At 42.5% G+C, this 1153433-nt stretch overlaps 6 protein-coding genes and 1 pseudogene across 10 annotated transcripts; 1 reads left to right on the top strand and 6 right to left on the bottom strand.

The window, feature by feature from the left end:
- Positions 1 to 123727: 123727 nt before the first annotated feature.
- On the bottom strand, positions 123728 to 405152 carry BCKDHB (branched chain keto acid dehydrogenase E1 subunit beta). 2 transcript variants are annotated; one of them, XM_075862066.1, is made up of 11 exons: positions 405131 to 405152; positions 317426 to 317503; positions 307679 to 307747; positions 260353 to 260486; positions 252010 to 252165; positions 248692 to 248800; positions 231572 to 231669; positions 228938 to 229048; positions 186538 to 186624; positions 129610 to 129769; positions 123728 to 123985 (listed from the first exon to the last, which is right to left on the bottom strand). In XM_075862066.1, exons 2-10 carry the CDS (start codon positions 317487 to 317489, stop codon positions 129629 to 129631), a joined length of 969 nt encoding a protein of 322 aa, XP_075718181.1. In that variant the 5' UTR covers positions 317490 to 317503; positions 405131 to 405152; the 3' UTR covers positions 123728 to 123985; positions 129610 to 129628. The 2 variants fall into 2 exon arrangements, with proteins under 2 accessions (XP_075718181.1, XP_075718180.1); XM_075862065.1 differs by lacking the exon at positions 405131 to 405152 and adding an exon at positions 322796 to 322999.
- LOC142759657 (nuclear receptor subfamily 0 group B member 2-like) lies at positions 371909 to 375870 on the bottom strand. The gene is made up of 2 exons (XM_075862067.1): positions 375026 to 375870; positions 371909 to 372661 (listed from the first exon to the last, which is right to left on the bottom strand). Exons 1-2 carry the CDS (start codon positions 375576 to 375578, stop codon positions 372414 to 372416), a joined length of 801 nt encoding a protein of 266 aa, XP_075718182.1. The 5' UTR covers positions 375579 to 375870; the 3' UTR covers positions 371909 to 372413.
- Positions 405153 to 469233: 64081 nt separating the features above from the next.
- Positions 469234 to 552274, bottom strand: TTK (TTK protein kinase). Of its 4 annotated transcripts, none has more exons than XM_075862060.1 (22): positions 551953 to 552274; positions 534732 to 534889; positions 525805 to 526027; positions 523305 to 523411; positions 515829 to 515972; positions 515106 to 515220; positions 514941 to 515007; positions 514759 to 514853; positions 510592 to 510676; positions 500818 to 500947; positions 500311 to 500495; positions 499621 to 499742; positions 499333 to 499453; positions 498795 to 498887; positions 498555 to 498712; positions 497979 to 498130; positions 497051 to 497175; positions 493908 to 493985; positions 483251 to 483427; positions 477479 to 477569; positions 472900 to 472997; positions 469234 to 471385 (listed from the first exon to the last, which is right to left on the bottom strand). In XM_075862060.1, the coding sequence occupies exons 1-22, from the start codon at positions 552063 to 552065 to the stop codon at positions 471296 to 471298; spliced, it is 2727 nt and encodes a 908-aa protein (XP_075718175.1). In that variant the 5' UTR covers positions 552066 to 552274; the 3' UTR covers positions 469234 to 471295. The 4 variants fall into 4 exon arrangements, with proteins under 4 accessions (XP_075718175.1, XP_075718177.1, XP_075718178.1 ...); XM_075862062.1 differs by lacking the exon at positions 551953 to 552274 and adding an exon at positions 541231 to 541399; XM_075862063.1 differs by lacking the exon at positions 551953 to 552274 and adding an exon at positions 541231 to 541399 and having other exon boundaries at positions 534732 to 534884.
- ELOVL4 (ELOVL fatty acid elongase 4) lies at positions 551753 to 581364 on the top strand. Its single transcript, XM_075862064.1, has 6 exons — positions 551753 to 552227; positions 563320 to 563507; positions 565135 to 565215; positions 575359 to 575530; positions 579623 to 579750; positions 580698 to 581364. The coding sequence occupies exons 1-6, from the start codon at positions 552155 to 552157 to the stop codon at positions 581001 to 581003; spliced, it is 948 nt and encodes a 315-aa protein (XP_075718179.1). The 5' UTR covers positions 551753 to 552154; the 3' UTR covers positions 581004 to 581364.
- Positions 581365 to 620663: 39299 nt separating this feature from the next.
- LOC142759653 (dynein axonemal heavy chain 5-like) lies at positions 620664 to 1086874 on the bottom strand. Its single transcript, XM_075862058.1, is given in 106 exon segments — positions 620664 to 621120; positions 624455 to 624616; positions 626926 to 627141; positions 636734 to 636850; positions 637254 to 637383; positions 638866 to 638987; positions 639076 to 639206; positions 641013 to 641124; positions 643336 to 643431; positions 645438 to 645635; positions 651311 to 651496; positions 652054 to 652264; positions 652770 to 652894; positions 664157 to 664273; positions 667447 to 667614; positions 667691 to 667802; positions 671742 to 671927; positions 676594 to 676739; positions 676832 to 677041; positions 680317 to 680472; positions 681118 to 681300; positions 682150 to 682258; positions 682390 to 682515; positions 682629 to 682741; positions 683147 to 683239; positions 685268 to 685527; positions 700813 to 700940; positions 701640 to 701736; positions 709652 to 709811; positions 710402 to 710485; positions 711749 to 711894; positions 712242 to 712331; positions 716634 to 716800; positions 719527 to 719675; positions 724115 to 724280; positions 724469 to 724600; positions 733200 to 733339; positions 735813 to 735920; positions 745752 to 745938; positions 753348 to 753514; positions 753597 to 753701; positions 769937 to 770089; positions 776673 to 776843; positions 778123 to 778197; positions 778679 to 778828; positions 780616 to 780716; positions 790891 to 790989; positions 791091 to 791205; positions 791490 to 791640; positions 794035 to 794241; positions 794777 to 794841; positions 808995 to 809081; positions 809172 to 809279; positions 809916 to 810002; positions 811467 to 811690; positions 825436 to 825628; positions 828881 to 829029; positions 843278 to 843453; positions 850202 to 850419; positions 862354 to 862491; positions 864252 to 864350; positions 865604 to 865672; positions 869923 to 870050; positions 870369 to 870477; positions 875209 to 875433; positions 875635 to 875769; positions 875965 to 876078; positions 877198 to 877408; positions 879300 to 879499; positions 882061 to 882153; positions 882526 to 882783; positions 883652 to 883748; positions 885741 to 885850; positions 890592 to 890723; positions 891749 to 891862; positions 893230 to 893329; positions 893941 to 894053; positions 895969 to 896034; positions 909888 to 909978; positions 940762 to 940937; positions 945311 to 945424; positions 946370 to 946548; positions 946663 to 946883; positions 953427 to 953655; positions 955183 to 955333; positions 955881 to 956006; positions 973724 to 973841; positions 985021 to 985232; positions 985905 to 985989; positions 986173 to 986384; positions 986775 to 986867; positions 989842 to 989962; positions 1008377 to 1008514; positions 1009969 to 1010104; positions 1019349 to 1019505; positions 1026177 to 1026277; positions 1026737 to 1026863; positions 1028664 to 1028788; positions 1032971 to 1033173; positions 1042509 to 1042723; positions 1045784 to 1045988; positions 1046591 to 1046764; positions 1081417 to 1081568; positions 1081871 to 1082116; positions 1082696 to 1082850; positions 1086739 to 1086874. Coding segments are annotated over 106 exon segments (15573 nt in total). The 3' UTR covers positions 620664 to 620796.
- LOC142646514 (5S ribosomal RNA) lies at positions 884957 to 885075 on the bottom strand (annotated as a pseudogene).
- A 21766-nt stretch (positions 1086875 to 1108640) lies between the features above and the next one.
- On the bottom strand, positions 1108641 to 1153082 carry SH3BGRL2 (SH3 domain binding glutamate rich protein like 2). Its single transcript, XM_075862057.1, has 4 exons — positions 1152758 to 1153082; positions 1132041 to 1132226; positions 1121946 to 1122026; positions 1108641 to 1111706 (listed from the first exon to the last, which is right to left on the bottom strand). The coding sequence occupies exons 1-3, from the start codon at positions 1152800 to 1152802 to the stop codon at positions 1121955 to 1121957; spliced, it is 303 nt and encodes a 100-aa protein (XP_075718172.1). The 5' UTR covers positions 1152803 to 1153082; the 3' UTR covers positions 1108641 to 1111706; positions 1121946 to 1121954.
- Between the last annotated feature and the right edge of the window lie 351 nt (positions 1153083 to 1153433).

Here is a 1153433-nt window from a genome sequence, read left to right as displayed (position 1 = left end):
TGATCACTTTTTCTATGCCCCACACGATCACCTGATTGACAGTTGCCCGCCCCCCCCCCCCATGCTAAAGGCTGGGATTGGGGATTTCTCCAAACCCTGCCATTAAACCTATTCTGCACCAAGATCAATGTTGTTAAGCTCCCTCTGTGATCTCCCCAACATTCGCCAGGGCGAACGGTTTTATACTGTAGGCTTTGGGCCTAACAAAGGTCCCCAGGACTGTTTAGTATTAATGCCTGTTAAGGCATACATTTAATATGCACAGGCAATAATCTTTAAAAGGGCATATATTTTAGAAAAATTTAGAATATAAAAGTTCCCAATTATTTTTTATTAAACAGCCCTCCAGTTCAAATAAAAAATTTGACTATACATTGCAAATGTATAGTCAACATACCTGCTGCCCTGCTCCTGAATGATCCTTCGATCCGGTTCCCATTTTCCGCTATCCAAAATGGCCACCGCAGTCTCAGACTTCGCTATGGAGAGTTCCTTTGGAAGTCCAGTAAAATGACCCAACTCCATCCACTGCCCACCGCTCGTTTTTCATTGATCACATTTATGCAGTCGACATCACATCTCCCTGTGTAAACAGAGCTTGTGCTGCCAATAATAAAGGAAACCAACAATCATATTAACAATCTTTCGAACCTATACAGTTTGTATACGCACAATGATTGCCGCACTTAAATGGAAGCTAAACGAGCGCCGATCTACTTGCTTTACCATTGTTCGGCGCAAAAGGAGCTTCATTTCTTGGCTACTGCATCCCTTTTTAATAATTAATCCAAGTAGACAAAATCGGTCTACTACTACTACTACTACTATGTGTTCTCCATTAATGATAAGTTAACTGTGTTGCCTGTTTAGCTGTAGGTCCATCTTTTTACTCTGTTCTTATACTGATCTTTAGATCTTCATTTTCAGCTATGAGTGTGGTGACGGAATTAGAAAAAAAAAAAACGGACAAAAATACTGTGGTCCCTAAAGGGGTTCTCAGAGAAAATGTAATTAGCAAAAAACGCTTGTTTTGTTTATAGGGTAATGAATGGGCTAAATTAAAAGGGCCGCAGCACACTACTGTGTCAAAAACCCATTCTAGATTTCAGGGTGCACGCATTCGGAGGGGATGAGTAAGGAAGCATGGATCAAAGACCTTTCAATGTCAGGGTGACTGACGTCAGCTTCTATTCCTTTTAGCAAGATTTCCTATCTCTGTGTTTCCACATTGAACACGTCTTTGTAAGCAATAAACCCACGGAAGTTGGAAGAGCCGAAAATGGTGTTACATAAGTTCTTAAGTGCTATTTGTTGTCCAGTAGATTGATTACAGATGATTTATTGATGTTATTGATATTTGATTGTCACATCAATAAACTAAGATATAAAGACCGTTTTACATGGGCAGACGATCATTGCCCCATATAAACATGGCAGCAATCAGCCAACAAGTGAGCGTACACTAGTGGGACCCACCGCAATCGGACAATTATTACCACTCCTGTGGATAGGTGATAGTTGTCGATTCTGATACAACCCATTTAAGACAACCAGTTATCTCACTAAACAGCTGCAAATACATATTTCGAGTGGTATCAAAGTATACCAAAGAAGAGAGAAGATGAGAGGATAGACTAAATAAAATTATCTGATTTGGTTGATTAATTTGGGGAGTGGATTTATGTTTTGGAAGCCAACTCCAGTAGGGAAGTATGTAAAGTAAAGGAAATAACACTGACAAAGGTCAAATGTTAAAGCAAAACCTGGACTTCTGTTCTGAGACCTGATGTGGTGTTATAAGACACACAATATCTTATTACACAAAACCATTCATCTCATCATTTGATACAATATTAGGTATTTCAGAGTGTTGTTATCAAATTATCTATTATGTGAGAGCTCGAAAACATATTTTTTCAATTAAATCATATCATGTTAGCCCATGGCTTGGATGACCAACGTTACTGATTTGGGGCAGTGGCAATACATTTTTCCTGAAGTGGTTGATGCGGGTCAAATTTACTGCAACACGCAGCTATAGAGGGAATTTCTTCTATGATGTCAATATGCTCTAATAAGACATGCACTATATAGCCAAAAGTATTGGACACCTATTGAAGATTTTGCGACATTCCATTCTGAGGGTATGTTCACACTGCCTATTTTCAGCAGTTTTTCAGGCCGTAAACAGCTGAACAAAATGGAAGCTGAACGCCTACAAACATCTGCCCATTGATTTCAATGGGAATAACGGCGTTTCGTTCCGATAGGGTGTTTTTTTTACACAGCTGTTTAAAAAAAGGCTGCATAAAAAAGGCACGTAAAAAGAAGTGCATGTCACTTCTTGAGCCATTTTTGGAACCGTTTTTCATTGGGACCAATAGAAAAACAGCTCCAAAAACTTCCGTAAAAAAACGCATCAAAAAACGCTCGATGCTTAAAAAACAAGTGAGAATATCAGAGGCAGGCTGTTTTCCCTTGAAAACAGCTCCGTAATTTACAACCGTTGTTTTGTTTAGCACGTGAACATACCCTAAATCCATAGGCATTAATATGGAGTTGTCGTCACAACCCCCCCCCCCCCCCCCACACACACACACACAAACCCCTTTTGCCGCTAAAACAGCCTCCACTCTTCTGGGAAGGCGTTCTACAAGGTTTAGCAGTGTGTCTGTGGAAGTTTTTGCCCATTAAACCTGTGAGAGCCTTTGTGAGGTCAAACACTGATGCTAAATGAGAGGGCATGGCGAACGGCTACCAATCTCCATTCTAGTTCATCCCAAAGGTGTTAGATATGGTTGGGGTCAGGGCTCTGTGTGGGCCAGTCAAGTTCTTCCACACCAAACAAACTTGCTTTCTGCACTGGGTTACAGTTTTGCTGGAACAGAAAAGGGCCTTCCTCAAGCTGTTCCCACAGAGTTGGAAGCAAGAAATTGTCCAAAACGTCTTGGTATGCTGAAGCATTAAGATTTCCCTTCACTGGAACTAAGGGGCCTAGGCCAACCCCTGAAAAACAACTACATAGCATTATCCATCTTCCACTAAACTTTGCAGTTGGCACCATGCAGTCAGGCAGGTAACATTCTTCTGGCATTCACCAAACCCAGACTAGTCCATCAGACTGCCAGAAAGAGAAGTGTGATTCGTCACTCCACAGAACACGTTTGCACTGCTCCAGAGTCCAGTGGCAGCATGCTTTACCCCATTCAATCGGACGCTTGGTATTGTGCTTGGTGATGAAAGGCTTGTATGCAGCTGCTTGGCCATGAAAACCCATACCATAAAGCTCCCGGCGCACAGTTTTTGTGCTGATGCTAATGACAGAGGAGGTTTGGAACTCTCCAGTTATTGACTCAGTAGAGCGTTGGCAACTGTTATGCACTATGCGCCTCAGCAGTCAGCGACCCGGCTCCATAACTTTACGTGGTCTGCCACTTCATTGCTGAGTTGCTGTTGTTCCTAAATGCTTCCACTTTGCAATAATACCACTCACAGTTGATCATTACACAACAAGGAGGGAAGATATTTCCCAAACTGATTTACTACAAACGGGCTCATCGTATTACAGTACCATGCTGGAATTCAGTGAGCTCTTTAGAACGACCCATTCTATCTCAAATGTTTGTACATGCAGACTGAATGGCTAGGTGCTTGATTTTATACACCTCTGGCAATGTGACTGAATGAAACACTTGAATTCAATGATTAAGGTGTGTCCCAATACTTTGGTCCATATAGTGTGTGGTAGGGGTTGTTTTTGCGAGACAACCCCTAGTAGACTTATATCCATGATGTGTTTCTGACACCAATTAGACTGTGCTACAGAATATGCCAATGCAAAAAATAACCCCTTAAAAGGTATGACGATCTGTGGGTATGTGAACATACTGGGCCGTACCGCCATAGCCGGATAGCAGCTGGCCAAACAGTGTACCAAGTAAAGTCTTTAGTCCGAGCAAGGGTACCTGTGGTAGTACAGACAGGAGCGATGGCAAGGCTCAGATTGGACCTTGACACCAGACACCAGGCGTGGTGTAACCCAACACAACTGCAACTCTTTTAAGGCACAGGAACAAGGTGATACAGGATACAGGATACATCCAAGAAAAAGAGACTGGAAGCAGCACTCAGCAAAAAAATGTGAATTTATTCACCCAACACAGCAACGTTTCACTTCCTCCATGGAAGCATTTTCGATACAGGATACAGGTAGCAGGAACCGGGACACTGGGAACAGGAAAACACTAACGAACAATTTGCTAAACGGACATGGGAAAACACAGCAACGCTCAGACAATGAGTGATGGGGCAGGGCCCTTCTTATAGTCCAGGGTGATCATGGGTGATTAGACAATTCCAAACATGTGTGCACGCTGGCCCTTTAAGGCCGGGACTGAGCTCGCGCGCGCACCCTAGTGGTCACTGCAGTCCAGGACGGTCGCATGTGCTGGCATCTCCGGGAAGGAAGGCGTCGGCAGGATGAGAGGAGTCTGCAGTCTGTGGCCGCGGACGTTACAAAAGGAAAAGTGCTATAAAAACAACACATACCAGAAGCAAATTTCTTGTAGCAAAAGAATGTCTTTTTAATGCTAATAGTTTTTAATATTTATGTTTTTTACATCATAAATTAGCTAAATGTATAATTATTCTTTTTTGCAGTCTCTGACTTTGAAATGGTTTAGTCAATCTGTAAAATCCGTTTACCTCACTACCAGAAAATGTACAAAATTGCTCTAAAAATGACAGCCTTGGAGTAGAGTGGAAACAAAAGCACATTGGTACTACAATAATACAACATGAAATAACAACTACTATATAATTAGCTGGTACAATCTAGTTCCATAACCTGGCCTTCTATGGAATTACATTGCAGATGCCCTAGATCTGTGATCTTGATACTGCAATTGATGTGGTTTCTGAAACTTCCATGTGTTGTACTCAGCCCTTCAATCTGTGGTAATCCTATTTGTTGCCAGGAAAAAAAGAGAAAGCAAAAATGATAGCATGTGCTTTATTTTAAAGATGTTTGGAGTAAACTATTTCTAAAATATCTAATATGTATGCAGTTTTCTCTTCTCTGACAAGCCTATATAGTTTATGGAAAATTGTACAAGAATGACATCAGCTTTTATTAAAGAGGCTCTGTCACCACATTATAAGCGCCCCATCTCCTACATAATCTGATCGGTGCTGTAATGTAGATAACAGTGTTTTTTATTTTGAAAACACTGGGTGTTTTTTAACTTTTGACCAAGTGGGCGTTGCAAAGAGAAGTGTGTGACGCTGACCAATCAGCGTCATACACCTCTCCATGCATGTCCATTTGTATTCACAGCCCAGCGTGATCTCATGAGATCACGCTGTGCTGTCACATACACCCACATTAACTTTACTGAAGTGTCTTGAGAGTGAATAGACTTTCCTCCAGGCAGGATGCGATGTCTATTCACACTCCCGACACTTCGGTAAAGTTTCTGTGGGACTTAATCACACAACACAGCGTGATCTCACGAGATCATGCTGTGCTGTCATTCACAGCGTGATCACGCTGTGCCGTGAGTAAGTAGCAATAGAAATCGCGGCAAAAAAACGTGACAAAAAACGCGCCTGTGGTGCAAAACCACTTAAAAAAAACGGAGCTGATTTTTCCAGACAGAATTTTCTGCCTGCAAAAAACTCTGTGTCTTTTCTGCATTTCCCCTGAGTTCCCTCTGCACAGGGAATCCCTGTGACGTCATTAATGATGTCACAACGTCCATGAACAACTGCCCGAATGCAGAAACCGCGGATTCTTCATTTTGGAACACAGTGCTCAATATGAGCACTGTGTTCAGGGAATTAATTGACAGAAAACCGTGTCCCCACCCTTAGCAATGCAAGCAATCTCCTCCTTTAGCAGAGTCAGTGTCCCCCTCTAGCAGAGAGAGTCATCTGTATAGATGACTTTTGCAGACTGCAGGTGCCTCAATCGCACTAGAGTTGTGGCTTTTTCCCAGGGTGACCTGCATATGGCCAGTCTTGGCTCACGCATATGATGTATACTGTGCGCCAAGGGAAAAATGCAAGCTGCCTGTGGTGGAGGCAAAGGACTTAAAAAATAAATAAAATGTGCTTATTTAAGTGTTGCCCCTAAATTCTGCTTCTCTTGGCATGCGCACATGCCCTGATGGTAACCCAATGGGTGCCCACGCCCTCTGTGAAACTTCAATGCCACCATCGCTATAAACGGCAGCATCTTAGGGGTTATATGGCTATAGTACGTAATTGTAATGCCAGTAAATGTTTCAGTTCAGTAGAAAACAATACAACTATACTGATAGGTTAGAGAAGGATGGGGAAAACAGAAAGTAAAAGAAAGGGGCATACATGTCTAAGAGGATATAATTATAGTCCGGTGTAGCTCATCTCATCTAAATGTATTTATAGGAGTAATCACATTATATGTGGGAAAGGGGAGACAAGAAGTAGGAAAAGAGGTGTGTGTTAAAGTATAACTTAACCCTTTCAGGACCAGACAAATTTTTGTTTTTATGCTTTTACTTCGTTTCTATGTTTCTTCTCCACTCTTTTTTTGACCTAGTCATATGAGGGCTTGATCTTTACGGGACAAATTGTACTTTCTGATTGCACTATTTAATATTATGTGTGATGTACTGGAAAGAAATTCAGAATGTGGTAGAAATGGAAAAAAACTGTGGTATCCCCCAATTTCTTGTGGATTTCGTTTTTACTACTCTACATCTCAAATACATTTTCTGGACATGACCATATACATGAGAGACAATACCATACAAACAACAACAGCTTCCATCCGAGACACATAAAGAAATCCATCATCTACAGCCAGGCTCTGCGATACATACGGATCTGTTCAGACTGTGAAGACACAAAACAACACCTGCTATCACTGAGGAATACATTCTTACAAAAGGGATACCATCCAAGGATTATAGATGATCAGATCTACAGAGCAACAAGAATTCCAAGGAGCAATCTTCTGGAGTACAAAAAGAAGGAAGACAACAGCAGGGTTCCCCTAGTGGTCATATACAACCCCCAAATGAACATCTTGAGGAAAATTGCTGCTGATCTCCAACCCATATTTAACAAAGACAATAAACTGAAGGAAATATTCCCAGATTTACCACTCCTTGCCTACAAACAGCCACCAAACCTAAGGAATCTCCTGGTCAGAAGTGCCCTCTCACCACCATCAGAGACTGGCACTTTTCCTTGCAACAGTAGAAAATGCAAGACCTGTACCAACATCTGGTCATCAAACACCATCCAGATACCAAACACGCAGCAGGACTATAAAATCACTGGCACGTTCTCCTGTACATCCTCCAATGTAGTGTACATGATCCTGTGTACAAGGTGCATCAATAAAGGAATCTACATTGGAGAAACCATACAAAAACTACAAACCAGGATGAATCTTCACAGACATACAATAAAACAGGAGGTGGATACACCCGTGGGAAAACATTTCTCTGGACCTGATCACAGTTTGGCAGATTTAAAGGTACTCATTCTGAAGGGTCATTTTAAAAACAACAGAGAAAGAAAAATTTGGGAATTCAAGATGATGATAAAATTCCAGTCATTGACACAAGGCCTCAATCTAACACCTGGATTTATGAGCTACTACATGGACACACGTCACGTCCCCCATCAGACTGACTCCAGATGCCTTAACTCCTAAGTCATCACCCCTATAACCTCAGTTTTATTGACCCGGCTTATCTTAATGATGTATCACCTCATGTACTAATTTTCTTTGTGTAACATCTAAATGTTGTGCTTTTTTCTAAGTCATTCATTTGTAAACTGCCTGAAGAAGGAGCCTCTGCGCTCTGAAAGCTGCATATAGAGCTTTTATGGTTAGCCAATAAAGGTATCATACCTTCTATACTTTTGTCTTTTTTTACACAAAAGTATTTAACATTTCATACTGTGTTCACTATATGGTGAAAATAACATGTTATCTTTATTCTGCAGGGCAGTCGCGATCACGGTGATACGAAAATTTATATAGTTTTTGTTATGTTTTAGTACCTTTAAAAAAATGTAAAAGTTTGAAAGAAACAAAAAAATGTTTGTATCGCCATATTGTAACCCCGTAACATTTTTATATTTCTATGTGTAGAGCTGTGTAAGGCGTCTTTTTGTACATGGAATGATGTAGTTTTTATTAATAAAATTTTGGGGAATGTCTGGCATTTGGATCAGATTTTATGCAATTCTTTGGGGGCTGAAGTGGCAAAAAAACAGAGATTCGGCCATTTTGATATTTTTTGCCCGCTACGGTGTGCACCGTATTTGATAAATATTTTTATAATTTGATCGTTTCGGGCATTTTCAGATGTGGGGATACCTAAACTGTTTATGTCTATTTTTGTTTTTAATTTTTATATGTGATCTAGGAAAAGGGGGTGATTTGAATTTTGTTTATTTATTTTATTTTTTATATTTAAAAAAAATAAAATTGTATTACTTTTATTTAGCCCATGCTAAATAGGCTTGAACCTGCGATCATTAGATCTCTTATGCTACAGACTGCAATATCACAGTATTGCTGCCTATGGCAAAATCAGTGCATTGCTATTGAGACCTGCCACAAAGAATTTATGTACCTGTAGCGCAGGGGTCAGCACCACCTTCCATTCGGTAGCACGAAGTGTGAGGAGGCCTATAAATTCTACTAAGACTTCTTCTGCCTGACAGAACCAAGCTAAATGAGCAATGTATTGCTAGCTAGGCTTTTCACCAGGAAACCTGACTTGGGCTTTGGACAGCGGCTAAAGATGAACTGACCAGAACTGAAGAGAGGGCGTTCCTAATTGCCAGATTTTAAAAGTAATTTTCTTGATTGACACTTGCCCTGCCTAATCCCATTTTTCTTGGGGAGAAGGGTATTTTAAATTTTGATTGATATTTTAAGTAGCCAGTCACTGGAATTGTTTTAGAAAACAAAGTATTTTTTATTAAATTGGTAACTTTGTTTTAATACCTATTAAATTGTAAATCGGAACCCAAACTGACAACAAGTATGAGATGATGAAATGGGCGAAAGCTTCCGGAGCAGAAAAAAGCAAAAATACTAAGAAAATCTAGAAACTGACATCAAATTAAAATTTGCACAATTCCTTTAATCCAGCACCAACAGGGTGGGACAGGTGTGAATGAACAACTATCACGGATCATAAGATGGCCACGGGAAAGCATCACCCACTACCAAAAGTAGAGAACCTTTTCATACTGCGAAATGTATTTATTCTGGCTTCTGAAAATTCAGAAAATCAAATAATCCAGCATTCATACTGCAATATAATGTGGAATTTCACAAACCAGACAACCCATTAGGACTGTCTGACTGATAATTCTATGCCCCTACACACTTTCCCTATACACCCCTCCATAAGTATTTAATAAGCTGCCACCTAGTTTATAAATTGACTGATCAAAGGAGATTGCGGATTGACCTGTCATGGTGCTCCAGAATCAATTGCTAGACTATCCGAATGATGCTAAAAAACTTGGATCATATAGTACAGTGAATTCCTTTCATTTTAGCATTTGATCCAGTCATAATCCAGCACAAAATGTAAATATAGTTTCCAAAAATGGAAGACACTGAGAACTAGTAACTTCCCTAATTTAACAAAGTTAAAGTTATATTTGTACAATTTGTATTAATTTTGGACTTGAAATTTAGAATTTTGCAAAATCAGAGAATATGTAAGGCTATTTATACCTTCACACCCATTTTTTTTTTCAATTGATTTAGTGCATCTAAATAGAAAAAAATGAAGTAAACAGGGAAGTCTTGACAAAACGAATCCACTGTTTAGAGTCCACATCTTTTATATAGAACTCTGTGTCGGCGTGGTTATAGAGACATCGAATTCCGACCCTTTAACCCTTTGGATGTTAATAGTCAGCATGATCACCACGTATGTATGATAAGGCTTGTCTCCTCTGCCTCTATATAGCGGGGATAGCGGTGTGACGGGGGCCAAAAGTGGTGACAGACTCCCTTTAACCCTCTGGGGAGAGGGACAATGGGGTGACATGAGGAGCTCCCTCGCTTTGTCTAACCACTTTAAAGAGGCTCTGTCACCAGATTTTGCAACCCCTATCTGCTATTGCAGCAGATCGGCGCTGCAACGTAGATAAGAGTAACGTTTGTATTTTTAAAAAACGAGCATTTTTGGCCAAGTTATGACCATTTTTGTATTTATGCAAATGAGGCTTGCTAAAGTCCAACTGGGCGTGTTTAAAGTAAAAGTCCAACTGGGCGTGTATTATGTGTGTTACATCTGGGCGTGTTTACTACTTTTACTAGCTGGGCGTTCTGACGAGAAGTATCATCCACTTCTCTTCAGAACGCCCAGCTTCTGGCAGTGCAGACACACAGCGTGTTCTCGAGAGATCACGCTGTGACATCACTCACTTCCTGCCCCAGGTCCTGCATCGTGTCGGACGAGCGAGGACACATCGGCACCAGACGCTACATTTGATTCTGCAGCAGCATCGGTGTTTGCAGGTAAGTCGATGTAGCTACTTACCTGCAAACGCTGATGCTGCTGCAGAATCAACTGTAGCCTCTGGTGCCGGGTGTGGCCGACACGATGCAGGACCTGGGGCAGGAAGTGAGTGACGTAACAGCGTGATCTCTCGAGAACACGCTGTGTGTCTGAACTGCCAGAAGCTGGGCATTCTGAAGAGAAGTGGATGATACTTCTCGTCAGAACGCCCAGCTAGTAAAAGTAGTAAACACGCCCAGATGTAACACACATAATACACGCCCAGTTGGACTTTTACTTTAAACACGCCCAGTTGGACTTTTGCAAGCCTCATTTGCATAAATACAAAAATGGTCATAACTTTGCCAAAAATGCTCATTTTTTAAAAATAAAAACGTTACTGTAATCTACATTGCAGCGCCTATCTGCTGCTATAGCAGATAGGGGTTGCAAAATCTGGTGACAGAGCCTCTAAGGCCACGGTACCAAAAATGATGCCATTGAAAAATACAACTCATCCTGCAAAAACAATTCCTCATACAGCTACTGTAAAGGATCTGCCAGGCACAGCTTCTGTGTCAACGCCCATAGGTAATCAGTCTGCACCTGCTTCTATGTCTGTGAGACTGACTCCATCTTCCACCACTCAGGATGGAAGGCTTAGGAGTGGGAGAGCCTATCACAGCCTGGCCAGACGGAGCTAGCTCCCGCCCTCTGTCTATTTATACCTGCCTTCCCTGATCCTCCTTGCTTGTGATTCTTCTCGTTTGGTTTCCTGGCCCTGCTGCAGCTTCTTGAACTATTTGTCCCTGCTTCATACTGACCCTGACTTACTGACTACTCTCCTGCTCTGCGTTTGGTACCTCGTACACTCCTGGTTTGACTCGACTTGTTCACTACTCTCCTGCTCTGCGTTTGGTACCTCGTACACTCCTGGTTTGACTCGGCTCGTTCACCACTCTTGTTGCTCACGGTGTTGCCGTGGGCAACTGCCCCATTTCCCTTAGCTTCTTTGTACCCTTGTCTGTTTGTCGGTCGTGCACTTATTGAGCGTAGGGACCGTCGCCCAGTTGTACCCCGTCGCCTAGGGCGGGTCGTTGCAAGTAGGCAGGGACTGAGTGGCGGGTAGATTAGGGCTCACTTGTCTGTTTCCCTACCCCCATCATTACATAATCACAAGCCAATATAGCTAGTCTACCCTGGTCCCTGACACTACTATGGGCCCCTTGAGACCCTGGCTCAGCAAATGCAGGGTCTCTCCCTACAGGTCCAGGCCCTGGCTCAGAGGGTCAACCAGCCTGATGCTACCATGGTAGTGCCCCTCACCTCACCTCTTGAACCCCACCTCAAGTTGCCTGACCGGTTCTCAGGGGACCGGAAGACTTTTATCTCCTTTCGGGAGAGTTGTAGGCTCTATTTTCGCTTAAAGCCCCACTCCTCAGATTCTGAGAGCCAGCGGGTGGGTATAATTATGTCCCGGCTCCAGGAAGGGCCCCAAGAATGGGCCTTCTCCTTGGCTCCTGACGCCCCTGAACTTTCCTCCGTTGATCTTTTCTTTTCTGCTCTCGGACTCATTTATGACGAGACTGACAGGACTGCCTTTGCCGAGAGTCAGCTGGTGACCTTATGTCAGGGTAAGAGACCTGTTGAGTAGTATTGTTCTGACTTTAGGAAGTGGTGCGTAGCTTCTCGGTGGAATGACCCTGCCTTAAGGTGCCAGTTTAGGTTGGGTCTGTTGAACGCCCTGAAAGACCTGCTAGTTAGCTATCCCTCTTCTGACTCCCTAGACCAGGTTATGGCTTTAGCGGTACGACTTGACCGACGTCTCAGGGAACGACAACTTGAAAGTTTTTGTGTTTTCTCCTCTGACTCCCCCATGATGCCTCCCGAGGTTCCGTTGCTTCGTTCTTCCACGGAACACTCGGAGGTACCTATGCAACTCGGGGCCTCCGTGTCCCCCCAACAACGCAGAGAGTTCCGCAGGAAGAATGGTCTCTGCTTCTATTGTGGGGATGACAAGCATCAAGTGAACAACTGTCCTAGGCGTAGGAATAAGCAGCCGGAAAACTTCCGCGCCTAAGTGATCATCGGGGAGGTCACTTGGGCGCACTGGTATTTCCCGTAAATCTGAAAAGTAATAAAATCTTGCTTCCCTTTCAGGTCTCTTTTGGTGGTAGGTCTGCTACCGGCAGTGCCTTCGTGGATTCAGGGTCTTCTGCTAATATCATGTCTGTGGAATTTGCTATGTCTCTAGCTATGCCTTTGATTGATTTGCCTAAACCTGTCCCGGTAGTGGGTTTCGACTCCACTCCTCTTGCTAATGGTTATTTTACACAGCATACCCCTGTTTTTGAACTCCTTGTTGGCTCCATGCATTTGGAGCAGTGCTCTGTACTGTTGATGCAGGGATTATCGTCCGATTTGGTTTTAGGCCTTCCCTGGTTGCAGTTGCATAATCCCACGTTTAACTGGAATACTGGGGATCTTACCAAATGGGGTAATGAATGCATGATGTCATGTTTTTCTGTTAATTGTATTTCTCTCCCTGAGGAGGTGAACACTCTACCTGAGTTTATTCAGGACTTCGCTGATGTTTTTTCTAAAAAGGCCTCCGAAGTGTTACCTCCTCATAGAGAGTACGATTGCGCAATTGATTTGGTACCAGGAGCTAAGCTCCCTAAGGGTAGGATATTTAATCTCTCTTGTCCCGAGCGTGAAGCCATGAGAGAGTATATCCAGGAATGCCTGGCCAAGGGTTACATTCGCCCCTCTACTTCTCCGGTAGGTGCTGGCTTCTTCTTCGTAGGGAAGAAGGATGGTGGTCTTAGGCCATGCATTGACTACCGTAACTTGAATAAGGTCACTGTAAGGAACCAGTATCCCCTTCCTTTGATTCCTGATCTCTTTAATCAGGTTCAGGGGGCCCAATGGTTCTCTAAGTTTGATCTACGGGGGGCATATAACCTTATCCGCATCAAAGAGGGGGATGAGTGGAGGACTGCGTTTAACACGCCCGAAGGTCATTTCGAATACCTCGTCATGCCCTTTGGGTTGTGTAATGCTCCCGCGGTCTTCCAGAATTTCATAAATGAGATTTTAAGAGATTACCTGGGGGTATTTCTTGTAGTGTACATTGATGAAATACACGTGTGTTTTCTAAGGACTGGTCCTCCCACATTGAGCATGTCAGGAAGGTGCTCCAGGTCCTTCGGGAAAACAAACTGTTTGCGAAGACCGAAAAATGTGTGTTTGGGGTGCAGGAGATACCATTTTTGGGTCAAATCCTCACTCCTCATGAATTCCGCATGGACCCCGCCAAGATCCAGGCTGTGGCGGAATGGGTCCAACCTGCCACCCTGAAGGCGTTACAGTGCTTCCTGGGGTTCGCTAATTATTACAGGAGATTTATCGCTAACTTCTCGGTCATCGCTAAGCCTCTTACGGATCTCACTCGCAAAGGTGCTGATCTCCTCCGCTGGCCTCCTGAGGCTGTCCAGGCTTTTGAGATCCTTAAAAAGTGCTTTATCTCGGCCCCAGTGCTGGTTCAGCCCAACCAAATGGAGCCATTTATCGTGGAGGTTGACGCGTCCGAGGTGGGAGTGGGGGCTTTCTTGTCCCAGGGTACCAGGTCCCTCACCCATCTCCGTCCCTGTGCCTACTTCTCCAGGAAGTTTTCGCCCACTGAGAGTAACTATGATATTGGCAACAGCGAACTCTTAGCCATTAAATGGGCATTTGAAGAGTGGCGCCACTTCCTGGAGGGGGCTAGGCACCAGGTAATGGTCCTTACCGACCACATGAATCTGGTTTTCCTAGAATCTGCCCGGAGGTTAAACCCGAGACAAGCTCGATGGGCGTTATTTTTTACCAGATTCAACTTTTTGGTTACCTATAGGGCTGGGTCTAAAAATATTAAGGCTGATGCACTGTCGCGTAGCTTCATGGCCAGCCCTCCTTCGGAGGAAGATCCTGCTTGTATTTTGCCTCCAGGTATAATCATTTCCTCTATTGATTCTGATTTAGTCTCTGAAATTGCGGCTGATCAAGGTTTAGCTCCCGGCAACCTTCCTGAGAACAAGCTGTTTGTTCCCCTGCAATTCCGGCTAAGGGTACTTAGGGAAAATCATGACTCCGCATTATCTGGTCATCCAGGCATCCTGGGTACCAAGCACCTCATTGCCAGAAACTATTGGTGGCCTGGGTTGCCTAAAGACGTTAAGGCCTACGTCGCCGCTTGTGAAGTTTGTGCTAGGTCCAAGACTCCCAGGTCCCGACCAGCGGGCTTACTACGTTCTTTGCCCATTCCCCAGAGACCTTGGACCCATATCTCCATGGATTTTATCACCGATTTGCCTCCATCTCAAGGCAAGTCGGTGGTGTGGGTTGTAGTAGACCGCTTCAGTAAGATGTGCCACTTTGTGCCCCTCAAGAAACTACCCAATGCTAAGACGTTAGCTACCTTGTTTGTCAAACACATCCTGCGTCTCCATGGGGTCCCTGTCAATATTGTTTCTGACAGAGGGGTACAATTTGTTTCATTGTTTTGGAGAGCCTTCTGTAAAAAGTTGGAGATTGATCTGTCCTTCTCCTCTGCCTTCCATCCTGAAACTAATGGCCAAACTGAGAGGACTAATCAGTCTCTAGAACAATTTTTAAGGTGTTTTATCTCTGACTGTCAATATGATTGGGTCTCCTTCATTCCCCTCGCTGAATTTTCCCTTAATAAGCGGGTCAGTAACTCGTCAGGGGTCTCCCCCTTTTTCTGTAATTTTGGGTTTAATCCACGGTTCTCCTCCGTTTCACCTGGTAGTTCCAACAATCCCGAGGTAGAGGTCGTTCATCGGGAACTGTGCACAGTCTGGGCCCAGGTTCAGAAGAACCTAGAGGCGTCCCAGAGCATACAAACAACTCAGGCAGATAGAAGACGTTCTGCTAACCCCTTGTTTATGGTCGGGTATCTGGTGTGGCTATCGTCAAAGAACTTGCGCCTTAAAGTCCCGTCCAAGAAGTTTGCTCCCCAGTTTATAGGGCCGTACAAGGTCATTGAAGTCCTCAATCCTGTCTCCTTCCGACTGGAGTTGCCCCCATCTTTTCGAGTACACGACATGTTTCCTGCCTCCCTCCTTAAACGCTGCTCCCCGTCCTTGGCTCCCTCGAGGAAACCTCCTGTCCCCGTTCTCACCCCTGAGGGGTTAGAATTCGAGGTGGCCAAGATTGTGGACAGCAAGATGGTCCAAGGCTCCCTCCAGTACCTGGTCCATTGGAGAGGATACGGGCCTGAGGAGAGGACTTGGGTACCCGCCCGGGATGTTCACGCTGGGGTATTGGTCAGGAGGTTCCACCTTCGTTTCCCCAATAAACCAGGTCCACCTAAAAAGGGTCCGGTGGCCCCTCATAAAAGGGGGGTAACTGTAAAGGATCTGCCAGGCACAGCTTCTGTGTCAACGCCCATAGGTAATCAGTCTGCACCTGCTTCTATGTTTGTGAGACTGACTCCATCTTCCACCACTCAGGATGGCAGGCTTAGGAGTGGGAGAGCCTATCACAGCCTGGCCAGACGGAGCTAGCTCCCGCCCTCTGTCTATTTATACCTGCCTTTCCTGTTCCTCCTTGCTTGTGATTCTTCTCGTTTGGTTTCCTGGCCCTGCTGCAGCTTCTTGAACTATTTGTCCCTGCTTCATACTGACCCTGACTTACTGACTACTCTCCTGCTCTGCGTTTGGTACCTCGTACACTCCTGGTTTGACTCGGCTTGCTCACTACTCTCCTGCTCTGCGTTTGGTACCTCGTACACTCCTGGTTTGACTCGGCTCGCCACTCTTGTTGCTCACGGTGTTGCCGTGGGCAACTGCCCCAATTCCCTTAGCTTCTTTGTACCCTTGTCTGTTTGTCTGTCGTGCACTTATTGAGCGTAGGGACCGTCGCCCAGTTGTACCCAGTCGCCCAGGGCGGGTCGTTGCAAGTAGGCAGGGACTGAGTGGCGGGTAGATTAGGACTCACTTGTCTGTTTCCCTACCCCCATCATTACAGCTACATTGATGTAAAAATAAAAAAGTTATTGCTCTTGGAAGGTGGGAATGAAAAAAAAAACCTGATATGAAGGTCAAAATAGGACATGTCCTTAATGGGTTCAATTGAATTGTAAAGTGCTGCGGAATATGTTGGCTCTATATAAATAAAGATTATCATTATTATTATTATTATTATAAGTGCATTGTAGCAATAAATAAATATTGTGAGGGTGTACAATGCTGAGCTGTAGTATAACATCATATTCTTCTACTTAGGCATTAACCAATTAAAATTAAATACAAAAATTCACATTGTTTCACTTATGTCCCATTTTATATTGTTTTTTTAATGTCTAAATAATGTTAAGGCTCTAGACTCGTGTGGAAATAAGACCATCACTAATCAGGAAGACAACCCAAATGCTAACGAAAAAAAAAATAAGTCTTACTCAGCTTTATCTGGTTTTGATCATCCTAACTATTCTCCAGCTAAAGGAAATGTTTCTTATAATAAAATTATATTTGGGAATTTCTGTACAATATATTTATGAAACTAGCTACAAGGTGTCACGTTACTTCTAATTATTATTTTTCAGATAGAAAACCACATTAGTAGAGCACATTATTAGCCTCATCTCTAGCACTACATGTTATATATGTAAATATAGGATACAAAAATAATTAAAAAAATTAATTTAAAATAAAATCACATCAAGAGAACATTAAGTCTACAGGTAAGTAAAACCCAGCAGGTAAGTATAACACAGCACTTCAGGACAACAATGCTAAAAACGAAGCCACCACGCTTCACATATATTCTGGACATGTTCCTTCAGTATTAGGATACGTTCAAAAGAAGCAGAAATTTTCTGCTACAGAATTTATATTACATGCACATTTTGTTATAAATTTGACGGTTTTCCTCCTTTGTATTGAAATCGGCAAAATATAGGATATGCTGCGGATTGGAAAACCCTTGTAACCACTTACCTACCGCTGAATGAATTGCAGCTTTTAACTGTGGCCACATGAATTGAGTGCCGGCGCCGAGTGGCGCTGCAGATCCCTGTGACCTCGCTGTTACTATACAGCAGTGGTCACAGGAGAGACGCTGCAATACTGCTACTTCATTAACCTAGATGCCGAGGTCAATCTTCACCGTGCCATCTAGGTGGTTAGACAGAGGGAGGGGTCTCTCATACTACTTTCACAACAGACTACCTTTTTGTAACAGTATTTAACATAGTATAAGTATGTCCTTTAAAGCAGGGAGTAACAGGGGGTTGGATCCAGCGCTGTGTAGGATAAAACGGAAACTAGTTCCAAGTTTACTGGTAATCTATTAAAAAGGTCCAAAGATGTGGAGTCCTAGTGTGCTGGAAGGAGTATCGATCCGGTTATGAAGCCTACGCGTTTCAGACGTGTCAGACGTCCTTAATCATGGCTGTTAGTGTATGGAAACTGGGGCCCTGGTTTTATTTATGTGAGTTCCGGTGTTGAGGCTGAGTTCTGATTGCGTTCCAGGACATGGGGAATCCCCGGAACGCAAAGCAGGAGGGGCTGGGTCATAGGAGGAATGGTTTGTATGGAGCTCAACGTTGATTGGTGGGAACTTTGTGTGGCATAGCAACTTGAAATTCACTAATAGAGAAAGAATATCGAGGATGAGAGCGTTATTTAATGTGGTTTGCTGTCCTGTGGTGCATGAAGCTACTCATGATGCTGAAGAAAAGTAATCTGATGTATTTATGATTACGTGTGTCTACTGGTTTGTTTGTGTTCCAGGCCTCGCGTGTTTGTTGGAACGCAAGCCTGGCCAATCGGAAGACAGTACCTGACACGTCCCCATTCTTCAGCTATTGCGGCGGTCCACTGTTGTGCTTGATAGGTAAGTAAAATTTATTTTTATGTCTGCGGACAAACAAACTAATTTATTTGATTGCTCATGTTTGATCTTTGTTCTTTAATTAAGGTAGTAATATATATGGGTGGTTGTTGGGTTTTGTGTTGTGAATGACGTGCGGCCACATGGAGCTGCAACTTATGACAATGTTACATTTAGGTAATGTTTATTGTTGTGCATGTATTCGTTTCCTTCGGGCTTTCAGTTTCAGTAACCTGGATTGAGAGTCTGGAGTGAAGGGAGTGCAGGAAAACATAAAAGAGAGGGGCTAAAAAAAGTCATTATGTGATATTATTTGCATAACAAAAAGCACATGTTATGTATGCAAATGGTAGGTGACTTCATGTACAAATGGAGAGGCAAATTTATAAAAAGCTGTTAATTCGAGTATTTGGTCAGGTTATGTTACTATGTGGGAAAGGTGATTAATAATATAGCATAGCTATCAATCAGTACTGGAACATGAGTTCTTTCTTTAAGTTGAGACCATTTGGGAACCTAGTTTTGAGTCTATAGATCCAATAGGCCTCCCTCAGGTGAGTTTTATGTTTTAAATCGCCTCCTCTTCTGGAAAGGTGAATTTTCTCTATGGCGTAACATCGTAAGGTTTTCGTTGTTCTATTGTGGTGGTATATGAAGTGTTTAGAGGCGCTTGAAATATTTATGATGTTTGGGTTTCTCACATAACTGAGGTGCTCGAGACGCTGCAATACTGCTACTCCATTAACCTAGATGCCGAGGTCAATCTTCGCCGTGCCATCTAGGTGGTTAGACAGAGGGAGGGGTCTCTCATACTACTTTCACAACAGACTACCTTTTTGTAACAGTATTTAACATAGTATAAGTATGTCCTTTAAACATTTACTTGAATGTATATACACTAATAAAATGTGCCCAGCAAGTAACCAGCTACTATGCAGAACAACTTCTCAAATAGTACTTTCTTGTGTCTTATTACCGTATTACTAAATGTCTATTATAATCCCATCAATAAAACTTTTCATAAAGTGAAATAAACAAATAGAAAATTACGACGGCATGCTATGTAAGCAAAAAACTGTATACACGTGGGGCGTTGCTAATTCAAATATAGCTTTTAATGATATGCAAATAAAGCAAATAACGATACACAAATAAATAAATTAAAATCTGCAACAGGGCCAAAATGAGTCCCGAAAACCATAGGGTGTCACATATGCCAAACAACAACAAAAAGAGTGGAGGGCAACAAGGGAATATGGTAGACAAGGTATAAATCAATTAATTGGAGCAAGGGGTTATTGGTAAGTTCCTAGTCCAGCCCTCTATAGCCTAAATCACACGAAGCCTAACCCCAAAAGGGGTGGCCCCATCCACTAACCCTGGTTCTCCCTCACAATTCCCTGAAAGGGCGTCTCAGCGCGTTTTTTCCAGTGACTACAGGTTCATTAGGAAACAAAAACAGGGATCATACATAAATAGAGTCAAAAGATGCAAAAAAAAATTGTTTTTAATGGCACCATTTAAGTCCTGCCTCTGGTAGGAACACAAAGATGGCAGACCTGGGAGCCTCCCCCTCTTTCTAATGGTTTAGATGCTGCGGTCGCTACTGACCAGGAAGAAATGTACACAATTCACGTGGCCGAGTGCAAGATCAGAGTCAGCAAAAGAACTGGATATATTTTTTAATGTAAAGTTGGCACTCTAACTTAATGCTTCGTTTCATCTCTCTTCAAGACATCCTTACGATGTCACCATTATTGCATCCCACTATTACATGATCAGAAGGGAAAAAATGTTAGAGCACAGATTGGTTAATGCCGTATGGATTTCTTACCTGGTTTAACCATGCCCTTCCTTTCATCCACGTCCTCTCCCATCCCTAGGTTGAACTCAATAAACGTATGTCTTTTTTCAACTGTACTAACTGCTATGCCCGCAGTCGCAGATCACCGGCATATTCCACCTACTGGCAGGCGCCACCGCAGGCCTCTGGATCCTGGCCGGCGTCTCCTCCCACTGGACTTTACTGTGGGACTCTGGATCAGGTTCCTATGAGGCTTGCACACATTATATCCTCTACATTTACTGCTCCGGTGCTGTGACACCCCTTTCTTTGTGCTGTTATGATCTGCATGGAACTCTACCTGAACTATGTATTTGATTATATTGGTAATCTACTTTATGGATACTGCACCCTGAGGTATCTCAGGTGATGTTGCCCTTTTCAGTGTACCCTCTACTGAGCCATCCTCTTACTCAATATTGAATTCCTTCAAAAGGAACTGTATGATGTGAATTTAAGAGTTCAGGAAATGAACGATCTTCTAACCAGTCTCATGTCCACTGAGGAATTACAGAAATATAAGGAAAGCACTTTGTTTGTGAGATACAGAACTAATCAGGAGAACACCAAATGCCAGAAATGGGTTTGTGACATTGCGAATTATAAAGATGGACGTATTTATAACTGGCAAAAGGAACTGACACAAACCCATTTGTATGCACACAACAGATTGACATACAAGAGAAAGGGGCATTCATAAACACCTGGGTTGGATACATTGGAATCCATGGTCCCTTTTTTCCGGAGCGGAGGGGGCGGTGCGCGAAGAGAAGGTCGTAAACATAGGAGGAGGTGTAAAAGCAAAACCAGAGAGAATGAGGAAACAAGGACAGTCGAAATGCAGCAGAGAATGCAGGATCGAACAGTAGATCTGGTGGTAAATATCTTGTCGCAATCATTATCATATACACAAATCCCTGTATTAAATAAGGGTTTATCCTTTTGCCCGACATCAAAGCCCGACTGGTTTCAAATAGAGCTTGACTTATATTTCTTCTTTAGGAGTATTAGGATTAAAAAATACTTTTCAGACAGTCTTTTCTGTGGTCACAGGATATCTGTGAGTGAATTGTCGCTAAACTCTGTTGGTCTTTTCAAAAAGAGCTCTTGGCAACCTTATAATAATGAGCCAGTAATAGATGTCTTTATTTTTGCAGTTAAGCAAAGAGTGCATCCACTAAGGGATATAGAGTGTGGGTCTTTGCCACCTCAATCAAACTTTACAAGAATTGAAAGAGAGGCCTTGAGGGCCCTGATCAGTGATGTGTCTCTGACGATCAAGCCAGCAGACAAAGGTGGGGCCTTGGTCGTCATGGACACATTGCTCTATCTAAGCGAAACTACATATCAGGTTGATGATACTACTGTTTATGGGAAACTAGTTAGTGACCCTAAATTTCACATTCAACATTTGATCAAAGGTCTATTACAGCAAGCCTTGTTGGGTGGTATAATTGATAAAGAATTGGTGGAATTTCTCATGGTGCCCTGCCCTGTTACTCCGGTCATTTATTGTTTGCCAAAACTCCACAAATGTCTGGAAAAACCTCCAGGACGACCTATATTGTCTGGTAGATGCTCTATTTATGGGCCTATAGCCTCTTTTCTTGATAAGGTTTTAAGACCATATGCCACCTCTGCTCCTTCTTATATTCAGGACACCTGTGACTTTAATCTAAAACTCAAGGATGTGTCACTTAATAGTATGTCATCTTAGTATCGTTCGATGTGTGCAGTTTGTACACCTCGTTCGATCATTCCAGGGGTCTTCATGTGGTACATGAGGCCTTAAGGAGTTCCTCTTATACTGACAATTGAATCAATTTCCTTATGGGTCTTTAGGAGATAGTGCTCACAGAACACTATTTCCTGTTTAGAGATAATTTCTTTGTACAAAGGGAAGGGACTGCAATGGGCTCTAATGTTGCTCCGACATATGCCAACATGTTTATGGCGGCACTTGAGTCAAGACAAATCTTTGTACCCACCACTTCAGGCATGTACTGAGGTGGTGGAGATACATCGATGATGTCTTCACTATTTGGACTGGTACTGCAAGTGAATTGGAAGAGTTTCTTTCCTTTCTTAATAATATTGATGTTGACATCAAATTCACAATGAGTTCATCTGAACTCTCTTTGCAATTTTTGGATACAATGGTAAACAGGCTGAATGATGGATTAGTAACGGATTTATACATTAAACCCACTGACTGCAATAACTTATTGCATTTTGACAGTCAGCATCCAAAAAGGATGCTTGAATCTCTCCCCTATAGTCAAATGCTTAGGGTGAAATGCATTGTCGCTGAGCCACAAAACTTGTCCATACGACTTGATGAGATGAGTGAAAAATTCTGTAAATGCCAATATCCACCCTCTCTTTTGAATAGACAGAGGGAAACAAAGTAAGTATGATGTCTCGTGATAATCTTCTAATTCCTTACAGACAGGATTCACCTTCCAGATTGTCCTTTATTTCCACATATTCAAATATTAGTGGCAAAATTGGTGACATTATTTGCCGTGAATGGCATATATTAAATTGTTTATCCGGGCTTGTACTAGAATTCAAGGTACCTCCCAGGATGGCCTTTAGGCGTACTAAAAATCTCAAGGACCATTTGGTTCATACTGATGTAGGACCCTCTGGTAGATGCCATCAGTTGACACTGGCCCCTCCTAAAACTGGGTGCTTCCCTTGTCTCAATTGTGGGAATTATGCTAATCTTGCTAGGGGTAACACATTTACTGATTCTGGCCTTGGTAGGAAATTTCAGAATAAACACTTCTTGAAGTGCTTGACTACCTATGTATTAATAAACACAAGTCTACGATTCATACGAAAATAATTGATTTACCTGTCTCAAGCCATTTTTTGAAGGCTGGAAATAGTGTCAATGATCTGAAATTTTGGATTTCATAGACCATGTACCAATTCATAGTATAGTTGGTGACAGGACTGCGAAACTGAAATGTAAAGAACTTGAATATATTTTTCGGCTTAATGCATTACCACCTAATGGGTTAGTGGTCTGATACATTTAGTTTGATGTTGGCTCCATGGGGTACACCTGCATTTTTCTGGGATGTCTTTATTACGATATGTTAGGCTTTGAACACACTTTTGCCTGATTGTAATTTGATTACTTTATGATTCTTTATAAGACTTCTCATGATTACATTTTATATTTACTCTTTATATCTTTGCAGATTAAAATTGATCTGTGGACTTCCTCTTCCGAGGTTGTACATTTCATTTTCCTCATATGCTGATTTAGATATCTTCAGTCCCCTCTGTATTAACAGAGGATTCTTCTTGATGAATAACGGATGGTCCCTCTACAGTATATTTTATCACATTTATGTGATAACATTATGAATGTAATTTTATTGTTTAGCATAATCTCGGGTGTAGTATCCAAAATGTTTAATCTATATATCATTGGTAGATATCTGATTATCTGTATGTGGTAGGCAGATTCTGTTGCCATATAGAGGCACATAGATATTCTTCCCGATTGTTCTTAGACTTCTCGTCTTATTACCGTTTTAGTTAACTACAAATAATGTAACAATTACATATATCTATATATTATACAATATTATATCCTTCTCTTAAATCTTGACTTTAATTAGAAGTTGTGGGCAAGTAAAATAGCAAGTTCTTAATGGCAGTGCTGGTACCCTCTTTCAAAATGGCACTGTAAGGCATGCTGATCATGTTGCGCATGCGCGAGTGATGTCAGATTTGACTCAGGTCAATTTTCTATAGGAATGCTTTCTGCTTTCCGGGTGCGCACGCGCCATTCAACCCATTCAACCCCTTCAGCTCATACCGGTCACATCATTGTAATGACGGGATAGGGAGACAGACAGGTGAGCCCTAATCTACCCGCCACTTAGTCCCTGCCTACTTGCACGGCCCGTCCTAGGCGACGGCGTACAACTGGGCGACGGTCCCTATGCTCAATATGTGCACGACAGACAAACAGACAAGGGTACACAGAAGCTAAGGGAAATGGGGCAGTTGCCCACGGCAACACCGTGAGCAACAAGAGTAGTGAACAAGCCGAGTCAAACCAGGAGTGTATGAGGTACCAAACGCAGAGCAGGAGAGTAGTCAGTAAAGCCAGGTTCAGTATGAAGCAGAGGACAATAGTACAAGCAGCAGCAGAGCCAGGAAACAGGCAGAATCACAGGCAAATGAGGAGCAGGAAATTAAGGTATAAATAGACAGAGGGCGGGAGCTAGCTCCATCTGGCCAGGCTGTGATAGGCTCCCTCACTTCTCAGCCTCCCACCCCGAGTGGTAGATGATCGAGTCACTCTATCAGACTTAGGAGCAGGTGCAGACTGTTTAACCACGGGCGTCGACACAGAAGCTGTGTCTGGCAGATCCTTTACAGTACCCCCCCTTTTATGAGGGGCCACTGGACCCTTTCTAGGTGGACCTGGCTTATTGGGGAATCGAAGATGGAACCTCCTGAGCAATACCCCAGCGTAAACATCCCGGGCGGGTACCCAAGTCCTCTCCTCAGGCCCGTATCCTCTCCAATGGACCAGGTACTGGAGGGAGCCTTGGACCATCCTGCTGTCCACAATCTTGGCCACCTCGAATTCTACCCCTTCGGTGAGAACAGGGACCGGAGGTTTCCTCGAGGTAGCCAAGGATGGGGAGCAGTGTTTCAGGAGGGAGGCATGAAACACGGTGTGTATTCGAAAGACGGGGGTAACTCCAGTCGAAAGGAGACAGGGTTAAGGACTTCAATGACCTTGTACGGCCCTATATACCGGGGAGCAAATTTTTTGGACAGGACTTTAAGGCGCAAATTTTTTGAAGACAGCCACACCAGATCCCCGACCACAAACAAGGGGTTAGCAGAACGTCTTCTATCTGCCTGAGTCTTTTGTATGCTCTGGCACGCCTCTAGGTTCTTCTGAACCTGGGCCCAGACTGTGCACAGTTCCCGATGAACGACATCTACCTCGGGATTGTTGGAACCACCAGGTGAAATGGAGGAGAACCGTGGATTAAACCCAAAATTACAGAAAAAGGGGGAGACCCCTGACGAGTTACTGACCCAGTTACTAAGGGAAAATTCGGCGAGGGAAATTAAGGAGATCCAATCATATTGACAGTCAGAGATAAAACACCTTAAAAATTGTTCTAGAGACTGAAGAGACTGATTAGTCCTCTCGGTTTGGCCATTAGTTTCAGGATGGAAGGCCGAGGAGAAGGACAGATCAATCTCCAACTTTTTACAGAAAGCTCTCCAAAACAATGAAACAAATTGTACCCCTCTGTCAGAAACTATATTGACAGGAGCCCCATGGAGACGCAGGATGTGTTTGACAAACAAGGTAGCTAACGTCTTAGCATTGGGTAGTTTCTTGAGGGGCACAAAGTGGCACATCTTACTGAAGCGGTCTACTACAACCCACACCACCGACTTGCCTTGAGATGGAGGCAGATCGGTGATAAAATCCATGGAGATATGGGTCCAAGGTCTCTGGGGAATGGGCAAAGAACATAGTAAGCCCGCTGGTCGGAACCTGGGAGTCTTGGACCTAGCACAAATTTCACAAGCGGCGATGTAGGCCTTAACGTCTTTAGGCAACCCAGGCCAACAATAGTTTCTGGCTATGAGGTGCTTGGTACCCAGGATGCCTGGATGGCCAGATAGTGCAGAGTCATGATTTTCCCTGAGTACCCTTAGCCAGAATTGCAGGGGAACAAACAGCTTGTTCTCAGCCTGGTTCCCGGGAGCTGAACCTTGATCAGCCGCAATTTCGGAGACTAAGTCAGAATCAACAGAGGAAACAATTATTATACCTGGGGGCAAAACACAAGCAGGATCTTCCTCCGAAGGAGGGCTGGCCATGAAACTACGCGACAGTGCATCAGCTTTAATATTTTTAGACCCAGCCCTATAGGTGACCAAAAAGTTGAATCTAGTAAAAAACAACGCCCATCGAGCTTGTCTCGGGTTTAGCCTCAGGGCAGATTCTATGAAAACCAGATTCTTGTGGTCGGTAAGGACCGTTACCTGGTGCCTAGCCCCCTCCAAGCAGTGGCGCCACCCTTCAAATGCCCATTTAATGGCTAAGAGTTTGCGGTTGCCTATGTCATAGTTACTCTCAGTGGGCGAGAACTTCCTGGAGAAGTAGGCACAGGGACGGAGATGGGTGAGGGACCTGGTACCCTGGGACAAGACAGCACCCACTCCCACCTCGGAGGCGTCAACCTCCACGATGAATAGCTCCATTTGGTTGGGCTGAACCAGCACTGGGGCCGAGATAAAGCACTTCTTAAGGACCTCAAAAGCCTGGACCGCCTCTGGAGGCCAGTGGAGGAGATCAGCACCTTTGCGAGTGAGATCCGTAAGAGGCTTAGCGATGACTGAGAAGTTAGCAATAAATCTCGTGTAATAATTAGCGAACCCCAGGAAGCACTGTAACGCCTTCAGGGAGGCAGGTTGGACCCATTCCGCCACAGCCTGGACCTTGGCGGGGTCCATGCAGAATTCATGAGGAGTGAGGATTTGACCCAAAAATTGTATTTCCTGCACCCCAAACACACATTTTTCGGTCTTAGCAAGGGCCTGGAGCACCTCATGCTCAATGTGGGAGTCTTCCATTCATCCCCCTCTGTGATGCGGATAAGATTATAAGCCCCCCGTAGATCAAACTTAGAGAACCATTGGGCCCCCTGAACCTGATTGAAGAGATCAGGAATCAAAGGAAGGGGGTACTGGTTCCTTACAGTGACCTTATTCAAGTTCCGGTAGTCAATGCACGGCCTAAGACCACCATCCTTCTTCCCTACGAAGAAGAAGCCAGCACCTACCGGAGAAGTAGAGGGGCGAATGTAACCCTTGGCCAGGCATTCCTGGATATACTCTCTCATGGCTTCACGTTCGGGACAAGAGAGATTAAATATCCTACCCTTAGGGAGCTTAGCTCCTGGTACCAAATCGATAGCGAAATCGTATTCTCTATGAGGAGGTAACACTTCGGAGGCCTCTTTAGAGAAAACATCAGCGAAGTCCTGAACAAACTCAGGTAGAGTGTTCACCTCCTCAGGGAGAGAAATAGAATTAACAGAAAAACATGACGTCATGCATTCATTACCCCATTTGGTAAGATCCCCAGTATTCCAGTTAAACGTGGGATTATGCAACTGTAACCAAGGAAGGTCTAAAACCAAATCGGACGATAATCCCTGCATCACCAGTACAGAGCACTGCTCCAAATGCATGGAGCCAACAAGGAGTTCAAAAACAGGGGTATGCTGTGTAAAATAACCATTAGCAAGAGGAGTGGAGTCGATACCCACTACCGGGACAGGTTTAGGCAAATCAATCAATGGCATAGCTAGAGACATAGCAAATTCCACAGACATAATATTAGCAGAAGACCCTGAATCCACGAAGGCACTGCCGGTAGCAGACCTACCACCAAAAGAGACCTGAAAGGGAAGCAAGATTTTATTAGGTTTCATATTTACGGGAAATACCTGTGCGCTCAAGTGACCTCCCCGATAATCACTTAGGCGCGGAAGTTTTCCGGCTGCTTATTCTTACGCCTAGGACAGTTGTTCACTTGATGCTTGTCATCCCCACAGTAGAAGCAGAGACCATTCTTCCTGCAGAACTCTCTACTTTGTTGGGGGGACACGGAGGCCCCAAGTTGCATAGGTACATCCGAGTCTTCCGTGGAAGAACGAAGCAACGGAACCTCAGGAGGCATCATGGTGGAGTCAGAGGAGAAGGAACAAAAACGTTCAAGTCGTCGTTCCCTGAGACGTCGGTCAAGTCGTACCGCTAAAGCCATAACCTGATCTAGGGAGTCAGAAGAGGGATAGCTAACTAGCAGGTCTTTCAGGGCGTTCGACAGACCCAATCTACACTGGCACCTCAAGGCAGGGTCATTCCACCGAGAAGCTACACACCACCTCCTAAAGTCAGAACAATACTCCTCAACAGGTCTCTTACCCTGACCTAAGGTCATCAGCTGGCTCTCGGCAAAGGCAGTCTTGTCAGTCTCGTCATATATGAGCCCGAGAGCAGAAAAGAAAAGATCAACGGAGGAAAGTCCAGGGGCGTCAGGAGCCAAGGAGAAGGCCCATTGTTGGGGCCCGTCCTGGAGCCGGGACATAATTATACCCACCCGCTGGCTCTCAGAATCTGAGGAGTGGGGCTTTAAGCGAAAATAGAGCCTACAACTCTCCCGAAAGGAGAAAAAAGTCTTCCGGTCCCCTGAGAACCGGTCAGGCAACTTGAGGTGGGGTTCAAGAGGTGAGGTGGGGGGCACTACCAGGGTAGCATCATGCTGGTTGTCCCTCTGAGCCAGGGCTTGGACCTGTAGGGAGAGGCCCTGCATTTGCTGAGCCAGGGTCTCAAGGGGGTCCATAGTGTGTCAGGGACCAGGGTAGACTAGGTATATGGGCCTGTGATTATGTAATGACGGGGTAGGGAGACATACAGGTGAGACCTAATCTACCCGCCACTCAGTCCCTGCCTACTTGCAATGACCCGTCCTAGGCGACGGGGTACAACTGGGCGACGGTCCCTACGCTCAGTAAGTGCACGAGAGACAAACAGACAAGGGTACACAGAAGCTAGGGAAACGGGGCAGCTGCCCACGGAGACACTGTGAGCAACGAGAGTAGTGAACGAGCCGAGTCAAACCAGGAGTGCACGAGGTACAAAACGCTGAGCAGGAGAGTGGTCAGTAAGCCAAGGTCAATAACAAGCAGAGGATCAGTAGTTCAAGCAGCAGCAGCAGAGCCAGGAAACAAGCAGAGCAGAATCACAGGCAAAGGAGGAACAGGAAAGGCAGGTATAAATAGACAGTGGGCGGGAGCTAGCTCCGTCTAGCCAGGCTGTGATAGGCTCTCCCACTCCTAAGCCTGCCATCCTGAGTGGTCGAAGATGGAGTCAGTCTCACAGACATAGGAGCAGGTGCAGACTGATTACCCACGGGCGTCGACACAGAAGCTGTGTCTGGAAGATCCTTTACACGTATATTGCACCAGCCATCTAACGATCGCTGGTTTAAGTCGCCTAGGGGGAATAATACATGCAGTAAAAAAAAAAAGTTTAATAAAGTTTTTGGGGTTTTTTTTATATAGAGATTTTTTTTTTATTTATATTTATTCAATACAATATAAAATTCCATACAAGTAAGGAATAAAGAAAATACAACTATACACATTTTTTTACATTTTCCTCCTACTCCGACCCCCCCACCCACTCAAGACCGATCTTGGTTAGAGAAAAACAAAAAAATTCTTACCACTCCCCCCAATAGGTTTTACAGTGTTTGCCTTGATTATAGATTTTCTCATATTTTATTATCATTTTCACATTATTTATCCAAGCATTAAACTCCGGTGGGGAGCTAGATATCCACTTTCTAACTATTAGCAATTTTGCAATAAATAATCGTTTTATTAATCCACATTTTTTTTCCTTAGAAATCTTTAATTCAGAAGCATCACCCAGCAATACCAGTTGAGGTTGAAACACTATATCTGGATCTATTTTTTCCAAAATGTTTTTTAAAAATTCTATCCCAGTAATCAGCAATCTTAATACAATTCCATAACGTGTGCAAATAGTTTGCTTCCGCTGCACCAAATCTGGGGCAGTCAGAAGCTTTATTAATAGAGAACTTACTCAAAATGGCTGGCGTATAGTAAAGCCTATGTATCAAATTGAACTGAATAAGCTGATGGTTCATGCTTATTGATACTTTACAAATATTTTTAAATATTATGTTCCAATCAAGAACACAATCGTTATTCAATTCCTTCTCCCATTTTATAACACAATTGAATTTTATTTTCCTTGACTTTATTTCCATCAGGGATTTATACAACCTGGAGAGAGGTTTTTTTTCACATTTGTATTTTCTCAGTTTTTTGTAAGTGTCATCCATATGGTCTTTATTGAGAGGATTGTTATCTTCAGATTTATCAAATGCGTGTTTTAATTGAATATAGGAGAATCTTTCCTTCTCCGTCAAGTCAAAATCAACTGATAATTTTTCCCATGTTTTGATTTTTCCTTCCTCCAATATTTCTAGTACATATCTAATCCCTCTAAGTTTTAACAGTGGTAACTCTGGGATAGTCTTACATTCTTCTATATTAAGATTATGCCATAACGGGGAAAAGGATAAAAAACCATTTTGACCAGTCATATTTCTAAAACTACGAAATCGCTAGTCATCTTAGCTCACAAAAAATTTGAAATAAAAAGCATTAAAAAAGTTGTATGTACCAAAAATTGGTACCAATAAAAACTGCAGCTCGGCTCGCAAAAAATAAGCCCTCAAACCGCTCAATCCAAGAAAAAAGAAAAAAATTATGGCTCTCAGAATGTGATGAAACAAAACAATTTTTTTTTTAACAAAAAGGTGTTTTATTTAAAGTAATAAAATATAGACAAAAAACTATATAAAATTTGGTATCACCATAATCGGATTGAGCCGCAGAATAAAGTTAAGTTGTCGTCTTTACTACACGGTGAAAGCTGCAAAAACGAAAACCAAAAAAACAATGTAGGAATCACAGTTTTTTCCAATTTCAGCCCGCAAAGAATTGTTTTTCAGTTTCCCAGTACATTATATGGTACTTTAAATGGTGCCATTAGAAACTACACCTCCCGCAAATAATAAGCTCAAACACCACTCTATTGATGGAAAAATAAAAAAGTTATGGCTCTTGGAACACGGGGAGTGAAAATGAAAACGAAAATTTTTAAAATGGCTCGGTTTTTAAGGGGTTAATGCATTATCCCAGTTCAGTACAAACTCAGACAAGTGCGAGGACCATTTAGCATAACTATCTCTTATACAGCATGCAAGTTTAATTTTGTTGTTGGCTTTATATTTCGTCAATGTTGCTCCCTTTTTTTTGGTAATGCCACTCAATAGGTCTGCATGTGACAGATCAGCGCATCAATAGTTGGCTAAAGGGTCAGGCTGGATAATATTTTTCAGTTGAAAATACTGGAAAAAAATAAAATAAAATCATATTCGTTTTGTAACTCGAAAAAGACTTACATTTAGCCTTATTAAATAGTTGTGCTAGGAAATAAATCTCTTTATTTGCCCAAAAATAGAAAGCAATCCTATGTATCATAATTAGTATTCTTAAATTGACTTGTGTCATTTTCAAATTCCCCTTAACCCCTTAATGACCAGGCCTGAAAAGGCCTTAATGACCAGCTACATTTTTCTGTTTTTGCCGCTCTGCCTTTCAGCAGCCATAACTTTTTTATTTTTTCATTAACGTGGCTGTATGAGGCCTTGTTTTATGCGAGAGAAATAGTATTTTTTTTCCGCACAGTTTTTTTCCCCACAGAATATAGGAAAAAGTGATTCTCAACATTGTTTTTCTTGTTTATTTTTTATCCCGTTCATGTTTCACGCTAAATAACCCATTAGATTAATTCTTCAGGTTATTACGGTAGTGTAGATACCTAATATGTGTAGTTTCTTTGTTTTTATTTAGTGTAGGGGCAATAAAATTTATTTTATGCAAAATAATGACTTTTTTGGGACTTTTTTTTATTCATTTATTTTTTTTGTTACTTTTTTTTTAATCCCATCAAGGGATAACTTTATTTATAACTTTATTTTTTACTTGTAATGTATTAGCATACTCCTGTATGCTAATACATTACACTGTGTCACTATGACACAGGCTGCTGATCGGGCATCACATAGTGTGCCCGAACAGCAGGCAAACGGAACAGACAGCCCTGGTGTCCTTTGTAGGTCCCCAGGGCTGACTGCAGAGGGATTCCCTGGTGTTTGATCGCATCACTGGAATCCCGGTGATGCGGTCAAAGAGGGAAATTCCCTTTGATCATGCCTCGGTCAAGGAATGCGGCAATCAAAGGGTTAAACAGCTGGGGTCCGAAAGTTTTCCGACCCCAGCTATATTCAGGAGGCTGCTCTAAGATCAGGAGCTGTAAGTTACAGCTCCTGCTTAGAGGATGAGCTCTCACACGAGCGCTCATCATCCTGATCTACAGCGACGCCAAAAGACGTCTCTGTAGACTAAGCACCTGCACCGCCTGACATAAAAAAACAGTGGGAGGTCGGGAAGGAGTTCATGTTGTATCTTTGTTTTAAATGTTCCCAAATTTTACAAGTCAGGAAACTAATTGAGTTTTCTTTTGGTTGAGCCTTGGATAGAAAGTTTCCTTCTATAATCATCATAATGTTATAATTGTGACTGCAAGAATTTTGACTAAATAAGTTAAAATTTTGCGTATACATGCTCCACCCAATAAAATGTTACAACTGTGATGATACATAGTATTCATGAAAATCTGTGAGCAACATCCATCCCTGGTCAGCCGGTACCGTCAAAAGATCTAGCCTGGCCCTTGTCTTTCTGCCACTCCACAAAAATTGACTAGTAACTTTATCCAACATCTGAAAGAAAGAATTTGAGATCCAAACCGGTGCATTTTAAAAGATACAGTTAGGTCCAGAATTATTTGGACAGTGACACAAGTTTGGGCATTTTAGCTGTTTACTGAAACATATTAAATATACGGTTATATAATCAATATGGGCTTAAAGTGCAGACTCTCAGCTTTAATTTGAGGGTATTCACATCCTAATTTGAAGAAGGGTTTAAGAATTACTGCTCTTTAATATGTAGTTGCCTCTTTTTCAAGGGATTAAAGATAATTGGACAATTATCTGAAAAGCTATTTAATTGGCTGCATGGGCTATTCCCTCATTACTCCATCATCAATTAAGCAGGTAAAAGGTCTGGAGTTGATTCCAGGTGTGGCATTTGAATTTGGAAGCTGTTGCTGTGTACCCACAGCATGAGTTGTTCTCAATGCAAGTAAAACAGACCATCATTAGGATGAAAAAAATCCATCAGAGAGATAGCACAAATGTTAGAAGTGCTAAATCAGCAGTTTGGTACATTCCTGAAAAAAAAAAGAGCGCACTGGTGATCTCTTGAACTCCAAAAGGCCTGGACGTCCATGGAAGACAACTGTGGTGGATGATCGCAGAATCATTTCCATGGTGAAGAAAAACCCCTTCACAACATCTATCCAAGTGAATAACACTCTCCTGGAAGTAGGTGTATCAGTATCTAAGTCTACCATAAAGAGAAGACTTCATGAGAGCAAATGCAGAGGGTTCACCTTAACCCGCGTAAAAAATAGAAAGACCAGATTAGACTTTGCTAAACAACATCTAAAGAAACCAGTCCAGTTCTGGAACAGCATTCTTTGGACAGATGAAACTAAGATCAACATGTACCAGAATTATGGGAGGAAGAAAGTATGGAGGAGGCTTGGAACAGCTCATGATCCAAAGCACACCACATCCTCTGTAAAACATGGTGGAGGCAGTGTGATGGCATGGGCATGCATGGCTGCCAAAGGCACTGGGTCACTAGTGTTTATTGATGATGTGACTGAAGACAGAAGCAGCCGGATGAATTCTGAAGTGTTTAGGGATATAATTTCTGCTCAGATTCAACCAAATGCAGCAAGGTTGATTGAACGTCACTTCACAGTACAGATGGACAATGACCCAAAACATACTGCGAAAGCAACCCAGGAGTTTTTTAAGGCAAAGAAGTGGAATATTCTGCAATGGCCAAGTCAATCACCAGATCTTAACCCTATCGAACTGCATTTCACTTGCTTAAGACAAAACTTAGGGCAGAAAGACCCACAAACCAGCAAAAACTGAAGGCAGCTGCAGTAAAGGCCTGGCAAAGCATCACAAAGGAGGAAACCCAGCGTTTGGTGACGTCCATGGGTTCCAGACTTCAGGCAGTCATTGCCTGCAAAGGATTCTCTACAAAGTATTAAAAAAAAAATATTTATGCTAATGTTGATTTGTCCAATTACTCTTGAGCCCCTGAAATGATGAGGCTGTGTAGAAAAATGGTTGCAATTCCTAAACGTTTCACAGAATATTTTTTTTCAATCCCTTGAATTAAACCTAAAAGTCTACACTTCAATTGCATCTCAGTTGCTTCATTTCAAATCCAATGTGGTGGCATGCAGAGCCCAAATCACGAAGATTGTGTCACTGTCCAAATAAGGACCTAACTGTGTATAGAATCGTAGGTAGCCATAGAATATTTATGAATGCAATTCCAGCAGCTAAAGAAGATTAAACCATTTCCAGGTAATTACTTTGTTCAAACTAACAAAATCATTTGAGTCCATACGCCTCAAGTGGGAGAATTGTGGACTTTCCCCAATTAATATCAGGTCCTGAATATTTTCCATATTGTTAGATGATTTTAATTGTAAATTTCAGGCAGACCTTAGCATTCGCCAAAAGCAAAAGTATATCATCCACAAAGGGTATCAATTTGTCATCTCTTTTACCATACTCAGTGGCATAACTACCGCTATAGCAGCTGCTACGGGGCCCGCAGCATGAGGGGGCCCGTGCCACCCGCCGGCACGGGCCCCCCCATGGCCGGAGGCTCCGCTAGCAGCCGCTATGGCTACAGCACGACGCCACTGAAGGGGTTGTTCCTACAAAAGACATGCATCCCCTATCCACAGGATAGGGGATACATGTGTGATCGCTGGGACGCCCAGCGATAAGGAGAACGGGGGACCGAAAGTCCCCGAAGTTCTCCATGACAAACCTCAGACTTCCGGGGTCTGTCTGCAGCTCCATAGAAATTAATTGTGCACTGGTCGCGCTTGTGCGCATGCGTGACCAGCGCACCTTTCATTTTTATTGAAATGCGCAGACTCCGGAAGTCCGAGGTTAGTCATGGAGAACTTGGGGAGACTTTCGGTCCCCCGTTCTCCTTATCGCTGGGCATCCCAGCGATCACACATGTATCCCCTATCCTGTGGATAGGGGATACATCTCCTTTGTAGGGCAAACTATCGGCCGTTTTTTTTGGGGGGGCTATATGGCGTTATCTATGGGGGGGTTATGTATATGTTATCTACAGGGGGGGTCTGTATGGCATTATCTACAGGGGGGGTTCTGTATGGCGTTACCTACAGGGGGGTCTGTATGGCATTCTCTACAGGGCGGGGTCTGTATGGCATTATTTACAGGGGGACTCTGTATGGCGTTATCTACAGGGGGGACTCTGTATGGCTTTATCTACAGGGGGGACTCTGTATGGCGTTATCTACAGGGGGACTCTGTATGGCGTTATCTACAGGGGGTCTGTATGGCGTTATCTACAGGGGGGACTGTATGGCATTATCTACAGGGGGGACTGTATGGCATTATCTACAGGGGGGACTCTGTATGGCGTTATCTACAGGGGGGACTCTGTATGGCGTTATCTACAGGGGGTCTGTATGGCGTTATCTACAGGGGGGTCTGTATGGCGTTATCTACAGGGGGCTGTATGGCGTTATCTACAGGGGGAGTCTGTTTGGCGTTATCTACAGGGGGCTGTGTATGGTGCTATCTATAGGGGCGCTGTGTGGTGGAATCTATAGGGAGGCACTATCTACAAGGGGGGGTTGTGTGATACCCAGCAGAGGGGGGGCCCCAGTCAAAAGTTTGCTATGGGGCCCAGTCTTTCCTAGTTACGCCCCTGACCATACTAATCCCTGAATACTCCTGACTCCCCGTATACGTGTCTGTTCCATAACCAGAACAAACAACAACGGGGATAATGGGCATCCCTGCCTTGCTCCTCGAGTAATTGAAAAGGAAACCGAGACTGATCCATTGCTGTTCAATCTGGTACATGCTCTCAAATACAGGATCTTCACCAGGGGCGTAGCTAAAGGCTCATGGGCCCGGGTGCAATAATTCAGCTTGGGCCCCCTACCCGTACCCCTCCCCAACACCACCATCACCAGACCCCTGCGCATGCCTGTTCCCGGCCGCCTTGCCCAACAGACCCCATAGTATAATGCCCCCACCCAGTATAATGCCCCATAAATGCCCCATACAGTATAATGCTCCCCATATCAGCCCCCACAGTATAATGCCCTACATAGTTGCCCCCATACAGTATAATGCCCCCATACAGTATAATGCCCCATATCAGCTCCCCATACAGTATAATGCCCCCATATCAGCTCCCCATACAGTATAATGCCCCCAATATTAGCCACCCATACAGTATAATGCCCCCATATTCACTCCCCATATAGTATTATGCCCATCATATCAGCTCCCCATACAGTATAATGCCCCCCATATCAGCTCCATATACAGTATCATGCCCCTCCATATCAGCTCCCCATACAGTATAGTGCCCCCATACAGTATAATTCCCCCATATCAGCCCCCCATGCAGTATATTTCCCCCATTCTTATCAGCCCCCATGCCATATTAGCCCCCATGCAGTATAATGCCCCCCGCCATATCAGCCCCCATACAGTATAATGCCCCCATATGTGCATAATAGAAAAATAACATAATTACTTACCTATACCCGTTCCAACGCCGGGTGGAGGATCCGTCGCCTCCTCCGGTGTATGTGCTATGAGTGACACGGCGCAGACAGGCACACAGTGAATGCTGGAACAAGGAGACGTCAGCTCCTTGCTCCAGCATTGAATGGAACCAGGACCTTTGTGAGTGACTCGCGATCCCCCGGAGGTCTTCACACGACCCCCCCCAGGGGGACGCGACCCACAGTTTGTAATGTATTGTGTTGTATTGTACAGTTTGCGGTGGAGAGCGGAGGGGGTGGCTGTAATTTAACGGGCCCCCCCTTTCCACCGCAAACACAGACAGTACAATACAACACAATACATTACATGACAACACAATACAATACATTACATTACAATACAGACTATGCAGCTCACCTGTGACCGTAACCAGAGAGTGCCGGCTTCACGGCACAGAAAATGTATTTAACCAGCATGCTGTATGGCAACGGGGCCCGGTCGCAACTGCGACCCCTATAGCTACGCCACTGATCTTCACCCACCTTCTAAAGTTGGGATTAAATCCCATATTTGGGAAGGACGGCAGCGATATATGGCCACTTGACTCGGTGAAAAGCTACGGCCTTGTTGAGGGACAAAATCGCCCCGTCTGTCCATTCTTCATCCCGAGCTCTAGCGAAGTCAAGATGAAGATGCCAATACAACTTCCTAATATTGTCATATGTAGTCCTTCGCGAAATAAAGCCTGACTGGTCTGGATGAATAAGGACTGTCATAACCCTGGCCAGTCTGCCTGCCAGCACCTTGGCCAGTATTTTGAAATCTCCATTTAATAATGATATAACACGATAGGAAGAGGGTACCAGCGGGTCCTTTTCCCTCTTAAAAAGCAAGATTTAAAATGCTTCGTTCATTAAGGCAGGTAGCTTAAGTGTACAAAAAGCATCTTTATATACTTGATGCAGCTTTGGGAGCACCATCTCTCCATATTTATGCAAGATCTTTAGAGGCAGGCCATCTGAATCGGTGACCTTATTCCTAGGCAGAGTTCTAACTGCTGACCACATCTCCCGCAAGCTAATAGGGTATTCTAGTTCTTCTACTTGCTCAGCTATCAATCTTGGTAAATTAACCTCACTAACGAAAGTCTCCGCTTCATCTTCAGTGCTATTTGATTTTGTTTGATACAGGCCTGCAAAGTATGAGATAAATTCCTGTTCAATCTGCGTTTGATTATTAACTCTACATCCTCTACTATCTCTCAATGCCAATATCGAATTTGATGATCTGTCCTCTTTCAGCTGCTTTGGCAAAAAAAAATTCAGATGCATCCCCAAAGAATGTTTCCTTATGCCTTTCGAACAGAAATAGCTTTTGAGATCTCTCAAATACTGCACTTTCATAATAGTCCTTGGTTGCGAACCATGCCTCCTTTTTTCGACTCTACGTCGTGACCTAAATTTGTACTCGCTAATGTCTCTATTAAATATTCCCATTAAATACACATTAAAGGCATCCCAGACAATATCTGATTTTTCGCTAATGTCATTGCTCTAAAAAAAAAACAGGAAATTTCTCGATGAATTTTGTCTTCGTTTTTCAGAACATATAACGATTTGGCGTTGACTTTATAGAGTCTGAGGACAGATTGCTGCTTTTCAATAATCACCAATATTACTGGTGCATGGTCCAATATTGATTCGATGCATATTTTACTTTTGTAATAGTGACTATGTCCAACTTAATACATAGTATATACTAGAGAAGCTAATAAATATTTTGGAGTAGCATGGGACGGTTCTCTCAGATTAATTTTACATTCTCCACATGTCGTACAACCATATCTCTTCAATAAATCTAGAGAAGGGCGAAGACAGCTTCTCTTGCGGTGTAGAAATATTTTGGGACCATTTATCAAGACTGGGTTTCAAAAGTTTGTTAAAGTCACTGATACTATATACTGGAGATTTTGGTTTAGACACCTAAGTGTTATTTTAAGGACATGGCCCTGTTAATAGTTTTCTGTATCAATCCACTTGCAAATGGAATATTTTGCATGAAGCAGTTAACTGGATAAGCATCAAGCTATTGTATCAGTTGAAATTTAGAATTGTGTGCACTTTCTGGCAATATATCTATGGAATCAACATGATACTAGCTCACACATCTCCCCTATGACAGAAGTCCCCTGCAGATTCAATCTGGTTATGGGTAACTTGAAAGCACATGTAGCCTGTGTGAGTTCTTTGTGGGCTTCCCCTGCTGTCAACTTAAATAAGTATGAATTATTTGCCTGAACTACATCTGACCATCATAGACTAAATAAAAAATATATACAGATAGAGAAATTGATATTCTTTTCATATTCATTAGATATCATTTAACCCTTTTATACCCTATATATACTATTTTGTGCCGTAGGCATTATTCATACTTTGCAGATTTGGTAAGTATTTAGCATCAGTATTTTTCAGTCAAAACCAGGACTGAATCCTAAACCCATAGGAAACATAATGGAATGATTTATATTTCTTCTCATCTTTGGATTCACTCTTGATTTTGGCTTTAAAATACTGATGCAAAATAAGGACCAAATCTATATTTTTATATACATCATACGCTAGTAAGGCCACTTTCACACAGCAGTATTTCGGTCAGTATTTTGCATCAGTATTTGTTAAAGGAGGTGAGGTAATAGCGGGATTCACTGGTTAGTGTCACCCACTATTACTACCGCCTTTATAATCAGGGTCACTAGGGTTATGCCCTACCTTTTCCTTATACTAACGTCGATCTAATTGCTTTTCTGCTACTCAAGGGAATAAGACCGTATACTAAAGGTAATATTTATTAACATACAATAATCACTCATATATAAAATACATGAACTAATCACAGTACAGCATAAACATGGTATCATAATCCTAATTATACTGCCACCCACTTACCTAAACATACATAGAAGTTACGTTACAATACACATAAGTTACTTGTAATTCTCATACGCTCACTATTTCTGTCCCACTCCCTCCTAATATAACTGTCCCTGTACACGAAGGGTTAATAATTAGGTAAAAGGGTCAACAGTGGGAAGGGTTAACTGTTTCAAGGGTTAAACTAGGGATACAACAGGGGATGCGCAGGTCAGCAAGGGGTTAACTCAGGGACTGCAAGGGGTAGTAAGGGTTAACTCAGGGCAGCAATGGGTTAACTTCAGGGACTGCAAAGGTTAACTTCAGGGACTGCAAAGGTTAACTCAGGGAAGCAAGGGTAACTCAGGGAGAGCAAGCATTAACTTCAGGGACAACAGGAGGAGACAGGGAGAAAGAGGGTTAAGTGTAGCTGTTGCTACACTTGATACTTAGCGTGTCTCGTTGGTGGAGCAAAAGCAGAAGCAGGAGCCACAGCAGCAGGTCATTGGAGGAGAGAGGCAGGACAGAAGAGGTGAGCCGGTACGTGGTGGTGTGGGAGGCAGCCAGATCCCAGCTGCTCCTTGTTGGTAGAGTGGTCAGGTGGTCTTCAGCTGCTGAGCGTACCGACGCAGGGCTATTTAACCCTGCCGGTACGCTCGCAGCGGGGGACAAGTGGCACTCGCCCCCATCTAGCATTGGTCGGCATGGTGATAATGTAATCCCGCGCGCTCACGCGTGAGACCGGCTGTGCGCGCAGTAGATTTGAAATGGAGACAGGAGATCAAACTATCTCCTGTCTCCATGGTTTACAAACAAAGCAGGGCAATGCTAATTGTCCTGCTTTGTTTACCACCGTATGAATGACCAGGGCTGTGTTTCTACAGCCCTGGCTCATGAGACATTATATGTATTATATATACACATACATGTTATATATTCATATATTCATAAATAGGGACACTTCCCTTTACAGTATTTGTAAGCCAAAACTTTGAGTTCTAAACATGGAAGAGGTACACATTTTTCCATTAGGCTGGGTTCCCACAGTGCAGATTTGATGCAGATTTTGTCTGCATTTTGTAATCCAAAACCAGAATTGGATCCAGGAGAGCAGAACTATAAGGCTTTCCTTTTTTTATATTTCTTGTGTTTAGGTTCCGTTCCTGGTTTTAGCTTACAAAATACATGCAAAATCTGTAGCAAATCTGCACTTTGTGAACCTAGACATACTTCTATGTGTAGGTTCCACTACTACTAGTTTTGGCTTACAATCACAGCTTACAACTACTGAAGCAAAAAAAATTCTGCTGTGTGAAAGTGGCTATAGGGTCACTGTGTTATGGGCAGGGCTTCAGGTATGATTGACTGGTGTTTTTTTTATTATTATTATTATTATTATTATTATTGAACAGACAGGAACACAAGGAAAAAGATCCAGCGCCAGAATCAACAATGGGTGTTTAAAAAGGAAACTGGGTTCCAATTTTATTCAAAAAATATTTAAAAGTAAGGACGAATGTCCAAGTGCAAGGATGGATTGAGGATATGCACGCTTGAATAAAATTGGAACCCAGTTTCCTTTTTAAACACCCATTGTTGATTCTGGCGCTGGATCTTTTTCCTTGTACTCCTGTCTGTTCTCTGCACCGTGTGCCGACACAGAGATCCGGGCGCGGCTAGCGGCACGATTGTGCTAAAGGTGAGCTGGAGGATTCCTCCTACAAGTATTATTATTATTATTATTATTATTATTATTATTAGTAAAAAGATTTTTTATTTTGTTTATGTTTTTACTTTTGTTACTTCTAGTTAGAACCAGCAGCTTTATGGGATCACCAGATTCCCGTCGATCAATTGAGTGCTATGTATGAAACAATAGTGAAGGCAGAAACTGTAAAATAGCATTTCAGCCTTCCTTTTAGGGTGCCTGGGCCCTGGCCGTCTCTGACAACCAGGAACATGACCGGCTGCTGCACAATTTGCGCTCTGCAATAAGACCGCTTAATGACAGCCATAAAAAAGGCATATAGAAAGTCATAAAGGGGTTGACATGAAAATGTGTTTAAATTACATATAGCATGAAATGGTAATACTATGGACAATACAAGTAGGATTCAACAGGTAATAAATATACTGTACTAATGATTTATATGTTAACCTGCCAAAAAGGTAATGAAATAATGCGACTTAAGGTCCTCCAATGTTATGTGGTCACAGTTTTTATTAAAACAGGGATCAGATATATGTAGGCAGAATAGTGTAATGTGACTAGAGCTGAACACGCTCGGTGACATTCATGTTTATACTGACCTCCGGGAAGAAATGGGCATTACTGGGGAAATGTCTTGCTGATGTAAATGCAGATTAGGTATACTTCCTGATACAGCTACACACTCAAATATCAGATTATATTCCAAGGTGTCATTCAAATAGCGAGTAAATATGTAAAGATACATTTACAGAGCGGTATACCACTTTTCACTATACTTTTCTCTGTATTTAAGTTTTACATTTTCCACCGCCTCAGAGGTTCCAGAGATAAAATTTCATCCAACTACTTAGAAAGGTGTGAACCACTCATCTCCTATTTACTACTGTGAGAAACAGCATTACTAGGTATGCTCCAAAAAAATATTTATTAGGCGTAAAGCTAACTAAACTGTAAAATCAATTCAAGTCATCTCAAGCTTAAAAGGGTTGTTAAAAAAGTTTTATCATTGCATAAACAAAAGCTAACTAAATAATGTAATTTGAGCAATGGCGGATCATTATTAGGGCGTTTTGGGCGGCCACCTGCGGCCCGACTCTCCCGGGGGGCCCATGTACAATGCAGTTTAGTCGCGTTTTTGCCGTGAATTACAGCAAAAACTGTGACAAAACTGCATTGTGTATGTCCTGCAAAAGGACCTTAAAGGGAACCTGTCACCAGCATTTCACCTATTGAACTTTATTTATCCCTCACAGGCCGCTGCTATCAAAAGTTCATTGCCGTGTTCCCCTCTCCTAAACTCCTCCTCCGACTGTAAATAACGGTCTGCAAACATTTTGCGCCTTTTACCGTAATAATCCGGTGTCCCTTTGTGCGCACACCCCAGAAGAGGACATCAATGCACAACCACGGGAGCTGTCAATTAAAAGTAAGGAGGCGGGGTTAACTCGGAAAGACTTGAGGAATGAAGATTTGACTCTTTTCAAACGAAGATTTGACTCTTTTGTGCTCATTTGCATACGATGTGGGAACACTAAAAAACTGAATACTAAAGCTACAGAGCTGACTAAGAAGACAACTATAGGTTATACAGAAATGATTTTTCACCCACTACCACCAGGTATTGCTGGTTTAATAGGTGAAATGCTGGTGACAGGTTCTTGTTACTGCAGTTCTTGTTACTAAGACCTGCTGGTCACATGACCGCAGGTCCTAGAACAGCAGCAAGACTCCAGAGAAAAGACTGTGAGGTGAGCTGCTAGGTAAGTATAAGGGATGGATTTAAGGGGGGTCTGTATTTAGGGGGTCTGTATTTAAGGGATCTGGTTTGGTGTATATATTTAGGGCGTCTGGTCTGGGGTCTGTATTTAGGGGGTCTGGTCTGGGGTCTGTATTTAGGGGTCTGGTCTGGGGTCTGTATTAGTTTAGAGGTCTTTATTTAGGAGTCTGTATTTATGGGTCTGGTCTGGGTGTCTGTATTAGTTTAGGGGGTCTGGTCTGGGGTTTGTATTACTTTGGGGAGTCAGGTCTGGGGTCATTATTAGTGTAGGAGGTCATGTCTGGGGTCTGTATTAGGGGTCAGGTCTGACGTCTGTATCTATTTAGGGTGCTTGTTATGGGGTCTGTATTTATTTAGGGTGCTTGTTCTGGGGTCTGTATTTGTTTAGGGGTGTCTGGTCTGGAGACTGTTTAGAAGGTTTGGGGACTGTATGTATTCTAGGATCTAGTCTGGGGTCCGAATTTATTAGTCTGAGTAAAAGGGGTTGTCCGGGCACTTGGATAGGTCATCAGTATGAAAAACCAGTCCGTGCCCGGACAACCTCTTTAATGTATGGGCCTCGGCCTTGGTGTCTGAATTTGTGTGTTACTATAGAGGCTGGAAATGAAGCAAGGGGCAAAGATGTCTCATCAGGAGAAGTCTAAATAACGGTCTGTGTCAGATGGAGAACAAAAGTTGAAGAAGACATCACCTGTGAGTCACAGGATTTAGAGAGGATTTGTCACCTCTCCTGAGATGTCTGTTGTAGGAAATCCTTGTATTCCACATAAATTTTTTGTGTACCCAGGACTAGTAGACAAATGCGTGTTACCATTCCCATTGTAAAGAGGATGTGTCCCTACACAGTGTAATACTGTCAGTGATGGTTGGAGACTGTCAGTATGTAGGGACACAGCCCTTTGATAAGGTGAATCGTAACACCCATTTGTCAATGCTCTCACAGAAAGGTGGTGTTCACTATAGTTACGGCCGAGCGGCGGTGGGGAAGGGGGTCCAAGTTTGTGGAACAGCCCAGGGCCTATGGTCTACTAAATCCGCCACTGACTTTGAGGTTCAATTTATTTTTGTGTTTCGGTTTCTCTGCTTACTTTCTCTGAATGTAAACATTGTTGTCCAATCTGACCAAGTCCTTCTCACACAGCTGCAGTTTGTTGCAATGTATCAGCTTACGTAAGAGCAAACTGTCTAAAGTCTTGGAAAGGAGAGAGATTTGTGGTACTGTGGTGTCTCCTTGTATCCAATGCAGAGCTTTCATAGTGAATCTCCCACTCTCGGTTTCTGAAGTTCAGCATGATAGCGGTCAGATAGACAATAATTTATTTGCCCCTTGTCAACCACACTTCGCCTCCAATCCTTAGTGTTATTTGATATAATAAATGCTCTCCATTTCCCTCCATCCTCTCGACATATGTACAGTTCTCGATGAAGCTGGCTGTCCACCCTACCTTGTATCCCTACCTTGTATCCATAATGGCACCCTAGGCAGCCTCCCACTCTGAAAACACCTTCTTCCAGGGCTGCACCTGCCAAGAGGCAGGGTGAGCCTGCTGCCTTAGGTGGTGCCACCTAAGGCCACCTAATTGCACCTTGTGCAATGTCTTTACTTTGTAAACTTGTGTCTTGATCCCAGCGAGGAGCCAGGTATGGACTGGGCAGTGGGGGCCATCGTGGGCGGGGGGGTCCGTCACGTGGGGTCAGGGCAAGGCAGCACTTATTTAGCAGATGTGCAGCATGATAGGTGCACGTCTGCTAGAACACTCCTCCTCTCTGACGCTGCACGCAGCACACACTGCCAGAGAGGAGCAGGTCAGCAGGAGGAGCAGACCGGCCTGTGAATTGAAAGGTGAGGCTGACAGACCGTAATTTACTGTGTTCAGCCTCCTACCCCACTAATTTAAAAGTGATCGGTCGACGCTGGGGGGGGGGATTATACTGCAAGGGGGTGTCTGAGCATATTGCTGACAGCAGGGGGCTCTATTGGGGGAATAATAGCCCCCATAGAGCACTCAATATTTACTATACTTCAAGTCTCCTGAGGGTGTCCTCCTTTCTCGTTACACTCATACAAAGGCTTGTGTTATCTCTCCCCCTCTCCCCCTTCAGAAAGCCACGTGCTTTACTTCCTATCTACGCTGTGATCTGCCCTCCCTGAAAGGTGGTTGCCTTCCCCCCTCTCCACACTCTGATCTGCTATGTACAACCTGCGGCAGAGAGAGCCAACACAGCCAGGAGCAGTGTGCGGTCGGATTTACGTCAGAAGCAGCAGAACAACCAGCTAGGGGAAGGAATTACACAGACTCAACATCAGCAAATTGTTAGAAACATGAAGACCATTTAGAAAGTTGCTTAATTTTGAATTTAGGAATCAAATAAACAGTAAGAAAAATTCATACTGTTCATAGCATTTAAGGGGACTTTTAGGTTAAAATAATCTAATAAAATGTTTCATGTTTATTACACCATGGGATGTGATAATGACTAGGGAGAGCATTTTTATACCATAGCTTCAGTGCAACTCATTTCCGTTATTATAAGGAGATTATATGCCTCATCCTGTTGCCTCTTTTAGTGAATTATTTAATACTGACTCTAAAGACATAAAAGATTAATTTTATTTATAAATTTCTCTGGCTTTAAATACAGTAATATGTGTTTTGTTTTTTGCATTTATGTTTGATTTCAACAATGATCTCCAGTATCATCTTGGGTTGTGCAACGATGAAATACTGTAGAGATTAATGTGCTTTATAACAGATGTTTTGGCAACCCAACTATCTTGCTGCCTTCTAGTATTGGAAATTATGTTGTGCCTTAAGAACTCTGTATCAAGGATTACCAAGAAAATAAACCATCATCAGTAAAATAAATGTGTTGTTGTCGTTATGGAGATAAAAATGGCAACTGCTGTATGCAATGCAAGCATGTTGATGACAATGTCTATATACAGTGAAGGAAATAAGTATTTGATCCCTTGCTGATTTTGTAAGTTTTCCCACTGTCAAAGTCATGTACAGTCTAGAATTTTTAGGCTAGGTTCATTTTACCAGTGAGAGTTAGAATATCTAAAAAAAAAAAACTGAAAATCACATAGTCAAAATTATATATATTTATTTGCATTGTGCACAGAGAAATAAGTATTTAATCTCTTTGGCAAACAAGACTTAATACTTGGTGACAAAACCCTTTTTGGCAAGCACAGCAGTCAGACGTTTTTTGTAGTTGATGATGAGATTTGCACACATGTTATATGGAATTTTGGCCCACTCCTCTTTGCAGATCATCTGTAAATCATTAAGATTTCGAGGCTGTCGCTTGGCAACTCAGATCTTCAGCTCCCTCCATAAGTTTTCGATGGGATTAAGGTCTGGAGACTGGCTAGGCCACTCCATGACCTTAATGTGCTTCTTTTTGCCTTGGCTGTATGTTTCGGGTCATTGTCGTGCTGGAAGACCCAGCCACGAACCATTTTTAATGTCCTGGTGGAGGGAAGGAGGTTGTCACTCAGGATTTGAAGGTACATGGCTCCATCCATTCTCCCATTGATGCGGTGAAGTAGACCTGTGCCCTTAGCAGAGAAACACCCCCATGCTTGACAGTGGGGACGGTGTTCTTTGGGTCATAGGCAGCATTTCTCTTCCTCCAAACACGGCGAGTTGAGTTAATGCCAAAGAGCTCAATTTTAGTCTCATCTGACCACAGCACCTTCTCCCAATCACTCTCAGAATCATCCAGATGTTCATTTGCAAACTTCAGACGGGCCTGTACATGTGCCTTCTTGAGCAGGGGGACCTTGCGGGCACTGCAGGATTTTAATCCATTACGGCGTAATGTGTTACCAATGGTTTTCTTGGTGACTGTGGTCCCAGCTGCCTTGAGATCATTAACAAGTTCCCCCCGTGTAGTTTTTGGCTGAGCTCTCACCTTCCTCAGGATCAAGGATACCCCACGAGGTGAGATTTTGCATGGAGCCCCAGATCGATGTCGATTGACAGTCATTTTGTATGTCTTCCATTTTCTTACTATTGCACCAACAGTTGTCTCCTTCTCACCCAGCGTCTTACTTATGGTTTTGTAGCCCATTCCAGCCTTGTGCAGGTCTATGATCTTGTCCCTGACATCCTTAGAAAGCTCTTTGGAGTTGCCCATGTTGTAGAGGTTAGAGTCAGACTGATTAATTGAGTCTGTGGACAGGAGTCTTTTATACTGGTGACCATTTAAGACAGCTGTCTTTAATGCAGGCACCAAGTTGATTTGGAGCGTGTAACTGGTCTGGAGGAGGCTGAACTCTTAATGGTTGGTAGGGGATCAAATACTTATTTCTCTGTGCACAATGCAAATAAATATATATAATTTTGACTATGTGATTTTCTGTTTTTTTTTAAATATATAATCTATCTCTCACTGGTAAAATCAACCTAGCCTAAAAATTCTAGACTGTTCATGTCTTTGACAGTGGGCAAACTTACAAAATCAGCAAGGGATCAAATACTTATTTCCTTCACTGTATGTATATATATATATATATATATATATATATATATATATATATATATATACACACACACACACACAAGGTTGGCCTTAGGATAGATGGATACCCATGCAAAATTATCTTTCGGTGCCCCGCCCCATAAAAAAGTTTGATGCCCCCACAGTATAATTCCCTATATAGTGCCCCCACACAGTATAAATCCCCTTTAGTGCCCCCATACAGTATAATAATGTTTAATAATATAATATATTAGAAGCCCTTCAAGGACACAGTATTTTGTCCTCTAATTGTGCCCACAGAGTATTGTGCCACAAGTGCCACACACAGTATATTGCCCCCTGTAGTGCTTACACAGTATAATGTCCGCTTAGTGGCCTCCACATAGTATTATCCCCCCTCCCATGGCTGCCACACAAAGCCCTTCCCTTGTAGATAGTGCCCCCTGTAGATTGTGCCATGCAGCCTCCCTGTAGACAGTGGCATAATCCCCTGCCTCCTCCTTGTAGCCAGTGCCATACATCACCCCACCTCCCCCTTGTAGACAGTGCCCAGCAAACAAAAAAAATTGTACTCACCTAGACCCCGTTCCCATGACGAATTGAGCTGCTTCACAACGCCGAAGACGGTATCCTTGCATAGGCCGGCATGAACCTGTAGCTTAGTACAGAGTTTCCAAACCTTTTCCGACTCAAGGCACCCCTGGGAAAAAAAATCCTTAGGGCACCCCTACCAAAAATAGTTTTGAGAAAGACAGAAAACGGCTAAAAACAAGCACTACACTATTACGGTATGTTCACACAGCGTTTTTTGTAAGGCAGAAATAATCAGATTTTTAATTGACAGTATTATTTGACGTTTTGTTTTTTTGCGTTTTTTTGAGCCGTTGAAGCTAATGCAAAAGACGCAGGCAAAAAAGCACTCCAAACGAGCGCTGCAGGTATTTTCTGCCTCTTATTAATTTTAATTGGAGGTCAGAGGTGGAAACCACTTGAAGACCATCAGCCCCCCCACTCACAATAAAATGGACTTCAGACCGCCACTCACAGATGCCCCCTGTAGATAGTGTCACCCAGCCCCCTGTAGATAGTGCCACATAGCCCCTTGCAGGTAATGCCGCACAGCCCCCTTGTAGGTAGTGCCACACAGCCCCCTTTTACGTAGTGCCACACAGCACCCTTGTATGTAGTGCCACACAGCCCCCTTGTACGTAGTGCCACACAGCCCCCTTGCAGATAGCACCCCCCCCCTTCCTGTAGATAGTGCCACTGTAGCTCCCTGAAGGAGCAGAATCCCCCTGTGCCCGGGGATTCCGCTCATAGACGGAGCGCTTGATGTTTCTGTCTATATATGAACAGTGACGTCATAGGCAAATCCTAAACGGAATCCCCATTTTCAGGGGCTTCTCCTGGAGTGGAATCCCCGGTCACAGTGTCGGCAACGCTGTGGCCGGGGATTCCGCTTCAGGAGTTGCCCCTGATGTCACTGTCCATATATGGACAGAGACATCAATCGGTCCGTCCAGGAGTGGAATCCCCGAACACAGAGGATTCCGATCCTTCAGGGAGCTACAGTGGCACTAGTAGATAGCAGAGCAGGGGGATATCTCCCTGCTTTGCTATAGTGTTCCTAAGGACGCAGATACTATTGAATGTGGCGTCGCTACCGCTGTAGCAGCCACTGCGGCTGCTAGCAGCACTGCATACCATCGGGGAGCTCGTCCCGACCCGCGTTATGGGCACCCGCATGCCCAGTGTCGCCAGCAGCAGCCACTATGGCTGCTACAGTGGTAGCAACGCCATTGAGAGAAGCAGCGACCAGGCGGAAAGGCGGCTGCTGAGTCACAGGGCCCGGGCGCTTCTGAAACACAAGCAGGGGAAGGGAACCAGCGCAGTGCCCCTTTCCACCTGCTGGAGTGATGCGCCCTGTGCAATGGCACATGTCACACACCCCTAAGGCTGGCCCTGTACTGTATATATATATATATATATATATATATACATACACACTATATGGACAAAAGTATTGGCACACACAAGTTTATCATTGAATTCAGGTATTTCATTCAGTCACATTGCCACAGGTGTATAAAATCAAGCACCTAGCCATGCAGTCTGGCTTTACAAATACTTGTGAAAGAATGGGTCGTTCTAAAGAGCTCACTGAATTCTAGCGTGTTACTGTAAGGCTACATTCACACGAGCGTATCAGATTCACGTGCGTGAAAAACGCGCGTGAATCTGGTCAGTGCATGTTGCATCAGTGTGCTTTTACGAGTGGCATACATTTTTCACGCACTTGCAAAGCACATCTCTTGTTTTTAATTGAATTGATGCACAAATCACGCACTGCACACGGATATGCATCAGTGTGCTGTGCGTGTTTTTCATGCACCCATAGACTTCAATGGGCGCGTAGGTGCGTAAAAACGCACCAATATAGTACATGCAGTGAGTTTCACGCAGCGGACTCTCGCTGCGTGAAAACTCACGCATGTGTGAACGGCCCCATTTCAATTAATGGGTCAGTGTGCTGTGCGCAGCACACGGACGTTGTTTACTCTCGTGTGAATGGGCCCTAACAGGATGCCACTGTTGCAACAAGTCAATTCATGAAATTTCTTCAATTCTAGATAGTCCACGATCAACTGTGAGTGGTATTTTTGTAAAGTGGAAAAGATAAGGAACCACAGCAACTCAGCCACGAAGTGTCAGACCACGTAAAGTTACAGAGCAGGGTCGCCGAGTGCTGAGGCGCATAGTGCATAAAAGTTTGATGGACGAGTCTGGGTACGGCGAATGCCAGGGAAACATTACCTGTCCGACTGCAATGTGCCAACTGTAAAGTTTGGTGGAGGAGGGATAACGCTACAGTGTGAAGCTTCAGCATACCATGATGTGTTGGATAATTGTATGCTTCCAACTTTGTGGAAACAGTTTGGGGAAGGCCCTTTTCTGTTACAGCATGACTGTGCTCCAGTGCATAAAGAAATGTTCATAAAGGCATGGTTGGGGAAGTTTGGTGTGGAGGAACTTGACTGGCCCACACAGAGCCATTACCTCAACCCCATCGAACACCTTTCGGATGAACTAGAATGGAGATTGCAAGCCATGCCCTTTCATCCAACATCAGCGTCTGACCTCACAAATGCTCATTTGGATAAATGGGCAAAAATTCCCACAGACACACGTCAAAATCTTGTAAAATAACCTTCCCAGAAACGTGAAAGCTGTTTTAGCTGTAAAGGAGGGATAAACTTCACATTAATGCCTATGGATTTAGAATGAGACACTGTGTTAATATAGATTTTTGAGTATTTAAGGTGTTGTCTTATAACAGGTATTTATCACATATCCACAGGATATGCTATAAATATCTGATAGATGCGTGTCCCACCTCTAAAACCTACACATATCTCCTGAATGGATTGTGCTATTGTCACAGCTGTGGGGCATGTGGACCCTCTAGGCTGCTCCGCCGTAGCAGACTAGCAGCTAGCCAAACAAAAGTCAATAAGAGTCTTTAGAACTGGAGTACCTTTATACAAGTTCTGACAGACACGTGGCGTAGCAGACACTATGGTGTAGCAGACTCCTCGGCACAGATGACACATGGCGTGGCAGATGACACTAGGCGTGACAGATGACGCTTGGTGTGGCAGATGACGCTTGACATGGCAGATGCCACTTGCCGTGGCAGATGACGCTTGCGTGGCAGATGACACATGGCACAGTGGATGAAGTTGACTCTAACACTAGACTTCGCTCAGAAACAAACACTGGATATGGGATACAGGATACGGGAACACTGGGAACAGGATACAACTAAGGGACCATTTGCTAATGAACATAAATAGACACAACAACGATCAGGCAGGGAGAGGAAGGGCAGAGCATTTTTTTAGTCCAGGATGTATTAGGGATTGGCCTGGGAACTTTGAACTAGTGCGTGCGCGCTCGTTCCTGGCCTTAAAGGGCTGGCGCTCACGCAGGCTTCAGTGTGGAGGTTGCAACCGTGTGTGCCGGCATGAAGAGAGTTACCGGCATGAGGAGAGCAAAGAGAGTGACCTGCGGTATGAAGAGAGTGACCTGCGGTCGCAAATGCCTTTAGGTAGGATGTGCTGGCGGTCAGTGACAGTGGGCACAACAGCTATGCTAGGCTGTTTCCAGGATCCCGTCCTACTCTACACGGATTCTCTGCCTAGATACAGGGAGATGGGACCCACATCTATCAGATATTTATAGCCATAAATGTCTGTCATGATACAACCCATTTAAAGTTCATGGACTCTAATGTAAAGTCTGTAACAGGACCCCCACCCCACTGACCAAGTGTCATATATAATACTGGTGTCTAATGTAGCACTAGGGAGCAAGGTTCAACTGCTACCTCTATAGCATTGCCCCTTCGGAATTCTCATAAACTGTGTAGGACTGTGTGGTTATTGCTGTTATCCAAGCCATGTTTGGCCACGTATGAATGTTTAACAGTTGAATATATTTTGGAAATCACACTCATTTTCCCCATTTAGCGCCTGAAAATTATCTCAAAAGTGGAATGCACAGGGATATTATCTTCCTTGAGAAAAATTAATCTTAAGAAGTGTGTAATCTGAGAAAAGCTAAAACTTTTGGCTAGCTTCTTATGTTCCGTCTTAAAGAAGGGCCATGGCTCTATAAGAAAACACATTTTCATACACCCTATTAGGGAATTCTGAGAGAAATTTGGGGGAGTCCCCTATTCAGGTTCCTCATCTCTTGGTCAGAGTGGAGGATGGCTATAAAGAGCATCTGTCACTGTAAAAAAAAATTGCACATCACTAGAACTTCATGGCTTGGTCAATTCTTCATAATGAAATTCCTAATGAAAATGTGTTTAGTGCAGAATAGTTGTACAGGGTGGGCCATTTATATGGATACACCTAAATAAAATGGGAATGGTTGGTGATATTAACTTCCTGTTTGTGGCACATTAGTATATGGGAGGGGGGAAACTTTTCAAGCTGGGTGTTGACCATGGCGGCCATTTTGAAGTCGGGCATTTTGTATCCAACTTTAGTTTTTTCAATGGGAAGAGGGTCATGTGACACATCAAACTTATCGAGAATTTCACAAGAAAAACAATGGTGTGCTTGGTTTTAACGTTACTTTATTCTTTCATGAGTTATTTACAAGCTTCTCTTTGTTTACAGCCATTGACATGTCGCAGAGGTTAACACGTGATGAGCGGATAGAAATTGTGTTGATGTCTGGTGAACGCAGTACCCGGGTCATTGCAGCAGATTTCAATGCAAGACACCCTACGAGACCACCCATCTCCCATGCTACAGTTTTCAAACTGCTTGCCAAGTTTTGTGAAACTGGTTCAGTGTTGGATTTTCCCAAATGTGGACGCATGAAAACTGTCACTAATGAAGAAACATCAGTGGCTGTCCTAGCTTTGTTCAGCAAGAGCCCACAGCATAGCACTCGCCACATGTCACTGGAGAGTGGCATCAGTCAAACATCCCTTCGGCGGATATTAGTGTCCTGATGCGGGGTGTGGACCCACTGGGCCGTACCGCATAGCGGGGATGGCAGCTGGCCAAACCGGAAAGTACACAGTTCAATGGTTCAGCGAGAGTACCTGAGGCAATCGTAGGCAGTGGCGAGGCGGACACGTCCAGAACCAGGCGGTGGGAAGTCGTTCGGTGAGGCGTAGCAGGGTAGCGTAGACTGTAGCACAGCACGGTAGGTAGCGCAGCACGGCAATAGCACTAGGTAGCACGGAAACAGGATACGGGATACGGAATACAGGAGCACGGTACACTGGGAAGCTGGAAGACACTGGGAGACCATAAGCAAGACGAACAACGGGAAAACTAACAACGCTCTGACAAAGGGCAAGAGGGCAGAGCCCTTTTTATAGCCCAGGGCATCCTGGGCCAGATTGCAGTTTTTGCAAAACGCGCGCATTGGCCCTTTAAGGCCGTGCACGCGCGGGCGCGCGCACCCGCAGGAGACACTCGGAACCCGGAAGAGAGTGCCGGCGCCTGACTGGGGGACGACGCTGCAGGCAGGTAAGCTGTCCATGGCCACGGCCGTCGGGGTTAACGACCGATCGACAGGCCGTGGCCATAGACGTTACAATTAGCTACTCACTAATGGCACCCTTACAAACACCAGCTGCTGCAGCTTCTCAACGAGGATGACCCAGATCGGCGCACTGAATTTGCAGAATGGGCAAAACAAAAATTGGAACAGGACCCTCAGTTTACACAGAACATTTTGTTCAGTGATGAGGCAAACTTTTATGTGAATGGTGAAGTTAAGAAACAAAACCACCGCTATTGGTCTGACACTAACGCACATTGAATAGATGCCTCCAAGACTGTTGGAACACAAAAATTGATGGTATGGTGTGGTATATGGGGTACAAAGATAGTGGGGCCATTCTTCATCAATGGAAACCTCAAGGCCACGCTACATGATGATGTGTTTCCCTCTTTATGCACTGAAGCTGGCATGTTCCCTGAGTTTTTCCAGCAAGATGGTGCACCACCACATTATGGGTGTCAGGTCCGAGCATTCCTAGATGAACAGTTTCCTGGAAAGTGGATTGGTCGTCGTGGGCCAGTTGAATGGCCCCCTAGGTCTCCCGATCTGACCCCCTTAGACTTTTATCTTTGGGGTCATCTGAAGGCAATGGTCTATGCTGTGAAGATACGAGATGTGCAGCAACTGAAACTACGGATACTGGAAGCCTGTGCTAGCATTTCTTCTGCGGTGTTGCTATCAGTGTGTGAAGAGTGGGAGAAGAGGGTTGCATTGACAATCCAACACAATGGGCAGCACTTTGAACACATTTTATAAGTGGTCAGAAACTTGTAAATAACTCATGAAAGAATAAAGTAACGTTAAAACCAAGCACGCCATTGTTTTTCTTGTGAAATTCTCGATACGTTTGATGTGTCACATGACCCTCTTCCCATTGAAAAAACTAAAGTTGGATACAAAATGGCCGACTTCAAAATGGCCACCATGGTCAACACACAGCTTGAAAAGTTTCCCCCCTCCCATATACTAATATGCCACAAACAGGAAGTTAATATCACCAACCATTCCCATTTTATTTAGGTGTATCCATATAAATGGCCCACCCTGTACTTTCCTAATAGAGTTGTAATCGATCACATCTATGTTATGAACTTAGATGTGATCGATAACAGGTGGAACCTGCGTGTCAGACGCACGCAGCACCCGCTGTCAGTGAACCCGTCAGTCCCGCTGATCTGACGGTTCAGGTCTCAGAGCAAGATACAGCTGATCTGTGTCACATTGGGTTCGTGGACCCACAGGGCCGTACCGCTTTGGCGGTATGGCAGCTGGCCAACAGGGCGCAGGTCAGAGTCTATAGTTCTATAGGGTACCTGTGGCAGCTCAGACAGTAACAAAAAAGGCTTGGCTGGGAGTAGGCAGCAGGTAGACGTCAGGCGTGGAGTAGCAGAACTGGCACAGAATACAGCACAGCACGGCACAAAATAGCACGTTATACAGGAAAAGGAACTGGAACAGGAATAGGAACACACTAGGAGAGCATAGACAAACTTAGGGTACGACAACAATGCTCAGGCATAGAAGCAAGGGGCTGAACCCTTTTTATAGTCCAGGCACTAATGGGCTGATTGTTAAAGTCCGGTGCGCGCACTGCCCCTTTAAGAGCTGGCACGAGGTGAGTGGAAGCGAGCGCTGGCGTCTCCTGAGGAGGCAACTGGGGACAGCGCTCGCCGACTCGTGGCTGCGGCTGTCAGGGGGAAGTGGAACTGACGGCCCGCAGCAATGGACAATACAATCTGTATAAAAGATACAAAGCATCTGTATCTGAAAAAGTTAAAATAATTTTTAATAAAAAGTAATTATAAAGTTGCACCAATCACACTGATACACTGTTTTATTAATGAAAAAAAAAATAGCCTTTCATTTTACATCTGGAAAAACACATTATTATGCATTCTAACATGCAGGGATGGACATACTATATATGCAACCTGTGCAGCTGCACAGGAGCCCATTATGTAAAAGAGCCCCTTGCTACAATAAAAGTAGCTTTCTACTGCGTATTAGATTGCATATAAGGGACTGAGCTAATGATTTTCATAGCTTACAATTACCAGTGGATTGTAAGAGAGACATTAGAGAGAGGGGGTTTATGATGAGATATAGGAGAACAAGTATCCCATAAACAGTTTTTCCATGGGAGCCATCTGCTGTCTGGGTCCTCCTGTGCTGAGATGCTTAACTCTCATTTCTGTGCTGGAAAAACTTTATTTTCTTTGCATAAGACAGGAACAGCTTTAAACTTGCTCAGTGAAACCCCACTGTGCACAGTTTGCTTGTTTCTTTAATTCTTTATTTATAAAAAGAGGCAGTATCACACAGAGGGAGCAGGTTCCCTGCACTGTACATTCGGTGATATCAAAGTATTGAAAGACAATCAAATGTAGAATCCAGAATGAAATACAAGCTAACTATAGATGAGAAACAGACGATACAGGATCAAAAAACTCCATCCTCGCATCCACCACTGGGTTTTCAATTATGTACAAAGAAAAGCTGGGGAAGAATGACAAGAAAATAGAAGGTAGAAAGGAAACAAAAAATAAAAAATGGGGGTATGGGGGGTTGATGGAAAGGAACAAGGAAATCCCAGAGGGAACTTCAGAAGGATAAGATGCTCTTGAAAGAAACCGCTGGTGTTGAATAACGAAGAAAATCTCAATATTCTGCAGACTGTTGGAATTCCATCCAGTAGTACCAGGTTTGTAGAACTTGTCATATGTGTCATAGGAGGAAGACATCAAGTCAAGACTGAGGTGAAGATCTCGCAATGATGGAGAAGGAATAGTGCCAGGTCAAGGTCCATTGTTAAAGAGGCTCTGTCACCAGATTTTCAAACCCCTATCTCCAATTGCAGCAGATCGGCGCTGCAATGTAGATAACAGTAACGTTTTGTTTTTTTCAAAAACGAGCATTTTTGGCCAAGTTATGACCATTTTTGTATTTATGCAAATGAGGCTTTCTAAAGTACAACTGGGCATGTTTAAAGTTATGTACAAGTGGGCGTGTATTGTGTGTGTACATCTGGGCGTTTTTACTTGTTTTACTAGCTGGGCGTTGTGAAATGGAAGTGTATGATGCTGACGAATCAGCATCATCCACTTCTATTCACAACGCCCAGCTTCTGGCAGTGCACAGACACACAGCGTGTTCTCGAGAGATCACGCTGTGACGTCACTTCCTGCCCCAGGTCCTGCATCGTGTCGGACGAGCGAGGACACATCGGCACCAGGAGACTGAGGCTACATCGACTTACCTGCAAACGCTGATGCTGCTGCAGAATCAACTGTAGCCTTTGTCGCCTGGTGCCGATGTGTCCTCGCTCGTCCGACACGATGCAGGACCTGGGGCAGGAAGTGACGTCACAGCGTGATCTCTCGAGAACACGCTGTGTGTCTGTGCACTGCCAGAAGCTGGGTGGTAACGAAGAGAAGGGGATGATGCGGATTCGTCAGCATCATACACTTCCATTCACAACGCCCAGCTAGTAAAACAAGTAAAAACGCCCAGATGTACATACACACGTACACACGCCCACTTGTACTTAACTTTAAACACGCCCAGTTGTACTTAAGACTCATTTGCATAAATATAAAAATGCTCATAACTTGGCCAAAAATGCTCATTTTTGAAAAAAACAAAAACTTTACTGTAATCTACATTGCAGCGCCGATCTGCTGCAATAGAACATAGGGGTTTGAAAATCTGGTGACAGAGCCTCTTTAAACCAATAACAGTACGTATCACGTGTTGCACTTTCCTCCAAAAGGAGAAGAGGACTCTGCACAACCAGAAGGTATGGAGAAAGGTTTCCTCACCGCCACATCTCCAGCATATCGGGTCAATTCCTGGCATGAGAGCATTCAACAGTTTGGGCACTCTATATGTCGCAAACAAAGCCAGCTTGAAGGTGGTTTAAATTTAGACAGAAGTGTCTAAAGATGTGCCAGATTTATCATACAGCATGCACCACTGTGATAAATTAGGCGCATTTTCAGACTGCTTGTCTAAATTTATGCTTTATAACTATTAGACCACATAGTAAATCTGCCCCATTGGCTTTTACTGTGCACAGTTTCATATCTCGGTCATATATGGTTTTTTTTTGTTACATAACCAAATTTTGTGACAGAATTTGACCCTAAAAACTGGTATGTTCTGTTACAAAACAATATGGCAATTAACTTCCAAAACTGTGACCTCCCCCCATATCACATAGTGGCTTGTCTGCATACTGCTGGGAACTGGTCTTTTAACCTCCCATTTTTCTGGGATTTTAATTACATTTGATCCCATTTTCTGGGATTTTTTGTAATGTTAGTGTAGGAACTCACAAGACGATGATGGGGGTTTGCGAGCTTGTGTATTTTGGCCAAGATACCAACTAATACCATATGTTTATCATGGTTATTTTTTCAGCAAGCTGCAATCTAGACATGTGATGTTGAGGGAGAATGGGATGCCAGTATATAAGCCTTATCTGTGTGGAATTATAATACTAAGCAGCCACCCTCTTCATAAACAATAGTTGTGTGAATGGCTGTTCATCAGTATTTTGTGCCTTTGCGACCTCCATGGGCGTAACTATAGCCATAGCAGCTGCTATGGGAAACAGAGGTTTAAAGAGCCACTTATGGGCTAGAACATTGCACTTTTTTGTAGGAAACAACCATTTGGTGGATTTCTTCTATCTAGCACTACTACGTGGGTACACCAATATAGTAGTTTATTAGCCGTACTTTTAATTATTGCTACTTCACCTAATGGTTCCGTTTCCTCTCATTAGGTGGTAGGGGCCCATCTCATTTTGCTGTCTATGAATTCTAGTTAGGCATTTTTCGGTGATTTTAACTAAAATTGCTTATTTTATCCAAACCTAAGGCAGAGAGACTAAATATTAATTACTCTTCAGGATATCAATGTACTACTGGATGACATCATGGTATAGATTAAATACTCCATATCCTCCATCTGCCTCATAGAGTGCAGCTGACAATGGTGTCTCTTAGGAGGAAGGAAGGTGCAGGAATGTGTAGCGAATAATAAAAAGTCAGTTACACCCATCCCGATTCACAAAGGCTGTAAAACAAGACTGGGTCTACGCACAGCTGTACGTAAATTAAACTTTTTCCTTTTTCATAAAATTATTTTTTTTACTGTTTATATTACTTCAAATGATAAATAACACAGGATTTCTTCATAAAATGAAAAGTATTTAAATAAATGTATAGTGTGTTCATACTTAAAGGAAACCTGTCACCAGCATTTCACCTATTAAACCAGCAATACTTGGTGGAAGTGGGTGAAAAATAATTTTTATTTAATGTATAATTGTCTTCTAAGTAAGCTCTGTACCTTTAGTATTCAGTTTTTTAGTGTTCCTGTGCTGTATGCTAATGAGCATAAAAGAGTCATATCTTCGTTTGAAAAGAGTAATATTTTCATCCCTCAAGCCTTTCCGAGTTAACTCCGCCTCCTTACTTTTGATTGACAGCTCCTCGCCTCGCGCCACACAAAATCCCACGCTTTCCCATTGATGTCCTGTTCTGGTGTGTGTGCATTACCATAAAAGGCGCAAAATGTAAGCAGTTATTTACGGTCGGAGAAGGAGAGGGGATAATGGCAATGAACTTTTGACAGCAGCGGCCAGTGAGGGGTGAGTAGGGTTCATTACGTGTAATGCTGGTGACAGGTTCCCTTTAAACTGTGAGACGATCTTCCTTCTAGATAGACAGAGAGTTGAGGGGGTTTTACACTGGCCGATTATCGCGCAGACGAGCGTTCGTATAACGCTCATTGCCAATAATTTCCCTATGTAAACAGGGCAGCGATCAGCAGATGAACGAGCAAACACTCGATCATCTTCATATCCTATCGTTTTAAAAAAGAGAAACATTATAGTTGTCGGAATGATTAAACATTGTTCTAATTTTTTTAATTTTTTCACAAGTCAGGAAATATTATAAATTAGATTCTAATTTATAACATTTCCATGTGCTGGTCACTAGAGGGAGCAATTCCCAAAATTGCAACATTGGCATGTGGTAAAGCAACCTCATTGCTTTATGCTGCAAAATTGGAGAACACACACTCGCTCTAGCGTCCTCAAACAATCCCCCCTCCTTTATCCTGGCTAGTGCCAGGAGAAAGGAGGGGGTTGAATGTTCAAACCTCCTACATTGTGTGTCGCCATTTTTTGAGGGAATGCACAGTGTAGGAGGATTAGATACAGTGGTAAATACACAGTATAACACGAACATACACAAACATAACTTACCTGCTCCTGCCGCCGCTGCTGCCTCCGCTCCCTCCGCTCCTAGACCTTGCTTCTGAACATATGGACGGAAGCCGCGACTGGAAGTAGTCATCTTACTGTCCGGCCGCGACTTCCGGTCCACATGAAAATGGCGCTGGATGTCGCTCGGCCGAAGACCTTCCTTTTGAACTGTGTGGGAGCGGCGCATGCGCCGTTCCCACACAGACGGCGTACGCTATAGTGAATAGAACGGCTCCCGTTCGCATTCACTATGGGGATGTATGTGCCGTATTCCATCTCTATATGTGTCGTTAATCGACACATACAGAGAGGAAAAAAAAAATGGCATCCCCCATAGAGAAGTAAAAGAAAGAAAAAATAAAAAAGTAAAACACAAAAACATAAATAAATAAAATGTATGTTAATAACATATTAAAAGCAAAAACATATAAAAAAAAATAATTTTCGTTTCACCTTCCCTTTAAGGAGCATTGTCTGATTTTCAGGTGTGCCCAGGCCCTTGACAATGAAAGAGCCTATCTGAACGCCATCTGAGTAGAGAAGTAAAGAAAAAGGGGGTGGAAAAAGGAGAGAAAGGTAGAAAGAGGAAGCAAAAGGGTAGTAAATGAGAATAGGAAAGATATTCCCACAAGGTCAAGAACCTGCTCCTTGACAACCTAGCGGTGAACCAGGCAAACTGTGTTGATTGGGTGAGCTCCATATGTGGTTCTTGGCCCCAAAGTTTGGTGTACTCTGTCCAACTCCATAGACTCAGTTAAATGTCTGTCCAGGAGGGTATCGAAGACGCCCACTATTGTGGCACTTAAGTCATCAGGCAGAGACGATTCAGGCACTCCCCTAATGCATATATTATTTTGACTGCTCCTGTTTTCATTGTTACCAACGATGTGCTCATTCTGATCATGCGCAGCATGAAATCCTGAGAGTCTTGTATGTGGGCAATCTTGGTGAATCTGGGGTCTACAGTAGTAACAGATGTCTCTAGTCTCTATGTGGTTGACTTTGGTACTCAGAAGATCCACAGATTTCTGAAAGGCTGTGTCGGTGTAGTGTTTAGAGCCTCTGCATCATGGAATCAAAGAAAAACCTGCAAAGCATGCCTCCTATCAATAAATTTAGGGGGAACTCAGAGGGAAATATGCAGGCCTGTGCAGCAGGGATCTATGAAACTGCTTGTGAGTGGGACCGGGTCCATTTCAAACTTTGTGTGTGGGACTGAGATAAAGTGCAGAGTGAGAGTGGAGGGGTCCCAGATGGTGGAGTAGGCGTGTATACCTGAAGAGAGCAGGGGTCATGTGAGGAGTGCATGGTGAGCTCTGTTGCGGCGACCATATTGCAGCAACCATGTCGTGGCTCGTGTTGGCAGGAGCACCTGAGGCGCTGGAAGTTTGTGCAGCTTCCGTCAGCAAGTAGGAGTGCAGAGTGGAGTGGGTGATGGCAAAGGGGGTTCCTTGGCTTACCCTCCTTCTACCCTTTTCGTGGTGGGGATTCTGGTAAGGTAGATGTGGGTCTCAGCAGTATGTTTGAGTGACCAGAAAGCGGCATATCTTGGCCATGCCTCCTCATGGTCTAATTGTTAACTAAGTCACAAAGACAAACAATCTAACTAAACTAATAACACACAAACAGTTGTACGGTTCATGTTAAAAAAGCTTCCAGCTTAAAACAAGATTTTTGGGCAAACAGTCTGAACTTGTGCTGAAACTATGTATGAACTTTGCACATGATGAACTTTTAATTTGCAGAAGTTGATATGGGTTTACTTTTCTTCTTGAGTCAGATTTGTAGCCAGAAACATAAATTTTTATGCATTGTTTTTAAAACAATTACACTTTGATACAAAATTGCATGAAGGCGCCTGTGTGTATTAAGTGCTGAGTGGCATTTTGATAATGTGCTAGATGGATGCAAATCAGCAGCACAGGATAATTTTTCTAAAGCGGGTGCACGCCTCCTAGGTCACAGTCCAAGAGTGACCCCTCAATCAGGACAAAAAGAAGATGAAGCAGCACTACCAAATATTTGGATAGAGATCCTTTTATTCCACGTGTGTGCAACGTTTCAGCTCAGTGTGAGCCTTTCTCAAGCAAACATTACATGTGCTTAGTGTAAATAACATATTACTATAATAAGGCCAATTAATCAGATGGGCTACATGTGTATAATGACATGTGAACAATGTCAAAGACAGGTGTATTATAAAATTGAAATTAAAAACATCTTACCCTCGCTGGATCGGCTGATGGCGTTTTACACTCTCTACTACGTAGGTCTAAAAATTAAGTTACATTCTATTACCTGTTGATGTGAGTCATAACACAGCGCGCCATTTCGCGCATGCGAATGGCCCACTCGTAGCGATAACCGCCATTTTGAAAAAGGGCCGTTCACCCTTTCATGTTGCATATAGATGGCGTCAGTTCCTCTAAATTTAGGATATGAGTCACAGAACATATCGTCAGTTCGCGCATGCGCAAAACTCACTGATGATACTAAACGCCCTTTTAGAAGGGGGCAATTCTACCTTATACGTTACAAGTCCATCTTATCCTCTCACAACTCTACATCCTCGCTGGATCGGCTGATGGCGTTTTACACACTCTACTACGCAGGTCTAGAAATTACGTTACATCCTATCACATGTTGATGTGAGTCATAGCACAGCGCGCTGGAGCTAGAGTGGATCTTTAAATTAGACACTATTTGGTAGTGCTGCCTCATCTTCTTTTTGTCTTGATAATGTGCTAGGTGTCTACTTCCATAAAATAGTATGAAAGTAAGAGTGAAAATCCAAAATGTCCAAAAACCCTTAGCGGCAAAAAGGGTTAAATCTTCCATTGGCTAGCATAGGATGTTGAAATTTATTTTCTCACGTACTATATTTTCAGTTGGACGTATCCACTGCAGATCCCTCATATATATTTAGCAGAATTGAACACAGCTTGTGTTACACAGTAAAATGTTCACTAGAGAAAGGCAGAGAGGAGATCATCTCCCTTCCTTGTTTACAACAGCAGGAGTTCACATTTCAGGGAACATTTGTAGGGATTTTCAGACTATAATTGTTAGAGCATAAACATATCATAGTTTTATTTTATACTTTTCATTCTTATTGCCCAAAACACAATAATTTTGCAAACGAGACTCCTTATTCGAATGGAATAAACTTTATTTTTTGTGTTTCATACACTCCATCATTTCAAGCTATCATCGCTTAAGCTTATATGCGCTTTACACATTTTTAACTCAGAATTTAATAAACAAACTTTGATTTTAAAATATGTTGAGGATTATGGATTGGGAACATTAAATGATAGGTTTTCAAACATGATATCATATTTTTGGCACTTACTTTGTGGCTGATGTCACATTTGGTTTTGATTGTTACTTAACCCGATAAGTGAAGAAAAATAGAATGAAAGGAATAATATCATAGTACGGACTTCTGTATTTTGAATGACTGATTTACTAACGTGTGCTACAACATGCTTGGAAGACGTGACACTAAAGCCATGTAGCTTTGAACTGAGCTCCAATGCAACCGTATAATGTAATAAATAAAGGATGTACAATCTCCTTTTGCTAAAAGGGTTTAACCATATGCCGATCACAGAGTGTCCTGCACATTGGGCTCAGTAATAGCTAAATTCTCCAGGAAATCTTGGCAACGTTTCAATTTTTTTGTAGCAATTTATGTCAATTTATGCTGCGGAATCGCTGCTCCTTTGTTCAGGCTTTTCCCCATTGAATTCAACGGTAAGGTAAAACAGCAACAAATAGCAGATTTTGCGAAAATCGAAAATCAGAAGAATTTTTTTTCTTTGTTTAAAATGAATAAAACAGTTAAAACTTCCCCCTCCCCCTCACATGTTATCATAGCGACACATTCTCCTGTTCTCTATCCAGGCCGGGCTCCTGGAATGACGTTTCATTCCATGTGACTGCTGCAGCGGTCACATGGGCTGCTGTGTCATCCAATAAGACCGAACTGCATGGAGAATAGATTCAATATGACAATGCCCGGGGGTAAGTATTAAAATTTTTATTAAAAAAAATTCCAGCAGTGTTTCCACAGTGGAGATTCCAGCATGAAAATCAACACCACTATTTGGTGTGTTTTTCTCGGCCAGTATTCCCTGCGGATTCCAGGACCGATATGCTGTGTCATTTTACGAAGCTTATCCACCCTTTAAGAACATACCCTTAAAGAGGATCTGTCACTAGTTTAGTAATGTCCTATCTCCTAGTTAATCTAACAGGCGCTGTTACACTGATCATGCTAGTGAAAATTGTGTTCCAAAACGATTATTTTAAAAGTTATGGGATTTTTTCTAAATATGCAAATCAGACTATACTAGACAAGTGGGTGTCAACACCAGCGATTCTCCTGAGGTGGAGCTGCCTCACAACCTCCGACACTGTCCTATCAGCATGAAGCTGCTTCACACAGTATGAGACAGTCTAGGGGGAAGGGGGATCACTTCAAACAGCCATATCCCGGGCTGTGGACCACCTAGAACAGCGGTTCTGATGGCATCACCATTTGAAAACACAGTCTGGAATGGGAGCTGTATACTATATGATCATGCTGTGTTGCTGGGCTGGAAAGAGGAGAACTGTATGACGCTGATTGGACAGAAAACATTACACCGCCCAGAGGGAAAAGAAAGCGTAACCTCCCATTTGGCAAGTACAGCCAAATTAGCATATTTAGAAAAATGCACTTCACACCACTCCATTGACCGAAAAATAAAAAAAAGTTATGTTTCTTAGAAGGCTAGCAGTGAAAAATGGAAAAACAATGACTTGGACTTCAGGGGGTCAATGAGTATTCAGTTTACATGTGTACATCTAGTATATCTAAATCTGCCAATTAAAAACAAAAAAGTGATGTACGGTATGTTCTACAAATTCTGAATTAAATGTAAAAATTATCTACAATGTACTGTATCATATGTAATGTTTAGAAAAATAATTTTCATATCAGTAAATAAGAGAAAGTCAGTGAATAACATGTGCCAATTTATGTCTCTGTTTTGAACAATAACATATTTTTAAATTTGTATATTGGTCCAATTTTCCAGTGCTTATAACTATTTGATGTTATCCACATATGGCTCATTAGGCAGATCATATGAAAGTTGAGAATAATTATAATCTCAAAAAGAATTTGAAGCAGATGGCGAAAAAAAGATACATGACAGATTTTTGGTTTTGTGACTGGTGGACTAATCACATGCCTCTTCAGCTCTGTCTACAATAATTTTAGTGCCTACAATCAAAACTAGATTGTCAATAGTATTTATGGATAAATCTCACCAAAGGAAAGAAAGCAGATTTCAATTTAAAATTAAGTATATTTATTTTCTTGTCATGGAGAGCAAAGCATATGGGAATAATTTACCATATACAGAGAGCTAATCTGACGTAACCAAATAAACTGCATTACATAATAATATAATTTTTCTTATTCTCTTAAAAAGTTATGTCTACCTTTGCAACTCATTTTTTTATCGCTCCTATAAACCTAAAATTTAAAAAAAGGCGCCAGCTTTGCAAATAGTCTTGACTGAAAATACCCTACTGGCTCCTTCGTGTCTCCATGGTCACAAAAGTACAAACAAGCCCTGTATAATCTGATCCTGCAGTCAAACTCCTTTCCATCTGCCTCCTACTTCTTGCTAACATATATTCCAATTAGATCAAAGCACCTCTGGCAACGTTAATCTGCCAGGAGAACAAAGGTTTGTCATATTGCAATGCGCAATCCTGTCAGACCTCCCACCATACGCATTAGATTAATGGCCAATAAATTGGCGAGATTGGCCAACACTTACCTAAATTTATTCTAGCTGTAAAAGAAAATCATACACACTTAAACCATAAAATCTAATGCAAAAGGTATGTGCAATAGTGTGGCTGAAGGTGTTCTCCATTTAATACAAAGAAACACAAAGAAAATTTAAAAAAAACCTTTGATAACACTACTTATCAATCATATAAGACATACAATAAGTCAAATAAATGTGTAACACATTAAAAATAAACATTATGCAAGGGCATTAAACTTTCGGGTTGACTTAAATGTAACGTCTCAAGGTTTGTGCTATGTAATGCTTTAAATTTTTCCACTTGGTGTTAATCTACGGTTGTAGGACGTTTTTGCTGCTTCTGTATGTCTACACAATACTGCGTGGGAGAAGTAAGCTAAATTTCATAGCATTTTTTTTTATGCTAAGGCATTAATATAGATATACCCATGTGTTCCTTAGACATGCCTGCTCTGCTAATTCACACATGCATGTTTATCAGGAGTGCGAGAAATAGCGGTCAGTCCAATCAGATTTTGTCCAACAGCTATTTAGGTTCATGGTCAATTTTAGCTGAATTTTTGTACTTATTTAATTATTTTTATATAGGGTTAAAGTATTCTGCAACATTCTACACAGAATATATTCACTCACATTGGTTCCAGACATGGCTGACCTTAGGTTGGATGGCGCCTTGTTGGGGACTCGCTATTGCTGCCTTCCACAAACAAAAAATTAACCACATATATAGACACGCACATCCTGGAACATATATACTGAACATACATAAAGGCAGATATTTAGACAAACTGGCAAATATACACACACACACACACACTGGAATATATACATACATTCAAGGTAAATATATAGACATACAGACGCAAACACATATATATATATATATATATATATATATATATATATATATATATATATATATATATACTGTGACAACTTGGGGTAAATTATCTCACAGGGAAAGATGGTTGGCACACAAGAATTTTCACTCCAACACAGGGGATTTGGTTTGAAACTGGCCACAACCAGCTTTATTATCTTCACACATGAAAGACGGTTTTACACAGCAGTTCAAAACAAACCCTAGGCCGTCCAGCCTATAACTAAACATTAAAGGGAAGGTGTCGTGATTTTTTTTTATTATTATATTGCTTTTAATATGATATTAACATAAATTTTATTTATTTGTGTTCTCATGCGCTGCAAACCAGGCAATCCTGCTGAGAATCTTTGCCACTGCAGAAGAATCACTTTTAAATTGCTCCAACTCTTTCTCTTGGGTATTGTCAAGAGGAATATAAGAGACACCAGACCCAACAATGCAGACGAGCTGAAGGCCGCTATCAAAGCAACCTGGGCTTCCATAACACCTCAGCAGTGCCACATACTGATCGCCTCCATGCCACGCTGCACTGATGCAGTAATTCATGCAAAACGAGCCCTGACCAAGTGCATATACTGTACATACTTTTCAGTAGGCCAACATTTCAGTATAAAAAATCATTTTTGAAATTGGGCTTATATAATATTCAAATTTTCTGAGAGACTACATTTTGGGTTTTCATTAACTGTTAGCCATACTCATCAACATTAAAAGAAAAAAATGCTGGAAATAGATCACTCTGTGTGTAATGAATCTATATAATATAGACGTTTCACTTTTTTTATTGAATTACTAAAATAAATTAACTTTTTGATAATATTCTAATTCATTGAGGACTAGTATATACAGAGTGAAATAATGCAGTAGGTGTTACCTGCAGCTCTATGTAACGTCACCGATAATAAACAAAGTGATAACTCCCTGAGTACAGATAATGTAGTAGATGTTACCTGCAGTCTTATGTAACACCATAGATAACACACTCCGATAACTATACCCACACAGGCACATATAAACACACACAGAGGCATATATATATATATATATATATATATATATAGACACCTACATATATACATATAGACACACACACTAACACAGAGACATATATATACACATGCAGACACATATATAGACACACAGGCACATATACAGACACAGGCACATAGACACACATAGACACTTACCATCTCTCCTTGCTGACAGGCTTACAGGTTTCTTGCAGGGACGGGCTATGGGCGGAGCTTCCTCCTCTTCTCTTGCTGCCTTCTGCTCTTGTTTCCTCCGTGTGTGTAACCAAGAGCCGAGGACAGAGTAGAAGCAGAGCGCTGTGCACTCATACAGGTCGCACACCCCTAAGGCCAGCCCTGGTCCCAGTCTATGGCTACCTGGGCACACAAGAAGAAATTATTCTGAAGGCCCACTATTCAACTGTACAGAACAAGTGTACTTTTAACTGTATTGAAAAGGTTTCTGCTATCATTGCACATGCAGACTATATAATCAATTAGAACTAATAGGTTATCTGTGAAAAAACTAACGCGATGAATCCCATTTTGCTGTTGGACCATATTATCATATCAGTAGTCTAAGTACACCGGAGGATCCTCTGTTAGGCCAGTCCATTCCTGTCTCTTGTGCAGTTAATAATTTAACTTCGCTATGGACAGTATGCAATCACTAGCTGTCACAGATTCCATAGTACTGGATTTGACACTATGGACTCTGACATTGACTTGAATTGCTTGATGCAACTTTCATGCAATATGAGTTTTACTGTATTCTTTTTCTCCACAGATGTCAATTGAAAAGCTTCACTGACATATTTCAGTTATGTACCTCAAAGCGTTCCTTAGTTAAACATTGAAGTCTTGAAAACATTGTCACCTAGCTCTAGTGAGAGAGATATAAGTGCATAGTAAATAACGAACATCTATATTTTGCAAGAATTTCCCACTTTTAATGCCAAAGATCCATATAATTGAGAATGTATGTTACACTAAACAAAAACTATTATCCTCCGCATCCTACTCGCCCTTTTAGCAAGCCAAAACATTTTTGCACAGCAGTCTATGTAACCCAGACATGTATTATATCTTTGGTCTTGGGTGGTATAACTAGTTTATTCCCTGGACAGCAGTTCATATTGTATTTCTGTTATTGCTCAACATAAGAGGACTGCGTGGTAAGCCCACATCACTGTCCCTTACCCTTAGCCTGCAGTAAGATACAGTACAGTTTAGATGACATGTTGCCTTTACCCAAGCTGTGTAACATGATTTCACATTTTTAACTTACAAGTCTTTTATTCAACAGTTTTTCGTTTTTTGTTGCTTTGCTTTGTTGTTTTAAGAGAAGATTTACTGAAAAGCTAAATTTGTAAACTTTCCAAAATTAAATTATTGATTAAATGTTCCTTTGTAGCTTTGTGGAGCTTAGTACTATGTCTACCACTGTAAATGGCACTTAGTAATGCAGATTGCTTGATTTCACAGACACAGTAATGAGAAAATGCTGATGGGTCTCCCAGTTCAACAATTAAAGTTTATCTCTTAACAGTCCTCTTTGGGTAGTCCAGAAAACGAGTCTGGGAAGTAATAATCACGCCCCCGGACACAAACATTACTCATTAACAAGACTATTTTCCTCTTTCTGCAATGTGCCAATTTTTCCAATTAAATGCTTAAAGCTCTAAGGAGTTCGTACTATTTAGTAAAGCCTGAATAAGAACCATGGCATGTCGCATTTTCAGCTTGCACTCATAATATGTGTGTCTTAAGGGGGTTTTACACTGGGCGATTATCGCGCAGACAAGCGTTCATATAACGTTCGTTGCCGATAATTGCCCTGTGTAAACAGGGAAACAATCAGCAGATGAACGGGCAAACGCTCGATCATCTGCTGGTCGTATCGTTTAAAAAAAGTTAAAGATTATCGTTGTCGGCAGCACGTCTCCCTGTACAAACAGAACCTAATAAAATATGTTTAACTGAGAATACTATCATCACCTGCACCCTTGATCTCTTATTTTAAAGTTTGCCTAATTTAACTGCAAGAAAGTCATATTTATCAAGCAATCAATTTTGTGATTCATTACAAAAGTGGCAAAAAATAACGTCAGGTGTGACCATGCACCCAGTTGAAGAATTTAGCGCACACTATTCAGTGGGAGAGACTGGCACACCACATGGATGGTGTTCTAGCATTAATAAGTAAAGCAGCAGGCATATTTTATAAACTTTTTTCTTGGTATTTGTTGCCTTTTTTAACTAGTATTGCACATGACAGATAGGGTGATACAGCAAGACTCACACAATGGTGATAATTATGTGGTTGAGAAGAATGACACCATTATAAAGCAAATATTGCAGCAGAAACTATACATAGAAAACGACAACAAAGATATAACTCCATATCAGCATGGGTTTATGAGGGATCAGTCCTGTCAAATTAATCTGATCAGCTTCTATAAGGAGGTAAATTCTAGGCTGGACATATTATATCTTATATCTTGATTTTTCCAAAGCATTTGATACTGTAATACGTAAAAGATTGATACCTAAAGTGAGAATGCTGGGACTGGGGTAAATTATATGTAAGTGGGTAAGTTACTGGTTTAGTGATAGAAAAGGTAGAGGATGGTTATTAACGGTGCACACTCAGATTCTGTCTCCGTTACTAGTGCGGTACCACAGGGGTCAGTATTGGACCCTATGCTGTTTAATATATTTATTAATGACCTTGCAGAGGGATTGCACAGTAACATTTAAATTTTTGCAGATGATAAACTGCGTAAAGTAATTACCACAAAGGAGGACAGTATTCTTTTTCATATGGATCTGGAGAAGTTGGAGTCTTGGGCAGAGAAGTGGTAAATGAGGGTTAATACTTATAAATGTAAGGTTAAGCACTTGGGAAGGGAAAATACATGTCACCATTACAAACAAAATGGGAAAATACTTGGTAAAACGGACATAGAAAAGGATTTACCTGGCAGCAAACTTAAAGGGGTTTTCCAGCCACTATAACTTGATGACTTATCCTCAGGATAGGCCATCAATAGCTGATGGGTTGGGGTCCGAATTTCGAGACCCCACCGATCAGCTGTTTGGAAGGGGCCGCAGCACTCCTACCAGCGCTGCTTCCGCTTTATTTCTTCTTGCTCACTGTGAATCGTCGACACGCATTTAATGGCGATTCACAGGTATTGCAGCCTTTTCTCCCATTCACTTCAATGGGAGAGTAGCCTGCAATACATGTGAATCGCAAATAAATGTTTGTCGACGACTCACAGTGAGCAAGAAGAAATGAAGGGGATGCAGCGCTCGTGGGGATAGGCCATCAAGTTATAGTGGCTGGAAAACCCCTTTAACTGTAGCAACCCATGTCAGGCATCTGCTGCCAAGGCAAATAAGATCATGGGGGTGCATCAAAAGGGGCATAGATGCACACGATGAGAACATAGTTCTACCACTTTATAAAACCCTAGTAAGACCACACCTGGAATATTGTGTAAAGTTTGGGCATCTGTGCACAAGAAACACATAGTAGAGATTGAGAGGGTTCAAAGGTTGGGAAGCAAAGTAATGGATAGAATGGGTGAACTACAGTACCCAGAAAGAAACTCAAAATTAGGGTTATTTAGTTTAGAAAAAAGACAACTGAGGGGTGACCTAATAATTATGTGTAAATATATCTAAGGTCAATACAGAGATCTCTCTTATGATCTATTAACAAGGGGATACCCTCTACATCTAGAGGAAGGGTTTCTACATAAACGTTAGGTTTGTTATGGTTATTTCACTGAAAGAGTTCAAGAGAGGCCTGGATGCCTTTCTTGAGTATAATAATATTACCAGTTATGTTTACTAGATTACTGTAGATGGGTGGTTAATCTTGGCATTTATTCGAACTGCCATATTAGAGTCGGGATGGAAGTTTTTCCTCAGATGAGGAAAATTGGCTTTTGTCTCAAGACGATTTTGCCTTCCTCTGGATCAACATTGCAGAATAATAACCTCAACTAGATAGACATATGTCTTTTTTTGGAATTACAAACAATTATTTTTGAAAACCTCATGTGTTCCATCAAATGTCATTTTTGTGTGTTTTGCATTTTGCTTCTTTTTTATCTCACTGACATCAATAGGGAAAAAGCGAAAAATAAGCATTTGCCTACAATGTGCAAAAAATACTCATGAAAAAAATTATGCAGCTCAATACAGCAGCAACCAAACTACAGCATCAATGCTCTCTGATAATCCAGTTCAAAAGGATCAGGGACACGATAGGCATGTGCCTATGAGGATGTAACAGGGGGGCATCTGCCTTATACCAAACAATTTAGGGATTAAAGGGTGTAGCGTCCAAGGCCACGGGCCATCGGGTTTACTCACCTCACGACGCCCGCAGCCATGGATCCCCATCTCCTTCCTAGGAGATGCCAGCGCTCACTTCCGCTCCGTTCTGCTGTGTCCCGCACAAAGGAAATCGTCATCATCATCAACTGCCGTGATTTCCTGGTCTATAAGAAGGCTCCATGGTGGTAATATTGATCTTTGTATAGTGGTTTTTGTTCAGTAACAGTATGGGGGTATTATTCAGTCACTATGTGGTTATGGTGTGGCGGTATTATTTGGACCTTATATTGTATTATTATTGGTCTTATAATAGTGAGTTGTGTTCAGTAACAGTATGCTGGTAATATTTAATCTGGTATAGTGGTATGGATTTAATAACTATATATGTATATAGATAATTTTTTTGTGTGAGAGGGGGGATATATGCTTTGGGGCTTGCAACACTCCTGGACGCGCTAGAAATCAGCGATGCAGTTCTCTGCACACTGCCTTTTGAATTGACTGCATTATTGACAAAATAATTCTGCATTTGGGGCCCCAATTTTGACTTTGTCCAGGGCCACACATTGTCTAAAACCAGCCCTGTGTACAGTATTATAGTTCAGAACAGCTTTCTTACAATCTGGTTACAAAGCTGGAATTTCCCAGCATACATTGCAGACTCAATGTCTGCACTGAGCTTACTGCTCTTGCCATTTTATTTCATTGTAGGTTCCCAAAACTAGATAATGGAAATTAATATGCATAAATTTGGAATTGGCACACCAATGCTCTGCCACCAACACTCCAAATTCTAACTTACCTGAGGAACCTGAGACCCTCCTGGCTACTGCTTTTAAACCAACCACTTACTTACTTGCTAGGAAAGTCCTTCGGAAAAGATTACTATTTATTAGTAAGCAGTAACTGGGAGGGTGAATTTGGACTTTGCAAACTCTTACTTCATATCATATGTTCAAGCCATGATGTTGCAAACAAGAAGACTTGCAAAAGGCTATGTCAGCTAAAGATCTCACTGCTAGAGTAATCCTTGGCAGACAGGTTTTAGCAGAGTCACCAGACTAAACATTTTACCTATGAACATAACAGGGAAAATATCAATAGGCACCTGTGCAAACTGCTGGGAAGTAAACTGTGATATACTACGTATGCACTTTACCAAGAAAATTATATAAAATATACACTCCTCAACATAAAAATTGCAATACCAAGAAGGGCAAGCCATAAGATTATGCAAATCGAGGAAGTAGTAGGTGTCACAAAGATCTGCAAATCAAAATTTCAAGGACCTAGCTCCATTCTGTGTCATGTGGGAGGCCATAAAAGCCAGATTGAAAGCAAAGTATTTTAGCCACATGAAACCTCAAAAATTGGATAAAGTGGTGTGGGATGATTGTGCGATGCCTCCTGTTCGACCTACCAGTCGCCACTTGTCGCAAACCGAGAGGGCCAGAATCCTTGAACTGAGAGATCTTGCTTTATCACTCCAGCAGATCACTATGTGCCTAGGCCTAGATGTCAGTACTGCTCAACGTTGCATGTCAGAGGTTGGGAGAACAGCAACAAACTGGAATGACAAGGAAGAATAGTGCGTAGTGATCAATTCTGAACTGCAAGTGAAATTGAGCGCCACATCCCAAGCATAGGGCGGCAACCAGCGTCAACAGAAACCATCAGAAGGCGTTTGTATGACATTGGGCTACGAGCCAGACGTCCAGCTACAAACATCTTATTGACTACACACCACCACTCTCAAAGGCAATCATGGTGCACAGCAAGACGGCAATGAAGGCTGGAATGGAGACCTATCCTCTTCGGCGATGAGTCCCGCTTTTGTCTCGAACGCAATGATAGCCAGAGATTGTTCTGGAGACCACGTGGGCAACACTATGAAGAGGACATCACAAGGGAACGTTACACCGGTCCTACTCCCGGGATTATGGTGTGGTGTGGCATAAAGTACGGTAGCTGGATCCCTCTAGTCTTCATTTCAGGTACAGTAACAGCTCGGCATTACAGTGATATGGTTGCGGAACCAGTGGTACGGCCATTTCTCCAAAGTGACCCAGAACCCGTTTCTCAACAGGACAACGCCAGGCCGCATGTTACTCACGCTACTGTGAGCAGCCTGCGTGGCCTAAACGTGGTACCATGGCCTGCAGCGTCTCCGGAACTTGTCTCCCATCGAGCACATCTGGGACATCATTGGTAGGCATTTGCAAAGGGAGCAGCCAGCAACCAATCTTGAGGATTTGCATGCCCAAGTGCATTCAGCGTTGCATAACATTTCTTAGACAACCATTAATAACCTCATTGATAGCATGCCAGGGCATGTAAGTCCGTTTATTTCTGTGCGTGGCGCTCACACTTGATACTGAATAAATCAAGATGTTTGGAATATTTTGTTTCCATTTTTTTATCATTTATCATTAACATGTCTATCGATCCTGTGATTTCCACAATTCCAAAACTTTTCCTTCTTGGTGTTGCAATTTCAATGTTGAGGAGTGTAAATGCAATATGTAAAATGAATGTTGATATAGTGTCAGAAGATGGGGGTGGGGGATTAGAGGGAGAACGAAACATTACTGGGATCAATTTTTTTTTAGCATTATGGTGAGCAGCATTAGAGTAGCGGACCGTTTTGTAAAAAAAATATATAGCAGAAGTTATAGCTATATATTTCTTTATACAGTTTGAATAAATTTACATCTTCTAGTCAGCGTCCGTTTAGTGACGGACATTCAGTCCGTTCACTAAATTTTTGATAGCATAGCGACAGTTTTAGTATAAATTTATATCTTCTAGTCAGCGTCCGTTTAGTGACGGACATTCAGTCCGTTCACAAAATTTTTGATAGCGTAGCGAGAGTTTTAGTATAAATTTATATCTTATAGTCAGCGTCCGTTTAGTGACGGACATTCAGTTTTTTTTAACTGAAGTTCGTTCCCTAAATTTTTTATAGCGTAGCGACAGTTTTAGAGTAAATTTACAGCGTTATAGTTAGCGTTAGTTATTTATTTGTTAGTGTCAGGTTGTCAGGAATTTTTCTTATATCTTCTAGTCAGCGTCCGTTTAGTGACGGACATTCAGTCTGTTCACTAAATTTTTGATAGCGTAGCGACAGTTTTAGTATAAATTTATATCTTCTAGTCAGCGTCCGTTTAGTTACGGACATTCAGTCCGTTCACAAGATTTTTGATAGCGTAGCGACAGTTTTAGTATCAATTTATATCTTATAGTCAGCGTCCGTTTAGTGACGGACATTCAATTTTTTTTAACTGAAGTTCGTTCACTAAATTTTTTATAGCGTAGCGACAGTTTTAGAGTAAATTTACAGCATTATAGTTAGCGTTAGTTATTTATTTGTTAGTGTCAGGTTGTCAGGAATTTTTCTTTTTCTTCTCTTCCTTTTTTTTTTTTTCAATACATTTCATATACACGTGTAAAAGCACAACACACAACCACCTCTAAAAATAAATTATTACACGTGTTGAAGCACTACATACCCCCCTAATAAAAATGTCCCAATCATCCCAAAGGGTCTACTCAGCCGAGGAGGCATACGCAATCCTGGCCTCTGACACTGAATCGGCCAGCGAGGGAGAAGAGGAAATTGCCCCATTCATCTTGACCTCCTCCTCATCATCCTCATCCAGTGATGAGGAACCCCCACAAAGGCACCCCAGGACATCAGCTCAGGCAACCCCCCAAATTAGTGATATCGTGTGGAACCCACCCCCTGATAATTATGAGCCTCACATTCAGGATTTCACAGGAAGCTCAGGAATTTGGTTAGAGACTGCAGGCCTCATGGAAATTGACTTTTTCAAGGTCTTTTTCTCTGAGGATTTGGTTAATTTAATGGTGGCCCAAACAAATTTATACGCCCAGCAATTTTTAGCCCGAAACCCCACTTCATCATTTGCTAGGTGGACCCCCATAGAGGCAGCAGAAATGATGACATTTTGGGGCCTTGTTCTACATATGGGCCTAGTAAAAAAGCCAGAGATTAGGCAATACTGGAGTGCGGACATTTTATACAGCACCCCATTATACCGCATGGCAATGACCCGGACACGATTTGAAATCATTCTGAAATTTTTGCATTATAGTGATAATGCACAGTGCCCACCCCGTGATGACCCCACATACGATCTCCTTTTCAAAATCAGGCCAGTCATTGATCATTTCTGCACAAAATTTCCTGAAGTGTACACCCCCAAAAAGAATATAGCAAAAGACAAGTCCCTTGTACATTTTAAGGGGAGACTAAAATTCCGCCAATACCTGCCAAGCAAGAGGGCGAGGTACGGAATTAAAATGTACAAGCTGTGCGAGAGCAGCTCAGGGTACACCTATAGGTTTAGGGTTTATGAAGGGAAGGACACCAGGATAGAACCCCGAGAATGCCCACCTGTCCTGGGAGTTAGTGGGAAAATAGTGTGGGATTTGATGCACCCACTGCTGGACCAGGGTTATCACCTTTACGTGGATAACTTCTACACCAGCATCCCACTATTTAAATGCCTCTCCACCAGAAATACTTCAGCTTGTGGCACCGTGCGCAAAAACCAGAGAGGCCTCTCTAAATATCTGATTGGGCAACCACTAAGAAAGGGAGAAAGCAGGGCACTACACAGCGATAACTTGTTGCTGGTCAAGTATAAGGACAAGAGGGATGTCCTTATGTTGATCACAATACATGGTTGCGGCAGCACCTCTGTACCTGTCCGAGGTACCACCACAATGACCTCCAAGCCAGATTGCATCCTCGGCTACAATAAGTACATGGGAGGGGTTGATCTCTCTGATCAAGTACTAAAGCCATACAGTGCCATGCGGAAAACAAAGGTGTGGTATAAAAAGCTGGCCGTGCACATGGTACAGATGGCATTTTATAACGCTTACGTGCTATACCAATGTGCAGGCCGGACAGGGACATTCCTTAATTTTCAAGAGGTGGTTATCAAGGCCCTTGTATTTGGGAACCAGGAAGGGGAGGGCCCCAGTACTTCTAGATGCGATGGTCCACGTATTGTACCAGGGCAACACTTTCCCGGCTAAATCCCCTCCACTGGTAAAAAGGGAAGGAGCCAAAAAAGGTGCAAAGTCTGTTACAAAAGGGGGAGAAGACGAGACACCATTTATCATTGTGAAACCTTCTCCCGACAAACCTGCCCTGTGTATAAAGGAGTGCTTCAAAGTTTATCACACATCCATGGATTTTTAATTGGATCATTTATTTAAATGCTCACTATACCCCTAAATAATTTCCTTGAGCGGCATGATTTCCCAAAAGGGGTCAATTTTGGGGGGTTTCCACTGTTTTGTCCCCTCAGGGGCTTTGCAAATGCAACATTGCCTCCACAAACCATTCCTGATAAATTTGAGCTCCAAATGGCGTTCTTTCCCTTCTCAGCCTTGCCGTGTGTCCAAACAGCTGTTTATGACCACATGTGGGGTACTGTTTTACTCGGTAGAAATAGCTTTACAAATTTTGTAAAGCTTTTTCTCCTTTTGTCCTTGTGGAAATGAAAAAAAATATAGCTAAGCCTACATTTTATTTGAAAAAATGTAGATTTTCATTTTCACGACCTACTTCCAATAATTTCTGCAAAAATCCTGTGAGGTCAAAATGCTCACTATACCCCTAGATAATTTCCTGAAGGGGTGTAGTTTCCAAAATGGGGTCGCTTGTGGGGGGGTTTCCACTGTTTTGTCCCCTCAGGGGCTTTGCAAATGCGACATGGCCTCCGCAAACCATTCCTGCTAAATTTGAGCTCCAAAAGTCAAATGGCGTTCCTTCCCTTCTAAGCCCTGCAGTGTGTCCAAACAGCAGTCTATAACCACATGTAGGGTACTGTTTTACTCGGGACAAACGGCTCTACAAATTTTGTGGTGCTTTATTTCCTTAAGTCCTTGTGGGAATGAAAAAAAATTAGCTAAACCTACGTTTTATTGGGAAAAATGTAGATTTTCATTTTCACGTGCTATTTCCAATAATTTCTGCAAAAATCCTGTGGGGTCAAAATGCTCACTATACCCCTAGATAATTTACTCAAGGGGTTTAGTTTCCAAAATGGGGTCACTTGTGGGGGGTTTCTACTGTTTTGGCACCGCAAGAGTCCTTCAAACCTGATATGGTGCCTAAAATATATTGTAATAAAAAAAGGCCCCAAAATCCTCTAGGTGCTCCTTTGCTTCTGAGGCCGGTGCTTCAGTCCATAAGCACGCTACAGCCACATGTGGGATATTTCTAAAAACTGCAGAATCTTGGCAATAAATATTAAGTTGCATATTTCTGGTGAAACTTTCTGTGTTACAAAAAAAAAATGGATTCAAAATGAATTTCTGCAAAAAAAAACGAAATTTGTAAATTTCACCTCTACTTTGCTTTAATTCCAGTGAAACGTCTAAAGGGTTAAGAAACTTTCTAAATGCTGTTTTGAATTCTTTGAGGGGTGCAGTTTTTAAAATGGGGTGACTTATTGGGGATTTCTAATACATAAGGCCCTCAAAGCCACTTCAGAACTGAACTGCCCCCTGTAAAAATAGCCTTTTGAAATTTTCTTGAAAATGTGAGAAATTGCTGCTAAAGTTCTATGCCTTGTAACGTCCTAGAAAAATAAAAGGATGTTCAAAAAACGATGCCAAACTAAAGTAGACATATGGGGGATGTTAGTTAGCAACAATTTTGTGTGTTATAACTGCCTGTCTTACAAGCAGATACATTTAAATAGATAAAAATGCTAATTTTTGCAATTTTTCACTATATTTTGGTGTTTTTCACAATGAAATACTGAATGTATTGACCAAATTTTACCACTATCTTAAAGTCCAATGTGTCACGAGAAAACATTCTCAGAATCGCTTGGATAGGTACAAGCATTCCGACGTCATTACCACATAAAGTGAAACATGTCAGATTTGAAAAATGAGGCTCTGTCAGGAAGGTCAAAAGTGGCTAAAGAGGGAAGGGGTTAAAGGAGCGCATATGAATGCTACAACAAAAAGCAGGTCTCACTCTGGAGGATTCAGTGTAACCTGGTGCGCATTACATGGTCACTCATTCCTTTTAAAAGTGCATCATGTAGAGGAAATGGCATGCATTAACAGCTTATTACAATGGATTCCATCAACCTACACATATAAATTAGCGTACAATTCAGTTGGCCATACGGAAACATTTTCATTGTATCAAAGAATAATCTCAACTACCTCATCCCTCTCTGATCCCAACAGGTCAGGTTTAATAGCAGACTTTCCATCAGCAAAGACCTCTTTATACGACAACATTTTTCGGAATCACCAACAAACTTTCCCAGAAGTCCAATTTCTATCAACGATAAAAGATACTTTTATCATGTATTGTTGATCATTTAATGTATTTACAATGGCAAATTGATCATTTTGGATGCATTAATAACATTATTTTTTATTTCTAACAAAGATTACTGTAGAGGACATAGTTGCAGCTACTGGTTGTGTTCAGCTGTTGAGGTCTTGGGAACCAAGAGAGTTAATCAATGTTGTCACAATGCAATGTGACAAGGTCAGGTTTGCTAGTCTTTATTCATAAAGGGACATATTTTTGACAACATACACCTACATCTTACAGTTTTCAATCATTTTGCTTGTTTAATTTTCCACCCATCATAAGACCATCCCAAATAAAGTATAGGGATATACTACAAATTGTCAAACCCAGGCTGAGAGATCCAAGGACATACAAGTTTACATTACTGTATAAAAGGAAGGTAGTTCATTGCCTTTTGTTGTCTACTCACGGTTTTATACATATGACATTACGACATACATTGAATTGTGCAAAATCTGCTATTTTTTTATATGCAGTATTACTTGTTGAGTTTGCAGAAATCTTATTTCTTTTTCTTCTCTTTCAGAAATGGATAATTGTAAATCTACGCTCTGCATGCGTGGGTTAGCCTTCACTTAAATAACCCGTCTGAATCCATGGTAAGCATTTAAATTGTAGGCATAGAAAGTAAAACAGTAAATTGTAGCTGGATAAAATAGCTACATTTAATTATTCCAAATTATATAGAATTTTACAAAACCTTTCTGGCTTTATTTAAAGATGTGTCTTAGAATACTTCCTTCTTTTTAAAAAAAAAAACTATCATGAAAGACTGGGCTTGTTCCTTACACTGCTCAAAATCATTTTTCCATTCTTCACTAGTCAAGCCCTAAGGGTGTTTCTTCAACAAGAAATGGCTTTGTATTCCAAGAAGTATCACCTGCTTATGAATTTTCATGTAAAGGCATGATTGAAACATAACCTCAGTGGTAGGAACAGTTCAACTTCATTTGAATAGAATGCCTTGCTGAGAGGATATAAACTAGAAAGGAATGAGCTTAAGAATGAGGTAAGAGAGGAATGATGAGCAGGCAAGAAAAGGAACAGGTCACTAAGATATAGTTTCGAGTCAGGGCTAGATATACACTGCTGGTGCCTGAAGGTACTAAAACCCTGGTGCCCTGCGCCAGGCTCCTTTTAGTGGCCACATTGTATTACATATAATATTTGAAGCTGTTTGAATAAAATATAGTACTGTTATCTACACAATTCATGCATTCTTAAGGTAAATTTAGCATCAGTTAATTTTCCTTTGCTGCTTTTAGTCACAAGCTTACACTGCCCAATTGTAAGAGACTATAAAAACTGAACCAGTTTTTATTCCTTCACCATTTTTAATCTGAAAATACAATATCGCAGTTGGGGAAATTTTTTCTACCTTGCTACCATGCCCACATAGCCTTTTTGTCTAAGTGTCCTGAGTAAATACATAGAATAAACAATAAGATAAACTCCCCAAAAGTAACATGACAAAAATAAATCCCATTAGATTGAAAACACCTGTCTCTAATTTCAACTTCAAATTATCTGCTAACTCTAAGGCTACATTCACATGAGCGGATCAGATTCATGTGCGTGAAAAACGCGTGTGAATCTGATCCGTTATGCATCAGAGTGCAAAGCACATCTATTTCTTTTTTATTATTATTTTCAATTGAATTGATGCGCAAATCACGCACCGCACATGTGAAAAACACACCAACATAGAACATGCAGTGAGTTTTACGCAACAGACACACGCTGCGTGAAAACTCCTGCAGGTGTGAACGACCCCATTAAATCAATGGGTCCGTGTGCTGCATGTGATTTACCTGCGCAGCACACAGACGTTATTCACTTTCCTGTGAATGGGCCCTTAAGGTTTGCAAACTTTTGCCACTCACATATATGTGATATTGGATCATTTTCCTAAATAAATAAATGAAGAAGTCTAATATTTTGACTCCTTTGATTAGTTTTGTTTTTTTTATTTACTTTTGTGTGAAAATCTGATGTAGTTTTAGATCAAATTTATGCAGAATTATAGAAAATTCTAGGATTCACATACTTTGAAGCACCTCTGTACTTTGTGCATGGAATCTCCAGGTAGCATCTCTGGAGTAGTCTCTAGGACCAACTGCTAATGGCTTGCAGAGGGTGTTTCCGGAGAGAGGTACCAGAGTCGATAAACCGAAGTGTGATCATACAAATCCTAGGTGAGAGTTGGCAGAATTCATGCAACAAGAGAAGACAGGTCAGGAAACAGTCAGGGCTAAATCTACTCTTGCAAACAAACACCTCGGCAGGGTCTAGAAGCAATTTCGGTGTCCAGTTGTGAAAACAATGCAAAGATGTGGTCAGAAGCAATCCAAGTTTGGTATACAGATAAGCGGCCACAGTTAGAAGCATAAGGCAGAGACCTGGACAGAAACAATCCAAGTTTGTTAGACAGATAAGCAGCAACAGTTTTTAGCAAAAGGCAGAATTCTCAGAATAATCTGTCAATCGGAAAGTGCAAGGGCAAGGTTTATATTGGAGGTCAGAGGGTGAGGCAAGACAGACCTGGAACAGAATTGGTTATTAGCAGACCCTGGTTAAATTGGACACTGGAAAAGCAGCAGTCCAGCATCCTAGATAGCTCAGCGAGCAGTGCTGCTACTTGGAAGTGGAAGTTTCTGGGATCAAATCCTAACACACCTTCACACTGCTCTATTGTCTCCGGTAATCTCGGACAGATCTGTGACAGAGGATCACACAGTGCAGATTTTGCATGTGTTTTTTTTATAAGCCAAACCCAGGAAGTGAACCTAAAGAGAAAAAATATATAAAAAGGAAGGCATTATAGGTCTTCTCTCCTGGAACCAAATCTGAAATACCTGTGGCTTCTGAAATGCAAATGTCTCCCCTGCTTAGAATGTTCTTAATAACTTCATTAGGCCTTGTTCACATCTACATTGGAAGCTCCGTTAGGGCCTCCGTCACAGATCCGGCCGAGATTACCAGAGACAATAGGTTCCTTTGACCGCCGGCTGTGTCCGTAGTGTAACAGAACCGTTCCTTTCGTTATTCCCTTGTTTTGCTCCTCTGACAAAGCAGAACAAAGGAACACATTGATGCAGGGGTGAACATTGCCTTAGTTTGACCTGTCACAAAAACAATGATCACTGAATAAAACAAATAACAGAAAAAGGATATATATTTTCATTTGTCAATTAGAATTATTAAACAAAATAGGTGTTAGATAAAATATGTGACCCTCTAGAAAAATTTATATAGAGAGATAATTAGTCGAGTGCCATGCTTTGATCAAAGTAGATTTTTAATTATATCAGATAAAAAGTCAATGTGTAAGGCTGGAGACGGTCACTAGATGATTTCAAACTTGACTTTACTGCCATGTAGATCGGATACAAGAATATAGACCATTAAACACCATAGTTACCATCCAAGACAAACATGTGTGCCTCAAATGAGATATGTCATCATTACAGAATACCAAACACTGCATTCTAACATAAGAACTTCTTCCCAAACATGAAAACTCAGAGGTTGCAATGTTTTCTGCCATGAAATCAAGATGGCTTCCTATAATTTGACTATGAATTCTGAACTGTACCACAAATTCTACATAAAGAGATCAGTTTCCATCAGTCAATTTTAACATAAGTCTTCTAGCAATACCAAGGCCCTAAACACACAAGTCTAGATGTACCACAAAATTTCACATTTTGAAATGCTCCTTCATCAAATAAAAATGGAGTCTGACATGTTGTGTGTTGTTTAGGTAAGACACTACACCAACATCTATGAACTTTAACCCGTTTGTGACCGCCAATACACCTTCTCACGGCTTTCACTAACAGGCTTTATTCTGATGCAGTAGCCTTCTACAGCGCTGCACAAAATAAAGCCGCGACGCCTGACGCAGTTAAAGCTCCCTGCTCTCAACCACCGGAGGTAGCTGAGGGCTTGGAGCAGAGCTGCTCGAGCGGGCAGGATCGAAATCAACATAGATCCTGCCCGTTTAACCCGATAGAAGCGGTGGGCAATAGCGACCGCCGCATCTCAATGGTCTTAGACGGACGGGGCAACCTCTTGTCATGGCGCGGGGTGTGGACCCACTGGGCCGTACCACGTAGCGGGATAGCAGCTGGCCAACTAGGTACAAAACAATGTCTATAGTCTAGAACGGGTACCTGAGGCAATGTAGACAGTAGCGGTGACATAACTTGACTTTCACTGTAGATGGCACAGTAGATGCAGTGGAAGACACGACTTGACTTTCACTGTAGAAGGCACAGAGGCACGGTAGCATGGGATACAGGGTACAGGCAGCAGGAACAGGTAACACTGGGAACAGGAAAACACTTAGGAGACCATTTGCAAGACAAACTTTAGGTAGACAACATCGCTCAGGCAAGGATCAAGTGGGCAGAGCCCTTTTTATAGTCCAGCAGCATTCTGGGCTAATTACTGATTAAAGACAACTGGACGCTACCTGCAGGAAACAGTCCCAGAACCCGGAAGTGAGTGCCGGCGTCTCCCTGGAGACACAGACGTCCATAGACGTTACACCTCTCTCACCCCATCGGCACACCAGCGATGCGTTTGCGGGGTGCCGATGGATTCTATGGCAGCTGGGGTACTAACAAAGGCCCCCAGGTCTGCTTCTAGTGAATGTCTGTTAGGCCATAACAGATGCCTGTCAGTATTACACGGACAGGCAACAATACACTGCAATACAGAAGTATTGCAGTACATCATAAAAGTGTTCAAATGATCGCATAGTGAAGTCCCCTAGTGGGACTAAAAAAAAAGTTAAACAAAGTTTAATAAAGTTAAAAATAAACAAATAAAAATCCCAAGTAAAAAACATTTAAAAACTTACTTTTTCCCCTTACGAAATGCTTTATTATGAAAAACAATTAAAAAAAGTGACACATATTTGGTATCACCTTGTCCGTAACGACCCCACCTATAAAACTATTGCATTATTTAACCCACACGGCAAACGCTGTAAAAAAAAAAAAAAAAAAAGAGAAAACTATGCCAGAATTGCGGTTTTCTGTTCATCCTACCTTCAAAAAAATGTGATAAAAAGTGATCAAAAAGTCACATGTACTCCAAAAAGGTACCAATAAAAATTAGAAGTCGTCCTGCAAAAAAGAAGTCCTCATATAGCTGCATCGGCGGAGAAATAAAAATGTTATGGCTCTTCAAATATGGCGAAACAAGGTGGCGTGGCTAGGCGAGCTGGAGAGCAGACGTGTGTGAGGTGTGCTCTGCATAGGCCTCAGCTTCTACGGGACAAACTGGTGGCTTAATGGGGAAAACTAATTCCAAAAAGACCCCCAGGGGCTCCCAGACGACAGGGAGATCTGATACCCCGATTTCCAATTTTTTCCAGCCGCTCTGCGATCAGAGTGAGCCTGATTCGGTGTCGGATAGACCCACGATGGCGCCATTGTTGGACGCTCCTGCAGTGTGTTCAGATCTCAGCCTTGCACGGATTGCTCGGAGGGAGGAGAGGATGGTGTCCCCTGAGACCGGAGATGCGGCTGCACGGAGCCTTCCCGATCAGCCGAGTGATTGATAGTATGAGTGGGCGGCCGGCGAGCTACTTACCTCACGGTGCCGGAGTTTCCACAAAGCAGATTCCAGATGGCGGCTGTCAGGACCGGAGCGAGGAGGAGGCGGGAGAGGAGGATGTGGAGGGGAGTGCCCTAGGCAGTGGACCTTGATTCTCTGATGGGACTAGGTGAGGACCTGCGTTCAGGCTATCATGCCACTGTGCCCGGGAGCCTATTTATACAGACATCCTCCCAGTCTCCCAGTGCATCGTGCCCTACTGTGGGGGATATGGAAGCTTCCTCCTCGGATGATGGAGGTGTACCTCTGGTGACATGCCTACCTCAGAGGTCTCGAGGGGTCGCAGTAGAGGTGTCTTCTCCATTGCCCACTTTCCATGGGAGTCCGATGGCGGACTTGCCGCCCCTAGAACTTGCGGTCTAAACTCTCCGAGGTCATCCGGAGTTGCAAGCCCTGTTGGCAGTCCTTCCTTCCAAACATGACATGGACATTCTGGCCATTGATCTGAAAATGGCATGGAGACGTGACTTACATGTAGTAAAGTCTGAGGTATCTACATTGCGATCTAAAGTGGAGAAACTGGAGCCACTGCAAGAATCTATGTCTGCTTCCATTCAACAACTTAAGGGAGCGCAGTGTGTTTCCTCTACACAGCATCACCAACTCCAAGCGCAATTGGACGACTTAGAAAATAGAAACTGACGGAATAATATACGGCTCAGAGGTCTGCCGGAAGCAACGCGTAACCTCAGATTTGGTTCCAACATTGACGGGACTCTTAAACACTTTGCTCAACCGACCAGTGGATACTCATATTGAGATTGATAGAGCACACAGGGCTTTTTCGGCCGAAGAGATCTGATTCCTCGAGACCACGTGACGTCATCTGTCGTATCTGTGATCGCAATTTGAGGTCACGTTACGCCTTGATCTCCATGCAGGTTCAAATCAGGTGGGGAGGGGGCGAGCTGCTCGGAGAAGTAACAGATACACTGAGACGTTTCTCAAGGCAAAATACTTCTGACTTTATTTAACTGTAGTGGTCGCTTTTATAGCGTCAGAACAAAAACATTCCATAACATATGAGTCATCTGTATATTCAATAAAACCCATTGGTGGAACACAAGGTATTCCCTTTTATGCTTAGGGGGGTTGGTCAAGTGATTGACTGCCATCTGTTCGCAATTTCAAAAGAGACAGCAGAGCAGCTGCAAACTATTTCCTCTCTTACCCTTTCTAAAATACCCATTCACATGCTCTCCTCTATAACATTTCACTCCTTGGGGCCCCAGATACATTATACATATATTTATTCCATAACAATCCCTCCTTTTGTGATTTTACCAACACCTAAATTCCAATGCTACTTCTATCTCCTGATAGCAAGGCTTCGATCCATTTCTTCACTTGATTCACACAGGTATGTAGGTGGGGTAATCTCACAACATTCTTTCATCATAATGTATAGGCCTCTGATTGAATGCTTCCCTTATTTTGCAAAATGTATAATAATTAAAACATGTAAGCAATATAAACAATATTATGAAACATATCAAGGGTTGGAATAACACATGCAGTATCTTAGTGGCAGTGGGGGAAAATCCTGTAAATATGTCATACCAGTGATGGGCACTAGCATCTTTTATTGCTGACGATAAATTTATTACTTCCCTAGCTGCTATTGTAGCCAATACTTTCACTTTACTTAGAGTTACATTATGGGCTGCTATCAATTTCTTTACGTCTTTAGACTTTTGTAACACTTGTTTTAACTCTTCCAGTGGCAAACTAAAATTTCCATAGGGCAAAGGTTCAGGTACCCATACAGTGGACATTATTTCTTCTAAAGTAGGCAGGAACACTATAGTTTGGTTCCCCCAAGTCAAATGCGTCACATTGTATAGACATCCTGAAAATGGTCCTATGAGATTAAACTGGCTAAGGGTCTGCTTGTTGTTAGTTATTAAACATACATGCTGTGGACCTACTTCAATATAAACCTGTAGGTTAGCTTGTGGGATTATAGTGAGTGCGCATACATTATCCTGGTGCTGCATTAGACAGGGTTCATATATCCCTGACTGCTGATTACATACATATCCTTGCTCTGTTAATTGGCACAAATCTATATTCCTTGTCTTATTTTGAGAATCTATGTGTGTTCTCTTCATTTCTGGCATCCAATATTGTCCTAATAATGTCACCGGATCAATCATTACCATTGGCATAACAATAAATTTGCATAATAGAGTAGGATTTTTCACATTGAATGCTATTAGTCTTCCTGCACACCATTTAGGGGCACACTCAGTATACTCAGGCTGGAACAATAACCACGTATCATTTCTCTCTCCTATGGGCAGAATGTCTGTCCATTGCCTAACATGACTACTAAACAATTTATTCTTAAAATTATTCATCTGTTCTTGTTGCCACATCGTTTTAAGCGTACATACTGTCCAATTTACAAAAGTTGATACATTCTGTAATGTTCTATATTCGGTTAGCATACTTTCATTAAAAACATTTAGAAACAGTTCATCTATAGCTAACCCTTTCTGTTGTATGGCAAAGGTAGTAGGTAACCATGAGGCACCTATCCTTAATGCAGTAGATGTGTCGTCTCCCACTGAGTTTAATTTGTTCATAACTGTTTCTAACTGTATACCATTCAATACTCCTAATCCCGTTCCTGCCCCTCCTAATAGCGGGTCATACCATTCTCTTTTTTGTCTATGACAGCTGGGGGATTCAGGGAAGGAAATATTGAAGTGTACATTCTTTTTCTGCTGTTGGGTTACATCGCTCTTACAAGTGTGTGGGATTCTTTCCAGACTTTGTTCTGTTATATGTGGCTTAAAACTATCTCTTAAAATTGTTATCAAGAATACAAAATATCTTCTATTTCTTATTTGGCTATTATTCATACATAATATCATCCCATCAGTTTCTTTTATTACAATCGTAGAGTTGAGCCTCTCCTTGTTGCATCTTTCATAAATCTTATTTATCATTTCATTTCTATTTTTACTGGTTGTATATTTCTATAGATACTGTAAATCTGGTTCATAACAACAAAACAACAGCCCCGGCGTCTCTTCTTGTATGCTAATGTTGGCTGTTTTGTCTATGTGAAGGTACACAGTCCCTCCATGTGGTCCTTTTTTCCAAGTCCCTTCGGTTGTAGTCACATTTGTAGTATAACACGGGTCATTGGCCTTACAGGTGTAGTTACCCTGCTTTCTATCCACTGTGGCATTCGCCCACCCTGTCCTGAACTGTTCCAGTGATTCTGTACTGATTACGTGTACAGGAGTAGCAGTTCTGCCTTTTTGTATAAGAGCACACGCAACAACCGCCGCAACAACCGCAAAGATCTTCATTCTTCTGGCTGAAGAACCTTTTTACAATGACTGGCGTGAATCCAGCTTGTCTTTCCTTCGAGCTTCATTGAGGTGCTTGTAACGAGTAGGACTTGAAAAGGACCATCAAACCGTGGCTCAAGGCTCTTCCTCACGTGTCTTTTGACAACGACCCAATCTCCTGGTTCTAGCTTATACGTCAACTGAATCAGGACCTGGAATGGAAGCAAAGACTTGTGCATGCACCTTGGTCAATTGTTTGTTCAGCGTTTATACATAATCTGTTAGTCTACCATACTGCATTTGGAGCACCTGTGGAAAATAACATCCTAATCTGGGAGCCGACCCAAATAAGATCTCATATGGGCTGAGACCTGTTCTTTTTGTGGGCGTGTATCTTACTGAGAACAAGGCTAATGGTAGACACTCGGTCCATGGTTTCCCGGTTTCTACCATTACTTTTTGGATTTTCAATTTGAGAGTCCCATTTAGTCTCTCAACCTTCCCACTACTTTGTGGATGGTATGGTGTATGTAGGGCTTGACTTATGCCTAGAGCTGACAACACATAGTTCATGATTTCACCCGTAAAATGAGTTCCTCTGTCGCTCTTGATCACCTCTGGAACTCCATATCTGCACACCACCTCGTTGATCAGTTTCTTTGCTGGGGCTACGGCTGTAGCTTTGGTTACTGGAAAAGCTTCTGGCCATCCTGAAAAGAGATCAATACAAACAAGCACATACTCATAGGTACCAACTTTGGGTAGTTGAATATAGTCTATCTGCAGTCTCTGGAACGGATATATAGGTCTGGGTGTGTGCTTCTGTGGTACTTTTACAGTTCTTCCAATATTATGTGTTGCACAGATCATGCATCCTTGTGTAAAACTGCTGGCCATCACACTAAACCCTGGAGCATACCACACCTTGTTTACCAAGTCCATCATTGCCGTTTTTGACTGGTGTGTCTCTCCATGTGTTATCTGGGCCATCATTGGGAACATTGTCTTAGGCAGGCACAGTTTATTCTGGCACTGCCAGAGGCCATCTTTTCGTAGCGTTGCTCCTTGGGCCGTCCACTTGTCTTTTTCTTCTTCTGTTGCTTGTCCTTGAAGTTTTTGCAGTAGTTCCGGGCTTACAGCTGGTCTTGTTTCCTCTGGATCTTTTATCTGACATACGGCTGCTAACACGGGTAGCTTCTGTGCTGCTTGCTTTGCTGCTTCGTCCGCCAGGGCATTTCCCCTTTTGTCTCTGGTGAACTCACCTTAGTGTGAGCTTTTAATTTTTACTACTGCTACTTCTGTGGGTAACATCAGGGTCTCCATCAAGTATTTTACAAAGTCTGCATTCTTTTCAGGTGTACCTGCAGAGGTCAAAAATTGTCTTGCCCTCCATATGGGGCCATAATCGTGTGCAATCCCAAAAGCATATCGAGAGTCAGTGTATATATTTGCTGTCTTTCCTTCTGCATGTTGGCATGCTGCTGCCAGGGCCTTAAGCTCCGCTTCTTGTGCTGAGCGGGACGCTGGTAAGGAGGCTGCTTCTAGGACTACATCTTCGGTGGTTACTGCATATCCTGTAAGAAAAGATCCTTCTACACAATACCTTGAACCATCCACAAAGAGTATTAGGTCTGGGTTTTGGAGTGGGGTATCTCTTACATGTGCGAACCCCACTGTTTCCTGGGCCATAAGGGCCATACAATCATGTTCATCAGTTTCAGGCAAAAATTGTGACCATACTTTACCTACGTCTTCTCCCCCTTGCTCCAAAGGCAGTAAGGTAGCTGCGTTCAATGTAGTACAGCGGTGTAAAGTAACCTGCTCAGGAAGAAGAAGAGCACAAATTAATCTCAAATATCTTGCAGTGGACAAATGCTTAGGTTGTACTTGAGTTAGAATAGCAGTAATATCATGTGGTGGAAATGCCAGGACCAAATCTGAGGCCTTGTTTAACATTGAATTTACAGCAATAATAACTTTCACACATGATGGGGAACCTCGGGCCACAGGGTCTAGTCTAGCTGAATAACATGCTACCGGGCGCTGCTGTGGTCCATGACTTTGTGTGAGAACTGCAGTGGCATGTCCATTTTGTTCAGTCCAGTACAAAGTATATGCTTGCGTAGAGGTACTCCATGGATTGGTGTCACAAGCCGCTACCAAACACAACTCCTCCTCATTCAGCTGATAATCCAGAATACTTTGAGAATCTCACTTTTATCAGGTTCTGCAAATACTTGATTAATACAAAAACAAATAAAAATAAAACATTCCCAAAAACTTTACATCAAATTAACAATGTCCAGACAAGTTTTGTTTTGCCTTCTCCCTCATCTAAATCCATAAAAACTCGTGTGAGTGACGTCACATCGCCTCCTGTGTAACTTTGCTGGAGGGGGATGGTCTCTTACACATAAACCAAAATTGTACCTGATCAGTTCCTTCACCCTTCCCCCCTTTGTGGACTCTGCGAGAGTGATGTAGCAGAGTTCAAAACTACATCTCGACATAACACTAATTTAACCCCCTGTAATGTACAACAGCCTGAAACAAAAATGACTTTTTCCTGACAAACATTTGATCTTTACAATGACATAACTCATGTGTGAAATCAAAAACAAAACAATTGTAGTTAGTTATTCAATAAAACAGAAAATATTATCTCTGATAACATTAATTACTGCAAACCAATAAACAGTATAACGGTGGGGTCACATACATTTTCAAAACCCCCCCGTGTCTCACAGTATCTGTAGTTTAATACGTCTGAATTATCAAAACACATGAAATCTGATCACATCATAACACATAAATATCGTAACTTTTATAACCAACAGCGCTTGCGCAAAAGAGAAGAAATTTATTTCAGTTTGTACACATTACTGATATATATATATATCAGCAGTGCATATTGAGATCCCTTTGTCTCATCAGCCCTGCAGACTGCACCCAGTCAGCCCCCCTCCTCCTCCTCCCAAACACAGCACACTTTAGAGGGGAGGGAGGGGGGTCACAAACTCGCAGCTTCTCACAACTTCTTCTCTCAACTTCTCACAACTTCTCACAACTTAACACTTTCAATGCCGGCAAAACAACATACGTATCTGCAATCATTCATCACACCATTGTATAGGAATTATCTACGTTAATGTTTAACCGTACAATCTGACGGCCACCATCTCTATATTATGATGACGTGTTGTTTCATCAGTGAACTAAAACTGGAACTTCTGTAAATAGAAAAGACACTACAAATGACAAAATTAACAAGGTGATTATTTCATACTGATTTGGATGGGCCGGGCGTGGCCACATCAGGGGCAGGGGGGGCAGCCTCTCCCCTTGGAAACAGTGCGCAGGGGGTTTCCCACCAACAATGAGGACACACTCAACATGAGGTACGGACGCCATTACCGGGCGTCGGCTGGTCCTGTTTTCTAATACATACAATATGACACAAAGTCATACAAAATATCTATTTCAGCATTTAATGTTGTGTCCATTCTTTTCAAGAACAAGATTACATTTCTTATCTCACTAGCAGCTGTTCTTCACCTCCCCCTTCTCTTGTCACACTAGTTGATTCTAAATTATACCATATGGGAATTTACTATAAGGTCACTTGCAACTTTAAAACAACTACTACTTCTATAGCTTCCTTTGCTTTAAACTTTACTTTATAAAATATGAATTTCCTCTGACAACCTCCTGCACTTTTAATTCAGTGTATTAACATTACATACATTTGTAGGCTCTTTGTTGCTTTCTAAAAGATGCTACAATCCATCTACTCCAATCTGCTTTGTCATTTGACTCTGTGTGGTTCTGGATTTACAATCCCCTAGTAAATTTACACCATTTTAACAGGTGCTTGCTCACCCATATGCCATACCTCTATTGGCTGTTAGGGAAAGTCCCACACTACGTATCTCCTACATACACTCTGTATACACTATCCAACTGAGCCAAATTACAACCAACTAAACAATAATCCCACAAAGGATCTGCTCATTATGTCATCTATATTTTTCCCGATCTAATCTTCCCGCTTTTCCCATTCCACATGCCTTCATTAACTGATTCGTTCCTTGCGTTGCCTTTTTACCTTCTCTTTCTGCTACTGCCTGTTTGGCTGTCAGTCCTTGTGGGTGCTCATCTCGTCACTAGTTATAAGTGGTCGCCTATGGGCAGACCCTAAGTTACGTAGGGGGTAATTTTCCTGATAGGTGAATTTCTTCTCACCTATTTTAGACAGTTACTTATCCCCTCGAAACTTCTTAATAGGAACACCAAGTTCCTCATCTTGTGACTGTAAGTGGTGGCCTTTTTTGGCACACCCTAAGTAATTCAAGGGGTAAGTTTCCTGATAGGCAAATTTCTTTCTTGCCTATTTTCGACAGTTACTTATCCACTTGATACTTCTTATTTTGTTACAGATTTTAGCTACTGACAGATGAATTTCTTTCTCATCTATTTTAGACAGTTCTAGTTTCTGTACTTACTCTACTCTGGCCAGAGGATCTTTCCCTTTCACAGTCCTTTTATAACTATCTTACTTTCTTCGTCTGAGACACCACTCGAGTACGTGCCCTCCGCACCATGACAAATATTCCTAATCCAAATAACAAGGCAAACGTAAAATCAAGCTGTTCTTTTGACATGCCGGATTATCGGATTGCAGAAAATTCTGGAATTTTGAGCTGAAAATCAGTGCATGATAATCCCCGCAAGTACCTCAATGCTGTACACACATTTTCGGTATTTTGCCAGATTATCGGAAGTTTTTTTCCAAAAACAATTTCCTTATTCTAAAATGCATTTGTGACACAAAACTGGGTTTCTACAACATTCATACAAATACTGTCATGGAGATCAGGCACTTTATCCTGAGGGTAGGATTACATATAGACTTGACCAGATTTTTACACTAAAAATACCCTCATGTGGCCCCTCTATTCCTCAGGAGTACTACCGGGAAGGTGACCTACCAGACAGGAAGGTGCAGAGCAGAGTTTGTAAGAATTAAGTCTTCTTACCTTGCTGCAGCAGTGGTCTGCACGTTCCTTCGTCCGGGTGGTCGCCATTCAAGTCCCGGGAGATCCCCTAAGGTGGGGTGCCGTCCTTCTGGTCAAGTCCCTGGTTCGGGCGCCAATTTCTGTGATCGCAATTTGAGGTCACGTTACGCCTTGATCTCCATGCAGGTTCAAATCAGGTGGGGAGGGGGCGAGCTGCTCGGAGAAGTAACAGATACACTGAGACGTTTCTCAAGGCAAAATACTTCTGACTTTATTTAACTGTAGTGGTCGCTTTTATAGCGTCAGAACAAAAACATTCCATAACATATGAGTCATCTGTATATTCAATAAAACCCATTGGTGGAACACAAGGTATTCCCTTTTATGCTTAGGGGGGTTGGTCAAGTGATTGACTGCCATCTGTTCGCAATTTCAAAAGAGACAGCAGAGCAGCTGCAAACTATTTCCTCTCTTACCCTTTCTAAAATACCCATTCACATGCTCTCCTCTATAACATTTCACTCCTTGGGGCCCCAGATACATTATACATATATTTATTCCATAACATATCCATTATTATGGCTTGAAGGAGAATATTATGCAGAAAGCGAGATTACAGAACGAGATTGATTTTGACGGAGCAAAATTACTTCTGTTTCCAGATTTGGCGAGACGTACGCTTCGGCAACGAGCGTTGATTCGACCCCTCTTATCCATCTTGCAACAGCGTGGTATACCATATAGATGAGGATTTCCCTTCACCCTACATGTGAGAATGGAGGACAAGGCTGTTTCGTTGTCCACTCATGCTGATCTTCCAGTTTTTTTTACGGGCCCTGGGTTTGCCTGACATCTCCTTGCCAGATTGGGACTCCTTCCAAGTGGATCGTTTGCCTATGCCTGGTACTGCACCCATCGGGATGACCAGGTCGGGAAGGAGGGATAGATCCAGATCGCCGTTGCTGCAGATACAATGTTGGAGACAAAGAGAGACTCCTCAAGGACGTCGGGAGCGTTGATTTCCTTTCCCTCTTAATCCATTGATGATGCAGGTATTCATCCACAAGGGGACTTTATATGTTTTATTTCCCTAGAGCTTGTAGGAGAGTAGCCTGCGGATCACTAGAGGGTTGGAGTTTGGACCCTGCTCACACTAAGTGCTGGACTCTTCATTGATAGATTTTGAAGGCCTTGATGAGGGCTTTTGACAGGTTCCCTTGCTTCTCCTATATAGATAATCTCACTGTAATGAAGGTTTGTCCCTATGATTGTATTTTTATATCTCTTTTTCAGGTTGAGGTGATTTGATAGGCCGAGGAGTGTAGACCCATACATGTTTCTTACTGTTATTGGTGGATTTTTTCTGTTTGACAGTAGTCGTCCTTGTTCCCCACATAGGAACTTCACTGAGAATTCGTTGGTTCTCAATAGTGATACAGGTGCTTAGAGGCACGAAATCGTAGTCTTTTCTCGACATGATGTTGTGCTTGTCTTTATGTTTTTCTTTCATTTTTGTTATGCTGATCTGTTTACCTGCAATGTATACTTGAAATGTTCTGGGGAGAATTTAAGTCATTCATGTTTTTGTGGGCGCCGCGGCGACAGATGTGTACTTATCTTGCTTTATAGCTAGTAGCTTTATTGGTCTCATCACGTTCTTGGATAATGGCTGATTTTACTATTGCATCCCTGAACGTGAAGGGATTTAATGTTCCAGAAAAGAGGTCGCAGATCTTATATTCCTCTCATAAACATAAAACCCAGGTTCTCTGTTTACAAGAAACCCATTTTCAGCCGGATCACATCCCGATGATTAAAAATAAATATTACCCGATAGGCTATTTTTGTATTAACCCGAATGCTAAAACTAGAGGGGTTTCTATATTTCTGCATAGATCATTAGATCATAGATCGAGTAAAGCGGTGGATTCCTTCCTGGATTCCGAGGCACGGTATCTTTTTCTTAAATGTGAAGTGGGTGATCGTATGGTCACGGTGACTAACGTATATGCTCCTAATACTAGCCAAATCCCTTTTTTCCTCAAAATGTTAGATGAATTGGGCGCCTTTTCGTCGGGGACTCCGATTTTGTGTGGGGATTTTAATTTGGCCATTAATCCCTTAATTGATAAATCTTCAGGTCGGACATCATTAGCATACAATAAGTTGAATAAACTGAGGAAGAGGCTCAGAGATATGCAACTCTGTGATGCATGGAGTTTAGCTCATCCAGATGATAGGGATTTCTCTTTTTTTCTCCTTTGCACATAACTCATATAGTAGAATAGATTATATCTTGGTTCAACATAGCTTACTCTCCTCAGTGGATCTTTATTGAAGGATTCCTTGTGTATATAGGAGATGAAGCGGACAGTTGAGAACTTTCTTGTGGATCATGCATGGGATACGACAGCCCCAGCAATGAAATGGGAGGCCCTCAAATGTGTTCTTCGGGGGGTTCTTATTAAGCATGGTTCTTGTATCAAGAGGGAGCAGGGTGCGCAGATTACCACTCGTCTAGCACAGTTATAGGTACTAGAATCTCAACATAAACAGATGTTGCAAGGGCACATGCTGAAGGAACTTACTAGAATGCGCCATGACATTCAGCTTCTCTTGGATAACAAAAACGCTCGGCTCCGTCAGGTCTGTTTTCGCTTTTATTATGAATGGGGAAATAAGGCTGGGAAGGCGTTGGCTAGGACGATGAGGGATCGGGCTGCTCTTGCTTTTATACCCTTCGTAAGAACTGAGTCAGGGGAGTTAGCGTACAAGACGGAGGATATAGAATCATCCTTTTGCACTTATTATTTATCGCATAACAATTTACCCCCACCAGCTTCAGGTAATATACCTCCCGAGCCGTTGCTATCCCTTTCGGAGTATATTCGGGATACTGTGCTGCCTACACTTTCCCGAGATGAAGCGACGAGTCTAGATTCGCCATTGACTAAGGAGGAGATAGTTCAGGTTATTAAAGCTATGCTGGCTGGGAAGAGTCCGGGGCCGGATGGGTGTACGACGGGTTTTTACCAGTCATTAGTGGAGGTTTTGGTGCCATAGTTGTTGGAGTCGTTTAATTCCATATCGGAACATACGAAATTTCCGGATTCGTTTTTACAGTCTCATATCACGGTCATTCCAAAGGAGGGTAGGGATCCGCAACACTGTGCTAATTATCGACCGATCTCTCTCATCAATACTGATGCTAAGATGTATGCTAAGCTGATAGCAAATAGACTGGCTGGGTTCTTGTGCTCACTGGTTCACCTGGATCAAGTGGGTTTTGTACCACAGCGTAAAGCAAGAGATAATACTCCAAAGACCTTCTCCTTGATACATCATGTGAAGCAGCATAAAATTCAGGGCCGCCATCAGGGGGGTATTAGGGGTACTGGTGTGAGGGGCCCGGCCAAACCTAATTGAAAGGGGGGCCTAGCAACTGCCGCGACATTCTTTTGGTAGGAAAAACCGGGCCCCTGCAATGGGTCCCGTTTTTTTCACCAAAAGAATGTCGTGAGCGGCTGCTGCTGCTGCGGGCCCCCTCCCCTCCCCTCGTCATGGGGGGCAGTCAAACCGTCCGCCCGCACGCGCGCACCCGATCGTGCGCACAAGGAAACTCCCGCGCGTGCGCACTCGCGAGCGCCCACCCACGAACGCCCGCACTCGAGACCGCGCAAGCGCGCACCCGCGATCGCCCGCGCACCCGGGAACAAAGCGCGCGCAGCCGCGGACACACATGGACAAAACTTACCTGGAGCCTGGCTGGAGGTGAAGGACTGGACGTCTGGACCGAAGACCTCGCCTGGAAGACATCGCCTGAAGAGGACTGGAGTGGGAGCAGCTCTTCTGACACAGTGAGTAAATTATCTCAAAGTGCTGTTTAAGTATGGCCCTGTTCACACAGTATTTTGCAGGCAAAAAAAAATCTGCCTCAAAATTCCTTAAAGAATTTTGAGGCAGATTTTGACCTGCCCACACTATCTTGCCGCGTTTTTTTGCTGCGTTTTTTGCCCGCGGCGATTGAGGACAGCAGACAAAAAACGCAGCGAAAAATGCATTTTCTGCCTCCCATTGATTTAGATGGGAGGTCAGAGGCGGAACCGCGGCAAGAAAGGACGTGCTGCTTTTTCTTTTTTCCGCGACTGGCTCCCATTGATTTCAGATTAAATCAATGGGAGGCGGTTTTGGAAGTTTTTTGGTGCTGATTCTGACGCAGTGTCCGAGTCAATATCAAGGCCCAAAAACTCTGTGAACTGGGCCTTATTGTTAGGGCTTATTCAGACGAACGTATAATACGTCCGTGCAACGCGCGTGATTTTAACGCGCCTCGCACAGACCTATGTTACTCTATGGGGCCGTGCAGACTGTCAGTGAGTTTCATGCAGCATGTGTCCGTTGCGTAAAACTCACGACATGTCCTATATTTGTGCGCTGTTCGCGCATCACGCACCCATTGAAGTCAATGGGTGGGTGAAAATCACGCCCAGCACTTCCGCAGCCGTATAAACTATGAATGAAAACAGAAAAGCACCACATGCTACAAACATACAAACAGAGTGTCATAATGATGGCGGCTGCGCGAAAATCACGCAGCCGCGCATCATACGCTGCTGCCACACGGAGCTGTTATGGACCTTTTGCATGCGCAAAAGGCCACGTTTTTTGCGCGTGCAAAAAGCACACGCTCGTGTGAATCCGGCCTTAGGGTAGGAACACACTAGGCATGAACACTGCGGATTTTATGCAACACATTTTATTGCGGATAATCCGCAGCGTATTACAGTCGCAGCAGAGTGGATGAGATTTTAACAAATCTCATCCACATGCTGCAAAAATAATGGACCTGCAGTGTGGCTTTTGGCTTTTTAAGCCGCAGCATGTCAATTTATTCTGTGGAATCGCTGCTCCTTTGTTGCGGAAATGCTGCGGTTCTGCCGCAAAAATCACAAATGAGAAAAAAAAAAAGGTACTTTTTTAAATTGATAAAGTTTAGACTTGCCCCGGCCGTAGTCCTGGTGACGCAATCCTCTATTCTTAGCGCAGCTCGGCCTCCTGTCATGACGTTTCATCCCATGTGACTGCTGCAGCGGTCACATGGTCTACAGCATCATCCCAGGAGGCGGGGCTACGTTCAGAAGAGAGAGACGCGTCGCCCTAAACTACGGCCAGGGCAAGTCTAAACTTTTTTTTCCCTACAGGATTCCCGCAGCGGACATGCCTCACGAAACCTGCGCCACTATTTGGTGCGGTTTTGCTGGCAGAATTCACTGCGGCTACCGGGGCGGATAAGCTGTGTAGTTTTACTCAGCATATCCGCCTAGTGTGGCCCTTATGATGTCGCTCCTGGAGCTGCTGCCGGTCTCTAAATAGGCAGTTGGTCCAGTAGAATTTGGAATTATTTTTTTTTGTGACCCAGCTTAAAAAAATGCAAAACTTTTGTGTTAGGGCCTGTTCACCGTTCGCTTCCGTTCCGGGGTTCCGTATGAGGTTTCTGTCGGGTGAACACCGCAACGGAAAGTGAAAGTGACAGCACAGCTTCCGTTTCAGTCACCATTGAACTCAATGGTGACGGAAACATCGCTAATGGTTTCCGTTCGTCACCATTCCGGCTGGTTTTCGGACGGAATCAATAGTGCAGTCGACTGCGCCAATGGTGACGGAAACGGAAGCTGTGCTGCCACTTTCACTTTCCGTTGCGGGGTTCACCCGACAGAAACCTCAGACGGAACCCCGGAACGGAAGCGAACAGTGATGTGAACAGGCCCTAACACAAAAGTTTTGTATTTTTTTAAGCTGGTTCACAAAAAAAAATAATTCCAAGTTCTACTGAACCAACTGCCTATTTAGAGACCGGCAGCAGCTCCAGGAGCGACATCATAAGGGACACACTATGCGGATATGCTGAGTAAAACTACACAGTTTATCTGCCCCGGTAGCCGCAGGGAATTCTGCCAGCAAAACCGCACCAAATAGTGGCGCAGGTTTCGTGAGGCGTGTCCGCTGCAGGAATCCTGCAGGAAAAAAAAGTTTAGACTTGCCCCGGCCGTAGTTTAGGGCGACACGTCTCTCTCTTCTGAACGTAGCCCCACCTCCTGGGATGACGCTGTAGACCATGTGACCTCTGCAGCGGTCACATGGGATGAAATGTCATGACAGGAGGCCGGGCTGCGCTAAGAATAGAGGATCGCGTCACCAGGACTACGGCCGGGGCAAGTCTAGACTTTTTTATAAATTTAAAAAAGTGCCTTTTTTTTTTTTCTCATGTGTGATTTTTGCGGCAGAACCGCAGCATTTCCGCAACAGAGGAGCGGCAATTCCACAGAATAAATTGACATGCTGCGGCTTAAAAAGCCACACTGCAGGTCAATTTTTTTTGCAGCGTGTGGATGAGATTTGTTCATATCTCATCCACTCTGCTGCGACTGTAATACGCTGCGGATTTTCCACAATAAAATGTGTTGCATAAAATCCACAGTGTTCATGTCTAGTGTGTTCCTACCCTAAGGCCGGATTCACACAAGCGTGTGCTTCTTGCGCGCGCAAAAACGTGGCGTTTTGCGCATGCAAAAGGTCCATAACAGCTCCGTGTGGCAGCAACGTATGATGCGTGGCTGCGTGATTTTCGCGCAGCCGCCATCATTATGACACTCTGTATGTTTGTAGCACGTGGTGCTTTTCTGTTTTCATTCATAGTTTATACTGCTGCGGAAGTGCTGGGCGTGATTTTCACGCACCCATTGACTTCAATGGGTGCGTGATGCGCGACAATGCACAAATATCGGACATGTCGTGAGTTTTACACAGCGGACTCACGCTGCGTGAAAATCACGGACAGTTTGCACGGCCCCATAGAGTAACATAGGTCCGTGCGAGGCGCGTGAAAATCACGCGCGTTGCACGGATGTATTACACGTTCGTCTGAATAAGCCCTAACAATAAGGCCCAGTTCACAGAGTTTTTGGGCCTTGATATTGACTCGGACACTGCGTCAGAATCAGCACCAAACAACTTCCAAAACCGCCTCCCATTGATTTAATCTGAAATCAATGGGAGCCAGTTGCAGAAAAAAGAAAAAGCAGCACGTCCTTTCTTGCCGCGGTTCTGCCTCTGACCTCCCATCGAAATCAATGGGAGGCAGAAAATGCATTTTTCGCTGCGTTTTCTGTCTGCTGTCCTCAATCGCCGCGGGCAACAAACGCGGCAAGATAGTGTGGGCAGGTCAAAATCTGCCTCAAAATTGTGTGCGGTTTCAGGCGGTCGCCGGTGCGCATGCGCGGGAGTTTGCGGGTGCGCGCGATCGGTCGCACGGGCGGCGGTGTTTGACGGCCCCCATGCTACCCAGGGCCGCTATCAGGGGGGGTATTAGGGGCACTGATGTGAGACGCCCGGCCAAACCTAATTGAAAGGGGGGCCCGCAGCTCATGACATTCTTTTGGTGAAAAAAACGGGCCCCATTGCAGGGGCCTGTTTTTTTTCTACCAAAGGCAAGTCGCGGCAGTTTGCCGGGCCCCCCTTTCAATTAGGTTTGGCCGGGCCTCTCACATCAGTACTCCTAATACCCCCCCTGATGGCGGTCCTGGGTACCATGATATAGTGCTGGACGGAGTACCGTTAACAGGCGGTGCAACGGTAGGGGGGCCCAGAAAATTTAGCTGTAGGGGGCCCTGAAATTCCTGATGGCGGCCCTGATAACATTCCTTGTATGCTCGTCTTTGGATGCTGAGAAGGCCTTTGATCGGGTGGACTGGGGGTTTCTGGAGGCGGCCTTAAGTCAGATAAGTGTTGGTCAGTTGATGAAGACGCGCATACTGTCTCTTTATAATCGGCCTCAGGCGCGACTTAGGATCAATGGTTCACTGTCTGCTCCGTTTATAATAGGGAATGCACCAGGCAGGGATGTCCACTCTCGCCCTTGTTATTTGCCGTGATTAGGGAACATCTCTTGATTGTGGTGAGGAACAATAGTGACATACGGGGCATTCAGGTGAGGGATCTGCAAAAGTGTTCTTAAAGTAAAGGGATCTTAAAGTGTCGGCATTTGCGGATGATTTGTTGTTTTATATTACACAACCGCATTTATCTTTGCCGTCTCTGTTGACATCCATAAGAACATATAGTTATTTTAGTAATTATAAGATGAATATCTCTAAGAGTGAGGCTATGAACATCTCTTTGCCAGCTTCTGAAGTTAGACAGTAACGCAGTAATTATTCCTTCTGATGGAAGGTTGGTTCTCTGAAATACCTGGGGGTAAAGATACCTGTGGACCTTGCGGATTCCTACTCTCTCAACTTCCTGCCTATCATTCAAGCACTTCAAGCTGATTTGGCCGAATGGGAAAACAAGGATTTCTCTTGGTTGGGGAGAATCAGTGCAGTAAAAATGAATTTCTTACCTCGACTGATGTATTTATTTCAGACGGTACCGTGTACACTCCCTAGACAGTTTTTTCTTTTGATAAAAAAATCCCTGAATAGGTTCATTTGGCGAGCTAGACCACCCAGGATTTCGAAAGCAACTCTTATTAAGAGAAAGCGATATGGGGGATTGGGTCTTCCTCACTGTCAATCCTATTACTTTGCGATGGTGAGTGCTAGAATATTGGACTGGTTCCATCATAAATCCTCTAAGTTATGGGTAATGCTGGAGTACCCCAGATAGGTGAAGAAATTGTACAGACTATAGCAGCAAAATGGTAGGAAACTTTTAATGAAGACTATTTAAAACGTTTAAATGAAGAATATTTAGAATGTTGCTTAATTTTGCAAATGACAAATAAAAAAACAAATTCAGTGCAAAGGTGTTTATAGTTTTTAAAGGGGTTGTCCCAGAAATGAGAATTATCACCTATCCACAATATAGGGGATAAATGTCTGAGAGCTGGGGGACCCACCACGGAGACCCCTGACCGATCGCAAGATTGGGGGTCCTAAACCCCCAGATCCTCCTCACTGCACCCCCTGCAGTGTGGAGGAGCTTGAATGGAGCTACGGTCGAGCATGCACCCACCGCTCTAGTTAATGACTAATGACTGATGGATAGCCGAGTCCTGTCCTGTTTCAGTCATTCCCATAGAATTTGAATGGAGTGACAGTGTGCATGCTTGTCCAATATCTTTCTCACTACGGGGGTCCACTGAGAAAGATCTGGGGGTCCGCGATTGGTGGGGGTCCCAGTGGTGGGCCCCCAGTGATCTGACAACAATGACCTAGCCTGTGAATAGGTGATAATTATGGATTCTGGGAATACTCCTTTAAGGATAAATAGGTCAATACTGCTTCAAGCCAATGTTTAGGGCAAATCAATAAAATATATATTGAAGTCCCCCTCTATAAGTTGAGACTAAACCAAGAAAATATGATGGACTACGGCACACAATGTTAGAAGAAATATAAAAATTTTATTAAATTACAGACATGAAACAATTAAAAATGGAGTAGGGGATGAGTCACACAATAAAAAGACGTCAAATCAATCAAAGACCAGATATGGGTATTATGTCAACATGTAAGCAGTGTACATGTTATGTTATAGCAGCAAGAAGGAATAAATATGATCACATCAAAAGCTGTGTCCGATTGGGATCAAAACAGATTATAGCCAAGCAGGGCCGCCATCAGGAATTTCAGGGCCCCCTACAGCTAAATTTTCTGGGCCCCCCTACCGTGGCACCGCCTGTTAACGGTACTCCGTCCAGCACCATATCATGGTACCCAGGGCCGCCATCAGCGGGGGTATTATGGGTACTGATGAGAGAGGCCCGGCCAAACCTAATTGAAAGGGGGGCCCGGCAACTGCCGCGACTTGCCTTTGGTAGAAAAAAAAAACAAACCCCTGCAATGGGGCTTGTTTTCTTCACCAAAAGAATGTCGTGAGCTGCGAGCCCCCCTTTCAATTAGGTTTGGCCGGGCCTCTCACATCAGTACCTATAATACCCCCTGATGGCGGCCCTGGGTAGCATGGGGGTCGTCATGGGGGCCGTCAAACACTGCCGCCCGTGCGACCGATCGCGCGCACCCGCAAACTCCCACGCATGCCCACCCGCGACCGCCTGGAACCGCGCACCGAATTTTGAGGCAGATTTTGACCTGCCCACACTATCTTGCCGCGTTTTTTGCCCGCGGTGATTGAGGACAGCAGACAAAAAACGCAGGGAAAAATGCATTTTCTACCTCCCATTGATTTCGATGGGAGGTCAGAGGCGGAACCGCGGCAAGAAAGGACGTGCTGCTTTTTCTTTTTTCCGCGACTGGCTCCCATTGATTTCAGATTAAATCAATGGGAGGCGGTTTTGGAAGTTCTGTGGTGCTGATTCTGACGCAGTGTCCGAGTCAATATCAAGGCCCAAAAACTCTGTGAACTTCGCCTATTGTTAGGGCTTATTCAGACGAACGTGTAATACATCCGTGCAATGCTCGTGATTTTCACGCGCCTCGCACGGACCTATGTTACTCTATGGGGCCGTGCCGACTGTCAGTGAGTTTCATGCAGCGTGAGTCCGCGTGTCCGCTGCGTAAAACTCACGACATGTCCTATATTTGTGCATTGTTCGCGCATCACGTACCCATTGAAGTCAATGGGTGCGTGAAAATCCCGCCCAGCACTTCCGCAGCCGTATGAACTATGAATGAAAACAGAAAAGCACCACGTGCTACAAACATACAAACAGAGTGTCATAATGATGGCGGCTGCGCGAAAATCACACAGCCACGCATCATACGCTGCTGACACACGGAGCTGTTATGGACCTTTTTGCGCACGCAAAAAGCACACGCTCGTGTAAATCCGGCCTTAGGGTAGGAACACACTAGGCATGAACGCTGCGGATTTTATGCAACACATTTTATTGTGGAAAATCCGCAGCGTATTACAGTCGCAGCAGAGTGAAAATCACTGACAGTCCGCACGGCCCCATAGAGTAACATAGGTCCGTGTGAGGCGCGTTGCACGGATGTATTACACGTTCGTCTGAATAAGCCCTAACAATAAGGCCCAGTTCACAGAGTTTTTGGGCCTTGATATTGACTCGGACACTGCGTCAGAATCAGCACCAAACAACTTCCAAAACCGCCGCCCATTGATTTAATCTGAAATCAATGGGAGCCAGTCGCGGAAAAAAGAAAAAGCAGCACGTCCTTTCTTGCCGCGGTTCCGCCTCTGACCTCTCATCTAAATCAATGGGAGGCAGAAAATGCATTTTTCGCTGCGTTTTTTGTCTGCTGTCCTCAATCGCAGCGGGCAAAAAACGCAGCAAAAAACGCGGCAAGATAGTGTGGGCAGGTCAAAATCTGCCTCAAAATTCTTTAAGGAATTTTGAGGCAGATTTTTTCGGCCTGCAAAATACTCTGTGTGAACAGGGCCATACAGAAACAGCACTTTGAGACACTTTACTCACCGTGTCAGAAGAGCTGCTCCCACTCCAGTCCTCTTCAGGCGATGTCTTCGGTCCAGATGTCGTCCTTGACCTCCAGGCTCCAGAAAATGGCGGGGATCGTAGAACTCCTGCCGCCGCGCAACAACTAGACTCCTCCCCCTCTCCTTACGCAGCTACGCTCTGGAGAAGGAGGATGAGGCGGAGTCGGACGAGGAGGACGACGAGGAGGCGGAGTCGGACGAGGAGGCGGAGTTGGAGGCGGGCCAGCAGGTAAGTAAACTGTGCGCCGCTGTCCCTGTGTGGCTGTCCTTCCCCGTAGATCGGACTTGTGTTGCGGGCGCACCGCCTCCCTCTCGGCGGCGCGCCTGGTCGTTCGTGCGTGGGCGCGCGCTTGTGGTCCTGCGCGCGCGGGTGCGAGCTTGCGGTCGTTCGCGCGCGGGTGCGAGCTTGCGGTCGTTCGCGCGCGCGAGCAAGCGGTGTTTCGCGGCGGTGATGAGAGGGGGGCCCGCAGCTCACGACATTGTTTTGGTGAAAAGAACAGGCCCCATTGCAGGGGCCTGTTTTTTTCTACCAAAGGCAAGTCGCGGCAGTTGCCGGACCCCCCTTTCAATTAAGTTTGGCCGTGCCCCCTACACTAGTACCCCTAATACCCCCTGATGGCGGCCCTGTGTAGCGCGAATCACGCGCGTCACCCGGAAGTGCTTCCGTGTGCCGTGCACGATTTGCACGCACCCAATGACTTCAATGGGTGTGTGCTGCGCGAAACACGGGCAAGCATATGACATGTCGTGAGTTTTACACAGCGCACACACGCTACGTGAAATTCACTGACAGTCTGAACGGCCCCATTCACTAACATAAGTCCGTGCGACGTAATAAGTATCACGGACGTATAACACGTTCGTGTGAATAAGGCCTTATATTGTCATTTGTAGTGAATTTTCAGTGCACAATCCGCACCAAAAATAGGAGGCAAGTAAGTGGCTTATTCAGATGTCCATGTTCGGTCTGTGATATACGGAGCGTGTATCGGCCATATTTCCCGGACCGACCACAGTTCAGGGAGCCGGGTTTCTAGCATCACAGTTATCTATGATCATAGTCCCTCCCTTCCCATGGGAATACTGTCCCCGGTCCCGTACTGAAAGCATCATTACAGTATGGGACAGTATTCCCGCAGAGAGGCAGGGACTCCCAGCAACACTGATAACTATGATGCTAGGAGTCCGGCTTCATGAATTGTGGTCAGCCTGTGAGATACAGCCGATACACGCTCCGTATGTCACGGACCGAATGCGGCCGTCTGAATAAGGCCTTAGTCTAGTTACACAGTGCGGTGAAATCCCATTTTTTTGCCACAATTTTTGCAAAAAAACGTGACTTGACCGCACTGTGAGAATATAGCCTAACAGCACTTTTCATGTTTTGTATCTTTTTTTTATGCAATTTTCGTAATTGCGGCACAAATCACGCGGTTTTGCCGCGATTTTTATATAATCGCGGCAAAACTGCGCCATTTTTGCCGCGATTACGAAAATCGCGGCAAAAAAGCGCTAGGAAAACGAAAAAATACCAAAAAACTTTTTGACCAACTTTATACAATCTACAAATGGGGTCAGGGGGATGGGAATCAGAATGGATAGGGGAACATACTCACCAGCCTGCATGTCCTGTCAGCAGTGTAGAGGAGCTGGGGGGCGGGATCTCCACACGCAGCTTCAGCACATGCTGCATCTTCCCCTCCAGTGAAGCTACAACAGGTATGCAGGGGCTGCCGCGAGTGTTGCTAGGGGAGTGTCGCTAGGGGGGTGTCGCTAGGGGGGTGCCGCGGGCGTTGCGAGGGGGGCCCGTGAGCGTTGCGAGGGGGGGGCCCGTGAGCGTCGCGAGGGGGGGGGGCAACAGTCCGAGGGGGGGCAACAGTCCGAGGGGGGGGGGGGCGACGGCAGCCCGGCGGGCCCCTTTTACTTCATTCATGTGGCCGGGCCCCTGACGGGAGTACCAGTAATACCCCCCTGATGGCGGCCCTGTAGCCAAGTACATCCGAAGACGACAGCAATATGGTAAGTAAGAAAATATAGTACTAGTAGTTGTAGCGATATCTAGGTAAGTATGAAAAGTTAGTATGAATCACAAAAAGTTGTATGAACGATATGAAACAATGTTACATACCAAATATATTTGAGGTCAAAGGGTGACCAAAGATAATGAGCATAATGGAGCCACAGCTGCTAAACAGGACAAGAAATGTAAAACATACCGGTGGACATTATGCAGGCGTGGATGAGACGTCTGAACCCGACGCGCGTTTCGGCAACTGCCTTCGTCCGGGGTTAGGGTCAAACTACTTGTGCCCACCTATATATAGTACACAGGCCGTATATTTGATGAGTTTAAAAAGTAGAGGAGGAGGTGGCATGGACCGGATGGAAGAAATCGGCGTCTGATGTGGGGTACAAAGATGGCGCTGCCCCACTTCCTGTACCACGTCATCAGAGAGGATGTGAGACGGCGAGGACGGACCGCGCCCCCCACATCCTACTCCAATTGCAGACAGCGGTCGGAAGAGGCCAGAGCCACTCCCCCCCCCGAAAGTATGTTGTTACAAAATGTAAATACCATCAGCGCACAGCCACACATCATATATATGCCGACAATGTATTGAACAAGAAGAATGTCTAGGTAAATAATACAGCAAAAGTGTGTGTAACAGGGTTTCACATAAATAGATCGATATAGGAGAGTGAAACGGGTTGCCTAGGTGTGCCGATGCAGGAATAAATAGATAGATGAAAAATAAAGGATAATAGGTGAGAATGTGAGAGGAAGGTAACAGTGAGGAAAAAATTGAAAGTGAATATAGTGTAGTGGAGTGAATGGGCAGTAGTTAATGAAAAAATGAATGAATAAGGTTGTGCAAAAATATTAATGCGTAAGTAGGCAGACACGTGAAAGCATAAAAGTGTAAGACGGTACCAAAAAAGAGTTTATGGGACCTATGGTGTGAGTAATAATGAATAAAAGATTAAACTATAACATAAAATGGAAAAGCAGTGGATTGCTGCGAAAAAATATATAAGAAGAGTATTGAATAAAACAGGACTATCACTTAAAGAATAACTGTGATACAACGTGTGTTGAATACACATGACAAGATATTGTATAAAAAGAATAAAAGTTTATGCAAATACAAATGCCTGATAAAACAAAACATGTGAGATGCATGTTGTATTTAAAGGAAATGCAATCATATATCGCATAAAGAGAACATGCTAGGAACAGTGCATATAATACATATGCATGAAGAGACATATGCCAGATATATAGGTAAAATGGCAAAAAACACTGTTGCAATATTAATTATATGTATATATAAAGAGATAATGATAAAACAGTGAAACATAATATGTTATATTTTGTGTTAATGTTAAAATCGCAAGATAATAAAACATATATACAATCACAGACAGGACGTGCAAAATACAAATTCTCGTTCTTGTTTTCTCTTGTTGGGAAATTTGACTGAAGTCCAATCAGTAGCCTCCTGGGATAGACTCAAAAGATAATGACGTGATTCTGTGTACAAAAATGGGCAGAAAGAGGGTAGTTAGTGCTAAAAAGTGACAACAGAAATGAGGGAAGGGTAAAAACCAAGACCCACTACAGGAGTCAATGGCTACAAAAACGGAACATAGCTCAAGGATTCATTTAATCCATGTGGAAACATTGTCCCAAGAGTCCAGATCCAGCGAGTCTTGCATTGTGCGAGCTTTTGTTTTATGGCCCCACCTCTCATACCGCATATAATGTGGTCAATTCCCCTCACCTTTAATTTAGAGGGGTCGCAGGAATGATGCGTTTTAAAGTGCCGGGCCACAGGTTTCAAGTTCTCCAAGTTCTCTGCCCCTGATGCTCGCTTTATGTCGGCCATGTGCTCTCGTACGCGAACCTTCAACTCTCTGGAAGTGAGACCAACATACATTTTTGGGCAAGGACAGACCGCATAGTACACAACAGCTTTAGTGGTACATGTGATGGAGTGGGTGATATTGAAGGTCTTACTGCCAGAGGCATCAGTAAAGGTATTGGCTTTTTCTACATTAGGGCACGCGACACATTGTCCACAAGGCTTACAACCCCATTTTGGACCCTTAGTCCCAAATGGGTATTTTGTTTTTGTTGGGTCATAGTGGCTTTTGACGAGATGATCTTTCAGATTTTTAGATCGTCTTTCTGTAACGCTAGGGTATTTCGTGATAAATCTATCTAAAGTGGGGTCAGTCAGTAAGATCGGCCAATACCTCTTTAGGATTTCTCTCATTTGTGGCCATCGGGAGTGATACCCAGTAATAAATCTTACCTGACTATATTTGTCTGGCCTTTTCTTGGGAAATAGCAAGTCATCCCTGGGTGTACGTTTTGCCCTTTGGTAGGCTTTTTTAATGGATCTCATACTATATCCCCGTTCCAGGAAGCGGTCTTTAAGATCATCTGCCTGTCTCTCGAATAGTGAGTCAGAAGAGCATATCCTCTTTATTCGTAAGAATTGTCCAATGGGGATCGCTTGAATAGTCTGTGAAGGGTGAGACGAGGAAGAATGTAGCAATGCATTCACAGAGGTTTCCTTGCGAAAAACATCACTATGAAGGAAACCCTGTTCATCTGTGAAAATTTTGACATCCAGGAAATCCAAGCAGCTAGGATGTGCTTTGTAAGTAAATTTTAAATTTGCGTCATTTGTATTCAACCCAATCATGAGTAAGTCAAGATCAGCGTGTGTGCCCTTCCAAATGACCAGAATGTCATCAATGTAACGGGCCCAAAGAAGGACCCGTGCCATTGAGTCACCCCGGTCATCCGAGAAGAGATTCCTCTCCCACAGCCCCAGGAAGAGGTTAGCGTAGGATGGTGCACACGCTGCCCCCATAGCCGTTCCCTGGAGCTGTAGGTAGAAACAACCATTGAACACAAAAAAATTATGTGTTAGAATATACTCAAGCATCTGGACGATGAATGAGCAAAGGGGTTTGTCTAATTCGGACATTGATAAGAAATATTTAACTGCCCTTATCCCATCTTCATGCTTAATGCACGTATAAAGAGATTCCACATCGATGGTAACAAGAAGCATGTCACTGTCAATGCTGACACCGCTGATCTTCTGTAACAGATCGGCCGTGTCGCAAATGTATGAGGGTAGGTTAATAACTAAATTTTTAAGGTGGAAATCAATAAATTTACAGCTCCCCTCAGTGAGACTGCCCCTACCTGAGATGATAGGCCTTCCTGGTGGAATCTTTTCATTTTTATGAATCTTGGGTAGTAAATAGAGGGTTGGTATGGTGGATTCATCAGTTGAATGTGCCATATTTAGTTCTTTTGAAATTATATTTTCTTCTACTGCCTGTAGAAGTTTGACCTGTAACTCGGATCTAAAGGACGACAGAGGGTTAAAGGTTAATTTCTTGTAACATTGTGGCTCCATTATGCTCATTATCTTCGGTCACCCTTTGACCTCAAATATATTTGGTATGTAACATTGTTTCATATCGTTCATACAACTTTTTGCGATTCATACTAACTTTTCATACTTACCTAGATATCGCTACAACTACTAGTACTATATTTTCTTACTTACCATATTGCTGTCGTCTTCGGATGTACTTGGCTATAATCTGTTTTGATCCCAATCGGACACAGCTTTTGATGTGATCATATTTATTCCTTCTTGCTGCTATAACATAACATGTACACTGCTTACATGTTGACATAATACCCATATCTAGTCTTTGATTGATTTGACGTCTTTTTATTGTGTGACTCATCCCCTACTCCATTTTTAATTGTTTCATGTCTGTAATTTAATAAAATTTGTATATTTCTTCTAACATTGTGTGCCGTAGTCCATCATATTTTCTTGGTTTAGTCTCATGTCAATTGTTGATCGATGCACCAAGTATATCTTGGTCACTACTCAGGATCCAATATAGTGCATTTAATACAGTTAGCAACGATGCTTTACAGTCTACTGGTTATTATTTTTCTGAGCACTACTTTTTATTGCATTCTGTCTGTTGGTATTCTATCGGTTTGTGCCCCTCTATAAGTTGTACGACTGCCTATTAATTTGGTTTTCACTTAGAAACCTCTACATGAAGACCTATGTAGCTGTATTTTCTATATATATTCATTATAAAAACATATTGAAGGATAAAAATGGTACTGTAGGTGAGAATTTGTTTTACCCGCACCTACCTAGGCTTGTCTGCAGCCTTCTTCTGACAGTCACTTGCAACAACAGTGTGTTTGTATTTTCAGTGCAGTCATTTCTGGTTCTGTTCCAATTCCTGACCCTTATACACCGCGTTCCAAATTATTATGCAAATGTTATTTTTCGCTGATTTTCCTAAATAGTCGATGCAAATGAGTCAGTATAGTCTTTAAGCCATCAACCGTTGGAGTATAATGCGAATTTTATTGAACAAATCTAATGATAACAGGTTTTTTTTAGAAGTAAAAAAATTATTAAAAAATTATTATGCACAACAGAGATCAAAACATTTTAAAGTTGTAAAGAGAACTAAAATGGTAATTTATTGAATTTGCAGCATCAGGAGGTCATATTTACAGAAATCAAAAGCTCTCTCAATCAAGAAAAACTTAGCAGGCCAAGTTACATGTTAACATAGGACCCCTTCTTTGAAATCACCTTCACAATTCTTGCATCCATTGAATTTGTGAGTATTTGGACAGTTTCTGCTTGAATATCTTTGCAGGATGTCAGAATAACCTCCCAGAGCTTCTGTTTTGATGTGAACGGCCTCCCACCCTCATAGATATTTTGCTTGAGGATGCTCCAAAGGTTCTCAATAGGGTTGAGGTCAGGGGAACATGGGGGCCACACCATGAGTTTATCTCCTTTTATGCCCATAGCAGCCAATGACACAGAGGTATTCTTTGCAGCATGAGATGGTGCATGGTCATGCATGAAGATAATTTTACTACGGAAGGCACGGTTCTTCTTTTTGTGCCACGTAAGAAAGTGGTCAGTCAAACTCTGCATAGGTCATTTTCACACAGTCAGGGACCCTAAAGGGGCCTACCAGCTCTCTCCCCACGATTCCAGCACAAAACATGACTCCGCCACCTCCTTGCTGACGTCGCAGCCTTGTTGGGACATGGTTGCCATTCACCAACCATCCTCTACTCCATCTATCTGGACCATCCAGGGTTGCACGGCACTCATCAGTAAACAACACGGTTTGAAAATTGGTCTTCATGTATTTCTGAGCCCACTGCAACCGTTACTGCTTGTGAGAATTGTTTAGGGGTGGCAAAATAATAGCTTTATGCACAATTGCAAACCTCTGGAGGATCCTACACCTTGAGGTTCGCGGGACTCCAGAGGCACCAGCGGCTTCAAATACCTGTTTGCTGCTTTGCAATGGCATTTTAGCAGCTGCTCCCCTAATCCTATTAATTTGTCTGGCAGAAACCTTCCTCATTATGCCTTTATCTGAACGAACCCGTCTGTGCTCTGAATCAGCCACAAATCTTTTCACAGTACGATGATCACGCTTAAGTTTTCTTGAAATATCCAATGTTTTCATACCTTGTCCAAGGTATTGCACTATTTCACGCTTTTCGGCACCAGAGAGATCCTTTTTCTTTCCCATATTGCTTGAAACCTGTGGCCTGCTTAATAATGTGGAACGTCCTTCTTAAGTAGTTTTCCTTTGATTGGGCACACCTGGCAAACTAATTATCACAGGTGTCTGAGATTGATTACAATGATCCAATGAGTCCTAAGATACAATACCATCCACGAGTTTAATTGAAAAACTAATAATTAAATGTTTATGTTTAAATCCAATGTGCATAATAATTTGGAACACAGTGTATTATCTCATGCCGCCTGGTACCTGAAGTACTACTTCAGCCTGTTCCTGTATCCAGCTTCCAGCCTGTGTCCACGTTGACGCTCCAAGTTATCTATAAGCTTCAGTCAAATTCTTCACATCCTATACTGTTGTCTCTGCTGCACCCGAGTGCCAACTGGTGACTATTCTTAGGATCGGGACTTGTGGATTCCCTGCAGTGAAGTCCACATCCACGTACGGAGTTTAAAGGTGGAAAACCAGTGATCCCTTAGATTACGCACACCAGTTTAGTCAGCGCCAAACCAGTACCGGCCCTATCAGTTCACTTTCTCGCCAGAGAAACCGTAACAAGGTATATAAGATCAAAAAGGATGAACTGTCATTTGCAATTCCACCTAAAAAGCCATATTATACTGCAAATAGTAAAATACTGGATCTGTAGATCTGTGCAATCGAAGACAATTGCAAAGAGCTACGCTGTCTAAAGATTTAACAGGCAGCATATAGTACCAGAAGATGGGTCACAGGTCGGATGGTACTCTATAAAAAAGCAGAGGAAAATATAAGGATTCATGGAAGTATAGACATTTATGTGTGGAGTATGAATCGAGGTAAGATGAAAAGTATTAACCGATAATTTGTCAATGGAAAAAAATGTACTAAACATAGACCATTTTAAATCTGGACAATACATCATTCATAAAATTTTCATGTAATGTTATCTTCGCTAAATGTAGATAAGTTGAGAGTAAAACTGTGTTCAGCACTATATTTCATCATTGTCCCAGTTTTACAGCCTTAATAAAAAAGGTGTCCAAAATGTTTTATAAATGAGGTCACACTAATATGAACAAGAAATGCAACATAATACACTTGCAAAAATGCAAATCAAAGCACTAAGAAGATGTTAAAGAACTCAAAATTGATCGTGCCCACAGAGACTTAGCTCCCTCCAACCCAGATTTTCTAAAACCAAGGAATGTGATCTGCCATATACATTGTTATACCTTAAAAGAGGAAATATTGCAAAACGTTAGAGACAAAAAAATGATTGACTTCGATGGGGCCCATCTACTACTTTGACAGGATCTTTCTCCTTCTACACTGGTACAACACCGAGTCCTGCGCCCTCTATTGGATGTCCTGAAGGGTTGCGAGTTTCCATGTTCTTTGGGTTTTCCATTTCGGCCGGTGGTTCATAGAAATGGTAAATGGAATGACTTATGTGACCCAGTGGATCTACCTAGTTTTCTGGCTGTCCTTACCTGTAATTGATCTTCTAGAGTGGTCTCCTGTCCCACTTCTACAGTCTTGTCCAATATCATGGAGAACCCAAGGTCCATTCAGAGTCCGTGACTGCTCTCCAAAAAGTTTTGATGTTCCTAAATCTCATTTGATGATGGGTTTTTGCTTATTACCATCCGCACTCCTATAGGATGTGTGTCATCTGTTGATTTGTGACTGCAAATATACACTCAAGTTTTTACTTTCACAGTGAGAGGAATCAAGCCTTACAATCTGGTGTTTATTGCTATTTGAGCCTTCTTGGGGTTCCATTTCTCCAACTTAATTTGTATAGTTCTGAGGATTTCTTAATTTCACTTAATTTTTTTGTCCCACTAGGGACATTTTTCACTAGCATCAATGACAGGAAAACTATTAGGCTATGCCTAATATGTGACTATCCACATATAAAAAATATCTTTAAATAATGTCGTTTTTACACTGGCCACTGGAGCAGACACAATAGGCTGACACAGATATGGCTCTGCATGCATTTCCCATCTCACTTCCTATTCTCTAGGGGAGGAGCTGTTCTACATCACTTCCTGCTCTCTGGAGGAGGAGCTGTTCTACATCACTTCCTGCTCTCTGGAGGAGAAGCTGTTCTACATTACTTCCTGCTCTCTGGAGGAGAAGCTGTTCTACATTACTTCCTGCTCTCTGGGAGAGGAGCTGTTCCACATCACTTCCTGGAGACTAATATTCTATGACATTTCTCCGTTAATTGACACATTTATTAAAGCTGTCAGAATACACACACACACACACACACACACACACACACACACACACACACCACTGTACTGTACTGTCGAAACAGACAATACCGGTAGGAAATGTTAGTCTCCAATATGGCAGCACACAGGGAAGTTTTTACAAGCAAAGAAAAGCTAAATTTAAAAAAAACAACAAAACACGTTATCTTCAATACACTTAAATTGAGTTCATAAACTAAAATTAAATCAGGACACATTCCATTTAAGATGTAAACAACTGACTGTCCAAATCAAAACCAACAGACACCATTCAACATGAAAATATCCAGGGTCTAACTGATTCAGTGACAATTGATTTTAAGCTAAGGAAGTTATTGATTTGTGAACTAAACTTAACCAATGGTTACTAGAGTCTGGAATGCAAGGATGGGACATGACAGAAAAACAACACTCAGAATTGAAGCAGGAGAAAGTAATGGGATAGCTCGGTAATTACAAAAAATACATGATCTGGAGACAGTTGTGGAACAGATCACCGTTTCCTAATGTGCAAGTTACAAATGAAGTTGAAAAAAAACATCAAGAGACATCAGACTTCCAAAATTCTATTTGGAGAACATACCAATAATCTTCAAAGCAAAAGAAACTGATATGGTAGGTCTAACTGACAGAGAATCAGATGAACAATGAATTCAATCAAAGATGAGTCAGAGAAAAACATCGGAAAAATCGGGTGAATGAAAAAAAGGTAGAGAAGCCAAAATCAAGAAGAACATAATTCTTTTAAAGGAACTGAACTGTGAATAGCAAGGAGCTGCCAGCAAGGATGAGGCTTATTATTACAGGATTTCAGCCTAAAGTATATATGCTAGAAAAATGTCAATGGTTACATTCTAATGGATTAACCTCTTAAAGGAAAGATATCAACTATATTTTTATTTTATTAATCAAAACCAGATACATATACTTTCCTAATCGGTTTTAGTTTCTGATTGTATATATTTTTCTGTTTCCTTTATATGAATATGGGAGCAGCCATGTTGCCTGAGCTGCTGTGAACAGTAGTTGAGAGATTTGCTTTACAGCAGCCACATGGTAATAAGAAACCTCAGTCAGATAAGGACCAATTAACTTGTAATGGAGAGTATTTTGAGCATGCTCTGTCACCTGTGCAGAGGTCACTGTGCGGGGAGGAAGAGGTTCCATCATCTATTGTCAATTATGTGTCATCTGCCTCCAGTTTTTTAATAGATGTGTAACCTTTCATCGTAATCCTGCCTGTGATGATAAGTGTCAACATACAGTATGTATAATGTAAAAACTTGGTTTAAACCATGTTATTTTTTGATGCAGAATCAGTAATACATATATCATCGAAAAATGTCATTACCCCAGTACTTCATACAGAATATTATTTTATCAGCCATGAAATATGATTTTCTTGTGTATTATGCAGCCCAGCTAGAGGAAGAGAAGACAGCTGCTTGTAAAGGGTTAATCTGCTAAAAGAGAAGACAACTGCTTTATAAGAGTTAATCTTAGTCGATCGCTACAAACACACAGAACCAACAGCAGCCACACACTGAACATAAAGTGGGAGAGAAGCTGTTGCGACAGGATTTACCTTCGTTGTATCTCTGCTGCTTCGAGGGTGGGATTCACCAGCTGCCTCCTTCTCCAGCAGCTCCATAATACAAAGGAGAACAATTTTAGGCTGGGTTCACACGAGCACATTAACGTCCGTAATGGACGGACGTATTTCGGCCGGAAGTCCCGGACCGAACTCAGTGCAGGGAGTTGGGCTCCTAGCATCGTAGTTATGTACGACGCTAGGAGTCCCTGCCTCTCCGTGGAACTACTGTCCCGTACTGAAAACATGATTACAGTACAGGACAGTTGTCCTGCAGAGAGGCAGGGACTCCTAGCATCGTACATAACTACGATGCTAGGAGACCGGCTCCCTGCACTGAGTTCGGTCCGGGACTTCCGGCCGAAATACGTCCGTCCATTACGGACGTTAATGTGCTCGTGTGAACCCAGCCTAACATTGCTGCTAATAAAACATCATCCAGCATGAAGGAAGATAGAAGCAGAGATTTTCACTCTACACATGCTGCACACTCACAGTGTCCTCTCTTTACAGTGGACTCTCCCAGCCCATACGCAGGAAGCAGAGGTGTAGCTAGGTTCTCCAGCACCCAGGGCAAAGATTCAGTTTAGCGCCCCCCCACCCCAACCTCTTTCCCGACATCTCCTTCCCCCTCGCCGTGTTTGTTTTCTCTACCAATCAATGACGTTTCATTTCTTTTCCACATTTCTTTTTATGTAAAGCGAGCATAAAAAACATTTGTACATTTTACAAGCAATATAGTTCTATACACAACACCAGAATAGTGCTCAGTACATAAATACAGCCCCAGAACAAAGCTCAGTACATATACAGTGAAGGAAATAAGTATTTGATCCCTTGCTGATTTTGTAAGTTTGCCCACTGTCAAAGACATGAACAGTCTAGAATTTTTAGGATAGGTTAATTTTACCAGTGAGAGTTAGATTATATTTAAAAAAAAAAACAAAACAAAAATCACATTGTCAAAATTATATATATTTATTTGCATTGTGCACAGAGAAATAAATATTTGATCCCTTTGGCAAACAAGACTTAATATTTGGTGGCAAAACCCTTTTTGGCAAGCACAGCAGTCAGACGTTTTTTGTAGTTGATGATGAGGTTTGCACACATGTTAGATGGCATTTTGGCCCACTCCTCTTTGTAGATCATCTGTAAATCATTAAGATTTCGAGGCTGTCGCTTGTCAACTCGGATCTTCAGCTCCCTCCATAAGTTTTCGATGGGATTAAGGTCTGGAGACTGGCTAGGCCACTCCATGACCTTAATGTGCTTCATTTTGAGCCACTCCTTTGTTGCCTTGGCTGTATGTTTCGGGTCATTGTCATGCTGGAAGACCCAGCCACGAGCCATTTTTAATGTCCTGGTGGAGGGAAGGAGGTTGTCACTCAGGATTTGACGGTACATGGCTCCATCCATTCTCCCATTGATGCGGTGAAGTAGTCCTGTGCCCTTAGCAGAGATACTCCCCCAAAACATAATGTTTCCACCTCCATGCTTGACAGTGGGGACGGTGTTCTTTGGGTCATAGGCAGCATTTCTCTTCCTCCAAACACGGCGAGTTGAGTTAATGCCAAAGAGCTCAAATTTAGTCTCATCTGACCACAGCACCTTCTCCCAATCACTCTCAGAATCATCCAGATGTTCAATTGCAAACTTCAGACGGGCCTGTACATGTGCCTTCTTGAGCAGGGGGACCTTGCGGGCACTGCAGGATTTTAATCCATTACGGCGTAATGTGTTACCAATGGTTTTCTTGGTGACTGTGGTCCCAGCTGCCTTGAGATCCTTAACAAGTTCCCCCCGTGTAGTTTTCGGCTGAGCTCTCACCTTCCTCAGGATCAAGGATACCCCACGAGGTGAGATTTTGCCTGGAGCCCCAGATCGATGTCGATTGACAGTCATTTTGTATGTCTTCCATTTTCTTACTATTGCACCAACAGTTGTCTCCTTCTCACCCAGCGTCTTACTTATGGTTTTGTAGCCCATTCCAGCCTTGTGCAGGTCTATGATCTTGTCCCTGACATCTTTAGAAAGCTCTTTGGTCTTGCCCATGTTGTAGAGGTTAGAGTCAGACTGATTAATTGAGTCTGTGGACTGGAGTCTTTTATACTGGTGACCATTTAAGACAGCTGTCTTTAATGCAGGCACCAAGTTGATTTGGAGCGTGTAGCTGGTCTGGAGGAGGCTGAACTCTTAATGGTTGGTAGGGGATCAAATACTTATTTCTCTGTGCACAATGCAAATAAATAAATAAAATGTTGACAATGTGATTTTCTTTTTTTTTTTTTTTTTTATATATAATCTATCTCTCACTGGTAAAATTAACCTATCCTAAAAATTCTAGACTGTTCATGTCTTTGACAGTGGGCAAACTTACAAAATCAGCAAGGGATCAAATACTTATTTCCTTCACTGTATACAGCACCAGAACAAATACAGCTCAATTTAGTGCAACCCCTGCTGTACTGGTTTGTACGGCGTAAAACTACAGCTCCCAGCATGGCCCGAACAATGATAAGGATATGCTGGGAGTTGCTGTTTCACAAAAAATAAATCTTATCATAATCATTCCACCCATCATCTCGCTGCAGATCATACAGTGACTACATTACTGATTAGAGGCAGAATAAACATTTACATTAAGGGACTCACCGGTGAAGTCTCAGATTCTAGTTCTTTTTCTCCATCCGGTCCAGACCTCTATGATGACTTCTCCCGGTCACAGACCATTTCTGCAGTTTGCCGCTCAGATGTCTTCAGCTTCTCACTTTTCCAACATTTCTACACCTATAAAGTTCTCATTATACCACACACTACGTCCCTAAATATAATAGCGCCATACACTGCACCTCTAATTATAATAGCACCATACACCGTGTCCCACACTCACACACTATGCCCCCTGTAGATAGTGTCTGCCATAGAGCCCCCTGTAGATAGTGCCCCCATAGAGCTCCCTGTAGATAGTGCCCCCATATAGCCCACCTCTGTATAGTGTACCACAAATTGTAGATAGCCAAGCCCTGTATATAGTGCTCCACGTACAGCCCAGCCCTGTATATAGCCCCCTGTAGATATAGCCCATCCCTGTATATAGTGCTCCACGTATAGCCCAACCCTGTTTACAGCCCCCCTGTAGATATAGCCCACCCCTATATATAGTATCCCACAAATATCTCCCCCTATAGTGCTCCACAGAAAGGCCACCCCTGTATATAGCCCCCCTGTAGATATAGCCCACCCCTGTATATAGTGCTCCACTATAGTCCACCCCTGTATATAGTGCTCTACAGATAGCCCACCCCTGTATATAGTATATACAGGGGTGGGCTATCTGTGGAGCACTATATACAGAGGTGGACTATATGTACAGGGGGGGCTATATACAGGGGTGGGCTATATGTACAGGGGGCTATATACAGGGGTGGGCGATCTATGGAGCACTATATACAGGGGGGGCATATCTAAAGGGGGGCTATATACTATATAGCCCCCCTGTATATAGTGCTCCATAGATCGCCCACCCCTGTATATAGCCCCCCTGTAGCTATAGCCCACCCCTGTATATGGTGCTCCATAGATAGCCCACCCTAGTATATAGCCCCCCACTGTAGATAGACACCCCCGTAGATAAAGTCCCCCTTGTAGATAAAGGCCCCCCCGTGTAGACAAAGTCCCCCCTCCGTAGATTAAAGTCCCCCTTGTAGATAAAGGCCCCCCCGTGTAGACAAAGTCCCTCCTCCGTAGATTAAAGTCCCCCTTGTAGATACAGCCACACACTTTTTTATTACAATTTAAAAAAATAAATAAATATTCAAACTCACCTTAATCCCGTTCCCACGCCGGCCGGCAGCAATGTGGACCTGCTCTCTTCTGCGCAGGTCTCCTGGGGGTTGAACGAAGAGTCTATGAAAGGCGCTGATTGGCTGGGCAGGATGACTTTCCCTGTCAATCAGCGCCTTTCATCGACGGAAGCTTCACTGGTACAAAAGCGCTGAATAGCCGGGCACGAAACGTGCCCGGTCATTCATTGCTTCTAATTGTACCCGTGTCCTATAGACACAGGTACAATTATAGTGCAGGAGGATGTGGTGCTGGCGCCCCCCTCTAAGCTGCACCCGGGGCACATGCCCCGCCTGCCCCCCCCCCTAGCTACGCCCCTGGCAGGAAGCCTCACCGAGCAGTCAAAATCTCTGAAGAATTGAAATTCTCACTGTTGCATGTGGAGAGCACGTCAGTTGAAGTTATCTCAACTCTTAGTATTAAATTTGAGGGGCCTTTTATTTTCCTAATTATATATGTTTGAGAAAGGCTTTATATTTTGGAGTTTCCGATTACTTCATGGAGTTCCCCTAGAAGTAATAGGTTCTATTTAACCTCTTGAAAAGACTGGCAATTTTCGCTTTTTTCATTTTCGTTTTACCATTGTCGTATTTCAATAGCCATAACGTTTTAGTTTTTCCATACACCCTTTAGTGTTTACCAAGCACAGTGATATACATTTACTGGTGGCTGTGACTGGTACTGCAGGTCATTACCATTCAAGTGAATGAACTGAGCTGCAATGCCAGGCTTAGCGACTATTAAATGTATGACACTGTGCCTGGTAAAAAAATTATTCGGGAGTTGAACCCCCACCAAATATAATGACGGCCTATCATAAGGATAGGCCACCAAAACTATAGTCCCAGAAAACCAGTTTAAAGGCACATTTACTTTGTTGGGTTTTTTTTAAATTAAATTGCATATATTTTGTGCTTAGAAAGTATTTTTTTTCTAATGGGGTTTAAATTAAAATGTTGCTTTGTTTGGGTTTTGCAGCTGACGTATATACACCACATAGCAAGCTGCAAAATGCCGTTCACAAGAAAATCTGTCAGACTGGGTGTCTACGGAGCTGATTGTTAAAATAATTGTCCACTACTGGACAACTAATGACCTATCCACCAGAGAGGCCATCAGTATATCATCGGTGCGGGTCCGACACCCAGACCCCGCACCGTTCAGCTGTTTTGGCTGCCTGCGGGCAGCGTATGTCGTTGCACAGTATGCAATGTAATGAGCCGGAAGCAATTGGCACCGTACATTGCATAGCAGTTGTGCTGCAGCTCGGTTCCTATTCACTTGAATAGGAACAGAGATGCAGTACTGCAGCTCGGCTGCTATTCCGTAAGCGGAGCGATCTGCTTCCAGCATGGACGTCCAGTGCCCAGAGGTAGCCGGAGAAGCTAATCGGTGTGGGGTCTGAGTGTCGGACCCCCACCGATCATATACTGATGACCTATCCACTGGATAGTTTGACATCCAGACCATGAACCGATCAGCTGCTCTGCCTGCCTCCGGATGTCATTGCACATTATGCAATGTACAGAGCTGGTTGTATTGGCTCCGTACATTGCATAGCTGCCATGCTGCAGCACTGCTCCTATTCACTTGAACAGGAGCAGCGCTGCAGTACTGCATCTCGGCCACTATTCCGTGACCAGAGCCATCTGCTTCCGGCATGGGTGTCCGATGCCTGGAGGCAGCCAGAGAAGCTGATCAGTGCGGGGTCTGGGTGTCAGACCACCACCGATCATATAATGATGACCTATCCAGTGGGAAGGTCATCAGTTGTCTGGTAATGGACAACCCCTTTAATAAAATTTGAGTTGAAAATTGATTTTCAACTGAATTAGAAGGTCATTCAGAATCAATTAGAAGGTCATTCAGGAGAGCAGAGAAAATGTATTGCAAAGTTGTCCATGGCCTCTAAAATGGTTTTCCTTTGTCTGTACTTTTTGTTACTTTTTATTCGTTGTTAGTAGTTGTTCTGTCTTTCTGTAATTGTTACAATGTGTTACCCCAATATTGTGCTATGTAAAGCATTACAGAAGCGGATGGCGCTATATAAATAAATAATACGTGGCTCTAAAGTATTTTTATTTTATTATTTCCACTTCAACATGAACAAATATCCTGAGAACAAACCTTATTTTATTGGATCAGTCTAAAAAGGCTTACACAAAGTTCACAGTAGCCGTTGCTTCAAAAAGGTAAAATAAAAAAAGCATTACTACCTGGCACTGTTAAAATGACTTATCAGTCTGCTTCGTGGAGATTTAGATCTTATAAAACAACATGGAATTTAGCATCCCAAATAGCAGTATAAATAAAGAACAGCAAATCAGAACGCCTAAACATATTGAATATTGTATTGATCTCTTTAAGCAGTTGGTGCTGGTATTTTCTTTATCCCAGTTAATATATAGAGAATCCAACATATTAGTTATTCACAACTTACTGTAAATTGAATTCAGACCACTGAGAAAATAACAGCTGTGTCAGTACAATTTTAGAAACCTTATCCGAGTAAAGTATGAGAACTTTTTGTGATTTGACTATAGTTGACAGGGAGAAAAATCATTTTTCAAGGTGCTGACATGCAACCCATATGGTTTGGATGGCAAAGGATTTGATTATGTTTATTTTCTCTTTGTGAAAGTTCCAATTTTAAGAACTTAATTTGCATGTAATTGATGTAGCTGAAGACAATCTATTATATTTGAAAATCAAAACCAAAATAATACACTAAGCTCTATAGGTAGGACGGTAACAATTGGCTGTATATTTACTTATTGACCCGGCTTTTCTTATGGTTTCATGTACATGACGTCATTTTAAAATGTAAAGGAAAACTCCACTTTTACACAACATATTTATTACATTCTAGTTTAAATCTTCATAATAGTTAAACATCTTTGCTTTACTTATTTTGTGCCGGTTTTAAATTAGTTGTAGTTATATGATGTCTTATTCTTTATTCAGACAGAAAGCTACTTTCAAAGTTCTGCTGCCTTCCTATTACCATAAAGCAATGCATTGTGGGAGCTTAGGTGACAGTTACACAGTTCGGACTAAGCTGTTTAGTCAAATGAGTAATTGCAGAGTGCGGATAAACCGCGTACAACTTTCTAAGGGCCTGTTTACATCACCGTTCATTTCCGTTCCAGGGTTCCGTCGGAGGTTTCCGTCGGGTGAACCCCGCAACGGAAAGTGAAAGCACAGCTTCCGTTTCAGTCACCATTGATCTCAATGGTGACAGAAACATAGCTAATGGTTTCCGTTCGTCACCATTCCGGCAGGTTTCCGGTTTTCCGTCGGAATCAATAGCGGAGTCGAGATCAATGGTGACTGAAATGGAAGCTGTGCTTTCACTTTCCGTTGCGGGGTTCACCCGACGGAAACCTCCGACGGAACCCCGGAACGGTGATGTGAACAGGCCCTAAGAAGGAACTGGGAGAATTTGTATTTTCCTCCTCGATGTGAATAGAGAAAAAAAATTAACATAGCTCAAAATCAGAGCAAGATGAAGAAGAGTTTACTCGATGTTTATATCGATTTTAACACTGAAATGCTGTTCAAAAGAGGAGCTTTAACTTATTTTAAAATAATTTTAACTTATTTTAAAATAATATGCGCAGATAGTCTTTTCCCACTGTGAAATAAAGTGACACATTTTGACAAATATGAAGTAACTAATGTATTTTTAATTCTTTAGAATATTACTTAGTAGGGTGAGTGGAGTATAATCCAAAACAGAAATGTTTAAGTGATGAATAATCAGTTTTATGCTGAATCGGAAAGTCTAGTCTCTTTCAGGCACTGGAAAAAAGTCACTGTTTTCAGGGCTGCGGGATTGTGGACTCCAGAAAAGTACCCAATAAAAGTGTTCGTGATGAGTGACTTGCGAGAAGATTCACAATAAATTCATCCTTTAGCAATCTTCTGCAAAAGAGAATAAATGAATAATAAATTGCTCCATTACTTAGCTACTTCTTTAAAGAGGACCTATTACCATTGAGCATATTACAGTAAGCATGAGATAAATATAGCAACACATCAAAGAATTTACCCTTGGAAGTTTAATGAGTGTTAATACAGTCATTGTTATAAGACAGCCATCTTGTAAACCGCTTATGAGAGGTGCCATCTTGAATTTGGCAGCATAGCATAGTTTGCCAAAATAAGACACACCCCCAGATTCCAAGCTTGTATGCTCTACACTTACAACATTCAAGCTTGTATGCTCTGTAGTCACAACAGTCAGCGCCTCTTTTCAGAAGCAGTGTCACACAGTCATGTTGTTATTGCTGCGTCCGCGTATCTAATTCCATGATAATTAAGATGAGCTTAGATATACCGGATACATAGCACTATCGTGAGATATTGTGTTACTGAGCCAGTGTCTCTCTAACCCCTTAATATTTGAGACAGTATATATTATCTAGTATAGCTAAGCCTATCATGTGCAATATCGTGCTGCTCAACTAGTGTATCTAAGCGTATAATGTGTGATACTGTGTGAAGCCATTGTATCTAAGCCTATTATGTGGGAAACAGTGCTGCTGAGCCAGAGTATGGCCCTTTACTGATCACGTTAATGGCATCCGCTTAACGTGTATGCCAGGAAAAGCTCTCGACGTATACACTATAGAGATCCATTATCCAGGCGGATGGCAAAAGAGTGTCCTTTTAGCTTCTGTCAGGTGTGTATACTGAAAACAAAGAGTATTAACCCCTTAAGGACACGGACAATTTTGGCCTTGAGGACAGAGCAATTTTTTTTATATTTCCCTCTTTGCATCCCGACGCTCATAACTCTTTTATTTTTTGTACGACGTAGTTGTATGAGACTTTGTTTTTTGCGGGACGAGTTGTACTTTATGTACGTACCATTTTTTGGTACAAATATATTATCGTTTAATTTCTATACATTTTGAATTAGATTAAAATGCAGAAAAAAAAGCAGTTGCGCAGCAGTTCTAATATTTATTTTTTTACACCATACACCGATCATCATAAATAATGTTATACATTTGTTGTACAGGTTCTTACGGTCGTGGCGATACCAAATATGTCTATATTATTTCATGTCTTGGGACTTATATTTTAAAAAGTTTATTTATTATAAAAAAATGTGTGTCTGTTAAGGATCTGCCAGGCACAGCTTCTGTATCCACGCCCATAGGTAATCAGTCTGCACCTGCTTCTATGTCTGTGAGACTGACTCAGTCTTCCACCACTCAGGATGGCAGGCTTAGGAGTGGGAGAGCCTATCACAGCCTGGCCAGACGGAGCTAGCTCCTGCCCTCTGTCTATTTATACCTGCCTTTCCTGTTCCTCCTTGCTTGTGATTCTTCTCGTTTGGTTTCCTGGCCCTGCTGCAGCTTCTTGTACCATTTGACCCTGCTTCATATTGACCCTGCTTCATATTGACCCTGGCTTACTGACTACTCTCCTGCTCTGCGTTTGGTACCTCGTACACTCCTGGTTTGACTCGGCTTGTTCACTACCCTCCTGCTCTGCGTTTGGTACCTCGTACACTCCTGGTTTGACTCGGCTCGTTCACCACTCTTGTTGCTCATGGTGTTGCCGTGGGCAACTGCCCCTTTTCCCTTGCTTCTGTGTACCCTTCTCCTTCACTTGACCCTGGGCTGTCTGGATATATGAGTTGTGGGCTTTGATCGCGTCACAGTTATCTTCTGTGATGCGATCAATGTGCAGTCCCCCCTCTTTGAACGCCGCGATCAGCTTTCATCGCGGCGTTCAAAGGGTTAACAGCGGAGAGAAGAGGTTTCTCTCCTCTCCGCTGTCAGAGCGGGGCCGTGGCTGTGTATTACAGCCGTTGCCCCGCTCTCGATCGCACACACAGAGACGGCAGAGACTGCTGTCACACAGGACGAGTATGCTCGTCCTAATGCGCGAAGTGCTCGCCGCTCAGGACGAGCATACTCGTCCTGTGTCGGCAACCAGTTAAAACAGCATAGTACACCCTACGATACACCATACAATGATTTTTACAAGGGGAGCTTATTAGCGACTTATCCCACTGTATGCTTATATAGTGGGATACATCAAAGGTATACGCCAGGAGTTTTTCCGTATGCCTCAAACGGATGCCACTTTCGTGATGTGAACAGTGCCTATCTAAGGCTCTGTGCACACTGCGTTTCATCCTTTTGTCAGACGATCTACCTATGTATACAGTACCTACAACGCAAGGCTTTGACAAATGCCACTGTATAGGCATACGTCGCCCATTGACTGCCTTTGTAAAAAAAAAAAAAAAAAAAGACACGCTTCCCCCATGATTTTGCAAAGAATGGGAATTCATGTCAGCTATATCTGGCATATAAACAAGACATATCAGACAACTGGTTATAAAAGTCTGTCAGAATTGTGTAGCAACATCGTGTGCAATTTGCCTTTTTTTTTTACGATGGTTTTTGGTAAATCGTGGCAAAATGGTGTGACGGCAAAAAAAACGCAAATTGGGCGCGATGTGGGAGCACTGGATAACAGTCTCCTGCTTGCCTGCTAAGCGGGTGGAAAGGCAGCCATCAGTTCATCATTTCCACCTGCAACAAAGAAGACTCAGGCTGAGGCCTTATTCAGACGAGCGTGTCCACTTGTGTGGCATCAATATTCCATTTTTTTTTCTTTTCTCATCATTCTTTAGCAACTGGTGAATGAAACACGGACAGCACACAGATGTAGTCCACGTGCTGTCCGAGTTTTTCACGCACCCATAGACTTCAATGGGCAACGCGTTCGGCAAAAACGGACTAAAATAGGACACGCGGTGAGTTTCACACAACGGACACACGCTGCATAAAAAATCACGCATGTGTGAATGGCCCCATTGATTTGCATGGGTCCGCGTGCTGTTTGTTATTTCAACGGACGGCACGCCGACGTAAAAAACGTTCGCCTGAATAAGGCCTTAGATGTATTCTCTCGTGTGCAGCACCACAGCTCTCCTACTGTGCGCCTCCCTGCTACCAATTCCTCTGAGGCAGCACACATATTTTGTAACTTCTTTGCTTTCATTGGTTGTTAGGGTTGTCAGTATGGACAGTTCCCTTGTGATTGGCTCAGGCTGATTAGCTGCAGACAAAGTTTTCTGCGCCACCGAGCATACTGGAAATTTCCAATGAATCTGCCTAGCGGCGACTTTGGAGAGGAGTCGCGTAATTTGCATAAAGGGCGCATGCCAAATAGAATCTAATTACACTGGTATTTTTTTTTTACTACTTTTATTAAGAGATTTTATTATTTTTTTAATGGACAGAATTTTTTTTCAGTAACTGTTTCGGTGATCGGTCCCCTTTAACTATAATGATTATTACAGATTTTTGCAAATTTGTAGTGTAATCAAAAACACTTCTTAAATTCTTGGCAGTATAATTATGAATATTCCTATAAAACATTTTATGGTGGCCAAAATTCATAACCTGCGTAGATACATTATTATTTTCATTCACAATAAAGCAGCAACTTTACATCTTTAATGAGAAAATCTAAAACTGATCAATTACCATTAAAGGGATTTTCCAGCCACTAAAAATTGATGGCCCATCCTCATGATGGGCCATCAATAGCTGATGGGTTGGGGTCTGACTCCCAGGACCCCTGCCGATCAGCTGTTTTGAAGGGGCCACAGTGCTCGTACGAGCGATGCTCCCCTTTATTTCTTCTTGCTCACTGAGAATCGTGGACCCGCATTTAGCGGCGATTCACAGGTATTGCAGCCTTTTCTCCCATTCACTTCAATGAGAGAAGAGGCTGCAATACCTGTGAATCGCTTCTAAATGCGTGTCGGCGATTCACAGGGATCAAGAAGAAATAAGAGGGAAGCACACGCGCTGTGGCACCTTCAAAACAGCTGATTGGCAGGGGTCCCGAAAGTCGGACCCCGACCCATCAGCTCTTGATGGCCTATCCATAGGATGGGTCATGAAGTTTTAGTGGCTGGAAAACCTTGTTAATAAAAAGAAACACATTTAATCTTCAAACGACAGCGATAAATGTTGAATAATAATAAAAAGTTAATATCACGCACATTTAAATACAATTTATGAATAACAAAAACATATATAATGTTACAAAGTATAATGTAATTAAAATAAATTCTCCATATTAAAAAACAAAAAAACAATAGAAATGCTGATCAATGTTTACGGTGTTTAAAATGCTTTTCATTAAAAGTAATAGAATAAAGTTGTAAATGCTTTCACTCAGTTTTTTATAACTCCCGTATTGATTTCAATGAAGAGCTCCCATGCCCGTTCTTCTGAGAAGTAGGTTGTCCCTAATGATCAGGTCCTATTGACATGTCATAAAACACTATTCTGAGAAAACCTATCATTTTAATGTCATGGTGATCACCATGACAACCCCTTCGTAAAATGAAGCCAGTCCTGGTCTGTCCATATGCCTTAATAAGGCATGGAAAGGGGTTGTCTTAGACATACTGAAACTTTTCGCGCTATGGACAAGTTGTGAACATAAAGACCACAGTATGCTGCTCGCAATTAAAGATAGTTGTATGGACAAGCAAGGCACACAATGCCTATGCAGCCACCATACCCCGAGATCTTCGTTCAGGCACCAAATTGGGGAAAAAAAAACATTGCAAAATTATTGAACATTTAGGGTGAAATTTATTAACGGTTTTATGTCCCTTTTATGGAATGAAAAAGTCACATAATTGTAGCATACTTGCAATAATTTGCTACTTTTTGCCATTTTACGCTTCTCTTGCAACTTTTCCAAAGTGACGATAAAAGTCTTTGGGGTTCAATGGGAGGTGGCATGGCCTCCATAGGACAAACCAATTTACTATAAGTTACTCCAGAAATTGGCGTAAAACATAGCGCAAATCTACGCTCATAGCAGGCATAAATCAAAATTTTTTTGGGCACACTTTTTGGCAAAATTTATTAAGAGGTTTGTGCCTCAATAAATTTGGCGTATTATACACCAGCGCAGTTCAGTTTAAGACTAGTGTATGAAGAACCAGTCTTAAATAATTCCCCCCTCAGTGTTTCTACTTTGCTTGATCTGCATTAGAAATATAATATTCAGTCTTATCCAGTATTTGGTCCAATGCCTATTAGTTAGATGCTCAGGATATATAGATCTCTTCTGGGAGGGACCTGCTGACTGATCGAGACATAAAATATATATATATATATATATATATATATAAAACATATTTGACTGCCAAAATTGTTTGTATGTTTTTGTGTTTCTTATTTCCCCAATTCTTCCCCTATTATACAACGTTTAAAATGTCTGCTCTGTTCTTCATGCAGAAGCTGTACATAAATTCAGAGCAAGTGGAGAAGGGGCATATGGATGCAAATATTTCCATTATCTTGTGTAGGAAGACACAAAAATGTATTTCTGTTCTTTTCTATTTCTTTGTTAAGAATTCTTAAATTATGACTTAAGCCGGAGGAAGACATCTGGGTAAAGACATATGAAAAGCTCATCTGGCATAAAAAATGATATTTGTACTTTTAAAAACATTTCTTTCAGCCAGAACACAGCAGTGGAATACTTACAGAAATTGTATTGCTCTGCTCAGTAGTTAATCATTTTTCGCAGCATATCAAAGCACTTCCATTTATCAGGAATATAGAAAGGTTCAAAGATGTGAGGAAACGGCGTGTCATAGCCACATACTCTGGCTATTGGAGCTTCGAGATTCAAGAAGCACTCCTCCTGCAAATGAATTACAACGAGACACAGCATGAATATTGACAAATATCTTATTAGCTGGGTTCATGCTAAGAGGAGGAAACGCTGAGGTTTGGAATTACATGAATACCACTGATGACAATATTCATCTTCAAAACTATGCACAGCTGGGAAGGCATTCGCAGAACATTAAATTACCAGTTTTATAAACTGACCATTTATACGAGACAAAAACCAGCAGCAAGTCAATTAAACACTGTTATACTCCGAGCGGTTACAACTGGTACATTTCACTCCCAAGTTATAGTGCAAGCGTTATAAAACTTGTATAAAAAACATCGTCTACTTTGTCCTCATAGAGAGAACCATTGTGTGGAATGCATTAAAAGCACTGAACAGAATTTTGTGGTATATATCTATCAGAAAAATGGTCTACCAGTATTTTTTTTCTGTCTGTCTCGGTCTTCTGGACCAATGACTGACAGCAGAAACCTATAGGACCCGGTGAGAAAAAGCGTTTGCAATTGCGGTCAGGCCAACCCATTAACAGTTACCATAGTTGTCTGAACTACAGTGTTAAATTACATCAAAAAGCGATCGTGACCATATGTATTAGGAAGATTGTCTACACGGTCATTTAATTGTAGAAGATAAATATGGCTGCATTGGCAATATCGTGAAATATAACAGTCAGTGACACGCAAAACTGTATGGCATCCAGAAAAACAGACATGTATTTAGAGTGTAAATGCCATTGTCCTGGCCGCCTAAACAATGCTAGAGGAGATTTAGCCACGCAATTACGCCAGTTTTCTGGAGTAATTGCATTAAAAAAAAAAGGCATTTTGCATATTTATAGAGGGTCTCTGACAAAAGAGGTCATGGCCAGAGTATGACTCATTTACCACGATATACCACGTGCTGCAGGTTGGCGATTACAGAGCATAGCCAACCAGTTCTTTAGACTGGCATACCCCTCAATAGTCTGCCAGTTTTCATAAATGTGCCCACGTTGTAGGACGGTCATTGAGGTGGTTTTCTATAGAATGTAATAGCAATAAAAACTATAATACAGGGTGGGCCATTTATATGGATACACCTAAATAAAATGGGAATGGTTTCCTGTTTGTGGCACATTAGTATATGGGAGGGGGGAAACTTTTCAAGCTGGGTGTTGACCATGGCCGCCATTTTGAAGTCGGCCATTTTGTATCCAACTTTAGTTTTTTCAATGGGAAGAGGGTCATGTGACACATCAAACTTATCGAGAATTTCACAAGAAAAACAATGGTGTGCTTGGTTTTAACGTTACTTTATTCTTTCATGAGTTATTTACAAGTTTCTGACCACTTATAAAATGTGTTCAAAGTGCTGCCCATTGTGTTGGATTGTCAATGCAACCCTCTTCTCCCACTCTTCACACACTGATAGCAACACCGCAGAAGAAATGCTAGCACAGGCTTCCAGTATCCGTAGTTTCAGTTGCTGCACATCTCGTATCTTCAAAGCATAGACAATTGCCTTCAGATGACCCCAAAGATAAAAGTCTAAGGGGGTCAGATCGGGAGACCTAGGGGGCCATTCAACTGGCCCATGACGACCAATCCTCTTTCCAGGAATGCTCGGACCTGACACCCATAATGTGGTGGTGCACCATCTTGCTGGAAAAACTCAGGGAACGTGCCAGCTTCAGTGCATAAAGAGGGAAACACATCATCATGTAGCAATTTCAGATATCCCGTGGCCTTGAGGTTTCCATTGATGAAGAATAGTCCCACTATCTTTATCAGAAACTTGTAAATAACTCATGAAAGAATAAAGTAACGTTAAAACCAAGCACACCATTGTTTTTCTTGTGAAATTCCCGATAAGTTTGATGTGTCACATGACCCTCTTGCCATTGAAAAAACTAAAGTTGGATACAAAATGACCGACTTCAAAATGGCCGCCATGGTCAACACCCAGCTTGAAAAGTTTCCCCCCTCCCATATACTAATGTGCCACAAACAGGAAGTTGATATCACCAACCATTCCCATTTTATTTAGGTGTATCCATATAAATGGCCCACCCTGTATAGACAAAACAGTGTAGTCCGGACTCTTTATTGGAACAGAATTAAAATTCATATCCACTAACAAATTCTTGTATGTTTCAGGTCACACTGCTGTAATTTGCTAAGAGTAAAAGGCAGACTGAAGCCTAAAATAATAAAATATACAAAGAGTTTTTACTTTCATAGGCATTTTAATCCACAGGGTTAAGCCCATGTTCGAGAATGGGCTTAATCAGAATTGTTGATTGAAACACAGTATTCTGGACTGTCATGTGCACATCTGGATCTAAGGGATGTAGATAAAATCAAATGTTTCACTTTCTACGTTTCCGTGAAGTTTATTAAAACTGTACTCAAAAAGGTAAAAAAAAAAAACTTTACTTGTCAACATATAAAAATGTACCGTATACCACATGGGGGGGGGGGGATTTATTTAGCACTCTACGCCAGTTTTCTAGTGTAGCAAAGTCCCAATTTGCGCAAAAATGTTGAGGCTTTTCAATTAATATACCGCCTCTGCCACTTTTCAAAAAGTGGTTGGGGCTTATCAGGAGTGGGAAGTGCCACGTGGCATAATAAATTTACTATAATTTATATAAATCATAGCGCAAATCAATGCCAGCTCCTTCCTGGCATAGATATTGTGGCGCAAGGACTGCCAGCGATGCACAAATTTTTTTAAGGTGCGGCTTTCAACAATTTTAGCGCATTTTACTCCAACTTTCTTTCGATTAAAATTGGCGTATGAAACACCAGTTTTAGCAAATTCCCCCCTTTTTGTAAATAACTGAAAACTGTAAAATAACCTGCCACATGTCTATACTTTGCATAGTTTTACCAACGTGGAAATAACTCTCAGTCCTGTAAAAAATCCTTAGGTTGTCTCTGCATCAGCCATGTAGAAGCAACCACCCAAACCAGTATAACATTCCTTCTCCGAGCTCCAAACCGCAGCGGAATTACATCCAGGAACATGTAATAGCCAAACACTTTTCCTAATGTCTCTGAAGGCGAGGACATTATTTTATGGCCCCATTATAACAAGTGATTATCATTGGGATTAATACAATAAATGTGTGATCGCCGATCGCAAAGAAAATTGGCCAAATGATCAACAATGAATGATGAAGTATTTCTCATGGTTGACAACATTTTGATTCACGCATGGAAGTATACTCTTCATATATCAGGTGTAAGCAAAGATGTAAAACATAATGTTATCATGATGCTTCAAGAATATGCAGGTATTGCCATGATGAGAGTTCTGAATTTGGCTGGCTTTCAATCATGTAGTTATTTACGGTGCACACAATGTTAATGTTTTCTTATTGGTAGACTGCTGGTAGAAGTAGCAGCTATGATATCAACAGCCAACGATTCTAGCCATTTGGGGAAAAAAATGTACACAACATCACATACAGTAGCATAGCTGAAGAGCCACAAGCATGTCACCAACAGAAAAATTCAATATTGTGTTAAAGTGGTATTCCGCACTGAAATATTTATGGCATATCCACAGGATATGCCATAAAATGTCTGATAGATGTGGGTCCCAGCACTGGAACCCGCACCTTTTCCTAGAACGGGGGTGAACCCTGTTCTGCCTGGTAAAAGATGTATCGGCGCCTACTTGCTTTATTGTATTTGTAACGCCCATAGTAATGAGTGGAGAGAGCCATACACATGCACGGTCATCTCTCATTCTAATTCATTCTCCGTCTGGATGCGGTGGCCCCCTTGTAAGGGGCAGGGTTCTGGTGAACCCCATTTTGGGGATAGGCATAGGTCTCATTACTGGGACCTGTGTTAATCTGACATTTATAGGGTGTTTTGTGGATATGCCTTAAATGTTTTAGTTGGGAATACCCCTTTAATTCGCAAATCATCTGTTCAACAGTTTCAGGATGGAGATGAAAATTGCACAAAATATTGTATGAAAGTTTCATCTATAGTGTTTACTGATGTGTCGTTTAACCAGGAGTCTAAAAAGAGCATTTGAAATACTGTATGCTGCTCACATATGTGGAACAAAATGTTTTAGTTTACAAATGTTTACCTAAAAATTGGAGCTTGAATTCTAGCATGATACACATATCTAACTGATAATGAAGAAAAACGATCTGTCGTGAATATTTGCAATTTGAATAAATACCAATTTGAAAATGTGTTTCTCTCTTCTGGATCTTAGTAATGAATTAGCCTCCGACTAAATGCGAATAGTACTTACAGAATGAATGCTGTATAATGACTTGATGAAATTGACAATTTAAACCTTAGAGAAGGTTAAATAATAAAATATGTTAAGTGAAGTCCTTTGATGAACATTCGATGTGAATTACTAAAAAGCAACGTCAAATTAAAATATTCACAGCAACCTACAGTATTTAACCCTGGGGCAGACAGACAGTACAGTGCCCCCGTGCGAGAACACTTGAAGGCTGTGTGTACTTTTGACATTTTTTTAAATAAAACTGTGCAGTGTGATTGGTGCAACTTCCTAAATACATTTTATTAAAAATAATTTTTACTTTTGGAGATACAGCTGCTTTGTATTCTGTATACAGAGCAGCTGTATCACTCAATAAGACCTGAATCCGTCAGGTCCCCGGGACTGACGGGTTCAGTGACAGCGGGTCCCGCTGAGTTGACAGATACAGGTTTAAGCACTAGATACAGCTGCTCAGTATACAGTATACAAAGCAGCTGTATTTTAAAAAGTAAAAATGATTTTTAATAAAATGTATTTAGGAAGTTGCAACAAATCACACTGACGGACAATTTTATAAAAAAAAAAAGAAAATTTCAAAAGGTGTAAATAGACTTTAAACTCGAATAACTCAGCAAAGAGCACCCCTTTATGTGTCTTCTACAAACCACCAGTAATTCTAAGCCATGTAAGTCATTCGCTCAGTCTCTTGCATGCAATCTCTTAAACACTAGGAAGCTGCTTTTTGAAGGAGAAAGTGGGCCTTATTAACTACATGGGCCCCAGGTCACAGTTTGCACATATGATAGGCCCACCCCGGATTTAAAAACTGCAGTACAGTTCACACGACTCAATCTGCACCAATTTATGGCACAGCTTATTTGACTTTAGAGGAAAAAATGTGAAAAACAATTTAGAATATCTTGCTTCTATTATTGGATAGGATTATTTGAGCCTGAGGCTGCACTACTAACATCTGTCAGATACAGAGTTATTAAGGAGACCAATATTTTTAACAAAAATTGTTCATAAACCATAGTAATGCATGGAGAGGCTAAATTTATTTACTTCTGTATGTTATCTGACAGTCCCACGAGCCAAACCACAAAAGAGGCTTTGACGGGGCAATGCTGGCAGTTTTGGGTGGCAGTTTACTGGGGATGAGGCTTAAAAATGTCTCATGATTTTGGGTTGAAATGTAGGCAAGTATCATATAGTAGTCCATAAAGATGTAAAGTAAAAAAATCAATGTGTCTCCTCCATATCGGCTGATTTGATGATGTGCAGATTTAACACAACACACTTGATCTACATTTAGGTACTGAATGTGAATAAACAGTATACAGTGCTTTCGACTTCCCCATCAACATATACACCGTATGGTAGATAGCGTTCTTCTGGAAATCAGCCAAACCAAGACTTATCTAACAGACTGCAATATAGAGAAATGTAATTTATAACTCTAGACATGTTTCCAGTGCTCCAGAGTCCAGTGACGGCATGCTTTACACCACTCCAGCTGACGCTTGGCATTGTGCATCATGATCTTAGGCTTGTGTGCAGCTGTTCAACTATGGAAACCCATTTCATGAAGCTCCCGACACACAGTTTTTGTGTTGATGTTGCTACTAGAGGCATTTTGGAATGAGTTATGCAATAAAGGACCGGTGAAATGCGCTTCTGCATTTAGCGGCCCTGCTCTGTGCGTTTGCGTGATCTACAGCTTCATGGCAGAGTGTTTGCAATGGGTGTGGCTTTGACATATAAACCCAATATTTGGGCCATGTAATATGTATTTATGAAACAGCTGAAATTGAATTATACATTTCAAAGAAAATATAAGACACAGAATTACAATTTAGAATCCTTTTTTAAGAAAGAGCAAAACTGACAATACGATAAATATATGAAAGATAAGTTGAACGGGGTAAATGAGATGTAATGTGTGTGTTGTATTAAGATGGACAAATAATAAAGAATGGTTCACCAATGAATAAATGCCCAATTATTGGATCCAAATATATAAATGTATTATTTTATCCCTAAAAATAGGTCCCACTGTGCATAACTTCCAACCACTGTTTTCATAGTTTTCTATATTCATATTCTACTGTTTTTAGAATAGAAAAATATTTAATATTGTTATAATCATCATCCTACTAGGGTATACACATATAGTTTTTACACTTGTACACATTTTTCATTAAAATTGTAGTATGCAGCAACTTTGATTGGGACATATAAAACCTGGATTAGATCTAACCAGTTATCCATATGTTTTTAAGATGTATGTTCTAGGTCAAAACAAATCCAGTTTGGTTCGGTTCGAAACGCGACTAGCCAAAGTTTACCACCAAGAGGAATCTGCCGTGCAAATTAACTTTTTTTTTTTTTGCCACGGAACACGAGACTTTAGAAATATCGATAAGACGCAAAGTATCGTGAGTAACGTCGTTTACGTCAAACAGGATATACAGATGTAGCCGTCTTTACCTGGACTTTTAACGCATTAAATAAACAATGGCTAGATCTCTTATCTTGACTTTTTCAATGACTTTTCAATGGCTTTTGTTGTGTGATATCACGCTGCAGCAAGTTATCAGAATCAATTTAAAGATGACTACATCTGTATTTAATCGGCTATGCAGATGGATAAGTGGTGCCATCATATATCCTAAACATATTGAATGACAAAGTATGACACCTCATGCACACGACTGTGAGTGCCATCCGAGTCCTGTCAGTGATCTGAGGAAAGCTAGGACATGTTCTATCTTTCCTCGGATCGGAGACGCTGACTATTTTTCACGGACCTGATTCACCCGCTACAGTGAATGGGTCCGTGAAGACTATTGGGTACCACTCGGATGCCGTCAAAAATGGCCCGAGTGGCACAACGGTCGTGTGCATTAGACCTTAGACTATTTGAAGTAACACAGAATTTTATTAAACACGGCACTTAATGAAGCCACACCAACGTATTAAGCTACAATGTATTTGCAATAATACCTCAACCTATTAGTGGCAGAATGGTACTGTTATATAGAAGACACCGCAAGGGCCCCAAGGTTGTCTATAAGTTTTAGCCCTGGATATGGAACGGATTGCAAAAAAAAACCATGTCCAATATATATTGTGCTTTATCACAACATTGATAAGTATTACTCATAGCCTGTCTAACAAAGTCATATATAGTAAATAGATTTTGGATATACATTCTTTAGAAGAAATACGCAATAAGCTTTTAAAAAAAGGAATTGGTAATTTGCATTTTTTTTGTATTATTTTTATTGAATTTAGCACATTTTTTATTTGTATATAATTTTTTATCTTATTTTATATCATTTTATCCTCAGTACACAGGTTATGCAAAGGAATTATAAGTTCCATAAGCTTGATGTATTGCATGTGATCCATTTTGTATGATATACAGAGAAGGTTATTTGTCACAAAGTGTCTACACCATTGATTTCTAAGAGGTCATGATCACAAATATTGTCTTTTGTATATACTGTAAAAGGTACGGACGTAGCCATCTTTATCTTGACTGATAACTTGCTACAGCGTGATCTCACACAACAAAAGCCATTGAAAAAGTAAAGATAAAGGATCTTGCCATTGCGAATGTAATGCGGTAAAAGTCAAGATAAAGACGGCTACATCTGTATGTGCATAGGGGGCGGAATTTCCGACCCGAACTTCTGTGCGGAAATTTTGCAGCATTTTTGCAAGAGAAACTGACACACTGCAGATTGAGAAACCGCACCGCAAGTAATTTCTGCACATATTTACGCAGTGTGCGGATGAGATTTGTTAAAACCTCATCCACTTTGCTGATACTGTCATACGCTGCAGATATTCCACAATGAAATCCGTCGCAGAAAATCTATAGCTAATCTGCCCTGTGTGCACATACCGGCATTCATAAAATCGGCCGGCACCCGGCTGCATTAGGAATAATAGACCCCTAATGGGGCTATTCACACGACCGATTTTTTAACGGCCGGGAAAACCGGCCGTCAAAAAATAGGTCATGCTCTATTTTCGGCCGGGTACCCGGCCGCCCGGCTCCCATAGAAGTCTATGGGGCCGGGTAATACACGGCCATCACCGGAATGTGTCCCAAGTGATGGCCGGGTTTTCCATCGCTTGCGCTCTATCTCCTCCTCCTCACAGTGCAGAATGCATGTGAGGAGGAGTTGATGCCATTCGGACGAATGGCTACGCTGTACACTGTGTGGCAGGGCCGGGGTGTACAGCAGGTGGAAGGGAGCACTGCGCTGGCTCCCTTCCCCTGCTTGTTTTAAAAGCGCCCTGGCCCGGCGACACCTTCCATGGTGCCACTAGCAGCTGCTGCTACTACTGTAGCGACACCACTATAGCAGAGCAGGGAGGTATCTCCCCGCTCTGCTATGTGCTAGCCCCACTTTAGCTCCTCGAAGGAGCGGAATCCCCGTGTTTTCGGGGATTCCGCTCCTGGACAGAGCGCTTGATGTCTCTGTCCATATTTGGGTAGTGACATCAGGGGAAACTCCTGAAGCGGAATCCCCGAACACATGGGGATTCCCCTTCAGGAGTTGCCGCTGATGTCACTGTCCAGATCTGCCCGGCCCGGAGCGGATGCAAAACTTTATGCAAACCGGCCGGGCAAAATGGCCGATTTTACCGGCCGACACTCGGGCGGGACCCTGTTGTGTGAATCCTGCCTAAGGTATGCCGGTTACTGTCTCTTACACTGTTTTTGCTGGTATTAAATGAAACCAGTGCACTTGGCTACCTTCATTGTATTGCATTATAGATAAGCCACTCTGGTACTATCTATATATGTTTTTATGGTGAACTATTTAAAAAGAAATAATAATTTTTAATAAAAAGGGTTTTATTTATTTTTTTATTGGGGGGAGGGTCTTTTCTTAAATTAAGTTTTATTAAACATGACTGTACTTTATTTCTAAAAAATTTGTCCCACTAGGGGACTTGACTCAGCAATTCTTTAATCGCTTGTATAAAGAATTAGAATACTTGTGGTTGAACCGGCAAATTCGTGTGGCCATTCTAAAAGTTGGCTTCGTTTTGGCCGTGTGTGGCTGCTACTCCATGTGTTCTCACCCTTACACTGACATGTAAGAGGCAGTGCTGGGGGCATTTGTTGAGCCCTCCGCTGCTATGGTAACGCATCAGCACCCCACAATTGCAATTAATGATAAAAAAACAAAACAGGAGTTGTGGTTGAACACAGGAGTAATCAACATGTACAAAAAAAAATCTCCATGATGATTTTTACCATGCCACAAAACACGGAGAAGCCAATTCACTCACAGTCCACCTTTTCTCTGCATTACTTTCTAGTATATTCTACTGAAGATTTGCATTTCACATTGTCGGATTAGTACACCATAGAGGATCTCCAGTTACTACACATCATGCTTTATATACTAGTAGCTTTAATTTATTTTACAAATAAGATCTGGTATCTAATACAACTTTAGGAAGACAGGGATTACAAAAAATAGCAACATATAAGGACTAGTGGTTATTTTAAGGCCCTTACCGCACCCTACTTTAACCACAAAAAAGCAACAAAAAAAAAAAGAAGCTTGATCACTCCTTTAACATTAAGTTACATTTTTAAACCATTGTTCGAAATTCAATAAAAAATACGATCTTCAGTACAAAGAACATACAAAGTAGAATGTCTTGATTAATGATATTTTGGGTTATGTAACTATTGATTGAGCTTCAGAGAAAACAAAATATGTATCAAGCTGAATACAACACCACTTGCTCCAAAAATTTCATCCAGCATTGTTCAGTGGAGTTCGCAAGCTGTCAATCTTTCAGCTAATCAAAACCATCCGCATGATATGCAGACGTATTCTGACGAAGTCAAGATGTTGGTTAACAGGTGCGATGAACAACATATAAACGGATACCAAATACTATAAATAGAATCAAAGCTGTCATCTAGGATATTTATAACCAAGGGTTTAGGAGGAAGAAAAATTGTAGCCTGTTTCAGTCATCTCTCCCCCTATCCAACTTCTCAGGGTTGTGGTACGGGAACTTTTCTACATGTTTTAACCCTTGTTAAAACAAATGTGCTCACCAAACCTGGACCTCCTTTGAAAAACTGTACTCTACATGTTCTCCCTCCACTCGCCCCTGGGTATGGGCCCCCTTCCATCCCTTCTCCTTCCTCGGCTTCTCTCTCTAGGTGTTTGTTCTGTTATTGCCCTTTCATACTTTGCATTGATACACTGCCTTTTAATTACTTAATTTTTTTTGCTATCCACGGCTTCCTGTCATGTAATCTACGAAATGTGTATCATATTTTTACTCATCTTATGGAATATTGTACCTCTAGCATTTTTTGGTCAACTCTCAATTGGTATATCTTTGTGTTTTAAAAGAAAAATTCTCTATTTAAAATACAAGTATAAAGAACAAATGATATGTGCTCCCTTAAAGAGGCTCTGTCACCAGATTTTGCAACCCCTATCTGCTATTGCAGCAGATCGGCGCTGCAATGTAGATTACAGTAACGTTTTTATTTTAAGTTATGACCATTTTTGTATTTATGCAAATGAGGCGTGTTTAAAGTAAAAGTCCAAGTGGGCGTGTATTATGTGTGTTACATCTGGGCGTGTTTACTTCTTTTACTAGCTGGGCGTTGTGTATAGAAGTATCATCCACTTCTCGTCAGAACGCCCAGCTTCTGGCAGTGCAGACACAGCCGTGTTCTCGAGAGATCACGCTGTGTCGTCACTCACTTCCTGCCCCAGGTCCTGCATCGTGTCGGACGAGCGAGGACACATCGGCACCAGAGGCTACAGTTGATTCTGCAGCAGCATCGGCGTTTGCAGGTAAGTCGATGTAGCTACTTACCTGCAAACGCTGATGCTGCTGCAGAATCAACTGTAGCCTCTGGTGCCGATGTGGCCGACACGATGCAGGACCTGGGGCAGGAAGTGAGTGACGTCACAGCGTGATCTCTCGAGAACACGCTGTGTGTCTGCACTGCCAGAAGCTGGGTGTTAACGAACAGAAGTGGATGATGCTGATTCGTCAGCATCATACACTCCCATTCCGAACGCCCAGCTAGTAAAAGAAGTAAACACGCCCCGATGTACGCACATAATACACGCCCAGTTGTACTTTTACTGTAAACACGCCCAGTTGTACTTTTGCAAGCCTCATTTGCATAAATACAAAAATGGTCATAACTTGGCCAAAAATGCTCGTTTTAAAAAAATAAAAACGTTACTGTAATCTACATTGCAGCGCCGATCTGCTGCAATAGCAGATAGGGGTTGCAAAATCTGGTGACAGAGCCTCTTTAATGTCCCTTATAGGGGGTCTTTTTTCTATTAATGCTGTGTGAAGATGAGCAGTTGCACATCCTAATCACCCCGAGTCTAATCAGAACATTTGTCGCCTCCGTTACCGGCATCTGAATAGCACAGGATTTTGGTCTCGTGTTTTGAAAAAATATATATATATATATTTTAAAACGGTTATTCTTTTAGGTAAATAATGAAAAAGTATTCATATAGATTAACTGAGGACTCCATGTACCATGTATACTTTAGTATAAAAAATGCTAAATAGTCATATGTTTTTAACATAAAACTAAATCAGCTGTTTTTCAGTTATGCACAAAGGAGGGAAAAAAAAAAAAAGGACCACAAAAGGCACTGCTAATAAGAGAAACTAAATAATTAGTTTAATAATTAAAATAAAAATACAGGTCGACAAGCTACGCGTTTCAACGCCGGACTGGCGTCTTCATCAGGCTCTCAGTTATGGAATTGTGAGTGTAACAGAAAGAAAGAGGGAGAGAAATGAAGACTATGACTAATAGTTTCGCAGAAGTATCAATGTAAAGTTTAAAATGTACTGGAGTAAAATATTACATTCACAGAACATTACGGTTCACGTGCGAGGACAGCCTGACACCTTTTCACACCTTTGACAGTCACATATTTTGCACTCTTTTCTCTTGCTAATATGTCCTAGTGAGTGAGCGTTTTTTGCAGTGTCCATATAACAACTAAATTGCAAAAAAATTTAAATGAATCAGCCACAATTATTTTACATGAATCGGTCATCTCAAAATCTATCATTACCTATCCTTTTAATATGATACTTCGGTATTTTAAAATCATACTTTGTAAGAACAATATTCTTGTGTCAGTCTACAATCTGGTTTTAATATTTTGCAACACACAGAGATGACACATTGTATGAATATGAGTCATACAACTATGTAACTAAAAAACAAGCTAACCAACCCAAGTGGGAAGGTGAGTCTAGATGACCAAGATGGTGGGGTTAATTACAAGGGGGGAAAAAAAAAAGTTACCCATAAAAGAATAATAAAATTCCTTACAAATTAGCAGTAAATTATACATGAACAAAAATGACACGATCCAATCAAAATCAAATAATTATGGCTGGTAGGAGGCAACATTTGTTTAAATGTTTCTTGTTATTACTCACGCTGTAAATAACTAACAAAAAAAATTCTGACAAAATGCAAAAAAATAAAAAAAGCTTATTGTTATAAGGTCAGACTTGAACGTACAGTATTTTCTAGCATAATTCATCCATTAAAATAAATTTCTGTTATATTACTTTAAGAATGTATCATTTTAGGTAACATCTTTAGCACTTTTTAAGGCTTTTTAATTAGAGTAGTTTGTAGTGGTATTCTTGCTGTTAAAAACACCAGAACCCCAATGGAAGCCTGGCGGACCCCAGTCAAGATTAATTTAACAACTGATCCGCCATACCAAGCCAATAAAAGAACAAAACTCATGAAGGTAGTGTGAACAGAGCCTACTTAGAATTGTAATCATTGCCATCATTGTTTTTTTTTTATCAAATACAATTAAAAAAAACAACATACATATACAGTATTTCTCTTGAATAAAACAAAATACCTATATTTCATTAAACTAACTTCAAGGAGATCAACTGTCACTTGGCATTAAAGTTTCATTCAACTTGGCGTGGTTGCATATTGTGTTATTCCATGCTACTCTATGGAGCGTGATAAGTATAATGGCTTCTGCCATGTATAAGTCCAAACCTTATTATGACATACAAGGACCTGAAAGCGCACACATAAAAGGCTATTGTATGACACCATATGTGTGTGTGTGTGTGTGTGTGTGTGTGTGTGTGTGTATCTATATATATATATATATATATATATATATATATATATATAGCAGCAAGTCAAGTTGATGAAAAGAGATGACGACTAAAATGAAAAAACACATACGGTCAAAATCTATCTGAAAAACAAAGATCTTTTACAACAGAGATGCATAATTCAAGTTCGTTCATGTTTATTGCTGGCATAACGTACAGTGTGTAACTATATAGTTTCCATTCACTAGATCAGAATTTCAGCGTGCAGTATTAGAACTGTATCAGATGTGACATTTCACAGTATCGATAACCCATATAAACTGTATATAACGGCTTCTGCGCTGCTGAAAACACGAATATGTAATGGGAAATCACTTGCATCTGAATGTGCATACTTCATTTGTGTGTGACACACGATTCTCTTCTGAACACTACACCAGGCAGTGCTAGCCACCCAAAGGACCTTCCAAGATTTAATTAACTTAGGCTTGCAGATAGCTAGTATTATTCTGTGTCAATACTGAGCAATGAAGGTTTGGCTGGATTTTAGCAGCAGCCAATCTTCAAATATTTCTAGATTCAATCATTCCAGCTTTCCAACAAAAGCATGAAGTTTTCTCATTATAATGTCCAATGCGCTGAACACCAGGCTGGCTGCCTTTAGACCGTTGCACACAAAAGCTGTTTCTCGTATTCCTTTTGGATTTGGTCAATGTTGCCATATTTAACTCTTCTACTAGACAAGCCCAGCTTTAAAAGTTTACACTTCAAATCGACCCTATATAAAGAAATATGCCCTGTAACATTCCCTTTTAAATAGCTTTTAAAAATCGGAACTTATTGAGCACACATGGTGGTTTGTGGCGGTCCATTTTCCTGGACTGCTGTCTTAATCTCACCAATACAGTATTACCGAAGAGTGGTTGGTGACAAAGAATACCAGCTCTGAAAAGTTGTTTTTTGCCCTCTAGCTGCTTTAGAGCTAAAATAACAAATAAGTCCATATTTATTTTTTAAATCTCTCAGTGCTCTAGCGCCTATGGTGCCAGGATCCCCTGCCAGTCTCTGCTTAGTTTGCCGCAGTGATGATGTGCCCCTTACTAACACGTGACAACTGCAACTAATCACTGGCTGCACCATCACATTCCGTTTACAGTACAACACTTCATTACATGGGTATCATTAAGGCTTCCATATTTGCTGCAGAATTTCGGTCTAGATTTTCAGTGCGGAAATTCCACAGCGTATTACAGCAGCCTCAAAGTGGATGATGTTTCAACAAATCACGTCCTTGCTCTGCGGAAAAATTTGTAGAAAAGCTGTGTGAAAATGAAGATTCTGAATCTACGGCATGTCAACGTCCGCAAAAAAAAGCCTAAAAAGGTGAGCATGGGAATATTTGTTATTTTAGGCCATAAGCAGCTGCCAGAACTTTTCATTAGAGCTGGAAAACCATTTATTTATATATATATATATATATATATATATATATATATATATATATATATATATATATATATAGATACAGAGAGATATAGATACAGTGAAGGAAATAAGTATTTGATCCCTTGCTGATTTTGTAAGTTTGCCCACTGTCAAAGTCATGAACAGTCTAGAATTTTTAGGCTAGGTTAATTTTACCAGTGAGAGATAGATTATATATTAAAAAAAAAAAAAAAAAAAAGAAAATCAGTCAAAATTATATATATTTATTTGCATTGTGCACAGAGAAATAAGTATTTGATCCCCTACCAACCATTAAGAGTTCAGCCTCCTCCAGACCAGTTACACGCTCCAAATCAACTTGGTGCCTGCATTAAAGACAGCTGTCTTAAATGGTCACCTGTATAAAAGACTCCTGTCCACAGACTCAATTAATCAGTCCGACTCTAACCTCTACAACATGGGCAAGACCAAAGAGCTTTCTAAGGATGTCAGGGACAAGATCATAGACCTGCACAAGGCTGGAATGGGCTACAAAACCATAAGTAAGACGCTGGGTGAGAAGGAGACAACTGTTGGTGCAATAGTAAGAAAATGGAAGACATACAAGAAGGCATGCTCAAGAAGGCACATGTACAGGCCCGTCTGAAGTTTGCAAATGAACATCTGGATGATTCTGAGAGTGATTGGGAGAAGGTTCTGTGGTCAGATGAGACTAAAATTGAGCTCTTTGGCATTAACTCAACTCGCTGTGTTTGGAGGAAGAGAAATGCTGCCTATGACCCAAAGAACACCGTCCCCACTGTCAAGCATGGAGGTGGAAACATTATGTTTTGGGCGTGTTTCTCTGCTAAGGGCACAGGACTACTTCACCGCATCAATGGGAGAATGGATGGAGTCATGTACCGTCAAATCCTGAGTGACAACCTCCTTCCCTCCACCAGGACATTAAAAATGGCTCGTGGCTGGGTCTTCTAGCACGACAATGACCCGAAACATACAGCCAAGGCAACAAAGGAGTGGCTCAAAAAGAAGCACATTAAGGTCATGGAGTGGCCTAGCCAGTCTCCAGACCTTAATCCCATCGAAAACTTATGGAGGGAGCTGAAGATCTGAGTTGCCAAGCGACAGCCACGAAATCTTAATGATTTACAGATGATCTGCAAAGAGGAGTGGGCCAAAATTTCATCTAACATGTGTGCAAACCTCATCATCAACTACAAAAAACGTCTGACTGCTGTGCTTGCCAACAAGGGTTTTGCCACCAAGTATTAAGTCTTGTTTGCCAAAGGGATCAAATACTTATTTCTCTGTGCACAATGCAAATAAATATATATAATTTTGACAATGTGATTTTCTGTTTTTTTTTTTTTTTTTTTAATATAATCTATCTCTCACTGGTAAAATTAACCTAGCCTAAAAATTCGAGACTGTTCATGTCTTTGACAGTGGGCAAACTTAAAAAATGAGCAAGGGAGAAAATACTTATTTCCTTCACTGTATATATGTATATATAGCGCAAGCGCTTACAAGAGTCACAAGGATGATCTTTACACTTGAACTAACAGGGTTTTCACATGATCTTTAAGCTTTCCACCTCGGCACAGAAGACATTTGGATTTAAAATACAGGGCCGAAGGAAAGTGTATTGAATCCTCAGAGAGAGATGGTACATCTGTGTCAAATAGAGTGCTTTCAATCCACAAATCCACTACTTATCTCCCTCCTTCATTGCCTTATTCTAGTGCTACTGTAAAGCTGGCCATACACAATATATAGCGGTCATATATAGCTGCCAGCTAAAGACTTGCTATCTCCCTCGGGCGCACATATTTAATTCAATGGAGAGAGGGGAAAAAGCCACTGCCAAACACCTCCGGTAGTAGATTATCTCCCGCACAAAAAAATAAAAATAAATAAGGAATGGGCGTGTTGAAATTGAACATGCTCGTTCCTTCTGTCCCCACAATTTGCTGCCAGGGACTGTCGAGTTGCTCCCATACTCATTAGTTTGTCAGTCAATTCCACTGAAATTGCTGTGCCCGATTGACTGTATGCCCAGAATAACAAGGATCAGTTCAGTTTTAAAACACTTTTCACTTGGTTACAATACTCTTTGATCACTTTGCTAGGAAAGTTCACTGTAAGGCTGGATTTACACGAGCATGTTCGGTCCGTAAAGGACGGAACGTATTTCGGCCGCAAGTCCTGGACCGAACACACTGAGGAGACCGGGCTCCTAGCATCATAGTTATGTATGACGCTAGAAGTCCCAGCTTCGCTGCGGGACAACTGTTTCGTGCTGTAATCACGAATCAGTACGGGACTAGTTCCACGGAGAGGCAGGGACTCCTAGCGTTGTACATAACTATGATGCTAGGAGCCCGGCTCCCTGCAGTGTGTTCGGTCTGGGACTTGCGGCCGAAATAGGTTCCCTCCTTTACGGACCGAACATGCTCGTGTGAATCCAGCCTAACATGCACAATAGTAAAATTAATATTACATGGGATGGCTTTAATATATGCAACCCAAATGTAGGCAAGTTTAAAGCAGATTAATTATGTGTATTACATTTCTGTATTAGGATGCAAAGTGGTATTTTAATGAATTACTTTTAATAATTTATGTCACATTAGTTGAACAGCATGTATTGCATATTTTCTTAGCTATTCTTTATTTTGCAAATGAGATGCAAGTCTGATTGTGTAATGTAACAAATTGTTACTAGGATTTAAAATAAATGGATTTATGTTAATGATAGAATATAATTTAACTTTCAGTGCACAAAAGGGAGACTACATAACATACTAGTTATAGGACAGAGGACAAATAATTCTAAAGCAATGACCAAAATATAGGCAACAAGCAAAATAACTTTATCTAGGGCGTTATTATTCCTAAAAGCCAAATGCTATCAAAAGCAAAGTTCCAGGACATAAAAGTCGAAAATGTTTTTCAAGCCATAATGGATTTTTTTTTTCTCATTACACGTGCAGAGTTCTAGATTATTACATGTCATGAAATGATCCCAATGAATAATAGATACGGCACAGGAATAACAGACGATTATAGGACCATTGTAGTAGAGAAGTCATTACGCTTTTAGGGTTTCTCTGTGCAGCTTTCGGACAGGAGTATACAAAATTATTTATATACTTTTATTTCAACATTTAAACTTCAGTTAACATTAAAAGGGGAATTCTATTAACCAAAATTATGCTGTACATTTACATGTACATTTTACATAATTGAAGCCTTTATACTGTTTAGAACAAGAGTAATAATTTTAGTAGAACTGTGGAAAAGGAAAAACGGCCATCAAACATGAAAATTAATACATCCTTCCCAAAACAGAATAAAAAATGTGGAACTTGTGCCATCAAAACATGCATACAGCTCATACAAAACTGAGGAGATAGGGCCTGTTCACATCTGTGTTGGATGCTCCGTCAATGGCCTACCTAACAGACCCACCCAAAAATACTGAAAACAATAGAGAAGCATGCTGCACTATTTTTTCCGGACACCATGATGGAAATCCGAGAGAACCCATTAAATTTAATGGGTTCCGTCAGGTGCCAATGGTGTCATGCAACGGAACCGATGCTTCCGGTATTTGCCATCTTGCTCCACTGACGAAGCAGAGCAACAGAAACAATGACACAGATGTGTACAGGCCCTTAGACATTTAAAAAGTACAATTATTTTAAAATTAAATGTTTTGTAATATAAAAAGTAGCGTTATATTATAAACATTTTACTGTATGGTTTATAGTCCTCTATATGTAGTTAGCAATAACATTCTGACTGTTTACAGCCGCCACTAGATGGAGTTTAAGCGCCCAATGCACACAGTTTACACATAACACGCAATAATACAACAGTATTGTCAGGATTCGAATCCAGAAACTCCTGGGACCATGGCAGTAGCTCTCATCTTTGAGCCATCTGAAATGTTTGACAGCTCTACTGCTGAATCTTATGTCTAGTTTCTCTTGATTCTTGCCTCTCTATATTCCTTGCCTTGATTGCCTAGTTATTCTCACCATTGTTGCTCCTGTATAAGCCTGGACCTTACACTTCCTCCTTGCCAGACTATTGAGCTTTCTGCCTGTAGTCTACTTCCTTTCTGCCTCTCTGCAAATTGTTGCTGCTTATGTGTGTACCAAACTTGGATTGTGTCCTTACCAGGTCTCTGCTTCACGCTACATCCTCTTGCCACTTATCTGTGTATCGAACGTGGATTTGTACTTGACTACTCTTACATTCTAGAACCCACCTATTTGATAGTTTCAGCTACTGGACTCTGAATCTCCTACAGACCTTGCCAAGTATGTAGTAAGTTTCCCATAGTGGTGGCTGTAGGCAACCAAAATCGTATCAATTAACTCTAGGTCTATGTAGAAGGTTTGAAGCTATGTATCGATAAAGTCGCTGTGACTTCTACGAAGATACATATATAACAAAAAATAATTTTGGACCTTAAAACAACATGGTGCTAACTTTAAATGTATTCTTCTCTTGCCACCTGGGCCATATATGCAAGAATGGTAAAAAAACAATCAGGCTAGGAACCTTCCAACTCACCTCATTAAACATGCATCATATAAAACACCAGATAATATTAAAATACCAAACTGGCTGGTTGTAGTTACGCACCATTAGGCCAGATTCACATGAAAGTTGTGCATCTCGGACGTGAAAAACGGCCGTTATCTAGAGTCTATGGAGGGAGGGATGGGTGAAGCGCAAAAAAATAGGACAAGTCCTATTTTCTCACAGATCCTTTACACGGTCCGTTGAAACAACGGCCTTGTGAACGGCCCCATTGAATTACATAGGTCCGTGTGACGGCCGTTGTTTTAATGGCCGTCACACAGACGTATAACACATTCGCGTGAATAAGGCCTTAACGAGATTATCCTGATAGATCACCTTTAACAGATAAAATAAAGAATGCAAGAGTTTTCTGCCATGAGAAATAAAAGTGCACGACTGAAATGGGTGGGCGCTCAAAACTCAACAAGAATAATATTAACATTTCTCTGCTATGTTTAAAACAAATGTTCCTTTTTTAAGATGCAGAGCAGATTTTTCAGTAAGTCACAGTTTTTCCAGCTTTGAAACATAAAATATCTTGTCCTCCCACACACACTGTACCTAGCAGGTGAAGGTGATATCCGCCGTATTTAGAGCTCTGACATTTGTGCTAAATAATTAATTCCGGCCAAACGGCAGAAGGGTAAGATTGGGTTTGCATGGATTGTCAGGATATTGCAGATTTTATTCACTAAAGCAAGTTAGTCATAGCTAGGTTAAATGCTAAACAATTCACCCGCTTTCAATTACTAAAATGTAATAAGAGATAACCTTTTTCACAGCAGCGCAGAATCTGCAAGGAAGAGAAACTAGGAAACACGAAGTCCATTTATAATTGAAAAAATAAAAATAATAGATTTTGCCGCTCAGACGGTTGCAAGCAAAAAGTCTGAAGTGTTCATAAAGAGTTCTCCTTTCCCCCAGCCTGCATGTAGAAGAGAAAATTCCAACTTTCACTGGTGTGTTTCTCTTTAATGCTGTTTCTTATAGTTCCACAAAGCAATACAGCAGCGTGCTATATAAGTTCTTACAGTGGCTGGTCTATATCTCCAACAAGGGAGAAAAAACAGATAGTGCACAACCTTTGGAAAAGTATAAACTCCACGTTTTTAATCCATACTTACAAGACAAACAGAATAAAAGGCCTATAACAATCTCATGCGGCACGTCCAGTTCTGCAGCCTGACCCTGGGATTCGCCCTTCCGGCTTCCTCTGGGGCATATAGGCGTGTACCATTAGTATGCTTAAGGAGGCTGTGTCACCAGTTTATAACGTCCCAATGTTCTACCTAATCTAATAGGCGCTTTAATGTCGACAAGTAACGTGTTACTTTTAAACAAACTTTTATTTTTGACAAAGTTATGAGCATTTTAAGTGTTCTGCAAATTTGTTCTTAATGCCCAAGTGGGCGGTTTTTTTTTTTCACTTGACCAACTGGGCTTAGTAAAGACAAGTGTATGCCGCTGACCAATCAGAGTCATACACTTCTCTTCATTCATGTTCAGCCTAATCCACAGCACAGCGTGATCTCGCGAAATCACGCTGTGCTGTCACTTACTCCCGTAGTTCCTTCACACCAGCGAAGGGAGTATGACCAGACATTGCCACCAGGCTGATTGGTCAGCATCATACACCTCTCTTTACTACGCCCACTTGGGCATTAAGAACAAATTTGCATAACTTTGTAAAAAATAAACGTTTTAAAAAAACCACAACACATTACTTCTCTACATTAAAGCACCTATTAGATTAGGTAGAAGATAGGGCAGTTATAAACTGGTGACAGAGCCTCTTTAAATAGCCGCCAAGAATCAACACACTCTTGGCGGCTATTTAAGCATACTAATGGCACACGCCTATATGCCCCAGAGGAAGCCGGAAGGGAGAATCCCAGGGTCGGGCTGAAGAACTTGACGTGCTGCATGAGATTGTTATAGGCCTTTTATTCTATTTGTCTTATAAGTATGGATTAAAAACATGGAGTTTATACTTTTCCAAAGGTTGTGCACTATCTGTTTTTTCTCCCTTGTTGGAGATATAGACCAGCGACTGTAAGAACTTATATAGCACGCTGCTATATTGCTTCGTGGAACTATAAGAACCAGCATTACAGAGAAACACACCAGTGGAAGGTGGAGTTTTCTCTTCTACATGCAGGCTGGGGGAAAGGAGAACTCTTTGTGAACACTTCAGACTTTTTGCTTGCAACCATCTGAGCGGTAAAATCTATTATTTTATTTTGACTTTGTGGTGTTGAGGATTTCACCTCTTTTTTACCTGCTCCGCTTGCTACCCTATAATAGTTGGAATGGTTTAGGATTTGTAATTCTTTACTTGTACATATAGAGGTAGCAGAGCTACATGGAGAACCTGAGATAAATTGTAATGTGTAATTGTTCATTTCCCTTAAATTGCTGCTGCAGGAAAAGTAAAGAACAACAAGGCATCCATGGACTTCAATGGACACTGGTGGTCTTCAAGAACTAAGAGCTGTGTTTCGTGTAGCTATCAGTTCTGCCTGATATTGGCACATGGAAATTAGTTGTCTAAGGCCCCATGCACATGGCCGTGCCTGTAATCACGTCCTGCGATTGCAAGCATGGCCGGCCGCCGACTGCCGCCCGCGTACAAAGTATTGGAGCACGGCCCGCAAAATGCAAAAGAACGGCCATGTTCCATCATTTTCATGAACATTTCTACAGGACAGACACCCATCCGTACGATCACTTCGTGGGGGCTGCCGATGTGCTTCAAACCCCTTAAATGTGGCGACGGCAATCTGTCGCCGCATTTATGGGGTTAATTGCTGAAATCAGCGGTGATGGTCCGCTGACCGGCAAGGCTGGAGCGTCAGCTGTCGGGGACAGCTGACCTCCCGGTTCCCGGGCACTGTCCGTTAGGACAGTGTGCGCCGGAACTACTCCGCAATAGTACGTCTGGATGCGGGAAGCAAGCCCTGTGCAGGACGTACTATTGCAGAGCAGTGCGTGAAGAGGTTAATATTATTGATTACCCACTCACAGCAATGGCTGCCTGTGGCTGCCTAACTGATACACTGAAACTGACTGACTCCTATCTCTCTCTAGATTCTTTTTCTCTCTATCAAATTATTGTAAATGTAACCATCTATTCTCTAATCTCTTCTCCTCACTTTAAAATACACTCACTGACACTAATGCACAATCTGTAGTCTGTGTTTTACTATCTCTCACTCTCTGTCTGACGTCCTCTCTCTCGCTCTCTGTTCCCACAAACCACAAACATTTCCTGATTGGGCTGTTTATAGTGGCTATGACTCATTTGACTGTCATCCACTGAGTCATCAGTGACTCACACCCAATATCCCTCATGATTGGCTGTGCTAGAGGGCGGGCTGCCTGCCATGCATTATGGGGAAGCCCGCCAAGCTGCCGCACTAGGTGATGTGATCGTTCTTTTTTTTATTTTTAATTCTTTATTTTGTTGACCCAAGAGGTCCATTTTGTAACATAAAGGGTACATAAAACAAGGCAATGTACATTTAGAATACATAATCCTAAAGCAAATGTACACACAAAAAAGATAAATAACTAAATACATTGTGATACATCAGTGTACGGATTTGAAAAAGAGAGAATAATGATAGGGGAACGCAAATCTCCAAAGTGAGGCTGGAGCTGAGTTCCCAATCTAGGGAATGATGAAAGAAGGTGAAAGCGGGTGATCGTTCTTTTAAGTCTTCTTTTGATCTGTAAAATGGCAATGAATCTGAAGCTCTTGAGAAATTCGTAACTAATTTGATTCATGTGGAATCGATTCGCTCATTTCTAGTTATAATGGATTTAATAGCATTCTGTGGGATGTTCAAAGTTTGGGATCAATTTTATTACCCAACCCTGATGTATACTTCTTCACAACTTTGTCTCTGACCTGTTTGGGGAGCTCCTTGGCCTCCATGTTGCTTGCTTGGTGGTGTTGTAGACTCAGGGGTCTTTCAGAACCGGAGTTTCTATACTGACATCATGTGACACTTTGACTGCACACAGGGGGACCTTATATAACTAATTATGTGACTTCTGAAGTTAGTTGATTTGACCCGATCGCATTTATGGGTTTCATACGAGGTGAATACATATGCACTCACAAATATTCTGATATTTTTGTTTTTTTACGAAGGTATTTTTTTTTTTTCTTCCACTGTAAAAATTTGGATTAAACTATCAAGTCCTTTACATAAAATGTAAATATATTGTAATTCCAGGTTGTAATCCAACAAAACGGTAAAAACACAAAGGGGGTTAATACTATTGCAAGGTACTGTATACCATTTGAGAAAGGTTTTCCTTCTTCCTCTTGCTGGAGTCCAATTCTATTTCAGTAGTGAGGAGAGAAAGGATTTTATTTATATTTATATATATATATATATATATATATATATATATATATATATATATATATATATATAATGATTCACTTTTGGTAACAATGCTCCAACTAACATAATACACAAAGCGAAGTTTAGTACTGACAAAATCTGACAATGATTCTGCTCTAGGGCCAATCAATGTTAGCTGGAGGAAACAACTTCCAACATGTAAAGATTGAACGATCATATGGAAATTACACTTTTAGGCCTTATTCACACGAACGTGTGCGTTTGCGCAAAAAATGCAGCGTTTTGCGCACGTTGCAGTTCCGTCATCAGTGAATGGTGCGTGGCGGTGTGATTTTCACGCACATGCCATTCTTATGACACGCGGTTTTGATGGTTAGAAACTGCAAAGAATGTGGTGCTTTTTTTTTTTTTACTTAATTTCTTTAACCAGTTCAGGACCGGGCTATTTTGCGCCTTCAGGACCAGACACCGTTTAGCCATTTTTAGCACGTGTTAGTTAAATGGCTATAACGTTTTTATTTGTTGGGCTAACGACGTGATTTTTGCGATGTTTTTTCCGTAGACAATGCAGGTTTCATTTTTTATCGTTTTTATACACACCTTTTTTGCTATTTTAGAATTTTTATTCATAAAGTTTGAAAATAATAGTAAATAAATAAGCTTTTTTACGTTTCAGCTATTTTTTTTGGGTAATAACAGTTTTACCCTAAAATAGACCTTTTATTTGTGATCGTCATTGTCTACCGTAAATTTTAATATATTACATGTCTATATTAGGGTAATTGGGTCAGCGCTAGCGTTACAACAATGATTGGCGGGGGGGGGAACGTTTTTTTTGGGGGGGTGGGTGTTTTATGTGTATTTATTATTTAATTTACTTTTGCACTTTACTTTATTATTTTTTTATTACTATGGTCTGTCCCCCAAAGGTCAAAAAAGACCTTTGGGGAACTTTATATATTTGTTTTCTTTCTTTTACACCATCTTTTCCACTGTAACTGGAGCCGCACAGCAGCCCCAGTTACAGGGGAAATCAGCCCTCTCATAGTGACGATTGTCACTAATAGGGCTGTGCTGGGTCTAGTAAGACCCAGCAGCAGCCTGCCACTAACGGCACCCGGCGATCATGTGACCAGTCACATGATCACCGGGAGGTATAGAGACAGCGCCGCCGCTGCTGTCTCTATTCCTATACACAGCGTTCATTGAACGCTGTGTAAAAAGACATCGGAGAAGACAGAAGCAATGAAAGCTGCTTCTATCCTCTCCTCAGGGTCCCCGGCAGTCACTGACAGCCGGAGACCCGACATTCAGCTGCCCGATCGCGCGGGCAGCAAGTTAAAACCCGAGCCGTAAAAAGTCTATGGCTCGGGTTTTAAGGACCCTGACCGCAGGCCGTAAATATACAGCCAGCGCTCGGGAACCAGTTAACAATTGTTGCGCTTTTCACGCGCGGCAAAATGGAAGGGAGTCCGTGTGCCGTGCGCGCTTTTCACGCACCCATTGACTTCAATGGGTGCGTCATGCACGAAAAACGACCAAGTATAGGACATGTCGTGAGTTTTACGCAGCGGACACGCGCTGCGTGAAAATCACGGACTGTCTGAACGGCCCCATTGAGTTACATAGGTCCGTGCGACACGCGTGATTTTCACGCGCGCATCACCGACGTGAAACATGTTCGTGTGAATAAGGCCTAATAATTCAACTCCAAAAAACAAAAAGACAATATACATGCAAGAAGCGTAGGATTATTTCACAGCTGACGTGAATAAAACAGAAAATAATGTATTGCGTTCTTACAAGTCAGATGATGCATAACGCATTTAATTTAATCAAAACCAGAATGTGAGTTACTAAATTGTTCCCCTGACGGTCCTGATCTAAAAGAGCAGCCAAGGGACACACACAAGGGTTGATAACTGTCTCGAAGATATTATTTGCCCATGAATCTGTACAAATACAACAGAATTCCTGCTGCCTTTTTATGTATGAGCCTAATTTTGTGTACTTTATGCTTTGACCACCACACCGGATAAGGTCACCTACAGTAAATGACAATAAAAATGTAAGTTTATAAACATTAACTTTATATCATTAGCTTATTTTTTTACTTTGCTAAACCATAGCAAATGTGAAAAATGCAGGTCACATGATTCTGGACTCCAAAGGTTTAATAATGCGGAGAGATTAAAGCGTCCGTCCTACTTGGTGGCAATTTGATTATTTTATCGTGTTCTTCCAAGTCCATTTCTGTTAATGGTTGTGCCCAATGTGACGAATGTGAGCAAAGAACTGTTTTCCTTCTTCCTCTGCTGGGATTTGCTTCTTTGTCAGAGTACAAACTAAAAATGTAAAACTAAGGCTGGTACCACAAGTATAATACGGGCACAGAAATAAATCCACATTATAAATCCACCATACCCTCATTTTTGCTGGAGAGGGTGTGGACACATTGGTACTTACATACATGTTTGGTGGGACTGCCCCTTTTGGGGGGACTGCCTCAATTATTTTTGGAAACTTGTAGCCGCTCTTCTTAAAGAGATTACTGGGATAAATATTCCAGTACCAGCTAAACTGGCTCTTTGCTTTTTGGGAATAGTAGATGTCCCACTAACTCTACGCACTGTTGTAGGCCATGTCATACTTGCTGCAAGATCCATGCTTGCAAAATCTTGAAAATCAAGCTCCCCATTAACCACTACTGAACTCTGTCATACCGTACAACTTGCATATAGTATGGAAAGACTTCTAGCCTTAAGTTCACATACTGTAGCCCGACTGGACTCTAGATGGTCCATATGGTGTTCCTATTATCTGAGCAGACATCCCTAGACACTTATCTATTTCTCTCCCTCTCTAGCTGCTAGATGAGTCACTTAGTGAACCCCCCTTGGTCCACTGTACCCGATGCTTACATTTATTTAAAATATTGACTGACAAGGTTGTACTATATGCCACTTCTTGATAGAATGTACTATATACATGAGCAATGTTTGTGTTTTTCCTTATGTTCCTACCTTTACAGAATTGTATCACTTCCTGCATTTTGCTGTATAATGCTTCATTGTTTACTCTGTTTACCTGTATACCAGAATTCCTGCGTGAACTCTAGATGCTTCTGGATTGCACTTGACATATTGTTAGGTTATAAAACCTTTAATAAAAAGTTAAATAAAAATAAAAAATCCTCATTACTCTTGTGTGAAACTGGCCTAAGACACAATCAGATTTTGAGTTTTGTCTGGACCGCGACTGCTCTTTCCCCTGCCACTGTCTTACCTCCCTCTGTGCCTGTGATGGTTAAAGAGGCATGTCAGGAGAGCCGACAGATCCTCTTTAAATCTCTTGCCGAGTTTACCATTAATAGATATAATCATCATGGTCAAAGATAGAGGTAAGACCACAGGAGGGGGAAAAATAAATTCTACAAAAGTATTGTACAGCACATCCAACTGTACAGTATGACTTCTGTCTTTATTTATTTTTTCTCATTCGGTTCTACATTTAATTTCTCCTTAAAGCCATGCAGCACGTTACAATTTTTTTATCATTTAATACAAGGCTGGATAACAATAAATTGTTAAATATACCATTGATAAAAGTGAATAACTTTAAATACATCTGAAAATGTAAACAGGCAGTCAACATTAAACAAGAGTCGGTAACAAAAGAATGTCTATTAAAAGAACAGCTGCTTTTAGTTTGGAGAGCAAATCAAAACTACTGTTCAGGGTCTCAGAGGTACCATTCAAACGTGCAGAGAAAAAGGAAGGAGACCAGAGGACTTCTAAATATAGCAGTTACATTGCCATTATGTGACAACACGTGAAACAATCCATATCAGAGGGGGGTGGTGATAGTCATCATCTCACTTCCATATGAATTGAAATCGTAGCCTTTTATACAGGCTTGCATTACATGAATGAGTTAATTATGAATGTTCTTTGCTAGAATACCTAAGGATAAAACTGGAAGTATACACTACCGTTCAAAAGTTTAGGGTCACTTAGAAATTTCCTTATTTTTGCAAGAAAAGCACAGTTTTTTTCAATGAAGATAACATTAAATCAGAAATACACTCTATACATTGTTAATATGCTAAATGACTATTCTAGCTGCAAACGTCTGGTTTTTAATGAAATATCAACATAGGTGTATAGAGGCCCATTTCCAGCAACCATCACTCCAGTGTTCTAATGGTACATTGTGTTTGCTAACTGTGTTAGAATGCTAATGGATGATTAGAAAACACTTGAAAACCCTTGTGCAATTATGTTAGCACCGCTGTAAACAGTTTTGCTGTTTAGAGGAGCTATAAAACTGACCTTCCTTTGAGCTAGTTGAGAATCTGGAGCATTACATTTGTGGGTTCGATGAAACTCTCAAAATGGCTAGAAAAAGAGAGCTTTCATGTGAAACTCGACAGTCTATTCTTGTTCTTAGAAATGAAGGCTATTCCATGCGAGAAATTGCCAAGAAACTGAAGATTTCCTACAACGGTGTGTACTACTCCCTTCAGAGGACAGCCCAAACAGGCTCTAACCAGAATAGAAAGAGAAGTGGGAGGCCCCGCTGCACAACTGAGCAACAAGACATTAGAGTCTCTAGTTTGAGAAATAGACGCCTCACAGGTTCTCAACTGGCAGCTTCATTAAATAGTACCCGCAAAACGCCAGTGTCAACGTCTACAGTGAAGAGGCGACTCCGGGATGCTGGCCTTCAGGTCAGAGTGGCAAAGAAAAAGCCATATCTGAGACTGGCTAATAAAAGGAAAATATTAATATGGGCAAAAGCACACAGACATTGGACAGAGGAAGATTGGAAAAAAGTGTTATGGACAGACGAATCGAAGTTTGAGGTGCTTGGATCACACAGAAGAACATTTGTGAGACGCAGAACAACGGAAAAGATGCTGGAAGAGTGCCTGACGCCATCTGTCAAGCATAGTGGAGGTAATGTGATGGTCCGGGGTTTGCTTTGGTGCTGGTAAAGTGGGAGATTTGTACAAGGTAAAAGGGATTTTGAATAAGGAAAGCTATCACTCCATTTTGCCATGCCATACCATACCCTGTGGACAGCGCTTGATTGGAGCCAATTTCAAGCTACAACAGGACAATGACCCAAAGCACACCTCCAAATTATGCAAGAACTATTTAGGGAAGAAGCAGGCAGCTGGTATTCCATCTGTAATGGAGTGGCCAGCGCAGTCACCAGATCTCAACCCCATAGAGCTGTTGTGGGAGCAGCTTGACCGTATGGTACGCAAGAAGTGCCCATCAAGCCAATCCAACTTGTGGGAGGGGCTTCTGGAAGCATGGGGTGAAATTTCTTCCGATTACCTCAGCAAATTAACAGCTAGAATGCCAAAGGTCTGCAGTGCTGTAATTGCTGCAAATGGAGCATTCTTTGACGAAAGCAAAGTTTGAAGGAGAAAATTATTATTTGAAATAAAAATCATTATTTCTAACCTTGTCAATATCTTGACTATATTTTCGAGTCATTTTGCAACTTTGATAAATATAAGTGTGAGTTTTCATGGAAAACACAAAATTGTCTGGGTGACCCCAAACTTTTGAACGGTAGTGTATATGTTCTGAATACAAAAGAAGGATGCAGTCTACGTGTTATATATGTTGAGTACTCAACATGCCATTGTAAAGTCAGACGATCCAAACAGAAGATAGAATATACTATAGGAACATTACTCACTCATATGTTACAACACTAAATGTAGACAATATACAAAAAAAAACAAACACCTAACATTGAAGCCCCACCGCAGACAAAAATTGTACATCATAGTCGGGAAGAGGTTCTCGTACAGTTACGGCACACTAATGGCCGACAAACTGCTACAACTGCCAGGACTAGAGCTATCTCCGATCCTGCCATTTTAACCCCTTAAATGACGCGGTCAATAGCGACTGCAGCATCTAAGTTGTTTGTACCCCATCACACTGCAACGCGATTGCGGGGTGCTGATGGGTTACTATGGCAACCAGAGGCCTAACAATGGCCTCCTGGTCTGTCATGTACCAAAGACTATTCATTTTAGTTTAGTAAAAATCTTTTTCATTATAAAAAAATAAAAACATTAAATAAAATATACATAATTGGTATTGCCGCGTCTGTAATTACCTGAACTATAAAAATATTAACGTTATTTATCCCACAGTGTAAACTAAAAATGCCAGAATTGCTGTTTTTTAGTCACCGGGTCTCCCAAAAAATGGAATAAAAAGTAAACACATAAAAAAATGTGGTAGCACCGTAATCGCACTGACCCACAAAATAAAATGAGCATGTCATTTATACAGCACTGTGAAGGAGAGAATGAAGATAAAAAAAACATTCCAGAATTGCTGTTTCTTGATCACCTTGCCTCCAAAAAATGGAATGAAAAGTGATGAAAAAGTCACATGTACCAGAAACCTACATAGTTCTTCATTGTAGGTTGCTCTGATATCATCTTCATGTATCTGTGTGCTTTTATTATGGTCGATGTGTCTAATGACATGTCCAGTGATGAGTTTATTCAGCTTTTTATGTCCATTAATGGTACTTACTCTGTTAAGCGAATGTTTGTTTTGCTATTGTTTTTGGTTTTTTACACATTTCCTTTCAAGTATCTTTACATGATACTTGATTTTCTTTTTCTTTCCCCTTCCCTCTTTTTTTGGAAATAGAACATTTGCGGTTTCTTTATCATATGTAGGAATATAGAATAATGAGATGTGTTAGATGAAATATAGATGTACTGTTTCCTCTTCCTTGCTTATGAAAATTCAATAAAAATAAATTTACAAAAAAAGTCACATGTACACAAATTGGTACCAATAAAAACTAGAGCTTGCCCGCAAAAAAAATAACTTGCCAAAATCTGTGCTCGAAAAGTCGAATAGTCCTCCTTTTCCCTTGAGCACTTCCGTGTGCCCAAACAGAAGTTTATGACCAAATATGAGAAATTGTGTAACAAATTAGGAGGTGTTTTTTTTCTCCATCGTTCATTGTGAAAATTATATATTTTGAGCTAAAACGACATCATATTTATCAAAAATTTCATTTTCACAGCCCAATTCAAATAATTTATACAAAATACTTGTGGGAGTCAAAATGTTCACTATAATCACAGACAAAATCCTTGAGGGTGTAATTTCTAAAATAGGGCCACTTCTAAGAAATTTTCACTAAACTGGTAGCTCATGGGCTCTACAAATGTCACATGGCAGTCAGAAACCACTCCTGCAAAATCTGCGCTCAAAAGCCAAATTGCACTACTTCCCTTCTGAGGTCTGCCATGTGCCCAAAAAGCAGTTAACGACTCCATATGGGGTACTTCTGTATTCGTGAGAAATTGTGTAACAAATTTTGGAGCGCTTTTTCGCAAGCGTTCCTTGTGAAAAGGAAAACATTTTAGCTGAACCTATACCTTTTTTTAAAAAAAATATATATATTTTGTCATCACCCCAATTATAATAAAATCTATGACATACCTGTAAAGTCTATATGCTTACTAGGCCCCTAGATTAATTCCTTGAGGGGTGTGGTTTCCAAAATGGAGTACTTTTTGGGGATGTTTCTTATAATTTGGCACCTCAAGGCCTCTGCAAACCTATAATGGTGCCTGGAAAAAAAAAACAACAAAAGGAGGCCTCAAAACACAAAAGGTGTTCCGTCATATTAAAGACCGGTTTTTGAGTCAAGTAGAATACTAGAGCCACGTATGGTATATTTCTAAAAACTGCAGAATCTCAGAAATAAATATGGAGTTGGGTTTTTCTTTTAACAATTGCTGTGTTACAGAATTTTTTTTTAATTAAGATTTAATATCTACAATTTTTACAATTCATCTGCACTTTGCTTTAATTCCTGTGAAACACCTAAACGGTTAAACTTACCAAAAGTTGCTTTGTCTACTTTGAGGGATGCGGTTTTTAAAATGGTGTGTTTTAAAGGGATTTCTAGTATACAGGCCCCTCAACACCACTTAAGAACTAAATTGTGCACTAAAAATTCTGTTTTGGAAATTATCTTGAAAATGTGAAAAATTTCTGCTAAATGTATAAGCCTTGTAACGTTTTAAAACAAATAAAGGGACGTTCAAAAAATGACGCTAAAATAAATTAGACATAAGTTAAATGTTAATCAGTAAATATTTTGTGTGTAATGACTGTCTTACAAGCAGAGAAATTACAGTTTTTAAAAATGCTAATTTGTCTACGTTTACGATGAATTTTGGTGTTTTTCACAAAAAAACACAGAAAAAAAAAATCTCAGAATGCTTGGATAAGTAAAAACATTCAAATGTGACACATCAGATTTTAAATATGGTGCTTTGTCAGAAAGGCCAAAAGGGAATCAAAATAAATAACCAATGAACAGGGTGATTTAAAGGTCTACACAAAGAAAAGTAGGCCTCATTTCTTAAAAGTATCTAACAGAAAAACTGTCAGCATTGCCTGTCAGTGTTACACCATAGCCCAATGGGCTTACACCCATGGCACACCTGGGGGCCTTTGCTAGTAGCCTATTCGCACTATGCAATCGCGCTGAGGGGACACTGATGGGATGTCAGAGGGAGACCCCGCTCTCTTTCAAACTCCTTAGGTGCCGAGATCGCTATTGACCACAGCATCTAAGGCTTTATATAGCCAGCATTGCAGCTTTCATTCATGCCGGCTATTACCTCAGGACTGTGGCTGTCGATCACAGATCCACTCCCGTGATAAAACCCACTAGTAGCGCATCAGTGACCACAGGTTCATTTGGACAGATATGTATGACCAAACGCACCAAGATGTTAAAATGGAACGTTATGTCTGCCGGCAGCCACAACCAGTCTTCCCTCCTTGAAGTTTAATGATCAACTGTGAGTGATATTATTGCAAAGTCGAAGTGTTTAGGAACTCAGCAATGAAGTGGCAAACCATGTAAAGTTGCAGAGCGGTGTCGCCGAGTGCTGAGGCACATAGTGCAAAAAAAATCACCAACGCTCTGCTGACTGCAGGGTTCCAAACCTCCTCTGGCATTAACATCCCCCCAAAAACTGCGCTGAAAGATTCATGGCATGGGTTACCACGGCCGAGCAGCTGCATGCAAGCCTTACATCACCAAGCACAATGCCAAGTATCAGATGGAGTGGTGTAAAGCACACCACCACTGGACTCTGCAGCAGTGGAAATTTTTCTGTGGAGTGATGAATCACTCACCCTTCTCTGACTCGCAGTCTGATGGACAAGTCTGGGTTTGGCGAATGCCAGGAGACTTTTACCTGCCTGACTGCATTGTGCCCCCCTGTAAAGTTTGGTGGATGAGTGATTATGCTATGGGATTGTTTTTCAGGGTCTCCCTAGACTCCTTAGTTCCAGTGAAGGGAAATTTTAATGCTTCAGACATTTTGGACAATAGTATGCTTCCAACTTTGTGTAAAAGTTTAAGGAAGGCCCTTTTCTGTTCCATGACATGCACCGGTGCACAAAAGAAGGTCCATAAAGACATGGTTGGGTGAGTTTGGTGTGGAAGAACTTTACTTTACATTCTTGAGGAAATAGAATGGAGATTGCGATCCAGGCCCTCTCGTCCAACATCAGTGCCTGAGCTCACAAATGTTAATGAGTAGGCAAAACTTCCCACACACACTGCAAAATTTCCCAGAAGAGTGAAAGTTCTTTTAGCTGCAAAGTGTGGACCAACTCCATATTAATTTATTCGGGTTTAGAATGGGATGTCATAAAAGCTCCTGTAGGTGTAATGTGTAGGTGTCCCAATACTTTTGCCCATATAGTATATGTAGTGAAAACTTTATTCTTTAATTTAACACATCATTTCCTACTCAAAGCTAAAATGCATTGAAGCAAATGCCGAACAATAGAATCCTGTAATTTGAGGTACTGGATGATAAATAATAGCGGGTCTAATTAAGGACAATGCTTCATACCTATTTTGGGCAAAAGGATCACACTGTATGGATGGAACAAAATCTGTAAAACAACTGTGCACTCCAACTGGACTCTTTACTGAAACCTTATTAGTTCCACATGCATGAAAAAAATATCTACCACGATCTCTAACAGTTTTGGCTCTACAATTACCCACTTAATCCAACAAGAAAAGAATTTCACTTATTTTTCTTCTTACGGCACATTTGTAGTAGACATCCAACATCTCGCTGCATATAAAGAACTGCAAATTAAAGCAATTCTTTAATAAAATATTTATATTGTTTAAGAAATTATGTCTTGCAGTGCTTAAATACAGCACATACTTTATTTGTTTAAGCTAATGCATTTTCAATAACAATTACTCAAAAGAAGGATTAGTTTAAGCCCTTAGAAAATGTGCATCTGTAAAAGTATTTGTAAAAACCTAATTGCATTACGATACTACACACCAAGGCACAGCCTGTATTGTCATGAGATCTTGCAGCCTGCTGTTCATTAATATATTGTTCTTATTATTAAAGTAACAGAGGAAATCAGAGCAAGATTTCTACAGCCAGAACATCTTGAAGGAGCTCTAGAGTGAGATACAGATGTGTCTTTCTGTAAGTTATCTCTAAACCCGACATATCCAGAGATGTATAGTGCTACAGGAGATAGAAGACGGGAACAGAGCTTCTCCAACTTCTTTTAAAACTTTATAGTGCACTCTAGACCAGAGGCATGGTCCCAATCGTCCCCCAAACAGATAGTAGAGAAAAAGAAGGTAGGCAGCACTGTGTGGGGATAAATCCCCAGTGGTTTATTCCAGGGTGTGACATTTCGGCTTGTATCCTTTATCAAGCATATGTAGCCTTTATCAAGCATATAACCCACACTCCCGGGGGTACTTACCAGTCTTAGGTATGACTATAATGAAGGTGTCATACAGGGAGGAGGGCAGGTCATCCGCCTGGAAGCAAGAATTGTACATGTACAGGTGATGGGGCCGAGCTCATCAGAGTACCTTTAATAAAACTTCTATGGGCTGTCTGTCAGGTCCCAGAACTTTCGCAGAACGGAGGGACACAATAACCCCACCAATATCATCTAGGGTAATAGGGGCTACAAGAATTGCAGGGTGCTCATCTTTAAAATTAGGGAAGGAGATTGACTGCAGATTAAAGTCTCAACATCAGTTTTGATTAGGCACGAGTAGTACAGTATAGAATCGAATGCATGGAATGCCTGAGTAATAGATGCAACCATGGTACATAGGGTGCCTCGCTCGTTTTTAATAGCCAGAATGGCTGGACGTCCTGTCATATCCCTTGTAACGCCAATAGTTTAGCAGACTGATTACTTAACTCAAAGCTCCGCTGTTTCTGATTTTAAAAAAAACATACAGCGTTTTCCCTATTTCCCTAAAGGCTAGCAGCTCTGTGCCTCCTCTGCCTCTCTAGTAAGCTTCTTGACATACGAGACAGACTATTTGAGGCTTCCCCACAGAAAAGCCTTGGCCACATCCCAAGATAACCGTTTCTCTCCAGGAGAGGGATTCACCACCAAAAAATTCCACCAACTGATCGGGATGCTGTCTGGCTGTGGAAACTGGCACACCCAGAATAGGTGCATTCTCCAAATGAGGGTTGAGATGGGGGGGGGGGTAATCAGAGGGAAATCAACTGTGGTGAATGGTTGGATATCCCAATAGGGTGGAAAAAGTCATCAGTTATATGCAGTAGGGTACAGGGGGGTGCAAGTGTATTATCTAGCCTAGATAAGGAATGATGGGTTGGCGAGTAGCAGCGAGAAAAAACAGTGTCATGGGATTTAGGTGCCTCCAAATATCACACCAGTGAACCTCATCCAGCCAATTTTGCAGGGCATTGGATACTGCTGTTTGTTTGAGGTGAGCGAGATGGTCTTTTAAGGGAGAGATCTGGGATCAAATTTAAGTTCACAGTTCAAGTTCAGGGCAAAGAGTCATGGGAGTCCATCATCAGCTGGAGTTGGGTTGTAAATCACCAGAAATATAATTTTATAGCGGTCAACTGTACAGGCAAGGAAAACATACCGACCCCCTGAATCTGACCTGATCTTCTCCACTGCAAGTCTCAAGGAGCTGCGTACAAGAATAGATAGCCCCCTAGAATAATTTTAATGACAGGAATTAAACACACCATCTTCTCTTTAATGCCGGCAGCTGCTATGATAAAAGATGGGTCTCAAGGAGGAACAAGATATCAGGTTTATAATTTTGCACAAAGAAGAAAACCAGATTTCTCTCAAGAGAATTTTTTAGTCCCCTCATATTAGAACAGGCACTTAAAGTTACGAATAGCCATGGGGAGAAGGTAGACATATGAGGTCCCTCAGTGCAGCCGTGGGGAGGACAGGTTGTATCTTGTGTGCACAGACTGGGTACATATCAATACTTGACCGGTACATATCATACATGTAAGAACAGTGCTGCAGTGCAAATGGACATACTGGAGTGCATTACCAACAGTGTAAATATACAAACACTAACAGTACATTGTAAAGAAGACAAAAAGGAACAAAACACTACAACAGTGGTAGAATTTCACCCAAGGGTTAAAGCAAGGACAGTCACTGCAAATCCAAGACAATGCAAGAAGTGTGTTCTATTGAGGTAGATTACAGGCTATAAACGCCACAGATCAGAGACCCATTGGTCAGAACACTTACTGCCTCGTAATCCTGACCACGTTGTGCAGCAGGATCCAGGAGATCATCGAGCCAAGCCGTCAGCTCTCTTGAGACTCAAAGAAATGAGCCCTGCCATCCCATATCACTCTAAGACAAGCCAAATACACCATAGAGTAGGAGATGCCTTTGTTGCACTGCTTTTTTTTTTTTAAAAGGAAATAAAAGGTTGCCCTTTGCTTCAGCAGGTCAAATGTAGGCATTATTAAGTTTAATCTGACCAATGGCACAGGCCAAAGCAAGGATTTTGTCACAGTCTTTTGAGTTTTGGATGCACATAAGAAAAGTTCTTAGTGGAGCCCCAGGGGGTAAGGGCCCAGTGGGAACTCTTTGGACTCCCTTTACCACAAACGCCATAGAAAAGTTCCTCACCAAAAAGCTTTCAGCCACCGCTCAGCAAATCTTTCAGTATGTTGGCCCTCATAGAGCTCTGGCAGGCTCACCACTCTAACGTTATTGCGCCAGAGTCTGTTCTCCAAGTCATCAGCTTTCACTTGTCAGGATTTGATGGTCCCATGCACGCCATCGTTTTTGGCTATGAGAGGCTGCAGCTGGGTTTCAATTAGCGAAATGCGGCCCTCTGCATCAGTTACCTGCTCCCTTAGGCCCTGAAAGTCATAGCGCAATAGGCCAACATCCACCTGGACCTACTTCATCTTCCCTGTAAGTGATGCATGACAGGACAAAATGGCTGGCAGCATACCTGTTGCAGGGTAAGTTCCTGGGGTTCAGAATAATAAAGAATGGATGTGAAAGCGATGAGTGTATAAATCTTGGGAGTAAATTAAGATGTCGGCAAAATACACCAGGACATACTGACAGAGAACATCCCTAAAGATGTCTCTCACAAACTGTTGGAAAACGGCAGGGTCAATGCAGATACTGAATGGCATCATCAGGTATTCATAGTGCCCATCCTTGATAAGTATCAAATTATAGAACCCCCGCAGATCCAACTGCAAATAACGAGTACACTTGATGCGGCCAAACAATTCAGTGAACAAAAGGTAGCAGCTAACTGTTTTTCACAGTAATCCTATGCAGCCCACAACAATCAATGCACAACCTCAGGGTTTCAGCCATCTTCTTGAAAAAGAAGAACCCAGCTCTGCCGGGGAAGGGGAATCACGAATAAACCCTTTCTCCAAATTCTCTTTGATCTGGACAGAAATTGCCTCAGTCTCTGGTAAGGAGAGTGGATATACAATACCCCTGGGAGGAGCGTGGCTAGGAAGTAGTAGAAAATAACAATTGTAGAGACAATGTGCTGTCAAAGGCTCTGCTGCCTTTGAAGAAAATACATCAGCAAAGCCTTGGTATTGTGGTGGCATTTTAGATAGAAAAGCAGCAGAATCAAGCAGGAATTACAGGTTGTGATTCAGAACAGGAAGGCAATGCTTGAAACAGGAAGATCACCATCGAGCAATTTGTATGGTGATCCAATCGATGGTAGGAAAATATTTTTTAGCCGAGAGTGTCTCAGGAGCACGGGATTGGAAGAGCGTGGAAGAGCCAGGAATGAAATCTCTTCGACATAAAGTTCCCCCCACTTGAAGATGCACTGGTACAGTTTGATGGGAGACATGTACCTGTGGAATTAAGGATTCATTAACCATAGTTAAACATCACAAGAGGATCTGAAGTCTTTGGACAAGAAAGACCATACCGGCCTCTTGAAAAGCTTGGGAAACTCACAGTAACCGGAACCAGAATTTTATCAATGTGGAAAGGAAATGCCAAGACCAAGTAAATCCCCCTTCCCTCATCTAGACCTTGGAGTTTACTGGGTACGAAGAAGAAACAAGACAATTGACACGGAGATTATCTTTTTCTTGACAATAGAGCGGTCACGTTGGTTTCGTGGACCCACTGGGCCATACCGCCTTGGCGGAATGGCAGCTGGCCAACAGGGTGCAGGTCACAGTTCATATAAGGTACCTGTGGCAGCTCGGACAGTAGCAAGGCAGACTCGGCTGGGACAAGGCAGCAGGTAGACGTCAGACGTGGAGCAGCAGGACAGGCGTAGGTACAGCACGGCTACAGCACAACATGGCACTGGAACAGGATAGCACGGGATACAGTATACAGGAACACTGGAACTGGAAAACACTAGACGGCCATTTGCAAGACAAACTAGGATACAACAAACAACGCTCAGGCCTGGAAGCATGGGGCTGGGACCTTCTTATAGCCCAGGGTGCTCTGGGAGCAATCAGCTCAATTTCCCACATGCGTGCGCTTTGGCTTCTCAAATCTGGACTGAACTCGCGAGCGCACCCTGGTAGTCACTGTGGAACAGGACGGCCCCATGTGCAGACATCTCTGGAGAGAAGGGCGTCGACTGGATATAAGGAGTTCGTGGTCAGCGACCACGGACGTTACAAGAGCCATAGGCCTAGAGTCAGACAGCATCTTCGTTCCTCTGCCGTGACAACGCTGTACGACCCACTTTCATGGGCTCGTCTGAAGGAGGGACTGGTGATGTATTGAAGCTAGGAGTAAAACGAGGACAACATTGAGTACATTCCCTATCTTGAGATCTCTCCTGTAACCAGATTCTCACTCTGGTAGCCAGGGAAATCAGATCATCAAGTGTAGACGGAAGGTGACCTACTACCAGTAAATCTTTGATATGATCCGACAAAGCTTTAAAGAATGCTGGCACCAGAGCTTCAATGTTCCAGGCTAATTCAGATGCCAGAATACATACCTTGACAGGATTTTGGCCAACTGTCGAAGCAGCTTGCTTAAAAGAAGAGTTGAAGCAGCAGAAGAAGTACATTTAGTTTCTTAGAAGACCCTCTGAAAGGAAGTCAGAAAGGCAGACAGGGAATATACGATTAGATCAAATCATTCCCATATATTGAAGGCCCTAATTCAGAGCCTCTTCAGCAAGCAAGAAAATAATAGACCACTTTTACTGTCCGACTAGAACTGCTGAAGACTAAGTTCAAAATGTATAGGGCACTGGCTGATGAAACTACGGTTTATTACTACAGTACCCATTAAACTGGGCAGGAGCAGTTAGATGCAGTGACGGCACAGAGATGGCAGGCACAGGAGGGGTCGTTACCACGGATGTCTGCTAAAACTCGTTTGCTGAAGATAACGCACGAGGTGTGGGTTGCAAAGCGTCCAAGAGAACCGTTATTTCCTGGAGTGAACAGACAATCACATATTGGCAATTTCCGTGGTCAGCAAGTTCATAGAAGCCTATTGACAAGGCTGTAGACATTGCAGCGCTTTTTTGATCCATGGCCTACAGATATTGTTTCTCACCGTTAAAGTGAACGCACTAAGCCACAATAAGTTTGGTGCTGGCTAGAGTACGGTGCAGAGTTTAAGTGATCTCCCCGTTCTTTACTCTTAATCCCCCTGCAAGGAGGTATGGACTTTCTTGGTCGGATTCCCAGAATAGAACCACAAAAACCAGGCAACAATTCAAAAGGGCGAGACAGGAGCGTAATCCTGGAACAAGACCGAGGTCAAGGTCAGAATCCGTAGTCAGAAACAAAATCAAAAACAGTAGGAACAAAACTCAGACAAGGATGTACCTTGATCTGCAGAGGAGTAGTAAAAAAAAAAAAGTCAAATTTAAATAGGCTGCCAGGACCAACGTCATCCAGGAGCACTGGTTGGGCCGCAGTTAAAGATAGGTGCAGAAGGGGGCGTGGCCTGGACAAGCATGAGAGCAGAAGCTTAGGTTACTTCTCTCCCTCTAAGTGAAGCACAAAACGGCTCATCTAAACCACAAAAGTGGAAGTAGACAGAAAATAACAACCAGGGATTACCTGGGTACGAGTGGAGTGAAGAGACAGCGTGATTCAGAGCTTTCTCCTGCTTGTCAGCTCCTCTCTGTGTGACTGCGGCCTCAGACACTTGGAATCCAGGGACTAAAGTGGAGCTGTAGACCAGCCCTTGGTGAGTGCACTGAGCAGTGTGCTTGCAGCTCGGCATCAGCAGACACAGCTAACAGAGACTACCATCCCCCCTGCTATCAGAGACTACCATCTCCAGGCTAACAGAGACTGACATCCCCCTGCTCTTACCTCTGCCTGCAGCAGCTGCTGTGTCTCCTACTGAACACCACACAGCTTTCCTCATCTCCACAGTGAGTACATCTCTCATGCAGCACTGAGACATTTTGAATTGGCACGGTCTGCTCACATTATACCTGTCTGCCATAGCAATATAAAGTGTCTGTTACCTAAAGTTATTCCAGTGTACTGCAATACACCGGTCTTGTCCTACTCCTTCCTGCTGGAGTCATTATTTGAATGTGAGAAATCATCCATTTTACAAGTCACATATTATATATTTAACTGACTCTTGGTCTGAAGACCTACTGTTTTCATTTCACCATGGGTGGTACAACTAAGAAAAATGCCAAGTCCAAACCCACGAAACTCACAGAGTTCTTACAACATTCTTCATCTCCGTCCTTGGATGTGAATAGGCGTATATCACTTCCCCCATCCTCTCCTACCCCCTCCTCTAGAGCAGACTCTCTAGATGGGGAGATGCATGATCCCCTGGACTCTCACCCAGTGTCAGAAGCAGTGATTAAAAAGCTTTTAAACTCACTGAGAGATTCTCTTCAAACGGATATCAGACAAGCCTTGGGGGAGTTAAGGGCGGACATTCAATCCATTGCTACTCGTACAGATCATATCGAAAACAAGATGGCGGTATTTGCTAAATCTCACAACTCCTTGATTGATGCTAATGCTACCTTAGAAGAAGAAGTTCAGAGACTTTCTACCAAAGTTCTAGATCTGGAAGATAGATCTAGAAGAAACAATGTACGAATTCGGGGCATCCCAGAATCTATTACTCCGGATTTGTTATCTCCATACCTGAAAGAGCTTATGTCCAGGGTCCTTCCTCAAAGATCTGAGCTTGACCTCACCATTGATAGAATTCATCGGATTCCCAAGCCGCGACATATTGCTGCCCACCTTGCTAGAGATACTATTGCTCGGATCCATTTCTACCATGTCAAGGATGATTTCTTGAAAGTTCTAAAAACCTCTCCAGACCTTCCGGATAAATTTAAAGAGGTATCAATCTACCCAGACCTATCGGCAGCTACTATGTTACGTAGAAAGGAATACTTACCTATGACCAAACTCCTGAGAGAAAAACGTATCCTGTACAAATGGGGATTTCCGGTCAAGCTAATAATTTCAAGGAATGGATCTCAACATGTGTGTTTCTCTCCGGCGGAAGCAAGAAATCTTCTTCACACCTGGGGTCTCCTTTCTACCCCACCTAACAGTCCGATTCATAATCAAGGCACAAGACCAGAAATGATGACTCCTCTCTGGTCTGAAAAGGTTACTCGTTCTAAGCGCAGAGCTGAGGATTGAAACTGTCCATGTCTGCTTCACTTTCAGATGGCTGAGCTTCACATAAGTGTGTAACTCTCTGCTTAGTTCGCTTTGTGGCCCTTTGTCAGAGGGTAAAGAAGTTCCACGGACTTTTGCCTCCGTTGTGTTTTCCCTGAAAGAGGGATATTGGTTCTACTGTTCATCAGTTATATACTGTTGTGTGTTGAGAATAAGATTGACTACTTCCTGATTCTTTTGCAGAACCATTGATGGGAATCAAGTTTCTGTCCTTAAATGTCCATGGTTTGAATTCTCCATTTAAAAGGTCGCTTCTTTGGAAAGCAGTTAAATCGAGATGTGATGTTTTATGTATCCAAGAATGTCATTTGTGTGCTAAAGATACTTCTCTCCTTAAACATTATAGATTTCCTCATGTTTTTTCCGCTTCCATAAGAAGAAGGTGGGAGTATCCATAGCTGTTAAAAACACAGTTGCGTTTAAACATGTGAAAAATGTCATTGATCCAAAGGGTAGATACGTGATCCTGATTTGTGAACTTCACTATTGTATCGGTGTATGCTCCTAATTCTAGACAACATTCCTTTATCAGAAAAGTGATTAAAAAAGCTAAAGCTATCCAACAAGGGGGGCTGGTCTTCTGTGGAGACTTTAATATAGTTACGCATGCTCGGTTGGATAGATCTGTACCCTCTGCTAGAGGGTCTCGTGATATAGGGGATATTTTATTAGAGGAAAACCTCCATGATGTTTGGAGATACCAGCATGCTTCAGAGAGAGACTATTCCTTCTTTTCCTCTCCTCATCAGATTTATTCAAGGATAGACATGTTTTTGGTGGATAGAGATATGCTTTTAAATTCTATATCTTTGGATATTGGAACTATAACTTTGTCTGACCATGCCCCTATTGAGCTAGTAATTTCTGACAAATATGACTTACCCCCTAGATCCCCTTGGAGACTTGGAACTCACCTTTTGAAGTCCCCAAAGGTTCAAACGTACATTAAAAAGGGCTTATCTGAGTTTTTTTAAATTAATGCTCCCTCTGCTTCTTCTCCGGAATTATTATGGTGTACCCATAAAGCCTTTGTGAGAGGTTTATTTATACAAGTAGCGTCTAGGGCCAAAAAAGAAAGAACCCGAGAAATAGATGATCTCTTACATAAAATCCAACAATATGAGGGTTTAATGAAACAAAGTCCTTTACCAGGGTATATTGAAAAATTTACGAAATAAGTTGAAATCCTTGAATTTGGGCTATTATGAAACGAATGAAATGGAATTTCTACACTCGGGGCGATAGGACTAGCAAATTATTGGCGAATAGAGTAAAAAAGAAATCCGCTAAAGCTAAAATTTTTCACCTCAAAGCGAAAGATGGTGTTGATATTTATGATCCTCAAAAAATAGCAGATGCGTTCGCAGACTACTATAGTGATTTATATAATTTGAAGGAAGATCCTTCTCTTCCACAAGTAACTTTAGAAAAGGCTCGGGAATTTTTGTCAGCCCTGAACTTACCAAAACGATCTGATCAGCAATTGAACTGCCTAAACAACCCTATTTCAGAGCAGGAAGTCAGGAAACTTATTAGATCCTCGAAACAAAATAAGACCCCAGGCCCAGATGGTCTTCCCAATGAGTATTATAAAACTTTTATTAACGTTCTGTCCCCGTACTTTATGGGTTTGGTAAATAATATAGCAAGTAATGGATCTCCTCCCGCGGAAATGTTGAAAGCCATAATTGTTACTATCCCTAAACCTGGTAAAATCCCTGATTCTCCGGCTAATTTTAGGCCGATTTCACTGTTAAATAATGATATAAAACTCTTTGCTAAATTACTGGCTTCGAGACTTAACAGGTGCCTAGCTTCTCTGATTGCTTCAGACCAGGTGGGCTTTATTACAGGCCGTCAGGCCAGAGACGGAACTAGGAGGAGTCTTGATCTAATTCAAATTGCGCATTCCCTGAGGGTCCCTGCGGTGCTGATTTCATTGGATGCGGAAAAAGCCTTTGACAGGGTTAAATGGCATTTTCTAGAAGCGGTCCTGGACAAATTTGGTTTTTAAGCCTTTATTAAGGATGCAATCCTTTCTTTATATACCTCCCCATCGGCCCAGATCTTTACGTCTGGTTTCTTTTCAAAACATATTCAAATCAGTAATGGCACTCGACAAGGGTGTCCGTTGTCCCCCTTAAATTTTACCCTATGCATGGAACCATTTGCTGAACTTATACGTAGTTCCCCTGATATCCAGGGCCTTCAGGTCGGCCCCATTGAGCACAAAATCGGGTTGTATGCGGATGACGTCCTGTTATTTTGTAAAATCGCCTCTAACAACGATTCCCGCAATTCTTAAAGTTATAAAATCTTATTCAGCAGTCTCCTTTTATAAATTGAATGTTGCTAAATCCTCCATGATGCCTATTCATATTTCCCCACAAATGAGAGCGTCTATCTCTAAATTTACTTGGGCGGAATCGGGTCTGAAATATCTGGGGATTACGCTCACTCCCAACCCTTCTCAGGTAATCCCTACTAATTTTTCATCTCTTATTGGGGCTCTTAAACAGGATTGTATACAATTTGAAAATCTTCATCTTTCATGGTTCGCTAGAATTCAATTAGTTAAGATGTTTTTGCTCCCCAAATTTCTATATCTATGCAGAACTATTCCATATATCCTTCCAGGTTCTATTACAGCACCACTCCAATCCTTATTTCTTAATTTTATTTGGAATAAGAAGAGAGCTAGAGTAGCTAAGAATCTCCTTTATCGCAAAATAAAAAATGGAGGGATGGGTGTACCAAATGTTGTAGCCTATAACGTAGCGGCTATTGCAGACCAACTATATCCCTTTTGGAATGATACGACCCCCTTTCTGTGGGCTGTCTTGGAAGAGAATAGTCACCCTAACGTTTCATTTAAATCTACTCTTATAGCGACTTTATTAGGAGCTAAGATACCAAAATTTACTTTGACTTCTATGACCGATTCTTTACAGGTGTGGGTACGATTTGTTTGCAAAAATAAGTGGGTTCATGTGTCGAAAGATTGTATTCCACTCTGTTCTTGAGTTCTTTATTCCTCATATTTCCATGTCTCCTTGGGTTGCCGCAGGTATGAAGGTTATTTCAGATTTTTATAACTCTGACACTTTTCAGACGTTTGAAGACTTACAGAAGGTTTATCAACTCTCCCATAACCTTTTTTACCAATATCTGCAAATCAGACATTGTATCCAATCCATGAAACTTCCCCAATCACCTACTAATCTCACTTCATTCCACAAATTCTTAAATAAAGGTCAGGGATATTCAAAGGGTTTACCAGTTTTATGATTTGATCCTTGCTTTGGATAATAAGGGTAAAACAAGTTACATGTTAAAATGGGAGAGGGAACTGGGTTCAGTTTTTCCTGAAGATACCTGGATTAAAGCTTCAAATTGGGCCGCAAAACACTCTAAATGTGTAAACCATACTGAATTAATGCGGAAAATTCACCTGCGGTGGTATTTAACACCTTCTAGACTAGCGCATATCATCACGGGTTCTTCTAAACTTTGTTGGAGAGGTTGTGGACAAATAGGATCCCCTTTACATAAGTGGTGGTCGTGTCCATCAGTGTCTGGCCTTTGGGTTCGGGTATTTACACTTATTTCGGAATTCGTACAGGCTCCTGTGCCGTTATCCCCTGCCATAGCAATTTTGGATATTAATCTGGAGGAAATAGATCCGCTAGATAGATTAATTATTCATCATATTCTTATAGCCACTAGAATGGCCATCGCACAATCTTGGAAATTTCCGATATCCCCCTCTATTCAGGAGGTCATTAGAAGAGTTAATAGCCAATGTTATCATGAAACTTATTTAGTTTCTGATTTAGTTCTTCATGGTCGGAATGTGAAGAGATGGAATTCTTGGACTCATTCAAAATACTATATTTAATTGTGATCTTAAATGGCTAATTTGAGATGTGTTTTACTTAAATGGAGTGTCATTCTAATACGAACAGTATTGTGTGTCTGTTACTTATGTGTATTTTTGTTTGGTTGTAATGTATAAAAATCTTTCAATAAAAATTTAAGATTTAAAAAAAGATAGGTGCAGAAGAGGAGGCCTCCAGTTGCCTGGAGCCGCAGGCCACTGGAACCGGTAAGTCGAGTGACACAAATTAACCCATCAGTAGGTTTCTGGAGTATGGGAGGAAACCAGAGTATCCAAAGGAAACCCACGCAAATATGTGGAGCACATAAACTCCATGCATGTGTTACCCATGGCAGAGTCAAACCTAGCACCTCAGTAATGGCAAGGCAACATGTAGGAGAAAAAAAAAATACTGATGTGAATAAAATAATGTTATTTTAATGTCCACTTAGGTTAATCTGTATAGAAAATGAATAAATAAATAAAATATAATACACTTAAATGCTTCTTCTGGCCTTTGCTCTATGAAAAATTAATTTATTAAAGAAAAATGTGACTTTTTAAATCAGTTCCTCCAATGACCTTATGTTAAAACACAAATAACCAGTCAGGACCTTTACAAACCGTTCAGAACTGGAACATCTTTTTTTATAATCTGATCTCAATTCCATACAGCAGCTATGCCTTCACCCCATATCTGATCTCAATTATCATATACTAATTCTGAAGTCACCAACCAGTGATCAGCTGCTATTGCCACTATAAATTTGTTCACAGGTTACAGGGCCCATTTTCCATTATCCATCTTTACTTTTGTGCAACATGTTCATTTAATTATTGTCTGCCCTACAACTCTTTCTAGATTTTGTGAGGTGAAATTTGTGGATATGTTGGTATTTGTGATGTTGGGGGAGAATGGGGTGCCAGTACGGTGTGATACACTTAGAAGGTGCTGGGGAGTCCGTCTGATCTAATGGCATGGGCATAAATAATAGGCTGCAAGCCAGCACGGTGAACTACACTTAACGGTGTGACTGGCATCCTATAGAAGCCTTAATTGTGTGCAATCGTAATACTAGGCAGCCATCCCCCTCATGGATAATTGGTGTGTGAGTGGATGCTCATTGCACCTCCCCCATATGTCATTGTGGCTTTTTTGCATGCTGCTGGGAACTGGTTTTTGACCTGCCCTTTTATTAGTAAGTGTGGCCCTTTTCTGTGATTTTGAGTAGATTTGATCCCATTCTCTGTTAAATTGTTTTTTATAACTTAGATGAGACCACTGAACACCCATTCAAACAGGCTAAATTCTTGTTCAGTGCATAGTATAACGGTTCTCACCGGTTTGTTCGTGGATCCTCGGTGTCGTCTGGGAGATGGTGCTTGGAACCCAGGCAATGCTTGGCACAGCGGGTAGAGGCGGCCGGATGGAAAGGCAGGTATTGAAGCAATAGGTCAAGGCAGGCGGCAGGCAAGGATAGTCAAGTTCAGGCCGAGGTCAGCAACGAGAAATCCAGACAAAGGCAGAAGGGAAGGAAACAGAGAACCAGGGCACAGGGAAACTCACGGGGAACTTGGTTGAACAAGCATGGATGAACAGGAGGAGGAACCTTAAATAGGAAGTATTTAGAATTAAGGTGCGCGCTGGCCCTTTAAGACAGAACGAGTCAGCTCGCACGCCCTCTAGTGACTGCAACCGCACATCGAGGATGACGGCCGCAGAGGGAGGTAAGGGATGCACTTACCTGACGCTGCCCAGGGCCAACAGAGCGTCCGGATCGGGTAAGTGGAGCTCGGGATGAGCACGCGGTAATGGAGGGCGCAGGAACCGGAGCAGAGGCCGTTACAGTACCCCCCCTTTACGCCCCTTTTTTTTTGCTTGCTTGGAAACCTTCGCTCAAAGTCCTTGATGAGAGCTGGGGCGTTGATCTTCTCCACAGGATCCCATGATTTCTCCTCAGAACCATAATCTCTCCAGTCCACTAGGTACCATAATCTCCCCCGTGTTCATTTGACATCCAGGATCTCTTGAATTTAAAATTCGGCATCAGCCACAGGAGCAGGATGAACAGAATTTTTGTTTTTTGAAAATCGGTTAAGTATAGTGGGTTCCAGCAGAGAAATGTGGAAGGAATTAGAGATTTTCAGAGACTGAGGAACGCGAAGTTTGAAAGTCACTGGATTGATTTGTTTTTTTATTTCATAGGGACCCAAAAACCGAGGAGCTAGCTTGTAACAAGGGGTCTTCAGACGTATGTACCGGGTGGACAGCCAGACTTTATCCCCTTAAAGGAGCTGCGGTGGTATCCTGCGTCTTTTATCCGCGTCTCTGTTAAACCTGGCTACGGCTTTGTGGATGGAGTCCTTGGCCTTCTGCCATATCCGTACAAAGTCACGGTGGACCGTGTTAGCAGCTGGAACCTCAGAAGGCGCAGAGACTGGTAGGGGAAGTCCTGGGTGCTGGCCATACAACAAAAAGAAAGGAGAAGAGCGGGTAGATTCTCCCGTATGGTTGTTGTAGGCAAATTCGGCCCATGGAAGTAGACTTGCCCAGTCATATTGTCGTGGGGACACGAAATTCCTGAGGAAACTTTCAAGTCTTTGGTTTATCCGCTCTACTTGACCATTTGATTGAGGATGGTAAGCGGAAGTCTAGTTTAACCTACAGCAGTTTGCACAAGGCTCTCCAGGACTTGGATGTGAACTGAACTCCTCTGTCAGAAACAATATGCTTAGGAAGACCATGAAGGCGAAAGATGTGCTTGATAAACAGCGTTGCCAGTCGGGAAGATGACGGAAGGCCTGAGAGGGGTATGAAGCGCGCCACCTTGGAAAAGTGATCGACTACAACCCAGATCACGGTACACCCAGCAGAACTAGGCAGATCGGTGATGAAGTCCATGGCAATGTGCGACCAGGGAGAGTTCGGCACGGGTAGAGGATGCAAAAGGCCAGCAGGTCTTAAATGGGAGACTTTATTCTGAGAGCAGGTGGAGCAGGCTGAAACAAAGTCTGTAGTGTCTTGGGACATGGAAGGCCACCAGTACTGATGGCCAATCAAATTGAGAGTCTTTTTGATGCCAGGGTGCCCAGAAACCCTGGAGGCATGACCCCAGCGAAGAACACAATTGCATTGTTTAGGGGGTACGTAGGTCTTTCCTCGGGGAACGTGTACCACTTCAGCTGGAGCAGCGATCACAATACGTTTAGCATCTATAATAAACTGCGGGCTGGGCTCTTGGTCTGTGGGGTCAAAACAGCTAGATAAAGCGTCAGCCTTGGTATTCTTTCTAGCGGGTCTGTAGTAAAGCTAAAAATTCAATATGGAGAAGAATAATGCCCACCGAGCTTGACGAGAGTTTAGGTGTTGAGCAGTTTGCAAGTACAGGAGGTTCTTATGATCTGTGTAAATGATGATGGGATGTCATGCACCCTCAAGCAAATGTCTCCATTCCTCCAGGGCCAATTTAATAGCCAAAAGTTCTTTATCTCCAATACCATAATTATTCTCTGCGGATGTGAATGATTTGTAGAGAAAAACATAGGCCGCCAGTCTCCCTCTACAAGTCTTTTGTGAGAGAATAGCTCCGACTCCCACAGATGAAGCATCGACCTCCAGAACAAAGGGTTTGGTGGAATCCGGTCTATGAAGGACTGAAGCAGAAGAGAAGGCAATTTTAAGAGCTTGGAATGCGGCTTCGGCATTCGTGGTCCAGTCTTTGGCATTAACCCCCTTTTTGGTCAGTACAGAAATAGGAGCTGTCAGAGGAGAAATGAGGAATAAACTGGCGGTAATAATTAGCAAATCCCAGCAGGCGTTGGACAGCTTTGAGTCCTTGCGGACGAGGCCAGTTGAGAATTGAGGATAGTTTGACTGGATCCATTTGAAGTCCCTGGTCGGAAATGACATACCCCAGGAAAGGCAGGCTAGTTTTCTTGAAGAGGCATTTCTCTAGTTTGGCAAACAGAGTTTTCTCGCAGACGCTGTAACACTTGGCGCACATGCACACGATGAGTTTGAATATTGGGAGAAAAGATTAAAATGTAATCTAGGTATACCACCACACAGCTGTACAACAGATCCCGAAAAATGTCATTAACAAAAGCCTGGAAAACCGCAGGAGCATTACAAAGTCCAAAGGGCATGACGAGGTATTCAAAATGCCCATCACGAGTGTTGAATGCGGTTTTCCATAAGTCTCCCTCGCGGACACGGATGAGGTTATAATCTCCACGAAGGTCTAGTTTGGTGAAAATTTTCGCCCCCTGCAGGCGGTCAAAGAGTTCTGAGATCAATGGTAATGAGTACTTGTTATTTAGCGTGATATTATTTAATCCTCGGTAATCAATACAAGGACGCAGGAAGCCGTCTTTTTTCCTCACAAAGAAAAACCCTGCGCCGGCAGGAGAGGAGGATTTACGGATGAATCCTTTCTCTGGATTTTCTTGGATATACCGAGACATGGCCTCCGTCTCGGTCAAAGACAAAGGGTAGACTCTACCTCTGGGATGCGTGGCGTTGGGGACCAGGTCTATGGCACAGTCGTATGGCCTGTGAGGAGGCAGCGATTCAGCTTGTTGTTTACAGAAAACATCTGAGAAGCTTTTGTATGGAGTAGGAAGTCCTGCTGAGTTAGGTGCTGTAGACTGAGGCATGGGTGGGCGAATAGATTGTAGACAATGTTGGTGACAAAAGTCACTCCAGCGGGTAATTTGACCTCCAGTCCAGTCAATAACAGGAGAGTGCTTCTGCAACCATGGTAGACCCAGTAGCAAAGGGTTCAGAGAGTTCTTTAAAACATAGAAGGAGATACGTTCCTGGTGCAGCGTCCCTGTAAACAAGAGAATGGGCTCGGTGACGAGATAGATAGTTTCCTGTAGAAGTCTCCCATCTACAGAAGCAATGGACAACGGTTTAGTTCGTTATTTCACTGGGATTTGGTCGTGATTTACCAAGTACTGGCAGAGAAAATTCCCAGCGGAACCGGAATCTAGGAAGGCTTGAACGCAGAAAGTGGTTCCGGCAAAGGACAGTTTTGCTGGAATGGTCATCTTCTGAGAGGAAGGTATTCCACCTAGGGTAGCCTCTCCTACTTGCCCTAGGCGTTGGAGTTTTCCGGCCTCACTGGACAGTCTTTGAGGAAGTGCGTTTTGCCAAAACAATACAAACAAATTCCGGTTGCGTCTATTTTGGCGCTCCTCAGGCGTGAGTCTTGTTCTCTCCACCTGCATGGGTTTATCCGACCGACAGGAAGATGAGGCCAGAAGAGGTCGTTGGAAGGTTGGTGCCAACCGTGATGTCCGATTGCCTCAAGCAGATTATTTTTGTCTCTCACGGAAACGTATATCAATGCGATTAGCAAGAGTAAACAAGTCAACCAAGGACGGTGGAAGGTCTCGGCCAGCAAGTTCACCCTTGATTCGGCCCGCCAGACCCTCCCAAAAGGTAGATACCAAAACCTCATTATTCCACTGGAGTTCTGTAGCCAGGGTGTGAAATTGAATGTCGTATTGGCCTACTGTGGAGGTTCCTTGCCGGAGCTTGAGTAGAGAGGAAGCTGCAGAAGAGGCTCGACCCGATTCTTCAAACACCTTTTTAAACGTGGAGAGAAAGTTCTGAATGTTGTACATGATGGGCATCACTCTTGTGGGAGAGAAACGACCCCAAGCCAGCGCGTCACCAGACAGCAGGGACAGGATGTAGGCCACCTTAGCCCAGTCTAAAGAAAAATGATGCGCCACGACTTCGAAGTGGATGGTGCATTGGTTGACAAATCACCTGCAGGAGGTCTTGGGGTCTCCCTCATAGCGGGCAGGCGTAGGCAAATGTAGTCCAGGACTGTAGACAGGAGCTTGCTGTGGTGGTGGTGGTGGTATCGGAGGCTCTAGTTCGTTCAAACGAGTGGACACATTTTGCAGCAACTGAAACAGCTGATCTTGGCGGACTCCTTGTCTGGAAAGCTCCTGAGCCATATCAGCCATGGCAGGCAGGGCTGTTTCAAGGGGATCCATGGCTTGTTCAACCTATAACGGTTCTCACCGGTTTGTTCATGGGTCCTCAGTGTCGTCTGGGAGATGGTGCTTGGAACCCAGGCAACGCTTGGCACAGCGGGTAGAGGTGGTCGGATGGAAAGGCAGAAGTCAGGACAGGCAGCAGATGTCATAACTGGTATGGATAGCAATAGGTCGAGGCAGGCGGCAGGCAAGGATAGTCAAGTTCAGGCAGAGGTCAGCAACAGGAAATCCAGACAAAGGCAGAAGGGAAGGAAACAGAGAACCAGGGCACAGGGAAACTCACGGGGAACTTGGTTGAACAAGCATGGATGAACAGGAGGAGGAACCTTAAATAGGAAGTATTTAGAATTAAGGCGCGCACTGGCCCTTTAAAACAGAACGAGTCAGCGCGCGCCCTCTAGTGACTGCAACCGCACATCGAGGATGACGGCCGCGGAGGGAGGTAAGGGATGCACTTACCTGACGCCGCCCAGGGCCAGCAGAGCGTCCAGATCGGGTAAGTGGAACTCTGGATGAACACGCGGTAATGGAGGGCGCAGGAACCGGAGCAGAGGCCGTGGGGAAGGCAGGGAAAGGCGCGGCAGCAGTTACACATAGCTTAAGAAACATTCAAGGGGTTCTCTCTTTTACATTTAAGCTAGCAGCTACAAGAACCCCTGGGACCAGAGGAAGCTGCATCCAGCCATACTTGTAATATTACATGCTGGCCATTTAAATGAATTGACAGGCCTGGTCAACCAAAGTAAGAGCCGCTCTTTGCAAGCGACTCTCCACTCTGGTCCACAGAAGGGTTGTCAAGCTGAGGACCCCCTCTATGACATCCATATGACTAACAGACAACCCCCTTTAACGCTCAAGGATCCAGTAATTTTAGGTCGTAAAGGCTATGGACACTTAAATTATTTTGATGGCATTGCATGTAGTGATACAAAAGAAATCTATATATTTCAAATTGGTTTTGATTAAAATGTTGTAGCCCTTAGAATCTGCAGTTTGCATGTAATACAATACAATCTACTCTATGCCGTTTTGTCCTCATTCCGACAGACACCGTTCTGACTGCCCTGTCTGAATGCGCTCTCTGATCTTTCCTATAGGCTAATCTGACCTCAAATCCTATTTAATTTACGTTTTAGATTAGTTTAATCATCTTCAGTAGAGGTCAGAGAGGACATACAGACAGAGAAGTCAGAACGGTGTCTCTTGGAATGAGGAGAAAATGGCATTGAGCAACTTGCATTGTATTGTATTACATGCAAAATGCAGAAGCCAAGGGGTAGAACATTTTTCATTAAAACCAAACTTGAAATCTTTTTATTTTGTTTGCCAAAACTACATGCAATGCAATAAAAAAATGGTTCAAAGGTAAAGACACAGAATTATTTTTTTCACCGCTCTTTTCCGTGAGCCAGAAATACATTTTTCTGTCGACTTGTATGAGGGCTTGTTTTTTGCGAGACGAGTTGTATTTTTTACTGGCACCATTTTGGGGTACATTTAATGTATGGAAAAACATTTAGACGGACATTTTTTGAATGGGAAGAATAAAAAACAGCAATTGCTCCATTGATGTTTGTTTTTACAGTGTTTACCTTGCGGTATAATTGACGTGTTAACTTTATTCTGTGGGTCATTACAATTAGAAGTATATCAAATTGATGTAGTTTTTTTTGTTTTACTACTTTTGCACAAAAATCATTTTAAATCCTTTGTTTTTGCGTCGCCACATTCTTAGAGCCATAGCTATTTTTTTTACCGTTGACTTAGCTTTATTTTGGCTTATTTTTTGCAGAACGAGGCTGTAGTATTCATTAGTACCATTTTGGGGTATGCTGGACTTATTGATTAACTTTTATTTAGGAGAGATGAAAAAAACACAGAAATTACACCACTATTATATTTTTTTACGTTAACCATGTGGGATATATAGCGCATTGTTATTTTTTTAAAGTATGGTTTGTTATGGTTGTGGCGACACCAATTATGTGTGCTTTTTTTTATATATTTTTAGGGCATAAAAGGCATACACCATGATCATGTCGTGGGGGCGACAATGGGGTGACAGAGGGAGCTCCCTTCCTTTGTTTAACCACTTAGATGCCACAATCACTATTAACCAAGGCATCTAAGTGGTTAAATAGCCTGGAACAGAGCCATCTCCAATCCTGGCCAGTGCAGCAGAGTGTCAGCTGTAATATACAGATGATACCTGCTGAGAATGGTGCAGTCATAGCCCCTGCGCCGTACATACTTAAAATTAACTACAAGGGGTCAGGGCATTTTACAGCTGATATTAACATAATGCCAACTGCTAAATTTAATCTCTTAACCCAGTCACGACAGCCATACGGTTATATATGTTCCAACAGCCGATGCAGTTGTCACGCATATAAACGTTGGTAGCCTGGAATGGGGTTTAATGTGTGCAGTGCTGCTTCAGTGTGAGCAGCGCTGCACTTTCCGATCTGCTGGTTCTCTTCACGAGTGCCGGTACCTCTCGTCCTAAGTTTAATCAAACAACCATGTGTTTGACCACTGTTACGGGGTGTCATGGGGTTCGTTAAGTTAATAAGCGATTAACAGAGCCAGTGATGACAGGGCAAATCTAACAAGATTTATTGCATCCAATGCGGACACGTAACCTTCCACGCAGAGACAGCACACAGTCCACAAAATAAGCTACAGTCCAGTAGAACCCAATATGCATCCAATGATGTATAATCCACAGGAAACTCCTCAGGGCGCTGGCCTCAGCTCTCATTCAATTCCAAATCCAGAAACTCTTCCTCCTCCCCAGGTCAAGCCCTTATATACCCCTAGGGGGAGGGAAACTTGACAGTTTCTAGTTAACATGATTTGTTATAAGATTGAGCACAGTTTGTATTTCTACTGTTTGTATGCGAGTTGTGGCCCTTTGTACCGTTATGTGTATTGTCTCAACTATTGTCTGCCACAGCCAGAATGAGAACAAAATGGGGGAGATAAATGGATCGGCTTCATTTGCTGGTCTGCACCTCTGCTGAGGGCTGGTGGTGCCTCCTGATGATCCCCTGTGGAGACTGGACAATGAGGACACTTTATGTCTTGTGGCCTGCACCTCTGACTCATCTGATTGTCCATATGCTGGAGACACTACCTATGGTACCCGATTAAAGAATGCATTCCTCTCTGCTGAGGGTTTACACTAAACCACACATAATGCACCATCACAGGGGACTTAGAAGTTCAGCGCTGCACACACTGAAACAGTGCTGCACTTTCCCGTCTGCTGACACTCTCCCCAATGGAGTCCTCAGCCAGAGCATCGCAAGCCCTCTGGCCGGGGACTCCGGTCTTGGGAAAGCCCTTGACGTCACTATCCATATATGGACAGCGACGTTAAGGGTAATGAGATGCAGGAACACACCCCCTGTAGTGAACGCCACCCCTTCCCCCATGTAGATAGCGCATCACCCCCGCTGAAGATCGTGCCACACACCCTTTGTAGATAGCGCCACTGAAGCTCCCTCTAGGAGTGGGATCTGCGGCCAGAGCGTTGCCGATGCTATGGCTCGGATTGTGCTCCTAGAGGGAGCCCCTGACATCACTGTCCATCTACAGGGGACACTGTGGCGCTATATACATAGGCACTGTGTGTGGCACTATGTGGGCACTATCTACAAAGCACACTATGGCACTATCTACAATCTACAAACAATGGTTAAAAACTGCCAGACGGCCATGAAATGGATGAAAAATTTAAGACATCTGAATACAAAACCTCCATGAAAAACTGACAGTTTATCAATTTTTAATTGCCGTTTTTTTCACTGTTGTGTGAATATAGCCTTCTTTACTCTCCCATCACAATGATCCAGGCTGATGGAGAGAGAGGACGACTAATTGTTACAAAGCTGCAACAGCGTATATACAGTATATCTATATATATATATATATATATATATATATATATATATATATATATTTAAAAAATTATAAAAAAGTATTTGTTTTCACATTTTTTTTGTGATAGGTCTTGTCATAATACAAATGTAAAAGATGGAATTAAACAAACTATATTAAATACTTCATATCAGAAATGGAAAATTTGACCTGGACACAGGGGCATCAATGACCCTTGGTCATGAAAGGGTTAAGGACCTTAAACAAACGATAATTGAAAAACAAAAAAAACACAAACATGATCTATTTATATTTGTGAGCTTACAATTCAGCCTTGCTAAAGTAATAGGTATCCAGTAGTATTTATGATAACCTAAATGTAAGAGGGTATTCACATGAAAATCTTCATCGGCCGTGTGACAGCCACCACACGGCTGCATTAAAACTAATGTAATTCTATGGGGCTATTCACACAGCCATTGTTTTAACGGACCGTGTGAACGGCCTGTGAAAAAATAGGACATATCCTATTTTTGGCCGTTTTCACGGATCTCTAAATAGACTCAAGTCTATGAGGGATCTGTGAAATTGGGTCCCGCATGAATGCAAATTGGCAGTTTTTTACTGCCAATTTGAAACACGTTCCTGTGAATAAGCCCTTAGGCTCACTGTAATTCAGGTGAAAGAATTTTGTGGCATATGAACACACATTCAAATATTACAATAAGGCTGGATTCACACGAGCATGTTCGGTCCGTAGAGGACGGAACGTATTTCGGCCGCAAGTTCCGGAACGAACACACTGCAGGGAGCCCGGGCTCCTAGCATCCTAGTTATGGACGACGCTAGGAGTCCCTGCCTCGCTGCGGGACAACTGTCCCGTACTGTAATCAGGTTTTCAGTACGGGACAGTAGTTCCACGGAGAGGCAGGGACTCCTAGCGTCATCCATAACTATGATGCTAGGAGCCCGGCTCCCTGCAGTGTGTTCGGGCCAGGACTTGCGGCCAAAATACGTTCCGTCCTTTACCGACCGAACATGCTCGTTTGAATCCAGCCTAAAAGGTTACAACTACGTTGAAACAAAATACAAAAATATACATTTTATTTAAAAAACAACTTACATGTACTGTAGCACTGATCTCAGATGCAAAACCTCCTGTTACTGGAGCCTCGTGACTGATGAGTAACCGCCCAGTCTTTGCAACAGACTGCAATAAAAAAAGAAAAAAAACTGAATAAGAATGACTGTAAGGGCATGTAAAGGAAAACATTTTTCACTCCAAGAACTAGTTTTGCTGTAGTTTTCAACACAATAAATATTTATTATGTAAATATTTTACATAGAGATATGCCAACAGCAAAAACAGCTAAGGCCTCATGCACACGACCGTGTTTTTGCGTCCGCAATTCCCCCGCAAATCCACGGGAGAATTGCGGACCCATTCTTTTCTATGGGGCCGTGCACACGACCGTAGTTTTTGCGGTCCGTGCACGGCCCGGGAACCCGGACCGCAGAAAGTACGGACATGTCCTATTATGGTCCGGAGTTGCGGTCCGGGCTCATTGAAAACAATGGCCCGGCCATGTGCATGTGCGGGCGGCTTGCGGCTGACAGTCCGCTGACAGTCCGCAGCCGGCCGACACGAAAATCACGGGCGTGCACACGGCTACGGTCGGGCTACGGTCGTGTGCATGAGGCCTAATTCTCCTCTACATAATCTTTGGATAGTTTGATTGTAAACAGAATATAAATACAATATAATGTGCACCAGAAAATAAACACTTAGAGATTTTGAGGGGCCACAAAATTGCATTTTACTTTAAATAAATAAATAAATTATAATTTGGCAATAAACGAAGAGTACCAAGGCTATTTTTAAATAAAAATAAAATCAAAAATTAGCTGTGAATTTTGTTTAGTTCCTCAGAACTTTCTTCACCAGGGAATAAACAGGATTTAATAATCTCTATAAGAAATAATCTATACAGAAAATAGTAAATGTACAATAATGTAAAACATTAAAATGTTATCACAGCCCATTTTAGCACTCCAGCAGTTTTATTTTTTTTGGACAAATAATGCTAACTCACCAGCAATATTTGTTTCTTTACAGTGCAGTTGCATCCATAAATTTTGAACCTTTATTTATGGGCATCTGGGAAATGTGATCCCAGTCTGACCATGAGCCCAGAGCTTTTGGTAGCTGGCAAAGCCATATAAAATGATGCATACAGTGTAGCATTTTAATAAATCCTGACATTTTTATAAGCCTGTGCCCGTGTGTCACATGATCATATGGGAAACGGAGTACACTTTTTTCCCCTTGAAAGCCAGAATTCGAGCTTTGTTCACCCCAAGTGCATAAAAAGTGGCATGAATCACAAAAACAGCACTAGGATATGGTCTATTGAAAGCCCACTCTTCAATGGAGAAAGAGCCCCTGACTTATTTCCTAACCCTCTGAGCCACAAGGGTCAGGTACAAGTGGCTCCCCACTCATCAAAGCTTAGGGTGACCCACCTGTGCTGTGGCTTAGACTGCCGCTTAAGCATAGCCCAGAGCTCAATAGTCTAGGTTTGGCTCCTCCAAAAAGGGGAGCAAGGTTATGGAATCTGAGGGCCACACAAATTCCCCTAGAACATCAGGAGGAATATTCCATAAGGGCAGAGGCATAACTTAAAGCTCCTGGGCTCTAATGCAAAATCTATAATGGGGCCTACATCTACCATATATAATTTATAATATTGGTGTCTTCCCATGCGGCTGAGTGTCTTTTGGAGCCCCTCAGGCTTCAGGGCCCGGGTGCGACTGCTACCTCTGCACCCCTCTATCGCTACGCCCCTGCATAAGGGCACTTTGTCCTGACAAACACACATGAAAAGCGAACACTAAAGTGAAACAAAAAACAATAACTAAAGAGGAGTGCCATGAGATTTCAAACTGGCCATTTAACATGGATGAGTATATATGGTAAATAATTTCTCCCCTTCATTATTTGACCTACTCTCGAATGTCTATTCATCTGGGCAAGATTAATAGTAGATTGTGATCGTTGGTTATATAAAAAAAATCTTGATCCTTCCCAAGATTTATCGCTCCACTTGTATTAAAATCCCTTGTAACTTGCTAGTGATTGTTTGTTGTGTTGTGTTGTAGTGACGTCTACTAAATCAAGATTATAGAACTGGAGGAGACTAAAAAATAAGCTGCAAAATGGTTAAAGAAAACTAGTACAAGGTGCTCAGCATAGTAAACAAAGTGAACTGCAGGATATTTTAATACAGCCTAAAGACACATCCTGATGTCCAAAAATACAGCTATGCCAAAGACCACAAGCAAAATGTGGAATGCATATGATGAAGCATCACTCTCAATCTGTGGCTAGCCTATTGATGTATCAGCATATGTCTTGCTCGGTAACCTCAATAGCAGACCTCCAATTTATACACCAATAATTCCTTAATGTGGTGTCCGGTGGATTCTTAATAAATATGTGAGACTTAAGTCAAATTTGAGACCGTTTTTACATTGTGCCAGAACTTCTTCCTGCAACAGTATTTATACATGTGCCCCAGAGATTATTGATACAAATTATATGATCTGGGAGAGCCTTTAAATCCTCAATTTTGGAAAACAAATCTGATTTATGAAAAAACATTTATATATGTGTGTGAGCTTTTAAGATTCTACAAATGCTTTAATCGATATTACTCAGCTATAGAGATCAATGAAAAAAATTATGTAATCAATAAACAATTATTGCTACATGTATACAACACCTTAGGTCTCATCCACATAGCCTCAAGCTATGGGGATCTAAATTCTATTCTGTAGAACAGCAGGAGGTCCGGGTATTACAGCTGTAATATGAATGCTAAAATGCAGATGTATTACGGCCTTCTGAAACCAGACAATTTTTATTCTTGGATTGGTGGAAGGTTTATATAGGAAAAAACAAAACCTGCATGAAATCCTATGAAAACCTTAATGGTGTTTTGAGGTTATTTCAAATCTTTCCTTGCGGTCGGTGAATGGAAACATTCTTGTTTACATCCTGAGGCTGAAAACCCATCCACAACGGTACGGCACCCGGTGGGTCTAGTGCGCAAGTCCTGTTAATGAGCACGATGTCAGCGGTAGAATGAAATTGGAGGGACACAAAGTATGCACCATGTACTTTAACAGTGTGCGTGTGTTGATGAATAAGGCGCATGCTACACTAATGTAATAAACAAGTGTGCTGCTCAGACAATTCCCCAGTATTCGTAAATCTGCCCCATTGAGCCACATGTACATGCAGCCGTTACTAGACAAAATATCAAAAAAGTCACATTCAAGTAGTTACTTAAAGAGAACCTGTCACTAGGTCATATAAATTGAACTGGTTGTCTGACTTGTATTGCACGGTCTCCCTGATTCCAGCACGGTTTTTCTTTTTTCCTGGATCCCCCCATTCCAGAGATATGGCCCACTGTTGTTTTTGCTCCCTACATGCTGATTTGCTGAAGAAAGCCAATGGGGAGGAGATAACTTTCCTGCCTCTGATGCTGACCAATCAGCGCAAGGCAGCTTCAGGGTAATTCCCACCCAGTTGGCTAACTACAGCACATTAGCATATAGGGAGCCAACACAACAGTGGGCCATATCTCTGGAACGGGGGATTCAGGACAAAAAATAAAAACAGAATTTTCCCACCAGTAGAAGTAGTGGCATAAATGGCTAGAATATGCCATCACTTCCTGATTGGTAGGAACCCCAACCGATCCTATAAATGAAGAGGCCGCAGCGTTTGTTACATTTTTGTAGCACAGATCCATTCACTTGGAGGCCTCCAAGTGAATGGATCTGTGCTATAGTTATTTAAATAAATAAATTATGAAAGTGAAAGATTACATATATATTTTCTAGAATTAATCACATTTATATCAAAATAAAATGTTAAAAAACGTACCACATTTAGGTGTAACCTGCATAAAAAGAGGACGGTTAAGCTCCATGTAGCGAAACATGATAAATTACTACTTCTCTTACTAAATAAGATTTTCAAAATGACAAGACAAGAGGGTGGCAATTTGTAGAAATATATTTTTATGGTGTGTCATAACATAAAGGATCGCTGTAACTGAAGTAGTGACAAGAGTTGAGATAAATCAGCTGTTAATGATAGTCTCTCTACTCAAACAAAACAAGGCAAAGTATAGAATGTTACAGAAGTACAGAGAACTGAATACAAGAACTAAATGCATGATTTATTCTAAAGATATCTGTCGAAATTCCCAAGCCGGCTGATTATATTGTACATGACCACAAGATGTTCAATATCTTCCGTTTAAAAAAAAAAAAAGTATAGGTTACCCTTCCAAATATTATGTCCAGATGTGGCTAGGCACCCAGCTTGGAACAAAACCAAAGACCTGCAAATTCAAAGTTCAAATTCAAGTCAGAAGACGACTATATGTTAAGATCTGTAAAATATGTTCCAAATATCCCTACAGATTACGGTCTTCTCTTCCACATTCAGGAGGGAATCATCTTGAGTAGCCTTGATGGATTTTTTTTAACACATTCTGGATGGCTAGGTCTCCCCTATCTAGATTAATAGGTACTAATGTCAACTGTTGTGTAAAATATACCATTACGTATATCATCTTAAAAGCATTGCTCCGGTAGGCAAGTTAAAATAAAATTTCTCATTTAGAACATGTGTAACTTGTCAAACCGCTGTTTCCTGTAATGTCAGGATTCAGTAAAAGGTAGAACGATTACATTATGAACGGATTTCAGGAATCCTGAAGAGAAACTGATGAAATCCACCAGTGAAACCTGATAAACTCGTGGTTTCTTCAGGCATGATTTTAGGAGTGTACATTAGAAATAAAGGAATGGGGCTTTACACTATACCAAACGTCTGGATCAGATACTAAATATATATATATATATATATATATATATATATATATATATATATATATATATATATATATTAGTCATACTAAAAGCAGTCATGGTTCAATCACAGCCGCACACTCCTCTGTATCCTTGCTCGGCACGGACATGTATGATCCTGCAGGGTAGGAAGGTTTAGGGACAGTACACATCACTGGAGCATTAGGGAGGCAAGTAAATCACTCAACAACAGGTATTAAATAGGGAACACCAGAGCAATTAGGTTTAATTCTTCTACTAGCCTAGATCACCAGGAAAGCGGATATTAAAGGCATTATCCGGGTTGTGAATTTTTTTTTGTAAGGACTAGAAATTAAATAAATAAGCAAAAAAAAACTACTTACCTACCCCTTGCCTCCGGCGATCCAACGCGGAGGCTCCGGAGGCACTGCTGCTGGTTGTTTACATGCACGTAGCATGTAACCGCTACAGTCCACTAGAGGGCACAGCAGGGCTCAGAGGAGATGAATCTTATTTCTGGCATAATGCCAGAAATCCAACACAGTGGCCACATGCTACGTACATGTTAACAAACACGGAGCGTAGGCGCTGGAGCGCTGGGGGGGGGGTGGCAAGGGTTGGTAAGTATTACTTTCTTTACAACCCGGATAGACTCTAAACCATCCACGACCCTAGACCAGAAGGGAAGTCTGAAATGAATACAAAATCTTTTTATTTCCTTATTTTCTGTTGTCTAAATGTGGATGCTTTTTATAGTCTGCAACATGGCAATGTGTCTAATCTTTCAATAACCCTGAAAGGCCAATCTTAGGAGCCATGCATATTCTAAAACTAGATTTATGCGACAAATAAAAAGGAGTATGAAAAAAAAGAGAGCAACAAGAAAAAGTTCTAGATTTCTTAAAATGTGAAAACAAAATATCCTCCTGTTTAGTTCTTATTTGAACACAGTAGATTTAGCACTTTTGTATGAATAGGATACACGCGTGATCACTAAAATTATTTCTATACATTCTTGTTACATCTGTAAATGCATGAAAATACTGGCTGATAACACTTGAGAACATAGAAAAAAAATACTGGAACATTTGATAGATAAAAAAAAATAAAAAATAAGCTACAGAAAAAAAAACTTGGACCATGCACACATTTCTCATGTCAACAGCTATAAATCCACTCTAACAACATGAGCTATCAGAACACAAACATTTTCCATAAAACACAGCTGGGAATCGCAGACAATTCATGCACCATACAGCAAAAGTCAACATTAAAAGCTCCTGGAGCACCTGAGCCCACTTTTGCATTTCTGTATGAATGCTTTACTCTCTCAGGTTTTGTATTACTGGCATTTATCTGCAATAAGTTGGAGAATCCACTAGCAGTGAAATTAATGGTAATATTATTTCAGGTAGCACGTAGTTCCCTTTATTAACCATTAAAGTAGATAATACTTGGCTACAACACACCCATTGCCTAAAGTTTTCTAATAAGCAGTAAGTAAATTAAAAAAAATTACACTCCCCGTTTTGCTTTTTTTTTTGGGGGGGGAGTGGTGGTACCCTTGTGCTCCAGAAACCAGACCAGACACCACAGCAAGCTCAGTAATTTATGGCATATTCACATGCCAAAGTGAGGACTCATACTCACAGAAAAAGGGCCATACTTACCCATACGAGGGCAGGTTAAAGCACCAGTTCCCAGCTGGATACAGACAAGCCACAATGCTAAATGGGGAAGGTAGCAGGAGAATGGGGTGTCAGCATTTTGTGTGGTGCACTTTAAAGGTGCTGGGCAGCCCATCTGATGAAATAGTATGTGTGTAATTTATAGGCTGTAAGCTGGCAGGATGCACTACACGTAATCCTGCGACTGGCATCTTAAAGAAGCCACATCTGTGTGCAAGTCAGTTTGTGAAATGTTTCCCTCCTAGATATTCCACGAGCAACTGTGAGTGGTATTATTATAAGTGGAAGCATTTAGGAACCAGAGCAGACTGCACGTAAAGAGCGGGGTTACTGAGTGCTGAGGCGCATAGTGCATAAAAGGAGCCAACATTCAGCTTACACAATAACCGCAGAGATCCGAAACTCCTCTGACATTAATATCTGCACAAAAACTGCGCGCCGGGAGCTTCATGGCATGAGTTTCCATGGCCGAGCAACTGCATGCAAGCCTTACATCACCAAGCACAATGCCAAGTGGTGTAAAGCATGCCAACACTGGACTCTGGAGCAGTGGAAACGTGTCCTGGGGAGTGACAAATCACGCTTCTCTAACTGGCAGTCCGATGGACGAGTCTGGGTTTTTTCAGGGGTTAGTTCTAGCGAAGGGAAATTATAATGATATGTATAATGAATATGATATTTATTGGTGGGGCAGACCTTTAATGCTACAGTATACAAATACATGAATGCTTCCATCTTTGTGGGCGCAGTTTGGAGAAGGCCCTTTTCTGTTCCAGCATGACTGTGCCCCAGTGCACAAAGCAAGGTCCAAAAAGGCATGGTTGGGCGAGTTTAGTGTGGAAGAACTTGACTGGCAGGCACAGAGCCCTGACCTCAACACCATCGGACACATTTGGGACGAATTAGAACGGAGATTGCGACCAGGCCCTCTCCTCCAACATCAGTGTCTGACCTCACAAATGCTCTTCTGGATAAATGGGCAAACATTCCGACAGACACACTGCAAAATCTTGTAGAAAACCTTCCCAGAAAGGTGGAACCTGTTTTAGCTGAAAAGGGGAACCAACTCCATATAAACTCCTATGGAATTAGAATGGGATAACGTAAAAACTCCTGTAGGTGTCCCAATAATTTTTCGCATATAATGTATGTGTATTTGCCTTTATGCACGTGTGCATGTAGGTTCAGTGTATGTGTACAGCCAAGCCTGCTAAGCTACGCTAACTTCCCTAGAAGCGAATGGAAGTTACGGAAACAGTGTAGCACAGCGAGCTATGCTGTAACGGTCGCTTCCAAATGCCACCATTTATTGGCATACAAAAAATTATTTATTTTATGACACGGTTGACAGTTCTCCTCCATATTGTATGTGTCTATATGCTGTGTGTATGCCTGTGTGTGTATATGTGTGTATGTGTATGTGTGTGTGTGTGTGTGTGTGTGTGTGTGTGTGTGTGTGTGTGTGTGTGTGTGTGTGTGTGTGTGTGTGTGTGTGTGTGTGTGCACAACAGTTTAAGTATGTGTGTATACTTTCATATATTTGTGTGTATTAATGTTTGGGTCTGGTGTTGTATTTTGCTGATCTTTGAAAGTGTATCCAAACACATTTTGAACTCATATGTAAGGTGCACATTAAATGCACAGAAAGCATTTCCCAGCCATAACTGTAAACAGGTTTCAACCATATGGAGTTCAAGTGCATTATGGATAATGAAAAACTTATTAGCATATAAAACCCACATTTACAACTCAACACCCAATATTTCGATTTTTCACTATTTATTTTTGCATCGGCGTAGAAGATTCATAATAACAACCACACATAATAAATTCTACTTTCAGCACTCCAGTACAGCACTTCTGAACCCATTGCATTGTCCGTGGCTGCGGGCTGTCCGCTCCAATCCCCTCCTGACAGCCGCAGCCACGAGTCGGCAAGCGCTGGCACCAGCCTCCTCCTCCGGAGGCGCCAGCTCTTAAAGGGGCAGCGCGCGCACCGGACCTTTTGATGAACTTTGACCCATGAGTACCCTGGACTATAAGAGGGGTCCAGCCACTGCTTCTATGCCTGAACGTTGTTGAAGTTTCCTAGCTTGTCTATGTGATGGCCTCCTAGTGTGTTTCCTGTTCCTGTACCTGTTCCAGTTTCTGATCCTTGCATTCCATTCCATCCTGGTCAAGCACTGTGCTGTGCCAAAGTCGTGTCGTGCTGTAGCCACATCTGACCTGCTTCACCTCGCCTGACGTCTACCTGCTGCCTAGTCCCAGCCGAGCCTGCCCTGCTGCGGTCTGAGCTGCCACAGGTACCTATACAAACTATAGACTTTCACCTGCTCCCTGTTGGCCAGCTGCCTTACTGCCAAGGCGCTACGGCCCAGTGGGTCCACAGACCCTTCGTGACACACATCAGTATTGTCCGCCAGCTCAATGTGAGCATTAAAACAAGTGTTTTAGAAAAGTTTCTCAGTACCTCATCTTATGCACTTCTTTTAACGCTTACAGTATACTGAGCAGTCAACGCGGTGCTGCTGGGCGGCTATAAATGACGTCAGCTATGCACATATTGAACCAAAAACCAGCAGCTCCAGGCTATGCCTAGCTGAAGTGTACTGAAGTCGCTCAGCAGCCCCATGCTGGCAACTCAGTATGAGGACTTCCAGACAGTGAGCAGGAAGTGTCTCTAAAAGGTAAAAGTGGGAAAAAGTGGCTGGCACTTATGGGGCAATGTGGTCGGCATCTACAGGGGCACTATTATTGGCACAATGTAGTTGGCATCTACAGGGGCATCATGGCTGGCAATGTTACTTTTATAGGGTAAATTGGCTGACACTGCTTGATGTACTTTGTGCTCCATTGTGGTATGTGATACTGTTGGGTAGGTATTTTGTGTAGCAATGTGGTATTGGTGCCACTGGGAGGTATTTTTTGCTGCATTGTGGTATTTGTTTAGCATATCGGCGCTGCACGGTCGTATTTATCGCCTCATGAGTCCCGGCATTACCAAAGATTTGCTGGTGATGCCCGAGTAGAAAAGGTTTAAGAAGCCCCGCCCTAGTAGTTTCGAATACCAACTCTGTTCTACGCTATACATTTATCAATATGCCTGCTAGAACAATACACCGATTTTCTGTTTGCTTTACCCATTAAATTAATATAGAATTGTTAAGGTCTACTTATATATAAAATTAAAATTGTTCTTACCAAAACTAGAAATAAGAAAATGTAAAAAATTCACTTGATGCTTTAAAAAAATAAATTCTTACAGAAAGTCGAGTTGACAATGATTCAATTTGGAAACGTTAGTCTATACTTGCTGAGCATGCACATAAAAAAAATGTATTAAAAAAAGGCAACAATTCTTTTTCTTAGGCCTCCTGAGGCAGTATGGCGGCACACCGAGCTCACAGCTCACATTTAGACTCTAGATGGGGTTTAAATGTGATATCATTTTCTCTTATCTCATCCTTATACTAAGAATAACTGAACATTACACCAGAAGGTATACTGAACAAATAATAATGAACTTGCGTCTCGGAGGATGGAGCTGCTTACATTAAAGTTAATGTATGCAGCTCGGTCTCCAGAGTCACAGACACCGCTTTATAAAGCTCACTTGCCCCTTACACTATTTAGCCGACACGATTATTTGTTCTGAACACCTTTAATGAGAACTACCGTATGTTATATAGATAACCCTTTAGGTTACATGAAAAATGTAAATAAAGTTACTTCTCTGCTAGGTTACCATGCAAGGTACATTACATCAGACGGGATTCATCATAAACACCAGTTTTTTTTCTATATTTTCTAATCCCACACTTTATTAACTTTTAATCGCAAACTTTCTTATGTACACTAGACTCTTGTCCCTTCAGACTGAACTGGTAAAGCTCATGGACATGTTCTATGTAGTCTATCCATGGGATAACTGGATAGGACTAAACATGACATCACATACACAAACATATCATGTGAACCAGAACAGGTCAAATCTCATTTATCTCTGTTGGCAACGGAATGCCGGGGTTACTTGATGCATGTAGGGGGTGAGTCATGTGATCGACGTGATGTTTAGTCCTATGCCATTCTACTGTGAAGACAGGGGTCTTCTGCCCTGGTATAGGTAACTGTATGTTTCCCTATTTTATAGAGAAGTAAATAAAAAAATACTCCTTTAAAACTTGAGTGCACAACATGTCTCATTTAGGCCAGGCACAGACTGTAAAACATAAGGCAGATGCTGTTTTGTCGCGTCCCACAACAATGTTTTACAAAATACACCCAGTTTTACATGTGAGCAAGATTAAAATGGCTCTGTCACCAGATTATAAGTGCCCCATCTCCTACATAGTCTGATCGGCGCTGTAATGTAGATAACAGCAGTGGTTTTTATTTTGAAAAAACGATCATTTTTGAGCAAGTTATGACCAATTTTAGATTTAGTTTCTTAACCCCTTAAGGACGCAGCCTAGTTTTGGCCTTAAGGCTCAGAGCCCATTTTTCAAATCTGACATATTTCACTTTATGTGGTAATAACGTCGGAATGCTTAAACCTACCCAAGCGATTCTGAGATTGTTTTCTCGTGACACATTGGGCTTCATGTCCGTGGTAAAATTTGGTCGATATATTCAGTGTTTATTGGTGAAAAATTGCAAAATTTAGAGAAAATTTTGAAAAAATTGCATTTTTCAGAATTTAAATGCATCTGCTTGTAAAACAGACGGTTATACCACCCCAAATAGTTACTAGTTCACATTTCCCATATGTCTACTTTAGATTGGCATCGTTTTTTGAACATTCTTTTATTTTTCTTGGACGTTACAAGGCTTAGAACATAAACAGCAATTTCTCATATTTTTAAGAAAATTTCAAAAGCCTTTTTTTTAAGGTACCTGTTCAGTTCTGAAGTGGCTTTGTGGGGCCTATGTATTAGAAACCCTGATAAAACACCCCATTTTAAAAACTAGACCCCTCAAAGTATTCAAAACAGCAGTTAGAAAGTTTTTTAACCCTTCAGGCATTTCACAGGAATTAAAGCAAAGTGGAGGTGAAATTTGCAAATTTCATTTTTCTTGCTGAATTTCAATTTTATTCATTTTTTTTTCTGTAACAAAGATGGTTTTACCAGAGAAACACTACTAAATATGTATTGTCCAGATTCTGCCATTTTTAGAAATGTCCAACATGTGGCCCTACTGCGCTCGTGGACTAAAAGACAAGCCCTAGAAGCAAAGAAGCACCTAGTGCATTTTGAGTCCTCTTTTTTATTAGAATATATTTTAGGCAGCATGCCAGGTTTGAAGAGGTGTTGAGGTGTCAAAACAGTAGGAATCCCCCAATAGTGACCCCATTTTGTAAACTACACCCCTCAAGGAATTCATTTAGGGTTGTTGTTACCATTTTGACCGCACATTTTTTTCACAGCACGTATTTGAATTGGGCTCTGAAATGAAAAAAATTTCATTTTTTCCAATAAAATGTCATTTGTGATCAAAATTTCTTATTTTCACAGGGAACAAAATACCCCATTTTGTTGCCCAATTTGTCCTTAGTATGGCAGTACCCCATTTGTGGTGATAAACTGCCGTTTGGGCCCATGGGAGGGCTCAGAAGGAAAGGAGCGCTATATGTTTGTTGGAGTCCAGATTTTGTTGGATTGGTTTTCGGGTGCCATGTCGCATTTGCAGAGCCTCAGAGGTATCAAAGCAATGGAAACCCACCAAAAGTGACCCCATTTTGGAAACTACACCCCTCAAGGAATTCATTTATGGTTGTTGTTAGCATTTTGACCGCACAGTTTTTTCACAGCACCTATTTCAATTGGGCTGTGACATTAAAAAAATGTCATTTTTTACCAAAATTTCTTATTTTCACAGGGAACAAAATACTCAATTTTGTTGCCCAATTTCTCCTGAGTGCATCAATACCCCATTTGTGGCAATAAACTTCCGTTTGGGCCCATGGGAGGCCTCAGAAGAGAAGGAGCGCTGTGTGTTCTTTGGAGTACAGATTTTGCTGGTTTGGTTTTCGTGTGCCATGTCGCATTTGCAGAGCCCCAGAGGTATCAAAGCAATGGAAACCCACCAGAAGTTACCCCATTTTGGAAACTACACCCCTCAAGGAATTAATTTATGGGTAATGTGACCATTTAGACCCCATAGTTTCTTCACAGAACTTATTTGAATTGGGCTGGGAATTTAAAAAATATATATTTTTTCCAATAATATGTCATTTTAGCTCAAAAATTCTTATTTTCACAAGAAATAAAATACTCAATTTTGTTGCCCAATTTGTCCTGAGTGCGGCAATACCCCATTTGTGGTGATAAACTGCCGTTTGGGCCCATGGGAGGGCTCAGAAGGGAAGGAGCGCTGTGTGTTCTTTGGAGTACAGATTTTGTTGGATTGGTTTTCGGGTGCCATGTCACATTTGCAGAGCCCCAGAGGTATCAAAGCAATGGAAACCCACCAGAAGTGACCCCATTTTGGAAACTACACCCCTCAAGGAATTCATTTATGGGTAATGTGACCATTTAGACACCATAGTTTCTTCACAGAACTTATTTGAATTGGGCTGGGAATGAAAACAAAATTATTTTTGTCAAATAATATGTAGTTTTGGCTGAAAATTTCTTATTTTCACAAGAAACAAAATACCCCATTCTGTTGCGCAATTTGTTCTGAGTGCCGCAATACCCCATTTGTTGTGATAAACTGCCGTTTGGGCCCATGAAAGGGCTCAGAAGGAAAGGACCACCATTTGGCCTACTCGGGATTTTCTAGTGCGAAGTCATGTATGCAGAAGCCCCTGAGGTACCAGTACAGTTGAAACCCGCAAGAAGTGACCCCGTTTTAAAAACTACACCCTTAAGGCATTCATCTAGAGGTGTAGTGGCCATTTTGACCGGAGACCTACACCCCATAAACTGTAATGTGGGTTCTCCCGGGTATGGCAATACCCTACATGTGGCTGTTATCAGCTGCCTGGACACACAGCAGGGCCCAGAGGGGAAAGACGAGGGGGGATAAGCTGTGCGGAGTGCATCAGGGTAAGTAAAATTGGGGTAAATTATAAACCAAGGGATGTATGATAAATTTTAAAACACTTTCATACAGAGCTCTGGTTATTCGGGACACGTGTCACATTGATATATTGTGTCCTCCCTTATCCCCCTCTTATAGCAGACTTTGCACCTCTTTTGACTTTTTCCCTTCTTGCCAGTTTGGGGAACTTCCCCTGGAAAGTGTTGCCCTGGTACGATGCGTGTGGGCTCGCTTCCAGAAGTACTGGGTGCCCCCCCTTCTTGGTCCCTAAAGATTAGGTTCTTGATAATCACCTCTTGAAATTCCAGGAAAGTTCCCGTCTGGCCTGCACATCGACGTAGCACGTACGCATTGTACAAAGCCATCTATATGATGTTCCCGGCCAGCTTCTTATACCACACCGCATGGCGCTGTAGGGCTTCAGGGCTTGATCTTACAAGTCCATCACTCCCATGTACCTATTGTAGTCCAGGATGCAGTCTGGTTTGGGGGTGGCCTTTCCTTCATATATCCTAAACCTGTAGGTATACCCTGATGCACTCTCACAGCTTATACATCTTCACGCCATACCTTGCCCTCTTACCCGGCAGGTACTCGCGGAATTGAACCCTCCCTTTAAAATGTACCAGGGACTCATCAATAGAAATACACTTCTCGGGGGTGTATGCTTGGGAAAACCGGGCACTGGAACGGTCTAATAGGGGTCTCCGTTTAGACAAACGGTCAAAACTGGGGTAATCTCGGGGTGGGCACGGCTCATTATCAGTATAATGTAAGAAGCGAAGTATTGCCTCATTTATTTATTTTTTTAGGTTCCAGTTCAGTTCTGAAGTTGCTTTGAGGGGCCCATATATTAGAAACCCCATTTTAGAAACTAGACCCCTCAAAGTATTCACAACAGCATGTAGAAAGTTTATGAACCCTTTAGGTGTTTCACAAAAATGTAAAGCAAAGTAGAGGTGAAATTTAAATTTTTTTTTTTGTCAGAAAATCCTCTTTATACCATTTTTTTTTATAACACAAAAGGATTTATCACAGAAACGCAACTTAATACGTATTGCCCAGATTCTGCAGTTTAGAGAAATATCCCACATGTGGCCCTTGGGCGGTAATGGACTGAAGCACCGGCCTCCGAAGCAAAGGAGCACCTAGTGGATTTTGAGGCCTCTTTTTTATTAGGCACCATGTCCGGTTTGAAGAGGTCTTGTGGTGCCAAAACATTGGAAACCGCCCAAAAGTGACCCCAATTTGGAAACTAGACCCCTTGAGGAATTCATTGTAGTTTTCTTGGGGTGCATGCGGCTTTTTGATCAGTTTTTATTCTATTTTTAGGTGGCGTGGTGACTAAAAAACAGCAATTCTACTATTGTTTTTTTTTACAGCGTTCACCGTGCGCTATAAATGACATATTCACTTTATTCTGCGGGGCGATACGATTACGGCGATACCAGATGTTTATAGTTTTTTTTTATGTCTTATGGCGTTTGCACAATAAAATACGTTTTGTAAACAATCATTCACTTTTTGTGTTACCTTATTCTAAGAGCCATAACGTTTTTATTTTTCAATCAATAAAGCCGTGCGAGGACTTATTTTTTGCGTAACGAACTGTAGTTTTGATCAGTACCATTTTTAGGTACATGCGACTTTTTGATCTCTTTTTATTCCATTTTTTGGGAGGTGAAGTGACCAAAGAATTGTGATTGTGGTTCGGTTTATTATTATTTTATTTTACGGCGTTCACCGTGCGGGATAAATAATGAAATAATTTTGTAGTTCAGGCCGTTACGGACGCGGCGATACCAATTATGTATAGTTTATTTGTTTGTTTATATATTTTTATTAATAATAAAGGACTGATAAGGGAAAAGGGGGGATTTTTACTTTTAAATCTTTTATTTTCTAATTTTTACACATCTTTTTTTAACTTTTTTTTCACTTTATTACTTTGTCCCACTAGGGGACATGAGGGCAGGAGGCTCTGATCGCTATTCTAATACACTGCACTACATGCGTAGTGCAGTGTATTAGAACTGTCAGCTACTCACTGACAGCAAGCATAGTGGGTCCTGACGTTGTCAGGACCCACTAGGCTTCCGTCTATAGCATAGCCGGACGCCATTGTTTGGTGTCCGGTTGCCATAGTCACCATCGCCGGCCGCTATCGCGTAGCAGGCCGGCGATGGCAGCTTAACCCCTAAAAAGCCGCGATCTCTATAGAACGCGGCTTTTAAGGGGTTAATCAGCGGGGACACAGCGATCGGTCCCCGCTGTAGGAGCTGTGACAGCTGCTGAACAAGACAGCAGCGTCACAGCTCCTGTATGTGTCGGGAGGACGGCCGAAACGGCCGTTACTCCCGAGACGTACTATTACGGCATGGAGCGCGAACGATACAGCTGCCATGACGTAATAGTACGTCAAGGAGCGGGAAGGGGTTAAAGACCAACTGGGCGTGTTTTTACTTTTGACCAAGTGGGTGTTGTAAAGAAGTGTATGAGGCTGACCAATCAGCGTCATACACTTCTTATTGTTCTAGCCCAGCTTCATTCACCGCACAATCACACTGTGCTGTGGATCATGCTGGGCTGGAACAATGAGAAGTGTATGACATTGATTGGTCAGCCTCATACACTTCTTTACAACACCCACTTGGTCAAAAGTAAAAACACGCCCAGTTGGTCTTTAAGAAACTAAATCTAAAATTGCTCATAACTTGCTCAAAAATGATCATTTTTCAAAATAGAAAACCACTGCTGTTATCTACATTCCAGCGCCGATCAGATTATGTAGGAGATAGAGCACTTATAATCTGGTGACAGAGCCTCTTTAAATATGAGCACAGACTTTTTGTAGAGAGATTTTCCAATTTTTACGATCAAGTGACAGCTGCAGTCCACAGGAGCGCACTGAGTTTCATGCAACTCAATGCACTGCTCTGGACTGCAGCTGTAGGTCCATAGTTAAAATTGGAAAACCTCTACAAAAAGGTCTGTGCTCATATATAATCTTGCTCACATGTAAAAATGGGTGCAATTTGTAAAACCCGGTGTGTCGCATCTGCCTTATGTTTTACAGTCTCTACCTCAGGCTTCTAATAACTTTACTGCACGTACGATACAAAACTAAAGGTAAGGAGATTTCCATGACCAAATTCAGCTTTGCTTAAAAAATAACATCACCAAGTCATCAGCCTTGAAATGCTATCAAATCATTCAAGGGTGATAAAGGTAAAGCAATAAAAAATATTGCAGTCAAGTTCATAGCATTGATTGTAATATAAGAGGGCCCCAGATGAGCACCATAAGAACGGATAATAATAGGTGACTGCCGCAATCTTAACAGCATTGAAAAGAAAACATTAGGAGGCCTAAAACACAAGTGTAACACTAAATGAACAAATCTAAAAACAATTCATTGTACTGTAAATCAATAAGGAGACGTAGAGAACACCCAAGCAATGTCTTCAGGATTCATTGATTCCATTCCAGCATTTCATTATGTGGATGTGATCCAAATGCCATACTCAATAGTGGGGTGAAGCACAGAAATGCACAAAAACGGAACATCAAAAATGCTAGTTTGGTGAATTCTACTACATACTGTAAAGTTGCTAATTAATAAATGTAATTTTCTTCATATGACTTATATGGTGTTCCTTACGTTGTGTGTGTAACATAAAACCTGTCACAGAGACATATCAGATGTTTTCATCAGTAGGGGTCGGGGCTTTGACTCCCACCATTTGACAGAACTAAGCTGCTAAAGAAGTTTCTTCTCCTGCCTTATTCCTCCTGCCAAGATTGCCAAAAGATTTTGTATTATTCAGTTCACCTGAGTATGGCTGGGAGGATCCGTCCGGAATTGAAGCCCGGACACCACCAATTAGAACTTCTGATATGTCTCTAGGACATATCAGAAGTTTTGGATAACTGAAGGAATGTGTTATTTAAAATAGTACCCAGTGAGCATTCATTGGGTGTTCCGCCCTTGACCAACGTTCTTAGAATGAAAAAACTTCCACTACATGCTAGCTCTTAAATGGCTGGTCACAAAGGCCTCACATTCACTGCTGATGAATAGGAATGTTCATATTCTAAAGGGCCTTTTATACCGGCCGAGACTTGGCCGATGCAGCGAGCGTCGATCTACAAAACGTTGTTGATCGGCGCTCGTTTGCTCCTGTCAGACGGAGCTATGGATGGTGACGAGCGGTCGTTACTCCTATCGCGCGTCCCCATACATTATCATCACGTCGGCAGCTTACACAGGGAGATGTGCTGCTGACAACGACAATCTTTCACTTTTTTAAAACGATACGACCAGCAGGTGATCGAGCATTTGCTCATTCGTCTGCTGATCGCTGCCCGTTTTACACAGGGCAATCATCGGCAACGAGCGTTATATGAACGCTCGTCTGCACGATTATTGCCCATTGTAAAACCCTCTTACCTCGCTCTAGCAGAAAGGAATGGTTTTAAAGTGTCACTGTAGAAAGTGACGGCCTATCACTAGGATATGTTGCCACTTGTTGACCATGGGTTTCCGTTGCAGGCATAAACACTGATCATGAGAATAAAGGGGCTGAGGCTGCTTTGGAATTTTCTCTGTACAGAGCCGCTACAGTACATGAATGGCTCTGAATTGCAGTACCCGCACAGTTAGACATACAACACTCGACAAATCTTCAGCACTTTTCTTAGCAAAACTCAAGGTGAAAGCTTATGGTGATGGACTGGACATGTCAAAGAGCTTTTAATATGGCTATCTTTCATTTCTGTATTACTTTAGCTATCGATATAATAGCAGTAATTTTCTAATATGTACCATTGTCCTCTTTTGTGCAATGAAATTTCTCTCTCTTTCTTAAAACTCCAGACAATTCTCTTCCATGTGGTGCCATTGTTTTAAGAATTAAGTCTGAAAGTGATTCAGTGGGTTAATATTCTTTAGTTTAAATGCAAAAAAATTCTAGGCAAAGGCACTACCATGTATTATCAAAGGTAGTATTAATCCAAGAACGACGCATTTCGGGCAAAAACCCCTTCAGTTATTAGCATATACATTGGATATACAGAGGTGTTTAGATAGATGTCTTTTTGGTGCCAAATATCAAAATTCTAGGCGCAGTTCAAAAAAACACAGTACATTCAAAAGACCATAACAACTTAAAAAGTATGTGATCGGTCACTAGACAATATTTATACATGGTGTATATCAATAAAGAATTAGGAATTAATAAAAAGGAACGAAAACTGAGGCCACGGCCTCACTGTCAGCACTGTGTGGATTTGTATCGAGTGTGTTTAGCAGCCTGAGGCGCTACTTCCAAACTTGCAAGCTAGCACCGGAGAATGCAATGTAAGGAAAGTGGCGAGTTGATACTTCAGTGGATAGAATGAAGAGGACTATACAGTGTTATCCTATAAAGCGCAATAAATCCTTTAAAACCACACCCATGGCAAACAGGCAAACGTGCATAAAATCAAGCATGAAGCCATGCAATCTTCATACACAAACATTGGTGGTAATAGTCAGGGGCATAGCTAAAGGCTCAAGGGCCCTGGTGCATTTCAGCTTGGGCCCCCCTACCCCTCCCCCTCCCCACCACTACAACCCCTGTGCGCGCCTATGCCCAAAAGTCCCCATGGATGCCCCCACACTATAATACTCCCTATAGCTGCCCCCACACGGTGTAAAGCTCCCCATATAGCTGCCCCCACACAGTATAATGCTCCCCATAGCTTCCCCCACACAGTATAATGATCCCCATAACTGCCCTTCACACAGTATAATGCCTGCCTTAACTTCCCTTCACAGTATAATGCCCACCATAACTGCCCTCCACACAGTATAATGCCTGCCATAACTGACCTCCACTCAGTGTAATGCCCGCCATAACTGCCCTCCACATAGTATAGTGCCCACTATAACTGCCCTCCACACAGTATAATGCCCCCATAACTGCCCTCCACACAGTATAATTCCCCAGTAACTGCCCCTACACAGTATAATGCCCCCATAGCTACCCTCCACACAGTATAATGCCCCAGTAACTGCCCCTACACAGTATAAAGCCCCCATAGCTGCCTCTACACAGTATAATGCCTATATAACTGCCCCCACACAGTATAATGCCCGAATGGCTCCCCCTATAGCTGCACTCCATACAATATAAAGTCCCCCATAGCTGCCCCCACGCTGTATAATGCCCCTATAGATGCCCCCACACAGCCCCAATAGTGCATAATAAAAATAATATACATATTCACCTAACCACGTTCCAACGATGAGTGAAGGAGATCCCTCTGCTCCTCCAGTGTGTGTGGCTTGGAAAGGACAGTCGCGATGACATCACTGCCTTGCGTCTGGTGTTAAACAGTGAATGGTAGAGCAGGGACCTTATGGCCCCTCTGCTCTACCATTGGATTCAACTGTATCTGCACCCTGAAGAAGCAGATACTATTCAAACCAGTAAAAACAATAATTGAAATAAAACTAAATGCGCAAAAGGACGTCGGTTAATTGTGCTGAATTTCGATTGTTTTTTTTTTTTCAAATTAATTGTCCAGCCCTAGTCTGACCTCATAAATGCAATTTTGGCTGAATGGGCACAAATTTGCATAGACGCATCCTGAAATTTTGTGGGCAAACTCCTTATTATTGCCAATGGATTTGGAAAAGGATGTCTAACAAGCTCATATAGGTGTGTTTCAGAGGGGATGTCTCCATCTAAATACGTTTACAAGGTATAATTTTCACACTCATAACTTTGCAAATAAACCTAGGTCTGTCAGATCCTAAGGTAAAGGTACTCCCAAGAAAAATATCTGGCTTGGAGGCTTGCTCTGGCCAGTGCCAGGACTCTGGGTCCTAAACCATTATTGACTTTTTAATTTAAGGGTTTTCACTTGAGTAATAAAACAGACGCTAAACGGTCTAACAGATTCAATTTGTTTGAAAACAATTTAAGACATTCGTGTATCTGTCTAGTTAATTTTAAGAAAAATACCTTGCTGAATCAAAACCATTATTCCCAGAAATAACTCCAAATCTATTCTTACAAGTCAAGCTTATGCTGTAACCTGATGACGAAGTCTGGGAAACCACTGAAATATTCTGTTCATTTACACATTCACCCTGCCAACAAAATATTCCAAATTACAGACTTTGTTTTTCTTTTAATTGCATAATTAAACTGTCAGGGCTTTGTTTGCTGTACTTTTCTAGTGTGTATGAGAAGGAATAAATAGAGCAAGTTCTGCCTTAAAGTAGTCATTTCACAAGTTTGTTTTGAGTCCTCACCGGCCACATAAAACGAGGTGGCCCTGCATTTGGGTTTATGTATTTTGGTAATGTGAATAGGGAAAATGCTAAAAAAAGAACAGCAGTGGATATATACTTTCCAAGTGAAACGGTTAGACTGCCAATGACTGCCCAGTTGAAGCTGGCATTCTTTACTCTACAGAGAAGACAGTATAGCAATATTTAAAGAGGCTCTGTCACCAGATTATAAGTGACCTATCTCATACCTAATCTGATAGGCACTATAATGTAGATAACAGCAGTGGTTTTTATTTTGAAAAACGATCATTTTTGAGCAAGTTATGAACAATTTTAGATTTATGTCAATTAGTTCTTAATGACCAACTGGGCTTTTTTTTTTTTACTTTTTACCAAGTGGGCGTTGTAAAGTGAAGTGTATGACGCTGACCAATCAGTGTCATAAACTTCTCTTCATTCCAGCCCAGCTTCTTTCACTGCACACACAGCGTGATCTCGCGGGATCACGCTGTGACAGGACTTCCTCCCACAGGTCGCCCTTCACCGGAGCGATGGAAGAGTCAACGGACATCGCCTACAGCCATGCCAGGACGTATATCCGAATCTGCAGCGGCTGGAGGCGATGACTGTTCAGTTTTCCATGGCTCCGATGAAGAACCTGTGGGAGGAAGTCCCGTCACAGCGTGACCTCGCGAGATCACGCTGTCCAGTGAAACTAGCTGGGCATGAATGAAGAGAAGTGTAGGACGCTGATTGGTCAGCGTCATACACTTCTATTTACAACGCCCACTTGGTAAAAAGTAAAAAAAAAGTAAAAAATGCCCAGTTGGTCATTAAGAACTAATTACCATAAATCTAAAATTGTTTATAACTTATAAACTGGTGACAGAGCATCTTTAACACCATCAGGAGATCACCATGAATATGAGGAGATTAAAGTCAAAGTAAATAGTAAAATATAAATATCTATATGGTAATGGGAGTAAAGAAACTGTATAATGAAATATTTAAAATTTTCTAATATTCTATTTCAGTTCCTCACCATTGTCATGAATCCCTGTTTTGATGTAAGAATTGCTTTCATTCACTAACAGCAGAGTCCTGAAAGCCCCTCTTGACCTAGTACTGCTCACAGTTGTGAGGTGAATGCAACTTTATCCAGTCAGGTCAATACTCGGATATAAACAGCCTGGATTACATACTAATTAATTTTACCTACACTGATACACAGTAGCAAACTATCAGGACAGGAGAGAGACTTGCACTTCTGATCTAATTATCTCACCAACGATTGTCTAGATTGGGTAAAATAATATCCACCTTCCAACTATGAGCAGGTCTGTATGACTTTTCAGCCTCTGGATGTAAATAAGTATGGTTTCATCAATGATAGCAAAAATATACTATCTTGCCAAAAGTATGTGGACGCCTGACCATCTCACCGATATGAGCTTGCTGGACATTCAGTTCCAAAACCATGGCTATTAATCTAGAGTTGGGTCTTTTTTTGCAGCTATAACAGCCTCCTCTCTTCTGGGAAGGTTTCCCACAAGATTTTGGAGTGTGTTTGTGTGAAATTGTGTCCATTCTAGGGATGCACGATGCATCGAAATTTCGATACGGTTTAGTTGCCGTGCACCCTTAAACGGTTCGCTACCGTTATTTCATGTATTTCGATACTAAGCTGTGCGGCCGCACAGCTAAATATAGTAACAAATGAATGTATGAGAGAATGTGTAATACAGCTATTGCCTCGCTCCTGAGTCCTGACAAGTCCACGCGTGGTCATCACGATGTGATGAGACAAGCGCTGCACTAATGATTGCCGGCACTGAAGACAGAACATGGCGGGCGCACTGCAAAACACCTCCATGTTCTGTCTTCAGTGCCTGCGCCATCGCTCATTAGTGCAGCGTTGGCCACATCACCTCATGCTGACCGCGCGTGCACTTGTTGTCAGGAGCGGGGCGATGACTGTATTACACAGTCGCAGCCCCGCTCTATAACGGCGGAGATCAGAGAAACCTCTCATCTCTGCCGCTATTCTCCTGAATGCTGCGATCAAAGCTGACCGCAGCATTCAGAGGTAAATGAGAAGGGGGATGCCCCTTTGGATCGAGGGCCATACCATATATGGGCAGACAGCTAAGGGTCCATTGAAGGACCACAGGGCTGTCTGGACATATGTCCTGTTAGGGAATACTGAGGTATGTCCTAACAACTGCCTGTTTACTATCAGTACACGGGCTAATGTACTGGCATATAGATATATGCCAGTACATTCAAGTTTAATAAAAAGTAAAAAAATAAAATCAAAACACACACACACACACACACACACACACACACACACACACACACTACAATAAAAATGAAAATACGTCTCGATACATAAAATATACACATTCGTTATCGCCGCGACCGTAATAACACATTTATAGCGTCATTCATGTTTACGCTGTTCTAAAACGCAAAACTGCTTTCTTTCACTTAATAATGTGAGGCACGAGGTATTCTGAATTTTGAACCTCCATGTACCTCACATTAATAGTAATTAACCCCATCATGTACCTCACACATATGTAACCCAATGTTGTCCATTATTTGAGGCACGTGGAGGTTCAAAATTCATCACACCACGCGCCTCACATCAGAAAACGGAAGAACTTTTTTTTATAATATTATTGGCAAAAAGTATCATTTTGGAATCCAGTATCGCAATACTACACGAAGTATCGGTATCGAAGTCCAAATTCTGGTATCGTGACATCCCTAGTGCATTCAGTCAAAAGAGCATTTGTAAGGTCGAGAACTGGTTCTGGATGAGATGGTCTGCCTTTAACATCTCCGTATCCTGTAGCATTACCATTATACTTCACTAGAAAATAGAACCCTAACTAAAGCACCGACAGCCCCAGACCATTATCCCTCCTCCACCAAATTTTACAGTAAGCACTTTAGCTTCCGGTAGGTAGCCTTCGCCTGGCATCATTAAACTCAAATTTGTCAATCAGACTGTCAGATAATCAAACATGAGTCCAGTGTTAACATGCTTTTTACCACTCCAGCCGAACCTTGGAATTGCATACGGTGATCTTAGGCTTGTGTGCAGCTGCGCACCCATGATAATCATGAAGCACCGATGCCCAGTATTTGTGGTGATGTCACTTCCAAAGGCAAATTGGAATTCTGTAGTAAATGATGCAACAGAAAAGATGCTTTTCGGAACTTGTGCCCCACTCTATGAGTTTGCGTGGTCTACCGCTTCCTAACCGAGCTGTTGTAACTGCCAGCTGATTCCACTTCACAATAATAGCACTTACAGTTGACAAGAGCAGATCTAGCAGGTCAGACATTTTACAAACTGACTTGTGGCAAAATATAATGTAATGACATGATTTGTACTAATCTGTATTCAGGGGAGCGCCCAATTGCAGTGGATGAAGTCCAGCAATCCACTCCGAAATACATATATAAAAATTATATGCAATTGGGCTACACACTGTATAGTCCGGATAAAAAGTCAACACACGGACTCCAGGAAAAGTTCCTCACCACCCCCAATATAAAGGATGTAGTGGATGAAGTCCATGTATATCGATGTAGTAGATGAAGTATCAGATCACACTTGATGTTTCTACCGCATGGCCTCTCAGCTTTCATATAAAGTGGTTCTGCAGAGGATATAAGCAGACAAACATAGCGCAGACTGCAGCGTTGGATAAAATCTTTCGGTACTTTATTCCATATACTAAGAGTGACAATGAAAAAAACGCTCATAAATATTTAAAATCTCCACGTTGCACGCCAAGCCTCTCCTGCCCGACCCCGAGTTTCGTGTTGTCCAGCTTCTTCTGCGGCATGGCTAAAGCGTGCTCTGGTCTCTCATTAAATACACATTGTGCAACACAACTTTAGACACACCTGCATCTATACACATAGAATACCTATACTAAAACAATCAGCTTGATTTACTTTAAAATGCAATATAAAATATTATTTCCTCCTTCAGACCACGCTCTTTGCATTAGTCATAGATTATATTGTGACATCTGAAAAACATGGAAGAAAGTACCGAAAGATTTTTTTTTTCCAACGCTGCAGCCTGCGCTGTGTTTGTCTGCTTATATCCTCTGCAGAACCACTTTATTTGAAGGCCCATGCAGTTGAAAAATCAAGTGTGTTCCGATACTTCATCTACTACATCTAACCTCCTTGATATTGTGGATGGTGAGAAATTTTTCCTGGAGAACGTGTGTTACATTTTTTATCCGGACTATAAGGTGGGTAGCCCCATTGCATATTATCTTTACATATGACTTGTGCCAAAAGTAGCCTCCTATAACAGTGTTGCATTTAGTCACTTAGCTCTTGAGTACAACCCATACTACTAGCAATGTTTGTCTATGAACATTACATGGCTGTGTGCATGATTTTATGCACCTGTGTGGCTGAAAAACCTAAACTCAATAATTAGGAGGGGTGTCCACACACATTTGGCCATATAGTGTATCTTGAAAGTGCTGAGGAATTGCTGTCACAATGCCATTTATCTGCCCGTTACTTCTTTCTAGAGGTGATTATGACTGCAGGATCAGACTACACAGAGTTGGTCTATAGTCTGTAATCATGAAGACACAAAGGTCTGTACAGGAGCTGTAGACACAAAATCATAACCATTTATTACGTTGATTCGTTTTTTTATTTTTGATGCGTTAAGGCAATAAAAAAAATTTTTGCTGCAAAAGTTAACATAGCCTTTAATTTAAATGTTCATGAGATCAATCATGTCAAATAGTTTTACCATGATATTATCACAGCCTTGCTAGATGTCAAATTAGAAAACAATAGGATTTAACTAATGAACAGAGAAAATTCTTGCTTCCACCTACTGTAAGTGAGACATCTTCCAGTTGTCACTAGCTGTTCAGTTGAACAAAAATCTTCAATCCCCCTCCATAATTCTACCTGTTAACAGTTGTAAATTGATATGCAAAAGGAAGAGGCAGGGCGACATAACCAACTCTGCTTACATTAAAAATAATCTGGTACGGGGGCATGGTTTCCGAACTGATCTGGACAAACATGCCAAGACAGAGCTCTGCAGCGTCTGCCTGTTATCTACCGCCATCTGACTTCCCTGCCTCTATTGGAGGTCCATGCTTACCTCTATTGGGTGGGCCAGCTCCTCTCGACTGTGGGGAGTCCTCCATTTCTTCTCCGGGAGCGCTTTCATCTTGAGGCCTACTAGTCCACGGACTGAAGGCGTGGCTTCGTGTAGCGGCCACAAAGATACCCACCAGCGCCGCCCCGCAAGTGGCTAGCCCCTGGCCTCATTGCACCATCAGCTCCATAGGAACCTCCTGCTCCTGCAGGGACCATCGATTCCTCTACTAGAGAGGTCTGAAGATTGCGGCCTAGTATGCGACCGGACACCCCTGCCTAAATTTGGGACCAACTTGAGGGCCTGAAGCCAGGACACCCAGGTCTCCAACCCATTCCTGCATATTTGGACTTCGGGTTCCTAACTGCTACCCCAACTTAAAGGCCCACGGACCTTTATTTTTGTCTGGGGCACCCCACCTTAGAACTTGTACTACTCTGCATCTAGGGCATTGCCTTCATTTTTTTATGAAATTACATCTTTGCGCAGGAGCGACAACCAAAATGCCCTACTTTTGAATCACCTACCCATGACGTAGGCGCATAGTGTATATGCTTCCTCCATAAAGGGGGACGTTTGATTGTACCTTACTTTTCAGGACTATACGCATATATTGGTTTAATTATACTGGCCCTGATGCCGCGTCGATCAGAGCAGAGATCGGATTCTAAAAGTGCCTCCAGCAGGGGGATTCCTTCCTACCAAAATCCCATCTGACAAGCAAACCATTCTCAGGCTCCCCTGAACCTGTAACCACTCACCTAGGTACGGCGACTGGTACTCAGCCTTCTATTCTGGACTGATGCCCTGGTTCGGCAATTCCGAAAATGTCTTCACTCTGAATTAGCTACTATGCTCGCCAAGATAACTAGAATACCTGCCTAAAGAAATCAGGAATTTGGGAACATGTACTGCCGCCCTGGAGGAACGTATGGACTCTGTCTTTTCTACCTTAACCCCTCAAGGCAAAAATAAAAATACATTCTCCACATGCAAAATTATATTCCGAGGCTGGGCAAATCCACTAGTCCATCTTTAACAAGCTTCCCTGCCCGAGTCCTTTCCTCTGCCTTATGGACCCAACTCTTGACAAATCACTGGGTTGATGTGTGGATAGAACTTAATCCAAGCACTAGGAACTATACATTGTACTTATCTAGACAGCAATTATACACTAGCATTGATAATTTTTTGGTTAAACCCATGTTTCTGCCTGATGTACAAGCAGTCACTATCCAAACTGTCCCACGGTCAGATCATAGTCCCGTAGCCTTTACCCATTCGTCCCTCCTTTGGTGCACCCGTACCACCAACTGGACTCACAATAACTCCCTGCTGCCTTTTCCGAAAGTATCTCATGCCCTTGAATTCCAGTTAATGGAATATTTTAAGCTTAATTCATACTCCGTGTTTTCGTTGGTTCTCCTATGGGAAGCCCTTGAAGTGGTCTTGCATGGATGTCTTATCCGCAAAGCCGCCTGGAAAAAGAGAAAGCGTTTGATGCGCCAATCTCACTTGGAAGCTAATGAGCTCCTCCTGGAGTCTCCGCTGAAACAGGCTTTTACCCCTCAGTTATCACTAGAGCTAGGCCGGGCCCGGTGGGAATTAGACCTCTGTCTCACTGAAAAAGCTGTGCGGATTATCCATTAATCTCAACAACAGATATTATCCACTTGAAAATAGGAACCATTCTATCCCTGCCCGCCAACTCAGATGCCCAGTGCATACATTTCCTCCCATCAGATTACGTACACAGGTGTGTGTGATTGATGATTTTCTTTCAGCCACCGCACTGCCACCCTTGCCCACTGGGCTGACCACCTCTTCTTGACTCAAAGGTCAGAGGGTAACACTAAGATATCGAAGTTCAATAAACGGCCTGGCCCCAATGGCTTTACAGCCTAGTATTATAAAAAATATGCCTCTGTTTTGTCTACACCCCTATCTAAAATCTTTAACACTCTCAGGAATAGGGAACTCCCCAATCCCACCATAATCCCAGCCTTTATCTCTAGAATTCCAAAGCCAAAGACCGATCACCTAAATTAATCCAACTACTGCCCGATTTCCCTAATAAACATAGACGTTAAATTCAAAGATAGGATGCTTGCCCTATGTTTAAATACGGACTTGGATGCCTTGACAAATAGGGATCAAGTTGGTTTCATTTGAAATCAGCAGGCATCGGATAACATAAAACGGGTCTCCCATCTGTTGCATTGCTGCAAACACGGAGGTATTGAGGCTATGTTACTTTCGCTCTATATCAGGAAGGCATTTGAAATGGTCTCCTTGACGTACCTCTTCGCGGTATTGAAGCGACGGGTATTCCCCTCCTAATTTATCGCCTGGCTTAAAACACTCTGTAGCTGTCCCAAGGGTTTTGTCAAATACAATGGATTTCCCTCGGATCTCTTCATCTACCGATGCACCCACCAGAGCTGCCCCCTCTCGCCCTTGCTTATCTTCGCTCTGGAAACCCTGGTGATTCATCTTCGTTGAGATTTTATTAGGTAGCTTTAGTCTAATGTTTCGACTTCTGATATGCCTTCTTACCCAGCAGTCTCTCTACACCAGGTGTAGGCAACCATTTTTGTACTGTGTGCCGATTTAATATATATTTTTTTTAAATGATTAAGTACTCAGTGTGCCATGCAACATGAAAGTCATATAACACAAACTATTACCATATATGTGACATGAGAAAGAAGCTTACCTATTGTTCCTTGCAAGGCTTTTGTGGCTAATAAAGTATGAGGCAATATGTTGTATTATGTTTATTTCCAGTAATAGATCAACGGACTTGGAATAACAATGTCAATGTGTATAGTAATAGTATAGTTGTATTGCATATACAGCCTACATATTCAGCTAAATAAATATTAGATAGATAGTCCTAGAGTGAGTACAGCAGGGAAGCTTAGGATCGTGGGATTAGTATTCTGCCTGTCCCGAAGACTAAATCACTGCCCACATTGGTGACAATGATATCGGGCACTCGTTCTAAAAAGATCGACCCCGTTGTCTCTGGATCCTATCCCTATAGTTCGTTCCGTAGTAAAGCTAGAGCTCCTACCCCATATAGTTGTAATACATATAAGCCTACGTGTTCATCCCATAGATATTGTATAGACGTTCCTAGAGTGCATACAGCAGGGTTATTCAGGATCGTGAGAGTATACAGTGGTATTCTAGTAAACCTACAGAACAGCCTCAAAAGAGAAAGGAACGGGGAATCCCCAACAACTGGTAGCAACAACCTAAAAGCACAAAAGCAAAACTCCCCAATAGATGATATAGCACAAATAACAGCCACGTATTGTAAAAGAGTATAACTTTATTAGTAAAAAATACACGGTATCACATAGAATATAGTAAAAATACAAATGGTCAAATGGAAAGCAGCAGCAACAGGTATATCATTAAATATACCAAGAGGTCAACAGACCTAACCCATCTCAACATGTAACGTCCTGTATATGATAAACCCCATACACAATATATGATAAAGAGTAATGTATGTACAAAATAGGAACTGCCAGACCAAATAGCGCTAAAACAGCTGCATAGTGTATATAGAATAGTAAGAGGTATATTGTGAAACCTATATAAGTAAATGGACACAATGACAGCAAGTTACTCTTTATCATATATTGTGTATGGGGTTTATCATATACAGGACGTTACATGTTGAGATGGGTTAGGTCTGTTAACCTCTTGGTATATTTAATGATATACCTGTTGCTGCTGCTTTCCATTTGACCATTTGTATTTTTACTATATTCTATGTGATACCGTGTATTGTTCACTAATAAAGTTATACTCTTTTACAATACGTGGCTGGTATTTGTGCTATATCATCTATTGGGGAGTTTTGTCCCCTTGCTTTTGTGCTTTTAGGTTGTTTATACAGTGGTATTCTACCTGACCCTAGAGTAAAGTCTCAGCCCTCACTGTTGACAACGATATCGGGCACTCGTTCTGAAAAGAACGTCCCGTTGTCTCTGGAACCTATCCCTATAATGATTATGTAATTCTGCTAGAGGTCATACTCCTACGCGTTTCCCCAGATGTTCTGGTTCATCAGGGAGTTTGTGAGCCTCACGGCTTGATAGATCATATGGCAATGGCAGCGAGCACTTAGACGCACGCTCTTTTGTATATGTGTTGGCTCCGCCTCTTCCGGGGGCTCGATCGTCGGACAACCAATAGGGAAGGAGTGCTACTTAGTCATCACATTCCAATCTGTATCGCGTCCTCCCTGCCTCCTAGATGGGCTGGATAAATGGTAACGTATAGGGGATTAGTTCAGCCATACCCCTAAGTGGCTACTTTGCTTTCTAAGTCATGGTTACATAAGCACATTAGTTCATCTTTAATTGTATTTGGTATGTTGCCTAGATATTAGATGTCATAATACATAGGTTATAAGCAGATTTGACGATCATATATACCCTGAGCTTTACGCCCAGTTCAGACCATACGGGTATTGGGACGTTTTTCTAATATCGGGACCACCAATTTAAATACTAATATTTAGTGTCTCGAATATATTTTATTTATACTGACAACTTTTATTTTATCCCTACATCCTTATTTACTCTTAAAGATGTCTGGTGGCTCTTTATTGTGATTGTGTATCTTTAAGTACTGACTTTATCATAGGTTTTAGAGAAAACATGCATAGTTGAGATTTTCATTCAAGCCGTCTGGAGTCACTGATCTCATTCTGTGAATCCAGTGGCTCTCCACTTGTAGTAGATCCCTATCCCAGTTTCCACCTCTTGGGTTGGGTTCGATCTGCTGTATTCCCTGAAATTTGATGACCTTAGGGTTACCTCCATGTGCTGCCCAAACATGTCGTGCAATAGGCGTATCTTTTCTTATTTAAGATGTCATTATAGTGGTCCCTAATACGTCTCCTAAATTCTCATTTGGTTTTACCTATATAATCCAAAGGGCATGTACATTTGGCCATATATATGACCCCTTTTGATAGACAATTAATGAATTCTCTATTGGTATATTCTCTGCCAGTTGTTGTACTCACAACAGTCTTAGATACCAATATGGAGTCACAAGCCAGACATTTGCCACATTTAAAGGTCCCTATAGGTCTTCTATTTAACCAACAGTCATTAGCAGGTACTGGTTTATAATGGCTTTGTACCAGTTTGTCTCTCAGACTTTTATTTCTTCGGAAAGTGTATACTCTCACTATCTTGAATAACCCTGCTGTATGCACTCTAGGAACGTCTATCTAATATTTATAGGCTGAATACGCAGGCTTATATGTATTACAACTATATGGAGTAGGATCTCTAGCTTTACTACGGAACTAACTATAAGGATAGGATCCAGAGACAACAGGGTCGTTCTTTTTAGAACGAGTGCCCGATATCGTTGTCACCAGTGAGGGCAGAGATTTAGTCTTCGGGACAGGCAGAATACTACTGTATAATCCCACGATACTGAGCTACCCTGCTGTACTCATTCTAGGACTATATAATATTTATTTAGCCGAATACGTAGGCTGTATTTGCAATACAACTATACGAATACTATACACATGGACATTGTTATTCCAATTTTATGGGAAAAATGAAAAGTTATATTTTATAAATGTATCCTTCCTCAATATATTTGATATGTTGTATTAGGGGCGACGACTTGCACCGAAGTCACTGGTTCCTTGAGTGATATCTCACGTAAGCGATGTGCGTTCCCTGGCGATAAAGAAACAAGTGACATTGGCACAATGCTAGAGCCATCAATTAAGGGCTTATTCAGACGAACGTATAAATAGTCCGTGTGATAGCAATTTATTTTTTATTTTATTTTTTTAAACGGTCGTCAAATGGCTGCATGTATTGCTATAGGGCTGTTCACACAGTCATTTCTTTAAAGGACCACGTGAAGGGCCCGTGAAAAATTAGGACGTGTCCTATTTGTCAGTTTTCCCTCAAAAGACTCAAGTTTATGAGGGATCCGTGAAAATGTGTCTCGAACAGGTGCAAATCGGACATGAAAAACGGCTTTTCCCAGACGATTTTGCACACGTTCATCTGAATATAGCCTTATAATGTTCTCATTGTTAGTGCCTTACAGGCCTCTGTTTTGACCTCTTTATATTTCATTATATCTAGTAAATTATATCTAGTAAATTAACTCCTTAACGATGAGTGACAGATATACCAGTCACAAGCGGGTGCTAGTTCTTACATCGTAACGAATATATCTGTTACTCTGATCTCGTGGGTACTGCCGCTGTACCCACGAGATTATCGGTAGGAGCACGGCTGTTTTACACAGTCTGGCTCCTGCCACAACTGCTGGAACTGGAGAGAACTCAGATTCTTTCCATTTAACCCCTTAGATACCATGGTCAATAGTTGCAGCATCTAAGGTGTTTGACAGAGGGGGGAGCTCCTTCTGTCACCCCATCGGCACACCTACGAGGCAAACGTGGGGCACCGATGGGTTACCATGGCAGTGAAGGGCCTAACAAAGGTCCACAGGTCTGCCATCAGTAAGTGCCTAATTTTACACTGACAGGCAATAATGCTTTGGTATACTAAGTATACTGAAGAATTATATCTGCGATCAGAAGATCGCATTGTGAGGTACCCTAGTGGGACTAAAAAATATAAATAAAATTAAAAACAGTTAAACAAAGTTTATTTAAAAAAAAAAAAGATTAGGAGTAAAAAAAAAAAAAAAAAAAAAAAAAAAGATAGATTTTTCTTTTCCCCTCGATAAAGTGGTTTTATTTAGTAAAAGTGTAAAAAAATAAAATAAAGAAATACTTGTATAGTGTATTGCAGCGACCGTAACGACGCAAACAATAAAGTTAACACATTAATTAACCCGCTAAATCGCTAAAACGAAGCACATAAGCACTCATGTGAGCGCTCAGCCACTTCGCTTCTGTTCTGCTTTTCCCGGAAATCAATGTATCGGAGTACGGGCTGAATAGAAACTCTGAGCCCAAACTCCACTATATCGGTTTTCCGGAAAAAGTCTAACAGAAACAAAGTGGCTGAGCGCTTACACGAGCGCTTCTGCCGCTTCGTTTTATCGATTTGTGGGGGTCTCATTACTCGAGCTATGACATGTCAAAAGTTGTTGAACGTTTGGTTACCCTTTAATCAATAAGTCTTAAAATAGTACCAATGAAAACTACACCTAGTCCTGAAATAACAAGCCCACATGGTCAAATCGACAGAAAAAAAAAAAAAGTTACAGCTCTTGGAATGCAGCGATGCAAAAACAAATATTTTTTTGTAAAAAACTTTTTATTATGCAAACATAGTAAAACATAAACCTATACATATTTGGTATATCCGTAATCAAAAACACAGAAAAAGGCCATACTTGCAAATTGACACAGCCAGGTCAGAAACGCTGATGAAGGAGAGTGAGCAGGTGCTTTAAATAATAATAGCCACTCCCACTAGTCTTGAGGGGTGTGGTGCATGGGATGTGTAGTAAGAAAAGAATAGTGTATGTGCAAGTGTAATACTATAAGTGAAATATAGTAATGAGTGAAGTGCCTCAATAGAAATAAATGAATAATGGGGTGTAAGTGTGTGAAACATGGAGGGATAGTGTGTACGTCATGAGGCACAACGTGTATAGCCAGGTAGAAGCCTATTTGTGACGCCTTGATAGTTCATAGAGCGGGCTACCCTGCTTACTATGCCAGACAACAACACACCATGCTCTCCCAGCATCAAAGACCCGGCTGTGTCCAAGAGAAGCGAATATACCTGGGGTATTAGTGATCATTGAGGCACTTCACTCATTACTGCCCCCTATATTTCACTTCTAGTATTACACTTGCACATACACTATTCTTTTCTTACTACACATCCCATGCACCACACACCACTCCCCTCAAGACTAGTGGGAGTGGCTATTATTATTTAAAGCACCTGCTCATTCTCCTTCATCAGCGTTTCTGACCTGGCTGTGTCCATTTGCAAGTATGGCCTTTTTCTGTGTTTTTGTATATGTCCCCTTGTTTTTATCTGTTTTGTATATCCGTAATCATACTAACCCATAGAATAAAGGTAACGTGTTATTTACGCCACATTGTGATCGGCATAAATTTTAAATGCAAAAAACAACAATGCTGGAATAGCTGTTTTTTTTTTGCAATTCCCTCCCTAAAAAAACTTAATACATTATATGCACTTAAAGGCTATGTACACCTTTGACATAGTTGTTTTTTTAAAATAAAATCGTGCATCAGTGTGATTGGTGCAACTTCCTGAATACATTTTATTAAAAGTTATTTTTACTTTTTGAGATACAGATGTTTTGTATTCTGTATACGACCAGCTGTATCGTTCGCTAAGACCTGAATCCATCAGGTCCAAGGGACTGATGGGCTTAGTGACAGCGGGTCCTGCGTGATCCACCTGTAATACATCACATATAAGTTATGAACTTAGATGTGATCAGTAACAACTCGATCCTGCGGGATAGAAACACTGTCACTGAACCCGTCAGTTCCGCAGACCTGACGGATACAGGATTTAGTGCAAGATACAGCTGCTCTGTATACAGAATACAAATACAAAGCAGCTGTATCTCAAAAAGGAATTTTTAATAAAATGTATGATGCACAATTTTAATAAATAAATAAAACTATGTCAAAGGTGTACACAGAACACAGGACAGAAAAATAAAAAATGGACTCTTGGAAATGCGACAGTGAAAAAACAAAAAATAATGCTTGGTCATTAACGCCAAAATAGGAGTAGCCGTTAATGGGTTAATTTGACAATTTGACCATACTGTATATAGCAACCTTGGAAGGAGCTTCGGTCTCTTTAACAGTACAGGGGAGTTCAGTCAGAATCTATGCATATTAATAGAGTGTTTAATTAAAATTGTCAGGACAGATCACAAAATAAAAAAAAAAGTTAACTAATCAACCCAGTTAAACATCTTAAAAAGTATTCCAATGCGTTTCAGACTAAAACAATTATTACAAATATTTCAAGAAGTCACTGCAGGGCAATATGATAAACCAAATAAGTCTCAGTACTTCAAAGAAATCATAATTTGTATTTCTGTTCAGTTACATACATTAATAAAAACTTTATAAATAGCATGACCAGCCTGTTCTTGTACTGAATATCACAGTAGTCTATATGCCCTATAGGCATGTGCAGTACATGGAATGCACATCTTCAAGTTCTAGAGACCATGTCAACTTAAAACCTCATAGGACAAAGTGTAACATGTACCTTTGACTTGATATTTGCAAGTGCTTCATGATATTACCATCATATCTATTGTGAAATGTCAAAATTACAAAATAAACAATTGTATCCATGCATAAAATGGAAATAAAAAACATAGCAAGACCTGCCACTACTGATATTGCAGGATAAAAATTGTGAAAGAAAAGCTATATAATAATAGTAAACCTACAATTAGTTCTATTATTCATATTACTACTACATCACAAATATCAGGCTACTTGGGGCCCGTTCACATCCACATCAGGCTTACGTTCATGGGTTCCGTTCGACCTTTCCGTTAGAGGAACCGATGAACGGAAAGCCAAAGGGAAACCATAGCTTCCGTTTGCATTATCATTGATTTTAATGGTAATTATTCAGTTGCAGTTGGTTTCCGTTTCGTAAATGCTTTTTTTTGTGCGACAACTACCTCTGAAGCTCCCTATAGCTACGAACCTGGTTGAGTGTTTGTATCAAACAGTAGTATGCTCCAGCTGCTGCAGGCGGAGTATTACAGGAATTTATGTTCCATCCACAATGCCCCCTCCCGAGCAATGCCCCTCAAATAATGGCGTAGATATAAGGGTTGCAGGGGTCGCAGTTGTGACTAGGCCCTGAAGACAGGGGGGCCTTTGTCCCAACACGCCATGTCTGTCAACAGTTACTGTAGGTGAAACGACACGAGCCCATGTTACTACAGTTGCTCTTTCATATACTTACCCTCCTCGCTCCGGAGTAGTTTTTCGGCTCTAGGTCTTGGCGCAGTTTACGGTCATGGCGTATGCATGGCACACAACGTCCTGACGTCGATTTGATTTAGGGGGAATTGGGAGATAGGGGTGGGAGGGGATGGAGAATTATTGCATCTAAAGATGATATTTACTGGTTCTTCCTTTTTGGTATGTGTTAAAGAAGGGGAAGAATTAAAAAAAATAAAAAATTTAAAGGTTATGTAAACCTTCAAATAAAAAGGTTAATCAGGCTTTTGTGCAACTTTTTTAGTAAAAGCTATTTTTACTTTTTAAGATACAGCTGCTCTTTATTCTCTATACAGAGCAGCTGTATCGTGCGCGAAGGCCTCAATCCGTCAGGTCCGCGGGACTGACTGGTTCAGTGTCAGCGGGTCCTGAGTGTCTCTGACACGCAGGGTCCACCTGTAGTCTATCACATTTAAGTTATGAACTTAGATGTGATGGATAACAGGTGGATCCTGTGTGTCAGAGACACGTAGGTCCTGCTGACACTGAACCAGTCAGTCCCGCGGACCTGACGGGTCAGGATTCAGCGTAAGATACAGAAGCTCTGTATACAGGACACAAGGCAGCTCTATCTCAAAAAGTAAAAATAATATTTTTTTTATTTTTTTTGGGGGGGGGGGGGGGCGGGGGGCGACGACATGTTTTGTGGCTTGTGCTCCTGATCTTTTAAGACCCTAGCAATGCCCCAGGCTGCTAATGCCCCTTAAGAGACCCAGCGATGCAGCTGAAATTTACTTGCAGGCCTCAGCTGTAAAGCGAAATTGCAGGGGAGCAGGCCTATTATCGGGGGCCCATGAGCCTTTAGTTACGAACTTGCCCCAAACACTGCTATCCAATGCCTCATTGCTTAGAAATGTCACTCATATCAAAGGGAATCTGGCTCTAATGCGATCTTAATGCATTTCAACAGGTTGCAGAACCACAACATAAATGTTTAAACAGTCCACTGGCTCAGCATAAATCGCCATATAGTCCTAGCCAAAAGAGTATCTAGTGTTACAGCATTCTGCCAGAGATTAATTGGCAATTCAGCAAGTATTTAAGAAAATGCTTCTTGCCTACTAAAAAACAAAATATCCTTTGCAGATATCAAATGAAGTTGATGTGTTTGCGGTGTACATTTGGCGCATTAGCCAGAAAAAGCTCCTCGTGCAGACGCCAAATGTGTCCATAAACCCCTATAGGCCTGATGGCTGCCAAAAGAGAGTGTCCTTTCGGCATACACCAGGCTGGTATACATCGGTATACCTTTTTTGTTGTTGTATAGAATAGCGCAGCCCGTTCAGTATATATTTTAGAAACAATAATGGTCTTTAGGCAATGTATACTGTATGGCATAAAACTGCATAGGATGAATGCCAAATAGCAATGTGAAGAGCCTAATATACACACTGTGAAAATGTATACCCTTAGCTGAGAACTAAGGGATGGCATGTCTTTATGAACATTTTAAAAGCAAACAACCTATCAGGACATACGGATATAAAAGAGGCTATTAGTCAAAGTGAAGAGCCATAGGAACGAGTAATTTTGATCACAGCTCCTCCATAAAACACAGCCCAATACTGAAGGCTTCATTTTCAGCCCTGTATAATAAAACGTTTCAGTAACTTCAATACTGAGCAAACCAAAATAATTTTGTTACCGGTGAACCTGTCAAAAATAATCTAGATGGGATTTTTTTGTAAAATTCATTACTATAAAAAAAAAAGCTATAATATAATCAAATTGATATATACAATGTACTTATATTTTATTTAACAAGCCAAATTGTGTGACAGTGATAAAAAGAAAAGACATGCTTATGGTTTTGGAGATCGGAGGTGCTTGAATTACTTTGCCTGCGATCTTATTTAAGAAGGATTTCTGACAATAGTTTGCTAATTTCTTAATCTTAAACCTAGGATTTTCTAGGACATATTTTTCTATTTACAATGACAATACTTTTTTCTATGCTCATTACCAATCATTTGCTTTGAAGACGTGCTGAAATATTCTTTCAAGCGAAAGCTTATTGACGTCTAACTGTGATAGAAGAAAACATCCACGGAATCTGGTAAAATTAGCAGCGAGTGGTTCTATTTTTTATGACAGAAAATCAATCGTTCATTTTCCTTTCCCACCCATGTGGTATATAGTTTATGGTCACATACAAGATCATACACACAAAATCTCTCCATTTTCTCACTAGGATTATTGGATACTTTAACTGAACACTGAACCCTATTATTGCCCAAGAAGCCTGTGGTACACGGCGAACTTTAAAACCGTATATTGTCACAAGGCACCTAATACATTCTCATATATTAGCTGGTAAAGTGTTTCAATAATCAGAAAAAAGTGAGATTGTTATAAAAACGAAGCAAGAGAGAAGCAGGTCAGAGCCAACTAGAGTAAATAATAAAAGAGTACAAGGGGGGGGGTGCAGTGAGGTCTGGCAATAAAAACACTGAAAAGGTACAAAGAGGTAAAAAAAAAAAAAGAAGAGGGGAAACGGAAAACACTGGCTCATAGGAAGAGGAAACCTAAAAAGTAGATTTGTGTGGCCAATTGTGTGGGCAGTGGCTAGGAAAGAAAAATAAATAAAATCAATGGACATTTTGCAGAAAAGGAAAAAATATTTTAAGTAGAACCCAATATAAACACGTAACAGCCAGTGTTTTATGCCTTGGTCAGAAGCTTTCCAGACGGGTTACTGAAGGAGATAAGCTCCGTCCACTAGAGCAAGTTGCAACATATGTTAAAAGTGAAGGCTTCTACATTCATGGAAATGAACAGCATGTAATCTGTGGTTGGCACCTGCAGGGAAGCAGCTGGAGACATGATCTGCATTTTTATTAATTTATTTTTTTAAACACACCTACTTGTATGGGGCTGGATTTTATCAAAGGGGTTGTCTGGGCATGGGGCGGTTTTTCATACTGATGAAATATTCACAGGAGAGGTCATCAGTCTATGATCAGTGGGGGTCCAACACCCGGACCCCGCACCGATTAGCTGATCCGGCAGCCTCCGCAAGTTATACAGTGGTCGGTGCCGGAAGCAGAAGGCTGCAACCACTGTATACCGGCTGTACAGAAACACTGAAATTCTGCTCCTATTCAAGTGAATAGGAGCAGAGCTGCAGTACCACTCCTGTGGATAGGACATCAGTATGAAAAACCGCCCCATACCCAGACAACCCTTTTAAAAGGTTTTTTTTGCCTGATGCTAGGCAGTGTAAAATATACAATCGTGCTCCGGTTCCCCGGCACCGCTGTGAAGAACCTCCGCCACTCCTCTGTTTACCTATTGGTGTAGTTTCGTAGAGAAAATACATCTTGTGACCGTGGCAGTCTTTTACAGACGCCTGCTGTGATGTATTGGCATTTCACAAGTCGTTGCGTATGGAAATCACATAATTACACCACCATCTAAACAGAGGAGCAGGTAACAGTATTCCTTAACATAGACTGGATGTAGGATGAACCAAGATTTTTTTTTTTATGACACTATCGGAAAGATTTATCAAAACGAGTACAAGGACACATGGTGTTGTACACAGCAACCAATCAGGTTGGCACTTTCCTTTTCTTAAAGAGTCTCTGGAAAACTAAACCTGGAATCGGATTGGTTGCTATGGGCAATTTCTCCACCTTTCCCTTACACCAGTTTTGATCAATTTAATTGTATGTTTAGAGTGATCATTTGGCATATATGAGTGTCTTTGTCATAGATATACACCGTGTTCCAAATTATTATGCACATTGGATTTAAGGGTCATAAACATTTAATTATTCGTTTTTCATTTAAACTCATGGATGGTATTGTGTCTTAGGGCTCTTTGGATCATTGTAATCAATCTCAGACACCTGTGATAATTAGTTTGCCAGGTGTGCCCAATCAAAGGAAAACTACTTAAGAAGGACGTTCCACATTATTAAGCAGGCCACAGGTTTCAAGCCATATGGGAAATAAAAATGATCTCTCTGCTGCCGAAAAGCGTGAAATAGTGCAATACCTTGGACATTGGATATCTCAAGAAAACTTAAGCGTGATCATCGTACTGTGAAAAGATTTGTGGCTGATTCAGAGCACAGATGGGTTCGTTCAGATAAAGGCATAATGAGGAAGGTTTCTGCCAGACAAATTAATAGGATTAGGAGAGCAGTTGCTAAAATGCCTTTGCAAAGCAGCAAACAGGTATTTGAAGCCGCTGGTGCCTCTTGAGTCCCGTGAACCTCAAGGTGTAGGATCCTCCAGAGGTTTGCAAGTGTGCATAAAGCTATTATTCGGCCACACCTAAACAATGCTCACAAGCAGAAACGGTTGCAGTGGGCTCAGAAATACATGAAGACTAATTTTCAAACCGTGTTGTTTACTGATGAGTGCCGTGCAACCCTGGATGGTCCAGATGGATGGAGTAGTGGATGGTTGGTGAATGGCCACCATGTCCCAACAAGGCTGCAATGTCAGCAAGGAAGTGGCGGAGTCATGTTTTGGGCTGGAATCATGGGGAGAGAGCTGGTAGGCCCCTTTAGGGTCCCTGACTGTGTGAAAATGACCTCTGCAAAGTACGTAGAGTTTATGACTGACCACTTTCTTCCGTGGTACAAAAAGAAGAACCGTGCCTTCCGTAGCAAAATTATCTTCATGCATGACAATGCACCATCTCATGCTGCAAAGAATACCTCTGTGTCATTGGCTACTATGGGCATAAAAGGAGAGAAACTCATGGTGTGGCCCCCATGTTCCCCTGACCTCAACCCTATTGAGAACCTTTGGAGCATCCTCAAGCAAAATATCTATGAGGGTGGGAGGCAGTTCACATCAAAACAGAAGCTCTGGGAGGTTATTCTGACATCATGCAAAGATATTCAAGCAGAAACTGTCCAAATACTCACAAATGCAATGGATGCAAGAAATGTGAAGGTGATATCAAAGAAGGGGTCCTATGTTAACATGTAACTTGGCCTGTTAAGTTTTTTTTGATTGAAAGAGCTTTTGATTTCTGTAAATATGACCTCCTGATGCTGCAAATTCAACAAATTGCCATTTTAGTTCTCTTTACAACCTTTAAAATGTTTTGATCTCTGTTGTGCATAATAATTTGAAACAGTGCATTTTGAGTTTTTTTACTTCTAAAAAAAAAAAATCTGTTATCATTAGGAGATTTGTTCAATAAAATTTGCATTATACTCCAACGGTTGATGGCTTGAAGATTATACTGACTGTCATTTGCATCGACTGTTTAGGAAAATCAGCGAAAAATAACATTTGCATAATAATTTGGAACGCGGTGTAATACTCAAATTGTAGATGTGTTGAAAAAATGAGTGCGGCTTCAGTCAATCTAACGTGACTTGCCTACTGACATGTTCCACCACTTCTCTATTCATAAAAACAGCAGAAAACACCAGGATTATTTTTAGTCTATGCTAGATTCATCAACAGGGCATGCGCCCGCTCCATGGGCGAGAAATAATGGCACGGTGCACCAGTATTTATAAATCTCCCCTAATCTTTCAAAAGTCATTCATTGTTCAAAGCTCTTTCTTTGGAACTCCCCCATAAAAAGAAAGAGAATGATGGAATACAGCCGGTTTTCCTTGTGACTAATGACTTAAACATTTCTAGAAATAATGACATAAGAAGAGACCGGCAATAATCACATGTCTGCCAGTGACTCTTTTTCCTCCAAGTGTCGTGAATTAGGGCAATATAGTTTGGAGTGGACAATAAGCTTGCAGTCTTTTTTGATGACATTAAGCTATGCAATGCTAGTTAGTAAGTGGAGCTGAAAGTATTTGGCAACTGTTTATGGGGGATAAGAGGGGGGCTCTCCCTATTGAGAAAAACACGATGACAGCCATTGCTTTTCTTCTAGTTAGTGCAGGCAGATAGGGCATCAGTAATCCGTACAATGAGAAAGGACCTCTGACCTTATGTGATATATCAGAAAGAGAAGCATAATTACTTTTGTGACATTAACATAATTGTATATTTAATTTTATATATACTTCAAAAGTTTTCAAAACCCTATGTCCTGCTGCCGGTAGTGTCTGCATAGAACTTGAGGAAATTGGGAGGTGGACTCTCCTGAAAAATTGCCCCTGTTGCCCTCCAAATAATCCAGCCCCGTTGCTACGCTACATCTGAACCAGGCTGCATTTGCTCTCGTTCTACCCATAGTCAAGTAGGTTATTGATCTCATAGCCAACCTCTTTTAGAAAAAACAGATTGAGTGAATGAATTTTGCCTCACGTACACTATTTAGCCTAATAATTCACAAACCTACCTAAGAATTAATGTCAAAGGTGATCGTGCGAGCGCTCCATAAAGTTTCCCCTTTATCTATTTCAATTGTCAGAACACATTTAATACTTCCTTTCCATTTCCAAGTACCTGATTACTCCAATGTTCTCATGATGTCATATTGCTTACCTTACAGACTGTTTCAACATCCCATGGCAAAATTGTTCTTAAGTCGATCACTTCACAGGATAGGCCAAGTTTTTCTTGGGCCATAGATGCAACTTCACGAATAACATGAACCTAAAAAAAAAACGTTGTGCTACATGTCAGCGAAAACAAGTAATTACATAATGATGACATTTTACTAAGTGCCAAGATAATACCGGAGGTAATGAAATCCAGAGAAGCGGATGGTAACTATCCAACTTTTACATTTTTGTGTTTTTAAACTTGAAGAAGTTATTTGCCAATGTGTTTAAAACACTTGGCACAAACAAGTTTGCTAACAGGCCAATAGTTATAAATCTAGAATAGGTAACCTGAAAATAATGTACTTTTTCAAATTATGTGATGAGTCCATCATACCGAATGTCAAACAATAGTATCCCATCTAGAAATCTTCAATCAACAAACATTGCGTTCGTTACAGCGGCGCACATAACTGAAAGGCTAAAAATTATGATGTGGAACCCGTACAAAAAAATAAATAAATATCGGAACCAAAATTCTCAATGAAACGCACATGTGTTACTTGCAGATTTTATTGCGGACTTTAGTGTGCAAAATAGCCACGGATTTGACTCATTGCATAAGAGTGCAGTCACACGCGGCAGATTTTGTTGCAGAGATTTTCTGCAGCAAGTGTATGGAATTTTGCAAGTTCCATTGAACGGAAATTATTTTCAGTCACTGAAAATTTATCCGCCAAAATCTGACGCATGTGACTGCACCATAACAATTAATGAAATACGATACAGATAAGTCATGCTGTGGATTTAAATTAAGAATCCGCTGATTCTATTCCCTAGAGACAAGCCAAAGTAAATTTAGAATCATAGATATATATTTAGTACAGTTTTGCAATTTTCTGTTTCATCTTTACTCTGAACTGTAAAAAGCAAAAACTGTGGCTACATGGAAACCAACAACACGCAGGCTAGGTTTTGCGAACAGGTCGTATTATGCAGTTTTTAATCAAAATTTTGGCTTGTGAGAATACCAAGTGCAGTCCATCTCATTAATACTGTAAATAGTCTAATTACCATGAATAGCTAATGCTGCATTAACAGGTCACAAATGCCTTGCAAATGTATTAACTCCCTTGGTATTTTTCCTGTTTTGTTGAATTACAACCTGGAATTAAAATGGATTTTAAATTTGATTTGATGTAAGGGACCTGAAAAATAGTCCAAAATGTTACAGTGTAATGAAAATAATAAAATACAACCTTGTTTATAGAAAAACAAAACCCAAATACTGAAAAAGTTGCAGATGTATATACCACCATTGCTGTGAAACCCCTAAATAAGGTCTGGTTAAACCAATTAACTTTAGAAGTCAACTAATTAGTTATATAAGGTCCCCCTGTGTGCTATCAAAGTGTCACATGATCGGTCACATGGTGTCAGTATAAATACACCTGTTCTGAAAGCCCCCCCCCCCCCCCCGAGTCTGCAACACCACTGAGCAAGCAACATGAAGACCAAGGAGCCCTCCAAATATGTGTCAGAGACAAAGTTGTGGAGAAGTATAGATCAGGTTTGGGTTCTATAAAATATCCCAAACTCTGAACATCCCACGGAGAATCATTAAATCAATGATAACAAGTGAAAAACAATATGGCACAACTACAAATCTGACAAGAGAAGGCCGTCCACCAAAACTCACATAAAGGGGCAAGAAGGGCATTAATAAGAGATTTAAACAAAAAGACACCAACGATAAACACTGAAGGAGCTTCAATGAGCCACAGCGGAGATGAAATTATTGGTCCATTATAAGCCGTACACGCCACAGAGGGGGGCTTTATGTAAGAGTGGCCAGAAAAAAGTCATTGCTTGCGAAAAACATAACAAAACACATTCTGCCTTTACCAAAAGAAGCATGTGGCAGACTCCCTAAACACATTGGAGAAATTTAACTTTTTGGCCATGGGAAACACTATGTGTGGCGCAAACCCAACACTTCCCCTCACTCCAAGAACACCAGTCCCACAGTGAAGAATGGTGGTGACAGGATAATGCTGATTGGTCAGGATTGAAGGAAAGATGAATGGCAGTAAATACAGGACAATTCTTGAGAAAACCTGCTTCAGTCTTGGAATGCCCAACTCCAAGTCATGCCACAGATTCTCAATTAAAATGAGGTCTGGACTTTAAGACTGTTGAAGGCGTTGGAGCAGTTTTGCCTGAAAGAATGGGCAAAAATCACCGTGTCTAGATGTGCTCAGCCAATAGAGACAAACCCCAAAAGTATCTGTAATTGCAGCAAAAGGTGGCTCCATAAAGTAGTGAATGTCCGGGGGTGAATACTTAGACACATTAAAGTTCTCTGTCTTTGTTTTAATTATTTGGCACCTTCAAAAGGGGTAGGCATATTGTGTAAATCAAATGGTACAGACCTCCCAAAAAGTACATTTTAATTTAAGGCGATAATCCAACAAAAACCACCAAGGATGTGAATACTTTAGCAAGGCAATGTGTAAGTATATATTTAGGTCTTCAATTCTGCTCTGCTACTACTTGATGAAGTTTCCCCAAGATGTGATAGGTCTGACATAATATAGAATGTTTAACACAATGTTAAAGCCTCACGCGTACTAACCTGAGTACCCCAAGATAATAGTGTAACATCGCTTCCTTCCTGAATCACCTCAGCCTGGGACAAAGGGATGTTATATGGTTCCACAGGAACTTGCTCAACTAGAATACAGGAAAGAAACAACAGAATTAAAAGCACAGTACCATTTTATGTTACATGATACTGTCTGATACTTTGACGTCATGTAATAACTTTGAGAATCTTTTTAGGCCGGATATACTGGAGTAAAGAATGTACACATTTCCATTAGTCAAAATGATCATTTTGTGACAACAACCAACCAACCCAATCAGTTCAAATGCAAACTTTCAATTGTTACAGCCAAGATATCTGTGCAGTTATTGTAAACTTTTCAAAGTCTTCTCTTCTTTACCATGCATAATTAGAGTTCAACTACACAAAACAATCCTCCATAAAAATGGTGAATTAAGGTGGCCATATACATTAGATGAATGTCGGTCGAACCGGACGACCATCTAATGTGTATGGCCGTGTCCTGGAAGAGAAGATCGGGCTGTTGGATTTCGACATGCTCGATCCTTTTGCCTATAAAGGTATCCGGCAGCGGCTTACTCCCTTCTCCCTATTGAGAGCGCATGCACGGTCGGCCAACATGGGCAGAGAATTAGTGATCCTAAACAGTGGTATCTATGGAAGAGAAATTTATAGACCACTATCGGATAGGGATGTATGTGATCCCTTCAATGGTGACCCGAAATTTTAAATCCAACGGAAGTAATCCCACACTGTATACCAGGACTTATAAAGATGGATTGATTGATTGATGAGAACTTACAGGAGGAACCAGTTACGTTTGTATTGTTAGCCAAGATTCACAAGGGGTTGGACAATCCACCAGACAGGCCCATTGTGGCCTGCAATGGGTCTATCTTCAACCCCTTGTCAATCTTTTTTGATCGTATCATGCGAAGGTCTGTGGTGGAATACAAATTTATTTATTTTGAGTACAGGTGATTTCTTGAGCAAAAATAGGGATGATGTTAATCCCTGAGGAATCTCTCTTGGTATCGTTTGATGTATGTAGTCTTTATACATCGATCGACCACGAGACGACTGTGACCTGGCTGCAGTACATGGACGACATCTTTGCTATCTGGTTGGGGGACCTGCCGAAATTAAAGTGGTTATCCACCGGATAGGTCATCAGTATATGATCGGTGTGTGTTCAACAACCGGACCCCGCACCGATCGGCCACTCTGGCTGCCTCCGGGCTCTAGACGATATTGCCAGAAGCAGATGGCTCCGCTCAAAGAATAGCGGCCAAGCAGCAGTACCGCAGCTCTGCTCCTATATAGTTCTATGCAGTGGTCGGAACCATATGCTTCCGGCATACTACTGCATACTGTTCCAAACATCCGGTGCACGGAGGCAGCCAGAGTGGCGGATAGATGTGGGTTCCGGGTGTCGGACACGAACCTATCATATACGGATGACCTATATGGTGGATAGGTCATCCGTTGTCAGAAAATAGAAAACCCCTTTAAACTAATTTTAAATGAGTTGAATACTAGACACCGGAGACTATAATTTACCATGATCCACTCAGAGAATGACTTGAGTTTCCTCAATAGGAGAAAATATGTACAGGATGGGAAAAACTGTGGACAGACTTATATAGTAAGGAAACTAATTGTTACAGACACTATAAAAAAGAGGTAAAGTCAACAAGAAATGGTAAAAATATTTAGTAGGCGAAGATGCCCCAAATGAGAGTTAAAAAACAGACCCTCTTTAGACTAGGGGAAAGCAAACCAATGAAAAATGAGACTAAAGGGACTTCTTCTGTCTCAACTCATGGTAAATACAGTATATAAATGTTTCAAATACCCTAGAAAACACTGGCCAATAATAAGGGATACACATCCGGAGATTAAGGCCTAGGACAATACGAGACAATTTTGTTAAGGCAGACATGGGAGGGCAGGGAACCAATGCAGAGATTTTTACCGGTGCCAAAATCTGGTACTTTCCCATGCCTCTCATGTTGCAATTGTAACCTTGCAATAAGGGGTAATAAATTCCAAGCAGCACAAATCCACAATAAGTAATAAACAAGACCTGCCAGTTCCCAATGTATGCCAACTCAGATATCAAGTGATTGATAGTGTACCGATATAAGGGAAAGGGTGGAGATATGTCTGGAACTCAAAAATTAGGAACTTTAGCGCCAAATGGCATGACTTTAAAACTAATGTAATGGCGTTTATTTAACATTGATTTTATCTTCTCTGTCCCCTTTTAGAAAGCTGAAGGTAAATGCTGAAGACATTATGCAAGACTATAAGTATAGTAAGAGAGGTCGTCTCATAAAGATGAGCAATAGCTTAAAGTCTGTAATGTAATTGTTATTATTAATATTTAAATTGAGGTTTGTTCTCAGTTATTTTCTCTTCTATATTTATGCATAGTGCCTTTCCTGGTCTATAAGCAATATAAGGATGTTGAACTACTTACTAAATATGAGCTTAAATAGAGAATGTGATGGAGTGTGTGAGTTCAATATATCTGTTTTCAGAATGGATAAATTGTTGTACGCGGCTTTAAAATATCTGTGGCAACTGCAACAGTGTGGCTCATTTCCCTATCAGACGTGAGTTACGTCATTTTATAGGGGAGGTGCTTGGTCACTATATTGACTGAGGCTTAGTTGATCTAACGGGAGAAACTGCCGTTCTGATGTGGAAGCTTGTTAGGTGCTTCATGTCAGTTATGGTAGTCAACTAGGATATAGTGACGTATGAGCGCCTGCCCTGTGCGCTATATGTCAGGACTATCAAATAATCAAGCCAGAATGACAAATTAGCGTCACATGCCCTCCACGTTGAGGGCAAAATACTTATTTGGAATACATAAGAGGCAAGAAAGTTTAATCGGCACATTCCAGCAAAATGTGTATACAGGTGCAAGTACGCCTGTGACTGCAAACAAATAACAGTACACAAGTAAATGGCGACAGCACCCTGCGAACACCAATGGCACCTAAACACTATAAATAAATATGCATTGCTGCTGAATCTAATTAGAATAGTGTGGTGCTTAGCGCAGATTTTAATCAAATTGTGTGAGCCTTGTCGTGGCGAGTGAGCTCACACAATTTGATCAAAATTTGCGATAAGAACCTCAACTATTGTAAGTAGATTCAGCAGCAATACATATTTATTTATAGTGATTAGGTGCCACTGGTGTTCGCAGAGTGCTGTCGCCATTTTCTTGTGTACTATATACTTATATGGAGGCTGGAAACTACGCTGTAATGACATCTTAAAGAGGCTCTGTCACCACATTATAAGTGCCCTATCTCCTACATAAGGAGATCGGCGCTATAATGTAGGTGACAGTAATGCTTTTTATTTAAAAAAACAATCTTTTTTCACAATGTTTGCATACGTGGTTAAAAAGGAACCTACCTTATTGGCTACTGTGAACAAAACTACTATACAGGTAATAAATTGTATTTAAACGTTTTTACTGTTTTTTAAAGCGATTATTTCTTTGTTGTTTACAGTATCCATGGCAACATGGGGCATGACTCAGGTAATGGTGGAGGCAGGTTTGGCACTATAAACATTTCAAATATGTGGGGTGTTTACATGCTTTTTATTCTTATTTTCTCATGGCTTGAAACATTGCCTTCTTGTGACATGATGAGTAAATGATAAGCTTTACGGGAAGCTCTGGTACCTTGGATTTTCTTGTGTTCTAAATACTTGAGACAAAGTGGAAGATTGTACCAAGTCAAGCTTGGAGCGAATTCAGTGGTGCAGGAGATTTACTGTAGTAGATGTATGAGCATAAAGTGGCATATGTCACCCTTAGGGCCCCATTGCAAAAAAATGTATACCCCGCGGTATAATTTTTTTATACTGTAGTCCCTCTGTATACAGCAGAAAAAAAAAGGTAATGCGGACATTAACTGGGTGAATAGGGCCTGAATACACAGTGGAGCTTAAAAGTTTTTAAACCCTTCAGAATTTTCTATATTTCTGCATAAATTTGACCTAAAACTACATAAGATTTTCACAAGTCCTAAAAGTAGATAAAGAAAACGAAATGAAACAAATGTCAAACATATTAGACTTGGTCATTTATTTATTGAGGAAAATTATCCAATATGACATTTATGTGAGTGGCAAAAGTACGTGAACCTTTAGGATTAGCAGATATTGTGAAGGTGAAATTAGTCAGGTGATTTCAATCAATGGGATGACAATCAGGTGTGAGTGGGCGACCTGTTCGATCTAAAGAACAGGGATCTATCAAAGTCTGATCCACACAACACATATTAGTGGAAGTGTGTCATGGCACGAACAAAGGAGATTTGAGGACCTCAGAAGAAGAGGAGTTGTTGATGCTCATCAGGCTGGAAAAGGTTACAAAACCATCTCTAAAGAGTTTGGACTCCACCAATCCATAGTCAGACATATTGTGTACAAATGGAGGAAATTCAAGACCACTATTATCCTCCCTAGGAGTGGTCGACCAACAAAGATGGTCACAAAGGAACTCAAGGTAACCTCCAACCAACTAAAGGCCTTTCTCACATTAGCGAATGTTCACGAGTCCACCATCAGGAGGACACTGAACAACAATGGTGGGCATTGCAGGATTGCAAGCAGAAAGCCGCTGCTCTCCAAAATGAACATTGCTGCCCATCTGCAATTTGCTAAAGATCACCTGGATAAGCCAGAATGTTATTGGAACAATGTTTTGTGAAAGGATGAGACCAAAATAGAGCTTTTTGGTTAAAATGAGAAGTGTTATGTTTGGAGAAAGGAAAACACTGCATTCCAGCATAAAAACACATTCTAGCTGTGAAACACAGTCGTGGTAGTATCGTGGTTTGGGCTTGTTTTGCTGCATCTGGGCCAGGACGGCTTGCCATCATTGATAGAACAATGAATTCCGGATTATACCAGGTATGATACCTTTATAGGCGAACCATAAAAGTTCCATATGCAAGCTTTCAGAGCACAAAGGCCCCTTCGTCAGGAAAATTAACAAATGAATGACTTAGAAAAAAGCGTAACATCTTAAAAGTCATTAATTTATTAAATCGCCTGATGAAGGGGCCTTTGTGCTCTGAAAGCTGCATATAGAACATTTATGTTTAGCCAATAATGGTATCATACCTACTATACTTTTGTCTTTTTTGACACAGAAGTATTTAACATTGTATATTGTTTCTGGCTAACACGGTACTACACTATTTTTTTTACTGTACTTCGGATTATACCAGTAAATTCGAAAGGAAAATGTCAGGACAATGACCATGAGATGTATCACAAGAGAATATGGAACATGCAGCAAGACAACGACCCTAAGCACACAAGTAATTCTACCAAAGAATGGTTAAAGAAGAATAAAGTTAAAGTTTTGAAATGGCCAAGTCAAAGTCCTGCCCTTAATCCAATAGAAATGTTGTGGAAGGACCTGAAGCGAGCAGTACATGGGAGGAAACCCACAACACAACAGTTAAAGGGGTTCTCCACCTTCTGACAACTGATGACCTATCCACCGGATAGGTCATCAGTATATCATCGGTGCGGGTCGGCCATCCGGACAGCGCACCGATAAGCCACTCTGTTTTCCTGCGGGCACCGGATAATATGGCACATAATGCTATGTATGGAGCCGGAAGCAGTTGGCTCTGTACATACCATAGGGGCCGTGCTGCAGAACTGCAGCTCTGCTCCTATTTACTTGAATAGGAGCAGAGCTGCAGTACTAAAGCTCGGCTGCTATTCCGTGGCCGGAGCCATCTGCTTCCGGCACGTACGTCCAGTACACTGCGGCACCGGACCAGCTGATGTGTGGGGCCCAGGTGTCGGACCCCCACAGATCATGTACTGATGACCTATCCGATGAATAGGTCATCAGTTGTCAGAAGGTGGAAAACCCCTTTAAAGCGGTTTTGTACGGAGGAATGGGCTAAAATCCGTCCAAACCGATGTGCACGACTGACCAACAATTACCGGAAACGTTTAGATGTAGTTATTGCTGCACGAGGGGGTAAAACCGGATACTGAAAGTAAACGTTCACGTACTTTTGCCACTCACAGATACAGTATGTGATATTGGATCATTTTCCCCAATAAATAAATGACCAAGTCTAATATTTTTTACTCATTTGGTTTTCTTTATCTACTTTCAGGACTTGTGAGAAAATCTGAGGTAGTTATAGGCCAAATGTATGCAGAAATCAAGACATTGCTGAATGGTTCACAAACTTTCGAGCACCACCGTATGTTCGGCATATACCACGCGTAGTTCACAAACGTGATGTAAACAGGGCCTGGCACATAACACAAACATTTTACAGCTATAAAAGTGCATATTTTTTTTTTAGCTGAAGTAGCCAGAGAAAATCAAAATTCTATAATAGACTAGCAGAATGAATTATAGCATACTGTATATTAAGATATCTGCAATCTGTTACTTCACATCTACATCCAGAAACCACTGCCCCTCAGACCAGATGCCTTCCATCCTCTCGCACCATGCTAATCATAAAACAAAATGTTTTCCCACTTCCAGTCAGCATCATTGTCATCAGTGTTCAATTTACAAATTACTCATTCACATTTAATTGGAACAGCTTTACAACTGCCTCTCCTAGAAAAATTCTAGGATTGGTAACAGCCATGAACATCCCCATCAGACGTCTTATCAACACCAGGACACAACACAGTGCAAAGACTCTCACGGTCACCAATCTACACGTTTTCATCCATATCATACAAATTATTTTAGACCAAAACTTTTTAAAGGGTTATTCCCATCTTCCCGTTTACCTGCACTCAATGTCCATTGCTGCGTGACACTTCCGCATTTGCGGCTTTCTGTGGTGGGTGGTAGTCCCCAGTCCGATTGATAGTTCAGGGCAACGGCGAAGTGATGTCATTGCGCTGCTGTCCTGAACGTGAATGCTGTGTGTGTTGTGCAGCACTATTAAATGGCACCAGGAATACTATGAATGCCCTGGAGCCGTCCATATACCTCGATAAAGTGGATGAGAGGTGGCCAGTCCGGGACCTGGGAGAACACTGCGCAAGCGCGGCCACCACTGCAGGACCACAGCTTTGGCCATTACCCTAGACAACGAGCACCAACAAGGAGGGGGACCCAGGCTGGGTGTGGATAAATATCTGGTGAATGGGACACTTTTGAAAAATCAAGGTATTTAGGGAAATATATATATATATATATATATATATATATATATACACAGGTTGGCTGTCATATGAGAATGGATTAAAGAAATGGGAATTTAAAGTAGCTTAAGCATAAAATAACACTCAAGTTTAACAAATATGCTCACATTTATTTTTGCCAACCAATGTAACTTATTCCTGTCCATGTTGTAAAATAAACTCACCTTATTGTGACCCTAAAGACCTAAATCAGTAATGCCTTAAAGGGGTTCTCCAGGACTTTAACATTAATGGCCTATTCAAAGAGCACCACAGACCCAGGGACAGGACATCCGCCAAACAAACATTGACGGCCCATCCTAAAGTCCCAGATAACTCCATTAAGAGGTGGTGGCAATTTGTAACTCCAAGAGATGTCTATAGAAGACAAGTTCACTATCAGCATCTGAGCAAGGAGTTTCATTTTTGGGGTGAGATGGTTTTTAAAGGAGTGAAGTTAGAGGTTTTTCCAATATAAAATTATTATTTTCCTGTTTTTTTTGCAGTAGGGGAAAAAGAATCCCCCCTGCATACCTTTTTTTCTTTATCTTTGTATTTCCAATGTTTAAAGCTTGTCTGTTGTCCCACTGCTGTTCTTTTTTACATCGATCCGTTTCTTCAATGACATCTTGGGCATGCGCAGTACCTTTCATTAGCATTAAAAACCAAAGAAATGGCTGCATAGGTGCAATGGATGATCATTGTACAGCGCATGCGTGGTTCAGAGAGATTCTTTGAACCATGCATGCGCAAGTTGCATGCCTCGTCGACTGGCACACTGAGTGAACGTCACTGATGACGCGCCATTTGGGGAACAAGCCCCGGAGAAGACTTCGACCGGAAACTCAGAAGACTGAAAAATTAATGGGACACCATCGGAAGCTCTGAATTCTGATGGAGCCAGCGACATGTGACCGAAGCTGCGATTCGAAGAAATCAAGATCTTTCAAATGGTAAGTATATTACAAAGTTTGTTTAATGGATATTTATATGTGATAGAAAATAGTTTTTTAAAAGTGGAAAACCCCTTTAAGAAAGCTTCAGCGAGGGAGCTCTTTTCCATGCTTAAATCATTATTCTAAAACGGGGGTCATATGGGCTGCCAATGAATTATATATCTGGCCCAAAGTAAGGAGTTATAAGGCAAATCTTTGCACAAAAATCAATACTGGGCAAAGTCGTCCTTTTCTTTTACTGGGTGCTGTGTTTTCTTCCTAGGTCAGCCAGATATACTCAGGACTTATTTGTCACAGGGTCACAGATTAAGCACAGGAATATATGGTCCGTGTGCTCTCCTCCCCCATCATCCCCTTCTGTGATACCTCCTGCTAGGTTTCAGTATGTATGCAATGCGGTGCCTGATCTTTGACGGCAGGATATGAAATAAACTGAAATATAAATTATTATTTTGCAGTAAACAATACTTGCTCATCATTACTTTACAAAATGTCCTGAATGATATATAAAAGGAGAATAAAAGACCAGTCGGCTATAGATCCTCTAATAATCTGCTACTCATTACTGTCAATCCATTATAGGAAGCGTATTATAAGAAAGAAAATGCACACAATCCAGCAAGTAAATGAGAAGAAAAGGTTTTACTCATATCTGCAGAAGATTCAATGGTCTGGAAAATTGAATTTGTGATCGTATTAACAAATACGCCACTTCCTTTTTACCATAGCAACCATTGATGCAAGTTCCATTAATTTGCATCACTTTCTGCATGTCACATGTGCTACAATAAACTACACAGAAAAGGTCAAAAACACATCATAGGAGACTCTCCATTACACGCCTGAGCTGGAGAATGTCAAGGTGACTCATCTTTCCTCCTGATTCTTTATCATTACATCCTTACTGGCAGAAAGGAGAATACAAACCAGCGCAAAACCTATCCACAGGGTATCAGGACTGTACAAATAATGGAGTTAAGTGATGAAAGTTTGATGTTCTGTACTCTTGATTCAAAGTTTCCTACAAGTTTGGAATTCCAGTACCAGCTATACAAATGGCCTTGGCCAACTAGATTTGTATGATGAATATCATTGCAACATTAGCGGGCACAACATTCATCAGGCACAGCAGGGTGTATAGCTCTAGTGTAGGATTAAGCTACTGAAACTACCTTCAAAAATATGCACAAGCGATATCTAGAGGCATGAAGTTAACACAACAATGAAAGTTCTGCAGTCAAAGAAACCCCCTTATATAATCAGCTAAAGTCAAGAAATGACAAATGCACTCAAGAATGTACCGGCCTTGCGGCAAGGGTAAACATTTCACCTCAGGTGGTGCCGTTTCCCGACTGCTGGGAGGCAGTATTTTGCCAGATGTCCAGTCCATTCCCACACTAAGCCCTGAGCTACTCCAATAACGGCAATTAATAATAAAGTACCACGTTTGCCCACCACATGTCCCTGCAGGGTTGGGGAGGGAAGTCGCCATCACATTTCCAGCCATAGGCATTAGACAAGGTAGTGTCGCACCTGTATGCAATTTCAAACTCAATGAGTACGGATGTATAATTCAGTCATGACTGCTACAAGGCTGCGTACAAAGTACAGTTTTGAGATGCAATGATGAAAGACTATATAACTTTGGTATCCCTGTAAAACAAACTGACCCGTAGTATAGAGTTAATCTGTCCTATATGCCGCACGATAAACGCCTACTACTGACTCCTAAATGCTCACTATTGACTGCCACATCTGTGGGGATAAACGGGCGAGATCAATACTGACATCGATCTCGCTCGTTCGAGCAGGGCTGCTCCCTGCTCTCAGCTACGTCCGGTAGCTGAGAGCAGGGAGATTTAACGGCTCCCTGCTTTGTTTATTTATTCCCATGCAGCACCGTAAAAAGGCTATTGCATCGGAATAAAGCCCGTTAGTGGCCGCCGTAAAAACACTAATGGGTGGTCACTAAGGGTATGTTCACACGGCCTATTTACGGACGTAATTCGGGCGTTTTTGCCCCGAATTACGTCCGAAAATAGCGCCTCAATAGCGCTGACAAACATCTGCCCATTGAAAGCAATGGGCAGACGTTTGTCTGTTCACACGAGGCGTAATTTACGCGCCGCTGTCAAAAGACGGCGCGTAAATAGACGCCCGCGTCAAAGAAGTGACCTGTCACTTCTTTGGCCGTAATTGGAGCCGTTATTCATTGACTCCAATGAATAGCAGCGCCAATTACGACGTTCAAGCGCCTGCACATGCCGTTACGGCTGAAATTACGGGGATGTTTTCAGGCTGAAACATCCCCGTAATTTCAGCCGTTACGGACGCCCTCGTGTGAACATACCCTAACGGGTTAAAAGTCTAACATCCTTAAAAAAAAAAAAATAATTAAATAGATGATGTCTACAAAAAGAAGACATGGTCATTCTTATTTATTTACTTATTTGTGTGGTATCATTCATTCAGACAGCAGATTTGAAATTTAGGAGAATGCTAAAAAAAAAAAATTGAATTTACTTTACATTTCAGATTTTTTTAATAAATAAAAGGCAAACATATTGACCAAAATTTACCACCAACTTAAAGTACAATGTGTCATGAAAAAAGTATTTCAGAATCGCTTGGTTAAGTAAAAGCATTTCAAAGTGATTACCACATAAAGTGACACGTCAGATTTAAAAATGGGGCTGTGTCCTGAAGTCCAAAACAGGCCACATCCTTAAGGTAAAATGAAAAGATTTTTTCCCGCTCACCGGTGTCCAGAGTCTTCAGTGATCCAGTGCACGGACCTCGCCCTGGCCCAGGCGTCTTACACAGCAGCAAAAAAAAATTATCCAGGACTTTATGAAGAAATCTCAGGACTTAAATATATAAATATTAAAAATCCACCCAGCACACAAAGACAAAGAACCAGTACGCTTACGCGTTTCACGCCAACTTGCTAGGACTAAGAACGCAGTTGGCGTTTGAAATATGTAAGAGTACTGGTCCTTTGTCTTTATGTGCTGGGTGGATTTTTAATGTTTATACAATAAAGTCCTGAGATTTCTTCATGAAGTGCTGGATCGTACCTTTTTTTTGCAGTGTCCTTAAGGCCGAGTTCTTTGGCGCTGTTTTTGACGTGGAAACCGTGTCAGAAACCGTGCAAAATAACAGACGCAAATGCCTCTGATTGATTTCAATGGGAGACTTCCCGCGAACGGAAAAAAACGCCTCCGGGAAAAAGAAGCGTCATGCCCTTTCTTCAGGCGTTTGTCTCTAACCTCCCATTGACATTAATGGGATGCAGAGAAAGCGGTTTTCACAGTGTATTTTGCCCACAGCACTCAATGGCCGCGGTGGAAAAACGCAACAAAAAAGGCGGCAAAGAGAGTGCAGACAGGTCAAAATATGCCTCAAAATCCCTGAAAGAATTTTTAGGCTGATTTTTCCACCTGCAAAAAACTTGTGTTAACAGGGCAAAAGATATGAACACCTTTGTTGCCTTTTTTTTTTTTTTGCATAAAAATCCCTTTTGTAATATACTCTTATAAATTTATTTCCTCTGTTTCAGTTCTGCAGCTTCTATGTATCCACTGTACATAGAAGCAGTAGAACACAGTTGTCAGCTGATTCCATCAGTGAGCTGGTCTGACATCGGCTTCGGTGATCAACTTTCATTTCATCAGTATTACAACAAATTCACACAAGCGTGTCCGATTTGAGTCTGCAAAACAGGATAAATTTTTTTTATCTATAAGAATTTCCGTGTTACATCCATGTGGTTTCTGTGTGTCATGCATTTTCTCGTCCGTTTTTCTCCTCTGCAAGCACTTCCTAGTTTCACTTTTTTTCCCCTGATTTCTTTAGCAACTCATCCGTAAAAAATGGACAGCACATGGAGTCTGGTCTGCAAAAGCAGTACCAGAATAGGGAATGCTGTAAGTTTCTCGCAACTAACACATGCTCCATTGAAAATAACGGATGTGTGAATAGCCCCATTGATTTGTATAGGTCGGCATGCTCTCAGTTGTAAAAACATTTAATTAAAAAAAAAAATAATTACGCCAAGGGTGTCTATAACCTTTAACGTAACATCTAGCTGCAACATTTTTGCCGCAAAAAACACCACTGAAATTTTATTAAAAGGTTGGGTGTGAAACCGGCCTGAGTTCACACGTGGCGGATACACTGCATAATAGCACGCATCGCATCCGCCCTGTGCGCCGCAGGGAATTCCGAGCGAAAAAGCGCACCAAACTGTGGTGCAGTTTTTTGCTGGGAATGTCCGCTGCGAAAAACTGCAGCACTTAGCCAGCAAATTAGCAGATCAGCCTCCTGGGATGACGTCTCATACAAGGAGAACGCTGCAGCCTGCGATTGGCTGCAGCGGCGGTCACATGGGATGAAGTGTCATCCCAGGAGGCCGGCCCTCTGACATCATCCAGGATAGCCTCCTGGGATGACGTTTCATCCATGTGACCGCCGCTACAGCCTGTAATTGGCTGCAGCGTTCACATGGAATGAAACGTCATCCCAGGAGGATGAAACACATAAATTTTTTTCCCGGAGTTCTGTTTTTTACGGCGGGATCACTGCGAATCCGCCACAAAAAACGGAACTGCTATTTGATGTGGGATTTACATCCCTATTGAATTCAATGGGGAAATTCTGTAATTAAGCAGTGTTTACGTAAAGACAATTGACATGCTGTGGAATGAATTTCCGCACCACAGGTCAATTTCTGAGCGTTATTTCCGCAGCGTGTGGATGGGATTTGTTCAATCTCATACACTTTGCTGCTACTGTATTTGCTGCGGATTTTCTGCAACTAATTCCGTTGCAGATAATCCGCAGTATTTACGCAACCTGTGAACTGGCCCTAAAAGTGATCGCTAAATTGTAAAATAGTGATAATTATAGCAAATCATATTATTTCTTCTAAATATCTATAAATAAATTGCATTTAAATGCTAAAAAAACAACAATGTATTCATATCTATACACTACGATAACCTCTCTCTATAAACCGAGAATACTTATCTCACAGTTAAACCTTACCCTGCTGAATGTTCCATTTAATAAGAGTCATTTCTCTCATGCACTGTCAAAGTCTACCTTAAATATCGATTAAACAGTGTGGATGTGAGGCCTAACCGTGAATCACTTACAATCATTTCTCAAAGATCATTGCAAATGGCAGTGACCTTCCTTTTCTTCCTTGCAGATAACACGGTGTTCACGTGACATGTTTAATAGCAATGTAATCATTTTTAAACAGTGAAATAGCAGATCTAGTTTGCATACATATGAACTATTAAGTAATGAAGCAGAAACCTATAGCGCTTGAGCGAATATTCAGTGCTTTGTAGCGGAGGTCAATCTGTTGCAGATGAAAGCTAAACATAGACGTAAACTCTTAAAGTAATTAAAATTAAAATATATTTTATTATTATATACTCTACATATAAATGTTTTTAATATATATATATATATATATATATATATATACTCTTAACAACATTTGCCTTAGATATAAAACTATACCGCCACAGGCCTATGTACTTTACCATGAGTCATAGAAACATAACCATTATCTATGAAATCACAAAGCAATAAATATTACTCTCTTTTGGTTCATACAGTCAATGAGGACACAAAGCTGATTGACCATGAAATCCCTTATCGGTAAAACGTCTCGGAATACGTGATCACAGCTGTCATGACAATGACTTCTGTCACAACTGAACCCATGTAAACAGCTTAGTGAAGATGTAATTCTACTCGTGCTGGAGTCACTAACTTGTCAAACTTGTGTAAAAAGTATAATTACAAACAATTTATTTTTTTTATCAATGATTTACTGCAAACCAAAAAATATTATTTACATTTATTTTTTATTTTTAGCCCTTCTAAAATGGTTTTAACAACAAGCTACAACATAGTAAAGCTATAATAATAGGACATAAAATATTGTAAGATCAAATATAAATAATATACTGTAGCTTCTGTCAACGTCTAGGTCCAAATATACAGTCTCTCTACAATAAGAAGATAACAAAACCAACTTGACTGTGTGAACAGAGTATAAAATATCCTTCATGGACGTCCACATATATATATATATATATATATATATATATATATATATATATATATATACAGTGAAGGAAATAAGTATTTGATCCCTTGCTGATTTTGTACGGTTTGCCCACTGTCAAAGACATGAACAGTCTAGAATTTTTAGGCTAGGTTAATTTTACCAGTGAGAGATAGATTATATTTAAAAAAAAACTGAAAATCACACAGTCAAAATTATATATATTTATTTGCATTGTACACAGAGAAATAAGTATTTGATCCCTTTGCCAAACAAGACTTAATACTTGGTGGCAAAACCCTTGTTGGCAAGCACAGCAGTCAGACATTTTTTGCAGTTGATGATGAGGTTTGCACACGTTAGATGGAATTTTGGCCCACTCCTCTTTGCAGATTATCCGTAAATCATTAAGATTTCGAGGCTGTCGCTTGGCAACTCGGATCTTCAACTCCGACCAGAAGTTTTCGATGGGATTAAGGTCTGGAGATTGGCTAGGCCACTCCATGACCTTAATGTGCTTCTTTTTGAGCCACTCCTTTGTTGCCTTGGCTGTGTGTTTCGGGTCATTGTCGTGCTGGAAGACCCAGCCACGAGCCATTTTTAATGTCCTGGTGGAGGGTAGGAGGTTGTCACTCAGGATTTGACGGTACATGGCTCCATCCATTCGCCCATTGATGCGGTGAAGTAGTCCTGTGCCCTTAGCAGAGAAACACCCCCAAAACATAATGTTTCCACCTCCATGCTTGACAGTGGGGACGGTGTTCTTTGGGTCATAGGCAGCATTTCTCTTCCTACAAACATGGCGAGTTGAGTTAATGCCAAAGAGCTCAATTTTAGTCTCATCTGACCACAGCACCTTCTCCCAATCACTCTCAGAATCATCCAGATGTTCATTTGCAAACTTCAGACGGGCCTGTACATGTGCCTTCTTGAACAGGGGGACCTTGCGGGCACTGCAGGATTTAAATCCATTACGGCGTAATGTGTTACCAATGGTTTTCTTGGTGACTGTGGTCCCAGCTGCCTTGAGATCATTAACAAGTTCCCCCCGTGTAGTTTTCGGCTGAGCTCTCACCTTCCTCAGGATCAAGGATACCCCACGAGGTGAGATTTTGCATGGAGCCCCAGATCGATGTCGATTGACAGTCATTTTGTATGTCTTCCATTTTCTTACTATTGCACTAACAGTTGTCTCCTTCTCACCCAGCGTCTTACTTATGGTTTTGTAGCCCATTCCAGCCTTGTGCAGGTCTATGATCTTGTCCCTGACATCCTTAGAAAGCTCTTTGATCTTGCCCATGTTGTAGAGGTTAGAGTCAGACTGATTAATTGAGTCTGTGGACAGGAGTCTTTTATACAGGTGACCATGTAAGACAGCTGTCTTTAATGCAGGCACCAAGTTGATTTGGAGCGTGTAACTGGTCTGGAGGAGGCTGAACTCTTAATGGTTGGTAGGGGATCAAATACTTATTTCTCTGTGCACAATGCAAATAAATATATATAAATTTTGACTATGTGATTTTCAGGTTTTTTTTTTTATATAATCTATCTCTCACTGGTAAAATTAACCTAGCCTAAAAATTCTAGACTGTTCATGTCTTTGACAGTGGGCAAACTTACAAAATCAGCAAGGGATCAAATACTTATTTCCTTCACTGTATATATGTGTATATATATATATATATATATATATATATATATATATATATATATATATACACATACACACATATATATATATACATACATACATATATACACACACACACATCTCCATATATATATATATATACACACACATACACAGACACACACATCTCCATATATACACACACATCTCTATATACACACATACACACCTCCATATATACACACACACGTGTGTGTGTGTGTGTGTGTGTGTGTGTGTGTGTGTGTATATGTATATATATATATATATATATATATATATATATATATATACATACACACATACACACACATATATATATATGAAAATGTACACAAATACTGTAATAAATCAAGCGTTAAAGGCGACGTCATTGACATCTCATTAAAAACGGACAACTGGTTATCGAGTTTTAGAAACGTTCTTTGTCGCTGTTATACTTTTGTATCCGAGGAAACAATATAAACATTGGCTCTGCACCTCACATTTCATGGATTTAAAATAGATTTCAAATATCAGTGAAACACTTTAATCCCTAGAACTATATGGCATAGCATTCCAATGGATCCTTCTAACACAAATGTAGCTAAAAGGGATCCAGATTAACCTTCTGGGCTATTGTCCAATCACAAATCAGGACCTTGTCAGACAAACCATTCTACAAGAACAGAAACACAGTCAGCTCCCACTGGTTGCCAATTTGTATGCCAGTGAGCTAAACATCAAGCACATTGTACTCGTACAGGCTATTACATTCTACTAAGATTAGCCCCGACGACTGCTGATGGTTTCCAGCTTAGACACTTGTACAGTAACTGAAGAGAACAAAACAGATTAGACACTCACTCACTGTACCCAAGTACAATATATTGGTTGGGGTATTTATTTTCCTACTCATGTGATATAGCACCAAAGTAGAACACTTCAACTTATACAAAGAGAAAAAACACACATAACAGAAACTTAATTTAAAAGAAAAAAATTCAGATGACTAAATCAGTAGAGGAATGGCCAAGAAAAATATGGATAAGCCAGGCAAGTTCTGATGGCCAAAGCATACAACTGCTGCCTTAACGTAAAACACTCGCCTGCAACCATCAACCATTTATTTCTAAATGAGCACAGCCAAAAAATGTTCTTCCATGCAGCCAAAACATAAATCTAGCCATATGAATATACACATACACCCTCAGCACATTACCTGCGGCTCTGTACAGTATTTTGGGTTCAAAGAAAATACATGGGTTTTGATCTTCAATGCAGGATAGAAGCAGGCCCTTTGCTTGGATTGGACTTCTAGGTATGACCACCTGCCGTACACAGCAGAATTAGACAGAAAATAGAAGATTGAATAACATACAAGAGTTGACAACATTATATAACATACGCCAGCGATATACAGTCATGAGAAAAGCAAAGTACGCCCACTATGAAGTCTATGGTTTTACGTATCAGGACATAACCCGCCACAGCCTTTACATTGGGTTGAGGTCTGACTGGGACATTGCAACCACTTGATTCTTTTATTGTGCAGTCATTCTGTTGCAGATTTGCTGGTGCGCTTGGGATCATTGTCCTGTTGCTTGACCCAGTTTTGGCACAGCTTTAACTGTTGGATAGATAGCCCTATATTTGACTCTAGAATACTTTATAGCTATACATGATCACTGAAATCAATATGTGCGTTCCTCAAAGAAACAAGTAGTATCACAGAGTGGGAACTCTTCATAAAACATAACCTTTATTCATTATTCAGAGTAAAATACTCTAGGTAATTTTCTTTCATACACAAATACACCTGACACAACCAGAGTTGAATCAATAAGCAATCCACAATTATCACCTGGAGTACCCAGAAAATTACATGTAAATAGTGTGGTACCATACGCACCCTATGGCCAAACTCCAGGCATACCATTCGCACCCTATGGACAAACTCCAGGCATACCATACGCACCCTATGGACAAACTCCAGGCATACCATAAGAACCCTATGGACAAACTCCAGGCATACCATAAGCACCCTATGGACAAACTCCAGGCATACCATACGAACCCTATGGACAAACTCTAGGCATACCATACGCACCCTATGGACAAACTCCAGGCATTCCATAAGCACCCTATGGACAAACTCCAGGCATACCTGTAAAGGATCTGCCAGACACAGCTTCTGTGTCGACGCCAGTGGGTAATCAGTCTGCACCTGCTCCTATGTCTGTGAGACTGACTCCATCTTCCACCACTCAGGATGGCAGGCTTAGGAGTGGGAGAGCCTATCACAGCCTGGCCAGACGGAGCTAGCTCCCGCCCACTGTCTATTTATACCTGCCTTTCCTGTTCCTCCTTTGCCTGTGATTCTGCTCTGCTTGTTTCCAGGCTCTGCTGCTGCTGCTTGAACTACTGATCCTCTGCTTGTTATTGACCTTGGCTTACTGACCACTCTCCTGCTCAGCGTTTTGTACCTCATGCACTCCTGGTTTGACTCGGCTCGTTCACTACTCTCGTTGCTCACGGTGTCTCCGTGGGCAGCTGCCCCGTTTCCCTAGCTTCTGTGTACCCTTGTCTGTTTGTCTGTCGTGCACTTACTGAGCATAGGGACCGTCGCCCAGTTGTACCCCGTCACCTAGGACGGGTCGTTGCAAGTAGGCAGGGACTGAGTGGCGAGTAGATTAGGGCTCACCTGTCTGTCTCCCTACCCCATCATTACAATACCATAAGCACCCTATGGACAAACTCCAGGCCTACCATACGCACCCTATGGACAAACTCCAGGCATACCATACACACCCTATGGACAAACTCCAGGCATACCATACTCACCCTATGGACAAACTCCAGGCATACCATACGCACCCTATGGACAAACTCCAGGCATACCATAAGCACCATGGAGTTTGTCCGTTGGGTGCTTATGGTACCACACTATCTAGATGTAATTTTCTGGATACTCCAGGTGATAATTGTGAATTGCTTATTGATTCAACACTGGCTGTGTCAGGTGTATTTGTGTATGAAAAGAATTACCTAGAGTACTTTAATCTGAATAATAAACAAAGGTTATGTTTTATGCAGGGTTACCACTCTGTGATACTACTTCTAGAATAGAAAGTTTGTAGGAAACTTCCTCCAGCTCACCGTTATCAGATCTTCACTGCAGGCTGCACCCGGTTCTCCGTGTCAGCACACGGTGGTTAGAACAGAACAAACAACAAGCCATGAGTAAGGACTTCGCATTCGTCCAAAACGCGTAGGCACTATTGAATATAGCTAACCACCTTTGCATCTCAGACATGCATATTTTAAATTATTTTCTGAAATAAAACTGGAACTGCGCTTTCTTTTAAAACTCATCTGCGCTGGATTGCTACCCCTTTTTGTTCTTCTACTTCTAGAATACTTTAGTATACAGAGGCGTTAATGACATTGTGGTGAATTTCCTGGGATGTTAAATCCTGTGTAGATTGTCAATTGTCTTGATCATTTTAAACTTGTGAATAATCTTTTTCACAGTAGAAAGATGGACTTCAAATAGTTTGGAAATGGCCTTAGAATCCTTTCCAGATTGATGGGCAAAAACAATTGCTACTCTAAGATGTTTGCGGATATCTTTCCTCCTTGGCATTGTGTTAACACATGCCCGAATGCTTCAGACTAGCAAAATGCCCGAACTTCGGCTTTTCTAGAGGTGGTCACACTTGATGATGGTCAATTAATCCAGGGGAATAGATGAGCAGCACCTCGATGCTACTTAGTCCCTTAATTCCTATGGAAGCTGTAAGGGTGACCTTCGTTTTTCACACATGAATTTTTCCATTTTAGATTTTGTTAAATAATTAATGAAACTGTGTAATTTGTCATGCGTTGCTGTTCATCTAAGGTTCGATTTACCGAATTCTAATACCTTCTAAGAACCAGATGATTTTTTCTTATGCCCGGATACGTAAAACAATAGAATTCAAAGAGGGTGCACTTTGATTTTCTCATGACTCTATACCTGGTTCTATTATATTAGAAATTTAGAATAAAACTATAGAAAGTGCATAAAAGTTTTTAAAAACTTTTGACATGTCGTAGTGATATGTCAGAAGTTTTGATCCGTGCTTGTCTGAGCACTGAGACCCCACTGATTGCTAAAACTAAGCAGCAGAAGTGCTCAGGTGAGCGCTATGCCACTTTGTTTTCAATCGACTTTGCTCAGAAATAGAAAGTCTACGAGTCTGTACACCGCTCACTTGAGTCTTCGCGGAGAGCCAATCAGAAACTAAGCGGACCAGGGCTCTTTGTTTTAGCGATAGGTGGAGGTCTAAGCGCTCCGACTCACACTGACAAATCTTCTGACATGTCATTATGACGTGTCAAAAGCTTTTCAAAAGTTTAGTTACACTTTAAGGTTTTGCTGTTGATACAATTCCAAATTTCTATTATATTGAACATGCCTAAAACATAACCGACTAATGTATTTTTCCAAATATTTGCAATTCCCATCTGTGTATAGGCAGTTATATGTAGATCATACCTTTACTCCAGGAATGTGAGCAAAAAAGGCCTCAGGACTTTGGGAATGATAAAGTGCACCATGGCCAACACAACCCCATGGTGCTCGAATGGTCAGGCTCCCACAATTAAAAAGGTCACCAGATCGGTATCGATATTTTGCTGCTTCATTAACTATCTGCAGAGTAGGAAAAAAAGAATAATTACAACATGTCTAAACAAATGAAATGTGAGTGAGCATATGTGTGTACACAGGGGCACAATAGGTAACCATGGTGCCCATTGGCAAAATATAAAATGGGGCCCCACTCCACCACAACAATTTTGGCAGAAATTGGGTTCAAGGCATAAAAAGTTTATGATCATTTTGGTTTCTACATAAAAGTTACACCCAAATATTTTATGCTACTATGCATAAGTATTAGGACCTTAGATGTTTTATGAAAATGAATATTTTATGATTTCAACATAAATACAGAGATAGATGGGTAGCCCTGCTGCATGCAAATAGCCATTAGCTTCAACAAGAGCAGTAGAGGAAGGCTGAATGCGGGAGCCAGAATGTAAAAATCTACACGTAGCACACAATCTATGTATAACGTGCAGAATGGACCCCAGGATATTTGAGTGAAATGACATCAGAAACCGAGAGAATCCACTGAACAAAATGTTGCACCACTAACCTTATGAATATAATCCGCATCTTCCATTTATTTCACCACATTCTGGAGAGATCACCTTCTCTCTCACTCTTGTTCTATTTTCTTTTCTATTATCTGCTCTCAATTTGTTCCCATATTCCTCTTTTTCAGTCGGCCGTTCTAACCCTCCTCCCTGCCTTTCCATATACATCACTTTCTCTCTGGCCGCCGGTCCCCTATTTCTTCCTTTCCTCTCATAGTCCAGCCCTTCAGTACTCTCATACCACTCCACCAATAGCGGCTTCTGCTCCTGCACATTTAACTATCAATCGCCACTTTTATTTTCTCTCAAAGCGCCCTGTTAACATAGCCACTATTTTATTTATTTAATGCACCTCATACGTGTCTTTCTGTACATGCTTAAAAAAGTGGTTGTTTACGGTGCCACAACATGTTGCATTTTATAATGAGTATGTTTTACAAAATAAAAAAATCTTTGCTCAAAACTGACATTGGACTCGGTATAGACTGGCAGCCTTCTACATGCTTCCACGTTTTTAACTGATTCTGTACCCAATCACTCTGGTTACCCATAGTACGTCTTGGAAGGAGGAGCTGCAGTCAGCATATAGCTATACACTTCTACAAACCCTTCCCAGTGTTGACACCCCTCCTGGGTTTTTTGTATTAATTTCTCTATAACTTTTAAAGATCCCTGCCCTGTGGTGCACCATATGTCTTAATAAATTTTCAGTGTCTTTTAAACCTTAGCCATGCACATGACGAATTGTCAACAGGGGCTTGTTGACTAGGCTAAAGCTTTTGACTGACGGCCTCTTATTTCCTGCAAGCTGGGTAGGAGCGGTTATTAAGCTTCTTAATTATCTGCTTCTTTATTGGAGAGGATTGCCACAGAGTGTGTATATGTATATATATGTGTGTGTATATATGTGTGTATATAGGTGAATGTGTTTATACACTAACGTATGAGGACACAAACAATTACACCTACTGTATATGAACTTGTTGGACAGGTCATTCCAAAACCTTAGGTGTGAATAGGGATTTGGTCCCCCTTTTGCAGTTAAAACAGTCTTTACTCTTCTAGGAAGGTTTTCCACAAAATTTTAAAGTGTGTCTCTGGGAATTTGTGCACATTCAGCCATAAGAACATATGCAAGGTTAGACAGTGATGTTGAACGAGAAAGTCTGGCTCACAATCCATGTTCCAAATCATGATAAATGTAACGGGGTGTTGAGGTCAAGGCTCTGCTCAGGATACTCAAGTTCCTCAACATCAAACCATGTCTTTATGGGGCACAGGGGTATAATCATGTTAGAACAGGAAAGGGCCTTCCCCAAACTGCTGCCACAGTGTTGTAAGCATACAATTGTCTAAAATATCTGTGTTTGCTGTAGCATTGACATTAGCCTTCACTAGAAATAAGGGGCTAAGCCCAAACCCTGAAAAATAGAACTAAACCATTAGCTCTCCTCCACCAAATTTTACAGTAGGCACTATACATTCTGGTAGGTAGAATTCTCCAGGCATCCGCCAAACCCAGATTCGATTATCAAACTGCCAGATAGTGAAAATGGAGAGAACACATTTCCCCTGCTCGAGAGTCAAGTGGCGGCATGCTTTCCACCACTCTAGCTGACGCTTGGCATTGCACATATTGATTTTAGCCTTGTGTGCAGCTGCTCAACAATGGAAACCCATTTCATGAAACTCCCGATGCGCAATTCTTGTGCTAATGTTACTTCCAGAGGTGATTTTATGCCCCTTGCTCTTCAACCCTTGGCGGCTCCACTCTGCGAGTTTGTATGGTCTACCAATTGGTGGCTGAGCTGCTACTTCAAAATGCTTCCACTTCACAATAATAATCCCTACCGGCGTTGTATGACAGTACAACATTTTAAAGCCACTGAGCTCTTCAGTATGACCCATACTACTACCAATGTTTGTGTATGGAGAGTGTATGGCTGTGTGCTTAATTTTATGCACCTTTTTCCAATAGGTGCTGCTGAAACACCTAAACTCAATAATTAGGCAGGGAGTCCACATATTTTTGTCCATATAGTGTCTGTACCCATATGTGTATATATGTGAATGTCTGCGACAAAACAGATATGCACCCTAAAAATTTAAAGAGGGCAGTAATCGGTTGGATGGCACCCTGTGTGAAACTCTCTAAGGCCGGCCCTGCTAACAGGCGGTAATGCCTACATATGGGGGGGGGGGGTGTTCCTACAGTTGGTTCAGTTTTTGTACTATTCCCCTGTGGCTAGTATTAGGACTAACACTCATTGTACACGTTAGGGCTCCCCTATCTCTGCAGCCTTGTTTGCGCTGGCTATTGAGCCCTTAGCTGCCCAGGTGTGCTCATATACATCTATGGTGGGTCTCAAGATTAGTAGCCATGAGGAATGCATAGCATTGTATGTTGATGACACACTGCTTTTCTTGCAAGATTCGAACACTTCCCTGCAAGCGGTCTTCTCTATCTTTGAGGAGTTTGAGAATCCTCCCACCCTCGCAACACTCAAATAACTTACACCAAAACACCCCTATGATCACACACTGTGCGGAAACATCTATCACAATCTGGGAACCTAGGCCATCTAGAGGGCAGTTGTCTTAGGTTTACAAAACCCCTAACGTCTGACAAAGGAAGACAAAAAAAACGTACACATTGTACCTTTGTACGTGCCTAAAAATAATGATGCAAAATACATTTCCGCCAGAAGGAAGAAAATTTTCTCTAGTGCCACTTATAGTCGACTACACTGTGAGTCAATGTCTGACACTTTATAGAGCCTTGAAACATGACTCTGGTTAATAGCCAAACCAGAGAGACCCATCTGTAAACAGCACTGTTTGGAAGTGGTTGCTCCTCATCAGTACAGAGTAGAGTTCTGGTTGGCTGAATGAGATGCATTTGATGCAGCTCTTGGAAGGAACTCATACTCCTTGTGAAGATCCAGCTGTAGGGAGTCTTAAGGGCAATGCTCTTTGGATGGCACTAGAGAGAACCGTTTTCTTCCTTCTGGAGGAGAGCTATATTTTTTTTTTACAGAGAGCGTTGCCCTAAAGACTCCATACAAGAAGCATTTCTGCAAGGAGAATCAGTACCTTCAAAAGAGCTGTATAAATTAATGAAACACAAGAACGCCTACTATTGTAAATGAGTAGACTAGTGCGAAAAGGCCACGCTATTCTCGTATTTGTAGTATGGATAGAATATATTATAGACAAAAACTATTTACCAGAGTTTCCCTTTAACCCCTTAACGACCAAGGACGAAAATGAACGTCATGGTCGGCTGCTAGTTCCCGCACCATGACGTTCATTTTCGTCCGCATTTCAAACTGTCACTCTGTGTGAACACAGAGTGACAGACCCGCGCTGACAGTTGTCCCCGACAGCTGAGACATCAGTCTTGCCGGACAGCGGACCATCGCCGCTGATTTAGGCAGTTAACCCCTTAAGTGCGGCGACGGCTTGCCGTCGCCGCATTTAAGTGGTTTGAAGCACATCAGCAGCCCCCACGAAGTGATCGTGGGGGCTACCGATGCTTGTCACGGCAATCGGAGGTCAGATAATGACCTCCGGGTTGCCATGCACGGAAGCCTCGGAGGAACAGCCTCCGGCCGTTCCTCCTCTGCTTCCTGTCAGTGTGACAGTCACGTCACAATGACAGTTAGAGTACATTACACTACGTGTGTAGTGTAATGTACTCTAGCAGCGATCAAAGCTGCAAGACTAAGTGTCCCCTAGTGGGACAAGTTAAAAAAGTAAAAAAAAGTAGTAAAAATGTTTTAAAAAAAGTGTAAAAATAAAAGTTATAAGTGATATAAACACTAAATGCTTTTTTTCCTATGATAAGACTTTTATTATAGAAAAAAAATGAACACGTTAAAAAAGTACACATATTTGGTATCACCGCGTTCGTAACGAACCCAACTATAAAACTATAATGTTATTTTTCCCGCACGATGAACACCCCCAAAAAAATCAATAAAAAACTACGACAGAATCGCAATTTTTTTGGTCACCACCGCTCCCTAAATAAAGAATAAAAAGTTATCAAAAAGTTGCATGTACCCGAAAATAGTACCAATAAAAACTTCTATCCGTCCCGCAAAAAACAAGCCCTTACACAGCTTTATTGACTAAAAAATTACGGCTCTCTGAATATGGTGACACAGAATTTTTTTTTTTTATAAATAAGTCATTTTATTGCGCAAACGCAAAAAAAAAAAGACCAAACCTATATACATATGGTATCGCCGTAATCGTACCAACTCACAGAATAAAGTAAAAATGTCACCTATAGCGTACGGTGAGCGCCGCAAAAAGAAAACCTAAAAAACAGTGTCAGAATTCCTGTTTTTTGCTCAGGATTGCAAAAAAATTGAATAAAAAGTGATCAAAAAAAATCGCATGTACCCCAAAATGGTACCAATGAAAAGTACAGATTGTCCCGCAACAAATAAGCCTTCACAGGGCTCCGGTGGTGAAAAAATAAAAAAGTTCTGTCTCTCAGAATATGGCGATGCAAAATGTGCAGAGTGTCCAAAAGCGGATAAGATCGGGTGCCATTTATCAGTGCGACACCGGGCACATATCTGCGGATTATTATTTATTTACCCCATTATTATACCCTCTTATTATACCCCTTATGTACCCCGCACAGATTACACATGCCCCCCACATTATAAACTGAAATACCAGCGAAACCCAAAACAGAAAAACTACCAAGCAAAATCTGCACTCCAAAAGCAAAATGGCGTTCCCTCCCTTCTGAGCCCTGCAGCGTGCACAAGCAGCAGTTTGCGCCCACACATATGGCGTCGCCATACCCGAGAGAACCCGCTTAACGTTTTATGAGGTATTTGTCTTCTGTGGCACAAACTGGGCACAACATATTATGCACTAAAATGGCGTATCAGTGGAAAATTGCAATTTTCACTTTGAACCATCCGCTGCGCATTAACCCCTTTGCGCACCATGACTTAATTGCCCGTCATGATGCGGCGGTTGATGTATGGAGCCGGCTCACGTGCTGAGCCCGCTCCATACGCTGCGGGTGTCGGCTGTGTATTACAGCAGGCCCCCTCGGTACTAACGGACAGGTACAGCGATCGCTCTGTTACAGAAGCCTGTAAGAATAACAATATACTGCAATACATTAGTATTGCAGTGTATTGTACCAGCGTTCCAATAATCGCTGGATCAAGTCCCCTAAGGGGATTGATTAATAAAATGTGTAGAAGAATTATAGTTAATAGTAGTGAGAATTTTTTTTTTTAAAGTTAAAAAAACAAAATACCTTTTCGCATTTTTCTTCTAAAGTAATGTAAAAAAATGAACAAAATTGGTATCGCTACGACCGTAAAAGTCCGAACTATTACAATATACCAATATTTAATTTGTACAGTGAACATCTTAAAAAAATGTAATAATTGAAACCGCCAAAATCGGTTTTTTTTTTGTGACCTTCGCTCTAAAAAAAAAAATGTAATACAACTTTTGAATCACTTTTTATGTACCAAAAAATGTTACCAATAAAAACTGCAGCTCCTCCCGCAAGAAATAAGCCCTCACACCACTCTATTGATGGAAAAATAAAAAAGTTATGGCTCTTGGAAAGCGGGGAGTGAAAATCTAAAATATGAAAGCAAAAAATGGATCAGTCCTGAAAGGGTTAATTCATTTCTAATGAAAAAAACGTATGACAACATGTTGGGTATTTCCGTACTCGGGAGAAATTGATTTATAAAAAATGGTTGTTTTTTTCCTCCTTTATCCCTTGTGAAAATGCAACATTTTAGAGGAAAAAATGTTGATATTAATTTTCGCTCCCTAATTCCAATAAACTCTGCAAAAGACCCGTGGGGTCTAAATGCTCACTATACCCCTAGAAAAATTCCTTGAAGGTTTTTCCAAAATGGGGTCACTTTTGGTGGGTTTCCACTGTTTTGGTCCCTCCAGTGCATTGCAAATGCGACATGGCACCGAAAACCATTCCAGCAAAATCATAAATCCAAATGGCGCTCCTTCCCTTCTGAGCCCTGCTGTGGGTCCAAACAGCAGTTTATTACCACATATGGGGTATTGTCGTAATCGGGAGACATTGCTTTACAAATGTTGGGGTGCATTTTCTTCGTTATTCCTTGTAAATAATAAAAATTTCTATGTTGTTTCAGAAAAAAAGTACATTTTAATTTTTACAGACTAATTTCAATATATTTAGCGAAAAACCTGTGTGGTCAAAATGCTAACTATACCCCTAGATAAATACCTTATGGGGTCTAGTTTTCTAAATGGGGTCGTTTATGGGGAGTTTCTATCGTTCTGGCAGCTCAAAGCTTCTCCAAATGTACAGTGGGGCCTAAAACATTTTCAAGCAAAATATGAGTCCTGAAAGCCTCCGGGTGCTCCCTTCCTTTTGGGTCCTGCCGTGTGTCCAGGCAGCGCATTAGGGCCACAATGTTGGTATTTTTGAAAACAGGAGAAACAGGGTGATAGATTTTGTGGTGTGTTTCTTCATTCTCATGGTCGCTTTACAAAGAAATTGGTCTTCAAACTGATACTTTTATGAAAAAAAGTGAAATTTTTTTTTTTTTCACCTGCTATGTATTAAATTTAGCAAAAAACTGTGGGGTCAAAATACTTACTATACCCTTAGGTAAATACCTTAAGGGGTCTAGTTTTCTAAATGGGGTCATTTGTGGGGGTTTCCACCATTCTGACACCTATGAGCCTCTGAAAACCTGGCTTGGTGCAGGAAAACAAAATGTACTTCAAAATTTATAAAATTATTATTCAATTTGTAAGTCCTCTAAATTGCTGAAAATGTATTTTATTTTTTCAAAAGTGCTGCCAAAATGGAGTAAAGAGATAGAAATATATATTTAATTAAAAAAATTGTACAGTATGTGTGTACATATGTGACATATTGCAGTTAAAAATAGGGGAAAATGGTAATTTTTACAAAATTTCTTCCATTTTTCTATTTTTTAATTAATTTCCGCAAATCGTATCAGTCTACTTTTACCACTAAAATAAAGTACAACATGTGACGAAAAAACAATGTCAGAATTACTTGGATATTCAAAACTTTCACAGAGTTATTCTCTGATAAAGTCAGACATACCAGATTTGACAAATCTGGCTTGGTCATTAAGGTACAAACATGCCCGGTCATTAAGGGGTTAAACAAAAGTTGTAAGAATATTAGTGAGTGATATCCAACCAGACTCTAATATTGGAGTATGTAAATGTTCTATAAATTACAAGCAAGTCAGTCAGATCTTCTGTTTTACAACATTTAGCTTGCTTAAAACTAGTCTGCTTTTTGTAATGCGAAATGTGAATAATTTTCTCGTGGATATTTAAAAAGGACAAATTGGTTCGAAAAAAAAACCACAAAACTTGACAGCAGATTATTTCAAATAACAGGTTTCATCTGTAACCGCTTATTTACCATCAATGTATTCTAATGAATACGTTTTAAATGGTTTAGTCTGAGATGGAGACATTTTCATATTAAATTTGTTTTGGGGGAAAAATTACTAAGTACATAAATAACAAGCCTTACTAAATCTACCCTGGAAATGACTAAGTACATTAACCCAATGTGGAATAAACTACATTTGAGATAGGTAAACAAATTAAGATATGTCACCACTGTATTCCATAAACTCTGTGTACAAACCTGATCAAATGCTGGAAATATGTAGTCTGCAAACTGGATCTCAGCAATAGAGGTAGCGCCAGCAACTGCAACTCCAATGCCAAATCCAACAATTCCCTGTTCACACAATGGGGTGTTGAAAACTCTGTCTTTACCTGAAAAAAAAACCAAAATTGACAAGTTACCTATTGAAGTTATTTGTTAAACCTCAACTCAAATCGGATTCTCCGCCGGCAGGAGGTAACGTAATGTTTACAAGTCATACACAAAACACTGTGGTTATTACAGCTCGGCCTTAGAAATAGCACGGTGATGGTAAGGTCTGCCCCTATCTCTTATGTAGCACTTCGCAGCCCACTAGGAAGGAGAAACAGGTTATTAATTCCATGGCACATAATAAGCTGGAGTATGTCAGTCTATATATCCCGGAAATGCAAAATACATGGAGGCTTCTAAAATATACAGCACAGTCTATGTAGTGGACTACAAAAGAGGGTATGGATTAAACAGAAACAATGTAATGACATAGTACCCTACAACCTTTTCTGCGGGGCACCCTCTGAAAGTAATGAGAAAGCATTGCAAATATATGCATATCATAGGTGAATATCATGTGCTGTAAAGACAGACCTAATCCCCCTCTCCACAGGAACTGTCCATAGCATGAGGATTAGGTCACCCAACTCTTAGGCCCCAGGCACATGACCGTGGATTTAGACTGTAATTACAGTCCATAATTACGGACCAATTCATTTCTATGGCCAACGGACACCTTCCCGTATATTGACGGGAAGGTATCCGTGCCATAGAAAGGTTCCGCAAAAAATAGGCCATGTCCTATTTTTTGCTTTTTACGGACTGTGCTTCCATACCTTATTTGGGAGCACGGCCCACAAATGCGGGTGGCTGTCCAGGACTGATTACGGGCACGGTCGTGTGCATGGGGCCTTATAAAAGGAGAGATGTCAGAATTGGGAGTCTATTAGTATGAACAAGCAACAGATTGGGGTTATCCATTTTGTTTTCTTCCATTAACGCCTCTGTAATTGAATCTAGATTTACAGAAATAAAAGTTTGTTGAGGAAGTAAAAAATGGTAATGAAAGAATATAAAATAATCAAGCTATTTTTCATAAAAATGTATTTGATGTTCCCTACTATGTTTTAGCTTTTGTGTATGTATGTATTGGGTTTGTTTGCATAAATTGTGATTAACATTGAAAAGTAAATTTAAAGCTTGATGACACTTTCTCTGTATTTAGACTACAAAACATATTGAAATGAAGATAAAAAAGGTCAGGTCTACAAAGCTGGCAAGCAGGAGCCACGAATGAACAAGAAAAAAAATGGAAGTAACTGACAGGAGATGAATCATAACCTAAAAAGTCTATTTTTGTGTGAGCAAATAAATACATTTAAATCCAAAACACACACATATAACTTGTTTACCGGAACTTGAAGACTACACCGTGCAGGTTCACAATATTATGTAATAACCATTGGCCACATAATCGAGCACTAGTATACTCAGTGTGTGTCATATGTTCCTACCATCAAACCTTAAACTTAGGAGACTTGCCTGGTGTTAATTGGCCATGTTTTGGCACACCCATGAAAGCCATCCTGCTGATTTGAGGGCATGCTTCAGATTTTAAAATCCTGTAAAACAGGTAGATTTTGCCGCAGATTTCAGGCCATTCTGCACTGCATAATATCTGCTGTGTTAACATAGCCATATGTGTGCAAGCCACAGATATCCCGATAACTGTGTACCAGCCAAAGTTGCTCCCATGTGTATCAGCCACAGATAGACTCAAATTAGCATGTCTGCCACAAACGCGCCCATAAAAAGACCCAGATTTGTTTGGGTACTGGCACTGGCGAGTACACCGAGTATTGAGCTTCCTGACCATATCAGATTCTGCATCTGACATCTCAGAATATTACAAGAAAAAAAAACCATGATAAATATTGATGGTATAATTTTGAAGTCCACCACCCAGACTTAGGACTTTACAGACCTCTGTAGTATATAATTATGGGAAAAAAGCGATAGATCCGGAGTTTATATATTTAAAATATAACTTTTACTGTGCTTTCTTCAAAAAATAGAAAAATACTAACATACATATCTAGTGGATTCATATGCCGTGTATTTATGCATCATAGCTCACATTGCATTTGGTATAACCTGTATCCAGAACATTATTTTTCAAGATTTTTGGTCAAATTAGACAGCAAGTTATTCACCCACTAAAGGGTTATTCACACATATTGTTGCTTTTAAGAGGAGCGTTTCACAGACATTTAATTTTATGTTCCCTTTATAAAATGTAGCAATTATGGTCATGGAATATAGGGGTCAATGCCCCCCTACCTGTTCAGATGCTGAATATTATGCACTTTTTAATCAGTACAAGGGGATCGGGGAACCTCTCTCCATATAAAAATCCTCCCAGCGCGTTTCGCCTCGAACAAACGATTCCTCAGGGGAGATGGGCCAGGACCAGCTTTACCTGGATTCCATAGGTGCTAGAAAAGGTTATTATGGCTGCCTTTCCAAAGAGTGCATACTTGCAGGGGCAAGGAATCAATCGCCCATAGTGTTTGGGTTTCAAATATCGGCGCCTATTCCTGGCGTCCGACGTCACAATAAAAAGGAATTCCCTGTCCTTTTAAACCCAGTAACCCCCCCCCCCCTTCCAGTTAACACTTCCCCATGATGTCTGGGGGGCTGTGCTACTCGGGAGGCGATGATTCGCGCCCCTCCTAGTGAGACACACACTAACATACCATTCCTGGCATGTCAGCGCCGCGTACATCACTCCTCGCTGGAATGCCTAACATAGCAGCGTTTGCAACAGGCGCTAGGATGTTGGCCACCGCGGGTTTTTACACAGAGGCAGGATAAAATTCCTATCTCATATAATTGGGGGACTAAACTGCATGAAGAAGCAGTGGGTGATGGAGGGGCAAATGGTTTACATGAGGAACGATGAGCACTGGCTCAGGAGTTTATTTACTAAAGGGAATATTTATTGATCATGTGATCATAGTGTTAAGGATATTTAATGGCAAAAGAAGACAGTACATGATTAGGTCTATATAACAAGTCTCCATTATTCTATGCAAGGGAAAAGGTATATTTCTAAGAAACTTGATCATCATTATTATTATTTTAGATAAAGCATGTATAGTCCAGCTGTTAGTTTAGCCCGTTTGGCGCAACTGACCCTAATTTAAAGATCCATCTGGATTCTTTGTGCAATAATATTCTATCAATATCCCCTCCTCTTATTGACGGTTGTAATAATTCTATAGCTGTGAATTTTAAACACTTAAATTTTCCCCTATGTTTCCAATGGACATAGCGGGACCCAGATTTGACACTTTTGTTTGCAACGTCACCCAGATGTTCGAGAAATCTCTTCCTCCACTCCCTGGTAGTTTTACCTACGTAAAGTAACGGACAAGGGCAGGTGATTTTGTAGATAGCATTTATTGAGCTACAATTAATAAAATCTCTTGTGGGATAGTTGACCCCTGTACGGGCACTTTCAAACCCTTTGCTATTTGCACAGATGTAGATGCTTTACAGTGTCCACATTTGAAACAGCCGTTAATTTTTCTGTCTAACCAACACCCTTGTTTTTTGAAGCTGGTTAAATGGCTATGTACAACTCGATCCCCTATACTTCTACCCTTCCTGTAGGTTGTGCCATGGGGGTTACAACCTCTCATGTCTTTATCCATCTGGAGAATATTCCAGTGTTTTCTAAGAACCTTTTAAACTGCTTGGTCTGCCATATCAAAGGTTCCTATCAAGCGTATGGGTTGGTTAGTAGCTTCCCGTTTCCTAGGGATCAATAATTGTCCCCTTTTCTGGGCACATGCATGTTTATATGCCTCTTAATATTTTTGGTGGATACCCTCTTTCTAGGAATCTAGATTCCAAATATTTGCCTCTTTCTAAATTCCTGTATATTAGAACAGTTCTGTCTGAGGCGGAAGTACTGTCCTTTTGGTATACCTCTCTTGAGGGGACCAGGGTGACAGCTCTCCCACCTCAGAAGGCTGTTCGTAGAGGTTGGTTTTCAATAGATTAAAAACAATCTATCATTTCCTTCTATAAATATCAAAATATCCAGAAAAGGGAGAGTATTGGGATGTGCTTCCGATGTGAATCTCAAGCCAATAGCGCTCTAAGAATCTTTACATATCCTTCAAAGTGGTTCACCGATCCTACCCATAAAACAAAAATATAGTCAATATAATGAGCCCACATTGAAACTGGTAGCTTCAAGATATGTCGTTCATCGGTAAATACTAAAAGTTTCTTCCCACCAGCCCAGGAACAGGTTAGCATACGTAGGTGCGAATTAATTGCCCATGGCAGTGCCCCATACCTGGTGGCATATACGACCATTAAATAGGAAGTAATTCCTTGTTAGAACGAACTCTAGCAGTTTCAATGTGAGCACGTTATGGTCCCTAAAGTGTATCTCTCTAGTATCCAAGAAGTCCTATTTCATGAGGGATTGAGGAAGACAATGCTTCTACCTCTATACTGCACAAAATAAAATTTTGCTCGATAGGGAGATCATCGATTTGGCAAGGAGATCTATCGTGTCCCTTGTATAGGAGAGTAAGGTTACCACAAAATTTCTGAGAACCTGAACAAATGTAGACCCCCATGTTTTGTGTCCGTCCCGCAATACCTGACACAATAGGGCACCCTTTGAGAGGATTGGTACAGTTATATTGTTTTTAATAAGCAATTCTCGAATAATTGGACTTCCCACCACGAGACTGCCTGCTCTTTGTAGCATCTAGTCAGTTCACCAAAGGCAGATTTTAACGAGGGCGTGAACTTTTTTTGTATAAATTCTCTCTCAGAAAAAACTTCCCTTGCTTGGTTCAACCAGGCCTTTGTGTTAGAGGTGCTTGTAATAAAATTTGCTATATCCTCTGAAAATTGTTAATGAATATTGGTGGTATAAATTTTGAAGTCCACCACCCAGACTTGGGCCTCAGGCACACGACTGTAGCCATGTGCACGGCCGTGATTTTCGGGACGGCCGGCCGAGGAGTGTCACCCGCGAGCCGTCCGCAAATCGCGGGCCGTGCACATGGCCACGTCCATTATTTTCTATGACCGCAGAACATGGCCGTAATAAGACATGTCCGTTCTCTCTGCGGTCCAGGTTCCTGTACCATGCACGGACCATGGAAACCACGGTCGTGTGCATGGGCCCATAGAAATGAATGGGGCCGCAATTCTCTCGTGGATTTTCGGGGGAATTGCGGCCGCAAAAGCACATTCGTGTGCATGGGGCCTTAGACTTTACAATCCTCTGTAGTATATAATAATGAAAAAAAGAGATAGATCTGGAGTATATATATATATATATATATATATATATATATATATATGTGAGGGTTTAGCATCAGGAGAGGTTGGTACAGCGGTTTCTTTGTAGACAGAGACAGGGACACCGTGCATTAAAAGTCATAACAGGGCTTTGCCTGTGTTTTTATTCTGGTCAAAGAAACAGCCTCTTGTACAACAAGGCAAAATACAAAATAAATCCTGCTCGTCTGAGCACTAACTAAACAAGATATTATCTAACTATACCAAGTGCCTTCCTACCAGGCACTGGACACAAAGTAACACAGGTCTTTACTCACATAGCATACAGGCTACTCCAGCCTTAGTAGTCTCCAGTCTGAGTCAGGGGTGAGACTCACACACACTGTGTCTGCACCTTTTTATACACAGGCTACAGGTGCAGCTAATTGAGCAGCAGCCTTGTCCTACAAACAGAGATGGACTAAGGATTGGGGAACCCGCCCTGCTCTTCTCCAATCCAACTCCAGGCCCTTTTTCCTGGCTTTTCCTTAAGCCGAGATTGGAAAACTAGAGCTTTCTATTGCAAGAACTACTCATTCCCTGGAGCCTAGGATACATATGACAGGATTCTAGGGGAAATATACCTTCCCTCAATGACTTTACCTGTCACTGTCTCACAATATATATATATAAAATACTTTTACTGTGCTTTCTTTAAAAAATAGAAAAATACTAACATACATATATAGTGGATTCATATGCCATGTATTTATGCATCATAGGTATTGATATTATCTACATCACGTTTACCTCTAATTCCTCCAGGTACTGAAATACTCAAGCCTACAGATACCAGGTCTTCCGGAAATCACAATCTCCATGTAATAGGTGCATCAAGATTCACACATCGCAGAAACGGCACTATCTGGATTCATTGGCCCATGACTTACAAGTGAATGGTAAGTGATCCATGGTTACATCATTCTGGCATCATGTTTCTGCCTTTATACTGCCGCCGCTCGAGTTGCACCGCAAAGGGGCCCACTAAGGTTCTGTCGCCCAAGGGCCCACATAAACCCGGAGCCTGCCCTGCATAGAGTCCCCATAATGGTGTACCAGCCAAAGTTGCTCCCATGTGTATCAGCCACAGATAGACTCAAATTAGCATGTCTGCCACAAACGCCCCAATAAAAGACCGAGATTTGTTTGGGTACCGGCACTGGCGAGTACACAGAGTATTGAGCTTCCTGACAATATCAGATTCTGCATCTGACATGTCAGAATATTACAAGAAAAAAAACCATTATAAATATTGATGGTATCATTTTGCAGTCCACCACCCAGACTTAGGACGTTATAGTCCTCCATAGTATATAATTATAAAAAATAAAAAAAAGCGATAGATCTGGAGTTCATATATTTAAAATATTACTTTTACTGTGCTTTCTTCAAAAAATAGAAAAATACTAACATACATATCTAGTGGATTCATATGCCGTGTATTTATGCATCATAGGTCACATTGCATCTCGTATAACGTGTAATGATATTAATGTTTTATAAGTCTGTGGTCGCTAGCGTTATATTTTATGGTGCTGCCTGTTCGGGAGGTAATATCAGAGAAGCAGAAAATAATAAATTGAATAAGGCGATCGCTTTTCCCTTTTTGATCATGGTTAGTGAGGTGCCTTTATTTGAGGAGGTATTAAATAAAAAGGTTATTAAGGAAGGTTAGTGCAATTAAAGTAGAGGAATTGCATCCGTTGCATAGCATTTTAAATCGATAAACAAAGCTGTTTTAGTGATCGATTGCTACAATTTCGATGTAGGAAAGAACGATTTAAAAGATCTTTTAAGCCAAAAGCTATTGCACTTTATAATATGCTTTTGTAGTGTGTGATGCTTTTTAATTCATATTTTATTATATGTTGTCGATGTATGTTGTATTGTTTTTGTATAATATGTACTGTAAATGGGAGTCACAACTGTAAACCAATTTCCCTTTGGGGATAAAGTATCTATCTATCTAGAACATTATTTTTCAAGATTTTTGGTCAAATTAGACAGCAAGATATTCACCCAATAGAGGGTTATTCACACATATGTTTGTTTTTAAGGGGAGAGTTTCACAGACATTTCATTTTATGTTCCCTTTATACAGTTAGCAATTATGGTCATGGAATATAGGGGTCAATACCCCCCTTCCCGTTCAGATGCTGAATATTATGCACTGTTTAATCCGTACATGGGGATCGGGGAACCTCTCTCCATATAAAAATCCTTCCGACGTGTTTCCTCTCGGCCAAACGATTCCTCAGGGGAGATGGGCCAGAACCAGCTTTACCCAGAATCCACAGGTGCTGGAAAAGGTTATTATGGCTGTCTTTTCAAAGAGCGCATATTTGAATGGGCAAGGAGTCAATCACCCATAGTGTTTGGGTTTCATATATCGGCGCCTATTCCTGGCGTCTGACGTCACAATAAAAAGGAATTCCCTGTCCATTTAAACCCAGTAACTCCCCCCCCCTTTTCCGTTAACAATCCCCCATGATGTCTGGGGGTGTGTACTACTCGGGAGGCGATGATTCGCTCCCCTCCTAGAGAGACATGCACTAACAGACCATTCCTGGCATGTCAGCGCCCTGCACACTCGCCTCACAAAAACATAGCCTCCACCCACCACAAAAAAACATGCAGTGAAGTCCCTCCTCTCAAAAGAAAGAGAGATGCAGAGAAAGCGAGTCCACACCAAGCGGCGTTCCTCTGAGCGCCCATAGTGTGGAGACACGTTCCCCAGGTAACGGGATGCGCTACAAGCTCCGCCACCTAGTGATGACGTGGCAGCCCGTAATTGGCTGCAACGTATATCATTCCTCGCTGGAATGCCTAACATAGCAGCGTTTGTAACAGGCGCTAGGATGTTGGCCACAGCGGGTTTACACTGAGGCAGGATGAAAGTCCTATCTTATATATGTAGCGTCCATGGCCATGGGCCTCGAGTTTACTCACCACCCGACGCCCGCAGCTATGGATCCGTGAGCGCTGATCCCCATCTCCTTCCTAGGAGACGCCAGCGCTCACTTACGCTCCGGTCTGCTGTGTCCCGTAGGGTGCGCGCGCACACTCGTGCCCGGCCTTAGAAGGCCAGCGCGCGCACAAGAGGAAATCATCATCTGCCCATGATTTCCTAGTCTATAAGAAGGCCCCAGCCCTTCTGATCCTTGCATGAGCGTTGTTAGTTATCCCAAGTCTGTCTTGAAAATGGTCCCTTAGTGTTTCCCATGCCAGTTGTTACCCGTGCCCTGTTACCTGTTCCTGTATCCCGTGCTGTTCTTGTTCCTGTGCCTACTAGTTTTGGAGTCGTGTCACGTTCTGTGGCATCTGCCACATCCAAAGGAATTCGCCACGTCTGGCACAACCTGCGGCACCGGTGTCATTCGCCACGTTTGGCATTACTTGCTGCACCCATCTCCATCAGTGCCAGAGCTGCGGCCACTGTCTGGACTATCCAGGTACCCTTCTGCGGGACATTGTATTGCTGGGGTTCCCTGTTGTATGGCTAGCTGCCTCCCCGCCACGGCGGTACGGCCTACTGGGTCCACGAACACACAATGTGACAATATAATTGGGGGACTAAGATGCATGAAGAAGCAGTGGGTGATGGAGGGGCAAATGGTATACATGAGGAACGAGGAAAACAGATGCCATGTTAGCATGAATCAGAATTCATCGCCCCTCAGTAACCACTTAATGGTTTAGTCTAAGAGCACTAGCTCGGGAGTTTATTTACTAAAGGGAATATTTATTGATCATGTAATCATAGTGTTAAGGATATTTAATGGCAAAAGAAAGGGTAGGGGAGCATTGACCTATATTCCATGACCATAATTGCTAAATTGTATAAAAGGGAACATAAAATGAAATTTCTCTCCTAAAAAGCAATATGTGTGAACAACCCTTTATTGGATGAATATCTCGCTGTCTAATTTGACCAAAAATCTCGAAAAATAATGTCCTGGATACACGTTATACGAGATGCAACGTGACCTATGATGCATAAATACACTGCATACAAATCCACTATATATGTATGTTAGTATTTTTCTATTTTTTCAGAAGAAAAAAAAAACAGGCATTCTTATTTTTTGAGATGTCTTATTTTCAACGATGTCTCATTTGGAAACAAAGCTCCAGATGTTCGGTTCCTGTTTCAATCAAATCAAAGATTGACTAAGCTAGAAAAAAAAAACAAACTGGTTCTGTAATGGATACACCTGGAAATTCTGGTCAAATGGAGTAAAGGCGCTGTATAGTGCAGAAATTGAGAGTTTCTCGATTTGGAGGAAGCCGGTCAAGAAAATGCCTAAGGCCTAATGCACAGGTCCGTGGAGTATTTACGGTCAGTAAATACTCCACGAACAGGCCGCGGACTGTCATCCGCGGGCCGAGCTCACATTATAAAGTATAGTACCATGGTCCGTAAATATAAAAAATAGGACGTATCCTATTTAATGCGGGTCATTTCTACGGCCCGGACACTTACCCATAAATATACGGGAAGGTGTCCGTGGGCCATAGAAATTAAAGGATCAGTACTTTTATGCGTAATTGCGGATAAAAATTATGGTCGTGTGCATGAGGCCTAAAATATCAGAGATACTGTAGAGAGGTAGTTCCAGTAACTCATGAAATCAACGTTCTTTCTTAGGGTGAGACATATTGTAATGTCACTTTATAATAGTAGAATAGTTAACCATTATATTTAGTGAACCAATAGCACAGCTTTAAAAAGTTCAGGTGCAGAGACAGTAAGGGTGCCTTCTGTTTATACAAGCCCCGGATTCCCACAGGCTGCCACATCAGGCCCCGACACACAAGGTCTGTGCTGAGGCGCATTGAAGGTCCTGACAAATAAATGCACAGGGATCGAACGTAACTTTATGCGCCAAGGCACACACCTTGCATACCGGGGCCTGATGTGGCATACTGTGGGTATCCGGAACAAGCCCCCTACTGGCCCCCTTCCCCTACGGTACAGCACACTCCTGCAACTGCAATCATTGCGCCACTGTCTATAATGCAGTTAGGCATTTCATTTTTGCAAATCAGATTACTGTACAATACCTGGTGTAAAGATGACGTCACAGAATGCAAACCACCATAGCCAGCGCTATGGAATGAGCTAGCAAGGTATGCTGGAAGATTACAGGCTCCGAAGCCTGCCGAAACGTGAAGACCTGTGCTGTAAGGCTGCATTCAGACGGCGGTAATACAAGAACAGGATCAGATCACTTTTATGAAAGGCTTTCCTGATTAAAGTTATTTTATGTATTATTTACACGACACAAACCAATCCCGTTCTTGGCACTAAACATACAGCTTCCACATGGAACAGTGTTACGGCCGTCTAAATACAGCCCTAATACAGGATATAATTCAGGATTAATGCAAGATAAGTTATACAATGTATTTACAACCCTTTATGCTGACAAATTTTATATGTAATGGAAATATCATAAAATACATTTTATGGCATACTATAGTAAAAGAATATCTGTGAATCTGAAGTAAAAAAAAAAATAACCATAATAAAAAAAATCTTGTACTAGCCGATGCTGATTTACAACTAATGCTTATTGTGTGAGTGATCAATGTGCACGGCCTAGAGCACTGTAAAACATCTTTTTTATAGACATATATATTCAGTTATATTCTAACTTAGCGAAAAACAAGATACGGACACAGCGGCAGCATTGGCAGGGAGTAAAGTGTTTTACAGTATAAACTAACTCCAGCCTGTCCTTTTTGCCCATGGGTATATCACTTAAAAACCAAAACAATGCGATTCATATATCCTGCGCAGTACCACTGGGAAGAAGCGGCGAAAATCGAAATCATAATGTAAGAGATTGGCACGACTCGTTTGGCATGTTAGACAATTTTCTCTTCTTTACTCCACCTCATTAATAGGCGCACATACACACTACCGTTCAAAAGTTTAGGGTCACTTAGAAATGTCCTTATTTTTGAAAGAAAAGCACAGTTTTTTTCAATGAAGAGAACATTAAATTAATCAGAAATACACTCTATACATTGTTAATGTGCTAAATGACTATTCTAGCTGCAAACATCTGGTTTTTAATGCAATATCTACATAGGTGTATAGAGGCCCATTTCCAGCAACCATCACTCCAGTGTTCTAATGGTACATTGTGTTTGCTAACTGTGTTAGAAGGCTAATTGATGATTAGAAAACACTTGAAAACCCTGGTGCAATTATGTTAGCACCGCTGTAAACAGTTTTGCTGTTTAGAGGAGCTATAAAACTGACCTTCCTTTGAGCTAGTTGAGAATCTGGAGCATTACATTTGTTGGTTTTGATTAAACTCTCAAAATGGCTCGAAAAAGAGAGCTTTCATGTGAAACTCGACAGTCTATTCTTGTTCTTAGAAATGAAGGCTATTCCATGCGAGAAATTGCCAAGAAACTGAAGATTTCCTACAACGGTGTGTACTACTCCCTTCAGATGACAGCACAAACAGGCTCTAACCAGAGTAGAAAGAGAAGTGGGAGGCCCCGCTGCACAACTGAGCAACAAGACAAGTACATTAAAGTCTCTAGTTTGAGAAATAGACGCCTCACAGGTCCTCAACTGTTAGCTTCATTAAATAGTACCCGCAAAACGCCAGTGTCAACGTCTACAGTGAAGAGGCGACTCCGGGATGCTGGCCTTCAGGGCAGAGTGGCAAAGAAAAAGTCATATCTGAGACTGGTTAATAAAAGGAAAAGATTAATATGGGCAAAAGCACACAGACATTGGACAGAGGAAGATTGGAAAAAAGTGTTATGGACAGACGAATCGAAGTTTGAGGTGTTTGGATCACACAGAAGAACATTTGTGACACGCAGAACAACGGAAAAGATGCTGGAAGAGTGCCTGACGCCATCTGTCAAGCATGGTGGAGGTAATGTGATGGTCTGGGGTTGTTTTGGTGCTGGTAAAGTGGGAGATTTGTACAAGGTAAAAGGGATTTTGAATAAGGAAGGCTATCACTCCATTTTGCAACGCCATGCCATACCCTGTGGACAGCGCTTGATTGGAGCCAATTTCAACCTACAACAGGACAATGACCCAAAGCACACCTCCAAATTATGCAAGAACTATTTAGGGAAGAAGCAGGCAGCTGGTATTCTATCTGTAATGGAGTGGCCAGCGCAGTCACCAGATCTCAACCCCATAGAGCTGTTGTGGGAGCAGCTTGACCGTATGGTACGCAAGAAGTGCCCATCAAGTCAATCGAACTTGTGGAAGGGGCTTCTGGAAGCATGGGGTGAAATTTCTCCCGATTACCTCAGCAAATTAACAGCTAGAATGCCAAAGATTTGCAATGCTGTAATTGCTGCAAATGGAGCATTCTTTGACGAAAGCAAAGTTTAAAGGAGAAAATTATTATTTCAAATAAAAATCATTATTTCTAACCATGTCAATGTCTTGACTATATTTTCTAGTCATTTTGCAACTCATTTGATAAATATAAGTGGGAGTTTTCATGGAAAACACAAAATTGTCTGGGTGACCCCAAACTTTTGAACGGTAGTGTATACATCAATATTATACATATATAATTAATTAAAAAGGCGCATTTTACAACTCCCCTTAACAATACCACTTTACAAAACTGTAGAGGTAGCCATAAAAATTGCATAAAACATATACAAACATATATTTTTATTTTTTGGGGAATTTGTATCAGAAGTTTGGTGCATTTTGCGTAATAAATATCTTCCTAATAACCCTTAGTAAGTTTTTAACCCATTCTGCATCAAGGCTTAATTTAGGTGATGATCGAGGGGGAAGCCTATGCACTGAATCTGTGTGTCTTCATGATCGTGTCGATCACAACCAAGAACAGGATTGCAGCCATCAAAGACAGGCACACTTCTGTACTGATAGTGAAGATCACACAAACCTCTGATCTCCATTGATTCATTTCAAAATTTATTCTTAGGGTCAATTTAGGAGCGGCAGTAAAAATCTGCATATGTTACATACAGATTTTGCGGAGGATTTTCCATGGATGGAAGAGTCAAATTAATGAAGGCCCCCAGGACTGCTTTCAATCTGCCTCTGTTAAGACCTACCTGTGGTACGGCTTAACAGAAGGTTGTAAAAATGACAATATACTGTAATACATGAGTATTGCAGTGTATTGTACAAGCGCTCGCTGGTTCAAGTCCCCTAGGGGGACTAATAGATTGTGCAAAAAAAAAGTTAAATAAAGTTTTTAGTAGTGAAAAAAAAAAATATATATATTAAAAGTTTAAAAAAAACTCCCTGTTCCCAGTAATGTAAAACATTTAAAAAGTAAACAAAATTGGCATTGCTGCATCCATAAAAATCTGAACTATTACAATATAGCATTATTTAACTCGCACAATGAATGCCGTAAAAAAAAAAAAAACAGAATCGCAGTTTTTTGGTCAACTTGGTGCTGCAAAAAAATTTAATAAAAACGTATCAAAAAGTTGTATGTACAAAAAGATAGTACCAATAAAAAACTACAGCTCGACCAGCAAAAAATAAGCCCTCACACCACTCAATCTACAAAAAAAAAATTTAAAAAAAATGTTATGGCTCCCAGAATGTGAAAACAATTTATTTTTTGAAGAATTTGTTTTTTCTTTGCAAAAGTAGTAATATTAAAAAAAATATATATATATAAATTTGGTATCACCGTAATCGTATAGAGCAGCAGAATAAAAGTTAAAGTTGTAGTTTTTATCACGTAAAAACGAAACCCAAAAAACAAATCGCAGTTTTTTTCCAATTTCAGCCCGTAAAGCATTTTTATTCAGTTTCCCAGTACATTATATGGTACTTTAAATAGTGCCAATAGAAAACTACACCTCCCGCATAAAAGCCCTCACACCGCTCTATTGATGGAAAAATAAAAAAATTAAAATCATGGCTCTTGGAAGGAGGGGAGTGAAAAACTAAAATGAAAAATAAAAAAAATGGCTTAGTCCTGAAGGAGTTAAACACTGAAAATGGTAGAGAAGGGAGAAGTGTGGCTTGCGGTTTCTGCTGTGAAATTTGAGGCAATCCACAGCAAAATCCGCAACAATTGGCATTTGTTTGGAATTTTGACTTCACCATTGAACCCAATAGGAAAAAAAATACAACGAATCCGCAACTATTCCGCAGCAGAAATTGAATTGCTGCAGATCTAGGTAAATTTCTGCAACGTGTGGATGAGATTTGTTAGATTTTCCACCTGCAAGTCCAGAAAGGAAAACCTAAGCAATTCCACTACCTGTGAAAATAGCCTAAAAGTACACTGCAAAATCTGTAGATACAGTCCTATTAATATCTCTCTGCTGTACAGGCTAGCTCCTTATTTTTATAGACATGAATACTGTAATGGGTGTTACTTTCCAAGAGCAAATACTGTTTTCATCCATCATAATAATGGAAATTTCAACTTACCATACTGGTTTCCTATTGTCATTGGCAATTTTAAGCTCCTTTAGAGAATCAAAAGTACAACATATGGGTTTAATTAGAAAATAAAACATGCCAAGGGTAGGAGTCAATAAGAGGTTTTTCTATATTTGAAAATTGTGGTTTTACATTTTAAAATTAAGGAGTTCATTTTCTCTACTCTAAATAACATTGTCTTTTTACTGCATATATTATTACATTGTATGTAAATGTACCATTCTGTGCTCTATTACTATAAAAATAAATTGTAGGATAAAAGAAGATACAATAAAGGGAACCGGTCATCCACATTGTGCTGTCTTTACTGAGGGCAGCATAATGTAGAGACAGACACGCTGATTTCAGTGGTCTGTCACTTATCTGCTAATGCGAACCCTTTTACGAGAACTTACATTTAGAGCCCAGGTAGATCGCCAGAGAGGAGTCTGGCATATTCATGATCTGCTACCAGCTCCGTCCACTCGACTGATTAACAGAGGTCTCCCTATGCACAGTAATAGAGAGATCAACGTCAATCAGCAGAAAATGGTCAGAGCTAGCGGAAAGTGGGCAGGACTAGCCGCAGCTCCTGAATACGCCGGATTAATTTTTATCGGTGCTGCCCGGACTCTGAATGTTAGTTCTCAGAAAAGGGTTGAGATTAGCACATAAGTGACAGACCACTGAAATGAGCACTTCTGTCACTACATTATGCTGCCCTCAGTAAGGACAGCATACTGTGGATGACACTTTCCCTTTAAGTACATAAAGCAGACTGAAAAAATCTAATTTGGAGGAAATTTAAAACAGGAATCCAATTTTATCGTTTATTATTAAAGAATGGAAAAGGAGAACAGTGGGTTACTCCTTTGTTAATTTTTCCGTAGTTGTAAATTCATTAATTTTTACATTTTTAACTTAGGAGGTGCCATATTAGAGATATACACAGTGTTGCCTGTGTAGACTATGTACAATTGCAAGAAAAAGTCAGTGAACCTTTTGGAATTACCTGGATTTCTGCATTGATTACTAATAAAATGTGGTCTGATTTTGTTGTTCTATAATTGTGACTTAGAAAACAATGTAACTAATCTAATAACACACAAATAATTGTACTGTTCATGTCTTTTATTGAGCACATTGAGTTAAAGAGGCTCTGTCACCACATTATAAGTGCCCTATCTCCTACATAAGGAGATCGGCGCTATAATGTAGGTGACAGTAATGCTTTTTATTTAGAAAAATGATCTATTTTTACCACGTTAGGAGCGATTTTAGTTTTATGCTAATTAGTTTCTTAATACTCAACTGGGCGTGTTTTTACTTTAGACCAAGTGGGCGTTGTACAGGGGAGTGTATGACGCTGACCAATCAGCGTCATGCACTCCTCTCCATTCATTTAGTCAGCGCATAGTGAAACTGCGTTGTTCGCCATGTGCTGTCTTATACGGACATATTAACGTTACTGAAGTTTTTAGACAGTGAATAGACATTCCATCCAGACAGGATGGGATGTCTATTCACAATCCCGGCACTTCGTTAACGTTTCTGTGGTACTTACAGCAGAGCAAGCGTAATCTCGCTGTAAAGTACCACAGAAATGGTTTTTTTCTGTACAGCAGCATCTTTTTTGTGTGGTATCCTTCCATGAACGCCATTATTGTTCAGTGTTTTTTTAATAGTGGACACATGAACAGAGGATTATTTTTTTTTGCATTTTGTAGAGCCTTCAGTAAGTCTTTTGTGGTTACCCTTGGGTTTTTTGTCACCTCTTTCAGGATTGCCGTTGTGCTCTTGTAGTGGTCATATGGAGAGTAGAAACAGTCCTGAATTGTTCTTTTTCTAGACAATGTGTCTAACCATAAATTGATGTAGACATGTATCTTTTTGTAGCATTTTATAGCTTCATGCGTCACTATCACACTTCTTCTGAAAGTTGTTTACCTCGAGGCATGGTTCACACACTAACCAATCTTTCTTGAGAAAACACGGTTTTATCAGTAACCAGGCTTTGTGTGCCTTTATTTAATGGGCAAATCACGTGTGAAACCCACACTTCCAAACTCATCTCCTTAATTAAAACACCTTTTGGCAACTAGCGTTTGGATAATTTATTAATACAGAGGTTCATTAGTTCAGTTAGATTGTGTTAGTCTAGAATTGTGACTTAGATAACAATCAGACCCCATTTTATTAGTAATCAATGCAGTAACCCAGCTAATTCCAAAAGGTTTCCCTGTTTCTTGCAACTGTAGAAGGTTTATTTAAAGGACAGCATGTCATCATGAAAGGTCCAACTATCTTAAATACCAAACAGCACAAAAAATGTAATATTGTGCTGTTCGGATAATAGCCAATGATAAAGCATACAGAGGACTTATAATTAGGAGTCTGCTGTATTCATAGTAGTTTTCCCTCAACTCTACCCATCTCCTCATGCCTCTTACCAATGATTGAAACCTGCTGAAGTATCTGCCTGTACACATCGATGGCCGTCAATCATTGGTGAGAGCGGCGATTGGATTTGGATAGAGGGGAGTGGAACGCCAGGCTTATGAATACAGCAAACTTATAACTGAGTCCACTGTGTTGTCAGCTATTATCCAAAGCGGCAAAAAAAAAAAATTGTACTGTTTGTTATAATAGCTTGTCGAACTAGTAATGAACCCTACCCACTAATAACAATGGAAAAGTGGCGGTGAGCTACGATGGCCAAAGCCAGCCATACATTTGAAATAGCGGCCAGCTTTTTTTCTTCCAAATCCCTTTAAACATGCACCCTCAGCCAAGTGTGCATGTTTATTTCAATGGGAAGAGAAAGGAATAAGCCACTGGCAGACACTAATCTCCCATGGAAACAAAGGATCGGACATCCCTCTTTCCCCTGACATTTGTTATTGAGAGACAGTAAGGCTGGGTTCACACACCCTATTTACGAACGTAATTCGGGCGTTTTAACCTCGAATTACGTCCGAAAATACGGCTCCGGCAAACATCTGCCCATTCATTTGAATGGGCTTTACGATGTTCTGTGCAGACGGTCATTTTTTTCACGCGCCGCTGTCAAAAGACGTAAAAAAGACGCCCGCGTCAAAGAAGTGCCTGTCACTTCTTGGGACGTAATTGGAGCCATTTTCTATTGGCACCATAGAAAAACAGCTCCAATTACGTCCGTAATGGACGCAGCGAAAAACGCCGGCAACATGCCATTACGTCTGAAATTCAGGAGCTGTTTTCTCCTGAAAACAGCTCCGTGATTTCAGCCGTAATGAACGCTGCCGTGTGAACATACCCTTAGGAAGCCATCATACACAAAATTATTGGCTGATCCCGGCAAAATCAACATGTTCAAACAACTTTTATCTCAAGTGTATTCAGATTTTATACTGGTCTACCACATGGGGTGCACCAGTGTTTGTAAATATGCAACACATTAACCCCTTAACGACCGGCGTATAGTATTTCTATGTCGGCCGTTAAGGGTAGTTCTTCTGAAGCCCTGCCTTTTCACGTTGGCGATTCAGAATAAGTTTTCCCGCATTGGGCGGGGATCTCCTAAAGCCCGGGCGGTTACGGACAGCCTCGGGCTTCAGGGCAACGATCGGAGACCACTAGCAGTGGTCTCCAATCATGTTTAACACCTGAGATGCGGCGCTCAATAGCGAGCAACGCATCGGAGTGGTTTTAGAGGGAGGGGGCTACCACTCTCACCCCACCGGCATGAAATTGCGGGGTGCGGATGGTTTCTATGGCAGCCTGCGGGCCTAACAAAGGACCCCCAGGTCTGCCTTTAGTAAATGAATGTTAGGCCATGCCAGGGGCATGGCCTAACAGATGCCTATCAGTTTTACACTGACAGGCATAATACACTGCAATACAGAAGTATTGATCTCACAGTAAAGTCCCCTAATGAGGCTAAAAAAAAGTTTTATTTATTACAAACTTTATCAATGTCCCAAGTGAAAAAATAAAAATAATAAAAACCCACTTTTTCCCCTTACAAAATGCTTTATTATATAAAAGTGAACAGTTACACATATTTGGTATTGCCGCGTCCGTAACAGCCAACTATAAAACGATTACATTATTTAACCCGCACGGTAAACGCTGTAAAAAATCAAATAAAAACAATGGCAGAATTTCTGTTCTCTGTTCATCCTGCCTTAAAAAAAATTTGATAAAATATCAAAAACTCGCATGTACTCCAAAATGGTACCAATAAAAACTACAAGTCATCCCGTTAAAAAAAGCCCTCACACAGCTATGTTAGCAGGAAAATAAAAAAGTTATGGCTCTTAAAATATGGGGACACAAAAACAAATAATTTAGAAAAAAAAAAAAGTGTTTTTACTGTGTAAAAGTGGTAAAACATAAAAAAAAAAAAACTATATCAATGTGGTATCGCCGTAATCGTAACCACCCGCTGAATAAAGTTATTTTATTTATACCACACGTAAACAGTGTAAATTTAGGACACAAAAAAGTGGCGAAATTTCAGTATTTTGCGATTGCAATTGCAGGGTGCTGGTGGGGTGAGAGAGGGAGCTCCCTCCAAAACCACTTGGATGTGGCGCTCGCTAATGAGCGTCGCATCTAAGGGCTTAAACGGGTGAGATCGATGTAGAAATCGATGCAGTCCATTAGAGCAGAAGCCCGGCTGTCTTTAAACCGCCCGACAGCCGCTTTAGCCGCCACAGGACACCCGTGCCGGGATTATGTCACAGCGTCGTGAAAAGGCGGCGCTCTGGCATAAGTACCCTTAACGGCCGCCGTGAAAAAGCGTATTGGCGGTCGTTAAGGGGTTAAAATACCTTGGGTATATAGCTACGTTCGACCGTTGCGGTCGCACAGGGCACCAGCCGCCTTGCTGTAAGTAAGGCGCCAGCGGGTGAATATGCCCCACGCTGCAGCTACTGCTCCGTGCGCCAGCGGGTCAGGTGCCACTCACTGACCTCAATACTCACTGCCCCGCGCCGTGGCTATCACTCACTCTGCTCGTCTTGCGTCCTGAATGATCAGGCGTCATGACATCATTCAGGAAGCAAGACAGGGAGAAATGAACAGAGGATTCAGTGCCACCTTGGTGCCCATTTGCCACTTTAGTGTCCTGCCCAGTGCCACTTCGATGCCCATTTGCCATTAATTGCCCCTTTCTTCTGCGACAAAGGGTGCTAAAGGGGCAATAAGTTGCAAATGGGCACCAAGGTGGCACTGAATGACCCTAATAAATGGCAAATGGGCAGATAATTCAGTTCCTCCAAAGTGCACATTTATCAATTGTTACCGTTATAGACCCTGTATATATTATGTTAAAGGGTTAAAAATAAATTCTGTTGAAGCAGTAGAGGAGAAGTTAAAATAAAAAATAACTTCTACTTACCTCTCTTTTCCCAGATGTTCCTGCGCTGTGGGCTCCAGTCACCTCTATTCTCTGTTTGGCTGGGTTCACACGACCTATTTTCAGACGTAAACGAGGCGTATTATGCCTCGTTTTACGTCTGAAAATAGGGCTACAATACGTCGGCAAACATCTGCCCATTCATCTGAATGGGTTTGCCGACGTACTGTGCAGACGACCTGTCATTTACGCGTCGTCGTTTGACAGCTGTCAAACGACGACGCGTAAATTGACTGCCTCGGCAAAGACGTGCAGGACACTTCTTTGCCACGTAATTTGAGCTGTTCTTCATTGAACTCAATGAAGAGCAGCTCAAGATATACGAGCGTCACAGACGCCTCGTATATTACGAGGAGGAGCTTTTACGGCTGAAACGACGCAGCTGTTTTCTTCTGAAAACAGGCTGTCATTTTAGCCGTAAAAGCCAGCTAGCGTGTGAACATACCCTTTGTATACAGAGCGGCTGCAGCGGTGTTCAGTTGAGACCAGTAATAGGCTACAGCGGTGATGTAAAGTCGATGTGATGTCACCACTGCAGCCGCTCTGTATACAAACCGAGAACAGAGGTGACGGGAGCGCCCAACGCAGGAAGTCTGGGAAGAGAGAGGTAAGTATGGGCTGCTTTTTTATTTTAACCCCTTCAGGACTGAGCCATATTTGTTTTTTCATTTTTGTTCTTCACTCCCCGCCTTACTAGAGCCCTAACTTTTTTATTTTCCCATCAACAGAGTAGTGTGAAGGCTTTTTTTTTGCAGGGTGAGCTGTAGTTTCTAATGGTACCATTTAAAGTACCATATACTGTACTGGGAAACTGAAAAAAATTCTTTGTAGGCTAAATTTGAAAAAATTCAAAACTGATTCCTCTATTGTTTTTTGGGTTTCATCGTGTGGTAAAAATGGACAACTTAACTTTATTCTGTGGCTCAATAAGATTACGTATTATTTTTGTACATACAACCTTTTGATCACTTTTTCCCCAAATTTTTTTTAGGGCTAATGTGACCAAAAAAATGAGATTTTCGCAATTTAGTCTTTTGTTTTTTGGTTTTACGGCATTTACCATGCGAGTTAAATAAGAAGTGATAAAAAGTAACAACATTGGCCACGTGGACAGCAGTTTTAATATTTTTTTCTGTTAAACAAAAGATAGCGTTTGAGAAAACCGAGTAAAAGGTAATCTCACATTACATCCTAGCCATTCGTTTAATGTATGCACCAGGAAAGCTCCCAGAACATATGGAAAACAGTCCCATACACCTGATGGGAGGTTAAAAAGCCTCCATTCGGGTGGGACTTCGCTATTTTGAGCAGTGGCGTCCAGTAAAAAAAAATTAAATTATACTGCACGTAGGGGGAGCTCACGACATTCAGATTAATACAACTCCAATCGAGTTCAATGCTGTATAAATCTGCATGCAGTTAGCCCCCCAGTGGAGGCTGTATGTAGTCAGAATTATATAATTTATCATCATCAACTTGCAATAGGAGAGCTCTCATATACGGATACACTATGAAATTATCAGAACAAAATTTTGGACTTCAAAATATACGCTACTACGCTATTCCATGCTTAAAAAAAAAGTTACATACTGACGTATACCAGCCAGAATGAGGCTAATGGCACTATTTTGACCTCCACCAAGCGAATGGGGCCCTATGGACAGGTTTAGAAAGCACGTCGGGTGCTCTCCCGGCGTACACGCTATACAGATAACACAAACATTATGTGAATGGGGTCTCACGTACCACTCCAGATTCACTGCACAACTGGCAACCACAAACCTTTTCATAGTACTGAAACTGAGCTTGAAATACATCAACAACAATTTAATTTTCAACTCAAACCCAATATGTTAAAACACATCTCTGCTTTCTTGATCCAACAGAGCGACAAGTATCCAACAGGAAATTAACATTTGAACATTTTAGAAGTACTGCACAAATCAAAACATCCCCACGTACCCTCTACTGCACGATGATGTAGTGTCAATGTGATCAATTTTCACCCAGAACAATATGATTTTCCAAACTTCCAAAAGTTCTGAGCAAACAAACTCAAAAAATGTGTTGCTGGGGAAACTTGCATTTCTTAGACCATGCCGGTACAGCAGAGTAAAAAAAAATCTATATTATTTTACTATATCTTCATCAGCACACAAATGATAATAGTAAATAAGCACAAACGCCCCTTGGACTGTTTTGGCCCTGTGCACATGGCGGAATTTTTTCCGCCAAAAAATTCCGCCCCCATTCATTTCAATGGGAGTCGGACGCTTATTTTTTCCCGCTAGCTGAAAAAAAAAAATCAGCTAGCGGGAATAAGAAGCGTACGACTCCCATTAAAATGGGAGGTGGAATTTTGAGGCGGATAACACCGCAGAAATTCTGCAGTGCGAACAGGGCCAAAACAGTCCAAGGGGTGTTTGTGTGCATTTAGTTTGTTTGCAAAAAGAAGCGTCCTGCTTGATCTTCTGGCAAATTCCGCCCGAACCTCCCCAAGTCAACGGGAGTAGGAATCTTCCCGCCGATGGCAAGAATAATTATGCGGCGGATTTTGCGGTGGGACCCACCACGCAAAATCCACAGTGTGAACAGGACCTTAATGTTTTATTATGTAGAAACGGCCAATTTATTTAGGCTTTTTGACATAGAAACACACACATTTAGAAGTTTAGCCGAGCATCTACCGGCTCATGATCCCTGGACCCCTACTCCTGTGCTGCTCCAGAAAGTAGAATTGGTGCTACCCAATTATGCCCCTTTAGCCAAGTAGTACTTTAACTAGCTAATACAGTGGGGTTCAAGTACTGCTACCAATCCCAATCCTTTTTTTTTCAAATTAGAGTATACAGATGAAGCCATCTTTAACTGGATTCTGATAACTTGCTGCAGTGTGATATCACACAACAAACGCCATTGAAAAGTCATTTTAAATGATAAGAGATCTACCCATTGTTTATTTAATGCGTTAAAAGTCAAGGTAAAGACAGCTACATCTGTAGTTTTAAATTGCTATTTATGCAACTTCCTATACACTTAAAGCATAGCTCTCACTTCAAACAACTTATGACATATCAATTTATATTGTGATGGTCAGCGTCCATGTGCTGAGACCCCCACTGATCACTAGCACAAAGGGGAACAAACTTGCTTATATTTTAGCCTACAGGGTTCTCAAAGCCTTGTCTCCACAAACATCTTCTCTATGACTTGGCAGACATTGTTTAACCCCTAAAGGACGCAGCCTAGTTTGGGCCTTAAGGCTCAGAGCCCATTTTTCAAATCTGACATTTTTCACTTTATGTGGTAATAACTTCGGAATGCTTTGACCTATGCAAGCGATTCTGAGATTGTTTTCTCATGACACATTGGGCTTTATGTTAGTGGTAAAATTTAGTCGATACATTGAGTGTTTATTTGTGAAAAATAACAATATTATGTGAAAATGTTGAAAAATTAGCAGATTTTTTAATTTAAAATGTATCTGCTTGCAAGGCAGACGGTTATATCACACAAAATAGTCACCAATTAACATTTCCCATAGGTCTACTTTAGTTTGGCATCATTTTTGAAACATTATTTTTATTTTTCTAGGACGTTATAAGGCTTAGAACATAAACAGCAATTTCTCATATTTTCAAGAAAATTTCAAAAGCCTTTTTTTTTAAGCTACCAGTTCAGAAGTGGCTTTGAGGGGCCTATGTATTATAAACCCCCATAAACACCCCCTTTTAAAAACTAGACCACTCAATGTATTCAAAACAGTATATAGAAAGTTTCTTAACCCTTTAGGTGTTTCACAGGAATTCAAGTGGAGGTGAAATTTGCAAATTTAATTTTTCTTGCTGAATTTCAATTTTATTCCATTTTTTTCTGTAACACAGAAGGCTTCACCAGAGAAACACTACTAAATATGTATTGTCCAAATTCTGCAGTTTTTAGAAATGTCCCACATGTGGCTCTTGTGTGCTAGTGAACTAAAACACAAGCCCCAGAAGCAAAGAAGCACCTAGTGCATTTTGGGGCCTGTTTTTTATTAGAATATATTTTAGGCAGCATGCCAGGTTTGAAGAGGTCTTATGGTGTCAAAATAGTAGAAATCCCCCAAAACTGACCCCGTTTTGGAAACTAAACCCCTCAAGGAATTAATTTATGGGTGTTGTGACCATTTAAACCCCCCAGTTTTTTCACAGAACTTATTTGAATTGGGCTGTGAAGTAAAAAAAAAAAATATTTTCCAATAATATGGAATAGCCTATAAGGGCTATTTAAGATGAGGTTTGTCCAAAATCTATATGCCTGACGAAGACCTCAGTACGAGGTTGAAATGTGTTGCAGCAGCAATTTTTATTGTTTTTTAGAATGTTTACAAATAAATTGTTTTAAGTCTCATCAGATGGTTCTGTGGAATTACTAAACCACACAAGAGCGCCCGACACAAGGAGCATTTTTCCTAGGTTCTTCATTGATATATTGTGTCCTTCCTTATCCCCCTCTTATAGCAAGTGTTGCCCTGGTACGATGCGTGTGGCCTCGCTTCCAGAAGTACTGTGTGCCCCCCTTCTTGGCCCCTAAAGATTAGCTTCTTGATAACCACCTCTCCAAATTCCAGGAAAGTCTTGACTGATAAGTCCACCCCTCCGATGTACCTATTATAGTCCAGGATGCAGTCTGGTTTGTGGGTCTCTGTACTGGTACCTCGTACAGGTACATGGGTACTGGTGTGGCCATGTATTGTTGTCAATACAAGGACATCTCTCCTGTCCTTGTACTTGACACACAATATGTTGCTGCTAGAATGTGCCTTGCTCTCTCCCCTTCTGAGTGTTTGTCCAAGCAGTGTCTTAGGGAGGCCTCTCAGATTTCTTCTAGCAGTGCCACATGTCGCAGTACTTCTGGAAGCGAGGCACTTGAAGAGTGGGACGCTTGTATAAAATTATCCAGGTAGAGGTGGTAACCTTGGTGCAGCAGTGGGTGCACCAAATCCCATACAATTTTTGCATTAACTCCCAGTAAGAGGGGGCATTCTGAGGGCTGAATACTGTTGTCCTTCCCTTCATATATCCTAAATTTGTAGGTATATCCACGCCTGTTTTAATACTCCACGCCTGACGTCTACCTGCTACCTGGTCCCAGCCGAGCCTGCCTTGCTACTGTCTACATTGCCTCAGGTACCCTTTCTGGACTATAGACTCTGTACCATACCTGTTTGGCCAGCTGCCATTCCGCTACGCGGTACGGCCCAGTGGGTCCTCACCCGCTTTGTGACACAGTCTCACCATCCGACGAGTCTGTGTCGTAGGCAAGAAATGAATATGCCTCTTTGGCAGTAAATTTCTGTTGGGACATGTTTGTTATGTTGTGCTTAGACATGTGCTTAGACATGTGTAAAAGGTATTATTATTTATACAGCAAATAAAATAAAAAAGGCTTCCCTAACTAGGATCAAAAGGCTGCTTATTTCTCTGTGCACAATGCAAATAAATATATATTAATTTTGACTATGTGATTTTCTGTTTTTTTTTATATATAATCTATCTCTCACTGGTAAAATTAACCTAGCCTAAAAATTCTAGACTGTTCATGTCAAACTTACAAAATCAGCAAGGGATCAAATACTTATTTTCTTCACTGTGTATATATATATATATATATATATATATATATATATAAAATTATTTTTTTTATAGAACAAGTGGACTTCCCTGACACTAAACTTAACTAGGGCAAGGGCTGCTAACACTAATCCTAACTAGAATTTGAACTTCCCTGATGCTAAACCTAACTACGGCAACGGTCCCCTGACACTAAACCGAACTAGATTTTTCCAAGCTTCCCTGACGCCAAAACCTAACTACAATGATGGACCCCTAACGCTAAATCTAACTACGGTGACGGGTGCCTGACACTAAACCTAGCTAGATTATTTCGAGCTTCCCCGACGCTAAACCTAACTACGATGTTGGACCCCTAACGCTAGATCTAACTACGGTGAGTGATTCCTGACGCTAAATTCCCTGACGCTATACTTAACTACGCTTTTTGACGGTTCCCTGACACTAACTCTAATACTAAACTAACCAGTTAAATGGTCTAAACTAACTATTTTTTTTACATTTTAGTTTGGTTTGTTTTATATATTTTATAAAGAAAAAAATAATAAAAAAAAATAATCCCCAGGGACAAAGAAATTTGGTCCTGAAGACTAAGAAGTGGTAAGTGATAGGAGATTATTGACCAAAAACATGGGGGGGGGACACAGAAGAAGGGAACAGGAGTGGACAGTGGATGAAGTGGGAAGTGGATAGTGGATAGTGGATAGTGGATAGTGGGAAGCAGAAAAAAAAAGGGTGTTTTTGAAATTTTTCGCTGTCTCTCTTACTGCACACAACCGCTCTGAACGCCCCTCTAACTCCAACAGAGACGTTCAGGGCGGGTGCGGCAGGATGTGATGTCAGGGAGAGGCAGTTTAGACAATGATTGCCGCTATTGGTCAGTTAGTCACTGACTGACCAATAGCGGCAATCGAGGAGACGGGACCATCGCGACAGGTCCCGGCATATTGAGCTGTGATAGCCTCCTGTCCGAAACAGCAGCTGTCACAGCTCAAGTACGCGCCGGTGGAAAATGGCGATGCATTTTCCCCATGACGTACTATTCCGTCACTGGGCGCGAACAATGCGGTCAGCATGACGGAATAGTAAGTCACTGAGGGGGTTAAGTGATAACGGTAGCTCCAAATTGTGCTGAGAAAACATACCAAATGGGCAACATATGCTCACTGCTACCTTTAAAAAAAAAGTGGTTCCTACTGCCTATTAGATCACATGAGGGGCTACACATTTGTATCCATGTCTCACAATTACTGATGAATTGGTAGAGCAGTAAGGAATTTTTTGGAGAGCCATGAATGAAGTGGTGGTCTATGGTTAGTACCCAGATGTCATCAAATTAGCAGTTGAAAATCAAAAAGACCATTTAATGTTCCTGAAAAGGAGTCCTAGGTCATTGGTGTCTGCCCCAGAATAAGCTACTGTGATAGTACAAGAAAGTTTCTGTCAGGTAAGCTGTTGTGACATCACAAGTGGGTTTCAACCAGGTAAGATGTTGTGACATCACAAGTGCGTTTCAGTTGCTGTGATATCTCAACTATATTTCCATTAGTTAACTATTGTGACTCCACTACTGTGAATTCACTTCTGTTTCAGTCAAGTAAGCTGCTGTGACATCAAAACTAGGTTTCAGTCAAATGAGCTGCTGTGACATCACAAGTGTGTTTAGTCAGTTTAGGCTGCGTTCACATCTGCGTCAGGGCTCCGTTCTGACGAGATTTTCCGTCGGAACTGAGCCCTGACTGACACAAACGGAAACCAGAGTTTTCCGTTTCCATCACCATTGATTTCAATGGTGACTGATCCGGTGCCAATGTTTTCAGTTTGTCTCCGTTGTTCAGGGGTTCCGTCGTTTCCACTGAATCAATAGCGTAGTCAACTAAGTGATCTGGGGGCGCAGATGGATGTCATGGCAGCCCGGGGGCCTACTAAAAGCCCCCAGGTCTGCCTTCTGTCTGTCTCTGTGAAGCCATGTCTCCGGCACGGCTTAGCAGATCTCTGTGAAAATTACAACATAATGTAATGATCGCTGGTTCAAGTCCCCTAGGGGACTAATAAGATGTGAAAAAAAAGTTAAATACATTTTTCAGAAGTGTAAAAAAAAATACAAAAGTATTAAAAGTTAAAAAAAAAAAAAAAAAAAAAAAAAAAAACCTTTTCCCATTTCCCCTCAAGCACAATGTAAAAAATAAAAAAATAAAAATTGCTCACTGGGTCCGTAAAAGTCTGAACTACTACAATATACCATTGTTTAGCTCGCACGGTGAACGGCATAAAAAAAAAATATTAAAAAACACCCGAATCGTTGTTTTTGGTCACCTTAGCGCTAAAAAAAAAAATCTAAAAATCATATGTACCAATAAAAACTACAGAACATCCCGCAAAAAGTAAGCCCCCAAACCGCTCATCGACGGAAAAATAGAACAGTTATGGCTCTCAGAATGTGGTGAAACAGAATTTAAAAAAAAAAAAAAAAAAGAAGTTTTCGCTTTGTAAATGTAGTAAAATATAAAAAAAATATATACATTTTGTATCACCGTAATCATATTTAGATGCAGAATAAAGTTAAGTTGTCGTTTTTACCGCACAGTGAAAGCCCAAAAAACCATGGAGGAATAAAAATAAAAATCTAATTCCACCCCACAAAGAATTTTTTTGTTTCCCAGTACATTATATGGTACCTTAAATGGTGCCAATATAAATCTACAGCTCCTCCCGCAAAAAATAAACCCTCACACCATTCTATTGATGGAAAAATAAAAATGTTATGGTTCTTGGAAGGCGGGGAGTGAAAAACTAAAACGTAAAAATGAAAAATGGCTGGGTTGTTAAGGGGTTAAAGGGGCCGCTGTGCTTTTCATGGTTTACCTCGGGCTTCATTCCAGTTTGTACGTGCACACGCCGTTACATTTGTAGAGGCTGTTCGAGGTATTGCAGCGTTGTCCGATTCACGAACTCAAATCTATACAAATTGGAAATCCTGGATTACCACTTTAAGATTGCCTTTGAGAAATAGGATTGTGAACTGTGAATACCTCTGCAAATGAATATTAAGAAGATCTATTTGGCTAAAGGAGATCATCTCCATGCTTGCGTCAAAGGCAGAGCCAATGTCAATGATTCATGTATTCCTGCCCCACTACTGACTGCAGGTGAGAGCACTATCCAGGTTAAGCAAAACAACGTGCGTCACAAACGGAAGAAAACATTGTGATGCTGTCAATTTCAATTAACCGATGTTTACAAATTACATCAAATAGAGAAACTGAAATAGCAACTGAACTTCTAACACTAGCAGAAAATACAAGAAAAACAGATATATTATTTCAGAACTAAATAAACAAAAATACGTTTTTTTCTTTTCACTGGCCGTGTTGCTCCCATTTCAACCTTTATGATAATACATGGTCCTAGGTACAGAAACCAATTGTTGTACTTAAATTGTTGTTCTAATGGTACAGTATCAACCACTTCAAAATGAACATCCTAGAAGTTATTTATTTTTACTTTATCCCTGTTTTTTACTGTATTTGTAAGGCATTTCGGTTTCTCCATATCTGTACAAAACTGAAGCAATATCCATACCTCCCAACATTGGCATCCACATTCGCTGAACACTTGAAAAATTGCCCGATCCACTTCGGAACACCCACAAAACATCCCTGGAATGCCCAATTTAAGCCTCACTCACTTTCAAGCACGTATGAGGGACAATCCCGAGAAAAACGGGACGGTGGGCAGGTATGCAATATCCATAATTCCACATAGCTTCTCTCTTGGCTTGGTGCTCAGATGGGTTCTGTAGAACTCATATAAAATCCCTTATGGCATCCCCTACATATACTGTCCCACCTGGTACAACTACTGTGTGATAGCTGCGAACTAATAGAAGTCAGTATCAGTTGGGATTTCTTAACAAGCCTTTTTTAATGCCTCATTGTAGAGAGGAAATACAAAGCAGAGGCCACAAGTATAACTCGAAGCTCCTAGTCTCCGACGCAAAATCTGTAACTGCACTCTCTGCCGATCATGTACCATTTATAACACTAGTGCCTTCTTAAGTGGCAAATGGTCCTTCATGCCCCCTCAGTTACTAGAACCCTGGTGATACTACTACCTCGGCACATTCTCTATAGCTCCTCCCCCAGCAGAAGCTGGTGGACTTGACCGTGTCAATCACTAAAGTGTTAAATACATGTTAATGCATATATTGCATGGATTTTTTTTTTTTTATAAAAAGTATACACTTCATAACCACTTAATTAGGTCTTTATATTACTGGGTATTACTGGCATTAATTCAACAAGGTGCTGAAAACACTCCTTGAAGATTCTGATCCATGACATGATGGCATCAAGCTGGTACAGTACATCCCTCAGATGCCCATTTATGCTACACAATCTTCCATTCCACTACAACCCATTGGGTTAAGATCTGGTGGCTGCAGTCTACTGGAGTACGCTGACATTATGAGGATTGATGATGGTGATGATGGGTAGACAGTGGTAAGATGCACATGGTCAGCAACAATACTGACAATAGGTATACCGTGGCATTTAAACGATGCCTCACTGGTATGACACAAATCAGTGACCCAAAACGAGATTAACTTATACCGTTTACAACAAATTGTGATTCTCAAATGTGCGTGGTGCCGCTGTGATACAGATTAGGCAATGGTTTCTCAATTCTCATTATTCAGTATTGGTGACCCTGTAAGTAATGCAGCCTCAGTTTCCGGTTCTTTGCTGAGAAGTAGAACCTGATGTGGTCCTTTTTCTATCACTGTTGTAACGCAGAATCCAGCTCCTCCATTCTCTACACTGATGTATTACAGATTCCAGCTCCTCCATTCTCTACCCTGCTGTAATACAGATTCCAGCTCCTCCATTCTCTACACTGATGTAATACAGATTCCAGCTCCTCCATTCTCTGCACTGATGTAATATAGATTCCAGCTCCTCCATTCTCTACACTGATGTAATACAGATTCCAGCTCCTCCATTCTCTACACTGATGTATTACAGATTCCAGCTCCTCCATTCTCTGCACTGATGTAATACAGATTCCAGCTCCTCCATTCTCTACACTGATGTAATACAGATTCCAGCTCCTCCATTCTCTACACTGATGTAATACAGATTCCGGCTCCTCCATTCTCTACACACATGTAATACAGATTCCGGCTCCTCCATTCTCCACACTGATGTAATACAGATTCCGGCTCCTCCATTCTCTACACTGATGTAATATAGATTCCAGCTCATCCATTCTCTACACTGATGTAATATAGATTCCAGCTCGGAGCTCCATTCTCTACACCAGGGGTCTCAAACTCAGCCGGGTAAGTGGGCCACATATGGAAAAAATGTGAAGTTGACGGGCCGCATTACTTTCAAATTTGATACATAAAATATTATTGTTAATTAATTAGTTATTTGAACTACTATAACACTAATGTTACTATAATACTACATTACTATAATAATAGCGCTAGGTTTAAATTTACCGGAAATTTGCGAGATTCCTCCACGTGCTTATTTCAACAATCCACTTTTACAGTTTAAGTGTCGGTAAATGCAGTCCAGCAGCTCAGTTGGCAGCGTTTGGCAGACACACAAATGTCAAAGTTAGGCAGCCCCTTTTTAGATCGTGCCACAGAGCCCTCTATAGATGCCGCCACAGTGCCCTCTGCAGATGCCGCCACAGTGCCCTCTGCAGATGCCGCCACAGTGCCCTCTGCAGATGCCGCCACAGTGCCCTCTGCAGATGCCACCAGTGCCCTCTGCAGATGCCGCCACAGTGCCCTCTGTAGATAATGCCACACACACCCCTTGTAAATAGTGCCACTGACATCCCCAGTAGATCGCTCCATTGGGGCTCCCTCTAGGAGTGGAATCCCCAACCAGAGCGTTGCCGACGCTTTGGCCAGGGATTCCTCTGCTGGAGGAGCCACTGATGTCACGGTTCATACACAGTGACGTGAGGGGATCCTTCTGGACCGGAATGTGATGTCAGGGGCAACCCCAGAGCGGAGCACTAGTATAGGCCCTACTCCGGAACTCTGGGGAAGCAACTGACATCAGTGTCCATATATGGAGAGTTATGTCAGGGGCTTGCCCAGAACTGGAGTGCCGGAACAGAGCCGCTTCTAGCACCCTGCCTGGGATTCCAGCTCTGCTCCTGACATCACTGTTCATATATGGACAGAGATGTCAGGGGCAACCCCAGAGCTGGAGTCCCGGGCAGAGCGCTAGTAACGCTACTACTGGGACTCCAGCTGTTCTCCTGACATCACTGTCCAGTCCTGGGGTATCCCTAGACATCACTGTCAATATGTGGACAGCGATGTCAGGGGATTCCAGAGTCCCGGAGCAGAGCCTATGCTAGCGCTCTGCCCGAGACTCCGCTCTGGGGAAGACCCAGACATCGCGTGTCCATTCATGGACAGCGATGTCAGGGTATTCCACAGAGTCCCGGAGCAGAGCCTATGCTAGCGTCTCTGCCCGGGACTCCGCTCTGGGGAAGACCCTGACAAAACTGTCCATATATGGACAGCGATGTCTGGGATTCCCACAGATTCCCGGAGCAGAGCCAATGCTAGCACTCTGCTTGGGACTCCGCTCTGGGGAAGACCCGGACATCGTGTGTCCATTCATGGACAGCGATGTCAGGGATTTCACAGAGTACCGGAGCAGAGCCTATACTAGCAGCTCTGTGTCCCGCGGGCCGCAGATGACAGCCTCAGGGGACGCGTGCTTTAGACCCCTGCTCTAAACTGATGTAATACAGATTCCAGCTCCTCCATTCTCTACACTGATGTAATATAGACTCTAGCTTTCTCATTGACAAGGTGTTTTTACATACAGAACTGGCACTCAACGGATGTTTGTTGTTTTGCACTCCATTTGGTGAAAATTCTCAACCCCGTTTGTGTGAAAACGCCAGGACATCAGCATTTTCGGAGATAAATAGATACAAAAAACCATTACACAAGCAAGGTCACTCAGATCTCATTCTGGTGTTCACTTTAAACAATTAAACCACTTGTCCAAGTTGGTCTTCATGATTTTATACAATGGGTTACTCCAATTTGATTGGCTGATTAGATATTTATATTGACAAACAAGTGCAACAAGTAAACAAGCTAAATAGCGTGAAAAGTTATATGACACTGAATTACAAGTAGCAATGTACGAATAGATGATTTGCCATCCAAAACACATTTTTACTATAATTAAATTGACGTGTACAGAGCGGATTTTCTTTACTGTAACAGGAAAGCGACATACTTTATTAAACACCGTGTATGAAACAATCTTGTTTTATCTGGCACTGTCAATGGCTGAACCACTGCTATCTACTACACAACATTCTGGACTTAAGCTTACACAATATTTATCTACAGTAAATAAAAGCGCATATCGTTGCCAGTTCTGTCTGTCCTGTCCATTGTATGGGCCAATGCTAACGGCTAATCCATCAAAACATCCGCCATCAAGTTCAACAGGAAACAGTCAGGTCAGGATATGTTTCTGTGAAATTTGTACATTCTAAGTACAGAAAAGATTATAAAAGGATTTGGGCATACAAATCATTATTTTAATTTTTTTTAAATATATAGGTCTACCAAAAAGTCATTTATAGGTGAATGCCACACCATTTACAAAGTAGAAAAATATTATTTCTTTAAAACTCCTTTGGCTGCATGCAACCAAGTGGAATGATGGAGAAAGCTAACCTGGTAAAACTAATGATCAATATGAATAAATCCCTGAGACTTTAACCCTTTAGTGACCAACCTTTTTTTAAGCCTTAATTATTTTTGTGTAGCGTTTTGTATTTTTTTTTCATAATAAAGCATTTTGTAAGAGGAAAAAGTGGGTTTTTATTTAATTTTTTTTTACTTGGGTATTTTTCATTTATTAGTAACTTTATTGAAAGGGTAACATATCATAGTGACAAGTCAGAAGTTTTGATTGGTCGGGGTCCAAGCACTGAGACCCCCACTGAACGCTAAAACAAAGTGGTAGAAGCGCTCGGGTGAGCGCTAAGCAGCTTAGTTTCTAAACGGCTTTTCTCGGAAAGCCGATGGAACGGTGTGCGGGCCCATAGATTTTTTTATTGAGTCTGTACACCATTACATTGGCCTTCCAAGAAAAGCCGATCATAAACCAAACGTCCCATGCACCTCTGCTGCTTCATTTTAGTGATCGTGGGGGACCCAGTGCTCGGACCCCCACCGATCAAAACTTCTGACATGTCAGAAGTTGTCTGAAAGTTTAGTTATCTTTTAAACTATTTTTTACACTTTTTTTTGTTCCACTATTGGACTTTAATATGCGATTGTTTGATCGATTTCATAATATACTGCAATACTTCAGTGTATTATGCCTATCAGTGTAAAATTGACAAGTATTCTATTAGATCCTGCATACACTGGTGACAGACCTGGGGGCCATCGTTAGCAAGTTCATCTAGATCAACTAGGGTCGTGTATAGGATGTGGATGAAAGGAAGGAGGGGGTGGGGAATAAATCTTACAAATTCTATTGGACATATTCAGTTAAAGGGGAGTTCAGATAAATTGCAAAGGGTCAAATATGTGGTGAAAATCCGCAGCAAATTTGCAACAAAATAGGCATGTTGCAAGTTTTCAAATCCACAGAGGCAAAACCTACTACAATAATCGGGTTCCTAAAACCCCAATCACATGTATTTCAAAAATACATAAAATCGACCACGTCTGAACCAAGCCTTTGCATTTTTTGTTTTGTTTAAACAAATAAAAGTAAGCCTTTCTTGACGCGATCAGGAACAGATTTTCGCAAAAAAAAAAAAGTTGAGGGAACTGAACCTTTTTTCTCCAGCCTGACATTGGCCATTTATAAATTTGTGCAAATTTATAATGCTTATGAGCATTTTTTATAAAATTTAGAAACTAGATAAAGGGACATAGAACATAAAATAAAATATGGCTGCCCCACCAAGTTCGCACATTTTCCAATGGATTTGTTAATTTTATTCATTTATTAATTTTAGTTTCATCCCTTGCCTTTAAGTCAACGCGGCACAACGTCATGGCTTCCATTTATAATACACTTACTCTCGAGATCACGCTTGCCATCATTAAAGAGGCTCTGTCACCAGATTATAACTATCTCCTACATAATCTAATTGGCGCTGTAATGTAGATAACATCAGTGGTTTTTATTTTGAAAAACGATCATTTTTTTAGCAAGTTATGACCTAGTTTAGATTTATGCTAATGAGTTTCTCAATGGACAACTGGGCGTTTTTTTACTTTTTACCAACTGGGCGTTGTACAGAGGAGTGTATGAGGCTGACCAATCAGTGTCTAATCAGTGTCCAACACTTCTCATTGTTCCAGCCCAGCATGATCCACAGCACAGTGAGATTGTGCAGTGAAACAAGCTGGGCTGGAACAATGAGAAGCGTAGGACACCGATTGGTCAGCCTCATACACTTCTCTGTACAACGCCCAGCTGGTAAAAAGTAAAAACACGCCCAGTCATCCATTGAGAAACTCATTAGCATAAATCTAAACTAGCTCATAACTTGCTCAAAAATGATAGTTTTTCAAAATAAAAACCACTGCTGTTATCTACATTACAGCGCCGATCAGATTATGTAGGAGATAGGACACTTATAATGTGGTGACAGAGCCTCTTTAAGTTCCACACAAACGTTACCGAAGTGTCAGGATTCTGAATAGACATCCTGTCTTGGCTGGAAGCGATGTCTATTCACTCTCAAGACACTTCAGTAACGTTAATGTCTGAGTATGTGACTGCACATCGTGATCTAGCAAGATCACTATGTGTTGAGTCCATGAACGGAGAGAAGTGTATGACGCTGATTTGATCAAGTGGGCGTTGTACAGAGAAGTGTATGACGCTGACCAAAGCTAAAAAACACCCAGTTAGGCATTAAGAAAGTCATTAGCATAAATCTAAAATAGGTCATAACTCCGTAAAAATGTATCCTTTTTCTAAATAAAAAAAAACACTGCTGTTATCTACATTACAGCGCCGATCACATTATGTAGGAGATAGGCCACTTATGTGGTGACAGAGCCTCTTTAAATAGGGTCTCAGCAAATTTAGGAAACTAGAAAAATGTAGGAACGATGGATAAAGTAGATTTTCCATTTCACACGTCAAATGATCAGGGTTTATTTGGAAAGGAGGGTTTATATGAATAGTTCAATTACCACTATTTTGGTAACAAATGTATGTAGTCAGCACAGAAGGTACAGCATTTTCTGAATTTTCTATATTTCACACAAACTACACAATTTAAAAATGGCCTAGACTACAGGTATAAATGATGGAAAACAAATATCAGTAGAGCAGACATTCACACAGGGTCGCAGTTTTAACATGTCTACTCCAGACAACTGGAAAATCACTTTTTAACCTTCCATTGGCAGTGTCAGAAATGTGGTAATGTACTGACCCTTTAAAAGACTTCGTTATATAATTGCCCTTTCATGAGAGCAACACAAATCAGAATAGACTTTTTTTTTCTTCATGAAAAGAGAGTCGGAGTACTTTTATACCAGTTTCCCACATTCATCATTATATCCCCTCTGATATATGTACCAAATAATATAAAAGATCACTTTTCACTCTGAGCTTCAGGGACATGAATGCACCCTCATCCTTCTGGTACGTTGCATCAGGAACATATCGGTTGCAGATGTGTGAAAAGGGATGGATGGATAGATATTTATGCATACAACTTCAATAATCATATACAATTTCACAAGACCAGAAGCCGAAGACCGTTTTATTCAGAAGAATTTCCGAATTGGTTCTCCCTGCTCAGAGTAGAAGGTTCTACAGTATACTTTTAGGAGTTACATATACAGTAATACGACATCTAATAATATCATTGGTGCTAGATGAAAAGAAATTTACTGTATTATTTACAGATCGAAAGAAATGGACAGCATCTCTATTACTTGAACTAAGGAAAAAAAAAATACAGTGGAAAATAAAAGCAGAATTTTATCAAAGCAGCATCCAAACATTCAATATATACAATGCTGGAATAAAAGTTTTTGTTTTTTTTTTTGTAATAATGTTTCAGTATAACGTTGGTTAAATAAAAGCAATAGAAAATTGATGGTCTATCCTCGGGATAGGCCATAAATAACTAATCAGTTAAAATCCGACTCTCGGCGCCCCCCGTCGGTCAGTTGTTTTGAAGGGACTTCCCCTTAATTCCCTTTACTACTCAACACTGTAGCGAAGGTTCACATTATTACAACCTTCTCCAATTCTCTTTAAACATTATTTTCCATAAACTCTTAATAACAATAGTTAATAAATTCATGCAACACAAAGTTCTAATTGTGGAAAGGTCACTATAACCCTTATTTATCTAATGTGTAACCACTTCACACAATAAATTACCCGTCTAACGACTTGTAAAATAATGTAATAAAAAAGGTGTCATATGTTATAGGGTAAAACACAGTTGAACAATAAGTCTAAAAATAAAAGGCAGGCCGCTTTGTGATTCAATGTTTGTTTTATTTTACATTTGCTCTAAAAACTATATCACATACATTTGCCATAGACAGCATACAGTAGTAATAAAGTATATCGTACACAAATGTGTAATAGGTGTGGGACCCTCACCTATTGGGAGAATGGGGGACACGTGGCCATCCCTAATTCACCAATTCATAGTGGCCACAGTCACCATAGAGAAGCACTCAGCTCTTTCCAAAACTCTCCATTGCAGTCTATAGGGAGCATTGAAATCGGGGAACAGAGGTCATGGCTCCCCCGTTCTCCCGAAAAAATAAGTGTAACACACATAATAAATGTGGTGCATCTCATGGCACAATTTGTGGCAGATTTCTGATGCATGTTGCTTAGTAAATCACTCCCACCATTTTTAATGTCTGTAGATTTGCTTTGCTATTACATTATACAGTATATGATACATATACAGTACTGTGCAAAGGTTATTGGCAGTTGTGGAAAAAGGCTGCAAAGTAAGAATGCTTTCAAAAATCGAAGTGTTAATTTGTTTTATCTATTAATTATTAAAATGCAAAGTGAATGAACAGAAGTGAAATTTAAATCAAAACAGATATTTGGTGTGACGACCCTTTGCCTTCAAAAACAGCATCAATTCTGCTAGGTACACTTGCACAAAGTTTCTGAAGGCACTCGGCATGGATGTTGTTCCAAACATCTTGGAGAACGGACAGATCGTGTGTGGATGTAGGCTTCCTCAAATCCTTCTGTCTCTTCATGTCATCCCAGACAGACTCGATGATGTTGAGATTAGGGCTCTGTGGGGGCCATATCATCACTTCCAGGACTCCTGGTTCTTCTTTACGCTGAAGATAGTTTTTAATGACATTGGCTGTATGTTTGGGGTCGTTGTCCTGCTGCAGAATAAATTTTGAGCCAATTAAATGCCTCCCTGATGGTATTTCATGATGGATAAGTATCTGCCTGTATTTCTTAGCATTGACGACACCATTAATCCTGACCAAATCCCCAACTCCATTTGCTGAAATGCAGCCTGAAACTTCCAAGAAACCTCTACCATGCCTCACTGCTGCCTATAAACACTCATTATTATACCACTCTCCAGCCCTTCGGCAAACAAACTGGCTTCTGTTACAACCAAATATTTCAAATTTTGACTCATTAGTCCAGAGAACCAGTAGACATTTTTCTGCATTCCAGTTCTGATGTTTTCATGCATAGTTTATTCCCTTGGCCTGGTTTCCACATCGAAGGTATGGCATTTTGGCCGCATTTCTTCCAGGAAGACCATATTCTCAGCGGAACGAAAGTGGTGCTCAAACTGGAATCGGGCGAAGAACAGCGACCACCTGGCTTGACGAGGATTTAACAGTTGAGCAGACTGGAGATAGGCAAGATTCTTGTGATCGGTAAAGAGGAAGATAGGATGTATGGTGCCCCCCACCAAATGTCTCCATTCCTCCAAGGCCAATTTGATGGTCAGTAACTCCCGATCTCCAATGGAGTAATTGCTCTCAGTGGGCGAAAAAAGTCTCGGGTAGTAGCCACACACCACTGCCTACCCCTAGGAGTATCTCTGGAACAGATGTGCCCCTGCACCAACAGAGGAAGTGTTAACCACCAAAGAGAACTGTCGGGATATGTCCGGATGATGGAGAATCGAGGCTGAAGTGAAGGCACTCTTGTGGCTGTTAAATGCGGAATCTGCCTCTGGGGTCCACACTTTAGCGTTCACACCCTTCTTAGTAAGTGCAAAAATAGGAGAAGTCAGCGACGAGAAGTTTGGGATAAACTGCCGGTAGAAATTTGCGAATCCCAGAAATCGCTGTATGGCCGAAGGCCCGGACGACGTGGCCACTCTAAGATGGTCTTCACCTTCTCTGGATCCATTTTGAGACCTCGATTGGAGACAATGTAGCCCAGAAAAGGCAGAGAATTTTTCTCAAAGATGCATTTCTCTAGTTTAGCACATAGATGATTCTCCCTTAGCCGCAACAGTACTTGACGAACATGCTACTTATGCGTTGTTGGATCTGGTGAGTAGATCAGGATGTCATCCAAATACAGCACCACGCAGACAGAGGAGATCCTGGAAGATGTCATTCATGAATCCCTGGAATACTGCTGAAGCATTACACAGACCAAAAGGGCATCACAGTTAACTCGTAGTGTCCATCTCGGGTGTTGAATGCGCTCTTCCACTCGTCACCCTGATGAATCCAGACAAGGGTGTAAGCCCCACGGAAGTCCAGCTTAGTAAAAATCTTGGCTCCACGTATGCGATCAAAGAGCTCCAAGATTAGCGGCAAGGGATACTTGTTCTTGATCGTGGTCTGGTTAAGACCACGGTAATAGATACAGGGTCGAACAGATCCTTCTTTTTTCTTTATGAAAAACAACCTGTCTCCGGCCGGAGAAGTAGACTTCCGAATGAACCCCCTCTCAAGTTTCTCCTTTACATAAGCCGACATGGCCTGGGTCTATGGCAAGGAGAGAGGATATACCCGTCCACGAGGGGGTGAGACGTTCGGAAGCAAGTTCAATTGGGCAATCGTAAGATCGGTGAGGAGGAAGAACCTCAGCTTCCTTTTTGCTGAAGATGTCCGCGAAACCAGCATAATGTAAAGGTAGTCCAGAGAGTGACTGAGGCAGAGAAGGCTGGATATGACGAACCTGTGGCAGGCAGCGGTGAAGAAACTTGGGGCCCCATTGGAGGACCTCTCCGGAGTTCCAGTCAAGAAACGGAGCATGTAAACAAAGCCAAGGCAGGCCCAGCAAAATAGGATTGACAGCTTTAGACGGGACAAAGAAGACAATTTATTCCACATGGAGGATTCCTACTTGAAGTCTCAGCGGTTTAGTCCTAAACAATATAGGATTGGGCAGAGGTTGCCCATTCACCGAGGCAACAGCCAGAGGTCTTTCTAGAGGAACCGTTAGCAATTGGAGATGGTCTACTAGATCCTGTTGAATGAAGTTGGCTGTGGATCCGGAATCCAGGCACACAGAGACATTATGCATTTTTTCATAACAAACAAAATGTCACAGCAATAGACAGTTTGGGAGAGGATTTGGCTATCTGCATCGTTCCACCTAGAGTTTTCTCTCCAACCAACCCTAGGCGCTGGAGTTTCCCGGCTTCTAAGGACATTGACGCACAAAATGGCCTCTGAGGTCGCAATACAAAGTCCAGACGTGCGTCTACGCGTTTTCTCCTGAACATACAATTTGTGTCAGCCCACTTGCATCGTTTCCTCAGGTGGAACAACAGTAGGGCTAACAGGGGGTCGCTAAAACTTGGGTGCCAGTTTAGGGGATTTTTTGTCTCGACGAGCCTCCTGGACCGGTTCCTGGATTCTCATGTCAATCCGGGTTGCTAACAAAATGAGCGCATCCATGGAAGGTCGCAGGCGGCACCCTTTATTTGCGAAGACAGTCCTTGCCAGAAAGTCGCAACTAAGGCCTCATTGTTCCAGGCCAGTTCTGCTGCCAGTGTGGGGACTGGATTGCATATTCTCCAACCGTGGTCTCACCTTGGCGGAGGGTAAGAAGGGATGCAGCTGTGGAAGATGAGTGACCGACCAGGGTCCTCAAAAACAGTGCGGAAAGTCTGTAGGAACAATTGCAAGTTGGAGATTTCAGGGCCCTCACGTTCCCAAATAGGATTAGCACATGCCAGGGCCATGCCAGTAAGGAGAGAGATGATGAAAGCAATCTTTTGGAGTCAACACGGACAGGAGGAGGCACCGTGGCGATTGCAGAAGGAGCATCCAATCAATGCACAATGGAGTTCACTGCCAGTAGGAGCGGATCCTGCCGTGACCGAAGGTCTTACATGTCCGCTTGCATCACTTGGAATGCCATCGTGGTCTTGGGCTGACCAGCGGGGTCCATGGCCTAAGCGTACTGTCACGGCTGTCGGGTATGTGGACCCACTAGGCCGCTCCACCATAGCGGAGAAGCAGCTCACCAAACAATAGTCAATAACAGTCACTAGGACAAGAGTACTTGGGAGGATCTTCAGGCAGATGCTCAGAGTAGCAGACACGTGGCACAGGTAATGCTTGGCATGGCAGATGACACCAGATGTGGCACACCCGACTCCAACAATAGGCTTAGGAACAGGAACGAAGCACAGCAACAGGAAGCAGGAATGGGGAACACTGGGAGCAAAATACATTTAAGGGACCATTTGCATAGACGAACAAAGGAAGACTAACAACGCTCAGGCAAGAAGAGGAAAGGTAGAGCCCTTTTTAAAGGCCGGGAGTGAGCGCACGCACCCTACGGGACACAGGAGAGCACTGCAGCCATGTGTGTCGGCGTCACTGAGGAGGGAGACGCCAACATGAGGATACAGTCTTGCAGTCGCAGCTGCCAGCAAGTGGGACGGGCTGGTGGTCACCGACTGCGGTGATAACACAATATAGTTAATTATTTGTAATGTTACTCATGTCGATTTTTGTATAGTTTTAGACATTGTTGCTTTCATTTAATTTTGTAGCATTTTTGGAAAGGACACTGTGTGACTGCTGCCAACATGGTTTTCTCCTTCTCTATTGTCAGCACAGTGACAATACTGTATTTGAGATGAACAGCTGAGTCATATCGGACAGTAGATTCTAGGGAATGAATGCCTAACAACCACAGTCCTGTCCCTAGCAATCAGCCTGTTTGCCATATTATTCAGTTTTGTTTGTTTTGAAGTGCTCGGGTGAGCGCTGTGCTGCTTCATTTCTGGAAGAGCCGAGCAGTTGGAGTACGGGCTCAGACTTCCTATTGAGCCCATACACCAACTGCTCAGGTTTCAGAGAAAAGCCGATCAGAAACGAAGCGGCTCACCACTCGTCCTTTTTGTGCCCCACACAGTAAGTGTCCTTCTTTGTGTGGCACATATTCATAGAGATCCCAAACAGTGATGATACCTCCAAATATGCCCCCCAGTATAAAACCCAAAAGTGCCCCCCACAATGCCCCGTAGTGCTTGCTACACAGTATCATGCCCGCATGGCGCTCCCCACATAGTATCATGCCCGCATGGCGCTCCGCACATAGTATCATGACCTCAGTGCTTCCCACACAGTATCATGCCCCCATAGTATTATTCCCCCACAGTGCTTCCCACACAGTATCCTGCCCCCATGGCGCTTCCCACACAGTATCATGCCCCCACGGCGCTTCCCACACAGTATCATGCCCCCACGGCGCTTCCCACACAGTATCATGCCCCCACGGCGCTTCCCACACAGTATCATGCCCCCACGGCGCTTCCCACACAGTATCATGCCCCCACGGCGCTTCCCACACATTATCATGCCCCCACGGCGCTTCCCACACAGTATCATGCCCCCACGGCGCTTCCCACACAGTATCATGCCCCCACGGCGCTTCCCACACAGTATCATGCCCCCACGGCGCTTCCCACACAGTATCATGCCCCCACGGCGCTTCCCACACAGTATCATGCCCCCACGGCGCTTCCCACACAGTATCATGCCCCCACGGCGCTTCCCACACAGTATCATGCCCCCACGGCGCTTCCCACACATTATCATGCCCCCACGGCGCTTCCCACACAGTATCATGCCCCCACGGCGCTTCCCACACAGTATCATGCCCCCACGGCGCTTCCCACACAGTATCATGCCCCCACGGCGCTTCCCACACTGTATCATGCCCCACGGCGCTTCCCACACAGTATCATGCCCCCATAGTGCTTCCCACACAGTATCATGCCCCATAGTGCTTCCCACACAGTATCATGCCCCCATAGTGCTTCCCACACAGTATCATGCCCCCATAGTGCTTCCCACACAGTATCATGCCCCCATAGTGCTTCCCACACAGTATCATGCCCCCATAGTGCTTCCCACACAGTATCATGCCCCCATAGTGCTTCCCACACAGTATCATGCCCCCATAGTGCTTCCCACACTGTATCATGCCCCCATAGTGCTTCCCACACCGTATCATGCCCCCATAGTGCCTCTCCACACAGTATCATGCCCCCATAGTGCCCCTCCACACAGTATCATGCACCCATAATGCCTCACCACACAGTATCACGCCCCCAGAGAGCCTCTCCACACAGTATCACGCCCACATAGAGCCTCTCCACACAGTATCACGCCGCCATGGTGCCTCTCCACACAGTATCACGCCTCCATGGTGCCTCTCCACACAGTATCACGCCTCCATGGTGCCTCTCCACACAGTATCACGCCTCCATGGTGCCTCTCCACACAGTATCATGCCTCCATGGTGCCTCTCCACACAGTATCATGCCTCCATGGTGCCTCTCCACACAGTATCATGCCTCCATGGTGCCTCTCCACACAGTATCATGCCTCCATGGTGCCTCTCCACACAGTATCATGCCTCCATGGTGCCTCTCCACACAGTATCATGCCTCCATGGTGCCTCTCCACACAGTATCATGCCTCCATGGTGCCTCTCCACACAGTATCATGCCTCCATGGTGCCTCTCCACACAGTATCATGCCTCCATGGTGCCTCTCCACACAGTATCATGCCTCCATGGTGCCTCTCCACACAGTATCATGCCTCCATGGTGCCTCTCCACACAGTATCATGCCTCCATGGTGCCTCTCCACACAGTATCATGCCCCCATAGTGCCTCTCCACACAGTATCATGTCCCCATAGTGCCTCCCCACGAAGTATAATGCCTCTGCACAAAGATACTGTGCACCTAAAAACAAAAATAAAAATTCACTTAGACTCTGGTCTGTGCTATGTGGCTCAGCATGGCGCAATTACATCACTACATCGCATATGTCTGCGCCAAGCAGCTAACGGCACGTGTCACAGGGTGAATGATGAAGAAGGGGAGCTGATGACTCGTTAGTGACTGCCGTGAAAAGGCATATTGGTGGTCACTAACGTGTTAACAAACATCATACTGAAAAGCCTTCTTATTCAAGAATAAAAAATTAGCAGGCAAAATTAAAGAACAAAAACGTAATGTATACTCTTCCTATCCAATAAAGGAACGGGACACTGCAAATAAACAGGAGTACTTTCCATTCGTTCATGTGAACTTTAAACAATTTGAATAAGAAGATAAATTATATATGGTAGCATATATATTTGGAAAGTTGATTTTCTAGTGGATAGGGGTTGTCAATTATTAAAAGGAAACTAAAGTTAGTCCGCCACCTGGTGATCACACAAAAGCATAGCAGCGACAAATTTAATCTGTATGTAAATTATTTGACGAAAACCACAGATCGGAATTGTTCAAGTACTAAATATACGAAGGCTGTGCCATCTGAAAGCAGAAATGAACGCACAAGTTCACTGTAGTGGAGGAAAGGTGAATCTATGCTTATAAATTAGAGAGCTGCAGATACAGAATTTCCCTAATGCACAGCTATTTTCGGATCAGCTCAATTTACTAGTGAACCTATAACACAGTAGGGTAGCAGCGTCTCGCTACTAATGTCCGGTGAGACCATCAAATAACCACAGGCCGCTGTTTAACATGTAGAAAAGGCAGTGTCTGCTGAATCTGATACTCCCATCGCTGACCTAGTCCCTTATAAGAGCGCTCATAGAGAGCTGCAGCTAGAGAAAACCTAAAAAACAGGATAAATGTATAGTATAGCAAAGCACACATTCCAAGCTAGATGTATAAAGAGTTCATTCATACAGTTTTTGGTGGGACCATGACTGTTTAATATGGGTTTCCCCTATGTTGCCGTTATGGGATGTTATGGACTTTCCAACGACTGTGAAAGCCTATGCGAACAAGACATTCATAAGTATATATACAGTTGGGCCTAAACACAGAAGAGATCTGGCCATCATGGATGCACGGCCTAGGGAAAATACTAAAACATCTGTTTTATAGATGTAAAGATTTTCAAAACATAAAATTATTCTTAAAATATTTCTTTAGAAGTAACGAAAATAAAGTTAAAAGGAGTTTGGGGGGGGGGGGATTTGTAGCGCAGTATTACGGCATTAAAACTGCACGTTATGGTACACACCATATTTGCACAATAATGCGCAACATTTTGGTGCTTTATGCTGCATCCGCCATTTTTTTTAAAGTGGGTCGGGCTTAGCGGTCCAACAGATTCACTATAACTTACGCCAGAAATTGGCATAGTTATAGTGGAAATCGATTCCAGCTCATAGCTGGCGTAAGTTCCCCTATCTGGTTCACAGACAGCATAACAAATTTGCTGCATCTTACTCCTGCAGGCTCCAGATTAAGACTATAAAAACGCCAGTCTTCGTAAATTTGACCCTAAATGCACAAGTCTAGTCCAGTAAGTTATTGCTCATTTAAGTGGGGCTCATTTATATAGGCAGATGATAAATTGCAAATACACCCATTTAGAGGTATGGGCATATCCATGTAAATTAACAGTGCAGCTAGTAGAGCCTAAGATCAGAACTCAAGTGCTGCATCTTAAAACGGTTGTGGCTAAATTAAATATAAAATCACTCTGCAACCAGTGTACAAGAGGATCCGGGCGATAGAACTAAGCTACTGGGCATGCTTGTCCACCGCCACTTGGCACATTAGGTTAAAGAGGCTCTGTCACCACATTATAAGTGTCCTGTCTCCTACATAAGATTGGCGCTATAATGTAGGTGACAGTAATGCTTTTTATTTAGAAAAACAATCTATTTTAAACCACTTTATGAGTGATTTTTCAGATATATATATATATATATATATATATAGCGGATGTCGGGAAGGGTTAAAATTGGCTTGTGTCCATATATTGCTGTTACATACTTGTTATGGCGCTGAGCCCGCTCCAGAGAACGAGCATGTCGGCTGTATCAGCCGACACTTCAGTGTCACAAGCTCGTTTAGCCCGTTAAGTGCCGCGGTCAATAGCGACCGTGGCATTTAAATTGCTAGAGACAGGAAGGCGGCCCCCTGTAACGTTGCAACACCCCCCCCACCACCGCGATGCGATTGCGGGATGCCGTTGGTTGGCATGGTAGCCTGGGGGCCTAATGAATTCCCCCCAGTTATGGCAATTTTGTACTCCTTTTGAAGCCCTGCCTCAGGCAGGGCTTCACAGGAGAATGTCAGTATCCACGGCTAGCGTTCGGGGGGTGGGGCAAACAGGTCAATTGCCCAGGGCTAGCAACAGCCACATTTACTTGTATCTGCGTCCTCATTCACTTGTATCTGCGCCCTGCAAAAAACAACTCCTCATACCATTCAATCGACTGAAAAATAAAAAATAAAAGTTATGGCTCTCAGAATGTGGAGACAAAACTCAAATATTATTTTTTACTATCAGTTTTTTCCTTGTAAAAGTAGTAAAACATAAAAAAAACATTATAAATTTGGTATTGCCGTAATCATATTGAACCGCAGAATAAAAGTTAACATACCGTTTTTACTGCACGGTGAACGCCGTAAAAACAAAACCCCCCAAAATATTGATGAATCTCGGTTTTTTTTTCCCCATTCCACCCCACAAATATTTTTCTTACAGTTTCCCACTTCATGATATGGTACAATAAATGGTGCCGTGAAAATCTACAACCCGTCCCGCAAAAAAAACAAAACAACATTGATGGAAAAATAAAAATAAAAGTTTTGGCATTTCAAAAGGAAAGGAGGAAAAAAATGTTACGCTGCGGCTGGAAAGGGTTAAAAATCATCCCAATTGAAGAACTTACATTTTGCGAGATCCAGCAAAAATAATAATTTATCATGGGACAACCCCTCTAACCGAGCGTTCATCAGGAAGTTAGAACCACATATGCTCGGTTATTTCAGCTATATTCACTAAGCGATATAGAGCCCATTTAATGTAAGATTCTATGCACAGGAGTTAAAACGGGCGCCCAATATTGACACAGTAAGTAGAAAAGCTTTTAGAACCTCGACATTGTGTCTGTATAATAATAATATTAATATAATAAATCTGTACTCATTAGCATCTAAAAAGCGTAATGCTTATGGCTCTTACCATATTTATCCCGCAGACCAACGGTACATCTGAAGACACCTCCAAAGGCAACATCCTCTCCAAATATCACTGTGAAACAAATGGAACGGATTCATTACGGATTCATTGAAAAGTGCAGTACGTAACAAGAATTAGGGTTACCATATAAACTTTACTTCATATACAGGTGTATTTTGCTGCATGTATCTGTCTGCTCTGTTAGATGACAGTGTTACATTATAGAGTTTTCAGCAACATAACCGTGATTATTGGATGATAATACATTGAGCGCTATCCTGTCATTCCAGCAACATTGCCATTGATACTGCCAGACTAAGGCCTCTTTCACACGACAGTGAAAAACGGCCATGTGATGGCCGTCCTTTTAACGGCTTTCACATGGCCGTTTTCAGAACAATGATATTCTATGGGTGCATTCACACGGCCGTTTTTTTAACGGCCCGTGAATAATGGCCGTCAAAAAATAGGACATGTCCTATTTTTGGCCGTTTTAACGGCCTGACGGCCCCCATAGAAGTCAATGGATCCGTTTTTAACGGCTGTCAATACATGTAACAACCGTTAAAAACGGATCTGCTACATGGGGACTGGCAAGGGAACTACTAGTTCCCTTGCTGGCTATCGTTGGCATACTCACGTTTGCGGCACTTCTTCAGGTGTGGTCACTCGTCTTCACGGGTTTGAAGGCGCCTCGATGACGTCATCGCCCCGTCGCGCTGCCTTGCCAGATCCCGTGCAGACGAGTGACCACAAGTGAAGACGAGAGACGGCGCTGCTCTCGTGAGTATGTGGCACGGTGTGCAGGGAGGCGCGTGTGGCATCGTGTGCAGGGAGGCGCGTGTGGCATCGTGTGCAGGGAGGCGCGTGTGGCATCGTGTGCAGGGAGGCGCGTGTGGCATCGTGTGCAGGGAGGCGCGTGTGGCATCGTGTGCAGGGAGGCGCGTGTGGCATCGTGTGCAGGGAGGCGCGTGTGGCATCGTGTGCAGGGAGGCGCGTGTGGCATCGTGTGCAGGGAGGCGCGTGTGGCATCGTGTGCAGGGAGGCGCGTGTGGCATCGTGTGCAGGGAGGCGCGTGTGGCATCGTGTGCAGGGAGGCGCGTGTGGCATCGTGTGCAGGGAGGCGCGTGTGGCATCGTGTGCAGGGAGGCGCGTGTGGCATCGTGTGCAGGGAGGCGCGTGTGGCATCGTGTGCAGGGAGGCGCGTGTGGCATCGTGTGCAGGGAGGCGCGTGTGGCATCGTGTGCAGGGAGGCGCGTGTGGCATCGTGTGCAGGGAGGCGCGTGTGGCATCGTGTGCAGGGAGGCGCGTGTGGCATCGTCTGCAGGGAGGCGCGTGTGGCATCGTCTGCAGGGAGGCGCGTGTGGCATCGTCTGCAGGGAGGCGCGTGTGGCATCATCTGCAGGGAGGCGCGTGTGGCATCATCTGCAGGGAGGCGCGTGTGGCATCATCTGCAGGGAGGCGCGTGTGGCATCATCTGCAGGGAGGCGCGTGTGGCATCATCTGCAGGGAGGCGCGTGTGGCATCATCTGCAGGGAGGCGCGTGTGGCATCATCTGCAGGGAGGCGCGTGTGGCATCATCTGCAGGGAGGCGCGTGTGGCATCATCTGCAGGGAGGCGCGTGTGGCATCATCTGCAGGGAGGCGCGTGTGGCATCATCTGCAGGGAGGCGCGTGTGGCATCATCTGCAGGGAGGCGCGTGTGGCATCATCTGCAGGGAGGCGCGTGTGGCATCATCTGCAGGGAGGCGCGTGTGGCATCATCTGCAGGGAGGCGCGTGTGGCATCATCTGCAGGGAGGCGCGTGTGGCATCATCTGCAGGGAGGCGCGTGTGGCATCATCTGCAGGGAGGCGCGTGTGGCATCATCTGCAGGGAGGCGCGTGTGGCATCATCTGCAGGGAGGCGCGTGTGGCATCATCTGCAGGGAGGCGCGTGTGGCATCATCTGCAGGGAGGCGCGTGTGGCATCATCTGCAGGGAGGCGCGTGTGGCATCATCTGCAGGGAGGCGCGTGTGGCATCATCTGCAGGGAGGCGCGTGTGGCATCATCTGCAGGGAGGCGCGTGTGGCATCATCTGCAGGGAGGCGCGTGTGGCATCATCTGCAGGGAGGCGCGTGTGGCATCATCTGCAGGGAGGCGCGTGTGGCATCATCTGCAGGGAGGCGCGTGTGGCATCATCTGCAGGGAGGCGCGTGTGGCATCATCTGCAGGGAGGCGCGTGTGGCATCATCTGCAGGGAGGCGCGTGTGGCATCATCTGCAGGGAAGCGCGTGTGGCATCATCTGCAGGGAAGCGCGTGTGGCATCATCTGCAGGGAAGCGCGTGTGGCATCATCTGCAGGGAGGCGCGTGTGGCATCATCTGCAGGGAGGCGCGTGTGGCATCATCTGCAGGGAGGCGCGTGGCATCATCTACAGGGAGGCGCGTGGCATCATCTACAGGGAGGCTGCATGGCATCATATACAGGGGGGTGGGTGGCATCATATACAGGGAGGCTGTAAATAGTGTCTAGGTGAACATGTGACCTTCCTTTTGCGGTTTTTAGGGGGTTGGGACAAAAAAAAGCCTGACCAATGAAATTCATCAGTTTTTTTAACGGCCATCAAAAACTGATGCAAAATGGATGTCAAACGGCCATTAAAAACGGACAGATGGACTGAAAATGGATGAAAATTTAGAGACACACTGATGCAAAATGGCCATGAAAAACTGACAGTTGATCAGTTTTAAATGGACATTTTTTTTCCACTGTCGTGTGAATAAGGCCTTAGGGTATGTTCACACAGCGTTTTTTGCACACTGATTTCTACACTATTTCAGCGTCGGAATCAGCGTGGAAAACATTTCACGTTTGGCTCCCGTTTGTTTCTTTCAATGGAAATCAGGAGAAATAAAAAAAAAATAAAGACAGGTTCCCTATCTTGGCAAGGATTCCAAACCACAAATTCCCATTCAAAATAATGGGAAGCAGAAAAAAACACCTTGAATGCCTCCGGAGCTTTATTTGTGCTGTTTTGTGCGCTGAAAAGCGTAAAAAAACAGCAGGCAGATTTTAGGTTTGCAAATTAAAGGTACACTGGGGTGTAAATGAGGTACACATCTCTTTTTGGGGTAAAAGAGAGGTGTACCTCATTTAAAAGCAGCCATTTCCAAGAAATCGAAAAAATTGTGCCAGACTTGCTGAAAAGTGGATACAACAATGCCAATGGGGAGGGGGGGGGGAGAAAAATAAAAAAAGAGAAAATTTAAAAAAGAAAAAAAAAAAAAGAAAATTGGCTGTGTCATTGAGGGGTTAAAGTAAATTAAAAAATAAAAATAAATATAATCACTTCCCTCGATAAAAGTCCAAACTATTACAATCTAACATTATTTATCCCGCACGGTAAACACCGTAAAAAAAGGAAAAACAACATTAGAATTGCTGGTTTTTTAATCACCTCATCTCCCCTCCCCAAGAAAATGGAATAAAATGTGATCAAAAAAGTTTTATGCATCCCAGTTGCATTGCTTCCAAGATGATCCACATAACTGGCAAAAAAAAACAAAAAACAAGGATATAAATTTGGTATCATCGTAATGATATCGCCCCGCAGATTAAATATGTTGTTTTAAAAACACATAGTGAACGATGTAAAAACAAAACCCCAAAAATCAACGGAGGAATTTGCTGTTTTTGTTTTCCAATTGTGCCATAGAATTGTTTTCAGTTTGTCAGTACACTATATATTACAATAAATTATACCAGTAAAAAATACAGCTCGCCCTCCAAAAAAACAAGCCGTCACGCGGCTCCAGCAACAAAAATTTGTTTTCTTTTTTAACAAATGGTTTTTATTTTGTAAAATTAGTAAACCATAAAAATATATTTTTCTTGCGGAAATTTTTTTGGTCTATCACATAGTAAGGCTTCATGCACACGAACGTATTTTTTTCCTCCCGTAAATACTAGCGTAAATACGGGTCCCTGGTCACACGTATTCGACCCGTACTGCACCAGTATTTACGGACCCGTGCCCATAAATACAGGTCCGGTGTCACCAGTATTTACGGGCACGTTTTCGCTGCAAAATTGCACTGCACTAATCGACAGCCCCTTCTCTCTATCAGTGCAGGATAGAGAGAAGGGACAGCCCTTTCCGAAGTAAAAGTAAAAGAAATTCTTACTTACCCGGCCGTTGTCTTGGTGACGCGTCCCTCTTTCGACATCCAGCCCGCCCTCCCTGGATGACGCGGCAGTCCATGTGACTGCTACAGCCTGTGATTGGCTGCAGTGGTCACATGGGCTGAAAAGTCATCCCGGGAGGCCGGACTGGAGGAAGAAGCAGGGAGTTCTGGGTAAGTATGAACTTCTAATTTTTTTACACGTTGATTTATATTGTGATCGGTAGTCACTGTGCTCAAAGAGTTACTGCCGATCAGTTAACTCTTTCAGCACCCTGGACAGTGACTATCCACTGACATCTCCTAGCAACGCTCCCGTAATTACGGGTGCCCCATAGACTTCTATGGGCCTGCCCGTGCCGTAATTACGGCCCAAAATAGGACATGTTCTATATTTTTCAACGGCCCGGGCACCTTCCCGTAAGCATACGGGGAGGTACCCGTGGCCAATAGAAGTCTATGGGCCCGTAATTACGGCTCGTGATTACGGGTGTTTTTACGTTCGTGTGCATGGGGCCTAAATATGTAATTGAAGAGCACTTTGAATTTTTTTCAATTATAATACCATTATCTAGTCTTCATTCGCTACCAATTCAAGTGAGTATAGTCTTTTTATGACAACTTGTTTTCATCTGTTGGGTTTGTGTCTACCATTTTTTAACCCCTTCCCGCCACAGCCATTTTATTTATTTTTTTCATTTATATCATTCCAAAAGCCATAACTTTAAAAAAAATAAAAAATAAAAAAAGTCTATGTAGCCATATGAGGGCTTCTTTTTTTATGGGACGAGTTGTGGATTTTTAATGGCACCATTTCTTGTACCATATATTATACTGTAAACTGAAAACGGGAAAACAAAAACAATTTCTCCATTTTTTGGAGGTTTTGCTTTTTGTGTTCACCGTGCAGTTAAAATGAAACATTAATCACTTTACTCTGCGGTTCGATACCATTACGGGGATAACAAATTTAAAAAAAAATATTTTTTTGCTACATCACAGTTCTATGGATCCTCTTGGAAATCATACAGTTCTTTGTTGAGAAATAGCATGTATGAGTAATCTGCGGATATAATACGTGTCATGTGCATTACATTCCCGCTCATAAAGCGGCTGTCACATCATTTGGCAGAGCACAGAAGAGGCTCCACGTGTTCTCTGCTCTGGTGGATCTGGCTGTCATGTTGATCATGTCACGGAAACACACACAAGACAATTCACATAAAAGAAAACTCAGACATTCCATTTTCCCAAGTTTTATGGGAAACTGCACAAACCGTCACCAAGGAAAAGTGTGACATTTCAGAGATGTGTCACTTGTACATCTAAAGAACTTCTGACAGCATGATATTATATTGCCTGCAATGACTTACACAACCACAGATATGTCAAAAGAATAATAAACGCTTTCATCTTGAATCAGCTGGTTGGTAAACGTGGTAAGAACTGGTATCACGAATCTACAGTTACATTTTATGGGTAAAATAAAAAAAAGTAGTGAGTTTATCAAACAGATGTCCCCTTTCTACCGCGTGTTTTCTGCTATACCTTACTTTAGGGATACCTCTGCCAAAACGTATGCCACTGCATATCTCCCAACATCCGAATCCCCATTCACGGGCCGGGAACGCCCACCAGATCTTGCCAGAAATACCAACTTTGGAATACATTTACATAAGAGAACAAAACAGTATACAGCAGTTTATATGGCAAACGTACAGATGTAGCCAAGTTGATCTGGACTCTGATAACTTGCCGCAGCGGGATATCACACAACAAATGCCATTGAAAAGTCTTTGAAAAAGTTGAGTTAAAGTTTCTTACCACTGTGTATTTAATGCGTTAAAAGTCAAGATAAAGACGGCTACATCTGTATGCTATGGGACACGCTGTTGGCATTACATTTGACCCATTATAAACCAAATGGTATGTTCAGATTCTTTTTTTTTTTCCTATCTAAATGCATAATACTGACATAAACCATAAACTTGATGCAACATCGAGCGCAAAACCGTTTCCTGTTTGTGTAAGGTGCGTTATTGTATCCGAGAACCATGACAGGAAGGTGGCTACAACTACATGCCGCCATTACAGCTCCATCTGGGATTTGCAGCTTTGAAAAGCAGCTCAGTCCATGGACTACAATGAAACTCAAAATGCTTCTAAGTCCCTGTCCTGCCTCCACAAAACATGGAAAACTTTATATATATATATATATATATATATATATATATATATAAATGCAAAAATAGGCAGCACACCATAGATGAAGTGAAAAAAAGTGGGTACTTTATTGGCCCCAAGTGCGACGTTTCAGCTCTATCCACTGGATAGAGCTGAAACGTCGCACTTGGGGCCAATAAAGTACCCACTTTTTTTCACTTCATCTATGGTGTGCTGCCTATTTTTGCATTTCTGTTGATATTGAGAGCTTGGTCGGCTCCCTGGGATTTGCACCCACATCTTCTTATTCACCGGTGCTGCTGGATTTTTTTTTTGTTATATATATATATATATATACACACACACACACACACACACACACAACCGTTCAAAAGTTTAGGGTCACTTAGAAATGTCCTTATTTTTGAAAGAAAAGCGGTTTTTTTCAATGAAGAGAACATTAAATTAATCAGAAATACACTCTATACATTGTTAATGTGGTAAAAGACTATTTAGCTGCAAACGTCTGGTTTTTAATGCAATATCTACATACAGTGGAGGAAATATTTGATCCCTTGCTGATTTTGTAAGTTTGCCCACTGTCAAAGTCATGAACAGTCTAGAATTTTTAGGCTAGGTTAATTTTACCAGTGAGAGACAGATTATATAAAAAAAAACAAAAACAGAAAATCACATAGTCAAAATGATATATATTTATTTGCATTGTGCACAGAGAAATAAGTATTTGATCCCCTACCAACCATTAAGAGTTCAGCCTCCTCCAGACCAGTTACACGCTCCAAATCAACTTGGTGCCTGCATTAAAGACAGCTGTCTTACATGGTCACCTGTATAAAAGACTCCTGTCCACAGACTCAATTAATCAGTCTGAATCTAACCTCTACAACATGGGCAAGACCAAAGAGCTTTCTAAGGATGTCAGGGACAAGATCATAGACCTGCATAAGGCTGGAATGGGCTACAAAACCATAAGTAAGACACTGGGTGAGAAGGAGACAACTGTTGGTGCAATAGTAAGAAAATGGAAAACATAATCTCTCTCTCACTGGTAAATTAACCTAGCCTAAAAATTCTAGACTGTTCAGGTCTTTGACAGTGGGTAAACTTACAAAATCAGCAAGGGATCAAATACTTATTTCCTTCACTGTAGGTGTATAGAGGCCCATTTCCAGCAACCATCACTCCAGTGTTCTAATGGTACATTGTAAGGCTAATGGATGATTAGAAAACACTTGAAAACCCTTGTACAAGTATGTTAGCAGCACTGTAAACAGTTTTGCTGTTTAGAGGAGCTATAAAACCGACCTTCCTTTGAGCTAGTTGAGAATTGTGGGTTCGATTAAACTCTCAAAATGGCTAGAAAAAGAGAGCTTTCATGTAAAACTCGACAGTCTATTCTTGTTCTTAGAAATGAAGGCTATTCCATGCGAGAAATTGCCAAGAAACTGAAGATTTCCTACAACGGTGTGTACTACTCCCTTCAGAGGACAGCACACACAGGCTCTAACAAGAGTAGAAAGAGAAGTGGGAGGCCCCGCTGCACAACTGAGCAACAAGACAAGTACATTAGAGTCTCTAGTTTGAGAAATAGACGCCTCACAGGTCCTCAACTGGCAGCTTCATTAAATAGTACCCGCAAAACGCCAGTGTCAATGTCTACAGTGAAGAGGCGACTCCGGGATGCTGGCCTTCAGGGCAGAGTGGCAAAGAAAAAGCCATATCTGAGACTGGCTAATAAAAGGAAAAAAGATTATGGGCAAAAGCACACAGACATTGGACAGAGGAAGATTGGAAAAAAGTGTTATGGACAGACGAATCGAAGTTTGAGGTGTTTGGATCACGCAGAAGAACATTTGTGAGACGCAAAACAACTAAAAAGATGCTGGAAGAGTGCCTGAGGCCATCTGTCAAGCATGGTGGAGGTAATGTGATGGTCTGGGGTTGCATTGGTGCTGGTAAAGTGGGAGATTTGTACAAGGTAAAAGGGATTTTGAATAAGGAAGGCTATCACACCATTTTGCAACGCCATGCCATACCCTGTGGACAGCGCTTGATTGGAGCCAATTTCATCCTACAACAGGACAATGACCCAAAGCACACCTCCAAATTATGCAAGAACTATTTAGGGAAGAAGCAGGTAGCTGGTAGTCTATCTGTAATGGAGTGGCCAGCGCAGTCACCAGATCTCAATCCCATAGAGCTGTTGTGGGAGCAGCTTAACCGTATGGTATGCAAGAAGTGCCCATCAAGCCAATCCAACTTGTGGGAGGGGCTTCTGGAAGCATGGGGTGAAATTTCTCCCGATTACCTCAGCAAATTAACAGCTAGAATGCCAAAGGTCTGCAATGCTGTAATTGCTGCAAATGGAGCATTCTTTGACTAAAGCAAAGTTTGAAGGAGAAAATTATTATTTCAAATAAAAATCATTATTTCTAACCTTGTCAATGCCTTGACTATATTTTCTAGTTATTTTGCAACTCATTTGATAAATGTAAGTGTGAGTTTTCATGGAAAACACAAAATTGTCTGGGTGACCCCAAACTTTTGAACGGTAGTGTATATATAATTATTTTTTTCAAACATATACAATAGACATCTACCAAAAGTGTGGTGTATACATGGTACAGTGTTTTATAAAAGAAACATGGCTTAACACTGCATTCAAATTTTCTTAGCAATATGCAAGCCAATAGTATTGTTTGAATGTCTGAATACATACACACAAACTTATTTATTGTAAGCCCGCGGCAGGAGAAGTACAGGAGGGGGTGTATATCTCACGCAGTTTGTTGAGATGGGTGAGATAAAGGAATTCAAGAAAGCTGGCTTTCCTCAATGAACCTAGTTTACTGAGGCTTTTGTTAAATGTGTGTTCTGGAACTGGATTTCTATGGAATGGCAGGTAGAATTGGTAGTGTGACTAGTAATTATTCCCTGCCCCACTCCAGTTCGGGCATTACCCCTAGCTCGGTTAGCGCAGGTGAAGCTACTGGGCTTGTTACTCTGCAGTTAGTAGAGAGGGTCAGAGCCTGGGAATCCACTCAAGGATAGTGTAGAAAGCCTGATCCAAGGAACAGTCTAAATATTCTTTATAACAGGTGAGGAAACTTGCTTTTTCGTTAGTGCCCAGTTTGTTTTGTTTCTATGCGGAAAGTCTTTTATGTTGGATAAACACTTGTTTGTTTGTGGACTGCAATAAAGCCAAGCGTGGACTTTAAAAGCTTTTCTACATTTTTATTGGCAACAATAAGCAGAGATCCTGAAACACACACACACACGTGTGTGTGTGTGTGTGTGTGTGTGTGTGTGTGTGTGTATCTCATTTTGAACATACACAGCTTTGCCACCTGTTTTGCAAACACATACTGTGCCCATATATCTAAAACCATTTTGTCTGTCTTATACCTGCAGTTGGATCCTTCGAAAGTGTATTGTCCAATCCACTTTGCACCGCTTGGAAAAGATTCATTTTCTGAGTTGGTCCTGCAAAAAAAAGTTCATATGTTAAACATCAATAACAGAGATCATTTAGACGAGCGATTTTCACATCCGGGTGCACCCAGACTGAACAATGTCCAATTATTGTTAGAGACAATTCAGACATTTCTTTTTTTTTTTACAAACCATCTGTCCCTAATGAAGAACAAAAACAAAACGCAGCATGCTCTATATTTGTCGGTTTTTAACGCAGAAATATCATATAGAAGTAGGTCCGCTTGAAAAATGGACGCCACACAGATGCCATCCACTCAGTTTTTCACAAACGAGGGAATTACTGGCCACCACATTGGAAAAAAAAAAAAGTTGGAAAACTTTTAGGGTATGTTCACACGCAGTGACCAAAAACGTCTGAAAAATCTGAGCTGTTTTCAGGCGAAAACCGCACCTCATTTTCAGACGTTTTTGTAACTACACGCGTTTTTCGCGGCGTATTTTACGTCCGTTTTTGGAGCTGTTTTTCAATGGAGGCAATGAAAAACGCCTCCAAAAACGTCCCAAGAAGTGACGTGCACTTTTTCGCGAGTGCCTTTTTACGCACCGTATTTTGACAGCGACGCGTAAAATGAAGCCTCGTGGGAACAGAACACTGTAAATCCCATTGCAAGCAATGGCCAGATGTTTGTAGGCGTAATGGAGCCGTTTTTTCAGCCGTAAAACTCCCGAATTACGTCTGAAAACAGCGCGTGTGAACATACCCTTAGGAGTCACTTTTTGAATGCGCGTACACACAACTCGTGGAGTTATTTCTCTTTCTTTTCACTCTTAGGCCAGATTCACATGAACGTGGGGAAACTCCGACGTGAAAAACATGACATTTTTCACGTCCGAGGTGACCCCGTGTGGGTTCCGTTTTCACGAATCCCCATAGTCTTGAGTCTATACCGGGATCCGTGAAAACGGAACAAAATAGGACATGTTCTATTTCTCAACATACCCTTCACATGGTCCAATTAAACAATGGCCATGTGAACGGCCCCATTGAAATACAGGTAATGCCACCCAGCCCCTTGCTGGTAATGCCACCCAGGCCCCTGCTGGTAATGCCACCCAGCCCCTTGCTGGTAATGCCACCCAGCCCCTTGCTGGTAATGCCACCCAGCCCCTTGCTGGTGATGCCACCCAGCCCCTTGCTGGTGATGCCACCCAGCCCCCTGCAGGTGATGCCACCCAGCCCCCTGCAGGTGATGCCACCCAGCCCCCTGCAGGTGATGCCACCCAGCCCCCTGCAGGTGATGCCACCCAGCCCCCTGCAGGTGATGCCACCCAGCCCCCTGCAGGTGATGCCACCCAGCCCCCTGCAGGTGATGCTGTCAGGTCCGTATTTCAGGGTAGCTTCCTTCTCCCTGTTATTTCACACCGAATAACCACCTCTGTAAATTGAAACCTGAATGCATGCCTGGAAAGAAGTAAACCAGCCAGAGAGATGTTGGTACACAGCTTTCCTCAGATAGGACAGGAAGTCAACTGCACTTTATTTTAGAACAAAGAACACAAAGAGACACATGTCTCCTCCATAGAGATGTGGGACGTGCTTAAGCCCCATCGGCTCCTCAGCTGTAAGTTCTTCTGTGCATTTCTCTTTCATTACAGCGGCGGTGTCTCCATAGGCGTGTCCGTCATGAACAAAAAACTTGTTATATATCAGTATATTACACAAAGAACTGAAATGTATATACATGTGTGTGAGGATAATATTTTTGCAAACAATATACATGGTAATGATCCCTGACAATGCCACCAAGTCCCCTGTAGGTGATGCCACACAGCCCCCTGTAGGTTGCACCCATCCCCCCCCCCCCCCCCCACACATATTCCAGGAGAAGTCACAGACTTCAATGTCCATATATGGACAGTGTAGTCACTGACTTCTCCTGGAGAGGAATTCCCTGCCACAGGTCATGTCCCATTTTTTGACGGCCAGGTTTCCCAGGCCGTCAAAAAATCGATCGTGTGAATAGCCCCATTAGGGGTCTATTGTTCCTAATGCAGCCGGGTGTCGGCCGATTTATGAACGGCCGTCACCCGGCCAGGAAACCCTGTCGTGTGAATAAGGGCTTACTTTGTCTTGCACTGTTGTTTCTACTGTTCAAAAAGCAATTGAAGGATTTCAAAGAACGACATGTAATATAGTACTTTATTACCCGGAAAGCAAACACAAATGAGGATCTACTGATCGGTATTGATAAAGAGGCTCTGTCACCAGATTCTCAAATCCCTATCTCCTATTGCTTGTGATCGGCGCTGCAATGTAGATAACAGTAACGTTTTGTTTTGTTTTTTTTAAACGTTCATCTTTGGCCAAGTTATGAGCTAATATATATATATATATGCAAATGAGCTTTGAAATGGACAACTGGGCATTTTTTTTTCGTTATGTCCAACTGGGCGTGTATTGTGTTTTTAACTGGGCGTGTTTACGTGTATGACGCTGACCAATCAGTGACCAGTCAGCGTCATACACTCCTCTCCATTCATTTACACAGCAGCGATGTGCAGCCACATACACAGAGATTAACGTTAATCAAGAGTCCTGATAATGAATACACATGATCATCCAGCCTGGACGTCATGTGTATTCAGAATCCTGACACTTCTGAATCTTTTCTTTGAGATTTCCAGCAAGGGAAACGAAATCTCGTTTACCTCCGTAATCTCGCGAGATTACGCGTGGCTTGCTGGAATCTGACAGAAAAGATTCAGAAGTGTCAGGATTCTGAATACACATGACGTCCAGGCTGGATGGTCATGTGTATTCATTATCAGGACATAACGCTAAAAATGGTTGTGTGCACATACCCTAAGCGCTATTATTGTGAAGTGGAAACGTCTAGAAGTAACAACAGCTCAGCCATGAAGCGGTAAAAATTGCCTTTTCTCTGTTTCGAATACAGTTCCAAACTGCCTCTGGAAGGGACATCATTACAAAAACTGTGTGTTGGGAGCTTCAAGAAGTCGCTGCACAGAAGCCTAACATCACAATGTACAATGCCAAGCGTCGGTGGACCAGTGTAAAGCACGCCACCACGTGACTCTGGAACAGTGGAAACATGGTCTCTGGAGTGATGAATCGCGTTTCACTATCTAGCAGTCTGATGGATAAATCTGGGTATGGAGGAAGCCTGAAGAACGCTATCTACCGGAATGAATGGTGCCGACTGTAAAATTTGGTGGAGGAGGGACAATGGTCTGGGGCTGTATTTCAGTGTTGGGGTCAGGCCCCTTATTTACAGCGAAGGGTGATGTTAAAGAGGTTGCCCAGGTTGGGAGCTGTTTTTTTTTTATACTGATTACCTATCCACCTGGACCCTGCACTGATCAGCTGTTCTGGGTGGCGGTCCATCGTATAGCTGGCAAACATAATTTCTGGACTAATAAATATACTAGTTCTTCTCAATGAATTAGAATATCATCATAAAGTTAATTTATTTCAGTAATTCAATTCAAAAAGTGAAACTCATTCTATAGATTCTTTACACACAGTGATCTATTTCCAGCATTCTTTTCTTTTAATATTGATGATTATGGATAACAGTTAATGAAAACCCAAAATTTAGTGTCTCAGCAAATTAGATTATATAAGCCCAATTTCAAAAATGATTTTTAATACCAAAATGTTGGTCCACTGAAAATTATGTACAGTATATGCCCTCAATACTTGGTCGGGGCTCGTTTTGCATGAATTACTGCATCAATGCGGCGTGGCATGGGGGCGGTCAGCCTGTTGCACCGCTTAGGTGTTTCTACGGAAGCCCAGGTTGCTTTGATAGCGGCCTTCAGCTCATCTGCATTGTTGGGTCTGGTGTCTCCTCTTCCTCTTGACAATATCCCATAGATTCCCTATGGGGTTTAGGTCAGGCGAGTTTGCTGGCCAATCAAGCGCAGTGATACTGTGGTTACTAAACCAGGTATTGGTACCTTTGGCAGTGTGGGCAGGTGCCAAGTCCTGCTGGAAAATTAAATCTGCATCTCCATAAAGCTGGTCAGCAGAGGGAAGCATGAAGTGCTCGAAAATTTCCTGGTAGACGGCTGCGTTGACCCAACAACGCAGATGAGGTGAAGGCCGCTATCAAAGCAACCTGGGCTTCCATAACACCTCAGCAGTGCCACAGGCTGATCGCCCCCATGCCACGCCGCATTGATGCAGTAATTCATGGAAAACGAGCCCCGACCAAGTATTGAGTGCATATACTACATACTTTCAGTAGGCCAACAGTTCGGTATTAAAAATCATTTTTGAAATTGGGCTTATATAATATTCACATTTTCTGAGACACTAAATTTTGGGTTTTCATTAACCGTTATCCATAATCATCAACATTAAAAGAAAAAACACTGGAAATAGATCACTCTGTGTGTAATGAATCTATATAATATGAGTTTCACTGTTTGAATTGAATTACTGAAATAAATTAACTTTATGATGATATTCTAATTCATTGAGAAGGACGTGTGGGTGTATATATATATATATATATAATGATGTCCTGAAACTTCCCCAATGTCAGGGGGATGTTGGATTTCAACATGCCCGATCCTATGTTCCTGCGGGAAATAAACCCCTGCCTGAAGTGTCGGACAGCAGCTTATTCCTCTCTCCCCATTGAAAACACACATGCCCGAGCCAAGCGTGTATCAGTGTGATTGATGCAACTTTATTAAAAATCATTTTTACTTTTTGAGATACAGCTGCTTTGTATTCTGTATACAGAGCAGCCGTATCATGCGCTGAAACCTGAATCCGTCAGATCCGCGGGACTAACGGCTGCAGTGAATTCAGGTCCGGTGTGTCTCTGACAAGCAGGACCGATCAGTTACCAATCACGTCAGTTTAGTGCTAGATACAGCTGCTCTGTATACAGAATACAAAGCAGCTGTATCTCAAAAAGTAAAAAGAATTGTTAATAAAAAATTTGCACCAATCACACTCAAAAAAACATTCTCATAGGTATACATGGCCTTTAATAATAGTGGAACGATTTGATAGACAGTAGGTAACATTGCAACTTCTGATGACCAATAACCACAACTGTAAACACTTCCCAATGTCATACAGCAAACTGATATACTGAGCTAGGGTAAAAGAAGATCGGTGCGTTACTGATCTGATGCTTTAAATCACTGTAAAGTGACAGTCATGTGACATACAGATTTGCAGCATGACCTCTCCCATATAAAAATTCATCTAGCAGATGTAAACAATATCACAGCACACAATGTCACACACACTCACATGGCACAGCTAAACAATGACACACATCCAGTACTCATCCTCACCATGTTCGGTGGGCTCGGGGTCTGGCTGGAAGGTGAAATGTGCAACGGATCTCGTCTGTGACTGCAAACTGTACCGGCTCCATTGCAAGACACACTTAGCCGCCCGGCTTCCAGTCCCTGTCACTATCCTCAGAGCCGCCATGTTTGGAGCCAGCAATTACAGAACAACGCGCAGGAGGCGGATCCAGTGGACTGCCGTTTTGATTGGGCGAGAGTGTGGTATTGTAAATAAGAGGTGGAATCTGTTCCGCCAATTATCTATCAGTTTTCGTGGGGCGCGGCCGTAGCATCGTCGTGACGTCACTACCCCAGACAACTGTACGGGTCTGAAAGGTGAGAAGGGAGTAGAGCAGGAATGGCCGGCTGGGGGAGTCGTGTACTACTGCCTCAATGTAGGGCGGATATAGTGGAAAGCGGTTTGCTGGATAGCTGAGTGAATTGATCCCTTTTGAGAAACCACAGGATACTGTAGAAATAAAGTGAATTTTTTTTTTTTAAATAATTATTTGTATAAATATATATACAGTAATTATATGCTTATTTTTATTTTTTTTGTCCCTTCAACCCTTAATTAATTATACGTTGCAGTCTTTACTTTGGCCACTAGATGGCAACACAACAGACGACTTTCCAAAGATTCTAGGATCTTGTATCAACGCGGTTTTTGGTTTTTTTGCGGGACAAGTCGTACTGTCTTTAACCCCTTCAGGACTGAGCCTGTTTTGGCCTTGTGGAGAGAGACGATTTTTTTTTTCAAATCTGACGTGTCCATTTATATGGTAATAACTTCGCATTGCTTTTACATATCCAAGCGATTCTGACATTGTTTTCTCGAGACACATTGTATGTGGTCGATAAATTCAGTATTTGTTTGTGAAAAACACAAATTTTGAGAAAATTTGCAAAAATGTTAGCATTTTTCTAACTTTAAATGTATCTGCTTGTAAAACAGATCGTAATACCACACAAAATAGTCACGAGTTACCATTTCCCATATGTCTACTTTATGTTTGCATTGTTTTTTGATCATCCTTTTATTTTTCTAGGACGTTACAAGGCTTAGAACTTTAGCAGCATTTTCTCACATTTTCAAGAAAATTTCAAACGGCTATTTTTTTAGGGTTCAGTTTTGAAGTGGCTTTGAGGGCCTTATATATTAGAAACCCACAATAAGTCAGCCCATTTTAAAATTGCACCCCTCAAAGTATTCAAAACAGCATTTAGAACGTTTCTTAACCCTTTAGGCACTGAAAGTTTTACCAGAGAAACGTAACTCAATATTTATTGCCCAGATTCGGCAGTTATTAGAAATATCCCACAAGTGGCCCTAGTGCGCTAATGGACTGAAACACCGGCCTCAGAAGCAAAGGAGCACCCAGTGGATTTTGGGGCCTCCTTTTTTTTAGATTATATTTTAGGCACCATGTCAGGTTTAAAGAGGTCTTGTGGTGCCAAAACAGTGGAAACCCCCAAATGTGACAGGTCTTTTGCTATATTTATTGAAGTTAGTCTGCGAAAATGAAAATCTACTTTTTTTTTTTCTGAAAAAACATATATTTTTAATTTTTACACGGAATAAAGAATAAAAAGCACCCCAAAATTTGTAAAGCAATTTCTCCCGATTACGGCAATACTCAATATGTGGTAATAAGCTGCTGTATAGACCCACGGCAGGGCTCAGAAGGAAGTGCGCACCGTTTGGATTTTGGAGCGCAGATTTTGCTGGAATGGTTTTCGGGTGTCATGTCGCGTTTGCAACGCACTGGAGGGACCAAAACTGTGGAAACCCCTCAAAAGTGACCCCATTTTAGGAAAGACAACCCTCAAGGAATTTTTCTAGGGGTATAGTTAGCATTTTTACCCCACAGGTATTTTGCAGAATTTATTAGAATAAGGCCTTATTCACATGAATGTGTTTCACGTCCGTGATACGCGCGTGAAAATCACGTGCGTCGCACGGACCTATGTAACTCAATGGGGCTGTTCAGACGTTCCGTGATTTTCATGCAGTGTCCGCTACGTAAAACTCACGACATGTCCTATACTTGGCCGTTTTTCGCGCATCCCGCACCCATTGAAGTCAATGGGTGCGTGAAAACGGCACACGGACGCACTTCCCTGTGCCGCGCGTGATTCGCGCTACAGTTGTTAAAGAAATGAAGTAAAAACAAAAGCACCACATTCTTTGCAGTTTCTAACCATCAAAACCACGTGTCATAAGGATGGCATATGCGAGAAAATCACGCAGCCACGCACCATTCACTGATGACACACGGAACTGCAATGCGTGCAAAATTCTGCGTTTTTTGCGCAAGCAAAACGCACACGTTCGTGTGAATAAGGCCTTAGTCCGTGAAAATTATTATCAACGTTTTTTTCCACTAAAATGTTGCATTTTTTTCATTCTCATAAGAGGAAAAAGCACACCAGCATTTGTAAAGCAATTCCTCCCGAGTACGGCAATACCCCACATGTGGTCATAAATGTTTTTTCATTAGAAATTAAGTAACCCTTTCCGGACTGATCCATTTCTTGCTTTTTCGCTTTTCCCTCCCCGCTTTCCAAGAGCCATAACTTTTATTTTTCCATCAATAGAGCGGTGTGAGGGTTTTTTTTTTTTCTTTCTGCTGGACGAGCCGTAGTTTTTATTGGTACCATTTTTTTGGTACATACAACTTTTTGATCACTTTTTATTACAATTTTTTTTTAGAGCGAAGGTGACCAAGAAACAGCAATTTGGGTGTTTTAAATTCTTTATTTTTTACGGTGTTCACCGTGCAAGTTAAATAATGGTATATTGTAATAGTTCTGACTTTTAGGGATGCAGCAATACCAATTTTGTTTATTTTTCTTTATTTTTTACATTACTTTATAGGAAAAATGGGGAAAAGTGTTTTTGTTTTTTTTTGGACTTTTTTTCACTAATAACAACTTTATTTTTATTTTTTATTTTTTTTTACACATTTTATTAGTCCCACCCTAGGGGACTTGAACCAGCGATCATTAGATAAATGTATTGCAGTATATTGTCTCTTTTACAGGCTTCTGTAATAGCGCAATCGCTGCTCCGTCCGCTAGTCCCGGGTGTCAGGTGTAATACACAGCCCGCTCCATACATCACCCCCGCACCACAACATGCTATTAAGTTGTGGTGCGCGAATTGGTTAATGCGCAGCGGATGGTGCAAAGTGAAAACTAAAATTTTCCACTGATGTGCCATTTTAGTGCACAATATGTTGTGCTCAGTTTGTGCCACTGAAGACAAATACCTCATAAAATGTTAAGCGGGTTTTCCCGGGTATGGTGATGCCATATATGTGGATGTAAATTGCTGTTTGGGCACGATGTAGGGCTCAGAAGGGAGGGAGTGGCATTTGGCTTTTGGAGCGTAGATTTTGCTTGGTATTTGTTCTGTATGGAGTATTGCTGGTATTTCAGTTTATAATGTGGGGGCATATGTAAACTGAGCAGAGTACATTAGAGTATATGTAAGCTGTGCGGAGTACATCAGGGCATAATAAGAGGGTATAATAATGCAGTAAATAAATAATAATCCGCAGATGTGTGGCCGGTGTCGCTCTGATAAATGGTTCCCAATCTTATCCGCTTTTGGAACACACTCTGCACATTTTGCGTCACTATATTCTAAGAGCCAGAACATTTTTTATTATTTCTCCACCGGAGCTGTGTGAGGGCTTATTTGTTGCTGGACAATCTGTAAGTTTTCATTGGTACCATTTTGGGGTACATGTGTTTTTTTGTTTTTTTTCACTTTTTATTCCTTTTTTTTGTCAAGCAAGGTGACCAAAAACCATCAATTCTGACAATGTTGTTTATTCTATTTGGGCTATAAATGACAATTTTACTTTATTCTGCGGGTCGATAGATTACGGTGATACCAAATGTATATAGTTTTTTTTGCAGCTTTTGCGCAATAAATTATAAATTAAATTTTTTGTGTCACCATACTCTGAGAGCCATAACTTTTATATTTTTCAGTCCAAAAGGGGTAAGGGCTTGTTTTTTGCGGGACGGGTTGTAATTTTTATTGGTACTATTTTGGGGTACATGTGACTTTTTGATCAATTTTTTTTATTCTGTATGTATCGAGGGGTGCTGACCAAAAATAGTGATTCTGGCATTGTTTTTTACTTCTTTTTTTTGCAGTGCTCATCATGTGGGAAAAATAGTATTATAGTTGGGGTCGTTACGAACACGATGATACCAAATATGTGTCCTTTTTTTTTTTTAACGTGTTTCTTTTTTTTCCTATAATAAAAGACTTATCATAGGAAAAAAAGCATTTTTTGTTTTTAGAGCTTTTTCTTTTTACACTATTATAAAATATTTTTATAAACTTTTTTGAAACTTTTTTTGTTTTGTCCCACTAGGGGGCTTGAGGACTTGCAGAATACCAACGTAATGTATTCTAACTGTCAGTTTGACAGTGACGTAATAGGAAGCCTATGAGGACCAGCCGGAGGCCATGTTGCCATGCCAGCCATCGGCAGCCCCCGAAATTGCATTGTGGGGGCTACCGATGTACTACAAACCCCCTAAATGTGGCGATCACAATCGGTCGCCGCATCTAAGGGGTTAATTTCCGAAATCAGCGGCGATGGGCCGCTGATCGGCAAGAAGGAGAGCAGGGCATACACCCTGCACAGTAAACCACCGCTGCGGTGTAGCGCCGCACAGCTGTTAACAGTTAAAACTCCAGACGTAACTGCACGTCAAGGTGCGCTAACTAACTGCTAACTGACAAATCTTATACATTGCACTACATAGGTAGTTTGCAAAATGGGATAACTTCTGGGGGGTTTCCACTGTTTTTGGTTCCAAATGGGACTATGCAAATGTAACATAGCGCCCAGAAACCAATCCAGCAAAATCTGCACTCCAAAAGCCAAATGGCGCCCCTTCCCTTTCTGAGCCCTACTGTGTGCCCAAACAGCACTTTATGACCACATATGGGGTATTGCCGTACTCGGGGGGGAATTGCTTTACAAATGTTGGTTCTTTTTTTTTTTTCCTTTATTTGTTGAGAAAATTAAAAATGTTGAGATAAAGCTTAGGCCGGATTCACACGAGTATGCGTTTTGCACGCGCAATAAACGCAGCGTTTTGTGCGCGCAAAAGGTCCGTGTGTCATCAGCATATGGTGCGCGGCTGTGTGATTTTCGCGCAGCCGGCATCATGATGACACTCTGTTTTTATGTTTGTAAACAGAAAAGCATGTGGTGCTTTTCTGTTTTCATTCATTTTACTACTGTTGCGCGAATCACACACGGCACCCAGAGGTACTTCCGTGTGGCGAGCGTGAATTGCACGCACCCATTGACTTCAATATAGGACATGTCGTGAGTTTTACACAGCGCTCATACGCTGCGTGAAATTCACTGACAGTCTGAACGGCCGCATTCAGTATCATAGTTCCGTGCGACGCACGTGAATTCCACGCGCATAGCACGGACGTATTATACGTTCGTCTGAATAAGCCCTTAGCCTTATTGAGGAAAAGGGATTATTTTTATTTTCACTGCCCAATTCTAATAAAATTTATGAGACACCTGTGGGGTGAAAATACTCACTACACCCCTAAATGAATTCCTCAAGGGGTGTAGTTTCGTAAATGGAGTCACTTTTGGGTAGTTTCCAGTGTACTGGTACCTTAGGGGCTTTGCAAAAGTGACATGGTGCCAAGAACCAATTCAGCAAAATTCACCTAAAGCGAAAAAATGTCATCTCCTATGTCAATGTACGAAATTCTTGTTTGCAAGTTGACCCTGTCAAGTTGATCCCACTTGGGATCAGAAGAGGCATATTTTTTTTTTTTAGACAGATTGGTTAATGCCTTATTGGTAGCTTTTTACATTTATTTTATTTAACCTTCCTCTGGATCAATAGGGGTAAAACAAAGTTCTATAGTTTACCCATATCCCTTCCCTTTCTCACATCCCTTGGTTAATGGGAGATGTGTTTTTTTTCAACCGTGCAAACTATGTATTGTAGCTCTCATGGCAGCGGACCACCAGAATCCCCCTCTTATCAGCGACCGCAGGACTGTCTCTCTTCACCGGCGTCCCCCTTCACAGGGACGCCGGCACCCTGTGTTCTCTGCTTTCTCTCCCCGGCTGTCACATAGGGTGTGCATGCGCGCTCATGCCAAGCCTTAAAGGGCCAGTGCACGCACCAGTAAAATTATCCCCAACCGATCCCTGAGCACCCTGGCCCTTAAAAGCAATCCAGTAATGGCCAGACCTAGGCTGAAAGCCATAAGGGGAGGACAGCATGAACAGGGTTGCAGGTAGGGAAGAGTTAATTATAAGTAAAAGAAGAAATTGAAGGGGTTTTGTAAAAGGGATGCTATGGGTGGGTCAAGGGTGATAAAAAGGTCACTGCAGGGAGTGATTTGCACCATTAGCAAATCAGACAGCAGGTGTCAGTTTGTCCCCTCTGTCTGCTAATCTAACTTACTTTAATGGAGGCTATGTTGGTCGGGTTGCGGTGGCCGAGTGTGGCATGGCTTGGCTTGAGGAGGAGCTGGGGAGGACCGGTCCGCAGGAGATGTCCGGAGGTGTGTCTGAGGCGGCCGGTCATAGTGTGTTGCCAGGGCCTTCTACTCCGGTGGCACTGTCGGTCTCTGACCTGCGTCCTCCTGTGGAGCGGGTCAAGTCAGCGTCTCCCCAGCGGCGGCGTTCCTGGCGGATGCGTCTTCCAGCGTGTTTGAGCCCGGATGTCCTGCTGCGAGTCAGGCGCAGGCTTCGGAGTCCCTCCAGAGACCCTCTGGCTTAGGTCCCTGGCTCCACTGCCCAAGGACAGAGGTCCCAGGCTGAGAGAAATCCAGCACACCGGCCTGACTTTGCGGAGATGGTGGCGCAGGCTCCCTTGCACTGGGGACAGCCCCCTGTCTCCAGATCCCTTCTATGCGGAACTACGGCGGGCTGGCCTTGCGAGGCTCCTATCAGGCGGCCCGCCCGCCACCCAGGTCGTACGATGTGCCAGGATCGAACAATAAAGTGTAGCAGCGTAATTATTCACCCATTAAGGCCCAATGGATTTTCGGCATGCATACCATGAAACCGGCGGGTCTCAATGAATAGTTATCGTTCAATTGCTTCCTCTGATTCTTATAAATCTTCTTATGAATAATTACGCTGCTACACTTCATTGTTCGATCCTGGCTTTGGGTGCTTATTAATCTGCCATGTGCCCTATTGCCTTTTAGTTATCCATTTATATTGATCCCCTTCCTTCCCTTCGACTCCATGCCATTTGTTGAGACAATCTGGGGTTACCCTTGTCGCTATGGGATGCCCTGAGTGATCCCCTAATTTATATATAGCGAATTGCTGCACTTTTCTTTAAGTCACACACAGCGATCGAGTGTACCATATATATTGGTTCTACGATCACTGTGTTTTCTGTTGCTTAGTCACACACAGTGATCGAGTGTGCCATACAGTTTGGTTCTACGATCGCTGTGTCTCCTGTTGCTGGTCCTCCTCCTGGCTACGTAGCTCATGCCAGTTATATATAGCCGCCTTGTGATCCCTGGTTACTAGGGACGCTTTTTGGTTGCTCCCTCCTGCAGTGACAGCGAGCGTCCGGGGGTCGGCCCTGCTCGGGTCGCGTGGCTCGTGGCGGATTGGCTGCCCGGCCGCCGCGTCATCTCTGGGAGGGAGTGGCCAGTACTACTTATGCCCGGCATCTCACGCGGCTCGTGTTCGACCACCTGACTAGTGTCGTGCACGAACCCGGCCATAATATAGATGTGTTAAATCTACATCGGTGTGACCCCTGATCACTAGCGGTGCGGAAACTCGTAGGGACACGTTCTTATTGGCACGGATTGACCAGGTGTTTATAATATAACACAGCTAGGGGGATCTATCGTTCAGCAGTGTGTGGTGCCTTCACCAGCACCCCCAATTGCTCCCCCCCTTCTGTGTGGTCTACCGTGCTTACGCCTCTATCAGTATTTTTGGCTATTTGGCCCTATTTTAGTATGGTTTTCCTATAATAAAAATCGAATGTTATTGGAATGAGTCTTATTTCGTTGATCGGTGCCTCCGGATGGGTTGCCCAATTTTGTGTGCCTATTTTGAGGCTTTTTAGCTCTTTCCTGGAATGGGTAATGGGTGCCACGTCCATTACTTGGACGACTGTTTATGCGTGGGGCCTGCGGAGTCTTTGATTTGTTCTGCTTAGCACCGTCCAGTGGGTGGCTTGGCGTTTCAGAGTCCCATTGGCTCCTGAGAAAACTGAGGGTCTGCGGTCCTGTATCATGTGTCTCTGAATCACAATTAATTCTGTCAACATGGAATGTCGACTTCCCGATGATAAACTGGTTGCACTGCAGGCGGAGGTGCTGCGGGCTAGGCATTTGCGCAAGAGAACTCTTAGAGATTTGCAGTCCCTCCTTGGCAAACTTAATTTTGCGTGCCGTATCATGCCTATGGGCAAGGTATTTTCAAGCAGGCTGGCGGGGGCCATGGCGGGCGCAAGTGCACCGCATCATTTTGTTCACTTAACTAGGGACCACAGGGCTGATTTGGCGGTTTGGTCAGAATTCCTGCGGTCTTACAACGGTAAGTCGCTGTTGATTCCCCCGATGGTGGATAGTTTAAACTGGAAATTGTTTACCCATGCTTCCGGCAGCGTGGGTTCCGGCGCATATTGTAAGGTGCAATGGTGTGTGGCTTGATATGTTACGGAACCTGGCCCTTCTGGAACTTTTTCCTATTTTGGTGGCGGTTGAAATTTGGAGTGAATGGTTCCAGAACAGCAAGGTTCGTTTCCATTGGGACAATCTGGGTGTGGTGATGGCCATTAATAATTTGTCTGCCTCCTCTTCCTCGGTGATAGTTCTATTGCCGATTCTCGTTTGCAGTGGGACTGGTTTTGGTTGTTGGCTCCAGATGCGGACTCGGTGGGGATCGACTGCCGAAGACCTCTATGAGGCTTGGTTTGCGAGCAGCAGGAGGACTGATTTGGTCTTCTCTAGCACCTGGTACTTGGGTAGCTTACGATACGGAGTGGGGGGACTGGGTAAGGTGGGTGGCAAATTTGGATGGTGTTCGTCAGGACGGGGACCGGGTGGTAGCATTGCTGGAATTCCTGGGGCAGGTTTCTGCATCAGGCTGGTCAGTGTCAAGGCTGAATAGTTTTGTGCCCGCTTTGGCCTTTGGTTTTAAAATCCGGGTTTTGAAGATGTCACAAAACATTTCTTGGTTATCCAGGCCCGGAGGGGTTATCGCAGGGGTAGGGTACTACCGGATAGGCGTCGCCCGGTTTCTTTTTCATTATTGGAACGATTGTGGGAGGTTTTGAGGTATTTTTGTATACAGGCGGTAATGTGGTAGTGTGGCCTTGCAGTATGTATGAGGCAGAGGCCTACAGGCAACTGCTAGATAGGCAGTGTTACAAAACACTGACCTTTAAAGGAACAGTGGCATCACAAATAATTTTTTTATATGTTAAAGATGTTAGTGCTTTAATAAAAACGTTTATATTCATTTGTGTGTTTGTGTTTTACTGTTTCTTATTTTTACACTTTTTCTTCCCTATGGGGGCTGCCATTTTTTGTTCCATTTCTGTGTGTGTCGATTAACGACACACACAGACATGGAATACGGCAGCCACAGTCCCATAGGGACTGCGAACGGCTCCCATCCCATTGACTGCCGTGTACGGCGTCTGTGTGGGAACTGCGCATGCGCCGCTCCCACACAGTCCTATTCGAAATTGGCGCCGTCCGGCGCCATTTTCCTGTGGACCGGAAGTCGCGGCCGGACAGTAATATTACTACTTCCGGTCGCGGCTTCCGGACTTGTGCACATGGAACAGCGGCAGCAAACGGAGCGGACGGGCCGGAGGGAGCCGCGGCGGCAGGAGCAGGTAAGAGATTTCAATGTATGTTAGTGCTTGTGTGTGTTTACTACTGTATGTAAACCTACTACACTGTGGGTTACCTCAAAAAATGGCGACACACAGTGTAGGAGGTTAAACCTTTCAAACCCCTCGTTTATCCCGGCACTAGCCAGGATAAAGGAGGGGGGGATGCTGAGAGCTCACTAGAGCGAGGGCTTTTAACCCAATGTTGCAATGCTGCAATTTTGGGAACTAGCTCCATCTAGTGACCAAAAATGGGTAGTATTATAAATTAGAAAAAATTTATAATATTTCCTGACTCGCGAAAAAAAAAAAAAAAATTTGAACAATGTTTAATCACCCACACACTAAATGTTTAATTTTTAAAAAAAAAACATGTTTTTCTGGCAACACATTCCCTTTAACCCACTACTCTCCTACAGATCAGCACTACATCAGATCCTTTCTCAAGGTGTACAGAATAACATCATTACAAAAGAACTATCGGCAGCGCTTACCAATGGTGAACCAAATATTCCCACGTTATACCTACTTCCAAAAATGCAAAAATGAAGCCGTTCCCCCAGGTAGACCTATAATCTCAGGTAGGGGCAGTATCACTGAGAGGATTTGTACTTTTATTGACTTCCATCAACTTCCATGTTGATGGAAGATGGACTTCCATCAACTTCCATGTTCGCGATACAGCTGACCTTCTACAGAAGATCAATGGCATTAGTATTGAGGATATGTTATTGGTCACTGTACACATAGAGTCCTTATATACTAGCATATGACACGTAGATGGTATAAGGGCAACCAACTACTTTCTTTCTATGGCCAATTTAGAGAGACCATTGTGTGCTTTCTTGGTCGGGTTGCTCAAGTGTGTTGTGACGCACAACTGTTTTGTATTTAATGGGTTTTTCTACCTTCCGCTCCAGGGCACGGCGATGGGGGCAGCATGTGCACCTTCATATGCTAATCTGGGGCTGTGGGAGAGAGATCTGTTGGCAAATGATCAGAATGATTTGATGGATCGAGTCCTTTTGTGGGCTCAGTACATCGATGACATCCTGATCATTTGGAAGGGCACACCATCAGATTTGGATTTGTTTATGAGCAACTTGAGCACAAACCATCTCAACCTTAAGTTTACTTATAAATATGACAAGCAATGTATTGATTTTTTTTTTGGGGATATCAATCTGATGAAGGATGCACATGGTTTCTTACAAAGCGATGTGTATCAAAAAGACATCTGTAAACTCATTACTGCACTCCTCTTCCTCTCACTCCTCACAGACCATTCAGGCTGTCCCAATTGGACAATTTCTGAGGATTAGGAGAATTTGTTCCTCTGATACACTCTTCGAGGAGCAGACAAATGACCTAAAGAACCGTTTCCTTAACCGTGGATACAGCATGAGGTCTATTAAGAAAGCATATCACAGGGCTAAACATACAGCTAGAGAGGATCGCCTATATCCGAAAAAAAGAACAGATACACAAACCCAGGTGAGATTTGTAACCAATTATCACTCCAGGTGGTCGCAAATAAGAGAAATCTTCAAACGTTATTGGCCTATACTCCGTCTTAACAGATCCCATACTAGAAAAATACATCACTAGATATCCCGGTATTACAGCCAGATGTTAAAAAAATTTGAGGGATCACCTGGTGAGGAGCCACTATGAAGGCAAAATACCCTTTTGAGACCAAGGGTCCTAAATGGGGATGTAGCCTTTATGGACACTGCATAGCATATCCTAATATTGAAAAAGCAACTACTTTCCTCAATGTAACATGTACGAAAACTTTTACTATCGCACATTCAATCACATGCACCACGAAAGCGGTTGTATACTATGCAACATACCCGTGTCCCAAATTTTATGTTGGTCTTACATCTTGGGAACTGAAGGTACGTGTAAGGGAGCATGTATGTGATCTAATGCGAGCGGTAGAGGAGGATGTCTTGGAAGCCCTGAAACCAGTGGCTTGACATTTTAAGGTGCATCATTCCTGTGATTGACCGTATTCTGTATGACATGAGGGGAGGGGCTATCAGACAAAAATTGGCACAATGTGAAGCCCGATGGATATAGAATCTTGGGACAATGCATCCATTGGCCTCAATGAGACTTTGAGTTTTTCTCCGTTTCTATAACCATTGACCATTGCGGGTCTATGTTTTTATTATCTTTTATCCCACTCATTTCTTCATATTGGGAACTACCCTCCCTTTTTTCTTCAAATTGTTTTGATATAGGCACTTCCAGTAGATGCTTGATAGCTGGATGTACGAGAAGGGTGTGGGAATGTATATACTGAACAGAACGGACCAAGAATTGTGATTTTATTAGTCGTTTACAGATCCGTGATTAGTGTTTACGATGTGTATTTACATGCACATTTTATCATTATTACCTTTTGTAATTTTCCCCGATTGTGACACATAATTATTTTTCAGTCTACCATTATCTTTTCTTTTGTATTTTGTTTCACTGTTCACATTAGTGTTTAACATTCACATCCTGGTTTACATACTTTGTGTTCATGCATGCGTGTCCACAAATGTATGGACACATGCACACACATATTTATGTTATTTTTCATCCTCCATATTTCCATATGGCTCATGTATTCTTTTTCACACAATGAATTTATTTTTCTTGTTTGCACAACAAATCGGTCCTTTTTTCTCTGACCGTCTTCCCCCTCTCCCCCCCCCCCCTTTTATTAGTTTCACATCACTGCTCACCTATTGTTTTCACAGTCCTCTCCCCTTTTTGAGTTTTGCTTCCAGTGGTACTATGTTTCATATACATCGAACAGTGTATTATGTCCCTAAATGTAGATATACAAACTTTTTGTACATGGACATCTTACCATCACTGGTAGATCTGTTCACATCGTGGAGAGATGAACAATCTCTGTCCAATATCCCAACATATGTTTCTCCATATATGCATATTCATACATTTCTCATACTTGCCTATGTGGGCACTACTTGTGGATCCCGGGGGGGGGGGGGTGCAAAGTGGCCTACGCACCTTTTGTCCGCTGTCTCCAATCGGGGTTGGATGGGGGTGACTATGTTGGACATCGCCGTGTCACATCCTTTCTGGGGCGGTGGCCATCTTTGTACCCCCGGCTTGGTGCCGTTCTATCTCTCTCCTCTGTGATCCTCTGACTGGTGCCTGCTGTGTCAAACAGACCATAAAAAGGGAGGTTCCCGCCAAGATGACGGCACACCCGGACGAACGCATCTGCCGAAACGCACGCCTGGTTCTGGCGTCTCTCCTGTGCAGGAACATGAATACAGGTATGTACTCCACATTGTAGGGCCTCTGTTTTGTCCTTTTCAGGCCTGTGATTATTTTGACTTGATGCCATATTGGTTGTTGCCTATGCCCTGTCTCTCGCTACACATGTGTGCACTTGTCTGCCTCCATGTTTTCACTAGTATTATACATTGTCATTGACAGCAGTAAAATTTTTACATATGTGCTAGGCATAGTCAGTATCCTCTCACTTATTCTTATATCCACATGTCTGTATACTTCTATTCATGCATGTACATGCCTTAATTTTACCATATCTTGTCCTGCACAGGCTGACGCCATGTTGTTTACATTGTGTGACTCTTTTAATGTTTTGTATCCATCCCCCAATAAAGTGTTTTTTTTTTTTTTTTATGACCTTATGATCTTTTGTGCTAGTATTGACCTTTTTTCTGTAGGTTTATCCATATATTTTTGGTCAATGCACCAAGTTACGCTTGGTCTACATGTTTGGACATCTATACTTAGATACATGTAAACTTATTATGTTATTACTGTTTGATATATGTTGCATTTGTGCATCTTGAAACAATCCTCTAGTTCCCTTCATGTACAGATAGGCTATGTGTTTGAATAGGTTGGCTTTTTTGTGGGCCTTCTTTGGGGCCCTTCACATAGGGGAATTGGTGGCTCCCAGCACTGTAAGACCCGGGGGTTGTGGGCCGAGAATGTTGTGTTAGACGATCGGGTCTAATTTTGGATGCGGCGGTCAAAAACTGATCAGGTTACATAGTTACATAGTTTGTACGGTTGAAAAAAAGACACATCCATCAAGTTCAACCAAATGATGGGTAAAGGGAAATAAAAAATTTCTACACATAGCAGCTTATATTTTTTTTGTTCTAGGAAATTATCTAAGCCTTTTTTAAAGCCATCTACTGTCCCTGCTGTGACCAGCTCCTGCGGTAGACTATTCCATACATTCACAGTTCTCACAGTAAAGAAGGCGTGTCGCCTCTGCAGGTTGAACCTTTTTTTTTCCAGATGGAGGGAGTGCCCCCTTGTTTTTTGAGGGGGTGTTACATGAAACAGGATTTCACCATATTTTTTGTGTGTGCCATTAATATAATTATATACGTTAATCATGTCCCCCCACCCTCCCCATCCCCCCTTAATCGTCTTTTTTCAAGGCTAAATAGGTTTCATTCTTTTAATCTTTCCTCATAACCTAGATTCTCCATGCCCCTTATTAGCTTCATTGCTCTTCTTTATATTTTTTCCAACTCCAGGGCATCCTTTCTATGAACTGGAGCCCAGAACTGAACTGCATATTCTAGATGAGGCCTCACTAATGCTTTGTAAAGTGGTAATATTACATCCCTGTCCCATGAGTCCTTGCCTCTTTTAATACACGACAATATCTTGCTGGCCTTTGAAGCAGCTGATTGACACTGCATGCTGTTATTTAGTTTATGATTTACAAGTACACCCAGATCCTTCTCAACAAGTGACTCCCCCAGTGTAGCTCCCCCTAGGACATATGATGCATGCAGGTTGTTCGTACCCAGGTGCATAACTTTACATTTATCTACATTAAACCTCATTTGCTAAGTGGACGCCCAAACACTCAGTTTGTTTAAATCCTCTTGCAATTCATGCACATCTTCCATAGACTGAACATTACTACATAGCTTGGTGTCATCTGCAAAAATAGAAATAGTGCTATTAATCCCATCCTCTATCATTAATAAATAAGTTGAATAATAGTGGACCCAGCACGGAACCCTGAGGTACACCACTTATAACCGGGGACCATTAAGAGTAGGAATCATTGACCACAACTCTCTGGATATGGTCCTTGAGCCAATTCTCAATCCAATTACAAACGATACTTTTTAAACCTGTAGTCCTTAATTTACCCATAAGACTTCTATGAGGGACAGTGTCAAATGATTTTGCAAAGTCCAAAAACACTATATCCACAGCGGCCCCTCTGTCTAGGCTTCTGCTCACCTCTTCATAAAAACAAATCAGGTTGGTTTGACAGCTTCTGTCCTTAGTGAAACCGTGCTGGCTGTCACTTATACTATTTTTTTTTATTTTTTTTTGTCACATAATCCGGTTTATAGCCCCTCAAACACTTTCCCCACGATGGATGTTAAGCTTACTGGTCTATAATTACCCGGAGAAGACCTAGAGCACTTTTTGAAAATAGGCACTACATCATAATCATTTTCAGGATGGTAATCCACGGGCAATTTTCCATAGATGGCACACGTTCGGAATCACCTCCCTAAAACCGCTTGTACATAAGGACGACTGTAGGACTCTTACACTTTCAAAACTCCGCTCTAAATATCCCGAGTTACCCATCGACCACTTCAGTTTTCTTCAAGTCGACAGTTACAGTATATAAAAAAGGTTTTACCGCAACTGCCAGATCTGGAATGGAATCCTTATTTGCTCTTAAAATTTTCCAGTCCCAACTCTCCAAAGGGCCAAATATCTAGAAACTATCAATTCCTTCATGTTCCCCTTGATTACTCACAATCCCAGACTCCTTTAACTAAATGGCAGGGTGATGATCAGACTCTAACTCCTACCACAATACTGCCGGCTCTAGATCAGGCACATAAATTTATTCCCTCTGCCCGTTTTCTGGAAATGGAGTTAAATACGACCTGTGGGCAATCTTAAATCGCAAGTGTGGGGCATAAAATTGGTATCTATGAATCGTCGTGTTGCTTCAAATGTCAAGCACCGGCAGCCAATCTCTATCATTGCTTGTGGTCATGCCGGCACATTCGTGTATTTTGGTCTCGCATACACACATTCACTACTACTCACCTCACCAATTTTGGCCCTGATACGATGATATGGGCGTTATTTGGGTACATGGACCCTGAAGTTCAAGGGTGTTCCCCCGGGGCACACAAATTGTTGCATTATGTGGCGGGGACGAAAGCCATATTACAAACATGGCTTGCTAATCAGCCCCCACCTTTCAAATTATTCTTGGATAAATTATCCTATCTATTGAAAATGGACTGGGTAGAGGCCTCTCTCCATAAGGAATTACAGGTCCAACAATTTCTTGAAACATGGGAAACATTCATTGCATTACTCCCGCAAAACATTCAAATACAAATACGGAAATGCTTTGAACCAATGGTCTGGTTTCATGAACAGGTGCTCCTGGGGAATGCACCCATGTAAGATGTGGTCAGGATCCTGGTGGTTGTCTGGTGTGGGCGAGAGTCATGCTTATTCTTCTTCATGTCCTTATTACTCCCCTGTCCCCGCATAGATACGATGGGTTCTGTTGGGGTGGCTGTGTGCGGTGGGCTGTTTCCCGCGGACGCCTCCATCCCCGATTTTATGTTTTTCTTTTTAAAATTCAATGGGGTGGGGAATTGCTTACAATTTAAAACAAATGTGAGTGTTTTCATCTGCATTGTTTCCTTCATAAGGGAAGCGAGATAAAAATTTAAATTATTTTGTTTCTTTACCCCCATCTACTTATCCTGCTTGACCAGTTAGGTCAACCTCTTGATGTTTAATTTGTGTTTACTGGAAATCTAACTGATCCTCTGGACTGCTGATTGTATTACATTGTTCCCCCTCCCTTCTTTCCTTCTGTTTTCCCCACAAACTTAATTGTTTGGAAAAAATGTTCAATAAAAAGGTTAAAAAAACAAACAAAAAACTATATTGTGATCACTGTTTCTGAGGTTTTCACCAATATTGACATTCCCAACAAGCTTTGCATTATTAGAAATTACCAGATCCAACAGAGCTTCACCTCCTAGTCGGGTCTTCCACAAACTGGCCCATAAAATTTTCCTGCAACAGGTTGAGGAAATGTCTCCCCTTTGCAGTTGAAGCCGAACCATGACACCAATTAATATCCCGGAAATTAAAATCTCCCATTATCACTACTGTACCCGCCTGTGCAGCCTGCTCCATCTGTTTATATAGCTGAACTTCCATCTCCTCAGTTATATTGGGGGGGGGGGGGTCTTTAGATTACACCAAATGTAATTTTTTCAGTGTTTACCTCTCTTTTGTAATTCCACCCACAAGGTTTCAACCTCCTCACAATCTTCACGCACTATTGTCTCTTTCACACTCCCCTTCTTATCACTTCTCACATACAGACATACACCTCCGCCTTTTTTTATTTGCCCTGTCTTTCCGAAACAGTGTAAAACCCTGTAGATTTACAGCCCAGTCAAGTGAAGAGTCCAGCCATGTTTCAGCAACACCAACTATATCTATACTTTCTTCCAGTACCAAGGCCTCCTGCTCCCCCATTTTGCTTGCTAGACTTCTGCCATTTTTGAACATACACTTTAACTTGCCATTAAATGTTTCACTTTCAGTATCAGAAATGTGATTATTTGACATTATTTGGTCATTTTTATTTTCATTGCTGTTTTGTAACGAAAGGATCTCCTTATGTTGTCTAGTCCTCTCTCGACAGTCTGTTTCTCCCCCCCCCCCCCCCCCACCAATATAGTCTGACCCCTTTCTAACCTAAGTACCCCTTTATTTTTTTACATTGGCCTCCCTCCTGAGCCCTAGTTTAAATACCCCGCCACCCTAGCTAGAATGCTCTCCCCTAGCACAGCAGACCCACTTCCATTTAGGTGCAAATCTTCTGCAGAATACAGTTTGTACCCCAATGAAAAGTCAGCCCAATGCTCTAGGAACCCAAAGCCTTCTCCTCTACAGCAAAACTTAAGCCATGCATTTAATTCCCTGAGCTCCCGCTGTCTTTCCTGTGATGTGCATGGCACAGGTAGTATTCCTGAGAATAATACCTTGGAGGTCCTTCCCTTCAGCTTGTAGCCTAGTTCTTTAAAGGAACAGTGTCATCACAAATTATTTTTTTATATGTTAAAGATGTTAGTGCTTTATTAAAAACGTTTATATTCATTTGTGTGTTTGTGTTTTACTTTTTCTTATTTTTACACTTTTTCTTCCCTATGGGGGCTGCCATTTTTTGTTCCATTTCTGTGTGTGTCGATTAACGACACATACAGACATGGAATACGGAAGCCACAGTCCCATAGGGACTGCGAACGGCTCCCGTCCCATTGACTGCAGTGTACGGCGTCTGTGTGGGAACTGCGCATGCGCCGCTCCCACACAGTCCTATTCGAAATTGGCGCCGTCCGGCGCCATTTTCCTGTGGACCGGAAGTCGCGGCCGGACAGTAATATTACTACTTCCGGTCGCGGCTTCCGGATTTGTGCACTTGCACCAGCGGCAGCAAACAGAGCGGACGGGCCGGAGGGAGCCGCGGCGGCAGGAGCAGGTAAGAGATCTCAATGTATGTTCGTGTTTGTGTGTGTTTACTACTGTATGTTAACCTACTACACTGTGGGTTAGCTCAAAAAATGGCGACACACAGTGTAGGAGGTTACACCGTTCAAACCCCTCGTTTATCCCGGCACTAGCCAGGATAAAGGAGGGGGGAATGCTGAGAGCTCACTAGAGCGAGGGCTTTTAACCCAATGTTGCAATGCTGCAACTTTGGGAACAGCTCCATCTAGTGGCCAAAAATGGGTAGTATTATAAATTAGAAATAATTTATAATATTTCCAGACTCGTGCAAAAAAAATAAAAAAAATTTGAACAATGTTTAATCACCCACACACTAAATGTTTAATTTTTAAAAAAAAAACATGTTTTTCTGGCAACACATTCCCTTTAAAATTATTCTTAAGGCTCCACCACCTACCATTTATTCTGTCATTGGTACCTACATGGACCACTAGAGCTGGATCATCACCAGCCCCTCCCAGTCATTTATCCACCCGTTCCACCACATGCCAAACCCTGGCACCAGAGAGACAGCAAACCATTCGGTTGAGGCGGTCTTGGCAACAAATTATTCTATCCGTCATACTGATTATAGAATCCCTTACAACTACCAATTGTCTTGCCTTACCTGCATTACCATCCTGCCGACTACTACTTGGGCAGTTCTCCCGGCTGTTTGGGAGATCCGTATCCACTAGGGCTGCCATTTCTGAGACCGACACCCTCGCATCATCACCCAACTTGGCAATTTTGCTTGGAATACCAGAAACAGGATTGGCCTTCCTTTTCTTGGACCCCTTTCTACTTCCCCTAACTACATTAACCCAGCTACTTGCCTGATCTTGCTGACCCATGTCTTCACCCTCCAGTTCTACCCCACTAACTGCTTGCTCAGTCAGCAGCATGCTTTGCTAAAGATTGTCTATCGCCCTCAGTGTTGCATTCTGCTCCTCCAGATCTCTAATGCAAGCTTCCAGGTGAACAACATGCTCACATCTGCCACAGAGGTATTTACCCTGGAACTCCGGCTCCAGTCGTGCATACATATGGCAAACTGTGCACTGAAGAAAACCTCCAAACCTGGAGTCTGAGGTGGTTAAGCGTATAGGTCTTTGGGAATCGGGTAGATTCCGATCCTACGTGCTTCCGCAGTTTCTGTGATTTGAGAATGTGGTTCTTTTGAGGGGTTGGGATTATTCTTGGTCTGTCTCAAACTATTAACCCCCCCCCCCTCCTTTTTTCTTTTCCTATCATTTAGATTCAGCCCCCTGGTTAGTGTGGATACTCTGTCACTCCTATGTGCATTTGGGTCTGAACGGGGTGATGGGCGACAACTGGGTTTTTCCTGGTCCGCGGCAATTGTTCTTTGGCTCAGAATTTGAGGTATGGCTTGGAATAGGGTTCTGCCAGCACTTCACCATTGGGCGCACCATTGGGGATTCATGGGAGGGATACGCTCTAAAATTATAATTTGCTTGGTGATCTGGCCTAATTTTGGGCTCCTGCTGGGTGGTGTCCCGGGGAGTGGTTTTATATTTTAAACAGCCATCTGTTGTTGTGGTACCCCTGAGCCTGTGGGGAATTGACTGTGGGTAATATTTCATGAGTGGACAGTTTGGGGGCCAGATTTTGTAGCTCCAAGGACTACCCTTCCTCGTCCATTTAAAATGGGGTTTGTTATATATTGATATATAAAATTTACGTGTATGTATGTTAATAAAATGGCTGCTGTCGCCAAAATTAACCCAACCCAATTCTCTGTCATTTTTGGGAAATGGTGGGTTATGGTCATCTGGCAGTCAGGGGGTCTAGGGTTTAGGGCTCAGAACGTACTCTGCTATCCCATGGTCATGCCCCTTTCCGCAGTGCCTGAGTAATGTTGTGTCTACCCAGTGTTTGTCATTCAAATGGTTCCCTAGCTGTATCCTATATCCCGTATCCAGTATCGGTGTCCAGAGTTGGCAATGGGGATTCCGCTCAATCAGTAGCCACTGACGTCACTGTCCATATATTGACAGTGATATCAGGGCTTCCCTCTAGGAGCAAAATCCCGGGCCAATGGTGCTATCTACAGGAGGGGCGGTGCTATCTTTAAGGGGAATGTGGCGCTATCTGCATGGACACTGTAGCACTATTTAGCGGGACTATCTACAGGGGACACTGTGGTGCTATCTACATGGGCACAATCTACAAGGGCACTGCCACTAGGGGCAGCTATGGGGGCATCATACTGTATGGGAGCAGCTATGGGGGCATTATGCTATATGTGGCAGCTATGGGGGCATTATGCTGTATGGGGCAGCTATGGGGCTTTATACTGTATGGGGCCGCTATCGGGCAATATACTGTATGGGGCATTATACTGTATGGGGGCAGCTATGGGGGAATTTGTTTGGGCATTATACTGCATGGGGCATCTGTATGGGCATTATACTGCATGGGAGAATCTGTGTGGGCATTATATTGTATGGGTGCATCTATATCAGATTTATACTGTATGGTGGCAGCTATGGGGGCATTATACTGTGGGGGCAGCTATTTGGTATTATACTGTGTGGGAGGCACTATGGGAGCATGATACTGTGTGGGCTGAACGGTGTGTGTATGGGTGGGATTAGAGGCGTGGCTTAAGAGTGTTCATGTCAAGTCTATTACCCGAGACAACTTCTGTGTTAAAGTCCAGTTATCCTGCACAAGCCTGCTTCCGATAGTCCGGCACATGCCTGCCTCCAATAGTCCGGCACAAACCAGCTACCCAGGTACTCTAGTCCTAGTGTCGTCTGTCATTGACTTTCCATTTAACCAGCTGCAATTCCGCTACGGCGGAGCAGCCCAGTGGGTCTACATACCCCATAGCCGTGACATGTATCTGTGTAACACTATATATATATATATATATATATATATACTACCGTTCAAAAGTTTAGGGTCACTCAGAAATGTCCTTATTTTTGAAAGAAAAGCACACTTTTTTTTCAATGAAGATAACATTAAAGAGGCTCTGTCACCAGATTTTGCAACCCCTATCTGCTATTGCAGCAGATAGGCGCTGCAATGTAGATTACAGTAACGTTTTTATTTTTAAAAAACGAGCATTTTTGGCCAAGTTATGACCATTTTTGTAATTATGCAAATGAGGCTTGCAAAAGTCCAAGTGGGTGTGTTTAAAAGTAAAAGTCCAAGTGGGCGTGTATTATGTGCGTACATCGGGGCGTTTTTAATACTTTCACTAGCTGGGCGCTGTGAAGAGAAGTAACATCCTCTTCTCTTCAGAACGCCCAGCTTCTGGCAGTGCAGACACAGCCGTGTTCTCGAGAGATCACACTGTGTCGTCACTCACAGGTCCTGCATCGTGACGGCCACATCGGCACCAGAGGCTACAGTTGATTCTGCAGCAGCATCAGCGTTTGCAGGTAAGTCGATCTTACCTGCAAACGCTGATGCTGCTGCAGAATCAACTGTAGCCTCTGGTGCCGATGTGGCCGTCACGATGCAGGACCTGTGAGTGACGTCACAGATCTGCACTGTCAGAAGCTGGGCGTTCTGAAGAGAAGAGGATGTTACTTCTCTTCACAGCGCCCAGCTAGTAAAAGTATTAAAAACGCCCCGATGTACGCACATAATACACGCCCACTTGGACTTTTACTTTTAAACACACCCACTTGGATGTTTGCAAGCCTCATTTGCATAACTACAAAAATGGTCATAACTTGGCCAAAAATGCTCGTTTTTTAAAAATAAAAACGTTACTGTAATCTACATTGCAGCGCCTATCTGCTGCAATAGCAGATAGGGGTTGCAAAATCTGGTGACAGAGCCTCTTTAAATCAGAAATACACACTATACATTGTTAATGTGCTAAATGACTATTCTAGCTGCAAACGTCTGGTTTTTAATGCAATATCTACATAGGTGTATAGAGGCCCATTTCCAGCAACCATCACTCCAGTGTTCTAATGGTACATTGTGTTTGCTAACTGTGTTAGAAGGCTAATGGATGATTAGAAAACACTTGAAAACCCTTGTGCAATTATGTTAGCACCGTTGTAAACAGTTTTGCTTTTTAGTGGAGCTATAAAACTGACCTTCCTTTGAGCTAGTTGAGAATCTGGAGCATTAAATTTGTGGGGTGGATTAAACTCTCCAAATGGCTAGAAAAAGAGAGCTTTCATGAGAAACTCGACAGTCTATTCTTGTTCTTAGAAATTAAGGCTATTCCATGCGAGAAATTGACAAGAAACTGAAGATTTCCTACAACGGTGTGTACTACTCCCTTCAGAGGACAGCACAAACAGGCTCTAACCAGAGTAGAAAGAGAAGTGGGAGGCCCCGCTGCACAACTGAGCAACAAGACAAGTACATTAGAGTCTCTAGTTTGAGAAATAGACTCCTCACAGGTCCTCAACTGGCAGCTTTATTAAATAGTACCCGCAAAACGCCAGTGTCAACGTCTACAGTGAAGAGGTGACTCCGGGATGTTGGCCTTCAGGGCAGAGTGGCAAAAAAAAAGCCATATCTGAGACTGGCTAATAAAAGGAAAATAAAAGGAAAAGATTAATATGGGCAAAAGCACACAGACATTGGACAGAGGAAGATTGGAAAAAAGTGTTATGGACAGACAAATCGAAGTTTGAGGTGTTTGGATCACACTGAAGAACATTTGTGAGACGCAGAACAACTGAAAAGATCTGTCAAGCATGGTGGAGGTAATGTGATGGTCTGGGGTTGCTTTGGTGCTGGTGAAGTGGGAGATTTGTACAAGGTAAAAGGGATTTTGAATAAGTAAGGCTATCACACCATTTTGCAACGCCATTCCATACACTGTGGACAGCGCTTGATTTGAGCCAATTTCATCCTACAACAGGACGATGACCCAAAGCACACCTCCAAATTATGCAAGAACTATTTAGGGAAGAAGCAGGCAGCTGGTATTCTATCTGTAATGGAGTGGCCAGCGCAGTCACCAGATCTCAACCCCATAGAGCTGTTGTGGGAGCAGCTTGACCGTATGGTACGCAAGAAGTGCCCATCAAGCCAATCCAACTTGTGGGAGGGGCTTCTGGAAGCATAGGGTTAAATTTCTCCTGATTACAAAGTAACAGCTAGAAGGTCTGCAATGCTGTAATTGCGGCAAATGGAGCATTCTTTGACGAAAGCAAAGTTTGAAGGAGAAAATTATTATTTGAAATAAAATTAATTATTTCTAACCTTGTCAATGTCTTGACTATATTTTCTAGTCATTTTGCAACTCATTTGATAAATATAAGTGTGAGTTTTCATGGAAAACACAAAATTGTCTGGGTGACCCCAAACTTTTGAACGGGTGGGTGTGTGTGTGTGTGTGTGTGTGTGTGTGTGTATATATATATATATATATATATGTGTGTGTGTTTGTGTTTTATGTCATTTAACAATTACCATAGTTAAGGTATGTATATCTTATTTAATGTTCCGTGATTTAATAAAGTGTATTAAAAACTTGTTGTTTTCCATGTTTATTTTTTTTTGTGACTTATTTAACTGTTAAAATAGAAAACTAAAATAAATTATTATTTTATCTCTAAATGTCATTTCGTCATGCCTGTGCATAATAATAATAATAATAATAATAATTAATATGAGTGTAGTGTATCATATTATAATAATATTATGGCAAGGAGTCTGTGGCTCACTGCTGGTGTTGCTGCTTTTTATGTACAAATTGGAATAAATTGTATAAATTTTCTCCTATAGAGATTAGTTGGGAGGATTGCAGAACATGTTAAACATTGCTCACTAGATGGCAGTGTTTGTGTGTGTGTGTGTGAAATTAGGTAAGCAGGTAGCAAAATAAGGGCCCATGCACACATAGTTTTCATCCGTAATTACAGAATCCGTAATTACAGATGAAATTGCGGACCCATTAATTTCTATAGGCCCTTTCCGTATATTTACGGATGATTGTCCGGGCCATAGAAATGATCCGCAAAATATAAAACACATCCTATTTTTCGCAATTGTGGCACGGACTCACCAATAGAAGTCTATGTGTGCTACTACAATTGGACGGCTACGGAAGTGCATCCGTATTTGCGGATCCGTATTTGCAGTCAGTAAAAACCTTTACGGTTGTGTGGATGAGGCCAGGGCCGATTCTAGCTTTAACTGAAATGGTGCCCCCCCCCCCCCACCCGCAAAAAATAAATAAATCATAGATAGGAAATCCAAGTAGCCAACCTGGATATTGGATTGGATCATTCGCTTCTAATCGGCTTTCCTCAGAGCGGTGTATGGGCTCAATAGAAAGTCCATCAGTATAACGCTATGAGAAAAGCTGATCAGAAATGACACAGCGTTTACCCGAGCACTTCTGCCGCTTCGTTTTAGTGATCGGTGTGGGTCTCAGTGCTTGGAGCCTCACCGATCAAAGTTTCTGACATGTCACTATGACCGGTCAAAAGTTTTTTAAAGTTTAGCTACAGTTTAAGCCGTCAGATACCCCCCCTTCCTTACAGTATAATAACTACCGAGGGCACTATGGATGGGATTATACTGCAAGGGGGGTTTGAGCGTCTGATGGCTCTGTGGGGGGGGGGAGTTATCCCCCCCCCATAGAGCTCTTAGCAGGCAGTCAGATGCTTTGGAGTCTGAGCATCTAATTTACTGCAAAGGGCTTTATGGGGAAGAATTATACTGCACTCCGCCTCCTGCCCCCACTAATTTAAAAGTGATCAGCCGAAGCTAGGGGGGGGGGGGGGTCTGAACATCTTGTTAACAGCCGAGGGCTCTGAGTCTGTGGGGAGGGAATGATCTCCCCCATAGAGCCCTCACAAGTTACTATACTGCAAGGTGGGGGTCTGAATGTCTAACTGACTGCTGACAGCTTAAAAGTGTGAGGAATCCCCCATAGAGCCCTCTGCAGTCAGTCAGAAGCTCAGAACCCCCCCATCCCCCTTTCAGTATAGGTACTAGTGAGGGCTCTGGGGGAGTATTATCCCACCCCTCCCCCCCCCCCTGGAGCCCACGGCTGTCAACTTTCAAGTATTACAAAGAGGGATAACCGATGCAGCAATTTTTTCTTTTAAGCCACGCCTTTAAATCCACCCATACACACCCGATTCAGCCCACACAGTATCATGCTCCCATAGTGCCACCAACAAGGTATATTGCCCTCTAGTTGCCACCATACAGTATAAAGCCAACACAGATGCCCACATGCAGTATAATGCCCAAACAAATCCCCCCCCCCATACAGCATAATGCCCCATAGCTGTCCCATACAGTATAAAGCCCCATACTGTATAAGGCCCACACAGATGCCCCCATACAGTATAACGCTGCCCTTATAAAGTATAATGCTTCCAAAGCATGATCTAGTGCCAGTGCCACAGTGTCCATAGTGCCACACCCCCCTTGAAGATAGCACTACCCCCTTGTAGATAACGCCATTGGGACTCCCTCTAGGTGCAGAATCCCCAGCCTGAGCATAGGCCGGGGATTCCGCTCCTAGAGGGAAGCACTGTTCTCACTGTCCATATATGGACAGTGACATCAGCAGCTACTCCTTGAGTGGGATCCAAGTTGCCGATTCGGGCTGGTGATTCCGCTGCAGGAGTGGAATCCCCAGCCAGATCAGCAGCTACGGAGATTCCGTTCAAGGAGTAGCCACTGATGACACTGTCCATATATGGACAGTGATGTCAAGGGCTTCCCCGAGTACAGCGCTTAACCCCTTCCCTCTTTAGCCACTTTTGACCTTCCTGACCGAGCCTCATTTTTCAAATCTGACATGTGTCACTTTATGTGGTAATAACTCCGGAATGCTTTCACCTATCCAAGCGATTCTGAGATTGTTTTCTCGTGACACATTGGACTTTATGTTACTGGCAAAATTTGCTCGATATGTTCAGTATTTAATTGTGAAAAACACCAAAATTTAGCGAAGAATTGCAAAAATTAGCATTTTTCTCCATTTAAATGTATCTGCTTGTAAGACAGGCAGTTATACCACCCAAAATTGTTGCTAATTAACATCACCCATATGTCTACTTTAGATTGGCATCGTTTTTTGAACATCCTTTTATTTTTCTATGACCTCACAAGGCTTAGAACTTTAGCAGCAATTTCTCACATTTTCAAGAAAATTTCAAAAGGCAATTTTTACAGGGGCCAGTTCAGTTGTGAAGTGGCTTTGAGGGCCTTATATATTAGAAACCCCCAAAAAGGTACCCCATTTTAAAAACTTCACCCCTCAAAGTATTCAAAACAGCATTTAGAAAATGTCTTAACCCTTTACACATGTCACAGGAATTAAAGCAATGTAGAGTTGAATTTTACAAATTTCATATTTTTTTGCAGAAATAAATTTTTAGTACAATTTTTTTTATAACACAGAAGGTTTTACCAGAGAAATGCAACTCAATATTTGTTGCCCAGTTTCTGCAGTTTTAGGAAATATCCCACATGTGGCCGTAGCGTGCTACTGGACTGAAGCACCTGCCTCAGAAGCAAAGGAACACCTAGTGGATTTTGGGGCCTTATTTTTGTTAGAATAAATTTTAGGCACCATGTCAGGTTTGAAGGGCTCTTGCGGTGCCAAAACAGTCAAAATCCCCCAAAAGTGACCCCATCTGGGAAACTACACACCTCAAGGAAATTATCTAGGGGTACAGTGAGCATTTTGACCGCACCGCTTTTTTACAGAAATTATTAGAAGTAGGCCGTGAAAATTAAAATCAACATTTGTTCAAAGAAAATGTAGGTTTAGCGATTTTTTTTTCTCATTTTCACAAAGACTAAAGGAGAAAAAGCACCGTAAAATTTGTAAAGCAATTTCTCCCGAGTAAAACAATACCCCACATGTGGTAATAACCGGTTGTTTGGAGACACGGCGAGGCTGGGAAGCGAAAGAGCGCTATTTGGCTTTTGGAGCTCAAGTTTAGCAGGAATGGTTTGTGGAGGCCATGTCACATTTACAAAGCCCCTGAGGGGACAAAACAGTGGAAACCCCCACAAGTGACCCCATTTTGGAGACTACACCCATTGAGGAAATTATCTAGGGGTATAGTGAGCTCTTTGACCCCACAGGTTTTTTGCAGAAATTATTGGAAGTAGGCCCTGAAAATAAAAATCTACATTTTTTCAAAGAAAATGTAGGTTTAGCTTATTTTTACTCATTTCCACAAGGACTGAAGGAGAAAAAGCACCACAAAATTTGTAAAGCAATTTCTCCCGAGTAAAACAATGCCCCACATGTGGTAATAAACGGCTATTTGGAGACACGGCTTGGCTTAGAAGGGAAAGAGCGCTATTTGGCTTTTGGAGATCACATTGAGCAGGAATGGTTTGCGGCGGCCATGTCACATTTGCAAAGCCCCTGAGGGGAAAAAACAATGAAAACGCCCAAAAAGTGACACCATTTAGGAAACTACACCTCTTGAGGAATTCATCTAGGGGCGTAGTGAGCATTTTGACACCACAGATGTTTCATAGAATTTATTAGAATTGGGCAGTGAAAATAAAAACAATCCTTTTTCTTCAATAAGACGTAGCTTTAGCGCAAATTTTTTCATTTTCGCAACAAATAAAGGAAAAAAAGAACCCAACATTTGTAAAGCAATTTCTACCGAGTACGGCAATACCCCATATGTGGTCATAAACTGCTGTTTGGGCACACGGCAGGGCTCAGAAGGGAAGGACCGCCATTTGGAGTGCAGATGTTTCTGGATTGGTTTCTGGGCGCCTGTGGGCCCAAAACAGTGGAAACCCCCCAGAAGTGACCCCATTTTGGAAACTACACCCCTCAATGCATTTACCTACGGGTGTAGTGAGCATGTTAACCCTGCAGGTGTTTTGTAGAAATTAGTGTGAACTCGATGTTGCAGAGTGAAAATGGGATTTTTTCCACAGATATGTGGACAATATGTGGTGCCCAGCTTGTGCCACCATAACGAGACAGCTCTCTAATTATTATGCTGGGTTTCCTGGTTTTAGAAACACCCTACATGTGGCCCTAATCTCTTGCCTGGACAGTCGACCAGGCTCAGGAGTGAAAGCGTACCATGTAAAATTGAGGCCTAATTTGGCGATTTACAAAGTATTGGTTCAAAACTGCAGAGGCTCAGATGTGAAATAATAAAAATAAACCCCTGGGAAGTGACCCCACTATGGAAACTGCACCCCTCAAGGCATTTATTAAGGGGTGTAGTGAGCATTTTCACCCCACAGATCTTTTCCATAAATGAATGCGCTGTGGATGGTGCAAATTAAAAATTTATATTTTTCCCTAGATATGCCATTCAGTGGCAAATATGTCGTGCCCAGCTTATGCCACTGGAGACACACACCCCAAAAATTGCTAAAAGGGTTCTCCCGGGTATGACGATGCCATATATGTGGAAGGAAACTGCTGTTTGGGCACGCTGTAGGGTTCAGATGGGAGGAAATGCCATTTGGCTTTTGGAGCGTGGATTTTGCTTGGTAGTAGTTTTGTTTGGAGTCTTACTGGTGTTTCCGTTTATAATGTAGGGCATATGTAAGCCGGGCGGAGTATATAAGGGGCATAGTCAGGTGGTATAATAACGGGGTAAAAAAAAACAATAAAATAATCCATAGATGTGTGTTACGCTGTGAAGCAATCCTTTCCGCACAGGCCAGTGTCGCACTGATAAATGGTGTCATTTCTTATCCCCCTTTTGGTCCACACTCCGCGCCTTTGTAGTTTGGGGAATTTTGCTGGGAAAGTGTTGTCCTGGTATAATACGGGCACCGTCGCTTCCAGCAGATATGTTTGGGCTCTCCCCTTCCTGGTTCCCTAATTTTAGGTCCTTGATAAATCGCCTCTTCAAACAGAAGAAATGTTCCCCTCGGGCACAACTGCATATTTTTTTATTTCCTGACTTATTGGAGCCATAACTAATTTTATTTTTCATAGACGTAGCGGTATGAGGGCTGGTTTGTTGTGGGACGAGCTGTAGTTATTATTGGTACCATTTTGGGGTACATGCGACTTTTTGATCACCTTTTATCCTATTTTTTGGGATGCCAGGTAAACAAAAAAACGCAATTCTGGCACAGCTTTTTTCGTTTTTTTTTTTATACAGCGTTCACCATGCGTTATAAATTACATGTTAACTTTATTCTGTGGGTCAGTACGATTCCGGCGATACCTAATTTATAGAACTTTTTCATGTTTTACAACTTTTTGCACAATAAAATTACTTTTGTAAAAAGAATGTATTTTTTCTGTCGCCAAGTTGTGAGAACCATAACTTTTTAATTTTTTTGTCGACGGAGGTGTATGAGGGCTTGTTTTTTGCGGGACGAGCTATAGTTTTTATAGGTACCATTTTTGGATACGTGCGACTTTTTGATCACTTTTTATTCTAATATTTGTAGGGCAAAGTGACCAAAAAACAGAAACTCTGGTAACGTTTTTTAAGTTTTTTTTTACGCTGTTCACCGCGTGCAATAAATAATATAATATTTTGATACCTCCGGTCGTTACGGTCGTGGCGATACCAAATACATATGGTTTATTATTATTTTTCAATAATAAAGGACTTGATAAGAGTAAAAGGGGGATTGTGTTTTATTTGATTACTTGAAACTTTTACTGTTTTCAAACTTTTATTTTGTGCACTTTTTTTTACACTTTTTTACACTTTTTTATACTTTTTTTACACTTTTCTTCAAGTCCCACTAGGGGACTTGAAGTTCCAACGGTCAGATTTTTTTTTTTCTAATACATTGCACTACCTATGTAGTGCAATGTATTAGATCTGTCAGTCATTCACTGACAGCAAGCCGATTAGGCTTCGCCTCCCGGCAGGGCCTAAATCGGCTTCCGTAATGGCAGAGCAGGAGACCATTGTGTCTCCTGTTGCCATAACAGCAGTCGCCAGTCCCGATTTGCCTGTCAGGGCTGGCGATCTGCTAGTAACCGCTACGATGCAGCAATCGCTTTCGATTGCTGCATCGAAGGGTTTAATGGCAGGGATCGGAGCTAGCTCCGGTTCCTGCCGTTACAGGTGGATGTCAGCTGTACAGTACAGCTGACTTCCACCGCTGATGACGCCGGATCAGCTCCTGACCCGGCGCCAACTTGCCGGCAGCTACGGAAGCCGATCAGGCTCCGCCGCCGGGCGGATCTTGACCGGCTTCGGTGCTAGGCAGACCGGGAGGCCAGTATTAGGCCTCCGGTTGCCATTGCAGCCACCGGAACCCCGGCAATTTCATTACTGGGGTTCCGATGAGCTGCAAACACCTTAAGTGCAGCGATCGCGTTTGAGCGCTGCACTTAAGGGGTTAATGGCGGGGATCGAAGCTAATTTCGGTCCCCGCCGTTACAGCCGGATGTCAGCTGTAAGATACAGCTGAGATCCGGTGATGATGGCACCGGCTCAGCTTCTGAGCCGGTCCCAAACATTTGGCGTACATGTACGGCAAGATGCGGGAAGTCAATGCTTTCCATGACGTACATGTACGGCAAATGTCGGGAAGGGGTTAAGGTAGCTCTGTGCCCGGGGAATCCTCGGCGAGTGCAGGAGCTCCCTCTGCTCCTCCGCTCTAAACTAATTCTGAAGCGGGGAGCTTATGGTTCCCTGCTTCAGAATTAATTTCAACTGTATCTGCAGATAAAGGTTGGCAGCGGGACATACCCCCGGCCACATGGAACAGCGGGACACCGCCCGGAATGGTTGGTAGGTATAATCCCCCCTTGCTTCGGCAGTCAGTCAGTAAGTCAGATGCAGGAGGCTGAACGCTCCGTCTTAAACACTGGCCACTGCTCACCTCATGTAGATCCTCTTCTTTAGATGGAGCGAGTGCTCCACTCCTCTTTCTGAGCTCCTCCTCTCTGGTGGCGCGTGCAGCGTCAGAGAGGAGGAGGAGAGTTCAAGTAGACGTGCACCTATTGTGCATGTCTGCTAGGTAAAATAAGCCCCAGCACAGTCCGTCCTTAGCTCCTGGCACAAAATGCCGCCCCCCCCCCCCCCTTTTACAGCTAGGTGACGCCGCCTGAGGCAGAAGGCTCACCTCGCTTCATGGCCTGCACGGCCCTGCATGAGGCCTAAGGGTATGCTCAGCAGCAATTTACAGTACAATACTTTTGAATAGGGTTTTAAAAATCCAATCCACATGTAGCGGAAAATATCAGCATCGAAATCCGGACGCAGCATTCCCTTTCGGTTTTGGAAATGCTTTGGATTTTCATAGCAGATTTCAGCCTTTGCACTGTAAAGGAGGGAAATCTGTTGCAAATTCACATGTAAGTTGCATGCTGCAGGTTCGCTGCAAAATCTGTAGTGTGTATTTATTTATTTTTTGGCCGTTTGGACTTAGCCTTAGGGCTTATGCACACAAACAAGTGCAAACTCGTGAGTTTTTTTCATGTCCATTTATCACGTCCAAGTTTCAACCATCTGGGACCATAGGACATGTTCTATTTTTCAACGGACCCTTCACACGGTCCGTTAAAACAACGCCCGTGTGAACGGCCCCATTGAAATACATGCGTCCGCGTGACGCCCGTCACACGGACGTATCCTACATTCGTGTGAATAAGCCCTTAGGGTGATAAGGGCTAAAAGGCAAGGACTTAGAACAGAAGGTATTTACTTCCATCGCCTATCCACACAACAAGGAAATGAATCCACATTCAGGGATACTGGGGGGGAGACATGAATATTGTTCCTTTCACCCCTTAGTGGGCAACTATGCATCCAGAACCACTGCTGTATGGCACAAATATAGTCTAAGTGCTGAGCCATTTTTTTAGCCTTCATCAGTGCAAAACATGGACCCCATGGCTCTTTGGAAGTAGAGCTTAGAAGGTACTTATGCAAAGTAGGTAGCAAGCAGAGATATGCGCAGTTCCTAAAAAAAAATTTCAGGTCAAATCGGGCGTCTGATTAGATACCGATGCTTTTTAACATTAACAAACAGCCCAAACATTATCCCTTTTTGGTGGCCGATGCTGGCCAGTGTTTACGCACACACGCACACTGGTATCAAAAGAAGCAATGACTTTCTTAAAAAGCTGTTCAAACATATCCCTTTTTTGCAGGGGCATCGCTAGCATCGGGCCTCTGTTTGGATCTTTGGCCCGGTGCCCCGGATGACTGCCGCTACAGGGGTCGCAATTGCGACCGGGGTCTATGTCATAAAATAAATGGGGCACTGTTACTATAGTGATGCCACTATACTTGCGCTCCTTCCCGAGCGCTGGAGGAAGTCCTGATGTCTTCTTGCGTCATGACGCTGGATGGTGTCAGGACATCCGCTGGAGCCGAAGTGGTGGGAAAGTGTAACATCATTACTGCCTGCTGGGGTCCTGTATCTAAGCCTGCCTTGTGGTAGGCTTAGATACAGGGTATAACAGACAGTATCACACATGGCCCTGTATCTAAGCCTACCACATGGTGAGCTTAGATACATGACCATGTAGGATACTGCCTGATGGGCCCTGTATCTAAGTCTACCACATTATAGGCTTAGATACAGGGCCCCAGCAGACAGTAATCGTATACTGTAAGATTACGGTCTGCTGGGGCTCTGCATCTTAGCCTACCACATGTTGTGTGGGTCCTTTTTATTTTAATACAATATTTTTTCTATGTGTTAGTATTTTCTTTTACACTTCATTGCTACCACCTTAGTAATGGCCGCTGGCTGATTTACAGAGTCCATTACTAAGGCAGGGGCTTAGTGTTAGCCGGTGCAGAGGCTAACACTAACCCCCTAATATTACCCTGGTAACCACCACCACCAGGGGTGCCGGGTACTATCCAGTACCCGACCATCTGTAGTGAGGGTCGGGCACTGGGACGGCCGCAGGCTGGTATTATTAGGCTGGGAAAGCCCAAAAACAGTGGGCCTTCCCACCCTGATAATGCTAGCCTGCTGCTGCTATGTTGTATCTGGCTGGTTATCAAAAATGGGGGTGACTCCACATTATTTTTGGAATAAATGGAAAATACGACGTGCGGTCGTCGTCTCCCTATTTTTCATAACTAGCCAGATAAAAAAAATAGCAGCAGCAGGCTAGCATTACCAGAGTGAGATGGCCCACTGGTTTTGGGCTTTCCCAGCCTAATAATACCAGCCTGCAGTCGCCCCAGTACCCGACCATCACTACGGATGGTCGGGTACTGGATTGTACCGCTGGTGGCGGTGGGTATCTGGGTAATAATGGGGGGGGGGGTTAGTGCTAGCCTTTTCACCGGCTAGCATTAAGCCAGTGGCCATTAATAAGGCGGTAGTAATAGAGTTTATTAAAATAAAAGGACATAGAAAATATTTTATTAAAATAAACCCCCACACAACCCACATCAACCATTTTATTGAGAATAAAAAAGCCGTAATCCTCGAATCCCACGTAGTCCAACATCCTGTAAAAGAATACAAACACACCAAAAAAATTAGTAACATTAAAAAAAGCAAAACAATTATTAGCTTACCTTTCCTGGGTCCAGTGGTGGGTCCTATATCTAATCCTATCATGTGTGATACTGTCTGCTGAGCCACTGTATCTAATCCTATCCATAGCTATAGGGTCATAGTTCTATAGATATGCTGTCTTTTAGACACACACACACACACACACACACACACACACACACCCCACACACACACACACCCCACCCAGGTGGGTATGTGGGACTACCTACAGGGGACTGCATGGCACTGTCTACAAGGGGGTGTATGGCAGGGGGACCGTGTGTGGAACCATACAGGGTGTTGTGACACTGTATACAGGGGGCATTGTGTGGGGAATTCTCTACAGGTGTCTTTGATTAGAGCCTCAAGACATAACTTTGCTTCGGGCCCCATAAATACGAAATTTGGCCCTGAGGTTTAGTACAATGATACTTACTGCTGGGGCCCTGTATCTAAGGCTATATTCACACGATCATGACAGACCTATGTGCATAATAAAAGTGCATAAATCTGTGCATTGCGTTTTGCATCAGTGTGCTTTGCGTGTTGCATGTGTTTTTCACGCACTTGCAAGCACTTTTTTTTTTTTTTTTACAGTGTAATTGGTGCGTCAAACACCGACAGAACACGGAAGGCGTGAAAACACACCAATATAGGACAAGCAGTGAGTTTCACTCAACAGACACTCGCTGTGTGAAAACTCACGCATGTGTGAATAGCCCCATTGATATCAATGGGGCCGGTGCTGTGCGTTGTTTCAATGCACAGCACACGGACAAGAATCACGCTCGTCTGAATAAGCTCTAAGTCTATCATGCATGATACTGTCTGCTGAGACAATGCATCCAATTCTATCCAGTGGTGTAGCTATAGGAGCCCAACTGAAATTCGGGACCCTACGGCCCTCGACACATTTTGCTACACGGAAGCTGATGCCCTTCGTATCCTACAAGACCTGGAGGGAGAGCTTGGTTTTTTGAAAACACCTTCCGTTACTGATCTCAAACGTAGAATTGAGAATGATTCCAAACGTTTAGTCTCTTTACAATTACATCTGTCTACACTTGGGGAATATCATAAGTCCAAAATGATACCCAGAGGAATGAGCTCTACACTCAGACCGAACTTATTCTCACAAAGTGAGTTCTATTGCAACCGTTTGCAACAATTATCAAACAAATTTTCCTTGGATGTGATCCTACTAAATATTGAATTTCTCAAAGAAGAGATTGCCAAGGTCAAGACATCTATTCAGGACACTGTCCGTATATTGACTCCTCTGATAGAGGTACAGGAATATGGAACATTTTCAGATGACCTTAAAATGCTTACTGGAAAATTCAGAAGTGAACAGGAAGCCGTAAAACAGTCTAAATGGCAACGCGATAGTGATGACTATCAAAGGGGCAGGGTATACCAGTTGAATGATAGCCTACGTGGAAAACAATTACAGGAGACTAGGAAACCTCAGGATCTAACCCTACAGAAAAGAGATATGCCATCTTATTTTTTAGGGACCCCCTCATTGGCTCCAGGCACATCAGACGAGGCGGGAGGAGACACCACCGTATACAGAGGAGCCAGAGAATCCAACCGCCAACAACACGGGGTGTGACACAGAGGAAGAAAACCTAGTCATTAATATTTCATCAAGAATTTTGAATATGACGTAAATTTCGGTTCTGAATAAGGGACTCTCCTTCTGTCCATCCTCACATACAGATTGGATAGAGTTGGACAATGTCCTGTACAATTTCTTTAGATCCATTAAATTGAAGTACTGGTTCAGTGAACATGTCCCCATGAATAAGGTGAGAAGCTCTGAAATATGTTATAGCTGATGTTAAGTTGTATAACAAAAGTAATTTTCTACCTAATATTCACAGTCCAGTGATAGATGCTTTTGTTGCGACTGTAAAGAAAGACCTAGAACAACTCAAAATAGATACATCACATTCTTCTTTCAGATATCCCAATATGACGAAGGAGGATATTATTGCACTCCAATCGTTGACCCATGACGACCACATCCCCATAAAACCCGCTGACAAGGGTGGTGCTGTGGTAGTCATGGACACAGTTCAATATGAGAATGAAATATTGAGACAATTAAGTGACACCAATGTCTATAATAGGTTAAATTCTGATCCTAAATTTAAGATTACTAACAAAATTCAAGGTATTGTGAATAAGGCTGTACAGGAGTGTATAATTGATGAGAAAATTTCCAAATACCTAATAGTGGATAACCCAAGAACACCAGTACTATATACTGTGCCCATAATACATAAGTCTTTAACGAACCCACCTGGGCACCCAATAGTTTCGGGCACTGAATCTATCTTTAGCCATATGGCAATCTTTTTAGACAAGATACTATGGAAGTTTTCCACTGAGGCCTTTTCACATACACTAGATACCTCTGATTTCTTGAACAAATTGAATCGGGATAAACTAGGGCAGGAACAACATGTTATACTAGCATCCTTCGATGTGGTGAGCTTGTATACGTCCATAGTACATCACAGTGGTTTGCAAGTTATAGCCTATTATCTTGCGGAATCCCAATATACGGCAGAAGCACAACAATTTTTTTCTTCAATTGTTAAAACTTATCCTTACTGATAACTACTTTCTTTTCCGTGATGATTTTTACATACAAGTACAGGGTACGACGATGGGGTCCAATGTGGCCCCAACGTACGTCTGTGTCCCACCACATCAGCCACGTTCTGAGGTGGTGGAGATACATAGATGACGTCTTCCTGATTAATTACATTACAGGATGGTACCTTCATCACGAAACTTTATGTAAAACCTACCGATAGGAACAATTTGTTGACCTATAGCAGTAACCATCCAAGATCGATGGTCAAGAGCCTTCCCACGAGTCAATACATCCATGCCAAAAGAATCACTAGCAAGGAGAATAGCATTAATAACACCTTTCGGAACCAGGATAATAAATTTAGGAATAGAGGGTATCCCTTATTATCTCTTATACATCAGAGAAATAAAGTAGAACAAATGACCAGGGATACATTATTGACCCCAAAGAAGCAAAGTTCCGCTTCCGCTCGGATTCCATTCGTGACTACCTATGCTGAAGACAGTCATTCTATTAACAAAATTGTACTAAAACACTGGCCAATGCTAACACATTGTCTGCCCCAAGTCCCTGAGATCAAACACCCTCCCTTATTCTCATACCGGAGATCACCTAATCTGGGTGTCACAGTAAAATCAGACAATGGTACGGGTCGTAGAAAGAAACAGACCTATCTTACCAAGAAATATACAGGCGGTTATCCTTGTCTAAATTGCGTGAATTGTCCCCTTATCCAAAAGGGCCCTAAATTCATTCATCCAGTCTCGAATCGAGTATATGACATACGGTTCTATTTGAACTGCTCTTCCGATTTCGTTGTTTATATCCTAGAATGCCCTTGCCATCTCCTTTATGTGGGTGAGACCTCTCTAGAGTTCAAGGTAAGACTAAATCAACATCGGTACACTATAAGGAAGAAACTATTAGACCTCCCTGTATCAAAACAATACACAGAGATGGGTCATACCGAAAGAGATATAAGGATATACTTAATAGACCATGTTCCCGTCACATGAAGAGGATGGAATCGCATTAAACTGCTAAAATATAAAGAGTTGCAATGGATTGAGAGACTTCAAACCTTAAAGCCACATGGGCTAAACGTAGATTTTGTAACTTCTGGTGTGATCTAGGATCTAACTTGCCCGAAAAGGGGATACTTTTGGATTGAAGTGATCCGTGTATATTTTATAGTGTAAAACATCAAAAGAAAATTAGATTTTTCTTGCAGATCTCCTTATACGGAGTCCAACACAAGTTCCATGTCTACTTTGGATCCTGCTCTTCAGTGTATCATATGGGTCAAATATTGAGATTATTGTTACGCACAGTCACATACATATATTTCCTATTTTTGCTTCCATCATGTTGATAATTCATATGGTATGTGTGGCAAGTATACATTTCTGAAAAAGTAAAGTAAATTTTCAATTAATCTTTAGATATAAAAACATATGTATTTCACAAAAAAGAAAAGAAAAAAATCCAGAAATATATCAAGGCACTCTCAGGTAAATATAATTTATATAAAGTCAATTTTATTAATTTAAACCTCCGAATATTTTCAAATACATTAATATATACATACAAAAGGTTTTAAAAAAAATCTCCTGGCCAAGAGATGAAGGATGACATATAATCTGATACACCTTTACATTGAATCGCTCATACAATACGTTTGTTCTCCCTAAGCATAGGGGCAGATAATAAATTTGGAACAATCGCTAGGTTGTGTTCACACTTGCGTTTTTAGACAGAATAAATTTTATATGCTCAAGGTGGCCACCATGCCTATTCATGACAAGTGGGAATATCTTTATCTTTATAATCTCCTATATAGTGAAATTCCAATCCTGGGAGAATAATCATCCCACGGCACATAAACTGTCTTGACGGCAGATCCTTATATTGTTTAGCTCTTCCCTCCTATTGCATATAGCATTGGATTTTGGGGATAATAAATAATAGGCAGTCTATTTAGTAGACGCAAGATTTAAGTATATCCCCCTCGATCCTCTTTGTTCAAAAGGCAATCAGTTTTCCAAGATTTCGTAAGATAGCTTGTATTTTTACCTCTAATGTTCCGGTGAGCCTCTGTAATCCATGTGCGGGAGCAATCTGTTAACAGGTGGGACGAAAAGGCCTTCCAACGGCAAATTCCAGGCTATATATTCATCCGTTTCTCAACCCACTTTGGAGCTCCACCGCAAGGTCAGATGGCTTAATACCTGCTTACTCCACACCGTGCACAAGGCGGTACGAGGTCCGGGAAGGCAAGAGCATAGGCCGGCAATAAGGTGAATTGCAATTCACATGATGTCTCCTTCCATATCATGTCTCCAAGTTTGGTCAGGGATTTGCAGGGCCAGGTATAGACGTCACTACCTGCCCAACTTGATTAAGTCAGCTGACGCGTTTCATCCCTACACGGGATTTCCTCAGAGCCGTTTTAGCAAGTGTAGCCAAGGGCATTGTATTTATAGTGTCCCAACAGTTATTCATTGGTTCCTCAATTGCAAGTTTAAAAGAGGCTTTATTTCATATATATATGTAAAAACAGATGTGTATAGAATATATCATGTCATCTTTGCACAATATATTTATTAGTAATTTACAGTTCAAAAAAGGAAAAAACTTTTCCTGTACATTTTAATCCGAACAAGTAAATAAATAGATAATTCCTTTTATCATTAACACACCTCTATACGATATTAAATTTATTAACATAATAATGGAGGATCAGTGGTATGTCTCGAAAACCAATACAGATAATCTGTTTAGTCTGACACGAATAGCAAAGGACAATATGATTTTTCACAAAAGAACTATTCCAGATTATAATTTATTCCCGGATCATAGAAAAACGGAAAACAAATTTCTTCCCTTCCCCCAATGCATCCGTTCTAATCATATCGCCAATTTCTCACCTTTTTTAGCGTCATGCATTGACTAGATTATACAGTCTCTCGGGGAGGGCAGGGAAACACGTCTCATGCCAAAAGGCAATATAACCTGTGTCCCCACCCACCCCGAGAGTCCACAAATCCATTGCCAATCTGCCAGAAAGAAAATTCTTTCAATAACGCAATCTTAATACATAAGCGGTCTCCACTTGCCCCCTATCATTAAAAATATAAAAATTTGAAAATAAAAAAATTTTAAATTTTAAATTAAACGGTTACATTTTTCACTCCCAATGGGGAATATGAATACTATATGGTGCCAACACATGGGTCTATCGGTTTTCCCTATCTTTTCCCTATGGTCCCTTTGAATAAATGGTAATCCCAGTATATATGAAATATCCCTATCCAAAGGCTACAACTTTGGGATATGATGAAAAAGAAAAAGAATCTGTATTTGTATTTGTTTTCCCTATGGTTCCCTTAAATAAATGGTAATCCCAGTAGATATGAAATATCTCTATCCAAAGACTCTATTTTTGGAATGTGATGAAAACAAAAATAATTAAAATTAATGGAAAATATTGTCTTTGAAATATGGAATATTTATATAGATGGTCCTATTTTGGCTTTTTGAAACTCATATTAAAAGGTTATGAAATGATCAGATTGCGCTATAATATAAATAATTCCTCCTCTTCATAAGTAGGCACCTGATATATCGATCAGAGAATATCGTGTTGGTTCCATATAGAATGGTAATATTAATAAAAATTATGTATTAAGATTGCGTTATTGAAAGAATTTTCTTTCTGGCAGATTGGCAATGGATTTGCGGACTCTCGGGGTGGGTGGGGACACAGGTTATATTGCCTTTTGGCATGAGACGTGTTTCCCTGCCCTCCCCGAGAGACTGTATAATCTAGTCAATGCATGACGCTAAAAAAGGTGAGAAATTGGCGATATGATTAGAACGGATGCATTGGGGGAAGGGAAGAAATTTGTTTTCCGTTTTTCTATGATCCGGGAATAAATTATAATCTGGAATAGTTCTTTTGTGAAAAATCATATTGTCCTTTGCTATTCGTGTCAGACTAAACAGATTATCTGTATTGGTTTTCGAGACATACCACTGATCCTCCATTATTATGTTAATAAATTTAATATCGTATAGAGGTGTGTTAATGATAAAAGGAATTATCTATTTATTTACTTGTTCGGATTAAAATGTACAGGAAAAGTTTTTTCCTTTTTTGAACTGTAAATTACTAATAAATATATTGTGCAAAGATGACATGATATATTCTATACACATCTGTTTTTACATATATATATGAAATAAAGCCTCTTTTAAACTTGCAATTGAGGAACCAATGAATAACTGTTGGGACACTATAAATACAATGCCCTTGGCTACACTTGCTAAAACGGCTCTGAGGAAATCCCGTGTAGGGATGAAACGCGTCAGCTGACTTAATCAAGTTGGGCAGGTAGTGACGTCTATACCTGGCCCTGCAAATCCCTGACCAAACTTGGAGACATGATATGGAAGGAGACATCATGTGAATTGCAATTCACCTTATTGCCGGCCTATGCTCTTGCCTTCCCGGACCTCGTACCGCCTTGTGCACGGTGTGGAGTAAGCAGGTATTAAGCCATCTGACCTTGCGGTGGAGCTCCAAAGTGGGTTGAGAAACGGATGAATATATAGCCTGGAATTTGCCGTTGGAAGGCCTTTTCGTCCCACCTGTTAACAGATTGCTCCCGCACATGGATTACAGAGGCTCACCGGAACATTAGAGGTAAAAATACAAGCTATCTTACGAAATCTTGGAAAACTGATTGCCTTTTGAACAAAGAGGATCGAGGGGGATATACTTAAATCTTGCGTCTACTAAATAGACTGCCTATTATTTATTATCCCCAAAATCCAATGCTATATGCAATAGGAGGGAAGAGCTAAACAATATAAGGATCTGCCGTCAAGACAGTTTATGTGCCGTGGGATGATTATTCTCCCAGGATTGGAATTTCACTATATAGGAGATTATAAAGATAAAGATATTCCCACTTGTCATGAATAGGCATGGTGGCCACCTTGAGCATATAAAATTTATTCTGTCTAAAAACGCAAGTGTGAACACAACCTAGCGATTGTTCCAAATTTATTATCTGCCCCTATGCTTAGGGAGAACAAACGTATTGTATGAGCGATTCAATGTAAAGGTGTATCAGATTATATGTCATCCTTCATCTCTTGGCCAGGAGATTTTTTTTAAAACCTTTTGTATGTATATATTAATGTATTTGAAAATATTCGGAGGTTTAAATTAATAAAATTGACTTTATATAAATTATATTTACCTGAGAGTGCCTTGATATATTTCTGGATTTTTTTCTTTTCTTTTTTGGTATATATCTTCTTCAGAAATGGCACCGTGCTATATGTATATTGCATTTTTGGGTATGATTTTTGGGTATGGTTTAGCCATAACCTGTTTCTTTTTTGTATATGTATTTCACACTTCTAACTCGGAACATAGAACAAACTATAAGGCAATCGTTTTATTGCTGTAAGATTTTTCTGAAAAAATGAATAAAATCTGAAAAATGGGGAAAAAAATAAAAACATTTTTTAGTCCCCATACACATGTATATGATATACATGCGTTTTTTTTTTTGTTTGTTTTTGAGAGATATGCAACTTTGGTACTTTTTTTTTTTTATTATGTTTTTCACAATTTATATATTAGATGCTGTCAATTTATGACCGACATCTACATATGATACATCTGTATATATTATACAAATACTTACACTTATTTGAATCTAATACTACTCACATATATCCGTACCTTAATTATATCTATCTCATTCTAGAAGCCTTTTTTTTTTTTTGCATCCCTCTTGTCCAGTTATGATTACATCATGAACATTATATCCTATATACTTATTACTGTTAACCTATATGTGGAATACATATTAATATTTTTTTACGATACTTGACTACAGTGCGCAGGCGCGGACATGCGCTGTACGGCACACGATGTTATAATACAAGATCTTTTACAAAAATGGCTGCCGACGACTTCAGAATACATGTGCGCATACGCGGACATGCGCAATTGAACCTGGCAAAATAGACCGGTATCTTATATTACATATAGTTACATAGTTACATAGTTTGTATGGCTGAAAAAAGACACATGTCCATCAAGTTCAACCAAGGGAAGGGAAAAGGGAAGGAAAAATTTCTACACATAGGAGCTAATATTTTTTTATTCTAGGAAATTATCTAACCCTTTTTTAAAGCCATCTACTGTCCCTGCTGTGACCAGCTCCTGCGGTAGACTATTCCATAAATTCACCGTTCTTACTGTAAAGAAGCCTTGTCGCCTCTGCAGCTTGAACCTTTTTTTCTCCAGACGGAGGGAGTGCCCCCTTGTTTTTTGAGGGGGTTTTACAAGGAACAGGATTTCACCATATTTTTTGTATGTGCCATTAATATATTTATATAAGTTAATCATGTCCCCCCTTAGTCGTCTTTTTTCAAGGCTAAATAGGTTTAATTCTTTCAATCTTTCCTCATAACTTAAATTCTCCATGCCCCTAATTAGCTTCGTTGCTCTTCTTTGTATTTTTTCCAACTCCAGGGCATCCTTTCTATGAACTGGAGCCCAGAACTGGACTGCATATTCTAGATGAGGCCTCACTAATGCTTTGTAAAGTGGTAATATTACATCCCTGTCCCGCGAGTCCATGCCTCTTTTAATACACGACAATATCCTGCTGGCCTTTGAAGCAGCTGATTGACACTGCATGCTGTTATTGAGTTTATGATTTACAAGTACACCCAGATCCTTCTCAACAAGTGAATCCCCCAGTGTAGCTCCCCCTAGGACATATGATGCATGCAGGTTGTTGGTACCCAGATGCATAACTTTACATTTATCTACATTAAACTTCATCTGCCAAGTGGACGCCCAAACACTTAGTTTGTTTAAATCTGCCTGTAATTCATGAACATCTTCCATAGTCTGAACTATATTGCATAGCTTGGTGTCATCTGCAAAAATAGAAATAGTGCTATTAATCCCATCCTCTATATCATTAATAAATAAGTTGAATAATAGTGGTCCCAGCACTGAACCCTGGGGTACACCACTTATAACCGGTGACCATTCAGAGAAGGAATCATTGACCACAACTCTCTGGATACGGTCCTTGAGCCAATTCTCAATCCAATTACAAACTATATTTTCTAAACCTATAGTCCTTAATTTACCCATTAGGCGTCTATGGGGGACAGTGTCAAATGCCTTTGCAAAGTCCAAAAACACTAAATCCACAGCGGCCCCTCTGTCTAGACTTCTGCTCACCTCTTCATAAAAACAGATTAGGTTAGTTTGACAACTTCTGTCCTTAGTAAAACCGTGCTGGCTGTCACTTATAATGCTATTTATTGTCACATAATCCTGTATATAGTCCCTCAATAGCCCCTCAAACATTTTCCCCACGATGGATGTTAAGCTTACTGGTCTATAATTACCCGGGGAAGACCTAGAGCCCTTTTTGAAAATAGGCACCACATTTGCCCTGCGCCAGTCCCTTGGCACTATACCAGTCACTAGAGATTCTCTGAATATTATGAAAAGGGGGACAGAAATAACTGAACTAAGCTCTTTAAGAATTCTAGGGTGTAACTCATCTGGTCCCGGGGCCTTGTGCACATTTATTTTATTTAATTTAGCTTGGACCATCTCTACATTCATCCAATTCAGTATATCAACTGATATATTAACAGCACTGGCACCGGCTACATCAGCTGCTCCTTCTTCAGTTGTATATACAGAGCTAAAGAACCCATTTAGTAACTCTGCCTTCTCTTGATCCCCTGTGATCAACTCCCCATTACCATTATCTAGGGGTCCTACATGTTCAGACCTGGGCTTTTTTGCATTTATATGCTTGAAGAATTTTTTGGGATTTGTTTTACTATCCCTGGCCACCTGCCTTTCATTTTGTATTTTTGCTAATTTTATTACATTTTTACAGATTTTATTAAGCTCTTTATATTTTACAAAGGCTACAGCTGTACCCTCAGATTTGTATTTTTTAAATGCCCTTTTTTTGTCGTGTATTGCCCCTTTCACAGAAGGTGTAAGCCATGTGGGGTTTAATTTGAGTCGTTTATACTTGTTACCTGTAGGAATAAATTTTGCACTATAATAACTCAAAGTAGATTTGAAAATCTCCCATTTATCATTTGTTCCATTATTTGACATTAGTTCTTCCCAGTCTATATCCTGAATTGCAGCCCTCATCCTGGGGAAATTGGCTTTCTTAAAATTAAATGTTTTTGCCCTCCCAGCCTGCGTTTGTTTTTTACAGTATAGGTAAAATGTAACTATATTATGATCACTGTTACCGAGGTTTTCACGAACATTGACATTCCCAACAAGATCTGCATTATTAGAAATGACCAGATTCAACAGAGCTTCACCTCTAGTCGGGTCTTCCACAAACTGGCCCATAAAATTTTCCTGCAACAGGTTGAGGAAATGTCTCCCCTTTGCAGTTGAAGCCGAACCATGACACCAATTAATATCCCGGAAATTAAAATCTCCCATTATCACTACAGTACCCGCCTGTGCAGCCCGCTCCATCTGTTTATATAGCTGAACTTCCATCTCCTCAGTTATATTGGGGGGTCTATAGATTACACCAAAAGTAATTTTTTCAGTGTTTACCTCCCTTTCTAGTTCCACCCACAAAGTTTCAACCTCCTCACAGTATTCACCCACTATTGTCTCTTTCACACTCGCCTTCATATCATTTCTCACATACAGACATACACCACCACCTTTCCTATTTGTCCTGTCTTTCCGAAAAAGTGTAAAACCCTGTAGATTTACAGCCCAGTCATGTGAAGAGTCCAGCCATGTTTCAGCAACACCAACTATATCTATATTTTCTTCCAGTATCAAGGCCTCCAGCTCCCCCATTTTGCTTGCTAGACTTCTGGCATTTGTGAACATACACTTTAACTTGCCTGTCAGTTTTTCACTTTTGTTATCAGAAATGTGATTTGACATTAATCGGGCCTTTTTATTTACACTGATGTTTTGTAACGAAAGGATCTCCTTATCTTGTTGTCTAGTCCTCTCCCCATATTCTGTTTCTCCCCCCACCAATATAGTCTGACCCCTCTCTAACCTGGCTACCCCTTTTTTTTCTACATTGACCTCCCTCCTCAGCCCTAGTTTAAATACTCCGCCACCCCAGCTAGAATTCTCTCCCCCAGCACAGCGGACCCCCTTCCATTTAGGTGCAAATCATCTGCAGAATACAGTTTGTACCCCAATGAAAAGTCAGCCCAGTGCTCTATGAACCCAAATCCTTCTCCTCTACACCAAGACTTCAGCCATGCATTTAACTCCCTGAGCTCCCGCTGTCTTTCCTGTGATGCGCATGGCACAGGCAGTATTCCTGAGAATACTACTTTGGAGGTCCTTCCCTTCAGGTTGTAGCCTAGTTCTTTAAAATTATTCTTAAGGCTCCTCCACCTACCATTTATTCTGTCGTTGGTACCGACATGGACCACGACAGCTGGATCATCACCAGCCCCTCCCAGCAATTTGTCCACCCGTTCCACCACATGCCGAACCCTGGCACCAGGGAGACAGCAAACCATTCGGTTGAGGTGGTCTTGGCGACAAATTATTCTATCCGTCTTCCTGATTATAGAATCCCCTACGACTATCAATTGTCTTGGCTTACCTGCATTACCATCCCGCCGACTACTAGCTGGGCTGTTCTCCCGGCTGGTAGGGAGATCCGTATCCACTAGGGCTGCCATTTCTGAGACTGACACCCTCGCATCATCAACCAACTTGGCAATTTTGCCTGGAATGTCAGAAACCGGATCGGCCTTCCTTGTCTTTGACCCCTTTCTACTGCCCCTAACTACATTAACCCAGCTACTTACCTGATCCTGCTCACCCATGTCTTCACCCTCCAGTTGTAACCCACTAACTGCATGCTCTGTGAGCAGCAAGCTCCGCTCAAAATTGTCTATCCTCCTCAGTGTTGCATTCTGCTCCTCCAGATCTCTAATACGAGCTTCCAGGTGAACAACATGCTCACATCTGCCACAGAGATATTCACCCTGGAACTCCGGCTCCAGTCGTGCATACATATGGCAAACTGTGCACTGAAGAAAACCTCCAATCTTGCTATCCATTATCCAAGTTACAAAAAAAACAAAACAGCGAACGGGTGTTAATCAAAAAGAAAAAGAAGTAGAAGAGGATATTCTGACGAAGCACCAGCGAAACGCGCGTCGGGTCTAGCAGCGGTCTCCCCTCCTGGTCCTGATCTCCTGCATATTCTCCACTGCGTAGGTGTAGGTATACTGCTTATTATATGTCATATTTGCCTAAGACTGCACTTTGCATTTATCTTATATAGGTATCTATCTGTGCAAATGTACCATGCCTAGCACCTGCCTAAAAGCATTGATTTATGGACTTTAGCTTTTTGTGGTATCGTGTTACCAGTTTAACATCTGGGGGGGGGGGCAGGCTGCTTTTATGTTCGGAGTCCATGCCATTTTACTGTGTATAGCTGTTATGTGTTTTCTCTGTGTCTAACTGACTGTAATAAAGATTGTTTGTAATTTTTAAAGTACTTGGTCGTAAATCAAGGAAGTAGCAGGTTTTGCTAAGTTGTGCAAATGGTCATATTTTCAAGCGCTTAGCTCCTATCTGTGGCATGTGGGAGGGGCATAAAAGCCAGATTGAAAGCAACCTTTTTTTAACCACATGAAACCCCAAAAATCTGATCAAGTGGTGTGGGACGATAGTGCGATGCCTCCTGATCGACATACCAGTTATCGCCACTTGTCGTAAACTGAGAAGGACAGAATCCTTGAATTGAGAGACCTTGGTTTATCACTCCAGCAGATCGCTAAGTGCCTAGGACGAGATGACAGCACTGTTCAGTTTTGCGTGTCCCGGGGGTTGGGTGAACAACAACAAAAGGGAATGTCAGAAGGAGAACAGATCATCTGATTGGAAGGATGGCGCAATGTGATTTATTCTGTATTGCAAGTGAAATTGGATGTCACATCCCAAGCCTAGGGCGGCAACCAGTGTCGGCACAAACCATCAGAAGGCATTTGCACTACATTGGGCTACGAGACAGAGGTCTAGCTACAGGTGTTCTATTAACCACACACCACCGCTCTAAAAGGCTATCATGGTGTATAGCAAGGTCTATCCTCTTTAGCGATAAGTGACGCTTTTGTCTCGGACGCAATGATAGCCAGAGATGGGTTTGGAGACCATGCGGGCAACGCCATGAAGAGGCCTTCACAAGGGAACGTCACACCAGTCCTACTCTTAGGATTATGGTGTGCGGTGGCCCAATGTACGGTAGCCAGACACCTCTAGGTACACTAACAGCTCGGCGTTACATTGATTTGGTAGTGGAACCAGTGGTACGACCATTTCTCCAAAGTGTCCCAGGAGCTATTTTCAACAGGACAACGCCAGGCTGCACGTTGCTACTGCTACTGTGAGCAGCCTGCGTGGCCTAAACGTGCTACCATGACCCGCAGCGTCTCCGAACTTATCTTCCATCGAGCACATATAGAATGTCATTGGTCGGCAATTGCAAGGGGAGGTGCCAGCAGACGATCTTGATTTGCGTACCCAAGTGAATTCAGCGTGGCATAATAATCCTCAGACAACCATTAATAACTTCATTAATAGCATGCCAAGGCGTGTAAGTGCGTGTATTGTCCGTGTGGTGCACATACTCGATACTGAATAAATCAAGATCGTTAGAATATTTTGTTTCCATTTTTGTATCCTTTGCATATCGTTAACATGTCGAACGATCCTGTGATCTCCACAATTCCAAAACTTTTCCTTCTTGATGTTGCAATTTCAATGTTGAGTAGTGTCATTTTCACTCGTAAAGTTGTGTCACTTATGCTTATACTTGTATAGATTTAATTTCATTTTGACATTAGAGGGATTGTCTTGTGAAAAGAACTCCTCTTCTTGTGACCTGTTAGGTCAATAACAACCGTGGCATCTAAGATGTTTGACAGAGGGAGGGTGCTCCCTCTGTCAGCCCATTGGCATCCCGCAGGGCACTAATGGGTTACCATGGCAGCTGGGGGCCTACTAAAGGCCCCCGGATCTACCATCAGTATCTGCTTATTAACCTGTCACATTCTTAGTAGTTGTGCCCAGTATTACAGCTTTCTCCCTTTCAGGTGAATGGACAAAGCCACAATACTGTGCACAGCCATAACGAATATGACTGTGTTGTGCCTTGCAAAGCTGTGTAAACAATGAAGGAGAAGCATGCCATGGCTCCTTTAAACAGCTGATCGACGAGGGTGTCGAGAGTCGGACTCCAACCAATCAGATATTGACTGTCTATCCTGAGGAATGGCTTTAAATTTTACATCACCAGATAACCTCTTTAGGAACAAAATAGGTGTGTCCTTAAAGGGTTAAATCCACTCTGAATCTGTTACAAAATCATTTTATTTTTTTAAAAAGTCCAGGGATTATTTCATACAGCCAATGAAACACAAGTCCGTTTATTAATAAAATATTTTATTTTGCTTCATAGTGATAATATATTATTTTAAAAAATAAACATAATTTTAAGTGCAACATTTATAGATATGTAAAAAAAAGTTTCAAAACATTTTAATGTCCAAGAAAGTAAGAGACACAATGGAATGACACCCAAGTAAACTTCTTCCTATGACACAATTTACCAAGGCATTGTAAAACGTAAGACTATTTTAAATACAAAAATAAAACCAAAAAAGCATACAAAACACAAAAATAATTTGGACTTTAAATGGGCATTAAGAAAAAAAATGACAATTTACTTTTAAAGGGAAGCAGTCACATTGAAAATACAGATCAATCTGCGGGCAGCATGTTATAGAGTAGTAGTAGGTGAGCAGGTTGATTTGTATATTTTTTGTAGCAAAAAATGGGATATAACTTTTAATTAATTTGTTGTTCATTCTGAGCTGAGGAGTCCAGTGGGTGGTGCTAATCACAGACCGCTTTCTCTGTATTCAGTTTATTTTTCCAGCAAGTACCTCTGTAATAGAGTATTATTTTAACATATAACAAATGAATACAAATCTTCAAATTCTTATGCATTACACTCTAGTTAAAAACAATGTTTCAAGCAATAGATCTTCCAAATCAATCTCTCCAGAGATTGGTCTAAAAAAAAGTTCTGTGATCACGCTAGAGTCAATGGCTTTTAGGCTGTCCAGGGCCTCCAGCATCCACGTGAAACGGACTTGACTCATGTTCTGCATCATTGACGTGAACTCCATCAGCGTTTGTTGAGCCTCTAGTTGTAGGGTCTGAACATACTGGGGGAATCTCATACCTCTGATTCCTTGAGACATAAGAAAAAAAATGTTAATAGATAACCACAATATATAAGGAAAACCTCACCAGGTTTAGCAGGGCTGAAAAGTGCCCTTTTACGCTATGTACATGTAATTATTAATAATTATTGATCATCTCCTGTAAATGCCTCCTTTTTCTCTTTGACCTATATATACAGTAGCTCTTGCACTACAGTAATAAGATGAAGCTGGGAAATACATGTGTCATGAATAGCCCTATGATCAGTATATTCGATAGGCACCTCATATCATAGACTGAATATATTTTATGACTGTGTCCTCGTTGAACTGAGATAATGTGAAAGCTCCTGGCTCTACCAGCCTCTTTATCTCCGGATGATTGTACCAGTAACCGCCATATCACAAACTATCCACAATGGTATAATGGGGCACTATTGTCTTGTTAAAAATCCTAATGCTTGGACTTCAAACCAAGATTGTGATCATCTTTTTAACCTACAAATACTGTACTCGGACCCACATCAAAATCTCTGCCTTATTTTTGTATGTTTAATACAACCTACATTTTTATCAAAACTTTCCCCTTATTTAATCATATCATTAAGTATAACAGTCAAGATTGCATAAGTGTTTTTTGGCAATAGTAACACCTTTAATATTGATACATACATTATATTTAATAAGAGGCCATACCATAAATGACTATTGTATTCCGCTAATATTTAATAAAATCTAAATAACCCAGGGATGTACTATATTAAATTCCATTATAATTTACATATAATAAAATGACCCCCTCTGAAATGTTACGTTATGCAAGTATGCTCATTGGAATATTTTCCAGCCACTTGGGTCAGAGTTAGCTGAAAAGTATCTCGTTTGTTGTGCCACAATAGAATACGTTTTTTCCGAATTCTAGTAGCCAATGAATATAGCTATGTAAAGAATTAGGAATTTAGACATTAAATAAATGGTAGATGGCATAATATATAGAAGTTAACCTCTTTTGCTTTGGATGAATCTAAAGTCAGCTTCTAGGCTCATATATAAGCTATTGTTTAACACAGCAACATTATTCTGAAATCGAGGTTTGTGAATGTCATTGTTTACCCTTGTAAAGCTACAAACCATTAAGATATTGGGCTCTTGCGAAATGTCATCTATATTTATTGTTATGAAGGGCAAGATGCCTACCTTTGAACAAATTGGTCAAGAAAATACAATCTAGTTAATGAGCTAAAGGTGCCAAGACTGACTCTAAAATTCCCAATAATATATATTTACACTATAGAAAAAATTATATACATACATACATACATACATACCACAATCTCAACAAACATCTCTCATTTTATCTTATTATGGTGTCCATTTTTTTCAGTGGTCTGTTCTAAATCCTTATACAGACCACTGTCCTTTGGAAATCGTGCCTTCTCTCTTAGGCTTCGTTCACATCTGCGGCAGGCTTCCGTTCTGACGTTGCGTCAGAACGGAACTCTGAGACAAACGGAAACCATAGATTTCCGTTTACATCACCGTTGATTTCAATGGTGACGGATCCGGTCCAAATGGTTTCTGTTTGTCTCAGTTGTGCAAGGATTTCGTTGTTTTGACGGAATCAATAGCACAGTCGACTACGCTATTGATTCCGTCAAAACGACGGAACCCTTGCACAACTGAGACAAACGGAAACCATTTGCACCGGATCCATCATCTTTGAAATCAATGGTGATGCGAACGGAAAGCTATGGTTTTCGTTTTTTTCAGTCAGGTTCCGTTCTGACGGAATATAGGGGGGTTGTCACAATGTTTTAACTATCACAGTAGCCCCTCTGCCCTCCCAATAGCCGAATGCATCGTGATACAGTACCCTAAAAGGATGACGCTTTACTGTAGTATTACATTGTAAGGCTGGGTTCACACGACCTATTTTCAAGTGTGAACGAGGCGTATTATGCCTCGATTTACGCCTGAAAATACGGCTCCAATACGTCGGCAAACATCTGCCCATTCATTTGAATGGGTTTGCCGACGTACTGTGCCGACGACCTGTCATTTACGCGTCGTTGTTTGACAGCTGTCAAACGACGACGTGTAAAATGACTGCCTCGTCAAAGAAGTGCAGGACACTTCTTTGAAACGTAATTTGAGCCGTTCTTCATTGAATTCAATGAAGAACAGCTCACATGATCGGCCGTCAAAGACGCCTCGCATAATGTGAGGAGGAGCTTTTACGTCTGAAACGACGCAGCTGTTTTCTCCTGAAAACAGTTTGTCTTTTCAGACGTAAAAGCCAGTTCTCGTGTGCACATACCCTAAGTGTAGGGTTAACTGTTTTTTAGATTTTATATTAAACTAATTTCTTTGCATATGTAACATTTAAAACCTACCTGGGTTAAACAGCACCATGCCTTTTAAATAGGCATATTCCTTTGTGCAAATGTCCAAGCTCCAGAGTTTGTGCAGAAACATCTGTAGTCTTTGCACTTCTTTAAAAGGCACTCCAGCGTTAGATGTCAACGTGATGTCACCAGCATTAGATGACTGGTTAAGAAGTATCTTCTTCAACAGACTGGGCATGGAAAGCTCTTCCCATTCAAAATCAACTCTCTCTTGTGCCAATCCTAATACAAAAAGTGGAGCCCAGCACTTCCTTACTAGCAGGATCTGGTCATCCTGGAGCAGCTGATAGAAGGAAGGTAAATTTCTAAGAAAAGTCACTGTCTTTAATAAAACGTCTGAAGCTTTCTTGCAGATAACATCAGGATTCTTGAGTAACACTTTCCTATTCCCATCACAGGGGCATCCTTTATTTGGATTACAGATGTGTTGGTGAAGATTTGTTTTTGCTGCGCTGCCTGAGTTAAGCATTTGAAAAAGAATACTGTTGACTGGATCTTTGTTGCATTGACAAGTTCCTGGTCTTTTAGACCTACAAGCCATGGCAGTGTTGTAGGCACCCAAGGTACCTAGGCAGCTGTGAAGTGTGTCAGATAACAAATCCGTCTTCCTGTGTCATTAGTAGGCAATGTGATCTTATATACACTCCGCAGTAATGTGACCATGTGGTGTGTTAAAGTCGCCTTGGACTTTATTCTTCCTAGTGTTTTCATTTACAATCATTTAAGGTGTGGTCTAAACCGCCCGATCTAAAGGAACTAAAATAATCTGAATGAGGGAACTGGTCACGAATAGGAACGGATCAATACGAGAATGTGTTGTTTACAGTCTTCTGTCAATCTGATACGGTGGAAAGCAGTGCCATGATATCAAGGACACTTAAAAAGTTGCCAGCACTTTCAGTATTTCCTATCATTCTGAGTCTGTCAAATCTGACCTTGAAAGATCAATTTGTAGACCACAAATTACAGAAAGATTTTTATTGCACAATGTTTTTAGATTATTTTGTCATTGTAAGATAAGAAAAAACATATTAACGCTTTGGTGATCAGCCTATTTTTGGCCTTCATGATGGAGCGTTTTTTTTTTTATCGTTGCATTTCACAAGACATCATCATTTTATTTTTTATTTTTCCATAGACATGGCAGCTTTAACACAACATGTGAGGGCTTGTTTTTTGCAGGACATGTATTTTTTTAGAGGCACTTTTATTAACTTATTTTTGGGGTAATGAAAAAAAACCAAAAATGTTGTCCTTTCTTACATTTCTGACGTTTACTGTGTGGTATTAATAACAACTTTATTTTGCGGGTCATTACAATTATGGAGATAACAAATGCATATATTTTTGAATGTTTTATTACTTTTGCACAATGAAAACAGGTTGTTTTTTTAAAAAAAGTATTTGGTTTTTGTGTTGCCATATTCTAAGAGCCATAACTTTTTATTTTTCCGCTGACGTAGCTGTATGAGGGATTTTATTTATTTTTTTGTTATTGGTACTATTTTGGGGTACATATGACTTTTCTGGCAGTGTTGTTTATTTTAGTTTTTTTTATGGTGTGGGTTTCACCATGTGGGTTAAATAACATAATCGTTTAATCAATCGTACGGGTCATTGCGAATGCAGCGATACTAATTGTGTGTAGCTTTATATTTTTCAGGGTTTTTTTTCATAATAAAGCAATTTGTAAGGGGAAAAAGTGGGTTTTTAAATTATTATTTTTTTACTTGGGATTTTTCATTTATTTATTAGTAATTTCATACCTCCCAACCATCCTGGATTTAGCGGGACAGTCTCGGATCCTGGGCGGTGTCCCTGTTTCAACTGTATCTGCATCCACAGGACACAGATACAATTGAATTCAATGCTGGAGCAGGGAGCCGTCGGCTCCCTGCTTCAGTATTCATTGTGAAATGCCAACTTTGAGCAGGTCGACACAGACAGATGAGCTGCAGTAACGTCATCGCGCCTGTCTGCACGAGCCACTCATAGCAAAGACCGGAGGAACAAGGTGAGTATTTTTTTCATTTTAATATTAGGCACCATACTGGCATTATCCTGGGTTTGGGGGCAGCTTTGGCGACATTATACTGTTGGGGGCAGCCGTTGGGGCATTATACTGTATGTGAGCAGCTGTAGGGGCATTGTACAGTATGGGGCCAGCTCTGGGGGGCATTACACTCCATGGGGCCAGCTGTGGGGGCATTATACTGTGCGGGGGCGTCTATGGGGCATTATATTGCATTGGGGTGACCAATCAGCGTCATACACTTCTCTTCATTCCAGCCAAGCTTGTTTCACTGCACAGCGTGATTTCGCGAGATCACGCTGTGACGGGACTTCCTCCCACAGGTCCTTCAACGGAGCAATGGAACAGTCAACAGACATCTCCTCCAGCTGTGCCAGAACGTTTATCCAAATATGCAGCGGCTGGAGGCGATGTCTGTTCAATCTTCCATGGCTCCGATGAAGAACCTGTGAGAGAAAGTCCCGTCACAGCGTGATCTCGCAAGATCACGCTGTGCAGTGAAACAAGCGGTGCTGGAATCTAGAGAAGTGTATGACGCTGATTGGTCAGCGTCATACACTTCTCTTTACAACGCTTAGTTAGTAAGAACTAATTAGCATAAATCTAAAATTGTTCATAACTTGCTCAAAAATGATTGTTTTTCAAAATAAAAACCACTGTTATCTACATTACAGCACCTATTAGATTAGGTAGGAGATAGGGCACTTATAAACGGATGACAGAGCCTCTTTAAACCCCTGGCTGTTAAGTAAACCATCGGCACCCTACGATCGCCTCGCTATGGTTTCATTGGGAGCCCCCTCCTACTGAAACCACTTAGATGTCGTGGTTTCAGTAGGAGGGCGGGTTAAACAGTCGGGAATGGAGGTAACTCCAATGCCACCCATTAGAGCAGGAGCTGTCTTTAGGCGGCACATGCTGGGCTAATGGCACAGTGCCGTAAAAATGCGATGCTGTGGCATAAGTACCCTTAAAGACAGACGTGAAAAGGCATATGGGTGGTCATTAAGGGGTTAATATTTCTAACATACAGAGCCTACCCTGTATCAATACTGTCAGCCATACAATGTTGGGCATTGTTTGACCATTGTCTGTGTGACACATTTGTACAAACATATAAGGACAGATTTACTAAGACTGGCGTTTCATACGCCAGCCTTGGCTATCTGCTCCGCTGGAGTAAGATGCAACAGACTTATTAAAAAGTGCACGCTTCTTAATAAATCTGACGCTCCTTCCCGTGCGCCATAATTGGAGCGCAATGACCGCGGCTGTGCGTCATCCATTTTCAACCCCACCATTGTACATAAAATAAAAAATATATATGCTTGCCTCGCTGCTTCTCTTCTATTCTCCCATCTGGGTTCGCTTGCATGCTGCGGCTCTTACAAGGTACTGACGCTGAGTAGCGTCAGGGCCCTATAGGCGACGCAGTGCTCAAGTTCAGTAGTGCTGCGTCACATACAATGTCTGAGTGGACCTGGAAGGGAGAAGAGGAGCAGTGAGGTGAGCATAGGAGGAGGGCGGGGGTTATCCAATCTGGAGAGCTAAGGTATGGGACCCCGCAGAGTAATCTACGCCAACGTTGGTGTAGATTTCCACTATAATTTACGCCACATTTCTAATGAATGTATCTGGCCACAAACCCATTTGGAAAGCCACGCCCTCTTTACACAAAAGTGCCGGGGGGGGGGGGGGGCGGTATAAAATGGCCAAAAGTCTCAATTTGCACCTCAAATTGCTACTTTTTGGCCCTTTTGTGACTTTTTGAAGACAGGAAACTGGCGTACATTGATTAATTCCCCCGCATAGTTTGTGGTGTGGGTTTCTTGTATGTAAATTAACTGCGACAAGGTTGGTAAATATGTTGCATTATGTGCAAATGTCTAATTATTATGTTCTCCCTGTCTTTGCGAGGGCTTCCTTTGGATATTCCGGTTTCCCCCCACACTCCAAAAACATGCTGATAAGTTCATTTGGCTTCCTATGAAATTGATCCTAGTGTGTATGTGGGTGTCTTGGATAGAGAATTTAGATTTTGAGGACAGCGTCTCATGCAAATGATGTCAATCTCTGTACAATGCTGTGGAATATGTTGGAGCTATATAGAGCAATGGCAAATATAAAAAAATAAACCGTCACTAGTTTATTAATGCCCTATCTCCTAACTAATATAATAGGCACTTTGCGGCTGATAACTGCAGTGTAATTTTTTCCCCAAACATTTTTCTTTTCAGTTATTAGCATTTTTCTAAAAATGCTAATTTGGCTATACTTGCCAAATGGTAGGTGACTCTGAATGTTTTCTGTATGACACTGTCCAATCATCATACAGCTTCTCCAGAGGCGTAGCTAGGTTCTCCAGCACCCGGGGCAAAGATTCAGTATGGCGCCCCCCCCCCAAACCTCTTTCCCGACATCTCCTTCCCCCTCGCCGTGTTTGTTTTCTCTACCAATCGGCGTGTCATTTCTTTTTATGTAACGCGAGCATAAAAACATTTGTACATTTTACAAGCAATATGGTTCTATACACAACACAAGAACCAAGCCCGGTACATATATACAGCCCCAGAACAAATACAGCTCAATTTAGTGCAACCCCTGCCGTATAGGTATGTACGGCGTAAAACTACAGCTCCCAGCATGGCCCGAACAATGGTAAGGATATGCTGGGAGATGTATTTTCACAAAAAATAAATCATATTATAATCATTCCACCCATCATCTCACTGCAGATCATACAGTGACTACATTACTGATTAGAGGCAGAATAAACATTTACATTAAGTGACTCACTGGTGACGTCTCAGATTCTAGTTATTTTTCTCCATCCGGTCCAGACCTCTATGACGACTTCTCCCGGTCACAGCCCATTTCTGCAGTTTGCCGCTCAGATGTCTTCAGCTTCTCACTTTACCAACATTTCTGCACCTATAAATAAATATAAAGTTATCATTATACCACACACTACACCCCTAAATATAATAGTGCCATACACTGCACCTCTAATTATAATAGCACCATACACCGTGTCCCACACACACTGTGCCCCCTGTAGATAGTGCCTGCCATAGAGCCCCCTGTAGATAGTGCCCCCATATAGCCCACCCCTGTATATAGCCCCCCTGTAGATATAGCCTACCCCTGTATATAGTGCTCCACATATAGTCCACCCCTGTATATAGTGCTCCACAGATAGCCCAACCATGTATGTAGCCCCCCTGTAGATATAGCCCGCCCCTGTATATAGTGCTCCACATATAGTCCACCCCTGTATATAGTGTTTCACAGATAGCCCACCCCTGTATATAGCCCCCTTGTACATATAGTCCACCCCTGTATATAGTGCTCCACTAGATTATACAGGGGTGGGCTATCTGTGGAGCACTATATACAGGGGTGGACTATATGTACAGGGGGGCTATATACAGGGGTGGGCTTTCTGTGGAGCACTATAGGGGGAGCTATTTGTGGTATACTATATACAGGGGTGGGCTATATCTACAGGGGGACCATATCTACAGGGCTGGGCTATATCTACAGGGCTGGGCTATATCTACAGGGCTGGGCCTTATACAGGGATGGGCTATATACAGGGTGGCTATATCTACAGGGGTGGGCTATATACAGGGCTGGGCTACATACAGGGCTGGGCTATATACAGGGGGACTATATACAGGGGGGCTATATCTACAGGGGGGCTATATCTACAGGGGGGCTATCTATGGAGCACCATATACAGGGGTGGGCTATATCTACAGGGGGCTATATACTATATAGCCCCCCCCTGTAGCTATAGCCCACCCCTGTATATGGTGCTCCATAGATAGCCCACCCCAGTATATAGCCCACCCCAGTATATAGCCCCCCCTGTAGATATAGCCCCCCTGTAGATATAGTCCCCCTGTATATAGCCCACCCCCTGTATATAGCCCATCCCCTGTAGATATAGTCCCCCTGTAGAAATAGCCCAGCCCTGTAGATATAGCCCCCCTGTAGATATAGTCCCCCTGTATATAGCCCACCCCCTGTAGATATAGTCCCCCTGTATATAGCCCACCCCCTGTAGATATAGTTCCCCTGTATATAGCCCACCCCCTGTAGATATTAGCCCCCTGTATATAGCCCATCCCCTGTAGATATAGTCCCCCTGCAGATAGACACCCCTCCCCCCCCCGCAGATACAGCCACACTTTTATTACAATAAAAAAAAATAAAAAATAAAACTATTCAAACTCACCTTATTCCCGCTCCCACGCCGTCCGGCAGCCATGGAGACCTGCTCTCTTCTGCGCAGGTCTCCAGGGGGTTGAACGCGGCGTCTATGAAAGGCGCTGATTGGCTGGGCAGGATGACTTTCCCTGTCAGTCAGTCAGCGCCTTTCATCGACGGAAGCGTCACTCGTACAAAAGGTACCAGTCGCTTCATTCGTGGAAAGGCGCTGAATGGCCGGGCACGGAATGTACCCGGTCATTCATTGCTTCTAATTGTGGCCTGAGGAAGACGCTGGTACAGTGTCGAAACGCGTAGCCTGTATGATTTAATAAATTTCTATTTATATACCTTCGCTTCCATTATCCGTGAATACCTTCGAAACAACCACGCAGCAGCGCCCTATAAGATCCTCCCTTTTTGTCTTCTTTTGCCCACATGTAATTGTACCTGTGTCCTTGTGACACAGGTACAATTATAGTGCAGGAGGAGGTGGCGCTGGCGCCCCCCTCTAAGCTGCGCCCGGGGCACATGCCCCGCTTGCCCCCCCTGGCTTCTCCCCCTTCCCTGCCAGCAACACAGCGTGATCATATTGTACACTGCTTCCATTCCGGACTGTGTATTCAACTGGCGATATCTCCGGTTGTTTCACAGATAGAACTGCGATCGTGGTGGCAAATGAAAGATTACAATTTAAATTTTCATATGTTCTAGGTGGTCCACAGCCGGAGATATTGCTATTTCAAGTGATCCCCCTTCCCTCCAGCCTCCGTCTCTCCCACTGTCTGAAGCAGCTCCATGCTGATAGGACAGTGTTAGAGGATGTGAGGTCGTTACACCTCAGGAGAATCACTGGTGTTGACACCAACTTGTCTAGTACAGCCTCATTTGTATATTTAGAAAAAAGTTCATAACATAAAATAATAAGCATTTGGAGACACAATTTTCACTAGCATTATCAGTGTGACCAGGGCCGGCCTTAGATAATTTCGCACGGGACTCCATCTATCCTTTCAGTGCCTTCCTATTATAAAAAAAAATTTCCCATATAAAAGTGTGATACCCCCAATAGTATAATGCCTTTTATAGTGCCAAAACACAGTATGATGTCCCCATAGCTGCCCCATACAGTATAATAATATTTAATGATATAACATATTATAACCCCTTCAAGGACACAGTATTTTGTCCTCTAATTGTGCCCACACAGTATTATGCCCCCTAAGTGCCACACAAAGTATATTGCCCCTGTAGTGCCCCTACACAGTATAATGTCCGCTTAGTTGGCCCCACACTGTATAATGTCCCCCTCCCCTGGCTGCCACACACAGCCCCCACCCCCCTTGTAGATAGTGCACCTGTCGATTGTGCCATGTAGCCACCCTGTAGATAGTGCCATAATTCCCCTATCTCCCCCTTGTAGACAGTGTCATGATCCCCAACCTCCTCCTTGTAGACAGTGCCCCCACCTCCTCCTTGTAGACAGTGCCATACAGAAATGTACACAGTGCACCCCAAACAATTTTTTTTTACTCACGTAGGCCCCGTTCCCACAACGAATGGCGCTGCTCCACAACGGGATCCTTGCATAGCCTGGCATGATCCAGTGACGTCATCACGCCAGCCTGTGCAGGGAACCTGTCCCTGTGCCTGATAGGCTGCAGGCTAAATGGCCTGTAGACTATGGCAGAGCAGGGAGATACCTCCCTGCTCTGTGATAGGATTCAATGGTTGGACGCAGATACTATTGAATGTGGCATCACTACCGCTGTTGCTGCTACAGCGGCTGTTAACGGCGCTACCGGGCATGGGGGGGCCATCTCAGTGGCTGGCACAGGCTCAGTCATGCCCGGTGTTGCTGTTAGCAGCCGCTATGGCTGCTACAGTGATAGCGACGCCATTGAGAGAAGAAGCCCCGGGCGGAAAGTCAGCTGCAGAGTCGCCGGGCCCGGGCGATTTGAAACACAAGCAGGGGAAGGGAGCCAGCACAGTGCCCCCTTCCACCTGCTGGAGTGATGCGCCCTGTGCAATGGCACAGGTCGGATATCCCTAATGCCGGCCCTAAGTGTGACGCACCTATTAGATTAGCTAGGAGATTGGGCATTACTAAACTAGTGACAGATTCTCTTTAACTAGGTATAGTCTCTTGGTTTTTACCAGCAGTTCCCATATTTTCCCACTAGTGCATCAGTTATTGTCCATGCGCTGCCCATAGATGTCCACAGCCAGCATAGCATTGAAATAGAAATTGACCCTGTTCACTGCGGCCTTATATCCCTCCTGAAGCTGCCTCGTTCACTGTATTTGTTATCATTTATCTACGTGTTTGTAAGAGAAGGCTTGTGTATGGCTCTATTATGGGGGTACTATGGATGGATTTGAAATGGGTGAGACTGAAGATGATATATTGCTTGTTCTGATGTGGGGGCATTGTGGACTCTTTTTTTTTTTTTACTTTTGTTTTGCCTGATACAATGTTATTTGCACAGAAATATGCTGTTTCTGCTTGCCAATATTATTGATTTTATGTCAAAAGGAGCCGCTGTTCTTGGGACTCTTATCACATCATAATTGCTTTTATATTTATAAATGTCACCTTTCTCACTATAAGGATGCTGCACCATAGCGGGTTTACACCCCCCCCCCCCCCCTTGACTTCAGTGTGTTTGCGCCACCTTTCTGTTATTATCTACAGCTCCATGTGTTATTTTCGCATTTGCAATTCTTTTGTGATGCTGATTCGTAAAGCACCCGCGCTATTTTTTCTTTAGTATGGCTCACAACAAATTGCATTTTCTGTGCAGTTGTTGGATTCTCATGCATGCGCCGTCATGATTGCTGAGTGCCATTAGCCACTACGGCAGCCATTTGTATACATGCATTGTGTAGAAGGGCACCAGGTATATTGCCAGGTTTTGACATATATTCATATTTAAATGTGTACCTTATGAAAATCTGATCAAAGAGATGAGAATACTATCATTGTGGAGTATATATAATGTATAGAGAAACTTTTATTAGGGGGCATGGTTTGACTGGCTCCGAGTAAGGAGCATCTACGAGGAGCTCTGCTCTGTTTTAGCTACTTTCCTGCTAATGAGATAAAGAACAAAAATTGCAATGGGTAGACATAGGTCCCGAGACCTCCAATCTCCATCCCAGAGATCTGAAGGCATACTTCCCTTACCATTTAATTCAAGGATAAATCGGAAGCCTAACTTGGCGCCATTGAAGACATGCCACCGAATTCACACAAGATGCCTTGCCAGAACATTAAAAACCACGGAACCCCACTCTAACTGCCTCCAGTCCAGGTGATGGGGCAATTTATTTAATTTCTTGGCCTCAGATGAGGGTCAACCGCCTTCAAATCTACTATCCTTCTAAGGTCCTGGTGCAGTCGATATTAGGTCAGCAATACATGCAAACAACACAGCCATGTCATCCCTTTCAGAAGGTAATGCAGGCCCTCAGCCATTCCACTGCCTTGGACGTGTCTAATGGGCTGCTGCCCGATTTGGGCTCGACTCAGTTGCCACTAGAATCGGGTGAGTCCTTACCATATAGACCAGACTCCTTGCTTAATCCACTGACCCTGTTTTTAACAGAACCTCTCCCTCTGCTTTACCATTATTGCCAGCTTTTTCTGCTGTGGGGGATTTAAGTAAAGCTGTGGAGCTGGAGACTGCATCTGACTCATTGGAGGATTGGCTGAGCCATAAAATGCAGAACTTTCTTTCATCTAAGGAAGACTTGGTCTATCTTACTATGTGGAAAAGGCCTGCAAAACAGGGAAATTAGAAGGGAAAGTAACTTGAACCTCACCATCTCTAGAGATGACCGCTTAGCAATGGCGGATTAATACACCATAGCCCTTGGGCTGTTACCCAAACTTGGGCCTGCTTTCCACTGCCACCCTGCCGTGTCTATTGTTAACACTATCTTTATTGTGAAAGCATTAACAAATGGGTGTTACGATTCCCCTTGTCAAACGGCTGAGCCCCTACATCCTGACAGTCTTCAACCATCGCTGACAGAATCACACTGTGCAGGGACAGGTCCTCCTCACAAAGGGAATGGTAACACCCATTTGTCTATTAGGCCTGGACTACACAAAGAATTTTTGTGAAATAAAAGGAGAGGTGACTGATTTCTATATAAATCTCAGATTGTAGTAGCTTAGTTTCCTATTTTCTTCTCCATCCAGCCCAGACCTCATGGCGAATACTTTCGGCCACACCCCATTTCTTCAGAATTTGCCACTCAGATGTCTTAGGTAGATAGTGCCACACATAGCCCCCTGTTCATAGCACCACACACCACCCCTGTAGAAAGTTCCACACACCCCCTGTAGATAGCGTCACACAGTCCTGTAGATAATGCCACACAGCCCCCCTATAGATAGTGCCACACAGTCCCCCCCTGTAGATGGCACCACACAGCCCCCCTTGTAGGCAGTGCCACACAGCGTCCCCTGTAAACAGTGCCACACAGCCCCATCTGTAGATAGTGCCACACACCTTCCTGTAGATAACGCCACACAGCCCCCCTGTAAAAAGCTCCACGCCCCTGTAAATAGCATCACCCCCCTGTAGATAGCAGCACACCACTCCCTGTAGAATGCATCACCCCCCCTGTAGATAGCGCCACCACCCTGTAAGAAAGTGGCACACAGCTCCCCGTAGAATGCACTACCCCCCTGTAGATAGCGCCACACTTACCTGTCCCTGTTCCAGCGCTATCCTCTTCTCCAACGATGCAGGCCTGGTCTCTTCTGACGAGGCCACATCCAGCAGAGCGACGCAAGAATCACAAAAAAACGCCAAATGGCAGGGAAGGGAACCAATGTTTTCCTTGCCTTGCCAGCGATGTCAAAGGACGTCCAAACGATGTGGATACAATTGAGTCCAGGGCCTCACAAAGCAGTTTGTCGCGGTTTTTGTAGCTATTCGCAGCAAAAACATGACAAAACTGTGATGTGGTTTTATTCTTTTGGCGGCCATGGGCTCCAGGCCCTAGGCGGCCTCCCTAAACGGACCTATGGGGATCCGCCTTTGCTGACTAGACAAAGATGTTATTTTCTGAGAAACCCGAATTACATCCCACCAGCAGACTTCTGTGTATCTGTCCAGTTTACTGTTCCATATGGAGCAAAGCATGGATGACTTCGATAATAAGTCTTGCATTTAAAACCTGAAGGTTGCAGCAGTCGGCCCTCCTCTCCCTATTACAGGACTTTTTTCACTGACCTATTGAAATGGGAGGATGGGGCTTGAGTCACCTCATCAAGAGCTCTCCACTTGCTCTGAACAAAAGCCAAGATGTTCTCTGCACCTTTGTCTCTCATAGAAATAGACCATACTTACTACATCTTAACCGCACTGGTTCCCCTCTGATATGTCAAGGGACCAACTTTAGTCTTCTACTAGACCATTCCAAACATACCATATGACAATTGCTAGCACTTCGCCCTCTGATAGCACATTTAGAAGGCCACAAAGTATCCTACAGATGGGGGTTACCCTTTGCCCTCTGTATGCAAAAGGAGAACAAGCTTCTCTATTTCGGAGTCATCCGAATAAAAAGGCTTCCTTTGGGCACTAGATCTCCCTAATTAGACTATGAATGCTGTGGCCACTATACCAGGCACTGACCATCCTCCAGACTGGCCTTCTGATGAATACAGGGACCATGGAACTATCCGCAAGAGGAACCAATATACCCTGGACTCATCTTAACCAGAACCCATCCTGTGATCCACTTCCTGCACACAACTCTATGCCCTGACCATTATAAAATTGATATATAAACCTGCATATGCTTTGGCCATTTAGCACATTTACGTGCTGACCTCAAACTGCCTTCCACCCACCCCCCACCCCCACCATAAGGTACTGAACTTACTGATGCTCTGCTCGGGGACTCCAGTACTGCTCTGCTGACGTCATTCTCCATGTATGGACAGTGACTCTGACGTGGGCAGAAGTTGTGGAGTCCCCAGGCAGAGCATCAGCTGATGCTCTGCTCGGGGACTCCAGCGATAGGAAACTCCTGAATTGACCAAATATGGATGTCTGGAGCAGGGCTGGAGTCCCGAGCAAAGCGCTAGCTGATGCTCTGCTCGGGACTCAAACAATAGGCAATGTGACAGCCCCTTGCGGTCATGTTCACGAACAGCACAAGAAGCAAGAGCTCAGTCACGTGGGGCCGTGTCGGAGCGTCATCATTATTAGAAATGCTCCAGCACTTCCTGAATCATTCATGAGGTTTGAACTGCACCATTTAGTACAGAATTTTTAATTAAAGTATATTAGTAAGTTACTTAGTTTCACATAAATATATTATTGCAATGCAATTTTTGGTTCAACGGATAACTTAAGGTCTTGCACTCAGAGAACAACCTCTAGTTCACATTATAAACTGGCTTTCAATGTGCACTGCAAGTCAGGAGACTTGTCTTATCGCTGTTTCCCATTGTCACACTACTTAATTATCCTGAGGCTATAAACAGCTCAATGACATTCAGATGATTTAGAGGTTTTACATTTCCTTTCAACTCAAGGTTTATAGGTTTATTGCTAACCATGTTAACATGGACCTTGTGATTAACTTAGTATTCCTTAGGACCTATTCACACTGCATTCCCAGTGTCCGTCGGTACTATACGTCCGGAGAAACTCCAGACATATACCTCCGACTTAAGCCTCTGACATATGCTACTGTATAGGCATACAGTGGCATACGTTCGCCAAGGCTTCCATTGTAAAAAAACAAAACATATATTGTGCTTTTTTTTTTTATTCACTGTGCAATAGTAAATATACGTGGTTTTTCCCTTGAGTAATATGTGTGTTTCACTGGTTGAATACCAATGGGAATTTTTTGGTTAGAGCCTAACCTTTAATGTGAGATTTATTTCTTTTTTTTTTTTTTTTTTAAGCAATTTAAGATAGTGATACAATTGTATCAGATAGTGACACAATTGTATCCATAAGGTTCGTTCACTAGCGCTTGCGCACTTTACATTGACATATGTAATAAGTTCAGATAGGACAAGGATGAGATTTAAATGGTTAATACCATCACACTCTAGTATTTATAATTTATTTTAGCATTTTCCTGGTTTTTATTTATTTTTATATTTTTATATTATATGCACAGACATCTCTATAGCAGCAGTAGCTGAAATACAAGAGATTCATCTAGAGGAACTCCTAGAGCAGCTGCTCATGTTGCTTCAGTTCCTGGCACACACCTTGTGACAAGGAGGGTACCGGTCCCAACTTGGAACAAAAATATTTAAACATAATATTTTTTGAATAAATATAAAATAAAAAAATATAAAAATAAATAAAAACCAGGAAAATGCTAAAATAAATTATAAATACTAGAGTGTGATGGTATTAACCATTTAAATCTCATCCTTGTCCTATCTGAACTTATTACATATGTCAATGTAAAGTGCGCAAGCGCTAGTGAACGAACCTTATGGATACAATTGTGTCACTATCTGATACAATTGTATCACTATCTTAAATTGCTTAAAAAAAAAAAGAAATAAATCTCACATTAAAGGTTAGGCTTTAACCAAAAAATTTCCATTGGTATTCATCCAGTGAAAAACATATATTGTGCAGTGTGTTTTTTTTAGTGGACTGCGGTATTCAATATGGTGAAATAGAAGGTATACCAGCCCAACAGATGTCACAAGTAAACAGCTGCCTAAGGATACATTTCGCATATACGCTGGGAGCTTTGCAGGCGCATATTCCGATCACACAGTGTGAATAGGCCCCAGGGGCGTAACTAGGAAAGACTAGGCCCCATAGCAAACTTTTGCCTGGGGACCCCCTCCCCTGGGTATCACACAACCCCGCCTTGTAACTAGTGCCTCCCTATAGATACACAGCGCCCCCTATAGATAGCACCATACAGCCCCCTGTAGATAACATCATACAGCCCCCCTGTAGATAACGTCATACAGCCCTCCCCCTGTAGATAACGCCATACAGCCCTCTCCTGTAGATAATGGCATACAGCCCTCCCCCTGTAGATAACGTCATACAGCCCTCCCCCTGTAGATAACGCCAGACAGCCCTCTCCCTGTAGATAAAGCCATACAGCCCGCCCCCTGTAGATAACGCCATACAGCCCTCCCCCTGTAGATAACGCCATACAGCCCTCCCCCTGTAGATAATGCCATACAGCCCTCCCCCTGTAGATAACGTCATACAGCCCCAAACACCCCCTTGAGTTAACGCCATACAGCCCTAAACCCCCCTGTAGGTAACGCCGTGCAGCCCCCAACCCCCACCCAAAAAAAAACGACCTATAGTTTGTCCTACAAAAAACATACATCCCCTATCCACAGGATAGGGTATACATGTGTGATCGCTGGCAGCGATGAGGAGACCGGGGGACTGAAAGTTCTTCTATGAAAAACCTCGGACTTCCAGGGTCTGCGCAGTTCAATAAAAATGAAAGGAGCGCTGGTCACGCATGCGCACAAGCGCGACCGGTGCACAATTAATTTCTATGGAGCTGCCGACAGACTCCGGAAGTCCGAGGTCTGTCATGGATAACTTCGGGCGGCACGGGCCCCCTCATTCTGCGGGCCCTGTAGCAGCCGCTATGGCTGCTACAGCGGTAGTTACGCCACTGATAGGCCCTTATTAACATATGTATATAAGTAATTTTTAATCATTGAAAACCGGTCAATGGATACATGTCAGTTTAGCAAAATTGCACACATTGTCATTTGGAAATGCAAAATGACAATATGATAATGTAAAAAAAGGAAATTATCCACCCAGATAAAAATTCTAGCGCTTCCCATCATTAAATCATATTAGGTGGCTCATGGAGTTCATAAGGTTCTATACTATTGAGCCTTAGGCACTCCTTGTGCCACCATAAAGTGCCCCATCAGTACGGAATTGCTTCTAGGAGATAATACAGTATATTTGTAATATGGCTACCGATGGAACATTTTTTCCACTTTGATTTTATATGAATACGAGTGAGAAACAAAACAATGAAAAAAAAACAGAGACATATGGAGAAACTTTCAAAACTTCTGTGGCTGCCATATTACAGTTCGGTGCAACTCTGAACCAGGGCAGGCCTTAGCTATGCGTGACCTGTGTAATTGCACAGGGCGCCATTCTTTTTCATCTGCAGATGGCGCAGTGGCTGGCAGTTTGCATTGGCTTTAATGTGTTTCCTATTTTAGTTGCTTCCCTGCCATCCTCCTGCATAGTCTGCCATGCTGTCTTCTGCTGGAGTCTTTGCGTATACTTTGTGATGGGCTTGATCACTGTGAGAGAAGCCGCACTCCCACCTCTCCCTTTGCTTATGTAATTACTATGCTGCTAAGTCCCACCACTGCAGGGAACCTGCGATGTGTGACAACCCTGCAAGGGAGTGAGGTCCCTCCTTTCCTAAACCTCACCCTCCATGCTGCAAGCAACCTAATTCACTCTTGTGAGTAAATTATTGATAGTTATAGTAATGTTAAAGTTTATAGATTATTTTATTGTAGCATGGTATAACATTATTACTGTATATGGGTAAAGAACAGCATCATAATATTGGTACAGTATAGTTTTATTAACTGGGCTCAGTATAATATTAGGCACAGTATTTTGTTATTATATAGACACCGTATAATATGATTATATAAGCACAGTATAGCATTATTATATTGGCAGGGGAAAATATTATTTGGGCACCATATAGCAATATTATATGGACACAGGTTAGTATTATACGTATGGCAAAAAAGAGAGAAAGGTCCAGCGATGTGTGATATAAGTGGGGGAAACTCCGTTTCCACTTTATTAAAGATGATACACCGACAAACAAATCCAACAGAATGACGGATAACACCAGGAGAATAACGAGGTGGTTGAAATGGCAAGAAATGAAGCCAGGCTTCATTTCTTGCCATTTCAACCACCTCGTTATTCTCCTGGTGTTATCCGTCATTCTGTTGGATTTGTTTGTCGGTGTATCATCTTTAATAAAGTGGAAACGGAGTTTCCCCCACTTATATCACACATCGCTGGACCTTTCTCTCTTTTTTGCCATTGTTTCCTGCCGTGAGCCGTCGCGGTTGATCCGGGCGATATTGAGCACAGGAGTGTGAAGCTGGTGAGCTGGAGGTTTCCTCCCATCCCTTTTTCCCTGTTACTATTACTACTAGTATTATACGTACTTAGGATAATATTATATGGGCACAGTATAGCATTATTATATGGGCACAGTCTATAATTGTCACAGAAAAATATTATATAGGCACAGTGTAGAATTATTATGTGGGCACACTATAATGTTATTTAGGCATAAAATAGAATTGTTATTATTTGGGCACAGAATAGCATTATTATATGGGCACATTACGGCATTATTATGTGGGCACAGTATAGCATTATATTGGTACACTGTTGAAACCCCCTGATCTCCCAAACTATTTTTATTTAGGACCACATACTTTTAAACCTTAGACGTTATGGAAAATATAACTATATAAATTTTGTCACTTTGTAAACTTAAATGAACCAAACCCACATGTGAAATGATAACTGAACCTTACCGTCATAAAAGCTAAACACATCACAAATAATGTACTTTTATATAACATGTTGAGTTATTTCCCGTACCGGTTCCTGGGCGGCTTATGATAACCGCTACTCAGGACCTGAATAGGCAGCCGTGGTAAAGAGCTGACCGCATGAAGACTACCATGATTCTCCGAACCGTCAGAGCAGCTTCTCTCCATGAAAAAACGTAATTTTCCGCTTTTTCCTGAAAGGATCACTATCTATGGTTTCCGTTCATGAGTTCACCTGACGGAAAGGTCTGAAGGAACCAATGAACAGAACCCTGATGCAGATGTAAACTAAGCCTAAGCTGATTTACTGACTTTACAACTCATGTTTACAAAAATATTTACTGCCGTGTAGTGAGGTTTGTTGGAAGATTTACAACATTATTGGCTATTGCTTAAAGTCTATGTTTTACTGCAGGCTCTGGTGTCATCACAATCATGTTGAATATTTTAATTAGTATAAAAATTAACTGTTTAGTAGCATTGTGTTCAAGGTAATTGAGGGTACATTCAACTCTTGGCAAGAGTAAAGAGTAGTACTCAATTGCTAAAACTGGGAAGAGAAATATATATATTTGATTATCCCAAAGGGAAGATGCCATTTCATTGTAAATGAGAAGCACATTATTTGACATGCATAGAATCACATAGATATTTCACATAAAAATATTGGTAGAATATGCCATCACTTTCTGATAGATGGGGGTCGGACCTCTTGGGGACCCCCACCGATCCTGAGAATGGGGGGTCGCGGCACTATACAGTTTAGGTCTGCAGTTCCTTTACTGCTTTCCTCTGCCCAGCAGCACTCCCGGCATTGAATGGAGCCGTGCTGGAGCTCCCTTCACAGCTGATGGCCCAGAGTGCTGCAGCCCCTACGTGACCCTATTTATATTAGAAAGTGATGGCATATCCTAGTGATATGAGATGGGAATAACTATTTCAATTGTGGTATAAATTGAGAACTCAATGTAGGGGATTTTAGCTTAAATGGGTTTTGTAGTTTAACCTTTCTGGTCTGTTTGTGATAAAATCCTGCCCTTAACTTAAGCTCCACCTACCAAACTTCACTTATTATATCTCAACACATTTGCGCCATACAGTTAAAGTATATGGGTTTTCAGGACATATCTCCATTGACATAATGTAGCAAAAACATCAGTATACTCTAGAACAATGTATACTGCAAACATACTTTTTGTTAACAAAGTAAACATTTGGTATACAGTAGGGATTCGTTTGACAAATCTATGGGATCACAGATAATTAATAACCAATTTATGCTTATGTATAAAACGAGCATAAAGTCCATACATAAAATGTGCAACCATCAAAATCAGACCTTGTCCAAACAGCATTAACGATGGTACTTTCCCATCAGAGATGTTAATGGCCACTATTGTTACCTTGCCCAAACCTGGAAAAGAGTCCACTACTCCTGCTAATTTTAGACCAATATCCCTACTTATTGCAGACATTAAAGGGTAACTGTCACGTTGGGTACATGGACCCACTGGGCCGTACCGCCTTAACGGTATGGCAGCTGGCCAACAGGACACAGGTCACAGTCTATAGTTCGTATAGGTGTACCTGTGGTAGCTCAAACCGTAGCAAGACAGGCTCGGCTGGGACTTAGGCAGCAGGCAGGCACCAGGCGTGGTGTAGCAGGACAGGTGTGGTACTCAGCGCAGCACGACTCCAACTCAATACGGCACTTGGACCAGGATAGCACGAGATACAGGTTACAGGTAGCAGGAATGGGAAACACTGGGAACTGGAAAACACTTAGGAGACCATTTGAAAAGACAGATTAGGGGAACGACAACAAAGCTCAGGCAATGCAGGGAGGGGCAGAACCTGTCTTATAGTCCTGGGTGATCTGGGAGCAATCAACTCAATCTCAAACGTGTGCTCTCTGGCTTCTTAAGGCTGGACTGAGCTCGCGAGCGCACTCTAGTGGTGGCTGAAGAACAGGACGGCCGCATGTGCAGACCTCTCTGGAGAGAAGGGCGTCGACAGGATGGGAGGAGTTCGTGGTCAGCGACCATGGACGTTACAGTAACTAAACGTTCAACAAACTTCTGAGACGTCATAGTGACCTGTCAGAAGTTTTGATCGGTGGTGATCCGAGCACTGAGACCCCCACCAATCGCTAGAACAAAGCAGTAGAAGTGCTTGTTTGAGCGCTCAGCCGCTTAGTTTCTGTTCTGCTTTTTCTGGAAAGCCGATGTATTCTATTGAGTCTATACTCCGCTACATTGATTTCCGGAAAAAGCCGAACAGAAACTAAACAGCTGAGCACTCACCCGAGCACTCCTGGCGCTTTAATTTTTTTTTTTTTAACTTTCATTTTTATTTGCCTTTTTCCAATTTTATATTTTAATAACATTTCAATACAACATTGAACTTTGAAAAACAATTGAACATTTGCCAAAATGTATCGACATCGTTACCTTCACAAAATATTACACAGTAGAACATCCATACAAGTAAGAATTTAGAGTTTACAATTATTTCCGACACATAGCCAACCATCCCATTCCACCTCCAGTATTCTGTCCCACCAAAAAGACCTGTGCAAGTAGTCTAACAATACCTGGTATTGTCCTAATATCTTTCTCCCTTCTCCTGGCGCTTAATTTTAGCGATTGGTGAGGGTCCCAGTGCTCAGACCCCCACCAATCAAAACTTCTGACATGACACTATGACATATCAGAAGTTTGTTGAACGTCTAAGGTTCTTTCTTATCATTTAGTTGAGATCATTCTTAACCTGATAAAACCAGATCATGTGGGCTTTGTCTCTAGTAGACAGGATCCGGATTGGACCCGCAGACTTACAGACTTTATTCAGATGGTGGCGGCCTCCCAAACGCTTTCTTTGCTTCTTGCTTTGGATGCGGAGAAGGCATTTGACAGGGTATATTGGAGATACTTCTCTGCCAAATTGGATGGGTTTGGCTTTCAGGGTCTTATCAAATCCGCAGTTTTAACTTTTTACTACCAGCCATCTGCTAGAGTTTTGACGTCGGGCTTTTTGTCGGATGTCTTTAATATAAATAACGGCACGTAACAAGGCTGCCCCTATCACTAATAATATTTGCATTAGTGGTGGAACCATTTGCTGAGCGTATTTGCATTGACCCAGAAGTTCATGGTATTCCTATTGGAACCTCCTCTCACACGATCGGCTTATAAGCACACCAGTGGCAATTTTACTTGGATCTACAGCGCTTTGAAAACCTGTACTTTTACTATTTTATCCACATGAAAGGGATCGTGTTACTTTACAATTCATTAGTGCAACCATGTGCTCAGACCAAGCCCTCCTCCATTATTAAATGTGAACAACAGCTGGATATATCTGCAACACTCGACGACTGGTAAAAAGCCATTAAAACAGTTAAACGTATATCCAAGGGAGCCAGCCATTGGGAAATGGCTTTTAAAAAATATTCTCAGATGGTATCTCACGCCATCACATATAGTGAGAATTAACTCCTCATATTCTCCTTACTGCTGTAGAGATCGCGGCTCTCATGGCACATATCTACATGTATGGTGGGAATGCCCATTTCTGAATAATTTTTGGACAGTGTCGCTTATTACTGATGTGACAGGTTGCTGAGCCCCTGACATGGCACTGGGGTTATGCTTTTTGGGGATGAGCAACTTTCCCTTGCATCTTCATGTAACAATAGGTCACCTCATATTGGCCACTAGACTAATTATTGCGAGTACTTGGACATTCAGCTCTGCACTGACGCTTGCTGAACTCTTTCACACGATACAGAAAGCATATCACATGGAATACTTACCCAGAATTCTGTGTTTCTTCGTCCAGGCTGGCATCCTGGGAAGATGTTTCATCCCATGTGACTGGTGCAGCGAATCACAGGCTGCAGCCGTCACATGGGTTGAAACATCATCCAACGATGCCGGCCTACAGGATGGCAGAGCGATGTGTCGACATGGCTACATAAGTATCAAACTTTTTTTTTATGTGCAGTTTTCTGCAGCGGACATTCCACAGTTTGGTGCGGTTTTTACGCAGCGTATCCTCCATGTGTGAACATAGCCTTATTGGTATGATACCTTTATTGGCTAATCAGAAAAACTATGTTTGCAAGCTTTGAGAGCACACACCTCACATCAGACTGACTCCAGATCCCTTAACTCCTAAGTCATCACCCCTATAACCTCAGTTGTATTGCCCCGGCTTATCTTAATGATGTATCACCTCATGTACTAATTGTCTTTATGTAAAATCTTGGAGCCTGTTCACATTAGAGTTGGTTTCCGTTGAGGGGTTCCATCGGACCTTTCCGTCGGAGGAATCTCTCAACTGAAAGACCGTCGACTTGGCTATTGATTCCGTTAAAACAAACGGAAACCTTACACAAAGGTGACAAACGGAAACCATTAGCAACTGAAGCATTACCATTGAAATCAATGGTAATGCAAATGGAAACCTATGGTTTCACCTGTCCGTTGATGGGTTCCTCCGACGGAAAGGTCAGACGAAACCCCTCAACAGAAACCAACGCTGATGTGAACCCAGCCTTAAATGTTGTGCTCTTTTCTAAAGGCTCATTCAGACGAGCGTGATTTTCGTGCGTGTGTAGTTTCAATGCACAGCAAAAGTCCCATTGGGGTCATTCACACATGCGTTGTTTTTCACGCATCGTGTGTTCATTGTGTGAAACTCACTGCATGTCCTATATTGGTGTGTTTTCACCCACCTAGTCGCCCATTGAATGGGTGCATGAAAACCACGGACAGCACACGGACGCACATCCTTGTGCTGTCCATGTTTCACGCATCAATTACATTGAAAAAAAAAGTGCTTGCAAGTGTGTGAAATACCACATGCCACATGCAAAGCACACTGATGCAAAAACGCAACGCATACGGACAGATTTACGCAAATTTTTTACGTGCGTAAATCTGTCACGCTCATGTAAACGTAGCCTTAGTCATTCATTTGTAAACTTGCCTGACAAAGGAGCCTGTGTGCTCTGAAAGCTTGCATATATAATTTTTCTAAATTCATTATTTTTCTGGTTAGCCAATACCTTTAATTTTTTGGCACAAAAGTATTTACCATTGCAATGGATTCAGAGTAAAATTCAATGTTCTCAAGTGTGATATCTCATTACTGATAGACATCACTGACAGCCACAGCACAGACTTGTGTAAAAAAAAAAAAAAGTTAGTAAGCAGGCTCACCACATTTCCTTGTCTGTACTCGTAGTCCTAAGGCCTCATGCACACGAACGTATTTTTTTCCTCCTGTAAATACGGGTCCTTGGTCACACGTATTCGACCCGTATTGCACCAGTATTTACGGACCCGTTCCCGTAAATACGGGTCCGGTGTCGCACCAGTATTCCACCCGTATTTACGGGCAAGTTTTCGCTGCAAAATTACACTGCAGTAATCGGTAGCCCCTTCTCTCTATCAGTGCAGGATAAAGAGAAGGGACAGCCCTTTCCGTAGTAAAAGTAAAAGAAATTCATACTTACCCGGCCGTTGTCTTGGTGACGCGTCCCTCTTTCGACATCCAGCCCGACCTCCCTGGATGACGCGGCAGTCCATGTGACCGCTGCAGCCTGTAATTGGCCTGTGATTGGCTGCAGCGGTCACATGGGCTGAAACGTCATCCCGGGAGGCCAGACTGGAGGAAGAAGCAGGGAGTTCTGGGTAAGTATGAACTTCTATTTTTTTTTTACAGGTTGATCGATATTGTGATCGGTAGTTAAACAGTTACTGCCGATCGTTTAACTCTTTCAGCACCCTGGACAGTAACTATCCCCTGACGTCGCCTAGCAACGCTCCCGTAATTACGGGTGCACACATGTAGTCACCCGTAATTACGAGAGCCCCATAGACTTCTATGGGCCTGCCCGTGCCATAATTACGGCCTGAAATAGGACATGTTCTATATTTTTCAACGGCACGGGCACCTTCCTGTAAGCATACGGGGAGGTACCCGTGGCCAATAGAAGTCCATGGGCCCGTAAAAACGTGACGTAATTACAGCCCGTAATTACTGGCGTTTTTACATTCGTGTGCATGGGGCCTTAAGGAGTGCACGGAAGAGCCTTGTAGGCTGTCAAGGACTAATCATAGAAAAAGTAGAAAAATGTTTTCCAGAACATCCATTAAAAAAAAAAGTTTGATTTATAATATTGAATTATCTTACAGCTTTTTGCACATCCACCCTCTCCACTGGCAGCAGCACTCATTGTTTATGTACATTCAAGCCTACATGTGTGAAACTGCCTGCTGAACTGTGTATCTTTGACTGCTGGTCTGCTGAGCCGCTGTATCTCATCCTATCATGTGTGATACTCTCTGTTGAGCCAATGTATCTAATCCTATCATGTGTGATACTGTCTGCTGAGCCGCTGTATCTAATCATATCATGTGTAAGGGTATCTTCACACGGTTACTAAAAAACGTCTGAAAATATGGAGCTGTTTTCAAGGGAAAAGAGCTCCTGATTTTCAGCGTTTTTTTTTTTAGCAACTCACGTTTTTTGCGGGGTTATTTACAGCCAGTTTTCACGGCCGTTTTTGGAGCTGTTTTTCTATAGAGTCAATGAAAAACGGCTCCAAAAACAGCTCAAGAAATCACATGCACTTCTTTTTCGCCGGCGTTTTTTTATGTGACCGTTTTTAAAAACGGCCGCATAAAAAACGCCCCGTCGGAACAGAACGCCGTTTTTCCCATTGTAATCAATGGGCAGATGTTTGGAGGCGTTCTGCTTCCGATTTTTCGGCCGCTTTTCGGCCGTTTACGGTTCGAAAAACGTCCGAAAATAAGCCATGTGAACATACCCTAATACTGTCTGCTGAATCTAAGCCTTTCATGTGTGATACTGTCTGCTAAGCTGCTGTATCTAAGCATATCTGTGTGATACTATCTGCTGAGCTGTATTGAATCCTTTTGTATATCTGAAATGTGTAATACTGTCTGTTGAGGTCCTGAATCTAAGCCTTTCATGTGTGATACTGTCTGCTGAGTAACTTTATCTAAGCACTGTATCTAATCCTATCCAGTGTACCTATCCCATACAAAACACAGACTCATCTCTGCTACATCCCATACTCGGCTCTGCTACATCTGACATATTCATTACTTCTGTATCATGTCTACACCTGACAGGACGCACACTCAGCTCTACTGCATTCGATAGACTCAACACTGCTGTATCACAACTACCTCAGACAGGAAGCAGACTCATCACAACTACACTATAAACAACTACACTATAAACAGTAGTGTTGAGTGTATCAGATGCAGGGCCGGCCTTAGGGTAGGTGGCGCCCCGTGCGAAATTATCTTTCGGCGCCCCACGCCATTATAAAAAATGCCCCATAAAAAAGCATAATTCCTCCCCACAGTATAAAGCCCTATATAGTGCCCCCACACAGTGTAATGCCCCTTTAGTGCCCCACACACAGTATAATAATAATATTTAATAATGTAATATATTATAACGCCTTCAAGGACACAGTATTTTGTCCTCTAATTGTGCCTACACAGTGTTATGCCCCCTAAGTGCCACACACATTATATTGCCCCCTGTAGTGCCCCTACACAGTATGATGTCCTCCACAGAGTATAATGCCCCCACAGCCCTAGTAGAAAGTGCCCCCTGTAGATTGTGCCGTACAGCTTCCCTGTAGACAGTGCCATAATCCCCCACCTCCTCCTTGTAGACAGTGCCATACAGCCCCCATCTGCCCCTTGTAGTGTCATACAGCCCCCATCTGCCCCTTGTAGTGCCATACAGCCCCCCCATCTGCCCCTTGTAGTGTCATACAGCCCCACCTCCCTCTTGTACACAGTGCCCCCCACCGCCCCCTTGTAGACAGTGTCATACAGCACCCACCTCCCCCTTGTAGACAGTGCCATACTGCCCCCCCACCTCCACCTGACATTATCCTTGCGTAGGCCGGCTTGATCCAGAGATGTCATCACGCCGACTGCGCAGGGATCCTGTCCCTGCGCCTCATAGGCTGCAGGCGCCTCTGTAGCCTGTTACAGAGTTTCCCAACCTTTTCGGACTTGAGCCACCCCTGCACAAAAAAAAATTCCTCAGGGCCCCCCTACCAAAAATTGTTTAGAGAAAGACAGAAAATAGCTAAAAATAAGCACTACATTCTTAGGGTATGTTCACACAGCGTTTTTTTGTAAGGCAGAAAAAATCTGCTTTTGAATTGACAGCGTTATTTGATGGGGCTTTTTTAGCGTTTTTTTTTAAGCCGTTGAAGCGAATGCAAAAGACGCAGCAAAAAAAGCTCAAAGAGCGCCAAAGCTATTTTCTTCCTACTGTTAATTTCAATTGGAGGTCAGAGGTGGAAACCACTTGAAGACCATAAGCCCCCCCCCCCACTCACAGTAAAATGACCATAAGCCCCCCACTCACAGTAAGGCTGGGTTCACACACACTATTTACGGACGTAATTCGGGCGTTTTAGCCCCAAATTACGTCCGAAAATGGGCTCAAAAGCGTCGGCAAAGATCTGCCCATTCATTTGAATGGGTCTTACAATATTCTATGCCGACGGTCATTTTTTTTACGCGCCGCTGTCAAAAGATGGCGCGTAAAAGAGACGCCCGCGTCAAAGAAAAGCCTGTCACTTCTTGAGACGTAATTGGAGCCGTTTTCCCTTGACTCAATAGAAAAACAGCTCCAATTACGTCCGTAATGGACGCAGCGAAAAGCGCCTGCACATGCCATTACGTCTGACATTCCGGAGCCGTTTTCTCCTGAAAACAGCTCCGTAATTTCAGCCGTAATGGACGCTGCCGTGTGAACATACCCTAAAATGACCATCAGCCCGTCCACTCACAGTAAAACGACCATCAGCCCGTCCACTCACAGTAAGGGTATGTTCACACGGCGGGGGTCCGTAACGGCTGAATTTACGGGGATGTTTCAGCCTGAAAACATCCCCGTAATTTCAGCCGTACCGGCATGTGCAGGCGCTTGAACGCCGCGTCCATTACGGCCGTAATTAGCGCTGCTATTCATTGGAGTCAATGAATAGCGGCTCCAATTACGGCCAAAGAAGTGACAGGTCACTTCTTCTACGCGGGCGTCTAATTACGCGCCGTCGTTTGACAGCGGCGCGTAAATATACGCCTCGTGTGAACAGACAAACGTCTGCCCATTGCTTTCAATGGGCAGATGTTTGTCAGCGCTATTGAGGCGCTATTTTCGGGCGTAATTCGGGGCAAAAACGCCCGATTTACGTCCGTAAATAGGCCGTGTGAACATACCCTAAAACGACCATCAGCCCCCCACTCACAGTAAAATGACCATCAGCCCGTCCACTCACAGTAAAATGACCATCAGCCCGTCCACTCACAGTAAAATGACCATCAGCCCGCCACTCAGATGCCCCTTGTAGGTCGTGCCACACAGCCCCCTTGTAGGTAGTGCCACACAGAACCTTTGTAGTTCGTGCCACACAGCCCCCTGTAGGTCATGCCACACAGCCCCTTTGTAGGTAGTAGGGATGTCACGACACCTGAATTTGGACTTCAATACCGATACTTCGTGTAGTATTGCAATTTCGATACCAAAACGATACTTTGCCAACAGTAATAAAAAAAAGTTCTTCCATTTTCTGATGTGAGGCGCGAGGTGTGATGCTGAATTTAACCTCCATTTGCCTCACATTAATAGTAATTAACCCCATCATGTTCCTCAATTATAATGGGTTAATGTGTAAGGTACATGATGGGGTTAATTACTATTAATGTGAGGCACATGGAGGTAAAAATTCAGCATCACACCTCGCGCCCCACATTAATAAGTGAAAAGTTTTTTTTTACAGCGTACACATCATAAAAGACGCCAAAAAATAGTTGTGCAGGTTATTACAGCCACACCAATACTGAATGTGTGTATTTTATATATTGAGACTTATTTTAAGGTTTATTGTAAAAAAAAGGCGTATGTGTATTTTTTTAAATGTAACATTACTTTATGTTTTTACTTTATTTTAAACTTTAATATACTGGCATATATCAGATATATGTCAGTACATTAGCCGGTGTATGTATAGTACACAGGCAGTTGTTAGGACATAAATAAGTATGCCCTAACAACAGGAAATATGGTAAGACAGCCCTGGGGTCCTTCAATAGACCCTGGGCTGTCTGCCCATATATGGTATGGCCCTCAATCGCGTCACAGGAATTCCCTGTGACGCGATCCAAGGGGCATCCCCCTCCTCACTTTCCCCTGAATGCTGCAGTCAGTTTTGATCGCAGCATTCAGGAGAATAGCGGCGGAGATGAGCGGTTTCTCTGATCTCCGCCGTTATAGAGCGGGGCTGCGGCTGTGTAATATAGTCATTGCCCCGCTCCTGACAGAAGTGCGTGCGCGGTCAGCATGAGGTAATGCGGCCGGCGCTGCACTAATGAGCGGCGGCGCAGGCACCGAAGACAGAACATGGGGGTGTTTTGCAGTGCGGCCGCCATGTTCTGTTTTCAGTGCCGCCGCTCATTAGTGCAGCACTGGCCACATCGCATCATCCTGACAGCGTGCACTTGTCAGGACTCAGGAGCGGGGCAGTGACTGTATTACACAACCGCAGCCCCGCTCTCAATCATCATGTATTACTATACTTACCGGTGTGGCTCGAACCATTTGGGGATGCACAGTATCGAAGTTTCGATGCATTGTGCATCCCTAGTAAGTAGTGCCACAAATCCCCCCCTTGCCGCACAGCCCCCTTGTAGGTAGTGCCACACACACCCTTGTAGGTAGCACTCCCTTCCTGTAGATAGCGCCACTGTAGCTCCCTGTGGCTGGGGATTCCGCTCCTTGACGGAGTGCTTGATGTCTTTGTCCATATATGAACAGTGACATCGGGCAACTAACTCCTGAAGCGGAATCACTGTCCTCAGCATTGCAGACGCTGTGACCGGGGATTCCACTCCAGGAGAAGCCCCTGACGTCTCTGTCCATTTAGTCGGGGGGTGCCATCTACAGGGGTTGTGCAAAAAAATCTCCTCCTCCTCCTCACATCCACTTTGCGCTATGAGGAGGAGGAGGAGGAGAGAAAGCACGTCCGTGGCAGTTGTCCAGAGGAGTGTCGCGGCACCCCTGGAGGGTTCTCATGGGAACCTCATGTTGGGAACCACCAGTCTAGTAGATCACAGAGCAGGGAGATACCTCCCTGCTCCGCTATAGTGTTCAATAGTATCTGCGTCCTTTGCAGGGCCGTATTTACAACTCACGCTGCCCTAGGCACTAAGCCTGAATATACCCCCATTAAAGGCCTATTTAGTTGAGCCAATTATCATCATGATTCGCCAGTTTCTGACCAATTATAATGATATTTGGTCAGTGTTAACAAAGGGGAAGATCAATGATAAAAACTTTGCTTATCGTTAATCTCTAATGAGAAAAAAAAAAAAGGTAATACACCCGGCCGTAGTCATAGCGATGCGTATTCTGTTCTGAGCGTAGCCCCGCCTCCAGGGATGACGATGCATCCCATGTGACAGCTGCAGCCAATCAAAGGCTGCAGCGGTCACATGGACGACAGCGTCATCGCAGGAGGCCGGGCTACGCTCAGAGAGAGAGAGAGGGACTACGGCCGGGAGTATTAGCTTTTTTTAAAATTTATTTCTGCAGTCTTTCCGCCCAAAAAACGACACCAAAATTTGGTGCTGTTTTTCAGGTGAAATTCCCTGCGGTTCTCAGGATGTATACACTGTGTGGTTTTACGTATCCACCCTGTGTGCTCCTCCCCTTATAATCAAGTTGCTCTCCCCACAAATATTATCTATAAGGGCTTATTCAGACGAACGGGATATACGTCCATGCAACGCGCGTGATTTTCACACGCGTGGCACGGACCTATATTAGTCTATGGGGCTGTGCAGACATGTGCGTGATTTTTATGCTGCGTGAGTCCGCTGCGTAAAAGTCACGACATGTCCGTTCTTTGAGCGTTTTTTGCGCATCACGCACCCATTGAAGTCAATGGGTGCGTGAAAACCACGCATGCCACACGGAAGCACTAACGTGCGAACAGCGTGGTTCACGCAACAGCTGTGAAAAGGATGAATGAAAACAGAAAAGCACCACGTGCTTTTTAGTTTACAAACATCCAAATGGAGTGTCATAATGATGGCGGCTGCGCAAAAAGCACACAGCTGCGCATCATATGATGCTGCTGCACGGAGCTGTCAAATGCATTTTGCGCAGGCAAAACGCAGTGTTTTTTTGCGTGCGCAAAAGGCACACGCTCGTGTGAATCCAGCCTAAGGGTAAGGCCACACGGAGCGACCCTGACACGGTTGCAACGCAGCTAACAACCACGCCGGCACCATGTTCAGTGCGGCTGTCAAACAGCCTGTTAGTGGCCGCACGTATTCCGGTTACACTCGCGTGCGCACTGCCGCTCCATTCATTCTCTATGGGAGCGCCGGAGATAGCCGAGTGCAGTGTTCTGCTTTTTCCGGCGCTCCCATAGAGAATGCATAGGAGGTAAGTTGTTGTAATTTGCAAAATCGTGCGGCCATAAAGGGTGTATTAATTCATGGCCGCACGATTTTGCAGATAAAGGGACGGTTTACCCGCGTTAACATGCGGCCATGAATTAATACACCCTTTATGGACACACGATTTTGCAAATTACAACAACTTACCCCCTATTCATTCTCTATGGGAGCGCCGGAAAAAGCAGAACACTGCACTCGGCTATCTCCGGCGCTCCCATAGAGAATGAATGGAGCGGCCGTGCGCACGCGAGTGTAACCGGAATACCTCTTAACGAGGTATTTGACAGCCGCTCCTACATAGTGCCAGCGCGGTTGTTGGCCGCGTTGCGACAGTGTGAGGGCCGCTCCGTGTGGCCGTACCCTAAATAATCTTTTCTCCCCATAAATAACGCTATTCCCCTCCCCCATGATTCATAATAAGCTCCTACACCACTAAATAAACTATACAGAAGTCCCCCTCCCCCTCCTCACAAAATACATTTATAAAGAATCCCCCCACACTCCTATGTCCCCTCCCCCACAAAATCGATCTGTAAAAAATACACACTCAAAGTACCTGTAACCTAGCCTCCCCTCCCCCACAAAATCGATCTTTTAAAAAAACAAAAAAACATCCTGTTACACATCAAATAAAGCCCCCTCTCTCCCCCTCCCTCACACAGCACATAAATAAACATAAATTAAGCTAAAGCTGCTGCTCTTACCTGACTCCGTAGCTCCGTGGAGGAGTCTTCACTGGGGTAGCAGCACAGCGTGAGGTGCTGAGTGTGTGTGACACTGCAGTACAGGCTGTGCCGATTGGTGGAGCAGACAGAAGCACCTGCTGCTGCTCCAATCAGCGCTCACTTCACGCAGCAGTGCAGAGGGAGGAACATTTCTCCTCTCTTCTGCTCGTACCCACTGGCGCCCCCCTTACAGCATGGCGGCCGGCGCCCTGTGCGACCGCACGTGTCGCACATAGCTAAGGCCGGCTATGATCAGATGCAACACAACTGAGTGCGTGTTCTGTTATATGTAGTAGTGATATAGCAGGATACACACTCAACTCTGCAACATCTGATAGACCCAACACTGCTACATCACCATCAGATGTAGTAGAGCTGAGTAAGTGTCTTGCTACATCACTACTACATCTGACCGGACATGCACTCTGCTTAAGAAACTTGTAAACTTAACACTACTACATCTGACAAAGTAAGTTCTGCTGCATCTGATATGCTCAGCATTATATGATCATACTTGCCAACTCTCCTGGAATGACTGGGAAACTCGCAGAAAACGGGTAGATCTGCGGGAGGGCCGACAAATCTCTCGGCTTGACAAAGTGCTCTCAACGTGAAACGGTCGTTGGCATCCTTCACATCATCATTGACCGAGATCTGTTCAAATAAATCCTTTTTATTGCCACTGCAGTGAGTACCTCGTATATTTCTCCTGTTCATCATCAAGTTTTGCATACGTGCTTTATTTCTTATCGATGAGCACCCTGTCGGCAACAATCCTGACAGCTGTATCCCATGTGTTTTGAGCCACACTACTTGCATATGTGAGTCTATGTTTTGCCCTGTACTTGGAGCAGTGCCAACCCTCTTTTTTCTCCCTTGAATCATAATCAAATCTCTCGGGCGCACGAAATACTCCCCTCTGCCCCATTCATACTTCTGCCGATTCATGCGCTTCTCTCCGCTCCTTTTGCGTCTGAGAGCTATGGGAAGCGCAGGAATTGGGCATAGGTAGGTAGCTGAATATCTGGTCTGAAGTCTGTAAAGTGGTAGTTTAGGGTCTGGGGTCTGTAAACTGAGGGTCTGTAAATGGGGGGCTCTTGTCAGGGGTCCGTATACAGGAGGTCTGGTCTAGCATCTGCCTTCTGTCGAGCAGGTAAAAATTGGATTTAGTCATTTTTTAGTTGTATTCTTTTCTGAGAAAGTTGAGTGATAACCAATATGACAGTCCCCTTGTGTTTGTCACCCAGCTTTTCTCCATTCTTGAAAACGTAATCAACTCAATGATACCGTAATACAACACAGGGGGAGCATCACTGCATAAGGGCATGTTCACATGTGGCGGAATTGCTGTGGAATTCTGCTGCGGACAGTCTTCACTGGAAATCCGCAGCAGACAGTCTGTCCATTGGTTTCCACACCTTTTTAGTTATCTTCGTGCAGACGTTGCTGACAACTCCACTGCGGACCATAGGCTGCGGTGCAGAATTTTCTGTCCACAGCATACACTGGCTGTTGCGGACTTGATGCGTACTTGTGGCGGAATTTCTCCATTGACTTCAATGGAGTTGCAAAATTACGCAATGAAATCCGCAGATGTTATGTGTGTTGCGTTGCGGATTGCTTTCAGGAACAGGATATTTCATCATTCTGGCTGGACCTATGTGTGTCGAGGTCTATAGCCAGACTGAGATGGAATGTTTGAAAGAGAGCAGGGTGTGATCTGCACCTGAATCCGTAACTAATAATCTGCAGAATTTTACTTCACTTTTTAGGCAAAGGCGCAACGGAATCTGCAACGCAGATTATGTGCGGCATTGATGCGGACAGTGTCTGCAGAATTCTGCCACGTCTGAACATGCCCTAACTATGTAGACTTGCTATGTAGTGGTTCAGAGCGCACAAGATCCGGTAGGTGCACGAATTGGGTCCCAACCCAATTACGTAGTAAAGAAATATTCGGCACACAAGGTGATGATTTTAGCAAATCGTTCGGTTTTATTTTATCAAAAGTTGATGCCAGAGTTTTAGTGCAACGTTTCGGTCGTATATTAGACATTAATCAGGCACTTGTACCTCCTGGTGTCTGGTTCATCCAGTCGTTGGCGCTGCGTAGTTTAGTAGCGGTTTACCGCTTCGCCATGAAGGTCTAATATACGACCGAAACGTCGCACTAAACCTCTGGCATCAACTTTTGATAAAATAAAACCAAAAGATTTGCTAAAATCATCACCTTGTGTGCCGAATATTTCTTTACTATGTAGACTTGCTGTTCAGAACTCTAGAATTGCCGAGTGACAACCACATATGGTAACTACAGTATATTGCGATTGTACATCCATTTGTTGTCACCCAACTATTCCACAAAATTTTGTGATAAATTCCTAGATTTGTCTCCCTTTGACATTGCGTTGTTGATTCTATACTTTTTTTGTTTCTTCATCTAAGGCCCCATGCACATGACCGTGCCCGCAATCATAGTATGGGAGCACGGCCTGCAAATTGCAAAAGAACGGACATGTTCCATAATTTTCGGAACACTTCTACGGCACGGACACCCATCCGTAGCACTACGGAAAGGTGTCCACGTTCAATGAAAGTGAATGGGTCAATTTTTGCGGACCGCAATTGCGGTCCGCAAAAACTGTTTTGTTTTTTTACGATCGTGTGCATGGGGCCTTAGGCCCTATGCACACGACCGTAAAAACTCCCGTAATTACGGGCCGTAATTACGGCCCCATAGACTTCTATTGGCCACGGGTACCTCCCCGTATGCTTATGGGAAGGTGCCCGTGCCGTTGAAAAATATAGAACATGTCCTATTTCAGGCCGTAATTACGGCACGGGCAGGCCATAGAAGTCTATGGGGCTCCCGTAATTACGGGTGGCTACGTGTGTGCACCCGTAATTACGGGAGCGTTGCTAGGCGACGTCAGTAAATAGTCACTGTCCGGGGTGCTGAAAGAGTTAAACGATCGGCAGTAACTGGACAGTGGCTACCGATCACAATATAGATAAAACTGTAAAAAAAAAAAAAAGACGTTCATACTTACCCAGAAATCCCTGCTTCTTCCAGTCCGGCCTCCTGGGATGACGTTACAGCCCATGTGACTGCTGCAGCCAATCACTGGCTGCAGCGGTCACATGGACTGCCGCGTCATCCAGGGAGGTCGGACTGGATGTCAAGAGAGGGACGCGTCACCAAGACAACGGCCGGGTAAGTATGAATTTCTTTTACTTTTATTACGGAAAGGGCTGTCCCTTCTCTCTATCCTGCACGGATAGAGAGAAGGGCTGCCGATTACTGCAGTGCAATTTTTCAGCCAAAAACGTGCCCGTAAATACGGGTGGAATACGGGTGACACCGGACCCGTATTTACGGGCACGGGTCCGTAAATACTGGTGAAATACGGGTCGAATACGTGTGACCAAGGACCCGTATTTACGCCAGTATTTACGAGTGGACAAAAATACGGTCGTGTGCATGAGGCCTTACACTTATCATTGCCCTGTCTGTCTAGGCATCTGTATTTAGACCTATCAAGAGAACAATGGAACTGTCATCTGTCATTCCAATCCTCCACCTACTGTTATAATGAGATTACTTTGCAGCGGGTTGTAAACTGCCAAAAGTCTGCCCTACCATTTAGGGAGGTTTGAGCCTTTGAATTCAGTGCTAGAGAAGGACAATATTTTGTGACTCCTAATTGCATTGTACTGCCCTTAAACACCCCTTCTCCCACTGACAGCAGCACTTTCCACATCTTATCCCTCCCCTTTGGCAGTAGGTTGGAGGGAGTGTGTCAAGAGAGCTCTACAGGCTTCTCTCTTACCTCCTTTGCGGTGCCTCTCTAGACTTCACACTGCCGCTGTGTTAAAACCCTGTGCAGTCATATGACCATGATGTTACCACAGGTCCTTCACCCGTCTTCAACACAGAAGCTGCACTGATACTACAGGCATCCATATAAGTTTTAAATACGGTCTACAGATTGGTTTCTCTTTCTCTTGGAGAAGACTGGCTTGGCTAAAACCCCTACTCATGTTTCATGGCTCTTCTATGGGCAGAGAATTAATTTACAATGGAGCTACCTACAATAGGTTGCACAAGAGAGAATGTTTTCCTTCTGGAGGAAAACTAACTTACAATTTTTTTTTTATGGAGCATTGTCTGTAAGACTCCATACCAGCTGTGTCTCTTTAATGAGAACTAGCAACCGAGCTTTACATTTAAAAAAACAAAACACTACTGCTCAGCCCATGGGCCTGTTTTTATGGGGAGGCCGGGAGCTGTAGCTCCATTAGTCCCATTGTTAATCCAGCTCTGAGCTCACCGCAATGCCAGCAGGTATCAACTTTGGAACTCTGTACCATCTGGCCATTATTTTGAAGCAAGTTTCTTGTTCTTTAGTAGTGATAGCCGCCTGGTAAGTATAATGTTTAAAGTAAAAGTCCAAAAGGGGCGTGTATTATGTGCGTACATCGGGGCGTTTTTACTACTTTTACTAGCTAGGCGTTCTGACGAGAAGTATCATCCACTTCTCTTCAGAACGCCCAGCTTCTGGCAGTGCAGACACACAGCGTGTTCTCGAGAGATCACGCTGTGACGTCACTCACAGGTCCTGCATCGTGTCGGACGAGCGAGGACACATCGGCACCAGAGGCTCCAGTTGATTCTGCAGCAGCATCAGCGTTTGCAGGTAAGTCGATGTAGCTACTTACCTGCAAACGCTGATGCTGCTGCAGAATCAACTGTAGCCTCTGGTGCCGATGTGGCAGAACGCCCAGCTAGTAAAAGTAGTAAAAACGCCCCGATGTACGCACATAATACACGCCCAGTTGGACTTTTACTTTAAACACGCCCACTTGGACTTTTGCAAGCCTCATTTACATAAATACAAAAATGGTCATAACTTGGCCAAAAATGCTCGTTTTTTAAAAATAAAAACCTTACTGTAATCTACATTGCAGCGCCGATCTGCTGCAATAGCAGATAGGGGTTGCAAAATCTAGTGACAGAGCCTCTTTAAGTCCCTCTCCAAGTTCACAATAAATGAAGGTGGAGACCGCCATAGCTTCCGTTTGCAAATGGTTTTCATTTGTATCCGTTCTGTAAATTTTCAGTTTTTTTTTTTTACGGAATCAGTTGCTATGCTATTTCCGCCAAAAAAAATGGAAACCTTACAGGACGGAGACAAACGGAAACCATTGGCAGCGGAAGCATTACTATTGAAATCAATGGTAATACAAATGGAAGCTATGGTTTCCATTTGCCTTTTCATTGATGGGTTCCTCCGACGGAGAGGTCTGATGGAATCCATCAACGGAAATTGAACGCTGATGTGAACAGGCCCTAATAGGGCGCCTTGCCATGCATAATGTTTCCAATTATATTTTAGGATGAATAAATTATGTAACTTGCACTAAAGAAGCAAAAAAGTGATGTAGTTGGTTAGCTCTCCAAAATTCTAGCACACTTGCTTCAGGGGTAGAAATAAAGATGTCAGGACTCATTTTGTATAAAGAGCAAGGTACAAAAGCGCCCGTTATTATACCACTGATGAAACACAGTCTTCTACCCCTGGAGCAAATGCCGGATTTTTGAAGATGGGAAACATTGGCGTGTGACGAGGAGATAGGTGGCCATTTGTCGAAAGTCTTTTTAATCATCGCAATTGTAGGGGTGATAGTAGGGAGTAGGGTGACAAACCAGGACCACAATCAGACAGAAAGAAAGAGGCTTCCATATTTACCCATAGTTGAGTTGTCGGTGCCAGTCTACTATTACTGATAAGTAGGAGACTACATAGCATGTATATAAATTGGGTAGACCTATACCGCCAGCTTCTTTGAGTCGATACAGTTCAGACTTGTTATATATGAATTTTGTAGGAAAGGATGAAAATTTGTAAAAAAACAAAGTCTAGGGACATGAATTGGCAGAGCCTGCAAAAGGGAAAGAAGCCTCGGGAGGACATTTATTTTGAATATTGAGCAGCGACCAAACCATGTAAACGTGCCATGTGACCATCTATTTTAGTTCATCTTAAGAGCTATTGAAGGAGGTGATATAGTTTAGCTTTTAAATATTTAGAAGTTAATTTAACTTCTCATGTTTCTAAAGGAGACCAGCGAAAAGGGCAGGACCATGATAAAAGCGAGAGAGTTTTTTTAAGTAATGAGATATTTAATGTTTCAGATTTCTGTCAATTAATTTTATAATTAGTGATGGCAGCAAACGCAGTCAACACTGTCAAAAGGATAGGGAGCTAAATTAAGGGGGTCACTGTAAAGAATAACAGGTTAGCTGAATATGCTGCCACCTCGTGTTCCGAATCCCTCAGGGATAGACTTGAAATGTCTGGATTAACTTGAATACAGCGTAATAGAGGTTCCAGAGTACAAAAATAAGAGGGGATAAGGGGCAGTCCTGATGGGTTCCATTAGTTATGGGGAAATAAGAGAGTACACCATTAACACTAACAGCTGCCATTGGTTGGGTGTATAAACAACCTATCCATGATAGCATGTTGGTGCCAAGACCTATGTGTCTGAGGGTTCTGGTAAGGAAACCCCAGTTCACCCGGTGAATCAGATGTATGAGGCGAGTGGCTACGATTTTTAAAAATAATTTTCAACATTAAGTCAACATTTGTCACGGCGCGGCGTGTGGACTGGGCGATGGACGAATGAAGAACGGACTGGAGGTGGTGGACTCAGTAGTATGGTTATTTTAGGAGAACTCAGCCCACGGGAGCAGCTGCACCCAGTCATCATGCCGCCTGGACACAATGTGCCGCAGATATTTCTCCATAATCTGGTTAAGCCTCCCAACTTGACCAGTGGACTGGGGATGGTAGGCCGAGGAGAAGTCCAACTTTACACCGAGGAGACCGCAGAGTGCTCTCCAGAACTTCGAGGTGAACTGGACCCCTCGATCCGAGACAACATGCAGGGGCAAGCCATGCAGACGGAAGATGTGTTGAACGAAGAGGTCGGCTAGTCGAGCAGTAGAAGAAAGGTAAGTCAGGGGAACAAAATGAGCCATTTTGGAAAATCGATCCACCACCACCCAGATCACACTGCATCCAGCAGGGAGAGGCAGATCTGTGACAAAGTCCATTGCAACATGCCGCCAGGGGCCATCGGGCACAAACAGTGGTTGGAGCAGACCAGCTGGTCTGGAGTGGGCAACTTTATTTGCTGCGCATACAGTACAGGAGGAAACAAAGTCCAAGACGTCTTTGGGCAGTGTGGTCCACCAGAACTGACGGGCATTTAGGTCTCGGGTCTTACGGGCACCCGCGTGACCTGCCAGCTTGGAACTGTGACCCCAGCGAAGAATTCTTCCTCTGTCTGCCAGACGTACAAAAGTCCTTCTAGGAGGAATGTCTCTAACTTGCAGAGGGTTAACAGAGAAGATGCAGGAAGGATCAATAATATTCTGTGGGGACTCCACAGTGTCCTCTGTCTCAAACAACCTAGATAAGGCATCGGCCCTCACATTCTTATCGGCAGGTCGGTAGTGGAGTTCAAACCGGAACCAAGCAAAGAACAGCCACCATCTGTCTTGACGGGGATTCAGCCGTTGAGTCGTCTGAAGATAGGTCAGGTTCTTGTGGTCCGTGAAGACCAGGATAGGATGAGCTGAGCCTTCCAGTAGGTGTCTCCACTCCTGCCGGGCCAGCTTGATGGCCAGTAACTCCCGATCCCCAATCGAGTAGTTGCGCTCTGCGGGAGAAAACAGCTTAGAATAGTAGTCACATACCACAGTCTTGCCTTTCGAACCTCTTTGGAACAAAAGTGCACCAGCACCAACAGAGGAAGCGTGAACCTCTAATGAAAACTGTAGGGATACATCAGGGTGATGAAGAATAGAGGCTGACGTGAAGGCCTTTTTTAAGGTTTTAAATGCGGCTTCTGCTTCTGGAGTCCACACCTTGGCATTCATGCCCTTTTTAGTGAGCGTAGAGATGGGAGCTGTCAAAGAAGAGAAGTTGGGAATAAACAGCCGGTAGAGGTTGGCGAATCCCAGGAAGCATTGTATGGCCCTTAATCCTTGGGCGTGGCCATTCCAGGACAGCCTTTACCTTCTCAGGATCCATTTTGAGGCCCTGATCGGAGATGATGTATCCCAGGAAGGGTAGAGACTTTTTTTCAAACACGCACTTCTCCAGCTTGGCATTAAGATGATTCTCCCTTAATCGAAGCAACACTTGGCGGACATGACTCTAATGGGTTACAAGATCTGGGGAAATCTAAATGTCATCAAGATACAATACACACATAGAGGAGATCACGAAAAATGTCATTGACAAATTCTTGAAACACCGCGGGGGCATTACACAGGCCGAAGGGCATGACCAGGTATTCGTAATGCCCATCACATGTGTTAAATGCAGTCCTCCACGCGTCACCGTGACGAATCTGGATTCGATTGTAGGCCCCCGCAGGTCTAGTTTAGAAAAAAAAAATGCCCCCCCCCCGTATGCGATCAAACCGTTCCGTAATCAAAGGCAATGGGTGCCTGTTCTTCACTGTGATCTGGTTGAGGCCCCAGTAGTCAATGCAGGGTCAGAGGGATCCATCTTTCTTCTTGACAAAGAAAAACCCGGCTCCGGCCGGGGATGAGGATTTACGTATGAAGACCCTCTCCAGATTCTTCTTAATGTAGGCTGAGATAGACTGGGTTTCAGAGAGGGTATACTCTACCGCGAGGAGGAGATGAATCAGGAAACAAGTCGATAGGACAATCATATGCTCGATGGGGTGGCAATGTCTCTGCATCCTTCTTGTTGAAGACATCTGAGAACAGAGTAACAAGGAGGCAACCCTGCTAATGACTGATGCGGAGGAGACTAATGCAGATGGATATGCCCCAGACAGCGGTCGAGACACTTGGGACCCCACTGGTGAACCTCTCCAGAGTTCCAATCCAGGACTGGGGCATGTAGACTGAGCCAAGGCAAACCCAGCAGCACGGGGTTGACGGCCTTGGGCAGGACAAACCGGGAGATGAGCTCAGAGTGAAGTACTCCCACTTGAAGTCTCAACGGCTTGGTCACAGACAAAACTGGGTCAGGCAATGGCAGTCCATCTACCGAGGCAACGATCAACGGCCTTTCCAGCAGAACAGTGGGCAACTGAAGAAGATCCACAAGGTCTTGGCAGATGAAATTGGCTGCAGAGCCAGAGCCAGAGTCCAGTTAGGCAGAGACCGGATGGGGCCTCTCGCCAGCGACAATGGTCACAGGAATAAACCGTTTGGAGGAGAGTTCTCTATTAACTGCAGTATCGCCCATGGTTATCTCTCCAACCAATCCTAGGCGTTGGGGTTTTTTGGTTTCTGGGGACACAGACGCACGATATGGCCAGCGAGGCCGCAATATAAACAGAGTCCAGAGGTGCGCCTGCGCTGTTTCTCCTGAAAGGACAGTTTAAGCCGATCCACCTGCATCGGAATCTTGGGTGGAACAGTAGAAGGCAAGAGGGGTTGCTGGAAGTTGGGTGCCAGTCTAGAAAGATGTCTCTCCTGTCGAACTTCTTGAGATCTCTCTCTGAGCCTTATGTCCACTCGAGTAGCAAGTAGAATCAGGTCGTCTAAGGCAGATGGTAGAGCTCGAGCAGCAAGTTCGTCCTTGATCTCGGGCGATAGGCCATGCCAGAAGGACGCTACCAACGCCTCATTGTTCCGGGACAGTTCTCCTGCCAGGGTTCGGAACTGGATGGTGTATTCACCCACGGAGGCGTCCTCCTGGCGAAGGTTAAAGATAGCAGTGGCTGCCGACGAGACTCGTCCAGGCTCCTCGAAGTCTCGGGTCCCTGTCGTTCCCAGATTGGGTTCATCCACGCCAGGGCCTTGCCGGCAAGTAAAGACATAATGAAGGCAATCCTGGCTCCATCTGTAGGAAATGCTCGGGCGTGCAGGGTGAAGTGGATATGGCATTGGTTCAGAAATCCCCTGCACGTACTTGCGTCTCCATGGAAACGAGGTGGCAATGACAGCGAGAACCGAGGATCCGAACCAGAGCTGCCAGGAGGTTTAGCAGGAGGATCGATCAGAGGAGCTTGACTAGGAGCAGAGTAGAAAACAGTTAGTGCCCCTAGCTGCTGTGCCATGGAGTTTACTGCCACAAGAAGTTGATCATGTCGTGCTCGCAGATCCTGCATGTCCGACTGCATGGCTTGGGAGGGTGACAGGCCCTTGAATTGACCAGCGGGGTCCATGGCCTGAGCGTACTGTCACGGCGCGGGTTGTGGACCCACTGGGCCGTACCGCGTAGCGGGATAGCAGCTGGCCAAACAGGTACAGTACAAAGTCTATAATCCAGGAAGGGTACCTGAGGCAATGTAGACAGTAGCGGTGATTCAGGAGAAGATAAGGCTCTGGCAGTAGACGGACACCCGGCGGGGTGTGCCACAGTAGATGCAGCAGAAGACACAACTTGACTTCAACTCTAGACGGCACAAAGACAAGGTAGCACGGGATACAGGGTACAGGCAGCAGGACCGGGTAACACTGGGGACTGGAAAACACTAGGAGATCATTTGGAAGACAAACTTTAGGTACACAACAACGCTCAGGCACTGATCAAGGGGGCAGATCCCTTTTTATAGTCCAGCAACATTCTAGATTGATTGCAGACTTCCTGCAATTGTGCGCGCACTGGCCCTATAAGGCCGTGCGCGCTCCCTGCGGGAAACTGCGTCAGATCCAGGAAGTGAGTGCTGACATCTCACATGAGGGAGACGCCGCAGAGGACTCACGTGTCCATGGCCGCGGCCGTCGGAGGGTAAGTCAGAACGACAGGCCGCAGCCATAGACGTTACAACATTAAGGAGGGAAATAGGTCTATAGTTGGGACATTAGGTATAACTGATATATGCACCCTGAATGAGTCAGAAGGAAGAAAATTCCCCACAGGAAAAGAATTATATGAAGCAAGAAAATAACTCTGGAGCAGAGAATGAAATGTCTTATAGTAGTATAATGTAAGGCCATCTGGGCTATGGAATCTTTAAGAACTTTTTGAAATGATTTTTCTGAGATTGGCATTTCTAAGATTGATAAGGCTTCCTGTGCTCATTTTGGAATGTGCATTTATTTTTTTTATTTTTTTTAAAGCTTTGCTATATGCGATAAAACAGATGTTCAAATATTTTTTTTTAGGTTACAGTATATTGGTAACAATTCTCTTTATGTATGGTAAATGTAAGAACATTATCTCTACTACTCCCATCAGTTTTTTCAGTCAAAGCCAGAAGTGGATCCAAAAGGAAAGAAAGGTATTGAGAAAAGACTGATGCATCTCCTTCCTCTTGTGTCCATTCCTCAATAAACTGAGACAAAAACTGCACCAAAAACTGAATCACAACTGCGTGTGAGTGCGTGTGTGTGTGTGTGTGTGTGTGTGTGTGTGTGTGATCCTGGCCTTAGTCCTGTAAATGTTCTAGTGCTCGAAGCATCAAACACAATACTTACAGATAGACTCTCATTCAACTAGAACAGGGGTCTCAAGCACGCGGCCCGCATGCGGCACCTGGGGCTGTCATCTGCGGCCCGCGGGACGCAGAGCCGCTAGACTCTGGAATTCCCTGACATCGCTGTCCACATATGAACAGCGATGTCTGGGGCTTCCCCAGAGCCGGAGTCCCGTGCAGAGCACTAGTATCGGCTCTGCTCCGGGACTCTATGGAATTCCCTGACATCGCTGTCCATATATGGACAGTGTGTCAGAGTCTTCCCCAGAGCGGAGTCCCGAGCATAGCGCTAGTACAGGCTCTGCTCCGGGACTCTGTGGAATTCCCTGACATCGCTGTCCATATATGGACAGTGTGCCAGGGTCTTCCCCAGAGCGGAGTCCCGAGCAGAGCGATAGTATCGGCTCTGCTCCGGGACTCTGTGGAATTCCCTGACATCGCTGTCCATATATGTGGCAGCATCTACGGAGGGCACTCCGGCGGCATCTACGGAGGGCACTGCGGCGGCATCCACGGAGGGCACTGCGGCAACATCCACAGAGGGCACTGCGGCAGCATCCACAGAGGGCACTGCGGCAGCATCCACAGAGGGCACTGCGGCAGCATCCACAGAAGACTCTGCGGCAGCATCCACAAAGGACTCTGCGGCAGCATCCACAGAGGGCACTGCGGCAGCATCCACAGAGGGCACTGCGGCAGCATCCACAGAGGGCACTGAGGCAGCATCCACAGAGGGCACTGCGGCACTATCTAAAAAGGGGCTGCCCAATCTTGACATGTGTTTCTGCCAACTGAGCCGCCGGACTGCATTTAGCGACACTTAAACTGGAAAACTGGATTGTTGAAATAAGCACGTGTAGAACTCTCTCGAATTTTAAACCTAGCGGTATTATTATAGTAATGTAGTATTAATTTTATAGTAATGTAGTATTATTATTATTATAGTAATATAGTGTTAAAGTAGTTCAAATAAGTAATTTATTAACAAGAATTTTGTGTTGTATCAAATTTGAAAGTAATGTGGCCCGTCAACTTCCCATTTTTTCTATATGCTGCCCACTTACCCTGCCGAGTTTGAGACCCCTGAACTAGAAAGTAGCGTTCACACAGACATAGTTAGTAATCAGTTTAGTAATGCCCAATCTCCTAGCTAATCCAATAGGCGCTGTCACACTGATCATATTATTTTAAACGTTAGGAGCTTTTTTTCTAAATATGCATGTTCCGCCGATGCAGTTGTATGAGGGCTTTTATTTTGCAGGAAGACTTGTAGTTTTTATTGGTACCATTTGAGAGTAGATGCGACTTTTTGATCACTTTTTATCACATTGTTTTTGTCAGGATTAACAGAAAACAGCAGTTTTTCCATTGTTTTTTATTTTATTTTTTATGGCGTTCACCGTGTGGGTTAAATAACGTAACAGCTTTATAGTCTGGGTCGTTACAGATGCGGCGATACCAAATATGTGTAACTTTTTTGCTTTATTGTGTCTTTTTTAATAGTAAAACATTTTGTAAGGGGAAAAAGTGGGTTTTTCATTTATTTATTTTTTCACATTTTTTTTAATTAACTTTATTCAACTTTTTTTTACTTTTATACTAGTTCCACTAGGGGACTTTAATATTCGATCATCCGATCGCTATTATAATACACTGCAATACTTTTGTATTGCAGTGTATTACTGCCTGTCCGTTTAAAACGAACAGGCATCTGCTAGGACATGCCTCTGGCATGACCTAGCAGGCATTCACTACAGGCAGACCTGGGGGCCTTTATTAGGCCCCCCGGCTGCCATAGAAGACACAGACACTCGGCGATCTTATCGCCGGGTACCGGTGGGATGAGAGGGAGCTCCCTCCCTCTCTCCAAAACCACTCAGATGCGGTGCACGCTATTGAGCACCGCATCTGAAGGGTTAAACGGGTGAGATCGATACTAATATCGATCTCACCCGGTCGAGCAGGGACGCCCCCAGTCCTCAGCTACATCTGGCAGCTGAGAGCAGGGATATTTGATCGCTCCCTGCTCTGTTAACTTTATTCTGATGCAGCGCCGTGGAATGGCGGCACTGTAGAATAAAGCCCACTAATGACCGCCGTGAAAAGGCTTATCGGCGGTCATTAAGGGGTTAAAGAAACACTTAGTAAATGGACACTAATACAACTATGAAAAGTAGGTAGCTGACCTAATACGTTCCTAATACTTGCAGTTTATGAGTTGGAAGTTGGCCTTGTACTTGACGAAGAAGAACAACTTTTATCACTATTTACTACATGGTGCCAGCCTGACACATAGTCCCAGGGAACAACAAGAAGATAATCATGTCTATCCTGGGCGCCTTATCACGGTTGGGATATGTAGCAGCTGTCACAGTAAACCCTAAAGATACCTTATCAAACCTTATGCAGCAAATAAAAAGATAATTATAGTGAATCATGTGTATTTGTTAGTATTACCATATTCTGGCACACAGTACAGCCACTGAAAGCAAGTATGTATTAATTGACATTGGATTAAGAGATAATATATTTAGTCCTTCACATTGGAGTTACTTCACATAAAAAACAGGGCATTGTATTAATAGCATAATATACCTTAAAATAGGAGCAGTATAGTCACAGGACGTCTCAGGTTGACCTGGGGTTATGTCCGCAGACTATTCAGAAAATGGGATGAAGGCTATCAGATAGTCATAAAATACAAGGAACCTAACAAATTTGTGTGGCTGCCGTTCTATCATTTCAATTCATACCTCCTGTTAATAGGAATAAGTTACGGAATTGAGTTCATTCTGTGTACCTCAAGTAAACCAGAGGTGCAAAAATATGACAGTCTGTGGCTTCATCATGAGATCATCCTGTTACATAAGGTTAATCGAAATGTTTCCCGTTTTTAGTTGAGGAATAACCTATAGTAGAAAAGCTAATACAACAAAGCAAATGATTCTGTGTAAGGCTCAATACACATACAGCGTTTTGTCTTGGTGATTTCATTTGCTTTTAGGTCAAAAATGTTGTGGCCAGATGTTACTTTAAAGAGGCTCTGTCACCACATTATAAGTTCCCTATCCCCTTCATAATCTGATCGGTGCTGTAATGTAGATAACAACAGTGTTTTTTATTTTGAAAAACGATCATTTTTGAGCAAGTTATGAACAATTTTAGATTTATGCTAATTAGTTTCTTAATGACCAACTGGGCGTGTTTTTACTTTTTACCAACTGGGCGTTGTACAGAGGAGTGTATGACGCTGACCATTCAGTGACCAATCAGCGTCATACACTTCAATAATGGGGTAAAAAAAACAAACAATAAAATAATCCATAGATGTGTGTTACGCTGTGAAGCAATCCTTTCTGCACAGGCCAATGTCGCACTGATAAATGTCCTTACTTATCCCCCTTTTATTCCACACTCGGCACCTTTGCAGTTTGGGGAATTTTGCTGGGAAGTGTTGTCCTGGTATAATACGGGCACCCTCACTTCCAGCAGATATGTTTGGGCCCTACCCTTCCCGGTTCCCTAATTTTAGGGCCTTGACAATTCGCCTCTTGAAACAGAAGAAATGTTCCCCTCGGGCCGGCACAACTGCATATTTTTCATTTCCTTAGTTATTGGAGCCTTAACAAATGTTATTTTTTGATAGACAGTGGTATAAGGGCTGTGCTTTTGCGGGACAAGCTGTAGTTTTTATTTGTACTATTTTGGGTTACAAGCAACTTTTTGATCACTTTTTATCCTATTTTACGGGAGGCCAGGTGACCAAAAAACTGCAATGCTGGCATAGTTTTTTAGGGTTTTTTTTATACAGCGTTCACCATGCGTTATAAATTACATGTTAACTTTATTGTGCGGGTCAGTCCGATTCCGGCGATACCAAATTTATAGCACTTTTTCAACTTTTTGCACAATAAAATTACTTTTTGTAAAAATAATGTATTTTTTCTGTTTCCAAGTTGGGAACCATAACGTTTTAATTTTTTCGTCGATTGAGCTGTATGAGGGCTTGTTTTTTGCGAGACGTGCTATAGTTTTTATAGGTACCATTTTTGGATACATGCGACTTTTTGATCACTTTTTATTCCAGTATTTGTAGGGCAAAGTGACCAAAAACCAGAAATTCTGGTATAGGTTTTTACGTTTTTTTTTTATACCGTTCACCGTGTGGAATAAATAACATAATATTTTTATAATTCAGCCCGTTATAGTCACGGCGATACCAAATATGTATGCTTTATTTATTTTTTTCAATAATAATTATGGACTTGAATAGGGCAATTGTATTTTATTACTTCAAACGTTTATTATGGTTTTTAAAACTTTTTTTCACATTTTTTTTAAAGTCCCACTAGGGGACTTGAAGGTCCAACTTTATTTTTTTTCTAATACATTGCACTACCTATGTAGTGCAATGTATCAGATCTGCCAGTCATTCACTGACAGCAAGCCGATTAGGCTTCGCCTCTCAGTGGGGCCTAATCGGCTTCCGTAATGGCAGAGCAGGAGGCCATTGTTGGGCCTCCTGTTGCAATAGCAGCACTCGGCAGCCCTGCGATTGCAGGGCAGAGCTGCCGATCTGTTGATAACCACTAAGATTCAGTGATTGCTTTCTGTCGCTGCATCTAAGGGGTTAAAGGCAGGGATCAGAGCTAGCTCCGGTTCCTGCCGTTACAGGTGGATGTCAGCTGTAACATACAGCTTGCCCGATCTTGCCGTCGGCTACGAAAAGCCTTTCAGGCCCCGCCTCTGAGCGGGGCTTGAGCGGCTTCCATGCTAGGCAGATCGGGAGGCCAGTATTAGGCCTCCAGTTGCCATTGCAGCCACCGGAACCCTGGCAATTTCATTGCTGATGAGCTGCAAACTCCTTAAATGCAGCGATCGCTTTTGACCGCTGCATTTAAGGGGTCAATGGCAAGGATATAAGCTAATTTCGGTCCCTGCCATTATAGTCGGATGTCCGCTGTAATACACCACTAACATCTGGCGATGCTGGCACCGACTCAGCTTCTGAGCCGGAGCCATCCATTTGTCGTATGGATACGGCAAAATGTGGGAAGCACTAGCTTTCCATGACGTATCCATATGACAAATGTCGGGAAGAGGTTAAAGTCTATAGTTAATTATTGAAAAGGCTACATACAAAGCGACTAGATTTGGTTTGTGGCGTTTGTTATAAAACACAGTGTGATCTGGGTATGGCGTTTTGTTTTTTTTCTAGCATTTGTCTTATAGGCTTCTCTATAGGACTTGTGTGAAGGAAACCTAAAATCAATCACTTGAATTAGGTAATTGCACCCCAAACAGCAACAGATACTTCAGATTTTGCACTGGTGCTCAAAAATGAAGGATTATGTAATTTACTAATTTTTCTTCTGACGGAAACCAAACTATTTCAGGTATATAGAACATCACACTCTTAGACTATGTTCACACAGCGCAATTCTCACACAGATCCCAATGTGGATTCTGCTACGAAATCCATATGAAATCCACCCTCAAACCACTCCCATTGTTTTCAGCGGGAAAAACTGTGTGGAATTTTCCGCTGCAGAATTCGAATCCTCATCGCAGATCCATATGTCACTTTTGACGCAAATTCCACGGAAGGTAGACACACGCGGATTAGGCCCATTTTAATGGGGCAAGTTCGCGTGTGGATATGTGGCACATCAAATTGCAAATCCACGGAAGGTATGAAATGAGTGAGTGCCTTTTTGTAGTTGCATTTTAAACATCAGGCTCTGCCCTGCATATCACGATGACATTCACCCTGGAAGTTGACCTAGTCGAGGGGTGCTGGCAGCATCGGACTGGCCCACCGGAGGATCCTCCGGTGGGTCCAGGCAGCGAACTGCTTTTATTATCCAGCAGCGGAGCAGGGAGATATTGTCTCCCTGCCCTGCTGCTTGTTCTTGTAGGCAGGGCTGCCCGGCCCATAACATTTATAGGCCGGGCGGCATGGGCCCCCTCACGCAAGGTGGCGGTGACTGCCACATTCAATTGTATCGTCATCCTCAGGATACAGATACAATTGAACAATATAGGTTGCAGGCTACGTTAGGCCTGCAGCTTATAAGGCGCTGGGAAGAATCCCTGTGTAGGCCGCGTGATGACGTCACTGAATCACGCTGGCCTACGCAAGGGTCCTGCCTCGGCGTCCCATGGCTGCGGAGCAGCTCCGTCCGTCATGGAAACGGCGCTAGGTAAGTAAAAAAAATAATATTTTTTGCGGGGCTGAGTGGCACTATGTACAAGGCGGGGCTGTGTGGCAATGCCTGCGGTGGGGGGCTGTGTGGCACTGCCTACGGTGGGGGGCTGTGTGACACTGCCTACGGTGGGGGGCTGTGTGGCACTGTCTACGGTGGTGGGCTGTGTGGCACTGTCTACGGTGGTGGGCTGTGTGGCACTGTCTATGGTGGGGGGCTGTGTGGCACTGTCTACGGTGGGGGGCTGTGTGGCACTGTCTACGGTGGGGGGCTGTGTAGCACTGTCTACGGTGGGGGGCTGTGTGGCACTGTCTACGGTGGGGGGCTGTGTGGCACTGTCTACGGTGGGGGGCTGTGTGGCACTGTCTACAGTGGGGGCTGTGTGTGGTACGATCTACAAGAGGGGGGAATGTGTGTAGCACTATCTACAAGAGAGGGGTTTGTGTGCAGCACTATCTACAAGAGAGGGGTTTGTGTGTGGCACTATCTGCAAGAGGGGGGCTGTGTGTGGCACTATCTACAGTGAGCTGTGTGTGGCACTTTTATTATTGGGGGGCCTAAAGAGGGTACTATTATAGTGTGTGGCACCGAGGGGGGCATTATTTTCATCTGGGGCACTATAAATTGTGAGGTTTTTGTAGAGGGTGGGGAGGTGCTAGAAAAGCGAGAAGCCAAAGACGTTTGTGTTGCAAATTCTGCAGAGGCGATTCGTAGTCGGGAGAAAGCGTCAGGGCAAGCTGGGCCGGATGAAGAAGAAAAGGAAAATTCAGCGACCCCAATCTGAGAAGACGTCACCGGTGAGTCGCGGGAAAACTCCTTTAATACAATAGAGTGAAATCCAATCTTAGGCATTTATGGCATATCCAGAGGAAATGCCAAAAATGTCTGATAGATGCGGGTCCCAGTTCTGGGACCTGCACCTATATCAAGAACTGACCACAGAATACAGGCGGAGACTAGTGGAGAGAGGGTTGTGCGTGCGTGCGTGCGTACAGCTCTCTCTATTCTGTTGTATGGTTGTTATGGAAACAGCCGAGCAGCTCTTGCTCGGCTGTTTCCGTAACTCCCATTGAACAGAATGGTAGAGAGCTGAGTGCATGTATACCCTGTTTAGACACTAAGTTGTTTAATCCCCCAATTGAATAAACAAAAGTTGGTCCCAAACGTTTAGATTTTTTTTTATAATGACTTGTCTACTAACAGATTCACTTTATATAACTAAGAAAAACACTCATTTCCAACACATGCAGAATTCACAAAAAAAAAAAAAAAGGTTAAACAGCAATGTGTCCCAAGAGAGAGACATGCCCTTTAAAAAGTACATAATGTTCCTGCATCTTATCTTTACATTTCTTGCAGATTGTGGCTAATGTATTTCTTTTATAGCAATATACTGACTTGCTATGTGCTTGGAGTCATGCTTGTTGCATAAAGATATACATTTCCTCACTATATTAATATCTAGTCTCTATATTCAGGTGTTAATCAGTAACAGAGAAAATGTTGAAAGCAGGTGCGATAAAATTGTTGCAACCAATTGAACAAATTCCCATGGGACATAACAATTATCAATAATAATCTCTGGTAAAGGTTGATTTATTGACCAATATTAACCTAAACCTTCACACATGCTGCTTTTGCGATTTTAAAAAATGTACCAAAAAACGTAAAAAAATGTAGGGGAGGGGGAAATTGTTTGTTATTGATCGCGTACCATGTGAGCCGAGCGCCTTTATGTCTCCCTTGGGCAGCAACATGTGACCCTTTCATCTGAAAACTATTACATACAGTACATTGATAAATCTGTCCCATCATACATTGATAAACCTGTCCCGTCGTGTTGAAGAAATTCATATTGTCCCGTTGACTACCAGCAAACATCTGACCTAAACATTGTGCATGAATCCAGGTTTGAGAACATACAGAAAAATGGAGCAGGGAAGCACGATATGCAACAATTGCATTTAAAGGGGTTGTCTCATCACAGACAACCCCTTCCCGCCGCAGCCCTTTTTCAGATTTTCATTTTCGTTTTTTCCTCCCCACCTTCCAAAAGCTTAAAAATAACTTTTTTATTTTTCCGTCTATATAGTCCTATGAGGGCTTGATTTTTGCGGGATGAGTGGTAGTTTTTCATAGCACCATTTATTGTGCCATATAATGTACTAGAAAACGGGGAAAAATTATTTGTGGGGTAGAAAATGAAAAAAAACAGCGATTCCTCCATTGTTTTTTGTGCGTCGTTTTTCCGGAATTCACTGTGAAATTAAAACAACATGTCAACTTTATTCTATGGGTCAATACGATTACGGCGATACCAAATATATATATATAGTTTTTTCTATATTTTACAAGTAAAAACCAAAGTGCAAAATATAAAATTCCGAGAGCCATAACTTTTTTATTTTTCCGTCGATTAGGTAGTATTAGGGCTTATTTTTTGCGGGATAAGCTGTAGTTTTTAATGATACAATTTTGGGGTACATGCGACGTTTGATCACATTTTATTTCATTTTTTTTGTGGGAGATGAGGTGACCAAAAAAAAGAAATTCCGGCGTTTACAAGTTTTTATTTTTTTTTACGCCATTCACCGTGTGGGTTAAATAATTATATATTGTAATACTTTTACGGACGCTGAGATACCAATTATATTTATTTTTCCAGTACATCTCTCATGACAGCACCACAGGAGGTTGCCCTATTGACCTCTATAGGGACAGGAAGACAGAGAGGTTAAAAGGCCCCTCCCACCACCCACTTGCCAGTGTACTTCCTGTCCCTACAGGGTCAGGAGCAGAGAGACGTCGCTCCTGTGTTGCTGCAGGAGAAAAAACTCGGGCAGGGGGCAAGATCGGGGGGTCCATGCACTCCCCCTTCTCTTCCCCCTAAAGCCTAGGCTAACACCCCTCTAACGAGAGGTTCCTTAGCTCCCAACCTAAGACACCTACCTGAGGAATCCTAGGCAGGGTTCCGGTAGGGCGTGACCAGGCGGGGACCGGCAGCTCCATAGGTTTGGACACACCGGCAGGGTATCCTCGCTGCGCTGCATAGCAGGCCTCAGTCGACAGCTATGACGTGGCCGCACCTCAACGAATAGCCGCGACCGGAAATGACGTTGAGCTACTTCCGGTCCGCGGCCATCTTGGAAGGTGGGAAATTCAAAACGCCCGCATTTAAAGGGACACACACAGGTATGTAGTTAGAGCTGATACCTCTAACTTGGATTGATTTTGTGGATTGCATATTGCATTGCCTGTTACCTGTTGCAGAATAGAACTTCCTCTTTCTGACGGAACTCCAGATATGTCCCAGGGTCACGTGAGTCTCACCCTTGGGGTAAGGGTTATGACTCCTTATGTATGTACACCATACTTTACCTACCTTCTGTTTTCTCTAGGATAAAGATTCCTCTCAGAGACAAACTGATAAAAAGAAGGTTAAAAAATGTGCGACTTGTGCAAAAAAATTTCCAGAGTCACATAGGAAACAAGTGTGTCAGGATTGTATTGCAAAAATACTAAAAGAGGAACAACCAACGTTTATGTCTGAACTTAGGGCTATGATTTGTGAAGAAGTGAGTCAGTCAGTAGCCTCCCTCACCCCTCCTCAAGAAACTCCCTCACACTCCCGGGCAAAAAGACCACGGATTGAAGTGGATCAAAAATATTATCCTCCTTCTCAGGGGTCTGACTCTGAGCAGGAGTGTTATTACCTATCGGAGGTGAGTTAGAAGGAGAGGAACTCTTGCCTTCAACTTCATCCACTCGAGAAAAAAAAATTTCTTCTCTTCCGAGATGTCTGATACCTTAATCCAGGCAATACGGGAAACCATGGATATTCCCGAAGAAGACCAACCACATACCATCCAGGATAAACTGTTTGGGGGTCTAACGGAAACAAAGGTTTTTCTGGTAAACGAAAATCTCAAGAGAATGGTGACAACTGAATGGGAAGATTCAGAAAAGAGGCTCTTCATTTCAAGAGAGTTTAAAAACAGACTTCTCTTTGATCCAGAAGACACTAAACCTTGGGATGAGATCCCAAAAGTAGATGTCCCAGTAGCCAGGGTTGCTAAAAAAAAAAACGCAATCCCATTTGAAGATTCCTCTCAGTTGAAGGACACCATGGACCGAAAGGCAGACGGGCTACTGAAAAGAGCTTGGGAATCTTCCTCTGCTTTGATCTCTACTAATATCGCGGCCACATCAGTAGCAAGAGCAATGTTTATATGGTTAAACCAGCTGGAGACCCATTTGATGATGAAGACATCACGACAAGATCTATTAGAATCTCTACCCTTACTAAAGATGGCAACCGGATTCTTGGTAGACGCTTCAGCGGAATCCATTAGATTTGCTGCCAGGAATGGGGCTCTCTCAAATGCTGCTAGAAGAGCATTATGGCTCAAAATGTGGTCAGGAGATACGAAGTCCAAGAACAAATTGTGTTCTATCCCGTTTACAGGGTCTCTGATGTCCGGTCCTCTCCTGGATAACATGCTGGAGAATGCAGCAGATAGGAAAAAGGGGTTTCCAGAAAAGAAACCAAAAAAACCCCCTCAGTTTGGGATGTTTCGCTAACAGAGGGAACCTACCTTACAGAACTACAGCGGGAAAGGGAAGTCCGGTCGCTGGAGTTACCCCAAGCGAAGAAGGGGTCAAGGATATCTCCTTAACCCCAATAATTCATTTCAGCCTTCAAAGCAATGACGCCAAGAGTGTGGGGGGAAGACTACTACAATTTTAACCCAAATGGACCGGAATAACCCAGAACCCCTGGGTTCTAAAGATTATAGAAGAAGGGTACAAAATAGAATTTTCCTCCATTCCTCCAGAGAAATTTCTAATAACCCAGTACCAAGCAAAAGACCTTCATCAGATCCTTATCCGGGACGTCCAGAAACTACTCAAATTGAGAGCAATTACTCCAGTTCCCCACAACGAAAAATTCAAAGGCCAATATTCAAAGATCAGAGATTCGTCAGATTCGCCATTCAGAACGGTCCTTCCATTCTCCACTTCCAGTTTGTCTGCCTCCCTTTCGGCATTTCCTCCGCCCCCAGAATTTTTACAAAAATTATGGCAGAGATCATGACATTCGTAAGAAGTCGGGGCATAGTAATTATCCCATATCTAGACGACTTCTTGTTGAAAGCAGATACTCCGTCTATCTTAGACAGTCATCGGTCACAGGTTCTTTCCCTACTACAGGAATTGGGATGGATAATCAACTTTCAAAAGTCAAGTCTTCCTCCCCAAAAACAGAAGGTCTTCTTAGGAGTGCTACTAGACTCCTCCCTTCAACATTCCTTCCTCCCAAGAGAGAAACAAATACTCCTACTGACAGAAGTAAGGAAATTTTGGGGGAAAGACGCCTGTTCCATAAGGGAAGGTATGCGGATGTTGGGAATCATGACGTCTTGCATCCAATCTATTCCATGGAGTCAATTTCACTCCAGACCCTTACAGAATCTGATCCTGTCCCAGTGGGATCGAAAACAGGACTCCTTGAATTCAAGAATTCAAATTTCCGAGACCGTGAAATCATCCCTCCTTTGGTGGCTCTGCACAAACATAGACAAGGGAGTCCCTGGAGAATGGTCCCTAAACAGGGAAGTCTTCCTGTCTTTAACCCGAAGTTGGGGTTATCCACAAATAGACCTGTTTGCCACAAAGAAAAACTCCCAAGTAGAGACACTCTTCTCCCTAAATCTCAAAGACAACCCATGGGGAGTAGATGCATTGTCCCAACCCTGGGACATGGGTCTGGCCTATGCCTTTCCTCTAATACCAATAGTATTAAGAAAAATCCAGGAAGATTTGACAAAGCTCATCATTATTCTTCCCTATTGGCCAAAAAGAAGCTGGTTTCCAATCGTAAAATACCTAGCGTTGGAAGACCCTATCATGCTCCCAGTCAAGGAGAATCTTCTCTCCCAGGGTCCCTTATTCTTTCAGGGAATAGAAACTCTGAAGTTGTCAGCCTGGATCCTGAAGGCAGATCTTGAGAAACCACGGTCTGTTAGATGAGGTAATTTCAACTATTTTATCAAGTCATAAAGAAGTTACCTCAAACATCTATCAAAAAATTTGGAAGAAATTCTGTTCCTGGTATGGAGACCCAGGACCAGACCTCTTTTCTCCCAACATCGCGAAAATCCTAGATTTTCTACAATCGGGATTCAAAAAAGGGCTTAGCCCTAGCACCTTAAAAGTGCAAATTTCAGCCTTAGGTAATTTTTTTAACACTCCTTTAGCTGAACATCGGTGGATCAGAAGATTCACTCAAGCAGTCTCTAAACTGAAACCTTCCCTAAAGAAATCAGTTCCTACCTGGGATTTGAATGTAGTGTTAACGGCTCTTTGCGATCCCCCCGTTGAGCCGCTCGACACGATTAGTATGCATTTTTTAACTCTAAAAGCTGCATTCTTAGTCGCTATTACTTCAGCAAGAAGGATTGGAGAAATCCAATCTCTGTCGATCATAGAACCCTACCTAAAAGTACAAGAAAATAAGATCATTCTAAAGCTGGATCCTTCCTTTATTCCAAAGGTATCTACTGCTTTCCATCGAGAACAAGAAATAATTCTACCTTCCTTGTATCCAGATCCTAAAAACCAACAAAAAGAAAAATTCCATTGCCTGGATGTCAGGCGAACAATTCTTCAGTATCTGGATAGAACCTCCTCCTGGAGACCTGATAAAAATCTATTTGTCCTGTATGGGGGAAAGAATAGATGAAAGAAAGCCTCAAAAGGCTCTCTAGCGAGATGGGTAAAAACTACCATACAAGAAGCCTACAAGTCCCAAAGACTGTGCCCCACAAGGCATCAGAGCCCATTCAACGAGGGCAATTTTGGCATCCTGGGCAGAAAGAAGAGAAGCCTCTATGGACCAAATCTGCAGAGCTGCCACTTGGTCAAGCCATCAAACGTTTTGCAAACATTATAGGCTAGATGTTCTGTCAGATACGGATTTAAGTTTTGGACGGAAAGTCTTCCAATCCGTAGTCCCGCCCTGAGCATTATAATCTGGTATTGCTCCTGTGGTGCTGTCATGAGGGATGTACTGGAAAGTAGGAATTAGACCTACCGGTAATTGTATTTCCAGGAATCCATCATGACAGCACCCTTACATTCCCTCCCTTATTGAAATTCTGATTTGTGCAAGTAACATATTAGTTATTATTCCTAGAAATAAAATAGGGTTGCATCCATCCTGGTGTAGTAATTGAAAAACACTGGCAAGTGGGTGGTGGGATGGGCCTTTTAACCTCTCTGTCTTCCTGTCCCTATAGAGGTCAATAGGGCAACCTCCAGTGGTGCCGTCATGATGGATTCCTGGAAATACAATTACCGGTAGGTCTAATTCCTACTTTTTATTTTTTTTACTATGCTCTAGGGGGGAAAATGGGAAAAGGTTTTTTTTTTTTGAAGTTTTAATTTAAAATTATTTTTTTTACATAAAAAACAACAACTTTATTTTACTCATGTTTACTTTTTTTATTAGTCTCCCTAGGGGACTTCAACCAGCGATCGTTGGATCGCTTGCACGATATACTACAATACTAATGTATTGCAGTATATCGACATTCTGACAGGCTTTTATTAAGCTCTGCCGGAGGTAGGGCTTAATAGGAGCACAAAGATGGCAGACCTGGGGGCCTTCATTAGGCCCCCAGGCAGCCATAGCAACCATCGACCCCTGCGATTGCGTTGCGGAGGGCACGATGAGCTGTTAGAGGGGGTCGCCCCCCTCTTTCTAACGATTTAAATGCTGCGGTCGCTATTGACCGCGGCATTTAACGAGTTAAAAAAGCGGGATAGCACTCGAGCGTGATCCCGCTTGTTACTCTAAAGTGTCGGCTGTAACATACAGCTGACACGGTCATCGTATGGAGAGGGTTCACTCCGTGAGCCCGTTCCATACTTCCCCTACCCGACTTTGGCGTATGTATACGTCAAATGTCGGGAAGGGGTTAATCTGAGATCTGCTATGGTACGGGTCCAGCTACTGAGACCCCGGCAAGCAGCTCATTTTGCCGGTGGAAGATTCAGACAGCTATGCAAATGTAGTATTACATGGTGGCCCTGCAATCTGCCTCAGAGGTGGGGAGTTCTTCAACTGAGGACCCCTCTATGATGCCCACATGCCACTTTCAAAACCCCATTGAGTTTATTTCCGAAATACACAACTACCTACGTTTAATTACTCAAAGTCAAATATGCGGCTGGATTTTTTTTTTTTGTTAAAGGAAAAAATTGATGATTGAACAAAAATAAAGCAAACTGTATACTTTTCGACAATTGCTATAAAGGTTTTGGCGGGATTGGCCAATTATTTAATGTGTATGGGGGCTACCTCACTTCCCCGTTGGCAATTGTTGGGGAGAAGAAGCATTTAATCATGCCCGATCTTTCGTTGCCATGAGAGATGAGCAGTTTATTCCCCTAGCCCTATTGAAATAAACATGCATGCTCAGCCAAACTTGCATTTTTATTAGGAAGTAAGAAGAAATAACTGTCGGCCGACCGTTATTTATATGTATGGCCACCTAAAACTATATGTTACTGAACATTGTAAGTAATAAAATAGCATTAGATCAGAAGCTACATTTAGTCCTTTATTCGATTTATTATTAAAGGGTAACTAAACTTTCAGACAACTTCTGACATCATAGTGACATGTCAGAAGTTTTGATCGGTGGGTGTCTATGGGGGTCTCAGTGCTCAGATTGCTAAAATGAAGCTTCAGAAGAGCTTGGGTGAGCGCTGAGCAGCTTAGTGTCTGATCAGCTTTTCTAGGAAAGCCGATGTAACGGTGTATGGACTCATTAAAAAGACTATGGGTCCATACTCCGTTACATCAGCTTTCCGAGAAAAGCAGATCAGAAACCAATCAGCTCAGTAATTACCCGATTGGTGTGGGTCTCAGCGCTCAGACCCCAACTGATCAAAACTTCTGACATGTCACTATGACATGTCAGAAGTTTTCTGAAAGTTTAGTTACACTTTAAAGTCCGCTAATTTGTGTACAAGATTCACTGTTATTTTCATTCCACTTGACTGTGAATATACTAGCATAAAACTGTAACCTGAAAGACCATGATTTATTGCAACAGTAATTATGTTTTTTTTTAATAAAGTTAAAATGGTTGAGGCCTTGACCGAATGAAATAACCGTGATAGAACACATCTGTGGTGGAACGGGTGGACAAATTGCTGGGAGGGGCTGGTGATGATCCAGCTTTCGTGGTCCATGTGGGTAACAACGATAGAATACATGGTAAATGGAGGAGCCTTAAGAATAATTTTAAAGAACTAGGCTACAAGCTGAAGGGAAGGACCTCCAAGGTTGTATTCTCAGGAATACTGCCGGTGCCATGCGCATCACAGGAAAGACAGCGGGAGCTCAGGGAGTGCGTGGCTGAAGTCTTGATGTAGAAGAGAAGGCTTTGGGTTCCTAGAGCACTGGGCTGACTTTTCATTGGTGTACAAACTGTATTCTGCAGATGATTTGCACCTAAATGGAAGTGGGTCTGCTGTGCTAGGGGAGAGAATTCTAGCTGGGGTGGCGGAGTATTTAAACTAGGGCTGAAGAGGGAGGTCAGTGTAGAAAATAAAGGGGTAGTTAGGTTAGAGAGGGGTCAGACTATATTGGTGGGTGGAGAAACAGACTGTGGGGAGAGGACTAGACAACAGGATAAGGAGATCCTTTTGTTACAAAACAGCATTGAAAATAAAAATGCCCAAATAATGTCAAATAATCACATTTCTGATACTAAAAGTGAAACAGTTAAAGTGTATGTTCACAAATGGCAGAAGTCTAGCAAGCAAAATGGGGGAGCTGGAGGCCTTGGTACTGGAAGAAAATATAGATATAGTTGGTGTTGCTGAAACATGGCTAGACTCTTCACATGATTGGGCTGTAAATCTACAGGGTTTTACACTGTTTCGGAAAGACAGGGCGAATAGGAAAGGTGGTGGTGTATGTCTGTATGTGAGAAGTGATATGAAGGCGAGTGTGAAAGAGACATTAGAGTGTGAAGGTTGTGAGGAGGTTGAAACCTTGTGGGTGGAATTACAAAGGGAGGTAAACACTGAAAAAATAACTTTTGGTGTAATCTATAGATCCCCCAATATAACTGAGGAGATGGAAGTTCAGCTATATAAACAGATGGAACGGGTTGCACAGGCGGGTACAGTAGTGATAATGGGAGATTTTAATTTCCGGGATATTAATTGTTGTCATGGTTCGGCTTCAAATGCAAAGGGGAAACATTTCCTCAACCTATTGCAGGAAAATTTTATGGGCCAGTTTGTGGAAGACCCAACTAGAGGTGAAGCTCTGTTGGATCTGGTTATTTCTAATAATTCAGAGCTTGTTGGGCATGTCAATGTTCGTGAAAACCTCGTTAACAGTGATCATAATATAGTTATATTTTACTTATACAGTAAAAAACAAACACAGGCTGGGAGGGCAAAAACACTTAATTTTAAGAAGGCCAAATTCCCCAATTTGAGGACTGCAATTCAGGATATAGACTGGGAAGAACTAATGTCAAATAATGGTGCAAATGATAAATGGGAGACTTTCAAATCTACTTTGGGTAATTATAGTGCAAAATGTATTCCTATAGGTAACAAGCAAAAACGACTAAAATTAAACCCCACATGGCCTACACCTTTTGTAAAAAGGGCAATACATGACAAAAAAGGGCATTTGAAAAATACAAATCTGAGGGTACAGCAGTAGCCTTTGTAAATTATAAAGAGCTTAATAAAATTTGTAAAAAGGTAATAAAATCAGCAAAAATACAAAATGAAAGGCAGGTGGCCAAGGATAGTAAAACAAATCCCCAAAAATTCTTCAAGTATATAAATGAAGAAAGCCAAGGTCTGAACATGTAGGACCCCAAGATAGTGGTAATGGGGAGTTGGTCACAGGGGATCAAGAGAAGGCAGAGTTACTAAATGTGTTCTTCAGCTCTGTATATACAACAGATGAAAGAGCAGTTGATGTAGCCGGTGCCGGTGCTGTTAATGTATCAGTTGATATACTGAATTGGATGAATGTAGGGATGGTCCAAGATAAATTAAACTAAATAAATGTGCACAAGGCCCCGGGACCAGATGGGTTTCACCCTAGAGTTCTTAAAGAGCTTAGTTCAGTTATTTCTGTCCCCCTCTTCATAATATTTAGAGATTCTCTAGTGACTGGTATAGTGCCAGGGAACTGGCGCAGGGCAAATGTGGTGCCTATTTTCAAAAAAGGCTCTAGGTCTTCCCCGGGTAATTATAGACCAGTAAGCTTAACATCCATTGTGGGGAAAATGTTTGAGGGGCTATTGAGGGACTATATACAGAATTATGTGACAAAAAATAATATAAGTGACAGCCAGCACGGTTTTACTAAGAACAGAAGTTGTCAAACCAACTTGATCTGTTTTTATGAAGAGGTGTGCAGAAGCCTAGACACAGGGGCTGCTGTGGATATAGTGTTTTTGGACTTTGCAAAGGCATTTGACACTGTCCCTCTTAGACGTCTAATGGGTAAATTAAGGACTATAGGTTTAGAAAGTATAGTTTGTAATTGGATTGAGAATTGGCTGAAGGACCGTATCCAGAGAGTTGTGGTCAATGATTCCTACTCTGTATGGTCCCCGGTTATAAGTGGTGTACCCCAGGGTACAGTGCTGGGACCACTATTATTCAACTTATTTATTAATGATATAGAGGATGGGATTAATAGCACTATTTCTATTTTTGCAGATGACACCAAGCTATGTAATAATGTTCAGTCTATGGAAGATGTTTGTGAATTGCAAGCGGATTTAAACAAACTAAGTGTTTGGGCATCCACTTGGCAAATTAAGTTTAATGTAGATAAGTGTAAAGTTATGCACCTGGGTACGAACAACCTGCATGCATCATATGTCCTAGGGGGAGTTATACTGGGGGAGTCACTTGTTGAGAAGGATCTGGGTGTACTTGTAAATCATAAACTAAATAACAGCATGCAGTGTCAATCAGCTGCTTCAAAGGCCAGCAGGATATTGTCGTGTATTAAAAGAGGCATGGACTCGCGGGACAGGGATGTAATATTACCACTTTACAAAGCATTAGTGAGGCCTCATCTAGAATATGCAGTTCAGTTCTGGGCTCCAGTTCATAGAAAGGATGCCCTGGCGTTAGAAAAAATACAAAGAAGAGCAATGAAGCTAATAAGGGGCATGGAGAATCTAAAAGACGACTAAGGGGGGAAATGATTAATTTATATAAATATATTAATGGCACATGCAAAAAATATGGTGAAATCCTATTCCATGTAAAACCCCCTCAAAAAACAAGGGGGCACTTCCTCCGTCTGGAATAAAAAAGGTTCAATCTGCAAGGGGCTACAAGCCTTCTTTACTGTGAGAACGGTGAATTTATGGAATAGACTACCGCAGGAGCTGGTCACAGCAGGGACTGTAGATGGCTTTAAAAAAGGCTTAGATAATTACCTAGGACAAAAAATATATAAGCTCCTATGTGTAGAAATTTTTTACTTCCCCTTTTCCCTTCCCTTGGTTGAACTTGATGGACATGTGTCTTTTTTCAACAGTACAAACTATGTAACTATGTATCTTAAACCCGACAAACCTTACATTTCCCTTGATTAACTTTTTAAACTTTGATTTATGTTCACCAAATGACAGAATATCTAAAGGTTCAATGCTTCTAAAATAACCTAATTAAAATGTCAGCAATTTAGTTTGGTAGAGAATTCAAATGATTTAAAGTCTAATTTTGGTTATTGAAAGAAATACATCTAAATAATTGACGCTCCTTATGGAAATCCAAATTTGACAAAGGAGAATAGATGAAAAATTAATTTAGTGAGTTTAAATGGTTATCCCTTAGCATGTGTCGACACATCTTTCCAAGACAAAACATTCTGCCTATATAATTTATGCTCATACTCCCTAATAATTGCAATGGGCAGCACGGTGTCCCAGTGGTTAGCACTATTGTGTTGCAGCAGTGGAGACTTGTGTTTGGATCTAACCAAGGATAACATCTGCATGGAGTTTTATGTTTTCCCTGTGTTTGCAGGTGTTTCCTCTGGGTTCTTCCACGCTACAAAAACATAGATAGGGAATTTAAATTGTGAGCCCCACTGGTGACAGTGTGTGATGAAAACTTCTACGGAATATTTATATAAGCAATGTAAATAAATAAATTAATGCAAAACGGCAGTTTTTACTGGAGAGTCTATTTTGAGATTAATGACCAACCTCATCGCATTTCATAAGCCAGAGCTTTTTTCTTTTTTCATAGATATAAGCATTTGAGGGCTAATTTTTTGCGGGATGAGTTATATTTTTAAATGGCACCATTTTGGGGTACATATAATTTATTGATATTTTTTTATTAACTTTTTTGGGGGGTAATAGAAAAATTTCCCCATTCTTTTTAGTGTATTACATTTACACGGTTTACCGTCTGATATAAATAACATAATAACCTTATACTGCGGGTCATTGCGATTACAACTATGCTAAATTTATATAGTTTTTTTTTTCTGTTTTACTACATTTTACACTTTATTTTTCAAAAAGCATTTTTGTGTCAACCATATTCTAAGAGCCATAACACTTTTATTTTTCTGTTGACGTAGCTGTATGAAGGCTTTTTTTTATGGGGCAATTTTTATTGGTACCAGTTTGGTAGATATGACTTTTTGATAAATTTTTATTGATTTTTTTTTGTCAGGCAGGATGAACATAAAACAGCAATTCTGGCATTGTATTGTATTTTATTTTTTTATGGTGTTCACTGTGCGGGTTCAATAAGTTGTTACAAACGCGGTAATACCAATTATGTTTAGCTTTTTTTTTATTCTGGGGGTTTTTTTTCACAGCAAAGCATCCTGTAAGGAGAAAACAATGGTTTTTAATTTCTTTTTACTTGGGATTTTTCATTTCTTTATTATAAACTTTATTTAACCATTTTTCTTTTTTTTTTTTTTTTGTCCCACCATGGAATTTCACTATGATCCTTTAATCGCTTTTATAATACACTGCCATACTTCTGTATTGCAGTGTATTATGCCTGTCCGTGTAAAACTGACAAGAACTCTATTAGGCAGACCTGAGGGCTTTTGTTAGGCTGCCCCAGCTGCCATGGAAACCATCGGCACCCCGTGATCGCATTGCAGGGTGCAAGAGAGAGCCCCCTCCTTCTGAAAGCACTTCGGTGCCGCAGTTCTTATTGACCGCGGCAACTATGGGGTTAAACGGCCGGAATCTGAGGTAAATCCGATCTTGCCCGTTAGAGAAGCAGCCCAGCTGTCTTTAGACAGCCTGGCACCTGCTCTAGCCAGCATGGGTAATTAAGGGGTAAAACCCGAATCTACATCTTTTTATCATCATGTTATTTTAAGTTACAAAATTCTGTGCCGAGGCATTTCTTAATATTTCTTTATAGCGGTTGGAGCTCGGTTTTTCCTGATACAGAGTACCTAATCCCCTGGAGAGATATAGATTTAAAAGATAACATTCTGGCTGCCTGCAGCTGTCACTAGAGGAAGCACTTGAGCTTACTGCAAACTGTTATACATTGAACTCAATAATATGCAGTAAGCTCCCCCTAGTGGTGGCTGTAGGCAATCTGTATGTTGTGTTTTAAATGCACACTATACGTAGAAAATTATTGGGACACAACTCTTAAAGAAGACCTCCAGTGGTAACAACTTACCAACTCCGCATTCCCCAACTGACTGTATACCGTATTACACTTCTAGGGGCTAGTTCACACAGAGTTGTTTGCAGGAGGAAAACTCCTCCTGCAAAATCTGCGCCAGGCGGTTTTTGCACAGTGGTTTTACAAAAACGTGTCAAAACACTCATCAAGGCATTTTTTTTCCGTCTCCCACTGATTGAAATTGGGTTTTGGAGGCGGAAACCGCCTCAAGATAGGTCATGTCGCTTCTTTTTACCGCAAAGCAGTTTTTCCGCTCGCAGTAAAAAACCGCCTCCGCCTCCCATTGAAATCAATGGGAGGCATTTTCGGCTGTCTTTTGACGAGTTTTGCGGAGCAGTTTCCGCGTCAAAAAACTTGTAAAAAAACTCAGTTTGAACACGGCCTTATGTATACCATACTTACTTTTTGAATTGCTGTCTTGTCTGTGCTTAGAAAAAGCCTCCATCTTGAATCTTAGATTTCCCCAGCTTTCTCTCCCTCTCTGCTTTGCTATCAATCCCATGATGCTTCTGCACAGCATCACATCACATGACCAGCTAAAGACCATACCATTGCTGCATGCTGGGGGACACAGATTATCATTCTCTCTATATTCCCCTAAATAGGCTGAGAACCCATAAGTATACAGCCAGGGAGGCTGCACTATATTCTTCTACATTCTACCTGTGTGACTTGAACCTGTTTAAGGCCTGATTTACACGAGCGCGTGCGTTTTGCACACGCAAAAAACGCGGCGTTTTGCGTGCGCAAAAGGCACTTAACAGCTGCGTGTGTCATCAGTGTATGATGCGCGGCTGCGAGATTTTCCCGCAGCCACCATCATTTTGACACTCCGTTTGGATGTTTGTAAACAGAAAAGCACGTGGTGCTTTTCTGTTTACATTCAGAGAATGACAGCTGTTGCGCGAACCACGCAGTTCGCACGGAAGTGCTTCCGTGCGACCTGCGTGGTTTTCACGCACCTATTGACTTCAATGGGTGTGTGATGCGCAAAAAACGCAGAAATATAGAACATGTCGTGAGTTTTACGCAGCGGACTCACGCTGCGCAAAACTCATGGACTGTCTGCACTGCCCCATAGCCTAATATAGGTGCGTACGACACGCGTGAAAAGCACGCGCGTATATTACGCTCGTCTAAATGATGCCTAAGTATCAGTGGTAGCTGATGATAGAAGTTTCTGGCCCCCACCCCCTGTGCAAAACTAGTGTGGTACAGGGACTGCTGAAGCCTGTGATGGGTGACACATAACTGTCCAAAGAATCAAGTAGATAAAGCGTGTCACCGAGCCTGATTCACACTGCTGCTAAGCAACCATCCCAGTCTGATATATAGAGATAGAAAAATAACAGGTGAGAGACTTACACATGGAATGCCATAGTGGTACACATTAGTTTAGTTTTGACCGGAGTCTCCCTTTAATCATTGAATTGAGGTGTTTCATTCAGTCACATTGCCACAGGTGTATAAAATCCAGCACCTCGCAATGCAGTCGTCTTTACAAACATTTGTGAGAGAATGGGTCGTTCTAAAGAGTTCACTCAATTCAAGCGTGGTTCTGTAATAGGATGCCAGCGTTACAAGTCAGTTCGTGAAATTTCAACTGTGAGTGGTATTATTGCGAAGTGGAAGCTTTTAGTAACCCCAGCAACTCGGCCACGTGGTGGCAGATTGCGTAAAGTTACGGAGCGTGGTCGCTAAGTGCTAAGGGACATAGTGAATAAAAGTCAACCACGTTCTGCTGACTCAGTAACTGCAGAGTTCCAAAGCTCCTCTGGCATTAACATCCACACAAAAACTGTGCGCCGAGTACTTCATGGCATGGGTTTCCATGGCCGAGTAGCTGCATGCAAGCCTTACATCCAGAAGCACAATGACAAGCGTCAGATGGAGTGGACTCTGTAGAAGTGGAAACGTGTTATGTGGAGTGACGAATCACACTTCCCTATCTGGTAGTCTGATGGACGAGTCTGGGTTTGGAGAATACCAGGAGAACGTTACCAGCCTGTCTGCGTTGTGCCCAGGGTTGCCAACCGTCCGTAATTTACAGACAGTCTGCAAAAAACTGGTGTTTTTTCTGCATTCCGTAGTGTAGGGCAGTTAAATAAAAATAGTGGCTGGGATTTTGTTCACGTCTCCCGAATCTCCGCCGAAACTTTGCACTGCGCTTGCGCCATTATTCACTTGCACAGTGCAAAGAAGTGGGAAGGCTATCTGTCTGATTGAGGATGGGTGGGAACCTGTCACCTGACCTCATGTTACGACAGATCGAGACCAGTGGGGGACCTGGTAGGGGTGGAGTGAGTGAGTTGGACTCACCAATCACAGCCCCGTTTGCAGCATTCCCGCACTAAGTGGGAAATCTACAAGTGGGGCTGTGATTGGGGAGTCCCACTCCAGTCCCAACACAGACGGGAGCCAGCAGTGCAGTGTGCACCTGGCGGTCCCTGACCTGTAACCAACACCGTAACCGCCTGACTGTCTCTCTGACTTTGGCCTGCGGGAGACTACTGGAGTGAGTGCCTGACTGACTTTTACTAGTAGGAAAGTTTATATAACACTGCCAAGAAGATTTGAGTAGCACAGTGACTGTAGTGTAGTGGTTAGCACTTTTGCCTAACATGTGAAAGGTTCCTAGTTTAACCCCTTCCCTCTTTGGCCACTTTTGACCTTCCTGACAGAGCCTCATTTTTCAAATCTGACATGTTTCACTTTATGTGGTAATAACTCCGGAATGCTTTTACCTATCCAAGTGATTCTGAGATTGTTTTCTCGTGACACATTGGACTTTATGTTACTGGCAAAATTTGCCCGATACATTCAGTATTTAATTGTGAAAAACACCAAAATTTAGCAAACAATTGCAAAAATTTGCATTTTTCTCAATTTAAATGTATCTGCTTGTAAGACAGGCAGTTATACCATACAAAAATGTTGCTAACTAACATCCCCCATATGTCTACTTTATATTGGCATCGTATTTTGATCATCATTTTATTTTTCTAGGACGTTACAAGGCTTAGAACTTTAGCAGCAATTTCTCACATTTTCAAGAAAATTTCAAAATGCTATTTTTACAGGGGCCAGTTCAGTTGTGAAGTGGCTTTGAGGTCCTTAGATATTAGAAACCCCCAATAAGTCACCCCATTTTAAAAACTGCACCCATCAAAGTATTCAAAACAGCATTTAGAAAGTTTCTTAACCCTTTAGACATTGCGCAGGAATTAAGGCAAAGTAGAGGTGAAATTTACAAAGTTCATTATTTTTTTCCAGAAATTAATTTTGAATCCATTTTTTTTGTACCACAGAATGTTTTACACAAGAAATGCAACTCAATATTTATTGCCCAGGTTCTGCAGTTTTAGGAAATATCCCACATATGGCCCTAGTGTGCTACTGGACTGAAACACCGGCCTCAGAAGCAAAGGAGCACCTGGTGGATTTTGGGCCTCCTTTTTATTAGAATATATTTTAGGCACCATATCCGCTTTGAACAGGTCTAGTGGAACTAAAACAGTGGAAACCCCCCAAAAGTGACCCCATTTTGGAAACTACACTCCTCGAGGAATTTATCTAGGGGTGTAGCAAGCATTTTGACTAGCCAGTTTTTTTGGAACTAGGCCATGAAAATGAAAATCTACATTTTTTCAAATAAAATGTAGGTTTAGCTAATTTTTTTTCATTTCCAAAAGAACTAAAGTAGAAAAAGCACCACAACATTTGTAGAGCAATTTCTCCCGAGTAAAACAATACCCCACATGTGGTAATAAACGGTTGTTTGGACACACGGCAGGGCTTAGAATGGAAAGTGCGCCATTTGGCTCTTGGAGCTCAAATTTAGCAGGAATGGTTTGCGGAGGCCTTGTCGCATTTGCAAAGCCCCTGAGGTGACAAAACAGTTGAAACCCCCAACAAGTGACCCCATTTTGGAAACTATAAGCCTCGAGGAATTTATCTAGGGGTGTAACAAGCATTTTGACCGGCCAGTTTTTTTGCAAACATTTTTGGAACTAGGTCATGAAAATGAAAATCTACATTTTTTCAAATAAAATGTAGGTTTAGCTAATTTTTTTTCATTTCCAAGAGAACTAAAGTAGAAAAAGCACAACAACATTTGTAGAGCAATTTCTCCCGAGTAAAACAATACCCCACATGTGGTAATAAACGGTTGTTTGGACACACGGCAGGGCTTAGAAGGGAAAGAGCGCCATTTGGCTCTTGGAGCTCAAATTTAGCAGGAATGGTTTGCGGAGGCCATGTCACATTTGCAAAGCCCCTGAGGTGACAAAACAGTGGAAACCCCCAATAAGTTACCCCATTTTGGAAACTATACCCCTTGAGGAAATTATCTAGGGGTATAGTGAGCATTTTGACCCCACAGGTTTTTTGCAGAAATTATTGCAAGTAGGCTGTGAAAATGAAAATCTAAATTTTTTCAAATAAAATGTAGGTTTAGGTATTTTTTTTTTCATTTCCAGAAGGACTGAAGGAGAAAAAGCACCATAAAATTAGTAAAGCAACTTCTCCCGAGTAAAACAATACCCCACATGTGGTCACAAACATCTGTTTGGACACACGGTAGGGCTCAGAATGGAAGGAGCACCATTTGGATTTTGGAATGGTTTCTGGCTGTCATGTCATATTTGCTGAGCCCCTGTAGTACTAGTACAGTGGAAACACCCCAAAAGTGACTCCATTTGGGAAACTGCACCCCCTGAGGAATCATCTAGGGGTATAGTGAAAATTTTGATCCCAAAGGTTTTTTGCTGAATTAATTAGAATTAAGCCATGAAAATGAAAAATAATTTTTTTTTTCAACAAGATGTAGTTTTAGATATACATTTTTCATTTTTGCAAGGAATAGAGAAGAAAAAGCACCCCAACATTTGTAAAGTAATTTCTCCCGAGTACAGTAACGCCCCATATGTGGTTATAATCGGCTGTTTACGTATATGGGAGCATTCAGAAGAAAAGGAGCGGTATTTATCTTTTGGAGCGTAGATTTTGCTGGAATGGTTTGCGGACGCCATGTTGCATTTGCAAAACCCCTGATGTACCAAACAAAAGTGACCCCGTTTGAGAAACTACACCCCTAAAGGCATTTATCAAGGGTGTAGTGAGAATTTAGACTCCACAGGTGTTTTTCAGAAATGAATACGCAGTGGATTGTGCAAAGTGAAAATTGCAATTTCTCCACTGATCTGCCCATTCACCGCACAAGATGTTGTGCCCCTAGAGAATCTTACCCCATAAATTGTTAAGCGGGTTCTCCCGGGTATGGTAATGCCTTACTTGTGGCCATAAATTGCTGTTTGGGCACACTGTAGGGCTAAGAAGGGAAAGACCACCATTTTGAGCATAGATTTTGCTTGGTAATAGTTCAGTTCGGTGTTTTGCTGGTATTTCAGTTTATAATGTGGTGGCATATGTAATCTGTGCGGAGTACATCAGGATATATGTAATCTGTGCGGAGTACATCAGGGCATAATAAGAGGGTATAATAATGGGGTAAATAATACAATTATCCATAAATGTGTGTTACGCTGTGAAGCGATTCGTTATGCACTGGCCGGTGTCACACTGATAAACGGTTTTCTTTCTTATCCCCCTTTTGTAACGCTCTGCACCTTTTGGGGACTTTTCTCCTTCGTATTTTGGGAAATATTACTGGGAAAGTTTTGCGCTGGTATAATACGGGCGCCCACGCTTCCAGCGGATGTGCGATGTCCCTTCCCTTTCCTAGTTCCTAAATACTAGGGCCCTGAAACTGAAGGAATATTCCCCTCCGGCCTGCGCATTGAGATGTTTTTTCATCACCGCATTACTAGTGCCGTAACTTTTTTATTTTTCAGTTGATTGAGCGGTGTGCGGGCTTGTTTTTTGCGAGACGGGCTGTAGATTTTATTGGTACCATTTTAGAACACATACGACTTTTTGATCACTTTTTATTTCATTTTTTGGTAAAGGAAATTACCAAAAACAAGCAATTCTGGAATAGTTTTTTATTGGTTTTTTTTATCGGCATCCACAGTACGCCCTAAATTACATGTTAGCTTTATTCTGCGGGTCGATATGATTACGGCGATACCAAATTTATATAGTTTTTTTAATGTATTGCAGCTTTTGCACAATAAAATCACTTTTTTTATAAAATCATTTGTTTTCTGTCGACATTCTAAGACCCATAACTTTATTATTTTTGCGTGCACAAAGCGGTGTCAGGGATTATTTTTTGCGGGACGGATTGTCATTTTTTATTAGTACTATTTTGGAGTAAATGTGACTTTTTGATCACTTTTTATAGCATTTTTTTGGAAGGAGATGTGACCTAAAAACAAAGATTCTGGCGCTGTTTTTCATGTTTTTTTTTTACCGCGTTCACCGTGCGGGATAAATTACATAATAGTTTTGTAGTTTGGGTCTTTACGGACGCGGCGATATCAATTATGTATTGTTTTTTTTATTTTTACGGTTTTTCCCATAATAAAAGACTTACTATGGCAAAAAAGTCAGTTTAGCTTTATTTTTATTTGAAATGTGTGTGTTTTTATTGTTTTACCACATTTTTATTTACTTTTTTTTACTTTTTTGACTTGTCCCACTAGGGGACATGAGGGCCTGATGCCCCGATTGCTACTCTAATACACTGCACTACATACGTAGTGCAGTGTATTAGCGCTGTCAGTTATTCACTGACAGCAAGCCTATGAGGACACGCCGCAGGCTCCCGTACAAGGCAGACTCGGACGCCATTTTCTGGCGTCCGATTGCCACAGCAACCCAGCGATTGCGTCACTGGGTTGCCGATCGGGTGAAAACCTATCAGATGCTGCGCTCTATTGAGCGCAGCATCTGAGGGGTTAATCTGCCGGATCGGAGAATAGCTCCGGTCCTGGCAGTTACAGGAGGGTGCCAGCTGTATAATACAGCTGTCACCCCGCGGTGATGGTGCCGGCTCTGCTTCTGAGCCCGCACCATCACTGTGCCGTATATATACGGCGCTTTGCGGGAAGCATCTCCCGACAGCGCCATATATATACGGCGGATGTCGGGAAGGGGTTAAAGCTGCCACTTTAATCGTTTTTAAATTCCAAGTTGTGCCCGTACTCATCTTTACTATTCCACTCGCGTGATTACTTATAAAAATATGTTATTTCTATTTGCTCTTTATTTTCACTAAGGCCCCATGCACACGACTGTAATTTTGATCCGCAATTATGTATCTGTAATTGAGGATTAAAATACGGATCCATTAATTTCCATGGCCCCCGGACACCTTCCCATATATTTACGGGTAAGTGTCTGGGCCGTAGAGAGGACCCGCAAAAAATAAGACATGTCCTATTTTTTTAATTTGCGGACTGTGTTCCTATACTTTATAATGGGACCACAGCCCGCAAATGCGGGTGATAGTCCGCGGCAGTTCGTGCCTGTAATCATGTGCTGTGCACACGGCTACGTGGTCTGATTTTTAGCTCAGTTGTCCAGAAATTACTGAAGTGGTGGTTGGCAACCCTGGTTGTGTCAACTGTAAAGTTTGGTGAAAGGCCCTTTTCTGTTCCAGCATGATTTGTGCCCCAGTGCACAAAGCAAGGTCCATAAAGGATGATGTGGAAGAATTTGACTGACTTGCACAGAGCCCTGACCGCATCCCCATCAAACACCTTTGGGATAAATAGAAAGGAGATTGCGTGCCAGGCCCCCTCGTCCAACATCAGTGTCTGAACTTACAAATGCTATTCTGGATGAATGGGCAAAAATTTCCACAGACACACTTCCAAATTTTGTAGAAAGCCTTCCCAGAAGAGTGGAAGCTATTTTTATCTATAAAAGGAGGGACCAACTCCATATTAAAGGGAAGGTGTCACGGAAAAAATGTTTTTGATATGTTTTTGCTTTTAGTATGTTATTAAAATACATTTTATTTATTTGTGTTTTTGTGTTTTACTTTTTTCTGTCTTTTACTTCACTATGGGGGCTGCCATTTATTTTTTCATCTCTGTATGTGTCGATTAACGACACATACAGAGATGGAATACGGCACATACATCTCCATAGTGAATGCGAACGGGAGCCGTTCCATTCACTATAGCGTACGCCGTCTGTGTGGGAACGGCGCATGCGCCGCTCCCACAGAGTCCAAAAGGAAGGTCTTCGGCCGAGCGACATCCGGCGCCATTTTCATGTGGACCGGAAGCCGCGGCCAGACAGTAAGATGACTACTTCTGGTCGCGGCTTCCGTCCATATGTTCAGAAGGACTAGGAGCGGAGGGAGCGGAGGCAGGAGCAGGTAAGTTATGTTTGTGTATGTTCGTGTTTTACTGTGTGATTACCACTGTATCTAAGCCTACTACACTGTGCATTCGCTCAAAAAATGGCGGCACACAGTGTAGGAGGTTTGAACATTCAACACCCTCCTTTCTCCTGGCACTAGCCAGGATAAAGGAGGGGGATTGTTCGAGCACACTAGAATGAGTGTGTCTTCTCCAATTTTGCAGCATATAGCAATGAGGTTGCTTTACCACATGCCAATGCTGCAATTCTGGAAATTGCTCCCACTAGTGACCAGCACATGGAAATGTTATAAATTAGAATTTCATTTATAATATTTCCTGACTTGTGAAAAAATTACAAAAATTAGAACAATGTGTAATCAAGTATATACGAACTGTATAACTAAAAAAAAATAAACTATTTTTTCTAGCGATACATTCCCTTTTATGCCCTTGAATTTAGAATGGGATGTCCTAAAAGCTCCCGTAGGTAATGTGGAGGTGTCACAATTCTTTTGTACATATAGTATGAAACAAAAATTCTTTGGATAAATGATAATTGTCTGATTGCTGGGGGCAACACCACTGGGACTCCCACAGATAGTTAGAATAGAATTCCTGAACCCCTTGAACCCCCTCACTGCTCGACTGCAGTGAGAAAGACATTGAATGGAGCGGTTGTCGAGCATGCGCGCTGCCACTCCATTGAAAAAGGGCCATATTTAGAGTTGATGCTACCCTATAACTATAATAGTGCTGACGCCCCTATAACTCCCAAAGATACGGAAACAGTGTAATACGATGACATACATCATGCCCGCCCCCCCCCCCTACATGAAGTGTCGGCATATCATGTGTTGGGAAGGGGTTAAGTAATGAAGCAGACTATAAGACGCAGGGACTTTTTAGCAAGCTTTATTCTTTCTAAACACTGTCTTATAGTCCGAAAAATACGGTATGTTTTTTTTTTGTGTTTTTTTTACAGGTTCCGTTGTTGGACTACTTTTGTTTTGAGGACTACTTCGATGACTGTGTTTTTTTTATTTTCAATAAAATGGTTAATGGGGGTGTTGTTGTGGGTTTTTTATTACAATGAGTGTGTTGTTTTTTTAACTTTATAACTACTGTTTTAGTAATGGCTGCTGTCTTGGAGACAGCGTCCATTACTAAGGCAGTGCTTAGTGCTAGCCAGTGAAAAGGCTAACTCTAAGCCTCCAATATTACTCCGGTACTCACTGCCACCAGGGGGACCGTGAAGAGCCGAGGATAATCCAGTACCCGACCATCTGTAATGGTGGTCGGGCACTGGTATTATTAGGCTGGGAATGTCCAAAAACCGTGGCCCTTCCCACCCTAGTAATGCTAGCCTGCTGCTGCTTTAGTGAATCTAGCTGGTTATGAAAAATTGGGGGGACCCCAGTCCGGTGATTTTAAAAACAAATAATTTGAAAAAAACACGTGGTGTCCCCCTTTTTTTTTTATTACCAATCAGATACAATAAATCAGCAGGCTAGCATTACCGGGATGGAAAGGTCCACGGATTTTGGGCTTTCCCAGCCTAATACCAGCCTGCAGCCGTCCCAGTGCCCGACTGTCACTAAATGGTCAGGTACTGCGTTGTACCCGGCTCTTCCCGGTACTCCTGGTTGCAGTAAACCAGACAGCGGAGTAGCGGTGAGTTAATACAGCCTTGTTCACCGCTGGAAGGCCTCGTTTCCGGTTCCTGGCACTTCTCTTTCTCCATCTTCTTTTTTCTCCTGCCACCGCTGCGCCAAATAGGCTCCACCCCTTGATGATTCGGTTCAGCCCGTCTTTCTCCTGATAGGTCAACCCTAATACGTGTGGCAGGCTGCAGAAGAGGAGGAGAAGAGAAGTAGGAGCAGTGAGTTAATACAGCCTTGCTCACAGCTCCCTATGTCCAATATTGTTGCAGCCCTAATGTCTAGGTGGGGATCAGCCCTGGGGGCACATACCCCCTGGACCAGCCCGCCCCTGATATAGATTATATATATATATATATATATATATATATTTCTTAAAAAGCCCCACCTACACTCCAAACCACCCGACAAAGACGACGACAACCCTGGCACACGCCTCAATCCCGATTTCTTCTAATAATCCAAAACGCCTCTTTGATACTTTTCACTCCCTCCTTAGTCCTAAAGTGCAGACGCCAATCACAGATCTCAGTGCTGAAGACATGGCCACTTATTTTAAAGTTAAAATTGACAACATCCGGCATGATATTATCTCCCAGTCCCCTTCCCTCCCGCACTCCCTCTTCTTCACTCTCAGCATTTGACCCAATAACTGAAGAAGAAGTCTCGAGGCTCCTCTCTTCTTCTCGTCCTACTACCTGCCCTAGTGATCCTGTCCCCTCACACCTCCTTCAGTCCCTCTCCCCAGCTGTCACTAGTCACCTGACTAAAATATTTAACCTCTCTCTTTCCTCTGGTATCTTTCCCTCCGCTTTTAAACATGCCATTATAAACCCATTACTGAAAAAAACAACTCTTGACCCATCCAGCGCTGCCAACTACCGACCAGTCTCTAATCTGCCCTTCATCTCCAAACTCCTGGAACGCTTGGTCTACTCTCGCCTTATCCGCTATCTGTCTGCTAACTCCATTCTTGACCCCTTACAATCTGGTTTCCGCACTCTACACTCCACAGAAACTGCCCTTACTAAAGTCTCAAATGATCTCTTGGTGGCTAAATCGGACAGTAAATCCTCTCTCCTTATTCTTTTGGATCTCTCTGCAGCCTTTGACACTGTGGACCACAAACTCCTACTTAACATGCTCCACTCTATTGGCCTCAAGGACGCGGCTCTCTCTTGGTTTTCCTCCTAGCTCTCTGACCGCTCATTCAGTGTGTCATTTGCTGGTTCCACTTCTTCTCCTCTTCCCCTTGCTATCGGGGTTCCTCAGGGATCAGTCCTAGGTCCGCTGCTCTTTTCTCTCTACACAGCTCCAATTGGACAAACCATCAGCAGATTTGGCTTCCAGTACCATCTCTACGCTGATGACACCCAATTATATACCTCTTCCCGTGACATCACCCCTGCTCTAATACAGAACACCAGTGATTGTCTGTCCGCTGTCTCTAACATCATGTCCTCTCTCTATCTGAAACTGAATCTCTCTAAAACTGAGCTCCTTGTGTTCCCACCATCTACTAACCTCCCAAAACCTGATGTCTCCATCTCAGTGTGTCGCACTATCATCACTCCTAAGCAGCACGCCCGCTGTCTCGGGGTTATTTTTGACTCAGATCTTTCCTTTACTCCTCACATACAATCCCTTTCACGCTCCTGTCATTTTCACCTCAAAAACATCTCCAGAATCCGCTCTTTTCTTACGGAGGAAACCGCCAAAACTCTCATTGTTGCTCTGATTCACTCTCGTCTTGACTACTGTAACTCATTACTAGTCGGTCTTCCCCTCACTAAACTCTCCCTGCTCCAATCTATCCTCAATGCAGCAGCCAGGCTCATCTTTATGACCAACCGCTACACCAACGCCTCTAATCTGTGCCAGTCACTGCACTGGTTGCCCATCCCCTTCCGAATAAAATTCAAACTTATTACTCTCACCCACAAAGCTTTCCACAGTGCTGCATCTCCTTACATCTCCTCCCTCATCTCTGTCTACCACCCTACTCGGGCTCTACGTTCTGCCAACGACCTTAGATTAAAATCCTCCATAATCCGAACCTCCCACTCCCGTCTCCAGGATTTCTCTCGTGCTGCACCCGTCCTCTGGAATGCGCTACCCCAGACAATCCGATTAATTCACAATATCCACAGTTTTAAGCGTGCCCTGAAAACACATCTATTTAGACAGGCCTATAACATTCCCTAATCTGACTCTTTTCCATGGCCCTCCTTTTAGATTAGTCATCAGAATAAGATTCCCTCACACTCCTTCTCTTCATGTCCGTCATACACGGATACTGGCTGGTGACCGGCTCATGCAGCTTTATGTCACCACCGCATGTGTATAAAAATGGCCGGACCATTGTACAGAACAAACACTATTACACTTTGTGTCTCCCTTATGTCCTCATAGATTGTAAGCTCTTGCGAGCAGGGTCCTCACTCCACAGGTTTGAATTGTAAATGAACTTTGTCACTATGTAATGTCTGATATTGTTTGTTTCATGTCCCCTCTAAATTGTAAAGTGCTGCGTAATATGTTGGCGCTATATAAATAAAGATTATTATTATTATTAATACTGAATGTATTGCAGTGTCTAGTTCTTGGCAGGCCTTAGACTGTCACTAGGCCTTAGGCTGCTATGACAACCCATCAGCACCCTGCAATTGCTAATTGTCTAACTGCTTAGATGCCACAGTCACTATTGAGCACTTAAATGTCCTGGATCTGAGTTCTCGCCAATCCCAGTCGATTGAGCAGGATGTCAACTGTAATATACAGACAACACCCGCTGCGTATATGGAGCGGCTTCGGCTCCTAAGCCCACTCCTTACTTTCCTCCTCCCGACTATGACGTATATGGACGTCAAATTTTAGGAAAGGATTAATATGGAGTTGGTCCCCCTTTTGTGGCTATAACATCTTCCACTCTTCTGGTACGGCTTTCCACAAGATTTCACCGTACAAACCTATACGGCAGGGGTAGCCTGGCTGGCATATCCAGGGATGATGTTTTTTTATATACAGGGATGGTGGTTGTTATATACAGGGATGAAGTTGTTATATACAGGGATGATGGGTAGTCCAGCCATCATCCCTGCATGAACCCCAATCATCCCTGTGTATACCAGCCATCATCCCTGTATATAACCCCCATCATCTTTGTATATACCAGCCCGGCTAGTACCCACATAGATCCCCCTGTGGATAGTGCCCCACATACAGCTCCCTGTAGATAGTGTCCCACATATAGCCCCTCTGTAGATCATGCCGTACATATAGCCCCCCTGTAGATACTGTCCCACATATAGCCTGTCCTGTAGATTGTTTCCCACATATAGCTCCCCCCCATAGATAATGTCACTCACGCTTTTAAGTGAAAAAAAACAATAACTTTACATACTTACCTTGATCCCGTCCCCGCGCCGTCCAGTGTCAGTGCAGGCCTGCTCTCTTTTGAACAGGTCTGCTGGGGCTGAACGACACTTGCGTCATTAAAGTGCGCTGATTGGCAGGGCAGAATAACTTGCTCCGTCAATCAGCGCCTTTCAACAATGGCAGCGCTAGTGTCGTTCAAAGGAGCTGATTGGCGGGGCAAGTCATTTTGCCCTGCCAATCAGCGATATTGTTAGGCGCTGAAGGGTCAGCCATGGAATGTGCCCGGCCATTCAGCGCTTATGCATGAAATTGTATCAGCGTCTTATAGACGCAGGTACAATTAGTGCAGGAGGGGGTGGCGGCGGCTGGTTTCAGTTGATGCGCTGCCCCCTCAGACAGGCAGCGGGTGGTCACCCCCCCTGCCACCCCGCTGGCTACGCTACTGAGCTGCACCCAGTTGTCGTGTTGAACAGAAATAAAATATGCCATCTTTCAGAAGCAATCCACCACGACCCAGACAGTAGTGCAACCTGCAGAAGGAGGAGGGTTGGTGATAAAATCCATGGCAATGTGTTGCAAAGGTCCATCAGGAACGAGCAGAGGCTTGTCCAGATCAGCAGGCTTGGAATGAGAGGACTTGTCTTGGGCGCAATTGGTACAAGAAACAACATAGTCCACAACATCTCTAGGCAGCGTGGGCCACGAGTAATGACGAGATATAAAGTCCCGTGTCTTACGGACACCCGAGTGCCCAGCCATAATGTGTCCCCAGAGGAGAATCCTCTTCCAGTCGGCAGGATGAAGAAAAGTTTTTCCAGGGGGAATGTCTCTAATTTGCAGAGGGTTAACGGCAATAATCCTGGAAGGATCTATGATATATATGGGAGCCTCCTCAGAGTCATCCATCTCAAATGACCGGGATAGGGCATCAGCCCTCACATTTTTATCTGCAGGGCAGAAGTGGAGCAGGAACTGGAATTGGGCAAAAAACAACAACCATCTGGCTTGGCAAGGATTTAATCGTTGCATAGACTGTAGGTACATGAGATTCTTGTGGTCCGTATAGATGATGATGATGATGGGATGAATTGCGCTCTCCAGCAGATGTCTCGATTCCTCCAAGGCCAACTTGACAACCAGTAACTCCCGATCCCTAATGGAGTAGTTGCGCTCTCCAGGAGAGAACAGTTTGAAGAAGATGCCACAAACCACTGCCTTACCCTTGGAGTTTCTTTGAAACAGAAGTGCTCCAGCACCAACTCAAGAAGCATCAACCTCTAGAGAAAACTGTCGAGACACATCAGGATGGTGAAGAACTGAGGCTGAAGTGAAGGTGCTCTTGAGGCTGGTAAATGCTGACTCTGCCTCCGGAGTCGAAACCTTGGCGTTCACTCCCTTCTTAGTGAGAGCAGAGATTGTAGCAGTCAGAGACGAAAAGTTTGGGATAAAGTGCCGGTAAAAATTAGCGAATTCCAGAAATCGCTGTATAGCCCAAAGGCCCAGTGGACGTGGCCACTCTAAGACGGCCTTCACCTTCTCTGCATCCATCTTGAGTCCACGATTGGAGAAAATGTAGCCCACAAGGAAGGGCAAAAAGTGTTCCTCTCGAACATGCACTTCTTGAGTTTTGAGTCTCGACAATTCCCCCTTAACCGCGACAGGACTTCGTGGACAAGCTTCCGATGCGTCGTCAGATCTGGTGAGTAGATCAAGAGGTCATAAAAATATACCACCACACAGACATACAGTAGGATCCCAAAAGATGTCATTCACAAATTCTTGAAACATAGCTGGAGCGTTACACAGACCAAAGGGCATCACGAGATACTCGTAGTGACCGTCTTGGGTGTTGAATGCGGTCTTCCATTAGTCACCTTGACAGATCCGGATCAGGTTATAAGCCCTGCGTAAACATCTTGGCCCCACGAATTAGATCAAAGAGCTCTGAGTTTAGCGGCAAGGGGTACTTGTTTTTGATCGTGATTTGGTTTAAACCTTGCTAAGCGATACATGGCCGAAGTGACCCATCTTTTTTCTTGACGAAGGAGAATCCGGCTCCGGCCAGAGAAGACCACCTCCGGATGAACCCCCTCTCAAGGTTCTCCTTGACGTAAGCTGACATGGCCTGGGTTTCTGGTAAGGAGAGAGGATAGACCTGTCCACGAGGGGGTGAGACTTCAGGAAGCAGTTCTATGGGACAATCGTAAGAATGATGAGGAAAAACCGCTGCCTCCTTTTTGCTAAAGATGACTGCAAAGCTGGCATAATGTGGGGGTAGTCCAGAGAGTGACTGAGGCAGTGAAGGCAGAATAGGACGTACCTGTGGAAGGCAGCGGTAAAGACTCTTGGATCCACAGGTCAATCCGAGTTGTCAACAGAATAAGGGCATCCAGGGTGGATGGGAGATCATCCTTTATTTGGGGAGACAGTCCTTGCCAGAAAGTAGCTATCATGTCCTCATTATCCAGGCAAGTTCCGCTGCCAGGGTACAGAACTGGATAGCATATTTTCCGACCTTCTATTCCTCTTGACAGAGGGTCAGAAGAGAGTAAGTAGTACGTAGTAAGGTGGTAGAGGCAGAGAGATTCTGGGCCCAGACTGACAGGAGGAGCAGCAGGAGGTGGTGTAGTGGAAGCAGCCACGGAAGGAAGTGATTAACTATAGAATTCACTGCCTGAAAAAGCTGAACTTGTCGTGCCCGTAGGCACTTGTCTGTTTGCATCAACTGGAGTGCAATCTTGGGTTGACCAGTGGAATCATAGCCTACGCGTATTGTCACGGCTAAGGAATATGTGGACCCACTGGGCAGCTCCGCCGTATTGGAGTAGCAGCTGGCCAAAGTATAGTTAATAACAGTCTCTAGGACAAGAGTACCGGGATAGATGATTTGGCAGACACTTGGCATAGCAGATACGTGGCATAGCAGACACTTCGCACTGAAGACACGTGGCACAGATGACACTTGGCGTGGCAGATGACACGTGGAACAGTGGATGAACTTGACTCCAACACTAGACTTAGCTCAGGAACAAACACAATTACTGGATACAGGATGCGGGAACACAGGATACAACTAAGGAACCATTTGCAATAACGAATGAGTAGACACAACAACGCTCAGGCACAGGAAGGAGGACAGGACAGACTTATGTAGGGCAGGGAACACACAAATAGGCTAGGGATGAATATAGTGGTGCGCGCACTAGCCCTTTAAGAGGTCACCAGGGAGCGTGCAGGCAACCTATGGGAGCAAGGCACAGACTGGATAGCGCTGAACGGCGGCCACCATCGCTACACTGTGTGCTTAGAGGACCTGTCACTAGGTCATATAAGTTGACCTGAACAGCACTGTCTCCCTGATTCAAGTGCTGTTTTTTTTTCCCCTAAAACCCTCCATTCTAGAGATGTGGCCCACTGTTGTGTTTGCTAAATATATGCTAATTTGCTGTAGTTATCCATCAGGGCGTAAACTACACTCAAGCTGTCTCACGCTGATTGGTCTGCATCAAAGGCAGTGAAGGTAGCTCCTCCCCGTTGACTAACTACAGAAAATTAGCATATATGGAGCCAACACAACAGTGGGCCAAAAAAGTGCTGGAATCAGGGAAACAGCGCTATTCAGGTCAGTAAAACCAGTTCAACTTATATGACCTGGTGACAGGACCCCTGTAATTTTATGCACCTGTTTGAAATGGGTGTAAGTGAAACACCTCAATAATCAGGAGGGGTGTTCACATACTTTAGGCCATATAGAGTACATTTAGGGTGGATCCCCATCCCATCCCATCCCACCCCCCTATGAAGTTGTTGCTTAGCAAAGAGGGGCAGAATCAACAGTGCTGTAAAAAAAAAATGGTGCAGAAGAGGGAAAAAGAACTCATGTTTGATCTACTGCATAACATTTACTCCTTTTTACAGCGCAACCATCAACAGTCAGACACTTGGCAAACAACCTTACTATTTTAACCTAGAGTAACCTCAGATAATAGTTGTTATTGACATTATAATATTTTATTTGTGTGCTATCAGATAAGTAACAGGCTTCTGAGGTTATTTGATCCTGAATTAGCCTTCAAATAGCCTGGACAAGAACGCTTAAAAAATATTTTTATTTAATCATTAGAATGGGCTACTTAAGCCAATAATTTCTATAGAGACCAGGCTAACCAGATAAATAAGACTAGATAAGGGTGCCAATATATTTATTTAAATTATTATAGAGCCTCTCCAAATATCCAGTTAAAACATTTAAATTCTGCCCCTACCTGGATTAAATAGCAAAGTGTGCATTCACACCGAGTAAAGATCTGATACCTAGCAGCAGAATGTGTGTGAACACTCAGTAATAAAAACGCAGCACCTGCGACACCGTGCATCCACACTGAAATGAGCCACAACACCTACATTTCTTGTGCATTAAGGCCTAATTCACACGAGCGTGTTCGGTCTGTGATATACGGTCCGTATGTCGGCCGCATTTCCCGGACCGAAGACACTGCAGGGAGCCGGGCTCCTAGCATCATAGTTATCTATGATGCTAGGAGTCCCTGCCTCGCTGCCGGACAACTGTCCCGTACTGTAATCATGTTTTCAGTATGGGACAGTATTTCCGCGGAGAAGCAGGGACTCCTAGCATCGTACATAACTATGATGCTAGGAGCCCGACTACCTGCAGTGTGTTCTGTCCGGGAAATGCGGCCGACATACGGACCTAACATGCTCGTGTGAATTAGGCCTAATGCCCATGCATTCATACTTACAAGGGACTGTATATTTAAACAAAAGTGTGCATTCACACTAGACGAATATAATATATTAAGCGTGCATTCACACTAAGTGAATATGGTATATTAAGTGTGCATTCATGCTAGCCGAATATACTATATTAAGCGTGCATTCACACTAAGTGAATATGGTATATTAAGTGTGCATTCACACTAGACGAATATAATATATTAAGCGTGCATTCACACTAAGTGAATATGGTATATTAAGTGTGCATTCACACTAGACGAATATAATATATTAAGCGTGCATTCACACTAAGTGAATATGGTATATTAAGTGTGCATTCACACTAGACGAATATAATATATTAAGCGTGCATTCACACTAAGTGAATATGGTATATTAAGTGTGCATTCACGCTAGTCAGCAATATCTACAACAGAGTACGTGGTCGCTGAGATGAGCATCAGCACATGCAGGTAGTGTGCAATCACACTCCTCAATTCAGCGCAACACCTGTATTGATAATGTGCATTCACACCTGATAAATATTGTCCACCTGATAACAAGTGTGCATTCACACTAAGCAAAGATTAAACGCCTAACGCGTTTCCACGTCCTTATTTTGTATAGAACGTTTCTACAGAGGCATGTATATTGAGGCAGGGCAGATTAGCACATCAGTTTTTTGTGCAGTATTGTCTTTCGCCCTGTGTCTGCTAGAGCTTTTCTCCTAACAGCACGGTGCTGATATCTGGGGTCAGATATATTATATTAGTCTAGTGTGAATGCACACTTAATATACCTTATTTAGTTGGAGTGAATGCACACTTAATATATTATATTCATCTAGTGTGAATGCACACTTTTGTTTAAATATACTGTCCCTTGTAAGGGTATGTTCACACGGCAACGCCATATACGACTGAAATTACAGAGCTGTTTTCAGGCGAAAACAGCTCCTGAATTTCAGAAATTTTGACAAGTGCACGCGTTTTTCGCGGCGTCCATTACGGACGTAATTGGAACTATTTTTCAATGGAGTCAATGAAAAACGGCTCCAATTACGTCCCAAGAAGTGACATGCACTTCTTTGAGGCGGGTGTCTTTTTGCGCGCCGTCTTTTGACAGCGGCGCGTAAAAAAAAAGGCAATCTGCAAACAACACCGTAAGACCAGTTGCATTGAATGGGCAGATGTTTGCAGACGGGTTGGAGCCGTTTTTTCAGGCGTAATTCGAGGCGTAAAGCGCCTGAATTACGTCCGTAAATAGGGTGTGTGAACATACCCTGAGTGTGAATGCATAATACTGCTTGAGGTGCTGCACTGTTTGTCAAGGGCGTTAATGCACAGGGAATTTAGGTGCGGTGGCTCATTTCAGTGTGGATGCACGGTGTCGCAGGTGCTGCGTTTTTATTACTGAGTGTTCACACACACTCTGCTGTTAGGTATCAGATCTTTACTCGGTGTGAATCCAGGTAGGGACAGAATTTACATGTTTTAACTGGATATTTGGAGCAGCTCTATAATAATTTAAATCAATATTACCTTTAGCACCCTTATCTAGTCTTACCTATCTGGTTAGCCTGGCATCTATAGAAATTATTGGCTTGAGTAGCCCATTTTAATGATTTCATAAAAATATTTTTTAAGCGTTCTTGTCCAGGCGATGCCTTCTATTTTGAGTTCCGTGAACGCAAAAATTTCAAAAACGATATTTCTTTATCTACTTCTTGAATTAGCCTTGATGCTCAAATTGGTATTCCAATCAAAGGCCTCCTGCACACGACCATAAAAACGCCCGTAATTACGGGCCCATAGACTTCTATTGGCCACGGGTACCTTCCCGTTTTCGTACAGGAAGGTGCCCGGGCCGTTGAAAAATATAGAACATGTCCTATTTCAGGCCGTAATTACGGCACGGGCAGGCCCATAGAAGTCTATGGGGCTCCCGTAATTACGGGTGGCTATGTGTGTGCACCCGTAATTACGGGAGCGTTGCTAGGCGACATCAGGGGATTTCAATTTTTGAATGAAGAGAAGCAGAGAAAATGGCGTCTGAGCGATCATGTGACCATTTTAAGGGGTTTGGACATGATTGTGAAATCATTTCCAGCCCCCCTTTTTTAAGGGTCCATAAATACAGGTGGAAGACGGATGACAACGGACCCGTATTTATGGGCACGGCTCCGTATATACGGGTTAAAAACTTGTGACAAAGTACCCATATGTACCTTGAAAAAAGCTCCGTATTTTACAGCCATTTTTTGTTAAGCATGTGAACGTACTAAGTGTAACCCTGGCCTTAACGTGTACCTCAAGTCAAAAATTTAAATGTAACATTGCTCCAGAATCCATGTGTAGTTATTGTATGTGATGGTTTTTTTTCCAGCTCTTTGACCTAGAAATGTTATTCATTCAAGACAAGGAAGGCATGCGCAGCATGAGAAAGAGGCATAGAGAGCCCACACTGTGCAGGCCATGCCCCTATAACAAGAAGTATTGGTAGTATTACTCTTGTGGTGATATCACTGAGGAGGAAGGAGCTGGCAGGGCATTACCTAGATGTTTCCTCTTAGAAAGTCTGCAATCAGTGAGGCTCAGTTTGAATCAAAAGCATGTAAAACACAGGTTTAGGCCTGATTCACACAAACGTTGTATACGTCCGTGTGCTGTCCGTTAAAAAACAGACCGCACACGGACCCATGCAATTCAATGGGGCTATTCAGACATGCACTGTATTTCATGCAGCATATGTCCGTTACGTGAAACTCACTGCAGGTCCTATTCTGGTCCGTTTTGCAGACCACGTCACCCATTATAGTCTATGGGTGCATGATTCACGGCCATCACCCGTGTGCTGTCCGTGATTCACGCACCAGTTGCTAAAGAAATGTTGAGAAAAAAAATAAAAAATGTGCACCAATACTGACATGAAAAACTGACGGCACACGGAACTGCAATGCATTAAAAACTGTGTTTTTGCGGACGCAAAACAGAGACATTCGTGTGAATCTGGCCTTAAAGAGAGGATTTTTTTTTTCTTCACTGGAAGACCCTGTAGATTTTCTTTTAGTTTTAAATAATTATTTTTCTGTAAACATCCAGGGTGGCCATAATGTGGATCAGGAGCCATATGCAATTCCTGGGCTTTCTTCATATGGCTCCTGACAACCCAACTTCATGCCAGACAAGTGTCCAGGATTTAGCGATAGACATTAACCCCTTAATGACCAGCCTATTTTAGACCTTAATGACCAAGCTATTTTTTAAGTTTTTCCATTGTCGCATTCCAAGAGCTATAACTTTTTAATTTTGCGTCGACATAGCTGTATAAGGTCTTGTTTTTTGCGGGACAAGTTGTATTTTTTAATAGCACCATTTTGAGGTACATATTATCTATTGATTGACTTTTATTAACTTTTTCTGGGGGGGTGGAAGAGAAAAAAACCTGAAATTTCGCCACTCTTTTTTGCGTCCTAAATCTACGCCGTTTACCGTGTGCTATAACTAACACAATATCTTTATTCAGAGGGTTGTTACGATTGCAACAATACCAAATTTGTATAGTTTTTGTATGTTTTACTACTTTTACACAGTAAAAACGCTTTTTTTTCAAAATTATTTGTTTTTGTGTCTCCATATTTGAAGAGCCGTAACGTTTTTATTTTTTCGCCGATGCAGTTGTAGGAGGGCTTTTTTTTGCGGGACGACTTGTAGTTTTTATTGGTACCATTTTGGAGTAGATGCGACTTTTTGATCACTTTTCAATCACATTTTTTTAAAGTCAAGATTCACAGAAAACAGCAATTTTTCCATCTTTTTTTATTTAATTTTTTACGGCGTTCACCGTGCGGGTTAAGTAATGTAATAGCTTTATAGTCGGGGTCGTTACGGATGCGGCGATACCAAATATGTGTAACTTTTTTACTTTATTTTGGTTTTTTAATTTCATTTTTTTTGAATAACTTTATTAAACTTTTTTTTTTACTAGTCCCACTAGGGGACTTTAATATGCGATTCTGCGATAGCTATTATAATACACTGCAATACTTCTGTATTGCAGTGTATTATGCCTGTCCGTTTAAAACGGACAGGCATCTGCTAGGTCATGCCTGCGGCATGATCTAGCAGGCATTCATTACAGGCAGACCTGGGGGCCTTTATTAGCCCCCCGGCTGCCATTGGAGACACAGACACTCGGCGATCGTATCGCCGGGTGTCAGTGGGATGAGAGGGAGCTCCCTCCCTCTCTACAAAACCACTCAGATGCGGTGCTCGCTATTGAGCGATCTCACCCGGCAGAGCAGGGACGCTCCCAGCCCTCAGCTGCCTCTGGCAGCTGAGAGCAGGGGGATTTGACAGCTCCCTGCTCGGTTTACTTATTCCGATGCCGCAACGTAAAAAGTCTATGGCATCGGAATCAGGGTATGTTCACACGGCCTATTTACGGACGTAATTCGGGCGTTTTTGCCCCGAATTACGCCCGAAAATAGCGCCTCAATAGCGCTGACAAACATCTGCCCATTGAAAGCAATGGGCAGACGTTTGTCTGTTCACACAAGGCGTATATTTACGCGCCGCTGTCAAAAGACGGCGCGTAAATAGACGCCCGCGTCAAAGAAGTGACCTGTCACTTCTTTGGCCGTAATTAGAGCCGTTATTCATTGACTCCAATGAATAGCAGCGCTAATTACGCCCGTAATTGACGCGGCGTTCAAGCGCCTGCACATGCCGGTACAGCTGAAATTACGGGGATGTTTTCAGGCTGAAACATCCCCGTAATTTCAGCCGTAACGGACGCCCTCGTGTGAACATACCCTCAGGCCCGTTAGTGACCGACGTAAAAAGACTATGGGCCGGTCACTAATGGGTTAATCCCTGGCACTGTCTCAAAACACAACACGTCATCCTTTTTGCTTGACTTGTTTTCTCCAGTGCTGATCGCCAACTGTAGAGATTGGCATAGGAAGTGATAGCTACATTTATATCAGCTTTCTGCTTGCCAGGTGGCATGTTGGCCTGCCCAGAGCCACGGCATCACCATGACAATGGGGCGCCGTGACTCTTTGCCACTTATAATGCACGGCTCCAGCTGCAGGATTGGGACCCGTCTGCAGCTAGTGACATCATCAGATAGAGTCTTTTGAAGAGGAAATGCTCCTGGAATTTCTACCTTGGTTATTCGCCATGGTGGTTAGTTTCCTGGCGTTTGTTGCCGATTTTTCCTGTCTTTCGTCTCGACTCTACTTGGTCTAATTTATCTATGAACAGACGTCTTGTCAGAACTGTCCAGTAATACAGATTACTCGACCGGACGCTGCCCACTTGTTACAGCCACGGATCTGTTTTACCATAAAACATTTTAATGCTTGCCATCTGCAGCTCAATAGTATATATTGGACTAGATCCTGGGAATCCATACCTTCTTGCGGGGGACAAGGGTGAAGAATGGAAGGTTCCAAATACTCGAAAACCCAATGTTAGCCTGCACCAGTTCAATAACTGTCTCATTCATTGTTCCTGCTTGCTTGTAAGGGGACCGCTACTGTTATAAAAGAGTTGACACATGTTCTCGTCATAACTGTTTACTGTATTTCAATGGTGCATAACTTTCTTCCAATTTGAAGGAGACAGGTGAACTGAGGTTGGGGACATAGATCCCGCTGGAGTCTAACTCAGAGACGTCACGCCTGACCCCACGTTGCCCAAGACTAGGGTGACGGAAGCACCTATGCCAGTCACTGCCCGCTACTGTGCAGAATACTTTTGAGTAAGAATTATGCTCATGGCTCCTGGATGCAGTGGGACTAATCGCTTCTGGCACGAACGCAGGTCCTTGCGGCGCTAACTGCTATCTTTTGCGGTAACCCTCTACTGCCCTCAGCAGGCAGCTACTAAACTGATGAGGCATGCCTAGGACCGCTACCAGTCCAGAGGTGATAGATACGAGCGACACTTCATTAATTGTCCATGCGTTTAGTATTATTGCGACTTTCATCACTGTGTCACCTTAAAGTTCACACGTAGCGTAAATACTGTAGATTTCCCGCAATGAAATTTGCTGCAGAAAATCCACAGCATGATACAGTAGGAGCAAAGTAGATGAAATTGGAACAAATCTCATCCACACGCTGCGTAATTGCGGAGCGGAAAAAGCGCTCAGCAATCGACATGCGGTGCACTTTTTTTTTAAGCCGCAGCATGTCAGGTGTCTTTGCGTAATCGCTGCTTATTTGTTGCAGGTTTTTTCCCCATTGAATTCAATGGGGAGGTAAAACCTGCAACAAATAGCAAAGTTGTGTTTTTTTTGTGTCGGAAAAGCAGCAATTCCACCGCAAAAAAAACTGCAACTCAAAACAAAACCTTTTACTTACCCAGAAGTCTGTCTTTCTTTGTCCAGGCCGGCCTCCTGGGATGGCGTTTCATCCCATGTGACCCCTAAAGCCAGGAAATGTGTGCCAGCGGTTAGTGTGGAAAACAGATATTTCATTATTTTTAATGACCAAGCTGAGATCAGGGGTAGAAAGACGACAATGGATTGACAGACAATTATTTAAGTGTAGCTAAACGTTCGACAAACTTCTGACATGTCATAGTGACATGTCAGAAGTTTGGATTGGTAGGGGTCCAAGCACGGAGACCCCCAATTGATAGAACGAAGCCGCTGAAGTGCTCGTGTGAGCGCTCAGCGTCGGTTCGGCTTTTTCCCGAAATAAATGTATCGGTGTACGGACTCAATAGAAAACCTATGCGCCCGTACTCCAATACATCGGCTTTCCGGAAAAAGCCGAACAGACACGAAGCGGCTGAGCACTCACACTAGTGCTTCAGCTGCTTCGTTCTAGCGATTGGTGGGAATCCGTGCTCGGACCCCCACCAATCCAAACTTCTGACATGTCACTATAACATGTCAGAAGTTTGTCGAACGTTTAGCTACACTTTAAGGCTGGGTTCACACACCCTATTTACGGACGTAATTCGGGCGCTTTAGCCCCGAATTACGTCCGAAAATACGGCTCCAAAGCTGCAGCAAACATCTGACCATTAATTTGAATGGGCTTTACGATGTTCTGTGCCAACGGAGTCAAAGCAGTGCCTGGCACTTCTTGAGACGTAATTGGAGCCGTTTTCCCTTGACTCCATGGAAAAACAGCTCCAATTACGTCCGTAATGGACGCAGCGAAAAGCGCCTGCACTTGCCATTACGTCTGAAATTGCGGAGCGGTTTTCTCCTGAAAACAGCTCCGTGATTTCAGCCATTACGGACGTGTAAAAATACGTTTTTACAGAAGTAATTTTATTGTGCAAAAAGTTGTAAAACATAAAAAATTGCTATCAATTAGGTATCGCCGGAATCTTACGGACCCGCAGAATAAAGTTAACATGTAATTTATAAACGCATGGTGAACGCTGAATAAAAAAAAAACTAAAAAAAAATATGCTGTTTTTGTTCACCTTGCCTCCCAAAAAATAGGATAAAAAGTGAGCAAAAAGTCGCATGTACCCCAAAATGGTACCAATAAAAACTAAATTTCGTCCCACAAAAAAAACAGCCCACATACCACTATGTCTATGAAAAACTAAAATTAGTGAAGGCTCCAATAATTCAGGAAAGAAAAATATGCAGTGGTACAGGCCTGAGAGGAAAATGTCTCCTGTTTCAAGCGGCGATTTATCAAGGCCCTAAAATGAGGGAACCAGGAAGGGTAGGACTCAAACATATCTGCTCGTATTATACAAGGACAATACTTCCCAGCAAAACCCCCCCAAACTGCAAAGGTGTAAAGTGTGTACCAAAAAGGGGATAAGAAACGACACAATCTTTCAGTGCGATACTGGCCTATGCATAAAGGATTGCTTCACAGTGTAACACACATCTACGAATTTTTTTACCTTATTATACCACCTGACTGTGCCCCTAATGTACTCTGCCCGGCTTACATGTACCCCCACATTATAAACTAATACCCCAAACAATACTACTACCAAGCAAAATCCACACTCCAAAAGCCAAATGGCGCTGCCTCCCTTCTGAGCCCTACAGTGTGCCCAAACAGCGGTTTACTTCCACATACATGGCATCGCCACACCCGGGAGAACCCTTTTAACAATTTTTAGGGGGTGTGTCTCCAGTGGCACAAGCTAGGCACAACATATTTGCCACTGAAATGGAACATCTGGGGAAAAATTGCAATTTTTAATTTGCACCATCCGCAGCGCATTCATTTATGGAAAAGACCTGTGGGGTGAAAATGTTCACTACACCCCTTAATAAATGCCTTGTGGGGTGTAGTTCCCAAAATGCGGTCACTCAGGTTTTTTTTTTTAATTATTTCACATCAGAGCCTCTGCCATTTTGAACCAATACTTTGGAAATCACCAAATTAGGCCTCAATTTCACATGGTACTCTTTCACTCCTGAGCCCTGTCAAATGTCCAGGCAAAAGATTAGGGCCACATGTAGGATGTTTCTAAAAACGGGAAACACAGCATAATAATTAGAGAGCTGTCTTGTTATGGTGACACAAGCTGGGCACCACATATTGGCATATCTATGGAAAAAAATCCCATTTTCACTCTGCAACATCGAGTGCACACTAATTTCTGGAAATCACCTGCAGGGTTAACATGCTCACTACACCCCCAGGTGAGTACCTTGAGGGGTGTAGTTTCCAAAATGGGGTAACTTCTGGGCGATTTCCACTGTTTTGGTCCCACAGGGGCTTTGCAAATGGGACATAGCGCCCAAAAACCAATTCTGCACTCCAAAAGCCAAATGGCGCTCCTTCCCTTCTGAGCCGTACTGTGTGCCCAAACAGCAGTTTAAAATGTATAGAGTGCCTACCGGCAAACAGAGCCCTTGTTTCCCAACCACCAAAATTGAAATATAAAAGTTTTAATTGGTATAGACGACCATCAACAGACTACATAGAAGTTAAAATTCCTGGTCCATTGCTGATAGAGATCAGCATAGTGCAATGTGTGGTTATTCAAAGAAGCAAGGTGCTAACGGCTGCAGACCGCAGCACCACGTTGTAAGTTAAATTACTAAGAGACCAGCAGGACCAGAGTTAAAAATTCAAAAGAGCCCCCCCCGACATGTTTCGCTACCAACGTAGCGTCTTCAGGGGTATAGGGGCTAGTGACAGCGGGCGGCGGAATCCACATACCTATATATGCAGTAAACTATCTGCAGCTGTAGCTGCAATTAGTTGAGAGCCAATCAAAAGAGGAGCGGAGGAACAAGCCTCCGCACGGCTGACTGACAGTCAGCAGCACCAATCGCTGGTGAGACAGAAGCCACCAATAGGTGCAGTGCCGGCGCACATGTGCAGTAACGAAAAAACCGGAGATGGATTGGAGTTAATGAAAAACTGCTCCAATTACATCCCAAGAAGTGACATGCACTTCTTTGAGGTGGCCGTCTGCACAGAACACCGCAAGACCCATTGAATTCAATGGGCAGATGTTTGCAGACGGTTTGGAGCCGTTATTTCGGGCGTAAAACGCCTGAATTACGTACGTAAATAGGGCGTGTGAACATACCCTTAGTATTCCTGGTGTCCTACTACAGAGAAGGCTCCTTTAGGCAGCCAAATTGCCTTAAGCTGGCCACACACATTGGATGCAGATTTTTGGATGCATTTTTTTTTTCAGCCAAAACCTGAATTGGATCCAAGAGAGGAAAGACTAAGGCATTGCTTTATATAGGTCTTCTGTTAGGCTGGATTCACACGAGCATGTTCGGTTTGTAAAGGACGGAACGTATTTCGGCCGGAAGTCCCGGACCAAACGCACTGCAGGGAGCCGGGCTCCTAGCATCATAGTTATGTACGACACTAGGAGTCCCTGCCTCGCTGCGGGACAACTGTCCCGTACTGTAATCATGTTTTCAGTACGGGACAGTAGTTCCACGGAGAGGCAGGGACTCCTAGCGTCGTACATAACTATGATGCTAGGAGCCCGGCTCCCTGCAGTGTGTTCAGTCCGGGACTTGCGGCCGAAATACGTTCCGTCCTTTACGGACCGAACATGCTCATGTGAATCCAGCCTTAAGGTTATGTCCCTGGATTTGGCTTTAACCCCTTCCCGCTCCTTGATGTACTATTCCGTCACGGTAAACACATCGTTCGCGCTCCATGACGGAATAGTATGTCGCGGGAGGAACGGCCATTTCAGGTGTCCTCCATACACACAGCAGTTGTCACATCTCCTGTGTCTCGTACAGCAGTTGCCACAGCTCCTACAGCGGAGACCAATCACGGTGTCCCCGCTGATTAACCCCTTAGAAGCTGCGTTCAATAGAGATCGCAGCTTCTTAGGGGTTAAACCACCATCGACGGCCCGCTACATGATAGCGGGTGGCCATGATTGCTATGGCAATCGGAGGCCTAACAATGGCCTCCGGCTATGCAATCTACAGAAGCCTCTGACAAAGTTAGGACTCACTCTGTCTGCGGTCAGCTCGAATACACTGCACCATGCATGTAGTGCAGTGTGTTAGAATTGGGATCAGGGCCTCCTGCCCTCAAGTACCTTTGTGGGACAAAATAAAAATAAAAAGTTTTAAAAAAAATTGTGGAAAAGTAAAAATTTCAAAGTAAAAATCCCCCTTTTTCCCTTATCAGTGCTTTGTTTTATTTGATTTTTTTTAAATAATAAACAAACTATACAGAATTGATATCGCCACGTCCGTAACGGCCAGAACGACAAAATATTTAGTTATTTATCTCGCGTGAACGTCATAAGAAAAATAATAGACCATACTAGAATCACAATTCTTTTCGTCACGTCACCTCCCAAAAAATTGAACAAAAAGAGATGTCGCATGTACCTAAAAACGGTACTAATCGAAACTCCTCGCACGGCTTTGATGGAAGCTTAAAAAAGTTCTGGCTCTTAGAATAGTTAACACAAAAAGTAAATGATTTTTTATAAAAAGTATTTTATTGTGCAAACGCCATAAGACATAAAACAAATAAAATAAACATAATGTATCGCCGTAATTGTATTGCCACGCAGAATAAAGTGAATATGTAATTTATAGCGCACGGTGAACGCTGTAAAAAAAGGAATTAAAAAAACAAATAGAAGAATTGCTGTTTTTTAGTCACCACGCCTTTTAAAAATAGAATAAAGACTGATCAAAAAGTTGCACGCACCCCATGAAAACTACAATGAATTTCTCAAGGGGTCTAGTTTCCAAAATGGGGTCACTTTTAAGGGTTTTCCCCTGCACTTGGACCTCAGAAGCTCTGCAAATACGACATGGCGCTCAGAAACCAATCCAGCAAAATGTACATGCCAAATAGTGCTCCTGCCTTTCTGAGCCCTGACGTTTTGTCCAATCAGCATATTGGCACATTTGGGAGAAATTGCTTTACAAACGTAGGGGTACTTTTTCTCCTTTATTCCATGTAAAAAAAAATATTTGCTGGTGGTTTGAAAAATTGTGCTGCAAAAATGGGCCTTTATTAGAAAATAACAAATTAGTGCCTTTTTTCATTGAGTGAAAATTATTAAAGTCATTCGTGAATAAGAAGTTAGTTTGGTTATGATTTTTGTTACTTGCATAAATATTTTTATATTCAGTTTCAGAGAACATTTTAGCAAAAGTAACAAGCAGCCGTATTGGTTGTCATTTTTTATATAGCTTCTCCACAATTTATGGCAAAACTGTCACGTTATTGATTGTACAAGCTGAAAAAAGGGTAATAGACTGTCAGTTTAGAGAACCACATTTTTTTTTATTTTTTTTATCAACATGTTTTTATTGTAAATATTTTCTAACTTTTTAGAGTACCGGATTCTAAAGTGCCACCAGAAAATAATAAAAAAAAAATAGAAGGCCAATAGATTGAACAAAAAAAAACCTTCACATAATTATCAAATTGACTTATGATTTAGTAATGTATGTCCAATTTGGTTTTGGATGGGAATCCTCTTTGCGAGTTAAAAGATGTTGTCCAAGGTTAGAAAAATACAGCTGCTTTCTTTCAAAACAGCACCACACCTGTGAACCGGTTGCGTCTGGTATTTCAGCTAAGCCTTATTCACTTCAATGGAGCCGAGCTGCAATAGTTCGTGTCAGTGCGCGCGTAAGGCCGGATTCACACGAGCGTGTGCTTTTTGCGAAAGGTCCATAAAAGCTCTGTGTGTCAACAGCATATGATGCGTGGCTGCGTGATTTTCTGTTTTTAGGGTTGTAAACACGTGGTGCTTTTGTTTTCATTCATAGTTTTGACTACTGTAGCGCGCATCACACGGAAGTGCGTCCGTGTGCGGTTTTCAGGGACTCATTGACTTCAATGGGTGCGTGATGCGAGAAAAACTGGCAAATATAGGACATGTCGTGAGTTCTATGTAGCAGACATATGCTGCATGAAAATCACCGGACAGTCTGAACGGCCCCATTGACTAACATAGGTCCGTGCGACGCGTGTGAAAATCACGCGCGTAGCACGGACATATTATGTGGTCGTCTGAATAAGGTGTGTGTGTGTGTGTGTGTGTGTGTGTGTGTGTGTGTGTGTGTGTGTGTGTGTGTTTCTGGAAAAAGGGCAACCATGTTTTTGTAATCCTAGAGCAGTCCGTCAAATAAAGTCTCTCAGTTAAAAGGTTAGGTGGTGTCAACGCATATGAAGGTTATGGACAGAGCAACCTCAAGTACACCTGCAATAAACTTCAATGGACAATTACTACTATCTGATTTCAGGTGTTTATTACTGCGTTGTCAAATTATACATTCTGTCCCGATACATAAAACTTATGAAAGTCATACCTGTATAATTTGTAATTAATCCAGTAAGAAAACTCATATTGAAGGACATGTGCATCTAAAAATAAATATTTTATTGTGGAACGAACCCTTTAAATCAAGACTATTTGCAGTTACTTAATTTATTAAGTTCTGTTAGATAACGCAAAACAGTTTTTCAATTGGAATAATTGAAAACAAATATTGCAGATTCATAAAGTTGCAGGCAAAAGTCAGTGAACCCTTTGGAATGACTTCTCCAATAGCGAATTGGCAAAAGGTGTTTAAATTAAGGGCATGAGATTAGAAGTGTGGGTTTCACAGGTGGTGATTTGCCAATTAAATAAAGGCACACAGTGCCTGGTTACTGACAAGTCTGTTCTTCTCAAGAAAGATTGGTTAGTGTGAACCATGCCTCGAGGAAAACTTTCAGAAGACGAGTTACAAGCTGGAAAAAGCTAAAGACCTGGGTGTATATCAACCCATGGCAAGACAAATTGTCTAGAAATGGAGAAAATTCAAGACTGCTGCAGTGTCGCTGAAGTCACGCCATGTGACCTACCTTTCAGCCAGATCCCCGGCCTCGCCAACAATATAGCAAAGACCTGATCACTAGTGGGTCTAACAAGGATTCCAGAGATTGTCCTCTGTGCTGTAGCTGGTCTACACTGCACCCACGCAAGATGTTCTGCCCCTGGAGGTGCCTTCCCCCCTGTAAGTAAAGAACTTAACATTTTAATACCAATTCCGGTGTAAAGAAAGGGTGGTAGCGGCTTGAAACCTGTCTTGGCCCTTGTTAAGTACAATTTCTTGATCTTTATAAAATTACCAAGAAAACAAAATCACAGAAATCAATTAACAATATTTGTTTTAATGGTTTCCGTGTTAAATGTTAAACTGATTTCCATGGCACAATTGTAGAAGGAAAGGTTATAACATTAGGAAATTAATATGTACATCTTGCAGTGGAAGACGGAAGTTGTGGTTCCAGAAGCGGACATACACAAGACTAAGGTAGGAAAAACAAATATACAAAAGTACATTTCCCAAGACACTTTTCTCAAGGGAAATGAATAGCTGAACTCATGATACATGTATTTACAAACAAAGTGCAAAATAAAACCTAGAACAGTAACAGTAGGATAGATTTACTGTGACCGATGAAGAAAGGCTGAAGAACCTGCTTGAAAGTAACTGAAATAAATATACTCCTATCACAAAAGAACACAATCAGGCTTAACACTACAGATGAAGGGGTTACCGGTTTTTGCTATTTATTCTTAGTAACTATTATGACTACCTATAGGTTTAGTATTGGCTATTATATTACACTCTGGTTAGATACCATTTGTAGCATGGAGACTAACCCCATTCTGTACCTTCTGTTCTACCACACAAATTCATTGTAACAGAAATGGTTTTATAACTTGTTTTAAATTCAGGAGCAATAAGGATTGTTGGATAAATCTGTGTAGGATCCCCAGAAAGATATACCTTAAAGTCTAGGACTACCAATGTTAATATTTCTCCACTGGATCTAAAACCACAAAATAAAGCAAACATTGAAATAGTTTTAATAAATATATCCTACCCTTTTTCACATACAGCTCCTATACAGACCCCATGTGTCTCCATGGTTACAGACTTCAAAACACACCAAGTGTGTAGTCTGATCCTACAGTCATGTGGTACACCCTTCCATCTGGCCCCACTTGAAGCCAACCTACAAAGAGTAACATTACTGCAGGAACACACTACATAACGGCACATAGGTCTGCCATGGACACAAACTGGTATGATGTTTTTAATCAAGACCGTTTCCAAGTTTGCTTAATCTTATATTTTAAATGCATTGGAGCAATAAAAAAAGATTTTTCTATATAAATAAATCACAGGCGCAAGCTTTGAAATCGGTAGGCATCCATGAGGTGGGATCCCCACTAATGAAAGAACTTGTAGGTTTTAGTAACTGCCATGGACTTCGACAAATTAAGGTCCAGTCATCTCGAATTAAAAACCAAAGCCGGGGCTCATTCTCTCGACACTGGCTTATTGCCGTAGGTTATTAAATTCCACAATGGGAAAGATTTTTTAAATGTTTTAACTTCCAGATTACAGCATGTTGAGCAGAAGCCAAGGGTTGACTGTACACAATGTTTTTTTTATGCACAACCCTCTACAAAAAGTATTTTCTACAGGGATTCACATTTTGTGCAAGATACTCTTGGTGCGGTTATAAAACAAATGATGCATTCGGACCATGAATACTTATTTCAGGGATGTTTTAGAAGCCATCAGCACATCCAGATATCTTTGAATATGATTCTTTAAGTTGTGTGACAAATCTGGTCCAAAAAAAAGCGGGACATTTATATTTAAAAAAAAAAGAAAAAGAAAAAAAAAAAAGCCCTAATAGATGTTTAAAGCGTATTTACATTTAGGCCTTTAAAGGATACATGCATGAGCCGATCATGGAACTGATGCAATTATGGTAATGGTATCATATCAATGCTATAACTGAGGGTATTCAGTGTGGGAATAACCAAATGTATGATCACAAACACTAGGGGCCAGTACCCTTTTTGCTGCATGTACCCCTCAATTAGACAGCCATCATAACAGAACTCCGTAGAGTGGGGTCAAGCGATCAAATAACTTTATAAGTTTGTTTATCTCGTGTGAAAATATGCATTTATAAAAAGTATATACTATCCATTAAAATTAGAAATTCTAATAGTGTTCTGGAAAGAACATAAAATATATAGACAATGCACATATATTTTTAGGCTTACAAGTTACCATGGTAACAGTAGATGACTTGGATAGTCATAGTCATGTACTGGTTACCACCAGAGCCCCTCCATAAAAATATTAACGTTTCAGATCTTTAGCCTTGTATTCTGATACTTCATATCACTTCATTGTCCATGTGTTTTGACTTGTCTGTTTGCCAATTGCAGTTAAATCCAGGCTTTTGCCGCTGTTACATTGATCATACAAGTTCTGGGGAAAAATAAAAATTCAATAAATAAATAACTGCTATCTAAGCACTCGAAAAAAAAAAAAAAAAAAAGTAGATAAAACAACAGCCAGCCCGTGTGGTCTTAACCCCTTAACGTTCACCCGGCCGGTTAAGCAATGCTTTAAACTTCATTGTTGGAGTCCTAACGATCGCGGCGATACCATATATGTGCATTTATTTAGCTGTACACTTTTACTAAATAAAACCACTTTTTAGGGAAAAACCATTTTTTTCATAAACATGTTTTACTTTTTTTTTGTTTACCCCAAATATTAATTCTAATTCTTCCATGCTTAACCCCTTGAAGATACAGCCAATTTTTTTTTTTTAATATTCGCTTTTCTCTTCCCACCTTCCAAGACCCATAACTTTATTTTCCCGTCTAATGAGGGCTTGTTTTTTGCAGGACGAGCTGTAGTTTGTCAGTGGTACAATTTAATGTACTGGAAAAGGGAAAAAATAAATCTGGGGGGGGGGGGGGTTGGAAGGGTGGAGTGGGAAAAACAACAGCACTTCTTCCATTGTTCTTTGCGGTTTGTTATTACAGCGTTCACCGTGCGGTAAAAACGACGTGTTAACCTATTCTGTGGGTCAATACAATTAAGGCGATACCAAATTTATATAGTTTTCTTTCATAAAGTACTATTTTCAATAAAAATGTGTCGCCATATTCTGAGAGCCATAACTTTTTGATTTGATCTGTCCATGGGTCAATGTGAAAGCTGTTTTTTTGTGGGGTGAGATGTTTAGATTAAAACAATTCTGGAGTATATACTCCTTTTTGATGACTTTCATATTTTGGGCGGTAGGGAGGTGACCGAAAAACTGCAATGCTTTCATTTACAAAACAATGTTTTCCTATGGCATACGTCTGGTTAAATAATGCTCAAGAGCTTAAAAAGGGTTTGGAAGCCCCTCCTAGAAGACCTCAGAATGTCATGCATGACTTTTCAGGGCAATCTTGGCACTTTCGATACGCAATGAATTTATTCGTACCAAATCTAATCTGATGACCTGCTCGATAGAATCGAACCCCAATTTCAGGAAATTCGCTTGTCTCTGACTAGGTTTAGGAGGGGGTTTACTCATTCATGCAGTGTACTGTAACTTTATTCTATATCTTGACCATCACTGGTGTTCTATAGTTTCACCAGGATAAGGTTTGGTAGGTTTCTTTTTTTTATATAAGCACACATGCAGGCTGTTAATCACTATCTATGAGCATATGGCCCTGAAAGCATTATAACTAAAGGAAAAAGTGAACACATCCAATGAATTACCAGTTATAAAGTTTTACAATGCAGTGTTGACACCAGCTCTAGGAATATGCTGTACTAATAAGATAGCAGTCAGGAATGCCCGGGGAAATCCTGGGTGACAGATGAGCAGGAGACCTTGAGATTTTACAGAGGGTCAATAAATCCTCATTACCAACATAATGTATATAGTACCGACTAGTAGAAGTTGATGATACTATTAAACTATGTGCACTCACCTTGGCAGCTCTACATATAGAATTTGGTGAATTCAGTCCAATGAGTTGGCCAAGAATACGCTTCATTTCCTCTGTATTACCTTTCTGGACTTGTTCTTCTGCAATTAAGAATATACTATTTATTTTATGGCGCCAATAACTTCTAGGGTGCTGGGCTTATGACATAAAGATGGGTCTTAATACATAACGTAAAAACAACAGGTACAATAATGATAATAAAAGACGAGCTTACTGAGTGACAGACTAGTACAGAAGGAGAGAGGACTCTCCCTCGTGGATTGTAAGCCCTTGCGGGTAAAGAGGAAAGACAGGAGGTGAGGGTAGAAGCGGACTTATATAGTTGTAAGCTTCTTTGAGGAGATGGGTTTGTAGGGTGCTTTTGAAAGTTTGAAGGGTGATAGTCTGTGCTGGGGTAGAGCATTCCAGAATATGGGGGATGCGCAGCAGAAATCTTGTGAGGTGTTGACAAGCGGGTCTTGTGAGGACCAGGGATTACTTGTGGGGAGGTATTGCAGAGATTAGGGCAGAGATGCATGGATGGGACAGGTTGAGTGCCTTGTAGGTCATTGTCCGTGTTCTGAAATGTATTTGATAGGTAATGGACATGCAGCGAAGTCTAAGGGCAGTCCGCAGCGGACATATTCTCCATTGTTTTACACACTTTTAGTTAGGTTCATGCTGACGTGGCGGAAAACTCCGCTGCGGACCATAGGCTGCGGTGCGGAATTTGGTGTCCGCAGCATACACTGGCTGTTGCGGACGTGTAGCAGACTCATTGTGGAATTTCTCCATTGACTTCAATGGAGATTAAAAATTCCGCAATGAAATCCGCAGATATTATGTGTGTTGCGTTGCGTATTGTTTTTTTCGAACAGGATATTTCTTCATTCTGGCTGGACCTATGTATTTCTAGGTCTATAGCCAGACTGAGGCCCCATGCATGCAAACGTAAAAACGCCCGTAATTACGGCACGGGCAGGCCCATAGAAGTCTATGGGGCTCCCGTAATTACGGGTGACTACGTGTGTGCACCCGTAATTACGGGAGCGTTGGTAGCCGACGTCAGGAGATAGTCACTGTCCAGGGTGCTGAAAGAGTTAAACGATCGGCAGTAACTGTTTCAGCACCCTGGACAGTGACTTCCGATCACAATATAGATCAACGTGTAAAAAAAAAAAAAATAGAAGTTCATACTTACCCAGAACTCCCTGCTTCTTCCTCCAGTCCGGCCTCCCGGGATGACGTTTCAGTCCAAGTGACGGCTGCAGCCAATCACATGGACTGCCGCGTCATCCAGGGAGGTCGGGCTGGATGTCGAAAGAGGGACGCGTCGCCAAGACAACGGCCGGGTAAGTATGAATTACTTTTACTAGGGAAAGGGCTGCCCCTTCTCTTTATCCTGCACTGATAGAGAGAAGGGAAGTACTTTCCCCTCAATACGCAACGGCTAGTCCGCATCAATTTATTGCCCATTTTAGGCAAAGCCGCAACAGAATCTGCAACGCATGTGCGGCATTGATGCGGACAGTGTCTGCAGAAAAACGCCACGTCTGGTCATACCCTAAAAGTGAAGAGGCGGTAGATGAATAAGGGGAGAGGGAGATTAACTGTGCAGCGGAGTTGTGAATGGATTGGAGGGTTGGAAGACTGCAAAAGGGAAAGCCACAGAGAAGGATGTTGCATTATTCTAGGCGGGATATGATGAGGGTATGTACAAGCATCAAGGTTGAAAAAAAGTGCAGCAGATTTGAGAAATGTTTGAGCTGGAGGCAGCAGAAGGTGTCTTCTGAACACAATTTAAAGAGGCTCTGTCACCAGATTTTGCAGCCCCTATCTGCTATTGCAGCAGATAGGCGCTGCAATGTAGATTACAGTAACGTTTTTATTTTTTTTAAACGAGCATTTTTGGCCAAGTTATGACCATTTTCGTATTTATGCAAATGAGGCTTGCAAAAGTCCAAGTGGGTGTGTTGAAAAGTAAAAGTACAACTGGGCGTGTATTATGTGTGCGTACATCGGGGCGTGTTTACTACTTTTACTAGCTGGCCGTTCTGATGAGAAGTATCATCCACTTCTCTTCACAACGCCCAGCTTCTGGCAGTGCAGACACAGCGTGTTCTCGAGAGATCACGCTGTGACGTCACTCACAGGTCCTGCATCGTGTCAGACGAGCGAGGACACCGGCACCAGAGGCTACAGATGATTCTGCAGCAGCATCGGCGTTTGCAGGTAAGTCGATGTAGCTACTTACCTGCAAATGCTGATGCTGCTGCAGAATCAACTGTAGCCTCTGGTGCCGACACGATGCAGGACCTGTGAGTGACGTCACAGCGTGATCTCTCGAGAACACGCTGTGTGTCTGCACTGCCAGAAGCTGGGCGTTCTGAAGAGAAGTGGATGATACTTCTCATCAGAGCGCCCAGCTAGTAAAAGTAGTAAACACGCCCCGATGTACGCACATAATACACGCCCAGTTGTACTTTTACTTTTCAACACGCCCAGTTGTACTTTTGCAAGCCTCATTTGCATAAATACGAAAATGGTCATAACTTGGCCAAAAATGCTCGTTTTTTAAAAATAAAAACGTTACTGTAATCTACATTGCAGCGCCGATCTGCTGCAATAGCAGATAGGGGTTGCAAAATCTGGTGACAGAGCCTCTTTAAGTTACAAATGTTTTCTTTAATATTTGTGTCTACAAGAGAGCAGTGCAGGAGCTCAAATGACCGGTATACAGTTGAAGAAGAGCGGTTGGGTCCCATTAACCCCTGAGTTTCCAAGAGCAAGCAGCAGAATCATGAACATAGCTGTCTATATGGAGTAAAACATGATCTAACTCCTAAAACAGTAAAGTCATTCACAGTTATTCAATAGTTTATGCAGAATTAAACTGAAATGTTGTTAACAGAATTGCGCTTTAAGTTCAACCAAACTTATTTAATAATCTGCAACTTGTTAACCATTAAAGATTGTTCTTTACAGATTAACCATAACACACCTAACAATTTAGTATTTTGTACCCTGGGCACTTTCATTCCAATGGCAGCTAAAAAGGCAGACAGAGGAGAAAAAGATATTCTGCTAGACAATATGTCTGTGGTACGCATTGACCCATGGCAGGGACTCCGAGAGTTTTGGCCTTTAGGACCGAAATAATTTTTCATTTTTGTCGTCCCACATTCTGATTGTCAGAAAGTTTTTTATTTCAATATGGCTACATCAGGCCTTTTTTTTGCGCGATAAGGCCCTATTCACATCAGCATAGCCCTTCCGTTGAGGGGTTCCGTCGGAGGTTTACATCGGCTAACCCCTTAACGGAAAGACAAACTGAAAGCTTAGTTAGGAAATGTAAACAAAAAACTATTTTGTTTTCGTTTTTATGCGGTTGACCAATTATCTTATTTAGTGTTACAAATTTATTGTACAGGTCATTACTATTATGAGGATACCAAATATATGTAAGTGATTTATGTGGGTTGTTAAAGGCGTTGTCCACTTCCGGACAGCTGATTACCTATCCACCAGCTGCTACGGCTGCCTCTGGGCACCATAAGTCCATGCCAGAAGCAGATGGCTCCGGTCATGGAATAGCGGCCGAGCTGCATCTCTGGTCCATATCCAAGTGAATAGGGGCAGCCGCTATGCAATCTACAGAGTCAACTGCTGCTGGCTCCGTACATTGCATACTGTGCAATAACTTCTGGTGCCTGTAGGCAGTCGGAGCAGCTGATCGGTGCGGGGTACGGACTCGCACCGATCATATACTGATGACTTATCCGGCCAGAGATTCTGCTCCTAGAGAGAATCCCTGACATCACTGTCCATATATGGACAGTGACAATAGGGGCTTTGTAATGTTAGAGTCTCCGGCTATAGTGTCCGCAACACTCTGACCGGGGCTTCCGTTTCCTATCTAAGGGGGAGGGGCAGTTCTATGTGGGTAATAGCACTTTATATGTGGGCACTATCTACAGTGGGCACTGTGGCACTATTTACAGAGGCATTGCAGCACTAGCTACATAGGCACTGGTGTTTTCAGGGGGTTGGGACCAAAAAAAAAAACAAACAAAAAAAAAAAATTGCTAAATTAAATTCAACCGTCTTTTTAACGGCCGTGAAAAACGAATGGCAAACAGATGACAAACAGCCATTAATAACGGTCACACGGCCGGGAAATGGATGAAAATTTGGGGACACACTGATGCAAAACTGACAGGATGCTTTCTTAACAGTTGGCTTTTTTCACTGTCGTGTAAATATAGTCTAGAAGATAGCCCCAGAGTCCTTCAAGGGACCTTTGGTGCTCTGCCCATTACCTAGGTTTCTCTGATCTCCACGGCTAGAACGGGAATGCAGCTGGGTTGTCAGCCGCTCCCGCTTCTGGTCCTGTAGCCAAAGTGTGCACGCAAAGTCAGCACCATAATAGTACTGGGATATGTGGGAACTTACTCCCGTCAGTACCATACTATTACGTGCTATGCACAAACAGGTTAAACCTCTGGAGACAATGGCGCTTCTTCATTTGATGCAGGTGGACTAATACAGGCCTGAAATCAAGATGCATAAATCTTGCACATACCTGTTTGTGTATGAGGCTGTATCTGAACATAAGGATGAGCTAGAAGCTCAGCGATGGATATGCGTTCCTTAGGATTTCGTACTAAACATTTCTAAGAAAAAAAAAAAAGCTAGTTAGTGTGACATTACAAGTCTACATTACATATTAAAATATTGAGAAGTTAAAATTATCAGTTGGATTGGCATGAAAAATGAAAAAAACTTGCTCAAAATGAATGTTCTGCTGATATATAGAATGTGTTTTTCCCATTTTTGAGCTCATAATATACTAGGGAATTGTTCTCCTTTGAAGCAGGAGATATTTGGGTAATAAGTGGGGCAGTAGAGAAATGCCATTTTTATGGTTGCCCTCCCAGCGACTTCACCAGAATTCAGAGAGCCAAGAGGCTGTGCGGACCGGTATAATAATAGCCCATCCTCAGTCTCTCTCCATTCAGAGAAAAGATTCTGCTAAAGGCATCAGGGTTTACAAATTTACTCACGGGTAATTTGCGGTTACCAGATTTGCTGCCATCTGTACAGGGAGCCAGTCAAGTGATACATGTGGATTAGGGAATTGCTAAATTATGTGGTTTCCCAATAGGTTCACAAAAGGTAAACCTATACTCTAAAAGTAAAACGTGTACAATATATGTGCAGCGTCCAAAGCGTAAACCTACATAAACTATTGAATATCTTAGTAAAAACTTTGCTTTACTTATTCTGTGCTAATTTTTAATTGAACAATGGGGCAGATTTACTCATTCAAAAGCGCTAGAATTCTGGCGCACGGCATTTATTCTCGAAAAAGGGGCATAACTTGGAGGAAAAGATGGGGTGGTTTGGTGGGAAGGTGGCTAAAAATGTGCCAGTGTGTACCAAAACTTTTGCTCAAAAACTGGCGTTAACCAGATGATGTTCTAAAGAAGAGAAAAACTTCTAATATGTCTAGCAAGGTGCAACTAATTTATCATACAGCATGCACCACGTGCCGCATCTTCTGACTGCCTGGTCTAAGTTTACGCCGTCTAAATATTAGAAAGCTTTACTAAATCTGACCCAAGGTTTTGTTTAGACAGACTGCTAATTTCTAGTGGATTCCTGTTACCAGAGAGCAGAGCATTGTGGGAGATCAGTTATTCTGCATAAAGTTTACAGAACTTGTATTTTCACTTTAGGTGTGAATGGTGTATAGAACAAAATAAAACTCAATCTGTCCAAGACACGTAAAGAAAAGTCTTTCCAGAGTTACTATATTTTATGTAGATTTTAACTGTTAAAAAGGGAGTTTCCTTTTAAACTTCACAAAAATGCTAACAAAATACAAAAAAAAAAAAAGTTTGTCAAGGTGAAGTTATAAGGATTTAGTGGACACGTATTTATTAAATATACACTAGATAGGGAAATATCTTGGCTTCTCTGCAAAAGTATCATTCGGGTGATATATGTAAAGCGGTATTCACATTTATGTTGGAGGCGGTCTCCAAATTCCATCAGATTTGGTGGGAAGAATAGAACTGCATGCACAATGGGGTCTGTCAGGCACCAATGGTAACCGTCTTATCACGGATCTAGGACTGCGTGGTGGTTTGTTATAAATGAAAACTATGATGCAGATGTAAGCAAAGCCTAACCTTTTTTCCCCAGATTGACCAGCTTATATGCCCAAAGTGTAAGCAATAGCATTATCAAATATATGTCACAAGCAGAAATAGCTGTTGCGGAGGTAATACAGAATATCGTTTTCTATCATTTCTTCTTGGTTAATGGGGATCCTGCAATATTTTGGGAAACCAAGTTTGATTTACCATCCGCACATTCTAAGCAGGGACCGTTTGCAACTTGTGCAGCACATGTCTAAAACCAGTTTGGGCGCTTGCGGGCTTATCTTAACCCCTTAAGGACACAGCCTGTTTTGGCCTTCAGGACACAGGCTATTTTTTCAAATCTGACATGTGTCACTTTATGTGGTAATAACTCCGGAATGCTTTTACCTATCCAAGCGATTCTGAGATTGTTTTCTCGTGACATATTGTACTCTATGTTAGTGAAAAAATTTGGTCGATAAATTCAATATTTATTTGTGAAAAACTTCAAATTTTAGCAAAAATGTGCAAAAATTAGCATTTTTCTAAATTTAAATGTATTTGCTTGTGAAACACATAGTAATACCACACAAAATAGTTACTAGTTACCATTTCCTATATGTCTACTTTATGTTTGCATCATTTTTTTTCACGTACTTTTATTTTTCTAGGACGTTACGAGGCTTAGAAATTTAGCAGCAATTTCTCATATTTTCAATAAAATTTCAAAAGGCTATTTTTTTAGGGACCAGTTCAGTTGTGAAGTGGCTTTGAGGGCCTTATATATTAGAAAGTCCCCATAAATCACCCCATTTTGAAAACTGTACCCCTCAAGGTATTCAAAACCACATTCAGAAAATATTTTAACCCTTTAGGCGTTTCACAGGAATTAAGGCAAAGTAGAGGTGAAATTTGCAAATTTAATTTTTTTTGCCGAAATTCATTTGTAATAAAAAAAAATCTGTAACACAGAAGGTTTTACCAGTGAAACGCAACTCAATATTTATTGCCCAGATTCTGCAGATTTTAGAAATATCCAACATGTGGCCCTAGTGTCCTAATGGACTGAAGCACAGGCCTCAGAAGCAAAGGAGCAGCTAGTGGATTTCGGGGCCTCCTTTTTTTAGGAATATATTTTAGGCACCATGTCAGGTTTGAGGAGGTATTGTGGTACCTAAACAGCCGAAACCCCCCCCAAAGTGACCCCATTTTGGAAACTACACCCCTCAAGGCATTTTTCTAGGGGTATAGTTAGCATTTTGACCCCACAGTTTTTTTGCAGAATTTTGTGGAATTAGTCTGTGAAGATGAAAATCACCTATTTTACTGTGGAAACATAGAATTTTTTCATTTTTACAAGGAATAAAGGAGAAAAAGCCGCCCAACATTTGTAAAGCAATTTCTCCCGATTACGGCAATACCCCATATGTGGTCTTAAACTGATGATTGGACCCACAGCAGGGCTCAGAAGGGAGGGAGCGCCTTTTGGATTTTGGAAGCAGATTTTGCTGGATTGGTTTTCAGTGCCATGTCGGGTTTGCAACGCCCCGGAGGGACCAAAACAGTGGAAACCCCCCAAAAGTCACCCTATTTTGGAATCTACACCCCTCAAGGAATTTTTCTAGGGGTATAGTGAGCATTTTGGCCCCTCAGGATGTTTTTTAGAGCTAGGGTGACCAAAAAACAGCGATTTTGGCGCTTTAAATTCTTTATTTATTACAGCGTTCACCGTGCTCAATAAATTACGTTTTAATTTATTCTGCCGGTCGGTACGATTACGCCGATACCATATGTGTATAGTTTTTTTTAAGTTTTGCAGCGTTTGCACAATAAAATGAAGTTTCTATAAAATAATTTATTTTCTGGGACACGCTATTCTGAGCCGTAACTTTTTTATTTTTTCGTCAAAAAAGCTGTGGGAGGTCTTGTTTTTTGCGGGACGGGTTGTAGTTTTTATTGGTACCATTTTGGGGTAAATGCAACTTTTTGATCACTTTTTATTCTATATCTTGGGAGGGGTGGTGACAAAAAAATAGCGATGCTGACAGTTTTCAGTTCATTTTGTTTGTGGCGTTCACCGTGCGGAAAAATTAACATTATAGTTTCATAGATTGGGTCGTTACGAACGCGGCGATACCAAATATGTGTACTTTTTTTTAACGTTTTCATTTTTTCCCTATAACAAATGATTTATTATAGGAAAACAAAACCTTTTATTTTTACACTTTTATAAAACATTTTTATTAACTTTTTTTTACTTTTTACACTTTATATTTTTGTTTATTAAAGGAACAGTGTCATGGCAAATAATTTTTTTTATATGTTAAAGATGTTAGTGCTTTAATAAAAACGTTTTTATTCATTTGTGTGTTTGTGTTTTACTTTTTCTTATTTTTACACTTTTTCTTCCCTATGGGGGCTGCCATTTTTTGTTCCATTTCTGTGTGTGTCGATTAACGACACACACAGACATGGAGTACGGCAGCCACAGTCCCATAGGGACTGTGAACGGCTCCCGTCCCATTCACGTCCGTGTACGGCGTCTGTGTGGGAACTGCGCATGCGCCGCTCCCACACAGTCCTATTCGAAATTGGCGCCGTCCGGCGCCATTTTCCTGTGGACCGGAAGTCGCGGCCGGACTGTAATATTACTACTTCCGGTCGCGGCTTCCGGACTTGTGCACATGGAACAGCGGCAGCAAACGGAGCGGACGGGCCAGAGGGAGCCGCGGCGGCAGGAGCAGGTAAGAGATTTCAATGTATGTTAGTGTTTGTGTGTGTTTACTACTATATGTAAACCTACTACACTGTGGGTTACCTCAAAAAATGGCGACACGCAGTGTAGCAGGTTAAACCTTTCAAACCCCTCGTTTATCCCGGCACTAGCCAGGATAAAGGAGGGGGGGATGCTGAGAGCTCACTAGAGCGAGGGCTTTTAACCCAATGTTGCAATGCTGCAATTTTGGGAACAGCCCCATCTAGTGGCCAAAAATGGGTAGTATTATAAATTAGAAATAATTTATAATATTACATGGCTCGTGCCAAAAAAAAAAAAAAAAATTTGAACAATGTTTAATCACCCACACACTAAATGTTTAATTTTTTTAAAAAAAACATGTTTTTAGGGCAACACCATGCCTTTAACTTTTTTTTTTACTTTTTACACTTTCTTTTTTTGACCTGCAGCTCTGATCGCTGCTAGAATACATTACACTACCTAGGTAGTGTAATGTATTCCAACTGTCAGTGTGACGTCACAGTCACTTTGACAGTTGGTCTACGAGGATCAGCAGAGGCTGATCCTCATAGGCTGACATACATGGCAGACCTGGGGGCCGTTGTCTGGCCCCCAGGTGCCATCACAAGCATCAGAAGCCCCCACGATTGCATGGGGGCTGCTGATGCGCTACAAACCCGCTACATGCGGAGATTGCAATCGAGCCCCGCATGTAACGGGTTAATTGCCGAAATCAGCGGCGATGAGCCGCTGATCGGCAACACTGGAGAGTGTCCGCTGTCGGGGACAGCTGATCTCCAAGTTCCCGATGCACACTGTCGCCGACAGTGTGCATCGGGAACGACACAGTGACTTCCTGTCACTCTGACAGGAAGCCTATCAGGACCAGCCGAAGGTTGGTCCTGATGGGCTTCTGTCCATGGCAGACCCGGAAGCCATTGTTTGGCTTCCGTTTGCCATACTAACTATCGGCAGACCCCGCGATTTCGGACGGGGGTCTGCCGATATGTTAGAAACCCCTAAAATTCGGCGATTGCACCCGATCGCCGAATTTAAGGGGTTAATGCGCCGAAATCAGCGGCAAAGGACCGCTGGCCGGCAAGAGGGGAGTGTCAGCTGTCGGCGACAGCTGACCTCCTGGTTCCCGGTGCACACTGTCGCCGACAGTGTGCACCGGGATTAACTCAGTAACTGTACGTCCTCGTGCGGGAAGTAACTTCCCGCAACGACGTACAGTTACGTCCTGGTGCGGATAGGGGTTAAAGGCTGATTTCACACGGCAGCATTTTGGATGAGTATTTGGAAACCAAAACCAGAATGGAAAATAAAAAACAGTAAACAGTATAATGGAAAGATTTGCACTTCTGTGTTTTGGACCCACTCCTGGTTTTGGCTTCCAAATACTGAAGCAAAATACTGCCCTGTGTAAATGAGGCCTAATTGACCAATAATAATAATAGACAAATCTTACTCTGAGCACATCCTGAAGATCTCGCTCCGCTATATCCGGGATCTCTATTACATAGCTGGTGTCCAAGATAGCATGCAGCTTAGTGATCTGATTGGTTATATGCTGGAATGGAGTCTTCCCATAGGTCATGCAGTAAAGTATACATCCCAGAGACCATACATCTCCCTTTGGACTTATCTATAGGGGAAAAAAACAAAAACAAAACAGCAAGTATTCAGTCACGTCATGGAAAAGAGGATATTCATTAGTGCTGTTTTTACATGTGCTAGTAGAGTGCCATCTATGGTCCAGCAACCAGAAGTACAGATCCACTGAACGTTAACCAAGCCATACCTAAATCATGTCCCATAGACTTCTAAGATGTTTATAGTAAATGCAGGGGGTGGGAACGTCTTTATATAATATATACTCCAGCAAAAAAGATTGTTCAGGACCAATTGCAACTTGACCGGAAGAGTCACATTGAACTGCAGCCCAATTTTGTTAAAGAGGCTCTGTCACCAGATTTTGCAACCCCTATCTCCTATTGCAGCAGATCGGCGCTGCAATGTAGGTAAGAGTAACGTTTTTTTTTTGTTTTTTTTTTTTTAAACGAGCATTTTTGGCCAAGTTATGACCATTTTTATATTTATGTAAATGGGGCTTTCTAAAGTACAAGTGGGCGTGTTTACAGTAAAAGTACAACTGGGCGTGTATTATGTGCGTACATCTGGGCGTGTTTACTTCTTTTACTAGCTGGGCGTTGTGTATGGGAGTATCATCCACTTCTCTTCACAACGCCCAGCTTCTGGCAGTGCACAGACACACAGCGTGTTCGAGAAACTTCCTGCCCCAGGTCCTGCATCGTGTCGGACGAGCGAGGACACATCGGCACCAGAGGCTACAGTTGATTCTGCAGCAGCATCGGCGTTTGCAGGTAAGTAGCTACATCGATTTACCTGCAAACGCCGATGCTGCTGCATTATCAACTGTAGCCTCTGGTGCCGACACGATGCAGGACCTGGGGCAGGAAGTGAGTGACGTTACAGCGTGATCTCTCGAGAACACGCTGTGTCTGCACTGCCAGAAGCTGGGCGTTGTGAAGAGAAGTGGATGATACTTCTATACACAACGCCCAGCTAGTAAAACAAGTAAAAACGCCCCGATGTACGCACATAATACACGCCCAGTTGTACTTTAGAAAGCCTCATTTACATAAATATAAAAATGGTCATAACTTGGCCAAAAATGCTCGTTTAAAAAAAAAAAGAAAACAACGTTACTCTTATCTCCATTGCAGCGCCGATCTGCTGCAATAGGAGATAGGGGTTGCAAAATCTGGTGACAGAGCCTCTTTAAGTGCGGACGTTGTGTCCTGACGGATGATTTACATGGTCGTATAGACTGGGCTTTATTAGAAAACCATCCGTACGTTCAAAAAATTGCAATTCAAATGGCAAATAAGGGTGTGTTGTAATTTTCAGCGCTTAGTTCAAGTCAAATTCCCATATAGTCTAATTTGTCTATTTTGTGAGATTAGCCATACATACACAAATAATCAGGACACAACAGAATAGTCATGAATATACCAGTCAATTGATTGCACAGCAAATTCTTCATACAGGTGACACTTTAACCCCTTCCCGCTTTAGCCACTTTTGGCCTTCCTGACAGAGCCTCATTTTTCAAATCTGACATGTTTCACTTTATGTGGTAATAACCCCGGAATGCTTTCACCTATCCAAGCGATTCTGAGACTGTTTTCTCGTGACACATTGGACTTTAGGTTACTGAAAAAATTTGCTCAGAATATTTAGTATTTGAGAAAAACACTAAAATTGTGAAAAATTGCAAAAATTTAAAATTTTTCTAAATTTAAATGTATCTGCTTGTAAGACAGGCAGTTATACTACACAAAAAAATGTTTTAATTAACATCCCCCATATGTCTACTTTAGATTGGCATAGTTTTTTGAACATCCTTTTAATTTCTAGGATGTTACAAGGCTCAGAACTTTAGCAGCAATTTCTCACATTTTCAAAAGGCTATTTTTACAGGGGCCATTTCAGTTAAGTGGCTTTGAGAGCCTTATATATTGGAAACCCCCAATAAGTCACCCCCATTTTAAAAACGTCACCCCTCAAAGTATTCAAAACAGCATTTAGAACGTTTAAAGGGAACCTGTCACCAGCATTTTAGCTATAAAGCCAGCAATACCTGGTGAAAGTGGGTGAAAAATCATTGTCATCTAAGCTATAAATATGTTCTAAGTAAGCTCTGTAGCTTTAGTATTCCGTTTTTCAGTGGTCCCACACCGTATGCAAATGAGCAGAAAAGAGTCAAATCTTCATCTGAAAAGAGTCAGGTTTTCATTCCTCCAGCGTCTCAGAGTGGACTCCACCTCCTTTTTGATTGACAGCTCCTTAGCCAGTCAGGGCCGGACAGGTGGCGGCGGTGGGCGGGGTTAAGAAGCTGAGTCCCAGAGGAAAAACTAATTACCATAAAAGGCGGGAAAAGTTTAAACAACTACATTTACTGACAGAGGAGGACTTCAGGAAAGAAGAGAACAGGAACGAACTCTGGACAGCTGCGTCCATTGAGGGGTCAGGCGATTTTGACAGGTAAGATGTTGATTACAGGATCCCTTTAAGCATTTCACAGGAATTAAAGCAAAGTAGAGGTGAAATTTACAAATTTCATTTTTTATGCAGAACTTCATTTTTAATCCATTTTTTTGGTAACACAAAGTTTTACCAGAGAAACGCAACTCAATATTTATTGCCCAGGTTCTGCAGTTTTAGGAAATATCCCACATGTGGTAATAGACTGAAGCACCGGCCTCAGAAGCAAAGGAGCACCTAGAGGATTTTGGGCCTCCTTTTTATTAGATTCTATTTTAGGCACCATGTCAGGTTTGAAGGGCTCTTGTGATGCCGAAACAGTGGAAATCCCCCAAAAGGGACCCCATTTGGGAAACTACACACCTCAAGGAAATTATCTAGGGGTATAGTGAGCATTTTGACCCCACAGGTTTATTGCAGAAATTGGAATTAGGCCGCAAAAATTAAAATCTAGATTCTTTCAAAGTAAATGTAGGTTTAGCTAATTTTTTAGAATTTCCACAATGACTGAAGGAGAAAAAGCACCGCAACATTTGTAAAGCAATTTCTCCAGAGTAAAACAATACCCCACATGTGGTCATAAACTGCTGTTTGGACACATGGCAGGGCTTAGAAGGGAAAGCGTGCCATTTGGCTATTGGTGCTTAAATTTGGCAGGAATTGTTTGCAGAGGCCATGTTGCATTTGCAAAGCCCCTGAGCGGACATAACAGTGGAAACCCTCCACAAGTGACTCCCTTTAGGAAACTACACCCCTTGAGGAATTCATCTAGAGGTGTAGTGAGAATTTTGACCACACAGGTGTTTCATAGAATTTATTAGAATTGAGCAGTGAAAATAAAAACAATCCCTTTTCAATAAGACGTAGATTTAACTAAAAAGGTTTCATTTTCTCAACAAATAAAGGAAAAAAAAAAAGAACGGCTGTTTGGGCACACGGTAGGGCTCAGCAGGTAAGGAGCGCCATTTGGCTTTTGGAGTGCAGATTTTGCTAGATTGGTTTCAGGTCACTATATCGCATTTGCCCCCAGAAGTGCCCACATTTTGGAAACTACGCCCCTCAAGGTATTCACATAGGGGAGTAGTGAGCAAGTTAATCCCACAGGTGTTTTGCAGAAATTAGTGTGCACTCGATGATGCAGAGTGAAAATGGGATTTTTTTTCCATAGATATGCCAATGTGGTGCCCAGCTTTTGCCACCATAACAAGACAGCTCTCTAATTATTATGCTGTGTTTCCTGGTTTTAGAATCACCCTACATGGGGCACTAATCTTTTGCCTGGACATTCGACAGGGCTCAGGAGTCAAAGAGTACCATGTGAAATAGAGGCCTAATTTGGTTATTTACAGAGTATTGGTTCACAATTTCAGGACTCTAATAAATGAGTGAAATAATAAAAAAAACTCCTAAGAAATTACCCCAATTTGGAAACTACACCCCTCAAGACATTTATTAAGGGGTTTAGTGAGATTTTCACCCCACAGGTCTTTTCCATAAATGATTACACTGCGGATGGTGAAAAGTAAAAAATTTAATTTTCCCCCAGATATGCAATTTCAGTAGCAAATATGTCGTGCCCAGCTTATGCCACTGGAGACACACCCCAAAAATTGTTAAAAGGGTTCTCCTGGGTATGGTAATGCCATATATGTGGAAGTAAACTGCTGTTTGGGCACGCTGTAGGGCTCAGAAGGCAGGGAGCACAATTTGGCTTTTGAAGCGTAGATTTTGCTTGGTAGTAGTTTTGTTTGGCGTTTTACTGGTATTTCAGTTTAGAATGTGGGGGCATATGTGATCTGGGCAGAGTACATCAAGGGCATAGTCAGGTGGTTTTAGGGATGCACGATGCATCGAAACTTTGATACTGTGCATCCTCAAATGGTTCGATACCGTTATTTCATGTATTTCGATACGAAGCTGTGCGGCCGCACGGCTTAGTATAGTAATACATGAATGTATGAGAGCGGGGCTGCGGCTGTGTAATACAGCCATTGCCCCGTTTCAGAGTACTGACAAGTGCGCACCATCAGGATGAGGTGATGTGGACAGCGCTGCACTAATAAGCGGCGGCACTGAAGACAGAACATGGCGGGCGCACTGCAAAACACCCTTGTTCTGTCCTCAGTGCCTGAACCGCCGCTCATTAGTGCAGCGCCGGCCACATCACCTCATGCTGACCGCGCGCGCACTTGTTGTCAGGAGCGGGGCAATGGCTGTATTACACAGCCACAGCCCTGCTCTATAATGGCGGAGATAAGAGAAACCTGTCATCTCCGCCGCTATTCTCCTGAATGCTGCGATCAAAGCTGACTGCAGCATTCAAGAGGAAGTGAGAAGGGGAGATGCCCCTTGGATCGCATCACAGGAATCCCTGTGACGCGATTGAGGGACATACCATATATGGGCAGACAGCCCAGGATCCATTGAAGGACCCCAGAGCTGTCTTACCATATTTCCTGTTAGGGCATACTTGGGTATGTCCTAACAACTTCCTGTGTACTATCAGTACACAGGCTAATGTACTATAATATAGATATATGCCAGTACATTAAAGTTTAAAAATAAAGTAAAAACATAGTGATATTTAAAAAAAATACACATACCTTTTTTACAATAAACATTAAAATAAATCTCAATACACATTCAGTATAGGCGCGGCCGTAATAACCTGCACAACAAAAACTATACAATAAAAACTGCTTTCTTTCACTTATTGTGAGGCACGAGGTGTGATGAATGTAACCTCCATGTGCCTCACATTAATAGTAATTAACCCCATCATGTACCTCACATTAACCCATTATGACTGAGAAACATGATGGGGTTAATTACAAATAATGTGAGGCACATTCAAAATTCATTACACCTCACATCAGAAAATGGAAGAACTTATTTTTTATGTTACTGTTGGAAAAGTATCGTTTTGGTATCGAAGTATCGGTATCGAAGTCCAAATTCTGGTATCGTGACATCCCTAGGTGGTATAATAATGGAGTAAAAAAACAAACAATCAAATAATCCATAGATGTGTGTTACGCTGTGAAGCAATCCTTTATGCACAGGCCAGTGTCACACTGATAAATGTCCTTACTTATCCCCCTTTTGGTCCACACTCCCCAGCAGAATTCCCCAAACTGCAAAGGTGCGAAGTGTTGTCCTGGTATAATCCGGCACCCTCGCTTCCAGCAGATATGTTTGGGCCCTCCTCTTCCTGGTTCCCTAATTTTAGGGCCTTGATAATTCGCCACTTGAAACAGAAGAAAAGTTCCCCTCGAGCCTGCACTAGGGATGTCACGATACCAGAATTTGGACTTCAATACTGATTCTTTGTGTAGTATTGCGATTTCGATACCAAAACTATACTTTGCCAACAGTAATAAAAAATAAAAAAAGTTCATACATTTTCTGATGTGAGGCGCGAGGTGTGTTGAATTTTGAATGTGCCTTACATTAATGGTAATTAACCCCATCATGTTTTTCAGTCATAATGGGTTAATGTGTGAGGTACATGATGGGGTTAATTACTATTAATGTGAGGCACATGGAGGTTAAATTCACAACACCTTGTGCCTCACAATAAGTGAAAGAAAGTTTTTATTTTATTTTTTTACAGCGTACACATCATAAATGACGCCAAAAAAAATTGTTGTGCAGGTTATTACGGCCACGTCAACATCGAATATGTGTATATTTTATGTATTGAGACTTATTTTAATGTTTATTGTAAAAAGGTGTATGTGTATTGTTTTTAATGTATTACTTTTGTTTTTACTTTATTTTTAAACTTTAATGTACTGGCATATATCTGTATTCCAGTACATTAGCCTGTGTACGGATAGTAGACAGGCAGTTAGGACATACCTAAGTATGCCCTAGCAGGAAATATGGTAAGACAGCCCTGGGGTCCTTCAATGGACCCTGCGCTGTCTGCCCATATAAAGTATGGCCCTCGATCGTATCACCAGAATTCCCTGTGATTCGATCCAAGGGCATCCCCCCTTCTCATTTTCCCCTGAATGCTGCAGTCCGCTTTGATCGCAGCATTCAGGGGAATAACGGCGGAGATGAGAGGTTTCTCTGATCTCCGCTGTTAGGCATCATTTAGACGAGCGTAATATACGCGCGTGCTTTTCACGCGTGTCGTACACACCTATATTAGGCTATGGGGCAGTATGTCACGACATGTGTCACGACATGTTCTAAATTTCTGCGTTTTTTTGCGCATCACGCACCCATTAAAGTCAATTGGTGCGTGAAAACCACGCAGGTCGCACGGAAGCACTTCCGTGCGAACTGCGTGGTTCCCACAACAGCTGTCATTCTCTGAAACATCCAAACGGAGTGTCAAAATGATGGCGGCTGCGAGAAAGTCTCGAAGCCGCGCATCATACATTGATGACAAACGCAGCTGTTAAGTGCCTTTTGCGCACTCAAAACGCCGCGTTTTTTGCATGCACAAAACGCACACGCTCGTGTAAATCAGGCCTTATAGAGCGGGGCTGTGGCTGTGTAATACAGCTATTGCCCGGCTCCTGACATTAAGTGCACGCGCGGTCAGCAGGAGGTGAAGCGGCCGGCGCTGCACTAATGAGCGGCGGTTCAGGCAGTGAGGACAGAACATGGGAGTGTTTTGCAGTGCGCCTGCCATGTTCGGTCTTCAGTGTCGCCGCTCATTAGTGCAGCGCTGGCCACATCGCATCATCCTGATGGAGCGCACTTGTCAGGACTCAGGAGCGGGGCTGATGGCTGTATTACAGAGCCACAGCCCTGCTCTCATGCATTCATTTGTTACTATACTTAGCTGTGCGGCCGCACAGCTTAGTATCGAAATACATTAAATAATGGTATTGAACCGTTCGATAATGCACGGTATCGAAACAGTATCGAAGTTTCAATGCATCATGCATCCCTAGCCTGCACAACTGCATATTTTTTATTTTCTGAATTATTGGAGCCTTAACTAATTAAATTTTTTCATAGACGTAGTGTTATGAGGGCTGTTTTTTCCGGGATGAGCTGTAGTCATTATTGGTACACCACGCGTTATAAATTACATGTTAACTTTATTCTGCTGGTCAGTACGATTCCGGTGATACCTAATTTATAGCACTTTTTTTTTATGTTTTACACCTTTTTGCACAATAAAATTTTTGGTAAAAAGAATGTATTTTTTCTGTTGCAATGTTGGGAGAACCATAACGGTTTAATTGTTTTAGTAGACGGTGCTGTTTGAGGGCTTGTTTTTTGCGAGACGATGCGACTTTTTATTTAAATTTTTGTAGGGCAAAGTGACCAAAAAACAAATTCTGGCATTGTTCTTTTTACTGTTTTTCTTACGCCGTTCACCGCGTGAAATAAATAACATTATATTTTTATAGTTTAGGCCGTTACGGTCGCGGCGATACCAAATATGTATGGTTTATTTTATTTTTTTCAATAATAAAAGGACTTCATAAAGGGAAAAAGGGTGATTGTGTTTTATTCTATTACTTTAAACTTTTATTATATTTTTTACAACTTTTTTTTTTTTTTACACTTTTCTTTAGTCCGACTAGGGGACTTGAAGGTCCAAATGTCAGATTTTCTTCTAATACATTGCACTATATAGTGCAATGTAAAAGATCTTTCAGTCATTCACTGACAGCAAGCAGATTAGGCTTCCATAATGGCAGAGCAGGAGGCCATTTTTATGTTTCCTGTTGCCATAGTAGCAGTCGGCAGCCAGCTGTGCCATTGCATGGCAGAGCTGCCGATCTGCTGACAACCACAAAGATGCATCGATCGCTGCCTCTAAGGGATTAATGGCAGGGATCGGAGCAAGCGCCAGTTCCTGCCGCTACAGGTGGATGTCAGCTGTAACATACAGCTGACAACCACCGCTGATGACGCCGACTCATCTACTGAGTCGGCCCCATCTTGCCTACCGCTACTGAGGCTTTTAAGCCCCACCCCCGGACGGGTGCTGGAAGTTTTCCGTACAAGGCAGACCGGGAGGCCACTATTAGACCTTTGGTTGCCATTGCAGCCACCGACTACACAGCGATTTCATTGCTAGGGTGTCGATGAGTTGCAAACACCTTAAATGCAGCGATTGCTTTTGACCGCTGCATTTAAGGAGTTAATGGCAGGGATCGAAGCGAACTTCGGTCCCCGCTATTATAGCAGGGTGTCAGCTGTAAGATATAGCCGACATCCGGTGATTATGGCACCGACTCAGCTTCTGAGCAGATGCCATCCAAATGTCGTAAGTATACGACAATTTGCGGGAAGCACTGGCTTTCCATGACGTATACTTACGACAAAAGTTGGGAAGGGGTTAAAGGGAATCTATCACAAGGTTTATGCTGCCTTACTTGAGGACAGAATAAAGCAGCCCCAGAAACCCGGATTCCAATGCTGTATAACTAAATTTTCAGCGTGGAGTAGTTTTTGTAAAAAATCTTTTTTCAGCAGCTTTTATTTAACGAGCTGCAGCTAGCCCCGCCACCGGCTGCTGATTGACAGCTTGGACTTCGATACCGATACTTTGTGTAGTATTGCGATTCTCAATACCAAAACGATAATTTGCCAACAATAATAAAAAAGTTCTTGTATTTTCTGATATGAGGCGTGTGGTGTGATGAGTTATGAACCTCCATGTGGCTCACATTAATAGTAATTAACCCCATCATGAATCTCAGTTATAATGGACAGCATTGGGTTAATGTGAGGTACGTGATGGGGTTAATTACTATTAATGGGAGTCAAATGGCGGTTCAAAAGTCATAATATCATGTGCCTCACATTAATAAGTAATAGGATGCAGGTTTTATTTTTGATTATTTTTACGCTTTAATGTACTGGCATATATTTATATGCCAGTACATAAGCCTGTGTACTGTTTGTGTAATAAAGCCATTACCTTGCTCCTGCAAACAAGTGCGTGCGCGTGCAGCATGTGATGTGGCCGGCACTGCACTAATGAGCGGCAGTGCCAGCACTGAAGACAGGACATGGGGGTGTTTTGCAGTGCGCCCGCCATGTTCTGTCTTCAGTGCCGCCGCCGCATCCTCTTGCGCTAATACTTGTTGTATTACACAGCTGAAGCCCCACTCTGACTTAAGTCATGTGTTACAATACTAAGCTGTGCGATCGCACAGCTTAGTATTGAAACACAGGAGTTAACGGTATTGAACCGTTAGGGGGTGCGCGTCATCGAAATAGTATCGATATTTTGATGCATTGTGCAACCCTACTCCCCATACTGTGTATGGGGAGAAAGATGCGAACCAGCAGAAGGTGGACGTGGCCAGACACAGCTCATGAATATCAAGGACTCCTGAGTGCGAGAAAATCATTGAAAAGACTTACTGCTCGGCTCGCGCTCATTTGACAAACAGATTTTATGAAAACGACTGAACATTTCAAGTTTAGTGATACTCTGGCGGAATCAGGGTCTCTGGCACCGCTTCATGCTGCCCTCAGATATGGCAGCATAAACCTGGTGACAGATTCTTTTCAAAGGGTAACTTAACTTTCAGAAACCTTCTGACATGTCAGTTATGATCGGTGGGGGTCTGATCACGGAGACTCCCACTAATCGCTAAAACTAAGCGGCAAAAGCGATCGGATCCGCTTGGTTACTGATCTGCTTTCTTGGAAAGCCAAGCATTTGGTGTACGAGCTCAATAGAAAGTCTAAAACTGCTTGGCTGTCCAAAAAAAGCAGATTCGAAACTAAGTGGCTCAGCGCTCACCCGAGTGCTTCTGCTGCTTTGTTTTAGTGATCGGGAGGAGTCTCAGTGCTTATACCCTTTAAGGCTGTCTATTATGGGTTGAGTTGCAGAACTTAAAGATCAGAGAGCGGTTTATTTTATTAAATACATAATCAGATAAAATTGCTAATACTTGTGGTTGAAGAAATAGGTTTGACTTTTAGACTGAATTACTTCCTTCTAGAATTAACTCATCCAGCCTTATGAGAAGAAATTGTTCTATCACATAATCAACTAGAATCAAGACACATAGTACAAACTATAGTACCACAATGAGTGAAAGTACAAGGATATGAAAGATTACCTTTGATCTAGGCCTTCCGTTATCTCCCAAAGACGTATCTTTGATAGCCTCAGGTGGCATATAATTAATTGTGCCGACCTATTAAAAAAAAAAAAAATAATAATTTAAATGAGAAATTTAACAATTATGGTAGATTAACTTCCTGACTGAAAAGTTTTGAAAAAGTTAGTAAAATTGGCGCTCTTTTTTTTTACATTTGGAAAACGAATATGCAAGTGAAGAAGAAAAGACAAAACAAAACAGTGATTCCATCATTGTTTTTCGCTGTTCAATACGTGGTGTAAACAACATGTCACATTTATTCTATGGGTTGGCACAATTACGGCGATACCAAATAGTTTTTATTTTTTTGTCTTACTGCTTTAGCACAATAAAAACTTTGTGTTACATGGGAATTTATCAACTTTTATTATGCTTCTTTTTGTACGGCATTTATCATGCGGTTTAACTTTATTGTTCAGGTTGTTAATATCATGGCGATACCGTAATGGTTTTATTTTACTGCGCACTTTCTTAAAATAGTTAAATAAAGTTTATTTTTTATTTTTTATAACCTTACATTGTGATCTTTTAATTGCCGATATAATGCTTTGGTATGCTCCATATACCAAAATATTACTGCCCGTCGGTCTAAAATGGACAGGCAGTCTATTAGGCCTACCCTCTGGCACGGCCCAATAGGCATATAGTCATGACAAGCCTGGGGGCCTTTGTTAGGCCCCCGGCTGCAATGGCAACCCATTTGCGGCCAGCGTCCACAGGCCGCCGATTGCGACAGAGGGAGCCTCCTCCCTTTGTTAAACCACTTAAATGCTGCGGGCGCTATTGACCGCGGCATTCAAGAGGTTGAACTGCCAGGATCGAGTATTAATCAGGAGCACTAGTAGTTATTAAAGGGATAGCGATAGGTTTAGCCTAACTTATGAGATTATAAAAATGACCACCATTTGATTGCCAAAATAAAGGTGCAGCTCCTTAAATAGTCACTGCATTTTGAACAAACTTAACATATGTTACAAAGTTTTGTATTCGCTTATGCTATTGATTTATGTAATTACAGGAAAATGCCTTTCTCCACAGCAAACCCCCATTCGGAAACTGTTCACTCATTCTGAATTTACAGCTTTCTCCATCTTGCCTTAGACAAGACAGGCTCTTAGCTCACTGAGGGATCAGCTTACAGGTACCCATAGAAGTCTATGGAGAGGGGAGGAAGAGAGTAGGAGCAGAGTAAGAGAGACACCGAGACGCTGCTGCAGCTACTCATAGTAAGATTGTTATGTCACCCCAGTGCTGGATTCTCAGCTACACTGCTTTTTACTGCTGTATCATCGCCTCCATGCTTCTGTATATAATATATAAACATATATAACAGAAATAAGAGCAGGATTATAATCATCTCTGTGTGTGCAAGGTATAGGAGACATGATATAGATTAGGCTTCACCCACTAGTTCAGAGAAAACTGAGAATTGAAAATAGAGTCTGCAAAGGAGAACTGCTTTATAAAAATAAAAAAAACAAAAAATAAAAAAACGACACAATACAAGTCATACATATAATGGCATGGCTATAAAGTGTTATTTCTCATGTACACACATGACCGCTTATTCTGAAAAGTCATCCCAAATTGTAGGTATGCTTTAAAGGCTATGTACACCTTTAAAAACGAGTTTTTGTTTTAGTATTTAAATAAAAATGTGAATCAGTGTTTGGTGCAACTTTCTATTAAAAATTATTTTTACTTTGAGATACAGCTGTTTTGTATCCTGTATATAGAGCAGCTGTTTCGTGCACTGAGACCTGAAATCGTCAGGTCAGCAGCAATGACTGGTTCAGTGACAGCAGGTTATGAACTTAGATGTGATCAATAACAGCTCGATCCTGCGTGACCTGCTGTCCCTGAACCCACGAGTCCCGCTGACCTGACAAATACAGGTTTTAGCGCTAAATACAGCTGCACTATATACAGGATAATGTATCACAAAAAGTTTAAAAAAAATGTAATAAAAAGTAACTAGAAAGTTGCAAACATACTGAAACACATTTCTATATTTAAAAAAACCCCAAAAACACCATGTTTGCAAAGGTGTACATAGCCTTTAAAGAGGCTCTGTCACCAGATTTTGCCACCCCTATCTGCTATTGCAGCAGATCGGCGCTGCAATGTAGATTACAGTAGTTTTTATTTTTAAAAAACGAGCATTTTTGGCCAAGTTATGACCATTTTTGTAGTTATGCAAATGAGGCTTGCAAAAGTACAAGTGGGTGTGTTTAAAAGTAAAAGTTCAAGTGGGCGTGTATTATGTGCGTACATCGGGGCGTTTTTAATACTTTTACTAGCTGGGCGTTCTGATGAGAAGTATCATCCACTTCTCTTCAGAACGTCCAGCTTCTGCCAGATCACGCTGTGACGTCACTCACAGGTCCTGCATCGTGTCAGACGAGCGAGGATACATCGGCACCAGAGGCTTCAGTTGATTCTGCAGCAGCATCAGCGTTTGCAGGTAAGTAGCTACATCGACTTACCTGCTAACGCCGATGCTGCTGCAGAATCATCTGTAGCCTCTGGTGCCGATGTGTCCTCGCTCGTCTGACACGATGCATGACCTGTGAGTGACGTCACAGCGTGATCTGGCAGAAGCTGGACGTTCTGAAGAGAAGTGGATGATACTTCTCATCAGAACGCCCAGCTAGTAAAAGTATTAAAAACGCCCCGATGTACGCACATAATACACGCCCACTTGGAATTTTACTTTTAAACACACCCACTTGGACTTTTGCAAGCCTCATTTGCATAACTACAAAAATGGTCATAACTTGGCCAAAAATGCTCGTTTTTTAAAAATAAAAACGTTACTGTAATCTACATTGCAGCGCCTATCTGCTGCAATAGCAGATAGGGGTTGCAAAATCTGGTGACAGAGCCTCTTTAAGCTAGACTAGAATGGGCTTACATGGGGTCTACAGAGGACAATTAAGTTGAGCTGACAGGAGCCACTGGAGGCCCAGCAGTCAGCCATACTGATCATACTTTTATGGAACATCTTATTGCTATGCCATACGTTTTAGCCATGGGAAAACTCTTCATCATTTAAACATTGATATACAGGAACACTGAAATCTAAGCTTTAGTATAAATACCTGAGAATCTTTCACAATGCTAGTTACATCTGGTTGTATTTGGTTTGCAATGCCGAAGTCTATCAGCTTAAGCATCCCATCAACGATCAAAAAGTTTGCTGGTTTCAGATCACTGTGCACAATACCTAGAAGATATGCATATTAAATTCCATCGACACAAAATAAATGATGTAACTTATTTAAGAGAACATATGTAGACTTCTAGCGCCTGTCAATAACTTCTGCTCGCAGGATGTAAGAGACCTTCCTTTATTATTAAAGTGGACATGTCTGGTCCATGTACTAAAAACACAAACTAACTCTTGATTCCATTCATGGGCTGCACACTATAGTCTGCGGATGGATTGTTAATGAACGGACAGGGAATAGGGAGAGGTAGAGATCAAGGCCTTTTACACCAGCCGACAATAAGCCGGTGCAGCGAGCGCCAATCAGCGAGACATGTGCTCTGGTCACATGGAGCTATGGATGGGGACGAGCGGTCGTTACCAAGATCGCTTGTCCCCATCCATTATCATCTCGGCAGTGCGTCTCCCTGTTTATACAGGAAGATGTGCTGCCGACAACGATAATCTCTTCGTTTTTTTTAAATGGTACGACCAGCAGATGGATTGAGCGTTTGCTCGTTCATCTGTTGATCGCGTTCCTTTTTACACAGGGCAATTATCATAAACTACCGTTATATGAACGCTCGCCTGCATTATAATCGCCCAATGTAAAAGGGAGAGATCGGTATAGAGCTAAATATATACCGTATATATGCCCGAATATTATTTACAGCTATTAGCGATACAGAAAAGATTCCATAGTTAACAGTTTTAATAAGAGATTCATACAAAGTAATGTTTGCCAGCCATAATTGAAAGAGCCGGCAAACCTTAAAAAACATGGGTATTCTAATTCAGTCAGGTTGTAGTAAACGACCTACCATGCTGGTGTATTATATGAACAGCTTCTATCATGTTTTTCCAGTAGCTCTTTCTTTCCCATGGATTAATATTCTTCTTCTTCCTGAGCCAAGAATTAAGGTCAATATTTCCACACTCCATCACCATGTAGAGGTGTTCCTTGGTTATTTCGCTACAAAAAGAATTATAGATATAGGTATATACAGAGGGGTCCTCACGTACACTCTCCAAATCCAACATAATCCGAGAAGTATGGCGCAAGATGTTAAACATGTTAAAAAAAAATAAAAAATCTCTCCGATGGATGCCATCCGTTACCCATAGACTCCCATGTTAAATGTATACGTTTCTTCAACACGAGTCTGTAGGAGATGGATGGCATCCATCAGAGGCATCAGTTGGCTATCCGTTGCCCATAGACTCCCATGTTAAAAAAAAGTATACATTTAACGCATGTTTTCTTACTAGATAGCGCGAGTTTGAATTGGTATCATGACAAGTTGTATAACAATGCATTTCAAGAAAAAATAAGGGTGGACACATCTGTATCAGATTAGAGATTTTATTTATGTTAAAATAAATCCAGAAATACTTACTAGTCATAGAGACGAATTATTTTATCAGTGTGCTGCTGAAGTTTATTTAAATGAGAAATTTCATTCTGGTAGCTCTCAATAGTTTGTTTATCTGCTTCTTCCAGATTCACATACTTTATTGCATACAAGTGTTTCTTATCATCCATGACTTGAAAGACCTGCAACACAAGATGTGAAAAGGATGTACACAACTATAAAACTGAACAGCAAGGCCAGACAGGTTCAGCAAATTGGATTTACCTTACTAGATCCACCAGTGCCAATTTGTTTCAATACAGGATACACCCGTCCTTTAACTACAATGCAATCACTTGAAGGAATAGGTGGAGCAATCTACAAAAGAAACAAAATTAAATGCAAATGGTTCTGGAAAACATTAAAATCGTTCACATAAAAGCCAGTCAAGTAAAGTGAGGAATCTAAAACCTTAGGCCAGAGTGTGATGCGTTTAATGCACTTATGTCTTTGCAATTCTACATGCAAACTCTCAGGTTCCACACTGAAAATCTGCAGCAATTTAGGGAACAATATATTTGAAAAACCCAATCCACATGTAGCAGAGAGATTTTCTAATCTGCAGGATGTCAATTCTGTTGCAGATTTTCATCCTTTGCAATGCAATGTAACATCACACATTTGCTCTAAAATCCCAACAGAAAACGTCTGAATCGTGTGGCCTTCTAGTTAAACAGTATTCTAGATAATGCAAGCAAACCGATTTGGATTATACTCAACATATATAATATACCCAATATTTACTAACAAGCTGGTATATTACCGGAAAAGGCTGTAAAATGTTGTTATTAGCTGGGGTATGTGGAGGATAACTGGAACTGTCACATGGAGTAGACATCAGCGACAGAGGTCCGAGAGAATTTTTCGCCACAGGAGTTCTAAAACTAATGCAAAAAAATAACCAAAATACTTCTTACTGGGGTTGGGTTTATATATGTTACAGTTAAGGGAACAAAATGTAAAAAAAAAAAATAAACTCATGAGGAACATTTATAAAAAATATACTAATCTACCAAAATAGAAGGCTGCAAATAATGAAATATACAATTACCAGTTCATATAATCTTCCTGTGGTATGGCAGGTGTCTTACAAACTAAGGCAGGATCATATTTTAGAAGAGATACTCGGCTAGACACAGGTAAAGCACTCTGTTCGATACTCATCCTTTTTCTCTAAATGTGACAGATATTGGTTTGTGTCAATTGACATACAGATTAAAAAAACAAACAAAAAAAAAAAAAATCATACATAAATCATAGAATATAAATGTATTGTCCCAAATTTATTTTCCTAGCTTGTCGAATTTAAAAAAAAAAGTGACGAGAAAAGTGAGAAAGGTCTCCCAGGAGATATAGTTTAAGCTAAATTTATTAATGGAAAGGAAAATGGCACAAATCTGCTCCTCCTCATAGCAGGTGAAGCTTTTTTTTTGCCTGTCTGAGGTCAAAATCCACCAAATTTATTCAGACGTGTGCACCTTTTAATAAATTTGGCACAAATCAACTACCCTTTCCACTTGATCATAAAATATGCCAGTCTTCGTAAATGTGGGCCATTGTGTGCCGATGGTACAGTATTTGACAAGTAATGACCCTCCTAGCCAAAGGATCAATGATTCTTCATATCTGTTCTCACATAATCCATCATAAAAACAACATTCTACATAAGTAGTCAGAACAAACAAATTGCACAAATTGGATTTAATAAAAGGATTCTAGTTAAAGAAACCAAGAAAAACACCTCTGCTTGGAAAATATCATTTGGCAACTCAGGAACTTTCCATTTCCATTCTGTTTCCACCGTTGTGGGTTTTGGTGGATCAGGCCGCTTAAGGTTGTGATCAATTTGAGGATGTGGTTCAGACTGCTTAATTTCCTGAGGGTTATATGGAGCTGTGGTAGAATCTGTAACGTCCATATTTATGTCTAAAAAAATGAAAGGGGGGGACGGGGGACAAAAAAAATTAAATACAATTTAGCAATTCTTTCCTTATGCAAAAGGCATAAACGTTTTATACAACTTGCCCCTTTGGCATGTCTTCCAAGTGAAGCCAGCAGAAGCAGATCTGAGCAGAGAGGGCACTGAACTAAGAAGAGCTCCGCAGCCACTACATTTGAGCAAATCGTGTGGGGTCCCACTAATGACATGTCAGAATTTGTGTGAAATTTCCAGCCTAGGCAGTCTGGGAGAGTACGGTCACAACCTGTAAAAATATATTAATAAAAACAAACACACAATTACCCTCACCTCTTCGTACACGTGTGCTCGAATTGGCTCTTCTAATAATCACTGAAGAAGGTGTCTTCATCTCTAAACAGTCTTCTGTAAACTGCTCTGGACCAGTTGGGCTAATATCGGGGCTAGTACTAGTGGACATCTAAGAAAAAGACATCGGATGTTTGAAAATTATAACATGGAGAAAAACAAAAAAAAGGATTGATTTGAGTACTCGCCGTAAAATCCTTTCCTCATCCAGTTCATTGGGGGACGCAGACCATGGATATATGCGGTTGCCAATGAGGATTAACACTAAGAATTCAAAGAGTGGCCCCTCCTATAGGATATACCCCACCTACAAATACTGAGCTGGTTAGTCTGTCGGTAAAAGCAAAAAAAAAACAAAAAAAAAAAAACATGATAGAGAATCCCTGCAACTGACAACAATGAAAACCTTGAACAAACAAATAGAAGAGAGCAGCGTCCCTCAACGAACCGGACGAGAAAAGGATTTTACGGTGAGTACTGAAAAAAAAATCCTGTTTTCTCGTTCGTTACATTGGAGGACAGAGTGCGGGACGTCCTAAATTAGTCCCCAGGGGCAGGAACAAAAAAAGGACATGGGCACCTATTTCACAGATGCCTGAAAAACCTTGCATCCAAGGAAAGGGTCTGCAGAAGCATAGGTGTGCACCTGAATTTAACCAAAGTGTGCAAGTAAGACCACGTAGCCACCTTGCACACCTAAAGACCAGAAGCTTAACTGCGAATAGCCCAGAAAGCTCCGACCGCTCTGATAGAGGGGGTAATGACCCAAAAAGAGGGAACCTTATCGCCAATAGCCATCGGAATCCATCAAGCCATAGTGGCCTTAGAGGCCGCCAACCCATTCCTTGGACCCTCCGGGAGAATAAACAAGGAATCCAACCGCCAGAATGAAGCAGTAAGAGAAACGTTAGTCTGCAGGGCGGCGCTGACGACATCCAGGTTGTGGAGAAAAAGCTCCCTTGGATGACTGCGAGACAGGCCAACGGCAGAACAATGTCCGCATTCAGGTCTCACAAAAGGTGCAAATGGAGCAAACTGCAGAACCTCCAAAACCAAGTTGATATCCCATCAAAGAATAAAAAAAAGGACAATAAGGGGTAGCCACATGATGAACCCCCTGTAGAAAGGTCCTGATATCTGACTTACAGATCACAGAACAGAAAATGCCAACACCTGGCCCTTAAGGGAGCTAGGAGCTAAACCCTGATCCGAGTCACCCAGGAGTAAGGAAAGAACACTGGTGAGAGAAAATTGCAATTGATGGAGATTGTGTTGCTTACACCAACGAAAGTATGTCTTTCAGGTGTGATGATAAATGTGGGCTGAGGAAGGCTTCCGGAGCCTTAAGCATGGTGAGAATAACCCCCTCCGATAAACTGCGTGCGCTTAGAACGGTGGCCTCAACAGCCACACCATTAAACATAGCGAGCTTAAATTCTGGTGGAAGAAAAGGTTCTTGAGAGAGGTGGTCGGTACAGAGAGGCAAGGGCCACTGGACATCGGCCAGTAGAGACGACATGACTGCGTAATAATGACAGCCAATCTGGCACTACCAGGATGACTGCAATCCCGTCGACCTTGAGCCATCGGAGGAGCCAAGGCAGAGAGGGAAATACATGATACCGAAGCAAGTCCACGGAGCCACGAGAGCCTTCACTGCGTAGGCCTCTGGATTTGGGCTCGGGAAAAGAAGCAGAGTACCTTACAATTGAACATGAATGCCATCAGGTCCATGTCCGGCCTGCCCCTCCTGGTGCAAATCTGATCGAAGACCTCCTGGTGAAGAGAACTCCCCCCGGGATCCACCAGTTCTCGACTGAGGAAGTCCACGACCCAGTTGTTGACTCCTGGGATGTGCACCGCCAATGTAGCGGAAACGTGATGTTTTGCACAGGTGAGAATCTTTACGGCCTCTGTCATTACTGCTTTGCTTCGAGAGCCTTCCTGGTGATTGACATAAGCCATAACCATGACATTGTCCGTTTGGATTGACACCGGATGGCTGGACAGAAGCGATATCCTGTGCAACAGATAAAGGAAGATCGCTCTTAACTCCAGCAGGTTGATAGGGAGAAATGATTCCTGTTGGGACCACAGCCCCTCGGCAGTGAGGTTCCAAAACGTTCCTCCCCACCTCTTGAGACTTGCATTCGTGCCGAGGATCTACCAGTTAAGCAGTGATTGCGGGGGTTGGACGGGAGGAGATCCACCCCACCACTGGAGGGTCCGACGACTAGACACAGAGAGAAGGATCCAATGATCCAAAGAGTCTGGAGAACTGCGAAAGGGGAATGGCTTTGGTCGAAGTTATCATTGTGCTGAGCACTCATTCAAAAGGTGGAGAGTGTTCGATTAAGCCATCTAAAAACACAAACCCTGTACTGAAGAATAGACAACCTTTCCAGGGGAAGGAGCACTCTCACTAACGGAGTGTCGAAGAAAGACCATCGTTCTTCGAGGGGGACAGGCAAGATTTGGAACCGAATCTGCACAAGGCGTCAGGAGTGATCTGGAGAGCAGTCACGTTGTCCTCCCTGGTAAGGGATGTGATCAAGAGGTCGTCCAGGTACAGGTTGACCGGCACCCCCCTGGTCCGAAAGAGGATCATCCCCACAGACAGGATTTTTATGAAAACTTTCGGGGCTATAGCCATACCGAACGGAGGAGCCACAAACTGGTAATAGTGAGGAGGCACTGCAAAGTGGGATTGGCAAATAGGAACGCGTATATGCGCATCCTTGATGTCCACTAAAGATAAAAAAAATAAAATAAAACTCCTTGTGCCATAGAAGAGATGACCGAGGAGAAGGATTCCAAACGGAAATGGCGAACCTTGACGTACTTGTTGAGACGCTTGAGCTCCAGAATGGGGTGAACCAAGCTGTCCTTTGGAACGACAAAAAGGTTGGAGTATAACGCCTGAAATATTTGAGCTAGGTGTGCCGAAAACAATGACTCCCTGCATTCGCAGAGAGTCCATGTTTTCAAAAAAAGGCAGCTGTACTGTAGGGAAACTGAGGAGCAGCGGACAAAGAAGCGCTTTGGAGGAAGGCTGGTAAATTCAATATTGTATCCCGAGGATACCACTTCCTAAACCGAGGCGCCAGAAATGTGGGAAGGCCAGACTTCCTTGCTGTACAGAAGTCTGCCCCTCACCTGAACAGAATCAAGCGGAGGCGCATCTTCAGGTGGAGCTGGGCTTACCAGCTCCAGCGGTCTGGGATTAGGGCCACCTGGAGGGACGGACTTTGAGGTACAGTTTGGTATTAAGGTCCTGGTGGGACGGTTGTCTGGGAGACGGAGTGCTGGAGAACACACGAGAAGACCGAAAACAAGGACCTGTCTTCTTGGCAGGTACAGTCTGATTGACTCTTCTGGGGCAACGGTTCGTGTCTCCAGAGTTGGAAGCTGTATCCGCAGACCAACATTTCAGTCAGGCTGTTCTGCGCAAGCCACCGGACAAGCAGCGTCAAGAGATGCCTCGCACAAGTACTTTGACACAGACAGGTGATGGGAAATATCAACCAATTCCAGATCAATCAACCATGACGAATTTGGTATGCCCATTCAGAGACAGGGTCACCGGCAGTCATATGTCCTCAAACAGCCAATCCAGTAATGGAAGCGGATTTCCCCTGAAGAGACAGGGTAACGGATCTGGAATGCAATTGGACGAGCCAAGTACCCGCCTCCTGACTGAGAAACACTCCAGTACTGCCCGCAAGATATCGCTGCGTGTTAGAGCTGGCAGGAAATGGCGCACACCTAAAGTAATATGCCGCCGCTAGCTACAGTCCAGCTGAAAACGGTGTCCAGCCAAGTAATGAGGACATGGGAGCCGGAAAACGAGCAAGCAAGTAGGAAGCATGGGGAAGGGGAGTAATCGTCCCCCTCTTTTAGGGAGGGGGAGGGGGGGGTCACTTAACCTCCATTCATCTTCAGCTATCTACCAGAGATAGAGGGGAGATACTGGTAGGAGTATGAGAGGTGCATAGGCAGAGGGGAAACAGCGTATGCAGCGACGACACCGTCCACCCGTCTTGGAGGGGACAATAGGGAGACTATGTCAACCCGGTTTCCCAGCTAAAATGGAAGACAAAACATAAAAAATGGTAAATACTCTGCCACAGTAGCATGAGTGTCTACTGCCTACTGACACTGTCAATTCAGTCTTAGCTTTAGAGTCTTTTGGTTGGGTATATTCTGTAGGTAGGGCTACAATTTTGAATTCTTGGTGCCAAGCCTCCTAGTGGCAACAGCATATAACGACGGTCTGTGTCCCACATTGTAACGAACGAGAAATTAAAAAAAAGTTACAGTTCTTGAAATGCCACGATAAATTAACAAAAGAACCACCCCTTAACCCCTTACCGCAAAATCACGTACAGTTACGTGATGGAAACTGGACGTGAAGGAGATGGAGCTAGCTCAGGAGCCGAGCCAGCGCCATCACCGCCGGGTGCCAGCTGTATGTTACAGCTGGCACCCTGAGGTATCAGCCAGGACCGGAGCTAGCCTGGGTTGCAGGTGGCTGCAAAGGCGAACGGAGGCCTAATACTTACCTCCCGGTCTGCCAGCAACGAAAGCCTCCTATGCCCCGCTCGTCGGCGGGGCCTAAAAGGCTTCCGGTACCGTCGGGAAGTTGGCGCCGGCTCAGCTGATGAGCCGGCGTCATCAGCAGTGGGTGTCCGCTGTATGTTACAGCGGACACCCCGATGTATCGGCAGGAACCGGAACTAGCTCCAATTCCTGCCATTAACCCCTTCGATGCAGCAATCCAATGTGATCGCTGCATCTTAGCGGTATACAGCAAATCGGCAGCCTGCCATGCGATGGCAAGGCTGGCGACTGCTACTATGGCAATAGGAGGCCTAATAATGGCTTCCTGTCTGCCATTACGGAAGCCGATTAGGCCCCGTCCGGAGGCGAAGCCTGATCGGCTTGCTGTCAGTGAACAACCTACAGTTCTAATACATTGCACTACATAGGTAGTGAAATGTATTAGAACATCAAACAAACAGTTGGAGCTTCAAGTCCCCTAGTGGGACTAAAGAAAAGTGTAAAAAAAAATACAATAAAAGTTTCAAGTAATAACATAAAACACTATCGCCCTTTTTCCCTTATCGAATCATTTATTATTGAAAAAAAATAATAAAGCCATACATATTTGGTATCGCTACGACCGTAACGACCTGAACTATAAAAATATTATGTTAATAATCCCGCACAGTGAACGCCGTAAAAAAAACCTAAAAAAATACGGCCATAATTGCTGTTTTTGTGGTCACGATCTTCCAAAAATTTGAATAAAAAGTGGTCAAAAAGTCTCATGAATCCAAAAAATTGAAAAAAGTTATGGCTCTCACAACATGGCGACAGAAAAAATACATTCTCTTTACAAAAGTAATTTTATTGTGAAAAAAGTTGTAAAACATAAAAAAGTGCCATAAATTAGGTATCGCCGGAATCGGACTAACCCGCAGAATAAAGTTAACATGTAATTTATGATGCGTTGTGGACTCTGTATAAAAAGAACTAAAAAACTATGCCAGAATTGCTGTTTTTTTTGTCACCCGGCCTCCCCAAAAAAAAGGATAACAAGTGATCAAAAAGTTACATCTACCCCAAAATGGTACCAATAAAAACTACAGCTCGTCCCGCAAAAAAACAGCCATCATGCCACTACATCAATGAAAAAATAAAATTAGTTAAGGCTCCAATAAGTCAAGGGAAAAATATGCAAATGCGCAGGCCCAAGGGGAACATTTCTTCTGTTTCAAGTGGCGAATTATCAAGGCCCCTAAAATTAGGGAACCAAGAAGGGGAGGGCCCAAACATATCTGCTGGAAGCAAGGGTGCCCGTATTATACCAGGACCAGACTTCCTAGCAGAATTCCCCAAACTGCAAAGGTGCGGAGTGTGGACGAAAAGGGGGATAAGAAAGGACCTTTATCAGTGTATCACAGCGTAACACACATCTATGAATTATAATTTTATTTTTTTTCCCTATTATACCACCTGACTATGCCCGATGTACTCTACACCATTAACATATACCCCCACATTATAAACTGAAACACCAGTAAAACTCCAAACAAAACTACTACCAAGCAAAATCTGCGCTCCAAAAACCAAATGGCGCTCCCTCCCTTCTGAACCCTACAGCGTGCCCAAACAGCAGTTTACTTCCACATATATGGCGTCGCCATACACGTGAGAACCCTTTTAACAATTTTTGGTGTGTGTATCTCCATTGGCACAAGCTGGGCACCACATATTTGCCACTGAAATAGCATATCTAGGGGAAATTTTAATTTTTGCTTTGCACCTACCGCAGCACAATCATTCAGGGAAAAGACCTGTGGGGTGAAGATGCTCACTACACCCCTTAATAAATGCGTTGTATTTGTAGTTTCTAAAATGGGGTGACTTCTCAGGGGTTTCTTTAATTACTTCACATCAGAGCCCTGCAATTGTGAACCAATACCTTGTAAAATGCCAAATTAGGCCTCAATTTCGCATGGTACTCTTTCACTCCTGAGCCTGGTCGAATGTCCAGGAAAAAGATTAGGACCAAACGTAGGGTGTTTCTAAAACCGAGAAACACACAAGCTGGGCACCACATATTGGCATATTTATGGGGAAAAAAAAAATCCGATTTTCACTCTGCAACATAGAGTGCACACCAATTTCTACCAATCACCTGTGGGGTTAATATGCTCACTACACTCCTAGGTGAATACCTTGAGGGGTGTAGTTTGCAAAATGGTGTCACTTGGTCCCACAGGGACTTTGCAAACGCAACCAGAAACCAATCCAGCAAAATCTGTACTCCATGAGCAAATGGCACTCTTTCCCTTCTGAGCCCTACTCTGTGCCCAAGCAGCCGTTTATGACCACATATAGGTTATTGCTGTACTCGGGAAAAATTGCTTTACCAATGTTGGGGTTCTTTTTTTCCTTTATTTGTTGAGAAAATTAGAAATTTTAAGCTAAGACTACGTCTTATTGAAGAAAAAGGAATTTTTTTCTTTTCACTGCCCAATTCTAATAAATCTATGAAACACCTGTGGGCTCAAAATGCTCACTACACCCCAAGATGAATTCTTCAAGGGGTGTAGTTTCATGAATGGAGTCACTTTTGGGGAGTTTTCACTGTACTGGTTCCTTAGGGGCTTTGCAAAAGCGACATGGTGTCAAGAAACCAATCCAGCAAAATCTGTGCTCCAAAAGCCAAATGGCGTTCCTTCCCTTCTGATACTTGCCATGTGCCCAAACAGCAGGTTTATGACAACATATGGGGTATTTCCGTACTCCAGAGAAGTTGCTTTACAAATGTTGGGGTTCTTTTATTCCTTTATTTGTTGAGAAAATGAAAGATTGAACTAAAGCTACGTCTTATTGAAGAAAAAGTTTTTTTTTTAATTTTCACTACCCGATTCTAATAAAATCTATGAAACCACTGTGGGTTCAAAATGCTCACTACACCCCTAGATGGATTCTTCAAGGGGTGTGCTTTCCTAAATGGAGTCACTTTTTTGGCGTTTTCACTGTTTTGGTCCCTCAGAGGCTTTGCAAATGCGACGTGGCCTCCGCAAACCATTCCTGCTAAATTTGAGCTCCAAAAGCTCAAATGGCGCTCTTTCCCTTCTGAGCTCTACCGTGTGTCCAAACAGCCGTTTATGACCACATATGGGGTATTGTTTTACTCTGGAGAAATTGCTTTACAAATGTTGCGCTGATTTTTCTCCTTTAGTTCTTGTGGAAATGAGAAAAAATTAGCTTAACCTACATTTTATTTGAAAGAATGTAGATTTTCATTTTCACAGCCTACATCCAATCATTTCTGCAAAAAACCTGCGGGGTCAAAATGCTCACTATACCCCTAGATAATTTCCTCAAGGGGTGTAGTTTCCAAAATGGGGTCACTTTTGTGGGATTTCCACTGTTTTGGCACTGCAAGAGCCCTTCTAACCGGATATGGTGCCTAAAATATTTTCTAATAAAAAGGAGGCCCCAAAATTCTCTAGGTGCACCAGTCTATAAGCACGCTAGGGTGACATGCGGGATATTTCTAAAAACTGCAGAATCTGGGCAATAGATATTGAGTTGCATTCCTCTGGTAAAAGCTTCTGTGTTACAAGAAAAAAATAGATTAAATATGAATTTCTGCAAAAAAACATGAAATTTGTAAATTTTATCTCTACTTTGCTTTAATTTCTGTGAAACGTCTAAAGGGTTAAGAAACTTTCTAAATGCGGTTTTTAATTCTTTGAGGGGTGAAGTTTTTAAAATGGGATGACTTATCGGGGGTTTCTAATATAGAAGGCCCCAAAAGTCACTTCACAACTGAACTAGCCCCTTCAAAAATAGCCTTTTGAAATTTTCTTGAAAATGTGAGAAATTGCTGCTAAAGTTGTAAGCCTTGTAACGTCCTAGAAAAAAAAAAAAGGATGTTCAAAAAACGATGCCAATCTAAAGTAGACATATGGGGATGTTAATTATCAACAATTTTGTGTGGTATTACTATCTGTCTTACAAGCAGATACATTTAAAATTTAGAAAAATGCAAATTTTTGCAATTTCTCTAAATTTTGGGGTTTTTCACAATTAAATATTGAATGTATCGAGCAAATTTTGCCAGTAACATATAGTCCAATGTGTCACGAGAAAACAATCTCAGAACCACTTGGATACATAAAAGCATAATATTGATAATATTTTTTATTATTTTCATTTTTATTGTTTTTATTATATGACATACTTTTACTGTTTTTGTGTGTTTTTCCGGTCCTGTGTATTTTGAACTTTGAACTGTGACGTCACTTAAACATCTTGACCCCGTTCACATTGGCGGGTTTTTCAACATCAACATGGCTATTTAAACAGTGACTTTTTGTTTGTTCATCCATGACCTGATGAAGATGCCAGTACGGCATTGAAACGCGTAGTCATACTATTAATAAATTCCATTTATTCTTATACTTTTCCGTACATCATTACTAACGATCTGAACCTTCCAAGCATTTTGGTTCCATTGAAGTGCAGCAGCGCCCGCGGTGACTCCTTTTTCTGCTACACCAGCATAACCTTCGCGGTCGTTCTTTTGAATCACCGGTCCCGAGTCCTGGCAGCAGCTGTACCTTTATCCTTTATTGCCTTCTACCATCCGTTACCAGGTGAGTACCACTCTTCTTGTACACCACTCCATACCTGGGTAACCTGCACTATGTGGCGCCGTGTTTTCTGCTTTTTCTCATCTTCCTAGCCAGGGAGTGTGAATAGACATCGATTCCTGGCTGGAGGCGAAGTCTATTAACTCTCCACGCATTTCGGTAAAGTGAATGTGTGAGTGGCAGCACAGCGTGATCTCACAAGATCATGCTGTGCTGTCATTCACAGCGAGATCAGGCTGTGTGCGCAGTGAAAGAAGCTGGGCTGGAACGATGAGAAGTGTATGACGTTGATTGGACAGCATCATACACTTCTCTTTACAACGCCCAGTTGTCTATTAAGAAACTAATTAGCATAAATATAAAATTGTTCATAACTTGCTCAAAATTTAAAATAAAAACCACTGCTGTTATCTACATTACAGCGCCGATCAGATTATGTAGGAGATAGGGCACTTATAATCTGGTGACAGAGCCTATTTAAGTAGGTTGTATGCTAGAATTGCTTACTTAGCATATATTAAAATCGACAATGTGAATTAAACTTTTTAAGCCCGTAAAGCAAATACAATGAGCGTCTAACCTTATTCCCAGAAAGATGATCACCTCCAACATACTTAGGTTTTGACAAGGAAGGCTGAACTGGCACACGCATTGCAATTGGTTGTCTTGAAAGAAGTGGGGGGAAAAAAAATGATATTAAAAGATGTCATTTTAACAGAACTAAAAAGAAACACTGTTGTGTATGAACATTAGGTATTTTACAGTGTTTTGCAGACACACAATGGCCTGGTTTACATTATTTTGTCGGGATTTCATTACATGCTGTGCTATTCTAGTCAGTAAAACTGCAGAATACGGATGAAGCTAATTCAATGGGATCAAAAAAATAAATAATTTGTTGAAGGATGACATGGCTCCTGTAAAAACGGAATAGATGACAGCGTGCACAGAGCCTTCTGCAAATTTACGTTAAACATGGTTTATGTTCTAAATATTCTTAGATTTCGTGGTTTACACTATTGGACTAAAACACTGCAAAAGTAAATTAAATTGCATTGCAATAATCTATATATGTGAAACAAAGTAACTTACGAATACTAATTCATGTTCTGTTCGTGAAAACAAGACCGCAAGGGGCTGTCACATTGCCTATTCCTTGAGTCCCGAGCAGATGATCAGCTAGCGCTTTGCTCGGGACTCCAGGCCTGCTCCCGACGTCCATATTTGGTCGAATCGGGGGTTTTCTATCGCTGGAGTTCCCAAGCAGAGCATCAGCTGATTCTCTGCTCGGAGACTCCAGCACTGCTGCCGACGTCATTGTCCATATATGAACAGTGACAGGGACGTTGGTAGAAGTGCTGTATTCCCCAGGCAGAGCATCAGCGGATGCTCTGCTCGGGAACTCCAGCGATAGGGAACCCCTGAATTGACCAAATATGGGACGTTGGGAGCAGTGCTGGAGTCCCGAGCAAAGCGATAGCTGATGCTCTGGACTCAAGCAATAGGCAATGTGACAGCCCCTTGCGACATGTTCACGAACAGCACATGACGCAAGGGATCAGTCACGTGGGGCCATGTCGTAGCATCATCATTATTCGAAAAGTTCCAGAACTTCCAGGAACAATTCACGAGGTTTGAACTGCACCATTTAGTACAGAATTTTAAATTAAAAGTATATTAGGAAGTTACTTCATTTCACATAAATAGATAATTGCAATGCAATTTTTGGTCCCTGGATAAACCCTTTAATCCCGCTTTATAACGACTTAAACTTTTCTGGAACGGACCCCATGATTTGTAAAGAACATCAAAATACCCACTACAATTTGAGGGCCACACACTGATAAGAGTGCTATATTCAGCTCATTGGGAGACTGGGACATACCAGATTCCATCTCAATGCAATTCTCCTTCTTAAAGGGGTATTCCAGATTCAGAAAATAAATATTATTCTTCGAATAATGAAGTTAGTTTTCTAAATCAACTGTCTGTATCAATTCCTCATAATTTTCAAGATCTCTGCTTGCGGTCACTCCATAGGAACTTTCATTGTTCACTTGCAGGGGGTAAAAATCTATCCATGGACATATGCTAGGCACACAGGTGCTCGGCTCGTTGCAATACACACCTAAACTGTCCTGTACCGGCGTATCCATCAAATGATCAGGACAAAAAAAATTTATCCACTGGAATTAAACAATGAATTGGCAGCAAACAGATATTGAAAACCTTGAACTGATACGGAAAAATTCAACCGTTACCAGTTTTGCTTGAGCCCTTGACAGCACCCCTAGAGAGACACTGGACAGGAAACTTCGATTTTGCAAAAAGGAGGAACCCCCACATCCTCGCAGTACTTTATGAAGATGCCAGGACATTTATATAGGTATACATACATAAGAACCAGAAGGAAAATAGATTTTATATTCTAGATGTAAGGAGGTGTCTTAAGAATGAGATTTTGTCCTAAATAGGTTTAAGGGGGGTGGGGGGGGGGAAATCGATCAGACACTTGGGGAAGAGAGCATTATTTTCTGACCTTCCTGTTTGGTATTGTAGCAAATAGATCTATTATTGGACAGCCCCTAAGATGAGAAATTCAGAAAAAAACACCTGCTGATTCATAGACCACTTAGGCCCCATGCACACGTACGTAAAAAAAGCCCGTAATTACGGCACGTTTTTACGGGCCCATGGACTTCTATTGGCCACGGGTACCTCCCCGTATGCTTACGGGAAGGTGCCCGTGCCGTTGAAAAATATAGAACATGTCCTATTTCAGGCCGTAATTACGGAACGGGCAGGCCCATAGAAGTCTATTGGGCTCCCGTAATTACGGGTGACTACGTATGTGCACCCGTAATTACGGGAGCGTTGCTAGGCAACGTCAGTAAATAGTCACTGTTCAGGGTGCTGAAAGAGTTAAACGATCGGTAGTAACTCAGTACCCTGGACAGTGACTACCGATCCCAATATAGATCACCCTATAAAAAAAAAATAATTACTGGTGCAATACGGGTCAAATACATGTAACCAAGGACCCGTGTTTACGCCAGTATTTACAGGAGGGAAAAAATATACGTTCGTGTGCACGAGGCCTTACCCGGTTTTAGATAGTTGCATCTTCGTGTAATCCATACTCGCCCTTACCACCTTAACTAAGAGCTCAATGTCCTCGGCCTGAAAAATGAGGCTTTATCTGAGATCTCGTACACAATGGAGGAGTCACCTTCAAACTAAAATTCAATAACGGAGGCAGAACCATTATCACTTGTGGAATAGAGGCCCCCGCAAAAATTAAAAAAATATTGCTCAATTTATATTTAATTTGTTTTCTCCAATACCGTTATATTATTCACATAAGGCTATGAATCAATTATGTTGCATTAGCTATTGTTGCAGCCAGAGAAAGGCCTGCGCAGCAGATCAGCGTATGGATTCTCCGGTTAACCCCTTCCCACCATAAGCAACTTTCAGATTTTAATTTTCGTTTTTTCCTCCCCACCTTCCAAAAGCCATAACTTTTTAATTCTTTCGTCTATATAGTCCTATGAGGGCTTGATTTTTGAGGGACGAGTTGTAGTTTTTCGTAGCACCATTTATTGTGCCATACAATGTGCTGGGAAATGGGGGAAAAATTATTTGTGTATTAGAAAACGAAAAAAACACAGCGATTCCTCCATTGTTTTTTGCGCTTCATTTTTACAGAATTCACTGTGCAATTAAAACATGTTAACTTTATTCTGCGGGTCAATACGATTATGGCGATACCAAATATATATAGTTTTGTCTATATTTTACTACTTTTGCCAGGAAAAAACTAAGTGTAAAAAATAAAAAGTATTCGGTTTCGCCAAATTCTGAGAGCCATAACTTTATTTTTCCGTCGATTAACTGGTATGAGGGCTTATTTTTTGCGAGATAAGCTGTAGTTTTTAATGCACCGTTTGAGTACAAGAGAGGTTTTGAGCACTTTTTGTTACATTTTTTGTGGGAGATTAGGTGAACAAAAAATAGAGATTCTGGCGCTTACATTTTTTTTTACCGCGTGTACCGTGCGGGTTAAATTATGATATATTGTAATAGTTCAGACTTTTACAGATGCGGCGATACCAATTATGTTTATTTATTTACAATGCTCTAGGGGGGAAATGGGAAAAGGTTTTTTTTTTACTTTTAATTTTCCTTTTTACATTAAAAAAAAACCCCAGGGGACTTCAACCAGCGATCATTGGCTCGCTTGCACTATATACTGCAATACTAAGGAATTGCAGTATATCGTCTTTCTGACAGGCTTCTATTAAACCCTGCCAGAGGCAGGGCTTAACAGGAGCAAAGATGGCGGACCTGGGGGCCTTCATTAGGCCCCCAGGCTGCCATAGCCACCCCTTGATTGCATTGTGGGGGGGTGATGAGCTGCTAGAGGGGGTCACCCCCCTCTTTCTAACGATTTAAATGCCGCGGTCACTATTGACTGCTGAATTTAACAGGTTAAACGAGCGGGAATGCGCTAGAGTGTGATCCCGCTCGTTACTGTGAAGTATCGGCTGTAACATACAGCCGACACCCGCATCGTATGGAGCGGGTTTACTCCGTGAGCCCGTTCCATACTTCCCCTATCTGGCTACGACTTCACCATACGTTGAATGTCAGGAAGGGGTTAAAACTGCTTCACATCCAAGCCTTACCAACAACCGGGGCAACCTCACAGTAAATGGGAGAAGTGATAAAGAAAACAATATCATACCTTTTAACACTTGCGCTGGAAAAGGTATCAATAATGCTGGCACCAGCTTCTGGAGAAGTTAAGGACCCTACAGGAACTCTCCCAAACTGACATGTCTAGCGGGCATTAAGATAAAGCATGATTAGTGTACAATCACAAATTAGCAGTGGCATTAAATAGGGCATGCTACAAGATAACATTACCCTGTTAGGCACATTCACTAGAGGCTTCCTTGGAATTTCATCTTCCTCAGGTGAGCTAAATTTTTGTCTGCAAAAGTAAAAAAAAGAAAAAAAAAAAGGCTCGGTTTAGGTCTGGGAAAAATTTACTTAAATAAAATTTTAGGAGACAAGTCAGAAGTTTGATACCCGAATGAAAAAATCATGTTGGTAGAGAGCTCCTCGGAGCTGTCATTGCGGATCCTCTGGGGCCCTCCAAGCACAGAGCTCTGCACATCTTCTCCATGTGTGTGGCTCGAAGACACTGCAAGAAAACCAAAATCAATTAAACATATGACATTACCAAACGCAATCTAAAGATTAAGACCCTGTTCACATGGAGTTTGTCACAAATTTTGACGCAGAAATAAACGCCAAAAAACATCCGGAATTGCCCCTTTCCATTGATTTCAATAGAGGGCAGAAGCTTTTTTTTGTTTTTTTAAATCAATGGGAGGCAACAAAAACCTGCGGCGCTAGTTTCCGAGCGTTTTTCGCCCGCACTCCTCGCAATAGCTTCATGGCCGCGGATAAAAAACGCAGCGCAAAACAGCAGCAAAAAAAGCGCAGGCAGGTCAAAATCTGCCTCAAAATCCCTGAAGGAATTCAGAGGCAGATTTTTTTCTGCCTGCAAAAAACTCACTGTGAACAGGGCCTTAAAGGGAACCTATCTGCAGTCTCAAAACTGCTGACAGTGGTAAAGGGAAGGGCATTTTAAACATCCTTTTTTTTTTCCTCGGTCCGAGAAATAGATGTTTGATTCCCCCGGTGCGGCGGTAGGTTTAGAAATCCCTCCCCTTTATCACAGTCATCAGGTTTGAGACTAAAACTGCGGACAGGTTCCTTTAACACATTCATATCGCAGTTACTTACAAGACAAGTTTTCTTTATCTTCTTCAGAGATCAGCCGAGGTCTCTTCAACTGCAAGTTGCTCATAGCCAATTCGATCATTTCAGCTGGGACTGCTCTGCTCTCCCTTCCTCGCTGGAGAACCTGCTTGCTCTTTTTAAAGTTTCCTGGCAAAACGATGGCCATAACATTAGGTTTAGAATTGTGCTTAAAAAAACTTCTACTTTCGAACCACTTAAAATGTATTTGAGCTGCTGTATTGATGTAGTGCTCTCCTGGACTATTTCAAGGCTAGAAACTCCACACAACAGAGACATGTCAGAAGTTTCTATTAGTGAGGGTCTGGGTGCTTTGACCCCTGCCAATCACTAGAAAGAAGAGGCAGAAGTGTTTAGCTGAGTACAGTGGCTCATCGGCTACAATTAGCATGTATTGTCGCTAATTTAAACCGATGAGTGCCTACGCAAGATAGCCAATTGCTTCAGCCCCTTCGATCGATTGGTTGGGATATCAGCACCCGTACCATTAACAAAAGGTATACTCTAAAATGGAAACTTCAATGGACACTCACTTATGCTAATCTAATAGTATACCTGATATATTGTAATTGACTTACTGACAGAACTTGCATGGTTAAAACAACTAAATTTAGTGTCTCAGAAAATTAGATTATTATATAAGCCCAATTTCAAAAATGATTTTTAATACCGAACTGTTGGCCTACAGAAAAGTATGTACAGTATATGCCCTCAATACTTGGTCGGGGCTCCTTTTGCATGAATTACTGCATCAATGCGGCGTGGCATGGGGGCGGTCAGCCTGTGGCACTGCTGAGGTGTTATGGAAGCCCAGGTTGCTTTGATAGTGGCCTTCAGCTCGTCTGCATTGTTGGGTCTGGTGTCTCATCTTCCTCTTGACAATACCTCAGATTCTCTGTGGGGTTTAGGTCAGGCGAGTTTGCTGGCCAATCAAGCACAGTGATATTGTGGTTATTAAACCAGGTATTGGTACATTTGGCAGTGTGGGCAGGTGCCAAGTCCTGCTGGAAAATGATATCAGCATCTCGATAAAGCTTGTCAGCAGAGGGAAGCATGAAGAGCTCTAAAATTTCCTGGTAGACGCCTGCAATACTTTTTGCCCACATTGCCAAAAGTACCAATACCTGGTTTAATAACCTATGGTTTCCGTTTGGATTCCCCTGACTAAAAGCTCAGACGGAACCCATGATTAGAGCCCTGACGCAGATGTGAACGAAGACTTGGAGATTCACCAAGTCTTCACAAAGATAATACCAACAATGTATCCAACAAAATAACTAAGCAAACCAATAAAATATAATTATGCATATAAGTACACAAACACACCTTTTTGGTTTTTTTCTTTTAAGTTTAGATGGAGCCCTTTATTCAGATTAATAAAAACAGGATTATTGTACAAACCGTAAAAACAGCCCAGGAGGCACCAACAGAACTAATAGAAAGGAAAGTAACCCCGATGGAGAGGAACTTTACCCTTGAACCAATAGGTTTATGAAATCAGAGACCAGATCCAACAAGCAATGGGTGGCCTTGGACGGTGCCATTTCCTTATTTAGCCTCTCCGAAATGACAAAAAGCAAATCGGAGCTTCTAAAAGGACTCTGTTGTGGCCAGATAGATGTCAAGGCGATGCAAAGTCTGTTCCATCGGAGATGGAGAGGGGTAAAAGGAAGGGAGAACAACCTAGTCATTGATATGGAAGGCAGAGATGGGAAAGGCCGGAAAACTACCTTACTACTATGGATGACTAAAAAGGGAGACTTGCAGGACAGGGCAGCCATTCCCAAAACCAGACTAATGGAAGTGACTGCCACCAGGAAAGCAACCTTACAGGAAAAGAGACACTAAACCAAAACATCCCTCAAAAGGTTAAAAAGGAGCAGCCTGAAGAGACCCCGAAACCAAATTAAGATTCCAAGGCTCAGTGGGATGCTTGAATGAAGGAACCAAATGAGCCACTCCCGCAGGAAAGTCTTCACTTGAGAGCAAAAGGTCAAAACCTGCTGAAAAAGTATGGACAGAGCAGAAATCTAACTCTTAAGGGAAGGCAATCCAAGTCACAGATCAAGGCCTAAGACCTTGTTCACACAAACGTGTTAAACATCCGTGTGATGGCCGTTGAGGCAACAGCCGTCAAACGGACAGATATAATTCAATGTGACCGCTCACACGGCCGTCGTTTGAACAGACCGTGTGAAGGGTCCGTGAGAAGATAGGACATTTACTATTTTTTAACGCTTCAAGCATCCCTCCATAGACTCTAGTCTATGGAGGATGCATGATATTACATCCCACAGAGCACGGATGCACCTCGGACGTGAAAAACAGCAGTTTTTTCACGTTCGAGATGCACAACGCTCGTGTGAATCCGGCCTAACTGTAGAAAGAACAAAATCCTAGATGTGGTACAAACACTGTTCACAAAAGGAAGAATAAGCCTTTCAAGTACGGTGATAGACCTTAGCTGAGTGAGGTTTCCTAGTCTTCAGCATGGTCTGGATGACTGGCTCAGCATGACTAAGGGCTCTCAGAACCTAGTCTTCAACAACCACGCTTTTAAAAGTATGTGATTTAAAGTAGGGTGGCATTGCGGACATTGGGGGAGGAGGTCAGGTGGAGTTGGAAGACGCCAAGGTGCGTCTACGAGCAGGTCGACTAGTTCGGCGTTCTCTGCCCAACAAGGCCAGTATGGTGCCACCGGGATCCTGCAAAGAGTGGAAGGGAAGAGATCTATCTCTCATGAGAGAGCGAGAGCTATATGAGAGCGAGAGCTATATGAGAGCGAGAGCTATATGAGAGCGAGAGCTATATGAGAGCGAGAGCTATATGAGAGCGAGAGCTATATGAGAGCGAGAGAGCGAGAGCTATATGAGAGCGAGAGAGCGAGAGCTATATGAGAGAGAGCGAGAGCTATATGAGAGCGAGCGAGAGCTATATGAGAGAGAGCGAGAGCTATATGAGAGAGAGCGAGAGCTATATGAGAGAGAGCGAGAGCTATATGAGAGAGAGCGAGAGCTATATGAGAGAGAGCGAGAGCTATATGAGAGAGAGCGAGAGCTATATGAGAGAGAGCGAGAGCTATATGAGAGAGAGCGAGAGCTATATGAGAGAGAGCGAGAGCTATATGAGAGAGAGCGAGAGCTATATGAGAGAGAGCGAGAGCTATATGAGAGAGAGCGAGAGCTATATGAGAGAGAGCGAGAGCTATATGAGAGAGAGCTATATGAGAGAGAGCTATATGAGAGAGAGCGAGAGCTATATGAGAGAGAGCTATATGAGAGAGAGCGAGAGCTATATGAGAGAGAGCGAGAGCGAGCTATATGAGAGAGAGCGAGAGCGAGCTATATGAGAGAGAGCGAGAGCGAGCTATATGAGAGAGAGCGAGAGCGAGCTATATGAGAGAGAGCGAGAGCGAGCTATATGAGAGAGAGCAAGAGCGAGCTATATGAGAGAGAGCGAGAGCTATATGAGAGAGAGCTATATGAGAGAGAGCGAGAGCTATATGAGAGAGAGCGAGAGCTATATGAGAGAGCGAGAGCGAGCTATATGAGAGAGAGCGAGAGCTATATGAGAGAGAGAGAGCGACAGAGCGAGAGAGAGAGCGAGAGAGAGAGATCGACAGAGAGAGAGAGAGAGAGAGAGAGAGAGAGAGAGAGAGAGAGAGCGAGAGAGAGAGATCGACAGAGAGAGAGAGAGCGAGAGAGAGAGATCGACAGAGAGAGAGAGAGAGAGAGAGAGAGAGAGAGAGAGAGAGAGAGAGATCGACAGAGAGAGAGAGAGCGAGAGAGAGAGATCGACAGAGAGAGAGAGAGAGAGAGAGAGAGAGAGAGAGAGAGAGAGAGAGAGAGAGAGAGAGAGAGAGAGAGAGAGAGAGAGAGAGAGAGAGAGAGAGAGAGAGAGAGAGAGAGAGAGATAGAGAGAGAGAGAGAGAGAGAGAGAGATAGAGAGAGAGAGAGAGAGAGAGAGAGAGAGAGATCGACAGAGAGAGAGAGAGAGAGAGAGAGAGAGAGAGAGATCGACAGAGAGAGAGAGAGAGAGAGAGAGAGATAGAGATCGACAGAGAGAGATCGAGATCGACAGAGAGAGAGATAGAGATCGACAGAGAGAGATCGAGATCGATATAGAGATCGATATAGAGATCGATCTAGAGAGAGAGAGAGATCGATCGAGATCGATCTATATCTAACCGAGATGGTGTTATTGAGATGCAAAGAGATCCACGTCTGGTGTGCACCACTTCTGACAGAGGTGATTGAATACTTCTGGGTGAAGAGACCACTTTTCCAACATAGGAAGTCTGCAGCCCAGTTGTCCACTCCTGGTATGTGGACTGTTGACAGTGCTGGTACATGGCACTTCGCCCATAGAAAAAGCCTACAGGACTCGCACAGAGCCGCTCGACTCCTGATGCCACCATGGTGGTTTAGATAGATAACTGCCATGAAGTTGTCTATCTGGATACTGAGTGACCCTGGAGGAGATTCCAAACGGAAAAGGACAGGAAGATAGCCCTCCATTCCAGAAGGCTGATCTGCAAGGATGACTCCTGTCAATGTCAACCAAGCACCGTGTAGAGGCCAAAGAATGCACCCCATTCGGACAGACTGGCATCCATTGTGATTACAAGCTACTGAATGGGAAGAAAGACTGCCCCAGCACAATAGTAGACGTGGACTCCCACCAGCACAACTCTTGATAAATGAGAGAACAGGGGAATAAACTTGTCCAGAAACATCTAAGACTTGTCTCATCGATAAAGGATCGCCCCCTGGAGAGAAATTGCGCATATGAAAATACATTGAAGGTCAAAACCTTCCTGCCCAGCACCCACATGCAGAAGCAGATAGAAAAGGGGGTGTTTGGGCGAAGGAGATTCACTTCTGCCCGAAGGTCTTCGTCTAGTTCTCCAGGAGATAATAACAATAATCTTTATATAGCGCCAACATATTACGCAGCACTTTACAATTTAGAGGGAACATAAACAGACAATAGCAGACATTACATAGTGACAAAGCCAAGTTACAATTCAGACAGGAGGACTGAGGACCCTGCTCGCACGAGTTTACAATCTATGAATGGACACTTGCAGACCTGGCGTAGAAGGCTATTCCCAAATACTTTATGTTTGAGATCTAATTAGCGAGGATTTGTTCATGATCCAGCCGAACCTTTTCAACGTTTTCAGACTGTCCTGTTTGGAGGAAGCCTCCACCAAGGTGGTCCAGGTAAAAGGATGATTGCGACTCCCCTGGCACAGAAGCGCCATGAGAGATGCCATGACCTTGGTGAAGACCCAATGAGTCGTGGAGAGCACAAAGGGGAGGGAGACAAACTGGAAATGTTGACAACCTATCACGAAACGAAGTAAGTGCTGGTGTGTTCCTGTGATAGGAATGTGGAGGTATGCATTGCGAAAATTAAGAGGAGAGAAACTCTCCTTGTTCCAGTCATCCCACCACCGACCTCAGGTATTCCATACGAAACCTCTGAACGCGAATAAAGTGGTTCAACTTCTTCAGATCCAGGATTGGACGAACTGATTCGTAGTTTTTTGGTACTGTAAAAGATATTGGAGTTGAACCACTGAAACAACCTTCTATAGGAGCAGTGAACTTTCACCGCCAGTAGCCTCAGAAGTAATCATGTCCAGACATTTTCTAAAAAGTCTGCCGCCAACTAGGGCTTTTTCGGGAGCCTGGTCTGCCAGAAAATTCAGCCAAAAAGACGACCGAATGGCAATCAAATTAGCAGGTGCACGGACATAAAAGCGTGCTGATTGGAGGGAAGCTTGAAACAGGAACTTTGACAACCTGAGAAGCAAGGTCGGCCATATCTTGCTGCGTCATACCCTCCAAGATATCACGGTTTACTCCAAACCGAGCAAGTCTTACTTAGCCAGGAAAATGTAAAGGCTGGGCACAGAGCAGAACCTGCGGCCACTAATGGAGACTGGGTCTGGGAGTACAACTTCTTGTCAAGAGGGTCACTGAGTGATGCCGCATTTTACAGTGTAATGGTGGTTGTCCTAGACCAATGTGTCCTAGGCTGATCCACATGAAAACCAGACCATTTAGAGATCAAGCACTTCTGAAAATGAAGCATAGAATTAATAGGTTATGAAACAAACATACGCCAGTCAGGATGCTTCCATTTCTCGCATAAAATCTCCTCAAACGCGCTATGAATTTGGAAAGCACAGCCTTTGGCGTTGTCATGGTGCCTGAGAAGGGGCGATGGGATCTTCTTTTACATGAAAAAACAGACAGCTCGTATCAATGCCTGCATGGCAGCTGTCAGTTGTAAGTCATGCTCAGATCCTGAATGCAAATTAGAGGATTTATTGTTGGAAGGTGACGGACACTGGTTGGGAATAACATCACCATTGATGTCCCTAGTACTCCTGCGCCTCTTAGGAGATCTACAGCGAGAGGAAGGAAGAGCTTTGAGTTCAGCTATTTGGGGGGAGGCAAGCGTTACAAAGACTCAATCGTGGATTAGGAGAGTCTGGAAACGTTACCCAAGGTCTGAACAAAAGACCTGGCCCATTCAGACGGTGTCATCCTGGGGGACCCGGAGTAGAAAACAATGTGGCCAGACTAGGGAAGGCTGGCCACATGTAAACTTTTAAATTACATCAGCCACAATTATAGTGACTGCTATCTGCCTAGTGGAATCCTACCGAGGTGAAGTCATGTCACAAGGGATATGGAAAAAAAGTGGACAGCCAACAGTGTCAGAGGGAAAGTGTCCCTGGGAAGCTGCATCCAATAAAAAAAAAAAAAAAAAGTGACCCCCCCTAAGGAAACAAATAATTAGCGCTAATCCTGGCCCCTACCAGACCCCTGGTGCGGTGTCTACCAGCAGCAGACTGTAGACAAAGATGGCTGTATAAAATGATGCAGCAGGGAAGATTGAAGCATTGAAAATGGGGCCAGCGCCTAGAGTCTGGCTGAGGGAGCGACGCAGTAGGCAGAGGAACCGCCCCTTCAGAAGCCCGCACTGAAGAAAAAGAAAACACCGCCTACAAGAGAAACTCCCTCCCGGAGTCCAATGCCATGGTGCCAGTCAGCTGATATAGCAGCCGAGATTATGAGAAGTTTAGGTGGTAACGTGTGAGCGGCCGAGATTGACGAAAAGAGCAGCCAGGGCGCAAATCTGCAGTCGTTCCATTACCGCTGAGTTTTAAATGGGAGTCAACTGTATAGGCATGCGTCTGTGGCAGACATACGGCTGAACTTTCAAAATAAGCACGTCGAACATTTATCAATTTTGTTACAACTTTTATATTGAAAACAGGCATGGACCATCTAGTTCTCTAGCTGCTTACTCAGTTTTACAGGTTGTCCTATGGGCCATAAAGCAACAAAATCCTTAAAAAAAAAATAGAATTAGACCTGTTTCCATTAAACCAAAATATGCATGTGCACACTGAGCTAAACAAGACAGAAACAAAGAAGTTACCTTCAGACCACTCAAACTGGGCAAAAGCAATATGCACAAAAGCCCATTTTCTGCAGTTTAATCTTGCAAGCTGGAACTGGTCACGTGCGTCATCTGTGTCCAGTATGCTAAAAAGTACATAAAAAATAGAATGACGATTAAGAGGTGTAACAATCAGCACAAACTGGTGCGAAGGAAAGTGGAGTAGTTACCCATTGCGACCATTCAGGTTGCTGCTTTTATTTTCCTCTGAAACATGAGGTTAAATCTGATTGGATACTATCGGCAACTACTCCACTTTTCTCTTGAACTATATATATCTCCCTCTATACGTAGAAAACAGTCACTGACAAATCTTCAACATGTTGCACTTAAGACTAATGCATTATTGGCTGTATTTAAAAGCTATGTACACCTTTGAAATATTTTTATGTAAAAAAAAACAAAAAAAACTATTTCAAAAGGTGTACACAGCCTTTAAGTGGTGACACCTTGGCCATATCATGACTATGTGAAGCTGCTAGAGTCGGACGTAGTTTCACACCAGGATACAGCCACATAGCCAAGGTCCACCAATCACCCTATCTGCATAGGGGGCACTAGGAAAAATAAACAACTGCTACAAACCATGTGCAGCTTTAGAATATATTGTATAAAATAGGATTTTCTTTTCTAAATTCTATTGACGACAATATACGAATATCTGGCCTGTGGACCACTTTCACAGGAATAAAAGCAAAGTAGCGGTGAAATGTACAAATTTCATTTTTTTTTTCAAAAATTCATATTTAATCCTTTTTTTTCTGTAACAGAGGGTTATCAGAGAAACGCAACTCAATATTTATTGCCCAGATTCTGCAGTTTTAGAAATATCCCACATGTGGCCCTAGTGTGCTTATGTACTGAAACACAGACCTCCGAAGAAAAGGAACTCAGAGGATTTTGGGGCCTTCTTATTATTAGAATATATTTTAGGCACCATGTCAGGTTTGAAGAGGTCTTGTGGGGCCAAAACAGTGAAAACACTCCCAAAAAGACACCATTTGGAAAACTACACCCCTCAAGGACTTCATCAAGGGGTGTAGTGGGCATTTTGACCACAGGTTTTTTTGCTGAATTTAGTGGAAAAGGCTGTGAAAAAGAAAATCTGATTTTTTTTTCACAAGGCACAAAAGACAAATAAGCACCCCAACATTTGAAAAACTATTTCTCCAGATTACGGCAATACCCCATATGTGGTAATAAACTGCTGGTTAGACACATGGCAGGGCTCAGAAGGGAAGCAGCGCCATTTGGCTTCTGGGGCTCAAGTTTTGCTGCAATGTTTTTCGGGTGCCATGACGCATTTGCAAAGCCCCTGTGGGACCAAAACAGTGTAAAACCCCCAAAAGTGATTTGTGAAACTACACCCCTCAAGGAATTTATCCAGGGGTATAGTGAGCATTTTGACCACACAGGTTTTTTGCTGACTTTAGTGGAATTAGGCCGTGAAAATGAAAATCTATGTTTTTTTGTATTAAAATGTAATTTTAGCTCAGATTTTTCCATTTTCACAATAAAGAATAGGAGAAGCACCACAAAATTTGTAAAGCAACCTCTGAGAACAGCAATACTGCATATGAGGCAATACACCCAAAGCATGTCTTAGAAGGGAAGGGGTACCATTCGGCTTTTGGAGCTCAAATTTTGCTGGAATGGTTTGCGGCGCCATGTCACAATTGCAAAGCCCCTGCGGAACCAAATGAGTGGGAACCCCCAAAAGTCACCTCATTTGGGAAACAACACCCCTGAGGGAATTTATCGAGGGGTATAGTGAGCATTTTAACCCCACAGGTTTATTGCCGAAATTTGTGGAATTAGGCCATGAAATTGAAAAGTTAATTTTTTTTTCCGATAAAACTTGGACATTTTAAATTTTTACAAGGAATAAAAGCAGAAAAAGCTCCACAACATTTGAAAAGCAATTTCTCCCAATTACAGCAATACCCCATAAGTGGTCATAAACTGCTGTTTGAACACACTGCAGGTCTCAAAAGGGAAGAAGCCACAAACAAACACCGTTGAAAATGGTGCCACTGCCAAGGGGTTCATTGCAGACTGGGCATGCCTACACTCATCTCAGAACTACTAGAGAGAAAAGAAAGACAGTATTGATGCAAGTACAAATATAGTAGTTACATTTACTCCACATCCCTGGTAAATCCTATTAACATCTATAGGAGTTACGGAAATTGCCAAGCACACAGAGCTCGGTGGTTTCTGTAACTTCCGACCACCTTTCCATTATTCTTCTTCATCTGGATGCGGTGGTCGCCTTATCAGGTGGGACCCCTGTTCTGGAGATAGGGGAGGGCCCCAAAGCGGAGAACCGCACCCTTTAGACATTTATGGCATATTCCATGGATATGCCATAGAGGTCTAATACAGTAATACCCCTATAAAAAGTCTTGCACATCAATTAGCTGCGACATATTATATAAACATAACATTAAGGTGGGGTTGTATAAGACCACAGACTTACGCTTTCAACTCTGCAAATCGAACCAATATTTTAGCATAGCTTTCACAATGGCTGTGCTTTTGTAGAGAAAGCGCTCCAACAGCCTGAGTGTAATTGTCGATCAGTTTATTTAGCAGTATCCCATCGCTCTGTGGCAAGCCTGTACTCTCCAGTCTTAAAAGGGAAATCAGCCATTCTTCAGCGGTCTTTGGTGTAAACAGATCATTAAAGACACCAGAGTGCTCTGTGAGTAAGTAAAGCAATACAGCGATAGTTATTTTATCAGGACTATGTATATTTTGGACAAAAAAAATATGCTGACATATACCATTATATAAAAATAATAATTAAAATAACAAATATTACAGTAAAAAGATATACCGTAAAGAAGTATTTTCACCTCACAATTTTTCCTGTATTTTGCTAATTTGTCATATTTGAACATTTCAGATCATTCAACTAATTTTAATATAAGATAAAGACTATACGAATAATCACAAAATGCAGCTTTTATACGATCATTCCATTTATTGAGGATAAAGATGTAATCAAAACCAATATCCCCCATGTGAAAAGTAATTGCACCCCTAAACCGAATAACTATTTGGCTACAGTGAAGGGTTTTTGAGTATGAACCGTCAGTTTAAGGTCTTGCCACAGCATCTCAGTGGGATTCAAGTCAGAACTTTGACTCGGCCACTCAAACATTTTGCTTCTTTTGAGCCATTGAGGGGTGGACTTGCTTGTCTGCTATAGATCATGGTCTTGCTGCACAACCCAACTGCGCTTCAGCTTTAGGTCACAAACTGACGAGCGGACATTCTCCTTCATGATTTTCTGATATAAAGCAGAATTCATGGTTCCATCAGTTATGGCAAGTTGTCCAGGTCCTGCAGAAGTAATGCACCCCAGACGAGTTTACTACCACCACCACCACCACCACGTTTGACAGTTAGTATGAAGTTTTATGGTGGTTTTACGTCAAATACTGTATAAAGAGACCCATGTCTTCCAAAAAGTTCCACCTTTGACTCATCAGTTCACAAACGAGATGCTTATTGATGGCCTCGAGGCCTGCCATCAGTGCTCTATTATGAAGTCTTGCCGGGGCAAGGCTTAAAAGGGAACCTATCAGTAGATTTGAGCCACTAAAAAGCCAGCATGCCGTTAAACAGCTGGGGCTTAGTGTTCCAAACCTGCCTACCTCAAAAATGGACGTTTAGGGGAAAAAGGTAGATTACAATTTACCGAAAGGAGTTGGGCGGCACCGGGCGCATGTGAATTGTACACATGAAGCAGGGGACAGTACATCTCGCCACACTACGCATTTGCAGTGCACGGTTATCTGCGTCATGCTCCCGATACTGCTCCCAGTCTCATATTGGAAAGTTGTCATTTACTTTACTAACTATTCCCTAAACATCCGTTTTTTTAAAGTGGGAGAATATGCATAACGCGCCATGCTGGTGGATTAGTGGCTCCAAATCTACGGACATGTTCTCTTTTATGTATTACCTTTTATCTTTGCTTTACTATAAAGTATTGCAGTGTATTGCATAAGCGAGCCAACAACCGCATGCTGAAGTCTAAAAACCCTTTACATGACATTTTTGCCTTCTGTCACAGGTATACGTTAGGAGGACTCGCAGCATATATCTCTGTTTGAAGGCTGCAAAAGTTTTCCCACCGTATAGGCATGCAGTGGGATACGTCGCCCAAATTCCCCAGGCAGAGCGCTACCTGAAGCGCTGTGCTTGGGGGAAGCTCCTGACGTCACTATTCATATGGACAGTGATGTTAGGTGTAACAATGCCAGGGTTCACGACACAGCATCGCAAGTTCTTCAGCCAGGGACTTTGACACTGGGGAAGTTCTTGACGTCACTTTCCAGACATGGACAGAAATGTCAGGAGCTTTGTGAAGCCGGAGTCCCCGGCTAAAGCGTCAGCAACGCTGTGGACATGGATATCGACCATGGAGAAGTCCATGACATCACTGTCCATATATGGACAGTGATATTTGGGGCTTCCCCGGGGCCAAAGTCCGTGGGCACTTGAATCACACGCAATCATCAATAAAGCTTGCATGTTTTATCCAATTTTTAGCGTAAAATCTGCCGACTCCTCCTTTAGCAATACCCATTACACACTAGTCATAGAAATAACAATTATACCTAGAGAATAATTTCTAATATATTCCTGAGGGATGGAAAAGATTTCAGTCAATCAAAAAATACATTTTCGTCCACTAACTGTCACCACAATTTTTTTTTTTTTAAAAAAAACGTTCCTTATTGCATTTTAACCCCTTCCCCCTGCATTCTGTGCCCTAATGACCAAGCCATTTCTTAAATTTTCTATCGTCACTTTCGAAAAGCTATAACTTTTTTATTTTAGCGTCGACATAGCTGTATAAGGTCTTGTTTTTTACGGGACAAGTTGTATTTTTAACAGCACCATTTTGGGGTACATATTTATGGACTAACTTTTATTAACTTTTGGGGAGGGGATAGACAAAAAAAAACCTGAAATGTCGCCACTTTTTTGCGTCCTACATCTACGCCGTTTACCGTGTGGTATAAATAACACAACTTTATTCAACGGGTTGTTACGATTGCAACAATACCACATTTGTATAGGTTTTGTATGTTTTACTACTTTTTTTTTTTCAAAATTATATGTTTTTTTGTCTCCATATTTGAAGAGCCATAACTTTTTATTTTTGCACCGATGCAGTTGTACGAGGGTTTTTTTTTTTTGGCGGGAAGACTTGATGTTTTTATTGGTACCATTTTGGAGTAGATGCGACTTTTTGATCACTTTTTATCATATTTCTTTTAAGTCAGGATTAACAGAAATCAACAATTTTTCCATTGTTTTTTATTACATTTTTTACGGCGTTCACCGTGCGGGTTAAATAATGTAATAGCTTTATAGTCTGGGTCGCTACGGACGCGGCGATACCAAATATGTGTAACTTTTTGCTTTATTTTTGTTATGTTAATAGTAAAGCATTTTGTAAGGGGAAAAAGTGGGTTTTTCATCACATTTTTATTTAAACTTTATTAAACTTTTTTTTACTAGTCCTACTAGGGGACTTTATTATAAAAGCGATCGGATGATCGCATATTACACTGCAATACTTCTGTATTGCGGTGTATTACTGCCTGTCCGTTTAAAACAGACAGGCATCTGCTAGGCCATGCCTCTTGCATAACAGGTCGTCTGCACAGTACGTCGGCAAACCCATTCAAATGAATGGGCAGATGTTTGCCGACGTATTTGAGACGTATTTTCAGACGTAAAACGAGGCATAATACTCCTCGTATACGTCTGAAATTTGGCCGTGTGAACATACCCTAAAGCCCACTAATGACCGCCGTGAGAAGGCGTATCGGCGGTCATTAAGGGGTTAAACAGGCTCCGTCACTAGTTAGTAATACCCTATCTCCTAGCTAATAGGTGCTGTGACACGGATAATGCTATGGAAAATGGTGTTCCAAAACGTTTAGGCTGCGTACACGTCAGCATTGTGTTTTCGTTAAGGGGTTGTGTCAGCTTCCGTTTGCATCATCATTGATCTCAATTGTGACGGATACTTTGCTAATGGTTTCCGTTTGTCACCGTTCTTTAAGGGCTTTGGTTCTTTTGAAGGAAACAAAAGCGCAGTTGACTATGGTTTTTATTTGCCTTTCTGTTGAGGGGTTCCTCTGACGGAAACCCTCAGCGTAAACACAACACGGATGCTAAAATATGATTATTTTGAAAGTTATGTGCTTTTTTCTAAATATATAAATGAGCCTTTATTCGACAACGGGGAGGTAACAGCAGCGATTATCCTAGGTGGAGCCTCCTCACAGCCTCTGACACTGTCCTATCAGCATGAAGCTGCTTCACACATTATGAGACAGTCTAGAGCAGGGGTGGGCAAACTTTTTGACTCGCGGGCCACAATGGGTTCTAAAATTTGACAGAGGGGCCGGGCCAGGAGCATTTGGAGGGAGTGTTTGGGCCGGATATACTAAAGCATTAAATGTAGTGTGTGCAAACCTCATAGCACAGTAAGAACACTACAACCCAATTTATTAACTGTCTTTCAAATGTGAAAAATAGCCCTTATCAGTTAATAAATTTGTCTCAAGGAATATGCAAGATATGGCATTTACATACTATTTCGCAGATACTGGGAGGAGGAAATGTAAATAGATTAAAATAACATACGCACTGTGATTTATCAAGAAAAAAGTTCTGTTGACTCTGTAAATTAGCTGCCAACCTCTGAGCAGTAGCCGCCCGTTCTTGTGTTGACTGCTTGCTAGCATAGTTTGCATGCTTCGTGGCAAAGTGACGGCTGATATTGTACTCTTTGAAAACCGAAGGGCTTAATGGTGACGTGAAACGAAGTGAAAATTAAAGTGAAATAAAGAGAAATACGCGCCACATTAACCCCTTAATGACCGGGCCATTTTGCACGTTAATGACCAAGGATTATTTTTTGTTTTTCCACGGTCGCATTCCAAGAGTCGTAACTCTTTTTTTATTCCGTCGACATAGCCGTATAAGGGCTTGTTTTTTTGCGGGACGAGTTGTATTTTGTAATTGTACCATTTTTAGATGCTTATAACATATTGATTAACTTTTATTAACTTTATTTTAGGAGAGAATTGAAAATAAGCAGCTATTCCAGCATTAATTTTCACGTTATAAATTTACGCCGTTTACTATGCAGCGTAAATAACATGTTACCTTTATTCTACGGGTCGGCACGATTACAGGGATACCAAATGTGTAAAGGTTTTATATGTTTTTTCTACGTTTGCACAATAAAAACCCTTTTAGAAAAAAATTACTTGTTTTTGCATCGCCGCGTTCCAAGAGGCGTAATTTTTTTATTTTTCCGTCGATGTGGCCGTACGTGGGATTGATTTTTGCGGGACAATGTGTAGTTTTCATTAGTACTATTTTGGGGTACATAGGACTTATAGATGAACTTTTATTTTATTTTTTATGGGGGGAATGGGAGAAAAGAGAGAATTTTGCCGTTGTTTTTTGCGTTTTCTTTGGACCCCGTTCATCCGGCGGTTTAATTAATGTGTTCATTTTATTGGTCAAGTTGTTACGATCGCGGGGATACCATATATGTGTATGTGTGATTTGTTTTGACCGTTTTATTAAATAAAACCACTTTTTGGGGCAAAAAAGTAGTTTTATTTGACTTTGACTGTAATTTTTTTTATTTTTTTTTTCACAAACTTTATTTAACGGTTTTACTTTTTTTTTTTTAGTCCCACCAGGGGACTTCACTATGCGATATGCCGATCGCATATATAATGCTTTGGTATACTTCGTATACCAAAGCATTATTGCCTGTCAGTGTAAAACTGACAGGCAACCTGTTAGGTCATGCCTCTGGCATCGCCTAACAGGCAGATGCTGAAGACAGACCTGGGGGTCTTTGTTAGACCCCCGGCTGTCATGGAAACCCGACGGCGACCCGCGATTTGTTTGCGGGGGCGCCGATCGGGAGACAGAGGGAGTTCCCCCCTCTGTCAAACACATTAAATGCCGCTGTCACTGTTGACAGCGGCATTTAATGGGTTAAACTGCCGGAATCGGCGCGTGCTTCGATTCCGGCAGTTGCAGCAGGAGCCAGGCTGTGTATAACAGCCGTGCTCCTGCCGCTGATCGCGTGGGTAAACTGTCAGTACCCGCGCGATCACAGGACGGATATATCCGTCCTCCTGCGCGAACTAGCAGCTGCTGAGGACGGATATATCTTGGACAAGTTCGGCGGGCCGGATTAAAAAGCCTAACGGGCCGTATGTGGCCCGCGGGCCGTAGTTTGCCCATGTCTGGTCTAGAGGGAAGGGGGATCAATTCAAACAGCCATATCCCGTGCTATGGACCACCTAGAACAGCACTTCTGGAGGCATATGAAAGAAGAGATTCTAATATTTCATAGCTTTCTAGCTGTGACACAACCGGAGGTATCACCAGTTGAATACACTGTCGGGAATGGAAGGTGTATACTATATGATCACACTGTGTTGCTGGGCAGGGAAGGGGGTGAAGCTGTATGCTTATTGGACAGAGTCATACAGAAAACATTACACCGCCCAGAGTGAAAAGAAAGAGTCACCTCCTATTTGGGTATTAGAGCCACATTAGCATATTTAGAAAAATGCTCATAACTTTGCAAATAAAAGGTTTGTTTTTTTTTAAACAAAACTAATCACACTGTAGTTATCAGCAGCAAAGCGCCTATTAGATTATTTAGGAGATAGGGAATTAATAAACTGGTGACAGAATCCCTTTAAGTTTAGGCAATTGCGATGATTAATTTGGGTTAGGCTGTGTTTACATGTTGCGTTCAATTTTTGCAGAAAATATATAGGTATGGGGGTTTAGTATTATTGAGTATATAGTAGTAGGGTTTATTGTGTTATTTAGGTTTTATTTCTAAATGTCAAAAAAAGCGTGACAATTGTCTTGGCTACGAGAGGTGCAAAATGTCCAAAAACCCCTGGCAGTGAAAGGGTTAAAACTCGTACCACAAAAAAACAAGCCCTTAAATGGCTGTCAATGGAAAAATTCTAAATTAAAACAAAAATTATCTGTCACTAAGATTAAAACTAGTTTGATGATCTGAAACATTTACCTTATTTTTCAGACTATAAGACGCAGTTTTTAGCGAATAAATCTTGCTAAAAAGTCCCTGCGTCTTATAGTCGGCCGTCAAGGGACCCAGCAACGCCGGGCCGCCTGACCAGTCCTTACTTAACCCGTTCCCGACCCGTGATGTGTCGGCACATCATGGAGCAGATGATGTATGGAGCGGGCTCACACGCTGAGCCCGCTCCATACACTGCAGATGTCAGCTTCTGGCACGCTGCTCTAACGGCCAGGAACAGCGATGGCGCTGTTCCTGGCCGTTTACTTAAATGCTATTGACCGCAAAAGCCACTTACCTGCTCCGTGAGGCAGCATCATATGATGCGCGGCTGCATGCTTTTCGCGCAGCCGCCATCATTATGACATGCCATTTGGATGTTTGTAAACAGAAAAGCACGTGGTGCTTTTCGGTTTACATTCATCCTTTTGACAGCTGTTGCGCGAAACAGGCAGTTCGCACGGAAGTGCTTCCGTGCGACCTGCATGGTTTTCACGCACCCATTGACTTCAATGGGTGCGTGATGCGCGAAATACGCAGTTATTGAACGTATCGCGCTTTTTACGCAGCGGACAAACGCTGCGCAAAAAGCACGGACTGTCTGTACTGGCCCATAGACTTCTATTGGTCCATGCGTGCCGTGTGAAAACCACACACGGCCTGCACGGACGCAATTCACGTTCGTGTGAATCCGCCCTCAGACAGATGCGGGTCCCACCTCTGGAACCCGCATCTATCTCTAGAACTGGTCCCCCTAAACCCCGTTATATCTTACCTGGCTCCGCTGTCTTATGGCCACTTCCTGGTTACATTATCGAGTTACGGAAACAGCATAACTCGCTGAGCTACGCAGTTTCCGTAACTTCCATAGAACTGAATAGTAGTTACAGAAACAGCATAGCTTGCATGCTAACCTGCTTCTGGAACTGCCATTCACTACTAATTCACTAATTGGTATCGCTGCATTCGTAAAAGTCTGAAACTATTACAATTCAGCATTATTTGACTCACACAGTGAACAGCGTAAAAAAAATTAAATGAAAGACACCAGAATCCTTGTCTTCTGGTCACCATAGCACTAAGGCTGAGTTCACACGTCGCGGATTTCACGCAGATTTTCAGCGCAGATTTTACACTTTGCAATGCAAAAGGGTGAGATCTGCGTCAAAACCGCAACTAAATCTGCGACAAATCTGCAACGTGTGAACTCAGCCTAAAAAGGAAATCTAAAAAAAGTGAAAAAAAATAAATCGTATGTACCAAAAAAATGGTGCTAATAAAAACTACAGCTCACCCTACAAAAACGACTCAAACGATGGAAAAATATAAAATTATGGTGAAACTGAAGAAATAATTTTTTTTAACCAACAGTTTTTTGATTGTAAAAGAAGTAAAATATTAAGTTTTTCCCTATTTTCTGTTGTCTAAAACCTGGGTACGTCTTATAGTCTGAAAAATATGCAAAAATTGATGAAATTGGGATGGCGGCAAAAATTTTAGGACAGTGTGAGGCTGTGAAAATGGCTCCACACAGGCAGATTCATTGAAGTTGGCTAACTACAGTGAATTTACATATTGGGCACCAAAAGAGCGGGGGATAATAGCTACCAAATAGGGGGAGAAGGAGAAAAAAAAAAAAAATGGGCCATGTAAACATGGAAGAAGACGGCTAGAGGTAACGTGTAAATTAGATTCTAGGACTTAGTGACAGGTCCTCTTTAAAAAGACCATTTAAAGTAGTTCAATATACCCAAGGCTCTGTTCACATCTGCGTTGGGGTCCCGTTCTGACATTCGAGGTTTCCGTTAGAACGGGACCCCGAGCAGACAGAAACGGACACCGACGGAAACCAGAGGGTTCCGTCTCCATCACCATTGATTTCAATGGTGACGGAGCCGATGTCCCTGGTTTCCGTTTGCCTCTTTTATGCACCGGATCAGTCGTTTTGCCGGAAGCAATAGCGTAGTCGACTGATCCGGTGCATAAAAAAAGAAACGGAAACATTGAAATCAATGGTGATGGAGACGGAACCCTCTGGTTTCCATAGGTGTCAGTTTGTGTCTGAACGGGGGCCTGTTCTAATGGAAACCTCCGGAACGTCAGAACGGGACCCCAACGCAGATGTCAACAGTGCCTTAAACATGCAAAATCTAGTTGGTGAATTATCAAAGTATTTCTAAAAACGTAGCACATAAAACCCACGCAAGACCCAAGAAACACTGTATAGTATGTGGCTCAGACGACAGTGGACCAAATCTATACCCGATACCTGTGCTTACCTGTGGTGTCAGCAGATGATTTTGTAAACGTTCGCTCATCCATCCAATTATCGTCATTTCCATACTTAGTCTTGAAGCTTTTAACTTTATCCAAAATGGAGGCAATCTTTAATTTCCGTTCACTTATATCTTCATCCTCCATTTTAGGCAAATCTAAACTAAAAATGACAGTCAAGTTAGCAGACCGCGCAATGCTGAGGAGACAGATACAGTTGAAACCGGCAATAAATAATCCAAGAACCTGATCTGCGCAAGCGGACAACAGTTAATTGCGCTGAATTTCAGTTAGACTTTTTTTTTTTTTATTAATTGCCCAGCCCTAGTCTGTAGCGCAGAGTTCTGTACATCAATGTATTATGTGCAGTTTTTGATCTTAGACAACTTCTGTTATTGAGAAAGGAGCTCCGGTCTGATCTCAGGACTATGGGCCAGTTCACACTGTTTTTTGACGCCGCAACCGCGTTGGAAAACGCAACAAAGAATGGCCGGAAATGCCTCCCATTGATTTCAATGAGAGGCGCTTTTTTCCCGCGAGCGGAAAAACCGTCTCACGGGAATAAGAAGCGACATGCTCTATCTTCAGGCGTTTACATCTCTGACCTCCCATTGACATCAATGGGAGGTAAAGAAAGCGTATTTTGCCACGCTTTTGCCCGATGGCCCCGAGCGAAAAACGCGGCAAATGGCGTGCAGGCAGATCAAAATCTGCCTCAACATTCCAGACGGAATGTTGAGGCAGGATTTTCTGCCTGCAAAAAAACTCTGTGTGAACATACTCTAAGGCTTCTTTCACACTAGCATTAGTATACGTTTACCTCTCTCTCGTCAGAGGAAGAGAGGATCGAAAGATTAAGGGTACGTTCACACGCTAGACTAAAAACAGCAGTAAAATACGGAGCTGTTTCATGGGAAAACTGCCTCTGATTTTCAGCCATTTTTTACAGCCTTTTTTGGAGCGGTTTTTCTATTGACCCAATGGAAAAAAACGGTTCAAGAAGTGACATGCACTTTTTTTACGGGGCGTTTTTTTACAGACACGTAAAAAACGCCCCGAGGGAACGAAACGCCGTTATTCCCAATGGGCAGATGTTTGGAGGCGTTCAGCTTCCGTATTTTTAGCGTTTTTTCAGGGCGTTTACGGCCCAAAAAACTGCTGAAAATAAGCCGTGTGAACATACCCTTAATAAACGGTTCTGTTAGAATCACCATTGATTTCAATGGTAATTCTTTTGTTTCAGTTGATCTTCGTTCACTGGGTTTCCGTTTTGTTTCTTCAGGGAAACTAAAGTTCTGCAGACTGCACTTTTGAATCTGTCAAAAAAACGGAAGCCTAGCGAACGGAGACAAACAGAAAGCAACTGAAACAAAAGTTTTACCATCGAAATCAATTGTAATTCTAACGGTCCCGTCGCATTCCGTTTAATCTTTCGATCCTTCTGTTCCACTGATGGAAGAGAGCTAAACATATATGAGCGGTAGTGTGAACTTAGCCTAACACTTAGCAAAGAGTTAAAACTTTTCTTCAGGAAAAACATATCAACACAGTAACATGGCCAGTAAACGGTCGGAAACTCAATCTGTTCGAAAATTTATGGCAGATATTTAAAAAATTGGTCCATGACAAGGCCCCATCCTACAAAGCTGATCCACGAACCGTTTTTCCAGAAAGTTGGAACCAGTTTATTATTATTAATCTTTAGTGAAGTCAATGCCTCACAGAATCCAGGCCATCATAAAAAGCCAAAAGGAGGAAAAACAAAGTACTAAACGTGATTTTTACTTGATCTGAAAGAAATATGCCATTAATATCATTTTAATTTACTTGTTTGATGTTTGACGAAGCGAGAAAGTTCAGCGGAGGCCCCTTCCACACTGCGCTTTAGCCCTATGATTAACCTCCCTCGGACTAGCATACTTCATTATACTTTTTTTTTTTCTTTTAACATGGAGTCCTATTGGTGGCCGGTGCCACAGTGTGGCCTCCGTTGCACGTATGCGTCGGGAAGCTCCAGAGACGTTAACTATCTGTATATGGACAGTTGTTGCTGCAGCTTCTCGATGCATCAGAGGCTGCACTGCCTGCCTTAGCCCCCGCAATATCTTTACAGCTGAAATCCCTAGCTGCTATCTGTGCTCGGGGAAGCTACGTCACTGGAGCTTCCATAAGGTAGCCATTCAAAGTAGGGTTGCCAGATGCATTAAAATATTGTAATACGTGAATGTAGTCAGAGCGGGGCTTCGGCGGTGTAAATCAGCCATTGCCCCGCTCCTGGCAAGTGTGCGTGCGGGTGAGCATGAAGTGATGCGGCCAGTGCCGAAAACAGAGAACATGGCGGGCGCACTGCAAAATACCCCCATGTTGTGTCTTCATCACATCATGCTGACCCCACACACACACACATTGTCAGGAGCGGGCCAATGGCTGTATTACACATTACACAGCTCCTGCTGTAACGGCAGCCATCAGACAAACCTCTGATCTCCGCTGCTATTCCCTTGAATGCTGTGATCAAAGCTGACCGCAGCATTCAAGGGGTAAATGACAAGGCATGTGCACCTTAGATCGCCTCACAGGGAATTCCTGTGACGCCATCAAGGGACATACCATAATGTACTGGCTCATAGATGCAGTACATTAAAGTTTAAAAACCAAAAACAAAGTTATATTAAAAAAAATATTTTTTAAAAAATATATAAAATTCTCAATACATAAAACACATATTCGGTACCATCGTGGCTGTAATAACCTGCACAACAAATTTATAGCGTCATTTATGATGTGTACGCTGTAAAAAAAACAAAAAAAAACTGCATTCTTTCACTTAATGTGAGGCACATGGAGGTTCAGAATTAGGCATCACCACGTGCCCCACATCAGAAGATGGAAGAACTTTTTTTTTTTCTATTACTGTTGGCAAAGTATCGTTTTGGTATCGAGAATCGCAATACTACACGAAGCATCGGTATCGAAGTCCAAATTCTGGTATCGTGACAACTCTAATTCACAGTAGCCGGGTACTCTGCTTTAAAAGTTCCTTCACTGGGTATATAAGGCCGCCTTGCGGTGGTGTCTTTCTGCGACATCGCAAAACTCCTGGCGTAACTAGTTATATATGGATAGTGAAGAGCCGGAATCCCCGGCCAGAGTGAATCCGATGCTCTGGTCAGGGACTCCGGCATTGCAAAGCTCTTGACATCACTGTGCATATATGGACCGCAATGTCAGGAGCTTCCCCAAGGCTGGAATCATCGGCCAGAGTGCTTCCGATACTCTGGTCGGGGACTCCAGTATCGCTATAAAGTTATTTCATTATTTAACCCGCTCGGCGAACGCCGTAAAAATAAGCTAAAAAACAATGCAAAAATTGCTGTTTTCTGTGAGTCCTGCCTTAAAAATATGTGAGAAAAAGTGATCAAAAAGTTGCATGTACTGCACAATGCTACCCGCAAAAAGCAGCCCTCATACAACCGCATCGGCGGAAAAAAAAAAAGTTATGGCTCTTCAAATATGGAGACACAAAAACAAATCATTTGGAAAAAAGTGTTTTTACTGTGTAAAAGTAGTAAAACACACAAAACCTATATAAATTTGGTATCGTTGCAATCGTAGCAACCCGCTGAATAAAGTTATTGTGTTATTTATACCACAGGGTAAACGGCATAAATTTAAGACACAAAAAAGTGGCAAAACTGCTGGTTTTTTTTCTATTACCCTCCAAATAAAGGTTAATAAAAGTAAACCAATAAATTATATTACTGGCTGTCTGTCCTCTGACATAGAATATGACCAATTCACATATCCTAAAGACACCTTCACAAGGGTTCTATGATTATAAATATGATTTTACATATAACAGAGCACATATAGGATCGGTTCATTTTGACGTAGAAACCACGTCTAATCAGCGCCAAAAAAACACCTAAAATTGCCCCCCATTGAATTCAATGGGTGACAGAGGCGTGTTTTTCCCAGACGGCTTTCGGCTGCTTTCAGTATAAAAAAAATAAAAAAACACGGCATGTCCTTTATTGCAACACTGGCCGTCTCTGACCACCCATTGAAATCAATGGGAGGCAGAAAAAACATGAGTTTGTTTCGGAGCGTTTTTCGCTGTGTTTTTGCCCACGGCTTAAATGGCCAGGGGCGAAAGACACTGCGAAAAAATAAGTGAAGGCAGTTCAAAATCTACCTCAAAATTCCTGAAGGAATTCCGAGGAAGATTTCTTCTGCCTGCATAAAACGCTTTGTGAACAGGGCCATAGGGCTGATCTCAGGGACTGCGGCTACAGGAGAGTATAGATGGTTTACACATCTTGTCCGTAGTTTTGGGATACATTCACAGGAAGTTCATTTCCCGGCCATACACACGTGTATATTACCAGACCCTCGAGCGGAGGTCCCTATAACCGGTGATCAAGTCATATCGTGAACATACAGATCAGATAAACGGCAGCAGCTCATCACTTATTATAGAATCAGCCATTAAATGTACATTGAAGACAATGGGATTATGGATAGGAAGAAAACCATAAAGGATGCAATAGATGACAAATCAAGTGGCTAAAGAACATGCAGCAATTTCATGTCCCTACAATATGATATTTTATCACAGGCGACAGATGAGTCAAGACAAAAATAGGATCCTTTGTGATGTCCATTTCCAACCACATCCTTATATTAGGCTGCAGCAGCACAAACCGCTAATGCCAACAATAGAATGCCAGGGAAGATGCAATATTATCAAAGCAAACCCTGAATAATCTACATAGAAGCAGCGAGACAAAACACAAAAACACCTTTCTTGTTCCCACATTCAAAAAACACAACATACAGTCCTCGGAATAGATAAGGACTTTCTCAAGCTCTAGTGTGCAAGTATATGTAACCCCTTATATGTATTTTTACAGAGGGCACCAAGGGCCTTCATTCTGCAGCAGAGATGGCGCAGACACTGGTCAGGTGCTCTGCTGGGCACACAATTGAGAAAGTAGAGCCCAAGCCAACCCACTCAGGAAGGATCCATACGCCCCGACGGTCTCAGATGGAAACCACGACAGAACCCAATATAGGTCAACGGTGTACGTTGGGCGCCATTGATGTCCCTTGTGCAACAGATACGTTATCCTGTCATTTTACATTTTCTGCTCCTATGACAACGCAAAGCAGAACAATGGAAATGAAAAAGCAGGTGTGAACGTAGTCTAATTTGGACATCATCATTGGTTGTTATACATTTACAGGGAGCATGTCAGCCGGTTTGGAGACACTACACCACCGGCATGCCATTATGCAGCCGGGGTTTAATACTCCAAACCTGCCCACGTCGAAAACAGACAATTCGGGAATAACTAGTAAAGTGACCTACAACTTACCAAAGAGCGTCCGGCGGCACCTGCCATATATTTAGTCGCGGACAGTACAGGCGCAGTGAACTGTCCTCGACTAACCGTGTGCCATGCGCATGGGCCCGGTGCCACTCCGGTCTCATCTTGATGTCGGTTTATGAGGTAAGCAGGTTTGGTGCAATAAACCATATAACGGCATGCCAGGGGCATAGGGGCTCCAAACCTACTGACAGGTTTCCGACACTCACGAATTGTAACATTTCCACTTTGTAAAGACCCATCTATTCCACACACTAGGGCTTCATTCACATCTGCGTTGGGGTCCCGTTCTGACGTTCCGTCTGAGCTTTCCGTCAGAACGGGACCCTGAGCAGAGACAAACTGACACCAGAGGTTTCCGTCTCCATCACCATTGATTTCAATGGCTGGTTACGGATCCGGTGCACGTGGTTTCCGTTTGCCTCTTTTGTGCACCGGACCCGTCGTTTTGCTGGAAGCAATAGTGTACTCGACTAAACGACTCGGCAAAACGACTGATCCGATGCACAAAAGAGACAAACGGAAACCACGGGCACCGGATCCATCACCATTGAAATCAATGGTGATGGAAACCTCTGGTGTCAGTTTGTCTCTGCTCAGGGTCCCGTTCTGACGGAAAGCTCTGACGGAACGTCAGAACGGGAACCCAACGCAGATGTGAACGAAGCCTAAGGTCATACTTTTCCTACGCACAATAGAAGTTATTTTGCATTGGGTGCCGTCACTCTGCGGCTTCGTCCGTTTCCAAACGTCTTTTGGTCACAAGACGTACGGAAACAAAGTGCGATCACATGACTGACTGGTCCTCCAATAAAGAGGCACAGACCAAAAAAATCAGCCAGGGATAGAAAATTCCAGTCACCCTACACAGCAGATCAAGAACAAAGAGCAGACAACAAATATATCTCCGTCATACACAGCGGATTGCCAAACCGGGGAAAGTTCATGAGTCGATGCGAGAGTCTGTATCAAGAAATAGACGGACATAAGGCATTGTCACTAGAAACCCCTACACAGGCCAGAGCCCTATTCAATAACGGAGGCATCGCTGCTAGTTATTACAGTACGTGCACTGGTCCGCCCGCTCTGTACACTGGATCCATTTCCCACGCACCTGTCAGCCAGCGTTGCCGTTATTCTCTCACTGTCCCACAGCTTGTGAGGCCGATAACGGAGAAGAACCCGCGCACTGCCACCGTACGATCAGCGCCCCACTATCCACTCTGCATCACAGGCAGGCGCTTGTTTGAAATTCGCCACATCCCCACACCTACGATATGATTGGCCAGCGCAAGCGGAACCGGAAGTGACAGTCCTGCCCTTCCTTGTCTTCCGCAGCCATGTTTGTTTGGGGCAGCCTATTATTTACATTTAGAACATAATGTAATGTTATGTCGCATTCAAAGAAGCGTAAATAGTGACGACAGAACGGGCACTGAGGGGCAGAGTTTAATATAAAAAGGAGGCAGATGATATGTCATGCTGTTAGTGGATACTTATAAGTCATAGATGTTTGTTTGCTTTATGAGTAGTTCAATAGGGACTGTATTTATAGGTTAGAGACAGGTATAAAAATAGGGATTCATTTCAGAGGACACTATAATTTTGTACACACTTGTAAATTTACCATCTTTTCCACGCAAAAATACTGCCCATCTTCATGGCGACGCATCCCTCTGTTGTGAGCACAGCCCGACCTGGGATGACGCTGTAGTCCATGTAAAAAGTGGCAACACATGGCTCTTTGTTGGAGTTTTACCTCCCCATTGAATTTAATGGGGGGAAACCCGCAACAGAAGAGCAGCGATTCCACAGCATAAATGAACATTCTGCGGATTAAAAAACAGCACCGCGGGTCAATTTATGAACGGTTTTTCAGCTGATTTTTTCCGCTCTGTGTGGATGAGGTTTGTTCAACTCTCACCCACACTGCTGCTACTGAACTACAATGTGAAATTTCAATAAATCTGTTGGGAAAAATCCGAAGTGTATACGCCCAGTGTGTTCCTAGCCTTAATATAATCGGGGGATGGCATTCACGCTCCTTTTTATAAGCACCGCCCACTATTAGGAACAGTGACGTGGGGATGTAAATGCATCGGTAGTCAACATTTTTTGCCCAAATTGTGACTTTTGATGCATTTGCAAATTTTCTATGGCAAAAAACTGGCAAAGTAAAGTTCATAAGTCCCCTGTATTAACTGCCTGTAACTCAGTCTCCACCCCCTCCTCTGACCTCCGCACTTGACTCCAGGGCTGTGCTGGGAGCACATATTTAGCTTCTGAATATGAGGGTCTCTGGCTCTCTGCCACCTTGCCAGGCCCCTTTAAAGGGGTTCCCCGGGCATTTTATAGTTATCCTTCGGATACGCCATCAATATAAGATCAGTGGGGGTCCGACTCCCGACACCCCCACTAATCATCTCAGTGAAGGGGCAGCGGCGTTCACAACTTTTTTGCTTATAGAGTAACTTTGGATACGTCACAGCTACATATCAGAAATTTTGATTGGTGAGGTCGGGGTGCTGTGACTCCCACCATCGCTGAAACGAAGGGGCAGAAGCGCTCAACCTCCGACTGTGATTGGCTCCTTCGGCTGTGATTGTCTCTCCTCGTCACCCTGAAAACAGGTTCATAGACAAAGTATAAAAAAAAGTGAAAAAAATGTACTCAAAAATACAATAAAAGTTTCAAGTAATAAAATAAAACACAATCGCCCTTTTTCCCTTATCAAGTCCTTTATTATTGAAAAAACCTACATATTTGGTATCGCTGCGACCATAACGGCCTAAACGATGTTATTTATTCCATGTGGTGAACGCCATAAAAAAAACAATGCCAAAATTTCTGTTTTTTCTTTTTGTCACTTTGCCCTACCAAAATTGGAATAAAATGTCATCAAAAAGTCGCATGTATACAAAAATGGTATCTTGTCTCGCAAAAAACAAGCCCTCATACAGTTTAGTCGACGAAAAAATTAAAAAGTTACGGTTCTCACAATATGGCAGCAAAAAAAATACATTCTTTTTACAAAAGTAATTTTATTGTGCAAAAAATTGTAAAACATAAAAAAGTGGTATAAATTTGGTATCGCCGGAATCGTACTGACCCACAGAGTTAAGTTAACATGTAATTTATAACGCACGCTGTATAAAAAAAACCTGCCAGAATTGCTGTTTTTTTATCACCTGGTCTGCCAAAAATTTGGATGAAAAGTGATCAAAAAGTTGCATGTACCCCAAAATGGTACCAATAATGACTACAGCTCATCCCGCAAAAAAAAAACGGGAAACAGTATAATAATTGGAGAGTTGTCTTTTCATGGTGGTACAGGCTGGGCATCACATATTGGCATATCTATGGAAAAGTTCCCATTTTCACGCTGCAACATTGAGTGCACACTAAGTTCTGGAAAACACCTGCAGGGTTAACATGCTCACTACACCCCTAGGTGAATACCTTGAGGAGTGTAGTTTCCAAAATGGGGTCACTTCTGAGGGGTTTCCACTGTTTTGGTCCCACAGGGGCTTTGCAAATGCAATATAGGGCCCAGAAACCAATCCAGCAAAATCTGCACTCCAAAAGCCAAATGGGGCTCCTTCTCTTCTGAGCCCTACTGTGTGCCCAAACAGCAGTTTATGACCACATATGGGGTATTGCAGTACCCGGAAGAAATTGGTTTACAAATGTTGGGGTGCTTTTTCACATTTATTTGTTGAGAAAAATAAAAATGTTGAGCTAAAACTACGTCTTATTGAAGAAAAATGATTTTTTTCCTTTTTCCTTTTTAATGCCCAATTCTAATAAAACCTATGAAACACCTGTGGGGTCAAAACGCTCAATACACCCCTAGATTAATTCCTCAACGGGTGTAGTATCCCAAATTGAGTCCCTTTTGGGTAGTTTCCACTGTACTAGTACCTTAGGGGCTTTGCAAAAGCAACATGGTGCCAAGAAACCAATCCAGCAAAATCTGTGCTCCAAATGCCAAATAGTGCTTCTTCTCTTCTGAGCCCTGCCGTGGGCCCAAATAGCAGTTTATGCCCACATATTGGGTATTTCCGTACTCCAAAGAAGTTGCTTTACAAATGCCATTGGGCTTTTTCTTCTTTATTCCTTGGGGACATTGTTGTTTTTAGCTAAGACTACATCTGTAATGACGGGGTAGGGAGACAGACAGGTGAGCCCTAATCTACCCGCCACTCAGTCCCTGCCTACTTGCAAAGACCCATCCTAGGTGACGGCGTACAACTGGGCGACGGTCCCTACGCTTAGTAAGTGCATGACAGACAAACAGACAAGGGTACACAGAAGCTAGGGAAACGGGGCAGCTGCCCATGGAGACACCATGAGCAACGAGAGTAGTGAACGAGCCGAGTCAAACCAGGAGTGCACGAGGTACAAAACGCTGAGCAGGAGAGTGGTCAGTAAGCCAAGGTCAATAACAAGCAGAGGATCAGTAGTTCAAGCAGCAGCAGCAAGCCAGGAAACAAGCAGAGCAGAATCACAGGCAAAGGAGGAACAGGAAAGGCAGGTATAAATAGACAGTGGGCGGGAGCTAGCTCCGTCTGGCCAGGCTGTGATAGGCTCTCCCACTCCTAAGCCTGCCATCCTGAGTGGTGGAAGATGGAGTCAGTCTCACAGACATAGGAGCAGGTGCAGACTGATTACCCGTGTCTGGCAGATCCTTTACAACATCTTATTGGAAAAAATGAAAATTTTTAATTTTCACATCCAAATTCTAATAAAAACTATGAAACACCTGTGGGGTCAAAATGCTCACTACACCCCTAGATGAATTACTTGTGGGGTGTAGTTTCCAAAATGTTTTTTTTTTTTTCGTGATGTTTCCTTTGTTTTAGCATCACAAGACCTCTTCAAACCTGACATGGTGCCTAAAATATATTCTAATAAAAAGAAGGCCCCAAAATCCTCTACGTGCACCTCTGCTACTGGGGCCGGTGCTTCAGTCCAGTAGCACGCTATAGCTACATGTGGGATATTTCTAAAAACTACAGACTATGGGCAATAAATATTGAGTTGCGTTTCTCTGGTAAAACGTTCTGTGTTACAGAAAAAAATGGATTAAATATGAATTTCTGCAAAAAAAAATAAATTTGTACATTTCACCTCTACGTTGCTTTAATTCTTGTGAAACCTAAACGGTTAAGAAACTTTCTAAATGCTGTTTTGAATACTTTGAGGGGTACGGTTATTAAAATGGAGTTATTTATGGGGGTCTGTATAGTATGGGCCCTTCAAAGCCACTTCACAACGGAACTGGTCCCTGTAAAAATAGCTTTTTGAAATTTTCTTGAAAATGTGAGAAATTTCTGTTAAAGTTTTAAGCATTGTAACGTCCTAGAAAAAGAAAAGGATGTTCAAAAAAACGATGCAAACATAAAGTAGACATATGGGAAATGTTAATTAGCAACTATATTGTTGGTATTACTATCTTTTTTACAAGTAGGCACATTTAAATTGATAAAATGCTAATTTTTGCAATTCTTCGCAAAATTTTGGTGTTTTTCACAATTAAATACTGAATGTATCGACTAAATTTTACCACTAACTTAAAGTACAATGTGTCACGAGAAAACAATCTCAGAATCGCTTGTATAGGTGAAAGCATTCCAAAGTTATTACCATATAAAGTGACGTCAGATTTGAAAAATAAGGCTCAATAAAAAGGTCAAAAGTGGCTGGAGTGGGAAGGGGTTAATGGCGAAAGTATGTCAAAAAGATCCTGATGCCACAACAGTCAGCTGCGCTTTTGGTCACAACTGCATACAAAAAACATATATGGTCATGTTTTTATATTAACGCATTCGCGCACCCAGACGTGCTATTACATCTGGGTGCGGGGAATGGTTTTGGAGCGCGCTCACATGCTGTGCGCACTCCATATGTTGCGGGTGTCAGCTGTATTTTACAGCGGACACCCGGGACTAAAAGCCGGGCGCAGCAATCGCGCTGCTCCTGGCTGTTTATCCCCTCAAATGCTGCGGTTAATCGCGACCGCAACATCTGAGGCTTTGAAAAGAGGGGGTGGCCCCCTCCGACAGCTCATCGACCCAGCCGCTGTGAGATCGGGGGGTGATGATGGTTGTTATGGCAGCCCAGGGGCCTAATGAAGGCCCCCAGGGCTGCCTTCACCCTGCCTCTGTTAAGCCCTGACTGCGGCAGGGCTTAACAAATGCCTGTAAAAATGACAATATACTGCAATACGTTAGAACATTAACCCCTAGGGGGCTAATAAAGTGTGTAAAAAAAGTGGAAAATGTTTTTAGTAGTGAAAAAAATAAAATATTAAAAGTAAAAAAAAAAACTTTCCTCATTTTCCGCCTAAATTAATGTAAAAAATAAAAAAGTAAACAAAATTGGTATCGCTGCATCCGTAAAAGTCTGAACGTTTACAATATAGCGTTATTTAATGCGCAGGGTGAACACTGTAAAAAATGTAAACCACCAAAATCAGTATTTTATGGTCAACTTAGTTCTCAAAAAAATTTAATAAAAAGTGATCAAAAAGTTCTACGTACCAAAAAATGGTACAAATAAAAACTACAGCTCGTCCCGCAAAATATAAGCCCTCACACCGCACAATCAGTAAAAAAAATCTAAAAGTTATGGCTCTCAGAATGTGGCGACACAAAACATTGTAGTAGTAGAATATAAAAAAGTATATAAATTTGTAATCGCATTGAGCCACAGAATAAAGATAAGTTGTCATTTTTACCGCACGGTGAAAGACATAAAAACAAAACCAAAAAAACAATTGAGGAATCGCAGTTTTTTCCAACTTCACCCCGCAAAGAATTTTTTTTGCAGTTTTTCAGTACATTATATGGAACTATAAATGGTACCAAAAGAAACTACAGCTCCTTCCGCAAAAAATAACCCCTCACACCACCCTATTGGCGGAAAAATAAAGCTGGCTTTAATTATGGCTCTTGGAATGCGGGGAGTGAAAAACAAAAATCCAAAAATGGCTTCGTCCCGAAGGGGTTAATGTCAGTCAATGGTAGATATATGCAAGTGTATAGGCATAGAGTTAGGCTTCATGAACACGGGCGTGCCCGTAATCACGGCATTTTCGGGCCGTGCTCCCATACAAAGTATGGGAGCACGGCCCATAAAAAACTAAAAGGAGGACATGCTTCATAATTCCCAGCACGGTTCTATTCTACGGCACGGACACCTATCCGTAGTGATAGGAAAATTTGTCCGTGGCCAATAGGAAACCGGGCGGGTCCGTAATTGCGGACCGTATTACAGTCCGCAATTACGGAGATTTTTTACGGTTGTGTGCATGGGGCCTTAGGGCATGTTCAGACATGGTGGAATTCCACAGCAATTGCGCTGCGGACAATCCGCTGCGGACAATCCGCAGTGGAAATCCGCAGCAGACTTTTTTTAAATACTCTCCATGGCGTTTTATGTAACAGTGCATATGATGCGGAAAAAGCCATGGCGGAAAATAGGCTGCGGTGCAGATTTTTTATTCTGTAGCATGCATGGCTGCCAGCTGAGAAGCAGAGAATTTTCACTGGGGATTTCAGCCTTTTGCAATAGCTGAAATCTGTGGCAAGTCCGCAACGTCTGAAATACCTGTCAAATATGCAAATGTTGCTGCAGATTCGTAGCGTAAGTGCCACGAATTTGTCGCAAAATCTGCAGCAGAAAAATTCTGCCATGGCCTTACACACGTCTGGCCAGATGTTCATCAGGACCCATTGAACGATTATCCCTAAAGGGGTTTCTAAAATTATAAAAACATGTCTGTTTTCTTCCCAAAACAGCGCCACACCTGACCACAGGTTGTGTCTGGTATTGCAGCTCACTACAATATCGCATACAACCTGAGGACTAGTGTGGTCCTGTTTTAGATTGACGAACGGGCAAAATGCCCGTAAAGAACCATAAAGAGGGCCATGTGGCCAAAGGAGAAAAAGGGGTTGTAGTGGGGAACCTTAGATAGTTTGGCAGGAATAGGGATAATGCAGGTTAAGGGTTTTTTGCTTTGTCCAAAATGGAGTTGGAACAATAGGGGATGGGAGGTAAAGGAACAATAGGGGATGGGAGGTAAAGGAACAATAGGGGATGGGAGGTAAAGGAACAATAGGGGATGGTTTTAGACCTGAAGGTAGGTGTAAGGTAATTTGGTGAGGAAATTAGGGAGGGAGAAAAGTTAATTGGGTAAGGGGATTAGTGTGGGAGGATTTAAGGCAGGTAATGTGAAGGAGAGCAGGCTAATTTTGTTTCTGTTTACAGGGTGAGGCCTCATTTACACGTGCGTAATATACGCGCGTGCGACGCGCGTGCTTTTCACGCGTGTCGTACGCACCTATATTACTCTATGGGGCAGTGCAGACGATGCGTGAATTTTGCGCAGCGCGAGTGCGTTGCGTAAAGCTCACGACATGTTCTATAATCGTGCGTTTTTCGCGCATCACGCACCCATTGAAGTCAATGGGTGCGTGAAAACCACGAAGGTCGCAAGAGCTGTCAAACTGAATGTAAACAGAAAAGCACCACGTGCTTTTCTGTTTACAAACATCCGAACGGAGTGTCTTAGACATGAGCGAACCGAACTTTACCGGGTTCGGCCGAACTCGTTTTGACCGAACCCGGCAGGAGACAGTCACTGTGCAGGGTGCTGAAAGAGTTAAACTGGTTCAGCACCCTGGACAGTGACTTCCGATTCCAATATACGTGAACGTGTAAAAAAAACAAAACTTCTGACTTACCGATAACTCCCGGCTTCTTCCTCCAGTCTGACCTCCCGGGATGACAATTCAGTCCAAGTGACAGCTGCAGCCAATCACAAGCCAAGCACAGGCTGCAGCGGTCACATGGACTGCCGCGTCATCCAGGGAGGTGGGGCCAGATGTCAAGAGAGGCGCGTCACCAAGGACGCGTCACCAAGGACGCGTCACCAAGGCAACGGCCGGGAAGTTCTCCGTAAGTAAGGAACCTCTTTTTTTTTAAACAGGTTACTCGATATGGTGATCGGAATGCACTGTCGAGGGTGCTGAAAGTGTTACTGCCGATCAGTTAACTCTTTTCAGCACCATGGACAGTGACTGACGTCGACTAGCCTCATCTCTATGAAGGCGGCTGCGCGAAAATCACGCAGCCGCGCATCATACACGGATGACACACGGAGCTGTCAAGTGCCTTTTGCGCACGCAAAACGCTGCGTTTTTTGCGCGCGCAAAACGCACACGCTTGTGTAAATGAGGCCTAAAGCAAGACCCAAACCCTGTTAACCCAAATAAACAAATGTCTATTCACACTCCCGAAACTCGCGTCCTGGCTGGAGGCAATGTCGATTCACTCTCAAGACACTTCAGTAAAGTTAATGTGGGTGTATGTGACAGAACAGCATGATCTTGCGAGATCACGCTGTGCGGAGTACAAATAGACATGAATGGAAAAAAAGTGTATGACTGATTGGTCACTGATTGGTCAGCGTCATACACTTCTTTACAACTCCCGCTTGGTGAAAAGTTAAAAAACGCCCAGTTGGGCATTAAGAAACTAATTAGCATAAATCTAAAATTGCTCATAACTTCCTCAAAAATGGTAGTTTTTCAAAATAAAAACCACGGTTACCTACATTACAGCACCGATCAGATTATGTAGGAGATAGGACACTTATAATCTGGTGACAGAGCCTCTTTACGGAAGAAAGCAGCCATATTGTTGTAATCCTGAACAATGGTAAGTATTAGGCCCTATTCACTCGACAGGGTTTCCCGGACGTTCAAAAAACGACCGTCACAGGGTCGCAGTAGGAAAAATAGACCCCAAATGGGGCTGTTCACACGACCAATTTTTTGTATTATTTTTTTTGACGGCCCGGGAAACCCAGCCGGCAAAAATTGGGACATGCCCTATTTTTGGCCGTTCGGCTCCCATAGAAGTCTATGGGGCCAGGTAATACACGGCCATCACTAGAATGTGTTCCGAGTGACGGCCGTGTCTTCCGTCGCTCGCTCTCTCCTCCTCCTCACAGTGCGAAGTGGATGTGAGGGTATTTTTTTTGCTCCCTGTAGGAGAGGGATCCCCAATCCCCGGCCACAGCTTCGGCAACGATGTGGCCGGGGATTCCCCTTCAGGAGAAGTCCCTGACTTCACTGTCCATATATGGACACATTGACGTCAGGGGCTTCTGAAGCGGAATCCCTGACCATGTGGCCGGTGTTTCCGCTCCATGAGTAGTCCCTGACTTCACTGTCCATATGTGGACACAGTGACGTCAGGGACTTCTGAAGCTCAATTCCCCGACCTTGTGTTTCCGCTCCAGGAGAAGTCCCTGACTTCACTGTCCATATATATAGAGATTGAAGTCGGAGACTTCTCCTGGAACGGTGGCGCTATCTGGAGAAAGGTAGGGAGGGGGGTTCCATCTACAGGGGGGGGGGGTGCTATGTAAAAGGGGGCTGTGGCAGTATCTACAGAAGGCAGTGTGTGTCGTTATCTACAGAGGGAACTGTGTGGCAAAAAATGTACAAATGAAATTCATCCGTTTTTAAAACAGACAGGGAAAAAACTGATGCAAAACGGGTCAAAATTGGTCGTTAAAAATTGAAACATGGCCCGGAATGGAAACGGAACGGATGCAAAACGGCCGAGAAAAACGGACCAAAACAGCCGTTTTTATCGGCCGACACTTGGACCCTGTCGTTGGAATAGAGCCTTAGGGTATGTGCACACACATAATCAAAAACGTCTGAAAATACGGAGCTCTTTTCAAGGGAAAACAGCTCCTGATTTTCAGACGTTTTTTAAGCCCCTCGCGCATTTCGCAGCGTTTTTTACGGCAGTTTTTGGAGCTGTTTTTCTAGTCAATGAAAAACAGCTCCAAAAACGGCTCAAGAAGTGACATGCACTTTTTGTGGCTGTTTTTTGAAAATAAGGCGTAAATAAACACCCCGTCGGAACAGAATGCCACATTTCCATTGAAATCAATGGGCAGATGTTTGTAGGCGTTCTGCTTCCGTTTTTTTCAGGCGTTTTTACAGGCGTAAACGCCCCGAAATACGCCTGAAAACCCATACGTGTGCACATACCCTTAGGTCACATGCACACAAATCAGCAGCGTAATACAGAACCAGCCAAGTAAATGAGATTACTTGAAATACCATCTACATGTTGCAGAATTCTTCCGCACCTAAATTGATCTGCGGTGCATGTCAATTTATCTCGCGTTTTTATCTTCGGAATTGTATTCGACAAGTTTATTTTAAAAAACGCACTAAAATCCGTACCTGTTTGCACCTCAAAATGTAAAATCTGCATGATAAACGCTTAAACGTGGATTTGAGCTGCCTTTTTGTGATTTTGATGATTATTTTCTACATCAGATTCCGCAACGTGCGCATGCAGCCTTTAGTACCTAAATAACGCTACTTTAATACCAACGTAAAAAGAAAAACCCGCTGCAAACCTGCTCCTCCCACAAAATATTCTAGTTTTATTCCTATTCACGATATTACATCGTTTTATTCCTTTTGACAATATTATAGTTTTATTCCTATTCACAATATTACATAGTAAACCATATTAGTTTAATTAAAATTGGGGGGGGGACAACAACTGCGTCTGCGTGTCCTGAGGTATTTTTAGTCATTTCCGACCGTGGTCCCGTCACCGTGCGGAGCATGCCCAGTGCTGCGGAGATTCCACTGCTATTGTCTCCGACGAGCACTGCGTCAAAGCCTCCTCTGCACACTGGACGTCCTCCAGTCGCGCCTACCGCTAACTCATTACCATACACGCCACGCCCCAAGACAATCAATGGTCCTTGTGGTGACTGGGGAGCCAGTACCTGGAATGCGGCTGTAACCAGGGTAACCGCGTTACGTGTGGAGAGGTGGCGCAGTTGTTCTCCTCCGCCTTCATAGTCGGTCCTGTTATAACCCGGCATCCCGCACACGCCATGCTCCACTCAGCAGCCTCTCACTGACCGCCGTGCTCATCTCCTACATTACTGGATAAAACCGCTCGGGCTTGTGTGCAGAGGAGACAGGATGGCGCTGAGCGCGGTGTCCGAGCTCATTAATGACACGCTGCGTCTGTACAGCTGGAGCCTGAGCATCGCAGGTAAGACCGCTAAAGGGGCCTGGAAAGGAGCGGCGACCCCAGCTGCTCACCAGCCCCCATCCTGCTGAGGGTCACATTCACTGACGTACGTCTCTTCCATCAGTAGCATGTAATAGATCCGGCTCATCATGGCAGCGGGCGTGAAGGGACACATTCTATCCACATTCATCACCATAGACCCGCCATAGACAGACACACAGGCCACTATGTAACTCCTGACCGTTCTCGTACTAATGCTGGGTACCCGCTCTGCGCCATCATCCTTTGGGCCCATTACACAGACTTATTATTGCAGCATTCCCTCAATTCCATGTCAATGAAGGAAATGATAAAAATTAGTTTATCACTGATCTTCATCAATCATCATTTTTGGTGACACAACCCATAAATGCTGCTCAAAACAACATTTACAATAGAAATGGTTAACCTAGCGCCCACCTGGCTGGGGGGATCGACCGTCACGTTGTCGCTGCACGACTTTTCATACCACAGTTCAGACAATGACCTGAAGAATCAATAAGAAAATGTATTGCCGCGCTAAAAAATGGCCCTCGTTCAAAGGCGAACACTGGTAAATGTGCAGCAAGACATCATAGATCTACGATGCGATTGTTTCCATCCAACTGTCTACCATAGCATGAAGTTCTGGTGACCGCTCGGCGCACACATTAAGGCCCCATTCACACAAACTTATTTTTTCCCGTCCGTAAATACGGGTTCGTTGTCACCAGTATTCCACCCGTATTTACTGACCTGTTTTCTCTGCTATATTGCATTGCACTAATAGGCAGCCCCTTCTCTCTATCAGTGCTGGATAGAGAGAAGGGGCAGCCCTTTCGGGCAGGGTTTCCGCAGCGGAACGCAGCGATTGAAAGTAAAAGAAGTTCATACGTACCCCGGCCATTGTCTTGGTGACGTGTCCCTCGTTTGACATCCAGTCCGACCCCACTGGATGACGTGGCAGTCCATGTGACCGCTGCAGCCTGTGATTGGCTGCAGCGGTCACATGGGCTGAAACATTTTCCCAGGAGGCCTGACTGGAGGAAATAGCAGGGAGTTCTGGGTAAGTATTAACTTGTTTTTTGTTACGGGTTTTTGAAGTTAACATTAGACATCTATATTGTGAGCTTCGCGCATGGTACTCACACTCCAGCGGTAGTCACTGTCCAGGGTGCTGAAAGAGTTACTGCCGATCAGTGCAGCCCCTTCTCTCTATCCAGCACTGATCGTTTAACTCTTTCAGCACCCTGGACAGTGACTATACCCTGACGTTGCCTAGCAAAGCTCCCGTATTTACGGGTGCACACACGTAGCCACCCGTAATTACGGGAGCCCCATAGACTTCTATGGGCTGCCCGTGCCGTAATTGCGGCCTGAAATAGGACATGTTCTATCTTTTTAAACGGCCCCGGCACCTTCCCGTAAACAAATGGGAAGGTACCCCTGGCCAATAGAAGTCTATGGGCCCATAAATACGGGCCGTAATTGCGGCCCGTAATTACAGGCGTTTTTACGTTCGTGTGGATTGGGGCCTTAAGAGTTATTTCCATCTTAAATATTTGGTGCCAGAGTTGTCTCTCTTGCCCATAGTGACCAGCCGGTGTCCACATTTTGCTTTCCCATTGCAGTTTAGAAAATGAAAGCTGAACTCTGATTGGCTCTCTGGAGAAAGAGGCTACTATCCGGTATAGTGCAGGAAATATGTTGTGTTTTACATGTGATTATAACTTTTTTTTTAGGTAGGTTTCCATTCCATTCTTACAATTGGTTGTTATTTTTTTTTTTTGCTTTGCTTGGCTTCTGTGGCCAGTTTAGCCCCTTTCTCTCCTCTCCTGAACGATCTTCCAAGCTGATTGATCACCAATTTAAAGTTCAACAGGAAACCTGCAATCTGAAAAATGGCTGTCATGTAAATTTATTTTCTTTAATTTATATTTTATAGGTATTTATAGGGTTGATACGTTCAAGAAGAATTTGGAAAATCACTTCTGAATCTTGGACTTAATTGTCCATTGTTTGGAACACATTTATAAATGAGTATTTTTGGGAGAATTTATTATTAAGTCTGGTGTTTCATATGCCAGTCTCAATCTAAAGAGCACTGCGCCTAAATTATTAAGTGTCGCACACGTCTTAATTAATTAGGGGCAATCTCTGGCCATGAGGGTGCCAGAAAGTCAAATCTAGTGTAGCGTCCACAGCCGCGGACCGTCGGGATTACTCACCCCCTGACGGCCGCAGCCATGGATCTGTGAGTGCTGGCCCGCATCTCCTCCCCAGGAGACGCCAGCGCTCACTTCTGCTCCGTTCTGCTGTGTCCCGTAGGGTGCGCGCGCATGCTCGTGCCCGTCCTTAAAGGGCCAGCACGCGCACATGTAAATAATCTTCAATTTACCCATAATTACCCTGGACCTTTAAAAGGGCTCTGCCCTTTCACTCATTGCCTGAGTGGTGTTGTGTTTACCCGTGTTAGTCTTGCAAATGGTCCCCAGTGTTCCCGTACGTGGATCCTGTGCTACCTGAAATCAATGGGCAGATGTTTGGAGGCGTTTAGCCCCCCGTATTTTTAGCCGTTTTTCGGGGCGTCTACGGCCCGAAAAATGGCTGAAAATAGGTAGTGTGAACATATCCTTACACCACGCCTGGTGTCTGCTGCCATGGTCCCATCTGAGCCTAGCCGATACTACTGTCTGAAATGCTACAGGTACCCTTGTGCTTGGCCTATTTAGACATTGACTTGATACACTGTTTGGCAAGCTGCTATCCCGGTACGGCCCAGTGGGTCCACATACCCACAGATCTATGGTTTCTGCCAACTTCTGGAGTAAATTCTAGTAAATGTGTTGAGCTGCGGGTGGCCCTGCCCTTTTCCACTAAGCTCCACCCACCCTTTGGTAAAGTGCCATCAACGGTGTAATGCTGCAAAAGTCGCAATTTTATGCTAAGTTGCGACTTTTGCTGCATTTGCGCCTTTTCTACGCCAGAAAACTAGTGCAGAACGAATAATAAATTCCCCTGTATCTTTTGCAGTAGCGACTAGGGTTATCACAGGCATCACTTTTCAAGGCCTTGTAATAATTGAAAACTGCTGAAGATGCTTGAGATCAGTGCGTTAAGATCTGAAGAATTTCCTTCAGGCTGCAGATAATGCCATTATATAGGTTCCCTGTGGGAAATCAATTCTGGCTTTTTAGCATGAGCCATAGCAAGTAATGCGTATTGATTTTGTGTTGCTTAGGTTGCTATGCTGCATTGAGGATGGTAGAAAATATGTTAAAGGAGTTATTCGGGTTTCTAAAATTGACGCCCTGTTCATAGGATAGGCCATCAATATTAAATCGGTGGGGGTCCGACTCTCGGCACCCCTACCGATCGCCTGTTTGAAGGCACCACAGCCTCTTCATTGTTTATATGGTTCTCGTTCGTACTTGCAGGTGCCGTTCCATTTGTAGCGGCCGCGCAAGGTATTGCACCGCTATCCCGTTCAAGTGGTGTGGTCTGAGGTCTGAGTTAATTTAGGGTTTTATTTGATTTTTATATTTTGCTTACAAATTTTTTCCAGTAGAGTGATTTATAAGTACTTGCATATTTGTTTTTAGCCTTTTTTTTTGTTATGCATTGTCCGAGGTTTCCTAAGATAATTTTTTTTTTTTTTAAAGTGTTCGTCAATGCTAAAAATCACTTTCCAATACAGACCTGTGTCTCCATGGTTTGAGTCTATAAGCACACTCTGTATAGTGTGATCTCGCAGTTATGTGGTACTCTCTTCCTTCTTCCTAGCCTAATACCCTAATACATACATTTGTTAATGTGTAATTGGCCTTAGGGACTTCTCATAAGATGGTTTCTCTAATGTAGCAATGCACACAGGTCTCTCTTCCGCTGATGGTGCATATAGTGGATCTGATACTTGTCACTAGCAGCTTATGATTTTTCTAGCTTCGCATAAAAGCTGGGGGCGTGATCAAATTTTCAGAAATTTGGAAGCCCCAGTTTATAATAAAACAATATATATTCTTCTGATGATATCACATCTGCTGAGTGTTCATCAATGTCTTCTTTACCGGAGATTAATTTGTGTGACAGCAGGTCCTGAGATTATAGAGTCATCTGCTGCTCATCAGCATTATAGGTATAATGGAGAACAATAGGCAGTAAGGTCAGGGTTAGCTATGTTGTAGTCCTAATTTGCAGCCCTTTCGACGTAAAGGGGTTTTCCCATGAGAAACATTTCGGGCATAGCCACAGGATTTGTCATAAATGTAAGATCGATGCGGGTTCCACCTCTGAGACCCGCACCTATCTCTAGAACTGGGCCCCCTAATCCCCGTTCTAGCTTTTTGTGCTCACGCTGCCTCCCGACCACTTACTGATTACGTGGTCGGGAGTTACGGAAACAGCGTAACTCGCTGAGCTACGCTTCTTCCGTAACTGCTATTCACTACTATGGTAGTTACGTAAACAGCGTAGCTCATAGAGTTACGCTGTTTCCCTAACTTCCGACCGTGTAATCGGGAAGTGGTCGGGATACAGTGCGCACAAAAAGCTGGACCGGAGATTAGGGGGCCCGGTTCTAGAGAGGTATTGTGTCGCAGAGGTGGGACCCACATCTATCTGACATTTATGACATATCCTGTGGATATGCCATAAATGTCCCTCATGGGAAAACTCTTCTAAGCTGTTCCTTTTTGACTACTTCAAATCTCATATCTTCCCTGATGTTGCAGGCCTAGATTGTCTTGCTGGATTGCCAGACATATTGGGGACGTGGACTTCAACCTCCAAAGCAATACACAGAAGTGTGCTGGTTTATATACTATAATAACACGTATAATATGGAGTTAGAAACCACCATTTCTGTTATTTATAGGGTTTTCCCAACCCAGGCATTCAGAGTATATCCTCAGGATGTGCCATAAATGTCTGTTAGATTCAGGTCCCAGAACTGCATAGAGGGATCGCCCGACTCCAGTCCTGCCTGGTGGGGCAGCTGCATCCAGGCAGAGAATGAATGAAGGGGTGGCTGCGAATAGCCAGCAGGCATTGGATCGCTATAACCTGAGATCTGCATACAAAGGAATGCTGGGATAACACATTATGTTATTATTATGTTTTCTTCAATCCCAGAAAAAATACCTGCTTGCTTGGCTGTTTTTCTAATTCTCATAGGTATCAATGAAGACAGCAGCGCGCCAACTCTCCACTCATTGTCCGCCTGGATATGGCGGCCGCCTTACCAGGTCGGATGGTGTTAGATGACTCCTGTTCTGTAGATAGATGCAGTAATGGAAGATAAGTTGGGCAGACACCTGCTTGAAGTAGGACAGTTTCTCAATCTTTCTAAAGCTACATTCACACAACTTTTTTGTAATGGCCGTATTCAGAACAATAGAGTTATGTGGGTGTATTCACACGGCCGATTTTTAACGGCCCGTGAAAACAGGCCATCAAAAAATAGGACATGTCCTATTTTTGGCCGTTTTGACGGCCCCACGGCTCCCATAGTAGTCAATGGATCAGTTTTTACTGGCCGTGTTTTATGAATCAATCCTTGTAATGGCCTGTAAAAACTGATCCTGGCCGAGGATTCCCCCCACACAGCGCTACTTTGAGCGCTGAGCCCGGGGAAGCCCTTGACATTACTATCCATATATGGACAGTGATGTCAGTCTTTAACTTTGGAGTGTCCGGCCAGAGCATCACGAGATCTCTGGTGCTATCTACAGTGCGGGTGGTGCTATCTACAAAGGGGGTGTGGTGCTATCTACAGGGGTGTGGCGCTATCTACATGGGCACTGTCACTTTATATGTGGGCACTGTCACATTATATGTGGGCACTGTGGCACTATGTGGGCACTATCTACAGTGGGCACTGTGCACTATCTACAGGGTCATTGCAGCACTATCTACATTGGAACTGTGATGTTTTCAGGGGGTTTGGAAAATAAAACCAACAAATTAAATCCATCAGTTATTTTTAACGGCCATGAAAAACGGACAGACGGACTGAAAATGGATGGAAATTTGGAGACACACTGATGCAAAATGGCCATGAAAAACTGACAGTTGATCAGTTTTTAATGGCCATTTTTTTTCACTGTCGTGTGAATGTAGCCTAACGCCTCATGCACATGACCGTGTGTGCCATCACGGACCAGATTCACCCGCTAAAGTGAATGGGTCCGTGAAGACTATCGGGTGCCACTCAGATGCCGTCAAAAACGTCCCGAGTGGCACAACGGTCGTGTGCATTAGGCATTAGCCATTTATCCCCCCCCAACTCATATAAATTGCAGGAAAGTACATCTAATGACATTATTATACACTGCAGTGTATAATGAAAGCACAGTGTGAGAAGCCCCTAGATAAATGCTGTGTACCCGTAGTGTACACATAACAGGTTCCAAACCTAGGAATAGAAAGAAAAGGTGGTAATGTGTTAAAGAGAACCTTTCACCTCCCCATACATGTGCAGCTGAGTGCAGCATGTAATGGGCAGGGCTGCACAAACCCTGGGGCAATGAACTTTTTTTTTCTACCCTTCTACATTATTTAGATATCGGTGCCGTTATATTTGGCGCCCGTATTTAAATAACCCCCTGAACTGTCAATAGGGCGTGTACTGGCAAGTGGGCGTGTTACTATGGCTGTGACACTGTCCAGTCAGATACGGACAGTGTTACAGCAAGAGCGAGGATAGAGGAGAGTGTGCGCGCTCTTCAGCTTTCAAGATCAGTCTTCTGCCGAACTGGTAAGGGAACGTGTCACTGCTACAGACAGTGTAGGAGCTGTGGAGAGCGCGCATGCACGCTCTCGTCTCTTCAGCTCTTGCGAGAGAACAGTCTTGTACTTTGTCTGCCGAACTGGCAAGGGGGCGTGTCACTGCTACGGACGCTTGCACTGTCCATAGCAGTGACACGCCCCCTTGCCAGTTCGGCAGAAGACTGATCTTGAAAGCTGAAGAGTGAGAGCGCTCGCGCACACTCTCCTCTGTCCTCACTCTTGCTGTAACACTGTCCGTATCTGATTGGACAGTGTCACAGCTATAGTAACACGCCCCCTTGCCAGTACACTCCCCATTGACAGTTCAGGAGGTTATTTAAATATCAGGCTCCAAATATAACGAAATAACGGAGGAGGGTAGAAAAAAAATGTAAAGTGCCCCAGGGTTTGTGCAGCCCTCCCCATTACATGCTGCACATGTATGGGAAGGTGAAAGGTTCTCTTTAAAGGTTTGTTAGTTTTCCTGTAAACTAATCCCAACATCAGCAAAAGGCCTCATGCACACAAACGTATTTTTTCCCTCCCGTAAATACTGGCGTAAATACGGGTCCGGTGTCACACGTATTCGACCCGTTTTGCACCAGTATTTACGGACCCGTGCCCGTAAATACGGTTCCGGTGTCACCAGTATTCCACCCATATTTACGGGCAAAATTGCACTGCACTAATCGGCAGCCCCTTCTCTCTATCAGTGCAGGATAGAGAGAAGGGGCAGCCCTTTCCGAAGTAAAAGTAAAAGAAATTCATACTTACCCAGCCGTTGCCTTGGTGACGCGTCCCTCTCGACATCCAGCCCGACATCCCTGGATGACGCGGCAGTCCATGTGACCGCTGCAGCCTGTGATTGGCTGCAGCGGTCACATGGGCTGAAACGACATCCAGGGATGTCTGACCGGATGTCAAGAGAGGGACGCGTCACCAGGCAACGGCCGGGAGGCCGGACTGGAGGAAGAAGCAGGAAGTTCTCGGCAAGTATGAACATCTTTTTTTTTTTTTTTTTTTTTTTTTTTTTTACAGGTTGCTCTATATTGTGATTGGAATTCACTGTCCAGGGTGCTGAAAGAGTTTCTGCCGATCAGTTAACTCTTTCAGCACCCTGGACAGTGACTATTTACTGACGTCGCCTAGCAATGCTGCCGTAATGACGGGTGCACACACGTTGCCACCCGTAATTACGGGAGCTCCATAGACTTCTATGGGCTGCCCATGCCGTTATTACGGCCTCAAATAGGACGTTCTATCTTCTTCAACGGCACGGGCACCTTCTCGTAAGCATACGGGGAGGTACCCGTGGCCAATAGAAGTCTATGGGCCCGTTATTTCGGGTCGCAATTACGACCCATAATAACGGGAGTTTTTACGGTCGTGTGCATGAGGCCTAAATCTGTGTTCTCTCCTGGACTCCAGGCTGATAGACTTTACCTATACTGATGCATTGTAACAAGATCACCACTTTTATAAGCAGGATTAGGATGGGACAGGTTTTAGCCTCTGAATGTTACAGACACTTTGGATAGCTATTTGTTCTTCCAGACTGTTAGGGCATGGCCAGACGTGGTGGAATTGCTCTGGAAATCCGCAGCGGACAGTTTCTCCATTGGTTTCCACACCTTTTTTAGTTCGCTTCATGCAGACGTGGCGGAAAAGTCCGCTGTGGACCATAGGTTGCGGTGCGGAATTTGGTGTTTGCAGCAATGACTTCAATGGAGATTCAAAATTCTGCAATGAAATCCGGAGATGTTATGTGTGTTGCGTTGCGGATTGCTTTCAGGAACAGGATATTTCTTCATTCTGACTGGACCTATGTGTTTCGAGGTCTATAGCCAGACTGAGAAGAAATGTTTTAAAAGACAGCACGATGTTTTCTTCACCTGAATACGCAACGGCTAATCCGCAGCAATTTACTGCACATTTTAGGCAAAGGCGCAACGGAATCTGCGACGCATATTATGTGCGGCATTGATGCGGACAGTGTCTACAGAAATACGCCACGTCTGGCCATGCCCTTGTTGTATGTTATTTTGTCTTAACATGAATCCAGTGAACGGTGCATTGAGATTATTTTTAGAACCCTTGAACACTGCGTACAAGAAATATCTTTGCTGATCGTTTATGAGATGACCATTTGTATTTAGAATTCTGAGGGTTTTGTAAGGGTATGTTCACACGGCCTATTTTCGGCTGTTTTTTGGGCCGTAAACGGCCGAAAAATCGGAAGCAGAACGCCTCCAAACTTCTGCCCATTGATTTAAATGGGAAAACGGCGTTCTGGTCCAACGGATCGTTTTTCGCCTCGTTTTTTTACGCGTATAAATACGGCCGCAAAAATGAAGTGCAGGACAGTTCTTGGGACGTTTTTGGAGCCATTTCCATAGACTCTATTGAAAAAAGCTTGAAAATCGCGAGAGGCACAAAAAACTTCTGAAAATCAGGAGCTATTTTCTCTTGAAAACAGCTCCGCATTTTCAGACGTTTTTGGTCACTGCGTGTCAACATACCCTTACGTGACACAACACTTGGGAGATTTACTAAGTCTGGCGTTTCATACGCCAGTATAAGTCTGAAACTCGCAGCAGTAAGATGTGACTAATTTATTAAGAGACGCACGACTCTTAATAAATATGTTGCATCTTGTGCTGTCTATGCGCCAGAAAGTAAAATCTAGGGGCCCAGGAGATGGTGTCGATTTCTGATATGGCATAAATCATAGTCAATTTGGCAGGCATTGAGTGGTCCCACCACTTACATGAAGACACAACCCCATTTATTTTATTTAACAATTTTTAAATTAATTTTTTTTTAAAAAGTGACATAGCAGCGTAATATGGCAAAAGGTCACAAATTAAATGACCCCGTTACATCCTAAAAACGTTACATTTACGTAAAACACAAACATTTATTTTTAAGCTTATTTTTTTATTAATGTTTTCCACAAATAAAAAGTAAATAAAAATAAATAATAGAATATTTTGGAAGAAAAGAAAAAAGGAGCGAAGGAACAAGGTATTATGAGAGCCTCATGGGTAAGTGCCTGCTTATATATCAAATTTCTTTATGGACTGTATATGATTTATTAATAGTCGATTTATTTACCCATTTCTCTAAATACAAATGGTCGGTGGTATATCTCAATTAAATAGAAGCGAGCCATTGGTTATCATTAGAAATCATGTTCTCCGTGTATTAAAATAGGCATGTACATGATATGCAAGATATATTCTGAGTTGGAGATCATTTATTTATCTTAGGATTTCAATCGATTTTAGATAATAGTTTCTGTTATCTCATTTAGACCTGTTGGTGTTCGTGTTTTTAATTTATAGATCCAGAAGATTTCCCGTTTACATCGGGTATTGAAACGATCTGCTTGACTTTCATTTATATGGTCAATCGGAGTGATGGTGAAACAATGGAAGTCACCGTCGTGTACAAGGGTGCAATGTTTAGAAACACTGGAGGAGAAATTTATTTTTGCAATTAGACCTGTGCTTATTAAGTCGGCAAAGTAGGGGTTGGACCGTCCTTCCCACATATTGAAGTCCACATTTACAGTTTTATTGCTATTTTTTATCAGGAAAATTTTTAACTCTACACTGCAATTTTTGAAAGTGAACGTTTAACCTTTTACTCCTGACCCGGTAGTCGATGTGACTACCGACCTCTTAGCTTGCTATATAACAGTATGTATCATGAACTCGTGTATCACTTGTACTTAACCTGAGGAAGGGGCCAGTACGGCCTTGAAACACTTTGTTGTCTTATCTGTACAATTAAAAATGAGTTTGTTCACGGCTGCGCCCCCCATCATTCCGCTTTCCACTCTTCTATTTCTCCAATATATACAGCGATGCGATCACGGCTTTCGGACCAGAATTTGGGCTGCAACCGTTCATTTAGGTGGATCCTTGGACACGTTTTATTGGATGTTATGCTCCCAGCATAACATCACAAGGTCAGCATAATTGACCACTGTTTCTCATTTCTTTGAGACTACTGGTTCATGCACTATGTGCACTTTGTTTCTCTCGTTTTTTCCTATAGTGGGAGCTATCCTGACGTACACGATAAACGTAGGGCAATAACGCGATGTGAATGGGGCTGTAGTCCCTACAAGTCCGTTTTGAAGTCTTGTAGTGATGCGTGTGGTACATGTATTCTGCCCCATGAAGCATAACGTGTTTTTAAAAAAAAAATGTTTATTATGTCCCCAAAATAAGTTTTTCTGATAACATATACTATATAGTTAGTTGTATTTTGTTAATTTGATACAATTGTGTAATTATCATTTTATTGCAATTGTTTTTCTCAGATAAACGGGTTGAAAAATGGCCCTTGATGCAGTCTCCGTTACCAACGTTGGCCATCAGCACACTTTACCTACTTGTTGTGTGGCTGGGTCCCAAGTTCATGAAGAATCGAGAACCTTTCCAGCTACGTTACCTGTTAATTGGCTACAATTTCGGCATGGTTATCTTGAACTTCTTTATATTTAAGGAGGTTAGTATTATTGTTTGCATACATTTACATCCCCATATTGCATGTATTGAATGGAGACTGCTGCATAAACTATAATCTGTACCTGACCTTAAAGAGGCTCTGTCACCAGATTTTGCAACCCCTATCTGCTATTGCAGCAGATCGGCGCTGCAATGTAGATAAGAGTAACGTTTTTATTTTTAAAAAACGAGCATTTTTGGCCAAGTTATGACCATTTTTGTATTTATGCAAATGAGGCTTGCAAAAGTACAACTGGGCGTGTTTAAAAGTAAAAGTACAACTGGGCGTGTATTATGTGCGTACATCGGGGCGTTTTTACTACTTTTACTAGCTGGGCGTTCTGATGAGAAGTATCATCCACTTCTCTTCACAACGCCCAGCTTCTGGCAGTGCAGACACAGCCGTGTTCTCGAGAGATCACGCTGTGACGTCACTCACAGGTCCTGCATCGTGTCGGACGAGCGAGGACACATCGGCACCAGAGGTTACAGTTGATTCTGCAGCAGCATCAGCGTTTGCAGGTAAGTCGATGTAGCTACTTACCTGCAAATGCTGATGCTGCTGCAGAATCAACTGTAGCCTCTGGTGCCGATGTGTCCTCGCTCGTCTGACACGATGCAGGACCTGTGAGTGACGTCACAGCGTGATCTGCCAGAAGCTGGGCGTTCTGAAGAGAAGTGGATGATACTTCTCGTCAGAACGCCCAGCTAGTAAAAGTAGTAAACACGCCCCGATGTAGGCACATAATACACGCCCAGTTGTACTTTTACTTTTAAACACACCCAGTTGTACTTTTGCAAGCCTCATTTGCATAAATACAAAAATGGTCATAACTTGGCCAAAAATGCTCGTTTTTTAAAAATAAAACCGTTACTGTAATCTACATTGCAGCGCCGATCTGCTGCAATAGCAGATAGGGGTTGCAAAATCTGGTGACAGAGCCTCTTTAAAGAGAAGTTGCCCTTTCCTACAGGGCTTTCCCTGGACATGGGCCTTTTGTAGCTAATGGATAAAAACTGTCCCTATATATATATATATATATATATATATATATAAGCCCCATTGGTGCAGTGTTTCTCATCTACATTCCTCTAGTCATGATTTAACGATATCCCATAGAGAAAACATCCATGTTTCACTGAAAATAAGTATATCACCTGTATAATACTAAAGGCGGCCATATATATAAGATTTAGGTCGGCCGAAACCGGCAATTTCGGTGAACCGGCTGACCCTCTAATGTGTATGGCGGTGTCCCGACTCTTCCCCATCGACTGATTTTAGGGTTAGAGAAGGGTCAGACATGTTTGATTCCTATTGCCTTAAGAAATCCAGAGTTTCAGTATGCATTTTGCTGAGCCCTCGGCCAATCAGAATTGCTGAGAGGTTTTATGTGTCTTTTGATGCATAGACACATCCAAAAATGCCCGTTCTGGATTATTTGTACAGTTTCTCCACATACACAATTGTTCATGAGACCTGTAGTATCGCCCAGCATTAAATAGGGATTTCCCCAATATGGTCTATTTTCACCATCTATGCGACAAGTCTCATTCATTGTGTCTGTGAACATGAACAGTAGAATCCTCTTTAGTTTTACTTCACTGATTTTCTTTTTTCTTTTTAGCTATTCTTAGGAGCGAGAGCAGCAGGATACAGTTACATTTGTCAGACTGTAGATTACTCAGATGATGTTAATGAAGTCAGAGTAAGTATTTGATCTTAATGTTTACTGAGGGACATTTATAAGAACTTTTAAAGTGTTGTTGGACATTAGGCACCATTTACACGGCAGCATTAAATCCGACGTATATTTCCGTGACCGAAATCTGAGGCCTACACTTGGATTTCTGCTGCAGGTGAGCAGCTGATCTGCATGAGGATTAGCCCCATTGTCATTTTATGGGGATAATAATCAGCTTTTCCGCATGGAATCCGCGGAAATATGCAGCATGAAAGTTTCCATAGCATGTGAACAGGATTGCCGAAAACACCATGGGATGTGGATTGTCTTCCGATTTGACACCGATTTCAGCGTGGAATCCATGTTGTAATCACTGTCGAATCGAACACTTGTAAACGGAGCCTGATAAGCAAAAATTTATTCATTAAAGGGGTTTTCCCACAATAAAGATCATGTCCTATTTTATTGCACTTTGAAAATTATACTATCTGTAATTTACTTTTTTTTTTTCTTTTCAAAACGGTCATTTATAAGAAAAATGTTGTCCAACTACCCCTATTCATACATTTGTTTCATCTTTGTTGCTTATAGCTACAGCCGGCCCGGTAGTAGTCCAATCCTTACAAGACGAGCATGAGCAGATTACTACGTTGATTTTATGGTAGCAATGGGGTTTGAGAATGCGTAGTTAACCCGTCCTTATCAGATCAATCATGCGCATTACAGTCTCAAGGAAAGAAGCGGTCAAGCAGAGTGCAGGGAGTGCATGTTAATTGTAGTTCTTCACGTGACGGGAGTCACATGACACTATTTCCTGGACTGCCCATTACACACTGTGCTCACTAAAAAAACAATAGATTTGCAGGTTTCAGAAAACCCAAGCCAGCAGGTACTGCAAATTGGGGACCACACAGTAGGCATGGTTTTTCATTTTTACCGAGGCTGTTCAAATTTGGCAAAATAGTTGGATGGTGGGAATACCCCTTTAAATCTCTGTTACGGGAGTGCTTATAAAGGAATTTCTTGATCTGTAAGGCCCCCTTCAGATCACGTTTTGGCCATACATTTAACGTGTATGTCGGGCAAGCTCTCAGCATATATGCTAAATGTGTACATAGGGCTCCATTAGCCCGACTGAGGCATGAATGCTCTAAAATGTCCTGCTAGACGGCTGCGCTGACACTGGACTTGATGTAACACAGTGGACCAACGCTGTTGATCAGTGGTCCAAAGTCCTGTTTTCAGATGTAAGTACATTTTGCATTTCACTTGGAAATCCAGGTCCCAGAGTCTGGAGGAAGAGTGGAGAGGCATCAATCCAAGTTGCTTGCGTTCCAGTGTGAAGTTTCCACAGTCAGTGGTGGTTTGGGGAGCCATGTCATCTGCTGGTGTTGGTCCACTGTGTTACATCAAGTCCAGAGTCAGCTCAGGCGTCTACCAGGAAATTTTAGAGCACTTCATGCTTCCCTCTGCTGACAAGCTTTATGGAGATGCTGATTTCATTTTCCAGCAGGACCTGGCGCCTGCCCACACTGCCAAAAGTGCCAATACCTGGTGTAATAACCACAGTATCACTGTGCTTGATTGGCCAGCAAACTCGCCTGACCTAAACCCCATAGAGAATCTATGGGGTATTGTCAAGAGGAAGATGAGACACCAGACCCAACAATGCAGACGAACTGAAGGCCGCTATCAAAGCAACCTGGGCTTCCATAACACCTCAGCAGTGCCACAGGCTGATCGCCCCCATGCCACGCCGCATTGCTGCAGTAATTCATGCAAAAGGAGCCCCGACCAAGTATTGAGGGCATATACAAGACATACCGTATTTTTCGGACTATAAGACACAGTTTTTGCAAAAATAAATCTGCGTCTTATAGTTGGCAGTCAAAGGATCCGGCAGCGCCGTGCCCCCTGACGCTTCTTACTTAACCCCTTCCCGACCCATGATGTGCCGGCACATCATGGAACGGAGAGGGGATGATGTTTGGAGCGTCAGGGGGCACGGCGCTGCCGGATCCTTTGACTGCCAACTATAAGACGCAGATTTATTTTTGCAAAAACTGTGTCTTATAGTCCGAAAAATACGGTATGTCTTGTATATGCCCTCAATACTTGGTCGGGGCTCCTTTTGCATGAATTACTGCAGCAATGCGGCGTGGCATGGGGGCGATCAGCGCTGATCCCGCTCCATACTCCATACACTGCAGGTGTCAGCTGTGTTTTACAGCTGATACGCTGCTCTAACGGCCAGTAAGAGCGATGCCGCAGTCAATAGCAACCGCGGCATTTATAGGGGTCTTCTTATGAAGGATCCGCACCTATCTCTATAACGGTGGCCCCTAAACCCCATTCTATCTTACCCGGTTCCGCTGCCTCCCAGCCACTTCCTGGTTAGGTGGTTGGGAGTTACGGAAACAGCCGAGTGTCCACTGTGCTACGCTGTTTCCGTAACGCCATAGATGTAAATCGGAGTTAAGGAAACAGCGTAGCACCACGGGCTACGCAGTTTCCGGAACGCGGTAGCTACGAAAACAGCGTACATGGTCGAGTTACGGAAACCGTGTAACTCGCTGATCTACGCTGTTGCCGTAATTGCCATAGAACTGAATAGTAGTTACAGAAACAGCGTAGCTCGCATGCTACGTTGCTTCTGTAATTGCCATTCACTACTATAGGAGTTCCGGAAACAGCGTAGCTCAGCGAGTTACGCTGTTTCCGTAACTCATCCATGTATTGTACCAGCAATCTAATGATCGATGGTCCAAGTCCCGTAGGGGAACTAATAAAATGTATAAAAAAAAAAGTTAGATCAATTTTCGGGAGTGTAAAAAAATATTAAAAGTTAAAATAAACATTTTTCCCCAAGCACAATGTAAAAATAAAAAAAATTGGTATTGCTGGGTCTGTAAAAGTATGGAACTATTACAATATAGCATTATTTGACGCACGGTGAACGGCATAAAAAAAAAAAAAAAGTTAGACCCCAGAATCGTTGTTTTTTTGGTCACCATAGCACTAAGAAAACAATAAATAAAAAGTGATAAAAAAAATCGTATGTACCGAAAAGGGGTGCTAATAAAAACTGCAGCTCGTCCCGCAAAAATTAAGCCCTCAAACGATTAAAAAATATAAGTTATGGCTCTCAGAATGTGGTGAAACCGAACAAATTTTTTTTAACCAGCAATATTTTGATTGAATGAACACATTTTTAAAAAATTTTTTTTACCAATAGCTTTTTCTTTGTAAAAGAAGTAAAATATGAATTTTTTTGTCCTATTTTCTGTTGTCTAAAACCTGAGTGCGTCTTATAGTCCGAAAAATACGGTAATTTTCAGTAGGCCAAAATTTCATTATTAAAAATCATTTTTGAAATTGGGCTTATATAATATTCAAATTTTCTGAAACACAAAATTTTGGGTTTTCATCAACTGTTATCCATAATCATCAACATGAAAAGAAAATAATGCTGGCAATAGATCACTCTGTGTGTAATGAATCTATAGAATATAGGAGAGACACTTTTTGAATTGAATTACTGAAATAAATGTACTTTTTGATGATATTCTAATTCATTGAGACGGACTAGTACACCTGGATTCTGTTTTACTAATATTTTCTGAATACAGTTAAATTATTTTTTTTTATTTTTTTTAAAGCAAATAAAATATGTCTCAACAGTATGCCCATAATGTGGAGGTTCATTGTCCATGTATTTAAAGGGAACGTGTCACCAGCATTTCACCTATTAAACCAGCAATACCTGGTGGTAGTGGGTGAAAAATAATTTCTATATAGCCTAGAATTGTCTTGTTAGTCGGTTCTGTACCTTTTTAGTATTTCGTTTTTTAGTGTTCCCACATCGTATGCTAATGAGCAGAAAAGAGTCATATCTTCATTCCTCAAGTCTTTCCGGGTTTACTCCGCCTCCTTACTTTTGATTGACAGCTCCTCGCCTTCCCCCAGCACACAAAATCCTGCGCTTGTGTATTGATGTCCTCTTCTGGGGTGTGCACACAAAGGGACCGGATTATTACGATAAAAGGCGCAAAATGTTTGCAGACCATTATTTACAGTCGGAGGAGGAGTTTAGGAGAGGGGATAACGGCAATGAACTTTTGATAGCAGCGGCCAGTGAGGGAGAAGTAAAGTTCAATAGGGGAAATGCTGGTGACAGGTTCTCTTTAAAGCGGTTCTAGACTGGTCAAGCAGCATGAAACAAAATCTATTGTCAGAAAGTGACCAATTCTTTATATCATGTTTTCATGTTCAACATAAATTTAAAAATGGATTTATTTACTTTTTTTCTTTCACATCTCTGTCTTATAAAAAATTCTGAAATCCGGGAGTTTTCACACTAGGCACTGAGCTTCACAATATGCTGACGCTTCCTGTTTTGAAGAGCTTACGTTTTATCTTGTACTGTGTACACTGCAGATAGGGCCAGCTGTTCTCTTATTATACGAGGGCAGGATCATAATGAAAAGTAGCACCTCTACTATAAACATGAGTCAGATAACACAGAATCATACCATTGACAATACTTGATTGGGACAGTTCAGTTCCTCTCCTGCTCAGTGATCCCTGCACATGTAATAGAGCATTCCCACAACATTCTCCCGAAGAAGCCAATAAGTCATTTTTTGATGTCAACGTTCCTGCCCTAAAGAAAATCTCTGAAACTATGTTCACAGCAAAGAGCAGCAGCTCAGGCAAGATAGCTGCCCCCCAATAATGTAATGTATACAATAGTAAATAAATAAGGTAATTCATAAGTCTTTTATACGATTTATAAGTTGTGTGAACTATGGGTCTTCTTGATCAAAACTGTCCAAAACAAAAACTGGCCTCATTGCCCATAACAACCAATCAGAGTTAAGCTTTAATTTTTTTTTAAGCTGCTCTGGTTATATGAAAGCTGGACAGTGAATAGTTGCCATGAGCAACTAGGTCAGTTTTTTTGTGTTTTTTTTAGACCGTTTTTATAAATTAGGCTGACTGTTTGTTTGTTCCAGAGTCTAAGGGGGAGTTCACACTGCGTTTTTTGACGCGGAAACCGCGCCAAAAAACGGCCGAAAATGCCTCCCATTAATTTTCCGGCGAGCGGAAAAACTGGTCACGGGAAAAAGAAGGGACATGCCCTATCCTCAGGCGTTTACACCTCTGACCTCCCATTGACATCAATGGGAGGCAGAGAAAGCGTATTTCGCGGCGTTTTATGCCCGCGGCGCTCAATGGCCGCGGGCAAAAAGCGCCACAAAAATCGGCGTGCAGGCAGAGGAAAATCCTCCTGCAAAAAACTCAGTGTGAACCCGGCCTAAGGCCCCATGCACACAACCGTAGAATTAGTTCGTAATTACGGACCCATTCACTTCTATTGCCCACAGACACCTTCCCGTATATTTACGGGAAGGTGTCTGGGCCATAGAACATAGAAAGCCTCCACAAAAGATAGGACATGTCCTATTTTTTGCTTTTATGGACCGTGCTTCCCATACTTTAGAATGGGAGTACGACCCGCAAATGCGGGTGTTGTCCACGGCCAGCCATGATTAAGGGCACGGTCGTGTGCAGAGGGCCTAAAAGTAGGAAAACAATATGACGATGTGTTGCTCAGCCACGACTATAGGTATGTACGTCCAGAGAGTCCATGCTAATCTATACATGTCCATGACAACCAGAAAGAAAACAATGTTTACATTGCTGGCTTCATTTATAGAATTACACACCAGTTCACAAACCGTGTACAAAAGATGTAAACTCTATTACAAAGTGACAGTTTTATGAAAAATAAAATTAATCTCTTTACTATATTTCCAATTGCAAGAGTGCAGGAGAAATTGTGCCATACTGTAAAGTGTCATACTATTGGAAATGTGTATTTAGTCAATTCAATAATTTTACAGGGAATGTGTCATCAAATAATAATCAAAAAAAATTCTATGTCGTTATCTGTATTAAAAAAAATATCCTAAAATCTTGCAGTTTTCACTCTGACCACTGAGCCTCACAATATACTGACTCTTCCTGTTCTGTAGAGATCACTTCTCAGCAGTGATCTTATCACAGGCAGGATTACAATGACAGGTAACACCTCTATATAGATAGCGCAGGATCCACCATTGATAATAGGTGATGGACACAGCTCCTCCTCCAATCCCTTCCTGCACAATGACCTCTGCACAGGTCACACAGCATGCCTAGAAAACTAACATAGAAGTCAACAGGTCCCCTCCTGTTCACAGGTTCCTATGGTCCTTGTGGCTGCTGTAAAGCAAATTAACAGCAGCTCAGGCAAAGATAGCTTCACCCATAATTATTAGTATAGAAAATAGAATCGAAAAAATCTACAATGAAAAAATAAAAACACATTAGGAAAAAAAGGATTGTTTCACTATCTCGTTTTAATTAACCGGTTAAGGACTAGGCTGTTTTACAGCTAAATGACCAGAGCAAATTTCACAATTTTGCTATGCGCTTCTTTAGATGACTATAACTCTGCAGGTGAATAAAGTTCATCTTTGAATTTTACACTCTTTTTAAAGGACAGATAGGGCTTTGTTTTAGTGGCATTTGTCAGTATATATCATTTTTATTTTTTTCTCTCAAGTGGGCAAAATTGGAAAAAAATGCAAGAATTTAGCAATTGCGTCAGTTTATGCTAGCATTTTTCACACACAGTATGGACCACGGACAAAATTCATCTCCTTTCACATTCTTCCACTTCTCCCGTGCATGGGGATACCAAATATGTGTGCCTTATTCACTGTGCGGGCATGTGCCAGGGCTTGGCATAAAAGGAGGCTTTTTGGCCTTTTCGGTCCAGGAATTCTGCACTTGACTTTATAGCCGCATACTGTTTTCTGGGGGGCCTAATGCTGCTGAAATATTAGAAACACCCCATAAATGACTTCATTCACACAAATAGACCCCACAAGGTTTCCTTCAAGGGGTTTATCATATTTTTAGACAGTCCAGTTTTCTTCTGAAAGTTTCTTGAATAAGATGGAACAAAATAAAATTAGCAATTTTTTAGCAAATGCGTCAGTTTATACCAGCATTTTTCACACACGGTATAGACCACAGACAAAATTAATCTCCTTTCACATTCTGCCACTTCTCCCGTGCATGGGGATACCAAATATGTGGGCCTTATTATCACATAGAGATGTAGGAGGGCGGACGATAGAAGAAGCTTATTTCACAAATCGCTTTTTTTCAAAGCTGGTTTTACAAAACTCAACAGAGTTTCTATAACACTTCCAAAATATCTGCTCTTGAAGCAGAGATCCCAAAATATTCATCTAGGGGTATAATGGGAATTTATTTTTTGGGGTTTTCTAAAATAAGAAATTGCAGGTTTATGCAAATGGAGCTCTCCAGCAGATGAACTTTAGAGAACATGCAAACATGACATCCACCCCCCACCCATTCCCTCCCTCACCCTTGGAGTAAAATCAGGGGAAAAATAAAAAAGTAATGTAGGGCAAATATATTTTCAACAAATTAACTAAAATCTAATAATTCAGAACAGTGTGGTATTTTTTAAAACATGGCTCAATGCACAGGCCTGGTTGCGAGGGACATGAGGGACAGAAATATCGGGAATCTTTGTGGTGCCCGTCTTTTCTGCAGACGCGGCACTTTTTCTGAGGTTTGCTTCTGGTTGGTGTTGGGGGAATCCGACTGATGAAGTGTCTTTCAGTCAGTCGCGTGACATCCTCAGACTGGGGGCATTCTCGGGAGTCCTGAACATCAAAAATGAGGCCTTCAATAATTTTCTCCTGGAAATCCAGGTATGTGTCTCTGCCTCTGTTTTTTTTGAAGAGCACAAATGAGTTGTGGATGGCCACCTGTAACAAATAAATGGCCACTTTTTTGTACCAGGTTTTTGTTTTTCGCTTTACTAAATAGGGCTGTAAAACCTGGTCACTTAAATCCACCCCCCCATGTACTTGTTATATTCGGACACGCTCACTGGTTTGTGCTTGTCCAATGTTGCCCCTCTTTCCCTCACTGCCACTGTTCCTGCGGTATGAATCGTGCTTAGCACATACACGTCTTTGCGATCCCTGAACTTGACCGCCAGCAATTCCTCAGATGCATAAGCACAAGAGTCCCCCTTTACCATGCGCTTCCCCACTAATTGCTGTGGAAAACCAATTCGATTTTTGCGCATGGTACCACATGCCCCAGTCCTTGCAGCATGCAAATGCCTAAACAGGGGCACACCGGAATAAAAATTATCACCGTACAGGTGGTACCCCTTGTGAAGCAGAGGCTGCATTATCTCCCACACAATTTTGCTGCTTGTGGAAAGATCAGGGGGGCATCCAGGAACATTTATTGAGCGGTCCCGCCCTTCATAAATTCTGAAGGCGGTGGTATATCCTGACCCGCTTTCGCACAGTTTATAAAGCTTAACGCCATATCTTGCCCTTTTGGAAGGTAGATATTGGCGAAAGCTAAGTCTGCCATGGAAGTTGAGGAGGGATTCGTCCACACTTACATTCTGCTCAGGGGTGTAGAGTTGCAGAAATAAATTATTCAGGGAATTTATTAGCGGTCTTATTTTGAACAACCGATCCCGGTTTGCATCGGTACTTGGGGGGGCCTGTGCGTTGTCGTTGAAGTGGAGGAACCTCATTATTGTCTCATAACGAGACCTGGCCATTACTGCAGAATATACTGGGGTGGCTTGGGCGGGTCTTGTTGACCAGTAAGACCTAATGGAGGGCTTTTTGACAATACCCATATTTAGGGTGAGCCCCAAATTTTTTTTTAATTCCTGCAAATTGGTGGGCGTCCAATCTCTGGCATGGGTGGATGAAGGTTTCTGCCTTATATATTGAGTGGCATATAAATTCGTTTCGTGGACAATCAGATTTAGGATGTCGTCCGTTATAAATAAATGGAAGTAATCCATTTGAACAAAATTTGTATTGTCCACGGTTATGCCAGGAGTGGCAGTAAATCCGTGGATTCTAGGCCCAAAAGATGGGGCAGGTGCCCATACAAGTGCCTGGACTGGAGGGACCAGGCTGTCCCGTGCTACAGCGCTACTTGGCCCTGCGCTTTCATGTTCTGCAGTTTCAACTGCATCAGGGACAACGTCCCCTGAAGATGAACCTGAAGTGACGCTATCATCGTCACTGCCCAAAACAGGTTCCATCTCTGATGCGGTCTCCGACTCAGACCACAGCATGGCGTATGCCTCCTCGGCGCTAAACAACTTCCTCGCCATAACGTCACTAACACTAACGAAACAAGCTTTTTTATTTTTTTTATTTTATAAAAACACAAACTAACTGGTATATATATCTACACTACCGCTAACAAAAAAATAAACCGCTATTGCTATATATATTATATATATGTGGATATATATATAATTATATACTCCCTACCTGCCTATTCTAATAGAATAAAAGAAAGAAAGGTAGATAGAAAAAAAGATAGATGGATAGATAGATTGTATAGATGGATAGAAATCTATCTATACAGAGAATGTTTTATAGTGTAACACTGTATTTTTTTGTAACTGTATTCCTCTGGCAGCAATTCTCTCGAGTCTCTTCTTCTCCTCAAACTGAAACAATGTTTGAGGAGAAGAAAAGAGGCAGGAGATTTGCTGCCAGAAAAGTCAAAATAAAACAAATGTGGTCGCTGTGATAGGTTTTCACAGCGACCACATGTTCAGGGACCATCAGATTGGTCCCTGATACTCTGCCCAGTGCCCAGAGCTGTTGGTAACAGCGTGGGCACAGGGCTGTGTGCACGCGATCGCGTGCACACTGTATTATACGCAGAAATGCATGTGATCGCTGTGATTGGTTGTCACAGCGATGACATGTTCAGGGGCCAAAAGATTGGCCCCTGACATTCTGCCCAGTGCCCATAGCTGTTAGCAACAGCCAGGGCATAGAGCTTTGTGCACGCGATCGCTTGTGCGCAGTCTCTGAAGTGCCGCCGTAAATAGTCTATACGGCGGACTTCAGAGACCCTGACCGCTGGCCGTAAAAAGACAGCCAGCGGTCGGGAACCTGTTAAGAAAAATAATATAGGTGGTACATTCCCTATACATTTGTAACATTTACATTTATAATATTTCTGTTAATCTCCTTCCATGCCTACCTTGTTTATCCTGGTTTATTCTGTCTATTTCAGGTAGCATCTGCTCTGTGGTGGTATTACGTCTCAAAAGGAGTTGAGTACTTTGATACAGTGTTTTTCATACTGAGAAAAAAATTTAATCAAATAAGTTTTCTGCATGTATATCACCACTGTACAATGTTTACCTTATGGTGGATTGGAATCAAGTGGGTCGCTGGAGGACAATGTATGTATCACTTTTATTCTCTTTAGTTTTCCCTTGTTTCAGGCTTATTTCTTATGCTTACTTTACTTTATTTGGTACGTTTATTATAATAATTATACATTATTGTTGTTTGAATTAGATTCTTTACTGCTGTTACAGCGCTGACTTTTCACGTAATAGAGTGCAACTTTCCATTAGAAACTCAATAAGCGTCTGCTGGTCCCTCCCAAGTGTGGACCCAGCGGCAGGGTAGGCCTAACGATCAGCTCAGTTAACCCTTACATGCCGCAGTCTATAGCAATCTAATGAGTTAGTCAGTCTATCAGCACCTCTAATGCAATTAAGGGCTGCCAATGAATTTCAATGGCAGCTTGGGGCCTGACAAAGGTATATTAATTTGCTTATGCATTTTACACTGACCAGCAATAATGCTTTGAAATAATAAGTGTGTGTAGGGTATTGACAACTTTTTATATGGCAGGTTTCTAGCATAGAATAGTCTTGGCACTTGTCCAAGAAGTGGGTGGAGCTTACTGAAATGGGTGTGGTGAACTGTGGCCCGCCACATTTACTGTAATTAACACCAGAAACTGTTGGAAATTATAGTAGAAATCTATGCCAGAGCCTGGCTGGCGTAGATTTCACTCTGATGCACGGACACCCGAGGATGCGACATATTTATGAATTTGTCGCATCACACTCCAGCTTGTTTCCTATTTAGACTCGTGTATCAAATGCCAGGCTTAATAAATTCCCCTCTAAGTATTCCAAAGCATTATGCGAGCAATCAATGGATCACATCTTTTAGTCCCCCAGTGAGACAAAAAAGACATTTGAGTTGAATAAGATTTAATAAAATAATGTAGTCCCCAAAAAAAACAACATTGAAAATATGTTTTCAATCGTATAATAAGGCCCTGTTCACATGGAGTTTTGACACTGAAAACGCGCCAAAAAACGGCCGAAAATGCCTCCCATCGATTTCAATGGGAGGCGGATGCGTTTTTTTTCCATAAAATAAGCTTTTATTCAGCAAAATTAGTAAAACCTGAAAAAATTATGAATTTTATATCACCGGAATCAAAACCGACTCACAGAATAGTAATGTTAGTTAGCATGGTCCATGGTGTAAAAAAACAAAACCATAATTATAAAAGTTAATCAATAAATTTATATGTGCCTTAAAATAATGCCAATAAAAACTACAACTCGTCTGACTAAATCCAAGTCTTCATACAGCTTTGTCGGAATTCAAAAATTATAGGTACAACACTTTTTCCTATGTCCTTTTGTTTATAATTCTTTTCTTTTTTTTTTTCTTATTGGAAAACATCTTTTTAGTGATAAAAACAAGTTTTGTAATTGACTTTTATAAAAAATTAAAATTCACTGTTTCACTACTGCAGCTTCTATGTAGCACCGTTCATAGAAGCTGCAAAAAGCCGTTCTGAGCCGAATCCGCCAGTGAGCTTTACTGACCGCTGGGCAGATCCTATGTGCTTCTTAGGGATTTTCTAAGCTCCGTTCTGATAAAGTCAAAGTGGATCCACTTTGACTTCCATCAGAGTGGAGCTTAGAAAATCACTCAGGAGCCGCTGTCAACTGAGCCGTCAGTGCAGCTCACTGGCGGATTCGGCTCAGAACGGCTTTTTGCAGCAGTAAATGGAAGTGAATTTTTATTTTATTTTTTTATAAGTAATTTTTTATCTTTGAATAAATGCTTTCCAATTTAAAAAAGACCCTAAAGGTGTCCGAAGACTTTAACACTAAGGGTAAGTTCACACGCAGCAGTTTTATTTTCTGCAGCAGGTGCATGAATTTCTGCAAGTTCCATTCAGATGAATGAAACTGATTTTCAGTTGGAGAAATTTCTGCCACCAATCCTACGTGTGAAAACTAAGGGTATGTGTACACGACCTCTTTTCAGACGTAATGGAGGCGTTTTATGCCTCAAATTACAGCTGAAAAGACGGCTCCAATACGTCGGCAAACATCTGCCCATTTCTTGCAATGGGTCTTACTATGTTCTGTGCAGACGAGCTGTCATTTTACACGTCGCTGTCAAAATACGGCGCGTAAAATGACAGCTCGTCAAAAGAAGTGCAGGACGCTTCTTGGGATGTTTTTGGAGCCATTTTCTCATAGACTCCAATGAAAACAGCTCAGCTGTAAAAAACGCAGTGAAAAACGCGAGTTGCTCAAAAAAAGTCTGAAAATCAGGAGCTGTTTTCCCTTGAAAACAGCTCTGTATTTTCAGACGTGTTTTGTTAATTGTGTGAACGTACCCTTACCCTAAGGCCTAATTCACACAAGCGTATTTCATGTCCGTGTTACGTGCGTGAAAATAACGCACGTCGCACGGACCTATGCAAATCAATGGGGACATTCAGACAATCAGTGTTTTTCACGCAGCGTGTGTCCGCTGCGTGAAACTTACTGCATGTCCTATACTTGTGCGTTTCTCGCGCATCACGCACCCATTGAAGTCCATGGGTGCGTGAAAATCACGGACAGCACACGAACGCACATCCGTGTGCTTCACGTGATTCACGCAACAGATGCTAAAGAAATTATGAAAAATAGAAAAACACCTCCTTCAGTTTATTTTGCTGACGCAATACGCGTGACATACTGATGACATATGCGCGTAAAAAACGCAGACAAGCACCACACACGGATGTCACACGGAACTGCAACGCAGGAAAAACACGGCGTTTTTTACGCGTTTTTTGCAGGTGGAAAATCTGCCTCAATATTCAGTTTGGAAGTTTGAGGCAGATTTTCCTCTGCCTGCGCGCCGATTTTCGCGGTGTTTGAGCGCCGCGAGGAAAATACGCTTTACCTGCCTCCCATTGCGGTTTCCGCGTAAAAAAACTCCTCAAAAAAACTCTGTGTGAACATACCCTTAGGAAGTGTATTAGACGCTTTTTTCGCCTCTCCAGCAAGTAGTATGGCATAGAGTAAAGGTGGTGTGGCTTAAATACGACAAATTGCACAACAGGTGATGAAAAATTGTCTAGCAAGATTCACTAGATATAACCGTGTGAGCCGATGTGATACATTTGGCGCGTTTTCTGCCTGCCTGGTCCAGTTTTAAGCAGCTTCAGTTTAAGACCGTAATAATAAATGCGCTCCACTGTTCTCACATCTGCTCTAATATGACTACATTCGTGTTTGCTAAAATATTGGTCTGTCGGACATGGTCGTTATGGTGGCCTCATGAGCTTTTCATGACAATTTGGGTGGCTGAAACACTGGCAGAGTGTCCTATTGCTGCCGCAGCATTACAGCCCATTGAGCTGTTCAGGTGTTAGCGATGTACTGATGCGGTCATCATAAATTTTGCTATGTAATTCTATGTACCAGCGTTCCACATATACGCCAGAAATTGCTCCCAACATACACGTCAAACGGAGGCTGTGATGGGTGACCAGTGGCATCTGTCCCCTATAGACTAATATGGGATACATTTAACCTATACATTGTGAACTTTTCATGATGTTTTAGTTAAATGGATGCCTTTATGGGCTATGGATACCACGGTTAGTCATCTTTTTACCATATCCGTTACCAATAGGTTTATAGGGTAGCCGTTTAATGTTTTTTTTACAGGATACCACGACATTGAATAGTGGAGTCTACTACAATATTCCATTTATTATTTTTTGCGGTATACTGATGTTAATGGATGGCTTTACACAGGATGGGGAGAGCAGTGTAACCATTCCTGTGGTGTCGATCATGCAAGTTGCTCTACTGGTCTCCTGATTGGATGCTAAAGCTGTCACTCAGAGCAGAGGGGAGGGATTAGCAGCGTTCCGCGAAGAGCGTCCAAAGCAATAAACATGAAGGGCCTATCTCTGTGGCACTTGCTGTGCTGGGACATTACAACATAGATTTGTCGGTCATGCACCACCAGTATGGTTACACTGCTGTCCCTGTCCTGTATGTAGCGCGGTCAGCAGTTTTGAGGCCTCATTACTGCTGATAGATTCCTACTAGAGGATAGCTGCTATAAATATTTAGTAGTATATGGTCTGATTGAATGTACGTTTACCTTACATTACTTTGTAGTCTCTGATTTGTTGGTGTGTGTGTCGTCTTGCCTTCCAGCCTTCTTTGGTGCACATATGAACACCTTGATCCATGTTGTGATGTACTTGTATTACGGCTTAGCTGCCTGTGGTCCACATCTTCAGAAGTATCTCTGGTGGAAACGATACTTGACCATTTTACAATTGGTAAAATATATATATATTTCTTACCTCGGTTTATGCAAATGGACACTTTGTTCTAAATTTTAGTAAAACGTACTTATAATGTAAAATAGTATTTACATTACATTACCATTGTATTTACGAAAATGTATGCGTTTATATGTAATCCACACACTGAAATGTTTATCTCCCTAGCCTCTTTATCAGGACGTTACTGCTTTCATTGGTGTTGTGGGAATAAATGAGAGGCTGCAGGGAGAACGTATTATCTGTATCTACATCGTTTTGTAGGCAGGAGGATATACATCCCTCACTCGTAAGGCCCCATGCACACGACTGTGCCCGTAATCACAGTACGGGATTACAGGCACGAACAGCCGCGGACAGTCATCCGCATTTGCCGGCCGTGCTCCCATTATAAAGTTTGGGAGCACGGTCCGTAAATTACGGTCAGTAATTGCGGACCAGGATGACGGTCGTGTGCATGGGGCATAAGGTGACCACCACATTACACTAAAACCTAAGGACAGAGATGGTTGTCATCTTGTCACATGGACTTTGCATAATCTAAAAGCAAAAAAAAAGAAGGGCAACGAGTACACGTGGAAGATGTAGATTATAATATAGAGACTTCTGTGGTTAATGTGTGAGATCTAATATTGGTATAGTTTAAAATTGTCTTGAACAGATCTTGGTAAATAGCTGCTCACATGACATTGGCCTATTTGCGGTATGTGTATCAATTACACATGTTTGATGAACAAAATCATTTACAATCTAGATATCTCCTACAATAGTTATTACAACACCAAACCATTCAAAACCAAAGCTACAATTTGTTAAATCATTTAGACTATGCTCACTTAGACTATGTAGTGCCGACTAATCCGGCATTATAAAAAAAAAATTCTATTGAATGGAAAATTGCATATTCTATCCGTCTAATGGTTCTTTGGTTTGTTGACTTCTAGGTTCAGTTCCATGTCACTATTGGCCACACTGCCCTATCTCTTTACATCGATTGTCCCTTTCCAAAATGGATGCATTGGGCACTGATTGTATATGCCATCACCTTCATTGTTCTTTTTGCAAACTTCTACTATCGGACATACAAAGCACCAAAAGGATCAGCACGGAGTGGAAAGCCTGTCCAAAATGGAAAATCTGTGGCGAATGGAGGAGCGGTTACTAATGGGGCACTGAACAAACATGATAACCACAAAGTGGGTGTAGAGAATGGAAGGAAAAAGAGGAAGGGGAAAGCAAAGCGAGAGTAACTGACTCCAAGCCTTATTCTGTCTGGTGATCGGGATCCTCCACTCATCCCCTTTTGGTATACGCAGTTGATCAAGCGCTATAAAAGCTGTTTAGGTTCATGTATTGACTGTTGGTATTATTTCTTTTATATATAATGACGCTTGATCAGTCCTTAATTTATTCTTTCCAGCTAGTACTGCTATTTTTACTTTGTTTGTCTAGGGGGAGGAATGACTGTCTCTGTTGGCTCGTGCACAGCGAGGGATTTCCTAGTGAATAATATGTTGTAGCAGCAAAAAGGATTCTGTAACCTGTAATTCAGATGATTAAGGAGGAGGCAGAAATCACTGCAAGTAAAATAAACCAAGGGATCGTCTATTCTTATCGTTAAGCGTGTCATAATATTATGGTGCGTTCTCGGTGTTTAGCTGGCAGAACGAGGCTATTATGTTTAATTGCTTCCAGAATACAAAAAACATGGGGTGGAGCAACGGCTACATGTAAATCGCCATAAATCATCCTCTAAATTCTGTACCTTTTAGGCAAACTCGTTCAGTATTTGCAACATTCAGTCCATTGGGACAACCAGTACCCAATCTCTTGGATTTGCATTTAAGAGCTGTGTCACATGGGTTGTTTAAACGCCCAGTGGGGGGAATTTAATAATTTTTCGACGCCAGTTTTCTGCCATAGAAAACTATCAAATGGCCACCCGCAGCCCGACGCATTGCTATTTTACACCAGAAACTCCCGTAAATTAGCTGAAATTTACGCCAGCTCCCAACTGGCGTAGATTCCACTCAGTGGCGCACCGACAGCCAAAGATGTGACAGATTTGTTACCCAGTAAATACGGCAAGAATATAAACCAGCTGTGTGAACCCCAATCCTGACTGTGAATTAGAGATGTCATAACAGCCTTAACATTTCTAGAATATATAGTTGGTAACCGTATATTGTTTTGTGACTAAAAGCTTCCTCCCGTTTTACTTCTAAGATTACAGCTTGGGTGGCTAGCATGCTATTTAGAGTTGCTGGCGGTTTAAGCCAAAGTCATGCTTAAGGGAACCTGTCACCAGCATTTCACCTATTCAACCAGCAATACCTGGTGGTAGCGGGTGAAAAATCATTATTATGTGACCTATAATTATCTTCTTAGTAGCTCTGTACCTTTTTGTATTGTTTTTTTAGTATTCCCTTTGTTTGAAAGGAGTCATGTCTTCATTCCTCAAGCTTTTCCGAGTTAACCCCACCTCCATACTTTTGATTGACAGGTCCTCACCCCCCCCCCCCCCCAGCACGCACGAAATCCAGCGCAGTAACTAGATTTGGGGCCCGGAGGAAGCAGGGAAGGGCGTCGGACCAGTCATGACGGGCGCTTGCGCGATATCTCGGCTGCGATTTCGGCATTCAGGGCGGGCCAGATTTTGGCGGAGGAGGGGCATAAGAAGAGGAATAAGACTGCTGGATTATTAAAATAAAAGGCGCAAAATGTTTGCAGACCGTTATTTACGGTCGGAGGAGGAGTTTAGGAGGGGGGATAACGGCAATGAATTTTTGACAGCAGCGGCCAGCGAGGGGTGAGTAAAGTTCAATAGGTGAAATACTGGTGACCGGTTCCCTTTACTATTGTAGCTACATGTTAAAGCTGATGCCATAAAAGCTGGACTCTAATCAGCTGCTATTAGCAAGCAAGGCCACTTTCCTTCCACGGTCCTTCGATAGTTTTGATACATGAGACCCAAAGTTGCTAAAGAAATATTCCAGATAAAAGTTTTGCCAAGACATAAAACCCCCCTACATCAACCCGGGAAGATAGCTTTAGAGATCCACCACTGAGACAGCCCTGCTTATTCATTGAAAATATATCCTTACGTATTTGTTCAAGCTAACCCAGTAATGCATTAACTACTACAACCCTTGTTTGTTACTTGTGAAACTTATACACCGCCTCAGATAAAGGAATAAATAGAAAATGAGAGCCTTCAAAATAAAACCTAAAATGTGCCCTAGTGGCAGCTAAAATAGCAAAATTAGGAGATGAGGCCCACATTTGGGTTCCTCAAATGATGCTGGACCCCTTTGCTGCAGGTCCCATCAGCGACATGGGCTGCTCATCTTTATTAGACACATATGGCCACACAAAAAATAAAAAAGATTATGGCTCAAAAAAGTTATATCTATCTCCAGAGACGTGTGCTTCTCTGTGCTGAAAAGGAGTTTCCAAGATTGAAAATCCCATTTTTGGAATAGTCCTGGTGCCTAATATTAACTACTCTATTATCTTCACTGTTTTTTATTTGCTGTGTCAAGGCTTTTCTCACAGCGCCCATTCCTTCGAGCTTTGGCTACAACATTATTTGCTTCAGTCCAATGGCTGTTTTACACTTTTTTCGCTTTTGTATTGACCTGTTAATACAAAACTATTTTCTATTCGTATAGAAAAACCAGTACAAAGATAGTTGTTTTTGCCTGCATTTCATGTCACAATGTTGCTATGTAGTTCCTACCATACAAAACTGATGTGAAAAAGGTCTTTCCAAATCTCAGTTTACAGAGATTATATATGTGACAGTTTGTCATCTGTTTTTCTTTGCTTCCCTATTGTATAGTTACATAGTTGATAAGGTTATAAAAAGACACAAGTCCAACCTATAATCTTACCATGTTGATCCAAATGAAGGCAAAAAAAAACCCATGAGGCGGATGCTAGTTGCCCCATATTGCCTTCCTGACTCAATTCAGGGCAAACAGAATAAATCCCTGGATCTCCAGAAATCTAGCGCCCATAACGTGTAATATTATTTGATTCTAAAAAAGGCATCAAGGCCTTTCTTGAACTTGCTCAATCAACCATCCATCACAGCATCCTGTGGCCCCTAAGCCGTCTTTTTTCTAAACTGAATAGCCCCAGGTTTGATCACCTTTCTTGGTACTGCAGTGTGCCCATTCCTATAACTACCTTGGTCGCCCTCCTCTGCACCCGTTGTAGTTCAACCTAGTCCTTCTTATACACAGGTGCCCAAAATGCTACACAATATTTCATGTGTGGTCTGACTAGTGATTTGTAGAGTGGTAAAACGATGTCCTTTTTAGGAGCATCTACGCCTCTTTTGATGCATCCCATGACTTTATTTCATTTGGCTGAATTCCCAGGCCCTGGTTGCTACCGTTAACTTTACTGTCCACCCTGTTGCAATAATGGCTGTACAGGCGTCATTGACATTTATAACGGGCATTTTCACGCTTTAAAAAAAAACAGTCTCGTGCATATTTGTACGCATGATACTGAATGCTGGAGAAGTGGCATTTTTCTCTAATAAGGCCCCATGCACATGACCGTAAAAAAACGCATTCACTGCTATTGTCCACGGATACCTTCCCGTTTTATTTACGGTAAGGTGTCCAGGCTGTAGAAGTGTATCGCAAAAAAAAGGACATGTCCTATCTTTTGCTTCTTATGGTCCGTGTTCCCATACTTTGTGAGCGGCCGGCCGTGCACGCAATCGCGGCCCGTGATTACGGGCATGGCCGTTTGCATGAGGCCTAAGATATTACAAAGTTTCTTATATTATTGGTTTAGGCAAAGTTTGTTGAAAAGTTGGTGACCATTTAAAAAAATAAAATAAAAATGGCTTCATAACAACAAGATTGTGGTGTTAAAAAATCCTTTCAATTTTGCAGTTCCACCTGTGTTTAGTGGATATATGTATATATAATAGGTTTATCATTACCTAAACTCCCTATTTATGCATGCAAGCATTGATAGAAGTTATAGCAATGGCCATCATAAATGGGGAGCTTTGAACATCATGTATGAATATGTAATGTTAATTCCAATTGCTGGCTTGGCTAAAACAAAACTCAAAAATGTTGAGAGGAACTACTCCATTTGTGTAAACTCTTCCTTACCTACATTACGGTTTGAGCACTCTCTGGCACAGTTCTGTACAAATCTTTGTGGTAAATGTTAATTCTTACATTATTTTCATTTAGATCTAATGTCTTAGACGTAAAATCCATGATCCTCAGATGAATTTATTAGCATGGTATTAGTAAAGGGCATTATGTTCTTGGTTAGGACTAATGAAGGTAGGGTGTCAATTAGGGGACCATGCCTTGGCATGCTCTAACAGGGCATAAAACACATGCGCAGTGTGATGCCCTCAATGCCATTCTGTGCAGTAGGTAAGACAGACATAATAGATCCTTAAGGCACATTCACACGTGGTGGAATTCCGCTACGGACCGTTCGCAGTGGAATTCTCCAGTGGCCGTTTTTTTTTTCTTTTTTTTTCTATACATTTTTAGGAAACTTGGTTCAAATGTTGCAGAAAATAACTGTGCAGAATTTTGCCTCCGCAACATGCTCATGACGTTGCGGAGAAGAAGCGGAATTTCACTGCGGGTTTCAACCTTTGCAATGCAAACACTAAAATCTGTGGCAATGCCGCTGTGATATCTGCAACGTCTGAATTACCTGTCAAATATGCAAATGTTGCTGCAGATTCGTTGCGTAATTGCCCCAAATCTGCACCAACATTTGCAGCAGAAAAACTCTGCCACGTCTGAACATGCCCTAACTGTGTCTGTCCCACAACTTTTATAGAAAAAGTAATAGATCGTGCAGGAGAGGACATAGCGCCTGTAGGGTTAAAGTGAATCATGCCGCATGCCAAGCATGTGGGTTGTCCGTAACCCCATTCACATGCTGCGGATAGGGATAATCCTCATGCAGATCTGCGGCAGAAATCCCTCAGATGTCTGCCGCGGATCATGCAGGAATTTGCAATATGCAATCTCTAGTGAGACAGTCAGTGTGTTGAATCTCTGTCTATGCAGAGAATTTAGAGCTTTGTATCAGCTGTTAAAAATATATATTAAGAAACGAATCATACAGAAGATTGAACCTATTTAGATGGACATTCACTTAAAGCAAGAGCTGCTTGGTGTTAGGTGCAACATCTAGCTCCACTGTATGGGTTTACTTTAGGCCACCTACGTTGTACCATGGCTCCTTCTGTTGGTATATTATCAGAATGTGGCCCTGTTAACAAGAACGTTTACATCTGGTATATTGTCTGTTAGCTTCAATTTTTATGCATTGTTGAAAATATTTTCATTTGCCCTCATGTCTCTCTCACTGTTTATCACTGTTCTTGTTTGTTTGTTTGTTTGTTTCCAAATTAGAGACTTTTAGAAAATATAGTAATGTAATGTATGCTTTAGTGCAATACTAACATTTGTTTGGTGCTTTTGAGTAATATTACAATAAGATAAAAGATTGAAAAAATATTTTAGCATGAGATAAATAATGCCTTAGGTAAAACTGTGAGTGTGTGTATGCAAAAACGTGGACACTGTTCACAGATTTATGCAAACTTGAAGATCTGAGATGGCAAGGGAGTCTTTGTTCTTCACAATAAGTAGGGATCCAGCCATATCACAAGGCTAAGTTCACACTTGTGTTGTATAATCCGCTACCCGGATTCGTTTTTTTTTAAACTCGTTTAATTAAACCGCAAATAAAATACAATTCGCACATGAACAAAAAGCAGTATTATCACATCAGGTGTACATACACATAGTGACATAAATGACAGTAACAAGAGACTGAGTATCTGGTCACACCGGAAACAACACGCAAATTCTCACATTTATAAAATGTACAGTAGAAATCAGGATGAAGCATGTAGTGTAATATACACAGTCATTGATGAACTGAATTAAACAAAGTTAAACGTAACAACGCACATGTGAGACCCGCATATTACAGTAAGTCACCGTATATCGAATGTTTAATAGAGTCATGAACATGAAATTTTATGTTAGACCTCCAGATTTCTCGTTAATACCCTTGTACAACGATGGCACTTTCTAAACATCCCGTTATTAGTTTCCTCCAGAACCCCAAAGATCAGAGGCCAGCTCTCAGTAATCTCGGGAAGAGAGAGCTAAAGGAGACGCCAACCATCTCCCCCATATCTTCTGGAATTTTTGGGGGCAGCCTCTGTGAGAATATACCATTCTCTCATAGGGAATTGTCATGTTGATCAATCTCTGCCATTGACCTAAGGTTGGGAATTTATCACCCATCCATCTGAGTGCAATGGCTTAAGGGGCAAAAAATAAAGACTCCCTAAGAAAAATTGTAGTGTGATGTGGCCACAACATGATCCGTTTTTAGATCAGAATACGGATAAAAACGGATCCGCTAAAAATCCCATTGAAATCAAAATAACGTATGCAAACGTTTTACAATCCATTTGCATCCGTTTTTATATTGACACCAATGACACTATTGATAACAAATAATCAGATGTCCGCTTTATCTCCGTCCAAAAAACGGATGACTAACAACGGACGCTAAGGGTATGTGCACACGCTAGCTGGCTTTTACGTCTGAAAAGACAGACTGTTTTCAGGAGAAAACAGCTGCGTCGTTTCAGACGTAATTGCTCGTCCTCGCATTTTGCGAGGCGTCATTGACGCCCGTAATTTAGAGCTGATCATTGAATTCAAAGAAAAACGGCTCAAATTACGTTTCAAAGAAGTGTCCTGCACTTCTTTGACGAGGCAGTCATTTTACGCGTCGTCGTTTGATAGCTGTCAAACGACGACGCGTAAATGACAGGTTGTCTGCACAGTACGTCGGCAAACCCATTCAAATGAATGGGCAGATGTTTGCCGACGTATTGTAGCCGTATTTTCAGGCGTAAATCGAGGCATAATACGCCTCGTTTACGCCTGAAAATAGGTCGTGTGAACCCAGCCTAACAGATGCAATTAAAAATCCTATTGACTTCAATGGGATTTTTAACAGATCTGTTTTTTTCCTTATGTAAAATGGATCCGAGTAATGGATTATACAACACAAGTGTATCATTTTCTTCTCTGAACTTTTTGTTTCATAACTTATAAGCACAGAGCATACAATGTAAACAATATGGTAAAAGATTTATGGACTTTTTATTTTGTATTCATTCTGATGGATTCATTTTATATGTTCTGTCTCGTGTGGAAAATGTTAGAAAAGGAGAGTTTGTTGTACATTTTTAAATGAGTTATTTTTAAAAATAACTATCAGGGGCTTTTGAATGTCTGTTATCTAATGCTGTGTGCTTTTATCTGGAAGTGTGTCCATACATATATCATTTTGGAATGTGATGATGAAGTTAGAGCCCATATGGCATGCATCGGGCTAGAAGAATAAGCATGGGCTTATATACAATCTATCGCAGAGGACTCTACACATATAATAGGCAGTGTTTTCATGCTGGACATGATTTCATGCTAGTGTTAAATAAAGTCACCAAATAATATATGACAAATGATCTCCAATATGTGCTCGCATACATACAGAAGGTGACCCTGGGGAATTTTGTCCAAATATTGTTTGCAATAAGTCTTACGCTATATTGCTATGTGGCTGCATCCGAAGAAAGCACTGCGATATTAAGTGTAGCCTTGCGCTAAACAAAGCTTCAGCCATATTGGTCTTTTTTCTTACATGAGAAGAGAAACAATTATGTCGAGGTTACAGATGTAAACTGGAGAAAGATTCAATAAAATGTATAATGCTGTGTATTCATTTCCTTTTTCTCATTTTGAAAAATATTGCAGTGTTTTGATATCTTTGTCAATTATATTTCATCTTTATGAACATCACATTTTTGTTTCTGGTTTGTTCTAAAAAAAAATTCCACAATTAAAGAATTTTTCTGCTCAAGATAACCGCTGCAAATATGCCCTTTTGGAAAAGTTTTTTTTGGGACATCCTGATCAGCCAGAGTGGAGAGCTGCTACATAAAGCCGTTCTTGCTCAGGCAGACTGCATGTCTGTGTATCCATTGCTTGCTGTGTAAAGTCATATGTGTGGACGCTGGCAGCTTCCACTGGTGATAACCGCCCATTGCTGGGGGCTTCAACAGCTAGACCCCCCCCCCCCCCCCCCCCCACACACACACACACACACACACAATCGGCTCTTTACCAGGCGCTGGCTACATTTTGAAAGACTATCAACGTGTATTCACAGAAGGGGTAGTTTCAACACAATTTGTATTTGTTTTTTTATTTAAAAATGCCTTGTTCTCAAAATAATATATAACTTGTACTCCATATGGGCTCCTTTTTTTAAAATTATTTCTGGATGCCCCTGGGGCCATCCAACCATCGTGCACCGTGAAGAGGACATGCATGCGCAGTAAGCACTGACCTCTATAAGTTGCTATTGATTTTGTAGTAGCACAGCTTACGGGCATGTACACTGAAGACCCCTCCATCCTGCTCCCAAATGTTGTGTTCAGGACAGCTGTGGGCATGTGTAGAAAGACGGAGCTGCTCTGCCTGTCAGTATTCACACTGCTATATGCATCCCTGTAGTGTGAGTTGAATTGCAGTGTAAGGGTATGTTCACACGGCCTATTTACGGACGTAATTCGGGCGTTTTTGCCCCGAATTACGCCCGAAAATAGCGCCTCAATAGCGCTGACAAACATCTGCCCATTGAAAGCAATGGGCAGACGTTTGTCTGTTCACACGAGGCGTATATTTACGCGCCGCTGTCAAATGACGGCGCGTAAATAGACGCCCGCGTCAAAGAAGTGACCTGTCACTTCTTTGGCCGTAATTGGAGCCGTTCTTCATTCACTCCAATGAATAGCAGCGCCAATTACGGCCGTAATTGACGCGGCGTTCAAGCGCCTGCACATGCCGGTACGGCTGAAATTACGGGGATGTTTTCAGGCTGAAACATCCCCGTAATTTCAGCCGTAACGGACGCCCTCGTGTGAACATACCCTAACATTATATCAGCGTAGTGAATCTTTCCCCTATCCTTATCAGTAGTTTTCCCAAAAGGAGATAAAAAGTTAGGAAAAAAACCTTTTTTCTGTCATTTACGATTATCTTCAAGCCTAGCCCCTAACCAATAAGTTCAATGGAGAAAGAGGAACCAGAGAAGGGGTAGGTATTTTCTGCTACATAAACCATGCTAACTTGTTTATTTTAAGATAGTTTAAAGGGGTTTTCCCATCAGAGATACTTATGACATATCCACAGGAAATGTCATAAATGTCAGATAGATACAGGTCCCACCTATCTCTAGAACGGGGCCCCCTAAACCCCGTTCTACCGCTCTGTGTTGTGGCTGAAGAGTGTAATTTTCGACCATGAAATACTGTTTCCATAAGTCCCATAGAACTGAATGGTAGCTGCTTCCGTAACTGCCATTCACTACTGTGTTTCCGTAATTCCTGGTCGGAAATCACACGCTTCAGCCACACCACAGCAGTAGAACGGTGTTTATGGGGCCCCGTTCTAGAGAGAGGTGCGGGTCGCAGAGGTGGGACCCGCAACTATTTGACATTTATGATATATCCTGTGGATATGTCATAAGCGTCTCTGATGGGAAAACACCTCCACTGTCAAGGACATATGTAATACGTTATGACTTTAAACGCTTTGGCACGACTAAAATATAAGGACTACATCTTAGAATTTGGTATTAAAACCAACATCTTTCAAATGATCCCAAGCTAAAAGCCTAAGGTTCAGTATTCGGAACGCAGCACTCGGAGAGCAGGATGAAACGTGGCTGCACCACTATAAAGGCAATGTGAGGGGGCATAAGTGAGAGAAAGAAGAAAAATCGCAGCCTGTTCTCTCAGCATATAGAGCCTTCCAGCTATACCCCCGAGGGAGTGGATACAGAAACTTCTAGGCCAATGGTTAATTTTTTTTTAAACCAAAACCAGAAGTGGATCCAAAAGGAATAACTCTATATGACTTGTATTCTGCATTTTAAGTAGTTTTCCCCTCTGCAAGTTTCTTCTCTAATTCTTCCTTTTCTCTGAGCTAGTGGGTGGAGCCTAAATGCCATCATGTCTTCTGTAGACATAGAAGAGAAGGCTCCTGCTCTCCTATCTTTATCTTTCACATATATAGAAGCTGCAGCAGCACGGAGATTATACAGCAGTAGAGACCAGTGTAGCTGAGAATCCAGCACTGAGATACAACCTACTAGGAAGCTGCTGCAGTGTCTCCCTCTACCTCTCTCACTACTCCTTTCTCCCCTCTCCATAGATTTTTTTATGGGTAGTTGTAACCTGATCCCTCAGTGAGCTAATAGACCATCTTATCTTGAGGAGACCGAAAAAGCAGTAAATTCAGAGTGAGTGATCAGTAAGGGTATGTTCACACGGCAGCCTCCGATACGCCTGAAATTATGGAGCTGTTTTCAGGAGAAAACAGCTCCAGAATTTCAGACATAATGGCATGTGCAGGCGTTTTTTTGCTGCGTCCATTACGGCCGTAATTGGAGCTGTTTTTCCATGGAGTCAATGGAAAACGGCTCCAATTACGTCTCAAGAAGTGACAGGCCCTTCTTTGACGCGGGCGTCTTTTTTACGCGATTTTGAATTATATGTATATATATATATGATTGATTTTGAAGTCATGTTTTCAGTATGGGATAGTTGTCCTGCAGCGAGGCAGGGACTCCTAGCATCGTACATAACTATGATGCTAGGAGCCCGGCTCCCTGCACTGTGTTCAGTCCGGGACTTGCGGCCGAAATACGTTCCGTCCATTACGGACGTAACATGCTCGTGTGAATCCAGCCTTACACTGCCTTTGCGGGTTTGCCTTCTCCCCATAGGACATCCTGGTGCCATCCCCAGGTAAGTGACAGTAGTGCAGTGCACAGTTCTTTACACTTCTGGCACTGAGTAACTAATCCCGTTTAACCAGGGACATGACATTTACCATATCCACAACATATTATCTATAAAACCAACAAACATTTAAGTCTTGTTTATTGCATTATGTTTAAAATGTGCAATCCACCAGGATCCACTAATTTACAGACATAAGAGACCAAATTATCTAAAGTAAGAATCCGATGGAGAATGACTCGGGCACTACAGCAGAAGGATACTATACAGGATGGATATTGTACTTCGACAAGGGACCATCACAAGATATTTAATGATAGGAAAGGAGCTAATTGGTCTCCAGGGAAGTTGGTCTGAATCGCATGCCTAGGCTGAAGATAAGGTAAGTGAAAATCAGCTGTGAGAAGAAGCTTCTCCTTGAGCTGGTGGAAAGATTGGAAAACCCCTACACACAATCATCCCCATAAAGAATACTCCTTAGCTTTCCATCTCCTTGGGAAATTCAGGAGTTCAGGAAGAAATCGGGTAAATGCGTCATACCCTGCCAAATAATAGAGATCTGACCGCAAATCATATTAATATAAATTGTCTAAGGATAGGAGATCTATAATATTGTTACTGTGTCCCTCCATCCACAGAACAGGAGATAAAAAGTAGAATTATATATTTTAGAGTAAGGGTAAATGAACAGTTCCAAAGTCATGCTATTTTCCTGATGTAAACACAAGGTAAGGCCGGATTTACACAAGCGTGTGCGTTTTGCGTGCGTAAAAAACGCGGCGTTTTGCACGCGCAAAAGGTCCATAACAGCTCTGTGTGTCAGCAGCGTATGATGCGTGGCTGCGTGAGTTTCACGCAGCCACCATCATTATGACACTCTGTATGTTTGTAAACAGAAAAGCACGTGGTCCTTTTCTGTTTTCATTCATAGTTTTGACTACTGTAGCGCGCATCACGCGCGGCACACGGAAGTGCGTCCGTGTGCCGTGCACGGTTTTCACGCACCCATTGACTTCAATGTGTGCGTGATGCGTGAAAAACTGGCAAATATAGGACATGTCGTGAGTTTTACACAGCGGACATACGCTGCGTGAAAATCACTGACAGTCTGAACCGCCCCATTGATTAACATAGGTCCGTGCGAGGCACGTAAAAATCACGCGCGTTGCACGGACGTATTATACGTTCGTCTGAATAAGCCCTAATAGGTGTGTCTTATAGTCTGAAAAATACGGTACTTTTCAGTAGGCCAACATTTCGGTATTAAGATCACTCTGTGTGTAATGGATCTATATAATATATGAGAGACACTTTTTGAATTGAATTACTGAAATAAATGTACTTTTTGATGATATTCTAATTCATTGAGACGGACTAGTACACCTGGATTCTGTTTTACTAATATTTTCTGAATACAGTTAAATTATTATCTTTTATTTTTTTTAAAGCAAATAAAATATGCCTCAACAGTATGCCCATAATGTGGAGGTTCATTGTCCATGTATTTAAGGGAACGTGTCACCAGCATTTCACCTATTAACCCCTTCAGGACTGAGCCTGTTTTGGCCTTCAGGACGAAGCCGATTTTTAAAATCTGACGTGTCACTTTATGTGGTAATAACTCCGGAATGCTTTTACCTATCTAAGCGATTCTGAGATTGTTTTCTCGTGACACATTGGACTTTATGTTACTGGCAAAATTTGCCCGATAGATTCAGTATTTAATTGTGAAAAACACCAAAATTTAGCGAAAAATTGCAAAAATTAGCATTTTTCTAAATTTAAATGTATCTGCTTGTAAAACCGATAGTAATACCACACAAAATAGTTACTAGTTACCATCCCCCACATGTCTACTTTAGTTTGGCATCGTTTTTTGAACATTATTTTATTTTTCTAGGACGTTACAAGGCTTAGAACTTTAGCAGCGATTTCTCATATTTTCAAGAAAATTTCAAAAGGCGATTTTTACAAGGACAAGTTCAGTTCTGAAGTGGCTTTGAGGGCCTTATATATTACAAAGTCCCCATAAATCACCCCATTTTGAAAACTGCACCCCTCAAAGTATTCAAAACAGCATTCAGAAAGTGTATTAACCCTTTAGGCGTTTCACAGGAATTAAAGCAAAGTAGAGGTGAAAGTTACAAATTTCATTTTTTTTATACAAAATTCATTTGTAATACATTTTTTTCTATACCACAGAAGGTTTTTCCCAAAAAATGTAACTTATTATTTATTGCCCAGATTCTGCAGTTTTTAGAAATACCCCACATGTGGCCCTAGTTCGGTCATGGACTGAAACACAGGCCTCAGAAGCAAAGGAGCACCTAGTGGATTTTGGGGCCTTCTTTTTTTAGCATATATTTTAGGTACCATGTCAGGTTTGAAGAGGTCTTGTGGGGCCAAAACAATAAAGACCCCCAAAAGTGACCTAATTTTGGAAACTACACCCCTCAGGGAATTTATCTAGGGGTATAGTTAGCATTTTGAACCCACAGTTTTTTTGCTAAATTTATTTGAATTAGTTTGTGAAGATGAAAATCTACTTTTTTCTGAGGTATAAAAGAGAAAAAACACCCCAACATATGTAAAGCAATTTCTCCTGATTATAGCAATACCCCATATGTGGTAATAAACTGCTGTTTGGACCCACAGCAGGACTCAGAAGGAAAGGAGCACCATTTGGATTTTTAAATTCTGATTTTGCTGGAATGGTTTTCAGTGCCATGTCGCGTTTGAAATGCACTGGAGGGAACAAAATAGTGGAAACCCCCGGAAAGTGACCCCATTTTGTAAACTACACCCCTCAAGGAATTTTTCTAGGGGTAAAGTTAGCATTTTGACCCCACGGTTGTTTTGCTGAATTCATTGAAATTATTCTGTAAAGGTAAAAATCTACTTTTTTTCTGAAAAAAGGTAGCCATTTTTAATTTTTACAAGGAATAAAGGAGAAAAAGCATCCCAACATTTGTAAAACAATTTCTCCCGATTACGGAAATATGCCATATGTGGTAATAAACTGCTGTTTGGACCCACAGCGGGGCTTAGAAGGGAAGAAGCGCTATTTGGCTTTTGGAGCTCAAATTTAGCTGAAATGGTTTTTGGGTGTCATGTCGCATTTGCAAAGCCCCTGAGAGGCCAAAACAGGGGAAACCCCCCAAAAGTTGAAATTACACCACTTAAAGAATCTATCTAGGGATATAGTGGGCATTTAGACCCCACAAGTCTTTTGCAGGATTTATTAGAATTAGGCCGTGAAAATGAATATCGACATTTCTTCCACTAAAATGTTGCATTTTTTTCAATTTCACAAAGGATAAAGGGGGTAAAAGCACCCCAACATTTGTAAAGCAATTTCTCCCGAGTACGGCAATACCCCACGTGTGGTCATAAATGTTTTTTCATTAGAAAGTAATTAACCCTTTCTGGAGTGATCCATTTTTTTCTTTTCCTTCTTAGTTTTTTCCTCCCCGCGTTCCAAGAGCCACAACTTTTTTATTTTTCAGTTAATAGAGCGGTATGAGGGCTTATTTATTGAGGGACGAGCGGTCGTTTTTATTGGTGCAACTTTTTGGTACATACAACTTTTTGAGCACTTTTTATTACATTTTTAGGTAGAGCCAAGGTGACCAAAAAACTGTGATTTTGCCGTTCTAAATTCTTTATTTTTTACGTGAGACGCTCCATACATCACCCCCCACACTACGACATGCTATGTTATGGTGCGCGCAGGGGTTAATGCGCAGCGCATGGTGCGGAGTGAAAATTACAATTTTCCACTCATATGCCATTTTAGTGCACTATATGTTATGCCCAGTTTGTGCCCCTGAAGACAAATAACTCAAAATATTAACCGGGTTCTCCCGGGTATGGCGATGCCATATCTGTGGACGTAAATTGGTGTTTAGGCACGCTGCAGGGCTCAGAAGGGAGGGACGCCATTTGGCTTTTGGGGCACAGAGTTTGCTTGGTAGTTGTTCTGTTTGGGGTTTTACTGGTGTTTCAGTTTATAATGTGGGGGCGTATGTAATCTGTGCGGGGTACATCAGGGTACATGTTATCTGTGCGGAGTACATCAGGGTACATGTTATCTGTGCGGGGTACATCAGGGTATAATAAGAGGGTATAATAATGCAGTAAATAAATAATAATCCGCAGATATGTGGCCAGTGTCGCACTTATAAATGGTGCCCGATCTTATCTGCTTTTGGAACACTCTGCACATTTTGCATCGCCATATTCTGAGAGCCAGAACTGTTTTATTTTTTCTCCACCGGAGCCGTGTGAGGGTTTATTCTTTGCGGGACAATCTGTAGTTTTCATTGGTACCATTTTGGGGTACCAGAAATTTTTTTGATCACGTTTTATTCCATTTTTTGGCAAGCAAGGTGACCAAAAACCATCAATTCTGACAATGTTTTTTATTTGTTTTTTTTTATGGCCTTCACCCTGGGCTATAAATGACCATTATACTTTATTCTGCGGGTCGATACGATTACGGCGATACCAGATGTATATAATTTTTTTATGTTTTGCAGCGTTTGTGCAATAAAATCACTTATTTATAAAATAAATTAATTTTTGTGTCACCATATTCTTAGAGCCATAACGTTTTTATTTTTCAGTCAAAAAAGCGGTGTAAGGGCTTGTTTTTTGCGGGACGGAATGTAGTTTGTATTGGTACCATTTTGGCGTAAATGCGACTTTTTGATCACTTTTTATTGTATATTTTGGGAGGGTTGGTAACCAAAAAATTGTGATTCGGGCACTGTTTTTCGTTTATTTTTTTGCGGTGTTCACCGTGCGGGAAAAATAATATTACAGTTTTATAGTTGGGGTCGGTACGAACGCGGTGATACCAAATATGTGTACTTTTTTTAACGTGTTAATTTTTTTCCTATAATAAAAGTCTTATTATCGGAAAAAAAGCATTCTTTGTTTATGTCACTTCTAACTTTGATTTTTACACTTTTTCAAAACATTTTTATTATCTTTTTTTAACTTTTTTTACTTGTCCCACTAGGGAACACTTAGACTGGCAGCTCTGATCGCTGCTGGAACACATTACACTACACACGTAGTGTAATGTGCTCTAACTGTCATTGTGACGTAACTGTCACACTGACAGGAAGCAGAGGAGGAACGGCCGGAGGCTGATCCTCCGAGGCTTCCGTACATGGCAACCCGGAGGTCATTGTCTGGCCTCTGGTTGCCATGATAAGGATCGCCAGCCCCTGCATATACATGTGGGGGGCTGCCGATCCGCTGTAAACCTCTTCGATGTGGTGATCGCAATCGACCACCGCATCGAAGGGGTTAATTGCCGATTTCAGCGGCGACAGGCCGCTGATCGGCAACGGGGAGAGCAGGGCTGACACCCTGCACAGTTAACCGCCGCTGCGGTGTAGCGCGGCGCGGCGGTTAACTTTTAAAGCGCGGACGTAACTGTACGCCCAGGTGCGCGAAGTTACTGCTTATCTGGACGTACAGTTACGCCAAGGTGCGGGAAGGGGTTAAACCAGCAATAACAGGTGGTAGTGGGTGAAAAATCATTTCTATATAACCTATAATTGTCTTCTTAGTCGGCTTGTGTGCCGTGCGCGGTTTTCACGCACCCATTGACTTCAATGGGTGAGTGATGCACGAAAAACGGGCAAATATAGGACATGCCGTGAGTTTTGCGCAGTGGACTTACGCTGCGTGAAAATCACTGACAGTCTGAACGGCCCCATTGACTAACATAGGTCCGTGCGAGGACATATTATACGTTCGACTGAATAGGCCCTAAGTGAGATAGCTGCTCCGCTATGCAATATAGTTTGAAATCTGGTAGTGCAACTCCACCTGTCGCCCCGTGTTCTATATAAGTTCTGTGTCGCAAGGTGTGGTCCCTTATTATCCCAGATAAAAGATGCAATAATCCTATGCAACTTCTGGAAGAAATGGATTGGTATATACCGTAACAGGGGTCGCAAACTCGGGTGGGTAAATGGGCCGCACATAGAAAGACTGTAAAGTTGACGCGTCGCATTGCTTTCAAATTTGATACAATACGAAAGTATTGTTAATCAATTAGTTATTTGAACTACTATAACACTATATTACTATAACAATACTACATTACTATAACAATACTACATTACTATAATAATACTACATTACTATAATAATACTACATTACTATAACAATACTACATTACTATAATAATACTACATTACTATAACAATACAAAATTACTATAATACTACATTACTATAACAATACTACATTACAATACTAAATTACTAAAATACTACTATTTTACTATAACACTACATTACTATAATAATACTACATTACTATAATAACAATACTACATTACTATAAAAATACTACATTACTATAACACTACATTACTATAATACTTCATTACCATAATAATAATACATTACTATTCTTACACTAGATTACTATAACAATACTACATTAGTATAATACTACATTACTATAATACTACATTACTATAATAATACTACATTAATGTAACAATACTACATTACTATAATAATACTACATTACTATAAACAATACTACATTACTATAATACTACATTACTATAACAATAATACATTACTATAATAATATTACATTACTATAATACCACATTACTGTAACAATACTACATTACTTTAACAATACAACATTATTATAACAATACTACATTACTATAATACTACTACATTACTATAATAATACTGCATTACTATAATAATACTACATTACTATAATAACAATGCTACATTACTATAACAATACTACATTACTATAATACTACAGGACTATAATACTACATTACTATAACAATAATACATTACTATAACACTACATTACTATAACAATGCTACATTACTATAATACTACATTACTATAACAATACTACATTACTATAATACTACATGACTATAATAATACTACATTACTATAACAATACTACATTACTATAATAATACTATATTACTATAACAATACTACACTACTATAATACTACATTACTATAACAATACTACATTACTATAATACTACTACATTACTATAATAATACATTACTATAATAATAATAGATTACTATAATAATACTACATTACTATAATCCTACTACATTACTATAACAATACTACATTACTACAACAATACTACATTACTATAATACTACATTACTATAATAATACTACATTACTATAATACTATATTACTATAACAATACTACATTACTATAATAATACTACATTACTATAATACTACATTACTATAACAATACTACATTACTATAATAATACTACATTACTATAACAATACTACATTACAATACTAAATTACTATAATACTACTACATTACTATAATACTACTACATTACTATAATACTACATTACTATAACAATACTACATTACTATAATAATACTATATTACTATAAGAATACTACATTACTATAATACTACATTACTATAACAATACTACATTACTATAATAATACTACATTACTATAATACTACATTGCTATAATGACACTTCAGATGAAGGCAAGTGCGCCGAAACGCGCGTCGGGGTGGACGTCCATCACATTTCTCCTGACAACTCATGGGTCAGTCTGGTGATATTATATTCCCAATCTTTTTACAAAGACTAATGTTGTACATGTATTAGATATTACTTTGCACTTTGGGCTTTGTTTTACGATTTAGTCTGCCTATACATGATACACCCGATTGTCTGACCCCTGTATATATGATATGTACTACTCTCTAGCAGGAGTTTATGTGATGTCCATCTTTCTGTTAGTGTGTCTGTGGACCTTTTTATACGTTCTATTTTATATGTTCAACAATAAAATATATATTTTTTATATCTTGACAAATTCTCATGTTGCATCCTTGTTCTTTTTCGGTCTAGATATCTAGTTTTGATGCAGACAAAACATTTAGTGTTTTCTGATCCGCCCCCTTATAGTACTATATTGGTCTGATATATAAATTATCTACAATTGGTGGGGGATCACTACTATAGCCCTTTTCGGTTATACTATTACTATAATAATACTACATTGCTATAATACTGCTACACTACTATAACAATACTACATTACTATAATAATACTACATTACTATAACAATACTATAATACTACATTACTATAATAAAATTACATTACTATAATAACACTAAATTACTATAACAACACTACATTACTATAATACTACATTACTATAACAATACTATATTTGTAAAGGATTTGCCAGACACAGGTTCTGTGTTGACGCCCGTGGGCAATCAGTCTGCGCCTGCTCCTATGTCTGTGAGACTGACTCCATCTTCCACCACTCAGGATGGCATGCTTAGGAGTGGGAGAGCCTATCACAGCCTGGCCAGACGGAGCTAGTTCCCACCCACTGTCTATTTATACCTGCCTTTCCTGTTCCTCCTTTGCCTGTGATTCTTCTATTCTTGTTTCCTGGCTTGATGCTGCTGCTTGTACTACTGATCCTCTGCTTGTTATTGACCTTGGCTTTCTGACCACTCTCCTGCTCAGCGTTTTGTACCTCGCTCTCTCCTGGTTTGACTCGGCTCGTTCACCACTCTTGTTGCTCACGGTGTCTCCGTGGGCAGCTGCCCCATTTCCCTGCTTCTGTGTACCCCTGTCTGTTTTGTCTGTCTTGCATTTACTGAGCGTAGGGACCGTCGCCCATTTGTACCCCGTCGCTTAGGACGGGTCGTTGCAAGTAGGCAGGGACTGAGTGGCAGGTAGATAAGGGCTCACCTGTCTGTCTCCCTACCCTGTCATTACAACATTACTATAATAATACTACAATAATACTACATTACTGTAAACAATAATACATTACAATAATAATACTACCTTACCTTAATAATACTACATTACTATAACAATTCTACATTAATATAATAACACTACATTACTATAACAATAATACATTATTATAATAATACTACATTACATTACTATAATAACAATACTACATTACTATAAAAATACTACATTACTATAAAAATACTATATTACTATAACACTACATTACATTACTATAATAATAATACTACATTACTATTCTTACACTACATTACTATAACAATACTACATTACTATAATACTACATTACTATAATAATACTACATTACTGTAACAATACTACATTACTATAACAATAATACATTTCTTTAATAATATTACATTACTATAATACTACATTACTATAACAATACTACATTACAATAATACTACATTACTATAACAATACAACATTATTATAACAATACTACATTACTATAATAATACTACATTACTATAACAATACTTCATTACTATAACAATACTACATTACTATAACAATACTACATTACAATAATACTACATTACTATAACACTACTACATTACTATAATAATACTACATTACTATAACAATACTACATTAATATAACACTACATTACTATAATACTACATTACTATAATAATACTACATTACTGTAACACTACTACATTACTATAATAATACTACATTACTATAAACAATACTACATTACTATAATACTACATTACTATAACAATAATACATTACTATAATACTACATTACTAACAATAATACATTACTATAATACTACATTACTATAACAATAATACATTTCTGTAATAATATTACATTACTATAATACTACATTACTATAACAATACTACATTACAATAATACTACATTACTATAACAATACAACATTATTATAACAATACTACATTACTATAATAATACTACATTACTGTAACAATAGTACATTAATATAACACTACATTACTATAAGGCCTGATTCACATGAACGCTGCGCATCTCGGACGTGCAAAACTGAAGTTTTTCACGTCCGAGGTGCATCCGTGCTCAGCGCTGAGAGTCTATGAGAGTCTATGGAGGGATGCGTGAAAAGATGTGACATGTCCTATTTTCCCACGAACCCTTCACACGGTCCGTTGAAACAACCGCTGTGTGAACGGCCACATTGAATTACATAGGTCCGTGGGACGGCCACTGTATCAACGGCCGTCCCACGGACGTTTAACACGTTCGTGTGAATCAGGCCTAATAATACTACATTACTATAATAATACTTCATTGCTATAATAACAATACTACATTACTATAATAATAATAATGACTATAATAATACTACATTACTAAAATACTACATTACTATAACAATACAACATTACTATAACAATACTACATTACTATAATAATACTACATTACTATAATAATACTTCATCGCAAATATTAAATGCTCAGACTTTCCTCCTGTCCCAAGTGCAAGTGGTAAAATTGTCGGGGATCTCTTGCACCCCTGCAAGAAAAAGGCTACCACTTGCACCGTGACAATTTTTACACCGCTGGTCGACTTTTAAATGTCTGGCAGTAAAAAATGACCATAGTCCAAGGCCTTCCAAAGATCCCTCTAGTCTGAAGGTTACAAATTGGTGAGAGCAGGACAATATGCAGTGAATGGTTGCTCTTCTTGAAGTATAGGGACAAAAAAGATTGTTATAAGCTCACAACAACACACGATGAGACAAGCTCTCTCGTCCCTGTGCGTGGCATATCTACTGAAGCCCCAAAACCTGTTTTTATACAGGCATATACATAGTTCCTATGAAGGATGGTTTATTTGCTTATATTCTCTGTATTAAATTACATTATAAATTATCAAGCAGGATGCCGAATTACTAAGATATGTATTCTCCATTTTGTAATGACCTTTGCTCTATATAATTCTAGAGGCGTCTCAAAGAAATGTCTTATCTTTTAGTGTTCTTTGCATGGCCTTCATATATCTATGCTAGCAGGTTGGCTGAATGCCCAGACATAAAGTGCAACTATTTCAACAAACTCCCTCATGGGAAAGAACAGCAGAAACCACTCTATTGTATGTTTGTCTCCAGGTGTTACCTGATGTCAGCATTTTAATGAAGATATTCTTATGGTCTGCTATTGGCTGAATAAGAAATATTGTCACATTGCCTCTGATTGGTTAACCACAAGCCTACACCCCTTTTGAATGATATTATTGTAATTGAGTTTGGCAATAAACCCCCAGAGGAGTATTTTGAGCATATCAGCAGCGTCTGTGTGTTATTTCTCCTCTCTCAATATATATCGGTATGAAATCTCCTGATTAGGATGCTGGATAAAGTTCCTGGCGTGAGTGTCTGTTGGAACACTCGTCTACATTTCAGTTTAATATATTTTGAGCCATTGACTTCCACGACAGTTGTCAATATTTTTTTTTTTTTTCCAGGGACACTTTGTATGTGGCTTATCTGGTGGGTGTGTCTTATGGGGGCGTGATTTATCTGGTGGGTGTGGCTAATGGGGCATGACTTTCTTCCCAGAATTTCTGCATACAAATAAACGAACAATCTTATCACTAGGGCTAGGTGATATGTGCTGACCATTACTGGTAGCATAAAAACCAGCATAGATAGTGCCACACTGCCCCTTTATAGATAGTGCCACACTCCTCCTTTATAGACAGTGCCACACACTCCCCCCTTTGTAGATAATGGCACGCATTCCCTTTGTAGATAGTGCCACACACTCCCACATTTATAGATAGTGCCACACATTCCCCCCTTTGTAGATAGTGCCCCACTCTCCCCTTTATAGATAGTGACACACTCCCCCTTTATAGATAGTGCCACGCTTCTCCCTTTGTAGAAAGTGCCACTTGTAGAAGCTCCTGTAATGACGGGGTAGGGAGACAGACAGGTGAGCCCTAATCTACCCGCCACTCTGTCCCTGCCTACTTGCAACGGCCCGTCCTAGGCGACGGCACACAACTGGGCGACGGTCCCTACGCTAAATAAGTGCACGACAGACAAACAGACAAGGGTACACAGAAGCTAGGGAAATGGGGCAGTTGCCCACGGCAGCACCAAGGGCAGCGAGAGTAGTGAACGAGCCGAGTCAACCAGGAGTGAACGAGGTACCAAACGCAGAGCAGGAGGGTAGTCAGTAAAGCCAGGGTCAAAATGAAGCAGAGGACAAAGCAGCAGCAGCAGAGCAAGGATACAGGCAGAATCACAGGCAAAGGAGGAGCAGGAAATGCAGGTATAAATAGACAGAGGGCGGGAGCTAGCTCTGTCTGGCCAGGCTGTGATAGGCTCTCCCACTCCTAAGCCTCCCAGCCTGACTGGTCGAAGATGGAGTCACTCTCTCAGACTTAGGAGCAGGTGCAGACTGATTACCCACGGGCGTCGACACAGAAGCTGTGTCTGGCAGATCCTTTACAGCTCCCCTGTAGATAGTGCCCAGGTGCCCCCAAATAAAAAAAAACGTATACTCACATAGCCCCGTTCCCACGAAGAACAGAGCTCCACAGTCTCCTCAGTCCTGCAGCTTATGAGGCACCAAGATAAGATCCTTGCATAGGCCGTAGCGATCCAGTGATGTCATCACAACAGCATGCGCAGGGATCCTGTCACAGCATTTTATAGGCTGCAGGCCTAATGTGGCCTGTGGCCTAGTGAATGGCAGAGCAGGGTGGAGGCTCCCTTCTCTGTCATAGTATTCAATTGTATACAGCTGTTGCCAGTTCAAGTTGCCGGGATACATACATTCCAGGACAGTAATTTGCAGCGATTGTCTCTGTAAATTCAAGAGAGTATACATGAGGGGTTCAGCTTTGTGACCAAATGATTAAAGAGGTTGGCCACCATCAGTATAAAATATCCAAAGTGTCTCAGACGATAAGCAGAGCCAAAAAGAACTGGTATTAGGAAAAATGAAGAATCAATAAATAATTTATATAACCTCTCCATCTTACCATGCTCCCTTAGTAGTGCTTTCTCCTGCAGGCTTGTGTGGGCGGAACATCCAAAAGGTGAAACAAAGAATTACAGCATGCATCCCTGCCTGCTTTTCATCCCATGAAAAACCTCAGCCATTGGCTTTGCTACCATTTTACAGCTGGATAGTGTGCCTCCCTCTGTACCCGAAAGTATAAAAATATTGTACTATTCACCCAGCCCCATCTGTAAATACAGTTGTTTTTTCCCTTCCCCACTCAAAACTGTGATATCTATCTATCTATCTATCTATCTATCTATCTATCTATCTATCTATCTATCTATCTATCTATCTGTAGGTAGTATATATATATATATATATATATATATATATATATATATATATACATACACACTACCGTTCAAAAGTTTAGGGTCACCCAGACAATTTTGTGTTTTCCATGAAAACTCACACTTATATTTATCAAATGAGTTGCAAAATGACTAGAAAATATAGTCAAGACATTGACAAGGTTAGAAATAATTAATTTTATTTCAAATAATAATTTTCTCCTTCAAACTTTGCTTTCGTCAAAGAATGCTCCATTTGCAGCAATTACAGCATTGCAGACCTTTGGCATTCTAGCTGTTAATTTGCTGAGGTAATCGGGAGAAATGTCACCCCATGCTTCCAGAAGCCCCTCCCACAAGTTGGATTGGCTTGATGGGCACTTCTTGCGTACCATACGGTCAAGCTGCTCCCACAACAGCTCTATGGGGTTGAGATCTGGTGACTGCGCTGGCCACTCCATTACAGATAGAATACCAGCTGCCTGCTTCTTCCCTAAATAGTTCTTGCATAATTTTGAGATGTGCTTTGGGTCATTGTCCTGTTGTAGGATGAAATTGGCTCCAATGAAGCGCTGTCCACAGGGTATGGCATGGCGTTGCAAAATGGAGCGATAGCCTTCCTTATTCAAAATCCCTTTTACCTTGTACAAATCTCCCACTTTACCAGCACCAAAGCAACCCCAGACCATCACATTACCTCCACCATGCTTGACAGATGGCGTCAGGCACTCTTCCAGCATCTTTTCAGTTGTTCTGCGTCTGACAAATGCTCTTCTGTGTGATCCAAACACCTTAAACTTCGATTCGTCTGTCCATAACACTTTTTTCCAATCTTCCTCTGTCCAATGTCTGTGTGCTTTTGCCCATATTACTCCTTTCCTTTTATTAGCCAGTCTCAGATATGGCTTTTTCTTTGCCACTCTGCCCTGAAGGCCAGCATCCCGGAGTCGCCTCTTCACTGTAGACGTTGACACTGGCGTTTTGCGGGTACTATTTAATTCAATAGATTTTTATTGATTTTTTCAACACAAATACAAGAAACATACATGGGAAGATCTCTAAACATTTCGAGATCTGTCTTACACTCTATAATGCAAACACGCAACCACAAGTTAACAATGCCTCCATTAAAACTTGCCCTTGGTTAGATCCAACCTATACATTACTTGAAATATCTAGATTGTAACCACTTATCCCACAACTGATTAGTGCGATGCTGTATGTGAACTTGTGATAATAATGTTATTTCATAATGACATTGCATATTCACCCTTTGAATAACTTCTCTAATATTCGGAAATTCTGGAGACTTCCATGTCCGAGCTATAGTTAGTCTAGTAGCAATTAAAATATGATGAATAATTACTCTCTTGTCCGGTGGGACGTCTTCCAATGTGATATCCAAAATAGCTAGAGAGGGGTTACTCTCAACCCGGAATTCTAATATTTCTGAAATTAAGTTAAATGTGTCCAACCATATTGGAGCTATATTAGGGCACGACCACCACATGTGTATTAAAGAACCCATGAGTCCGCATCCTCTCCAGCACAATCTAGAGGCCCCTTGGGTACTGTGTGCTACCCTAGTTGGAGTAAGATACCATCTAAGATGGATTTTTTTCATTAATTCCGTGTGATTCACACATTTGGATAATTTAGACGACCAACATGACGCTTTAATCCATTGCTCAATAGAGTAGGAAGTCCCCAGTTCACCTTCCCATTTTGTCATATATGCTGCCTTCCCTGTTTTCCCCAACTGAATAATAAGATCATAACTACATGTCATCCCTTTTACCACTCCTGACTCCGCCCACATAAACCTGTGAAAGGCATTAAAACTATCTGTTGTCGGTTGGATTTTTACTGACTGCATGAGATGTCTGATTTGAAGATACTGAAAGAAAAGACTAGAGGAAATATTATGAGTTTTTGAAATATATTCGAAAGATTTGAACGTGTCCCCTTCGTAAAAGTCCGATATCCATTCAATCCCAGCTTCCACCCAAGGGGTAAACAAAATATTAGGAAGAAATAGTGCGAGAACTTGGGTTGGGATTTTAGTTAATGGCACTTGAATCCACTTTTCATTACATACATATTTACTCCACACCTGAAGAGAATCTGCCATTGATCGTAAAGGCATGGGTGGAGCTTTAGCTCCCAGATATACAGCCATCATAAAATTTTTCATTAAGAACTTAGGGAACATTGCGTCCTCTATTTGAGACCATAATGGTTGCTCAGTGGAAAACCAATTTGGTTTCATCTGATCCATTATAGCCGCTACATTGTAGGCTTTTAGGTTAGGAACGCCCAAACCTCCATATTTCCCTCTCTGAAACAGTAAATGTTTAGCTACTCTTGCTCTCTTATTGTTCCAAATGAATCTCATAATTACTGTTTGTAATCTGGACAATAATGAGGTCGATATTAAATAGGGTATCGTCCTGCAGTAGTATAGGTATTTGGGCAATATTAACATTTTTACTATATTAATCCTGGCCATCCAAGATAATTGAAATTTATCCAATCTATTGCACTCTTTCGTTATATGAGATAGAAGCGTCATGTAGTTTTTATTCATAACCATGAATGGGTGAGGCGTCAACATTATACCTAGATATGATAGCCCCTCATTCGCCCATATGAAGTTAAAGCTAGAGAGAAGTGGTTTCATTATTGGAGGAATATGAATGGGCATTATCAGGGATTTTGCTACGTTCAGTTTGTAATATGACATTTCAGAATAACACGCTATGATCCTAGTTATTTCCGTCAAGGAAGACATGGGCGATTTACAGATTAATACCACATCATCTGCGTAAAGACCAATTTTATGTTCCCTTCCCCCTACTATAATTCCTGAAATAAGTGAAGATGTTCTAATCATTTCCGCGAATGGTTCCATACACAAATCAAAAATTAGGGGGGAGAGAGGACAGCCCTGACGAGTTCCATTGCTTATGAAAAACTTTTTGGACAAAAACCCAGATGTGTATACCAGAGCTGAAGGGAATGTATACAGGGAAAGGACCGCTCTTTTAATAAAAGAGTGAAAGCCAAATTTGTCTAATACCGCTTCTAAAAAACGCCAATGTACTCGGTCAAAAGCTTTTTCCGCGTCCAAAGAGAGGACTACCGTGGGTTCTAACGAGTCATATGCAATCTGGATCAAGTCTAGCATCCTTCTGGTGCCATCTCTGGCCTGACGACCTTTCACAAATCCTACTTGATCCAGTGAGATCAAGGAAGGTAGGCACTCATTTATTCGCATAGCTAATAATTTTGAGAAGATTTTAATATCGCTATTCAATAGCGATATTGGACGGAAATTCTCTGGTCTATCCGCCGTTTTTCCTGGTTTAGGGAGAGTTATCAGGATCGCCTGTAACATTTCTGAAGGAGGAGATTGTTTGGCTACCAACCCATTATATGTATTCGTCATGAATGGAGTAAGTATTTCTTCAAATATTTTAAAATATTCATTTGGGAGTCCGTCTGGGCCCGGAGCTTTATTTAATTTTAAACCCTTCAATATTTTCCGTAACTCTATCTCTGATATTGGCGTATTTAAGCTAAGTAGTTGAGACTCAGAGAGTTGTGGGAGCTTTATTTCCGACAAAAACTCTTTAATTCGGTCTGAAGAAGCGTGAGTTAGTGAAGGGTCATCCTTCAGATTGTATAATCGGCTATAATAATCTGCAAAGGAATCTGCGATCATTTGGGGATCATAAATCTTTTGTCCATTTGGACGAGCTAAATATGGTATTTTAGACTTAGCTGTTTGAACTCTCACCCTTTTCGCTAAGAGTTTACCTGGCCTATCCCCTTGTTCATAAAAATTCAATTTAAGGCGTTTCAAATTTTTATCGTATTGGACCAAATTCAGAACCTGTAGTCTATCCCGTAACTCTCTGAGAACTTCCCCCGTAGTCCTCGTAGGAGTTGATTTCATTAAGGATTCCTTGACTTTAATAGCCAACAACACTTCTTCCATTTCTTTGTTCCTAACTCTCTGTGCCCTAGCCGCCTGTTGAATAAAGAGACCCCTCACAAAAGCTTTATGGGAGCACCACACCATTTCTGGAGAAGCCGATGGGGAATTTATGTCAAAAAATTCTTCTAAAGCTGTTCGTATAGAATCTTGAACGGGCTTAGACTTCAAAAGAAACGTATTTAATTTCCAAGGGGCTCTTGGAGGGAAACTATATTGTGCCTTCAGTGTTAAGGATATGGGGGCGTGATCCGACCAAGTACTGACCCCTATTTCTGAATTCTCCGAGTTTAGGAGGATCTCCCTGTCCACGAGAAAAAAATCTATCCTGGAATACGCTGTATGAGGTGCAGAAAAAAATGTGAAATCTTTTTCGGATGCGTGTTGGTAACGCCATACATCGTGTAAATATTCCCCTGCTATCAGAGATTCTATGTCTAAACCTCTACCCCTTTCTGGGTTAGATCTATCCAATCTGTTATACATAACCGTATTAAAATCTCCACAAATCAGCAAGCCCCCTTGCTGTATCTTTTTAGTTTTAGTAAGAATTTTAGTGATAAACGGAATTTGCCGTTTATTAGGTGCATATAAAGACACTATGGTGTATAGAACTAAATCCAATTTGCATACCAGGATTATATATCTACCTTGAGGATCTATTAATGACGCAATTTTTTCAAACACTACTGAGTTGTTGATTGCAATAGTAACTCCTGCTTTTTTCACATTGGTAGTAGCTGAAATAATGTTTAAAAATTTTGGATGTTTAAGAAGATGGACATCTTTTGTGCGCATATGTGATTCTTGAATGCATAATACATCACACCCAGATTTATTAGCTTCCTTCCACAACATAGACCTTTTATAAGGTGAGTTCAAACCATTTACATTGAGCGATACAAATTTAAGACCCATCTTGACTGAAAAGGCTTGACTTACGTTTAGCTTTAATCTTACCAGGGGAGAGGCCAAAAAGCAACCTTAAAGTAAAACAAACTTTAACATAACAACACACCGCTTTCCAACTTAGCGGATTGTTTGAAGAACCCAACAACCTGTTATTTCCCTCTTTCAGGGAAGAAAAGGGGGCAACGTCAGTAGGACCTGCCTTTCCCAAAGTAACCATGACTACCTCCCCAAGCTACCTCCTTAAATGACTACGACATTTGAAGCCATTATATATGAACGCCATATTCTTAAACAATTATACAGTTATATCAGTCTCCCGTTTTCTTCCTGGATCTGCTTATTTTTTCTGACCACAATGGGGTGATCACTTCTGGACGAATCTCTTCCCTGCGTCGGGGACTTTGAGACGGCGAGGTAATAAATCCCCATTCCTGAAGTAATTCCTTCGCTGCTTCAGGTGAATTACACACGTGAATACTGCCGTTCCTGGATACAATCAGCTTCACCGGAAATCCCCATTTGTAAAGTATTCCTTTATCTCTCAAGATTCTTGTGAGAGGCATATATTCTCTTCGTTTTAACATAGTAGCTGCTGACAGATCAGGGTAGATCGCAATATCTTTAAAACGTTCCGGTAATTCTGGAGAGCTTTTTAAAGCCCTAAGGAATTCCTCTTTAATATGATAAAAGTGGATCCTGGCTATAGAATCTCTCGGGAGGTGAGGTGCAATATGCCGCGGTTTAGGAATTCTATGGATCCTGTCTATTGTCATATCCAAGTTGGATTTTTGAGGTAGAACCACGTTCAGTAGGTCAGTAAGATATGGAGCAAGCTGGTCCGGTGTCACTGATTCCGGAATGCCCCTGATTCTGACATTATTCCTGCGCGATCTGTCCTCAAGATCTAACACTTTGTTTGATAACCTTTGAACCTCCTCCTCTAGCGTTGAATTCGCATCAATTAACAAATTATGCGATTTGGCAAAGGATTCAAATTTGTGCTCGATATGATCCGTGCGCGACGCTATAGCCAAAATGTCAGTTTTAAGCTCCCCAACAATACTTTTAAAATCGGACTGTAGAGAGTCTCTCAAAGAATTTAGTAATTTTTTAATTGTGGTTTCCGAAACTGGGTGTAAGTCAGAGTCTTCCCCCATATCATTGTTTAAGGACTCTGCTCTGGAAGAGGATGCAGGAGAGGGCGGGGGGAGTGATAACCGTCTCTTTGCTCCAGCCTGTCTAGAGGGAGAAGTGGCAAAAAACTCTGTGAGTTTAGTCGGTTTCGCTTTTTGGTCTTTCTTTTTTGTAGTGCCGCCCATTGTAAAGTATGATACACACGGTAAGCGAGAAAATTATAATAAACGTTCAATGCAAGTAACTGTGTACTTTATTTATCTCTGCCAGTAACTGTAGATATATCCTTGTACCGTATTGCGTTTTATGTTATATCTTGCTATGGAAAAGATGGGAAATGGCGGCTGCTCCTGCTCAAGCAGACTCTCTTTTAGTTCCTCCTATATTCTCTTTGCTGTGGTGGAAATCAATATCAAGTGGAGGATAGCTTGTGAAAGTCTGTGACTCTGCTCAACCTCCTTTCCACTGTGTGCACTGACCTGTTGTGACCCTCCAGAAATAAAGTTTATCACAATGGCGTTTCTTCCCTTCTAGGCCGTTCCCCTCCTTCCCCTCTTTCTCCTGCAGTGCTACTGACCCTCCGTGGGCTGCTGTGACTCCCCTCCTCACCTCAGTTCACAGAATCCTCACTGCTCTCCTGGAATCTGGCCTCCTGACCGCTGTTAATCTCCCAGACGAGATATCTGTAGGGCGCCTTAGCCCGGGAAGCCGTGCCTCGTGACTCCCCTCCCCCACGATGCTCCGACTTCTGAGCCGAGTTTCCTCCGTTCCCCAGCTGATTCTCTGACCTCACTGCGCCCTCCGGGCTTAGGGTACGTTCATCTGCCGGGAGACTTCTTTTCCTGGTGTCCAATAGGTTTATTTAAGCCGGTTTGGGCTTCTTAGTCACGGAGCTCCCTGTTACACGTCCGTCCTCATGCAGGTCCAAGCCACGCCCCCTTTGCGGGTACTATTTAATGAAGCTGCCAGTTGAGGACCTGTGAGGCGTCTATTTCTCAAACTAGAGACTCTAATGTACTTGTCTTGTTGCTCAGTTGTGCCTCCCACTTCTCTTTCTACTCTGGTTAGAGCCTGTGTGTGCTGTCCTCTGAAGGGAGTAGTACACACCGTTGTAGGAAATCTTCAGTTTCTTGGCAATTTCTCGCATGGAATAGCCTTCATTTCTAAGAACAAGAATAGACTGTCGAGTTTCACATGAAAGCTCTCTTTTTCTAGCCATTTGGAGAGTTTAATCGAACCCACAAATGTAATGCTCCAGATTCTCAACTAGCTCAAAGGAAGGTCAGTTTTATAGCTTCTCTAAACAGCAAAACTGTTTACAGCGGTGCTAACATTATTGCACAAGGGTTTTCAAGTGTTTTCTAATCATCCATTAGCCTTTTAACACAGTTAGCAAACACAATGTACCATTAGAACACTGGAGTGATGGTTGCTGGAAATGGGCCTCTATACACCTATGTAGATATTGCATTAAAAACCAGACGTTTGCAGCTAGAATAGTCATTTAGCACATTAACAATGTATAGAGTGTATTTCTGATTAATTTAATGTTATCTTCATTGAAAAAGACTGCTTTTCTTTCAAAAATAAGGACATTTCTAAGTGACCCTAAACTTTTGAACGGTAGTGTGTATATATATATTTTTTTATATCTGCTGTATATCTGCAGTCATAGGTGTTCTTGCACCTGCGTATTTTGTATCATTTAGTTGGAATGTGCTGTTCAATTTATGTTGTGTTTATGGTATCCATATATGTGGGGTTAGTGACTGCCTCCACTTGTTGTTCTTGCACTCCTCCCACTCTGCCCTGGGTGATTTTAATCAGTTCAATGCTGGATCCTACCATCCCCAGGTATATATGTAGGCTTAGTCCCAGTTCTGGGTGTATGTGCAGCGTAGGTTCCCACCTTACAGAGGTCGCCTTGTCGTGGCAGGTGGGCTAACACTTTTTGATCAAAATGTGCACTAAGAACCTCCCTATTTGTAGGTAGATTGAGCTTTAGTGCATATCTATTTATATTTAGTGGTTTAGGTGGCATTAGTGTTGCAGGGTGCTGTCGCCATTTTTTTATATCTGCTATATATATATATATATATATATATATATATATATATAAAAGTCCAAATACAATATCAGCCGCACAGCCTTGTGAATCATGGATGGGTGCCAACCTGCCCAGGTCAGGGCTAACAGACCTGCTGTAGTAGAATCCAAAAATCAGGCAGCACTCCAAGGTATAAGCAAAGTAGAAAAAGGTTCTTTATTGGTCCATATACACACAACGTTTCAGCTCAACACTGGAGCCTTTCTCACTTGATTTTTGGATTATATATATATATATATATATATATATATATATATATAAAACACATACATATATACATACATACATATTTATACATACACGTTAATACACACTCCTCAACATTGAAATCGCAACACCAAGAAGGGCAGGCTGTAAGGTTATGCAATTTGAGGAAGTAGCAGCTGTCGCTAAGATCTTCAAATGATCAAATTCAAGCACCTAACTCTAATCTGTGGCATTTCTGAGGGGCATAAAAGCCAGATTGAAAGCAACGTTTTTTAGCCACATGAAACCTCAAAATTCGGATCAGGTGGTGTGGGATGATTGTGCGATGCCTACTGTTCGCCGACATGCTAGTTATTGCCACTTGTCACAAGTTGAGGGGGACAGAATCCTTGACCTGAGAAACCTTAGTTTATAACTCCTGCAGATCTCAATGCACCTAGGCCGAGATGTTAGCACTGTTCAACGTTGCATGTCCCGAAGGTTGGGAGAACAACAACGAACGGGAATGGCAGCAAGAGGTGGGAGGAGGCGAACCTCTGCACGGACGGATCGTCTGATTGGAAGAATGGCGCGTAGTGATTAATTCTGTACTGCAAGTGAAATTGGATGTCACATCCCAAGCCTAGTGTAATGGCAGGAAGGAGGTGAAGGGAAAGTGAGCCCTAATCTACGCACCGCCCTGTCCCTGCCTACTAGCAACGACCCGCCCTAGACGACGAGGTACAACTGGGCGGCGGTCCCTACGCTGTCTAAGTGCACAGGAAAACAAACAGGGAACACGCAGGGGAAGGGGCAGTAGCCACGGAACGCCACGAGGAAAGGGAGCGGCGAACGAACAGTCAGGACCAGGACGAAGTGAGTACACCCGAGCGGGCACGGAGACAGAAGCAAGCCAGGGGCAAAGCAAAGCAGGTCAAGCAGAACTGCAGCAAGGCAGAAGCACGGCAGAAGCAGGCTGGAGCAAGCAGCAGTGGGGCCAGGAATCCAAAAGAATTACAAGCACTGAAGGAGAGAACAGGGCAGGTAATAAAGGACAGGGGGCGGAGCTAACTCCGACAGACCAGGCCGCGATAGGCTCTCCCACTCCTGAGCCTGCCACCCTGGTTGGTGGGAGATGGTGTCAGTCGAACAGGTCTGGCCTCAGGTGTGGACTGATTAATCCCAGGAGTATACCTAGATGAAGTACCTGGCAGATCCCTAACAGTACTCCCCCTTTTATGAGGGGCCACCGGACCCTTACTAAGGGGACCCGGTTTAGTGGGGAAGAGAAGGTGGAACCTCCTGATCAATACCCCAGCGTGAACATCCCGGGCAGGTACCCAAGTCCTCTCCTCCGGCCCGTATCCTCTCCAATGGACCAGGTACTGGAGGGAGCCCTGGACCATCCTACTGTCCATAATCTTGGCCACCTCGAATTCCACCCCCTCAGGGGTGAGAATGGGAACAGGAGGTATCCTCGAGGGGGACCAGGACGGGGAGCAGCGTTTAAGGAGGGAGGCATGGAAGACGTCATGTATGCGAAAGGATGGGGGGAGCTCCAGACGGAAGGATACAGGGTTGAGGACTTCAATGATCTTATAAGGTCCAATAAATCGGGGAGCAAACTTCCTGGACGGGACCTTAAGGCGCAAGTTCCTGGACGACAACCAGACCAAATCCCCGACGACAAACCGGGGGTTAGCAGAACGTCTACTATCCGCCTGAATCTTTTGTGCGCTCTGGGACGCCTCTAGGTTCTTCTGAACCTGGGCCCAGACAGTGCACAGTTCCCGATGAACATCCTCTACCTCAGGATTATTGGAACAACCAGGGGAGATGGAGGAGAACCTTGGGTTAAACCCGAAATTACAGAAAAACGGGGAGACCCCTGACGAGTTACTGACCCGGTTATTCAGGGAAAATTCAGCAAGGGGAAGGAATGAGACCCAATCGAATTGACAGTCAGAGATGAAACACCTTAAATATTGTTCCAGGGATTGGTTGGTCCTTTCCGTTTGGCCATTAGTTTCGGGATGGAAGGCGGAGGAGAAGGACAGATCAATCTCCAACTTTTTACAAAAAGCTCTCCAAAATAAGGAAACAAATTGTACCCCTCTGTCAGAAACGATATTGACTGGGGCCCCATGGAGACGCAGGATGTGTTTCACAAACAAAGAAGCTAATGTCTTGGCGTTAGGTAGCTTCTTAAGGGGCACAAAGTGGCACATCTTGCTGAAGCGGTCGACTACCACCCACACCACCGACTTGCCCTGAGATGGAGGCAAATCGGTGATAAAATCCATGGAGATATGGGTCCAAGGTCTCTGGGGAATGGGCAAGGAACGTAGTAGGCCCGCAGGTCGGGACCTAGGGGTTTTGGACCTAGCGCAAACCTCACAAGCGGCGACGTAAGCCCTAACATCTTTAGGCAACCCAGGCCACCAATAGTTTCTGGTAATGAGGTGTTTGGTGCCCAAGATGCCAGGATGACCAGATAGAGCGGAGTCATGGTTTTCCCTGAGTACCCTCAGCCGGTATTGCAGGGGAACAAACAGTTTGTCCCTAGGGACGTTCCCGGGAGCTGCACCCTGATCAGCCGCGATATCAGAAGCTAAATCAGAATCCGTGGCAGAGACGATTATACCAGGGGGTAAAATACAAGCAGGATCCTTCTCGGAAGGAGGATTGGCCATGAAACTACGTGACAGAGCATCAGCCTTAATATTCTTGGACCCAGCCCTATAGGTAACCAAGAAATTAAATCTGGTAAAGAATAGTGCCCACCGAGCTTGTCTAGGATTAAGCCTCCGGGCCGATTCTAGGAAAACCAGATTCTTGTGATCCGTAAGGACCGTTACCTGGTGTCTGGCCCCCTCCAGGAAGTGCCGCCACTCCTCAAAAGCCCATTTAATGGCTAGAAGTTCGCGGTTGCCAATATCATAGTTACTCTCCGTGGGCGAAAACTTCCTAGAGAAGTAAGCACAGGGGCGGAGATGGGTGAGGGAGCTGGTACCCTGGGACAAGACGGCCCCCACTCCCACCTCGGAAGCGTCAACCTCCACAATAAATGGCTCCTCTTGGTTGGGCTGAATCAGCACGGGGGCCGAGATAAAGCACTTCTTGAGAGTCTCAAAGGCCTGAACGGCCTCAGGGGGCCAATGGAGGACATCAGCACCCTTGCGGGTAAGGTCCGTAAGAGGCTTAGCGACGACCGAGAAGTTGGCAATAAATCTCCTGTAATAGTTGGCGAACCCTAAAAAACACTGTAACGCCTTAAGGGTGGCAGGTTGGACCCATTCCGCCACAGCTTGAACCTTGGCAGGGTCCATGCGGAATTCATGAGGAGTGAGGATTTGCCCTAAAAATGGTATCTCCTGTACCCCAAAGACACATTTTTCAGTCTTAGCAAACAGATTATTCTCCCGAAGGACCTGGAGCACCTTCCTGACATGCTCCACGTGGGAGGACCAGTCCTTGGAAAACACCAGTATGTCATCAAGGTACACAACAAGAAAATTACCCAGGTACTCTCTCGGGATTTCATTAATAAAATTCTGGAAGACAGCAGGGGCATTACACAACCCAAAGGGCATGACCAGGTATTCGAAATGACCCTCGGGTGTGTTGAACGCAGTTTTCCACTCATCCCCCTCTTTGATGCGGATAAGGTTATATGCCCCCCGTAGATCGAACTTAGAAAACCATTGGGCTCCCTGAACCTGATTAAAAAGATCCGGAATCAAAGGAAGTGGGTACTGGTTCCTTACGGTGACCTTATTCAGGTTACGATAATCAATGCACGGCCTAAGACCACCATCCTTCTTCCCCACGAAGAAGAAGCCAGCACCTACAGGAGAAGTCGAGGGGCGAATGAAACCCTTGGCCAGGCATTCTTGGATATACTCCCTCATAGCTTCACGTTCAGGACAAGAGAGATTAAATATCCTACCCTTAGGAAGCTTGGCACCAGGCACCAAATCGATAGCGCAATCGTAATCTCTATGGGGGGGCAACACCTCGGAGGCCTCCTTGGAAAACACATCGGCGAAGTCCTGAACAAACTCAGGAAGCGTGTTTACCTCCTCCCGGGGAGAAATAGAGTTAACAGAAAGACATGACATAAGACATTCATTACCCCATTTGGTGAGATCCCCAGTATTCCAATCAAACGTGGGATTATGCAACTGCAACCAGGGAAGGCCTAAAACCAGATCAGACGATAATCCCTGCATCACCAGTACAGAGCACTGCTCCAAATGCATGGAGCCAACCAGGAGTTCAAAAACAGGAGTATGCTGAGTAAAATAACCATTAGCAAGGGGAGTTGAGTCGATTCCTACTACAGGGATAGGATAAGGTAAATCAATACAAGGCATCTTTAGAGACATAGCAAATTCCACAGACATGATATTAGCAGATGAGCCAGAATCCACGAAAGCACTGCCCGTGGCAGACCGGCCAGCAAACGAGACCTGAAAGGGAAGCAAAATTTTATTGCGTTTCACATTAACGGGAAATACCTGTGCGCCCAAGTGACCTCCCCGATGATCACTTAGGCGCGGAAGTTTTCCGGCTTCTTATTCTTGCGCCTGGGACAGGTGTTCAGTAGATGCTTGTCGTCCCCACAGTAGAAGCAGAGACCATTCATTCTGCGAAACTCCCTACGTTGTCGAGGGGACATGGAGGCCCCGAGTTGCATAGGTACCTCCGAGTCCTCCGTGGAGGGGCGAGGAGACGGGACCTCGGGGGGGATCGCAGAAAAGTCAGAGGGGAGCACACTGAAGCGTTCTAGCTGACGTTCCCTGAGACGTCGGTCAAGTCGTACTGCTAGGGCCATAACCTGGTCAAGGGAGTCAGACGAGGGGTAGCTAACCAGCAGATCCTTCAGGGCGTCAGATAATCCTAACCTAAACTGGCACCTTAGGGCCGGATCGTTCCACTGAGAAGCTACGCACCACTTCCTAAAATCAGAACAGTATTCCTCAACCGGTCTCCTACCCTGACGTAAGGTCACCAGCTGACTCTCGGCTAAAGCAGTCCTGTCAGTCTCGTCGTAAATGAGTCCGAGGGCAGAGAAAAAACGATCAACAGAGGAAAGTTCAGGGGCGTCAGGAGCCAAGGAGAAGGCCCACTCTTGGGGCCCTTCCTGGAGTCGGGATATGATGATACCCACCCGCTGGTTCTCGGAACCTGAGGAGTGGGGCTTTAGGCGGAAATACAGTCTGCAACTCTCCCGGAAGGAGAGAAACGTCTTACGGTCCCCTGAAAACCGGTCAGGTAACTTGAGGTCGGGTTCTAGAGGTGAGGTGAGGGGTACTACTAAAGCAGCGTCACCCTGATTGACCCTTTGGGCCAGGGCCTGGACCTGTAGGGAGAGGCCCTGCATCTGCTGGGTCAGGGTCTCAAGGGGGTCCATGATAGCATCAGCGTAGGAGAAATGGTAGACTAGGTAAGGGCTTGTAATTATGTAATGGCAGGAAGGAGGTGAAGGGAAAGTGAGCCCTAATCTACCCACCGCCCTGTCCCTGCCTACTAGCAACGACCCGCCCTAGACGACGAGGTACAACTGGGCGGCGGTCCCTACGCTGTCTAAGTGCACAGGAAAACAAACAGGGAACACGCAGGGGAAGGGGCAGTAGCCACGGAACGCCACGAGGAAACGGGGCGGCGAACGAACAGTCAGGACCAGGACGAAGTGAGTACACCCGAGCGGGCACGGAGACAGAAGCAAGCCAGGGGCAAAGCAAAGCAGGTCAAGCAGAACTGCAGCAAGGCAGAAGCACGGCAGAAGCAGGCTGGAGCAAGCAGCAGTGGGGCCAGGAATCCAAAAGAATTACAAGCACTGAAGGAGAGAACAGGGCAGGTAATAAAGGACAGGGGGCGGAGCTAACTCCGACAGACCAGGCCGCGATAGGCTCTCCCACTCCTGAGCCTGCCACCCTGGTTGGTGGGAGATGGTGTCAGTCGAACAGGTCTGGCCTCAGGTGTGGACTGATTAATCCCAGGAGTATACCTAGATGAAGTACCTGGCAGATCCCTAACACCTAGGGCATCAGAAGGCATTTGCACGAAATTGGGCTACAAGCCAGATGTCCAGCTACAGGTGTACGATTGACCACACGCCACCGCTCTCAAAGCCTATCATGGTGCACAGCAAGACGGCAATGGAGGCTGGAATAGAGATCTATCCTCTTCAAAATAAAATAAAATAAAAAAAAGTTATGGCTATCAGAATATGGTGACAAATCACAGCTTTTATTTTTAACAATCAGTTTTTTCCTTGTAAAAGTAGTAAACTATATAAATTTGGTATTGCTGTAATCCTATTAACCCACGGAATACAGCTAACATGTCGTTTTTACCACACAGTGAACGCCGTAAAAACAAAACCACCATAAAAGATTGAGGAATCGCTGTTTCTTTCCTGTTCCACCCCACAAATATTTTTTTCCCAGTTTCCCACTACATTATATGGTACAATGAATGGAAAATATACAACTCATCCCTCAAAAAACAAGCCTACATACTGCAATATTGACTTTTGGAATGCGGGGAGAAAAAAACGAAAGTGAAAATCTGAAAAATGGCTGCGGCGGAAGGGGTTACGTTCCTGAGAATCTGGTCCATATCTCTTGTGATGTGCAAGCTATTTCACTGTAATTTTTCTTCAGACAAGCACCCGCTCGTTGCTGATGACCCCATTTAAATCCTCATCAACTTCCCGCGCTCCAGATCTGTCAATGATCGCGGCTCACTGATTACTGCACCTGCAAACTCTCTCCAGTTTTACCTTAAAAGGTAACTTGTACAGGGCGTTTAGAATACAAACAAACAGTGGGGGGAGTGGAAATGGAAAAAAAGGGAACATACAATTGACAAAAAGGTGCCATATCTCCTTTAGCGCATTTACTAAAATAATTTTGTAATTTGGATGATTATAATCCATGTACATAGGCTGCATCTAAAGCAAACAGAGGGAGATTCGTTTAAAGCTAAAATAAGGTTTTTGTTCTCGGTGATATAGCGACGTGATATGTTACCTAATATACACATATTTGACATCGTTGTGCACAGGAGATTTAGAGGATTAATTTTTTTGGTAATTGTTTCTGATTATTTTTCCCTAAAAAAGACCTACGAAATTAATTTATATCTGCTCCAATTTTAAATAATAAGAAAGCCCATGTGTCCCGCCAAAAAAGAAAGCAAACATTTTGGGCTAGACTATGAAACAAGAAAAACATTCACCTTTTAGAATGCAGCATTCCTAAAGGTGAAATTTAGCTCTAAGCATGAAGGCCGGAAACACCCCCGGTGATAAAGGGGTGGAGTTCTGACTCAATAACATACTGTATAGCCATTTTTATGCTTTGTGTGGAAATGCTCTTCAATAATGAATTGTTCAAAGTTACATTGCATGACCAGATAGTCATCAGAAACATACAGATTCTTTGACATAGTTAACACTGTACAAAATATTCATTCAAAAGTCTTTTTATTTTGGATTTCCAGATTACACACTCTACCAGAGCATTAGAACAGTATGTCTGTCTTACATGTACCAACGTAATTTCATATTTAAAGAAAAACTTATATTTTATATATATAATTGTAGATGCAGAATGGAAAATCAAAATGGATGTATTGTTGCTTTCATACCCCTCAGAGCCCACCTTGAACCAGCAATATTTTCTTTATATATGTCTAAAGTCAAAACTGGCTCTCTTATAGATGTTGATGAAAGGTACACTGGACAAAGGTATGTATCTGATTTTTGGGTATCATGAATCCCAAACTTTTCTGATGTAGGCAAACACTGCAGATGAATAACCGGTAATGTATTGAGACTATGCTTTGGAGGGGAATCCACAATCTCGCCATCAGTCTTGTTCCAGTGCACTCCCCAAAGATGGACTCCATGTACAAATATTCCTTCGTGGGGTGGATCTCTAATCTAAAATGAAACATGTTGACAATAATTCATAACTTTCAAAATTTATAACGTTCTGAATACACAATTAGAGCCACAATTTTTCATTGTGTACACAATTTATCGACCAAAAATTCAAAATTGTGTATTTTACTGGTCCTACTTTCCATCATTTGGAAATCAGCACCTTTTTATACAAATTTAAGGACAACCACAACAAGATATCTATTAATCCCCTATAATATGTTTCTGAACAAAGCAAAGAATTTTTTTCATTAAACAGTGACCACAAGGCCCGCCTAACCTTTTCTTATTTCTGTCAGTTGCAACATTTTTTTTAATTAGTAGGCCATGCCAGTAATAGTGGCTTACAGAGCTCTGTTTTTCATATCCATGATGCAATTATTCCCACAGCTCCTGCATAGCCACCTCTTCCTTTCTCCTGTGTCACTTAGGCCTCGTGCACACTTACTTTACCGTTTTAGCGGCCGTTTTTGACGGATTCGTGTGCCCGTTTTGTTGGTGGTGTGGTTTCCGTGTGCACGCCTGTGTTTCCGAGCGCCGAGCATGGTACTGTCCAGCATGGTGCTGAAAGAGCAGGGTTGTTCAGCGCTAGTCACTGTACAGGGTGCTGAAAGAGTTAATGGACTGCACTGATCGGCGGTACTCTTTCAGCACCCTAGACAGTGACTAGCGCTGAGGAATGACCATGCTCGGCGCTCGCAAAATACAATTTTAATGAAATAAAAAATCAAAAAATCAGTTCATACTTACCCAGAACTCCCTGCATTTTCCACCTGTCCGGCCTCCTGGGATGACGTTTCATCCCATGTCACCGCTTCAGCCAATCACAGGCTGTAGTGGCGGTCACGCCGGACTGGATGACGTCAGAAGGCCGGCCTCCAGGGATGACGCTTCATCCCACGTGACCACCTCTGCAGCCAATCACAGGCTGCAGCGGCCACATGGACTGCCACGTCATACAGGAAGGTCGGACTGGAGGAAGAAGAGGGACTCGTCACCAAGACAACGATCGGGGTACGTATGAACTGCTTTTTATTTTATTTTTATCAGCAGCCTCTTCTCTCTATCAGTGCTGGATAGAGATAAGTGGCTGCCGATTAGTGTAATATCTGTAATGTACTTCTGCCCGCCCGGCCGTTGCTAGGCAACGGCTCCGTCACACACGGACGGCACACGGTAGGCCTTTAGTTTTTTGGACGGCCCCATTGACTTGCATGGGCCTCACGGTCACGGAATCTCGGACCAAAGTAGGACATGCTCTACTTTTGTCGGAACGGAGCAACGGACCGTCAAAAAAACTGAAGTGTGCATGGCCCCATTGAAATGAATAGGTCAGGGTGCTAGCCGTCAGAAAAACGAATAGCACCCTGAAGAAAAAGACTGAAGTGGGCATGAAGCCTTATGTTGTGATGCAGTATCCTGTTACAGGACCTGCAGTTCCTGTATTCTGCTTCTCCCAGTTGTTAGGTCATTCACCCATTACAGAGGTTATTCTTCGCAAACCTTGTAGTCCAAGAAGGAGCACAGTGGTAGTCTGAGAGAAGAGACCCTGTAAATGTTTACATGGAATCTTCTACAAGACTTTTTATGGTTACAATCTGATGTAGAAGCAAGCAACCATCCCACAAGAAGAGAAAAGCAGCTGTACCTTCTAGCAAAGCCGCAGAAAATGTCAGGAATAAAGGTAAATAAATGCACTAATTTATAGGTTATTGCTGATGGTATCTCTAGCTGAGCACATTGAGGATAATATCAGTTATTTCAGTGACTAGTAGTTGGACTGGTAGTTGGCTGTTGGCCAAAAAATATTTCTGCCTATTTTCAGTCCAAACCCATTGTTAACTTAAAGAGGCTCTGTCACCAGATTTTGCAACCCCTATCTGCTATTGCAGCAGATCGGCGCTGCAATGGAGATTACGGTAACGTTTTTATTTTTAAAAAACGAGCATTTTTGGCCAAGTTATGACCATTTTTGTATTTATGCAAATGAGGCTTGCAAAAGTACAACTGGGCGTGTTTAAAAGTAAAAGTACAACTGGGCGTGTATTATGTGCGTACATCGGGGCGTTTTTACTTCTTTTACTAGCTGGGCGTTCTGACGAGAAGTATCATCCACTTCTCTTCAGAACGCCCAGCTTCTGGCAGATCACGCTGTGACGTCACTTCCCCAGGTCCTGCATCGTGTCAGACGAGCGAGGACACATCGGCACCAGAGGCTACAGTTGATTCTGCAGCAGCATCAGCGTTTGCAGGTAAGTAGCTACATCGACTTACCTGCAAACGCCGATGCTGCTGCAGAATCAACTGTAGCCTCTGGTGCCGATGTGTCCTCGCTCGTCCGACACGATGCAGGACCTGTGAGTGACGTCACAGTGTGATCTCTCGAGAACACGCTGTCTGCACTGCCAGAAGCTGGGCGTTCTGAAGAGAAGTGGATGATACTTCTCGTCAGAACGCCCAGCTAGTAAAAGAAGTAAAAACGCCCCAATGTAACACACATAATACACGCCCAGTTGTACTTTTACTTTTAAACACGCCCAGTTGTACTTTTGCAAGCCTCATTTGCATAAATACAAAAATGGTCATAACTTGGCCAAAAATGCTCGTTTTTTAAAAATAAAAACGTTACTGTAATCTACATTGCAGCGCCTATCTGCTGCAATAGCAGATAGGGGTTGCAAAATCTGGTGACAGAGCCTCTTTAAGCAATTTCCTTAATAACACTATATTGAGTGTACGGTGTTATTTTGTGCATAGGCAATGTTCAACTACTGTATGTACTGTAAAACATGATTTAAAAAGACTGCCTGCCAAATTAACAATATTACTTGTCTAAATTAAAAAAAATTTTTTTTTAAATTGATATTAACCCCTTAACACACCAGGACGCACCGTTACTTCCTGGTGCAGGGGGAGGAATCGCAGTTTTTTCCAATTTCAGCCAGCAAATAATTTTTTTTCAGCTTCCCAGTACATTATATGCTACCAATTGAAACTACAACTTCTCCCGCAAAATATAAGCCCTCACATCACTCTATTGATGGAAAAATAAAAACGTTATGGCTCTTGGAAGGTGGGAACTGAAAAACAAAAATAAAAAAATGTCTGTGTCATTAAGGGGTTAAAAAAACGTATGAAATTATAGGTTTCTGTAACTTTTCTTTATTTCAATGGAGAGTGACTGCACATGCACAGTCACATATACATTGAAGAAAAAGGCACAGTTGAACTAGGGCCTGCATATTCTCTGGACAACCACCAGCATGTCAGATTAATATGTCATAAAAGCTTACTTTTGGACAACCAGTTTAAACTAAAATGACCAATCACTTACATGTTCCTTATCTCTCTGTGTTGTTTCTGTTTTAAACTCTATGAATTCCACATTTCCAGTTCTCTCTGAGTATCTGCGAATGGCCTCCTGTTTCAGCACAGATAGTAATCCTTTTGGATTATGAAATGCTCCAAGCCAATATATTGGCATTTTTTCACGACCCTGTTTAAAAAGAAATGACAATAGACCCTTACTTACAATGATTTACACAGCATAGTCAAAAACTAAGCTGCTCCTTGTTATTGTGTAAATTGAACAAGGAGCATACATTTTATAAATTATACCCTTTTTGTTTGTTTTTTAAAAAAAAAGGAAAGCCTTTGCAGAAAAGTAAACCTGGCTATAGTCAGAGACAAAACTTTAAAAGATGTAAAAGATGATTATTAACAATTATTGTTATGTTTATGGGCAGGACTGGCTTTAGCTATGTGCGACCTATGCAATTGCACAGGGCGCCATCCTCCCTGACCTGCAGAGGGCACAGTGGCTGGCAATTTGCATTGGCTTTAAGCCGTCCTCTTGCATAGTCTGCCATGCTGTCTTCTGCTGGAGTCTTTGTGTATACTTTGTGATGGGCTTGATCACTGTGAGAGAGGCCGCACTCTCACCTTTCCCTTTGCCTATGCAATTACTATGCTGCTAAGTCCCTCTACTGCAGGGAAGCTGCGATTGTGTGACAACCCTGCAAGGACCTAAAGGGAGTGAGGTCCCTCCTTTCCTAAACGTCAACCTCCATGCTGCAAGCAGCCTAATGCACTCTTGTGAGTAAATTATTGATACTGATAGTAATATTGAAGCTTATAAATTCGGTTATGTGCATTATTATATGGGTACAGTGTAACATTATTAACTGGACAAAGTATAATATTATTTAGGCACAGTATATCATTATTATATGGGCACAGTATAGTATTATTATAAAGACACAGTATAATATGATTATATGAGCACAGTATAACTTATTATTTTGGCAGAGGAAAATATTATTTGGGCACAGTATGGGCTTAGTTTATTATAATATGGACACAGTATATTATTATTATTATTATTATTATTATTATTATTATTATTATTATATTATTTGAGCACAGTATTTAATAATTATATGGGCACATTAATGCATTATTATATTGGCAGAGAGAAATATTATTTGGGCACCGAATAGAAATGTTATATGGGCACAGGTTAGTATTATTATATAAGCTCAAGATAATAATATTATTTGAGCAAAAAATATCATTATTTTGGCACAGTAAACTATTATTAAGTGGGCACAGTATAACATAATGAAATGGACATTATACGGGCACAGTATATCATTTTTATGTTGACACGGAAAAGTATTATATGTGCACATTATGGCATTATTATATGGGCACAGTATATTATTATTTAAGCATAAAATAGTGGTATTGTATGGACATAGTATTATTTGGGCACAGAATAGCATTATTAAATGGGCACAGAATAGTATTATCATAAAGGACTACTATCAATTCTTACATAGCCCTGATGATAGAAAAGGAGGGGGTGGAAGTCTGACAGAATAGCGCTAACAGCAGCAAGAACATGTCTTTCCCTAGCCAGTTCTGCTCAAACAGATTTTCATCCCATCCATTTCCATCATCAGGGTTACATAGAATTGATAGTAGTCTTTTATGAATTTTAATATTTAAAAAAATCGGACTATTTTTTTTAATAGTAATTCATAAAAATTAAAGGGGTATTCCCAGAATCAAAAATTATCACCTATCCCGATCATTTTCGAATTGCTGTGGGCCCTACTACTGGGACCACCACCGATTGTGAGAATGGGGGTCCTAAACCCCTAGTCCTCCTCACTGCACTCCTTCAATTGAGGAGGAGCTTGAATGGAGCAGCAGTCGTGCATGCGCCCACCACTCCATTCAATGTCTATGAGAATGAGCGCTGTACTCGGTTGTTTCCATCATTGCCACAGACATGGAATGGAGCTGCACCGTGCATGCTCGTCCCCCGCTGCATTCAATGTCTTCCTCACTGCAGTCCAGCAGTGAGGAGGAACAGGGGGTTCGGGGCCCCATTCTCATGATTGGTGGGGGTCTCAGTGGTGATGCCCCTAGTGATCAGAAAATGATCACCTATCCTGTGGGACACAAATCATCAGAGTATTTAGACATTTGCCTCACCGCATGTCTTCAACTATGCTTTTCAATACAGTTCATCTAAAGTTTGCAAGACAAACGTGTGCTAAAAGGAGTAACAGAAGTCTATGAACATGTTAGACTTAAGTCAAACGTAATACCCAAGCACAGTGTGATTTTGTACTTAATGGAACACTAAAAAGTAAGAGACATCATTTAATTGCATATCCCAGAGACTATATTATAAAATAACATTGACTGTAACTCAAAATATAGTGACAGTTGATGAGGAGAGCTGACAGACCCTGTATGACTTAAAAGTTAGAAATGTACTGTGCTTCTACTTACAAGCTGAAGTAGCTTCTCAAAGTGTGTTACTTTCTGTTGCAAATCTTGTATAAAGTATGAGACAGACCAATCAGATGGGCAAGAAAAATTCCATGCCATTTTACACCAGCATGCTGGAGTTTTTTTGTAATACAATTCATGAACAATGGTAATGATGTCAGCATCAGAAAGTTGATCTCCTAAAATGTCAGATGATTCCAGGGAATTTTTTATCATCTTAATAAATAGAAAGAAAAATGAAAAGAAAAAAACAATGTTATTTAATTGCTGTATATACACTTAGGCCAAATTTCTCAAAAGTCGCGTCATTTTAGCCAATGCTTGGCTACTTCATTGACATATGTTGCGAAAAATGTATGATTGCATCTGTCCCCTTTGATAAATCGGTCACAAAATCTATCACTGCTATTAACTTTCACACTGGCTAAAAGGACTCCACTTTTTCTACGCCAGGGTCTGTGTAGAGTAGAGATATGTTTTTTCTTGAATACAACTTATCGCTTCTCATAAATGTAATTCTTCTAAATCCCGGCCAAGCTGTAAGCCACGCCCACTTTTCACTTGGCTCTAAATTCGGAAGCAAATTATCAATAAATATGTCACACAGCAGATTAGACACTATTCTGTGGTAAATTTCACAAAAAAATTGTGCAAATACACTGATAAATGTGAGTATTAATCTTTTATTCTTTTATTAGTCTACATGACTACACAGAGAGAAAAAGAGATATATACAAAGACAAATACATTTTGTGTGTTTTAATGAGCAATGTAATGAAAATAAAATGTGTTATAATCCGGAATGTGTCTACCAGAGTGCCCTTAGGTATCGCCATAGTTGCGTAGGGACTACTTCTTTCACAACAGGAATTTAGCCAACAGTTAGACAGGTAATGGTATATTAAGTCCTCCATAGTTTAAAAATCCTGCCCAGAGGTTAAGGATTGCGTAGAAAGTGTAGAGTAAATGGTTAAACAGACCAGAATAAAAGGCAATGGAAAAGTGTGAGAAAGTCAGGAATGCAGCCAAACATGAATTTGTAGTCTTTCAACTCAAATATTGTCAAAAATATTGTCCTCAAAGGGATTCAGTTTGCCATCAGTTTCCCTACAAGTTTCATATAAAAAGTAACACAAAATAGAGCCTGACCTCCTTACATGTAAAAAAGCCCTTAGGCAAATTTTACAGAAGCATAATATGTTCTATATATGCTTATATAGTTTGACCAGAAATCATAAAGAAGCAGTCTCACATCCAAACCCAATTATACATTTTGATCTGCATATATATGTAATGTCAGATAATATATGATTTTTACACTTACCGTAAAATATTTTTCTCATTGAAATCATTGGCGGACACAGCACCATGGGTATATAGGGCCTTGCCACTAGGAGGCTGACACTAGGTAGGAAAAGTCTTAGTTCTACCCAGGCACGCTATACCCTTCCCACAGACTCTGGCTAAATCAGTTTGAACAGCAGCAGTAGCAGAAGACAAAAAGGAAACATTTCCCGAGTCCCGGGTAAAAAGTGTGATCTGTGTCCCCCAATGAATTCAACGAGAAAAAGATTTTATGGTGAGTAAAAATATCCGATTTTGCCATTAAAATCATTGGGGACACAGCACCATGGGACGTCCTAAAGCAGTCCCAGAGAATGGGACGAAAATAAAGGAAAAGTACAGCCAAACAACCCTCCTAATGCACAGCTGTCTGCAGCACCTTGTGGCTCTGACTGGTAGTAGAGGAGGTCAAAGAATGAATCTGGTAAAATTTGGTGAAAGTGGACATCGAAGCCCTGGTAGCCACCTTGCAAACCTGAGCAACTGATGCTTGCTCGCTCAAGAGGCACCAGCAGTCTTTGCAGAAAGGGCAGTGAACTTAAAGGGAGTAGCTTCACCTTTGGACCCTGAGGCTTTAAAAATCACAGACCAGATTCAATGTGCAATGGTTGCCTTGGACACGCCAATCCCTTTGCGTAGCCCTTCATAAAGAACAAAAAGGGAATTGAAGCATCAAAAGGACCCCGTCACAGCCAGATCACGTGGACTGCTCTTACCATGTCAAGATGGGGGGGGGGGGGCAAAAAGAAGGGAGAACAATCTCTTCATTGATATGGAAGGAGATATCACTTTCGGGAAAAAGGACGGGACAGATCAGAACACCACTTTACCCCTATGGATGACTGAAAATGGGGACTTGCAAGAAAACGCAGACACCTGCTTGATGGAGCTGACGGTCACCAGGAAAGCAACCTTCCAGGAAAGGAGACTTTGCAAAATCTCCCTTAAGGGTCTGAAAGGAGCCACCTGATGAGCCCCCAGGACCAAATTAAGATCCCAAAGCTCAGTGGGATGTTTGGAGGGCGGGACCGTATGAGCCACCCCTTACAAAAAGATTTTCACCCAAGAACGAAAAGTCAAAGTGCGGTGAAAGAGAACGGACAGAGCAGAGACCTGACCTTTAAAGAGAACCTGTCACCTCTCCTGACATGTATATTTTAGTAATTCCTTGTACTGCTCATGGAATAACAATTCTGGAAAATATTTTTTTAGAACTCTGTTGTGCTGTTCTTCTGTTATTCCTCTTTGAAATGTATAAATAAATTGACAACTGGGTGTTACCATTCCCTTGTCAAAGGGGCGTGTCCCTACGCAGTCTCACTCTGACAGCACTGATTGGACATTCAGTCATTGTAGGGACACACCCCCAGCTGGTAACATCCAGTTGTCAATTTATTCATATATTTCTAGGAGGAATAACAGAGGAATGGCACAATAGAGAGTTCTATGAAAAGATACTTCAGAATTGTTATTTCATGGGGAATGAAATTACAATTATTTACTAAAACAAACATGCCAGGAGAGGGGACAGGTCTTCTTTAAGGGAAGATCAACCAAGTACCTGCTCAAGACCTGATTACAGGAATGACAATATTCTAGGTGTGGAACATACCATAGGATGGAAATTAGGCTGTTCACACCAGCAGAAAAAAAGCCTTCCATGTACACCTTGGCTGACAGAGGTTTCCTGGCCTTCAACATTGTTTGCATTACCGGTTCAGAGAAACCACGGGACCTCAGAACCTCGTCTTAAACAGCCACGCTGTTAAACACATCTGAGGTAAAGTGGGGTGGAAAAGTAGACACTGGGCAAGGGGGTCGGGTTGAAGTGGAAGACACCAAATCAAACTCTCTCTATGTAGCCATCAGAACTGAAAGTTGGCCCCAGTCCTCAATGCAGGAATGGATCCTCTGGGATTGTATCGTAACAAGTAGCGATGGAATATAAGTATTCTAATCTGTACTCTTAGAAGTTGGAGTTAGGTTGAGTAAGTCTGGCATTGCTACTTGGCAAAGCACTAAATGTATAGCACAGAGTGAATGAGAAATGTGTTGTTTTTTGTGAAAAAGCGGCATAAGGTGGAACAGTTGCTCTCAAATATATGCAGCGCCAACTGTGGTTTTGTCCAGAACAGCTTTATCACCCTAAACATGGCTAAAGTGAATCTACATAGGTTGGCTAGTATAATTTCAGCTCAAATGGCAGAGAACAGAAACTTTGCACATTCTTGTGGTCAGGCAGCAAGATGAAGAATTTCAGTCACTGCCACTCTAATGGACACTGGGAACTATACTGAAATGTGCAAAAAGGTACTAGATGATAAAGACACATACCATCGCTTAAGAGAAAATCCCACTGAAATCTTCAGGGGACAACTGAAAGAGATCCTAGACAGGGCTCTGTTCAGGGGATTGATAAACAAAACGGAATACAATTTTCTGTGGCCCGAATTGCCCAAAGTAGCAACCTTTTATACTACCCCTAAAATTCACAAGAGGACCGTTCCAGTGAAAGGGAGACCAATAGTCTCAGGCATAGATAGTCTGAATCAAAATATTGGGGTGTATATTGACCAAATTCTACGCCCATTTGTCTTCAGCCTCCCATCCTATATTAGAGACACAAGTGACCTCCTTCTGAAATTGGAAGGTATTACAATGGAACCTAATATGATATTTGCCTTGATAGATGTCGAAGCACTCTATAGTTCAATCCAACATCAAATAGGACTTAAGGCTTTATCCCAATTTTTGAAAACAAGAGGTAATCATCTTAATGAGCACAACTCATTTGTTGCTGAACTCTTGGAGTTCAATTTAACCAAAAACGTCTTTCTTTTTGGTGGGCACTACTACCACCAGCTCAGAGGTACGGCTATGGGGAGCCCCTGTACCCCCTCATATGCCAACCTACTCCTGGGCTGGTGGGAAGAAAATGTGGTCTTTTCAGATACCTACAGTAAATGGCAAGAGTCAAGAGGTCTTTGGTTGAGATTCATAGACGATGTATTCATTTTGTGGACAGGGACTCAGACTAATTTTGAACAGTTTGTGTCTGAACTAAATACAAACCAAGTTGGTCTCAGTTTCACTTCAGTGAGTGATCCGGATAGCCTAGCATTTCTTGATGTTAGACTGTCGAGAGGAATGGGTGGAAAAATTTAAACTGAGGTCTTCAGAAAATCCAGCGCAACGAACAGTCTCTTAAGATGGGAGAGTGCCCATCCATATGCCCTTAAAAGAGGCATACCAAAGGGACAATACCTCAGTCAATCTACTCATGCCCAAAGTAAAAGCACCTGCCAACAAAAACAAGATGCGCATTATAGGGACATTCGATGGGGCTCATGAACAAGTCAGAGAGGTCTTACAGAACCATTGGGGGATCCTCATCGAGGATGCTGAGCTGAAGGAATTATTAGGTGAAAGACCTCTAATTTCCTTCAGAAGAAACAAAAGCCTGAGAGATAAACTGGTACAAAGTCACTACAAACTAGCACCTCCCAAAAACTGCTGGCTTAAAAGAAGACCTATAGGGACCTATAAATGTGGCAAATGTTTGGCCTGCGACTCCATACTAGTATCTAAGACGTTTGTCAGCACAACAGGCAAAGAATATACCAATAGAGAATTCATTAATTGTCTATCAAAAGGGGTCATATATATGGCTAAATGTTCATGCCCTATGGACTATATAGGCAAAACTAGACGTGAATTCAGGAGACGCATAAGGGATCACTACAATGACATTCTCAATAAAAAAGACACGCCAATTTCCAGACATATATGGGCAATGCATGGAGGCAACCCGAGAGTTATTAAATTTCAAGTTATACAATCCATCAAGCCTAACCCGAGAGGTGGCAATTGGGATAGGGATCTACTACAAGTGGAGTGTCGCTGGATCCACAGAATGAGATCAGTGACCCCAGAAGGCCTTAATGAAAATCTTATGCAATATATTATGCAAATTATACATGCAATAGGAGATAGGGATTTGAGAATCTGGTGACAGAGCCTCTTTAAGTGTCTAAGGATAAACAATGACATGCGAAACCAGCTAGATACACATGAGTAGGCTGAAGGCAGCAAATAAAGCTGTTGCTATAAATAGCATATAAGAGACACAACATACTGTACTATCCATACTGGCGCCACTTATACTTGAGTAATGCTTTAATGTCATGTGGTGCAGTAAGCCCACAAGACACATGACAGGCTAAACTGTCCAGACATTTATTCACTCTCCCATCTAACTAATGGGTATTACCTTCAAGATCATCCATATCATCCTTTGGGACTTATTAAGTTACTAATGCAATCATGGTTTGGGAAAGCAATAAGCCACATAGGGGTACGGCTGAACTAATCCCCTATATGATATTATTAATCCAGCCCACTGTGGAATTAGCGAGGACGTGATAGTAATGGGAGGGTGATGACGTAGTAGCGCTCCCATCTGATTGGATGTCCGATGACCGAGCCCCCGGAAGAGGTGGAGCTAACTCATATACAAAAGAGCGTGTTTTCAAGCGCTCGCTGCTATTGCCACACTATCTGTCAAGCCGTCATGCTCATGATCTCCCTGATGAGCCAGTTTAACTGGTGAAACGCGTAGGAGCAGGAGCTTTAGTCAGAAGAACGGACTTTATCATAGGGACAGGTTCCAGAGACAACAGGGTCGTTCTTTTCAGAACGGGTACCCGGAATGTTGTCAACAGTGAGGATTTAATTAGGCTAAAGGGACAGGGAGGCGTGTGTGTAGAGGGAGGGTTTAGGGAATGACCGGATATAGAAGGGACAGGGAATCCTTCAGTATAGTGATGTCAGACGCTAGGAACGGGCGTTGTTACTGACTTCCCAGACGGGAGGCTTGATCTCTTGCCACTGCAAGCATGCTCTTATCAGAAAGCAATTTTCTCGGATAGACAGCTATACTAATCTCTAAGCAGCCTCCTATGAACCCGGATGAAGCTGCTCTTTTGACCTATCTCCCCTGAGGAATCGTTTGGTCAGGAAGAAACGCGTTGGGAGAATACTTATCTATCATCTACTACCTGAAAGAGGTTCACCACTATCTTGACATTGGAGACAACTGTTAAAGGACTACTAACACCGGAAAAAGGGGTAGGAGGGCAACAGCCCTAAAAATCTCTATATTACCCCTATATGTTTTTCATGCAAATTAAAGAAACGAAACAAATGTGGGGGAACCTCCTGAAGAGAATAACATTCAAATAATACAAATTAAGAAACCTTATACAGGTGGACTCATTTGCTGTCTCAAAAATCATGATTAAAATGCATATGATAAAAAATATATGAAAAATTTAATGCAGTATTGGCACATGAAATTTTTGTGTATATGTCGCATATTACAAATGTTTTAAACAAAACTCAGTAAAAGTTATTTTATATACACTCCGGATCTATTTTTTTTTGTTGTTCTAATATCACGAAGAACGAATTTATAATTATTTTTATCCAGGTGGTTGACTTCAAATAATACCACAAATATTCATCCAACATTTTTTAAAAGGATATGGCAAATTTTATTGCAAGTACACAGGCCACAAACAGCTCTCTGAGACTAATACAAATTCTACTAGATGAAGAAAAGCGAGTTCTGGACATTACAACTAAGAAATTAAAAGAACAAATTGAAATAGTCCTAAGGTTTAAAACTGAACCAGAATACACTGCAAAAGAACTCACATTGCAAAATATTTGAGAAATTTCAGTTCAACTTAACAGAAAGGAAACACAATCAATTTGTTCGGAACCTACAAGACTTTAGAGACAAGTATACACGTTTGAAGCCAAGAAAGTAAGACCAAAATTTGAAACAGAACAATCTTCAACAGACACTCATTATACTGATCAGGAATCAAATTATCAGAACTGGACCAGAGGAAATAGAGGGAGAAACTCTACCAGACCATATAAAGGAAGAGGCCTCTCAAGAAATAGGAATCCCCCAAAAAGATGGGACTTGCCGCAAAACTCAGGCATCTCCAGCTACTCAGGAACAAGACAAAATTCTGGATTCAACGTAGAAACAACCCCTTTTTTAGACAGGGAAGGTCCAAGAACACCATATCAGTTACTGAACAAACCAAGCAATCAGAAATAAAGAAGAAAGGACTAACGGTAATCAATTTATCTGAAAGAAAATTAACCAACAATCAAATTTCCGTCCTCAGCACAGGCTTATCATTCGTACCCACCTCTGGCTTTGACATCTTCAACTGGGTCAAGGACATCCACTTGTTCACAAGGAAATTAAATTGGCATAAGTTATACAGAATTAAAGATAAGAAAGAATGTCAGGATTTGGGAATAACGCTAAAAGAATTACCACATGCAAGAGATCTAGCGGATCTATTAGCCTCAAATGATAAACAGAGCGGGACGGGTCCCTTCACAACCTGCAAATCGAAAAGTCCGAAAATGCCCCCCTACTGGAGAAACCTCGGTCATAGATGTATTTCAAGAAATGGTCATTAATGACCTTATGAAGATCAACATAGAGAAAACTAACAAATCTGACCAGAAACGATAACAACACACTAGTCTCCTTGGAAAGTGATGAGAATATTGTGATCAAGTCATCAGACAAAGGGGGCAACGTAGTAATTTTGGAAAGGAAAAAATATATAGAAATGTGCTACAACATCCTAAATGATTCTGCAAGTTATAAAATTCCCACAGAAGACCCTACCATGAAGTTCAAAAAAGACCTCTTTGAGATATTGAATGACGCAAAAAAAAGTAATCTCATTGATGAACATGAATATAAATTCATGATGATCGAAAAAACCCAAGATCCCCACATTTTATGCTCTCCATAAGATACATAAAGGCACAAACCCCTTAAAAGGGCGCCCCATTGTATCTGGCATTGCGGGATTGACACGAAATGTGGAGGTCTATGTCGATAAGGTTTTAAAAACGTATGTAGAGACCCTACCCTCTTACACAAGAGATACGATGGATTTGTTGGCCAAAATCGATGGTTTACCCATCGAACTGGGCACCACCCTATGTAGTATAGACGTTGAGGATCTATACCCTTCCATTCCCCATGAAATGGGACTTGAGGCAGTACGGCACTTCCTACACACTAGAGGGACACACTTTAGGGACCATAGCGCGCTCATGTTGAAACTGCTAGAATTTGTCTTAACTAGAAATTATTTTCTGTTCAACGGACGCATGTACCATCAGCTCAGAGGCACTGCTATGGGCAGCTCATGTGCTCCCACATACGCCAACTTATTTCTGGGCTGGTGGGAAGAAACCATAGTATTCACCGATGAACGATATTTATATAATCTACCGGTTTCAATGTGGGCGCGCTATATCGACGGATTTTCCTCTTGTGGACTAAACCTATTGAAATCTTTGAGAGGTTTGTTCGGTCTATAAATCAAAACGATATTGGGCTGAGATTCACGTTTGAATCTCACCCCAATACACTTCCATTTCTAGATGTGCTTATATCCATAGAAGACAATGGCAAATTAAAAACATCAATTTATAGAAAACCTACCGCCACAAACAGCCTTCTGAGGTGGGAGAGCTATCATCCCTACCCACTTAAGAAAGGCACACCGAAGGGGCAATATCTCCGCCTCAGAAGGAACTGTTCGGATGCACGAGATTTTATGAAACAAGCAAAAGATCTTGAGGCACGATTCGTTGAAAGAGGCTATCCGTCCAAAATTTTAAGGGAATCATACAAATATGCATATTCCCAGAAAAGAGAAGAACTACTAATACCCAAAAAGCTCTGAAAGTACTGGCACATATTACGGATCTGTAGACACTTCGTGTTGCATAATGTGCCTGTGAGGTACTGTAGTTTTAATTTTTTTCTACATTATTTATATATATATATATATATATATACATATATATATATATAAAGAATATACAAAAAAATAAAATGATGTCAAGAGAGGCGCGTCACCAAGGACGCGTCACCAAGGACGCGTCACCAAGGCAACGGCCGGGAAGTTCTCGGTAAGTACGAACCTCTTTTTTTTTAAACAGGTTACTCGATATGGTGATCGGAATGCACTGTCGAGGGTGCTGAAAGAGTTACTGCCGATCAGTTAACTCTTTCAGCACCATGGACAGTGACTGACGTCGACTAGCCTCATCTCTATGATAGCGGCTGCGCGAAAATCACGCAGCCGCGCATCATACACGGATGACACACGGAGCTGTCAAGTGCCTTTTGCGCACGCAAAACGCTGCGTTTTTTGCGCGCGCAAAACGCACACGCTCGTGTAAATGAGGCCTAAGCCTAATACATTGTTATGGACAGCGATTTATCACAGCAATTATATATAGTGAGATAATTAGTTCTAGCCTAATGCATTGCTATGGACAGCAATTTATCCCTCACTACAAAACAAAATTCTAGGTTTAGCCCCAGCCTTAATAAATTGAGACTCACCTGCAGATTGTTTCTGATTTCAGTTACCAGAGACATAAGATGACTAAGTTCTTTCTTTAAAAACAGATTGAATGGTGTATCTCCTCCAAGTTTTTTTAGGCGGTCATTGATAAAATCCTTGTAAAAAATATATATATAATTAGATATACTTATTATATAATAATTCACTAGTATCACACATATATATTATATTTGGACTTGACACATTTATAATGTGCAATGGGGGAGTCAACATTTTTGTAGAATGCAGAATTTTTGCCCTTACTTTCCCAGTGCCTGCCTCACTGAAATGATATAGTATATAATAAAGAAGTTTAAAATACCAGTTTATATTTATAGAGTATATGAGTATGTTATATGGGGAAAATAATGCTTACATTCTAAAAGGACATGTGCAAATGCATAGAAAAACTGCATTTTGATGATAGATGCTCTTCAAGTATATTTCCTACTTCTCAACAATATGATGTAAAACCCCAAGAAACCATAATTTATGCAAATTTTAACATTTCATATTTACCCGACTCCATCCTCGTGGTAGCTTGGACAAAATGGAAGCACAGATGTCATGAACCTCTGACAGCCTGGGTAAATTTATGTCAGCAAAATTGTGTAAAATCTCTGGTAGAGTAAATGATAAGGAAGGAGAACTTGAAACCGGTTTCACACCTTATCATAAAACACATAAAATAAATTGTATTAGTTATATAACTACTATGGATGTGTTATGAAATTACACTGGTATCAGGGGCGTAGCTCTAAGGCGTGCAGGGGTAGCAGTCACACTAGTGACCCAAAGGCCCTTCGGCAACATAAAAAAACACCAGTATTCAACATGGCACCTGGTAGGCGGAAAGCCCTGTTACAGACTTTGCATTGGCGCCCAGGAGCTTCAAGACAGGTATTGAGTATGAATTTGGAGAATATGCATATAAGAATGTTAGAGAATAATTAAGATTAAGATTAATAAAATTCTATAATGGCAAATTACATTTCTGCCCACACTTGGGCATGAATAAAAAGAGGGCCTCTTCCATCCAATGCTCTGAGGGGGGATACACCATCTTACATTTAATTCATTCAACAACTAGGCATTATCACTTAAAACAGCTGATTAACTTACTTACAATATAATTCTGCTGATAAATTATCCATTAATGGGGTTTTCCACAATTAAATATTATATTTCTCTCTTAGAATCACCAAATGTAATCAACCAATAAATTCAAAAGAATATGGAGGGAATTTATTAAGACTGGCGTTTTGTGCTCCAGTCTTAATATGTGCCTAATTTATTAAGAAGCGCATGCCTCTTAATAAATTAGGTGCATCTTTGGCCGTCCCTGAGCCAGAATGAGAAATCTATGTCAGCTATAAGCTGCTGTAGATTTGCACCATAATTTATGCCAGTTTCTAGTGTAAATTATGAAAAAATTTTCAGGCTGCGGGTGACCCTGACCCTTCTGCTAAGCAACTCCCAATTTTTTTAGAAGTGCCGTGAGCATTGTAAACATCACAAAAGTCACAACTTTTACCGCAAATTGCAACATTTGTGCCATTTGCGACTTCTCTACACCAGAAAACTTGCGTAGAAAAGTTAATAGATTCCCCCCTATGTTTTCCTCTACCATATATATAGTACACAACATTTTGGACTGAAACATTGTGCATTATATATCTGGTGGAGGAAGACATTTTTGGCTTATCTCCTGTGGGAAAAAATGATCAGGCATGTTAAATACCAACAGGTTTGATTCTTTTTTTTCCCCAAAAAATCTGCAGTCAGGGAGAGATAGGTGCCTCATATACACATTAGATTGGCGACCGATCCCGGCAAAATTGGTGGGTTCGGCTGACCAAAATCTCATGGGAGTGCTAGGTTAATTAACAGTCGAAACTTGAAAGGGTGCAAACCTGAATATGTTACTAGACCACAGAACCCCCAAACTCAACCTTTAAATGGGACAGTAATAGGGAACTACAGCGGGTAGCTCTTCATCTTAAAAAGGGCTGAATACCTACTTTTAAGGTTTTTAAGGATAAGTTACTTATGAAAAATAAAATACATACAACAAAATGACAACAAGAATACTAATTTTACTTTACGTGCATGGTATATAAAAAAAACCCACTGTAGACATATACCTTTCTGAGATGTCGGTAAAGATTTTTCAACATGTCGCCAGAACCCTTGTTTAAATCCATAAAGATGGCTGACCTTTGAGATAATATAACCTTGTTCACCGAATGGAACCTGAAGAAGAAGTTGCAAAGTACAGGCATAAATGTATACATGTTTATTGCTATATAGCGTGACTTTGTACGGTTCATATTTATATTACCACTGGAGAGGGGTACATATGAAAAGCTTCTGGAGCATCTAATGAATACTGGGGAATGGATTCCAGTGCTTGTGTCAGCGACGCAGGATTCAAGTCCGGATTAAAGAAAGGTGATGGAATTCTGAATTTTACTGCCAAACGATATAACAAAAGAAGTAATGGAATACGTAATTCAAATCAAGCAACTTTCTTAAGCATATATTTTGAACCTTCAACAAGTGTATATGGATATACCCACATATAACTTGCCAAACTATACTTGTCTTTGAGGTCATGTAAATGAAACATTATTTATCATTTGTTTATTATTACATATATTATTTTTACTTAATCAAATATGTTGTACAGTAACTGCCAAAATCGGATTCCAGTTTTCCAACATGTGGTATAATACAGAAAACATTGAATTCTATATGACATCTGTTAAGAATTGATCCATATATGCAATGGACTCCAATATTGGATACTATAAGATTACATGAATGTTTTAAATTAAAAGTTTTTGAGGATTTAATAAACCAGGATTTTAGGTACCTCAAATATATATTTATACAAGGTAATATAAATATCTGTACAACTGAGCTCGACCATTAAGGGCTTGATAGAGGAGTAGAATTCAGACATTTAGAGAAGTTGGATTTTATATTGAAAAACAATTATGTAAGGAGAGGGACTAGTAAACTATATATTCTTCTGAGGTTTCGCTCTGAAAATATACTGGAAAAGTAAAGAAGCAAGAAGATTTGCTTTAAGATATTATAACAGATGAATTATAGATTAAGAAATTAGGAGCAATTGGGTCTCCCCCCATTCATCCCAAAGTACCCCTAAATTACATATTGTACATACTGTTGGGAACATTGTACTACTTCTAGGCTATACAGAATGGGATTTAGAAATTTGGTAGATTGTTCTAAATGTGTAAAGGGATGAGGTGAGCTTCTATATCTTCTATGAAACTGTCCCAAATTGCACAGATTTTGGGAAGAGGTGTTTGATAAGATTCCAGTATATAGTTGGAAGAAGGCCATAGACAAACAAATACATTTGGATAGAACAATGTAATGGAATGGAGGTTCGTCCCACAAATATGTAGATCTATGGGAGCCTTGGATAGAGAGCATGAACTCTAGTCTTAGAGGCTATATGAGACGTTAGGTTTTTTTTGGGTTTTTTTCCCCCACGTCAGAGGGATGGTCAAATAAATGAAAAACCTTAGTACAAACAGAAAGTAGAAGATTAATGTATTAGATTTATTTCTTGTTTTTCATTTTTAATAACAGCTGCCAAGACTATATTGTCGAGTGTTAAACAGAGAATATGATTGGTCATAAAAAAAGAAACCATATTAAAAGTGCAATGAATTAAGTTCATATTATCATTTCCATTCATTTCTATCACCTTAGCAAAGGGAAACTTTAGGCAAAACTGATACACTGGGGAAGATTTACTATTGGTGTTGCGCCAGAATTCAGGCCTAAGTTGCACCTTCTTTTTGGCGCAAACCATTTTATACATATTTATCAATCAAATGCGTCAAAAGAACAGATGTTTGTGGCTCGCCCAACAAGGCGCATGGCTTAGAAGAAAAGGGGCATCGCTTAAGATGCCAAAATTTTAACACAGAAAGTGGACCAAAATAAACCAACCGAGAGATTGTATAAATTTAGACAGAAGTGTCTAAAGATGCGCCAAATTTCTCTTCCAGTATGAGCCACTGTAAGACATTTGGTGCATCTAGTCTAATTCTAAGTTGTCTGAATTTATCTGCCCCACTGTGTTCTACCTAGACGCACAGTGATTCTCTCTTTGGTGTTCTTTAAATCAAGGAGTCATGCGCCTACCCCTTCTTTCAGGCTCAGCACTAGACATATAACACAGTTTCAGTTTTGCTCAGTGTTCCTTTAAATTAATATTTGAAACAGACAATAACATACATTTAGTGAGTTCACTGTCTTTCTTCGTACTATTAGCACTGATCCAGTAATCAATCATTGATGTCAAAACAGTCATGTCAAATTCATCTGAAACATTGCGCCCATAAATTATCTGCAAGAAAAGATAATTAGGCACAGTTACCAAAGACTTCTGTTTTCTTCATTAATTTATCAAATTACTCTTTTTGTACAATGTAACCAACAGAAGAGCAGACTATATTTCTGTAGCGCCCTTCAGAATTTTGGGAGAATATAATAATTTTACATTGTACATGCTTATCCCCCTCTGATTTTTCCGCTAAAGAATATTAAGCAATGTATGACCTCACCATAATAGATAATACTGTTTTGTATTTTGTATTTCTATGAGTGGAAACAAAATCTGCAACACATACATGGTTTAAATTTGAGTGCAAAATTTTGCGCATCAGAAGTACTTTACTCAGCGTTTTCTGTAGGTGTTGTGGACTTGGATGCAGAGATTCATCATAGAATTCAATGCTTTGTGAAATTTCACACTGAAATCGGTAACACAAATCCACAGCAAATTCACCACAAAATCCTCAAAAGTAATTCTGTTGCGGAATTACTGTTACGTATTTTGTGCCATATTTTTACACCTCATGTGACTGCACACTAATAGAGAAAAATAAGGTTCATACAGACCAAATAGCAGGTAAGTAAAATAAGCACAAATTAGGATCATTTTAAATGTGCTTTTTTGAAATGTTGAGTTCTGGATTTTAATCTTAGATCATGTTTGTGGTCAATTGACAACAAGTTAATAGTTGTGATGTGTATTATTCCTTAAATCTACATTTTAAAAAAATGGTCATTTTGTAAATACATTATATTACACATCTTTTACTAATCCTGAGTCATAATATAGTTCTTTGTTATCCATGGCTACACTCCTCAACATTGAAATTACAACACCAAGAAGGGCAGGCCATACGGTTATGCAAATTGAGGAAGTAGCAGATGTCGCTAGATCTGCAAATTATCACATTTTCAAGCACCTAGCTCCAATCTGTGGCATGTGGGAGGCCATAAAAGCCACATTGAAAGCAAAGTATTTTAACCACATGATAGCTCAATAATCTGATTAAGTGGCGTGGGATGATTGTGCGATGCCTCCTGTTCGTCGACATGCCAGTTATCACCACGTTTCGCAAATTGAAAGGGACAGAATCTGTGAACCTGAGAGACCTTGGTTTATCACTGGGTATGCGCCTAGGCCAAGATGTCAGCAGTTTTCAACGTTGCGTGTCCTGGAGGTTGGGAAAACAACAACGAACAGGAATGACAGCTAGAAGTGCACTGAGGCGAACCTCTGCACAGACGGATCGTCTGATTGGAAGAATGGTGGGTAGTGATCCATTCTGTACCTCAAGTGAAATTTGACATCACATCCCAAGCCTAGGGCAGCAACCAGTGTCGATACAAACCATCAGAAGGCATTTGCACGACATTGGGCTACAAGCCAGACATGAAGCAACAAGTATTCCATTTACCACACGCCATTACTCTCAAAGGCTATTATGGTGCACAGCAGGACGCTAATGGAGGCTGCAATGGAGGTTTATCCTCTTCAGTGATGAGTCTCGCTTTTTGTCGCTTTTGTCTCTGACGCATTGATACGGTAAATTGGTCTGGAGTCCACGTGGGCAACGCTATGAAGAGGCATTCACAAGGGAACGTCACACCGGTCCTACTCCCAGGATTATGGTGTAGCTTAGCATAATATACAGTAGTCGGACCCCTTTAGTCTTTATTTCAGGTAAACTAACAGCTCGGCATTACATTGATTTGGTCATGGAACCACTGGTACTGCCATTTCTTCAAAGTGTCCCAAAGGCCGCTTTTCAACAGGACAATGCCAGGCCGCATGTTGCTCCTGCTACTGTGAGCACGTGCTGCCATGGCCTGCAGCGTCTCCAGACTTGTCTTCGATCGGGCACATCTGGGACAACAGTTGCAAAGGGAGCTGCCAGCAGCCAATCTTGATGATTTGAATGCCGAAGTGTATTCTGCGTTGCATAACATTCCTCAGACATCCATTAATAACCTCATTGATAGCATGCCAAGGCGTGTAAATGTGTGTATTATTGCTCGTGGCGCTCATACTCGGTACTAAATAAATCAAGATGTTTGGAATGTTTTGTTTCCATTTTTTTTAACATTTGCATGTCATTAACATGTCTATCGATCAGGTAATTTCCACAATTCCAAAACGTTTCCTTCTTGGTGTTGCAATTTCAATGTTGACCTTTAGGACAGTTATAACCCAAAATATCTGAAGCCACAAATATAATTCACATACTTCTGATAGTAAGAATCTCACAGCAGTCCAAGATGGAAGCTTTCCTAGATTCTCAGGGTCATCTTTAAATTCACGCTTTAAGACCTCGAAACTTTCCTAAACATAGAACATAAAAAATATAATGAAAGGTAATTCTTACAATTGTTTCAAAGAAATGTATCTACAAAATAAAAACCTGAGTTTGTTTAAAGCAAATCTGTCAGATTTTGCAATATATGTAGTATTATTATTATTATTATTATTATTTTTTAAATATATATGTTATTTATATGTATAACTTGTGGAAATGAGAATCCCTAGAGAAACGTAAAAGTGGATCTGTCAAATCCTATGCTGCCCTGTTTGACTTTTGTCTGCGCAGATGAAATGACAGCTTTCCCTATATATGCACACTTCAGCCTGCGTGAGATTTGTAAAGCCAGGCTCACTCTGTGAGTCTCGCCAGAATTAAACAAAATATTAATGTGCTCAGCGGATCCAGATGAATACTTTGCGGCCTTCGCATGCGGCAACATAGGGCATGAAAGGTCCACATTATTACGGAATTCACTGTGCAATTAAAGGGGACCTTTCACCTCCCCATACATGTGTAGCTGAGTGCAGCATGTAATTGGGAGGGCTACACAAACCCTGGGGCACTTTATATATTTTTTCTACCTCCCTTCGTTATTTAGATATCGGTGCCGTTATATTTGGCCCCCGATATTTAAATAACCCCCTGAAGAGTCAACGAGGCGTGTACTGTCAAGGGGGTGTGTTACTATGGCTGTGACACTGTCCAATTAGATATGGACAGTGTTACGGCAAATGCGAGGAGAGAGTGTGCGCGCGCGCTCTCTCTCACTCTTCACCTTTGAAGATCAGTCTTCTGCCGAACTGGCAAGGGGACGTGTCACTGCTACGGACAGTGTAAGAGCTGTGGAGCACTTGCACTGTCCGTAGCAGAGACACGCCCCCTTGCCAGTTCGGCAGAAGACTGATCTTCAAAGCTGAAGAGTGAGAGAGCGTGCGCGCGGGCGCACACACTCTCTCTCCTCACTTTTGCTGTAACACTGTCCATATCTTGTACTAATACATATATTGTATTAGTTCAGACTTTTACTGATGCGGCGATACCAAATATGTTTATGTATTTTCTTTTTTTACTATGCTCTAGGGGGAAAATGGGAAAAGGGTTTTTTAACTTTTAATTTTTAATTATTTTTTTTTACATAAAAAAACCCTAAACTTCATTTTACTAATTTTTCCTTTTTTTTATTAGATCCCCTAGGGGACTTCAACCAGCGATCGTTAGATCGCTTGCACGATATACTGCAATACTAATGTATTGCAGTATATCATGATTCTGACAGGCATCTATTAAGCTCTTCATTAGGCCCCCAGGCAGCCATAGCAACCATCGCACCCCCGCGATTGCATTGCGGGGGGCGCGATGAGCTGTTAGAGGGGGCGCCCCCTCTCTCTAACAATTCAAATGCTGCGGTCGCTATTGACCGCGGCATTTAACGAGTTAAACGAGCGGGATCACGCTTGAGCGCGATGCCGCTCGTTACTCTGAAGTGTCGGCTGTAACAAACAGCCGACACCGGCATCGTATGGAGCGGGTTCACTCCGTGAGCCCGTTCCATACTTCCCCTACCCGACTTTGGCGTATGGATAAGTCAAATGTCGGGAAGGGGTTAAATTGTATTTTTATTAAAAATGTTGATGAATACAAAAGAGAAAAGAAAAAAAGCATTGTAAAGTTAGAAAATGTTGAGTAAAACCAGTAATAACACTAGAAGCTAATCTTTTAGGCCCTATTCACACCCCCAAAAAATGTGGAAAAATACCACTGGAATACTTGGGATTAGACATGTGTCAAATGACATGATTTTGGGTTGCAAATTGTGAAAAAATAAAATGCTTTCAAACTGACTCGGATGCAAAGTTTCAGCTGTATCTTATTTTTAATTAAAAAACATTTATTGTTCAAATTATCAAAGCTTTATTATTGATTCAAGATAGCTTCTAAGATGTCACTTGAATATTATGACAATTTTTTTTATTCTTCATACTGCTAATCTTAAAGGTGCCCACTGTGCCAGTGTATTTACACATACCATTAATTCTGCGCAACCAAATCGAATTGCACTTGGACAATTCCAGCCTGCTGAGGCACCATACAATGTTCTGAAACGAGTGGCACATTGCAAGAAACAAAGATTGTGTAGAAGGGCTGGCCACTCCGGACGAGAACTTGTAGCTAGGGGTTTATGGCTAACAAACTTCCAAGAATGAATTATCCCATGCCTTATATTCTGTAACATAAAAACATGCATAAATTGAAAAAAAATATATACTGTATCTATCATTTACAATGTTAATGCGTTAAAGCGCCCATGTAGAATAACTCATTTAGCAGCTTCTTCTCTATATACACTGCTCTGTAACCGTGAATTTGATTGGCCAAAGCACCCTCTGAAGCTCCAGCCTTAAAGAGGCTCTGTCACCAGATTTTGCAACCCCTATCTCCTATTGCAGCAGATCGGCGCTGCAATGTAGATAAGAGTAACGTTGTTTTTTTTTTTTAAACGAGCATTTTTGGCCAAGTTATGACCATTTTTATATTTATGCAAATGAGGCTTTCTAAAGTACAACTGGGCGTGTTTAAAGTAAAAGTACAACTGGGCGTGTATTATGTGCGTACATCGGGGCGTTTTTACTTCTTTTACTAGCTGGGCGTTGTGAATGGGAGTATATGATGCTGACGAATCAGCATCATCCACTTCTCTTCGTTAACACCCAGCTTCTGGCAGTGCACAGACACACAGCGTGTTCTCGAGAGATCACGCTGTGACGTCACTTCCTGCCCCAGGTCCTGCATCGTGTCGGACGAGCGAGGACACATCGGCACCAGAGGCTACATTTGATTCTGCAGCAGCATCGGCGTTTGCAGTTAAGTCGAAGTAGCTACTTACCTGCAAACACTGATGCTGCTGCTGAATCAACTGTAGCCTCTGGTGCCGATGTGTCCTCGCTCGTCCGACACGATGCAGGACCTGGTTCAGGAAGTGAGTGACGTCACAGCGTGATCTCTCGAGAACACGCTGTGTGTCTGTGCACTGCCAGAAGCTGGGTGTTAACGAAGAGAAGTGGATGATGCTGATTCGTCAGCATCATACACTCCCATTCACAACGCCCAGCTAGTAAAAGAAGTACAAACGCCCCGATGTACGCACATAATACACGCCAAGTTGTACTTTTACTTTAAACACGCCCAGTTGTACTTTAGAAAGCCTCATTTGCATAGATCGGCGCTGCAATATAGATAAGAGTAACGTTGTTTTTTTTTTTAAACGAGCATTTTTGGCCAAGTTATGACCATTTTTATATTTATGCAAATGAGGCTTTCTAAAGTACAACTGGGCGTGTTTAAAGTAAAAGTACAACTGGGCGTGTATTATGTGCGTACATCGGGGCGTTTTTACTGCTTTTACTAGCTGGGCGTTGTGAATGGGAGTATATGATGCTGACGAATCAGCATCATCCACTTCTCTTCGTTAACACCCAGCTTCTGGCAGTGCACAGACACACAGCGTGTTCTCGAGAGATCACGCTGTGACGTCACTTCCTGCCCCAGGTCCTGCATCGTGTCGGACGAGTTAGGACACATCGGCACCAGAGGCTACATTTGATTCTGCAGCAGCATCGGCGTTTGCAGGTAAGTCGATGTAGCTACTTACCTGCAAACGCTGATGCTGCTGCAGAATCAACTGTAGCCTCTGGTGCCGATGTGTCCTCGCTCGTCCGACACGATGCAGGACCTGGTTCAGGAAGTGAGTGACGTCACAGCGTGATCTCTCGAGAACACGCTGTGTGTCTGTGCACTGCCAGAAGCTGGGTGTTAACGAAGAGAAGTGGATGATGCTGATTCGTCAGCATTATACACTCCCATTCACAACGCCCAGCTAGTAAAAGAAGTACAAACGCCCCGATGTACGCACATAATACACGCCAAGTTGTACTTTTACTTTAAACACGCCCAGTTGTACTTTAGAAAGCCTCATTTGCATAAATATAAAAATGGTCATAACTTGGCCAAAAATGCTCGTTTTTAAAAAAAACAAAACGTTACTCTTATCTACATTTCAGCGCCGATCTGCTGCAATAGGAGATAGGGGTTGCAAAATCTGGTGACAGAGCCTCTTTAAGACTCATTTTTTTAAGACTCATTCTAAGAGGGGGAAAATGTTGTATAATGCTAAGCATAAATACCTACTTTACTATTTTGTAACCCATAATGTTTAATAAAAGAGAATTTCATACAAGTAATTTGGAACTACTTTTTGAAATTCTGATGTAAAAAACGAAATGGTTTGTCCCATCAGGATAATTCCTGTCTATATTCCCAATTAAGGCTCAAAGACATTAGGGAGGGGAGCCCTTTTTGGATCACTCTCTACTAGCCAGAAAGGAGAGATTTGAAGAATTTGACGAGACCCTGTATAACAGGGTCACTTCTTGACGTCAATGGGTGCCATGTAATTCTACATTACCCCTACATTTCCCCTGCAGCTCTAGCAGAAACCCCCATACCCAAAAGAACTGCATTAGTTAACAATGTTGTTCTGATTAGACAAGTGCATATAGCCTTTGTTTATATATTAAGGAATAGTAATTCCCAAATATACTTCTATAATTGAATATTAAATTGCTTATCATACTGTTATTTCTGTTTTCCCTATTTTTTCAATAGGGAAGAGCAACTGTTCTAACTGTTCTGTCCTATTAGGCTGGATTCACACGAGCACATTACGTCCATAATGGACGGAACGTATTTCGGCCGCAAGTCCCGGACCGAACACACTGCAGGGAGCCGGGCTCCTAGCATTATAGTTATGTACGACGCTAGGTGTCCCTGCCTCTCCGTGGAACTACTGTCCCGTACTGAAAACATGATTACAGTACGGGACAGTTGTCCTGCAGCGAGTCAGGGACTCCTAGCATCGTACATAACTATGATGCTAGGAGCCCCGGCTCCCTGCAGTGCGTTCGGTCCGGGACTTGCGGCCGAAATACGTTCCGTCCATTACGGACGTAATTTGCTCGTGTGAATCCAGCCTTAACCAAATTGCTCCTGTGAGTAAAGGGGCGATTTGCATAACAGAAGTATTGTGGTCAATTGTTGAAAATATACAAGAAAAATGGCACCTTAGGCCTTGTACACACAGCGCTCAAAAAACCGACGTGTAAACGTGTAAAAAACGCTAGGGTTTTTGCAGGAGCGTAACTAGGAAAGACTGGGCCCCATAGCAAACTCCCCTGGGTGTCACACAACCCCCCCCTTGTAGATAGTGCCTTTTTTACAGCCCCCCCTGTAGATAACGCCATACAGCCCCCCCTCTGTAGATAGCGCCATACATCCCCCTGTAGAGAACGCCATACAGCCCCCCTGTAGATAGCGCCATACAGCCCCCTGTAGATAACGCCATACAGCCCCCCTGCAGAGAACGCCATACAGCCCCCCTGTAGAGAACGCCATACAGCCCCCCCTGTAGAGAACGCCATACAGCCCCCCCTGTAGGGAACGTCATACAGCCCCCCCTGTAGAGAACGCCATAAAGCCCCCCCTGTAGGGAACGCCATACAGCTCCCCCTCCTGTAGGGAACGCCATACAGCCACCCCCCCTGTAGGGAACGCCATACAGCGTTCCCCCCCCTGTAGGGAATGCCATACAGCGTCCCCCCTCCCAAAAAAATGCGACCTACAGTGTGTCCTACAAAATACATGTAGGTCTCCACAGGATCTCCACAGGATAGGGGATACATGAGTGATCGCTGGCAGCGATAGGGAGAACGGGGGACTGAAAGTCCCCTGAACTTCTCCATGACAAACCTCTGACTTCCGGCGTCTGCGCAGCTCAATAAAAATGAAAGGAGTGCTGGTCACGCATGCGCACAAGCACGACCGGCGCTCCATTCATTTCTCCGGAGCTGCCGACACAGACCCCGGAAGTCCGAGGTTTGTGATGGAGAACTTCAGGGGACTTTCAGTCCCCCGTTCTCCCTATCCCTGCCAGCGATCACACATGTATCCCCTGTCCTGTGGAGATCCTGTGGAGAGGGGATACATGTCTTTTGCTCTATTTTGCGCCTTCAGGACCAGACACCGTTTAGCCATTTTTAGCATGTGTTAGTTAAATGGCTATAACTTTTTTATTTGTTGGGCTAACGACGTGATTTTTGCGACGTTTTTTCCGTAGACAATGCAGGTTTCATTTTTTATCGTTTTTATACACACCTTTTTGCTATTTTAGAATTTTTATTCATAAAGTTTGAAAATAATAGTAAAAAAATAAGCTTTTTTACATTTCAGCTATTTTTTTTTGGGCAATAACATAGTTTTACCCTAAAATAGACCTTTTATTTGTGATCGCCATTGTCTACCGTAAATTTGTATATATTACATGTCTATATTAGGGTAATTGGGTCAGCGCTAGCGTTACAACAATGATTGGTGGGTGGGGAACGTTTTTTTTTTGGGGTGGGTATTTTATGTGTATTTATTATTACATTTTTTTTTGCACTTTACTTTATTATTTTTTTATTACTATGGTCTGTCCCCCAAAGGTCAAAGAAGACCTTTGGGGAACTTTATATATTTTTTTTCTTTCTTTTACACCATGTTTTTCCACTGTAACTGGAGCTGCACAGCAGCCCCAGTTACAGGGGAAATCAGCCCTCTCAGGGTATGTGCACACACACTAATTACGTCCGTAATTGACGGACGTATTTCGGCCGCAAGTACCGGACCGAACACAGTGCAGGGAGCCGGGCTCCTAGCATCATAGTTATGTACGATGCTAGGAGTCCCTGCCTCTCTGCAGGACAACTGTCCCGTACAGTAATCATGTTTTCAGTACAGGACAGTAGTTCCATGGAGAGGCAGGGACTCCTAGCATCGTACATAACTATGATGCTAGGAGCCCGGCCCCCTGCACTGAGTTCGGTCCGGTACTTGCGGCCGAAATACGTCCGTCAATTACGGACGTAATTAGTGTGTGTGCACATACCCTCATAGTGACGATTGTCACTAATAGGGCTGTGCTGGGTCTAACGGCACCCGGCGATCATGTGACCAGTCTCTATTCCTATACACAGCGCGCATTGAGCGCTGTGTGCAAGTGATCAGAGAAGACAGAAGCAGCGAAAGCTGCTTCTATTCTCTCCTCAGGGTCCCCGGCAGTCACTGACAGCCGGAGACCCGACATTCAGCTGCCCGATCGCGCGGGCAGCAAGTTAAAACCCGAGCCGTAGAAAGTCTATGGCTCGGGTTTTAAGGACCCTGACCGCTGGCTGTAAAAATACAGCCAGCGGTCGGGAACCAGTTAATGGCAGAGCGGGGAGATACCTCCCTGCTCTGCCGTAGTGTTCAGTGGCGTCCCGCTGTAGCAGCCGCTAGTGGAGCCTCCGGCCATGGTGGGGGCCCGTGCCGGCGGGCGACACGGGCCCCCTCATGCCGCGGGCCCGTAGCAGCCGTTACTGCTGCTACGGCGGTAGTTACGCCACTGGGTTTTTGTAAAGCGCTTTTTAAAACACAGGCATGTTTTACGCATTTGTGTCACGTTTTTTGACGTGTATTGTGCACGTTTTTTGGCTTGTATGTAGGACTCCCATTGACTATGGGAATTAGGTGCGTTTTAAGTGCATTTGCGTCGCGGTTTACGCGGCAAGAATTGACGTGACGCTTACTTTTTAACACGGCACATTTTTAAACACACGCATAAAAAACACATCGTATGCACTACCATGCGCTTTCCCATTTATGTCAATGGCGAGCTTAAAACATGCGTTTTTTGGCACGTAAAACGCATCAAAAACTAGTCGAATACACGCTGTGTGGACAATACCTAAGAATATAATTGTTGTAGTCAAATATAAGTATCTGTGCTGCATAATTGATGTACCAGGAACATTATATTTTTTTCTTTACCATTGGAGTTTCCACAACAGTTTTTACTGTGTAATGAAGCAGTGGCGTTGGTAGATCTTCTCTAGCTTGAACAGTAAGCCACAGTCGGAAGTTTTTGTCTGGATTCTTCTTAGACTTTAGAATCTCTCCAAGTGACATCATTAATTTGGCAGAGTTCTGTATGTTTTCTATTAGGATCCATCGACCCTGTATGTTAAAAAATTCAATTCTTAGTATATTTAGTACAAAGATAAATGTGACACACTGTTTTCCACATTTTCCACTGAAAGGTCTGTCAAGCTTGCAATAAAGAAATGTTCTAGTTGCAGTTAAATTTCATGTTTGATGTCACAGTGTTTGCAATTATATAATGAAGGCATTGAAGGTGAGACTGAACATCTTTCTGGATCAGTTCCAATTGACAAAAAACAAAACAAGACATTGGGGCAAATGTATCAATATGAACTAGTCTTCTGGCTTAAAAACATTGAAAGACATTGCCTTCGAGTCAACACATACAAATGAATTAAAAAAAGTGGCACGAATGGGTCTCATTTATTAAATATTTTCGCCACTTTTCTGATAGAAAAGTGTTGGAAAACGTCAGGTCTCACCATTTACTGTACCATGTTGAGTTCAATGTTGCTGAAAAACAATACAAACATGACACACAACAATGTAGCATCTGACACAATAAGGAAAATAAATAAAAGAAAAAATACACTTAACTCCTAAGATTACTTAGATAAAATACTAATAAATACCTCAGACATTGCTTGAATCAAGACTTGCTTTGTTTTGTCTTCCAGGAAACTGATAGGGAAAACAGTAATTTTTTGTTTTCTTGTCTCTGCGAAGTCCTCAAGTAGGGTACGTGGGAACTTACAATCTGTGCCATAAATTAGTAACCCTGGCACATGTGGTGACATCCATGACAGAGTTGCCTGAAGATCAGTGACTATATCTGATGCATACCTGTAATTATTTTGTATTAGTTATTAAACTTCCTAAAACATTTTTCAGTTTTACTATATAAAAGTGGCTATAGATCCAATAATAATTAAGTTATATCCTTTTGACTTGACTAGTTATTATCACTACAATTGGAGCGTTTAACAATAAACTTAGCAAACATAGCAAAATATGTTTGCATGTATATGGCTTAAAGGGAAAATATGTGCAAAAGCTTAAAAACCCCTATAGAATACAGAGTTATTTCCAGTACAGGGTCATGGGCAGGCCATTTCAGAACCTGGCTACATTAGTAAGCTGCAAGAAGACAGTAAAATCTCCAGATTGGTGGGGTTTGTGCGGCTCGCTTGTTTTCCTATGCCTAAATTGAAAGGGTCTGTTCTGATGACAGATTACCTTTAATATTTGAGGGTAGTAAAAGCAAACCTACAGAATTGAATGTAAAATATATCATTTTAAAAATGCATTCCGTATCACATTATTCTTCAGGATCTCACAGATTACATACATTTTGCCCAGTGCAGCACTGATATAGTTAGAGGCTGATGGTAGTATTCTGTCCATCCTCACAGCTCGCAAAACCATCAATTTTTGAAGATGACTTAGTGCTTCGATTCCTTCAGGCCATTTAACCTGAAATAGCGTACAAAACGTCAGTGACTTATATCTACATATTATTAATTATTTTACATAAATATATGATTATAATCACTTAATGTTCATATAAACTAAGAACTAATGTGTCAAATATTACTCTTATTAAACCAACACAAAATACATTGAGGAACAGTGCCATACTCTACAACAATTAACAGATAAACTAGTCATAAAGCAGCAAGTTCATACATGCAGGGGTTAAGGTTTTTTTTAAAGGGGGGGGGGGGAGTTCAGTTTTTCGTTCATTCATTAAAGAAAATGGTATGTTAATCAAACAAAAACATGAAATTTTATATAAATATATATATATATATATATATATACACACACACAAACATACATAGGCTGTAAGGACAAATGTATTGGATACATACACATTACACCTACAGCAGTTTTCATGACATCCCATTCTAATTCCATAGGCATTAATATGGAGTTGGTTGAAGCCCAGCTATTTTTGATTGGACACGCGTTCCCCAGGTAACAGATTGCATTGACAGCCTCCGCCCCTATTGATGACGTGGCAGCCCATAATTGGCTGCAACGTTCATCATTCCTCGCTGAATTGCCTAACACAGCAGCACTGCGATGTTGGCCACAGCGGGTTTACACAGAGGCAGAGAAGCAAAAGGCACGGTGCCACATGGTGCAGGTCAATGGGATAACGGGAGAGTCATAAACATGGTCGGTTATGCTCACCTCGTTAGTATGTAGTAAAGACAGTGAATAATCAGTCCACTTCGTGCTGCTGCCAGGATCCAAAGCTGGTAAACCAGAACGGTTACCGCTAGTCAAAACATATGGACAGGAGGGAGCAAAGGGAGGATCCTATAAGGCGCTGCTGCGTGGTTATTTAGGGATGGTCAATGATGATAGGTACGAAAATATATAAATGAATATTTATTCAGGCTACGCGTTTCGACACTGTACCAGCGTCTTCCTCAAGCCATAAAATACACATACAACGAGGTTACTTATATACTAACAGAGATCAGACAAACAGGAAGGAAATAAAGGTCATACAGGGGAAAGGTCAAAGGGTAAAAATGACGTCAAAAGTGATACAAGTATCAAGGGATTATCTTAAATTTCGTTATTAGCGAACAAATTGGTAATTGTACCTAAGGGGAAGAAGATGAAAAATATACCAATATTGGTACCCTAAACAGATTCCAAAAAACAACATTCATAAATTAACATACATGCAATTGCAAATACGAATAATTAGAATCAATGTAATGCGTCCTAAAAACGCTGATTAAAAGGTTAAAAGAAATTCATTTAAAGATTCATTAAAAACATATAGTCTATGGAAGTAAGAACAATAATGGATAATGGAGAAATATATGACTAAATGAATGGACACATAAATAGAAAATTGCCAAATGTTAATATAATAAATGTTTGTATTATTATCCCTAATACTAAAATGACCTATCAAACCAAGATTTTACTTTGTTTAGATATTACTGGAAATAAGGGATTTTTTGTATAATAAACAGTGAAACCACTCAACCACAAAAAACGAGTGAACGGGCATGCAAGGTGTGATTGGTAACTAAATTCACCTAATGTGCGTTTTCATAGTCAGGACAGTAACACGGGGTAAATGTATAGGCATCTATTATTACTTAGGGAAGGAAAGTATTGGTGGATGTAAAAGTATCAATGTATATATGAATTAAAAGTTTTTAAAAGAGACAAAATGTAAAAAATGTGTATAAAAAGTTTCACAGCTTCCGTTAATAAATTGTAGGGTAGCACGGAAAATGTCCGTGTTATCGGGATCAGAAGAATGCAATGTAAATCGGGTTCACATTGTTAACACTGACGGTGGCATGTGTGTGTCATAAATATCGGGTGAAATGAAAATATTATTAAATGAGAATTGTACATATATATGGAGAAATGAGATGGTTACATCTCACTGACCGTTCTGTATTTAGACGGCGCTTTTAAGCGTCTCTGTTGTCAAGATAACCACCCATAAGGTAAGATGCCGATAATTAATAAAAAAGTCACAAACACTGTTATTTCAAAGGGTATACAGTACTTAAAAGAAATTGAATTTATATATAAATATATATGTATAGAAATACACACATATACGCCGAAATATTTGGATGATGCGTTGGTAGCATTCCGGTAGTCAAGGTGGCAAAAGGAACTGTGGATATTAATATTCCATGAAATTCACCTATGTCATAATGTTCTTATCATACTACCAATCGGAACAAGGGGGAGGGGGGGCCACATTTAAAAAAACAGCACTATATATATGTTTGTGTGGACACCAAAAATGTCTACGGAAAAATAACCATCTAGTCAGAATCCAAAAATTACTATGGGCAAACCTGTGTGGTGTCATATAAACAAAAATTTCTTACAGATATTACTATTATCCAAATAGGAAAAAATGTTCAAAAATAGATTTCTATACGGATTGGTGTGTAATAAAGCATCAATCCAAAGAGGATTCAGAAATGTCATTTAAACCTCGTGGGTTCAGTGTCTGCAATTTGAATATCCAATAATTCTCTCTTTGTTTTAGTTTATGGAATCTATTAGGGACATCAATTGGAATATGCTCAATAGGGATAATATTTAGTGTTTCAAAACGTCCATTATGAAAAGAGGCACAATGTCGGGAAAGGCTGTGTTTAAGAAAACCTGTATTGATATTGGATCTATGTTTATTCATTCTCATACGTAAGCATTGTGTTGTTCTGCCCACATATTGCAGATGACATGGACATTCTATTAAGTACACTACATACGAACTACCGCAGTTGATAAAGGATTTAATTTTAAAGGTTTCTTTTGTGACTGTGGAAATATAGGTAGTTTGTCTATGGGAGATGGTGTTGCAACACAGACATCGCAAATGGCCACATTTAAATGAGCCAAAAAGAATAGGGAACATTTTGGGGATTGATGATTTAGATTTTTGCACTCTGCTGGGCGCAAGAATGTTTTTCAATGTTTGTGCTCTTCTGAAGGTAATCCTTGGCATATCTGATAGGTCATTATCTAAGTGAGGGTCATTTTTTAAAATCTTCCAATGTTTCAATAAAATAGTTCTAATGACTTTATTCTCTTTGTTAAAAGTCGTAATAAAATTAGTGTTATTGTAAGGGGGCTTCGTTTTCTTGTAGGTGTGATTGATACAAAGTTTTTGGGACAGTTTAGCGGCTTTACACTGTGCTCCTTTAATTAAATTAATAGGATTTTTTTTTTCCTTAAATCATTTCTCTAAGAGATTACATTCCTTGTTAAAATCAATATCTTTCGTACAGTTTTTCCTTACCCTTCGGAATTGTCCGAAGGGCACATTTTTAATCCAAGGAGGATAATGTGCACTTCTAAAATCTAAATAACTATTGACATCAACTGACTTAAAATGTGTTTTAGTATTAAAAAGGTTGTTGGTTATATCATAGTTGATTGTCAAGTCTAAAAAGTCGATTGATGTTACGGAAAAAGTGTGCGTAAAAGATAATCCAAAATTATTGTCGTTTAGAATCTCCATAAATTTAAGAGCCTCTCTCTCTTCACCTTTCCAAATAAAAAGGAGATCATCGATATAACGTTTATACAATAAAATGTTTTCTTTAAAAGGATGGTCCCCCATAGATGTATGATTCTTTGAAAGCTCCCATGTATAAATTTGCATAAGATGGTGCAAAATGAGTGCCCATAGCACAACCCTTGATTTGATTGTAAAAACTATTCCCAAAAGTAAAAAGGTTATGTGTAAGGATAAAATTGATACAATTACTTAAAAAGGTAGCTTGCGCTATTGGAATAAAAGTACTAGTTGATAAAACGGAATTAATTACTTCTAAACCTTTATCGTGTGGGATATTACTATATAAGGCATTCACGTCGGCTGACAGGAAATGTATTGGGGATGTACAGTGGTCCATTTTCAAATTAAATAATTCTCTTATCAATTGATCCGAGTCTTTCAAATACGAGGGTAGATTGAGCACATAGGGTTGTAAGTGTAAGTCTACAAAGTGGGAAAGATTACTCGTTAGTGAGCCGATTCCAGAGATGATGGGGCGTCCGGGGGGATTGGTGGGAGATTTATGAATTTTCGGGAGATGATATATAAACGGCATGTTCGGAAAGGGAACGTGTAAAAATCGTTTTTCTCTTTTTGTAAGTAACCCACCTCTATCAGCAGTATCTATCAGACTTTTGTATTCCTGTATATACAATGGTAGTGGATTAGTAGATATTTTATGATAAAAGGTATTGTCAGTGAGAATAAGTGAAGTTTCGCTTAAATATTTATTCTTGTCCTGGATCACAATACCGCCCCCTTTGTCAGCGGGGCGGATTACGATATCTCCATTGTTACGTAATGATTTTATAGCCCTTCTCTCATATCGTGTGAGATTATCTGAGGGAATACGTGGGTTATCAAGTGTTCTAAAATCGTTGCCTACCAGAGTGGAAAAAGTTTCTATAAAAGAACCTTGGTGATATAATGGGTAAAATTCTGATTTGGGACGAACATCTACTGGGACAAAAGCAGGAGTATTAACAGTCGTATTAGGATCAATAGTAGGGGGCGGTGCTGGATGGGACTTTAAAATTGAAAAATGTCTCATTAGTGTTAATTTCCTAGTAAACCTATTCAGGTCCATGAATAATTCAAAAGGATCCGCTGATGAAGTAGGACAAAATGAGAGACCTTTATTCAAAAGACTTTCCTCATGTGTATTCAAATTATAAGAATGTAAATTGAATATTTTTATAGTTTGGTGCAATTTCTCTTGGTGTTGAGTGATACAGATGGATTTGTGTCGTTTCTTTCCCCCTCTTCGTCCTCTGTATCTGTATCGAGTTTTCTTTTGGTTGAGATTCGTTGGATTTTCGGAAAGAAGTGAGTGATAGATTGTGCTTTGGGGCTCATAAGGTAGGGAATCAGAAGGTCCTGGCTGGTTACTATAGGAGTTAAAGGTGACATGTTCAGCTGGGAAGGGAGCCCTAAAAAAGAAACCGTAGAGTGGGTAATATCCGAAGAGGAGGTCGGATAGTCCAATTTAGGGTATGTAGTTGTACAAATTTGTTCTTCATAGTGAGAGGAAATTTGGCTATTGAAAGAGTTATGGAACAATAAATCTTTCACTGGTAGGGACTTAGACAGGGGTGTAACCGAAAGAGAAGAAGTGTCATGCGTGGACAGCTGTAATAGGGACATTGAATTTTCTTCGATCGAGTCACTAAATGGTGAAGTGAGTCGATCTATTCTGGGAGTCATTTCTATTACATCTGACGGTAGTTGTAAACGAAGGAGGTGATTTTCTAACTCAGAGAATGAATAAACATAGATCCAATATCAATACAGGTTTTCTTAAACACAGCCTTTCCCGACATTGTGCCTCTTTTCATAATGGACATTTTGAAACACTAAATATTATCCCTATTGAGCATATTCCAATTGATGTCCCTAATAGATTCCATAAACTAAAACAAAGAGAGAATTATTGGATATTCAAATTGCAGACACTGAACCCACGAGGTTTAAATGACATTTCTGAATCCTCTTTGGATTGATGCTTTATTACACACCAATCCGTATAGAAATCTATTTTTGAACATTTTTTCCTATTTGGATAATAGTAATATCTGTAAGAAATTTTTGTTTATATGACACCACACAGGTTTGCCCATAGTAATTTTTGGATTCTGACTAGATGGTTATTTTTCTGTAGACATTTTTGGTGTCCACACAAACATATATATAGTGCTGTTTTTTTTAAATGTGGCCCCCCCTCCCCCTTGTTCCGATTGGTAGTATGATAAGAACATTATGACATAGGTGAATTTCATGGAATATTAATATCCACAGTTCCTTTTGCCACCTTGACTACCGGAATGCTACCAACGCATCATCCAAATATTTCGGCGTATATGTGTGTATTTCTATACATATATATTTATATATAAATTCAATTTCTTTTAAGTACTGTATACCCTTTGAAATAACAGTGTTTGTGACTTTTTTATTAATTATCGGCATCTTACCTTATGGGTGGTTATCTTGACAACAGAGACGCTTAAAAGCGCCGTCTAAATACAGAACGGTCAGTGAGATGTAACCATCTCATTTCTCCATATATATGTACAATTCTCATTTAATAATATTTTCATTTCACCCGATATTTATGACACACACATGCCACCGTCAGTGTTAACAATGTGAACCCGATTTACATTGCATTCTTCTGATCCCGATAACACGGACATTTTCCGTGCTACCCTACAATTTATTAACGGAAGCTGTGAAACTTTTTATACACATTTTTTACATTTTGTCTCTTTTAAAAACTTTTAATTCATATATACATTGATACTTTTACATCCACCAATACTTTCCTTCCCTAAGTAATAATAGATGCCTATACATTTACCCCGTGTTACTGTCCTGACTATGAAAACGCACATTAGGTGAATTTAGTTACCAATCACACCTTGCATGCCCGTTCACTCGTTTTTTGTGGTTGAGTGGTTTCACTGTTTATTATACAAAAAATCCCTTATTTCCAGTAATATCTAAACAAAGTAAAATCTTGGTTTGATAGGTCATTTTAGTATTAGGGATAATAATACAAACATTTATTATATTAACATTTGGCAATTTTCTATTTATGTGTCCATTCATTTAGTCATATATTTCTCCATTATCCATTATTGTTCTTACTTCCATAGACTATATGTTTTTAATGAATCTTTAAATGAATTTCTTTTAACCTTTTAATCAGCGTTTTTAGGACGCATTACATTGATTCTAATTATTCGTATTTGCAATTGCATGTATGTTCATTTATGAATGTTGTTTTTTGGAATCTGTTTAGGGTACCAATATTGGTATCTTTTTCATCTTCTTCCCCTTAGGTACAGATATACCAATTTGTTCGCTAATAACGCAATTTAAGATAATCCCTTGATACTTGTATCACTTTTGACGTCATTTTTACCCTTTGACCTTTCCCCTGTATGACCTTTATTTCCTTCCTGTTTGTCTGATCTCTGTTAGTATATAAGTAACCTCGTTGTATGTGTATTTTATGGCTTGAGGAAGACGCTGGTACAGTGTCGAAACGCGTAGCCTGAATAAATATTCATTTATATATTTTCGTACCTATCATCATTGACCATCCCTAAATAACCACGCAGCAGCGCCTTATAGGATCCTCCCTTTGCTCCCTCCTGTCCATATGTTTTTACACAGAGGCAGGACAGTTTTCCTGTCTCGTATAATTGAGGGACTAAAATGCATGGAGAAGCAATGAGCGATTGAGGGACTAAAATGCATGGAAAAGCAATGAGCAATGGAGGGACTAATGGTAAAGATGAGGAGCGAGGAAAAATTATGCCAAATGGGCATGAATCAGAAGTCCCCGTCCCTCATCCACCACTTTGTAGTTTAGTCTAGGAGCACTGGCTTAGGACTTATTTCCTAAAGGGAATACATTTTTTGGATCATGTGATCATAGTGTTAAGGATATTTAATGGTGCTTCCAATAACATTGGGTCTGGTGTCACCAGTATTCCACCCATACTTACGGACCAGTTTTCTCTGCACTAATCGTCAGCCCCTTCTCTCTATCAGTGCTGGAAAGAGAGAAGGGGCAGCCATTTCGGGCAGAGTTTCCACAGCGATTGAAAGTAAAAGAAGTTCATACGTACCTTTGTCTTGGTGATGCGTCCCCCTTGACATCCAGTCCTACCTCCCTGGATGACGCTGCAGTCCATGTGACCGCTGCAGCCTGTGATTGGCTGCTGCGGTCACATGGGATGAAATGTCATCCCGGGAGGCCGGACTGGATGAAGAAGCAGGTAAGTTAACTTTTAATACTCTCTAATTATTATGTGGTTTGTGCTCCCATGTAAAGTATGGGAGCACGGTCCGTAAAAAGCAAAAACAGGACAGGACTCCTATCTTTTTCAGAGCCTTTCTACGGCACAGACACCTTCCTGTAAATATACAGGAAGGTGCCCCCAGGCACAGTGGGTCCATAATTACAGACGAATTCTATGGTCGTTTGCATAGGGCCTTACAACACATATTTAAATAGTGAGCTTTTACTCTATCTATACCGTAAGTCAGCCTCCTGAGCAACGCCGGGTATAAAAGCTTGTAATCTCTGTTCTAGTTCATCCCAAAGGCATTCGATGGTGTTGAGGTCAGGGCTCTGTGTGGGCCACTCAAGTTATTCCACACCAAACTCACCCAACCATGTCTGTGGACCTTGCTTTGTGTACTGGGGCACTGTCATGCCGGAACAGAAAAGGGCCTTCCCCAAACTTAGCATTATCCCTCCTCCACCAAACTTTTCAGTTTGCACAATGAAGTTAGAGTTAGGCAGATAATGTTCTCCTGGCATTTGCCAAACGCAGTCTTATACATCAGACTGCCAAATGGAGAAGCGTGATTCGTCACTCCACAGAACACGTTTCCACTGCTCCAGAGTCCAGTGGTGGCATGCTTTACACCACTCCATCTGACTCTTGGCAATGTGCTTGGTGATGTAAGGCTTGCATGCAGCTGCTCGGCCATGCCGTTAAGCCCCCGACGCAGTTTATGTGTGGATGTTAATGCCAGAGGAGGTTTAGAACACTGCAGTTATTGAGTCAGCAGTGCGTTGGTGACTTTTATGCACTCAGCACTCAGTGACCTTGCTTTGTAGTTTTACGCAGTCTGCCATTTGTGGCTGATTTGCTGTGGTTCCTAAATGCTTCCACTTTGCAATAATACCACTCAAGAACTGACTTGTTTCGACGGTGGCATCCTAGTACAGTACCTTGTTCAAATTCATTGAGCTCTTTATATAAATATATATATTATCAGTGCAATTTTTGTTGCTTTACTCACTCACTGTAAAGTTGAAACTGGTGCAAATGCAACTCGCACAAAAGTAAGGAAAATTCATGCTGCCAATTGAGCAAAACTTTGGAAAACTGCATGCTAATTACATAGTTTTCCAACACAGAAGTGGTTTGGTCCTTGCCTCACTACTTCTGCAGCATATAAACTAGGTAGGGAACAACAGTTTAAAGGGAATCCGTTAGCGGATTTATGCTTATGTTTTGTAATTTTGTAGATTTTACATTTTAAATGTTGCAGCACGATGCAAGCGCTTCGAGGAAGGAGTCATTTTAGCTTTTAGTTTTAAACACATCTGCTTCCACCAAGTTGTGTGCATTATTTCTTTATGAATCCAAAACTAGTTTAGGGCAGGGTTAAAAGCAGATAGAAGATGGATTATTTTTTGTGGCTTTAGGATAACATGAATATAAAGTGACACAAATCATCATTTGAGTGCCTGTATCCTATCACACAGGATACTCATGAACAACCAAAATCTACCACCACTAGCTAAAAATCGGGTAACGAATTAGGGACATATCTGTGTTCCTACTGTTACTGCTTGCTTTAGTGTAAAAAAACAAGTCTCATTTTGCTGCGCGCCGAGCTCGCTGAACCAGGAAAAGTCTGGCATCTAGCGCTCCAGCCTTTCTTCTCTCCTATGCAATTGGTTCAACTGTAGTTGATTCAATCCGTTACCGGTCAGACGTTTGGTAGTGTAAAATCTACTGACAGATTTTCTTTAATATTCCAACTGGACCCATAAGGCAAATGAGATGCAATGCCTTTTTATTTGTACAGTTAGGGCTATCATATGATGATTATTATTTTAGATCATTTCTCCCCTGTACTTTCTTGCCTGTCCCTGACACACTTATGACGTCCCAAATTTCCATGAAAGCCTTAGTCAATTAAGGAATGTGTTTTTCTGACCATATTGTTGGACACTTGACCTGTAACGGTTGTGATACAGTCAACCTCACAGTAAAAAAAAACACATTTTTGTTAGGTAATATTATCTCTTTAAGTAAATCTGTTAGCAAACATATAAATGTATTGATAGAATTTTGAGGGTTTTTTATTATATAAATGTAGGCAAAAAATGTGGCCCTAAAAAGACAGAGCTATAGCACAATTGCCCGCCAATAATTCCTATATGTGATTTTTATATGGGAGCAGCACCATAAACAAAAGAGTCCTCTTTTTAGAGTTAAAATAAAAAAAAAAATGGGGAAGGGGCTCAGTGCCATGACCTCCAAGTAACTTAGTCCCAGAAGATGCTGAAAAGGAGCGAATTCGAGTTGGGCATTGACTGACGAAGCAACGGCAAAACATGTGTTAGATATACTGGTCTGTATTTACATTTTATTGTGGTTGCTTATTTACCCTTCTTTATTATTCCTGTGTGGGGAAACTTACTTGTTTGCACACATTGAGGCATGTAGTTGCCCAAAGCAACCAATAAGGGTATGTTCACATGGCAGCGTCCGTAACGGCCGAAATTACGGGGCTGTTTCCAGGAGAAAACAGGCCCGTCATTTCAGCCGTAACGGCATGTGCAGGCGCTTGAACGCCGCGTCCATTACGGACGTAACTGGAGCTGGTTTTCCATGGAGTCCATGGAAAACGGCTCCATTTACGTCTGAAGAAGTGAAATGACACTTCTTTGGCGCGGGCGTCTATTTACGCGCCGTCTTTTGACAGCGACGCATAAATATACGCCTCGTGTGAACAGACAAACGTCAGCCCATTGCTTTCAATGGGCAGATGTTTGTCAACGCTTTCAAGATGTAATTTCGGACGTAATTCGGGGGTTAAAACGCCCGAATTACGTCCGTAAATAGGCCGTGTGAACATACCCTAAGGGTAAAGCTCTAATTTTTCAGAGAAAATTTAGAAAATGAAAGAAGCAATCTCAACTTTCCTTTGCACCAGTTTTGATAAATCTCCCCGTGTGTGTTGCTATTGCACACCTGAAACTTTGAATAAACTTTGCTGTGATGCAACAATATGGACTGGATACCACTTTTCTGTGTTGGTGTTGATCTATATGTTTTTAATTACATTTGTTTATTATATTTCTAATAAAAATGTATTTGGTTAGAAAGAGTTGTTTGTTGATTGAGCTGCTTTTTTGTATAGGTGCTATATACCTTTGATGAAAGAAAACAATAGATCAGCAGAAAATACATCCCTGTCTTCTCTGCAGGATTTTACAAGATTGTTTACTTTGGGAATATTGAGATCATCCTGCGGACTAACAAACAGTGTAAGTTTATCTCCTGTTTACTTTTATCATTCTTTTCAATGTTTGGTGTTCCTTTAAACTTGTAACATTGTGACAGAAGGTTCACCTTAGAAGGATTTTCTGGCTGTTCACTTTCACAAAAAGTTTTCCATGTCAGGTCTTTACTGTCTTTGTACATTCGATCAAAGAGGTCTCCAAACCAGTCAAAGTACGTGGCAAGAATCTTTAAGAAATATAAGGCACATTGCAAAAAATAATTACTTCCAATAATATCTGTAGCAACTTAATAACACATACGACATCAACAAGATGATCATGTAATTTTTCTTTTTATCTAAAGATTAAGCAGACCTTTACAGGATGGCTTGGCACAACTCATGGTACCTTTTCTATAAATTCCTTTTAATAGTTGATTTTCCAGACAAGTCATAAAAATGTGATAGCTATGGTTTCAGCAACTAAGACCATCTTGATCCCGAGAACAAGAAATCCTTGTTCATTCTCCATTGAAATAACTAGAGTTCTTTATACCTTTGCACGTATGGTTACCACCTCTTAAACAAGAAATACCAATAAAATACCCTTAGTTTTGGGATTGGTGAAGGTCTCCGCGGCCCCATACCAAATAGGCTTTTAAATGTTTAATTCTCTGGAAAATCAATTTAAATACTGTTTTGTTGGGTAATCTCAAAAGATGGTTAGCTGACTGGTCAGTGTGAAATGCATTAAATAAATATCCACAATTATTCAGCAAAAAAGTTACACATGAAAACAATAAATTTAGTCCTGATGGCCTGTTAAAATATAGTCACTGCACTAAAACTTCACGTGAAGAAGATGTTTGCCATAATGATTTATGTCTCAACTGATTTGTCTATAGTTTACTGCTATTAATAAGGTTTTTTATGTGCACTGTTGGAAACCTTCAGCCCAGCATCTCCGAAACATGTGTGGAAGTCTACCTCAATCAGCCTGAGATACAGTTTGAGTCCGGCTGCAGCTTGCTAATTGGCAAGTCCCCTTGTTTGGCGCAATGAATTGGGTTTTGTGCTGAATTGATTGTAAGATCTAACAGGGTAGATAGTGGGGACTGTGCATGAAGCCAGATGGCTCAGTGATCAAATTAAAGCTCCGTATCTGCCAAAATGGTTGCTGTAAGTGAGCTGCTTTCTAAACCCAAGTAAAAGAGGAAGAATGGATCAAGGGCATAACTGGTTGACACAGGAATGAAAACACAACACAGTGATTAGTTCTTCAGAACATTTCTGAAAAGTGGCACAAATAAGAACTTTGGCATAATTGGCATAAATAAGTATGGATCTGAGTTTGGTATGATAATCTAATGGATGCACTTGGGAGAGATTACTTCAGAGTTTTTTTTTATGAATGGCTCACGCCAGGGCTTCTCAATCTTTTTCTACTGGGGCCTGAGAAGCCAAATATGGTGATGGTTTGGCCTTACCACCAGCCGTCATAGACCAAGGCAAAATTTAAAATTTATCTCAGTTCTTATGTTTCACTTGTCTGTGAAATCCAGTATAGAACTAAAATATGCACAAAAGAAGACATTTATTATGTTGCTAAACCTAATATTGTTGCAGATAGAGAAAGGCCTGTGTAACATATGATCACTTCTGTCTTAACTGCCTCCCCAACTGCGCTTTACCAACAACTGGTGGGAGCCTCACCTAGCAGTAGTATACTGTTAGGCCAGGATCACACACACAGCTTTAATGCAGTTTTTGACTACGATTTTAGAGCAAAACTCTTAAGTGGACACAAATGAAAGGAGACGCATCAGTTTTTTCTTTATAACTTTCCTTTCTTTAGGATACACTTGTGGTTTTGGCTCAAAAAACGGAGTCAAAAACTGTATTAAAAACTGCATTAAAATTGTGTATGTGATTTTAACCTCATAAGGAATTTTTATCAGTAGGTTGGAAGCTCGAACTGAAAAAAGGCTTAGAACTTAAATTATTACACTTATGTTTACAATTTTTAAATCCGCTCTACAAATATGATTTTGGCAGGAGAACAAGTGAGTACACGAGGCACTTCGGGTCTGTCCAGACGAGGCAGATTTGATGTGAATTTGTGGTGCAGATTCCACATCGCAAATCCGCAGCAATTTGCTGTATAATACAATTTACTAATACAATAATGCAATTTAATTTATAATACAAATGGATGGGGTTTTCAAATCCCCATCCACATGTAGCAAAAAAATTCCGCACTGAAAGCAGAGATTTTCATATCTGCAGCAAGCTCATTGTTGTGAGGAGAGTAATTTTCACCACGGACTTCACCCTTTGCAATGCCTAGAGTAAAATCAGCGTCAAATTTACTGCTAAATCTGGATTTTGCTGCAGATTCGCTGCAATATCCGTGGAGGAAATAGTTTGTCACATTTGGATCAGGAAAATTTTCACTGCAGGTTTTTACACATATTCATGGAAACTCAAACAAATTTGCAGCAAAATCTGCATATGTTACATGCAGATTTTCTCAAGGCTTAAGGGCACGCTCAGATGTGGCGGAATTTTTCTCCTGCAAATGTTGGTGCAGATTAGGGGCAATTACGCAACGAATCTGCACCAACATTTGCATATTTGACAGGTAATTCAGACGTTGCAGATATCGCAGCGGACCTGCCACAGATTTCAGTTTTTGAATTGCAAAGGCTGAAATCCGCAGTGAAACTCCGCTTCTTCTCCGCAATGGAAGGAGCATGCTGCGGAGGGAAAAATCTGCACCGCAGCCTAATTTCCGCACAGTTATTTTCTGCAACGTCTGAACTAACTTTCCTCAAAATGTATAGAAAGAAATGTAAAAAACGGCTGCTGTAGAATTCCACTGTGGACTGTCCGCAGCGGAATTCAACAGCAATTCCACCACGTGTGAACGTGCCCTTATAGTTCCAAATGAAAATATTGTTTTCATTTTACAAGAGTTACTAGAAATGATGTGTAAACTGGCAAGTTTTCTGTAAGTTTTATAGTAAATCTTGTGAGATGTCAATGATATATAGAGAATATGTATTACTGTACAGAAAATTAATGCCTAAATCAGCGCTTTGGGGAGTAACATAACAAGAACAAAATATACCAACATGTCTAACATTATACTTTTTGTTTCATTTTCAGAACGAGAGCACTGCTTTTTTTGAAACAAGAATACATGCAAATATGCTGACTCCCTTATGGTGTCATTGCATGAAAAACAAACACAAATCGTAGCATGATAAGACCACCTAATGTAAAGGAAATGAGACAAATCAAGTTGGTCGGTGTAGACCCTTTACATGGTGGGGTAGGACTATTTAAAAAATCCTTCTACTAGCTCTTCACCATATTATTATCTATTTTTATACAAAAAATAACATAATGCCATCTTTACCTGCACATTTTTAAATTGCTCTTCACTCATCCAGTCAAATGGATTTTTTGCCTGCTGACGTGACTCGGACGTCTTACTATTCATCCCCTGTAGCACTTTGACACAAAGCTCTGGTGAAATGATGAATTCTCTCTCCCCTGGTCTTAATCGTCCTAGTGAGTCTTCCACCTAGTTCAAGCATACGCAGCGTGTTATCAGAATATTTAGCGTTTGCACATAAAAGACTTTTAGTTATGATGTTTACCTCAATTGATACAAGTAAAGCGTAAACCATTCTGTCCTGTTCCAGCAAGTACCTTGATATGTATAGGAATATGTTACTTGTTACACAGGCCACTATTCCTTTAAGCGAATACCTAAAATAGCAAGACAGAACAAAATGCTTATTTCACTACAGTAATATATTACAGGATTCTATGACTTTATAATTCTATATTTTGATGGATATTTTGAGAAATCAGTTGTATAAGTGTTTACTTTACGGGTATGTTCACACGGCTTAGCAAAATACGTCTGAAAATACGGAGCTGTTTTCTGTCTAAAACAGCTCCTGATTTTCAGACGTTTTTGTAGCAACGCTCGTTTTTCGCGGCTTATTTTACGGACGTTATTGGAGCGGTTTTTCAATGGAGTCAATGAAAAACGGCTCCAAAAACTTCCCAAGAAGTGACATGCACTTCTTTTTTGCAGGCGTCTTTTTCGCGCCGTATTTTGACAGCGACGTGTAAAATAACACCTCGTGGGAACAGAACACCGTAAAACCCATTGAAAGCAATGGGCAGATGTTTGTAGGCGTAATGGAGCCGTTTTTCAGGCGTAATTCAAGGTGTAAAACGCCCGAATTACATCTGAAAACAGTGCGTGTGAACATACCCTCACCTATACAGCTCAATAAGGCCTCCTTCACGCATGGATTTTTTTCTGCCAATTTGAAGTGCATTCAAAAAATGCTTCTAGAACCACTAGCATTATTAAAATGTAACGTTTCATTTAGTGTATTTTGAACATGGTTTTTTTTCGGGCGTTTTTAGGTTCTATAGAGTAGTCTTTGGGCATTTGTATGCAGTAGATCTTATATTTCACTATAGACTAATTTAACATCTGACAGCACTAGAAAACGCATGAAAAACTACATTAAGGGCATGACCACACGTGGCGGATTTCCTCCGCAACTGTCCGCATCAATGCCGCACAGAATCTGCGTTGCAGATTCTGCTGCGGATCTGCACAAAATGTGCAGAAAATTGATGCGGACTAGCTGCTGCGGACTGCGGGAAAAGTGCTTCCCTTCTCCCTATCAGTGCAGGATAGAGAGAAGGGACAGCACTTTCCCTAGTGAAAGTAAACGAATTTCATACTTACCGGCCGTTGTCTTGGTGACGCGTCCCTCTTTCGGCATCCTGCCCGACCTCCCTGGATGACGCGCCAGTCCATCTGACCGATGCAGCCTGTGCTTGGCCTGTGATTGGCTGCAGCCGTCACTTAGACTGAAACGTCATCCTGGGAGGCCGGACTGGAGACAGAAGCAGGGAGTTCTCGGTAAGTATGAACTTCTATTTTTTTGACAGGTTGCTCTATATTGTGATCGGTAGTCACTGTCCCGGGTGCAGAAACAGTTACTGCCGATCGCTTAACTCTTTCAGCACCCTGGACAGTGACTATTTACAGACGTCTCCTAGCAACGCTCCCGTCATTACGGGAGCCCCATTGACTTCCTCAGTCTGGCTGTAGACCTAGAAATACATAGGTCCAGCCAGAATGAAGAAATGTCAAGTTAAAAAAGCAAGACGCATCCGCAGCACACATAACATGTGCATGACAGCTGCGGACTTCATTGCGGAAATTAGAATCTCCATTGAAGTCAATGGAGAAATTCCGCCATGAGTCCGCCACTGCTCCGCAACAGACAGAGCATGCTGCGGACACCAAATTCCGCTCCGCAGCCTATGCTCCGCAGCGGAATTTTACGCATCGTCTAAACGAACACTGCTAAATTAAAGTGAAAGTCAATGGACAAACGGCTCCGCTGCGGATTAACGCTGCGGAGTGTCCGCAGTGGAATTTAAGTGAAATTCCGCCACGTGTGAACCCAGCCTTAAAGCGCCACAAAAAACGCAGCAAAACGATGTATGTAAATCCAGCCATAGGGTGCATTCACATGGTGCAGTTTTTTGGAGCGTGGATTAGGACCGCACTGCCAAAATGTATGTTTTTATAGCAGTTTTGCAGTTAGCATGGTAACTGTTGCAAATTGAGGTACAAAACGCATGCATTTTTACAGTGCGGTTTTGGGGTGCGCCGCAAAAATCGTGGTAAAACCACACCATGTGAATAAGGCCACTTTCACACAGCAGTATTTAAATCAGTATTTGGAAGCCAAAACCAGGAGTGGGTCCAAAACACAGAAGAGGTACAAATCTTTTCATTCTACATTTTCTCTGTGTAGGCACCACTCCTTTGGCTTACAAATACTGTTCTAAAATACTGACCTAAATACTGGCGCGTGAAAGTGGCCTAAGACTCATAAGCATATCCGCATATCTGACACTAAGGCCTCCTTCACACGCAGAAATTTTCTGGCAATTTAAACTGCATTCATGCTGCGTTTGAAAAAAATTAGACCACAAAATTGCCTCAAAAATGCCACAAACCAAAACCCAGTTGTATGTAGTGCATTTATATTTTGCTATAGACTTTAAGGGAACATCAGACCACACTAAAAACCACATATAAAACGCCATTAAAACCGCCACGAAAAACGCACAAAAACGCAGCAAAATTATATGTGTGAATCCAGCCTAAAATCTGATAATAATGGGGCCAGATAAACCTGACCTGAACCTATAAGGGCATGGCCAGACGTGGCGGAATTGCTCTGGAATTCCGCTGCGGCCAGTCCGCTGCGAAAATCCGCAGCGGACAATTTCTCCATTGGTTTCCACACCTTTTTAGTTAGGTTCGTGCACACGTGGCGGAAAACTCCGCTGCGGACCATAGGCTGCGGTGCAGAATTTGGTGTCCGCAGCATACACTGGCTGTTACGGACTAGGACTTGTTGCTGACTTATTGCGGAATTTCTCCATTGACTTCAATGGAGATTCAAAATTCCGCAATGAAATCCGGAGATGTTATGTGTGTTGCGTTGCGGATTGGTTTTACGAACAGGATATTTATTCATTCTGGCTGGACTTATGTGTTTCGAGGTCTATAGCCAGACTGAGATGGAATGTTTTAAAAGACAGCAGGAAGTACTCTTTACCTGAATACGCAACGGCTAATCCGCATCAATTTACTGCACATTTTAGGCAAAGGCGCAACGGAATCTGCAACGCAGATTATGTGCGGCATTCAGTCTATGGAATATGTTCGTAAATTGCAGGCGGATTTGAACGTCCACACTTCTGTTCATCGATTTTGGTACATCGCTGAGGAAATACGTCAGCTGTTACTATTAGAGACTACTCCAAGGATGCGACTTAACAATTCTCTGCACAAAGTACATTCATCCCAAGAGGGATGTTTTAATCGTAAAATTTCTTAGACACCACCCCAAGTTTAGCCCTAGCCAAATAAAATAGTGGTACTCTCCTGTCCCAAGGCCTGACAGTGACATCTATACAGGTGATTTGGAGCAGTGTATCAGAAAAATGTCACTCTGATCACTATTAAAATATTAGTGTCAGTCCTATTATACTCTCCTGCCAAACTAACATTGGGCATGGAGAGACGCTCATGCATGCTGGGCTGTGCTGTTGCCGAAGCCAACATACAACGGCCAGGGAGAGTATCGTGCACGTGTCCAATGCTAATTAATTGGACCCGTGCACGGGCATCATACGGTTGCCACGGCTACAGCTCCGCCCAGTGTGCAGGAGCGTCTTGCATGGCCAATGTTAGTTCAGGCGAAAGGTATAACTGGACTGATACTTTAAGAAATTGATCAGAAGACTTTTGGATTATAAATAAAAGTAAAATGTTATTCAAGGGTGGACATTAACTTTAAGCAAAAGATTTCCACGTTTTATATGAAGCCAAGTGCTGGGATTTGCAGTGTTTTTCTTTTTAAAGGCTTTGTTTTTTAAATGTTCATGAAATAGAAACATTGGTAATACAGCCATTGCATTTTATAGTATTGTTATGACCCGCTGACAGTAGCAATTTTAAATTATTGTAGAATTTTAACAAGGCCACTTGACCTTGCGCTATTTTATGTCCTCAATTTTTGAGTGAATTTCTGTTTGACAAAATCTTTTTGCTGGACACACTTCTCTACATTAAAAAAATCTGGAACTCACCTTTCAGAATGTGCCACAGATACATCAAATAGTTGTAGCAGCTGTTTATAGCTGGTGTCATACAGTTTGTTAAATTGCTGAAGCATTCTACCAATGTCAAACATCACAGAACCACGTACAGCTATCTCACGGAAACCTCCTCTGGCAAGTAACAAGCTGTCTTCTGAGGCAAGTGTCTTCATGTACCTATAAAAACAATCATTAAAGGTGAATTTTGGTTCATTTTAGTTAGTTAGTTTTCCCGCATTAAGCGCAATGTGCAAATAAGCTTACTAAGTGCATCTCCAAACAAAAACGAAATTTTTTTCTTTTTTGGATTCACCGTAAGGGTGTGTTCACATCAGCGTTTGGTTTCCATTGATGGGTTCCGTCAGACCTTTCCATTGGAGGAACCCATCAACGGAAATGCAAACGAAAACCATAGAGTCCGTTTGCATTACCATTGATTTCAATGGCAATGATTCCATTGCAAATGGTTTGCATTTGTCTCCGTTTCGTAAGACTTCCGGTTTTATTGGCGGAAACAATAGCGCAGTCGACTGCGCTATTGAGTCCGCAAAAAAAACGAAACATTACGGAACAGAAACAGACAGGAACCATTTGCAATGGAAGCATTACCATTGAAACCAATGGTAATGCAAACGGAAGTTATGGTTTCCGTTCGTGAGTTCCCCTAACGAAAAGGTCTGGCAGAACCCCAACGCAGATGTGAACGAAGCTTAAGATCCCTTTCTTGTTTAATTTATTGGGGGACACAGTACTATGGGTCTAGGCACTTGTCACGAGCAGACTGGCACAATTGAGAAAAAAATGTTAGCTCCACCCAGGAAGGCAATAACCTTCCCTCAGACACTGGCTTACTCACTTTGTACAGAAGCAGTAGAAAAAGACAAAACAACAACATATCCACTGTTCTGGGAAAAACTAACAAAACAACCACAACCAAGGTCCCGTGCATGGAAACAAAATGAGGGCGGGATCTGTTTCCCCCAATGAATTCAACAAGAAAGGGATTTTACAGTGAGTACAGAAATCGTTTATATCATTTGGTGACAGAGTACCATGGGACATACTAATGCAGTCCCAGAGAGTGGGCAAAAAGAAATTAGCCGTGCGACCCGCCTAATGCACAGCGGCTTGGACCACCATGCTACCCAGACTGGCATCAGAGGATGCCATGGAATGAATGTGGTAGAATTATGTGAAGGTGTGTACCAAAGCCCAGGTAGCAGCCTTACAAACCAGGGAAACTGAAGGGAAGAAGTTTCACCCTTGCACCAATAAGGTTTCCAAAATAACAGATCGAATTCAACAAGCAATTTTAGTTTTTGAAGCCACCAAATCTTTGCACAGCCATTCAGAAAGAAAAAAAGAGCGACGGAGCATCTAAACTACTCAGTTGCAGCCACATAGATGCAGACTGCTGTTACCAGATCAAGACAGTGCAGTGGCAATGTCTCTATACAATACCCAGGGAGACCAGAGTGTGAGAACAATCTCAGTTCTATCGGACAACTGAGCTACTAATACCTCCATGCGATTAATATAATTCAACTCAGCTACAAATTCAGATACAGGGGGCTGAGTCGCAGACTTCCAATACCTAGGAATAAGCCTCCGAGCCGCAGCCAAAAGAATGTGTTAGCAAGTAACATAGATTTTAGTACAGAAAACAAAAGATCAAACAGGGGTATAAGTTCTTCCAAAATAAAATAAACAGCTTGTGTAATATATACCTTCTGTATAAAAAATGTATATTGATATAGAAAAATAAATTGCTGTTTATATGTGGTAGAGTAATGGTACTGAAAGTAGATGGTATACCAATCATATGTAGTTTAATGTTAATATAAGTATAAATTAAGAACATATCATTCAAAAATGTAATATGGCCAAGAAAAACAACTGTAAATATAGCATAGTGGAAATAACAGAAACATCTATAATCTATATACCATATTGTATATTAACCAATAGGCCCTGAAGAATGGCTGGTAAGGTTTCCCACCAGACCAGCACGAGAGAAATGTCCCCTAGAAGGGCCTCGTGTGAAATTGGGCATAGGGAATAGTCTTGAAGGTCGACACCGTCTTGCCCAGCACCTGCATGCAGAAACTAATGGAAGAGGGAACATTCCGGAGAAGAGCTACCAGACTCAAATGGACCTAATTCTGTACACCGGGAGTTGAACATTGGCTTTCCTGGTGTTGAGAATCATTACCAGAAACTCCATGTTGCTGTGATGGGACTTCTCTCTATTGGTGATTCATGCCAATCTTTTTAACATGTTCAGGGTGATCTTGAAACTGGAAAGATTGTCCTCTTTAGATGGAGCCTTTACTGAGAAGTCGTCCAGAGGAGTGCCAGGAGAGTTGCCAGGACCTTGATGAAGACCCTGGGAGCGCTGGCGAGCCCGACTGGAAATGCTGAGAATCAACAGCAAAATGAAGGAAACGCTAGTGGGTCTTTGCGATAAGTATGTGGAGGTAGGCATTGCAGTTGTCGATGGAAGAAAGTCACTCTTTTCTCCAACGATGCGACCACTGACTGCAGAGATTCCAAGCGGAAGCTCCGAATGTGAACAAAGCAATTCAGTTACTTCAGGCCAAGGATGGGTCTGACTGATCCGTCCTTTTTGGGGATTGTAAAGAGAGTCTTCAAAAGCGTTCCAACTGTGGAATTGGTACGACCACTTCCTGAATGAGTAGAGAACAAACAGCCTGTAAAAAAGCAGGAAGCGCGAAAAAAAAACCGCCTGGGAAAAGGTTCAGGAATTCTATCTTATACTAAGTCGACACCACCTCTTAAACCCAGGCATCTTCCACTTGAGCAACCCAAATTGCCTGATAGTAAATAAGTTGTACCCCCACCTAAATAGAATTGTGAGTGGAGAGACACCTTCAGGCGGAAGTGGTTTTAGAGGAGGTTGGCTTTTGGGGCCTTGTGGCTAGTGGGTTTAGGCATGAGCGATGGATGTCTAGAGTCCGAGAGGCGGCTAGACCTCTTGTCTGACCTCTGAGAGGAGAATAAACTCTGCAAGTAGAAGTTAGGAAAAAAATTTAATCTTTAAGAACGATAAGCAGGATGCTGACGTCAAGGACGGTTTTGAGGCAAAAGGGAAGTCTTACACCCAGTAGCCCAGAAATAATTTTACCCAGACGCTTGCTAAAGAGTCTGCCCCCAACAAACTGAAGTCCAATTAGGGCCTTTTTTTATGCAGGTTCTGCCGCCCAAGTTTTAAGCCAAATTGTGCATTGGATAGCTACTGGAGTAGCCTTGCCCTGGCAGCAAAACGGCCACCTCAAGGGAGCCCTCGCCTCAAAACATAGCAGTATGTATACGCTAAAAAGCGAGATCAGTTAGGATATATTCCCATATGCATTCGTATTTCTGTTGCTCTGCTCCATCATAGGAGTAGAGCAATGAAAATAGCAGACACGGTTCCGTCACACCACGGACACCAATGGTGGTCGATGAAACCCATTAACTTTATTGGGTTTCGTCGGGTTTCTGTCGTGGTGTCTGTGGTTTTACCGGAAACAATAGCACAGACCGCCCATGTAAGAAAGTTTGTGCTGCAGACCAGGGCCCACCACCTAGGCAGCCGTTGGACCGAGTGTCTGATAGGCTGGGGAAGGTCACATGACTAAGGAGAGCGGGATGTACACCTGTGGAGATTGCGGCCTAGGCCGCTGAAAAGCCAGAGATTAAATTTAAGAGGCACAGCCAGTGTTGCAAGAGTGAGCAGGGCGACACGACAGGGATAGCTCTGAAGTGGCCAGGAATGGTCCCCCCTAAAAAAAAATGAGGATTTGTCCACTGAACCATAGGAGGGGAAGGGTAAAATAGGGGGAAAGTGTAACTATGGTTGATTCTCACCCTCCAAAGTTTTGTGGTGCACGCAGAGACACCTCTGCAGTAACCTCTCACATAGTGGGGTTACTGTCACTGTCGGAACATCAGAAGCAGAGAAAAGGTTAGGTGACCAGCGGTGAGGGAAGTGCAGAGTACTGCAGGTGGTTGACTAGGCTAGCTGTCCAGGATAACCACCATCCTGCAGCTAAGAAGTAAAAAAACAAAATAAATAAAATTAAAGTAAAAGAAGTGTAGCAGATCTGCCTCCTACAGACAATAGGCTAAATAAAATTCAATAAGCCAGTATCTGTGGGAAGGGTAAAGCCTGCCTGGGCGTAGCCAACTATCTTTCCTACTTAGTGTCAGCTTCCTAGTTGCAAGGGCCTATACCCATTGTGCTGTGTCCCACAATGATAGCAACGAGAAATTCATTTTCGGTCCATATTAGAATTTAACACCCCAAAACTTTAAATGACTGGGTTCCTACAATGCATTTTGTGGCTTCTTCCTGCAACACATCCTTCAACGTTTGCAGCATGGTGTCATTAACTCTCTGGTCATCTGTAAAAAGATTTACTTTATGGTAGGATGTTAGGATCTGGAAAAGGGAGTATATTTAATACAGATGTGGTTTATGACACCACACTATGTAGACTGGGTACGTGATTCCACACTGTGGGTAGACACCAAGAGATCTCCACATAACGACACCACAGGTAAGTATGGTTTTCGAGTGGGACGTTACAGAATACAATTTAAAATTTTTTTGGAGATGCACTTTGAAATCCAACTTTTTCGGTTTTAATATACTTTTGAAAAGATTCCATTGGAAATCCCAAGCATGTCCACAACATGTAGACTCTAGAAATTGGTGGCCAACTATAGGCTACTTTAGTCACAAAATGCACTAGAGAAGTCTAGCCCTGTAATTTACCTGCAAATATTAGATATTTTACCAATCTCTACTACATAGCAGACTTAGGTGTACTGAACATACATTTCTGTTGCTTCTTCATGTTGCAGTGTCAAGTCTCCCAACTTCTTAGTAACTGATAAACTATGCAAAAGTGAGTCATGACTTTGCAAAGTTGCTATAATTTTTTCTTCCAAAGCTGATAGAATTACCATATTGTTCAAGCACTCCTGATAAAAGATGGGAAATGTTGTTTACTCAGTGTATTTTTTCAGCCTTTGTTGTTATAACACACCATAACCGATAATTATTAATAAATGACCTGTTTCATTTGTAAATGTTCCTCTTTAAGTCTTGGCTTTTCCAGTTCAACAAATCTGTCCAACAGTTGCTCTACTAATCCTTCTCTGTCCTGGTACAAGTACAATATGGTGCAAAAAGAGGCTACTTCTGGAGGCATTTCCTCTGGCATTTTGGTTGTATGCAAGTAAATACGGAAAGAAGGGTGGCATTCTACTTCATGTTCTCCCACCTGTAAAAAGATGAACAGTCTAGATAAAACCTCGGTAACAGTGATAAAACCTTGGTAACAGTGATCACAATATAGTTACATTTTACCTATACTGTAAAAAACAAACACAGGCTGGAAGGGCAAAAATACTTAATTTTAAGAAGGCCAATTTCCCTAGGATGAGAGCTGCAATTCCAGACATATACTGCGAAGAACTAATGTCAAGTAATGGTACAAATGATAAATGGGAGATCTTAAAATATACTTTGGGTAATTATAGTGAAAAATTTATTCCTATAGGTAACAAGTATAAACTACTAAAATTAAACCCTACATGGCTTACACCTTCTGTAAAAAGGGCAATACATGACAAAAAAAGGGCATTTGAAAAATACAAATCTGAGGGTACAGCTGTAGCCTTTGTAAAATATAAAGAGCTTAATAAAATCTTTAAAAAGGTAATAAAATCAGCAAAAATACAAAATGAAAGTAAGTATATAAATGCAAAAAAGCCAAGGTCTGAACATGTAGGACCCCTAAATAGTGGTAATGAGGAGTTGGTCACAGGGGATCAAGAGAAGGCAGAGTTGCTAAATGGGTTCTTTAGCTCTGTATATATAACAGAAGAAAGAGCAGCTGATGCTATCTGATGCCAGCGCTGTTAATATATCAGTTGATATACTGAATTGGCTGAATGTAGATATGGCCCAAGCTAAATAAAATAAAATAAATGTACACAAGGCCCCGGGACCAGATGGGTTACACCCTAGAGTTCTTAAAGAGTTTAGTTCAGTTATTTCTCTCCCCCTCTTCATAATATTTAGTGATACTCTAGTGACTGCTATAGTGCCAAGCGACTGGCGCAGGGCAAATGTGGTACCTATATTCAAAAGGGCTCCAGGTCTTCCCCGGGTAATTATAGACCAGTAAGCTTAAAGAGGCTCTGTCACCAGATTTTGCAACCCCTATCTGCTATTGCAGCAGATAGGCGCTGCAATGTAGATTACAGTAACGTTTTTATTTTTAAAAAACGAGCATTTTTGGCCAAGTTATGACCATTTTTGTATTTATGCAAATGAGGCTTGCAAAAGTCCAAGTGGGCGTGTTTAAAGTAAAAGTCCAAGTGGGCGTGTATTATGTGCGTACATCGGGGCGTTTATACTACTTTTACTAGCTGGGCGTTCTGACGAGAAGTATCATCCACTTCTCTTCAGAACGCCCAGCTTCTGGCAGTGCAGACACAGCCGTGTTCTCGAGAGATCACGCTGTGTCGTCACTCACTTCCTGCCCCAGGTCCTGCATCGTGTCGGACGAGCGAGGACACATCGGCACCAGAGGCTACAGTTGATTCTGCAGCAGCATCGGCGTTTGCAGGTAAGTCGATGTAGCTACTTACCTGCAAACGCTGATGCTGCTGCAGAATCAACTGTAGCCTCTGGTGCCGATGTGGCCGACACGATGCAGGACCTGTGAGTGACGTCACAGCGTGATCTCTCGAGAACACGGCTGTGTCTGCACTGCCAGAAGCTGGGCGTTCTGAAGAGAAGTGGATGATACTTCTCGTCAGAACGCCCAGCTAGTAAAAGTAGTAAAAACGCCCCGATGTACGCACATAATACAAGCCCACTTGGACTTTTACATTAAACACGCCCACTTGGACTTTTGCAAGCCTCATTTGCATAAATACAAAAATGGTCATAACTTGGCCAAAAATGCTTGTTTTTTAAAAATAAAAACGTTACTGTAATCTACATTGCAGCGCCGATCTGCTGCAATAGCAGATAGGGGTTGCAAAATTTGGTGACAGAGCCTCTTTAACATCCATCGTGGGGAAAATGTTTGAGGGGTTATTGAGGGACTATATACAGGATTACGTTACAAAAAATAGTATTATAAGTGACAGCCAGCACGGTTTTACTAAGGACAGATGTTGTCGAACCAACCTGATTTGTTTTTATGAAGAGGTGAGCAGAAGCTTAGACAGAGGGGCCGCTGTGGATGTAGTGTTTTTAGACTTTGCAAAGGTATTTGACAATGTCCCTCATAGACGTCTAATGGGTAAATTAAGGACTATAGGTTTATTTAGAAAGTATAGCTTGTAATTGGATTGAGAATTGGCTCAAGGACCGTATCCAGAGAGTTATGGTCAATGATTCGTACTCTGAATGGTCCCCGGTTATATGTGGTGTACCCCACTATTATTCAACTTATTTATTAATGATATAGAAGATGGGATTATTAGCATTTCTATATTTGCAGCTGACACCAAGCTATGTAGTATTGTTCAGTCTATGGAAGATGTTCGTAAATTGCAAGCTGATTTGAACACACTAAGTGTTTGGGAATCCACATGGCAAATTAAGTTTAATGTAGATAAGTGTAAAGTTATGCATCTGGGTACCAACAATCTGCATGCATTATATGTCCTAGGGGGAGTGATCCTGGGGGAGTCACTTGTTGAGAAGGATCTGGGTCTACTTGTAGATCATAAACTAAATAACAGCATGAAATGTCAATCAGCTGCTTCAAAGGCCAGCAAAATATTGTTTTGTATTAAAAGAGACATGGACTCGCGGTACAGGGATATAATATTATCACTTTACAAAGCATTAGTGAGGCCTCATCTAGAATATGCAGTTCAGTTCGGGGCACCAGTTCATAGAAAGGATGCCCTGGAGTTGGAAAAAATACAAAGAATAGCAACGAAGCTAATAAAGGGCATGGAGAATCTAAGTTATGAGGAAAGATTAAAAGAATTAAACCTATTTAGCCTTGAAAAAAGATGACTAAGGGGGGATATGATTAACTTATATAAATATATTAATGACACATACAAAAAATATGGTGAAATCCTGTTCTATGTAAAACCCCCTCAAAAAACAAGGGGGCACTCCCTACATCTGGAGAAAAAAAGGTTCAATATGCAGAGGCGACAAGCCTTCTTTACTGTGAGAACTGTGAATCTATGGAATAGCCTACTGCAGGAGCTGGTCACAGCAGGGACAGTAGATGGCTTTAAAAAAGGCTTAGATAATTTCTTAGAACAAAAATATATTAGCTCCTATGTGTAGAAATGTTTCCCTTCCCTTTTCCCGTCGCTTGGTTGAACTTGATGGACATGTGTCTTTTTTCAACCGTACTAACTATGTAACTATGTAACTATGTAACTTACTTTGATCATTATAATCTTCTAACAGTGCTCTCTTTATCAGTTTAATTTCACACTAAAAACTCTATAGACATTTAGTTTGATGAGATTACATGACATATAAAGATGCAGTTGTCACTGCACATACCATCATTTTGAATGGCACATTATGCTGCAAAAATTGTCTTTTGGAACGAAGAATCTGTCTAAGATGTACATCACAGGACAGGTCTTGTATTTCACAATATGTCAGCAGAAGGGAATGTCCAACAGTCAGGCATGTATCCATCTCAGAAAATAGAGCCTTAAAATAAATTAAATCACTTTGGTATTTACATATGAAATCAATGTGTAATATCTGTACTAAATCTATGATCACTTTACATATGTTAGAACATTACTGTTTCTATATAACAACCCCCCACTGCTGTCTTTAAATTTGCAATTATTATCAATATAATACAAATGAATATAAGCTGAACCAGGAACACAAGAAGACATCAGTATTGAAAGAAAGTTCTTAAAGCATTTAAAATAATATCCAGAGATCCAAGAAGGGATAAATACAATGAGATATTAAACAATAAAAGTTATACAATGCAACACGTTAAAAAATGAAAGTGCATTTCTAAGAGCTAGTGGACATCCACTGTACAGTCCCATTAACTGGAATTTACGGAGCTGTACAAGGGAGCTGCTTTCTGTCAGACAGAACAGAGAGCTGTGTAGTGGGTACAACCTGGTGCAGTAGCTGCTCCATTTTCTTCAATTGTCATGCGCCATGTTTATGAATATGGTGCATTCTACACTAAAATTTTATATTGGCATACCACTTGGTAGTATATTAGTACTTACTAGTACTAAATATGTCTCAGAAAATATGCCCTTAGAAAATTGGTGATAAGAAATATGCTTTGTATAAAATACATAACCATGCTTTACTGCTTACATTGTACATTACTTCAACTGTATCTTCTGGTAAATGGCCTTTAATCCAGTCAATAGATTGTCCTGTGGGATCACTCACTAAGATCCAAGAATTACTGGCCATTGTATTGGTAAATATACATGAATTATTCAAAGCAAGGGGGTTTGTTGGAATCCCCCTCTTCTCCAAAGTCCTGATTTCAATCTAGAAAAAAACCAGACTGTTATTTTGAAATACAGAGGTTATCCGGTGGTATAAAATGATTCTGCATTGTATGTATACTTAAAATATGGACTAATTACTAAATCATTTATTTTATGAAAGATGCGCCGATCCCCCGTTTTTCCTTACAGTCACGTGGTACAGGAAGTACTGTAATTTCTTCCTCTGCTGTGACGCATCGACACAGCATTACGTGACCGCAGGATGTCTCTCTCTCCAATCTGTGTCGGCTCGTCATCGATCACATAACCATAAGGGGCTATAATAGTGCAAGATTGACAGCCTCTTGCGGTCATCTGATTGACTGAAATAATAGAGAGGCGGATGGGAGGGCAGGGAAACCAGAGCTGGAGGGGAAACAGGAATGGCACCTGCGGATTGCAATCTGCTAAATCTCCTACTTCAACCATGAGCTGGACGCCTGAAGATGACAGCATCACGTGACCGCGGAATGTCTACCCCTCTGGTCTGTGTTAGCTCATCATCGATCTCTACCACAGCTGGAGGGGAAAGAGGAGACCAGCACGCTGGAAGACTAAGTCCCACCTCTAAACCAAGAAATTGAACGGCAGTACGGGTGTAATATCAGGAATGGGTAGCTAATGAAATAATATTTCTAAAGAATTATACTGGAGGGATGCTTAATAGACTTCACAGGTGGTTAGAGCTATTTTTATTTTTTTTAAAAGCCCTTGAATAAGCCCTTTAACTTTTTTTTTTAAATCACTGGACTTCATATCATAGCAAAAAGGTAAATATTATTAGCAGAATTTTTATTTGACACCTTTGAACACACAATATACGGCACAGCATCCACAATAAGTAATTTACCGGGGACTGCATGAGCTGAATGAGAGGAAGGTTCTTCAGGAGAATTCTCTGTGGAAGGGGTAGACCACAGCTCTCACATACTTTGAAAAGCAAATCGGTAACATTCCTCCTATAATGAAATGCAGCATGTTATGAATAATGTTTATTATGTTATTTTATAATATGTGTATCATTATTATTTTATCAGCGCAGGAAATATGGCTTTAAAAAGTCCTTTAAAAACGACATTTAATTTCTTACCTCCCATCCAAACTGAGGGCAGGGCAATAGGTGATAAAGGCTGCAGCCAGCACACAGTTTGTGAGTAGATCGCTAACGTTATTTTGCTTCATTTTCTCTCTCCATTCTTGTTCTTGCATTTTTAATCTTGAGAGATTTGAAAACACTTATGAAATCGGGTAAATCATAGAAGAATAAAATATCTTGCACACAGATGCATCGTGACAGGCGCAAATATAAATAGTAAATTATTAACACACCTGTCCAGCATATTTACAGCTGCCTGTAACTTCTCCTTCTGTGACTGCAGTTCTTCCTCCAGTTGGTGTTTATGATTGACAGCAGAATCATACTCTTCATGGAGCTGTGTCACCTATCATAGTAAATAAATATTTGAATAAGAAACATTTCAAGGGGTCTATCTACAAGTTGCAAAAAGCCTACAAAATATAGTTCAACCAGCCCATGCCCAAAAAACAATATGCTATTAACTTAAGAGATGTGGGCACAGTCAGCATTTCAAGTCTATCTAAAAAAGGATTACCTACAGTGATGGTGTGTGTTCAATTGGGATGCAAGTAAATAGGATATTGTTACATAGGATAATTATAAGAAAATATCAAATGAGTATTCAATGGTTGTTCTGTGGTGCAAATAACTTTAAGGAGAGTTAAGAAGTAAACTGAAACAGATTAACTTCTACTATTTGCATCAAAGCTGTGTGTGCAGAATGCTTATTGCAACAATATATAGATATGAACTAAATATGAACGGTTACCTCTTTCTGGAGAAGAGGAAGATCATCTACTGTGAGCGTGCTCAGCGTCTGATGGTATAACACAGCTGGCTCTTCTTCAAAACTCATTGGCATCTAAATTAAGACTGCATTTCATTATCTTAATATAACATTAATATGTGCATTGCATTGGGTCTTATGCTCAATAAATGAAGAATGTTTTGATTACAGACCTACTAGCTAAGATATATAAGTAAACAATTATATAATAATTATATAACGTGCCAGCTAGAGAGGGTGTTGGTCTGTCTATAGACAGATGGGCTTCTGCTCTAATGGATGAGATTGCAGTTTGCTTCTATCCTATCATTATAACCCCATAGATGCGGCGGTCAATGGCGACCGCGGCATCTTTGAGGTTTCAGTGGGAGGGGGCTCCCTCGGTCAACCCTTCGGCCCCCGATGTATGACTTCTAAAGTTGTCAACTTAGATGTGATCGTTATAAGTTGGATACTGTGTGTCAGAGACATGCAGGACCAGCTTTCAGCCGAGTCTTCAGTTTAACAGAACGGATGGCTGCGGCTTTAAAAAGAATGATACAGCTATGTATACAGGATACACAGAAGCTGTATATTAAAAAGTAAAAAAAAAAAATGTAAAAAATTTAATTTCAAAGTGGTTTAAAATCACATAAAACATTTATTTAAAAAAAATCCTTTCAAAGGTATACATAGCCTTTAAGAAGGTGCTGCGGCGCACCTTTAGTGGTGAGTGTGTAGTGTATTGAGAGATTGGGAGTGGCACAGTGTGGAACAAGCTGTCAGGTGCAAGAAAGAGATACTGCATGAGACTGGCAGTTCATCAGATACTGGAGAAAGGTCTGTGGAGAGAAGTTGGGTTGTGCCAGTGTTAGTCGCTGAAAGGCCCTGGGAATCCTGCTGGGCGGTACGCACCAGTTTACCTTGATCTGATTTGGCTGCTGTAAATGACTTTGGCCCTGACGAATTGAAGGCTGTGTGTCTACTGCAAGTGATTGCAGACTACTTCAAGATAGAGAGCCCCTGTACCGAGGCAGTAAGAGGCTGTAACCCCTGCCAGAAAGAAAGTGACCAAATACTCAGCTAGAGAAAGACTGCGTAAGGCCTGTGTAGCACAAGTGGCGTGAGTGGTGTTTTTTTTTAAGAGACTCAAAATGTCATGCAGTGTACTTGTAAGAGACTGCCCTCATTAAGAGACTGCAACTGCTAAGCTCTGTGCCAACTTGTTTCCATAACCAATAGGCTGTGTGCCATATTCTGATCGGGTCAGGGCCAAGGGCCACACATACTCTAAAAACTGACCCTCTTACAGACTTCCTGTGTAGAACTGGTATTTGACCACTATATAGTCACAGTATGGCAGTATAATTCAGTTAAGGTACAGTAGTCGTAGTAAAAAATCTCCTGTTAAATTCAACAATATAATTTTAGTAATATGTAAAAGATAATACTTGATAGATGGTCAGTTACAAAATGTGTTAAGATGCTATGTATACCTTTAGAAATCCATTTTTTAAATTGAATCAATGTGTTGTGTTTTTAAGCACTTTTCTATTTGACTTTTATGAAAACATGTTTTTGCTTTTAGCAAAATAGCTTCTATGTATCCTGTGTACATAGAAGCCGTATCATTCTCTCAGCCGATTCCGTCAGTTCGGCTGAGAGCAGGTCCTCTGTGTTTCTAACACACAGGATCCACCTAATATCGATCACATCTAACTTTATAACTTAGATGTGATCGATATTAGCTGGATCTTGTGCGTCAGAGACACGCAGGACTAGATGTGATCAATATTAGGTGGATCCTGTGTGTCAGAGGCACATATGACCCGCTCTCAGCCGAGCCGTCAGTTCAGCTGAACTGACAGAATCAGCTGAAAGAGAACGATATAGCTTCTATGTATACAAGATACATGGAAGCTGTATTGTAAAAAGTAAAAACAAATATTAATACAAGTCAATTAGAAAAGTCCTTAAAAACACAAAAAACATTGATTTAATAAACAAAAAAAATTCCGTTCAGGGGTGTACATAGCTTTTAACCAGCTTATGAGTTTATTTGTGTCAGTAAAAACACAACCACCTTTCTTTCTTTACCAATCTAGCACTTTGCCATATACTCACCACTCTAGATTGTGTCTCTTTTAATATGAGATCCTCTTTCTCTCTTTCTAAATCAGACACATTTTTCTGACATTCCTTGAGTGGTGCACAAAGCCGAGTGTACTCTACAATGGCAACAACAAATGCCACCAAAGATGCTGCATCCTCTGAGCTGTATCGGGCTGTTGCTAAAGTGATTCCTCTTCCCTTTGCATCTTTAGTTTTGTTATAATCAATGTGTGAATATTTTTTAGCTGGAGTTATGGATTGTGGAGTTGCATCTGAAAAAGTTAAGAAAGTGCAATTTGAGGTAACAGTCTTGAATATTAGTAACCTGATTTAGGTAGCACTGTATTGTAACTTCTTTTTAGACAAAATGCTAAAGTGAAATGTTTTGAGAGGGGATGTTTAGGATGTTGAACCCCAGCAGTATAAAGGACATGCAGGTGGGTTAATGGCCTAAATCATGTGACAGAATACTTTTATTTTTTTTTAAGACAAGTTTTTATTGGAGCTCAAAAGGTATATTGTAAATTACAACATAAGAGTCCAAAGTCCTCTGCATAATGACATAACGAATGTTAATTACAAACGTAAATCATAGAAAACACTGCATCATACATCATGTAATACCAGTATTACACAAAAAGTGCAAGTATTGAAAAATCTGTATCCCTAGAAAACCCCAATTTAACTCCCGTTATTCGTCTGACAAGTTCCTTTTAACATTTGTGTGAGAACATTATATCTTAAGCTATTTGGTGTTACGTGTCCCATTATTATGTCAAATACAGCAAGAATATCCATGAATATAAGACACAGGAGGTAAGAATTATTTGTTTCAGTGAAACGTATTTGGTACCATATATATTGACTGCTTCCAATGTGTGAAGCAAAGATGATGCTATTAGCTGTCCAAGGCAATTAACTTTTATGGGTGAAATCACTATTAGTTTATAATATATTCCCTTGTGGGCATTTTGGTACATGATGTCCTGTACTTTTTTTGTGTCTTTTTGTGCCATTTTTTAGTAACTTTAGCTTTGAAGTAAATAAGTCTAAAGGCTGGAGCTAAAATTAGGGCTCTGACAAATCCGATTCAGTGTGGCTCAGCAGAGGAAATGGGGTCACATGATCGATTAATCAGCTGCTATATCCTGTATTCTAAGGGGATGGGACAAGGGTAGAAACGCTAAAGAATATACTTTGTAAGGGATTTTGTCAAGATACATAGATAAAAATAAGAACCACTACTTTAGGTGGATTTCCAATGAATGTGAACAATTTGTATCATTTGTGACAAAAAGTTAGAATGCATTTTAACCCCTTAAGGACACAGCCTGTTTTGGCCTTGTGGACACCGCCGATTTTTGCAAATCTGACGTGTTAATTTATGTGGTGATAACTTTGGAATGCTTTTACCTATCCAAGCGATTCTGAGATTGTTTTCTCGTGACTTTATGATAGTGAAAAAATGTGGTCATTAAATTCAATATTTATTTGTAAAAAAAAAAAACACCAAAATTTTGAGAAAATTTGCAAAAATCAGCATTTTTCTAAATTTGAATGTATCAGCTTGTAAAACAGTTAGTAATACCACACAAAATAGTTACTAGTTAACATTTCCCATATGTCTACTTTATGTTTGCATCATTTTTTGAATGTCCTTTTATTTTTCTAGGACGTTACAAGGCTTAGAACCTTAGCTGCAATTTCTCACATTTTCAAGAAAAAATAACCCCATTTTAAAAAATGCACCCCTCAAAGTATTCAAAACAGCATTTAGAAAGTTTCTTAACCCTTTAGGCGTTTCACAGGAATTAAAGCAAAGTAGAGTTAAAATTTACAAATTTCATTTTTTTTTTAACGAAATTAATTTGTAATACAGTTTTTTTCTGTAGCACAGAAGGTTTTTACCAGAGAAACGCAACTCAATATTTATTGCCCAGATTCTGCAGTTTTTAAAAATATCCCACATGTGGCCCTAGTGTGCTAATGGACTGAAACACAGGCCTCAGAAGCAAAGGAGCACCTAGTGGATTTTGGGGCCTCTATTTTATTAGAATATATTTTAGGCACCATGTCAGGTTTGAAGAGGTCTTGTGGTGCCAAAACAGTGGAAACCCCCCAAAAGCGACCCCATTTTGGAAACAACACCCCTCAAGGAATTTTTCTAGGGGTATAGTTGACATTTTGAGCCCACAGATTTTTTGCTAAATTTATTGGAATTAGTCTGTGAAAGTGAAAATCTACTTTTTTTCTGAAAAAACATAGAATGTTTTAGTTTTTACAAGGAATAAAGGAGAAAAAGCACCCCAACATTTGTAAAGCAATTTCTCCCGATTACAAACTGCTGTTTGAAACAACAGCAGGGCTCAGAAGGGAACGAGCGCCATTTGGATTTTGGAGCGCAGATTTTGCTGGAATGTTTTTTGAGAGCCATGTCACATTTGCAGAGCTCCTGAGGTGCCAGTACAGGGTTAGCCCCCAAAAGTTTTGGAAACTACACCCCCGAAAGTATATATCTAGTGGAGTAGTGAGTATTTCGAGCCCAAGTTTTTTGTAGGATATGATGCAAAGTCCATGTGAAGAATTGAAATCAGATTTTTTCTTACAAATTTCCTACAAAGTACAATAAACTGAATAATTGCACTCAAACATTGATTATGCCTGTTCTTCTATGTTTATAAATACCCCCATCTGCTGCTCGATCAAATGGTGGGCCCCAAAAGGAACACCCTGCGGCTTTCAGGACACAATTTTATCTAAATTATAGGCCCTATTCCACGCCTTTAGGGGATTTCAGCTGGCAGAATGATGTAACACTTCCAGAATTGTCTCCATTTTCAAAATTAAACCCCCTAAAGTATTCATCTAGGGGGTGTAGTGCGCATTTTGAGCCCACATTTTGGTCCAGAACTTATGCAAAGCTGGTGTGAAAAATTGTAATTTGATTTTTTTTTCACAAGTGTAATTTTAAGGGTATTTTTTATAAGGGTATATTTTTGAAGGAATGCATCCCAATATTTATTGCACAGTTTCTTCTGTGTTCAGTAATATCTCTACTTTGGCCATAGTCTTCTGCCTAGCCACACGACAGGGCCCGAAAATATACATCATCCCCAAAACTATATCTAGGGATGTAGTGATAAAAGTTATTAAAGCAAAAAATAATGGGGATTAGGTGTAAAAAAAATGGAAATGTGCCATTCTGGTACAGCATACATAAATGGCATGTATTCTCACAATTTATTCCTTTACTCTGTTACTCCTATGTTTAGAAATATGCTGCGTTTCTGGGCGATCAAACAATAGAGGAGCGCCAATTTTTACTGGTAAGAAAAGGCTTGTCCTTAACCTCTTAATGCCAAAGGACGGATATATCCGTCCTGTGCAGCTGCTAGTTCGCGCAGGAGGACGGATACATCCGTCCTCTAATCGCGTGGGCACTGCCAGTGTACACACATGATCAGTGGCAGGAGCACGGCTGTTATACACAGCCTGGCTCCTGCCGCAACTGCCGGAATCTAAGCGCGCTCCGATTCCGTCAGTTTAACCCATTAAATGCCGCTGTCAATAGCAACAGCGACATCTAATGTGTTTGACAGAGGGAGGGAGCTCCCTCTGTCACCCCATCAGTGCCCCCGCAAAGAAATTGCGGGGCGCTGTTGGGTTTCCATGACAGCCGGGGGCCTAACAAAGGAGGCATGGCCTAATAGATTGCCTGTCAGTTTTACACTGACAGGCAAGACTGCTTTGATATACTAAGTATACCAAAGCATCATATATGCGATCAGCAGATCGCATAGTGAAGTCCCCTGGTGGGACTAAAAATAAATAAATAAAGCAGTTAAATAAAGTTTGTGAAAAAAATAAATAATTATAGTCAAAATAAAACGACTTTTTTTTCCCAAAAAGTGGTTTTATTTAGTAAAAGTGTCAAAACAAATAACACATACACATAAATGGTATCCCCGCGATCGTAACGACTTGAACAATAAAATGAACACATTAATTAAACCGCCAGATGAATGGCGTCCAAAAAAAACAACGGCAAAATAAGTCTATGTACCCCAAAATAGTACTAATGGAAACTACACCTTGGCCCGCAAAAATCAAGCCCACATACGGCCACATTGACGGAAACATAAAAAAGTTACGGCTCTTGGAATGCGGCAATGCAAAAACAAGTAATTTTTTTTCTAAAAGGGTTTTTATTGTGCAAACGTAGGAAAACATATAAAACCTTTACATATTTGATATCCCCGTAATCGTGCCGACCCATAGAATAAAGTTAACATGTTATTTACGCTGCATAGTAAACGGCGTAAATTTATAACGTGAAAATCAATGACGAAATAGCGTCTTATTTTCAATTCCCTCCTAAAATAAGGTTAATAAAAGTTAATCGATATATTATAATGGTACAATTGCAAAATACAACTCGTCCCGCAAAAAACACATGTCGACGGAATAAAAAAAAAGTTACAACACTTGGAATGCAACTGTGAAAAAACAAAAAATAATCCTTGGTCATTAACGCGCAAAATGGCCTGATCATTAAGGGGTTAACAGTGACTTTTTGCCTGTTGTTACTGCATGACCATATAATGCCAACAAAGCTGTTGACCATCAAACATAGTCCTGGTTTGATATATAGTAAATTAGCAAGCAAGGAAATATTGTCCTGTAGTGAAGGGCAATCTATCTAAAAATTGGAGGAAAAAAATCAATACAACAGCGTTGAAATTAAAGCGTGTTCACAGGATGAAAGAACAATTGCAGGGAAATATATTCATCATCTTTTTTCAAAGGGACTGGTTGTACAACGCCTCTTTAGCACCATCAATCACTATATGAGAGACAGACGTGACAAGTGACGTTGGCACACCATAACAGGTCCCTTCCCGGCAAGGTAGGAACTGAAATGCGCACAAAACAACCTGTCACCTGCAGAATATTTAAGGGGCAGTGTCCAACTCCGTATATATGGATAGTAAAAGATCACCAGTGCCCAAAGTATTGTCAACTTTACTAGAAGTTTTGACGGTTTTAAGAGGTCAGTGAAGAAACAGAATAAAACCATCTAGAGTCCATACTGTATTTATCGTGAACAGCTTGATACCCTCCAAACAAAAAAACAAAAAGCAAGAAGCCCATATCACCAGTTATGAGAATAAATATAACAGCTGAACATGGCAGAATATGGTCATAATAACAGGTAAAAACAAGCAAAAATATTATAACCTCAGTTTATGAAAATATATGATAATTATTCACTTCTGAAGGTATTAAAGAGGCTCTGTCACCAGATTTTCAAACCCCTATCTCGTACTGCAGCAGATCGGCGCTGCAATGTAGATAACAGTAACGTTTTGTTTTTTCAAAAACAAGCATTTTTGGCCAAGTTATGACCATTTTTATATTTATGCAAATGAGCCTTTCTTAAGTACAACTGGGCGTGTTTAAAGTTATGTCCAAGTGGGCGTGTATTGTGTGTGTACATCTGGGCGTTTTTACTTCTTTTACTAGCTGGGCGTTGTGAATAGACGTGTATGATGCTGACGAATCAGCATCATCCACTTCTCTTCGTTAACACCCAGCTTCTGGCAGTGCACAGACACACAGCGTGTTCTCGAGAGATCACGCTGTGACGTCACTCCCTGCCCCAGGTCCTGCATCGTGTCGGATGAGCGAGGACACATCGGCACCAGGCGACAGAGGCTACAGTTGATTCTGCAGCAGCATCGGCGTTTGCAGGTAAGTATCTACATCGACTTACCTGCAAACGCTGATGCTGCTGCAGAATCAACTGTAGCCTCTGTCGCCTGGTGCCGATGTGTCCTCGCTCATCCGACACGATGCAGGACCTGGGGCAGGAAGTGACATCACAGCGTGATCTCTCGAGAACACGCTGTGCGTCTGTGCACTGCCAGAAGCTAGGTGGTAACGAAGAGAAGTGGATGATGCTGATTCGTCAGCATCATACACTCCCATTCACAACGCCCAGCTAGTAAAACAAGTAAAAACGCCCAGATGTACACACACAATACACGCCCACTTGGACATAACTTTAAACACACCCAGTTGTACTTATAAAAAGGCTCATTTGCATAAATATAAAAATGGTCATAACTTGGCCAAAAATGCTCGTTTTTGAAAAAAAAAAACGTTACTGTAATCTACATTGAGCGCCGATCTGCTGCAATATGAGATAGGGGTTTGAAAATCTGGTGACAGAGCCTCTTTAATCTAGGGGTTTAATAAGAATTTGTAAAGCACAAGGGGGTGGCAGAAATATATGAGGTTGTAGAGAGTAACAATTGTTATTTTTTTCAGATGTGTTGTCAGAGATCATTAGCCTGTATATTGCTTGCAAAAACATTATTAATTTATATCAGTATATTCCACAAAGAACTCGAATGTAACAAAATGGAGTCTGTATCAGGAACACGCCTATGGAGACACTGCCCTGGAATGCAAGAGGAATGCAGATGAATTTACAGCTGAATAGAGCCAATAGGGCTTAAGCACGTCCCACATCTCTAGGGAGGAGATCTGTAGGTTCTTTGTTCAATAAAGTTTAATCTTACTTCCTGCTTCACTGAGGGAGGATGTGTACCAACTTGTCTGCCTGGTATATTTCTTCCATGCATGAGGTGGTTATTCGGTGTGAAATAACAGGGAAAAGGAAGTTTACCCTGACAGTGTCAGTTAATTACATTTTTTTGCAGTTGGTAACAATAGAGAAACACGCCTGTTCCGCTTTTTTCTGTAGTACAGAAACATTGCATATGTTTTATTCATCTAGGGGTATAATGAGAATTTTTAGTTTTGTTTAGTTATTTTGTGTTCAGTTTGTAATGGGGCAATAAAGCAAGTGGCATAAGGATAAATTAATCAAATTAAAAGGGGCAAAAGTGGCCGTGAATAAATGTGAAAGATTGAATAAATTAACAAAATTAATAATCTAAAGAGGAGTGGAAGGTTTTAAAGCAATCTTTTATACAAAGGCCAGGTTTGGAGGGGCATGTGTCGCATTGATAGCGAGAATCTTTACGGATTCCTCGTTTGTAGCGCACACACCATTTTTTTTGCGCCCGTAACTTTTTTTGGTGTGGGAGGCACAATGTTGCCCTCGAACTACTCTTGAGGCTTCACTGGCTGATGTTGAAGGTTCTCCTTCCTCCTCACTGCCTTCAAAAATTAATTTTTGGATTATGTTTTCCTGGTATTCTAGGTAATTTTCACGATGGCCAGCAGATCTGTACAAAATGTACGAGTTGTACATCGCTACCTGGACAAGATGCATGACAATTTTTTTTTACCCGGTCCTGGATTTCCTCATAGTATCATAGGGCTTAATCATCTGGTCGGCAAGATCGACCCCCCCCCATATATTTATTATACGCCTGTATACAAACAGGCTTTGGGGTCTCAGCAGATCTGCCTCGCACAGGGACAAGAGTGCTTGCGTCATTGTGTATTGTGCTGAGCATATGGACGTGGTTCTTGTCCCTATATTTTAAGAAGAGCACCCCATCACTGCACATTCCCCTGCTCTCGCCAATTTGTAGCCTTTGGCCTAAGAGTGTGTTTGGGAGGCCTCTTTGATTTTTCCGTACTGTTCCACAGGATACGTTTTTCTTTACAGTCAAGCATTTAAAAAGTGGAACACTGGTGTAAAAATTGTCTAGGTACAAGTGGTAGCCGTGGTCTAGCAGGGGGTGCAAGAGATCCCAGACAATTTTACCACTTGTACCTAGGACAGGAGGGCAGTCTGCGGGCTAAATCTTTGTGTCTTTGCCCTCATAAATCCTGAATGTGTATGTGTAGCCAGTTTCAGACTCACATAATTTGTCAATTTTGATGCCGTATCTGGCTCATTAATTGGGGAGGTACTGTTTGAATTTTAGCCGGCCCTTAAAATGAACGAGTGATTCATCAATTGTGATCTCTTTTCCAGGGGTGTATATTTCACTAAATTTGTTAGTAAAATGTGTGATCACAGGCCGGATTTTATAAAGGCGGTCAGAATTGGGGTCACTTGGGGGTGGACAATGCAGATTATAGTTATAGTGCAGAAATTTTATTATTGCGTCCAACCTTTCCCTGAACATAGTATTGCGGTACATGGGTGTATGGTGCAACACGCGTCTGTTGACCAATATGATCTCACTCAGGGTTTTTTTGTGATGCCCATATTTAACAGCAACCCCCAGAATTTATGCATTTCCACTGCATTAACAGGATGCCACTTTTTTGGCTTGGCATAAAATGACTGCGGATTAGCGCAATAAATTGCTCCGCATATAAGTTAGTTTGCATAACAATAAAATGAACAAACTCATTTGAAAAAAAAAAGAGTTTAAAAAAACGTATATCATCAAGACCCGCTGTGTCTACGTGAATCCATGAAGTAGCATTAGAATTCTGGAACTTGGGGGGTATAATTAACGGGGGAACCCAGAAATGTTCGCTATTATCAGGGAAGACTTGATGGCAGCCCACTTCGTGACTCTGAGGGATTTCCTCATCATCGCTGGAAGATGAGGAAAGAATAAATTCAGATCCGTCACTAGCTGATTCAGTATCAGAGCAAAGCATTTCGTATGCCTCTTCAGCATGATCGCTTAGCCATACTGCATATATATATATATATATATATATATATATATATATACATGCACAAAACTATAAAACTGGTACAGCAAAGTGTGTGTGTATCTCTCTATAGTAAAATTAATATGTTACAATAAATTGTATTGTAACAGTGAACTACATAATTTGAAACAAATTTTTTTTAACTTTTTTTAAATATATATATTATTTTTAATTTTTTTTTATAAAACCTCCCTAACTATTCCTAGCCAACTATCCCTATTTACCTATATAATTATATCTAACTAATCCCTAATAATCTAAACCTGTATGTTATCCCTAAATTCAGTAAAATTTCTATCTCTCTCTCTATCCTCTCTCTATTCTATTTCTGTCTCTCTCTCTCTCTATTAGGGCATGTGCACACACACTAATTACGTCCGTAATTGACGGACGTATTTTGGCCGCAAGTACCGGACCGAACACACTGCAGGGAGCCGGGCTCCTAGCATCATAGTTATATACGACGCTAGGAGTCCCTGCCTCGCTGCAGGACAACTGTCCCGTACTGTAATCATGTTTTCAGTACGGGACAGTAGTTCCACGGAGAGGCAGGGACTCCTAGCATCGTACATAAGTATGATGCTAGGAGCCCGGCTCCCTGCACTGTGTTCGGTCCACTACTTGCGGCCGAAATACGTCCGTCAATTCCGGATGTAATTAGTGTGTGTGCACATACCCTTATTATTTTTTTTAAAAAGAGAAGCTCCCGCAAGCTTCTGTTGGATGCAGAAGCAGGGAGCAGGTGTACTGAGCAGCAGTGGAGGGTTTAATGTGAGGTTATTATTGCGGGATCCGACAGGTGAATTCACACTGTCGCTGGGCATGTCTGATCTCTTCACTTTCACTCTCGGACTAAAGAGATTAGACGCTGACAGCCCAGTTACTGTTGTCATGCGCTGTGATTGGTCAGTCACAGAAGACTGACCCATCACAGCGATCGCCGACAGGGGACCGCTATGATTGGTCCCCTGCCGTGTTACTGTGCCGATCAACTGTCATACACAGTTGACGGCACAGTTCTGTCACCCTGTCTTTTGACAGGGTGACAGATATTAACCAGGACGCACCGGTACATCCCGATGCCTTAAAGCACTTCAATACAGGATGTAGTGGTGCGTCCTGGTGCGGTAAGGGGTTAACCAGATTTTCAATATTTTTGTTGTTGTAATTAATGAATAATAAATAAAAACATGAAATAAATATGATCGGTCCTTTCTAAGCTGCATAAAAACTACTAGTGTTTAATTTATTTTGTTGTATATTTTGTTAACTATTATATATCATATAATTACCATGTATATTTTTATTGTAATCAAAGCTTCGGTTCTTTTGTAAAAGTAAACATATAAAGCTATTGAGAAAAGAATTATAAATGTATCCAATTAGTACTACAGATGTAGCCGTCTTTACATTGACTTTTAACGCATTAAATTAACAATGGCTAGATCTCTTATCTTGACATTTTACAATGACTTTTCAATGGCTTTTGTTGTGTGATATCACACTGCAGCAAGTTATCAGAATCAAGTTAAAGATGGCTACATCTGTACCTCAAGTCTTCATCAATCACTCTCTAAATTAGGCCGCATGCACACAAACGTGCTTTTGCGGCCGCAATCCACGGGAGAATTGCGGCCCCATTCATTCCTATGGGGCCATGCACACGACCATGGTTTCCACGGTCCGCCCCTGGCTGACCCGAAAATCACGGCCGTGCACATGGCTACAGTCGTGTGCATGAGGCCTTACTCTTTTTGTTTATCAATGGACACAACTTTTTTTAAACAACTTATGCTAATCTAATAGTATACTTGATATAGATCCACTTTGTAATTTACTTAGGGTCCTTTTACAACGGCCAAATTTGGCCATAACAACAAGCGCAGATCAACGAGACAGCTCGTTGCCTCATTGATCGGCCACGTTTGCTCCTTTCACAAGGAGCAATGTATGGGGACGAGCGCTCGTTACTCTGTTCACTCGTTCCCATACATTTCAATCATGTCGGCAGCTTGTCTCTCACGCCAACAATAATATTTTTGTTTATATGAATGCTCGTTTGCCCGAACATTGGCCTGTGTAAAAGGGCCTTTACTTTAAAAATGTTGTTGTTTTATCCATGCAAACTCTGCCACTAGGTGATGCACTTCCTATAAGGGGAGGAGGAATTAGGTAGAGATAGACATGGACACTCTGCCTTTACAAGTCTATAGAGGGGGGAGCAGACGCACAGTAAGGCCTAGTACACACAGAATCTGCATTTGTTGCCCGCGGTCATTGAATGTAATGCAAGGACTGCAGACAAAAAACAGTGCAAAAAGCACTCAGAGACAAAAAACACATATTTTTTCTGCCTCCCATTGTTTTTAATGGGAGGTCAGAGGCGGAAACCGCTGAAAGAACGATGCTGCAATTTTTTCCTGTGAGCGGCCAAAAGTAACCCGGGAAAAGAACAGACTCTGCCTCCCATTGAAATTAATGGGGGGTGATTTAGGCCTTCTTTTAGTGTTGATTCCAACGCAGCTTCTGCATCAAAATCAACGCCAAAAAACTCTGTGTGAAATGACCCTTACGGCCTGTTCACACAGTTTTTTGGTGCTGATTTTGACGTGGAAACCACGTTGGACTCAGCGGAAACGCCTGAAAATTCCTCTGTGTGAACTAGGCCTTAGAAAGACACATGCAGCTTCCTGCCAAGTGTTAATGTCTCACCCCAGAGCTGGATCCTCAGCTACAATTCTTATTACTGCTGTATGTTCTCCTCCATGCTGCTACAGCTTCAATCTACTAGTCCTTCTCAATGAATTAGAATATCATCAAAAAGTTTATTTATTTCAGTAATTAAATTAAAAAAGTGAAACTCCAATATTATATAGATTCATTACACACAGGGTGATCTATTTCCAGCATTTTTTTTTCTTTTAATGTTGAGTATAGCTAACTGTTAATGAAAACCCAAAATAGAGTCTCTCAGAAAATTAGAATATTAAATAAGCCAAATGTCAAAAAAAAAATGTAATACCGAAATGTTGGCCTGCTCAAAAGTATGTACAGTATATGCACTCAATACTTGGTCGGGCTCCTTTTGCATGAATTACTGCATCAATGCGGCGTGGCATGGAGGCGATCAGCCTGTGGCACTGCTGAGGTGTTATGGAAGCATTGTTGGGTTTGGTGTCTCTCATTTTCCTCTTGACAATACCCCATAAATTCTCTATGGGGTTTAGGTCAGGCAAGTTTGCTGGCCAATCAAGCACAGCTGTTAAGGATCTGCCAGGCACAGCTTCTGTATCTACGCCCATAGGTAATCAGTCTGCACCTGCTTCTATGTCTGTGAGACTGACTCCATCTTCCACCACTCAGGATGGCAGGCTTAGGAGTGGGAGAGCCTATCACAGCCTGGCCAGACAGAGCTTGCTCCCGCCCTCTGTCTATTTATACCTGCCTTTCCTGTTCCTCCTTGCTTGTGATTCTTCTCGCTTGGTTTCCTGGCCCTGCTGCAGCTTCTTGATCTATTTGACCCTGCTTCATATTGACCCTGGCTTACTGACTACTCTCCTGCTCTGAGTTTGGCACCTCGTACACTCCTGGTTTGACTCGGCTTGTTCACTACTCTCCTGCTCTGCGTTTGGTACCTCGTACACTCCTGGTTTGACTCGGCTCGTTCACTACTCTTGTTGCTCACGGTGTTGCCATGGGCAACTGCCCCTTTTCCCTTGCTTCTGTGTACCCTTGTCTGTTTGTCTGTCGTGCACTTATTGAGCGTAGGGACCGTCGCCCAGTTGTACCCCGTCGCCTAGGGCGGGTCGTTGCAAGTAGGCAGGGACTGAGTGGCGGGTAGATTAGGGCTCACTTGTCTGTTTCCTTACCCCCTTCATTACAACAGCGATACTGTGGTTATTAAACCAGGTATTGGTACTTTTGGCAGTGTGGGCAGGTGCCAAGTCCTGCTGGAAAATGAAATCAGCATCTCCATAAAGCTTGTCAGCAGAGGGAAGCATAAAGTGCTCTATAATTTCCTGGTAGATGGCTGCGATAACTCTGGACTTGATATAACACAGTGGACCAACAGCAGATGACATGGCTGTTTTCTTCCTATCTCTCTGACCGATCGTTCACTGTGTCATTTCCTGATTCTACTTCTACTTGGGGTTATTTTTTACTCAGATCTTTCCTTTGCTTCACACATTCAATCACTTACACGCTCCTGTCACTTTCACCTCAAAAACATCTCCAGAATCCTCCCTTTTCTTACTGTGGAAACAGCCAAAACTCTCATTATTGCTATGATACACTTGCGTCTTAACTACTGTAACTCATTACTAATCGGTCTTCCACTCTCTAAAATCTCCCCTCTCCAATCCTTCCTTAAGTCAGCAGCCAGGCTCATCTTTCTGACCAACCGCTACACCAATGCCTCTACCCTGGGCCAGCCACTACACTGGTTGCCCATTCCCTTCAGAATTAAATTCAAACTTATTACCCTCACCCACAAAGCTCTCCACAGTGCTGCACCTCCTTACATCTCCTCCCTCATCTCTGTCTACCACCCTACTCGCGCTTTACATTCTGCCAACGACCTTAGATTAACATCCACCACAATCAAACCTTCCACTCCCGTCTCCAAGATTTTTTTCATGCTGCACCAGTTCTCTGGAATGAACTACCCCAGACAATCAGATTAATTCCCAACATTCATAGTTTTAAAGTGCCCTGAAAACACATATTTTTAGACAGGCCTATAACATTCCCTAATCGAACAACTTTCCCCGGCCCCCCTTTTACATCAGTTATGAGAACTTGACCCCCTCATTCACCAGTATCCCCCACACTCCTTGCACCCTAATTCACTTGAGGTCTGTCATACACAGATACTGGCTGGTGACTGGCTCATGCAGCTTTATATGAACTACCCCATATGTATAAAAGATGGCTGGACTACTGTACTTAACAAGCATTTTTTTACATTTTGTGTCTCCCTTATTTCCTCATAGATTGTAAACTCTTGCGAGCAGGGTCCTCATTCCTCTTGTTTGTATTGTAAATTCATTTTGTCAATATGTAATGTCTGATATTGTCTGTACAATGTATGCCCTGAATTGTAAAGTGCCGCAGAATATGTTGGCGCTATATAAATAAAGATTATTATTATTATCATCCGATAAATGATTCATTTAGGAGAAATCTTACAACAGCAATGTCTTTGCCTGTAAAGCAATGATGACTCCACGTGTTTCCTTGGAGGTAACCATGATTAACAGAAGAAAACAATAATTTCAAGCACTATCTCCCGTTTAAAGCAACAAGTCTGCTCTTATAACTCAATCAGAATGACAGTGATATCAGCTACCATGTCCTCATTAAGGCCTAATTCACACGACTGTGTTCGGTCCGTGATATACGGTCCGCATGTTGGCAGTATTTCCCAGACCGAACACAGTGCATAGAAGAAGAAAAAGGAGAGGAGGGGATACACTTTGATTGTGTTACAGAGATGCCCTAAAACGCAATCGACACCTATACAAGGACAATTGTCTATCTATGATGTAGGGCATAATTACTAGTACACAGGCTAATGTACTTGCATATATTTATGTATATTATTATGTAAAAATATAAATAATTTAAAAAAATCTGATTATAGGATTAAAATATGTGAACAAAAATTAAGTCATAATAACTGCAAAAAAAGTATGCAAACACAATATTTTTACATTTAATACATTTTATGACATACTGTACATTATGGTAACAAAGCACCAAATAAATACACTATACAGTATTTCATATTCAATACACATCTGCATTTCCCTCAAAATATAAATTAATTTTAATGAATCACTAACCTATATTCACCTAAATAATTGCATTACGCTAACAAAACACCAAATAATATACACTATACAGTATTTCTTATTCAATACACATCTGCATTTCCCTCAAAATCTAAATTTATTTTAATGAATCACTAACCCATATGCACCTAAATAATTGCACCAAAAGCAAACAGTTATGTCACAATAAAATAAAGTAGTAAAGTTACGAGAATGCTAAGAGAAAAAAAAAAGGAGAATAATTTTAGACCTTAAAGGCTATGAAAACTTTTGATGTAATTTTTTTTTCATGTATTGTATGTGTTTTGGTATACTAAAAATTTTATTTTGTTTGAGCGCTGCAGCTTCTATGTATCCACTATACATAGAAGCAGGATGAAGCATCTGTAAGCTGAATCCGTCAGTCAGTTTGATGGACGGATGTCTCAGATGACAATTGCTCATGTGTGCCTCTGACACACAAAAGCCCTCCATTTGTGGTCCATATGATGGAACTGTTGCTAGGAGATGCTTGGAAAAACCCTCCACAGCATATGGTGCTCAGTGTGGCCTACTTCCTGGGACCTGTGAATACACCTCAGAATAGCTGCTGTCCAGTCTGCGGACAATTTTGGAAGCACCATGACACAATGTCTATGCGCAACGCATTATCGTGATGGTGAAGAACCAGCCAGAATTGTGGGTTTGTAGGGCATGTTCATAACCCAAAAGTCACCAGAAACCAAAGCTAGCCAAGCAGAAGAATCTAACAGAGCTCCCTATACCATGAAAGCAAAAGAAAACGGTGCAGGAGTGATCATGGGTGTCTTCCTATGGGTGTCTCCAGTGGGTTAAGACAAAATAGTGACAATTTCCTACGTCTGTTTTTTTTTTGCGGACCGTAAAATACGGGTGATATATGGTCAGAATACGGCTGTAAATTAAGAACGTACAGAATGGATGCAGAAGCAGGGAGGAAGCCATACGGACCTAAATAAGGGCACTAGAATCCGCATTTTGCGAAACGGTGTGTGAGTTGTAACACTCTTTTCCAAAATTATAACATGATTTAATATTAATTATACTTACAAGGAGCAGCGTTTTCCAACAAGGAACCTTCACCAGTAACACCGTGAGACCCCTCTCTAGCTTTGCCAAGGTAGGCCTCAACATCTTTCAAGGTCTGGTCTGGAAGTCCATTTTCAAGTTTAGCAATCCTAGTTTTAGAAATATGAACACTCTAAACAAGAAGTATGTCCACAGAAGCAATATTTGCATCAGATAGCCTAATTCTATGACTATGTAACTCACCATATTGCAAGGTTTTATGCTACAACAGACAAATCCATTTAATGCCAGGATCACACACATCAGATTTAATGCAGCAGTTTTTGGTGCAGTTTTTGGATCAGTTTTTTGAGACACATACAGGATTGGACATCAAAGAAATGAAAATGCATCAGTCTTTTCTTTATACCCTTCCTTCCTTTTGGATCCACTTCTGCCCTTGGCTCAAAAAACTGATCCAAAAACTACATGAAAATTGCGTGTGTGATCCTGGACTAAGGAGAGTATGAAGCAAATAAAAGACTGATATGTAGAGAAAGGGGTATTTACTTCACTCAGATTGCATAAATATTTTTAAAATAAGTAACCTTCACATTCCTAGTATCCACCCAATGTTCACAGGAGGGGTAATTTACAAATATGGCGTTTTTAGACTATCGCACACACTTCACTTACAAAATTCTTACTATGGTCCACTGCAAGATATAAAAATATTGAAACTTCTGTGAAAAACAGCATATTTATTTGCATTAAACAGACTGCAAATAAAAAAAGAACACTGTAGAAGAGTTAAATGCCATATGCCAGCTGTTCATATGGAACTGGTAATACATGCCATAAACACTTACTCATGTATAATTTCAACAAACTTGCTGGTTTCTCCAAGTTGATATTGTATGTTCTTCCATCTTGTTCGGTCAACCTTGTCAGTAGGATCTCTCATACCTAATTTTATGTTTATATAGAAATCATTTTCTCTTATTACATATGCATGATTTGGCATTATACAGAAGTCATAACTAAAATTATTTATAATAAAGTTTAATACATATTAGACTGGAAGGAGAATTTATGGTGGTATGACTGACTCTCTGATAAAGTTCTACATGCATATTAACCCCTTCAGAACTGAGCCTGTTTTGGCCTTGTGGATGCAGCCAATTTTTTTCAAATCTGACAAGTGTCACTTTATGTGGTAATAACTTGGGAATGCTTTCACCTATCCAAGCGATTCTGAGATTGTTTTCTCGTGACATATTGTACTGTATGTTAGTGCAAAAATGTGATCAATAAATTCAGTATTTGTTTGTGAAAATTACCAAACTTTAGAGAAAATTTGCAAAAATTAGCATTTTTCTAAATTTAAATGTATCTGCTTGTAAGACAAATAGTAATACCACACACAATAGTTACTAGTTAACATTTCCCATATGTCTACTTTACGTTTGCATCATTTTATCAACATCCTTTTATTTTTCTAGGACGTTATAAGGCTTAGAACTTTAGCAACAATTTCTCACATTTTCAAGAAAATTTCCAAAACCTATTTTTATAGGTTCCAGTTCAGTTCTGAAGTGGCTTTGAGGGCCTTATATATTAGAAACCCCCATAAGTCACCCAATTTTAAAAACTGCACCCCTCAAAGTATTCAATAGAGCATTTAGAAAGTTTCTTAACCCTTTAGGTGTTTCACAGGAATTAAAGCAATGTAGAGGGGAAATTTACAAATTAATTTTTTTGGCGGAAAATCCATTTAATCAATTTTTTACTGTAAAACAAAAGGTTTTACCAGAGACGCAAATCAATATTTATTGCCCAGATACTGCAGTTTTTAGAAATATCCCACATGTGGCCCTAGTGTGGTAATGGACTGAAGCACAGACCTCAGAAGCAGCGGAGCACCTAGAGCAGGGGTCTCAAGCACGCGGCCCCTGAGTCTGTCATCTGCGGCCCGCGGGACACAGAGCCGCTAGTATCGGCTCTGCTCTGGTACTCTGTGAAATCCCTTCCATCACTGTCCATGAATGGACACGCGATGTCAGGGTCTTACCCAGAGCGGAGTCCCAAGCAGAGCGCTATCATAGGCTCTGCTCCGGGACTCTGTGGAATCCCCTGACATCGCTGTCCATGAGTGGACAGTTTTGTCAGGGTCTTCCCCAGAGCGGCGTCTCGGGCAGAGCGCTAGCATAGGCTTTGCTCTGGGACTCTGGAATCCCCTGACATCGCTGTCCACATATGGACAGCGATGTCTAGGGCTTCCCCAGAACTGTACAGTGATGTCAGGAGCACAGCTGGAGTCCCAGTAGGAGTGCTAATAGAACTCTGCCCGGGATTCCAGCTCTGGGGTTGCCCTTGACATCTCTGTCCATATATGAAAAGTGATGTCAGGAGCAGAGCTGGAATCCAAGGAAGGGTGCTAGAAGCGGCTCTGCTCCGGGACTCCAGCTCTGGGCAAGCCCCTGACATCACTGTCCATATATGGACACTGATGTCAGTTGCTATATTAGTGCTCTGTTCTGGGACACCGGCTCTGGGGTTGTCCCTGACATCACATTCCGGTCCAGGAGGATCTCCTGACATCACTGTGTATGAACATTGACATCAGGGGCTCCTCCAGTAGAGGAATCCCTGGCCAAAGCGTCGGCAATGCTCTGGCTGGGGATTCCATTCCTAGAGGAAGCCCCAATGGAGCTATCTACTGGGAGTGTCTGTGGTACTATCTACAAAGGGTGTGTGTGACATTATCTACAGAGGGCACTGTGGCAGCATCTACAGAGGGCACTGTGGCAGCATCTACAAAGGGCACTGTGGCAGCATCTACAGAGGGCACTGTGGCAGAATCTACAGAGGGTACTGTGGCAGCATCTACAGAGGGCACTGTGGCAGCATCTACAGAGGGCACTGTGGCAGCATCTACAGAGGGCACTGTGGCAGCATCTACAGAGGGCACTGTGGCAGCATCTACAGAGGGCACGGTGGCATTATCTACAGAGGGCACGGTGGCATTATCTACAGAGGGCACGGTGGCATTATCTACAGAGGGCACTGTGGCAGCATCTACAGAGGGCACCGTGGCAGCATCTACAGAGGGCACTGTGACAGTATCTACAGAGGGCACTGTGGCATTATCTACAGAGGGCACTGTGACAGTATCTACAGAGGGCACTGTGGCAGTATCTACAGAGGGCACTGTGGCAGTATCTATAGAGGGCTCTGTGGCACGATCTAAAAAGGGGCTGCCTAATTTTGACGTTTGTGTGTCTGCCAAACGCTGCCAACTGAGCTGCTGGACTGCATTTAGCGACACTTAAACTGTAAAAGTGAATTGTTGAAATAAGCACAAGGAGAAATATCTCAAATTGCCGGTAAGTTTAAACCTAGCGCTATTATTACAGTAATGTAGTATTATAGTAATATTGTAATATAGTGTTATAGTAGTTCAAATAACCAATCAATTAACAATAATTTTGTAATGTATCAAATTTGAAAGTAATGCGGTCTGTCAACTTCACATTTTTTCATTATGTGGCCCACTTACCCGGTCGAGTTTGAGACCCCTGACCTAGAGGTTTTCGGGCCTCCTTTTTATTAGAATATATTTTAGGCACCATGTCAGGTTTGAAGAGGACTTGTAGTGCCAAAACAGTGGAAACACCCCCAAAAAGACACCATTTGGCAAACTACACCCCTCAAGGAATTCATCAAGGGGTATAGTGAGCATTTTAACCCCACAGGTTTTTTGCTGAATTTAGTGGAATTAGTCCGTAAAAATGAAAATCTATTTTTTTTCCAATAAAACGTAAAAAATTATACATTTTTAAAAGGAGTAAAGAAGAAAAAGCACCCCAAGATTTGTAAAGCAATTTCTCCTGATTACGTCAATACCCCATATGTGGTAATAAACAGCTGTTTGGACACACAGCGGGGTTCAGAAGGGAAGGAGCGCTATTTGGCCTTTGGAGCTCAAGTTTACTCAATTGGTTTTCAGGTGTCATGTCGCATTTGCAAAGCCCCTGAGGGACCAAAACAGTGGACACCCCCCAGAAGTGACCCCATTTGGGAAACTACAGCCCTAAAAATAATTTGTCTAGGGGTATAGTGAGCATTTTGATCCCATAATTTTTTTGCTGAATTTAGTGTAATTAGGCCGTCAAAACTTCTAGATTTTTTTATTCTTTTTTTTTTTACGGCGTTCACCGTGCGCTATAAATGACATATTTAATTTATTCTGTGGGTCGATGCGATTACGGCAATACCATATGTATATAGGTTTTTTATGTTTTACAGTGTTTGCACGATAAAATCACGGTTTTAGAAAAATGATTTCGTTTTTGTGTCGCCATATTCTAAGAGCCACAACTTTTTTATTTTTCTATCAGGAAAGCTGTGTGAGGGCTTGTTTTTTGCGGAAACTGTAGTTTTTATTGGTAAAATTTTTGGGTACATGCGACTTTTTAAACCCTATTTATGCAATTATTTGGGAGCTGAAGTGACTAAAAATAGCGATTCCTGTATAATTTTTTTATTATTTTTTTTTATGGCGGTCACCGTGCAGGATAAAAGACACTATATTTTTATAGTTCAGGCTGTTACAGACACGGCGATACCAATTATGCATAGTTTATTTATTTTTTTCATTTTTTTCTAATAATAAAGGACTTTATAAGAGAAAAGGGCGATTTTAAAATTTTATTATTTTGACATTTTACTTTTGCAAATTTTTTTGTCACTTTTTGAACTTTTTTTTTTAGTCCCACTAGGGACTTGAAGATCCAATTGTTGGATCGTTCTTATAATACCCTCAACTGACCCTGAGGCATATTAGGACTGGAAGCCTTTGCAACAATCGGACCCCGCAATCGCGTAGCAGGGTGCCGATTTTGCTATAACAACTTAAATGCGGCGGTCGCTATTGACTGCCGCATTTAAGGGGTTAATCGGTTCAGATCACCGCTGTGATCCGACCCGATGTTTTCCCCCAGTACTAAGGCTGCTAGTAGCAGCCTGTACTGGAAGATGCCGGGCTGCGGGGACCGCCTGTGTGCTCTGTTAGGAGCTCACGTAGATTAACGGACTGCAGGCACAAGGATCAGTGCTGCAGCCCGTTAATCTATTTGGGGTGGTCGGGAAGGGGTTAACCTGCAACAAATGGGAACAATTGGAATAAATCAGCGGGTATACCTGTGAACAATCTGGGGCAATTCCTGGCACTTACAAGTTTTAAGAGAAGATAATAGATTTTGCTAAACAAAATATCATTCCCCTGGTAGATAAAGTGAGGAGTATAATAAAAATCGGGAAGAAATTACTTTACAGGTTCTGTAGACCTTTGAAAACAATTTATTTCTATTTTTTTAAATAAAAAAGTATATCGGTGTGATTTGTGCAACTTTCTAGCTACTTTCTATTAAGAATTATTTTGACTTTTTCAGATACAGCTGCTTTGTATACTCTATACAGAGCAGCTGTAACTTGTGCTGAGACCTGAATCTGTCAGGTCAGCGGCACTGACGGTTCAGTGACAGCGGATCTTGCGTGTCTCTGATGTGATTGAGAACAGCTCGATCCTGCCTGCTATCACTGAACCCCTCAGTGCCGCTGACCTTACGGTACGGGTCTCAGCGCAAAATACAGCTGCTCTATATACGGAATACAAAGCAGCTCTATCTCAAAAATTACAAATAATTTTTAATAAAAAGTAATTAGAAAGCTGCACCAATCACACTGATACACACACACACACACACACACACACACACACTCACACACACAAACACACACACACACGCACACACATACAGTGAAGGAAATAAGTATTTGATCCCTTGCTGATTTTGTACGTTTGCCCACTGTCAAAGACATGAACAGTCTAGAATTTTTAGGCTAGGTTAATTTTACCAGTGAGAGATAGATTATATATTTTTTTAAAAACAGAAAATCACATAGTCAAAATTATATATATTTATTTGCATTGTGCACAGTATTTGATCCCCTACCAACTATTAAGAGTTCAGCCTCCTCCAGACCAGTTACACGCTCCAAATCAACTTGGTGCCTGCATTAAAGACAGCTGTCTTACATGGTCACCTGTATAAAAGACTCCTGTCCACAGACTCAATTAATCAGTCTGACTCTAACCTCTACAACATGGGCAAGACCAAAGAGCATTCTAAGGATGTTAGGGACAAGATCATAGACCTGCACAAGGCTGGAATGGGCTACAAAACCATAAGTAAGACGCTGGGTGAGAAGGAGACAACTGTTGGTGCAATAGTAAGAAAATGGAAGACATACAAAATGACTGTCAATCGACATCGATCTGGGGCTCCATGCAAAATCTCACCTCGTGGGGTATCCTTGATCCGGAGGAAGGTGAGAGCTCAGCCGAAAACTACATGGGGGGAACTTGTTAAAGAGGCTCTGTCACCAGATTATAAGTGCCCTATCTCCTACATAATCTGATTGGTGCTGTAATGTAGAGAACAGCAGTGGTTTTTATTTTGAAAAACGATCATTTTTGAGCAAGTTATGAGCTAATTTGGATTTATGCTAATGAGTTTCTCAATGGACAACTGGGCGTGTTTTTACTTTTTACCAACTGGGTGTTGTACAGAGGAGTGTATGAGGCTGACCAATCAGTGACCAATCAGCCTCATACACTTCTCATTGTTCCAGCCCATTGTTACAGCGTGATTGTGCAGTGAAAGAAGCTGGGCACAGGACTACTTCACCGCATCAATGGGAGAATGGATGGAGCCATGTACCGTCAAATCCTGAGTGACAACCTCCTTCCCTCCACCAGGACATTAAAAATGGCTCGTGGCTGGGTCTTCCAGCACGACAATTACCCGAAAAATACCGCCAAGGCAACAAAGGAGTGGCTCAAAAAGAAGCACATTAAGGTCATGGAGTGGCCTAGCCAGTCTCCAGACCTTAATCCCATCGAAAATTTATGGAGAGAGCTGAAGATCCGAGTTGCCAAGCGACAGCCTCGAAATCTTAATGATTTACAGATGATCTGCAAAGAGGAGTGGGCCAAAATTCCATCTAACATGTGTGCAAACCTCATCATCAACTACAAAAAACGTCTGACTGCTGTGCTTGCCAACAAGGGTTTTGCCACCAAGTATTAAGTCTTGTTTGCCAAAGGGATCAAATACTTATTTCTCTGTGCAAAATGCAAATAAATATATATAATTTTGACAATGTGATTTTCCGTTTTTTTTTTTATATACAATCTATCTCTCACTGGTAAAATTAACCTAGCCTAAAAATTCTAGACTGTTCATGTCTTTGACAGTGGGCAAGCTTACAAAATCAGCAAGGGATCAAATACTTATTTCCTTCACTGTATATATATATACACACACACAGCTCCAGTGGTGGGTGCAACTCCTCCTAGGCTCAGGCTACGAACCCTCAAATAGATAGCAAACAAAAGAATTGAGACGCGCACTTAAAAGTAGTGGATGAAAAAAGTGGTGAAAAAATGTAGTGCTAGACCAGAGAGTTCAATCATTAAAAAAATACAACTTTATTGCATGATACAAAATTGTTTAACAAATATCATAGCATATCAGCTATAATATATGGTGGGGTAAAATAGATTACCAGTAAATAGAAAAAGATTACAAATGTACAATATGACTTGGTCAAGGTATTGCGTCTTCTAGTTGTTTGAGATGGGTTCCCTCTGAATCAAATTGAAACATTGATTATGATGCATAGAGTTTGGTTGTTGGTCAAAAGATTTTGGAAAGAGGAAGGGGGTCTTAACTTTACCCCAATTTGGGGTAATTTACATCTTGAAGTACTAAATAAAGTTGAAAATTATAAATACTGGGAGAAACGTTGTATAAACAATCTTGCCAAATAATGAAGAACAGTGGTATAACAGATTTTGATACGCTGGATAGAAAATTCAATCTTGGTGCAAATTTGTAAATTTGTGCACTGCCAAATAGTACATGCTCAGAAAAGCTGAATACTGGAGACAGAGTTATTAGAGAAATCCCTAGCTTCATGGGATTAATTATAAACACAACTTTATTTAAAGGGTTGACCTCCAAGTTCTATAAATTAATCCTTAAGCAAAAGATTAGAGGGAACCCTCTGAAATTGATGAAAGCCAGGGAGAAAAGTATGGGCCCCATTGATCTAAATATCTGGTCTTTGACCCTCAAATGGATCCCCAAGATTTCCTTTCGCCTAGCCCATAGAATGTCTCAATATTTTATTTCTCTTAGATTACGTAATTCCCATTATAAATTGGCTAAATTCTATATAGAAAATATTTACTGTTTCCCAAATGTGGGTTTAAAGATGCAGATGATTTACACCTCCTTTGGGAATGTTCTAGGATTCAGAGTTTTTGGAAGGCAATAGTAGACAGTATCACTAAGGTATATCAGATAAAGTTACTATTTGATCCATCATTCTACATCCTTGGAGCATTTCCTCTGTCTCTGGTGTGTAGGAAAATTGTTGCACTATGCAAGAATATGTATTTTAAAAATTGGGTAACAGAGTGATATGGATAAAATATGTTAACAAATTTTAATGGAAAAATATTGGTGTACAGAAAGTAAAGTAACATCTTTGAATTTACATCAATATGGGATCATTGGTGTAAGGAGATATGAACAGCAGGGAATTGGAGATATTGGCAGGTTGTTGAAAGGAAGAGGGGAGATTGCATCTGTGGTTTTTTATTTCAGGGGAGGTGGTAAGGGGTAAAATATTTAAGGGGATTCCTATGTAACAGGTACTTTTATAGTGGTAATGTTTGGTGATGTGAGGGAATAATCTTTCTATTACATAAAAAAAAAAAAATACAATAAATGTACACAGTGTTTCTCACCTCTCTTTGATGCAGTTGATTTGCCTACAGGAGAGGGCTGAATTTTCTTGCTAGCTTTACCTTCTCACTTCTCATTTAAAGGAGTAGAAGATTTTTGAAGTTCATTAAGGTTTTCCGTTTTTGAGACACAACTGATCATGACCAATGCCATTTCCAAAATCTAAAGAAATCAGAATATTCAAATATTAACGTAAGGCCTTATTCAGATGAGCGTGTCCATTTTGCATCCGCAAAAAAAAAAGAAGCGTATTTCAGTTCCGTGTGTAATCAGTGTGCTTTCCGCATGGCATCAGTTTTGCCCATCCGTGTTTCTGCACTTCCTGTTTTTCTTCCCTCATGTTTTCTTCAGCAAATGATGCGTGAAAAACAGACAGCACATGGATGTCATCTGTGTGCTGTCCGTGTTTTTCACCCACCCATAGACTTCAATGAGACGTGGTCTGCAAAAACTAACCAAAATAGGACATGCAGTGAGTTTCACGCAACGGACACTCGCTGCGTGAAAAAACATGCATGTGTGAATAGCCCCATTGATTTGCATGGGCTAGTGCGATGTCAGTAATTTAAATGGACAGCACACGGACGTAAAATACGGTTGTCTGAATTAGGCCTAAATGAAATACAACCTGAACTTCTGTGTACTGTGTTATATAATTGTTAGGAATATCTAGAAACTGACTGCTGTAAATAAAAATAAATAAATAAAATAATTGAAAATATTTTATTTCTTGCTTATTTTTACAGTCTTACCTGAGCAACCAAGTATGGGGGATTTTGGCATCGGACAAGTCTTTCAACACATGGTTTGTCTACTTTACTACACCAGTGCATCACCTACATGAGGTAAATAATAAGGGAGAAACAAGGGAGCATTGTAATGATGTTTACAACATACATGTGTGCAGCATCACATCAGCAGCCGTATGCAATGTTTACACATTGGTTTTGTGCAAGTTTGGGGTACACGTTGGGATATGCTTCCGACTTATACCCCATGAAATGTTAAATACTTTTGTGTCAAAAAAGACAAAAGTATAATAGGTATGATACCTTTACCTTATACCCCGAAAGTGTCCATATGGTATAATGGGCAAACCATGCCAAAAAGATTGATGTTTTAACATATTTAGGCACCTTTTTTTACTGTATTGAAAATTCTCGGTAGAATTAAAAATCACTAGAAAATTAAAGTGCTTGAATTATTATATTACAAAATTTTTCTTTAAGGGTATGTTCACACGCAGTAGCAAAATACGTCTTGAATTACGAAGCTGTTTTCACCTGAAAACAGCTCCTGATTTTCAGAAGTTTTTTTAACAACTCGCGTTTTTTGCAGCGTATTTTACGGATGTTATTGGAGCTGTTTTTCAATGGAGTCAATGAAAAACGGCTCCAAAAACGTCCCAAGAAGTGACATGCACTTCTTTACGCGCCGTATTTTGACAGCGCCGCGTAAAATGACACCTCGTGGGAACAGAACATCGTAAAACCCATTGGAAGCAATAGGCAGATGTTTGTAGGCGTAATGGATCCGTTTTTTCAGGCGTAATTCGAGGCGTTAAACGCCCGAATTACATCTGAAAACAGTGCGTGTGAACATACCCTAAAAGTGACAACAGGAAATGGCCGCTATTACAGCTCCTTTAAGGGTTGTTACCGATTTTGTTTTCAGACTCATGGAAGGATAACTCTACGTGGTTATGCTTTGACACGCTGCTTATCCCTCTGCTCTTTAGCAGATTTGGGAAGGAATAATGCTCAAATCACTTTTATTTATTAGAATATGTTTAGATCACATTTTGAGTTCGCATTTAGTCGTATACGTTAAAAGCATACGATATAAATGTAGACAACAGTATGCCATTCGAATGCTTTGTCTGTGTTTTTTTACGTGTACATTAAAACGTAGAGGCATCCTTTTGCATCAGTTTGCGTATCCGTTTAACGTATACATTAAAACATTTTTTTCTTCTACGAAGGAGTTAAAAACATGTTGTTTAATGTATGTAAAATGTAAACTAAATGACTATGTAAATATTATTATGTGGGGAAAAAAAGTATATGTCGACTTGAGTTGATGACTCGATGGAGGTTTACCTCATTCTTTATGGATCTTTGGTTTTTCCTGAGTTCTTCTAGTTCATCAGCTGCTTTCTCTGTCTTTTGTAGGATATCATGCAGATATGACTTTTTACTTGATTCTTTCATGCGATAAAATGCTTCATCATATTCGTCACAAACATCTAGGATAGAAATGGGAGTATATCTAGGTTATAATGGTTGCAACTCAAAGTGACTAAACACAGATACTTGATATATTATATTAGCATTTTATGTGCAGTAATAACACCAGGACTAGCTGTATAGATAGATGTATCCTGCTTTATAGTTTACACTTTATAAAAAAATATAATAAATCGCTAGGTTTTACCATCCTTATCTGCCAAATTTCTATATAGCTTCCATTATCTCTACCTTCTAAGCCCAGGGTCATTGTTAATAATAATGATAATAATAAAACATTATTCTTTCTAGCTTCCACCGAAGACGTTCTCTGAGCCCTAAATGTGTTTAAAATCAAGTCCCTTACCATCTTTTAATAAGTTATAGTTTTCTTCAAAATTGTCGGATTCATTTTCATTTTGTGAAAGGAAAATTTGCAGTGTCTCATCTCCAATACCTGATAGAAATTAAATTATAAAGTACATGTGAAAGGATGCTCATGTCAAACAATGCATTTTGGCAAAAGGATATATACTGTATGTATGTATATATTATATATATATATATATATATATATATATATATATATATATATATATATATATATATATATATATATATATATATATATATACAGTGAAGGAAATGAGTATTTGATCCCTTGCTGATTTTGCAAGTTTGCCCACTGTCAAAGACTTGAACAGTCTAGAATTTTTAGGCTAGGTTAATTTTACCAGTGAGTGATAGATTATATTTTAAAAAAAGAAAAGAAAATCACATTGTCAAAATTATACATATTTATTTGCATGGTGCACAGAGAAATAAGTATTTGATCCCCTACCAACCATTAAGAGTTCAGCCTCCTCCAGACCAGTTACACGCTCCAAATCAACTTGGTGCCTGCATTAAAGACAGCTGTCTTACATGGTCACCTGTATAAAAGACTCCTGTCCACAGACTCAATTAATCAGTCTGACTCTAACCTCTACAACATGAGCAAGACCAAAGAGCTTTCTAAGGATGTCAGGGACAAGATCATAGACCTGCACAAGGCTGGAATGGGCTACAAAACCATAAGTAAGACGCTGGGTGAGAAGGAGACAACTGTTGGTGCAATAGTAAGAAAATGGAAGACATACAATATGACTGTCAATCGACATCGATCTGGGGCTCCATGCAAAATCTCACCTCGTGGGGTATCCTTGACCCTGAGGAAGGTGAGAGCTCAGCTGAAAACTACACGGGGGGAACTTGTTAATGATCTCAAGGCAGCTGGGACCACAGTCACCAAGAAAACCATTGGTAACACATTACGCCGTAATGGATTAAAATCCTGCAGTGCCCGCAAGGTCCCCCTGCTCAAGAAGGCACATGTACAGGCCCGTCTGAAGTTTACAAATGAACATCTGGATGATTCTGAGAGTGATTGGGAGAAGGTGCTGTGGTCAGATGAGACTAAAATTGAGCTCTTTGGCATTAACTCAACTCGCCGTGTTTGGAGGAAGAGAAATGCTGCCTATGACCCAAACAACACCGTCCCCACTCTCAAGTATGGAGGTGGAAACATTATGTTTTGGGGGTGTTTCTCTGCTAAAGGCACAGGACTACTTCACCGCATAAATGGGAGAATGGATGGAGCCATGTACCGTCAAATCCTGAGTGACAACCTCCTTCCCTCCACCAGGACATTAAAAATGGCTTGTGGCTGGGTCTTCCAGCACGACAATGACCCGAAACATACAGCCAAGACAACAAAGGAGTGGCTCAAAAAGAAGCACATTAAGGTCATGGAGTGGCCTAGCCAGTCTCCAGACCTTAATCCCATCGAAAACTTATGGAGGGAGCTGAAGATCCGAGTTGCCAAGCGACAGCCTCGAAATCTTAATGATTTACAGATGATCTGCAAAGAGGAGTGGGCCAAAATTCCATCTAACATGTTTGCAAACCTCATCATCAACTACAAAAAAACGTCTGACTGCTGTGCTTGCCAACAAGGGTTTTCCCACCAAGTATTAAGTCTTGTTTGCCAAAGGGATCAAATACTTATTTCTCTGTGCACAATGCAAATAAATATATATAATTTTGACTATGTGATTTTCAATTTTTTATTCATATATATATATATATATATATATATATATATATATATATATATATATTCTCAATAACTAGGAACACTATGCTAAAGGTGGCCGTACACATGAAATAATTGTTGGTCAAACACTATTACTCCAGACTCCCATCATAAACATGCACGCTGGCACCACACGATCCTTCTTTCTCCTGACACCTGTCGTCAGTGAAGAGTTGGGAGGACCAAAAACACATTATATTGTAGGCCTATTTTACAGAAATTGCCGGCTTCGGATGATTTTTATCTAATGTGTATGGGCACCTTTACATGAATAACACAAACTGCCGCAACTATAAATAATCAGTAAACAGCAACTATGAGAAACAAATTATGTTTGGGTTTAGGTTGATAATGATGATTTTGAAAGAAAAATAAAAGAAAACCCATTTTTTGCCCTGTAAGGGTATGTGCACACACAAACTAAAAAACTTCTGAAAATACAGAGCTGTTTTCAAGGGAAAACAGCTCCTTATTTTCAGACGTTTTTTTAAGCCACTCGTGTTTTTCGCTGCGTTTTTGGAGCTGTTTTTCTATGGAGTCTATGGAAAAATAGCTCCAAAAATGGCTAAAGAAGTGACATGCACTTCTTTTTCGCGTCCGTTTTTTTCACACGGCCATTTTTCAAAACGACCGCGTAAAAAAATGGCCCGTCGCAACAGAACGCCATTTCTCCCATTGAAATCAATGGGCAGATGTTTGGAGGCGTTCTGCTTCCGATTTTTCAGCCGTTTTCGGCCCGAAAAACGGCCAAAAATAAGCCGTGTGAACATACCCTTAATGTCTGAAATGACTAATATTTGATTGCTTTTGCATTAACTCTGTTCACGCTACTTCAATGGCTTCTGTTCTTAACAGAGTTATAACCAGTATGACTGATCCGTTTTTAAACAAATCCCAAGAAATCCCGATGGGTCTTTTTGACTTATAATGAGGGCCTTCTGGTTCTGGTGCTTTTGACGGCAAGGCTAGTGCTGCAGAATACTCTATCTAATCTTGTTGTCAAAAACAATGATATGGAAAAAATGCCAATGCACACAGAGAATAATGTTTGTCTGCAATGCTCCCTTGACTTTGGTTACAGCATGTACGTTAGAGTAAAGCTTTTGGAATGTAAAACCTATATTATAAAATTTGATAAATAACAGTTTCCTAACACTATATTATTGTTTGAAATTATTCTTTTATAAGAGCGAGGGATTCAATAAGGCTGGGTTCACACGAGCACATTAACGTCCGTAATGGACGGACGTATTTCGGCCGGAAGTCCCGGACCGAACTCAGTGCAGGGAGCCGGGCTCCTAGCATCATAGTTATGTACAATGCTAGGAGTCCCTGCCTCTCTGCAGGACAACTGTCCCGTACTGTAATCATGTTTTCAGTACGGGACAGTAGTTCCACGGAGAGGCAGGGACTCCTAGCCTCGTACATAACTACGATGCTAGGAGTCCGGCTCCCTGCACTAAGTTCGGTCCGGGACTTCCGGCCGAAATACGTCCGTCCATTATGGACGTTAATGTGCTCGTGTGAACCCAGCCTTATAACAGCCCTGCAGGTTAATGTCAGATCATTCCAACTTCAAAGAAAAACAGCATTCCAGGCATTTTGAATTTCTACTGAGAGACTCCAAGAACCAATCAGCTTTGTATGTAGACATTCTCATATTTTATTATAGACTTTCAACTAACGTCTGGCTGCAGTGTTTTAGCCACATAAACACATGCAGCGAAACATTTAAAAAAAAAACGTGGCTAAACATTGTGTGAATCTGGCATAAGGGTGTCATTTATCCTTTAAATAGTGCCATTTTTATAGCAGGCAAGGAGAAGGGAATACCAGAAAAGGACTTTTTTTTGGCATACCTTCCAACAATATGGCAGGACATTTTAAACCTTTCCACCTTGGAAAGCCTTAAAAAAACTGCCTAAAAAATGCCCCCGTTTGTATCTGCATAAGCCTAGTCTCTTTACGGCTCCACTTGTAAAAAAATGGGACTGGTATGTGTTGGTCACATTGTAAATGAGTCTTTATTATGAAGGTAGTCAGGCTATGGAGCTATGATATATTTTTCTACTACCAGGAAGACAAAACATCTATTTCAGGTTTTATGTGTGTCTTCCTCTGGATCAACACAGACATCATAACAGCCTGAACATGCTGGATGTCTTTTTAAAAAGAAGCTATAAGGGTATGTGCACACGAGAAGTGCCTTTTACATCTGAAATTACAGACTGTTTTCAGGAGAAAACAGCTCCGTCATTTCAGACGTAATTGCTCCTCCTCGCATTATGCGAGGCGTCTTTGACGGGCGTACATTTGAGCTGTTCTTCATTGAATTCAATGAAAAACAGCTCAAATTACGTCCAAAGAAGTGTCCTGCACTTCTTTGACGAGGCAGTCATTTTACGCGTCGTCGTTTGACAGCTGTCAAACGACGACGCGTAAACTACAGGTCGTCGGCACAGTATGTCGGCAAATCCATTCGAATGAATGGGCAGATGTTTGCCGACGTATTGGAGCTGTATTTTCAGGCGTAAATCGAGGCATAATACGCCTCGTTTATGCCTGGAAAAAGGTCGTGTGAACCCAGTCTTAGAGTAGAACAGAAAAAACCCTGAAAAACCTTACCTAATACTGCTTTTAGTTGCTCCAACATGGAAGTCTTTGTAATAAGTTTATCTAAAATATCTGAAACTATGATTTCTGCTTCCTTGAATTTTTCTTCTAGATCACCAATGCTTTCTTGAGTACCCTTTGCATCCATTCTGGTATTAGCAAGTGTCTCAAGTACATGCCTGTTGACAGAAAATAAATCCACAAGTTTTATAGACAAGTGCAGCATTATTCAAAAGATCGATTTTCTAATTGCATATGGATGATCATCTATAAGAAAGCCTTCTTACCTGTTTTACCATAGGATTTCTTGTTTCTCATCAGTATGGACATAATCGAGGTTGGCTGACAACTATCTTTCCTGACTCCCCCATTAATATGTCTATTTGGTTCAGCCAAATGGGCATGTTATTTCAGTAGGGGAGAAGGATAAGCAGCTACCAGACACCTTTTGGTAATATTTACAGGGTTGCCAACCTCCTCAGCAATATTTTTTTGACAACTGAACCAAAAATTTCAACAGACATATACCACTACATACTGATTTTTATGACAGTCCAAAAATTTACAAACGGTTGACAATGCAGACTGTTTATCTCTCAAGGAAACAAAGAAATTAATAGGTTCAAATCCAACTGTCCCATGCTTGTTCCTCTGGAAATACACACACACACAAAAAAGTTGTACTATGCTCCATTGAACTCTATATGTACGGAATACAGTATCTTTGTACAAACGGAGTCGAAAGGAGCCTGTACGACAGTGCACAGAGGCTGTATGGCTCTGTACTAAAGAGCCGTACAGGCTCCATGTACTACTGTACATGGCTCCATATACTACTGTACAGGCTCCATGTACTACTGTACAGGCACAATATACTACTGTACAGGCTCCATGTACTACTGTACAGGCACCATATACTACTGTACAGGCTCCATGTACTACTGTACAGGCACCATATACTACTGTACAGGCTCCATGTACTACTGTACAGGCACCATATACTACTGTACAGGCTCCATGTACTACTGTAGAGGCACAATATACTACTGTACAGGCTCCATGTACTACTGTACAGGCACCATATACTACTGTACAGGCTCCATATACTACTGTACAGGCTCCATATACTACTGTACAGGCACAATATACTACTGTACAGGCTCCATGTACTACTGTACAGGCACCATATACTACTGTACAGGCACCATATACTACTGTACAGGCTACATGTACAGGCCGCAGAGAGGGAGATGAGTGGCTATTCGATACTGCATCTGTATTGATACTTGATACAACAGAATCAGATACAAATCCAATGTGTGTAATCTATTTTCCTTGGACCTGCGCAACAATAGATTTTATACCCTGTGCAAGTCACTTTTTTGGCCTAAGTTTAGTGTATAAACTCCGGACGTATATGTTAAACATAGGCTGTGACGAATGCTTAACAGTGGCACTGATAGACTATTATGGCATCCGTTTAACGTATGTCATGAGCTTTTCGTGACGTATATGTTTAACGGATGCCATAACAGCCTATAGTGACGGATGCATCCGTCACAGGCATCTGTCACTCATAGGCTATTATGGCCTATCAACGGATAAATCATAAAAAGCTTTTGAAAAATTAATAACGTATATATTCAACGGATGCCTGTGAAGTGTGCCATACAGTAGCATAAGTCACCCATATATATTTTTTAAGGGATCCCATTGTATGGAATAGCATAGTCTATTACACGATTCCATACCTCAAAAACAGGGTATACCGACCTATACCAACGAGACGGAGGACAAAAGGATGCGCTTTAGGCCTCCATCGGGCTAATGAGCACGTTTAGCGTGTACATCATAAGCTTTCCTGGCGTACGTGCTAAATGTAGAGCAAAAACGTGATGTAAACAAGGCCTGAGGCTTCATGCGCAGGAACGTAAAAACGCCCGTAATTACGAGCCGTAATTACGGGCCGTAATTACGGGCCCATAGACTTCTATTGGCCACGGGTACCTTCCCGTATGCTTACGGGAAGGTGCCCGTTCCCTTGAAAAATATGGAACATGTCCTATTTCAGGCCGGGTGGCTATGTGTGTGTGCCCGTAATTACGGGAGCATTGCTAGGCAACGTCAGGGGATAGTCACTGTCCAGGGTGCTGAAAGAGTTAACTGATCGGCAGTAACTCTTTCAGCACCCGGGACAGTGACTACTGCTGGAGTTAATAGTATTAAAAGTTAACTTACCTGCTTCTTCCTGCAGTCCGGCCTCCCGGGATGACGTTTCATCCAATGTGACCGCTGCAGCCAATCACAGGCCAATCACAGGCTGCAGCGGTCACATGGACTGCCGCGTCATCCAGGGAGGTCGGACTGGATGTCAAAAGAGGGACGCGTCACCAAGACAACAGTACGTATGAACTTCTTTGACTTTCAATCGCTGCGGAAACTCTGCCCGAAAGGGCTGCCCCTTCTCTCCACCACTGACAGAGAGAAGGGGCTGCCAATTAGTGCAGACAAAACGGGTCCGTAAATACGGTGTGGAATACCGGTGACACCGGAGGCGTATTTACGGGCACGGGTCCGTAAATACTGGTGGAATACGGGTCGAATATGTGTGACAAAGGACCCGTATTTACACCAGTATTTACGGGAGGAAAAAAATAAGTTTGTGTGCATGAGGCCTCAGACTGCTGGTGAATTCTGCTGAAATTAATGAGATCCACAGACAAAATTCTAATATCTTCAGGTCAGTTTAGTTTATTTCACATAGTGGGAATTAATGCAATGAACTTATTTGCAAGCCCTTACTTGGTTACTGAAAATCTCTTCTCAGTGTAAGAATTCAGACATGGTTTTAAGGACACCACCAGAGAAAATGTTATTATACAATCAATACTTAATCAATACTTACTTCAGACGGTTATTTGTGTTGTGTTGTTCTCCCATTTTCTTTAGGAAGATACTTTTAAAGTTATGCAAGAACATTTGTAACGTGCTGGGACCAACAAAAACGTTGTCCGTCATTGCTGCTTCCTTTGAAAGTCGAAGCTTGAGTTTTTCCTGCGTGATGACAGTTTATATACATATTAATACATAAATAACAGTTCTGATGTACAGATGTAGCCAAGTTTATCTTGACTGAACTTGCTGCAGCGTGATATCACCCAACAAAACCCATTGAAAAGTATTTGAGAAAGTTAAGTTAAAGTTTCTTTACACTGTGTATTTAATGTATTAAAAGTCAAGATAGAGTGCTACATCTGTAGTACAAACTCATATTCTTTTTGGTTGTTGCTAGTGAAACATTAAGCAAATGTTAAGGGGAGGGGGGGGGTCAGGAACCAAAGCGGTTATTTATATGACAGAAATGTTTTAAGGGGGTAAATGAAATACATTATAGAATTTCACTTTCAATCAGTAATGCATATAGTAGACCAAACAAAGTATAATCTTGCTAATGTGTTCCATTCCGCATGAGCAGGTGGCCTTGTACATTACCCCCAAAGAGCAGCAATTGATGAAGACAGATATTATAAAGTGATAGCCAAACTTAGATACTTGTTAGTCTCTGCTTATTTTGCAGAGTGCCCGAGAAACCCACAACATATGCTGTCTAGAATAGCGTATCATCTCAACAGACTGCTGGAGCAATGGGCGTCTTGGACTAGAACTGGACAGTAAAAACCTAGAGCGTCTACTTTGCATGTTTTAATATATTGACCATATATAATACATGCCTCACTAGGCTGAAGATACTTTTTAATATCCTACCTGTGACTTTTGCTTCAACATGTATTTTTTTTCATGACAACTATTCTTGTATCTACCCTGTGCTCAGAGGTTTTGTATTTTATTCTTAGATTTTGTCTGAACAAATCCCACGACTTGTCCTAGAACTGCTGCTGCCGGGGCAGAGTCCTGAATCCTGAATACAGCACTCAGGTATTGATCTATCTTTCATTCATTTACTTTTCCTGCATATTACTCATATACATCCCAGACTATCTGGTCAGAAAACAGATGGCACTGTTGTGTATGACTGAACCCATTCCTTTAGGTCACATAGGCAGAGAGATACATGACAGGCAGTCATAGTTATCATGAATACTCTTAGTCTTTTGACACCAAGAATTTCACCAAACAGTCACATAATCTTACTCTTGGATACAGTGCCATACATAGAAGATACGGGTCCTCATAGCAAAGATCAAACTGGGCCCTCCATTATGGTGCCCTAATTTAGAGCTACTGAGGACAGACGGGCGTGATTAAGCGCCAATCCCAGGGATTATGTATTATTTTGTCTATGTATATTATACTGGTCATATGTTCTTCTTAAAGAGAACCTATCCGCTCTCCTGACATGTAAATCATTGTATTTCCCATAAAATTATAATGCTCTAGCATCTTTATTCTAAGCACTCTGCATTTTTCCATCCCTCTATTATTCCTCTTGGAAATGTTTTTTTTTTTAAATATATTTTATTTTCTTTCCTTAAAGAGGCTCTGTCACCAGATTCTCAAATCCCTATCTCCTATTGCATGTGATCGGCGCTGCAATGTAAAGAACAGTAAAGTTTTTTGTTTTTTTTAAACTTTCATTTTTGGCCAAGTTATGAGCTATTTTATATATATGCAAATGAGCTTTGAAATGGACAACTGGGCGTGTTTTTATTCGTATGTCCAACTGGGCGTGTAATGTGTTTTTACTCACAGAAAAGATTCAGAAGTGTCAGGATTCTGAATACACATGACGTCCAGGCTGGGGGTCATGTGTATTCATTATCAGGACACTTGTGTATGTGGCTGCACATCGTTCTAGTAAGAACGTGATGCTGCTTGTAAATGAATGGAGAGGAGTGCATGATGCTGATTGGTCACTGATTCGTCAGCATCATACACTTCTCTCCACAACGCCCAGTTAGTAAAACAAGTAAACACGCCCAGTTAAAAACACAATACGCCCAGTTGGACATACGAATAAAAACACGCTCAGTTGTCCATTTCAAAGCTCATTTGCATATATATAAAATAGCTCATAATTTGGCTAAAAATTAACGTTTTAAAAAAAAACAAAAAACGTTACTGTTCTCTACATTGCAGCGCCGATCACATGCAATAGGAGATAGGGATTTGAGAATCTGGTGACAGAGCCTCTTTAACAAAAAAATCTATTATAATACAAATATTGAGATACACAGAAAGAAACAAAAACATTTTCCCCATCCCACCCAGAGAGAAGAGAAAGAAAAGACAATTTGTCCAAAATTTTCCACTTTACCCTTCTCTCCATCATACCTTCCATATAACCCATCAAGTATTTGCTTCAACATATGATGCAGAGTACTCCTCTGCAACAGAAACCTCAGAGAGAGATAACGACTGACAAAATACCTCCGTATAGTCCACTATAGTCCACTACAGAATCAATAGTGTTAGCCCATACTTAGATACTTGTTATTCCTCGAATGGGCACACCCGCAGGAGGCTATGCCCTATGATCGTGACGCTGTAAAATGAGGTTATCCATGGGTTCCGGAAGGGAAGCCGGTCCTTGAATCTAACTGACCACGTGCAAGGCTCCAATAATGAGTCTGGGTTCACACGACCTATTTTCAGCCGTAAACGAGGCGTATTATGCCTCGTTTTACGCCTGAAAATAGGGCTACAATACATCGGCAAACATCTGCCCATTCATTTGAATGGGTTTGCCGACGTATTGTGCAGACGACCTGTAATTAACGTGTCGTCGTTTGACAGCTGTCAAACGACGACGCGTAAATTGACTGCCTCAGCAAAGAAGTGCAGGGCACTTCTTTGCAACGTAGTTTGAGCCGTTCTTCATTGAACTCAATGAAGAGCAGCTCAAGATATACGAGCGTCACAGACGCCTCGTATATTACGAGGAGGAGCATTTACGGCTGAAACAACGCAGCTGTTTTCTTCTGAAAACAGTCTGTAATTTCAGCCGTACATGACAGCTAGCGTGTGCACATACACTGATAGTGCCATACACACATCACAGCCCCTGGCTACCGGGAGACAGGCTCCTGGTTAAAATTGCTTATTGCCATCCCCTGGATTAGCTGATGAATACAGCTACATGGCTTGTAGACAACACGTCGGCACAAATCTGTAGGGGTAACTGTATAGGGCTCATTTAAGTAAACAGTTTTCTAGTGGCGTTGCCTCTATAGGGGCGGTCACCCTGCATGGTCAGGCAGCTTAGGGACCTGAGCTTATGATAGGGCTCAATAGGGAACTATTGATGTCTCCCTCGAGCTGTGACACAAGACGATCTGCAAGAACTGGTAAGATTGTTCCATTTTTGTTGCTTCAACATGATGTTTAAATACTGACATTATAGCTATTATTTATCCTGGGTGGGCAATTCCCCCCTTCATATAGGGATATATTTGCAAATGATGTTTAAATACTGACATTGTAGCTATCGCCTTTTTTTTAAAAGTGGCCAACCCTTTCCCCCCCCCACAAACACACACACTTATAAACTTGCACTTATTATTATTTTTTTATGGCTATAGTTTGTTTGGTCTATGACATACATTACCAATTGAATTACATTTTATATAGCATTTCATTTACCCCTCTGATACATTTCTGTTGACATTTGGAGAATTCTTGGGGGACTGTACTGCAATAGCCCCATAACTGTTTGTTTCTTATTTATATGGCAGCATTAAGAAGTGAGAGGAACACAACCAGCAAGGTGTTTCGCTCTTTCAACTGCCCCTGTTGTTTTAATCAACATAGTGCTATTAGTACTCTTTCTAAGTGATTCTTAGAAATGCCAGAATTCAGTGGTATCGTATCCTACCTCAGCTCCAGTGATCCCATGATTATAGTGATGAAAAGTTACTGGCTCTAAGAATATCAAATGTGTGACTACAGGGACATTTTCACTTAAAATTGGGGCTGCAATGGCAGCTTCAAATACAGAGGAAAACTGAAACGTTTAAGTCATTATAATCCACGCTATATGTTTATTCTGACAAATAAATAAAGTAAAAATTAACATATGGACCAATTGTATCCATGGCCCTGGCACTACCGTAAATTTGTCTAGAGTGTAGATGTTATATATTAACATAAAGCTAAGCACATTAGCAAACAGATTTTGAGATTAAACATTTAAAGTTTTAAAATTTTTAACAGTGCTGGATTTTCTCCTTTTTTTTTAATAAAACGGGTACAAAAATAAAATACATAAAATATATAAAAATATATTTCAAAATATTTTTGTTTTATTACCCTCCCTCTATTAGCCAAAGAAGAGAGCAACTCTTTGTAGGACTCATAGTCAATCTATTACAAGGTTGTCCATCTATTTGAATGAGTGCAATGCAATACAACATTTCTTCTGTAGCGGTCGTGGCAAAAGTATGTGGCCATGTTTCAACTGCCAGACCCATGGCGTCCAGCTGATTGCCAGCAGATCCTTGTTTAGAGAATCCATATATCTGTTTTATGATCTATACCTGAGTAATATCTTTGCAGTATGGAAACTGGGCAAAATCCACATCTCTTAGGGCACAGGTACTCTTGGACAATATGCTGGGATTACTGTTTCCTGTCCATGGAACCTGGTTATTTTGATGGAGCATATAACTATGAATCAAGGTAATAGCCCTTGCTACATTTTCCCTGAAAACACAATGGAAAATAAGAATTAGAGAGGTAAACATGATTTTCTCTTTTAGGCTTTATTTCCGATCATTAAAAATGTATTTCCATTGAAACAGAAACTGTTCCATACAAAGGTATATGAATAATACAGAACATGTTCCATGGACACTGATCTATTTACAACAACACATGAACAGCAGTCCTACCGTGATTCCTCTGTGTGGGCTTCCATAATCCTGTGTTGCATTATGTAGTGTTTAGCTTCCAAGTTAATAACATCTTGTGACCAGCTGTCAATCCAGATTACTTGGCAACCAGTTAAGAATCCAGGATATTTTCTGTAGTAGAAATATATGTATATAAGTACAGGCCTATTAAAAGTGTAAAAGTAAAAAACTTGATACGGTTCCTCTTTCCCATTCAGACATTGGTGTATGCGCACATTATCTGGTGACTTAATTAATTTAGTTATTTGTTTTAAGTCCCTAAAACATCACGGAATACAATTATAAATAAATCTGTAATAAATCCTCCCTGTATTGTCCATTGTTTGAGACATATTTTGTTGACTTGCTTTGGGACAATACTATATTTGATGGCCAAGTATTCTGTAGTATACCACCCTAACTAAGCTACAGTATAGAAAACAACATAAGGTTTATCTATTAAAGAGCATTTCAATTCCAAGATAAAAAAAAAGAACACAAATTATTGGCTTTTCCTCTTCTGACAAGTTGTTAAAAATTCTATTCAGCTGTTAGTCATATTTTTTCTTGGAAAGCTGGATGACGGACAATAATGCGGATGCCATGGGCATTGTGGTGCAGCTTATATTTCTGAATGAATAGTTATTTATCTAGTGACCAAATAAATCCCCAGGCTCATATTAGTGCATAAATAAGACATGCGATGTAAGACAAATGACTGACAACTTCTATGGAAGCTGCAGTAAAATAAACCGACCACCTGCCTAATATTTTGTAGACCCCCCTCATGATGCCAAAAAAGCTCTGACACGTGAAGGCATGGACTCCACAAAACTTCTGAAGGTGTCCTGTGGTATTTGGTACCAAGAGAAAGTGAAGTCTCCATAGATCAGACTTGTTCTTTCAATATTGCCATAAAGATCTGTACTTGATCTGGAACAATGTTTAGACAATGGTATGTGTCAAACTGACATCCACATAAACGCAGCAAACTTTGATGCACTGTGTGTTCTGACATCTTTCTATCATAGAATGCATTAACTCTTTTAGCAATTTGTGCTACAGTAGCTCTTCTGTGTGATTGGCACAGACAGGCTAGCCTTTGCTTCCCAAACGAATCAATGAGCCTTGGGCGCATATAGCCCTGTTGCCGGGTTATCGGTTGTCCTTCCTTTGACCACTTTTGTTAGGTATTAACCATTGCATACTGGGAACACACTACAAGACCTGCCAGTCATCTAGCCATCACAATTTAGCCTTTGTCAAAGTCGCTCAGATCCTTATGCTTACCTATTTGTCTTGCTTTCAACAAATCAACTTCAAGGACTGACTATTCACTTGCTGCCTAAAATATTCCAACCCGGAAGCCATTGTAACAAGATAATCAATGTTTTTCACTTTAATGTTATGGCGGAATGGTGTATATCTGTTTACTAGCTTTTTGTTCAGAAGAAATAATTTTATAGGTGAATAGAATGTTTAACAACTTGACCAGAACATCTCAATGATTCATGTTTACTGGTGCATTTTTTTTTTATTTTAGGAGGGATTGCTCTATAAAATAATCAAGCCAGTTTATCTAATTTGAGTAATAATTCACAAAACATCTAAACCATGATCGAGGTCAGACTGGTCCACAGGAAGACCAGAGAATCATCCTGTGGGCTCAGGTTCTGTCACGATAGTGAGACCCAGTCACAACAGCTTAAAAAATTCAGCTGAAAACTACTAAATCCGAACCTGTAAAGGATATCTTATATAATTTATAATGGGCTTATTTCACAAATATAAAAAAATATAAGAAACAGCTTCGGTATAACTTGATAAGCATCTACCAAGGGACGTCAGTGCCCTGTCGGGCGAGAACAACAGTCACAAAATATAGAATGTCCTGGAGCTCCATTTCTCTATGGCATAAGTAATAAGAGTAATTGCACCTCAACATTAGATGCTGGCTTCTATCACAGTAGACTTTTTAGACTTGTCTTTTCTTGGGTGTAATATGAGTTCTCTTGTGCGCTCTCCCTCTGACCAGACACTATGGGAGCTGCTGTGTGGACAAACTTCGACAGAAATGTGATGCCGTCTCCACCAACGTCTTATTTCCCTGTCACATAATCTCCTCAGTGCAGTTTTTGGACATATACCTGTATTGATTTAAGGAAAACTAGCACAGCACTGCGTAGAGCCTTACAGTACAAAAAGATGCACACTTTAATGACTATTTATGCTGTTATCCTGAAAGTTTTAAAGGACAATTTATCTTGTAAGTAATCAGTTAAAAACAGCATTCAATGAGATACCCGACCAGTTTCAACAATCTGGCTTCCTTAGGGGTCACTAACACGAAATGTTCAATGACCAGTGGCGTAATTACCACTGTAGCAGCCATACGGGCCCATACGGGCCCATGCCGCCCGCCGGAGGCTCCGCTAGCAGCTGCTATGGCTGCTACAGCGTGATGCCACTGAACACTACGGCAGAGCAGGGGAGGTATCTCCCCGCTCTGTTATTCAAGGGGTTGTTCCTACAAAACACATGTATCCCCTATCCACAGGATGTGGTATACATGTGTGATCGCTAGCACCACCAGCGATAAGGAGAACGGGGGACCGATAGTCCCACAAAGTTCTCCATGAGAAACCTCGGACTTCCGGGGTCCGTGTCGGCCGCTCCGTAGAAATGAATGGAGCACTGGTCGCGATTGTGCGCATGCATGACCAGCGCTCCTTTCATTTTTATTGAAGTGCCGGACGCAGACCCCAGTAGTCCGAAGTTTCTCATTATCGCTGGGCGTCCCTAGGGGATACATGTCCTTTTGGGACAAACCATATGCTACATGCGTTGTTTTTTTTCTAGCGGGGGGGGGGGGGGGGGTTGGGGCTGTATGACGTTATCTACAAGGGGGGCTGTATGGTGCTATATGCAGGGGGCTGTATGGCGCTAAATACAGGGGGCTGTATGGTGCTATATACAGGGGGGCTGTATGCTGCTATATACAGGGGGGCTGTGTGGTGCTATATACAGGGGGGCTGTATGGCGCTATCTACAGGGAGGGGGCTGTATGGCGCTATCTACAGGGGAGGGGCTATATGGTGCTATATACAGTGAGGGGGTTGTATGGCGCTATCTACAGGGAGGGGGCTGTATGGCGCTATCTACAGGGGGGCTATATGATGCTATCCACAAGGGGGGCTGTATGGCCCTTTCTACAGGGAGGGCGCTGTATGGCGCTATCTACAGAGCGGCTGCATGGAGCTTTATACAGGGAGGGGGCTGTATGGCGCTATCTACAGGGGGCGCGGTGTGGTGGAATCTACAGGGAGGCACTATCTACAACGGGGGGGGGGGGGGGTTGTGTGGCACCCAGGGGTGGGGGCCCAGTCAAAATATTTCTATGGGGCCCAGTCCTTCCTAGTTACGCCCCTCTCAATGACCATTAGAATCACAAAAACGTCTGAAGAAACCCCTCCCACCTTTCAAGTCTAATGTTCACCAGGTTGCGAATATATTAAATAAATATTGAAGACATCTATAAAAGACAATAAAATGTACACATCATTCTCTAATGAAGCATTTTAAGTCCAACTCTACATTTAAACCATTGGGTGAAAGGGTATTCATTTATTTAATTATATAATTTTTTTGTCTCCAGTTGCGACAGTTTGTTTTTAAATTCTATCTTCATCTCTCCATTTACTTTTTGGTGCAGCCAACCCCATATACTTTAAACCCCTCGGATCTTTGTGATAGCAACTCCAAAAATGAAAAAAATTTGTCTTCTTTGTCGTAGGGGCACTCCAGTAAATAAACAACATGAATAGTGTCACAAGTAATAAAGTCTCTAATTTGCATTGCACTATTATAGCCATTACTTGTAAAGTGTGTTTGTTTTTCATATTAATAGTTCTACATGTATTACATTTTCTGCAAGGAAAAAAAAGCCCATCATGCACACACCCCCTTGCTTTTTTCTTTAATAGTTTTTAACTAAGGCCTGATTCACATGACTTTTGTGCCCCACATTTATCGTGGATGTAGAGAAAGCTCCCGATGTAAACAATAAACGTGTCCATAGGGCTCTATTAGCCTGATGAAGGCAAAAAGCGTCCTTTTGGCCTCCGTCGGGCTTGCATACGTCGGTATACCTCTTTTTTGCAGGATGGATTAACGCAGTACACACTATGCTATTTCATCCTGAGAACTGGTTATTTAACATGGGAGCCTATGTTTGACGGATGCCACTGTATGGCATCCGTCAGTGGTATATCTAAAACGTATATCTCGAGGATCTTCCCCAGAGCCGGAGTCCCCGGGAAGGGCATTAAGTAGTATGGACATATGGACAGTGATGCCATATATGGACAGTGATGCCAGGAGCTTTTAACAACGGAGTCCCCGGACAGAGAATCGTAACCACTCTGGCTGGGAATTTTTGGCCTGGGGAAGCCCCTGATGTTACTGTCCATATTTAAACAGTGATGTAAGGGGATTGCAACTACCGAGTCCCCGACTGCAGCATCAGTAGCACTCTGGCCTGGTACTCCGGGACTGGATGCCCCTGACGTCAGTGACTTCCCTGGAGTCGAATCACTGGCCTGAGCATTGCCAACGCTCTGGCTGTGGATTCTTGCATTACAAAGCCCCTAACGTTACTGTCCATATATGTACAGTGATGTCAGGAGCTAATCAGGACCGGAATTCCCGGCCGGAGCGTTGTCGACGCTCTGGCTGGGGATTCACTGTCCATATATGGACAGAGACAACAGGGGCTCTTCCAGGAGCGCAATCCCCGGCCAGGGATTTGCCGATGTGGTGGCCAGGGATTCTGGAATTACAAAGCCCCTCAAGAGCTTTCCCAAGACAGGAGTCTCCGGCCAGAGCGCTTGCGATGCACTGGCCGGGGACTCATTGTTAATAGTCCTTGACATCGCTGTCCATATATGGACAGTGATGTCAGGAGCTTTCCACAGCACAGCACTTCAAGTGGCCTATTCAGTGGGATACGTCTCTACCTTCTGTCAAAGGTATTTGTCGGGACTACTCCTGCTTATACCTCCAATGGAAGGTTTAAAACGCAGTATGAATCAAGCCTAATCTATCCCTTACAGTTATGGCTCATCTAAAGAAAATTTGTGGTTTTCCTGACAATATAGTCCCTAGCATCTGTTCATTTTATAGCATGTGCCAGTGTCTTGCAATAATTTTTTAAATTCCTTTATAATCCCTATAAAGCCCATTGGTTTTAATTGTGGCCTGTCTAGTCATCTGCCCCTCTTTATCCAATGACTGACCTAAAAACTCTTTAGGGTAATTTCCTTCCTCCATTCTAGTGTTAAGTAAATCCTCTTGTTTTTCAAAATCAATATCTAAAGTACAATTTCTTTTAATAGGAATAAGTTGATGTATGGGGACAAGATTCAACCGCGGGGCAAAATGACAGCTACTTCTTTCAATAAAGCTATTTTTGTCCATATCCCAAAAGTAAGTTCTAGTGGCCACATTATTATTTTCCCTGAAAGTCATAAGGTCTAAAAGATTAATCATATGCACAAGTGAGGTATACCTGTAGCCCCGACAGCCGCGGGCCTTACCCACTCTAGCGGCCGTCAGCTTGTTGATCCTCATTGCCAGCGTCTCCCTACTCAGGGATGCTGGCGTGCTCTGCTTTCTCCTCCTCCCCCGGCCTGTGCCCGTGGGGTGAACGTGCGCCCACATCCCAGGTCTTAAAGAGCCAGTGCGCGTACCAAGTATATTGCCCCCAGCCTATCCCTGCATACCCTGGACTACTTAAGGAACTCTGCCCACTTTCCCAGTGCCTGAACAATGTTGTTACTAACCCGGTGTTAGTCTACGAATGTTCCGTATCCTGTTTCCTGAATCCTGTGTCCGTGACTAGTTCTGTAATCTGAAAATTGTGTAAGTGACATATCTGCATCCTAAATTCAGTGTCCATGACCATTACTGTATCTGTGTCCAGTCCTATATCCTAAATCCAGTGCCCGTGACCAGCCTGCTTCCAGTAATCCGGCACCAGCCTGCTTCCAGTAATCCGGCACCATCCTGCTTCCATTAATGCAGCACCAGCCTGCTTCCAGTAATCCGGCACCAGCCTGCTTCCACTACCTGAAATCTGACTAAGTCCAGCTGCCACCAAGGTACCATCTGCCAGAGACTGTCTTATACCTGCCTGGCCAGCAACTACTCCGTTACGGCGGAGTAGCCCTGTGGGTCCACAGCTCCACTGGATGTTACAATACCCCACAATTATTAAGATTCAGTCTATAGACAAACAAATCTACTGATTCCTGGTCCTCTTTCCAGAGGAACAGGCAGTCATCTATTACCACCACCATTTTATAAAATGTTCTGGTTATTTTTTATATATATATTGCTCATCCCACATAATCGTTAATATACTGTATATTACCATAACTGAGGGTGAATTTTGCCCCCATTGCTGTATCCATGGTCTGAAGTTAAAAACCTTCATCCCACCAGGAGAAATTGTGTTCTAGTACATATTTGTAACATCTGATGATAAAATCAAGGATAATCTAGAATATCTTTATCTTAACTTAAAATTGTTATAAGGAATAATTGAACATAACTGCGATTCATCTACAACGTAAAAAAAAATATTGTCCGGCCACTCTACTTTCCGAAGCTTGGTCAGCAAATTAGAGGACTCCCTGACATAGAAAGGTATAGATGGAATATACTTCCGCAAAAAATGATCAATGTAAGCCCCCAGATTGGCGTTCAATGAGCCAATGGCCGATATAATTAGACAAGGGGACTGGGGTTGTTTGTGTCCTTATGAACCTTGGGTAAAAATTAATAACTGGGGGATGGGGATGCTTATTATATACATTATAAACAAATTCATTTTTGCTTAGAATCCATACCTTCTTCCCTTCTCCCAGCAGCTCTTTTACTTCACTTTGATACTTATTTGTTGGATCACTCTTTAGTTTATCTGGTAGAAGCCAGCATTTAATGGTGAGTTGCAATTATTTTTATTACTTGTACCAAAGAGAAACGGAGCTCCAGGAAATTCTATATTTTATTTCACAAATAACCTGTAGGCGTCTACTAATGCATGTGTGTGGGCAATATACAAGTAAAAAATAGAGCCCCTAATCTAAGGTTCTGCTCACATATGCTTTTTAGTTTCCGTTTATAACAAAAACCAGGATGCATTACGTGGCAGATACCAATAGTGCCCGATGGACCACATAGACCATCGAGTAATTGCATTTACAAACAGCGATTTGTGGATCTTACGGCTGAGATTTTTTGCATACCTAGAAATCTGCAATTGCAGTTTTGAATATAAAAAGTGGTCTCCCATGAGTATTTACATATGGAGATGATTGTAAGTGAAAAATCTATTTAAATTGTACGCATTATCGAAGTGTGTCAAAGCATCTCAATGCATATGTTGTCAATTGGTTTGTGTTTCTAAAAAAGTCTAGGACTCAACGTGGGTCTCAATTAAGACTGGCATCAGTCTTAATAAGAAACAAGCTGGAGTGAGATGCGACAAAGTTATTAAATTATAACTTTGTTGTATCTTTGGCTGCCGTGCACCATTGAATAAAAGCGACACCAGACAGAAGTTGGCGTAGATTTCCGTTATAATTTGTGTCAGCTTCTGGCGTAATTGATAGTAAACACAGTAGGCCGCAGGTGTCTATGCCCCTTCCGCTGAGCTCTGCCCAATTTTTAAAAGTGGCGAGAGTGGTAGAAATGGCTTACAGACTCTTAGGTGCTTTGCGACTTTTCCATGCCAGAATACTGGCGTAGAATCATTGTTAAATTCCCCCCATAGTTTCAATTTATAATCTTCTTGATGCTCTTACAATCATGTACTTTAATTAAGGATACTGGAAATTCAAATATTCTGATAAACTAAATTCCTCCTTTACCTCATTTAGATGTTTTAATCTGCCCATTTATCATCAAGTGAAAAACCTTAGAAACTCACCTACTCACATGAAAAACAAAAGCCGTTTTCGTTAAGGCTTTACTATTCTCAATTTCTATAACCTTAGATATTATATGACAGGTAGGTAAGAAAGATCTTTTTAAACATCGAACTTGATTCAAGGATCACCAACGGTTCTATGTTAAAAGGGTATTCCCATTTCTGACCCGAATCTATTTCTAAAATGGGGCCCCCTAACTTCCATCCTACACTCTGCCGCTGCGCTCTGGCCACTGTCTGACAAGGTCGCCGGATTTTCCGGAAACAGCCTAGAAAGTTTTGCTGCACTGTTTCTAGAACACCCATAGAAGTGAATGGAAGTTACGGAAAAAGCAAAGCACAACAAGCTACGTTGTTTCTGGAACTCGGGAGCTACAGAAACAGCATATTTCAATGTACGCAGAAGGTAGGACAGGGGCCAGTGCATAGATATAGGTGCGGGTCCCAGAGGTGGGATCTATCAGACATTCCTATAATATCCTGTAGATATGCCATTAATGTCTGAGATGGGAATACCCCGTTAAGTATATCATTTAAAATATATATATATATAACTTTGTCAATCTTTTAAAAAGTGCAAATTGCATTAGCAGAAAATAAATCCTCAGATTTAGGAGAGTTAAATCTTTTTTTCACAGGCGGGTTTAAAAACACTTTTGTACAAACTCTTTTCAATTCCCAAATTAAATTGTTAAATAGCTCTCATATTTTTTTTTTAAATTACCCATGTATTAGGCTTACCCTGATGCGGTCTTCAGAAGTTCATCATATGGAGAAATACAAACTATTATTCGCAGATATGATTTCACTTGAGAAATGAAGTACTTGGCTGGGTCATAACCAAGATGTGGATGTTTCCTGCGTAGAGCTGGTCCTAGAACCTAGGTATACAGGTAGATGTAATGATATATGTAACAAGTATGTCTGTCATTTGGAGACTAGTAAAGCCATCTGTATTAAGTGGCTCATTATGAAAGCTCCCAGTGGTGGAATTTATAATTGTCAATAAAGGTAAACGAACCTAGATTAAAAAGTCAGTGGAGAAGGAAGACAGAATTGTCATAATCAATCATGATTTTGTTTCCTCCACTTATGTGTAGAGTTCTTCAATCCATTACCCAATGACGTCAATGATGAAAACAAACCTACAGGAATCATCCATTGAAATAATTGGGATCTGTCAATGGGTCAGTTTTGCTTTGTGTGTGTAGCAAACACTAGTGTGGATAGAGCTATGTTTAATTAAAGGGGTATTCCCAAGAGGTCACATATGAATCAGTGTGTCCTAACAGTAAAAGCATTATTCTTTCAAATTACAATCAATTATTACCAATGCACCATTTCAGAGCACTCAACCTCCTAAAAACTGAAATCTCTAGTGGTTATATCTTGTTGCTACTGGACACGTCCTCTAGTAGTTCTTGACTTGACGGTTGAACATGCGCCATTCCTTCTCCTCCTATGTAAATCGCTAGCTCGCCCTGTGCAGCCAGTCCTTGCATGCGCAGTATGGTCGTCCTGACTGCACAGGCACGGCTTGACTGCATAACAGCTACAGCCGAGCATGCACAGGAAAATGCCCACAAGAACCACCAATGAAAACATTAAAAAAAAATAAAAGCAAGGAAAGGGAGGTTCATAAAAAGAGCAGATGCACAGTAAGATTCAAACAGCAGCAAATGCAATCATGTGGTAGGACTAAATGAGCTGCCTATTCGGCTCAATGAAGAAATCAGCATAAACGGGAGGTAAAAACGAAAGTAAATGGATAGTAAAGCACAAAGTGAGTTGATTTGGGCATGGGCAGTTTCTTTTGAGACTTTCCATCCCCTTTAAGTCCAGTAAAAACATTGGTTCATAGCAGGACTGATTGAGGTACTTTGGTATCAGCGTTCCAATCAGGGTTCCAATTAAATAAGATCCAACAATGAATCCTTCGGGGCAAGGCTTAGCCAAGCAACGGGGTTTAACATTATTTTTCTCCTATTGCAGAGGGATCAGACAGTAGGGGCGGTTCCTCCTGTAGTCAATTGATTTACAGCCAGACACAGGATTATGAGGAGGTGGGGGATATAGCTGATCTCCTGGAACACCAGAGATCTATATATATTTCACCATTTTGTTTGCAATATAAGACAGAGTAGTATAATAGGAAAGGAGAGGAGGAGATGCTATGTTCACACGGGGTCTTTTGCCGAGTTTTTTGACGCGGAAACCGCGTCGCAAAACTCGGCAGAAACGGCCCGAGAACGCCTCCCATTGATTTCAATGGGAGGCGTCGGCGTCTTTTTCCCGCGAGCAGTAAAACTGTCTCGCGGGAAAAAGAAGCGACATGCCCTATCTTCGGGCGCTTCCGCCTCCGACCTCCCATTGACTTCAATGGGAGGCAGGAGAAAGCGTGTTTTATGCCCGCGGCGCTCAATGGCCGCGGGCGAAAAACGGCGCGATAATTGCTGTTCACACTGAGTATTTTGGGGGAGGAATATCTGCCTCAAAATTCCGTTTGGAACTTTGAGGCAGATATTCCTCCCCCAAAATACTCCGTGTGAACATAGCCTTAGGGTGAAACTTTTTTGTTTTGTATTTTCCATGTTTAATGTTTCTATAAATTGACATTGTCTAAAATAAATATTATTATAACTAGATTTTTTTTTGTCTGGCAGATTTGGTAATACTCTAATTCAAATTATGTAGACTTTAGCTGTCAATGACAGTTTAATAGTTACTGTTGCAACTATCAGAGCAACATTGTTCTTTTCTTAGTATTCCGAAGAACCAGAATAAAAGCTAGTAATGCCAAATAATATCACATGCCAAATACAGGAGGCCAATAACAGACTATTTGCAAAGGTAATTATGATATCAAGATTAAAATAGGTGACAATTTCCCCAAAAGTCTGACTGCCGCATCCAGGTGGGGAATCAGTGGCAAGGATTACAGAAATACCTGCGCTAGCAGACTTTAACGGTTTCTGTAACTCCCATAGAAGTTTGCATAATCCCGGCCAACTTGCCACTAATTCCCTGCCTGGATCGCTTTACAAGTCGGGAACGGGTTCGGGGGACTAAAGATAGGTGCGGATATCTTATGGGAATACGACTTTCATTTCTTCTGCAAAGTCGTTGCAGGGGAAATTAATGTTTCGCTGCTGCCTCCCATGGCAATAGCACCTGATTGCTAGGGGTCATTGCACAGGGTCCCCCATGGATTAGCTGATTGTTAGAGGTCCTGTCCAATAGAAAGTGTTCACTTAGAAAAAAACTAAAATGTTATATTAAAAATTATAATCACACCGGACCATACTTTATTAAGTTACAGCTATAATATCAGCTAATGTCTTGCCTAGTGCCTACCTGCAGAAGATCATTCATCTCTTCAGTTGTGAACAATGATGAGTATTCTCCACAGATCAGCAGGCTGTTAATAGCATTGAGACAGCCATCAGTAGCCAGTTCTTCTGCCTGTCAGTTATTGGATGTACATGTCATTAGTGCAGTACAGGACAAGAGATGTTATATACTGAACACGACACAGAAATGCAGGGTGTAGTTGAGCTAGGTAACCATTTCATAGACCTTTTAGTTAGAATTATTTTGTAATAAGAGATTTATGTAGCAAAGTGCTTTATGGTAGGTCTATGGTTGATGTCTAATTGCATCTTAAACTTATTGTCCATCCTTAAACTCTAAATAGATCAAGACTAAGCACATTCATTTCTTATAGTATCTTAATAGCGGTTGGCGCTCCATTTTTCTGATACATAGCTCCAAATTCAATTTATTGACAGAGTTAAAGACGCACTCCAGTTTGACTGCCTTCATTATCATACAATTAAGCAAATTGCGTTCTTTAATTGTTTCTCTTGACAGAATCTATGAAAGGGCAGCTTTAATATGTAGACAGTTATTTTTTCACTTAACTCTTTTTTTTGTTAGAAGTCTGATATTAAGAATCAGTCCTATTGCACTTTGTGCTTATGGCTAGCTGACTTCATATATATGCAAAAATGATTAGTCATTCAAAAAATATTCAGCACCTACAAATTTAATCTGGATTTTTATTACGGATTGTAATTTAAGAAGTGTTTGAAACACAGATCAGGAGCACCCTCTGCTGCCTGAATTATAAATTGTACAATGCTGCTACTGACTTTACTGCCAACAGCTGTTGGTATTTCTACATGTTCCAGTAAACAGAATAAAATATAAAACTAAACACGTTTTGCTCATGGGTTTACTATTACTAAAATTAATTAGCCAGGTTTGCATCTCAAGTATAGAAAAACATTGTATTGGAGCTGCAGTACTGGTTGTCATCCAGAAAAGAACGGACATGACTCACAAACCCCTAAATAAAAATGATACCAATTTGACATAACAGAAAAACTAAATTGTTATGACTTTAAACTGGATTAAGAGGTCACGGTCAAAAGGCAAAAATTGCAAGACTGTGCAATTGTGCTGCGATTTTCTAATTCCGTCAATTCAGTTGAAATTATACCAAAATAGATTATGCTTATTTCGTTAGCAGTTGTCATCTGTCCTTAGAAATAAAATTTCTATTTGTCTCATCCGGCAACAATCTCACATACTCCATAGGGGGAAACAGGGATCAGACATATTGTATTTCCCCATGACAAATGGCACCAGGACTGTCTGTTGGCTGCTTATTCATCTCTCACGATAGAAATAATGTACCTATTCAGCCTTCGATCAGTAAAGTTTATGGTGGATTTTAGGGAAATACTGTAGCTGTAGGAGGAAAGCAGCAGTCGAGTAATCTCCCCATTGTTGAGAGGCTGCCTGCTGCTATGATCTATTACTACTTTTCCCACACATCTCCAGTTCTGAGACCTCCTGAAACATTTACGCACATATTTGTTATACATATTAGCTACTATTTTTTATAAGGCACTTTGAGCATAATAGATTGATTTTGCCATGTAGCCATTTCAATGAAGATTATTAGACTGCTCTAGAGTTAAGCATGATCCAACTGCTAATCCATAAAAGCTGGACAGGATGTTCCATCTCATATTGAGACCAAGCAAATCTCTGGTATGTTGTTATGGTTCATTCATATTTACAATTTATTTAAAAGGGTCTTGGATGCCTTTCTTGAAAAAAATCTTGCACAGCCAACCAGAACCCTACAGTGAAGGAAATAAGTATTTGATCCATTGCTGATTTTGTAAGTTTGCCCACTGTCAAAGACATGAACAGTCTAGAATTTTTAGGCTAGGTTAATTTTACCAGTGAGAGATAGATTATATAAAAAAAAAAAAAAAAGAAAATTACATTGTCACAATTATATATATTTATTTGCATTGTGCACAGAGAAATAAGTATTTGATCCCTTTGGCAAACAAGACTTAATACTTGGTGGCAAAACCCTTGTTGGCAAGCACAGCAGTCAGACGTTTTTTTGTAGTTGATGATCATCTGTAAATCATTAAGATTTCGAGGCTGTCGCTTGGCAACTCGGATCTTCAGCTCCCTCCATAAGTTTTCGATGGGATTAAGGTCTGGAGACTGGCTAGGCCACTCCATGACCTTAATGTGCTTCTATTTGAGCCACTCCTTTGTTGCCTTGGCTGAATGTTTCGGGTCATTGTCATGCTGGAAGACCCAGCCACGAGCCATTTTTAATGTCCTGGTGGAGGGAAGGAGGTTGTCACTCAGGATTTGACGGTACATGGCTCCATCCATTCTCCCATTGATGCGGTGAAGTAGTCCTGTGCCCTTAGCAGAGAAACACACCCAAAACATAATGTTTCCACCTCCATGCTTGACAGTGGGGACGGTGTTCTTTTGGGTCATAGGCAGCATTTCTCTTCCTCCAAACACGGCGAGTTGAGTTAATGCCAAAGAGCTCAATTTTAGTCTCATCTGACCACAGCACCTTCTCCCAATCACTCTCAGAATCATCCAGATGTTCATTTTCAAACTTCAGATGGGCCTGTACATGTGCCTTCTTGAGCAGGGGGACCTTGCTAGCACTGCAGGATTTTAATCCATTACGGCATAATGTGTTACCAATGGTTTTCTTGGTGACTGTGGTCCCAGCTGCCTTGAGATCATTAACAAGTTCCCCCCGTGTAGTTTTCGGCTGAGCTCTCACCTTCCTCCGGATCAAGGATACCCCACGAGGTGAGATTTTGCATGGAGCCCCAGATCGATGTCGATTGACAGTCATTTTGTATGTCTTCCATTTTCTTACTATTGCACCAACAGTTGTCTCCTTCTCACCCAGCGTCTTACTTATGGTTTTGTAGCCCATTCCAGCCTTGTGCAGGTCTATGATCTTGTCCCTGACATCCTTAGAAAGCTCTTTGGTCTTGCCCATGTTGTAGAGGTTAGAGTCAGACTGATTAATTGAGTCTGTGGACAGGAGTCTTTTATACAGGTGACCATTTTAGACAGCTGTCTGCAGGCACCAAGTTGATTTGGAGCGTGTAACTGGTCTGGAGGAGGCTGAACTCTTAATGGTTGGTAGGGGATCAAATACTTATTTCTCTGTGCACAATGCAAATAAATATATATAATTTTGACTATGTGATTTTCTTTTTTTTTTAAATTTTTATATAATCTATCTCTCACTGGTAAAATTAACCTAACCTAAAAGTTCTAGACTGTTCATGTCTTTGACAGTGGGCAAACTTACAAAATCAGCAAGGGCTCAAATACTTATTTCCTTCACTGTATTCGGTATTGACAAGGAGCAACAACTCCGATAGTGCTGTTTACAACTGGGTGTCCCTGGTTTGGCGGATAAAGACGACTTTTTTCTCCATTTGTAGTAACAGGAGACCAAAAAATAAAAATAAAAAATACAACTTTTCTCAAACATATATTAGAAAAAAATAAAAATGATCCTCTAATTTAGTGATGAAAGCTCTGGCTCTTTATGAAAGAGAGACGACTTCTAGTAAAAGTCTTACTAATTTTTGACTGCTCTATGACACTTCTGAGCTGGGAGGGAAGACACTGAGTGTGCAGCATGTTTAAAGTGAAGTTCTCTGCTGCCATATTACTTCATGATGAATATTATATTAGCAGCAAAGTAAGATAATTATCCTGTGTATTATGTAGCAACAGCAGGAGGAGGAGGAGTAGAAGCAGCATCAGCAGTAAATCCTGTCACAGCTTTCTCTTCAGTGTGTGACTGCTGCTGGTTCTGTGTGCATGTAGTGGGAGACTCAGATTAACCCTTTACAAGCAGCTGCTTCCGCTTCTAATAGATTAATCCTTTAAAAGCAGCTGTCTCCTTCAGCTGTCTCCTTTTCCTCTAACAGATTAACCCTCTACAAGCAGCTGTCTTCTCTTACTGGGCTGCAAAATCCACAGGGAAATTTTATTACATGGCTGATAAACGAACAATATTCTGTATGAAGTAAAGTGCAGGCTGCTGGCTGGAGGTAAGAAAATGTTTTGCCCGATTTGTATTTCGCTGATTTTTCTCTCATTACGTTGCATTGACAAATTATTTCACCAGGTTTGAGATTTTAGGGGTTTTAGGGGAACTGATTCTCCCATTATATTTTATGGATCAGCAAATAGACAAAGTAGGAAGACAAGTGAACTAATTAGCTGACCTCAAAACGCAGCCAGATCAGAAAAGAAGGCTCTACTTTGCTATTCAGATTCTGTATAGAATCCTATCCTACCCTCACAGTTGGTGCCTCCCAGAGAAGAAGATAAAATCATGAGATTTGGACTTCACTATTCTGAAGTTAAAACTGTGTAATGTAATACTAAGAAAAATCCTCAGTTCTGCAGGTTACAATAGAGAGATAGTTTCCGTCCATCTGGAGATCAATTTATATAGGTACAGAGAATCAAAACAGAATATCCTTTACCCTTACACAATGGTTTGTGTAAAAAATAGTTTTTCTAACCTTACAATGTATCATTTAAACAATAACAATTTGAACTATGTACAGTTTTGTTCTGTAATGATATTATTGTATATGTATATAAATATATATATTTATATATATATATATATATACATATATATATATATATATATATATATATATATATATATACATATATATATATATATATATACATATATATATATATATATATATATATATATATACACACGCATATCTGAGTCAAAGGTTATGAAGGTTGCTATAAACATGAAATAGAATATTAATCATAACACTGCAAACTATATTTAACCTTCTGGATATAAAGCATTTTGATCAATGTATAAAGAATTTTGGGGCTGTGCTTAGTAAAATAAGCAATATGTTTCTAATTAGAATGCCTCTTTCATGATGCTTAATAGGTTTCAAACATGGCTGAGTAATTGATGGTTTAGATGCAGCAAACATTAACATTAAAATGTGATACAATGACTTTTTGTTTGGACAGAGATTAATTTGCTCTGTATTTATGACTAATAGCCTAATAGCAGACACGAATTGGCCTTTTATCTGCACTGTAATCATACCATAATTGCACATAGCAGACTCTGATAAATACTATAGCAACAGAGCACACTCATTTCTATAAACAAATCAGACTATTGTTCAGCTCAAAGAGTCACAGCGGCTAAAGAGGATAATTAAGATAATTAAGGATAACTATGATTAACTCCTTAACATCAGCACACAATTTTTCAACTGAATGGATGAAATACAAAATGCTTTCGTGTTTTGTTATAACCAAGTTTCTCACTGATTAAAACAGGATTCATAACTATATGAATATTTTTGAACATGCATGATCATTGATTGTCAATCAAAACTTGAAAACAAGTTCAAATGTAAGTAAAAAATGAATACAGTGCTTATAGATTCTCATGTAAAGTACCTTTGTACCTTCAATGCTCAGCTGTGTGTGCTGCAGACCTCTCATTCTTCTTAAGGCTGTGTTCACACGACCTATTTTCAGACGTAAACGAGGCGTATTATGCCTCGATTTACGTCTGAAAATATGGCTACAATACGTCGACAAACATCTGCCCATTCATTTGAATGGGTTTGCCGACGTACTGTGCCGACGACCTGTCATTTACGCGTTGTCGTTTGACAGCTGTCAAACGACGACGCGTAAATTGACTGCCTCGGCAAAGAAGTGCAGGACACTTCTTTGCAACGTAATTTGAGCCGTTCTTCATTGAATTCAATGAAGAGCAGCTCAAGATTACGGGCGTCAAAGACGCCTCGCATAAATGCGAGGAGGAGCTTTTACGTCTGAAACAACGCAGCTGTTTTCTCCTGAAAACAGTCTGTCTTTTCAGACGTAAAAGACAGTTCTCGTGTGCATATACCCTAATTCACTAACAGGAAGTTTTTTTTTAATCATTGTCTGCCATGTTACAGATGCAGCATAGCTGCAGCCTGGTCAAGTCACTTTCTCTACAAGCCTGCTAACTTTCATTACACGTTCCACTCTTCCCTCTCCCCTGTTAGTACACTTCTACACAATGCTTGAAGAGGCTACTGTAATCATGGCCGGCTTTAGATACGCTCGACCAGTGCGGTCGCACAGGGCGCCAACTGCCACACTGCAAGAGGGGCGCCAGCGGGTGTGTGTATCCCTACGCCGTTGCAACTACCAGCGGGTCAGGAGCCACTCGCTAACTGCACCCAGGGCCGGCCTTAGGCAGTTGCCTTTCCGCCCGGGTGCTTCTTCACTTAGTGGCCGTCGCTACCTCTGTAGCAGCCATAGCGGCTGCTAACGGCGACACCCGGCATGAGGGCGGTGGTGCCACTAGCAGCCGCTGCGGCTGCGGTAGCGGTAGCAACGGCACTATAGCAGAGCAGGTTGGTATCTCCCTTCTCTGCTATCTACTAGCGCCACTGTAGCTTCCTGAAAAAGCGGAATCCCCAATGTGGCCGGGGATTCCGCTCCTGGAGCGCTGCTTGATGTCTCTTATATACATAGTTACATAGTTAGTACGGCTGAAAAAAGACACATGTCCATCAAGTTCAACCAAGGGAAGGGAAAAGGGAAGGAAAAATTTCTACATATATGGACAGTGACATCAGGGGAAACTCCTGAAGCGGAATCCCCGGTCACAGCGTTGCAAACGCTATGACCGGGGATTCCACTCCAGGAGAAGCCAATGATGTCATGGACACAGACGACAAGAGCTTCTCCTGGAGTGGAATCGACGGTCACAGCGTCGACAACGCTGTGGACGGGGATTCCACTTCAGGAGTTTCCCCTGATGTCACTGTCCATATATGGACAGAGACATAAAAGAAAGTGCTCCAGGAGCGGAATTCCCGGCCTCACAGGAATTCCGCTCCTTCAGGGAGCTACAGTGGCGCTAGCTATACTGGAAGGGGGGAGGGGTTTGCTATCTACAAGGGGACTGTGGGCTGTGTGGCACTACCTACAAAAAAGGACAACTGTGCAGGAGCACACAAAATACCCAGCTTTCCCGGCTATCAAATAAATGTGTGGAAAAGAATCCTCTAGACTAAATAAAAGTTATATCTTAGTTTATTTCCACACATTTATTTGATAGCTGGGAAAGCTGGGTATTTTGAGTGCTTCTGCCCCGTTGTCCTTTTTTGAATGTCTATTGCCCGCCAGGGTCATTTCGTAGTCCTTGCACTACCTACAAGGGGGCTGTGGGCAGTGTGGCACTACCAACCAGGGGCCTGTGGGCTGTGTGGCACTACCAACCAGGGGGCTGTGGGCTGTGTGGCACTACCAACCAGGGGGCTGTGGGCTGTGTGGCACTACCAACCAGGGGGCTGTGGGCTGTGTGGCACTACCAACCAGGGGGCTGTGGGCTGTGGGGCACTACCAACCAGGGGGCTGTGGGGCACTACCAACCAGGGGGCTGTGGGCTGTGTGGCACTCTCTACCAGGGGTCTGTGCGGCACTCCCTACCAGGGTGCTGTGCGGAACTCCCTACAGGGGGCTGTGTGGCGCACTCTACAGGGGGCTGAGTGGCGCTCTTTACAGGGGGCTGTGGGGCTGTGTGGCGCTACCTACAAGGGGGCTGTGTGGCGCTACCTACAAGGGGGCTGTCTGGCGCTATCTACAAGGGGGCTGTCTGGCGCTACCTACAAGGGGGCTGTCTGACGCTACCTACAAGGGGGCTGTCTGGCGCTACCTACAAGGGGGCTGTGTGGTGCTACCTACAAGGGGCTGTGTGGCGCTACCCACAAGGGGGCTGTGTGGCGCTACCCACAAGGGGCTGTGTGGCGCTACCTACAAGGGGTTGTGTGGGGCAATCTACAGGGGGAATTTGTGAGTGGTGGGCTGATGGTCATTTTACTGTGAGTGGTGGGCTGATGGTCATTTTACTGTGAGTGGGGGGCTGATGGTCATTTTACTGTTAGTGGGGAGCTGATGGACTTCAAGTGGTTTCCGCCTCTGACCTCCAATTGAAATGAATAGGAGGCAGAAAATACTTGCGGCACTCGTTTGGAGTTTTTTTTCCTGCGTCTTTTGCATTCGCTTCAACAGCTTAAGAAAAAAAACAAAAAAAAGGTCAAACAAGGCTGTCAGTTGCTGAAGGAATTTTTAGGCAGATTTGTTTGCCTTACAAAAAACGTATGTGAACATACCCTACGAGTGTAGTGCTTGTTCTTAGCCGTTTTCTGTCTTTCTCAAAACAATTTTTGGTAGCGGGGCCCTGAGGAAATTTTATTTTTCCAGTGCTGCCTCGAGTCCGAAAAGGTTGGGAAACTCTGTACTAGGCTACAGGATACCGTCATGGAGCAGCTCAGTTCGTCATGGGAACGGGGCCTAGGTGAGTACAATTTTTGTTTTTGTTTGGGGGCACTGTCTACAAAGGGGAGGTGGGGGACTGTATGGCACTGTCTACAAGGGGGAGGTGTGGGGCGGGGGGGCTGTATGGCATGATCTACAAAAAGGAGGTGGGTGATTATGGCACTGTCTACTGGGAGGCTACATGGCAAAATCTACAGGGGGGCACTATACTGTGTGGGGGCCACTAAGCGGACATTATACTGTGTAGGGGTACTACAGGTGGCATAATACTGTGGGCACAATTAGAGGACAAAATACTGTGTCATTGAAGGGGTTGTAATATATTTTATTATTAAATATTATTATTATACTGTATGGGAGCACTAAAGGGGCATTATAATTTTTTTTATGGGGCTTTTTTTTTTTTATGATGGTGTGGGGCGCCGAAAGATCATTTCGCACAGGGCGCCATCTATCCTAGGGCCGGCCCTGACTGTAATCACAGGACTTCATTAACTAACAAGTACCCTCTACAGACACAAAGACAACTTGTAATGCCATGTTTCGTTAATATATTGTTCTTATTAATAATAATAATAATAATAATAATATTATTTTACAGTGCCATTCCAGCGCCTAAAAATGTATGGCCTATCCTCAGGATAGGCCATCAATATCTGATAGGTCGGGGTCCGACTCCCGGGACCCCCGCCGATCAGCTGTTTTGCACTTGCTCACTGTGAATCGTCGACACGGAGGTAGGGGCGATTCACAGGTATTGTAGCCTTCTCCCATTCACTTCAATGGGAGAAAAGGCTGCAATACCTGTGAATTGCCGCTAAATGAGTGTCGAAGATTCACAGTGAGCAAGAATAAATGAAGGGGAAGCAGCGCTCGTACGAGCGCTACGCCTCCTTCAAAATAGCCGGGAGTCAGCCCCCGACTGATCAGCTATTGATGGCCTATCCTCAGGGTAGGCCATCAATTTTTAGGGGCTGGAAAACCCCTTTAATTCCACATATGAAATACAGAAGGGTTTAAGTACATAACATGAAACAATAAATTCAAGTTCTTTTAGAGGGAACACGTTTATGCTGCCCTCTTTAAAGGCAGCTTGAAGAAGTGACACAGTGGTTTTAGCACGGTGTCTGCCATATGATCCTGTTGTGTACTTTTCGTGAAATGTATACTTTATTAGTTCCAGTGCACACATTGCACTGTAAGCTAAGAGTCCTCAATATTTATGAGCTATGGGTATTCCCCGCCCAACTGCCACGGATTGACAGCTTTCTCCCTGTGCATAGGGAAAAAGCTGTTAACCAGTGGGAGTGGGCGGATGAGGGTTCATGAATACAGAGGACTCCTAAGACAACTAGTAAAGTACAAATTTCACAAAAAGTTCACCACAGTTTCTATCGCTAGAAACGTCTAAAGTTGTTCAGCGGTAAGCAAGTGGTTAATTAATAATTACAGATAATATTAGTAAGAAAGTGTTTTTTTATTGTTTATAGTTGGTTAGCTAAGAAAATATTTGTCTTCAACCCCACTAAATTAGATTAGTAATTTGCAGGTAATATAATTTGGACATTGTAAACTTACAGTGCAGAGAATGGCTGTTGGCTTTCCTTCAACTGCTGAGATCTGAATAGCGGATTTCAGACTGTTCATAAAGCTGTTGTTTCCAGATATATCCAATGCATGCAGGGGTATGTCAGCAACGTAGAGAGCCAGTTTAACTAGGGTGGACAGGTGGGATCCCACGCAGCCTACTAATAACGCATTACCACTGTAAAGACAATGATATTAATTTCTAAGAAGAAGGATCACAAACTTTTGCTATGCACCATGGTTTATAAAATATACAGTAAAGAATACACATCTCAGATGTCTGTCTAGTGATAGTAAAATATAAAAAAAATTTAAAGCACATTAATATGAACAGTAATATTACTGTAAACAGACCTGCTATTACTAGATTAAAGTGGATCTGTCAGGCCATATTTAAGGGCAGAGTATTACAACTACAGATCTGTACCCATAATAGCCAATTTATTGTGCAGTTTGGCTAATAGGAGCGCTGAAAGAATACAGCGGATTTAAAGTGTTGATTCAAACCATTTATAGTTAAAAGTTTATATCTAATTCACATACAAATTAGCAACTCTGCAAGGCAGTGGTTTCCAACCACGGTGCCGCGACACTCCGCTCATTCACAGCCATAAAAAAATAAATATGCTTCTGCTTGTAGCAGACGTGACACAAGCACGTCTGCTACAAGTTCCCCCCGACGCTTACTTCTTCAACCTATGCTTGTAGCAGACGTGACGCACACATGTCTGCTAGAAAGTACCTCCACCACTTCCCGCCAGAAGAGCCTGACGGAGAGGAGCCATTAACGCTGCGGTCCTGGACTGCGTACGTATTAGTTTTTTCTCCAGCGGCGTCATAGTGTGCTTACTGCTGGAGAAGGGATTAACTTCTGTCTGTGATGGTCACTTTACTGGGGGGGGGGGGGGGGGGGGGGGGGGGAGGGGAGGGGTCCTATGGTCATTTTGCTGTGAGTGGGGGGCTGATGGTCATTATACTGTGAGTGGAGGGCTGATGTTTATTTTACGGTGAATGGGGGGCTGATGGTAATTTTACTGTGAGTGGGGGATGATGGTCTTCGAGCGATTTCCGCTTATGACCTCCCATTGAAATCAATAGGAGGCAGAAAAAACCTGAAAAAAAGTTTGCTTGTGGTCTCCGCATTAGCTTCAAAGGCTTAAAAAAAATGCGGGCGAAAAATACAGGATAAAAACGCGACAAAAAAAACATCAAACAACACTGTCAATTCAAAATCTGCCTCAAAATTGCAGACTTTTTCTCCCTTACAAAAAACGCAGTGTGAACATACTCTAAGGCTGGATTCATACGAGCGTGTGCGTTTTGTGCCTGCAAAAAATGCGGCGTTTTGCGCGAGCAAAAGGCATTTAACAGCTCTGTGTGTCATTACCATATGATGCGCGGCTGCGTGATTTTCGTGCAGCCGCCATCATTATGACACTCTGTTTGTATGTTTGTAAACAGAAAAGCACGTGGTGCTTTTATATTTTCATTCATACTTTTTACTGCTGTTGCGCGAATTCCGCGCGTCACACGGAAGTGCTTCCGTGTGCTGCGCGTGATTTTCACGCACCCATTGACTTCAATGGGTGCGTGATGTGCGAACAACGCACGAATATAGGATATGTCGTGAGTTTTACGCAGCGGACACACACTGCGTTAAACTCACGGACAGTCTGCACGGCTCCATAGACTAATATAGGTCCGTGCGAGGCACGTGAAAATCACGCGCATTGCACGGACGTATATCACGTTCGCCTGAATAAGCCCTAAGAGTGTAGTGCTTGTTTTTAGCCGTTTTTTGTAAACAATTTTTGGAAGGGGTGCCCTGGGGAACATTTTTTTCCAGGGGTGCCTCGAGCTTGAAAAGGTTGGGAAACTCTGCTGTAAAGCATTGTTTTAATTATATTGTACCGTTATTATGTTGTGGCATGTTTTATAGCCCATTGTAATCTGCAAGGGTATTCTCTATTCTGGAGGTTTTCTGAGATCAAATCTTCCAGTATTTGCTTGCTCAGTTTCTCTATATACTTGGGGGTATATCATTTTTACTCTAGGCATTGTGAAGTAATCTGATGTAGAAAAAAAACAAAGTATCCCACAATGCAGTGCAGCAGAACGTTGCATTATGGGAGCTCAGATTTTATGGGTGTGTTTGTTGATTTGTTCTCTAGTAAATGCTCTTGGCAGCAACCATGTCATTATACCTAGTACTGATGTAAAGAGTTATACATAGAGCGCCTTGCAAAAGTATTCACCGCCTTGGTGTTTTTCCTGTTTTGTTGCATTACAACCTGGAATTAAAATGGACTCTGGGGGGGTTTGTACCATTTGATTTACACAACATGTCTACTACTTTGAAGGTGCAAAATATAATTTTTCTGTGACACAAATAATAATTACAACAAAAAACAGAGATCTTTAAAGTACATAAGTCTTCAGGCCCGGGAAGTCAATAATTTCTGGAGCCACCTTTTACTGCAATTACAGATGCAAGTCTCTTGGGGTTTGTCTCTATTATCTCAGCACATCTAGACACTGGGATTTTTGACCATTCTTCCAGACAAAACTGCTCCAACTGATTCAAGTTGCAATGCTATACAACAGTTTTCAAGTCACGCCACAGATTTTAATTTAGATTAAGGTCTGGGCTTTGACTAGGACATTCCAAGACATTTAAAGTGTAGCTAAACGTTCGGCAAACTTCTGACATGTCATAGTGACATGTCAGAAGTTTGGATTGGTGGGGGTCCGAGCACTGAGACCCTCACCAATCGCTAGAATGAAGCAGCTGAAGCGCTCGTGTGAGCGTTCTGCTGCTTCGTTTCTGTTCTGATCTTTCCGGAAATGAATGTATCGGTGTACGGACTCAATAGAAAGTCTATGAGCCCGTACTCCGATACATCGGCTTTACGGAAAAAGCCGAACAGAAACGAAGCAGCAGAACGTTCACATGAGTGCTTCAGCTGCTTCATTCTAGCGATTGGTGGGGGTCTCCGTGCTCGGACCCCGACCGATCCAAACTTCTGACATGTCACTATGACATGTCAGAGGTTTGTCAAACGTTTAGCTACACTTTAAATGTTTCCCCCTTAAACCCCTCCAATGTAGCTTTAGCAGCATGTTTACGGTCATTGTCCTGCTGGAAGGTGAACCTCTGTCCCAGTCTCAAATCTCTGGTAGACTGAAACAGGTTTCCCTATAGAATTGCCCTGTATTTACTGCCATCCATATTTCCTTCAATCCTGACGAGATTTTCAGTCCCTGCCAATTAAAAGCATGCCCACAGCATTATGCTGTCACCACTACAATGCTTCACTGTGGGAATGGTGATGGGAATTGTTGGGTTTGCGCTACACATAGCGTTTCCCATGATGGCCAAAAAGTTTAGTTTCATCTAACAAGTGAACCTTCTTCCATGTGTTTGGGGAGGCTGCCACATGCTGGTTGGCAAAATCAGAATGTGATTTCTTATGTTTTTTGTGCCACTCTTCCATAATGCCCCATTCTGTCAATTGTACAATTTATAGTGGTCCTATGAACAGATATTTCCATTTCTGCTGTGGATCTTTGGAGTTCCTTCAGTGTTATCGTTGGTATCTTTGTTGAATCTCTGATTAATACCCTGCTTGCTTTATCCGTGAGTTTTGGTGGGAGCCCACAGTTATTGGGTGTGACTTGATATATATAAGGTCATCCTCGGAAGCAGGACTTGCCCACTGCCGCTTGTATTGCATCCAGTGGCGGATCATCATTAGGGCTCCCGAGGTGCCCATGGCCGCCCGAACCCCCTCATGCCCGGTGGCGTCGCTAGCACCGGAGGGAGCCCCGATGCCAGGGCCGCACCTGTCAACCTGTCATGAGGCGAGGTGAGCTTCTGTCCTACTTAGCAGCCGTGGTCTGTGCTGAAACTCGACCCTCCAGCCCCCCTTCCCTGCTCTACACATCTCTCCTCCTGCTTCTAGCAGTCGGGACATGGGGGAGGGGAGACTGTCTGCGGGCTCTGTGTTGGGCTGTGAGCAGGAGAAACGCTGTGTGAAGACTCCCACCACATCAACCTGCTGAACGCCCTTCACAAATATCCTACATAAAAGGTAAGTGCATGCGTGTTTACAATGTGTACTATATATATATATATATATATATATATATCTGCAGCAATTCCGCAGAAACTAGCAAAAATTCTGCTGCAGAAATAAAGCACCATTTCCTGCATTTTTGCTGCAGTACATGGTGCGTATTTTGCTGCGTTTTTATCAATGTTGGGAGATGGTGAGATCTCCTCTGAAAAAAGGCAGCAATTCTGTCCACTTTCCGTAGCAGGAGTTGACATGCTGCAGTACAAGAAATACGCACCGCAGGACAAAATGTCTATTCGGACATTTTATGCAACGTCTGGATGAGATTTGGTAAATCTCACTCACTTTGCCACTACTGTATTCTGCGTATTTTCCGGGCGGAAAATACTCACCAATTCCGTTAAGTGTGGACAAGCCCAGATACAGTAGCAGCAGAGTAGATTAGATGTGAACAATTCTCATCCACATGCTGCGTAAACTATAAAGGGAAAAAAAGCTCAGAAATTTACCTGCGGTGCGTTATTTTATTACGCAGCATGTCAATTGTATTTGCGTAAACGCTGCTCATTTGTTTCGGGTTTTCCCCATTTAATTCAATGGGGTGGTAAAAGCCGCAACAAATAACAGATGTTATGTAAAAACGCAATTTAGAAAAAATAAAAATCTTATACTTGCCCAGAATTCAGTTTCTTCGTCCGGGCCGGCCTCCTGGGATGATGTTTCACCCCATGTGACCGCTGCAGCCAATCACAGACTGCAGCAGTCATATGGGATAAAATGTCATCCCAGGGCTGCACTGTAGCGACGCTGTGTAGCACTATATGCAAGGGGGGGGAGCGCTGTGTTGCACTATATACAAGGGGGAGCGCTGTGTGGCACTATATACAAGGGGGGAGCGCTGTGTGGCACTATATATAAGGAAGGGAGCGCTGTGTGGCTCCATATATAAGGAAGGGAGCGCTGTGTGGCACTATATACAAGGGGGAGTGTTGTGTGGCTCTATCTATAGGGGGCTGTGTGATGTTATCTATAGGGGGCTGTGTGACGCTCTCTACAGGGGGTTGTGTGTGTGGCGCTCTCTACAGGGGGTTGTGTGTGTGGCGCTATCTACAGGTGTGTGTGTGTGTGTGTGGCGCTATCTACAGGGGGGTGTGTGGCGCTATCTACAGGGGGTGTGTGTGGCGCTGTCTACATGGGGGGTTGGCGCTATCTACAGGCGGCACTTTGTATGTGGTGCTTTACTTTACAGTGTGTGACACAATTATATTCAGGGGCGCAGTGCATGGTGATATTATATTTAAGGACTGCAGAAATGGGTCATGGCCAGGAGAAGTCGGCATGAGCTCTGGACCGGAAGGAGAAGAAAAGAGGAAAAAAAACTAATAGCATCTGAGACGTCATCACCTGTGAGTCACTGGATTTGTAGAGAATCTGTCCCCTCTCCTGACATGTTTATTATAGGAAATCCTTGTATTCCACACAACGTCTTTCTGAAGTCCAGCACTGATAGGAAAATTGGTGTTACCAATCCCCTTGTCAGGAGGATGTGTCCCTGCACAGTGTGATACTGTCAGTATGTAGGGACACAGCCCTGTGAAAGGGGAATCGTAACACCCATTAGTTAATGCTTGTGCAAAAAGGTAGTGTTAGCAATAGTTACTGTGCGGCAGGGTGGCGGTGGAGAAGGGGGGCCCAAGTTTGGGTAACAGCCCAGGGCCCATGGTCTTCTTAATCCGCCACTGATTGCATCCCAATATAACGCCTTTGACATTTTCCCTGACGAACTGGGAGTATCTGGTGAAACTCGTATGAGACACGGTGTTTAATGATAGGGATGCTTTAAAGAGGCTCTGTCACCAGATTTTGCAACCCCTATCTGCTATTGCAGCAGATAGGCGCTGCAATGTAGATTACAGTAACGTTTTTATTTTTAAAAAACTAGCATTTTTGGCCAAGTTATGACCATTTTTGTAGTTATGCAAATGAGGCTTGCAAAAGTCCAAGTGGGTGTGTTTAAAAGTAAAAGTACAAGTGGGCGTGTATTATGTGCGTACATCGGGGCGTTTTTTAATACTTTTACTAGCTGGGCGCTCTGATGAGAAGTATCATCCACTTCTCTTCAGAACGCCCAGCTTCTGGCAGTGCAGACAGCGTGTTCTCGAGAGATCACGCTGTGACGTCACTCACAGGTCCTGCATCGTGTAAGACAAGCGAGGACACCGGCACCAGAGGCTACAGTTGATTCTGCAGCAGCATCAGCGTTTGCAGGTAAGTAGCTACATCGACTTACCTGCTAACGCCGATGCTGCTGCAGAATCATCTGTAGCCTCTGGTGCCGGTGTCCTCGCTCGTCTGACACGATGCAGGACCTGTGAGTGATGACACAGCGTGATCTCTCGAGAACACGCTGTGTCTGCACTGCCAGAAGCTGGGCGTTCTGAAGAGAAGTGGATGATACTTCTCATCAGAGCGCCCAGCTAGTAAAAGTATTAAAAACGCCCCGATGTACGCACATAATACACGCCCAGTTAGACTTTTACTTTTAAACACACCCACTTGGACTTTTGCAAGCCTCATTTGCATAACTACAAAAATGGTCATAACTTGGCCAAAAATGCTCGTTTTTTAAAAATAAAAACGTTACTGTAATCTACATTGCAGCGCCTATCTGCTGCAATAGCAGATAGGGGTTGCAAAATCTGGTGACAGAGCCTCTTTAGGGGTGAGGGTTAGGTTACTGATTGGAATCAGGGGTCTCCCTTTTTCAAAGCAGCAGCCCCGCTATACATACCACTGCTAGGAGCAATGTGAAGTATAGTGTAGATCAAACCACTGAATGATCATACTATACCATGATACTGTCCCATGACATTGTCCTATCCTGTCCGATGTTGTTAAGAGGTTACTACTAGTGACCTTATATACCAATTATCTTCATTTTTCTATTATTTAGCTTGCTGTTTTAGCAGATTAAATACTAAGTTATAAATACGTACCCCTCTTTATGAAAATACAATTTATGGCATTGGGTACTACAACAGGCGCCCAGTCCAGATCAAAATACGGAGATTAATCTGATTATTTAGGGGTTTGTTTATTTAACAAAAATAAAAGGTGTGAATACATATGCGCTCACAACTTGTTTTTTTTTTTTTTTTTTATAATTTTCTATCATTGAACTAACAGTTTGGACTATTTAGTCAGGTCCATTACAAAAAAAAATCTTATTTAAAATCCATTTTAATTCCAGGCTGTAATGCAAAAAAATAGAAAAAACACCAAGGGGGTGAATACTTTCATAAGGCACTCTGTGGTTTTAATAAATGCCACACTTAACTTTGTAATAAAAATTTATTACAAAATTTCTTACTTATGATTGATTATAATAGATGAAGTCAGAGATTTATTCTTAATCATTTTAAAATAATCAAGGAAGAATAATTAGCACAGAAAACATCACAAAATATTGTACATGGGATAGACTTTCACTAAATATTGTAGCTTTACTCACCCATTCTCACTACACAAGACTCTGTGTATGCGGATAACTTGAATTACAACGTTCTCTGATAATTCAATATGCAGTTTTTGGTGTCCAAGCTCCTCATTGTAATGCTGTACAATGGTCCCCAAGAAGCTTTGTACATCATCAAGTTTTTCAAGTGATTGCAGCAAGACCTAAGCAACCATAATAAGTATAGGTTTACTGTCAATAAGGAAAAGAATATACAGTGTAATACAACATGCTGCATGGAGTTACCTTGACGTCTTTGTTATCTGTACTGACCTGATGAGAAAACTTAATTTCCAAAGGAAATGATGTATATATTTTTTGAAGTGCAGATGTTGTTATGTCTGGAAAATACTGGTGATAGACAGAATAATTAATAATAACTTACATTAATAAATATACAAATTACTTTTATTTAACTTTTATTGAATCATAATAGTTATTTCAAATAAACCAACATATATTTTTTTAACGTAGTTACATAAGTTGAAAAAAGACACAGGTCCAATATGTTTAACCTTTCTGTAAAGGATCTGCCAGGCACAGCTTCAGGGTTAAAGAGGCTCTGTCACCAGATTTTGCAACCCCTATCTGCTATTGCAGCAGATAGGCGCTGCAATGTAGATTACAGTAACGTTTTTATTTTTAAAAAACGAGCATTTTTGGCCAAGTTATGGCCATTTTTGTATTTATGCAAATGAGGCTTGCAAAAGTACAACTGGGCGTGTTGAAAAGTAAAAGTACAACTGGGCGTGTATTATGTGCGTACATCGGGGCGTTTTTAATACTTTTAGTAGCTGGGCGTTCTGATGAGAAGTATCATCCACTTCTCTTCACAACGCCCAGCTTCTGGCAGTGCAGATCTGTGACGTCACTCACAGGTCCTGCATCGTGTCGGACACATCGGCACCAGAGGCTACAGTTGATTCTGCAGCAGCATCAGCGTTTGCAGGTAAGTAGCTACATCGACTTACCTGCTAACGCCGATGCTGCTGCAGAATCATCTGTAGCCTCTGGTGCCGATGTGTCCTCGCTCGTCTGACACGATGCAGGACCTGTGAGTGACGTCACAGCGTGATCTGGCAGAAGCTGGGCGTTCTGAAGAGAAGTGGATGATACTTCTCGTCAGAGCGCCCAGCTAGTAAAAGTATTAAAAACGCCCCGATGTACGCACATAATACACGCCCACTTGGACTTTTACTTTTAAACACACCCACTTGGACTTTTGCAAGCCTCATTTGCATAACTACAAAAATGGTCATAACTTGGCCAAAAATGCTCGTTTTTTAAAAATAAAATCGTTACTGTAATCTACATTGCAGCGCCTATCTGCTGCAATAGCAGATAGGGGTTGCAAAATCTGGTGACAGAGCCTCTTTAACTTCCTTAGGTAATCAGTCTTCACCTGAGTCTATCTCTCTGAGACTGACTCCAGCTTCCACCACTCAGGCTGGCAGGCTTAGGAGTGGGAGAGCCTATCGCAGCCTGGCCAGACTCAGCTAGCTCCCGCCCTCTGTCTATTTATACCTGCCTTTCCTTTTCCTCCTTGCTTGTGATTCTTTCCGTGTGGTTTCCTGGCCCAGCTACAGCTCCTAACAATTTGATCCTGCTCCATTCTGACCCTGGCTTTCTGACTACTCTTCTGCTCTGCGTTTGGTACCTCGTGCTCTCCTGGTTTGACTTGGCTCGTTCACCACTCTGTTGCTCACGGCGTTGCCGTGGGCAACTTCCCCTTTCCCTTTGCTTTATATTCCCTTGTATGTTTTGTCTCATGCACTTACTGAGCGTAGGGACCGCCGCCCAGTTGTACCCCGTCGCCTAGGGCGGGTCGTTGCAAGTAGGCAGGGACAGAGTGGCGGGTAGATTAGGGCTCACTTGTCCGTTTCCCTACCCCTATCATTACATAATCACAAGCCCATATACCTAGTCTACACTGGTCCCTGACACTACTATGGACCCCCTTGAGACCCTGGCTCAGCAAATGCAGGGTCTCTCCCTACAGGTCCAGGCCCTGGCTCAGAAGGTCAACCAGCCTGAGGCTACCTTGGTGGTTCCCCTCACCTCAACTCCTGAACCCCAGCTCAAGTTGCCCGACCGGTTCTCAGGGGACCGGAGGGCTTTTCTCTCCTTTCGGGAGAGTTGCAGGCTTTACTTTCGCTTAAAGCCCCACTCCTCAGGTTCTGAGAGCCAGCGAGTGGGTATGGTCTCTGCTTCTACTGTGGGGATGACAAGCATCAAGTGAACAACTGTCCTAAGCGTAAGAATGCAGCCGGTGAACTTCCGCGCCTAAGTGATCATCGGGGAGGTCACTTGGGCGCACAGGTATTTCCCGTAAATATGAAACGTAATAAGATCTTGCTTCCCTTTCAGGTCTCTTTTGGTGGTAGGTCTGCTACCGGCAGCGCCTTCGTGGATTCAGGGTCCTCTGCTAATATCATGTCTGTGGAATTTGCTATGTCTCTTGCTATGCCTTTAATTGATTTGCCTAAACCTGTCCCGGTAGTGGGTATCGACTCCACTCCTCTTGCTAATGGTTATTTTACACAGCATACCCCTGTTTTTGAACTCCTTGTTGGCTCCATGCATTTGGAGCAGTGCTCTGTACTGGTGATGCAGGGATTATCGTCCGATTTGGTTTTAGGCCTTCCCTGGTTGCAGTTGCATAATCCCACGTTTGACTAGAATACTGGGGAGCTTACCAAATGGGGTAATGAATGTTTGATGTCATGTTTTTCTGTTAATTCTATTTCTCCCCCTGAGGAGGTGAACACGCTACCTGAGTTTGTTCGGGACTTCGCTGATGTTTTCTCTAAGGCGGCCTCCGAAGTGTTACCTCCTCATAGAGAATACGATTGTGCTATCGAATTGGTGTTAGGAGCTGTAGCTGGGCCAGGAAACCACACGGAAAGAATCACAAGCAAGGAGGAAAAGGAAAGGCAGGTATAAATAGACAGAGGGCGGGAGCTAGCGGAGTCTGGCCAGGCTGCGATAGGCTCTCCCACTCCTAAGCCTGCCAGCCTGAGTGGTGGAAGCTGGAGTCAGTCTCAGAGAGATAGACTCAGGTGAAGACTGATTACCTAAGGAAGTTAACCCTGAAGCTGTGCCTGGCAGATCCTTTACAGTACCCCCCCTTTTATGAGGGGCCACCGGACCCTTTCTAAGCGGACCTTCGTTTCCCCAGTAAACCAGTTTCTTTTTCAGTGGCAGGGGTATGATAAGGGACTCTCCTGTAGCTATAATCTTCTTCTGAATAACACGGCTATACGAAAATCATCTAATGAGTTGAGATGGGAGCGTGAGCTGGGAGAAGAGTTTTCCGAGGAGGAATGGGTGAAGGCGTCGGGGTGGATTCTACGTCATTCTAGATGTATTAATCATGTGGAACTCACACGGAAAATTCACCTCAGATGGTACTTGACGCCATCTAGATTTGCTCACTTTTTCGTTGGTTCATCTAATAGTTGTTGGAGAGGGTGTGGATCTATAGGATCGACTATACATATGTGGTGGTATTGCTCGATGATTAGAGGTTTGTGGAAAGAGGTGTACAAATTGATGAAAGAGATTACTGGGAAAGATATTCCTTACAAACCAGAATTGGCAGTTCTGGATATTGGGATGGGAGATATTTCCTATGAAGTACGAGTAGTGATACATCACATATTCATTGCCACTAGGCTGTCCATTGCCAAGTCCTGGAAGGCGAATATATCGCCCTCTATATCAGAAGTAATTAGTAGAATAAATACTACTTGCCATCATGAGTCTCTTTTATTGCAAACTCCTGCTAGTCATGCTAAATGTTTGAAAAATTGGAGGATATGGATAGACTCGCGATATTATACACAATGGTATAATGAATGATATGTATGCAAGTGAATTTATGATACAGGGTCAATACAACCCTCTTCTCCCACTCTTCACACACTGATAGCAACACCGCAGAAGAAATGCCTCCCGATCTGACCCCCTTAGACTTTTATCTTTGGTGTCATCTGAAGGCAATTGTCTATGCTGTGAAGATAAGAGATGTGCAGCAACTGAAACTACGGATACTGGAAGCCTGTGCTAACGGATACTGGAAGCCTGTGCTAGCATTTCTTCTGCGGTGTTGCTATCAGTGTGTGAAGAGTGGGAGAAGAGGTTTGCATTGACAATCCAACACAATGGGCAGCACTTTGAACACATTTTATAAGTGGTCAGAAACTTGTAAATAACTCATGAAAGAATAAAGTAATGTTAAAACCAAGCACACGATTGTTTTTCTTGTGAAATTCTCGATAAGTTTGATGTGTCACATGACCCTCTTCCCATTGAAAAAACTAAAGTTGGATACAAAATTGCCGACTTCAAAATGGCCGCCATGGTCAACACCCAGCTTGAAAAGTTTCCCCCCTCCCATATACTAATGTTCCACAAACAGGAAGTTAATATCACCAACCATTCCCATTTTATTTAGGTGTATCCATATAAATGGCCCACCCTGTATTTATATCATGCAGTGCACTTCCAAACTGAAGATACACTTTAACCCCATCCCGCTCCTTGATGTACTGTTTCGTCATGCTGACCGCATCGTTCGCGCTCAGTGACAGACTAGTACGTCATGGTAAAGTGCATTGCCATTTTCCCCTGGTGCTTCATCGAGCTGTGATGCTTGCTGTTTCCGACAGCAGGCTATCACAGCTCAGTTTGCAGGGACCAATCATGGTGGTCCCGCCTCTGTGATCGTTGCTATTGGTTAGTCAGTGACAACCGACCAATAGCAGCAATCGCATACATAATTTCCTGCTCTGACCTCAGATCCTACCGCACTCATTCCTCTGTTGGAGTCGTTGAGAGCGATTGTGTCGAGAGACAGTGTAGAGTAATGGAAAAAAAAACATATATAGTTTTTTGTTTTTTTTTGCTTTTCCCACCTACCTTCTATCCACTTCCCACTCATGTCCTTGTGTTCCCCTTGTCACCCACGTTTTTGGTCAGTGATCTCTATCACTAACCACTTTTGAGTTTTCAAGACCACATTTCTTGGTCCCTGGGAATTATTAATTAATTTAATTTTTCTTTATAAAATATAATACATTTTTATTTTAAAAAAAGTTAGTTTAGAAAGTTAGCAGCTAGTTCGTTTAGTATTAGGGTTAGTTAGCATCAGGGAACCATCAAAAAGCGTAGTTAGGTATAGCGCAAGGGAATTTAGCGTCAGGAATCAGTCACAATAGTTAGGTTTAGCGTCAGGAATCCGTCACTGTAGTTAGGGTTAGCGTCAGGAATCCGTCACTGTAGTTAGGGTTAGCGTTAGGGATCCGTCACTGTAGTTAGGTTTAGCGTCAGGGAAGTTCACATAAAATCAGTTGTTAGTGTCAGGGAATCGTTAGGTATAGCGTCAGGGAATTTAGTGTCAGGAATCAGTCACCGTATTTAGGTTTAGTGTTAGGGATCCATCACCGTAGTTAGGTTTAGTGTCAGGAAAGTTTGGAATAATCTAGTTAGATCTAGAGTCACGGAATCCTCGCCGTAGTTAGGTTTAATGTCAGGGAAGTTCACATAAAATCTAGTTAGGTTTAGTGTTAGGAACCCTCGCCCAAGTTAGGTTTAGTGTCAGGGAAGTCCACTAGTTCTATAAAAAAAAAAGGTTTTAGGTAGCAGTCTATTACTTCTAGTTAGGGAAGTATACTTTTATTTTGTTCTCTTCAAGTTTTCTTAATTTTTTTTTTTTTTTGCTGTATACAAAATACACGTGTCTAAGCACACAATTTACACGTGTCTATGCACATAAATAAAGCTGTCCCAAAGGTCATTTTCTGCCGAAAAGGCCTATGCGTTTCTTGCATCTGACAGACTCATCAGATGGCGAGACTCTTTTATTTGTCAAACTGCTCATCCAGTGATGAAGGGAAGGGACCCCCTAGGAGACGCCCCAGGAACTCCACCACAATTGAAACCCCTAAGAGAAGTGACCCCACAACAGTTGAAACCCCCTGAGCAAAGTGACCCCATTTGGACCACCACACCAGACAATTATGAGCCCCACATCCCAAGTACACGGCAGCCCAGGGATAAAATTTAATAAGGCAGGGCTCAGTGAGATGGACTTTTTCAAGTTCTTTTTCACAAATGAATTTATAGAGCTTGTTGTGTCCCAGACAAATTTATATGCCCAACAGTATATGACCAAGAACCCGCACATCATTTTATGCCCAATCCCACAGGTGGACTCCTGTAGATGCAGCAGAGTTGGGCAAGTTCTGGGGACTGCTCTTGGACATGGGGCTTCTGAAAAAGCCATCCATTAGGACCTACTGGAGTACAGACATGTTATACCACACCCCGATGTACCGCATGGCCATGTCCATGGCCATGTGCAGGATGCGTTATAAGGCAATACTTCGCCTCTTACATTATGCTGATAATGAGAAGCGCCCACCCCGAGATGACCCCAGTTTTGACCGTTAAACTGTATAAGCGGAGACCACTATTAGACCATTTCAGTGCCCAGTTTGCCCAAGCATACAACCCCGAAAAGTTTATTTCTATTGATGAGTCCCTGGTACATTTTAAAGGGAGGCTTCAATTCCGCCAGTACCTGCTGAGTAAGAGGGCAAGGTATGGCGTGAAAATGTATAAGCTGTGTGAGGGTGCATCAGGGCATACTTACAAATTTAGGCTATATGAAGGAAAGGACACCAGTATTCAGCCCCTAGAATGCCCCCCTTACTGGGAGTTAATGCAAAAATGGTGTCCATAGTCATGTGATGGATACAAAGGTGCATGCTGGGTGGTGTGGTGGGGTCTTATAAGGTCAAGGGGGAAAAGACCTGGGATGTATGTTAACCCCCCCCCCCGTAGGTATGTATGTGTGTATGTATGTGTGTGTGTATTGTGACAACTTGGGGGACAACTTAGCTCACAGGATCGCCATCTCCAGGGTGAGATGGTTGGCACACATAGAAAGTTCATTCCAACTCATTGAATAAGGGTTTAAACCAGCCACAGCTAGCTTTATTGTCTTCAACACATCAAGCAGTGTTACAACAAAAATCATACAAAATAAACCCTAGGCCGTCCAGCCTATAACTAAACATTAAGTGTCCCTCACTAAGAGACCCTGAGCCTTGTGCCCAGTACCTCAAAACCTTCACCTTACATGGTGGTGACTCTCACAGGCTAGCATGCCTGTCTTCCCCAGACTGAGAGCCGTGTGTGAGCAGCACATACCTCTGTCACGATGCGGGGTGTGGACCCACTGGGCCGTACCGCGTAGCGGGGATGGCAGCTGGCCAAACCGGAAGGTACACAGTTCAATGGTTCAGCGAGAGTACCTGAGGCAATCGTAGGCAGTGGCGAGGCGGACACGTCCAGAACCAGGCGGTGGGAAGTCGTTTGGTGAGGCGTAGCAGGGTAGCGTAGACTGTAGCACAGCACGGCAGGTAGCACAGCACGGCAATAGCACTAGGTAGCACGGAAACAGGATACGGGATACGGAATACAGGAGCAAGGTACACTGGGAGGCTGGAAGACACTAGGAGACCATAAGCAAGACGAACAACGGGAAAACTAACAACGCTCTGGCAAAGGGCAAGAGGGCAGAGCCCTTTTTATAGCCCAGGGCATCCTGGGCCAGATTGCAGTTTTTTGCAAAACGCGCGCACTGGCCCTTTAAGAACGTGCACGCGCGGGCGCGCGTACCCGCCGGAGACACTCGGAACCCGGAAGAGAGTGCCGGCGCCTGACTGGGGGACGACGCTGCAGGCAGGTAAGCTGTCCATGGCCACGGCCGTCGGGGTTAACGACCGATCGACGGGCCGTGGCCATAGACGTTACAGTATCCCCCCTCTTACGCCCCCTCTTCTTGGGACCAGAGCGAGAGAGAAACTTCCTCACAAGGACAGGGGCATCGATGTTCTCCTCTGGCTCCCAAGACCTCTCTTCTGAGCCGAACCCCCTCCAGTCCACCAAATAAAATGACCTTCCTCCCACCTTCTTGGTAGCCAGAATCTCCTTTACCTCGAAAGTCCCAGATGGGCCGCCAGGAACCACTGCGGGACTAGGAGTCCTGGAGTAGCGGTTCAGCACCACCGGTTTTAGCAGGGAGACGTGAAAGGAGTTAGGGATCCTGAGAGTGGGGGGGAGCCGCAGCTTGTAGGATACCGGGTTAATTTGTAGCAGGACTTCAAAGGGACCAAGGAACCTCGGGGCAAATTTGCATGACGGCACCTTCAGCCGGATATTCCTAGAAGACAGCCAGACTTTAGTCCCTGGAAGGAACTGCGGAGGAACCCGTCTTCTTGTATCTGCCTTTCTCTTCATGCGGTCCACCGCCAAGAGGATAGAAGATCGGGTCTGTTGCCATATCTGTAGAAAGTCCCTGAAGGTGGAGTCGGCTGCAGGCACCTGGGACATTGTAGAAACAGGAAGAGGTATACGAGGATGTTGGCCGTAGACGATGAAAAATGGACTGGATGTGGTCGACTTACTGGTGTGGTTGTTATAGGAGAACTCTGCCCACGGGAGCAACTGACCCAATCATCATGGCGCCTGGACACAAAGTGACGTAGGTAGTTCTCCATAATCTGGTTAACTCTCTCGACTTGCCCGTTGGACTGGGGATGATAGGCCGAAGAGAAGTCCAATTTCACACCGAGGAGCCCGCAGAGTGCTCTCCAAAACTTCGAGGTGAACTGGACACCTCTGTCCGAGACAATATGCAGGGGCAAGCCGTGCAGACGGAAGATGTGCTGTATGAAGAGGTCAGCCAACCACGTAGCAGACGGCAGAGCGGTCAACGGGATGAAGTGAGCCATCTTGGAAAATCGATCCACCACCACCCAGATCACACTGCAACTCGCAGAAGGAGGAAGATCCATGACGAAGTCCATAGCGACATGTTGCCACGGGGCAACGGGCACAGGCAGTGGTTGGAGCAAGCCCGCATGTCTGGAGTGAGCAACTTTATTTGCTGCGCAGACTGTGCACGAGGAGACAAAGTCCATGACATCTTTGGGCAGCGTGGGCCACCAGAACTGACGGGTGATTAAATCTTGGGTCTTATGAGCACCCGCGTGACCTGCCAGCTTAGAGTTGTGACCCCAGCGAAGAATTCTTCCTCGGTCAGCCAGACGCACAAAAGTCCTACCCGGAGGAATGTCTCTGACTTGCAGGGGATTCACAGAGAAGATACAGGATGGGTCAATGATATTCTGTGGAGATTCCATGGCGTCCTCGGTTTCGAAAGATCTAGACAAGGCATCGGCCCTCACATTCTTGTCGGCGCGACGGTAGTGGAGTTCGAACCGAAACCGAGCAAAGAACAACGACCACCTGGCTTGACGAGGATTCAACCGCTGGGCCGTCTGTATGTAGGTCAAATTCTTGTGATCCGTGAAGATCAGGATAGGGTGAACCGCGCCTTCCAGTAGGTGTCTCAACTCCTGCAGAGCCAGTTTGAAGGCCAGTAACTCCCGGTCCCCAATCGAGTAGTTACGCTCTGCGGGAGAAAACAGCTTGGAATAGTAACCACATACCACGGCCTTGCCTTTCGGTCTTTTCTGGAACAACAGTGCACCAGCACCCACCGAGGAGGCGTCCACCTCTAACGAAAACTGTAAGGACACGTCCGGATGGTGCAGAATGGAGGCAGATGTGAAGGCTTTCTTTAAGGATTAAAATGCGGCTTCAGCCTCCGGGGTCCACAACTTGGCATTCATACCTTTGTTAGTGAGGGTGGAGATAGGTGCTGTCAAAGATGAGAAGTTGGGGATGAAGAGTCGGTAGAAGTTGGCGAATCTTAGAAAGCGTTGGATGGCCCTTAAGCCTTGAGGGCGTGGCCACTCCAGGACGGCCTTTACCTTCTGGGGATCCATCTTGAGACCCTGATCTGAGATAATATAGCCCAGGAAGGATAGAGACTTCTTCTCGAACACACACTTCTCCAATTTGGCGTAAAGTCGATTCTCTCTTAGACGGAGCAACACCTGGCGGACATGACTTCGATGAGTTACTGGGTCTGGGGAAAAAATCAGAATGTCATCGAGATACACCACAACACAAACATACAGGAGATCACGAAAAATGTCATTGACAAATTCTTGGAATACTGCGGGAGCGTTACACAGGCCGAAGGGCATGACTAAGTATTCGTAATGCCCATCACGAGTATTAAAGGCAGTCTTCCACTCGTCACCTCGACGAATCCGGATCAGATTATAGGCCCCCCGCAGGTCCAGTTTAGAAAAAAAATTTGCCCCCCGTATGCGATCAAACAGTTCAGAAATTAAAGGCAGAGGATACCTGTTCTTCACCGTGATCTGGTTTGGACCTCGGTAGTCGATACAAGGTCATAATGATCCATCTTTCTTTTTAACAAAGAAGAACCCTGCTCCGGCCGGGGATGAAGATTTACGAATGAAACCCCTCTCTAGGTTCTCTTTGATGTAAGCCGACATGGACTGGGTCTCTGGCAAGGAGAGAGGATACACTCTACCACGAGGAGGAGAGGATTCCGGAACCAGGTCGATTGGGCAGTCATATGCCTGGTGTGGCGGCAAGGTCTCGGCCACCTTTTTATTGAAGACATCGCCGAACATAGAGAAACAGAGGGGCAAACCTGTCAACGACTGAAGAGGAGCGGGCTGTGGCGACTGGATGTGACTCAGACGCGGTCAAGACACTTCGGGCCCCACTGGAGAACCTCTCCAGAGTTCCAATCCAGGACGGGGGCATGCAGACTAAGCCAAGGCAACCCCAGCAGCACGGGGTTGACGGCCTTGGATAGGACGAACAGAGAGATGATCTCAGCATGAAGGGCTCCCACTTGGAGTTTCAACGGCTTGGTTATGGACACAACTGGGTCTGGTAATGGCAGTCCATCCACTGAGGCAACGATCAACGGCCTTTCAAGCGGGATAGTGGGCAACTGTAGGAGATCCACAAGATCCTGGCAGATGAAGTTGGCTGCAGAGCCGGAGTCCAGATAAGCGGAGACCTGATGAGACCTCTCGCAGGCAATAATGGTTACAGGAATAAATAGTTTGGAGGAGAGTTCTTGCTTTAATGTGTTGACGCCCAGGGTTGTCTCTCCAACCAAGCCTAGGCGCTGGGGTTTTTTGGCTTGTGAGGACACAGACGCACGACGTGGCCAGCGAGGCCGCAATATAAGCACAGTCCAGAGGTGCGCCTGCGCTGTTTCTCCTGGACCGATAATTTTAGTCGGTCAACTTGCATCGGAACCTCAGGCAAAGCGATAGAAGCAGGCAAGAGGGGTTGCTGAAAGTTGGGCGCCAGTCTAGGACGCCGGCGCTCCTGACGAACTTCATGGGATCTCTCCCTTAGCCTTATGTCAACCCGAGTGGCAAGCAGAATCAAGTCGTCCAACGCGGGAGGCAGGTCTCGAGCAGCCAGTTCGTCCTTGATCTCGGGCGCAGACCATGCCAATAGGATGCCACAAATGCCTCATTGTTCCAGGATAGCTCTCCTGCCAGAGTCCGGAACTGAATAGTATACTCGCCCACGGAGTATTCCTCTTGGCGAAGGTTGAAGATGGCGGTGGCGGCTGATGAGACTCGTCCTGGTTCCTCAAAAACGGTTCGGAAAATTCGTGCGAACTCCTGGAAGTCTCGGGTCTCGGGTCCCTGACGTTCCCAGATAGGGTTAGCCCATGCCAGGGCCTTGCCGGTCAAGAGGGAGATGATAAATGCGATCTTGGCTCCATCTGACGGAAATGCCCGAGAGTGCAGGGTAAAATGAATGTGGCATTGGTTCAGGAACCCCCGACAAGCACTGGCGTCTCCATCGAACCGAGAGGGCAATGGCAGCGAGAACCGAGGGTCCGTACAGGAACTGCCAGGAGGAGCAACAGGAGGGTCAGCTTGAGGAACTTGCACAGAAGCGGGAATGGAGGCAACTAGCATCCCTAGCTGCTGCGCCATAGAGTCCACGGCCACGAGGAGCTGGTCCTGCCTAGCTCGGAGATCCAGCAGATCCGCCTGCATGGCTTGGGAGGGTGACAAGCCTTTGAATTGGCCAGCGGGGTCCATGGCCAGAGCATACTGTCACGATGCGGGGTGTGGACCCACTGGGCCATACCGCGTAGCGGGGATGGCAGCTGGCCAAACCGGAAGGTACACAGTTCAATGGTTCAGCGAGAGTACCTGAGGCAATCGTAGGCAGTGGCGAGGCGGACACGTCCAGAACCAGGCGGTGGGAAGTCGTTTGGTGAGGCGTAGCAGGGTAGCGTAGACTGTAGCACAGCACGGCAGGTAGCACAGCACGGCAATAGCACTAGGTAGCACGGAAACAGGATACGGGATACGGAATACAGGAGCAAGGTACACTGGGAGGCTGGAAGACACTAGGAGACCATAAGCAAGACGAACAATGGGAAAACTAACAACGCTCTGGCAAAGGGCAAGAGGGCAGAGCCCTTTTTATAGCCCAGGGCATCCTGGGCCAGACTGCAGTTTTTTGCAAAACGCGCACACTGGCCCTTTAAGGACGTGCACGCGCGGGCGCGCGCACCCGCCGGAGACACTCGGAACCCGGAAGAGAGTGCCGGCGCCTGACTGGGGGACGACGCTGCAGGCAGGTAAGCTGTCCATGGCCACGGCCGTCGGGGTTAACGACCGATCGACGGGCCGTGGCCATAGACGTTACAACCTCAATTAAAGAGCCTTCTCAGGAGAAGACTAACTAGGCTCATCAGACAGCCCAAGACACGGACCGTCTGTATGGAGTGGAAGCCCGCCCTTCTCCTTCACACTCCAGCAAACCAGGCCCTATTCTGGGTTTTACACCCAAGCAACAGCAGAGGAAATCCTCACTGCTGTACATGTTCCCTGGTTGCTTAAAACCTGACACTTTCTGCACTGTCCAGTAGCTGCACTGCTACATATCCCCCCCCCCCCCTTTGATAAAAGCCGTAGGACTGATCACTTTACAACCTCCCTCCAGGGTCAAAGCTCCTACGTTGAGACATAATTACACTACACCCCTACAGTAACAGACATTGGCTCATAGTTTTCAGTAACAGTCATCTCACGAGATGTGGTATAGCTACACTTGTTGCCCTAAGCAACCTGCCTTGTGTCACATGCAACTTCCATGGCTAAAACACACACTGTATCAGTATCCATTGACCAAGCCTGGAAAACCACCTCTATGGCTCCCCTCACCTCCTGGGAAAGTGTGGGCACTACATGGGTCTCAATGTCTACATGAGAAAGACCTGAAGGGGGCAGAACTTCTAAGGGTAAAGCAGTAACCCTTCTCACACTATACATGGCAGTAGTGTCCTCATTGGTACTATTAACAGCCCCAACCTCTAGGGAAATGTTTTCATGTACATCTGGTTCACTACTGGGCGGTTCATTAGTGACCAGCGCATGCACCTCACTGACTCCACCGTCCAGGAACTCATGTGTGTCACTTAGGGGTACATTCACAATGGGGTGGTCGCTCAAATCAAAAAGTAGATCACTGCTCCTGGATTCACCTGACCCTCATGTGACCCCAACCACCTTCTCAGACCTGTAGAGTTTATCACCACTACACTCACACATAAAGCAGTAAGACCATTGTCATTCATAGCCGCAGCATACAGCTGGTTGCCATTAGTTACAGTGCACACATCACATGTAACAGTCTTGTTATTGTGAACCATGACCTCTAGGGGCACACTTGAGCTAATCCCCTCTTCTGCCTTGGCTGCGGTTTCTTCATCCGCCCGTTCAAACACTGCATTTCCCTGCTGTGTGACATACTCATGGATTAAAGACATATTAGGTAAAATTTTTGACATTTCACTAGTGTCATCACATAAACGCTGTGCATCAAATACATTATGTGCGTAATTTTTCATCATTTGACATCATTTCTACTGGTGCATTTTCCATTTTTGACAGTGGAGCAGCACACCCTGCAGAGGACTTTTTCCTGTAATAGCTACAATACTTATCGGAGATATTGTCTTTCTCTCACAACTGTCAAAAATTAGGGAAGTCCCTTCACAGCACAAACTCCTCACCAAGTTCCTCACATTTTATAAGTCTGTGCTGAACAGTCCCAAAATCAGTTTCAAAGTCAATCAGAATGGTCTCACCCAACTCAGGATCCTTCTTCACGAACCGCAAAATGTCAGTATGCACCCTCGAGACCTCTTCGCGAAGATCCAGACTGACCAGTAGTAGAAGCCCACCAACCAATACTTCACATGTTTTCTCTTGCAATTTCTCTGGCCTCCTCACCAGAGAACAATCAGGTGCACATCCCTCTGCTTGATGGCATCTCCAACAGCGCTCCTTTTGCTGAACCACAGCAGCCACGTGCTGTCGAGGTTGGTTGCTCCTAGCAACCACATCTGTGCGATTCAGCACCCTTGGCTTTTTAACAGCTGCCAAACATTGCTTGGGAACACATTTTCCATTCACATAGTAATCCGCTCGCAAACATCTCCACCATGAGTCCGGGTGGTTGCCCTTAGCAATGGTACTCACAGTTTGCATCACAGGTACGCACGCTCTGTGCTCTTCTAAAAAGTTTGTAACACATCAGGAGTAGCCGGCATCAATGCAGCTAGCGTTGAAAAGCATCCACTTGGCCTCCAAGGCTTATCGGCATCATATTGCCACTGGTGTACCCCTTGGGCACAAACCATCAAAGAAACACTCAACCGTGCGAGTATCTCGGCTTTAAGTAATACATAGTCCTTTGCATTTTCGAACAGATTCCTCAGGTCATGCACCTGGGACCTGGGAGGCTTGTTGGCATTTAAGCAACACACATATATGTGTATGTATGTGTGTGTATGTATGTGTGTATGAGACAGCATATCTGTAGCACTACGACCCTATAGCTATGGATATAGAGTTGAGTTCGCTGACAGAGCTGGACCCAGAAAAAGGCAAGACTAATAAGTGCTCTGCTTTTTTATGTGTTACAATTTTTGTGTGTGTGTTTTTGTTTTTTCACAAGTTCGGTCATTGGACTACTTCAGATTTGAGGACTATTTTGATGATGGCGTTTTTTTTATTCTCAATAAAATGGTTAACGAGAGTTGTGTGGTGGTTTTTTATTTCAATAAAAAAAAATTCTGACAGCGTCCATTACTAAGGCAGGGCTTAGTGTTAGCCAGTGCAGAGGCTAACACTAACCCCCAATTATTATCCTGGTACCCACCGCCACCAGGAGTACCGGGAAGAGCTGAGCACGATCCAGTACCTGACCATCTGTAGTGACGGCTGGGTACTGGGGTGGCAGCAGGCTGGTATTATTATGCTGGGAAAGCCCAAAATCAGTTGGCGTTCCCAGTGCTAGCCTGCTGCTGATATGTTGAGTCCGGGGCACCGGGACAAAAGTCCAGGGCTTGGGCCCGAAAGCCCGGTGAAATTGACGCCACTGGGTGCATGGCTTGTTACAGTTACATTATGTGTATGAGAGCTCTGTCTTCCAATGATCCCAGCACCTGTTTGTCCAACACTTGACTATGGATAAAATTGTATCCACTGGAAGTAAACAATAAATGTTCCTACTGAATAACAACAAGATCTTGAAAACCACACAGAATTAATACGGAAAGTATATTGGAAAATTGTATAACTTTTTATCCTACAAAAAATAAAATGTATTTGTTGAAACCGGAGACAACCCCTTTTAGTATCCTACAAAGTTTTCTATTGTCAGCAAAAACTGAAAACTTACTATCAATCCCATCAACAAGGTTATTAATAAAGAGATTAAAAAGAGCTGAGCCTAACATAGATCCTTGTGGTACCCCACTGTTGACTTCAGCCCATTTTGAGTATGTACCATTTACAATGACTTTTTGTTTTCTGTCCCTTAAAGGGAACCTGTCACCAGCATTTCCCCTATTGAGCTTTACTTATCCCGCACTGGCCGCTGCTATCAAAAGTTCATTGCCGTTATCCCCTCTCCTAAACTCTTCCTCCGACTGTAAATAATGGTCTGCAAACATTTTGCGCCTTTTATCGTAATAATCCGGTGTCCCTTTGTGCACACACACCAGAAGAGGACATCAGTGCACAAGCGCGGGATTTTGTGTGCTGGGGGGAGGCAGCGAGCTGTCCATCAAAAGTAAGGAGGTGGGATAAACTCGGGAAGACTTGAGGAATGAAGATGTGACTCTTTTCAAACGAAGATTTGACTCTTTTCAAATGAAGATCTGACTCTTTTCTGCTCATTAACATACGGTGTGGGAATACTAAAAAACTGAATACTAAAGCTACAGAGCCGATTAAGAAGACAATTATAGGTTATATAGAAATGATTTTTCACCCACTACCACCTGGTATTGCTGGTTTAATAGGTGAAATGCTGGTGACAGGTTCCCTTTAACCAATTCTTTACCCACGTGCATACATGGTCCCCCAGTCCCTGTGTCTGTAGCTTCAGAACAAGCCTGTTGTGTGGTACAGTATCAAATGAAAAAATTAGAAAGATTGAACCTCCTTGGGCAGACTGATGCTTATTTGGTATTGTTAAGGCATTGCACTTTAGCCCACCATTGCTTGTACCGTAGGTTGTTTTAGATCCTATACTCTAGACATAAATCAACTTGAAAAATAGTCTGTTCATACCTCCTTGATTGCTGTTGTTAATTCTGATTTGAACCAACTGATGTCTGCACTCCGAGACAACCTGTCCCGTATTACACAATACATTTCATGCTCCCAGTATCCTACAACAGTGCATTGGTCTTCACGATCCTCATTGGACAGCTTTCGAAGGGACTGTAAAGATAAAGGTAGATTATATATATATATATATTAGACATACAAATATATAATGTTTTTTAAATCTAAAATCAACATGTTTTGAAATTACAATTTGAAATTTAATATGCTGCTGTAAATTGACAACAGAATTTAACTGACTTAACAAGAAAATGATATATTTAAGTGTCCCTCACAATAAATTTAGTGATCTTGTCTATAACCCTAAAACATATTGAAAAAAAGGTTTGTTTTGTTTAAGGACGAGTGACAGATATATCCGTCATTCTGATCGGATGGGTACTGCCAGTTTACCCACGCGATCAGCGGCAGGAACACGGCTGTTATACACAGTCTGGCTCCTGCCGCAAAAGCCGGAATCGATGCGCGCTCCGATTCCGGCAGTTTAACCCATTAGATGCCGCTGTCAATAGCGACAGCGGCATCTAAAGCGTTTGAGCTCCCTCTGTCACCCCATCGGCGCCCCCCTGCAAAGAAATAGCGGTTGCGCCGTCTGGTTTCCATGGTCCTAACAAAGGCTCCCAAGTCTGCCTTCAGCAGCTGCCTATTAGGCCATGGCCTAATAGATTACCTGTCAGCTTTACACTGACAGGCAATAATATTTTGGTATACTTAATATACCAAAGCATTATATATCAGCGATCAGCAGATCGCATAGTAAAGTCCCCTAGTGGGACAAAAAAAAAAAAGCAAAACTGTTAAATAAAGTTTATGGAAAAAAAAAAAATGACAGTAAAAATAAAATAAAACTACTTTTTTTCCCCCAAAAAGTGGGTTTATTTAGTAAAAGTGTAAAAAAAAAATTAACACATACACATATATAGTATCGCCGCGATCGTAAGGACTCAAACAAAGTTAACACATTAATTAAACCACCGGGTAAACAGCGTCCAAAAAAACGGAAAAAAACAATGTCAAAATTCTTTTTTTTTCTCCCATTCCCATAAAAAATAAAATAAAAGTTAATCAATAAGTCCCATGTACCCCAAAATACTACCAATGAAAACGACACCTTGTCCCACAAAAAACAAGCCAACATATGGCTACATCGACAGAAAAATAAAAAAGTTACGGCTCTTGGAATGCAGCGATGCAAAAGTAATTTTTTTTTTTGAAAGGTTTTAATTTTGCAAACGTAGGAAACATTTACATTTACATATTTGGTATCTCTGTAATCGTGCCCACCCATAGAATAAAGTTAACATGTTATTTATGCCGCATAGTGAACGATGTAAATTTATAACGTGAAAAACAATGCTGGAATAGCTGTTTATTTTCAATTCTTTCCTAAAATAAAGTTAATAAAAGTTAATATATTATATGCACCCAAAAATGGTGCAATTGAAAAATGTTACTTGTCCTGCAAAAAACAAATCCTTATACAGCTATGTCGACGGAATAAAAAAAAAAAAGTTAAGACTCTTAGAATGCAACAGTGAAAAAAAACCAAAAAATTTTTGGTCATTAATGTGCAAAATGGGCTGGTCATTAACCCTTTCAAGACCGAGCTCATTTTGGCCCCATTTTTTTCAAATCTGACATGTGTCAATTTATGTGGTAATAACTCTGGAATGCTTTTGCCTATCCAAGCGATTCTAAGATTGTTTTCTCGTGACATATTGTACTTTATGTTAGTGGAAAAATGTGGTCAATTTATTCATTGCAAAATAGTTACTATTTCACATATTCCATATGTCTACTTCATATTTGCATAATTTTTTGAACGTTATTTTATTTTTCTAGGACGTTACAAGGCTTAGTACTTTAGCAGCAATTTCTCACATTTTCAAGAAAATTTCAAAAGGCTATTTTTACAGGGACCAGTTCAGTTCTAAAGCGGCTTTGGGGGCCTTATGTACTAGATAGACCCCATAAATCACCCCATATTAAAAACTGCACCCCTCAAAGTATTCAAAACAGCATTCAGAAAGTTTCTTAACCCTTTAGGCGTTTCACAGGAATTAAAGCAATGTAGAGGGGAAATTGACAAATTGTATTTTTTTTGCTGAAATTCATTTGTAATAAATTTTTTTCTGTAACGCAGAAGGTTTTACCAGAGAAATGCAACTCAATATGTATTGCCCAGATTCTGCAGTTTTTAGAAATATCCCACATGTGGCCCTAGTGTGATAAAAAGGAATAAAGAATAAAAAGCACCCCAAAACTTGTAAAGCTACTTCTCCCGATTACAGCAATACCCCATATGTGGTACTAAACTACTGTTTGGACCCACGGCAGAACTCAGAAGGGAAGGAGCGCCATTTGGATTTTGAAGCACAGATTTTGCTGGATTGGTTTTCAGTGCCATGTCGCGTTTGCAACGCCCTGGAGGGAGCAAAACGGTGAAAACCCCCCAAAAGGGAACCCATTTTGAAGACTACACCCCTCAAGGAATTTTTCTATGGGTATAGTTAGCATTTTGACCCCACAGTATTTTTGCTGAATTTAGTGGAATTAGGCCGTGAAAATGAAAATCTACATTTTTCTGAAAAAATATAGAAATGTTTAATTTTTACAATGAATAAAGGAGAAAAATAACCCCAAAATTTGTAAAGCAATTTGTCCTGATTACAGCAATACACCATATGTGGTAATAAACTGCTGTTTGGACCCACGGCAAGACTCAGAAGGGAAGGAACAATATTGGGCTTTTGGAGCTCAAATTTAGCTGGAATGATTTTCGGGTGTCATGTCGCATTTGCAAAGTCCCTGAGGTACCAAAACAGTGGAAACCTCCCAAAAGTCGCTTTAGGGGACTGGAACGAGCGATCATTAGGTCGCTGGTACAATACACTGCAATACTAATGTATTGCAGTATAATATCATTTTTACAGACTCCTGTAACAGCGCGATCGCTGTTCCTGTCCATTAGTCCCGGGTGTCAGCTGTAATACACAGCTGACACCTGCAGAATATGGAGCGGGCGCAGCGCATGAGCCCGCTCCATATATAACCCCTCGCACCACGACATCCTATTAAGTCGTGGTGCGCGAAGGCGTTCATGCGCAGCGGATGGTGCAAAGTGAAAATGAAAATTTTCCACTGATATACCATTTTAATGCACAATATGTTGTGCCCAGTTTGTGCCACTGAAGACAAATACTTGTACAATGTTGAGCGGGTTCTCCCGGATATAAAATATCATATATGTGGACGTAAGCTGGTGTTTGGGCACGCTGTGGGGCTCAGAAGGGAGGGAGTGCCATTTGGCTTTTGGAGCGTGGTGTGCGAAGGCGTTCATGCGCAGCGGATGGTGCAAAGTGAAAATTAAAATTTTCCACTGATATACCATTTTAATGCACAATATGTTGTGCCCAGTTTGTGCCACTGAAGACAAATACTTGTACAATGTTGAGCGGGTTCTCCCGGATATAAAATATCATATATGTGGACGTAAGCTGGTGTTTGGGCACGCTGTGGGGCTCAGAAGGGAGGGAGTGCCATTTGGCTTTTGGAGCGTGGTGCGCGAAGGCGTTCATGCGCAGCGGATGGTGCAAAGTGAAAATTAAAATTTTCCACTGATATACCATTTTAATGCACAATATGTTGTGCCCAGTTTGTGCCACTGAAGACAAATACTTGTACAATGTTGAGCGGGTTCTCCCGGATATAAAATATCATATATGTGGACGTAAGCTGGTGTTTGGGCACGCTGTGGGGCTCAGAAGGGAGGGAGTGCCATTTGGCTTTTGGAGCGCAGATTTTGCTTGGTAACTGTCCTGTTTGGGGTTTTGCTGGTATTTCAGTTTATGATGTGGGGGTATGTGTAAATTGGGCAGAGTACATCAGGACATAATAAGAGGGTATAATAATTCGGTAAATAAATAATAATCCGCAGATATGTGGCCAATGTCGCACTGATAAATGGCGCCCGATCTTATCCGCTTTTGGACACTGCACAATTTCTGTCGCTATATTCTGAGAGCCAGAACTTTTTTTATTTTTTCTTCACCGGAGCTGTGCGAGGGCTTATTTGTTGCGGAACAATCTGCCGTTTTCATTGGTACCATTTTAGGGTACATGTGATTTTTTGGCAAGCAAAGTGGCAAAAAAACTAATTCTGACAATGTTTTTTGTCTTTTTTTTTTTACACTTTCCACCGTGCGCTATAAATGACATTTTACTTTATTCTGCGGGTCGATACGATTACGGCGATACCAGATGTATATAATTTTTTAATGTTTTGTGGCGTTTGCGCAATAAAATCACTTTTCGATCAAATTATTTTTTTTTTGTGTCACCATATTCTGAGAGCTATAACTTTTTTATTTTTCAGTCAAAAAAGCTGTGTAAGGGCTTGTTTTTTGCGGGACAGGTTGTAGTTTTTATTGGTACTACTTTGGGGTACATGCGACTTTTTGATCACTTTTTATTCTATATTTTTAGAGGGTTGATGACCAAAAAAATAGTGATTCTGACATTGTATTTTAATTATTTTTTTTGCGGTGTTCACCGTGCGGGAAAAATAATATTATCGTTTTATCGTTTGGGTTGTTGTGAACACGGTCATACCAAATATGTGTACTTTTTTTTTAACATTTTCATTTTTTTCCTATAATAAAAGACTTATTATAGGAAAAAATACATTTTTTTGTTTTTGTAACTTATAACTTGTTTTTACACTTTTATAAAACATTTTTATTACTTTTTTTCTTTACTTTTTACTTGCTTTACTTGAAGTGTAACGTATTCTAAACTGTCAGTGTGACGCTGAGAGTCACAGTGACAGGAAGCTTATGAGGACCTGCCTCCGGCTGGTTCTCATAGGCTGCTGTGCATGGCAGACCCGGGGGCTGTTGTATGGCCTCCGGTTTTGCCTTCTAACCGATTGCAGCACCAGCAATCGGTCTCCGGGAAAGTTTGTTGTAGCAACAAACTTTCCAGTTTGTTGTAGTAACAAACTTTCCAGTTCGTTGCTACAACAAACTTTCCCTGCGATCACATGACCGGGACATGAACCAATTAGGTCCCGGTCATGTCTCCGGGACTAGAGGTAGGGGATAACAGCGCGATCCGGGTGTCAGCGCTACTCTGAGACACCCGGATCGCGCTTTTAACACCCACCGTGAATTCACGTCGGCGCTGCACAGAGCCCAGCAAGCGCCGACGTGAATTTACAGTGGGCGGTCGGGAAGCGGTTAAGGGGTTAAAGTTTTTTTCGTTTTTTTAAAAGAAAACACAGATCAAGCTATAGGTGTCATAATCAACTCCATATGAACAAAGTCAAAACCGTTCACACTCTTGAATTTTAGCCAGTTATAGTTTACATAACACTACAGAGGCATATCTTAAAGTTCTGGGGCCCCAATGCAAAATCTATAATAGGGCCCCCACTTACCATGTATCATTTATAATACTGGTGCCTTCTTATGTGGCTGTGGGGCTTTTGGGCCCCCTATGGATCCAGGACCCAGGTGCGACTGCTATCTCTACAGCCCCTAAAGCTACGCCTCTGACTACAAACAGCAAAAAGAGCATTTGTTCTTGAGAGGCTTAAAAGATCTTTGAGAGACTTTATATGCAAACAAAATGGTGCTTACATCAATCTCCCTGGGAGATCAATACTAATCTCCCTTCATTGCTGAATATTCACATATTTCAAAGTAAAGAGTTGAGACAATAAGCTACCACAGTTACCCACAGTGAAGGTATGAGATAAGTAGAACTAAATCCTGACAGAATCCACCAACATTTTACACACAGTGCATGTGAGGCCTGATTCACACAAACACTGCGCATCTCGGACGTGAAAAACTGCAGTTTTTCACGTCCAAGGTGCATCCGTGCTCAGCGCTGCGGGACATGATGTCACGCATCCACCATAGTTGAGAGTCTATGGAGGGATGCGTGATGCGTGAAAATATAGGACATGTCCTATTTTCCCACGGACCCTTCACACGGTCCGTTGAAACAACGGCTGTGTGAATGGCCACATTGAATTACATAGGTCCATGGGACGGCCGCTGTTATAAAGGCCATCCCACGGATGTTTAACACGTTTGTGTGAATCAGGCCTGAATGGGGTATTTTATATCCAATTCACAAGCTCAGTAAAATATCACTGCGGAATAATTTTAAAACCTGCAGCATGTTCATTATTTCCGTGAATTCCATGCTGAATAGTCGCGGATTAGCATCATTGAATTACAATGGGTCTAATCTACATACGGATCCGTGACCTTGAGTTTCAGTTAATATTGCTTATATACCCATTTATAATTACTATACCGTTTATAAAGCAGTACAGAATGCTTACAGCTTGACAGAATACTTGATCTCCTCTAGCTATTTATTGGTTATATATCTCTGAGTCTATATCTAATTTGAGTTATTGCTTAGAAAGCAGAATATGAGTTTAGATTATGATCAATTCAAAATAACTGTTCTAGAGCCTCAGGGTATCTTGGCTTACATTGTATTTCCGATGGCTAATAAAGTCTTCTCAAGTGATGCAATGCAATTGAGATTAAATATATTTTAACACCATACAGGTAATATGTTTTCATAAATATATTAACAACGCTTTCTAGATCTTTTACATTACAAACATGTCCATACATTCTTGTGGTTTTCTAATTACCTGAAATACTCTGGTTATGTCTCTTAAAGAGAAGAGATAGTGCTGCCTGCCTGGTGTTGAGGAAATAATGAAGACTTTTTTAACAGATTCCAAAAGATGGAATGAGGCTTTAGTCAAGGATAACTGAAGATCTTCTTGTAGAGAGAGGCCATCCTTGTCACCCATATTTGCCTGAAATTAAAATCAACAAGTAAATATAGATCCATTTTGAACTATAAAATTCATAGAGGCCATGTACACAAATAAGCAAATTAGTGCAAATAAAAAAACTGATGGTCCCTATGACAAAATAATAGAATTTTAGTAGTTATTTTAAAAGTCAAGCTTAGAAAATGTAAGCACTGTTTTCATTTTGTGCTTACTTTTATTCATAATCTAAAAAAGCACGCCAGCAATTTTGTTTCCTGCTGGTGTCAGTTTTTACACATGAGGCAGTGAGAAGCAGCATCTCATAGAAATACACTGGTCTCTCTGCACACAGCACTCATAGATAGTATAGACAGTCAGTCTGAGTCAGGAGAGTTTTGTAAGGGCTCATTCACACGAACGTGAATCTCGTCCGTGTGACGCCCGTTAAAACCACGGCCGTCACACGGACCCATGCATTTCAATGGAGCTGTTGACACGACCGTGTGAACGCTCCGTTGAAAAATAGGACATGTCCTATTTTACTGCATGTCACGCATCCCTCCATAGACTGTAGTCTGTGGGGGATCCGTGACAACGTGTTCCGCACGGGTCCACCTCGATGTGGGCTATGTTCATGTGAATGTAGCCTTACTTTTCAGCTATTCATTGCATGGACTCAACTATTATATCACTGCACCCCTGGTCCATTAGATAGGGCAGAAATAATCTCTTTGCCAGCACTGTGCATGAGGAACATACAGATGTACAAGGAGAATAGAACTGGGTGTCTCAGAGCGGGTAGGAGGGATTTGATTGGTGATGATGTAATCCTGTAGTTCCCAGGAAGTCAGACACACAGGGGAGAGTGACCTCCTGTCTACACATCAGAGCATGGTCTATTCTGGTGGTCAGACTAAGATCACATGACACAGATGCCCATAATGAAATGGTTCAAAACGTATAGATGCATTTGAGCTGAGAAGAAACAAATGACACTGCTAGACTATTGCTGGTGAGCTAGCATTATAGGTACAAAAAAAAAAATCATTATCCAGAGTGCTTCTTTAAGTTTCTTGTTGCCAAATAACCGTAATCACAAAGCAAAGCATCAGTACTAAATTCATATTTATTTCAATCAGATTTTGATTGAACCAAATGGTCATTTCGTGTTATCACAGTGATGTGCTCACTGTGAATTAAGATAACTTTACTCTAAAATGAAAAAAGTGACCATTAAAACTACCATCTGTGGCCAGATTAATAGGAGAAATAAACTCCTTTACAAACATTTCAGAACCAAAGTCAGGATCTAAAAACTTACTTCTAGTACAGAGAAAATCACTTTTTGTAGTTGGGATCCTTCTAGATCCGGTAGATGGAATATGGAAAAATGCCTCTGAAGGAATAATGTTGAAAAGATTAGTGTAAACCCATGAAAAATGGTTAAACCGTGACACGAAAGTAGGAGAAAAAAAAAATCCCAGTTTATTGGTTACAATAAAGAATTTAATGCATATTCTTCAATCAATTTATACTACTATTAGTAAACTGACAGAGAAAACCAAGTACAGCGCTACATCTCCATCAGTCCCACAGACAGTGAATAGAGCGGTAGTGAACATGCGTGACTGACTCTCCATTCAAATGGGGGACACGGGACCCTTGTTCTCGTAATCGGTGGGGGTCCTAGCGGTGGCACACCCGGTGATCATACAATTACCACTTATCCTGCAGATAGGTGATTCATGTTTTTTGTGGACCAACACCTTTAAAAATGTAGGATTTATATAACAATTGATAATATATCATCTGTATTCAGGTGCATTCCTCCTAATTATGACACATTTAAATCAATGGACATTTTATTAGTAACTCACCAATAGACGTTGAGCTGAAACTCTCTGGGCACTGCTGGCATATTTGGGTTGACCCATTACAGCTTTTACCAGGAGTCCTTCCAGTGTCTGCCACTCAAAAGGTTTGTTGAATCTCACAAGCGTTTTGTCATCAAGAAGCATTCTTAGTAGCTAGATGAGTGTATTAGGACACATATACAGAATTCAATTAAAAGTCTGCACAGAAGTAGCCAAATACAATATGGAAAGCTAGGGGCTCCTATATAAAATTAGTTCTAAGCAACATGCTATTGAACAACACTCGGATAAATATCTTTGTAAAAAAAAATCGGATATATGTTGCATATCCAATGTAGGTAGTCCCTTACAACAACTCAGTGGTGATCTTGCATTCTAGAATGGCAAAACTATCATTTCTTCCAATACATATATAGTAATTCAGAAGTTAGAGCCATAGGCAAAATGTGGTCATTGTTTTTATTTCCCATTAATAAGAGATGTTGAGATTTTTTGTGTTGCCCCTGTAGCAGTTTTTGCAGGAAGTGAAGCCATATTGGCTGTCAGCTTTTAAATAACTTCTTAGATACCGATGGTAAACTGTCATTCTGTCAGATTGTTCATTCAATAAAAGTGACATCAGTTTCTGAGAATATAATTCAAAGATGACAACAAAAATTTCCACGACAAAACAGAAAAATGTCAATATCTTTGTTACTGAATACAATCTAAGGCCCTATTCACAGAGTTTTTCTGGCACTGATTTTGACGCAGAAACCGGGTTGGAATCAGCTCCAAAAAACGCCCGAAATTGCCCCACATTGATTTCAAGGGAGGCAGGGACTTTTTTTTCTAAAAAAGCGGGAAAAAAGCGGCATGTGCTTCTTTCGGCCTCTGTCCTGCCATAGAGGCAGATTTTTTCTGCCAGCAAAAAACTCTGTGTGAACATGGGCTAATTGGTAAATTTTAGCTGCTATATTAAGTTATGATTTAAGCATGCGGTCTCAGTTGTTTTCTAACTCCTATGTGTGGCCACTATTGATGAATAAATAAGGTCACCTCTCAATTCATTCTCCACCTGGAATGTGGCGGCCGGAAGCTGTCTCACCAGTCAAAACGGGGGTTGGATGAAGATAGGTGTGGTTCCCAGAGTTGGGACCTGCATCTATCCGACATTTATGGCATATCCCGCAGATATGCCATAAGATTTTTGCGTTAATTTTTTTTCAAGTATTATGCACTGGTATGCCAATATTCCAGTAGACAAGCCTATGCATCGTGATTTACATGGGCAAATGTGAGGGAATACTAAACTATGTTGCCTTAACAGGCGCTATGACATGGCAGTCCCAGAGTCCTTTTTAAGGACTTAAACTGCCTGTTTAAAAAAGGATCTACTTTTTGAGGAGTTAGGTGAAGCCAACAAGAGAATACACTGGTAGTCTAAAATAAAGATCTTGGCTCTCTGCAATCCGCTGTTTGACCACCACTGTCTAAGGCTACATTCAGACGAGCGTGTGCAACCTGGAACATGAAAAACTGACGGTTTTCACGTCCGAGATACACCCGTACGGGACGCGTTATCACGGATCCCCCATAGACTATAGTCTATGGAGGGATGCGTGAAAACGCAAGAAAATAGAACATGTCCAATTTTAAAATAAATGTGTCCATGTGACGGCCGTTGTTTTAACGGCCGTCACATGGATGAGTTACACGCTCGTCTGAATGAGCCCTTAAAGGGACACAAACTTAAAATGTATTTTATTTACATTCACTGTGAACTTGAATGCAATCTTCCATGTGATTTCAGTATTCCTCTGTGGAATTAATTACAGAAAGTCCAGAGAAATGTCTGCACCCATGATTAATACTTTCAGAAACATTTATATACATACTAGTAATGATATTCAAAGTGTTAACTATAAGATTTACTGGCTCTTTAAGGCTAAACAATTTACCTCATTACAATGCTGTACCCCATTCTCATCAGGAGTAGGAAGATGCAGATCGTCGATAAATAACTGCAAAGTTTTTCCATCTTTTGCACCATATATGAAACCTGAAACATATAATATACCTAATAACTTTTCAAAATAATACATATTCATTTTTCAAAGGTATTAAAATATAACTTTACCATGAGTAAATTGAATGCATTATTCTCCTGTAACACTTTAGGCTGGGTTCACACAGAGTTTTTTGACGAGTTTTTTGACGCGGAAACCGCGCCGCAAAACTCATCAAATACGGCCCGAAAATGCCTCCCATTGATTTCAATGGGAGGCGGAGGCGTCTTTTTCCCGCGAGCGGTAAAACCGTCTCGCGGGAGAAAGAAGGGACATGCCCTATCTTCGGGCGTTTACGCCTCTGACCTCCCATTGACATCAATGGGAGGCAGAGAAAGCGTATTTCACTGTGTTTTATGTCCGCGGCGCTCAATGGCAACGGCCGAAAAATGCAGCGAAAAACGCAGCGAAAATCGGCGTGCAGGGAGAGGAAAATCTGCCTCAAACTTCCAAACTGAATTTTGAGGCAGAATTTCTGTCTGCAAAAACTCAGTGTGAACCCAGCGTTAAACTCTGTCCTAAATGGAGATTACAATAAAATTCACTAACTAAAGGCGGCCATACAAATTAAATAAATATTGGTTGAACCTGCTAATTTTTGCGGGTGGAGGTCTTCCAACTTTCCAAAATTGGAAGATGTCAGGAAAAGAAGGATTGATCATGTTGGATTTCAACATACTCGATCCTTTGTTCTCACAGTAGATACGTTTATTCCCTTCTCCACTTTGAAATAAACATGCAAGCTTAGCCGCCGGACTGACGGGTTCAGTGAAAGCGGGTTCTGCGTGTCTCTGACACACAGGATCCACCTGTTATCCATCACATGACCTGCTGACAGTGAACCCGTCAGAGCAGCTGTATCTCAAACAGTAAAAATAATTTTTAATAAAAACTAATTTGAAAGTTGCACCAAACACACTGACTGACATTTTTATTAAAATAAATAAATAAATAAATATTCTGACACATAAAGCATAAAAATTACATAAAATAGCTTTAAATGATTTCTCATTCGCATAAACGTACAAATAAACATGCACAAATACAATACAGGATTAGGATGTTTTAAATCTAACTTAGCACTAGTTCTGTCTCCTGCCGGAGCCACACATCCCGCCCTAGCACTAAATATTTTTTTCCAATTAGGTACAAGACGTTTATTTGTCCTCTAGGTTGGGTCCTTTATATTTACAGTATTGTAGGTTTACTTAAAATACCATCTAACATTTGATACGCAGATTGGAGCAGGGGCGTAACTAGGAAAGACTTGGCCCCATAGCAAACTTTTGACTGGGGCCCCCCTCCCCTGGGTGCCACACAAACACCCCTTGTAGATAGTGCCTCCCTGTAGATTCTGCCATATAGCGCCCCCCTGTAGATAGCACCATACAGCCCTCTCCCTGTATAAAGCGCCATACAGCCCCCTGTAGATAGCGGCATAATGCCCCCTCCCTGTCAAGGGCGTAGCTAAAGGCTCATAGGCCCCGATACAAAAGTCCTTCTTGGACCCCCCCCCCCCCCAACTTCTCATGACCGCCGGCCTGCAGCTTTCAGCTGCATCGCTTAGTCTCCTAAGTGACCCAACGATGCAGCACTAGCAGCCAGGGGCATCACTAAGGTCTTAAAACGTCAGGGGCATTAGCCCCAATACATATCCCCCAAAAAATGTGTGTGCGTGTATGTATGTGTGTTTCTGTGTATATATATAGGGGACATCATATCTATAGCACTACGACCCTACACCACGTTCCAAATTATTATGCAAATGTTATTTTTCGCTGATTTTCCTAAATAGTCGATGCAAATGACAGTCAGTATAATCTTCAAGCCATCAACCGTTGGAGTATAATGCAAATTTTATTGAACAAATCTCCTAATGATAACAGATTTTTTTTTTAGAAGTAAAAAACTCAAGATGCACTGTTTCAAATTATTATGCACAACAGAGATCAAAACATTTTAAAGGTTGTAAAGAGAACTAAAATGGTAATTTGTTGAATTTGCAGCATCAGGAGGTCATATTTACAGAAATCAAAAGCTCTTTCAATCAAAAAAAACTTAACAGGCCAAGTTACATGTTAACATAGGACCCCTTCTTTGATATCACCTTCACAGTTCTTGCATCCATTGAATTTGTGAGTATTTGCACAGTTTCTGCTTGAATATCTTTGCAGGGTGTCAGAATAGCCTCCCAGAGCATCTGTTTTGATGTGAACTGCCTCCCACCCTCATAGATATTTTTGAGGATGCTCCAAAGGTTCTCAATAGGGTTGAGGTCAGGGGAACATGGGGGCCACACCATGAGTTTCTCTCCTTTTATGCCCATAGCAGCCAATGACACAGAGCTATTCTTTGCAGCATGAGATGGTGCATTGTCATGCATGAAGATAATTTTGCTACGGAAGGCACGGTTCTTCTTTTTGTACCACGGAAGAAAGTGGTCAGTCATAAACTCTACTTACTTTGCAGAGGTCATTTTCACACCATCAGGTGTAAAGGGGCCTACCAGCTCTCTCCCCATGATTCCAGCCCAAAACATGACTCCGCCACTTCCTTGCTGACATTGCAGCCTTGTTGGGACATGGTGGCCATTCACCAACCATCCACTACTCCATCCATCTGGACCATCCAGGGTTGCACGGCACTCATCAGTAAACAACACGGTTTGAAAATTAGTCTTCATGTATTTCTGAGCCCACTGCAAACGTTTCTGCTTGTGAGCATTGTTTAGGTGTGGCCGAATAATAGCTTTATGCACACTTGCAAACCTCTGGAGGATCCTACACCTTGAGGTTCACGGGACTCAAGAGGCACCAGCGGCTTCAAATACCTGTTTGCTGCTTTGCAAAGGCATTTTAGCAACTACTCTCCTAATCCTATTAATTTGTCTGGCAGAAACCTTCCTCATTATGCCTTTATCTGAACGAACCCATCTGTGCTCTGAATCAGCCACAAATCTTTTCACAGTACGATGATCACGCTTAAGTTTTCTTGAAATATCCAATGTTTTCATACCTTGTCCAAGGTATTGCACTATTTCACGCTTTTCGGCAGCAGAGAGATCATTTTTATTTCCCATATGGCTTGAAACTTGTGGCCTGCTTAATAATGTGGAACGTCCTTCTTAAGTAGTTTTCCTTTGATTGGGCACACCTGGCAAACTAATTATCACAGGTGTCTGAGATTGATTACAATGATCCAAAGAGCCCTAAGACACAATACCATCCATGAGTTTAATTGAATAACTAATAATTAAATGTTTATGACACTTAAATCCAATGTGCATAATAATTTGGAACACGGTGTATAGCTATGGATAGGATTAGATACAATGGCTCAGCAGACAGTATCACACATGATAGGATTAGATATAGGACTCCGCTCACTGACATTGCATCTCCAGCGCTGGACCAGGAAATTTAAGATAATAATTGCTTTGCTTTTTTATGTGTTACTTTTTTTTTGTCTTTTTTTTTTTTTTACAGGTTCGGTTGTTGGACTACTTCGGATTCAAATACTACTTCAATGAGTGAGGGTTTTTTATTCTCAATAAAATGGTTAACAAGGGTTGTGTGGTGTTTTTTTTTATTTCAATAAAATATATTTTCTATGTCCATTTTTTTAAACTTTATTACTACCACCTTACTAATGGCCGCTGGCTGATTTGCAGAGTCCATTACTAAGGCAGGGCTTAATGTTAGCCGGTGCAGAGGCTAACACTAACCCCCATTATTACCCCGGTACCCATCGCCACCAGGGATGTCGGGAAGAGCTGGGTACGATCCAGTATCTGACCATTTGTAGTGGTGGTCGGGGACTGGGGCGGCCGCTGGCTGGTATTATTAGGCTGGGAAAGGCCATTAACAGTGGTCCTTCCCACCCTGGTAATGCTAGGCTGCTACTGCTGCATTGTATCTGGCTGGTTCTGAAAAATAAGGGGGGGACACCACATTGGTTTTTTTTTCATTTAAAAAAAAAATATATGACGAGGGGCCCCCCCATTTTTCATATTCAGCCAGATACAACACAGCAGCTGCAGGCTAGCATTACCAGGGTGGGAAGAAACACTGTTGTTGGACATTCCCAGCCTAATAATACCAGCCAGTGGCCACCCCAGTGCCCGACCACCACTACAGATGGTCAGGTACTGGATTATACCCGGCTCTTCCTGGCAACCCTGGTGGCGGTGGGTACCGGGGTAATAATGGGGGTTAGTTTTAGCCTCTGCATCGGCTAACACTAAGCCTCTCCTTAGTTATGGACGCTGTCAATCAGCCAGCAGCTATTACTAAAGAGGTAGAAGTAAAGTTTTCAAAAAAATATAGACATAGAAAAAATATTTTATTGAAATAAAAAATAAAAACACGCAACCCTCGTTAACCATTTTATTTAGAATAAAAAAAAGTCATTATCGAAGTAGTCATCGAATCCGACGTAGTCCAACAACCGAATCTATAAAAAATCACAAACACAAAAAAACACCATTAGTAACACATGTGGTAGGCTTAGATACAGGGCCCCAGCAGACAGTAATGTTTTACTTACCCTTCTCTTCGGCTCTGGACGCAGCATAGTTCCTGACGCCATCCAGCGCCGGGACGTTGTGTGCGATGCACAGTGCACAACGACGTGAAGATGCAAAAAAGAGGACCTAAGCTGCTCTCGGGAACGAGGAGGGTAAGTATATTGTTACTATACTAATAGGGGCCGGAGTAGTTTATTACATAGACCCCGATTACTATAGTAATTTATAATAGACATGGCGCGTTGGGCCATGGGCCCCCTGGCTTCTGGGCCAGGTTGCAATTGCTTTCCACTGCTACCCCAACAGCTACGACACTGGGCTGTATTATACAGCAGACACCTGCTGAGTATGTGGGGCGCTTAGCCCGTTTCATACTTCCCGATGATGGCTGCTATACGTACATGTACGTGGCATGTCGTTAGGGTGTTAATGGGGTCCTCTGGACATTTCTTATTGATGGTCTATCTTTAGGATAGGTTATCAATATTAGATCGGTGAGAGTCCAACTCCCGGCACACCCGCCGATCAGCTTTTTTGAAGGGGCCGAAGTATTTGTCGCCTTGGCCGCTTCAGTGTTTACCAGGCACAACGCCGTACACATTGGTAGCAGCTGTGCCTGGGATTGCAACTCAATCCCGTTCACTTGAATGCAATCCCAGGCACAGTCGCCCCATGTGTGTATGGTGTTGTGCTTGTTAACTGGGAAAAGTCCACGGCGACGAAAGCTATGGTCCCATCAATCACGGACCCCCACTGATCTGATATTGATAGTCTATCCTAAGGCCAGGCAGGCTTTAGTATATGTGTGAGGTGGAGTTCACACTGAGTTTTTTGGCACACTTTTTGACGCGGAAACCATGTCGGAAAACGCGCCAAGAAAGGGACAAAAGGCAGAGGAGTTTTTTTTTCCAGCGAGCGGTAAAAACCGCTCACGGGAAGAAGCGACTTGCCCATATTTTCAGGCGTTTACGTCTCTGATCTTCCATTCACAATAGGAGGCAGAGAAATTTGCCCGCGGTGCTCAATGGCCGCGGACGAAAAACGCAGCAAAAAACACGGAAAAAGGCAGGTGAAAATCTGCCTCAAAATTCCAGAGAGAATTTTGAGGCAGATTTTTCTGCCTGCAAAAAACTCTTGTGAACAGGGCCTTATTAAGGCTTCAGTATAGGTGTTAGGGGAAGTTCACACAGAGTTTTTTGGCACGTTTTTTGCCGCGGAAACCATGTCGGAAACTGCGACAAAAAACGTCTGAAAGCGCCTCCCATTGAAATCAACGGGAGGCGCTTTCGGACATTTTTTTTTCCTGCGAGCGGTAAAAAACGCTTGCGGCAAAAAGAAGCGTAATGCCCTTTCTTCTGGCGTTTCTGTCTCTGACTTCCCATTGACATCAATGTCAGGTAGAAAATGCGTTTTTCGCTGCGTTTTTCTGCCCACAGCCCAATGGCCGAAAAATGCCACAAAACAACGCCTTGAAAAACGCTGGAAGTGTTCTGCCGGCAGGTCAAAATCTGCCTCAAAATTCCTGAAGGAGTTTTAAAGCAGATTTTTCTACCTAAAAATTTCTCCCTCCTCCCTTGAACTTTTTAACTCTACCTGTCCCCTGCACATCCTCTGCCCGTCCTATGAGACAGTACTCCGGCCGTCCTGACAGTCCTGCCCCCGAAGTCTTGCGTCGTTCCATTTAGCTCCGCCACCTATCCTCTTCCGGCCTGAGCGCTCCTACCACCTGATCCAGGTCCCAGCATCGCCGTCGTATTCAAATGTGGCAGTGCAGTGGCTAGCACCGGGCATCCGGGCCTCCCCCCGGATGCCTAGTGTTAGTGATGCTACTAGGCATGAGGGGGCCCGTGTCGCCAGGCCTGGCACATAATGTAATGTGCCTGGCAGAGCGACACGGGCCCCCTCATGCCGCGGGCCTCGAAGCAGCCGCTGCGGCTACTACTGTGGTAGTTACGCCACTGAATGGGAGAGTTATAAAACCTAGTGCAAAGGAAAAGTGAAGGAGTTGCTCACAGTAACTAATCAAATTGTTGCTTTTATTTTCCAAAGGGTCACTGAAAAATTAAAACTAGAATTTTGTTGCCTACTATTGGTAGCTTGTCCACTTTTGCCTTGCACTTCGTTTTGATATATTATATCCCATTGTTTTCATACACCATTTATATCCAGAAATAGATTATGAATCCTGCTGACTTTCTGCTAGTGCTACTATCACATAATTTACTATCTACCTGAAGTAAAAGAAAGGAATAATCTTCCAGTATACAGAGCTGCAGATTTAATAGGATCTCAGCTAAGGCCATGTTCACATCATGTTTGCGATATATGTTTAGCGTGTATGCCAGTAAATGTTCCCGATGTAAACGCAAAACGTGTCCATAGGGTTACATTAGCAAAACAGAGGCCAAAAGACTGTCCTTTTGGCCCTGCCGTGCCGGTACACATTAGTTTACAGCAAAAAAAAGTATGGAATAGCATAGTAGACTAAGCTATTCTAAACAACGGAGTCCCGTAAAAACTGTATAACACAAGCTATACATTTTTAAACATGGGAGCCTATGGGTAACAAATGCCACTGTATAACATCTGACACAGGCATCCATTTGAAGGGGTTTTCCCATGAGAGAAATTTATGACATATCCACAGGATATGTCATAAATGTCAGATAGATGCGGGTCCCACCTCTGGGACCTGTTTATATCTCTAGATCCTCTAAATCCTGTTCTAGCTTTGTCTGATTCCCGATCACTTTCTGGTTATATGCTGAGCTACGCTGTTTCCGTAACTCCCATAGTAGTGAATGACAGTTACGGAAGCTGCGTAGCATGCGAGCTAAGTTTTTTTCTGTAACTTCCATTCTGTTCTAAGGGACTTACGGAAACAGCGTAGATCAGAGAGTTACGCTGTTTACATAACTCACGACCATATAACCTTTTTCATGGTCGGAATTCACCTCATTCAGCTGCAACACAGAGCGGCTGAACAGGGTTCAGGGGACCTCGTTCTGGAGATAGGTGCAGGTCCCCGAGCAGCACAAATCCCAATATCAGGAGCGGTGTCACGCTGTAAAATCAGACAAACCCAGTCTGATGTAATGTAATTCTCAGAAAATGCATGGTTGAACAGCAGAACACGTCTCCCAAATTTCAATCAATATGTTCTTTTATTGGTCAAACATCCAGTAAAAAATGGCAACGTTTCGACCCGTGACAAGTGGCGGGTCTTTCTTAAGCCTGGGAAACGTGTGCTGCTGTTCAACCATGCTTTTTCTGAGGATATCCTGTGGATATGTCATAAATGTGTCTCATGGGAAAGCCCCTTAACTTACACATCAAGAGCTTTCATGAATGTATACGTTAAATGGATGCCATAATAGCATTTGGGTGATGGATGCCACTGAAGGGGTTTTTCCATCAGAGACATTTATGACATAACCACAGGATATGTAATAAATGTCATATAGATGCGGGTCCCACCTCTGGGACCAGCACCTATCTCTAGAACGGGGCCCCCTAAGCCCCATTCTGCCTTTTTCTGCTCTCTCGGCCTCCCCGTTCACTTCCTGACTATATGGTCGGGAGTTACGAAAACAGTGCAGCTTGCCGAGCGACACTGTTTCCGTAACTCCCATAGTAGTGAATGGCAGTTACGGAAGAAACGTAGCATGCGAGCTACACTGTTCTTCTTCATTGTCGGAATTCACATGCTTCTGCTGCAACTAAAAGCGGCAGAACGGTGCTTAGGGGGCACCGTTCTAGAGATAAGTGCGGGTCCCAAAGGTGGGACCCGCATCTACCGTATATGACATATCCTGTGGATATGTCATAAATGTCTCTCATGGGAAAACCACTTTAATATGCTATTTTGGGTATAATTACAAATTTTAAATTTTTTTAATATACTTTCTGTATTAATTCCTTACTTGTTTTCAAGAACTCTGCTTGTTGTTATTCAGTAGGAAGATTCAGTGTTTACTTCCAGTGGATAAAATCTGTTTATGGTCATGTGAAGGACACACAGGTGCACGGCTCGTTGCAGTTACAGTATATATGTCTGTCTTCTAATGATCCCAGCACCTGTGTGTGAATGTTCCTACTTAATAACAACAAACAGAGATCTAAAAATCTATACAAAATTAACCCCTTCTTGACGAGGCCTTTTTGCACGTTAATGACCAAGGATTATTTTTTGTTTCTTTACTGTCGCATTCCAAGAGTCATAACTTTTTTTTTATTCCGTTGACATAGCTGTATAAGGGCTTGCTTTTTGCTGGACAAGTTGTGTTTTTCAATTACACCATTTTCGGATCTATATAATATATTTATTAACTTTTATTAACTTTATTTTAGGAAGGAGTTGAAAATATACAGCTATTCCAGCAATGTTTTCAATTTACGCCGTTCACTATGCGGCATAAATAACAGGTTACCTTTATTCTATTGGTCGGCTGGATTAAGAGGATACATATATATGTTTTCCTACATTTGCACAGTAAAAAAAACTTTTAAAAAAAAATTACTTGTTTTTGCATAGCCGCATTCCAAGAGCCGTAATTTTTTTATTTTCCTGTCGATGTAGCCATATGTGGGCTTATTTTTAGTGTGACAAGCAATAGCCTTCATTGGTATTTTGAGGTACATGGGACTTATTGATTAACTTTTATTTTATTTTTTATGGGGGAATGGGAGAAAAAAAGGAATTTTGCCATTGTTTTATGAAGTTGTTTTTTTACGCCGTTCACCCAGTGGTTTAATTAAAGTGTTAACCTTATTGTTAAAGTCATTACAATCGCGACGATACCATGTATGTGTATGTGTTATTTTTTGTAATCTTTTTCTTTTTTTTTTCATTAACTTTTTTTAACTGTTTTACTGTTTGTTTTTTTTGTCCCACTAGGGGACTTCACTGTGCGATCTTTTGATCGCAGATATAATGCTTCGGTATACTTAGTATATTATTTTATCTATTAGGCCATGCTACTGGCATGGCCTAATAGGCAGTTGCTGAAGGCAGACCTGGGGGCCTTTGTTAGGTGCCCGGCTGCCATGGAAACCCATCGGCACCACCCGATCTAGTCGTGGGTGTGCCGATGGGGTGACAACGTGAGATCCCTCCCTCTGTCAAACACATTAGATGCTGCGGTCACTATCGACTGCGGCATCTAAGAGGTTAAACTGCCAGAATTGGAGTGCTCTTCGATTCTGGCAGTTACGGTAGGAGTCTGGCTATGTAGAACAGCCGTGCTCCTGAGGCTGATCTTGTGGGTACAGTGGCATTACTCACGGGATCAGAGTCACTGATATATCTGTCGCGGGAACTAGCTCCTGCTTGTGATGGATATAACCCACATTCGTCGTTAAGTGTTTAATGCAGAAAGTATATTGGAAAATTTTATAACTTTTCATTATACAAAAAAAATAACATCAATTTCCTGAAATTGGACAACTCCTTTAATGGATCGCTGAATAAAAATGGGTTTAAAGCATAATTTAACTATAAATCAGTACAAGATCTGTGAAGCAAAGCACTTGAAAAGTTACTCAACATTATATGTAGATTATCTAGACATAAGGTGAAAAACAAAATTCAAAAATGAATCTGAACTAAAAGTAAGGAACCTGAGAAAATGTTATGTAGTTACCTTGTCTGTGTACTATATTTTGCTCTAGTAATTCTTGGAGCTCTTTTGCTTTTGAATATCCTGAAAACACCATTCTTTTAAGCAATGTACGTGTCCGGTCTGAAGAAAAAACAACCCAAAACAATATTATATCTATAAAATCAGAATAGCATTTAATAGAATATAACAAAATATTTCTTTTTATTAGATCCTTCACATACCTTGTGTAGAAATAAAGTCATTCATTAATGCTGTCTTCCCACAACCTAGAGGTCCAGTTAGCAAGACGTGTTGGGATCCCATGCTGGCATACTCTAAGAAAGTGCGCACTATAACCTATGAAACACCAAATTTAATAATTATGACATCTAAAAAGCATCTGCCTATTGGAGGCTAATTAAAGGATATTTTTTTAGGTGAAAACAAATAATAAATTTGGTCCATGTACTACATTTTATTTATCGTAAACCTGATTGTTCCTTCAGTAAGAATTCAATTTGTCCTGTAAATCGAACATCAAATTGGACATTGTTTAAAAGTTTTTTCCAAAGAAAGAAATATGTCCAATTCTCCACAAATAGTTTATATAATATCATCCTGCACATTTTGCCACTGCTCACCGTATCTTGAGTTTCAATGAATGTTTCTCCCATGATGTCTGTGTTACCAATATACGTGATATCTGGTAAGCGTGACTGCCATGTGTCCCACTCTCCTGACTCATCAAGAAAATAATCAAATACCGAAATCTCCTGGTCATCATCTGGCAAACTGAACAAAAAATTTAAACAGGTCAGCAACCCTTCATGTAATAAGCCATTTTAAAGTATTATTCTGTATAACTGACTACAATCTTTAGTTACAGTGAATGCTAATAAATTTTTAGTTTCAGTTCTGGGCTGAAAATCTGCTATAAAGTACAGTACAGTTCATGTAAATTAGATTTTGCCTTATTTACATGCTGCAGAAAAAGTTCAGTGCGGATTTGAGGGCATGCAGCAGATTTTTAAATCCCCAGCATGCCCTATCTTGCCACATTGCGTTGGGAGCAAATTACGTTGCCATTGGAAACAGACATAAAGACGACAAGATTGTTGTCGGACAGATTTGCTGAGCTGTACTAATGCACTGAAACAGCTAATTTTTCCCACATCAGATTCCTGTAAAGTGTCTGGTGTGAGGCAAATCAGCATCTGTTTAGACATCAAACAAGGCATAGGCAAATTTGACCTCTGAAGCTGATATAATATAGGCAGTAACGTAGCATCAGTACCAAATAAGAAATGCAATGTATTGGCAAATTGACAAAAATTTTCATGTAAAATAATGATACATATAAATAGTAAATTGGCGTTTAAAGTTTTTAATATGGTTGAAGCTTGTGGATAATGGTGCACTAGGATCCAAATATGCTGTCATGTATCCTCAGTTTTACATGGGCAAAAGTACAAGAATAAGATTAATATTGTTTTATATTTGGTCAATAATAGTAGTTATTTTTGTCTGGAATTAAAGATGTTTTCCAAACGGGACTGCCTTAACCATAGGGCACATATTGCACTTGCACCGGGCCCCCTGGCAGAGCCACAATCGGCTCCCTGCTCCGCCATTCTCTAATAGTAGGCCAGAGGCGTCTGGGCCTGGGGCAGGCGGCACAATGCAGTGACAAAATCGCGGTGGGATCATTTCTCCCAGAAGCTCTCATCATGGGAATGTGGTTAGGTAAGAATTTGCTTCTTTTTTTTTTTCATTTCATTTCAGGGCTACGGCTATTACTGTGGGGAGCAGAAAAGCGGGCATTATTGGTATGTATGGAGGCACAATAAGGGGCATAATTGTTATGTATGGGGGCACAAAAAAATGAGATTTTTAGTGTGTGGGGTTTAGATAGGGAGCCATTAACTGTGTGGGGCACTACTACAGTGTGGGGCCTAACAGGGGGCAATATCACTAAATGGGGCACCAAAGGGGCAACTATTACTATGTGTGGTACAAAAGGGACAATATTACTTTGTGAAGAACTATTTCCATCTGGGGTACTATTACTAATTGGGTCACTATCTATCTGGCACTATTGTTTTCAAGGGCAATATCTGTCTGGCACTATTATTTTGTGGGAATCATAGTTAAAACCAATATTCATGTTGATAATTTTTTTTAAGTAATTCTGATATTTCTGAAGTACAGTATTTAGGGGCACTGTGCAATACAACAGGTGCAGTAATGGGGAAAATAGGGAAGCGACAGGTGCAGCATTGGGGGTAGCAGCAGGATGGGGATTTTGTGTAGAGGGTGGGTAATAGGTGGGGAGTGTAAAAAAGTCCTCACGGAGGTCTGGGCTGAATAGAGCAGAAAAGGGACTGCAATCAGAGAAGACATCACCTGTGAGTCAACACCTTTCACATTAATGTGTCTAAAAAATTGTCTTTAAATAGAAATAATTGTTTATATGATGTTTATTGGACTGTGAAGACATCAGAAGACAAATAACAGTGTTCAGGGGGCGGCCCACTCATAAAACATCTGCACTGAGCCAATCTGCACTGAGTTTCCCTTCCACTACCTGTCATCCCTGCATTATGTGTTGTCCAGTGCCGCATTACTGCACGTTACTGTAGCAACCAATCTCTAGCAGTGACATTTTATCCATAGGAAACAACACCAAATTGGAAAGATAACTATAAGCTACATTGCAATTTACTCTTTGGAATTTATTTCTAGAATAGGCAAAGTAGACATAGTCAAACAAAAATGAGCAAAATCTAATTTTTAAGTAATACTGTTACAAAGAGCAGTCATTAAACTACAACAGACGGTATTCTTCTTCCAACTTATTGTCAGTCACAAATCTTGTGCAGACAAGCAGCCATAAATTTCGGTTTGTCACACAAGTACAGCACCAGATGCTGTACACAGCACTTTGCAAAACTAAACTGAATTTTAAATAACGGATTAAATTAGTAAAAATTTCAATGTCCCTGTGTTTTTCTCTTTGTGTTTAATTCACCATTTTATTTTCAATCTTAGGTTGAATTTTGCTTTGAGAAAAGTAAAACATTAAGGATAAAGCCACCTTGATTAGTGATTGCTGTACATGTACTGTATAGTATATTGCAAAATAATATCATTGGTATACATGATGCAGGAGACATAGGCTACACTTACACTGATGTATAGACCTTCAGCAGATCATTGAACTTCTTTCTTTCTGAAAATTCAATGAGCGATCCTACTGACCAAATTAGGCAGAAGATGAAAAGCCTCTCAATATGCAGCTGTCCACCAATACTCTGAGCCTTATCATTCAGCATGATTGTCAGTAAGTTTGTAAAGGAATGAAACAAACCAATTTCTGTTACTGGAACAATTGGCCTTAAGGAAAAAAAATATATAAATATTCATAAATATATTGCTCTTTTATTCTATAGGGTCAATTCTACAACACTATAATTAAAGTAAAATGTAATGAGCCTGACTCTTGTACAATTTTTATTCTTTTATTAATCCAAACAGTAGCCTAAGGCAATTATAGGTGGAACATGATATATCAACATATATAATGGATCATTTTTAACATGATAGGTGTTGAAGAATATGTGCACTCTGGAGAGGTTCAAGTTGCATTATGTCGTTGGCTGATTTTTTATCTATAATTTACAGAACCTGCTTTCTCTAACATGCCAGTTGGGGAGCTGCAAGTACAGAGCTCAGTGGGCATTCTCTGTGAACCATGCTCTCTCTCCTACTCCCTTCTCTCAAAAGCCTATGTGACTGTCTCCTCCATCATCCTCTGTGTTTAGCTGCCCATGAGTGGGATCACACTGAATATACATAGTTTATGATGCACACACTGCTCCTATCAGACTATACTACAGTTTGTATAAACTGATAAAAAACAAAGCTTTACTTAGTGTCGTGAAGAATAAGATTGAAAACGGGGTCCAAAGTCCGGTAGAAAGCCTTTGAAAGAACCTGTTGAAAGAATAAAAAATTGAATAGTAAATTAAGTATACATGTACACAATAAAATAATAAAGCATTCATTGAGAAGAAAAAAATTGCGTCAGATTTTGACCTGCCTGCACTTTCTTTGCTGTGGCTTTCGCTGCGTTTTTTGACCGGGGAGGCGATTTTGGATGTTTTTTGGTGCAGTTTCCAAGTAAAAAACAGTGCCAAAAAACTCTGTGTGAACTAGCCCTTAAAAATTCACCAGTGCTATATTAATAATATTTACTCGTACTCTGTAGACTTGAGGCTAGCTATATAGACAGGTGAACTTCAGTTGCAGCTGTAGGCAAATCAGCCCACACATACAAGGTGACAGCAACAGAAATCTAGTTTGTACCAGCAGGGATTCTTGTAGTATTTGAATAGCAAGAATTAGGTTACCAGTCCAATAGCTATCTAATTCAAATTGACCTGTCTAACTAAGCTAGCACCTTATGACCCTACACGTTTTGATTCTGCTAAATTTCATCAGGGGTCATTTAAGCAAACAAACACACGTGATTCATATAGTGCACGCCTCTTCCCCTGGTGAGTTCTTGAAGTGGTTATGATATATTATATCTTATACATGAATGTGTTGATACACGTATATCTTTTTTTTTCTTCCACCCAACAAAAGGTGGGGTGGAAAAAAAAGGGGAGGGGTTGGTAGGGTAGGGGGGTCGGGTTGGCTATATTAAGATGTGCCTTTCTTCGAATAAATGCATATTATGTGAAATGTTTATATATGTTAAATATTTAGGACTTATGTTTTTACATATGGACATGTACTGCCACCACTAGGGGGAGCTCACAGCATATTATCTATTATTGAGATTAGTAAAAGCTGTGAAGATTCCTATGCAGTGAGTTCCTCCTAGTGGTTGCTGCAAGAAGACAGATTTTTATCATATTACAATATGGATGTGTAAAGAGAATCAGGATATTTGGAGCGCTTTATAAATAAAAACAGAGGCCGACGTTAACAAGAATTCTGGACCTATTTATTAAATTAAATTCTAGGTACACTTTCCTGCTCGAGGCCACCACTAACTCCTGCACTATCCTAAACAATATAATAATATTATATAATAATATAATTATAATAAATGGTTACGTGTTAAACACTAAAGAACCATAGTCCTCTAGGGATATTAGATATTAACCCATAAACCCTATGTATAGCAATATCTATTCTTCACCTCAAACCACAAGAGATATGAGGTATTAACTGCTAAATGACTCTAGACCACCAGGAGAATGTTAAGAATACTATCACCAACCCATTTTAAAGTGTATTAGAAAATTTATGTAGATAGTTGGCAAAGTCTGTATAATCAGGGGCATTTTGCGGTCTCCAATGTGGGAACAAATGAACTTGGAAACCCCCCTTTTAAAAATCCTGCATTTGCCACTGCTCTTCGTAAGCTCAAAGCTGTTGTAAATATTTAACACCAAAATAGTTTTTTCCCCAAAACTTAGCCAAGCTAAACTTGGCTTTCAATTTTGTGGAAGGGGATATTAAAGGGGTTGTCCAGTCCCTAAAAATGTATGGCCTATCCTCGGGATTCACAGTGTGAGCAGTGATCGGAATGAAAGGGAAGCAGTGCTCATACGAGAACATGCGGCCCCTTCAAAATAGCTGATTGACAGGGGTACCGACAGTCAGACACCGACTGATCAGATATTGATAGCCTATCCTGAGGATAGACCATCAATTTTTCGAGACTGGACTAGCCCTTTAATTTAAATATTGTATGCTTAAAGGGGATTTACTCTTAAAGAGGCTCTGTCACCACATTATAAGTGGCCTGTCTTGTACATAATGTGATCGGCGCTGTAATGTAGATTACAGCAGTGTTTTTTATTTAGAAAAACAATCATTTTTCATGGAGTTATGACCTATTTTAGCTTTATGCTAATGACTTTCTTAATGCCCAACTGGGCGTGTTTTACTTTTTGACGAAGTGGGCGTTGTAGAGAGAAGTGTATGACGCTGACCAATCAGCGTCATACACTTCTCCCCATTCATTTATTCTGCACATAGTGATCTTACCAGATCACTATGTGCAGCCACATACACACACACATTAACGTTACTCAAGTGTCCTGAAAATGAATAGACATCACTACCAGCCAGGACGGAATGTGTATTCAGAATCCTGACACTTCTCTAACATTTGTGCTTGATTTACAGCACAGCAGGCGTAGTCTCGCGAAATTACACTGTAAGCTGTCATTTACAGCGAGACTGCGCCTGCTGTGCTGTAAATCAACCACAAACGTTAGCGAAGTGTCAGGATTCTGAATACACATCCAGTCCTGGCTGGAGGTAATGTCTATTCATTGTCAGGACACTTGAGTAACGTTAATGTGTGTGTATATGACTGCACATAGTGAACAACGCAGGATCACTATGTGTAGAATAAATGAATGGAGAGAAGTGTATGACGTTGATTGGTCAGCGTCATACACTTCTCTCCACAATGCCCACTTGGTCAAAAAGTAAAACACGCCCAGTTGGGCATTAAGAAACTCATTAGCATAAAGCTAAAATAGCTCGTAACTCCATAAAAAATGATAGTTTTTCTAAATAAAAAACACTGCTGTAATCTACATTACAGCGCCGATCACATTATGTAGAAGATAGACCACTTATAATGTGGTGACTGAGCCTCTTTAAAACCTAAAAAAAAATTTGTAAATCATCAGCCATACTATGGTAATTATGTTTGTTTTAATTATAGAGATATTGCCCTTTTTTCCGCTTTTGTTGTAACAGCCATTTTTTTTTTCAAAAGTAAGAACATATTGGTTGTCACTTTTAGATAAGGAACTGATGGTAAACTCACAGATTATGATAAATATTAAAGAAAAACTATTCTCTGCTGTTGAAACCCTGATAGTAAAGAACAGTTTATGACAGTCCAATGGATTCTAACCTCCTCTATTGTATCTGACATCTCAAGGAGGAAAGATTTTGAGATCATTGAGTGCTGGGCTAAATGTAATGTACCATAAATCTTTATTAGGAAAGAACTGGATTTTTGTACTTATCGTGAAAATCCCTTTTCTCATTGAATTCATTGGGGAACACAGCACCATGGGTATAGGCTTTTGTCACTACGAGGCTGACAATAGGTAGGAAAAAGTGTTGGCTCCACCGAGGCAGGCCATACCCTTCCCACAGACACTAAGGTAATAAGTTTTGTACAGAAGCAGTAGGAGAAAAATACAACAACATATCCATGGTGGGGATGTGCATCCCACCATGAATTCAACGAGAAAATGATTTTGCGTTAAGTCCAAAAATCCAGTTTTCTCATTAATAACATTGGGGACAAAGCACCATGGGACGTCCTAAAGCAGTTCCAGAGGGTGGGCAATAATCTGCTGTGGAATCGGCTTAACCCACCACAGCTTGGTGAACCTTGTGACCTAGACTGGTGTCAGAGGAAGCCAGAGTATGAATCTGGTAGAACTTTGGAAAGGTGTGTACCAAAGCCAAGGTAGCATCCTTGCAAACCTGTAAAATGAAGCTTAGTACCTTAGCGCCCAGAATGCACCCACAGCCCTTTTGGCATGGGCAGTAAGCAGAAGGGGAGGAAATTTACCTTTGGACCGATAGGTTTCCAAAATCACAGACTGAATCCATGAGCAATCCATGAGCCTTGTAAGCCGCCAAGCCCCTTTGCGGCCATTCAGGAATGAGAAAAAAGGATTGGAACATCTGAATGTTTCAGTTGCCGCAAGATAGATGCGGTGTCACGGTCTGTGGGTGTGTGGACCCACTGGGCTGCACCGCTGTAGCGGGATGGCAGCTGGCCAAACTAAAGTGTACCAAGTCAATATATATAGTCCAAGCACAAGGGTACCTGTAATAGTCCAAACAGTAGCAACAGCTAGGCAAAGATGGGATCTTGGAGCGGGTGATACAGACGAGACAGATGACACCAGACGTGGTGTAACACAGCAGACATGGCAAGTGGCAGAACTCGACTCCAACACTATAGCAGGCACAGGAACAACTGCAACACGGGATACAGGATACAGGTAGCAAGGCACGGTAACAACGGTAACGGGATAACACTAAGGGATCATTTGCAAGACAAACAGAGGAATACGAACAATGGTCAAGCAAGGAGTAAAAGGGCAGAGCCCTTCTTATAGTCCAGTGTGATCATGGGCTAATTACTGATGATTTACTTGTGTATGCACTGGCCCTTTAAGGCAGGGCTCGAGCGTGCATGCACACCCTACGGAAAAAACAGCAGAGTGGAGCGGAAGTGAGCGCTGGCATTTCCTGGGGAGGAGATGGGGACAAGCGCTCACAAGTCCATGACTGCAGCTGTCAAGGGGTGAGTAATCCCAACGGTCCACGGCCATGGATGTAACAGTATCCCCCCTCTTCTTGGGGCCAGAGCGAGAGAGGAAATTCTTAATGAGGATAAGAGCATTGAGGTTCTCTTCTGGCTCACAGGACCTCTCTTTTGGACCAAACGCCATTCCAATCCACCAAATAATAAGTCCTTCCTCCTACTCTCTTTAAGTCCAGGATCTCCTTTGCCTCGAACACATTGGAAGAACCACTGGGAGCAACTGCAGGGCTAGGAGTTTTAGTGTAGCGGTACAGGACCACAGGCATCAGGAGGGACACATGAAAGGAGTTGGGGATTTTGAGGGTAGGCAGCAGCTAAAGCATATAGGAGACTGGGTTAATTTGAGGCAAGATCTCAAAAGGTCCGAGGAACCTGGGAGAAAATTTGTATGAAGGCACCTTCAGACGGATATTCCTTGAGGACAGCCATACTTTGGTACCTGGCTCTCTTCTTCTTGTATCTGCATTTCGCTTCATGCGATCGACTGCCAGCAGAATAGAGGTACGGGTCTGTTGCCAGCTTTTCAGAAAGTCCCCAAATGCAGAGTCAGCTGCGGACACCTGAGATATTGCCGCCACAGGAAAAGGGATTCGTAGATGTTGGCCGTAGACAATGAAGAATAACGGTGTGGAAGTGGTGGACTCACTGGAGTGGTTGTTATAGAACTTGGCCCATGGAAGAAGCTGCACCCAGTCATCATGCTGTATGGAGATGAAGTGTCGGAGATAATTTTCCATGATCTGGTTAATTCTCTCGACTTGACCATTGGACTGGGGGTGATAGGCTGAGGAAAAGTCCAATCTCACAACCAGGAGTTTACAGAGGGCTCTCCAGAATTTTGAGGTAAATTGAACCCCCTGATCGGACATGATGTGAAGGGGCAAGCGATGCAAGCGGAAGATATGCTGAATAAAGAGACTTGCCTGTCAAGGAGCAGAACGTAGGCCTGTCAGCGGGATAAAATGCCTTTGAAAACTGGTCCACCACCACCCAGACAGTATTGCATCCAGCTGAGGTAGGGAGGTCAGTGACAAAGTCCATTACAACGTGCTGCCAAGGGGCATTTGGTACAGGCAGAGGTTGGAGCACACTGGCAGGCTTGGAGTGAACAACCATGTTTGAAGCACACACAGTGCAGGAAGAGACAAAGTCCACAACATCTTTGGGCAGCGTGGGCCACTAAGAAATTATGAGTTATCAGGTCTCAAGTCTTACGAACACCCGCGTGTCCAGCCAGTTTGGAGCTGTGTCCCCAGCGCAGGATACTCCTCCTGTCTGCCAACCACACAAAAGTCCTCCCGGAGAGATGTCTCTAACTTGCAGGGGATTAGCCGTAATAATGCAGGACGGGTCTATTATACATTGGGGGAACTCTACAATGTCCTCTGTTTCAAACAACATGGATAGGGCATCAGCCCTCACATTTTTGTCAGCAGGACGGTAGTGGAGCACAAATTGGAAACGGATGAAGAACAGCGACCATCTGGCTTGACGAGGGTTTAACCGTTAAGCTGACTGGAGATAAGTGAGGTTCTTGTGGTCGTTGTATATCAGGATGGGATGAGCTGCGCCCTATAGCAGATGTCTCCACTCCTCCAGCGCCAATTTGATGGCCAATAGCTCCCGATCCCCAATAGAGTAATTGAGCTCAGCGGGGGAAAAAAGTCTTGAGTAATAGCCACCCACCACTTCCTTTTCTTTGAAGCTTCTCTGGAACAGAAGTGCACCCACACCAACAGAGGAAGCGTCCACCTCCGAGAACTGTCGAGAAACGTCAGGATTATGGAGGATTGAGGCTAAGGTAAAGACATTCTTGAGGCTATTAAATGCAGATTCTGTTCATACCCTTCTTGGCAAGGGTAGAGATGGGAGCCGTCAGTGATGAGAAGTTTGGGATAAATTGCCGGTAGAAGTTGGCAAATCCCCAAAAACGCTGTATGGACCGCAGGTCCTGAGGACGTGGCCATTCCAGGACGGACTTTACTTTCTCAGGATCCATCTTGAGACCTTGATCCAAGATGACGTAGCCCAGGAAGGGCAGAGAAGTTTTTTCATAGACACACTTCTCCAGCTGGGCATACAGACGATTCTCCCGTAAACGCAGCAGAACTTGACGAACATGCCTCCGACGTCGGATCTGGAGAGAAAATCAAAATATCATCGAGATGGACCACAACACAGACATAGAGGAGATCTCGGAAGATATCATTGACAAATTCCTGGAAGACTGCGGGAGCTGTTACACAGACCGAAGGGCATCATCAGGTATTCGTAGTGCCCGTCTCGAGTGTTGAATGCCGTCTTCCACTCGTCACTTTGACGGATTCTGATCAAATTGTAAGCCCCATGCAAGTCTAGTTTAGAGAAAATCCTGGCTCCTCGTATGTGGTCAAACAGTTCAGATATTAGTGGCAATGGGTATTTTGTTCTTGATCTGGTTGAGACCACGGTAATCAATGCAGGGTCAAAGAGATCCGTCTCTCTTCTTAACGAAGAAGAACCCATCCCCGGCCGGGGAGGAAGACGTTCTTATGAAACCCCTCTCCAGATTCTACTTGATATAGGCCGACATGGACTGAGTCGCTGACTAGGAGAGAGGATATAATCGTCCATGGGGAGGAGAAGCGTTAGGAATCAGTTCAATCGGACAGTCGTAAGAACGGTGTGGAGGAAACATTTCAGCCTCCTTTTTGCTGAAGACATCTGCAAACTGGGAAAAATTTGTGGGTAATCCCACTAATGACTGAGGCAGAGGAGGCTGGACGGGTTGGATCTGTAACAGGCAGCTGTGGGGACATTTCTCCATTGGAGAACTTCTTCTGAATTCCAATCCAGGACTGGAGCATGCCACTGTAGCAAAGGCAGACCAGCAAAACCGGATTGACGGCTTTAGGCATGACAAGGAATGTAATCAGTTCAGTGTGAAGAGTTCCAACTTGGAGCTTCAGTGGCTTGGTCTCAGACACGATCGGATCGGGTAGAGGAAGACTATTCACCGAGGCAACAGCCAAAGACTTCTCCAGAGGAACAGTGGGCAACTGGAGATGATCCACTAGATCTTGCTGGATTTAGTTTGCAGCGGATCCTGAGTCCAGATAGGCAGAGACCCAGTGCGTCTTTTCGCCGGACTTTTGCCAGACACTATGGTCACGGGGATGGGCAATTTGGGAGAGAGTCTTTTATTTAGCACCCTTCCACCTAGCGTTGTCTCTCCAACCAAACCTAGGCACTGAAGTTTTTTGTTTTTTGGGGACACAGATGCACAAAATGGCATCCGAGGCCGCAATACAGACATTGTCCCAAAGTGCATCTGCGTTGTTTTTCTTGGACAGATAATTTGAGGTGGTCCACTTGCATAGGCTCCTCAGGTGGAGTAGCTAATGTGGGCAACAGGCGTTGCTGAAATGTAGGAGCCAGACTAGGAAGTCTTCTTGAGACCACTCTTGAATCCGCATGTCAATCCAGGTGGCTAGAAGAATGAGTTCATCTAGGGTAGAGGGCAAGTCTCGAGTGGCAAGCTCGTCTTCGATTTCAAAGGATAGACCCTGCCAGAATGTGGTCACTAAGGTGTCATTGTTCCAGGTCAGCTCGGCCGTCAGGGTACGGAATCGAATGGCGTACTCACCCACAGAGGTGTCTCCTTGGCGCAGGGTCAGCAGGGATGCAGCTGCTGAGGAGACTCATCCAGGTTCCTCAAATACTGTGCGGAAAGTTTGTAGGAAGCACTGTAAGTCACAGGTCTCTGGTCCCTGATGTTCCCAGATGGGTTTCGCCCATGCCATGGCTTTGCCAGCCAGGAGAGAGACTATGAATGCGATCCTAGCACTATCAAAAGGAAATGCTCTGGCATGTAGGCTGAAGTGGATCTGGCACTGGTTCAGAAATCCCCTGCAGGCCCTTGAATCTCCATCATAGCGAGGAGGTAGTGGCAATGAGAATCGGCAGTCGGCACTGGTACTGACAGGAGGTGTAGCAGGAGGAACAGCTGGAGCAACAGGAGCAGGTGCTGTGGCAGCTGCAGCTTGCGCATCCAGCCGATGTGCAATGGAATTCAACGCCAGGAGGAGTTGGTCCTGTTGTGACCGAAGGTCACAAATGTCTGCCTGGATGGCTTGTGACGTCATCATGGACTTGGGTTGTCCAGCGGGGTCCATGGCCTGAGCATACTGTCACGATCTGTGTATGTGTGGACCCACTGGGCCGCACTGCAATAGGGGGAAGGCAGCTGGCCAAACTAACGTGTACCAAGCCAATATATATAGTCCAAGCACAAGGGTACCTGTAATAGTCCAGACAGTTGCAACGGCTAGACACAGATGGGATTTTGACGGCAGGTGATGCAGACGAGACAGATAATACCGGACGTGGTGTAACAAAGCAGACGTGGCCGATGGCAGAACTTGACTCCAACACTATAGCGGGCACAGGAACAACTACAACACAGGATGCAGGATACAGGTAGAAGGGCACGGGAACAAAGGAAACGGGATAACCCCAAGGGACCATTTGCAAGACTAACAGAGGAATATGAACAACGATCAGGCAAGGAGTAAAAGGGCAGTGCCCATCTTATTGTCCAGGATGATCATTGGCTAATTACTGATGATTTACATGTGCGGGTACTGGCCCTTTAAGGCCAGGCGCGAGCGTGCGTGCGCACCATTCCGGACACAGCAGAGTGGAGCAGAAGTGAGCACTGGCGTCTCCTGGGGTGGTAATGAGGACCAGCTCTCCCAAGTCCATGGCTACGGCCGTCAAGGGGTGAGTAATCCAGATGGTCCGCGGCCGTGGATGTAACATGCGGATTGCTCTTACCACATTGAGACAGCGAAGGACCCAGTCCCTCGGGTGAGATGGGGAGGGCAGAAGGAAGGGAGGAAAATGTCCTCATAGATGTAGAAGGCAGAGACTACTTTCGGGAGAAAACCCAACTGTTGAAACTGATGAGCTCAAGGAAGGCAATCGTTCCAAAAGCAAAATGTTCCTCAATCACTCGAAAGGGGAGACCTGAAGAGCCCCTAAAACTAGATTTCGATCCTAAGGCACTGTAGGTGTCGAAATGAGCTACAACCTGCAAGACGGTCGTCACATGAGAACGGAAGGCCAACGTTCTCTAAAAAAGAATAGAGAGAGGAGATCTGGCCCTTAAGAGAGGCTTAACCAAAGCCCTGAACCAGAACTGACTACCGGAAAGACAGTATCCTTAGTGTGGAACATACCAGTGGATGTAAACTTCAATGCTCACATCAACAGAAATAGGCCCTCCAGGCCTTGAGTATCGTCTAAAGGACAGGTTAAAAAAAAAACAACAACTATGACCTCGAAACTTCTGCTTCAATTACCTTTATTAGATGAAGCTGAGGCAAGTTAGGTGAATCAGCATACCTTGGGAAAAGAGGTCGGGTTCTAGCAGGAGATGCCACCTGACGAGGTCGGCATACAAGGCTTGACGAGGCTAGTCTGAAGCCACCAGGATTGTGAGAATGCCGTCCGCCTTAATTCGCTTGAAGACTCTGGGCAGCAGTGGGTGGGGAGGGAAAAGGTATAGAAGGGAAAACCCTTCCCAAGGAATAACCAAGGAATCTACTGCGATGGCCCTGGAATCCCAAGTATGCTGGAACCTTGTGGTGAAGACCAGATTTGAAAAGGTCCACGTCTGGAGTGTCCCATTTCTGACATATCTAAAATGACCAGTCCCCCGGATTAATGTTTCTTTTCAGAGAAAAATCTGCGGCCAGTTGTCCATTCCCAGAACATCAAACGCCGACAGGGCTGGCACGTGATTCTTCACCCAGTCGAGGATGCGGGAGGACATCCACATTGCTGCTCAGCTCCAGGTCTTGTGTTGATGAGTCAGAAAAGCTACTCCCGTGGAGTGGTCAGTCTGGACACCTGACCAGACAACCCTGGAGAAGTGGAATCTAATGGGAGAAGGCCGGGAAGATGGCTCTAAATTTTAGAAAGCTTGATCTGCAACAGAGCTTCCTCTGGCGACCACGTACCCCAAAACCGTGTGAAGGCCAAATCCTGCCCCCCCCCCCCCCGAGAGGCTGGTAGTCGTTGAGATAATCAGCCATTAGAAGAGCAGGAAAGACAAGTCCTGAAGAATGGCTGGGGAGACTTCCCACCAGAGCAAGGTAGAAGTATAGACTTGTCCAGGAAGTATTACCCTCCGGAAAAACCTTGTGTGCAATTGAGCATAGGGAATGTCCTCAAAGGCCGACATGATTTTTCCAAGCACTCACATGCAGAAGTGGATGGAAAAGGGAGTGTTTTAGCGAACGAGAGCCAACCCGGATTTTGTCCATCATAATGTGTACTCTGGCCATCCTGGAGTCGAAAATCATCTTCAGGAACTCCTTGCATTGTGCTGGTACCAGGGAAGAATTCTCAATTTTGACTATCCATCACAATCTCTGCAAGGTGTCCAGGGTAATATTGGGACTGGAGTAATTGTCCTGTTTTGGAGGGGTCCTTCACAAAGAGATCATCCAGGTACTGGACAACTATGACTCTCCTGGCGTGAAATAGCGCCACGAGGGGCGCCAGTAGCTTGGTTAAAACCCTGGAGCAGTAGGAAGCCTGAAGAGGAGAGCGACAAATTGGAAATGATGACAACTTATAGCAAAGCAAAGAAATTGCTGGTGGGCCTCTGTGATAGTATATGGAGGTAGGCATCTCGGATGTTGATGGAGGAAAGATATTTTCCTTGTTCCTACGAGCTGACCATTGACCACAGGGACTCACAAAGCATTCAACCATTTCAGATCCAAGATGGTCCTGTCTGACCCGTCCTTTTATAGGAACTGTGAAAAGATTTGATTAAAATTTCCTGAAAAAGGTTCAGACGTCGAATGGGAACGATCACTTCCCGCAGGAGGGGAGAGCAGACAGCCTGGAAAAAGTAGAAGTGCAATCTGAATTTTAGGTTGGGCTTGCCAGGCAGGCTTAGTTTGGAGGATGGACATTTGGAGTCCTGTTTTCTGACCTCTAATAGAAGTTCTGAAAGGAGCGACATTTTCCAAATAGTTTGCTTGCCCCAGCAAAAGGATTACCAGTGAGGGCCATTTTTGGGGGCCAGATCTGCTGCTCAAGATTTGAGCCAAACAAAGCATTTGATTGCCACCAAATTAGCTGATGCTTTGGCAACAATACAGGTCGACTCATTAGAGGTCTCCAAAATACATTAGGCGTGTGCCCTTCCCTGACAAGGAAGGATTCCTCCCAAAAATGTATGCGCGGTGCTTGAGAAGAGGCTGCTAAAAATGCAGATGGCTAGAGTAGCTACAATCTATACTGGGAAGTGCCCGTGAGCATGGAAGCGCTCGACTCTGCTATGACTGGATGCAGACTACCGCGTTCTAAGCAGAAACATACCTTGATAAGGGACTGAAGGACCGTCAGGAAGCAAAAAAATAAATATTTTGGGAGAAGAAATGGGAGTATAAAGTGTGCACTCCTCAGTGGCACCTTTTTCCCGACACTGGCTGAGCAGTAAACACTGCTAAGAGAGACCAAATGGGAGGAAACCAGGCAGAAGTAGAAATTAATAGAAAAAAATACCACTACACCCTTGTCAGTTATGCGAAAATAAACAATGATGGAAACTTCATCTTTGGGTGTATGCGGGTTCGCCCATTCGGTAACTTTGCACTGGGAGTGGGGTTACCGGCATTCCAGACTGTGGCAGAAGCAAGAAGAGAAGAATGTGTGATTGGCAGGGAAGGAAGGGCAGAGCAGACTGGTTTTCTAACACCCTCAGGGAGCTAGACTAGTGTGGCAACCCACGCTGACAAACACCCTGATAACCTGAAAGAGAAAAGAAAGAAAAAAAACGAAAATTAAAAAGGGCAGCAGACCTGAGAAGTAGGTCGTGTCCACCTCCTACAAACACTGGGCTAAAAACTGATTACCTCAGTTCTGTGGAAAGAGTATGGCCTGCTTGGGCGGAGCCAACACTTTTTACTACATAGTGTAAGCATCCTAGTAGCAAGGATCTATACCCATGGTGCGGTGTATCCCAATGATATTAATGAGATATGCCATTTTTATAAAGAACTATTTGGGGTTTTTTCAGTCAAATACCAAGACACCTGTCACTGAAGGACAATTTTTATTATTTATAAGAAGAATATTACATACAGTATATCTGTGGTGATAAATATACCATACAGATTATACAAAAATATAAATGTGCTATTTGGGAAGGTGCACATATGTCTGTACATATTAGCAGATAGCCTTGTTCAATCAACATATTTTAGTATGAACTAAAAAAAACTGAAATGGACACTAACTTTTCAAATAACTTATGCTAATCTAATAGTGTACCTGATTTAAATCAACTTTTTAATTTACTTACTCCTACTAGGTGTCTCCCATCCTGTAATCTGCTGTCCACCCACTGTTGTCAGGCAAAATCCGTCCCTAGATGAAGACGAACTGCAGAAAGTGGTGGGGTGTCTATTCACTACCTACCAATATAAGTCTTTGGAGCTGGGAGGGGGAGCTGGAGAACGGAGCAGGGGGAGACACAGACACTATGCCCATACAAGTCTATAGAGCGAAAGGGGGGAATAGGAGCAGAGTGTAAAAGACACACACAGATGAGCTGCAGCTTCCTGGTAAGTGTTAGGCCATGTTCAGACGTGGCAGAATTTTTCCGCTCCAAATGTTGGTGTAGATTCGGGGCAATTACGCAACGAATCTGCACCAACATTTGCATATTTGATAGGTAATTCAGACATTGCAGATATCACAGCGGACTTGCCACAGATTTCAGTTTTTGCATTGCAAAGGCTGAAATCTGCAGTGAAATTCCTCTTCTTCTCAGCAACGGAATGAGCATGCTGCGGAGGGTAAAATCTGCACCGCAGCCTAATTTCCGCACAGTTATTTTCTGCAACGTCTGAACTAAGTTTCCTAAAAATGTATAGAAACAAATGTAAAAAACAGCTGCTGCAGAATTCCACTGCGGACTGTCCGCAGCGGAATTCAACAGCAATTCTGCCACGTCTGAATGTGCCCTTACTGTCTCACCCCAGTGCTGGATTCTCAGCTACACCACTCATTACTGCTGTAATATCTCCTCCATACTGTTGCAGCTTCTATATATAAGTGATAGATAGAAGAGCAGGATTCTCCTCTTCTCTGTGTGTAGTGTATAGAAAACATGGTAGCCATTAGGCTCCGCCCACTAGCTCAGAGACAATTGAGAATTAGAGTTCGAGCCTGCAGAGGGGAAAACTGCTAAAAAAACCTCACAGGATACAAGTCATATAACGGCCAGAAATAGTGTTATTCCTCATGTACACACATATGACAGCTTATTCTGAAAAGTCACCTGAAAAGTTAGGAAGAAAAAAAAAAAAAAAAAACAGAACCAAGATCCAGCGCTGGGTGTGCGTTAAAAAGGAACTCCTGTTCCAATGTGCACATTTGAACAGGGCTTACTGCTATCCTTCACCTAACATTCATTCCTGTACTCTGCCACAGAACTACTCCATATAGTTCTATCATTTTTATCTTTGTTATACCAATAAAATTGGAACAGGAGTTCCTTTTTAACGCACACCCAGCGCTGGATCTTGGTTCTGTTTTTTTTTTTTTTTTTTTCTTCCTGTTGTGTACCGCTGGCCGCGCGGGAATCCGGGCGCTGTCTGCACTCAGACACAACTAAACGGTGAGCTGGAGGTCTACCTCCCCCCTCTTCCCCATACCTGAAAAGTTAGGTATGCTTGAATATTTTTATTAAACTTACAGCATTTTCCTGTTGGTTTCTTCCATCTAGCCATATCTTAGACAAAGGTCTCCAACCAAGAGCATCTCCTTCTATATACAATATCCCCTTAAATTTAAAAAAATAATAACATTTTAAATATCTCCTTCAAGTTCAGGAAATGCGTAATAAAATGTAACAATAAATGCCAATCCTTACTGCTTTTGTCAGGGTTGCAGGTGAAGCGGTTTGTAAACCAGTCGTTTCAAAAAGAAATTTCAGATTTTCTGGAAGTTCCAATTGGTCACCATTACTGAGCTGCAAAACCTAGACCAATAATAATATTCAGTAAAGACGCACACATCATAACAAGTACAGTGGCTGCAACTGTCTTGCAACATTGCTCCTGGAGCTGATGTGACAAACAACAATTACTCTCTAATTTGCGTTTAGTCATAGGACCTGCTTTGGCCATGTTCACACTTTGCGTATTGGCTCCGTTAGGATCCTCCGTCGGAGATTCGGTCCAAAATACTGAAAAAAATGGCGCTGCATGCTGCACTCTTATTTCGGTAAACCAATGGACACCATGACAAAAAACCCAACGGATCCTTTTAAAGTTAATGGTTTTCGTCGGGCGCTGTTGGTGTACATTACGCAACAGATCAAGCACATTTTTCTTGCTATTCTGCTTCTATGATGGAGATGTAGACCCCGCCTTACCGTGGTTTTAAAGCTGCAGCTTCCATATTACATTAATGTGAATGAGATTTATTTTTGTATTTGAAAACTAAAAAGACTGCATGCCCTATTTATTGCAGTTTTCATACTGACTGCAAAAGAGCAAAACCACAACATTTACGTATAGCATTAATAATCAATTTTGAAAATAAGGAACAATTTTATTTTATTTCGTTTTAGGGTAATATTTTAAATTATCTAAATTAGCACTACTGTACTTACTTTGTCTGGACCAAGCACACTGTTAAAGTTGTCAGCCCAGCTGCAGTTCAGAGGTCCGTCAAACCAGAGCCATGTATTGCAGTGATTCTAGAAGTATGAACATATACTGTAGACTAATAGGTAGATAGATGGACATAAACAATTTAAAAATATGTATTTTATAGAATATAAAAGGGGATAAGTATTTGAATTCATATAAAAAAATGGAATCCATTAAAATAACATAGTATCAAATTAAAAGGAACACCCCAGTCAAAAATGAAAAATCAGCCAGGATATGGTGTTTGTATGTGTTCCTTTTTTTTACATTGTATAGTCTTTGTATTTCCTGTTATTACTACATTTTTTCTACATTGCAGCACTAAGTGGCTGCTATCTCCATGACTTTGGGTTTTGTAGAGCTCCATGGCTTACCAAAAGCTGAATGTTTTCTTTTTGACAGGAGTGACACTTTGGGCATGACCAGACGTGGCGGAATTGCTCTGGAATTCCGCAGCGGACAGTCCGCTGCAGAAATCCGCAGCGTACACGTTTCTCCATTGCTTTCCACAGCTTTTTAGTTAGGTTCATTTACACGTTGCGGACAATTCCGCTGCGGAGCATAGGCTGCGGTGCGGAATGTGGTGTCCGCAGCATACACTGGCTTTTGCGGACGTGTAGCGGACTTGTTGCGGACTCATTGCGGAATTTCTCCATTGACTTCAATGGAGAGTCAAAATTCCGCAATGAAATCCGCAGATGTTATGTGTGCTGCGTAGCATATTGGTTTTACGAACATGATAGTTCTTCATTCTGGCTGGACCTATGTATTTCTAGGTCTACAGCAAGACTGAGGAAGTCAATGGGGCTCCCGTAATTACGGGTGACTACGTGTGTGCACCCGTAATTACGGGAGCGTTTGCTAGGCGACGTCAGTAAATAGTCACTGTCCAGGGTGCTGAAAGAGTTAAACGATCAGCAGTAACTGTTTCAGCACCCTGGACAGTGACTTCCGATCACAATATACATGAACCTGTAAAAAAAATAGAAGTTCCTACTTACCGAGAACTCCCTGCTTCTTCTTCCAGTCCGGCCTCCCGGGATGACGTTTCAGTCCAAGTGACGGCTGCAGCCAATCACAGGCTGCAGCGGTCACATGGACTGCCGCGTCATCCAGGGAGGTCGGGCTGGATGTCAAGAGAGGGACGCGTCACCAAGGCAACGGCCGGGTAAGTAAGAATTTATTTTACTTTTACTAGGGAAAGGTCTGTCCCTTCTCTCTATCCTGCACTGATAGAGAGAAGGGAAGTACTTTCACCTCAATACGCAACGGCTAGTCCGCATCAATTTAATGCCCATTTAAGGCAGAGCCGCAACAGAATCTGCAACGCAGATTATGTGCGGCATTGATGCAGACAGTGGCGGAAGAAATACGCCACGTCTGGTCATGCCCTTTAAGTCCTCATGGACATCGCAAAGACTTATGCATGGGGGCTGTACGTTGGCAAACAAGAGTCCCTGTGACTTCATATTACAGAACCGTGTGCCGCTGTATGGTGCCTCTTGAATTACCCGAATTGCCTTTTTCCACAAATAGCTGATAACTCCATCTTGCCACATATGTAATCCATTCTGGCCACCAAACATCAAGGTCCTGTTGTCGACACTCAGAGGATTAATCTTCACAATTTTATTGGATGCTTCTCGGTTAGAGACCTTTATATAATTAAGAGCCTGAACTAATGTACTAATGCATGAACTTTTTCCAGATGCTGGGGGTCCTGCCACTATCACACCTGTAATGGTAATAAAATGATTAATTAAAAAATGTACAGCACATATGGTAGGAGATTACGTGTATTAAATGCACATCAGTGAGTAAACCATCTCATAATATGATTTTATTTGAATCCTTATGACTGCATTAGGAAACATTTTCTGTTATCATTATGTAACAAAGAAACAATTCCCACGCCTATATTGGCGTTTTTTTATTCGATGGTTAGTCGATACAGCAGAAAAATTAATCCACAAGGAATACAACTTCAATTAATATGGTTAGTATGGTCAGTTCAATGATACTATATATTTCAGAATACCGTTTTGCAAGTAACAGACGTTTCAGTCCTCCCGGATCGGTTATCAACAATGAATGTAGCAAAATGTATAGTTAATAATAGTAATATTGATTAATAATAATTAGTACAAAACATTATATAAATAGTACGGCACTATAAATTGTCAATACAAATATCCAATGTCATAAGAAATATAGCCAATAACACATTAAATATGCAGTCATTAATATATATTTTTTTAAATGTAGTAAATCATGATGTACATTTCCTAAGGTATCCAAAATGGCATGGTAGTAATGCCTTAAATATCACTAACATTGTGGGTATAAGGGTATGTTTACACAGCCTATTTTCAGCCGTTTTTCAGGCCGTAGACGCCCAGAAAAACGGCTGAAAATACGGGTGGGCTGAACGCCTCCAAACATCTGCCCATTGATTTCAATGGGAAAAATGGCGTTCCACTCCCACTGGGCGTTTTTTACATTGAAATCAATTAGTAGATGTTTGGAGGCGTTCATCATCCGTATTTCTAGCCGTTTTTCGGGGCGTTTACGGCCAGAAAAAAGTCTGAAAATAAGCCGTGTGAACATACCTTTAGGGTATGTTCACACGCTAAACAAAAAACTGCTGTAAAATATGGAGCTGTTTTAAAGGGAAAACAGCCTCTGATTTACAGCCGTTTTTTATGCATCAAGCGTTCTTTGATGTGTTTTTTACGGCCGTTTTTGGAGCTGTTTTTCTATTGAGACAATGAAAAAATGGCTCCAAAAACTGCTCAAGAAGTGACATGCACTTCTTTTTTACAGGGCGTTTTTTACGCGCCGTTTTTACAAACGGTGCGTAAAAAAATGCCTTGTGTGAACGAAACACAGTTTTTCCCATTGAAATCAATTGGCAGATGTTTGGGGGCGTTCAGCCCCTGTATTTTCAGCCGTTATTCGGGGTGTTTGCTGCCCGAAAAACGGCTGAAAATAAGCCGGGTGAACATACCCTTAGAGTAAACGACTCCAAAAAGGCACGCTGAATACATTACTTTCAAAAGATAAAGCCAAGTCAAAGCAGAAGATACAATGATATAAACATAAAATAATAAATTACATTCTAGGGAACCAGGTTAGACAAGTCAACTGTGTGCCACAGTACATGCTGATTCAGCATCCTTAAATAGCTAGTGCGTACGTCTAGAATTAGGAAACCTGCACAAGCGCTGACGAAACTGAGCATAAGTTAAAGGAGAGAGAGCGCAATTAAGCATTCTTAAGGAAAGAGTCTGCGCACTTGTTGTAAGTTAGGTAGTGTTCCATCATTGCCATAGAAACTGGACATGCACACTGCCTCAGATAGAGTCATAGTGGTAAAGGTTAAATAACGGGACCCTCTTATGAATGTCCCTAAAGTAAAAGGGGTTTCATACTGTGGTATAACAGTAGAACACATCGAAATGAAACAATTAGACCTTGAGATAACCAATATTTATGTAAGGTATATACAGTATATATATATATATATATATATATATATATATATATATTTAAAATATTCAATCCTATGGAATCTCATCTGAGTAATCAATATATTGTGAAGAGATATATGAAATAAATTATGCCATAAATAATGGAATAAATACACTATATGGACAAAAGTATTGGGACACCTACAAATAAGCAGCATTTATGACATCCCATTCTAAACTTATATGCATTAATATGGAGTTGGTCTCCCTTTTACAGCTTCCACTCACCTAGAAAGGCTTTCTACAAGATTTTGGAGTATGTCTGTGGGAATTTTTGCCCATTGTTGGACGAGAGGGCCTGGCTCACAATCTCCGTTGTAGTTTATCCCAACGGTGCTCGATGTGGTTAAGGTCAGGGCTCTGTGTGGGCCAGTCAAGTTCTTCCACACCAAACTCACCCAACCATGCCTTTATGGTTTTATTGCTTTGTGCACAGTCATGCTGGAACAGAAAATTGCCTTCCCCAAAGTTGGAAGCATACAATTGTCCAAAACATCTTGGTATGCTGAGGCATTAAGATTTCCCTTCACTGGAAATAAAGGGCTGAGGTCAACCGCTAAAATAGCATTATCCGCTCTCCACCAAACATTACAGTTTACACAATAGAGTCAGGCAGGTAAAGTTCTACTGGCACTCAACAAACTCAGACTCGTCCATCAGACTGCCAGATAGGGAAGTGTGATTCATCACTCCACATAACACACAGAGTCCAGTGGTGACGTGCTTTACCCCACTCCATCCAACACTTGGCATTGTGCTTAGTGATGTAAGGCTTGCATGCAGTTGCTCGGCCATGGAAACCCATGCCATGAAGCTTCCGGCGCACAGTTCATGTGCTGAGGTTAATGCCAGAGGAAGTTTGGAACTCTGCAGTTATGGCTCAGCAAAACATTGGCGACTTTTATGCACTATGCGCCTCAGCACTCATTGACCTGGCTCTGGAACTTTACGTGGTCTGCCACTTCGTGGCCAAGTTGCTGTAGTTCAAGAATGCTTCCACTTTGCAACAATACCATTGATAGTTGATGATGGAATATCTTGGAGGGAAGAAATGTCCCAAACTGACTTATTGCAACGGTGGCATCCTATTATAGGACCACGGTCAAATTCAGTGAGTTTTGAGGGTGACCCATTTTTTCACAACTGAGTACACTACATGGCTAGGTGCTTGATTTTATACACCTATGGCAAAGGGACTAAATGAAACACATGAATTCAATAATTAACCCCTTCCCGACATTTGTCGTAAGCATACGTCATGGAAAGCCAGTGCTTCCTGCAAAATGTCGTATACTTACGACAAATGTTTGGCACCGGCTCAGAAGCTGAGTCGGTGCCATAATCACCGGATCTCAGCTGTATCTGACAGCTGACATCCGGCTGTAATGGCGGGGACCGAAATTAGCTTCGATCCCCGCTATTAACCCCTTAAGTGCAGCGCTCAAACACGAGTGCTGCACTTAAGGTGTTTGCAACTCATCGGAACCCCAGAAATGAAATTGCCAGGGTTCCGGTAGCTGCAATGGCAACTGGAGGCCTAATACTGGCCTCCCGGTCTGCCTAGCACCAAAGCCGTTCAAGATCCGCCCGGCGGCGGAGCCTGATCGGCTTCCGTAGCCGCCGGAAAGATGGCGCCGGCTCAGGAGCTGATCCGGCATCATCAGCAGTGGAAGTCAACTGTATGTTACAGCTGACATCCATCTGTAATGGCAGGAACCGGAGCTAGCTCCGATCCCTGCCATTAACCCCTTCGATGCAGCAATCGAAAGCTATTGCTGCATCGTAGCGGTTACTAGCAGATCGCCAGCCCTGACAGGCAATCAGGACTGGCAACTGCTGCTATGGCAACAGGAGACACAATGGTCTCCTGCTCTGCCATTACGGAAGCCGATTTAGGCCCCGCCGGGAGGCGAAGCCTAATCGGCTTGCTGTCAGTGAATGACTGACAGATCTAATACATTGAACTACGTAGGTAGTGCAATGTATTCGAAAAAAAAAAAAAATGACCGTTGCACCTTCAAGTCCCCTAGTGGGACTTGAGAAAAAGTGTAAAAAAAGTATAAAAAAGTGTAAAAAAAAGTGCAAAAAATAAAAGTTTGAAATCAATACAAGTTTCAAGTAATAAAATAAAACACAATCCCCCTTTTACTCTTATCAAGTCCTTTATTATTGAAAAATAATAATAAACCATACGTATTTGGTAACGCCGCGACTGTAACGACCTGAGGTATTAAAATATTATATTATTTATTGCACGCGGTGAACAGTTTTTGTTTTTTGGTCATTTTGCCCTACAAATATTGGAATAAAAAGTGATCAAAAAGTCGCACGTATCCAAATATGGTACCTATAAAAACTATAGCTCGTCCCGCAAAAAACAAGCCCTCATACAGCTCCGTCGACAAAATTTTTTAAAAGTTATGGTTCTCACAACTTGGCAACAGAAAAAAATACATTCTTTTTACAAAAGTAATTTTATTGTGCAAAAAGTTGTAAAACATAAAAAAGTGCTATAAATTAGGTATCGCTGGAATCGTACTGACCCGTAGAATAACGTGAACATGTAGTTTATAACGAATGGTGAACGCTGTATAAAAAAACCTAAAAAAAGCTCTGCCAGAATTGCGTTTTTTTGTTTACCTGGCATCCCAAAACATAGGATAAAAGGTGATCAAAAAGTTGCAGGTACCCCAAAATGGTACCAATAATAACTACAGCTCGTCCCACAACAAACCAGCCCTCATACCACTATGAAAAATAAAATTAGTTATGGCTCCAATAAGTCAGGAAATAAAAAAATATGCAGTTGTGCAGGTCCGAGGGGAACATTTCTTCTGTTTCAAGAGGCGATTTATCAAGGACCTAAAATTAGGGAACCAGGAAGGGGAGAGCCCATACATATCCGCTGGAAGCGACGGTGCCCGTATTATACCAGGACAACACTTTCCCAGCAAAATTCCCCAAACTGCAAAGGTGCGGAGTGCGGACCAAAAGGGGGATAAGAAAGGACGCCATTTATCAGTGCGACACCGGCCTGTGCATAAAGGATTGCTTCATCCACATCTATGGATTATTTTATTATTTTTTTACCCCATTATTATATTATTCCCCTGATATACTCCGCCTGGCTTACATGTACCCCCACATTATAAATGGAAACACCAGCAATACTCAAACACATCTACTACCAAGCAAAATCCGCTCTCCAAAAGGCAAATGGTGCTCCCTCTGCTCTGAACCCTACAGCGTGCCCAAACAGCAGTTTCCTTCCACATATATGGCATCATCATACCCGGGAGAACCCTTTTAACAATTTTCGGGGTGTGTGTCTCCAGCGTCATGAGCTGGGCATGACATATTTTCCACTGAAATGGCATATCTAGCGAAAAATATCAATTTTTAATTTGCACCATCCGCAGTGCAATCATTTATGGAAAAGACCTGTGGGGTGAAAAAGCTCACTACACCCCTTAATAAATGCCTTGAGGGGTGCAGTTTCCATAATGGGGTCACTTCTCAGGGGTTTCTTTTTATTATTTCACATCTGAGCCTCTGCAGTTGTGAACCAATACATTGTAAATCGCCAAATTAGGCCTCCATTTGACATGGTACGCTTTCACTCCTGAGCCTGGTCGAATGTACAGGCAAAAGATTAGTGCCCCATGTAGGGTGTATCTAAAACCAGGAAACCCAGCATAATAATTAGAGAGCTGTCTTGTTATGGTGGCACAAGCTGGGCACCACATATTGGCATATCTATGGAAAAAATCCCATTTTCACTCTGCAACATCGAGTGGACACTAATTTCTACAAAACACCTGCAGGGTTAAAATGTTTACTACACCCCTAGGTAAATGCATTGAGGGGTGTAGTTTCCAAAATTGGGTCACTTCTGTTGGGTTTCCACTGTTTTGGGCCCACAGGCGCCCAGAAACCAATCCAGCAACATCTGCCCTCCAAATGGCGTTCCTTCCCTTCTGAGCCCTGCCTTTTGCCCAAACAGCAGTTTATGACCACACATGGGGTATTGCCGTACTCGGGAGAAATTGCTTTACAAATGTTGGGTTCTTTTTTTCCTTTATTTGTTGAGAAAATGAAAAGATTTGCGCTAAAGCTACGTCTTATTGAAGAAAAAGGATTGTTTTTATTTTCACTGCCCAATTCTAATAAATTCTATGAAACATCTGTGGGCTCAAAAGGCTCACTACACCCCTAGATGAATTCCTCAAGAGGTGTAGTTTCCTAAATGGAGTCACTTTTTGGGTGTTTTCATTGTTTTGTCTCCTCAGGGGCTTTGCAACTGTGACATGGCCTCCGCAAACCATTCCTCTCTAAATGTGATCTCCAAAAGCCAAATAGTGCTCTTTCCCTTCTAAGCCCCGCCGTGTGTTCAAACAGCCGGTTATTACCACATGTGGGGTACTGTTTTACTCGGGAGAAATTGCTTTACAAATTTTGCGGTGCTTTTTCTCCTTTAGTCCTTGTGGAAATGAGAAAAAAAATCGCTAAACCTACATTTTCTTTGAAAAAATTTAGATTTTCATTTTTACGGCCTACTTCCAATAATTTATGTAAAAAACCTGTGCGGTCAAAATGCTCACTATACCCCTAAATAATTTCCTTGAGGTGTGTAGTTTCCCAGATGGGGTCACTTTTGAGGGATTTTCACTGTTTTGGCACCGCAAGAGCTCTTCAAACCTGACATGGTGTCTAAAATATATTCTAACAAAAATAATGCCCCAAAATCCACTAGGTGCTCCTTTGCTTCTGAGGCCGGTGCTTCAGTCCAGTAGCACACTACGGCCACATGTGGGATATTTCCTAGAACTGCAGAACCTGGGAAATAAATATTGAGTTGCATTTCTCTGGTAAAACCTTCTGTGTTATAAAAAAAATAGTATTACAAATTTATTTCTGCAAAAAAATATGACATTTGTAAATTTCCCCTCTACTGTGCTTTAATTCCTGTGAAATGTGTAAAGGGTTAAGACATTTTCTAAATGCTGTTTTGAATACTTTGAGGGGTGAAGTTTTTAAAATGGGGTGACTTTTTGGGGGTTTCTAATATATAAGGCCGTCAAAGCCACTTCACAACTGAACTGGCCCCTGTAAAAATAGCCTTTTGAAATTTTCTTGAAAATGTGAGAAATTGCTGCTAAAGTTCTAAGCCTTGTGATGTCATAGAAAAATAAAAGGATGTTCAAAAACGATGCCAATCTAAAGTAGACAAATGGGGGATGTTAATTAGCAAGAATTTTGTGTGGTATAACTGCCTGTCTTACAAGCAGATACATTTAAATTGAGAAAAATTCTAATTTTTGCAATTTTTTGCTAAATTTTGGTGTTTTTCAGAATTAAATACTGAACATATGGAGCAAATTTTGCCAGTAACTTAAAGTGTAATGTGTCACGAGAAAACAATCTCAGAATTGCTTGGATAGGTGAAAGCATTCCGACGTTATTACCACATAAAGTGAAACATGTCAGATTTGAAAAATGAGGCTCTGTCAGGAAGGTCAAAAGTGGCCAAAGAGGGAATGGGTTAAGAGGTGTGTCCCAATACTTTTGTCCATAAAGTGTATGTTTCCTGAGGAAAAATACAACATGAGTAAAAGGATAATCCAGCATCACACCGTCAAGTGAGTCACAAAGAATCTATCAGCGAGCTAGTAACCGTTGAAACAAAGAAAACGTAAAGAGGGAGCTACTGCAGAGTAACAATATTAAATATAAATAAAGAAACTACACTCTTTATTGAGACTCAGACTGTGTTCATATGGTGAAGTTATGTTAACTGTCAGGGGGATAAAAACGCATCTAAAAAATGCATGCATTTTTGTAAATACGCATACGATTTTTAATTGCCCATGCATTTTACAAAGTGTTTCAGCTGTATTCTGGTTTTGGCTGTGATCACACAGCGCATCTTGATGCGAAAAATGCGGTTGCAAAACCGCATTTTTTTTTTGCAAAATCACGGCAAGACGCAGCTGTTTTGCTGCTGAAACACTTTGTAAAGCGCATGGGTAATTAAAAACTGCATGCGTTGTTAAAAAACACAACAAAAACGCAACATGTGAACCCAGCCTTCAAAGTGCCAAAGATTGAAGTCTATGATTCTAGAAGGACTCTCTTTGTTTAAGTAATGCAATATGTTCTATCACCTGCTTTCTCAATTGAGACAATAAATGACCTGCTGAAATAAAATGGTGAAGAACAGGCAAAAGAGTGTTCTTGCAGCGAATATCAGATTTTTGTTTGGCTACGCTGTCCTGTACATGCTGGGTGGTCTCACCCACATACATGTGACTGCATAGGCATTTTAGCAAGTACACCACAAAAGAGGAGCTACAGGTGAAAAAATCCCTATTTAGGAATCACTGACCTGTACTTGGATGTGATATTAGGTTTTCCTTGATAACACTGGATCAGTGAGCATAGTTTAAACAGGGGGAATGTGCCAAACTAACTATAAAACAGATATAGACCAAAAGAATACCAACAGACAGAATATGATAATGATAATAGTGCTCGAAGCATCAACATTTACACTGTAAAGCACTGTTGCTAGTTATGTGAGCGGCACATTATCATATCCTAAGTATTGACCAAGATACACTTGGTGCGTCGATCAAAAGATTTAGCATGAGAAACTGACAAAGAAAAAATGATCGACTTGAAGCACGTGAAATACAAAAAATATGTATACAATTTTTATTGAATAGAGACATGAGACAAGTAAAAAGATGGAATAAGGATAAGTCACACAATAAAAAAGGACGTCACATCAATCATAAATCAGATGTGCTAATTTGGTCAACATGTTGGAAACAATAAGGTATTATGGCAGCAAATAAATAAATAGCAGCATACCTGGCTAAAACACATATATGCATATATTTCGTACAGTAGTGGCGATTTGAGTAAAAAAGAGAATGTATAAACAACGCCAACAGGATACAATAGTATAGAGCAGTTTAGGTGTGCAAAAGCTGGTTTTGAAGTGTAATCAAAGAGTTATAGGCAAAGTTTTGTGCAAGCTGCTGAAGATGGCAAGTATTTGTTCAACATACCAGTAGACATTGTGATGCAAAGATGGGACGTCTACACCCGACGCGCGTTTCGGCACCTGCCTTCGTCCGGACGAAGGCAGGTGCCGAAACGCGCGTCGGGTGTAGACGTCCCATCTTTGCATCACAATGTCTACTGGTATGTTGAACAAATACTTGCCATCTTCAGCAGCTTGCACAAAACTTTGCCTATAACTCTTTGATTACACTTCAAAACCAGCTTTTGCACACCTAAACTGCTCTATACTATTGTATCCTGTTGGCGTTGTTTATACATTCTCTTTTTTACTCAAATCGCCACTACTGTACGAAATATATGCATATATGTGTTTTAGCCAGGTATGCTGCTATTTATTTATTTGCTGCCATAATACCTTATTGTTTCCAACATGTTGACCAAATTAGCACATCTGATTTATGATTGATGTGACGTCCTTTTTTATTGTGTGACTTATCCTTATTCCATCTTTTTACTTGTCTCATGTCTCTATTCAATAAAAATTGTATACATATTTTTTGTATTTCACGTGCTTCAAGTCGATCATTTTTTCTTTGTCAGTTTCTCTAACTATAAAACAGAACTATACAATAAAGTACTTACAGAAATCAGGATAAGTATACTTAGCTTTTCTCAAATTAAATCATGAGCATATTTCTATATGACGTGGCCCACATTTGAACCAATGGCGGTACCATGCATTTTCTTATAGTATTGATCTCCAAATAGAAAAAAAAATCTTCCAGTACAAGTTTTAATAGGCCATGCAGAAAGGGCAGAGTAATTGTCGTGATGGTGAAGACCATGTATCTGGAGGAGTTTAATTCCAAGTTTTCAGACCCTGATATGTATTTCTCTCAGTTAATATCTCACTGCTGGGATTGCATCCAAAATTTAATCTGTTATTCGTGAGAAACAGTATCTGATTACACCAGTATTTTATAACTTTCGACAGATTATTTTTTGTCCCCTCTAATGTATACCTGTATAAGGTTTGGACCCCACTGATCAGGCAGTCACGCTCATTTTTACTTGACATGTCAGACATTCTTTATAAACTCCGCCAAAATGAGGTTGTACATATAGATAGTGTAGTGACCACCTTTGACGTAAAAAGTCTCTACACATCAATTGACCACACCAGGGGAATGTTAGCCACACAACAATTACTCAAATCTACTTCCAATCTTAATATCAGGATACCAAGGTATGGAATATTTTGCATTACCGAGGTGGGGTGACAACAGGGTATCGTTACCCAAACAAAGAAAGCCCTTCTGGATCCATAGTGTAATGTCCGTGGCAGCCACAAGTCGGCAAGCGCTGGCTCCAGCCTCCTCCTCACGAGACGCCAGCACTTGCTTCCATTCACCTCAGCCGGATCCCGTAGCGTGCGCACGCACACTCGTGCCTGCTCTTAAAGGGGCAGCACGCGCACCGGACTTTTGATGAACTTTGAACCCGTGAGTACCCTGGACTATAAGAGGGGTCCAGCCCCCTGCTTCGATGCCTGAGCGTTGTTGATTGTTTCCTAAGTTTGTCTATGTGATGGCCTCCTAGTGTGTTCCTGTTCCTGTTTCCTGCATTCCGTAATATCCTGGTCGAGTACTGTGCTGTGCCAAAGACGTGTCGTGCTGTATTCCACGCCTGACCTGCTTCACCTCGCCCGACGTCTACCTGCTGCCTAGTCCCAGCCGGGCCTGCCTTGTTGCTGTCCGAGCTGCCACAGGTACCTATACGAACTATAGACATTGACCTGCGCCCTGCTGGCCAGCTGCCTTACCGCCAAGGCGGTACGGCCCAGTGGGTCCACAGACACTTCGTGACACATAGAATTCAATCCTTGGAACCTTTGGGTCTGAATAAAGATTGTGAATTCTTTACTAACCCCTTAATACTGAAGGGATTGTAAACCTTAACGACCAGGCAATTTTTTTCGTCGTCGCATTCAAAGAGGTATAACTTTTTTTTTTTTCATGACATAACTGTATAAGGACTTTTTTTTTATCGCCGGACAAGTTGTATTTTTAATTGCACCATTTTGGGATATATATCATTTATTGATTAACTTTTATTAACTTTTTTGGGTAGTTAATGGAAATAAAACCAGAAGTTTCACCATTCTTTTTTGCGTCTTAAATTTACTCTGTTAAAAATGCGGTATATATAACTTTATTCCGTGGGTCGTTACAATTGCGGCGATGCCAAATTTATATTGTTTTTTATGTTTTAATACTTTTACATAGTAAAAACACTTCTTTCTTTTTAATTATTTGTTTTTATCGCCATATTTTAAGATCCAAAACTTTTTTATTATTCTATTGACATAGCTGTATGAGGGCTTTTTTTAACGAGATGACTTTTACAGGATTCACCATGTTAAATAATGTAATCGTTTTATAGTTGCAATCGTTATGGACGCTGCGATACCAAATATATGTAGCTTTAAAAAAAATATGTTTTTTGATAATAAAGCATTTTGAAAGGGGAAATGTATTTATTTATTTATTATTAACCCCTTAGTGATCACCAATGCGCCTTTTTATGGCGGTCACTAAGGGGCATTAGGCTAGGCCGCCGCCTTTTCAAGGCAGCCAAGTCTAAGTCTTGCACGGGTGTCCCGTGCAGTATGGAGCAGGTGCTCGGCTGTCTGATGACAGCTGGGGTCCTGCTCTAATGGTAGCGATCAAAGTTTACTTCGTTTGCGGCCATTTAACCCCTTAAATAGCGACCGCGGTATTTAAGTGATTTACAAAGGGAGGGAGCTCCCTCTGTCACCCATCGGCGGCCCGCAAATGCGATCGTGGGCCTCCGGTGGGGTGCCAAGGCAGCCGGGGGCCTAACAAAGGCCCCCAGGCCTGCCCTGGCTATATGCCTATTATGGCCTTGCCACTGCCACTGACAAACAGTAATGCTTTGGTATACTAAGTATACCAAAGCATCATATCTGCGATCAAAAGATGAAGACTGAAAAAATAAGTAATTCATGTTAAATAAAAATTATTTAAAAAGATTACAGTTAAAAAAAACAAAAAAAAGAAAACATTTTTCCCATTAAAAAGTGATTTTATTTAGTAAAAGTGTAAAAAAAGAAATAAAAATACACATATATGGTATCGCCGTGACCATAGTGACCCAAACAAAAGTAAACATGTAAATTAAACCGCAAGGTGAACGCTATAAAAAAACCCGCAAAAACCAACGTCGGAATTGCTATTTTTTTCAATTGCCCCCCAAAAAGTAATAAAAATGAATCAATAAGTCCCATGTTAATCAATAAGTCCCATTTACCCCAAAAAAGTACCAATGAAAACTACGTCTAGGGGTTGGGAATGAACCAGGCAGTGTATACAAAAGTCTTTATTTATTATACGACAAAGCGTTTTAAAAATAAACAACAATTTCTTCCTCATGTCCATACGGTTTGTATCGTTGTTGATTTTGAAACGCATTATCTTGGAATAAAGAAAAACTTTTGCATACACTGCCTGGTTGTAACGTCCACAGCTGCGGACCGCCGTGCTTACCTGCCCCTCGACAGCCGTGGCCATGGACAAGTAAGTGCCGGGCGGCATCTCCCTCCTGAGAGGCGCAGTCACTCACTTCCGCATCGCTGCACTAGTTCCCGTGGGGTGCGTGCGTGCGCTCGCGCCCGGCCTTAAAAGGGCCAGTGCACACACATGAGGAAAATCTGTAATTGGCCCATGATCACCCTGGACTATAAAAAGGGCTCTGCCCTTTCATTCATTGCCTGAGCGTTGTTGTGTTTACCCATGTTAGTCTTAGTAAACGGTTCCTTAGGGTTATCCTGTTCCCGTTGTTCCCATGCCCTGCTACCTGTATCCTGTATCCCGTGCTATATCTGTTTGTTTCTGTGCCTTAACCTGTTGGAGTCGTGTTGTGCCACCGGTCATGCCTGCTGATATACACCACATCTGGTGTCTACAAGTTCATCTGTGCCGAGCCTCCATTTCTGTCTGGACTATTAAGGGTACTCTTGTACTAAGACTGTTGTTTGGCCAGCTGCTACTCCGCTACGGCGGTGCGGCCTAGTGGCTCCACATACCCACGGATCTTGACACTGGTAAATTCCCAACCCCTGTTGGCAACGCTATACTGAAAGCGATAATTGTCTATGTCTTTCTGCATTGAATCACAGGAAAAGTTGCAGCCATCCAATGCTAACAGCAGAGTTATGTATGTTTATGCATTTATTACAAAAAAGTAGGATGATGTTTATGCATACTGCATACATTAGTAAATAAATTTCAAAGACCTAGTGTACTTAAAGAATAAATATCAAATACTTTATTTAAGCTATCCTGCTTGATATTAAAATTAGCATTTTATGAGACCAAGTATGTGCATGAGATAAACTTAATCTCCTTCCACCTAGAGCTAACAACCTCCTGCACCATGCTTAAATCTCACATATACTCCGTACAAGTAGCAGTCTCCTGGGCTCTGCAGTAAAAGAAAGCAGCAGATGGCGTTAGAAGCTGTAATTCCACACCAAAACTGCTGCTGGAAGACAGGCTCTGTCACTGCAGAGCCAGAAAAACTGCAGCTTGTACTGAGCATGTGCGGGATTTCAGCATGGTGCAGGGGAGGAGGGACACTGATAGGAGCTTGTCAGCTCTAGGTGGAAGGAGATTGAGACATCATGCATATGGCTTAGTCTCATAAAATGCTCATTTTAATATCAGGTAGGAAAACTTTGAAAAAGGATTATACAGCCTTTCTGACAAAGTAAGTACATCAGCATCATCAGGTCTAAGAGATCTATTTAATAATGTATGCAGTTTGTATTGTGAAATCTGGTGACAGATACTGTTTAAATTAATTTAACTACAGAAAATCCTCATTTATTTTGCTTACTTACCGGAATTTACTAAAGATAAATTAAATAGCTGCTTGACTTTGCTGAGCCACGGAGAATGGGCAAAAAGTTTATTTTCTTCTGCTTTCAATAAAATGGCTCTTTCAATTTCCTTCTGATGGATTTGTCTGGTATCTGATTGGTCATACATTCCCGTAAACACATCTCCTACAATTTGATTAAACACCAAATAGCTCTGTAAAGTAAGCATATGCACAGGTTTTTACTTTTGTTCCAAATGACCTATACCTACAGTTAGGTCCACAATTATTTGGACAGTGACACAAGTTTTGGCATTTTAACTGTTTATCAAAACATATTGAATATACAGTTATATAATCTATATGGGCTTAAAATGCAGACTCTCAGCTTTAATTTGAGGGTATTCACATGCTAATTTGAAGAAGGGTTTAGGAATTACAGCTCATTAATATGTAGCTGCCTCTTTTTCAAGGGACCAAAGGTAATTGGAAATTTATCTCAAAAGCTTTTTAATGGTCTGCATGGGTATTCCCTTGTTAAACCAACATCAATTAAGCAGGTAAAAGGTCTGGAGTTGATTCCAGGTGTGGTGTTTGCATTTGGAATATGTTGCTGTGAACCCACAACATGAGGTCAAAGGAGCTCTCAATGCAAGTGAAACAGACCATTGTTAGGCTGAAAAAAATTAAGAAATCAATCAGAGAGATAGCACAAATGTTAGGAGTAAATCAATAGTTTGGTACATTCTTCAAAAAAAAAGAGCGCACTGGTGATCTTGTGAACTCCAAAAGGCCTGGACGTCCACGGAGGACATCCGTGGTGGATGATCGCAGAATCGTTTCCATGCTGAAGAAAAACCACTTCACAACATCTACCCAAGTGAAGAAGACTCACCCGGAAGTAGGTGTATCAGTATCTAAGTCTACCATAAAGAGAAGACTTCATGAATGAAAATACAGAGGGCTTACCACAAGGTGCAAACAATTAATCAGCCTCAAAAATAGAAAGGCCAGATTAGACTTTGCCAAATAACATCTACAGAAGCCAGCCAAGTTCTGGAAGAGCATTCTTTGGACAGTTGAAACTAAGATCAACCTGTACCAGAATGATGGGAGGAAGAAAGTATGGAGAAGGTTTGGAACGGCTCATGATCCAAAGCACACCACATCCTCTGTAAAACATGGTGGAGGCAGTGTGAGGACATGGGCATGCATGGCTGCCAAAGGCACTGGGTCGCTAGTGTTTATTGATGATGTGACTGAAGACAGAAGCAGCCGGATGAATTCTGTGTTCAGGGATATACTTTCTGCTCAGATTCAACAAATGCAGCAGGGTTGATTGGACATCGCTTCACAGTACAGATGGACAATGACCCAAAACATACTGTGAAAGCAAACCAGGAGTTTTTTAAGGCAAAGAAGTGGAATATTCTGCAATGGCCAAGTCAATCACCAGCTCTCAACCCGATTGAGCATGCATTTCACTTGCTTAAGACCAAACTTAAGGCAGAAAGACCCACAAACAAGCAACAACTGAAGACAGCTGCAGTAAGGGCCTGGCAAAGCATCACAAAGGAGGAAACCCAGTGTTTGGTGATGTCCATGGGTTCCAGACTTCAGGCAGTCATTGCCTGCAGAGGATTCTCTACAAAGTATTAAAAAAAAAAAACATTTTATTTATGGTAATGTTAATTTGTCCAATTAGTTTTGAGTCCCTGAAATGAGGAGGCTGTGTAGAAAAATGGTTGCAATTCCGAAACGTTTCCCAGGAAATTTTTGTTCAGCCCCTTGAATTAAACCTGAAAGTCTACACTTTAATTGCATTTCAGTTGTTTCATTTCAAATCCAATGTGGTGACATGCAGAGCCCAAATCATGAAGATTGTGTCACTGTCCAAATAATTCTGGACCTAACTGTATGTACTTACAGTCATACATCCAAATGCTAAAAAAAAATTACTTGCTATGGCTCCCTAATTAAAACATTTAGGAGCCATATGACTATTTAGTGTCAATGGAAGATCCATTTAAAGGGATTTGATTTATTCCACAATAAGAACCAGCCCATGGATGAGTTTGGTGATCTGTTTTTCTAGTCCCAGACAACCCCATAAAAAGCTCTCATAAGAGGAAACAATGGAAATATTGTCTGCAGCCTTGAGTCTTTTCACAACCCATCTAGATACTGTATGTTTCCAGCCAGCTACTGTTCTATGGAAACTTTAATTAGCCTCCTTCAAAAGAAAAGTAACTTCCCAGAAGACATCTTGGGTGTCAGATCTGTGATGAGTTGGGACTTGTGATGTTTGAAGAACCTGGGACTATGGAAAACCATGTTTTGTAACTTCAGAACTGACATTAACTACACGTTTGACTCTGAATAAAGCTAGAGTAATTCAGAAGGAGAAGCACACAATGGCTTTACAGCAGTGGCGTAGCTAGTAACAGCATTTGGGGCACATGCCTGGATTTTTGGCCTAGTACCTTGGGCGACTGCCACATTCAACTATTGGGGGCACAAAGGCGGTGTTATAACTTTGGGGGGCACTATAGCTTTGAAAGAGTCACAAGGGGGATATTATTAATTTATGCGGGGCACAAAAGGTGGCACTATTACTTTGTGGGGGCACAAAAGGGATTATTAATTTAGGGGGGAATATAGGGGGATTATTACTATGGCTGCTTTTTTATTTCCGCAGCGTTTGTCTGAGAATTGTAGAAATGTCATCCCCTATGATGCTGCTGTAAATGTTGCAGAATTTCCAGACGGAATTCCACTGTGGAAATTCCACAGCATATCTTGTCTGTGGGAACATACCCTTAAGATACCACCAATGCCCCTACTTTACAGTATATAGTAAGTATTAATTGGTTTGAAAAAAATAATAACTAAGGCAAGTGAAAGATTTGTATAGTGTCAGATCTATCTAATGTTACTGATTATGGTGATTTTCTTTTTTTATCTGAAAATGTTTTGGCTTACATACAGCTTTGGATTTGTTAGAATAGCAAAGAAAGTGCATGAAGACAAAAATGCTATAAACTTAAGCTGAAAGAAGTTTCTTTATCAATAATAAATTTGGGTATTAAGTTAAAAAAAACTCAAAAAAGACATGATAGCAGAAAAAAATGCAAGAATATCAGCATTTGCCCAGAAGAAAATGAATGAATTGAATATATTTTTTTTTGCCAAGATATATATGATACCAGCTCTCATTTTTGTAATAACAACAATAATAATAATAATAATAATAATAATAATAATAATAATAATAATACCTCCACTTTCTTTACAACTGGCTTCAGATGCGTAATTTGAAGCTCCTGGCCCCTTATGAAAAATATGTAACATATGGCTCCTACATACCTACCGGCTTTAATCTCATTACATGGTATCATAATAACAGTCTTAAAGTGAATTAATAAAGTGAATGAATAGTCTAATATGACTAGCATTCTGTTACTTACATCACCAGTCATTCTTGGGCCAATAACATCTTGCAGTGAGTCGGCTATCAATGCATGACTTTCCTTTACAGCAGCAAGTACAGGATTAGTTGATATGGCTTTCTTATTTCTGTCTGTACTATTACCGATTTTTAAACTTGGCACAGGACCTGAATTAAAAAAAACAGTTGCATACATTTAATAAATTATATGATTAATTAGGGGTGTAGCTAAAGGCCCATGGGCACCGATGAAAAGGTTCTTCTTGGGCCCCCCCCAAACTTCTCAGGGCCGATGGCCCGCAGCTTTCAGCTGCATCGCTGGGTCTCCTAAGTGATCCAACAATGCAGCACTAGCAGCCAGGGACGTCACCAAGGACTTAAAACATTAGGGGGAATAGCCTCAATCCATATGTGCCCCCCCAAAAAAAACTGTGCATATATATATATATATATATATATATATATACATGAGACAGCATATCTATAGCACTACGACTCTAAAGCTATGGATAAGATTAGATACATTGGCTTAGCAGACAGTATCACACATGATAGGATTAGATATAGGGCCCAGCAGACAGTATCACACCTGATAGGATTAGATACAGTGGCTCAGCAGACAGTATCACACATGATTGGATTAGATATAGGGATGTAGAGTCCATGGCCGCGGGCCATCGGGTTCACTCACCTCCCGACGCCCGCAGCCATGGATCCGTGAGCGCTGGTCCCCGTCTCCCTCCTAGGAGACGCCAGCGCTCACTTACGCTCCGTTCGGCTGTGTCCCGTAGGGTGCGTGCGCACGCTCGCGCCCGGCCTTAAAGGCCTTAAATAGGAAATCGTCATCATCATCAACTGCCACGATTTCCCGGTCTATAAGAAGGCCCCTGGCCTTCTAATCCTTGCCTGAGCGTTGTTAGTTTTCCCAGTCCGTCTTGCAAATGGTCCCTTAGTGTTTCACCTTCCAATTGTTACCCGTGCCTTGTTACCCGTTCCTGTTTCCCGTGCTGTGCCTTAGTATCGAGTCATCTGCCACGTCCGGAGGAATCCGCCACGTCCTGTGTCATCTGCCACGTCCGGAGGAATCCGCCACGTCCTGTGTCATCTGCCACGTCCGGAGGAGTCCGCCACGTCCTGTGTCTTCTGCCACGCCCGGAGGAGTCCGCCACGTTTGGTGCAACTTGCGGCTCCTGTGTCATCCGCCACGTTTGGCGCCATATGCTGCACCCATCTCATCTGTGCCACAGTTGCGGCCACCATCTGGACTATTCAGGTACCCTTGTGCGGGACATTGTATTTCTGGGGTGTCCTGTTGTTTGGCCAGCTGCCTCCCCGCTGCGGCGGTACGGCCTAGTGTGTCCACTAACCCGCTCCGTGACAGTACGCTCAGGCCATGGACCCCGCTGGTCAACCTGAGACTTTGACGACACAAACCATGCTGGCCAAGATGGAGGATCTCCAGGCACGACAAGACCAGCTCCTCCTGTCGGTGAACGCCATAGCCCATCGGCTGCTTGCTCCAACCACAGTCATCACCGCACCCGTTCCTGCGGTTCCGCCTGCTACACTTCCTGTCGGTACCGGTGCCAACCCCCTGTGTTTCTTGCCGCTACCTCCACACTATGACGGAGATCCGAGGTCCTGCAGGGGATTTTTGAATCAGTGCCTGATCCATTTCAGACTACATGCCAGGTCCTTCTGTTCGGATGACGTCAGGATCGCCTTCATCATGTCTCTCCTTACTGGCAAAGCCCTGGCATGGGCTAATCCTCTGTGGGAACATCAGGGACCAGAGACCCGGGACTTGTAGTACTTCCTACAGACCTTTCGCTCGATCTTTGAGGAACCTGGGAGAGTTTCTTCGGCTGCTGCATCCTTGCTAACCTTACACCAGGGAGGCCTTTCCGTGGGCGAGTATGCCATCCAGTTCCGTATCCTGGCTGCTGAATTGACCTGGAACAACGAGGCTTTGGTGGCTACATTCTGGAAGGACTGTCTTCAGGGATCAAGGACGAGCTGGCTGCTCGCGATCTGCCATCTACCCTGGACGATCTTATCTTACTCGCTTCCCGAGTTGACATGAGGATCCGGGAACGTTCCCAAGAGGTTCTCCGGGAGAGAGAACTTCCCAGGCTGGATTCTGCTGTCCCGCAATCCCCCTCAGTCATTCCACCAGAGGATTCGATGCAGAGGAATTATGTCAAATTGTCTACCCAGGAGAGTCAACGCAGACGCACTTCTGGACTTTGTCTGTATTGCGGTCGTGGAGGCCATATTGTGCGTCTGTGCGCCCAGAAACCAGAGAGACCCCCTTGCCTAGGATTGGTTGGAGAGACAACCCTAGGTGGAACGGAACCTAACAGAGCATTCGGTTCCAAATTGACTATTCCTGTGACCTTAGTATCCGGCAACAGGACGCATCAAGTCTCTGCCTATCTTGACTCTGGCTGTGCTGCAAATTTCATCCAGAAAGAGCTTGTGGATCATCTTCAGCTGCCCACAGTTCCCCTGGAGACATCTTTGGCTGTTGCCTCAGTTAATGGACTGCCTCTGCCTGATCCCATAATTTCTAAGACCAAACCGTTGAAGCTCCGGGTTGGAGTCCTGCATTTCGAATTTATTTCTTTCCTTGTTTTGCCAAAGGCCATCAACCCTGTTCTGCTGGGCCTGCCTTGGCTTCGACTACATGCCCCAGTCCTGGACTGGAATTCTGGAGAGGTTCTCCAATGGGGCTCCAAGTGCCATGGTCGTTGTCTGTTGCAGATCCATCCTGTCAAGCCTCCTCTGCCTCAGTCGTTGGCGGGACTGCCTCCCCAATTTGCTCAGTATGCAGATGTTTTCAGCAAAAGGGAGGCTGAGACGCTGCCTCCACATCGGACTTATGACTGCCCCATTGAACTGGTTCCTAATACCTCTCTCCCTCGTGGATGGGTATATCCTCTCTCCTTGCCAGAGTCTCTATCCATGTCGGCCTATATCAAGGAGAATCTGGAGAGGGGTTTCATACGAAAGTCTTCCTCCCCGGCCAGGGCTGGATTCTTCTTCGTTAAAAAGAAGGACGGATCCCTTCGTCCCTGCATTGACTACAGGGGCCTCAACCTGATCACAGTCAAGAACAAATACCCGTTGCCATTCATTTCTGAGCTGTTTGATCGCATACGAGGAGCCAAAAAATTTTCTAAGCTAGACCTGCGGGGGGCTAACAATCTAGTCTGGATTCGCCGGGGTGATGAATGGAAGACGGCTTTTAACACCCGGGACGGGCACTACGAATACCTAGTGATGCCCTTCGGACTGTGTAACGCTCCCGCAGTGTTTCAGGAGTTCATTAACGATATCTTCTGAGATCTACTCTATGTCTGTGTTGTTGTTTATCTCGATGATATTTTGATTTTCTCCCCAGATCAGACGACTCATCGGAGGCATGTCCGTCAGGTTCTACTACGATTAAGGGAGAATCATTTATACGCCAAGCTGGAGAAGTGTGTCTTTGAGAAGAGTTCTCTGCCCTTCCTGGGCTACATCATCTCGGATCAAGGCCTCAAGATGGATCCTGAGAAAGTGAAAGCTGTCCTGGAGTGGCCACGTCCTCAAGGCTTAAGGGCCATACAGCGGTTCCTGGGATTTGCCAATTTCTACCGGCAGTTTATTCCTAACTTCTCTTCTCTGACGGCCCCATCTCGTCCCTTACCAAGAAGGGTGTGAACGCCAAAGTGTGGACTCCAGAGGCAGAGTCCGCATTTATTAGCCTCAAGAGAGCCTCAAGAGAGCCTTCACTTCAGCCTCGATCCTCCATCATCCTGACGTGTCTTCGCAGTTCTCACTAGAAGTGAACGCTTCCTCATTTGGTGCAGGTGCACTTCTGTTCCAGAGGAGCTCCAAAGGAAAGGCAGTGGTATGTGGCTACTACTCAAGACTGTTTTCTTCTGCTGAGCGCAATTACTCCTTTGGAGATCGGGAGCTACTGGCCATCAAATTGGCCCTGGAGGAGTGGAGACATCTTCTAGAGGGCGCTGCTCACCCCATCCTGATCTTCACCGACCACAAGAACCTCACCTATCTTCAGTCTGCACAATGACTGAATCCCCGTCAAGCCAGGTGGTCGCTGTTTTTCACCCTTTTCCAATTTCTGCTCCACTACCTGTCCAGATCGTTTGAGACGGAAGACACGGTGGAGTCCCTTCAGACTATCATAGACCCGTTGTAAAGGATCTGCCAGGCACAACTTCTGTGGATATGCCCATAGGTAATCAGTCTGCACCTGAGTCTATGTCTCTGAGACTGACTCCATCTTCCACCACTCAGGATGGCAGGCTTAGGAGCGGGAGAGCCTATCGCAGCCTGGCCAGACGGAGCTAGCTCCCGCCCACTGTCTATTTATACCTGCCTTTCCTGTTCCTCCTTTGCTTGTGATTCTTCTTGTGTGGTTTCCTGGCCCAGCTACAGCTTCTGACTATTTGATCCTGCTCCATACTGACCCCGGCTTACTGACTACTCTCCTGCTCTGCTTTTGGTACCTCGTGCACTCCTGGTTTGTCTCGGCTCGTTCACCACTCGTGTTGCTCACGGTGTTGCCGTGGGCAACTGCCCCATTTCCCTTAGCTTTGTGTTCCCTTGTCTGTTTGTCTCGTGCACTTACTGAGCGTAGGGACCGCCGCCCAGATGTACCCCGTCGCCTAGGGCGGGTCGTTGCAAGTAGGCAGGGACAGAGTGGTGGGTAGATTTGGGCTCACTTGTCCGTTTCCCTACCCCCATCATTACACCCGTCCTGTGTTGTCACCGCTTATCCTCTGCAGATTAGAGACATCCCTCCTGGGAGGACGTTTGTTCGGTTGGCAGACAGGAGAAGAATTCTCCGCTGGGGACACAGTTCTAAACTGGCTGGGCACGCTGGTGTCTGTAAAACCCGAGACCTGATTGCTCGTCACTTCTGGTGGCCCACGCTACCTAAAGATGTTCTGGACTTTGTCTCTGCTTGCACAGTGTGTGCCTCTAACAAAGTGACTCACTCCAAGCCTGCCGGTCTGCTTCAACCTCTGCCTGTACCCAGTGCCCCCTGGCAGCACATCGCAATGGACTTCGCCACAGACCTTCCTCCCTCAGCAGGATGCAACACCATCTGGGTGGTGGTGGACCGGTTCTCTAAGATGGCACATTTTATCCCGCTGACTGGCCTACCTTCTGCTCTTCATTCTACACATCTTTCGCTTGCATGGCCTGCCTCTTCACATCGTGCAACAACCACACAAGTGAGTCCACCACCTCCACTCCGTTTCACATCGTGTACAGTCAACATCCCAGAGTCCCTCTTCCTGTGTCGACTTCATCTCAGGTACCCGCTGCTGACTCTGCATATGGGGACTTCCTGCAAATCTGGCAACAGACCTGGTCCTCTATTTTGCTGGCGGTAGATCGCATGAAGCGAAAGGCGGATACTAGGAAAAGAGAGCCGCCTCAGTATCTTCCAGGGACTAAAGTTTGGCTGTCCTCTCGGAACATTCGCTTGAGGGTGCCTTCATACAAGTTTGCTCCCAGGTTCCTTGGTCCTTTCGAGATCCTGCAACAGATCAACCCTGTCTCCTATAAGCTGCGGCTGCCTCCTACCCTCAGAATCCCTAACTCCTTCCATGTGTCCCTCCTGAAACCAGTGGTCCTGAACCGCTACATCAAGACTTCTAGTTCCACAGTTGCCCCCAGCGGTCCTTCTGATGTATTCGATGTAAAAGAGATCCTGGACTGCAAAAGGGTAGGAGGAAGGACTTTCTATTTGGTGGACTGGAGAGGGTTTGGTCCTGAGGAGAGGTCCTGGGAGCCAGAAGAGAACCTCAGCGCTCCTGCTCTTATTAAAAAATTCCTCTCTCGCTCTGGCCCCAAGAAGAGGGGGCATAAGAGGGGGGATACTGTAGTGTCCATAGCCGCGGGCCGTCGGGTTCACTCACCTCCCGACGCCAGCAGCCATGGATCCGTGAGCGCTGGTCCCCGTCTGCCCCCTAGCAGACGCCAGCGCTCACTTCCGCTCCGTTCGGCTGTGTCCCGTAGGGTGCGCGTGCACGCTCGCGCCTGGCCTTAAAGGGCCAGCGCACGCAAATAGGAAATCGTCATCATCATCAACTGCCACGATTTCCTGGTCTATAAGAAGGCCCCTGGCCTTCTAATACTTGCCTGAGCATTGTTAGTTTTCCCAGTCTGTCTTGCAAATAGTCCCTTAGTGTTTCCCCTTCCAATTGTTACCCGTGCCTTGTTACCCGTTCCTGTTTCCCGTGCTGTGACTTAGTATCGAGTCATCTGCCACGTCCGGAGGAATCTGCCACGTCCTGTGTCATCTGCCACGTCCGGAGGAATCCGCTACGTCCTGTATCATCTGCCACGTCCGGAGGAATCTGCCACGTCCTGTGTTCTCTGCCACGTCCGGAGGAGTCCGCCACGTCCTGTGTCTTCTGCCACGCCCGGAGGAGTCCGCCACGTCTGGTGCAACTTGCGGCTCCTGTGTCATCCGCCACGTTTGGCACCATCTGCTGCACCCATCTCATCTGTGGCAGAGCTGCGGCCACCATCTGGACTATTCAATGTCCTTGTGCGGGACATTGTATTTCTGGGGTGTCCTGTTGTTTGGCCAGCTGCCTCCCCGCTGCGGCGGTACGGCCTAGTGGGTCCACTAACCCGCTCCGTGACAAGGGCCCAGCTCGCTGACATTTCAGCTCCAGTGCTGGACCCAGGAAAGGTAAGAATAATAATTATTTTCCTTTTTGACGTGATACCAATTATGTTTGTGTATTTATTTTTTTACAAGTTCGGTTGTTGGACTACTTCAGATTCGAGGACCACTTTGATAACTGCATTTTTTTTTATTCTCAATAAAATGGATAACGAGGTTTGTGTGTAATTTTCATTTCAATAAAATATTTTATCTATGTCTTTGTATTTGTTTAAACTTTATAACTACCGCCCTAGTAATTGTTGCTGGCTGATTCACAACGCCCATTACTAAGGGGGGGTCTTAATGTTAGACATGAAGAGGTTAACACTAATCCCCATTATTACCCTGGTACCCAGCGCCACCAGGAAGAGCCAGGTATGATCTAGCACCCGACCATCTGTAGTGACAGAGGGGCACTGGGGCGGCCGCAGTCTGGTATTATTAGGCTGGGAAAGGCCAAAAACTGTGACCCTTCCCACCCTGGTAATGCTAGGCTACTGCTATGTTGTATCTGGCTGGTTAAAAAAATGGGGGAATCCCACATCGTGCTGTCCAATTATTTATAAAAAAAATGAGTTGGGGTCCCCCCATTTTTCATAACCAGCCAAATACAACACAGCAGCAGCAGGCTAGCATTACCAGGGTGGGAAGGGCCACTGTTTTTGGCCTTTCCCAGCCTAATAATACCAGCCTGCGGTCCCCCCAGTGCCCGACCATCACTACAGATGGTCGGCTACTGGATCGTACCTGGCTCTTCCTGGCACCCCTGGTGGCGGTGGGTACCGGGGTAATTATGGGGGTTAGTGTTAGCCTTTTCACCGGTTAACACTAAGCCCCACCTTAGTAATGGACGCTGTCAATCTGTCAGCGGCCATTAGTAAGTTGGCAGCGATAACGTTAAAAAAAAAAAATACAGACATAGAAAAAAAATTATTTATTGAAATAAAACACCCCCACACAACCCTCATTAAAGAGGCTCTGTCACCAGATTTTGCAACCCCTATCTCCTATTGCAGCAGATCGGCGCTGCAATGTAGATAAGAGTAACGTTTTTTGTTTTTTTTTAAACGAGCATTTCTGGCCAAGTTATGACCATTTTTATATTTATGCAAATGAGGCTTTCTAAAGTACAACTGGGCGTGTATAAAGTAAAAGTACAACTGGGCGTGTATTATGTGCGTATATCGGGGCCTTTTTACTTCTTTTACTAGCTGGGCGTTGTGAATGGGAATGTATGATGCTGACGAATCAGCATCATCCACTTCTCTTCGTTAACACCCAGCTTCTGGCAGTGCACAGACACAGCGTGTTCTCGAGAGATCACGCTGTGACGTCACTCACTTCCTGCCCCAGGTCCTGCATCGTGTCGTTGTGAATGGGAGTGTATGGTGCTGACGAATCAGCATCATCCACTTCTCTTCGTTAACACCCAGCTTCTGGCAGTGCACAGACACAGCGTGTTCTCGAGAGATCACGCTGTGACGTCACTCACTTCCTGCCCCAGGTCCTGCATCGTGTCGGACGAGCGAGGACACATCGGCACCAGAGGCTACAGTTGATTCTGCAGCAGCATCGGCGTTTGCAGGTAAGTCGATGTAGCTACTTACCTGCAAACGCTGATGCTGCTGCAGAATCAACTGTAGCCTCTGGTGCCGATGTGTCCTCGCTCGTCCGACACGATGCAGGACCTGGGGCAGGAAGTGAGTGACGTCACAGCGTGATCTCTCGAGAACACGCTGTGTCTGTGCACTGCCAGAAGCTGGGTGTTAACGAAGAGAAGTGGATGATGCTGATTCGTCAGCATCATACACTCCCATTCACAACGCCCAGCTAGTAAAAGAAGTAAAAACGCCCCAATGTACGCACATAATACACGCCCAGTTGTACTTTTACTTTAAACACGCCCAGTTGTACTTTAGAAAGCCTCATTTGCATAAATATAAAAATGGTCATAACTTGGCCAAAAATGCTCGTTTTTAAAAAAAACAAACGTTACTCTTATCTACATTGCAGCGCCGATCTGCTGCAATAGGAGATAGGGGTTGCAAAATCTGGTGACAGAGCCTCTTTAGCCATTTTATTGAGAATAAAAAAGCCATCATCGAAGTAGTCCTCGAATCCGACGTAGTCCAACGACCGAACCTGTAAAAAAACACAAAAAAAACATTAGTAAGGGCCTGTACACATCACCGCTGCCCTTCCGTTGATGGGTTCCGTCGGGTTAACCCCTCAACAGAAAGGCAAACTGAAACATCAGCTTCAGTTTCCCTCACCATTGATCTCAATGGTGACAGAAACGTTGCTAAAGATTTCCGTTTGTCCCCGTTGTTTTGCGTTGTCGACTGCGCTATTGATTCTGCCAAAACAACGGAACCCATTCACAACGGTGACAAACGGAAACCATTAGCAAAGTTTCCATCACCATTGATGGGGTTAACCAGACGGAACCCCTCAACGGAAGGGCATCGGTGATGTGAACAGGGCCCATGTGCATGTGTGATACTGTTTGTTGGACCCTCTATCTAAGCCTAATGTAGGCTTAGATACAGGGTCCAGCAGACAGTATTCTTATGCAGTATAAGCTGGGGCCCTGTATCTAAGCCTAACACACGGTAGGCTTTAAAGGTTGTCCAGTCCCTAAATATTGATGGCCTATCTTCAGTATAGGCTATCAATAGCTGATGGGTTGGGGTCAGACACCCAGGACCCCTGCCAATCTACTGTTTTGAAGGGGTTGCAGCCGCTCGTACGAGAGCTGCTTCCCCTCCATTTCCCTCACTTGCTCACACTGTTAATCGCTGACACGTCCGTGTCGGCGATTCAGTGTAAGAAAGTGACCGGAATGAAGGGGAAGTATCATTCGTACGAGCGGCTGCAACCCCTTCAAAACAGCTGATTCGCGGGAGTCCCGGGTGTCTGACCCCAACCCATCAGCAAGACACTAAAATTAAACTTACCTCCTCTTCGGCCACAGGTCCTCACTCCATGAAGTGTCTGGATGCTGTGCGCAGCGTATAGTATCGTGCCGTTATGCGAATAGCGCTGTGACGTCAGAACTTCTGATGCGCTCCAGGAAGAGGAGGGTAAGTACTGTCAGTTACTATAGTAACAGGGGCCCGTGTAGTTTATTACATAGGCCCCAGTTACTATAGTAACTTTTCATTGATGTGGTGCGGGGGGCTGCGGGCCCCCCTGGCTTCTGGGCCCGGTCGCAATTGCGACCGCTGCGACCCCTATAGCTACGCCATTGTGATTAATATACAACTGCCTATTCGTGCTCAAAATAAGCATGGGCCCTGTTCACATCACATTCTAGGCCTATGTTTAGAATTTCGGGAAAGCTCCCTACATACACGATAAACATGTTCATAGGGCTCCATTAGCCTGACGGGGACCAAAAGAGTGTCCTTTTGGTCTCAAAGGCTGGTTTAAATCCATATTCCTTTCTTATCAAGAATGGAATAGCGTAGTAGACTGCGGTATTACATCCTGTGGGATCCCGCAGTAAGAAACATATACCCTGCAGTATACTTTTTTTTAACATAGACACCTATGGGTGACAGATGCCATACGTTAAACTTATAGAACTAGGAGCTCTCAATATCACTGGTTATATATGGACAGCGATCTCAGGAGCTTCCCAATGCCAGAGCCCCCGAGCAGAGCATCGGAAGCGCTCTGTCCATGGACTTTGGCTCTGGGGAAGCTCTTGACATCACTTTCCATATATAGGCAATGCTATCATGGGCTTGCTCCAGGAGCGGAATCCCCGGCCAAATCGTTGCCGATGCTCTGGCCGGGGATTCTGCCCCTGGAGAAGCCCCTGATGTCACTGTACATATATGGACAGAGATGTCAGGAGCTTCCCCAGGGCCAAAGTTCCAGGTTCAGGCGATGTATCCCACTGTATACTTGTACAGTGGGATAGGTTTCAGCTATCGCGAAGGCTATAACGTGATGTGAATAGGACCCATAAATGAACACGCTGAGGACCTAGATCCACTTGCCTTTGTATGACCCTCAGCAGGAAGGGTAATCACAATATACGATATGTCTTTAGAATTTAACTCCCTAACAGTTATATTAAAATTGGAAAAAACGTCCCAAAAAGATTACTCGGCTGTCTCCTTCAGTCATAGACTTTTAATGAAGCGGCAAGGTGCATGCTTGTCCGCCGCTCCTTTCAAGCTCCTCCTTACTGCTAAAGTGCAGAAAGAAAAAATGAGGGGTTCAGGACCCCCGTTTTAGTGATCAGCGGGCATCTCAGCGGTGGGGCTATCAGGGATCACTCATTTATCACCTATCCTGTGGATAGGTGATAAATGTTAATATTGGGACAACCACATTGACTCTACTTCTTTGGAGTGGGGGAAGTAGCAAATATTGAAGTAGTACAGGAGCAGCATGGCAGTAGTGGCACTAAAGAAAATAAAAAGGTAACCAATGTGGGACAGATGAGTGTGGGAAATGAAGGAGAGGCATTGGGACATAGATGAGGAGCAGAAATGGGCAGGTGAAGTTGCAACATGCAGCATGCAGCTCCCCCTCCAATAGCATCTACAGAGAAGGTGAAGGGTTGAGCAAAGTATTTCTCAGTAACACTTTGCCCAGGCTTTCTTTTATTATGTTTAGGTTAGAATGTGTGAAGGGAAAAACGCTGCTGCTACTTAACTCTGCCTGCACTCACAGCACTGTCCAAGCTGTGCTCACAAAAAAGTAAAGTCCTTTTGTTCTTGCCCGCGCATAGCTCGGAATGATCAGTGGGAGGGTTAATGACATTCTACCAGTCAATCCAACTGAGGTATATTTGCATGGATTGAATTTCATCTGTTTGCAGACAGATGAGATACAATGCTTTGGCTATGACAAGATGTGATGTTGCTATGTGGCAACACTGTACCCCATGTAACAACCATTTAGCTATAGATTTGCTCAGAGATCCAGAACATAAAGACATATATGATCCAGACATAAAACAGCGATAAACTCTTATGGCTGGCTTACACAGGTAGATTTCTGTCCATAACAACTGCCAATTGCCGATTTAACAAGTTGAGCGGCACCCCTTTACAGGCTCTTCTACAGGGCTGATTCTGTATGGGGAAGAATGATTGTTTAAACGGAGAGAGGTGCTGCCTACAACGATGATTTCATAGACAGCACAAACTATGTGGTCAGCCGACGAGCGGGCATATGCCAATTTTTCAACTTTACTGCCTTAATTACACAGGCCAATAATGGGGGATGAGCGTTCAATAAGAACGCTTGTTTGGCAGACCGTCGCCTGTGTAAATGGGCCTTTATATAAAAGCTAAATTTGTTTTAAGTTTGTGATTTATCTTATGTCACAATCGTATTGAGCATATTTGAATAGTACAATCTGGCAACTTGACAATCTGATCTAATTCAGAAACGTTGTTTGTCGGTTCATCTGTGAGATTCCAAGAGGAAGAGACTATGTGGACAAATATGAATATTTCTCGATTTTCAAAGCTGTATAATGTAATATTGTTACTCTATACACAACAATGTCAATGTAATAGATTATAATAAAGTTAGTGAAAACGAGAATTGTGCTAAGATGCAAGGAAATATTACATTTAGTTGTATTGCACCCAGCAGGAGGCATTAAAGTAAAGCTCCATCCCTCTTTGGACAATTCCCTAAAATACTTCTCTTATTATTTTACTACAGTGCTATACTACTTCTACAGGGTGGGCCATTTATATGGATACACCTAAATAAAATGGGAATGGTTGGTGATATTAACTTCCTGTTTGTGGCACATTAGTATATGGGAGGGGGGAAACTTTTTAAGCTGGGTGTTGACCATGGCGGCCATTTTGAAGTCGGCCATTTTGTATCCAACTTTAGTTTTTTCAATGGGAAGAGGGTCATGTGACACATCAAACTTATCGAGAATTTCACAAGAAAAACAATGGTGTGCTTGGTTTTAACGTTACTTTATTCTTTCATGAGTTATTTACAAATTTATGACACACTGATAGCAACACCACAGAAGAAATGCCTCCTGATCCTTAGACTTTTATCTTTGGGGTCATCTGAAGGCAATTGTCTATGCTGTGAAGATACGAGATGTGCAGCAACTGAAACTACGGATGCTGGAAGCCTGTGCTAGCATTTCTTCTGCGGTGTTGCTATCAGTGTGTGAAGAGTGGGAGAAGAGGGTTGCATTGACAATCCAACACAATGGGCAGCACTTTGAACACATTTTATAAGTGGTCAGAAACTTGTAAATAACTCATGAAAGAATAAAGTAAAGTTAAAACCAAGCACACCATTGTTTTTCTTGTGAAATTCTCGATAAGTTTGATGTGTCACATGACCCTCTTCCCATTGAAAAAACTAAAGTTGGATACAAAATGGCCGACTTCAAATTGGCCACCAAGGTCAACACCCAGCTTGAAAAGTTTCCCCCCTCCCATATACTAATGTGCCACAAACAGGAAGTTAATATCACCAACCATTCCCATTTTATTTAGGTGTATCCATATAAATGGCCCACCCTGTATAATAATACAGGAAATTAGTTATTGGGAAATTCCCCATGTCTGATCTCCCAGCACCATCAGAGGAATACAGGAACTATAGTTAGCATCTGTATTCTGTCAATGGAAAGAGCAATGAACCATTGCAGTGTACTATCAACCATCAGGACAGCCCCTCGGCTTCCTCCCACGAAAGAATGCAGATACCCTCCATAACACCAATATGCTAGTGGTACCAGAACAGCAGCCATTGGAATTTTCATATTCCTATTTCTGTTTTCTCCCCCTGACATGATGGAGCAATGTATAAAAGCTTATAATCATTGTTTCATTTCTAATCAATGTCTTGAAGTACAAAGCCAAATAACAACAAAAAAAAAAAGTGGAGAACAAACCCATCAACACCTTGAAACTTCTATAAACACACGTAGTTGTAATACTTTGTAGAAGATAGTTTGAGTAAAATTTTTGGCTAGAAAACATACATACGCATAATTAAAAGTAAACAAAGGTATTCATTATGAACTACATTATAATTGGCAATTATTACCGTTTATTATCTGACTGTTTGTATTTGTTGTATAATATTTTGAAATGTGTGCGCATAATAAATGCATCATATGGATTAGTTTCCCGATGGCTCACAATGGTTCACACTTATATTCCACCAGGGATCAAAATCTGTTTCTGGGCCAGCCAATATCAGGCACTGTTTTTTTTACTGAGCTGCCAGGTAACAGGCATTGTTTTTACCCCCTGACCACCAGGCATCATGGACGTTTACCACCAATAATCAAGCACTGTGTTACCAGTAGACTTCCAGATTAAGTACTGAACATATAACCATCGAGTACTAGATGCGGATTATCATTTCTTGTGTGCTTATTGTACTATGTTGCTTACAAATTACTTGTTTCAATGAGCATAATGCACTCTTTTATAGATAACTATTTTACAAACCCTTGAAAAAGACTACAGTAAACCAATAGTCTTAAGAATACGTAGTAAGAAGTTCAATTTGTTTAACTCTACTTATTGTTTCTATTTGATATCTTTAGACATATCATTAACAAAAATATTGCAGTGTTGTTTTGTTTTTAGTTAACAAGTTTGTATGGTATACATTAATAAGTGTATTTGGCTTTATTTTATTCATTATATCTGCTGTACTTGTTATAAATTATAAGAAACAATCAGCAAAACATCATACTTGTTGCAAATGCTGTAAACTGTTGATGTGACATAACACTGCTAGATCGGGATATTCTTCCTCCCTCAAGCTCCATATAACCATTAGTAATTTTTTCCATCTCTCGGCGTTGATCTGCTCGGTAAATGACTTCTAGCATAGACCGTAAACTAAAATGACAGTGATATTCCTCTGGTCTATAAAAAAAAGAAAAATTTCAAAATTAGAATAGCTTAAAAATGTATTTGCTATTATCACACAGCATAACTAGACCCAATGCTTAGTATATGCAACAGAAATTATCAAATGTATATCATTAACAGAATGAAATAAAGAAATTTGCTCAATGGTTGCAGTATTAGGCCTTGTTCACATGGCGCTAAAAAAAAAACAACGTGTAAACGTGTCAAAAACGCTAGCCTTTTTTTTTAAAGCACTCTTTAAACTACAGGCGTTTTGTGACGCAGTTCTGTTGCAGTTTTTTAATGCGTCTTGCGCACGCTTTCGGCACATTTTTTTGGGATTTAATTAGGACTCCCATTGACTATGGGAACTAGGCACATTTTCAGCGCATTTTACACGCCAAAGAGTTAACCTGACGCTTCTTCTTTTACGAGACGCGTTTTTTAAACACGCACGTGTAAAATAGCATCGTACACACATATGCCGTTTCCCCATTGATGTCAATGGGAAGCTTAAATCATGTGTTTTTAAAATGCGCCGAAAAATGTGCCAAATGCACACTGTGTGAACAAGGGCCTTAAAGGACAGGTGTCGCGAAAAAATTTTTTTTATATGTTTTTGCTTTTAGTATGTTATTAAAATACATTTTATATATTTGTGTTTTTGTGTTTTACTTTTTTATTTTTTCTTTCTTTTACTTCTCTATGGGGGCTGCCATTTTCTTTTTCATCTCTGTATGTGTCGATTAACGACACATACAGAGATGGAATACGGCACATACATCCCCATAGTGAATGCGAACGGGAGCCGTTCAATTCACTATAGCGTACGCCGCCTGTGTGGGAACGGCGCATGCGCCGCTCCCACACAGTCCAAAAGGAAGGTCTTCGGCCGAGCGACATCCGGCGCCATTTTCATGTGGACCGGAAGCCGGGAGCGGGCGGAGCGGAGGCAGCGGCGGCGGCAGGAGCAGGGAAGTTATGTTTGTGTTTGTGCGTGTTATACTGTGTGATTACACTGTATCTAATCCTCCTACACTGTGCATTCGCTCAAAAAATGGCGGCACACAGTGTAGGAGGTTTGAACATTCAACCCCCTCCTTTCTCCTGGCACTAGCCAGGATAAAGGAGGGGGCATTATGTGAGCACACTAGAGCGTGTGTGTCTACACCAAATTTGCAGAGGTTGCTTTACCACATTGCAATGCTGCAATTTTGGGAATTGCTCCCTCTAGTGACCAGCACATGGAAATGTTATAAATTAGAATCTAATTTATAATATATCCTGACTTGTGAAAAAAATTTAAAAAATGAGAACAATGTGTAATCATTTATTGACTAACAGTTTAACTAAAAAAAAAAGTGCCCTATCTCCTACATAATCTGATCGGTGCTGTAATGTAGATAACAACAGTGGTTTTTATTTTGAAAAACGATCAAGTTATGAACAATTTTTGATTTATGCTAATTAGTTTCTTAATAGACAACTGGGCGTTTTTTAACTTTTTACAAACTGGGCGTTGTAAAGAGAAGTGACCAATCAGCGTCATACACTTCTCATCGTTCCAGCCCAGCTTCTTTCACTGCACACACAGCGTGATCTTGCGAGAACCACTTTACAAAGCATTAGTGAGGCCTCATCTAGAATATGCAGTTCAGTTCTGGGCTCCAGTTCATAGAAAGGATGCCCTGGAGTTGGAAAAAATACAAAGAAGAGCAACGAAGCTAATAAGGGGCATAGAGAATTTAAGTTATGAGGAAAGATTGAAAGAATTAAACCTATTTAGCCTTGAAAAAAGACGACTAAGGGGGGACATGATTAACTTATATAAATATATTAATGGCACATACAAAAAATATGGTGATATCCTGTTCCTTGTAAAACCCGCTCAAAAAACAAGGGGGCACTCCCTCCGTCTGGAGAAAAAAAGGTTCAAGCTGCAGAGGCGACAAGGCTTCTTTACAGTAAGAACGGTGAATTTATGGAATAGCCTACCGCAGGAGCTGGTCACAGCAGGGACAGTAGATGGCTTTAAAAAAGGGTTAGATAATTTCCTAGAACAAAAAAATATTAGCTCCTATGTGTAGAAATTTTTCCTTCCCTTTTCCCTTCCCTTGGTTGAACTTGATGGACATGTGTCTTTTTTCAGCCGTACTAACTATGTAACTATGTAACTATGTAACTATGTAAGCTGTGCTGTCATTCACAGCGAGATCACGCTGTGCTGTGAGTTAAGTCAGACAGAAACTTTACCGAAGTGTCGGGAGAGTGACTAGACATCGCATCCTAGCTGGAGGCGATGTCTATTCACTCTCAAGACACTTCTGTAAAGTTACTGTGGGAGTATATGACAGAACAGCTGGGAGTACATCATGAATGAAGAGAAGTGTATGACGCTGATTGGTCACTGATTGGTCAGCGTCATACACTTCTCTTTACAACGCCGAGTTGGTAAAAAGTTAGAAAACGCCCAGTTGCCTATTAAGAAACTAATTTGCATAAATCTAAAATTGTTCATAACTGTTCATAATTATCGTTTTCAAAATAAAAAACACTGTTATCTACAAGACAGCGCCGATCAGATTATGTAAGATATAGGGCACTTACAAATTGGTGACAGAGCCTCTTTAACAATACTATCATATAGTGGTCTCCTTCTTAAAGGGAAAGCAACCTATATTTCTTTATATTAATTAAAACCAGGTACTGAAACATATTATTTATTTCTAATCCATTTAATTGATTGTAGATTTTATTGTATTCTCTGTACATCCTTATGAGGGGGGCGATCTTGCCTGAGCTGCTGGTCTGTGGACAGCATTCCAGAGATTTGCTTTACAGCAGCCACAAAGACATATGAAAAATAAAGTCTAAAGATGACTCATTCACTTCTACGGGAGAGTTTTGTGTGCATGATCTGTGCAGAGGTCACTGTGCAGGGAGGGGGAGCTGTAACCATCCCCAATTGTCAATGGTAGATCCTGTGTTATCTGCCTTCAGCTTTATAATAGAGGTGTAATTTTCATTGTAATCCTTCCTGTGATGATAGTAGGATGACTACTGAGAAGTGATCTCTAAAAAAACAGGAAGAGTCAGCCTATTATGAGGCTCAGTGTCCATCTTAATACTGCAAAATTTCAGGATTTTCTTAAAAATAGATAGTGATCTGGAAAATTAAAGAAACATACCCTCCTACAAAACTTAAAAACTTATTTTAAACAATAAGTAATTTTCTTACAATACTTTCCCTTTAAGTAGCCTTATATACACAACAGAGCTTAAAGGGACTCTGTCACCAGTTTATTAATTCCCTATCTCCTAACTAATCTAATAGGTGCTTTGATGCTGATAACTACAGTCTGATTTGTTTAAAAAAAAAAAAAAAACGTTTTATTATTTGCAAAGTTATGAGCATTTTTCTAAATATGCTAATGTGGCTCTAATGGCTAAATAGGAGGTGACTCTTTCTTTTCACTCTGGGTGGTGTAATGTTTTCTGTATGACGCTGTCCAATCAGCATGCAGCTTCTCCCCCTTCCCTGCCCAGCAACACAGCGTGATCATATAGTATACACCTTCCATCCCCGACTGTGTATTCAACTGGTGATATCTCCGGTTGTGTAATAGCTAGAATTGCGATCCTGGTGTCACATGAAAGACTAGAATCTCCTCTTTCATATGCCACCAGAAGTGGTCCACAGCCCGGGATATGGCTGTTTGAATTGATCCCCCTTCCCTCTAGACCAGGGGTCTCAAGCACGCGGCCCGCGGGCCGCATGCGGTCCCTGGGGCTGTCATATGCGGCCCGCGGGACACAGAGCCACTAGTATCGGCTCTGCTCCGAGACTCTGGAATTCCCTGACATCGCTGTCCACATATGAACAGCGATGTCTGGGGCTTCCCCAGAGCCGGAGTCCCGAGCAGAGCGCTGGTGTCGGCTCTGCTCCGGGACTCTGTGGAATTCCCTGACATCGCTGCCCATATATGGACAGTGTGTCAGGGTCTTGCCCAGAGCGGAGCAGAGCGCTGGTGTCGGCTCTGCTCCTGGACTCTGTGGAATTCCCTGACATCGCTGTCCACATATGAACAGCGAAGTCTGGGGCTTCCCAAGAGCCGGAGTCCCGAGCAGAGTGCTGGTGTCGGCTCTGCTCCTGGACTCTGTGGAATTCCCTGACATCGCTGTCCACATATGAACAGCGATGTCTGGGGCTTCCCAAGAGCCGGAGTCCCGAGCAGAGCGCTGGTGTCGGCTCTGCTCCGGGACTCTGTGGAATTCCCTGACATCGCTGTCCACATATGAAAAGCGATGTCTGGGGCTTCCCCAGAGCCGGAGTCCCGAGCAGAGCGCTGGTGTCGGCTCTGCTCGGGGCCTCTGTGGAATTCCCTGACATCGCTGCCCATATATGGACAGTGTGTCAGGGTCTTCCCCAGAGCGGAGTCCCGGGCAGAGCGCTATTATCAGCTCTGCTCCGGGACTCTGGGGAAGCCTCTGACATCGCTGTCCATACATCGACAATGATGTCAGGGGCTTCCCCAGAGCAGGAGTCCCAGTGATGTCAGGAGCACAGCTGGAGTCCCAGGAAGAGCCTACTAGCGCTCTGCCTGGGACTCCAGCTCCGGGCAAGCCCCTGACATCACTGGGGTAGCCTCTACAGAGGGCACTGGGGCAGCCTCTAAAGAGGGCACTGGGGCAGCCTCTACAGAGGGGACTGGGGCAGCCTCTACAGAGGGGACTGGGGCAGCCTCTACAGAGGGCACTGGGGCATCCTCTACAGAGGGCACTTTGGCAGCCTCTACAGAGGGCACTTTGGCAGCCTCTACAGAGGGCACTTTGGCAGCCTCTACAGAGGGCACTGTGGCAGCCTCTACAGAGGGCACTGTGGCAGCCTCTACAGAGGGCACTGTGGCAGCCAGCCTCTACAGAGGGCACTGTGGCAGCCTCTACAGAGGGCACTGTGGCAGCCTCTACAGAGGGCACTGTGGCGTTATCTACAAGTGGGTGTGTGACAGTATCTGAAGAGGACACTGGCATTATCTAGGGGTGTGTTGCATTATCTACAGAGGGCACTGTGGCCTTATCTACAGCAGGCACTGTGGCCTTATCTACAGCGGGCACTGTGGCCTTATCTACAGCGGGCACTGTGGCCTTATCTATAGAGGGCACTGTGGCCTTATCTAGGGGTGTGTTGCATTATCCACAGAGGGCACTGCGGCAGCATCCACAGAGGGCACTGCGGCAGCATCCACAGAGGGCACCGCGGCAGCATCCACAGAGGGCACTGCGGCACTATCTAAAAAGGGGCTGCCCAATCTTGACATTTGTGCTAACTGAGCCGCCGGACTGCATTTAGCGACACTTTAACTGGAAAGCTGGATTGTTGAAATAAGCACGTGGAGAAATATCTCAAATTTTAACCCTAGTGGTATTATTATAGTAATGTAGTATTATTATTCTAGTAATGTAGTGTTATAGTAGTTCAAATAACTAATTGATTAACAATAATTTTGTATTGTATCAAATGTGAAAGTAATGCGGCCCGTCAACTTCCCATTTTTTCTATATGCGGCCCACTTACCCGGCCGAGTTTGAGACCCCTGCTCTAGACTGTCTCATACTGTGTGAAGCAGCTTCATGCTGATAGGACAGCGTCAGAGGCTGTGAGGTGGCTCCACCTCAGGAGAATCGCTGCGGTTACCTCCCAGTTGTCTAATAAAGGCTCATTTACATATTTAGAAAAAAGCTCATAACTTTTAAAATAATAAACGTTTTTTTTAAAACAAATCCCACTAGTTATCAGCAGTAAAGCGCCTATTAGATTAGTTAGGAGATAGGGAATTGATAAGCTGGTGACAGAATCCCTTTAAAAGTATTTTGTCTCACCTTCAACTTTACTTGTGCCACTACTAATTTACTACATTGTGATTGTCTAGCCACTAGTTACTAGACAAGGCTACAGAGACAATATACAGCTGCATGATTAAGTTACTGCAGAATCAAGTTATTATGTTTTACAGTGGACAGTTTTAAAAGGATGGGTTTTCCTTGATCAACAGGAAATATAACCACCAAAGTTACAGAATAAGACCAGGCCAACTTGCCATGGTCTCTACAATTGCTTAAAGAGGCTCTGTCACCAGATTCTCAAATCCCTATCTCCTATTGCATGTGATCGGCGCTGCAATGTAACTTCCAGCAACTCGTAATCTCGCGAGATTACGAGGTAAACAAGATTTCGTTTCCCTTGCTGGAAATCTCACAGAAAAGATTCAGAAGTGTCAGGATTCTGAATACACATGACGTCCATACACTTGTGTATGTGGCTGCACATCGTTCTAGTAAGAACACTATGTGCTGTGTAAATGAATGGAGAGGAGTGCATGATGCTGATTGGTCACTGATTCCTCAGCATCATACACTTCTATTCACAACGCCCAGTTAGTAAAACAAGTAAACACGCCCAGTTAAAAACACAATACATGCCCAGTTGGACATACGAAAAAAAACACGCCCAGTTGTCCATTTCAAAGCTCATTTGCATATATATAAAATAGCTCATAACTTGGCCAAAAATGAACGTTTAAAAAAAACAAAAAAAACATTACTGTTCTCTACATTGCAGCGCCGATCACATGCAATAGGAGATAGGGATTTGAGAATCTGGTGACAGAGCCTCTTTAATTGATGCACTTATGCAAAAAAATTCTGCTTCAATGTCCATGCCTTAAAGATTGAACAGAGTATGTGTAAAATTTAATAGACTAACAGTTGTTCCTTAAGCAGTTCTGAGGTGAGCTGTAGTCTTGTTGCAAGGGCTTTTGGGCCTTTGAAGCTAAGGCTGGTAAGTTTGGCCTTGAGAATTACTGTGAGATCTGGGACAACCAAAGAGACTGCTCTAAACATGGCCAGTATATCATTCGGTAGACTCTGGAATCCTGATTTTGAGACATTGAGAAATAGACTGCAACTGGGTTGTACTTCGATCTGTAAAAACACACAAGAAACATATATTTAATAACTTGTATTACTTATCCTGTACTGATCCTAAGTGACCACATGTATTATAGTCCAGATCTATATTCCCAATTCTGGTGTTTTTCTGTCAACAAGCTTGTCATCTAACACCACCCCACCATTTTAGCTAAGCTCCTATAATGGATTGGAACACTTAATTTATCCTACATCAAATTACTGGGCAGTCCCTGGTGTAAACTGTAACGTCATTTGAACAAGCTGTGTGCAGACATTCAGCCAGCAATGAATACTTGCAGTTTTAACTAAAGCCTGTCGAATTGTGACTGCAACTGAGTATAATACAAGCTATAACCTGGAATGTTATAAGTACAATTTATTTACAAAGTTAATTTACTTTATGACAATGTTAACAGTATATGTAAAATTTTTTTTGTATTATCAGGAAATGCTATTTTAAGGAAGACCTTAACTTTAAATATAGTAGTACGGAATAGCAAACACAAACATACTATTGTGGTTTAATCATAACTAAGCGCAGACGATAAATATGCACACTACATTGAGTTCATTATATTATTGAAGTCACAGATATCAACCTTTAAAAACACTGTCGGGATCTGTACGCATGGGGATTCGTGTTTGGCAATGAAAATGTTGGTACCGTTTAAGTCCACGCTTGGCTTTATTGCAGTCAAAAAACAAATATCCAGCATGCAAGACTTACAACATACAAACAAAACGCACAGTTTGTCTATCTGGGCACTAACTAAAGGCCTTTTTACACTGACCAATTATCGGGCAAACACCCGTTCTGTGTACGCTTGTTCCTGATCATTGCCCTGTACATCAGCTGATGGTATCGTTTTAAATACTAAAAATATTATAGTTGTAGGCAGCACATCTCCCTGTGTAAACAGGAAAATGTGCTGCAAACATGATAATAATGTATGGGGACGAGCGATCGGAGTAATGAGTGCTCGTCCCCAAACTAGCACCTTGTTACAGGAGCAAACGAGCGCCGATCAACAAGCTGTCTAGTTGATCGGCGCTCGTTTACACGGCCCAAGTACCTTTAATAGCAGGTTTCCTCACCTTTAGCAAACCATGAGTACAGTGTTCCTTGTATTAGGCTTTCCACACTATCGTTGTGTGGATTTCCGGGCTCTGACACTGGACTGCATTCACTACAGTCCTAAATAGTACAGTGAGCACACCTGTACTGATATTGGCTAGGGATATACCATGTACCGGAGCAGGGAGAGACTAACAAGTCACTCTACCAATACTATCTGTCATTCCATAGAAATCCAGGTCTGGAACACAGACTTAGTTTACTGAGGCTTTTGTTACGTTTTACTGAGATACCCAACTTTCCTGGATTTCTCATCGTATCCAGTACTTTCCCAGCCACAAGCTAACACCACACACACACACACACACACACACACACACTAATATCATCATAATAAAATGCAGCCTATTCACATATACTATATTTATATAATCACAATAGAGCATAGACTGTAAAAGCCATTATGATATCATCGTAATGATAGTATTTTTGTAATCGTAAAATAATTTTCTCGCTGAATTCATTGGGTGACACAGTACCATGGGTATAAGCCCTTGCCACTAGGAGGCTGACACTATGTAGGAATAGAGTGTTGGCTCTGCCCAGGCAGACCATACCCTTTCCACAGAAACTGGGCTAATCATTTTGTACAGAATCAGTAGGAGAAGAGATTACAGCATATCTATGGTCCCAGTAGAACAACAACGAAACAACCAGGACAAAAGTCCCAGGCACAGGAAAAGAAAAGAGAGCAAGACCTGTGTCCACCAATGAATTGAACAAAAAAAATTATTTCACAGTGAGTACAAAAATCAAATTTTCTCGTTAATGTCATTGAGAAATACTAAAAACATAGGACGTCCAAAAGCAGTCCCAGACGGTGGGCAAAAGAAGGAATCTGCTGTGCGACCCACCTAACACAGAGCAGCTTGTAGCACCTTGCAATCCAGGCTCACATCTAAGGAAGCCAGGGTATGAATTTGGTAGAACTTCGTGAAAGTATGCACCAAAGCGCAGGTAGCAGCCTTGCAAACCTGAGAGACTGAAGTTTGGTGCCATACCACCTAGCATGAACAGCCCTGGTGGAATGGGCAGCAACCTGAAAAGTAGGAACATTGCCTGTGGATCGATAGGATTCCAGAACCACAGCCCTAATCAAGCCAGCAATGGTGGTCTTGGAAGCTACCAAGTCTTTGCAAGACCCCTCAGGAAACACAAAAAAAAAAGAGTCAAATCCTCTGAATGATTAAGTTGTAGCAAGGTAGATGCATACCTCTCTCATCACATCGAGACAGTGAAGATCACGCTTCCTCGGTCGGGATATGGAAGAACAGAAGAAACAGAGGACATTGACTTGAAGGGCAGAGACCACCTTTGCGAGGAATGATGGGACAGGGTGGAACACTACCTGATCGCTGTAGATCACGAAGTTGGGAGACTTACCGGGCAATGCAGCCATTTCCGAAACCCGTCTGATGGAAAAATATAATGGCCACAAGGAAGGCAACTTTTCAGGAAAGAAATCTGTCAAAATGCCCGGTTAAGGGCTCCAAAGGGGAGGCCTGAAGAGCCCCAGAACCAGGTTAAAATCCCAGGGCTCAAAGGGATGCCAAAGAGGAGGTACAGCATGTGCTACATCCTGCAAAATTGTATTCCCTTGGGAACGGAAAAGTGATGTTGGCTGAATAAAGCTACAGTGAGCAGAGACCTGACCTTTTAGAGAAGCCAGACCAAGTTCCTGATCTAGACCGGACTGCAGAAAAGACATAATCCTAGCGGTGGAAAACACCAAATAATGTAAAGTGCGTTGCTCACACCAGGCCTTCCGGCGTATATCTTAACTGACTGAGGCTTCCAGGCACTTAACATAGTCTGGATGACAGGTTCAGAAAAATCACATGATCTCAAAACCTTGACTTCAACAGCTACTCAGTTAAATATGGTGTGGAATAGTAGACCCTAGCAAAGGACTGCACTGGGCTGGCACCTGAGACGACTTCTTTCTGTTGATGATCCATCCGAATCTCTTCAACGTGTCCAGGGTAATTCTGAGGCTGGAAAGATTGTACCCTCTGGAAAGAGCCTTCTCTAAGAGGTCATTCAGGTAAAAGATAACCGCGATACCCCTGGCATGAGAGTTGCCAGGACTTTAGTGAAGACCCTGGGTGAAGTGGCGAACCGAACTGGAGTGCGACAAATTAGAAATGTTAAGAATTGATTGAGAAGTGAAGGAAACGCTGGTAGGCCCCTTCGATAGGTTAAAGATAGACCTAACTATCCCGTCCTTCTTGGGGACTGTGAAGAGGTTTGTGTAAATCCTTGAAAATGTTCTGCCTGTGCAACGGGGACAATCACTTCCTGAAGGAGAAGAGAAATCGAACAGCCTGGAAAAAAGATGAAGCCCTCCTGGGGAGCAAGGAGGGGTTAAAGGAAAAAAACGACTTAGGGGAAGGGTCAGGGATCCTATCTCATATCCTCTCAACATCACCTCTCGCTCACATGGACAACGCTTGGGTTCAAGCCATAGGAATTAAGTCGTCCCCCCACCGAAGAGAAAGCTCAAGTGGGGAGATACCTTCAGGCGGAAGATGTTCTGAAAGTGAAGAGCTTCTGGGGCCTAGGGCGACAATGCCAGGAGAACTTAGGCTTGAAGGATATATGCCTGGAGTAAAAGGGATGGTTAGTCCTCTTCTCTGACCTCTGAAAGGAGAGGTTACAAAAGAAACGAAACCTCTGAGAATGTCGGGAAGGCTGTTAGTGTCAAGAACGGTTCTAGGGCAAGAGGAAATTCTTGCCGCCAGTGGTTTCAGAGATAATTTCATCAGACGCTTACCAAAGAGTCTACAGTGATGTCCTACTTTGAAGCAGAGTCCGCTGCCCAGGATTTAAGCCAAACCGAGATGCCGATCACCACTAAATTAGCTATCGACCTGGCAGTGAAACGGGCCATCTCAAGGTAGGCCTCACATAATAACTTGGAGGCATAGATAAGCTGAGAGACCAGATCGATCAGGTCCTTCTACAAAGCTCTCTCTGAAATACCCTAGGAAAGCTGTTTAGCCCAGATGGAATAGGAAGAGAGCGCAGGGTAGACATATCTGGCCAGCGAATCCAATCTCTCAAGAGAATCGCTAAGAGACGATGCATCTGACAGTGGTAGGGTGGTGCTCTTGGGCAGTTGTGACATAGGTGGGTTCACCGAAATAGAGACAGCCCATTTGGAGACCAAATACTCCTAAAAGTGGAAGAACATATCCGTTCTCTTTGAGGTGGTCAAGCGCCTGTGAGATACTAGGGGAGCATTGACCTGGGCCGCTATTTGGGATGGAAGGCAATTCGGAGGCTCAGTCATGGTCTGGCAGAGCCGGAAAAGGTCCTCTATGGCCTGGTACAAAAACAATGTCCAGTCAAAGAAGGCCACATCCAGTGAAAGTGCGTTTTCCTGGGTTGCAGGCACTGGAAGCATAACGAGGTAGGCTGGCCGCAGGGGAATTTTTTATTGCAGCAACCACAATAGTGCGTTAATACCGCCTATGAAATCCTGCCTATGTGGAAAAATGGACTTTTGAAAAAAAAAAATAGACCGCAGGGCTAGCCTATCAGTGCCCGGCTAGACATCAGGTTGGAGAGGAGGCTTAAGATTCCTGGGTAGCAGGCTGAAGCAAGTCTGACAGGCCCTGTGGCGCTAACCAAGTGATGCCACAGAGTGAAGGGAGGACCGCTTTACTGGGAGTAGGCACTGAGACGAGACCACCCAGAGAAAAGCCAGCGCTGAAAAACTACTGGATTATGTGGGGAAAGTGCAGATATAAGATGCGGTCTGGTCCGCCGGTAAACCGAGGATTAAATTAGTGAGGCCCCACCGACGGAGAAATGATCGTTGGCAAGATGAAAGGGAAAAGTGCAGAGGACCCAGCAGTGAAGCAAGGGGACTCGTCCTGAGTGTAAAAGACTCACTGAAGGAGGAAAGTTAGTTCCAAGAGTGCCTTGCATGCGGAGGAGGGAGGTCCTAGTCAGGGTACCCCACATACTCCAACGTCTTTTGGTGTGTACAGGGTCACCTCTTCAGTAACTTATCACATATAGGGGTTTACTGGCATGCCGCCTGCAGATGCAGAAGAAAAGCTTAGGTGCTTAGGTGACCAGCGGGGAAGGAAGCGCTGCGCAGAGGACGACCTAGATACCTGGCACCATCAAGAGGTTGACTAGGCTGGCAACCCAGGCTGACAACCACCCTAAAGCTAAAGAAAAAAAAGTGCAGAAAACTTAACGAGCATGTCTGGTCTGTCTCTTACGGACACTAGGTTAAAATTGATTAGTCAGTGTCTGTGGTAAGAGCATCTCCAGCCTGGGCGAAGCCAACACTCCCTTTCCTACCTAGTGTTAGCCTCTTAATGGCAAGGGCCAATACACATGGTGCTGTGCCCCCCAATTACTTTAACGAAAAGTTAGAAATACACTCACACACACACAGACACACACAGACACAGACTATTTTGGCATCAAAATAACAAATAGACTATTGATACACACACTATTGTGAAATCATTAAAATAATATGCCGTCTATAAATTTGTATGCATAATATTTTGACATTATCACTATAGAGCACAGTCTGTAAATACACACATACTATTGTGTCATCCCTATAAACTGTAACCTATAAATAAACACAAACACAATTATGACATCAAAAAGATCCCCAACATTTTTCGCTGACATTAGGCATCCCCTGGAGCTACATAACTAACCCCTGAGTATGTTGTATGTAGGTGAAATATGTCGGAGGGGGAGGACTAATGTTTGAATTTTAACTACCAGCTTAATCTATAGATAGGGTACATGTATAATCATTCCATTATATTACCCAGAAAGAGAATAACCAGTCTAACATATAAATTTCCGACCACTGAGGCCCCATGCACACGACCGTAAAAAACCACAGTTTTTGCGGACCGCAACTGCGGTCCGCAAAAATGGACCCATTCACTTTCATTGAACCCGGACACCTTTCCGTAGCGCTACGGGTGTGTGTCCGTGCCGTAGAAATGTTCTGAAAATTATGGAACATGTCCGTTCTTTTGCATTTTGCTGGCCGTGCTCCCATACTTTGTATGGGAGCGTGGCCCGAAGATGCGGGTGGCAGTCGGTGGCCGGGCCGTGATTTCGGGCACGGTTGTGTGCATGGGGCCTTAGTGGAGAAGATTACCTGCAGCAGTCCATCTCCACAGTGATATTATGAATTATAGATAACAGTGGAGCTACATAACTAACCCCTGAGTATGTTGTATGTTGGTGAAATATGTCGGAGGGGGAGGACTAATGATTGCATTTTAACTACCAGCTTAATCTCTAGATAGGGTACATGTATAATCATTCCATTATATTACCCAGAAAGAGAACAACCAGTCTAACATATAAATTTCCGACCACTTAGTGGAGATTACCTGCAGCAGTCCATCTCCACAGTGATATTATGAATGATAGATAACAGTGGTAAAAGCCATATTAATACCACTGTAAAGGAATAAATGTATAGATACTTTTTATGAGATTATATTGGAACAACTAATGAAACAACCCTTATCTACCCTATGTATAAACTGTTCTTTTAGGAGTATACATTGGTTCTGTAATGATGGGGGTAGGGAAACAGACCAGTGAGCCCTAATCTACCCGCCACTCAGTCCCTGCCTACTTGCAACGACCCGCCCTAGGCGACGGGGTACAACTGGGCGACGGTCCCTACGCTCAGTAAGTGCACGGCAGACAAACAGACAAGGGTACACAAAGCTAAGGGAAATGGGGCAGTTGCCCACGGCAACACCGTGAGCAACAAGAGTGGTGAACGAGCCGAGTCAAACCAGGAGTGTACGGGGTACCAAACGCTGAGCAGGAGAGTAGTGAACAAGTCGAGTCAAACCAGGAGTGTACGAGGTACCAAACGCAGAGCAGGAGAGTAGTCAGTAAGCTAGGGTCAGTATGAAGCAGGGTCAAATAGTTCAGAAGCTGCAGCAGGGCCAGGAAACCACACGAGAAGAATCACAAGCAAGGAGGAAGAGGAAAGGCAGGTATAAATAGACAGAGGGCGGGAGCTAGCTCCGTCTGGCCAGGCTGTGATAGGCTCTCCCACTCCTAAGCCTGCCATCCTGAGTGGTGGAAGATGGAGTCAGTCTCACAGACATAGAAGCAGGTGCAGACTGATTACCTATGGGCGTATACACCGAAGCTGTGCCTGGCAGACCCTTTACAGTACCCCCCCTTTTATGAGGGGCCACCGGACCCTTTCTAGGTGGACCTGGTTTATTGGGGAAACGAAGGTGGAACTTCCTGACCAATACCCCAGCGTGAACATCCCGGGCGGGTACCCAAGTCCTCTCCTCAGGCCCGTATCCTCTCCAATGGACCAGGTACTGGAGGGAGCCTTGGACCATCTTGCTGTCCACAATCTTGGCCACCTCGAATTCTACCCCCTCAGGGGTGAGAACGGGGACAGGAGGTTTCCTCGAGGGAGCCAAGGACAGGGAGCAGCGTTTAAGGAGGGAGGCATGAAACACGTCGTATACTCGAAAAGATGGGGGCAACTCCAGTCGGAAGGAGACAGGATTGAGGACTTCAATGACCTTGTACGGCCCTATAAACCGGGGAGCAAACTTCTTGGACGGGACTTTAAGGCGCAAGTTCTTAGACGATAGCCACACCAGATCCCCGACCATAAACAAGGGGTTAGCAGAACGTCTTCTATCTGCCTGAGTTTTTTGTATGCTCTGGGATGCCTCTAGGTTCTTCTGAACCTGGACCCAGACTATGCACAGTTCCCGATGAACGACCTCTACCTCAGGATTGTTGGAACTACCAGGTGAAACGGAGGAGAACCGTGGATTAAACCCAAAATTACAGAAAAAGGGGGAGACCCCTGACGAGTTACTGACCCGGTTATTAAGGGAAAATTCGGCGAGGGGAATGAAGGAGACCCAATCATATTGACAGTCAGAGATAAAACACCTTAAATATTGTTCTAGAGACTGATTAGTCCTCTCGGTTTGGCCATTAGTTTCAGGATGGGAGGCAGAGGAGAAGGACAGATCAATCTCCAACTTTTTACAGAAGGCTCTACAAAACAATGAAACAAATTGTACCCCTCTGTCCGAAACAATATTGACAGGGACCCCATGGAGACGCAGGATGTGTTTGACAAACAAGGTAGCTAACGTCTTAGCATTGGGTAGTTTCTTGAGGGGCACAAAGTGGCACATCTTACTGAAGCGGTCTACTACAACCCACACCACCGACTTGCCTTGAGATGGAGGCAAATCGGTGATAAAATCCATGGAGATATGGGTCCAAGGTCTCTGGGGAATGGGCAAAGAACGTAGTAAGCCCGCTGGTCGGGACCTGGGAGTCTTGGACCTAGCACAAACCTCACAAGCGGCGACGTAGGCCTTAACGTCTTTAGGCAACCCAGGCCACCAATAGTTTCTGGCAATGAGGTGCATGGTACCCAGGATGCCTGGATGACCAGATAGTGTGGAGCCATGATTTTCCCTAAGTACCCTTAGCCGGAATTGCAGGGGAACAAACAGCTTGTTCTCAGGAAGGTTCCCGGGAGCTGAACCTTGATCAGCCGCAATTTCAGAGACTAAATCAGAATCAATAGAAGAAATGATTATACCTGGAGGCAAAATACAAGCAGGATCTTCCTCCGAAGGAGGGCTGGCCATGAAGCTACGCGACAGTGCATCAGCCTTAATATTTTTAGACCCAGCCCCATAGGTAACCAAAAAGTTGAATCTGGTAAAAAATAGCGCCCATCGAACTTGTCTCGGGTTTAGCCTCCGGGCAGATTCTAGGAAAACCAGATTCTTGTGGTCGGTAAGGACCGTTACCTGGTGCCTAGCCCCCTCCAGGAAGTGGCGCCACTCTTCAAATGCCCATTTAATGGCTAAGAGTTCGCGGTTGCCAATATCATAGTTACTCTCAGTGGGCGAAAACTTCCTGGAGAAGTAGGCACAGGGACGGAGATGGGTGAGGGACCTGGTACCCTGGGACAAGACAGCCCCCACTCCCACCTCGGATGCGTCAACCTCCACGATAAATGGCTCCATTTGGTTGGGCTGAACCAGCACCGGGGCCGAGATAAAGCACTTCTTAAGAACCTCAAAAGTCTCAGGAGGCCAGTGGAGGAGATCAGCACCTTTGCGAGTGAGGTCCGTAAGAGGCTTAGCGATGACCGAGAAGTTAGCAATAAATCTCCTGTAATAATTAGCGAACCCCAAGAAACACTGTAACGCCTTCAGGGAGGCAGGTTGGATCCATTCCGCCACAGCCTGGACCTTGGCGGGGTCCATGCGGAATTCATGAGGAGTGAGGATTTGACCAAAATTTTTTATCTCCTGCACCCCAAACACACATTTTTCGGTCTTCGCAAACAGTTTGTTTTCCCGAAGGACCTGGAGCACCTTTCTGACATGCTCAATGTGGGAGGACCAGTCCTTGGAAAACACAAGTATGTCATCAAGGTACACTACAAGAAATACCCCCAGATAATCTCGTAAAATCTCATTTATGAAATTCTGGAAGACCGCGGGAGCATTACACAACCCAAAGTGAACAAGTCGAGTCAAACCAGGAGTGTACGAGGTACCAAACACAGAGCAGGAGAGTAGTCAGTAAGCCAGGGTCAGTATGAAGCAGGGTCTAATAGTTCAGTAGCTGCAGCAGGGCCAGGAAACCACACGAGAAGAATCACAAGTAAGGAGGAAGAGGAAAGGCAGGTATAAATAGACAGAGGGCGGGAGCTAGCTCCGTCTGGCCAGGCTGTGATAGGCTCTCCCACTCCTAAGCCTGCCATCCTGAGTGTTGGAAGATGGAGTCAGTCTCACAGACATAGAAGCAGGTGCAGACTGATTACCTATGGGCATATACACAGAAGCTGTGCCTGGCAGATCCTTTACAGGTTCATTGAAAATCATTTGCGATTTCTTTTTATAAAGAAAGGTAATAAAGATGAAATTTTATGATTGGGAAGAAGGGTTTCTAGTAGCACTTTGAGCCAGTTGCTACAGTCTATAAATACATACACACGCATGCTATTATTACAATAGAGCACAACTTCTAAAAAATACACCCAGGAATTATTATGACATCACCACAATAGAGTGTACCCTGTAAATGAACACACCTACTATTGTGACATCAGCACAACACAGTACAGCCTAGAAATACACACATTCATACACTATTATGACATCACCAGAGTGCAGCCATAAAAATACATATGGAATATTGTAACATAACAATAGAATAGGGGGTAGTCTACAAATACAAACACTGTTGTGCTGTCATTACAGTAGATCGTGGCCTTTAAGTACTGACATTCCTGTAACAATATCACAATAAAATATAGACTGTAAATATATAAATACACTATTGTGACATCATCACAAAATAGTGAAGTCTATTAATACACAACTATTGTGACATCACCATATGGTGCAACTATAAGTACACATACAACACTGTGACATCAACACAAGGGAGAGAGAAGACTGTCTATGCAAACATGCTTTTCACATTATCCTAATTGATCTAAGACTATAAATACTCACACACATTACTGTTTTACTGTGACTTCATAAAAATATAGTGCAACCTAAATAGACACACAAATACTATTGTGTCAACAGGCGGATACACATACATAAATAGTCAATAAACCAAAAGACTCCAAGATTTCTTCATGATAAATCTTTTAAAAAGTACACTTAACTTTAATTTGACAAGAAATAAAAATATAAAGCAATACAAAAAATATTTGATAATTTTTAGAGTAATTGAGGACAAAAAGGAAAAAATTGATCACTAGATGGTGCGAGTAGATTTTAATATTGCAATGACCAGCACAAACCAAGTGATGTTAGGATTAGATTACATGTTTCATTTTCAGTAAGGTCTCATTCAGATGAGCGTTTTTCCGCATCAGTGTGCTGTCCGTTTAAATAACGGACAGCACACTGACTCATGCAAATCAATAGGTCTATTCAGACATGCATGATTTTTCATGCAGCATGTGTCCATTGCGTGAAACTTACTTCATGTCCTATTTTGGTCTGTTTTTTCAGACCTTGCCGCCCATTGTAGTCTATGGGTGTCTGAAAAACACAGACAGCAGATGGACTACATCCGTGTGCTGTCCGTGTTTCACGCATCATTTGCTAAAGAAATGCAGGAAAAAAAAAAGAAATGCTTGCAGAGGATAATCACGGACGTAAAAAACGGATACCAGACGCGAAGCACACTGATGCTACACGGAACGCACTCTGATGGTACTAGGACATGTAATGCAGGAAATACGGTATGTTTTTTGCGCATGCAAATCGGACGTGCTCGTGTGAATGTAGCCTAAGATTTATATTTAAAACACTATTTTCGACTGTTTCCCATAGACAGAATATTTATGCACATATAAAAATACATGACGCATAATGAGAATTCATGCATGGGAACAGCGTTTTATAATCTATACTTTACTATTACTATGATCTACCTGAAACAAAGCTAGAAAAGCAAACTTTACTGATTCTAAAGAAAGGGAAAGGAAAGCCTGTCATAAGGAAGGCATGTAAAGTTAGCAGTAGAACAAAAGACTGATTAATGAAAGATTAAAGGGGTTTTCCCAATGATTGGCTGCAGCGGTCACTTGAATGTACGACACGTCATCACTGAAGGACAGGTAAACAAATACTGGCCTGACAAGGGCAGGGAGTGGCAAGGGATTTAACAGGTGAGATTTTGTTATTTTTATCCCATTTCCTACTCCCAGAAAACTCCTTAAATAGTGATAAGATTAAAGAATTTAAATACATCCAGACCTGGGATCCATCTTGTAGAGTGATCTTGGGTAGTTTTGCTTGTATTGAATCATAAAGAGACCGTGTACTGTGCATAAAGACAGAGACTGAATTCTCAGGGAGCAGATGAAAATCGTCAAAGCAGCTCCAGCATCCATCCTACATAAAAAATATAGACGTGATTTTAAATTCATTTTATTTCAATATTTCCAATATTTCAATATGAGCTAATATCAATTGAGCTACCAAAACCCCTTAATGACGTAGACAATTAGTTTTTAATTTTAGTTTTTTCCTCCCCGTATTCCAAAAACCATAACTTTCAACAATTTAGCGGTGTGAGGGATTAAATTTAGCGTGGCAAGCTGTAGTTTTCACCGATACCATTTTGGGGTACATTCAACTTTTTCATCACTTTTTATTCCATTTTTTTAGAAAGCTAAGGTGACCAAAAAACAGCAATTTGGATATTTTCTATATATTTTTTTATGGCGTTCACCGAGTGGGTTAAACAAAGCCATATTGTGATAGTTTGGACTTTTACGGACATGGCGATACCAGTTATGTTAAATTATTTATTTTTTTAACATTGCTTTAGGGAAAAATTAGAAAAGGGTTATTATTTAACTTTTAATATATATATTTTTTTGGAACATTAAAAAAAACTTTAACCTTTTTTTACTTTTTTTAAAAATTAGTCCCCCTAGGGAACTTGAACCAGCGATCAATGGATAGCTTGCATGATATACTGCAATACTAATGTATTGCAGTATATCATGGCAGAGGCAGGGCTTCAAAGGAGTACAAAGATGGCAGACCTGGGGGCCTTTATTAGGCCCTCAGGCTGCCATGACAACCATTGGGGGGAACGGTACGATGGTGCGTTGGAGGGGGCGTTGGAGGGGGCAGTCGCGATTGACCACGGCATTTAAGGTGTTAAACGGGCGGAATCAAAGTAATCTTTGATTCTACCCGTTGCAGTGAGCGTGCTCAGCCAGATCCATACTTCCCCTTAACGGCTGTCACGTACTAGTACGTGACATGTTGTTTAGGGGTTAAAGGGCTTTTCTGACAGTATAAACTCGTGTACTGAGTTTTTTCATGTGCATGAGGACTTACATACTATACTACAGAAACCAATCAAAATTAAATTAACTTGACTATGCCCAAACTAAAGAGCACAGGTGGTAAACTTGTTGGCATGTGTGAGAATTTTAGTGAAAAAGCATTACCACTCCACCCACCTTGGATCGTGTCACATGAAGATAATGTCGCACATGAACAACAGCGGCCTGTCCACATTCTGTCCGCTACACACCATTAGTTGCACACTACACTTGACTGCCGTGTTTGGGGTGTGATGCTCACTTAGTAGAGTACATAGGGTGAGTTATATCTGGAGGGGGGGGATTATGGAGGTTATATGGCTTTCTTTCTTATGGAGCCCTGTCGCTATCACCTTTATGGATGGCTTGTCTCTGTCACTATATTGAGGGTGCTCTGGCAGGCGGCTGTATGGGGATCTTCTGGCACACACTGTTGTAGCGGTCATGTGGCTGTCACTGTTATGCGGGGGTCATGTGAATGTTACTGTTATGTGGGACTTGTGCCTGTCATCTTATGCTGGACTTGTCTCTGTCACAAAGGTGCTGTGGCAGGCACTTTTATGTGGGTCCCATGGCAATATAGCGGTCCCGTGGCTGGCACTATAATGGGGGTTTCAACTTTGTGTGGCGTTATAATTTTGTGTTCATATTTATTGGTACCCTGGCAGTCAAAAGAATTTCCCAAAAAGATGATTTCTAGTTTTGGCACACTTGGTCAAAAAGGTTCAAAACCCATCCATTTATTCACAAACTATTTTTTATGCAGATTTTGGGAAGATATTGCACTAGCACTTTAAGATATTGGTTACTTACAAGAGCTGTTCCATTTATTACTCTAATGAGAGCTGACATGTCTGTCACTGAAGAACATGTGAAGATGTAAAGGAAATTTCCTAGTAAATATGACAGTCCCTGTGACGTATAGAAAAAGGTTATTTGTTTAAAATAAGAAAAAAGTGGATTAATACAATAACAATAGTAGCAGTAATAACAACTTATATGTAAGTATTTATGGCATCTGGGCAGTTGTGGATGCACTGAGGGGGCAATGTATCAGCCAGTGGGAGAACATTGTGGTTGGCACAGGAAGAGGAATGAGCTTACGACTTCGCATGCCAGGCAAACATGCCCCATGTGGCAGCTGTGGCACACGTGCCATAGGCTGCTGATCCCTTCTGTAGGTCATGTATGTATGCCTGTTTGTCCCCAGTAGTGCAGTATACCTTATAAAAACCAATGTTTTAAAATGACCCATGCCGTTCGTAAATCAGACTGTATGTGTCCTTAGGGCATTTACTCAGCTCAGAAGTTTCCAGCGTTATCATCTCAAACCCAACACTCTTTCCCTAAATGATGTGGATGACGAATCTTGCACCATCCACAGTCTACTACAAATCAGGATCAGGGAATGAGCAGAAGGGAATTGAAGCCTCTGCCCACAACATGGAATTCCCAATCAGCATGCACCAGTTCACTGCAGCATGACATTCATGTGGATGACGCCTCTTGCAGTGAACCAGCGCATGCGCATTGGGATTTCCCTGTTGTGGGCAGAGGTTTAAATTCCCTTCTGGACATGCGCTCGTCCCAATTAGAGAAGACTGTGGATGATGACGCAAGAGGCGTCATCAACGTCAATCAGGGAAAGTTGGATTGGGTAAGAGATGAAAACGCTGGACACTTGTGAGTCGAGTAAACGCCCAGCGGACACTTCAGGCCTCATTTGCATATGTAGCGGGACATTTTGAAACAGTTTTTTGTAAGGTATACTGCGCTACTTGGGACACACAAGCATACATTTTAAACACATCACTCTGCATAACCTATTGTATTTATATTGATATTAATAATATTGTATTTGATGATGCCCTTAGATCCACTAAAGATGTGATACAATTCCATTATAATCTCACCATTTGCATGCTGAATGAATTTTGCAACTGTAAGAATTTTTTTAAGCTTAAACAAATAGTCCAATCTGTCTCAGGACCATGCTGCATGCAGAATGCATGTAATGGGGAGCAATGGTGATCAGTAAACACAGATATACTGTAGCTAACATGTAATAATGTTCAACCAGAACTGTTATACAAGGAAATAAAATAGTGGATATCGGTTTACAAGCCATGCGTCCTGTAACAATAATTATAATATAGTACATATACCTTTATTGTTTCAGTTTTCCCAACACCATGGTCCCCGTGAAGGATCACACCATTTTTCTGCTGCAATATCTATAACAATGAATATATAAGTTGTAAAATCAGACTGAGCTTTACATTAATGTTGTTTTCTCCAGCAAATAAAAGGCAAGCATCAGTCGTATCATGAATGAGGAGCACTGAGAGTTCTACTATCAAACTCAGACTTCAGAATTGAAAAAAAAGAATGTAGAATCCAATTAATTTTGTCCATAGGTATTAAAGGCTATGTACACCTTTGAATGTGTTGTTTTTTTTAAAATTAAATCATTGTAGTTTTTTATTTGTAGCGCTTTTTTAATTGATTATTACTTTTTTTTTTACTTTTTACAATATAGCTTCTATATATCCTGTATACATGGAAGCGGTATCGTTCTCTCTCATATCCCGTGAATATGCCAAAAACGTCTAAGATGAGAAAACCCCTTTAGGGCCAGTTCACACAGATTTGTTTTATGCGTTTTTTGATGCGGAAAACGTGCCAAAAAACGACCAAAAATGCCTCCCATTGATTTCAATGGGAGGCGGAGGCGTTTTTTTCCCGTGAGCGGAAAAACCCTTTTCGCGGGAAAAAGAAGCGACATGCCCTATCTTTGGGCGTTTATGTCTCTGACCTCCCATTGACATCAATTGGAGGCAGAGAAAGGGTATTACGTGGCGTTTTTTGCCCATCACGCTCAATGGCCACGCGCGAAAAACAACACAGGAAAATGCGGCAAACAGCGTGCGAACAAGTATCTTAGTTTTATAAAGCACTTTTGTTTGGAAATCATCTGGTGCAATTATAAGGGCATGGCCCCACGTGGCGGTTTTCTTCCGCAACTGCCTGCATCAATGCCGTACAGAATCTGCGTTGCAGATTCTGTGGCGGATCTGCCCAAAATGTGCAGTAAATTGATGCGGACTAGCCGCTGCGTATTGAGGGGAAAGTACTTCCCTTCTCTCTATTAGTGCAGGATAGAGAGAAGGGACAGCACTTTCCCTAGTAAAAGTAAAAGAATTTCATACTTACCGGCCGTTGTCTTGGTGACGCGTCCCTCTTTCGGCATCCAGCCCGACCTCCCTGGATGACGCGGCAGTCCATGTGACCGCTGCAGCCTGTGATTGGCTGCAGCCGTCACTTAGACTGAAACGTCATCCTGGGAAGCCGGACTGGAGAAAGAAGTAGGGAGTTCTCGGTAAGTATGAACTTCTATTTTTTTTACAGGTTGCTGTATATTGGGATCGGAAGTCACTGTCCTGGGTGCTGAAACAGTTACTGCCGATCGCTTAACTCTTTCAGCACCCTGGACAGTGACTATTTACTGACGTCGCCTAGCAACGCTCCCGTAATTACGGGTGCACACACATAGTCACCCGTAATTATGGGTGCACACACATAGTCACCCGTAATTACGGGAGCCCCATTGACTTCCTCAGTCTGGCTGTAGACCTAGAAATACATAGGTCCAGCCAGAATCAAGAAATGTCATGTTAAAAAACCAATACGCTCCGCAGCACACATAACATGTACATGACATCTGCGGATTTCATTGCGGAATTTAGAATCTCCATTGAAGTCAATGGAGAACTTCCGCAATGAGTCCGCAACCAGTCCGCCACAGGTCCGCAACATCCGTTGTATGCCGAGGACACCAAATTCCGCACCGCAGCCTATGCTCCGCAGCGGAATTTTCCGCATCGTCTAAACGAACACTACTAAAAAGCAGTGGCAGGCAATGGAGAAACGGGTCCGCTGCGGATTAACGCTGCGGAGTGTCCACAGCGGAATTCCAGAGCAATTCCGCCACGTGGGGCTTTGCCCTAAGAATAATAATTCACGCTGCTAAAGAAAAAATATCTTAAGCTGCAATTATTTGGATACATTAAATACATATATATATATAGGCAAAAAATGTAAAGTAACAACACCAGGACTTGAAAAAAGATGAAAAAAAGCTGATTAAATCAACACAAAGTGACGACATTTCAGTTCACATCTCAACCTTTCTCAACCTTTCCCTAAACTATATATATATACACACACATACACACATTGCCTTGCCAAAGAACTCACTCCTTGGTGTTTTTCCTGTTTTTCCTGTTTTGTTGCATTACAACCTAGTACTAGGATTTAAAATGTGATTTCATGTAATGAGCCTGACAAAATAGTTTTTTCATTTACAGTATATGGACAAAAGTATTAGGACACACCTCTTAATCATTGAATTCAGGTGTTTAAATTAAGTCCTATTGCTACAGGTTAGGGTTGGGCTATTTTGCCCAAAAATAGAATCTCGATTTTTTTTTCAACACTATGGACGATTTTCTATTTGAATCTCGATTTTCGGATTTTTGTTAAATAAACAGAAAAAAAAAATACCAAGATAGGGTATATATGGTACATTTTTAGTAAACAATGTACAGTATATATGGTGTGGTGCATATACATATGAGCAGCAGGAGAACAGTGAGACCTGAGGCAAAATACACATAAGGTCCCATTCACATACATTTTTCCCTTCGGTTAGCGTGTACGCCTGGAAAGATCCAGACATACACGCTTAAGGCCCTTTCACACTGGGCAATTATCGGGCAGACAATCTTTCATAGAACGCTCGTTGCCGATAATTGCCCTGTGTAAACAGAGAAGCGATCAGCAGATGAACGAGCAAACGCATAGTTTTAAAAAACTTTAATATTATCGTTGTCGGCAGCACATCTCCTTGTATAAACAGGGAGACGCGCTGCCGACATATTAACCCCTTCCCCCTGCTTGCATTCTGGGCCCTAATGACCAAGCAATTTTTTACGTTTTTCCATCGCCACATTCGAAGAGCTATAACTTTTTTTGTGTCAACATAGCTGTATAAGGTCTTGTTTTTTGCCGGACAAGTTGTACTTTTTAATAGCACCATTTTGGGGTACATATAATTTATTCATTACATTTTATTAACTTTTTTTTGGGGGGGATAGAAGAAAACCTGAAATATCGCCACTCTTTTTTTGCGTCCTAAATCTATGTCGTTTACCGTGTGGTATAAATAACACATTAACTTTATTCAGCGGGTTGTTACAATTGCAAAGATACCAAATTTGTATAGATTTTGTATGTTTTACTATTTACACAATAAAAACACTTTTTTTTTCAAAATTATTTGTTTTTGTGTCTCCATATTTGAAGAGCCATAACTTTTTTATTGTTCCGCCGATGCAGCTGTATGGGGGCTGCTTTTTTTTGTTGTGGGACGACTTGTAGTTTTTATTGGTACCATTTTAGAGTAGATGCGACTTTTTGATCACTTTTTAAAACATTTTTTTAAAGTCAGGATTCACAGAAAACAGCAATTTTTCCATTGTTTTTTATTTAATATTTTACAGCGTTCCAGCAAGGGAAACGAAATCTCGTTTACCTCGTAATCTCGCGAGATTACGCGTGGCTTGCTGGAATCTCACAGAAAAGATTCAGAAGTGTCAGGATTACACATGACGTCCAGGCTGGATGGTCATGTGTATTCATTATCAGGACACTTGATTAACGTTAATGTCTGTGTATGTAGCTGCACATAGTGATATAACTATATCGCTAGTGCAGTGTAAATGAATGGAGAGGAGTGCATGATGCTGATAGGTCAGCGTCATACACTCCTCTGTACAACGCCCACTTGGGCATTAAGCAACTCATTAGAATAAACCAAAATCGCTAATAAAGTGGTTTAAAATAGATCGTTTTTCTAAATAAAAAGCATTACTGTCACCTACATTACAGCGCCCATCTCCTTATGCTAAAGAAGCTGACTGTTCACAAAGTGCTGTAACAAAGCATATTAATTGAAAGTTGAGAGGAAGGAAAAAGTGTGGTAGAAAAATGTGCACAAGCAACAGGGATAACCACAGTCCTGAAAGGATTGTCAAGAAAAGGTCATTCAAGAATCTGGGGGAAATTCACAAGGAGTGGACTCTTTTTGTACCTCACTAAAGGTTTTGAAAGGTTTGAAAAACTTTCTAGAAAAAGGGGCATGGCTTAGCGAAATGAGAGCCTGGCTTAAAATGCTTCAAAGTACGCCAAAATTTGGGTGCAGAATATTGATCTAAAGTTAGCCAACCAAAAGGTAGCGTAAGAAAAAGAAAAGTTTCTAACATGTCTAGCAAGATGCGCCAAATTTATCATATAGCATGCACCACTGTGATCAATTTGGAATTTCTTCTACCTGACTGATTTTAGTTTTAATTTTAAGACAGTAATAACAAATCTGCCTCATTGTAGCTAATATCAAATACATCTTTCTGAAAACATCATTTACCTGAGATATTCTAAAAAAACATTTCTCAGTTACAGGATTCATAATTACAGGATTTTTTGCACCATAGAATTCAGATCCATAAGTATACTGAGAATCCAATATATTTAACTCATGCTTGGAAAATTCATCTGTAATAAAAAAAATATTTGTTAAATATTTGTTTATATGTACTTATAAATAAATCTCCTTTAAGCCATTTGCGATGGGAGATTTTTTGGGCCTTGATGCTGTAACTTTTAGGAATGCTGCATACTGTATATTTCTATGTAAGTTGATTGTGTTATATAAATAAAATGAAAATAATACTAATAATTATAAAACAATGCACAAAGACCATTTTGTTATTAAGTAAATTTTGAAATTTTTCATGCTCCCTAGATTAATCTAATATTCTTAATGTATCCAGGAACTCCTGTGTTGCCGTATTTTTCTTGTTTACATTTTACCTCTTTCCTTTATGTAAAACTTCATCGTTTTTTTCCAATCAAAATCAGCAGTCTCACGTACTTTGCGGGATAAAATATTTTCCATGACATCACGAAGATAAAGTACTTGCTATAAATAAAACACAATTTGTTACTTATAAAAGCTGGTAATAAGAAAAAAATATACAAACCAAAAAAAAGTTTTCCATACTTTACAGAAAGAAATTTGTTCATCTGTAATTTTATTTATGTAATATTAATGGTAATTCCTGGTCAGGATGAGTACAACGTGTACATTTTACACTTTTTATTAGAAAATTAATTATGTCTGGTTTATTAAAGCTTTATGTGATGCTTATTAAATGTGTACAGACATGCAGGGGCGTAACTAAAGGAGGTGTGGAGGTTACAGCTACACCAGGGTCCTGATGCCTGATGGTGCTCAATAGCCCCATGCCACATAACAGAACAAGTGTAATAGATTTTGCCTCAAAACGTACTTACACTATATGACCAAAAGTATGTGGACACCTGACCATTACACCTATATGAGATTGTTGGACATTTAATTCCAAAATCATGGGAGGTAATATGGAGTTTGGCCCCCTTTTTTCCAGCTTTCCATAAGATTTTTCTGGGAAGGCCAACCATAGGATTTTGGAGTGTCTGTGGCAATTTGTCCCCATTCAGAAAAATGAAAATTTGTGAGGTCAGTCAGTGATGTTGGACAAGAAGGTCTGGCTTGCAATCGGAGTTTCAAGGGTTTTAAGATTAGGGCTCTGTGCAGGCCACTCGAATTTCTTCACCCCAAACTCGTCAAACCATGTCTTCATGGACATTGCTTTGTGCACAGGGGAAGAATCATGCTGGAACAGAATAGGGTCTTCCCGAAACTGATGCCACAAAGCTGGAAGCCTACAATTGTCTAAAATGTTTTTTGTATAATGTACCATTAACTTTCACTAAAAATAAAGGGGCCCCAGACCATTATCCCTCCTCCACCGACATTTACACTAGGCACTATGCATTCAGGTAGGTAGCGTTCTCCGGGCTGTTGCCAATCTCAGATTCGTTTAAAGAGAACCTTTCACCTGCCCATACATGCGCAGCTGAGTGCCGCATGTAATGGGCAGGGCTGCACAAACCCTGTCTCACTTTAAATTTTTTACCTATCCTCCGTTATTTAGATATCAGTGCCGTTATATTTGGCGCCAATATATAAATAAACCCCTGAACTGTCAATGGGGTGTGTAAATGGCAAGGGGGCGTGTTACTACCTTGTCTGCCAAGAGCTGAAGAGTGAGAGCGTGCGCGCGCCCGCACGAATGTGCGCACAGCTCCGACGCCGCTGCTGACTATATTCCGGACGTCACGGAAGAGAAGAATTCAAATTCTTCTTCTCCTCTTCTGTTCCGTAGCAGAGCTCTCCTCTCCATCTCTTCTCCGACAGTGAAGGAAACACTGTGTGATCTCGCAAGAGAGAGTGCATACAGCACGAGCAGCTGTGACTCTGTCCGTAGCTCATTGGACAGTGTCACAGCAATAGTAACACGCCCTCTTGCCATTTACACGCCACATTGACAGTTCAGGGAGTTATTTACATATCGGGTGCCAAATATAACGGCACCAATATCTAAATAACGGAGGAGGGTAGGAAAATGTTTTAAAGTGAGACAGGGTTTGCGCAGCACTGCCTATTATATGGTGTAAGGTTCTCTTTAAGAGACCTCCACATAGTGAAACCTGATTCATCACTCAAGAAAACACGTTTCGGCTGGGTTCACACGTGGCGGAATTTCACTTGAATTCCGCTGCGGACACTCCGCAGCGTTAATCCGCAGCGGAGCCGTTTCTCCATTGACTTCCACTTAAATTTAGAAGTGTTCGTTTAGACGATGCGTAAAATTCCGCTGCAGAGCATAGGCTGCGGAGCGGAATTTGGTGTCCGCAGCATGCTCTGTCTGTTGCGGAGCAGTGGCGGACTGGTTGCGGACTCATGGCGGAATTTCTCCATTGACTTCAATGGAGATTCTAAATTCCGCAATGAAGTCCGCAGCTGTCATGCACATGTTATGTGTGCTGCGGATGCGTCTTGCTTTTTTAACATGACATTTCTTCATTCTGGCTGGACCTATGTATTTCTAGGTCTACAGCCAGACTGAGGAAGTCAATGGGGCTCCCGGAATTACGGGAGCGTTGCTAGGAGACGTCAGTAAATAGTCACTGTCCAGGGTGCTGAAAGAGTTAAGCGATCGGCAGTAACTGTTTCTGCACCCTGGATAGTGACTACCGATCCCAATATACAGCAACCTGTAAAAAAATAGAAGTTCATACTTACCGAGAACTCCCTGCTTCTGTCTCCAGTCCGGCTTCCCAGGATGACGTTTCAGTCTAAGTGAAGGCTGCAGCCAATCACAGGCTGCAGCGGTCACATGGACTGCCGCGTCATCCAGGGAGGTCGGGCTGGATGCCGAAAGAGGGACGCGTCACCAAGACAACGGCCGGTAAGTATGAAATTCGTTTACTTTCACTAGGGAAAGTGCTGTCCCTTCTCTCTATCCTGCACTGATAGAGAGAAGGGAAGCACTTTTTCCGCAGTCCGCAGCAGCTAGTCCGCATCAATTTACTGCACATTTTGGGCAGATCCGCAGCCGTAATCCGCAACCCGGATTAGGTGCGGCATTGATGCGGACAGTTGCGGAGGAAATCCGCCACGTGGGGGCATGCCCTTCCACTGCTCTAGAGTCCAGTGGTCGCATGCTTTACACTACTCCAGCTTATACTTTAGCATTGTGGTGATTTTAGGCTTGTGTCCAGCTGCTCGACCATGGAAACCCATTTCATAAAGTTACTGAAAAACAGCTCTTGTGCTGATGTCACTTCCAGAGACAGTTTGGAACTCTGTAGTGAGTGACGCAATAGAGGATAGGCGATTTTTAGAGAATTCTTGCGAGCAATGTGCTACAACATCTAATAAAATTTAGATGTGATAGTTTACAGGTGGATCCTGTTTGTCAGACACACAGGACACGCCGACACTGAACCCATAAACACTCCGTAAAACCCATAAACACTGCAGATTTTCTGTAATGAATTTCATTGTGGAAAACCTGCAGCATATTACAGTAGCAGCAGAGTGGATGAGATTTGACGCTGCAGAAAAATTCAGCTAAAAAAAAAATGTTTATAAATTGACCTGCGGTGCGGGTTTTTAATCTGAAGTATGACAATTTATACTGTGTAATCATTACTCTTTTGTTACGTATTTTCCCTACACTAAAAACCACAACAAATTATTTTTTTTGAGACGGAAAAGCTGCGATTCCGCTGCAAAAATCAGAACAAAAACATTTTTTTGTTTAAAATTAATAACAAATTTAATACTTACCGGCCAGGCGTTGTCATAGCAACGCATTCCTCTGTTCTCCCTCCAAGCCAGCCTCCTGGGATGACGTTTCAGCCCATGTGATTGCTGCAGCCAATCACAGACTGCAGCGTCATCCCCGGAGGTCGGGCTTCACAGAGAACAGAGGGACGCGTCGCTATGACAACGCCTGGGCTGCCAAAGCTCACCTCCTGCCTTGACCACTGATGCTGCTAGGGCACCGCTGACCCTTCTCTTCTTGCATATTGCACCCAGCTTTCCAAAGTTATAAAAGTGCTCTGCCCACTCCACTATAATATCTGAGCAATTAGGTTCTATACTGGCTTGATAGTTGTACCCTGCATCATGTTATATATGGATTTCCTGTTACTGACCTCTTGCCTAAACTTTTATTATTCCTGACTCCTGCCTGCCCTGACCACTTGCCTGTTAACCATGACGACCCTCTGCAATGTGCCTTGATTTCCGGCTCTGCTAATCGTGAGTGAATGTATCCGCTGCCCTGACCTACGATATATCGGACTCTGCATTCCGATCTGGGGATACTAGCAGCCAAGTCCAAGTCTTTGTATGGAGGTAAAGGGTGGATACCTAGTTATCACTAAGGCTGGGTTCACACGACCTATTTTCAGACGTAAACGAGGCGTATTATGCCTCGTTTTACGTCTGAAAATAGGGCTACAATACGTCGGCAAATATCATTTGAATGGGTTTGCCGACGTACTGTGCAGATGACCTGTAATTTACGCGTCGTCGTTTGACAGCTGTCAAACGACGACGCGTAAATTGACTGCCTCGGCAAAGAAGTGCAGGGCACTTCTTTGCCACGTAATTTGAGCTGTTCTTCATTGAACTCAATGAAGCACACAGCTCAAGATTTACGAGCGTCTCAGAGTGTCTCAGACGCCTCGTAAATTACGAGGAGGAGCATTTACGTGTGAAACGAGGCAGCTGTTAACAGTCTGTCTTTTCACACGTAAATGCCTCTCATCTTGTGAACATACCCTAAGACTCTGCTCCCTAGTTTAGCCCTACACCAAATCCCTTAGCAACACAATGGGTCTACACCATCCCCTGTTGGCCTTGTGACAGTCACTACTTCCATGGGCCTCGTGACAAAAGCCATGTACTAACATTACACATCTGGCTGCTCCAGTGTAAACTGGTGTAAACCTGGCTATAGAAATAAATCTTTGATTGTGTTAAGTGTAAGCAAATCCTTAAGTGTAAATGAAAACTTTACACTAAATAAAAAAATCATCATGGCACAGTATGAAAAATTAAACAAAAGTATTCTGAAATATATAGCTGCAGTATGTGTTCATTTACATTGAGCAAACTAACAAAGGAAAACATTGTGCTTGTGCTTCAAAGCTTACGTTTTTTAGATAAGAAGGCATTATGAATTAGTGACACACACGCATGTGGATATACTGTGGATATATTCTATTTTATAGAAAAAGATAAAAATCATACCATAATTATATTTTCCAATTTTATCCTCTGTGACTGGGAGATTGCTTCTTCCATATTTTTCCAGTGTCCCTTAGCAGTGATTGCAGACAGTTTGATGGCCATCGCTGAATATTTCTTAAGAATACGGGATTGAGCCTTGTGATCCTGTCTAATTTCGGAAATAGCACTTTCAAAGTCTCTAGTCCATAGGTAAAGCAGGCCAAGGACTACTGCTTGGGTTGGGTACTTTAAAAAAAAAGCAAAGTAAGAACTGATTTAAATGGATATTGCAGTTTCAGCAAACAAATGTTATTCTTTGTATACTGAAAAGCTATGCAATTTTCCAATATACTTTCTGTAGAAATTCGTCAAAGTTTTCATGATCTCTGCTTACTGTTATTTAATGGTATTAGATCCTGCACAATATAATTCATTTATTTGTGATACCTTCTGTGTCCACTGATCTATAGCCATTCCTTCATTAATGTCTTCAATGACATCAAAGATTTTGTTATTCAATGTAGTACGCAGGCTGCTGTGCAGCTTACTGAGCCAGGCACCTAAGCCAGAAGTAATGGCAACCTATACAATGAAAACAAAAAAGAACATGTACACTATTTAAAAAACTGAAATTGGAGTGAAACTGGTTTCAGACTTCGTCTAACTTTGCACACACAAAAGAGCTCAGTGATGAGTAAATTACAAAGACTGGTTTCAGTACATGAGTAAGAAGTGAAAGTAGGCTTTTAACAGGCAAAGGTGATGGGTAATAGTCACCTGTTCATCCAACTGCAAACATTCCCCTGCATAGCCTGTGACAGCCACTGCATTTATTTTCAAACTAGGTTCCTTATATTCAATGGCTTGATTTTTTTCCTGGAATATACCCGCCTGTAGTGGATTAGACAAAGGTGTTAAAGTAGTAGGTGACTTATTAGAATTTGTGCAATTTAATTATTTCTAATTATTTGAACAGGCTCAAATTACGGACTCATTAATTTCTATTGACCACGGAGTCCTTCCCATATATTTACGGGAAGGTGTCCGGGCTGTAGAAAGCTGCCGCAAAAGATAGGACATGTCCTATCTTTTGCTCTTTATGGACCGTGCTTTGTTCAGGTGAGCTGAACAAAGCACCTACATATCGTATTACAACCACAGTATTTATATTCAAGCTAGGTTCCTTATATGCAATGGCATTACTGCTTTGCTGGGATCAGGGTCAGGACAAGCTCTCTTGGTGTCCAAGGCACCAATTGTGCCACTTCCCTGTGTGGCTTCAACAGGTGAAAAAAAAAAAAATATTTCGCAGTGTTCACCTGTACAAGCCACGCGGGCAAAAACCAGAGTGCAAAACCACTACAATTTGCAGTAAATGCGCATGAAATTTTACCACGTGGTTCTTGGCCACATGGCACACTGCGTACGGGCACCGTAAGTCCTGATTTTTGGGATAATAAAGCACGCACAGGCCAAAATTCTCAGTGTACATTCAGTGGATTACCTAAAATACTCAGTTACCAAATGTATATACAAGGTCAATATACTCAGGTTCTGTACAATACTTGTGAATTATGTAATAATTGAATGTTATTATTTTTAGCACAGAATAACATATTCTTTTTATTATTTAATTCATATTTTTATTATAAAGATATTTTTTTTAAAATAATGGATGGTGGTTTTTTTTGTCACTATCTACATGAAAGAAATTTTAAAGGCTATGTATACTTTTGAATGGATTTTTTTAAATTAAATTAATATGTTCTGTGTTTTTTCAGAACTTTTCTAATTTACTTTTTTTCACTTTTTTTGATACAGCTTCCATGTATCCTATGTATCTATGTTGATGAACTTAGATGTGATCGATATTACATGGATCCTGTGAGTCAGAGACAATAATTTCAGCTTCCATATAGCTCACACACCCTGCTACACTATATACACACACACACACACACACACACACACGCACACACACAGTTTTAAATAGAATGAGATTCAACTTACAGATTTAAGTGACCTCTGAAATAAACTTTCTGTGTCTGTGACATGTGTTGTGCTTTTTTGCCCAGTTGATAGCCAACCTTCATTTCCAGATCGAATACTTAAAAAATCAAGAACTGGTCCTGTTGCTTCAACTTCCTCTTCATCAGAGATCACGCTTTCCTCCTCTTCGACTTTCTCTACTTCGATAGAGGAAATCCCACTAAATAAGCACCTGAACAGTGAGGAATTTTCGAAAAATAAACAATCATTAAGAAAAATCACAGTTGGGCACTCTTAGTTACTTCGATATAGATTTCACTTATTGCTTTAATAAATTAAAATGTTTTAATGTGCTTCTAGTCCTATTGGGTTAAAAGTTTTATATATATATATATATATATATATATATATATATATATATATAGCAATCGAAAAAATGAGCAGCAACACTAAGAATGAAGTGAAAAAAGATGGGTACTTTATTGCCCGTGCCAAAAAGTACCCATCTTTTTTCACTTTATTCTTGGAGTTGCTGCTCATTTTTTTGATTGCTGTATATTTGGGACATTGGTGTGTCCCTCAGGTCTTGCACCCACCTGCCGCCGATGCTGCTGGATCTTTTGTATATATATATATATATATATATATATATATATATACATACCGACACACCTATGAATATATATATAGTAGTGTATGCATTAAAGGTGAGACAGATGGGGCCTTTGTCTTAAGTGCTAACAGATTGACAGCCATGATTTTAATTAGATTGAAGGGATAACAATTAAATCCCTATGATCCTAATGACGATGTTACTAGACAAAAACGACTCAAAATGTAATCTTGTAATTACTTGAAAGTATATTAAGTCAAAGTGTATGGTACTGTCTACCAATATCCTACCACTTTATACACTTATAAATATTATGTTTTCTGTAGCCCTACCATGTTTAAACAAACATACTCACGTAGAACATGTATATTATATATGATAGTTATTGCACCAATTATACAATATTTTATATAGAGTTAGTATTGCATCTGTATTTCCAAGTGTATTATATCAACTAGTGAAAATGAACAGTAAGGCCTCATGCCCACTTCAGTGTTTTTCTTCAGGGTGCTAGCCATTTTTCTTACGGCTAGCACCCTGACCCATTCATTTCAATGGGGCCATGCACGCTTCAGTTTTTTGGACGGTCCCATTTCTCCGTTCCGATCCAAAGTAGAGCATGTCCTACTTTGGTCCGAGATTCCGTGACCGTGAGACCCATGCAAGACAAAGGGACCGTCAAAAAAACTGAAGGTACACGGAAGGCATCCGTGTGCCATCCGTGTGTGACGGAGCCGTTGCCTAGCAACGGCCGGGAGGGCAGAAATACATTACAAATATATTACACTAATTGGCAGCCACTTGTCTCTATCAATCACTGATAGAGAAAAGAGGCTGCTGATTAAAAATAAAATAAAAAGCAGTTCATACGTACCCGGTCGTTGTCTTGGTGACAAGTTCCTCTTCTTCCTCCAGTCCGACCTTCCTTTCTGACGCAGCAGCCTGTGATTGGCTGCAGAGGCCGCTGCAGCCTGTGATTGGCTGCAGAGGCAGTCACGTGGGATGAAGCGTCACCCCTGGAGGCCGGCCTTCTGACGTCATCCTAACGTACGTGACCGCCACTACAGCCTGTGATTGGCGGCAGCGGTGACATGGATGAAACGTCATCCCTGGAGGCCGGACAGGAGGAAAGTAAGTATGAACTTATTATTTATTTATTTTTTATTTCATTTAAATTGTATTTTCCGAGCGCCGAGCATGGTACTGTCCAGGGTGCTGAAAGAGTTACCGCCGATCAGTGCAGCCCATTAACTCCTTCAGCACCCTGGACAGTACCATGCTCGGCACTCGGAAACGGAAACACGGAGTGCACATGGGAGTGCACACGGCCGCTAAAACGGGCACACGGATCCGTCAAAAACGGTCGTGAAAACGGTGTCTGAAGTGTGCACGAGGCCTAATTAGAATATAAGAATCAAGAAGTAGCACAGTGGCTAACACAGGAAAGTGTTTATTTTCTGTCCACATGTATTTATTAAAAAGTACAATCTCTAAGAATAATATACGGAACCTCAAATGATGCTGAAGATACTTGACATCATAGGGACGGCTAAGCACAGATACCAAAGCCAAATCTGACAGGAAGTAGAAGCGAGGGAAAGTCTGTCTCATTTTTCCAAGGTAAGAATTTAAAACACAAAAACAGATCTCAAGCTCCTGGTAGAAGTGTCTCAGAAGAACCTCTTTGGGGACATCTCCTGTACAGCAGCACTATGTAAAGAATATTGAAGATATGTGTTCAATTAAATTCATGTCTATGTGTTTAGCTTTGACATAAAATGAAAAATTCTACTTTGAAGCCAATTTAAATATTTTACCAGAGAATTTAATTTCATCAATTTCCTTTATATACATCTACAACTGAATCGACATCTGAAATGCCTTTATGCAGGAGCATTGGGTATTAGAGCAAGGTAGCCACCAATAATGCAAATTCACCAGAACTATACTGTCCTGACAGACATCACAAGGTCTACATTCAGAGAAAAGGGAAAGAAAGAACCCCTATTATGTTCTTTAGATTGTCAGTTCTTGCCCAGGTGTACCCCACCAATATATATCATGAGGTTATAGGTATGGGGAAAGAGGAAGAGTCGCAAGACTGTTGTATATTAGGTCGCATTCAATTAGTGTAAAAATTGATACCGACAATTTGATAGGGAAAGAAAATCCAATGCAATGTCCCGTTTAAATTGCACTAGCAAAATATCTTTATTAATACTGTTTATTTTTTTTCAAATTTTTTTTTTTTTACTCGTTTATTGTGTATGGAATAATTCGCTGCAGTTATATCTCACATCGCAGGACCGAGATCGTAGCCAAGACCTAGATACAGCTGAGCAGCTGCAGCGATATCCCACAATATCGCTGCCACGAGATTTCCTCCTCGGCAGCGAGACCAGAACTGCAACACAAACCTATTATGGCTAAGTCTCAGCAGTGATATCTCACCGCATCACTGCACTGAGACTATCTCCCCGGCAGCGAGTCTAGGAGTGAAGCCACAAGTACGTCTAGAGTTGCTAGTAACTAGCGGCTAGTGTTTAGGATATAGATGACTGTGACGTCATCAAAGCTCGCCGTTCAGACAGTGTGAGCGAGTGGTATCAACGTCGTTCCTCGTTCGCATTTGCAACAGCTAAAGGCAATTTTACAGGTAGGACTCGATAATTCTACACTATTTCTCTCCCTCTATTTTCTTTCCCTATTTACAGAGTCGGTATATTCTACGATCTCGGTCCTGTGATGTAAGATATAACTGCAGCGAATTATTCCATCAAAACGTCTATATGACCCATGAATAAAGGTCAATTTAGGCGATTTTAATGTGGACTTGGTGAATAAAAATAAAAACACAAATACACTATTCTAGCTCTCAGAGCACTCCCTCCTTAGTCCTGGTGATACGGACACAACCTTCTATATAGGAGGGTGTCTCAATTCATTGGAAATTGAAATATACAATATAGTAATACTATTAAAATACTATATAAAATATACACAAAAAATAAGTAAAGACAGGTTAAAAAAAAATGTGAAAAAAATAAATATTAATAAAGATATTTTGCTAGTGCAATTTAAACGGGACATTGCATTGGTTTTTCTTTCCCTATTAAATTGTCGGTATCAATTTTTACACTAATTGAAGGCGACCTAATATACAACAGTCTTGCCCCTCTTCCTCTTTCCCTATACCTATAACCTCAGTCACTACATTCAGAGAATATAGGTTAAGGGGCACCTATGTTCTAATTGTATAGGGAGAGCAGCTGTAAGGAATTCAAATTACCAGAATTACTTAGGCCTCATGCACACTTCCATTACCGTTTTCACGGCTGTTTCTCATGGATCCGTGTGTCCGTTATGGTATCCGTGTGGTTTCCGTGTGTACTCCGTGTCCGTTCCGTGTTTCCATTTCAAACGGACGTTGTGCTTCCGTGTTTCCGTTAAAAAAACGGAAGGTATTGAATTTTATTTGAACTTGTCACATGTCCCAGTCTGTGAACTTTGGCACACCCTGCCGTTGCTAGGGCAACGGATCCATCAAAAACTAACAGTACACGGAAGCCTTCCGGGTGCCATCCATTTTTTTGACGGACCCATTGACATCTTTGGGTCTCACGGTCACGGAATCGCTGACAAAAGTAGGACATGCTCTACTTTTGACGGAACGGAACAACGGATCCTTCAAAATAACGAAAGTGCGCATGGGCCCATTGAAATGAATGGGTCAGGGTGCTGTCAGTGACAAAAACGGATAGCACCCTGAAGGAAAAAACTGAAGTGGGCATGAGGCCTAAATATGTTGGCATGGTTTTTCTCACCCAACAATGCATGCCAACCTCTGATTTACATTTTGCCAGTAGACGTATAATGAAGGGCGAAGGGAAGGTATGAAATGATTTACAGTGATTTAAAATATATTCTATCTAGGGGAATTGGAACCTATAAGCTATCATTGCTTGCATTACAAAAATGGTTACATTATTATGTTTAAAAATAGAATTTACCAGTATTTACACATAAATGAATGTTACGGTAAATTGGATTTATATGGATTATCAAATCATTGTACGTAGACAAACTGGCTCGTTTGATTCATAGCTAACACTATTAACTGAATATTGTCCATTTTAATTGAAATAAGCTTTTTTTTATTTCCTCTAGATTTAACATAAAAAGAGTGAGTGGAAAATCAACATGTATTTAGTGATGAAGTATATAACAAATTATATAATTTTTTCCTACAAAAGCATTAAATTTATTTTCACCTGAAGGACGTTTTTTGTCTTGTATGCCGATACCATCATAAAAGTCCATCGTCTGTTAACTCTTGAAAATCTTTTTGCATCCCGAGGTAGTTCCTGATTATTGAGAATAGAAGAAAAATGCAAGGGTAGATTCACATGCAGCACAATTGTTGAATTTTCTGCAACTGTCTAATTCATCTGAATGGGGCTTACAGAAATCCATGTACATGCTGCAGAACCAACCCATTTTAGATTTGTGGAATGGATTTTTCAATTGCAGAAATTTCTGCAACAAATCTTCCATGTGTGAAGATACCCTAAAAGCATCCACAATTGAAATATGAAAAACATGTCTTAAGATTACTATAGATTACCTAAAAAATTTTTGGAAAAACAAAAGTGAGATTGCGGTTTTAATATTAATGTAATAATAAAGAATAATGTACTCTAAAGAAAATATAATTTATGATAAAACATATACATTACCTGGACAATAGTAGGATTATTGTACACTTCCTCGAGATGTTGCCATAGCTCCTGTACATCGATCCAGAGTTCCAAAACATCACCCACACGTTTTAGCTTTTCTGCCCAAGTAGTTGCTTCCTCTCTAAGAGGATCGATTTCCTTTGAGGTGAGCATCTTTGCAAGAAGTACTTGGGCATCTTCTAAATCTTCCAGTAAAATTAAGGACTCATCTTTTACCAATAATACTTTGTTTTTGTAAGGTTTGAAGTTCAGGACCTACAAATATCATAACAAGATCACTTTCGCTGACATAAAAACATACTTTTACTAAGAATTGTCAGATAGATAGATAGATAGATAGCTAGATAGATAGATAGATAGATAGATAGATAGATAGATAGATAGATAGATAGATAGATAGATAGATAGATAGATAGATAGATAGATAGGTAGTCCACCGTCCAGCAGCACCAGCTTTAAAGATATAGATGGGTGCACGCCCTTGGTACCCGATCACAGTTCCATATCCAGTAAACATCCAATAATAGGCAACACTCCAATGTCAAGGTGAAAAAAAGGTAGCTTTAATAGCCCTCGTGCGACGTTTCGGCTCTGTACAAGGAGACTTGAGAAAGGCTCCTTGCACAGAGCCGAAACGTCGCATGAGGGTTATTAAAGCTACCTTTTTTCACCTTGACATTGGAGTGTTGCCTATTATTGGATGTTTACTAGCTAGACAGACAGACAGACAGACAGAGATAGATAGATAGATAGATAGATAGATAGATAGATAGATAGATAGATAGATAGATAGATAGATAGATAGATAGATAGATAGATAGATAGATAGATAGATAGATAGATAGATAGATAGATAGATAGATAGATACTATTAATACTAATGTGTCTATATTTTACGTTAGACATTTCTTTCAAGTGTGGCAGGAAACTATAGATAGAAGACTTCCCACCCAAATGTCAGAAACGTCTCTGATTTGGTTTACAATGGATTACAATGACAACATTTCTGACAGTTCAGTGCTGTCAGTAGTAGACCCAGAAGATTGCCAGAAAAGCACCAGCTAGGTTGTGGAAAGTCAGTTGTTCTGGTGAAATCCTGTTTAATTTAAATGTTCAAAAATACCTGCTCAATCCATTCTTCTTCCACCTTTCTCAATTTAATTTCTAGATCCATTTCCTTCTTTGCTGCATTTGCTATTGAAATTAACTGCTTCTGAAACCTTCATAGAGGACAATGAATATATAAATGCATTTTAAAAGGAGAAAAAATGGCAAATAAATACTTCATGATTTTAATATTCTTTTACTTAAGAAATCACATGCAATTACCTTAAATTTCATAGTCACATTTAATGGTTCTTATACTGCATGTTAGTGAAATATAATATTTGCACTTCTTGGCATTTGCAAATGACTTGTGGGTACTGGGCATACATATGTAATACAAATGAAAGGGCTTTACCCATGCCGCAATCCGAATGCTAGGAAACATCCAGGTAGTCTAGTCAATAAATGGCCTAATATGGTACAATGCTATGATAAGCTACTGCTACTGCTTTTCTGAAGAAAAAAAATGATCCCCCCATATGTAACAATCAGAGAACAAGTATGCTCTCTGATTGATAAGGTACCCCTCCCCCTGGGGTCATCTACAGCCACAAAGGGACAGGAAGAGGATCAGAGACCCTCCTCCTCTTCCTGTATGCTGCCAACGCGTCTCCCTCTTCTTCTCCACACAGGGTGAAATAGGAGCTGCTAATATACGCAGCTCTAGATATGACCCATCCTGGGTTATAGCCGTTAGTTTCAAGATACGTCTTTGGCTATTGAAGTGCCTTCCTGCCAGGATGTGTGACATGCATCATAAGTAGGGAAATGGTTAACGGATACGTCATGAACTCTCACGACCCTTTTAAATGACGTGTCCATTAAACGGATAGGATTATAGTCTATGGGTGCCGGATGCCACTGTTAGTCATTCTTCACCCATAGGCTATAATGGCATCCGTTTGAAGTAAGCGTCATGAAAAGCTATTGAAAATCCCAAGAAATATACGTTAAATGGATGCCTGTGTTGTATGCCATACAATGGTATATGTGACCCATAGGCTCCGATGTAAAAAAAAAACGTACACCGCATGGTATGTTTTTTTGTGTCATCCCACAGGATTGAATAATGCAATCTACTGCACTATTACAAATCAAAATAGCAAAAGAAAGAAGGTATACTAACGTATACCAGCTTGATTGAGGCCAAAAGCACACTCTTGGCCTCCGTTGAGCTAATGAAGCTATATGGACATGTTCAGCATGTATATCGACACAGAGCCTTACTCAGTGAATTTGAGGTCACATGACAGACCAGTCAGCTGTCTGTATGAAGGGAAAGCAACTATTTTTTTTATTTTTATTTTATTTTATTTTTTTAAGTCAACCGCACCACGGATTCCCAGACAGTCTCCCACACTGGTACTAGTGAGGCCTTAAGCTGTGTAATTTCTGCGATCTGACGGGAGCAGGAACATTCAGCTTAGAACGGCCATTGACAAAGTAACTATTTTTAAAGAGCAATACAATTCCTGCTGCACTTGTTTTGGCTTTAAAGTTGTGAAAGATGATAAGTTTCCCAGTACTAGGGATCTCATTCTCATATATCTAAATTTAACAGCTGGGGAGGTAAACTAAAGATTCCAACTTAAAATAGAAAGCATATATCTAAAAGAATAAAATCCTGTGCCTGAGTTACTGATCTTCAATTAGCAGCATGTGAAGCTATAGAAAAATAGGAAATAATTTAATGTATGTATGTATGTGCAGTACTTTAATGGCAGTGTATTTCACACTAGTTTCGCTGTAAAAGCCTAATGGGAGCCTTACTTTCCTCATAGAGGCAACATTTTTAGCACATGACTATGACAATTAAATTAGACCATTTCCATCTCTTATGTGAACATTTCAGTGATGTTTATCTATCTCACAATACTTTATTTTGAAGATATGTTCAGTCTCCTTCTCTAGCATGTTCTGTATAACAGTATGCTCAAAAACAAGTAAAATGCACCTCATAGTCTGTCATATTGAAAACCATAGTTATACAGAAGGCCTAATCTCGGATTATGTTATTTACAAGGGGAATTACTTCCAACATTTATAAATATCAAAAGCAGAAGATGTCTGGTTATTCAGAATGCTTGACATACTGTTCCACATACTTTAATAGTCCAATATCCAGAAGGTGGAACACTTTAAAGACATTAGCTTCAAGTGGGAATGAGCTTCCTGTTACAGACATGACTTGAAGCCAGTGACGATTCCGAATTTCCTAAAAAATAAATTTTCATGTCAATCACAGTTAAATAAAAAGAATGTGAAATATGCATATACTCTTTTACATCATTACAATTATACATGTTCATAGATGCTACTAGTCTATAAAAAGATGACATACATCCCTAACAATAGCCTCCATCTAAATCAGGGGTCTCAAACATGCGGCCCGTGCGATCCCTCCAAAACTGGAATCCCCAGCCAAAGCGCTGCCGACGCACTGGAGTCGGATTCCTCTGCTGTAGATAGCGCCCCACACACCCCACCCTGTTGACAGCGCTACAGACCCCCTCCATTTAGGTAGCTCCATTGGGGCTCCCTCCTCGACCCGAATCTCTGACCAGAGCAATGCCGGAGATTCTGGTCAGAGATTTCTCTCCTAGAGGTAGCCCCTGACGTCACTGTCCACATATGCACCGTGATAACAGGGTTCCTTCAGCAGAGGAATTCCTGGCCAGAGCGTCGGCAATGCTCTGGTCGGAGATTGTGGTCGAGGAGGGAGATACAATGGAGCTACCTAAATGGAGGGGGTGTGTAGCGCTGTCAACAGGGTGGTGTGTGTGGGGCGCTATCTACAGCAAAGCAATCCCAGGCCAGTGCGTCAGCAATGCTTTGGCTGGGGATTTCACTCCTATAAGTGGGATGTGGTACTATCTATACGGTTTGTGTGTCTGTTTGGCATTATATACAAAGGGGTGTGTGTGACAACATCTACAAAGGGGTGTGTGTGGCAGTATCTACGGTGGGCACTGTGGCAGTATCTACAGAGGGCACTGTGGCAGTATCTAAAAAGGGGCTGCCTAATATTGACATTCTTGTGTCTGCCAAACGCTGCCAACTGAGCATCCAGACTGCATTTAGCGACACTTAAACTGGAAAACTGGATTGTTAAAATAAGCATGTGGAGTAAACTGGAGTAAATTTCTGGTATGTTTAAAACTAGCGGTATTATTATAGTAATATAGTATTATTATACTAGCTCAAATAACTAATTGATTAACAATAATTTTGTATTGTATCAAGTTTGAAAGTAATGCGGCCCATTTACCCGCCCATGTTTGAGACCCCTAAATAAATTATGGACAGAAGAAAGCTGAATAAGACCATGGCCTCTTTAGCGCTTTAGTAAATCTACTTATCATGTTTGACACTTTTCTTCAGGTGCATTTAAGTCCCAATGAAGTCTATGAGAAGTCAGTCAGGCTTAGTTTTGAGTTCTACAAACTGAAAGTGCATGGCACTTTTGTTTTAGCATTCAGTGAGGATCCCAACGAGGACCTTTGCCATTTGAAACGCCTGACATGTCAGAAGTTTAATCGCGCCCTACCCCAATGGCACCCTAGGTGGCCTCCTACTCCGTCTACCTCTTCCCCCACCCCTGCAACTGACCAGTTAGGTCTTATAAACATCACAGATGGGGTCCCCTGCTTGAGAATGTACTTTATTTGCCAGAGGGGAGAACTGCTGAAAGCTTATTACAGGAGGGTTTCAGAACTGGACCCATGGTGGTCAGCTGACTGCCTATAGAAGAGTTGTCCAGCTAAGAATTCCAGTAAGAATTTCGAATTTTGGGTTAAGATGGGTTAAGATTTCTCTAGTGCCCCTTAGGCACATAAAAATCAACATGTCTAAATCTATTTAGTCCTTGCATCTGAAGTTAGGTGAAGTTCTAGAAGCCTCATAAGCATTATATTATTGCTGGATTCCAAAGACAAATATGTACCGTCTATGAGCAACTTTAATTAACATGTGTGGAACATATCTTCTTTTTAATAATGTCTACCCAAAATATCAACAACTCATGCTAATAATAATAGATCACAACACTGCATGATGACCGTACTATCTACATAACACTGTCTCAATGTTCTATGTAGGGAAGTCACTTATTCATTCCTCCATAGTAAAGAAGACTTCTACTGGATATACATGAATGGCACGATTCATTTATTGTTCTCTTACACATATAGAAATATATATAGTTTGTAAAATATCTATATGTATTTTCCTTTTATTTCAGATAAGAGAAAGATTTGACATCTGATGTGCAGGGGAAAGATGACTCATTCATCGTAACTATTGGTGGGACATCTAAACCTGTATGTCCAGCTCAAGTATAACTAGAACCAAATATATTTTGTTTAAAGAATGGTGCATCGTGCCTTACAAGTAAATAGATGACACAATATATCTCCAGCTTTATACAACTTTTTAAAAAAACAAACATCGTATGTTCTATGTAGAGAAGTCACTTCTTCATTCTTCCAAAGTAAAGAAGACTTCTACTGGATATACATGAATGGCATGATTCATTTATTGTTCTCTTAGGGTGCGTTCACATAAATCAGTTGTATCAGCATAAGTTTTTTTGTCTCTCAAGTGATTACAACTTATACAAAAACTGATGCAAAAATGTAGCAGTTGCCATCAGGCTTTTTCACGATTTTTACTACAAAACCATCAGCTGTCATCAGTTGTCGTTAATTGTCATCAGGTTTTACCATCCGTTTTTAACATCAGTTTTACAATGGTCCACAAAATGGTAGTCTAGGCTCTGAAAATGTGCCCATGTATATAGTGCTACACACCCCCTGTAGATAATACCGCAGTGCCCCCCCTGTATATAGTGCCACACACGCCCTGTAGCTAATGCCACAGTGCCCTGTATATAAAGTGCCACACAACTGTAGATAATGCTGCAGTGATCTCTTTAGATAGTACCACACCACACCCTGTATATAGTGCCACACACCCCCCTGTATATAGTGTCACACATGCCCCAGTAGATACTGCCGCAGTGCCCTCTGTATATAATGCCACAGTACCCCCTGTAGATGTCACACAGCCCCCTGTAGATAGCGCCACACAGCGTCCCCTGTAGATGGCACCACACACATGCCCCTGTAGATAATGTCACACAGGCCCCCTGTAGATAGTGCCACACAGCACCCCCTGTAGATGGCGCCACACAGCGCCACATGTACATTGTGCCACATAGCACCCCATGTAGATTGTGCCACATAGTGCCCTCCTGTAGATAGCGCCACCCTCACTGTATTTAGTGCTATCCCCCTTCCCCTTTAGATAGCGCCACTGAAGCAGCCCCTAGCAGAGGAATCCCCGGCCAGAGCATTGCCGACGCTGTGGCCATTGATCCCCTCTCGGAGGACCTCCTGACGCCACTGTCCATATATTGACAGTGATGTCAGGGGTTACTCCCTGAACGGAATCCCCGGCCACAGCATTACCGATGCTGTGTCCGGGGATTCCGTCATGGAGGACCCCCTGGTGCCACTGTCCATATATGGACAGTTAGACAGAATAGACGAGGAGACAGCACTTCCAACATATGCCAGCTTTTTAATCACGGGTGATTAAAAAGCTGACATATGTTGGAAGTGCTGTCTCCTCGTCTATTCTGTCTATCTGATATTAGGGACCGCGGATCCTGTCCTATTGAGGCGTGCACCCACTTGTGGTCCAGTGCTGTGGTAATTTTCTGCTTTGCATATATGGACAGTGACATCAGTGGCTACTCCTTGAGCAGAATCCCCGTTGCCGACACTGGCCAGGTATTCCAGTTCAAGAGAAACCCCTGACGTCAATGTCCATATCTGGACAGTAACCTCAGGGGTTTCCTCTAGGAGCGGAATCCCTGGCCAGATCATCGGCAACGAGGATTCCGCTCAATCAGTAGCCACAGACATCACTGTCCATATATGGACAGTGATTTCAAGGGCTTCCCCGAGCACAGTGCCTAAAGTAGCGCTGTGCTCGGGGAATTCTCGGCGAGCGGAGGAGCTCCCTCTGCTCCTCCGCTCTGAACTCTTTCTGAAGCAGGGACCTGATCGTTCCCTGCTTCAGTATTAAATTCAACTGTGTCTGCATCCTGAGGACGCAAACACAGTTGACAGCGGACATACCCCTGGCCACACGGTGCAGTGGGACACCGCCCTGAATCTCGGACTGTCTCGCTAAATCCAGAGGGTAGTCATCAGGCGGAGGGGAATCCCCGGCAATGCTATGACCGGGGATTCCGCTCCTAGCCCACATCCACCGTCCTGCTCGGTGCTGCCGGAAGGTGGATGCGGCAGCAGCCGGCGTTCATCCGGCCACAATTAGAATAGATAGGATACGGCGCCGGACCTCCCTGGGTGCCGGAACCAAAAACGTTGCAGGTACCGGACCTCCCTCTGCGCCTGAACAGATACCATAGAAAGCTATGGGATCTGCTCTAGCATCAGTTTGCCTCCGGCTTTTCTTCAACACGCCGGAGATAAACTGCAGTGGACACCAGACATATGTGAACGGCCCCTTACACATATAGAAATATATATAGTTTGTAAAATATCTATATGTATTTTCCTTTTATTTCAGATAAGGCAAGGATTGGACATCTGCTGTGCAGGGGAAAGATGACTCATTCATCGTAACTATTGGTGGAACATCTAACCCTGTATGACCTGCACAAGTATAACTAGAAGCAAATATATTTTGTTTAAAGAATGGTGCATCGTGCCTTACAAGCAAATAGATGACACAATATACACCCAGCTTTATACAACTTTAAAAAAAAAAAAACATTGTATGCCACTTTGTCTCACTGATCACATACACTGACCTATTAAGGTGTAAAAGTTTAATTAAAATGCAGCTAAGATCATGGTCAGGAAACTAAGTAAATGCAAAAAACTGTTTAGCATTAAAGCTAGGACTCTGTATTATAGCTAGATTACCTTAGATTTTAATTCATGTAGAATAGGGAAGACATCTTCATAAAATTTGACCTCACGAGCAATTTCATTGTATGCATCCCAGTCCTTCAGTTTATCATTCCAAATCTGGCACTCAGAAGAGTATTGTTCAATCTTTAGAGGAAACGGATAAAGAGAAACACGAATAAAGAAACATGTACAAGAACGGAATTTCAAAGAAGTCTGGATAAAAATATTTTTCTTTTTTCAATTACTATTGATTTTTTATGTAACACAGCTACAGATGTTGAACAAGAGGGGAGGGGTAGATAAAGGAAATTGACGTCACATATGGACAGTGAAGTCAGGGACTTCTCCTGGAGTGGAAACATCGGCCACAGTGCCGGGGATTCTGCTTCAGAAGTCCCTGACATCACTGTGTCCATATATGGGCAGTGAAGTCAGGGACATCTCCTGGAGTGTAAATCCCCAATCCCCGGCCACAGAATTGGGGATTCCGCTCCTACAGGGAGCAAAAAAATATCCTCCTCCTCCTCACATGCACTTCGCACGGTGAGGAGGAGAGAGCGAGCGACGGAAGACACGGCCATCACTCGGAACACATTCAAGTGATGGCCGTGTATTACCCGGCCCTATAGACTTCAATGGGAGCCGGGCGGCCGGGAGAATGGCCGAAATTAGGGCATGTCCCATTTTTTGACGGCCCGGTTTCCCGAAAAATTTGTCGTGTGAACAGCCCCATTTGGGGTCTATTGTTCCTACTGAGGCCGTGTGACGGCTGTTTTTTGAACGTCCGTCACATGGCCGGGAAACCCTGTCGTGTGATTAGAGCCTTAGTCACACATTGCAGTGGAATTGGAATTATAATAATAACCATGACTCAATTGCAATATGTAAATAAGGCCTTAAGAAATAAAAATGGGGGCCCGGCATTTGTCTGACCTTGCTGGATGCGGATCATGAATGACGTTAATTTAATTAATCTCCTTACATAATAGTTTTGTCCATGGTAATTATTCTACCTATATTTTTCTCTTTTATGAGTCCTGCAGTTTAGCCTGGTTTTGATAATATATTAACAAAACTATGATCATAATTTGAATACACAAAACTATTGATATTCTTTTCTTTACATGAGACAGAAGTGGAACACTGTAACATGCAGCATGTAAGCGTACCTCCTGGTTATTTATTTTAAGGTCCACATCTGCCCAAAGTGTCTTCCGGAACCGCTGGTCAAACTCAATGAACTTCTGAAACAGGATATACAGTGTTCCCAGTAGCTGCAAATCCTAAAGACAGAAATTTGAATTTGTGGGCACATACACAATAAATATAAATGCATTGGTAAACTATTATTTTATGATATGTAAAAACAAAAAAATGGAATAGAAATTATCCTGACGATAGGCTGCTTAAAGAGGCTCTGTCACCAGATTATAAGTGCCCTATCTCCTACATAATCTGATTGGCGCTGTAATGTAGATAACAGCAGTGGTTTTTATTTTGAAAAACGATCATTTTTGAGCAAGTTATGAGCTAGTTTAGATTTATGCTAATGAGTTTCTCAATGGACAACTGGGCGTGTTTTTACTTTTTACCAACTGGGTGTTGTACAGAGGAGTGTATGACGCTGACCAATCAGTGACTAATCAGCGTCCTGCACTTCTCATTGTTCCAGCCCAGCATGATCCACATCACAGTGTGATTGTGCAGTGAAACAAGTAAACACGCCCAGTTGCTAAAAACACAATACACGCCCAGTTGGAAATAAGAGAAAACATGCCCAGTTGTCCATTAGAAAGGCTCATTTGCATAAATATAAAATTTCTCATAACTTAGCCAAAAATAATCGTTTAAAAAAAAAACAAAAAAAACTTTACTGTTATCTACATTGCAGCGCCGATCACATGCAATAAGAGATAGGGATTTGATAATCTGGTGACAGAGCCTCTTTAAATACCCATGAGCCTTTTACCAGATCCAGGTGAGTCCTCAACTTCCCCCTCTCTGACTTTACTTTGGCAAGGCACAATTAAAAGGGTAAGTTTCTTGCACACCCTTAAAGCCTCTCAGTCCCCAAATTCATCTATAATGCTCCCAAACATGCTGACCAAGTAAACACTTTCGAGGATAGCTTGACAAAGATCTGATTGTTTCTTCTGCCCACTAATGCAAATCTGGCAGCTCCAACCATGGGAACAGAAGAGACCTTTTACAGGGAAGAGATTGCAATGGCAAAGGCAGGCCTTAAACTAACAATTGAGTGCCTGCATAGACTATTGTCCCTTTGGTCATAGATTGTCAGACCTCATACAATGTGCTGACATTTTCTGCACATAATGGTCGACTTCAACAACAAAACAACCCTATGATCAAAGGACTCTGAGTCACAAAAGACACTGAGGAGCGTCTTTCCCCCTTCTCCCACCTGAAAACACATGCACGCTCGGTTGAGCCGAGCATGCATATGTATGGTGGAGTCGGGAGGAATAGCTGTCAGCCGACAGCAATCTAAAGTGTATGGCAAGCAAAAAAATGCAGGATACAAACATAATAGCCATAAATAGTGTTATTCCTAATGTAAACACATATGACAGCTTATTCTAAAAAGTCATTTGAAAGTTTGGGTACGCTTTAAGTTGCAGTGTTAAAATACCTTTCCAGTTCTGTCCAACTCATGAAATGTTTTTGGAACGATATTGAAAAGTTTCTGTACGGAGTTGAGGGTTTTCCTTTTAGCATCGTATGTCTGGTATCTGTAAAAAGCAGTAGTATTCTGTATCTTGCCAAATATCAAATTTAAAAATAAATACATACAATTCTTGAGCAGAAATTCACATGATGAAATTGAGAAAGAAGCTGAAAGCTTTGATTTTCAAATGACTATTACAGGCATAGTTAGAATTACACCATTAGTTTACTAGAATCTGTGAACTAGGTTTCTAACCCTCACACTGCATACATTCCATTGGCTTAGGAATTACTGTACATTTGTTAGCTACAAAGTTAAGTGTGAGATCATAAGAAATTCTTATGTACCAGCTATAGATACAGACAGAGGTTCATATATGAGTCTCAAGTGTTTAATATGTAGTTTAAATATCCACATAGCATTTTTTGCTTATACAAGTCATTGGTTCTGGCACAGTCTTTTAATCGGACAGATGGATTTCTCAAGATGAAATAGTGACAGAAACCCTAATTGTAATGTGCAAAGAAGATGCGAAGCCTTGTGAATCCTGAGATGACTCTTATTTTTTTAGCTATGTGTTCTAATTTTACATATTTGCAAGACTTATAATAATGTTTCTATATCATCAATCATTCAGTGTTTTCAGATATGAGAATGTTTACTAGGAATATTTACTTCTCATTGAAATCATGCAGTCGAGTAACAGCTTCCTCTGGCTTCACACCTGGGGCAGCTGGACCTTGTGTATCAAAACGATTTCTAAACTGGATTACCTCCACGACAAAGCTCTGTGAAGAAATGTCAATGAAAAATCAAGTTGAAATGAATAACGCTATAATACTCAGTGGCATATCTATATTGGATGCAGAGGCAGCAGTCGCACCTGGGGCCTTGGGGTCTTACTGGGCTCAAAGGCCCCTCTATCTACATTTATTGTACTCATGTCGCAGTTTCATATTTACTGCATTCATTTTCGTTCTAGCAGAATAATTGTTTTGGAATTAAAGAGGCTCTGTCACCAGATTTTGCAACCCCTGTCTCCTATTGCAGCAGATCGGCGCTGCAATGTAGATAAGAGTAACGTTTGTTTTTTTTTTAAAACGAGCATTTTTGGCCAAGTTATGACCATTTTTATATTTATGCAAATGAGGCTTTCTAAAGTACAACTGGGCGTGTTTAAATTTATGTACAACTGGGTGTGTATTATGTGCGTACATCTGGGTGTGTTTACTACTTTTACTAGCTGGGCGTTGTGACTAGAAGTGTATGATGCTGACGAATCGGCATCATCCACTTCTCTTCACAACGCCCAGCTTCTGGCAGTGCACAGACACAGCGTGTTCTCGAGAGATCACGCTGTGACGTCACTTCCCCAGGTCCTGCATCGTGTCGGACGAGTGAGGACACATCGGCACCAGAGGCTACATTTGATTCTGCAGCAGCATCGGCGTTTGCAGGTAAGTCGATGTAGCTACTTACCTGCAAATGCTGATGCTGCTGAATCAACTGTAGCCTCTGGTGCCGATGTGGCCGACACGATGCAGGACCTGGGGCAGAAAGTGAGTGACGTCACAGCATGATCTCTCGAGCTTGGCGTTGTGAAGAGAAGTGGATGATGCCGATTCATCACAACGCCCAGCTAGTAAAATAAGTAAAAACGCCCAGATGTACGCACACAATACACGCCCCCTTGTACTTTAGAAAGCCTCATTTGCATAAATATAAAAATGGTCATAACTTGGCCAAAAATGCACGTTTTAAAAAAAAACAAAAAACAAACGTTACTCTTATCTACATTGCAGCGCCGATCTGCTGCAATAGGAGATAGGGGTTGCAAAATCTGGTGACAGAGCCTCTTTAATAGTAATAGAGTCTCTGTCTATTTTAAACATTTTCAAAATTATTTGTCATCATTATAGCTCAGATCATGATGATATATGTTAAAGAATACCTATCAGCTCTCCTTACATGTCTGTTTTAGTATATACTTGTATTTACCATAATATAACAATTCTGGAACATTATTTTCTTAGAACTATGCATTGTGCAGTTCCTCTGTTATTCCTCCTAGAATATTTATGAATAAATTGTCTACTGAGTGTTACTAGTTACTAGTTCCAACACAGTCTATGTCCAATCAGTGCTGACCGAGTGAGATTATGTAGGGACATTCCCTTTGACAAGAAACATGGTAACACCCAGTTGTCAATTTATTTATACATTTCAAGGAGGAATAACAAAGAAATGGCACAATGCAGAGTTCTAAGAAAACATGTTCCAGAATTGTTATTTCATGGGGAATATAAGTATTTACTAAAAACAGACATGTCAGGAGAGGTAACAGGTCCTCTTCAAACATAAAACAATTACTGGTCACAACATGACCTACATAGATCTACAGAGTTTATGTTATTTATTTCCTGTTGTTTTTATAATGTTATTCTATGCGTCCACTAAACATTATTATAGTAAATGGGAAAGTCAAAAGTTTCACATTATATTGTGTAGTTTCTATAGAAATTCACAATTTATTACCATCTGGAATACACATAAACAGGTTTATAACTGTATCATGTAAAACCAAAATGATCACTCTTCAAAAAACTGTTTTTATAATAACATCATTCCTTTGGCTTGTACCCACAGTAGATTGGAAAAGATTATAGTAAACTATGATCTAGCCTTTAAAACATGTGTTCTTACTTTAACTTGTTTGTCAAGTTCTTGCTTAAAGAAGTCCTGTCTCTCTTTTAGTAAATTCTCCTTTACCTGTAAAAACAAACAAACACACAAAATTATCTTTTCCATACATTAGTCTGTTACTTTGACAGAATTATAATAGATTCATGTGTCTGTATAAGTACTTAAGGATCTTCTACATGGCTCAATGATTGGGTGAAGGAGCGTTCATATAAAAGCTCATTATTGATCATTGCCCTGTGTAAACGGGGCAAAGATCAGCCAATAAACGAGCAAACGGCTGATTGTATCTTTTATGCAGCTAAGAAAATGGTCGCTAGTCGGCAGCACATCTGCCTGTGTAAAGAGGGGATGTGCTGCCGACATGATGCAAATGCATGGGGACAAATGATCATAGTAATGATCGTTCACCCCATGATAACGATAATTGCTTTGTTTGAATAGAGCAAACGAGCGCTGATCGACAAGTTGTATTGTCTACCAGCGCTCGTTTAAAGGTGGTGAACCCGGGCGAATATCTGCCCGTGTAAAATCACCATTAGACTCTAGTAGAAAACATCTATCAAATGGTAAAACACATTATACATTGAAAATTGTAACTATAAAAAGCTATTGCTGAGTTAAATAGTCGGGTCTTTTAACATTATTAAAATCTCAGAACTAGATGAAAAGGAGTGCAATATTTCTGGCAACAAAAAGTATAAAACAGCAGTCTTGTAAAGCTTGGAACAAAGATGCTTTAGAAATGGTCTTAATAACATATATAAATATATACAAGGTCAATACAAACAAGTGGCTAAATAAAATAATTTCAAGACCGGCGCAACAGACTAGGGGGCTTAATGGAAAGCAATGTTTTAGAGTGGGAATAGTCAAACTCAAGCATACTACTACAACAGGTAGTAAGGATGAAAAATACTAAAACAGTATTAGGCCTTATTCACACGAGCGTTGAATACGTACGTGTGACGGCCATTAAAACGGCCATTGTTTCAACGGACCGTGTGAAGGGTCCGTTGAAAAATAGAACATGTCCTATTATCTTACGTTTTCATGGATCCCTCCATAGGCTCAAATCTATAGGTATTCTGTGAAAACGGGACCCGCACGAGGCACCTCGGACGTGAAAAACTTTACGCTTCTCACATCCGAGTTTCCCCACGTTCGTGTGAATCTAGCCTTAGATATTTATTTACATCTATTGTATTTAGAGTATTAATAATGTATGTGTTCATTTGATACAAAAAATGTGCAAATGCCCTTGTATTTCCACAAAAGAATTTAAGGAATATGTGGAAAATTCACCACAAATGCCAAAGCTGTTTTGTTTTTACTCTCCTGGAACAAAAAGCTGGGTCTGAGAAAGGCTGAGATGACAGATAGTTCTATTATTTCAATGTATGTAACTTTATAGCTAGATGTCACTATGAAATCGACGTTTTGCAGATTTTTTATGTTTTTTTTACAGTGGCCTAAAGGTTGCCATACTAATTATATTATGATTTTATTAGAAAACTGCAATATATAGACACATAATAAATTTATGTACAGGGAAATTATGAGGTAGATTGCTTTAACACATCCCAAATATACACTGATCCTTCTATTCTCTTATAGAAAAAAATAGGGATTGGACCCCTACTGTGTGTCAAGGCAAGGGGTTCATAAGGGGGTCTGATAAGATGTCCCACTTTTATTACAAATAATAGTTAAAGGAGTAAAAGTTGTATGAGATTGGATAAATATGGTTGATTTCTTCCAAAAATACAGCAACTCTTGGACCGTATCTCATATTCACTTGAATAGGCTGAGCTGTAATAGCATACACAGCTCATGGACAAGAGTGGCATTGTTTCCGGAAGAAAGTAAACAGGTTTTTGGTAATCTCATATCAGTCCTGTACCATGCCATACGTTTACAGAACTGGCGTGAGGTAGTTCCCGCACGATACAGTAAATGTACGGCGCAGGGATAACACGGGCTCATGAGCTAAGTCCGTGCCATCAGCCGCAGGTGTGAGCTGTAACATACCGCTGACACCTTGCTGCAATGGCCAGGATTATAGCTAACTCTGATCCATTTAGTCTAATAGATGCCACGGTTAAAAGCAACCTTGGTACCTAAGTAGTTTTACCGAGGCCCTCCCTCTGTAGGCCCATTGGCCCACAATCACAGGCTGCAGCATCACATGGGACAAACATCATCCCAGGAGGCCGGATGCACAGAAACAATCCGGGGTAGCAGGGACGCGTCGTACAGGAGTGCCAGAGGAGGTAAAGGGTATTTATTTTTTTATTCCCTCTAATGTGGTCCGCAGTGGCAAATCCGGACAAAAATCTGCACCAAATCCGATACGATTTGGTGTGGACTCTTGGCTGGAATTCCCTACGGAATCTAGGTCGGATTTGCTGCAGATATGTCATGTTTGAACACACCCTTTCACTGCAATACAGAAGTATTTCAACGTATTATTGAAGCAATTTGATGTTCTATTCCCATAGTGGAACTAAAAAAATAATTAGTTTGAAGAAAAAAAATCCTAAGTAAAGAAAAAAAAAAAAACAACGTTTTTTCCCCCCACTAAATGCTCTATTAATAATATAAATAAAAAAATACATATAACTGGTAACACCATTTCTGTAACAACCCAAACCATGAAGTTATGATGTTATGTACCCTGCACAGTGAACGGCTAGGAAAAAAAAAAACAATCAATGCCAAAATTGATTTTTTTTTGTTCAACCCACCTCCCAAAAAAAACGGAATATGGAGTGATCAAAAAGTCATATGTACCTCAAAATAGTACTAATGAGGGGGCGTGGCTGGATGCGCTGGAGAGCAGACGTGTGTGAGGTGTGCTCTGTATAGGCCTCAGCTTTTAAGGGACAAACCACCGGCATAATGGGGAAAACCCGCTCCAAAAAGACCCTTAGGGGCTCACAGATGGAAGGGGGTTCAGATACCCCGATCTCCAACTTTTTTCAGCCGCTCTGTGAAGGGGACTGGGGTTGGATGGACCCGCGACGTCGCCATTGTTGAACGTGCCTGCTGTGTTTGCAGAGCTCAGCCCTGCTCGGATCGCTCGGCGGGAGGAGGTGATGGGGTCTCCTGGGACCGGAGATGCAGCTGCAAGGAGCCTTCACGATCCGGCGAGTGACAGTAGGAGTGGGAGGCCGGGGAGTCACTTACCTCAAGGTGCCGGAGTTACCATGAGGCTCAAGATGGCGGCTGCCTGGTTCGGAGCGTGTAGGAGGCGGGAGAGGAGGATGTGGACGCGCCGGCAATGTGTGCAGGACTCAGTCCTGCTCGGATCGCACGGCTGGAGGAGGAGATGGTGTCCCCTGGGACCGGAGATGCAGCTGCACGGAGCCTTCACTATCAGGCGAGTGACAGAAGGAGTGAGAGTCCGGGGAGACACTTACCTCAAGGTGCCGGAGTTACCACGTGGCAGCTTCAAGATGGCGGCTGCCGGGTTTGGAGCGTGGAGGAGACGGGAGAGGCGGATGTGGAGGGGAGTATTGTGGCAGCAGACCCTGACTCTATGATGGGACTTCGTGAGGGATTACCCTCAGACTATCACACTACTGTGCCCGGGAGACTATTTATTCAGACATCCTCCCAGACTCCTAGTGAATCGTGCCCTAATGTGGAGGATATGAAAGCTTCCTCCTCAGTTGATGGGGGGGTACACCCGGTGACGTGCCTACCTCAGATGTCTCGAGGTGTCACAGGAGGGGGGTCTTATCCATTACCCCCTTTCCATGGGAGTCCGATGGTGGACTTGCCGCCTCCAGAACTTGCGGTCCAAACTCTACGAGGTCATCCGGAGCAGCAGGCCCTGTTGGCTCTTCTTCCTTCAAAACATGACATGGACATCCTGGCCACTGACCTAAAATTGGCTTGGAGATGTGACTTACATGTCGTAAAGTCTGAGGTATCTACCCTGCGATCTAAGGTGGTGAAACTGGAGTCATTGCAAGAATCTATGTCTGCTTCCATTCAACAACTGAAAGATGCGCAGAGTGCTTCCTTTACACAGCATCGCCAACTTCAAGCACAATTGGATGACTTAAAAAATAGGAACAGACGGAATAATATACGGCTCAGAGGTTTACCGGAAGCAACGCGTACCTCAGATCTGATTCCAACCTTGACGGGTATCTTCAACACTTTTCTAAATCGACCAGTGGATACTCATATTGAGATTGATAGAGCACAGCTTTGCGGCCGAAGAGCTCTGATTCCTCGAGACATCATCTGTCGTATCCATTATTATGGTTTGAAGGAGAATATTATGCAGAAAGCGATATTGCAGAACGAGATTGATTTTGATGGAGCAAAATTACTCCTCTTTTCCAGATTTGGCGAGACGTACGCTTCGGCAACGAGCGTTGATGCAACCCCTCTTATCCGTCTTGCAACAGCATGGTATATCATATAGATGGGCTTCCCCTTTGCCCTACATGTGCGAGTCGAGGACAAGGCTGTTTCATTGTTTACTCATGCTGATCTTCCAGTTTTTTTATGGGCTCTGGGTTTGCCTGACATCTCATTGTCGGACTGGGACTCCTTCCAAGTGGATCATTTGCCTATGCCTGGTGCTGAACCCGTCGGGTTGACCAGGTCTGGAAGGAGGGTTAGATCCAGATCGCCGTTGCCGCAGAGACCACATTGGAGACAAAGAGCGTCTCCACCAGGGCATCGAGAGCGTTGATTAACTCAACTCTGCAACTCTGTGACGTGTAGCGATTAGCTCATCCAGATGATAGGGATTTCTCTTTTTTTTCTTTTGCACATAACTCATATAGTAGAATAGACTATATTTTGTTTCATCATAGCTTACTATCCTCAGTAATCGATACCTCCATCGGTAATGTGTTTCTCTCGGATCACGCTCCGGTGTATTGCGTATTACGCTTTTCACCACAGCGGCGTAGAGCATTTACCTGGTGCCTCAACGAATCTTTAATGATGGATTCCTTGTGTATGTTGGAGTTGAAAAAGACAGTTGAGAACTTTCATGTGGATCATGTACGGGATACAACTGCCCCAGCCATTAGGCCCTTAAATGTGTTCTTAGGGGGGTTCTTATTAAGCATGGTTCTCGTCTCAAGAGGGAGCGGGATGTGCAGGTTGATACTCTTCTAGCACAATTGCAGGATTTAGGATCTCAACATGAACAGACGTTGCAAGAGTATACACTGAGGGAACTTACTAGAACACGCCATGACATTCAGCTTCCCTTGGATAAGAAAAGCGCTCGGCTTCGTCAGGTCTGGTCTCGCTTTTATTATGAATGGGGTAATAGGGCGGGGAAGGCGTTGGTTAGAGCAATGCGGGATCATGCTGCTCTTTCTTTTATACCCTCTATACGAACTGAGTAGGGGGAGTTAGCGCACAAGACGGAGGATATAGTATCATCCTTTTGCGCGTACTATACCTCGCTTTACAGTTTGCCCTCTCCAAGCTCTGGTAATTTACCTCCTGAGCCGTTGCTATCTCTGTCGGAGTATATTCAGGATACTGCACTGCCTACACTGTACCGAGATGAGGCTCTGTGTCTGGATTCACCATTCACTAAGGAGGAGATAGTTCAGGTTATTAAAGCCTTGCCAGCTGGGAAGAGTCCGGGGCCGGATACGGCGGGTTTTTACAAGTCATTAGTGGATGAGTTGGTCCCATCGTTGCTGGAGTCGTTTAACTCGATATCTGAACATACTAAATTTCCTGATTCGTTTTTACAGGCTCACATCACGGTCATACCAAAGCAGGGTAGGGATCCGCAACACTGTGCTAATTATCGACCGATCTCTCTCATCAATACTGATGCGAAGATGTATGCTAAGCTGATAGCAAATAGACTGGCCGGGTTCTTGGGCTCGCTGGTTCACCCGGATCTAGTGGGTTTTGTACCAAGGCGCGAAGCAAGAGATAATACTCTAAAGACCTTCTCCTTGATTCACCATGTGAAGTAGCATAACATTCCTTTTATGCTCTTGTCTTTGGATGCTGAGAAGGCCTTTGATCGGGTGGACTGGGGGTTCCTGGAGGCGGCCTTAAGTCAGATGGGGGTTGGTCGATTAATGAAGGTGTGTATACTGTCTCTTTATAATAGGCCTCAGGCGCGACTTAGGATCAATGGCTCACTGTCTGCTCCATTTATGATTGGGAATGGTACTAGGCAGGGTTGCCCACTCTCTCCCTTGTTATTTGCTGTGGTTATGGAACATCTCTTGGTAGCGGTGAGAAACAATAGTGACATACGGGGTATTCAGGTGGGTGATATGCAATTTAAGGTGTCTGCGTTTGCGGACGATTTGTTGTTTTATATTACACAACCACATTTATCTTTGCTGTCTCTACTGGAAGCCATACGAACATATAGTTATTTTAGTAATTATAAGATGAATATCTCTAAGAGTGAGGCTATGAACATCTCTTTGCCGGCTTCTGAAGTTGGACTGTTGCGTAGTAATTATTCTTTCTCATGGAAGGTTGGTTGGCTGAAATATCTGGAGGTAAAGATACCTGTGGACCTTGCGAATTCCTACTCCCTCAATTTCCTGCCTATACTTCAAGCTCTTAGAGCTGATTTTAATGGGAAACCAAGGATTTTTCTTGGTTGGGAAGAATAAATGCTGTAAAAATGAATGTCCTGCCTCGGTTGATGTATTTATTTCAGACTGTACCATGTACACTCCCTAGACAGTTTTTTCTTTTGTTGAATAAAGCTCTGAACAGGTTCTTTTGGCGTTCTAGGCCACCCAGGATTGCGAAAGCTACTCTTATTAAGAGAAAGCGGTATGGGGGATTGGGTCTCCCTGACTGTCAAGCCTATTTCTTCGTAGCGGTGAGTGCTAGAATATTGGACTGGTTCCATCATAAAAACTCCAAGTTATGGGTGCAGCTGGAGGAATTTTTGGCACCGGTTCCCCTTACTGCACTTCCGTGGATTAGAATGCGGTATTACACAGCTAGTTACAACACTCAACTCCCTTTTGTAGTAGGACAGGTAGTTCTCACGTATAAATGGTTTCGGGGCCTAGTGATTGTGATACCTTCAGATGGTCCTCTGGTGTCGATATCCCCCAATATTGATTTTCTCCCGGGGTTGCGCCCCAATTTTCTCTCCTATTCCTCTAGACCTTCTTCTTTGACTTTCCATCATGTTTTAACGTTTCAGGGTCTTAAGTCTTTTGACTTACTTGTCCCGGAAATGGAGAGATCTATAACTAGACGCTGGGACTTTTTATGGGTACAACACTTCTAAAATGATAATAAGATGAAGATGCGTCTGCATAGGGACCTGACACCGCTGGAGCAATTGTGTGTTGCCTCTATTCATCCTTTTAAAACTATCTCTATAATTTACAATTTTCTGCAGGATTTAAGTAATGACACACTTCCGTCCTTTGTGAAGGGGTGGGAGAGGGAACTTACTTCGCCTCTGTCGATGGTTGAAAGATCGAAAGCTTTTGCCTTGTGTCATAAATTCTCTATCTCTTGTGAAGCCCATGAAACTAACTATAAGATATTGTCTAGGTGCTATAGGATCCCGACGTTGCTCCACTCCTTTTATCCAGCTGTACCGGATATATGTTGCGGTGCAACAGCACAGGTGGCACTATGTTGCATATTTGGTGGGGGTGCCCATTAATAAACGCATTCTGGTCTACGGTAGTGGACCTGATTCATAAGATCACAGGTCAGGTGCTTCCCAATACTCCGGAGGAGTTGCTTCTCTCCATGCTCCCTGGTGCGATCAAGAGATATATGAAAACCTTGATTAGTTTCCTATTATTAATTGCAGCTTGCACTGTTATCCCACGACTTTGGAAGACCAGTAGCACTCCTATGATTACTGACTGTTTTCAGGAGATACTACATCTGCAGAGAATGGAGGAAGCAATACTGGCCCATCATATGTCATCTGGGAATGTGGCTTTGGTTTGGCAAGAGTGGAGAGTGTTCTGTGCGTCTGATGACTACCTGGCATACGCATAGGCTTCATATGGGGGGGAGGGTTCTTGGAGTCTGAGTAATGTTTCCGTTAGATGGGGGAAGGGGGAGAGCGTGCCCTATACTGATGGGGTTAATGACATGCTCTGGGGGGTGAGATGCAGGATCCGTTAGAGTTCTCTGGGTTGTCTCGTTTTGCTTCCATTTCATATCCTCTCTCTGACAAAGGATGTGTATATTGGTGAACTGCGCTGCTGAGTGTGTTTGGTTCTGGTCTCCGTGGTGCCTACATTCCTATTAGTACTGCTCATTTTGTAATGACATGTGTATGTTTTTTAATATCCATGCTTTCTTTCCATTATAACTTCTTCTTCTGCTGGGCCAGAAGACTGCTTTACATTGTGCATTGGAACTCTGTATGCATAATAATACTATATTATTTTGTTTTATTTTCTATGTATGTTTTTTGTGAATATTTATGTTTTGCTGTACACTTATTCAGACGAAAATATAAATAAAAGAATGTAAAAAAAAATAAAAAATGGTAGTAATGAAAACTTAAGTTAATCCTACAAAAAGAAAGCACACATTATGTGGACAGAAAAATAAAAATGTTATGGCTCTTGGAAAGAGGAAAGAGAAAAACAATAAATTTTTTTGAAAAGTGTTTTAATTGTGCAAAAGTAGGAAAACATAAAAATAACTATAAATTTGGCACTGCCGTAATCGCATCCACAAAAAAAATAATTATTATGGTATTTATAAAGCAAGGTGAACACCGTAAAAACAAAACCAAAAAAACTATTTTGGAATTGCTGTTTTTTTCATTCCCCCCAAAATGTATAGAAGTTATACAATACATTATACATCCTTAAAAATGGTGCCATTAAAAAATAAAACTCGTCCCTCAAATAAAACAATACCGCTACATCGATGGAAAAATAAAAACATGGGGCTTTCAGAATGCAGAGATGAAAAAACGTAAAAATTGGTTGCGTCCTAGCTGTGTTCTTAAGTTAAAGGAAAGGTGTCATGATTTTTTTTTTTATTAATTTATGTATTTCTACTTAATAAAATATTATATTGACTTTATTTATTTTTTCACACACAATGTTTTTTTTATTAACACTTTCTTACTTTACTGGGGGGCTGCCATGTTTTATTTCATCTGCGTATGTGTCTCTTAACCCCTTCCCGCTCCTGGACGTACTATTAGGTCATGGTAGCTGTATCGTTCGCGCTCCATGACCTAATAGTACGTCTCGGGAGTAACGGCCGTCCTCCCGACACATACAGGAGATGTGACAGCTGCTGTCTCGTACAGCAGCTGTCACAGCTCCTACAGCGGGGACCGATCGCTGTGTCCCCGCTAATTAACCCCTTAAAAGCCGCGTTCTATAGAGATCGCGGCTTTTTAGGGGTTAAGCTGCCATCGCCGGCCTGCTACACGATAGCGGCCGGCGATGGTGACTATGGCAACCGGACACCAAACAATGGCGCCCGGCTATGCCATAGGCGGAAGCCTAGTGGGTCCTGACAGGACCCACTAGGCTTGCTGTCAGTGAGTAGCTGACAATTCTAATACACTGCACTATGCATGTAGTGCAGTGTATTAGAATTGCGATCAGGGCCTCCTGCCCTCAAGTCCCCTAGTGGGACAAAGTAATAAAGTAAAAAAAAAGTAAAAAAAAGATGTGTAAAAATAAGAAAATAAAAGTTTTAAAAGTATTAAAAGTAAAAATCCCCCCTTTTACCTTATCAGTCATTTATTATTAATAAAAATATACAATCAAACAAATAAACTATACATAATTGGTATCGCCGTGTCCGTAACGGCCTGAACTACAAAATTATTTCATTATTTATCCCGCACGGTGAACGCCGTAAAAGAAAATAATAATAAACCATACCACAATCACAATTGTTTGGTCACTTCACCTCGCAAAAAATGGAATAAAAAGAGATCAAAAAGTCGCATGTACCGAAAAATGGTACTGATCGAAACTACAGTTCGTTACGCATCGCACGGCTTTATTGATTGAAAAATAATACAACCCCCCCTGTAGATAACGCCATACAGCCCCCTCTATAGATAACGCCATACAGCCCCCCTGTAGATAACGCCATACAACCCCCCCTGTAGATAACGCCATACAACCCCCCTGTAGATAACGCCATACAGCCCCCTCTGTAGATAACGCCATAAATCCCCCCTGTAGATAACGCCATACAGCCCCCTCTGTAGATAACGCCATAAATCCCCCCCCCCCGTAGAGAACGCCATACAGTCCCCTCTGTAGAGAACGCCATACAGCCCCCTTTGTAGATATCTACAGAGGGGGCTGTATGGTGTTATCTACAAGGGGGACTGTATGGCGTTATCCACAGGGGGCTGTATGGCGTTATCTACAGAGGGGGTTGTATGGCGTTATCTACAGAGGGGGTTGTATGGCGTTATCTACAGGGGGGTTGTATGGCGTTATCTACAGAGGGGGCTGTATGGCGTTCTCTACAGGGGGGCTGTATGGCGTTATCTACAGGGGGACTGTATGGCGTTATCTACAGGGGGAGTCTGTATGGCGTTATCTACAGTGGGGGCTGTATGGGGTTATCTACAGGGGGGGCTGTATGGCGTTATCTACAGAGGGGGCTGTATGGCGTTATCTACAGGGGGGACTGTATGGCGTGATCTACAGGGGGGTCTGTATGGCGTTCCCTACAGGGGGGGCTGTATGGCGTTCCCTACAGGGGGGCTGTATGGCGTTCCCTACAGGGGGGGCTGTATTGCGTTCCCTAGAGGGGGCGCTGTATGGCGTTCCCTACAGGGGGGGGCTCTGTATGGCGTTCCATACAGGGGGGCTGTATGGCGTTCCCTGCCATATTATTTTTCACCAATAAACACTGAATATATCGACCAAATTTTACCACGAACATGAAGCCCAATGTGTCACGAGAAAAAAATCTCAGAATCGCTTGGATAGGTTTAAGTATTCCAACGTTATTACCACATAAAGTGAAATATGTCAGATTTGAAAAATGGGCTCTGAGCCTTAAGGCCAAAACTAGGCTGCATCCTTAAGGGGTTAAAGAGGATCTGTCACCACATTATAAGTGCCCTATCTCCTACATAAGGAGAGCGGCGCTATAATGTAGGTGACAGCAGTGCTTTTTATTTAAAAAAATGATAAATTTTCACAACTTTATTAGCGATTTTAGCTTTATGTGTTTTACTATTGACCAAGTGGGCGTTGTACAGAGGAGTGTATCTGCTGTATCTACCACAGAAACATTAACGAAGTGTCGGGATTGTGAATAGACATCCCGTGGAATGTCTATTCACTGTCTAAACACTTCAGTATCGTTAATGTGTTAGTATAAGACAGCACATAGCGATCTAAAAGGATCCCTATGCACTAACTAAATGAATGGAGAGAATTGTATGACGCTGATTGGTCAGTGTCATACACTCCTCTGTACAACGCCCACTTGGTCAATAGTAAAAATAGTTGTCCATTGAGAAACTCATTAGCATAAAGCTAAAATCGCTAATAAAGTGGTAAAAATAGATCATTCTTTAAAATAAAAAGCACTGCTGTCACCTACATTATAACGCCGATCTCATTATGTAGGAGAGGGCACTTATAATGTGGTGACAGAGCCTCTTTAATGACACATATACAGATGGAATATGGCAGCTACAGTGCATAGGACATAATGAATGACTCCTGTTCTTTATATCCTGTGCTTCTGCTGTCTCGCTCTGCAGAGCGACCCAGCATAGAAGCTGGTTTGTAGGGGGAAAGCCGGCGCCATTTTGAAGACCGGCCGCACTGCAGGTAAGGTGTGAGTGTGTGTCTGTCTGTCTGTCTGTCTCGCTCTCACAGGCCCCCCCTCGTGACTCCCCCCATCGCGACCCCCCCTCACACACCTGCTGTAACGGTGTGTGTGTGTGTGTGTGTGTGTGTATATATATGTGTGTGTGTACATGTGTGTGTGTGTGTGTACATGTGTGTGTGTGTGTGTGTGTAGTGGTGCTGTGTGTGTGTGTGTTTGTGTGTGTGTGTAGTACTGCTGTGTGTGTAGCAGAGCTGTGTGTGTGTGTGTGTGTGTGTGTGTATGTGTGTGTGTGTGTGTGTGTGTGTGTAGCAGAGCTCTGTGTGTGTGTGTGTGTGTGTGTGTGCAGCAGAGCTGTGTGTGTAGCAGAGCTGTGTGTGTAGCAGAGATGTTTGTTTAGCAGAGCTGTGTGTGTGTGTAGCAGAGCTGTGTGTGTAGCAGTACTGTGTGTGTAGCAGAGCTGTGTGTGTATAGCAGAGATGTGTGTGTGTAGCAGAGCTGTGTATGTAGCAGAGATGTGTGTGTAGCAGAGCAGTGTGTGTCTGTAGAAGAGCTGTGTGTGTGTAGCAGAGCTTTGTGTAGCAGAGCTGTGTGTGTAGCAGAGCTGTATGTGTGTGTAGCAGACCAGTGTGTGTAGCAGAGCTGTGTGTATAGCAGGGCTGTGTGTGTGTGTGTGTGTGTGTGTGTAGCAGAGCTGTGTGTAGCAGAGCTGTGTGTATGTGTAGTAGAGCTGTGTGTGTAGCAGAGCTGTGTGTATGTGTAGTAGAGCTGTGTGTGTAGCAAATCTGTGTGTGTGCAGAGCTGTGTGTGTTTGTGCATGCAGCAGAGCTGTGTGGGCGTGTGCAAGCGCACAGAAGAGCTGTGTGTGTTTGTGCGCGCACAGCAGAACTGTGTGTGTTTGCGTGCGCGCAGCAGAACTGTGTGTGTGTGTGTGTGCACGCAGCAGTGCTGTGTGTGTGTGCGCGAGCAGTAGAACTGTGTGTGCGTGCAGCAGGGCTGTGTGTGTGTGTGTGTGTGTGTATAGTAGAGTGTGTGTGTGTGTAGTGTGCGCAGCAAAGCTGTGTCCTATTTTTGGGCAGTGGAGTATACACGGGCGCCGCTGATCCTTCATAGCCCGTTATCAACTGTTTTGAATAATCAGTGGCGAGCACCCCCCCCCCCACAATTCCCTCTTAAACATGCACCTGAGCCATACAACCCCCCCCCCCACACACAACCCCCCTCAACCCCCCATTTTTACGCAAAACGTTTTTTAAAAACGCTTGCGTAAAAAACTAACGGCTCGCTTTCCCATTGATGTAAGTGGGAAGCTTAATCAAGCGCTTGACGTTTTTTTTGCCTGTTTTTTTTACGCATTTTGTGTGTGCTTTTTGGCGCATAAATAGGACTCCCATTGACTATGGGAACATTTGGCACGTTTTACGTACAAAGGAATTGACTCGACACTTATTTATTTACAAAACGCGTTTTTTTAAAACGCGTGTGTAAAATAGCGCATTGTATGTACTAACAGCACACTAACCAATTATGTAAATGAAAAAGCGTAACCAAGTGTTTTTTATGCGGTTTTTGGCACATAAAATGCACCAAAAAAACACGTCAAATACACGCCATGTGAACCTGTCAATTGAAAAGTCATTCACTTCACTTTCATTATTCTTAGCCTTTTGGTGTGTCCTATAGCTTCTACCAGCTGGATTGTAAAAGCTCTTCCAAAATAGGAGCCGGACAATGCTTAGCAATTTGAAGACACCTCTTCCTGGCTTGTAGCCAAAAATAGGGGAGGTGAGATTCCCTCCCACATTTACAACAGCTGTGAGTCAGGTTGCTTTCGCTTATTCACTTTCCTGTAATTCTGGGAAATGCTTCCTCTAGTGGCCAACATAGGAAAACATGTCAAAATATTATTTAATTTATAATACTTCCCACCATGTGGAAGAAAAAAAAAATACTGCAAAAAACGTAAAAAATATAATAAAAATAAGTAACTCACTTAAAAAAAAATAATAATTTGCGACAAATTCCGTTTAATTAGAAGCTCAGTATGCTGTTTCAAACATCTGAATTGGAAACTTGAAAATCACGAAAGAAAAACTTTACAAAGATTAAATATATCAGTTTTTACTTACAACACTGGTAAGATCTATCAATTCAGCCCACTTGTTCTTTAAGTTTGTTACATCATTTAGTTCTTCCCTTGGGATGCGCAGCTTATAGGACCTGTACACAAAAGCAGTTGTACCATTTTTTTAAGGATATTTGGAGAATGACATTTTAGTATTTGAGAGGTTCAGTTCTAAATACATGACAAAATGTAGGTCAGGTAAGAAATTATTTATACAATGTTTTCAATAATAAAATATAATTTGTTTGCTAGCTTTGCTTCCTATTAAATCAAGTGGGTGATCTCTGTACAAAATGTAATTTAATGAATTAATTTCATGCACATTTATATTTTAAAAGTTGTTTAATCTTGTCATAACTGAAGACATTTGAAATGAAGTAATGTGTAGGGGGAGAGTGCACATGCCCCCTTCAGCCACGTATATACCTGCAATCCTGTTGCGGCTCGTCACTGTCTTCTGTTTGTCCCATCAGTCCAGTCAATTGTGTCCCCCTCCTTTTGTGTCCCTACATGTTTTCTATCATTTTTGTCAGTAATGGCTGCTGGCGAGTGCTTAAAGGGACTCTGTCACCAGTTTAGCAATTCCCTATCTCCTAACTAATCTAATAGGCGCTTTGCTGCTGATAACTACAGTGTGATTTGTTTTTAAAAAAAAGTTTATTATTTGCAAAGTTAATAGCCAAATAGGAGGTGACTCTTTCTTTTCACTCTGGGCGGTGTAATGTTTTCTGTATGACTCTGTCCAATAAGCATACAGCTTCACCCCCTTCCCTGCCCAGCAACACAGCGTGATCATATAGTATATACCTTCCATCCCCGACAGTGTATTCAACTGGTGATACCTCCGGTTGTGTCACAGCTAGAAAGCTATGAAATATTAGAATCTCTTCTTCCATATGCCACCAGAAGTGCTGTTCTAGGTGGTCCACAGCTCGGGATATGGCTGTTTGAAGTGATCCCCCTTCCCTCTAGACTGTCTCATAATGTGTGAAGCAGCTTCATGCTGATAGGACAGTGTCAGAGGCTGTGAGGCGGCTCCACCTAGGATAATCGCTGCTGTTACCTCCCAGTTGTCGAATAAAGGCTCGTTTACATATTTAGAAAAAAGCTCATAACTTTGCAGATAATAAATGTTTTTTAAAACAAATCACAATGTAGTCATCAGCAGCAAAGCGCCTATTAGATTAGTTAGGAGATAGGGAATTAATAAACTGGTGACAGAGTCTTTTTAATGCTGCAGCTAGGTACGAGCAGAGAGAGAGAGAGAGAGAAATTCTATATATATATATACCACCGGCGGGCACCGCATATATATTGCCACATACCCTGTAAACTACAGTATGAAAACTCAAAACACCAAATAGGTATGTATGTGAGGCAAAAATATAATGAAATAGCTGTATTAGTAACCAAAAAATATATTTATTTAGATTTAATACACCACATGAATGATAAACGCATTTAAAATCAGAATAGAAATGCAATACAAAAATCTCTGGGAGGGGGGGGGGCCACCCTGATAAGTGGCAAACAGTATGAACCCCCACTCACTCACCTAGACCCCTCAACAAGCGTTCAATGTATAAGGTATGTAGCAAAATGTTGCATCAAATAGATACGTCCTGGTCCTGAACCATGAGGAGAGAAGGGGATTGTAAGCCCCACACGTATCGCCACAAAGTGGTTTCCTCAGGGGTTAATCCCTATTACAGTGCTCATACAGTGACCATATAGCGTTCAGATACCAGGTCTACACTGGCGGTGTGCAAAGTACCATCATTCTGCAGACTATACAAGAGAATACAGGCTCAGAATACATAACAATTAAAGAAGACCTGTGTGGTGTAGTGTCACCTCTCTTGTGTAGTATATATATATATAAACCCAAATAAAAAGCACTTCAGGAACACTTGAACAAGATGATTTGAAAGAAATTTTTCTTTATTCCAAAACAAGTATTTTTTTAAATGAGCGATAACAAACAAACGTTTCGGCCCAACCAGAGCCTTCTTCACATTCGCTATAGAAAAAATGAAATGAAATAAGGATATAATACATGTCTAAACAGAAGAGTATATACACACAAAATATATAGAAACTACATCTATATTCAAATTCAGTTTAGAATTTCCAAAATATCAAACATAAACTTACCAATTACATATACAATAGAATTATCATCTGTAGATAGCCATAGAACTAGTCTAGAGTATAAGCTTAATTTGAGATCAATGTATATAAGCAATATATGACTGACTGTAGTAGAATCATTAGGGCATACATGATATTACAATGGAAACACCAGAATATAAATGAGACAACATAGAAATATATAAAACGATGAGAAAATTACATGCAGTAATTATAGGAGGGGCATCAGCAAAATGCCCCTCAGGACCATACCATAAAGTACCGGTAGATATGGAATAGTGGCTAGGAGAGAACAAATTTAGAAAGAGCATATGAAATTGTGAAAATAGGACGAACGATAATCTCATCGTTTTATATATTTCTATGTTGTCTCATATATATTCTGGTGTTTCCATTGTAATATCATGTATGCCCTAATGATTCTACTACAGTCAGTCATATATTGCTTATATACATTGATCTCAAATTAAGCTTATACTCTAGACTAGTTCTATGGCTATCTACAGATGATAATTCTATTGTATATGTAATTGGTATGTTTATGTTTGATATTTTGGAAATTCTAAACTGAATTTGAATATAGATGTAGTTTCTATATATTTTGCGTGTATATACTCTTCTGTTTAGACATGTATTATATTCTTATTTCATGTCATTTTTTCTATAGCGACTGTGAAGAAGGCTCTGGTTGGGCCGAAACGTTCGTTTGTTATCGCTCATTTCAAAAAATACTTGTTTTGGAATAAAGAAAAATTTCTTTCAAATCAGCTAGTTCAAGTGTTCCTGAAGTGCTTTTTATTTGGGTTTATATATATATATATATATATATATATATATATATATATATATATATATAAATATATATAAATATAAATATATATATACATATATATATAGTATGGGTACTTCAACCCGAACCTGAATAGCACGAATAAATTAGGAGTGCATCCTTACAATTTTGATATATATCTCCTGTGTAGTGTCACCTCTCTTGTGTGGTGTAGTATAGTGGATCTTTCAGCTCTCCTATGTGGTGAAGTATAGAGGATCTGTCAGCTTTCATCCACTTTGCTGCTACTGTAATACGCAGTGGAATTTCCATACCGAAAATCCTTATGGAAATGCTGCAGTGTTTACGGTGTTTGTGTAGTCTTTTAACTGTAGTGTGCCATGTCTGCTGCCTTATCCATTGCTTTAACACGTTCAGTTACTAATTAAAATAAAATAAATGAGAATTTGGAGAACAAGATCCAACCATTAACTAGTGAAAAATATAATTATGACTGCATAAATATACACTAAACATAAATTAATTCATATAAACAGTACAGACGAATGACAGTTCAAAAAGGACACTATGTACCTACTGAGCTTCAGAGTAGCCTACAAACTATTTTGGATTTAGACACAAGTGAATAAATTAAAGTGGGTATTCCGTTTACAAGAAGTTATCCCCTATCCGTAGGGTAAGGGCTAACTTGCTCATCAGTGGGTGTCCGAGCTGGGACCCCCGCCGTTTACGAGAACAGAGAGCCCGAAGTTGCCCGAACCCTAAATTTGAACCGAGCGCAGGTCGCTCATGCACACTGCCGCTCTATTCATTCTCCATGGGAGCGCCGGAGATAGCCGAGTGCAGTTTTCAGCTTTTTCCGGCGCTGCCGTAGAGAATGAATGGAGCGGCAGTGCACATGAGCGACCTGCCACTCGGTTCAAATTTGGGGTTCGGGCAACTTCGTAAATGGTGGAGGTCCGAGCTGTCACCCACCCATCAATCAGCAAGTTACCCCTTACCCTACGGATAGGGGGTAACTTATTGTAACCGGAATACCCCTTTAATATTTATACTGTCCTGAAAGAACTATTTGGTTACTCTGTGAAGCCCAAAGCCACCTTTGAATTATGCAATTATCGTTTGGAGACATTTGGATCACTGGAAAGAATTCGTACTTTACAAATAATTTTTTAGGAACAATAAAGCATATACAGTGGATACTGTTAAAATGCCAGGTTTTTGTCATGTCAAAAAATCAGTACAAGATAAATAATTTCAGAACTTTTTCAACCTTTAATGTGACCCGTAATCTGTACAATTCCATTGAAAAACAAACTGAAATAATTTAGAGGGGAAAAATAAAAATAACAAAACTACAATAATGTGGTTGCATAAGTGTGAACACCCTCATATATTTGGGGATGTGGTTGTGTTCAGAATTAGGCAATCACATTTAAACACATGTTAAATAGTAGTCAGTACACAGGTGCCATTATTTAAAGTGATTCTGAGTAACCCCATATAAAGTTCAGCTGTTCTATTAGGATTTTCCTGACATTTTCTATGTTGCATGTGACAGCAAAAGCCATGGTCCGTAAAGAGCTTACAACACATCAAAGGGATCAGATAGTTGAAAGGAATCAGTCAGGAGAAGGGTACCAAAGAATTTCCAAGGCACTAGATATACCATGGAACACAAGGAAGAAGTGGATTACATTTGGCACAACAGTGAGATTACCAAGAATTGGACGTCCCTCAAAACTTGATGAAAAGACAAGACAAAAATTAGTCCGGGAGGCTATCAAGAGGCCTACAGCAACAATAAAGGAGCTGCAGGACTTTCTGGCAGGTACTGGTTGTGTAGTGCATGTGACAACAATCTCCCGTATTCTTGATATGTCTGGGCTGTGGGGTAGGGTGGCAAGACGGAAGCCTTTTCTAAAAAAGAAAAACATCCAAGCCCGGCTATGTTTTGCAAAATCCTACATCAAGTCTGCCAAAGCATGTGGGAAATGTTTGGCGCAAAGCCAACACTGCACATCTTTTGACAGCGACGCATAAAATGACAGGTCATCGGCACAGTACATCGTAAAGTCCATTGAAAGTAATGGGCAGATGTTTGCCGACGTATTGAAGCCGTTTTTTCAGACGTAATTCGAGGCGTAAGACGCCTCCATTATGACTGAAAATAGGTCGTGTGAACCCAGCCTTGGGGCTGTTTTTCTGCAGTTGGAACTGGGGTTTTAGTCAAGGTCGAGGGAATTATGAACAGTTCCAAATAGCAGTCAATATTGACAGAAAACCTGCAGGCCTCTGCTAAAAAGCTGAAGATGAAGAGGAATTTCACCTTTCAGCACGACAACGACCCAAAGCATACCTCCATATCAACAAAAGAATGGCTTCACCAGAAGAAGATCAAAGTTTTGGAATGGTCCAGCCAGAGCCCAGACCTGAATCTCATTGAAAATCTGTGGGGTGACCTGAAGAGGGCTGTACACAGGAGAAGCCCTCGCAATCTGACAGATTTGGAGCGCTTTTGCAAGGAAGATTGGGCAACAATTGCTAAGTCAAGATGTGCCATGCTGATAGACTTCTACCCCAAAAGACTGAATGCTGTTATAAAGTCAAAGGGTAATTCAACAAAGTATTAGTTTAACCCCTTGAGTACCCAGCTCATTTTGGCCTTGAGGACCAGACCCATTTTTTCAAATCTGACATGTATCACTTTATGTGGTAATAACTCCGGAATGCTTTTACCTATCCAAGCGATTCTGAGATTGTTTTCTCGTGACACATTGGACTTTAGTTTAGTGCAAAAATTTGGTCGATAAATTCATTCCTTATTTGTGAAAAACACCAACATTTAGCGAAAATATGAAGAAATTATGATTTTTCCCATTTTAAATGTATCTGCTTGTAAAACAGATGGTAATACCACACAAAATAGTTACCAATTAACATATCCCATATGTCTACTTTATGTTTGCATCGTTTTTTGAACATTCTTTTATTTTTCTATGACCTCACAAGGCTTAGAACTTTAGCAGCAATTTCTCATATTTTTAAGAAAATTTCAAAAAGCGATTTTTTCAGGGACGAGTTCAGTTCTGAAGTGGTTTTGAGTGCCCTATATATTAGAAACCCCCATAAAACACCCCATTTTGAAAACTGCACCCCTCAAAGTATCTAAAACAGCATTCAGAAAGTGTTTCAACTCTTTAGGCGTTTTACAGGAATTGAAGGAAAGTAGAGCTGAAATTTTCAAATTTCATTTTTTTTTACAAAATTCATATGTAATACATTTTCTTCTGTACCACAGAAGGTTTTACCTGAGAAACGCAACTCAATATTTATTGCCCAGATTCTGCAGTTTTTAGAAATATCCCACATGTGGCCCTAGTGCGCTAATGGACTGAAACACAGGCCTCAGAATCAAAGGAGCACCTCTTGGATTTTGGGGCCTCCTTTTTTCAGAATATATTTTAGGCACCATGTCAGGTTTGAAGAGGTCTTGTGGTGCCAAAACAGTGGAAACCCCCGAAAGTGACCCCCATTTTTTAAACTACACACCTCAGGGAATTTATCTAGGGGTATAGTTAGCATTTTGACCCCACAGGTATTTTGCTATATTTTCTGGAGTTAGTCTGTGAAAATGAAAATCTACTTTTTTTCTGGAAAAACGTAAAAATTTCTAATTTTTGCAAGAAATAAAGGAGAGAAAGCACCCCAACATTTGTAAAGCAATTTCTCGCGATTACGGAAATACCCCATATGTGGTAATAAACTGCTGTTTGGACCCACAGCAGGGCTCAGAAGGGAGGGAGCGCCATTTGGATTTTGGAGCTCTGATTTTACTGGAATGGTTTTCAGTGCCGTGTCACGTTTGCAACGCCCTGGAGGGACCTAAACAGTGGAATCCCCCCAAAAGTGACCCCATTTTGGAAACTATACCCCTCAAGGAATTTTTCTAGTGGTATAGTTATCATTTTGACCCCACAGGTTTTTTGCTGAATTTATTGGAATTAGTCTGTGAAGATGAAAAGAGACTTTTTTTTGGAAAAAACACAGAATTTTCTAATTTTTATAAGGAATAAAGGAGAAAAAGCACCTCAACATTTGTAAAGCAATTTCTCCTGATTACGGAAATACCCCATATGTGGTAATAAACTGCTGTTTGGACCCATGGCAGGGCTCAGAAGGGACGGAGCACCATTTGGATTTTGCAGCTCAGATTTTGCTGAATTGGTTTCTGGGGGCCATGTCGCGAGTCCCTGAAGTACCAGTACAGTAGAAATTCCCCAGATGTGATCCCAATTTGGAGACTATACCCCTGAAAGAATTAAATTAGAGGTGTAGTGAGCATTTTGAGCCCTCAGGTGTTTTATAGATTTTATTAGAATTGGTCCGTGAAATATAACCTGTAGCTTTAGCTCAGAATTTTTCATTTCCACAAGGAATACAGGAGAAAAGACACCCCAAAATGTGTTACACAATTTCTCCTGATTACGGAAATACCCCATATGTGGTTGTAAACGGCTATTTGGACATACGGCAAGGGTCTAAACGGAAAAAGTGAAATTTCGTTTTTGGAGTGGAGATTTTACAAAATTTGTTTTTGACGCCATGTTGCATTGCGCTGAGGTACCAGTACAGTGAAAACTCCCGAGAAGTGACCCCATTTAGGAAACTACACCCCTCAAGGAATTCATCTAGAAGTGTAGTGAGCATTTTGACCCCCAAAGGTTTTGCAGAAATTAGTGCACAGTGGATGTTGCAGATATAAAATTGACATTTTCCACAGATATGCTATTTCAGTGCCCAATGCGTTGGGCCCAGCTTGTACCACCGGAGACATACGCCCCATAAATTGTTAAACTGTTCTCCAGAGTACGGTAATACCCCATATGTGGTCATAAACCGCTGTTTGGGCACACTGCCAGGCCCAGAAGGAGCGCCATTTGGCTTTTGGAGCGCAGATTTTGCTTGGTAGTAGTTTTGTTTAGTGTTTTACTGGTGTTTCAGTTTATAATGTGGGGGCATATGTAATCTGTGCGGAGTACATACATTTTTTGCGTGACACACTGTCGTTTTTATTGGTACCATGTTTGGCTACGCGCGACTTTTTGATCACTTTTTATTCCATTTTTTTGGAAACAACGTGACCAAAAAAGGAAATTCTGCCATTGTTTTTTATGGTATTTTTTTTACGGTGTTCACCGTGCGGGATAAATAATATGATATTTTTTTAGGTCAGGCCGATACGAACGCGGCGATACCTATTATGTCTAGTTTTTGTCTTTTTTTTCATTTTTTTTCTAATTATAAAGGGCTTGATCAGGGAAACAAGGCGATTATTGTTTTTATTACGTAAAACTTGTATTTATTTATTTATCGAAAACTTTTTTTTTACTTTTTTTTTAACTTTTTTTTCACTTTTTATTTTACACATACTAGGGGACTGGAAGATCTGATCTTCTGATCCCCTGCACAATACACTGCACTACTTCTGTATGTACTGATGTAGTGCAGTGTATTGTAACTGTCACTTTACAACTGACAGTTGAGCCTATTACGTCCTGCCTTGGGCAGGACCTAATAGGCTCCCGTACCTGGCAACCAGGAAGCCGTTGCTAGGCTTCCTGGTTGCCATTGCAACCATCAGAACCCCGCGATTTTTCGCGGGGGGGCAATGGGGTGCAGAGGGAGCCCCCTCCCTCTGTATCAATCACTTAAATGCCGCTGTCGCTATTGACAGCGGCATTTAAGGGGTTAAACTACAGCGATCGGAGAGGACAGTGATCGCTGTAGTTGCAGTGGGATGTCGGCTGTATATTACAGCCGACATCCGATGAAGATGGAGCGAGCACAGCTCCTGTGCCCGCTTCATCCTCAGGGCGTTACTATACGCCCATTTTCGGAAAGGGGTTAATAAAAAGTGTTTTTTTTTTTTTTACACTGCTTTCTCTGATCTCCTCACGTATCTCACAGAAATGAGGAGATCAGAGAAAGTGACAGGAGCTTTCTCCTGCAGACGACGTCACAGACGGCTGTGATTGGTCAGTCTTCAGAGACTGACCAATCACAGCAATCGCCGGCATTGGGGACTGCTAATTGGTCCCCAGGCCGGTAGCAGAGACGGTTAGCTGTCAATGACAGCTGCCGCCGCTGTTCTGTCACTATGTGATTTCACATAGTGACAGTTTATTCCTGCGCCGTAATAGTACGTCGAAGGTACGCTGGCATAAGTGGCCAGCGACGTACTATTACGTCAAAGGTACGCAAGGGGTTAAGGTTGTGCATATTTACGCAACACATTATTTTTATTCTTTATTTTTATTTTTCCACCCTAAAATATTTCAGTTTGTTTTTCAATACAATTGTACAGATTATAGGTGAGATCAAAGGTGGAAAAAGTTCTGAAATTAATTATCTTGGATTGACTTTGTAACATGACAAAAACCTGGCATTTTAATAAATGAGTCAGCTGATAAATAAGCCAATATATGTTTTTATAATAACGGCGGTCGAGCAGTAAGGAGAAAGAAGGGGTTCAGGACACATTCTCGTGATCAATGGGGGTCCCAGCGGTGGGGCCCCCAAACATCAGACAATTATCACCTTTCCTTTAGGGCAGATACAGACGGACGTTGCGTTTTTGCGCGCGCAAACAACGCGGCGTTTTGCGCGCGCAAAAACCATTTGACAGTTGCGTGTGTCATCCGTGTATGATGCGCGGCTGCGTGATTTTCGCGCAGCCACCATCATAGAGATGAGGCTAGTCGACGCCCGTCACTGTCCAAGGTGCTGAAAGAGCTAACTCTTTCAGCACCCTCGACAGTGAATGCCGAACACAATATCGAAAAACCTGTTGAAAAAAAAGAAAAAGTTCGTACTTACCGAGAACTTCCCGGCCGTTGCCTTGGTGACGCGTCCTTGGTGACGCGTCCTTGGTGACGCGCCTCTCTTGACATCGGGCCCCACCTCCCTGGATGACGCGGCAGTCCATGTGACCGCTGCAGCCTGTGCTTGGCCTGTGATTGGCTGGAGCTGTCACTTGGACTGAATTGTCATCCCGGGAGGTCAGACTGGCGAAGAAGACGGGAGTTATCGGTAAGTCAGAACTTTGTTTTTTTTTACAGGTTCATGTTTATTGGGATCGGTAGTCACTGTCCATGGTGCTGAAACAGTTTAACTCTTTGAGCACCCTGGACAGTGACTATCTCCGGACGTCGCGTGCCGGAAATTTTTTTGCCGGGTTCCGCCAAAACTAGTTCGGCCGAACCCGGTGAAGTTCGGTTCGATTGTCCAGGTTCGCTCATCTCAAAGACACTCCATTTGGATGTTTGGAAACAGAAAAGCACGTGGTGCTTTTCTGGTTACATTCATCCTTTTGACAGCTGGTGCGCTGTTTCAGTCGGTTCGCACGGAAGTGCTTCCGTGCGACCTGCGTGGTTTTCACGCACCCATTGACTTCAATGGGTGCGTGATGCGCGAAATACGCAGAGATATTGAACCTGTCGCGCTTTTTGCGCAGCTGACAAACGCTGCGCAAAAAGCACGGACTGTCTGTACTGCCCCATAGACTTGTATTGGTCTGTGCGTGGCGCGTGAAAACCACGCGGCCCGCATGGACCGAATACACGCTCGTGTGAATCCCCCCTTAGATAGGTGATAATTGTTGATTCTGGGAATATCTCTTTAATTGTGGCCATTCCCAGAATCCATGATACAAAGTAGCACCAGGTACTCTCTTGTATCCTGGGATATATTTCTCTCAAGGTAAACCAAAGACATGAAATGCTCTATAAATGAGGCGACACATCACCTTTCTCCAAGTCTCAGACACTATTTTCTTCCTTACTTTTGTGTATCCTGTAACCAATCTAGAGGTAACCTCCCCAACTGACAGTTTCGAATCTAGTACTTCCTTCCATTTAGAAGCTGAGGCCAATGTATTTTAAATATTTATAGATGAATGCAATAATCAGCGAAGCGCAGACGTAGACAACTTAAAGGGACAGTGTCATGATTATTTTTTTTAAATTAATTTATGTGTTTTTATTTAATAGAATATTATATTGATTTTATTTAATTTTTCACACACAAAGTTTTTTTTATTAACACTTTCTTACTTTACTGGGGGCTGCCATGTTTTATTTCATCTGTGTATGTGTCTCTTAACGACACATACACAGATGTAATACGGCAGCACTATGCATACCACACAATGAACGGGAGCCGCAGTTCAGAGTCACACAGCAGAGAAGCTAGTTTGTAGGGAGATAGCAGGCGCCATTATGAAGACTGGCTGCACTGCAGGTAAGGTGTGTATCTCTGTCTGTCCCTCTCTCTCACAGACCCCCCTCTCGTGGCCCCCCCCACACCTGCTGTAACTGTGTGTCTGTATGTAGCAGTGCTGAGTGTGTGTGTGCAGCAGAGCTGAGTGTGTGTCTGTATGTAGCAGTGCTGAGTTTGTGTGTGTGTAGGAGTGCTGAGTGTGAGTGTGTGTGTGCAGCAGAGGTGAGTGTGTGTATGTATGTAGCAGTGCTGAGTGTGTGTGTGTTTAGCAGTACTGAGTGTGTGTATGCAGCAGAGCTGAGTGTGTGTCTGTATGTAGCAGTGCTGAGTGTGTGTGTAGCAGTGCTGAGTGTGTGTGTGTGTGTGTGTGTGTGTGTGCAGCAGAGCTGAGTGTGTCTGTATGTAGCAGTGCTGAGTGTGTGTGTGTCTGTGTGTAGCAGAGCTGTGTGTGCGCTCACGCAGCAGAGCTGTATGTGTAGTATGCGCAGCAGAACTGTGTGTGTAGTGTGCGCAGCAGAGCTGTGTCCTATTTTTGTGCAGCGGAGTATGCACGGGCACCGCTGATCCTTCATAGCCGCTTATCAGCTGTTTTGAAGAATCACGGTGAGCACCCCCCAACCACACACACACACACACACACACACATCCCCCCAAACATACAAAATCAAGCGGTTTTTTTAATGCGTTTTTTGGCACATAAAATGCGCAAAAAAAAAGTGTCAAATACATGCCGTGTGAACCTGTCAACTGAAAAGTCATTCACTTCACTTTCATCATTCTAAGGGTATGTTCACATGCAGTGTTTTAAGACGGTTTTCGGGCCGTAAACTACCCGAAAAACAGCTGAAAAATCGGAAGCAGAATGCCTACAAACATCTGCCCATTGGTTTCAATAGGAAATACGGTGTTCTGTTCCGACGTGGCGTTTATTACGTGGCCATTTTCCTAAAACGGCACGTAAAAAGACGCCCGCCAAAAAGAAGTGCATATCACTTCTTGGGACGTTTTTGTTCTTGCACTCCTCCCATTCTGCCCTAGGTGATTTTAATTAGTTCAATGCTGGATCCTACCATCCCCAGGTATATATGTAGGCTTAGTCCCAGTTCTGGGTGTATGTGCAGCGTAGGTTCCCACCTTACAGAGAGGTCGCCTTGTCGTGGCAGGTGGGCAAACACTTTTTGATCAAAATGTGCACTAAGAACCTCCCTATTATAAGTAGATTTAGCAGTAATGCATACTTATTTATATTTAGTGGTAAAGGTGGCATTAGTGTCGCAGTGTGCTGTCGCCATTTTTTTTCTGCTGTACATTTGCAATCACAGGCGTTCCTGCACCTGCATACACATTTTATATCATCTAGTTGGAATGTGCTGTTCAAATTTTTGTGTTAATGTGATCTATACATATATATCTTTATATATAAAAATAGGGGACACTTCCCTTTACAATTTTGGTGTATATGTATGTCTCCTGAGCCAGGGCTGTTGAGGCACAGCCCTGGTCATGAATAGACATTAGACAAACAAAGAAGGACAATTCGTTATTGTCCTGCTTTGAATAAAACCGATGGAGACTTGAGATACTGCTTTGATCTCCTGACTCCATTTTAAACTTCCGGTGCGCATGGGCGTTCACGCGCGCGCGGCAGTGCTCTCGTGCCATTCGCCCCACTATGAGAGTACTGGCAGGGTTTGAATAGCCCTGCGTCGGTACGCTCAGTAGCTGGGTCCTGCCATCCTCCACCAACGCCCGCTCACCGCTCACTACACCACCAACGACCGGCTCTCCTGCTCCATCTCCTGTCTCCTGCCCGTCTCCTGCCTCCAGCTCCTACACGCTAAGTATCAAGTGTAGCCACAGCTACACTTAACCCTCTCTCTCCCTGTCTCCTCTTTCTAACCCTTACCTTTCCCCTGGGTTAACCCTTCCCTTCCCCTGGTTTAACCGTTCCAACCCTCACATTACATCCCCTGGTATATCCCTAGTTAAGCCTTGCTGACCTGCACATCCCCCTGGTACTTGAACATCCCCTGGTTATCCCCTGCTGACCTGAACATTCCCTGTTATATCCCTAGTTAACCCTGGCTGACCTGCATATTGCCTGGTATACCCCTGGTTACCTGCACATCCCCTAGTAACCCTTTACCTGATAATTCCCATGTAACCCTTTATCTCCCACCTCTCTTGTTAACCCTTAGTGTACAGGGAAAATTATATTTAGGAGGGAGTGGGACAGAAAGAGTGAGCGTGTATATATTGTAACGCAACGTATATATGTATGTTTAGGTAAGTGGGTGGTGGTATAGATTAGGATTGTGATACCTTGTTTATACTGTACCATGTTTACTGTTAGTGTATTCAATACATATTAAGTTATTATGTGTATTGGGATATACTGATACTATACAGTGATTATTTACTGTGTTTGGTGTATTTTATATCTAAGAATGATTACTGTTTGTAATAATAAATATTACCTTTTATTTACTTACAATCGTATTCCCTTAATTTGTAACAAAGCAAATAGACTAACGTTAATACAGGAAAAAGGTAGGGGAACTGGGCATAACCCTAGTGACCCTGATATAAAGGCGGTAGTAGTAGTAGTGGGTGACACTAGCCAGTGAACCCTGCTATTACTCCACCCCCTTTTACAAAAATCCTGCAAAATTTGGAGAACAATTAATAAATGTGTTTCTTGGGACCCCAAGAATAGTAACAAGTAATCAGCCAACAACCCCAGATGTTTTTTTTCTTTTCCTATCTTGATACCTGATATATGAGATGCCTCCAGTAGGTACCTGGCTAGGGGTTCAATAGTGATATTGAAAAGTAGAGGTGATAAAGGGCACCCCTGCCTTGAGCCTTTATTAAGTGGTATCAATCATGAGAAAAATTCTGAAATATAAATTTGCGTCTTAGGGGCAGCATACATATAATGTATAAATCACAAAATAGAGCCTTAAAAAAAATGCAACATGAACTTGGAAGATCTAAGTCGAGGACACATTAATCAAATGCCTTCTCAGATGTCAAAAGTAATAATATCTGCCTTGGATTTATGTGTTGTGTTCGTGGCCTCCACATCCAAATTCACCAATATCTTCCTGACTTTTAGAACCCCTGACCTACATTGGACGATGCCCATTTGGTGATGCATAATAGAAGGTAGTATCCCCAATAGCCTGTTGGCTAATATCTTGGACATAAACGTCACGTTCAGATTTATAAGTGAGATAGGACTATAAGAATCTAATTGGGGTCCTTGTTCTTCTTCAGCAGCTTAATATATTTCCTGACGAGAGATATCCATCCCTTTAGCCATCAGTAGTTTAGTAATTGTACTTTTAAGATCTTATAAAACCCTGATAAAAACCTATCTGGGCCTGAAGCTTTTCCTCGGCCCGCTGACACAATGACCCTCTCAAGCTGCCCCTTGGAAAAGATATAACATTCAAGATTTTTGCCCCTTTATTAGATCATCAACTGTGTCCCGAGTATACACAGTTACATAGTTAATACGGTTGAAAAAAGACATATGTCCATCAAGATCAACCAAGGGATGGTAGAAAGGGAATTCCACAGATTCACAGTTCTCACAGTAAAGAAGGCTTGTCGCCTCTGGAGATTGAACGTTTTTTTTTTTCTCCAGACAGAGGGAGTTTCCCCTTGCCTTTCGGGTGTTTTACATGGAACAGGTTTTCACTATATTTTTTATTTGGGCTATTCATATATTTATATAGGTTAATCATGCCCCCCTTAATCATCTCTTTTGAAGGCTAAATAGGTTTAATTCTTTTAATCTATACTCATAACTTAAGGGCCTTTTACACCCGCCGACATTAGGGCGGTGCAACGGGCGCCGATCAACGAGACATTGATCACAGTGAGTACAGCTGAACATGAATGAAGAGAATTGTGTGACGCTGATTGGTCAGCATCATACACTTCTCTTTACAAAGCCCACGTGCTCAAAAGTAAAAAAAACGCCCAGTTGGGCCTTTAGAAGAAATTAGCATGAAACTAAAAATAGTCATAACTCCGTCAAAAATAAAGGTTTTTAAAAAAAAACGTAATATTAATAATAATATTTTACCAATCTGTAGTAGGAAAATAACTTTTTTTTGCGGTAATATGTTGGGGACGTAGTGTTAGGAGTGTGGATGCTAATAAGCTTAATATGCTTAAGAAAGCAAGTTGTGTGGTGGGATGTCAGTTGGACAGTTTTAAGAGGATCCGGAATAAGAGAGTACTTGAAAAGTGTATGGGGATTCTAGCGAATCCATCACATCCACTGCATGAACTTTTGGGGAACAGCAGTGTAAAGGATTTGCCAGACACAGCTTCTGTGTCGACGCCCGTGGGCAATCAGTCTGCACCTGCTCCTATGTCTGTGAGACTGACTCCATCTTCCACCACTCAGGATGGCATGCTTAGGAGTGGGAGAGCCTATCACAGCCTGGCCAGACGGAGCTAGCTCCCGCCCACTGTCTATTTATACCTACCTTTCCTGTTCCTCCTTTGCCTGTGATTCTTCTATGCTTGTTTCCTGGCTTGCTGCTGCTGCTGCTTGTACTACTCATCCTCTGCTTGTTATTGACCTTGGCTTTCTGACCACTCTCCTGCTCAGCGTTTTGTACCTCGTTCTCTCCTGGTTTGACTCGGCTCGTTCACTACTCTTGATGCTCCCGGTGTCTCCGTGGGCAGCTGCCCTGTTTCCTTAGCTTCTGTGTACCCTTGTCTGTTTGTCTGTCTTGCACTTACTGAGCATAGGGACCGTCGCTCAGTTGTACCCCGTCGATTAGGACGGGTCTTTGCAAGTAGGCAGGGACTGAGTGGCGGGTAGATTAGGGCTCACCTGTCTGTCTCCCTACCCTGTCATTACATAATCACAGGCCGATATACCTAGTCTACCCTGGTCCCTGACACATCTATGGACCCCCTTGAGACCCTGGCTCAGCAGATGCAGGGCCTCTCCCAACAGGTCCAGGCCCTGGCTCAGAGAGACAACCCGCGTGATGCTTCCCTGGTAGTGCCCCCCACCTCACCTCTTGAACCCCACCTCAAGTTGCCTGACCGGTTCTCAGGGGACCGGAAGACTTTTTTCTCCTTTCGGGAGAGTTGTAGGCTCTATTTTCGCTTAAAGCCCCACTCCTCAGGTTCTGAGAGCCAGCGGGTGGGTATAATTATGTCCCAGCTCCAGGACGGGCCCCAAGAATGGGCCTTCTCCTTGGCTCCTGACGTCCCTGAACTTTCCTCTGTTGATCTTTTCTTTTCTGCTCTCGGGCTCATTTATGACGAGACTGACAAGACTGCTTTTGCCGAGAGTCAGCTGGTGACCTTACGTCAGGGTAAGAGACCTGTTGAGGAGTATTGCTCTGACTTTAGGAAGTGGTGTGTAGCTTCTCGGTGGAATGACCCTGCCTTGAGGTGCCAGTTTAGATTGGGTCTGTCGAATGCCCTGAAAGACCTGCTAGTTAGCTATCCCTCTGCTGACTCCCTAGATCAGGTTATGGCTTTAGCGGTACGACTTGACCGACGTCTCAGGGAACGACGACTTGAACGTTTTTGTGCCTTCTCCTCTGACTCCCCCATGATGCCTCCCGAGGTTCCATTGCTTCGTTCTTCCACGGAAGACTCGGATTTACCTATGCAACTCGGGGCCTCCGTGTCCCCCCAACAACGTAGAGAGTTCCGCAGGAAGAATGGTCTCTGCTTCTACTGAGGGGATGACAAGCATCAAGTGAACAACTGTCCTAGGCGTAAGAATAAGCAGCCGGAAAACTTCCGCGCCTAAGTGATCATCGGGGAGGTCACTTGGGCGCACAGGTATTTCCCGTAAAGATGAAAACTAATAAAATCTTGCTTCCCTTTCAGGTCTCTTTTGGTGGTAGGTCTGCTACCGGCAGTGCCTTCGTGGATTCAGGGTCTTCTGCTAATATTATGTCTGTGGAATTTGCTAGGTCTCTAGCTATGCCATTTATTGATTTGCCTAAACCTGTCCCGGTAGTGGGTATCGACTCCACTCCTCTTGCTAATGGTTATTTTACACAGCATACCCCTGTTTTTGAACTCCTTGTTGGCTCCATGCATTTGGAGCAGTGCTCTGTACTGGTGATGCAGGGATTATCGTCCGATTTGGTTTTAGGCCTTCCCTGGTTGCAGTTGCATAATCCCACGTTTAACTGGAATACTGGGGATCTTACCAAATGGGGTAATGAATGCATGACGTCATGTTTTTCTGTTAATTCTATTTGTCTGCCTGAGGAGGTGAACACTCTACCTGAGTTTGTTCAGGACTTCGCTGATGTTTTCTCTAAAGAGGCCTCCGAAGTGTTACCTCCTCATAGAGAATACGATTGCGCAATCGATTTGGTACCAGGAGCTAAGCTCCCTAAGGGTAGGATATTCAATCTCTCTTGTCCCGAACGTGAAGCCATGAGAGAGTATATCCAGGAATGCCTGGCCAAGGGTTACATTCGCCCCTCTACTTCTCCGGTAGGTGCTGGCTTCTTCTTCGTAGGGAAGAAGGATGGTGGTCTTAGGCCGAGCATCGACTACCGGAACTTAAATAAGGTCACTGTAAGGAACCAGTACCCCCTTCCTTTGATTCCTGATCTCTTCAATCAGGTTCAGGGGGCCCAATGGTTCTCTAAGTTTGATCTACGGGGGGCTTATAACCTTATCCGCATCAAAGAGGGGGATGAGTGGAAGACTGCGTTTAACACGCCCGAAGGTCATTTCGAATACCTCGTCATGCCCTTTGGGTTGTGTAATGCTCCCGCGGCCTTCCAGAATTTCATAAATGAGATTTTAAGAGACTACCTGGGGGTATTTCTTGTAGTGTACCTTGATGACATACTTGTGTTTTCCAAGTGGTCCTCCCACATTGAGCATGTCAGGAAGGTGCTCCAGGTCCTTCGGGAAAACAAACTGTTTGCTAAGACGGAAAAATGTGTGTTTGGGGTGCAAGAGATACCATTTTTGGGTCAAATCCTCACTCCTCATGAATTCCGCATGGACCCCGACAAGGTCCAGGCTGTGGCGGAATGGGTCCAACCTGCCCCTCTGAAGGCGTTACAGTGCTTCCTGGGATTCGCTAATTATTACAGGAGATTTATTGCTAACTTCTCGGTCATCGCTAAGCCTCTTACCGACCTCACTCGTAAAGGTGCTGATCTCCTCCACTGGCTTCCGGAGGCGGTCCAGGCTTTTGAGATCCTTAAGAGGTGCTTTGTCTCTGCCCCAGTGCTGATTCAGCCCAACCAAATGGAGCCATTCATCGTGGAGGTTGACGCCTCCGAGGTGGGAGTGGGTGCTGTCTTGTCCCAGGGTACCAGGTCCCTCACCCATCTCCATCCCTGTGCCTACTTCTCCAGGAAGTTTTCGCCCACTGAGAGTAACTATGATATTGGCAACCGCAAACTCTTAGCCAATAAATGGGCATTTGAAGAGTGGCGCCACTTCCTGGAGGGGGCTAGGCACCAGGTAACGGTCCTTACCGACCACAAGAATCTGGTTTTCTTAGAATCTGCCCGGAGGTTAAACCCGAGGCAAGCTCGATGGGCGTTATTTTTTACCAGATTCAACTTTTTGGTCACCTATAGGGCTGGGTCTAAAAATATTCATGGCCAGCTCTCCTTCGGAGGAAGATCCTGCTTGTATTTTGCCTCCAGGTATAATCATTTCCTCTGTTGATTCTGACTTAGTCTCAGAAATTCCGGCTGATCAAGGTTCAGCTCCCGGGAACCTTCCTGAGAACAAGCTGTTTGTTCCCCTGCAACTCCGGCTAAGGGTACTTAGGGAAAATCATGACTCTGCACTATCTGGCCATCCAGGCATCCTGGGTACCAAGCACCTCATTGCCAGAAACTACTGGTGGCCTGGGTTGCTTAAAGACGTTAAGGCCTACGTCGCCGCTTGTGAGGTTTGTGCTAGGTCCAAGACTCCCAGGTCCCGACCAGCGGGCTTACTATGTTCTTTGCCCATTCCCCAGAGACCTTGGACCCATATCTCCATGGATTTTATCACCGATTTGCCTCCATCTCAAGGCAAGTCGGTGGTGTGGGTTGTAGTAGACCGCTTCAGTAAGATGTGCCACTTTGTGCCCCTCAAGAAACTACCCAATGCTAAGACGTTAGCTACCTTGTTTGTCAAACACATCCTGCGTCTCCATGGGGTTCCTGTCAATATTGTTTCTGACAGAGGGGTACAATTTGTTTCATTATTTTGGAGAGCCTTCTGTAAAAAGTTGGAGATTGATCTGTCCTTCTCCTCGGCTTTCCATCCTGAAACTAATGCCCAAACTGAGAGGACTAATCAGTCTCTAGAACAATATTTAAGGTTTTTTATCTCTGACTGTCAATATGATTGGGTCTCATTCATTCCCCTCGCCAAATTTTCCCTTAATAACCGGGTCAGTAACTCGTCAGGGGTCTCCCCCTTTTTCTGTAATTTTGGGTTTAATCCACGGTTCTCCTCCGTTTCACCTAGTAGTTCCAACAATCCCGAGGTAGATGTCGTTCATCAGGAACTGTGCACAGTCTGGGCCCAGGTTCAGAAGAACCTAGAGGCATCCCAGAGCATACAAAAGACTCAGGCAGATAGAAGACGTTCTGCTAACCCCTTGTTTGTGGTCGGGGATTTGGTGTGGCTACCTTCTAAAAATGTGCGCCTTAAAGTCCTGTCCAAGAAGTTTGCTCCCCGGTTTATAGGGCCGTACAACGTCATTGAAGTCCTTAACCCTGTCTCCTTCCGACTAGAGTTGCCCCCGTCTTTTCGAGTGCACGACGTCTTTCATGCCTCCCTCCTTAAACGCTGCTCCCCGTCCTTGGCTCCCTCGAGGAAATTTGAGGTGGCCAAGATTGTGGACAGCAGGATGGTCCAAGGCTCCCTCCAGTACCTGGTCCATTGGAGAGGATATGGGCCTGAGGAGAGGACTCGGGTACCCGCTCGGGATGTTCACGCTGGGGTATTGCTCAGGAAGTTACACTTTCGTTTCCCCAATAAACCAGGTCCACCTAGAAAGGGTCCGGTGGCCCCTCATAAAAGGGGGGGTACTGTAAAGCATTTGCCAGACACAGCTTCTGTGTCGACGCCAGTGGGCAATCAGTCTGCACCTGCTCCTATGTCTGTGAGACTGACTCCATCTTCCACAACTCAGGTTGGCATGCTTAGGAGTGGGAGAGCCTATCACAGCCTGGCCAGACGGAGCTAGCTCCCGCCCACTGTCTATTTATACCTGCCTTTCCTGTTCCTCCTTTGCCTGTGATTCTTCTATGCTTGTTTCCTGGTTTGCTGCTGCTGCTTGTACTACTCATCCTCTGCTTGTTATTGACCTTGGCTTTCTGACCACTCTCCTGCTCAGCGTTTTGTACCTCGTTCTCTCCTGGTTTGACTCGGCTCGTTCACTACTCTTGTTGCTCACGGTGTTGCCGTGGGAAACTGCCCCTTTCTCCCCCTAGCTCTGTGTACCCTTGTCTGTTTGTCAGTCGTGCACTTATTGAGCGTAGGGACCGTCGCCCAGTTGTACCCCGTCGCCTAGGGCGGGTCGTTGCAAGTAGGCAGGGACTGAGTGGCGGGTAGATTAGGGCTCACCTGTCTGTCTCCCTACCCTGTCATTACAAGCAGAGTACCTTTAGTTAGCACCTATTTCAAGTGAGGTGCAATAAAGATAGATTTATGAAGTCGTTTGTGCCGACAGCAATAGTAGCCTATAATAGGTCAGTAGAGTTGTTGAATTGTTAGGGTGTGTTAGTTTTTAGGGAGATTTTATAAGAATTTATTCCTGTAGTATTATTAAATTTAGTAGATAAGCTGTAGATAATATGTATTGTGTATGTGTGAGTGTTATTATTGTTTGTCAATAACTGTGGTTATATTTATTCATTTTTGTGTGTACCGATATTTTATTGTTGATGTTTCAATTTGTTTTTCTTTGTGTATGTAGTCTACGAGCTGTTGTGATACAAGAATTTCATTTCGGGGGTTAATAAAGTAATCTTATCTGTTATTTTCTCTTTTCATCTTTTTTCACAATAGGGTTCCCACAAGGTGTAGCAACACAGAGTAGAAGAGAGGCTTCAGCAATATTCCAGAAGTCAACACCGACACAAATTGACAGATACCGGCAGACCCCACTCCCAGGAGATACCAGACATCCGTTAAAGAGGCAGAAAGCTAGATGCCAGCGTCTTTCTCCAACTTTCAAAGCCACTATGGACTGCCATCGCCTCCCAAAAAAAGGGGGCATGGCCAACCCACACAGAGAGCAGACCTCTTGACTACAGCACAAACTAGCCGAGCAGATAAATCAGATGACAGAGTGAGGGATAACTGTTAAGTAGCCGCAGCCAGAATGTGGCGTGCAGAGGGAACATCAGTGATCAGCAGGCACAGACCTATAGCAGTCTATTGCAGTATTTTAGAAGCCATATAGGCCCCTGGAAGATGACCATGTCAGATCTGGTCCAAGTCCAGACGAAGCCATGGGGAAGTGGAACATGAAATGGTCATGAGACCTATTACTTCAAGTGGGCAGTACAGTTACAGGATCACTTGAAGGTGCATACACAGCACCTCACATGAACCTCACATCCAGGTTCTTCTGCTTCCGATTTTTTGGCAGTTTTTCAGGCGTTTACGGCCCAAAAAACGGCCGAAAATAGGCCGTGTGAACATACCCTAAATCTTACGTACATACATTTTGCGGTTTTTGGAGCTTTTTTCAATAGAGTCTATGGAAAACGGCTCCAAAAACGTCCCAAGAAGTGTCCTGCACTTCTTTTTTGTGGCCGTTTTTTTTACGTGTAAAAAAACGCTGTGAAAAACGCTCCGTCGGAACAGAACGCTGTTTTCCCATTGAGATCAATGGGCAGATGTTTGGAGGCGTTCTGCTTCCGATTTTTCAGTCATTTACGGCCCGAAAAACGGCCGAAAATAGGCCTAAGGGTGAATTTTACAAATTGTATTTTTTTTGCAGAAATTCATATTTAATGCTTTTTCTTCTGTAACACAGAGGGTCTTACTAGAGAAACGTAACTCAATATGTATTGCCCAGATTCTGAAGTTTTAGAAATATCCCACCTGTGGCCCTAGTGTGCTTATGAACTGAAATACAGGCCTCAGAAGCAAAGGAGCATAGAGGATTTTGGGGACTTCTTTTTATTAGAATATATTTTAGGCACCATGTCCGGTTTGAAGAGGTCTTGTGGGGCAAAAATAGTGGAAACACTCCCAAAAAGACACCATTTGGCAAACTACACCCCACAAGGAACTTATCAAGGGGTGTAATGAGCATTTTGACCCCACACGTTTTGTGCTGAATTTAGTGAAATGAGGGCGTGAAAATGTTTTTTTTTTCCCAATAACACGTAGAAATGTAACATTTTTACAAGGCATAAAGGACAAAAAACACTCCAACATTTGAAAAGCAATTTCTCCCGATTACGGCAATACCCCATATGTGGTAATAAACTGCTGTTTGGACACACGGCAGAAGGGAATGAGCGCCATTTGGCTTTTGTAGCTCAAGATTTGTTGCAATGGTTTTCGGGTGCCATATCACATTTGCAAAGCCCCGGTGGGACCAAACAGTGGAAAACTACCATTTTGGAAACTGCATCACTCAAGGAATTTATCGAGGGGTATAGTAAGCATTTTGACCCCACAGGTTTTTTGCTGACTTCAGTGGAATTAGGCTGTGAAAATGAAAATCTACGTTATTTTCTAATAAAATGTCGTTTTAGCTCAGATTTTTCCATTTTCACAATAAATAAAGGAGAAGAAGCACCCCAAAATTTGTAAATCAACCTCTTCTGAGCACAGAAATACCCCATATGTGGCAATAAACTGCTGTTTATACCCAAGACAGGGCTTAGAACGGAAAGAGCACCATTTGGCTTTTGGAGCTCAAATTATGCTGGAATGGTTTGCGGCGTCAGGTCACATTTGCAAAGCCCCTGTGGGACCAAATCAGTGGAAACCCACAAAAGTGACCCCATTTGGGAAACTACACCCCTGAAGGAATGTACCTAGAGGTATGGGGAGCATTTTGTCCCCACAGATTTTTTGCCGAATTTAGTGGAATTAGGCCATGAAATTGAAAAGCTAAATTTTTTCTGATAAACCGTGGACGTTTTCAATTTTTGCAAGGAATAAAGGAGAAAAAGTAACCCAAAATTTGGAAAGCAATTTCTCCCGATTACGGCAATACCCAATTAATGGTCATAAACTGCTGCTTGGACACACTGCAGGGCTCAGAAGGGAAGGAGCGCCATTTGGAGCTCAAATTTAGCTGGAATGGTTTTCGGGTGCCATATCACATTTTAAAAGCCCCTGCGGGAGCCAAAACATTAGGAACCCCCAAAAAGTGACCCCATTTTGGAAACTACACACCTTAAGGAATCTATCTAGGGGTATAGTGCGCATTTAGACCCCACAGGTCTTTTGCAGAATTTATTGGAACTAGGCCGTAAAAATTTATATCAACATTTTTTCCACTAAAAAGTTTAATTTTATCATTTTCACAAGGAATAAAGGAGAAACAGCCACCCGAAATTTGTAAAGCAATTTCTCACGACTAAGGCAATACCCCACATGTGTCATAAACCGCTATTTGGATACACAGCAAGGCTCTAAGGCTGGGTTCACACGAGCATGTTACGTCCGTAAAGGACGGAACGTATTTCGGCCGCAAGTCCCGGACCGAACACACTGCAGGGAGCCGGGCTACTAGCATAATAGTTATGTACGACGCTAGGAGTCCTTGCCTCGCTGCAGGACAACTGTCCCGTACTGTTATCATGTTTTCAGTACAGGACAGTGGTTCCACGGAGAGGCGGGGACTCCTAGCATCGTACATAACTATGATGCTAGGAGCCCGGCTCCCTGTAGTGTGTTCGCTCTGGGACTTGCGGCCAAATACGTTCCGTCCTTTACGGACGTAACATGCTCGTGTGAACCCAGCCTAAAGGGAGCGCAATTTGGTTTTTGGAGTAGAGATTTTACAAAATTAGTTTTCGGACACCATGTTGCATTGAACTAAAGTACCAGTACATTGGAAAGGCCTGAAAAATTACCCCATTTTGGAAACTACATCCCTGAAGAAATTCATCTAGAGGTATTGTGACCATTTTGACCCCGCAAGTGTGTTGCAGATTGAAAATTGCCATATTTCCACTGATATGCCATTTCAGTGACCAATATGTTGTACCCAGCTTGTGCCATTGGAGATACGCACTCCATACATTGTTAAGCGGGTTCCCTAGAATACAGTAATACCCCATATGTAGTTATATACTAATGTTCGGGCATACTGTCAGGCTCAGAATGACAGCCATTTGGCTTTTGGAGCGTAGATTTTGCTTTGCAGTAGTTTTGTTTGGGGTTTTACTGGTATTTCAGTTTATAATGTGGGGACATATGTAAACTGTGCGAAGTACATCAGGGTATATGTAAACTGTACAGAGTACATCAGGGTATATGTAAATTGTGAGGAGTGCATCAGGGCATATGTAAACTGTGCGGAGTACATAAGGGTATATGTAAGCTGTGCGGAGTACATCAGGGTATATGTAAACTTGGCAGAGTACATCAGGCTATATGTAATCTGTGAGGTGTACGTCAGGGTATATATAATCTGTGAGGAGTACGTCAGGGTATATGTAATCTGTGAGGATTACATCAGGGTATATGTAAACTGGGCGGAGTACATAAGGGTATATGTATGCTTGGCAGAGTACATCAGGTATATGTAATCTGTGAGGTGTACGTCAGGGTATATATAATCTGTGAGGAGTACGTCAGGGTATATGTAATCTGTGAGGAGTACATCAGGGTATATGTAAACTGTGCGGAGTACATAAGGGTATATGTAAACTGTGAGGAGTACATCAGGGTATATTTAATCTGTGAGAAGTACATCAGGGTATATGTAAACTGGGTGTAATACATCAGGACATATGTAATTTGTGCAGATTTCATCAGGGTATATGTAAACTGTGCGGAGTACATCAGAGTATATGTAAACTGGGGGAAGCACATCAGGGCATATATAAACTGGGTGGAGTACATCGGGGTATATGTAAACTGTGCGGAGTACATCAGGGTATGTATAAACTGGGTGGAGTACATCAGGGTATACATAAGCTGGGCAGAGTACATCAGGGTATATGTAAGCTGGGCGGACTGCATCAGGGCAGAATAGGATGATGTAATAATGGGGTGAATGAATAATAAAATTAATAATCCATGGATTGGTGTGGTACGCTTTAAACCAATCCTTTATGCACAGGCCGGGTTTTTTGGGTATTGTACAAAATATCTGCGCTCCAGTATTGCCTAATCTTTGACTTCTCCACTAGCCCTATAAGCTGCACAAGGCCCTAAAGTTTCCTCATCTCTGCTGCATCTACAGGGTCTAGCAAATCATGATGTGGGGATTTTAGTAAAAAAAGACTGGACTTAAAAAATTTGTCTGGGCCGTCATTTAGCGTCATTGCGTTTTGAGAGTCATAACGTGTTATTTTTCCAATGACTGAGCTGTGTGAGGGCTTGTTTTTTGTAGAATGAGCTGTAATTTTTATTTGTTCCATTTTGGCGTGCATGCGATTTTTTTTTCTCACTATTTATTCAATTTTTTGGGAGACAAGGAAATAAAAAAAAGGAATTCTAGCACTGTTTAGTTTATGCTATTTTACAATGTTCACCATGCTGTACAAACAACATGCTAACTTTATTCTGTGGGTCGATATTATTACTGCGATACAAAATTTATATAGTTTAGTTACGTTTTACTACTTTCCCACAATAAAAATAATCTTCTCTAAAAAAAAAAATCATGTTTTAGTGTCGCCATTTTCTAACAGCCATAACTTTTATATTTTTCAGTTTATATCGCTGTGGGAGGGCTTGTTTTTTGCATGACGAGCTGTAGTTTCTGTGGGTGCTATTTTGGGGTAAGTGCGACTTTTTAAAAAATTTTAGTAAAAAAAATTTGAGACAAAGTGACCAAAAATGTTTATTCTGTCATTGTTTTATATTTCATTTTTTTACAGTGTTCACCGTGTGGTAAAAATAACGTGATATTTTTATAGTTCAGGCCGTTTGGAACGCGGCAATATGTAATATGTATAGTTTTTATAATTTTTTTCTAATTTTAAATGACTTGATCAGGGAAACAGGGAGATTATTGTTTTTATTACCTAAAACTTTTGTTTATTTATTTTTCTTAAAAAATGTTTTTGTACTTTTTTTACACTTAGGCGGGATTCACACGACAGGGTTTCCCGGCCGGGTGCCGGCCGTTCATAAATCGGCCGGCACCCGGCTGCATTAGGAATAATAGACCTCTAATGGGGCTATTCACACGACCGATTTTTTGACGGCCGGGAAAACCGGCCGTCAAAAAATAGTACATGCTCTATTTTCGGCCGGGTGCCCGGCCGCCTGGCTCCCATAGAAGTCTATGGGGCCGGGTAATACCCGGCCATCACCGGAATGTGTCCCGAGTGATGGCCGGGTCTACCGTCGCTCGCGCACTCTCTCTCCTCCTCCTCAGCGTGCAGAGTGCATGTGAGGAGGAGGAGGAGGGTCTTTTATTGCTCGCTGTAGGAGTCGGAATCCCCAATCCCCGGCCGGGGATTGGGGATTCCGCTACAGGAGAAGTGCGTGACTACACTGTCCAGATATGGACACAGCGAAGTCACTCACTTCTGCAGCGGAATCCCCGACTCTATGGCCGGGGATGCCGCTACAGGAGAAGTGCGTGACTACACTGTCCATATGGACACAGCGAAGTCACGCACTTCTGCAGCGGAATCCCCGACTCAATGGCCGGGGATGCCGCTACAGGAGAAGTGAGTGACTACACTTTCCATATATGGACACAGCGAAGTCACGCACTTCTGCAGCGGAATCCCCGACTCTATGGCCGGGGATGCCGCTACAGGAGAAGTGCATGACTACACTGTCCATATATGGACACAGCAAAGTCACGTACTTCTGCAGCGGAATCCCCGACTCTATGGCCGGGGATTCCGCTACAGGAGAAGTGCATGACTACACTGTCCATATATGGACACAGCAAAGTCACGTACTTCTGCAGCGGAATCCCCGACTCTATGGCAGGGGATTCCGTTACAGGAGAAGTGAGTGACTAGACTGTCCATATATGGACACAGTGACGTCACTCACTTCTGAAGCGAATTCCCGACCTGTGGCAGGGAATTCCTCTTCAGGAGAAGTCAGTGACTACACTGTCCATATATGGACATTGAAGTCAGTGACTTCTCCTGGAAGGGGGGGGGATGGGTGCAACCTACAGGGGGCTGTGTGGGATCACCTACAGGGGACTTGGTGGCATCACCTACAGGGGGCTGGGTGGCATCACCTACAGGGGGCAGGGTGGAATCACCTACAGAGGGCAGGGTGGAATCACCTACAGGGGGCAGGGTGGAATCACCTACAGGGGGCAGGGTGGAATCACCTACAGGGGGAAGGGTGGCATCACCTACAGGGGGCAGGGTGGGTGGCATCACCTACAGGGGGCAGGGTGGGTGGCATCACCTACAGGGGGCAGGGTGGGTGGCATCACCTACAGGGGGCAGGGTGGGTAGCATCACCTACAGGGGGCTGGTGGGTGGCATTACCTACAGGGGGCTGTGTGGCATCACCTACAGGGGGCAGGGTGGAATCACCTACAGGGGGCAGTGTGGAATCACCTACAGGGGCAGGGTGGCATCACCTACAGGGGGCAGGGTGGGTGGCATCACCTACAGGGGGCAGGGTGGGTGGCATCACCTACAGGGGGCAGGGTGGGTGGCATCACCTACAGGGGGCAGGGTGGGTGGCATCACCTACAGAGGTCAGGGTGGGTGGCATCGCCTACAGGGGGCTGGTGGGTGGCATCGCCTACAGGGGGCTGGGTGGCATTACCTACAGGGGGCTGGGTGGAATTACCTACAGGGGGCTAGGTGGCATTACCTACAGGGGGCTGTGTGGCATCACCTACAGGGGGCAGGGTGGGTGGCATCACCTACAGGGGGCAGGGTGGGTGGCATCACCTACAGGGGCTGGTGGGTGGCATTACCTACAGTGGGCTGTGTGGCATCACCTACAGGGGGCAGGGTGGAATCACCTACAGGGGGCAGTGTGGAATCACCTACAGGGGGCAGGGTGGCATCACCTACAGGGGGCAGGGTGGGTGGCATCACCTACAGGGGGCAGGGTGGGTGGCATCACCTACAGGGGGCAGGGTGGGTGGCATCACCTACAGGGGTCAGGGTGGGTGGCATCACCTACAGGGGGCTGGTGGGTGGCATTACCTACAGTGGGCTGTGTGGCATCACCTACAGGGGGCAGGGTGGAATCACCTACAGGGGGCAGTGTGGAATCACCTACAGGGGGCAGGGTGGCATCACCTACAGGGGGCAGGGTGGGTGGCATCACCTACAGGGGGCAGGGTGGGTGGCATCACCTACAGGGGGCAGGGTGGGTGGCATCACCTACAGGGGTCAGGGTGGGTGGCATCGCCTACAGGGGGCTGGTGGGTGGCATCGCCTACAGGGGGCTGGGTGGCATTACCTACAGGGGGCTGGGTGGAATTACCTACAGGGGGCTAGGTGGCATTACCTACAGGGGGCTGTGTGGCATCACCTACAGGGGGCTGGGTGGCATTACCTACAGGGGGCTGGGTGGCATTACCTACAGGGGGCTGGGTGGCATTACCTACAGGGGGCTGGGTGGCATTACCTACCAGGGGGGCTGTGGCATTATCTACAAAGGGCTGTGTGTGGCAACAAATTTAAATGAAATTCATCCGATTTTAAAACGGACAGGGAAAAAAACGGATGCAAATCGGGTCCAACTCGGCCCGGAACGGAATCGGAACGGATGCAAATCGGATGCAAACCGGCCGGGAAAATCGGCCAAAAACGGACGATTTTCCCGGCCGACACTCGGACCCTGTCGTGTGAATGAGGCCTTACTTGGGGACTTGAATATCTGATCTTCTGATCCTCTGTACAATACACTGCACTACTTATGTAGTGCAGTGTATTGTAACTGCCATTTTCCAACTGACAGTTAGCCTATTAGGTCCTGCCTTGGGTAGGACCTAATAGGCTTCCGTACCTGGCCGACCAGGAAGCCAATGCTAGGCTTCCTGTTTGCAATAGCAACCATCGGTACCGGCAATCGCTCACGGGGGCCATGGGCTACAGAGAGAGCCCCCTTCCTCTGTCAACCACACTTAAATCCGGCGGACGCCCTGGACCGCTGCATTGAAGGGGATAAAACGCAGCGATCGGTGGTTACTGTGATCGCCATTGCAGCGGGATGTCAGCTGTATATTACAGCTGACACCTGCTGAGGATGAAGCGAGCACAGCTTCTGTGCCCACTTCATCTACTGGACGTGTCTGATACATCGGATTGCGGTAAGTTACTTGCAATGCCGACGTACAAGGCTCGTCATTTTGCGGGAAGGGGTTAAATATATTGTGATCATTGTATGTGCAGGGTATATCAAAGGAGAAATTATATTTGTGTAATCTATTGATTTCCTATCAAGTGGCATTGAAGATATCTTGGAGCCACTCCCACTCCCTCCCCTAGGGAAGTTGACAAGGACAACTAGCTGAGCTGAAGTGCATGTCTATGGGATAATATTGGTCATAATCAGTGGTAAAAACAATTTTTAAGACACTCATCAAAATGTACATCAATTACATTAAGATCTGGGGTATTTAGAGGTCTTGTGAACCCCTTGTCACGTTCCTCAAACATTCCTTCAACATGTTTTGCTGTGTGACATGGCATATTATTCTGTTGAAAGAGTTCACTGCCATTAGGGAATGCCGTTACCATGAAGAGGTGTACTTGGTCTGCAACAATATGTAGGTGGTATGTATCAAAGTAACATTCACATTAATGCCAGGATCCATCAAACTGCCTCCGCTGACTTGCCTTAGTGCATCCTGATGCCATCTCTTCCCCTAGTAAGCGATGCCCAAGCACCTGATTGTCCACATGATCACAAAATGTGATTCATCAGATCGGGCCACCTTCTGCCAATATTACTTATTCCAGTTCTTACACTCAAGTGATCATTTTAGGGACTCTTGTGGTGGAATGGGGTCAGCATGGGCACTCTGATCAGTCTGCAGCTATGTAGCCGCATACGCAGCAAGCTGTGATGCACTGTGTGTTCTGACACCTTTCTATTATAGACAGTATTAACTTTTTCCAAAATTTGTGCTCTTCTGTGGGATCTTACCAGAAGGGCTACAACGCAACAACAATGAGCCTTGGGTGTCCTTGACCTTGTTGCATGGATTTTGGTGGGTACTAACCACTGCATGCTGGCAACACCCCACAAGACCTGTAGTTTTGGAGATGTTCTGACCCAGTTATCTAGCCATAACAATTTGGTCCTTGTCAAAGTTCCTCAGATCCTTACACTTGCCCATTTTTCATGCTTCCAATACATCAACTTGAAGACCTGACTGTTAACTTGCTGCCTAATATATTTCACCCCTTGACAGCTGCCATTGTAATGAGATAATCAATGTTATTCACTTCACCTGTTAGTGGTATAATTTTATGGCTGATCGGTGTATATTTTGAATATACACAAAATTGGTGTCTCACAGATATACCTTAGTTGCTCATATGTGATTTCTATAGGTTGGTACACTTCATCAATCTTATTTTGAATATTTTGCAGTTCTTCTAATAGTGTCAAAATAGAGTTCAACTGCTCCAGGCTTTCTACTGGCATTGTGAGCTGCTGCCATGCTATATCTCGATATTGTACAGCGTGTAGAAGTTCTTCCTGAAACGAATGTAATATTGTAAAGTCCTTATTGATACTAAAATATTTTTATTTTTGTACTAACCTGAAAATCTTTTTCTCTATGTATTCATTGGTGGACACAGCACCATGGATATGGGCCCTTGCCACAAGGAGGATGGCACTAGGTAGTAAGAAGAGTTGGCTCTACACAGGCAGGCTATACACCTCCCACAGACACTGGCTAAATCAGTTTGTACAGACAGCATTATGAGAAGACAAAAAACAAGAACATGCCTACAGTCCCAGGAAAAACATAACCAAAACAGCCAGAACACACAGCTCACCTAACACTCAGCTGCCTGCAGCAGCATGTGACCCAGACTGGCATCAGAGGAGGCAAAAGAATGGATCTGGTAAAATTTGTTGAAAGTCTGCACCGAAATCCATGTAGCAGCCTTGCATACTTGAGCAACTAAAGCTTGATGCCTGACCACCCAGGAGGCCCCAAAAGCCCTTACAGAATGAGCAGTGACCCAAAGGGAAGGAATTTTACCCTTGGACTTAAAGACTTCCAATCACAGACTGGATTCAATGCACAATGGTGGCCTTGGAAAACGCCAAGCCCTTGCATGGCCCCACAGGAACAACAAAACAGGAATCCAAGCACTGAAACAACTTCGTTGCAGCCGAATAGACAAGGACTGCTCTCAAAACGTCAAGGCAATGTAAAGCCCGTTCACTTGGATGAGAAGAGGAAGAACACAAAGACGGGAAGACAATCACTTTGTTGATATGGATGGCCAAGACGACCTTCCTAGTGACTAACTAAAAAAGGGGACCTGCATGGTAGGGCAGCTAGCTCTGAAACCCTTCTGATGGAGGGGACAGCTATCAGAAAGTCAACCTCCCAGGAGAGAAAATGCAACATTTCGCAATGGTGCACAGGGACAATATAAAGAGCTTCCAAGACCAAATTGAGATCCCAAGGCTCAGTGGGTTGTCTTAATGGAGGGACGGCGTCAGCTACTTCCAGCAGGAAAGTCTTTACTTGAGAATGAAGGACCAAGGTCTGCTGGAAAATATCAGGCAGAGAAGAGACCTGACCTTTAAAGGCTATGTACACCTTTGAAATATATATTTTTAATAAAGACATGCAAAGACATGCAGGACTCGCTGACACTGAACCCATCAGCCCTGTGGATCTGACAGATACAGGTTTCAGTGCTAGATACAGCTGCTCTGTATACAGAATACAAAGCAGCTGTTTCTCAAAAAGTACAAATAATTTTTAATAAAAAGTACTTTGAAAGTTGCACCAATCACACTGATAGACATTTTTATCAAAAAAATCCCACAAAAAACGATTTCAAAGGTGTACATAGCCTTTAAGTGAAGACAGTCCAAGTCCCAGATCATGACCTGATTGCAGGAAAGACAGAAGTCTTGGGGTAACTATGCTGTTCACACCAGGCAAAACAGGCATTCTTGGTGCGGTGGTACATCTTGGCCGATTGAGGTTTCCTGGCCTTTAATATTGTCTGAATGACTGGCTCAAAGAGACCTTCGGCCCTCAGAACCTCAGCTTCAACAGCCACGCCGATAAACGCATCCATCGTAAAGAGGGCTGAAATAGCAGATTTTAGGAAAGGAGGTTGGGTCGATTAGGAAGGCGCCAGGGTGCATCCACAAGCAGGTAAAGTATATAGGTCCAATGAGGCCGATCCGGCGCCACCAGAGCTCCTTTCCTTTTGAGTCTTTTGAGCACTCTGGGAAAGAGCTTAAGGGGAGGGAAAAGATCCAGTAGGGAGAACTCGCCCCACTGAGTGACCAGGGCATCAACCGCGAAGGACTATGATACCTTGATCTGGCTACGTAGCTGAGGATGAGATGTGATGCGAAGCCCCACTTCTTGCAAAGGCGATGGTAGATGTCTGGATGAAGTGACCACTCTCCTGGGTCTAGCTTCTCCGCGGCCCAGTTGTTCATTCCTGGTATATGGACTGCTGACAATGCTGAAACATGACTCTTTGCCAATAGAAGATTTTGAGAGGACTCTTACAGAACCGAGTGACACCTGGTGCTACCCTGTTGGTTGATCCATAGAGTTGTGGGTCTGGTTTCTGACCGGATGACCCTGGAGAAAAAGGGTCTAAAGGGGGAGAGCCAGAAAGATTGCCCTCAGTTCCAGAAGAATGATCTGAAGGGTTGACTCCTCCATTGATCAGTTGCCCTGGACTGTGTGAAGGCCAAAGACTGCATCCCAGCCGGACAGACTGGCGTCTGTCGAGATGACAAGCCACTGGAGGTGAAGGAAGAACCATTCGAGTGCAATGACCGGTGAGGTCTCCCACCAGCGCAACTACTGACGGATCTGAGAAGGCAGGAGAATCAATTTGTCTGGAAAAGTCAGAAACTTATCACATATCGACAGGATCACTCCCTGGAGAACCTGGAAAGGAAGGAACTAAGCATATGGAACTGCCTCGAAAGTCAAGACCATACTGCCCAGAACTCCCATGCAAAAGCGGAAGGAAGAGGAATTGTTCCTGTCTTGATCTTTTCCTTCGGAAGAATGACTTCTGCTCGCATTGTGCTGAAATTCATTCCCAGAAACTCCATGTGCTGTGATGGATGGATTTCTCTCTTTGTTGATGATCCCGCCAAATCGTGTCATGTTCAGAGTGATGTAGAGACTGTCCTGTCTGGAGGGGGCCTTCACCAAGAGGTCTTCCAGGTCAGGGATGTCAGCGAATCCCTGAGCGCAGAGAAGTGCCGTGGAATTTACCAGGACCTTGGTGAAAACCCACGGAGCAGTGGTGAGCCTGAAGGGAAGGGCGACAAATTAAAAATGATGAGAACTAAGAGCAAAACGAAGGAAGCGCTGGTGAGACCCTGCAATGGGAATGTGGAGGTATGCATCGCGAATGTTGTTGGATGAAAGAATCTCTACTTGTTCCAATGATACTACCACTGACCACAGGGATATCATGCAAAACATTCAAACGCGAACACAGAGTGTCTTTCATGAGAACTGTGAAGGCACTTAAGTAGAACCCCTGAAAACGTTCCACCTGTGGAGCAAACGGACGGGAAACGGGACAATGACCTTCTGCCGGAGAAGAGAGCAAGCAGCATGAGAAAAAGAAGCCCAATCTAATGAGTGTGGTGGAGTCAATTGAAAGAACCTCCACGCGGGAAGGGCGGAGAACTCTATTTTGTAACCTGTCTAATCCACTACTCGAACCTGAAAATAAAGCAGCCGGCCTCCAACTTGAACATCCGATACGAGTGGGAAGACACCTTGATTGCGAAGATGTCTTGGCAGTGTAGGATTTCTGGGACTTCGGGCGTGGTTGCCAGGCGGGTACAGGCTTAAAGGATGGGCGTCTTGGCTCGGAGATTGGAGAAAAGGCTGCAGATGGCGCAGGCAGTTTTGTAGCAAAAGAAAACTATAACCGCTGGTAGCCTCCGCAATAATTTCTTCCAGACCCTTGCCAAAAAGTCTGTCAACAATGAAAGGAAGGTCAATGAGGGCTTTTTGCGGAAGCCTGGCAACCCATGATTTCAGCCAAATAGAACCCAGTATGACTCAAGGGAAGCTTCAAAAAGAAATGTAGAAGCTTGAACTACCTTACATGCCAGGTCAGCCATGTTCTGTTCATGTTCTTCCAGAATACCACGGTGCAGCTGTTTATTCCAAACCGAGCAAGCCTTACTTACTCAGGCGGATGCAAATAGTGGAATATAGCAGAACCTGCGTCAATGAAAGCGGACTTGGTCTGGGAATCTACCCTCTTGTCAAAAGGGTCAATGAGTGATGCCGCATCAGAAAGTGGGATGGTGGTATCCTTAGACTGCCATGAAATAGTTGGATCCACAGAGGGAGAAACCGATCATTTAGAAATGAATTCCTCCTAAAAAGGGAACAGAGTGTTAAAGAGCTTGGAAGGCCACCTTCCTGACAGACGCCTCAGAAGTCCTCAGGTGTTTGCAGGCTGACCTCTTCAGTAACCCCACACTTAAATTGGGTCTACTGGCAGAAGAAACAGGTCAGGTGACCGGCAGAGAGGGAAATTCAGCGTACAGAACTCCCTGGTTTGTTAGCATCCATCCACAGTGGTTTAACTAGGTTGTGAACAGCCTGACAAACCCACCTGCATCTAAAGGAGAGAAAGAAATAAACTAAGAATAAAAAAGAGCAGCAGACCTGAGTATCAGGCCATGTCTGCCTCCCACAGATGCTAGGCTAAAACTGATTTAGCCAGTGTCTCTTGATGGGGTATGTCGTGCCTAAGCGGAACCAACACTTCTTACTACCTAGTGTCAGCATATACCAATGGTGCTGTGTCTCTCAATGATATAAACAAGAGAATATATTTTTCATATTAGATCAGTAGAGAAAGTGCACTTACTTTTATGCGCTGATGTAAAATTGTTGCATAATGAGACTTCCAACTTCCGACAAAACCTTTTAATGTTTCCTTAATTGGTGAGGAGTCAAGATAAATACAGCCTAACTGCAAAACCTAGTAAGCAAAGTACAACATAAGTATCTATAATGTACAGTATTAATATAATTGTAACCCTTTGTATGAAAGGCATTTATCAAATTACACAAATTATCATTAAAGGCAGCTATAGTAATACATTATCGAGTGTATCAATAATTTTTTAATTTTGTAAAATGTATCTGATCATACATGCGCAGATATCTTCAAGCCAACAGAATCAGAGCACATCTTACATAAGAAATAAAAGTTCCTTGTCTTTCTTGAAGAGCACCTGTATTTTTTTTTTCCATAAATAAATAGTACATTTTATTACAGAAAAATGTCTCTTTCTCTGTTTATCGGACACCCCTGTCCCCCTCCGCTGCCTCATGCCCTGTCTGTACCCAATCACACACTATCATTTCAGTGGAGAAATCTCTTCAGTGAGGAAGTGATGAAATGGGTTATCAGACTCACTGAGAGATCAGGCTATAGATGAAGCTTATACAAGTCTATGTAGACTGGATTCACAGACACACTGCTCATAACATCTGTATATAATACTCTATGCTGCTGCTGCTGCTGCTGCTGCTGCTGCTGCTCCCGTGTATGAGTGAGCTAGGGGGGAAAGATCTCCAATTTTCTCAGTGCTCTGCATGGGAGACATCGCAGCAGATAGTCTCTACCCATTCTGTAGCTGAACTAAGGAAAAATGGAACATTAAAGATGGAGCCTGCATAGTGGGGAAAACTGCAGAAAAATACAGATACATGTCATATAATGGTAAGAAACACTCTTATTACTCCAGTACACACACGACATATTTAAAAAATTCCCCTGAAACTACAGTTTACGTTTATACTCACCCCTAATTATTTTTATTTTTTTAAATGACAACGGTATCACTGCACTTGACCATACTAAAAAGGACAAAATTCTGAGATAAGGTTATGTTTGTTTAAAACAATGTTAGATGCTTACTTCAGAGTGTTCCTTAATTTGTTCTTCAATCTTGATAAAATGTTTTACTTCTTTGTGCATTGCAGCAAGACTTGGATTGCTAGCTAAAAACTCCTGACTCTGTCTAAACATGTTATCTGCCCACAAGAAGTCATACCCGCTTAGGATAAATACATGCTTCTTAACCAGAGGATTTACATCTATAAAAGGAAACACAAGTTATTATTTGACATGTAATATATACAACATTCAATATAAAAAAAAAATGTTTGAAACCACCTAAAAAAAATAGCTACAATAATATAAAAAGTTACCTCTTACTGATTCCACAACCTTTGTTGTAATGTATTGCAACAGCTCATCTGTAGCCATATGTAGATGGAATGATTGTCCTTTCTTCTCTCCTGACCACCAGCTCAAACAACTGCTGACATCTAAGATGGAAAGAACAACCTGATGTAGGGCATCTTCAGCTACTTCTGTAGAAGGATCTATCAGAATGTGTGGTATCTGAAACTTGAGGGACAACTTAAACCTGTGAAATAAAATAAATATTTCTTGAGTAATTCCTGCTAATCTATTCCCTCAGACATAATTGGAAATTAAAGTTTGGAGAGCTACCACATTTAACCATTTAATCAAATTAAGAAAATAAATAAAATTATTAAAAAATACTCTTAGGCCCTGTTTACACTGAGTTTTTTTGCCATTTTTTTTTCGACGGAAACTGCGGGAAAAATAAGCGACATGCCCTATCTTGAAGCGTTTTCCGCCTCAAAAACCCCATTGAAATCAATGGGAGACGCGTTTTTTTGCCGCGTTTCTTTTGCTGTGTTTTTTTACGCTTTTTTTTATGCATTTTTTTGGCAAAAAATGCTCGCGGTTATTACATCTTTTTCTTGAAGGGACAGCTAAAAAAAACGTGTAAAAAAAACGCATCAAAAACCGCTGCAAAAACGCGGCAAAATAGGGCAAAACCACTTAAAAAAACCGGAGCTGATTTTTCCTGGCAGAATTTTCTGTCAGCAAAAAAACTCTGTGTGAACAGGGCCTAAACCAGCAGGGGAATAATGAAGAAACATTACAAGAGAAACTGGCCCAATTTTGACACCATAGAAGTTGTAGAAATGCCTTCACCACAACATTATTATTAAATACAGTAATGTAAAAAAGTAAGGACACGCCAATTAAAGTTTTGTAATTTTTTTTAACTTGTGGACATATCAATATTGTATCCTCACTCAAACAGTATATAAAGATAAATATGATGTAGTTGAAATAAAAGAGGAAAAAAATTATCTTTATAAATTATTTAACAAAATAAAATAACAAATATTTCCTTTACATCCATAGCTGCAGCATCAATGGGGGTTTTATCCTCCTGGAAATATGACACAGAGTATCAATTAACTAATTATTTTATTAGGCACCCTATATAGGATATGCGCTAGCTAGCCACATTGTGTTTTTTTCTTCTATGTTCCTTGGAAGGTCAGACAATTAAGATCCAGGATATGTTGGGAAGTATATATTTTTTAATTTTCCTTCTTCTTGGGGGGAGCTGCGTCATCTCCACATCGCTACTATTCAGAATTTTATTGGCTACGCACACCTTCATAAAGATTGTTGTTGAAGTAGGTAGCTGGTCTGAGAAAGGAAGGGATCACGATTGTTTCCTACCTAGACGACTGGCTAGTGAAGGCCAGATCTGGAGAGGTTTTAAAGGCCCATCTAAACACTATATTTATTACCTGCATCCACAGTCTCTAGGGTGGCTCATAAATCAGGAGAAATCTCATATTCTTCCCTCACAGAAAAAGCAGTTTCTTGGTTTTCTACGGACAGACTAAAGAAGATCCATGGTGCTACCAAAAATCTCATTCATCCAAATGGGTGTCTATTTGTGTCATGATGAAGGTCTTAGGCACATGCGTCCCTTGCAACAGGAAATCCTGCACATAAGGGATTGGGACAAATGGTCATTGTCACCAAAGACACAAGAGATTCTGTAAGGTGGTGGAGCCACCTGAACAACAGCAGGTCCTTTGCTCCCCCGGTATGGGTCGATATCTTCACAGACGAATCCTTCACAGAATGGGATGCTCATCTGCAAGGTCAGATGGTGAATGGGTCCTAGTCTCCAACAGAGAGACTCTTGTCCTCGAATGTCAGGTAGTTGAGAACAGTTTAGAAGAAGCTAATACACTTCCACCATGTCATCCAGGGAAAAGCAATCAAGATAGTCTGACAATATCACAACAGTATTCTATATAAACAACCAGGGAGGAAAAAGATCCATAGCTCTTCTTGTAAAAGTGGAACCGATCATGATTTGGGCGGAGAGTCACGTGCAGGAACTCTCGGCTGTTCATATTAAAGGGACTAACAACACCATAGCGGACAGATTGATATAGATTCAATGATCTTCAAGAGGATCGCAGTGCTTTGGGCTCAGCCTCAGGTGGACATATTGGCCACACGGCACAATGCAAAGGTAATTCAGTTATGTTCGCTGTTCAGGAACAACAAACCATGGGTCCTGATTGCCCTCTCCATACCTTTGGAGTTTCATCTGTAATGGTGGTGAGTGCCGCAGGTTTGCTTACCTTCCCCGCTTTTATTCTGCCTCTTGTGGCTGCGTTCCTCCTCCTGCCGCATGTCCCATAGGGCAAGTGAGCGTTCCCTGGCCATCTCTTAAAGTTCCAGCATGCTCATTCACAATTCTCTCCAACAAATCCCTGATGCTCTGGAATATTTTAAGGCAGCTCCACTGCTCGCCTGGTGTCTGAGCAACTTAGGTGCAACTTAGTTGTTTCTTAAAAAGGTTCCCCTTTGCATTCCGCTACCTGCTACCAGTCCACATTTTGCTACCTGCTATCAGTCAGTATCCCGCTACCTCTTACCATGCCATATCCTGCTACCTGCTACCAGTCTGCATCCTGCTAACAACTACCAGTCTGCATCCTTCTACCAATCTGCATCCTGCTACCAGCTACGAGTCCGTATCCTGCTACCCACTGGAATTCTGCTACCAGTTACAAGTCTGTATCCTGCTACCAGACTGTATCCTGCTACCTGCTACAAGTCCATATCCTGCTACCCGCTACCAGCCGATATCATGATACCTGCTACCAGTCTGTATCCAGCTACTAGTCAGTATCCTGTTACCTGGTATGAGTCTGGGGCCTGCTATCTGTTGGCAACTTTTGTCTTACTGCAAGTTTGAAGACACACAATCTGTTTTGAACTGTGACTTCAGATCTATACGGTATTGTCTGCTAGAGCCTGTACACATGGTACACTTCACCATTGTCTCCTGGTCCGCTGGGTCAGCTACTACTCTAACCGGGAAAACCTCAAGAGGTAGCGACCTGCTTGTCTCCCTGCAGCAAAGTCCAGATTCCCGTACAGGGGTTAAATAGCGAATACCGGGGAGACTACCAGGTCGCTACCTCTTTAGGTGGTCCTAGTGTGAGAAGCAGCTGGCCCAGCGGACCAGGATACAACGTGAAGTACAACGTGGGTACAGACACTGGCAGACAAAACCGTAGCAGACGGGTATAGATCTAAAGTCAAAGTTCGTAACAGATAGTGGGTCTTCAGGCTCGCAGCAGGACACGAGTTGCCAATAGGTAGTAGGCCTCAGGCTCGTGTCAGGCAGCAGGATACAGACTGGCAGTAAGTAGCAGGATACAGACTGGTAACAGGTAGTGCAATACTGTCTGGTAGCGGTTAGCAGGATACGGACTGCTAGCAGGTAGGAAGATGCAGACTGGTAGCGGGTAGCAGGATACGGACTGGTAACAGGTAGCGGGATACTGGCTGACAGCAGATATTAAAATACGGACTGATATTAGGTAGCGGAATGCAAACAGGAACCTTCGGAGGAAAAAACGAAGCTGCACCAAAGTTGCTCAGGCACCAGGCGACCAGAGAAGCTGACTTAAATTATTTTAAAGAATCAGGGATTGGTTGGAGAGGAATATAATTGCGTGCCCTGGCCCTTTGGGACAACCAGGCAGCGCGCATGCCGGATGAGACAGCGATCACGAGGTGGAGCGCGGCCACAGGAGGCAAAACAGAAGTGCCTAACGGCCACGAGAAGTAGTAGGAACCGCCGGCAGGAGCGGAACTCGCTGTCGGCATTACATTACCTTGATCCCAAAGGTTTTGCACGAGATCAGACGGGAACCAGTCTCGGTGATTGCAATTTCCCCCTACACCCCGAAGAAAGTCTTGAGAGGTTTTCTCAATTATTGACCATGAGCAAGGAAATCTTCAGGAGACTACCCGAGATTCCGTAACCTTTGACAGAGGACGCTTGGTGTTGTCCTCATCTCGATCGTCTTCATCTGACAGCATGGATGTTGACCGATCCCTTTTAATGGGTTCTGGGTTGTCCGAGGCGGTCATTAATAGCCTCCTACAATCCAGAGGTAGGAGCACAAACAAGAACTATCTAAGAATTAAGATGGCTTTTGTCAGGTGGTGCAGAAAAAGGCAGGCTTCTTCAGAACATCCTTCAATCTGGGATATCCTGAGTTTTATGCAAGATGATTTTAACAGGGGCCTTAAAGGGGTTTTCCAGTCCCTAAAAATTGATGGTCTGTCCTCAGGATAGGCCATCAATAGCTGATTGGTCTGGGTCCGACTCCCAAGACCCTGCCGATCAGCGGCTTTGAAGGGGGTGCAGCGCTCATACGAGCACTGCTTCCCCTTTATTTCTACTTGTTCATTGTGAATCGTTGACACGGATGCAGCGGCGATTCACAGGTATTGCAGCCTTCTTCTCCCATTCACTTTAATTTCTATGAATCGCTGCTAAATGTGTATCGTCGATTCACAGTGAGCAAGTCAAAATGAAGGGGAAGCAGCGCTCGTTCGAAAACAGCTTATTGGCGGGGGTCCCAGGAGTCAGATCCAGACCGATCAGCTATTGATGGCCAATCCTGAGGATAGGCCATCAATTTTCAGGGACTGGAAAACCCCTTTAAAACTGTCACAATTAAAGTGCAGATTTCTGCCTTGTCGGCAGTTCTGGAAACTAAATTGTCAGGGGAACACTAATACAGAGGTTTATCAAAGCTGTCCAGAAAATCTGGCCTACCATCTCAAATCCAATTCCAAAATGAGATCTTTGTCTTGTCCTGGACATGCTTTGTTATCCCCCCTTTGAACCCTTGCAGGAGATTGACCAGAAACATCTAGCTGTCAAGGTCTGTTTCCTAGTGGCTATAACGTCAGCAAAACGTGTCAGTGAGATCCAGGCATTGGGTGCTGTTGACCCTTTTTCTTCCTTATTTCATCCCTAATGTGCCTTCACTGCAGAATATTAATCAGGAGATTGATCTGCAGGCTTTCTACCTAATTCCCTCTTCAGAGGAATAGAAGAAACTCCATTCCTTGGATGTCGGTGGGGCTTTGGAAGTCTATGTAAATCACACTGAGAAGTTTAGGAGGTCGAATCATCTTTTCCTCACCTTTCATGTTAAAAGTAGAGGCCAGAAGGTCTCTACAGCAACCCTGTCCAGTCGGATAAAGGAAGAGATTACCATCTGCTAAAACCAAGCATTTCTTAAGACCCACAACCTATTAGACCCCAATCCACTCCGGCAAATGCCACGTCTTGAGCCCGGAAGAAATCATGTTCCAACTCATACGATTGCAAATCATTACAGGCTATACTTTAGTCGAGCCGGGGAAGCACCTTTGGTCGAGTTGTGTTAGAGTCCGCTATTAATAATAACCCACCCTAAGTTGATTAATTGCTAAATCCCCATAGGTGCTGTTGCTATGGATGTCAAGGAAAGTGTAATATCTACTCACTGTAAATTCTCTTGCCTTTAGTCCAAGCAGCAGTACTGTTTTCCTGCCCAATAAAATTAGTTTTTTTGTTCAGCAAGCTTTGAGTTTTGTCTTTAGTTGATAGTACACAATGTGGCTAGCTAGGAGATATCCAATATAGGGTGCCTAATAAAATAATTATGTTGTCTTTCCTAATTTCCAAGTGGATATAATCCCCATTGATGCTGCTGCTTGGACTAAAGGAAAGAGAATTTACGGTGAGTAGAAATTACACTTTCAATTCCCTCTGTGAAAAACTTAAGTACACCTTTTTTAAGGGGTCCGTACACGCAGCGGCTGAGAACCACAATGCCAAACCGCAAGCCAGTTTTACACTGAATTGCCAACGATTTCACACTGAATTTCCCTAGTTTTACAGCGAATTGCAGCGGTTTTGCCATGCAGTATGCTTTACTCCACTCCAGATGACGCTTAGCATTGCGCATGTGATCTTAGGCCTGTCTGCAGCTGCTTGACCATGGAAATCCATTTTATAAGGCTTCTGATGCATAGTTCTTGTGCTGGTGTCACTTCCAGAGGCAGGTTGGAACTATGTACTGAATGATGCAACAGAGTTTAGGGGAGTTTTACGCGCTGTGTGATTCAGCGCTTGGCAGCAACTTTGTTAGTTTTCATAGTTCATCATTTTTTGACTGAGCTTTTAGATGCTTCCACTTCACAATAATAATACTTTCAGTTTACCAGGGCAAATTTAATATCACATTTAGCTAATGTATGCCCCTTTTAGGCATTCCAAGAAAAAGTGATAAAAATCAGAAAATTAAGGACTCCTGTTTCTGCAAATATTTTTGTTTCAGGAGCTTGCAGAAAGTCTTTCCAATTGAAAAATAGTTAAACTGGTGGTCCAGGACCCAATCAAAAAGCTAACTAAGGGCAGAAACATGAAGGGAATGCAAAAGCAAGTCACAGTGTACGGCACTTTAGGGAAGTAGAAGTAGCTGAATTTTTTAATAAAATGTATTGATAAGTCTTTTGCATTTACATTCCCTGCAGATTCCCAACCGTGGTTACCAGAAAACACCTTTAAACGTGTTTTTTTCAAATTTTTCCCCTATTTCATTCCTGGGTTTGGTTTAGTTTCCCTACAGAAAGAAATGCAATTACATTTCAATATGCAGTTATACTATATTTTGGGTTACACTATTATTAGCCTTTAGGTAATACTACATGCTACAGATAAGAGTATAATGTATGATATATAGTTAAACCTTACCTTAACTTCTGTGACTGAATTTTAGATTTGAAAAGCATATCTTTAACCATTTGTTCATTAACTAGAAGTTTATTTTGTTGGGTGTTCAGTCCATCTTGTGCTTTATTTAATAAATGTAAGAAACCTTGTACAATACATTCCAATTCACATCCTGTTAACTGTGCTAGGATAGCTAAGGAACGCAAAATACAAGTGTATACAGCTTGATAAAGTTGATTACTAATGGACTCTGGAAAAGAAATAAAAAGACACAATTGTCTTATTAAAAATAAAAAGAGTCTGTTAATCACAGAATGTGGTCTCCTTTATTTAAATCTTTACATTTCTTCACAATCCCTGAAACTATGGGTAAATGATGATCCCAGCAACAAATGCACAAGTTGCTATAGTAATAAATTAAACAAACAGAATCAATACAATAAAGTTTTCTACGTGGAGGCTGCCAAAAAACATGGGTTTTATCACTTCTCTGAAGAATTTGAGTAAAGTAAACATTACTTATGTGTTTATATAAAATATTCAAAAGGGAAGGGGCATCTTTATATTTCCATTCCAGTCTTAGCGCTACAGTGTGCATGTCTAAAAGCATATGTTGCATCTATTTGTAATAACATAAGTCCATTTGCAAACTAAGAACAGGAGATAGATTATCATCAGTAATATTCTACCCTCATCATTGTTAGCCTTAGCTGAATGACTGTTCTGTCCTGGCAGTGCCATCTTCTCAGCCACCAGCCTCCAGAATATTCAACCTCTCCCATCAAGCTGTACTTATTAAGGAGGTTGTCCACTTCAAGAAAACCAGTTTTTTTCACTAGAAAGACTCCTATGTGTAGCTCATGGGCACCCCCATCCACTAGATAACAGCTGAAAGCCATCGGTTTGGCTTCAGAAAGCTAGCCATACATCATTATGTGTATTAATAGATAAAAGACTTAAAGGGGTTATGTAGGGACCAAAAATTATTAGCAGTGTACTCACTGCAGTATGTGAGAACACTCTCTAAAATACATTCTGATACCCCATCTGATTCCGAGATTTTCATGGATTTTTATTGCTCTGCCAGTCTAGTTGCACAGCCTTCTTTGGTGATGACACGACTCTTCTTCATGTGACCAGCCACGCTGTACTCCATGTACTCGCTGTACTACACTGTACTACACTGCTAACCCCTTTAACTGCTATTGATATTATCAGGTCAGAGTGAGGTCACATGACCCAACTAAAGACAAGAATTCAGATAGAAAGGAATAACTAAATATGGTAATACTCGCTGAGTATAAATATTGGAGGAATAGGTATTTAAAGATAGAAAAAAAAACCTGGAGTGCTTCTTTAAATAGGCACTCTTCGTCACGTGACCGACCCGCTGTACTCCATGTACTCACTGTATTACTGCTCCTGCTTGTACATGGAGTACAGTGGGGTTGGTCACATGACAAAGAGTACTTTCATTATCAAAGAAGGCTTTGCATCCAGAGTTCCGGTCCCCCGACAGTGCTTTAAAAATCTATGAAAATCTCAGAATCAGCGCGACGGAGAACCGGAATGTATAATAGCGAGTGGGACTCACATACTGCAGTGATAATAAATTTTGGTCCCCGGATAGCTCCTTTAAGATCTAACTAAAAATGAGAGTGCACAACAGTTAGTAACACTCTATATTAGTTATAATTTTTTTAAACAATGACCTATTTAATAGAAAATTTTATTTTATTATAAGAAAATGGTTTGAAGAAAAAAAGTTAAAACGCACCTAGGGCTTGACTGGTAAATTCTTCAGGGTACTCTTTATTGGAGTAATCCGTGGACATTATCTGAGATTTGCGTGAAGATTTTTTGATACAAGAATTAGAAGATGTGTTCCTCAAATGGAGAGATGGTCTGCTGTTTTCAGGCATGGATTCCTAAAAACATAGTTTAGTAGAAACACACAGTGTCATAAGACAGAATTCACGCAACCAAATATAAATACAACAGAGGAAGTAAAAGAAGTGCAATGTAGAGTAGACTAGACACATGCACTCTCTGCTCCAACGTACCATAGGCTTGAGCCTGTACAAGTCTGTGGCACAAGAAACACTGTGAATGGTCTTTAATCACCATACAAGTTATGTAAGTAAAAGATTTCTCAGTGTCAAAGAGATACTCAAGTGAAAACTTTTTTTTCCCCATGATACCTCTTCCCCATGTAGCTCAATTTTTGTATTATTGTTGTAATCAAGAATATACACAATGGATGGATCCTGCAGCCCATGTGACTGCAAGATGACCACCAGCTCCTTTCTTAGGGTTTTAGTGCAATGTGGTAGTCATCTTGTTATTGGTGCAGTCCATGCTTGAATATCTATATATCTATGCCACTAGGAATCCTTCAGGGATTTTATTTAGGAACATAAAAGGGTCAGTGTCAATTCTTATGTAGAACTATTACAGTGTATACTTTTACATTACCTGAGACTTCTTTAGTATACTTAAGATCTCTTCAAATCCATTTTTAATGAGACATGCCATGGTTTCTACCTTAGTTTTCTTTTCCAACAAAGATATCTGCATAAGCTGCAAAAACTCAGCAGGACTCTGCAAAAATGATAAAATGTATCAAAGAGATAAGTTCATTAACTTAAATGAGATCGATAACAGGTGGATCCTGAGTGTCAGCAACATGCAAGACCAGCTGTCACGGAAGATGTCACTTCCGCTGATCTGACTGATTCGGGTTTGAGCGCAAGATACAGATTAATAGCAGTAAAAGGAACCAGATGATATGCAAAGGATCCAACTAGTGGAAGCAGTTGCAAAAAATGCAAGGTACAAGGTGTTTAGAACATTATCCTTAACAAGCACTTTTTTTTTTCTATCATTAGGTACCTATTCCCCTAATATATATTAGCGAGTACCTTATTTATTTTGTTATTCCTTTCTATATGAATTCTTCTTTTCAGTTAGGTCGTACGACCTCACTCTGTCCTGATAAAACCTACAGCAGTTAATGTAGATAAGAGTCAGCCTCTTCACTTCCTGAATTATGGACTGTACCAAACAGGTTCTCCACAGAGGAGATACAGAAACAACTGTCACTAACTGCTGTTGAGCGGACACATAACTATCATACAGTTATAATAAAGGAGGTCGCAGCTTAGCCTCCTGATTTATAACTGTGTGACAGTTATGTGTCTGCCCTTCAGTAGTTAGTAACATAGTTTCTGTATCCCCTCTGTGGAGGACCTGTTTGGTACAGTCCATAAATCAGAAAGTAAAGAGGCTGACTCTCAATTACAATAAAGGGGTTATGCGGGAACCGAAAAGTATTAGCAGGGTACTCAAATGCAGTATGTGAGTACACTCGCTAATATACATTCTGGTCCCCTGTCACGCTGATTATGAGATTTTAATAGAATTTTCATAGCGCTGGCGGGGGACCCGTAGTCTAGCTGCACAGTCTTCCTCGATGACGACACAACAAATGCATGGCAACAGCTCAGAAGCTGAGTCGCCATCATCGCCGGATGTGAGCGGTGTATTACAGTTGACATCTGGCTGTAATAGTGGGGACTGAAATTAGCTTTGATCCTCGCCATTAACCACTTAAATGCAGAGGTCTAAAGTGATCGCTGCTATTAAGTTGTTTGCAGCTCATCGGCACCCTAGCAATAAAATTGCAGAGGTTCCGGTGGCTGCAATGGCAACTAATACTGGCCTCCCGGTCTGCCTAGCAAGTTAGGCTTCCATAGCCGACGGCAAGATGGCGCCAGCACAGGAGATGAGCCGGCATCATCAGCGGTGGATGTCAGCTGTATGTTACAGCTGACATTCACCTGTAAAGGCAGGAACCGGAGCTAGCTCCGATTCCTGCCATTAACCCCTTAGATACAGCAATCAAAAGCGATCGCTGCATCTTAGGCTGGGTTCACACACTCTATTCACGGACGTAATTCGGGCGTTTTAGCCTTGAATTACGTTCGAAAATATGGCTCCACGGCTGTCAAAAGTCGGCGCGTAAAAAAACGCCCGCGTCAAAGAAGTGCATGTCTCTTCTTGAGACGTAATTGGAGCCGTTTTCCATTGACACAATGGCAAAACAGCTCCAATTACGTCTGTAATGGACGCTCCGAAAAACGCCTGCACATGCCATTACATCTGAAATTCAGGAGCTGTTTTCTCTTGAAAACAGCTCCGTAATGTCAGCCGTAATCGACGCTGCCGTGTGAACATACTCTCAGAGGTTGTTAGCTGATCGGCAGACCTGCCATGCGACAGCAGGGCTGCCGACTGCTGCTATGGCAACAGGAGGCCTAACAATGGCCTCCTGCTCTGGCATTACAGCAGCCGATTAGGCCCCGCCGGGAGGCGAAGCCTAATCGGCTTGCTGTCAGTGAATGACTGACAGATATAATACATTGCACTACATAGGTAGTGCAATGTATTAGAAAAAAACAATCAGACAGTTAGACCTTCAAGTCCCCTAGTTGGACTTGAAAAAAAGTGTAAAAAAAAGTATTAAAAAAAGAGTGAAAAAAAAGCTTGAAAACATATAATAAAAGTTTCAAGTAATGAAATAAATCGCTCTTTTCCCTTATCATGTCATTTATTATTGAAAATATGGTAGCTATAAAAACTATAGCTCGACTCGCAGAAAACAAGCCCTCATACAGCTCTGTCGACGAAAAAATTTAAACGTTATGGTTCTCATAGCTTGTCAACAGAAAAAAATACATGCCTTTTACAAAAATTATTTTATTGTGCAAAAAGTTGTAAAACATAAAAAGGGCTATAAATTTGGTATCGTCAGAATCGGACTGACCCGCAGAATAAAGTTAACATGTAATTTATAACGCATGGTCAAAACGTTGCATGTACCCCAAAATGGTACCAATGATAACTACAGCTCGTCCCGCAAAAAAACAGCCCTTATACCACTATGTCTATGAAAAAATAAAATAAGTTAAGGCTTCCATAAGTCAGGAAATAAAAAATATGCAGTTGTGCAGGCCCGAGGGGAACATTTCTTCTGTTTCAAAAGGCAATTCATCAAGGCCCTAAAATTAAGGAACCAGGAAGGGGAGCGCCCAAACATATCTGCTGGGAGCGAGGGCGTCCGTATTATACCAGGACAACACATTCCTAGCAAAATTCCCCAAACTGCAAAGGTCAGGAGTGTGGACCAAAAGGGGATAAGAAAGGACACCTTTTATCAGTGCGACACTAACCTGTGCATAAAGGATTGATTCACAGCGTAACACACATGTATGGATTATTTTTTTCTTTTTTTTACCCCATTATTATTCCACCTGATTATGCCCCTTATGTACTCTGCCCAGCTTACAAATGCCCCCACATTATAAATGGAAACACCAGCAATACTTAAACAAAACTACTACCAAGCAAAATCCGCGCTCCAAAGGCCAAATGGCGCTCCCTCCCCTCTGAACCCTACAGCGTGCCCAAACAGCTGTTTACTTCCACATATATGGCATCGCCATACCCGGGAGAACCCTTTTAACAATTATTGGGATGTGTGCCTCCAGTGGCACAAGCAGGGCATATTTGCCACTTAAATGGCATATCTAGGGAAAAATTAAAATTTTTACTTTGCCCCATCCGCAGCGCATTCATTTATTGAAAAGACCGCCTAAAAGAGTGTAGTTTCGAAAATGGGGTCACTTCTCAGGGGTTTCCTTTGTTATTTCACATCAGAGCCTCTGCAATTGTGAACCAATACTTTGTAAAACGCCAAATTAGGCCTCAATTTTACATGGTACTCTTTCACTCTGGAGCCCTGTGAAATGTCCAGGCAAAAGATTAGGGCCGTATTGGCATATCTATGGAAAAATCCGAATTTTCACTCTGCAACATCGAGTGCACACTAATTTCTGAAAAACACCTGCAGGGTTAACATGCTCACTACACCCCTATGTGAATACCTTGAGGGGTGTAGTTTCCAAAATGGGGTCACTTCTGGGGGGTTTCCACTGTTTTGGTCCCACAGGTGCCCAGAAACCAATCCAGCAAAATCTGCACTCCAAAAGCCAAATCCCGCTCATGTTTGTGCCCAAACAGCAGTTTATGACCACAAATGTGGTATTGCCATACTCAGAAGAAATTGCTTTACAAATGTTGGGGTTCTTTTTTTCCATTATTTGTTGAGAAAATAAAAAATTGTGAGCTAAAGATACGTCTTGTTGAAGAAAAGGGATTGTTTTTATTTTCACTGCCCAATTCTAATAAATTCTATTAAACCCCTGTAGAGTCAAAATGCTCACTACACCACTAGATGAATTCCTCAAGGGGTGTAGTTTCCTAAATGGAGTCACTGTTTTGGTGTTTTCATTGTTTTGGTCGCTCAGGGGCTTTGCAAATCTGACATGGCCTCCGTAAACCATTCCTGCTAAAATTTGAGCTCCAAAAGCCAAATGGCGCTCTTTCCCTTCTAAGCCCTGCTATGTATCCATGGCAACATATGGGGTATTGTTTTACTCGGGAGGAATTGCTTTACAAACTTTGCTGTGCTTTTTCTCCTTTAGTACTTGTGGAAATGAGAAAAAATGTGCTAAACCTACATTTTCTTTGAAAAAAACTTAGATTTTCATTTTCACGGCCTAAATACAATAATTTCCTGCAAAAAACCTGTGCGGTCAAAATGCTCACTATACCCCTAGATAATTTCCTCAATGGGTGTAGTTTCCATAATGGGGTCACTTGAGGGTGTTTCCATTGTTTTGTCCCCTCGGGGGCTTTGCAAATGTGACATAGCCTCCGCAAACCATTCCTGCTAAATTTGAGCTACAAAACCAAAATGGCGCTCTTTCCCTTCTAAGCCCTGTCCTGTGTCCAAACAGCCGTTTATGACCACATGTGGGGTATTGTTTTACTCGGGAGAAATTGCGTTACAAATTTTGTGGTGCTCTTTCACCTTTAGTCCTTGTGGAAATGAAAAAAAAAATAGCTAAACCTACATTTTCTTTGAAAAAAATTTAGATTTTAATTTCCAATAATATCTTCAATAAACTTGTGGGGTCAAAATGCTTACTATACCCCTAGATAATTTCCTAAATGGGGTAACTTTTTGGGGATTTCAACTGTTTTGGCACCGCAAGAGCTCTTCAAACCTGACATGGTACCTAAAATATATTCTAATAAAAAGAAGGCCCCAAAATTCACTAGGTGCTCCTTTGCTTCTGAGGCCTGTGCTTCAGTCCATAAGGATACTATGGCCATATGTGGAATATCTACTAACACTGCAGAATCCAGGCAATAAATATTGAGTTGCATTTCTCTGGTAAAACTTTCTGTGTTACAAAAAAAATAGATTAAAAATGAATTTCTGCAAAAAAAAATAATTTGTACATTTCACCTCTATTTTGCTTTAATTCCTGTGAAACGTCTAAAGGGTTAAGAAACTTTCTAAATGCTGTTTTGAATACTTTGAGGGGTGAAGTTTTAAAATGGGGTGACTTATTGGGGGTTTCTAATATATAAGGCCCTCAAAGCCACTTCACAACTGAACTGACCCCTGTAAAAATAGACTTTTGAAATTTTCTTGAAAATGTGAGAAATTGATGCTAAAGTCCTAAAAGGATGTTCAAAAAATGATGCCAATCTAAAGTAAACATATAAGGGATGTTAGGGCCTGTTCACATCACCGTTCGCTTTCCATTCCGGGGTTCCGTCGGAGGTTTCCGTCAAGTGAAACCCGCAACGGATAGTGAAACCACAGCTTCCGTTTCAGTCACCATTGATATCAACGGAAGCTGTGGTTTCAGTTTCACATTCCATTGCGGGGTTCACCTGACGGAAACCTCAGACGGAACCCCGGAACTGAAAGTGAACGGTGATGTGAACAGGCGCTTAATTAGCAACAATTTTGTGTGGTATAACTGCCTGTCTTACAAGCAGATACATTTAAATTTAGAAAAATGCTAATTTTTGTAGTTCTTCGCTAAATTTTGCTGTTTTTCACAATTAAATACTGAATGTATCGAGCAAAGTTTGCCAGTAAAATAAAGTCCAACGTGTCACCAGAAAACAATCTCAGAATCGCTTGGATAGGTAAAAGCATTTCAAAGTTATTACCACACAAATTGAAACATGTCAGATTTGAAAAATGAGGCTCTGTCCGGAAGGTCAAAAGTGGCCAAAGCCAAAGGGTTTAACCCCTTCAAGACACAGCCTGTTTTGGCCTTCAGGACACAGCCAATTTTTTCAAATCTGACATGTTTCACTTTATGTGGTAATAACTTCGGAATGCTTTTACCTATCCAAGCGATTCTGAGATTGTTTTCTCGTGACACATTGGACTCTATGTTACTGGCAAAATTTGCTCGATACATTAAGTATTTAATTGTGAAAAACACCAAAATTTAGCGAAAAATTGCAAAAATTAGCATTTTTCTAAATTTATATGTATCTGCTTGTAAGACAGATAGTAATACCACACAAAATTGTTGCTAATTAACATCACCCATATGTCTACTTTAGATTGGCATCGTTTTTTGAACATCCGTTTATTTTTCTATGACATCACAAGGCTTAGAACTTTAGCAGCAATTTCTCACATTTTCAAGAAAATTTCAAAAGGCTATTTTTACAGGGGCCAGTTCAGTTGTGAAGTGGATTTTAGGGCCTTATATATTAGAAACCCTCGATAACTCGCCCCATTTTAAAAACTTCACCCCTCAAAGTATTCAAAACAGCATTTAGAAAGTTTCTTAACCCTTTAGATGTTTCACAGGAATTAAGGCAAAGTAGACGTGAAATGTTCAAATTTCTTTTTTTTTTTGCAGAAATTAATTTTTAATCTATTTTTTTTGTAACACAGAAAGTTTTACCAGAGAAACGCAACTCAATATCTATTGCCCAGATTCTGCAGTTTTTAGAAATACCCCACATGTGGCCCTAGTGCACTTATTGACTGAAGCACAGGCCTCAGAAGCAAAGGAGCACCTAGAGGATTTTGGGGCCTCCTTTTTATTAGAAAATATTTTAGGCTCCATGTCGGGTTTGAAAGGCTCTTGCGGCACCAAAACAGTGGAAATCCCCCAAAAGTGACCCCATTTTGGAAACTATACCCCTTGAGGAAATTATCTAGGGGTATAGTGAGCATTTTGCATTTTTGCAGAAATTATTGGAAGTAGGCCGTGAAAATGAAAATCGACATTCTTTCAAAGAAAATGTAGGTTTAGCTTATTTTTTCTAATTTCCACAAGGACTAAAAGGAGAAAATGCACCACTACTTTTGTAAAGCAATTTCTCCCGAGTAAAACAATACCCCACATGTGGTCATAAACGGCTGTTTGGACACACGGCGGAGCTTAGAAGGGAAAGAGCGCCATTTGGCTTTTGGAGCTCAAATTTAGCAGGAATGGTTTGTGGAGACCACGTCGCATTTGCAATGCCCCTAAGGGACCAAAACAGTGAAAACACCAAAAAAGTGACTCCATTTAGGAAACTACACCCCTTGAAGAATCCATCTAGGGGTGTAGTGAGCATTTTGAACCCACAGGGGTTTCATAGATTTTATTAGAATTGGGCAGTGAAGATAAAAAAAAAATCCTTTTTTTCCAATAAGACGTAGCTTTAGCTCAACATTTTTCATTTTCTCAACAAATAAAGGAATAAAAGAACCCCAACATTTGTAAAGCAACTTCTCTGGAGTACGGCAATACCCCATTTGTGGTCATAAACTGCTGTTTGGGCATACGGCAAGGATCAGAAGAGAAGGAGTGCCGTTTGGCTTTTGGAGCACAGATTTTGCTGGATTGGTTTCTTGACACCATGTCACTTTTGCAAAGCTCCTAAGGTACCAGTACAGTGTAAACTCCCCAAAAGTGACTCGATTCACAAAACTACACCCCTTGAGGAATTCATCTAGGGGTGTAGTGAGCATTTTGACCCCACAGGTGTTTCATAGATTTTATTAGAATTGGGCAGTGAAAATAAAAAAAATCCTTTTTCTTCAATAAGACGTAGTTTTAGCTGAAAATGTTTCATATTCTCAACAAATAAATTAAAAAAAGCACCCCAACACTTGTAAAGCAACTTATCCTGTGTACGGCAATACCACATATGTGGTAATAAACTGCTGTTTAGGCACAGAGTAGGGCTCAGAAGGGAAGGAGCGCCATTTGGCTTTTGGAGTACAGATTTTGCTGGATTGGTTTCTGGTCGCTATGTCGCATTTGCAAAGTCTCTGTGGGACCAAAACAGTGGAAACGCCCCAGAAGTGACCCCATTTTGGAAACTACACCCCTCAAGGTATTCACCTAGGGGTGTAGTGAGCATATTAACCCCACAGGTGATTGGCAGAAATTGGTTTGCACTCGATGTTGCAGAGTGAAAATGGTTTTTCAATAGATATGCCAATATGTGGCGCCCAGCTTGTGCCACTGGAGAGACACACTCCAAAAATTGTTAAAAGGGTTCTCCCGGGTATGGCGATGCCATATATGTGGAAGTAAACTCCTTTTTGGGCACACTGTAGGGTTCAGAAGGGAGGTAGCGCCATTTGGCTTTTGGAGCGTGGATTTTGCTTGTAGTAGTTTTGTTTGGTGTCTTACTGGTGTTTCCATTTATAATGTGGGGGCACATGTAAGCCGGGCAGAGTATATAAGGGGCATAGTCAGGTGGTATAGTGGGGTAAAAAAAAACAATAAAATAATCCATAGATGTGTGTTATGCTGTGACACAATCCTTTCTGCAGAGCCCGGTGTCTCACTAATAAATGGTCTTTACTTATTCCCCTTTTGGTCCACACTCCGCACCTTTGCAGTTTGGGGGATTTTGCAGGAAAGTGTTGTCCTGGTATAATACGGGCACCCTCGTGGGGTACATGCGACTTTTTGATCACTTGTTATCCTTTTTTTTTTGGGAGGCAAGGTGACCAAAAAACAGCAATTCTGGCATATTTTTTTAGTTCTTTTTATACAGTGTTCACCACGCATTATAAATTACATGTTAACTTCATTCTGCAGGTCAGTCCGATTCCGGTGATACCTAATTTATAGCACTTTTTATGTTTTACAACTTTTTGCACAATAAAATAACTTTTGTAAAGAGAATGGATTTTTTCTGTCGCCAAGTTGTGAGAGCCATAACGGTTTTAAATTTTTTGTCGACGGAGCTGTATGAGGGCTTGTTTTTAGCGAGACGAGTTATAGTTTTTATAGGTACCATTTTTAGGTACGTGCGACTTTTTGATCACTTTTTATTTCAATTTTTGGAAGACAAAGTGACCAAAAAATAGCAATTATGTCAGTATTTTTTGTTATTTTTTTACGGCGTTCACTGTGCGGAATAAATAACATAATATTTTTATAGTTCAGGTCGTTACGGTCGCAGCGATACCAAATATGTATGGCTTTATTATTTTTTTTCAATAATAAATGACTTGATAAGGGAAAAGGGCGATTGTGTTTTGTGTTATTATTTGAAACTTTTATTGTATTTTTTACAACTTTTATTTTTACTTTTTTTACACTTTTCTTTAGTCCCACTAGGGGACTTGAAGGTCCAACTGTTTTTTTTATGTTCTAATACATTGCACTACCTATGTAGTGCAATGTATTAGAACTGTCAGTTGTTCACTGACAGCAAGCCGATCAGGCTCCGCCTCTGGACGGGGCCTAATCGGCTAACGTAATGGCAGATAGGAAGCCATTGTTAGGCATCCTGTTGCCATAGTAGCAGTCGCCAGCCTTGCCATCGCATGGCAAGGCTGCCGATTGCATACAAACCACTTTGATGCAGCGATTGCATTGAATCGCTGCATTGAAGGGGTTAATGCCAGGAATCGGAGCTAGCTCCGGTTCCTGGCGTTAGATCGGGGTGTCCGCTTTAACATACAGCGGACACCCACTGCTGATGACGCCGGCTCAGCTTCTGAGCCGGAAGCTGAGCCAGCGCCATCTTGCCGATGGTACCGGAAGCCTCCTGGGCCCCGCCGACGACGGGGCATAGGAGGATTCCGTTACTGGCGGACTGGGAGGTAAGTATTACCCCTCCGATCGCATTTGCAGCCACCGGCAACCCAGCGATCACGTTGCTGGGGTGCCGGTGGCTATAAACTCCTCACATGCTGCGATCTCTATTGAACGCAGCATGTGAGGGGTTAATCGGTCGGATCGGAGGCTAGCTCCGGTCCTGGCCGATACCTCAGGGTGCCAGCTGTAACATACAGCTGTCACCCGGCGGTGATGTCGCTGGCTCAGCTCCTGAGCCAGCTTAATCTCCATCACGTACAGTTACGTGGAGATGCGGGAAAAGGCCATCTCCCATCACGTAACTGTACGTGAAATGGCGGGAAGGGGTTAACTGCTATTGATGTTATCAGGTCAAAGTGAGGTCACATGACCCAACTAAAGACAAGAATTCAGATAGAAAGGAAAACTAAATATGGTAATACTCGCTGAATATAAATATTGGAGGAATAGGTATTTAAAGATAGAAAAAAATCGGCACTGCATTATGAACAAACTTTGTATAAATCAATGTATAAGCGAATATAAGAAACTTTGTAATATCTTAAGGCTCTTTTCAGATCAGTGATTGGGAAAACTGAATGCTTATTCCCAATAATCGGCCTAAACAAAAACGCTGAGTGATCAGCGAACAGCAAACGCTCGTCTGTTGGCTGATTGCAGTAAAAAATCATGGCTGTTTGCAGCACATCTCCTCATGTAAACAGGGGATGCCCTGCCGACAATGTTGCAAACTGTGTGGGGTCGAATGATCTCGTTCGTCGCCATACATTACAATAATTCGTCCATGTAAATGGGGCTAAACGAATGCTGATCGATTTACTGTATCGTCAATCGCCGATCGTTTAGCGGCAGAAATTTGCTGGTATAAAAAGACTCTTATTAGAGGAAAAATGCATTTTCTCCACTTGCCACGCTCCTTTCCCCCTCCCTCCTATTTGTTCATTCTCTCTCTAAACTCACTGCTTTTTCTATCTCCTTAAGGGCTCATTCAGACAAGCGTGAAACTCGTCCATGTGACGCCATTAAAACAACAGACGTCACATGGACGCATGTATTTCAATGGGGCCATTCACAAGGCCGTTATTTCAGCGGAGCGCGTGAAGGCCCCGTGGAAAAATAGGACATGTCCTATTTTCTTGCCTTTTCATGCATCCCTCCATAGACAATAGTCTATGAGGGATCCATGATAACCCGTCCCGCACGGGTGCTTCTCGGATGTGAAATACTTCAGTTTTTCATGTCCGAGGTTGCACACGCTCGTCTGAATGTAGCCTAAGACTAGACACTGAAGGATCAGGTTACAGCTGCACATTGAAGTCTGCGGTGGTGAGGACGGAGCAGGAGCTAAGTAATAGTGTAAGTGTTCTATCTCACTTCAGTGATGGATTTATGACTACACTGCTTATTACTGCTGTGTAATTTCCTCCCTGCTGCTGCTTCTACTTCTATATACAGTGAAGGAAATAATTATTTGATCCCTTGCTGATTTTGTAAGTTTGCCCACTGTCAAAGACATGAACAGTCTAGAATTTTTAGGCTAGGTTAATTTTACCAGTGAGAGATAGATTATATATAAAAAAAAAAAACAAAACAGAAAATCACATTGTCAAAATTATATATACTTATTTGCATTGTGCACAGAGAAATAAGTATTTGATCCCTTTGGCAAACAAGACTTAATACTTGGTGGAAAAACCCTTGTTGGCAAGCACAGCAGTCAGACGTTTTTTGTAGTTGATGATGAGGTTTGCACACATGTTAGATGGAATTTTGGCCCACTCCTCTTTGCAGATCATCTGCAAATCATTAAGATTTCGAGGCTGTCGTTTGGCAACTCGGATCTTCAGCTCCCTCCATAAGTTTTCGATGGGATTAAGGTCTGGAGACTGGCTAGGCCACTCCATGACCTTAATGTGCTTCTTTTTGAGCCACTCCTTTGTTGCCTTGGCTGTATGTTTCGGGTCATTGTCGTGCTGGAAGACCCAGCCATGAGCCATTTTTAATGTCCTGGTGGAGGGAAGGAGGTTGTCACTCAGGATTTGACGGTACATGGCTCCATCCATTCTCCCATTGATGCGGTGAAGTAGTCCTGTGCCCTTAGCAGAGAAACACCCCCAAAACATAATGTTTCCACCTCCATGCTTGACAGTGGGGACGGTGTTCTTTGGGTCATAGGCAGCATTCCTCTTCCTCCAAACACGGCGAGTTGAATTAACGCCAAAGAGCTCAATTTTAGTCTCATCTGACCACAGCACCTTCTCCCAATCACTCTCAGAATCATCCAGATGTTCATTGGCAAACTTCAGACGGGCCTGTACATGTGCCTTGTTGAGCAGGGGGACCTTGCGGGCACTGCAGGATTTTAATCCATTACGGCGTAATCTGTTACCAATGGTTTTCTTGGTGACTGTGGTCCCAGCTGCCTTGAGATCATTAACAAGTTCCCCCTGTGTAGTTTTCGGCTGAGCTCTCACCTTCCTCAGGATCAAGGATACCCCACGAGGTGAGATTTTGCATGGAGCCCCAGATCGATGTCGATTGACAGTCATTTTGTATGTCTTCCATTTTCTTACTATTGCACCAACAGTTGTCTCCTTCTCACCCAGCGTCTTACTTATGGTTTTGTAGCCCATTCCAGCCTTGTGCAGGTCTATGATCTTGTCCCTGACATCCTTAGAAAGCTCTTTGGTCTTGCCCATGTTGTAGAGGTTAGAGTCAGACTGATTAATTGAGTCTGTGGACAGGAGTCTTTTATAGAGGTGACCATGTAAGACAGCTGTCTTTAATGCAGGCACCAAGTTGATTTGGAGCGTGTAACTGGTCTGGAGGAGGCTGAACTCTTAATGGTTGGTAGGGGATCAAATACTTATTTCTCTGTGCACAATGCAAATAAATATATATAATTTTGACTATGTGATTCTCTGTTTTTTTTTAAATATAATCTATCTCTCACTGGTAAAATTAACCTAGCCTAAAAATTCTAGACTGTTCATGTCTTTGACAGTGGGCAAACTTACAAAATCAGCAAGGGATCAAATACTTAATTCCTTATATACACACATGACAGCTTATTCTAACAAAAAAGACACCTATAACATTAGGTACGCTTTAAAGGGTAACTAAACTTTCAGAAAACTTTTGATATGTCATAGTGACATGTCAGAAATTTTGATCGGTGGGAGTCCAAGCACTGAGACCCCCTCCGATCACTAAAACAAAGTGGCAGAAGCACTCGGGTGAGCGCTGAGCCGCTTCATCTCTGATCGGCTGTTCTCAGAAAGCCGAGCATAGACTTTCTATTGGGCCTGTAAACCAACTGTTCGGCTTTTTGAGAAAAGTCAATCAGAAACCAAGCGACTCAGTACTCACCCGAGAGCATCTGCCGCTTCGTTTTAGCGATTGGTTCGGGTCTCAGAGCTCAGACCCCACCGATCAAAACTTCTGACATGTCACTATGGGGGCTGGGGATAGCAAGCCAAGTAGGGAGGTGACTATGGATAAATAAGGACCTAAGAATATTAAAGGTGTCCGTAAGATAAAATATATACTGGCGAATGCAAGAAGTCTTGCAAGTAAAATAGACGAGTTGGAGATTCTAATGACCGACATGGACTATGATGTAGTGGGCATAACAGAAACCTGGCTGGATGAGAGCCATGAGTGGGTAACAAATGTGGAGGGCTACACCGTATTTAGAAGGGATAGAAAAGATAAAGAAGGTGGAGTTGTTTGTCTGTTTGTAAAATCCAGCCTAAGACCAGTCCTGAAGGAAGACATTGGGGGAGACTGTGACAGTGTGGAGTCTTTATGGGTAAATATTCATAGAGCAATTAATAACGGTAACCTGATTGTTATAAGCCACCAAACAAAGTGGGAACAGACTGAGGATGAAATGCTGCAACAAATAGAAAAAATAATGGGGTCCTTATTATGGGGAATTTTAACTATCATTACATTAATTAGGACAGAGAGGCCGCTGGATGTGCTAAAAGCTGGAAGTTTCTATACTCAATTCAAGACAATTATTTCACTCAGTTGGTTAATAAACCAACCCGAGGGGATAATGTGCTGGATCTGGTCTTATCTAATAGACCAGACACAATACAAGATGTGGAGGTCCGGGAGCACTTGGGCAATAGTAACCAGAATATATGGCACGTTTTAATAGAATTTTCAATAAAATAATACAAAGGGGAGCAACAAAAACCTGGAATTTTAGGAAAGCAAAATTCAATCGACTGAGGGAAGCACATAGTCTTGTTGACTGGGATCATATAATGGTAAATAGGGATACTGAAGCTAAATGGAGAATTTTTAAAGATATATTACATGAATCGTGTAGTAAGTTTATACCAAAATGTCTAGGAATAAAAGGGGACCAATATGGATGATTAGGGAATTACTGAATATAGTAAGACAAAAAGCATTCAAAACATTAAAGGCTGAGGGCTCAGCTCCTGAATTTCAGATGTAATGGCATGTGCAGGGGTTTTTCGCAGAGTCCATTACGGACGTAATTGGAGCTGTTTTTCTATGGAGTCAATGGAAAACGGCTCCAATTACGTCCCAAGAAGTGACATGCACTTCTTTGACGCGGGCGTCTTTTTTACACGCCGTCTTTTGACAGCGGCGCGTAAAAAAAATGACCGTCGGCACAGTACATCGTAAAACCCATTCAAATGAATGGGCAGATGTTTGCCGACGCTTTGGAGCCGTATTTTCGGACGTAATTCGAGGTTAAAACGCCCGAATTACATCCGTAAGTAGTGTGTGTGTGAACCCAGCCGGACACTTTTTATTAAACTTTTTTTTTAAACTTTTTTACTAGCCTCTCTAGGGGACTTCACTATGCGATCCTAGGATCGCATTTATAATACACTGCAATACTTCTGTATTGCAGTGTATTATGCTTGTCCGTGTAAAATGGACAGGCATCTGCCTCTGGCATGACCTATCAGGCATACACTACAGGCAGTCCTAGGTGCCTTTATTAGGCCCCCGGCTGCCATCGGAGACACAGACATTCGGCGATCTTATCGCCGGGTGTCAGTGGGATGAGAGGGTGCTCCCTCCCTCTCTCCAAAACCACTCAGATGCGGCGCTTGCTATTGAGGGGTTAAACAGGTGAGATCGATACTGATATCGATCTCACCCGTTCGAGCAGCGATGCCCCCAGCCCTCAGCTACCTCTGGTAGCTGAGAGCAAGGAAATTTAACGGCTCCCTGCTCTATTTACTTTCCGATGCAGCGCCGTAAAAAGGATATTGCATCGGAATAAGGTCCGTTAGTGGCCGCCGTAAAAGCACTATGGGGCAGTCACTAACAGGTTAAGGGGATTGAGCTCAGTATTGGAGACCATTGCATCACCATTGATATCAATGGTGATGGAAATATTGCTAATGGTTTCTGTCTGTCACCGTTCCAGCAGGTTTCCGTTTTTTCGACGGAATCAATAGCGCAGGTGACTGCGCTATTGATTCCGTCACAAAACCGGAAACCTGCCGGAACGGTGACAAACGGAAACCATTAGCAATGTTTCCGTCACCATTGATATCAATGGTGATGCAAACGGAAGCTAAGGTTTCCGTTTGACTTTCCGTTGAGGGGTTCACCCGACGGAAACCTCCGACGGAACCCCTGAACGGAAAGCGAACGCTGATGTGAACCGGCCCTTAGGCCTCATGCCCACTTCAGTTTTTTTTGTCAGGGTGCTATCCGTTTTTTTAACTGATAGCATCCTGACACATTCATTTCAATGGGGCCATGCACACTTCTGTTGTTTTAACGGAACTGTGCAGCCGTTTCGTCAAAAATAGGGCAGGTCCTACTCCTGCCCTTTTTGACGGAACAGTCTCAGCCTTTGCATTGATTTGGTCCGTGAAACAACAGACTGCACACGGAAGCCATCTGCGTGCGGTCCGTGATTCACGGAACCGTCATTAGCGGCCGTTCAATGGCACACGGAAGTGTACATGAGGCCTTAGAATCTCTTGAAGCAGCATCAGTGGCACAGGATAAGAGGAGGGCTGATGTTGTACCAATATTTAAGAAGGGTAAAAAAGGTGGAACCGAGTAACTACCGTCCAGTACGTTTGACATCTGTGGTATGCTAAATATTTTATGGTATTCTAAGAGATGAAGTGCAAAAGTATATAGCGGAGAAAAGTCTAATAACTGATAACCAGCATGAATGCATGAAAAACAGGTCGTACCTAACTAACGTGTTCGGTTTCTATGAGGAGGTAATTGCAAATCTGGATGTTGGTCTTGCGGCTGATGTGATTTATTTGGATTTTGCAAAAGCATTTGATACTGTTCCACACAACAGTCTTATTCTGAAGCTACAGACGCAGGGACTGGGGGAACATGTATGCATATGGCTAAAGAATTGGTAGAGGGACAGAAAACAAAGAGTCATTATAAATGGAACTTATTCAAAATGGGCTGAAATCAGCAGTGGGGTACCACAAGGATCGGTGTTAGGCCCAATTCTTTTTAATCTCTTTATTAATGACCTTGTGGATGGGTGATAGCAAGGTGTCAGTTTTTTCTGACGATACAAAACTTTGTATGATACTTAAAACTCAACTTGACTATAAAATATTACAAAATTAATTTCAACATTAGCGTGTTTGCCTGTCACCTTGTATCGTAAAGTACATGCTTGGACCTTCGAATTCTACTTGTATTTGCAAAAACTTACTAAAAATTTAATATTGGAAAAAGAAAATATTACAAAAAGACTTAGATAAGCTGGCAGCATGGGCAAAAACATGGCAGGTGATATTTATTGTTGATAAATGTAAAGTAATGCACCTAGGATGAAATAATAATATTAATGCATATATATTAAATAGAATAAAACTGGGGATAACGGAACAAGAGAAGGACTCTGGTAACAAATAAGCTAATAAGCAGCTGCAAAAGCAAATAGGATTTTAGGGTGTATAAAGAGAGAGATAAAAACCTGTGATTCAAATGTATTATTACCGATCTATAAATCCCTTGTAAGGCCACATCTTAAGTATTGAATTCAGTTTTGGGCTCCATATTATAAAAAGGATATAGGAGAACTGGAGAGGGTTCAAAGGCGGGCAACTGGATTATTAAATGGGATGGGAGGTGTCGCTTACAATGAAAGGCTAGAAAAATTGGGCTTGTTCATTTTGGAAAAAATACATCTTAGAGGAGATCTTATTAGTATGTATAAGTATATGTGTGGTCAATACAGAGAACAAGCACATGATCTGTTCCTTCCAAGGACTCTACAAAGGACCAGGGGACACCCATTGCATGTGGAAGAAAGACGTTTCAGACATCAATATAGGTAAGGGTTCTTTACAGTTAGAGAGGTCAAGCTATATAATGCCCTTCTCCAAGAGGTAGTAATGGCAGATACTATATCAGCATTTAAAAAAAAGGCTAGATGCTTATTTACTGATGAATGGCATTGAGGGTTATAATTAATCAAGCAATGAATTATGGGTAATTTACTGAGAAAGGTTGAACTTGATTTATTTATAATAAAAATGGGAAAAGGGGGAGTTTGTACTTTTATTCATTTTATTTTTTTTATATTTAGAAAAATGTTATTAAACATGCAATCGCTCATCCCATACAGTACACTGCAATACTGTATTGCAGTGTATTGCCTTCTTCTGCTCTCCTAATAAGCCTTGCCTCTGGCAGGGCGTAAAAATCAGACACAGAATGCAGACCTGGAGGCTTTCACTAGGCCTCCAGCTGCCATGACAACCAATCGGCGCCCTGGGATTTTGTTGTGGGGGAAGGGCGATCAGGGGACAGAGGGATTCCCCACCCACTGTCTAACCGCTCAGATGTCGTGGTCACTTTTGAGCGCAGCACTGGGGTGGGGTTTAAATGTCCGGGATGAATATAATCTATCATCCTGTCAATTGCAGGGGCCCTTTGATAAGGCAAAATTGGAGTACCAAATAAATATATATCGATGTATCAGTGTCAATTACAGATATCAGAAAAAGGAAACATACAATAAAATAAGTAAACCAAACTAAACTAAACTGAGTATACCTGTGCATGCATGCAATGTTTCGGAGATGGACACTTGAGTAAATCTAGTTATTTAGGGGTGGGTGTAAAACGGTGGAACTTTGGAAGGAGAGATCACAGGTAGGCATCATGGAAAGAGGGAGCCCATAACAGAGTAGCCAGGGAAGTAGGAAAGAACATAAGGCAAACAGCTGACCAAGGTTTGCAAAAGAGGAAATATGTTAGGGCTTCTAGGGGGAAATATTGTTACCAACTAAACCAGGCTAGTAAAAGTTTGATATACTGTACCTTTGGTGCACTTGTAAATTCATCCACTGAAAACATATCAAAATAGGAGATCTCTTCAAGGGTCTTTTCAATCACTAACGCTTTAATTTCTGTAACTTTAGCAACAATAGTTTGAAGCCTATGGGATAAAGGAAAAATGTGGGTGACATGATATTTTGCTTAACTAAACTAGGGTTGTTTTACATAATTATATAAATGAATTTCAGAATTTAGCGTCACAAGCAATTCGTTCTTTAAAGGGTCACTGTCATTTTAAATAACAGCTTCTGATATGTCTTCAATGATACTTTACCATCACAGAGGGCTACTCTATATTTTAATGTACATGTATTATTATATTTATGTTATGCTTTCATATTTTTATACTGTGACGGCTGAAATTACTATGCCTTGCAATTTTGCTGTTGTGTTGAACATGTTTTGACAGGTGGCGTAACTAGAGGTCGCATCAGTCGCAAATGTGAGATTCTGTCAGCTGGGCCCTTTATCTAAGCCTACCACATGGCAGGCTTAGGTACATGGCCCACGTGTGATCCTGTCTACTGGGCCCTGTATCTAAGCCTACCACATGGTAGGCTTAGATACATGCCCCATTTGTGAGCCTGTCTGATGGGCCATGTATCTAAGCCTACCACATGGTAGGCTTAGATACAGGGCCCCAGCAGACAGTAATCTTATACTGTATAAGATTGCTGTCTGCTGAGGCACTGTATCTAAGCCTACCATGTGGTAGGCATAGATACATGGCCCATGTGTTATCCTGTCTGATGGGCCCTGTATCTAAGCCTACCTTGTGGTAGGCTTAGATACATGGCCGATGTGTGATCCTGTCTGATGGGCCCTGTATCTAAGCCTATCTTATGGTAGGCTTAGATACAGTGTACAACAGACAGGATCACACATGGGCCCTGTATCTAAGTGTACCACATGTTACTAATGTTTTTTGGTTTGTGCTTTTTTTACAGGTTCGGTTGTTGGACTACGTCAGATTCGAGGACTACTTCGATGACGTCTTTTTTTATTTTCAATAAAAGGGTTAACCAGAGTTGCGTCGGGGTTTTCTATTTCAATAAAATATTTTTTATATGTCTATGTATTTTTTTTAAACTTTATTACTACCACCTTATTATTGGCCGCTGGCTGATTGACAGTGACCATTACTAAGGTGGGGCTTAGTGTTAGCCGGTGCAGAAGCTAACACTAACCCCCATTATTACCCCAGCACCCACCGCCACCAGGGGTACAGGGAAGAGCCAGGTGCGATCCAGTACCCGAACATCTGAAGTGATGGTTGGGCACTGGGGCAGCCTAAGGCTGGTATTATAAGGCTGGGAAAGCCCAAAAACAGTGGGCCTTCCCACCCTAGTAATGCTAGCCTGCTGCTATCTGGCTGGTATGAAAAATCGGAGGGGCCCATGTCATTTTGAAAAAAAAGAATAGTAATAATAGGAAAAAACTATGTGGGGTCCCCCTATTTTTTATAACCAGCCAAATTACCATTACCAGGGAGCGAAGGGCCAAGATTTCTAGTCTTTGCCAGTCTAATAATACCAGCCTGCGACCGCCCCGGTACCCGATCATCACTACTGATGGTCAGGTATTGGATCGTACCAGGCTCTTCCCAGTACCCCTGCCGGTGGTGGTGGGTACCGGGGTAATAATGCGGGTTAGTACTAGCCTTTTCACTGGCTAACATTTTGATCGGTGGGGGTCCGGTTGCCGAGACCCCTACCATCGCTGAAACTAAAGTGCAGAAGCGCTCTGTTGAACACTCTGCTCCTTCGGCTGTGATCGTCTCTCCTCGTCAGTCTGCAAACCAGCTCACATAGAACGTCTTAGGGTATGTGCACACACACTAATTACGTCCGTAATTGACGGACGTATTTCGGCCGCAAGTACCGGACCGAACACAGTGCAGGGAGCCGGGCTCCTAGCATCATACTTATGTACGACGCTAAGAGTCCCTGCCTCGCTGCAGGACAACTGTCCCGTACTGAAAACATGATTACAGTACGGGACAGTTGTCCTGCAGCGAGGCAGGGACTCCTAGCATCGTACATAAGTATGATGCTAGCAGCCCGGCTCCCTGCAGTGTGTTCGGTCCGGTACTTGTGGCCGAAAAAATACGTCCGTCAATTACGGACGTAATTAGTGTGTGTGCACATACCCTTATAATGGTTTTACTGGAAGTTGTGTGTTTTACAATCAGTCAATAATTTCAAGCTGAAATAGCACCTTTTCATGAGAATACACTTTTATACACTTTTGTTATTCATAGATATTTTGTAAAGTATGCAGAAACCTCAACATAAATAAAGTAGACATAATTAAACTTGTAAAATGCGAAAGAGATATAAAATCCCTTTAACAAATATAAAACCCCCTTAAGGCTATATTCACACGACGGTGAAAAAAAATATCCATTAAAAACTGATCAACTGTCATGACCTGCCTAAGTAGAGTCGTGTGTTAACGAACCTTCCATTACCCCATCCTATCCCCCCACCCCCACCTTTAGGAAAGACACGTGACACCGAGGTTGGATGTGAAATGGCCACAGCAGCCGTTTATTAATTTTACAGTTTTATAAAAACAATTTAAATCCGAAACCTTCGGATAACTAGTTAGGAATCCACCAGAGAATTCCTTCTAATAATTCACATGACCCAACATGGGTCAGAAACGTAAATAACAATTTAACGTTAACATTAACCCGAGCAGAGGAAGTCCTTGAAGCCCTTTCAGATATTCCTTTTTTAAGAACACACCGAGTTAGCCATCTGCAAACCACTAATTACCTCCAGCCGTAAACCAGCTCGGAAGCACCGTTCACCTCTGCAGATGGCTCCAACCACTAGAAGTCCACTTCAAGGGGATAACACCCGATGAAGCCCTCAAGTGATATATACCGACCACTAGAAGTCCACTTCAAAGGGATAACACCCGATGAAGCCTTCAAGTGATATACCTTCTACCAGAAGACCACTTCAAAGGGATAACACCCGATGAAGTCTTTAACCATGTACCTTTTTTGGGGGACGCATACCCCCGATGCGACCCCCCCACCATTTTGTACTGACTGGCCTCAAGGACTCCCCCCGCCAGCTGCCATGACACCAGAACCTACTCAGGAAAAAAGGAAAAACATGTTAGATAAGCACACAAATAAAACACCACACTCCTATATGGACGTACGCAAAGACCCACCACGTAACAAACCAAGGGCGGGAGGGTGGGAGCTTGTCCTTACTGTGTTACTCCCTCCGCTGCTTCCGGCTCAATGCCGAAAACAGCGGGAAGAGCAGCAACGGCCCCCTGACTCCTCCCTGACCCCCTCCAACCCCCTCCAACTCTCCCTCACAAGTTAACCCTTTCCCTACCAGGGAGGTCATGGAGGCTTCCCTTCAGCCCTGCAGGCTCCGTCCAGCCCCTTCTTGACTTGCCTAAGTAGAGTCGTGTGTTAACGAACCTTCCATTACCCCATCCTATCCCCCCACCCCCACCTTTAGGAAAGACACGTGACACCGAGGTTGGATGTGAAATGGCCACAGCAGCCGTTTATTAATTTTACAGTTTTATAAAAACAATTTAAAACCGAAACCTTCGGATAACTAGTTAGGAATCCACCAGAGAATTCCTTCTAATAATTCACATGACCCAACATGGGTCAGAAACGTAAATAACAATTTAACGTTAACATTAACCCGAGCAGAGGAAGTCCTTGAAGCCCTTTCAGATATTCCTTTTTTAAGAACACACCGAGTTAGCCATCTGCAAACCACTAATTACCTCCAGCCGTAAACCAGCTCGGAAGCACCGTTCACCTCTGCAGATGGCTCCAACCACTAGAAGTCCACTTCAAGGGGATAACACCCGATGAAGCCCTCAAGTGATATACCGACCACTAGAAGTCCACTTCAAAGGGATAACACCCGATGAAGCCTTCAAGTGATATACCTTCTACCAGAAGACCACTTCAAAGGGATAACACCCGATGAAGTCTTCAACCATGTACCTTTTTTGGGGGACGCATACCCCCGATGCGACCCCCCCACCATTTTGTACTGACTGGCCTCAAGGACTCCCCCCGACACAGCGAAACAGGCCTTGACCACCTTAAGCCTGTGAGTTCCTCCACACCACCACCGCCCTTTCTATGCCTTCTGCTATCGCCAAGCTCCAAAGATCAATGCCAACCTCGGTCAGATGAACCCCGTCACTCCTCCAGAAATTCCCCACTCCTGACTCCAAATCCCTATGCCTCACGAAAATGCCCCCGTTTTTTGCCACAAAACGGGACACCGCCCGATTAACTTTAATGCGAGCCTTATTGACTCTCTCCACAGATCTAGCTAACCGCCAATGCTTTCTTGGGACTATGTCCGACCACACTATCACCAACTTGGGATAAGATACCCACAAACACAACATATCATGTTTGATATCCCGCACCAACTCACGAAAGGGGCGGACTCCTAAGTCATTCCCACCCACGTGCAACACTAAGACCTCCGGAACCCTATCAAGCCGAGCATATGTCTGGAATTCCGCCAACACCCTGCTCCACGACATACCTCTAAAACCCAGCCAATGCACAACCGCATCCTGTCGCGGAATGCGCAACTGGCGACCATTCGGGCGGACGTCCGCCCTCAAAGCCCCCCAGTGCACGTAAGAATGACCCATCAACCACACCAAACACGGAGGCGAATCTGAAACGGAAAAAACAATTAGGCACCACCATATAACATTTTTAAAGCGTTAACAGCAAAATTCATAACATATGGGGGCGGACATAGGACTTGAACCTGTTGGACTCCCAACGACCAATACGCCTCACCCCCTCATCATCCAACCCCCAGCGCCCCGCTTCTGTTGCTGCGCCAATCCTGAAGGAATGAGATGAATATGAGCCTGCCGCGACACCAACCGCCGTCAAACATTTTTTAAATACAGCTCCAAACTGAAACCTGGACAAAAACGACCCGTCCACATGACGTAACAAAGGCAAATCTGGAGAACCCCTGTTTGGCGTAAAACCCCGCATGCACTCTACTGGGCACATAACCGACCCCGGGAGGGCGAACAAAACTATCAGTTTACCCTTCCCTACTTGGTCAGTTTTTGACCGACGCAACCATACCTCTAGCCGATCTGCGAATAGGCTCACCTCCCCAGATCTCAGCCCCCCTGCCTGTTTGGTACTTGGCGACACCAACTCACCTATTCTAAATGCCCCAAAGAACGCTAACGAAAAAGCCAACCGAAACAAATCCATTTAGTCTGAAGAACGACAGACCGATGCTAATGAACCGCCCAACGAGCTAAGCAAAGCAAACGACACAGGCCTTCTACTATCCGCCTCCACCCTACCTCGGCGCAACCCCTTCAAAGCCTGCGATACCAGAAATTCCTTCGATACATCCTGAAAGCCCCGCAACTTAAACCCAAACGCCACCGCAGATATGAACCGGTTCACCTTCGCCACTGAAAACCCCGCCTCCCAGGCGTCCCCTAACCAGTACAAAAGTGCCACCAACCTGTCTCTATCCGTATTGACGTCACCCAACTCTCTTACCCACTCCTCCCACTGCCTCCAACAAGCAGCATAAGCACTCCACGTCGTGCGCGCCAAAGACCTTTGTAACAGTTGTTCTACGGGACCGATACCAGATCCCAAAGATGCTCCGGACAAGCCAAACCGAGACGTTCCGCTCCCGGTGCCAATTGCCGAAACCGGTCCCACTGCGAGCGAGAAAGAGCATCAGCGATACAATTCCGTACACCCGGGACATGCACCGCCACCACCCACGCGTTCAACGACAAACACACCAACACTAAATGTCACAACAATTGAACTACCGGAGGAGAGGACGCCGTGATGTTATTAATGGCAAGCACCACCCCCATGTTGTCGCAGTAAAAACGGACCTTCTTATCCCTGAGCCTGTCCCCCCAAATGGTAGCCGCCACCACGATGGGAAACAGCTCGAGCAGGGCCAGATTCCGCGTGAGTCCACTGGACACCCAGCTAGCCGGCCATTGACCTGCGCACCACGGACCTCCCCCGTAAGCTCCAAAACCGCCCGCCCCAGCCGCATCCGTAAAAATATTCAACTCACTCGTATCCTGCGCTGGGGCCATCCATAGCGAGCGACCATTGTACTGGCCCAAGAAGTCATCCCAAACCTGAAGATCAGCTCGGTGCTCCTCCTTGAGCCGCACAAAATGATGCGGCGCACGCACTCCCGCCGTTGCCGCCGCCAACCGTCTACCAAACACCCTCCCCATTGGCATAATCCGGCAGGCGAAATTCAACTTCCCCAGCAGCGACTGAAGCTCCCGCAGCGTCAATTTCTTCAGTCTACAAGCCCGCCGTACCTCCAGCCTCAAAGCACCCAGCTTATCCGCAGGGAGACGACACTCCATTGCCACCGAGTCTATTTCGATTCCCAAAAAACAAATCGTCGCTACCGGGCCCTCCGTTTTTTCTGGCGCCAAAGGAATCCCAAAATCCCTCGCCACCTTCTGTAGTGCATGAAGCAAATTACCGCAAACCGGCGAACCCCCCGGGCCAACGCACAAAAAATCATCTAAGTAATGGATCAACGAGTCGACCCCGGATACTCCCCTCGTTACCCACTCCACGAAGCTACTAAACGCCTCGAAGTATGCACAAGAAAGGGAACACCCCATCGGAAGGCACCGATCCACGTAAAAAGCCCCATTCCAAAAACAACCCAACAGCCGTTGGCTTTCTGGATGAACCGGCAACAACCTGAACGCCGCCTCGATGTCGGTTTTTGCTAGCAGCGCACCTGGACCCGCAGCCCGCACTAACCCCACCGCCTTATCGAATGAGGTATAAACTACGGAGCACAACTCGTGATCAATCCCGTCATTTACCGACGAACCCTTGGGATACGATAAATGTTGAATCAAACGAAATTTTCCGGCCTCGCGTTTAGGGACAATACCCAACGGGGACACAACTAAATCTTTCACCGGCGACTCAACAAACGGCCCCGACATGCGGCCCAACGAAACTTCTTTTAACAACTTTTCCGACACGACTTTTGCATGCAAGTAAGCCGATTTTAAATTCCTCCGCGTAACCGGAACCTCATAAGGAGGCGGAGGAATAACAAAACCAACACGAAACCCTTCGAAAAGCAACTTAGCCGCCGCCCTATCCGGATACTCATTTAGATAAGGGGCCATCTTTTCCACCCTCACCGGCGACACCCCCTTGACCAGCCGCGGAGGGCTGGTTTCCTGACCTCTTTTTCCGCATACATTTTGCCGCCCCGTGTGAAGCCCCATTACACTCGGAACACACGTGCTTGAACTTGCACGTGGCCCCGAACTTACACTGGCCTTCATTAAATTGCCAGCAAAAACCCGCCTTTCCCCCGCCGCTTTGTCCAACCTGACTAGACTGGCCTCCCTGGCCGGCGCTCTCCCGGGAAAGGACTGCCTAACCGGAGCCGTAACCCGTAACCAGAGAGCAATATCCTTCTGGTCCCACCGAATCGCCGGCCGAACCGCTTTTCGCTGACGGAATTGCTCATCGTACCGCAGCCACGCCTGACCCCCATACGCCCTATGAGCCTCCCCAATGGCATCAAAATAACAAAACAACGCCGAACAATTTTCCGGCGCCTTTTCCCCTATCACACTAGCCAATATGGCGAACGCCTGCGACCAATTAACGAACGTTTGCGGGATAAGCCTATACCGCCGCCGTTCTTCCTCGTCCTTTTTACTCTCGTCCCGCTTGCTCTTATCCAAATTAAATTTAGCGAGCGGCAAGAGAGAAAAAATCTCCACATATTCGTCCTTCCAGATCCGCTCGCGCACCTCCTGCTTTAAATGCGCCCCCAACGGACCCTCGAAACAAACGTACACCTCCCCCCGAGCACGGTCATCAATATGCACCCGATCTCCATCCTTTTGTGCCTCGGTCTGTACCGACACAGCGACCGCCTCCCTAACCGCCAGCACGGGCCGCGCCTGTACCAATCCCACGTCCCTGGGGCCCTCCCACACTACCGCCGGGGACACTTCCGAAACTACCGGCGCCGCCGCCCTATCCAGGCGCCCGACCAGCTCCCTCAAGCAACCCACTAAATCTGCCAGACCCGCGCCATCGCGCCCGCCTGCGCCACTACCGGCCACCGATGCGACGCTAGCAGCCCCCCCGCTGACACCCGACATAAAAATCGCTGGATACGACAATGATGGAGTTACACACTCACCGGGCCGCACAGGCGCTGTGTTCCCGTCAGCCGGACCATCCTGACCTCGACGATACACGTCCAGTTCACCTTCCTCCAGCTCCTCTCTCGCAGACGACTGGCCATCCCACAGACATCTTCGGATCGGAGATGATGAGGCGCTGACTGATGGGCCGGCAACCTGCCGCCCGACCGATGGAACCCAGACTTCCGACTGGACCTGTTGCCTCAACGTCGCTGCAGATCTAGGCGTCCGTCTCGCTGATCCTGAAGAGGCCTGCCCCCTGGCCGGAACATCACCAGGCGGGGCGGCCGTACCTCGTCTTCCAGATCTTCCATCCGATGGTGGAGGGGTGACAGGGAGCCCGGCCTGCGACTCCCTGCTCACCGCCGGACCCCGTCGCGGCTTGGGATTCCTGCCAGGACGCAGGGCCTGGGAAGGGGCGGTCCCCCCAGCTGCCTGGCCTGCAGCGTCCGAGATCGGGCTCCCTCTGCGACGCCGTGTCCGCGGGACTGTCTCAGGACTAAGGCGCTCAGGAGGTCGAGACCGCCGGGAGGGACGGGTCGACCCGGCCTGCGTCGCCGTCACCCCCGGCAACGCTCTCTGCCTGCTCCGGACAGGAGCAGTTGTTGCCGACTCCCCCCCCGCCGCCATGCTAGGAAGGGGGCCGGGGGAGGGGAGCCTGTCCCCTGCAACAGACCCCGAACGCCGGGCCTGACATGGCAACACGGCGTCCGGGATCCTCGCTAATGCAGCCACGGTCTCCTCCAGCCATCCGGGACCGTGGTGCACAGCAGCAGCACGCAGCTGCTCTAACAAAAATGCCTCAGACATGCTGTACAAGCGCGGGCAACGGGGAGCTTGTCCTTACTGTGTTACTCCCTCCGCTGCTTCCGGCTCAATGCCGAAAACAGCGGGAAGAGCAGCAACGGCCCCCTGACTCCTCCCTGACCCCCTCCAACCCCCTCCAACTCTCCCTCACAAGTTAACCCTTTCCCTACCAGGGAGGTCATGGAGGCTTCCCTTCAGCCCTGCAGGCTCCGTCCAGCCCCTTCTGTTCTTCATGGCCGTTTTGCATCAGTGTGTCTCTAAATTTTCATCCATTTCCAGTCCGTCTGTCCGTTTTTAATGGCCGTTTGACAACCGTTTTGCATCAGTTTTTCATGGCCGTTAAAAAAACTGATGAATTTCATTGGTCAGGCTTTTTTTTTGTCCCAACCCCCTGAAAACACCCAAAGGAAGGTCACATGTTCACCTAGACACTATTTACAGCCTCCCTGTATATGATGCCACACAGCCCCCTGTATATGATGCCACACACCTCCCTGTATATGATGCCACACACCTCCCTGTATATGATGCCACACAGCATCCCTGTATATGATGCCACACACCTCACTGTATATGATGCCACACACCTCCCTATATATGATGCCACAAACCTCCCTGTATATGATGCCACACACCTCCCTGTATATGATACTACACAGCCTCCCTGTATATGATGCCACACAGCCTCCCTGTATATGATGCCATACACCTCTATGTATATGATGCCACACAGCATCCCTGTATATGCCACACACCTCCCTGTATATGATGACACACACCTCCCTGTATATGCCACACAGCCTCCCTATGTATGCCACACAGACCCCCTGTATATGATGCCACACAGCCTCCCTGTATATGATGCCACACAGCCTCCCTGTATATACCACACAGACCCCCTGTATAATGCCACGCAGCCTCACTGTAGATGCCACACAGCCTCACTGTAGATGCCACACAGCCTCCCTGTAGATGCCACACAGCCCCCACCCCTGTAGATGCCACACAGCCCTCCTGTATATGATGCCACACAGCCCCGATGTATATGATGCCACACAGCCTGACATGAATGCCCTACATACTCACCGATGCAGCGCTGTCTTCTTCAGGTAAGGCCTCTCGTCTTCACGGGATCTGCGGTGACGCGATGACACAGCGCCGACTTCTCCTGGTCTGGTCACAAGTCTCACGGGATCTGCAAAGGCAATGATGTCATAGCGCCGCCTTCGCAGAACCCGCGAGACCAGTGACCAGACCAGGAGAAGTCGGTGCTGCATCGGTGAATCGTGAGTATGTGTCGTCACGCCGCCGATAGCAAGCAAGGGAACTAGTAGTTCCCTTGCAAATCCCCATGTTACAGATCCGTTTTTAACGGTTGTTACATGTATTGGCAGCCGTTAAAAACGGATCCATTGACTTCTATGGGGGCCGTCAGGCCGTTAAAACGGCCAAAAATAGGACATGTCCTATTTTTTGACGGCCATTCTCCATGGGCCGTTAAAAAAACGGCCGTGTGAATACACCCATAGAACATCATTGTACTGAAAATGGCCGTGTGATGGCCGTTAAAAGAACGGCCGTCACATGGCCGTTTATCACTGTCGTGTGAATAAGGCCTAACTAGTTGGAGCCGGTGCTGAAAGGGTAAAGAAGTAAGAAAGCCCCATATGTTTACACAAAATATGCTACTATAAACTCCTAATTGGTTTTCTCTTAACAGTCTTCTATGCTATATTATCAGAAACCAATTTGAAAAATTCTTACAGTTTTAAGGAATCTTACAGTATTATTGATATATTGCTAACATATTCTTCAGCACTTTACAATGAAAGGAAGCAATACCCATATAAAATAACAAATAATAAAAATACATAAAAATCCACAAACATATTAGGCTCTGTTCACTTCTGTCCATTTATAACGGAAGCCACGACGTTCTGCCTGATCTGTCGTACGTTGGATACCAACGGTGTCCAAAGGTCCCCATTGACTTATAATGGGGTCCATCGGGGGTCCATTGTGGTGTCCATCGTTCTGATGGGAAAATTAGTGCTGCATGAAGTGCTGTATCTCCCATCAAATCTGACAGAATTTGCGACGGAGCCTCCAATGTAAATGAGAACAAAACCTTAGAAAACATTTAGGCCACATTTACAACTAGCATTGTGGTGTGGCTGAAAGGGACAATTTCATAGGTAGCCAGCAAGACCCTAATCACAGTTATTTACCGTTTCACAGCAGCACTGGTCTGGTGGAGGAGTCCGCCTATGTTGACACTACTCCATGATAAAGTACACAGTCCTGGCTGGAAATGATGATTTACTTGCTCCAGATGGGTGGAGAAGAATACTGCAAAGTCCTCAGGGATGTCTTGTTGAACTCTTCCATACTCCTTCACAACATCTTCTAAATTGCTTCTATACATTTTCAATTTTTCTGCCTTTCATAAAAGATCCATACCAATATTATCTTGATCACAATATTGATTTCATATGCCATAGATTTTTAACCCCTAAAAACCCCACCAAAGAATGTGGGTTGCACAGTCCCCTGTTCCCAGTGTAAAGTTGCGCTGTAACTCTGTATTTAAGTCTATGGAAGATATAAAAACAGCTGACTGAGCGTGCTCAGCTTTTTCCATATCTTTATAACTTTAATGAAAAGTCACAGCTCGTTCATGATATAGCACCCCATGTTTATAATAATCAATAGGACCATAAATGTTATCCATGGAAAACAGTTTAAAAGGTTGATTGTTGTTTGAATACACTTCTTACATGTCACATTGATATGAGACCCCCGGTGATCGCTGAAAAAAAGGGGCAGAAGTGCTCAGCTGAGCCCTGTGCCCCCCTTGGCTGTAATCAGCTTTGTTCGGCTCACCTCAAAAAGGAGTAAACCGGTGTATGGAAATGTAACTTTGTAGTAGCAGGATGTTGACTAAGATAGATATAGGATTAAATGCTTATTTCCAGTCAAACAGTTTTGCTTAATTATGGGTAATACAGCACATCCGAGGCTGTTCGTTGAACTACCAACATAAGTAGCAGCTACAGCTTCCCTCTGATCTATATCATATGCTGGTAAAAGCATGTTGCGATTATTTATATACCTGATGAAATGCCAGCAGAGCTGCTTCTGGAACATGGATCCCAAGTCGCAACATCCATTTTGTCTCTTCAATCAGTTGAAGCATTCTAGTTTAAATAAAAATGCACTTCAGTTTGAATCACTTATAGGTATATAGGCTACAAATAAACCAATTCAATGTAAATAACTGGAGAATGTATTCTCTAATAGTGATTATGTACTTATGAAGTCCACAATAATACAATTATTATCCAGCAAGTGTATTGTAATACATAGGTTGTGACACTTACTTTATATCTGTATTCACCATAATCTGTTGTGTTACAGGTTGCCGGACAAGTAATGTCAAATTAAGTCCATTTAGACCCTTGTCTATCTGCGACTTCCACTTCTGATACCACAAGTCTTCATATGAAACCAAGTTAGAAGCTATTCGATTGTAGAGCTTGACAGTATCTAAATAAGTGAGGCAGGTAGCCACAATTCTTATATTTTTAAAGGTCTTAGAAAAAAGAGAATATTATGAGAATCTAGTGGATACAGCACAGACAACTCTTATTCATATTAGGCTAAGTTCACACTTGCGTTGTATAATCCGTAAGGCTTCGTTCAGGCCTCATGCACACGGCCGTGCCCGTAATCACGGTCCGTGATTGCGAGCATGGCCGGCCGCCGACATGTTAATGATTCCGTCAAAAAAACGGAACCCTTTCACAACGGTGACAAACGGAAACCATTAACAAAGTATCCGTCATCAATGAGATGAACGGTATTTCAAACGGAATCTATGGTCCGTTCCCCCGACGGAAAGCTCAGACGGATTATGGTCTACATATATGTAAGCAGATAATAATGTATTTGTCAAGTACATTTCAAATAGATATACTCTTACCTTCATGATGTTTTCAATCCTTGACAACAACTTCCTTGACCAGATAATAGCTCCTACTGCAGGTGGCATATTTCTTGGTAAAACTGGGTCATTCTGAAAAACAAGAGTGCACTTTTTGTAAAATAGGAATACATTTATTACAGAAGTCACAGTGCAAGAAAATGAAAAAGGTATAATTATAATTCTTTTTTGTGAATAGAAGCAAATACAGAGTAACATGGCTATACTAACAATAGTGCCAAAATAATGCCCACATAATAATTTAATGCAGTGAATACATAGTAGTTCCATATATTCACACGACAGTGAAAAAAAATGTCCATTAAAAACTGATCAACTGGCAGTTTTTCATGGCCATTTTGCATCAGTGTGTCTCTACATTTTCATCCATTTCCAGTCCGTCTGTACATTTTTAACCCCCTCCCGACATCCGCCGTATATATACGGCGCACGCCGGGTGGGGGAATATGGAGCGGGCTCACGGGCTGAGTCCGCTCCATAGAGCGAGTGTGTCGGCTGTGTGTTACAGCCGACACTTCCGGGTTACGAGCGGGATCGAGCTTCAGCGCGATCCCGCTTGTTTAACCCGTTAAATGCCGCGTTCAATAGAGATCGCGGCATTTAAATTACTAAAAACAGGGGGGCGACCCCCTGTAACGTCTCAATGGCCCCCCCGCGGCGAGATCGGGGGGAGCCGTTGGTTCACACGGCTGCCTGGGGGTCTGACGGAGTCCCCCAGGTCCGCCATCTTGGTACTCCTATGAAGCTCTGCCTCCGGCAGGGCTTCATGGGAGACTGTAAGAATCACGATATACTGCAATACATTAGTATTGCAGTATATCGTGCAAGCGATCTAACGATTGCTGGTTGAAGTCCCCTAGGGGGACTAATAAAAAATGTAAAAATGAGTTAAATAAAGTTGTTTTTTTTTGTGTAAAATAAATAAAAATATTAAAAGTTCAAAAAACCCCCCTTTTCCCATTTTCCCCCTAGTGTATAGTAAAAAATTAAATAAATAAACATAATTGGCATCGCCATAAAAGTCTGAACTGTCACAATATATCATTATTTAACCCGCACGGTGAACGCCGTAAAAAAATAAAAATTGTAAACGCCAGAATCTCTATTTTTTGTTCACCTAATCTCCCACAAAAAAATGAAATAAAAAGTGATCAAACCGCCACATTTACACCAAAATGGTATTATTAAAAACTACAGCTTATCACGCAAAAAATAATCCCTTATACCACTTAATCAACGGAAAAATAAAGACGTGACGGCTCTCGGAATTTGGCGAAACAAAATTAATTTTCTTTTTTACACTTAGGTTTTTACTTGTAAAAGTAGTAAAATATAGAAAAACCTACACATATTTGGTATCGGCGTAATCGTATTGACCCATAGAATAAAATGAATATGTTGTTTTAATTGTACAGTGAATTCCGTAAAAATGGCGCGCAAAAAACCATGGCGGAATCGCTGTTTTTTTCATTTTTTTCCCCACAAATAATTTTTTTCCCGTTTCCTAGTACATTATACGGCAAAATAAATGGTGCTACGAAAAACTACAACTTGTCCCGCAAAAATCAAGCCCTCATAGTACTATATCGCCGGAAAAATAAAGGCGTTATGGCCTTTGGAAGGTGGGGAGGGAAAAACGAAAATGAAAATCTGAAAAACGGCTGCGGCGTGAAAGGGTTAATGGCCGTTTGACATCCATTTTGCATCAGTTTTTCATGGCCGTTAAAAAAACTGATGAATTTCATTGGTCAGGCTTTTTTTGTCCCAGCCCCCTGAAAACAACCAAAGGTAGGTCACATGTTCACCTAGACACTATTTACAACCTCCCTGTATATGATGCCCCACACCTCCTGTATATGATGCCACGCAGCCTCCCTGTATATGATGCCACACACCTCCTGTATATGATGCCACACACCTCCCTGTATATGACACACACCTCCCTGTATATGCCACACAGCCCCTGTATATGATGACACACACCTCCATGTATTATGCCACACATCCTCCCTGTATATACCACACAGCCTGACATGAATGCCCTACATACTCACCGATGCAGCGCTGTCTTCACGGAATCTGCGGCGACACAGTGACACTCACCGATGCAGCTCGTCTTCACGCGTGGTCTCTCGTCTTCACGAGATCTGCGAAGGCGGCACAATGACGTCATCGCGTCGCCTTCGCAGAACCCGTGAAGACGAGAGACCACACGTGAAGAGGTCGGCGCTGCATCGGTGAGTGTCATCGCGTCGCCGATAGCCAGCAAGGGAACTAGTAGTTCCCTTGCCAATCGACATGTGACAGATCCATTTTTAACAGTTGTTACATGTATTGACAGCCGTTAAAAACTGATCCATTGACTTCTATGGGGGCCGTCAGGCCGTGAAAACGGCCAAAAATAGGACATGTCGTACTTTTTGATGGCCATTATTCACGGGCGACGGCCGTTTTTCACTGTCGTGTGAATAGGGCCTTATATACATGATCTTAATAATAACCCCAGGTGGCACCATGACTTTCAAGACGACCTGCCAGAAAGGAACTTAGTCTCTGTTCACATCTGTGTTGGGGTCCCGTTCTGACGTTCCATCGGAGCTTTCCGTCAGAATGGGACCCTGAGGAGACACAAACTGACACCGATGGAAACCAGAGGTTTCTGTTTCCATCACCATCATCATTGGATGTTCATTGATTTCAATGGTGACGGATCCGGCGCCTGTAGTTTCCGTTTGTCTCTTTTGTGCACCGGATCCGTTGTTTTGCCTGAAGCAATAGCGTAACGACGAAGCAAAACGACTAATCCGGTGCACAAAAGAAACAAACAGAAACCACGGGCACCGGATCCGTCACCATTGAAATCAATTGTGATGGAAACATCTGGTTTCCGTCTGTCTTAGTTTATGTCTGCTCAAGGTACCGTTCTGACGGAAAGCTCCGACGGAACGTCAGAACGGGACCCCAACGCAGATGGGAACAGAGACTAAGAAGTACTAGTTTAAAAAATGAAAATATATATTTACATTACAAAAAAAAAAAATCATACATTAAAGGTCTCATATACTTGTTGAACGTCCTTCAGTTCAAGGTAGAACCAGTCAAATACCTCCACATAGCACTCATTGACAATGTGCTGTATCCCTTGTCTATGACTCACAATAGAAAACCTGTTAAATAAAAAAAAATAAAAAATAGTTTGAATATATTTACATTGATTTCTCGTCTCAACAAAAAAAATCATAAACTCCATAAATTGTATTTTAATTGTATTTCTTCACCAAATTCTAAATTAGTACATAACAATAAATACCACTCAGACAAGAAACAAATTAAACACTTTTGAAGAAGGGTAATGGGCCCTGGGTTTAATCAGCTAAAAAAAAATGTTCCAAATTCATGTGGACTATGCGGATTTAATGTTTTCTACCTTACCATTAAATAGCTGTTTACATACACTTTTTTTTTTTTTTTTTTTTAAAGAGCAGAAATAACAACCCAGAAACAACCTGAAACTTTGCATGTTAATGATAAACTATATTTCCCTTAGTTCTACAAGCAGCACAATAATGGGGTATTTTTGCCCCTGTGTACTAGTAGAACAAATTTAATTTTTAGTTTAATCAAATGAAATACTAATTATCTAGCCCCTCCCACATTGTGTTTTTTTCTGTCCTGTGAACTTGGACAGATGGCTTGATCTGCTTGTTTGCTTTGCATTATATTTCTGTTTTCATTTATTATGCTGGACTTCCTAGATTGAACCTGGAGTTGTACAAGGGGTGTTTCTTAACGCTATGCAATCTGTGAAGCTGCTGCTGGTAGCCTGCTATTGAATGATTTAGCTTGTGGTTGCACTAATGCACATTAACCTTTCCTCCCTCTAGGAAGTCCGAGTTAGCATCCTTTGGGAAGTTCAACGTGTTGGGACGGAGGCACCTTGAATTTTCAGCGTTTCTCAGATAAAAGTTTTGTTGAGAAAATTAGTGTTTGTATGAAGAGGAAGACTCTTCTTTAGTTTTATAACTGCATCCCATTTTTTAAGGCCCCATGCACATGGCCGTGCCTGTAATCACGGCCCGCGATTGCGGGCACGGCCGGTCGCTGACGGCCGCTCGAATTTTCGGGCCGTGCTCCCATACAAAAATAACCTTTTCCCACATTAACATATCTGGTATTGTCTTGTCCGTAAAATTCCAAACTATTATTTAACCCGCACGGTGAATGCCATGAAATAGAAATAATAATTAAACCGCCAGAATTGCCGTTTTTTAGTCACGTTATCTCCCACAAAAAATGAAATAAAAAGTGATCAAAAAGTCTCATGTATCTCAAAATGGTACCAGTAGAAACTACAGCTTATCCCATAAAAAATAAGGCCTCATACCGCTCAATCGACGGAAAATTAAAAAAGTTATGGCTCTCAGAATATGGCGATACAAAACAAATTTTATTTTTAACAATTCGTTTTTTCCTTGTAAAAGTAGTAAAACATAAAAAAACAATATAAATTTGGTATGACTGTAATCGTCTTGACCCGCAGAATAAAGTTAAGATGTCATTTTTACTGCACGTAAAAACAAAACACCCCAAAAAAATGTAGGAACTGCTGTTTTTTCCCATTCCATCCCACAAAGAACTTTTTTCCAGTTTCGCAGTATATTATAATAAATGGTGTCATGAAAATCTAAAACAAGCCCCCCCCCCTCCCCCCCCCTCGGTTATATTGACAAAAAAATAAACAAGTTATGGCTTTTGGAAGGTGGGGAGGAAAAAACAAAAGTGAAAATCCAAAAAATGGCTGCGGAGGGAAGGGGTTAAATAATTTTTGGGCAGAGGTACAGTAGACAAAGCTTCGCCTCTCTTTTGCTCCAGTTCCCACTATTTAAACTGCTGCACTGCCTCAGTGAGAACAGCTATCGCTTGGTTTTATACTTTAAGGCTCTGTTCACACTGAGTTTTTTGCCACAGTTTTTGTCGCAAAAACCGCCGCAAAAAACGTCCGAAATTTACTCCTATTGATATCAATGGGAGGTGGACGCGTTTTTTTTTAACGCGAGCAAAAAAAACACTTGTGGTAAAAAGAAGCAACATGCCCTATCTTGAGGAGTTTTCCGCCTCAAAATCCCCATTGAAATCAATGGGAGACGGAAATAAACGCGTTTTTTGGCGCGTTTTTTTGCCGCGATTTTTTACGCTAAATTTTTTGTTCGTCAAAAAACTCTCACGGTTATTCCATCTTTCAGGTGGAGGCGTTTGAAAAAGAAGCGACATGATCTATCTTGAGGCATTTTCCGCCTCAAAAACCCCATTGAAATCAATGGGAGGCAGGAAAAATGCCACGAGCGGCCGATGCGGTTTTTAACACGCTTTATGTCAAAAAACGCTTGCGGCTTTTCCCTTTTCCTGTTGAAGAAATAGGTAAAAAAACGTGTAAAAATACGCGGCAAAAAACGCGTGTGGTGCAAAACCACTAAAAAAAAAACGGAGCTGATTTTTCCAGACACAAATTTCTGCCTACAAAAAAACTCAGTGTGAACAGGGCCTTAGGCTATGTTCACAGGGAGTGAAAATTCGGCCTGGAAATATCAGCTCCGGTTTTTTTTAAGTGGTTTTCCACCACGCGTTTTTTGCCACGATTTATGACGCGTTTTTTTTACCTATTTCTTCAACAGGCAAAGGGAAAAACCGCAAGCGTTTTTTGACATTAAACGCGTCAAAAACCGCATCGGCCGTTCGCTGCGTTTTTCCCGTCTCCCATTGATTTCAATGGGGTTTTGAGGTGGAAAACGCCTCAAGATAGGTCATGTCGCTTCTTTTTCCCGTGAGCGTTTCTGCTCGCGGGAAAAAAATGCCTCCACCTGCCATTGAAAACGACAGGAGGCAATTTCGGCCATGTTTTGCGGCGTTTTTTGACACGGTTTCCACGGCAAAAAAACTTGTAAAAAAACTGTGTGAACAGGGCCTTAGGGCATGACCACACATGGCGGAATTCCTCCGCAACTGTCCGCATCAATGCCGCACAGAATCTGCGTTGCAGATTCTGCAGCGGATCTGCACAAAATGTGCAGAAAATTGATGCGGACTGGCCGCTGCGGACTGCAGGAAAAGTGCTTCTCTTCTCCCTATTCAGTGCAGGATAGAGAGAAGGGACAGCACTTTCCCTAGTGAAAGTCAAAGAAATTCATACTTACCGCCCGTTGTCTTGGTGACGCGTCCCTCTTTCGGCATCCAGCCCGACCTCCCTGGATGACGCGCCAGTCCATGTGACCGCTGCAGCCTGTGCTTGGCCTGTGATTGGCTGCAGCCGTCACTTACACTGAAACGTCATCCTGGGAGGCCGGACTGGAGACAGACGCAGGGAGTTCTCGGTAAGTATGAACTTATATTTTTTTTTACAGATACATGTATATTGAGATCGGTAGTCACTGTCCCGGGTGCAGAAACAGTTACTGCCGATCGCGTAACTCTTTCAGCACCCTGGACAGTGACTATTTACAGACGTCTCCTAGCAACGCTCCCGTCATTACGGGAGCCCCATTGACTTCCTCAGTCTGGCTGTAGACCTAGAAATACATAGGTCCAGCCAGAATGAAGAAATGTCATGGTAGTAAAAACAATACGCTCCGCAGCACACATAAGATCTGCGGACTTCATTGCGGAATTTTGACTCTCCATTGAAGTCAATGGAGAAATTCCGCCATGAGTCCGCAACCAGTCCGCCACTGCTCCGCAACAGACAGAGCATGCTGCGGACACCAAATTCCGCTCCGCAGCCTATGCTCCGCAGCGGAATTGTACGCATCGTGTAAACGAACACTGCTAAATTAAAGTGAAAGTCAATGGAGAAACGGCTCCGCTGCGGATTAACGCTGCGGAGTGTCCGCAGCGGAATTTAAGTGAAATTCCGCTATGTGTGAACCCGCCCTTATGGTTCTAGCGACAGAGGTTGGAAGCAAGGTTCTCAGCAGAAGCAGTTGTCTGCCACGGAAGGAGCAATATAATCAAGACATATTAGAGCATGTCTGCTGTTTAACCCCTTAACGACATCTGATGTACAGTTAGGGTATGTTCACACGGCAGCGTCCGTAACGGCTGAAATTACGGGGATGTTTTCAGGAGGAAACATCCCCGTAATTTCAGCCGTAACGGCATGTGCAGGCGCTTGAACGTCGCGTCAGTTACGGACATAATTGGACATAATTGGCGCTGCTATTCATTGGAGTTACGGACATAATTGGTGCTGCTATTCATTGGAGTCAATGAATAACGGCTCCAATTACGCCCCAAGAAGTGACAGGTCACTTCTTTGACGCGGGCGTCTATTTACGCACCGTCATTTGACAGCCTCGTGTGAACAGACAAACGTTAGCCCATTGCTTTCGATGGGCAGATGTTTGTCAGCGCTATCGAGGCGTTTTTTTCGGACGTAATTCGGGGCAAAAACGCCCGAATTACGTCCGTAATTAGTGCGTGTGAACATACCCTTACATCGATAAGGGCAATGACTTCCCGCAACTCCACGTAACTGAGCCTGCGCCATCACCAGCGGGTGTCAGCTGTACATTACAGCTGACACCCTGCTGCAAGGCCAGGACCAGAGCTAGCCGCCAATCCGGCAAATTAACCCCTTTAGATTCAGCTCTCAAAAGCGAAAACTTAAAAAAAGATGGCGCGGGTTCAGAAGCTCAGCCTGCACCATCAGCCGCGGGTGTCAGCTGTATGGTATAGCTGACACCCTGCTGTAACGGCAGGGAAAGGGGATAGGGGATAGCTACGATCCCTGCCATTAACCCCTTAGATGCTACAATCAAAAGCGATCACACCATCTTAGTGGTTTGTAGCCATTCGGCATCGTGGGGGTGCCGATCATTGAAATGGGAACTGGAGGCAGAGCCTAATAGACTTGCAGTCAGTGTATGACTGACAGCTCTAATGCATTGCACTATGTGGGTAGTGCAATGTATTATAATGAAGATCAGAGGTGCAAGTCTTCAAGTCCCCTAGCGGGACAAAAAAAAATAAAAAGTAAAAAAAAAAGTAAATAAAAATGTTGTACAAAAGTATAACAATAAAAGTTATAAGTTAAAAAAACAAAAACTGCCTTTTTCACTATAATAAGTCTTTTATTAAAGGAAAAAAATGAAAATGTACACATATTTGGTATCAACGTGTTCGTAACGACCCAATCTATAAAACTATAATGTTATTTTTCCCGCATGGTGAACACCACAAAACAACAAAAAAAGAAAATGCCAGAATTGCTATTTAATTATCACCACCTGTCTCTAAACATATAAAAAGTGATCAAAAGTTTGCATGTAGTCTAAAATAGTACGAATAATACTAAATCCCGTCCCGCAAAAAACAAGCCATTACACAGCTTTTTTGACTGAAATATAAAAAAAGTTATTGCTCTCTCATGACACAAAGAATTAATAATTTTTTTTTTAAATAATTTTTGTTGTGCAAACGATGCAAAATATAAAAAAATATATATTACATATGTTAGCGCCGTATTCGTATCTACCTGCAGAATTAAGTAAAAGTTTCATTTGTAGCTCTTGGTGAACAATGTAAAAAAAAGAATTAAAACACTGTCAGAATTGCTGGTTTTTGGTCACCTTGATTGCCCAAAAAATTTAATAAAAAATTCTTTGAAAAAACGCATTATTAAAAAGTTATGTCTCTTAGGGTATGTTCACACGGCAGCGTCCGTTACGGCTGAAATTACGGTGCTGTTTTCAGGAGAAAACAGCACCGTAATTTCAGCCGTAATGGCATGTTGAGGCGCTTTTCGCTGCGTCCATTACGGGAGTTAAATGGAGCTGGCTTTCCATGGAGTCCATGGAAAACGGCTCCATTTACGTCTGAAGAAGTGACAGGCACTTCTTTGACGCGGGCGTCTTTTTTACGCCCCGCCTTTTGACAGCGGGGCGTAAAAAAAATGACCGTCTGCACAGAACATCGTAAGACCCATTCAAATGAATGGGCAGATGTTTGCCGACGCTATTGAGCCGCTATTTCGGATGTAATTCGGGGCAAAAACGCCCGAATTACGTCCGTAAATAGTGTGTGTGAACATACCCTCAGTGTGTTCCAAAACCGCATAAGATTGGGCACCATTTATCAGTGCGACACTGTTCACACATCTATGAATTATTATTAATTTACTGCATTACTATACCCCCTTATTACGCCCTGATGTACTCTGCCCAGCTTACATATGCCCACACATTATAAACTGAAACACTACTACCAAGCAAAATCTGCCCTCCAAAAGCCAAATGGTGCTCCCTCCCTTCTGAACCCTGCAGTGTGCCATACAGCAGTTTACGTCCACATATGGCATCGCCATACCCAGGGGAACCCGCTTAACATTTTAAGAGATATTTTTCTTCAGAGGCACAAACTGGGCACATTGTATTGTGCACTAAAACGGTATATCAGTGGAAAATTGCGGATGGCTAATTTCTTATGAAAAAACACCTGTGGGGTCAAAATGTTTACTACACCCCTTAAAATGCCTTAAGGGGTGTAGTTTCCAAAATAGGGGTCACTACTTGGGGGTTTGTTTTACTATTTGACCTCAGAGCCCTACAATTGTGGGCCAATTCTGTGAAAATCACCAGAATGGGCCTCAAATGTGCATGGTGCTCTTCAGTTCTGAGCTCTCTCATATGTCCAGGCAAATGATAAATGCCTTTGGCATTGTAGTTTCCAAAATGGGGTCACTTCCACTGTACTCTAGTACCTCAGGAGTTTTGCAAATGCGACATGTCGCCCAAAAACCAATCCAGCATATCTGATTGACAAATAGCGTTCCTGCCTTTCTGAGACATGCAGTGTGTCCAAACAGCAGTTTATGACCGTACTCGGGAGAAATTGCCGTATTGGCGTGATCAGCAGAAATTGCTTTACAAATGTTGGGCTGCTTTTTTTCAAAAAAAACCCTTGTGAAAATGAAAAAATTAACATTTCACTGGAAAAAATGTCGAATTTCAATTTCACTGCCTTATTCCACTAAATTCAGCCAAAAAAAATATGTGGGGTCAAATATACCCCTCGATAAATTCTTTGAGGGGTGTAGTTTCCCAAAAGGTTGCTTTTGGTTGTGTTTCCTCTTTTTTGGCACCACAAGACCTCTTCAAACCTGACATGGTGCCTAAAATATATTCTAATAAAAAGGTGGTCCCAAAATCCACTCAGTGCTCCTTTGCTTCTTAGGCCTGTGCTTCAGTCTATTATCACACTAGGGCCATATGTGGGATATTTCTAAAAACTGCAGAACCTGGGCAATAAGTATTGGGTTGCGTTTCTCTGGTAAAACCTTCTGTGTTGCAGAAAAAAATGGATTACAAACAGATTTTCTGCAAAAAAAAATGACATTTATAAATTTCACCTCCACTTCGCTTTATTTCCTGCGAAACGCCTAAAGGGTTAGGAAACTTTCTAAATGCTGTTTTGTATACTTTGAAGGGTGCAATTTTTAAAATGGGGTGATTTATATTGGGTGGTTTTCTAATATATAGAGCCCTCAAAGTCACTTCAGAACTGAACTGGTCCCTAAATAAAATTGCTGCTAAAGTTTTAAGCCTTGTGGCGTCCTAGAAAAATAAAAGGACGTTAAAAAAATTATGCCAACATGAAATAGACATATGGGAAATGTTAACTAGTAGCTATTTTGTGTGGTATTACTAACTGTCTTGCAAGCAGATACATTTAAATGTATAAAAATGCAAATTTTTGCAAATTTTCTCACAATTTTGGTGTTTTTCACAAACAAACACTAACTGTATCAACTAAATTTTACCACTAACTTAAAGAGGCTCTGTCACCACCTTATAAGTGGCCTATATTGTACATGATGTGATCGGCGCTGTAATGTAGATTACAGCAGTGTTTTTTATTTAGAAAAACGATCATTTTTGATGGAGTCATGACCTATATTAGCTTTATGTTTATGAGTTCCTCAATGGACAACTGGGCGTGTTTTACAACTGCAGTCTTCACGGCACCTGCTGCTATTGCTCCTGCTGTTCCTACTACTACATCTCCTGGCAGTACCGATTGGTGATTCTCTCTGCCACTGCCTCCTTGCTATGATGGAGACACGAGGACCTGCAGGGGTTTCTGAACCAATGTCAGATCCACTTCTGTCTACATGCCAGAGCATTTCCTTCTGATGACGCAAAGATCGCCTTCATAGTCTCTCTTCTTACTGGCAAGGCACTGGCATGGGCAAACCCCATCTGGGAACATCAGGGACTAGAGACCCGTTACAGTGTTTCCTACTGACTTTCCGCTCAGTATTTGGGGGACCTGGGCGAGCCCCTTCTGCAGCTGCATCCCTGTTGACCTTTTGACAAGAAGACGCCTCCATGGGCGAGTACGTCATTCTGTTCCGTACCCTGGTGGCAGAGCAGACCTGGAACAATGAAGCCTTGGTGGCTACATTCTGGCATGGTCTATCTGGCATGTCTATCCTCCGATATCAAAGACGAGCTTCCCGCATGAGATCTGCCTTCTATCCTAGATGACCTCATTCTTCTAGCTACCCGGATTGACATGAGGATCCAGGAACGGTCTCAAGAGCTTCACCGGTTCAGAAGTTTTCATAGGCTGGCTCCTACATTTCAGCAACCCCAGCTGTCCTCATCAAATGTTCCACCAGTGGAGCCTATGCAACATTATCCAATAGGACCTAGTGGATCAGCTCCAATTGCCGATGGTTCCCTTGGAGACACCCCTGGCTGTTGCCTCGGTGAATGGACTTCCTTTGCCCTATCCCATTGTGTCTGAGACCATACCACTGAAGCTCCAAGTTGGCCTAAAACTTAATCCGAATCTGTCAAGGTGACGAGTGGAAGACGGCATTTAACACTCGAGACGGGCACTATGAATACCTGGTGATGCCCTTCGGCCTGTGTAACGCTCCCGCGGTTTTCCAAGAATTCGTGAATGATATCTTCAGAGATCTCCTCTATGTCTGTGTGGTTTTCCATCTCGATGATATTTTGATCTTCTCCCCATATCTGACGCCACATCGGGAGCATGTCCGTCAAGTCCTGCTGCGATTAATGGAGAATCGTCTGTATGCCAAGCTGGAGAAGTGCACTTTTGAAAAAAATTCTCTGCCCTTCCTGGGTTACATCATCTCGGATCAGGGTGTCAAGATGGATCCTGAGAAAGTAAAGTCGATCCTGGAATGGCCACGTCCTCAAGGCCTGCGGTCCATACAGCGTTTACTGGGATTCGCTAACTTCTACCGGCAGTTTATCCCAAACTTCTCTTCACTGACGGCTCCCATCTCTACCCTTACCAAGAAAGGTATTATTGCAAAGGTGTGTACTCCAGATTCAGAATCAGCATTTGATAGCCTCAAGAGTGTCTTCACTTTAGCCTCGATCCTCCATCATCCTGACGTGTCTCGGTAGTTCTCGTTGGAGGTGGGCGCTTCTTCTGTTGGTGCAGGTGCACTTCTGTTCCAGAGAAGCTTCAAATGAAAGGCAGTAGTATGTGGCTATTACTCGAGACTTTTTTCCTCCCCAGAGCGCAATTACTCTATTGGGGATCGGAGTTACTGGCCATCAAATTGGCTCTGGAGGGGTGGAGACATCAGCTTGAGGGCACAGCTCACCCGTTACTAATATAGGCTGTAATACTGTGAATCCCCGCTACATGTGTGTTAACGATGATTTACAGCGCTGCACCCCCTTCAAAACAGCAGATCGATGGGGGTCCCGGAAGTGGGACCCGCCCCATCAGCTATTGATGGCCTATCCTGAGGATAGGCCATCAATTTTTAGGGACTGGATAACCCCTTTCATATTCAATTTCAGTATGCCTCAAAATTTTTATTAACCGTTAAGTAGCTTATGAACATATATTATGCCCTCATTTTAATTAGATGTGCATGGGTAGCGGCTAGGCATAGGTGAGGTCACAGAAAAAAATGTAATCTAACCTACCAAGCAAGTAGTACTGTCCTCTCCTTTTTAAGAAGGATGCTGCCTGTGACTGGAGTGGACGCTTGTTCCCATCACTGCTGCCTGCGTGTTATGCGGTGAGCCGCTAGCCCGCCGTTAGATGACGATGATGACTGGCTAAGATCATGTGACACTACGCACCTCTCAACTGCTCCTCGAGCGCCGCGCCGGGGAGGAGGTACGCACTTCTGCCACAAGCCGGAAACAGCAGTGCGTTAGAGGAAAATATATATATATATCGCTTGCAGAGGCTATGAAGTGAAATAATAAAAGAAACCCCCGATAAGTGACCCCAATTAAGAAACTACACCCCTCAAAGAATTTATCTAAGGGTATATTGAGCATTTTGGTCCCACAGTAAAATTGCAATTTTTCCACATATAAATTATTACATGCCACTCTTTATATTGTGCCAAGTTTGTGCGACTGGACTTACACCCCATAAATTTTTAAGCGGGTTCTCCAGGAACAAAGCTATGCCATATATATGGATGTGAACTGCTATTTGGACACAGAACAGGGCTTAGGAGCGTCATTTGGCTTTATACGTGTGGCTGTTTCTAGATTGTTTTTTGGGGGAGGCATGTCGCTTCTGCAGAGCCCCTGAGGTACCATCACAGTTTAATCCCCCAAAAGTACCCTTTTTGGAAACTACAAACCCTTAAGGTATTTATACAGGAGTATAATGCTAGGTGGTAGTTTTGTTTTGGGTTTTATCAGTGTTTCAATTTATAATGTTGGGGCATATGTAAGCTGTGCAGAGTACATCAAGGTATGTTAAAATGGTTTAATAACAGGATAAATTAAAAATAAAATTACTAATTCTAATTGTGTGGTACACTTTGCAGAAATCCTTGATGCAAAGGCCAGGTTTATCGGGGATGGTTTCACAGAGGTAAATAGTGTCCTTTCTCATCCCTCTTTTGCTAAACATTCCGCACCTTTTTTGTGCCCTTCCCTTCTTTGTAGTTTTGGGCACTTCTTTGAGGAAATGTTGCCCTGGTACAATACAGGCCCTCTTGCTTCTAGAAGTACTTGGGCCCTCCCCCTTGTTTCCAAAGATTCGGGCCTTATAACAACCTCTTGAAAAAGAGGGAATGTTCCCGTCTGGCCTGCACATGATAGCATGTAAGCGTTATACATTGCCATGTGTACATTGTCAGCTTTTTGAACCACACCTTAACTTTCCGCAAGGAACTGTACAGCTTCAGGACTTGATCAAAGAGATCAACCCCTTCAATGCACCTATTATATTCCAGGATGCAATCTGGCTTGAGGGTTATTGTAATGGCACCCTGGACATAAACATGGGTGCTGCCATTGCTGTGAATTGTGGTCAATATAAGGACATTTCTATTGACCTTATACTTGACAGACACGTCTAACTTGTTTTCATAAATGTTTATACTTGTTTTTGCCACATAGTGCTATGCTCTTGCCCTTTTTGAGTCTTTGGGCAAGCTATGTTAAAAAGAGGCCTCTCTGGTTTTTGCGCACAGTATGCCGCATGCTGTACTACTTCCGGTAGAGAGGCACTTAAAGAGTAGGATGCTGGTATAGAAGTTATCCCTTGACTGCCGACTATAAGACGCAGGGACTTTTTAGCAAGATTTATTCTTGCTAAAAACTGCCTCTTATAGTCCGAAAAGAGAATGAGCGTTACGTTAATAGCGTAGCAGCTCAAGCTACGCTGTTTCCGGAACTCGGTAGCTCAGAAAACAGCATACATGGTCGAGTTACGGAAACAGCATAACTCGCTGAGCTACGCTGTTTCCGTAACTCCCACAGAACTGAATAGTAGTTACGGAAACAGCGTAGTGTGGTACGCTGCTTCTGTAACTGCCATTCACTACTATGGGAGTTATGGAAACAGCGTAGCTCAGCGAGTTACGGAAACGCTGTTTCCGTAACTCATCCATGTATTTCAGTGTAATGTACCAGTGATCTAATGATCGCTGGTTCAAGTCCCCTAGGGGAACTAATAAAATGTGTAAAAAAATTAATTTTCAGGAGTGTACAAGTACAAAAATGATTAAAAGTTACAAAAAAAAAAAATTCCCATTTTTCCCCAAGGACAATGTAAAAAATTGTGATAAAAAAAAAATCGTATGTACCAAAAACTGGCTCTCAGAATGTGGTGAAACAGAACAAATAATTTTTTTTAAGTAGTTTTTGCTTTGTAATAGTAAAAGTAGTAAAATATGAAATTTTTTCCTATCCTACTTTCTGTTGTCTAAAACCTGGGTGCGTCTTATAGTCATGTGCATCTTATAGTCCCAAAAATACGGTACTTTTCGGGGGTGTATGCTTGTGTAAACTTAGTGCTAAAATGATCGAGGACTGGCCTGTTTTTAAATAGACGGTCAAATGTGGGTTTTTTTGGGGGGGAAACTGTCCATTATATTTGTAATGTAAAGATTTCAGAATTGATTCAAAGCTTGGCCGGGTCATGGCCATGCTGTAAATTGGGGTTTTATACAAAATGTCTGTACTGCATTATTGATTAATTTCTGTTCTTTTTTTTACTAACCAAGTATGCAGCACTAGCCCCCATTAATGCATATGATGACGCAAGGTTTTGGGCAAAAAGCTGCTCAGTACATAAATTAGTCTTGCCCATACAAAATCCTCCAAGAAAGAGACCTTAAAAAAGTTAATTTCTGTGAAGTCTGCAGTCTCAAATGTAATTCCTGAGCTGTCCATGAAATCAGGAATCTGAGGCTCATAATTGTTAGTGAGGGTGGCCATATGGGATTACTTATCAATAGGGGAAGTTGCCTATGCAGTTGTCCTTGTGCGCCTTTGCAGGGATTCGTCATGACTGGATAAGGAGGAGGAAACAAATAGGAATGGGATATATTCCTATTTTCCTTCACTGGCCATTTCCTTCGCTGGCCATATCAGTGTCAGAGGCAATGAGGTTGCATACCTCCTCAGAGCCTTTTGGACAATAGGGATGATTGAGATATTTGTATTTTTTACACGAGGACATGTAGTATTTTAACACGTGTATAGTATAAACAGAAGAGAAAATTATAGATTAAAAGAATAATAGAACAAAAACAAAAATGATAAAAGAATAGGGAAAAAATGAAAACAAAAAAAATAGACAAAGATAAAAAATTTAGTAAGCTGTTATATAAAATTTACTGTATGAACTTTAGTAAAAAAAATAACTGCTTAAAGGAAACCTGCAAGCAGCTTTGAGGCCTCAAAAGTGCTGACAGAGTGATATAGGGGAGGGGTAGAGCATTTTAAAATACTTTTTTTCTCGGTTATGCAAGTTGCATGACTAAGGCCTCATGCACACGACCGTATTTTTGCCCACCCGTAAATACTGGCGTAAATACGGGTCCTTGGTCACACGTATTCGACCCGCATGGCACCAATATTTACGGACCCGTGCCCGTAAATACGGGTCCGGTGTCACCCGTATTCCACCCGTATTTACAGGTACGTTTTTGGCTGCAAAATTGCACTGCACTAATCGGCAGCCCTTCTCTCTATCAGTGCAGGATAGAGAGAAGGGACAGCCCTTTCCGTAATAAAAGTTAAAGAAATTCATACTTACCCGGCTGTTGTCTTGGTGACGAGTCCTTCTCTTCACATCCAGCCTGACCTCCCTGGATGACGCGGCAGTCCATGTGACCGCTGCAGCCAGTGATTTGGCCTGTGATTGGCTGCAGTGGTCACATGGGCTGTAACGTCATCCCAGGAGGCCGGACTGGAGGAAGAAGCAGGGAGTTCTGGGTAAGTATGAACGTCTTTTTTTTTTTACGGCTTTATCTATGTTGTGATTGGTAGCCACTGTCCAGGGTACTGAAACAGTTACTGCCGATCGTTTAACTCTTTCAGCACCCTGGACAGTGACTATTTACTGGCGTCGCCTAGCAACGCTCCCGTAATTACGGGTGCACACACATAGCCACCCGTAATTACTGTAGCCCCATAGACTTCTATGGACTGCCCGTGCCGTAATTACGGCCTGAAATAGGCCATGTTCTATCTTTTTCAACGGCAGGGGCACCTTACCGTAAACATACGGGGAGGTACCCGTGGCCAATAGAAGTCTATGGGCCCGTAATTACGGGAGTTTTTACGGTCGTGTGCATGAGGCCTAAGAAATTGACGTTTGATTTCTCAGAAATGCTGCTGTTGATAATCACAGAGGCAGCAGCCATCACAGTTGTCAGATCGCACTACAAGCCCCAGTAGTATAGCGCAGAGAATCACAGAACTTCTACGCGTGATGTTATTTTAAAACACCAATTGGTGATGCGATCGGTTGGCCTGTACAGAACTACCAATCGCAATGATCACCAAAGTGCAACCTCTACCATCTCGCCCTCACCACTTGGTAATGACTGGTGCTGTCCTGGACAGAAGCAATTGCTACCATTTTACTGTGCCCTGTGGCATATTGACTGGCTTGTAACAAAGTTTGCAGTGATTGGCCAGTCAGTTTACTGGCCAATCGCAGCGATCACCAATGCAGGGGGGCCGTGATGACCCCCTGGGTGATGAATACAGATGGCCTGCTGTCCACCTAGAGCACCAAATATATACAGTGAAGGAAATAAGTATTTGATCCCTTGCTGATTTTGTAAGTTTGCCCACTGTCAAAGACATGAACAGTCTAGAATTTTTAGGCTAGGTTAATTTTACCAGTGAGAGATAGATTATATAAAAAAAAAAAAAAGAAAATCACATTGTCAAAATTATATATATTTATTTGCATTGTGCACAGAGAAATAAGTATTTGATCCCCTACCAACCATTAAGAGTTCAGCCTCCTCCAGACCAGTTACACGCTCCAAATCAACTTGGTGCCTGCATTAAAGACAGCGGTCTTACATGGTCACCTGTATAAAAGACTCCTGTCCACAGACTCAATTAATCAGTCTGACTCTAACCTCTACAACATGGGCAAGACCAAAGAGCTTTCTAAGGATGTCAGGGACAAGATCATAGACCTGCACAAGGCTGGAATGGGCTACAAAACCATAAGTAAGATGCTGGGTGAGAAGGAGACAACTGTTGGTGCAATAGTAAGAAAATGGAAGACATACAAAATGACTGTCAATCGACATCGATCTGGGGCTCCATGCAAAATCTCACCTCGTGGGGTATCCTTGATCCTGAGGAAGGTGAGAGCTCAGCCGAAAACTACACGGGGGGAACTTGTTAATGATCTCATGGCAGCTGGGACCACAGTCACCAAGAAAACCATTGGTAACACATTACGCCGTAATGGATTAAAATCCTGCTGTGCCCGCAAGGTCCCCCTGCTCAAGAAGGCACATGTACAGGCCCGTCTGAAGTTTGCAAATGAACATCTGGATGATTCTGAGAGTGATTGGGAGAAGGTGCTGTGGTCAGATGAGACTAAAATTGAGCTCTTTGGCATTAACTCAACTCGCCGTGTGTGGAGGAAGAGAAATGCTGCCTATGACCCAAAGAACACCGTCCCCACTGTCAAGCATGGAGGTGGAAACATTATGTTTTGAGTGTGTTTCTCTGCTAAGGGCACAGGACTACTTCACCGCATCAATGGGAGAATGGATGGAGCCATGTACCGTCAAATCCTGAGTGACAACCTCCTTCCCTCCACCAGGACATTAATAATGGCTCGTGGCTGGGTCTTCCAGCACGACAATGACCCGAAACATACAGCCAAGGCAACAAAGGAGTGGCTCAAAAAGAAGCACATTAAGGTCATGGAGTGGCCTAGCCAGTCTCCAGACCTTAATCCCATCGAAAACTTATGGAGGGAGCTGAAGATCTGAGTTGCCAAGCGACAGCCTCGAAAATCTTAATGATTTACAGATGATCTGCAAAGAGGAGTGGGCCAAAATTCCATCTAACATGTGTGCAAACCTCATCATCAACTACGAAAAACATCTGACTGCTGTGCTTGCCAACAAGGGTTTTGCCACCAAGTATTAAGTCTTGTTTGCCAAAGGGATCAAATACTTATTTCTCTGTGCACAATGCAAATAAATATATATAATTTTGACAATGTGATTTTCTCATTTTTTTTATATATAATCTATCTCTCACTGGTAAAATTAAGCTAGCCTAAAAATTCTAGACTGTTCATGTCTTTGACAGTGGGCAAACTTACAAAATCAGCAAGGTATCAAATACTTATTTCCTTCACTGTATATATATATATATATATATATATATATATATATAGATAGATAGATAGATAGATAGATAGATAGATAGATAGATAGATAGATGACGGGAAAGGGTTAATGTATCTTTCTATGTAAAAAAAAATGTTTACCAGTGAATGTGTTGTTATTATTGAGTCTGCTTTATTCTTTTTTTTTAAAAGGCTTTATTTTCAAAACTTTTGTTGTACAAAACACATACCAATATACAAACAATACAAAATGAAAGACATTCAGAAAGACATTAGCACCATATAGAAATATCAACTCGGAGCATATGCATTTTATGACAGTAACAAAATGTACATATTTACCATCTCCGAAAGCCAACTGAATCAAAACTAACATTCACTCACAGTCATCCTTGTACTCCGAACCCCCTCCCCCCCCCCACACACACACATCTCCGTCATTCTCAAGTGACCATTAAATCGCAGTGTCAAGAGTCTCTAACCACCTGGACCAAATTATCCCGAATTTATCTGGACATTTTCTGCTAGGGTACAACTTTCTATACATAGGTATATATTTATTCACCAGTTGCTGCCAGTGCAGTATACTCGGACTGTCTGTATTCTTCCAAGCCATAATTATAATCTTCCGGGCACAAAAAAGAACAAAGCGAAAAAATATCTTATCATAGTGATTATGAATAACTTCATGCATAATGCCCAAGAGGCACATCTGAGGGGTAAGAAGCCGCGGCAACTCATTATGGGTATGAAGAAATTCCACCACCTCCGACCAAAAGGGGACAACTCTGGGCCACATCCACACACAATGTAGAAAGGTACCGACCTCTGATTGGCATCAAAAACAACTATCCGAAGCCAATTCTCCCATCCTCTTAAGCCTAACTGGTGTGTAATAAATCCTATGCAAAAACCGAGACTGTATGAGAAAGTCCCGTGCACTGACCACCAAATCAAAAAAAGAGGATTCCACATCCCGCCAGTCCTCTTTTGTCAAGTTGGGGACATCACCCCTCCATTGCAGATACGCCTTATCAAAGGGTCTAGCACCCAGGGTTGTCAGGAAGGTATATACTTGGGTGAGGACCTTTGAGAGATCTGGAGGACCAAGAAGGTCTTCTAGCCTACAGAAACCCACCTGAGGTGACATAGAGCCAAATTGGGCACACCAGGCATGCCGTAGCTGCAGATAGTGAAAAAAAAACTTTCTCTGAAATGTTAATCTATCCAAAAGTTTGGAGAAGGATACAAAGCCAGACTCCACATTGAATACCTGACTCAGGAATTTGACCCCTGGCCCCGACCACATCCCCGCTCCCGGCAGCGATTCAAGATGAGGCAACCAAGGATTATTCCATAGTGGAGTCCGAGGTGAGTATGAGGGGACCGTATTAACCTGCAACAGAGGGTGTGCAGTCCTCCAAGCCACAGCCACCGGCCGAAGCGGCAAAGGTACGCAACCCAGGGATTTAAATTTATATAGCAAGTTAGTCAGACTTTCATAGGAAGTCATAAGTGCAGCTGCCAGTGCAGTGGCTGCATTACTCAGATCTATATCTATCCACCAACGTGCAATCACCAGTTGAGAAGCGAAATAGTAGAATTTAAGATTTGGTGCCGCCATTCCCCCCCATTGTTTAGGGGCCTGCAACAGACTAAGGCTGAACTGAGGAGCACCACCCTGCCAATAAAACAATGACAGTATACCATCAAGCTGTTGGAAGAATTTCTTCCGCAACACAACAGGACAGGCACGAAATAGATACAAAAATTTAGGTAAGTATATCATCTTAAATAAATGAATCCGTCCATGCAGTGACAACGGAAGGTTCCTCCAGGCGCTCAACTGTCTCTCAGTGGTTACCACCAAAGGGTCAAGATTCAGCTCCCCATTTCTTGCTATACTAAGGGAGATCTTGATCCCTAAATATGTAAACTGGGAAACTATCTGCAATGGTACAGGGAGGCTCTGGTGGGAGCAATAACCAGGAGTAAGTGGAAACATAACGGATTTGGCCCAATTCACTGTTAAACCAGAAAAGCTGCCGAATGTATCAATGAGCTCAAAATGGGAAACCAAGGAAGGACCATCATCCGCCAAATACACCAAAGTGTCATCTGCATACAGAGATATTTTCTCCGTTATGCGGCCTCTAGTAATGCCACAAATGTCAGAGGATTGGCGAATAGCCACTACCAGGGGTTCTATGGCAAGGGCAAATAACTGCGGGGAGAGTGGGCATCCCTGACGGGTATCGCATCCCAATAAAAAGGAGTCAGACACATCCAGATTCGTTATCACCCTAGCAGAAGGTCCCTCATATAGGAGACGAACCAGAGCCAGAAACCTTGGACCAAAATTTAACCTGGAAAGGAGCAGCCATAAATACCTCCACTCAACTGAGTCAAAGGCGAGTTATTTTGCTTGTAAAATATGTTGTTACCTTTGAATAATAGAAAGGGCATCCTTGCAAGGCATTCGACTGAGGAACAAAGCTTGTATGTACACAGAAATGTACTTTTCTGCTTGTTGGTTCATGACTAGGAATTCTGAGTAACCTTCTTCAAAGGGGTCGCGATCCCTACAAAAGTATAAGTATAAAAAAAAAAAGTAAATAAATACTTAAATACCTGCATTTAGTCAAAGGGAATTGGTCAGCAATTTGAGGCCCCAAAACTGCTGACAGCGAGATATACGGGAGCGGGAGGGCACTGTATCGATACCCTTTGTCTAGGTCATGCAAGTTCCATAGAAAACTATGTATAATTTCCCTGGTGCCACAGTTGCAGTTGCCACTCTCTGCTCTGAGTGGCGGCTCTAGCATCCAATTAGAAGACTTCTAGAGCCGTCATTTAGAGCAGAGGGAAGGGGCTGGCAGCGCTCGCTGAGGAGAGTTAAGGAGCAATTGCACATCATGAGCCATCGATTTCTTTGTAATGCAAATTGCATGACCAAGACAAAAGGTATCGTAAAAAAAACCACCACATCCCCTATATCGTACTGTCAGCAGTTTTGAGGCCTCAAAACTCCTGATAGTTCAATTTAAACTGCAAATAACGAACAAAAATACATGCTTTCTTTTTGCCATGAGATTTACACACTGGACAGAGAATTGTTCTGTTACATAGTTTGTATGGTTGAAAAAAGACATATGTCCATCAAGTTCAACCAAGGGATGGGAAAGGGGAAGTAAAAAATTTCTACACATAGGAGATAATATTTTTTTCTTCTAGGAAATTATCTAAGCCTTTTTTAAAGCCATAAAAAAAAAGGCTTAGATAATTTCCTAGAAGAAAAAAATATTAGCTCCTATGTGTAGAAATTTTGCTGTAAAGCAATTCATTTATTTTCCTATACAGCCACATACTAAATATATTTTTTTCATCAGATAAGATACATAGGAGTGAAAAGTTAGAACTGCCACTATTAAAGTTTCCATTTCAATTGGTTAGTCCCTGGCTAAAATATATCTCCATGGAATATTATTTTCTGAAGTCAATACAACCTAGTAGCCAGGCAATAATTCCATCACAATACAAGATCCAAAAAGTTGCCAGTTGCAATGTCTAACACCAGTTTTTACTTAATATTTACTTTATTATATAATATTCCATATATAACTTACAGTATGTGGGTTAGTACTGCAAATGCACTGCACACAACATTATCACAATTTTATTTCACCTTAAAATGTGAACATAAATAAAAGTGCAGATTATAATCTCTACAGTACTATGATAGAGAGGAGGAAAAATATTGATCCAGCGCTGGATCTATACTTTCCATCCTCTCTATCATGATCTAACCGAGTGCCTCCTCGAGGACCGTGCGCATATTCTGGGATCGGAACGCCAAGATTGGTGAGCTGGAGAAAACGTTCTATTTTCCTATAATCTCTACTACAAATTACCTATATTCAATACTCGAGTTTCATTTGTAATTAAATTTACTGAAGAAATCAAAAACAGATCACAAAAATATATCAAGATGCCTTTGTAAAGTGATTCTTTATAGCTTCAAATTTGTATGACTCACCTCCTCTCTGTATCCAAAAATGTTTCAGCATCGATGTACTGAGTCAGTAGTTCAATCATCTGCTCCAGTTTTTCCAAAAGAACAGAGGACAGATTGCACTCATCATCATCTATATCTTCTCTGTTGTACAGGTTCGCTATAAGCAGATCCATATGTTAGTCAGCTGTTTCATATAGATTTTATTGCACAATTAAATAGGGATATCTATTTTAAATATGCAACTTCAGTCTTAATTGTGGTGCAATGAGAAGGTAACGAAATAAATTGTCTATGTCATTTAGCCAGGATCTATGTAATAGTGGGGGGGGGGTAGGGAAACGGACAAGTGAGCCCTAATCTACCCGCCACTCTGTCCCTGCCTACTTGCAACGACCCGCCCTAGACGACGGGGTACAACTGGGCGGCGGTCCCTGCGCTCAGTAAGTGCATGACAAACACGACAAACAAACAAGGGAACACAAGCAAGGGAAATGGGCAGTTGCTCGCGGAAACACCGTGAGCAACAGAGTAGTGAACGAGCCGAGTCAAGCCAGGAGAGTGCGAGGTACAAAGCGAAAAGCAGAAGAGTAGTCGGTAAGCCAGGGTCTGTATGGAGCAGGATCAAAAAGTAGCAGGAGCTGTAGCTGGGCCAGGAAACCTCAAGGAAAGAATTCACAAGCACAGATGGACAGGAAGAGCAGGCTTAAATAGACCGAGGGCGGGAGCTAGCTGAGTCTGGCCAGGTTGCGATAGGCTCTCCCACTCCTAAGCCTGCCAGCCTGAGTGGAGGAAGCTGGTGTCTGTCTCAGGGATGTACACTCAGGTGTTGACTGATTAATTCTGGGAGTTAACCCTGAAGCAGTGCCTGGCAGATCCTTTACAGTACCCCCCCTTTTATGAGGGGCCACCGGACCCTTTCTAAGTGGACCTGGCTTACTGGGGAAACGCAGGTGGAACCTCCTGACCAATACCCCAGCGTGAACATCCCGGGCGGGTACCCAAGTCCTCTCCTCGGGCCCGTATCCTCTCCAATGGACCAGGTACTGGAGGGAGCCTTGGACCATCTTGCTGTCCACGATCCTGGCCACCTCAAATTCCACCCCCTCAGGGGTGAGGACGGGAACAGGAGGTTTCCTCGAGGGGGCCAAGGACGGGGAGCAGCGTTTCAGGAGGGAGGCATGAAACACGTTGTGTATACGAAAAGACGGGGGTAACTCCAGCCGGAAAGAGACAGGACTGAGGACCTCAATGACCTTATACGGCCCAATAAACCGGGGAGCAAACTTTTTGGACGGAACCTTGAGACGCAAGTTCCTGGATGACAACCACACCAGATCCCCGACCACAAACAGGGGGTTAGCAGAACGTCTTCTATCGGCCTGAGCCTTCTGTATGCTCTGGGACGCCTCTAGGTTCTTCTGAACCTGGGCCCAGACTGTGCACAGATCCCGATGAACGACCTCCACCTCGGGATTGTTGGAACAACCAGGTGAAACGGAGGAGAACCGTGGATTAAACCCAAAATTACAGAAAAAGGGAGAGACCCCTGACGAGTTACTGACCCGGTTATTAAGGGAAAATTCGGCGAGGGGAATGAAAGAAACCCAATCAAATTGACAGTCAGAGACAAAACATCTTAAGTATTGTTCTAGAGACTGATTAGTCCTCTCCGTTTGGCCATTGGTTTCAGGATGGAAGGCAGAGGAGAAGGACAGATCAATCCCCAACTTATTACAGAAGGCTCTCCAAAACAATGAAACAAATTGTACCCCTCTGTCAGAAACAATATTGACGGGGACCCCATGGAGACGCAGGATGTGTTTGATAAACAAGGTAGCCAACGTCTTGGCGTTGGGTAGTTTCTTGAGGGGCACAAAGTGGCACATTTTACTGAAGCGGTCTACCACCACCCACACCACCGACTTGCCTTGGGATGGAGGCAAATCGGTGATAAAATCCATGGAGATATGTGTCCAAGGTCTCTGGGGAATGGGCAACGAACGCAGTAAGCCCGCTGGTCGGGACCTGGGAGTCTTGGACCTGGCACAAACCTCACAGGCGGCGACGTAGGCCTTAACGTCTTTAGGCAAACCAGGCCACCAATAATTTCTGGTAATGAGGTGTTTGGTACCCAGGATGCCTGGATGGCCAGATAGTGCGGAGTCGTGATTTTCCCTAAGTACCCTTAGCCGGAATTGCAGGGGAACAAACAGCTTGTTCTCAGGAAGGTTCCCAGGAGCTGAACCTTGATCAGCAGCAATTTCAGAGACTAAATCGGACTCGATAGAGGAAATGACTATACCTGGAGGCAAAATACAAACAGGATCTTCCTCCGAAGGAGGGCTGGCCATGAAGCTACGCGACAGTGCATCCGCCTTAATATTTTTAGACCCGGCCCTATAGGTAACCAAAAAATTGAATCTGGTAAAAAACAACGCCCATCGAGCTTGTCTCGGGTTTAGCCTCCGGGCAGATTCTAGGAAAACCAGATTCTTGTGGTCGGTAAGGACCGTTACCTGGTGCCTAGCCCCCTCCAGGAAGTGGCGCCACTCTTCAAATGCCCATTTAATGGCTAAAAGTTCGCGGTTGCCAATATCATAGTTACACTCCGTGGGCGAAAACTTCCTAGAAAAGTAAGCACAGGGGTTGAGATGGGTGAGGGAGCTGGTACCCTGGGACAAGACGGCCCCCACTCCCACCTCGGACGCGTCAACCTCCACAATAAATGGCTCCCTTTGGTTGGGCTGAACCAGCACGGGGGCCGAGATAAAGCACTTCTTGAGGGTCTCAAAAGCCTGGACGGCCTCAGGGGGCCAATGGAGGACATCAGCACCCTTGCGAGTGAGGTCCGTAAGAGGCTTAGCGACGACCGAGAAGTTAGCAATAAATCTCCTGTAATAGTTAGCGAACCCCAAAAAACACTGTAGCGCTTTCAGGGAGGCAGGTTGGACCCATTCAGCCACAGCCTGAACCTTGGCAGGGTCCATGCGGAATTCATGAGGAGTGAGGATTTGACCTAAAAATGGTATCTCCTGTACCCCAAATACACATTTTTCGATTTTGGCAAACAGTTTGTTTTCTCGAAGGACCTGGAGCACTTTCCTGACATGCTCTATGTGGGAGGACCAGTCCCTGGAAAACACCAATATGTCATCAAGGTACACTACAAGAAATATCCCCAGGTAATTTCTCAAAATCTCATTTATGAAGTTCTGGAAGACCGCAGGGGCATTGCACAACCCAAAGGGCATGACGAGGTATTCGAAATGGCCTTCGGGCGTGTTAAACGCAGTCTTCCACTCATCCCCCTCTTTGATGCGAATAAGGTTATACGCCCCCCGTAGATCCAATTTAGAGAACCATTGGGCCCCCTGAACCTGATTAAAGAGATCAGGAATCAAAGGAAGGGGATACTGGTTCCTTACCGTGACCTTATTCAGGCCACGGTAGTCAATGCATGGCCTAAGACCCCCATCCTTCTTCCCTACGAAGAAGAAGCCAGCACCTACCGGAGAAGAAGAGGGACGAATGTAACCCTTGGCCAGGGATTCCTGGATATACTCCCTCATGGCTTCACGTTCGGGACAGGAAAGGTTAAATATTCTACCCTTAGGAAGCTTAGCTCCTGGTACCAATTCGATAGCGCAATCGTATTCTCTATGAGGCGGTAATACTTCGGAGGCCTCTTTAGAGAAAACATCAGCGAAGTCCTGAACAAACTCGGGTAGCGTATTCACCTCCTTAGGGGGAGAAATAGAATTAACAGAAAAACATGACGTACAACATTCATTACCCCATTTGGTTAGCTCCCCAGTATTCCAGTCAAACGTGGGATTATGCAACTGCAACCAGGGAAGACCTAGAACCAAATCGTACGATAATCCCTGCATCAATAGTACAGAGCACTGCTCCAAATGCATGGAGCCAACAAGGAGTTCAAAAACAGGGGTATGCTGTGTAAAATAACCATTAGCAAGAGGAGTGGAGTCGATACCCACTACCGGAACAGGTTTAGGCAAATCAATCAGAGGCATAGCAAGAGACATAGCAAATTCCACAGACATGATATTAGTAGAGGACCCTGAATCCACGAAGGCACTGCCGGTAGCAGACCTACCACCAAACGAGACCTGAAAGGGAAGCAATATCTTAGTACGTTTCATATTTACGGGAAATACCTGTGCGCCCAAGTGACCTCCCCGATGATCACTTAGACGCGGGAGCTCTCTGGCAGCATTCTTACGCTTGGGACAGTTGTTTACTTGATGCTTGACATCCCCACAGTAGAAGCAGAGACCATTCTTCCTGCGGAATTCTCTACGTTGTTGAGGGGACACGGAGGCCCCGAGTTGCATAGGTATTTCTGAGTCTTTAGGGGACAAACGAAGCAACGGGACTTCGGGAGGCATCATGGGGGAGTCGGAGGAAAAAACACATAAACGTTCACGTTGTCGTTCCCTGAGACGTCGGTCAAGTCGTACCACTAAAGCCATAACCTGGTCTAGGGAGTCAGAAGAGGGATAGCTAACTAGCAGGTCTTTCAGGGCATTCGACAGACCCAACCTAAACTGGCACCTTAAGGCAGGGTCATTCCACCGAGAAGCTACGCACCACTTCCGAAAGTCAGAGCAATACTCCTCAACAGGTCTCTTACCCTGACGTAAGGTCACCAGCTGACTCTCGGCAAAGGCAGTTCTGTCAGTCTCGTCATAAATAAGTCCGAGGGCAGAAAAGAAACAATCAACGGAGGAAAGTTCAGGGGCGCCAGGAGCCAAGGAGAAGGCCCACTCTTGGGGCCCTTCCTGGAGCCGGGACATAATTATACCCACCCGCTGGCTCTCAGAACCTGAGGAGTGAGGCTTTAAGCGAAAGTAAAGCTTACAACTCTCCCGAAAGGAGAGAAAAGCCCTCCGGTCACCTGAGAACCGGTCGGGCAACTTGAGGTGGGGTTCAAGGGGTGCGGTGAGGGGAACTACCAAGGTAGCATCAGGCTGGTTGACCCTCTGAGCCAGGGCCTGGACCTGTAGGGAGAGACCCTGCATTTGCTGAGCCAGGGTTTCACGGGGTTCCATAATGGTGTCAGGGACCAGGGTAGACTAGGTATAGGGCTTGTGAATTTGTAATAGTGGGGGGGGGGTAGGGAAACGGACAAGTGAGCCCTAATCTACCCGCCACTCTGTCCCTGCCTACTTGCAACGACCCGCCCTAGACGACGGGGTACAACTGGGCGGCGGTCCCTGCGCTCAGTAAGTGCATGACAAACACGACAAACAAACAAGGGAACACAAGCAAGGGAAATGGGCAGTTGCTCGCGGAAACACCGTGAGCAACAGAGTAGTGAACGAGCCGAGTCAAGCCAGGAGAGTGCGAGGTACAAAGCGAAAAGCAGAAGAGTAGTCGGTAAGCCAGGGTCTGTATGGAGCAGGATCAAAAAGTAGCAGGAGCTGTAGCTGGGCCAGGAAACCTCAAGGAAAGAATTCACAAGCACAGATGGACAGGAAGAGCAGGCTTAAATAGACCGAGGGCGGGAGCTAGCTGAGTCTGGCCAGGTTGCGATAGGCTCTCCCACTCCTAAGCCTGCCAGCCTGAGTGGAGGAAGCTGGTGTCTGTCTCAGGGATGTACACTCAGGTGTTGACTGATTAATTCTGGGAGTTAACCCTGAAGCAGTGCCTGGCAGATCCTTTACAATCTAGCTATTCATCATAATTGTTGCTTGAATCACTGAGTAAACAGAGACTCAACACAAGCTCTTCTAGTGGAAACGTAAAGCAGTCACACTGGATTTTTGCTACGTTATAGTCCAATGTAGAAAATAACAAATCAAGTTCAAAAGGGGATGTCTTTTTAAGTGACAGAACTGGTTTACAGGTTTAAGTCCTAATGCTGGAAGAGAGAAGGACTATTATATCATGACTAGTTATAAAACTAATTTTGTGAGCCATGCAAAAGTTGTTAATAAAAATAGTTGTTAATTAATAAAACTTGCCCTCTATACAAGTATATGTTAAATACCTAATATCGAAAAAAAGCTAAAGAAATCCGCACCATTATGAACATAATGGAGCTTATATACGCTTTCTATGATAATTGATTTTGTAAATAAATATTATAAAGCCTTAGTGACAATCGGATACAATGTAACAATTAAGAAGAAACATTTGATAAGATCGTTTAATGTACACTAAGACTGTTAAAACTATTTTATAACATCTTACTTCTTTACTGAGATATGATTGCGTGAAGTTATAGGCCCAAACCCTAAGGCCCCATGCAAACGACCGGAATTTTTATCCGAAATTACGGAATCCGTAATTACAGCTGAAAATGTGGACCCATTCATTTTTTATTGGCCAATGACACCTTTTCGTATATTTACGGATGTGTGTCCAGGCCGTAGAAATAATTAGCAAATGATATAACATATCCTTTTCTTGTTTGCAATTGCGGCACGGACTCGCCCATAGAATTCTATGGGCGCTTCCGCAATTGCAGACGGCTACGGATGTTTATCTATAGCCGTCGGATCCGTATTTGCGGATAGTAAAAACCATTACGGTCGTGTGCATGCTGTACTACAGGAAGTGTGATGACAACATTTCCTGCTTTTATATCTGTTAGGTGCAGTGGATTCCTTGTGTAAAAACAAACAATCAAATATATTGATGCCACCCCACATATATACACATAATTGCAACTATTCAAGTCAGTTAGGGTGTGAATTGGCACATGAATGATGAATTTGAAACCACATATTGACTTTATGACAAAACTACACCTGTCAGAAATCAGAAGTAGACATGTTGGTAACAGAATCTCAATGCAGTTTTAGGCTTTTGCGCCTGTAAAAGAGATTATATGTATGCATAGATGTTAAAATCTGATTTTTGTACTCACCATAAAATCCTTTTTTTGTTGAATTCATTGAGAGAGACTGCACCATAGGTATAGGCCTTTGCCACTACGAGGCTGATACTAGGTTGGAAAGCGTTTGCTCCACCCAGGCAGGCCATACCCTTCCCACTGACATAAATCAGTTTGTCCAGAAGCAGTAGGAGAAGACAAAAAACAAATAAGGCTTCGTTCACATATCAGTTCGGGCTCTATTCTGACGTTCCGTCGGACTACGCTATTGATTTTGTCAAAACGACGGAGCCCTTGCACAACTGAAACAAACGGAAACCTTTGGCACCGTAACCGTCCCCATTGAAATCACTGGTAATGGAAATGGTAACCTATGGTTTCCGTTTGTGTCAGTCAGGCCTCTATTCTGCCGGAAACCTCAGACGGAACATCAGAATAGAGCCCGAACGGATATGTGAATGAAGCCTAACATGTCCATGGTCCAGGGAGAAAAAAACAAAAAAACAACCAAAAGGTCCGGGGCCTAGAAAACAAAAGAGAGTGGAATCTGTGTCCCCCCCAATGAATTCAACAAGAAATTAATTTTACAGTCCCATTTTCTCATTAATATTATTGGGGGACATAGCACCACGGAATGTCCTAAAGCTGTCCCAGACTGTGGGAAAAGACAAGTTAAAAGGAAAACAGCCACGCGACCCAAATAATGCACAGCTGCCTGCAGCACCTTGCAACCCAGACTTGCATCACAGGAGGCCAAAATTGGATCTGGTAGATCCTTGTGAAGGTGTGCACCGAAGCCTAGGTCACAGTCCTGCAAACCTGAGCTACTGATACTTGGTGTCTAACTGCTCAGGAGGCACCAACAGCCCTTGTAGAATGAACAGGGAAAGAACTTTACCCTAAGACCGTTAGTCTTTCTAAATCACAGACCGGATCCAACGAGCAATGGTGGCCTTGGATGCCACCAACCCACGGTCCTTCAGGAAGAACAAAAAAGAAAGTCGGAGCCCTGAAACGACTCCGTCGCAGCCAGATAGATGCAAACTGCTCTTACCACATCGAGACAGTTCAGAGCCTGCTCCCTCGGATAAGAAGAGGAGGAACAAAAGGAAGGATAGACTACCTTTTCATTGATGAGAAAGGCAGAGACCACTTTTAGCAGAAAAGATGGGACAGGATGGAACACCACTTTATTCTGTTGTAAAGACATACAGTAGCATATGTCGCCCATATTAACCCCTTAGTGACCAGCCCATTTTAGGCCTTAATGACTAAGCTATTTTATTCGTTTTTCTATAGTCGCATTCAAAGAGCTATAACGTTTTTATTTTTTCGTCTACATAGCTGTACGAGGACTTGTTTTTTGTGGGATTAGTTGTGCTTTTTAATGGCACCATTTTTGGGTACATATAATTTTTATATTAACTTTTATTAACCTTTTTGGGGGGGATTATAAAAAAAACCTGAAATTCCGCCATTGTTCTATGCGTTTTTAAATTGACGCCGTTCACTATGCGACGTAAATAACATGTTACCTTTATTCTATGGGTCGGTACGATTACGGCGATACCACATATGTAGAGGTTTTTTTATGTTTTACGACTTTTGCACAATAAAAACACTTTTTAACTAAAATTATTTGTTTTTGCATCGTCGCTTTCCAAGAGCCGTAATTTTTTTATTTTTCCATCAATGTAGTGATTTTTTGGGCTTGTTTTCTGCCCGATCGCGGGCGTTGGAGCAGGAGCCCAGCTGTCATCAGACAGCAGAACCCCGGCTCCTGCCTGCACGGGAGACCCGTGCAGGACTTAGACTAGGCTGACGTGAAAAGGCGTCAGCCTAGCCTAAAGCCCATTAGTGAATCACGTAAAAAGGCGTATTAGTGGTCACTAAGGGGTTAAGAAAGCGTATACCGTCTGGTAAATGTTTTTTTTTTACTGAATGCCTCTGTATAGAACAGCGTATTTCATGAAGTAAAAAAAAAAGGTATTCTGACGTATATCTCCTTGACGTACAGTGTGACAAAAGGACACTTTTTTTGCACACGTTGGGTCAATGGGTCTGTATGGATAGGTGGTCAATGTTCACTGCCAACAATCACCAGCCTTTGGCTAATTCACAAATATTTTACAGCTGTCATTTTACTTATTGAAGAAGTTTTAAAATCTCATCACTGATTTTCCAGTTAAAAATAATAGTTCCCCCCTAGGTGGTTACAATAGGTGCTGTCAAGTGGTGCACAAACCTAATCACACAGTATAAGGGCTCATGCACATGGCTGTGCAGCCTCAGTACACTGCTGTATAGGCTCCATGCACTGAGCTGTGTCATGTTCATGGGCCCTAAGGTTACGAGTACATGGCTAGCAACCACAAGAATTGACAATCACAGCTGCACATTCATTAGTGTGTTGGCCTAAACTATTTTTTTAAACTGGTATTGGGAAATCCTATGCTAATCAGAATGAAAATCTATGTGGTGTGGTTTTGAAGGGGTTAAAATACAGGGTGATTCATTGTTGAAATCTGCTCATACATACCTAACATGTGTTTCTCTTCATTTGAAAGCACAATTTCTCTATCTTCTTCCTCATTTGGTAAGAGTTGATCATTTTTCAAATCAGATGCTGCTTTGGTAGAACTATCCTCACATTTCACAGATAGGACATATAGCATGGAGGAGTCTTCCACAAACATCTGGAAGAAGACAGCACATATGAGATTTAGTGCCAGTAAATTAATAATATACAGACCTGCCTGCAAATAATGCTTTGTGATCTGCTTTATATGTCAAACATGTTTAGTAAACTATTGTGACTATTGGACTGCATTTTTTTTATTAAGGCTATACAAATTAAATAGAAAGCATAAAATTGAATCTGGTAGAAACAGGGCACATAGTGAAAAACTTGTTATTCGCATCTGAGAGAATCATTGTGACGCAATCGAGGGACATACCTTTTATGGACAGACAGCCTTGGGTCCATTGAAGGACCCCAGGGCTGTCTGACTATATTTCCCGTTGTTAGGGAATAGTGCCTTTGAACTATGAGTACTGGCTTATGTACTAGCATAAAAATATATATGCTAATACATTATAGTTAAAAAATTAATCTCAAAATTTAAAATCCACCTTTGGGATTAAAATAAAAAAGTAAAATGAATTTTAAAAAAAAAGTTAAATTAAAAAAAAAAAATTAGCAAAAGAGTACACACAAATACACATTTTTTTCAATAAATGAACTTTATTAAATATAAATCTCAAAATATAAAATAATTGTAATGTCCGTGGCTGCGGGCTGTCAGCTCCAACCTCCCCCTGACAGCCGCAGCCACGAGTCGGCAAGCGCTGACCCGAGCCTCCTCCTCATGGCCTCCTAGTGTGTTTCGTGTTCCAGTCCCTTTTCCAGTCCCTGTCCCTGTACCTATGTGTGTTTCCAGTTCCTGTTCCTAGCAATCCATACATTCCTGGTCTAGCACTGAGCTGTGCCAAAGTCGTGCCGTGCTGCATCCACGTCTGACCTGCTTCACCTCGCATGACGTCCGCTTGCTACCTAGTCCCAGCCAAGCCTGCCCTGCTGCTGTCTGAGCTGCCACAGATACCTATAGAACTATAGACATTCACCTGCTCCCTGTTGGCCAGCTGCCTTACCGCCAAGGCGGTACGGCTCAGTGGGTCCACAGACCCTTCGTGACAATAATATACACATATTTGGTATTCTCAAGACCGTAACAACCTGCACAATAAATTTATAGCATCATTTATGATGATTGGTTGTTTGCTGTAAAAAAAATTAATATAAACTGTAGAAGAACTGCTTTTTTCCTGCATTTTTTGCTCAAACAATCATCACCAAAATACCAAAAAACAGCACTTACAGTACAACTTGTCCCACAAAACCAAAGCCCCATACAGCTATGTCAAACAAAAAATAAAAAAGTTAGAACCTCGGGGATGCAAAGAGAAAAAAAATCCTTACATATTGTCCTGGTCCTCAATCCTGAAATTGGCTTGGTACATTTTGAACATTACTGCACTTATTAGATGTATTCTAAGAAAGAAAGACATGACCTGGGAATCAAAGGGGTAACAGCAAAACAATAAATGACCACCTTTTAGCAAAGGTCACTCAATGCTGTTAGTGTAAAAAGACTTTGCAATATAAAAAGTTGCCACTATAATAACATAAAATATTATAAAATGTGTCCAGTGGGATTTTTTTATGTGTTGATGTACTGTATAGTACAGGTGCCTTAAGGGACTTTAATAACAAAGACAAGAAAAGTTATGTCTCAGCTCCAAACAGAATAGACACAACTAGCTAATGGATTTCCTGATTATTTATTCTAAGGCTTGATGTACATTAACATGTACCAAATACACTGCAATCGATGCAACATTACTAGATGCTGTCAGTTCCGATGTAAGTCCTTATTCTCTTATTAAAGCTGGGAAAAATGCTACAGTTTTTCAAAAACTGCAGCAGAAAACGTGACTGAACTGCAATGTGTAAATAAGGCCTAAAGTGTGTGGCAAAGTATTTCAAGGGATTGTCCGGTTTCAGCAAATGACTGTTATTTTTATGTATAATTAGAAGTTATTAGATTTCTCAATATACTTTCTGTAATAATTCCTCATGTTTTTTTTTTAAAGATCTCTGCTTATTGTTATTCAGTAGGAACATTCATTGTTTACTTTCAGTGGATACAATTCTGTCCTGGTCATGTGATGGACACACAGGTGCTGGGATCAATAGACGACACAGCTCTGTAACTGTAACAAGCCGTGAACCTGTGTGTCCATCGCATGACCAGGACAGAATTGTATCCACTGAAAGTAAACAATGAATGTTCCTACTGAATAACAATAAGCAGAGATCTTTAAAAAAAAACGTGAGGAATTATTACAGAAAGTATATTGAGAAATCTAATAACTTCTAATTATACATAAAAATAACAGCAATTTGCTGAAACCGGACACACACTTTAATAAAAAGAAAGGACAAAATAGTTTTCCCGTCCAAACAGAGAAAGATGGCAAACAGGACCTCACACTGGATCATGGATTAAAAGGTAAGGCTACATTCACACGATGGCCATTAAAAACTGATCAACTGTCAGTTTTTCATGGCCGTTTTGCATCAGTGTGTCTCTAAATTTTCATCCATTTCCAGTCCGTCTATCCGTTTTTAATGGCCATTTGTCATACGTTTTTCATGGCCGTTAAAAAAAAGGATGGATTTCATTCGTCAGGGTTTTTTTTTGTCCCAACCCCCTGAAAACACCACAGTGCCCACATAGAGAGTGCTGCAATGTCCCTGTAGATAGTGCCACAGTGCCCACTGTAGATAATGCCACATAGGGCCACAGTGCCCACCGTAGATAGTGCCACAGTACCTACTTATAAAGTGCCAGTGCCCACATAGTGGAACAGTGCCCACTATAGATAGTGCCACAGTGCCCACATATAAAGAGACATAGTGCCCACATATAAAGTGCCAGTGCCCACATAGTGCCACTGTGCCCTTAGTATATAGTGTCCATGTAGATATCGCCACACCCTCCATATAGTACGCTACCTTGTAGATAGCACCCCCTTGTAGATAGCACCCCCCTTGTAGAGACCACCCTCTCCCTTGTAGATAGCACCACTGTAGCTGACTGTAGGGGATTCCATCCGTAGAAGAAGTTGGAAATACCGGCGAAACGTGCATCGGGCATTCCAGTTTTAAACAAACAACATCAGCTATCAGCCCTAGCTCAAATATAACTGGTAGTCTTTCCCTATAAGGCCTGGTTCAGACGAACGCTGCGCATCTCGGATGTGAAAAACTGTTGTTTTTCACGTCCGAGGTGCATTTGTGATCAGCGCTGCGGGATGCGATGTCATGCATCCCCCATAGTTGAGAGTCTATGAAGGGATGCGTGATGCATGAAAAGGTAGGACATGTCCTGTTTTCCCACGGACCCTTCACACGGTCCATTGAAACAACAGCTTTGTGAAAGGCCAAATTGAATAACATTGGTCTGTGGGACGGCCGCTGTTTCAACGGCCATCCCACAGACGTTTAACACATTTGTGTGAATTAGGCCTTACAGTTGCGACCCGGCTCTCACACGAGCCGCCTGGCCGTCCCCGTTCTGCTCGCGAGCAGACTCACTGGAGGGCAGGGCAGCAGCACTCTGTGCTTCCCACAGCCCCAACCATCCTGCTTTTCCCACCGCTGTCACGCTCCCCCCGTTCAGCACATGAGTGGAAGAAGAACAGCGCTGGTTATCAGTGGTCTCTAAGTGCTCTGGTATACAACCAGAGCGCTATTGGCAGTACACATTACAGGAAGGTCGGGCCACTTACAGAACTACCCCTTAATTTGCCCTGTCTCATTTCACATAGTCAGGGGAAATCAGAGCATCAGTTTCATATTGTTGATGCCAGGTTCATTCATGGGCAATATTAATAGATGACTACAGTACAGCAAAGTTGGACATATATCAGTAATTAGGGTACATTGTTTCCCTCCAATGCAGAACAATAGGTGTCTCTGCAATAATTTAATATATGCTGACTGTTGATTTTTTTAACCAATATAAAAAATATAAAACTAATAAAGAATTCATTTTATTTACTATTGTTATACCTCCACACACTTTTCCACTTTTCCTGTTCCTTACAATTTACTGTCTACTTACTGGTGGTGTACACCCTGTGTGGCTCCTCATTATCATATTGAAAAATTTTGAGGCCATTCTCTCTATAATATTACACCAATAGTAAAGCCCCTGACGTCTCTGTCCATATATGGACAGTGACATCAGGGGTGATATCTACAAGACTAGAGTCCCCGGAAAGAGATCTTGCGATGCTCTGGCCGGGGATGCCATTGTTGAAAGCCCTTCACCGTCCTTATATGAACAGTAATGTCAAGGGCTTCCCCGGGCTCAGTGCTCAAAGTAGTGCTGTGTGCGGGGAGTCCTCGGCCAGGATTAGTTTTTACTGGGCGTTACAAGGATTTGTTCCTGAAAAACAGCCTATTTTTTGATGGCCAATATTCACGGGCTGTTAAAAAAAATGCAATGTGCATACACCTATAGAACTTCATTGATCTGAAAACAGTCGTGTGACGGCCGTTAAAAAAACGTCCGTCGCACAGCCATTTTTTACTGTCGTGTGAATGTAGCCTAAGTATGTTTTTTTATTTTGAATTTGGTGATTTTGGATGGGACCAGAGGAGGTACTAGCAGCTTCTTTCTAATACTGTTATACTTTCTATACCTTTGTGTACAGACCATAGGATTACACTGTGGTAAACTTCTCACTTTGGTACAAATTATCAACTGAAGCAAGCAAAAAATAGCTGCCTGGTGTCTTTATTCTTATCTTAATTTGTTCTTATTTCCGTTAATAATGTGAAATATACTGCTGCATATTTTAATGCCACTTGACACAGATACATAGTGGACTTGTACTCATAATATGCTGCCCTTAAAGGGTACCTGTCACGTTGAAATTGCAGTGCAATCGGCAGTAGGTGAGCAGGTTGATGTATATTTTTGTAGAAAGACTCAGTAAAACTTGTAATTTATTAATTTAAACCTCTGCTAATTCTTGGTTTAGCCAAGAGTGCGGTCCTACACAGTGATTGACAGCCTTTCTTGTGAATATAGAGATACCCGTCTGTCTATCACTGTGTAGGACCACCCACTGTACTCCTAAGCCCAGAATGTGCAAAGGTGTAAATTAATAAATTACAAGTAATAAATTACAAGTTTTACGGAATCTTTTTCTGCAAAAATATATATCAGTCTGCGATTGGTCTGCATTTTCAACGTAACAGTTTCCAACTAGTGCAGCATATTATAACTATTATAAGTGACTGATTTGCTTTAACGCCTTAGTGACCACCAGTACACCTTTTCACGGCGGTCACAAAGGGGCCTTAGCCTAGGCCGTCGCCTTTTCACGGCGGCCAGTCTAGGTCCTGCATGGGTGTCCCGTGCAGGCTAGTGCGGGTGCTCGGCTGTCTGATGACAGCCGGGCTCCTGCTCCAATGGCCGCAACACAAGTTTACTTCGATCGCGGCCGTTTAAACATTTAAATGCAGCGGTCAATAGCGACCGCGGCATTTAAATCATTTACAGAGGGAGGGAGATCCCTCTCTCACCCATCGGCAGGCCGCAAAAGTAATCGCGGGCCTCCAATGGAGTGCCATGGCAGCTGGGGGCCTGATAAAGGCCCCCAGGTCTGCCCTGGGCATATGCCTATTAGTATGTGCTGGAGGCACATCCTAATAGATTGCCTGTCAGTTTTACACTGACAGGCAATAATGCTTTGGTATAGTAAATATACCAAAGCATTAAAGCAGCGATCAAAAGATCGCATAGTAAAGTCCGCTAGTGGGACTAAAAGAATTAGAAATCAATGTGAAATACAAATTATTCATAAAAATTACAGTAAAAAAAAACACACAAGGTAAACACCGTAATAAAAAGACGCCCCAAAAAATGGCGAAATTACAATTTTTTTCCATTGCCCCTAATAAATGTTAATCAATAAGTACAATGTACCCCAAAACAGTACCAATCAAAACTACGTCTCGTCCCGCAAACAACAGGCCCACATATCACTACATTGACGGAAACATAAAAAAATTACGGCTCTTGGAAAGTGACGATGCAAAAACAAATAATTTTAGTTCAAAAGCTTTTGTTGTGCAAAAGTAGTAAAACATAAAAAAAACTATATATATGTGGTATCGCTGTAATCGTACCGACCCAGAAAATAAAGGTAACGTATTATTTACGCCGCACAATGAACGGCGTGCATTTAAAATGCATAGAACAATGGCGGAATTTCAGGGGGTTTTTCTATTCCCCCCAAAAAAAGTTAATAAAAAACAGATATGTACCCCAAAATGGTGCCATTAAAAAAATACAACTAATCCCGCAAAAAACATGTCCTCATACAGCTATGTCGACGGAAAAATAAAAATGTTATAGCTCTTTGAATGCGACTATAGAAAAAAACGAAAGAAAAAAACTTGGTCATTAGGGCCTAAAATAAGCTGGTCACTAAGGGGTTAAAAATAAATGTAAAAGTATAAAGGTTGCATAAAAATTGGAATTATGCAAGATCAATAAGATTGTTAAATAAATAACTAACCTTGCCATCAATGCAAAAAAAATATTTAAATATACACATTATATAAGTAAGGCTATTGATTAGAAGCATCATGTGATACATTCAGTCAACCTGAAATTGGAACTCATTGAAAGACTGACAGTAATGTCTCTGCTAGAAGCAATTAGCATTTCTAGTAACCATTACAGACAGAATATTTCATTAGAATTTCCGGTGTTTTTTTTTTTACCTGAGGTTCATCCTCCTCAATAAGAGTCTGCAATTTTCCTGGTGTACTTGAAATTTGTCTCATAATTTGAGGCTGGTAAGAGGAAGGTTCCGACTGGGTATCTACAGATAAAAGTAAAAAACTGAATGCAGAAAATCAGGACTAAATCCATCAAAGGAAAGTTGTAATGGCCACACTACACAATAGCTTATTGACACAATCAAATACTACACACATCAATAAACTTTATGGGTTATCGCAACGTGTACTAATTTCAATGTATTTTTCATTTCTCCAGTGTCTTATGTTTACAAAGTTCTTAGATACAAAGAAAAAAGGTGTATTCCCATCTTGAATATTTATGGCATAAACTAAGTTAGGAGATGGCCGGGGAACGAAGACAGCTTAGCTCGCTGTGCTATGCTGTTTCCATAACTCCTACAGAAGTGAATGGGAGCTCAGGAAAGAGCGTAGCACAGCGAGCTGAGCTGTTTACGTAGCTCCCGAGTTGCAAATGTTTATAGGGAATTGCTAAATAAGTCTTAGAAAATAAATATTCATATATATTCAAATATTCAGACCTGGTCCTTTTGGATCTTCTTGCATAGCAATATCAAACACACTTCCTGATTCGACATCTTCATCTTCTATAAGATCTTCCTGGGCAGGTTTTCTCAGGTCTTCTGTCAGCTTAGACAATATTTTGTACTTTAAAGATAAAATATATTTAAATCAATCACAAAAAGGTTGACTGATTTACCCAATCCATTCCAATGCACTCTATTAGGCATGTTGAGCTAGGAGTGGAAAAAAAATATTACTAAACTCATCCCCTTCGTTACAATGTGGTAATCGGAGAGCACCAGTTCAACACACCTGTTTTGTCCCATACCCCTGATGATGCCAATGCTTTTGTGAAACGTGTCAAGGAACCTTTATTTTAATTCAAATGCCTTATGTAAATTTTCTATTTAGAGTCTTCTTTGAGTGAGTAAGACACCAACTGCAGCACTGCTTTCTCTTACAAAACTGAGACAGAAAGCCAGCATAATACCGGGGTTCCTTGAGCCAATCAGAGGAAAATATCCTTCATCCTCCATCTGTGCAGAAGATGTGCACATCCACTCTTGTAGCGGTTTTCTAGGATTTAAACACTGAGAAAATTCTCAGGCGGGGGTCCAACCCTCAGGGATCAGCAAAATAAAGAGGCCACAGCAACACAGTGAGCGCCGCTTCACTTTATTATTTACACAAGCACAGCAGATCATCCTTTGCAAAAGTAACTGCCAATTCCATGCATAGCCACATTCATAAGGGGCTATGTATTCGGTTTGGTGATAATCGTGGCAAAAAAACTCCACAAAATTGGCACATGTGAGTACACCATTACCAAAAGCTTGTAATAGGCTAAGATATTTATCACATGAAGATGGTTAGCCGAAATTTAGGCAAATACTTGTCAAACTAATACCTATAAGAGAATACTGTTCAGAGGATGCACTAGTTATTATAATATGTCAGTTTGCAATAATAACATACATACATTGTAACAATATTAGTGTCGCACTAAATCTACATTATTTTGTGTTATATACACTTTTTAGGTGTCTTTGGATACTCTATTGGCCACAGATGTAAATAGCGGACAGCAGCAGTTTTAGGCTATGTTCACACAGAGTTTTTTTTACTAGTTTTTTTACGCGGAAACCGCGCCGTAAAACTCGGCAAAAACGGCCCGAAAATGTCTCCCATTGATTTCAATGGGAGGCGGAGGTGTCTTTTTCCTGCGAGTGGTAAAACCGTCTCGCGGGAGAAAGAAGGGACATGCCCTATCTTCGGGAGTTTACGCCTCTGACCTCCCATTGACTTCAATGGGAGACAGAGAAAGCGTATTTCGCTGCGTTTTATGCCCGCGGTGCTCAATGGCCACGGGCGAAAAACGCCACAAAAAACGCAGTGAAGATCGGCGTGCAGGGAGAGGAAAATCTGCCTCAAACTTCCAAACGGAATTTTGAGGCAGAAATTCCACCTGCAAAAAACTCCATGTGAACATAGCCTAATACTGTGTTATATTATAGGATAAAAACAAACTGAGAGAGGATCATTTGGGGCTCTAAAAATTGGTGTGCACTATGCTCAATTCCTATTTTACTATGATGTAGATAAAGGTTTTATTTAAGTATTAGGAAGAAATGTATTTAAGACATCAAAAGGAACTTTCCAACACCTAACAATATAACTAGAGATTGGCCACCATGTTCTCGTGACACGGTACTGGGCAACACGTCATTGTACGTCATTCTACGCCGATGGCAAGAGGGAGGTGAATATTTTATTACATTTCTTTTCTTAATATTGTGAACATGTAGCGAGATATTCTTAGGGGTCAGAAAACCATTTTAAAAATTCATTATTGTGCAATTAGAAAATGACAGATACAGTAAGACTAGTGTCTTATCATAACTAATACACAGCCCTTCTGACAATGGTCAAAGGAATCAGCTTTACCTCTTGCAGCTTGTCCACTATGTCTAATGTTTGCCTCAGCTTGACACTCAGTGCTTCCATATGATACATGATTGTGTCATCATCTGTTATAGCCACACCACTGCTTTGGTAGTCATGTTGTTGGTCTAACAAAACATATTACAATGGAGATAAGTACAGAGATACAATTGGAGGAATATGATCAACTCATGTAGCAGTTTTATGGTTGGACAAAAGGACAAAACTGTTTATGTGTAGTTATCTGTACTCTGTGCAGATATTGGGCCACTCAGTAATGTCTGGGTTATTTCTCTAAGCTGGTAGTAGAGACAGCAATGGCTAGGTAAGGTTTTGTATGTGCAACTTTGCCCAATGTTCTACACTTAATCAGGTAAAAATAGATAATCTCATTTCCCAAGATGTCAAGGTGTGCCAAAGGCACTAAAAATTAGTGTGCTACAGTTTCAATGCACAAATATATAATATGCTGAACTTTAAAGGGAATGTGTCGCTAGAAATTTTTTTTTTTCCAGTTAAACAGTTTGTATATAAGTGATTACACATTGTTTTAATTGTTTTCATTTTTTCACAAGTCAGGAAATATTATAACTTAGATTCTAATTTATAACATTTCCATGTGCTGGTCACTAAAGGGTTCAATTCCCAAAATTGTAGCATTGGCAATGTGGTAAAGCAACCACATTGCTCTATGCTGAAAATTTGGGGTAGACACACTCGCTCTAGTGTCCTCACACAATCCCCCCTCCCTTATTCTGGCTAGTGCCAGGAGAAGGAGGGGGTTGAATCTTCAAACCTCCTACACTGTGTGCCACCATTTTCTGAGCAAATGCACAGTGTAGGAGGATTAGATACAGTGGTAATCAGACAGTATAACACAAACATACATGAACGTAAAACACACATCACATACACAAACATAACATACCTGCTCCTGCCGCCGCTGCCGCCTCTGCTCCTATACCTTGCGTCTTCGCTGCCTTGAACATATGGCCAGAAGCCACAACCGGAAGTCGTCATCTTACTGTCTGGCTGCGGCTTCCGGTCGACATGAAAATGGCGCCGGATTTCGCTCTGCCAAAGACCTTCCTTTTGGTCTGTGTGGGAGCGGCGCATGCGCCGTTCCCACACAGACGGCGTACGCTATAGTGAATGGAATGGCTCCCGTTCGCATTCTCTATGGGAATGTATGTGCCATATTCCATCTCTGTATGTGTCGTTAATCGACACATACAGAGATGAAAAAAAAATGGCAGCCCCCATAGAGAAGTAAAAGTTAAAAAAAAGTAAAAAGTACAACACAACAACACAAATAAATCAAATTTATTTTAATATCAATATTATATATAAAAAAAAATTGTGACACCTTCCCGTTAAATCTTTTTAAAGATTTTTAAGCTTTTTGTATGTCATGTGCTCACCAAGCTTTTTGTATTTCATGTGCTCACCAAGTAGTGACCTCATTAGAACAGAATTTCATTAAATTTCACTAGGCATGCTCTACTGAGAAAAAATTAGATTGAGCATGTTCTTGTCACATTCTAGTCTATGGTTAGTTTGATTTCTATTGTCTTTGTATTTGTCATCTGTCATTACTCAGGGGGTCTATGCATATACAGACTATAATTAGACATTCAATTCCATGAACTTACAAAGCAGAATCCAAAACTGAATAACACGCTATAGATAATGAGAAATGCTTATAGTATAGAAGAGGTCGAAGAGCACAATTGCTGTTTTAACATATCTGGCACATATAAAATGAAGCAACTTTAGGTTTTATGTATAACGTGATTAGATCATTGTACAAACTGTGTCAATGACCTACATAATATAATAAATATTTTAAAAAATATAATAAAACAAATACTTAGTCATTTTAGGCAATCAGATGCAATTATATCGTTTATGTCAAGATATAATTTACACATAATGATATGTAACTGTTTTGTTTTACTTTTCCTATACAGATTCTTGCCTACAGTATGTTTTATACCTAAAATCTCTGCATTAATTGAGCTTCGCTAAACTGTCAACATAACATAGATAGTAGCAACCAACATTTTGACTGTAACTCAGGGCTATAATATAGGCTGTAAGATCAGCATATGACAGGTAACGTTATGTATTTGCAAAGATATATATTATTATGTAAATTATGTATAGATGTGAATTGCAACATTTTCTTCAGAGGAAAATGTAATTATATATAATAAGAGCATTTATATATTTCCGTTCTATCTAAGTGTCTATTTACAACCCCCTTGTCACGGGGCAAACTTGTAATAGATGGTCACTGTAATAGATGAGTCTGCTCTGGCTAAAAAGGGCAGTCTTGAGCAAATACTACCCATATGTGGTCTGAATACCATAATAGAGCATGACAGGGGTTGTCATCATAGTCCTTTTATTACAATAAATACTAAATAATTAGTAAAATAATATAAGATACTGAAACTTCAAAATGGAAGAGTGTTAAAATCTCTTTCAACATTTAACTAGCTTTATTTCCAAATTGTTGAATTTTTGTGATATTGGTTAATTAATTAAATAGTTTCCCTATTCAAGAATTTTTCAGTGGTTTGGTTGACTGACGCCCAATGACAATAGTCCTGGCCATCATCATTAACACATATTAAAATCGTTCTATAATGCATTATTATAGGCTAAGAGATTAATAAAATATGAAGGTTATTGTAAAGGATCTGCCAGGCACAGCTTCTGTGTCAACGCCCATAGGTAATCAGTCTGCACCTGCTTCTATGTCTGTGAGACTGACTCCATCTTCCACCACTCAGGAGGGCAGGCTTAGGAGTGGGAAAGCCTATCACAGCCTGGCCAGAAGGAGCTAGCTCCCGCCCTCTGTCTATTTATACCTGCCTTTCCTGTCCTCCTTGCTTGTGATTCTTCTCGTCTGGTTTCCTGGCCCTGCTGCAGCTTCTGAACTATTTGACCCTGCTTCATACTGACCCTGGCTTACTGACTACTCTCCTGCTCTGCGTTCACTTGATGCTTGTCATCCCCCCAATAGAAGCAGAGACCATTCTTCCTGCGGAACTCTCTACATTGTCGGGGGGACACGGAGGCCCCGAGTTGCATAGGTACCTCCGAGTCTTCCGTGGAAGAGCGAAGCAACGGGACCTCGGGAGGCATCATGGGGGAGTCAGAGGGGAAAACACAAAAACGTTCAAGTTGTCGTTCCCTGAGACGTCGGTCAAGTTGTACCGCTAAAGCCATAACCTGGTCTAGGGAGTCAGAAGAGGGATAGCTAACTAGCAGGTCTTTCAGGGCGTTCGACAGACCCAACCTAAACTGGCACCTTAAGGCAGGGTCATTCCACCGAGAAGCTACGCACCTCTTCCTAAAGTCAGAACAATACTCCTCAACAGGTCTCTTACCCTGACGTAAGTGTACGAGGTACCAAACGCAGAGCAGGAGAGTAGTCAGTAAGCCAGGGTCAGTATGAAGCAGGGTCAAATAGTTCAGAAGCTGCAGCAGGGGCAGGAAACCAGACGAGAAGAATCACAAGCAAGGAGGAACAGGAAAGGCAGGTATAAATAGACAGAGGGCGGGAGCTAGCTCCGTCTGGCCAGGCTGTGATAGGCTCTCCCACTCCTAAGCCTGCCATCCTGAGTGGTGGAAGATGGAGTCAGTCTCACAGACATAGAAGCAGGTGCAGACTGATTACCTATGGGCGTTGACACAGAAGCTGTGCCTGGCAGATCCTTTACAGTTATACTTCTAAAATTTGGACTAATTTGTAGAGGATTTTGATTTTCAGAAAAATACCCTACTTTATGTTTATGAGAATAACCTGAACAATATTTTAGATCAAGGTAACGACATTTTTTCTGACAGCATGGAACACTCCAACCAACCAAAAGATTACAAGTCTTGTAGGTTGAGATGCTGACATTTTGAAGAGTATATACACTTTCCAAAAAACTTTTGATATGTCATAGAGACACATCAGAAATGTGCTGAAACCCCCTCTGTCACTGGAACTGAGGTGCAGAAGAACTCAGATTAGCGCACTGCACCTTCGGCTGTGATCGGTGCACCTCTTCAGACTGAAGACGGGTTTATAGACATTCCATATGAGCCTGTTTTCAACCTAACAAGGAGCAGGGTGCTTAGCTGATCGCTTCTGAACATTAGTTTTAGCGATGATTAAAACTTCTAAAATATGTCTCTATGACATATCAAAAGTTTTCGGAAGGTGCAGGTGCTCCTTAAGGTTCATGGCAAATTAAGATAGAGAAAACATCTCAAGAAAGAAAAGTTATAAGAACAGACACTTATATTCATACCGCAGCTGGATGGTACTGAAATTGTTAACTTCATATTGGTTTTATTGGTTTTGGACGTTTGCAAAGAGGACAATTTCCCAGGTGCAGTAGAAACAGAACTTAAAGATGAGTATCTCTGAAGTCCATGTGTTCCTAACAACCATTCACGTAAACGCTGCACTTCTACTTGAAAGCATGTGTATACTGCCAGGCAGGCTTGAATTCTGTATTGAAACAAAACAAATCATGGATATAGTAAGCAATAATGACAGTGCTGGACCAATTACAGGAGTCATGTAATCAATGTTTTTTAGAAATTTGCTGCCAGTGCCCAACTTTTTGGCATTTATGAGTGTGCATGCAGAGAGCTTTTGATCAAGAGCACATGCTTGACAAAGGTCCTGTTGGACTGAAACGTCGCACTGGTGGATGAATAAATTCACATTTATTTTGGATGTGCTGCCTCGTCTCTCTTTTTTGTGGATTCCATTTGTGGGACTTTGGATCAGGTTCCTTGGAGGCTTGCACCCATTACATTGCATTTATTCTGTGTCTCCGGTGCTGTGACAACCTCTCTTTTTTTTTCGCTTTTGATCCCTGGCTAGGATCTATGAGCAATATGTTAAGAAACGTGTTTTTTTGTTTTTTTTTTATAACATTACACATATGCCAGTATCTCTAGATTATCTGCAAAAGAACTATATAAATAATGGATCAAGTCTGATTTGAATGAAGAAGTTTTACAATTGCTCTGAATAGATGGCCAAAATGATTGGATCTAGGAAATCTGCTCTTTATCTGAACGGCATACAATTTAGGCTTCGTTCACATCTGCGTTGGGACTCCGTTCATGGGTTCTGTCGGAGCTTTGCGTCAGGGGTACCCAGGAACTGAATCCTAACTGAAACAAACGGAAACCATAGGTTTCCATTTTGCATCACTATTAATGTCAATGGTGACGGATACGGTGCCATTGGTTTCCATTTGTCACCGTTGTTTAACGGTTCTGTCATTTTGACGGAATCAATACCGTAGTCGACTACGCTATTCATTCCATCAAAACGAAGTAACCCTTAAACAACGTTGACGAACGGGAACCATTTGCACTGGATCCGTCACCATTGAAATCAATGGTGATGCAAATGGAAACCTATGGTTTCCATTTTGTTTCAGTTAGGATTCCGTTCATGGGTTCCCCTGACTGAAAGCTCAGACGGAACCCATAAACGGAGTCCCAACCAGATATGAATGAAGCTTTATTATGGCATCATATTCAGAATAGCAGGGATTTACTTTTAAAATATGGGAACTATGTTCCCTATTTCCAGCCTAGTAAAATATTAAAGGGGCTCTGTCACCACATTATAAGTGGCCTATATTGTACATGAAATGATCGGAGCTGTAATGTAGATTACAGCAGTGTTTTTTATTTAGAAAAACGATCATTTTTTACGGAGTTATGATCTATATTAGCTTTATGCTAATGAGTTTCTCAATGTACAACTGGGCGTGTTTTACTATATGACTGGGCGTTGTACATAAGTGTATGACGCTGACCAATCAGCGTCAATCACTTCTCTCCATTCATTTACACTGCAGATAGCGATATCGCTATTTGCAGTCACATAAACACACTATAACGCTACTGATGTGTCATGACAATGAATATACATTACCTCCAGCCATGACGTGATGTGTATTCATTCTCCTGATCACTTCTGTAGCGTCTCTGTGAGTTACAGCATAGCAGGCGTAGTCTCGCGAGATTACGCTGTAAGCTGTCATTCACAGCGAGATCTCGCTGTGCTGTGCTATAAATCACAGAGACGCTACAGAAGTGGTCAGGATTCTGAATACACATCACGTCCTGGCTGGAGATAATGTATATTCATTGTCATGACACATGAGTAGCGTTATAGTGTGTTTATGTAACTGGAGATAGCCATTTAGCTATATCGCTATCTGCAGTGTAAATGAATGGAGAGAAGTGTATGACGCTGATTGGTCACTGATTGGTCAGCGTCATACACTCCTCTGTACAACGCCCACTTAGTCATATAGTAAAACACGCCCAGTTGTCCATTGATAAACTCATTAGCATAAAGCTAATATAGGTCATAACTCTGTCAAAAATGATCGTTTTTCCAAATAAAAAACACTGCTGTAATCTACATTACAGCGACGATCACATCATGTACAATATAGGCCACTTATAATGTGGTGACAGAGCCTCTTTAAATGTCCTGTTCATGCAATGTCTGTCTAACAGTTAGGCTAAAGCTACACTGAGACTTTTGGAAGTGCTACTGATTTAATTTTAACTACAACTGCAGTCCAAAAGAATACCTTTTGTTGATTGCAATCTTGTGGACTTTGTAGCTGTCACTCGATAAGGCTAGGTTCACACATTGCGTAAAAACCGGCCTAAAAATCTGTACCAAAATCCACAATGAAACCTCCATGTGTTACATACTGATATTGTTGTTAATTTTGTTTTGTAATGTAGCCACGGATTTCCACAACAAATACAGCATTCTGTGGATTTGAAAATCTACTGCATGCCTAGAATCCGTGGTTTATTTTTTTACGCTGTGAGATAATTAGATTTGCTAAAACCCTATTCACTAACATTGTACTGTACTTTGTTGCAGAATTTTGGTCTGAATTTCGCAACCAAAACTCCTTAACGCAATGTGTGCACAAACCCTTAGAGTTAAAAATCCATTAGTAGCACTACAAAAGTCTCAGTGTAGCCTTAGGCTAGATCTTAAATATGAACTTTAACCCCTTCCCGCTGCTGGACATACTATTAGGTCATGATGTGCGCAGTTCGCGCTCCATGACCTAATAGTACGTCACAGGTCTAACGGCCATTCCGGCCCCTCACCCGGCACATACAGGAGTTGTGACAACTGCTGTCTCGTATGGCGGTTGACGCAGCTCCTTCAGCAGGGACCGATCGTGGCGGTCGCCGCTGATTAACCCCTTAGAAGCCACGTTCAATTGTGATCCCGGCTTCTTAGGAGTTAAAACACCATCGACGTCCCGCAGTATGATTGCGGGTGCCGATGGTTGCTATGGCAACCGGAGGCCTAACAATAGCCTCTGGCTATGCCAAACAGATAAAGTCATGACCCACTATGCTTGCGGTCAGTGAGTATCTGACAGCTCTTATACACTGCACTACGCATGTAGTGCAGTGTATTAGAATTGTGATCAGGGCGTCCTGCCTTCGAGTTCTCTAGTGGGACAAAAAAGCAAAAAGTAAAAAAAGTTGTATAAAAATAAAAAAATAAGTAATAAAAGTAAAAATCCCCTTTTTTCCCTTATCAGTCATTTATTATTATAAAAAATAAATGAATAAACTATACATAATTGGCATCACTGCGTCCGTAACGGCCTGAACTAAAAAAGTATTTTGTTATTTATCCCGCACGGTGAACGCCGTAAAAGGAAATAATAATAAACCATACCAAAATCACAATTTTTTTGGTCACTTCACCTCCCAAAAAATGTAATAAAAAGAGATCAAAAAGTTGCATGTACCCAAAAATGGTACTGATCGAAACTACAGTTCGTTACGCAAAAATCATGTCATCACACAGCTTTCTTGATGGAAAAATAAAAAAGTTATGGCTCGTAGAATATGGCAACACAAAAAGTAAACTGTTTTTTATAAAAAGTATTTTATTGTGCAAACGCCATAAGACATAAAAAAAACTATAAACATATGGTATCACTGTAATCGTATCACCACGCAGAACAAAGTGAATGTGTCATTTAAACTGCACGGTGAACGCTGTAAAAAAAAAAAAGGAATACAAAACTATAGTAGAATTGCTGTTTTTTAGTCACCACCCCCCCTAAAAAGTTGCATGCATCCCATGAAAACTATAATGAATCCCTCAAGGGGTCTGGTTTCTAAAATGGTGTCACTTTTAAGGGGTACCTAATGGTACCTCAGAAGCTCTGCAAATGCGACATGACGCCCAGAAACCAATCCAACAAAATCTACATGCCAAATAGAGCTCCTGCCTCTCTGAGCGACTTTTGGGGGTTTTCCACTGTTTTGGTCCAACAGGGGCTTTGCAAATGTGGCATGACGCCCAAAAAGTATTGCAGCAAAACTTGAGCTCCAAAAGCCAAATGGTGCTCCTTCCCTTCGGAGCTCTGCCGTTTGTCCAAACAGCAGTTTATCACCACATATGGGGTATTGCCGTAATCGGGAGAAATTGCTGTTTAAATTTTGGGGTGGTTTTTCTGCTTTATTCCTTGTAAAAATTTAAATTTTTTACCTTTTATCTGAAAAATATGGGATTTTAAATTGCACAGCTTAATTCCACAAAAAATTCTAGTAAAAAAAACCTGTAGTGTCTAAATGCTCACTATACCCCTCAATAAATTCCTTGAGGGGTGTAGTTTTCTAAATGGGGTCACTTTTGGAGGGTTCCCACTGTTTTGGCACCACAAGACCTCTTCAAACCTGACTTAGTGCATATAATTTATTTAAAAAAAAGGAGGCACCAAAATCTACTAGGTGCTCCTTTGCTTCTTAGGCCTGTGCTTCAGTCCATTAGCACCCTAGTAGTTTGAGAAGTTTGAGGAAAAAAACGATTTTCCTTGGCGCTGCTAACTGGTAAATCCCTTCCTGAGTAGTGAGGATTTAAAACAAGGAAATGTAATATCAAACATTGTTTTATTTACTACGCATTTCGAGGCCGGACTGGCCTCTTCATCAGGTAAAATACAAATACTATACATTCCCCTTGCAAAGGTGAAATATATAGCGAAGACAAAGTGGTAAAAAAAATGTGTGAAAACGTGCCAAGTCACATGGATGAGTGATGAAAAGGTGTTTGGACGAGTCATGGATGAGTCATGCAGAGGTGTTTGGATCAGTTTTACCAGTTAACAGCGTCAGGGAAAATCCATTTTTTCATCAAACTTCTCAAACTACCATTTACCACTGAACCCTTTGGATCCGGATCGGAACCCAGGCTGCAGCAATATTTTAAAACACGCTTTCAAGGATGTTGTGTTCCTAGCACACCTAACCAGGTCAGCAGAAGTGATCACCTATCTGTGGCTTTTATTTTTACTATATCACTTGATGCACTATGTGCACTGTGTTGTTTTTTCTCCTCTACTCATTAGCACACTAGGGCCACATGTGGGATATTTCTAAAAAAAATAAATGCAGAATTTGGGCAATAAATACTGAGTTGCCTTTCTCTGGTAAAACCTTCTGTTTTAGGCCTCATTTACACGAGCGTGTGCGTTTTGCGCGCGCAAAAAAACGCTGCGTTTTGCGTGCGCAAAAGGCAATTGACAGCTCCGTGTGTCATCCGTGTATGATGCGCGGCTGCGTGATTTTCGCGCAGCCGCCATCATAGAGATGAGGCTAGTCAACGCCCGTCACTGTCCAAGGTGCTGAAAGAGCTAACTGATCGGCAGTAACTCTTTCAGCACCCTCGACAGTGAATGCCGAACACAATATACACCAACCTGTGAATAAAAAAAGACTTTCATACTTACCAAGAACTTCCTGCTTCCCCCAGTCCGGGCTCCCGGCCGTTGCCTTGGTGACGCGTCCCTCTCTTGTCATCCGGCCCCACCTCCCAGGATGACGCCGCAGTCCATGAGACCGCTGCAGCCTGTGATTGGCTGCAGCCTGTGCTTGGCCTGTGATTGGCTGCAGCTGTCACTTGGACTTAACTGTCATCCCGGGAGGTCGGACCGGAGTTATCGGTAAGTCAGAACTTTTTTTTTTTTTTACAGGTTCATGGATTTTCGGAGCGGAAGTCACTGTCCATGGTGCTGAACCAGTTTAACGCTTTCAGCACCGTGGACAGTGACTGTCTCCTGACGTCGCGTACCCGAACATTTTTTACCGGTTTCGGTCAAAACGAGTTTGGCCGAACCCGGTGAAGTTCGGTGCGCTCATCTCGAATTTGACACTCCGTTTGGATGTTTGTAAACAGAAAAGCACGTGGTGCTTTTCTGTTTACATTCAGGAGTTTGACAGCTCTTGCGCGAATCACGCAGTTCGCACGGAAGTGCTTCCGTGCGGCATGCGTGGTTTTCACGCACCCATTGACTTCAATGGGTGCGTGAGTGCGCGAAAAACGCACGATTATAGAACATGTCGTGAGTTTTTTTCTGCGCACACGCGCTGAGCGCAATTCACGCATCGTCTAAACTGCCCCATTGACTAATATAGGTGCGTACGACATGCGTGCAAAGCACGCGCGTCGCACGCGCGTATAATACGTTCGTGTAAATGAGGCCTTACAGAAAAAAATGGAATAAAATGGATTTTCTGCATAAAAAAATTTAATTTGTAAATTTCACCTCCACTTTGCTTTAAATTCCTGTGAAAGGCCTAAAGGGTTCAGAAACTTTCTAAATGCTGTTTTGAATACTTTGAGGGTCTAGTTTTTAAAATGTTTTTTTTTTTTATGGGGGTTTCTAATATATAGGGCCTTCAAAGCCACTTCAAAACTGAACTGGTGCCTCTGGTACCTAAAAAAACAAAGGCTTTGTAAATTTACTTCAAAATATGAGAAATTGCTGCTTATGTTCTAAGCCTTGTATAATGTTCAAAAAATGATGTCAACATATAGTAGACATATGGGAAATGTGAACCAGTAACTATTTTGTGTGGAATTACTATCTGTTTTACAAGCAGATATGTATAAAATCAGAAAAATTATGTTTTTTCCAAATTTTTTCTAAATATTGCTCTTTTTTACAAATAAACACTGAATATATCTACCAAATTTTATCACTAACTTAAACTCTTCACGCGCTGCTCCGCAATAGTACGTCCTGCACAGGGCTTGCTTCCCGCATCCAGACGTACTATTGCGGAGTAGTTCCCGGCGCACACTGTCCTAACGGACAGTGTCCGGGAACCGGGAGGTCAGCTGTCCCCGACAGCTGACACTCCAGCCTTGCCGGTCAGTGGACCATTGCAGCTGATTTCAAAATGGGGTGACTTCTGGGGATTTTCTAATATATAAGGCCCTCAAAGCCACCTCAGAACTGAACTGATCCCTGAAAAAATAGCCTTTTGAAATTTTCTTTAAAATATGAGAAATTGTTGCTAAAGTTCTAAGCCTTGTAACGTCCTAGAAAAATAAAAGGACGTTCAAAAAACGATGCAAACATAAAGTACACATATGGGAAATGTTAACTAGTCACTATTTTGTGCGGTATTACTAACTGTCTTACAAGCAGATACATTTGAATTTAGAAAAATGCTAATTTTTGCAAATTTTCTCTACATTTTGGTGTTTTTCACAAATAAATATTTAATTTATCGACCAAATTTTTTCACTAACATAACGCACAATATGTCACGAGAAAACAATCTCAGAATCGCTTGGATAGGTAAAAGCATTCCGGAGTTATTACCACATAAAGTGACACATGTCAGATTTGAAAAAATCGGCTGGGTCCTGAAGGCCAAAACAGGCTGGGTCCTGAAGGGGTTAAACTCCAATGTGTCACAAGAAAACAATCTCAGAATCGCTTGGATAGGTATAAGCATTCCAGAGTCATTGCCACATAAAGTGACACATGTCAGATTTGAAAAATGGGCTGTGAGCCTTAAAGGGGTTGGCCAGGAAAAAAATATTTTCTAAAAAGTGTCCCCCTAAAACCCCCTACATACTTTCTAACCAGTTTCTGTTTGATCTCCATCGTCACTGCTGCACTTTCTGTTTAATTACATCCCTTGCTTATGTTCTTGTCTGTTTCCTGTCTTGTAACCCACCATACCCATGATCCCTTGCTGCATCTGAGGAGACAGCTTACATCACCCCTTCCTCCCTCCACAGAATCTCAGCTATTTGCATACTGCCATGCCCCTCTATGTTCACAGGGTCATCCCTGCTCTAATTACAGTCACCCAGCTTCCTGCACTGTCACACACACCCAGTAATAATCACACAGGGGGAATGGGGGTTATATACAGGGATAATGGGGGTTATATACAGGGATGTTGAGGGTAATACACGGGGATATTGTGGTTATACACACGGATGATGGGGTTATAAACAGGGATGACGATGTAATACACAGGGATGATGGGGGGTTATACACAGGGATGATATTACTCCATCATACCTGTATACAGCCTATATGTAACCCCCATCATCCCTGTGTATTACCTCATCAGGGATGATCGGGGTTATATACAGGGATGATGAGGTAATACACAGGGATGATGGGGGTTATATACAGGGATGATGGGGTGATACACAGGGATGATGGGGTAACATACAGGGATGATGGGGGTTATATAGTGTTGATGGGGGTTATTACACAGGGATGATGGGGGTTATGCACAGTGACAATGGGAGTTATATTCAGGGATGATGGCCCCATGGCAGCGTGGGAGATGAGAGGAGACGGGCAGGCAGTGTGGGAACTCCGAGATAGGAGGAGGGGCGTGCACAAGCAGAGACAGCATTCTGTGTCTCTGCTTAGCCAGTACTTCCTGCTTTGTAGAGTCACGGCGCGTCATCAACTATGTTTATAGGCGGCAGGACCAGAGGAGGCGGAGCTCTGAAGAGCTCATGAAACATCCGCCCGGCCCACTGCCTGTAAATGTAGTTGATGACGCGCTGTGCCGTTCTCAGCCGGCAGTGCTGGCTGAGCAAGGACACGAAACGTCACCGGAAATGAAAAATTTACTCTTGGTGCGTGACCGCAGATCAGAACAGAGTAACACTGCCACAGGTAAACAGACATTGTATTAGAAATGTACTTAAATATGTCCAATTAAGTTAAAATATAAATAAAATGTATTCCTGGACAACCCCTTTAAGGCCAAAACTAAACTGTCCCATTAAGGGGTTAATTATAAATCCAGAACATGAGAATTTAAAACTTCTATTGGCCTTACAAAGAACAAGAAGCAATCCTCCCAAATAAGATGTACTCCAAGCCCCAAGTACTCCACAACATTACTAAATTTAACACAATATGTGAGTGTTAAAATAAAACAGAGTTTGGCCACTTTCGCACGGCAGTATTTTGCTTCAGTTTTTGTAAGCCAAAACTAGAAGTGGAATCTTAACAGAGAAGTATAATGGAAAGATTTGCACCTCTTACGTGTTTTGGACCCACTCCTGGATATGGCTTATAAATACTGATACAAAATACTGACCAAAATACTGCCGTGTGATACTGCCATAGTAATTTCCATTAGAATATGTTTTTTGCGGTGCTTTTTCATAAGCAGACGTGTTTGAACTTTACTTAGCAACAGAGAACGTGTCTAGAGCATGACAATGTGGGATCTTGAGTTGTCACACACTAAGGAAGGAAGGACATGTCATATATTCTGGTCCTGGCTTCCATGGAGAGGAAAATTGTGGCTGAGAAACATTCATGTATATTTTTTTACTAGTAAGTACTTACTTTTTATGGTTCAGTATCAATTTTAATTAAAAAATTTAAGGTGAACTTTAAAATAAACGGAAACTGCATGAAACAAGGATGTGGTGTGACTAGTATGTGCTCTTATATGTTATTTTTCTTCATTTCTTACCGTTCATAAAAAAAGGTGTCACTATTTAACACCTTTACTTTGAATTTCTCTTTTTTAATGATTTTGTCTTCTCCAAAACCACTCAGTGATATATTTTCCTTTTTATCCTTAATTATGTGTTCCCTTATAATTTCCCAAAGTTGGTCCTTTGAGTCTTCTATTGAAATGATTTCTTTTAGGAAAGATTTGCAATTTAGAGCCAACTGATTTGATACCTAGATGCCAAAAAACAAAAACAAAAGTCAAGTGCATACATTTTATGTATAAGGCAATTAGTGTAATATATTTCGGCCTAGTTTAAGTTATATTATCTTAATAATTATTTAATCTCTTTAAAAAATGGTAGATAAGGCTTTGTTCACATCAGCGTTGTGTTTTGCTCCGTCTGGGTTCCAGTGTTTATGGTGGAAAGAATATCGTAGCCTGTAGTACTATTCTTGAAACCTGACAGACCCCATTATAAGTTAATGATATTGGTTAGGATTCACTGGGATCTGTTTAAAAACAGATCTGTCATACCTGTTCTGGTTTAGAGGATGGTAGTGTGAACAAGAGTTCTCAGTTCCAATTCCTCTACGACTACGCTATTGCTTCAGGCAAAACGACAGGTCCGTTGCACAACAGACACAAACGGAAACCATTGGCACCGGATCCGTCACCATTGAAATCAATGGTGATGGAAACGGAAACCTCTGGTTTCCATTCATGTCAGTTTCTGTCTATTCAGGGTCCCGTTCTGGCGGAAACCTCTGACGTAACGTCAGAACGGGACCCCAACGCAGATGTGAATGAAGCCTAACTGTATTTTTCAATCCCTGGTTTACATGTTCAGGTATTTTAAATTCAACTCTGATGTTCATGATCTCCACATACTGTTACAATAACAGCTCTATAAATATTTAATGATAACAACCATTAACAAAATATTGTGGTCATTGTCCAATACTTGAGCAGTTTTGACAGGGAGTGCAGTAGACATTTAAACAAGGTTGTGGACCCAGGCTTTGTATCTTTGTAGATCCCAGGCATGCTCTCATAAGGAAAGAGTGTGGAGTATAGTGCATAAAGTGTTGGTGGGGATAAGGGGGCATCTATGACTAAGGCCTGATTTACACGAGCGTGTGCGTTTTGCGCGCGCAAAAAACGCAGCGTTTTGCGTGCGCAAAAGGCACTTGACAGCTCCGTGTGTCATCCGTGTATGATGCGCGGCTGCGTGATTTTCGCGCAGCCGCCATCATAGAGATGAGTCTAGTCGACGCCCGTCACTGTCCAAGGTGCTGAAAGAGCTAACTGATCGGCAGTAACTCTTTCAGCACCCTCGACAGTGAGTTCCGATCACAATATACACCAACCTGTGAATCAAAAAAAAACGTTCATACTTACCATGAACTTCCTGCTTCCTCCAGTCCGGTCTCCCGGCCGTTGCCTTGGTGACGCGTCCCTCTCTTGTCATCCGGCCCCACCTCCCAGGATGACGCGGCAGTCCATGAGACCGCTGCAGCCTGTGATTGGCTGCAGCCTGTGCTTGGCCTGTGATTGGCTGCAGCTGTCACTTGGACTGAATTGTCATCCCGGGAGGTCGGACTGGAGAAAGAAGCCGGGAGTTATCGGTAAGTCAGAACCTCTTGTTTTTTTACACGTATATGTATATTGTGATCGGAAGTCACTGTCCATGGTGCTGAACCAGTTTAACTCTTTCAGGACCGTGGACAGTGACTGTCTCCTGACGTCGCGTACCCGAACATTTTTTGCCGGGTTCGGTCAAAACGAGTTCGGCCGAACCCGGTGAAGTTCGGTGCGCTCATCTCTAATTTGACACTCCGTTTGGATGTTTGTAAACGGAAAAGCACGTGGTGCTTTTCTGTTTACATTCATCCTTTTGACAGCTCTTGCGTGATTTTCGCGCATGCAACGCAGTAGCGTCCGTGTGGCATGCGTTGTTTTCACGCACCCATTGACTTCAATGGGTGCGTGATGCGCGAAAAACGCACGATTTTAGAACATGTCGTGAGTTTTACGCAACGCACTCACGCTGCGCAAAATTCACGCATCGTCTAAACTGCCCCATAGAGTAATATAGGTGCGTACGACACGCGTGAAAAGCACGCGCGTCGCACGCGCGTATATTACGCTCATGTAAATGAGGCCTTAGATGTAGGATTCTTAACACAAATTTGATATTTACCCCCTTAATTGTTGAGAAGTTACAAGGAAGCTTGGAAGTGCACAAGCTACATTTTTCTGGATCTCTTACTGCCATATTAGGGCCAGTTCACACAGGGCTTTTTTTAAGTTTTTTGACGCGTAAACCGCGTCGGAAACCACATCGGAAAATGCGCCAAAAATGGCCGAAAATGTCACTTATTGATTTCAATGGAAGGCGGAGGCGTTTTTTTCCCACGAGCGGAAAAACCGGCTCGCGGGAAAAAGGAGGGACATGCCCTATCTTCGGCTGTTTACGCCTCTGACCTCCCATTGACATCAATGAGAGGCAGAGAAAGCGTATTTCGCTGCGTTTTATGCCTGCGGCGCTCAATGGCCGCAGGCGTAAAACGCTGTGGGCAACGCCGCGAAAATCGGCATGCAGGCAGAGAAAAAACTGCCTCAAAATTCCAAATGGAATTTGGAGGCAGATTTTTCTCCTGCAAAAAAACTCTGTGTGAACCCAGCCTTAGGCCTTATTTTACACGAGCGTAGTTCACGTCCGTGATACGCGCGTGAAAATCACGCACGTCGCACGGACCTATGCTAGTCAATGGGGCCGTTCAGACATTCCGTGTTTTTCACGCAGCATGTGTCCGCTGCGTGAAACTCACAGCATGTCCTATACTTTAGCATTTTTCACGCATCAATGGGTGCGTGAAAACCGCGCACGGACGCACTTCCGTGTGCCGCGCGTGATTCTCGCTACAGTTGTTGAAGAAATGAAGGGAATAATAAAACGACCTCCTTCATTTCTGTTTCTAAACATCAAAACCACGTGTCATAACGATGCCATACGCTCAAAAAACACGCCGCCACGCACCAAACACTGATGCCACACGGAACTGCAACAAAACGCACATGTTCGTGTAAATAAGGCCTTAAGCTGATTTTTGTAAAAACATACTGGCCGCTTATGCTTTGTTATATACAAAAGAAAGAAACACTTAAAACAAAAAAATTACACTAATGCCAAAATATAACCAATAGATTGCAACACATTAAAAAAATATAACATTGGAAGGATGGTCCCATTTAAAACACTAATACAGTGACAATACTAAAGTTGGCACCTTAGTGAGCAGTAGTCCCAAATATCCATTCTTTGAGAAGTGTCGCGATAGGATCTCCATTTGTTGGATACTGTTGAAGAAACCTGGTAGAATAGTGTTTATGATGTTTTCAGGATCGTTGTCTGTGTTCAAAGCATCGAAATGACGATAAAGTGCTTCTAAGTACTTAACACGATCCTTAGTAGCATTCATTGCCTCTGTAATGCTAAAAACAAACAGGTGCATAATACATTTTAGTTCTAATTTATTAAACTAATTTATGTTAATTACTTGAGCTTCACATTTAAAGCACTATTTCTATAAAGCAGCTACAGAAAAGCACATAGAACCTCTCTGTACTTTCCATGTCACTATAAGGCTATGTTCACACGGGGTATTTTGCCGAGTTTTTTGACGCGGAAACCGCGTCGCAAAACTCGGCAAAAACGGCCCGAGAATGCCTCCCATTGATTTCAATGGGAGGCGTCGGCGTCTTTTTCCCGCGAGCAGTAAAACTGCCTCGCGGGAAAAAGAAGCGACATGCCCTATCTTCGGGCGCTTCCGCCTCTGACCTCCCATTGACTTCAATGGGAGGCAGAGAAAGCGTATTTCGCACTGATTTATGCCCGCGGCGCTCAATGGCCGCGGGCGAAAAACGGCGCGAAAATCGCCGCGAAAATCGGCGTGCAGGGAGAGGAAAATCTGCCTCAAAGTTCCAAACGGAATTTTGAGGCAGATATTCCTCCCCCAAAATACTCCGTGTGAACATAGCCTAAGATGTAATTTATTTTTAACTGCCATATTAATTTTATAACAAAATGTCCTAACCTGATATCAACTGCTTTCCATCTCTTTAGGAGACGAGATTTTGAAGAAATCAAAATACCAATGACAGATTTGCATTCTTTTCCTCGTAATTGTTCAGTTATTAAACCCAATGTTTTTTGTCTGTGGTGCCAACGCTCAAGTTCAGTCAGGGGAGTTGAGGTAATATCTAGCACTCTGAAAAAAATAAAAAAATAAAACATGATATACATATGCAATTCAACTGACCATGATAATATGTTGAGGTTAATTCTCAGGACTCTATGTTAACACTTCCTTTTATGAGAAGAAAGTATAAGGGTGTATTAACATATATCAGCTGTGTCCAGCTATTTCTTTTCTCTTTGCCTAAGCTGTGAAACAATAGATCCGGAGCTTGTATATGTAAAATTTCGCTTTTACTAGGTTTCTTTAAAATTAAAAGTACTAACATACATGAAAAAGGAGATTGCATATGCCATATATTTAAACATCATCGTAGACAACATTATCTTGTATAGATTGTATCCATAACGTCATTTAGACAGCACAATATCCACCCAATGATGGGTTAAACAAACCTGTTGTTTGCGTAGGCAGCACAATATATATCCAGTAATGGGTTTAGACAAACCTATTGTTTGTTTTTAAAGAGAGAATTTCCCATGTACTTCCCTAATACAATAGACTGTTTTTGTCATAAGTTGTGGGGGTCACTGCCCCTCCCGCACCCGTTCAGATGCAGGCTAGTATGCAATATAAGGGGATCAGGGAACTTTGCCTAAGCTGGACACATTTGATGGAAAAATTGTGTACTTTGTTTTTTTTGTTTTTGTTTTTTTTAAAAAAAGGCTTTATTTAAAATTTTAGTAGTACAAAGTACAAATAAACAATCCGAAAAATTACAGATAACAAATAAGGCACTGATACCCTATTATAATGACAGTCCTCAGTAGGATATGGCTACTCAGTAGCATCCCATTGGTTTAAGACACAGTTAAACCGGAGTATTAAAGTGCCAACATCCAATACCCAACATAGAGAAACACACATTCACCCTCCATTAATCTAAATGCTCCAATATCCCGAGCTAATCCTACCCCCACTTCATAATATTAACATAATTAAACCACAGTGTAATGGTGGGGGGGGTAGGGAAACGGACAAGTGAGCCCTAATCTACCCGCCACTCTGTCCCTGCCTACTTGCAACGACCCGCCCTAGGCGACGGGGTACAACTGGGCGGCGGTCCCTGCGCTCAGTAAGTGCATGACAAACACGACAAACAAACAAGGGAATACAAGCAAGGGAGATGGGCAGTTGCTCGCGGAAACACCGTGAGCAACAGAGTAGTGAACGAGCCGAGTCAAGCCAGGAGAGTGCGAGGTACAAAGCGAAAAGCAGAAGAGTAGTCGGTAAGCCGGGGTCTGTATGGAGCAGGATCAAAAAGTAGCAGGAGCTGTAGCTGGGCCAGGAAACCTCAAGGAAAGAATTCACAAGCACAGATGGACAGGAAGAGCAGGCTTAAATAGACCGAGGGCGGGAGCTAGCTGAGTCTGGCCAGGTTGCGATAGGCTCTCCCACTCCTAAGCCTGCCAGCCTGAGTGGAGGAAGCTGGTGTCTGTCTCAGGGATGTACACTCAGGTGTTGACTGATTAATTCTGGGAATTAACCCCGAAGCAGTGCCTGGCAGATCCTTTACAGTACCCCCCCTTTTATGAGGGGCCACCGGACCCTTTCTAAGTGGACCTGGCTTACTGGGGAAACGCAGGTGGAACCTCCTGACCAATACCCCAGCGTGAACATCCCGGGCGGGTACCCAAGTCCTCTCCTCGGGCCCGTATCCTCTCCAATGGACCAGGTACTGGAGGGAGCCTTGGACCATCTTGCTGTCCACGATCCTGGCCACCTCAAATTCCACCCCCTCAGGGGTGAGGACGGGAACAGGAGGTTTCCTCGAGGGGGCCAAGGACGGGGAGCAGCGTTTCAGGAGGGAGGCATGAAACACGTTGTGTATACGAAAAGACGGGGGTAACTCCAGCCGGAAAGAGACAGGACTGAGGACCTCAATGACCTTATACGGCCCAATAAACCGGGGAGCAAACTTTTTGGACGGAACCTTGAGACGCAAGTTCCTGGATGACAACCACACCAGATCCCCGACCACAAACAGGGGGTTAGCAGAACGTCTTCTATCGGCCTGAGCCTTCTGTATGCTCTGGGACGCCTCTAGGTTCTTCTGAACCTGGGCCCAGACTGTGCACAGATCCCGATGAACGACCTCCACCTCGGGATTGTTGGAACAACCAGGTGAAACGGAGGAGAACCGTGGATTAAACCCAAAATTACAGAAAAAGGGAGAGACCCCTGACGAGTTACTGACCCGGTTATTAAGGGAAAATTCGGCGAGGGGAATGAAAGAAACCCAATCAAATTGACAGTCAGAGACAAAACATCTTAAGTATTGTTCTAGAGACTGATTAGTCCTCTCCGTTTGGCCATTGGTTTCAGGATGGAAAGCAGAGGAGAAGGACAAATCAATCCCCAACTTATTACAGAAGGCTCTCCAAAACAATGAAACAAATTGTACCCCCCTGTCAGAAACAATATTGACGGGGACCCCATGGAGACGCAGGATGTGTTTGATAAACAAGGTAGCCAACGTCTTGGCGTTGGGTAGTTTCTTGAGGGGCACAAAGTGGCACATTTTACTGAAGCGGTCTACCACCACCCACACCACCGACTTGCCTTGGGATGGAGGCAAATCGGTGATAAAATCCATGGAGATATGTGTCCAAGGTCTCTGGGGAATGGGCAACGAACGCAGTAAGCCCGCTGGTCGGGACCTGGGAGTCTTGGACCTGGCACAAACCTCACAGGCGGCGACGTAGGCCTTAACGTCTTTAGGCAAACCAGGCCACCAATAATTTCTGGTAATGAGGTGTTTGGTACCCAGGATGCCTGGATGGCCAGATAGTGCGGAGTCGTGATTTTCCCTAAGTACCCTTAGCCGGAATTGCAGGGGAACAAACAGCTTGTTCTCAGGAAGGTTCCCAGGAGCTGAACCTTGATCAGCAGCAATTTCAGAGACTAAATCGGACTCGATAGAGGAAATGACTATACCTGGAGGCAAAATACAAACAGGATCTTCCTCCGAAGGAGGGCTGGCCATGAAGCTACGCGACAGTGCATCCGCCTTAATATTTTTAGACCCGGCCCTATAGGTAACCAAAAAATTGAATCTGGTAAAAAACAACGCCCATCGAGCTTGTCTCGGGTTTAGCCTCCGGGCAGATTCTAGGAAAACCAGATTCTTGTGGTCGGTAAGGACCGTTACCTGGTGCCTAGCCCCCTCCAGGAAGTGGCGCCACTCTTCAAATGCCCATTTAATGGCTAAAAGTTCGCGGTTGCCAATATCATAGTTACACTCCGTGGGCGAAAACTTCCTAGAAAAGTAAGCACAGGGGCGGAGATGGGTGAGGGAGCTGGTACCCTGGGACAAGACGGCCCCCACTCCCACCTCGGACGCGTCAACCTCCACAATAAATGGCTCCCTTTGGTTGGGCTGAACCAGCACGGGGGCCGAGATAAAGCACTTCTTGAGGGTCTCAAAAGCCTGGACGGCCTCAGGGGGCCAATGGAGGACATCAGCACCCTTGCGAGTGAGGTCCGTAAGAGGCTTAGCGACGACCGAGAAGTTAGCAATAAATCTCCTGTAATAGTTAGCGAACCCCAAAAAACACTGTAGCGCTTTCAGGGAGGCAGGTTGGACCCATTCAGCCACAGCCTGAACCTTGGCAGGGTCCATGCGGAATTCATGAGGAGTGAGGATTTGACCTAAAAATGGTATCTCCTGTACCCCAAATACACATTTTTCGATTTTGGCAAACAGTTTGTTTTCTCGAAGGACCTGGAGCACTTTCCTGACATGCTCTATGTGGGAGGACCAGTCCCTGGAAAACACCAATATGTCATCAAGGTACACTACAAGAAATATCCCCAGGTAATTTCTCAAAATCTCATTTATGAAGTTCTGGAAGACCGCAGGGGCATTGCACAACCCAAAGGGCATGACGAGGTATTCGAAATGGCCTTCGGGCGTGTTAAACGCAGTCTTCCACTCATCCCCCTCTTTGATGCGAATAAGGTTATACGCCCCCCGTAGATCCAATTTAGAGAACCATTGGGCCCCCTGAACCTGATTAAAGAGATCAGGAATCAAAGGAAGGGGATACTGGTTCCTTACCGTGACCTTATTCAGGCCACGGTAGTCAATGCATGGCCTAAGACCCCCATCCTTCTTCCCTACGAAGAAGAAGCCAGCACCTACCGGAGAAGAAGAGGGACGAATGTAACCCTTGGCCAGGGATTCCTGGATATACTCCCTCATGGCTTCACGTTCGGGACAAGAAAGGTTAAATATCCTACCCTTAGGAAGCTTAGCTCCTGGTACCAATTCGATAGCGCAATCGTATTCTCTATGAGGCGGTAATACTTCGGAGGCCTCTTTAGAGAAAACATCAGCGAAGTCCTGAACAAACTCGGGTAGCGTATTCACCTCCTTAGGGGGAGAAATAGAATTAACAGAAAAACATGACGTACAACATTCATTACCCCATTTGGTTAGCTCCCCAGTATTCCAGTCAAACGTAGGATTATGCAACTGCAACCAGGGAAGACCTAGAACCAAATCGTACGATAATCCCTGCATCAATAGTACAGAGCATTGCTCCAAATGCATGGAGCCAACAAGGAGTTCAAAAACAGGGGTATGCTGTGTAAAATAACCATTAGCAAGAGGAGTGGAGTCGATACCCACTACCGGAACAGGTTTAGGCAAATCAATCAGAGGCATAGCGAGAGACATAGCAAATTCCACAGACATGATATTAGTAGAGGACCCTGAATCCACGAAGGCACTGCCGGTAGCAGACCTACCACCAAAAGAGACCTGAAAGGGAAGCAATATCTTAGTACGTTTCATATTTACGGGAAATACCTGTGCGCCCAAGTGACCTCCCCGATGATCACTTAGACGCGGGAGCTCTCTGACAGCATTCTTACGCTTGGGACAGTTGTTTACTTGATGCTTGACATCCCCACAGTAGAAGCAGAGACCATTCTTCCTGCGGAATTCTCTACGTTGTTGAGGGGACACGGAGGCCCCGAGTTGCATAGGTATTTCTGAGTCTTTAGGGGAGAAACGAAGCAACGGGACTTCGGGAGGCATCATGGGGGAGTCGGAGGAAAAAACGCATAAACGTTCACGTTGTCGTTCCCTGAGACGTCGGTCAAGTCGTACCACTAAAGCCATAACCTGGTCTAAGGAGTCAGAAGAGGGATAACTAACTAGCAGGTCTTTCAGGGCATTCGACAGACCCAACCTAAACTGGCACCTTAAGGCAGGGTCATTCCACCGAGAAGCTACGCACCACTTCCTAAAGTCAGAGCAATACTCCTCAACAGGTCTCTTACCCTGACGTAAGGTCACCAGCTGACTCTCGGCAAAGGCAGTTCTGTCAGTCTCGTCATAAATAAGTCCGAGGGCAGAAAAGAAACAATCAACGGAGGAAAGTTCAGGGGCGCCAGGAGCCAAGGAGAAGGCCCACTCTTGGGGCCCTTCCTGGAGCCGGGACATAATTATACCCACCCGCTGGCTCTCAGAACCTGAGGAGTGAGGCTTTAAGCGAAAGTAAAGCCTACAACTCTCCCGAAAGGAGAGAAAAGCCCTCCGGTCACCTGAGAACCGGTCGGGCAACTTGAGGTGGGGTTCAAGGGGTGCGGTGAGGGGAACTACCAAGGTAGCATCAGGCTGGTTGACCCTCTGAGCCAGGGCCTGGACCTGTAGGGAGAGACCCTGCATTTGCTGAGCCAGGGTTTCACGGGGTTCCATAATGGTGTCAGGGACCAGGGTAGACTAGGTATAGGGCTTGTGAATTTGTAATGGTGGGGGGGGGTAGGGAAACGGACAAGTGAGCCCTAATCTACCCGCCACTCTGTCCCTGCCTACTTGCAACGACCCGCCCTAGGCGACGGGGTACAACTGGGCGGCGGTCCCTGCGCTCAGTAAGTGCATGACAAACACGACAAACAAACAAGGGAATACAAGCAAGGGAGATGGGCAGTTGCTCGCGGAAACACCGTGAGCAACAGAGTAGTGAACGAGCCGAGTCAAGCCAGGAGAGTGCGAGGTACAAAGCGAAAAGCAGAAGAGTAGTCGGTAAGCCGGGGTCTGTATGGAGCAGGATCAAAAAGTAGCAGGAGCTGTAGCTGGGCCAGGAAACCTCAAGGAAAGAATTCACAAGCACAGATGGACAGGAAGAGCAGGCTTAAATAGACCGAGGGCGGGAGCTAGCTGAGTCTGGCCAGGTTGCGATAGGCTCTCCCACTCCTAAGCCTGCCAGCCTGAGTGGAGGAAGCTGGTGTCTGTCTCAGGGATGTACACTCAGGTGTTGACTGATTAATTCTGGGAATTAACCCCGAAGCAGTGCCTGGCAGATCCTTTACACACAGTTTCTGAGATCTCCAACCACCTGGACCATATCTTTCCAAATTTATCAGGACCGTTTTCTGTTGAGATACAATTTCTGATACATAGTTACATATTTGTTCACCAGCTGCATCCACTGTAACAGACTCGGACACCCCTTTCAAGAAGGTCCTCTAATCGAGAAAAGCCCATCAGAGGTGTGGTAGAACAGAATTGGGCAGCACAAGCATGTCCCAATTGAAGATAATGGAAGAATGGCCTTTCTCAAGATTTCAAATCTATCCCCTAGTTCAGAAAAGGAGACATATCCAGAGTCTGCAGAATATAGTTGACCCAGGAATTTGACCCCCAACCACATAACCACCCCTGGCAGAGACCTGAGATGGGATAACCAAGGGTTATTCCATAATGGAGTTCTAGGGGATTATTAGAGGGCCGACTGGCCCCTTACCTGAACATGTGCTGCCCTCAGGCTCCAGCCACAGTCTGAAGTGGGAGTGGCACGTGACATGGGGAATTAAAGCTATAAAGGAGATTCGTAAGACTCTCATAGAAAGTCATAAGTGCGCCCACTAGTGCAGTGGCAGTATTACTTAAGTCTATATCGATCCACCATCGTGCCACCACCAACTGAGACGCCAAGTAGTACAAATAGAGGTTAGGTTTTGCCATTCCCCCCATATGTTTAGGGGCCTGTAATAAACCAAGACCAAACCTAGGTACACCACCATGCCAGTAAAAGGAAATCAGAACAGTCAAGCTGTTTAAAAATTGTTTAGGTAATATAATTGGGCAGGCACGAAATAAGTCTAAAAACTTACGTAGGTATATAATTTTAAAGCGATTAATCCTGCCGTATAATGAAAGAGGTAGGTTCCTCTAGGAGTTAAGTTAAGTATTCACAGAGTCTACCAAGCGGGTTAAGTTGAGTTTACGATAGCGCAGTAAATTAAGGGTGGCCATAAAACCCAAGATATGTAAATTGGGAGGCTATTTGTAGTGGCATGGGAGGTTCTGCTAGGAGCGATATCCAGGGGAAAGGGGGAACATAATCGATTTAGACCAATTCACCGATAACCCGGAGACGGCCCCAAATGTAACCATTAGTAGTAACAGAAAAGCCAGAGAAGGACCATCATCCGCTAAGTATACCAGTGTATCGTCTGCATATAGGGAGATTTTTTTCAGTAATGTGTCCTCTAGAAATCCCCTGTATGGAGGAAGATTGGCCAGTGCCAGGGGTTCTATTGCAAGGGCAAACAACAAGAGAGAGAGTGGGCAACCCTGGCGGGTACCACGTCCCAGGGAGAAAGAACCAGAAATATCAATATTCGGCGAATAGTAGGCGAACTAGAGCTATCATTTTGGGACCAAAATTGAAACGGGAAAGGAGCATCCAATGATACCGCCACTCAACGGAGTCAAAGGCCTTCTATGTGTCCAGAGGGAGAACAAATCGCGGGGGGATATCATGTTGAGCAGCGTCAATGTTTAGAAACAGTCTATGTCTATTAATATCTGTGCCCTTCCCAGGCATGAAGCCAGTTTGATCAGGGTGAACTAGGGATAAAATAACCGTCTTTAATCTAGTTGCTAGGATTTTGGCCAATATTTTAGCGTCCGAGTTAATAAGTGATATAGGACGATAAGAATCCGGGATAGTAGGGTCTTTCCCTGGTTTCAACAACACCACAATAAGAGCCTCATGCATGTTGTCCGGCAGGATACCCAGCTCAAGGGCACTAGATTACATGTCCTGGAGCCGAGGGAACAGAGTTTTACAATTAGCCTTATACCATTCACCGCCCAAACAATCCAGACCAGGATTTTTGCCGGTAGGCAGTGAATGAATAGCCTCTTCTATGTTACCTTCCACAAGCGGTCTATCCAACTCAATCGGCTGTGCATCAGATAGATGTCATAAGGGGAGAGAGTCAAGAAATTGCTCTCTCTCTCTCCTGGAGGAACACAACACCTTGAGCCATACAATGCAGCATAAAAATAATGAAACACCATATTTATATCCTTCGAAGCAGTACATAGCACACCCTTTGATGATACAACGGATGGCTCCGCCTGTGAAAATTATGCCAAGAGTTTACCATTCCTGTCCCTAAAGTCAAATATGGATGCCTCGGTAGACAGCACACGCTTTTTAGTTTGTTCAGTGTATAAGATAAGTAGTTCCGTCTGGACCCCCGCCCATCGACTCCTAGCACTGGGTTAGGGATTTGCAATATATTCTCGTTCAGCTCTCTGGACCTCGCCAACAAGAAACACCTCCCTAACTCTGGACACCTTTCTATGTTTCGCCACCCTGGCTGCAAATGCTCCTCTAACAGTAGCTTACTAAGCATCCCATACCACAAGGGGGTCTGGGTGGTAAGAATTATTTCCCCACTATGTAACATCATAAGCCGAGACCTCAGAGGCGACCTCAGGAGAGGAACCATGCCTGATGAAGCCTCCAAACTTTAGAATCGGCATGAGGTCCAAATAAAAATGTCAATAGAAGGGCCAAGTCATCCGATATACCTCTTGGAGTTAAAGTAATAGAAGTGATCCTAGGCAAAAAATCTCTGGATGCCATAGCAAGATCAATCCTAGAGAATGTCTTATGAGTAGAGGAGTAATACGAGTATACTTTATCAGTTGGGAATTTCCAATGCCACACATCAGTGAGATTAACCCCTTAATACCAAAGGTATTTTAAACCTTAATGACAGCAATTTTTTACGTTTTTTCATCGTCGCATTCAAAGATCTATAACTTTTTTATTTTTGCATCGACATAGCTGTATAAGAACTTTTTTTGGGGGGGACAAGTTGTATTTTATAATAGCACCATTTTGGGGTACATATGATTTATTGATTAACTTTTTAATAACTTTTTTAGTGTGGTACTGGAAAAAAAAACAGAAACTTCGCCATTTTTTTTTTTGTGTCTTAATTTTACGCCGTTTACCGTGCGGTATAAATAACATAATGGCTTTATTCAGCGGGTCGTTACGATTGCGGCGATACCCTATTTATATGGATTTTTTTATGTTTTCCTACTTTTACACAGTAAAAACACATGATTTGCTTTTGTGTCGCCATATTTTAAGAGCCATAACTTTTTTCATTTTTGACCGATGCAGCTGTATGAGGGCTTTTTTTTTTGCGGGATGACTTGTAGTTTTTATTGGTACCATTTTGGAGTAGATGCGACAGTTTGATCACTTTTTATCAAATCTTTTGAAGGCAGGATGAACAGAAAACCGCAATTCTGGCGTTGTTTTTTATTATATTTTTTACAGCGTTCACCGTGCGGGTTAAATAATGTAATCGTTTTATGGTTGGGGTTGTTATGGATGCGGCGATACCAAATATAAGTAATTTTTTACTTTTTTCCATAATAAAATATTTTGTAAGGGGAAAAAGTGGGGGGTTTTCTTTTTTTTACTTGGGACATTTATTTATTTATTTCAAACATTATTTAACTTTTATTTTCTTTTTTTTTTAGTCCCACTAGGGGACTTTACTGTGCAAACTTTTGATCGCTATTATAATACACTGCAATACGTCTGTATTGCTGTGTATTATTGCGAGTCAGTGTAAAACTGACAGGCACCTGTTAGGTCACTTTGTTAGGCCCCCAGGCTGCCATAGAACCCATTGGCACCACGCGATGCACGTGGGGATGCCAGTGGGATTAGAGAGGAAGCCCCCTCCCTCTAAAATTACTCAGATGCGGCGCTCGCTATTGAACGCCGCATCTGAGGGGTTGAATATGATCGGAGACCACTGCTAGTGGTCTCCGATCGTTGCCCTGAAGCCCGAGGCTGTTACTAACAGCCCGGGCTTCAGCAGTGGGGTGCACGATGCGGGGAAAGATATTCTGAAGTGCCGACGTGAAAAGGCGCCGCTTCAGAAGAACTACCCTGAACGGCCGACGTAAAAACACTATACGCCGGTCGTTAAGGGGTTAAGCGCTGAGGACCATGAGTTTAGGTGAGCAGAGGCATGATCTGGATCTGGTCCACCGAGGAATCTGGCACAGCATCATCATTAAAGCATGGTGGCTCAGTGGTTAGCACTATTGCCTTGCAGCACTGGAGTCATGTGTTCAAATCCAACCAAGTACAACATCTGCATGGAGTTTGTATGTTCTCCCCGTGTTTGCATGGCTTTCTTCTGGATACTCTGGTCTCCTCCAACACAGCAAAAACATACCGATAGGGAATTTAGATGGTGAGCCCCAATGGGGACAGTAAGTGAGGACCTCTGCACATCGCTGTGGAATATGTTGGTGCTATATATGTAACAGAAATAAATAAATAATAAAAGTCTCCAACACATAAAACCGGACATTGACAGAAATCCCGACAACTTCCCCACCCTGTCTAACAATTTAGGATCCATAGGTGGTGGAACATACAAATTGACTATGGTAAAAACTGAACCATGTATGGAACAGTGCACTACAACACATCTACCAAAGTGATCACAGGCTACCTCCAGACGCATGCGCTTGGCTACCAGGAGCAAAACTCCATGAGAATAGTCTCATGACTCATACCCCCTTGCTGTCCAAGCCCATTTTAGGCCAGGATTTGTTTCGTCTGATAAGATGAGTCTCTTGCAAGCATATAATGTGTGGAGAATGTTTCTTCGCAAAATCTAAAACAAGAGCTCCTATAAATTTAGAGTTAAGCCTTCGGACATTCCAGCTTAATACCTTAATTAAAGCTATAATGAATCTAGGGTAAAGAGAGCAGCCATATACCATGTGAAATCAAAATGGGAAGGGAGACAGGAGCACACACAAGCATCCATTCAAACAACATATGTAACATATATGTACAGAACAATCAATAAAACGACCCCAACAACCCCTGTCAAACATCAAACTATCTAAGTGTAGACCTTTCCCCACTAACTGGAAACAAATAGAGAACAGTGGTCCGTGACTAAGCTAACAGCTACCACTTAGCACAGTCTCGAGACCTGACTCCCTCTACCGGGAGAAGATTATCTAACATATATCAAATTTTTGGAGAAAATGTAGGTGTTCTTTCAAACGAGCATTGTAAAGTGACATACGACCACCACATCTGAACATTGAAGCCGAAATCAACCAAAACAGGATCAGTTCCATATTAAAACAGCTCAGTCAGGTGGAGGAGCACCTCCAGGGGCACGAGGTGCCCCATCTGCCCATTCCAGGCCCTCATCAGGAGAAAGAAAGAATTTAGAAGTGGACCCATCAACCATTTTCAATTTGGCAGGGTAAAGCATGGTATACTTGTACCTCTTCTCTCTAAATTTCCTGCGAACCTCCGTAAACTGGACACGCTGCTTCCTAATATTCACGGAGAAGTCCAGGTATATTGAGATCCATTGAGTATCGAAGAATTATTCCTTTTTATCAAGCCGCCTGTAGAACGGCGTCTCTATCCCTGAAGTGCAGTATGCGAGCAAGTAATGGGTGTAGAGGTGGTCCACCCGGAGAGACCGGGCGAGCAGGGACCCTGTGTGCATGTTCAATGGTAAAGAATGCAGAGAAAGCCTTTACATCAAGGGTCTCCTTCAACCACTTTTCCAAAAAGCCCACCTGGTCCAGACCCTCAGCTTTTTCCGTCAATTCGACCACACCTATTTTATTTAGTCACGATTCTCCATGTCGTCAGCTCACCCGACTGAGGCTTAGACCTGCCTCCTTAATTCCATAATTTGAGCTGGTATAGGTCTTAGAGTATCTTCTACTTCGGAGATCCTACGCTCAGTTTCATTAGTGCATTTGCACATTTTTTGCATATCATGCCTCAGTATAACAAAATCTTGACGCAGCTCATCAACTTTAGTAACCAGCATAGATTGGCATGTGTTGATAGCAGTCAGGAGCTCCGCAAATTTGGTGTCCATATGTGAGGAGGATATAGGCTGGTCCTGTAGAGACAGCGGACTTGGAGGGCTTAAGGATCCATTAAAAGCGATAGGGAAGGGTTTGGAGAGACAAGCAGACAAGTAGGCCTGGAAAACTGTTCAAGCCTCTTTGCCGTATTAGTTTTTATTTTAGATATGGTGGCACAGGAGGCATTGTTGTCCAGGTCATCCAGTGACTGGAATGGAGGGTCCTCCATTACAAATTCATCATCTGAAGGGGGCACTGAGTTCCTTGCCAGTGATATACGCTTTCCTTTTTTTCCTCTATTACCCCCCATGTCAGAGAGATGAGGCTTCAGAGTATGTAAAATGGTTGACCAGCAGGCGGGGGTGGGGGGAAGGAAACGGGTCAGTAGCCCTCTATTGGAGATGATATACAGAGCGTGTGGAAGTCCAGAGCAACGTATAACCACAATTATGCAGGCTCAGTGGCGTAGGTGGAGACAGTAGAGTCCAAGGCAGTGGCGTAACTACCGCCGTAGCAGCAGTAGCGGCTGCTACGGGGCCCGCGGCATGAGGGGGCCCGTGTCGCCCGCCGGCACGGGCCCCCACCATGGCCGGAGGCTCCGCTAGCAGCCGCAATGGCTGCTACAGCGCGACGCCATTGAAAACTACGGCAGAGCAGGGAGGTATCTTCCCGCTCTGCCATTAAGCAAAAGACATGTATCCCCTCTCCACAGGACAGGGGATACATGTGTGATCGCTGGCAGCGATAGGGAGAACGGGGGACTGAAAGTCCCCTGAAGTTCTCCATCACAAACCTCGGACTTCCGGGGTCTGTGTCGGCAGCTCCGTAGAAATGAATGGAGCGCCGGTCGTGCTTGTGCGCATGCGTGACCAGCGCTCCATTCATTTCTACAGAGCTGCGCAGACGCCGGAAGTCAGAGGTTAGTCATGGAGAACTTGGGGGGACTTTCAGTCCCCCGTTCTCCCTATCGCTGCCAGCGATCACACATGTATCCCCTGTCCTGTGGATAGGGGATACATGTATTTTATTTGCACAGTGTAGGTCGCATTTTTTTGGGAGGGGGGACGCTGTATGGCGTTCCCTACAGGGGGGGGCTGTATGGCGTTCCCTACAGGGGGGGGCTGTATGGCGTTCCCTACAGGGGGGGGCTGTATGGCATTCCCTACAGGGGGGGACGCTGTATGGCGTTCCCTACAGGGGGGGACACGCTGTATGGCGTTCCCTACGGGGGGGGGACGCTGTATGGTGTTCCCTACGGGGGGGACGCTGTATGGCGTTCCCTACATGGTGGACGACGCTGTATGGCGTTCCCTACAGGGGGGGGGACGCTGTATGGTGTTCCCTACAGGGGGGGGACGCTGTATGGCGTTCCCTACATGGTGGACGACGCTGTATGGCGTTCCCTACAGGGGGGGGATGCTGTATGGCGTTCCCTACAGGGGGGGGATGCTGTATGGCGTTCCCTACAGGGGGGGGGACGCTGTATGGTGTTCCCTACAGGGGGGGGACGCTGTATGGCGTTCCCTACAGGGGGGGGAAACGCTGTATGGCGTTCCCTACAGGGGGGCTGTATGGCATTCCCTACAGACCCCCCCTGTAGGGAACGCCATACAGACTCCCTGTAGGTAACGCCATACAGTCCCCCCTGTCGATAACGCCAGACAGCCCCCTCTGTAGGGAATGCAATACAGCCCCCCCTCTAGATAACGCCATACAGTCCCCCCTCTAGATAACGCCATCCAGCCACCCTGTAGATAGCGCCATACAGTTCCCCCTGTAGATAGCGCCATACAGCCCCCTCTGTAGATAGCGCCATACAGCCCCCCTCTAGATAGCGCCATACAGCCCCCCTGTAGATAGCGCCATACAGCCCCCCCTGTAGATAGCGCCATACAGCCCCCCTGTAGATAACACCATACAGCCCCCCTCTAGATAGCGCCATACAGCCCCCCTGTAGATAGCGCCATACAGCCCCCCCCTGTAGGGAACGCCATACAGTCCCCCCCTGTAGGGAACGCCATACAGTCCCCACCTGTAGGGAACGCCATACAGTCCCCCCCTGTAGGGAACGCCATACAGTCCCCCCCTGTAGGGAACGCCATACAGTCCCCCCCTGTAGGGAACGCCATATACCCCCCTGTAGGGAACGCCATACAGTCCCCCCGTAGATAACGCCATACAGTCCCCCCGTAGATAACGCCATACAGTCCCCCCGTAGATAACGCCATACAGCCCCCCCGTAGATAACGCCATACAGCCCTCCGTAGATAACGCCATACAGCCCCCCCGTAGATAACGCCATACAGCCCCCCGTAGATAACGCCATAGAGCCCCCTCTGTAGATAGCGCCATACAGCCCCCTCTGTAGATAGCGCCATACAGCCCCCTCTGTAGATATCTACAAAGGGGGCTGTATGGCGTTATCTACAGGGGGGCTGTATGGTGTTATCAAAAGGGGGGGTTTGTAAAAAAGGCACTATCTACAAGGGGGGGGGGGGTTGTGTGACACCCAGGGGAGGGGGGGGGGCCCCAGTCAAAAGTTTGCTATGGGGCCCAGTCTTTCCTAGTTACGCCCCTGGTCCAAGGGTCACAGGTCGTCTCACGCACCCAGGAAGGGATCCCCAATCAGAGGGAGGTAATCTCAGAAAGTAAGCAGGTGTGCACGTAAGAGCACCTACCTCGCTGCCAGCGATATATACATTGCATGGAAACAACTTTTCCTGTCTCCCAGCCAGCTGCATCTCCCCCGGCATGTCCCTGCAGAGCCCGACCACTGCAAATACAGGCCTCCAGAGGTAAGTGTCACAGCTTAACCACGATGTACAGACCGGAAGTGCCAGGCCGTCTCACCCCCGATAGCTCCAATGAGACCGTTCAGAGTCCAAACCCAGGAATACACACATGTGTAGTAGTCACCTCCCTGCACAAGAAATTGTTTAAATCTTTAGGATGACTGTGATATAAGTAGGATGAGGAGTCAGGGGTCTCGGGATCTCTGTAAAGCACGTCTGTTCAGGCAGACATCCGGCTACACCCCTAGGTGTACTATGTGCACCTCTTTAGCATACATAGAATGACAGAGAAACATTACATTCAGCTGAACCCAAAACTGACCCCATTAGAATTTGTTTTTATCATCAGCTTCCCTGAGCTTTTTTGCACTACACTGGTAGAAAAAAAGACTGTAGGATCGTGTTTATGTAAACGAGCCCCATAGTGAAACAAAACTAGATTTTAAAGAGGCTCTGTCACCAGATTGTGTCCTATCTCCTATATAATCTGATCGGCGCTGTAATGTAGATAACAACAGTGGTTGTTATTTTGAAAAACAATCATTTTTGAGCAAGTTATGAGCAATTTTAGATTTATGCTAATTAGTTTCTTAATATACAACTGGGCGTGTTTTTAATTTTTACCAACTGGGCGTTGTGAACAGAAGTGTATGACGCTGACCAATCAGTGACCAATCAGCATCATACACTTCTCATTGTTCCAGCCCATTGTTACAGTGTGATTGTGCAGTGAAAGAAGCTGGGCTGGAACTATGGGAAGTGTATGACGCTGATTGGTCACTGATTGGTCAGCGTCATACACTCCTCTGTACAATGCCCAGTTAGTAAAACTAATTAGCATAAATCTAAAATTGCTCATAACTTGCTCAAAAATGATCGTTTTCAATATAAAAAAAACACTGTTGTTATCTACATTATAGCGCTGATTAGATTATGTAGGAGATAGGGCACTTATAATGTGGTGACAGAGCCTCTTTAAAATTCCTTTCTCTTTAAAATTGCTTTCTTGTTGTATTCATTGTGGACACAGCACCATGGTATAAGCCCTCGTCAGCTGTTGACAGCACACGGATGACAAAAAAAAGGAAGTGCTTGCAGAGGATAATCACGGACATGAAAAACGGATGCCACATTCAAAGCACACTGATGCCACACGTTCCGTGCACACTGATATCACACGGACATGAAATGCAGGAAATACGGTCAATTTTTGCGCACACAAATTGGACACGCTCATGTGAATGTAGCCTTACTGCTTGAAGTCTGTGTGGTATGAGATGTAGAAGTAAAGCATATGTCTAGCCTTAAATATATGTTTCTTTAACTGTATTGTACTGTACATGCACATCTAACATTCTCTAGAATCACATTCAGAGACCTATACATTTGAACACCAGGGGGTGCTATTACAAGCAGATAATTACCATATTTCTGTGAGGGAATTTTTTTTCATAACAATACTTTACAAAGTTACTCTATAATGTATATTGAGTTTATATATTGCCATTTCTATTGATGGCACATCCCCTTTAAAGGCAGCTGAGGTAAAGTGGGATGGAATAGCAGACCTTGGGAAGAAGTTCAGGTCGACGCTAAGTGCCCCAATTCTGGCAACCTAACGGGATACTTCTGAATGAAGAAACCACTTTCTCAGATCTATTCTTTCCTGAGAAAATCTACGTCAAAATTGTTCACTCCCAGTTCGTGGACTGTGCTGATTTATGACACTCCTCCCATAGAAGGATCAGAGAGGACTCCCACAGAGCCGCTCGACTCCTGGTGCTGACTTTGTGGTTAAGATAGGCAACCGACATGGAATTGTCCGTCTGGACTCTGACCAGGTGATGCTGTAGAAGAGGAGTCCAATGTGAGAGGGCCAGGAAGATTGTCCTCAATTCCAGGAGATTGATCAGCAAGGATGTCTACTTCTGCGACCAAGTTCCTTGAACCGTGTGGAGTCCAAAAACTGCATCCAACCTGGATAAGGTGGCACCCGTTGAGATGACAAACCAGTGTGATAGTGGGTGAGGTCTCCTACCAGCATAAATCCTGAAGAATCTGAGAGGGCAGGAGAATCAACTTGTTCAGTGAGTCCTAGGACTAGTCCCAGCCTGAGAGGATCACCCTTTGGAGAGCCTAGAGTGGAATTGCGTATATGGAACTGCCTCGAAAGTCGACACCATCCTGCCGAGCACTCGCAAGTGAAAAGAAGAGGGAGGGCTCCGGCGAAAAAGAGCCACCTCGGCTCTTATGGTCTTGATCTTGTCAACCAGGATATGGACCTTTGCTGTCCTGGTGTTAAAGATAATTCCCTGAAACTACATGCTATGAATTGGGACTTAGGAGAATTTCTCCTTGATGATCCACCCGAACCTCTCCAATGTGTCCAGAGTATTGTTGAGACTGCAAAGATTGTCCTTTCTGGAGGGGGCTTTCACCAAGAGGTCGTCCAGGTAAGGGCTGACAGCGACTCCCCAGGTGCGGAAAAGCGCCATGAGAGTCACCAGTATCTTGGTGAAGACTGGTGGAGCAATGGCAAGCCTGAAGGTGAGCTCGACTTGTTGAAAATGGTGAGAACCGATCAGGAAACTTAGGAAGCGTTGATGGGCCCCTGCGATATGGAAAGTATGCATCGCGAGTGTCAATGGAAGAAAAGAACATCAACCTCAGGCATTCCATGCAAAATCTCCAAACATGAACAAAGTGGTTTAACTTCTGCATATCCAGGTCTGGCCAGAACTAAACTGTCTTTTTTAGGGATTGTGAAGTGATTTGAAACTCTTCAGTCTTCAGACTTTCTTTAGGAGAAGAGACAAACAGCCTGGCAAAAAGAAGAAGGTTGATCCAGTGTGCGAGGCGGAATTGACAGAAAAAAAACAACCTGGGGGAGGGGACGATAACTCTAACTTGTGTCCCATCGACACCACCTCCTAAACCCAGGCATCGTCTACATAAGCGAGTCATGTCTCCTGAAAGGAAGGAAGTCATACCCCCATTCAGACAGCCAACACAAGTGGAAAAACACCTTCAGGCTGAAGAGGTTTTAGCAAAGGAGGGCTTCTAGGTCCTAGGGCGCAATGTTTAGGTGGCATGAAGCTAAGCATCTGGGATCGCTGAGGTGGCTAGTTCTCTTGTATGGCCTTTGTGAAGAGAATGACCTCTGGGAGGAAGAGTTAGGAAAATACTGAAATCTCTGAGAACGGTGAAAAGGTTGCGGACGCCGCAGGCGGTTCTGAGGCAGAAGAGAGCTTTTACTGCCAGTAGCCTCCAAAAATTTTTAGTACAAAAGTTTTCAAAATAGTCTGCCCCCCAACAAAAGGAAGCGCAAGTAGGGCTTTTTTGGAAGCCTGATGGGCCACCCAAGATTTCAGCCAAAAAGAATGTTGGATGCTATTAAATTATGCGTGGGCATTAAAGTGAGCTGAGTAAAGGGAGGCCTCAAAAAAGAATATTGCAGCATGGATAGCCTGAGAAGCAAGATCAGCCATATACTGCAGCGGCGCCCCTTCTAGACAGTATATGGACAGAAATTTCAGGAGGTACCCCAGGGCCGTAGTCTACAGGAAGAATCGCTCTGCCATGCAGTCCATTAGCAACTGCTCTGCCTGGGGAAAAATATACCTCCTACCTTCTGTAGGAAGACGCAATGTGTATAGGACCTTCGATCCTGCGGCACCCTCTGTCAGGCAATCGGTGCCCTGCACCGCAATCGCGGTGCGCCTTTAGTGTCTGCCTATCTGCATTATACAAGCGATCAAAGGATCACTACTTCAAGTCCCTAGTGGGACAAAAAAATAATATTGTATGGCAGTGAAAAAATTATTAACTCCTTAAAGACACGGACAATTTTGGTCTTCAGGACGCAGCCCCATTTTTCAAATATGACGTGTTACTTTATGTGGTAATATTTTTGGAATGTTTTTACTTATCCAATCAATTCTGAGATTTTTTTTAGTGACACATTGTACTTAATGTTAGTGGTAAATTTTGGTCGCTATGTTTTCTCCTTATTTCTAAAATAAAAGAAAACTACAATGTAGGGAAAATTTTGAAAAATTAGCACTTTCCTACATTTGAATTTCTCTGCTTCTAAAATGGATAGTGATACCACACAATTTTATATAAATAAGATTTACTTTATTTATATAGGTATAATTTTTTTGATTAAATTTTTTTTAGAACGTTATTAGGCTTTTAAGTTTAGTAGCAGTATCTCAAATTTGCAACACAATTTGCAAAAACCAAGCTTTTAGGCACCACTTCAGTTCCGAAGTGGCTTTAACCATTTCAGAACTAGACTTATTTTCATTTTTACGCTTTTGTTTTTTTGTTTTTTTCGTTGACACTGCCATATGACAGCTTAATTTTTACGGGATAAATTGTACGTTCTGATGGTACTATTTAATATTATGTGTGATGTACTGGGAAGCTGGAAAAAAAATCAGAATGGGGAGTAATTGGAAAAAAACAGCTGTTCCGCCATTTTCTTATGGTTTTCATTTTTACGGTGTTCACTGTACGGTGAAAATGACACATTACCTTTATTCTGCTGGTCAGTACAATCACAGTGATACCAAATTTATATAGTTTTCATTATGTTTTAGTACCTTTAAAAAAATTCTGTTCGAAAAAAAAAATAAACATTTTTTGCATCGCCATATTGTTACCCCCGTAACTTTTTTATATTTCTGTGTACAGAGCTGTGTAAGGCGTTTTTTTGTACATGGAAATATGTAGTTTATAATAATACTATTTTGGGGAAATGTCTGGCATTTCGATCACTTTCTATTACATTTTTTTGGGCTTGAACCTGCGATCATTAGATCGCTTATGTCATAGACTGCAATATCACAATATTGCAGTCCATGGCAAAATCAGTGCATCCTATAGCAGGGCTGGGAGTGTTCAGAAGGCTCCCAGCTGCTATAGGAATACACCTGCTCCCGCGACCTTGCTGCGCGGGAGCTGATGGCCGGCCCGAAGTGAAAGGGGCAGTAAAAAACCCTCTGATACCGATGGTCACATCTGACTCCGGCATCTGAGGGATTAAATGCTTGCGATCAGAGATGTTTCTGATCGCAAGCATTGCTGCTGGGTCCCTGCTGTGTAACACAGCAGAGACCCAGTGGCGGATCCCCATAGTTCTGTTATGAGTGGCCACCCGGGGCCCGAGGCTCCAAACCCGAGGCACATGACTGCCCAAAGACCACATCGCAATATTGCAACGTTTTTGCAACAAATCGCGTCAACACCCACGACAAAAATGAAGGCCCCTGTTATCAATTGTATCCACGTCCAAAGGACATTTGACATCACTGGCAAGGCACGGGAACCGTCGGATTCCTTGCCCACCATTCAGACTGTTTTTATGCAGGTGGTGCCATGACGTTGGCGCAATGACATCATCGCGCCACTTGCGCTGTTCCGCTGGATGCGGCCTGTCAGAAGAGACCAGGCCTGCATCAACAGAGGAGAGTGCGGCACTGGAACGAGGACAGGTAAGAGTGGCACTAGCTACAGGGGGTGGCGCATTCTACAAGGGGTCTGTGTGGCAATTTCTACAAGGGGTCTGTGTGGCGATTTCTACAAGGGGGTGATGCTATCTACAGATGGGGGCTATTTGGCGCTATCTACAAGGGGGTGTGTGTGTTACTATCTACCAGAGGGCTCGGTGGCTCTATTTACGGGGGGGGGGGCTGTGTGGTTCTATCTACAGGGGGCTGTATGTGGCGATGATGAATACCTATATTGATCTAGACCAACAATAAACGTTTCAATAAACGTCCGCACATATCAAAAAAAATATCTACCGGTGGCTTTGTGTGGCGCGATCTACAGGGGACTGTGTATGGCGCTATCTACAGGGGGTTGTGTGTGCCACTATCTATAGGATGGGGTGTAGCGCTATCTATAGGGGGGCTATGTGGGGCACTATCTACAGCGGGGCTGTGTGTGTGCTGCTATCTACAGGGGGCTGTGTGTGGCACTATCTAAAGAGGGGGTGTGGGGCACTATCTACAGGGGGGCTGTGTGGCGCTATCTACAGGGGGGCTGTGTGTCGCTATCTACAGGAGGACTGTGTTGTGCTACCTACAGGGGAGCTGTGTGGTGCAATTTACAGGGGGCTGTGTGGAGCTATTTACAGGGGCTGTGTGTGGCGCTCTCTGCAGGGTGGTGTGTGGCGCTATCTACAGGGGGGTGTGTGGCGCTATCTATAGGGTGGTGTGTATGATGCTATCTACAGGGACGGTGTGTGGCGCCATCTACAGGTGCTTTGTGTGATGCTATCTACAGGGGGCTGTGTGTGGCGCTTTCTACAGGGGGCTGTGTGTGGCGCTATCTACAGAGGGCTGTGTGTGGCGCTATCAACAGGGGGCACTGTGTATGTGGTGCTTTACAGTGTTTGACACAATTATATTCAGGGGCACAATGTTTGGTTCTGTTTTATTTAGGGGCCTAGTGTATGGTGCTATTATATTTAGGGGCATAGAATTTAATCTTTGTTCATAGGTGTGGAAATGGTGGAAAAGTGAAGAGCCGAAGACATCTGAGCGGCAAATTCTGCAGAAATGGGTCATGGCCGGGAGAAGTTGTCATGAAGTCTGGACCGGATGGAGAATAAAAGAGAAAAAAAACTACTAGAATCTCAGAAATCGTCACCGGTGAGTCACTGGATTTATAGAAAATCTGTTCCCTCTCCTGACATGTTTATTATAGGAAATAGTTATATTTCACAAAAAGTCTTTGTGAAGTCTAGGACTGATAGACAAATTTGTGTTACCATTCCATTCATTTACTTTAAACTGTCACTCTGTAAAGCGACACAGTGACAGAACTGGCAACTCGACCTCTAAAGCAGAGTTGCCGGGCAGGCGATGCAAGCATGAGACCAATCAGAATGGTCCCGTTCCGGTGATCACTCTAATAGGCCAGTCTGTACTGACTGGCCAATCACAGCACAGAAGGAGTGTTTAGACGGCATCTCCTGCTCTATCAAGCTCACTTGTGTCCCGGAGATTGACAGAGCCAGACGCCGTCTGTAATACAGTATATAACTATAAATAAAAAAATAAAGCTGGCAATCAGCCCCCTCACCAGCTGCTAAACCACCACCACCATCATCATCTAGTGATCAGTGTCTCCAGACCTGTGATCACCTGTACCAAGCTGTATACCCCTAGAATGCCCACTGCCCGAGGTCCTGTTAGGTAGCAATGACACCTCTCATCTAGAATTTGGTGAGTATGTAGGGTATCCCCACTTTCAAATACAGCAAGGTCACTGGTGGACGCTCTGCTCCCATTGTTCAGTAGGGATCAGCGTATATATGTTATATATATATATATATATATATATATATATAAATGTGGCCAGTTGCTCCTGTACTGTTTAAAAAAAATATGGTCCAAAGGCCTTACACTGCTGATGAGGCATGCAAAATCTTATGTTCAGATACGGACTCAGCAAGTGAAGGTGAAACACAGTTTGCGCTTTCATCTGATTACGTATCTAACGACACTGACTCTCAACCCCCAGTCGGCGCCGAGGGGTCGCAGGTCCTGCTATGCCCGAGTTGTCACTGGAAGCTGCAGAGAATAATGAGAATAATGAGCAGGACACACTTTGAGGCGATAATTAAATTCCTGCATTTTAATAACAGTTGCAGCAGATGCTCCAAATTTTGACTGGCTCTTCAAATCAAGGCCAATAATTAATGATTATTGTCAGGAATTTTCCCAACACTATACCCCTACACAGAATATTGAGGTGGATGAATCCCTTGTTTGTTTTAAGGGAATGCAGTACCTTCTAAACAAAAGGGCCCGATACGGTATTAAATTGTACAAAATCTTTACAAGGGAAAGTACTCTAAAATTGATCCCCCTGAATGCCCCCCTCTTCCTAGGAGTCAGAGGGAAGATTGTATGGGACCTTGTGCATCCACTGCTTGGCAAAGGGTACCATTTATATATGGATAATTTCTATAATAGTGTTCCTTTGCTCAAAGTACTTGCATCCCGATCCATATTGCCCTGTGCAAAATCCAGAAAAACCAGAAAGGCCTCCCCAAAACTCTGCTGGGACAGTCGTTAAGGGTGGCATAGAGCATGGCCGTCTGCAAAGAAGACCTGCTGCTCCTTAGATACAGAGACAAAAGACACGTCCTGATTCTGACCACCATTTATGATGGCAGCATTAGCCTTGTCCCTGTATGCAGGTTCACCACCCAATCAAACCTCTGAGCATACAGGAGTACTGTTAAGGATCTGCCAGGCACAGCGTCTGTCTCCACGCCCATAGGTAATCAGGCTGCACCTGCTTCTATGTCTGTGAGACTGACTCCATCTTCCACCACTCAGGATGGCAAGCTTAGGAGTGGGAGAGCCTATCACAGCCTGGCCAGATGGAGCTAGCTCCCGCCCTCTGTCTATTTATACCTGCCTTTCCTGTTCCTCCTTGCTTGTGATTCTTGTTTTGTTTCCTGGCCCTGCTGCAGCTTCTTTAACCATTTGACCCTGCTTCATATCGACCCTGGCTTACTGACTACTCTCCTGCTCTGCGTTTGGTACCTCGTACACTCCTGGTTTGACTCGGCTTGTTCACTACTCTCCTGCTCTGCGTTTGGTACCTCGTACACTCCTGGTTTGACTCAGCTCGTTCACCACTCTTGTTGCTCGCGGTGTTGCCGTGGGCAACTGCCCCTTTTCCCTTGCTTCTGTGTACCCTTGTCTGTTTGTCTGTCGGGCACTTATTGAGCGTAGGGACCGTCGCCCAGTTGTACCCCGTCGCCTAGGGCGGGTCGTTGCAAGTAGGCAGGGACTGAGTGGCGGGTAGATTAGGGCTCACTTGTCTGTTTCCTTACCCCCATCATTACATAATCACAAGCCCATATATCTACTCTACCCTGGTCCCTCACACTATTACCCTGCAGGGTCTCTCCCTACAGGTCCAGGCCCTGGCTCAGAGGGTCAACCAGCCTGATGCTACCATGGTAGTGCCCCTCACCTTACCTCTTGAACCCCACCTCAAGTTGCCTGACCGGTTCTCAGGGGACCGGAAGATTTTTTTGTCCTTTCGGGAGAGTTATAGGCTCTATTTTCGTTTAAAGCCCCACTCCTCAGGTTCTGAGAGCTAGCGGGTGGGTATAACTATGTCCCGGCTCCAGGAAGGGCCCCAAGAATGGGCCTTCTCCTTGGCTCCTGACGCCCCTGAACTTTCCTCCGTTGATCTTTTCTTTTCTGCTCTCGGACTCATTTATGACGAGACTGACAGGACTGCCTTTGCCGAGAGTCAGCTGGTGACCTTACGTCAGGGTAAGAGACCTGTTGAGGAGTATTGCTCTGACTTTAGGAAGTGGTGCATAGCGTCTCGGTGGAATGACCCTGCCTTAAGGTTCCAGTTTAGGTTGGGTCTGTCGAACGCCCTGAAAGACCTGCTAGTTAGCTATCCCTCTTCTGACTCCCTAGACCAGGTTATGGCTTTAGCGGTACGACTTGACCGACGTCTCAGGGAACGACAACGTGAACGTTTTGTGTTTTCTCCTCTGACTCCCCCATGATGCCTCCCGAGGTTCCGTTGCTTCGTTCTTCCACGGAAGACTCGGAGGTACCTATGCAACTCGGGGCCTCCATGTCCCCCCAACAACGTAGAGAGTTCCGCAGGAAGAATGGTCTCTGCTTCTATTGTGGGGATGACAAGCATCAAGTGAATACCTGTCCTAGGTGTCAGGGGTCTCCCCTTCTTCTGTAATTTTGGGTTTAATCCACGGTTCTCCTCCGTTTCACCTGGTAGTTCCAACAATCCCGAGGTAGAGGTCGTTCATCGGGAACTGTGCACAGTCTGGGCCCAGGTTCAGAAGAACCTAGAGGCGTCCCAGAGCATACAAACAACTCAGGCAGATAGAAGACGTTCTGCTAACCCCTTGTTTATGGTCGGGGATCTGGTGTGGCTATCGTCTAAGAACTTGCGCCTTAAAGTCCCGTCCAAGAAGTTTGCTCCCCGGTTTATAGGGCCGTACAAGGTCATTGAAGTCCTCAATCCTGTCTCCTTCCGACTGGAGTTGCCCCCATCTTTTCGAGTATACGACGTGTTTCATGCCTCCCTCCTTAAACGCTGCTCCCTGTCCTTGGCTCCCTCGAGGAAACCTCCTGTCCCCGTTCTCACCCCTGAGGGGGTAGAATTCGAGGTGGCCAAGATTGTGGACAGCAAGATGGTCCAAGGCTCCCTCCAGTACCTGGTCCATTGGAGAGGATACGGGCCTGAGGAGAGGGCTTGGGTACCCGCCCGGGATGTTCACGCTGGCGTATTTGTCAGGAGGTTCCACCTTACTTTCGCCAATAAACCAGGTCCATCTAGAAAGGGTCCGGTGGCCCCTCATAAAAGGGGGGGTACTGTTAAGGATCTGCCAGGCACAGCGTCTGTCTCCACGCCCATAGGTAATCAGGCTGCACCTGCTTCTATGTCTGTGAGACTGACTCCATCTTCCACCACTCAGGATGGCAAGCTTAGGAGTGGGAGAGCCTATCACAGCCTGGCCAGATGGAGCTAGCTCCCGCCCTCTGTCTATTTATACCTGCCTTTCCTGTTCCTCCTTGCTTGTGATTCTTGTTTTGTTTCCTGGCCCTGCTGCAGCTTCTTTAACCATTTGACCCTGCTTCATATCGACCCTGGCTTACTGACTACTTTCCTGCTCTGCGTTTGGTACCTCGTACACTCCTGGTTTGACTCGGCTTATTCACTACTCTTGTTGCTCGCGGTGTTGCCGTGGGCAACTGCCCCTTTTCCCTTGCTTCTGTGTACCCTTGTCTGTTTGTCTGTCGGGCACTTATTGAGCGTAGGGACCGTCGCCCAGTTGTACCATGTCGCCTAGGGCGGGTCGTTGCAAGAAGGCAGGGACTGAGTGGCGGGTAGATTAGGGCTCACTTGTCTGTTTCCTTACCCCCATCATTACAAGTACAATAAATTTATGGGTGGCGTTGATCTTTCGGATCAAGTCATCAAGACATAATATAGCGCTATGCGCAAAACAAAGGTATGGTATAAGAAGCTGTCTGTCCACCTGACACAAATGCAATGCCTTTGTTTTGTACAGATATGTTGGCAGTAGGAATACGTTCCTACAATTTCAGGAAAGGGTAATCAATTCCCTGTTATTTGCTGACCAGGAAGTGGAGGGGAGTACATCTAGCAGCAATGTCAGTAGAATTGCTCCCAGCCAACATTTCATCACAGAAGGTCCCCCAACTGAAAAAAAACAGAGGCCCCAAAAAAGATGTGCTCAAAACAAGGCATCAGGAAGGACACAAGATATATGTGCAAAATGTTATCCACAAATACCGGATTGTGTCTTCAGTGTTTTAAAATTTACCACACTTCTTTAAATTTTTCATTCTCTTTTTTTTTAATTCTTCATCCACCCTTCTTGATGATAAAATAATCACCAAAAATTAACCTTTATTGTTATTTTTTAAAATAGTTCACAAAAAATGTAAAGATGTAGCCAATGGCTATATAATGAACTTCAATTTTTTGTTCATAGCCTCCCATCTTACATAAGAGACACAATGCAAATTTTAAAAGAACGAGATAATTTAGGGGAGGATTCATTTCTAGTTACATGTGACATGATCTTGGTTGTAATACTGTAGAATTCTTCCTTTCTATATGTGGACAGCGATGTCAGAAGATTCCGCAGAGTCCCGGAGCAGAGCGTATACTAGCGCTCCTCCCGGGACTCCAGCTCTGGGGAAGCCCCATACATCGTGTGTCCATACATGGACACCGATGTCAGGGAATTTCACAGAGTTCCCGAGCAGAGCCGATACTAGCGCTCTGCCCGGGACTCTGCTCTGGGGAAGACCCTGCAACACTGTCCATTTGTGGACAGCGATGTCAGGGAATTCCAGAGTCCCGGAGCAGAGTCTGTAGTAGCGGCTCTGTGTCCCGCGGGCTGCAGATGACAGCCCCAGGGGCCGCATGCAGCCCGTGGGCTGCGTGCTTGAGACCCCTGCCTTAAATCCTCTGTAATCATGGCACAATGTGATAAATACCACCATAGTAGGCCTTAAATGTGCATAGTGCTCTTTCTCTCCTGAGCCCTACCGTGTGCCTAAACACCAGTTCACATCCACATATGGGGTGTTGCCGTACTCGGTAGAAATTGTGTACAAACATTTGTCAAGCTATTTCTCCTATTAAGCCTTGGGAAATTGGGACTAAAACCACATATGATTGAAGAAAATGTGATTTTTCATTTTTCATGGAGCAAACACCTGTAGGGACTAGATTAATTCCTTTATGGGTGTAGATTCCAAAACGGCATCATTTTTGGGGGTTTTCACTGTATTGATACCTCACGGTCTCTGAAAATGCAACATGGCAGACTAAAACCATTCTAGCAAAATCTTTGCTCCAAAGACAAAAAGTGTCGCCGTGTTCCAATAGAGCAGTTTACAACCACATATGGGGTATTTCCATGTTCAGGAGAGAGAGCGTAACAAATTGTGGGGTGTTTTTTCTCCTACTACTTCTTATTGAAATTAGAATATGGAGCAAAAGTGAAGTTTTAGTGGAAAAATTTCAATTTCTCATTTTCACTGCCCAGTGTTAATAACTTTTATGTAAAACCTGTGGCGTCAAAACGATAACTATAACCCTAAATAAATTCCTTGAGGGGTCATTTTTTGGGCGTTTCCTTTGTACTGCTACTTTAGGAGCTCAAAGAATGTGACATGCTGCCTAAAAAAACATCCTAATAAAATCAAAGTTGTAAAATACATAAGGTGCTCCTTCATTTCTGAGGACTGTGTTTGAGTCAACTGGCACACATATGGGGTATTTATACAAACTGCAGAATCAGGGTAAATAATACAGTTGTTTGTTTTGTTGTTAACTCTTGCTTTGTTAGACAAAAAATGGATACAAATGGAAAATCTGCTAAAAAAAATCTCATTTTTAATTTCACTATCATGTTGCTTTAATTCCTGTAAAAGGGTTAACAACGTTTCTAGATGCAATTTTAAATATTTTGAAGGGTACCGTTTCTAAAATGGGGTAATTTATGGGGGTTTCCTATTATATATGCCCCTCAAAGCCAGTTCAGAACTTTACTCGTCCCTAAAAAATTGGTTTTGGAAATGTTATTGAAAATGTGAGAAATTGCTGCTAAGGTTAAAAGCCTTGTAATGTCCTAGAAAAATAAATGTATGTTCAAAAAATTATGCCAACATAAAGTAGACATATGGTAAATGTCAAGTATCAACTATCTTGTGTAGTATGACTATCTGTCTTACAAGCAGACTAATTAAAATTTTGAAAATTGAAAATGTTTCAACATTTTCAGTAAATGTTGAATTTTTTAATGAATAAACGCAATGGGTAATGCCAAAAATTTACCACCAACATAAAGTAAAATATGTCATCAAAATCACTTGGATAGGGGAATGCATTCTAAAGTTATTACCACATACAATTACTAATGTCAGAAAAATAGGGCTAAAACTGGCAAGGGATCAAATAATTAAAAAAAAATCATGGTGGTGTTGCCCAACTCCTTTAAAGAGTCTCTGTCACCACATCACCACTTTATAAGTGCCCTATCTTCTAGATAATGTGATCGACGCTGTAATGTAAATTCCAGCAGTATTTTTTATTTAGAAAAATGATCAATTTTGACCTATTTTGGATTTATGCTAATGACTTTCTTAATGCCCAACTGGGCGTTTTTTAGCTTTTGACCAAGGGGGCGTTGTAAAGAGAAGTGTATGATGCTGACCAATCAGCGTCATACACTTCTCTACATTCATGTACTCAGCACATGTGCTGTCACTTTCTCACACATTAACGATACTGAAGTGTCTTGAGAGTGAATAGACATCACCCCCAGCCAGGACGCGATGTCTATTCACAAACCCGACACTTCGGTAACGTTTGTGTGGGACTTACAGCACAGCACATCGAGATCACGCTGTGCTGTCATTTACAGTGTGACCTCGCGAGATCACGCTTGCGGTCATTAAGTCCCACACAATCGTTACTGAAGTGTCGGGATTGTGAATAGATATCTGTAAAGGATCTTCCAGACACAGCTTCTGTGTCGACGCCTGTGGTTAATCAGTCTGCACCTGCTCCTAAGTCTGATAGAGTGACTCGATCTGCTAGCCAGCGAGTGGGTATTATTATGTCCCGGCTCCAGGACGGGCCCCAAGAATGGGCCTTCTCCTTGGCTCCTGACGCCCCTGAACTTTCCTCTGTTGATCTTTTTTTTCTGCTCTCGGGCTCATATATGACGAGACTGACAAGACTGCCTTTGCCGAGAGTCAGCTGGTGACCTTACGTCAGGGTAGGAGACCCGTTGAGGAGTACTGTTCTGACTTTAGGAAGTGGTTGTAGCTTCTCGGTGGAATGACCCTGCCTTGAGGTGCCAGTTTAGATTGGGTCTGTCGAACTCCCTGAAAGACCTGTTAGTTAGCTATCCCTCTTCAGACTCTCTAGTTCAGGTTATGGCTTTAGCAGTACGTCTTGACCGACGTCTCAGGGAACAACGACTTGAACGTTTTTGTGCTTTCTCCTCTAAATCCCCCATGATGGCTCCCGAGGTTCCGTTGCTTCGTTCTTCCATGGAAAACTCGGATGAACCAATGCAACTCGGGGCCTCCGTGTCTCGCCAACAACGTAGAGAGCTTCGCAGGAAGAATGGTCTCTGCTTCTACTGTGGGGATGACAAGCATCAAGTGAACAACTGTCCTAGGCGTAAGAATAAGCAGCCGGAAGAACTTCCGTGCCTAAGTGACCATCGGGGAGGTCACTTGAGCGCACAGGTATTTCCTGTAAATATGAAACCTAATAAGATCTTGCTTCCCTTTCAGGTCTCTTTTCAGGGTAGGTCTGCTACCGGCAGTGCCTTCGTGGATTCAGGGTCTTCTGCTAATATTATGTCTGTGGAATTTGCTATGTCTCTAGCTATGCCATTGATTGATTTGCCTAAAACTGTCCCGGTAGTGGGTATCGACTCCACTTGCTAATGGTTCTTTTACGCAGCATACCCCTGTTTTTGAACTCCTTGTTGGCTCCGTGCATTTGGAGCAGTGCTCTGTACTGGTGATGCAGGGATTATCGTCCGATTTGGTTTTAGGCCTTCCCTGGTTGCAGATGCATAATCCCATGTTTAACTGGAATACTGGGGATCTTACCAAATGGGGTAATGAATGCATGACGTCATGTTTTTCTGTTAATTTTATTTCTCTCCCTGAGGAGGTGAACACTCTACCTGAGTTTATTGAGGACTTCGCTGATGTTTTTTCTAAAAAGGCCTCCGAAGTGTTACCTCCTCATAGAGAATACGATTGCGCAATCGATTTGGTACCAGGAGCTAAGCTCCCTAAGGGTAGGATATTTAATCTCTCTTGTCCCGAACGTCAAGCCATGAGAGAGTATATCCAGGAATGCCTGGCCAAGGGTTACATTCGCCCCTCTACTTCTCCGGTAGGTGCTAGCTTCTTCTTCGTAGGGAAGAAGAATGGTGGTCTTAGGCAGTGCATCGATTACCGAAACTTGAATAAGGTCACTGTAAGGAACCAGTATCCCCTTCCTTTGATTCATGATCTCTTCAATCAGGTTCAGGGGGCCCAATGGTTCTCTAAGTTTGATCTTCGGGGGGCTTATAACCTTATCCGCATCAGAGAGGGGGATGAGTGGAAGACTGCGTTTAACACGCCCGAAGGTCATTTCGAATACCTCGTCATGCCCTTTCGGGTTGTGTAATGCTCCCGCGGTCTTCCAGAATTTCATAAATGAGATTTTAAGAGACTATCTGGGGGTATTTCTTGTAGTGTACCTTGATGACATACTTGTGTTTTCCAAGGACTGGTCCTCCCACATTGAGCATGTCAGGAAGGTGCTCCAGGCCCTTCGGGAAAACAAACTCTTTGCTAAAACCGAAAAATGTGTGTTTGGGGTGCAGGAGATACCATTTTTGGGTCAACTCCTCACTCCTCATGAATTCCGCATGGACCCTGCCAAGGTTCAAGCTGTGGCTGAATGGGTCTAACCTGCCTCCCTAAAGGCGTTACAGTGCTTCCTGGGGTTTGCTAATTATTACAGGAGATTTATTGCTAACTTCTCGGTCATCGCTAAGCCTCTTACAGATCTTACTCGCAAAGGTTCTGATCTCCTCCACTGGCCTCCAGAGGCGGTCCAGGCTTTTGAGGTCCTTAAGAAGTGCTTTATCTCGGCCCCAGTGCTGATTCAGCCTAACCAAATGGAGCCATTCATCGTGGAGGTTGACGCCTCCGAGGTGGGAGTGGGTGCTGTCTTGTCCCAGGGTACCAGGTCCCTCACCCATCTCCGTCCCTGTGCCTACTTCTCCAGGAAGTTCTCGCCCACTGAGAGTAACTATGACATTGGCAACCGCAAACTCTTAGCCATTAAATGGGCATTTGAAGAGTGGCGCCACTTCCTGGAGGGGGCTAGGCGCCAGGTAACGGTCCGTCCTTACCGACCACAAGAATCTGGTTTTCCTAGAATCTGCCCGGAGGTTTAACCCGAGACAAGCTCGATGGGCGTTGTTTTTTACTAGATTCAACTTTTTGGTCAACTATAGGGCTGGGTCTAAAAATATTAAAGCTCATGCACTGTCGCGTAGCTTCATGGCCAGTCCTCCTTCCGAGGAAGATCCTGCTTGTGTTTTGCCCCCAGGTATAATCATTTCCTCTGTTGATTCTGACTTAGTCTCAGAAATTGCGGCTGATCAAGGTTCAGCTCCCGGGAACCTTCCTGAGAACAAGCTGTTTGTTCCCCTGCAATTCCGGCTAAGGGTACTCAGGGAAAATCATGACTCTGCACTATCTGGCCATCCAGGCAGCCTGGGTACCAAGGACCTCATTACCAGAAACTATTGGTGGCCTGGGTTGCCTAAAGACATTAAGGCCTACGTCGCCACTTGTGAAATTTGTGCTAGGTCCAAGACTCCCAAGTCCCGACCAGCGGGCTTTCTATGTTCTTTGCCCATTCCCCAGAGACCTTGGACCCATATCTCCATGGATTTTATCACCGATCTGCCTCCATCTCAAGGCAAGTCGGTTGTGTGGGTTTTAGTAGACCGCTTCAGTAAGATGTGCCACTTTGTGCCCCTCCAGAAACTACCCAATGCTAAGACGTTAGCTACCTTGTTTGTCAAACACATCCTGTGTCTCCATGGGGTTCTTGTCAATATAGTTTCTGACAGAGGGGTACAATTTGTTTCATTGTTTTTGGAGAGCTTTCTGTAAAAAGTTGGAGATTGATCTGTCCTTCTCCTCGGCCTTCCATCCTGAAACTAATGGCCAAACCGAGAGGACTAATTAGTCTCTAGAACAATATTTAAGGTGTTTTATCTCTGACTGTCAATATGATTGGGTCTTCTTAATTTCCCTCGCCGAATTTTCCCTTAATAACCGGGTCAGTAACTCGTCAGGGGTCTCCCCCTTTTTCTGTAATTTTGTATTTAATCCACGGTTCTCCTCCGTTTCACCTGGTGGTTCCAACAATCCCGAGGTAGATGTCGTTCATCGGGAACTGTGCACAGTCTGGGCCCAGGTTCAGAAGAACCTAGAGGTGTCCCAGAGCATACAAAAGACTCAGGCAGATAGAAGACGTTCTACTAACCCCTTGTTTCTGGTCGGGGATCTGGTGTGGCTGTCTTCAAAAAATTAGCGCCTTAAAGTCCCGTCCAAAAAATTTGCTCCCCCGTATATAGGGCCGTACAAGGTCATTGAGGTCCTTAACCCTGTCTCCTTCTGACTGGAGTTCCCCCCGTCTTTTCGAATACACTACGTGTTTTATGCCTCCCTCCTGAAACGCTGCTCCCCGTCCTTGGCTACCTCGAGGAAACCTCCGGTCCCTGTTCTCACCCCTGAAGGGGTAGAATTCAAGGTGGCCAAGATTGTGGACAGCAGGATAGTCCAAGGCTCCCTCCAGTACCTGGTCCATTGGCGAGGATACGGGCCTGAGGAGAGGACTTGGGTACCCGCCCGGGATGTTCACGCTGGGGTATTGCTTAGGAGGTTCCATCTTTGGTTCCCCAATAAGCCAGGTCCACCCAGAAAGGGTCCAGTGGCCCCTCATAAAAGGGGGAGGTACTGTAAAGGATCTGGCAGACACAGCTTCTGTGTCGACGCCCGTGGTTAATCAGTCTGCACCTGCTCCTAAGTCTGCTAGAGTGACTCGATCTGCTACCACTCAGGCTGATAGGCTCAGGAGTCGGAGAATCTATCACAGCCTGGCCAGACGGTTCTAGCTCCCGCCCTCGGTCTATTTATACCTTCATTTTCTGCTTGTCTCTGCCTGTGATTCTTTCCTGTTTCCTGGCTCTGCTGCTCCTGCTATCATTATTGACCTTGCTTCATTTTGACCCTGGCTTTACTGACTACACTCCTGCTCTGCGTTTGGTACCTCGTACACTCCTGGTTTGACTCGGCTCGTTCACTACTCTTGTTGCTCACGGTCTTGCTGTGGGCAACTTCCCCATTTCCCTTAGCTTCTGTGTACCCTTGTCTGTTTGTCTGTCGTGCACATATTGAGCGTAGGGACCGTCGCCCAGTTGTACGCCGTCGCCTAGGACAGGCCGTGCAAGTAGGCAGGGACTGAGTGGTGGGTAGATTAGGGCTCACCTGTCTGTCTTCCTACCCCGTCATTACAATATCACTTCCAGTTGGGCATTAAGAAAGTCATTAGCATAAATCTAAAATAGGTCACAACTTGGTCAAAATTAATCATTTTTCTAAATAAAAAACCCTGCTGAAATCTACATTACAGCGCCGATCACATTATCTAGAGGATAGGGCACTTATAATGTGGTCACACAGCCTCTTTAAAGGAGTTGGCCACCACCACCATGATTTTTGTTTAAATGTTTTGACCCCTTGCCAGTTGGGCATTAAGAAAGTCATTAGCATGAATCGAAAATAGGTCATAACTTTGTCAAATGTAATCGTTTTTGTAAATAGAAAATACTCCTGTAATATAGATTACAGCGCCCTTCAGATTATGTAGAAGATAGGGCACTTATAATGTGGTGACAGAGTCTCTTTAAAGCCCAAATAGGTCTGGTCTTTTAGGCGTTAAGTAGCGCTGTGGCCCCGTCATTCTGAGGATGGTGAGAATCTTGCCAGTTGGACCCCCACCAATTAGAAAGTAATAGTATATTATTATATTACTTAGTAATATGCCATCACTTGCTGTTGTGGGAAAACCCCTTTAACTGATAAACTAGAGTTCTCTTCGGTAAATGTTAGTAGCATTTCAAAGGATCTCTGTATGGTACACTTTAAAGATATAGTAAATAGTGTCACAAAGGTGGAGGTCCATCAACACTACTAATATTGATAATTAAATGGCTCTGATTTTGGGGAAATGACTGTACATGATTGGTCACTTGTTCACTGAAAACAATGGATATCACTATATTATAGGAAAATCCCTTTAAACGGGTTGTCTTAACAAGACAACTCCTTTCTACGTGCCCTATCAGAACATATGGATGTTATAAAGGGGGGTAAGTGAAACTTGCTTACCTCATATATTGTAATTTAATATGTGTGACATTATTAAAGTAAAATACGGTATTAAAGTAAAATATGTCTATATTTAAAAAATATTCCTCAATGCCTCTACTTCTGCTTCTAGAGCACTATTACCTTTCATCAATGGCTTCCACCAAAACCTGATCGATGTTTTTTATCCACTCAGAAACAAGGATTTCATTTTCACTGACTATCTCTGGGTCTAGAACAGCAGATCTCTGGAGTAGAAAGTCAGGGCTTACAGTATTCTGAGGTCTCTTCAAAATCTGCAACAAAACACTTATCCAGTCACAAAGATAAAAATCGAAGAAGACTCAAAGAAATTGATATGATTATTTAGTAAACAGTAGTAAGCATTTAATATAACATATTGCAATCCTAGTATTACTTAATATCATACTTCAAATCACACAATGATTGTACAAGATAGGTATAGTTAAAAGTTCACCACATAGTCAATAATAGCTGGTAATGACTCTTTAGCTAATAGGCAGGGAACATCCCAAAGAGGAACGTTGGCAATGCGTTGTTTAAAGGTAATCTTTATTTGGCTGCTGTCTTTACTTACTGTTATGTGGTGTTTTTCCAATTCGGTTAGGGTGGCTGCTTCATCAATAAGTGCAACATATTTCTCCAGGCCTGAAAAAAACCCAGCAACGTTCTCCTGGCTGCAGAAGCCCCAGTCTTTTTGAGCACGTAAAAGTGGGATGTATAAGTCATTTAATAAGCATCTAAGACTCTCCACTGGGTTTTCCTTTATCTCACCACAGAGTATTTCTTTCTCCATCAAACCAGCATCAACTTCATGACTTATCTAAACAATATAAACAAAATTAGCAGTGGTCAATTCCACTAAATTTCTTGCCGCAGATGGCTTAAAGGGGTTTGTCCATCAGTAGCATTCATGGCATATTCACAGGCAAACCCTTTAACCTCTTCTGGAGCATGAAACGCTAAACAATGCTGAAGAGTTGGTGACCGCACAAGAAATGTGCAACGACAAAAGTAGAAATCTGGCTGTCAGACAAAATTGGATTCCCCAAAGAGAAGTCAGACAGTTTATACTCACCTTTGCTTTCTCACGCACTAAATACATTCAGTGCCACGTCCACAGTGTATGCCATAAATGTCTGATAGGTTGAGGTAACACCTCTGGGACTCCGATCTATCGGAAGAATGTGAGTCCCCTGACCCCTGTTCTACCAGGCAAGATGGCCAGCAGTGGCCGCATCAGCCTCAGACTAAATGAAGAGGTGGCTCTATTCCAGTTAATTCTAGTTAAGCCTGTCAATAAGCCATACATGTTTATAGTGGGAATACCCCTTTAATTATGTAATTTATCTCCTCACATTTTTTAAGTGATAACACTATAATGTAAAGTCTTTGCACTTACCTCAGAACGTAAAAAGTAGAGTAATGTAGGGAAAGATGTTTTTAAGGGCATACTTTCCAAATTTTGGAGATCAGACTTAACATGGAATTTCCAGGTTAATGAGTTTGCTTTGTCATTAGCTTCGAAAAAAAAAAAGATGGCTTGGTGTCCTCCAGCTGAGTAGAAAAAAATAGATTTTATCAGACCATTGCATATTGAAGATTAGAAGATGAAAGCGGTGACATTAACCTATGGGCAACACCTCCAATTTGTTTTATTAGATTCTATAAATAAAGCCCAGCATGTTAATATGGTGTAGTATTATGCTGGCTTATTAGAAACTGTAGGCTTGTGCATTGAGTTACACCCTGGGCTCCAATACTGTATGAAATCATACTAAGAATACCAGCTTTGTACGTGTTAGGGTATGTTCACACGGAGTGTTTTCAGACGTTTTTCGGGCCGTAAACGTCCCGAAAAACGACTGAAAAATCGGAAGCAGAATGCCTCCAAACATCTGCCCATTGATTTCAATGGGAAAAACGGCGATCTGTTCCGACGGGGCGGTTTTTACGCGGCAGTTTTTCAAAACGCCCGCGAAAAAGAAGTGCATGTCAATACTTGAGCCGTTTTTGGAGCCGTTTTTCATTGACTCTATAGAAAAACAGCTCCAAAAACGGCCGTAAAAAACGCAGCGAAAAACGAGTTGCTAAAAAAACGTTACTAAAAAAAACTTCTGAAAATCAGCAGCTGTTTTCCCTTGAAAACAGCTCCGTATTTTCAAATGTTTTTGATTTTGTATGTGCGCATACCCTAAGGCTGGGTTCACACGACCTATTTTCAGACGTAAACGAGGCGTATTATGCCTCGTTTTACGTCTGAAAATAGGGCTACAATACGTCGGCAAACATCTGCCCATTCATTTGAATGGGTTTGCCGACGTACTGTGCAGACGACCTGTCATTTACGTGTCGTCGTTTGACAGTTTTAAACGACGACGCGTAAAAATACAGCCTCGTCAAAAGAAGTGCAGGACACTTCTTTGGACGTTTTTGGAGCTGTTTTCTCATAGACTCCAATGAAAACAGCTCCAAAAACGGACGTAAAAAACGCAGCGAAAACGGCGCGAAAAACGCCGCGAAAAAAGCGAGTTGCTCAAAAAACTTCTGAAAATCAGGGGCTGTTTTCCCTTGAAAACAGCTCTGTATTTTCAGACGTTTTTGGTCACTACGTGTGCACATACCCTAAGACACATCTCGTCTGAGAACGCTGAGTCTTTCTCCTCATTCCTTCTCACCCCACCGCAGCATTTCGGGAGACTTAAACCACTTAGGCCCCATGCACACGAACGTGCTTTTGCGGCCGCAATTCCCCCGAAAATCCACGGGAGAATGGCGGCCCCATTCATTCGTATGGGGCCATGCACACGACCGTGGTTTCCACGGTCCGTGCATGGCCCAGGAGCCTGGACCTCAGAAAGAACGTGCACGTCTTATTACGGCCGTGTTCTGCGGTCCAGGCTCATAGGAAATAATGGACACAGCCATGTGCACGGCCCGCGATTTGCGGGTGGCCTGCGGGTTACACTCGGCCCCTGGCCGACCCGAAAATCACGGCCGTGCACATGGCTACAGTCATGTGCATGAGACCTTACTCATGCATGAGTAAAAAAAATATGGTTTATGAGGTGTATTTATAAAGCTCCTGCCCTACCTTTGTGTGTGTCGAAAAAGCGGACAGGGTTTCAGTTATGCACCAAGTGCTACTCTTAGGGTCAGGTCACATGTTGTGCAAATACTGCGGATTTTCCAACATATTTAATTGCGGAAAATCCGCAGCGTAATACAGTAGCAGCAGTGCGGGTGAGATTTGAATAAATCTCATCCACACACAGCAGAAAAAAATAAGCCGAAAAAAAAACATTCACAAATTGACTTGCGGTGCCCTTTTTTAAGCCACAGCATGTCAATTTATGTTGCGGAATCGCTGCTCTTCTGTCTGGCTTTCACCATTAAATTCAATGGGGAGGTAAAACCCGCAAAAAAGAGGCATGTGTTGTGACTTTTGTAGCAAAAACACTGTGATTCCACCACAAAAATAGTGAGTGAGCGAAAAAAAAAGCTATTTTTTATTTGAAATGAATAAAAAATCTTATACTTACCTCCTGCCGTAGTCCTAGCGACGTGATCCTCTTTTCTCAGTGCAGCCCTTCCTCCTGGCATGACGTTTCATCCCATGTGACTGCTGCAGCCAATCAAAGGCTGCAGCGGTCACATGGACTACAGCGTTATCCCAGGTGGCTGGGCTATGCTCAGAAGAGAGGGACGTGTCACCATGACTACAGCCAGAATAAGTATAACTTTTTTTATTATTATTGCTGCAGGATTTCCGCAGTGGACATGTCGTCCGAAAAACCACACCACCATTTCATCGGTTCCTCTGACGGAAAGGGTGAATGGAACCAATGAATGGAACCCAAATGCTCATGTGAATAGGACCTTACACCTCTTCGGTGTTTAGACCCACTTCTAGTTTTGGCTTGCAAATACTGATGCAAAATACTAATCAATATACTGCTGTGTGAAAATGGCCTTAGGGTAAGAACACACAGGATGGATACGCTGCGTAAAAGCACACAGCGTATCCTCCCTGGTTGCCACAGGGAATTCCGGCCGAAAAACCGCACCAAATTGTGATTGGCTGCAGCGGTCACATGGGATGAAACATCATCCCAGGAGGCCGGCCCGCAAGTATGAGATTTTTTTGTTGTTGTTATTTTTTCTGATTACAATTGACATGCTGCGGATTAAAAAAAACGCATAGAAAGTCAATTTCTGAGTGTTGTTTCCGCTTATCATATACGCAGCGTGTGGAGATTTGTTCAAATCTCATACACTTTGCTGCTACTCTATTATGCTGCGGATTTTCCGCAACAAAATTAGTTAAATCCGCAGTATTTACACTACGTGTGAACTTACCATAACTGTCACATTTTTTTGTTCAAATATGCAGTTTAGAATGGCGCATATTTATAAAGAATTTGTCCACCATTTTTCCATGTTTTCCTCGTGTCCAACTGTTTTCAGTTTAGGGGGTGTTGACTATTTTTTTTACAAATGTTTGCCAAATTTTTAAACATATGCAACATTTTCTACGCTAAAAATAATAAATAAGCAAATTTCAGATTTCATCAAGCATTTGGAACCAGATTCTTTTCCATCAGTCTGCTGATTTTGTGCATTTGGCGGACATTTTGTTTGACGAGCGAAAACTGTCTGGGAAATCACACTTAAGGGTATGTTCACACGGCGGGGGTCCGTAACGGCTGAAATGGGATGTTTCAGCCTGAAAATATCCCCGTAATTTCAGCCGTACCGGCATGTGCAGGCGCTTGAACGCCGCGTCAATTACGGCCGTAATTAGCGCTGCTATTCATTGGAGTCAATGAATAGCGGCTCCAATTACGGCCAAAGAAGTGACAGGTCACTTCTTCTACGCGGGTGTCTATGTACGCGCCGTCATTTGACAGCGGCGCGTAAATCTACGCCTCGTGTGAACAGACAAACGTCTGCCCATTGGTTTCAATGGGCAGATGTTTGTCAGCGCTATTGAGGCGCTATTTTCGGGCGTAATTCGGGGCAAAAACGCCCGATTTACGTCCGTAAATAGGCCGTGTGAACATACCCTTACTTTTTGTATTTTTCATAATTTTGGAAGTGTTCTCTCATATACAGTGCGGGCCACCTGTAGCATCAGGTTTTTGTTTATTGTCGTTGGTGTCAGAAAAGTGACGCCCTTTTTTATGCAATTATGTTACATAAGAAGCGTTACATGTATAATGTTCCTCAGTGATAGATTTTATGAATATGTTGCAGTTGATACAAATTTTCAGTTTCTTCAGACAACAAATAATGTGCTACTCTTAAACATTTTTTTATTTCTGACCCCCGTACTATGTGCAGGTACATGTGGCAGAGAATCTGAGGTAATATTCGTTAACCCTTTCCTTAGCAATAGGCATGCCAATCTTCCCCTACTCCCTTCCCAGTGTGAGGTGTACTGACCCTGCAGAAACCTGTTGATGAGCTGGAGATTCGCAGCTTCCAGGATGAAGGCTTCTAAGGCAGCGGAGCTCTCCTCGCCGCCATTGTCCAGCGCCTGTTGCACTTTGGCTGCTATCCACCAATGTCTCTCGTCCATTTCTTGCTCCTTTATGAAATACAAATTACAATCTCAGCATCTTCCAAAGTCAGCCTCGTATGGGAGAGCTGCACCTATATCAGAGACTTGTGAAGCTGCGGCTGTTGTCATGGCCAACAGTAAACAGTCCACATAATGACGCTGTGACCCTGAGGGGAGAAACGAACAATGGCACTTATGTTTATACTCAAACTGTTTGCTATGGACTCTGTACACATACAATTAAGAGTGGCAGCTTCATAAACCAGCAGGGAGCTTACTGCCAACCTCACCTGCTCCCATAGATAGATGCTGGTGAGAGGGTCGGGTCCAGGCATATACCAGTCGTCACAGTACATTTTATTATTATTATTATTATTACTAATTAGGTTGAGATTACTCTAGTATTTTATTTACAATTGATCCAAAATTACCTCATGTTTTTTGTTTTTTTTTACTTTACCAAAAGAAAATCAATTTTCTGTACCATTAAAACGTTTCTATACTAATGAAAACGTCCTTAGCCAGTTCAAGACCAGGCTTTTTTAAGGGTGAATACACACATGGCAGATTTGCTGCGGATTTGCGCGCGCAGGTAACATCCACAGCTGATTGCAGTACAAGTCTGGAATCACACAAGCAATTTTAGAGGCTGTTTTTTGAGCCAAACACAGAAGCGGATGCAAAACAGGAGACATATCTGTCTCTCCTTTAGGCTAGTATCACACACAGTTTTAATGAAGTTTTTGGTGCAGTTTTTAGCTCCGTTTTTTAGACAAAGTTAGAAGTGCATCCAAAAGGACAAAACATTATAAATAAAAGTCTAATGCATCTCCTTTTATTTCAGTCCACTTCTGTGTTTGGCTCCAAAAAACGGAGCCAAAAGCTGTGTGTGTGATTCTGGCCTTACACATAGTGTAAACACTTTGGAATTTCCAACTCGGCAGCGTTTCTTCAAGAGAAATTGCAATGCTGCCGATTGAGAATCCGCACTGCAGGTCAATATCCACATTACTTTTCAACATATTTTTTATGTAGCGCATAGATGATTTGTTGAAATCTCATCAGATTTGCTGCTACTGTAATACGCTGAAGAATTGCTGGGCACGGAAATTCTGGACAGAAATTCTGCAGTGTTTACACTGAGGGTATGTTCACACGCTGAGAGGCAGTTACGTGTGAAAAGACAGACTGTTAACAGCTGCCTCGTTTCACACGTAAAAGCTCCTCCTCGTAATTTACGAGGCGTCTGAGACGCTCGTAAACCTTGAGCCGTGCTTCATTGATTTCAATGAAGAACGGCTCAAATTACGTGGCAAAGAAGTGCCCTGCACTTCTTTGCCGAGGCAGTAATTTTACGCGTCGTAGTTTGACAGCTGTCAAACGACGACTCGTAAATAACAGGTCGTCTGCACAGTACGTCGGCAAACCCATTCAAATGAATGGGCAGATGTTTGCCGACGTATTGTAGCCATATTTTCAGACGTAAAACGAGGCATAATACGCCTCGTATACGTCTGAAATTTGGCCGTGTGAACATACCCTCAGCCTTAGCCACTATCAATAAGCCTTAGCCTAAGGGCGGATTTACACGAGCATGTGTGTTTTGCGCGCGCAAAAATATGCGGCGTTTTGCACGCGCAAAAGGCACTTAACAGCTCCGTGTGTCATCACCATATGATGCGCGGCTGCGTGATTTTCGCGCAGCCGCCATCATTATAACACTCTGTATGTTTGTAAACAGAAAAGCACGTGGTGCTTTTCTGTTTTCAAATATACTTTTTACTGTTGTTGCGCGAATCAAGCGCGTCCCATGGAAGTTCTTCCGTGTGGAGAGCGTGATTTTCACGCACCCATTGACTTCAATGGGTGCGTGATGCGCAAGAAACGCAGAAATATAGGACATGTCATAAGTTTTAAGCAGCGGACGTCCGCTGCGTAAAAATTACGGACTGTCTGCACGGCCCCATAGACTAGCATAGGTCCTTGCGAGGCGCGTGAAAATCACGCGCGTTGCATGGACGTATATCACGTTTGTGTAAATCCGCCCTTATGGTAAGGCCACACGTAGCGGCATTGGCCGCATATTCGGCGCGGCTGTCAAATAGCCTGTTAATGGCTGCGTATTGTTGAGAGTAAAACTTCAACATTGTGTGGCCAAAAAGGGTGTATTAATTAGTGGCCACACATTTTGCAGGTAAAGGGCCTTTTTTTCACGAAACAACGCGCAGCCATAAATAGGCTATTTGACAGGCGCGCAGTACGCGGTGACGGCACAGTTGTAGGCCGTGTAGCCTTACCCTTAAGGCGGGTTCCCACGGGTAGGATACGCTGTGTTAAACTACGCAGTATATCCGGCCCAGGACCTTCAGCACATTCCATCTTGGTGCAGTTTTACGGGGCTGAAATTCCTCTGTGGAAAGCAACGCCAGAAAAAAACCTTTCATACTTGACGTGCGGTCCGGCCTCCTGGGATGCCGCTGCAGCGCATGTGACCGCTGCAGCCTGTAATTTGCTGCAGCAGTCACATGAGATGAAACGTCATCCCAGGAGGCCGGCCTGGAAGAACAGAAAAAGTGTCGTTATGACAATGCCCGGGTGTTAAGTTAAAGCTTTTTTTCTTTTTTCTGAGTCGCAACACTTTGCAATTTGTGGTGGATTTTACATCCTCATTGAATTCAATTGGGAAAACCCGCAAAAAAGAAAAGCAATGAAAATGCAGCATAAATTGACATGGTACTTTGGTCAATTTATGAAAGTTTTCGCTGCATTTTTTTTCCGCAGCATGGGCATAAGATTTTCTAAACCTCATTTACTTTGTAAATGCTGTGGAATTACCGCACAGAATACCGTTGCGGAAATTCCGTAGCATTTACACTACGTGGGAACCCAGCCTTAGGCTATGTTCACACAGAGGATTTTTTTCGGTGGACAAATGGGAGGCAGTTTCAATGGGAGGCAGTTGCTTCTTTTTGGTGCTAGCTAATTTTTTCAGCTAGTGGACAAAAGAAGCATCCTGGCCCGATCTTTGGGCGGATTCCACCCAAACCTCGCATTGAAGTGAATGGGAGTAGGAAACTTCCTGCTGGCGACAGGCATAATTCTGAGACAAATTTTGCGGCAGTACCCACCAGGCAAAATCCACCATGTGAAAATATGAAATGAATGGGAAGCGGAATTTTGTGGCAGAATCCGCCACAAAAATTCCTCCATGTAAACAAAGCCTTAGGCTGGGTTCCCACGTAGTGTAAACACTGTGGAATTTCCGCAATTTTGTGCTGAAAATCTGCAGCATTTACAGTAGCAGCAAAGTGGATTCGATTATGAAAATCTTTTGCCGCAAAAAAATCGCAACTCAGAAAAAATAATAATTATACTTACCCAGAACTCCCTGCTTCTTCCTCCAGTCCAGCCTCCTGGGATGACGTTTCATCCCATGTGACTGCTGCAGCCAATCACAGGCTGCAGCAGTCACATGGGCTGTAGCGTCACCCAGGGAGTCCAGACCAGGTGGGAAAGGAAGAACGCGTCACCATGACAACGACCTAGGTAAGTATGGACATTTTTTTTATTTCTAATGTGGTGCGGTTTTTCGGACGGAATGTGCTGCGAGTTTCAGGTCGGATACGCTGCGTGGTTTTTACGCAGTGTGTCCGACCCGTGGGAACTGGAAATTTTGGGAAATTTCTGCAACTTAAAATCTGTTCCATTCATTCAATCTGAATGGAACTTGCAGAAATCCAGCAGTGCCTCACACCGCGGTTACCCGCCAATCTTACAGCGCCAGCCACGCAGGACCAGCATTGACTAAAGTGCCTGAGGAAGGTCAAGGTTTTGACCGAAACGTCGCACGCACTGTCACTGGCTACAAATAAATTAATTAATTACCTGGATAAAAAATTACATATTGGTGTGCATAGTACTTCGTTTCTTTGCAGAAATCCATGCACCTGCTGCAGAAACTACCCCATTCAGATGAATGGAACTGATGAGGGCTTGTTTTTTTGCAGAATAAGTTGTTTTTCAATAGCATCATTTTGGGGTACAGATAACTTATTAACTCTTTAAGGGGGGATTGAAAAAAAAAAGGCAATTCCGCCATTGTTTTTTCACATTATAAATTTGTGTATGCTGTAGTCTTCTTCCCTCTCTTCTTGCTCCACCATCCCTTCTGCTTATGCAGTCCCAGCTCGTTGTCAGTTGGAATCCGTAGTCAGCAACATCAGATGCTGGCTACGGATTCTATGTAGAACAGTTGTTAAGGAGGAAGCACTACTTTGACGTGTGTGCTCCTGGGCCTCCTCAACCTAGGCACTATTCATAGCACTGCTCCTGACATGACTGTCCATACCGCTATTAGCACTCTGCCTAGGATTCCAGCTGTGCTCCTGACATCTGTGTCCATATATGGAAAGTGATCTCAGGGGCAACCCCAGAGCCGGAGTCTCAGGCAGAGCGCTACTAGCACTCTGCCTGGAACTCCAGCTCTGCTCCTGACATCACTGTCAGGAGCTTCTCTAGAGCAGGAGTCCGAGAGCAGAATGCTAGTATAGGCTCTGCTCCAAGGCTCTGGGGATGCCTCTGACATCACTGTCCATGGACAGTGATGTCAGGGGCTTCCCCAGAGCCCCAGAATAGAGCCGCTTCTAGCGCTCTGCTTGGGACTCCAGCTCTGCTCCTGACATTACTGTCCATATTTGGACAGTGATGTTAGGGGTTCTCCCAGAGTCGGAGTCCAAGAGCAGAGCGCTAGTATAGGCTCTGCTCCGGGACTCTGGCTCCGGGGAAGCCTCTGACATCACTGTACATATATGAACAAATACTAGCCGGACGGACACCAAAAGGACACACTATTGGTCTCCGTTGGAATAATGGAGTCCTATTAAAATGTTTATCGTGAAAGTCGGGAGCTTTCCCGACATACACTATAAACGTAGGCTAATAACGTGATGTGAATGGTGCCTTAATTTTTTTTTTTTATTAGGACAAGTGGAAAAGATGCAATCCAGCGCTGGTATGTTTAAAAGAAAATAGTATTCCAACTTTATTTCAGATAAAAAGATATGTATGGATGTGGTTGCCACAGCAATGAGCCTACGCTTTTCAGACACATCGCCTGTCCTTAGTCATGGCACATTTATATCCGGTCAGTTGTCCATTGAAATTTTTCCCCTTACTAATGTTTTTTTTGTGTTTATGTTTTTTTACAGGCTGGTTTGTTGGACTACTTTGGATTCGAGGACTCTTACGGTGATGTTTTTAAAAAAAAAAAAAAAAAAAAAATGGTTAATGAGGGTTGAGTGGTGGTGGGGGAGTTATTTCTATAAAATATTTTTTCTATGTGCATGTGTTTTTTTTTTAAACTTTTCTGAAGCGATGGTCGGGCACTGGGGTGGCCGCAGGCTAGTACTATTAGGCTGGGAAGGCCTAAACTGCGTGGCCCTTCCCATCATGGTAATGCTAGGCTGCTGCTGTTGTGTTGTATCTGGCTGGTTATAAAAAATGGGGACCCCACGTCGGATTTTTTTCAGTAATTTTTTTTTTATTTTTTTAAAACGACGTGGGGTCCCCCACATTTTTCATAACCAGCCAAATACAACACAGCAGCAGCAGGTTGGCAATACCAGGGTGGGAAGGCCCACATTTTTTGGGCTTTCCCAGCCTAATAATACCAGCCTGCGGCCACCCCAGTGCCCAGCCATCACTACAGATGGTCAGGTACTGGATTGTATCTGGCTCTTCCCAGTACCCCTGGTGGTGGGTACCGGTGTAGTAAAGGGGGGTAAGGCCTCATGCACGCGACTGTGCTCATACTCACTGGCCGGTGACAGCCTCTCACATTTGCGGGCAATGCTCTCATATAAAGTATTGGAGCATGGTCCGTAAAAAACAAAAAATAGGACATGTCCTATCTTTTGCGGGGTTTTTCTATGGCACGGACACCTTCCCGTAAATATACGGGAAGGTGTCCATCGGCCATAGAAATAAATGGGTCTGTAATTACGGACAAAATCTGTGGTTGTGTGCATGGGGCCTTAGTGCCAGCCTTTCCACCAGCTAACACTAAGCTCCCCCCTTAGTAATGGACACTGTCAATCAGACAGTGGCCATTGCTAAGGCAGTAGTAATACATCTTTAAAAAAAACACAGAAAAAAATATTTTATTGAAATAAACCCCCCACACACAACCCTCATTAACCATTATATAAAAAAAAAAAATTCAAATACGCTGTCATCGAAGTAGCCCTCGAATTAAGGATCGTTCCACTAAAAAAAGAGACCAGCAATTTGCCTTGAAATGGATTTGGAGACTTTTAGGTGTTTCTTTATCTTGCTCTCAAACCCCCGGTGGTAGCCATATTATTATTTATAAAAGAAAAATGTTTTGCTTCTCTACAACTCACAATTATGTTTATACTGCCAGTACCACGAGACAGCCATGGTCAGGGGCGTAGCTAAAGGCTCATGGGCCCTGATGCAAAAGTTCTTATTGCCCCCCCCCCCGCAAACTCCTCATGGCCGACGGTCTGCAGCTTTCAGATGCATCGCAGGGTCTCCTAAGTGACCCAACAATGCAGCACTAGCAGCCGGGGCGTCACTAAGGCTGGATTTACACACCCTATTTACGGACATAATTCGGGCGTTTTAGCATTGAATTACGTCCGAAAATGCGGCTCAAAAGCGTCGGCAAACATCTGCCCATTTGATTGAATGGGTCTTACGATGTTCTGTGCCGACGGTCATTTTTTTTACGCGCCGCTGTCAAAAGGCGGCGCGTAAAAAAGATGCCCGCGTGTCAAAGAAGTGCCTGTCACTTCTTCAGACGTAAATGGAGTCGTTTTCCATGGACTCCATAGAAAAACAGCTCCATTTAACGTCCGTAATGGACGCAGCGAAAGACGCCTGCACATGCCTTTACGGCTGAAATTACGGTGCTGTTTTCTCCTGAAAACAGCCCCGTAATTTCAGCCGTTACAGACGCTGTTGTGTGAACAGGCCCTCAGGGCTTAAAATGTCAGGGGAAATAGCCCCAATACATATGTGTCCGCCCAAAAAAAAATGTGTGTATAGGAGACAGCATAGCATATCTATAGCACTACAACCCTATAAACTATGGATAGGATTAGATACATTGGCTCAGCAGACAGTATCACACATAATAGGATTAGATACAGTGGCTGAGCAGACAGTATCACACATGATAGGATTAGATGCAGTGGCCCAGCAGACAGTATCACACATGATAGGATTAGATACAATGACTCAGCAGACAGTATCACACATGATAGGATTAGATACAGTGGCTCAGCAGACAGTATCACACATGATAGGATTAGATACAGTGGCTCAGAAGACAGTATCACACATGATAGAATTAGATGCAGTGGCCCAGCAGACAGTATCACACATGATAGGATTAGATACAATGACTCAGCAGACAGTATCACACATGGTAGGATTAGATACAGTGGCTCAGCAGACAGTATCACACATGATAGGATTAGATACAGTGGCTCAGCAGACAGTATCACACATGATAGGATTCGATATAGGGCCCAGCAGACAGTATCACACATGATAGGATTAGATACAGTGGCTCAGAAGACAGTATCACACATGATAGGATTAGATATAGGGCCCAGCAGACAGTATCACACATGATAGGATTAGATACAGTGGCTCAGCAGACAGTATCACACATGATAGGATTAGATACAGTGGCTCAGCAGACAGTATCACACATGATTGGATTAGATATAGGGCCCAGCAGACAGTATCACACATGATAGGATTAGATACAGTGGCTCAGCAGACAGTATCACACATGATAGGATTAGATACAGTGGCTCAGAAGGCAGTATCACACATGATAGGATTAGATACACAGCTCAGCAGACAGTATCACACATGATAGGATTAGATACAGTGGCTGAGAAGACAGTATCACACATGATCGGATTAGATACAGGACTCCGCTCGCTGACATTGCGGCTCCAGCGCTGGACCCAGGAAAGGTAAGAATAATAATTTTGCTTCTTTATGTGTTACTGATTCTTTTTGTGTGTTTGTGTTTTTTTTACAGGTTCGTTTGTTGGACTTCGGATTCGAGGACTTCAATGACGCCGTTTTTTTATTCTCAATAAAATGGTTAATGAGGGTTGTGTTTTTTTATTTCAATAAAATATTTTTTCTATGTGCTTGTATCTTTTTAAACTTTATCATCACCGCCTTAGTAATGGCCGCTGGCTGATTGGCAACCTCCATTACTAAGGCGGGGCTTAATGTTATCCGGTGCAAAGGCCAACACTAACCCCCATTATTACCCCGGTACCCACCGCCACCAGGGGTGCTGGGAAGAGCCGGGTACGAACCAGTACCCGTCCATCTGTAGTGACGGGCAGGCACCGGCGTGGCCGCAGGCTGGTAGTATTAGGCTGGGGAAGGCCAAAAACAGTGGCACCTCCCACCCTGGTAATGCTGCCTGCTGCTGCTGCTGTGTTGTATCTGGCTGGTTATGAAAATTGGGGGGGGACCCGACATTGTTCTTTCCAATTATTTTTTTATTTTTTATTTTTTAAATGACGTGGGGACCCCCCCATTTTTCATAACCAGCCAGATACAATAAAGCAGCAGCAGCATTACCAGGGTGGGAAGGGCCACTGTATCTGGCCTTTCACCTCCTGATACTACCAGCCTGCGGCCGCCCCAGTGGCCGACCATCACTACAGATAGTCAGGTACTGGATGGTACCCGGCTCTTCCCAGCACCCCTGGTGGCGGAGGGTACCGGGGTAATAAAGGGGGTTAGTGTTCACCTCTGCACCGGCTAACACTAAGCCCCGCCTTAGCAATGGACGCTGTCAATCAGCCGGCGGCCATTACTAAGGTGGTAGTAATATAGTATTAAAAAAAACAAAGACATAGAAAAAATATTTTATTGAAATAAAAAAAAAACCCACACAGCCCTCATTAACCATTTTATTGATAATCCGCCGTAGTCCAACGACCGCACCTGTAAGAAAACACACAAGAAAAACGATTAGTAACACAGGCTTAGATACAGGGCCCATGTGTGATACTGTCTGTGGGACGCTGTATCTAAGCCTACCACAAGGTAGGCTTAGATACAGGGTCCAACAGACAGTAATCTTATACAGTATACAATTACTGTGTGCTGGGGCCCTGTATCTAAACCTACAGTGTGGTAGGCTTATATAGAGGGCCCATCAGACAGGATCACACATGGGCCATGTATCTAAGCCTACCATGTGATTGGCTTAGATACAGGGCCCAGCAGACAGGATCACGCATGGGCCATGTAGCTAAGCCTACCATGTGATTGGCTTAGATACAGGGCCAAGCAGACAGGATCACACAATCTGTGATCCTGTCTCATGGGCCCCCTAAGCCTGCTACATCATAGGGTTAGGGGTTGTGCAGTCCCTAAACATTGATGGCCTATCCACAGGATAGGCCATCAATAGCTGATGTGTCGGCGTCCGTGTCCCGGGACCCGCCAATCAGCTGTTTCACTACTCGCTCACACTGTGAATCGCCGACACCGATTCACAGTGTGACCGGAATGAAGGGGAGCAGCTCTCGTACGAGTGCTGCGGCCCCTTCAAAACAGCTGATTGGCGGGTCTCGGGAGTCGGACCCTGCCAGTCACAGGGCTAATCTTACCTTCCTCTTCAGCCGCGGCGGTAGTTCTGTCGTCTCGATCAGTAACTTCTGTCGTCTCGATCAGTAACTTTTTATTGATGTGGTGCGGGGGGCTGTGGGCCCCCCTGGCTTCGGGGCCAGGTCGCAATTGCGACCGCTGCGACCCCTATAGCTACGGCAGTGGCCATGGTTGAGTGCTTCTGCTGATTGGCTGGTGTACTAGATACGATATCCAACAATGACTAAAGCTGGCCATACACTCGTTTGGCCAACAACTACTCCCGATTTCACAATGGGAAAGGGGAGTAAGCAGCTTATCTCTGACAGAAATAAAGGGTTGGGCATGTTGAAGTCCAGCATACCTTATCCTTTCCCCGATGTCTGCGTACAGGAGAGAGTTGGGAGACGCTCATACACATTATATAGTTGTATAATCAACAGGTTTGTCTAAATTTTTATTTAATTTATTTGGCCAGCTTTAGTAAACAGTTTGTAATGTTGGTGCATTAAGATGTGAGATAACCTGCAGCAATTAGCAAAATATATTGAAGCCCAATATCGGAATGAAAGTATATGGCTTCCTGAACATGCTGCAGGAATTTCTGCGACTTAAAATCAGTTCCATTTATCTGAATAGGGTTGCAGCAAGCATAAAATCTGCAACAAAATCTGCAGGGGGCCTATCACACACAAAAGCAAACATAACATTTAAAACAAGTTATCCTGATCCATGTTGGACGTTACTGATGATTGTCAACACCATTTGAAACATTTTATGCTAATCCACGCTGGTCTTTGTTGGTTTTTGATTGTCCCAATAATGTTGGTCTTTATTCCTAAAACTGTGTTCTGTTGTGATGATGTCACAGTAGTTTATGTTCTTATTCATAGACAGTGTTCTATTGTGAAATGGCACAGTAGAGATTGCCTTTATTCATAGGCTGTGCACTATTGCGATGATGCCACAATAGTGTTTGGATAAATTCCTAAACTCTGTTCTATTTTGAAGATGTCACAACAGTGATTGTCTTTATTGCTGGGGTGTGTTATAATGTCATTATTTCACATTAGCATTTGTCTTTATTCCTAGCCTGTATTCTATGTTGATGATGTCACAATACTCTGGGTCTTCATTTATAAGCCGAGTTCACATTGATGTCACAATGATCTGTGTATTCAGTTATAAGCTTTGTTCTATTGTGATGTCAGAATATTTATTTATAAACTGTATACCATTGTGATAATGTCACAGTCATGATTGTCTTTATTCCTAGGCTGTGTTCTATTGTGATGAAGACATAATTTGTTTTGTCTTCATTCCTAGGCTTTGTGTTGATGTTACAATAGTCTGTGTCTTTTATTACTAGGCTGTTTTTTTTTTTCTGATGATGCCACAATACCTTGAAGGAGTTGGCCACTTTATGTGGACTAATTTCTAATGTGTGGCAGGCAGGAAAATATTACACTTAGGCCGGATTCACACGACCATGTTCGGTCCGTGATATATGTATTTCACGGACCGAACACACTTATCGTCATAGTTATCTATGATGCTAGGAGTCCCTGCCTCGCTGGGGGAAAACTGTCCCGTACTATAATCATGTTTTTAGTACGGGACAGTTTTCCGCAGCGAGGCAGCGTGATCATATAGTATACAGCTTCCATTCCCGACTGTCTTTTCAACTGGTTATACCTCCGGTTATTTCACAGCTAGAACTGCAATATGGCTATTTGAAGTGATTCCCCTTCCATATCAGTCTCTCACACTGTGTGAAGCAGCTTCATGCTGATAGGACAGTGTCAGAGGTTGTGAGGTGGCTCCACCTCAGGAGAATCGCTGGTGTTGACACCCACTTGTCTAGTATAGCCTCATTTGACAGAAAATATGTGGAAGAGATCCTCCAGCTCACCTGACACTTGATGTGTGTGTCGTGGTCATCGCACGGGCTCTCGTGTCGGCGCACGATAGGTATAGGCAGGCAAAGGTAAGGGGTTGAGTCCAGCGATAAAGAAGATAAAATGGAAACTAGTTCCAAGTTTACTGAAATTTCAATTAAAAAGGTCCAATAGGTTGGAGTCCTGGTGTGCAGACAGGAGTATGTAACGGTCCAGTCTTGGGGCCAAGACTGGACCGTTACATACTCCTATCTGCACACCAGGACTCCAACCTATTGGACCTTTTTAATTGAAATTTCAGTAAACTTGGAACTAGTTTCCATTTTATCTTCTTTATCGCTGGACTCAACGCCTTACCTTTGATAGCCTCATTTGCTTATTTAGAAAAAAGCTCATAACTTAAAATAAACATTTTGGGACACAATTTACACTAGCATTATCAATGTGACAGCGCCTATTAAATTAGCTAGGAGATAGGGCATTACTAAACTAGTGACAGAACCCCTTTAAGGACATGTTCATAAGGTGCTAAAAAAAAACCTGTGTAGAAGGTGTCATATAAGCTAGTGTTTCTTGTGAAGTGCTTTTTAAAATACAGGCGATTGTTTTCTGCGTGTTTTTTTACGCGATTTGTGCGTGCTTTTTGCACGTTTTAGCGCGTAATTAGGACTCCCATTGACTATAAGAACATTTTGTGCATGTTCTGCGTTTTTTTTTACGTCAAAGAATTGACCTGATGCTTTTTTTTACACGATGCGTTTTTTAAATGTACTAACTGCGCGCTTTCCCATTGACTTGAATGGGAAGCTTAATCATGTTTTTTATGCATAAAATGCATCAAAATACCCAGCAAATACACGCCGTGTGAACAGGGCCTAAGAGGTGTGTCTTATTACTTTTGTCCATATCATGTGTATATGTATATATACACTCCTCAACATCGGAATTGTAACTCCAAGAAGGAAGCTGTGGAATTGTGTAAAGCACAGGATCGATAGACATGTTAATGATATACAAATGATAAAAAAAATGGAAACAAAATATTCCAAACATCTTGATTTATTCAGTATCGAGTATTAGCGCCACGAGCAGAAATACACGCACTTACACACCTTGGCATGCTATCAATTAAGTTATTAATGGTTGTCTGAGAAATGTTATGCCACACTGAATGCACTTGGACACACAAATCATCGAGATTGGCTCCTGGCAGCTCCCTTTGCAACTGCTGACCAATGACGTTACAGATGTGCTCGATTAGAGACAAGTCCGGAGAAGCTCAAGGCCATGGTAGCAAGTTGAGGCCACACAAACGGCTCATAGAAGCATGGGCAACAAGCCGTCTGGCGTTGTCCTGCTGAAAAACGTCTCCTGGGGAACTTTAGAGAAACGGCCGTACCACTGGTTCCACGACAAAATCAATGTAACGTCAAGCTGTTATTATACCTGAAATGACAACAAGCGGGATCCGGCTACCGTACATTATGCCACCCCACACCATAATCTCGGGAGTAGGAACGGTGTGACGTTCCCTTGTGAATGCCTCATTTATGTCGTTCCCCACGTTGCCTCCAGACCACTCTCTGGCTATCATTGCGTCATATACAAAAGTGGAAATCATCGCTGAAGAGGATAGACCTCCATTTCATCCTCCATTGCCATCTTGCTGCGCACCATGGTAGCCTTTGAGAGTTGTGGCATGTGGTCAATGAAACACCTGTAGCAGGACGTCTGGCTCGTAGCTCAATGTCGTGCAAATGCCTTCTGATGTTTGTGTCCACACTGGTTGCCGCCCTAGGCTTGGGATGTCCATGCAGAGGTTCGACTCGGTGCACCTCTTGCTGTCATTCCCATTCATTGCTGTTGTCCCAACTTCCGGGATACGTAACGTTGAACACTGCTGACATCTCGGCCTAGGCGCGAAGTTATCTGCTGGAGTTGTCAGGGATCATTACTATGTATATTGTCTGAAAAATATTATCCTCACATATATGTATATACATTTCAGTTCTTTGTGTAATATACTGATATATATAACAAGTTCTTTGTTCATGTCGGACACACCTATGGAAGACACCGCCCCCTGGAATGCAAAGAGGAGTGTGCAGAAGAATGTACAGAAAAGGTACAGCTGGGGAGCGAATAGAATTTAAGCAAGTCCCACATCTATAGGGAGGGGCATGTGTCTTCTCTGTGTGTGTTTCTTTGTTCTGAATAAAGTTCAGTTCCTCCTGGCTGACATTGAAGCTGTACCTCAGACATTTGTGTGGTGTACTTCTCTCCAGGCATGCCTTCAGCTTTCAATTTACAGAGGTGGTTATTCGGTGTGAAATACGGACCTGACAGAGTGATAAACCAAGGTTTAAAGGAACATTGTCGCCACAAATTTTTTTTTTATATCAGTTTGATGTTAGTGTTTTATTAAAAACGTTTGTATTTATTTGTGTGTTTGTGTGTTACTTTTTTTTATTTTTACACTTTTTCTTCCCTATGGGGGCTGCCATTTTTTTTTCCATTTCTGTATGTGTCGATTAACGACACATACAGACATGGAATACGGCAGCTCCAGTCCCATAGGGACTGCGAACGGGACCCGTTCCATCCACTATGGTGTACGCCGTCTGTGTGGGAACGGCGCATGCGCCGCTCCCACACAGTCCAATTTGAAATGCGTGCCGTCCGGCGCCATTTTCCTGTGGACCGGAAGTCGCGGCCGGACAGTAAGATTACTACTTCCGGTCGCGGCTTCCGGACTTGTGCACATGGAGCAGCGGCAGCAGACGGAGCGGACGGACCGGCGGCGACTGGAGCAGGTAAGTGATTTCTATGTATGTTCGTGTTTTACTGTGTGTTTACTAGTGTATGTAAACCTACTACACTTTGTGTTAGCTCAAAAAATGGCGACACACAGTGTAGGAGGTTAGACCGTTCAATCCCCTCGTTTCTCCCGGCACTAGCCAGGATAAAGGAGGGGGGGATTCTGAGAGCTCACTAGAGCGAGGGATTTTTTCCCAATTTTGCAGCATAAAGCAATGTGGTTGCTTTACCACATGCAATGCTGCAATTTTGGGAATTGCTCCATCTAGTGACCAGCAATGGGAAATATTATAAATTGAATCCAATTTATAATATTTCCTGACTCGTGAAAAAAATGAAAAACATTAGAACAATGTTTAATCACCCACACACTAATTGTTTAACTAAAAAAAAAAATACATTTTTTGCTAAAAACACATTCCCTTTAAGGGTATGTGCACACACACTAATTACGTCCGTAATTGACGGACGTATTTCGGCCGCAAGTCCCGGACCGAACACAGTGCAGGGAGCCGGGCTCCTAGCATCATACTTATGTACGATGCTAGGAGTCCCTGCCTCTCCGTGGAACTGCTGTCCCGTACTGAAAACATGATTACAGTACGGGACAGTTGTCCTGCAGCGAGGCCGGGACTCCTAGCGTCGTACATAAGTATGATGCTAGGAGCCCGGCTCCCTGCACTGTGTTCGGTCCGGGACTTGCGGTTGAAATACGTCCGTCAATTACGGACGTAATTAGTGTGTGTGCACATACCCTAACAGTGCAAGGATTCTGTCCCTAGTGACTCAGGTAGGCCACCTTGAGGTTCTCCCAGATCATCTATTGGGTTTTCTCTATTGGTATGTATGCAGCTAGGTTATCTCCTTATCCCCCCCCCCCCCCCCCGCCCTCGTTACACTTTTGTATTGTTCTTTTGTCTTATTTGTTACATCTTTATGTTGTCTGTACTCCGATTGAGCGTAATTATATGGTTAAGAGATGTATTATAGTATAAGATAATATATCAGCTAGACTTGGTATAACTGTAACCTTTGAGTCTTCTGGTTCTGACTTTATCTCCATAGACTGGCTTATACCATATTTACACTCGCAGCTTTCGCTGTTTATTGCCAACTCCTACCAATACTCCAGAAATAAACAATTATACAAAAGAAAAAGATTTGAGGAGACCAAATCAACACCTTGAATTTATTCTAATGTTCCTTAAAGGAACAGTGTCACGAAAAAATATTTTTTTACATCAGTTTGATTTTAGTGTTTTATTAAAAACTTTTATATTTATTTGTGTGTTTATGTTTTATGGGGGCTGCCATTTTTTTTCCATTTCTGTATGTGTCGATTAACGACACATACAGACATGGAATACGGCACATACAGCCCCATAGTGAATGCGAACGGGGCCCGTTCCATCCACTATGCTGTACGCTGTCTGTGTGGGAACGGCGCATGCGCCGCTCCCACACAGTCCAAGTTGAACTGTGCGACGTCCTGCGCCATTTTCCTGTGGACCGGAAGTCGCGACCGGACAGTAAGATTACTACTTCCGATCGCGGCTTCCGGACTTGTGCACTTGGAGCGGGAGGTAGCAGACGGAGCGGATGGACCGGAAGGAGCGGCGGCGGCTGGAGCAGGTAAGTTATTTCTGTGTATGTAAGTGTTTTACTGTGTGTTTACTAGTGTATGTAAACCTACTACACTGTGTTAGCTCAAAAAATGGCGACACACAGTGTAGGAGGTTAGAGCGTTCAATCCCCTCGTTTCTCCCGGCACCAGCCAGGATAAAGGAGGGGGGATTCTGAGAGCTCACTAGAGCGAGTGAGTTTTCTCAAATTTTGTAGCATAAAGCAATGTGGTTGCTTTACCACATGCAATGCTGCAATTTTGGGAATTGCTCCATCTAGTGACCAACACTGGGAAATATTATAAATTAGAATCTAATATTTATATATATTTCGTGAAAAAAATTAAAAAAATTAGAACAATGTTTTAATCACCTATACACTAATTGTTTAACTAAAAAAAAATATACATTTTTTTCTAGCGTCACATTCCCTTTAAAGGGAAACTGTCACTAGCATTTCACTTATCAAACCAGCAATACCTGGTGGTAGTGGGTGAAAAATAATTTCTATATAACCTACAATTGTCTTCTAAGTAGGTTCTGTACCTTTAGTACACAGTTTTTTTTAGTATTCCCACACCGTATGCTAATGAGAATAAAAGAGTCATATTTTCATTTGAAAAGAGTCAAATCTTAGTTTGAAAAGAGTCATATCTTCATTCCTCAAGTCTTTCCGAGTTTACTCCGCCTCCTTACATTTGATTGGCAGCTCCTCGCCTTTCCCCGCGCTTGTGCATTGATGTCCTCTTCTAGGGTGTGCGCACAAAGGGACACCGGATTATTACGATAAAAGGTGCAAAATACTTGCAGACTGTTAATTACAGTCAGAGGAGTTTAGGAGAGGGGATAATGGTAATGAACTTTTGATAGCAGCGGCCAGTGAGGGATAAGTAAAGTTCAATTGGTGAAATGCTGGTGACAGGTTCTCTTTAAACCAATCCTGAACAGTTTTTTCAGTGTGGCAGGTGCATTATCCTGCTGAGAGATGCTACTGCCATTAGGGAATACCGTTGCCATAGAGTGGTCTAAGGGTATGTGCACACGGCCTATTTACGGACGTAATTCGGGCGTTTTTGCCCCGAATTACGCCCGAAAATAGCGCCTCAATAGCGCTGACAAACATCTGCCCATTGAAAGCAATGGGCAGACGTTTGTCTGTTCACACGAGGCGTATATTTACGCGCCGCTGTCAAAAGACGGCGCGTAAATAGACGCCCGCGTCAAAGAAGTGACCTGTCACTTCTTTGGCCGTAATTAGAGCCGTTATTCATTGACTCCAATGAATAGCAGCGCTAATTACGCCCGTAATTGACGCGGCGTTTAAGCGCCTGCACATGCCGGTACGGCTGAAATTACGGGGATGTTTTCAGGCTGAAACATCCCCGTAATTTCAGCTGTAACGGACGCCCTCGTGTGAACATACCCTAATATATGTGTAACATCCGCGGCCGCACTCCTCTCATCCTGCCGACGCCTTCCTTCCCAGAGATGCCAGCACATGCGGCCGTCCTGGCCTGCAGCGACCACTAGGGTGCGTGCGCGAGCTCAGTCCCGGCCTTAACCCCATCACGCAATATCACGTAACTGTACGTGATAAGAGTTAAGGGAAAGTATGGAGCGAGCTCACGGGCTGAGTTCATGCCTTATACAGTGGGTGACGGCTGTGTTAATGACAGCAACGTACTGTTATGTTGGATGTCGTTACGGGGCTAATATGTCACAATAAGAGCCTGTTCACACCTGGTTCAGTGTTTTAGTTGTTCTGCTCCGTCAAAAGACGGACACTATTAACGCCTGACGAAACCCAATGACTTTAATGTGTTCCGTCATGGTGTCTGTGGTTTTACCAAGAACAATAACGCAGCATGCTGCGCTGTTTCTCGTATTTTCGGCCGGCTCTGTGAAGCAGGCACCTAATGCAGATGTGAACAGGCCGTAAGGCTTCATTCACATCTGCAAGGCTCTGTTCCGACGGGAAGCTCCGTCAGAACGGAGCCCTGATTGACAGAGACGGAAACCATAGGTTGCAATGGTGACGGATCCAGTGCCAATGGTTTCCCTTTGTCTCCGCTGTGCAAGGGTTCCGACGTTTTGACGGAATCAATAGCAGTCGACTACGCTATTGATTCCATCAAAACGACGCAACCCTTGCACAATGGAGACAAACGGAATCCATTGGCACCGGATCCATCACCATTGAAATCAATGGTGATGGAAACCTATGGTTTCCATTTGTGTCAGTCAGGGCTCCGTTCCGACGCAGATGTGACCGAAGCCTTACCGGTGTTTTATAAGCTGTATTCTACTTTGATGAGGTTACAGAAGACTGTGCCTTCACTTACACAGTGTTCTATTGTGATTATGTCACAATAATGATTGTTCTAGGTTGTGTTGTATGGTAATTTCCTGGGTGATGATGTCACAATGTTAAAAATTAGATTTTATTGCACCATTACAATAGGCCAAGTATTCCTTTATAAGCTCTGTTCTATTGTGATGTCACAATAGCATTTGTCTTTATTCCTAAATTGTGTTTAATTTTGATAATGGTAGATGGTATAGTATGTATCTTTTTCTAGATTTGTATGTTTAAGACCCCATGCACACGGCCATGCTCGTAATCACGGTCCGAAATTACAGGAACGGCCGACCGCATTTGCGGGCCATACTCCCATTATAAAGTACGGGGGCACGGCGCCCGAAAAAAAGGACATGTCCTATCTTTCTCGGTACACTTTTACGGCCCGGACACCTTCCCGCAAATAAACGGGAAGGTGTCTGTGGACAATAGAAGTGAATGGTTCCGTAAAACTCGTAACAATGACTGGTGGGTAGTTTCACAGCTGATATCTATAAATTCATATACAAGGACGTACAAGAAAAAAAATAAGTGTTTTCTTAGTGCCACTTTATGTTAAATAGTTTTCATACTTTTTATACTAATCAATTGTCTTTTTTTTTTTACTACAACTTTTTTTCCATTCTGAAAATACATAATTTTTATACTAATCAATTGTCTTTTTTTTTTTTACTACAACTTTTTTTTCCATTCTGAAAATACGGAATAATTATATTTTTCAGTAATTTACCTGGTAGTACTATAAGGTTTTCTGTTTATCTCCACCTTCTGTTACATTTCTCAACATGAAACTATAATTTATGGGAAATTGGCAAGCTCATCTGTGATGGCGTGTGGCAGACGGCAAGTGGCAGCAAGATAATCAGCTAGGAAACGCTTGTGAGCCTTTTTAATGCTAAGCCGATAGCAAATTAAAGTAAACAATATTGTGTTCAATGTATACATCGAATATGTGTTTCTTATTTTTTAGCTCTGTCCACACTTGCATCACGGCTTCCATTCTTACAGATCCCATTGACCTATGAAGGTCTGTTTTTTTATTGTATTTGCTGGATAGCAAAGAGTGGTATATTTGCTGTCAAAGAGCAACAGAAACCTTACGGAATAGAAAAAATTCATACAGCTGTATTATCGGTCACAATTCTGGGCCATGCTGTGTTATGGGCCATCTTATGGAAACATTTCTGTCAGATTCTGAATTAATCCGTCTGAGAAAATAAATAAAATAGTGCCATCAGATGCCATATTACCGAACTTTTGCTAGCAGAGAATATATCTAATGTGGCATCAAATGAATTACACGCCCCTCTAGCTCATCAGTATGGAGGCTCATTGTGTAAGGCCTCATGCACACGACCATAAAAACAGCCGTTATTACGGGTCATAATTAGACTTCTGTTGGCCACGGGAAGGTGCCCGTGCCGTTGAAAAAGATAGAACATGTTCTATTTTTTTATTTTACGGGCCGTGCTACTATACTTTATAATGGGAGCACTGCTTGGAAAAACGGCCGGCAGCCCATGGCTGGCCATGCTCACAATTACGAGTCGTGATTACGAGTCGTAATTACGAGCACGGTCGTGTGCATGGGGCCTAACTGTGTACATGAGGCTTTAGTTATTGTTCTAACACTGTTCAGGCTATGGCAGTAAAAGTGTAACTGAATGCCTTTCATGAAAACTATTTCTGGTCTAAAGACTCATCAATTTAAAAGGAAATCTCACAGTGTTTATGTCTGTTCTCTAAAAGAACATTATCAAAGGACGTGTGTTCCCTGTATTTGCTGGTAAGGTATTATTTCTCAATGACATATTTTCCCTACAGAAATTTCATGTGCCAACTAAACGCTACTCTGGATAGCAACCAAAAACAATGCTTCATGTGACCCAACTAAAATTCATAATAAGGCAATGATATATAAAAATTCTACCATTTTCATTTAGCCTTACTTATTTAGACCTCTTTACTTTTTGTTTTTACCACAAATAAATCAGATCAAGAATATAATTATCACCTGTATTATAAAAATTACAACTGGAAAATCTTCCCTTTCCTTTGGTTAGTTTCTATAAACATATGAGGCCCATGTGTCCAGGTCAAACTTTGCATTTCTTTAAACTAGAATATCTTTCCAACCACTTTAAATATCACAACTATTTCTACAAGATTTATGAGGCTTTCATTTTCCAGATTAGTTTAATTAATTCCATGATTTTAACTTTTATTATCACCAGACAAATCACAAAAAAAAATAAAAATGTAAAAAACCATCACTTTTATATAAATATTCACACTGTTGCAGCTCTGTAACAATTAGCCTTCTTGTCTCTCCGTCATCCTGGATCGCTGTTAGGGCAGAGTGAAGAGGGCTATAAGACTATATTTACACAATGTGAAAAAAAGGGCAGTTCGTAACGGATCAACGTTCGTTTTTCATGGCTGTTTTGCATCGGTGTGTCTCAAAATTTGAATCCATTTCACGGCCGTCCGACTGTTTTTAAACAGCCATTTGCTATCTGTTTTTCACGGACATTAGAAAAATGGATGAATTTTATTAGTTAGGCTTTTTTTTTTTTCCCAGGCACCTGAAACCACCACAGTGCCCATGTGATAGTGCTGCAATACCCATGTAGACAGTGCCACATTGCCCACTGTATAGTGCCAGTGCCCACATAGATAGAATTCACTCTAAATAGTGCCACAGTTCCCACTGTAGTGCCCACATAGTACCACAGTGCCAGTGTACCCTGTAGGTAGTGCCCATATAATGCCACAGTGCTCATTTAGATAGTGCCGCAACCCCTGTATATAACCGCCCCTGCAGATAGCTCCAACCTCCTGTAAATGGAACCCCGTTCCTGTAGATAGTACAACTGTAGCTGCCTATAGCAGCAGAATCCCGCTGGCCAGGGATTCTGCTCCTAGATGTCCATATATGGACAGTGACGTCCAGGGCTCCATCTAAGAGTGAAATCCACCGCCAGAGCGTCGGCGGTGCTGTGGCCGGGGATTCCGCTCCAGGAGTAGCCACTGCATTACTGTCCAAATATGGACAGAGACTTCAGGGGCTCCCTCTAGGAGCAGAATCCCTGGCCGTAGATCTAGGAGCAGAATCCCTGGCCGAAGCAATCTGACCAGGGATGCCGCTCCTAGAGAGAGTTTAGATTGCGCTATCTACAGGGGGGGGGGGGTATTCTGGGGCTCACAAAGCCCCGGAAGACATGAGAGTGCCTCACTGCACTTATTAAACCATGTTCCAGGCTGCCAACATTTACATACGTGACAAATGCATGGGGCATCTGCAATTGGAATGGATATAGTCATACGGCAGTCGTGAAGGGGTTAAACTCTTATCTTGTAAGATATTAATTATCAAGCTTTATGGACACCCGCAATAGTGCAGTATAATAAAAAATAAAAAAAAAATTATGTTATCATTTTTATTAAGAAACTAACAAGAAACAGAGAAAACACTATGTGCACATGTACTCAATGATTATGTAGGAACCATGGTCATGGTGTAATTTTGGTTTCTTTCAACAAGCTTGTACATGGAATACCATAACCATACAAAAGGTTTCCTGAGTGAATGGATTAGATTATGGTTTAATAAATAACATTCACATACCATTTGCAGTTTAAATCTAGAGCAGGATCATGTGGTTTCTTGTATTAAATAAAATGCCCAAAACGCTGAAAAAATAGACAGGTGAATTACATTAAAAAAATAGATATCTATAAAAATAAAATCTTACATTGATCGGTAAAGAGAAGTAGCTTTTCATGTAAGAAAAAAAAATTCAACCAGATAAAGAAAAATTACCAAGAATTAGTTTTTCTTCAAGTAAGCAAGGTTGAATTGAAGTGAAAAGTCACCCAAGTATGCTTATAGGTCTGGGGATATATGGCAGACTAGGTAGATATCAGACACACAGCACAGTCTCATACAGTTGTACTGTTTCAGTGCTCTTTGAATATCTGGTAGAAGCCAGTTTTAAAGGTTAACATAATAGGTCCTTAAGCACCCACTACACCTGGAGTATCTCTTTACAACACCGATACACCAAGGCAAACTGACTGACCGGGGGTCCTCTTAAGCGTGTATTCAAACATCACTGTCAAACCACGCTTTTGTCAAGATTGTCTCATGCATGTATGTATATTTAAATAGGCTCTGTCACTAGTTTAGTAATGCCCTATCTCCAAGCTAATAGGCGCTGTCACACTGATAATGCTAGTGAAAATGATGTCCCAAAAGGTTTATTATTTTAAAAGTTATGAGCTTTTTTTCTAACTATGTAAATTAGCCTTTATTAGACAACTGGAAGGTAACACCAGCGATTCTCCTGAGGTGGAGCCTCCTCACAGCCACTGACACTGTCCTATCAGCATGAAGCTGCTTCACACAGTATGAGACAGTCTAGAGGGAAGGGGGATCAATTCAAACAGCCATATCCCGAGCTGTGGACCACCTAGAACAGCACTTCTGGTGGCATATGGAAGAAGAGATTCTAATATTTCATAGCTTTCTAGCTGTGACACAACCGGCGATATCACCAGTTGAAAACAGTTGGCAATGGAAGCTGTATACTATATGATCACACTGTGTTGCTGGGCAGGGAAGGGGGAGAAGCTGCATGCTGATTGGACAACGTCATACAGAAAACATTACACCGCCCAGAGTGAAAAGAAAGAGTCACCTCCTATTTGGGTATTAGAGCCACATTAGCATATTTAGAAAAGTGCACATAACTGGGCAAATAAATGTTTTTAAAACAAATTAAACTGTAGTTATCAGCATCATAGCGCCTATTAGATTAGGTAGGAAATAAATAAACTGGTGCCAGAGTTCCTTTAATAAGTGTGTAGTTGCTATTTATTTTTAAAGGGAACCGGTCAGAAACTCTATGCTGCCCATAGCAGTTTGTCACCTGCGATAGTTTTGCGATTTTAGAGAGCTTAAATTTTTAACGTTGCAGCGCAATGCGAGCGCTGCGAGGAAGGAGTCTGGCATATTCATAAGCATTTGCCGCTGATTGACTAGCAAGCTGTCAATAAGGAAGCTCTGAATATTACAGACTCCTTCCTCACCGTGCTCGCATCGCGCAACGTTTAAAATGTAAAATCACATTACGATCACACATAAATGACAGACTGAGTGCAGAATAAAGTAGTTAGACATGCTGATTTCAGCAGAGGACAGCATATAGCTTCTGAAAGGTTCGCTGTCATCTTAAACACTTCCTTTGTGTATTGTCTGTATAGACAGTACAGCAGGGTGGGTGTGCTTTATGGCAGCAGGGAATGGGAGTTAATTGAGAAAAATGCCATAGACTTTTACAGCCTCCAGGAAGCAATGGTGTACAATCTCTCCCCAAGAGACCACCGAGTGACACGGATATGAACACAGAGCCTGTGTGTATAGTGTTAAGGCCCTTTTACACCAGCAAATTATCGGGCAAACGAGCATTCACAAAACGCTCGTTCCCAATAATTGTCCTGTGGAAACTGGGCAACGATAAGGCGATGAATGTATCGTTTTAAACGCCGCAAATATTATCGTTGTCAGCAGCACATCTCCCAGCGTAAACAGGGAGAAATGCTGCCGACATGTATGGGGACGAGCGATCTGAGTAACGATCGTCCTCATACTAGCTCCTTGTGTAAGGAGCAAACGAGCGCCGATCAACGAGCGGTCTCGTTGTTCGGCGCTCGTTTTACTGGCCAAAATGGGCCAGTGTAAAAAGGAGCTTTATTTAGGCCTCCACCAGTACAGCAGATCTGACATTAAACCCCCTGCCCTCTAATGATAGATAATGAGATGACTCTGCTCAACAAAGGTGAGAAGTAAACTGCATAAACAAAAAAACATTCGTTTGAGCGCAATTTGTTAGTTCCAGATACTATCTATTGAGAAAAACTTTATTAACTAATTGATGATGCAGTCAACTCTTAATTAAATTACCAAATATTATTTGTAGTAAAAAAAAAAAACTAAAATTTTCTAAATGAACATTTAACAATAAAATACTAATCATTAAAGTTCAAGGTATTCTTCCAATTAAAGTGAGCACATAATTTATTTTTTTGTTTAAAGAGACGTATTCACGTTTTATTAGGCACCACTGCATTTTCGATTCTCTCAAACACAGAGGTTAATTTTCTTTATATGCACCTCTGATGCTTAGACATCTTAATCTACACTTAAATACAGAAAAACAACATTTTGGCAAGGAGTTACAAAGAAGGGGCTGGACATTTCAGAAATAAGAAACCGTAAGTTAAATAACATGCAGACTTCTGCACAACATGATGTACTATACAAAGGTACCTAATAGGAATGTGCTACTTATAAGTTAAGAACTCTTTCCATTCACACTTGTAGAGTAACGATGGATCAAATTGTATAGTGTGTGTCACAGAATGGCATTGAGCTGTACAGGAATTATGCGTTTCTTTTCTGCCAAATGAACCAACTCTTTCCACATTTCTTTAGCCTGCGGGAACAAAAAGAAAAAAAAACGCTAAAGCTCTCATTTGGATATCTGCAATTAAAGAAATCATATATATTCAGTCCCCAAGGCCAGAAGAATTGGTCTGGAGATTTAATTTGCATTAAATTGTTGCCCTGACTAGACATCCCACTTTCCAAATATTGCGTAAATAATGCAGATTTTCCAGCAACGGATTTCATTGTGGAAAATCCGCAGCATAATACAGTAGAAGCAGAGTGCATGAGATTTGAACAAATCTCATCCACACGCTGCATAAATGCGGAGTGGAAAAAACGCTCAGAAATTGACCTGCGATGCGATGTCAATTGTATTTGTGCAAACGCTGCTTATTTGTTGCAGGATTGCCCCACTGAATTCAACGTGGAGATAAATCCCCCAACAAAATCGCAATGTTGCTTTTTTTGGCGGCAGAATCACAGCAATTCCTTCACCAAAAACACAACTCAGAAAAAAATAAAATAAAATCATACTTACCCAGAAGTGTGCGTTTCTTCGTCCAGGCCAGCGTCCTGGGATGACGTTTCATCCCATGTGACCGCTACAGCAAATCACAGGCTGCAGTAGTCGCACGAGATGAAACGTCATCCCAGGAGACCGGGCAGCAGGACGGCAGAGGGACGCATCGCCATGGCTACGCAAGTATGACGGTTTATTTTTTTTCCTAGGTGCTGTATTCTGGTGCGGTTTTTCAGCCTGAATTCCCTGTGGCACACAGGGCAGATACGTGGTGTGCTTCTACTCAGCCTATCCACCCTGTGTGAATGTACCCTAATAGCTGCTCTCCAGTACGATCCCTTTCTGCACCACCATCAATCCTGATACTTGTGCCGACAAAGGGAAGGGGCATAAAGGTTAGTTGTCAGAATACCACTTTAAGTTACCTTAAAAGGGGTTTTCCCACGAGGGACATTTATGACCTATCCACAAGATAGGCCATAAATGTCAGAGATGCGGGTCCCACCTCTGGGACCCGCACATATCTCTAGACCGGGGCCCCCTAAACCCCGTTCTAGCTTTGTCTGCTATCACCGAATCCCGGCCACTGCCGGACTTTATGGTCGGGAGTTACGAAAACAGTTGTTTTCACCTCCACGGTCGGAAATCAGCCGACACACAGAGGTAGAACACGTTTTAGGAGCCCCGTTCTAGTAATAGGTGCTGGTTCTAGAGGTGTGACCCGCATCTATCAGACATTTATGACATATCCACAGGCTGTCAAATGTCCCTCGTGGGAAAACCCCTTTAATGAACGTATACACATAATTTTATTTAATGTATCTATACATGTTCACATTTTTTATTCGAAATGGTTGACAAAATTATTAGTATTTTGTCATGCTAATAAAATCAACTATTTCAAAGCTATATATTTTAAAATTCTACTTGGTAAGCATATAATAGTGAATCTTCGAATTATTAAATTGTTTAATCAGCTATTGTAGAATATGAGTGCCAATGTACATAAACAATATTTTTTTTTAGGGTAGACAGAAGGAACAGTTGCACATCTTAAGCTTCATTCACATCTGCGTCAGGGCTCCGTTCCAACGTTCCTTCTGAGCTTTCCGAAGGAACGGAGTCCAGACTGACACAAACTGAAACCAAAGGTTTCCGTTTCCATCACCATTGAATTCAATGGTGACGGATCCTGTGCCAATGGTTCAGATCCAAAATTTAGAGTGTTCATATACGGAGGTCAGATAAGACTACGTTCACATCTGCGTCAGGGCTCTGCTTTCTGTCGGAACGGGAGCCCTGACAGACACAAACTGAAACCAAAAGGTTTCCGTTTTCATCACCATTGATTTCAATGGTGACGGATCCTGTGCCAATGGTTTCAGTTTGTCTGTTGTGCAAGGGTTCCGTCGTTTTGACGGGATGAATACCATAGTAGACTACGGCATTCATACCGTCAAAACGATGGAACCCTTGCACAACAGAGACAAACTGAAACCATTGGCACCATATCCGTCACCATTAAAATCAATGGTGATAGCAGAGGAAATTCTGTAAATTCTGTTTCCGTTTCCGATTAGTGAAGCTTTGACTATTTTAAGATGCCTCAAGCCCAATGACCTTAGGATATTCAAAAGCAGACGGTAGGGGTCTCAAGCACGCAGCCCGCATGTGGCCCCTGGGGCTGTCATCTGCGGCCCGCGGGACATAGAGCCGCTAGTATCGGCTCTGCTCTGAGACTCTGGAATTCCCTGACATCGCTGTCCACATATGAACAGCGATGTCTGGGGCTTCCCCAGAGCCGGAGTCCCGGGCAGAGCGCTAGTACAGGCTCTGCTCCGGGACTCTGTGGAATTCCCTGACATCGCTGCCCATATATGGACAGTGTGTCAGGGTCTTCCCCGGAGCTGTCCCGGGCAGAGCGCTACTATCGGCTCTGCTCCTGGACGCTGTGGAATTCCCTGACATCGCTGCCCATATATGGACAGTGTGTCAGGGTCTTCCCCAGAGCGGAGTCCCGGGCAGAGCGCTAGTACCGGCTCTGCTCCGGGACGCTGCGGAATTCCCTGACATCGCTGCCCATATATGGACAGTGTGTCAGGGTCTTCCCCACAGCGGAGTCCCGGGCAGAGCGCTATTATCGGCTCTTCTCCGGGACTCTGGGGAAGCCTCTGACATCGCTGTCCATACATCGACAATGATGTCAGGGGCTTCCCCAGAGCAGGAGTCCCAGTCTACAGGGGGCACTGCTGCGGCGGCATCTACAGGGGGCACTGCTGCGGCGGCATCTACAGGGGGCACTGCTGCGGCGGCATCTACACAGGGCTCTGCGGCATCATCCACCGAGGGCACTATCTAAAAAGGGGCTGCCCAATCTTGACATGTGTGCTAACTGAGCCGCCGGACTGCATTTAGCGACACTTAAACTGGAAAGCTGGATTGTTGAAATAAGCACGTGGAGAATTCTCTCAAATTTTAAACCTAGCGGTATTATTATAGTACTATAGTGTTATAGTAGTTCAAATAACTAATTGATTAACAATCATTTTGTATTGTATCAAATTTGAAAGTAATGCGGCCCGACCACTTCACATTTTTTCTATATGCGGCACACTTACCCGGCCGAGTTTGAGACCCCTGCCCTAGGGGGTGGGATAACCAAAATTGAAAGCAGTAAGGGCTCATTCAGATGAGAGTAATACTCGTCCGTGTGCTGTGCATTGAAATAACTCACAGAACATGGACCCATTCATTTCATTGGGGCTATTCAGACATGCAAGTTGCATAAAACTCAATGTATGTCCTATATTAGTGCATTTTTGCGTACATAGTTGCCCATTGTAGTCTAAGGGTGCGTGAAAACCACGGACGACATCCGTGTGCAGTCAGTGTTTCACGCATCAGCTACAAAGAAATGCAGAGCAATAAAAAAAAAAAAAAAGAAAAAAAAAAAAGAAGGTGCTTGCACGGACGTGAAAAACCCATGCCACAAGCAAAGCACACGGATGCCAACGCACACAAACATGAAGTGTAGAAAAAAAAACTTTTTTTACGTGAGCAAATAGGACACACTCGTCTGAATGTAACCTCCTGCAGAACCCTGTGACCAAAAAAGGTGTTTGAGGACGCGAAAGTATGCACCCTGTAGAACTTAGAAAAAGTGTGTAGCGAAGACCACATAGCGGCCTTACACACCTGTAGAACTGAAACTCTGATTAAAACCGCCCACTAAGCACCTCCCACTCAAGGGGAGTGGGCAGTCACCCTTTTAAACAGCATGCCTCACCAATGGCGAATAGAGTGCGCTGTAGCGGCCTTGAATGCTGCCAAAGCCCTACTGGGACCTTATGAACAAAAAAATAAAAATAAAAAGTCTGACTGGTAGAATTAAGGTTTTTTAGGGCTAAATCCGCAATCCTCTGCAACTAACTCGTGCAGTGAACATTCTTCCTAGGATGGGAAAGAGGCAAAAAGGAAGGGAGGACTATATCCTTATTAAATGTGAAAAGCTAATCCTAACTGTGGTAGAAAGGAAGGTACCAGGCTGAGTACCACCTTTTCTTCATGAATCACCATAAAGGAAGAATCGCAAGATAGGGTCATCATTTCAGAGACGCACCTAATGAAGATGATAGCCACCAAAAAGCCAACCATCAAGAGAGAAAGCAAAGAGAGATGCTGTCTAGCGACTCAAAAGAGGATGACTGCAGGGCCTCTAGGGCAAGGTTTTGATCCCATGGAGCTGTGGGTCGTGGTAGAGCGGCACAACATGGACCACCCCTTGCAAAAAAAAGTATGGACAGCCGACTTAGCTGCCAAGGGGTAAGAGGATGGATAGGGCTGAAACCGGACTCTTGAGGGAGCTACGGATCAGGCCCACATCCAGACCCTCCTGGAGGTAGGAAAGCAAGATAAAGAGGGAAAACTGCATTAGCTAGAACATTATTTCTTCACACCAACAGAAAATGAACTTCCAATCGTTTTGGTAGATTCAGGAGGAAGAACAGTTTCTATCTTTAAAAAGAACCTGACACATTGAACATGCGGACTGATCTTTTGGCATTATATTACAGAGCAGGAGGAGCGGAGAAGACTAATATATGTTTTGTGGGAAAAGATGCAGTATAACTTATTTATTCATTTAAACCTCTATTCAGTCTGGGCTTAAGAGTCCAGAGTGCAGTCCTAATTATGATTGGCAACCTTCTCTGTGCTGGTGCGTATCCAGAACGGTCAATAATGGAGTAGATCTGCCCACTGGACACAAGCCCAGAAGGAGGAGGATATTAAAATGAATGGATTGCAAGGTAAATGGAATATTTTCCTACAAACCTATGTACTAATCTGCTCAGCTCCCCCTGCTCTTTAACTTGCTGCCTGCAGGCATTACAGCATGTTCCCTTTAAGCATGGTCTGGATGAATCCACAAGCTCTCAGTACGGCGGCTTCAACAGTTACGCCATTAGACGAAGAGTAGCTAAAAGCGGGTGGAAGAGTTGACTCAGGGAGCAGATCTTACCAGAGGCAAAAGACACCAAAGAGCGTCAGCCAGGAGAACTACCAGCTTGGTGTACCAAACTTGACAGAGTCAATCTGGAGCGCTGAGAATAACTAGGATGCCTTCTGCCTCGACATTCTTGAGGATGCAAGGGAGGAGCTGGAGAGTAGGGGAGATGTATGGAAATGTGAACCAATTCCATGGAATGACTAGTGCATCTGCCGCTAATGACTGGGTATCTGGAAATCACGACATGAACAATTTGTGGTTGTGTCAGGAAGCCATGAGGTCCATATCAGAGAAATCTACTCCAAGGTGGGGATTTCTGGAACACCTAGGATTGAATGGCTCCCAGCAGAGAAAGTCAGCGTTTGAATTGTTCACTCCTGGTATGTGGACTGCCGAAAGCGTTGGAACATGTGCTTCTGCCCACTGGTTTCGGTTTTCCTCTGACACGGCTGCAGAGGTTCAGTCCTGACTTGATGACTTAGGCAGGCTATTCTCATTGTGTGGTCTCTCCAAACCAAAAGTGGAGGTGGGTCCAGTGGCAGAGTGACAAGAATAGTCCGACATTTTAGGACATTGACCAGGAGTGTAAACTCCTAAAGAGACACCACACACCCTAAAAAGTGCGGTTTTGAAGGACTTCTCCCCAGGCAAGGAGACTGGCGTCCATCGCCAGGACCTTTCATTGGAGCAGCAGGAATTTGTAGTCCAGGGTCAGTTTGGGAAGAAGAACCACCACTGGAGAGAACGGACTGTCAAGGGTAGGAGAATGGTGTGATCCAGGGAGTCCGTGGACTCGTTCCAAAAAGTTAGAACAGCTTTCTGAAGGCGACGGGAGTGGAATTGGGTGTATGGAGTTGCCTCCATAAAAGGAGATCATCACACCGAATACCTTCATGCGGTGATCGGACGGAGATCGGACGGAGTGAACAAAGTTTCTACAAAGGGAGACGGATCCTGGCCTGCGCAGTGTCAAAACAAATGACCAGAATGCTTAGGCACCAAGAGTGGGGACTTGGGTAAGTTGATTATCAAGTCAAAGTGGGATAAGGTGTTTGGGGTGGCTTACCAAGCTCGCAAAAACTGGATAGAGCGTTAATAATGATGTTGTCCAAGTAGGGGATGGCTACAAAATCCCAAGAGTAAAAGGAGGGCCATCACGGTGGTCAGGACCTTCGTGAAGACCCGAAGGCTTATTACCTACCGGAATTGCAAAGCCACCATTGGTGGGACTGGCTGATGGGCATGTGTAGGTACACGTCTTTGATGTTCACCGAGGATAGGAACTCCCCTTGTTCCATTGATGCAATGACTAATCTCAGAGACTCCTTCCAGAAGCCGCTGGACCTTGAGGTACTTCAGATCTAAGACTGGACGTATTGTACTTTCCTTTTTCGGGACTATGAAAAGATTTAAATAATAAGCATGGAAGCATTCTTGTGGAGGGACTGGTACAATTACCCACTGGGAGTGAAGAGACTACTGCCAGAAAAAAAAAAAAAAAAAAGACAGCCTTGAAAGGAGAGGACGGGGGTACTGCAAAAAGTGATCTAGGGGCATTGAAGAGAACTCTATTTGGTAGCCTGTGGTGACTACCTTGCGTAATCTGATGTGGGGAGCGTGGGAAAGCCAAACGTCCCAAACAAATATTGTGAAAAGGAGTCGCGCCCCCCCCCCCCCCCTACACAAGAGGTGCCCTTCACGCAGAACTGAGTTTGTTTGAGATGGAATTTCAAGCCTGGGGATGCGGTTTAACCCCGTAATGATGCAGCCTAATTTGGGAGCCCATGTGTCAGTTTGTGGTAATAACTCCAGAATGCTTTTACCTATCCAAGCAATTCTGAGACTGTTTTCTCGTGACACATTGGACTATGTTCGTGGTAAAATTTGGTTGATATATTCAATGTATGAGTGTGAAAAATAGCAAAATTTTGAGAACATTTGGAAAAATAATTTTTCTGAATTTAAACGCATCTGCTTGTAAGACAGATAGTAATACCACACAAAATAGTGACTAGTTCACATTTACCATACGTCTGCTATATGTTGGAATCATTTTTTTAACATTCTTTTATGTTTCAAGGAAGATACAAGGCTTAGAACATAAGCAGCAATTTCTCATATTTTGAAGAAAATGTCAAGACTTCTTTTTTTTTAATGTACCAGTTCAGAAGTGGCCTATGTATTAGAAACCACCCATAAAATCACCCCATTTAAAAAACTAGACCCCTCAAAGTATTCAAAACAGCATTTATAAAGTTTCTTAACCCTTTAGGCGTTTCACAGGAATTAAAGCAAAGTAGAGGTGAAATATACAAATTTAATTTTTTATGCAGAAAATCCTTATTATGAAATTTTTTCCTGTAAAAGAAAAGGTTTTACCAGAGAAACACAACTCAATATGTATTGCCCAGATTCTGCAGTTTTTAGAAATATCCCACATGTGGCACTAGTGTTCCAAGACTGAAATACAGGCCACAGAAGCAAAGGAGTACCTAGCGGATTTTGGAGCCTCCTTTTTATTACATTATATTTTAGGCACCATGTCAGGTTTGAAGAGGTCTGTGCTGCCAATACAGTAGACACCCCCCAAAAGTGACCCTATTTGGCAAACTACACCCCTCAAGGATTTACAAAGGGGTATAGTGAGCACTTAAACCCCACAGGCTTTTTCCTGAATTTTGTGGAATTAGGCCGTGAAATTGAAAATCAAATTTTTCTGATAAAAAACGTGTACATATTTACAAGTAATAAAGGAGAATAAGTACCCCAACATTTGAAAAGTAATTTCTCCCGATTTTGGCAATACCCCATATGTGGTCAAACTGCTGGTTGGACAAACGGCTGGGCTCAGAAAGGCAGGAGCATGATTTAGCATTTCGATTTTGCCTGATTAGTTTCTGGGAGCCATGACGCATTTGCAGAGCTTCTGAGGTACCAGTACAGGGGAAACCCCTTAAAAGTGACCCCATTTTGGAAACTAGACCCCTTGAGGAATTCATTGTAGTTTTCATGGGGTGCACATGACTTTTTGATCAGTTTTTATTCTATTTTTTAAGATGCGTGGGGGACTAAAAAACAGCAATTCTTATATTGTTTTTTATTTAAATTTTTTCACAGCGTTCACCGTGCACTATCAATAACATTCACTTTATCCTGCGGGGCGATAGCATATGTTTATATCGTTGTTTTTTTTAATGTCTTTTTATGTTTTTTTGCACAATAAAATACTTTTTTTAAAAAATTATTAACTTTTTGTGTTGTCATATTCTAAGAACCATAACTTAATTTTTCCATCAAGAAAGCTGTGTGAAGGCTTGGTTTTTACGTAACAATGTTTTCTTGGAGTTTCGATCAGTACCATTTTTGGGTAAATGCGACTTTTTGATCTCTTTCTATTCCATTTTTTGGGAGGTGAAGTAACCAAAAAAAATTGTGATTCTAGTATGGTTTATTATTTTCTTTTACGGAGTTCACCTCGCGGGATAAATAACTAAAACACTTTTGTAGTTCAGGCCGTTATGTACGCAGCAATACTAAATATGTATAGTTTATTGATTATTTTTTTTAAATAACAAAAAGGACTGATAAGGGAAAAAGGGGGATTTTTACTTTTAAAACATTTTTATACAACTTATTTTTTTTTTTGTCCCCCTAGTAGGCCCTGATCGCAATTCTAATACACTGCACTACATGCGTTTTGCAGTGTATTAAAGCTGGCAGCTACTCACTGACAGCAAGCATAGTGGGTCCTGACAGCACCATTGTTAGGCCTCCGGTTGCCATAGCAACCATCGGCGCCCGCGATCATGTTGCGGGACGTCTATGGTGTTTTAACCCCTAAGAAGTCACGATCACTATTGAACGTGGCTTCTAAGAGGTTAATCAGCGGGGACCACCGCGATCGGTCCGTGCTGAAGGAGCTGCGGCAACTGCTGTACGAGACAGCAGTTGTCATAGCTCCTGTATGTGCCGGGAGGGGGGGAGGGGAGGGGAGGGGAGGAATGGCCGTTCCTCCCGTGACATACTATTCCGTCACGGAGAGCGAATGATGCGCTCATCATGACGGAATAGTACGTCAAGGAGCGGGAAGTGGTTAAAGGAAGGTTTCTTCCTTTTGAGTTTTGCTTCGGATAAGTAGGTCACGGACTTGAGAGGTGACAAAAGGGAACAAAATGGAGTACTGGCCATTCTAGGGGGATGCCGAGCAAGCAGACTTGCTCAGATGAGAGCTCTCGCAACCTCTGGCCTCAAAAATATTCTCGTCCAGCAGACTACTTTTGTGTAGATAGTAAAAGATGGTGGGGAAGCAGAACTCAAGTAAAAAATAATTTAATCACCACAACAAACAGCAACATTTCACTCTCACAGTAAGAGCTTTTTCAAGATTTTAAGTGGGATCCCGATCGAGTGGGACTCCCCGCTCGTTACACTGTAGCATCGGCTGTAAGATAGAGCCAACACGTTCGTTCTATGAAGCGAGCTCGGCCCGTGAACCCGCTCCATACTCCCACACCTCTGGATGTAGTCAAGAATGTTTTCATCCACGGACCGCAGTACAGTGATAAAAGTGGTTTTGGATTTTTATGCAAATAAAGCATTAAGGCTGTATTTGTCACATAGTTTACATATTGATTAGGAAGGGGGGCAATTTCTGTGAGGCCAACTTTCAAGGGACTGCGCATCCCTGGTCCCTTGATTGGTGCGATTATAGCAGTTGGGTCCCCCCCAACGAGACACCTGTAGCATGTCCAATCGATATGCCGTAAATGGCTCTAGTGGAGAATCCCCTATAAAAGCCTTAAGGGCCCCTTTACACCGGCCGATAAAGCGAGTATTGATCAACGAGACAGTTGATCAGCGCTCGTTTGCTCCTGCCACACGGAGCCATCAATGGGGATGAGCGGTTGTTACTCCGATCGTTTGTCCCCATTCATTATCATGTCGGCAGCGCGTCTCCCTTATTACACACCAAGATGTGCGGCCGACAACAATTTTTTTTTAAACGATACGACCAGCAGATGATCGCACGTTTGCTCGTTCATCTGCTGATTGTTCCAGTGTTTGCACAGGGCAATTTTCGGCAACGAGCATTCATAGAACGCTCTTCTGCACGATAAGCGTCCAGTTTAAAACCCCATTTACTCAACCGAAGCCAGAATAAATATTTTCATAACACCCACTAAAGGCATGAATTGATTATGTCAACTTGGTAAGTGTTTAAAAAACCTACACCTTAAAAAGGAAACAAAACCAATCACCTTTTCTGTTTATTTTGGCTTTATCCGTAGGAACAAGGACACTGTATTACCTTCCTTTGCTTCAAAAAAGTCATTATAATCCTGTTGAAAAAGAAGAAGAAAGGTTAACAAATTTGCAAACGCTGAAGAATCTTCAACCAAGCACTGAAGGTGAATGCTGATTGAACATCGGACATCATAGTAGTGTCATAATGTATAAAATGGAGCATCATGGTCTGTCCATAAAATGAAGTTGTTGTGCTGCCTAACATTTTATTCCTAATTTTATAAAAATGTGATTGCAAGAAAGAAAAATATGGTATAGCTAATGTCAGCAAACTCCCTTGACTCTCTCTGAAAATAGGCACCGAATTTGTAGGCAATGGTAAAATTTGCATTAGGTTTAAAGACCAAGCATCCAGAATGCAAGACCCAGAGCCACTTTGTTATGTCAGCGTTGTCAAAAACCCATCTGTTACAACTGATGAATTTTGGACTCAACACATTTTGCAAAAATTGAAACAAGGTTTACAAAAATGTGACAATTGTTTTGAAGGCTAAAATTTTATAGGTAATGCCTAAAATGCAGTATTTGTTATTTTATATGATTTACTTCCCATTACTTATATAGCGCCAACATATTCCACTACAGTGTACACAGGTTATAATGACTCACATCAACCCTTTATCCTGGTGAGTCCACTTTCAGAATGACTACAGTGAAACTATAAATGAATGTTAATGTAAACAGAAGAAAACTTGCCCATACTGTCAAGATTTACTACATATTCCTGATACACAAGATAATCGTTGGATGGAATGGCTAACCATCGTTTAAAAATTCTATGCAAACAATCATTTGCGATGGCCGACTACTGTGTGCCAAAAAATCACTCAGTTTGGATTTTAACGCACGTGATTAGCTTAAAAAAAAAAAAAAAAAAAAAGCATATGGCATGATTGAATCAATTTGGACAATCATTTGCAATTTTGCGCAAGTCCAGGTTGTTTTTTTGTATGAATGATCCCATGGATGACTTCTAACTCCCATGATGCTTTTGATCAGTCATTTGGAAATTCCTTGATTTAAATAGGCAAGCTTTTCGCCATGTGTACTAATCCACAAGGTACACACAGGAATGACCATAAGAGTAGAACGCAAAAAGAAAAAAAGACGTAAAAGGAGAGGAGAAAGTATTTCTATGTACTTGTATGCTAATGTGGGCCACTAGCCTACAAAATATCTGACTCTGGTTGCAATTTTCTGTCCCCAGTTACAACAAGAAGCGCAGGTTTGAAGTCCAAACTCACGATTTAATAGATGAAATCCTGTGCACATAAAGGGGTTCTTCGGGACATTTATATTGATGGCCTATCCTTAGGTTATGTCAACAATATCATATCGGTGGGGGTGCGACTTCGGACAGCTGATCATAGGGGTGCTGGAAGGGGCCGCAGCTTCTTCATAGTTTGCCAGGAACAGCACCATACACTTCTGTGGCGGCTGTGCCTGGAATTCAGTTGAATGGGACCGGAACTGCAATCCCAGACACAGCCGCTACATAAGGGCTTATTCAGATGAGAGTGTAAACTCGGACGTGAAAAAGTCATAGCCTTGAGTCTATTGAGAGATCCGTGAAAACGGACAAAAATAGGACATGTCCTATTTTTTCATGGGCCCTTCACACGGTCTGTTAAAACAACGGCCGTGTGAACAGCCCCATAGAAATATACGACGCCGTGTGACAGCTGTTAGAAAAACAAACAGTCTTCACACAGACTACATATACATTTGTCAGAATAAGCTTTAAGTGTACGGTGCTGTGCCTGTAAATAATGAATATAAGAGTCCCAGAGAACCCCTTTAAGGGAAACGAACATTCATGAGCACGTCGGTTTTACTAGATGGGCAAAGATGCATTTTAGTATGCTAAACATAAACATTCTGTATTATAATCTAAAAAAAAAAAAATAAAAAAAATTTACTTCTTCAAATAACCAATTACTCTATTGAAAGGCTCTGTTCACACTAGTGTCATGGATTTAGTTTTTGTTTCACCAGTTTTGTTTTATATAGCCGAGCAAATCACCTTATTGTGCCCATCAGGTGCAATGGAAAGTAGACAGGAGAGAACTATAACACCAGTCTCTGTTCACACCATGTTTTTTACTATGCATTTCAGATATATTTTTTTGTCCTGCTGACTGACAGGGCAGTGCTCAAGATCTGCACTGGTTTCAAACCTTTATATGGATCTAATAGATGCCTTTAACTAAAGTGCCACTCTTATTATGGTGGCACTTTAAGGTTATTTTCACACTTGGCAGATTTCCTGCAGAAAAGCCGCACCGAACCTACAATAAAGATTTGCACCATACTCTGCATTGTGTGAATGCACAGCAGTTTTCTGATTCTTTGGTGCGGACTCTGCATGGAAAATCAGCAGTTATCCGCCCAGTGTGAACATAGACTGTAGTCTCCAGAGGTCGGCTAATCATGAAAGAAAAACTAAGAGAAATGTATGCAATGTCAAGAGAAAAACAGCAGTCTGACCTGTTGAAGTACTTGTGAATTGGAATTGAGAAGCACTTCAGAAATACTGGGCTCCAATGCTACATATTTCTTGCAGATTATCAGGGTGGAATGCACACTGAAAATCCTCAGGAAAAAAAAAAATATATAGAATTGTACAGTACAATGTAAACAAATAAGGTTTTACAAATCCACAAACATACGGCCCCTGAAGCGGTCATCTGCAGCTGACAGCGGGAGGGCAGGCAGAAGGAGGAGCGCTGCACACAGCCCACCCTGTGGACAACGCTACACCCCCTCTCTATAGATAGCTTCATTGGTGCTCCCTTTAGGAGTGGAATCCCCAGCCACAGTTCTCTGGCTGAGAATTCCGACAATAGACGATGCCTCTGACGTATCTGTCCATATATATACGGTGACGTCAGGGGCTCCTCCAGGAGAGGAATCCCCGGCCAAAGTGCCGACAACACTTTGGCTGCGGATTCCACGCCCCAATGGAGCCATCTATAGGGGGATGTGTGTGCCATTTTCTACAAAGGGGGGTGTGTGTGGCACTATCTACAGGGTGCACTGTGGCAGTATCTAAAAAGGGGCTGCCCAATATTGACATTCTTGTGTCTGCCAAATGCTGCCAACTGAACAGCCAGACTGCATTTAGCGACACTTAAACTGGAAAACTATATTGTTTAAATAAGCTCGTGGAGTAAACTTGCAAAATTGAAACCTAGCTGGGGATTCCACTCCTATAGGCGGTACTATCTATAGGGCGTGTGTGTGGCTGTTGCCACAGCTGCAGAGGGGGGTGTGTACGTGTGTGTACGTGTGTGTGTGTGTGTGTGTACGTGTGTGTGTGTGTGTGTGTGTGTGTACGTGTGTGTGTGTGTGTGTAGCTGTTGCCACGCGCACACCCCCCCCTCTGTAGCTGTTGCCACGCACACCCCCCCTCTGTAGCTGTTGCCACGCGTGCACCCCCCCTCTGTAGCTGTTGCCACGCGTGCACCCCCCCTCTGTAGCTGTTGCCACGCGTGCACCCCCCCTCTGTAGCTGTTGCCACGCGTGCACCCCCCCTCTGTAGCTGTTGCCACGTGCGCGCACACCCCCCCCTCTGTAGCTGTCGCCACGCACGCGCGCACACCCCCCCCCTCTGTAGCTGTCGCCACGCACGCACACCCCCCCCCCCTCCTCTGTAGCTGCTGTTGCCACGCATACCCCCCCTCTGTAGCTACTGTTGCCACGCACACACCCCCCCCTCTGTAGCTGTTGCCACGTTTTTCGCAGCAGTTTGGAAAAATGGCCGCGTAAGAAAACGCCCCATCGGAACAGAACGCAGTTTATCCCATTGAAATAAATGGGCAGATGTTTGGAGGCGTTCTGCTTCCGATTTTTCAGGACGTTTACGGCTGAACACACTCCGTAGCCGTCAAGTCCAGCTCACTAAAGGGTAAGTTGACAACGGTGCGCCTCTGACACCTCATTTCAACCCTAAAGGCTCATTCACACGAGCGTGAATCTCATCCGTGTGCTGTGCGTTGAAACAACGCACAGCCCCATTGAAATCAATGGGGCTATTCACACATGCGTGTGTTTTCACGCAGCGAGTGCCCGTTGCGTGAAACTCACTGCATGTCCTATATTTTCACGCATCTAGCCGCCCAAAAGCCACCTAGCCTAGCTGCCCAAAGTGCTTGCGAGTGCGTGAAAGAACGCATGCCACTCTCAAAGCACACTGATGCATAACGTCACCTCGTGTGAATGTAGCCTAAGGCCTGATTCACGAGCATATTTTACGTCCATGTTACGGACGTTAAAACAATGGCCGTCACACGGACCTATGTAGTTCAAGGGGGCTATTCAGACACGCACTGTTCTTCACGCAACATGTGTTGGCTACGTGAAAGTTGCTGCAAGTCATATTCTTGTGATTCACGCACCAGTTGCTAAAGAAATGAGTAGGAAAAAAAAAAAAAACACCTTCAGTTTGTTTTTTTTGCAGATGTTAGAAACGCATGACATACGCACATAAGAAATGCACACGGATGCCACACGGAACTGCAACACAAGAAAAATGCTGCATTTTTTACACGCGCAAAACGGAAATGCTCGTGTGAATCTGGCCATACTGATCAAATCTATCAGATTAGATGCGGTTACATCAGGGAGTCAGCTTTATTTAATAGTAGACACCCGCTGCTGATCGTATAGGCACAGCTCCTGTGCCCTCACCATCACGGACCCGGGAAAGCATGGTGGGTCGTGAGAACAACCCGCAACATAAATTTGTGGTGCAGGGCAGCAAAATAAGTTATTTATATTACTATATTTTAACAAATTCTGAACAAAAAAAAAAAAAAGTTAGTTTGAACATAACGCTGAATGCCAGGTTTCTAGAAGTATGAACACATAACCAGGGTCATAGATTTGGTAGCGTAGCTTTAAAGCTGCATATAATTTGCAGAAAATAAGCTGCTGTAAAGAAACAAAGAATGTACATAGAAACTAAACACATGAGAAAAAGGAACACATTTTTCTAGAGCTCATTATGGCCTCTTATCTTTCCACAACACATTTGGTAGAAAACGTATCCAATGTCTGTCCCAGGTTTCCCTGTGTAGATAAACATAAAATATGATAACAGCAGGAAACTTTTACTATGGTCATATATGCAAATAATCACTTTTGTGCCACCATAAATCATTAGGCTCAGCAGCTTCACTTTCTGGTGCGTTTTTTTTATGATCCTGGGATAAGAGGATCTTTTTTTTTTAGATGAATGCTGCAACCTGATTGTTTGCGATGTGAAACGGTTCAATTTTCCCTTTCTACCAGTTTTGTTAAATCTTTCCCTATTTGGTGTTAGTCATGATTGTTTTTTTAGTAGAAGACCTATGGAGTATGTTAATCGTTGCTCTGTTCTCTTTTTACACGTCACTAGTTATGCTCTTGAACTTTACTACTTCTTGTAGTTGCCACTCACTCCGCTCTCTTCCCTGCTCCACCCCCACTACTCCCTATGTGACTTAAGATATGTCTGAAGATAAAATGTTTGAAAGGGCTCTTGCTTGTATGCAAAGCTGCATCATGTTGTTTTGTCCATATTGACAGCATGTGACTACAGCATTAACCACTGTTGTGAAATTACTATGGGGAAATGTTCACGGCGGAAGCAATTAGTTGCCCGCTATGGTGACGTTTTGTCCTTCCTATGGCAGTGACTGGCTGCCGTAGTCACAATTATGACCGCATTATGCAGCTTGGCAAGCAATGAAGCGCGTGTGAACATGAACTCTTTGCATATTCATACTGTAGAGTTTTACTGCAGTTACTTTCTCAAACCGTGGGAACACTTGTGAAATTTTCTGACCAGTGTCTGTGTTTACACAAATTATTTGTAGATACAATACTACAGTATTTTTCAGACTATAAGATTAAGTGTCAAAACCTACAAGAGACCATAAGGAATACAAAAGCCCAAAATCATTTGAAATATGTATCCAAATTTATTAACATATAATTAAGTGGACAATAAATGATAGGCGTACGATCAGTTAAAATAGTGGAGAAAAAGTGGACATAAGATGACAAAGCCCTATGTACAAAGAACACGTCTCCATGCAGACAGCGAACACATTGTGTAGGTTCAAATAAACACATTGCATGGTATATGATAGCCAGTCAATATTATAACAATGATAACGTTCTTGTTGACACTTTGTATGGCTATTATATACTATACAATCTTAGTTTGCAGTTTTGATATATGTGAAGGAGCCCATTTAATCCCTTAGAGGTATTTTTGTATGCTATATAACAAAAAAAATGGAAAAGCACCACACCTACCCTGACTGCTTCTTCAAAAGGTGTTATCCCATGAAAAACATTTATCACCTATCCACTGGATAAGTGATAAATTTATGCTCACTGCGGGTTAGATTGCTGGGACCCCCAGGGATGACGAGGGTTCAGAGTCCTCCATTAAAATGATGTGACGGTCACGCGTGTGCACTACCACACCATTTATTTTCTATGTGACTAAGAGAGATAGCTGAGCGATGTACCACTGTTCCATCCAAACACAGGAAACAGGGCCCTGGTTCTAGTGATCGCTGGGGGTCCCAGCGGTTGGACCCACAGCGATCAAACATTTATCATCTTTCGACAGGTGAAAAATGTTTTTCATGGGCAAGCCCCATTAACGATTGGGCAGATCACTCCTAAAACATTTTGGCCGATCAGAGTGAGACCTTTCTGGCTTTTCAGTCCTCTCTCTCTCCCTGATCATGACTCACACTTACTCTCCGCCTACTCTGAGCGACACCGATTCTGCTGCCTGTTAGTGTTCTAATACAAGAATGAGGATCCAAGCGGAGAAAAAAAATAGAAAAGGGAGTTAGTTCCAGGTGCTGTCCAGATTTTGATAGACACTAGCTAGTACAGGACTGGGCTATGGATGTCACTATACTGGGCTGCTTTACACTATAGCTAACTTTTTCCTTTGACTGGCATTAGCTCAACTGCCGGTTGAGCATTGCCCTAGGTGATGCCCTTTTGCCAATTAGCCTATGGTATTAGGTTTGATGTGCCCTTGGTTCAATGCAAAGTGAATAATCAGGCTGCCTACAGCAGACAATAGTGGCATCTGCTTCCTGCTGTGGACAAAAATGTGGGTAGTTTATGGGTATGACTCATGGTTTTGTTGTAATTTTCTGTGTTGACCAGCAGTGTGTGGGCACAGTGCGATTCATGAGTTATGTATGTTCATTAGACAGAATAATAAATGTTATGCCCAGGACAGCCAGCGAAGGTACAGTATAAGACAGTAAGGGCATCTTGTGACCATGAATTAAGTGCTAATCCCCTGTGGGCACTGCATGTGGTGTGAATTCAGTAGAAACTAAGGACGATGCATCGCCACCAGTGCGGTGGTTGGTAGTATGGCCTATATATAAAGAGGCGGCCCTACGCCTAAAAAGCACTAACCCCCTATTTTACCTTAGGCCATCAGGGAACAAAATATTTAAAAAAAGGAATCGGTCAGCAGTTTTGACCCCTCAAAACCGATTACTGTGCTTTATGGATGCAGTCACACGTGGCAGATTTTGTTGCAGAAATTTTCTGCGACTGAAGATTTGTTCCATTTATCTGAATGTGTTTGTTTCTTAAGCAGGTGCATGGATTTCTGCAAGTTTCAGTCAAATGAATGGAACCGATTTGCAGTCACAGAAACGTCTGCTACAAAATCAGCTGCGTGTGACTGCACCCTATAGAGGACAGGGAGAGCAGTGTAATGTCCCTGGCACTGCGATTGCAAGTGAACGTCATGTTCAGTGCTCCGTGCCCTCTACACTGCTCTTTAATTTGTTCCCGAGCGCTGGCTGTGTTTTTACGGCCAGCGGTCAGTGTCCTTAAAACCCGCGCCATAGGCTTTTTAACGGCGAGGGTTTTAACTTGCTGCCCGAGTGATCGGGCAGCTGATTGTCGGGTCTCCGGCTGTCAGTGACTGCCGGGGACACTGAGGTGAGGATAGACGCAGCTTTCGCGGCTTCGGTCTTCTCTGATCACTTGTACACAGCGCTCAATGAACGCGGTGTATAGGAATAGAGGCAGCGGCCGCGCCGTGGTCTCTAATGATCCCGGTGTTAATGTGACTGGTCACATGATCGCCGGGTGGCGTTAGTGGCAGACTGCTGCTGGGTCTAACTAGACCCAGCACAGCCCTATTGGTGACAATCATCACTATGAGAGGGCTGATTTCGCCTGTAACTGGTGCTGTGCAGCCCCAGTTACAGAGGAAAAATATGGTGTAAAAGAAAGAAAAAAAATATATATAAAAGTTCCCCAAAGGTCTTTTTTGACCTTTGAGGGACAGACCATAGACCATAGGAATAAAAAAATAAAGTAAAGGGCAAAAAAAATAAAAAACACATAAAATACTCACACCCAAAAAAACGTTCCCCCCCCCCCCCACCAATTATTGTTGTAACGCTAGTCCGGACCCAATTACCCCAATATAGACATGTAATATATTAACATTTACGGTAGACAATGACGATCACAAATAAAAAGGTCTATTTTAGGGTAAAACTATGTTATTATAAAAAAAAACAAAAAAAAAAAAAACAGAAAACTAAAAAAGCTTATTTTTTTTACTATTATTTTCAAACTTTAAGAACAAAAATTCTAAAATAGCAGAAAGAATGCGTATAAAAATGCTAAAAAAACAAAACAAAAACCTACATGGTCTACGGAAAAAACATTGCAAAAATCACGTCGCTAGCCCAACAAATAAAAGTTAGCCACTTAACTAACGCGTGCTAAAAATGGCTAAACGGTGTCTGGTCCTGAAGGCTCAAAATAGCCCGGTCCTGAACTGGTTAAGGATTAGCCCCTCTCCTCTGTGTGGTAGTTCTGGTATCCAATCAGGAGACCACTAGATCCATCACTCAGAGAACAGGGGGCAATTACAATCGTGGTGCCGGGGACAAGAAAACTTAGGTTTCTAGGTCAGACAACAGGTATGGTTACACTGTTCTACCTGTCTGTTATATATCGCCGTCAGACATTTTGAGGGCTCAAAACTGCTATCAGATTTCTTTTAAACCTCCTCACATCAGGTAATAACCCCCACTTTTACCCTAGACAACTAGGGAATAAAATATTAACCCTTCTATCATAGATCCCCAAGTATTAACCCTTAGACCGTTCGGAAATAAAATATGAAACCACTTTTCTACACTAGACCAAGGAAGGGGGCACTACCCTAGAACACCAGAGCTAGTGAAAACAACCACTTTACTACCTTAGACAACCAGGGAAGTTTTAAATAAGCATGAAATCCTATAGTCCAATGGTTTTTATATAATATCTAATGTTTTGTTTGTCAGAAAGCAGCAGGATCAGTCATTTATATTATAGTTCTCAAGACTGCTTATAACCTTTAACATTTTATACTTTGCTGCATCCACAATAGGCAATGCTAAATCTACTTACAATAGGGAGGTTCTTATTGCACATTTTGTTGGAATGTGCTGTTCAAACATTTGTTGTGTTTATGTGATTCATATAGGTTTTATATATATATATTAGTGACTGCCTCCATTTTTTTTCTTGCACTCCTCCCATTCTGCCCTGGGTGATTTTAATTAGTTTAATGCTGGTTCCTACCATCCCCAGATATATGTAGGCTTAGTCCCAGTACTGGGTGTATGTGCAGAGTAGGTCCCCACCTTATAGAGGTCGCCTTGTCGTGGCAGGTGGGCAAACACTTTTTGATCAAAATGTGCACCAAGAACCTCCCTATTATAAGTAAATTTAGCAGTAATGCATATTTATTTATATTTAGCAGTTTAGGTTACATTAGTGTTCGCAGTGTGCTGTCGCCATTTTTTTGTGTGCTGTATATTTGCAGTCACAGGTGTTCTTGCACCTACATACACGTTTTGTATCATTTTGTTGGAATGTGCTGTTCAAGCTTTTGTGATTATATATATATATATATATATATTATATGATAGATAGATATATTATATATATTTATTTTTGCATGAGCTGCTCAAATTGAAAAAACAAAGACCCACAAATCTTACCCCACAATAAGTTTCATCATTAAATATCTGTGGAGGCAGAGGGTTGCCATGCTCAGGCCACTTCTCCTTAGGAATGTTTTTGTACATCCACTGCTTTTTCTCTTCTGACATCGTAATATCCACTATTTCAAAATCAATATTATGGGATTCCAGGTACTGCACCAGTTCCTGTTGCTGCTTTTTTATCTGTAAGATTGAGAGAAATAGATTACCAAGGTTCCAATGGACGTTATGGCCACTCAGTCAATTTTGATAATACAAAAGGCTGGAGAAATTTTAAAAGTCTGGAATATATTTTATAGCCTTGGTATTCATAACCGAGGGAACATAACACAAATTTATTAACATGAAAAGACAAATTTTACCCATACACTACAAATGTTCAAAGTGATTTCCATTGGTGACAAAGCAAAGTTCTAGGCGGTAGCCCAGTTGCATCCCAGCATATCCTCGAACATGGACTGCACTGTTTCAGTGATGCGTTGGCTCAGGTCATTCAGATCCGGTCGCTGGGGGGGCAGATACACTGAGTCCTTGAAGTAGCCACACAGAAAGTTGCAGGGTATTAGATCTGGCGATCGTGGAGGCCAGCGCAACATTGGTGAATAATTTCCGGTGCGGCCGATCCAACGTTCTGATAGAATGGAAATGTGGTGCATTATCCTGCTGATAGAGGAAGATCTGCGAAACGTAGTCTGTGGCATAAGCCATTCCTTTAACATGTCCAGGTAGGAGTGGCCAGTGACCATATCCTCGCAAAAAGGAAGGGACCGTAGACTTTGCACCTGCTCATTGCACAGAACACGTTTACTTTGGAGGAGTCCCTCATGTGCTTGATAAGGGCAAATGTTTTTTCTGAGCCCTAAGTTCTAACGCTGTGGCGATTGACCTTCCCACTGAGGTGAAAGGTCGCCTCATCACTGAACACCAGCCTGTCAGCGAATTCGTCCTCTTCCAATCGGCCCTGCAAATCAATGTAAAAGTCACGGCGCTTAGGTTTGTCGCCTGGTTTCATCTCCTGAAGATGTAATCTGTAGGTCCTACTACGCAGAGGTTTTAATAAGATATGCCATACCGTAGTTTGTGGCACCAGTACTTCCGTACTAGTCAGCCTGGTCGATATTCTAGGGCTACGCTCGTACACAGCTCGAATCCTGTTCACTGTCTCTACCGAAGTCTCTGGGCGGCCCGGACTTTGCCCATGACAAACACCCAGTGGTTTCGAATTGCTTCACCCAAAGTGAAATGCAGTTCCTATGCAGAGAATATTTACCAAATGTATTCTGAAAGTATCACTGTAGTGTCAGAACAAACCCCGTTCTTGCAAATTCCAAGACGCAAAAAGCTTTTCATTGCGTCGATTCCGCCATCTTATGTAACAATATATAAAGAACATTTAAAATTTGACTCTCGAAAATGAAAGCTGTGCTGTGATTGGTTGCTATGGGCAACACACACACACACACACACACGGAATAAATAAAAATAAATATATATATATATATATATATATATATATAAATTCCAAGTACTGTATCTAGGAGTATCTCCTGTTGCATACACTGAATGTGGTGTGAACAGAGCATTAAAGAGACAAAAGAAAAAAAATCCATTTGGAATTTAGGATATAGGATTATTTTCCTTCACATGTGGGATTTCCCTGGCAGCGGTGGCCTGATGCAAACTTCTAGTTTTCTGTGTTATATGTACATGTGAATCTATAAAGATAACTATATTGTTTATATATAGGTTTATTTTCAGGGGGTACAACGTGTGACAATTGAATTGGTGGCACAGTGTATGGTGCTATTATATTCAGGGGTGTAGTATGCGGCACTGAGTTTGTGTAAGATTTGGGTCGTGGATGTGCTGCAAAAGTGAGAAGCAGAGTTTAGCAAGAAGAAGTCATCATGAAGGGATGGCCCAAATGGAGGAAAAAGCAAATAACTACTCCAGTCAGAGAAGACGTCACCTGTGAGCCACAATTTTTGTTCAGTCTCCCTCGTGCTGCGTTGTATCAGTACTGAACTCCATGCAAGAGCGGCAGCGAGATGGGTCATACCATGGTTTTTTGAGAAACAACTCCCAGCATAACCTTACCATTGTTCAGGTCATACTAGGGGCTGTAGTTTTACGTGGTACAAAATTATATGACTGGGGTTAATCTGACTTTGCAAGTGATCTCTGTGCGGAGCTTGATTCCCGTACGATACTTATGTACGGAGCTTGAATCTGATCCTGTATCTGTACATTAAACTTTTGTAATTGGAGTTGTGGCAAAAAGCCAGGAGATTAGCCAGCACTGCTCTCCACCGTTCCCACAGTGCACGGCCTAACTACATGGGCTTCCCACACCTATGATAATGAATATGAATTTATAGGTCTATACATAACTGGCCAGTTTAGTATAAGTGTGGTCACTGTATGTAGGTATGTTTTTATGATTATATTCATAGCGTGGCAATTCCGTTAAACATTCTGGACATGGAGCCACACAAGTTTGGATCGTTTATAGCATATTACTGATACATACACAAATATTTATTTAGATTTGACATAGGAAGCCAATTAACCTATCAGTATGTATTTGGAGTGTGGGAGGAAATGATTGCTTATGTATGGGGACGAGCAATCCTGGTTCGTCTCCATACGTTTCCACCATGTCGGCAGCATGTTTACACAGGGAGATGTGCTGCCGATAACGATAAGATTTAAAGAGGCTCTGTCACCAGATTATCAAATCCCTATCTCCTATTGCATGTGATCGGCGCTGCAATGTAGATAACAGTAACGTTTTTTTTTGTTTTTTTTTTAAAACGATCATTCTTGGCCAAGTTATGAGCAATTTTATATTTATGCAAATGAGCCTTTCTAATGGACAACTGGGCGTGTATTGTTTGTAACATCTGGGCGTGTTTACTTGTTTTACTAACTGGGCATTGTGAATAGAAGTGTTTGTAGCATCATACACTTCTATTCACAATGCCCAGCTAGTAAAACAAGTAAACACGCCCAGATGTTACAAACAATACACGCCCAGTTGTCCATTAGAAAGGCTCATTTGCATAAATATAAATTGCTCAGAACTTGGCCAAAAATGATCGTTTTTAAAAAAACAAAAACGTTACTGTTATCTACATTGCAGGGCCGATCACATGCAATAGGAGATAGGGATTTGATAATCTGGTGACAGAGCCTCTTTAATGCTGCATAAACCAGCAAATCAGCCAACGAACAAGTGTTTGCTCGTTCATCGGCTGATCGCTGCCCTGTTTACATAGGGCAATGATCGGGAACGAACGTTCAGATGAACCCTTCTTTGCCCGATCATTGGCCCATGTAAAAGGGCCCCTAGTTTATTCCTATATTTCTTTGTTAGTAGTCAGTAGTTAATAAGTAGCCAGCAAATTTATAGTAGCATGGGGTACCTGGCTCCTTAGATTTGTCCAGCCCTTTGTTAGACAATGCAGATAAGCTACAGTCATTGACAAAAGCGGTTAGTTGAAAAGCAGCCAACATTGAAAAAAACTCAGTAGTGGTAAGCATGAGGGTATGTGCACACACACTAATTACGTCCGTAATTGACGGACGTATTTCGGCCGCAAGTAGTGGACCGAACACAGTGCAGGGAGCCGGGCTCCTAGCATCATACTTATGTACGATGCTAGGAGTCCCTGCCTCTCCGTGGAACTACTGTCCTGTACTGAAAACATGATTACAGTACGGGACAGTTGTCCTGCAGCGAGGCAGCGACTCCTAGCGACGTACATAACTACGATGCTAGGAGCCCGGCTCCCTGCACTAAGTTCGGTCCGGGACTTCCGGCCGAAATACGTCCGTCAATTACGGACGTAATTAGTGTGTGTGCACATACCCTCACTCAGAAGTACTTTGTTACATATAATTTGAGACCATGACTACACAGTCTTTAATGTTAACAGTTATCACAAGTGTCAGACGATGACAGTGGTTGGGTCCTTGAACTGGGAAAATTATACAGAAATTACAGATCTTAGAATTTTTTTTCATGAGTAGTCACAAAACATATCTCTGGACAGAGCCAAATACACAATATGGCTTTGTTGCTAGTTGTTAGGAGTAAAATGAGGTTGTATTTACAAGCATCTTTAGCAAGTATACTAAGGCTACATTGACACGACAGTGGAAAAACAGCCGTGCGACAGACGTTTTTCTAACGGCCGTCACACGGCCGTTTTCAGAACAGTCAGGTTCTGTGGGTGTCTTCACATGGCCCTTTTTTTAATGGCCTGTGAATATTGTCCTATTTTTGGCCGCTTGCACGGCCAGACTGCTCCCATAGAAGTCAATAGATCAGTTTTTACCGGACGTTTTTTAGGAAACAATCCTTGTAACGGCCGGTAAAAACTGATCCTGGCCGAGGACTCCCCACAGGAAATACTTTGGGCGCTGAGCCCAGGGAAGCCCTTGACAATACTGTCCATAGAAGGACAGTGAAGTCAGGGCTTCCAACAATTGAATCCCCGGCCAGAGCATCGCAAGGGGACAGGGCACTATCTACAATGGGCACTGTGGCACTATGTGGGCACGGTCTACAGGGACATTGCAGTCTGTGGTATCTTCAGGGGGTTGGGACAAAAAAAAAAAAAAACCGACCTGAAAAAATAAATAAAAAAATAAAAATAAAAAACGATCATTTTTTTTTTTTACGGCCATGACAAAACGGCCATTAAAAACGGACAGAAGGACTGGAAATGGACGAAAATTGAGACACACTGATGCAAAACGGCCATAAAAAAAAAACAAAAAAAAACAACTGACAGTTGATCAGTTTTTAATGGCCATTTTTTTTTCAATGTCGTGTGAATGTAGCCTACAGCAAAGGTTAAACATTTTCAGCCTTCTAAAACACCAAAAAGCAATATAGTGCTAGCCCAGCAAATTTATTCTAATAATCTTAATCCCTTCAGGACCGAGCCTGTTTTGGCCTTGAGGACGAAGCCGATTTTATCAAATCTAATATGTGTTACTTTACGTAGTAATAACTTGGGAATGCTTTTACCTATCCAAGTGATTGTTTCCTCGTGACACATTGCACTTTTTTAGTAAAAAGAAATTTGGGGTCGATAAATTCAATATTTGTGTGTGAAAAACACCTAAATTTAGAGAAAATTTGAAAACCTTTAGATTTTTCTAAAATTAAAAAGTATCTGCTTGTAAAACAGACAGTAATGCCACACAAAATAGTTACCATTTCATATATCCCATATGTGTACTTTATGTTTGCATCGTTTTTTGAATATTCTTTTATTTTTCCAGGATGTTACAAGGCTTAGAACTTTGGCAGCAATTGCTCATATTTTCAAGAAAATTTCAAGCCATTTTTTAAGGAACCAGTTCAATTCTTAAGTGGCTTTGAGGGCCTTAATTAGAAAGTCCCTATAAATCACCCCATTTTGAAAACTGCACCGCTCAAAGTATCCAAAACAGCATTCAGAAAGTGTTTTAACCCCATAGGCATTTGATTTAATATTTTTTTGCCACAGTTCCTTTGTAATAGTTTTTTTTTCTGCAACACAGAAGGTTTTACACGAGAAATGCAACTCAATATATATTGGCCAGATTGTGCAGTTTTTAGAAATATCCCACATGTGTCCAAATGGACTGAAACAAGCCTCAGAAGCAAAAAAGGAGTACCTAGTAGATTTTGGGTCCTCCTTTTCTTGAATATATTTTAGGCACCATGTCAGGTTTGAAGAAGATTTGTGGTGCCAAAACGGTAAAAAACAAACAAAACTACACCCCTCAATGAATTTATCTGGGGGTATAGTTAGCATTTTGACCCCACAGTTTTTATTGCTTAAAGAGGCTCTGTCACCAGATTCTGAAATCCCTATCTCCTATTGCATGTGATCGGCGCTGCAATGTAGATAACAGTAACATGTTTTTTTTTTTTAAAAAACGTTACTTTTTGGCCAAGTTATGAGCTATTTTATATATATGCAAATGAGGTTTGAAATGGACAACTGGGCGTTTTTTTTTTCGTTATGTCCAACTGGGCGTGTATTGTGTTTTTAACTGGGCGTGTTTACGTGTATGACGCTGACCAATCAGTGACCAGTCAGCATCATACACTCATCTCCATTGATTTACACAGCAGCGATGTGCAGCCACATACACAGAGATTAACGTTACTGCAGTGTCCTGATAATGAATACACCTGATCATCCAGCCTGGACGTCATGTGTATTCAGAATCCTGACACTTCTGAATCTTTTGTGAGATTTGCAGCAAGAGAAAACGAAATCTCGTTTACCTCCGTAATCTCGCGAGATTTCGTTTCCCATGCTAGAAATCTCAAAAGAAAAGATTCAGAAGTGTCAGGATTCTGAATACACATGACGTCCAGGCTGGATGATCATGTGTATTCATTATCAGGACACAGCAGTAACGTTAATCTCTGTTTATGTGGCTGCACATCGCTGCTGTGTAAATAAATGTAGAGGAGTGTATGATGCGGACTGGTCACTGATTGGTCAGCGTCATACACGTAAACACGCCCAGTTAAAAACACAATACACGCCCAGTTGGACATAACGAAAAAAAAAAAGCCCAGTTGTCCATTTCAAACCTCATTTGTATATATATATATATATATATATATATATATATAATAGCTCATAACTTGGCCAAAAACGTTACGGTTATCTACATTGCAGTGCCGATCACATGCTATAGGAGATAGGGATTTGAGAATCTGGTGACAGAGCCTCTTTAATGTATTTGAATTTGTCTGTGGAGATGAAAATCTACTTTTTTTTCCCGAAAAAAAAAAAAAACGTAGACATTTTTATTTTAACAAGAAATAAAGGAGAAAAAACACACCAGCATTTGTAAAGCAATTTCTCCCGATTACGGCAATACCCCATATGTGGTAATAAACTGCTGTTTGGACCCACAGTAGGGCTCATAAGAGAAGGAGCGTCATTTGGATTTTGGAGCGCTGATTTTGCTGGATTAGTCTTCAGTGCCACGTCGCATTTGCAATGAACTGGAGGTAGCATAACCATGGAAACCCCCCAAAAGTGACTCCATTTTGCAAACTACACCTCTTAAGAAATTTATCTAGGGGTATAGTTAGCATTTTGACCCCACATTTTTTTTGCTAAATGTATTTGAATTAGTCTGTGAAGATGAAAATCCATTTTTTCTGGGGAAAAAAAAGTCGAAATTTTGAATTTTTACGAGGAATAAAAAGGAGAAAAAACACCCCAGCATTTGTAAAGCAATTTCTCCCGATTACGGAAATACCCCATATGAGGTAATAAACCGCTGTTTGGACACACAGCAGGGATTAGTAGGGAAATTTTGGCTTTTGGAGCTCAAATTTAGCTGAAATGGTTTTCGGGTGCAAAGCCCCTGAGGGACCAAAACAGTGGGAACCCCCCAAAAGTGACCCCATTCGGGAAACTACACCACTTAAGTGTTCTTTCTAGGGGTATAGTGAACATATTAGAATAAGGCCGTGAAAATGAATATCAACATTATTTCCACTAAAACGTTGAATTTTTTAAATTTTCACAAAAGGATAAATGGAGGAAAAAGCACCCCAGCATTTGTAAAGCAATTTCTCCCGAGTACGGCTATACCCCACATGTGGTCATAAATGTTTTGTTTTTTTAATTAGAAATTAATTAACCCTTTCTGGACGGATCCATTTTTTGCTTTTTTTTTTATTCTTGTTTTTCACTCCCCGCGTTCCAAGAGCCATAACTTTTTTAATAGAGTCGTGTCAGGGCTTATTTCTTCCGGGAGGAGTTGTAGTTTCTAGTGACACCATTTAAAGTACTGAGAAACTGAAATAAAATACTTTGCAGGCTGTAACATGAACAAACTGAGATTCCTCCATTGTTTATTGGGTATTGTTTTTACAACTTTCAATGTGCAGTAAAAACGACAACTTTTTCTGCGACTCAATACAATTCCGGTTATAATCAAATTGATATATTTTTATTATATTTTACTACTTCTTCAAAAGTAAAAACGATGTTAAAAAAAAGAAATTGTAACAAATTTTTAATCTTGGCAACGAGCTTTTTGGTACTGATGTTCCTACTTCACCTTCTGTTGGATTGCTTTCCATGGTCCCTGGATCACTACCACACCTCAAAAATGGGATTTTTAGACATTTTCTGACTGCAGCTAGAACGGTCATTCCACGTCATTGGAAGTCTAGTACCGTGCCTTCCTTGAAGGAATGGGTAACGGAACTGAGTGGGATTATGAGGATGGAGGCGTTAATGTCTGCTGATCGTGGTAAGTCCGTGGTTTTTGTTCGAACTTGGTCAGTATGGTCCGAATTCCGGGGGGGTCCGGATATGTCTCTTTGGTTGGATGGCCTCTATTGAACACTCATCTCGCCAGATTCTGTGTGCTTTTGTCCGTTTGTTTCCCTTCGTTGTCTTGTGTTTATGTAATTTTGTGTTAGAATTCGCACTTAAACGTGTCATTATTAATTGTCTTTGGGACTGGTTTCCCTAAATATTGCACTACTTTTGCTGTAAACAGAACCGATAAAAACACAGGGACATATACAAAAACACCGAAAAAGGCCATACTTACAAATGGACACAGCCAGGCCAGAAATGCTGATGAAAGGGCGAGCAGGTGCTTTAAATAATAATAGCCACTCCCACTAGTCTTGAGGGGAGTGGTGTGTGGTGCATGGGATGTGTAGTAAGAAATAATAAGCGAATAGCGTGTGTGCAAGTGTAATACTAGTTATGTAGTTATGGTATTATATATAAAAGAGTATCCGGCACACCAATATAGGAAAAAAAGGTATTTTTTTATTTTGTTTTTGTTTCTAATGCCATTATACAGCGGCCAGCCGCTATCAGCACCACTAGCGCTCGTCAACTCAGTTGCCCAGCACGGCTCAGTGCCTGATGAAGGTCACCTAGACCGAAACGTCGCACTCTGCCACTGGCATTAGAAACAAAAACAAAATAAAAAAATACCTTTTTTTCTATATTGGTGTGCCGGATACTCTTTTATATTTATGTTTGGGTTGGGCCCCTATCCGTGCAAAACCTCACCCTTCCACGTATCTGGTGCTATCTGAACCTTTACACACGTAGTTATGGTATTGTTACTTACCATTTGTTTCTATTATTCAGTTCCTATCATATCACTTTGACGTCTGGGAGGCTACCTCCTACCATTATTCATGTGTTTCTGTAACAGTTCTTGCAATTTGACTTTCTTGTATTGCCCTATGTGCCAACCTTTACAATTTTATGTAATGCTTCATCTGCTTTCTTTCTTTTCTAATAAAAAATGTTTGATAACAAAAAAAAAAAAAAAGAAATTGTTTTGTTACACCACATTCCGAGAGGCATCACTTTTTTTTATTTTTTAGTCGATTGAAAGGGCTTATTTTTTCCGGGGCGAGCTGTAGTTTTTATTGGTACCATTTTTTGGTACATACAACTTTTTGAGCACTTTTTATTAACATTTTTTTTTTTACAGCCAAGGTGACCAAAAATGTTTGCGTTTTAAATTCTTTATTATTTACGGTGTTCACCGTGCGCATTAAATAATGGTATATTGTAGTCGTTCAGACTTTTACGGATGCAGCAATACAAAGTTTGTGTATTTTTTTTGCTTTGTAAGGGTATGTTCACATGGCAGCGTCCGTAACGACCGAAATTACGGGGCTGTGTTCAGGAGAAAACAGCCCCGTCATTTCAGCCGTAACGGCATGTGCAGGCGCTTGAACGCCGCGTCCATTACGGACGTAACTGGAGCTGGTTTTCCATGGAGTCAATGAATAACGGCTCCAATTACGTCCCAAGAAGTGACAGGACACTTCTTTGGCGCAGGCGTCTATTTACGTGCCGTCTTTTGACAGCGACGCGTAAATATACGCCTCGTGTGAACATACAAACGTCAGCCCATTGCTTTCAATGGGCAGATGTTTGTCAACGCTTTCAAGACGCATTTTCGGACGTAATTCCAGGCGTAAAAAGCCAGAATTACGTCCGTAATTTGGCCGTGTGAACATACCCTTAGGCGAAAAAAAAAAAATGGGAAAAGTTTTTCTTTTGGACTTTAAATATTGATTTTATTTTTTTCACTAATAACTTAAACTTTTTTTTATTACACATTTTATTAGTCCCCCTAGGGACTAATGTATTGCAGTATATTGTCATTTTTACAGGTTCCTGTAAGAGCGCAATCGCTTTCCCTGTCAGTTAGTCCCGGGTGTCAGCTGTAATACACGTGAACCCGCTCAATACATCCCCCACACACCATGACAGGTGCACGAAGGGGTTAATGCGCAACGGATGGTGCGGAGTGAAAAATAAAATTTCCCACCGATATGCCATTTTAGTGCACAATATGTTGCGCCCAGTTTGTGCCACTGAAGACAAATACCTCATAAAATATTAATCGGGTTCTCCCGGGTATGGCGATGCCATATCTGTGGACGTAAACCTCCGTTTGGGCACGCTGTAGGGCTCACGAGAGGGAGCAGCATTTGGAGAGCAGCTTTTGCTTGGTAGTTGTTCTGTTTGGGGTTTTACTTGTATTTCAGTTTATAATGTGGGGGCATATGTAATCCGTGCGGGGTACATCAGGGCATAATAAGAGGGTATAATGGAGTAAATAAATCATAATCCACAGATGTGTGGCCGGTGTCGCACTGATAAAATGGTGCCCTATCTTATCCGCTTTTGGAACACTCTGCATCACCATATTCTGAGAGCCAAAACTTAATTTTTACGCCACCGGAGATGTGTGAGGGCTCATTTGTTGCGGGACAATCTGTAGTTTTCATGGATACCATTTTGGGGTACGTGCGTTTTTTTTTAATCACTTTTTTTTCCATTTTTTGGCAAGCAAGGTGACCAAAAACCATAAATTCTGACAATGTTTTTTTATGTTTTGTTTTTTTACAGCGTTCACCCTGGGCTATAAATTACCATTTTACTTTATTCTGCAGGTCGATAAGATTACGGCGACACAACATGTATATAGTTTTTTTTATGTTTTGCAGTGTTTGCGCAATAAAACATTTTTGGGGGCACATGCGACTTTTTGATCACTTTTTATTGTATATTTTGGGAGGGGTGGTGACCAAAACAAGGGATTCTGGCATTGTTTTTTTACTTATTTTTTCTGCGGTGTTCACCGTGCAGGAAAAACAACATTATAGTTTTATAGTTTGGGTCGTTACGATGCGGTGATACCAAATAAGTGTACTTTTTTTTTTAAAGTGTTTATTCTTTTCCTATAATAAAAGAATTATAGGGGAAAAAAAGCATTTTTTTGTTTATGTAACTTATTTTTAAACTTTTAAAAAATATTTTTATTAACTTATTTATACTTTTTTTATTACTTGTCGCACTTGGGGACTACAAGACTTGCAGCTCTGATCGCTTACGTAATACATTACATACGTAGTGGAATGTATTCTTAGGCTGGGTTCACACGACCTATTTTCAGACGTAATGGAGGCATTTTACGCCTCTAATTACGTCTGAAAAAACGGCTCCAATACGTCGGCAAACATCTGCCCATTACTTTCAATGGGTTTGCCGATGTACTGTGCCGACGACCTGTCATTTTATGCGTCGCTGTCAAAAGACGATGCGTAAAATTACAGCCTCGTCAAAAGAAGTGCAGGACACTTCTTGGGACGTAATTGGAGCAGTTTTTCATTGACTCCAATGAAGAACAGCTCCAAATTACGGCCGTAAAAGACGCCGCAAAAAACGGCGTAAGTACATGCAATTGCGTCTGAAATTCAGGAGCCGTTTTCTCCTGAAAACACATCCGTAATGTCAGACGTAATTGCAGTTATCGTGTGCACATACCCTAACTGTCATTGTGACGTGGCAGTCACTCTGACAGGAAGCCTATGACGGCCAGCCTCCGGTTGGTCCTCATAGGCTTCTGTACATGGCAGCCCGGAGGCAATTGTCTGGCTTCTGGTTGCCATGGCAACCATCGCCAGCCCCCGGGATTTCATGTAGGTGCTTCCGATCTGCTCTGAACTCATTAAATGCAGCAATCGCCCGGTGTTCCTAAGGGGTTAACTGCCGAAATCAGCGGTGAAGGGCTGCTGATCGTCAACAGGGAATGCAGGGCAGACACTAGGGATACATCGAAACTTCGATACGGTTTCGATACTCTGCATCCCCAAACGGTTGAATACCGCTATTTCCTGTATTTCGATACTTAGCTGCGCAGCCGCAGAGCTCAGTATAGTAACACATGAATGTATGAGAGCGGAGCTGCGGCTGTGTAGTACAGTCATTGCTCCGCTCCTGACAAGTGCACGCCGTCAGGATGATGCGATGCGGCCGGCGCTGCACTAATGAGCGGCGGCACTGAAGACAGAACATGGCGGGCACACTACAAAAGACCCCTATGTTCTGTCTTCAGTGCCTGAACCGACGCTCATTAGTGCAGCGCCGGCCGCATCACCTCATGCTGACCGCGCACGCACTTCCTGTCAGGAGCGGGGCAATGGCTGCATTACACAGAAACCTCTCATCTCCGCCGTTATTCCCGTGAATGCTGCGATCACAGCTGACTGCAGCGTTCAGGGGAAAATGAGAAGGGGGATGCAATTGAGGGACATACCATATATGGGCAGACAGCCCAGGGTCTATTGAAGGACCCCAGGGCTGTCTTACCATATTTCCGGTTGTTAGGGCATGCTTAGGTATGTCCTAATTGCCTGTGTACTATCAGTACACAGGCTAATATATCTATATTACAGTACATTAAAGTTTAAAAAATAAAGTAAATTATGTTAATTTATGTAGCGCCAACATATTCCACATCACTTTACAATTCAGAGGGAACATGTACGGACAATATCAGACATTACATAGTGACAAAACTCCATTACAATTCAAAGAGGAGTGAGGACCCTGCCCGCAAGAGCTTACAATCTATGAGGAAATAAGGGAGACAAAATGTAAAAAGTGCTTGTTCAGTACAATGATCCATCCATCTTTTTTACACATGGGGTATTACACAAAGCTGCATGTGCCGGTCACCGATCAGTATCCCTGTATGACAGACATAGTGCATTACTTTAGGGTGCAAGGAGTATGGGGGCAGGGGATACTGCCGAATGAGGGGGATCAAGTTCTGATGACTAAAGGGCCTTTTACACCGACCGTTAAGCAGCCGGTGCAGCGAGCGACGAGCAACGAGACATCGTTGATCGGTGCTCGTTTGCTCCTGTAACATGGAGCTATGGATGGGGACGAGCGGTCGATACTCCGATCACTCGTCCCCATCCATTATCATCATGTCGGCAGCGCGTCTCTCTGTTTACACAGGGAGATGTGCTGCCGACAACTATGATCTTTCACTTTTTTTAAACGATTCGACCAGCAGATTGCTCGTTCATCTGCTGATTGTTCCCCTGTTTACTCAGGGCAATTATCGGCAACAAGCGTTATATGACCGTTTGTCTGCCCGATGAGCGTCCTGTGTAAAACCCCCTTAATGTAAAAGGGGGGCCAGGGAAAGGAGTCAGATTCGGGGCTCAGGGAACGTTTAAAACTGTGGATGTTGGGATCTAATCTGATTGTCTGGGGTAGCGTATTCTAGAGGACTGGTGCTAAAAAGGTAAATCTTTACAATGCAGACAAAAAGATGGTGGACGAAGCAGGATCAGTTATTTTATTGTAATATAAAGTTATACACATAACAAGTACTTGTAGTATGGATTAGACTATTCACGACAAATACTTTAAAGTGCGAAAGTATGTAGTTTACATAGCAGGAAAATACCTGTCAATACATTGAGGGTATAGAGACACACCAGACCTGTAGATGAAGGTATCTAAAGAGAGCAGTATAACTCAAAATTAAAGTGCATAGAGTGAGCAAGAAGAAGCTATGGCTATGGCCATGCAAGCACCCAACGCACGTTTTGCGAACAGCTTCGTAGGGCCCAATGATTTGAGCCAACCACCCCAGATGAAGCTGTTGGCGAAACGCGCCTCTTCATGGATTTTATATTTGAGCTATACTGCTCGATTACCTTCATCAAACCACACAGGAAACGGGTCCTGAATTGTGGCTTACTGAATTTTTATTTGATGCAAATAGTCTGACTTTAAACAACCACAAAAAAAGCAGGCAAACCAGTGAGAAAATGAAAATATATATATGCAGTAAAACTCTTCCCTTTTTTTCGTTATGGTGTTTGTTTTACTTGTTAAACACAACAGTGTGCCCTGAAAACTGATTGCAAATGGGCCTTATAAAACAATGACATATACTGACTGTGTGGCCAAGGACAGTGTAGAACTAATTACAATAGTAATAAAAATACAACTAGTACAGGACTATGAAAAAAAAATCCTAGTGGTCAGCAAAACTCAGCAAGGCAAACTGACATCACTGCGCGCAAATGAAAACTCAGCTGTCTCAGGCGACTTCCTCATAACTTGGGCATGAATGATGAGCAATTTACGATACACTCCTACATAGAGAACAGCTACACAAAACAAATACCATCACCACACAGTCACTTGCAAAACATCAAACAGGAAGCACTATCTTATACCAAGAATAAGGCCTTATGTACACACGGGAAAAACAGCCTGCTCCATATATATTACTTGTTACGGTAATTGTGAAAAAAGAGAAGTCAAACATTTCACTACAATTTAACTTTATTGGTATTCCCTTTTTATTCCTGCCAAAATGCAAGTTTCTATTTTCCACAGATTGCCATGAATAAGACATGTACCTATGAAGAATGGCTGATGTGAATATTCTAGACGCAGGAATCCGCAACCTTCAGCATTACCGCGGTTAAACTACAACTCCGAGCATGCCTTGACAGCCAAAGGCTACATTTACACGACAACGAAAAAAAATGGCCATTAAAAACATCAACTGCCAGTTTTCTTATGGTCGTTTTGCATCAGTTTGTCTCCAAATTTTTATCCATTTCCAGTCCGTCTTTAACCCCTTCGAAAGTGAGCCATTTTTTTATTTTCGTTTTTCACTTCCCGCATTCCAAGAGCCATAACTTTTTTATTTTTCCACCAATAGGGTGGTGTGAGGGCTTATTTTTTGCGGAAGGAGTTGTAGTTTCTTTTGGTACCATTTATAGTTCCATATAACGTACTGGGAAACTGAAAAAATTATTTGCGGGCTGAAGTTGGAAAAAAACTGCGATTTCTCAATTGTTTTTTGGGTTACATTTTTACAGCTTTCTCCGTGCAGTAAAAACGACAACTTATTTTTATTCTGTGGTTCAATACGATTACGGTGATACCAAATTTCTATAGGTTTTTTTTCTATTTTACTACTTTTACAGCTTGTCATCCGTTTGCCATCCGTTTTTCATGGCCATTAAAAAGAAAATATATAAAACTGATGGATTTAATTTGTCAGGTTTTTTTTGTCCAAACCTCCTGAAAACACGAGAGTGCCCTTGCTGTAGATAGTGCCGCAATGCCCCTGAAAATAGTGTCCACATAGATACTACTGTGTGTGGCACTAGAACTATCCTCTAGATAGTGCCCATATAGATCGTGCCACACCCCGCTTCAAATTAGCTCTACACGAGACCCCCCCCGTAGGTAGCGCCGCCAGACACACCCTCCCCGCAGATAGCGCCGCCAGACACACCCTCCCCGTAGATAGCGCCGCCAGACACACCCTCCCCGTAGATAGCGCCGCCAGACACACCCTCCCCGTAGATAGCGCCGCCAGACACACCCTCCCCGTAGATAGCGCCGCCAGACACCAACCCCTCCATTGGGGCTGCCTTTAGAAGCGTTGTCGGCGCTCTGGCCGTGGTGATTCCACTCCAAGAGGATCCCCCGATGTCACTATCCATAGGGACAGCGACGTGATGGGCTCTCTAGGAGCGGAATCCCCGGCCGGAATGACGCAACGCTCCGGCCAGGGATTCTGCTCCAGGAGGATCCCCTGACGTCCCTGTCCATATAGGGACAGCGATGCTAGAGGCTTACTCTAGGAGCAGAATCCCCGGCAAGAGCGTTGCTGACGCTCTGGCCAGTGATTCCAGGAGTGACCTCAAGGGCTTCCCAGGGCTCAGTGCTTAAAGTAGCTCTGTGCCCTGGGAGTCCTCTTGGTCAGGATCAGTTTTTAATGGCCGTCAATGGGATTGATTCCTGAAAAACGTCCATTAAAAACTGATCCATTGAGTTCTATGGGGGCTGTCTGGCTGTGAAAATGGCCAAAAATAGGACATGTCAGGGCATGCTGATTTTAGTTTTACAACATCTGGAGTGCCCAAGATTGCGGAGCATTATTTCTCAACTCCAGCCCTCATGTACACCCCAACAGGTAATGATTTGAAAATGTCGGTTCACTATCGTTGCAAAAGTGGTTCCTACTTTTGTCTGACGAGACACCAAATAAAGCCATATAGTTACTTCTGTCTTAGGCGTACTCTTTCCAGAGGCACACCAACAATATGCCCCAAACGTGTTGTGAACAGAGTCTTTGGCGTCTCTCACACTAGCGTATTTTGGTCAGTATTTTGCATCAATGTTTGTGAGCCAAAATCAGGAGTGGAAAATAAACAGAGAAAAACTATAATTGAATGATTCGTATGTCTTCCAGGTTTTGGACCCACTTCTGGCTTTGGTTTACAAATACGGATGCAAAAAAAATTGACTAAAATTGTAATGCCACTTTTCCTGAGAGCCTGCAGGCAGGGAAAGGAGAATCACAAGCTCCTGGTAGGTGAGCAAGACACCCCTTATAACATATATTACAAAGTACTAGTCATTTATGGCTCTAAGTTTTAGAGAATTTCAGTCCCCCAAAATGACAGGATGTTGGTTTGTCAGAACTTAATGTGGCTTCTTAACCCTGCATTCATAAAGATGACAGGGGGACAGTACAGACATTTTTCATAACAGCAGGGACAGGGATTGATACTTAAGCCACTCCCTGTGGGCATCATGGAGCTATGTAGGAACACGCAGGTAACTAAAAGTACATTAGTATCCCGAGTTGTCCATTATCGCCCTCAGTTCTGCAAACCACAGACAGCTTCTGTAGAGTCATATTCTCAAAACTAATCTGACAAAGTCCAATTCAAACCAAACCACTATGTCCATAAGACCCCGTGCAGACAACTGTATTACAGATCCGTAATAAAGTGCTAATGGAATCCTACTGATTTTTTGTTCCCCACAAAAGTCATCGGAGCCTGAAAAATCTGGTGTGGGTTAGGAGCGTCTGTGAGAAGCCTCCGTATGGGTTCTGTATAAGTACTGTTTTCTGATCTTAAACTACAGGTACATCAATAGGGAAAACTTCCTATAAAAATGGGTTCTTTGTTTTCGTACAGCACTGTGCAACCCCTTCAATGGTTCTGTATTTTTCATACGGTTGTGTGCATGAGCCCTAAAATTCTATTACACCACATTGTGAGAAAGAACCCCCCAAACTCTTCTACTGCGATGCACTGCTAGGTAATGTCAAGATACTGAAGTAGAAAGGCCCAAGTAGGGATGTCACGATACCAGAATTTGGGCTTCGATACCGATACTTCGTTTAGTATTGCGATTTCGATACCAATTCGATACTTTGCCAACAGTAATAAAAAAAAAAGTTCCTCCATTTTCTGATGTAAGGGTAGTGGTGTGATGAGGAATTTAACCTCCACTTGCCTCACATTAATAGTAATTAACCCCATCATGTTTCTCAGTCATAATGGGTTAATGTGTGAGGCACATGATGGGGTTAATTACTATTAATGTGAGGAACATGGAGGTTAAATTCATCGCACCTTGTGCCCCGCAATAAATGATAGAAAGCAGTTTTTTTTTTACAGCGTACACTATAAATGATGCAAAAAAATTGTTGTGCAGGTTATTATGGCCGCACCAATACCGAATATGTGTATATTTTATGTATTGAGATTTATTTTAATGTTTATTGTAAAAAAGGTGTGTGCGTATTTTTTTATTTAATATCACTGTTTTTACTTTATTTTTAAACTTTAAGGTACTGGCATATATCTATATCCCAGTACATTAGCCTGTGTACTGATAGGTATGTCCTAACAACTGCCTGTGTAATAAGTATGCCCTAACAACAGGAAATATGGTAGGACAGCCCTGGGGTCCTTCAATGAACCTTGGGCTGTATGCCCATATATGGTATGTCCCTCAATCGCGTCACAGGAATTCCTTGTGACGCAATCCAAGGGGCATCCCCCTTCTCATTTTCCCCTGAACGCTGCAGTCAGCTGTGATCGCAGCATTCACAGGAATAACGGCGGAGATTAGAGGTTTCTCTGATCTCCACAGCGGGGCTGCGGCTGTGTAATACAGCCATTGCCCCGCTCCTGATAGGAAGTGCGTACGCGGTCAGCATGAGGAGATGCGGCCGGCGCTGCACTAATGAGCGGCGGTTCATACACTGAAGGCAGAACACGGGGGTGTTTTGTAGTGCGCCTGCCATGTTCTGTCTTCAGTGTCCCTGCTCATTAGTGCAGTGCTGGCCGCATCATCTCATTCTGACCACGCGCACTTATCAGGACTCAGGAGCGCGGCAATGACTATATTACACAGCCGCAGCCCCGCTCTCATACATTCATGTGTTACAATACTGAGCTGTAGGCCGCACAGCTAAAGTATCAAAATACATGAAATAACGGTATCGAACTGTTTGGGGAAGCACTGTATCGAAGTGTCGATGCATCGTACATCCCTACGCCCAAGTATACATTATAGGGCTGACCAAAAGGGGTATTTTGTAGAAAACCTGCCACTAGAAGATGTATTTCTTAGCAAATAAAACAGGGGAGGGGGGGGGGGGGGGGGCAAGCTAACACCAACCTTCATTATATCGTTCTTAAAGAGAACCTTTCACCAGCCCATACATGTGCAGCATGTAATGGGCAGGGCTGCACAAACCCTGGGGAACTTTAAAAAAAAAATTTAAAAAATTCTACCCTCCTCCGTTATTTAGATTCTGTTATATTTGGCACCCGATAGTTAAATAACCCCCTGAACTGTCAATGGGGCGTGTTACTATTGCTGTGACACTGTCCAATCAGCTACAGACAGTATCACAGCAAGAGCTGGAGAGGAAAGCGTGTGCGCGCATACGCTCTCACTCTTCAGCTCTCGGCAGACAAGGACAAGACTGATCTCTTGCGAGAGATCAGTCTTGTACTTGTCTGCCGAACTGGCAAGGGGGCGTATCACTGCTACGGAGGGTGTAAGAGCTGGAGAGAGGAGAGCGCAGAGACACGCCCCCTTGCCAGTTCGGCAGACAAGTACAAGACCGTGATCTCTTGCGAGAGATCACACTCTTGTCCTTGTCTGCCGAGAGCTGAAGAGTGAGAGCGTGCGCGCTCTCTTCTCTCCAGCTCTTGCACTGTCCGCAGAAGTGACACGCCCCTTGCCAGTTCGGCAGACAAGTACAAGACTGTGTGGTCTCTCGCGAGAGATCAGTCTTGTCCGCCGAGAGCTGAAGAGTGAGAGCGTGCGTGCGCCCATGCTCCCCTCTCTCCAGCTCTTGCTGGGATACTGTCTATAGCTGATTGGACAGTGTCACAGCCATAGTAACGCCCCCTTGCCATTACACGCCCCATTGACAGTTCAGGGGGTTATTTAAATATCAGGCGCCAAATATAACAGCACCGATATCTAAATAATGGAGGAGGATAGAAACATTTTTTTTAAAGTGCCCCAGGGCTTGTGCAGCCCTGCCTATTACATGTTGCACATGTATGGGGAGGTGAAAGGTTCTCTTTAAGTAGAATTTTCGCTCGGTCTTATGTTATAACTCTACTACTCATTTTTTTATTGCTTCGGAGTCCTTGTGAGACACGCTCTTCTGTGTAATAAGAGCTGCTGAAAAGCTATTACGCCGATTAGTCAACAATAGCAAATACATTTCAATCTGTCCCTATAGAAGGACATAGAATAGTGACCGGGAAACCTTGCTGTAAATATTTGCATTCACCACACACAACAGGATCATATTGAGCTATTATGGAACTATTTAATAAGAAGTAAACAAGGAGTGTCTCATCTAGGGATTCCCTACAGCCAGGATTTCTTCTCTGCAGTGGTTACACACATGTATAAACATAGGGATCGGGGGTCGCATATTCGCGATATTTGTACAACACTTGTGACAAATACGGCACTATATTAAAAAAAAAATTTAAAAGCCTCACAATTCAAAGAGGTCTCACAATGTGAACTACAGGAGAGCCTGTAGGAGCGGTCTAACCTGATTTTTTTTTTGGGCATGGACACAATCAGAAATATTACAAGTCGTTAAACTACAATATTTCCTTTTCTTAAAAATAAATAAATCTAGGCCTGTTTGTGTGAACAAATGGTTTCAATACTTTACTAATGTTTTACTTTCATACAGGACCCCAATGTAATGCATGTATATAATACCTTAGTTATCAGCTACAAATAGGAGGTATTGAAAGGGGGGAAATGAGAGTTGCAGAACCAAATTATTTAGTAGGGTGAGGCTCCTACCCTTATCTATGTATGCGCTATACTCAGGTGTGCTGGGAGGGGGATTGTTGGATAGAATCCCCCAAACACATCATATACAGATATTTAGCTATTTGTTCTCATCCATTACAATGCAATACATACAGGTACACAGAGAAAACTGAAAACTAGTGAAGCAGTATTAAGTGCAGGGGAAACTCCAGAGCCGTCACTCACCGTGGTGGAGCAGGTGGAGGATGTTGTGTACACTCGGGTGACCATGTTCACCTCCTGATCTGACGTTGTGCCCCAGCAGATGAATCCTCTCCTGGGATAACTCCAGATTACACAGTCACAGGATGAGGACACGGGTTGCACCCTGATGCACCGGCCGACACTCCACTCTGAGACCTCCCACTGCACCGCCCAGACCGGGGAGGAGGGGACGGGTAAAGGACGCCGGGCTAATCATTTGGTTACACATTGCTACTTAGCCAAAATTTGGTGTAGTTGTGCCGCCCCGAAAATGATCGCATAGTCGTGCAATAGTCATAAAACGCGGGTTTGTACAGCTGATATTATATAATTTAACGATGGCGCCTTAACACCTTACAATATACGAGTATGTAGTGCCACCTTCTGGATACATACTGCATTGCATCGTTTTGTGGCTTGATAAAATGCAGGTTATTCATTGGTGCGCCTCCAAGAACGCATAGACTGCCCGCATAGTCATGGACTGGGTTGCCAACCTGATTTGTTTTCTTATAGGCCTTGTCCACACAGTTGCAGATTTTGCATGTATTTTTTTAAGCCAAAACCGGGAATGGTTTTAGCTTAGAAACAGAAGAAATATATAAAGGAAGGCCTTACAGGTCTCCTCTCCTGGATCCAATTCGGTTTTGGCTTAAAA

This window comes from Rhinoderma darwinii, chromosome 4 (assembly GCF_050947455.1).
Source record: "Rhinoderma darwinii isolate aRhiDar2 chromosome 4, aRhiDar2.hap1, whole genome shotgun sequence".
Classification (NCBI taxonomy): Eukaryota; Metazoa; Chordata; class Amphibia; order Anura; family Rhinodermatidae; genus Rhinoderma; species Rhinoderma darwinii.
Note: the sequence above shows the minus strand (reverse complement) of the source record. Positions and strands in the feature narration are given on the sequence as shown.

Coding starts and splice junctions, on each gene's coding strand:
- LOC142759657 (XM_075862067.1), bottom strand. CDS start 375,578: ATGGCTTGTAGGTCTAAAAGACCAGGAACTTGTCAATGCAACAAAGAT. Junction 372,662..375,025: donor CATGGTGCTGTTTAACCCAG/GTAGGTTTTAAA, acceptor TTATGTCTCAAG/GAATCAGAGGTATGAGATTC.
- SH3BGRL2 (XM_075862057.1), bottom strand. CDS start 1,152,802: ATGGTCACCCGAGTGTACACAACATCCTCCACCTGCTCCACCACG. Junction 1,132,227..1,152,757: donor CCTCCACCTGCTCCACCACG/GTGAGTGACGGC, acceptor TCAATCTTACAG/ATAAAAAAGCAGCAACAGGA. Junction 1,122,027..1,132,040: donor ATGATGAAACTTATTGTGGG/GTAAGATTTGTG, acceptor CTTTTTCAACAG/GATTATAATGACTTTTTTGA.
- TTK (XM_075862060.1), bottom strand. CDS start 552,065: ATGGCGTGTGCGGGATGCCGGGTTATAACAGGACCGACTATGAAGGCG. Junction 510,677..514,758: donor TCCAGCGCAAGTGTTAAAAG/GTATGATATTGT, acceptor ACTTCTTTCAAG/ACAACCAATTGCAATGCGTG. Junction 500,948..510,591: donor ATCATCTTTCTGGGAATAAG/GTTAGACGCTCA, acceptor TCTTTTTCTTAG/ATGTCCACTAGTACTAGCCC.
- ELOVL4 (XM_075862064.1), top strand. CDS start 552,155: ATGGCGCTGAGCGCGGTGTCCGAGCTCATTAATGACACGCTGCGTCTG. Junction 563,508..565,134: donor ACTTCTTTATATTTAAGGAG/GTTAGTATTATT, acceptor TTTTCTTTTTAG/CTATTCTTAGGAGCGAGAGC. Junction 575,531..579,622: donor GTGGGTCGCTGGAGGACAAT/GTATGTATCACT, acceptor CTTGCCTTCCAG/CCTTCTTTGGTGCACATATG.
- BCKDHB (XM_075862065.1), bottom strand. CDS start 322,937: ATGGCGGCTCTGAGGATAGTGACAGGGACTGGAAGCCGGGCGGCTAAG. Junction 307,748..317,425: donor TTCGAAGGATCCAACTGCAG/GTATAAGACAGA, acceptor TTTGTTTCACAG/TGATATTTGGAGAGGATGTT. Junction 229,049..231,571: donor TATTATCTTGGGGTACTCAG/GTTAGTACGCGT, acceptor TTTTTTTTTTAG/GTTCATGTTATTCGTGAAGT.